The 1,153,433-nt window shown below is 47.0% G+C and overlaps 2 protein-coding genes across 3 annotated transcripts; one reads left to right on the top strand and one right to left on the bottom strand.

Annotated features, from left to right (window-relative positions):
• Window positions 1-408,780: 408,780 nt before the first annotated feature.
• OXSM (3-oxoacyl-ACP synthase, mitochondrial) lies at window positions 408,781-537,572 on the bottom strand. The gene is made up of 3 exons (XM_069648770.1): window positions 537,468-537,572; window positions 477,783-478,780; window positions 408,781-409,639 (listed from the first exon to the last, which is right to left on the bottom strand). The coding sequence occupies exons 1-3, from the start codon at window positions 537,546-537,548 to the stop codon at window positions 409,237-409,239; spliced, it is 1,482 nt and encodes a 493-aa protein (XP_069504871.1). The 5' UTR covers window positions 537,549-537,572; the 3' UTR covers window positions 408,781-409,236.
• Window positions 537,573-537,953: 381 nt separating this feature from the next.
• On the top strand, window positions 537,954-1,058,492 carry NGLY1 (N-glycanase 1). Of its 2 annotated transcripts, none has more exons than XM_069648769.1 (12): window positions 537,954-538,229; window positions 554,247-554,361; window positions 600,724-600,960; window positions 652,474-652,636; window positions 684,601-684,820; window positions 787,026-787,147; window positions 812,213-812,358; window positions 845,395-845,505; window positions 867,746-867,910; window positions 927,914-928,099; window positions 986,274-986,451; window positions 1,056,730-1,058,492. In XM_069648769.1, the coding sequence occupies exons 1-12, from the start codon at window positions 538,126-538,128 to the stop codon at window positions 1,056,903-1,056,905; spliced, it is 1,923 nt and encodes a 640-aa protein (XP_069504870.1). In that variant the 5' UTR covers window positions 537,954-538,125; the 3' UTR covers window positions 1,056,906-1,058,492. The 2 variants fall into 2 exon arrangements, with proteins under 2 accessions (XP_069504870.1, XP_069504868.1); XM_069648767.1 differs by lacking the exon at window positions 537,954-538,229 and adding an exon at window positions 538,642-538,835.
• The last annotated feature ends 94,941 nt before the right edge of the window (window positions 1,058,493-1,153,433 follow it).

The raw sequence follows: 1,153,433 nt of genomic DNA, 5'->3' as shown, positions 1-1,153,433 counted from the left end.
GTTCCCTCATCTTTACCCTCTACTGCCTCCATTCTAGCACTTCAACCATCATGGTTGCATCCCTAACACAGCAGACCTAATGGCACTTAAAAATATCTGATGTTGGTTGTCCTTAATCTATGTATGTCCACCCACGTATTGTCCCCGGTGACTGCTCCATTTACTCTCCCCCACAACCTCGTCAGAATGTCACTGAAACTCACCCGATTGTAAGAAGCAGCCTACTCCCCATCAAATCTGATTTCTTATCTATTGTATGTTCTTTTGTGAACAAGGGAGCATTGTTATTGACTGTATAAATAAAGAAGAGGAGAAGAAAGGTGAATAGAGAGCAGAGTTAAACAAAAGGATTCGTAAAGGTAAAAGAAATGGAGGAAGGTAGTTATGGATGTTGTGTTTGTTTCTTCTGCTTGTAGCACCAGTGAAGAGTGATCAAAGCATATCACTGATCAGGAAAGGGGCTAACGCATAATGATCCTGAGAACGAGCATATAACCCGTGATGGCAGTTTCAAGTAATTTAAAGGAGTACTGAAATGCATCAGTAATTGGATGCATGATGGTCTTGAGTTGTGGTCCAAAGTACTCTTGAAGTATGAGGTTTTGTCTGTTATGTGTTAGCATACCCTGAGAGATGCAACAATCTGGGATTGTCAGGCCAGCGGTAAGATGTGACAGAACCCAGAGTGGACTCTGAGCAAGGTGGAAAGAGGAATAGGAAGTGTGGACCATCCTTCTTCGCTCCATACCTGCATGGTCACATGCTGCGTTCCAGCTGTGATTAGAATGTAATGCTGACATTTTCTATGACAATAACGATTTAGATCAAAGTGGCTAAAAACCCTCAGTGCTTCACGAAATTCCACAACTAACCCCCAGAAGAGATCCCTAGAACGAAATGCTTGTTGAAGGTGTAATGGCCTACAAGCTTGAGTAGAGAGAATTCCTATTAACTGAGAGCTAGCGTTTAAATAATGCACGGCATGCAAGCTAAATCCAAATTATTTCATTTAAGTCAACACACTGAGAGGGCATCTGTCCAGATTAAAGCCTTTCCATCTTAATGCATCTCTGAGAGCTGTGTCCCATGGGTTATACAAGAAAAACATGCACACTGATCTCATTGAACATGGAAAGCTCACCGAGAGAGCGCGCTTGTAATATGTGCTCCTCTTGTCAGACTGCACAGCACCACCTATTACCCACATCTTCCATTTGCTCCCCGATAATAATACCCACCTTCTCTTGTTCACATCCGTCAGAGCGCCAGAAGACCACGTAACTAGTAGAATGTGCAGTACTAATCTTAATAACATAACCTTTGCACCTTGTTAACATCCTTGCACAAGGGAGTAATGCATTACATCCGTTGATCTCCATGCACCACAGAGACTGCTTCGACCATCCTTGGGTCATTTAGGCATCATATTTGCTGTGAGAGCCCCCCACTCTGCCATAAAAGAAGGCATTTTGCAACTGTTGTTTTTATATATCTTTTCTTATAAACCCCACCCATGCTCTCCAGGCTTTCTTAGCCCCTATCCGTCCCACCAACACAAGGATACCTTTATCATATGTGATTCCTGCTCTGGGTGCTTAAGTTCCACATGTAAGAGAGCAGCAACTTCTTAGAGTAACATTTTCAGGCACTACATGAATCCGTCTGCTGGCTTAAGGTGGAAAGGTCATAGAGCATTCACTGGATTATCCAGTGGTTTAAAAGAAAGACTAATGCGCATGGCAACATTACAGTCCTTATCTATATGAGTAGCCACCTTACATTATGATGAATTGTACCTAGCTCACAGCTTAGGAACTAAATACTGCTAGACTCCGGGTGATTGTTTTTCCTCTTCCCTACCCTTTCTGATTACTTCATGCTTTCCCCAATGTATTCATCTACACATGTCCAATACATGTCAGCTTGCCTGACAAAACCAGAACATAACACCTCAGCACTCCACACTCACTGACATCACTACATTCTACCACCAGTGATGTCCACCACACTCAGAGACACACTACAACACTTCTCCCTCCTTACATTTCTTGAAACAAGAAGAACCTCACAACTCTACTGTCCACCTGGAGCTCGCTCACAACCCCGAAACAAACCATACCATTAAATCTCCCGATGCCAACCAACCAAAATAACACTGAAACACTGCGCCGCAAATAACACTAACTACTGCGCAAGCAACCATAAACCTAACGTGACACACCAAGAATCTGTACCCAATAAACGTGCCGAATAATACACTCAAACCCCACTCCGTCCCCACAAAATCACAACAAAAGAGGAACCCACCGAAGTGGAATAAGGGTTACACCTCCCCTAAGACCTGAACTGGAAGAACAATCAAGGACAAAAATAACAAACTACGCACTACCACCTGTTTCAAGCTGCCCCTTGAAACCTAGAGCCTACCACGCTCCAGCGTTCCCCATAAGTACAATACACTAACAGTCCAAACCTTCCGTACACCAAACAACCTTCCGCCCTAGTCTGCACCCTAGGGCACCAGGGCTGCCACCCCCGGGCTCAAACCCAGCTCAAAAGAGAGCACAACAAGCACAACACCACTACATCAGTCCACTACAGCACTCATAAAGAGCACACCTAACGCACAAGAACACCATAAGAAAACAGTCAACCTAAACCACGCCAAATTACACTCCATCAGCCATGACACCACGAGACCCCAGGTCCCTGCCGACTGCCCAAGACAGTACACCAAACACACCCCTGATAGCCCTAGTCCAAGCCAACTTCACCACTGCAGCACACCATCACTGCAACCCAGGACCCCTAGTCCTTGCCAAACGGCACAACGGCAGCATACCAACACTGCAACCCAGGACCCCTAGTCCCTGCTAAAAACGTAATCATCAACGCACAACCACGGGACCACCTACGCCCCAAAAGAAACAACCCACAGAGGGCACGAACACCACAGGACCACCTACGCCCCAAAGGAGACAACCCACAAGAGGGCACTAACAAATATGGAAATGGGACCGCCGGCACCAGCCAAGCTACCATAACCAGCCTAATAACACACCTCCCACCACTGCAGTATCCACAACTGCAACCCACAAGCACTAAACACCAATTCAGGGCCCCAAGCCCCTGCCAGATTGCACCAAACGCAGTACAAACTCCCAACTGCGGATTGCTGATAAAAACAACACTGCGCACCACGATGCAGGACCATAAAAACAATGCTGCGCACCACGATGCAGGACCACAGATCATGTAAGGCTCCTCATCTCACCACTCACTCTCATACCACGCACGAGACAGATGACACAAACGACCGTAGCATTAACCTTAGGCATTAAAATGCAAATTGCACTAGTTTAGAAACGATAATTATAAATGCGATCCCACTGGACGACAAAAGATAGTCGAGTTCTAAATGTCGGGAAAATTCATTTTAGTGGTCAACATAGGAAGGCCCAATGACTGGGCATCAGCCAGAACAAAACGACCTAACAACCCACAAGTCCAAAACCCACCAGCGAGTCCAGGTCAACCAGACCAATCCGACCCCACCTGTAAAGAAAGGAATTGTTAAAATAACACACCACAGCATGCTGGAACCCGCAACCCAACAAGTCCAGGTACCACTGAATCAGATTAGGCAACAAATACAACAGCATTACATTATAAACAATATCCAACAATGTCCAAACACACGGGCCACGACCCCAAACACACCTTCCATGCTGGCCCATTACACACACATTCACCGGTACTAAATACAAACAGGCCACAACACAAAAACGGGACACCACACAATCGGCCTGACACCATATTCTTACTACTGTCCTAAAAGAAACATGTTGTCCTTGTCCTGTAGAACAGCACACAGGAATCCGAAGTCAATAGGTTTCCGAAAAGCACGCAGCAACCTCCGTTAGTCTCCAGGAAAAGATTGACGCCAGCCACTCCAGAAAAACATGCTGTCCTCAGAGTGTCCCTCGTCACACGCTGTGAGTGACAATCCATTACTGTGCACCACATCGTCCTTTCCCGGCTTCCACTTGTCTCCGTCACTGAAGCACAGATTTTACAAGTCCCATGATCACTGAGTGACTTGTTCTTTGAACCCCCGGAGCAGTAACACGCACCACTCCTCGTCTGGGCCTGTACTCTGACGTATATGTCTCTTCCGAACCCCGCACACGCAGCGTGTTCGCAACCTCTTCCATGTTCCAGCTGCCCATGCTAGAACGCTCCGCAACAGCGAAATGACATCATCATTTTGATGTGGGCGCCGCAGACGATGCATCCCGGCCCCCCATTCCTCACAGCGAACTCCATTCTGTCCACAGCGCCGAGAAACTTCACCTCAGACGCTCACTCTGCCCCTGCTGCCACCCGACCATGGCACAACCGAGGCAATGCGTACTCCGCCGCACCATTCAGCACACCGAACAACACATTGGCCCTTATTACGACCCTGGCGGAAATTAACTGACCTGACCGCCATAGCGTAAATAGCGTTTCCGCCATCGCACGATGGAGTAAAGTGCGGCTAATTATGACCCATCGGGCACGAGCATTACGCCATGGCGGAAGTGCAAAGTCCGCGATGGCGGAAATGTCCCCAAAACGCCCCTCACCGCCGTCGTACGGCGCCCTAGGTGCAATTCCGCCACCCATCATAGCGGTCACCGTAATGAGCGGAAATCGCAAAATACGGTGACCGTAAATATATGGAAACGGAAGTAAAAACATGGGGCCGGAACGGGAAACAGCACGCCGTACACCTATAAAATCAGAATCCCAACACAACCATTACAAATCCGACCCTGAGACACCCTAGTTAAAACAATCAAAATGGGAAAAGTTGCTAAAAAAGCGTGCGACCGCAAGCGGCAGGTCCACTTCTCCCATGAGGAACTCACCGTGCTCACAGAGACCCTCCAGGAGAATGCTGCCGTCGTCTTCTCGACGCAAATGACCAGGACGGCACTTGCGAACAAGAAGGCCATATGGGCCCTGGTGGCACAGCGGGTAAGTGCGGTGGGGACCGCACCCCGCAACCCACAGCAATGCAGAAAGCGATGGGACGACTTGCGGATACGCGTACGGAGCATACTATCAGCCAACCGTAACATTGCCACAGCTACCGGGGGAGGATCGGAATCACCCATCAAGTTGACCCCCTGGGAAGAAATCTGTGCCTCCACCATTGGAATGGAGAGTATAGAGGGAGTCGGAGGGATGGAGAAAGGAGTGCAGACATCCGAAGAATCAGGTAGGTGGGCCAAATAAAACAATGCTAAATCCACAATGTCCAATCATGTGAAGTACCATGTGTCCACATAGTGCAACAGAAACACATGTCCAGGAGAACGTCCACATACATTGGCCTGATAGCGCACTTTAAAATTCACATTAAATACAGAAATAATTAAAAATCCTAAAAACACCCTCTACACGTGCAGCATGCACACCCTAACTGCAGGCTGCAAAACAACTGCATCCTCAATCCACACAAAAATGAAACCACCTCCAAGGCCCTGACCCAAATCACCCTCAGGTACCACCCCAATGCATGTGATACATTGCCATTCCAATTTCCACAGACCCATAAATAACGCTCGCCCTCCTTTACTCCACCACAGGGTCCGATTCAAACGACGAGCTCCAGGACACCCCTACCAGCACACCTGCAAAGAGGGCCAAGACCAACGGCCAAAGACCCTCCACCTCAGCTGCACGGATCAAGACACGGCAGCAGCACAAATCAAGTGGCAGCACACAGGTGGGGACTTCAACTGGCACCCCAGCAGCAAGCATGCCCACAACACCAGCACCACAGGTCCCCCCAATGGATGCCACAGAAGGCACTGCTTCTGGTGGCAGCAGCACCATAGGTGACACTGCAATAATGGCAGCATGCTCCGACACAGAAAACGGTGCTGTCGATGTAGGACCCATCCATGACCTGTCTCAATCCCCCTGTTTGTTTCATCCCGTACACCATGAGGATACCACGCAGGGGCACCCACAAGACGACGACTGGCCATCCCCCACAAGCCCTGTGGCAAGGCAACATGAGGTGATCAGCCCCTCTGTGACACCACCGCAAATGGCCATGGCCCAGCAGAGGCAACAGTCCCTCGACCAGGTGATCGTGCAACAGCAGCAACTGGCCACGCTCCTCAAGGAGCATGCTGATGAATGTGTGCATTCTAAGGCAGTCATAGAAACATCTACTGAGACACTTAGGGCACAAATGGAGAGAAGTACAGAGACACTTAGGGCACAAATGGAGAGAAGTACAGAGACACTAAGGGTACAAATGGAGAGGAGTACAGAGACACTAAGGGTACAAATGGAGAGAAGCACCGAGAGCCTGAGGGGGGAACTGCATGCGACGTCCAAAGACGTATGTGGTGAACTTGCCGCTGTGCGCCGTGTGCTCACTGAGCTCTCACAAACCCTTAGGGACATGCATGGACGTGAGCAGGCAGAGACATCATCCGTTGCAAGTTCCGTCCAGGGCAGCCCCCAACGTAGATCTGGGAGGAACCTGCGCTCCACAGGCAGGGGTGCCCCTGATACCCGGAGAGGGGGCTTGCAATAGCGTCTGCCCACTGAAAATGAGCATCTTTGGACACTGGTGTTCGGGGGGGAGGTAGGGGGGTGGAGGGGGGGTGTTGGGCTTTCTTGGGTGGCGGGTCGATGGGGTGTGTAAGATAATTTCACATATGCTATAAACATTACATAATCATCCAATGAGATGTGTGGACATTGATCTTTGTGTACGAGGCCTTTATTGGCGTACAGTCCACATTGTGCATGTTCCAGACACACACAGTGCCACGAGTCCCGTGTCCATGTATCAGCCACCAGGCGTGAGTGCTAGAAGCATGAATCTATGATATTCTGACGAATTTCACGGCCCTCCTGTGCTTCGCGGACTCCTTGAGGTGCTGCCACATCCCCACCCTCATCATGACCATCTTCAGGTGCTTGCAGTTCTGCGTCAGGGGGCATGGGCACATTTCTACGTACGCACATGTTGTGTAGCATGACACATGCCATGACCATCTTTGCAACCTTCTCATGGCGGTACAGGAGTGCCCCGCCAGACCTGCTGAGGCAGCGGAAACGAGCCTTCAGTAGGCCGAATGCCTGTTCTATGACTACACGGGTACGTGAGTGGGCATGGTTGTAGTCCTCCTCATGCTGGTTCTGTGGGTTCCGGAGTGGTGTAAGGAGCCATCTCTTCAGTGGATACCCGGCATCACCTGTATGTGGACAATAAAGGAAGTTTGTGGAATGACATTGCTACGTACGCATTCCCCCCCCTTCCTGCCAGGTCATTGCCGCATCACATACCCCACATTATCATGCATGAAATGAGACTCACCAAGTAGCCAGGATCTGTTCCCTGCGTGTCGCTCCATGTAGCGTGGTATTGTAGAGTTCCTCAAGACCATAGAATCATGGGTTGATCCAGGAAATCGGGCACAACAATGTGTAAAGATCCTGTTGGAGTCACACACCATCTGTACATTGAGAGAATGATATTGTTTCCGGTTGCGGTACTGGGCCTCCATGGCATGTGGGACAACCAATTCCACATGGGTGCAGTCGATGGCACCAATGCAACCCGGTATGCCGGCCAGTGCATGGAATCCCACTTTTGTGTTTGTAATCTCCTGCTCCGAGCGTGGTAAAGAGATGTAGTCGTCTGCGTGCTTCAGGAGGGCATCGAGCACTTGCGATAGTGTCCGTGAGAACAGTGGCTGTGAAATGCCATGCAACTGTCCGACTGTGTGCTGGTAGGTGCCTGTGGCCAGGAAGTGCAGTACAGACACCACCTTCAGTAGGGGTGGGATGGCGGTTGGGCTATCTATCATGCTGACAAGGTCAGCGTGTGTCATGTTCACAATGGCGGTTATGGTGTCCCGGTCCAAACGGTAGAGGGTGTGGATCTGCTCAGCAGTGAGGTTGAACGGATGAGCTCGGAGGCGTGGGATTGCGGGCTGCCTGCGTGGTGGTAGTGGCTGTGCTGGTGGCCCTTGCTGGCCCTGCCTTGCCCTCCTCCTCCTCCTGCGTTTCCTCTGTGCGGCCGGCTGTTGTTGTAGTTGGTGTTCGTCTTCTTCTTGAAGTTGTAGTACTTGCAGTGCTATCAGGTCCCCCAGGGCCAACATCGCTAGTCCTGCCGGTAGCATTTTGGAGTGGGTGTGGTTGTGGGAGGGGGTTGGGTGTCTAATTTATGTGTTTTCAGGCTGTATAGCCTCCACCTGTGGTGATTCATTCCACCTGTGCCAGCTGCAATCCCCCTTGGGCGAGCACGTCCCGCACACAACGCTGCAATGTGATGCATGGCATCTTGCTATTACAATCATGTATTTAATCCCGATGGCAGTGAAATATTGGTTTATATGTTCATTCTGCTATGGTCCCATTGTTTCACATACTATCTTTGCAGTCGCGAACAAACTTGTGAAGGGTCAGTGGAATGTAGTACTCGATTAACGGTGGACCCTCATGCAGCACTGTACCGAGGTTCACCGACGGGCGGGGCGTCCCATTTGTGAGTGAAGCCAGTTGCCATTTTCACACACTGCCGCACTACATGGATGAATTTGTGATTTCAAGCGGTAACAGATGCCTTTTCGACGTGATGTTGCAAATGAGGAATTCGAAGGACAGCGCTTTCGGTTTTCAGCTAGCGGCGAGGAGACGCCCACAGGTCTGACTGCAAATATAACGTTCTATTGTTTAATGTCCTTGGGACAGGGGCCATGGCGAGAATGCAATGATTGATATGAATAGTATGGGATGCGCAATAGCGTAGTGGACGATAAGGCAGGACGTTCCCAAATACATGTTACTTCACAACACTAGAATTCCGGGCTGGAGCACAGTGGATTTTGCAGACTGCATTACGCACAGACTCAATGGAAATTTCAAATGTGATGTGAGTAAATAATCAGGCGTTTTTATACCGGGATGAGGGAATGATGTATGGATGCATGGACAGATGATTTAATTGAGAGTTTGCCATGTACATGGCTTTTTGGAATCTATCCCCTTCCCCTGCGCTATGTGATGCAGAGCTGCCATAGTGGGACCATCGTCTATCTGCCGTTGTTGAACCCTCCCTGTCTCGACACGCCTTCAAACACTTGTGTCTATGCACGTTACTAATCCCATCTAATGGATTCTGTCTTCACATACGCATGCACACAAACACTCGTTTGTAATAGTGTTTTCACCTCGATTTATATAGTTATGATTCGCAAGTGATTTTTGGGTGGAAATAATCCTTTTGAGTGGGCTAGCATGCATATGGCTGTAGATTTAGTGTGATCATTGAAGTGAGTAATACAAGTGAAGTTCTGATGGCCATACTATTCTTTTTCATTTCATTTGGGTGACAGGTATCTCCTCCCCTTTTCCCGCTGCCATCTGTATGCCACTCCTGCAGATGGCTTTTACTCCCGACACCTGCTGCTTCGAGTTAATCAGTGGAGCACCATTACGATCTTATGGGACGATCGCCAATGGGCCACATGCCCTTACGCAGTACTAGTGGCTACGAGCTACATATCAACCTTTCAGCTGGACTAGTGCCTACCTAATGGGACGGCCCTGCGGTTCTAGGCGCTTCCATGTTGCCTTTTTGAACGTGAATGTAGCCCCTGTGTACCATGAAGGAACAGGGCGTCACACAAGAAGAAGCTGGTCATTTATTGCGGATGCAGCCCACAGTAATGAGAAATATTTTGGAGTTTATGACCTAATAGCTGTATGGGCTTGGTGAATTTGATGTGCATTAAAATTTGATTCTGATATCAACCATGTAGCGTTATTCTTTGCAAGTAATGTAGCATATTCCTATTTGTGGAGCGATGTATTGTGAGTAGATCTGCATTGGGTTCCGGCTTCTGAGTATAGTTGCGTGGTACTGTACTGGCCGCGTTTGCCTACGAAGCCCAGTAAGGTCAGGGATGGGGGCTCCCATTATGACTGTTTTATTGATGTCATGCTCAGGGGCGGGGGATTAGCTTTTGTGTAACAGATGCCGGTCAGCCAGGTGGATTGGTGGAATGATGTGATTATCAGAAAATGGCTGGTCACAGGTGCCTGTGTTTGCGTGTGTTTCTTGGAGGGAGACTGAGGTCATGTCCATTGGAATAGCTTCTGTATTCGTGCCATCTGTGCCCTGCAGCTCCCATTGGCCCCTCTTGAGATGAGCCTGGCTGCTCAGTCACTCTGCCAACTTGTGTGGTACATGCTTATGCTGATGGTTGGTTTGTTTACTGGCAAGGGTACAGGGCTGGTGCAGTCTCCCTCAGGATACTGCTTTGAATGTTGCCTTACACTGGTGTCAAGCGATGGGGGCCTGTTGTTGTTTTGTCTCATGTTTCAGTTCATATTGCTGTACTTGGACCTTCACATGCCTGTGCTGCATCAGTACGGCAATGGTGCCATGCCAAATATGGATGGCCACTCACAAGGCACTTGGGGCCCCTACATTCATTTGTTCGTTGGCATGCATGGGTGACTTGTACATTTCACTGGTTGCATTGTGTAACTTCATTGCACCTACGAGGAGTTGTGCAATGTGGGCAGGGAGTGGTGTACAGGCACTCAGTAGGGCCATTTACGGTTGATTCACGATGCCATAATTCTCACCATGGCGGAATGGTACTTTCCGCCATGCTTGATGGCGTTAAGTAAATGTCCGCTAGGGTCAGCATTCGCGTACCGTTGCGCCATGGTGGTAATTACGGTTTTGCATGGCGCGCGTGCGCGTACTTGGTGCAGTTGGCGTTGGCGTTCACTACGGTGTCGCTAATGGCATCGTACTTTACGGTGACGGGTCATAATCGCACCGAGCGGTATTCGATGGCGGTATTACATTTCCGCCATCGTTTTTCGATTTCCGCCAGGGTCGTAATGAGGGCCATTGTAGTTCCTAGACACCCATACCTCCACCAGTCAATAGGACGTACCTGGCCCTGCTCCGTACTACCAGGCTCACTGCGGAGTAGCCGGGACCACACTGGAAAACTATGACGCTCCCACGATTTTTCTGCCTCCCGTCATGCAACTCCAACCATCCATAAACACCGCCCGGCCTGATTAGGCACACACTACTGGGGCACCGCTTACTGCTGGGGCACCCACTGAGGGCATGCTCCTCCTCCGCACAACAAACTGTGTTCCGTGCAGCTCCCCCCTACTGGGGAGCAAGATGAACGCACGCCCTGACTCCCCAGGCGCTTCAAAGAGGCACTTTCTCCACAGCAACCCCTTGCTCCACACAAGAGCAATGAGTGCAGTACAGCTCTGCTCCCAAACAACTGGACACTAGTGCTCAGCACCACCTGGCCTGCTGCGATGCTGTCCCCAGCTCAAGAAACCAAGAGCAAACAATAACTGGCATCACCCATGGGACGTGAGTACATGGAGGGCGATGTTCCTGCACTTCAACAGCTGCCCCCTCCTCAACAGCATCCCACCCTCGTCACCAGTGAAATAACTTGGTACCCGGACCAGCATGTAAGTTATCTGTAGGTTTATTGGTAAGTATATGCCAGGCAGACACCGGCACGTCCCGTCATGCCAGCTTACATCTCCAACTGTAACTGTTAGAACAGTACATTCAGAACATAACACCTCAGCACTCCACACTCACTGACATCACTAAATTCCACCAGTGATGTCACCCACACTCAGAGACACACTACAACATATTTCTTACAAACTGCTCTGGTGAAAGCCTCCTCACTAGGGCCAATCTCTCAGATCCTCTCCCCGGACACATGGAGTATTTCTTACAAACTGCTCTGGTGAAAGCCTCCTTACTAGGGCCAATCTCTCAGGTCCTCTCCCCGGACACATGAGTATTTCTTACAAACTGCTCTGATGAAAGCCTCCTCACTAGGGCCAATCTCTCAGGTCATCTCCCCGGATACATGGAGTATTTCTCACAAACTGCTCTGGTGAAAGCCTCCTCACTAGGGCCAATCTCTCAGGTCCTCTCCCCGGACACATGAGTATTTCTTACAAACTGCTCTGGTGAAAGCCTCCTCACTAGGGCCAATCTCTCAGGTCCTCTCCCCGGACACATGAGTATTTCTTACAAACTGCTCTGGTGAAAGCCTCCACACTAGGGCCAATCTCTCAGGTCCTCTCCCCAGTCACATGGAGTATTTCTTACAAACTGCTCCGGTGAAAGCCTCCACACTAGGGCCATTCTCTCAGGTCCTCTCCCCAGACACATGGAGTATTACTTACAAACTACTCTGGTGAAAGCCTTCACACTAGGGCCAATCTCTCAGGTCCTCTATGGGGCTCCTCTTCTCCTAAGAATGGTGGTCTCAGCTAGTCAGAGGTAATAGAGGGGAAATGGAAGCAATGCATCAAGATTGCCTTAGGGAAAATCCCCCCTACGTATATGGCTTGATATTAGCACCCTACTGACATGTTTCACCAATGGGAACAATACCAGACTGCCTTTCCACCCTAAAACAGCCCCAGCCCCATTATGTCCTCACTTTCTATCCAGAAAGCTTGCTCCATCCTAACCTGCCCTAGGGCCAAGTGGTGGATTCTGTTATGCACACATGCCTCCCTGCATTCTATGCAGCTGCTGAGGTCTAGCACCCAGCAAACAAGCCCTAACATGGGCACCTGGAATGTGCTCATGCGGTGTGTGCTACTCATGTCCGCCTATCTTGCTTTTGCCAGAAGGTGGTGCTGGCATGCATAGCCTTAGCAATGTTCTCTCTTTGAAACATGCAACCTTGAGTATGTGTGTGTGATAAAACAGAAACTGAAAGTGTTCCAGAGGATCCTGCAGCGGGTAAACAGAAAAGTGAGCCACAGCACTAAAATATGAGTGGCAGTGAGTATCTCCATTGGAGCACCATGGCACAACACTCTTCATCCTCCCCTCTTGGACCTATTGCCCGTCTTCATCAAATGTCTTTGCTAAAACCTCAGGAAGAATAATCACAATTCGTCTGGTTCAGGGGAAAATAAATATTTGCACAATTCTTTATTTTACTAGACATCTCTTTCTCCTCCTAGAACTAGGACGCTGACATTTAAATACATAATTGTGATATGGTGATCTAAATCTTTATTTGAAATTCTCCACCATCTGGAAAACTGGTGTCTGTTCCAGGGGTGTCATAAATGAGCACGATGTGGGGCTTGGACTATCTGGCTGACCTCTGTAATGAAGTCGGGATGCAGTCATCGGCACCAGGCCTGGAGGGGTCTCTGTAGACCAGTGTATCTGGCCGACCAGGGTGCAAGAGTCAGAGCCGCAAGCTCCCTGAAGGAGATAAATGGGGGATATGGCAGAGAACCCCTTTTACTAAATGGTATGTACCCTGACTTGAGTGATGTCATGTCTGATCCTGGAGAACTGATAATAACCGATCTGTAAATTAAGGATTGTGGCTCATGGATTGACCCCGTAGGTCATTTAGCAGAACACCCAAACTTGGGTGCTATCTTTCCCAAATCAAAAAGTGCTCCTATTCCCTGGTGTTTTGTATATGTTCCACTAGAAGCTTAAACCAAGTGTCTTGATTCCAGGTGCATTGTGATTATCACCCCATAGGTGAAGTGCTGCCCCATATCAAAAATTGTATGATTTCTTTTGAATTTTAAAATAAATAAATAAGTATTGCATTTCACCAACCAGCATGGTTCATGGTCCATTGTGACCCGGGGTACTTGAAAAAAGGGGTGTGATACGAATTGTGTACCATCTCAAATTGAATCTGCATAAAATAAGGAGAAAAGCATCTCAGTTGTGCACTACATACTAGGCCGAGACCAAGGTGTGTGTCGCCTGATTGAAATCCTTAACACCACCCCACCAGCAAACTTGCAGTATACTGGTCCGGAATCGTGCCGGTAAACAGAATTACTGGCATACTTATAATGAGGCGCAGTACAGATTTAACGGCTCAAGTTAGGATGGGAAACCAAGGTAAAACAACTCATTCCTTCAGAATCTCCCGAGGCGTCAGACATGGGCCCGTTATAGGACTGCTACATTTCAATATTTATATAAACGTATTGCTGAATGCACTACTTGACTTAACGAGTGATGTCCTTAGGATGGCTGGCTAAAAGATATGTGTATTTCTTTACGCTGGTGATGCAGTTCTGATATCTAGAACGAAGCACGCAATTCAAACACTGGTCAATAGATTTAATGATTACATGGAACAAAAAGATGTAAATGTTAATATAGAGCAGGCTAAGGTAATGTGGATTGGTAACAGCAAACCCTGAGGGAACCCTATAACTCTTATTGGGGAACAATTGGATTGGGTAACCACTTTTCTTTACTTAGTTGTAACGATTTCACATAACCTGAGATGGTTTGCACATATACCAGCAAGTGGTGAAGGCCAAGCAAATTAATGGTTCAATCTTGAGGAATGACCGGAACGTAGGTTGATTACCAATGGAGCATAGTGTTAAAATCTAACATGCCAAATCGGCATCACTGCTGACATATGGTGCTGCTATCGGGGGTACCACTCGGCAAAGACTGCGCAAGTCAGTTTGAGACTTCAGCCACAAAAGTTGTCAATTTCTGGTTATATCAACCACCACTTTAAAAAAAATATATATCATCACCCACATCAAGAGTTAATTAACAACAAAAATAATGAAATCTTCTGTTTAGAGGTTTTTTGCCAACGCGTTTCAGATATCTCTGTTATCCTTCTACACAGGCTATTCTGATGTGGTTTCCTAAAGCCAGTTCATTCCTTCTTATTCTATGGAAAAGAACCGTTTTCATATTCGTATATCAATACTGATTCCCACAAAAAATTGTAAAATAGTAACTTGAGAATTAAAGACATATATATTTCTATACGCCACTTACCCCAATTGTCACATGCATGTCTTCCTTTATCAAATATCTAAACAAATAAATAAATAAATAAAGCTAAAGTTCCAGACAAACTAATGCTATTAAACAATCTTCATACTTAATTCATGATAGGCAATGATAATGACAATATATATCTGCTGAACTTAGCCAACTGACAGTTGGTTAGCACATGCAGTTGTACAGAGATTTTGATTCAAGTCCAGTTCAGAGGCCTGCGGAATGCCTTGGGGAGAAAAAGATCCCATTAGCATGCAGATCGTTGTGCATGATCTATGTGTATGATCGGTAGATATTTTGTTTCCTAGCCGCACTCGGACCCTCCTATGTCCATTAGTGTATTTGAATATGAACTCTAGATTTGAATCATGATAGTGACTGGAGCTCTGGTCCGTGAGACAGTGTTGCAACTCATGTATATCTTATCTAACTAAAATGTTGTTGTTGCCAATTCAAACAATATTTAACTTGTCTCATATCTCAGGAAAATAAATCTTGTCTTATCCATCACTAGTGTATGTGACAGGGAGGCCTGCCACAAATAACCACGCTGACTCCTAGAGTAAATTCAAGGGGGTTTATTAAAGAATTTTGATGATCAGAATGGTTGATTCAGAAGGTTCTTTGGGGTCTAATGGGGCTGGGTATTATGGCGCTAGGGCAGCCCTTTCCTCTCTCGACTTCCCTGGGAGTGCTTCCCCCCTCCCTAGCCCAGACGTCCCTATTGGGGTGTATTGTAACTTTCATATCGGTAACACGTATCAGCCTTTCTTCGTCTCTACACTTTAGGTGTTTGCCTTGAGACAATTGCTACCTGACTCCCTAGGGAACTTCTAACTTTCCCTCTCCTATCATTGGTTAGAACTCAGGGAATAGGGAATGGTGCCTTCTTTCTCCAAGCGTCACACTCACACATTTTACACCCTCTCGTACCTGACCCATCGTTATACGTATCTCTTAATCTGTTCCCCTCCCACCATGTTCCTGTCTCTCCAATATCTCACTCTGCCTTTCCACCTCCACCCTTCGATCTTGCTTCCTTTCCAATTCCTATTCTTTCTACCTCTTCTATCTCCACCATCCTCCTTCTTACTTTATTCCTTTTGCTCCTTCCTCTCACTCTACTCTCCTCGCCTCTGACTGGTTCTCTAGTTAATCTTCCGTTTACACCAATATCTGCTCCTACTCTCTTACTCACTGTTGCTCTTCCCGCTCGAAGTCTACTACTGTTCCTATTCTGCTACTACCACTTCCTTTCTACTACCACTGTCTTCCTCTCAGCGGACCTCCAGGGATATCATGCCCTGATCAGCTCTCTCGCTAGCCCCTGGTCAGACCCCAGGGACACCCAGGGATAAGGTACCCTGCACACCCCTCTATGACCCATTACCACCTGTCTCCTTCACTCGCTACTCCCACCACCTACTTAACTTCCAGTTACTACCAGTTGCTACCACCACCTCTACCACTACTTCAGTCTGCCACTACTCCTACTCTACCTCTAATACTTACACTCACTCATACACTCCACAGACCTCCTCCTTAACAATGGCCTCTGCACTCCAGTTGCTCTCTCCTCCTCTGGCCTTGTGGACGTCTTCCTCTGCTGACGGTCCTCACCCAACTGCCACCAAAACCAAACAACTCCCAAGCTCCCTCTTATCCCTCCCCCTCTCTGGATTGGCCCCTTACCCTACCAATGGCTTACCTTGCTTACAAGGGGGGTGACAGGGGAGGGGTGGGAGGTTACAAAAGTTCTTTAATCCTTGCCCCCTTGTGTATGCAGCTTTGCTGTATTAGGGAGTTTCTCTTGTTGAGTTGGCTCTTCTTCTTTTCTGGTCTGTGATTTTTCTTGCGAGGATGTTATGCAGTGTGACGCCAGGTCCTGCCATCCTACTATCCTTGCAGGTAAGGAGATGGTTGGAGGAGGTCTGTGTACACATTCTCTGACACCCATGGCTGTTGGGGTCAGGCTCCCTCCCACTTTTGACAGGGCTGGATCAACGACCCTCTCACATGTAATACAGTGTATAGGTATGAATGTGTGAACATTGTAATGGAGTAGTATTGGGTTATATATGTGAACAATTGGGTGGCTATGTTTTGATAGGCCCAGAATAAACATAAAGAAGGAATACATTTCAAAACTACACCATAGCCAATGGTGCAGAAGAATACTATGTCACTACTACCTACTGCACTAAAACAGTCATTCTGTCTTTATCACCCACTGTTGCCACAAGGGTAAGAGACACTAAAAGCTAAAAGCTGGACAGATTCACTAACGTGAATGTTGTAACCATACATCTACATCCACTGCAAATGAAGCAAATATGCACTTGCATAACGAAAAATCACTAAGTCAAATATGCATCTATACATGAAGAATATTAACTGCATCAATGTTTACATGAAGAGCTAACAAAGCACTCATTGGACATAAAGAAACATTCATGATTAGGCAACCATCTTCTTTAAAATGGACACCACAGAATGGCTCAGAATTAGCCAGGGCTTCCAGGCCTCAGAAAACTCAACAAGGTTGAATTCACAAAAACACATGCAAATTAGATGGGCTTGGTGAGCACAAAAGATAGTTAAAGAATGTTCCCATGGAAGGGTTTGCCCAAAACACCAGGTGCACAGACTCTGGCATTAAAATGTAATGGCAAAATAAGAATTGAATAGCAGAAAATACAAATCACAGCAATGCCTTCCAGAAGTCATTTTATAACTTACTGGCACGAAGTAAGAGAAAAGATAGGAAGGGAAAAGAGCCAATCAGAGTCCAATGGGATGATTTTCTAGTGTCTATTCGGAACCTGGCTCCCGGCCCATGCCTTGCTTTATCTTCAAACAAAACAAAATCCAGTTAAAACTTGTATTTTGCAGCATTTCTGCTGGTTAGCACATGGTGATGTCAGTAAAGGGGAAGGAGATTTCAGGGTGTGATGTCAGAAATGGGTGGTGTGGGTTTTAGTGCCAGAAAATGTGTTAGTCACTCAAATGACACACATGTATGGGGACTATGAGATTTGCACCAATCAGCTTGTTTGACCTTCCCAAAATGTTTTAATGTCTTGTATAAAAGGTGTTTTAGCATGGCTAGGGCTGAGAACCTTTTCAGGCAGTTCAGAGCTCGCAGGGTTGTTTGAATGACTTTTCCGAGCTGTGGGGGTTTTAATAAATGTTTTTGTTTTCTGCACAATGCATACTTATCCATAGAGTATTTTTAGCAGGTTATATCTGCAAAATTAGTCCTCCTTTAGAGATGGCAAGCCAGCTACTAGGAGAGCTTGATCTTTATAAGAGTTCAGTGGTAGAAGCCTGGAACTCTCCTGCTACATGGCACTGGGGGCATGGAGGGGCCCCTACGCAATCAATTAATGTGTGAAGAAAATGGAACACAGCAGGCCCAATTTATTAAAACAGCTGCTGGAAGTCATGGCTGTCTCTCGGTGGCCTGAAGTGGGATGCAGCCTTTGACGGAGAAGTCAGCTTCATAAATTAATGTGTGTGTACACCATGCAGGAAATGGAGTTGGTTTATTTATGGATGGGTGCAAATAAAGTATTGGACTGGCAAAACAGGGGACTTTTTAATGTGGGGGGGGAATTGTAATAAAGTTAAAACATTGATGAGGATGGGAAAATTAAGTAATACACCTTGTATGAGGTAATAATGATGAGATAAGGAAATCCTCACCAGGAGTTGGGAAGACGGCTGTAGTGTATTTATTTGTGTAGTAGTTGCTGGGGCCAGCCTTGTATTACTCAACATATAAGCGGGGAAAAAGCTTTATATATTTATTAATGTGTGGGTGCATTGTTTGTTGTGGTATAGAATAGGACATTAGATGTGTTTTTGTGTTAGCAGGATAGTGAGTTGGTGTTCTAAACAATGAAGAGTGATTTATATTATGAGTGTTGATTTTGGTATTGTTTAGAAGAGGAATTATATAGCATGTAAGACGTGGGTGTAGTGAGGTAGAATGGGGGTGAGGTAAGAAAGAAAGGAGAGGTGTGTTTTGTGTAGGATGTTGTGTCATTTTTTTGTTGATCATGTTTTAGCAGTGTATAGGTGAAGCACTTCTGTATAGCATATTTGGGTGGTTAAAACTGTGGGTGGGAAGCCAGGGAGCACTCACGACTGATAAGTTGGAGTGTGCAAAGTAGAACAAATGGGGTTGATGAGATAAATTAAAAGAATATTGAAGCATTTACGTATTAAATGATTAGAATTAATGATATTATTTGTTACATGTGTTGTTTAAGCTAACGAAAGAGTGTGTTCTATGTTCTTTGTGTGTTAAATGAAAGGCACAGTTGAAGATTTACAGGCCGATTCATAGAATTAATGTGCACCGAAAATCTCCACGCAAGCGTACGAAAGCGTGCGAATCGCAGTGCAAGTGCGAAAATCGCCGCGAAAGCCGCACACATCGATTCATGGAAGTCTGTGCGCGTGTAAATCCATGGATGTGCACTAAAATCCTGCGTGGCGCACGCGGGTGCACATGGCATCAAACAGCGTGCGCTACGCGCACAACGAAAGCACACATATTTTGGTGTACACAACAAAAGTAGGCAAAACACGGGACGTAACACGCGGAATGGGGAACAACGCGTGAAAATGTGGGCGTTACAGGGGAAGTACAGGAGGCAAATGCGCAGAACGGCCACACGCGCGTCTACAACACGTATTCATGGAATCGAACAGAGCTAACGCGTGCGCCAAAAAAGACATGCTAATCCGGAAACACGTACGCCAGCAGGAAGCAGGTGTACACGTACCCACGCAGCATAAAAGTGCACGCAAACAACAAACAAGCTCAGACGCTACGATGAATATACCATTCCTCGCAGCAGTGGTCGTGGGATACCGCAGGAGGAGGAGGATAGTCAGGGCCAGAATTTTTACACCCAGGACCAGCCTTTTTGGGATGCCTGATGACCAGGTGTATGGGAGGTACAGGTTTCCACCTCACATAATACTCAACCTGGTGAGTGAGTGGGAGGATGACCTCACATCACCCACCCTGTGCTCCCAAGCACTGAGCCCCTTGGAAAAGGTGCTCAATGTACTGCACTTCTTGGCCACTGGTTCATTTCAGCGGACAAGTGCCATAGTGGGGGGGTGTCACAGGCCACGCAGTCACGCTGCCTACACCAGGTGTTGGCCATCATGACTGCATGCCCATCAGTCCGCAGGCACATATACCTGCCCAGAACACCTGCAGAAAGGCAGGCTGCCGTCCAGGATTTTTACGGGGTGGCACACTTCCCCAAAGTGCTAGGTGCAATTGATTGCACCCATGTGGCTCTACGTCCTCCCAGGGCAACTGATCACACCTATAGAAACCGCAAGCACTGGCATTCCATCAATGTGCAGGTAGTATGTGATGCCAAGGGAATCATCACCTCAGTATATGCCAACTATCCAGGGTCCACCCATGACAGTTTCATTTACAGAATGTCAACCCTAAACCGGATCCTAGAAGCTGGGCGGCATGGATATACATGGCTGCTTGGTGAGTATAAATGCCACTGCACATGCATGCATGTCAGATACTGAGTAATCTCACAACCCCACTAATGATACCCATCATCACCTCCCCAAGGGACAGTGCCTACCCTCTGAGCACCCACATGATGACGCCAATTCGGAACCCCACCAACCCACCCGAGGTAAGATACAACACAGGCCATATTGCAACCCGGGGCATAGTGGAGCGCACATTCAGAGTGCTCAAGTCACGCTTTCGCTCCCTTGACCGCTCTGGTGGGCAGCTGCTATACACCCCCCAGTAGTGTGCAGAATCATAGTGGCAGCATGTGTCCTGCACAATGTTGCAACACGCCGGGGCCTGGCTGTGGACATGGTGGTGCCCCCACATCCCCAACCACATGCACGGCCGCTGCACATTGGAGGGGAAAGGGCATGTGGTGAGGCAGCCCGTACCCAGCTGGTGGCTAATTACTTCACCTAAAATCACACCCCTGTGGAGTGCACACAGCCCTGGTACATACCAGCTGACAATCAATGATGATGACAAAAGGGACAGTCAACTGTCACAACCATACCAGCCTGAGATTGGTCACCTGGAAGTGTCACATTGTGTGCATCCCTACCTACCAAAAGACAGCCAATGCTGTGTCACAAAAAGAGACACATTTATGCAGCATGAATGACAACCCCCTTGCAAAATACAACATGAAAATAGCGCCATGTCACCCAACCCCTCCCCATCTCCGCCACCCAACACACCATGGCATGTCATGCAATGTGAAAGCAAACAAAGGAATGCACAACACCTCACACAAGTGTCACAAAGTGCACTGTCCCAAATGGAAACAGGCCACAGACAATATTCTCCCAGTAATCAATAACAAACAGCACACATGACCAAATACTTACCAGCAACACAATACAGCAACACAGCATGAAACATTGCCAAAATATGACAGTACAAACTCAAAGTAGTGCAAGTCTTACAACCTGAATAAGCCAGCACATCGACCCCTTCCAACTGCAGAGTGTTGCTGTCAGGCAAATGTGTAAGTGTACTGCATAAAACATGAACTGCATCTGCAAAGGAGACGGCCTTGTGAAGACATGAAGAAGGTACCTGCGAATGAGGAGGAAGACATGGATGCACAAGCACATACCAATACACCATGCAGTGTTCAATACAACAACAATACCCACTAGGGATGTCCACACAGTATTGACTACAGACTGCCCACACAGCTCATGGGAGCCCAATGTTACTGTGTAAGTCACTGTCACTTGGTCACACCCTTTGCAAGCCCATGGAAACGGAAGCAGGAGGGGTGTTTGTGTCTGTCAGGAACCCAAGCATCTAATCCAAACACAGGTCAAGCCTGCATGTGCCCAGCCGGAATACACAGTGGATGCCCAAGGGAGCCACACAAGGCAACACACTGTAAAAAAAAAAAAAAAAGCAAAAATGGCCATGTGTGGGCCGGGGGGGGCCACACAGGAGGTTCGAGGACAGGGTGCACACCAACACCCACCTCAACACCCACCTGCGTGGATGTTGCGGAAAAGAAAATACCTCCATGGGCTCATGGCCTGCACAGCTATGCCATTGTGGGAGAACTGCTGTCGCTCTCTTCACCCTCTGCTGCTGCATCAGGAGGTGGTGGTGCTATGGGAGGCAGCCCACGCAAAGCCCTGGTATGGTCCTCCATGGCAGTAAGCATGCGGGTGTGGAAGGTCTGATTCTGGAGGATGATAGTGCGGAGATCCCCATGCAGCACCTCACGGGTTGCCTGCATTTCTGCATGCATAGTCTCGCGTGATGCCCGGATCTCCTCATGGGTAGCCTGCAGCTCAGCTGAGAGCAAACGTGTGAGCTGCTCCTGCTGCTGTGCTGCCCTAAAATTTCGGGAAGCCTCAAGTTCACCCAGAGTCTCCCTGAGGTTATGGAGTTCTACCCTCAGGGCTTCCCTGTGGCCCTTTGACTCTATTGATATGGCTTTGTGCAGAGTCTCCAGTGCCGCCCGTCGGTCCCTGTTGGACGCCAACATGTCTTCCCTGTGTGATTGGCAAATGGAGTCTGTTGCCTGCTGTTGTTGCTCCATCTGCCTTTCAGGGGGGAGAATGGAAGTGGCCACCCTCTCCATTGCCGGAGCCATCATTTCAACCGATGCTCCCTGTTGTGCTGCTATACTGTAAATGGTGTTTTCCCATACAGTATTGCCTGGTGGCGTACGGCCACCGGGTCGGCGGGCACCACACCTGTTTGGGGGAAGGGGATCTGCACCTTGCTGTGCTGGCACTGCCTGAGGCTGCAGGACTGCATTCCCCCTCTGATCTGCTGGCCCAGGAACAGGATCAGATGTTGTGGAGTGTGATGCTGCATCCGTAACCACCAAAGGCAGACTTACCAACACTGACATCCCCATAGAGGGTTCTACCCCTGGTGCAGGTGGGTTGGACAGAACAGAATCCCTGCCAGAAGCACTCACCTGCAACAGCACATATGTCTCATCATCCGATTCAGCACCTGAATAGAGGTCTGGGGAGGTGCACCCAAAGACACCCCTGGACAGTATGTACTGCAGTAAGATTGGGATTTCACCCACCACCACACCACGTCCGCCACTGGTGCCTGGTCGTGCCTGAGATTCCTCCTGGGTCTGCACCATCTCCTCAACCTCAACAGCATCAAGTGCATCATTACCTGCAAAAACATGAAAGACAACAAATGGAAACAGGCATGAGCACCATAGCACACACATAGGCCTGACAAGCCAGAGATCCAGTACATGAATTACACATGTCCCACATGACTATAACCCTGGCATGCATGCACTGTCAATGAGTTGGAAGGGGAGGCAAAAAGCAGACAGGGAGGACACCAAGATGGAAAAGCAACACATTTGCTGCATGCTGGGTAGCACTGGCATCACACATTAGCCTGTGAGTGGCATGTCCAATACACATACATGACACATGCCAATACACAGATGGCATGTAGCATAGCCATGGTACATTTGACAAGTACAGCCATATGTCAGTGAATGAGTACTGTCACCCATCCATGTGAGATGAACATGATGAGATGAAAAATGCTACATAGTGTGACAAGTAACACTAAGGGTATTGCTGATTCGACATACAAGAGGTCTGCTTTACATTTCTACCGAGAAATTAAATACATTGTAACACACAATCGCGGTCTGTAGAAGGATTATTCTATTCAACATATTCAATATGTGTGCTGATAGGATCTATCACATTAGGCAACAAAAAATAGTTTTAATATCTGTTTATTTCTCTTATGTTTTAGTGTGTTGATCCCAACAATGGACCTTCCACCACTGAGTAATAGCCAAAAGGAAACTGGTGAAAGTAGCCTTCTGCCTATTAATACACTTTCAAAATTACACAATTAAAAATCAATCCCAAATATTTGAGAAGAAATAGGCATTTTACATTAGATAATGCCTGATGCTTAGAATTTTATAGGGCTATCTTTGCACGACAATGTGTAAAAAAAATGTATTGGCCAATGTAGTGCCAGCCACTAGAAAAGTCTATCAATTTGTACTAATAACACACAATACATCAAAGGACCCTATGCTATAGGGTCCTTTTCCAACATCTAAAAAATGTACGGGTAAGAATCTATTTTGGGACCCGGTATATATCACAGGTCAAATTGAATTAAGTGAGTCTGTGTCCAGTTGTTCTGTACACAAATCATAAAAACGCATGAGACCAGCTCATACTGTACATAGTATGACAAAACACGCATGTGCCACACACTGCAACACATCCAGTGTACAATAATACAGTGATGGCATCCAGATGTACACATCAATGGTTGGTCACTTCAACATGACAGGAAACAACTATCATGTACCACATTCAAACAGGCCCCAAAAATGAATGTGAGCAGGCCAATACCCAACAGCCGGAATAGTCAAATCATTCACATAACAAGGTAACAAATGTGGGCCAATGTGGGGTGTAATCAATGACAGAAGCATGTCACATATGTGGCATTAGGGCTGAAAAATGTGTTGGAAAAATGGGAGAATTGAAATAATCAGCCTGAATGAACACTGAAAAAATCAGAACAATGTTGTTGCAAGATGACAGTTCAAGGGCAACTGCAGTAATGTGGCGCTAATTGGCTACTGTGGGCAGAAGGGATACTGTCATACCCAAATCTAAGGCCGGTGAATGTCTTGGAGGAAGCACATGGATGACCCATACCACTCAGGAGTACACACCCTCACCTGGCACTCAATCAGAACCCGTCACCCAAACAACACACACATGGATTACACACACATGCATGGTCACTCACCGGACAATGCGTCGTAATCTGGGAGGTCTCCCACGCCTTGGATCTGTTCCTCTGTAACGAGGGTTCCAGCAACAGACTCATGTTCAGTGAGTTGATTGTTCTCTGGTGGAGACCCACTGCCAGTCACCAGAGAAGAGGCATGATTTGAGGCCAGCTTGTTCTTTGCTCTGCGTTTCAGGTCATTCCACCTCTTGTAGCAATCATCAGCTGTGCGCCTCACAAATCGAAGGGCACTAATGATGTCCGCGATGGTCTGCCATTGTGCCTTACGTTGACCAGGTGTGGTCTTGCACCCTGCAGTCACCACCATTTTGCGGCTATGTGCCGACACATAGGCCACAAGTGCATCAAGTTCGGTGTCATTAAACATAGGCTTCCTTGACGTGCCGGTGTGTGTAGCCGTGTCTGGGGTCTCAGCCTGTAGTGCCAGAGCACCCTTCTTCTTCTTTTTCAAAGGTGGTGCGGATCCTGAGTGGCTTACGCCGCTCTGGTCAGTAGGGGCAGAAGCACAGGTTGACTGGGTACTAGGAGTGTGTGAATGCACAATGACCATAGGTCTTGGTGCAGGCATTGGCTGCAGGGTGATGTTGGCAGGGCCAATGTCGGTTTGATGGACCTGGACCGACACTGTCCCGGCTGGGAGACTAAGAGCTGGGGTGGATAGAGCTGCAGATGCCCCTGCAGCCTCCCCACCCTGCCTACTTGGGGCAGCAGATGACATTGCTGCCCCAGATCCACGTGGCCTGGTGACAGCAACTTGCACCGCCACACGTGGCTTAGACTTGCTGACCTGGAAGTCAGCCTGGGAGTCATCCTGTGCCGGTTCAGGTGCCAAAATGGGCTGGTCCAACAAGGGCTGAGTTGGGATGGTGTCAGCTACATTTCCCACAACCATGAGGGGGGGCATGGGTGTCCCTGATTGGTCCTCCACACACGGGGGTCTAGGGGCACCCTGCAAATCCTGGCCATGTCCCCTACCGCACCCATCACGTTCACCTTTTGGAGGTCGGCCACCTTTGCCTCCGTTACCGCTTGGTCGCCTCCCAACCATGGCACTTATGTTGTTGTGCATATGGGAGTTGCAGTAAACTATTGTCCTGGGCAGTTGGGGGTGAAAGGGGTAGGGTACTAGATGGAATTCGTACCCTAGTGCTCTAGCAAGGCTGTCTGTGACTCCTGGGGGAAGATGACGGGTCACACAACGCACAGGCACCACAAAAACAAAAATGAACGTGCACGCAACCCCTCGTAGACCACGTGCGTGGAAAAATGAACCCTCACTACGCTGTGGCACCCAGAAACACAAAAATAAGCGTACGCGTAATACATGCAGCCTACAATGACCTCTGAAGGGGTACGCGACACACGGGGCAAGCACAGTTGGTAAATACGGGTGCGACTCACCGTATGGCTGGAAAAAGAACGTGAAAAAGAACACAACGCCAAAAGAAGAATTGTACGCTGTCTGAGGAAACAGGACAAAAGAAGAATTGAACGCTGTTTGAGGAAACAGGCAAAAATAAGAATTGAACGCTGTCAGAGGTAACAGGGAGTACGAACTTGAACCGTTGTGAAGTAATCGCGTGTGAACCGACAAGAAGTACAAAATTCACCCACTCGCTCTCCACGAAAAGCACATACAAGAAAATGGCGTCCTACACGTACCTTTTAAACCGGCCCACACGTACAACGTCACTTACGCGTGTACAGGCTAAGGCCCTTTCCTCCAATTACACGAGCTGACACTCGGACGTGCAGTTTTTGCACGTGTACAATGAACATGCACCCGTGTTGAGGGAAACACCCGTGCGTGTCACGTCAGGCCCTTTCCTCGAATTACACGCTGACGTGCAAATATTTCACGTGCCAAATCACTCCGTATAAAGCTGGCCACGTGTACATACACGGAAGACCACGCTCCTGCCGTGAAGGCCATTTTCCTGCCCCCCAGATCCCCGAGCATGCTCCCACCTGCCATCTGCTGCTGCCTGACTGCCTGATGCCCACGTGCCCTGCTATTTGCTGCCTGCACATCAGCCAGGGGTGCAGTTTCTGTGACCACCCCTGCTGGAACTGAAGACTCCCGACTGGGATACCATCGCTCCACAGCCCAGCCCCAGGACGCAGTTGCCCACCCACACCTGCCTCTGGGGTTGCCATGTCGGGCAAAACTCCATCTGACACCACTGGCAACCCCCAGCCAGAGAGGCAGAGGGCCACCAGCTTCAGTGCCAGGGAAGTTGGTGTCCTGGTGGAGCAAGTCCTGGGGCAGTATGATGCCCTCTTTGGAAGTTCGCGCACCGACTATGAAGGACGGACGAGGATCTGAATCGACATCGTGACTGCCATCAACGAGGGGGGGTTGGCAGTCTGCGACATCAAGCATGTCAAGAAGCGCTGGGAGGACTTCAGGTCCAGGACCCTCGACAAGGCCCGGCGCCTCTTGAAAGCAGTGGATGCCAAGGGGTGCCGGGTCCGTCTGAGCAACAACCAATGGAGGGTCCTGCAACCTATACGCCCAGCGCTCCACGTCCAGGTCCTTGAGAGACAGACCCGTCTGGAGTCGAGTAGTAAGTGTACATGCGTACTGATTGGACGCTGCGCTTGTTGTGGTGTGCCAGGAGTGTGCAGGTTGCACATATGTCTTTGTAGGGACATGACTCTGACACATGTGATTCCTCCCATGTGTGAGACACATCGATGGTGTATGTGTTGGTAAGCATGCTGTGCTAAAGCATGTGTGGGTGCACACATGTAAAAAAATTATGTGCACGTACTGTGCCATGGTTGTGGTGTCACACATGGATGCTGGTTCCTGCTGCATGTTTCTGCAGTATGTACATGTGCATGTGTGTGTATTTGACAAGTGTGCAACTGTGATGCAACATAGATGCAAGTGCACTGACATATAGGAGGATGATTGCCAGATGTGACATGGATGGGCATGTTATCACTGCGACAGGTGGTGGAGATGTACAGTTGCATGTAAGTCTGGTGGCGTGTGTGCATGTGTTCTGCACTCCCCGTGTTGCATGTGACGTCAGGCTCACCTTCGGCTGCTCATGCTGTTGTTTGTGTGTGGATGGTGCGGCTGGTGCAACATTCCTGTTGATTTGCTCATGTGTGTGAGTTGAAATGACATGTGTGTTGGGGAGTGTGATGCCATGTCTGAAGTTTTATACTGCAACTCATGTACTACTGTCATGTGTGTATCAGTCCATTGTACAGTGCCCTGATGCCTGTGTTCTATCTCTCCCTGTCTGCAGCGTCAACTGATGAAGAGGGCGGAGAGGGTGCTGTGGAGCAAACCGGCAGGGATCGCACCACCAGCCGGAGACGCAAGGCCCAGCTCCCCTCCAGTGTTGTAATCTCTTCGGGGAGTGAGGAGTCTGGTGCCGCGTCCCAGGCCGCAGCTGCCGAGGGTAGGTCCAAGAGGCGGAGGTTGGAGGTGGACTCCTCGGCAGCAGAAGGGACAGCTGAGACCCCACAGGGTCCGACGGAGGAAGATGGCATGGAGTCATCCAGGTTGGTGGGGGGTTTGGTGGAGGAGGAGGCCGTGGAAGGGACACGCACGGGGTCTGGAGGTGGGGATTCCACTGGTGCTAGTGGTGCAGTGCAAGGGCAGGGACAGGAGGCAGCACAGGCCGCCGCAGAGGTGCCTGTGTGTAATCCTGTCCCTGATCCTGTGACTGCATCATCCAGCACCAGCAGGGATGCCTACGTCCAGACCCGTTTTCAGGGAGGGGATGAGCGCACAACAACTGGCCTTCCTCTCCCTGCGGACGTGGCTATCCGGGACCGGGTTGAGCCTGTCCTGGCTGGGTTAGCGTTGCGTCAACGGGGCATGCGAAGTGACCTGCAGCGTTCTCGGATGCCTCTTGTATCCATGTATCGCCTGGGTACCCTGTGGAGCTGCCTCTGACCCAGTGGCCAGGCTGGTGGAGGACACATCCCTGCCACAGTCGGGAGTCGGACGTCCAGCAGGGGTGGCCACCACAACAACTGCACCCCAGCCAGAGGAGGGCACAGGCACAGCAGCAGCAGCAACAAGGTGAGAGCCATGATGGCTCGGGGCCATCGACATCGGAGGGGCAGGCATCGGCCAGAGGGCAGGTGGACCTAGGATTACAAGTGTCTTCCGTGTGGAACCGTTTGGGCCACGCCATAGATGTGGAGCAGCAGCGGGCGGAAGAGGCACGGCTCACAATGGTCAGGGCGGAGAACTCCATGCGGGGGGCACTGAGGTGGGCCGAGTGCCTCGAGGCAATTCGCAGGGAGTTGGAGGTCAACATGTCATCGTCCCTGCGAACCCTCAGGGCCATGGAAGAGGACCGCCTTGATGTACATAGTTGACTTTTGGTTTGTGTCTTGAGATAGGCATGTCAGTGTGGGGTGGATTGGGAAATCATTGCGTCTCAAGAATGGGGTGGCGTGCTGTGGTAATTTGGTGTAGAAGTGGGCCATGATTGTGCATCTTTATGTCATGTAGGGGGGGGAAATGAGTGGGGGCCTGCTGAAATGTGCCCCTCACTGCTGGGGCGTGGGGGTGCAGGGGGACATGAGCATAGCTCTCAACCATTTGTGTTGCAAGGGCGGGTGAAATCACCCGATTTTGTTTTTGGCGGGTGAGACGCCCATTGGAATCAATGGGCATGCAGGAGGCTTGGCGGGTGAGTCAGCCCTTTACAGGGCGGGTGACACCCGCCAAAAGCGTGTGAGTTGAGAGCTATGCATGAGTGGGGGGCTGCTGGCAGGTGCCCCTCACTGCTGGGGGATGGGGTGCAGGGGGAGATGAGTGGGGGCCTGCGGGCAGGTGACCCTCACTGCTGGGGGGTGGGGGTGCAGGGGGACATGAGTGGGACATAAGTGGGGGCCTGCTGGCATGTGACCCTCACTGCTAGGGTGGGGTGCAGGGGGGCATGAGTGGGCCTGCTGGCAGGTGTGGGCCTGCTGGCAGGTGACCCTCACTGCTGGGGGGTGGGGGTTCAGGGGGACATGAGTGGGGGCCTGCTGGCAGGTGCCCCTCACTACTGGGGGGTGGGAGTGCAGGGGGACATGAGTGGGGGACTGCTGGCAGGTGCCCCTCACTTCTGGGGGGTGGGGGTGCAGGGGGACATGAGTGGGACATGAGTGGGGGCCTGCTGGAAGGTGCCCCTCACTGCTGGGCGGTGGGGGTGCAGGGGGACATGAGTGGGACATGAGTGGGGGCATGCTGGCAGGTGCCCCTCACTGCTGGGGGGTGGGGGTTCAGGGGGACATGAGTGGTGGCCTGCTGGCAGGTGCCCCTCACTGCTGGGGGGTGGGGGTGCAGGGGGACATAAGTGGGGGCCTGCTGGCAGGTGACCCTCACTGCTGGGGGGTGGGGGTGCAGGGGGACATGAGCGGGGGGCTGCTGGCAGGTGACCCTCACTTCTGGGGGGTGGGGGTACAGGGGGACATGAGTGGGACATGAGTGGGGGCCTGCTGGCAGGTGCCCCTCACTGCTGGGGGGTGCGGGTGCAGGGGCACATGAGTGGGACATGAGTGGGGGCATGCTGGCAGGTGCCCCTCACTGCTGGGGGGTGGGGGTGCAGGGGGACATGAGTGGGGGCCTTCTGGCAGGTTCCCCTCACTGCTGGGGGATGGGGGTGCAGCGGGACATGAGTGGGGGCCTCCTGGCAGGTGACCCTCACTGCTGGGGGGCGGGGGTGCAGGGGGATATGAGTGGGGGCCTACTGGCAGGTGCCCCTCACTGCTGGGGGATGGGGGTGCAGGGGGACATGAGTGGGTGCCTGCTGGCAGGTGACCCTCACTGCTGGGGGGTGGGGGTGCAGGGGGACATGAGTGGGACATGGGTGGGGGCAAGCTGGCAGGTTCCCCTCACTGCTGGGGGGTGGGGTGCAGGGGGACATGAGTGGGGGCCTGCTGGCAGGTGCCCCTCACTGCTGGGGGGGGTGGGGGTGCAGGGGGACATGAGTGGGGGCCTGCTGGCAGGTGCCCTTCATTGCTGCGGGGTGGGGGTGCAGGGGGACATGAGTGGGGGCCTGCTGGCAGGTGACCCTCACTGCTGGGGGGTGGGGGTGCAGGGGGACATGAGTGGGACATGAGTGGGGGCCTGCTGGCAGGTGCCCCTCACTGCTGTGGGTGGGGGTGCAAGGGGACATGAGTGGGACATGAGTGGGGGCATGCTGGAAGGTGCCCCTCACTGCTGGGGATTAGGGGTGCAGGGGGACATGAGTTGGTGATCACTAGTGCAAGGTGACACGTGGCCAGGCTGGGGGGGCACGGCCATGGTGGATGGGCTGCCTGCGGGACATGACCAGGGGTGCAGGGTAGTCCCTTGTGGTGTGGGCTGCCTGCAGGGGCTGTGGAGGGGGTAGAGGGCACACCTGGGAGGACCCACACTGCTAATTCACGTGTGGGACTCCCCGCGCACCCCACATGTACCCGCTCTGACAGCGAAATTGCGTGTGAAACTTCCCGCGCACCCCCGAAATCCACGTGCCCGGCTCGGCCAAGGACTATCGCGTGTGATAGTCCCCACGAACACCCCAAATACACGTAGCCTGCTCGCACAGGGCCTACCGCATGTGAAACGCCCCGCGAACCCCAGTAATACACGTACCCCGCTCGCACAGGGCCAATCGCATGTGAAACTTCCCGCGCACCCCCGGAATCCACATATCCCACTAGCACAGGGCCAATCGCCTGTGAAACTTCCCACGTACCCCAGTAATACACGTACCCCACTCGCACAGGGCCTACCGCGTGTGAAACTCCCCACGAACCCCAGTAATGCACGTGCCCTACTCGGCCAAGGCCTATCGCGTGTGATAGCCCCTGCGAACCCCCCAAATACACATAGCCTGCTCGCACAGGGCCTACCGCATGTGAAACTCCCCGCGAACCCCAGTAATACATGTGCTCTGCTTGGCCAAGGCCTATCGCGTGTGTTAGTCCCCGTGAACCCCCAAATACACGTAGCCTGCTCGCACAGGGCCTACCGCGTGTGAAACTCCCCGCGAACCCCAGTAATACACGTACCCCGCTTGCACAGGGCCAATGGCGTGTGAAACTTCCTGCTTAGCCCAGTAATACAAGTACCCCGCTCGCACAGGGCCTACCACGTGTGAAACTCCACGCAAACCCCAGTAGTACACGTGCCCCGCTCGGCCAAGGCCTATCGCGTGTGATAGTCCCCGCAAACCCCCCAAATACACGTAGCCTGCTCGCACAGGGCCTACCGCGTCAGCCAAGGCCTATCGCGTGTGATAGTCCCTGCGTACACCCCAAATACACGTACCCCGCTCGCACAAGGCCTACCTCGTGTGATAATTCCAGCGCACCCCAGGAATACAAGTTCCCCACTCGGCGTTTGCTGTGTAGCGGCCCTGTTAGCTGGTCCAGGGTTAGCGCAGCCCTTTGCGCTGGATTGGGGATTTTGATGGCTTTTCCTTGTGCGAGGGGAGTTCTTAGGGGCGTAACTGGCGCTGCGGGATGTTCTCTGCGCCAGGGCTCTTTTTGCCTTGGGAATTCCATGAATACGTGGTGCGCCAGAATGCTGTCTAGCGCAAACGGCTGGCGCACGATCCCTCTCTGCGCTGCTCGCGTGCGCTGCCTCTGCGCTGAAATCTATGAATTACCCCGTTTGTGCTGCGCTACACATTGAAAGGCCTCATTGTGGAAATTGCTGTTCAGTTCGAAAAGGGAGGGTGTAGGCTTTTTGTTCATGGTGGCTGGCAGACAAAGATTACAGGGATACATTCCTGGGGGGAGGGGTCAGAGAACAGTGTGCAAGGCTCCAGATAGTTCTGTGGTTAAAAGCACATTTAGCTGAGTTCTCCACATTGTTGGAGTAATATGTATTTTGAGGTAGAATAACATTAAAATTAGGTACAGACGGTTTGTGTGCTAATTTTAAAATTATGGGTAAAATAATGAGAGTAAGTTTAGTTTGTTTGTATTAGGAAAAGGTTCAATAGAATCATGATTCAGAAGAAAAACAATAAGTACATATTTTAATTAGGCTGGCCAAGTGACTCATTTTCTATATTTGCAAGCTTTTTTGGAATGGTTGTATCTTCTTTTAGGCAGAATCAAATGGGGTATTTGGAAAATAATACAGTATCATAGATTGCATAGCTCCTCCATTTGTGCCTGTCTGTATTTGATTTGTAAAGCTCTCCCTGTTAGAGGGCTCTCAAGAAGTCAGGAGGGGTTGGTTAGGAGTAAGTTATTGTATGTGTAGTTTAGTTGAAATTTGTTATATGGGGCCAGTACCTTTCTAAACTCTTGGTTTAGAGAGGCTGGTAGGGTTTGGATAGTGTCAGTTGAATGTTTGAGGGTGGCTTTGGAAACAATAAAGGGAAGTGGTATTATTGTTATGCGTGGAAGAAAGGGAAAGGCGTTTAATAGTGGTAGTCACTTATGAAACCACTATGTGTTTAATTTTGCCCTATATGTAAGTATTTTAAAATAATACATGAGAGAAAGCTAGCATGTTTACAGACACAGTGTCCTAATGGCCAGCACAGGTTTTTGAGCAGCCATTCATACACACATAAATTGACACATAGGAAGACGTTTTCCTATGCGAGAACTAATTCTGATTGGGTAATAATAATGATGTATGTATTAAATATGTGCTATGTAAAGCTCTTTAGATCAAAGTGCTCTGTAAATGTCAAATTATATATATATATATTGAGCAATTCTGAAATGTAATGTGAAAGAGATGCATTTTGTTTTGGTTGGCAAGTATTGGCTATTAACTCAGATGCAGAGATAGGAGAAGGATGGATTAAAGGATGATGGATCCTTTTTTCTTTTTGTTATTAGTGTAATCATGGGCACAAGGGTTGCCCATGGAAGAGATTGATTTGGGAAGTACACAAGTAAAGGTTAAGTTATATGAGCGAGTGTCTGTAGCTTGTGAAAGTAAGGTGGCAGGTTTTGGAGGAATAGTGTGGAAGGGAACGTGACGAAGAGGTGGAGCATTGCAAAGGGTTGTATTTTATAGTGGATTTATTACAAGCTAGAGAGCTGCTGGCAAAGATATATTTGTTTATAAGGTATATTTTGTGGATGTAGAAGTGAAGAGGACTATGGAGAAAGTTAATTGAAAAGGACAGATTTCTTGTAGTAGTGGTGCTCAAAGTGTATGCATGTGAAAAATAGATTGGGAAAGCATGGGAGTAGAAGCTGAAAAAAAGTTTATGTTTGACATATTTTCTTAATAGAGATTTGTTGAATAATAGGTTTTATATTTTAAATTTTTATATGTAGCAGTTTAAAAGAAAATATTGTATATTTTAGCAGAGTCTTTTTTTAAATGGCAGAATTAGTAGAGAGAGCATCAGGAATGATTATAATGGTACACACTGAAGCAGACCAGGTCGATTTATGCGAAAGGCCCACTACAGTGTGCATAGAGCAATCAAAAATGGTCCAAAATATAGAAGCATATAGTTCATTTTTGTAGAATTTAAACAGGAGATGGAAAGAAAGTAAGTAGTAGAGAGAGAGAGAGTTTCAAATTGGGGCAACAGAAATTAGCAACGATTGCAGTGGAAGGGGCAATTACAAATGGTATGAGCATGGATATCAACAGATAGGACCAATGGGATATAATACAGGGAGGGAGAGCTATGAAAGAGGTTGGGGAGATGGAATTGGGCATATATACACATATATATATATACACATTATAGAGAGTAGGCGACACGCAAGAGCCCTGGGGGACGCCACAGTGGATAGGGGAGGGATCAGCAGCTGCAGATTGAGAAAAGACCTGCATAGATCTATTACTCAAGAATGATTTGATCCAGGCTGTAGCTGACGGAGAGAAGTGGGCGGCAGAGTACAGATGCTTGCATAGGATTTGGCGATTGACCAAATCGAATGCCGCGGAGAGGTCGAGTAGGAGTAAAAGGGCCAGTTTTCCGTTGTCCTTTAGAACTTCAATTTGAGTTTTTAAGTCTATTAGAGCTGTCTCAGTTCCGTGTCTGGGGCGGAGTTAGATACCAGTAGGCGTATTCTACCTGTGCATTTGTTTCCAACAATCTGTGATAATCATTTATTTGTGTCATTCTTCCATCCTCTTGGGTAGTTAGATACCTGTGGGCGTATTCTAACTGTTTGTAGTCTTTCCCATAATTTGTTGCCAATCTTGAAGTACACATTATTTTGTAATTTTTGTCTCTAAGAACATTAAATACGCATTTGTCAGATTAGCTGGCAATCTCTGTTTTAGAGTAATGGTGCTATCATTACATTTGAACCATCCACAATTCTTTTTAATGTATGCAGTGTAGTGACGTGCATTGGTTGTAGCTCCTGCGTGGTAGATTATACCTACTGTTGTAAAGGTTTTCTTTCCAAGTGACACTTGACCGTGTGTGAATCCAGTCAGTTTGCAGTTGTTTTTGGTGCCATCTGCATTATAACGTAGAAGCATAAGTATTATGTAGGCACTATGTGATTGTATCAGTAAGGTGGAGCGATTGTCTGAATTGCAAATAGTACATAATCTGCTATGGTTTGCATTTTGTACACGTTGCTGAAATGGAATGCTCTCACAATTTGGTATGGAAATATACACAAATCGCTCATTTGGGATTCCTGTATCACTTTGCTACAGAGAGTGCATGTATGTTTCCACATGTATGAAATTTGGAAGATTTCATTTACAGGTATGCTTTTGTTTTCCAATATTAAGAGTATGTACATTAGAAATTCTTGTGGATCTTCTTGGGAGTTCATAGTGAATCTCACCATTCCAGCACACTCGTCCAATTGTTGCCTTACTCCATGAACACTGTATGTGTTGTCAGGATTGCTTGTTGCATTTCTATGCAGCACTAACATTTGCAAACACAATTGGTCTGTACTGTGCAGGTAAATATTGTTAACAATTGGTGGCAATTGAAACAGAATATTCATTGCTACATTTGCATAGCAACTTACCCCACTTTCATTTTCAAATTTGAATGGCCCAGCAAGTTCTGTATCTGAGTGCATTTTTCGGTTTTTCTGTTGCTTCTTTGCCGACGTCCCTGGTTTACATTCTGTAATAGGTTGTTCTATGTTTGCGGCAATTGATGAAACTTTAGCTTCTTTTCTTTTCTTTGCGGAATTTGCTGTTGAATTCTGTTGCATTTCTGTTTCATTTACTTTTCTTTTACCACGTTTCACTTTATCTGGAACAGGGTATTGTTTCAGATGAGGGGTGTACAGTGAACGCAATCTATTGTATTATAGGATGCAAGGAATATCAGCTTTGACTTTACTTGAATCAAAGTTTATTAGCAATAGACCGTCAAGTGTATGTAAGCGTGATAATGCTACGTAGCTCATGCCTTCCTTAAACACTGTGTTTCCTATATCTATCAATGTTTTGTCTAGGGTAAGACCTTGGGATTTATGAATGGTAACTGCATATGCAAGAGTTAGAGAAAATTTCTCTCTACGTACATACATGTCTTTGAAGAGAAGGAATCAAGCAATTGAGCGCCCTATCCTTTTCATTTCTGAAACTTTATCAAAGCAAATATTTACAAACTGAATGCTGCTATCACGTGGGTATGATTGAAAGCCAACAACTGTGCCCAGTGCTCCATTAACTAGCACTTGCTCTACGTCAAGGTTACGTATAAGCATTACTCTACAATTTAAGGATAATTTCAATATTTTTTCCAACCCAGCAGTGTTGGAGATTGAATTTCCTAAACTATTTAGTCTTGTTGTGGCTTGCTCACACATGGGTACTGTCATACCATGTACGTCTAGTTTGTCTGTGGCGCTAATTTCTATTATTGGTTGCATTTCTTTCTTTGACATTGTTTCATTGAATTTGAAAGAGTTGGCATTAAGGCCATACAATTGACATTTTTGTGTGCTATTTGTTCCATAACATCAGTTGCGCATGCATTATCGCCATAAAGTGCATGTATATGCCGGTTTTTCAATACAACTTGTGCTTCTTGCGATAATACACCAACTCTAATACTTATTAAGATGTTGGCATAAGTGAGATCTGCAGATTGCCACATGTTCTCAGTTAATTCTCTGTATTGGAAATATTGCCAAAGGTTAACATTACCTATGCTACCAACAGTTTTCCAGCAGAGTTTGTGGCCTAAGGTTTTAAAAATCGGTTCACCTTTCACTGGTGTCAATTGTAAAAGATCTCCGAAACGATAATGTGTTTCCCTGCAAAGAGTTCTTCATTGTTATTTTTAAGTATGTTTTCCCTGATCCAGCTTCACCACTGACGTACAGCAGTATAGGTTTGTCATTTTGGCAGGTACATTCTTTATTTTCGTGTTGTACACCATGTACAATTTGTTTTGTTACATCTTCAAAAAATGGTGCGCTGATCGTTGTTAAGTTTTGCTTGTTGTACAGTTAAGTCTTCTGTATCTTCTTGATACTGATACATGGTGTTTTCTACTTCTGTCATAGCTACTTCAGCCTCATTTGCTATTAGTGGTTGTCCTAGTGATTCTTGACTTCCTGTTACAGAAGGTTGACTACTGTCGGAAGAGTCCTTAGCTAGTTGGGCCTGAAGTTCTTGTTCCTGTTGCTGCTCATTGTGTAGCATTGTTTTGTACTGCGTAAAGTTCACATCAGTGATAGGGCTTTCATTTGCTTTGAAAGCATCTTCATAGCAGTCATAGTTATCTAGTATGTCTTCCTCTTTTCTCCATGGTTTGAAAAGTTGTAACAGAGACATGCAATATAGTTCTTTCTGTTGAGGAGTTTTTAATGACAATTTTACATGATTAATTAAGCTTTGTTTGGTAAGTTTCACTAAGCTCCCTTCACAATCGGTCACTCTATATCTGCGTTTGCTTTCATCGAGTTTTACATTATTTTTGTATGCAAAGTTTTGAGCTATGTGGTATAGACACATGCTTTCCAGAGTGCTACTCCTGTTCGGATAGTATGTGTCCAGTAAATTGTGTTTTAGAATGTCTTGCCTGTTGGGATCATTTCTGGCAATTGTTTCTATGTCCTCATATGATTTTAGCACTCTTTTTCTATATTTTGCAGGACCAAGACTGAGCCATACTATGTTGTCTGATTTCCCATACAAAGCAGTGCCGGTTTAACGATATGCTGCTTCATAGGCCCCACATTCTCTATGAGAGAGCATTTTTATGCCTAGGCTGTACAATTTCTGTGATAATGTTTTGTCTGATGCTAGGTCATCCCAGAGATCTTGAAGCTCTGTTTTTTCTGCTTTTGTTAAGTAGGCTGTAACATATCGTGTAACAGCAGTTGAATTGTCTGCAATGTACTGCACATCTATGTTTGCATTCCATAAGAGGGCAATGATTGCATTGTGATCATTGATATATTTTGATTCTTCTGTTCTTTTTATGTAATACGTGTTCTTAGGTGATTTACCTTTAACACTATGTCGAACTGAAGACATGAAGTTGTTTACTTCACCTGGTTCTGTAACTGGTCTAGGGAAACCAAGCAGCATTTGGAGTAGTATTTACCTTTGTTTTTGTATTTGCAGCGACAATATTTGCCACAGTTGTGTCTTTGAAATTGTAAAATCTGCCCATGCAGCTCACTATGTGTCTGTTGTGAAGAGATTTCACATGTGACATATTTTTGGATAAACTGCAAAACAGTGCTATCACTATCGTGCCCAAATTTCGGTGCACCGTTGATCCATAACAGCATGTGAATATGTGGTGCTCCTCTCGCTTGATATCCTTTTCTCCAAAAGAAGTGCTGCACTTCTTCAAGGGGAGGAACAGTTTTGTTGCAAATAGAGTGTAGCATGGCAATGAAACGATGATGGAAATATCTTGAGACATTAACTGGATCTAGAGAGCAAAGTTCTCCAAGTGTTAATATATCTATGTTGTTTTTGTTGCTGTTTGCTATGCGTAGGAACTCATGTAAATCTTCCCATGCATATTCTGCACAACTTAGCGTAACAAACCAAGTCGGTGGTCCAAGGTTTCTGATCATGCAACGCACGTCTCCGTGCCGTCTGAACCAGTATTCCTTTGTACCACTCATGTTTGCAAACAAATTTGTTATACTTGATTGTAAAACCTCATCTTTTTCCTGTACTTTTTGTATTAACTGCGTAGCTGACATATTTTGAAAGTGGGTTCTAGATTTAAGAATGTGTGCAACTCCATAACATAGTGTTGCTAATTCACTTTCATAGAGTAGGTGGAATATGTACTCCACATTTTGTCTAAATCTGGGATCTTGCGAATACATTCGTAATGAGCGGTATTATGATGCCCCAATCTGAGTGGGTCTATCATCGTATCTTCCACCTTTGTCAGTAGGAAATAGCAGTTGAAAAGCACAGGCTTCTATACTTTTTTCCCAAATACTCATTGGTGACCATTTGGTTTGTCGCATTTGGTAAGTTTCTAGTGCATCATGTATGCTTTCATTGGAATTCAATGGATGAATTGTGTAATGGTCCAAAAGAGTGGATACTTTAGCTGGATCCAGAAGTTCGAATTGTCCAGTTTCTGATGGCTCTTGAATTATTTCAGTTGTTTCCCTTAAGCTTTCATCAATATTTATTTCCTTGTAGTACTCATTATTGTATTTTAGATGTTGCAATGCTTGTCTAACTTTGTGAAAGTCCACTAATTGTTGCCAAATTTTTTTGTCCTTTGTTGGTACTCCATTTAGCAAGACTATTAAAGAATGCTCTATTGAATGTTCCACTCCTAGAGTGTATACATTTTCCGTTAGATCTAATGGCAAATAAACTACTTTGCCACGAATGCCTTTCACCAATTCAGAGGAAGGTAATTTTGCTGGTTTTGGATGAAGGCGTATAATTGCTTGAAATGGGTGAACTGTTTGAATTATTATGCTCTCATACAAACTGAGCTGTTGTAGGATTTTTGGTAATGGAAACAATTCCAAATTATTTTTAATAGCACGTGAAGGAGTGTGGTTGTTGTCTAATTTTGTAGTACAGTAACTGCAACATATTAGGCGTTCAGTTAGTTCATTTTTGTTTTCAGCTAAAAGGTACAGAGCTAATTCAAACCATTTAGAGTCTTCACTGTCTTCTATTTTGTATGCAATGTCCACATTTTTTGTGTTCCTTTTGTAAAACGTTCTGCGGCAACACACACACACATGGTTTGGTGCTTCAGCCAATGACCTTTTAAACTTTACTATTTCTTTTCTGTATGTGTGTAATAGAAGGTTGCTATGTGCAGAATTGTTGCTACTATGTTCTAAAACTGTTGCATTTTGTAAGTGGCTCTCACTTCCAAAATACTTTTTCTGAATACGGTCATCAATTTCTTCTTGTAAGTATTTGGGTGTACCATGCAGAAGAGTGGTATTTAAATTGCGTAATTCTGAAGCTGGACTTTTTGCATAGTTTATTTTATAAACTACATTTCTTACATTGGAATGATGTATTGATATTCTTTTGATATCATGGAAGGTACTTTTCCAAATAGGCCAGAAATGCAGGCTAATGAATGTCCTTTTAGTACTGTGTATTTCCGCACTGGACAAATATCCATATTTTGCAGCACTTTCATTTTACTTTTGTCTTTACCTTTTATATATTGATTGAGGAACTGACGTAAAGATTTGAAAGCTTTGTTTGGAATGGCACACATTGATGTGCACGGCCATTTGTATACTGGACGGTGTGGTTCTGCTGAATCGAGAGTTTTCAGGGGATAGTTTTGTAAGCAGTGTTTCTTGTTCCATGATGGTAGTATTGATTTTCTCATACCCTCGTCCACTGCTATGCATGGCAATTGTGTTTGTTTGATTTTGTTTGTATGCTTCTTCATTAAAATATGGTTCTCTGGTTGTTGTGTGACTCCATTCACCACCACAAACAAAAAAAAAATATTTTTGTTCACATACCGTTTATTGCTGAGTTTCTTTTGTAGTTTGGTACTTAGTTTTGTTAGTGCTTTCATCCTATTTAACACTAATATAAACAACTTCCTTTTGAGAAGGATTGCACTGTCCACGAGAGCTTGTAGGATTAACTTTCTATGGTAGGTTTTAAGGGGTGAGGATGATTTCGGTCCTCTTCTTAGTAGTTTCTGAAGGACTCTGTGACAAACATTTTTGATAAAAATACTTTTTTCCTATGGGTTCTTGTTACACTATCAGGATTATTAGGAGCATTGTTAGCTGTATTGGTAGCCATTTTTTTGACAACATTTTTGTATTTTGTGACACATTTTGATGGAGGAGGTAAAGTTTCGGTAGTTGAGACTTCCTTTGTTTTACTAACCAACTGCATTAGCTGGTTTGTTCCAAAATTCTCTACAAATCTACAACAGGTGGATGCTTACAGTGGGCACTTTTATTTTTATTTGCTCTACTTCTGCGTTCCTTTCTATGGAGTTGCTTTTTGGCAGGCATTCTTTGGTGTCTGTTGAAAAAAAATGTATACTTTGGTGTGTTGTCCAATGTATGTGTACTGTGTGCATGTCTGCATGAGTCTGATGGGGAAGCTCTTTGTCATGGTGTGTCATTGTGCACTGAACTCTTGCAATGATTTGGTAAGGTTACTTTACTGTTTGTATACTACTACAATGTGCTTCAGATGAGAGTACAAAGTGGGCTACTTGTGACAAGACCCATTATTAATAATAAACTTGCAACAGCAACTTCTTTTCTAAATCTAACCTTTTAAGGATTACGTATGTTATTTGAGTTCCAAACACACAGGGATTTGTCAGCCATTCTGCCTGTTATTCTTTGTTCAATAAATTGATATTTGTAGGTAGAATGGTTTACAAATCAATGTTTGCATTGGTGCCCAAAATAACCAAATAACCCACGCAGCCTCTTTGAGGAGTAGTTACAATATAAAGGTAGTACTGTGCTTACTTTCTGCAGTGTAGATGCTGTTGATTCTCAGGAGAGTAGTCTTCACTGCGATTGAAAAAAACTAAATCAATTACTTTGTGTGTTTACAGCAGTGATGATACTGCACACATTAATTGTGCTTCTTTCATCAGAGCATTTCACTTTCATATTTCAACCCAGTGCTTGTGTTCACTTCACTTCACTCTGTGCAGTGTTTCCATGGTATTTGCAATATTGTACTTGAAAGTCCTTCAAAATTGCTAACAATTTTAAGGTTATGGAAATGCCTTGTTCTTTACAAGGTGCACTATGCATAGGAGAGAGGTTTGTAAGCGATAGGGCACAGTAGTAGATGGAGAAAAATGTTCTACTTGCAAACTAAAAGCACGATGCCGACACGTCGGCAGACCCTCAGCGGGAGATGTCACCACAGCAATCGGGAGCGCTTACTTTTCTCATATGATTACATTGCAAGTAGCATTACTGTAGGCCGTACACAGTACACAACTCTGACATTTCCACATACACAATTGAGTTCCGCCCTAAATAGGCATGCTTGCAACGTATGCACAGGTTATGCGGAAGACAGTAAGCAGTCGTGCAGTTTGTCAATGACAAATTGGACATCCTGCACTTAAAACGGGGAGCGTTCGTATGTATTGCCTATGCACATTTAGCGGCATTATTTTGTCTAAATTAAATCATAAGGTTTGCACATGTTCTCTGATTAAAATATACATACCTGTACTCTATACTCATGCATGTGCGCATGCATGGAGCTGTACGTAGAAATTCGCAGTACTTGCACAGTAACTTGTGAAGTAGGTGCTTTGCAATGATATGCGACTTCCATTCAGAATCATCGACAGTAATTTTGAAGTGCGCAATGTTGATGACGGAATTAGACTTAGCGATGTTTAATGTGATTGGTGGATGTTTGTGCAACTGCTTAGTTGTGTCCAATGAGGGACTGGATTTGTTACCGCTGTGGAAAGGGTGGAAGGACTGGGTAAGAGTTACGTGCCGCACATAGGCAATGCTTGTCCGCAGGTAGGGCGTGTCACATACGGGTTTCTACAGCAAATCCTGCATGGAAAGGGGACTGTAGGCATCAGCCAATCAGATGTTCACATTACTCTTTTGTGTTGAAAGACGGTGCGCACACTGAAGATGGCAGAGGTGGAGAGGGTCAGGGTTTTGGTGCTTGGAGACATTTTTGTGCATGGCTTACAACACTATGCCGAGAGTAGGCATGTGGCACACCTTTTCGATGTCAGAGGAGTGGAGGTCGTGTGGAGTGCAGACACTGATGCCAATGCTGCGGCAATTCTGCAAGTTTGCAGAGACATGCGTACAATGACCACTCCTCATGTGGTAATTCTGCACTACGGTGCTTGCCATTTGGGAAACGTGAGTTCACGTACTTTGTTGGCAGATTTGACAAAGTTGGTTGAAGTACTCATGACCATCTTCCCAACAATGAAAGTCATTTTTTCTGCTTTACTCCCTAGAGTAAAATGGGACAACAATTCTGTTTTTTGTCCAGATCAAAGCATTGGGAGGTGTATCATCAATCGCGGCATGAGTGCATTCATGCTACGAGCTGGTATGTTTTTCTGCAGCCACAATAACATTGCTCCAAGCAATGCGGATTATTTTGAAGCAGATTGTGTTGCGCTATCTTCTTTGGGAAATGCAATGTTCTTTTGGAACGTAAGGCTTGTTTTAGAGAAGGTTCTGTAATGGTTGTAGGAGCAAAGCAAGGACAAAAAATAAATAAAATAACAGATGTCTGTACGGTATCAGGCCAAAAATAAAAAAATACAGTTCTTTTCAGCGCCCACCTTAAAGAGGAAAAGGGGGAATATTACTTTAATGTACCGTCGTCACGCTCTGATCCTATACATGTCTGGGAACATGGCGGTAGTTTGCAGCCAGCGCATATCACCAACGGGGATTCAGGGGTGGAGACACATGCAAATGAGAATGAGCAGAGCTACGGATTGGTCCATAAAGTTCAGTAGGTGTGTTCTGACCAGCGCACTTTACTAAGACCATCTTCTCCCTGACAGAAGACCACACAGCCATGGCTTTCCACGCTCGAAAACACATTATCTGGATTTTGGGAGACTCATGGATACATTGGTTGAAGGTGCATGCAGAAAGCTGCCGTTTATCTGCAGATCTCGGATTTCCTCATGTGGAAGTGCACTGGCATGGCGTGTGTGGCATGAGGTGGCTGGACTTAGAACCTCTCTGTGTTACTTTACTGACAGAGCGTCCTCCAGATATACTGATCATTCATTGCAAAGGAAACAGTTTAGGCCATGTCTCTGGACTTTCTTTGCAATTTGCAATGAAGGAAGGACTTGCGAAGCTCATGGACATGTTTCCTAATTCTCAAATACTTTTTTCCCGTATTGCGTAAAGACAAATATGGCTGCGTTCTTCTGCTTTTGGTCCACAAATGGAGAAAGCAAAACGCAATGTGAATAAGGCTGTTTGTGCCTTTTTAAGAGATGTTGGCATGTCCTCTTTCCACAATGAGAACATTTTGTTTCACAGCTCTTTCATTTTCCGCAGAGATGGAGTCCACCTCACATGTGCTGGCAATCAGATTTTTCTTCGCAATGTACAAAATGCATTGCGACCTCTTTTGACATCACACTAACCTATCTGACAATCCGTTTTCTCCAATCCACAGTTTTTGACCCACACAACACACCACCGAAAGGCTCTTTTCAGAGCCACCACTTACTCCCAGCGTACACGTCATTGTGTTTGCTCCGCTTGCACCCTCCTTTTTGTTCCCCTACGACTGTCCGCAAACTTTTCCACAACTCTGCGGGGGTCTACGACTGTCACTTCATAGTTCTATTGTTAAACTGAGAAAGGTGGCTCTGAAAAGAGCCTTTTCTGTAATTTTTGTTGTTTTCACGTTTATTGCTTCACAGCACACGACACACTAGGAGAAGAGGCCAAAGGAGGGTAAGGAAGGGACACCAGCCACAGGGATAAGAAAGGGCAAGTGAACAGAGAAAGTTATAGGGTGAGCTTAATTTAGGTAAGGAGCAGATCTTCTGGTGCTCTGTGATTGCAGCCTCAAAAGCACTTCGAAAACTCTCCCCCCTGCGTCACAATACGTACACACTACTGTCACCTTTGAAAAGGTAAGGGTCAACAGCATTGCGAATGGCTTGTGAGGTAGCTGGAGGGAGGCGCTCCCCCACAGGAGTGTCTCTTATGGTGGGAGGATCGGACATGGAGGATGCTGTGGAGGAACTCAATTGGCTACGCTCTTGACATGGCACCACCTTGCGAATATCCGAAGTGAGGTGTTGTTTCATGGTTGTCGTACCAAAGCTGTACGAACTAAGTCTCCCGTGGCTCAGCACCACCTCGCACTGGTTACACTTCACCAGGTTCGCACATGCTTTTGGTACGTTCCCATAAATGGAAAACAACCGCCACACCCACGACTCCCAGCGAGTGCTCCTAGTGCGAAGTTCCTCCACTTCATTCTCTTCCTCCTCTTCTTTCTCGCTCTCTACATCCTCACCCGTATATCTCCCTGCAGGCCCTTGGGGAGGTGGTGGTGGTGGCGGGTTTGGGGGTGGTGCAGAGGCTAATGACCCAACAGCAGCCATAGAAGCCATACCGATTAGTTTCCTTTTGGTCACTACAGCAGTAAAGGCAGTACACCTCAATCTGCTATAGCTAGAAGGACAATGAAGATGCGCTCGGGGTGTGGCCATTTGTAGGGGTGGAGGGGTGTGCCTCATGACCGTCTTCTTCCCTTCAAAGCGGTACAAACATTTTACACACCAAGTCCTCAGGACAGCTATTGTCTGGGATATGTGAAATTACATTTTTACACTCTACAATACTTTGCCTTGTGTCTACAAGTTCTTTTGTACTGCTGCGGAAGCAAATAAACTGCGCAAATTAGTCCACACGCTCAGCGTGGGTGCGTTCACATGATGACGTCCTCAACACATCCGCGCCAGAAATGGGACTCTGCTGGACAGCAAATGCAGTTTACCAAACGTGAGCATGCGCGCAAGTGTCCTAAGGACAGTGTTCGGGTTCTCCAACTAATTCAAAGTGCGACACACGTGAGATGGACAGTTAGGGACAGGCGCAATGTTCGCCATACTTACGGTTGTACTGCGCATGTGCACACATGATATGTTCACTGTACGGACAGTTCCAGTGTCCTTAGGACAACTCCATTTTGTTTGCCTAGGAACTTGCCGGCCACCGCCCCTGTTCTACGGACGGCACCATTTTGACTGCGCCCGATACGGACAGCTATACTGTCCTTCACACACTCCCATTTTGCTCATTTACACCCATTCCAGACATCTGGTGTGTTCTACGAACATGTTTCATCTCATTTGCAAGCGGTACGGCGAGGTATAATGTCTTCAGGACGCCCCTTCTGTTTATGTACGCACACCTTCTACAGATGGTGCAATCAACCATCAAATCCATCTTCCTTGACATTAGTAAGGGTAAGTGTACTGCCTTCATTGCACCCACCATCCATTCCTTGCGGATAGGTTGCACAGGCGAGCTGTTCACGAACATTTTACGTCTTTTAAAAAAAAAAAATTACTCAAACTCTTTCACTAAACCTACTGACCTACTGTACAAAAACATTCCAAACCCACACACACACACTTCAGTCCAAAGAAATAGCGGGGGAAACGGACACTGAAACAAATGTGGGGGAATTAGGATTCAACACGGGCTGGTTATGAGGAGAAGATTTGTGAGGGGAAGAAGGGATGGATATTTCGTCAAAATGTCTATTTTCCTCTTGAAGGTTTGGGGAAGGTTCACTAGAGAATGGAGAAGCACGGCAGGTACAGGTGGGGCAATGGTAACGAACTTTGCCTCTCACACAGTCCTCCACAAACTCCCGTAAACTTTTAACATTTTCGTTCAATATGTCTATTTCTGCTCAATCCTTTTTATCCTGTCTTCTTCTGTCTCGTTTGTTGCCCTTTCTTCTTTTCTTTCCTGGTCTGTTCAAAAAAATATACATATGTTAAATGTCTATAAAATACTGGTCATTATTTTGCATATGCGAGCAATGTGTACCATTATTGTCGCTGTCTTCAGACATTTTCCCATGCGGAAAATTCTCCTCCAGCCACTCGAAAGTACTTGCCATTTCTGAGTTAAAACAACAGAAAGAAATTATTATTTCTGCACCACATACCAAAAAAGAAACCACACATATGAAAAAATGACCTTCACTCACTCTTTTGATGTAATCTCCCTTCGTCCTACTGCGTCTGTCCACTATCTTTCCAGGCTGCCGAGTTTCTGTGAAGTGATTACAGTGGAGGCATCCTTTTTTTTTTGGCACCATCCACTTCATTCTTCATGGTTATTAAATGTGTTGTTTTCTTTTCCCATCTTCAGGTTTCCATATTTACTTATTACTACTTATAATATCTTTATGCCCTTCTTCTACGTTGCACACTTTTTGTGTAAGACAATAGTACATTTTCAGATACCCCGCGCCTCTTTGGGTCATGTTGATCCTGTCCGCCCCGTCCGCAAACAGGCGCTCAGTCCGTCCCTTTCTGATATCAATAGGGAGGGGGTTCTGTATGTTCTATGTTAAATGTATATCAAGTACGTAGATTACACTACATATCTCCCAAGATCACATAATGATAATGCATATTCTGCACAACAACTTAATTGCCACAATGTCATGATTAAGTTCCTCTTCCAAAAACCTGTACAATTCACTACAAAAAAACTTTGTTAAGGGGACATTATGGTTAAGTTGCCATCCCAAAAACCTGTAAAATTCACTACAAAAAAAACTTTGTTGACGGGACATTATTGTTAAGTTGCCCTACCAAAAACCTCTGCACTTCACTAAAAAAATAATTTCACCCTCCCCTTTATGCTTCAACTTACAACCGAAAACCCCTGAAATTCAACAGCTATGGTAAACTAAGCCCTCAAACCTGCCACAACCCCTGTGCACTGCTAACACTAACACCCAGACCATGAAAGATGTCATCTCAAATGTCACTGATGACATCAGTGATGACATCACAAGCAAAAAGAAAACCCTGTTAACATATTACCACAAGCACTTTTTTCTTCCCTTTCAAATGTATCCTAATGTTGAACAACTTTACCACAAAGCCAATCCCAGGTGGGCATGGCCACTGTAATCCTATCTTTTCTCCCTTCTGGTCATGGCCAGCAGCCACATTGTGCGGATCATGACCGTATACCATGACCCCAACATTCTGCCCACTCCCCATGGCTGCAGCCTACCCCTCAGTCAATAAACGTATACCGCTTCGTTTTTTAACTACATTCCGACACTTGTGTAATACAAAAACACTCCCACATCTCGTCACATAACCAACCCTAATGATATTGTACACCTTTTTTGGATGACGTTCCTCTCCAGCATAGCCAAATGTGACGCAGAACCTGAAAATGAACACAGAGCGACATACAACGTAGCACGTTACATTTTGAAATAACAAACTGTTTTTTAAAAGAAACCATTAACATTCTAGAATTTGTAATGTACTTTTATTTCACAATAAACTGTCCGAAACCATCGGAGTAATCCCATTTTCAATCAAATAGTAACTTTGTTTATTCGGTCGTCATCGAAAATTTTAATCGTGAGGCACACGTTGTTCTTTTCACATACACAAAGTATTCGTTTTCGAATAAAGCAACTGCTTCGGTCGCACAGTGATTTCCAAGACATCGGTAAGAACTTCGGCTTACACCACCATAAAAGATGTTTGTTACTCCTAATGGCCACTGCAGCGTATGGACAGATGGGTCCTGCACGATCGTCCCACAAAACAGTGACGGTTAGGCAGGCGGTCACGAGTACGTGCATCTGGCGTGCAAAAAAGCCATCACTTTGCATCTGGAATCCATGGCAATCACAGTAAGGCAGGATGTAGCTGTTCAGAAAACGTAACAGAAAGTACGTATCAACACCCAACCTTTAGCAAACAATTTCAAAAAAGACAAAAAGAAAGTGGAAACTGATACACAAATCGATGTGGTCATACATGACATTTTAAAGAAATATTAGCGCTGAACATCGGTGAGTCTAGTGATAGCCTACAAACGCTGAGAATCTGCACTCTCCATAAGTAAAAAAAATGGCAACTACACAGAAAGATAGTACTTCAGTTACAATGCCAAAATTAATGTTCAGGTAATAAAAAATGTAATCTTGTGATTTCAAAAAAGACAAAAAGAACGTGGAAACTGATACACAAATCGATGTGGTCATACATGACATTTTAAGGAAATATTAGCGTTGAACATGGGTGAATCTAGTGACAGCCTACAAACACAGAGAATCTGCACTCTCCATAAGTAAAAAAAAAATGACAACTACACAGAAAGATATTACTGCAGTTACATTGCCAAAATTATTGTTCTGGTAAAAAAAAATTAAAACTTGTTCCGGTGTAGAGTCGTCAAAAGTAAACTTACACGATATTTACCGTCTCCATTGTCTTCGTTAAACTCAGACAACAATGTACTTGCACCAAAGAATCTTCTTGAACTGATATTACATGTGGCTTACAAACGTTTTCAATACATAACCTTATCAAATGGTATTTTTTGCAAACTTTCACTCCCTGCATTCTTACTGAATTTTCCCTTTTGCTCAAGGTCAAAAAACAATTGACCCTTATGGGTTCAGTCGGATGCGTGGGCCTACTGAGCTCGCAACCAAAAAAGCAAAGCAAGTGACCTTCACTCAGAATGCAAATACATTCTGACTTTGCAACAACATATCTGAATGCATTCATGAGAACTGCTACTCCCATACACTTGCAGACCCGCTGTTTCCATCAAACAGTGCAGGTGGCTGCCTCAAATTTCAAACTCTAGGACGCCAGTCTGACTGCAATATTATTTTAAATACATTGTAACACAGACGCAGTAAATCTTCACCTGTACCTAATGGACACTATATTGAGCAGCAACTTCCAATTTACCATGTGACTTTGGTGACAAGAAAACACCACTTTGTGACTTCCTGCTGTCACATCCCATCCCAGCCTCATTACCCCTCACCTTCTGGAACAGTATTTCATAAGTTTAACAAGTGCAATGGTGTGTTGTTTTATATGTGTTAGCGGCGATATCCGCGTACACCAAAACACAAATGAAAGATGGCGGGCGCAGCGAAAGAATCTGACGCACTTCACGCTGTTCAACATCCAATCAGTGAACGCATCACATGTCCGCAGACATGACGCTATGGATTAGCCAATCAGTATCTTGTCCGCGGAGCGAACATGGAAGTGTGACCGCGGACCGGACATAGATATCACTCATTTTTTGAGACATACTTTTTGGTTGTTTTAAAGAAAACTACTGGACGGATTGGCAACAAATTTACAAAAGCACGCTTTCGGGACCAAGCTCCTGCCCCTGCTGCAAATTTGGTGAAAATCCGTCCAGCGGTTTGCGCTGTAGGTGTGCGCAAAGTTTTTCCCCCATTCAGTCTATGGGGAAAAAAGACGTTTGGGACCCCCTCTATAACTTTTCACCCCCTGGACCAAACATCACCAAACTTTACAAAATTATTCACAGTGGCCCATATACTTTATTTTTCTAGGGGAAGCGGAATTATAAGCCGCCCAAAAAGTGCTCTTCCTATGGAAACAGCAACTTAACCATAACTACGCCGCCACTACCGTCGCCGTGTAATATATATATATATATATATATATATGGAGAAGGATTTGACGGAAGGGGACATAGATTGGGTGGAGATAATTGTGTGCATATGGAAAGAGAGGGCATTATGCATAAATATGAAGATTGAAGATGTAGAGGGATATCACCTTATGCTGGTATTAGTATTAAACGGAAGCACGGCTGCAAGTACAGTGGCACTGCAATCCCTTGCCAGTTCAGTGGCAGCTCAGAGGTAACCTTTGGGGGTATTTTATTTGTATATTAATTGCAGCAGGTAGTCGACCCCTGCTGTGGTAGAATCTATGAGCTGAGCTGGTAAGCAGTGTGCAGCATAAAGAGCAAGGTTCTAGCAAAGCGAAAAACCTCCCTACAACTTATCGCTTGTTTTTCTCCTATTGACTGTTTGTAAACTGTTCACGGTCAAGTCCATGAAATGATGTTCTCAATTTTAAGGAGCAAAGTGGGCCCGTTTGATAAGCTGTTTCCTGAGATCTCACATATTGTAACTGGGTTGATGCATCGGAGTAGCTTACCGGGAGTAGCTACTCCAAGAACGGATTCCCCTAACCCATGTTTTCAAGATGGTCTGTTACCTTCATTCGTGACAGGAATGCAGGTGTCTTTAACACCAATTCCTCTGGACAAATTCCCAGTGATGAAAAACAAGGTTACACAAATCGCTGCACACTTCACTAAAACTACAAACCCACCGGATCTAACAAGGGCAAGCTCCCGGTCTCCGATGAAACTCTAATGATAAATTACATTCCTTTAATGCCTCGGATAGAAGAGGGGTCTTCCCCTATTAACAAGTGCAGTGAATCACTAGAGTGGTGTGTACTCAGGAGAGGAGTTTAAGAAAGGGTGGCAGTATTTAATGTTTGCCATCTAAATGAGCCTGTGGTAGCCTCGATGAACCGAGATGAGGAGCAGTTAAATATCATAAAAGAAAGGCCATTAACTGACGAATGAGAAATGCGAAAGGGTCTGTTATGGGAAAGGCTGCCACCGTCCACCTCGCCAGTCCTATATCCAGAATCAATAGCGGAGGACACTATAGACACATCGCACCTCTACGGAGTCCCATTTTTCAATTCAAAGAAGGGTGGCCCAAGGCCTTCATTTAAAAGAGACAACAGTCCCAGGGCTACCACTGGAGAATATATCATTAACAGTACTCATGAAATTATATGACTCACTAAACAATAAGATAAATGCACAAATTGCACTATTGTCAACCGTCAAAATTAAAATTACTTACATTGAGGGTTTTATTTGATTTGATTTGATTTGATTTGATTTTATTTATAAAGCGCAAAAAATCAGGGGCAACCGGGCGCTTACTCTTAAACATGTTACAAAAAGCAGTAGTTACAGAAGTTACAAAAATATACAGCATATATACATGTACATACTCTTAAACATGTTACAAAGAGCAGTAGTTACAGTGAGTTACAAAAATATACAGCATATATACATGTACCAAAGGGTACCATTAACAGCGTATAATACAGGGACAGAACAGAGAGAAAATGTATATTCAGTTCTGTACCCCACATGGAGTCTGGACTGTGTCAAGGTCTCATGAGTCTTGGGAGAGCAGCCATGTTTTAGCATTGTTCTTGAAGGAGTGGAATGATGGTTCAATTCTGGTAGGTGTGGGCAAGGTGTTCCAGAGTTTGGAGGCCAGGACGGGAAAGCTCACCCCACCAGCTTTTTGGAGTTTGCATCTAGGCACGATGAGGCTGTGAGTTTGGGCTGCTCTGGTAGGTCGAGTGGAGGTGTGGCGTGAGAAGCGAGTGGACAGGTAAGGTGGGGGGTTGTTGTTCCGACATTTGTGAGTCAAAGCTAGGGTTTTTAGGGCAATTCTCTGTTTTGCCGGGAGCCAGCGTAAGTCCAATCTGACAGAGGAGATATGAGAGCGTCTCGGGATGTTTAAGGCTGCCCTTAAGGCATTATTTTGTACAGTTTGCAATTTATTAAGGTTAGACTAACTGGTCCCTAGGTAGAGAGCACTACAGTAGTCGATTTTGGCCATAACAAGAGTTCTGGCGAGTGTGATACAGTTGGTGGAGTTTAGGAAGGGTCTACAGGCAGTGATAAGTTTGCAGGTATAGGCCGAAGCTGACCTAACTGCATTTATTTGCCTGTTCAGAGAAAGCGAGGAGTCAAGATAGACCCCTAGCGTCTTAGTATCTTTGGAGACTTTAATGTCATTGCCGTCAATAATGAAGGACTTGTAGGTTTGGTCTAGTTTGTTGAGCCGATGTTTTGATCCTAAAAGTAAGAGCTCAGTCTTATCATCGTTAAGGCAAAGTTCGTGCTGTGCCATCCGGGCCTGGATGACCGAATAAACATCGTTAAGGGCTTTGGTGTCAGCTGTGTAGTCTCCTGTGATAGGGATGAGTATCTGGGTGTCGTCCGCGTAGTTAGTGTAGGAGACACCCAGATAGTCAAGCACATCGAAGAGGGGCTTGGTGAATACGTTATACAACGTAGGGGATACACACGAGCCTTGAGGAACGCCACAGTGAATGGGGGAGGGATCCGCTGATGCCAGCGGTGAGAAGACCCTCATGGATCTATTGCTCAGGAATGAGTGGATCCAGGCATTGGCAGAGTCGGAGAAGTGGGCTGCGGATTTGAGATGCTGGCAGAGTATTTGGTGGTTGACCAGATCAAAAGCCACGGAGAGATTGAGGAGAAGGAGAAGAGCTAGCTTCCCATTGTCCTTCAGTGACTCCATCTGAGTTTTCAAGTCGATCAGAGCTGACTCCGTGCCATGTTTAGGGTGGAACCCTGATTGTCTTAAGCCCAGGAGATTGTTTAGTTCGAGGTAATCCTGAATCTGCAGGTAGGCTGCGAGGTCCAGGATCTTGAGCAGGAATGGGACTGTAGTGATAGGTCTGAAGTTAGTTGGGATATTAGGGTCAAGGGAGGGTTTTTTGAGGAGTGGGATAACCCATGCATCCTTTAGGTTGTCGGGGACAATACCCGTCTTGAAAGAAGCATTTATGAATGCTGTAATGAACGGGGCTAGCTCATGAGATGCTTCCTTGATAATAGGAGCTGGGCAGGGTTCGCCTTGGCAATTGGAAGGTTTTAAATTGTTTATGATGTTTTCTACTTCGAGAGTAGTGAGTGGGGAGAAGGAGAAAGGTTTATGTGGATAGGTTAAATGTGTATTAAGTGTAGGTGTGGTCGGTGGTTGGTCAAGCTGTAGGGATTTCTGTTTGTCCCTGATTTTAGATTGGAGGGTAGCAATTTTACCCAGGAGTTCTGACTGAATATTGGTGCACCAAGTGTTGTCTTTGGAGCAAGAGTCAGGGGGGCTGCAGGTGTCTCGAGTTCCTTAATGATATTAAAGAGTTCCTTAGTATTGGACTGGGCTGACATAATGCGGTTGTTATAAGAATCTTTTTTTGCCTGGAGTACAGCTTCTTTATAGTTAAGGGTGGCTATCAGAAGACTGTCCTTGTGGGCGTCGGAGTGGTGACTTCTCCAGCGTGACTCTGCTGAGCGTTTCTCTTTGCGTAACACTCTAAGCTGGGGAGTAAACCATGAGTTGAGGTGTGCTCGTTGTTTGGGTTTCCTCAGTTTGAGCGGGGCGATAGAGTTGATGGCTGCAAGCAGGGACTGGTTATACATGTCGGCTAGATTGGTGGGGTCTGAGCAAGTGTCAGGAGCGTTATTTAGTGTGGGAAGGATAAGGGGGAGTATTTTTTCTGTCGTAATGTTCTTTTTATTTCTAGTGAGGGTGGCTGGGGCAACCAAAGGCCTGGGTGGTGGGGCTGCTTCAATGCTGAAGGTGATGACATGGTGGTCAGACCACAAGCAAGGGGCGTTGGAGATTACGCTAATATTGCAATTGGTGTCACTAAGCCAGTCAAGGGATCGCCCTTTAATGTGGGTGGGTTCCTGTATGTGGTGAGTGAAACCCAACAGGCCGATTCATGGAATAATTAGCGCGGCGCAAGTGGCCAAAAACGTGCGAATCGCAGTGGAATTGCGAAAATCGCAGTGCAAGTGCGAAAATCGCACGAAAAGCAGCGCACATCGATTCATGGAAGGCCGTGCGCGAGAAAACCATCGGATGTGCGATAAAAAAGTGTGCGGCGCACGTTGACGCACAGGCCATCTAACTGCGTGCGCCAGGTCACAGCGAAAATCGCACAGGCCACAGCGAAAATCGCACATAGCGCGGCGCACGCAACAAAAGTAGGCGGAACACGGGGCGTAACACTCGGAATGGGGAACAACTTGCCAAAATGTGGGCGTCACGGTGGAAGTACAGGGCACAAGTGCGCGGAACGCCCACACGCTCGCCTACAACACGTATTCATGGAATAGAATAGGGCAAAAAAGCACACGCTCAAACCAGCGCACAGGCACAAACACGACCGCCACAAGAAAGCAGGCGGTAGCGTCTCTGCGCCTGTAAGAAATGTGCGCCAAAAGGTGCGCCAACAAATAGCACCTATATACTGCCATGATGAATGTCCCATACTGTGGCCCTCCAGGACAAATGACGTGCAAAGGGGTACCCACAAACACGGACACCCGCTGACAAAAAATACGTGTGCGTGTATACCGGGGTGCGCGGGAAGTCTCACACGCGATTTGGCCGTGTACGTGGATTTCAGGGGTGCGCGGGAATTTCCACACGCGATTTGGCCGGGTACGTGGATTTCAGGGGTGCGCGGGAAGTTCCACACGCGATTTGGCCGGGTACGTGAATTCCAGGGGTTTCCGGGAAGTTCCACAGGCGATTTGTCAGGGTACGCGGATTACAGGGGTGCGCGGGAAGTTCCACACGCGATTTGTCAGGGTACGTGAATTCCAGGGGTTTGCAGGAAGTTCCACACGCGATTTGTCAGGGTACGCGGATTACAGGGGTGCGCGGGAAGTTCCACACGCCATTTGGACGTGTACGTGGATTACAGGGGTGCGCGGGAAGTTCCACACGCGAATTGGCCGTGTATGTGGATTTCAGGGGTGCGCGGGAAGTTCCACACGCGATTTGGCTGGGCACATGTGTGACAGGGGTACGCGGGAAAATCTACACGCAATTTGGCTGTGTGCTCCCAGGTATTCCCTGTACACCCTCCACGGCCCTTGCAGGCAGCACACACCACAGGGGACTACCCTGCACACCTGCTCATGTCAACCAGCACCCCCACCCCCCAGCCAGCAGGGGCACCCTCCACCAGGCCCCCACTCATGTCTTCCACCACCCCCACCCCCCAGCAGTGCAGGGGCAGCCTCCACCAGGCCCCCACTCATGTCTCCCACCACCCCCACCCCCCAGCAGTGCAGGGGCACCCTCCACCAGGCCCCCACTCATGTCTCCCACCACCCCCACCCCCCAGCAGTGCAGGGGCAGCCTCCACCAGGCCCCCACTCATGTCTCCCACCACCCCCACCCCCCAGCCAGCAGGGGCACCCTCCACCAGGCCCCCACTCATGTCTCCCACCCCCCCACCCCCCAGCATCCAGGGGCATCCCCCACCAGGCTCCCACCCATGTCTCCCACCACCCCCACCCCCCAGCAACCATGGGCAGCCCCCACCAGGCCCCCACTCATGTCTCCCACCACCCCCACCCCCCAGCCACCATGAGCAGCCCCCACCAGGCCCCCACTCATGTCTCCCACCACCCCCACCCCCCAGCAGTGCAGGGGCAGCCTCCACCAGGCCCCCACTCATGTCTCCCACCACCCCCCAGCCACCAGGGGCAGCCTCCACCAGGCCCCCACTCATGTCTCCCACCAACCCCACCCCCCAGCCACCATGGGCAGCCCCCACCAGGCTCCCACCCATGTCTCCCACCACCCCCACCCCCCAGCAGTGCAGGGGCAGCCTCCACCAGGCCCCCACTCATGGCTCCCACCACCCCCACCCCCCAGCAGTGCAGGGGCAGCCTCCACCAGGCCCCCACTCATGTCTCCCACCACCCCCACCCCCCAGCAGTGCAGGGGCAGCCTCCACCAGGCCCCCACTCATGTCTCCCACCCCCCCCACCCCCCAGCCACCATGGGCACCCTCCACCAGGCCCCCACTCATGTCTCCCACCACCCCCACCCCCCAGCAGTGCAGGGGCACCCTCCACCAGGCCCCCACTCATGTCTCCCACCACCCCCACCCCCCAGCAGTGCAGGGGCAGCCTCCACCAGGCCCCCACTCATGTCTCCCACCACCCCCACCCCCCAGCCACCATGGGCAGCCCCCACCAGGCTCCCACCCATGTCTCCCACCACCCCCACCCCCCAGCAGTGCAGGGGCAGATTCCACCAGGCCCCCACTCATGTCTCCCACCACCCCCACCCCCCAGCAGTGCAGGGGCAGCCTCCACCAGGCCCCCACTCATGTCTCCCACCACCCCCACCCCCCAGCCACCATGGGCAGCCCCCACCAGGCTCCCACCCATGTCTCCCACCACCCCCACCCCCCAGCAGTGCAGGGGCAGCCTCCACCAGGCCCCCACTCATGTCTCCCACCACCCCCACCCCCCAGCCACCATGGGCAGCCCCCACCAGGCTCCCACCCATGTCTCCCACCACCCCCACCCCCCAGCCACCAGGGGCAGCCTCCACCAGGCCCCCACTCATGTCTCCCACCACCCCCACCCCCCAGCAGTGCAGGGGCACCCTCCACCAGGCCCCCACTCATGTCTCCCACCACCCCCACCCCCCAGCAGTGCAGGGGCAGCCTCCACCAGGCCCCCACCCATGTCCCCTATCACCCCCACCCCCCAGCAGTGCAGGGGCAGCCTCCACCAGGCCCCCACTCATGTCTCCCACCACCCCACCCCCCAGCAGTGCAGGGGCACCCTCCACCAGGCCCCCACTCATGTCTCCCACCACCCCCACCCCCCAGCAGTGCAGGGGCAGCCTCCACCAGGCCCCCACCCATGTCCCCTATCACCCCCACCCCCCAGCAGTGCAGGGGCACCCTCCACCAGGCCTCCACTCATGTCTCCCACCACCCCCACCCCCCAGCAGTGCAGGGGCAGCCTCCACCAGGCCCCCACCCATGTCCCCTATCACCCCCACCCCCAGCAGTGCAGGGGCACCCTCCACCAGGCCCCCACTCATGTCTCACACCACCCCCACCCCCCAGCAGTGCAGGGGCAGCCTCCACCAGGCCCCCACTCATGTCTCCCACCACCCCCACCCCCCAGCAGTGCAGGGGCACCCTCCACCAGGCCCCCACCCATGTCCCCTATCACCCCCACCCCCCAGCAGTGCAGGGGCAGCCTCCACCAGGCCCCCACTCATGTCTCCCACCACCCCCACCCCCCAGCAGTGCAGGGGCACCCTCCACCAGGCCCCCACTCATGTCTCCCACCACCCCCACCCCCCAGCAGTGCAGGGGCAGCCTCCACCAGGCCCCCACCCATGTCCCCTATCACCACCACCCCCCAGCAGTGCAGGGGCACCCTCCACCAGGCCTCCACTCATGTCTCCCACCACCCCCACCCCCCAGCAGTGCAGGGGCAGCCTCCACCAGGCCCCCACCCATGTCCCCTATCACCCCCACCCCCCAGCAGTGCAGGGGCACCCTCCACCAGGCCCCCACTCATGTCTCACACCACCCCCACCCCCCAGCAGTGCAGGGGCACCCTCCAGCAGGCCCCCACTCATGTCTCCCACCACCCCCACCCCCCAGCAGTGCAGGGGCACCCTCCACCAGGCCCCCACCCATGTCCCCTATCACCACCACCCCCCAGCCACCAGGGGCAGCCTCCACCAGGCCCCCACTCATGTCTCCCACCACCCCCACCCCCCAGCCACCAGGGGCAGCCTCCACCAGGCCCCCACTCATGTCTCCCACCACCCCCACCCCCCAGCAGTGCAGGGGCACCCTCCACCAGGCCCCCACTCATGTCTCTCACCCCCCCCACCCCCCAGCAGTGCAGGGGCAGCACCACCAGGCCCCCACTCATGTCCCGCTGCACCCCCACCCCCCAGCATCCAGGGGCAGCCTCCACCAGGCCCCCACTCATGTCTCCCACCACCCCCACCCCCCAGCCACCATGGGCAGCCTCCACCAGGCCCCCACTCATGTCTCCCACCACCCCCACCCCCCAGCCAGCAGGGGCACCCTCCACCAGGCCCCCACTCATGTCTCCCACCACCCCCACCGTCCAGCAGTGCAGGGGCACCCTCCACCAGGCCCCCACTCATGTCTCCCACCCCCCCACCCCCCAGCCACCAGGGGCAGCCTCCACCAGGCCCCCACTCATGTCTCCCACCACCCCCACCCCCCAGCAGTGCAGGGGCACCCTCCACCAGGCCCCCACTCATGTCTCTCACCCCCCCCACCCCCCAGCAGTGCAGGGGCAGTACCACCGGGCCCCCACTCATGTCCCCCTGCACCCCCACCCCCCAGCATCCAGGGGCAGCCTCCACCAGGCCCCCACTCATGTCTCCCACCACCCCCACCCCCCAGCCACCATGGGCAGCCTCCACCAGGTCCTCACAATCCCCAATCATGTGCGTCATGGTCAGCCTCCACAGCCAAAAAGCCCAACCAAGTAACCCATTCACCCACATGGAAAAGGAAATTACATGTTACACCCCCAATGTTCATAAAGCTAATGAACCCATGTCCGTCACACACAATGGTTGCAATTGAATGGGAAAACACCCAACATGAAATGCATGAAAGCAATGAGATGATACCACACAGTGAAGTATGAAAACAAAATTGTATTAAAAAAATAAGAATGCAAATGAAATGAAACAAACTACAATGGGAATGAAAAAAAGATAAGCTGCATGTCTGTTAAAAAAATAAAAACACCAAATCCCAATCCAAAAAAATGTAGTCCAAAGTCAAATGAAAAATAAAATCAATCCAATGAAGAACTATGTACAAAACATCCAAGGGTCCATGAGCCCAACTGAACAAAGGAAACCTACAAAAAACCCTAACTAAAATGCAACTATGTACAAAAAGTGGAGCAGTGTCCGTCGACTCCAAATCATAAGAACAAACAAAGGAAACCTAAAACTAAAGAACTATATACAAAGGCGGCGGGCAAGTCCAGCGGCTCACTCCGTGGTGTTCCGGGCCAGGGCATCATCGAACTCCTGTTCGATGTCCCGGAAGCGGTCCAGTTCCATGGCCCCGAGGGTCCGCAGGGACGACGCCGTGTCCTCCTCCAACCCCCTGCGGATTGCCTCGAGGCACTCGGCCCGCCTCAGGGCCCTCCGCATGGAGTTCTCCGCCCTGACCATTGTGAGCCGCGCCTCTTCCGCCCACCGCCGCTCCGCACCTATGGCGTGGCCCAACCGCTGCCACACGGAAGACACTCTCTGTCCTGGGTCCTCCTGCCCTTCGGCCGATGCCTGCCCCTCCGATGTCAAAGGCCCTGAGCCTTCATGTCTCCCATCATGTTGCTGCTGCTGCTCTGCCTCTGCCCGTGCACTGCCTCCTACTGCCTGCACATCCTCCGCCGGCTGGGGTGCAGTTGTTGATGTGGCCAGCCCTGCTGGACCTCCGACTCCCGACTGTGGCAGGGATGCCTCCTCCACCAGCCTGGCCGCACCGTCAGAGGCAGCTCCACAGGGCACCCAGGTGACTGATGGGTGGGAAGATGGCACAGAGGACGACTGGCGCATTGGGGGTCCAGTTGAGGAGGGGGTCGGAGCAAGCCCCATCAGACGGAGGAATCCGGCCTGGGTGACCTGTCCCAGCAGGCTGACGTGGTCAACGAGCCATTCGAGATGACGTGCAGTCTCTCCATGAAAAGACTGCAGGTCACCTCGCATGGCCCATTGACGCAACGCCACACCAGCCAGGACAGGCTCAACCCGGACCTGGATGGCCACGTCCGCAGGCAGAGGAAGGCCAGTTGACGTCAGCTCATCCCCTGCCTGAAAACGGGTCTGGACGTAGGCATCCCTGCTGGTGCAAGATGATACAGGGACAGGATCGGGGACAGTATTGCACACAGGCACCTCCGCAGCGGCCTGTGCTGCCTCCTGTCCCTGGTCCTGCACTGCACCACTAGCACCAGTGGGATCCCCACCTCCAGACCCCGTCTCTGGTGCTTGCACGGCCTCCTCCTCCACCAAACCCCCCACCAACCTGGATGACTCCGTGCCATCTTCCCCTGTTGGGCCCTGTGGGGTCCCAGCTGCCCCTTCTGCTGCCGAGGAGTACAACTCCAACCTCCGCCTCTTGGACCTCCCCCCGGCAGCTGCGGCCTGGGACGCAGCACCGGACTCCTCACTCCCCGACGAGATGACAACACGGGAGGGGAGCCGGGCCTTGCTTCTCCGGCTGGCGGTCGGATCCCCGCTGCTTTGCTCCACAGCACCTTCTCCGCCCTCTTCATCAGTTGAAGCTGCAGACAGGGAGAAACAAAACACAGGCATCAGGGCACTGTACAATGGACACATACATACATGACAGTTGCACATGAGTGGCATTGGCAAACCTCAGACATGTCATCACAATCCCCAACACACATGTCAATACAACTCGCACACATGAGCCATACCACAGCCATATCGCAACTGCCACCACCATCCCTACACATACAACTGCATGAGCAGCCAAAGGGGAGCCAGACATCACATGCAACACAGGAAGTGCACCACACATGTACACACACCACCACACTTGCATGCATGTGTACACCTCTGCCAAGTGTCGCACTGTTCAAACGGGCATCCATGTCACATCTGCCAATCAGGCTTCCACATACCGCTGTCACATGCATCCATGTTGCATCACTGTTGCACCCTTGTCAAATACACACACATGCACATGTACACAGTGCTCATACATGCAGCCGAAAACAACATACATGCGTGACATCACGGACATGTCTACTTACATACACATTCATCCAAACATGTGTGCACGCACAACTGCATTTGGCATGCAAGCCTACCCACACAAGCACCATCCATGTCTCACACATTACAGCCCTCGCATGTGTCAGCCCCACGGCCCTGTACACCCCCACCCATACTCGACCCCATACAAACAGATGTGCAACCTGCACAATACCGAATAATCACCACACGCACTGCTCACAATCAGGATGCATGTACACTCACCGCTCGACTCCAGACGGGTCTGCTTCTCTAGGACCTGGACGTGGAGCGCTGGGGATATGCGTTCCAGGACCCTCATCTGTTCTTCCGACAAGTGGCCCCGGCGCCCCTTGGCATCCGCTGCCTTCAAGAGGCGCCGGGCCTTGTTCAGGGTCCTGGACCTAAAGTCCTCCCAGCGCTTCCTGACATGTTGTAAGTCCCGGACTGCCACCCCCTCCGCGTTGATGGCAGTCACAATGTCAGTCCAGATCCGAGTCCGTCCTTCCTTGTCGGCGCGGGAACTTCCAAAGAGGGCATCATACTGCCCCAGGACTTGCTCCACCAGGACACCAACTTTGGTGGCACTGAAGCTGGTGCCCCTCTGCCTCTCTGGCCGGGGGTTGTCAGTGGTCACAGATGGTGTTTGCCCCGACATGACAACCCCAGAGGCAGGAGTGGGTGGGCAACTGGGTCCTGGGGCTGGGCTGTGGAGCGATGGAATCCCAGTCGGGAGTCTTCAGTTCCAGCAGGGGTGGTCACAGCAACAGCACCCCTGGCTGATGTGCAGGCAGCAAATGGCAGTGCACGTGGGCAGCAGGCAGTCAGGCAGCAGCAGATGGCAGGTGGGAGCGTTCTCGGGGCTCTGGGGGGCAGTAGTTCGGCCTTCTGGGCAGGAGCGTGGTATTCTGTGTGCTTACGCGTGGCCAGCTTGGTACGGAGTGATTTGGCACGTGAAAATCCTGCACGTCAGCGTGAAAATCGAGGAAAGGCCCTTAGCGCGTAAGCGCGTCAGCACGCATACGCGATTCTATTGGACCAAAGGCCCTCAGCGCGTAAACGCGTCGCCAGTGTATGCGCGTCTATGAAGTCACGTGCACGTTGAATTGGGCACACGTTTGAAAATGTTGCGTGTGAAAAAAATGAAAGACACGTCCGAGTGTCAAAGCGTGTAATTGGTGGGAATGGGCCTAGCGCGTACACGCGGCAGTGACAAAGCGTGTAATTGGTGGAAATGGCCCTACACGCAGAAGTGACAAAGCGTGTAATTGGCGGAAATGGCCCTAGCGCGTACACGCCGCGTAAGTGACGCTGGACGTGTGGGCCTGTATAAAAGGTACGTGTAGAACACCATTTCCTTGTACGTGCTTTTCGTGGAGAGCGAGTGGGTGAATTCTGTACTTCTTCTCGTTTCACACGCGATTTACTTCACGGCGTTTCAAGTTCGTATTCCCTGTTACCTCTGACAGCTTTTTCTCTTTTTTCTCTTTTACTGGTTTACCTGGGCCTGTTCCCTCAAACAGTGTTCCCTTCTACTGTTGTCCTGTCTCCTCAGACAGCGTACAAATCTTCTTTTGGCGGGGGTGTTGCCAACCAAACGCGCTCCTTTTTCACGCTCTTTTACCTGGCAGACGGTGAGTCACGCACGTATCTAACATCTGTGCTTGCCCCGTGTGTAGCCTACCCCTTCAGAGGTCATTCTAGGCTGCGTGTGACACGCATACGTTCATTCTTGTGTTACTGGGTGCCATAGCGTAGTGCAGGTTTTTCTTTCTGCACACGTGGTCTAGGAGGGGTTGCGTGCACCTCATCTCCCTTTTTTGGGGCTCCTGTGCGTAGCGTGACCCGTCATCTTTCCCCAGGGGTTACATTCAGCCTTGCTAGAGCACTAGGGTACAATTACCATCTGGTACCCAACCCCTTTGACCCCCAATTGCCCAGGACAATAGTTTACAGCCACTCCCATACGCACATTAACATCAGTGCCATGGCTGGGAGGCGAGGATTCCGTAAGGGTGGAAAAGGTGGAAGAGCCACAAGTGGTGGCCGTGGTGGATCCGGTAGGGGACGTGGTCATTACTTGCAGGGTGAGCCTGTCCCCCCATGTGTGGAGGACCAGTCAAGGGCACCCATAATCCCCCCCCCTCCCGTTGAGGCTGATGTGGCTGACACCATCCATGCTCAGCCCTTGTTGGACCAGCCCATTGTGGCACCAGAGCTGGCTGACTCCATGGCTGACTTCCAGGTCAGCAGGCCTATGACACGTGCGCTGGTGCACGTTGATGTCATCATGCCACGTGCATCTGGGGCAGCAAGGTCATCTGCTGCCCCAAGTAGGCAGGGCGGAGAGGCTGCAGGGGCAGCTGCGGCTCCATCCACCCCAGCTCTCACACACCCAGCCAGGACAGTGTCGGTCCTAGTCCATCCTGCTGACATTCCCCCTGACACCATTACACTTGAGCCAATGCCTGCACCAACTCCCATGCTGAGTGTGCAATCCCACACTCCTGATACAGAGTCCACCAGGGCTCCTGCCCCTAGTGTCCAGAGCGGCGCAGGACACTCAGGATCACCACCACCTTCCAAGCGGAAGAGGAAGAGTGCTCGTCCGGCACAGGCTGATGCCCCAGACACGGCTACACAGTCCGGCCCGTCCAGGAAGCCCAGCTTCACGGATGACGAACTGAATGCACTTGTCGAGTATGTGTCCGCACATGATAACGAGATGGTCATTGTTGCAGGATCCAAGACCACACCTTCACAACGCCAGGCACACTGGCAGACCGTTGCGGACATTGTAAGTGCCCTTGGAATCGTGAGGCGCACAGCCAATGATTGCTATAAGCGCTGGAATGACCTAAAGCGCAGGGCAAAGAGTAAGCTGGCCTCAAGTCATGCCGCAACTCTAGTGACTGGAGGTGGGTCTCCAGTAGTAGACATGGAACTCACTCCACATGAGTCAGTTGCTGGGACCTAGGTCACGGAGGAACGGATCCAAGGCGTGGGAGATCTGCCTGATTACGAGGCATTGTCCGGTGAGTGCACATGCATTTGTGTGTCATCCATGTGCATGGTGTGTGTGTGAGGGCTTCTGTTTGTGTGCCAGGTGAGAGTGTGTGCGCCTGAGTCGTATGGGTCAGTCATGTGCTTCATGCAATACATCCTGCGCAGCTGCATTAGGCCATAGCAGTTTCCCTTCTGCCAACAGTAGACATCCAGCCCAACTGCACGCCAGTTGCCCTTGAAGTGTCACCTTGCCACAACATTGTTGCTTATTTTTCACTGTTCATTCAGGCAGATTGTTTGCATTCCACCACTTTTACTAGGCATTTCGCAGTCCTCTAGTCACATGTCTGACATGGCTATGGTAAGGTGGAGTGACTTTGTTACCTGGATATCATTTGTTCACACATGTCCCTGTGCAATTGGACCATTTTGGACTGGCAGCTCCAGGTGAAAAATCTGACCTGTTTGAATTAGAAAAGCTATTACATGCGGGAACTGGACTGAATGAATAGGTGCTGCCCTCCTCTCCATCTTCACTCAATAGCAATGGTACATGCCATCTGTGTGATGGCATGTGTGTTTCACCGGGCAATCACAGGCCAATGTGTGATGCCACTGCCAGGCAGCATGCAGAAAATGTGTTCATCTTCCATCTTGGTGTCATCAGTGTGTGCCATTTGCCTGCCCTTCATATGCAGTGAGGGTGCATGCATGGGAGGGTTTTAGTCATGTGGGATATGTGTCAATCAAGTACTGGTTCTCTTGCTTCTCAGCCCTCATTGTGTGCCATGGTGCTAATGCCTGTTTCCATTTCTTTGTTTTTATGTCTTTGCAGGGGAAGACGCACCTGATACTGATGGGGTTGTGGAGATGGTGCAGACCCAGGAGGGGTCCGAGGGCCGACCAACCACCAGTGAGGGACATGGTGTGGTGGTGGGTGAGAACCCACAAGTGCTGCAGGTCGTGCTCTCAAGGGGTGTCTCTGGCTGCACCTCCCCCGAGCTGTACTCAGGTGTTGATTCGGATGATGAGACCTACGTGCCGTCGCAGGTGAGTGTTCCAGGGAGGGATTCTGTTCTGTCCCACCCACCTGCACCAGGGTCAGAACCCTCAATGGGGATGTCAGTGTTGGCAGCTACGCCTTTGGTGGTTACGGATGCAGGGTCACACTCCGCGACATCTGATCCTGTTCCTGGGCCAGCAGATCAGAGGGGGAATGCAGTCCTGCAGCCTCAGGCAGTGCCGGCACAGCAAGGCGCAGTTCGCCTTGCCCCAGACAGGTGTGGTGCCCGCCGACGTGGTGGCCGTACGCCACCTGGCAATACCGCATGGGAGCAATCCATTTACGGTATGGCAACCCAACAGGCAGCATCATCCGAGATGATGGCTCAGGCCATGGATAGGGTGGCCACTTCCATTGTCCCCCCTGAAAGGCTGATGGAGCGACTACAGCAGGCAACCGACTCCATCTGCCAGTCACACAGGGAGGACATGTTGGCGTCCAACAGGGACAGGCGGGCGGCACTGGCGACTCTGCAGGAGGCCATCTCCATAGAGTCCCAGGGCCACAGGGAAGCCCTGAGGCAGGAGCTCCTTCACCTCAGGACGACTCTTGTTGAGCTTGAGGCTTCAACACACCAAAGGACAGAACAGCAGCTGGAGCGTCTCACCCGTACGCTCTCAGCTGAGATGCAGGCAACGAGGGCGGAGGTCCGGGCATCCCGTGAGTTGTTGCATGGGGACCTCCGCACACTCATCCTCCAGAACCAGACCTACCACACCCGCATGCTTGCAGCCATGGAGGAGCAGACTAGGGCCTTGCATGGGCTGCCTCCCATAGTGCAACCACCTCCGGATGCAGCTGCACAGGGTGATAATAGCGACAGCAGTGATACTCCCACAATAGGGTAGCCGTGTGGGCCATGAGCCCATGGAGGTGTTTTTTTTCCCAGGATCCACACAGGTGGGTTTTGGTGTGCACCCTGTCCTTGGACCTCCTGGGTGGCCTCCCAAACCCCCCCGGGCCCATCAATGGCCATTTTTGATTTTTATTTTTATTTTTATTTTTATTTTTAAATTTATTTTTCCCAATTTTTTTGGGACAATTTGTTGCCTTCCGTGGTTCCTGTGGGCATACGCTGCATTGTGGCTGGGCACATGCAGGCTTGTCATGTATTTGGTTCAGATGCTTGGGTTTGAGTCACACACACCCCTCCTGCTTCCCGTTTCCATGGGCTTGCAAAGGGTGTGCCCAAGTGACATTGACGTACATGGTGACATTGGACTCCCACTACATGTGTGGGTAGTCTAGTCAATACTGTGTATACATTCCTAGTGCATATTGCTGTTGTGTTGTACACTGCATGTTGCATTGATGTGTAACTCATCATCTGTGTCTACCTCCCAATTTGCAGGTCCCTTCCTCATGTCTACACAAGGCCCTCTAGTTTGGAGATGGGGTCCATGTTGGCAGCAGTGCACCTACTACTCTACATGGCGCCAACACTGCACAGTTGGTAGTGGTGGGAGTGCAGGCATTTCCAGGTGGTGAGACTACTAATTTCTTACATTTGTGATGTCATGTTAATGGTAGTACCTGCTCAAGTTTGTTGTTGGTCCTGCATTACTGTGAGCATTTCAGGTGTTGCAAGTTTAAATTAGGGACACTGTACATAGTGACACTAGTGTCATGTTGTGGGGATTACTTTGTTTACCTGCAAATGGCATGACATGGCACGGTGTGTCGTGTGGCGGTGCTGGGGATGGGTTGGCTGACATGGCACTGTCCTCTTGTTGAACTAGTGCTACAGATACTGCCGCAATTTTATTGAAGAATATCTCTACCTGTGGCCACTGCTTGCATGCCAGCGCTGGGAGTTTCCTGGAACTCGCGCTTGCTGCACGGCCGCTCGCTTCCTGGAGGAGGCGGAGCTTCGGGCCGTTCACGTGACCGCTCACGTGACATTCGCCGGGCATAAAAGCACTCCTAGTGCAGCTGAGCGGCGAGAACTAGTGCTACAGATACTGCCGCAATTTTATTGAAGAATATATCTACCTGTGGCCACTGCTTGCGTGCCAGCGCTGGGAGTTTCCTGGAACTCGCGCTTGCTGCACGGCCGCTCGCTTCCTGGAGGAGGCGGAGCTTCGGGCCATTCACGTGACCGCTCACGTGACATTCGCCGGGCATAAAAGCACTCCTAGTGCAGCTGAGCGGCGAGAACTAGTGCTACAGATACTGCCGCAATTTTATTGAAGAATATCTCTACCTGTGGCCACTGCTTGCGTGCCAGCGCTGGGAGTTTCCTGGAACTCGCGCTTGCTGCACGGCCGCTCGCTTCCTGGAGGAGGCGGAGCTTCGGGCCGTTCACGTGACCGCTCACGTGACATTCGCCGGGCATAAAAGCACTCCTAGTGTACCCTCGCGGCGTTAAGCCCTGCAGGGTAAAGTCCGGAGTCTGACTGTTAAGCGGCTGTTAGGCGGGGAGGCGCACAAGGCACATTATCTCCTCTTACTACTCTTCGGGTTTGTCATTGTAAAGGTAACTTTCAATCCTTCATTACCTCTGGGGTGCGTGGGGACCTCACCAAACTTTACCATCACTGAACTAGAAAGGAAGCCATTAAATGAGACTCCGAAGCTCACCACCGCTGGAAGAGATGGTAGACCAAGAAGGCTCATACCTTGGGGGGGAGGGCAGCACTATACCTGATGTTCTACCTCTTACTCTTCCAGGAACATCTCATTTACCCATTCAGGCTAGTCAAGACATTATTCATGCTGACTGCCAATTGGCCTCTGAAGTTCACGTTTCCCCCCCCCCCCCTTATTCAGGAAGGGTGGAAAAGAGGACTGGAATACACTCTAACGACTAAAAAAATACAAAGTAGAATCAATGATCATTTCACAGGAAAAAGAAATAAGAGTACCAATGACCCAGCTGATTTAATGTTCACAGTTGGCCAGACTATCTGTACAAATCAGGAGAGTGACATCACCCTTTCATCACCCCTGTCTATTGACTGTCCCTATCTACCAGAACCATTATTGTCTAAAAATGGTCCAGTTCCATCAGGTTTACAGGACGAACATGATGAGCGCACCCCCAAATTACAGGGGGTGCCCTCTACAGCCAGTGAAAACACGCTGACAGCACTGAGTTTTGTATTGAACTCTCTGGTCTCTGTATTCGAACTTTTGAAATCAGAGGTTCAAACACAAGCAGGCGTCTTACTAGAACTCGCAAATGAAGTATCAAAGAACGAATCAACGACAACAGCACTCAATAACATCATGAATACAATCTTGATTCCAATAATAAAAGACTCACAAATTGAGGGAGTGAAACAAGGTGCCGATCTTACTCAAATTTACTCCTTGTTGAAAGAAGAAGCTAAGAATAATCTTATAACACAAGAACTCCTAAGAAATCTCCCCATGGAAATTCGAGACACTACAATCAAGATCCAACCTCAGTTAGAAGAGGATCTCGTGGACTGCTTTGATGATACTCCATTATCAAACTCAGTCCTAGAAGAATTTCGAAGACTAGCGAATGTTGAAATAGAATCCATAGTAGAGATCTCGGAGAGTCCAAACAAAATCACAGTTGTAAATGTCCAAGACTCCCTGCATAATGAAGTAAACTTTGATCCGGTCGCCCCATGTCATCCCAAAAGAAGAAGAAGAAATAAGCAGAAAAAGAGGCCTTCAGCAACAGACTCCCACTTTTACCCACAAATGGAGAAAACCCTAAAAAAAACAAAAAAACAATAAAAAAGAGCTCCAAATAAATCGGGAACAAATGCCTTCTTTAAAAAAATAACATTGAATGAGGAAAAGACCACAGATCCAGAAGCTGAAGCATCTTCAGTTGCCGGCCCCGCTCAGAGTAAAAGTCAAAGTGCTTTAAGATCCATCAAAAGAGGAAAGGGCCCAAATGGAAATAAAGAGATTCCTGCAAAATCAAGGAAAGCCCATAGCGACATTATGCCTCAAACCATAAATATGGGCATGCAGACTGAGCCAATAAATCTTGCGAGCGGAGCCTTTAATAACCCGAGCTCAATCATGCCTAATATGAATATCAAAATAGCACCTATTTTTCTAAAAAAGGGTATCCAAAAAAATGCTAACAGTTGTGTGGCCCTTCAAACAAGCGCAAGCAATATCAGACTGGCGCCTATCTTCTTAAAAACTACTACGAATCCTGCTGTTGCAACCCCAATGGTCTCTTTTCTTGAGCTTCAACCGACTAACGATAATGCTCCAATAGGGCCCTTGGCTCATGAAGTAGACTGCCGGAATGGCCTGGGAAAATCGAAAAATCTAGAGCTCTGTCCACAGACTAGTCCAATGGGAGAGGAGTCAGATGGCCCTTACCACACCTCTCCCGCGAGGGATATAGAGCAGGAAATAGTTGACTTCACAATTCCAAGGATTTGGCTAAGACTGGAAAGACCACTTGGGTACATGTCCCTCTGCAGATCAGTCCTCTTGGCAGAAATCAGAAAAAACTATAAGCTGTTTCTTTTTTCATCAGATGACATTGAAGATGTCAAATTTCCAGCTGCCAATGAGAAATTTTTCGTGGAGGTTGGCCTCAGCTCTAGAAGAGTCTTTCAGGCACTAATTGGGAATAAAATCGACCTGGCTAGAGCAGGCCTGCTGGTCTTTGAGCGGGAGGAGGAAGATGGACTCAGAAACTACTCTAGCACATACACAAACAGAGAGGATACTCTAAGACTGAGAGGACCAGTCGGTCCGCCGACTGAACATTCAAGGATCCCCATTTCTGGTCCCAAATTGAGCGAGAACTTAATCATGAAATTACCTGAGATCATATCGCAGGTTCTTCTGAATCTTGGCGAGGAGCAAATTAGCCTTTAAGCAAAATGGTCTCGGTCTTGTCTCCTGGAACACAAGAGGCTCTAGCTTTTTAAAAAAAAAGCTACTAAAAAACAAATTGCTAAAAGAATTTGATATTCTACTATTCCAGGAGACATGGCTCGTCAACCCCATAGAGATAGAGGGCTTCACAGTCATAAATCTTGGGGCCTCACAAAAATCTAAAGGGAGACCGGCGGGCGGACTCTTAATGGTCCTCAAAAACTCGAGTATTAAACAAATCATCCCTCTCTGTAATAATGTTGCAGGCATTCAGGCCTGTAAAGTAGAGCTGGACTTAGACAACTAAAGAGTCACTTTAGTACTCATTAATATATACTGGAATCCAGCCACCATAAAGTTGCAAGAGTTTATAGAATTCTTACAGACCATTTTAATAGCAGTGAAGACCAATTTTCAGGGAGCTCACATTATAGTTGCAGGAGACCTTAATGCAGACCATATTACCCCAAAAAATAGCCAGCCCACACATCTCAAGCCGACCTTACTACGAAAGGGTAAACTGTGGTGGGACTTTTTTTCCTCCTGGGACCTTGAAAGGATCCTCAAGCAAAATGGGGACAATGAAACAGGTCACCACACCTGGTGCCAGGGCTCTTCGAAATCCACTCTAGACTATATTTTTGTGACACCAGGTCTCGCATCTCACTGCCCGATCCTAACCCTCAATTGGGAAGGAGGCAGTGACCACGCAAGCCTAGAACTTCGATTCCCGGCTTCTCAGAGAGCCGTTTATCTACCGTGTCCGCAGGATTTAGTCGGATTTAAGGGCAAATTGAGAGTGGCCAAATATAAATTTGGTGGGGGAAAACTAAATCAACTTCTAGAAGCAGTCCCGGCACCGTTATGGATTGAGGAATTCCATCCCGAAAGATTTGGGAATTTTGTGTGGTCAATTTGTCCACCACAGGAGATAAAAGCTGTAGGAAAACAAACACACTTCCATCATTTTGACGAGGAAATACACAAGCAAAAGAGGACTCTTCGCCATCTTATTCGCACTCTAAAGAAAAAAGGAGGAGGAGACCCACGAGAAACCTCGCAAAAAATTAGGAAAGCTAAACAATCCTACAGAAACTCGTCTCGCAACCACAAACATCAAATACAGCAAGAAGATGGGGAAAAGATGCTTTATTTACTTAACGCCAACAACTGTAGAAGCTTCTGGGCTGCACTCAACCAACTGGAATCAGGCCGTAATAGCTCTCTCTGCAACTTAGTTCCAGAGCAATCCTGGATTGACTACTTGACCAAGAACTTTGAACATCCAGGCTCCAGAGAATTCACTGGACCCCCAACGATCTGGTCATTGTCATTCAATCAACAAGACATTATAGATCTCATTCTTTCAGCCTCTTCATCTAAGGCAGCAGGTCCTAATGGTTTAACTTATCAGGTTTTAAAAAATCACCCCACATTATGGGCAAAGCTGTTGTACCACCTTTTTCGGGAAATTATAAAGAATGGCTCCTTTCCTCCGTCCTGGAAGAATGCACTGATCATTCCATTCTTTAAGGGGGCGACAGACTTAAGCCTGCAAGTTATCGGCCAATCGCCCTCCTTGACATCGATAGTAAATTGTTCATGCGACTTCTCCTGAAAGAACTTACTCACTGGGTTGATACCAACGATATTCTGTCCCGGCATCAAACGGGTTTCAGGAAAGGCCTATCTACTAGCTTAAATGGTCTCATCCTGAACCTACTCAGTGAAGGTTCCAACGAGAAAGATGGCTCTCCACTTTTTGGTGCATGGGTGGATCTATCCAAAGCATTTGACTTGGTGGATAGGGCACATCTTTGGTGGAAACTTCAAAATTGGGGGATCCCAGCACCCCTTCTGGCTATGCTCATAGAGCTACATAGGAACACCACCATCAGGGTAAGGCTAGATGACGCCGGCAATCTTTCAGAGGCTATAGAGGTTTTCAAGGGAGTCCGGCAGGGTTGTCTAGGTGCTCCCTTATTTTTCAACCTTTTCCTAGCAGACCTGGGGAATTTCCTTGAATCGGCCTCTATGATAGCACCTAGGATAAATGGGAGAAGTATACACTGGCTGGCCTATGCAGATGATATTGTCTTGCTGGATGGCTCGGCCCGGGGGCTGCAACAGCTCCTTCTTAAACTAAGTGACTATGCCAAGCTAAATGGTCTAATAATCAATCCCTCAAAATCTAGAATCCTGGTATTTAAACATCCAAGGAAAAACCTACCCTCTAGGAAATGGACCCTCGATGAAACGGAAATTCCTAGAGTCGAAGAGCTCACTTACTTGGGTTACGAAATTTTCGCATCTCCATCCAGGAGTAAGATGCTACCAATCATCCTTGGCAAGACCTCTAAAATCGCGGCCCAGATGAAGAATCTGATGGGGAAGTTCTGTAAATTCTCACTTTCGCCGCTTCTTAAATTTTACATTGGTAAGGCTGTACCAGTCCTTCTGTACGGTCTAGAAGTGAAACCTATGCTTTGGAACCACGAGTGGAACAAAATTGAGGGTCGGTTGTGGAGAGCAGTACTAAACCTGCCCGTATGTACACCCCTTAACAGCCTGCGATATGAACTGGGTCTGATCTCCTTAGGCTGTCGAGTTGATTGGAAGCTCTTGTCGCTTTATCGCGATATTATCACCGCTAAACCCTCTACTCTTCTCTTCGAAGTAATCGGTCATCATAAAAAGGCCAAATCGAAACAACTTCTCTACCTGGAAAGAAAAGTGGGGGACATTCTACTTAGGCTGAATTTAACAATAGAACTATTGATTGACAATCCTGCGAAAATCAAAAAACAACTTGAAATATGTGACTGGATTCGCACGATTGAAGGAGTCAGGCTTTTAAACCCACCGAATCTCTTCCTGAAAGTGGAGAGAAAAGTAGGCACATTACCACGTTACCTTCAAAAATTCCCCGACCAGAGTATTCGAAACAACTTTCTTAGACTAAGACTAAACTTGGCTCACACTGGAGAAATTTTGGCTAAAAGACACCAGGGTGATAATACTATAAAGCTCTGCAGGTTTTGCGATCCACCGAACCTACAATCATTGAGACATCTGTTGCTAGAGTGCGAGGGGACCTGGACCGCAAGACGGCAGCTGCTTGGAAGATTCGTCGCTAGAGAGGAGACCCTATCACAAGACTCCTTCTGGGATAGACTAATCTCCGGTCAGGAAGTTATGCTCACCACGGCAATTGTAAAGGTCTTAGAAAATTGCTTGATACTCACAAAGTACAGTTCAAATGCCGTATAGTGGGTGAGCTTTTCTCGACCGATTTGCAAGGCTTATGTTTTTAAAGTTCCTAATGTTCTTCTCTCATTTGATTTTGTAAAGGTTTTCTTAGGAAAGCCATAAACAAATAAATAATAAAAAAAAAGGTGTCTGTGTGGGTAGGGATGCACACATTGTAACACTGCCAGGTGAACAATCTCAGGCTGATATGGTTTTCACGGTTGATTCTCCAGACATTCAGGATCAGTGTCAGGTTGAGTCATCATTGATTGTCAGATGGAATGTGCCAGGGCAGTGTGCACTCCACAGGGGTGTGATTTCTATGTGAAGTAATTAGCCACTAGCTGTGTACGGGCTGCCTCCCCCCGTGCCCTTTCCCCTCCCATGCGCAGTGGCTGTGCATGTGGTTGGGGATGTGGGGCCACCACCATGTCCACGGCCAGGCCCCGGCGTGTTGCAACGTTGTGCAGGACACATGCTGCCACTATGATCCTGCACACTACTGGGGGAGCGTACAACAGCTGCCCGCCAGAACGGTCAAGGGAGCGAAAGCGTGACTTTAGCACTCCGAATGTGCGCTCCACTATGCCCCGTGTTGTAATGTGGGCTGTGTTATATCTTACCTGGGGTGGCGTGGTGGGGTTCCGAATTGGCGTCATCATGTGGGGGCTGAGAGGGTAGGCACTGTCCCCTGTGGAGGTGGTGATTGGTATCATTGGTGGGGTTGTGACCTTGCTCAGTATCTGACATGCATGCATGTGCAGTGGCATTCATACTCACCAAGCAGCCATGTATCGCCATGCCGCCCAGCTTCTAGGTCCCGGCTTAGGGTGGACATTCGGTAAATGAAGCTGTCGTGGGTGGAGCCGGGATAGTTGGCATATACTGAGGTGATGATTCCCTTGGCATTACATACTACCTGCACGTTGATGGAATGCCAGTGCTTGCGGTTCCTATAGATGTGCTCTGATGCCCTGGGGGGACGTAGAGCCACATGGGTGCAGTCGATGGCACCTAGCACTTTGGGGAATCGTGCCACACCGTAAAAATCCAGGGCGGCAGCATGCCTTTCTGCAGGTGTTCTGGGCAGGTATATGTGCCTGCGGACTGATGGGCGTGCAGTGATGATGTTCAAGACCTGGTGTAGGCAGCGTGACTGGGTGGCCTGTGATACCCCACCCACTATGGCACTTGTCCGCTGAAATGATCCAGTGGCTAAGAAGTGCAGTACATTGAGGACCTTCTCCAGGGGGCTGAGTGCTTGGGAGCACAGGGTGGGTGATGTGAGGTCATCCTCCCACTCACTCACCAGGTCCAGTATTATGTGTGGTGGAACCCTGTACCTCCCATACACCTGGTCATCAGGCATCCCGAAAAGGCTGGTTCTGGGTGTGAATATTCTGGCCCTGACTATCCTCCTCCTCCTCCTTTGGTAGCCCACGCCCACTGCTGCTAGGAACGGTATGTTCATCCTGGCTCTGAGCTTGTTATTTAGTTAGCGCGCAAATTTATGCGTTGCGCGTGTTGTAGGCGAGCGTGTGACCCGCGCACCCCTGAAATCCAGTACCCAGTCCAATAGCGTGTGGAAATACAGGTGCGCTGACGTACTTGCATGTGTAAGTGCCCACGCACCCCTGATATACACGTACATAGGCCAATAGCGTGTACGCGCACTTTTGTCCAATTACACGCGATGACACTCTGACGTGCTGTCCAATTACACGCGATGACACTCTGACGTGCAGTCTTTCCACGTGTGCTCTGTCATCACGTTCTGTGTGGGAAACACCCGTGCGGGTCACGTCACAGACGCGCTTACCCGCTGAGGGCCTTTGGTCCAATAGAATTGCGTATGCGTGCTGACGCGTTTACGCGCTGAGGGCCTTTGGTCCAATAGAATCGCGTATGCGTGCTGACGCGCTTACGCGCTAAGGGCCTTTCCTCGATTTTCACGCTGACGTGCAGGATTTTCACATGCCAAATCACTCCGTACCAAGCTGGCCACGCATAAGCACACGGAAGACCACGCTCCTGCCCAGAAGGCCGAACTACTGCCCCCCAGAGCCCCGAGCACGCTCCCACCTGCCATCTGCTGCTGCCTGACTGCCTGCTGCCCACGTGCACTGCCATTTGCTGCCTGCACATCAGCCAGGGGTGCTGTTGCTGTGACCACCCCTGCTGGAACTGAAGACTCCCGACTGGGATTCCATCGCTCCACAGCCCAGCCCCAGGACCCAGTTGCCCACCCACTCCTGCCTCTGGGGTTGTCATGTCGGGGCAAACACCATCTGTGACCACTGACAACCCCCGGCCAGAGAGGCAGAGGGGCACCAGCTTCAGTGCCACCGAAGTTGGTGTCCTGGTGGAGCAAGTCCTGGGGCAGTATGATGCCCTCTTTGGAAGTTCCCGCGCCGACAAGGAAGGACGGACTCGGATCTGGACTGACATCGTGACTGCCATCAACGAGGAGGGGGTGGCAGTCCGGGACTTACAACATGTCAGGAAGCGCTGGGAGGACTTCAGGTCCAGGACCCTGAACAAGGCCCGGCGCCTCTTGAAGGCAGCGGATGCCAAGGGGCGCCGGGGCCACTTGTCGGAAGAACAGATGAGGGTCCTGGAACGCATATCCCCAGCGCTCCACGTCCAGGTCCTAGAGAAGCAGACCCGTCTGGAGTCGAGCGGTGAGTGTACATGCATCCTGATTGTGAGCAGTGCGTGTGGTGATTATTCGGTATTGTGCAGGTTGCAAATCGGTTTTATGGGGTCGAGTATGGGTGGGGGTGTACAGGGCCGTGGGGCTGACACATGCGAGGGCTGTAATGTGTGAGACATGGATGGTGCTTGTGTGTGTAGGCTTGCATGCCAAATGCAGTTGTGCGTGCACACATGTTTGGATGAATGTGTATGTAAGTAGACATGTCCGTGATGTCACGCATGTATGTTGTTTTTGGCTGCATGTATGAGAACTGTGTACATGTGCATGTGTGTGTATTTGACAAGGGTGCAACAGTGATGCAACATGGATGCATGTGACAGCGGTATGTGGAAGCCTGATTGGCAGATGTGACATGGATGCCCGTCTGAACAGTGCGACACTTGGCAGAGGTGTACACATGCATGCAAGTGTGGTGGTGTGTGTACATGTGTGGTGCACTTCCTGTGTTGCATGTGATGTCTGGCTCCCCTTTGGCTGCTCATGCAGTTGTATGTGTAGGGATGGTGGTGGCACTTGCGATATGGCTGTGGTATGGCTCATGTGTGCGAGTTGTAATGACATGTGTGTTGGGGATTGTGATGACATGTCTGAGGTTTGCCAATGCCACTCATGTGCAACTGTCATGTGTGTATGTGTCCATTGTACAGTGCTCTGATGCCTGTGTTTTGTTTCTCCCTGTCTGCAGCGTCAACTGATGAAGAGGGCGGAGAAGGTGCTGTGGAGCACAGCGGCGGGGATCCGACCGCCAGCCGGAGACGCAAGGCCCGGCTCCCCTCCCGTGTTGTCATCTCGTCGGGGAGTGAGGAGTCCGGTGCCGCGTCCCAGGCCGCAGCTGCCGGGGGGAGGTCCAAGAGGCGGAGGTTGGAGTTGGACTCCTCGGCAGCAGAAGGGGCAGCTGGGACCCCACAGGGCCCAACAGGGGAAGATGTCACGGAGTCATCCAGGTTGGTGGGGGGTTTGGTGGAGGAGGAGGCTGTGCAAGCACCAGAGACGGGGTCTGGAGGTGGGGATCCCACTGGTGCTAGTGGTGCAGTGCAGGACCAGGGACAGGAGGCAGCACAGGCCGCCGCGGAGGTGCCTGTGTGCAATCCTGTCCCCGACCCTGTCCCTGCATCATCTTGCACCAGCAGGGATGCCTATGTCCAGACCCGTTTTCAGGGAGGGGATGAGCTGACGTCAACTGGCCTTCCTCTGCCTGCGGACGTGGCCATCCAGGTCCGGGTTGAGCCTGTCCTGGCTGGTGTGGCATTGCGTCAACGGGCCATGCGAGGTGACCTGCAGTCTTTTCATGGAGAGACTGCACGTCATCTCGAATGGCTCGTTGACCACGTCAGCCTGCTGGGACAGGTCACCCAGGCCGGATTCCTCCGTCTGATGGGGCTTGCTCCGACCCCCTCCTCAACTGGACCCCCTACGCGCCAGTCGTCCTCTGTGCCATCTTCCCACCCATCAGTCAACTGGGTGCCCTGTGGAGCTGCCTCTGACGGTGCGGCCAGGCTGGTGGAGGAGGCATCCCTGCCACAGTCGGGAGTCGGAGGTCCAGCAGGGGTGGCCACATCAACAACTGCACCCCAGCCGGCGGAGGATGTGCAGGCAGCAGGAGGCAGTGCACGGGCAGAGGCAGAGCAGCAGCAGCAACATGGTGGGAGACATGAAGGCTCGGGGCCTTCGACATCAGAGGGGCAGGCATCGGCCGGAGGGCAGGAGGACCCAGGACAGAGAGTGTCTTCCGTGTGGCAGCGGATGGGCCACGCCATAGGTGCGGAGCGGCGGCGGGCGGAAGAGGCGCGGCTCACAATGGTCAGGGCGGAGAACTCCATGCGGAGGGCCCTGAGGCGGGCTGAGTGCCTCGAGGCAATCCGCAGGGGGTTGGAGGAGGACACGGCGTCGTCCCTGCAGACCCTCGGGGCCATGGAACTGGACCGCCTCCGGGACATCGAACAGGAGTTCGATGATGCCCTGGCCCGGAACACCACGGAGTGAGCCGCTGGACTTGCCCGCCGCCTTTGTATATAGTTCTTTAGTTTTAGGTTTCCTTTGTTTGTTCTTATGATTTGGAGTCGACGGACACTGCTCCACTTTTTGTATATAGTTGCATTTTAGTTAGGGTTTTTTGTAGGTTTCCTTTGTTCAGTTGGGCTCATGGACCCTTGGATGTTTTGTACATAGTTCTTCATTGGATTGATTTTATTTTTCATTTGACTTTGGACTACATTTTTTTGGATTGGGATTTGGTGTTTTTATTTTTTTAACAGACATGCAGCTTATCTTTTTTTACATTCCCATTGTAGTTTGTTTCATTTCATTTGCATTCTTATTTTTTTAATACAATTTTGTTTTCATACTTCACTGTGTGTTATCATCTCATTGCTTTCATGCATGTCATGTTGGGTGTTTTCCCATTCAATTGCAACCATTGTGTGTGACGGACATGGGTTCATTAACTTTATGAACATTGGGGGTGTAACATGTAATTTCCTTTTCCATGTGGGTGAATGGGTTACTTGGTTGGGCTTTTTGGCTGTGGAGGCTGAACATGACGGACATGATTGGGGATTGTGAGGACCTGGTGGAGGCTGCCCATGGTGGCTGGGGGGTGGGGGTGGTGGGAGACATGAGTGGGGGCCTGGTGGGGGCTGCCCGTGGTTGCTGGGGGGTGGGGGTGGTGGGAGACATGGGTGGGAGCCTAGTGGGGGCTGCCCCTGGATGCTGGGTGGTGGGGGGGGGGTGCGAGACATGAGTGGGGGCCTGGTGGAGGGTGCCCCTGCTGGCTGGGGGGTGGGGGTGGTGGGAGACATGAGTGGGGGCCTGGTGGAGGCTGCCCCTGCACTGCTGGGGGGTGGGGGTGGTGGGAGACATGAGTGGGGGCCTGGTGGAGGGTGCCCCTGCACTGCTGAGGGGTGGGGGTGGTGGGAGACATGAGTGGGGGCCTGGTGGAGGGTGCCCATGGTGGCTGGGGGGTGGGGGTGGGTGGGAGACATGAGTGGGGGCCTGGTGGAGGCTGCCCCTGGATGCTGGGGGGTGGGGGGTGGGAGACATGAGTGGGGGCCTGGTGGAGGGTGCCCTTGCTGGCTGGGGGTTGGGGGTGATGGGAGACATGTGTGGGGGCCTGGTGGGGGCTGCCCATGGTGGCTGGGGGGTGGGGGTGGTGGGAGACATGAGTGGGGGCCTGGTGGAGGCTGCCCCTGCACTGCTGGGGGGTGGGGGTGGTGGGAGACATGAGTGGGGGCCTGGTGGGGGCTGCCCATGGTGGCTGGGGGGTGTGGGTGGTGGGAGACATGAGTGGGGGCCTGGTGGAGGCTGCCCCTGGTGGCTGGGGGGTGGGGGTGGTGGAATACATGATTGGGGGCCTGGTGGAGGCTGCCCCTGCACTGCTGGGGGGTGGGGGTGGTGGGAGACATGAGTGGGGGCCTGGTGGGGGCTGCCCATGGTGGCTGGGGGGTGGGGGTGGTGGGAGACATGAGTGGGGGCCTGGTGGGGGCTGCCCATGGTTGCTGGGGGGTGGGGGTGGTGGGAGACATGGGTGGGAGCCTGGTGGGGGCTGCCCCTGGATGCTGGGGGGTGGGGGGTGTGGGAGACATGAGTGGGGGCCTGGTGAAGGGTGCCCCTGCTGGCTGGGGGGTGGGGGTGGTGGGAGACATGAGTGGGGGCCTGGTGGAGGCTGCCCCTGCACTGCTGGGGGGTGGGGGTGGTGGGAGACATGAGTGGGGGCCTGGTGGAGGGTGCCCCTGCACTGCTGGGGGGTGGGGGTGGTGGGAGACATGGGTGGGAGCCTGGTGGGGGCTGCCCATGGTTGCTGGGGGGTGGGGGTGGTGGGAGACATGAGTGGGGGCCTGGTGGAGTCTGCCCCTGGTGGCTGGGGGATGGGGGTGGTGGGAGACATGAGTGGGGGCCTGGTGGAGGGTGCCCCTGCACTGCTGGGGGTTGGGGGTGGTGGGAGACATGGGTGGGAGCCTGGTGGGGGCTGCCCATGGTTGCTGGGGGGTGGGGGTGGTGGGAGACATGAGTGGGGGCCTGGTGGAGGCTGCCCCTGGTGGCTGGGGGGTGGGGGTGGTGGGAGACATGAGTGGGGGCCTGGTGGAGGCTGCCCATGCACTGCTGGGGGGTGGGGGTGGGGGTGGTGGGAGACATGAGTGGGGGCCTGGTGGAGGCTGCCCCTGCACTGCTGGGGGGTGGGGGTGGTGGGAGACATGAGTGGGGGCCTGGTGGAGGGTGCCCCTGCACTGCTGGGGGGTGGGGGTGGTGGGAGACATGAGTGGGGGCCTGGTGGAGGGTGCCCATGGTGGCTGGGGGGTGGGGGTGGGTGGGAGACATGAGTGGGGGCCTGGTGGAGGGTGCCCCTGCACTGCTGGGGGGTGGGGGTGGTGGGAGACATGAGTGGGGGCCTGGTGGAGGGTGCCCATGGTGACTGGGGGGTGGGGGTGGTGGGAGACATGAGTGGGGGCCTGGTGGAGGCTGCCCCTGGTGGCTGGGGGGTGGGGGTGGTGGGAGACATGAGTGGGGGCCTGGTGGAGGGTGCCCCTGCACTGCTGGGGGGTGGTGGTGATAGGGGACATGGGTGGGGGCCTGGTGGAGGCTGCCCATGCACTGCTGGGGGGTGGGGGTGGTGGGAGACATGAGTGGGGGCCTGGTGGAGGCTGCCCCTGCACTGCTGGGGGGTGGGGGTGGTGGGAGACATGAGTGGGGGCCTGGTGGAGGGTGCCCCTGCACTGCTGGGGGTGGGGGTGGTGGGAGACATGAGTGGGGGCCCTAGTGGAGGGTGCCCATGGTGGCTGGGGGGTGGGGGTGGGTGGGAGACATGAGTGGGGGCCTGGTGGAGGGTGCCCCTGCACTGCTGGGGGGTGGGGGTGGTGGGAGACATGAGTGGGGGCCTGGTGGAGGGTGCCCATGGTGGCTGGGGGGTGGGGGTGGTGGGAGACATGAGTGGGGGCCCAGTGGAGGCTGCCCCTGGTGGCTGGTGGGTGGGGGTGGTGGGAGACATGAGTGGGGGCCTGGTGGGGGCTGCCCATGGTGGCTGGGGGGTGGGGTGGTGGGAGACATGATTGGGGGCCTGGTGGAGGCTGCCCCTGCACTGCTGGGGGGTGGGGGTGGTGGGAGACATGAGTGGGGGCCTGGTGGAGGCTGCCCCTGCACTGCTGGGGTGTGGGGGTGGTGGGAGACATGGGTGGGAGCCTGGTGGGTGCTGCCCATGGTTGCTGGGGGGTGGGGGTGGTGGGAGACATGAGTGGGGGCCTGGTGGAGGGTGCCCCTGCACTGCTGGGGGGTGGTGGTGATAGGGGACATGGGTGGGGGCCTGGTGGAGGCTGCCCCTGCACTGCTGGGGGGTGGGGGTGGTCGGAGACATGAGTGGGGGCCAGGTGGAGGCTGCCCCTGGTGGCTGGGGGGTGGGGGTGGTGGGAGACATGAGTGGGGGCCTGGTGGAGGGTGCCCCTGCACTGCTGGGGGGTGGGGGTGATAGGGGACATGGGTGGGGGCCTGGTGGAGGCTCCCCCTGGATGCTGGGGGGTGGGGGGTGTGGGAGACATGAGTGGGGGCCTGGTGGGGGCTGCCCCTGGTGGCTGGGGGGTGGGGGTGGTGGGAGACATGAGTGGGGGCCTGGTGGAGGGTGCCCCTGCACTGCTGGGGGGTGGGGGTGATAGGGGACAAGGGTGGGGGCCTGGTGGAGGCTGCCCCTGCACTGCTGGGGGGTGGGGTTGGTGGGAGACATGAGTGGGGGCCTGGTAGAGGGTGCCCCTGCACTGCTGGGGGGTGGGGGTGGTGGGAGACATGAGTGGGGGCCTGGTGGAGGGTGCCCCTGCACTGCTGGGGGGTGGGGGTGGTGGGAGACATGGGTGGGAGCCTGGTGGGGGCTGCCCATGGTTGCTGGGGGGTGGGGGTGGTGGGAGACATGAGTGGGGGCCTGGTGGAGGCTGCCCCTGGTGGCTGGGGGATGGGGGTGGTGGGAGACATGAGTGGGGGCCTGGTGGAGGGTTCCCCTGCACTGCTGGGGGGTGGGGGTGGTGGGAGACATGGGTGGGAGCCTGGTGGGGGCTGCCCATGGTTGCTGGGGGGTGGGGGTGGTGGGAGACATGAGTGGGGGCCTGGTGGAGGCTGCTCCTGGTGGCTGGGGGGTGGGGGTGGTGGGAGACATGAGTGGGGGCCTGGTGGAGGGTGCCCCTGCACTGCTGGGGGGTGGTGGTGATAGGGGACATGGGTGGGGGCCTGGTGGAGGCTGCCCATGCACTGCTGGGGGGTGGGGGTGGTGGGAGACATGAGTGGGGGCCTGGTGGAGGCTGCCCCTGCACTGCTGGGGGGTGGGGTGGTGGGAGACATGAGTGGGGGCCTGGTGGAGGGTGCCCCTGCACTGCTGGGGGGTGGGGGTGGTGGGAGACATGAGTGGGGGCCTGGTGGAGGGTGCCCATGGTGGCTGGGGGGTGGTGGTGGGTGGGAGACATGAGTGGGGGCCTGGTGGAGGGTGCCCCTGCACTGCTGGGGGTGGGGGTGGTGGGAGACATGAGTGGGGGCCTGGTGGAGGGTGCCCATGGTGGCTGGGGGGTGGGGGTGGTGGGAGACATGAGTGGGGGCCTGGTGGAGGGTGCCCATGGTGGCTGGGGGGTGGGGGTGGTGGGAGACATGCATAGTTGATCAGTAGTGCAAGGTGACATATGGGTTGGCTGGGGGGCATGCCCATGGTGGATGAGCTGCCTGCGGGACATGAGCAGGGGTGCAGGGTAGTCCCCCGTGGTGTGGGCTGCCTGCAGGGGCCGTGGAGGTTGTGGAGCGTACACCTGGGAGGACCCACACGGCCAATTCACGTGTAGTACTCCCCAGAACCCCTGAAATACACATACCCTGCTGAAATTGCGTGTGCCACTTCCCGCGCACCCCTGAAATACACGTACCCTGCTGAATTTGCGTGTGGAACTTCCCGTGCACCCCTGGAATACACGTACCCTGCTGAAATCGCGTGTGGAACTTCCCGCGCACCCCTGCAATACACGTACCCTGCTGAAATCGCGTGTGGAACTTCCCGCGCACCCCTGAAATACACGTACCCTGCTTGCACGGGGCCAATCGCGCATGGAACTTCCCGCGCACCCCAGAAATACACGTACCCTGCTTGCACGGGGCCAATCGCGTGTGGAACATCCCGCGCACCCCTGAAATACACGTACCCTGCTCGCACTGGGACAATCGCGTGTGGAACTTCCCGCGCACCCCTGAAATACACGTACCGTGATGAAATCGCGTGTGGAACTTCCCGCGCACCCATGGAATACACGTACCCTGCTCGCACTGGCCCATTCGCGTGTGGAACTTCCCGCGCACCCCTGAAATACACGTACCCTGCTGAAATCGCGTGTGGAACTTCCCGCGCACCCCTGAAATACACGTACCCTGCTTGCATGGGGCCAATCGCGTGTGGAACTTCCCGCGCACCCCTGAAATACACGTTCCCCGCTTGGCGTTTGCTGTTTGCCAGCCCGGTGAACTGGTCCAGGGTTAGCGCAGCCCTTTGCGATGATTTAGCGATTTTGATGGCTTTTCCTTGCACGAGGGCGTTCTTGGGGGCGTTACTGGCGCTGCTGCAGGGTCGCTGCGATTCTCTGCGCCACGGCTGGTTTGGGAGCCTAAAATCCATGAATACGCTGTGCGCGGAAATCGGTTTTAGCGCACGTGCCTGGCGCAGTCAATCGCACGCGGACACTCTGCGCCAGCCGCTTGCGACACTTTTCTGCGAAATTCTATGAATTACCCTGCAAATCTGTTAAGGTATTAGCTAGGTCGAGGGCCGCAGGATCATTAGGGTCTTGGTGTCCTAGATTGAGGTCGCCAAGAATGATGGTTTGGGAGTTGGATTTAGCATTGTTGAGTACTAAGGTAGAGATATCATCCACAAAGGATGTGGGTGGACCAGGGGTTCTGTATATTTATCACTGCTATTCAGGTGCAAAATGTTCTGGTAAGCAATGATATTAGGCTATGCAGTTCAGCTAAAACCCAAGTTTCATCTTGCACAGATAGAAGCCCTATCAATTTTGACGTACGTTCGGGTCCCTGTGTGAAGAAAGGAGTGTTTGTTTGTTCCCACGAATTGAGCCATGAGATTATTGATAATAGCGAGGGTGAAGAAATGTTGATATTTAGTACAGATCGAAATTGGGATAGGTCGCCATTAAGGAGGGATGAAATGGAAGATCAGGCCTCCTCAATCTCAATTCCCAGTGTGTCTTTTAGTGTGCTATAAGGACCATATGGCTCTAATCCAGTCTCTCTGTTATTCCAAAATATAGCAAAACCAAGAGGAAGGGGTAAAAAGAAAAATGTGCGGCTAAGAACTCAAAAAACGATCTAATTTCCAAGAAAGGAAAAAAAGACTGGAAAATAGAGATCTATGGGATGACCCATCAGAAGCGGAGGTGCCTGCGATAAGAGCGAATCGACGCATTTTATCGACCTATTTGATCCAGGAAACTGAAGCTGCAAATGGATCATCTCAATTATAGACAGGGACTCAATAAATTAACCAAACTGGGCAATGTGGTAAATTTGAGGAAACCAATAGAATTATCTTCCCCCTTCTACACACTCGGAAAAAAATAAAAAATGTAATCCAAAGTAATGTTAATGAGACTTTATACACACATTTAAAGGAATCAATTGAATCTGACAAATACCAGCAGGAGTGTTTACTCTTGGAGTAATTAGCTTGCAGGACAGTGCTAAATTTGAATAGAATTAATTTGATGTGACTTTTTTATTCCCCTCTTTTTGATTTGCCCTGTTTTACCTTCCTGTCTCCCTTGTAATTCCCTTGTAATTCCCCCCTCCCTTTCCCCTTGCACTTCTCGTTCTCGCACTTGCGCAATATGAATGACATAAGACCTAGTAAGATCGTTTGTCTTGTCCCTTCTCTGTCTTCTCTCCCTTGTCTTGTCATGCCTAGAAACACGTGTGCAGATGCGCATTATAGATGACTTATCATATCATATCATTCCATACCAGCTCTTCACCTGATTCGGTCAAGAGATATTTCCAAGATAGAATTTTGTGATGACAATCATTTAGAAAACGTAAAGTGCAAGGTGTCCCAGCCCCAAGTCATCTGGCGCGGATTGAGGGCAATTGCTCATGGTTGGCCGGTGCCTTAGCTGGGGGGAAAGGACTAAAATTATCTAGATGAAGGCCTTGATGCCCTCAGTCTTCACATAAGTTCTTGGAACACATAAATTCTTGGAACAAGCCTTTTTGCCCATTTCTATGAACCTTGGAATGAGCCCCTGGTTTCTAATGACATAGTCATGGTCCAAATAACCTGGCCAAGAGAACTTCCAGTTATGGATGGCTATTAATTTATTGAATTCAGCTATAAAAGGACCGAAAGGCAGACTGAAATCAGGTCTTCTGATTACAGACAAAATGCGGAGAGGATTCCAGGTGCAGGCCTGGGAAACCCCTAATGAATATATCCAGGCAGTAAACATGGTGTGGGACACTCATATGTATCTGGGCATGGGCAAATGTGTTCTGTTAAACTTAAAACTGGAATCTGGAGGGTATATCTGATGATGCCTTCATGGATGGGGTGGTGGCGTTAATAGACAAACGCCTTAGTGATGTTTTGGTAATGGCAATCAACTTTGGTGTTGATTTCAATATGACTTGTTGTGATCTTGATGCTCAATATCCCACAGGGGTGATAAGCCAGGGTAACCTTCATAAAAGGGGTCAGCATTGGGCTGATTTGATGGAGTCTAGAGGGTTGTGTTTGTTGAATGGAGTTACTCCTGGGGACATTCCTGCTAAAGCAACATGGACTAGGCTAAACCAGCAGGCAATCTTAGATTATGTATTTGTATCATGTACAATTATGTAGCAGGTTTTCAAGTGTTTCTTTTAATGTATTGCTTTATTTCTGGCACAGAGCTATAAAGCATAACAATTCATAACAATAATTGCAAGTAGTTTCCTCCTCTAACAGTGATCACAATATATTGACCACCAAGTTTAACCTTCCATGCATACAATAATTTAGTACGGTACACGGAAACATCCCCAAAGGGAAGACCTATCATAGGCTAGAAGAGAAGTGCATTGGTTGCCAGTTAAAGAGTGCCTTCTATTCAAAACTATGTCCATCTCACAGAAATGCCTCTCTCACCCTGCCCCCCTACTTATCGGAGAAAATAATACCAGTCACCCCCACCAGACCCATTCGTTCCCACATCTCAAACCAGATCTACGTCCCCACCTTCAAAAGAGCTAAAACGGGAGGCTCCAGCTTCTAATATCTAGGACCAAAAAACTGTAATGCCTTGCCAATATCTATCAGAAAGGAAGAGTCATAAACTGTCTTCCATAAAGCGCTTAAGGCCAAACTTTACAAATAATACACGTGAGCTAGTCCTTACTCACCAGACCCACCAGCTCTCCACCTGAATTGCTGTCCAGCCTACATCTTTGAATTACATGTATGCCTGACTCGGTTCCCCTGTAACCATGGAATCGTTATGCCAAACACCTTTACTCAAATGTCTTGTGCTTCTCTGGCTCTCGCTGTGCGTTGCAGACTTCAATACTGCTCAGGACAACCTGAAATGTTCCCACTGTAACCAAGGGACAGCTGGTTAACCTGGCAACTGTAACGTCACTGTAACTTTAACCATGCTGTGTTTGATCATGATTATCCTTATTCTGCTGCAAATAAGTAAGCCTACTGTCACAGCGCCACGATGCCCAAGTGCCGCTTTGTGTGCTTTATAAATATATAAATATACGCCAAAGATAGAGATAAATTGTGGTGGAAACAGGATTACCTGGACGCATGAGTTAATTGATAAATATAGACATGTCTTGACAAACTGCCTGGGAAGGAGGTCTAATTCCTTTAGGGATAGTGTGTAGGATATATCACAGTCCTGAACAGCTTTGATAAGAAAGGGATCAAGGAGTTAAAACCATTATATAAGCATAAACATTTGTTTGATCCCATTCTTTAAATAAAAACGAGAGAGCTCTGAACCGCCCTGAGAGTAAAACATTGAAAAATAGCACCTAGAAGTTAGACAGTAAGCAACTAAAGCTCTCATACAGGAATTGGTTGAGAGGGCATAACACCCATACAGTCCAGAAAGATGCCTCCCAGTAAGAAATGTTATGCATCAAAGGTACATATTCATAAAAAGTAATTCTAAAGAAATAAGTAAGGTCCCATGCAGTGTTTATCCCTTTAGGAATCCTTGCATCCAATTGTGTATCCGATGGATTTCTTCCTGAAGCAATATCGTAAAAACTACAAAATATCACTTGTCTTACTGGAAGTCAGGTAACATTTTGGTGAATCATTGATTACTGATATTTTTAATCATTACACATCCATCTGTAATTACTATATAAAGTATGGGACTGACATTGCCAGCAGGCTAGAAATAACCAATGGGTTAGAGTCCTGAATGGACAGACATTAGTATTTATGAAGCATAGAATGTGCTTTACATTGCCAGCAAGGCTAGAATGAGTTGTAGTATATAAGGTATGTTGAAAGGTCAATTTGAGGTTTGTAAAGCAAGTTCACGCATTCATACCTTAACACTATATTACACTATTGATTGATAAGAAGAGATGTATTTTTCCAAAATACGAGACAAGTTTAATATTGTTTGAATTGGCAACAACAACATTGTAGTGAGATATGATCTACCTGCATTTTTCTGCATTTATTATTGATACAGCATTAATATAACTTATTACTTGTCCACATCATTGTAAGACAATATGAACACATTCTATGATGGCCATTGTCGTGGAGACATGGAACGAAGTGTAGCATCATCAGTATTCACAATGTGACATTGCACGCCACCTATCACATGACCAGAAGATTGTTAAAATACGAGTGCAGGAAAAAAATGCTGGTTTTCCGCTTTCTGTGCCCCGTGTCTCGCAAAGACAAACAGACAAGGTAAAAAATTGGTGGAGGTTAGCTTTACAATATGGAGAGTTGGCTAAACCCAGTCACATGTAGTAACTCGTCCTAATGCACAAGGCTTTCTGGGGCCTGGGACCATGCTACATCCAACTTCCCCTAAATACCTCCCTGCTAGAGGCCTTCGGTCTTCTGGCTCCAACTCTCTGCAGGTCATACGATTCTCCAAGCAGAGAGTGGGGGATAGATCTTTTTCCTCTGCAGGAGCCTCCCTCTGGAATGGCCTCCCCGCCCCTCTCAGACTTGAGCTGGATCTCCTTAAATTACAGGAGCTTCTCAAGACCTTGCTTTTCTCTTCCTGATTCCCTCTCAGCCTTCCCTGCTAATGCCCCCTGCTGCTGTGCCTGGTCCCATCTGAGTAATACAGGTGCCAGGCCCTCCCTCGACCAGTCTGACTCAGCACCTCCCCACCCCTCACCAGCACTTCCCTTCGGGCACCCTTCCCTGACTAGACTACTGAGTCTGGTCCACCCTCCTCCGTGCACTAGCTGTCCCTTACCCATCCCCCAGTGCACTTGCCCTCCATGCTCCCCCTAGCACTTACCCAGCCCCAGAGCCCCTTCACTCCTGCATTTCTCTCCCCCCTTCCCATTACCTTTACCTTCGCTATGACCTGCCCCTCCTCCCCGGCACTTCCTGTTTGCTGCACTTGCACAATCCAAATGTCACAAGGCCTAGTAGGACAGTTTATTGTTTTTTTTATCCTTCTCGGTTCCACTCCCCTCCTTAGTCTTGTGGCACGTTCTGTTGTATAGGCACCATGCAAATGCTCAATAAATAAAAAAATAAAATAATGTCACCATTAGTTTAATTGCAGGATTCATCCTGCTGATTTTTGATTGGAAACACTGTACACTCTCAAACATCTACCATCCTTGAGTATTTTTTTCCAAAAAAGGTAGCAGACACCCACCTCCAGAAAGTACGTGGTATGATAATCTGTTCTGTGTTTTTTTCCCACTTTGAGAGTTCGCAGCCATCGCTTTTTGCTCACTGTACCTTTCACAGATGGAAAATATCTATTTGCTTATCGGCCTTTTTCCTGCCCACATGGGCAGTCCAGCACCGAAATGCAATGACAATTCCCTTCTAAACAAGAGTACCAACAGCTACCCCATACACGTGTTTCAGCATTATTGGGTGTCATCATTGAGATGGAGCTGTGCCTCTCTGAGCACAGTGAGCAGGGTGTCCACGTCTGGGTTCCCCCATGTAACTCAGGGTGACCAACACCAAGTTCCTTGCAAAACTTTTTCAAAAAAGGTAGCAGGCGCCCCTCTCCAGAAAGAACATGGCATGATATCCTGTTCTGTGGTTTTTTCCCCACTTTGAGCATTTGCAGCCATCGCTTTTTGCTCACTGTACCTTTCACAGATGGGAAATATCCATTTGCATATCAGTCTTTGGCGTGCCCACATGAGCAAGGGGTCCACGTCTGGGTTCACTAAGGGTGACCAACCCCAAGTTCCTTGCAAAGTTTGAGTCATTAGCTGTGGGCTCAACATTTCTATTTTAATTAGGGTAAGCTACAAGGTATTTTCATCGATTTTGATTAGTGGAATTTCTCTGAATGAGGATAATAATTGAGACATTTGTATTATCTGTATTTAGGTGTTGGTCGTTATATGATCCCTAGAGGTTCGATTTAATATATTACACTAAGGTGAGTGCTTTTATTTTTTTCACCCAATTTATGCTGTTTCAATTGCTTAATTGGTCAATTAGTTACTTGAGAATCCATTTATAAATGTAGGAAGGCAGTCCTTGTTACCCTGCAGAAGGATTTTATTTGGATCCGAAACATGCCAGATATAAAAAGGACAGCAAATCCATAAAGATTCTGAGCTTTGTCACAAATGAGCACTGCTGTGTTATGAATAAAAACATTTCTTATGTACATTTCAAAGGGCCTCATTACGAGTTTGGAGGTAGCCATGCCCTTTTTAGCAGCATGAGTGTCACCAAACTCCGGTCCGGGTCCCGAAAAATGGGAATTACCGGGCCATTCCGACCTTTTAAGGGGCAGGTAATTCCCATTTGAGGGACCCAGGCCCGGTACGTCCCCATTCCCATTTGAGCCCCCATAGGGCTCAATGGGAATGGGGAGGATGCTAACAACGGTCCCTTTAATGACGGGACCGTTGTTAGCATCCTGTTCTGCTAGTGGGTGCCGCTCTGCATGTCTGGTCTGACCAGGTGTACAGGGCAGCCCCACGAGCAGAACTCGTAATGTGGCGGTAGAGTGATAACGGCACCGACAGCACTACCGTCGCCGTTATCACTCTACCGCCAGGGTCGTAATGAGGCCCAATGTATAGATACTTATGTGAACAATAAGTGACAAAATGGTGGTGTTAAAAATATCTGTAACTCAACACTTATTTCAAATTAATGAGTAATTTAAATACGTGTTTTTATTAAAAAAAAACTTTTGAATTTAATTGCAAATGTTTTTTACTGATTTAGGTTCTCCATGATTTAAATGGCCATTTTTGAAGAGCATTTCTGAAGAGCATGAGTGAAGCAGCAGGGCTGGAGCACAGCAGTAGCATGTCAGCTGTGCTAAATTGTGAGAACTTCAGACAACTGTATATTCTAAAACTACTGACAGGCACAGTATTCTACTTGCAACCAGTTTTCACTCTCAAATAACTTTGGACAGTATTCCATTGAGCCAATTTCTGAGATATAGGAGGATCATCTCTAATGATACTGAGTAGATGATGTAGTCAGTGGTCGAAGTGTACGAAAAGAAGTAGTGGAACTATGTTCACTGCTGGCCTGCTCCCACTCCCCACAAACCCCATTATCACGTCCACTCCCACACACAATACACACCACAAACACTTGCACCTGCTGTTTAAGGGAACGTTCAGTGCATTGCACTGAAAGGGCAAGTTTGAACTGCTTCCTACACTTTTATTTTAAAACGGAACCATTCCGGAACGGTTTCTTTTTAACATAAAAGTATAGGAGCTGTAAAAGCTCATTTAAAAAAGTAGAGGAGCACTGCTCCCGACCTCTCCCACTAACTTCGACCACTGGATGTAGTCCATTGAATTTAGAGATACTTTTATGGTAAGGCAATACCATCCTGAAAGTATTAATTCTGTTTCTGAAAATTCTTCTGAAATATCTTGTGAATCTCTTTTTTTGGATCCTACTCCTCCAGATAGATTTGTTGTATGTAACAACATATTGTGTTCAGAGTTTGAGGATTAAAACAATAATAAGACTCAATTGGGATATGTTAAAGTTGGATCCCATCCTGTCTTATGTATTTCCATGTCCTCTAATATTCACGTATCGGAAAAGCAATTCCATGAGAAATCAATTAATCAGAGCTGACTATATACCAAAGAATTTGAAATGTGAAGTAGTCTTGGTATAAGACTGTGCAACAATTGTCAGCACTGAAGTAGTATAATGAGAGGAAATCGTGTTAACCATCCTGGCAGTGGTAAGTGTATGCCATTAAACTGTTCTGCTGCATGTGATTCAATGAATGTTGTTTATGGATTGCAGTGTCTTATAGGATTTTGTATGTGGGAATGGCTACAAGGAAGGCAAAAACAAGATGGACTGAGCATATATCCATTGTATGCATTAAAAGTGAAATATCACCGGTTGCACTACACTTTGATAAGGCTATACATTCTGTTGTACAACTGCAATTCATTGTGTTGGAACAGATTGTAACTCCTAAGAGAGGGGGTGATATTAAGACAGTGTTACTTCAGAAAGAAATATACTGGATTGAGATGTTGAATGCATTGATTCCAAAGGAATAAACATGGAATGGGACTGTGTATGCTTTTTGTAAAGGAATGATGCTGAGATAAGTTACATTTAATATTCATGGAAGGATTCTTTCATATGCGAAGAAATGTTGTTTAGTTTAGGCACTATGTCCACTGAGACAAGATAACCAACTACAAGGTGAACCTTGTGAGATACGTTTACTTAGTGTGAGGTGCAGTTGGGAATTGATCAATAAGGGACTGCTGGTGCAGTTGCACTGTTAAGCCACTCTTGGTCCATGCCATATGGCAATTGATGATCGTGACTGACTAGGAGAAATAGATACCTCACTTTATTAGTACCTTATTATCATCTCTTGCTGTTTGTTTAAATCTAATTAAAGTCCAATGTACTAGAGCGTTACGTCATGCACCTTAATGCTCACAGGATCTCAAAATGGCCACCAGCACGTAGCGGTGGCTATGCATTTCAGCATGTGATGTCGTCACGTAACATCACACACCACGCAACATGTGAGTAAGCACATCTTTGAAATACGAACGCGCGGCAGAATACTGGTTTTCCTAGCTTATCTTGCTCCACTGCTCGTTCGAAATATAAGATTAGGCGAGACTGTATGTTAAACTTTATTAATGATGGAATGAGATAGTTTACCAATGGACCTGTCAAATTAAGGACGTTTTTTCTGTTTTTCCTGCAGGGAATATTCCTGCTGACCCTTCATTAAGGCTCATAAGGAACCCTTGGATGTGTTTAAAGTTAAAATCTTGCCCTAAGTACCAGATCACCAGAGTAAAGGGTAAGCAATGAGCTCTATTGAATGGAGATACCATTTTTTCCCCATTTTTATAATTCTATTAATGGAGACGGTTATATTATTTGGTTTTAGGTAATGATTATCGTGTGCTTATTAATGTTCCAAGACAAGAGTAATGTTAGTTGTGCACGTTTCTCTTGAATAAGCAAGTTGATTGTCATGTGGATGGTCAAATGGTTAATTTATAATTTATCTATAATTATAGGAAGACATTTGTAGCCCATCTCTAGGCCATCAGAGACCAGAAATGAGAACTACAAAAACACAAAGGCCTGTTGTTGCCAACAGGGAGACCTTTTTGCACTCCTAAGGGGCCTACGCCCTGTCAAAGGATTTTATGTTTGGTATGAAGATTTCAAGACAATACTTTCAAAGCAATCCAAGCTTATAAAGCCAAAGGACTGTTAAATGATTAGTCAGTGACAAATGTTAAATGAAAACTTCAAGAAATGAGGCAAACACATATTTAATTTGACCCGGGGGTATGATTCACCTGTTCAATTTTCATAAAGTTGTGCATTAATCAATTAATAAACAGAAAGTAGTGGCTTCGAGCCGTTCATAAACATAATTTCAGATATCTACAATTTTTACAAAAAACCAACACTGATGTGACAATCCTCATCAGAAATGCGGATACCCATCACAATCATACATTTTTCCATTGTTTAGACGTGTTGTCTTAACATACAATCTAAATGTTAGCATTCCAAAATTGTGTAGCCAATGTTCATTGAAACAAAGTATAATTTCCAAGTAAACCCAAACAACTATCGCCAACGCGTTTCGAACTGTATGTTCATCCTCAGGGCATTTGAGATTAGATGTTGTCAATGTGTTCAATATGTAGCCAGCCTGCAAATGTAACAGGTGTATGTATTTATTAGTATGTTCTGTATCCCAACCCAATATCCTTAGCAACAACTATGTTCAAATTTTCCCCAGGTACTAACCTGTATTGATGTATGTCAGTATATCATTCTGTTTTTGCATGAAACCTATAGGGAAAAACCATAAGGTCCTGTTATTGATTCCTAAATAATGTAATAGTAGACTCACTTCTCCACATATCAAATAAAACTATGTCTATCCCCGTTTCGATATAAGAGATAGGCAGATATAAAAGAATGTGGCGTACGTTCATTGCACAGAGGTGTCATCAGCCATGGGAGCTAGGGGCAAACAGAGTCACCTGCAAGAGTATAGGACATAGAAGTCAATAAAGGTGCATTGAGGATGTGTAATATGTTACACGTCTTGTTGATGGACACTCGCTTGATGCAGTTATGTTGCATTTGTATTACATGGTTTTCCTTCCCAGTAATTCAATGAAGTGTGATGGTATGCGCTTTTTATATCGAAAATCTTATAAAGAATGAACATATATTGAATATTTTATAATGAAAAATGTTACGAAGAATGCACTTAGGAGTGGGGTAAAGGGTTAAATCTTGTGGGGAAACGGTTGGGATTGGTTTTTTGGGGTGGGAAACTGGAGTTTCCGGGGGGACTCCCCCAATAAAAAAGAAAATGTGTTATATTTTTCATTATGAATGTTTCGATATAAGTTCATTCTTTATATAATGTTTCGATATAAAGACATGTAACCAAGCGTGATATACTATGGGGGTACATGGGCATTGTCCCTTGGAGATACACTGTGCACACAGCTCAGAAACAGGTTGTGACATGCATGGCCCGTGATAGGATTTCAAATGTGCATTGTGTCTGTGTTGGGCCTGCGCTTTGCTATCAAGTAGTGCCCAGCTGGGAGATATGTTTGTGGTTTGTGAATTCCTGCCACAATGGATTGATATATATGATTTGCAGTGTAAATAACATCAGTGACTGGCAGTGACTGGCAGTGTTGCATTGTCTTTGTGCAGTTTGAACTGTTGCATTGGCTGTATGTGAGCCCTATGCATTGTGGCTCCTGTAGTCATCTGTTAGTGAATGAGTTACTTATGGGGCAATATGCATTGCTGTCATACTGTTGCAGAGTACTGTTGGATGGTGGGCGACATGTGCAGTGTGAGAGGGCAAGTCCTGCAAGCACAGGGCCTTGAAAAGGCATGCATTGATCAGTAGTAGTAATGTCCCACCCCCTTCACATGCAATTCAACTGGTGCTGCGTGATTATATTGTGTTATGGCACTTGTCCTTTCCCAGCACCCATGTCCGTTGCCCTCTGTGGTTTTCAATGTACGCAGGCAGGCTTCTATAACAAAGGGCCATGGCATCGTGGGTGGATCCAGGAAAGGGGTACAGCAGTGTGTTATTGTCAGGTGAGCATTGCATGTAACCTGTATATTGATAGGTGGAACTGTTTCCTGTTATGTTATGCCTCTTAGGATGCCTCGGGGGCAACCAATGGGTGGAGTCAAGCAAGATAATTATATTTGGCATGTGGGATGTAGAGTAGAAACAAGCCTATGGGAACTTCATCTGTGCCAGGGTGGAAAAGTGGTGGGGTGGGACATGCCCTGCAGCATGCCCACAGTGTGCTGGAAGGTGCCACTGGCAAGAAAATGTAGCACTGACACAAGGCTGTCCAGATATTGATCCTGCTCTGGATGTTGTTGTGGATAATGGCCAGTACCACTGCAATGGGCTCCCTGTTCAGCCGGTACAGGGTGGGGAATGGGCTCTCGCCTGGCATGGTGTCTCCTCCTCCTCCACCTCTTCCATCTCAAACCATATCACATTTACATCAGTAAAATACAAGCTCATCAGCAGGGTAACAACAAATAACACCATGCAGCCTTTAGGGCTCACTTGGCGCACCTACTTATTGTCCTCTTCTCCCCACACCTCTGTCTGCCGGGTGAGGGAATGTGCCCCCCTCTCCCGCCCCCCCTTCATTCCATGTCCTCATCCCTCGCCAACAGATACGCTGGCAGTGGACCCCATATGTCCTTAGGTATATTCTACGATCCACACAAGGCAGCGTAGTCTTTATCGGTATCGCTCAACCGAAGTAGGTTCTTCAACCACCCTTTCACCTCCGTGGGGGCGGTATGTGTCCATTTCATGAGGATGCATCTTCTAGCTATAATAATACAGGATGCCAGAAGTTTACTGCACTTGGTGGGTATACCCGGAGACCACCCCAGCATGCCACATAGCATCATACGCGGAACGTTCTGCCCCATGATTTCCGTCATGAAACCGAAAACCCCCTCCGAAAAGGAGCGCAAGGCGACACACTCCCATAGCATGAGAATCATATCCGCCTGATCTTCCTGACACCGCGGGCAAGCAGCAGATTTTGTTGCATCAAATGTATGCGCTCGTGCTGACAAAATACAGACCCTATGGAGTGTTTGAAGCTGAATCAATTGCAACCTTGAACTGAACGCCCCAGTGTGCGTGATTCCACATATTCTCTCCCACTGCTTGTCCCCTAAAGTGACCCCACTTTCGCGTTCCAATTGCCCTTTACTTGGGGGGGCTCCCGGTGTGTATCTGCTTGTATCATCTTCTATATTGTCGAGATCACAAGACTTAAACCCTGAGAGTTGCGTATATAATGCAGCAGGGGCGTAGTCCAAGGGACCTCTGGGAAAACCGGCGACCACTCTTTAAAGGCCGCCCTCATCCTGTAACATTGGAATGTGCATTGAGGGCCTTTGCCCATCATACCCCCAAACACTTCTTGAGACATAAACTTCCCTTCAGGATACATATCCTCCAAGGTTTCAATCCCTGCCCCTCCCCACTCCCCTACTATGGACATGTCACATGTGGGCTCCAGGGCCTCAATCTGACGTAGCTGAATGCCCGGGTGAAACGGGTGTCCCACTCCTACCCTTTTCATAACACGCCTCCAGACATGGTCGAACCTGCATTTGTCAAGCCACTTATTGGTTGTACCCCAACTAATGGATCTGAGCCGTCTTGCATTGTGTTGTCGCTATGGCAGTGACATTTTGCAAGATGGCCGCCAGGTGAATTTGCACAGCAATCATGGGCTCTACAGACATTCAGGATGCACATGGCAGTCAGTCTCCCTTCAGACACCCTCCACCGGGACAATCTGTGGGATATTTTGACCCACTCAGTTGTGCTATGCTACATCACTTGCTGCAGTGGTCCAAGAAACAGCAAAATGGCTGCACTGACTCCTGGGCATGCCAGGATCTATAAACTGCATTTTTGCAACAACCCGAAAATGGCTGCACCACCCTGCCACAAACATTGCAGGTGGAGTAGAACAGAGTACTCACTCAGGAAGGTGCCAGTGTGCTCTACAACATTTAACATGGAGTGAAGTGAAAGAGACAGTCTTACTTTGCTGGAAAACCCAAAATGCCTCTTTAAAATAACATCTTTCAACCTTAAAAGTGCTGTTTGGCACTAAATCCATCCATTTCTCATGAACCAGCAGTCTCCCCACCCACCCGAGGAGCAGGAGCTCTGGACCATGTCCCTGCAGGAGCAGAGGACCAACGACTGCATCAGCCGTCTTCAGGCATGAGCGCCCCTCCTTTTGGTAAGCGCTTTTGCTCCGGCGAAATTTATCTGAAAATGCGCATTTCGCCCGCGCTCAGCTGCTTATGAGCCTTCTTTCACCTACGCTGAATGTGGAGGCTTTGTCCACACTGCCCTGCACTACAAAGGCCACAACTAAGCTACCCACCGCCATTACAACCTACGAGGCTCATTGCCTTTCCAAGATGGCCGCCCCCTGAATGCAGCTTCCGCATCTGCCGAATCCAGGCCTCCAGCAGCCATCTGATTGGCTGCCGGGCCTACCTCTTGCCCCATTGGCCGCCGGCAGGCGAAGCCGGCCCCCTCACTCCGGGCTCACGAGAGGCTAATCCAGCACCTGCCTTGTGCCTGCACAGCAGTCCCCCCACCCACCCGAGGAGCAGGAGCTCTGGACCATGTCCCTGCAGGAGTAGAGGACCAACAACTGCATCAGCCGTCTTAAGGCATGAGCGCACTTCCTTTTGGTAAGCGCTTTTGCTCCGGCGAAATTTATCTGAAAATACGCATTTCGCCCGTGCTCAGCTGCTTATGAGCCTTCTTTCACCTACGCTGAATGTGGAGGCTTTGTCCACACTGCCCTGCACTACAAAGGCCACAACTAAGCTACCCACCGCCATTACAACCTACGAGGCTCATTGCCTTTCCAAGATGGCCGCCCCCTGAATGCAGCTTCCGCATCTGCCGAATCCAGGCCTCCAGCAGCCAGCTGATTGGCTGCCAGGCCTACCTCTTGCCCCATTGGCCGCCGGCAAGCGAAGCCGGCCCCCTCACTCCAAAGCCCCCGAGAGGCAAGACCAGCACCTGTTTTGTGCCTGTTCGGTGCCGTGGCTGCCATCTACCAGTCCCCCTGGCCCTCTTCAGATAAGCTTCACCTACAGAAATATAGCTTCGATTTCCCCTCACCTATGGGACGTTCCCCTATGAGGCTTTGCACAAAGGCTCTAGTCCTGTCCCTGCCTCTCCTGACTTTCCGGCCGTCGGCCAGTCACCCTGCATCACTGCCGGCTAGCGTGGTATCCCTGGCGGAACCCCTGACAAACAGGTACTTTATTTTCATCATCACCTTGTCACTACCGATTGCCTTATGACAAGTGTTAACTGTCTTCTGTGGCCACATGTGAAACTTATTGCGCTCGGCTGCCCAACCCAACCACTATACAGGTGCCCACCAGACATTGAGGACTTATGATGTTAACTCACATGCCGTGAGAATGTAATGATTATTTATCATCAGGCCAAGTATTATGCCACATATTCTCTAGCAAATCACCTCCTTAATATTTATCTCTAGCAACTCCTTTGATACTCAGTTGATGCATGAACAAACACTGCAACTAAAGTCTCACTGTGAACTGCACTAGTTACATGTTGTTCCTTAATGTGATTTCTGGCTACGCTGTGATTCGCGCATCTAGGTGAAACACTGCCCTGGTTTTTACTATGCTTTTAATGTGATTTCTGGCTGAACTGTGACTCTCGCATCTAGGCAAATTACTGCCTTAGTCAACTAACCTGCATTGCCAGCTTGCCACCACTTATACTTGCCCAGCTCGCCTGCCTACCTAGGTCTTAGCACTCTTGCTCCAGCCTAGACTACCTCACTAGACTGCTCAACCTCCTTGCCACCCAATTACCATAACTAATTTAGACACACACCCTGCACACGCCACCAGCCTACACCCTTAGTCCAAACCTGGAGTTGCCTTACCAACTCTTCCCTGCCTATGACCACTATGAAAACTTCCCCACACCAAACACTTCACCTTATACTGAGCCTCCTCACCACTATGGCACTTGCATTTGCCGCCTCACACCCTCCTAAAGATAGAAACATGAGACTGAGGGCAAGATTGCCCAGCCTACATAAACCATCATCCTACTGTAACATTGATTGGTTACATTGATCTAGCAAACAAACGCTCGCAACATTCCAAATCTGCCCCTATCACAACATCCAACCAGAGACCGTCACAAAGAGACACCCTAACCAAAAATAAACAACCTCCTACTACTACACCAGCCAATACCTTATCACTAACTGGTTCACTAGTCAACGCTAGATCTATGGTAGCCCACGCTACAGAGATCTCTGACACCTTAACCAATGAGAACCTAGACCTACTAGTCATAACCGAAACATGGCTCCATGAGGCGGCTGGCCCGGCCATCATGCTAGCAATACCGGATGGCTACCAACTACTAAGAGTTGACAGACCTCACACCAAAGGAGGTGGCCTAGCCATTATCCACAAATCCACTCTACCCATCAAATTAGCTATTAACGTACTATTTCAATCATGTGAACTCCTTACTGCTAAACTTCACCTCTCGTGCAACCGTACCCTCACTATGCACGTCATCTACAGACCTCCTGGACCACTAGGATCCTTTGAAGATGACCTAACTAGTATCTTAACCAATAACACTAAAGACCATGCTCAAATCCTACTACTGGGAGACTTTAACTTGGGCTTCAATGACTGTAATGACAAACACGCCCTATCCGTTACTACACTCTTGAATGACTATGCCTTAACTCAAAAAGTCTCCTCCCCCACTCACATCAAAGGTAGGAACTTAGACTGGGTTGCTGATCGGAACTGCGACATTAGCATCACCAACATTCTGCCACAATCTTGGACCGCCCACTACTTAATTGTATTCAACGCCTCACTTGATCTTATCCGACCCAAACCTATACTCATGGCCCCGCCTCTCCCCACCAGAAATAAAAAAGATATCACAGCAGAACAACTCCTACCACACCTTCTCCCCACACTCGACAATCTAGACAATACTACAGACCCTACTCTGCTTGTGGAAGTTTACAACCGCACGATGATCAAGGCACTTGATTTGATTGCTCCCACCAAAACTCGCAAAAGTAAACAACTCTGTCATTTGAACAACTGGTTCACACCACAGCTGAAAGACCTCAGAATCCAAAAAAGAAAGTTACAATCAATTTGGCAACACTCACCCACGGTGGAGAACAAAATCAAATTAGCCACATTTGCCAAACAGTATAAAAAGGAAATTATAACCACCAAAAGGAATACCTTTAACAACAGAATATCTAAGGCTAAATCAGATACCAAGGAACTATTCTCTATCCTCCTGGAAATGGAATCACCCATAACCCCGACTGATAACATCCCTAAAAATAAACTCTGGTGCACTAATATACAAAATGCCCTGGCGGGAAAAATTAGTCTGCTCCAAATCAAAATTGCAAATAAAAAAGCCGCCCTGCTCCTGCAAACTGAACCCATACCTCAATCAGAGCCGCCCCTAAACCAGCCTAACATACCTCACCCATTCAGCTTCAGACAAATAACCATACTAGAGACAGAAAAAATCATACTATCTCTAAAACCATCCAACTGCAAAGGAGATAACTGCCCTCCCCAAATCATAAAAGATGCAGCTAGAGATCTAGCCCCCTTCATCTCTAAACTCCTTAATGCATCCTTTAAGTCAAACCTAGTGCCTAATAACCTAAAACAATCCTGGGTGCTCCCCCTCCTAAATAAACAAACACTTGACCCTGCTATACCGACAAACTACAGACCCATCACCACCGTCCCATTCTTGCTCAAAATCATCGACAGAGTAGCGTCTCTGCAAATTCAGGATTACTTAGAAGCTAACAATTTACTAGGCTCTCAGCAATCAGGCTTCCGTCCCCTTCATGGAACCGAGACAGCCCTGATTGACCTTAAGACCCAAATTGACGAGTTGAAGGACAATGGCAAATCAGCTATGCTACTCATCCTTGACCACTCTGCGGCCTTCGACTTGGTAGATCACGCAGTTTTATGCAATCACCTCAGTTCTGCCGCTCATTTTTCAAGTGATGCCATAACCTGGGTACAATCCTTCCTGGCAAACCGGACAATGAATGTATTCTCCCCCCTAGCAGCTGCTGATCCCACACAAGTTTCATGCGGTGTCCCCCAAGGATCATGTGTATCTCCAACGATATATAACATCTTCACTAAGCCTTTGTTCGACAAGTTGGACAGACTGGGTGTCATCTACACTAATTACGCAGATGACACTCAGATCCTTATCCCCCTTTCGGGCAACTTCTTGGCGGACACAGCCTTAGTGAATAAGATATATCTCCTCATTCAGGCATGGATGGCATCTCACGGCCTCTGCCTGAACGACAACAAAACTGAGTTACTGATCCTCGGCTCAGAGTTGGCCATCAAAAAATTGGACCCTAATTATGCTTCATTTAACATAGACAATAATGTCATTAAAGTGATGCCTGCAGTTAAAACTCTCGGGGTCTATCTTGACTCAGCGCTCACCTTCAAGAAACAAACCAACTCACTAGCATCCTCCACTGCATACACCTGCAAACTGATCCGAGCATGCAGACCATTCCTAACAGAAACTAGTTGGATTACTCTAGCGAACGCACTTATCATATCCAAGCTGGATTACTGTAATGCCCTATATGCTGGTTCTAACAAATACATCCATGACAAACTCCAAACGCTCCAAAATAACGCTATCAGAGTAGCCTTAAACATTCCTAACAGAGTTCATATCTCCACCGCTAGGAAGAATATCCATTGGCTAAAAATCAAAGACAGGATTGCGCTTAAAACCTTATCCCTTACTTCTAAATGTCTTAACAACATAGCGCCCCCCTACCTGGTAAACAGAGTCAACAAGAGAATCTCAAACCGGCCCACCAGAATGACGAATACCTACACATTAGTGGTGCCCAGATATAAAAAGAGCACAGCGGGCGGATCCAGCTTCCCGGTCATAGTTGCTCAAACCTGGAACAGACTCCCCCTTGACCTCAGAATGGACCAACCCTACACTAGCTTCAGGCAGACAGTCCTCACCTGGATTCGTTCCATCGACACTTAGCCTGACCACCTTACCGTCACTTATTCAAGAGACTGCGGATGAGTATAACTCGATTACTGGTTTCTAGACAACCTGCTCTATCTGCATTTCTGTATTTCTGTACTGCCTGTATATGCGTTCATCTTATCTGTATAACCGTTTTTTGTCTTGTAACCAAGTTCTCAAGTATCCTTGTGCTGCCTGCGCCCAGTTACCCTTGCGGGTTTGGTTTTTGCGCTATACCAAATAAACAAACAAACAAACAAACAAACCACTGTGGTTAAAAAGGCCCTGCAATGCCCAGGATGATTCATTATGCCTCAGAGGAACCGGGCCTCATTTGAATGACATCTCCTGTAAAAGGTATCTTTGTAAAATCAATCAGGGGCTTTGTTTTCATTTTACATGGGAAACACGTCTATTTTCTTTGCAAAAGTATCAAGAATCAGCTGTTCAGAGAAAGACTCTAAATATATGCCTGTTAAATGTATCCATGCTGCAAAATAACTACAGCACTCAAGAAAGGAACTTTAGCTGCAAAGTGAGTATTTGCTGGAGATGAAAACCAAATGTAAAGAAATAGTAAAATGTACTTTTTCTGACTGAAAAGAGAGAAAATCGCCTATTTAAAAGTAAATGTTTTTTGAAGGCGTGCTTATTTAGAAATGTAAAAGGATTTGTTGCTGGTAAAAGTACATCTATAAACTGTTCTGATTCCATAGGTTTAAGTCAAGATGTTAAAACTTATAGGTTAAGTTGGCAAACTACATTTAAAAAAGCTTGCTCTGCTAGTTGCTAGCCCTGAGAAAGGATGACACCTCATAAGCTTCTGGCACAGAAAAGCGCTAATTGCTAGCTTGGAGGACTTTGAATGCACTGGGACAAAGGACTTCTCCAGCTCATCAGAGATTGGTCTTTGCTCCAGGCTAGGGCAATAGCAGGCTGAGACTCTCACCTGTCAAGTGTGAGGGGCAATAAAATCTTCAATCAAGAGAGAGGCCCTCATCCTGCTTCAAAGGAATTGACGGCTGCTTGCAGATGAGGGAAAGAAAAAAAAACTGATCAAGTGACTTTGGTTGTAAAGGTTATTTTGCAACTGAACTTTAAAGGACGTTTAATTTTGCAGCAAAAATGAGGAAAAATATGAAAGGTTTATAGTTCTAAATCTCATTTTATGCTCTTTCTTTGAAAACTTGGTAGAACTCATTACTGCATAAGGAACAGAAGTTGTAAAAAATGACAGGTTAAGGGGAAAGTATTGATATTGTGAACATAAGATTTTGTACACGCATCCCGGGGGTAAATATGCATCTGTGTACAAAATTGGGGAATTTTAGGCCAAATCTTTCATGGTTAAAATTACCAAAATGTAGCAGAAAGGCAAAACCAGGTCCCACAGACTTGGGGTTTGGATTGAAATATGACGCACAAAATATGTTACCTGTGTATCTGATTTTCTCAGAGGTTATAACTGCATAAATATGTATTTATGGCAAAATTAGATTTTGGTTCCAGTAGCTAGGGGAGGTTTCTAGACATTGTAAAAGCCACCCCATAAACATGACATCTTTTTTCTGTGATCCATCAGCTGTGGGCAAGGCAGAAATTATGCTCTTGCTCAATCCTAGCCTTATAGGTGTAGGTAGTAAGCCTGCCCCTACCATATACTGTAGTGATGTCATCTGGCACGATAAATAGGGGCACCTGACAGCACACAGGGTACACACTGATTCCTGACTTTCTTCCTGAATTCCTGCGTGATGTCCTGTTCCCGATGTCTTCATCCTGTTTGATCCGGATTCCAGATTTTCATTGCAAAGCCAAGGCCTATGCATTGCTGAACTCCCTTTTCAGCTAGGCCTCAAATTCTAAAAAAAATCCCAAAAACCCAAGGGAAGCATCCTGATCCAGTCTGGTTTGCTGCTACTAGTTGCATGCCTGTAGAAAACGTGCCATCCCGCTGATCTGTAATATCCAGTAACCAGAAGCGCCAGTCCAGTGCAGTCCGGTGACCAGAACGGCCCAGCTGATCCTGTCCCGCCAGATTTGCCCAGCTGTCCTGTGTTAGACCAGATCCATGTGGTGACCAGAACGCTTGATGGTCCAAAATCCTAAATTAAAGTGTACTGTAAGTATTATTAGGAATCATACAAAACCATAGCATACCTTGCCTTGCCTTGTCTTGTCCTATCCCAATCTCTAAACCATCCTATCCTTAACTTAATAACTTGTAACATTGTCAGAATCCTCATTGCAATCCTGTCCTTGATTTATCTTGCTAAGCACCATTTCCTTAGTCATTTTATCTTGTGTAAATCTTAAACTATCAATCCTATTTCGAGTGGTCGGTCTGGTGCCGCCAGAGCGGGCGCTGGGGATCTCGGGTTGAAGTCATGAATCAATTCTAGAGCTTACTGTGTCCCTTTTTGGTATTCTAGCTGGAATGCTCTAGTCTAGAGTAAAACTAGAGTAAATATTTTCTTGTCCAAACTGAGTTTCTTTTCTGTTTTCACTTTCACAACCTCTCATTTTCCATTGCATATCTCCATCAGTTTAATAGCTAGAGACTTCATTTCAATTTCATAGTGTACCTAAGACCTGTAGCTACATCCCAACCCAAAACCGCACTCAAAATCAGTGTATTTCACCCGTTTTTATTAAAAACCGTTTGGTTAATTTTAGGCAGGAATCAACATTTTTGCAAGGTTTTACATGTGTGATTTTTATTCTAAATTATTTTCAACCTTCCATGCAAATTCAAATTGTTTACTTTTACTCAAACTATTGCTTATGACTGCTAGTATCATTCCAATGTTGCTCCCATAGAAATTGTATACTTATTTAAGGATTTTTGCACATTTTCAGTGTTTTTTTTTTATTTGTTTATTTATTTACCGCGAAGTGCCCAGAAGTGCCTGTTTGGCCTGGGGAGAGCCTGCTGTGCCTGCCGTACTTGTGATCACCATATTTCTGTGGACTTTCATGTGGACTTGCATGGACTGATTTAAGCTTTTTCTGTTGTTAAGGAAACAAGCCCCGCCCACTAACCTGGAAACATTGACAAATAGGCACTGCCGCGTGCACCAGCACACACGCACCGAGAAGTTCCCGGAAGTGCCTGTTTCGCCTGGGGAGAGCCTGCTGTGCTTGCCGTACTTGTGATCACGGTCATATAGGTAGAACGAGAGGTATCGCGATTGAAATACCATTTTGTATCTCGGGCTCTATTGAAGGGCTTGTTCACTTCGCCGCATAGTAGCAGGTGGCAAAAAAGAGAGTGTCCTCTCTGGTGAATATGTTGCTACAGTAGCACAACAACGTGCACTTTGATAGTGATTTCCGACAGTAAGGGCTGTGTTACATGTCCATCATACGTCCATTAAATCCAACTTCTGTACAAAGAAGTAAGCAAACTCAATTGGGCTAAAAGAAAACGGCAGGAAGGTAAAAATTGTACAAAAATGTAAAAAAAAAAAAAAAACTGCCCCAGGGAGAGGGTGTTTCTGTACGGGGAGTATGGTGGGAACCCTAAGGAGTGGCACAATACCAACGCAGTGTGGGGCCCATAAAAAAGTGGAGAAGCAAAACACAAGAGGCAAATTGACGAGGCAAAACACAATCATTGCAAGTGGGTCTTTTGTATTTACACAGACAATAAATCCCTTAGTGCTAAGTCCCCTCCCTACTAAAATGAATGATGAAGATATTAGGGATGCTCTGGGGGTGGTTGAGATGGACAAATGGGAACTAAGTGGTATAGACTTTCCGCCGCTAACAAATGTAGTTAGTGATAGCATAATGGCACAAATGGAATCATTCAAGAAGACAAATCTTCTTGAACAGACAGCGCAGAAAAGTTTTTTAAGCATACAAGAAATACCGGTAAGACCTTCGGTACTAAATATGGATGATTCCCTGCCCTCCACACCTCAGCCGGACACGTCCCTCCTGGCCCCAGCAGTAAGTGCGGAGTTAGACAGAAGAGTCAGGCTTTCTACTGGCCCTTCCACCCCTGCGAGGGCTAAGGGAGGTGGACTTGAAAATGTACATCTACACAAATCCACTACTGGAATAATGAAGGAGTATGAGCTTCCAAAAAAAACATGACCACTATGAGAACAAAATGGGTGAAACAATGGCCATTTTTGGAGGTGGGGAAATGGGCGATGGCAAGTCAACTCCAAACAAATGTTCTAGCCCGACCAACTCTGTTCCCCTTAGGAGTCAAGAGACTGAGGAACTGATGTATACCCAGCCCATCAAGGAACTAGAAGGGGGTGAAATCACGTCAAAAACTGAGTCTTTTCCGGTCCTAACCAGGATACTCAACCTCCTGGATAAGGGACACGAAGGGACTCATGGCGAGATACAGGAGTTAAGATACATGATGGTGGAGTGTACAGAAAAATTAGTAGGCTGGAGGGATTTGTACATGCCTTAAATATGAGCAAAAAAGAAATGTCTATAGACCCCCCCTAAGAGTAATAAGATAATGCTTAATAAAGGCTCCCAAACAGAAAAAGAACCTTGCAAGAATGAATGTAATGGGAAAATAATTTGGGAAGATGCAAATGAATTGAAAAGAATGATACTAATTAACCAAGATAAAATTAAAACTGTGGAGCAAGAAGGCGAGAGGCTGCGGGGGAAGAAAGAAATTAATAGAGCAATGACCACAGAGCAGAAAGTAGGAAAAACCCTGGATAGTCCATCAGCATTACTGAAGGTGATGGAGGATGAGGATGCCCAAATACAAGTACAAAATCAGGAAAACGGAAGTGATCAGAATCAGTAAGAAGAGATACCGTATGTGTATGTTGTTTCATGCAGAGAAAAACAAAATGAGAGCAAGGGCCCTGAAGAGAAGAGCCAAGAGTGAGAAGGGGAGTACTGCAATCGAGTCTAAAAAATTGAAAAATCAACCTTCTCCTAAAATCAAAAACATCTCTTCTAACATTAAAGATATATGTAGCCTATCAGTAGAGGGAGGCCAATTAGACTTCACCCAGTTAAATGAAGAAAGCAAAATAGCTTTGGAGGTGAAGGAAATACGGGACAAACAAGATTCATTCAGGAAGAATGAAATGGACACTATTGTGGGTACCCAATCGGAGAATAACAGTAAGGAATATGGAGAAGCCACAAATACCCTATCAGAAGCTATGAATCATAAAGGGAAAATGAGCAAAGCTAATTCTAAAAATAAAGGGTCCAAGGCAAATAAAAAAAATGATAATAAAAAAATACAAAAGAAACAGAACAGAAGTAAAGTCGAAATTATTAAGGAGGAAAGGAGTATTCAGCAATTTTTTGGTGTAAAAAATAAGCAAAAGCCTATAGCAGACAGAGTCCCCGATAATGTGGAAAAAGTAGAAGAAGCCAAAATACCCTGTAAGGCAGTAGATAGCCAAAAAGATCTTATTATCTCTAAACAGTCTGAGGAGACGAAATCAGTGGGAGAGCAGGGTAGTGAGGATACAAATAGTAGTGAGCTGCAAATGACACCTAGTGAAGATATAATAAAATTGGTACAAGAGGCTCTTATCAAAATTCTGCAGAACCCCTCTACGTTGGGATCTACTCCACCATCTGGACCATTGTCATTTGCTCATAAAGGTTTTGAGAGCCAACAGCAGAGATTTACTCCACCATCTGGACCATTGTCATCTGCTCATAAAGGCTTTGAGAGACAACAGCAGAGATTTGTCTCACAAGGAGTTGTGGAAGAAAAGAAAAACTAGGAGGAGCAGGGACACAGGGCCCAAATGAATGAAGCTGGTCCTGATACACGAGAGATCGTACAGAAACAAGGGACGGTTCCGATAAACACCCAGGAAGGTGAGAGGGACCGGGGAGTGGAATGCAAGGATGGGGTCCAATAGTAAATTAATCTAGAAACAAGCCTAAGGATTTTGAAGACCGGATTAGGGAGATAGCCGAAATGTGGAATATAAAGCAGGGCCATGAACAAGGCAGGGAGTACATTTGTGATAAGGAAGGGAAAAGGGACAATGAGAGAGGGAAGAATAGGGAGGGGGAAACTAGTAGAAACTCAAAGATAGAGGAGCAAGAGCAAACTTTAAGTAGTGCTTGGCCAGAAGATCAAAGAGAATGGAGAGAGCCGAAAGGATGACCATAGTGTCATATTGAATTTCATGCTCACAATAGGAGGTCCCTCCTCATTACACAGAGGGCGGATACTCTTCCTGTTCAATGAGATACCCCGGCTCTCCCTAATTACATCAAGTGATAATAGGCTCATTGATTACATATACCCTACACGATACGATTGTGTTAGGATTGTGTTCTACTCAAGAGCCACATCTGAATTGGCACTTACGGAAGGAGTGGCACTTCAACGATTTGGGTATGACATAGTAGATTTCAGTCAGGGCTCTGGGAAAAATCAGGGAAGAGAGATGGGTGGATATCCCAGTGAGACGCAAGGGAGAAAAACATCGAGAAGGAGAAAGAAGCTCGACAGTAGAGTCTCATTTAAATGAGATGGCTGAGTTAAGGCGGCTTGCAGTGACTCTGCAAGAATCAATCTCCAAAATTCAAGGCATGAAAGATTCGACCTAGAGTACGGCAAAACTCAGCTTCCTATCATGGAATTCTAGGGGATTGCGAGCCTTGCTATACTCTTATGATACATGCTCGGTGCTCTCTACCTATTCTGTCCTATGCATACAAGAAACGTGGGCGGTTACCCCGATAGTATTAGATGGTTTCACTGTATTTCAGGAACTAGTACAGAAAAAGCTAAAGGGGAGACCTTCCGGGGGTCTCTTAATTGCTTTGAAGAACAATATTGATTTTAAAACCTTAAAATGTTTTAATATAAGTAAATGATGTATGGCCACCCTCGTTAAAATACGTTGCAGGAGGCAACCCTCACTCTTCTTAATTTTAAATATATACTGGCAACCTGAAGGTGATCTAAAAGCATTTATCGATGCCATAGACAATGTAATACAAGAATGTCAGGAAATGAATGAGGAATTACACATAATCATGTGTGGGGATTATAATTCTGAAATATGCTTGGAAGAAGGCAGAAATGAGTACATGTCTGGTCGTAAAATTGGTGAAAGATTTGACTCGCAGAAATGTCAACAGGGGGACATATGGACCGTCTTCTTGGGAGGTTGAGGCCTGCAAGGAGCAAATGATTTAATGGAAGATTCAAAGGACAAAACAACATGGTCTAATGGTAAATGGGCATCCACAATAAAGTATATCTTTGTTAGTACCAACATTTTTAATCTTGCCCAGGATTTTGCTTTGATTGGCACAAAGGAGAGTGATCATAAAATGTTAATAATGACATTGTGGGTATACACGTATGAGAAGGGCGATAAATACTATAACATAAGAGTGGAAACGAATACCAATTTGAACAGAATCTCCTGGCATAAAACGAACATCGAGAAAGTAAACGTACTATTCCAGGCAGATTTTGAAAATAATGTGTATGCCCAAAAAAAAGAAATGTACTGTCACGACTCCTTTGGATATTACATCGAATCTGTAATCAGAGATAAAGCGGGAATCAAATATAAGGTAAAAAGTACAGGAGGGCACAAGGATGCATACTCTGTAGAAATGAGAACACTTAAGCAGGGAAGAAATCGTGAAGTCTCTGGTTTTCGTAGGCATTGCGCAAGCCCTCCTACAATGGAGGAAGCCCAGGAACTTCACAAAATAAAAAATAAATGGAAATCGAAACTAAGGTGTATGCACGCAAAGCTCCTTCAGGGAGATGCAGAGGCTATGCTAAGAGCGTTGTACGATGTAAATACCTGTAGATTCTGGGTACTGGTTAACAATGGAGGGCAAGCTCAAACAAAAGTTCTGACAACTTGTGTTAATGCGGAGAAGTGGGAAGGACACTTTAGTAGCCTATATCCTCCACCAACTGTGGTATGGGTCCCGTTACCAGAGACTGAAAATGCCACATGGAATATTCACTTTTGTGTTAAAGATATTGAATACATCATTGTGAAAAGCTCTCCATCCAGGGCCCCTGGGCCAAATTTGCTCTGCAACAGGGTTATGAAAGAGAAAGCTAATTTATGGGCCAAAATGCTATTTTTCTTTTTTAAAGACATCATAAAGAAACATCTAATTCCAAATAGTTGGAGAATGTCTACGTAGTGCCAATTTATAAGAAGTGGGACAGGGCTTTACCAACTAGCTACAGGCCAATAGCCCTTTTGGATGTTGACTCCAAAATATTTGAAGGCCTAGTTTTAGAGCGTATTCGGAACTGGATGGATCTGTGTAATATTCTGTCTCCCTTTCAGTTTGGCTTTAGAAGGAATGTAGGCATTGATGCAGGAGGTCTTTTAATAAATATTATGCAAAAAGTGGCATGGACCCCCGGAAATCTTCCTATCTATTTGGCATCAATTGATTTAACATCTGCTTTCGATTTAGTCGATAGATCAATATTGTGGACAAAATTAACACACCTGGGGATGCCTGATTCTCTATTGTCAATTGTATACAACATGCACCAGGACTCTAGAATCAAGATCAGACTTAGTATGGAAGGAAATTTGTCCCAAGAAATAAGGGTTAAAAATGGACTTAGGCAGGGCTGCATGTATGCTCCAACTTTATTCAATTTATACTTCTCCGATATAGGAGAGAGTTTTAAAAAATTGGTTGTAAATTCACCTAAAGTGGAGGGAACTAAGATCCAGTGGACTGCCTATGCAGATGGCGTGACTCTCTACGATCACACTCCCATAGGCCTCCAACGACTCTTAACTGCTTTTAAAGAATACATTATCAAAAATGCACTAAAAATTAATTACTCAAAAACAACGATTGTTTGTTTGTCAATTAAGAAAAAACAAAAAATGAACACTTTATTTCTAAATCATGAAAATTACCGACAAGGAACGTAATAAGATATCTAGGCTACCCAGTTTTTGGAAACAAGAACAAGGCAAACTTTAGGGCTCTTTTGGAATCGAAAATCACTCTTATGGTTTCTCAACTATTTAAAGTTGATGGAAAATACGGTAAATTCTCTTTATTGCCCTGTATTCGCCTGTATAAAAACAGAATAGTGCCATGGACTAGAATTGGCACCGTTATGGTGCCGGATGGAAGTAACTGCATATGAATCCAAAATCGTGAAAACGATGGAACGTTGCTTGCCAAAATGCGTGCCTTTGGTGGCATTAAGATATGAGCTTGGCTTGCATTCGATTAGAAGCACCATAGAATGGCGCAGAATGGCCCTATTCAGGAAGCTGTTAATTAGCAAAGATACTACTTTATATGATATAATGGGCAGAGGCATTAGGAGTGGCGCTCCTACATCAAAGTACCTCAGGGACATGTTGGAAGAAGCAAATGAAATTCTGGACAAACTAGGGATCCATAGAGATACACTTATTACGAACCCAATGAAAATAAAAAAACTCTTGCTTCATTCCGATTGGAATTCAACTGTCCAAGAGGTTAAGATGACTCATTTATATAACCATATGGTCTCGGAATACAAAAAAATGGGGGAGCTTGCACCATATCTATCAAAATTTCCAGATAAAACCTGGAGACATGAGTATATGAGATTTCACTTCAATGTGCTAGGTACGGGACAAATAGTAGATATTAGAAGTGGTCAGAGTACGGGATATTCCTTTTGTAGATTTTGTAAACAAAAGGAAAATCTGGAGACCTTGGATCATCTTCTGACCAGATGTAACGGACTTAGGAATGAACATATTAGTCACTTTAGCATGTATGTACCAAATACAGAATGTGTTGATTTAGATCTTTTGTGGCTTGATATGTTACACGGTAAAAGAATCAAACTACAGATTGCCGTAGTCAGGTTCTTAAAGAACTATTGTTGTCTTTAAATAAAGGGTAAATGGCCTATTCTACAGGGCAAGCGATCATACAGTTAGTGCAACTTTTTAAGAAATGGAAAGTATCAAGATATGTTATAAGGGACATCCAGAATTTGGGTAAATGAATTTTATCTTAATTTCTTTTAACTGTACAGTGTTGTAAAAACTGAATTGTAGGTGGTAAATATGAATTTCGTATGGAATGAATTTTGTAAAACTTGTATTAATTATGCTGTTTTTAAACCACAAAGAAATCTTTTGTAAAAGTTACTATGTAACTATAAAGAAATAAAAAAATAAAAAAATAAAATGATCCTGCCATAGCCAACATTTGACTTTAAACACTTTTCACAAACAAACACAACAAAATAAAATTACAACCTTAAGAAAAATTTAAGAACATTCAAATTCCTAAATTATTACCTTTGAATAAACAAGAAATTTCAACACAGACTATAAAATATAAAAAAAAAACAGCAGATAGGGGAAGAAGTAATTACATTGTTCCCACAATAGAACTCTTAGGTCTCATAGAGACTAAATTTAAATAAATTACTCATTGGAACACAACATCAAAAAGAGACTAAAGAGTGGGAAAAACGAATCCGTCCCCCCGAGACATCCAATCACCCTTCACCTCTTTCTCTCCTCCTTTCCACTCAATCATTAATCAAATTAAGTTCCCTCAGAGCTCTAACAAGTTCCATTGAGAGAGCAGACTCATGACATGAAGATAGTGTCCCCCAAAAATCAATGGTATTTAACCATAATGGATGATGGACAAACCTACCAAATCTTCTTACCCTCATACTCCAAGTGCCTGGACAATCGGATAATAAGTGTTTAGATGTCTGATTACCGGTATTATCATGCTGATCACAGCTCGGTAGTATTTTCCCTTCAATATCCCTTGTAGCCTGAATCTCAAGGGGCGGGAGAAGATTTAGACGAAATCTAAGGATAGCTAATCCCAGCCGCAGATCTGGAGATTTTTTTAGATAGGCAGAGAGCATTGATAATCGTTAATCAATCACTGTAAAGGAGGCAGATCTCTTAGCCCTCCTCATACTCTCTATTGTATCAATCCAGTCCCGCTGTTTCATCTTATCTTACACCCTATCCGGATTTCCCAGCAGAAGCCCAACATCACAACCTGCTTTCGCTAATATTTCTGAGCATCTTTGCTGGAATTTATTCAAGAAGCCATTTTTGCCCTGTTTCAGCTCTTGCGCTAATTCCTCAAATATGGAGTTTTTGGGAAAATCTAAGACCACTCTATATAGCTTCAGCCATTTCCATTGGAGCCATGATCTAAGTGAGGCAAGACCTAATTCATACCTAAGGGCAACTATTGGGACAGAGTCTGATAATCCCAGTGTGCGTTTCCACAGTTTAGCTTGAATTGTGTCCCATTCAATATCCAGAGCTAAACAATCATAGTCTAGACCAAAAAGAACTATAGGAACGACCTTACCTATATAGAATCTCACTAGAGGAAGTGTTTTATTCAGCCATTTCCGAAATGTCATTTTAAACAGTAGGGTTTCAAATCTGTTTTTCTCTCTTGTTCGGGGAGGGAAGGTTGGATTCAAATTCTGGTTTCTATTAGTTATTCCTGATTACCTGCTGCTTCCTTATATCTATTTAGAATTGCTTATGTGTGGGTTGAGGAATATTACAAGGGGGAAATCCTAACTTAAGTGCTATCTCTCCAAACAAGCCAATAGTATTCTTGTCTCTGGTGTTTTCCATCTGTGTTGCTAAAGAGTGAATTTAAGTGAATTGCATACCTTCTTATCCATTAGTGTTACCACATTGGTGATTGCTGGCCCATATTTTAAAAAGCATATGTTAGATTTGAATTTTAAATAAATAAATATTACCGTAACCAACCAACCTGATTCCTGGTCCATCGTGACCTGGGGTATTTGAAAAGGGGTGTGATATGAGTGGTGTATCACTCAAAATATTGAACCTATATATATAATAAAATAAGCATTTTGGTTGTGTGCTGCATACTAGTCTGAGACCAGGGTGTATCGCCTGATTGAAATACTTAACACTTCAGCTCTTCAGTGAACTTGGTACAGTATTGCTGCAGCATGGTCTTGGGATGTGCCCGGTGGTGTTGGGCTGGGAAGATGGCATGCTGGTTGGACAGGGAGTTGTCAAGTGGTGGTGGACTCAGGAGCAGGGAATTGGCTGATGGACTGGGGTTTGAGGGAAAACAGAGGATGTCATGTGGTGGCTCTGGGACGAATCCCAGTGATTTGACCGAAGGGGAAATTATCGAGGCTGAAATATCCAAAAACGAAATGTTCGAATTACCAAACGTTCGAACACTTTGTTTTTGGACATTTCAGCCCCGATAATTTGCCAAAACACACATTCTCACACACACACACACACAAACACACACACAACACACCCATAATACCCCCACCCACACCCTCAGCACACCCCCACCCACACCACCAACATACACAAACCCCACTTACCTTCACCTTCACGCTGGTTCCTGCAGCGCCAGTTACCTTTCTCTGTGATTGGGAACTGGCGCTGCAGGGTCCTTTTCTTTTTTTTTTTTTGTTTTAAACGGACGGCTGCAGGGGTGTCCCCAGCAACCCCTGCTCGCTATACCATAAAGTATAGTGAGCGGGGCAATGCGGGGGACACCGCCGCAGCACCCGTTTCTTTTTTTTTTCCACAGACGGCTGCAGGGGTGTCCCCCGCAGCCCCCGCTCACTATACCGTAAAGTATAGTGAGCGGGGCAATGCGGGGGACACCCCCGCAGCCCCCGTTTTTTTTTTTTATTCCACGGACGGCTGCAGGGGTGTCCCCCGCAGCCCCCGCTCACTATACCATAAAGTATAGTGAGCGGGGAAATGCGGGGGACACCCCCGCAGCACCCGTTTTATTTTTAATGCTACCACCAGAGGATCGAACTTTTGGTGTTCGATCCTTTGGTGGTAGCATTTTTAGAACTTTTGGTCGTTTCGACCTTTTTTTCCGGTCATTTCGACCTAAATTTCTGGGACAAGCAAGGGTGGTTATAGGTAGAAGTGCATGGATACCAGTGCCATGAGCATGGGGTTGTTTGTGTGCAGGGTTTGATGGTAACAGATAAAAGGGGGTCCTGCACCAATAAAGCACAGGATCCTGGGAGCAGGGGGCAGAGGACCCTGAGGGTAGTTGGGTTCAGGGGATTCTAGGGGAAACATATTTCAGGGGTTTCTGGGGACAACAGTTCTCAGGGCGCCCAAGAGTAGGGGAGTATGGGGATACTGGGTGCAGGGTCGGGTCAGGGGATCCTGGGGGAAACAGATGTCAGTGGGTTTTGGGGGCAGTGTGGATCAGAGCGTCCCACAGGCCAGTGGGTAGGGGTTTCTGGAGCAGGGAGGTCTGGGGGCATGAGGGGACAGGAGATCCACGGGGCAACAGATAACAGGGGGTCCTGGGAGTAGGTGGAGTCAGGGGTCCTGGATGCAACATATGTTAGGGGGGGCTTGCGGCAGGGGGTCCTTGAAGCACAGATGTCAGAGGATCCTGGGGGCAATAAATGTCAGGCAGTGCTGGGGCCTTGGGGAGTTAGGGAGTCCTGGGGGCAGAGGAGATAAGGGGTCCTGGGGGAAACAGATGTCAAGAGGTCCTAGGGCAAGGTGAATCAGGGTGCCCTGGGGGCAACAGATGTCATTGAGTCATGTGGGGCTATGGTGTCAGGGAGTCCTGGGTTAAGGTAACAGAGGGTCCTGTGGGCAGGGTCAGTCAGTGTGTCCTGGGTTCCAGGGAGATCAGGGAGTCCTGAGAGCAGTGGGGTCTATTTTTCCTGGTCCCACCACTGTTAGCCCTTGCATGGGCTTTATGATGTGGAGCTGGTTTGGGGGTGGGGAGGGGCTTTTAAGAGTGGTACGCTGCACCACATACTTCTGATTTGCGCCTTCAAACACATTGTGTATAGGCGCATTATAAGCACCCAATAAATAAAAAATAACGATGCATGCGGCTATTTGCGTGGATCTGGCAAGGGATTGGATGTGGCACTGCCTAGTCGTGCAGTGAAAATGCAAGGCATACATGGACTGCTTTTACGCCTTACATTTAGGGTGACCCGACGTCCCGGTTTGGCCGGGACTGTCCCGGTATTTGGTGCTCTGTCCCCCTTTCTCAAGATCATGTTCCCATTGACAACTGCAGTGGTCCCTGTTTATTGTAGTAGGTCTTCATAGCTGGCAGGCAGGAATGTCCAATCTCGCAAAGAAGAAATGCTGCATTTTACAAATTAAGATAGTGTTAGTTTGTGGTAAATTAATTATAATATGTGTTTCTTTGAACAGTAACACTTAAACCCCATTCTCCTCCAAATGCTACTGAAGTGCAGAGCCTTAACAGCCACTTTCAAGAGTTAGTCCTACTTTTATGTTAGTTATCCTGTCCAGGTTTTTTACTTTTAAAATCTGGCCACCTTACTTATATTGGCTTACAAAGGGGTACTAACGTTCCACACTGGAGACTTGCTATAGCGTTAAATAGCAAGAAAGTTGATGCATACACCTCGCTTTTATACCCGAATAAGCGTAAAGTTCATCAGTGGCGTAAATAAGTCACATTAAACATAAACTCATAAGTATCTTCAAAACTGGGAACTACCATACATGTTGATTGCTTTAAACGAACACAACCGGCAGGCCACGGGCCATCTCGCTATGTCTTCAGAAGGTATTCACTGGCCCATAATGCACTAGGCCTAGTCTTGCCACCTGCCCTAAGTCTTGAAGGTACAATAAAGAGGAGGTCTTGAGGCAGGTATTTGGGTATATGCAGCAGAGCTTTTTGGTGCAGCGACTGGGTTCTGTGGATTACTTTAAACAAATGAAATGCAATTAGAATACATGAAGGTGGGAGCACCAGGGGGCACTGAGATGTGCTGAAGCATCTCTAAAGCTCTCTCCCTTTGTCTTGTTTGTATGGGACAGAGCCCCCCCCTCCAAATCCCCAGGAGTGGAGCCGTGGACACCCCCCAAGTCTTGGCTGAGGACCCAGAGCACCGAATGGTCCAATTCCGACGTTTGCTGCTGCCGTGGAACCAGAGATACAGCGCTTCGACGACAGGCGGAAGACGAGGCCCAGGGGCGTTGCTAGGGGGGGGCTAGGGTGGCTATAGACTAGCTAGCCCCCACTCCCAACAGTTCCGACATCAGCTTAGCCCCGGGTCTTTTCCAGATCTAGCAACTCCCCTGACGTCGAGGCCTGAGCGTTTTCACGGCTGCGTAACAGCTAATTAGGACAGAACTACACGCGCTGGCCTGCTGGGAACCTCCTGGCCCCTCGTTCCATAGTAAGGCAGGTGGGGTTCTGAGACCTGCTGCGGAGTGTGGTCCTTCCCTGTGCCCCTCTCATCTGGAGCAGTGGTGAGCCGCCTGCCGTCTGTCGCCTCCTCACCGCAGCTCTCGGGTCCTCTGATCCTCGCATTCAACAGACGCAACGGCATCGGAGGTGCAAGACTCTTCAGCAAAGGACAAAACCCTGTGTGCCCTCGAAGGACTGACGGGGAGGACCAAGGTAGGAGCTGAGTGGGTTCACTGGGCGAGTAACGCTGGCGGGGCCTCAGATCTGGGCACCTGCCATCCTCTGGACATGGCCTGAAGGGGCTTTCCTTGTTGGGGCCGCCCTGGGAACAGGCCTCGAAGTTGGCATTCTGGGGCCAGTCGACGCGGGCTCTCTCCCACCCGCTTCCTAGTCTGGCACCCCTCGCCCACAAACACACGCCGCAAGAGAGTGAATCCACAGGGCAGTGGCCAGCCCTCCAGTTGCCACAGTTCTGGACCCCGTCACCTTATACCTGCTGCTGGACCTTTCATTTGTAGCCGGGGCCCTGGAGCAAGACCCCTACGCAAGCGCCCCCAGGAGGGGGGTTTTAAAGAACTCATATTTTGTGTGGTGGTTAGACTGAGGAACACAGCACACTCGGTCTCACTTTTAGGTGCCTGCCCGCCCCTACAGAACCCCACTGATGGTTCCAGCATGAGCCTTGTGATAAACTGACCTGGTCCCGACTGACTGTGTAGAGTGTTTCGATTTTGCACATCCATGGGGGTGTGTCATTTGCAGCAGCTCTCGCCCTGACCCCCCTGTCGCCAGGACCCCGGCTATTGTTATTTGGTGCTCCCTGCTCACCTACTTACCCCACTAACAGTTACTGTAGTAGTCTTTGTCCAGCATTGACTTTTTCAGTGAACATTGAGCTTCTCCTTACACGGGGGACCCCACGGGGGCCTAGTTAACTTTGTTGGCATGTACCTGCTCCGGAGCCAGAAGAGGTGATACGACCACACAAATCAACCTCCTCTCTACTCTGCATCGGACCTGTGTTCTCCTGTGGGGTCGTCTTTGCCTCTGCTTAGCGCATATTCCTGTGGTCTTGGAAGCCCGCCTCTGCTTGAACCTCATAAGTTTCCCGGATTGTGCCCCACTTGCCGGCGTGATCTTCATGGACTGGGCTGAATCACTCCAAATGTTTCGGCGCTCACCCACTCTACGCTCTTCACCTTCCACTATGTCCACCTCGCCCCAATTGGAACCGCTGGATGCTACTGCAGTTTCCAAAGGTATGGCGGCCTTGTTAGAGGAAATCCATGGTTTCAGGGCAGATATTGGCAAAAGACTGGATCCCCTGGATAAGAAAGTGGACTCCATGGACTACCGAGTTCAGGCTCTGGAGGCAAACAGCTCCTCTATTGACCTCCTTGAGACTCAGTTTGGCATGTACCTCGCCGAATTGGAAAGGAGAGAGGAGAACTGCACCTTAAAACTTGACGACTTGGAAAATAGGGAGAGACGGTGCAACCTAAGATTCTTAGGTTTTCCAGAGAAAGAAGGCGAGACCCAAATGGACATCATCAAAGCGGTCAACAATGTAATTGGGAAACTCTTTGACGATGCCAACACCAATGAACCGACGATCGACAGGGCACACAGAGCCGGCGCCTCCGGCAGGGGACCCAGATCTGTCCTGATGAGATGTCACTATTTCACAGAGAAGAATAAAATCCTGGAACTTGCACGAAGGAAGGGCCCGATCAGCTGGGAGAATGCACAAATCTCGATCTACCAGGACTTGTCAGCCCTTACACTGGCAAGGCGCCGGTTGTGTCTTTCCCTGACGAAAATGCTGCAATACAAGGGCGTAAGATACCGGTGGGGATATCCCTTCTCGCTGTCATTTGAATTTGAGGGCTACAAATATGCACTGGTCACAGAGGACGATATTCAGAGAGTTTCCAAGGAACTCCTGGGTGACCCCAGTGCGGATCCGACCCATGTTGATCGATAAAGACATCTGGCCATGCCCCATAAACCTAACGACCTTCCGGAGAGGCTCAGAGTTCGGGGCCACAGAAAGTTTAGAAGGGTTGCCCCAGCCTCGCTTAGAGCATCTGATGACTGATGGAGTTCCCGCCTCCGCTTGAACTACTTGCTTTGATGGGGTCATGGAGGCGCTGGTTTGTATAACAGAGGTGTACCAATGAGTCTGTCAATTTCCACCTGCTTTGAGCCATGCAAGTAGGGGCAATGACATTCTTTTTGTTTCTTCTTTGCCTTTCTGGCCTCTCCTGGGAGGGGGCGGGAGGGCGGACTACAAGGCCAGTTGATCTTTGTTGTGGGGGTGGGGGCTCTCAATAGTTATATGTGGGAGTTTTTAGACCTGGAAGGGGGGGCACTGGTGGCCTGGCCTGGCCTGGTGATGATTTTTTAAATCGCCAACAGTCCAGGCGCTCTGGTGGTGGTGGCGTTATTCAGTTCTGGGTTGTTCTTTTTTGGGGTACTTTTTGGCTGTCAGGCCACGGTTGATTTCTTAAGGGTACAGGCCTTCTATACTTACTCAAGTTTCAAGGTGGCAAGCTGGAGAGAGGAATACTAAGCACCCCCCAAGTGGGGCTGTAGGAGACTCTCATCTTCCCAATGTGTGACACAAATCATACACTGACGTTAGGAACATTAAATGCTCGATGGCTAAACTCGCCTACCAAGAGATCGATGGTGGTCAGGAAATTTAACAGATTGCAGTTGCATTTCCTCTTCCTGCAGGAGACACGTTGGGTAAAGGGTAAGGAGCCGACCCTTAGGACCAAGTCCATACAGCACACATTTCACGCTTCTTACGCATCAAAGAAACATGGGGTCACACTGCTGATATCCTCCAGAGCTCACTTTTCACTGAAAGCTCTGCACACCGACCCTGATGGCCGTTATATTATGGTTAAGGGCGAGGTGAGGGGTAGTATGGTTACAGCAATCTCTCTCTACGCTCCAAACGAGGCCCAGGATCGCTTCTGGGAAGACATGAAAATGACAATGATTTCTTTCACAGAAGGTACTTTGTTGGTTGGTGGCGACTTTGATATGGTCCTTCACCCAGAATGCGATAGAAGCTTGGCAAACCCATACATGGATACACGTGCACAGAGGAGGATGGCTGCCACTTTCCAGAGGATCAATGATGTTCTTGGCCTGTCCGACTCACACACGATAAGACATGGTCATGACCCACTCTTTACATTTTTCTCTAAGCCCCATGTAAATTTCTCCAGGATAGACTGCATATTAGTCAATACCTCGTTCTGCTACCACATAACTGACTCTACGGTTGAGTCCGTCCCGTGGTCCGACCAAGATTTGGTCTGGATCCGCATGGGTGTCCCTCCTCTCCCCTCCGATGGCTCCCGCTGGTCATGTAACGACTTCCTTCTGCAGTACAAAGACCTCTCCCAGCCCTTCTAGATGCCATAAAGGAGTATTTTGCACTTAACGATAACGGGAAAGTGGGCGTAATGGGGGTCTGGGACGTGTTCAAAGCTACTATAAGGGGGGTCCTTATAGGTATGGGTTCAAGGAAAAAGAGAGAGAGAGAAAATGAGGAGAAAAAGTTGCGGGAGAAGATACAGGCTATCCAAACAGGGGGTAAGTTAAAATCCCAAATGTGCCCGGGCAAGTGGGTGGAGCTTCAACAGCTTAAGGCAAAGCTAGCAGCCCTTCTTGTAGGTCAGGTGAAAAGGAAGCTGGCCTTTTTAAGACAGAGGTATAGGGAGAAGGGGGAGAAGGTGGATAAAATCCTTGCCTGGAGGTTGAGGGAATTTAGGATTAACAGGAGGATTTATTCTCTTTGCTCTACCGAGGGAGAGACTTGCATAAGTGATCTCTCGATAGTGAAACAGTTCCGCCAGTATTATGAAGGCCTGTACTCAACAGAGTACTCAGGAGACAGTGCAGATGTCGACTGCTTCCTAGACTCTCTGCCCATCCCACTGCTCTCTCCCGACAAGGCCGACCGCCTTGAATCCCCAATCACACAGCAGGAGGTAATAGACACCATTGGTACCTTGAAAAGTGGCACCACTCTAGGAGATGATGGCTTTATGGTGCGTTTTTAAAATCCTTTGCTCCACCCTGGCGCCGTTCATGTCCAAAATGTTTAATGCGACGCTGGAATCGGGATCTCTCCCTCAATCCATGATGTCGACTCTCATTGTAGTGATCCCTAAGGAAGGGAAAGACCCTTCCCAATGTCAATCCTATCGCCCTATTTCTTTTTTATACACAGATGTCAAGATCCTGGCCAAGCTTCTTGCCAACAGGCTAGCTAAGCATCTCCCAACCCTGGTGCACGGTGACCAAGTCGGTTTATCCCCGCCAGGCAAAGTGCCGATAATATTAGGAAAACCCTCGACCTTATGCACAAGGTCTTAACCCACGATTCGAAGGCCTACCTCCTTTCATTAGACTCAGAAAAGGCCTATGATCGGGTTGAATGGCCCTACATGGGTAAGGTCCTTCAAAAAATGGGCCTGGGACATAGATTCTGTGGGTGAATTGCAGCACTGTATAACAGCCTCTCAGCGAGGGTCTCGGTAAATGGTATATTATCGGCCCCCCTACGTCTTTCTAGAGGCACTCGACAGAGTTGCCCTCTCTCTCCCGTTATATACGCTTTGGTGATGGAACTCCTGGCTGTCGCCATTTGATCAGAATCCCGAATCACCAGAGTGAACTGCAGGGACCTTCAGTTCAAATTGTCACTCTTTGCTGATGACATTCTAGTTTATTTAACCAATCTACAGGGCTCCCTCCCAGCTCTGGTTGAGTTGATTCATACCTTTGGGGTCTTTTCCGGCCTCAAGATTAATCTATCCAAGTCAAGCATAATGCCCATGACAAAAAGAGATTGCGAAACCTGGGGAAAAACTCAATTGAATGGGATCAGAGTGGAAAACAAGAGAAGCCAATATCTAGGAGTTGTCAGCCCAAGAGATTTAGATGTTCTGTTTGAGCTGAACTTCCCCCCTATTCTTGCTAAGATAAGTGGTCATCTTCAACGGTGGGCCCCTCTCACTCTCTCGTGGATCGGCCGCATGGTCACGATTAAAATGAATGTCTTGCCCCGGCTTCTCTACCTCTTCTCAACTCTTCCAACTCTCATTCCAGAATCCTTTTTTGTGACATTACACACCAGGGTTCAACACTTTATTTGGAAGGGTAAAAAGCCAAGAATTAAACACTCAACTTTAACCTTACCGAAATCTTTCAGAGGTTTTGGACTCCCTGACTCTAAGTTATACCACAAGGCGGCCCAACTTAGAGTGATGCTCGAGCACATGAGGGACGATATGCGCACGTATTGGACCTACATAGAGGACATTCAGTCCCACACTAAAGAAGTCTGCAACCTTCTATGGACACCAGCTAGGTCCCTCCCCTCCCGACTCAGGACTCACCCAAACCTGGCAGTACTATGGGCCTCCTGGAAAAGTGATAAGGACAATAAAATTCTGTCCTCATGGCCGTCCTCCTTAGACCTCCGTGTGGGGTCCCCCACTCAGCCTAGGGGCCAGAGGCTTCTGCAATACCCAGTCGTGGTCGGACATGGGCTTGGAGAGAGCTGCCCAACTGTTTTGCCAAAACTCCTTCATTGAATATGATCAACTATCCACAGCTATGGGGACCATCCGCCCACAGTATTTGAATACCTTAAAGGGATCTTTACCAACCCCCAGGTGGTGTGAGGACTTGGCCCGCCCCCTTAAAACCTTTGAGAAAATCATGGTGGAGTCTACTGCAAGGAAGGGCTCCCTCTCCAAGATTTACAAAGTTGTCACAGCCAATCTAGAGGGTAGACCGTCCTTTAGGCACATTTGGGAGGAGAGGTTGGGGATGGTTCTTGAGGAGGCAACGTGGGGGGACATTTTTAGAACTCTCTTCTCAGGGTCTTTGTACATCTCGACAATGGAGCATAATTTTAAGTTGTTGCACTCCTGGCACCTCCCCCTGTCAGTCTCTCTAAGATGTTCAGGGGCACGTCCCCCTTTTGCCCAAGGGAATGCACGCAAGGGGAAACCTGGTATCACATGTGGTGGGAGTGTTTATCGGTCCAGATTTACTGGTCTGAGTTGCTGAGTTGGATTAAAGAAATTGTGGGCGTCGCCCCATCCCTGCACCCCCTGGAAATACTTTTGGGCACAACAACACTGGAGTCTGATCGGAGCTCTATTCTCAAAGTGGTTGAGGCGATGTTGAGGGCCGGAAGACTGTCTCTCACCCAAAAGTGGAAAGATGCGGCTACTCCCTCCAAAGCGGAGTGGCTCACTAAGTTGTGGGCCATTTTTACATATGTAAAAACTGTCGGCAGTAACGAACAACAAAATGGCCTCCTTCCTGTTAGACTGGTCCTCTGTTCTTTTGAACGAGGAATGTGGCTCCATGAGGCTCTAACTCCCGAATGCTCTGGGTAATTGCCTTAGCTATTAAAGCTGATCTCATCACGTCAATTGTACTGCATTGTCTTGACCCATGAGTGCTTTGTTAACTATACTGCCTTTTGTACCCATCTTGCATTTGGACCTGATAGCATTGTATGTGGGGGGGGTGGAGAAGTGGGGCGTAGGGGAAATAAAGTCTAGCATTGTTGATTTGTGTATCTCATAGCTGGCAACAGGTTCTTCCCTGATGTCCATTGTACGTGTTAAGATGCTTAATAAAAACAAAGTGGGAAAAAAAATACATGAAGGGGGGCATTTTACAATGTGTATGTATGCGTGCGTATGCCTGCGCGTGACAGATAGCAGAGCCGTCCCTTTCTCTCAATGGCGCCACTGCTAATTAAGGCTGGAGCCGCCACATGCACGCAGCCACTCGCACAATTTGACCTCAGGTGAGGCGCTTCTATTGGCTTTGTTCACACTCTTAAAATAAGCCGAGGAAGGGTACAAAAGAAATTGCCGGGCAGTTCCTTTCTCCCCCCACTCTGGTATAAGTCGTTATTCAGCGTCTAATTGCAGAAAGGGCTTTTTTCTTTTTTTTTAATAGACTAGTTAAATTAGCGACGGAAATTCCATGCATTTGAAAGTGGAAAGTGACAGAGTGAATACCATGTCTGCCCGTGCAGGCGCGCCGGGGCTAGTGCACGGTTCTGTCACGCGCACCATGCCACAGCGGGCACCTATGCAGCGCTGCGGCCGAGGCCAAAGGAGGACTCCTCTGGTCCTCGATGCCAGGTGTGAGGTAGTGGTGAAATAGGTGGTATTTCAGAATACAGTCTGTTTTACAGAGGCGCACAAATATGGGTGTTGTCACCTATTTACCGAAAATCTGCCAGGTTGTAAATGGAGGTATGTTTTAGTTATGTCTCCTATTGCTGCTATTTGTTGGGTCGGGGAGAGAGATTTGAGGTTGGTTTGGTGTGTGTAGGGGTGGTTGGGTGGAGTTAGAGAAAGTGAACGTAGGTTGGGTGGGGGTAGAGAGACTGAAGGTTGTGTGGGTGGGAGTAGAGTGAGCTGGGGGTAGGGTGGGTGCGGTAGAAAGTGATGGTAGGTTGGGTTGGAGTAGAGAGAGTGGGGTAGGGTGGGTTGTGGTAGTGAGAGTTGGGACTCAGTGAGTGCATGGGGGATCAGTGGGTGTGTGGGAGTAGAGAGAGTGTAGGTACGGTGGGAGGGGTAGAGAGTGGAAGTAGGATGGGTTGCGGTAGAGAGAGGGGTGGTAGGGTGGGTGGGCATAGAGAGAGTGGAAGTAGGGTAGGTGGGTGTAGAGGGAGTAGAGGTCTGGGGTAGAGAGAGTGGTGGTAGAGTGGGTGGGTGAGGTTTAGAGAGAGTGGTGATATTAGAGAGAGTTGAATTAGTGTGGGTGGGCATAGAGAGGGTGGATGTAGAGTGGGTGGGTGGGGCTAGGGAGAGTAATGGTAGCATGGGTGAGGTAGTAATAGTATGTGTAGGGTAGGGGTGGGGGGTAGGAGGTTGGCGAAAGAGAGAGGGGGTAGGGTGGGTGGAGTAGAGAGAGTGGGGGTCAGGTGGGTTGGTAGTTTTAGAGATAGTGGCGGTTGCGTATGTGGGTTCATGAGCATAGAGAGAATGGGGTAGGGTGGGTAGGTGGGGTAGAGAGAGTCGGGGTATGTTGGGTGGGGGTAGAGAGAGTGAGTTAAGGTGGTAGGTGGGGGTAGAGAGAGTGTGGGTTTGGTGGGTGCGTGGGGTTAGAGAGTGTCGGGTACAGTGGGTGGGCGTAGAGGGAGTGGAAGTAGGGTGGGTTGGTGTGGGTAGAGAAAGTAGGGGTGGAGTGGGTTGGTGGGGGTATAGAGAGAGGGGTATTTTGGGTGGGGGTAGAGAGAGTGGGATTAGGGTGGTGGGTGGGGGTAGAGAGAGTGGGGGTAGGGTGGGCAGGTAGGGATAGAGAGAGTAGAGGTTTGTAGAGAGAGTGGATGCACAGTGGGTGGGTGGGGGTAGAGAGAGTGGGGTTAGGGGTCAGGGTGGGTGGATGGGAGTAGAGAGTGTCGAGGTAGGGTGGATGAGTTGGAGGGTAGAAAAAGTGGAGGCAGTGTGGGTGGGTAGAGAGAGTGGAGATAGTGTGGGTGAAAATAGAGTTGAGGTAGGGTGGGTAGGGGTAGAGAGAATGGGAGAAGGGTGGGTGGGGTTCACGTAGAGAGAGTGGTGGTAGGTTGGTGGGTGGGGGTAGAGAGAGTGGAGGTAGGCTGGTTGGGTGTAAGTAGAGAGAGTGGAGGTAGGGTGGGTTAGAGTGGAGGTAGAGTGGCTAGGAGTAGAGAGAGTGGAGGTAGGCTAGGTGGGTGTAAGTAGAGAGAGTGGAGGTAGGGTGGGTTAGAGTGGAGGTAGAGTGGCTAGGAGTAGAGAGAGTGGAGGTAGGCTGGGTGGGTGTAAGTAGAGAGAGTGGAGGTAGGGTGGGTTAGAGTGGAGGTAGAGTGGCTAGGAGTAGAGAGAGTGGAGGTAGGCTAGGTGGGGGTAGAGAGAGTGGGCTAGCTTGGGTAAACAAAGAAAGTGGGGGTAGTGTAGGTGAGGATTCAGAGAGTGGGTTTATGGTGGATGAGGACAGAGAGACTGGGGGTAGGGTAGGTGGTAGCAGTGTAGAGAGTAGGCATAGGGTTGGTGTGTGGGGCAGAGAGTGGAGGTGGCATAGCTGGGGTACAGAGAATGGAGGATTGTAGATAGAGTGGATGTAGGGTGTGTGGGGATAGAGAGAGTGGGGGTTAGGTTAGTGGGTCGGGGAGAGAGATTGGAGGTTGGTTTGGTGTGGGTAGGGGTGGTTGGGTGGAGTTAGAGAAAGTGAAAGTAGGTTGGGTGGGGGTAGAGAGAGTGGGGTTGGGTGGGGGTAGTGAGAGTGGGGGCTCAGTGGGTGCATGGGGGATCAGTGGGTGCATGGGGGTAGAGAGAGTGTAGGTATGGTGGGTGGGGGTAGAGAGAGTGGAGGTAGGCCGGGTTGGGGTAGAGAGAGGGTTGGTGTGGGTAGAGAAAGTAGGGGTGGAGTGGGTTGGTGGGGGTATAGAGAGAGGGGTATTTTGGATGGGGATAGAGAGAGTTGGATAAGGTGAGTAGGTGGGGGTAGAGAGAGAAGGGGTTTGGTGGGTGCGTGTGGGTAGAGTGAGTGGGGGTACAATGGGTGGCGGTAGAGAGCATGGAGTATGGTGGGTTGGTGTAAAGAGAGTGGAGGTAGGATGGGTGGGGTAGAGAGAGGTGATAGGATGGGTGGGGGTAGAGAGAGTGGTGATAGGGTGGGAGGGGGTAGAGAGAGTGGAGGTTGCTGGGTGGGTCTAGAGAGAGTCTAAGTAGGCTGTGTGGTGGGTGTAGAGGGAGTAGATGTGGGTGGGTGGTGGATGGTAGAGAGAGTGGAGGAAGAGTGGGTGGCTGGGAGTAGAGAGAGTTGTGGTAGGGTGGGTGGGTTAGGGTAGAGAGAGTGGCAGTACAGTGGGTGGGGGTTGAGCGAGTGGAAGTATGTAGGGTGGGTGGTGGTTGAGAGCGTGGAAGTAGGGAGGGTGGGTGGAGATAGAGGGAGTAAGGGTGGGTGGGTGGCTGGGTGGCTGGGTGTAGAGAGAGTGGAGGTAGAGTGGGTGGGTGGGTGGTGGTAGAGAGGGTTGGAAAAGGGTGGGTGGGTTAGGGAACAAAGAGAGTGGAGGTAGGGTGGGTGGGGGTTGAGAGAGTAGAGGTAGGGTGGGTGGATTTTCTTTACAGAGAGTGGAGGTATGGTGGGTGGGTTTTCTTTACAGAGAATGGAGGTAAGGTGGGTGGGATTTCTTTAGAGGGAGTGGAGGAACGGTGGGTGGGTGCATGGGGATAGAGATAATGGAGGTAGAGTGGGTGGGGGTACAGAGAGAGCATGAGGTGGATTGGCTGAGTGGGGGAGAGAGAGTGAGGATAGGTTTGGTGGGTTAGAGAGAGGAGCAGGGGTAGGGAGGGTGGGGTAGAGAGTAGTGGGGAAAGGTGGGGGTCTGGGGTAGGGTAGGCTGGGTGGCTGGGTGGCTGGTGATACAGAGAGTGTGGTTAGGGTGGGTGGCTGGGGGTAGAGAGAGTGGGGTGTGTATGGGGGTAGAGAGAGTGGGGGTAGGGTGGCTGGGGGTAGAGAGAATAGCTTTATGTTGGGTGGGGGTAGAGAGGGTGGGGTTAGAAAGGCTGCTTGAGGGTAGGGAGAGTGGGGGTATGGTGGGTGGGTGGGGATAGAGACCTGGGTGTAGGGTGGCTGGGGGTAGAGAGAGTGGGGTATGGTGGATGGGAGTAGAGAGAGCGGGGTAGGTTGGGTGGGAGTAAAGAGAGTTGGAGTAATGTAGATGGGAGAGGTAGAGAGAGTGGAAGTAGGGTAGGGTGTGTGGGGTAGAGGGCGTGGGGGTAGGTGGAAGGTTAGGGTACAGAGAATGGGGGTGGGGGTAGGTTGAGCGGGTAGGGGTAGAGAGAATGTGGTAGGTTGGGTGAATGGAGCTAGAGAGAGTGGTGGTAGGGTGGATGATTCTGGGTAGAGAGAGATGGGGTAGGGTGGATGGGAGTAGAGAGAGTGTTGGGGAAGTGTGGGTGGTTCTGGGAGGAGAGAGTGGGGGTAGGGTAGGTGGGTGTTTGTCGAAAGGGTGTTGGTAGGGCGGGTGGGTTTAGAGAGGGTGGGGGTAGGTTGGGGTTAAGAGGTTGGGGTAGGGTGTGTGGGTGTAGAGATGGTGGGGATTGAGTGGGTGGGAGTAGAGAGCATAGGGGTACGATGATAGGGTTGGGGTAGGCGTGGGTAAAGAGAGTGGGGGTGAGGTGGATGGTAGTAGGTTGTGGGCAAAAATATGAAGAACAAAGCAACCGCGGGAGGACTCCTCAAAAGTAGCCCAAAATAACCCAAACAAACCCCAACCAGCACACGGGGGTGGGGTGGGTGGGGACAGAGAGAGTGGGAGATGGAACAATAGTGGGGGGTAGAGACAATGAGCTTAGGACGGGTGGGTGTTTGTAGAAAGGTGCCTCAGGAGGAGAAAAAAACAGATCTGCTGTCAAAAGAAGCCCAAACATATCCCCATTGTCTGTGAAATAGCCCAAAAATAGCTCAATACGAAAGTCGTGAACCCAACCTGCTTCTTACAAAGCCGCTGATTGGAGAAAATAGGGTTAGGGAATTTCCATTGGATAGTACAGCGGAGGAGTTTGGAAAAAGGAGATTTTAGAGATTTTAGTGATTGGCAGTTGCCATGTCATTGCCGATATTCTCGGTTCCCTTATTCCCTTTCTCTCTCCAGCAATTTTCTGGTGCAAGACAGTGGCACAAATGCTGACTGCAATACGTTATTAGGGTTGCTACTGACATCGCAACAGCCTCTGCCAGCTCCAGCAGCCCGCCTGCCAGCACGTCATCGCTCAAAGATTGATTGTGAGAAAACATTCGCCTGCGAGAGCTGTCATTTCATAGGGAGAGATTCTTTTTGAAACAGGAAGCCGAAAGGGCCTTCCGAAAATATGAGACCGTAAAGAAAAACAAATATTGCCTAAGTCTTTAGGTTTTGGTTTTCATATGTCAGGGGCAGCCACAAACACAAAAGCCCCTATAATGCCATCATGTGCCTGCCATATTCACTGTAACTTAAGGTGTACCCCCAGATATGCAGCTGATGCTAGCAAATGCCATATGCAACCGACAAATAAATTCATCTGTACATATGCAGGGAATTATTGAGGAAGTTGCGAGTCAAACGAATGTCCTTATTTTCAGTGAGCCTTGTATTGCATTTTTGCCGGACAATATCTTGACAGCAACTTGTGATCAAATTCCCTTTAAACATCTACTTTGAATTCTTTTTTCAGAAATCAATGCAAGGATTCTGAAAGGTTCCTCTCGCACAACACAGGGGATGTCCATTGTTGGCAGGAAAACCTGCCCTCTATTCACAAAGGTCATCAGGATATGAGGCCCCTTTTCCACCTTTGAGCAAATATTGTGTGTATCGAAAATGTGTATTTCCCCAAGTACAACTCTACAGCAAACATGGTCTCCTGAGTATTATCTATTCATCCAGACTCAATCAGTTGTGACAACGTTTTATAGGTTACTGAAATCCTGCAATTGTATTGAGAAAAAACACTCTCCTTAAACACGTGGCTTGCCTCTGCTCACCAGTTCCCTCCCATACATTGTGTCACCTGTATTGGAATTTCAAGTGGGGGCAAGCGTTGAATTTATTTATTTTTTATAATTGGTTATTTATAATGCTGCTTAATACCCAGATGTTTTTTTAAGCGTGGACTCTGTTGCTCTGCATCGCCTTGCTTGCAAGGCCAGGTGTTGCCCCTGAGCTATCCTCCTGAGAATATAGGCCTCAATGATCTCAGAAAGGTCACCACTCACTGATCATGAAGGTCTCTTTGCATTTCAGGTGGACGAGTACCCAAAGAGATGTGAGTACAATCCATCCTAGCAATCATCTAATTTTGTTAATATTCCACCCCATTATTCATTATACAAATTCTTTGAGCAATGCAGCCATTTTCTTTTTCCGCATGCACTATTATTTTTCATGAAATGAATAAATCAAATCAAAAAAGAAAACGCCCATACAGTACTGTGGGAGGTGGGTTTATCTACATTAAACAAATTGGCGGCACCAAAAAGATCCTTTGGATGACTTCGAAATTGAGAAAATTAATGGTCTGCTGCGGGTGAGGAAATGAAGGCTGCCAACCTCCTCTGTGGGGCTTGGTTGGACTGTGACCATTCAGCTGCTCTGGATTGTAACATCATTGAAGTTTGTGAACAGGATGGTTGTAACAAGGGTACTACACCTCCTCGCCCAATCAATCGAGAATTCACACAAGGGAAGGTGTGATAGAGTTGGTTTCTTCGCCTTTGTTTGACAACATTTCTAGCAATGTAATTGAAAATGAATTAGTGACTATAGCACCTGATGTTACTTTGTGAAAACATTTTTATTTTATTTTATTTGTATATGGTTTTAAAAAAAACCTTTACAAAATTATACAGAAAAAAAACAAGTAAATAACAATTTCACATCCAAAATTTCACATCTAAAATTTCGACAGTATTTCAAAAAAACATTTAATCTAAAAACCAGCTAAAATGTGTTAAGTATGCACTCAACAGACATTGATTGGCAGGCAAATATGGAGATTCATACTAGATTGCATCAGCCTGATTATACGCTAGACAGTGGTGATCCTCCAAGTACTAAAATGTATACTAGATTACATCAGCCTATTTAGAACAGGTTCATAGAACAAAAGAGGTTTCCATTTTTCTTAATTACATTTATGCGAACTAGGAGAATTAAAAGAGACCACACTCTGTTTTAAGGAATCTAACAACCGCTAATTGTAAAGGGATTTTTTTTATCGAATAGCATACATTTCCACACTTGGTCCCGGTCCACATTAGATACATCAGCTACGAGAAAAGTAATACAGTCTCTTCTTGATCAAGGCCGGACACTCAAGCAGCAGGTGTCTCAGTGTTTCTTTTCCATCAGGGTCCTTACAATGTCTACACACTATTGTGTGTAGCAAATGTTTTGCTCTAACTACAAGTATTTCTCTGCTGAGCAAAACATGAAATCTAATTCTCATAAACCGATTTCGAGTATAGGTGAGGTTCCAGGCAGCCCATGTATTTATAATATGACACCATATGAGAGTACAGTTTGAACTGAGACAGTTTCTGAGTTGTATTCATCCAATCAACATTTTGTAAGAGCTGTTTCACTTTTTGAGGATAGCACAACTCAACAACGTCTTGCACAGTGTCACTAATTTGGTCAACAGTGCCGATTTAGACATACCTTGTTTCAACATGCCGGCCAGTTCATTGTACAGATTATTTTTCAGTTTGGGCAATTAAATTACGCAACAGCAGCAAACATTTCCACTCTACAATGCTCTTAAGTGATTGTAAACCCAATTCATAGCGAATGGCTACTATTGGGACACATTTCGGGAGGCAAGGGATAGTTTCTCTAAGAGTGATCGCCTCCAATTTATTCACGTCCAGCTTGTCTATGATGAAATGAATTTCACTGCCATACAGAATTTTCGGTATAGTTTATTGTTTGTAGAATCTTAGATAAGGAATAAAGGAGAATCCATGAAATTTACGATCAACTATAAGCATTTGAGTAGCGCATGCTTCAACTTTTAACAGAAAGTGATTTAGAGCTTGAGCACTATTTAAATTGGCGCTCACAAAGAAGCCTAAATATGTCATTGAGTTTTTGGTTCCCAGTTTGATTTTATTCAGAAACCAGCTTTTTTTGTGGCAGCTTTCTCTTTCCGCTAAAGCATAAAATATGTGATTTTTGTGGATTTAGCGCTAAACCATCATATGTCATATAAGTTGCGAAGGCTGTTAACAGATGCTGAAGCCCCATCGGAGTCCTGTAAAACAATAAAAAATCATTTGCATAAGAGCACCAACACATTTTTTTCCCTTCCATCTTAGGTTGGATAAAGGAGGCGTTCGATAACACTGGGCCAATATCGGATGTGTACAGGTTATACAGTGTAAGGCAAAAATAGAGCCTTGTCTAAGACCATTGGGTGTCTTAATTGGCTTGGACAAAAGGCCTTCATTATTCAGGTGTATTTGTATCAAGGAACCTTCATGCAAGTGGATTAAAATATCCAAGATATCAAGAGGGATAACTAATCGGTAAAGTTTCTTTCAGAGTGTGTCCCTCGGTTCACCAAGTCGAAGGCAAAGGACAGATCATGCTTGCCAAATAGACCGGGATTGCCCCTTTTATCCATCCCAATTCTTGTAAGAGTGAGATCTCCAAATTGAGATGGCGAATAGATGTGATTTGCGGCTGCCCACTCTTCGATTTGTTGGAGAGGAAGGCTAACATATGTTTTAGAGTCACAATCTAAAAGGGCTAAAAGGGCTATTGGCAGGTAATTTGATGGCATGGATCTGTCCCACTTTTTATAGATTGGAATGATGTAGCTTATGTTCTAAGAACATGGGATGGTCTTGGTCCAATTTATGTTTTGGAAAAGAAGAAACAGAGCCTTAGACCACTTGTCCGGATTGCCCTTAAATAGGGCGTTCGAGAGGCCATTAGGTCCCGCAGCTCTAGAAGAGCCGGCCTTGACTATCCTCTCTCTGATCTTATCGACCTCTTATCTTTGTGAAATAGGTTTGTAGTCCTGGAGGAGGAATGCTCTAATTTCCCTGTTGATGGAAGAGCATTGCATTGCTTAAATGGAGGTCCAGATCACAAACCAATTCAGACCAAAAGCCCAAAAGGAAGTATAACAACCAACAATCAACAACTTAGCCCCCAAGATTTGAAAGGGAAAGCAGTGTTGACCTCAGATAAATGCTCCTGCCTGGGTGGCAAGGGGCACTTGGAAATCTTTTTCGTGCTGAAGGAAATACAAGAATCAATAGCTGTACTAGCCCAAAGGATGGTCTCTCTAGAGAACAGCTCACTCTGTAGTCAAATTGATTAAACAGCACCCCCAATATTCTATGCATTGGTTTTTCAAATTACATTGCCACACAATATAAACCCTCTATATCTATACACAAAACGCTTGATGCATTACAACAAAGGAAGGGACAAGTGGTTAGATGAAATATGAGTTTGGGCATATCTGATGATTGGAGGTTTCAGGGGACTCAGGGATGTCTGCAGCCAACTAGGAATACTAGGAAGCAAGTGGCATTCCCCCACACCCCCCGTTTTAGGAGAATACTTCGTCACCGCTCGGTTAGAGAGACCCTAACTTTAGTCTGCCAGGAAAATGGAGGACCAAATATTTGGTCCCCGGGGGACAGCCAGTGTATGTATATGTCTAATGTTTCTAAGCTAGAGCCTGACACTTGTGAAAACCTAGAGGCCAGGATTAACAAATTCATACAATGATAAGACATGTTAGGGGATGTTGCTCCGTGATAAGGGAAGATATTATTTTTTCGTGAGCGAGAAAGAATGTATGAAGGCAGTGATTACTTCATGAAGGTACAATTGAATAACAGATTTCTGGTAAATGGGATTCTTGCCACTGAATCACAAATGTATCCCCTCTTGATACCAGAATTACATTGTGCCCAAATCATCCTCTGTTTTGTAACCCATCCTATAAATTAGCTCAAGGGATGCATGGGTGCTAGGGATTGATTGACTCAAACATTGGTGGATTGGAAGGGATAGATTTACTGGCTCATGAGCCTATTGTGGTTGAGGCTAAAACCCAAAGATCTAGCATGGCTCTATCATGGAATATAGCGGGGGTAGAAAAGCATATGGCAGACCCGGTTGGTGTCAGTTTATAAGTTTATAAGAGGGTATTCAGTAATATGCTTTCAAGAAACATGGGCATTGATATCTCTGGCGCTTCAAGGATACAAGACCTATCACCAATTTGCCAAGAAACGACGGTGATGAATTCTACAGACTCCTCACAAATTCCCTGCCTAAAGTCTCCTCCCGGATGGCCACGGGAAGGCAGACGCTTTCTGATCCTGACCTTGGGGGTGTTGGTCTGCGGAAGGATCACCTGAGAGGAGAAAAGGCTTAGGGGAATGAGAGGACTCCATAGGATGAGACACAGTATTTATCGTCCTGTAAGGAGGATGGCTGCGTAATGCTAAATTGTGTAATGGATTGTTGTTCAAACCATCTCACTGAGTCACATATTACACATGTAAATAGGGTTAAAAACAATAATGAACTCCTAGGCATTTGAAGAAATAAAGACTTTTTCAAAATCCCAGAGACTTGTAAAGCTAAAGATCTCCCTGACACCCAAAAGTACAGTGAAGGGGAATCTATGGACAATACCAATTTAAAAGAATTGCCTTTCCCATTTCAATCAGGTTTGGTGACTAATCCTTATAATATTCCCTTAAGGAATGTTATAAAGAACAAATGTGGGTTTAGATGTGAAAATCAAACTCAAAAACCTAACTTTGCCAATGGGCACTTCAAATCCAATAATTCCCAAAGTACTGGGATGAGGAAGATGGCTAAAAAGGTACAATGTCACAGGAGTGGGCAGATCATGAATGCACCTAGAATGCCCTGAAACAGCACGCACCCACATATATGACATTCTGATCTTTTATCACCATTCCAAGCATCCCTCTACTTTAATGTCTATCTTTTGACTTTGATATGATCAAACACCCCTATCCCATGCTACCCTATCCAACTATGGAATGCAAGAGACACAGAATTTGATTAGGTTGCCTTCAACTTTGCTGATAATTCCTTCTCCATCTCTTGGAACAATGACCCTCTGAAGCCTCTTCCAGTGGGTGTCGCCCATGGGACTATCATGGTCTCAATATGCTTCGCCCTCTATATATCCATCCTCTACAAACACTTTCCTCCTTAGGATCTCCTACCATCATTTCGCACTTCACAACCACATTCTCTTTTCCCTTCATCCTTCCTCTCATTGAGGACTCCAACTGCCCCTAAACCATCCAGCCCTACGCCAAAGGCATCTTTCTCACAGCCCTCATTGTCCTCCAGTCCTTGCATACCTCATTCCTGATTATCTAGTTGAAGGATTGCAAAATGGAATTAATGAACTATCTGTGAGCTCCTAGAGGTGAGATTTGGAAAGACGATTGTCTATTTGTGTTTCTTTTAAATTGATTGTTAAGAAGAGGATGTTGTAAATGCTAAAGATCTTAGTGTGTCTTGTCAAGGACAGGATGCAGTAATGTTAAAGGTTTAATTGTGTGTTGTTAACAATGTCTTTGTTCTTGATTACGAAACCAATAAAACATTTTTTGTAAAGGATCTCCTACCATCATTTCACACTTGACAACCAAATTCTCTTTTCCCTTCCTTCCTTCCTCTCATTGAGGACTCCAGCTACCTCTAAACCATCCAGCACTGCAATAAAGGCATCTTTCTCACAGCCCTCATTGCCCACCAGTCTTTGCATCCCCCATTCCTTTTCCTGAATACCTTCTCACCCCCTCTCCCAAGGCCACCTCTTTAACCACAATCTGAAGCTCACTATATTGCCCCCAAAGTCACAGCTGCTAAAATCAGCCTGCTTAAATCATGAACATCTGGCCTTGCTTACTTCCACTCTGGTCCCTAACCGTCTTGACAACTGATTATTAAAAATCAGCCTACTTCCCTTTTGCTCCTCTTGACGAAATTTTCAATCAGCACTTTTAACAATCTCCCCAGTCATCTCTCCTGACCAGTTCTATGCAAGGTGGCCAGAATGCAACGTCACTCTACATGAGTTTTTAAATCCATGAATGGAATTTCCCCCCCCACATCTGACTATCTCCTGCTGCGCCCCTCCTCGAACCCTTTATTATAGTACTCACCTAAATCTGTCTGTCCCTTGCTCACCTTGCCTTTCTTCTTGCTTCTGCCCCTCTTCTCCCACCCCATCATCAAAAACATCACCAACGTGTAATAATATCCTTCTTGGCCAATCCTTTCACACAGCCTCCAACTCTCAGAGATGTTCTTGCTCATATGACTTTAATACAATGCATTCCTCATGCTTCCTGCGCCATGTCCTAAGGTGTATCCAAGCGCCCCCTGAGCATGATAAACCGCAAGTCACATCTGCGATGGTCATGTCCTTGGTGGTGGTTCCGGCAGCAATGTGTATAAGCAAAATCATGAACAACAATTGTAAATGCGGTGGTAACAGACACCCCCCCCTCCACTGCCAGACATGTTGGTAGGGCTGAGCAGGATTTCTACCCGTGAAGTGCAAAGGGCAGAATTCGCAAAGGAATCTGCTTCTGCCCGTTCTGCGAAATCAGCGTTACGATTCCTCCACCAATTAAATTTGTCCTGGTTTTGTTCGCTTTTAGAAGGTTTCGCAGTTTTGTCTGTGTTTCGTGCCCATGTTGGTTTCGTGTACCACAGATGTTTCGATCCGGGATAGTTTCCTGCAGCGACACGAGAAGCTTGTGTCGATTTTTCCAAACTGTGCTAGATTTTTGCAGTACCAAAAGAAACTTCATGCAGTTTTTTCAATTTGTGATTGGTTTGCGCAGTCAAACGAGAAACTTTGTGCAGATCTTTTTTCGATCTGTGTTTGTTTTGTGCAGCAGCACGAGAAACTTTGTGTTCTGATACCTTTGCACGTAACTTTGCACTTTTTTTTACCTGGGCTAGGTTCACGCAGCAGAACAAGAAACTTAGCACAGCTTATTGTTCGATTCGTGCTAGGTTCGCACAGCATTACAAGAAACTTTGTGCCGCCCTTTTTGATTTGAGCTTTGTCTGCGCACACGAGAAACTTTGCACCTCTTTTTTGTTTGATTAGTACTAGGTTTTTGCAGCAACACGAGAAACTCTAGGCTGCTCTTTTTGATTCATACTAAGTTCATGCAGCAACCCGAGAAACTTTGTGCCTCTCTTTTCAATGCATGGGGGTGACGGAACTAGATTGGATGAAGCAGAATTTAGCAATTTCGCCCCCCAGCTCTACCTATCAGTGCACGCGCCTCAGCTCTATCTGGGGCAGTGATAGAGATCTGTTGTCTCCCTGCTTCCATTGAGGCTCACCTGGAGATAGATGCAGGTTGATGTAATCTCTTGGCAGGCCATGACCATCACAGTGGACCGTGTTGAGATTGTATCAAGTGAAAATGTTGCCAGCAAAAATGTAGTCAGTGAAAAAATTGTAGTGCAGGAAAAACGTCACCAAGGTAAAAGTAGCCACAAACGCAGTGCTACTAGGGTTTAGTGGGCTTCTGATTGCCTGGTTGAGGGTTAAGGTAGGGGTTATGTTAAGGCTAGAGCTAATAAAATAATGGTTTTAGGTAAGTGTTAAAGAAATGGATAGGATGGTTTGAAAGGGCTGGTGATATTGGCGTACGAAAGAGTTTAGGATAACCCTGGTTGTTAGTGCCGTGTAGAGTAAGCATTAGGGTAATGATAATAATTTGTCATTTATATAGTGCTTTTATCCAAAGAGTTTACGTACATTTTTTATAAAAATTATTATTATCCAATCCAAATTGGTACTCATTATATTGACCTCTCAGATGAAAGACTGTGTCGACCTTGCCGGAATTCGAACGTCACACACAGATCGCAGCTGCGAGTGCTTGATCAACTGAGCTTTCCTCCCAGCATAGGGGCCGTTTTAGACTTGTGGTGGGGTAAGGCTAAGATTAGAGCAAGATTCAGGTTAGGGCAAGGGCTATGGAATTATTGGCGAGCTAGTGATGGGGTTGGAGTTAGGTGTACTGTTAATTTTCTATTTATTTGGTGTTTTGTATTACGTGATAAGCAAATAAAATACTTAAGCACACCGAAGAGTTTATTTATTTATTTATTGGGCATTTGTAAGGCGCCTACACATCAGCAAATTGTTTTGCAAAGCGCCCACAAGGCAAAGGGAAGGGAACAAGGGAAACAATAAGAATATGGAATATGATCATAGGGATGAATTAAAAGAAATGAAAGACTAAAAAAGTTAGAATTAGTTAAGGGTTAGTGTTAGGGGTTAGGGGTTAGTTAGTGTTAGTGTCAATTAAGGGTTAAGGGTTGAATAAGGGTTTAAGTAGAGTTGGGTTAAGGTTCAGGAATGATGTTAGGGTGATTGTGAAGGTTTTATTAGTAGTTTGGGTAATTGTAAGGCTTTACAGACTTGTACTTTTCTGTAATTAAAAATAGCAATTTTGGAGACCTTATCATTGGCAACATTTTCACACTTTACATTGCTTGTATTGAATGACTACATTTTGAAAAACATTTTCCCATAGAACCCTTGAAACAGAGTTATAATCGCTCACCTACCTGTTCCAAGCAATAGTAAAAAACCATACTAAGCTGGACACTTGAACAAATACATCTACACCCCCAACAGCTACCATGAAGGACCACCCTGCAGAGCTGAACAGCAGTTGAAACACAAGTCAGGATGTAGAACTGAAAGAACCTTTGCTTGATATGAAGCACACTGTCTAGAATCTTTACCACAAAATTGATTCACATATGACAAAAGGAGAGGTATCACAACACAAATTAAACTACTTTAGACAGGAAAAGGATGGTAGACACAGAAGTTCAACTGAAAGAAATGTATCAAGCAGTGACTTCCTTAAAAAAGAAGGAATCTCAGGTTAAATTTGAAAATAATACTTGGCCTTGAATTCCAAAAGGAATAATCTCTACATTCTCAGTTTCCCAGATCAACCTCAAATAGAGCTATGGAACTCTTCCTTGAAATACTCCTACTGGGCAAACATTTCTTTCACAGGATTTACTTGTGGAATGTTGGTCTCTTGGTCCTGTTCCAGTTCTTGGTCAAAGGTTCACCCAGCAATTGCCCATATATTTATTTAGAAGGATTGCGACTTGTTTTTGGATCCAGTCAGAAAAATGATAGAAAGCTACCTCTTGAAAATGCAAGATTGAAATGTTCCCCGATTTTAGCTCTCTGCTTCAATCTGCTCTGGTCTCAGACCATTGGGGGGAATCTGCTGCTGGCACAGGATCTGCTTCTCAGCCAGCAAAAGCAGTGCCCAGGACCTCACCATGTTGAAAGACCCCTCCAGTTGTATGCAAGCCTCCCTTGTATTTGAGAGCCTTAGACCAAGGAGCCATTGTGCACCTAATCCCCTCTTGTGCAACCTAAGGAGTCGCCTGCTATTGTAGCAAGTATCTGCTGTGTTGAAGGACCCCTGCAGTTGTGTTTGGGAGCATGGGATAAGACTCATCTTGCCCCTGAGCCCCTGGACTGAGACTTGCAGCACCCAGAGCACCAAGAAGTCTGCTTAGGTGCTGCTGAACCACCAAGAACCACATAAATGTACCATTGACTGGTAACAGGCCACATAGTGCATTTTTGGACCCTCGAGACTGGTTAGGTCACTTTTATCCCTGTATTCATGCAAGAACATATCCTTTTTTGAATATTGTGCTTCTTTGACTGCCTTTTATTCCCCTGTATCATTAATCGGAGTGCTGCATCTATTCTATTGTTGAATATTCTGTGTTGCTTCTACAGGGCTGAATTTTAATAGTGCTTTCTAGTTAATTATTATACAATCATAATGAGGCGGTACGGGGTTAACGGCGCCGGCACTTTTATAGGCGCCGTTAACCCCGTACCGCCTCACTTGGAATGAGGCCCTCAGTGTTTTTCTGGATTGAGTAAAGACTAAATCTGAAATATTCTCATGTAGGCCTGCCACAGGATACCTCGCTGGTATATCCGGTATTCTATGGAGTCTGCATTTAGTCAGATATCTATGTGTAGTTCTTCCCTACCTCATCAAATCTGCAAATGTCTAACCCCTAATGATGAAAGCCTTTGCTGACCCAAACATCCCAGCAAACTATTGCCCAGTTTCTGTGCTTCCCCATTATTCAAAAGTCCTTATCGGCGATTTTAGATCACATCACTAAATACCTTGAGGATAAGGCCATGGAAATCCACTTCAAACTGGCTTCCATAGTAAAATCTCCTCCAAGACTGCACTCATGTATATCTCCAACTTTCTCTCTAATGCTCACCACTCCAAACTCACTTCTATACTCATCCTTTTGAACCTTTCTGCCCCATTTGACACTGTCAACCCCTCCTCTCTCCTTGTCAGGACCTTGGGTTTGCAAGCCTCTTGCCTGGATCGACTCCTACCTAGAATTTTGATCCTTCAAAATCGCTTAGAAATTTCAAACCTCTGACTGCACCACCTTCCCTGTTGGCATCCCTCAAGGATCAGTCCTTGGACCTCTCCTCTTAACCCTCTATACCTCTGCCCTAGGAAGTCTTATCTCATCCTTTGGCTTTCAATATCACCTTTTTTTCTGATGACAGTCAAATATTTGACTCCTTTACCTCCTTCATCCTAGCCATTTTGGAACAGATTACAAACTAATTTGTTACATGAAATGTACTTCCATCTAGGGACTAGGGACTAGCAAATAAGTTCATTCAAGTCTTTTATTTAAACTATGCTCATCACAGGGCAAACAGTTTAATCGCTATTACTTTGTCAGATTTGTTCTGCACCGTACATCACAGATGTCATTATATTTTGTTTCTGTAAAAACAGAGGACAGTCATTAATTTCCATTAAGCAGAGGCCAGTATGTCCTGCTCTGCATTAAATTCTTATGGAGATGTTCTGTTACATTTTCTTTCAGGGTATCAATTTACAACTTTCAAGAATTCTTTAGTGGGCACAAGACAGCATCTGCATAAGTTGGTTGCTCTATTGGCTCCCTCTGGCAAATCTCTCCTCACTGCCTGGTCATCGGCACAGTGGTTTCAGACACTCCCAATAAATGCCTCTGGTTGTATGCAAACTGGTTCTGCTGTTAAGTACTGAACTTCCTTCTGCTTCAGTTCCAGTCTTGAACGGACCACCCACAAATTGCTTCAAAGCCCCTCTCCCAGAATAGCTCCTTTCTTTCTTCTGTTAGAAATATGTCTGTCTCCATATGGAATACCTGGCATTGTTCCAGGACCCCCACCTTTCTGCTCTTGATATTTCCCATGTGTCTTCATGTTCGTCATGGGGTTGGGCCTATTAAAAGTATTCAAACTCTTTTCTATTCATTCTGATTTGATTGGATCGTCAGATAGCAGGACAGTTTAACAAAGTACACCCCATACACCTTCTTAGGTAAGTTTGTGAGAATCTTTTGGGGATAGGAGGTTTTCCCATATGTCTGGCTCTCCTTTTCTGGAGAAGAGATCACATGTTGTGTCATCACCAACCAGACTATTCAACCAAATAGTTATGAGGTAATTGAAATGGCATTAATAATGACGAAACCGTCTTCAAAATAATAGCATCATACATTTCAGAGCGAGCTCTTTCCTGGGATGTGTCTGAGAATTGGCTGGGATAAACGGAAGCAAAATTATGCAAAATGTTTTTACATACTAAAACATGGAGGTATCACTATAAAGCTAAGATATTTTTTTTTAAATGCCCCTTTAGTGCAGCCCCCAGGCATATTTTTAATGTCTCTAGACCTAAAGTCGTTGAAATGTCATGGGGGATTCTAGCTCTCAAAAACATACCTTTAAAAACAGGTCTTGCAATTTCATTTCCCCCTTTTGACATGCCCCAATTTCAATGCCTTATCTCAAACATAAGCGACAAGACTGGTCTTTGACGCTAGGATTCATAGATTCCTTAGTAATAAAAATCCCTTCCAATCCTTCAGAACATTTAAATTTGTTGATTTTCCTGTTTCTGCAAAGGAAGTGTAGAAATATAGCATCTGCTTTTCTCTATCACCCAAAAAGAGATAATATGCACTATATATAAGTTTGCTTAAGTATGGCAGGTTGTAAACAATTGCCACCTTGGATAATGGCTCCCCAAAGGAAACAGATTTACGTTTCTTGTCATTGGAGAGACAACAAATTTAAGTTTTATGTTTTTATGATATTTGTGTATGGATGTACGGTTTACTGGATGGTTTCAGAAGAGATTTACATCATGCTTTTCAAGATTGTATAGCATGTATGCAGCCAATCTTTTCAATAGGGACAACAATTCGTACTTCCCACCCTGACCTCAAGGGCCCAAAAAGGAATTTGATGTTTTTCAAAATAGTTGTTTGCCAGACTGAATTAACAACAACTGCTCTGTGGGGAATAATGTTTTGTTTGGAAGGCCTGTTTTGTAATGTACAAGTATTATACAGTAAGGTTTCACCCAAAGTTCCCTTTTCAGCAACTGGGTTTTCCATCAAATGTAAGATAATAAAAATCGGTTTCAGATATAAATTAAAGCATATCCAGAATAAATAGGAAAGAAGGCCTTTACTTTGCATGATTGTATAAAATTCAAATATTGCAATAATTGCTTAAAGTAGTCTTTGCTTATCATCTGTTGTGGTGTTCTAAATAGCATATTTGTCTTAGACAAAAGGACAAGTGAATTTCGTTTTTACTTGTTTTGTCTGTTATTAGTACCCGGCAAGGGCGCAATTAGAATGAGAGAACGATTCTGATTGGCCCTCGCTGAGGCATTAGCCGGCTAGTAATCCCTCGGCCGGGATTCCACGGCCATTGTTCTCGGCGGGGGGCGTTGCATCTCCTCAGCCAATGAGGGGGCTCGAAGCGGGGCCATCCCCGCTCCGAGCCTCCATGGCTGAGAAGCTGCCTTCGCTTCCTGCCGGGGACTCGGGTATGTTTTTTTTTTCTCATCCCCCATTCCCCCTCCCAATCCCACTTACCTTTAGCCTGCTTTGTCACTGGTGGGGGACGATGACAGCCTCCAGACATGTAGAGACTCCGGAGCGGGGCCAGCCCCGCGACCCAGGTATGTTTTTTTACCCTTCCCGATCCCTCCCTTCACACCATCTAAGCCTCTGAGATCTGTACGCTCCTTGATGACTGTGATTACAGTCTTCTGAAAAGAGAACTGTTTTTAGGACCCTGGACACTGCAAGTGCTTCCCTCTGGAATGAGTACTAGTAAGTAATTTTCAGCACCAAGTCTATAAAAGCACAAATATAACAAAACAAACAAAACAGTAACAATTAGAATACACAATAAAATGAAAATCAATAAAATATCTTTAAAGGAGGGCAGATCAGACATAAACCATTTACAGAGAATGTTCTCAAATGACAAGCATTTTTTTCAATAGTGTGATTGAGTTCATAACGCTGCACTATTTTTGAGGCACAAAAAGAATTACAAAGCCTCCTTAGTACTTTTCAGGTTATACTTTTTATAGGTTGGGACAAGCCACTTATAGCACAGGTTCCTGTACTGCAGACATATAAACAAGAAGTGCGTAAGATCTTACGCTCCTTTCCCACAGATCCTACATGTAGGCGAATCACCTCTGAACCAGGAGCTTACCACTGCTGCCAGTGGAAATATCCCTAACGTCAACTTTAAAAACAAACACGTCAAGTGTGTTGTGCACAACACCAGTTCAGCCCTACCTGGCACCCACCCCCTGCAACCTGGTTGCACACAATGACATACACTTTATACACCTTGCCCCCAAACCTCACTCATACCCCATTCACACAGTCAACATATCACAGGCACCTTGCATCACCAACACAACATGCTACTGCTGGCACTCAGACATACATCCCCCTGCCACAGCATAACTTGTGTTGTTTCTGCAGTGCTAGCAAAGGCAAAAAATCACGTCAGTGCCAAGAACCTACACCACCAACAAATGACCAGCGTCACACACCAAGGAAACATGTGCCTCCCTCGTCCCATCCAGCACAACCCGTGACGCCAAAGTATCACCGATACAGTAAGTGCCACAGGCAGCAGACACATGTGGAACACATCCATGGCACAACCCGCCACAACAGAACATCATACAGCTTGTTTGCCACACCCCTAACACCCTACCTAGAAATCACAAGTACACCACAAATCCATCTCTGGCACTACACACACCATGTAGGCACCTCACACATCCACCCGCACAGTATACATGGAACAATTATGTGTGCACCATACCATGTCCCCCGTCATGTCCCTGACACAGCACTGTCATCAAAAAGTCAAAGCATTCTTGTGTCTCATCAATCCACACTTATCACTGATGCCCTGCCTTTCCGACTCCCTCAGACACATCATCTGGAAATGAGGACGGCCAGCCAAGTACATCAAGGGGCACCAGGCGTCTCTGCCTAAGGACCACAACCACCTCAAACAGGACTCCACAGCCTTAACAGGCAGACGTCCAAGTGCCACCCCAGCTGCATCTCTCCAGCCACCGCAGCCCCCTGTGGCACCTCCACCACCGCCACCAACAATCTCTGTGGCACCTCCACCACAGCCACCACAGATCCCTGTGTCACCTCCACCACAGCCACCACAGATCCCTGTGGCACCTCCACCACAGCCACAAGGACATGCACAAGGGTGTCTTGTAGAGAACTCAGCTGACGAGGGTGGACCGAAAATGCCGAAACACACCAGAGCATTGAAGAGGACCTGCCCTTCAGTCCCATGAGCCCAATGAGCTCACAACCTCAACCCTTCCGCAGTGTGAGGGATATAGAAGGCCGTCTAACCAGGATGGAGCAACGCCAGGATACTCTCACATCTCTGGTGCAACAGCACCTTAATGAGGCACAGTTAATGCGAGAGAGCGTGCAGGCCAGTTCCAGGCAAAATGCATGGGCTCTTGGTCGATACACACGTTCCATAGCTCAAATGTCATGCAGGGTGAGGGAGGGCAACAGCATCATGTCTTCCATCGTTGAAATGATGGCCATGTTGTTCCAGGCCTCCCTGGACCAAAGGCCCCTGGCAACACCATCCGCTTCCTCAACTAGCACCACACCGGGGAGTTCAGTACAGAGCATCCCAAGGCGGCGCTCCACGCGGCTGTCTCACCCTGCACACAGCTGCACACTGGAGCATAAAAGGCCCGCAAATAGGCCATGGACCCATAGGTGCACTGTCAGTGACTTCTGCCAATGTACATAGTAAAATAGGACAGGAGTTGGCTACAGGCAGTTGGGGAGAATGTGTGGGGAGGGACAGTTGGGGAGGGGTTCTGGGGAGGGATAATTGGGGTGGGGAGGGATAGTTGGGGTGCACAGTATTATGGGTGTAGTCATTTCACAATTGTACACATTTTCAATTAATTAAATATAGTTGGTGTTACAAACAGAATTATTGACTGCACATTGATTATTCAGTGTGAGTGTATTTATTTACGTGCAGTGCCCAGTGTGCTAGCTGGCCTGTGCCGCGCGTGTTGCAGGTGATTAGAAGTAGGGCTGTATAAGTTCATCTTGTGCAATACATCCATCCATGCCATAAGGGTGCTGGGCAATTGCCTGATCATCATCACTGTCCTCCTCAGCCTCTAGTGGGTGCATGTCCATGTCGGGTGCAGGGGGACGTTGCGTCTTATACACTTGTTGTGCAACATAGCACAGGCAATCACTATCTTTCCCATTTTGTCCAGGCTGTACATCAGTGCTCCCCCCGATCTGCTCAGGCAGCGGAACCTCACCTTCAACAGGCCAAATATCCGTTCAATGGTGCCCCGAGTGCATACATGGGCACGTTTGTATGCCTGCTTGTGGATGCTGTGTGGTTGTCTCACTGGGGTTATCAACCACGGCATCAGGCGGTAACCAGCATCACCTGCATGGGGGCAACAGAACGTCTACAATGTCATTCTTCTAGCCATGTCATGTTGGCACAAGCTCTATAGTGTTCATTTGAGTGGACAGATATGCACATGCAAAATGTCATTCAGCTAATATATATCCTTTATCAGGTACCTGAAATGCACTATGTCCAAATGCGTATGGGGTGTGTGATCTGCAGTGGCATTCACTTGGCCCATTAACAGACAACATGACCTCTGACCCTTTTAGTACAACTGACACAAATTGAACTGCTGGATCTGTCATTATTGTGTTACAAAGACAAAATAACAAGATATCCTTGTACTAGTGTACTTTTAGATTTATAATAAGATGCATGTGTGATTGTGTAGTTCTAACAGACAGGGGACCTGGACAATTGGTGTGCTGATATACGCTGTTATGTGGGTGGGTGAAGAAGTATTCTCTGTCTGTTCATAAGGTGGTATGTGTTTGCTTGCCTGTGTTAGTGCTTCTTGTTCTCATTTTGTTGTGGTGCATTGTGGTACATGTAGTTTTTTCTTTATAGCTGTATAGAATAGATGATCTCATACATGCACTGGATCTATTTCCTAAATTGTGGCACGCCTGTCAAGGCCCTGCACTCAGGCATGCTGAGTAGCACCATGAGTGACACCTGTACACCTTTGCGTTTAATGCACGCACAACACAAAGTAGATACTTCTCAGCTTTGATTTAATAACTGTACTTGTACTATTGACACAAATTATGATAATTACTCTTATTCATGATCATACTTCCCCTTTAACATCCCTATCCGTCCCGTGTGCAATTTCATGGTGTATTTGTAATTTTTGGAGCGCAGAGAAGTGCGATAAAAGATGGATTGAAGCATTCAATGTGCACAGCCACTGGTGATTGGTGTTATACATGGCCATGATTCAACAGTGCACATGGCCTTGTAGTTAGACTCACCGAGCAGCCAGGTACGCTATGCTGTTTCCTGCCCACCCCCCCCCCAATTTAACTGTGCACATGGCCTTGTAGTTAGACTCACCCAGCAGCCAGGTGAGCTATGCTGTTTCCTGCCCACCCCAATTCAACCGTGCACATGGTCTTGTAGTTAGACTCACCCAGCAGCCTGGTATGCTATCCTCTGTGACGTGCCATGTACCGAGGGAGCATGGAGTTGCGCAGCACCATGGAGTCATGGGTGGAACCGGGAAATCTGGCACAGCAATGGGTGATGATGTGGCAGGCATCACAAACCATTTGCATGTTCAGTGAATGATAAAGTTTTCTGTTGCGGTACACAGCCTCCATAGCATGCCTGTCCACCAGCTGCACATGTGTGCAGTCCAAGGCACCAATGACATTCGGCATGCCTGCAAGGGTGTGGAAGGCTATTTTCGTGCCATTGACCTGGTCTGCTGTCCTCAGTAGACTTATGTGGTCTCGAACGTGATGCAGGAGTTCATTAATGACCTGGAACAGGACACGTGAAAAACAAGGTTGTGATATCCCATTCAGCTCACCAACTGTGTGCTGGTATGTGCCTGTGGCAAGGAAGTGTATCACAGACAGTACCTTGAGCAAGGGAGGGGTGGCTGTGCAGATATTTATGAGGCTGACCAGGTCGTCATGGACCAGGTCCACTATAGAAATGATGATGTTCCTGTCTAGCCGGTACAGGGTGTGGATCTGGCCTCTTACTCAGGTTTAAAGGTGTGGCCCTTAAGTGTGGGATTGGTGGCTGTCTGCATGGTGCAACCGGCTGGACAATGGTGTTTTGCTGGGCCATGATGGCCCTCCTTCTCCTCAAGTATCTACGCTGCATTCTCTGCATCCCTGCCTCTTCAAGTAATAGTCCTGCATGCATGGCCTCCAGCTCCAGTACTGCTACGGCTACTGCTAGCATTGTGGTGTTGTAAGTGGTGTTGGGTGTGGGAGTGGTCCTTTTGTGCTGTAGCTCTGCTCATTTGTACCACCTGTGCTCATTTTGTGCACCTGTGGCATGTTTCTACACACAAGAATCTACTTAACACCTGGTCTGCGATGCCGGTGTTTCCTGTATCGTTTTCACTTTGATAACAGCATGTCCATACCCTTAATTGCATGTCCGTGCCGCTCGGAATGTGCACTTACTAACGCCATATCCGTATGTCAGGCCCAGCTGCCGTGTTCATCCGCAGGTACCAGCAACGGTGTTGCCAGATGCGCTGGGTCACTTGCGGTGCCGATGTTACCGGCATCGCAACTCAGACTATGCCGGTCTGGAAAAAGGTCCCGGTACGGAACTACGGGCACTGTTGTTTCCAGACCAGCACAGTCATAATGAGGCCCATTGTCTATTAATGAAGTTTTGAGGTATACATGACGAGGATGAATGTTTGAGGTTGACAGCTTGGTGGCTGAGTGAGTGTGCCCATTCTTGGTGCACAACGATTTTGTAAAACATAGATTTTTATTGTGTGCAGTGCTTTACACTTTTCTACGTCACTCAAAGTTGTGTCTCCTTTCATGTTTGTGTTTTTGTTTCATTTGAAAACAGATTACTAATATGTCCAAACTGATTTCTATACAACATGTGTGTGTTCTTTGGTTTATGTATATTTGACCAATAAAGTCTATTTGCTTTGTTTAATCTGGCACGATTCTCCCTAGAGTAATTCTTCTATATCCAATAAGGGCCCGATTTATGGAAATGTGTGCAGAAATCCTGCAGCGGCCACGCGCCAAGAAGGACACTGCTTGAGCCTGCACGCAGATTCAAAAAATGTGCGCATAGCTTACTCATGGAATTTACTGCGCAAAGTAAGCGTATTCGCAAAGTTGCACATCGACAAGCCCCCACGCAAAGCAAAAACAGCCAGGACAGCTACCTTTGCATGCTCACCCGAGCACGAATACACGCACCCTTCAAACAGTGTGTGGGGTCCCCTGCAAGCAGGCCTGCATTTTGGAAAACCTGCACAGGGTCCCCCTTAACCGTATCCTGCACCTAGACAATATGCGTATGTGAAATCATAACTCGTTTATAAATTCGAAAAATCTGTGTGCGAACTCTCGTAAACCATCCCTGCGCCCTGCTACACTGCATACGCAAACTCCTAATTCCGACATGCAAACCCATCTCCGAACTGACATACCGATGTGCAAGTGTACTTACGCCTGCCTTTGGGTGGCGGATAGTATGCAGGACTTGCATGGACATTTCCCGGCCGAGAGGTTACACGATCGAATCCATAAAAACGTCTCATGCAGTGCAATTGTGGGCATGCAAGGGACTGCCTGCAGGCCATCTCTCAGAACGCCCACTTTTTAGCAAGTTCTTCCCCATTTCTGGTGCTCCGCCCTTCCCAGCCCTCTGTGCAAGCCATGCCCACGCTCTGCCAAGGCCCTCCACGGCTCGCATAGATGCGCCGAGCCTGCATTAACTCCACGCAAGTCCAGGAAAAGTACTGTGCATTTGATTCCATGAAACGACGAACGCGAATTTGCGTACGGTTTGGCGCGCAAGTACCCTTTTTTCTACGCAAATAATTCCATGAATCGGGCCCTAAATATTAACTTTGCTTTGTTCCTCTCTTTGTAAACCTTCTCTAAATTGCGCCCCTAGCTCCTTTTCCTTGTTGGCTTCCCTTCATTCCCATTGAGCCCGGTTGCAAAAATCTACTATATGGGATGACATCATTTTTTGTTCTTTGGACATCAAACAGGTTGCCTGAACCCCCCCCATCATTACCCACCACACATGCCACTCATGCTCCCACGTGGCTTGCTCCCTTCCCGCGCCTTTTTATGTTGATTAGTTGATGGGCGTGGGGGCTGCGTGCGCAAGTGCGCCCCCCTGTTCTCGTCTGCTCGCTGGGCGCACACTCATGCTCAGCCTTACTCTGCAGCAGCATTTTCATGTGAAACAGAAGGTTCAACACAAGGTCAAAGTTCCACGTGCATGGAAAGCAGACTTCACGTCCCCTGATGCTCACATACAGATTTAATGCCAACCATTTTTACATGCACTTTTCAGGATGTTTGGGGCTACGCTTTCCTGTTCGCATGACAATCGCATTTGGGGCTAGATTATAGAAATTTTGCACAGGTGCAAGTGCAAAGTTGCACGGTATTATCAATAGGGCAAAGTTTAGCCTATTTCTAAAAACAGTGGGTCATATAAGAAAATTATTTCACCTTGACAAGTGCAGTTTGGCAGGGAATCAGCACCAGGGCAAAAAATGGCCATAGTGCAAAAAAGATACATTGTTGATGCGTTTTTTCACCAGTGCAAGGTTTGCCCTAGTCTAATACCTTTCCATATTAGCACTAGGGCACACTTTGCCCTATTGCAATAATGCAGTGAAAATGTATCTTTTTTGTCCGAGGGGCATTTTTGCGCTGTAGCTTATGCCCTGCCAAACTGCACTTGTCATGGTGTAGAAGTTTTCTAATATGTCATAGTTTTTTAAAAAATAGGACAAATGTTGCCCCAGTGCTAAAACTGTGCAACTTTACACTTGCAGCGGTGCAAAGTTTCTGCAATCTGGTCCTTGGTAGGCAAACGTGCAATCAGTGTCCCAACGTATCACCGACAGGGATAATACTCTTATTGCTGGCAATAGAGGCTACCCAATTGCCAGTGATTCTCGTTAATGGACCGCGCTTAGTTAGACACCCTCATTACCTGTAAAATCTGCCAATCAAGTCAAATGAGTTATAATGCCAGCCTCCGAGTCTTCTGCAAGATCCAGGTTCTCCTGGCATGCGCTATTTGGAGCATCACAATGGGGGTCATTTTACCCAGGGATGGACAGGCCTATAGGGAACTCTGGAGATGTCCTGGTAGGCCTCTGCACCCTGGGCCTCTTTTGTGTGCTGGCCGATTTTATTTCCAAATCTCCACATAGGAAAAGGGCTTGCTAATAATGTATAATATTGGGCCACTTTGAACATTATTTCTTGGGCCTCTTTTGGTTTCCAGTGCACCTCGGTTTGTACCCAAACTGGAGATTGGACAGAGAGCAAACGTGTATGATTCCTGCAATTAACGCTTGTGGGAGGCATTTGGATTCCAATGGAACCTACTTTTTTACCAGGTGGACAACACTGGCGGCTTCCATGAAAATCCATTGGTTTACTGCCAGCATAGGGGCCAGATTCTGAGCTCTGCGAAAAAGCAGTGTGGAAAAGCGACCTTCTCCCCTCCTGTTTTCAGCAGCACCACCATTCCGAGGTGGGTGCAAAGGTTGGTGGGGAGCTGTCCTGCTTTCTAGTTGTGAAAGCTGATCAAATATGATTCTGAGGGACCAGCGTGCACTGCGAGTGATTTCTAAAAGGCCTGCCACTTTCCTTATTAACGAAATTCAGTAAATAAGAAAAGTGATGCTGCAGAAACATCTTTTTGGCCACATTATGTTGGCAAGTATGCATTGAGCACCTAAAAGAGTGGCAAAATTGGCAGTACAGGGGTTCCGGGCATAGCAGTGCTATGGCACGACTTTCGATCCGTAGATACATTTTTCTTATTTACTGAAAGACTTGCTGATCTTTGTCAGCCTCGCAACTCTTTCGTAAAGAAGAAAAATGTTGCGGGAATCCCCCGTCCCGTGTGGTTTGTTAGACTGCTGCTCCTTTCTCCGCAGAGAGAAACTTTGGAAAATTGCAGCAGCCTTGTGTACAATCCGACAATTGATGCGATTTACATCAGGCACTGTTTCCAATAGCGCGTAACACTCTTTAAAATTTGCTGGGAAGCACCTTCAAAAGACACTTGTCAAATATCCCAGTCCGAGGTTCTCCATTCTCAGTGGCATACTTTAATGCCTGTTGTTTGAGGGGCAAATGAGACGCAGTATGAGGAGAATCCCCTCGCGCAGTCCGTGCTACAGTTCTGACAGTCAGTAGGACTTTTGTTATGCCATGAATTGCAGGCACTGTACTTTATTTAGAAATAGCAGTTTGTATGTCCTCCCTTCAGATTCAGATCTAATCAGAGTTATGGAATTAAGAAAAGTGTAGTTCCAAAATGGAACAACACTTTTCTTAATGTGCATAAGTCTCAGAATGGAGCCGTCAACCAAAAGACCCGGGGCTAAACCCCTTAAGCCCCACCCCCCAGCAATGCCTCTGCCACTATGACACACAAGGGTGGCGTGAGTGTTAGCAGTTGTTGTAACACTTGCCACTATTACCGTTCATCATTTGTTTGTCTTTACCCTTGGCATGGGATGTTATAACATGAGCACGAGCGCCATGGCTCGTGCCCAGTCACATGCTGGGGCCACGTGTGCAGACACGTGGCCCACCCTAATAAAGGTGTCTCGGCACAGTGAGACATCAATGCCATGTCTGCGTGCTTATTGCTGCGCGGTGCTGCGCGCGCCATGGGCCCACCAAGCCGTACCACCAGTAGGGGCACCACCAACATGACGGGGACCCCAACACCCCCCTATAACACATTCTACAATGCTTTTAACTTGAGATCTTAGAATCGGGCCCTCAGTTTCACAAATTGGCCTGCTAAATCCAGGAAAGGGAGGAGGTACAAATATACGGCAACTTTGTCTTAGACTTAGAATTCCCCCCATAGTCCTCTGTATTTTCAGCCTGAATATGGAATTGTAAAGCGCTCCGAAGCAGGGATACATCGAGCTTGATGGGTGGCCATTTACAGCATTCCTTGCCAAGTACAACATGTGATTGATATCCAATGATAGACACACGTCTGTGGATATCCACTACGAGCATGCAGGGGCGTTGCTAGGGGGGGGGCTAAGGGGGCTATAGCCCCTGATCTTTTGGTTGTAGCCCCTGATAGAATCTCAGGAGCTACAGCCAAAAGACTAGCTAGCCCCAAGTCCCAACAGTTCCGACATCAGCTTAACCCCGGGTCCTTTCCAGACCTAGCAACTCCCCTGCGAGCATGTAACACAGAGTGGGGGGGCATTCCCACGCAGGGGCCTTAGCAGGTGGGTCCCATTGATTGCACGCATCAGAGATCCCTTTCACCTGCCAGAGCACATTCATTCATGTATACGACGTGTGCCTGTAGTTCATACATCACAGCACTGGGTTATACTTTAATGAAAGGCTGAAACAATGGCGCCACCTGCTGGCGGCAAGTGAGTAATTTCGTGATGCTGCTGGATCTTCCAGGAGTCCTTGCAGGACCTGCAAATATGACATGAATCATATTATATGAAATGCATTCGCAAAATAAGATAAAAGAGCAATTAAAGGAATATAATGTTTTCAAAACATTGATATCCCACACACCACATGAATTGCAGGCACTGTACTTTATTTAGAAATAGCAGTTTGTATGTCCTCCCTTCAGATTCAGATTTAATCAGAGTTATGGAATTAAGAAAAGTGTAGTTCCAAAATGGAACAACACTTTTCTTAATGTGCATAAGTCTCAGAATCGAGACCTCTAATGTGAATATAATATGTTGCTTTTAAGAAAAGTGTTCATTTTTTATGGAAGAACACTTTTTCAGTTTTTTCATGCTTATTTGAATTGGGCACTGAAGGTTTTATGCTGGTGATTTGTCAGGCACATTACGAAAGTTGATGGATGAGTTTAATCCATGCAGGGCCCAATTGAGAGGTCCGTGTAAACATAGAAAGGTGCTATTCCAAGCAGGAGCAACACATTTCTTAAACGCACAAAAGGTTAATGTCCTTGACGGTTTGTGCATACACCAATGTCAAATTGCCCAGTTGGCACTATTAAAAATGAGCCCGGATACTGTCTCAATCTTTTCCCTTTTAATGATGGTGCTTCGGTGATATGCCAACACGTGTTTAGGCCCCTGCTTTTGCATGTTAAAAAACAGCAGTTAAAATACGCTACGTGTGAGGTGCTGTTGTATCTACTGCACCGATTCCCCTTGTTAAGGCATTTCCCAAACTGCAGCACAACTTTTCTACTTTACTCAAAGCTTCAGGACACTTTCATAAATTAGAAAACGGGCAGTCTTTACAGAAATGCACGCAGTGATACTGCTGCACACACATCCCCACAACGAGGGATTTTAGCAGCTTTTTACAGCTGGAATGCACAACATTTAACCTCCAATATTTCCACCTACCTCAGAATGGTGGTGCTGAAAACTGGAGGGGAAAATGTCTTCATTCTACTGTAACATGAGCATGAGCGCCATGGCTTATGCCCAGTCACATGTTGGGGCCACGTGTGCAGACACGTGGCCCGCACTAATAAAGGTGCTGAGCGGTCTCTCGCTCTGCAGTTACAGTGAGACACCAATGCCGTGTCTGTGTGCTTATTGCTGCTCGGTGCCCGCTCACGCCATATGCTCACTGGGCCGTACCACCAGCAGGGGCCGGAGACCCTGGTACCCCCCTGTAACAGCTGGCGCTGAAGAACCCAGCATGTCCCTCACACTGCTCCCGCACGGGGACCCCAGCTGGACTGCCAGGGCCAGGGAGCCCTGTCGGCACAGCTTGCAGAGGCCCCACCAGAGAGAGGGAGACTGGCTGACTCAAGGCTCCAGGCGGAGGAAGTCTCAACACGGCGGGGGGCGCTGCTACCCGCTGCTACTACTGGAGGCCCAGAGCGCGAACACAGCGCAGCCTCCATCCTCCACATCTGACAAAGGTAAGCTGCTGCCCAGGGGAGCAAGCGGCCTAATGCTGCAACAAAAGGAATTAGCCCTGCTGGTTGGAAGAACCACAAGGAAGCGGCAGCGCCACCAACCGCAGCATGCCCCTGCCTGGGAGCGATGAGCGCGGCATGTGCCGCTATGAGAGTTTGAATTTCCCGGCTGTGGACTTCACCAACGTGACCTTCGCCGCATAGGCGGCATGATACTAATGATGAGTATACTCCCACCTGGGGGAGTAAAGGGGTTCACCACTGCACGGCGCAGTGCCGCAATATATTTTTATTTTTTATTTTTTTAATATAGCTGAAAAATTCAACTTTTCAAAATCACTGACAAAATAAAATAATTTCATTTAACACAATAAAATCAAACATGGTACAGAAGGAGAAAGTTTGCAAGTTAGGACAGATAAAATGAGATAAATTAGATAAAAAGGAACAATTAAATGAATAACTAACATAGGTAACAGAAGCAAAACAAAACAAGGCCAAGGTATTGATAATTAGTTCTAAATTCAGAAACCACTCTATGCTATACTAGCAATATGACAAAATTAGGTATGTAACTCTTCAGGTAAAACAGCTTCTAAAAAATGTACCAAGGCCTTTATAACCGAGAATCTGACACTTGAATAAAATGCTCCATATTTCATTGTCATCCTTTTCCATATACAAACGCAACAAATTGTTACAAAATTTCTCTCGCATAGTCTTTAGATTAGGGCTCGACACAATTATGTGTTGCAGAGTTTCCTTTACAGTTTGATTCTCACAGAAGCGACAGAAGTGCTGCAATAAACATTTAACCTCTCCCACCTGAGGGAGATGAAGGGCCACCGGCACCAGCAATGACATGCTCCTGCATCGGGAGGGAAGAGTGCCAAGGCCCCGGGCCCGCCGCAACAAGAGCAGGGAGAGCGAAGAATCCTGCCTGGGGGAGAGCAGGCGGGCCATGCTGCTATAATAACTGGTGCTACTCCTCCCTGGGGGAGAGCAGGCGGGCCATGCTGCTATAATAACTGGTGCTTCTCCTGCCTGGGGGAGAGCAGGCGGGCCATGCTGCTATAACAACTGGTGCTACTCCTGCCTGGGGGAGAGCAGGCGGGCCATGCTGCTATAACAACTGGTGCTACTCCTGCCTGGGGGAGAGCAGGCGGGCCATGCTGCTATAACAACTGGTGCTACTCCTGCCTGGGGGAGAGCAGGCGGGCCATGCTGCTATAACAACTGGTGCTACTCCTGCCTGGGGGAGAGCAGGCGGGCCATGCTGCTATAACAACTGGTGCTACTCCTGCCTGGGGGAGAGCAGGCGGGCCATGCTGCTATAACAACTGGTGCTACTCCTGCCTGGGGGAGAGCAGGCGGGCCATGCTGCTATAACAACTGGTGCTACTCCTGCCTGGGGGAGAGCAGGCGGGCCATGCTGCTATAACAACTGGTGCTACTCCTGCCTGGGGGAGAGCAGGCGGGCCATGCTGCTATAACAACTGGTGCTACTCCTGCCTGGGGGAGAGCAGGCGGGCCATGCTGCTATAACAACTGGTGATTCTCCTGCCTGGGGGAGAGCAGGCGGGCCATGCTGCTATAACAACTGGTGATACCCCTGCCTGGGGGAGAGCAGGCGGGCCATCATGCTATAACAACTGGTGATACCCCTGCCTGGGGGAGAGCAGGCGGGCCATGCTGCTATAACAACTGGTGATTCTCCTGCCTGGGGGAGAGCAGGCGGGCCATCATGCTATAACAACTGGTGATACTCCTGCCTGGGGGAGAGCAGGCGGGCCATGCTGCTATAACAACTGGTGATACTCCTGCCTGGGGGAGAGCAGGCGGGCCATGCTGCTATAACAACTGGTGATACTCCTGCCTGGGGGAGAGCAGGCGGGCCATGCTGCTATAACAACTGGTGATACTCCTGCCTGGGGGAGAGCAGGCGGGCCATGCTGCTATAATAACTGGTGATACTCCTGCCTGGGGGAGAGCAGGCGGGCCATGCTGCTATAATAACTGGTGATACTCCTGCCTGGGGGAGAGCAGGCGGGCCATGCTGCTATAATAACTGGTGATATTCCTGCCTGGGGGAGAGCAGGCGGGCCATGCTGCTATAATAACTGGTGCTACTCCTGCCTGGGGGAGAGCAGGCGGGCCATGCTGCTATAATAACTGGTGATACTCCTGCCTGGGGGAGAGCAGGCGGGCCATGCTGCTATAATAACTGGTGATACTCCTGCCTGGGGGAGGGCAGGCGGGCCATGCTGCTATAATAACTGGTGCTACTCCTGCCTGGGGGAGAGCAGGCGGGCCATACTGCTATAATAACTGGTGCTACTCCTGCCTGGGGGAGAGCAGGCGGGCCATGCTGCTATAACAACTGGTGATTCTCCTGCCTGGGGGAGAGCAGGCGGGCCATGCTGCTATAACAACTGGTGATACCCCTGCCTGGGGGAGAGCAGGCGGGCCATCATGCTATAACAACTGGTGATACCCCTGCCTGGGGGAGAGCAGGCGGGCCATGCTGCTATAACAACTGGTGATTCTCCTGCCTGGGGGAGAGCAGGCGGGCCATCATGCTATAACAACTGGTGATACTCCTGCCTGGGGGAGAGCAGGCGGGCCATGCTGCTATAACAACTGGTGATACTCCTGCCTGGGGGAGAGCAGGCGGGCCATGCTGCTATAACAACTGGTGATACTCCTGCCTGGGGGAGAGCAGGCGGGCCATGCTGCTATAACAACTGGTGATACTCCTGCCTGGGGGAGAGCAGGCGGGCCATGCTGCTATAATAACTGGTGATACTCCTGCCTGGGGGAGAGCAGGCGGGCCATGCTGCTATAATAACTGGTGATACTCCTGCCTGGGGGAGAGCAGGCGGGCCATGCTGCTATAATAACTGGTGATATTCCTGCCTGGGGGAGAGCAGGTGGGCCATGCTGCTATAATAACTGGTGCTACTCCTGCCTGGGGGAGAGCAGGCGGGCCATACTGCTATAATAACTGGTGATACTCCTGCCTGGGGGAGAGCAGGCGGGCCATGCTGCTATAATAACTGGTGATACTCCTGCCTGGGGGAGGGCAGGCGGGCCATGCTGCTATAATAACTGGTGCTACTCCTGCCTGGGGGAGAGCAGGCGGGCCATACTGCTATAATAACTGGTGATACTCCTGCCTGGGGGAGAGCAGGCGGGCCAGGCTGCTATAATAACTGGTGATAATAACTGGTGATACTCCTCCCTGGGGGAGAGCAGGTGCCCCATGCCACCGCAAGGAAACTCAAGAACTCTGGCCTAGGGGACAACAGCGGCCCATGCCACAACTGTGTATTTCGATACTCCTGGCAGGAGGAGAACAGGTAGCCCACGCCGCGACACAGCCACAGACCCTTGCCTGGTGCAAAAGCCAGAGGAATACCCTGGCCCACTGGAAGCAGGTGCTCCTGCCAGAGGGAGAGGTGCACTGCCTCCAACAAGGCACTCCCATCGGGGGGGTTGGGCGGTGCGTTGCCTAATGCAGCTCCTACCTGGGTGAGAGGCCCGGGAGGAGGTGGACGGCTCAGCAAAACGCAGCACTGCAGCGGCTTTCGCAGGAAGCCACCAACGTGACGCTGCCTATCCTTGCAACCAATGCGTCAGAAGCAGTTCATGCAGTGGGGCATGTACCCAACACTTATTGGGAGTAGAGTGTCATGGCAAGAACTGCTGCTCCAGTGGCTGTACCGTGGAGCCCAGGACAGTATGTGCCAAACTCCCGTCTGGAAGGAAGCCCACAGAGGACACGACATGGACCTCTGCCCGCTCTGCACCCAAGCACCACAAGTCCCTGCCATGACGCTGGCATGACTGCAGCTCTCCCTGAGGAGACTGCTTGTGCGGTCGGGCAGAAGATGAGCCCGAAAGCGAGCCTGACCAAACAGGCTGCCGTCAGCACCAGCCTGGGAAAGAAGAAGATTGGGCAACAACTGGTGCCGCCAGTGCTTCACGCAAGCCACTACAGAGACTGCCTAGCCTTGCAGCCAATGGGCAAGGGGCAGATCACGACGTGGGGTACGCCCACCATCGAAGTGGCTGTACACCAGAGGAGAGCAAGGAAGAACTCCTGCCTGGGGGAGGCCACATGGGACAACAGTCGAGCCAGGCTGCAGCTCTCCCCGAAGAGAGTGCTTGTGCAGCCAGACAGACTGGGGGAGCCTGGCCATGGCGCGGTCTTCGCCGCTGCCATCCTAATGCAAGTACCATCTGTGAAGCAGAGGGAAGACCCTGGCACTGCATGTCCCTGATCGCTGCAAGTGCCAACTCATGCAGCAGGGGAGCCTTAACAGGGTGGGACTGCCGCTGCAGCGGTAGAAAGTAAGAACTTCCGCCTGAAGGGGGAACCTGGGCATGGGTCTGCCCGTGCCATTCAGCGATTCCTCACCTGATGAGGGATGGAAGGAGAGTGTCCTTACCTGGCCCCTATACGCATGGGGTAAAAAGGGGATCGAAAGACTCCAGACTACAGTCTGACGCAAAGGGACAGACACCACTCAGCCCCGCTGGAGGAACACCCTACAGCAGACGGGCCAGAGACCTGCTGGCAAGACAACAGCCAATGTGGCCCCGGCATCCCCGGTGCGGCTTTGCCGGCTAGTGGAGCACTTTCCATCAGGGGTGAGTTGACACAGAGGGACTGCCCTGTAACCATCTGCCGATGTTGCCCCGGCATCCACGGTGCGGCTTTTCCATTCAGTGGGACCGTCCCCATTTCCATATTGGATTGATAAAGTTTGGAGTGACCAAGCACCTATGCGTGCTACACTGCAATGTATATATGTGCCAAGTGTCTACCAGATCAAAGAAGTATGTCCGTAATGCAGTAACACCGCAAAAGTGATACATGTGTAAAGTAGGCCCTGTAGAACAGCTTGATATCAATGTGGCCAGAACTGCAAGGGGAAAGGGAGTTAGCATCACCCTTCACTATGCAATGAAGGTAACCACCTAAACCTTGGTAGTGCACCCTTGTAGCTAGTGTGTACAGCAGCATGACTAACTGAGAATGTATGTATCTGTGTTCCACAATGCAGGGGTGTGTCGAGGTCAGGAAAAGATCAGGGGCTACACTAATGTTGGGATTGTCGGGACTCAGGGCTAGCTAGCCTTTTGGTTGTAGACCCTGAGATTCTATCCGGGGCTACAACCAAAAGACCCGGGGCTATACCCCCTAGGCCCCCCCCACAGCAATGCCTCGGCCGCTATGACACACAAGGGTGGCGTGAGTGTTAGCAGTTGTTGTAACACTTGCCACTATTAACGTTCATCATTTGTTTGTCTTTACCCTTGGCATGGAATGTTGTAACATGAGTACGAGCACCATGGCTCGTGCCCAATCACATGCTGGGGCCACGTGTGCAGACACGTGGCCCACCCAAATAAAGGTGTCTCGTCACAGTGCCATGTCACAATGCCATGTCTGCGTGCTTATTGCTGCGCGGTGCACGCGCGTGCCATGGGCCCACTGAGCCGTACCATCAGTAGGGGCACCACCATCATGACGGGGACCCCAACACCCCCCTGTAACACATTCTACAATGCTTTTAACTTGAGATCAGAATCGGGCCCACAGTTTCACAAATTGGCCTGCTAAATCCAGGAAAGGGAGGAGGTACAAATATACGGCAACTTAATCTGGGACTTAGAATTCCCCCCATAGTCCTCTGTATTTTCGGTCTGGATATGGAATTGTAAAGTGCTCCGATGCAGGGATATATCGAGCTTGATGGGTGGCCATTTACAGCATTCCTTGCCAGGTACAACATGTGATTGATATCCAGTGATAGACACACGTCTGTAGATATCCACTACGAGCACGATGTAACACAGAGGGGGGGCATTCCCACGCAGGGGCCTTAGCAGGTGCGTCCCATTGATTGCACGCATTAGAGATCCCTTTCACCAGCCAGAGCACCTTCATTCATGTATACGACGTGTGCCTGTAGTTCATACATCACAACACTGGGTTATTTTTTAATGAAAGGCTGAAGCACTGGCGCCACCTGCTGGCGGAAGTGAGTAATTTCGTGATGCTGCTGGATCTTCCAGGAGTCCCTGCAGGACCTGCAAATATAACATGAATCATATTATATGAAATGCATTCGCAAAATAAGATAAAAGAGCAATTAAAGGAATATAATGTTTTCAAAACATTGATATCCCACACTTACCCTCCACTGACAATAGTATACAAACTAAACAACGTTAACAAAATGGGGGTGCTATGCAGGAATACAGAGCCAAATTGCCAATGTAAACATGACTCATCAAATGTCCTTTAAAAGAGCAAGATAGTGGATTCTGTAATATAGAATTATTATATTATGTTCTCTGAAATATCATTTCAGATTAAATAGATGTGGGCGTGAGTGCACCTGCAACAGGCGTATGTATGCAGCCTAGAGGTCATGTGGGCATGAGTGCACCTGCAACAGGCGTATGTATGCAACCTAGAGGTCATGTGCGCGTCATGCAGCCTAGAGGTCATGTGGGCTTGAGTGCACATGAAACAGACGTATGTATGCAACCTAGAGGTCATGTGGGCGTGAGTGCACCTGCAACAGGCGTATGTATGCAACCTAGAGGTCATGTGGGCGTGAGTGCACCTGCAACAGGCGTATGTATGCAGCCTAGAGGTCATGTGGGCGTGAGTGCACCTGCAACAGGAGTATGTATGCAGCCTAGAGGTCATGTGGGCGTGAGTGCACCTGCAACAGGCGTATGTATGCAGCCTAGATGTCATGTGGGCTTGAGTGCACATGAAACAGGCGTATGTATGCAGCCTAGAGGTCATGAGGGCGTGAGTGCACCTGCAACAGGCGTATGTATGCATCCTAGAGGTCATGTGGGCGTGAGTGCACCTGAAACAGGCGAATGTATGCAACCTAGAGGTCATGTGGGCGTGAGTGCACCTGCAACAGGCGTATGTATGCAGCCTAGAGGTCATGAGGGCGTGAGTGCACCTGCAACAGGCGTATGTATGCATCCTAGAGGTCATGTGGGCGTGAGTGTACCTGAAACAGGCGAATGTATGCAACCTAGAGGTCATGAGGGCGTGAGTGCACCTGCAACAGGCGTATGTATGCAACCTAGAGGTCATGTGGGCGTGAGTGCACCTGAAACAGGCGAATGTATGCAACCTAGAGGTCATGTGGGCGTGAGTGCACCTGCAACAGGCGTATGTATGCAGCCTAGAGGTCATGAGGGCGTGAGTGCACCTGCAACAGGAGTATGTATGCATCCTAGAGGTCATGTGGGCGTGAGTGCACCTGCAACAGGCGTATGTATGCCACCTAGAGGTCATGTGGGCGTGAGTGCACCTGCAACAGGCGAATGTATGCAACCTAGAGGTCATGTGGGCGTGAGTGCACCTGCAACAGGCGTATGTATGCAACCTAGAGGTCATGTGAGCGTGAGTGCACCTGCAACAGGCGTATGTATGCAACCTAGAGGTCATGTGGGCGTGAGTGCACCTGCAACAGGCGTATGTATGCAACCTAGAGGTCATGTGAGCGTGAGTGCACCTGCAACAGGCGAATGTATGCATCCTAGAGGTCATGTGGGCGTGAGTGCACCTGAAACAGGCGAATGTATGCAACCTAGAGGTCATGTGGGCGTGAGTGCACCTGAAACAGGCGAATGTATGCAACCTAGAGGTCATGTAGGCGTGAGTGCACCTGCAGCATGCTTATGTATGCAGCCTAGAGGTCATGTGAGCGTGAGTGCACCTGCAACAGGCGTATGTATGCAACCTAGAGGTCATGTGGGCGTGAGTGCACATGAAACAGGCGTATGTATGCAGCCTAGAGGTCATGTGGGCGTGAGTGCACCTACAGCATGCGTATGTATGCAGCCTAGAGGTCATGAGGGCATGAGTGCACCTGCAACAGGCGTATGTATGCATCCTAGAGGTCATGTGGGCGTGAGTGCACCTGCAACAGGCGTATGTATGCAACCTAGAGGTCATGTGGACGTGAGTGCACCTGCAGCATGCATATGTATGCAGCCTAGAGGTCATGTGGGCGTGATGAAGCCTAGAGGTCATGTGGGCGTGAATGCACCTGCAACAGGCGTATGTATGCAGCCTAGAGGTCATGTGGGCGTGAGTGCACCTGCAACAGGCGTATGTATGCAGCCTAGAGGTCATGAGGGCGTGAGTGCACCTGCAACAGGCGTATGTATGCATCCTAGAGGTCATGTGGGCGTGAGTGCACCTGCAACAGGCGTATGTATGCATCCTAGAGGTCATGTGGGCGTGAGTGCACCTGCAACAGGCATATGTATGCAACCTAGAGGTCATGTGGGCGTGAGTGCACCTGCAACAGGCGTATGTATGCAACCTAGAGGTCATGTGAGCGTGAGTGCACCTGCAACATGCGTATGTATGCAGCCTAGAGGTCATGTGGGCGTGAGTGCACCTGCAACAGGCGTATGTATGCAGCCTAGAGGTCATGTGGGCGTGATGAAGCCTAGAGGTCTTGTGGGCGTGAGTGCACCTGCAACAGGTGTATGTATGCAACCTAGAGGTCATGTGGGGGTGAGTGCACCTGCAACAGGCGTATGTATGCAGCCTAGAGGTCATGTGGGCATGAGTGCACCTGCAGCATGCTTATGTATGCAGCCTAGAGGTCATGTGGGCGTGAGTGCACCTGCAACAGGTGTATGTATGCAACCTAGAGGTCATGTGGGCATGAGTGCACCTGCAGCATGCTTATGTATGCAGCCTAGAGGTCATGTGGGCATGAGTGCACCTGCAACAGGCGTATATATGCAACCTAGAGGTCATGTGAGCGTGAGTGCACCTGCAACAGGCGGATGTATGCAGCCTAGAGGTCATGTGGGCGTGAGTGCACCTGCAACAGGCGTATGTATGCAGCCTAGAGGTCATGTAGGCGTGATGAAGCCTAGAGGTCATGTGGGCGTGAGTGCACCTGCAACAGGTGTATGTATGCAACCTAGAGGTCATGTGGAGGTGAGTGCACCTGCAACAGGCGTATGTATGCAACTTAGAGGTCATGTGGGCGTGAGTGCACATGAAACAGGCGTATGTATGCAACCTAGAGGTCATGTGGGCGTGAGTGCACCTGCAACAGGCGTATGTATGCAGCCTAGAGGTCATGTGGGCGTGAGTGCACCTGCAACAGGCGTATGTATGCATCCTAGAGGTCATGTGGGCGTGAGTGCACCTGCAGCATGCGTATGTATGCAACCTAGAGGTCGTGTGGGCGTGAGTGCACCTGCAACAGGCGTATGTATGCAACCTAGAGGTCATGTGGGCGTGAGTGCACCTGCAACAGGCGTATGTATGCAACCTAGAGGTCATGTGGGCGTGAGTGCACCTGCAACAGGCGTATGTATGCAACGTAGAGGTCATGTGGGCGTGAGTGCACCTGCAACAGGCGTATGTATGCAGCCTAGAGGTCATGTGGGCATGAGTGCACCTGCAACAGGAGTATGTATGCAACTTAGAGGTCATGTGGGCGTGAGTGCACCTGCAGCAGTTGTATGCATGCGGCTTAGAGGTCATGTGGGCGCGGGTGCGCCTGCAACAGGTGTACGTATGCGGCCTAGAGGTCATGTGGGCGTGAGTGCACCTGAAACAGGCATACGTATGCGGCCTAGAGGTGTACGTATGCGGCCTAGAGGTCATGTGGGCGTGAGTGCACCTGCAACAGGCATACGTATGCGGCCTAGAGGTCATGTGTGCGCGAGTGCACCTGCAACAGGCGTACGTATGCTGCCTAGAGGTCATGTGGGCGCGTGTGCACCTGCAACAGGTGTATGTATGCGGCCTAGAGGACATGTGGGCGTGAGTATGTATGCAGCCTAGAGGTCATGTGGGCGTGAGTGCACCTGCAACAGGCGTATGTATGCAGCCTAGAGGTCATGTGGGCGTGAGTGCACCTGCAACAGGCGTATGTATGCAACCTAGAGGTCATGTGGGCGTGAGTGCACCTGCAACAGACGTATGTATGCAGTCTAGAGGTCATGTGGGCGTGATGAAGCCTAGAGGTCATGTGGGCGTGATGAAGCCTAGAGGTCATGTGGGCGTGAGTGCACCTGCAACAGGCATATGTATGCAACCTAGAGGTCATGTGGGCGTGAGTGCACCTGTAACAGGCGTATCTATGCAGCCTAGAGGTCATGTGGGCATGAGTGCACCTGCAACAGGCGTATGTATGCAACTTAGAGGTCATGTGGGCGTGAGTGTACCTGCAACAGGCGTATGCATGCAGCCTAAAGGTCATATGGGCGCGAGTGCACCGGCAGCAGGTGTATGCATGCAGTCTAGAGGTCATGTGGGCGCGAGTGTGCCTGCAACAGGCGTACGTATGCGGCCTAGAGGTCATGTGGGCATGAGTGCACCTGCAACAGGCGTACGTATGCAGCCTAGAGGTCATGTGGGCGCGAGTGCACCTGCAGCAGGCGTATGCATGCAACCTAGAGGTCATGTGGGCGTGATTGCACCTGCAACAGGCGTATGTATGCGGCCTAGAGGTCATGTGGGCGTGAGTGCACCTGCAACAGGTGTATGTATGCAGCCTAGAGGACATGTGGGCGTGAGTATGTATGCAGCCTAGAGGTCATGTGGGCGTGAGTGCACATGCAACAGGCGGATGTATGCAGCCTAGAGGTTATACAGGTCAGGCTTTCCTGCTATTGAGACCACAAAAGGTGAACCTTTGATTAGTCTACGGTAAGACGATGTGAAATGCGAAATATAAAAATGCTAGTAGGTTGGTTACCATTTTCACCATCACTCAATTGAACTGAAACGTATGTAACATCCTGCTTTGCCTTAGGACCAATGGCGTCATCTGAGGGTGGTGCTTACAAAACGGTGCTCCCATGGCCTACAAAACCCAGGACCCTGCCTGTAAGTGTGGAAGCCATCTGGAGCTCTGTGATTGGCTCCCACAGTGACATGTGACACACTGCCTCTGTTTTTCAGCCTCTGTTTTTTTAGCCTCCCCTGGGCATCCATCCAGCCAGGGAGTCTGCGGCCAAGGGCCAAAAGCTGCACAGGGCAGGTCCCTGTTCGGGCCTTTTGGGGCTGGAAAGGGCCCAGGGCTAAAACCCCTGCTCATGCCAGGACTTCACCGAGCTCACCCTTTGCCTGACTTCTGCTGTCACGCATAGGAATCTTTCTACCCATTGACTATTCATGCAGAGCTTCTGTTGCATCACAGGACCAAGGAACATTGTTGTTTTGGGTGTGTAAACTGTTTTTTTTACCTATAGCCCCATTCTAGCCCACCTCAGGACGTATACCAGCTTCTTCTCAGCCAGCCATTCACCCCATCCCTTTCTACTCACCCACCTAGCCCCGTCTCTCTTGGGTTGCACCCTTTCTTCATTGTCTTCACTTGCCTATTTCTTCTACCCATCATGCATCTTGACTTTGCTCCATTCCTTCTTCTAGTTGTTCTTATCCTTCCCTTCTCGCATATCCTTCATCCTCTACTAGGTCTAACTTCGGCATCAATCTTATGACTCCCCCTTCCTCCGTGTACCGCACCCCTCAAATTATGATCTGCGACCCCATAAAAACCCCTCACCTACAGCAAAACACTTGCACTTCTCCCCTACCTGATATCATTCTTTCACTTGGCCTCTGGAATGTACAGTCCCTCTGCAACAACTCTTCCAACATAACTGAGCACTTTGCGCCTTATCACCCTAAACTTTCACATCTCGCTTTGCAGAAGCCTAAATCTCCCCTCATGACTCTGATACACTAGCAGCCCTCTAGACTGATCCTGCTCCCTTCTCCCACTCTCCCTGACCTTTTGGGAAGTGATGACAGTGTGTGCTTCCTTATCAATAAGGCCCTCAACGATGCCCTTCTATCCCCCTCTAACATCATCTCGTTCTCTTTAGAATATGCCACTATTCAACTCCTCTCACTGTTCTGGCCATCTATCACTCCGTTGGACCTCTCAATTCCTTCTTCCCTGATCTCATCTCTCTCCTTGTGTCACTTCTTACTGATATCCCCAATGTCATGCTGGGGGACTGTTACCTTCCCAAGACGTCTGCAAGGACCTGCTTGGAACTTAACTGCCTCCAATCTGGTAAGATATTTGTAAAGCGTGAACTATGGCCTGGAGGCATCTAGGTGCTGAGGGTAGATTAAACGGTGGGCCATTAAACATGCCTGACATAAACATGAAACTCAAGATGGTCATCTATTTTGCACAAAAAAGGGGGAGAGCGTTCCACAAGTTGGGGGCGAGAACTGAGAAATAACACCCACCAGCCCGCGCTCTATGATAACGCAGGATTTTTAATACGTTTTGTGAGGCTGAGCATAGGCACCTGGTAGGACGACAGCACTCCAATTTAGCTCACAGATAATCTGCACCTGTATTGTGAATTACTCGGTGAACAATACACAAGATTTTTAATTTAATTCAGCAATTTACAGGCAGCCAGTGGAGCAGCCATAACATAGGCTGGGAGAAAGTAAGTCTAGTTGCGTCTAGAGCCAACCGAGCTGCTGAATTTTGGAGGATTTGAAGAAGCTCCACCTGACAAATCGGCTGACCAAAGTATATTCCGTGACAATAATCCAACGATCTCCAGTGGTCGAAGTGTACCAAAAGAAGTAGTGGAACTATGTTCCCTGCTGGCCTGCCCCCGCTCCCACAAACCCCACCGCTACACCCTTGCCACTTGCAATCCAAAACCCCAAACAAACACCTGCTGTCTAAGGAAACATGCAGTGCACTGAAATGTACGGTTCATCTTCTTCCCAAACTTATGTTTTAAAACTAAGCCATTCTCGAATGGTTTCTTTTTAAAATAAAAGTATAGGTAAAACTTATTTTAAAAAACTGGAGGAGCATCGCTACCACCCACTTCGACCACTCAGGATCCTATAATTGATGAAGTAACCACCTTTGTCCGGCATTCATTAGGAAGAAAAGGACGAATTTTTCTGTGGATTGTCAATTTAATAAAACCAGCCTTACAAACTGGAGTAATCTGAGCTTCTCTAAAAACCAGACGATAAGGGTTTGATGCCAGGGCTTTTAACTGAATTGCTGGGGACATGACATGGGCCCAGAAAGTCAGGCCAATACTATGTGCTCCAGAAGGTATTTGCATTATGAGGGCCAACAACTAGGACCTCTCTTTTCTCCCCATTTAATTTCAGACAATTGTTTGCCATCCAGTCCCCAATTGCAGATAGGTGAAATAGGCAAAACACTACCTGCGGGTCGTCGGTATAGGTGTAAAAGTGTGCCCCATGTTCGGAGATGAGAAGCAGAGACAGTGAAGAGCCCTGAGGAACACCATATGAAAGTGAGGTGGGGCAGACCGACAAGACCGAAAGGACAGTTTGCATATGGTCTATAAGAAAAAATTGAAAACCAAGCCAGCGGGATACGAGAGATACCATCTTGCTCCAGATGGCAAGAGAATTCCATGGTCAGCTGTATCAAAGGCTGCAGAGAGGTCAAGACTGATCAACGCCCCTAACTCCATGCGATCCCGAAACATCACAAGCGCGTCCAAAAGCGAGATCATGATAATTTCAGTACCCATAATAGGTCTAAAGTCCTACTGGAGTGAGTGTAGACAATAATTACCTTTGATAGGACAAGAGACCACTCCCTCAACTCCCTCCACGATCAGCCTACCCACTCTGGAGGGAACACTCTTGACCTTGTCTTTCACTCTCCTCCGCTAAACTCTCTAATGACCCCTCCCCTCTGATCACTCCATTGGTCACCTTAACATCTCAGTCCCTCCACCTTCTACTCCTCATCTCCCCACTTCAGTGACTAAGAGGAAATTGAAGCAGGACCATCTTGCCTCTTAACTTGATGAAGTGATGACCTCTCTCCTGTCCCCTCTCCCGTATACATGCGTCTTCAATTGACAATGTTTTCTCTAACTTTCACTATGCTATTATGATTCAATTTCATCAACACTATATTGCTCACAAATTCAGATCTTCCTGTCCCCATCCTCAGCCTTGGATCAGCTCTGAAATTCAGACCCTCAAAACAAACATGCACTGTGACCCACACCACTGGCGGAAATTACAGGCACCTACCCAACTCCCAACCTAGAAAATTTCCCTTGCTGCCCTAACCTCTGCACTGGCCAAATACTACTCATTCACAAACCGAATCTCCTTTTGCAAATCACCCCCACAAACATTCATCCACACTTCAACCTTTGTTCACACCTCCGAAGGCAATATCCATCACCGCCTCCCTTTTTACTAATAACTCAATACACTCTTACATCCCTCCTCTATCTCCCTCTCCCACTCCCTCTCCAACATTCCTTCTGTCCACCACTGCTCGTAATCTTTTCTACTCTTGACTACTTGTCCCTTTACCTCACATACTGAAATAACAGCCATCCTTTGCAGTGCCAACCCATCTTGAGCTCCTATCAACCCTTTTGCTACCCAAATGGCCAAAGACTCAGTCTCAATAACTTGTTGGTACCTCTCTGAGGGCTTTTACCTCTCTTTCCGCTATAATCTTCCTTGCCTCCTTTAATTCTGTAACTGGTGTATCCCTATTGAAGAATCCCTCTTCTGACCCAAACGTCCCAGCAAATTATCGGCCAGTTTCTCTCCTTTGCTGTTATTTAGAAGTCCTTCAGTGGGTGTTCTTCGACCAGATTACTAAATAGCTTGAGGATAATGGCTTTGGAAATCTACTTCAATATGTCTTCTGTAGTAAACACTCCAAGGAGACTGCAGTAATTCATGTCTCTAGATTTCTCTCTAATACCTCTCCAACCTATCTTCTATACCCATCCTTTTGGACTTTTAGGTACTTCATATAACTCCCCTCTCTGCTTCACTCTCCAGGAGCTTGGGTTCCACTTGCTTGGATAGCCTTCTACCTGGAACATCAATCCTTCAAAATCTCTTGGAGCTCACAAACCTCTGACTGCTCACCACCCTTTAACTGCTGCCCGAGGAAGACTTAGATCGTCCTTCAACTTTCACTTTCACCTTTTTGCTGATAATACTCAAATACTTTTCTCCTATCCCTCCTTCACCCCAGCCATCTCGAAACTGATTACGAACTGTCTCACAGCATGTGTCACTGGATGGCTGACCGCTGCATCATGGTTGACTTTTCAAAAACAGTAGTCATCCATCCCCTCTCCTACCTCATTGCCAACTGACCTTACTCCCTCACCCAAGCCTTGCGTTCTTTGGATCCTCTTAGATAGCGACTTAAGACGGCAACAATTCATCCCTATCACTGCCTCTTCTACTCGTATTACATTTTTTACTAACCTTTCTACAAAAATTCTAATCTCCACTCTCCTGCTCAGCAAACTTGACTATTGCTCAAGTCTGCTCATTGGCCTTGCTCTCTACTCCTTCCTGCCTCTACACAAAGTCCTCAACTTTTCTAACCAACCTAGATTCTTCGAACATCTACCTACCAACACTGTGTTGGTTGGTTCTCCATGCACAACCCCTTTCTTTTCAAGATCCTTCTCCTAATCTGCAAAGCAGATCTATGTGATCACCTTGGAAAAAAAATGTCAAGGACGAAAATGCAGACTTTTATTTTTATTTAAATGCATTTCGCTGCATATATATGTGGGTGGAGACCCCCACATCCCCCATCACTCCACATTAATTATTACCCTTACCTCCTTAGCCCCCCACAAATATACGCAGAGAAATGAAGCTTTTTAAATTCTGCATTTTCACGTTCAGTATTTTGGTAGGATACCTGAAAAGCTTTCAATGGTCTTGCCTGTCTGAGTGAATCTCAGTTTACTCACCATCTCGTTTACTCCAATCTTCCTCTGCACTCAACCTTACCTTCCCATACCCGCCCTGTGCCTCCTCTCACTTCCGCTCTTTCTCCCCACTCGCCCCGCTCCACTGGAACGCACTGCTTATAACAATCAAAGCCAGCCCAACTGTGAATCTCATCAAACTTGGCTTAAACTTAATTACTTGCTAAAAAGGGAGCTCCCCCCTCACCCATCGTCCCTAACTGACTGCACCGCTGCCTCCAGTGACGCTTAATAATGTAATTTTGAATATTCAACTAGTACTCCTGTTTATTTTTATTGTTTAAAGTGTGTAACTAGCTCTAGAGCAGCAGAGCACTGTACAGGGTCTGTGTAGACAACATATGGGCTGTGATCTTTTAATAGTAGCACAGACTATGAGTTACGGTCTGTGCATCGGTCTATACATCAATTGGGATTAGTCATTGGTCACGTTTTGTTAAAAAAGCCACATTTTGATAGATTTGAAAAATTGGAGAATTGTGGAACATTCCGAGCCAATATTGGGACCGAGTTCCAAAGGGTGGGAACATGACTAGAGAAGGATTGTTTGCTGGTCCTCTCTTTGCCGACGAGCTATGACTTGAACCAGTATGTTGATGTGCTGTGGGAGGAGCATGTGCCACCAGATATGTAGAGCTTTGCCAAGAGGTGAGATGGTGTGCTACCAGTGACTGCTTTGCAGATGGTGCATGCAGTCTTGAACAGTATACTGGCCAAGAGAGGAAGCCAATGTATTTTACGTCGGATGGAGGAGATTCTGACAAATTTCCATGCACCTGTAATAAGACGTAAGGCAGCGTGTTTGACTGCATTTAGGCGAGCCCCTCCAGGAAGGCAATTCCCCCATTAATGTGCAAGACCACAAGGACCTGCACTATGGTGCGGAAGTCCTGCAGTGGATTGAAGGGTTTGATTTTACAAAGGGTGGAGATTGAGAGCCAGGCCATTTGGACATGCTTTGCCATGTGTTTTTTGGAAGGGCTGCCTAATGTCAATGATAAAACCTTACAATTTTGCTGAATCTGGGAGTTGCTGATCACATTGTGGGATAAAATATAGCCTCTGAATGTCAAACATAAAGAGGCCAGGCCAGTATTTAAGGGTGAAGCTGGCTGTTGCCATCCATTGGAAAATGCAAGCCAGTCCAAAACACTTATTTTTCTGACTTAAGGCCAAGTGACATGGAATGAAATGGGCCTAGTTACACTCTATTAAAATGGACAAGTGCGCAAGTGGAGAAAGACATTTACTTTTCACAAATTAACTGACATTTCGAAAGGCCTGCTTGGAGCATTGTGATACTCATGTTATTTCAACTTTTCTATCAAAGAAATAGATTACACATGGACAGATTAAAAACTACGGCAGTACACATGGGATGAAAAGAAATAGTTGTACATTCGGAAGCTAAAAAGGAGGAATGATCTGAGGCTCTTTTACTAAGTTTCTCAAATGTAAGGCTTCCCCAGTTTGTCTCAACTGAATCCTATCCGACTCCTGACACCATATACGAGGGGTCAGAAATGAGAGCTGTAGACAAAGTTGTAATTTCTTCAACTTTCAACATATTAATTAAAATGAAAGCGGTTGGGATAAACGCCTATCTGTCCCTATCTTGACCAAAGTGTTCCTGCCTAACAAACTAAGAGCTGAAGAAAGATGACTGTGTGTCCAAATGTATCTGACCCTCACACAAATACATACAATCAAAGTGCATAAGGTAAATGTGTCTGTTCTTAGTTTAACCAAAATGTGCAAAAGTTCAAACTCATATTCTCCATAAAGCAATCCTTGTGACCAGGGTTCGATTCCCGTCCTCTGCATCAATTCAGGAAGACTTTTACAAAAGTTCAGTTTCAACAATGTTCTATTCAGTTCAATGGAAAAAGTTGCTTTCATCCAACAGTTCATTCAAATAGGTAAAGAAAAGGTTTTTCCACAAAACACTTGCTCAAAACCAAAGCACCGATTTCGTCCCCAAAGTGTTCTATACAAATAGCAAACATTATTACTCAGGAAAATGTCACCCTTCTTTCAATAGGATACCTTTGTCAGGACAGCACAACAAATGTTCCTTGTTGCATAATAGCTTGTCAAAAGTAATGATAAGGCAAATATCTACTTTCCTCTGCACTCTTTATATCAACCAAGTTTTCTTCTTGTAGACACTATCCCTTTCGTGGTTCACTCACCAGGCAGGAATGGTTTCAACTTCACGCACAACCCTTTTATGCCAGAATATTTCTCTTCTTGAAAACCATTGTTCCTTTTCTGATCTACCTAGCCTGACAGAAAATGGACTTCAACTTCATACAATTGGTTTCTTCTATTTGAAAACAACTGTAACTTTCCTGGTCTACTTGCCTGCCAGGAATGGACTTCAACTTCATACAACTTTCAATAGTTTCTCTGCTTGTGGTAATGGCAATGTGGGTTTGAGGTTTCCCCAAACTGGTATCCTATGTGAGGAGTATTGCCCAATTTCTGCCCTTCTTTCTCTTCCTTACAGTCTTTCAGCTGGTGGCATGTAGGTACCAGGTTTCCCCAAAACTGATGTCCCATGTGGTGTTCCACAAAACCGATGTCTAGTGCTGTTGATTTGCAGAGGTTGATTTGATTTTCTGTCTGATTTTCAATACAAAAGTTGTTGATTCCGATGCATTTCTTCTGAGTTTCTTACACCTCATGTCAGGTGAGGGTTTGGTACAATTCTTTACTACTTCAAAGAGGGCTTCACTCCTGTTAGAGGCTGCCGCAATGGTGGTGGAGTAGTAAGCAGCTTTGGCCTCAATAATCAGGCTCCTGTGGTTGGCGTGGAAATATATGAGGTCTCCAGGGTAACATTTTCTGCACCACTGTTTCTCTAGGGCTCTGATTGACCATTTGTTGGAGGCGAGCTCAGCGCAGCTGGTTTTTAGGGGGGCATGAGTGTCAATCAATTTCATAGCAGAGCTGTTGATTAATTTCAGGAGGACAAAGCCATTCCATGTGGTGAGGAAGACTGTGAAGTTTGTTTCTAGCTCATTGACCAGAAATGTTTTGAATAAGCAGCGCTGAGTGAGGGATCTTTTAGCCTGACATTTGTGGGCCATGGTAGAGTGGGTGATCGAGAGTGGGATAGCAGCATGGTCAGACTAGTCCAGTGGGATAGGAACTGCGCAGGTAACCCTATCTCACTATACCCTATCTTTAGTTTGAAGCACTTGCCTCTGTTATTTTTATAAGTCACCTGTTTTCTCATATATGTAAAAAGAAAATCAGTTTGTTTTATATTGTACCTGATATGTGTCCCAATTGTTTACACCTTCATAAACTGTCTCACCACATCTTTATGCTATTGTACAGGTACACTTCGTGGGCATGATTCCACCATCTGTTAATGTGTTATTGTAAATAATGTCTGATAGAAATTGACATCCCTGTTCTTCAAATAAATACAGCCACAGAAGGGGACAATGGTTCCATGACATACTAGTAATCCCAGGTCGAGAGTCAGGGTATATCACCTTTTTCAAGAGAAATGAGTCTTTACACCTCTGGGGTGGGAATGGAGGCTGTGTCTCTGGCAAGGAAAGGTTTTCTTAAGTGTCGTAAGTGGTATATTTTGGGTTTAAGAAGCCCCAGCATGCCCACCACCCCCCATCATTACAGGTCCATTTGGGGGTCACCATGGGTCGCAGTGCTCTCCCTTCCTACCCCTGTGGTCTCCCTTGCTACCTCTAAAAAAAAATATATATATATATTTAAATGGAAGCTCCGGGTCTGTAGCCAGCGCCATGTGGCTCTTTGTTTCTGGAGTGGGTGGCTTTCTTTTTCAGGCCTCTTAAAAAAAATACAGGAGGTTCCACATGTGTAACCCTTTGAGCAGTGACCCTAAATAAGAAAAAATAGAAATAACAAATAGTCTTTCTGGAATTCTATACAATAATTGCTAGACTAATAAAAGGTTTATTTTAGGCACACTTCAGGCGGCGAGTCACTGATTTTGTCTGTTCTTAAACACCACAAATTCACAATGCTGACAAAAACTATATGGATGTTGCTTTTCGCAAGTTGCAGGCATAGCATGTTTTTTTCTGCCGTTGTCTCTGTTACGATCATCCCAAGACATTTCATCTCGGTTTCCTCGGTCACTTGACAAAATCCTTGTGCCTAAAAGCTTGTGTACAGTGTAGAAATGTTTGACCATAGCATACCAAGTGGCCCTGGATTTCATTGTGTCACAATTAATGCTTTGTTGTAATGTGTCTATCTTTCCTATCTCCCTGGTATGCTGTTCAGGATGTTTGTTTGCATGTATGAGGTAACAGGTGCACAGAGCACGGGATGTCGTGTGAGTGTGCTGCTTTCCCTGCACTACTGCACACTTTTTAATACACAGTTATGAATCCCTCAAATGGTATTTATTTTGAAAACCTCAGAAGAATGAAAAAGTCGATCCACACCCTGGCCAGACAACTTTGCACCAGACCTGCAGATGAACTGGCCTGCTCTTAAATCTCAGTTACTAGTTTATTGGTATCCACTACAGAGTGTAATTTGCTTTCTGACTTTGAGAACATTCAGACATGCAATTGCTCATTTTACTATAGCCGGTAAGATAACGATAGCTGGTAAGATAGATCAGTGGGATGAACACTCACTGCTGTGATGTGTGTGTGATCTGCAGGTTGCAGGTTAGAATTCTGGCAAGGTCCACTCAGCCTTCCTTCTGAAGTCTATAAATGAGTACCAACAAAGATTGGGTGATAGTGTATATATATATATATATATATATATATATATATGTGTTCTATATAAAGCGCTTACGTGTAAGTTAATAACACATCATTATCAATTGGCATTGGACGTCTGCTTGCATTCACAGTTATTTGCTAATATTGGCTTATAGACACTGATATTATCGATAGATATGGTGATTCATTCTTGCATGAAATGTATATCACATGACAGTGATATTGTAACTATATTTATTGTAGTGTACTTAGGAACAATGCTATGTGATGTTACTTCCTGTTTTGTCAAGGGGTGACAGGTTGTGTTCCATCGCTTCCCGTGATGTCACTTCAGGGTGGGGTCAAATTAAATCACTTCCTGTGATGTCATCAGATGTTAAGGGTCATGTGATGTCACTTCCACTACCCCTGGCATTTTGGTGAAATGACGTCCCCGCATGGGGGCCGCGAGAAATGGAACAAAGAGTACCGTGGGTCAGCACGCTTTGATTTGTATACAATAGACTGTGTAGGCAATCCGGCAGGTGGCAAATATCTGGCACCCACATGCCTGAAGTTCCTGTTACCTGAGGGGAGCCATTGTCGGATTAAAGCTTAATTGAGGTTGTCAGTGAAGTATGGCAAAGATGTCAGGGTGGAGTAGTGGACAAAGATTATTGGGGAATTGTACATTTTTTACTCCACATTCACGGTGCTGATATGTTTATTGCATTAGAAAGGTGAAGTTGGTTTGTGCACATTTCTTCAAACACACCCCAATATAAGTCACGGAATGTCAGAATATTGTGAGAGAGGAAAAAATGTTTAGGCCCTCACACACAATGTTGCACTCAAGCCTAAAAATAGTATGGCAATCCGCAATTCTCTATAGCACAACGAAATGACATGTCCATCTAGTCCACCTGTGACTACATCATTTTAGTAGAAGGGGGGCAAGGTAGAAAGGGACCCTACTTTGTGCATTAAAGAGTCTTGCTAGACTAGACTAACCTGAGAATAATGCTAACGGGGATGCCAGACCCACTACCAGCTCTTGGTACCACCGCCCTTTAGAAAAGCCATGCTGGAACTAGCACATTTGCACCTAAGCACTGGCCCCCAGGGCATTGCTAATACACAAGACCATGTTCATTACTCAGTTATTTATTCCGGTATATAACAGCATGTTAAGTCGTTTGTCCTGAATGTTGAATTTCCCAAAGGATGTTACGGACGAATATAGGCTTGTCCCCCTCACAAACTGAACATATTATTGGCTTACACTTCCCTATTGGAATGGATATTATGGGCTCCTTGAGTCCTGCAACGCGGTGCACAGATACATTTTGGCAAATGTGGATTATAGTACCTAGTTCCCTGGAGTATTTTCCTTGAGACACCGCCACCCAACAGATGCTACAAAATCGACACTTACTTTTACTGGGTGGGTTTTTGAAAGAAACCCTCTTGGATCAGGGGTCAACATTCATGTCCAAATAGATGGCTGAATTTAAAACTTTGATACACATAGACACACTCTGCACCTTCATCTATACACCTTAAATACCCTGATCCTGCACCTCCTACTCCCCACCAGTAACCCCTCAACAGCCCCACTTCGTGGCATCGAACAGGTGGCCTGAACTCCCCATCCTTAACCTCATCACCTATCACACACCTCATCTGCCTTTTTATGGTTCATTTGTTGAGTGCTGTGAGCGATGTGCATCCATATATTCCACGAAAGGGGGAACTGCATGGGTGCACTGTAGGACCTCCACCCTGGTCACAGAGCAGGCTCTCTCATGCTAGTCAATTTCTAATGCCCTGAAGAAAACAAAAGGTGTACTGTTAACATCTTGTATGTCCACTTAGATTGGCAACAGCCTTGGTTCCAGGATGGCGGCCAGCCAGGGGAATCAGGTGTAGTGGAAGGAGGCATGGGTAAATGTGCATGTGGCATATAAAGGGCCAAATGTCATGAACAACAGAACACGGCACTTTTGGACTTCCTGGTCCTTGTCTCAACAGGGCTTACACTCCCTTATACTTCCAACATGGCCGTCCACAGTGAAACACCTTCCTCGCTCTACACCTTGGACGTAGCGTGTTCTATTAATAGACCACGTCTCCCGCGGCTCTGCGCGTCTCAATGCTATTGCGAAGTAGTAGAGACCAGACGTGTGCTCCGTAGCTCGCAGTATTGTTTTCCTTGCTTCTTCCAGCCAACCCCATTCCTAGTCCCTTTCCTTCCTTTCTTGATTCCTGGACTCGTGTGCTAGTAGCGCACTCTGTAAATTTCCCAGATTCCTGGATCCTTGCATCCCGGAACCTTGAACGCACGCCGGAGTCGGAAGAGACTTGTGCAGCCTTATTCAAGACTCGATCCGTCCGCAAGAAGGCATCGATCAAGAAATCCAGCAAAGATCGAACTCAGGTGAGAAGGGGGGAACTCCTTGACACCAAAGTGCCAACAGCATCCCCTTATCCCCACACAAGACCAGGACAGACACTCCAACTCTTTTCACCCAATGACCGTCCACTAATTGAGCAGACACAGATACCACATGTCCGCCCTCCTCCACCACACTCCTCACCACTACAGCTATAGACAGGATCTCTATTACCTCCGGTGCACCCCACACACTTAACTGCTAAGATCTCCTTGTGGCTGATGGTAATGAGGAGGGGTCCACCAGAAGTGGCCTCTTCCTCTGCTGGTCCAGCCTCATTACCCCCTGAAGTGGATAATGTCCAGCTCCTGAGGCACAGTCGCTTGTCTGTCTTTAGTGCCACATTCACATATTCAGCAGCCTCCTACTCTGCCCTTCATTGGATAAATGATGCACCTCCAGTGGAATTAGAGGGATGTTGGAAAGACAAACAATACTATTTCAAAGTCAAAAGTGTTTTGTAGGTCACATAGCTCTCGTTGGGTTGTTTTTGTAGCTCTGTATCCTTATTCTGAAAGTAAAGTCACTTAACAAATGGAACAAGTTACTTACCTGTAACTATTGTTCGGCAGCATGGGTCTGGCATGGATTCACATGCTCATGAATATTCCTTGTCGTCAGGCTGGGAATCCTCAGTAAAAGAAAAACAATTTCACTTTCACTTACAAACTGTATTTCTCCCATGAATCAATCACTGTCCTCTGGGTCATACTTCCCCCAGCCAATGACAGTCCTCTCCCTACGCCCCTCCTCTGGCAGCCATCTTCAGATATGGTAAGCACGTAAAGTGGCACTATGACCAAGAAGAGCCACAGAGGCCAAGGATGGGGTGAAGGGGTGGGGGGAGGTGTTCACATGTGAATCCAGGCCAGACCCATGCTGGAGAACAATAGTTACAGGCAAGTACCCTGTTCTGAACCAGGACAGCCGACCCAGCCCTTTAAGACGAGGTATTAATACTTTGAGATGAAAGGGGTTGCAGAAGATACTCAAACGTCAATAATCAAAACGACTCAGCAAGTTCGCAATGTTGACTGTTTTAATATCAATTATCTAAAACAGGGAGTACAACCGACATCAACTGACGTCTCATAGCATGGTCTCTCAATGCATTTTTATAAAAAAACTTCTTTATATAGCAAAAACCTGTCATTGATGACGTTAACCTATGTATTTTGTGATGTCATCCTACGTGGCAAAACTACAACAACCTAGTGGCAATTGTGATAGGCTTAAGGGCAACATCTAGGTATACGTTCCATACTAGTCTAGAAAGTGGTAGGCTCTTCAAAATCAGATGGGACTACTAAGCCATCCTTCAAACAAGTCACTATGAACGTCACTAAATACACAACGTTCCATTGGTTATACAAACTAAAGGGCTCTTAATCACGCAGCCCCCTACAATTGGTTGGCACTCTTACATCTGTCAGTACTTTTCCACCCATGTTAGCAGCACGCAGGCTGGACTTCCAGGTGCTGGTGAGCTGGTCATAACCATAGCTTCTCACCAATTAGCATATCATCTATCATCACTTCTCTTCTTCCTCAAGTGAGCATCTGCTTGAGGAAAGCCGTCAATGTTCAAGTCACTTTTAGGAATCACCAACGCTGGAATGTGAACATTTACTAAAGAACATCATCCTCCCCAGTCCTTGGGCAGCTTCATGTAAGCTCTAGATCTGCACACCCAGTAGTGATCCATGACCACTGCTGCCCCAATCTTCATCCCTTGTGCCTCAAAGATTTGACCACAATTCAGGTTTTCTCTGACTTTTCTTGTGCCATTGTTTCCGAAGCACAGCTTGACACTTTCCAAAGGCACTATCTGCAAAGATCCTCCTTTATGTTCGACCTATGTCAGTCATTTAGCAAGTTTCAGCCATAAAGTCTTACACAGCATTTGCATGTTTTCAATAGTTGGCTGGTAGTGACCCATTATTATTCAGTCTCTGCAGATCACCACATCTTCTTCCCAACCCTCTGGTGTAGGCAGTGATCCCCAGATCTAAATTTTGGCCTCTGTTCTTCCATTTACAAATTTCTTCTACAGATTTCCCTGGACTCTCCAGTCTTCTGTTTACTTCCCGTCTGATTCCAGCTCTTTTTACTCCACATTTTTCATATCTGATCACATGATTCCTGGTATGAGATTCGAATCTCATCTTTGTGTCTTGGACATAATCATCCTCTTCAGGATCTGTCCATTCAGTTGCCCATTTGAGATAGGTTGTTCGTCCCATGAACTGACCTCTTGTATGGCAGAACGCAATGTGTGATAGACAATGTGCTGTCAGGACATCTATTTCAATAGCTATGAATATCTTAGACTTCCCCAGGCTATAAGGCAGGAGTGCACATACAAAGCATTCCTCCTTCGAGGTTCTCCTTCCTACTTCTTTCATATGCTGATACCATATGTTATTCCCCAAGTATGCTGTACTATTCAGGTAATCATTCAACTCATGATCATCCTCCCTAGCACTTCTCTTCGGTCTCTTTATTTTCTTATGAAATTCTATACTCATTTCATGAAGTATGTCAGCATAATTCCTTCTTATGAGACCAATCATAGGAACATTTACCAGTAAACCTGGTGCTTTCAGATGTGCTACTTGTCTAGGTTTGCTCCTAGAGGATCCTTTCCTTTGCCTTTCCTTATGAGCCTGTTTCTGGTGCTCAAGGACATTCTCTATAACGCCGTTTTCTAAGGAAAGATGTCTAGTGACATTTGTCATAGACCCAAGAACTTTTACATGTGCTACTGGAGCGGGTCCAATCACATAAGTGTCTTGGCTGCCATCTGTACCCTCCTTCTGCATAGAAGGATACACAGGGATCCTTCCTTTATTTGGATCCAAATAGTAAGCAGTACGTATTGTGAGTGAAATAAGGATCACAATAAACAAGATGCATTTATAGATAACATATAAATAGACCCACTTCATACAGCAGTAGCTTCTTGCTCATCGTGATGACCTCTCATTATTAGCAACATTGTTATTCCCCATTCTTTTTTAAGGAAGGAAAAATTAAAATGTATTTGGGTAACATCATGCAATACTATGGCAATATCTTCATCTTTTCAACAACCTCTTCAAACAGCTGGCTGATTGCAGGATGATTAACAGGGTTCCTGATGTACAGAAAGGAGTAGTATTTTTGCCAAACAAAATGTGGATGCATTTCCAGCAAGAAGTAGAAAACTACAGATAGTAGGCTCTGGATCTCTTCCTCCAAAAGTCTCATTCAGGACTTTCTTGGTGTTCTCTCAGAATATCGATTGACCTGTTCAATTATATCACATTGTTAAGTGCCACTGTATTCCTCGGATCTCTCAAAAAAGTGTAAACGTCAGTTTGTCTTCCATCAAGATGTGGCATTCCTCAATCAAATAATGGAAAACCAACCCTACTAGTCTATGAGCATTCTCATCAGATAGGGGCATTTGTGTTTTCCTCAATGTAATGCTGGAGAATTTGCTCTATTATAGCTGCGAGCAATCTCCTCATGATTGGGCCATTCTTAAGATATTGCAGGAAGAGATGAATGTTAGTAGTTCTCCCCACAAGCGCAGGATATGTACGAAGAATGAATAGAAAAACTGTAAGAATGATCCTGTGAACTCAGTAAGAAAGGATTCGGGGAACTGTTCCCTTTTCCAGTCGTCCAAAAAGAACTACAAATCTGGCATCTTTCCTTCTCGATCAAGACTTAAATGTGTCTCAGTCTAATGTTTAGCAAGCTCCTGTGGCTCAAGAACAAATAGCCTTCTTTCACTCCTTCTTTAGCAGGTTAAAAGTGGCCCGAAACACGCCACAGTCCAGAGTATTCTATGTCTGTTCATTTGACAGTCTCTGCATCCTTCTTCCTCATCATGGATCTCTTCTGCATTTGCTGAGGTTCTTCCTCGATGCTTGCTTCTGATTGGGGTGGGTGTGAAGGGGGTTCTCCAGCGTAGATCTTCACGTCTCCCAGAAATATCCACGCATGTCTTCCTAGCACTTTCGCTGCTGACGGCTTGCCGTCCTCCACGGCAAACGGGCCGATAAAGCGCAGCTCGTGCCATTTACACATGAAGTACCTAATCAAGATCTGATCACTGGGGAAAAGTTTGGGTAGACGTTGTTTTTCAAATTCGTTTGTTGCAGGATCTCCATCGGTTTTCTGAGCCCCACACTCCTTCCACTTGAGCTGATCAGAAATGACAGAGAAACATATTAAATAGGCACGTAGATCTATTCCAAACAATTCTGCTGCCGTCTGGGCATCACTTCTAGTTCTAGATGGAGGTGTGAGGGGTGTCCTCATCCGCCTCTCTGTCACTATTTCATGGGGTGTAAGATGGTGGTCGGAATCTGGTTGATTCCTCAACACATACAATGCCAATGGTAGGCAATGCAACCATCCTTTCTTCATGGTAAGCTTCAATTTGGCTATTCTTACTTTAAGCAAGCCATTGACTTTCTTACAGATCCTGCTCGCTTGCAGGTGATAAGCCGATGAAACCTTGTGCTTCATACTGAACAACAAGCTTATCTGTTCAAAGACTTCATTAACAAAATGAGGGCCATTATCTGATCTTAATACTTCACATATTCCCCATCTAGGAAACACTTCTCGTACAAAAAAATATACTGTGCAGGTGGAATCTGGATGTTTACATGGACCAGCTTCAATCCACCTTGAAAAGGGACATACTACCACTATCATATATCTGTTTTCTTTACAGACCTGTAACATATTGACATAGTTGATGTGTAAATGCTGGAAAGGACCATTAGGTCTCGGGATGACTCATCTAACTGTACGCAGTGTGTGCCCAGCAGTAAACTTATGACATACGATGCAATTTACTACATAAAATGCAACGTGTTCTAACAAATTCGGAAGGAACCATTCCTCTGCAATGGTTGCTGCAAGACTTTCTCTAGTGACTTGCACAGGGTAGTGCAGCTGTTCCAACGCTACCTTAATAAGGCTACAGGCATCACCAGTTTACCAGTGCTCCCCTGTCGCACAATGATTTGGAAGGAGTTAAAGAACACCTCCTCCGCGTCGACAGGTCTTTCTCCTCCTGTGACGCTTCCCCTTGAATTTCCATTAACTGAGTCTAAGTAATGTTATTAAAGCTTTCATGCACACTCATCATAACCACCATGCTTTCATTCACATCAGGAATATCAAATTTCATAATGTCTTCTGAATATGCAATTCGTTTCGCTTCCTCGTCTGCAACTTGATTTCCATGTGAGATAAAATCTGCTTCTTTTATTGTGAGCTGTGCATTTAACTACTGTGATGGCTACTGGGAGTTGTAGTGCTCTAATAAGTCTGTCCAATAAGGCAACATGTTGCACTGGAGTGCCGTCCGCTCGGAGGTAGCCCCTCCTTTACCAACATGCTAACCCTGCGTGTACCATCGACGTCACATAGGCAGAGTCACTCTACACGGTTACTTGCAGGTCTGCGTTTTTCTCGAGCGTGACCATCAGCGCCACTAGCTCTGCAGCCTGTGCTGAAAAGTGAGAAGGTAGCTGTGCACTTATCAATACTTCAAATTCTTCATTGGCTCTGTGCTTTACCACAGTAGCACCTGTGTATCACTGTCCATCATTCTGATCGATTCTAGAAGAACCGTCAATAAAGAGAATCTCCCCAGCTGCCAAAGCATTTTCCTTTACCCTCGGGATCTCATCATAGAATTCCTCATAGTTTGAGCAATCATGCACATGCTCATTTTATGCCAGTAGTTCCACTATAAACATGGCAGTGTTCACTATTCTGCATCTGACTAGTTTAATAGCTGGATTCAATATGACTACCTCATAGGCAGAAGCCCTTTGAGAAGTCAACGTACCCTTAGGTTTCTCCAAAATGGCAAACAAAGCATGTTCAACAAATAACTCATAGCATCATAACATCCCATTACGATGCTAACAGCCTTTTCAATTGTGAATGTGATGGCTGCCAAAGATTGTTCACAGGGAAAGTGATCCCTCATTACCGGGTCCAGAATCCCACTCTAATATGCTAGAGGGTTGTACCCCAACGTGATTCTCTGCGTGAGTACTGCTGTCATAACTGGGCCATTCGTATGCGAAAATAAGAATTCCTTAGCATAATTGGGAATTCCTAAAACTGGAACTGTGCAAATTGCCTTTTTCAACTCATCAAACCCTTATTCCATGTCCTCAGTCCAGATAGTTGCCTGTGCTTTTTTCAGAGCCTGCAACAAGGGCCTTATATATGAACTGTAATCAAAGACCCATGCTCTCACATAATTGCATAGTCCCAAAAATCTTTGCATGTGCTTTATCACATGTGGCTTTGCTGTTTTTAAAATAGCCTTAGCTCCCTCAGGAGTGACTTTCATTCCTTCATGCGAAATTAGCTGACCTATGTATAGCGCTTCCTCTGGCAATACTGTAATTTCTCCTTGCCTGCTTTATATCCTTTCTCTGCAAGAATTATCATTAGCTGAACTGAGTCCTGTCTGCACTCTTCCTCTGAGGTGCTACAGATTAAGATGTCATGTACATATTGCAATACAACAATTTTCAAATCAATATTGCTTAAGTCCATCTGCAAGACTCTATTGAAAATCGATGGAGACTCACAGTACCCCTGAGGTAATCTTGTGCTTTTTAATTTAGTCTGACAAAATGTAAATGATGTCAGGTCTTGAGAATCCTTATGCAATGGGATTGAGAAAAAAACTTTTTTCAAGTCAATCACTGTGAACAGGGATACTACATGAAATTGTTGCCGGATTAGGAACTAGAGGAAACTCGGCCTCTACAATCTGATTAATTGGGCGTAAATCCTGAATTAAACGCCACTACCCCCATAGATTTCTTGATAGGATACACCGACGTATTACATGGTGACTCTGACGTCACTAAAATTCCTTGTTCCATCATAGTGGATATCGTCTTAAAAATACCTTTGTCTGCCTCTCGAGACATGGGATACTGTAGTGCTCGAGGTAAAACTGCTCCTGGATTCAGTTTAATCTTAACTTCTCCAGCTCCTTTCAATAGGCCTACGTCATAGGGGCCTGTAGTCCATAATGAAGCTGTCACTTTTGCCATATCTTCATTGAAAAACTCGGGACGCTTCAATGCTAGCATAATTTTTGGAGGAACCTTGCGTTTTATTGCTCTCACCCAATAAGTAATGCTCATTTCAAATACTACTTTGTCATCTGATGGATGGTCTTTAAGCATCTCCTATTTAGTGACGTCAGTCAATTTGTAACCCTCCCCAATGGTGATCACTGTGCACCATTGTCTGCCTTCATAATCAACTCCATCAAGCATAGCCAGTTGCACTCTGTAATGATCACTACAAACCGTTTCCGGCAATAAATCAGTCTTCATGCATTGCAACACAGAAAACGTAGAGTCTCCTACCTGGAAATAGATGAACGACCAATTTGTATCTCCAGTGGTGTTCCAGGTTTCAAAAGAAAGGATGGAAAGATATATCCCAGTAGAACATAGGAATCCCCCTGGCAACCCCTTCGGAGCCCGGTTAAGTACTTGGCGACCGTGGGATAACCAGGGAAACCCTCATAGGGGAGAAAACCCTATGAAGAGCTGCTGGGGAGCGTTGGTATAGGCGAGGCAGACAGGAGGAAACTGAAGGACCTCGGGTTCCGATGATAACGTTATATGTTGGTTAAATGCTGGAGAGGTATAAGGGTAAAAACACAAGGTGCAATTGAAAGATGAGAAAACTACATAATAAGGAATGATGGTGAGATTGGGAGAACAGAAATTACCATTCAAACATCTAGACAGGGAGTTTAGTAGCTGAGGAACCCGGGAAACCGAGCCCATTCAAGAACTATTCCTTTGTATGAAACAGGAAGTTCTGGGAAGCAAGATATAAAGAATTTAAGAATCAAAGAAGGACGGATGGTAAAGATTGGAGTGTACGAGAAAGAAATCTACCTTCAAGGGTAACACGGAATAATGTCGAGATTAGCCGCGTACTGTGGGGGCGTGGCTTAATCGTTACCAATACGATACCCTCGATCCGATCGTATTCCGGATTCTAAGAACGAGCAGATGCATGAATAAGAAGAAAACAAGGTACGGATAGAAGGAAAAAAGGAACAATGAGATTAAAGGCTGAACTAGCTATACTCACTGAGCGTCCGTATACTCCTAAGAGAGTAGCAACGCGCCGGTATCCAGGACTTCCCGGCTGATATGCCGAAGGGAGATCGACTTCCGCATCCTGCGTGGCTCGAGGCAGGGAAACAACTAGACCGTTGCTAGGGCTACCGCGGTCATAACCCGGTGCGGCCATCTTGGAATAGGTAGAAGAGGAATGATTCGTCCTCACGAACATTACAGTATGCCCCTTCTTAGGTCCATCCCCTCCCGGCTTGTCAGGATGTCTGGAGTGAAATAGTTTTACGAGACGAGGAGCATGTACAGCGTCTTCCAGCACCCAGGTACGATCTGAAGGGGAATACCCCTTCCAATCGATCAAATATTGTAAATGTCCCCGATGAATACGAGAATCACAAATTCCCTTCACCTCAAACTCAGGACCAGATGAGGCCAAAATGGGGGGAGGACGAGTCGTTATCATTGGATGAAATGAATTTCGATTGTCCGTTTTCAATTGAGAAACATGGAAAACAGGATGAATTCGGGACCAGGTTTTAGGAAGAATAAGTCTAAAGGCAGCACTGCCAATGGGTTTCTCCACCCGGAAAGGACCAAAGTATCTCGGAGACAGTTTGGATGGTACCAGGTGTCTGGGGAGAAACCGTGAAGACAACCATACCCTGTCTCCTGATTTGATGATAGGTGCAGGGGAACGAGAACGATCAGCAAATTTCTTCATTCTATCCAGGGTTTGCAATAGGGTATCTTTAGCCCTCTTGTGGCCTTGTCTGATTTGATTCATTAAATGGTCTACATCAGGAAATCTGTGTTCCGATCTTTTTAGTATCGGAAATGCTGAGGGACTGAATCCATAGGAGCAGAAAAAAGGAGAAGTGCGAATGGTGGAGTGGTAGGAGTTATTGTAAGCATACTCTGCCAAAGGAAGTAGATCTTTCCAGTTATCCTGAGCTGCCGAAATGTAATTTCTTAGATATCCCTCTAGAGTTTGATTGAGCCGTTCCGTCTGCCCATTGGATTGAGGGTGATAACCGGAACTGAGGGCACGGGAAATCCCGAGATGTTGACAGATGTGCTTCCAGTAGAGAGAGGTATATTGTGTTCCACGGTCAGATATGATTGTATCTGGTAGGCCATGTAATGCGAAAATGTTATTGGTAAAGATACGGGCCATAACGGCCGCTGTAGGAATCCCGGCAAGAGGTATGAAGTGAGCCATCTTTGTAAACGAATCGAACACCACCATTATTGCCGAACACCCCTTAGAGGGGGGAAGATCAACGATGAAATCCGTTGAGATTATCTGCCAAGGACGCGATGGAATGGGCATCTTGACCAGTAGTCCTGATGGAGACCTTCGAGGAGACTTGTTCTGAAGACAATCCGGACATGATCCAATGTATCTTTTTATGTCCTCCCGTAGAGTTGGCCACCAGAACCAGCGAGAAGCCATTTCTTGTGTGGAAGTGATTCCACGATGTCCCGCTACCTTAGATTTGTGACACATATCCAATACCTCCTTCTGGAGGGAGGTTGTAGGGATGAAAGCCCGATTACCTAGGAAATAGCATCCATCCTCCTTGACCAATGTGGGTAGTGTCCCTAGTGATATTCCTGGTTTTCCAACTGATTCGGATTGACACCTCAGACGTGTCAGGAAGTCATGGGAGGTATGTAACCCTAACGCCATCTTAGGAAAAATCGGTTCTGATCTAAAGGAATCATTAGGGAGCTGTTCTTTACGTGATAAAGCGTCAGCGATTACGTTATATTTCCCAGGTATGAAGGAGAAAGTGATCCTAAAAGGAGAAAAAAAATGAGCCCACCGGGCCTGACGACTATTGCAAGTCTGGGCGTACTGTAGAATACGAAGGTTGTGATGGTCCGTTCGAACTTCCACCGGGTACTTAGCTCCAAGTAGTAAATGTCGCCACTTTTCGAAAGCCCTTTTGATGGCTAACAGCTCCTTCTCCAATACCGTGTAATTTAATTCTGCAGGTGCCAATGTCTTAGATAGGTATGCCACTGGATGTTCCTGTTCGGAATTATCAGACTGAAGAAGAACTGCTCCCAAAGCGTATTGAGAAGCATCAGTCTCCACGATAAACTGACGATTCTGATCAGGTGTCTGCAGAACAGGGGCGGACGTGAACAGTTCTTTAAGTCTCTTAAAGGCTTGATCTGTAATCTCAGGCCAAGAAAAGGATACCCCCTTTTTTAACAGATTCGTCAGTGGTTTAGTCAGGCTTGAGAATCCCGGAATAAACCGCCGGTAAAAATTGGCAAGGCCGATAAACCGCTGAATGTCTTTCCCTGAGGTCGGGATAGGCCAATCCAATATGGCGGAATCCTTCTCCGGGTCCATAGCTACACCTTTGGCCGATAGAACATAACCTAAGTAAGTGACTTGAGGTTGGTGGAAGGAGCATTTCTCTAATTTGCAGAATAGGTGATTTTGATGAAGACGACGAAGAACCTCTTCCACATGTTTAACATGGTCCTGTAGAGTATAGGAGAAAACCAAAATATCGTCCAGATATACTATTACATTATGTAAGAGTAGATCAGCGAAGAGATGGTCCATAAAGCGTTGAAATATCGCCGGGGCATTAGAGAGTCCGAACGGCATAACATGGTATTGGTAATGGCCAAATGGTGTCCGGAATGCCGTCTTCCATTCATCTCCGGCCTTGATCCTTATCAGATGGTATGCTCCCTTTAGTGTATAAATTTGCCCCCCTGACTGCTTCCAGAATATCCGGTATCAGGGGCATCGGATATTTGTCTGGTATAGTGATTTTATTGAGACCCCGGAAATCTATGCAAGGGCGCAGTTCCGTTGTGTTCCGTTTAGATACAAAAAATAGGGAAGCAGCTGCCGGTGAAGTAGATTCAGTAATCAACCCATTCATAAGATTTACTCTAAGATACTCTCGTAACACCTCTTTTTCGTTATGAGATAGGATGTACATTCGACCAAAGGGTAAAGGTTGGTCTGGTATTAGATCGATGGCACAATCGTCTCGTCTATGAGGTGGTAACTGTGAGTACTCAGAGGTGGAAAAGACTTCTTTATATTGATAGTACATGTTGGGAAGACCTGTGATTTGATTGAGAGTTGTGATTCCCTGAAATTTAGGAGAGGAAGAGCTGGTGTCCAACAGAACTTCTTGTTGATCTTTTATGCAGTGGCCAAGACAAAATTCGGAACCCAAAAAGAAGGACCCAGCTGTCCAATTAATAAAGGGGTTATGCTTCCTGAGCCATGGTATGCCCAAAATAATAGGATGGTGTGCTGCCCGGATGATGTCTAGAATTATGAGTTCTTGATGAGAAGAGATAGACATAAGCAGAGGACCAGTATGATCCGTAATGGGTCCAGATGTCAAAGGACTGCCATCAACACTTTCCACGGGAATGGATTCTATCTTACAAGACCGTAGGATACCATGAGAAGAGGCCCAGTGATCATCGATAAAATTCCCGGCCGCCCCACTATCAATAAGGACCGGGATATCTTGTAGGACCTGTTTCCCAAAGGTTAGAGATACCTTTACAACCACCATGGTAGTATCCGAGGGATTGTTACAAGTGGATGTATGAACAACTTGTGAGGAACCTTGTTTAGTCATAGGATCCCGAACCGTGGTTCCCCTTACGGTCGGGCGTTTGCGTTTCCCGATCTCCTTGGTGGTGCGATTGGACACTCCTGTACGGTGTGGGTATTGGAACCACAATACGTACATAAACCAAGGGATCGTCTTCGACTCCGTTCCTCAAAGGAAAGAGGTCCTCTGCCTGTTGCACCTAGTTGCATGGGTTCCTCGGTGGATGGAACCCGTGGAGCAGCAGGCAGATTAGCAGGAAAACGGGGCAACCGTCCTCTCCTTTTTTCACTGGTGCGTTCTTTCATTCGATAATCAATCTGAAGGACTAGTGCGATAAGCTCAGTTAAAGAAGAAGAACGAGGAACCCTGGATATTTCATCTTTCAATTCTTCTGACAGTCCTCTCCTAAAGATGGTTATCTGTGCGTCATCGGACCAAGTAGTTTCGCTGGCCATTTGTTTAAATCTGGTTATATAAGCCAAAATGTCTGAATTTCCCTGTTTTAAGTCTAGTAAGTGTTCTTGGGAAGCTACTCGAATCTCCTGCCGGCCAAACATAGTACGAACACTATTACAAAAGGCCGTATGGGAGTCTAATATAGGGTTATTACTGGTGATTAGGGGTGTGGCCCAGGCTAAAGCTGGTCCAGTCATTTGGGACACCATGTAACCCACACGGTCCCGATCAGTATGAAAAAAGGCGTTTTTAAAAGCAAACTGAACGTAACAGGAATCTAAGAATTCTTTCACCTTATGGGGATTCCCATCGAATTGGCCTCCAGGAAGAGGCCCTGGAGGGACCTCTGAGCAGTGAGGAACCCGTGAGGCAGCAGTATGTTGTGCTACTTGTTGGGCTATCTGCTGAGCTGCCTGTTGTTGATTCTGCTTTAGGGCAGTATTCTCCTGCTGGAGTTGTTGAACCTCAGTGGTTAAGGATTGTACTGCAGCGATCAGCTGTTGGATCTGCTGTTGTTGTTGGGGATCCATTATGAGGAATTTCTAGGCTCCTAGTTGCAATGACTAAAGAACAAAGGTTGTTTCAGGTGTTGCTATCTGTAATGATCACTACAAACCGTTTCCGGCAATAAATCAGTCTTCATGCATTGCAACACAGAAAGCGTAGAGTCTCCTACCTGGAAATAGATGAACGACCAATTCGTATCTCCAGTGGTGTTCCAGGTTTCAAAAGAAAGGATGGAAAGATATATCCCAGTAGAACATAGGAATCCCCCTGGCAACCCCTTCGGAGCCCGGTTAAGTACTTGGCGACCGTGGGATAACCAGGGAAACCCTCATGGGGGAGAAAACCCTATGAAGAGCTGCTGGGGAGCGTTGGTATAGGCGAGGCAGACAGGAGGAAACTGAAGGACCTCGGGTTCCGATGATAACGTTATATGTTGGTTAAATGCTGGAGAGGTATAAGGGTAAAAACACAAGGTGCAATTGAAAGATGAGAAAACTACATAATAAGGAATGATGGTGAGATTGGGAGAACAGAAATTACCATTCAAACATCTAGACAGGGAGTTTAGTAGCTGAGGAACCCGGGAAACCGAGCCCATTCAAGAACTATTCCTTTGTATGAAACGGGAAGTTCTGGGAAGCAAGATATAAAAAATTTAAGAACCAAAGAAGGACGGATGGTAAAGATTGGAGTGTACGAGAAAGAAATCTACCTTCAAGGGTAACACGGAATAATGTCGAGATTAGCCGCGTACTGTGGGGGCGTGGCTTAATCGTTACCAATACGATACCCTCGATCCGATCGTATTCCGGATTCTAAGAACGAGCAGATGCATGAATAAGAAGAAAACAAGGTACGGATAGAAGGAAAAAAGGAACAATGAGATTAAAGGCTGAACTAGCTATACTCACTGAGCGTCCGTATACTCCTAAGAGAGTAGCAACGCGCCAGTATCCAGGACTTCCCGGCTGATATGCCGAAGGGAGATCGACTTCCGCATCCTGCGTGGCTCGAGGCAGGGAAACAACTAGACCGTTGCTAGGGCTACCGCGGTCATAACCCGGTGCGGCCATCTTGGAATAGGTAGAAGAGGAATGATTCGTCCTCACGAACATTACACACTCATAATATAGCTGCTTGCAATTCTATGAAAAGATGCATCCTCCCTCTTCATCCATAGGTATCCTTGGCCTAAATAAAAATTCATCAGGTATCCTCACTGTTTTACCCACTGAACCTGGTAGCCATGTTAACAAAATGCGTACCCATAGCGAAAAACGTATTTTTCAAGCAGTACTCCTTGTATGGTCATTTGTCCTGTGAATGCCATTATGAATTCACTCACGTTTAAATCAAGCATTCCTGGCATTGAACATACTATGCCTTCATCAGTAAATGAAATCATCATGTTCAATTTTGTCATTAAATGTCGACCTAATCTATAACAGGTGTCTGTCTCGAATATAATGGTACAGCCATATCACATTCTCATATAGAGACTCGCAATTTTTTAGTAAAAGGAACTCTACTTGTATCTCCTGTGAAACCTTGAACATGCATGGCATTCCCAGATAATGTAAATTTCCCCTCTTGTATACATGAGCGTGTTGCCCTCGTGTCTACTAAAAAAAGAAAAATATTTGTCCCCTATAGTGATGTCAACCCTCCGTTCTTCTTGAGGATTGGGAGTCACTGATAGAATCGAACACATCAAGTCTTTTATTTTTATTTTTTTATTTTATTGATATTGCTGAAATTAATCATTCTTTCAAAAATACATACAAAACTTGTCATAATTTAATTTAAATTTTAATGTGATATTTTCAAACTTTACACATAATAAACAATTATTCATTAATAGCAATAACAGTAAGAGCAGTAAACGAATAATATTCAGCAAATAAATTTAAATAAACAAATAATATATCAAATATAAAATTAAGAATAAACAGTATTATTGTCATCTTTACCCCAAGTGAAGGGCGAATTTGTACCTATTGACCGATAATGTACATATTTACAGAAGTACTCACAACAAAATCATATATTGAGAAAAATGCATGGTATGCTAATAACAAGTCCCAAGAAGGCATGAAATTTATTCGCATTACAGTGCTCAAAGTATTCAAATCAAGAGACCCAACTTTAATTACATTTTTAGCCATATGTTATGGAGGGCTATAAACAAATGCATGTGCAGGTGTTTGTGCAATATAGCCAAAATGACATTTCACAGATGGTTAAGAGGTTGTGAACAAACTCGGCAAGATATAATACTATTGTGCTAGTTAATATCTGGCATTCTGTAAGAAGATGTTTGGCTGTCTCCAAGCATTCAGGTAACTTACATAGGCGACAAATTCGCTCGGGGACAGGAATATTTTCCCTGGCCCCCAAATTCCTCAGAGTAGGTAGTTGTTCCAGTCTAAACAGAAAGATAAAACGTCTGAGTCTTTTCGTAGGACAGAGGTTCAAGTATGCTTGGGGCTTCATATAGGTGTACAATCTATATTTGATGAATTGATAGCTTCTTAGAGTACTCAGATGCGCAAAGTTCTCGAGCCAATCCCAAAGGTCCACCCTTTTCCCAAGTGCCTTTTGGACTTCCTTAGTATATGCTGCCCCTCTATGTGACCAACCTATGTCAGCAAGAAATTTTGACATTCATTTTAATAGGGGTGATGTGGTGTGATTTTTGACCACTTCCTGATGTATCACAGTCAATAGGGGATTGGAGCAGCCACTAGTCATCTTAAGAAAGAATCCGGCTCTCTTTTTGAGTACAATTGCTTTTAATGATGGGAGACCCATTTCTAGTCTTATCAAAGCCATTGGCACTCCTGTGGATAGTCCTAATATCCGATGCCAGAATTTACCTTCCATCACTTGGAGCCAAGCCAAATCAAAGGAGAGAAGGGCCTCAAGTCCATAGGTAATAATAGGTACAAACACTTGAATGTAGAGGTGCCGCGTCCCCCAGAGCGTACAACCACCCTGCTTGTTTGAGAATGCAGCAATCAGTGCAGTGACTTGCACTGCCCTGATTTTGCATCCTTGTCTGCAATAAAGGTAATCGCCAATAGACTCGATTACAATTCCGAGGTAACAATAGAAGGGTGCATAAGGTATGTTAATTTGACCCACCATCAAGTTAACTTGGGATGCTCTTTTCCCGGTGAATCTGAGCACTTTGGTCTTGTCTAGGTTGATAGTCAGACCATTAAGACTAGCATATTCCCATACGGTGGTAGCGGAGCGTCGAAGCCCACTGATGGTGTTATCAAATACTACCAAGTCATCGGAGTATGCTAGTACAATGCAAGGCACCTCACCAATTTTCGGAGGACAATTGTCAATTTCGGCTAGTACTGCAGGAATATCATATACATAGAGGTTGTGTATCAGGGGTGCGGTAACACATCCCTGCTTTACCCCTTTATTTTGGGGCACATTTTTGGTCATGTTGCCTTCTTGATTTAACCTGAGACGGCCGTGGTGTTTTGGTGCAGGAGTCTCAGATAGTACAAGAGACCTCCCGGGCATCCCATTAACTCAAGTTTCCGCCAGAGTCTATCTCTAGGGATAGAATCAAAAGCAGACTTGAAGTCAATGTATAAAGCACACAGAGGGGGCTTCCCCTTGGTGAGTGCCCGTGTGCGTAATATATCCATGACCATAAGATTATGTGATGTAGAGAAATCCCGCCGGAATCCACACTGAAATTTGCTAAGTATGTTGGCCTCGTCTACCTATTTCTGCACTTCGCTTAACAATAATGAAGAAAAAAGTTTAACTGTAACATCCAACGTTAGAGAGAAGCCTATAGTTATTGGGATCGGCAGGATTGCCCTTTTTAAAAATGGGAATGAGAATGGCTGTTTGCCAGGATTGAGGGATTCTCCCCTGTGCTAAGATCTTTTCAAAAAGTACAGAGAATAACTCCGCCCAGAATTTAGGGTAATTCATAATTACCACATTAGCCAGCCCATAAGGGCCAGGGTGTTACGCTCACCTGGTTCCACGGGGGGCGCTACCCAGCAGTTGGGGTTCAGATGTCCCTCCTTGCGATGCCCAGATACGACCAGCGGAAGAGTTCTGCCTGGAATACAGGTAAGCTATGTTCAGGACTGGGCAACCGGGGTAAACAGCCTCTGCCTCCCTGTAGGTCTGCGACCCTTCTGGACTTCTCCTCATCTTGTTTTAGATGTTGGCGGGTTCTCCGTCCTGCTGTCTTGGCAGGGGCGCGTTGTGCTTGGTGGGCAATGGGAATCGAGTTGCTTCACTGATGCCGGCCCGTCTTGAGTCTTTCAGGTAGGTCTTATTGCTGTGAATATTGCTGTTCTTGCATGCCTTTTAAACAATGTATTTTTCTTCCTAGGTACGCGGAAGTCCAATATGTGGCAAGGCGGAATCTGTGTTTCACCGGTAAGTATGGGTGTTTTTGGAGCGCCTTGATGCGGTGAGTAGGCGCTATGCGCTGTGCTTAAGATGCCTTGCCTTTGCTAACCTGTTATCTTTTCCTCTCCACAGGTCGCGGTACTCAGCCGGAGTATGGAATTTCCGTAGTGATGCTGATTGAGGAGCGGCTGGCGAGGTAAGCCTTTCGGCACAGTTTGTTAATTGTACAATGTCTAATGCCTTGCTTCTTCTCTTTTACAGGTCCATCGACTCGAAGGAGCGCTGGTTCCAGGATGATGGTCGGAAGAGCTGCGGACCGCTGGCGATGAAGTTCAGGTAAGCTGCTGCCTTTTCTCACAATGTCTTCTTCTTTCCTTTGCAAGTGCTGTTCTTCCGAGGTTCGTGGCTGAAGCTGAACACGGTGAACGTTACGTTGCAGTAATGCAAACTAACGGGAAGCGTGTCTGTCTATTCGGGTGTGGTTTAAATAGCTTCAAGAAAGAAGTCCAGGTAAAAAAGTCTCCATGGTACCACACTCAAAAACACTACACTGCAAGCTTGGTTTCAAGGAGCCAGGTTATGAGGGTGCCTCCACATGAGTGGCATTAATGAAAAGTAGTTCCCAAGCACAAGTCCATATTCAAACATGAACCAAGAAGGCCTAGGCTGCAATTTCTTGGGTTTAGTGGGGACTGGAATCAAGACTCTCCCTGGCCCATAGGTTGGCCAGGGGGTCTTCAGAGTGTGGGTTGTGACAGCACTCCCCCTCAAGGCCCCTCTCAAGGTGTTCCTTCTGTCCGGCCCAGGCTTAGTTGGAAAGTTTCAATGGTAGCTTTTGATCAGACGCGGTGCGTGAACATTTTCACAGGGTTCCCAGGATCTGTCTTGGGGTCCAAAACCTTTCCAATCTATTAGATAGTATAGTCTCCCCCTCGAGTACTTAGAATCTAGTATGCCTTTAACTTCGAATTCAAGTTCTCCGTCGACAAGAATGGGTTTCGGAGCTGCTTCAATCCGTGTACCAAGTTGCATTGGTTTTAAAAGGGACACATGAAATACCGGATGGATGCGTAGATTGGATGGTAAGTCTAACTTGACGGCCGCTAGACTGATAAACGTCTTGATGGTGTAGGGTCCCAAATACCAGGGTTGAAAGGTCCGGGTTCCTTTGATGGGTATACACTTGGTGGCTAGCCAAACCTTGTCTCCTACTTGATAATCGGGGGCCTTTATCCTGTGTTAGTCGGCAAATTGTTTTTGCTTGGCTTTGGCGTGAATCAGATGTTCTCTGGCCTTTTTGAAAGCCTGAGTGATGCTGGTGTGAAGGGTTTTAACCGCAGGCATTTCCAAATTGGTTGGGAGATCCAATTCTGAGGTACGCGGTTGTCTACCATATAAGGTATAAAAAGGTGTTTGCCCAGTACTGGAATGTAAGGAGTTGTTACATGCGTACTCAGCTATCCATAGTAAGTCCTTCCAGTCTCTCAGCTCGTGATGCAACATATACCGTAGGTATTGCTCAAGGGTCTGGTTGGTCCTTTCGTTCTGACCGTCCGTTTGGGGGTGATGGCTAGTGGATAACCGGACATCAATTTGCGCCATTGCACAACACTTTCTCCAAAAGTTGGAAATGAACTGAATACCTCGATCAGAGATTAGGACTGATGGGAATCCATGCAATTTAACAATGTAGTCCAGGAATACCTTGGCTAGAGTGGATGCATCTGGAAGGCCTTTGAGTGGAATAAAGTGGGCCATCTCCGAGAATAGGTCTACGACTACAAGAATGGTGTTAAACCCTTGACTGGTAGGCAGATCCATGATGAAGTTGAGGGAAAGGGTGTGCCATGGCGCTGGAGGAATGTCCAAAGGTCTCAAAAGACCAGATGGTTTATGTTTTTGCGATTTGTTTTGTGCGCAGACTCCACAAGATTGAATGTATTGGATTATATCTCTCCGCCAGGTAGGCCACCAAAAGTTCTGTTTAACCTTGGCTAAGGTCTTGGTGATTCCAGGGTGCCCTTCGATTAGGGAATCGTGCTAACCTGAAATGACTAGCTGTTGTAGGTTCTTGGTGGGTATGTATAGGCGCCCCTTAAAAAGGGGTAAGCAGTCTTGGATGGAATATTGTTCTCCTTGTGCTTGCCATGCAAGGAGGGTATCCAGATTCATGATTTGTTGAATTTCCTTTTTCAGTTCCATGTGTGTTAAGGCTGTAGTCAGGCCTAAGAGTTTGTCTTCAGGTATGATGGGGACTGGATCTGGGGCTGTATAAACCAAATCATCTGTTCCAGTACGAGAAAGTGCGTCAGCCTTTCCATTCTTGACGCCTGGACGAAAAGTTATGACAAAATCGTATTCAGCGAAGAAGAGAGCCCATCACAGCTGGCGTGAAGATTGGGCCTTTGCTGTTTTAAGATACTGCAGGTTTCGGTGGTCAGTAATAACTGTAATGGTGTGTCTGGCTCCCAGAAGGTAGTGTCGCCAGGCTTCGAAGGCGGATTTGATTGCCAAGAGTTCTTTGTCGGTGATGGCGTAGTTAATTTCTGGAGGTGAAAACTTCTTTGACCAGAAGGCCACTGGATGTAGCTGCCCAGTTTCGGGATCTCTTTGTGAGAGGACAGCTCCCATTGCTATACTGGAAGCTTCCGTCTCTACGATATATGGGAGGTCTGGACGTGGATGTTGTAAGATCGGTGCTGAGGTGAATCTTTTCTTTAGTTCCTGAAAGGCTTTTTCTGTGTCTTCGGTCCAGGTGAATTTCTTGTTATTTTTTTGTAACAACACAGTGACTGGGTGTACGATTTGGGAGAAGTCTTGTATGAACCGATGATAAAAGCCTAACATACTTTGTACTCACTTTATTGACGTCGGTGATGGCCATTTCAGAACGGCGTCGACCTTGTGCAGGTCCATCCTGATGCCTCTGGGAGTAAGGATGAAGCCTAGGAACTCCACTTTGGTTACATGAAAAAAGCAACTTTTCCAGCTTAGCAAATAAACGATGTTCACGGAGCTTGGCGAGGACTGAACTGACGTGCTTGATATGATCTTGTTTAGAAGTTGAGTACACCAGGATATCATCTATGTACACTAGGGCGCAGACATCAATTAACTCTCTCAGGACGTCATTCATGAAGTATTGGAATGCTGCCGGTGCATTGCATAACCCAGGGCATGGCCAGGGCATGACTTGATATTCGAATAACCCATATATAGTACGGAAAGTGGTTTTCCATTCGTCACCGCTTCTGACCCGAACCAGGTGATACGCTCCCTGAAGATCCAATTTGGTGTAAATTTGAGCGTCCTTGACCTGGTCCAGCATTTCCGGAATAAGTGGCAAAGGGTACCACACCTAAAAACACTACACTGCAAGCCTGGTTTCAAGGAGCCAGGTTATGAGGATGCCTCCACATGACTGGCATTAATGAAAAGTAGTTCCCAAGCACAAGTCCATATTCAAACATGAGCCTGGCGCCAAAGGCGCCAGGACTGGCCCCAAGAAGGCTTAGGCTGCAATTTATTCGGTTTAGTGGGGACTGGAATCAAGACTCTCCCTGGCCCATAGGTTGGCCAGGGGGTCTTCAGAGTGTGGGTCGTGACACAGGGGCTCTTGAGGACTTCAGAGCTTTTATTTTATTCAGAATAATCCCAGGGGATTCTTCAAAAGGCGGAAAAATAGGGGCCTTGTTCAAGGATGTTTCAGGCAACTTGGTCTCCCCTACATTACGTCTTTCTAAAAATTTTATCCAGACCTCATCACTGATAGGATCGGTTAGTTGGACTTCACCTTTATTCTTATTCTCATTCAATAGCGACCAAATACTGCGAGAGTTCCTAGAGCAGATAGTCTGTACTAGCCTTTGATAGGCGCAATTTCTCTCAATCTTTTTTATTTGCTTAATGCTGGTTCTATAGCAATTTTCAGCTCTTCTGACTCTATCGCAGTAAAGGGCTGCTGGTAAGTTCAAGTTCTTGATGCTACGAATTTCTGTTCTCAACCCTCTCTTGGCATCTCTAATTCCTTTATTTTAGGGGCGACTAACGCCCTCTGTTCTTATCATGTAGCCCATTTTGGCCACAGCATGTTTTCCTGCAAATGCCAGAATCCATTCTTCAATGGCATTAATGGTCATGATGTTAAAGTCCAGAGAGCCAACAGAGGAGGTGTATTTGAGGGCTTCCGTAGCTGATCGAATATTTGTTGTGCTGAGATTGGAGTTAGACGATGTATAACCCTCGACTGTCATATGGCAATTGAAGTCCCCTATTACCACCACTGCAGCGTTACCAGGTTTGGATGTCCAAGATGACATTAGGTCCTGAAGTGCTTCTTGTAAGGGTTCTCCAATGACTGCTCCTGGGGGATTATAATGGTTAACAAGAAGAAATCTATGAGAGCAACTTTCCTCTTCATATTCAACCTCTATAGCCATGAGGTAATCCTCGACATCACAATGAACCCTATGAGAGACTACCGTGTTTACAATCCCAATAAGTAGACCACCAAAGGGGCGGCCCCTTGTACCCCGTTTTGCAAAAGATTGATACACAACAAAACCATCCCATAGCAGAGGATCCATTGCCCAAGTCTCTTGGAGACAGATGCAGTTATGTTTGGATAGAAGGTCAACGGAACCCTCCGTTCTCAATAAATTGGCAAAGCCTCTGCAGTTCCACGTAAGGAGGGAAAAAGCTCAATGATTGTGTAGAACTCCCAGGAGGGATTCCATCAGCCATTTTAGGACTTGTTGTACTTCAGCGAGTTCAAGATTTTTCACTTCAGCTGGTTTGGAGCAAATAGATACAGGGACTAAAGCTGCAACGGCCTCCGGGCCAATGTTCATATCAGATTCATTCAAGTCCATGTCTATGTCGACGTCAACAGTCCTCCGTTCCTCTTTATATTTCCTGATCAGCCGCGCTGTCGACAGGAAGGTACAATGTAAGGCAGAGACATTTGGATTAGGGCCTGTCAAAGGCTCTATGAACAGAAAGTCGTCAGATTTCAAAACTCGAAGTTGGGGAATGCAGTAAAGTCTGACTAATAACTCAGATCGCGCAAGCCAAATATTTTTACTGCTCTGATATAAGTTCTTAATAAGGCAGATGTGATTCTCATTAGTGTCTTTGGAATCGGTCCCCAGTTCAGAAGGCAAAGGTATCGATAAGTTTCCCTCATGTGCAGATGCTGCTGGTTGCTCAGTGCATACTGGTAAGGTAAGTTTGTGATCCGGATCCGAACTTTTCAAAAGGTCCTCATCAGAAACCGGACTAATGGCTTTTTCTTTCGGCACGAGAGGGAACCTTTAGTCGTTGACACAACCGTACGGCAGTTCTGGCTAGTCTCTTTTTGGCTTTTTTCGAACATGTGTCCAGCCCTGTCTGTTGCACAGCCGTGGGCGGTAAGGCACTTATTTTCGATTTTTTATTTTTAAGCGCCTTCCTCGCCAGTCTACGTTGTTTCCTTGAGAAGAAAATATAGGGACTTTGTACCATCTCGAGGTCGCCAGCATTCTCCTGGGTTACTTCATGGGTTTCAGCATTGATGGCAGATTCTGATGGCTCAACTACAACTTCTTCCATATTGCCCTGGTTATCGCTTTCTTCCACAATGTGCAAGGCGTCAGTAAGGTTAGCTTCCGCCTCTTCACGGAGCTGGTCCTTCTGTTCTAACATCATAGTAAGAATGTTGGTATTAGTCAGAATGCAACCTGACATTTGCAGCAAGATCTTAAGTGCAAATTGAAGAGCAGCAACCGATGATTGGAGCAATCCAAGTCATCGTCCTGTTTGTCTGGGGCATCCTCCATAGATGCCATTGCTAAATTAGGGGAAGCAGATAATCGTCCACTGCTACCATTAGAGTTATGTAGGCCAGCAGGAGTGCTCATGTTGCTAATGTTGTGTGTGGTGAGCTACTAGTAATCGTCAATGGAGTTTGTGATGACATCCCTCTCTGGATATTTAAACACAGATCTAATAGTGAATTATTGTCAATGTCATCAAAATTGATAGTATTCAATGAAATGCTGCCACTAGGACCAGGGACTATGGTTTCCTCAATGGTAGTTGAGTTTATTTCCAGAGGTGGGTTTACCGGAAAGTAATAGCACCTTGGTCCACTAGCTTGGTGTATTTCGCATTCTTCTTGGGCTTAACAACTTTCGTATCAGACTCCATATTCTCCTTAGAGGGAAGGGTCTTTGTTTTCCACAGATTGTAATTCGAATGGGTGGACCTTTTCCCCTGCTGCATATCAGCGAAAGGTAATTGCTAAGGTCCACCAGACTTATCTACCCAATGGACAAAAGACTCTATAGTACTGAATTGGGAAGTAAGTATGAGGATTGTCAAAGCAAAGTTGTTGTTCCCTCCGAGCCAGGGGAAAAGGAGTGGGGATAAGTCACGATCCTCAAGAGCGGTCAGGTCATTCCTCTCTCCTGGGAGCCAGAAGGTTGCTGAAATAACAGAATGCCAAAATGCCCAGGATCAAAGGCCTAGACCCGCAGTCTCCTGGGCAAATAGTCTTGAGACCAGTTTGACTATAATAATAACAATGCCCACCCTGTTCTAGTACAACAGTAGGGCACTCTAATACAAACTCAGGGTCCCACTCTCCTCCCACACATGCCAAAGCTAATGGAGGTAATACGCAGCGGAGAAACAGTAGGAAGTCTGGGCTCCTGGCAGGTATGTATGCATATTGCCAAGCTTGAACTATGATTGTAACTGAAGAGTTACTGTACAGATGCCGCAGAGCCACTGAAAGCTAGGAATTTAAAAGTAGGGAGGAAGGGCAGAGAGAATGAAAAGCAATTCAAGAGAGGTCGCTCTCCGCTCTCCACTCACCTCCCAAACTCCCAAGTTGTGGCAAGCGGTCCTAATGCAGGAAAAGAGACTTCGCTGTTTTCAACAATGCAGCGTTTAAGCTGCGTTCTGCCATACATGTGCGTGGTGCTGTGGAAAATCAAATCAAATCCGCAATCGCGGACGTGGGCGCCCACCAAGCCTGGCCCCTCACCACTGCAGTAGCCAATTCCGTGGACGTGGGCGTCTGAAGGCACAGGGGGACACGGAGGCTTGCCGTGGCCGCCGGCTTGCAGGAAACTGATCCGCGCTTGATCCGCCATTAGGTTCGTCAGAGGAATGGACCTTGCGGCGTGGGTATGCTTGTGTCAAGCCGCACCTCAATGCAACGTATGCGAAACGTTGTAAGAGGTCGCTTCCGACACAACTATGCACCAGACACTTGTCATAATATATAAAACATTTCTTAAAAATAAGTTAATTTATCATAACATAACATAAAATTCATTTGTCACTAGCAATCAACTTCACTACAAAAATCTTAATATCATAACTACAATACAACAAATTAACAGAAAAATACAAAATCAAATACATGTGTTGAAATTCAATAATAAGTGTAGAATCAAGAACAATTAGGTTATGACCAAACTTTGGCATTATAGTTCTTACATCCTGCCAATGACAGTTACGAGGTTAATTTCACATTTTCTTCAAGTTTCAGGTTGAGTAAAAAATTGACGGCTATAATTTGAATTGGCATGTTATTACACCCCAACAAGACTGCCCAACGTTTGGTTTGAGATATATTCCCCAAGTATTCACAATGTCTTGTGAAAGCAATTTCTCTTTAGGTTCTTAATATTGGACACTCTGTGATCAAGTGAGTGAGAGTCTCAGGAATAGAGTCATCATTGCAAAAGCAACCTACATTTTGATCTATACTCACCATCCTACGCCTTGCTTTTATATCAGCTGTGACCCACAAATTAAAGCAGAGTCGAAGTATGCCATTACGGTATTTCGATGAAGGACACCGTATCAAATAAAGAGGCAAAATGCCCACCTTTTTTGGTGGAAAACAGACAGTGTCGCCATCACGAAAAGTCAAACAATGATCACCAGTGGTGATCCAATCATTTTGTTGCAGTTTTAGTTTTGCTTTGTCTGGATTGTACAACAACAGATCAATAGTTATGTCAGCCTTGACTAGGATGTAATAGACTTTATCTAGCCAATTGTTTACATACACATGTTTGGCTGTAAACAAGTACTGTGCAAGACTTTTTAACAAAACATCTTGCTTTGAAGACAACAGACATTTTCTGAATAGGGAACACAGTCGCCAGCTGTAATGCGCCTGGAGTGATAGCAACCCAAGGTCGTATCTCATCCATGCAATTGGTACGCATTTAGGCAGGTGTAGCACTGAGCGCCAGAATTTGGCTCCCCACTGATTGAATTTGAAAGGGGACTCAGTCGGTATAGATTCTAACCCATATAGTAGTATTGGAACAATTTTCTTGGTCCAGAAATGCCATGCAGGTAGAATAGAAAATTTACCATATTTGTGCATTATGATGCAGGCTTGAGATATGGCTGAGGTTAGCTTTATTTCTACTCGCTCCAATTGGCTCTGCGCTCTCAACTTCCCTTCAAAGACCTTTCCCAAATAACAGTAATTTGGTACTACTCCAACCGGTGTAGAAACAATGGTCCAAACAAACGCTAAAGGTGCTGCGCGTCTAGGTGAATATTGTACAATTTCAGTTTTAGTTAAATTAATTGATAATTCATTTATATGTACATATTCTTGGAACGCATTAAGTAAACGTTATAGCCCAACCTGAGTCCTTGAAATTAGGACCAGGTCGTCGGCATACATAAGTGATTGGATCTGGTGGTTATTCAACTTAGGGGAGTCAGAGATGATCTTTGTCAAAGAAACTTTAACATCATGTATGTAATAATTAAAGACCGCCGAGGCTAACGAACATCCTTCATTTAATGCCTGAAATGTGGGAATCTTTGCTGAGAGAGGTCAATCCAATGTGATTCGAATGCGGACGGATGTTGCAAAGTGTAGGGAGTGAGTGATGTCATGCAAGGTGGTGGGACAATTATCTCTTTTTAGTTTGTTCATTAATAAAGATCGATTGACTGAATCAAACGCCTCGTTTAAATCAATGAACAAAAAAAAAAACCTGTTGCTTGGTCTCTTGGCATTGTGCCTTAATGGCATTAAGCGTCAATAGGTTTACATTTGTCCCCATTCCAGCCAAAAACCCAGTCTGATTAGAGTCGCAATGGTTCCCAGTCTCTGTTCAGATGTTAAATTCACTAAGCACCAGCATGGTAAAGCTCTTCCCTGGTGCGTCCAAGAGTGCTATAGGACGGTAGTTTGCAGGGACAGTACGATCGCCCTTTTTAAATATGGGGACGATTATGGAAGTCTTCCATGACAGTGGTAAATTACGTGTAAATAATATGTACTTGAAGATTCTTGATAGAATATTGGCCCATGTCTGTGGGTTTGATTTAAACATCTGATATGATAGACCATCTGGACCTTCTGCTCTCGAGGAGCTAATCTTCCGTATGGTTGTATAGACAGTGTCATAGGAAGCTTCCAACTGCCAGGTCGATGTTGAGACCGATTCGTATAAGCAACCATCATATCGCGGGTCAGCATATAATGTTGTGAAATGACTAACCCACGCTTGTTCAGTCACTCCATTCAGTTGAATGTCTGCTTGCTGATGACAAGTGTGATTATTTAAAAGGAACCACATTCCCGAAGAGTTTGTATTGCGCATTGCGAGAGCCATAGCTTCGCTGTCTTGATGATAAAGAATTGACTTTCGACCACGCAACCAGTTTTTATGTTGACATTTAGCAGTTTGTAATTCTTTCCATTTGTCAGCTGACACTGATGCTAAGATTTTTCTTTTGATCATCCTGAATTCAGCTTTTTTTTGTTGGATGTTAGAATCAAAAACATGTGGGTGTTTTACGATGTTACACCGAGGGATCGTAACTGTGGGAGCAAAAACGTGTAACAAATCAGTATACTGATTTTTGTGAACTGTCTCCGAATTATCAATAATCAAGTGCTCAAACTGGTTCAATGTCCTCGGGTTCCCTCTCAGTCGTGAGCGTGAATTGTTTACTTCCAGATTGCCATGGTAATAGTCCTTGCTTTGTTTTGGTATCGGATACAATTCACACTTAAGGATCAGCAGACTATGATCACTCTTTGAATGGTCTTTAATGATTAGAGATTCAAACCTTTGAAACAATTTGTAATCGACGAAAATGTAGTCGATTATACTGGTGGATAATCCACAATGCCATGTGTAATGTGGTGGGATGTCACCTAGGACTGATCCATTCACCATGTGATAGTTACAATCAAGCATGAGTGATCTCCATTTATGCACTGCTTGGCTTTGAGGCTTATCCTTCAAACAGTCCAAATTTAGATCTCCCAATATAATGGTGTGTGTTATCATGTTGTCTATTGAGATATAATGAAGCATGTCAAGAAGACCAGCAAAAAAGGTTTCATCAGACATGCCAGCAACATTTCGGTATATGTTAATCACAGCAAAGACTTTCTCGCCATTACTAATTTTAAGTAATTGGATATGCACCCCCACAGATGCCCATGGTACAATTGACAAACCTGCTGTACTGTTTACAGCAATAAGAAGGCCTGATGATGGTCTGCCTCCAGTGGGTACTGCTGGAATAAGTGCCAATTCATAGTTGTCCCATAATGGTGGCTTTGTGAGCTATGTTTCTTGTGACGCTATGATATGGTAAGATTCAAGCATATCTTTAAATTAAGTGGTTAGATGGCTGTGGCCCGGAGAGTTCCAGCTAACAACACTCAATTTTGTCGGAATATCACATTGTAATGGTTATTGATGTGAACTCTCAGTTGCCCAATGATCTCTAATCTCACGTCGAGTACCTTGATATATCTTGGGAGTTATAATCGATGTTTTGGATTTTGATTCTCCAGATCCTCTGCTAGCAAGAATCCCATGTCAAACAAGAACATTTTGCTACGCTATACTGAGTGCCATACCACACCTGAAGGAATCCAGAGTCTGAATATGGAAAGTGGGGAATCAGTTAAGAATTCAATCTGATCTATGTCTAGCGTGAAAATGTTACACAGATCGTCAATTTCGCCAAATATGTTCAAGACACTTTGTCGATTGAGGTCATACATCGGGTGGTTGCCCTCTCTTCATTTTAGAATTAGTGTATGAAACTTTGCATGTTGTGGGTGCAAGTGACGTGAGGGCAAACGGGCTGTAAGTTTACGAGGTGTCCATTTCGTTGTGGCAGAGGTAACATGAGGTTTAGATGGCCATTCATTTCTTTGCCTCTGCAAGTTGTCAGGTTCAGCTGAAGAAAATGCTTGCTGAGGACCAAGCAAAGTGCTTGGGTCTCTAAACACATTGGACTGGCTAGGTGGTTGGCCAACAGCTTGAGAGAATACCTTTGCAAAGTTGATGTTTAAATATTCATTCACTCTTTTTTTAAGTTCATCAGCCGTGATCTGGGGCACACCGGTGTCCAGTAACTGGGGCTGCTGTGAAGGAGGGGCAAATGATACTGATTTAGGCTGTATTAAAGGAGCGATTAATGAATGTGATTGCTCCTGCGAGACCAAAGACCCAGATGCTGAAGGCATCTGATGATCCAGGTTCAAAATTGGTTTGTTAGAAGCAGCTGAAATAGGGAATGAATTCAAATTCTGAGAAGGAATTTTATGTGTATCATGAAGTGCGTAAACCAATTGTGAAAGTGGAGAGAGAATCACTGTCGTCTTTGATTTTACACTGGTGTTGGACGTTGGTAATGTAGATTGATTGATTACTCCTGTTGATATGGATTGCACTGAGTCAGTTATATCAGACGCAATAGTTTGCTGTGCTACAGGCAAGGTTGATGTTTTACAAAGTGCTTTAAAAAAGGTATTTAAAGTGCTTTTAGATTTTTTCGTTCCAATCATGTTTTTTGTTTTCTTGATCGGAATTACTGATTCATTTTGTTATTATTAAGCTTTGGATTTTTAGATTTCAATTGTTGCAGATGGCTTTGGCCAAGGGGTAATGCAGATGGCACCCTTGGTGGCTCCACATGTCTGGGTGGTGCTACATCCTCCAAGATGTTTTTTGATAGAAGGGAGGTCGTTTTCTCTGCATGCAACGCCACAGGGCCTATTATGCCCATGATTGGAGGCAAAGGGCAGGGGGCCAAGACAACAGGAGTCACCAACTTTTGTGTCAGTATTGGTGCAGTGGAAGAGTTTTCTAGACATACTGCCGAATGTTTTGAGACCATTACAACAGAATCGTCAGGACTTTCATCGTTTTGGGATGCTTTGGACAACTGTTGCATAGAGAGCCATTTCATTAAGTCCTCAAATTGGAGAGCTTGTCGAGTTACTTTGGAATCTAATGATTCGAAGAGTTTACACAGACTGAAGATGGCAGCATTAATTGCTGTGAGCACTGGTTGCAACATTAATGGAGTGGACGTGGAAAAGACTTGAGCTTGGGGAGTTCATTCTCAGAGGACGAGGCACTAGAGAAGCATTCAACCTCCCTTATGGATTGATCTGATTCACGTATGCTCACATGTATTGAAAGTGGAATTGAATCTGATAGTAATTGCGGAAATGTAATTGGGGAAATAGACACATTTGAGTTACGCACAGCTTAACAATTTTTAGTAGATTCCATCATGGTTAGGTCAGAGATCGGTGGAGAATTAATCCGTCTCAATGGCGTACAGTTGGAAACATTGACTTCCCCAATGGTCAAAGGTGAAGGCGTAGGTGCCTCACATGAATAAATGGTAACAGGGGATGAGGGAGGGGAGGTGCCTGATCTGCTGCTTTGGGAGAATGGGTATCGTGTTTGCTTATTGGCAGACCACGGAGTGACAGACATACCAGAGAAAAAAGTTTGGGGTAACAGGGCAGAATCTAGAAGCCCTTGTAACGAAGGGTTTGATTGGTTAATAAGTGACAACGGCACGATGGGAGGCATGCTCGTTGTTAGTTTATAAGTAAAAGTGGTCATCAAAACAGGAATAAATTACAATACAAACACAAAAATACAGTACAGATCACACAATGGGTGCTCTAAAAAAACAGAAAAAGAAAAAATTATAATCATAAAAGAAACAAAAGAAAAGTATATAATAAGAAAAACGACCAATCAGTATCACAGTCACAGAGGAGTGCAGGTGGATAAATATTCCAAAGTTCTTGAGCAAATGCTAGATATAATCAATTCTACCGCGGTACCGCGGCTGCGCGGCTAAGCAGCCAAGTGGTACTTAACTCGGTACTTGCCCGAGATGCGCGCACGTGATGCGCGTGTGTTGTTTCAAATACACAATCCAATGAAAAGGTCAAGAGAAGCAGGCCAATCCCAGTGCAGCAGAGGCGGACCAGACTAATATTGTCAATCAGGCTGATGTAATCACTTCAACGTCTCTTCTCCGCTGCAGGAAAACACAGTGCCTCACCAGTAGCAAATAGCAGACTCGAGCAGTGAGCTGTAATATTGTGGGTACATGCTTATTCCTGTACCTGTGAAAGGATTTCCTCCCTCGACAGTGACACCCCCTATCCTAGGAGTCATTAACTGTCCTGTGTTTGGGCCCTACTGTATCTGCATTGTTGTCTGCTATGTTTGTAAACCTTGCTGCATTCTCGGCGCTTGTGTTTGCTGCACTGTCTGATTTTGGGTGAACCCCTCTCCATTTTGTTGAGTGTATGCAGGTGGGTATGTAGTCCCCCTTCTTCAGAATTGCCCATTTTGCACAAACACTTGACTTCCACACATGCGTGCAATGTGTCCCGTCATTCCACATGTCCAACATGGAGGAGGTCTCCGAATTTACCCTCCCTGCATGCCTTGATTATAGTTCTGTATGTTTTGAAATCCACTTTGGTTATTCTGGACATTTCCCTGATTATTATGGAAGCCTCTGCCTCGGAAGCCTCCCCTTCCCCGTGGTATGAATCCATTATTACCTTCATCGAACTGCATTTGGTTATTCACCTGTGGCATGCCTGCTGCTTGCTGTGAACCTGACCCTTCCCCACTAGTCAACATAGCCCCTTCTATGGCGTATTTTGACAATGTTATCTGCACTTTTTTTGCTTCTTCACCTTTCCTAGAATCATCTTTCTTTTGATTCTTCTCCTGCAATAATATGCAATAGTGCGCAATGGTTAGCTGTATCTCCAACCATGGTTTCCCTTCCATACTTACTAACTTCTTGAGCTGCTTTTGTACTGGGTCTGACATCCCTTGGCATAGTATATGATAAAACAGAGGTATAGATTTCCCCCACGGTTCGCGTGTTTCCAAAGACCACTGCTCTTGGAAATTTTGAATGTATACAAGGAGGATCCTCCCCTTCCTGCATCTTCCTTGCCATTATAGCTCCCATATCTGATGTATCCGGATATAGCAGTCTACGCGCATTCCAAACTGCCGCTCTACAGTTATTAAATGGTGCTCCATCATGAGCCGTATTCTGCATAGTGACACTCGAGGATCCTGCTCTCGACCAAACATAGTCTACTCTCTCCCCAAGAATAGCGGCTAGAAGACCTTTAATGTCTCCTACAGCTAATGTATTTCCTCCTGTCATTTTTTTTTAACTCGTGTAGCCATTGCCCAGCACCGGAAGTTAAACTCAGAAGTTTGCAACTTAAATTGTCCTTATCCATCTGTGGCCATGGTATATATTGTGATCTGGCTCCTGCTTTTTCTAACAAAGGAAACTGCGATATCCCAAACTCACATTTATCCCCCATCATCTGTCTGTCCATAGCAGGGACAATGGTTCCACACCTCTTCCTGATAGCAATCTTAACCTGCTTACATAAGGTGGCGAGTCCCCCCTCTCACTATGGGATGACCCTCTAGGTCGATCTAGTCACGCCAGAGATTCTGACGCCCGCGATTTGAGTAGATCTAGATCTGACCAGCTCACTTCTTTGTCAATCGAAGAACATCCTTCGGGACCACATGCGTTAGCTCCCCCCTCCCCACGGAAGGTTTCTCGGTCTTCGTCTGACATTTCCTGTCCACAAATTGTATGGCTTCCCTCCTCTTCATCTGTCTAAAGAAAACTCTTTAGTCTCGAAACTACACAAGCCTCCCTCTGTCGTATAACTGTGTACTCTCGAGTCGATTGTTTTTACCCTTTCCATTAAGTTTTTTCTTAGTCCTCATATCATGATAGACTTTATCGATTGAGTCCCCAATGCTTCTAGAGTCAAACTCATCCTCTAGATTTGCTCTAGATGGACCTGGCATCGGTTCATGTGCTGGGCAGAATTCTTCTAAGTCCTCCCATGCTACTACTGGATTAGGATCCATTAATTATTTTTCTACACACTCAATGTTGCGTGCTCTCTGCCTTCTCTTACGTTCTATTTCATCATCAAGATCTCTTTGTTTCCTTGCTTCTTCTCTTACCCTTTCTTCTTCCTCTTTTCATTTCTCTTCTCTCATTTGCCCATCGTATTTCTTCGTCTCTACGTCTTTGTGTCTTTTTATCCCTTAATTTTTGTTCTTCCTCATTCTTTTGAGCCTTTCTCGTTCTTCGATTGCCCTCTGTTGTCATATTTTCTCTGTTCTTCTGCCCTTTCCTGCTTTTTCAGTTGTTCATCTTTGTCTATCCTTCCTTTCGCCCCATCTTCTTTCAATCGTTCCTCTCTGTCCATATCTTTTTTGTCTCGTTCGTCTCGATCTTACTACTGCCTTACTTCCTCAATGCTCTTTCCATCAATTTTGAGCAAAATATGACCACCCATCCATTCATTCTGTATGAGCGCTACCTCATCAGCCTTATCTTTTTCTCCCTTCCATCTCTTTATTTCCCTTCCTATATCTAAGGATGTACTCAGTCAATCACTTCTCTCCTTGTCCCTCCTCTCTTTGTCCCATGGGACTTTAGAGATCACCTCTTTTTCTGGAATCTTCTCTGCACCTTCTTCACTGCTGTGCTCAGGTGACTCATATGCCAGATTACTGTACACTGTCGCTACCTTAAATTCTCTTAATGGGTACACTCCATCATTTTTTGTAATATCGCCTTTATTTCATGCGCAGCGGGGGGAACAGAGGGCTCCTCACCCCCCTCTTTGCATATGTTAAGTATCCAATCCTCAGGAGGCTGCTCTTCTCTTTCCTCCTGGTCCATTTTCCACAGCTCTAAGCTTGCTAGCCTTTTATCTAACTTTTTTCCCGTGTATGCTGCATCCAAATATGTCGTCATGTGTTGCAAAACTACTTTTGATAGTGATCCCCCTTGTGGTCATGGCGTGAACATCTTGTCTGCCATGCCCTTAACCCATTCCGCACTACACTAAGCTTTGGTGCATGCTTTGGTAACTGTTTACATAGATGTACAAGTGCAGTAATATCCTCCATTTTGACTCGTCACACTTGACTGTCAATACGCACCTTTACACTTTGTACTTTTTCAAAAATGCATTTCAGAAAAATAATACAATGTGAGTATGCACCAATCATCGCAGCTCCAAACCCTTATATCACTTTTTTATTTCAATCTATTTATTCAGTAAACACCATCAATTCAAATTAAACAAATAAATAACTCAAGTCTCGTGTTTTTCTTTTCACGTTTCTTAATTTGTCTATTATTTTTTCACCACATATATATTTATACAACACATAAAAAATACTGACAAACTGACAAACTTGGCCGGCCCATATATTTCAGTCTACGATCCTCGGGACTATATCTTCACTCACGATCCTCGTGACACCCCTAAAAAAAACTTCTATAGAGTTTGAACTGTTCTCTTCACACAGTCTTTAAACATGTCTGTAGCCTACATCATCCGCTTAATGGGACTTTAGATATGACGCCTTCTGGTACGTGCTATGACGCAAGACACTGGGTATACTCTACTTTGACATTCCTCATCTCATAGTTTCTCAGTTGCTTGGCTCCTCTCCTCAAGTCAATTACTTAATAATTCAACGCTCATCGTCTTGAGTTGTTTACCCCTAACTTCCCTCCATTACTCGTTTCCCCTTATCACTTTCTCCACTCACTGCCCATTCAGAATTTTGCCACCTCACTCAGATTTACTCACCAATCGCTTTTTCAACTTCCAACTCTCGGGATCGACACCTCTTCAATCAGCCTCTTCAACTATCTGTCCGCTCAGCTTCTTTTAGAAATTGTGAGGGGGATTTTGTCCGAAAACAAGGGACCTGTCTCACCTACGCTTGCAAGCCTCATTTTAAACTAGTATCCGCTATCTACAGGGAGCTTCACGTCCTTTCAGGTGAATGGCAGAGGACATCCGATATTGCCGGGACCTCAATGCTTACTAGGTTGACGGTTCTTTAACCATCATCTCTGCTACCACATGAACCGGGACAGCCAACCCAGCCCTTTAAGACGAGGTAGCAATACTTCGAGATGAATGGGGATGTAGAAGATACTAAAACATCAATAATCAAAACGACTCAGGAAGTTAGCAAAGTTGACTGTTTTAATATCAATTATCTAAAACATGAAATACAACAGACAGCAACGGATGTCTCATAGCATGGTCTCTCAAAGCATTTTATAAAAAAACCTTCTTTATATAGCAAAAACTCGTCATTGATGACGTTAACTTATGTATTTGCTGACGTCATCCTATGTGGCAAAACTACAGAAACCTAGTGGCAATTGTGATGGGCTTAACGGGAACATCTAGGTATACGTGCCATACAAGTCTAGAAAGTAATAGGCTCTTCAATATCAGATGGGACTACTAAGCCATCCTTCAAAACAAGTCACTATGAACGTCACTAAATACACAACGTTCCATTGGTTATACAAACTATAGGGCTCTTAATTATGCAGCCCCCTACAATTGGTTGGCACTCTTACATCCGTCAGTACTTTTCCACCCACGTTAGCAGCACACAGGCTGGACTTCAGGTGCTGGTCATAACCATAGCGTCTCACCAATTTGCATATCATCTATCATCCCCTCAGTGGTCTGCATGTGAATTAAGTGTTTGAACTTGGCCTTGGAAATGTTCCTTGCTCTGGTGAATTCAGGGGAGTAGAGGCATGTTCTGCCCCTCTGCGTACGTGTGGTTTGTCATGTTTGTCCAGTTTCATCCCTCACGTGACTGAAGACCACAAATTGGAACTCTGGTGCATTTAAAATACTATTTTTGAATAAACCTCTGTCGTCTTCTTTGCTTTCGTCCAAACCTTCTGAACAGGAGTTTCATTCTTTCACACGATTGTAACGAATGTCTGCTCATCCCAGTCCGATAAGACCTTAGCTTCTTGGGGCTGATCCAGCCTCGCCTTTCTGAGATTCACTTCTGTAATTCAATAGTTTTTTCAGCGGCACACTGGAAAAGGGCTTTCTTCTCTGATCCAGCTCTGCTATAACACATTGTGGAAACATCCATTCTTTACTTACTCCTATATATGTATACATTAGCACCTGCCGCAATCTAGTCACTACATAGCTAGCCTCAAGAATACTTTGTCTGCTTGCATTTCTTTGCATCTGTACACGTGTAAAATAATTTGATATCATCGTTTCTGTAGCATAAGTTTCTTCATCTGGAGCGTGAGATGTCTCTTATCTTTGATACTTTTTTTATGCCTTATAGACCATTGTCACCTTGTGTCTATGCATCTCTTCTAGGTGCGTCAGTTTTACTTCGCATGATGTCACCAATCTGCTCTTTTGGTCTCTTTTAATGCTTCTTCTGGGATTTCATTCTAATGGCCATCATATTGTCTTGTATGCAGGTATGGCTTTCTTAATGGGAACCTTGCTTCCAGGATTCTCCTTGGTATCAGTGTTTTCACTGGTACTGCACGTGTTTCACACTCTGGTTCCCAACATATAGGCAATATGGGCGAGATGCTTGTGGTGGGGTTCTTGGCTCCTTCTCTACAGTTCCTTCTCCAGCATGAGGGGTATGGATTCACATGCCTATGAATAACGAATTCATAGCAGTACAACATTACACAACCACAGGAGGAGACAAGGCTCATCAGAAGCAATTCACGGTTACCTCTGGAACAGACTCATCTCAAGCAAACAGGTTGCGTAGCACTGCTTGGCCAACTCTGGACTCCTCCCTGGAATCCCTGTCGATGCAGTACAACTTTGTGAAGGTGTGCTGGACATCCACGTAGTAGCCCTGCAGATGTCCAGCAGGGGCACACCAGCCAGGAACAATGTCAATGGATTGGGCTCTCAGACGGGCGGGCAGCTGTCGGTACACCAACCTATGACAGTCCATGATGTAGCCGGAGAGCAACCTTGAGATGGAAGCCTTGAACAAGGACTTCTCATGGTTCACAGGACCAAAGCTCACAAACAGCTGTGTAGTATTTCGAACACTCCTTGTGCATGCCACGTAGACCTTCAGGGCACGAGCAACGTCCAGTGAGTGCAAGGCCCTCTCAGCCAGAGACAAAGGTTTCAGGAAAAAAACAGGTAACATCAACGGTTTGTTGAGGTGGAATTGCGAAGGAACCTTTCGCATGAAAGATGGGGTGCGGCCTCAGCACCACCTTTGATTCGTGGAAAGTCAGGTATGGCTGTTTGCAGGATAGGGCATGTATCTCACACAGCCTCCTGGCAGAGGTAATTACCACAAGGGAAGCCATTTTCCATGAGAGGATGAGAGGAACTTGAGAGGGGCCTGATGCATAGGCTCAAAGGAGGCCCCCATGAGCCTTGTCAGAACCATTTTGTGTTCCCATCCGAGCCACGCGCCTTCACCGGTGGGAAAGATCAGAAAAGTCAGTTGAGGAACTCCTTGATGAGTTGATAAGCCCAAAGTGAAGATCTTCCTGGATACCTAGTGTAGCGGGAGATAGCCACCAGATATACTTTGATCGAGGGACGAGCCAGTCCAGTCTTGGCCAAGGATAGCAAGTATGGAAGAACCTGCGGGGCCGCAACCCTCAGAGGGGTACTCTTCTGTGACCGGCACCATGTAGCAAGGTGCTTCCAATTCTGACCGCAGCACTTCAGACTTGACGATGCCCTGGCCCTGGCAGTCCGCCGGCAACTTCTTGCCCACCGCATGGTCGCTCTCTGCTCCAACTTTCAGTGCTATACGGATGACACTCAGCTCATTTTCAGGCTACCCTCGGCCACCTCTTCTCCGTCCCTCATCACTGTGTCTGCTATCCAGGAGTGGTGTGCCGTCAACGACCTCTGCCATAAGGCCAGTAAACTGAGATTCTCTTCATCGGCACACCCACTCCCACCTTTCCTGTCACTCTCTGGCCGCCTCTCTTGGACCTCTTCCTGCTCCCACCTGCAAGGCTAAAACATTTCGGGGTCATCTTCGACTCCACACTCTCCTTTGCTCCTCACATCTCTGACATCTCTAAGAAGTCACACTACCAGCTGCGCCTTCTCAGAGGTATTCTTCCTTTCCTCTCCTTCCCCCAGAAGATCACTGTTTCCAGAGCTCTGGTTCTCTCTAGGCTGGACTATTGCAACAGCCTCTTTCAAAACCTGCCTACTCTCTGCCCTCTGCAACTCATGCAGAACAGGACTGCGAGACTTGCCCTTGGCTTCAAGCCCAGGGATCGTATCTCTCCAGGTCTGAAATCTCTGTACTGGCTCCCAGTGGCTGCGAGGATTAAGTTTAAAATCTTATGCACTGTCCCACAAGGCCTTCTGGGGCCTGGGGCCTCAATACCTTCCGCTCTCTCTTCCTAAATGTCTTCCTTCTCGAACTCTTTGCTCATCCGCCTCCAACTCCCTCAGAGTCAGTCGCTTCTCCAATCAACGAGTTCTCGGTAGATCTTTCTTCGGCTGTTGCCTCTCTCTGGAACAGCCTCACTGCCTCCCTGAAACTTGAGGAGAACCATCTCCTGTTCCGGAAGCACCTCAAAACCTTTCTCTTTGCTTTGGCTTTCTCTCCTCCTCTTCCCTGCTGACCTCCAGGCTGAATCTGGAACTGCACTGGTTACCTGGACACCCTCTGATCTCGGGCCCAGGTCCCGCCCCCACCAGTCACACACACCAGCACTGCCTGCCTGGCAACCCCTGCACTTGGAGACAATTGTGATGGGCTTAACGGGAACATCTAGGTATACGTGCCATACAAGTCTAGAAAGTAATAGGCTCTTCAATATCAGATGGGACTACTAAGCCATCCTTCAAACAAGTCACTATGAACGTCACTAAATACAAATGTTCCATTGGTTATACAAACTATAGGGCTCTTAATTATGCAGCCCCCTACAATTGGTTGGCACTCTTACATCCGTCAGTACTTTTCCACCCACGTTAGCAGCACACAGGCTGGACTTCCAGGTGCTGGTCATAACCATAGCGTCTCACCAATTTGCATATCATCTATCATCCCCTCAGTGGTCTGCATGTGAATTAAGTGTTTGAACTTGGCCTTGGAAATATTCCTTGCTCTGGTGAATTCAGGGGAGTAGAGGCATGTTCTGCCCCTCTGCGTACGTGTGGTTTGTCATGTTTGTCCAGTTTCATCCCTCCACGTGACTGAAGACCACAAATTGGAACTCTGGTGCATTTAAAATACTATTTTTGAATAAACCTCTGACGTCTTATTTGCTTTCGTCCAAACCTTCTGAACAGGAGTTTCATTCTTTCACACGATTGTAACGAATGTCTGCTCATCCCAGTCCGATAAGACCTCAGCTTCTTGGGGCTGATCCAGCCTCGCCTTTCTGAGATTCACTTCTGTAATTCAATAGTTTTTTCAGCGGCACACTGGAAAAGGGCTTTCTTCTCTGGTCCAACTCTGCTATAACACATTGTGGAAACATCCATTCTTTACTTACTCCTATATATGTATACATTAGCACCTGCCGCAATCTAGTCACTACATAGCTAGCCTCAAGAATACTTTGTCTGCTTGCATTCCTTTGCATCTGTACACGTGTAAAATAATTTGATATCATCGTTTCTGTAGCATAAGTTTCTTCATCTCGAGCGCGAGATGTCTCTTATCTTTGATACTTTTTTTATGCTTTATAGACCATTGTCACCTTGTGTCTGTGCATCTCTTCTAGGTGAGTCAGTTTTACTTCGCATGATGTCACCAATCTGCTCTTCTGGTCTCTTTTAATGCTTCTTCTGGGATTTCATTCTAATGGCCATCATATTGTCTTGTATGCAGGTATGGCTTTCTTAATGGGAACCTTGCTTCCAGGATTCTCCTTGGTATCAGTGTTTTCACTGGTACTGCACGTGTTTCACACTCTGGTTCCCAACATATAGGCAATATGGGCGAGATGCTTGTGGTGGGGTTCTTGGCTCCTTCTCTACAGTTCCTTCTCCAGCATGAGGGGCATGGATTCACATGCCTATGAATAACGAATTCATAGCAGTACAACATTACACAACCACAGGAGGAGACAAGGCTCATCAGAAGCAATTCACGGTTACCTCTGGAACAGACTCATCTCAAGCGAACAGGTTGCGTACCACTGCTTGGCCAACTCTGGACTCCTCCCTGGAATCCCTGTCGATGCAGTACAACTTTGTGAAGGTGTGCTTGGACATCCATGTAGTAGCCCTGCAGATGTCCAGCAGGGGCACACCAGCCAGGAACAATGTCAATGGATTGGGCTCTCAGACGGGCGGGCAGCTGTCGGTACACCAACCTATGACAGTGCATGATGTAGCCGGAGAGCAACCTTGAGATGGAAGCCTTGAACAAGGACTTCTCATGGTTCACAGGACCGAAGCTCACAAACAGCTGTGTAGTATTTCGAACACTCCTTGTGCATGCCACGTAGTCCTTCAGGGCACGAGCAACGTCCAGTGAGTGCAAGGCCCTCTCAGCCAGAGACAAAGGTTTCAGGAAAAAAACAGGTAACATCAACGGTTTGTTAAGGTGGAATTGAGAAGGAACCTTTCGCATGAAAGATGGGGTGCGGCCTCAGCACCACCTTAGATTCGTGGAAAGTCAGGTATGGCTGTTTGCAGGATAGGGCATGTATCTCACACAGCCTCCTGGCAGAGGTAATTACCACAAGGGAAGCCATTTTCCATGAGAGGATGAGAGGAACTTGAGAGGGGCCTGATGCACAGGCTCAAAGGAGGCCCCCATGAGCCTTGTCAGAACCATTTTGTGTTCCCATCCGAGCCATGCGCCTTCACCGGTGGGAAAGATCAGAAAAGTCAGTTGAGGAACTCCTTGATGAGTTGATAAGCCCAAAGTGAAGATCTTCCTGGATACCTAGTGTAGCGGGAGATAGCCACCAGATGTACTTTGATCGAGGGACGAGCCAATCCAGTCTTGGCCAAGGATAGCAAGTATGGAAGAACCTGCGGGGCCGCAACCCTCAGAGGGGTACTCTTCTGTGACCGGCACCATGTAGCAAGGTGCTTCCAATTCTGACCGCAGCACTTCAGACTTGACGATGCCCTGGCCCTGGCAGTCCGCCGGCAACTTCTTGCCCACCGCATGGTCGCTCTCTGCTCCAACTTTCAGTGCTATACGGATGACACTCAGCTCATTTTCAGGCTACCCTCGGCCACCTCTTCTCCGTCCCTCATCACTGTGTCTGCTATCCAGGAGTGGTGTGCCGTCAACGACCTCTGCCATAAGGCCAGTAAGACTGAGATTCTCCTCATCGGCACACCCACTCCCACATTTCCTGTCGCTCTCTGGCCCCCTCTCTTGGACCTCTTCCTGCTCCCACCTGCAAGGCTAAAACATTTCGGGGTCATCTTCGACTCCACAGTCTCCTTTGCTCCTCACATCTCTGACATCTCTAAGAAGTCACACTACCAGCTGCGCCTCCTCAGAGGTATTCTTCCTTTCCTCTCCTTCCCCCAGAAGATCACTGTTTCCAGAGCTCTGGTTCTCTCTAGGCTGGACTATTGCAACAGCCTCTTTCAAAATCTGCCTACTCTCTGCCCTCTGCAACTCATGCAGAACAGGACTGCGAGACTTGTCCTTGGCTTCAAGCCCAGGGATCGTATCTCTCCAGGTCTGAAATCTCTGTACTGGCTCCCAGTGGCTGCGAGGATTAAGTTTAAAATCCTATGCACTGTCCACAAAGCCTTCTGGGGCCTGGGGCCTCAATACCTTCCGCTCTCTCTTCCTAAATGTCTTCCTTCTTGAACTCTTCGCTCATCCGCCTCTAACTCCCTCAGAGTCAGTCGCTTCTCCAATCAACGAGTTCTCGGTAGATCTTTCTTCGGCTGTTGCCTCTCTCTGGAACAGCCTCACTGCCTCCCTGAAACTTGAGGAGAACCATCTCCTGTTCCGGAAGCACCTCAAAACCTTTCTCTTTGCTTTGGCTTTCTCTCCTCCTCTTCCTTGCTGACCTCCAGGCTGAATCTGGAACTGCACTGGTTACCTGGCCACCCTCTGATCTCGGGCCCAGGGCGCCCCCACCAGTCACACACACCAGCACTGCCTGCCTGGCAACCCCTGCACTTGGAGACTGTTTCTGTATCCCTACAGTCCCACTACCAGCACTTGAAACCTAATGTCTGCACTTACCTTTGCACTTTTACTTAGTTATCTTTCTATTCCTATGTAATGCACTGTCCCTTCACCCTACCCCTGCACTTTCCCCCATGCCCTTGCACTTGCGCGATCTGAATCATACCTGGCCTAGTGGGATCGTTGTCTGTCCTCCCTTTGTTCCCTCTCCCTTGCCTCTCTTGCCTTGTCGCGCCTTGAAACACTTGTGTATAAGCGTGTTATAAATGCCATATCATATCCTCCAAACTCTAGGGCTGCAGGAGCCAAGCCCTCAGGTTGAGACATCCGAGGTAATGATGCAGGATTGCACCTCCATTTCTGGTGAGCAGATCTGGGACCGCTGGAAGCTTGACTGGCGGCGATGCTTAAGGAAGAGAAAAAGAGTCAAAAGCTACCCCAGGTCAACCGTGTATAGAAGGTAGGTCTAGATAGGCAGGAAACTAGTTTTCAAGAACTAGTTATTGAGGGTCACATATAGTTTTAGAAAACAGATTCAATTTATTTTTAGAATTGGACACATGTAAAATAGTTTACAAAAGAAAACACAAGAAAAAACAACTTTGGAAATGTCGCATACGAGCTTCATTTGGCTTATAATGGACTGAGAAACAAGTAAAAAACTGTTGTTAACATCACAGTTGAGTTAAGTGAGGGTTAGTAGCATAAGTGTATCGTATTTGCTCCAAATACTACTATTGGATTTAGTAGTATGATATTACAGTCGACACATTTTTTATGCAGGTGTTTCTGGTTCGGGGAAGAGTCAGCCTTCACTGGGTAGAGGATGTTCACAGTTGAAGGGTCCGAACTGTCATCAGGACGTTGTTTGGGACTGGTGAACGCCTATGGAGACAGGTGACACATAGGAAGGTGGGTGTGTTATCAAGTGATGAAGAAGACCATACAGAGTATGTTCTGTATCAGACTGCATTCTAGACACATACCTATTTTGTTTGCGGTTGAGCACATACTGGTTGTCAGAAAAGGCACCTCGAGTGGTGCGGACGTCTGTAGCTGGATATCTACAGGGGAGGGTAACAGTAAGTTACCGAGATAGTATGATGAATCATGTATAGTTATTAAATAATGGTAATTGGCATACCTTGAATAGCAGGTATGTGGTCGCTCGTAGACACTGATTGGCCTAAATCGCGACTAACGTGTAGGGGTGGGCGTGTGTGGTTTCCTACGATTTGGCATTTATTGATCAATGAGTAGATGAGGTTCCCTATTGTTCGAGCAAGAAACTCGATAGGTAGATGAGGTTTCCTATTGATCGAGCAAGAAACTCGATAGGTAGATGAGGTTTCCTATTGATCGAGCAAGAAACTCGATAGGTAGATGAGGTTTCCTATTGTTCGAGCAAGAAACTCGATAGGTAGATGACGTTTCCCTGTAGGGGGTAGCTAGTTGCATAGTTGCCAAATACGGAAGATAATTGGCTGGTTAAGCCCTCCTGTTGAGGGGCGTATCACACGCGAGGCGACGCAGCGTGTGCAGTCCAATTATATTATTGATGAGATTACCTTGTTCCAGGAGAGACAGGAAGACAGCTGTAGGGTTAGCGGGGATAAATTGCAAGTGTATTTTGAAACTAATAATGAGACTGTACTAGTAGCGTAGAGACATCGGTGACGTCACCAGTAGGGATTTTATAGGATATCACGAGCACAAGGAACATTGAGTTTTGAAAGTGGTGGGGAAGAGAAAAATGATGAGGGAGCGGATAAGAAGATAAACAATAAACGAGTGGATTGGAAGAGGAGAAGGGGAGAGGGGCGTGGCTGAGCACGGAGAACGCCAGCCACGGCAAATGTAAAAGGGGGAGGAGAACGAGGAATAAGGACGACTGTATAAGATCGTCGTAAGGGGTACGCAGCCACAGGGGGCTGCGTGCGCTTCGGCCGCAGGGGGCCGTAGGGGAAGGAATATACAATACAAAATTATACATATATATATATATTTGTGTTTTATTATTTCTTGTTTTTTTTTTATTATTATTGCATACTTTGTAAGGGATTGTCGTAAGTCCCCACACGAATTGGACAAATTAAGGGAACAAAATGAGGAGCAAAGGATAGAAGATGGAAGGGTAAGAGCAGCAGCAGAAAGGGTGTCAAGAGTAGTATTGAGAGAAAAAAAGAAGGAAGAAGAGGAAAAGGAAAGGGAATTGGAAATATGGAGGAGGAGGGTAGTATCAGAGGCAGCTAAGAAATATGAAGAAGAGAAAGCAATAGAAAGAGAAAGGGTGAAATGGGAAAGAAAGAAAGAAGATGAAAGAATATTGGAACAGATGAGCAACGAAGTGATGGAGGAATTAAAAAGGAAAAGGGAGGAAAATAGTAGGGAAATGGAGGAGAGGAGTGATGGGGAAAGAGGAGGGAGAAATAAGGAGAGTGAAAAATGGGGGGATGTATATAGAAGTAGAGAAGTAGCGACAACATCAACACCCGGGGGAACAGTTGATAACAAAGGAAGAGGAGAAATGGAGCGAATAGACTTAGAAACAGTAACAGTAAAAGGGAAAAGAACAGAGTGGGGGATACCATCTATGAATGATTTTTGGAGTGAGGAGGAAGAAGGAGTAGAAAGGGTAGGAAGAAAGAGTGAAAGGGAAAGCTTAGATAAGCTGTACCTCACTAGAACCAATATAGACTCGCCATGGATCCGTAAGAGAAGGGAGGAGCTGGAACAAAGTGAGGAGAGGGTGCAACAACTAGTGGAAAAACAAACCCATGAAACCACACCATCGCCATCTCCATCACGCCCTCCCCCATCGCACCCTACATGTTCAACAACCACACGCACGCTGCGCAAAATAAAGCTTGCGCCATTCATGGACGAAGTGACTCCCTATGCGTGCCGGCTTAGAGACCTCCCTAGCCGCAGGCAAGACAGACAGATAAGCATACCCATATTAAGCACAGAGGATGACGAAAAAAGGGGAAGGGAAGGAGAGGTAGGTAGGAGGAGGGGTAGCAAGGAAGAATTTGATGTGGTAAGGGAAATAGGGGAGGAGGAGGGGTGTGAGGACTCAATATTATGGAACATACAGGGTGATACAGGACACAACTTAATGCCACTGTTGGAGAGAGGAGGGGTTAGACCGCAGTATGTACCATGGAAGCATACGGATAAAGAAAATATAAAATGTAGGCTCCCATCACTAAGTGGAGGTGCGGGTAAGTGGATATATGAAATGGAAAAACACACCGCAGGGCAGAAACTAGCAGTAGGAGATGTGAAAGGCCTGTTAATATCAATATTAGGAGATAGAGCGGACGACATTTGGAAGAGAGCGGGATTCCATGGGATAACAATAACAAACACATCGCATGATGGGGCGCCATTTGCAAACTGCAGACATGCGCTATGGCAGGCACTGAGAGTGCAGTACCCAGACACATCAGATATAGGAGCAATCACTTCCCGTAAGATGCGTGAGAATGAAGATCCCGTTGATTATATACAGGATATTCAAGAAAAGTGGCGCATGGAAACGAGAGAACAATGGGATAAAACACCAGCCATATTTTATCATATACTAGTACAAGGGCTCCCAGAAGGAGTACAGAAACAACTAAAGAAAGTAGTGGGAATGGAAGTAAAACCATGGCCTGAAATACAGCTGACAATAGTACATCACTGCAGGATATGGCAAGGAAAAATGAAACAAAAGGAAGAGGACAGGAAAACGGAAGAGGCCAAACTAGTACAGAAAAAATTAACTAAATATACAATGGAGGGGGCACTAATAACTGCGCCCACAACAGTGGCCCAAAGCCCCACGCAAATAGTGGCTGCACAAGACCCAGCTCTAATAGCACCTCGACAAAGTATAATACAGCAAATGCCGCCACTACAATTACACGCACAAAACGTGGGAGGAGGGTACCAGATGCAAGGAGCTGGGTATTATGGGTATAACAGAGGGAGAGGAGGATTTATGAGAGGGAGAGGATACGGATATAATACCCAACAGCAGGTGGGGGGAGTTGGAAGTTCATACCCCACAGGGCAACAGGTATACCAGGACAACACAGGGAGCTTTCCATGGCAAAACAGAGAACCACCCGTGTGTTGGAGTTGTGGACTACTAGGACACATGTCACGCACGTGTAGGGTCAGGCCAGGGACACCAGCATGGAATGAGCAGGCACAACCTAGGCCATCGCAAGAACAGCAGGGCATGCAGCAACAGCAATTAACACAACAACAGCCACTGCAGCAACAGCAATTAACACAACAACAGCCACTGCAGCAACAGCAATTAACACAACAACAGCCACTGCCACAACAACAAATAGTGATAACACAACAACCCCAAAATGAACAAACACAATTGGGTAGGGTGACGGTATTGGGACACAACCCTTACACGGGAAATGGCCAATCATTGTACCCCCAATAGGACAGCCCACAGACGGCCTTGGTGTGTCCCATCCTGTCAGTAACACCTAATAGTGCGGAGGAGCCACGCATAGAGGTAACGATAGGTGACAAAAAATTATCTTTCCTTGTTGACACCGGGGCAACCCGGTCTTGCATAAGGGAAGGTAAATTTAAGATGTCAGGCGAAGCCATGAACACCCAAGGATTTTCTGGGGCTAAAGGATTGGTTCCTTTTACTGATAACGTTCCCTTATCTATCGGAGATTACGATCTGTCAGTTCCACTATTGTATTATAGTGCCTCACCAGTAAATATACTGGGGAGGGACATAATGAATAGGTTAAATATGACAATCTCCTTTACAGAGGATGGTATAATTTGCTCTACTCCAGGGATTAACATGCTAGCAGCACGACAGATTATGCAAGCATACTGTGGGCAGACAGCGATTAGGGCGGAACCAATAGATGGCGCGATATTCCAGTATGGGACAGACATGGCAATTGCATGGATGCCAGGGATAGAAGGTAAAATATGGAGGAGGCCAGCAGCTTACCTGTTCCGACCAGAAACACCTGTTAATGAACAGGAAGGAAAAGTGTTTGCAATAGACATTGAAAGCATTATTACAACAGCTGAGTATATTGCTGTGCACGCCCAAGACAAAGAAGGAAGAGCATGGAGGGCAGTGATTGCACTAGCAGAAGGATGTAGGTTGACCCAGGTGTCAGATGAGGAACTGTTTTCAGAAGAAAAAGAGGAGGGGGAAATGGTGTTCATGATGAGTGTAGAAATATGGTTACGAGTGGCTCACAAACATATAGCGCAGAAAATTGCTATGGCACTTGAGGCACCTGCATGCACCCCAGTCCCCTTCTTTAAGGAGGATATGGCAAAGGTGCCCAAATCATTATGGACCATTAGCCCTTATGACGTAGGATGCATTAAAAGCATAGGGGGTGTACGGATAAAATTGAAAAAAGGTGCAATACTACCAATAGTAAAACAGTACCCATTGTCAAAAGAGGCAGATGAGGGCATATATGAAACTATAACGGCCCTTATAAACAATGGCATATTGGTCCCCTCAGAATCACCATGTAACACGGCTGTGTACCCAGTGCGCAAGGCTAAAGGGGGGTCTTGGCGCTTCATACAGGACCTAAGGCCCTTGAACAACATAGTGGAGGCAGAATATCCAGTAACAGCAAACCCGGCCACAATATTGTGTGGCATTCCAGCAGAGGCATCACGATTTACAGTAATAGATCTTAAAAATGCTTTTTTCTCAATACCACTACACCCCGACTCACAAGATCTAACAAGTTTCACTTACCGAAATACTAAATGGAAACATACCAGGTTACCACAAGGGTATTGTGAATCACCCTCAATTTTCAATAGAGTTATACAGATGGATTTGGGTAACGTTGAGGTGGAAAGCACAGTGTTACAATATGTGGATGACATAATAATTTGCAGTACAAATGAAAGTAAATGCAGAGAGGACTCTTTAAAAATGTTGACTATATTGGCTGAAAAAGGGTATAAAGTAGACATGGAAAAAATACAATACTGTCAGGAACAGGTACTGTACATTGGCCAACTGATATCCCAATATGGAAGAAATATTGCACCACAAAGAGCACAGGCCATATCAAGCACTCCCATGCCACAGACTGTGAGAGAACTGCAGCAATTTTTGGGGCTATGCAATTACTGTAGAGCATGGGTGTTTGATTACAGCTCATACATAGGACCCCTGCTTGAGGGGTTGAAGGAAGCAAATAAAGGGGAGAAAAGGTTGAGGTGGACTATGGAAATGAGGGAGGCATTTGACGAATTGAAGGACGCGATATCAACAGCTCCAGTACTGGCATCCCCAGACTATGAGCGACGATTTTTTATATTTTCACATTGCGACTCAGCAGTAATGAAAGCAGTATTGGCCCAAAAAACAAGCATGGGCTATAAACCAGTAGCATTTTATAGCGGTCACTTAGATCCCGTGATGTTAGGCCACTTCCCTTGCGAACAAGGCCTCGCTGCAGCTGCTTTTGCAGTAGAAAAGGCATCAGCAATAACCATGGGGTGTCCAACTACACTGTTTGTGGAACATGCATTATTTGCAATATTGAATAAACCCAAGTCCACACTAACGACACAAAGGGCATCAGGTTATGAGATCATTTTGTCTAGGGCTGAACTAGCGATTGTTAGATGTAGCACTGTTAACCCTGCAAGATTCCTAGCAGAAATAATTGAGGAGGGAGATTACGCCCACGACTGCACCCAACTAAATGAAATGTATTCATGTACTAGAAAAGTTGAAGAGAATGCACTAGAGGGAGGTGAGCTTTTGTTTATTGATGGGTCATCAACTATTGATCAAGGAGATGGGATAAGGAGAACTGGGGCAGCAGTGGTAAAAATGATGGAGGCTCCGGTGTGTGTGGCTATGAAATGTGTACAGTTACCACAGCATTACTCTGCTCAAGCCGCTGAACTAGTTGCACTAATATTGGCATTGAAAGAAAGTTTTAACAAACGTGTAACAATATATTCCGACAGTGCATATGTTACATCCACTGTCCACTCAGGGCTAACAAAATGGAGGAGAAGAGGGTTTTGGAGAGCTGACGGCACTCCAGTGCAACATGCCCTCTTGTTGGCTGAATTAATTGAAGTAATAAACGACCCCCAAGAGCTAGCCCTAGTAAAATGCACCGCACACACCAATGGTGAAGACCATGTCTCAAAAGGGAATGCAGCAGCAGACGCACATGCGAAATATGCTGCATACTTTGGTGAGATATGGGACCCCACAGACTCACAGAGAGGGAGAGGGAGGGGAATGGCTAGGGAGATGTTAATAAGAGAAGGGTATACCCATCTCCCAGCCACACAGATTATGGAATTACAAGCAGCAGCACCAATGGCCGAAAAGGAAATATGGGTAAAAAGAGGATGTACAATGTCACCAACCGACGCACTATGGCGCCAGAGTGGTACTGGGAAAGTTGTAATACCATTGGCACTTTTAAATACCGCCCTGAGCCAATTACATCACCCAGCCCATACAGGCAAGGAAATAATTGCAGCACGAATTAGAGATGATTGGTTCTGTCCCGAGTTAAATTCTCATGTTTCAAATTTTATCAGCAATTGTCTCACATGCCAACAGTTTACGGCCGGTCATACCCTAAAAGTGATAAGAGGTACCATACCCCGGCCAGAAGGACCCTTTCGGCACCTCCACATTGACTATGTTGATATGATCAACATATGTCAAGGTAATAGATACATGATTGTAGTAGTATGCCCATTTTCTAGGTGGATTGAAGCAGGGCCCTGTTCACACCCAGATGCATTTAGAGCAGCCAAATTCATAGTAAGAGAGGTCTTCCCCAGGTGGGGAGTGTGCGAAGTATTAAGATCAGATAATGGCCCACATTTCGCAAACGAAATGTTCCAACATATCACAGCCCTGCTGAGCATAAAGCACAAATTTGCATGTGCATATCACCCACAGGCTAATGGCGTATGTGAACGCCTAAATGGCTTATTGAAGGAGGCAATTGCAAAGATACAACAAACAACAAAGAAAAGTTGGTTGTATTGCCTTCCGTTAGCATTGTTCGAGCTGAGGAACAGGCCAGGGTCCGACCACCACCTCACCCCACACGAGGTGGTTACTGGACGTCAAATGCGCCTTCCTCTAACGCCAACGTCAAGGGCATTCACTGACCACGAAAGTTCAGCAAATATACTAGGTGATGAAATGTATCAATATGTGTCATCTTTGATTACTAGTGTTGTGTTTGTGTCTCAACAGCTCGAGCGCACACGGGGCGGGTCCACCAGAGATAAAGAAGAAGGCGCCAGTACAGAATTAGAAAAAGAGAACTTGTGCAAAATTGCCAAAGGTGACCACGTGCTACTTCGCAATTTCAATAGAAGATGGAACGATAAAAGGTTCACCGGTCCACATCTGGTAGAAGACGTATCAACAAGAGCAGTAAAACTAAAGGATAAGCGTGCTTGGAACCACCTACATGATGTAAAGATATACAAACTGCAGACCCGCCCCAGCGCCAACGACAGGTCCATTGGAACAACAGCAACAACATCCCTGACAGCGGAAGGAAGTTCTACCACAGATAACGACCCAATTGTTCCCTTACCTTCTCACTACCCAGACACCCCAGAGACGATAACTGACGAAGAAAGGGGTGATCACTACACTGCCCACCCCATGGTCACACGTTCAAAGAGTAAAAATAATTACGCCATCCCCCCCCCAGGACAGTTGTAACATAAACTAAAAGAACTTGGTCGCACAAATACACATGTAAACACGTGAATGTTCTCTTTCTCTCTCGCACATACAGGAACTGCGTATTATTGTATTGTTAAGTAGAAAGATAACTAACAAAGTCCACTGTCCAGGCGTAGATGGTACTCCCAGACGATAACTACCCAGAAGAATTGTCACACCAATTTGTATACGAAATAAAAAGGCCAACATACCTAAAAAGAAGAAGGGTACGTGTTTACTACACAGCCTTCCTCCTGGCCATAGAATATTACATGCCCCACCTCCGCCCATACTTGCCGGTCTTAAGAGACCAATCACTTAGAGTAGCGTGGGAGCAGCTCTTCGCCTGGGCACTGAATGACTATTTGATAGGGAGAGCTTAAAGAAAACAAAACTAACATTTAAAACGAGCATTTCTGAGAATTTTTAGGCGGGCAACTTTAACGTCGCAAGAATAAGCTGCCAGGACTGCAGCAAGGTAAGAGCAAAATGCCGGTGAGATTAGCAATTGTAATAAAAATAATAGGGATTTTGATAATCACCGGATTTTTGGCTGCTTCTGTATGGCAGTATAGCTGTGCTATCAATTTTGTTGCTGCACCCAAACCTAATATACCCCCGTTCCTTGCTGCAACAGGTGTTACGTCAGGTGGTAGTAGTAACATTACACCAAAGAAAAATAGAGTTAAACGCAGCACATACTCAGACAATAAAGGTATTGATAATTATGTACAAGATTCAGCACACGTCACAAACAATATATGGTACCAACACATGACCCGCATTGGTAAGCAGACAACTGAGGATAGCTGCTACGTCTGCTCATTAATACCATACGCCATGAGTGCGTCACGAACATTTGTTGCTACAGAAATAAATGAGAAGGTAGCACAGTGCATAATATACTTGGCACTGTTCCAGACGAAAGGAAGATTTCAAGGAACTGTAGTGCACATGACATGGAAAACACGAGACTCATACCCATATGAAAACAACTTCCTCAAGACCTACTTGAGTTATCACAAGACCAGTTTACATGCTGAAGCATTCAAATATATAACAAGTGGCCCTGCAAAAGGAGAAACACAGAAAGTAACACTGAAGTATCTACCATGTGATTGGTACGCCACTGAAATTCCGGGTAAACAAGGATGCTGGGAGAGGCCGCTACTGACGATAACGGGAAAGGTGTATCTGGATAACAGCTGGGAGATAGGAGTGATTGGCAGCAACATGGTAACAAAAGAAACTATCTCAACCATCGAGACACACAATCACCGATGTTGGACGACGTGGATCAAGTATGTACCAATGCTCACATGGGTAGAAGAAGATGAAGACCCAATAACGATACTACCGTTGACTGCGCCCAAGGTATGTTACCAGCATAAAGGAGAGGTGGACGTAGGATATAACACCAATTGCGCAAGTGTGACGGAGTTACCTGAGGGGGGAGCAGGAACAGCAGTAATAATGGATCATTATTGGGCCTGTGGAGAAAAGGCATACCATACACTGCCTCCCCTGTGGAATGGTGTGTGCACAATGGTACACGTCAATGTACCATCACTAGTGGTACCTAAGAAGCACGTCGATGTGGCGAAATTTCCTAGAATGAATGAGGGGGATAAGAGAAGAAAGAGATCTGCACCACTCCAGGAGGAGCAAAGGAACAGGACCAACAGCAATGACACTGTCCTAAATAGAAGAAAAAGACAAGGAGAGCCGCTGACAGGAAATTACCTATGGGGAAGGTCGGAAACGGCACTAACATCAATACCGCCAGAACACAGACTATTCAGCAGAGCAGCAATGTTCTTCTCCTCAATAATACACCCGGGATTACAGGCTTACGCAAACGCAAAATGGCTCCAAATAACTAGATGGGAACTAATGATGACCATCAATTCTACAGTAAATGGGTTCAACGCAATAAAAGAGGAGCTGCGAGCTGTAAGGATGGTGGCACTCCAGAACAGATATGTATTGGACCTTCTCACAGCAATGGAAGGAGGAGTTTGTGCAAAGATAGGACAATCATGCTGCACGTTCATACCTGCCAATGATGCTGACAATGGTACACTGACAGAAGCAGTTTCACAATTAGCCTAAATGCACTCTAAAATGACGGATGAAAGCAATGGTGTGAACAAGGATGAGAGCTGGTTTTCACTATTATGGTCATGGATGCCATCTTGGCTGTCAGATGGACTGAAAATAATAGTGGGCTGCACCATATTGGCTGGAGCTACCCTGATCATAATTAGATTTTGGAAGGCACGAAAGGCACGCAATACTGACGAATTGCTGGAAATGGTGGGAATGCACCCCTTGATGCCAGCAGATGACGGCCAGCATACAGGTGTAATTATACAGGAAAGGGAGAAGCTGCGCACCCAAATAATTACCAACCATCTAGACCCACCGTCAGTAAAGACCGAGAACCCAAGAAACCCCAGGAGCTACATAGGAAGATGGGTATATTGTACTCCTGGGGGTACCTGTGAATATATGTATTGGTCATTTGAAGATCATGTAAACCACTATGGACATCTCGGAGGAATAACCAAGATATGGCGAGTAAGAGGAGATAACGAGAAGGATATGTTTGTGGTCGACAAGTCGACCAGAGGGGGGACTGAAGTGGGAGAATGGAAAACCAGGCTCCCGTCCTTCACCTCTCGCGCTTGGCCTAGAGGGTCACGACCCAAACACCCGCCACGAGAAGAGTTTGCCCATTTACCAGACGACCAGGTACCCTGGTACAGGAACATACGGATGTGTCCATCTGCTTGCCCAGCAGCCCGCACTGGCCATGCCGACACCTGCGGCACGGATCAACTAGACTAAAATCTACACGTCATTAGAGATGCCATGACGACCTAGACAACGGGAAGCACATCTGTACAAATATACACACTGGACATTCCCACACCAACCTACACGAAGAATATACTCAGTGCTATGACGTAGGCGACAGGCATATTCACGGACGTGCATCTTTATTATTTTTATATAGGCTTTCAGAATGCAGAAACGCAAGACGCGTCATGAACTTTTATTAGCTTGCTCACGCTTCTCTTTGAAATCAGGTACAACGATGAGAAATATAATAAAGACAATACCGATTATGGAATTATATGCTCCTATAACCTAAAGCACCTGTGCACCAAACGAACAACTTATGCACCGGGCCAAAGTAGGCCTCAAACAAGAGCTCCCGTGGACATCAACAAGACAAGAGTCAGTTGCTGATCCTACAGAATGAGCTTGGCGAAGCAACCAGCCAAGGTCGCAATGTTGCAAACCCACGTTCCAAGAGCAAATCATCAAAGGCACGATGTTGCAATCTCGCACTCCGCGCACCAACGTTAAAGTCACACCGACAAATTAAACCAGACGCACAGTAGAAAAACAATATTAATCGTGCAGAATTATGCCTCTTTCACGGTCCCTCCCCACGTGATCAAGCCGAACCTGACGAGATGCCAAACCCTGGAGAACAGAGGCGTCTGGATCCCTCGCTACGAGACACTGGCAGATACACTTGAAAGGCTCAATGGACATCTGCAACAGTGGGAACGGTACCCCGTCTAGCTATGAATAAGTCCTCACATTGTCTGCATGTACCCATAGTGAAACATTGTTGCAACTTACAGGTACACCGAGAGCTGGGAACGACGGTGGTCCCAGGCTGGGAAGCTCACGGGTGCACCAATCAGAACTTGGGGCTCTTATCACTGACGCCAGCACATTTAGCCAATCCTCAGGAGCCTTCATGTAACAATTTTCATGTATCTTATTGTAGGGACAACCCAGATATACCACCTGACTACACCTTATCCACTAATATCTTTCTCTATATGTGTGCTATACTAACCCTACCACTCGAACATCCAATTAAGAGTGGCGATAGGTTTTTTGTTAACTTTCTGAAGTGACGCAAGTAGCGCGTCATAATACAGTAAAAAGGGCCTGCGAGCCCCACAATTGTGTGTGTGTCAGGACGAACGCGTGCGCTCCTTGACCCATCCCTGCCGTTTTGTCTAATAAACAGCAGAGTCACCTTGCTCCTTGTGTGCGTCTCATACTCTATCTCATCTTATCTGGGATACACACGGGAGGAGTTGGGGCCTCCCTGCCTGGAGGTCTGCGGACGGCCCGGCCGACCCCGGCAGAATTTCCCCCCAACACTTGGAATGAGCCCCTGGTTTCTAATGACATAGTCATGGTCCAAATAACTTGGCCAAGAGAACTTCCAGTTATGGATGGCTATTAATTTATTGAATTCAGCTATAAAAGGACCGAAAGGCAGACTGAAATCAGGTCTTCTGATTACAGACAAAATGCGGAGAGGATTCCAGTTGCAGGCCTGGGAAACCCCTAATGAATATATCCAGGCAGTAAACATGGTGTGGGACACTCATATGTATCTGGGCATGGGCAAATGTGTTCTGTTAAACTTAAAACTGGAATCTGGAGGGTATATCTGATGATGCCTTCATGGATGGGGTGGTGGCGTTAATAGACAAACGCCTTAGTGATGTTTTGGTAATGGCAATCATCTTTGGTGGTGATTTCAATATGACTTGTTGTGATCTTGATGCTCAATATCCCACAGGGGTGATAAGCCAGGGTAACCTTCATAAAAGGGGTCAGCATTGGGCTGATTTGATGGAGTCCAGAGGGTTGTGTTTGTTGAATGGAGTTACTCCTGGGGACATTCCTGCTAAAGCAACATGGACTAGGCTAAACCAGCAGGCAATCTTAGATTATGTATTTGTATCATGTACAATTATGTAGCAGGTTTTCAAGTGTTTTTTTTTTAATGTATTGCTTTATTTCTGGCACAGAGCTATAAAGCATAACAATTCATAACAATAATTGCAAGTAGTTTCCTCCTCTAACAGTGATCACAATATATTGACCACCAAGTTTAACCTTCCATGCATACAATAATTTAGTACGGTACACACAAGCATCCCCAAAGGGAACACCTATCATAGGCTAGAAGAGAAGCGCATTGGTTGCCACTTAAAGAGCGCCTTCTATTCAAAACTATGTCCATCTCACAGAAATGCCTCTCTCACCCTGCCCCCCTACTTATCGGAGAAAATAATACCAGTCACCCCCAGCAGACCCATTCGTTCCCACATCTCAAACCAGATCTACGTCCCCACCTTCAAAAGAGCTAAAGCGGGAGGCTCCAGCTTCTAATATCTAGGACCAAAAAACTGTAATGCCTTGCCAATATCTATCAGAAAGGAAGAGTCATACACTGTCTTCCATAAAGCGCTTAAGGCCAAACTTTACAATTAATACACGTGAGCTAGTCCTTACTCACCAGACCCACCAGCTCTCCACCTGAATTGCAGTCCAGCCTACATCTTTGAATTACATGTATGCCTGACTCGGTTCCCCTGTAACCATGGAATCGTTATGCCAAACACCTTTACTCAAATGTCTTGTGCTTCTCTGGCTCTCGCTGTGCGTTGCAGACTTCAATACTGCTCAGGACAACCTGAAATGTTCCCACTGTAACCAAGGGACAGCTGGTTAACCTGGCAACTGTAACGTCACTGTAACTTTAACCATGCTGTGTTTGATCATGATTATCCTTATTCTGCTGCAAATAAGTAAGCCTACTGTCACAGCGCCACGATGCCCAAGTGCCGCTTTGTGTGCTTTATAAATATATAAATATACGCCAAAGATAGAGATAAATTGTGGTGGAAACAGGATTACCTGGACGCATGAGTTAATTGATAAATATAGACATGTCTTGACAAACTGCCTGGGAAGGAGGTCTAATTCCTTTAGGGAGAGTGTGTAGGATATATCACAGTCCTGAACAGCTTTGATAAGAAAGGGATCAAGGAGTTAAAACCATTATATAAGCATAAACATTTGTTTGATCCCATTCTTCAAATAAAAAAGAGAGAACTCTGAACCGCCCTGAGAGTAAAACATTGAAAAATAGCACCTAGAGGTTAGACAGTAAGAAACTAAAGCTCTCATACAGGAATTGGTTGAGAGGGCATAACACCCATACAATCCAGAAAGATGCCTCCCAGTAAGAAATGTTATGCATCAAAGGTACATATTCATAAAAAGTAATTCTAAAGAAATAAGTAAGGTCCCATGCAGTGTTTAACCCTTTAGGAATCCTTGCATCCAATTGTGTATCCGATGGATTTCTTCCTGAAGCAATATCGTAAAAACTACAAAATATCACTTGTCTTACTGGAAGTCAGGTAACATTTTGGTGAATCATTGATTACTGATATTTTTAATCATTACACATCCATCTGTAATTACTATATAAAGTATGGGACCGACATTGCCAGCAGGCTAGAAATAACCAATGGGTTAGAGTCCTGAATGGACAGACATTAGTATTTATGAAGCATAGAATGTGCTTTACATTGCCAGCAAGGCTAGAATGAGTTGTAGTATATAAGGTATGTTGAAAGGTCAATTTGAGTTTTGTAAAGCATTCATACCTTAACACTATATTACACTATTGATTGATAAGAAGAGATGTATTTTTCCAAAATACGAGACAAGTTTAATATTGTTTGAATTGGCAAAAACAACATTGTAGTGAGATATGATCTACCTGCATTTTTCTGCATTTATTATTGATACAGCATTAATATAACTTATTACTTGTCCACATCATTGTAAGACAATATGAACACATTCTATGATGGCCATTGTCGTGGAGACATGGAACAAAGTGTAGCATCATCAGTATTCACAATGTGACATTGCACGCCACCTATCACATGACCAGAAGATTGTTAAAATACGAGTGCGGGAAAAAAATGCTGGTTTTCCGCTTTCAGTGCCCCGTGTCTCGCAAAGACAAACAGACAAGGTAAAAAATGGGTGGAGGTTAGCTTTACAATATGGAGTTTTGGCTAAACCCGGTCACATGTAGTAACTCGTCCTAATGCACAAGGCTTTCTGGGGCCTGGGACCATGCTACATCCAACTTCCCCTAAATACCTCCCTGCTAGAGTCCTTCGGTCCTCTGGCTCCAACTCTCTGCAGGTCATACGATTCTCCAAGCAGAGAGTGGGGGATAGATCTTTTTCCTCTGCAGGAGCCTCCCTCTGGAATGGCCTCCCCGCCCCTCTCAGACTTGCGCTGGATCTCCTTAAATTACAGGAGCTTCTCAAGACCTGGCTTTTCTCTTCCTGATTCCCTCTCAGCCTTCCCTGCTAATGCCCCCTGCTGCTGTGCCTGGTCCCATCTGAGTAATACAGGTGCCAGGCCCTCCCTCGACCAGTCTGACTCAGCACCTCCCCACCCCTCACCAGCACTTCCCTTCGGACACCCTTCCCTGACTAGACTACTGAGTCTGGTCCACCCTCCTCCGTGCACTAGCTGTCCCTTACCCATCCCCCAGTGCACTTGCCCTCCATGCTCCCCCTAGCACTTACCCAGCCCCAGAGCCCCTTCACTCCTGCATTTCTCTCCCCCCTTCCCATTACCTTTCCCTTCGCTATGACCTGCCCCTCCTCCCCAGCACTTCCTGTTTGCTGCACTTGCACAATCCAAATGTCACAAGGCCTAGTAGGACAGTTTATTGTTTTTTTTATCCTTCTCGGTTCCACTCCCCCTTAGTCTTGTGGCACCTGGAAACACGTTCTGTTGTATAGGCACCATGCAAATGCTCAATAAATAAAAAAATAAAATAATGTCACCATTAGTTTAATTGCAGGATTCATCCTGCTGATTTTTGATTGGAAACACTGTACACTCTCAAACATCTACCATCCTTGAGTATTTTTTTCCAAAAAAGGTAGCAGACACCCACCTCCAGAAAGTACATGGTATGATAATCTGTTCTGTGTTTTTTTCCCACTTTGAGAGTTCGCAGCCATCGCTTTTTGCTCACTGTACCTTTCACAGATGGGAAATATCTATTTGCTTATCGGCCTTTTTCCTGCCCACATGGGCAGTCCAGCACCGAAATGCAATGACAATTCCCTTCTAAACAAGAGTACCAACGGCAACCCCATACACGTGTTTCAGCATTATTGGGTGTCATCATTGAGATGGAGCTGTGCCTCTCTGAGCACAGTGAGCAGGGTGTCCACGTCTGGGTTCCCCCATGTAACTCAGGGTGACCAACACCAAGTTCCTTGCAAAACTTTTTCAAAAAAGGTAGCAGGCGCCCCTCTCCAGAAAGAACATGGCATGATATCCTGTTCTGTGGTTTTTTCCCCACTTTGAGCATTTGCAGCCATCGCTTTTTGCTCACTGTACCTTTCACAGATGGGAAATATCCATTTGCATATCAGTCTTTGGCGTGCCCACATGAGCAAGGGGTCCACGTCTGGGTTCACTAAGGGTGACCAACCCCAAGTTCCTTGCAAAGTTTGAGTCATTAGCTGTGGGCTCAACATTTCTATTTTAATTAGGGTAAGCTACAAGGTATTTTCATCGATTTTGATTAGTGGAATTTCTCTGAATGAGGATAATAATTGAGACATTTGTATTATCTGTATTTAGGTGTTGGTCGTTATATGATCCCTAGAGGTTTGATTTAATATATTACACTAAGGTGAGTGCTTTTATTTTTTTCACTCAATTTATGCTGTTTCAATTGCTTAATTGGTCAATTAGTTACTTGAGAATCCATTTATAAATGTAGGAAGGCAGTCCTTGTTACCCTGCAGAAGGATTTTATTTGGATCCGAAACATGCCAGATATAAAAAGGACAGCAAATCCATAAAGATTCTGAGCTTTGTCACAAATGAGCACTGCTGTGTTATGAATAAAAACATTTCTTATGTACATTTCAAAGGGCCTCATTACGAGTTTGGAGGTAGCCATGCCCTTTTTAGCAGCATGGGTGTCACCAAACTCCGGTCCGGGTCCCGAAAAATGGGAATTACCGGGCCATTCCGACCTTTTAAGGGGCAGGTAATTCCCATTTGAGGGACCCAGGCCCGGTACGTCCCCATTCCCATCTGAGCCCCCATAGGGCTCAATGGGAATGGGGAGGATGCTAACAACGGTCCCTTTAATGACGGGACCGTTGTTAGCATCCTGTTCTGCTAGTGGGTGCCGCTCTGCATGTCTGGTCGGACCAGGTGTACAGGGCAGCCCCACGAGCAGAACTCATAATGTGGCGGTAGAGTGATAACGGCACCGACAGCACTACCGTCGCCGTTATCACTCTACCGCCAGGGTCGTAATGAGGCCCAATGTATAGATACTTATGTGAACAATAAGTGACAAAATGGTGGTGTTAAAAATATCTGTAACTCAACACTTATTTCAAATTAATGAGTAATTTAAATACGTGTTTTTATTTAAAAAAAACTTTTGAATTTAATTGCAAATGTTTTTTTACTGATTTAGGTTCTCCATGATTTAAATGGCCATTTTTGAAGAGCATTTCTGAAGAGCATGAGTGAAGCAGCAGGGCTGGAGCACAGCAGTAGCATGTCAGCTGTGCTAAATTGTGAGAAATTCAGACAACTGTATATTCTAAAACTACTGGCAGGCACAGTATTCTACTTGCAACCAGTTTTCACTCTCAAAGAACTTTGGACAGTATTCCATTGAGCCAATTTCTGAGATATAGAAGGATCATCTCTAATGATACTGAGTAGATGATGTAGTCAGTGGTCGAAGTGTACGAAAAGAAGTAGTGGAACTATGTTCACTGCTGGCCTGCTCCCACTCCCCACAAACCCCATTATCACGTCCCCTCCCACACACAATACACACCACAAACACTTGCACCTGCTGTTTAAGGGAACGTTCAGTGCATTGCACTGAAAGGGCAAGTTTCAACTGCTTCCTACACTTTTATTTTAAAAGGAAACCATTCCGGAACGGTTTCTTTTTAAAATAAAAGTATAGGAGCTGTAAAAGCTCATTTAAAAAAGTAGAGGAGCACTGCTCCCGACCTCTCCCACTCACTTCGACCACTGGATGTAGTCCATTGAATTTAGAGATACTTTTATGGTAAGGCAATACCATCCTGAAAGTATTAATTCTGTTTCTGAAAATTCTTCTGAAATATCTTGTGAATCTCTTTTTTTGGATCCTACTCCTCCAGATTTGTTGTATGTAACAACATATTCTGTTCAGAGTTTGAGGATTAAAACAATAATAAGACTCAATTGGGATATGTTAAAGTTGGATCCCATCCTGTCTCATGTATTTCCATGTCCTCTAATATTCACGTATCGGAAAAGCAATTCCATGAGAAATCAATTAATCAGAGCTGACTATATACCAAAGAATTTGAAATGTGAAGTAGTCTTGGTATAAGACTGTGCAACAATTGTTAGCACTGAAGTAGTATAATGAGAGGAAATCGTGTTAACCATCCTGGCAGTGGTAAGTGTATGCCATTAAACTGTTCTGCTGCATGTGATTCAATGAATGTTGTTTATGGATTGCAGTGTCTTATAGGATTTTGTATGTGGGAATGGCTACACGGAAGGCAAAAACAAGATGGACTGAGCATATATCCATTGTATGCATTAAAAGTGAAATATCACCGGTTGCACTACACTTTGATAAAGCTATACATTCTGTTGTACAACTGCAATTCATTGTGTTGGAACAGATTGTAACTCCTAAGAGAGGGGGTGATATTAAGACAATGTTACTTCAGAAAGAAATATACTGGATTGAGATGTTGAATGCATTGATTCCAAAGGAATAAACATGGAATGGGACTGTGTATGCTTTTTGTAAAGGAATGATGCTGAGATAAGTTACATTTAATATTCATGGAAGGATTCTTTCATATGCGAAGAAATGTTGTTTAGTTTAGGCACTATGTCCAATGAGACAAGATAACCAACTACAAGGTGAACCTTGTGAGATATGTTTACTTAGTGTGAGGTGCAGTTGGGAATTGATCAATAAGGGACTGCTGGTGCAGTTGCACTGTTAAGCCACTCTTGGTCCATGCCATATGGCAATTGATGATCGTGACTGACTAGGAGAAATAGATAGCTCACTTTATTAGTACCTTATTATCATCTCTTGCTGTTTGTTTAAATCTAATTAAAGTCCAATGTACTAGAGCGTTACGTCATGCACCTTAATGCTCACAGGATCTCAAAATGGCCACCAGCACGTAGCGGTGGCTATGCATTTCAGCATGTGATGTCGTCACGTAACATCACACACCACGCAACACGTGAGTAAGCACATCTTTGAAATACGAAGGCGGGGCAGAATACTGGTTTTCCTAGCTTATCTTGCTCCACTGCTCGTTCGAAATATAAGATTAGGTGAGACTGTATGTTAAACTTTATTAATGATGGAATGAGATAGTTTACCAATGGACCTGTCAAATTAAGGACGTTTTTTCTGTTTTTCCTGCAGGGAATATTCCTGCTGACCCTTCATTAAGGCTCATAAGGAACCCTTGGATGTGTTTAAAGTTAAAATCTTGCCCTGAGTACCAGATCACCAGAGTAAAGAGTAAGCAATGAGCTCTATTGAATGGAGATACCATTTTTTCCCCATTTTTATAATTCTATTAATGGAGACGGTTATATTATTTGGTTTTAGGTAATGATTATCGTGTGCTTATTAATGTTCCAAGACTCTTTTTAAGAGTAATGTTAGTTGTGCACGTTTCTCTTGAATAAGCAAGTTGATTGTCATGTGGATGCTGAAATGGTTAATTTATAATCTATCTATAATTATAGGAAGACATTTGTAGCCCATCTCTAGGCCATCAGAGACCAGCAATGAGAACTACAAAAACACAAAGGCCTGTTGTTGCCAACAGGGAGACCTTTTTGCACTCCTAAGGGGCCTACGCCCTGTCAAAGGATTTTATGTTTGGTATGAAGATTTCAAGACAGTACTTTCAAAGCAATCCAAGCTTATAAAGCCAAAGGGCTGTTAAATGATTAGTCAGTGACAAATGTTAAATGAAAACTTCAAGAAATGAGGCAAACACATATTTAATTTGACCCGGGGGTATGATTCACCTGTTCAATTTTCATAAAGTTGTGCATTAATCAATTAATAAACAGAAAGTAGTGGCTTCGAGCCGTTCATAAACATAATTTCAGATATCTACAATTTTTACAAAAAACCAACACTGATGTGACAATCCTCATCACAAATGCGGATACCCATCACAATCATACATTTTTCCATTGTTTAGACGTGTTGTCTTAACATACAATCTAAATGTTAGCATTCCAAAATTGTGTAGCCAATGTTCATTGAAACAAAGTATAATTTCCAAGTAAACCCAAACAACTATCGCCAACGCGTTTCGAACTGTATGTTCATCCTCAGGGCATTTGAGATTAGATGTTGCCAATGTGTTCAATATGTAGCCAGCCTGCAAATGTAACAGGTGTATGTATTTATTAGTATGTTCTGTATCCCAACCCAATATCCTTAGCAACAGCTATATTCAAATTTTCCCCAGGTACTAACCTGTATTGATGTATGTCAGTATATCATTCTGTCTTTGCATGAAACCTATAGGTAAAAACCATAAGGTCCTGTTATTGATTCCTAAATAATGTAATAGTAGACTCACTTCTCCACATATCAAATAAAACTATGTCTATCCCCGTTTCGATATAAGAGATAGGCAGATATAAAAGAATGTGGCGTACGTTGATTGCACAGAGGTGTCATCAGCCATGGGAGCTAGGGGCAAACAGAGTCATCTGCAAGAGTATAGGACATAGAAGTCAATAAAGGTGCATTGAGGATGTGTAATATGTTACACGTCTTGTTGATGGACACTCGCTTGATGCAGTTATGTTGCATTTGTATTACATGGTTTTCCTTCCCAGTAATTCAATGAAGTGTGATGGTATGCGCTTTTTATATCGAAAATCTTATAAAGAATGAACATATATTGAATATTTTATAATGAAAAATGTTACGAAGAATGCACTTAGGAGTGGGGTAAAGGGTTAAATCTTGTGGGGAAACGGTTGGGATTGGTTTTTTGGGGTGGGAAACTGGAGTTTCCGGGGGGACTCCCCCAATAAAAAAGAAAATGTGTTATATTTTTCATTATGAATGTTTCGATATAAGTTCATTCTTTATATAATGTTTCGATATAAAGACATGTAACCAAGCGTGATATACTATGGGGGTACATGGGCATTGTCCCTTGGAGATACACTGTGCACACAGCTCAGAAACAGGTTGTGACATGCATGGCCCGTGATAGGATTTCAAATGTGCATTGTGTCTGTGTTGGGCCTGCGCTTTGCTATCAAGTAGTGCCCAGCTGGGAGATATGTTTGTGGTTTGTGAATTCCTGCCACAATGGATTGATATATATGATTTGCAGTGTAAATAACATCAGTGACTGGCAGTGACTGGCAGTGTTGCATTGTCTTTGTGCAGTTTGAACTGTTGCATTGGCTGTATGTGAGCCCTATGCATTGTGGCTCCTGTAGTCATCTGTTAGTGAATGAGTTACTTATGGGGCAATATGCATTGCTGTCATACTGTTGCAGAGTACTGTTGGATGGTGGGCGACATGTGCAGTGTGAGAGGGCAAGTCCTGCATGCACAGGGCCTTGAAAAGGCATGCATTGATCAGTAGTAGTAATGTCCCACCCCCTTCACATGCAATTCAACTGGTGCTGCGTGATTATATTGTGTTATGGCACTTGTCCTTTCCCAGCACCCATGTCCGTTGCCCTCTGTGGTTTTCAATGTACGCAGGCAGGCTTCTATAACAAAGGGCCATGGCATCGTGGGTGGATCCAGGAAAGGGGTACAGCAGTGTGTTATTGTCAGGTGAGCATTGCATGTAACCTGTATATTGATAGGTGGAACTGTTTCCTGTTATGTTATGCCTCTTAGGATGCCTCGGGGGCAACCAATGGGTGGAGTCAAGCAAGATAATTATATTTGGCATGTGGGATGTAGAGTAGAAACAAGCCTATGGGAACTTTATCTGTGCCAGGGTGGAAAAGTGGTGGGGTGGGACATGCCCTGCAGCATGCCCACAGTGTGCTGGAAGGTGCCACTGGCAAGAAAATGTAGCACTGACACAAGGCTGTCCAGATATTGATCCTGCTCTGGATGTTGTTGTGGATAATGGCCAGTACCTCTGCAATGGGCTCCCTGTTCAGCCGGTACAGGGTGGGGAATGGGCTCTCGCCTGGCATGGTGTCTCCTCCTCCTCCACCTCTTCCATCTCAAACCATATCACATTTACATCAGTAAAATACAAGCTCATCAGCAGGGTAACAACAAATAACACCATGCAGCCTTTAGGGCTCACTTGGCGCACCTACTTATTGTCCTCTTCTCCCCACACCTCTGTCTGCCGGGTGAGGGAATGTGCCCCCCTCTCCCGCCCCCCCTTCATTCCATGTCCTCATCCCTCGCCAACAGATACGCTGGCAGTGGACCCCATATGTCCTTAGGTATATTCTACGATCCACACAAGGCAGCGTAGTCTTTATCGGTATCGCTCAACCGAAGTAGGTTCTTCAACCACCCTTTCACCTCCGTGGGGGCGGTATGTGTCCATTTCATGAGGATGCATCTTCTAGCTATAATAATACAGGATGCCAGAAGTTTACTGCACTTCGTGGGTATACCCGGAGACCACCCCAGCATGCCACATAGCATCATACGCGGAACGTTCTGCCCCATGATTTCCGTCATGAAACCGAAAACCCCCTCCGAAAAGGAGCGCAAGGCGACACACTCCCATAGCATGAGAATCATATCCGCCTGATCTTCCTGACACCGCGGGCAAGCAGCAGATTTTGTTGCATCAAATGTATGCGCTCGTGCTGACAAAATACAGACCCTATGGAGTGTTTGAAGCTGAATCAATTGCAACCTTGAACTGAACGCCCCAGTGTGCGTGATTCCACATATTCTCTCCCACTGCTTGTCCCCTAAAGTGACCCCACTTTCGCGTTCCAATTGCCCTTTACTTGGGGGGGCTCCCGGTGTGTATCTGCTTGTATCATCTTCTATATTGTCGAGATCACAAGACTTAAACCCTGAGAGTTGCGTATATAATGCAGCAGGGGCGTAGTCCAAGGGACCTCTGGGAAAACCGGCGACCACTCTTTAAAGGCCGCCCTCATCCTGTAACATTGGAATGTGCATTGAGGGCCTTTGCCCATCATACCCCCAAACACTTCTTGAGACATAAACTTCCCTTCAGGATACATATCCTCCAAGGTTTCAATCCCTGCCCCTCCCCACTCCCCTACTATGGACATGTCACATGTGGGCTCCAGGGCCTCAATCTGACATAGCTGAATGCCCGGGTGAAACGGGTGTCCCACTCCTACCCTTTTCATAACACGCCTCCAGACATGGTCGAACCTGCATTTGTCAAGCCACTTATTGGTTGTACCCCAACTAATGGATCTGAGCCGTCTTGCATTGTGTTGTCGCTATGGCAGTGACATTTTGCAAGATGGCCGCCAGGTGAATTTGCACAGCAATCATGGGCTCTACAGACATTCAGGATGCACATGGCAGTCAGTCTCCCTTCAGACACCCTCCACCGGGACAATCTGTGGGATATTTTGACCCACTCAGTTGTGCTATGCTACATCACTTGCTGCAGTGGTCCAAGAAACAGCAAAATGGCTGCACTGACTCCTGGGCATGCCAGGATCTATAAACTGCATTTTTGCAACAACCCGAAAATGGCTGCACCACCCTGCCACAAACATTGCAGGTGGAGTAGAACAGAGTACTCACTCAGGAAGGTGCCAGTGTGCTCTACAACATTTAACATGGAGTGAAGTGAAAGAGACAGCCTTACTTTGCTGGAAAACCCAAAATGCCTCTTTAAAATAACATCTTTCAACCTTAAAAGTGCTGTTTGGCACTAAATCCATCCATTTCTCATGAACCAGCAGTCTCCCCACCCACCCGAGGAGCAGGAGCTCTGGACCATGTCCCTGCAGGAGCAGAGGACCAACGACTGCATCAGCCGTCTTCAGGCATGAGCGCCCCTCCTTTTGGTAAGCGCTTTTGCTCCGGCGAAATTTATATGAAAATGCGCATTTCGCCCGCGCTCAGCTGCTTATGAGCCTTCTTTCACCTACGCTGAATGTGGAGGCTTTGTCCACACTGCCGTGCACTACAAAGGCCACAACTAAGCTACCCACCGCCATTACAACCTACGAGGCTCATTGCCTTTCCAAGATGGCCGCCCCCTGAATGCAGCTTCCGCATCTGCCGAATCCAGGCCTCCAGCAGCCATCTGATTGGCTGCCGGGCCTACCTCTTGCCCCATTGGCCGCCGGCAGGCGAAGCCGGCCCCCTCACTCCGGGCTCACGAGAGGCTAATCCAGCACCTGCCTTGTGCCTGCACAGCAGTCCCCCCACCCACCCGAGGAGCAGGAGCTCTGGACCATGTCCCTGCAGGAGTAGAGGACCAACAACTGCATCAGCCGTCTTCAGGCATGAGCGCACTTCCTTTTGGTAAGCGCTTTTGGTCCGGCAAAATTTATCTGAAAATACGCATTTCGCCGTGCTCAGCTGCTTATGAGCCTTCTTTCACCTACGCTGAATGTGGAGGCTTTGTCCACACTGCCCTGCACTACAAAGGCCACAACTAAGCTACCCACCGCCATTACAACCTACGAGGCTCATTGCCTTTCCAAGATGGCCGCCCCCTGAATGCAGCTTCCGCATCTGCCGAATCCAGGCCTCCAGCAGCCAGCTGATTGGCTGCCGGGCCTACCTCTTGCCCCATTGGCCGCCGGCAGGCGAAGCCGGCCCCCTCACTCCAAAGCCCCCGAGAGGCAATACCAGCACCTGTTTTGTGCCTGTTCGGTGCCGTGGCTGCCATCTACCAGTCCCCCTGGCCCTCTTCAGATAAGCTTCACCTACAGAAATATAGCTTCGATTTCCCCTCACCTATGGGACGTTCCCCTATGAGGCTTTGCACAAAGGCTCTAGTCCTGTCCCTGCCTGTCCTGACTTTCCGGCCGTCGGCCAGTCACCCTGCATCACTGCCGGCTAGCGTGGTATCCCTGGCGGAACCCCTGACAAACAGGTACTTTATTTTCATCATCACCTTGTCACTACCGATTGCCTTATGACAAGTGTTAACTGTCTTCTGTGGCCACATGTGAAACTTATTGCGCTCGGCTGCCCAACCCAACCACTATACAGGTGCCCACCAGACATTGAGGACTTATGATGTTAACTCACATGCCGTGAGAATGTAATGATTATTTATCATCAGGCCAAGTATTATGCCACATATTCTCTAGCAAATCACCTCCTTAATATTTATCTCTAGCAACTCCTTTGATACTCAGTTGATGCATGAACAAACACTGCAACTAAAGTCTCACTGTGAACTGCACTAGTTACATGTTGTTCCTTAATGTGATTTCTGGCTACGCTGTGATTCTCGCATCTAGGTGAAACACTGCCCTGGTTTTTACTATGCTTTTAATGTGATTTCTGGCTGAACTGTGACTCTCGCATCTAGGCAAATTACTGCCTTAGTCAACTAACCTGCATTGCCAGCTTGCCACCACTTATACTTGCCCAGCTCGCCTGCCTACCTAGGTCTTAGCACTCTTGCTCCAGCCTAGACTACCTCACTAGACTGCTCAACCTCCTTGCCACCCAATTACCATAACTAATTTAGACACACACCCTGCACACGCCACCAGCCTACACCCTTAGTCCAAACCTGGAGTTGCCTTACCAACTCTTCCCTGCCTATGACCACTATGAAAACTTCCCCACACCAAACACTTCACCTTATACTGAGCCTCCTCACCACTATGGCACTTGCATTTGCCGCCTCACACCCTCCTAAAGATAGAAACATGAGACTGAGGGCAAGATTGCCCAGCCTACATAAACCATCATCCTACTATAACATTGATTGGTTACATTGATCTAGCAAACAAACGCTCGCAACATTCCAAATCTGCCCCTATCACAACATCCAACCAGAGACCGTCACAAAGAGACACCCTAACCAAAAATAAACAACCTCCTACTACTACACCAGCCAATACCTTATCACTAACTGGTTCACTAGTCAACGCTAGATCTATGGTAGCCCACGCTACAGAGATCTCTGACACCTTAACCAATGAGAACCTAGACCTACTAGTCATAACCGAAACATGGCTCCATGAGGCGGCTGGCCCGGCCATCATGCTAGCAATACCGGATGGCTACCAACTACTAAGAGTTGACAGACCTCACACCAAAGGAGGTGGCCTAGCCATTATCCACAAATCCACTCTACCCATCAAATTAGCTATTAACGTACTATTTCAATCATGTGAACTCCTTACTGCTAAACTTCACCTCTCGTGCAACCGTACCCTCACTATGCACGTCATCTACAGACCTCCTGGACCACTAGGATCCTTTGAAGATGACCTAACTAGTATCTTAACCAATAACACTAAAGACCATGCTCAAATCCTACTACTGGGAGACTTTAACTTGGGCTTCAATGACTGTAATGACAAACACGCCCTATCCGTTACTACACTCTTGAATGACTATGCCTTAACTCAAAAAGTCTCCTCCCCCACTCACATCAAAGGTAGGACCTTAGACTGGGTTGCTGATCGGAACTGCGACATTAGCATCACCAACATTCTGCCACAATCTTGGACCGCCCACTACTTAATTGTATTCAACGCCTCACTTGATCTTATCCGACCCAAACCTATACTCATGGCCCCGCCTCTCCCCACCAGAAATAAAAAAGATATCACAGCAGAACAACTCCTACCACACCTTCTCCCCACACTCGACAATCTAGACAATACTACAGACCCTACTCTGCTTGTGGAAGTTTACAACCGCACGATGATCAAGGCACTTGATTTGATTGCTCCCACCAAAACTCGCAAAAGTAAACAACTCTGTCATTTGAACAACTGGTTCACACCACAGCTGAAAGACCTCAGAATCCAAAAAAGAAAGTTACAATCAATTTGGCAACACTCACCCACGGTGGAGAACAAAATCAAATTAGCCACATTTGCCAAACAGTATAAAAAGGAAATTATAACCACCAAAAGGAATACCTTTAACAACAGAATATCTAAGGCTAAATCAGATACCAAGGAACTATTCTCTATCCTCCTGGAAATGGAATCACCCATACCCCCGACTGATAACATCCCTAAAAATAAACTCTGGTGCACTAATATACAAAATGCCTGGCGGGAAAAATTAGTCTGCTCCAAATCAAAATTGCAAATAAAAAAGCCGCCCTGCTCCTGCAAACTGAACCCATACCTCAATCAGAGCCGCCCCTAAACGAGCCTAACATTCCTCACCCATTCAGCTTCAGACAAATAACCATACTAGAGACAGAAAAAATCATACTATCTCTAAAACCATCCAACTGCAAAGGAGATAACTGCCCTCCCCAAATCATAAAAGATGCAGCTAGAGATCTAGCCCCCTTCATCTCTAAACTCCTTAATGCATCCTTTAAGTCAAACCTAGTGCCTAATAACCTAAAACAATCCTGGGTGCTCCCCCTCCTAAATAAACAAACACTTGACCCTGCTATACCGACAAACTACAGACCCATCACCACCGTCCCATTCTTGCTCAAAATCATCGACAGAGTAGCGTCTCTGCAAATTCAGGATTACTTAGAAGCTAACAATTTACTAGGCTCTCAGCAATCAGGCTTCCGTCCCCTTCATGGAACCGAGACAGCCCTGATTGACCTCAAGACCCAAATTGACGAGTTGAAGGACAATGGCAAATCAGCTATGCTACTTATCCTTGACCACTCTGCGGCCTTCGACTTGGTAGATCACGCAGTTTTATGCAATCACCTCAGTTCTGCCGCTCATTTTTCAAGTGATGCCATAACCTGGGTACAATCCTTCCTGGCAAACCGGACAATGAATGTATTCTCCCCCCTAGCAGCTGCTGATCCCACACAAGTTTCATGCGGTGTCCCCCAAGGATCACGTGTATCTCCAACGATATATAACATCTTCACTAAGCCTTTGTTCGACAAGTTGGACAGACTGGGTGTCATCTACACTAATTACGCAGATGACACTCAGATCCTTATCCCCCTTTCGGGCAACTTCTTGGCGGACACAGCCTTAGTGAATAAGATATATCTCCTCATTCAGGCATGGATGGCATCTCACGGCCTCTGCCTGAACGACAACAAAACTGAGTTACTGATCCTCGGCTCAGAGTTGGCCATCAAAAAATTGGACCCTAATTATGCTTCATTTAACATAGACAATAATGTCATTAAAGTGATGCCTGCAGTTAAAACTCTCGGGGTCTATCTTGACTCAGCGCTCACCTTCAAGAAACAAACCAACTCACTAGCATCCTCCACTGCATACACCTGCAAACTGATCCGAGCATGCAGACCATTCCTAACAGAAACTAGTTGGATTACTCTAGCGAACGCACTTATCATATCCAAGCTGGATTACTGTAATGCCCTATATGCTGGTTCTAACAAATACATCCATGACAAACTCCAAACGCTCCAAAATAACGCTATCAGAGTAGCCTTAAACATTCCTAACAGAGTTCATATCTCCACCGCTAGGAAGAATATCCATTGGCTAAAAATCAAAGACAGGATTGCGCTTAAAACCTTATCCCTTACTTCTAAATGTCTTAACAACATAGCGCCCCCCTACCTGGTAAACAGAGTCAACAAGAGAATCTCAAACCGGCCCACCAGAATGACGAATGCCTACACATTAGTGGTGCCCAGATATAAAAAGAGCACAGCGGGCGGATCCAGCTTCCCGGTCATAGTTGCTCAAACCTGGAACAGACTCCCCCTTGACCTCAGAATGGACCAACCCTACACTAGCTTCAGGCAGACAGTCCTCACCTGGATTCGTTCCATCGACACTTAGCCTGACCACCTTACCGTCACTTATTCAAGAGACTGCGGATGAGTATAACTAGATTACTGGTTTCTAGACAACCTGCTCTATCTGCATTTCTGTATTTCTGTACTGCCTGTATATGCGTTCATCTTATCTGTATAACCGTTTTTTGTCTTGTAACCAAGTTCTCAAGTATCCTTGTGCTGCCTGCGCCCAGTTACCCTTGCGGGTTTGGTTTTTGCGCTATACCAAATAAACAAACAAACAAACAAACAAACCACTGTGGTTAAAAAGGCCCTGCAATGCCCAGGATGATTCATTATGCCTCAGAGGAACCGGGCCTCATTTGAATGACATCTCCTGTAAAAGGTATCTTTGTAAAATCAATCAGGGGCTTTGTTTTCATTTTACATGGGAAACGCGTCTATTTTCTTTGCAAAAGTATCAAGAATCAGCTGTTCAGAGAAACACTCTAAATATATGCCTGTTAAATGTATCCATGCTGCAAAATAACTACAGCACTCAAGAAAGGAACTTTAGCTGCAAAGTGAGTATTTGCTGGAGATGAAAACCAAATGTAAAGAAATAGTAAAATGTACTTTTCTGACTGAAAAGAGAGAAAATCGCCTATTTAAAAGTAAATGTTTTTTGAAGGCGTGCTTATTTAGAAATGTAAAAGGATTTGTTGCTGGTAAAAGTACATCTATAAACTGTTCTGATTCCATAGGTTTAAGTCAAGATGTTAAAACTTATAGGTTAAGTTGGCAAACTATATTTAAAAAAGCTTGCTCTGCTAGTTGCTAGCCCTGAGAAAGGATGACACCTCATAAGCTTCTGGCACAGAAAAGCGCTAATTGCTAGCTTGGAGGACTTTGAATGCACTGGGACAAAGGACTTCTCCAGCTCATCAGAGATTGGTCTTTGCTCCAGGCTAGGGCAATAGCAGGCTGAGACTCTCACCTGTCAAGTGTGAGGGGCAATAAAATCTTCAATCAAGAGAGAGGCCCTCATCCTGCTTCAAAGGAATTGACGGCTGCTTGCAGATGAGGGAAAGAAAAAAAAACTGATCAAGTGACTTTGGTTGTAAAGGTTATTTTGTAACTGAACTTTAAAGGACGTTTAATTTTGCAGCAAAAATGAGGAAAAATATGAAAGGTTTATAGTTCTAAATCTCATTTTATGCTCTTTCTTTGAAAACTTGGTAGAACTCATTACTGCATAAGGAACAGAAGTTGTAAAAAATGACAGGTTAAGGGGAAAGTATTGATATTGTGAACATAAGATTTTGTACACGCATCCCGGGGGTAAATATGCATCTGTGTACAAAATTGGGGAATTTTAGGCCAAATCTTTCATGGTTAAAATTACCAAAATGTAGCAGAAAGGCAAAACCAGGTCCCACAGACTTGGGGTTTGGATTGAAATATGACGCACAAAATATGTTACCTGTGTATCTGATTTTCTCAGAGGTTATAACTGCATAAATATGTATTTATGGCAAAATTAGATTTTGGTTCCAGTAGCTAGGGGAGGTTTCTAGACATTGTAAAAGCCACCCCATAAACATGACATCTTTTTTCTGTGATCCATCAGCTGTGGGCAAGGCAGAAATTATGCTCTTGCTCAATCCTAGCCTTATAGGTGTAGGTAGTAAGCCTGCCCCTACCATATACTGTAGTGATGTCATCTGGCACGATAAATAGGGGCACCTGACAGCACACAGGGTACACACTGATTCCTGACTTTCTTCCTGAATTCCTGCGTGATGTCCTGTTCCCGATGTCTTCATCCTGTTTGATCCGGATTCCAGATTTTCATTGCAAAGCCAAGGCCTATGCATTGCTGAACTCCCTTTTCAGCTAGGCCTCAAATTCTAAAAAAAATCCCAAAAACCCAAGGGAAGCATCCTGATCCAGTCTGGTTTGCTGCTACTAGTTGCATGCCTGTAGAAAACGTGCCATCCCGCTGATCTGTAATATCCAGTCCCCAGAAGCGCCAGTCCAGTGCAGTCCGGTGACCAGAACGGCCCAGCTGATCCTGTCCTGCCAGATTTGCCCAGCTGTCCTGTGTTAGACCAGATCCATGTGGTGACCAGAACGCTTGATGGTCCAAAATCCTAAATTAAAGTGTACTGTAAGTATTAATAGGAATCATACAAAACCATAGCATACCTTGCCTTGCCTTGTCTTGTCCTATCCCAATCTCTAAACCATCCTATCCTTAACTTAATAACTTGTAACATTGTCAGAATCCTCATTGCAATCCTGTCCTTGATTTATCTTGCTAAGCACCATTTCCTTAGTCATTTTATCTTGTGTAAATCTTAAACTATCAATCCTATTTCGAGTGGTCGGTCTGGTGCCGCCAGAGCGGGCGCTGGGGATCTGGGGTTGAAGTCATGAATCAATTCTAGAGCTTACTGTGTCCCTTTTTGGTATTCTAGCTGGAATGCTCTAGTCTAGAGTAAAACTAGAGTAAATATTTTCTTGTCCAAACTGAGTTTCTTTTCTGTTTTCACTTTCACAACCTCTCATTTTCCATTGCATATCTCCATCAGTTTAATAGCTAGAGACTTCATTTCAATTTCATAGTGTACCTAAGACCTGTAGCTACATCCCAACCCAAAACCGCACTCAAAATCAGTGTATTTCACCCGTTTTTATTAAAAACCGTTTGGTTAATTTTAGGCAGGAATCAACATTTTTGCAAGGTTTTACATGTGTGATTTTTATTCTAAATTATTTTCAACCTTCCATGCAAATTCAAATTGTTTACTTTTACTCAAACTATTGCTTATGACTGCTAGTATCATTCCAATGTTGCTCCCATAGAAATTGTATACTTATTTAAGGATTTTTGCACATTTTCAGTGTTTTTTTTTAATTTGTTTATTTATTTACCGCGAAGTGCCCAGAAGTGCCTGTTTGGCCTGGGGAGAGCCTGCTGTGCCTGCCGTACTTGTGATCACCATATTTCTATGGACTTTCATGTGGACTTGCATGGACTGATTTAAGTTTTTTCTGTTGTTAAGGAAACAAGCCCCGCCCACTAACCTGGAAACATTGACAAATAGGCACTGCCGCGTGCACCAGCACACACGCACCGAGAAGTTCCCGGAAGTGCCTGTTTCGCCTGGGGAGAGCCTGCTGTGCTTGCCGTACTTGTGATCACGGTCATATAGGTAGAACGAGAGGTATCGCGATTGAAATACCATTTTGTATCTCGGGCTCTATTGAAGGGCTTGTTCACTTCGCCGCATAGTAGCAGGTGGCAAAAAAGAGAGTGTCCTCTCTGGTGAATATGTTGCTACAGTAGCACAACAACGTGCACTTTGATAGTGATTTCCGACAGTAAGGGCTGTGTTACATGTCCATCATACGTCCATTAAATCCAACTTCTGTACAAAGAAGTAAGCAAACTCAATTGGGCTAAAAGAAAACGGCAGGAAGGTAAAAATTGTACAAAAATGTAAAAAAAAAAAAAAAACTGCCCCAGGGAGAGGGTGTTTCTGTACGGGGAGTATGGTGGGAACCCTAAGGAGTGGCACAATACCAACGCAGTGTGGGGCCCATAAAAAAGTGGAGAAGCAAAACACAAGAGGCAAATTGACGAGGCAAAACACAATCATTGCAAGTGGGTCTTTTGTATTTACACAGACAATAAATCCCTTAGTGCTAAGTCCCCTCCCTACTAAAATGAATGATGAAGATATTAGGGATGCTCTGGGGGTGGTTGAGATGGACAAATGGGAACTAAGTGGTATAGACTTTCCGCCGCTAACAAATGTAGTTAGTGATAGCATAATGGCACAAATGGAATCATTCAAGAAGACAGATCTTCTTGAACAGACAGCACAGAAAAGTTTTTTAAGCATACAAGAAATACCGGTAAGACCTTCGGTACTAAATATGGATGATTCCCTGCCCTCCACACCTCAGCCGGACACGTCCCTCCTGGCCCCAGCAGTAAGTGCGGAGTTAGACAGAAGAGTCAGGCTTTCTACTGGCCCTTCCACCCCTGCGAGGGCTAAGGGAGGTGGACTTGAAAATGTACATCTACACAAATCCACTACTGGAATAATGAAGGAGTATGAGCTTCCAAAAAAAACATGACCCCTATGAGAACAAAATGGGTGAAACAATGGCCATTTTTGGAGGTGGGGAAATGGGCGATGGCAAGTCAACTCCAAACAAATGTTCTAGCCCGACCAACTCTGTTCCCCTTAGGAGTCAAGAGACTGAGGAACTGATGTATACCCAGCCCATCAAGGAACTAGAAGGGGGTGAAATCACGTCAAAAACTGAGTCTTTTCCGGTCCTAACCAGGATACTCAACCTCCTGGATAAGGGACACGAAGGGACTCATGGCGAGATACAGGAGTTAAGATACATGATGGTGGAGTGTACAGAAAAATTAGTAGGCTGGAGGGATTTGTACATGCCTTAAATATGAGCAAAAAAGAAATGTCTATAGACCCCCCTAAGAGTAATAAGATAATGCTTAATAAAGGCTCCCAAACAGAAAAAGAACCTTGCAAGAATGAATGTAATGGGAAAATAATTTGGGAAGATGCAAATGAATTGAAAAGAATGATACTAATTAACCAAGATAAAATTAAAACTGTGGAGCAACAAGGCGAGAGGCTGCGGGGGAAGAAAGAAATTAATAGAGCAATGACCACAGAGCAGAAAGTAGGAAAAACCCTGGATAGTCCATCAGCATTACTGAAGGTGATGGAGGATGAGGATGCCCAAATACAAGTACAAAATCAGGAAAACGGAAGTGATCAGAATCAGTAAGAAGAGATACCGTATGTGTATGTTGTTTCATGCAGAGAAAAACAAAATGAGAGCAAGGGCCCTGAAGAGAAGAGCCAAGAGTGAGAAGGGGAGTACTGCAATCGAGTCTAAAAAATTGAAAAATCAACCTTGTCCTAAAATCAAAAACATCTCTTCTAACATTAAAGATATATGTAGCCTATCAGTAGAGGGAGGCCAATTAGACTTCACCCAGTTAAATGAAGAAAGCAAAATAGCTTTGGAGGTGAAGGAAATACGGGACAAACAAGATTCATTCAGGAAGAATGAAATGGACACTATTGTGGGTACCCAATCGGAGAATAACAGTAAGGAATATGGAGAAGCCACAAATACCCTATCAGAAGCTATGAATCATAAAGGGAAAATGAGCAAAGCTAATTCTAAAAATAAAGGGTACAAGGCAAATAAAAAAAATGATAATAAAAAAATACAAAAGAAACAGAACAGAAGTAAAGTCGAAATTATTAAGGCGGAAAGGAGTATTCAGCAATTTTTTGGTGTAAAAAATAAGCAAAAGCCTATAGCAGACAGAGTCCCCGATAATGTGGAAAAAGTAGAAGAAGCCAAAATACCCTGTAAGGCAGTAGATAGCCAAAAAGATCTTATTATCTCTAAACAGTCTGAGGAGACGAAATCAGTGGGAGAGCAGGGTAGTGAGGATACAAATAGTAGTGAGCTGCAAATGACACCTAGTGAAGATATAATAAAATTGGTACAAGAGGCTCTTATCAAAATTCTGCAGAACCCCTCTACGTTGGGATCTACTCCACCATCTGGACCATTGTCATTTGCTCATAAAGGTTTTGAGAGCCAACAGCAGAGATTTACTCCACCATCTGGACCATTGTCATCTGCTCATAAAGGCTTTGAGAGACAACAGCAGAGATTTGTCTCACAAGGAGTTGTGGAAGAAAAGAAAAACTAGGAGGAGCAGGGACACAGGGCCCAAATGAATGAAGCTGGTCCTGATACACGAGAGATCGTACAGAAACAAGGGACGGTTCCGATAAACACACAGGAAGGTGAGAGGGACCGGGGAGTGGAATGCAAGGATGGGGTCCAATAGTAAATTAATCTAGAAACGAGCCTAAGGATTTTGAAGACCGGATTAGGGAGATAGCCGAAATGTGGAATATAAAGCAGGGCCATGAACAAGGCAGGGAGTACATTTGTGATAAGGAAGGGAAAAGGGACAATGAGAGAGGGAAGAATAGGGAGGGGGAAACTAGTAGAAACTCAAGGATAGAGGAGCAAGAGCAAACTTTAAGTAGTGCTTGGCCAGAAGATCAAAGAGAATGGAGAGAGCCGAAAGGATGACCATAGTGTCATATTGAATTTCATGCTCACAATAGGAGGTCCCTCCTCATTACACAGAAGGCGGATACTCTTCCTGTTCAATGAGATACCCCGGCTCTCCCTAATTACATCAAGTGATAATAGGCTCATTGATTACATATACCCTACACGATACGATTGTGTTAGGATTGTGTTCTACTCAAGAGCCACATCTGAACTGGCACTTACGGAAGGAGTGGCACTTCAACGATTTGGGTATGACATAGTAGATTTCAGTCAGGGCTCTGGGAAAAATCAGGGAAGAGAGATGGGTGGATATCCCAGTGAGACGCAAGGGAGAAAAACATCGAGAAGGAGAAAGAAGCTCGACAGTAGAGTCTCATTTAAATGAGATGGCTGAGTTAAGGCGGCTTGCAGTGACTCTGCAAGAATCAATCTCCAAAATTCAAGGCATGAAAGATTCGACCTAGAGTACGGCAAAACTCAGCTTCCTATCATGGAATTCTAGGGGATTGCGAGCCTTGCTATACTCTTATGATACATGCTCGGTGCTCTCTACCTATTCTGTCCTATGCATACAAGAAACGTGGGCGGTTACCCCGATAGTATTAGATGGTCTCACTGTATTTCAGGAACTAGCACAGAAAAAGCTAAAGGGGAGACCTTCCGGGGGTCTCTTAATTGCTTTGAAGAACAATATTGATTTTAAAACCTTAAAATGTTTTAATATAAGTAAATGATGTATGGCCACCCTCGTTAAAATACGTTGCAGGAAGCAACCCTCACTCTTCTTAATTTTAAATATATACTGGCAACCTGAAGGTGATCTAAAAGCATTTATCGATGCCATAGACAATGTAATACAAGAATGTCAGGAAATGAATGAGGAATTACACATAATCATGTGTGGGGATTATAATTCTGAAATATGCTTGGAAGAAGGCAGAAATGAGTACATGTCTGGTCGTAAAATTGGTGAAAGATTTGACTCGCAGAAATGTCAACAGGGGGACATATGGACCGTCTTCTTGGGAGGTTGAGGCCTGCAAGGAGCAAATGATTTAATGGAAGATTCAAAGGACAAAACAACATGGTCTAATGGTAAATGGGCATCCACAATAGAGTATATCTTTGTTAGTACCAACATTTTTAATCTTGCCCAGGATTTTGCTTTGATTGGCACAAAGGAGAGTGATCATAAAATGTTAATAATGACATTGTGGGTATACACGTATGAGAGGGGCGATAAATACTATAACATAAGAGTGGAAACGAATACCAATTTGAACAGAATCTCCTGGCATAAAACGAACATCGAGAAAGTAAACGTACTATTCCAGGCAGATTTTGAAAATAATGTGTATGCCCAAAAAAAAGAAATGTACTGTCACGACTCCTTTGGATATTACATCGAATCTGTAATCAGAGATAAAGCGGGAATCAAATATAAGGTAAAAAGTACAGGAGGGCACAAGGATGCATACTCTGTAGAAATGAGAACACTTAAGCAGGGAAGAAATCGTGAAGTCTCTGGTTTTCGTAGGCATTGCGCAAGCCCTCCTACAATGGAGGAAGCCCAGGAACTTCACAAAATAAAAAATAAAGGGAAATCGAAACTAAGGTGTATGCACGCAAAGCTCCTTCAGGGAGATGCAGAGGCTATGCTAAGAGCGTTGTACGATGTAAATACCCGTAGATTCTGGGTACTGGTTAACAATGGAGGGCAAGCTCAAACAAAAGTTCTGACAACTTGTGTTAATGCGGAAAAGTGGGAAGGACACTTTAGTAGCCTATATCCTCCACCAACTGTGGTATGGGTCCCGTTACCAGAGACTGAAGATGCCACATGGAATATTCCCTTTTGTGTTAAAGATATTGAATACATCATTGTGAAAAGATCTCCATCCAGGGCCCCTGGGCCAAATTTGCTCTGCAACAGGGTTATGAAAGAGAAAGCTAATTTATGGGCCAAAATGCTATTTTTCTTTTTTAAAGACATCATAAAGAAACATCTAATTCCAAATAGTTGGAGAATGTCTACGTAGTCCCAATTTATAAGAAGTGGGACAGGGCTTTACCAACTAGCTACAGGCCAATAGCCCTTTTGGATGTTGACTCCAAAATATTTGAAGGCCTAGTTTTAGAGCGTATTCGGAACTGGATGGATCTGTGTAATATTCTGTCTCCCTTTCAGTTTGGCTTTAGAAGGAATGTAGGCATTGATGCAGGAGGTCTTTTAATAAATATTATGCAAAAAGTGGCATGGACCCCCGGAAATCTTCCTATCTATTTGGCATCAATTGATTTAACATCTGCTTTCGATTTAGTCGATAGATCAATATTGTGGACAAAATTAACACACCTGGGGATGCCTGATTCTCTATTGTCAATTGTATACAACATGCACCAGGACTCTAGAATCAAGATCAGACTTAGTATGGAAGGAAATTTGTCCCAAGAAATAAGGGTTAAAAATGGACTTAGGCAGGGCTGCATGTATGCTCCAACTTTATTCAATTTATACTTCTCCGATATAGGAGAGAGTTTTAAAAAATTGGTTGTAAATTCACCTAAAGTGGAGGGAACTAAGATCCAGTGGACTGCCTATGCAGATGGCGTGACTCTCTACGATCACACTCCCATAGGCCTCCAACGACTCTTAACTGCTTTTAAAGAATACATTATCAAAAATGCACTAAAAATTAATTACTCAAAAACAACGATTGTTTGTTTGTCAATTAAGAAAAAACAAAAAATGAACACTTTATTTCTAAATCATGAAAATTACCGACAAGGAACGTAATAAGATATCTAGGCTACCCAGTTTTTGGAAACAAGAACAAGGCAAACTTTAGGGCTCTTTTGGAATCGAAAATCACTCTTATGGTTTCTCAACTATTTAAAGTTGATGGAAAATACGGTAAATTCTCTTTATTGCCCTGTATTCGCCTGTATAAAAACAGAATAGTGCCATGGACTAGAATTGGCACCGTTATGGTGCCGGATGGAAGTAACTGCATATGAATCCAAAATCGTGAAAACGATGGAACGTTGCTTGCCAAAATGCGTGCCTTTGGTGGCATAAAGATATGAGCTTGGCTTGCATTCGATTAGAAGCACCATAGAATGGCGCAGAATGGCCCTATTCAGGAAGCTGTTAATTAGCAAAGATACTACTTTATATGATATAATGGGCAGAGGCATTAGGAGTGGCGCTCCTACATCAAAGTACCTCAGGGACATATTGGAAGAAGCAAATGAAATTCTGGACAAACTAGGGATCCATAGAGATACACTTATTACGAACCCAATGAAAATAAAAAAAACTCTTGCTTCATTCCGATTGGAATTCAACTGTCCAAGAGGTTAAGATGACTCATTTATATAACCATATGGTCTCGGAATACAAAAAAATGGGGGAGCTTGCACCATATCTATCAAAATTTCCAGATAAAACCTGGAGACATGAGTATATGAGATTTCACTTCAATGTGCTAGGTACGGGACAAATAGTAGATATTAGAAGTGGTCAGAGTACGGGATATTCCTTTTGTAGATTTTGTAAACAAAAGGAAAATCTGGAGACCTTGGATCATCTTCTGACCAGATGTAACGGACTTAGGAATGAACATATTAGTCACTTTAGCATGTATGTACCAAATACAGAATGTGTTGATTTAGATCTTTTGTGGCTTGATATGTTACACGGTAAAAGAATCAAACTACAGATTGCCGTAGTCAGGTTCTTAAAGAACTATTGTTGTCTTTAAATAAAGGGTAAATGGCCTATTCTACAGGGCAAGCGATCATACAGTTAGTGCAACTTTTTAAGAAATGGAAAGTATCAAGATATGTTATAAGGGACATCCAGAATTTGGGTAAATGAATTTTATCTTAATTTCTTTTAACTGTACAGTGTTGTAAAAACTGAATTGTAGGTGGTAAATATGAATTTCGTATGGAATGAATTTTGTAAAACTTGTATTAATTATGCTGTTTTTAAACCACAAAGAAATCTTTTGTAAAAGTTACTATGTAACTATAAACAAATAAAAAAATAAAAAAATAAAATGATCCTGCCATAGCCAACATTTGACTTTAAACACTTTTCACAAACAAACATACAACAAAATAAAATTACAACCTTAAAAAAAATTTAAGAACATTCAAATTCCTAAATTATTACCTTTGAATAAACAAGAAATTTCAACACAGACTATAAAATATAAAAAAAAACAGCAGATAGGGGAAGAAGTAATTACATTGTTCCCACAATAGAACTCTTTGGTCTCATAGAGACTAAATTTAAATAAATTACTCATTGGAACACAACATCAAAAAGAGACTAAAGAGTGGGAAAAACGAATCCGTCCCCCCGAGACATCCAATCACCCTTCACCTCTTTCTCTCCTCCTTTCCACTCCATCATTAATCAAATTAAGTTCCCTCAGAGCTCTAACAAGTTTCATTGAGAGAGCAGACTCATGACATGAAGATAGTGTCCCCCAAAAATCAATGGTATTTAACCATAATGGATGATGGACAAACCTACCAAATCTTCTTACCCTCATACTCCAAGTGCCTGGACAATCGGATAATAAGTGTTTAGGTGTCTGATTACCGGTATTATCATGCTGATCACAGCTCGGTAGTATTTTCCCTTCAATATCCCTTGTAGCCTGAATCTCAAGGGGCGGGAGAAGATTTAGACGAAATCTAAGGATAGCTAATCCCAGCCGCAGATCTGGAGATTTTTTTAGATAGGCAGAGAGCATTGATAATCGTTAATCAATCACTGTAAAGGAGGCAGATCTCTTAGCCCTCCTCATACTCTCTATTGTATCAATCCAGTCCCGCTGTTTCATCTTATCTTACACCCTATCCGGATTTCCCAGCAGAAGCCCAACATCACAACCTGCTTTCGCTAATATTTCTGAGCATCTTTGCTGGAATTTATTCAAGAAGCCATTTTTGCCCTGTTTCAGCTCTTGCGCTAATTCCTCAAATATGGAGTTTTTGGGAAAATCTAAGACCACTCTATATAGCTTCAGCCATTTCCATTGGAGCCATGATCTAAGTGAGGCAAGACCTAATTCATACCTAAGGGCAACTATTGGGACAGAGTCTGATAATCCCAGTGTGCGTTTCCACAGTTTAGCTTGAATTGTGTCCCATTCAATATCCAGAGCTAAACAATCATAGTCTAGACCAAAAAGAACTATAGGAACGACCTTGCCTATATAGAATCTCACTAGAGGAAGTGTTTTATTCAGCCATTTCCGAAATGTCATTTTAAACAGTAGGGTTTCAAATCTGTTTTTCTCTCTTGTTCGGGGAGGGAAGGTTGGATTCAAATTCTGGTTTCTATTAGTTATTCCTGATTACCTGCTGCTTCCTTATATCTATTTAGAATTGCTTATGTGTGGGTTGAGGAATATTACAAGGGGGAAATCCTAACTTAAGTGCTATCTCTCCAAACAAGCCAATAGTATTCTTGTCTCTGGTGTTTTCCATCTGTGTTGCTAAAGAGTGAATTTAAGTGAATTGCATACCTTCTTATCCATTAGTGTTACCACATTGGTGATTGCTGGCCCATATTTTAAAAAGCATATGTTAGATTTGAATTTTAAATAAATAAATATTACCGTAACCAACCAACCTGATTCCTGGTCCATCGTGACCTGGGGTATTTGAAAAGGGGTGTGATATGAGTGGTGTATCACTCAAAATATTGAACCTATATATATAATAAAATAAGCATTTTGGTTGTGTGCTGCATACTAGTCTGAGACCAGGGTGTATCGCCTGATTGAAATACTTAACACTTCAGCTCTTCAGTGAACTTGGTACAGTATTGCTGCAGCATGGTCTTGGGATGTGCCCGGTGGTGTTGGGCTGGGAAGATGGCATGCTGGTTGGACAGGGAGTTGTCAAGTGGTGGTGGACTCAGGAGCAGGGAAATGGCTGATGGACTGGGGTTTGAGGGAAAACAGAGGATGTCATGTGGTGGCTCTGGGACGAATCCCAGTGATTTGACCGAAGGGGAAATTATCGAGGCTGAAATATCCGAAAACGAAATGTTCGAATTACCAAACGTTCGAACACTTTGTTTTTGGACATTTCAGCCCCGATAATTTGCCAAAACACACATTCTCACACACACAGACATACAAACACACACACAACACACCCATAACACCCCCACCCACACCCTCAGCACACCCCCACCCACACCACCAACATACACAAACCCCACTTACCTTCACCTTCACGCTGGTTCCTGCAGCGCCAGTTACCTTTCACTTCTGTGATTGGGAACTGGCGCTGCAGGGTCCTTTTCTTTTTTTTTTTTTGTTTTAAACGGACGGCTGCAGGGGTGTCCCCAGCAACCCCTGCTCGCTATACCATAAAGTATAGTGAGCGGGGCAATGCGGGGGACACCGCCGCAGCACCCGTTTCTTTTTTTTTTCCACAGACGGCTGCAGGGGTGTCCCCCGCAGCCCCCGCTCACTATACCGTAAAGTATAGTGAGCGGGGCAATGCGGGGGACACCCCCGCAGCACCCGTTTTTTTTTAATGCTACCACCAGAGGATCGAACTTTTGGTGTTCGATCCTTTGGTGGTAGCATTTTTCGAACTTTTGGTCGTTTCGACCTTTTTTTCCGGTCATTTCGACCTAAATCTCTGGGACAAGCAAGGGTGGTTATAGGTAGAAGTGCATGGATACCAGTGCCATGAGCATGGGGTTGTTTGTGTGCAGGGTTTGATGGTAACAGATAAAAGGGGGTCCTGCACCAATAAAGCACAGGATCCTGGGAGCAGGGGGCAGAGGACCCTGAGGGTAGTTGGGTTCAGGGGATTCTAGGGGAAACATATTTCAGGGGTTTCTGGGGACAACAGTTCTCAGGGCGCCCAAGAGTAGGGGAGTATGGGGATACTGGGTGCAGGGTCGGGTCAGGGGATCCTGGGGGAAACAGATGTCAGTGGGTTTTGGGGGCAGTGTGGATCAGAGCGTCCCACAGGCCAGTGGGTAGGGGTTTCTGGAGCAGGGAGGTCTGGGGGCATGAGGGGACAGGAGATCCACGGGGCAACAGATAACAGGGGGTCCTGGGAGTAGGTGGAGTCAGGGGTCCTGGATGCAACATATGTTAGGGGGGGCTTGCGGCAGGGGGTCCTTGAAGCACAGATGTCAGAGGATCCTGGGGGCAATAAATGTCAGGCAGTGCTGGGGCCTTGGGGAGTTAGGGAGTCCTGGGGGCAGAGGAGATAAGGGGTCCTGGGGGAAACAGATGTCAAGAGGTCCTAGGGCAAGGTGAATCAGGGTGCCCTGGGGGCAACAGATGTCATTGAGTCATGTGGGGCTATGGTGTCAGGGAGTCCTGGGTTAAGGTAACAGAGGGTCCTGTGGGCAGGGTCAGTCAGTGTGTCCTGGGTTCCAGGGAGATCAGGGAGTCCTGAGAGCAGTGGGGTCTATTTTTCCTGGTCCCACCACTGTTAGCCCTTGCATGGGCTTTATGATGTGGAGCTGGTTTGGGGGTGGGGAGGGGCTTTTAAGAGTGGTACGCTGCACCACATACTTCTGATTTGCGCCTTCAAACACATTGTGTATAGGCGCATTATAAGCACCCAATAAATAAAAAATAACGATGCATGCGGCTATTTGCGTGGATCTGGCAAGGGATTGGATGTGGCACTGCCTAGTCGTGCAGTGAAAATGCAAGGCATACGTGGACTGCTTTTATGCCTTACATTTAGGGTGACCAGACGTCCCGGTTTGGCCGGGACTGTCCCGGTATTTGGTGCTCTGTCCCCCTTTCTCAAGATCATGTTCCCATTGACAACTGCAGTGGTCCCTGTTTATTGTAGTAGGTCTTCATAGCTGGCAGGCAGGAATGTCCAATCTCGCAAAGAAGAAATGCTGCATTTTACAAATTAAGATAGTGTTAGTTTGTGGTAAATTAATTATAATATGTGTTTCTTTGAACAGTAACACTTAAACCCCATTCTCCTCCAAATGCTACTGAAGTGCAGTGCCTTAACAGCCACTTTCAAGAGTTAGTCCTACTTTTATGTTAGTTATCCTGTCCAGGTTTTTTACTTTTAAAATCTGGCCACCTTACTTATATTGGCTTACAAAGGGGTACTAACGTTCCACACTGGAGACTTGCTATAGCGTTAAATAGCAAGAAAGTTGATGCATACACCTCGCTTTTATACCCGAATAAGCGTAAAGTTCATCAGTGGCGTAAATAAGTCACATTAAACATAAACTCATAAGTATCTTCAAAACTGGGAACTACCATACATGTTGATTGCTTTAAACGAACACAACCGGCAGGCCACGGGCCATCTCGCTATGTCTTCAGAAGGTATTCACTGGCCCATAATGCACTAGGCCTAGTCTTGCCACCTTCCCTAAGTCTTGAAGGTACAATAAAGAGGAGGTCTTGAGGCAGGTATTTGGGGATATGCAGCAGAGCTTTTTGGTGCAGCGACTGGGTTCTGTGGATTACTTTAAACAAATGAAATGTAATTAGAATACATGAAGGTGGGAGCACCAGGGGACACTGAGATGTGCTGAAGCATCTCTAAAGCTCTCTCCCTTTGTCTTGTTTGTATGGGACAGAGCCCCCCCCTCCAAATCCCCAGGAGTGGAGCCGTGGACACCCCCCAAGTCTTGGCTGAGGACCCAGAGCACCGAATGGTCCAATTCCGACGTTTGCTGCTGCCGTGGAACCAGAGATACAGCGCTTCGACGACAGGCGGAAGACGAGGCCCAGGGGCGTTGCTAGGGGGGGGCTAGGGTGGCTATAGCCCCTGATCTTTTGGTTGTAGCCCCGGATAGAATCTCAGGAGCTACAGCCAAAAGACTAGCTAGCCCCCACTCCCAACAGTTCCGACATCAGCTTAGCCCCGGGTCTTTTCCAGACCTAGCAACTCCCCTGACGTCGAGGCCTGAGCGTTTTCACGGCTGCGTAACAGCTAATTAGGACAGAACTACACGCGCTGGCCTGCTGGGAACCTCCTGGCCCCTCGTTCCATAGTAAGGCAGGTGGGGTTCTGAGACCTGCTGCGGAGTGTGGTCCTTCCCTGTGCCCCTCTCATCTGGAGCAGTGGTGAGCCGCCTGCCGTCTGTCGCCTCCTCACCGCAGCTCTCGGGTCCTCTGATCCTCGCATTCAACAGACGCAACGACATCGGAGGTGCAAGACTCTTCAGCAAAGGACAAAACCCTGTGTGCCCTCGAAGGACTGACGGGGAGGACCAAGGTAGGAGCTGAGTGGGTTCACTGGGCGAGTAACGCTGGCGGGGCCTCAGATCTGGGCACCTGCCATCCTCTGGACATGGCCTGAAGGGGCTTTCCTTGTTGGGGCCGCCCTGGGAACAGGCCTCGAAGTTGGCATTCTGGGGCCAGTCGACGCGGGCTCTCTCCCACCCGCTTCCTAGTCTGGCACCCCTCGCCCACAAACACACGCCGCAAGAGAGTGAATCCACGGGGCAGTGGCCAGCCCTCCAGTTGCCACAGTTCTGGACCCCGTCACCTTATACCTGCTGCTGGACCTTTCATTTGTAGCCGGGGCCCTGGAGTAAGACCCCTACGCAAGCGCCCCCAGGAGGGGGGTTTTAAAGAACTCATATTTTGTGTGGTGGTTAGACTGAGGAACACAGCACACTCGGTCTCACTTTTAGGTGCCTGCCCGCCCCTACAGAACCCCACTGATGGTTCCAGCATGAGCCTTGTGATAAACTGACCTGGTCCCTACTGACTGTGTAGAGTGTTTCGATTTTGCACATCCATGGGGGTGTGTCATTTGCAGCAGCTCTCGCCCTGACCCCCCTGTCGCCAGCACCCCGGCTATTGTTATTTGGTGCTCCCTGCTCACCTACTTACCCCACTAACAGTTACTGTAGTAGTCTTTGTCCAGCATTGACTTTTTCAGTGAACATTGAGCTTCTCCTTACACGGGGGACCCCACGGGGGCCTAGTTAACTTTGTTGGCATGTACCTGCTCCGGAGCCAGAAGAGGTGATACGACCACACAAATCAACCTCCTCTCTACTCTGCATCGGACCTGTGTTCTCCTGTGGGGTCGTCTTTGCCTCTGCTTAGCGCATATTCCTGTGGTCTTGGAAGCCCGCCTCTGCTTGAACCTCATAAGTTTCCCGGATTGTGCCCCACTTGCCGGCGTGATCTTCATGGACTGGGCTGAATCACTCCAAATGTTTCGGCGCTCACCCACTCTACGCTCTTCACCTTCCACTATGTCCACCTCGCCCCAATTGGAACCGCTGGATGCTACTGCAGTTTCCAAAGGTATGGCGGCCTTGTTAGAGGAAATCCATGGTTTCAGGGCAGATATTGGCAAAAGACTGGATCCCCTGGATAAGAAAGTGGACTCCATGGACTACCGAGTTCAGGCTCTGGAGGCAAACAGCTCCTCTATTGACCTCCTTGAGACTCAGTTTGGCATGTACCTCGCCGAATTGGAAAGGAGAGAGGAGAAATGCACCTTAAAACTTGACGACTTGGAAAATAGGGAGAGACGGTGCAACCTAAGATTCTTAGGTTTTCCAGAGAAAGAAGGCGAGACCCAAATGGACATCATCAAAGCGGTCAACAATGTAATTGGGAAACTCTTTGACGATGCCAACACCAATGAACCGACGATCGACAGGGCACACAGAGCCGGCGCCTCCGGCAGGGGACCCAGATCTGTCCTGATGAGATGTCACTATTTCACAGAGAAGAATAAAATCCTGGAACTTGCACGAAGGAAGGGCCCGATCAGCTGGGAGAATGCACAAATCTCGATCTACCAGGACTTGTCAGCCCTTACACTGGCAAGGCGCCGGTTGTGTCTTTCCCTGACGAAAATGCTGCAATACAAGGGCGTAAGATACCGGTGGGGATATCCCTTCTCGCTGTCATTTGAATTTGAGGGCTACAAATATGCACTGGTCACAGAGGACGATATTCAGAGAGTTTCCAAGGAACTCCTGGGTGACCCCAGTGCGGATCCGACCCATGTTGATCGATAAAGACATCTGGCCATGCCCCATAAACCTAACGACCTTCCGGAGAGGCTCAGAGTTCGGGGCCACAGAAAGTTTAGAAGGGTTGCCCCAGCCTCGCTTAGAGCATCTGATGACTGATGGAGTTCCCGCCTCCGCTTGAACTACTTGCTTTGATGGGGTCATGGAGGCGCTGGTTTGTATAACAGAGGTGTACCAATGAGTCTGTCAATGTCCACCTGCTTTGAGCCATGCAAGTAGGGGCAATGACATTCTTTTTGTTTCTTCTTTGCCTTTCTGGCCTCTCCTGGGAGGGGGCGGGGGGCGGACTACAAGGCCAGTTGATCTTTGTTGTGGGGGTGGGGGCTCTCAATAGTTATATGTGGGAGTTTTTAGACCTGGAAGGGGGGGCACTGGTGGCCTGGCCTGGCCTGGTGATGATTTTTTAAATCGCCAACAGTCCAGGCGCTCTGGTGGTGGTGGCGTTATTCAGTTCTGGGTTGTTCTTTTTTGGGGTACTTTTTGGCTGTCAGGCCACGGTTGATTTCTTAAGGGTACAGGCCTTCTATACTTACTCAAGTTTCAAGGTGGCAAGCTGGAGAGAGGAATACTAAGCACCCCCCAAGTGGGGCTGTAGGAGACTCTCATCTTCCCAATGTGTGACACAAATCATACACTGACGTTAGGATCATTAAATGCTCGATGGCTAAACTCGCCTACCAAGAGATCGATGGTGGTCAGGAAATTTAACAGATTGCAGTTGCATTTCCTCTTCCTGCAGGAGACACGTTGGGTAAAGGGTAAGGAGCCGACCCTTAGGACCAAGTCCATACAGCACACATTTCACGCTTCTTACGCATCAAAGAAACATGGGGTCGCACTGCTGATATCCTCCAGAGCTCACTTTTCACTGAAAGCTCTGCACACCGACCCTGATGGCCGTTATATTATGGTTAAGGGCGAGGTGAGGGGTAGTATGGTTACAGCAATCTCTCTCTACGCTCCAAACGAGGCCCAGGATCGCTTCTGGGAAGACATGAAAATGACAATGATTTCTTTCACAGAAGGTACTTTGTTGGTTGGTGGCGACTTTGATATGGTCCTTCACCCAGAATGCGATAGAAGCTTGGCAAACCCATACATGGATACACGTGCACAGAGGAGGATGGCTGCCACTTTCCAGAGGATCAATGATGTTCTTGGCCTGTCCGACTCACACACGATAAGACATGGTCATGACCCACTCTTTACATTTTTCTCTAAGCCCCATGTAAATTTCTCCAGGATAGACTGCATATTAGTCAATACCTCGTTCTGCTACCACATAACTGACTCTACGGTTGAGTCCGTCCCGTGGTCCGACCAAGATTTGGTCTGGATCCGCATGGGTGTCCCTCCTCTCCCCTCCGATGGCTCCCGCTAGTCATGTAACGACTTCCTTCTGCAGTACAAAGACCTCTCCCAGCCCTTCTAGATGCCATAAAGGAGTATTTTGCACTTAATGATAACGGGAAAGTGGGCGTAATGGTGGTCTGGGACGTGTTCAAAGCTACTATAAGGGGGGTCCTTATAGGTATGGGTTCAAGGAAAAAGAGAGAGAGAGAAAATGAGGAGAAAAAGTTGCGGGAGAAGATACAGGCTATCCAAACAGGGGGTAAGTTAAAATCCCAAATGTGCCCGGGCAAGTGGGTGGAGCTTCAACAGCTTAAGGCAAAGCTAGCAGCCCTTCTTGTAGGTCAGGTGAAAAGGAAGCTGGCCTTTTTAAGACAGAGGTATAGGGAGAAGGGGGAGAAGGTGGATAAAATCCTTGCCTGGAGGTTGAGGGAATTTAGGATTAACAGGAGGATTTATTCTCTTTGCTCTACCGAGGGAGAGACTTGCATAAGTGATCTCTCGATAGTGAAACAGTTCCGCCAGTATTATGAAGGCCTGTACTCAACAGAGTACTCGAGAGACAGTGCAGATGTTGACTGCTTCCTAGACTCTCTGCCCATCCCACGGCTCTCTCCCGACAAGGCCGACCGCCTTGAATCCCCAATCACACAGCAGGAGGTAATAGACAGCATTGGTACCTTGAAAAGTGGCACCACTCTAGGAGATGATGGCTTTATGGTGCGTTTTTAAAATCCTTGGCGCCGTTCATGTCCAAAATGTTTAATGCGACGCTGGAATCGGGATCTCTCCCTCAATCCATGATGTCGACTCTCATTGTAGTGATCCCTAAGGAAGGGAAAGACTCTTCCCAATGTCAATCCTATCGCCCTATTTCTTTTTTATACACAGATGTCAAGATCCTGGCCAAGCTTCTTGCCAACAGGCTAGCTAAGCATCTCCCAACCCTGGTGCACGGTGACCAAGTCGGTTTATCCCCGCCAGGCAAAGTGCCGATAATATTAGGAAAACCCTTGACCTTATGCACAAGGTCTTAACCCACGATTCGAAGGCCTACCTCCTTTCATTAGACTCAGAAAAGGCCTATGATCGGGTTGAATGGCCCTACATGGGTAAGGTCCTTCAAAAAATGGGCCTGGGACATAGATTCTGTGGGTGAATTGCAGCACTGTATAACAGCCTCTCAGCGAGGGTCTCGGTAAATGGTATATTATCGGCCCCCCTACGTCTTTCTAGAGGCACTCGACAGAGTTGCCCTCTCTCTCCCGTTATATACGCTTTGGTGATGGAACTCCTGGCTATCGCCATTTGATCAGACTCCCGAATCACCAGAGTGAACTGCAGGGACCTTCAGTTCAAATTGTCACTCTTTGCTGATGACATTCTAGTTTATTTAACCAATCTACAGGGCTCCCTCCCAGCTCTGGTTGAGTTGATTCATACCTTTGGGGTCTTTTCCGGCCTCAAGATTAATCTATCCAAGTCAAGCATAATGCCCATGACAAAAAGAGATTGCGAAACCTGGGGAAAAACTCAATTGAATGGGATCAGAGTGGAAAACAAGAGAAGCCAATATCTGGGAGTTGTCAGCCCAAGAGATTTAGATGTTCTGTTTGAGCTGAACTTCCCCCCTATTCTTGCTAAGATAAGTGGTGATCTTCAACGGTGGGCCCCTCTCACTCTCTCGTGGATCGGCCGCATGGTCACGATTAAAATGAATGTCTTGCCCCGGCTTCTCTACCTCTTCTCAACTCTTCCAACTCTCATTCCAGAATCCTTTTTTGTGACATTACACACCAGGGTTCAACACTTTATTTGGAAGGGTAAAAAGCCAAGAATTAAACACTCAACTTTAACCTTACCGAAATCTTTCAGAGGTTTTGGACTCCCTGACTCTAAGTTATACCACAAGGCGGCCCAACTTAGAGTGATGCTCGAGCACATGAGGGACGATATGCGCACGTATTGGACCTACATAGAGGACATTCAGTCCCACACTAAAGAAGTCTGCAACCTTCTATGGACACCAGCTAGGTCCCTCCCCTCCCGACTCAGGACTCACCCAAACCTGGCAGTACTATGGGCCTCCTGGAAAAGTGATAAGGACAATAAAATTCTGTCCTCATGGCCGTCCTCCTTAGACCTCTGTGTGGGGTCCCCCACTCAGCCTAGGGGCCAGAGGCTTCTGCAATACCCAGTCGTGGTCGGACATGGGCTTGGAGAGAGCTGCCCAACTGTTTTGCCAAAACTCCTTCATTGAATATGATCAACTATCCACAGCTATGGGGACCATCCGCCCACAGTATTTGAATACCTTAAAGGGATCTTTACCAACCCCCAGGTGGTGTGAGGACTTGGCCCGCCCCCTTAAAACCTTTGAGAAAATCATGGTGGAGTCTACTACAAGGAAGGGCTCCCTCTCCAAGATTTACAAAGTTGTCACAGCCAATCTAGAGGGTAGACAGTCCTTTAGGCACATTTGGGAGGAGAGGTTGGGGATGGTTCTTGAGGAGGCAACCTGGGGGGACATTTTTAGAACTCTCTTCTCAGGGTCTTTGTACATCTCGACAATGGAGCATAATTTTAAGTTGTTGCACTCCTGGCACCTCCCCCTGTCAGTCTCTCTAAGATGTTCAGGGGCACGTCCCCCTTTTGCCCAAGGGAATGCACGCAAGGGGAAACCTGGTATCAAATGTGGTGGGAGTGTTTATCGGTCCAGATTTACTGGTCTGAGTTGCTGAGTTGGATTAAAGAAATTGTGGGCGTCGCCCCATCCCTGCACCCCCTGGAAATACTTTTGGGCACACCAACATTGGAGTCTGATCGGAGCTCTATTCTCAAAGTGGTTGAGGTGATGTTGAGGGCCGGAAGACTGTCTCTCACCCAAAAGTGGAAAGATGCGGCTACTCCCTCCAAAGCGGAGTGGCTCACTAAGTTGTGGGCCATTTTTACATTTGTAAAAACTGTCGGCAGTAACGAACAACAAAATGGCCTCCTTCCTGTTAGACTGGTCCTCTGTTCTTTTGAACGAGGAATGTGGCTCCATGAGGCTCTAACTCCCGAATGCTCTGGGTAATTGCCTTAGCTATTAAAGCTGATCTCATCACGTCAATTGTACTGCATTGTCTTGACCCATGAGTGCTTTGTTAACTATATTGCCTTTTGTACCCATCTTGCATTTGGACCTGATAGCATTGTATGTGGGGGGGGGTGGAGAAGTGGGGCGTTGGGGAAATAAAGTCTAGCATTGTTGATTTGTGTATCTCATAGCTGGCAACAGGTTTTTTCCTGATGTCCATTGTACGTGTTAAGATGCTTAATAAAAACAAAGTGGGAAAAAAATACATGAAGGGGGGCATTTTACAATGTGTATGTATGCGTGCGTATGCCTGCGCGTGACAGATAGCAGAGCCTTCCCTTTCTCTCAATGGCGCCACTGCTAATTAAGGCTGGAGCCGCCACATGCACGCAGCCACTCGCACAATTTGACCTCAGGTGAGGCGCTTCTATTGGCTTTGTTTACACTCATAAAATAAGCCGAGGAAGGGTACAAAAGAAATTGCCGGGCAGTTCCTTTCTCCCCCCACTCTGGTATAAGTCGTTATTCAGCGTCTAATTGCAGAAAGGGCTTTTTTCTTTTTTTTTTAATAGACAAGTTAAATTAGCGACGGAAATTCCATGCATTTGAAAGTGGAAAGTGACAGAGTGAATACCATGTCTGCCCGTGCAGGCGCGCCGGGGCTAGTGCACGGTTCTGTCACGCGCACCATGCCACAGTGGGCACCTATGCAGCGCTGCGGCCGAGGCCAAAGGAGGACTCCTCTGGTCCTCGATGCCAGGTGTGAGGTAGTGGTGAAATAGGTGCTATTTCAGAATACAGTCTGTTTTACAGAGGCGCACAAATATGGGTGTTGTCACCTATTTACCGAAAATCTGCCAGGTTGTAAATGGAGGTATGTTTTTGGTATGTCTCCTATTGCTGCTATTTGTTGGGTCGGGGGAGAGAGATTTGAGGTTGGTTTGGTGTGTGTAGGGGTGGTTGGGTGGAGTTGGAGAAAGTGAACGTAGGTTGGGTGGGGGTAGAGAGACTGAAGGTTGTGTGGGTGGGAGTAGAGTGAGCTGGGGGTAGGGTGGGTGCGGTAGAAAGTGGTGGTAGGTTGGGTTGGAGTAGAGAGAGTGGGGTAGGGTGGGTTGTGGTAGTGAGAGTTGGGACTCAGTGAGTGCATGGGGGATCAGTGGGTGTGTGGGAGTAGAGAGAGTGTAGGTACGGTGGGAGGGGTAGAGAGAGTGGAAGTAGGATGGGTTGCGGTAGAGAGAGGGGTGGTAGGGTGGGTGGGCATAGAGAGAGTGGAAGTAGGGTAGGTGGGTGTAGAGGGAGTAGAGGTCTGGGGTAGAGAGAGTGGTGTTAGAGTGGGTGGGTGGGGTTTAGAGAGAGTGGTGATATTAGAGAGAGTTGAATTAGTGTGGGTGGGCATAGAGAGGGTGGATGTAGAGTGGGTGGGTGGGGCTAGGGAGAGTAATGGTAGCATGGGTGAGGTAGTAATAGTAGGTGTAGGGTAGGGGTGGGGGGTAGGAGGTTGGCGGAAGAGAGAGGGGGTAGGGTGGGTGGAGTAGAGAGAGTGGGGGTCAGGTGGGTTGGTAGTTTTAGAGATAGTGGCGGTTGCGTATGTGGGTTCATGAGCATAGAGAGAATGGGGTAGGGTGGGTAGGTGGGGTAGAGAGAGTCGGGGTATGTTGGGTGGGGGCAGAGAGAGTGAGTTAAGGTGGTAGGTGGGGGTAGAGAGAGTGTGGGTTTGGTGGGTGCGTGGGGTTAGAGAGTGTCGGGTACAGTGGGTGGGCGTAGAGGCAGTGGAAGTAGGGTGGGTTGGTGTGGGTGGAGAAAGTAGGGGTGGAGTGGGTTGGTGGGGGTATAGAGAGAGGGGTATTTTGGGTGGGGGTAGAGAGAGTGGGATTAGGGTGGTGGGTGGGGGTAGAGAGAGTGGGGGTAGGGTGGGCAGGTAGGGATAGAGAGAGTAGAGGTTTGTAGAGAGAGTGGATGTAGGGTGGGTGGGGGTAGAGAGATTGGAGGTCTGGTGTGTGGGGGTAGTGAGAGTGAAGGTAGGGTGGGTATAGAGCGAATGGAGGTAGGGTGGGTGGGGGTAGAGGGTGGAGGTAGGTTGGGTGTAGAGAGAGTGGAGGAAGGGTAGGTGGGTGGAATTAGAGAGCATGGAGGCAGGGTGGGTGGGTGAGGGTAGAGAGAGTGGAGGCAGGGGGTGGATGGGGGTAGAGAGAGTGCAGGCACAGTGGGTGGGTGGGGGTAGAGAGAGTGGGGTTAGGGGTCAGGGTGGGTGGATGGGAGTAGAGAGTGTCGAGGTAGGGTGGATGAGTTGGAGGGTAGAAAAAGTGGAGGCAGTGTGGGTGGGGTAGAGAGAGTGGAGATAGTGTGGGTGAAAATAGAGTTGAGGTAGGGTGGGTAGGGGTAGAGAGAATGGGAGAAGGGTGGGTGGGGTTCACGTAGAGAGAGTGGTGGTAGGTTGGTGGGTGGGGGTATAGAGAGTGGAGGTAGGCTGGGTGGGTGTAAGTAGAGAGAGTGGAGGTAGGGTGGATTAGAGTGGAGGTAGAGTGGCTAGGAGTAGAGAGAGTGGAGGTAGGCTAGGTGGGGGTAGAGAGAGTGGGCTAGCTTGGGTAAACAAAGAGAGTGGGGGTAGTGTAGGTGAGGATTCAGAGAGTGGGTTTATGGTGGATGAGGACAGAGAGACTGGGGGTAGGGTAGGTGGTAGCATTGTAGAGAGTAGGCATAGGGTTGGTGTGTGGGGCAGAGAGTGGAGGTGGCATAGCTGGGGTACAGAGAATGGAGGATTGTAGATAGAGTGGATGTAGGGTGTGTGGGGATAGAGAGAGTGGGGGTTAGGTTAGTGGGTCGGGGAGAGAGATTGGAGGTTGGTTTGGTGTGGGTAGGGGTGGTTGGGTGGAGTTAGAGAAATTGAAAGTAGGTTGGGTGGGGGTAGAGAGAGTGGGGTTGGGTGGGGGTAGTAAGAGTGGGGGCTCAGTGGGTGCATGGGGGATCAGTGGGTGCATGGGGTAGAGAGAGTGTAGGTATGGTGGGTGGGGGTAGAGAGAGTGGAGGTAGGCCGGGTTGGGGTAGTGAGAGGGTTGGTGTGGGTAGAGAAAGTAGGGGTGGAGTGGGTTGGTGGGGGTATAGAGAGAGGGGTATTTTGGATGGGGGTAGAGAGAGTTGGATAAGGTGAGTAGGTGGGGGTAGAGAGAGAGGGGGTTTGGTGGGTGCGTGTGGGTAGAGTGAGTGGGGGTACAATGGGTGGCGGTAGAGAGCATGGAGTATGGTGGGTTGGTGTAAAGAGAGTGGAGGTAGGATGGGTGGGGTAGAGAGAGGTGATAGGATGGGTGGGGGTAGAGAGAGTGGTGATAGGGTGGGAGGGGGTAGAGAGAGTGGAGGTTGCTGGGTGGGTCTAGAGAGAGTCGAAGTAGGCTGTGTGGTGGGTGTAGAGGGAGTAGATGTGGGTGGGTGGTGGATGGTAGAGAGAGTGGAGGAAGAGTGGGTGGCTGGGAGTAGAGAGAGTTGTGGTAGGGTGGGTGGGTTAGGGTAGAGAGAGTGGCAGTACAGTGGGTGGGGGTTGAGCGAGTGGAAGTATGTAGGGTGGGGGGTGGTTGAGAGCGTGGAAGTAGGGAGGGTGGGTGGAGATAGAGGGAGTAAGGGTGGCTGGGTGGCTGGGTGGCTGGGTGTAGAGAGAGTGGAGGTAGAGTGGGTGGGTGGTGGTAGAGAGGGTTGGAATAGGGTGGGTGGGTTAGGGAATAAAGAGAGTGGAGGTAGGGTGGGTGGGGGTTGAGAGAGTAGAGGTAGGGTGGGTGGATTTTCTTTACAGAGAGTGGAGGTATGGTGGGTGGGTTTTCTTTACAGAGAATGGAGGTAAGGTGGGTGGGATTTCTTTAGAGGGAGTGGAGGAACGGTGGGTGGGTGCATGGGGATAGAGATAATGGAGGTAGAGTGGGTGGGTGGGGGTACAGAGAGAGCATGAGGTAGATTGGCTGAGTGGGGGAGAGAGAGTGAGGATAGGTTTGGTGGGTTAGAGAGAGGAGCAGGGGTAGGGAGGGTGGGGTAGAGAGTAGTGGGGAAAGGTGGGGGTCTGGGGTAGGGTAGGGTGGGTGGCTGGGTGGCTGGTGATACAGAGAGTGTGGTTAGGGTGGGTGGCTGGGGGTAGAGAGAGTGGGGTGTGTATGGGGGTAGAGAGAGTGGGGGTAGGGTGGCTGGGGGTAGAGAGAATAGCTTTATGTTGGGTAGGGGTAGAGAGGGTGGGGTTAGAAAGGCTGCTTGAGGGTAGGGAGAGTGGGGGTATGGTGGGTGGGTGGGGATAGAGACCTGGGTGTAGGATGGCTGGGGGTAGAGAGAGTGGGGTATGGTGTATGGGAGTAGAGAGAGCGGGGTAGGTTGGGTGGGAGTAAAGAGAGTTGGAGTAATGTAGATGGGAGAGGTAGAGAGAGTGGAAGTAGGGTAGGGTGTGTGGGGTAGAGGGCGTGGGGGTAGGTGGAAGGTTAGGGTACAGAGAATGGGGGTGGGGGTAGGTTGAGCGGGTAGGGGTAGAGAGAATGTGGTAGGTTGGGTGAATGGAGCTAGAGAGAGTGGTGGTAGGGTGGATGATTCTGGGTAGAGAGAGATGGGGTAGGGTGGATGGGAGTAGAGAGAGAGTGGGGGAAGTGTGGGTGGTTCTGGGAGGAGAGAGTGGGGGTAGGGTAGGTGGGTGTTTGTCGAAAGGGTGTTGGTAGGGCGGGTGGGTTTAGAGAGGGTGGGGGTAGGTTGGGGTTAAGAGGTTGGGGTAGGGTGTGTGGGTGCAGAGATGGTGGGGATTGGGTGGGTGGGAGTAGAGAGCATAGGGGTAGAGTGATAGGGTTGGGGTAGGCGTGGTAAAGAGAGTGGGGGTGAGGTGGATGGTAGTAGGTTGTGGGCAAAAATATGAAGAACAAAGCAACCGCGGGAGGACTCCTCAAAAGTAGCCCAAAATAACCCAAACAAACCCCAAACAGCACACGGGGGTGGGGTGGGTGGGGACAGAGAGAGTGGGAGATGGAACAATAGTGGGGGGTAGAGACATTGAGCTTAGGACGGGTGGGTGTTTGTAGAAAGGTGCCTCAGGAGGAGAAAAAAACAGATCTGCTGTCAAAAGAAGCCCAAACATATCCCCATTGTCTGTGAAATAGCCCAAAAATAGCTCAATACGAAAGTCGTGAACCCAACCTGCTTCTTACAAAGCCGCTGATTGGAGAAAACAGGGTTAGGGAATTTCCATTGGATAGTACAGCGGAGGAGTTTGGAAAAAGAGATTTTAGAGATTTTAGTGATTGGCAGTTGCCATGTCATTGCCGATATTCTCGGTTCCCTTATTCCCTTTCTCTCTCCAGCAATTTTGTGGTACAAGACAGTCGCACAAATGCTGACTGCAATACGTTATTAGGGTTGCTACTGACATCGCAACATCCTCTGCCAGCTCCAGCTGCCCGCCTGCCAGCACGTCATCGCTCAAAGATTGATTGTGAGAAAACATTCGCCTGCGAGAGCTGTCATTTCATAGGGAGAGATTCTTTTTGAAACAGGAAGCCGAAAGGGCCTTCCGAAAATATGAGACAGTAAAGAAAAACAAATATTGGCTAAGTCTTTAGGTTTTGGTTTTCATATGTCAGGGGCAGCCACAAACACAAAAGCCCCTATAATGCCATCATGTGCCTGCCATATTCACTGTAACTTAAGGTGTACCCCCAGATATGCAGCTGATGCTAGCAAATGCCATATGCAAACGATAAATAAATTCATCTGTACATATGCAAGGAATTATTGAGGAAGTTGCGAGTCAAACGAATGTCCTTATTTTCAGTGAGCCTTGTATTGCATTTTTGCCTGACAATATCTTGACAGCAACTTGTGATCAAATTCCCTTTAAACATCTACTTTGAATTCTTTTTTCAGAAATCAATGAAAGGGTTCTGAAAGGTTCCTCTCGCACAACGCAGGGGATGTCCATTGTTGGCAGGAACACCTGCCCTCTATTCACAAAGGTCATCAGGATATGAGGCCCCTTTTCCACCTTTGAGCAAATATTGTGTGTATCGAAAATGTGTATTTCCCCAAGTACAACTCTACAGCAAACATGGTCTCCTGAGTATTATCTATTCATCCAGACTCAATCAGTTGTGACAACGTTTTATAGGTTACTGAAATCCTGCAATTGTATTGAGAAAAAACACTCTCCTTAAACACGTGGCTTGCCTCTGCTCACCAGTTCCCTCCCATACATTGTGTCACCTGTATTGGAATTTCAAGTGGGGGCAAGCGTTGAATTTATTTATTTTTTATAATTGGTTATTTATAATGCTGCTTAATACCCAGATGTTTTTTTAAGCGTGGACTCTGTTGCTCTGCATCGCCTTGCTTGCAAGGCCAGGTGTTGCCCCTGAGCTATCCTCCTGAGAATATAGGCCTCAATGATCTCAGAAAGGTCACTACTCACTGATCATGAAGGTCTCTTTGCATTTCAGGTGGACGAGTACCCAAAGAGATGTGAGTACAATCCATCCTAGCAATCATCTAATTTTGTTAATATTCCACCCCATTATTCATTATACAAATTCTTTGAGCAATGCAGCCATTTTCTTTTTCCGCATGCACTATTATTTTTCATGAAATGAATAAATCAAATCAAAAAAGAAAACGCCCATACAGTACTGTGGGAGGTGGGTTTATCTACATTAAACAAATTGGCGGCACCAAAAAGATCATTTGGATGACTTCGAAATTGAGAAAATTAATGGTCAGCTGCGGGTGAGGAAATGAAGGCTGCCTACCTCCTCTGTGGGGCTTGGTTGGACTGTGACCATTCAGCTGCTCTGGATTGTAACATCATTGAAGTTTGTGAACAGGATGGTTGTAACAAGGGTACTACACCTCCTCGCCCAATCAATCGAGAATTCACACAAGGGAAGGTGTGATAGAGTTGGTTTCTTCGCCTTTGTTTGACAACATTTCTAGCAATGTAATTGAAAATGAATTAGTGACTATAGCACCTGATGTTACTTTGTGAAAACATTTTTATTTTATTTTATTTGTATATGGTTTTAAAAAAAACCTTTACAAGATTATACAGAAAAAAAACAAGTAAATAACAATTTCACATCCAAAATTTCACATCTAAAATTTCGACAGTATTTCAAAAAAACATTTAATCTAAAAACCAGCTAAAATGTGTTAAGTGTGCACTCAACAGACATTGATTGCCAGGCAAATATGGAGATTCATACTAGATTGCATCAGCCTGATTATACGCTAGCCAGTGGTGATCCTCCAAGTACTAAAATGTATACTAGATTACATCAGCCTATTTAGAACAGGTTCATAGAACAAAAGAGGTTTCCATTTTTCTTAATTACATTTATGCGAACTAGGAGAATTAAAAGAGACCACACTCTGTTTTAAGGAATCTAACAACCGCTAATTGTAAAGGGATTTTTTTTATCGAATAGCATACATTTCCACACTTGGTCCCGGTCCACATTAGATAAATAAATAAATAATAAAAAATAAATAAAAATAGCTACCCTGGACCTATGTATCTGTAACTCTGTATGTATATTCTAAGAACTCCTCTGGGGTGGCTTTTTTGTAACCCTTAATCAAGCCTTCTTATGTACCACTTATCAGCGCCTCTATGCCTTAGGGCTGCAGTGCGCTTTACAAATGTAAAAAATAAAAAAAATAAATAAATACATTAGCTACAAAACGAGAAAAGTAATACAGTCTCTTCTTGATCAAGGCCGGACACTCAAGCAGCAGGTGTCTCAGTGTTTCTTTTCCATCAGGCTCCTTACAATGTCTACACACTATTGTGTGTAGCAAATGTTTTGCTCTAACTACAAGTATTTCTCTGCTGAGCAAAACATGAAATCTACATCTCATAAACCGATTTCGAGTATAGGTGAGGTTCCAGGCAGCCCATGTATTTATAATATGGCACCATATGAGAGTACAGTTTGAACTGAGACAGTTTCTGAGTTGTATTCATCCAATCAACATTTTGCAAGAGCTGTTTCACTTTTTGAGGATAGCACAACTCAGCAACGTCTTGCACAGTGTCACTAATTTGGTCAACAGTGCCGATTTAGACATACCTTGTTTCAACATGTCGGCCAGTTCATTCTACAGATTATTTTTCAGTTTGGGCAATTAAATTACGCAACAGCAGCAAACATTTCCACTCTACAATGCTCTTAAGTGATTGTAAACCCAATTCATAGAGAATGGCTACTATTGGGACACATTTCGGGAGGCAAGGGATAGTTTCTCTAAGGGTGATCGCCTCCAATTTATTCACGTCCAGCTTGTCCATGATGAAAGGAATTTCACTGCCATACAGAATTTTCGGTATAGTTTTTTGTTTGTAGAATCTTAGATAAGGAATAAAGGAGAATCCACAAAATGTACGATCAACTATACGCATTCGAGTAGCGCATGCTTCAACTTTTAACAAAAAGTGATTTAGAGCTTGAGCACTATTTAAATTGGCGCTCACAAAGAAGCCTAAATATGTCATTGAGTTTTTGGTTCCCAGTTTGATTTTATTCAGAAACCAGCTTTTTTTGTGGCAGCTTTCTCTTTCCGCTAAAGCATAAAATATGTGATTTTTGTGGATTTAGCGCTAAACCATCATATGTCATATAAGTTGCGAAGGCTGTTAACAGATGCTGAAGCCCCATCGGAGTCCTGTAAAACAATAGAAAATCATTTGCATAAGAGCACCAACACATTTTTTTCCCTTCCATCTTAGGTTGGATAAAGGAGGCGTTCGATAACACTGGGCCAATATCGGATGTGTACAGGTTATACAGTGTGGGGCAAAAATAGAGCCTTATCTAAGTCCATTGGGTTTCTTAATTGGCTTGGGCAAAAGGCCTTCATTATTCAGGTGTATTTGTATCAAGGAACCTTCATGCAAGTGGATTAAAATATCCAAGATATCAAGAGGGATAACTAATCGGTACAGTTTCTTCCAGAGTGTGTCCCTCGGTTCACCAAGTCGAAGGCAAGGGACAGATCATGCTTGCCAAATAGACCGGGATTGCCCCTTTTATCCATCCCAATTCTTGTAAGAGTGAGATCTCCAAATTGAGATGGCGAATAGATGTGATTTGCGGCTGCCCACTCTTCGATTTGTTGGAGAGGAAGGCTTGCATATGTTTTAGAGTCAGAATCTAAAAGGGCTATTGGCCGGTAATTTGATGGCATGGATCTGTCCCACTTTTTATAGATTGGAATGATGTAGCTTATGTTCTAAGAACATGGGATGGTCTTAGTCCAATTTATGTTTTGGAAAAGAAGAAACAGAGCCTTAGACCACTTGTCCGGATTGCCCTTAAATAGGGCGTTCGAGAGGCCATTAGGTCCCGCAGCTCTAGAAGAGCCGGCCTTGACTATCCTCTCTCTGATCTTATCGACCTCTTATCTTTGTGAAATAGGTTTGTAGTCCTGGAGGAGGAATGCTCTAATTTCCCTGTTGATGGAAGAGCATTGCATAGCTTAACTGGAGGTCCAGATCACAAACCAATTCAGACCAAAAGCCCAAAAGGAAGTATAACAATCAACAATCAACAACTTAGCCCCCAAGATTTGAAAGGGAAAGCAGTGTTGACCTCAGATAAATGCTCCTGCCTGGGTGGCAAGGGGCACTTGGAAATCTTGTTCGTGCTGAAGGAAATACAAGAATCAATAGCTGTACTAGCCCAAAGGATGGTCTCTCTAGAGAACAGCTCACTCTGTAGTCAAATTGATTAAACAGCACCCCCAATATTCTATGCATTGGTTTTTCAAATTACATTGCCACACAATATAAACCCTCCTATATCTATACACGAAACGCTTGATGCATTAGAACAAAGGAAGGGACAAGTGGTTAGATGAAATATGAGTTTGGGCATATCTGATGATTGGAGGTTTCAGGGGGCTCAGGGATGTCTGCAGCCAACTAGGAATACTAGGAAGCAAGTGGCATTCCCCCACACCCCCCGTTTTAGGAGAATACTTTGTCACCGCTCGGTTAGAGAGACCCTAACTTTAGTCTGCCAGGAAAATGGATGACCAAATATTTGGTCCCCGGGGGACAGCCAGTGTGTGTATATGTCTAATGTTTCTAAGCTAGAGCCTGACACTTGTGAAAACCTAGAGGCCAGGATTAACAAATTCATACAATGATAAGACATGTTAGGGGATGTTGCTCCGTGATAAGGGAAGATATTATTTTTTCGTGAGCGAGAAAGAATGTATGAAGGCAGTGATTACTTCATGAAGGTACAATTGAATAACAGATTTCTGGTAAATGGGATTCTTGCCATTGAATCACAAATGTATCCCCTCTTGATACCAGAATTACATTGTGCCCAAATCATCCTTTGTTTTGTAACCCACCCTATAAATTAGCTCAAGGGATGCATGGGTGCTAGGGATTGATTGACTCAAACATTGGTGGATTGGAAGGGATAGATTTACTGGCTCATGAGCCTATTGTGGTTGAGGCTAAAACCCAAAGATCTAGTATGGCTCTATCATGGAATATAGCGGGGGTAGAAAAGCATATGGCAGACCCGGCTGGTGTCAGTTTATAAGAGGGTATTCAGTAATATGCTTTCAAGAAACATGGGCATTGAGATCTCTGGAGCTTCAAGGATACAAGACCTATCACCAATTTGCCAAGAAACGACTGTGATGAATTCTACAGACTCCTCACAAATTCCCTGCCTAAAGTCTCCTCCCGGATGGCCACGGGAAGGCAGACGCTTTCTGATCCTGACCTTGGGGGTGATGGTCTGCGGAAGGATCACCTGAGAGGAGAAAAGGCTTAGGGGAATGAGAGGACTCCATAGGATGAGACACAGTATTTATCGTCCTGTAAGGAGGATGGCTGCGTAATGCTAAATTGTGTAATGGCTTGTTGTTAAAACCATCTCACTGTGTCACATATTACACATGTAAATAGGGTTAAAAACAATAATGAACTCCTAGGCATTTGAAGAAATAAAGACTTTTTCAAAATCCCAGAGACTTGTAAAGCTAAAGATCTCCCTGACACCCAAAGGTACAGTGAAGGGGAATCTATGGACAATACCAATTTAAAAGAATTGTCTTTCCCATTTCAATCAGGTTTGGTGACTAATCCTTATAATATTCCCTTAAGGAATGTTATAAAGAACAAATGTGGGTTTAGATGTGAAAATCAAACTCAAAAACCTAACTTTGCCAATGGGCACTTCAAGTCCAATAATTCCCAAAGTACTGGGATGAGGAAGATGGCTAAAAAGGTACAATGTCACAGGAGTGGGCAGATCATGAATGCACCTAGAATCCCCTGAAACAGCACGCACCCACATATATGACGTTCTGATCTTTTATCACCATTCCAAGCATCCCTCTACTTTAATGTCTATCTTTTGACTTTGATATGATCAAACACCCCTCTCCCATGCTACCTTATCCAACTATGGAATGCAAGAGACACAGAATTTGATTAGGTTGCCTTCAACTTTGCTGATAATTCCTTCTCCATCTCTTGGAACAATGACCCTCTGAAGCCTCTTCCAGTGGGTGTCGCCCATGGGACTATCATGGTCTCAATATGCTTCGCCCTCTATATATCCATCCTCTACAAACACGTTCCTCCTTAGGATCTCCTACCATCATTTCGCACTTCACAACCACATTCTCTTTTCCCTTCATCCTTCCTCTCATTGAGGACTCCAACTGCCCCTAAACCATCCAGCACTACGCCAAAGGCATCTTTCTCACAGCCCTCATTGTCCTCCAGTCCTTGCATACCCCATTCCTGATTATCTAGTTGAAGGATTGCAAAATGGAATTAATGAACTATCTGTGAGCTCCTAGAGGTGAGATTTGGAAAGACGATTGTCTATTTGTGTTTCTTTTAAATTGATTGTTAAGAAGAGGATGTTGTAAATGCTAAAGATCTTAGTGTGTCTTGTCAAGGACAGGATGCAGTAAATGTTAAAGGTTTAATTGTGTGTTGTTAACAATGTCTTTGTTCTTGATTACGAAACCAATAAAACATTTTTTGTAAAGGATCTCCTACCATCATTTCACACTTGACAACCAAATTCTCTTTTCCCTTCCTTCCTTCCTCTCATTGAGGACTCCAGCTACCGCTAAAGCATCCAGCACTGCACCAAAGGCATCTTTCTCACAGCCCTCATTGCCCACCAGTCTTTGCATCCCCCATTCCTTTTCCTGAATACCTTCTCACCCCCTCTCCCAAGGCCACCTCTGTAACCACAATCTGAAGCTCACTATATTGCCCCCAAAGTCACAGCTGCTAAGATCAGCCTGCTTAAATCATGAACATCTGGCCTTGCTTACTTCCACTCTGGTCCCTATCCGTCTTGACAACTGACTATTAAAAATCAGCCTACTTCCCTTTTGCTCCTCTTGACGAAATTTTCAATCAGCACTTTTAACAATCTCCCCAGTCATCTCTCCTCACCAGTTCTATGCAAGGTGGCCCAGAATGCAACGTCACTCTACATGAGTTTTTAAATCCATGAATGGAATTTCCCCCCCACATCTGACTATCTCCTGCTACGCCCCTCCTCGAACCCTTTATTATAGTACTCACCTAAATCTGTCTGTCCCTTGCTCACCTTGCCTTTCTTCTTGCTTCTGCCCCTCTTCTCCCACCCTATCATCAAAAACATCACCAACGTGTAATAATATCCTTCTTGGCCAATCCTTTCACACAGCCTCCAACTCTCAGAGATGTTCTTGCTCATATTACTTTAATACAATACATTCCTCATGCTTCCTGCGCCATGTCCTAAGGTGTATCCAAGCGCCCCCTGAGCATGATAAACCGCAAGTCACATCTGCGATGGTCATGTCCTTGGTGGTGGTTCCGGCAGCAATGTGTATAAGCAAAATCATGAACAACAATTGTAAATGCGGTGGTAACAGACACCCCCCCCTCCACTGCCAGACATGTTGGTAGGGCTGAGCAGGATTTCTACCCGTGAAGTGCAAAGGGCAGAATTCGCACAGGAATCTGCTTCTGCCCGTTCTGCGAAATCAGCATTACGATTCCTCCACCAATTAAATTTGGCCTGGTTTTGTTCGCTTTTAGAAGGTTTCGCAGTTTTGTCTGTGTTTCGTGCCCATGTTGGTTTCGTGTACCGCAGATGTTTCGATCCGGGATAGTTTCCTGCAGCGACACGAGAAGCTTGTGTCGATTTTTCCAAACAGTGCTAGATTTTTGCAGTACCAAAAGAAACTTCATGCAGTTTTTTCAATTTGTGATTGGTTTGCGCAGTCAAACGAGAAACTTTGTGCAGATCTTTTTTCGATCTGTGTTTGTTTTGTGCAGCAGCACGAGAAACTTTGTGTTCTGATACCTTTGCACGTAACTTTGCACTTTTTTTTACCTGGGCTAGGTTCACGCAGCAGAACAAGAAACTTAGCACAGCTTATTGTTCGATTCGTGCTAGGTTCGCACAGCATTACAAGAAACTTTGTGCCGCCCTTTTTGATTTGAGCTTTGTCTGCGCACACGAGAAACTTTGCACCTCTTTTTTGTTTGATTAGTACTAGGTTTTTGCAGCAACACGAGAAACTCTAGGCTGCTCTTTTTGATTCATACTAAGTTCATGCAGCAACCCGAGAAACTTTGTGCCTCTCTTTTCAATGCATGGGGGTGACGGAACTAGATTGGATGAAGCAGAATTTAGCAATTTCGCCCCCCAGCTCTACTTATCAGTGCACGCGCCTCAGCTCTACTTATCAGTGCACGCGCCTCAGCTCTATCTGGGGCAGTGATAGAGATCTGTTGTCTCCCTGCTTCCATTGAGGCTCACCTGGAGATAGATGCAGGTTGATGTAATCTCTTGGCAGGCCATGACCATCACCAGTGGACCGTGTTGAGATTGTATCAAGTGAAAATGTTGCCAGCAAAAATGTAGTCAGTGAAAAAATCGTAGTGCAGGAAAAACGTCACCAAGGTAAAAGTAGCCACAAACGCAGTGCTACTAGGGTTTAGTGGGCTTCTGATTGCCTGGTTGAGGGTTAAGGTAGGGTTTATGTTAAGGCTAGAGCTAATAAAATAATGGTTTTAGGTAAGTGTTAAAGAAATGGATAGGATGGTTTGAAAGGGCTGGTGATATTGGCGTACGAAAGAGTTTAGGATAACCCTGGTTGTTAGTGCTGTGTAGAGTAAGCATTAGGGTAATGATAATAATTTGTCATTTATATAGTGCTTTTATCCAAAGAGTTTACGTACATTTTTTATAAAAATTATTATTATCCAATCCAAATTGGTACTCATTATATTGACCTCTCAGATGAAAGACTGTGTCGACCTTGCCGGAATTCGAACGTCACACACAGATCGCAGCTGCGAGTGCTTGATCAACTGAGCTTTCCTCCCAGCATAGGGGCCGTTTTAGACTTGTGGTGGGGTAAGGCTAAGATTAGAGCAAGATTCAGGTTAGGGCAAGGGCTATGGAATTATTGGCGAGCTAGTGATGGGGTTGGAGTTAGGTTTACTGTTAATTTTCTATTTATTTGGTGTTTTGTATTACGTGATAAGCAAATAAAATACTTAAGCACACCGAAGAGTTTATTTATTTATTTATTGGGCATTTGTAAGGCGCCTACACATCAGCAAATTGTTTTGCAAAGCGCCCACAAGGCAAAGGGAAGGGAACAAGGGAAACAATAAGAATATGGAATATGATCATAGGGATGAATTAAAAGAAATGAAAGACTAAAAAAGTTAGAATTAGTTAAGGGTTAGTGTTAGGGGTTAGGGGTTAGTTAGTGTTAGTGTCAATTAAGGGTTAAGGGTTGAATAAGGGTTTAAGTAGAGTTGGGTTAAGGTTCAGGAATGATGTTAGGGTGATTGTGAAGGTTTTATTAGTAGTTTGGGTAATTGTAAGGCTTTACAGACTTGTACTTTTCTGTAATTAAAAATAGCAATTTTGGCGACCTTATCATTGGCAACATTTTCACACTTTACATTGCTTGTATTGAATGACTACATTTTGAAAAACATTTTCCCATAGAACCCTTGAAACAGAGTTATAATCACTCACCTACCTGTTCCAAGCAATAGTAAAAAACCATACTAAGCTGGACACTTGAACAAATACATCTACACCCCCAACAGCTACCATGAAGGACCACCCTGCAGAGCTGAACAGCAGTTGAAACACAAGTCAGGATGTAGAACTGAAAGAACCTTTGCTTGATATGAAGCACACTGTCTAGAATCTTTACCACAAAATTGATTCACATATGACAAAAGGAGAGGTATCACAACACAAATTAAACTACTTTAGACAGGAAAAGGATGGTAGACACAGAAGTTCAACTGAAAGAAATGTATCAAGCAGTGACTTCCTTAAAAAAGAAGGAATCTCAGGTTAAATTTGAAAATAATACTTGGCCTTGAATTCCAAAAGGAATAATCTCTACATTCTCAGTTTCCCAGATCAACCTCAAATAGAGCTATGGAACTCTTCCTTAAAATACTCCTACTGGGCAAACATTTCTTTCACAGGATTTACTTGTGGAATGTTGGTCTCTTGGTCCTGTTCCAGTTCTTGGTCAAAGGTTCACCCAGCAATTGCCCATATATTTATTTAGAAGGATTGCGACTTGTTTTTGGATCCAGTCAGAAAAATGATAGAAAGCTACCTCTTGAAAATGCAAGATTGAAATGTTCCCCGATTTTAGCTCTCTGCTTCAATCTGCTCTGGTCTCAGACCATTGGGGGGAATCTGCTGCTGGCACAGGATCTGCTTCTCGGCCAGCAAAAGCAGTGCCCAGGACCTCACCATGTTGAAAGACCCCTCCAGTTGTATGCAAGCCTCCCTTGTATTTGAGAGCCTTAGACCAAGGAGCCATTGTGCACCTAATCCCCTCTTGTGCAACCTAAGGAGTCGCCTGCTATTGTAGCAAGTATCTGCTGTGTTGAAGGACCCCTGCAGTTGTGTTTGGGAGCATGGGATAAGACTCATCTTGCCCCTGAGCCCCTGGACTGAGACTTGCAGCACCCAGAGCACCAAGAAGTCTGCTTAGGTGCTGCTGAACCACCAAGAACCACATAAATGTACCATTGACGGTTAACAGGCCACATAGTGCATTTTTGGACCCTCGAGACTGGTTAGGTCACTTTTATCCCTGTATGCATGCAAGAACATATCCTTTTTTGAATATTGTGCTTCTTTGACTGCCTTTTATTCCCCTGTATCATTAATCGGAGTGCTGCATCTATTCTATTGTTGAATATTCTGTGTTGCTTCTACAGGGCTGAATTTTAATAGTGCTTTCTAGTTAATTATTATACAATCATAATGAGGCGGTACGGGGTTAACGGCGCCGGCACCTTTACAGGCGCCGTTAACCCCGTACCGCCTCACTTGGAATGAGGCCCTCAGTGTTTTTCTGGATTGAGTAAAGACTAAATCTGAAATATTCTCATGTACGCCTGCCACAGGATACCTCGCTGGTATATCCGGTATTCTATGGAGTCTGCATTTAGTCAGATATCTATGTGTAGTTCTTCCCTACCTCATCAAATCTGCAAATGTCTAACCCCTAATGATGAAAGCCTTTGCTGACCCAAACATCCCAGCAAACTATTGCCCAGTTTCTGTGCTTCCCCATTATTCAAAAGTCCTTATCGGCGGTTTTAGATCACATCACTTAATACCTTGAGGATAAGGCCATGGAAATCCACTTCAAACTGGCTTCCATAGTAAAATCTCCTCCAAGACTGCACTCATGTATATCTCCAACTTTCTCTCTAATGCTCACCACTCCAAACTCACTTCTATACTCATCCTTTTGAACCTTTCTGCCCCATTTGACACTGTCAACCCCTCCTCTCTCCTTGTCAGGACCTTGGGTTTGCAAGCCTCTTGCCTGGATCGACTCCTACCTAGAATTTTGATCCTTCAAAATCGCTTAGAAATTTCAAACCTCTGACTGCACCACCTTCCCTGTTGGCATCCCTCAAGGATCAGTCCTTGGACCTCTCCTCTTAACCCTCTATACCTCTGCCCTAGGAAGTCTTATCTCATCCTTTGGCTTTCAATATCACCTTTTTTTCTGATGACAGTCAAATATTTGACTCCTTTACCTCCTTCATCCTAGCCATTTTGGAACAGATTACAAACTAATTTGTTACATGAAATGTACTTCCATCTAGGGACTAGGGACTAGCAAATAAGTTCATTCAAGTCTTTTATTTAAACTATGCTCATCACAGGGCAAACAGTTTAATCGCTATTACTTTGTCAGATTTGTTCTGCACCGTACATCACAGATGTCATTATATTTTGTTTCTGTAAAAACAGAGGACAGTCATTAATTTCCATTAAGCAGAGGCCAGTATGTCCTGCTCTGCATTAAATTCTTATGGAGATGTTCTGTTACATTTTCTTTCAGGGTATCAATTTACAACTTTCAAGAATTCTTTAGTGGGCACAAGACAGCATCTGCATAAGTTGGTTGCTCTATTGGCTCCCTCTGGCAAATCTCTCCTCACTGCCTGGTCATCGGCACAGTGGTTTCAGACACTCCCAATAAATGCCTCTGGTTGTATGCAAACTGGTTCTGCTGTTAAGTACTGAACTTCCTTCTGCTTCAGTTCCAGTCTTGAACGGACCACCCACAAATTGCTTCAAAGCCCCTCTCCCAGAATAGCTCCTTTCTTTCTTCTGTTAGAAATATGTCTGTCTCCATATGGAATACCTGGCATTGTTCCAGGACCCCCACCTTTCTGCTCTTGATATTTCCCATGTGTCTTCATGTTCGTCATGAGGTTGGGCCTATTAAAAGTATTCAAACTCTTTTCTATTCATTCTGATTTGATTGGATCGTCAGATAGCAGGACAGTTTAACAAAGTACACCCCATACACCTTCTTAGGTAAGTTTGTGAGAATCTTTTGGGGATAGGAGGTTTTCCCATATATCTGGCTCTCCTTTTCTGGAGAAGAGATCACATGTTGTGTCATCACCAACCAGACTATTCAACCAAATAGTTATGAGGTAATTGAAATGGCATTAATAATGACGAAACCGTCTTCAAAATAATAGCATCATACATTTCAGAGCGAGCTCTTTCCTGGGATGTGTCTGAGAATTGGCTGTGATAAACGGAAGCAAAATTATGCAAAATGTTTTTACATACTAAAACATGGAGGTATCACTATAAAGCTAAGATATTTTTTTTTAAATGCCCCTTTAGTGCAGCCCCCAGGCATATTTTTAATGTCTCTAGACCTAAAGTCGTTGAAATGTCATGGGGGATTCTAGCTCTCAAAAACATACCTTTAAAAACAGGTCTTGCAATTTCATTTCCCCCTTTTGACATGCCCCAATTTCAATGCCTTATCTCAAACATAAGCGACAAGACTGGTCTTTGACGCTAGGATTCATAGATTCCTTAGTAATAAAAATCCCTTCCAATCCTTCAGAACATTTAAATTTGTTGATTTTCCTGTTTCTGCAAAGGAAGTGTAGAAATATAGCATCTGCTTTTCTCTATCACCCAAAAAGAGATAATATGCACTATATATAAGTTTGCTTAAGTATGGCAGGTTGTAAACAATTGCCACCTTGGATAATGGCTCCCCAAAGGAAACAGATTTACGTTTCTTGTCATTGGAGAGACAACAAATTTAAGTTTTATGTTTTTATGATATTTGTGTATGGATGTACGGTTTACTGGATGGTTTCAGAAGAGATTTACATCATGCTTTTCAAGATTGTATAGCATGTATGCAGCCAATCTTTTCAATAGGGACAACAATTCGTACTTCCCACCCTGACCTCAAGGGCCCAAAAAGGAATTTGATGTTTTTCAAAATAGTTGTTTGCCAGACTGAATTAACAACAACTGCTCTGTGGGGAATAATGTTTTGTTTGGAAGGCTTGTTTTGTAATGTACAAGTATTATACAGTAAGGTTTCACCCAAAGTTCCCTTTTCAGCAACTGGGTTTTCCATCAAATGTAAGATAATAAAAATCGGTTTCAGATATAAATTAAAGCATATCCAGAATAAATAGGAAAGAAGGCCTTTACTTTGCATGATTGTATAAAATTCAAATATTGCAATAATTGCTTAAAGTAGTCTTTGCTTATCATCTGTTGTGGTGTTCTAAATAGCATATTTGTCTTAGACAAAAGGACAAGTGAATTTCGTTTTTACTTGTTTTGTCTGTTATTAGTACCCGGCAAGGGCGCAATTAGAATGAGAGAACGATTCTGATTGGCCCTCGCTGAGGCATTAGCCGGCTAGTAATCCCTCGGCCGGGATTCCACGGCCATTGTTCTCGGCGGGGGGCGTTGCATCTCCTCAGCCAATGAGGGGGCTCGAAGCGGGGCCATCCCCGCTCCGAGCCTCCATGGCTGAGAAGCTGCCTTCGCTTCCTGCCGGGGACTCGGGTATGTTTTTTTTTCTCATCCCCCATTCCCCCTCCCAATCCCACTTACCTTTAGCCTGCTTTGGCACTGGTGGGGGACGATGACAGCCTCCAGACATGTAGAGACTCCGGAGCGGGGCCAGCCCCGCGACCCAGGTATGTTTTATTACCCTTCCCGATCCCTCCCTTCACACCATCTAAGCCTCTGAGATCTGTACGCTCCTTGATGACTGTGATTACAGTCTTCTGAAAAGAGAACTGTTGTTAGGACCCTGGACACTGCAAGTGCTTCCCTCTGGAATGAGTACTAGTAAGTAATTTTCAGCACCAAGTCTATAAAAGCACAAATATAACAAAACAAACAAAACAGTAACAATTAGAATACACAATAAAATGAAAATCAATAAAATATCTTTAAAGGAGGGCAGATCAGACATAAACCATTTACAGAGAATGTTCTCAAATGACAAGCATTTTTTTCAATAGTGTGATTGAGTTCATAACGCTGCACTATTTTTGAGGCACAAAAAGAATTACAAAGCCTCCTTAGTACTTTTCAGGTTATACTTTTTATAGGTTGGGACAAGCCACTTATAGCACAGGTTCCTGTACTGCAGACATATAAACAAGAAGTGCGTAAGATCTTACGCTCCTTTCCCACAGATCCTACATGTAGGCGAATCACCTCTGAACCAGGAGCTTACCACTGCTGCCAGTGGAAATATCCCTAACCTCAACTTTAAAAACAAACACGTCAAGTGTGTTGTGCACAACACCAGTTCAGCCCTACCTGGCACCCACCCCTGCAACCTGGTTGCACACAATGACATACACCTTATACACCTTGCCCCCAAACCTCACTCATACCCCATTCACACAGTCAACATATCACAGGCACCTTGCATCACCAACACAACATGCTACTGCTGGCACTCAGACATACATCCCCCTGCCACAGCATAACTTGTGTTGTTTCTGCAGTGCTAGCAAAGGCAAAAAATCACGTCAGTGCCAAGAACCTACACCACCAACAAATGACCAGCGTCACACACCAAGGAAACATGTGACTCCCTCGTCCCATCCAGCACAACCCGTGACGCCAAAGTATCACCGATACAGTAAGTGCCACAGGCAGCAGGCACATGTGGAACACATCCATGGCACAACCCGCCACAACAGAACATCATACAGCTTGTTTGCCACACCCCTAACACCCTACCTAGAAATCACAAGTACACCACAAATCCATCTCTGGCACTACACACACCATGTAGGCACCTCACACATCCACCCGCACAGTATACATGGAACAATTATGTGTGCACCATACCATGTCCCCCGTCATGTCCCTGACACAGCACTGTCATCAAAAAGTCAAAGCATTCTTGTGTCTCATCAATCCACACTTATCACTGATGCCCTGCCTTTCCGACTCCCTCAGACACATCATCTGGAAATGAGGACAGCCAGCCAAGTACATCAAGGGGCACCAGGCGTCTCTGCCTAAGGACCACAACCACCTCAAACAGGACTCCACAGCCTTAACAGGCAGACGTCCAAGTGCCACCCCAGCTGCATCTCTCCAGCCACCGCAGCCCCCTGTGGCACCTCCACCACCGCCACCAACAATCTCTGTGGCACCTCCACCACAGCCACCACAGATCCCTGTGTCACCTCCACCACAGCCACCACAGATCCCTGTGGCACCTCCACCACAGCCACAAGGACATGCACAAGGGTGTCTTGTAGAGAACTCAGCTGACGAGGGTGGACCGAAAATGCCGAAACACACCAGAGCATTGAAGAGGACCTGCCCTTCAGTCCCATGAGCCCAATGAGCTCACAACCTCAACCCTTCCGCAGTGTGAGGGATATAGAAGGCCGTCTAACCAGGATGGAGCAACGCCAGGATATGAGGCACAGTTAATGCGAGAGAGCGTGCAGGCCAGTTCCAGGCAAAATGCATGGGCTCTTGGTCGATACACACGTTCCATAGCTCAAATGTCATGCAGGGTGAGGGAGGGCAACAGCATCATGTCTTCCATCGTTGAAATGATGGCCATGTTGTTCCAGGCCTCCCTGGACCAAAGGCCCCTGGCAACACCATCCGCTTCCTCAACTAGCACCACACCGGGGAGTTCAGTACAGAGCATCCCAAGGCGGCGCTCCACGCGGCTGTCTCACCCTGCACACAGCTGCACACTGGAGCATAAAAGGCCCGCAAATAGGCCATGGACCCATAGGTGCACTGTCAGTGACTTCTGCCAATGTACATAGTAAAATAGGACAGGAGTTGGCTACAGGCAGTTGGGGAGAATGTGTGGGGAGGGACAGTTGGGGAGGGGTTCTGGGGAGGGATAATTGGGGTGGGGAGGGGTAGTTGGGGTGCACAGTATTATGGGTGTAGTCATTTCACAATTGTACACATTTTCAATTAATTAAATATAGTTGGTGTTACAAACAGAATTATTGACTGCACATTGATTATTCAGTGTGAGTGTATTTATTTACGTGCAGTGCCCAGTGTGCTAGCTGGCCTGTGCCGCGCGTGTTGCAGGTGATTAGAAGTAGGGCTGTATAAGTTCATCTTGTGCAATACATCCATCCATGCCATAAGGGTGCTGGGCAATTGCCTGATCATCATCACTGTCCTCCTCAGCCTCTGGTGGGTGCATGTCCATGTCGGGTGCAGGGGGACGTTGCGTCTGATACACTTGTTGTGCAACATAGCACAGGCAATCACTATCTTTCCCATTTTTTTTTTTTTTTTTTTTTATTTGTAACATCTAGTTTTTACAAACTTTTATTACAACTCATTTTCTGGTCATTGGTGACATTTTTCCTTGTCGATTTGCACTTGTGCCTTTTAATTTAGTACTATGTCCAAAAAGTTTATCACTGAGCAGGTTAGGAGTATCGAACTTCCGCTCAGTATCCGAAGCCACAGATCTTCCATCTCATCGTTTGCGGGTTTAAATTTGTTCAGATGGATAGATCTCAACTCGTTTATTGCCACACATTCAGTTGTTAGATGTTTTAATGACTCCGCATGCAGTTTACAGTGCCGACAAGCTTCTTCGGTAACAGGCTTCATTTTTCTTAACACCAACATTTGGTTAGTTTTCAGAAGGTTCAATCTGAATCTAAGGAATTTATCTCTGTGATACCTCGACAGAAATTTGCACAGATAATTTGGCATTTTGTCTACTTTGTTCTTTGTTGGTCCAAGATCTAATGCTGTCGGCAATGTTGCGAGTTTGTCCACGTTGTCGATCCAAAGCCATTCTTTCAGTTTTATTCTGGCGATCTGAGGCCGATTAATCAATGTTTCCATTGAAATATTTGCGCTGTACATGATGGCTTTCACTTTCTCTGACCATTTTAAGAGCAGGCCATTGTGAAGATGATTTTCTCCTGATTTTAATATTTGATAGGCCGGTTCAGGATTCGGTGTTTCCATCTTTCGTAGTAATGACAAAGATTTCCATAGAACTGATCTGTATAGGCTTTCAAGTGCCAATTCATGGCGTATTATGGTCATTGATAGATATTTTGGTAATCTCAGGGCTTGGCGCCAGAATAGGCCTTCTAACTTAGACCAGATCTTTAGGTCAATGTTCCATCCTGCTTCTGCCCCAAATGTTAATGTAGGGACGACTTTTTGGATATAAAACGTACGTAATGGCAGTACAGAAAATTTTCCATATAAGGTATGCAAGCGTGCTCCTTGTAAGGCAAGGATTCGGGTCCGCTGGAATAGATCTTGAGTCCAGCGCCATTCACGAATTGAGGTGTTCATCAGGATTCCTAAATAGCGAATTTCCGTGACTTCTTCAAGAAAATTGTTGTCGATTCGCCATTTAAAGGACTTTTTTTTTGCAACCCGGTCACTGCCAAATCTCATGATTTTTGTTTTATTCACATTGATTGATAAATCGTTATCAATCATGTAGGTTTCGAGCTTTGACAAAAGGCGCTGCAGCCCTATCTGGGTCCTGTCAAACAGTACCACGTCATCTGCGTATATCGCATAGCTTATAGGCTGTCCATTGATTTTTGGGGGGAAGCAGTTAACACTTGCCAATGCTGTAGAGATGTCAACAATGTATAGTTTGAACAAGGTGGCAGCGAGTGGACATCCTTGTTTCACCCCTCTGGTGGTAATAATGGGTTTAGACAGGTCTCCATTTGCATTTAATCTTACTCTAATTGATGTGTTAGAGTGTAGCGCCTTTATTGGTTGTAGCAAGGCATTTGGGCAGTTTTGATTTTCCAACTTTTCCCATAATTTCTTTCGATTAATTAAATCGAACGCTTGCTGTAAATCGATAAATGCCATGAATAGTTGATCTTTCTTGTTTAGAGCGTCGAGTTTTAACAGATTTACCAGGGCAAGGTTGTTCTCTACTCCCACGCCCTTTGTAAATCCAGTTTGTCTGACATCAAGTTGGTTGACTTCTTTTGCCCATACCGATAACTTTTTTTGTAGGAATGTCGCCAGCACTTTACCAATAGTATCCAGTAGGGCAATCGGTCGATAGTTTGCGGGATCGTCTCGGTTGCCCTTCTTATATATTGGTACTATTATTGCCCTGGTCCATGAACTCGGTACCTGTTTTCTTTCCGCTATCGCCGCAAAGAGTTTAACAATGAATAAGGACCATGCGTAGCTGTGCTCTTTTAGCAGTATGTTGCTGATGCCATCGGGCCCAGCAGCTCTCGAGGCCTTTAATTTAGATATGGCCAGAAGAATGTCTTCGCTGGACTCAGTTATATTCCAAGCTGTGGTAATGTTTTGGCTGTCTACATTGTCTGGTATTTCCTTTCCTGAAAAAACACTTTCGAAGTGCCTTACCCAGTCACTTCCGGACACTCCATTTGACATTAAGGCGTCCTGGTTAACCGTTCCTTTATTCAAGATTTTCCATATTTCCCTAGAGTTGTTTTTTATGATCAAAGTCAACATTTCTTCGCCACGCTCTTGATCTCTCTGATAGGAGAAGGATTTTAGCCAATTTCGATATTGTTGTTTTCTCTGTTTTAATTCGCTCTCGGCATTTACTCCATGCTGTTTTTTTATTTTTGATAGGTCATTCCTGAGCTGCTTTTTTTGGGTTTTCACCGATCTGCTCCATTTGTGTTTGTGATCCTTGTTATTTTCACATGTTTTTCCAGAAAAACCTGTTTTCTGGCTAGGTAGCAGCGGTATGTAATTTAAGGGATCAACGTTGTCATGGATGGTCTCCTGTATTTTATTGGATAATTTGATGATTTGATAAATATTTATTCTTAATCTGTTTCGCCCATGATTTACTTCTAGTGCCTGACTATGAATAGCGCCTTTCTTTTTACACTTTAACGGCCAGGACAATACAAGTGGGTAATGATCACTGTTTGTTGTGGGTATGATTTGCAGATTATTGATAGTTGCAAACACGTTTCTTGAAGTCCAGAAGTAATCTAGGGTCTTTTTGTATCCCATGTTCGCCCAAGTGAAGTTTGGTGGTATGTCCCCTCTCACTTGGCCGTTTGCCATCATACAGTCACGGGCTTCTAGTTCTTTACTCCATTGCTTTTGTTTTTTGTTTCCTGAGTAGCTATCTGACGATTTGAATTTAATAGGTTTCATTTGATCGTCAAACCATGAAATGTTCAGGTCTCCACATAAAATTATTGCAAGGGCCGGACAAGTCCGTTGGTGACGATCGATTATTTGCATTACCTCAGTTATAAAAACATCAGCCGAGATTTTTAGCGGGTTCCAGTACACGTTCAGAATTAATAGATGTTCATTGTTATTGGGACCGTTCGTTGTTTGAAGTAAAGTTCCTTGAACATAACTATTTGGATTCGTTTTTTCGATTATTTCCCAATTTGTTCCTGATTTTATCATTGTAATTAAACCAGAAAATGGGCATCCCTTGATGTTTTTTCCAGCCGGATTTAGCAGTGTTACATAGCCATCTTTTGTCGGTGGCACCCGCAGCCAGGTTTCCTGTAAACAGATGGCAAAGTTATTAGTTAAGTCAACCGGGAAATCATTATATAGATGGTTAAAGCCTCTTGTGTTCCACGATATCACAGTCATAAGCACAGCGGTTTCTTCTTTTTTCAGCTAGTGCTTATTTGATTTCTTGCCATCGATCCTTTTCTTTTCAATGCTGGATGGTTTGGATTTTAACTGTCTTCTTAGGCTATCTCGATGCTGATCCGAGATTTCTTTCATTTTTGTGTTATCAGCAATTGCAGTTGATCCTTGACTGCTTGTTGAATCATAAAGTGAGATTTCGAATCCCAAGCACCTGAGGTCTTGCTTTGCAGCTAGCAACGTTGAACGTACTGCTTGGGAGTTTATGTGGAGGAGTACAATATCTGCACGAACTTCCGATAAGTATTCAACTATACGGATATCGTCGGACCTGATATTCCGTAGTGCTGGTACTGCGTGTAGTAGACACATGATGTTTCCACGATTCAAATTGACATCTAATTCGTTCTGAAAAATGTTTTCGATCATGATCTTTTGATGTGATTCCTTAGATGTCATTCTGTGAGAGTCGTGTAGATTGGAGGAAAAGTTGCGACTATGTGCAGATGTGTATTTTGGATTCAATACCGAATGGCCATTGTATTCGGACTTGGGATTGAGGTCGAGGTGTCTTCCCTTCAGTGCTGGTGAGAGTGTATCCTTTGTTCGTTCGGTTACCCCAACCTCACGTGTTGCACTTTTCTGGACACCTGTTTTCTTTAACAGCGGTTTCCATGGATTTATCTGAGCTGGTGGATCTGAACTACAAGATGACATGTTTGTCAAATCCACAGCAGATCCTCGAAGGGTTTCTTCAGCCTCGTTGTCAGAGTATGTAGACAGATTGCATAGTGCTTCCATTAGATCTCCAGGGTCAGAGGAACTCTGATCTGATTCAATTCTCATCCGCTTTTTTGGGTGTAAAACCGGTTTGCACTTGGGTCCAACTTTCGTCTCTTCTTTTCCCTCTTTACTGGTTGCTTTCGGTTTGTCAAAACTTTTATTTTCGCTTGACTTAGATTTCACCGGCGTGGTCAAGTTTCTTATAAATTGTTTTGTATTACTTCTGTGTTTAGCCTGAATGTTCTTTTTTTTTCTAGCTTTTTCTTTGGATGGCCATTTGTCCCTGTTGAAGAATTTCCTTTGTTTACCGTAGTCTCAAGGGTTTTGGCAGTACCCCTAAAGATGCCATATGATGCCGTTACAGAAGTGCTTGATGGATGCTCAGAGCTCTTCTCCGGTGCCACGATTATCTCTCCGCTTCTTATGCGAGACTCACCAGTTGAGTCAGTCCTGCCCTCCACCAATGGCTGCTTCGAGGTGTTCGCCGTCTTATTTTTCTCAGAAACAGATCCGTTTGTCACAGACTTTGACATAGTGTTTGTGCCATTGCCTGTTAAGTCAATGGGCACATTTGGATTGGATCCGATATCTAAGGTATTTTTGCCATGTAAGTTGTCTGTTACCGGTGATTCTGCTTCTAGGTTACATTGTGTCTCTGCATCTGTTCTTTTATGAGAATTATGCGCGGAGGAGTCTCTTTTCTCCTTTCCGCATGATAGCATTTGTTTTAAGTTTTCAAGTAGTTCCTCAGTGCGTAGGTCGTGACCTTTGTGATCCCTCAGCAGCTGTTCGAAATGTCTGCTCATGTATTCGGAAGATTTGGTGTTTTCGACTTCTTGTCTTAATTGGAAGGCCACAAATTCTGTTTCAATTTTGTTTATTTTGTCGTCTATATGTCTTATGACTGCTCCGTTGTTTTGGGCAGTTTCGTTCAGGCTTTCATATAGCTTTATGAATGGAATCAGGGCCAGAGATGTGGCAGCTAGGACATTGTTGTGTATCTGTATAGCAGCCGCTACTGATAGATTCGATTTTATCTCAGAATCTCTACTTTGCGAACTGCCTGTGTTCTCGCTGCTTGGAATGCTCTTGTCGTTCGTGCTGATTGCAGGGGTTCTTTTCGACCGTTGATAAGTGTGCGCATCAAGGGCTTTGCCCTCTTGGCTCCTCGTGTTTGAGCTAGTGTTGGTACTAGTACAGAAGTGCTGTCCTTGATTTTTTAAGCATGGTGTCAAGTCAATCACCGGATTTAGGTCACGGTGATTGTTTGTGCATTTCTGCCCCAAGGATTTCTGATTTGAGCCTGTTGCTGTGTCGTCAATGGAACATTCATGGTCACCTTCATTAAGTATGCCAGAGACATTTTTCACTGTGTTGTTATTTCTTGAGGCTCCAAGAGTGAAACTTGCTGTTAGTCTTTCTTTCATTTCTTCAAAGTCGGCTAGGAGTCTCTTCGTCACGCGTGCTTCTCGCGCTGCAAAATCGATCTCTTTTAACAGCGAAATGTTGCAGGGTCCTTGTTGTGGACCAACGGTCGAGTTTCTAATTGCAGGTACCAAGATCCCTTTAGTTGGTATGTGTGCAAGATTTGCCACAGTTCCATTGCCTGTTATCGTAGACGGTTTTATTTGGTTAAAGACCTTAGCGCCATTTGTGATTTTTTGTATTGGCGTGCTTTCTTTGCGTTGATTTTCGTGTGGTTTGATAGACAATGGAAAAGTGAATTTCAGTAATTTTGGATCAAGTTCGATGTTTGGGACTTCAAGCGCAAGCAGTTCGTTGTCTGTTACATCGAAAGGTGATTGAAATGCCTCCGCATTTATCTCGATCACCTCTGGTACCACTATATCTCTGTTTAAGTCAGCTTCTGCAAGACTAGTCCCAGGCCAAGGATTTGCGCCTAAAGTGAGGCTTCTCCTAACTTTGTTGCTGTTTCCACCGTTGTCACAATGGGATTTCGTGATTTCGGGATGGACTTCATAGGAGGCTTTTGCCTTGCTCGTCATTTCGTTCTTCAACAACGCTGTGCGTTCAGCAGCTTCATGAGCGTTTTCACTTGTGGCTTGATCACGCAGATATAATTGTTGCGGTATTGACAGCAAATCTACTTCAGAATTCACTGAAGGATTGGTTTTAGAGGTCTCAACCGTCTCCTGGGTTTGACCGATAGTGAGCTCATCCGAAGCCGGCGCACGTTCTTTCACAAGCTCTACACAAGGGAGAGCTTCTATTAAGCCCGATATTGCGTCTTCTGTGCGCACTTCCAAAATTGTGTCCGTTGTGTCCGTTAAGCAATGAGTAGTGGGGATTGCGGGAGAAGCAGGATTAATCAATCCTAACACGCTACATTTGCCGCCCCCCTCGGTGATGTCGAGGGGTATACGTTGACTGTGTTCGCTTTCGGGTGCAAGGACACTTCTAATGGCACTATTTGAGTGCAGTTCAGTGCACATAATGTTATTGTCACTTTGCGGCAAGGAATTCTGTGTTTGTTTTAACTTGAGCCTTGTCCAAGGCCTATTATCCCCCATATCCCCCATGAAGGTCTTCTTACCTGTTAACCTGTTAACTCGCCTGCAGACGGAGGCCGCGGCGGCCTGCTGCGGACTGCAGCAGACTGGACTCTCTCACGGACTCCGCGCGCGCTCCGCGCTCTTCAGGTGTTTTTAAAGGGAATTGTTCTTGTTTTCCTTAAAGGCACACTGGATCCAAGAAACAGATCCAAGAAACAGAGTACACCGTTGGTCGTAGACTGTAGCTGCAGCTCCTCACTCCTACTCGCTCTGCAGCAGACTGGACTCTCTCACGGACTCCGCGCGTGCTCCGCGCTCTTCAGGTGTTTTTAAAGGGAATTGTTCTTGTTTTCCTTAAAGGCACACTGGATCCAAGAAACAGATCCAAGAAACAGAGTACACCGTTGGTCGTAGACTGTAGCTGCAGCTCCTCACTCCTACTCGCTCTGCAGCAGACTGGACTCTCTCACGGACTCCGCGCGCGCTCCGCGCTCTTCAGGTGTTTTTAAAGGGAATTGTTCTTGTTTTCCTTAAAGGCACACTGGATCCAAGAAACAGATCCAAGAAACAGAGTACACCGTTGGTCGTAGACTGTAGCTGCAGCTCCTCCTTTCCCATTTTGTCCAGGCTGTACATCAGTGCTCCCCCCGATCTGCTCAGGCAGCGGAACCTCACCTTCAACAGGCCAAATATCTGTTCAATGGTGCCCCGAGTGCATACATGGGCACGTTTGTATGCCTGCTTGTGGATGCTGTGTGGTTGTCTCACTGGGGTTATCAACCACGGCATCAGGCGGTAACCAGCATCACCTGCATGGGGGCAACAGAACGTCTACAATGTCATTCTTCTAGCCATGTCATGTTGGCACAAGCTCTATAGTGTTCATTTGAGTGGACAGATATGCACATGCAAAATGTCATTCAGCTAATATATATCCTTTATCAGGTACCTGAAATGCACTATGTCCAAATGCGTATGGGGTGTGTGATCTGCAGTGGCATTCACTTGGCCCATTAACAGACAACATGACCTCTGACCCTTTTAGTACAACTGACACAAATTGAACTGCTGGATCTGTCATTATTGTGTTACAAAGACAAAATAACAAGATATCCTTGTACTAGTGTACTTTTAGATTTATAATAAGATGCATGTGTGATTGTGTAGTTCTAACAGACAGGGGACCTGGACAATTGGTGTGCTGATATACGCTGTTATGTGGGTGGGTGAAGAAGTATTCTCTGTCTGTTCATAAGGTGGTATGTGTTTGCTTGCCTGTGTTAGTGCTTCTTGTTCTCATTTTGTTGTGGTGCAGTGTGGTACATGTAGTTTTTTCTTTATAGCTGTATAGAATAGATGATCTCATACATGCACTGGATCTATTTCCTAAATTGTGGCACGCCTGTCAAGGCCCTGCACTCAGGCATGCTGAGTAGCACCATGAGTGACACCTGTACACCTTTGCGTTTAATGCACGCACAACACAAAGTAGATACTTCTCAGCTTTGATTTAATAACTGTACTTGTACTATTGACACAAATTATGATAATTACTCTTATTCATGATCATACTTCCCCTTTAACATCCCTATCCGTCCCGTGTGCAATTTCATGGTGTATTTGTAATTTTTGGAGCGCAGAGAAGTGCGATAAAAGATGGATTGAAGCATTCAATGTGCACAGCCACTGGTGATTGGTGTTATACATGGCCATGATTCAACAGTGCACATGGCCTTGTAGTTAGACTCAGCGAGCAGCCAGGTACGCTATGCTGTTTCCTGCCCACCCCCCCCCCAATTTAACTGTGCACATGGCCTTGTAGTTAGACTCACCCAGCAGCCAGGTGAGCTATGCTGTTTCCTGCCCACCCCAATTCAACCGTGCACATGGTCTTGTAGTTAGACTCACCCAGCAGCCTGGTATGCTATCCTCTGTGACGTGCCATGTACCGAGGGAGCATGGAGTTGCGCAGCACCATGGAGTCATGGGTGGAACCGGGAAATCTGGCACAGCAATGGGTGATGATGTGGCAGGCATCACAAACCATTTGCATGTTCAGTGAATGATAAAGTTTTCTGTTGCGGTACACAGCCTCCATAGCATGCCTGTCCACCAGCTGCACATGTGTGCAGTCCAAGGCACCAATGACATTCGGCATGCCTGCAAGGGTGTGGAAGGCTATTTTCGTGCCATTGACCTGGTCTGCTGTCCTCAGTAGACTTATGTGGTCTCGAACGTGATGCAGGAGTTCATTAATGACCTGGAACAGGACACGTGAAAAACAAGGTTGCGATATCCCATTCAGCTCACCAACTGTGTGCTGGTATGTGCCTGTGGCAAGGAAGTGTATCACAGACAGTACCTTGAGCAAGGGAGGGGTGGCTGTGCAGATATTTATGAGGCTGACCAGGTCGTCATGGACCAGGTCCACTATAGAAATGATGATGTTCCTGTCTAGCCGGTACAGGGTGTGGATCTGGCCTCTTACTCAGGTTTAAAGGTGTGGCCCTTAAGTGTGGGATTGGTGGCTGTCTGCATGGTGCAACCGGCTGGACAATGGTGTTTTGCTGGGCCATGATGGCCCTCCTTCTCCTCAAGTATCTACGCTGCATTCTCTGCATCCCTGCCTCTTCAAGTAATAGTCCTGCATGCATGGCCTCCAGCTCCAGTACTGCTACGGCTACTGCTAGCATTGTGGTGTTGTAAGTGGTGTTGGGTGTGGGAGTGGTCCTTTTGTGCTGTAGCTCTGCTCATTTGTACCACCTGTGCTCATTTTGTGCACCTGTGGCATGTTTCTACACACAAGAATCTACTTAACACCTGGTCTGCGATGCCGGTGTTTCCTGTATCGTTTTCACTTTGATAACAGCATGTCCATACCCTTAATTGCATGTCCGTGCCGCTCGGAATGTGCACTTACTAACGCCATATCCGTATGTCAGGCCCAGCTGCCGTGTTCATCCGCAGGTACCAGCAACGGTGTTGCCAGATGCGCTGGGTCACTTGCGGTGCCGATGTTACCGGCATCGCAACTCAGACTATGCCGGTCTGGAAAAAGGTCCCGGTACGGAACTACGGGCACTGTTGTTTCCAGACCAGCACAGTCATAATGAGGCCCATTGTCTATTAATGAAGTTTTGAGGTATACATGACGAGGATGAATGTTTGAGGTTGACAGCTTGGTGGCTGAGTGAGTGTGCCCATTCTTGGTGCACAACGATTTTGTAAAACATAGATTTTTATTGTGTGCAGTGCTTTACACTTTTCTACGTCACTCAAAGTTGTGTCTCCTTTCATGTTTGTGTTTTTGTTTCATTTGAAAACAGATTACTAATATGTCCAAACTGATTTCTATACAACATGTGTGTGTTCTTTGGTTTATGTATATTTGACCAATAAAGTCTATTTGCTTTGTTTAATCTGGCACGATTCTCCCTAGAGTAATTCTTCTATATCCAATAAGGGCCCGATTTATGGAAATGTGTGCAGAAATCCTGCAGCGGCCACGCGCCAAGAAGGACACTGCTTGAGCCTGCACGCAGATTCAAAAAATGTGCGCATAGCTTACTCATGGAATTTACTGCGCAAAGTAAGCGTATTCGCAAAGTTGCACATCGACAAGCCCCCACGCAAAGCAAAAACAGCCAGGACAGCTACCTTTGCATGCTCACCCGAGCACGAATACACGCACCCTTCAAACAGTGTGTGGGGTCCCCTGCAAGCAGGCCTGCATTTTGGAAAACCTGCACAGGGTCCCCCTTAACCGTATCCTGCACCTAGACAATATGCGTATGTGAAATCATAACTCGTTTATAAATTCGAAAAATCTGTGTGCGAACTCTCGTAAACCATCCCTGCGCCCTGCTACACTGCATACGCAAACTCCTAATTCCGACATGCAAACCCATCTCCGAACTGACATACCGATGTGCAAGTGTACTTACGCCTGCCTTTGGGTGGCGGATAGTATGCAGGACTTGCATGGACATTTCCCGGCCGAGAGGTTACACGATCGAATCCATAAAAACGTCTCATGCAGTGCAATTGTGGGCATGCAAGGGACTGCCTGCAGGCCATCTCTCAGAACGCCCACTTTTTAGCAAGTTCTTCCCCATTTCTGGTGCTCCGCCCTTCCCAGCCCTCTGTGCAAGCCATGCCCACGCTCTGCCAAGGCCCTCCACGGCTCGCATAGATGCGCCGAGCCTGCATTAACTCCACGCAAGTCCAGGAAAAGTACTGTGCATTTGATTCCATGAAACGACGAACGCGAATTTGCGTACGGTTTGGCGCGCAAGTACCCTTTTTTCTACGCAAATAATTCCATGAATCGGGCCCTAAATATTAACTTTGCTTTGTTCCTCTCTTTGTAAACCTTCTCTAAATTGCGCCCCTAGCTCCTTTTCCTTGTTGGCTTCCCTTCATTCCCATTGAGCCCGGTTGCAAAAATCTACTATATGGGATGACATCATTTTTTGTTCTTTGGACATCAAACAGGTTGCCTGAACCCCCCCCATCATTACCCACCACACATGCCACTCATGCTCCCACGTGGCTTGCTCCCTTCCCGCGCCTTTTTATGTTGATTAGTTGATGGGCGTGGGGGCTGCGTGCGCAAGTGCGCCCCCCTGTTCTCGTCTGCTCGCTGGGCGCACACTCATGCTCAGCCTTACTCTGCAGCAGCATTTTCATGTGAAACAGAAGGTTCAACACAAGGTCAAAGTTCCACGTGCATGGAAAGCAGACTTCATGTCCCCTGATGCTCACATACAGATTTAATGCCAACCATTTTTACATGCACTTTTCAGGATGTTTGGGGCTACGTTTTCCTGTTCGCATGACAATCGCATTTGGGGCTAGATTATAGAAATTTTGCACAGGTGCAAGTGCAAAGTTGCACGGTATTATCAATAGGGCAAAGTTTAGCCTATTTCTAAAAACAGTGGGTCATATAAGAAAATTATTTCACCTTCACAAGTGCAGTTTGGCAGGGAATCAGCACCAGGGCAAAAAATGGCCATAGTGCAAAAAAGATACATTGTTGATGCGTTTTTTCACCAGTGCAAGGTTTGCCCTAGTGCTAATACCTTTCCGTATTGGCACTAGGGCACACTTTGCCCTATTGCAATAATGCAGTGAAAATGTATCTTTTTTGTCCGAGGGGCATTTTTGCGCTGTAGCTTATGCCCTGCCAAACTGCACTTGTCATGGTGTAAAAGTTTTCTAATATGTCATAGTTTTTTAAAAAAAATAGGACAAATGTTGCCCCAGTGCTAAAACTGTGCAACTTTACACTTGCAGCGGTGCAAAGTTTCTGCAATCTGGTCCTTGGTAGGCAAACGTGCAATCAGTGTCCCAACGTATCACCGACAGGGATAATACTCTTATTGCTGGCAATAGAGGCTACCCAATTGCCAGTGATTCTCGTTAATGGACCGCGCTTAGTTAGACACCCTCATTACCTGTAAAATCTGCCAATCAAGTCAAATGAGTTATAATGCCAGCCTCCGAGTCTTCTGCAAGATCCAGATTCTCCTGGCATGCGCTATTTGGAGCATCCCAATGGGGGTCATTTTACCCAGGGATGGACAGGCCTATAGGGAACTCTGGAGATGTCCTGGTAGGCCTCTGCACCCTGGCCCTCTTTTGTGTGCTGGCCGATTTTATTTCCAAATCTCCACATAGGAAAAGGGCTTGCTAATAATGTATAATATTGGGCCACTTTGAACATTATTTCTTGGGCCTCTTTTGGTTTCCAGTACACCTCGGTTTGTACCCAAACTGGAGATTGGACAGAGAGCAAACGTGTATGATTCCTGCAATTAACGCTTGTGGGAGGCATTTGGATTCCAATGGAACCTACTTTTTTACCAGGTGGACAACACTGGCGGCTTCCATGAAAATCCATTGGTTTACTGCCAGCCTAGGGGCCAGATTCTGAGCTCTGCGAAAAAGCAGTGTGGAAAAGCGACCTTCTCCCCTCCTGTTTTCAGCAGCACCACCATTCCGAGGTGGGTGCAAAGATTGGTGGGGAGCTGTCCTGCTTTCTAGTTGTAAAAGCTGATCAAATATGATTCTGAGGGGCCAGTATGCACTGCGAGTGATTTCTAAAAGGTCTGCCACTTTCCTTATTAACGAAATTCAGTAAATAAGAAAAGTGATGCTGCAGAAACATCTTTTTGGCCACATTATGTTGGCAAGTATGCATTGTGCACCTAAAAGAGTGGCAAAATTAGCAGTACAGTGGTTCCGGGCATAGCAGTGCTATGGCACGACTTTCGATCCGTAGATACATTTTTCTTATTTACTGAAAGACTTGCTGATCTTTGTCAGCCTCGCAACTCTTTCGTAAAGAAGACAAATGTTGCGGGAATCCCCCGTCGGGTGTGGTTTATTAGACTGCTGCTCCTTTCTCCGCAGAGAAAAACTTTGGGAAATTGCAGCAGCCTTGTGTACAATCCGACAATTGATGCGATTTACATCAGGCACTGTTTCCAATAGCGCGTAACACTCTTTAAAATTTGGTGGGAAGCACCTTCAAAAGACACTTGTCAAATATCCCAGTCCGAAGTTCTCCATTCTCAGTGGCATACTTTAATGCCTGTTGTTTGAGGGGCAAATGAGACGCAGTATGAGGAGAATCCCCTCGCGCAGTCCGTGCTACATTTCTGACAGTCAGTAGGACTTTTGTTATGCCATGAATTGCAGGCACTGTACTTTATTTAGAAATAGCAGTTTGTATGTCCTCCCTTCAGATTCAGATTTAATCAGAGTTATGGAATTAAGAAAAGTGTAGTTCCAAAATGGAGCAACACTTTTCTTAATGTGCATAAGTCTCAGAATCGAGCCGTCAACCAAAAGACCCGGGGCTATACCCCCTAAGCCCCCCCCACAGCAATGCCTCGGCCACTATGACACACAAGGGTGGCGTGAGTGTTAGCAGTTGTTGTAACACTTGCCACTATTAACGTTCATCATTTGTTTGTCTTTACCCTTGGCATGGGATGTTATAACATGAGCACGAGCGCCATGGCTCGTGCCCAGTCACATGCTGGGGCCACGTGTGCAGACACGTGGCCCACCCTAATAAAGGTGTCTCGGCACAGTGAGACACCAATGCCATGTCTGCGTGCTTATTGCTGCGCGGTGCACGCGCGCGCCATGGGCCCACCAAGCCGTACCACCAGTAGGGGCACCACCATCATGACGGGGACCCCAACACCCCCCTGTAACACATTCTACAATGCTTTTAACTTGAGATCAGAATCGGGCCCACAGTTTCACAAATTGGCCTGCTAAATCCAGGAAAGGGAGGAGGTACAAATATACGGCAACTTTGTCTTAGACTTAGAATTCCCCCCATAGTCCTCTGTATTTTCAGTCTGGATATGGAATTGTAAAGTGCTTCGAAGCAGGGATACATCGAGTTTGATGGGTGGCCATTTACAGCATTCCTTGCCAAGTACAACATGTGATTGATATCCAGTGATAGACACACGTCTGTGGATATCCACTACGAGCATGCAGGGGCGTTGCTGGGGGGGGGGGGGGGGGGGCTAAGGGGGCTATAGCCCCTGATCTTTTGGTTGTAGCCCCTGATAGAATCTCAGGAGCTACAGCCAAAAGACTAGCTAGCCCCAAGTCCCAACAGTTCCGACATCAGCTTAGCCCCGGGTCCTTTCCAGACCTAGCAACTCCCCTGCGAGCATGTAACACAGAGAGGGGGGGCATTCCCACGCAGGGGCCTTAGCAGGTGAGTCCCATTGATTGCACGCATCAGAGATCCCTTTCACCTGCCAGAGCACGTTCATTCATGTTTACGACGTGTGCCTGTAGTTCATACATTACAGCACTGGGTTATTCTTTAATGAAAGGCTGAAACAATGGCGCCACCTGCTGGCGGCAAGTGAGTAATTTCGTGATGCTGCTGGATCTTCCAGGAGTCCTTGCAGGACCTGCATATATGACATGAATCATATTATATGAAATGCATTCGCAAAATAAGATAAAAGAGCAATTAAAGGAATATAATGTTTTCAAAACATTGATATCCCACACACCACATGAATTGCAGGCACTGTACTTTATTTAGAAATAGCAATTTGTATGTCCTCCCTTCAGATTCAGATTTAATCAGAGTTATGGAATTAAGAAAAGTGTAGTTCCAAAATGGAACAACACTTTTCTTAATGTGCATAAGTCTCAGAATCGAGCCCTCTAATGTGAATATAATATGTTGCTTTTAAGAAAAGTGTTCATTTTTTATGGAAGAACACTTTTTCAGTTTTTTCATGCTTATTTGAATTGGGCCCTGAAGGTTTTATGCTTGTGATTTGTCAGGCACATTACGAAAGTTGATGGATGTGTTTAATCCATGCAGGGCCCAATTGAGAGGTCCGTGTAAACATAGAAAGGTGCTATTCCAAGCAGGAGCAACACATTTCTTAAACGCACAAAAGGTTAATGTCCTTGACGGTTTGTGCATACACCAATGTCAAATTCCCCAGTTGGCACTATTAAAAATGAGCCGGATACTGTCTCAATCTTTTCCCTTTTAATGATGGTGCTTCGGTGATATGCCAACACGTGTTTAGGCCCCTGCTTTTGCATGTTAAAAAACAGCAGTTAAAATACGCTACGTGTGAGGTGCTGTTGCATCTACTGCACCGATTCCCCTTGTTAAGGCATTTCCCAAACTGCAGCACAACTTTTCTACTTTACTCAAAGCTTCAGGACACTTTCATAAATTAGAAAACGGGCAGTCTTTACAGAAATGCACGCAGTGATACTGCTGCACACACATCCCCACAACGAGGGATTTTAGCAGCTTTTTACAGCTGGAATGCACAACATCTAACCTCCAATATTTCCACCTACCTCAGAATGGTGGTGCTGAAAACTGGAGGGGAAAATGTCTTCATTCTGCTGTAACATGAGCGCCATGGCTTATGCCCAGTCACATGTTGGGGCCAAGTGTGCAGACACGTGGCCCGCACTAATAAAGGTGCTGAGCGGTCTCTCGCTCTGCAGTTACAGTGAGACACCAATGCCGTGTCTGTGTGCTTATTGCTGCTCGGTGCCCGCTCACGCCATATGCTCACTGGGCCGTACCACCAGCAGGGGCCGGAGACCCTGGTACCCCCCTGTAACAGCTGGCGCTGAAGAACCCAGCATGTCCCTCACACTGCTCCCGCACGGGGACCCCAGCTGGACTGCCAGGGCCAGGGAGCCCTGTCGGCACAGCTTGCAGAGGCCCCACCAGGGAGAGGGAGACTGGCTGACTCAAGGCTCCAGGCGGAGGAAGTCTCAACACGGCGGGGGGCGCTGCTACCCGCTGCTACTACTGGAGGCCCAGAGCGCGAACACAGCGCAGCCTCCATCCTCCACATCTGACAAAGGTAAGCTGCTGCCCAGGGGAGCAAGCGGCCTAATGCTGCAACAAAAGGAATTAGCCCTGCTGGTTGGAAGAACCACAAGGAAGCGGCAGCGCCACCAACCGCAGCATGCCCCTGCCTGGGAGCGATGAGCGCGGCATATGCCGCTATGAGAGTTTGAATTTCCCGGCTGTGGACTTCACCAACGTGACCTTCGCCGCATAGGCGGCATGATACTAATGATGAGTATACTCCCACCTGGGGGAGTAAAGGGGTTCACCACTGCACGACGCAGTGCCGCAATATATTTTTATTTTTTATTTTTTTAATATAGCTGAAAAATTCAACTTTTCAAAATCACTGACAAAATAAAATAATTTCATTTAACACAATAAAATCAAACATGGTACAGAAGGAGAAAGTTTGCAAGTTAGGACAGATAAAATGAGATAAATTAGATAAAAAGGAACAATTAAATGAATAACTAACATAGGTAACAGAAGCAAAACAAAACAAGGCCAAGGTATTGATAATTAGTTCTAAATTCAGAAACCACTCTATGCTATACTAGCAATATGACAAAATTAGGTATGTAACTCTTCAGGTAAAACAGCTTCTAAAAAATGTACCAAGGCCTTTATAACCGAGAATCTGACACTCTTGAATAAAATGCTCCATATTTCATTGTCATCCTTTTCCATATACAAACGCAACAAATTGTTACAAAATTTCTCTCGAATAGTCTTTAGATTAGGGCTCGACACAATTATGTGTTGCAGAGTTTCCTTTACAGTTTGATTCTCACAGAAGCGACAGAAGTGCCGCAATAAACATTTAACCTCTCCCACCTGAGGGAGATGAAGGGCCACCGGCACCAGCAATGACATGCTCCTGCATCGGGAGGGAAGAGTGCCAAGGCCCCGGGCCCGCCGCAACAAGAGCAGGGAGAGCGAAGAATCCTGCCTGGGCGAGAACAGCAAAAGGACATACTCCTGGGGAGAGCAGGCGGGCCATGCTGCTATAATAACTGGTGATACTCCTGCCTGGGGGAGGGCAGGCGGGCCATGCTGCTATAATAACGGGTGCTACTCCTGCCTGGGGGAGGGCAGGCGGGCCATGCTGCTATAATAACTGGTGCTACTCCTGCCTGGGGGAGAGCAGGCGGGCCATGCTGCTATAATAACTGGTGCTACTCCTGCCTGGGGGAGAGCAGGCGGGCCATGCTGCTATAATAACTGGTGCTACTCCTGCCTGGGGGAGAGCAGGCGGGCCATGCTGCTATAATAACTGGTGCTACTCCTCCCTGGGGGAGAGCAGGCGGGCCATGCTGCTATAATAACTGGTGCTACTCCTGCCTGGGGGAGAGCAGGCGGGCCATGCTGCTATAATAACTGGTGCTACTCCTGCCTGGGGGAGAGCAGGCGGGCCATGCTGCTATAATAACTGGTGCTACTCCTGCCTGGGGGAGGGCAGGCGTGCCATGCTGCTATAATAACTGGTGCTACTCCTGCCTGGGGGAGGGCAGGCGGGCCATGCTGCTATAATAACTGGTGCTACTCCTGCCTGGGGGAGGGCAGGCGGGCCATGCTGCTATAATAACTGGTGCTACTCCTGCCTGGGGGAGAGCAGGCGGGCCATGCTGCTATAATAACTGGTGCTACTCCTGCCTGGGGGAGGGCAGGCGGGCCATGCTGCTATAATAACTGGTGCTACTCCTGCCTGGGGGAGGGCAGGCGGGCCATGCTGCTATAATAACTGGTGCTACTCCTGCCTGGGGGAGAGCAGGCGGGCCATGCTGCTATAATAACTGGTGATACTCCTCCCTGGGGGAGAGCAGGTGCCCCATGCCACCGCAAGGAAACTCAAGAACTCTGGCCTAGGGGACAACAGCGGCCCATGCCACAACTGTGTATTTCGACACTCCTGGCAGGAGGAGAACAGGTAGCCCACGCCGCGACACAGCCACAGACCCTTGCCTGGTGCAAAAGCCAGAGGAATACCCTGGCCCACTGGAAGCAGGTGCTCCTGCCAGAGGGAGAGGTGCACTGCCTCCAACAAGGCACTCCCATCGGGGGGGGGTGGGCGGTGCGTTGCCTAATGCAGCTCCTACCTGGGTGAGAGGCCCGGGAGGAGGTGGACGGCTCAGCAAAACGCAGCACTGCAGCGGCTTTCGCAGGAAGCCACCAACGTGACGCTGCCTATACTTGCAACCAATGCGTCAGAAGCAGTTCATGCTGTGGGGCATGTACCCAACACTTATTGGGAGTAGAGTGTCATGGCAAGAACTGCTGCTCCAGTGGCTGTACCGTGGAGCCCAGGACAGTATGTGCCAAACTCCCGCCTGGAAGGAAGCCCACAGAGGACACGACATGGACCTCTGCCCGCTCTGCACCCAAGCACCACAAGTCCCTGCCATGACACTGGCATGACTGCAGCTCTCCCTGAGGAGACTGCTTGTGCGGTCGGGCAGAAGATGAGCCCGAAAGCGAGCCTGACCAAACAGGCTGCCGTCAGCACCAGCCTGGGAAAGAAGAAGATTGGGCAACAACTGGTGCCGCCAGTGCTTCACGCAAGCCACTACAGAGACTGCCTAGCCTTGCAGCCAATGGGCAAGGGGCAGATCACGACGTGGGGTACGCCCACCATCGAAGTGGCTGTACACCAGAGGAGAGCAAGGAAGAACTCCTGCCTGGGGGAGGCCACATGGGACAACAGTCGAGCCAGGCTGCAGCTCTCCCCGAAGAGAGTGCTTGTGCAGCCAGAGAGACTGGGGGAGCCTGGCCATGGCGCGGTCTTCGCCGCTGCCATCCTAATGCAAGTACCATCTGTGAAGCAGAGGGAAGACCCTGGCACTGCATGTCCCTGATCGCTGCAAGTGCCAACTCATGCAGCAGGGGAGCCTTAACAGGGTGGGACTGCCGCTGCAGCGGTAGAAAGTAAGAACTTCCGCCTGAAGGGGGAACCTGGGCATGGGTCTGCCCGTGCCATTCAGCGATTCCTCACCTGATGAGGGATGGAAGGAGAGTGTCCTTACCTGGCCCCTATACGCATGGGGTAAAAAGGGGATCGAAAGACTCCAGACTACAGTCTGACGCAAAGGGACAGACACCACTCAGCCCCACTGGAGGAACACCCTACAGCAGACAGGCCAGAGACCTGCTGGCAAGACAACAGCCAATGTGGCCCCGGCATCCCCGGTGCGGCTTTGCCGGCTAGTGGAGCATTTTCCATCAGGGGTGAGTTGACACAGAGGGACTGCCCTGTAACCATCTGCCGATGTGGCCCCGGCATCCACGGTGCGGCTTTTCCATTCAGTGGGACCGCGTTCATTTCCATATTGGATTGATAAAGTTTGGAGTGACCAAGCACCTATGCGTGCTACACTGCAATGTATATATGTGCCAAGTGTCTATCAGATCAAAGAAGTATGTCCGTAATGCAGTAACACCGCAAAAGTGATACATGTGTAAAGTAGGCCCTGTAGAACAGCTTGATATCAATGTGGCCAGAACTGCAAGGGGAAAGGGAGTTAGCATCACCCTTCACTATGCAATGAAGGTAACCACCTAAACCTTGGTAGTGCACCCTTGTAGCTAGTGTGTACAGCAGCATGACTAACTGAGAATGTATGTATCTGTGTTCCACAATGCAGGGGTGTGTCGAGGTCAGGAAAAGATCAGGGGCTACACTAATGTTGGGATTGTTGGGACTCAGGGCTAGCTAGCCTTTTGGTTGTAGACCCTGAGATTCTATCCGGGGCTACAACCAAAAGACCCGGGGCTATACCCCCTAGGCCCCCCCACAGCAATGCCTCGGCCGCTATGACACACAAGGGTGGCATGAGTGTTAGCAGTTGTTGTAACACTTGCCACTATTAACGATCATCATTTGTTTGTCTTTACCCTTGGCATGGAATGTTGTAACATGAGTACGAGCACCATGGCTCGTGCCCAGTCACATGCTGGGGCCACGTGTGCAGACACGTGGCCCACCCAAATAAAGGTGTCTCGTCACAGTGCCATGTCACAATGCCATGTCTGCGTGCTTATTGCTGCGCGGTGCACGCGCGTGCCATGGGCCCACTGAGCCGTACCATCAGTAGGGGCACCACCATCATGACGGGGACCCCAACACCCCCCTGTAACACATTCTACAATGCTTTTAACTTGAGATCAGAATCTGGCCCACAGTTTCACAAATTGGCCTGCTATATCCAGGAAAGGGAGGAGGTACAAATATACGGCAACTTAGTCTGGGACCTAGAATTCCCCCCATAGTCCTCTGTATTTTCGGTCTGGATATGGAATTGTAAATTGCTCCGATGCAGGGATATATCGAGCTTGATGGGTGGCCATTTACAGCATTCCTTGCCAGGTACATCATGTGATTGATATCCAGTGATAGACACACGTCTGTAGATATCCACTACGAGCATGATGTAACACAGAGGGGGGGCATTCCCACGCAGGGGCCTTAGCAGGTGCGTCCCATTGATTGCACGCATTAGAGATCCCTTTCACCAGCCAGAGCACCTTCATTCATGTATACGACGTGTGCCTGTAGTTCATACATCACAACACTGGGTTATTTTTTAATGAAAGGCTGAAGCACTGGCGCCACCTGCTGGCGGGAAGTGAGTAATTTCGTGATGCTGCTGGATCTTCCAGGAGTCCCTGCAGGACCTGCAAATATAACATGAATCATATTATATGAAATGCATTCGCAAAATAAGATAAAAGAGCAATTAAAGGAATATAATGTTTTCAAAACATTGATATCCCACACTTACCCTCCACTGACAATAGTATACAAACTAAACAACGTTAACAAAATGGGGGTGCTATGCAGGAATACAGAGCCAAATTGCCAATGTAAACATGACTCCTCAAATGTCCTTTAAAAGAGCAAGATAGTGGATTCTGTAATATAGAATTATTATATTATGTTCTCTGAAATATCATTTCAGATTAAATAGATGTGGGCGTGAGTGCACCTGCAACAGGCGTATGTATGCAGCCTAGAGGTCATGTGGGCATGAGTGCACCTGCAACAGGCGTATGTATGCAACCTAGAGGTCATGTGCGCGTGATGCAGCCTAGAGGTCATGTGGGCGTGAGTGCACATGAAACAGACGTATGTATGCAACCTAGAGGTCATGTGGGCGTGAGTGCACCTGCAACAGGCGTATGTATGCAACCTAGAGGTCATGTGGGCGTGAGTGCACATGAAACAGGCGTATGTATGCAGCCTAGAGGTCATGTGGGCGTGAGTGCACATGAAACAGGCGTATGTATGCAGCATAGAGGTCATGTGGGCGTGAATGCACCTACAGCATGCGTATGTATGCAGCCTAGAGGTCATGAGGGCGTGAGTGCACCTGCAACAGGCGTATGTATGCATCCTAGAGGTCATGTGTGCGTGTGTGCACCTGAAACAGGTGAATGTATGCAACCTAGAGGTCATGTGGGCGTGAGTGCACCTGCAACAGGCGTATGTATGCAGCCTAGAGGTCATGTGGGCGCGAGTGCACCTGCAGCAGGCGTATGCATGCAGCCTAGAGGTCATGAGGGCGTGAGTGCACCTGCAACATGCGTATGTATGCAACCTAGAGGTCATGTGAGCGTGAGTGCACCGGCAGCAGGTGTATGCATGCAGTCTAGAGGTCATGTGGGCGTGAGTGCACCTGCAACAGGCGTATGTATGCAACCTAGAGGTCATGTGAGCGTGAGTGCACCGGCAGCAGGTGTATGCATGCAGTCTAGAGGTCATGTGGGCGCGAGTGCACCTGCAGCATGCTTATGTATGCAGCCTAAAGGTCATGAGGGCGTGAGTGCACCTGCAACAGGCGTATGTATGCAACCTAGAGGTCATGTGAGCGTGAGTGCACCGGCAGCAGGTGTATGCATGCAGTCTAGAGGTCATGTGGGCGCGAGTGCACCTGCAGCATGCTTATGTATGCAGCCTAGAGGTCATGAGGGCGTGAGTGCACCTGCAACAGGCGTATGTATGCATCCTAGAGGTCATGTGGGCGTGAGTGCACCTGAAACAGGTGAATGTATGCAACCTAGAGGTCATGTGTGCGTGAGTGCACCTGCAACAGGCGTATGTATGCAGCCTAGAGGTCATGTGGGCGTGAGTGCACCTGCAGCATGCGTATGTATGCAGCCTAGAGGTCATGAGGGCGTGAGTGCACCTGCAACAGGTGTATGTATGCAACCTAGAGGTCATGTGAGCATGAGTGCACCTGCAACAGGCGTATGTATGCAGCCTAGAGGTCATGAGGGCGTGAGTGCACCTGCAACAGGCGTATGTATGCAGCCTAGAGGTCATGTGAGCATGAGTGCACCTGCAACAGGCGTATGTATGCAGCCTAGAGGTCATGTGGGCGTGAGTGCACCTGCAACAGGCGTATGTATGCAGCCTAGAGGTCATGTGGGCGTGATGAAGCCTAGAGGTCATGTGGGCATAAGTGCACCTGCAACAGGTGTATGTATGCAACCTAGAGGTCATGTGGGGGTGAGTGCACCTGCAACAGGCGTATGTATGCAGCCTAGAGGTCATGTGGGCATGAGTGCACCTGCAACAGGAGTATGTATGCAACTTAGAGGTCATGTGGGCGTGAGTGTACCTGCAGCAGTTGTATGCATGCGGCTTAGAGGTCATGTGGGCGCGAGTGCGCCTGCAACAGGTGTACGTATGCGGCCTAGAGGTCATGTGGGCGTGAGTGCACCTGCAACAGGCGTATGTATGCAGCCTAGAGGTCATGTGGGCGCGAGTGCACCTGCAGCAGGCGTATGCATGCAGCCTAGAGGTCATGAGGGCGTGAGTGCACCTGCAACAGGCGTATGTATGCAACCTAGAGGTCATGTGAGCGTGAGTGCACCTGCAACAGGCGTATGTATGCAGCCTAGAGGTCATGTGGCCGTGAGTGCACCTGCAACAGGCGTATGTATGCAGCCTAGAGGTCATGTGGGCGCGAGTGCACCGGCAGCAGGTGTATGCATGCAGTCTAGAGGTCATGTGGGCGCGAGTGCACCTGCAGCAGGTGTATGTATGCAACCTAGAGGTCATGTGGGGGTGAGTGCACCTGCAACAGGCGTATGTATGCAGACTAGAGGTCATGGGGGCGTGAGTGCACCTGCAACAGGAGTATGTATGCAACTTAGAGGTCATGTGGGCGTGAGTGTACCTGCACCAGGCGTATGCATGCAGCCTAGAGGTCATGTGGGCGCGAGTGCACCTGCAGCATGCTTATGTATGCAGCCTAGAGGTCATGAGGGCGTGAGTGCACCTGCAACAGGCGTATGTATGCATCCTAGAGGTCATGTGGGCGTGAGTGCACCTGAAACAGGTGAATGTATGCAACCTAGAGGTCATGTGGACGTGAGTGCACCTGCAACAGGAATATGTATGCAGCCTAGAGGTCATGTGGGCGTGAGTGCACCTGCAGCATGCGTATGTATGCAGCCTAGAGGTCATGAGGGCGTGAGTGCACCTGCAACAGGTGTATGTATGCAACCTAGAGGTCATGTGAGCGTGAGTGCACCTGCAACAGGCGTATGTATGCAGCCTAGAGGTCATGTGGGCGTGAGTGCACCTGCAACAGGCGTATGTATGCAGCCTAGAGGTCATGTGAGCATGAGTGCACCTGCAACAGGCGTATGTATGCAGCCTAGAGGTCATGTGGGCGTGAGTGCACCTGCAACAGGCGTATGTATGCAGCCTAGAGGTCATGTGGGCGTGATGAAGCCTAGAGGTCATGTGGGCGTAAGTGCACCTGCAACAGGTGTATGTATGCAACCTAGAGGTTATGTGGGGGTGAGTGCACCTGCAACAGGCGTATGTATGCAGCCTAGAGGTCATGTGGGCATGAGTGCACCTGCAACAGGAGTATGTATGCAACTTAGAGGTCATGTGGGCGTGAGTGCACCTGCAACAGGCATACGTATGCGGCCTAGAGGTCATGTGTGCGCGAGTGCACCTGCAACATGCGTACGTATGCAGCCTAGAGGTCATGTGGGCACGAGTGCACCTGCAACAGGTGTATGTATGCGGCCTAGAGGACATGTGGGCGTGAGTATGTATGCAGCCTAGAGGTCATGTGGGCGTGAGTGCACCTGCAACAGGCGTATGTATGCAGCCTAGAGGTCATGTGGGCGTGAGTGCACCTGCAACAGGCGTATGTATGCAACCTAGAGGTCATGTGGGCGTGAGTGCACCTGCAACAGACGTATGTATGCAGTCTAGCGGTCATGTGGGCGTGATGAAGCCTAGAGGTCATGTGGGCGTGATGAAGCCTAGAGGTCATGTGGGCGTGAGTGCACCTGCAACAGGCATATGTATGCAACCTAGAGGTCATGAGGGCGTGAGTGCACATGCAGCAGGCGTATCTATGCAGCCTAGAGGTCATGTGGGCATGAGTGCACCTGCAACAGGCGTATCTATGCAATTTAGAGGTCATGTGGGCGTGAGTGTACCTGCAACAGGCGTATGCATGCAGCCTAGAGGTCATGTGGGCACGAGTGCACCTGCATTAGGTGTACGCATGCAGCCTAGAGGTCATGTGGGCGCGAGTGTGCCTGCAACAGGCGTACGTATGCGGTCTAGAGGTCATGTGGGCATGAGTGCACCTGCAACAGGCGTACGTATGCAGCCTAGAGGTCATGTGGGCGCGAGTGCACCTGCAGCAGGCGTATGCATGCAACCTAGAGGTCATGTGGGCGTGAGTGCACCTGCAACAGGTGTATGTATGCAGCCTAGAGGACATGTGGGCGTGAGTATGTATGCAGCCTAGAGGTCATGAGGGCGTGAGTGCACATGCAACAGGCGGATGTATGCAGCCTAGAGGTCATACAGGTCAGGCTTTCCTACTATTGAGACCACAAAAGGTGAACCTTTGATTAGTCTACGGTAAGACGATGTGAAATGCGAAATATAAAAATGCTAGTAAGTTGGTTACCATTTTCACCATCACTCAATTGAACTGAAACGTATGTAACATCCTGCTTTGCCTTAGGACCAATGGCGTCATCTGAGGGTGGTGCTTACAAAACGGTGCTCCCATGGCCTACAAAACCCAGGACCCTGCCTGTAAGTGTGGAAGCCATCTGGAGCTCTGTGATTGGCTCCCACAGTGACATGTGACACACTGCCTCTGTTTTTCAGCCTCTGTTTTTTTAGCCTCCCCTGGGCATCCATCCAGCCAGGGAGTCTGCGGCCAAGGGCCAAAAGCTGCACAGGGCAGGTCCCTGTTCGGGCCTTTTGGGGCTGGAAAGGGCCCAGGGCTAAATCCCCTGCTCATGCCAGGACTTCACCGAGCTCACCCTTTGCCTGTCACGCATAGGAATCTTTCTACCCATTGACTATTCATGCAGAGCTTCTGTTGCATCACAGGACCAAGGAACATTGCTGTTTTGGGTGTGTAAACTGTTTTTTTTTTTACCTATAGCCCCATTCTAGCCCACCTCAGGACGTATACCAGCTTCTTCTCAGCCAGCCATTCACCCCATCCCTTTCTACTCACCCACCTAGCCCCGTCTCTCTTGGGTTGCACCCTTTCTTCATTGTCTTCACTTGCCTATTTCTTCTACCCATCATGCATCTTGACTTTGCTCCATTCCTTCTTCTAGTTGTTCTTATCCTTCCCTTCTCGCATATCCTTCATCCTCTACTAGGTCTAACTTCGGCATCAATCTTATGACTCCCCCTTCCTCCGTGTACCGCACCCCTCAAATTATGATCTGCAACCCCATAAAAACCCCTCACCTACAGCAAAACACTTGCACTTCTCCCCTACCTGATATCATTCTTTCACTTGGCCTCTGGAATGTACAGTCCCTCTGCAACAACTCTTCCAACATAACTGAGCACTTTGCGCCTTATCACCCTAAACGTTCACATCTCGCTTTGCAGAAGCCTAAATCTCCCAGAATGACTCTGCTACACTAGCAGCCCTCTAGACTGATCCTGCTCCCTTCTCCCACTCTCCCTGACCTTTTGGGAAGTGATGACAGTGTGTGCTTCCTTATCAATAAGGCCCTCAACGATGCCCTTCTATCCCCCTCTAACATCATCTCATTCTCTTTAGAATATGCCACTATTCAACTCCTCTCACTGTTCTGGCCATCTATCACCCCGTTGGACCTCTCAAGTCCTTCTTCCCTGATCTCATCTCTCTCCTTGCGTCACTTCTTACTGATATCCCCAATATCATGCTGGGGGACTGTTACCTTCCCAAGACGTCTGCAAGGACCTGCTTGGAACTTAACTGCCTCCAATCTGGTAAGATATTTGTAAATCGTGAACTATGGCCTGGAGGCATCTAGGTGCTGAGGGTAGATTAAACGGTGGGCCATTAAATATGCCTGACATAAACATGAAACTCAAGATGGTCATCTATTTTGCACAAAAAAGGGGGAGAGCGTTCCACAAGTTGGGGGCGAGAACTGAGAAATAACACCCACCAGCCCGCGCTCTATGATAACGCAGGATTTTTAATACGTTTTGTGAGGCTGAGCATAGGCACCTGGTAGGACGACAGCACTCCAATTTAGCTCACAGATAATCTGCACCAGTATTGTGAATTACTCGGTGAACAATACACAAGATTTTTAATTTAATTCAGCAATTTACAGGCAGCCAGTGGAGCAGCCATAACATAGGCTGGGAGAAAGTAAGTCTAGTTGCGTCTAGAGCCAACCGAGCTGCTGAATTTTTGGGTGATTTGAAGAAGCTGCACCTGACAAATCGGCTGACCAAAGTATATTCCGTGACAATAATCCAACGATCTCCAGTGGTCGAAGTGTACCAAAAGAAGTAGTGGAACTATGTTCCCTGCTGGCCTGCCCCCGCTCCCACAAACCCCACCGCCACACCCTTGCCACTTGCAATCCAAAACCCCAAACAAACACCTGCTGTCTAAGGAAACATGCAGTGCACTGAAATGTACGGTTCATCTTCTTCCCAAACTTATGTTTATGTTTTAAAACTAAGCCATTCTCGAATGGTTTCTTTTTAAAATAAAAGTATAGGTAAAACTTATTTTAAAAAACTGGAGGAGCATCGCTACCACCCACTTCGACCACTCAGGATCCTATAATTGAAGAAGTAACCACCTTTGTCCGGCATTCATTAGGAAGAAAAGGACAATTTTTCTGTGGATTGTCAATTTAATAAAACCAGCCTTACAAACTGGAGTAATCTGAGCTTCTCTAAAAACCAGACGATAAGGGTTTGATGCCAGGGCTTTTAACTGAATTGCTGGGGACATGACATGGGCCCAGAAAGTCAGGCCAATACTCTGTGCTCCAGAAGGTATTTGCATTATGAGGGCCAACAACTAGGACCTCTCTTTTCTCCCCATTTAATTTCAGACAATTGTTTGCCATCCAGTCCCCAATTGCAGATAGGTGAAATAGGCAAAACACTACCTGCGGGTCGTCGGTATAGGTGTAAAAGTGTGCCCCATGTTCGGAGATGAGTAGCAGAGACAGTGAAGAGCCCTGAGGAACACCATATGAAAGTGAGGTGGAGCAGACCGACAAGACCGAAAGGACAGTTTGCATATGGTCTATAAGAAAAAATTGAAAACCAAGCCAGCGGGATACCAGAGATACCATCTTGCTCCAGATGGCATAAGAGAATTCCATGGTCAGCTGTATCAAAGGCTGCAGAGAGGTCAAGAATGATCAACGCCCCAAACTCCATGCGATCCCGAAACATCACAAGCGCGTCCAAAAGCGAGATCATGATAATTTCAGTACCCATAAGAGGTCTAAAGTCCTACTGGAGTGAGTGTAGACAATAATTACCTTTGATAGGACAAGAGACCACTCCCTCAACTCCCTCCACGATCAGCCTACCCACTCTGGAGGGAACACTCTTGACCTTGTCGTTCACTCTCCTCCGCTAAACTCTCTAATGACCCCTCCCCTCTGATCACTCCATTGTTCACCTTAACATCTCAGTCCCTCCACCTTCTACTCCTCATCTCCCCACTTCAGTGACTAAGAGGAAATTGAAGAAGGACCATCTTGCCTCTTAACTTGATGAAGTGATGACCTCTCTCCTGTCCCCTCTCCCGTATACATGCCTCTTCAATTGACCATGTTTTCTCTAACTTTCACTATGCTATTATGATTCAATTTCATCAACACTATATTGCTCACAAATTCAGATCTTCCTGTCCCCATCCTCAGCCTTGGATCAGCTCTGAAATTCAGACCCTCAAAACAAACATGCACTGTGACCCACACCACTGGCGGAAATTACAGGCACCTACCCAACTCCCAACCTAGAAAATTTCCCTTGCTGCCCTAACCTCTGCACTGGCCAAATACTACTCATTCACAAACCAAATCTCCTTTTGCAAATCACCCCCACAAACATTAATCTACACTTCAACCTTTGTTCACACCTCCGAAGGCAATATCCATCACTGCCTCCCTTTTTACTAATAACTCAATACACTCTTACATCCCTCCTCTATCTCCCTCTTCCTCTCCCTCTCCAACATTCCTTCTGTCCACCACTGCTCGTAATCTTTTCTACTCTTGACTACTTGTCCCTTTACCTCACATACTGAAATAACAGCCATCCTTTGCAGTGCCAACCCATCTTGAGCTCCTATCAACCCTTTTGCTACCCAAATGGCCAAAGACACAGTCTCAATAACTTGTTGGTACCTCTCTGAGGGCTTTTACCTCTCTTTACGCTAGAATCTTCCTTGCCTCCTTTAATTCTGTAACTTTTGTATCCCTATTGAAGAATCCCTCTTCTGACCCAAACGTCCCAGCAAATTATCGCCCAGTTTCTCTCCTTCGCTGTTATTTAGAAGTCCTTCAGTGGGTGGTCTTCTACCAGATTACTAAATAGCTTGAGGATAATGGCTTTGGAAATCTACTTCAATATGTCTTCTGTAGTAAACACTCCAAGGAGACTGCAGTAATTCATGTCTCTAGATTTCTCTCTAATACCTCTCCAACCTATCTTCTATACCCATCCTTTTGAACTTTTAGGTACTTCATATAACTCCCCTCTCTGCTTCACTCTCCAGGAGCTTGGGTTCCACTTGCTTGGATAGCCTTCTACCTGGAACATCAATCCTTCAAAATCTCTTGGAGCTCACAAACCTCCGACTGCTCACCACCCTTTAACTGCTGCCAGAGGAAGACTTAGATCGTCCTTCAACTTTCACTTTCACTTTTTGCTGATAATACTCAAATACTTTTCTCCTATCCCTCCTTCACCCCAGCCATCTCGTAACTGATTACGAACTGTCTCACAGCATGTGTCACTGGATGGCTGACCGCTGCATCATGGTTATCTTTTCAAAAACAGTAGTCATCCATCCCCTCTCCTACCTCATTGCTAACTGACCTTACTCCCTCACCCAAGCCTTGCGTTCTTTGGATCCTCTTAGATAGCGACTTAAGACTGCAACAATTCATCCCTATCACTGCCTCTTCTACTCGTATTACATTTTTTACTAACCTTTCTACAAAAATTCTAATCTCCACTCTCCTGCTCAGCAAACTTGACTATTGCTCAAGTCTGCTCATTGGCCTTGCTCTCTACTCCTTCCTGCCTCTACACAAAGTCCTCAACTTTTCTAACCAACCTAGATTCTCCGAACATCTACCTACCAACACTGTGTTGGTTGGTTCTCCATGCACAACCCCTTTCTTTTCAAGATCCTTCTCCTAATCTGCAAAGCAGATCTATGTGATCACCTTGGAAAAAAAATGTCAAGGACGAAAATGCAGACTTTTATTTTTATTTAAATGCATTTCGCTGCATATATATGTGGGTGGAGACACCCACATCCCCCATCACTCCACATTTATTATTACCCTTACCTCCTTAGCCCCCCACAAATATACGCAGAGAAATTAAGCTTTTTAAATTCTGCATTTTCACGTTCAGTATTTTGGTAGGATACCTGAAAAGCTTTCAATGGTCCTGCCTGTCTGATTGAATCTCAGTTTACTCACCATCTCGTTTACTCCAATCTTCCTCTGCACTCAACCTTACCTTCCCATACCCGCCCTGTGCCTCCTCTCACTTCCGCTCTTTCTCCCCACTCGCCCCGCTCCACTGGAACGCACTGCTTATAACAATCAAAGCCAGCCCAACTGTGAATCTCATCAAACTTGGCTTAAACTTAATTATTTGCTAAAAAGGGAGCTCCCCCCTCACCCATCGTCCCTAACTGACTGCACCGCTGCCTCCAGTGATGCTTAATAATGTAATTTTGAATATTCAACTAGTACTCCTGTTTATTTTTATTGTTTAAAGTGTGTAACTAGCTCTAGAGCAGCAGAGCACTGTACAGGGTCTGTGTAGACAACATATGGGCTGTGATCTTTTAATAGTAGCACAGTACTATGAGTTACGGTCTGTGCATCGGTCTATACATCAATTGGGATTAGTCATTGGTCACGTTTTGTTAAGAAGGCCACATTTTGATAGATTTGCAAAATTGGAGAATTGTGGAACATTCCGAGCCAATATTGGGACCGAGTTCCAAAGGGTGGGAACGTGACTAGAGAAGGATTGTTTGCTGGTCCTCTCTTTGCCGACGAGCTATGACTTGAACCAGTATGTTGATGTGCTGTGGGAGGAGCATGTGCCACCAGATATGTAGAGCTTTGCCAAGAGGTGAGATGGTGTGCTACCCGTGACTGCTTTGCAGATGGTGCATGCAGTCTTGAACAGTATACTGGCCCAGAGAGGAAGCCAATGTATTTTACGTCGGATGGAGGAGATTCTGACAAATTTCCATGCACCTGTAATAAGACGTAAGGCAGCGTGTTTGACTGCATTTAGGCGAGCCCCTTCAGGAAGGCAATTCCCCCATTAATGTGCAAGACCACAAGGACCTGCACTATGGTGCGGAAGTCCTGCAGTGGATTGAAGGGTTTGATTTTACAAAGGGTGGAGATTGAGAGCCAGGCCATTTGGACATGCTTTGCCATGTGTTTTTTGGAAGGGCTGCCTAATGTCAATGATAAAACCTTACAATTTTGCTGAATCTGGGAGTTGCTGATCACATTGTGGGATAAAATATAGCCTCTGAATGTCAAACATAAAGAGGCCAGGCCAGTATTTAAGGGTGAAGCTGGCTGTTGCCATCCATTGGAAAATGCAAGCCAGTCCAAAACACTTATTTTTCTGACTTAAGGCCAAGTGACATGGAAAGAAATGGGCCTAGTTACACTCTATTAAAATGGACAAGTGCGCAAGTGGAGAAAGACATTTACTTTTCACAAATTAACTGACATTTCGAAGGGCCTGCTTGGAGCATTGGGATACTCATGTTATTTTAACTGTTCTATCAAAGAAATAGATTACACATGGACAGATTAAAAACTACGGCAGTACACATGGGATGAAAAGAAATAGTTGTACATTCGGAAGCTAAAAAGGAGCAATGATCTGAGGCTCTTTTACTAAGTTTCTCAAATGTAAGGCTTCCCCAGTTTGTGTCAACTGAATCCTATCCGACTCCTGGCACCATATATGAGGGGTCAGAAGTGAGAGCTGTACACAAAGTTGTAATTTCTTCAACTTTCAACATATTAATTAAAATGAAAGCGGTTGGGATAAACGCCTATCTGTCCCTATCTTGACCAAAGTGTTCCTACCTAACAAACTAAGAGCTGAAGAAAGATGACCGTGTGTCCAAATGTATCTGACCCTCACACAAATACATACAATCAAAGTGCATAAGGTAAATGTGTCTGTTCTTAGTTTAACCAAAATGTGCAAAAGTTCAAACTCATATTCTCCATAAAGCAATCCTTGTGACCAGGGTTCGATTCCCGTCCTCTGAATCAATTCAGGAAGACTTTTACAAAAGTTCAGTTTCAACAATGTTCTATTCAGTTCAATGGAAAAAGTTGCTTTCATCCAACAGTTCATTCAAATAGGTAAAGAAAAGGTTTTTCCACAAAACACTTGCTCAAAACCAAAGCACCGATTTCATCCCCAAAGTGTTCCATACAAATAGCAAACATTATTACTCAGGAAAATGTCACCCTTCTTTCAATAGGATACCTTTGTCAGGACAGCACAACAAATGTTCCTTGTTGTATAATAGCTTGTCAAAAGTAATGATAAGGCAAATATCTACTTTCCTCTGCACTCTTTATATCAACCAAGTTTTCTTCTTGTAGACACTATCCCTTTCGTGGTTCACTCACCAGGCAGGAATGGTTTCAACTTCACGCACAACCCTTTTATGCCAGAATATTTCTCTTCTTGAAAACCATTGTTGCTTTCCTGATCTACCTAGCCTGACAGAAAATGGACTTCAACTTCATGCAATTGGTTTCTTCTATTTGAAAACAACTGTAACTTTCCTGGTCTACTTGCCTGCCAGGAATGGACTTCAACTTCATGCAACTTTCAATAGTTTCTCTGCTTGTGGTAATGGCAATGTGGGTGTGAGGTTTCCCCAAACTGGTATCCTATGTGAGGAGAATTGCACCATTTCTGCCCTTCTTTCTCTTCCTTACAGTCTTTCAGCTGGTGGCATGTGGGTACCAGGTTTCCCCAAAACTGATGTCCCATGTGGTGTTCCACAAAACCGATGTCTAGTGCTGTTGATTTGCAGAGGTTGATTTGATTTTCTGTCTGATTTTCAATACAAAAGTTGTTGATTCCGATGCATTTCTTCTGAGTTTCTTACACCTCATGTCAGGTGATGGTTTGGTACAATTCTTTACTACTTCAAAGAGGGCTTCACTCCTGTTAGAGGCTGCCGCAATGGTGGTGGAGTAGTAAACAGCTTTGGCCTCAATAATCAGGCTCCTGTGGTTGGCGTGGAAATATATGAGGTCTCCAGGGTAACATTTTCTGCACCACTGTTTCTCTAGGGCTCTGATTGAGCATTTGTTGGAGGCGAGCTCAGCGCAGCTGGTTTTTAGGGGGGCATGAGTGTCAATCAATTTCATAGCAGAGCTGTTGATTAATTTCAGGAGGACAAAGCCATTCGATGTGGTGAGGAAGACTGTGAAGTTTGTTTCTAGCTCATTGACCAGAAAGGTTTTGAATAAGCAGTGCTGAGTGAGGGATCTTTTAGCCTGACATTTGTGGGCCATGGTAGAGTGGGTGATCGAGAGTGGGATAGCAGCATGGTCAGACCAGTCCAGTGGGATAGGAACTGCGCAGGTAACCCTATCTCACTATACCCTATCTTTAGTTTGAAGCACTTGCCTCTGTTATTTTTATAAGTCACCTGTTTTCTCATATATGTAAAAAAAAATCAGTTTGTTTTATATTGTACCTGATATGTGTCCCAATTTTTTACACCTTCATAAACTGTCTCACCACATCTTTATGCTTTTGTACAGGTACACTTCGTGGGCATGATTCCACCATCTGTTAATGTGTTATTGTAAATAATGTCTGATAGAAATTGACATCCCTGTTCTTCAAATAAATACAGCCACAGAAGGGGACAATGGTTCCATGACATACTAGTAATCCCAGGTCGAGAGTCAGGGTATATCACCTTTTTCAACAGAAATGAGTCTTTACACCTCTGGGGTGGGAATGGAGGCTGTGTCTCTGGCAAGGAAAGGTTTTCTTAAGTGTCGTAAGTGGTATATTTTGGGTTTAAGAAGCCCCAGCATGCCCACCACCCCCCATCGTTACAGGTTCATGGGGGCATGGACGCCATTTGGGGGTCACCATGGGTCGCAGTGCTCTCCCTTCCTACCCCTGTGGTCTCCCTTGCTACCTCTAAAAAAATATATATATATATATATATTTAAATGGAAGCTCCTGGTCTGTAGCCAGCGCCATGTGGCTCTTTGTTTCTGGAGTGGGTGGCTTTCTTTTTTAGGCCTCTTAAAAAAAAATACAGGAGGTTCCACATGTGTAACCCTTTGAGCAGTGACCCTAAATAAGAAAAAATAGAAATAACAAATAGTCTTTCTGGAATTCTATACAATAATTGCTAGACTAATAAAAGGTTTATTTTAGGCACACTTCAGGCGGCGAGTCACTGATTTTGTCTGTTCTTAAACACCTCAAATTCACAATGCTGACAAAAACTATATGGATGTTGCTTTTCGCAAGTTGCAGGTATAGCATGTTCTTTTCTGCCGCTGTCTCTGTTACGATCATCCCAAGACATTTCATCTCGGTTTCCTCGGTCACTTGACAAAATCCTTGTGCCTAAAAGCTTGTGTACAGTGTAGAAATGTTTGACCATAGCATACCAAGTGGCCCTGGATTTCATTGTGTCACAATTAATGCTTTGTTGTAATGTGTCTATCTTTCCTTTCTCCCTGGTATGCTGTTCAGGATGCTTGTTTGCATGTATGAGGTAACAGGTGCAGAGAGCACGGGATGTCGTGTGAGTGTGCTGCTTTCCTTGCACTACTGCACACTTTTTAATACACAGTTATGAATCCCTCAAATGGTATTTATTTTGACAATCTCAGAAGAATGAAAAAGTCGATCCACACCCTGGCCAGACAACTTTGCACCAGGCCTGCAGATGAACTGTTCTGCTGTTAAATCTCAGTTACTAGTTTATTGGTATCCACTACAGTGTAATTTGCTTTCTGACTTTGAGAACATTCAGACATGTAATTGCTCATTTTACTATAGCCGGTAAGATAACGATAGCTGGTAAGATAGATCAGTGGGATGAACACTCACTGCTGTGATGTGTGTGTGATCTGCAGGTTGCAGGTTCGAATTCTGGCAAGGTCCACTCAGCCTTCCTTCTGAAGTCTATAAATGAGTACCAACAAAGGTTGGGTGATATTGTATATATATTTATGTGTTCTATATAAAGCGCTTACGTGTAAGTGCTATATAATAACACATCATTATCAATTGGCATTGGACGTCTGCTTGCATTCACAGTTATTTGGTAATATTGGCTTACAGACACTGATATTATCGATAGATATGGTGATTCATTCTTGTATGAAATGTATATCACATGACAGTGATATTGTAACTATATTTATTGTAGTGTACTTAGGAACAATGCTATGTGATGTTACTTCCTGTTTTGTCAAGGGGTGACAGGTTGTGTTCCATCGCTTCCCGTGATGTCACTTCAGGGTGGGGTCAAATGAAATCACTTCCTGTGATGTCATCAGATGTTAAGGGTCATGTGATGTCACTTCCACTACCCCTGGCATTTTGGTGAAATGACGTCCCCGCATGGGGGCCGCGAGAAATGGAACAAAGAGTACTGTGGGTCAGCACGCTTTGATTTGTATACAATAGACTATGTAGGCAATCCGGCAGGTGGCAAATATCTGGCACCCACATGCCTGAAGTTCCTGTTACCTGAGGGGAGCCATTGTCGGATTAAAGCTTAATTGTGGTTGTCAGTGAAGTATGGCAAAGATGTCAGGGTGGAGTAGTGGACAAAGATTATTGTGGAATTGTACATTTTTTACTCCCCATTCACGGTGCTGATATGTTTATTGCATTAGAAGGGTGAAGTTGGTTTGTGCACATTTCTTCAAACACACCCCAATATAAGTCACGGAATGTCAGGATATTGTGAGAGAGGAAAAAATGTTTAGGCCCTCACACACAATGTTGCACTCAAGCCTAAAAATAGTATGGCAATCTGCAATTCTCTATAGCACAACGAAATGAGATGTCCATCTAGTCCACCTGTGACTACATCATTTTAGTAGAAGGGGGGCAGGGTAGAAAGGGACCCTACTTTGTGCATAAAAGAGTCTTGCTAGACTAGACTAACCTGAGAATAATGCTAACGGGGATGCCAGACCCACTACCAGCTCTTGGTACCAGCGCCCTTTAGAAAAGCCATGCTGGAACTAGCACATTTGCACCTAAGCACTGGCCCCCCAGGGCATTGCTAATACACACGACCATGTTCATTTGCTCAGTCATTTATTCCGGTATATAACAGCATGTTAAGTTGTTTGTCCTGAATGTTGAATTTCCCAAAGGATGTTACGGATGAATATAGGCTTGTCCCCCTCACAAACTGAACATATTATTGGTTTACACTTCTCTATTGGAATGGATATTATGGCCTCCTTGAGTCGTGCAAAGCGGTGCACAGATACATTTTGGCAAATGTGGCTTATAGTACCTAGTTCCCTGGAGTATTTTCCTTGAGACACCGCCACCCAACAGATGCTACAAAATCGACACTTACTTTTACTGGGTGGGTTTTTGAAAGAAACCCTCTTGGATCAGGGGTCAACATTCATGTCCAAATAGATGGCTGAATTTAAAACTTTGATACACATAGACGCACTCTGCACCTTCATCTATACACCTTAAATACCCTGATCCTGCACCTCCTACTCCCCACCAGTAACCCCTCAGCAGCCCCACCTCGTGGCATCGAACAGGTGGCCTGTACTCCCCATCCTTAACCTCATCACCTATCACACACCTCATCTGCCTTTTTATGGTTCATTTGTTGAGTGCTGTGAGCGATGTGCATCCATATATTCCACGAAAGGGGGAACTGCATGGGTGCACTGTAGGACCTCCACCCTGGTCACAGAGCAGGCTCTCTCATGCTAGTCAATTTCTAATGCCCTGAAGAAAACAAAAGGTGTACTGTTAACATCTTGTATGTCCACTTAGATTGGCAACAGCCTTGGTTCCAGGATGGCGGCCAGCCCAGGGGAATCAGGTGTAGTTGAAGGAGGCATGGGTAAATGTGCATGTGGAATATAAAGGGCCAAATGTCATGAACTACAGAACACGCCACTTTTGGACTTCCTGGTCCTTGTCTCAACGGGGCTTACACTCCCTTGTACTGTCAACATGGCCGTCTACTGTGAAACACCTTCCTCGCTCTACACCTTGGGCGTAGCGTGTTCTATTAATAGACCACGTCTCCCGTGGCTCTGCGCGTCTCAATGCTATTGCGAAGTAGTAGAGACCAGACGTGTGCTCCGTAGCTCGCGGTATTGTTTTCCTTGCTTCTTCCAGCCAACCCCATTCCTAGTCCCTTTCCTTCCTTTCTTGATTCCTGGACTCGTGTGCTAGTAGCGTACTCTGTAAATTTCCCAGATTCCTGGATCCTTGCATCCCGGAACCTTGAACGCACGCTGGAGTCGGAAGAGACTCGTGCAGCCTTATTCAAGACTCGATCCGTCCGCAAGAAGGCATTGATCAAGAAATCCAGCAAAGATCGAACTCAGGTGAGAAGGGGGGAACTCCTTGACACCAAAGTGCCAACAGCATCCTCTTATCCCCACACAAGACCAGGACAGACACTCCAACTCTTTTCACCCATTGACCATCCACTAATTGAGCAGACACAGATACCACATGTCCACCCTCCTCCACCACACTCCTCACCACTACAGCTATAGACAGGATCTCTATTACCTCCAGTGCACCCCACACACTTAACTGCTAAGATCTCCCTGTGGCTGATGGTAATGAGGAGGGGTCCACCAGAAGTGGCACCTTCCTCTGCTGGTCCAGCCTCATTACCCCCTGAAGTGGATAATGTCCAGCTCCTGAGGCGCAGTCGCTTGTCTGTCTTTAGTGCCACATTCACATATTCAGCAGCCTCCTACTCTGCCCTTCATTGGATAAATGATGCACCTCCAGTGGAACTATAGGGATGTTGGAAAGACAAACAATACTATTTCAATGTCAAAAGTGTTTTGTAGGTCACATAGCTCTCGTTGGGTTGTTTTTGTAGCTCTGTATCCTTATTCTGAAAGTAAAGTCACTCAACAAATGGAACAAGTTACTTACCTGTAACTATTGTTCGGCAGCATGGGTCTGGCATGGATTCACATGCTCATGAATATTCCTTGTCGTCAGGCTGGGAATCCTCAGTAAAAGAAAAACAGTTTCACTTTCACTTACAAACTGTATTTCTCCCATGAATCAATCACTGTCCTCTGGGTCATACTTCCCCCAGCCAATGACAGTCCTCTCCCTACGCCCCTCCAGCCATCTTCAGATATGGTAAGCACGTAAAGTGGCACTATGACCAAGAAGAGCCACAGAGGCCAAGGATGGGGTGAGGGGGTGGGGGGGGGGGGGGGTTCACATGTGATTCCAGGCCAGACCCATGCTGGAGAACAATAGTTACAGGCAAGTACCCTGTTCTGAACCGGGACAGACGACCCAGCCCTTTAAGACGAGGTATTAATACTTTGAGATGAAAGGGGATGCAGAAGATACTCAAACGTCAATAATCAAAACGACTCAGCAAGTTCGCAATGTTGACTGTTTTAGTATCAATTATCTCAAACAGGGAGTACAACCAACATCAACTGACGTCTCATAGCATGGTCTCTCAATGCATTTTTATAAAAAAACTTCTTTATATAGCAAAAACCTGTCATTGATGACGTTAACCTATGTATTTTGTGATGTCATCCTACGTGGCAAAACTACAACAACCTAGTGGCAATTGTGATAGGCTTAAGGGCAACATCTAGGTATACGTTCCATACTAGTCTAGAAAGTGGTAGGCTCTTCAATATCAGATGGGACTACTAAGCCATCCTTCAAACAAGTCACTATGAACGTCACTAAATACACAACGTTCCATTGGTTATACAAACTAAAAGGCTCTTAATCACGCAGCCCCCTACACTTGGTTGGCACTCTTACATCTGTCAGTACTTTTCCACCCATGTTAGCAGCACGCAGGCTGGACTTCCAGGTGCTGGTGAGCTGGTCATAACCATAGCTTCTCACCAATTAGCATATCATCTATCTGTCATGATCACTGCTTCCAAGGAGCCAGGACCAGCCCAACGTCCTTGGAAGCAGGACCCTAACCCTAATCCTAGGCACCAGCCGGTCCCCACGGGGACCTTTTGGACCTTGTCCTGGCGCCGGTGGCACCAGGCTCATCAGAATCATCGGTCCCGGCACTGGAAGCGCCGGGCTCATAATATGTGTGCAGATGTTTGGGTGGACTTACCTGCAGCAGACCATGCTACTTACTTACCAGCCACTTAGAAGTCCTCTGTAAACAGGAACTACTTTCTTACCTGGGTGGGGCAGCTCCATTCCCTGGATTCAGCATGGGGAAAGCTTCTGGAACTGGAACTCTTTTCTTACCTAGGCGGGGCCGTGGAGGAAGACGCCTCATGACTCCAAGGCTATTTAAACCACACCCGATGGATGAAACGTGCTTCGTGTTATTCTGCATCTGTAGCAGAACGCTCACCGAGTCTGTTCCAGCCTTTCTTCCTCAATCTGCAAGAATCATACTTCCCAATTCTGTATCCAGTCGACAGCAGCATCTGCAGAGACAAGAAACAGCAGGTTAGCAAGGCAGTCTTAACTCGCAGTGCTTACTCACCTGATCCATCGGCTGCGGTCATTTTGGCACGCTGTACTTTCGCCTGTGAAGACAAAAGCATTGTCATTACTTACCGGCACTCCGTGAACTCTGGAATTCTTCACGCTGCATCGCCACCTGCGGAGATAAAAGCATCGTATTTACTTACGGGCCTTCCGCGGACTCCGGCGCTGCAAACAAGCTTCTGAAAGACAAAAGAAGAGACATTAGACAGGTATTTACTTACGCCCATCGCGCTCTTCACAATAGAACGCCTGCAAATACTCCGGTGCCTCTTCAGCACGAACTACGCTGCAAGGGAAAGAACAGCTAGAGTGCTTGCATTTACTCACGCATTTCCAGGCGCTTTATTTCATCTTCCTCACGAGTCCTGCAAGCAAAAGGGGAGAAAAGCATCATACGAAGTCCTGTTCAATGTTAACGTGCCTTGCACCTAAAGACTCTAAAGACTATAAAGACTAAAAAGGTGTCTGGAAACTCACCGCTCGTGCGATTAACGACGGTAAAGGTCCTCTCAGTCCAAGAGGCCTATGTTTCACCAGTGAAGGAACTGGCAACAGCGCCCTGCATCAGACGCAGATGGAGAGTCCAGCATTCACCTATCTAAGGTGAGCACGTTGACCTGGGGGCTCTACGGAGAAGCTTGGGAGAGAGAGGAAGAGAGACATTAAACAACCCAGACAATAAACCCCTATATTCTTTCATCTGCAGAAACCTCACCCTACGAGTTCGTCACACAGTGCGAAGAGGTTCGACCCCAGAAGCCCATCGAGTCCTGCACATCACCTTTCGAGTCACAGACACCTTCCTGCCACGACCTGCGCCTCCGTTGGGAATCAGGTGAGCGTTACAGAACGCGAAGCCCACCGCAAAACTCCTACCCAGGCGCAATGGAAACCTCAGACACTGATCACTTAGCCCAGTTGCTCGGAGAATTAAGAGCAGAAGTACATGCAGCTCGTCAGGAAACAAGCTCTCTAAGAAGAGAACTAATACTTTCCAAGGAGCGAACAGAGGACCTCGCTAGGCAATTGCTACAAACGCAGGCCGGACAGACACCTCTGCCCGCTCCAGGAGGAAGCTATCCTTCTGCACCATCTGTAAATCCAGTGCAAATCAATCTACCTGGTAATGTGCCCTTGGCTCCGCCCGAACGTTTTTCTGGTGACCCAAAGAAATATGCAGTGTTCATCAACCAGTGCCGCTTACATTTCTTATGTCGACCAGCTGCATTCCCAACAGATCAGACCAAAGTGGCTTTCGTGCTTTCTTATCTCAGTGGCAGCGCCGCAGATTGGTCGATTCCTTTAGTCACCCAGGATGATCCGGTTCTGCATGATTTCCAGGCCTTCCAGTCCAGTATGGAGAAACTGTTTGCAAGACATGCACAAGGGCAGGCCTTGGACCATGAACTTCTTTCATTACGACAGGGTAATCAAGACCTCCTGACCTATATAGCATCATTCAACCGACTCATTGTGGAAACTCAATGGCCCGAGGACAAGAGAATAACGCTTTTCTACAGAGGCCTGCGTGGAGAGCTCAAGGATGTGTTAGCTCAAGTTGTGAACCCTCCACAAGAATGTTCAGACTATATTGACTTAGTCGTCCAATTGGACCACAGATTACAGAACAGGAAGGCTGATCGTTCCAAATTTGATATCCGAGTGTTTTCTAAACCACAAACTTCTACTAAGGGAGCTGACACTGTGGAACCCATGCAAATAGGGGGGATGAAAGGTCCTTTAAGCCAAAAGGAGCGGGAAAGAAGAAGACAGCTGCAATTATGCCTCTATTGCGGGAACTCAGGGCACTTTCTTCGAGACTGTCCAGTGAAACCAGCTAAGAAGGCTGTAGGAGCCGCAGACACCAGTGCCACAAGTTCTAAGCAGGGAAACGACCTAGCCCGGCAAGTGTAGAGGTCCTCTTGCAGAGTGTTAAGATCTGTCCCGTGACCTCGCATTTCGTGGTGCCCATGGTCCTCATTAGTCCAGCACGTCCGGATCGTTTGCATGCAATTGAAGCTTACATCGACAGCGGAGCAATCAGCAATTATGTGGACCGTGAAATGGCATCAAGGATGAATCTACCCCTTGTCCCTAAGGCAGTAAAGGACGTCATTACTACAGTGGATGGCACGGAGATAGCCTCCGGACCAGTAACGCACGCCACCCAAGAAGTGACGCTAGTGAGCCAAGATGGACACCGGGAGAAAATTGTGTTCGATGTGATCAAGGCCCCTCAGTTCCAGATCATTCTGGGAATCCCTTGGTTAGAGAAACACAATCCTCAGATTGACTGGCGAGCAAAGACGGTTCAGTTTCCAGAATGTTTTACCACTTGTTATCCTCGGCCTGAAGTTTCAATGGCTGCAATTTCTTCTGAGGTTCCTACATTACCTCCCGACTACCAGGAATTCCAAGATGTCTTTCGGAAGGATCAAGCTAACACCCTGCCTCCTCATAGGTCTTACGACTGTCAAATAGACTTAATACCCGGAACAACTCCTCCTTGCAGTAGGATTTATGCCCTTACCGAGCCAGAGAATCTTCACCTCAGACAATATCTGGACCAATACCTAGCTAACGGGTTTATCCGTCCTTCTAAGTCTCCAGCTTCCTCGGCTTTGTTCTTCGTTCCGAAAAAGGAAGGAGATCTTAGGACTTGTATAGATTACCGCGCCCTGAATCAAATCACCGTTAAAAACAGATACCCGTTACCTTTGATCCCTGAACTCCTGGACCAAGTCAAAGAAGCATATATATATACAAAATTGGATCTCAGAGGAGCCTACCACTTGGTACGAATAAAAGAAGGCGATGAATGGAAGACGGCCTTCCGCACCAGGTATGGGCTATTTGAATATCAAGTGATGCCCTTTGGACTTTGTAACGCTCCTGCCGCTTTCCAGTATTTTATGAACGATGTCCTTAGAGAACTCATAGATGTGTGTGTTGTTGTCTACATTGATGACATCCTTGTCTATTCATCATCTGAAGAGGAACATCAGAGACACGTTAAAAAGGTTCTCGGGAGACTGCGTCAACATAACCTTTTTGCCAAGCTTGAAAAATGCGTTTTCAACGTAACTGAAGTTGAGTTCCTGGGATTCATATTGTCACCTAATGGGGTTCATATGGATTCGAAGAAGGTCGATGCAATCATCAAGTGGCCATCACCAACCTCGGTAAAAGGAGTTCAAAGCATGTTGGGATTCGCTAACTTTTACCGCAGATTCATTCCTGAATTTTCCCGGATAGTCCATCCCATCACCGCTCTGTTAAAAAAGAACAAACGTTTTGAATGGTCTACTGAAGCAGAACAAGCTTTTCAGGACTTTAAAGCTAAATTCATTTCTGCACCTGTTCTGAAACATCCTCGCCCAGAACTCCCCTACATTGTGGAAACAGATGCTTCTAGTCTTGCTATGGGGGCCGTTTTATCACAAAGAGATCCGGTCACACACCAATTACATCCTGTAGCCTTTTGGTCCCGCAAATTCTCGGCTCCCGAGATCAACTATTCCATTACAGACAAGGAACTTTTAGCTATCAGATCGGCCTTTAAAGCCTGGCGACATTATCTTTTGGGAGCCAGACACACAGTCACCATAATGACTGATCACCGCAATCTACAATATCTGAAGACGGCCAAAGCTCAGTCTTCCAGACAGCTTCGCTGGGCTCTGTTTCTGGCTGAGTTTGACTTTATAATTACTTATCGACCCGGCAGTAAAAACGGAAAAGCAGATGCCCTCTCTCGGATGGGAGTAGATGAATATTTGACCAATCCAGAACCAATACCCATAATCCCAGAACAAAGGATTTTGGGGTTAGTCCACACTCAATCCTTTGAAGACATCAAGACTGCAGTCAAGTCACTCCTAACTCCAGCCGATTTGCAGGACTGGCAATTAAAGGGAAAAGAATTCTCAGTGGATCAAGACCTACCATATTTCCAAGGACGATTGTACTTGCCATGTGAGAAAATACAAAAACAAGTAATCTCCGGTTATCACGACTCTCTGATGGAGGGTCACCCTGGCATTACCAAAACCTTGGAAAAGATCAAGAGACATTTCTGGTGGCCATCATGGAAGAAGGATATTAGAGACTTTGTAATCTCCTGCGGTGTGTGTGCCCAGAATAAAAGTCAGAAGGAGAAACCAACCGGCCTTTTACACCCTCTGGATATTCCTCCCTGTCCATGGCATACCCTGTCCATGGATTTCTTCACAGACTTACCTCCATGCTCAGGGTATAATACCATTTTAGTAGTCGATCTATTCTCCAAGATGGCTCATTTCATTCCCCTGAAGGGCCTACCTTCGGCTTCGGTATTGGCCCGAGAATTCTTAGAAAACATCATTCGGTTACACGGTTTTCCCTCGGTTTTAATCTCCGATAGGGGAAGTCAATTCATCTCCCACTTTTGGCGAAGTTGCTGTCGTCTAGCCCAAATTGATGTAAGACTTTCAACCAGTCACCATCCCCAAACTGACGGACAAACCGAGAGGACAAATCAGACTCTAGAGCAATATCTGCGTTGCATGCTCCAACAAACTGAAAACCCTTGGAAGGATATTCTGTGGATCGCTGAATACGCTTACAACAATTCGATTCATTCTGGAACCGGGAAGACTCCCTTCTTCCTATTATACGGACATCATCCTAGAACCTCTAATTTGGATCCTCCCCAAGAATTCGAAACACCAGCTGTCGATCATTTACACTCTGGGATTACCCGTGCTTTTAAGGAAGCCACTGCCCATCTGCAAAGAGCTAAAGCCCAAGTCAAAAAGGGAGCAGATCGACACCGTAAAGAGGCCCCTCACTACGCAGTAGGAGACCAGGTCTGGTTATCCACTAAGCACCTGCCTCTAAAAGGATCCCGCACCTTCAACCCGAGATACCTTGGACCCTACACCATCTCTACCATAATTAATCCGGTGGCGGTCAAATTGGAATTACCTACGCATATGAAAATACATCCAGTATTCCATGTCTCCTTATTAAAACCAGTACAACCAGAAACTCGATTGACTGAACTCCCAGAACCTGTTTTGGTAGACGGAGAACTCGAATTCGAAGTAAAGAACATCCTAGACTCCAAAATCTCCAAATCTAAATTATACTATCTGGTTGATTGGAAAGGATACGGTCCCCAGGAAAGGGCTTGGGAACCCTCAGAATATGTCCACGCACCTCGTCTGGTCAAGAGATTCCATCTGAATCACCCCGACAAGCCAAAACCCCCGGAGAAGACACGCTTAGGAGGGGCCTTGAGTGGGGTACTGTCATGATCACTGCTTCAAAGGAGCCAGGACCAGCCCAACGTCCTTGGAAGCAGGCCCCTAACCCTAATCCTAGGCACCAGCCGGTCCCCACGGGGACCTTTTGGACCTTGTCCTGGCGCCGGTGGCACCAGGCTCATCAGAATCATCGGTCCCGGCACTGGAAGCGCCAGGCTCATAATATGTGTGCAGATGTTTGGGTGGACTTACCTGCAGCAGACCATGCTGCTTACTTACCAGCCACTTAGAAGTCCTCTGTAAACAGGAACTACTTTCTTACCTGGGTGGGGCAGCTCCATTCCCTGGATTCAGCATGGGGAAAGCTTCTGGAACTGGAACTCTTTTCTTACCTAGGCGGGGCCATGGAGGAAGACGCCTCATCACTCCAAGGCTATTTAAACCACACCGATGGATGAAACGTGCTTCGCGTTATTCTGCATCTGCAGCAGAACGCTCACCGAGTCTGTTCCAGCCTTTCTTCCTCAATCTGCAAGAATCATACTCACCATTCCTGTATCCAGTCGACAGCAGCATCTGCAGAGACAAGAAACAGCAGGTTAGCAAGGCAGTCTTAACTCGCAGTGCTTACTCACCTGATCCATCGGCTGCGGTCATTTCGGCACTCTGTACTTTCGCCTGTGAAGACAAAAGCATTGTCATTACTTACCGGCACTCCGTGAACTCTGGAATTCTTCACGCTGCATCGCCACCTGCGGAGATAAAAGCATCGTATTTACTTACGGGCCTTCCGCGGACTCCGGCGCTGCAAACAAGCTTCTGAAAGACAAAAGAAGAGACATTAGACAGGTATTTACTTACGCCCATCGCGCTCTTCACAATAGAACGCCTGCAAATACTCCGGTGCCTCTTCAGCACGAACTACGCTGCAAGGGAAAGAACAGCTAGAGTGCTTGCATTTACTCACGCATTTCCAGGCGCTTTATTTCATCTTCCTGACGAGTCCTGCAAGCAAAAGGGGAGAAAAGCAACATACGAAGTCCTGTTCAATGTTAACGTGCCTTGCACCTAAAGACTCTAAAGACTATAAAGACTAAAAAGGTGTCTGGAAACTCACCGCTCGTGCGATTAACGACGGTAAAGGTCCTCTCAGTCCAAGAGGCCTATGTTTCACCAGTGAAGGAACTGGCAACAGCGCCCTGCATCAGACGCAGATGGAGAGTCCAGCATTCACCTATCTAAGGTGAGCACGTTGACCTGGGGGCTCTACGGAGAAGCTTGGGAGAGAGAGGAAGAGAGACATTAAACAACCCAGACCATAAACCCCTATATTCTTTCATCTGCAGAAACCTCACCCTACGAGTTTGTCACACAGTGCGAAGAGGTTCGACCCCAGAAGCCCATCGAGTCCTGCACATCACCTTTCGAGTCACAGACACCTTCCTGCCACGACCTGCGCCTCCGTGGGAATCAGGTGAGCGTTACACTATCATCACTTCTCTTCTTCCTCAAGTGAGCATCTGCTTGAGGAAAGCCGTCAATGTTCAAGTCACTTTTAGGAATCACCAACGCTGGAATGTGAACATTTACTAAAGAACATCATCCTCCCCAGTCCTTCGGCAGCTTCATGTAAGCTCTAGATCCGCACACCCAGTAGTGATCCATGACCACTGCTGCCCCAATCTTCATCCCTTGTGCCTCAAAGATTTGACCACAATTCAGGTTTTCTCTGACTTTTCTTGTACCATTGTTTCCGAAGCACAGCTTGACACTTTCCAAAGGCACTATCTGCAAAGATCCTCCTTTATGTTCGACCTATGTCAGTCATTTAGCAAGTTTCAGCCATAAAGGCTTACACAGCATTTGCATGTTTTCAATAGTTGGCTGGTAGTGACCCATTATTATCCAGTCTCTGCAGATCACCACATCTTTTTCCCAACCGTCTGGTGTAAGCAGTGATCCCCAGATCTAAATTTTGGCCTCTGTTCTTCCATTTACAAATTTCTTCTGCAGGTTTCCCTGGACTCTCCAGTCTTCTGTTTACTTCCCGTCTGATACCAGCTCTTTTTACTCCACGTTTTTCATATCTGATCACATGATTCCTGGTATGAGATTGTAATCTCATCTTTGTGTCTTGGACATAATCATCCTCTTCAGGATCTGTCCATTCAGTTGCCCATTTGAGATAGGCTGTTCGTCCCATGAACTGACCTCTTGTATGGCAGAACGCAATGTGTGATAGACAATGTGCTGTCAGGACATCTATTTCAATAGCTATGAATATCTTAGACTTCCCCACGCTATAAGGCAGGAGTGCACATACAAAGCATTCCTCTTTCGAGGTTCTCCTTCCTACTTCTTTCATATGCTGATACCATATGTTATTCCCCAAGTATGCTGTACTATTCAGGTAATCATTCAACTCATGATCATCCTCCCTAGCACTTCTCTTCGGTCTCTTTATTTTCTTATGAAATTCTATACTCATTTCATGAAGTATGTCAGCATAATTCCTTCTTATGAGACCAATCATAGGAACATTTACCAGTAAACTTGGTGCTTTCAGATGTGCTACTTGTCTAGGTTTGCTCCTAGAGGATCCTTTCCTTTGCCTTTCCTTATGAGCCTGTTTCTGGTGCTCAAGGACAATCTCTATAACGCCGTTTTCTAAGGAAAGATGTCTAGTGACATTTGTCATAGACCCAAGAACTTTTACATGTGCTACTGGAGCGGGTCCAATCACATAAGTGTCTTGGCTGCCATCTGTACCCTCCTTCTGCATAGAAGCATACACAGGGATGCTTCCTTTATTTGGATCCAAATAGTAAGCATACGTATTGTGAGTGAAATAAGGATCACAATAAACAAGATGCATGTATAGATAACATATAAATAGACCCACTTCATACAGCAGTAGCTTCTTGCTCATCATGATGACCTCTCATTATTAGCAACATTGTTATTCCCCATTCTTTTTTAAGGAATGAAAAATTAAAATGTATTTGGGTAACATCATGCAATACTATGGCAATATCTTCATCTTTTCAACAAGCTCTTCAAACAGCTGGCTGATTGCAGGATGATTAACAGGGTTCCTGATGTACAGAAAGGAGTAGTATTTTTGCCAAACAAAATGTGGATGCATTTCCAGCAAGAAGTAGAAAACTACAGATAGTAGGCTCTGGATCTCTTCCTCCAAAAGTCTCATTCAGGACTTTCTTGGTGTTCTCTCAGAATATCGATTGACCTGTTCAATTATATCACATTGTTAAGGGCCACTGTATTCCTCGGATCTCTCAAAAAAGCGTAAACATCAGTTTGTCTTCCATCAAGATGTGGGCATTCCTCAATCAAATAATGGAAAACCAACCCTACTAGTCTATGAGCATTCTCATCAGATAGGGGCATTTGTGTTTTCCTCACTGTAATGCTGGAGAATTTGCTCTATTATAGCTGCGAGCAATCTCCTCATGATTGGGCCATTCTTAAGATATTGCAGGAAGAGATGAATGTTAGTAGTTCTCCCCACAAGCGCAGGATATGCACGAAGAATGAATAGAAAAACTGTAAGAATGATCCTGTGAACTCAGTAAGAAAGGAATCGGGGAACTGTTCCCTTTTCCAGTCGTCCAAAAAGAACTACAAATCTGGCATCTTTCCTTCTCGATCAAGACTTAAATGTGTCTCAGTCTAATGTTTAGCAAGCTCCTGTGGCTCAAGAACAAATAGCCTTCTTTCACTCCTTCTTTAGCAGGTTAAAAGTGGCCCGAAACACGCCACAGTCCAAAGTATTCTGTGTCTGTTCATTTGACAGTCTCTGCATCCTTCTTCCTCATCATGGATCTCGTCTGCATTTGCTGAGGTTCTTCCTCGATGCTTGCTTCTGATTGGGGTGTGGGTGAAGGGGGTTCTCCAGCGTAGATCTTCACGTCTCCCAGAAATATCCACGCATGTCTTCCTAGCACTTTCGCTGCTGACGGCTTTCCGTCCTCCACGGCAAACGGGCCGATAAAGCGCGGCTCGTGCCATTTACACATGAAGTACCTAATCAAGATCTGATCACTGGGGAAAAGTTTGGGAAGACGTCGTTTTTCAAATTCGTTTGTTGCAGGATCTCCATCGGTTTTCTGAGCCCCACACTCCTTCCACTTGAGCTTATCAGAAATGACAGAGATACATATTAAGTAGGCACGTAGATCTATTCCAAACAATTCTGCTGCTGTCTGGGCATCACTTCTAGTTCTAGATGGAGGTGTGAGGGGTGTCCTCATCCGCCTCCCTGTCACTATTTCATGGGGCGTAAGATGGTGGTCAGAATCTGGTTGATTCCTCAACACATACAATGCCAATGGTAGGCAATGCAACCATCCTTTCTTCAGGGTAAGCTTCAATTTAGCTATTCTTACTTTAAGCAAGCCATTGACTTTCTTACAGATCCTGCTCGCTTGCAGGTGATAAGCCGATGAAAACTTGTGCTTCATACTGAACAACAAGCTTATCTGTTCAAAGACTTCATTAACAAAATGAGGGCCATTATCTGATCTTAATACTTCACATATTCCCCATCTAGGAAACACTTCTCGTACAAAAAATTATGCTGTGCAGGTGGAATCTGGATGTTTACATGGACCAGCTTCAATCCACCTTGAAAAGGGACATACTACCACTATCATATATCTGTTTTCTTTACAGACCTGTAACATATTGACATAGTTGATGTGTAAATGCTGGAAAGGACCATTAGGTCTCGGGATGACTCATCTAACTGTACGCAGTGTGTGCCCAGCAGTAAACTTATGACATACGATGCAATTTACTACATAAAATGCAACGTGTTCTAACAAATTTGGAAGGAACCATTCCTCTGCAATGGTTGCTGCAAGACTTTCTCTAGTGACTTGCACAGGGTAGTGCAGCTGTTCCAACGCCACCCTTAATAAGGCTACAGGCATCACCAGTTTACCAGTGCTCTCCTGTCGCACAATGATTTGGAAGGAGTTAAAGAACACCTCCTCCGCGTCGACAGGTCTTTCTCCTCCTGTGACGCTTCCTCTTGAATTTCCATTAACTGAGTCTAAGTAATGTTATTAAAGCTTTCATGCACACTCATCATAACCACCATGCTTTCATTCACATCAGGAATATCAAATTTCATAATGTCTTCCGAATATGCAATTCGTTTCGCTTCCTCGTCTGCAACTTGATTTCCATGTGAGATAAAATCTGCTTCTTTTATTGTGAGCTGTGCATTTAACTACTGTGATGGCTACTGGGAGTTGTAGTGCGCTAATAGGTCTGTCCAATAAGGCAGCTTGTTGCACTGGAGTGCCGTCTGCTCGGAGGTAGCCCCTCCTTTACCAACGTGCTAACCCTGCGTGTACCATCGACCTCACTTAGGCAGAGTCACTCTACACGGTTACTTGCAGGTCTGCGTTTTTCTGGACACAAAGTTGTAATTTCTTCAACTTTCAACTTATTAATTAAAGGGAAAGCGGTTGGGATAAACGCCTATCTGTCCCTATCTTGACCAAAGTGTTCCTACCTAACAAACTAAGAGCTGAAGAAAGATGACCGTGTGTCCAAATGTATCTGACCCTCACACAAATACATACAATCAAAGTGCATATGGTAAATGTGTCTGTTCTTAGTTTAACCAAAATGTGCAAAAGTTCAAACTCATATTCTCCATAAAGCAATCCTTGTTACCGGGGTTCAATTCCCATCCTCTGAATCAATTCAGGAAGACTTTTACAAAAGTTCAGTTTCAACAATGTTCTATTCAGTTCAATGGAAAAAGTTGCTTTCATCCAACAGTTCATTCAAATAGGTAAAGAAAAGGTTTTTTCCACAAAATACTTGCTCAAAACCAAAGCACCGATTTCGTCCCCAAAGTGTTCTATACAAATAGCAAACATTATTACTCAGGTAAATGTCACAACCCTTCTTTCAATAGGATACCTTTGTCAGGACAGCACAACAAATGTTCCTTGTTGCATAATAGCTTGTCAAAAGTAATGATAAGGCAAATATCTACTTTCCTCTGCACTCTTTATATCAACCAAGTTTTCTTCTTGTAGACATTATCCCTTTCCTGGTTCACTTGTGTACGAGCACAAGAGAAATAAAATATCAATCAATCAACCAGGCAGGAATGGTTTCAACTTCACGCACAACCCTTTTATGCCAGAATATTTCTCTTCTTGAAAACCATTGTTGCTTTCCTGATCTACCTAGCCTGATAGAAAATGGACTTCAACTTCATGTAATTGGTTTCTTCTATTTGAAAACAACTGTAACTTTCCTGGTCTACTTGCCTGCCAGGAATGGACTTCAACTTCATGCAACTTTCAATAGTTTCTCTGCTTGTGGTAATGGCAATGTGGGTGTGAGGTTTCCCCAAACTGGTATCCTATGTGAGGAGTATTGCCCAATTTCTGCCCTTCTTTCTCTTCCTTACAGTCTTTCAGCTGGTGGCATGCTGGTACCAGGTTTCCCCAAAACTGATGTCCCATGTGGTGTTCCACAAAACTGATGTCTAGTGCTGTGTGAGGTTGATTTGATTTTCTGTCTGATTTTCAATACAAAAGTTGTTGCATCTCTTCTGAGTTCTTGCACCTCGTGTCAGGTGAGGGTTTGGTACAATTCTTTACTACTTCAAAGAGGGCTTCACTCCTGTTAGAGGCTGCCGCAATGGTGGTGGAGTAGTAAGCAGCTTTGGCTTCAATAATCAGGCTCCTGCGGTTGGCGTGGAAATAAGAGGTCCCCAGGGTAACATTTTCTACACCACTGTTTCTCTAGGGCTCTGATTGAGCATTTGTTGGAGGTGAGCTCAGCACAGCTGGTTTTTAGGGTGTCATGAGTGTCAATCAATTTCATAGCAGAGCTGTTGATTAATTTCAGGAAGACAAAGCCATTCCATGTGGTGAGGAAGTCTGAGAAGTTTGTTCCTAGCTCATTGACCAGAAAGGTTTGGAATAAGCAGCGCTGAGTGAGGGAACTTTTAGCCTGACATTTGTGGGCCATGGTAGAGTGGGTGAACGAGAGTGGGATAGCAGCATGGTCAGACCAGTCCAGTGGGATAGGAACTGCGCAGGTAACCCTATCTCACTATACCCTATCTTTAGTTTGAAGCACTTGCCTCTGTTATTTTTATAAGTCACCTGTTTTCTCATATATGTAAAAAAAATCTATTTGTTTTATATTGTACCTGATATATGTCCCAATTTTTTACACCTTCATAAACTGTCTCACCAAATCGTTACTCTATTGTACAGGTAAACGTCGTGGGCATGATTCCACCATCTTTTAATGTGTTATTGTAAATCATTTCTGATAGAAATTGACATCCCTGTTCTTCAAATAAATACAGCCACAGAAGGGGACAATGGTTCCATGACATACTAGTAATCCCAGGTCGAGAGTCAGGGTATATCACCTTTTTCAACAGAAATGAGTCCTTACACCTCTGGGGTGGGAATGGAGGCTGTGACTCTGGCAAGGAAAGGTTTTCTTAAGTGTCGTAAGTGGTATATTTTGGGTTTAAGTAGCCCCAGCATGCCCACCACCCTCCATCGTTACAGGTTCATGTGGGCATGGGCGCCATTTGTGGGTCATCATGGGTCGCAGTGCTCTCCCTTCCTACCCCTGTGGTCTCCCTTGCTACCTCTAAAATCTATATATATATATTTAAATGGAAGCTCCTGGTCTGTAGCCAGCGCCATGTGGCTCTTTGTTTCTGGAGTGGCTGGCTTCCTTTTTCAGGCCTCTTAAAAAAAAATACAGGAGGTTCCACATGTGTAACCCTTTGAGCAGTGACCCTAAATAAGAAAAAATAGAAATAACAAATAGTTTTTTGGGAATTCTATACAATAATTGCTAGACTAATAAAAGGTTTATTTTAGGCACACTTCAGGCGGCGAGTCACTGATTTAGTCTGTTCTTAAACACCTCAAATTCACAATGCTGACAAAAACTGTATGGAAGTTGCTTTTCGCAAGTTGCAGGTATAGCATGTTTTTTTCTGCCGTTGTCTCTGTTACGATCATCCCAAGACATTTCATCTCGGTTTCCTCGGTCACTTGAAAAAATCCTTTTGCCTAAAAGCTTGTGTACAGTGTAGAAATGTTTGACCATAGCATACCAAGGGGCCCTTGATTTCATTGTGTCACAATTAATGCTTTGTTGTGATGTGTCTATCTTTCCTGTCTCCATGGTATGCTGTTCAGGATGCTTGTTTGCATGTATGAGGTAACAGGTGCAGAGAGCACGGGATGTCGTGTGAGTGTGCTGCTTTCCCTGCACTACTGCACAATTTTTAATACACAGTTATGAATCCCCCAAATGGTATTTATTTTGACAACCTCAGAAGCCTGAAAAGTCGATCTACACCCTGGCCAGAAAACTTTGCACCAGACCTGCAGATGAACTGTTCTGCTGTTAAATCTCAGTTACTAGTTTATTGGTATCCACTACAGTGTAATTTGCTTTCTGACTTTGAGAACATTCAGACATGTAATTGCTCATTTTACTATAGCAGTTAAGATAACGATAGCTGGTAAGATAGTTCAGTGGGTTGAACACTTACTGCTGTGATGTGAGTGTGATCTGCAGGTTGCAGGTTCGAATTCTGGCAAGGTCCACTCAGCCTTCCTTCTGAAGTCTATAAATGAGTACCAACAAAGGTTGGGTGATATTGTATATATATATGTGTTCTATATAAAGTGCTTACGTGTAAGTGCTATATAATAACACATCATTATCAATTAGCCTTGGACGTCTACTTGCATTCACAGTAATTTGGTAATATTGGTTTATAGACATAAGTGCTATATAATAACGCATCATTATCAATTGGCATTGGACGTCTGCTTGCATTCATAGTTATTTGGTAATATTGGCTTACAGACACTGATATTATCGATAGATATGGTGATTCATTCTTGTATGAAATGTATATCACATGACAGTGATATTGTAACTATATTTATTGTAGTGTACTTAGGAACAATGCTATGTGATGTTACTTCCTGTTTTGTCAAGGGGTGACAGGTTGTGTTCCATCGCTTCCCGTGGTGTCACTTCAGGGTGGAGGTCAAATTAAATCACTTCCTGTGATGTCATCAGATGTTAAGGGTCATGTGATGTCACTTCCGCTACCCCTGGCATTTTGGTGAAATGACGTCCCCGCATGGGGGCCGCGAGAAATGGAACAAAGAGTACCGTGGGTCAGCACGCTTTGATTTGTATACAATAGACTGTGTAGGCAATCCGGCAGGTGGCAAATATCTGGCACCCACATGCCTGAAGTTCCTGTTACCTGAGGGGAGCCATTGTCGGATTAAAGCTTAATTGAGGGTGTCAGTGAAGTATGGCAAAGATGTCAGGGTGGAGTAGTGGACAAAGATTATTGGGGAATTGTACATTTTTTACTCCCCATTCACGGTGCTGATATGTTTATTGCATTAGAAAGGTGAAGTTGGTTTGTGCACATTTCTTCAAACACACCCCAATATAAGTCACGGAATGTCAGAATATTGTGAGAGAGGAAAAAATGTTTAGGCCCTCACACACAATGTTGCACTCAAGCCTAAAAACAGTATGGCAATCTGCAATTCTCTATAGCACAACGAAATGAGATGTCCATCTAGTCCGCCTGTGACTACATCATTTTAGTAGAAGGGGGGCAGGGTAGAAAGGGACCCTACTTTGTGCATTAAAGAGTCTTGCTAGACTAGACTAACCTGAGAATAATGCTAACGGGGATGCCAGACCCACTACCAGCTCTTGGTACCACCGCCCTTTAGAAAAGCCATGCTGGAACTAGCACATTTGCACCTAAGCACTGGCCCCCAGGGCATTGCTAATACACAAGACCATGTTCATTGCTCAGTTATTTATTCCGGTATATAACAGCATGTTAAGTCGTTTGTCCTGAATGTTGAATTTCCCAAAGGATGTTACGGATGAATATAGGCTTGTCCCCCTCACAAACTGAACATATTATTGGTTTACACTTCTCTATTGGAATGGATATTATGGCCTCCTTGAGTCGTGCAAAGCGGTGCACAGATACATTTTGGCAAATGTGGCTTATAGTACCTAGTTCCCTGGAGTATTTTCCTTGAGACACCGCCACCCAACAGATGCTACAAAATCGACACTTACTTTTACTGGGTGGGTTTTTGAAAGAAACCCTCTTGGATCAGGGGTCAACATTCATGTCCAAATAGATGGCTGAATTTAAAACGTTGATACACATAGACGCACTCTGCACCTTCATCTATACACCTTAAATACCCTGATCCTGCACCTCCTACTCCCCACCAGTAACCCCTCAGCAGCCCCACCTCGTGGCATCGAACAGGTGGCCTGTACTCCCCATCCTTAACCTCATCACCTATCACACACCTCATCTGCCTTTTTATGGTTCATTTGTTGAGTGCTGTGAGCGATGTGCATCCATATATTCCACGAAAGGGGGAACTGCATGGGTGCACTGTAGGACCTCCACCCTGGTCACAGAGCAGGCTCTCTCATGCTAGTCAATTTCTAATGCCCTGAAGAAAACAAAAGGTGTACTGTTAACATCTTGTATGTCCACTTAGATTGGCAACAGCCTTGGTTCCAGGATGGCGGCCAGCCCAGGGGAATCAGGTGTAGGTGAAGGAGGCATGGGTAAATGTGCATGTGGCATATAAAGGGCCAAATGTCATGAACTACAGAACACGGCACTTTTGGACTTCCTGATCCTTGTCTCAACGGGGCTTACACTCCCTTGTACTTCCAACATGGCCGTCCACTGTGAAACACCTTCCTCGCTCTACACCTTGGACGTAGCGTGTTCTATTAATAGACCACGTCTCCCGCGGCTCTGCGCGTCTCAATGCTATTGCGAAGTAGTAGAGACCAGACGTGTGCTCCGTAGCTCGCGGTATTGTTTTCCTTGCTTCTTCCAGCCAACCCCATTCCTAGTCCCTTTCCTTCCTTTCTTGATTCCTGGACTTGTGTGCTAGTAGCGCACTCTGTAAATTTCCCAGATTCCTGGATCCTTGCATCCCGGAACCTTGAACGCACGCTGGAGTCGGAAGAGACTCGTGCAGCCTTATTCAAGACTCGATCCGTCCGCAAGAAGGCATCGATCAAGAAATCCAGCAAAGATCGAACTCAGGTGAGAAGGGGGTAACTCCTTGACACCAAAGTGCCAACAGCATCCCCTTATCCCCACACAAGACCAGGACAGAAACTCCAACTCTTTTCACCCAATGAACGTCCACTAATTGAGCAGACACAGATACCACATGTCCGCCCTCCTCCACCACACTCCTCACCACTACAGCTATAGACAGGATCTCTATTACCTCCAGTGCACCCCACACACTTAACTGCTAAGATCTCCCTGTGGCTGATGGTAATGAGGAGGGGTCCACCAGAAGTGGCCCCTTCCTCTGCTGGTCCAGCCTCATTACCCCCTGAAGTGGATAATGTCCAGCTCCTGAGGCGCAGTCGCTTGTCTGTCTTTAGTGCCACATTCACATATTCAGCAGCCTCCTACTCTGCCCTTCATTGGATAAATGATGCACCTCCAGTGGAATTAGAGGGATGTTGGAAAGACAAACAATACTATTTCAAAGTCAAAAGTGTTTTGTAGGTCACATAGCTCTCGTTGGGTTGTTTTTGTAGCTCTGTATCCTTGTTCTGAAAGTAAAGTCACTTAACAAATGGAACAAGTTACTTACCTGTAACTATTGTTCGGCAGCATGGGTCTGGCATGGATTCACATGCTCATGAATATTCCTTGCCGTCAGGCTGGGAATCCTCAGTAAAAGAAAAACAATTTCACTTTCACTTACAAACTGTATTTCTCCCATGAATCAATCACTGTCCTCTGGGTCATACTTCCCCCAGCCAATGACAGTCCTCTCCCTACGCCCCTCCTCTGGCAGCCATCTTCAGATATGGTAAGCACGTAAAGTGGCACTATGACCAAGAAGAGCCACAGAGGCCAAGGATGGGGTGAGGGGGTGGGGGGCGTCACATGTGAATCCAGGCCAGACCCATGCTGGAGAACAATAGTTACAGGCAAGTACCCTGTTCTGAACCGAGACAGCCGACCCAGCCCTTTAAGACGAGGTATTAATACTTTGAGATGAAAGGGGTTGCAGAAGATACTCAAATGTCAATAATCAAAACGACTCAGCAAGTTCGCAATGTTGACTGTTTTAATATCAATTATCTAAAACAGGGAGTACAACCGACATCAACTGACGTCTCATAGCATGGTCTCTCAATGCATTTTTATAAAAAAACTTCTTTATATAGCAAAAACCTGTCATTGATGACGTTAACCTATGTATTTTGTGATGTCATCCTACGTGGCAAAACTACAACAACCTAGTGGCAATTGTGATATGCTTAAGGGCAACATCTAGGTATACGTTCCATACTAGTCTAGAAAGTGGTAGGCTCTTCAAAATCAGATGGGACTACTAAACCATCCTTCAAACAAGTCACTATGAACGTCACTAAATACACAACGTTCCATTGGTTATACAAACTAAAGGGCTCTTAATCACACAGCCCCCTACAATTGGTTGGCACTCTTACATCTGTCAGTACTTTTCCACCCATGTTAGCAGCACTTCCAGGTGCTGGTGAGCTGGTCATAACCATAGCTTCTCACCAATTAGCATATCATCTATCATCACTTCTATTCTTCCTCAAGTGAGCATCTGCTTGAGGAAAGCCGTCAATGTTCAAGTCACTTTTAGGAATCACCAACGCTGGAATGCGAACATTTACTAAAGAACATTATCCTCCCCAGTCCTTGGGCAGCTTCATGTAAGCTCTAGATCCGCACACCCAGTAGTGATCCATGACCACTGCTTCCCCAATTTTCATCCCTTGTGCCTCAAAGATTTGACCACAATTCAGGTTTTCTCTGACTTTTCTTGTGCCATTGTTTCCGAAGCACAGCTTGACACTTTCCAAAGGCACTATCTGCAAAGATCCTCCTTTATGTTCGACCTATGGCAGTCATTTAGCAAGTTTCAGCCATAAAGGCTTACACAGCATTTGCATGTTTTCAATAGTTGGCTGGTAGTGACCCATTATTATCCAGTCTCTGCAGATCACCACATCTTCTTCCCAACCCTCTGGTGTAAGCAGTGATCCCCAGATCTAAATTTTGGCCTCTGTTCTTCCATTTACAAATTTCTTCTACAGATTTCCCTGGACTCTCCAGTCTGTTTACTTCCCGTCTGATTCCAGCTCTTTTTACTCCACGTTTTTCATATCTGATCACATGATTCCTGGTATGAGATTCTAATCTCATCTTTGTGTCTTGGACATAATCATCCTCTTCAGGATCTGTCCATTCAGTTGCCCATTTGAGATAGGTTGTTCGTCCCATGAACTGACCTCTTGTATGGCAGAACGCAATGTGTGATAGACAATGTGCTGTCAGGACATCTATTTCAATAGCTATGAATATCTGAGACTTCCCCAGGCTATAAGGCAGGAGTGCACATACAAAGCATTCCTCCTTCGAGGTTCTCCTTCCAACTTCTTTCATATGCTGATACCATATGTTATTCCCCAAGTATGCTGTACAATTCAGGTAATCATTGAACTCATGATCATCCTCCCTAGCACTTCTCTTCGGTCTCTTTATTTTCTTATGAAATTCTAAACTCATTTCAAGAAGTATGTCAGCATAATTCCGTCTTCTTATAAACCTGGTGCTTTCAGATGTGCTACTTGTCTAGGTTTGCTCCTAGAGTATCCTTTCCTTTGCCTTTCCTTATGAGCCTGTTTCTGGTGCTCAAGGACATTCTCTATAACGCCGTTTTCTAAGGAAAGATGTCTAGTGACATTTGTCATAGACCCAAGAACTTTTACATGTGCTACTGGAGCGGGTCCAATCACATAAGTGTCTTGGCTGCCATCTGTACCCTCCTTCTGCATAGAAGGATACACAGGGATCCTTCCTTATTTTGGATCCAAATAGTAAGCAGTACGTATTGTGAGTGAAATAAGGATCACAATAAACAAGATGCATGTATAGATAACAAATAAATAGACCCACTTCATACAGCAGTAGCTTCTTGCTCATCGTGATGACCTCTCATTATTAGCAACATTGTTATTCCCCATTCTTTTTTAAGGAAGGAAAAATTAAAATGTATTTGGGTAACATCATGCAATACTATGGCAATATCTTCATCTTTTCAACAAGCTCTTCAAACAGCTGGCTGGTTGCAGGATGATTAACAGGGTTCCTGATGTACAGAAAGGAGTAGTATTTTTGCCAAACAAAATGTGGATGCATTTCCAGCAAGAAGTAGAAAACTACAGATAGTAGGCTCTGGATCTCTTCCTCTAAAAGTCTCATTCAGGACTTTCTTGGTGTTCTCTCAGAATATCGATTGACCTGTTCAATTATATCACATTGTTAAGTGCCACTGTATTCCTCGGATCTCTCAAAAAAGTGTAAACGTCAGTTTGTCTTCCATCAAGATGTGGGCATTCCTCAATCAAATAATGGAAAACCAACCCTACTATTCTATGAGCATTCTCATCAGATAGGGGCATTTGTGTTTTCCTCACTGTAATGCTGGAGAATTTGCTCTATTATAGCTGCGAGCAATCTCCTCATGATTGGGCCATTCTTAAGATATTGCAGGAAGAGATGAATGTTAGTAGTTCTCCCCACAAGCGCAGGATATGCACGAAGAATGAATAGAAAAACTGTAAGAATGATCCTGTGAACTCAGTAAGAAAGGAATCGGGGAACTGTTCCCTTTCCCAGTCGTCCAAAAAGAACTACAAATCTGGCATCTTTCCTTCTCGATCAAGACTTAAATGTGTCTCAGTCTAATGTTTAGCAAGCTCCTGTGGCTCAAGAACAAATAGCCTTCTTTCACTCCTTCTTTAGCAGGTTAAAAGTGGCCCGAAACACGCCACAGTCCAAAGTATTCTATGTCTGTTCATTTGACAGTCTCTGCATCCTTCTTCCTCATCATGGATCTCGTCTGCATTTGCTGAGGTTCTTCCTCAATGCTTGCTTCTGATTGGGGTGGGGGTGAAGGGGGTTCTCCAGCGTAGATCTTCACGTCTCCCAGAAATATCCACGCATGTCTTCCTAGCACTTTCGCTGTTGACGGCTTTCCGTCCTCCACGGCAAACGGGCCGATAAAGTGCGGCTCGTGCCATTTACACATGAAATACCTAATCAAGTTCTGATCACTGGGGAAAAGTTTGGGTAGACGTCGTTTTTCAAATTCGTTTGTTGCAGGATCTCCATCGGTTTTCTGAGCCCCACACTCCTTCCACTTGAGCTGATCAGAAATGACAGAGAAACATATTAAGTAGGCACGCAGATCTATTCCAAACAATTCTGCTGCCGTCTGGGCATCACTTCTAGTTCTAGATGGAGGTGTGAGGGGTGTCCTCACCGCCTCCCTGTCACTATTTCATGGGGCGTAAGATGGTGGTCGGAATCTGGTTGATTCCTCAACACATACAATGCCAATGGTAGGCAATGCAACCATCCTTTCTTCAGGGTAAGCTTCAATTTGGCTATTCTTACTTTAAGCAAGCCATTGACTTTCTTACAGATCCTTCTCGCTTGCAGGTGATAAGCCGATGAAAACTTGTGCTTCATACTGAGCAACAAGCTTATCTGTTCAAAGACTTCATTAAGAAAATGAGGGCCATTATCTGATCTTAATACTTCACATATTCCCCATCTAGGAAACACTTCTCGTACAAAAAATTATGCTGTGCAGGTGGAATCTGGATGTTTACATGGACCAGCTTCAATCCACCTTGAAAAGGGACATACTACCACTATCATATATCTGTTTTCTTTACAGACCTGTAACATATTGACATAGTTGATGTGTAAATGCTGGAAAGGACCATTACGTCTCGGGATGACTCATCTAACTGTACGCAGTGTGTGCCCAGCAGTAAACTTATGACATATGATGCAATTTACTACATAAAATGCAACGTGTTCTAACAAATTCGGAAGGAACCATTCCTCTGCAATGGTTGCTGCAAGACTTTCTCTAGTGACTTGCACAGGGTAGTGCAGCTGTTCCAACGCTACCCTTAATAAGGCTACAGGCATCACCAGTTTACCAGTGCTCCCCTGTCGCACAATGATTTGGAAGGAGTTAAAGAACACCTCCTCCGCGTCGACAGGTCTTTCTCCTCCTGTGACGCTTCCTCTTGAATTTCCATTAACTGAGTCTAAGTAATGTTATTAAAGCTTTCATGCACACTCATCATAACCACCATGCTTTCATTCACATCAGGAATATCAAATTTCATAATGTCTTCCGAATATGCAATTCGTTTCGCTTCCTCGTTTGCAACTTGATTTCCATGTGAGATCAAATCTGCTTCTTTTATTGTGAGCTGTGCATTTAACTACTGTGATGGCTACTGGGAGTTGTAGTGCTCTAATAAGTCTGTCCAATAAGGCAGCATGTTGCACTGGAGTGCCGTCCGCTCGGAGGTAGCCCCTCCTTTACCAACATGCTAACCCTGCGTGTACCATCGACGTCACATAGGCAGAGTCACTCTACACGGTTACTTGCAGGTCTGCGTTTTTCTCAAGCGTGACCATCAGCGCCACTAGCTCTGCAGCCTGTGCTGAAAAGTGAGAATGTAGCTGTGCACTTATCAATACTTCAAATTCTTCATTGGCTCTGTGCTTTACCACAGTAGCACCTGTGTATCACTGTCCATCATTCTGATCGATTCTAGAAGAACCGTCAATAAAGAGAATCTCCCCAGCTGCCAAAGCATTTTCCTTTACCCTCGGGATCTCATCATAGAATTCCTCATAGTTTGAGCAATCATGCACATGCTCATTTTATTCCAGTAGTTCCACTATAAACATGGCAGTGTTCACTATTCTGCATCTGACTAGTTTAATAGCTGGATTCAATATGACTACCTCATAGACAGAAGCCCTTTGAGAAGTCAACGTACCCTTAGGTTTCTCCAAAATGGCAAACAAAGCATGTTCAACAAATAACTCATAGCATCATAACATCCCATTACGATGCTAACAGCCTTTTCAATTGTGAATGTGATGGCTGCCAAACATTGTTCACAGGGAAAGTGATCCCTCATTACCGGGTCCAGAATCCCACTCTAATATGCTAGAGGCTTGTACCCCAACGTGGTTCTCTGCGTGAGTACTGCTGTCATAACTGGGCCATGCGTATACGAAAATAAGAATTCCTTAGCATAATTGGGAATTCCTAAAACTGGAACTGTGCAAATTGCCTTTTTCAACTCATCAAACCCTTATTCCATGTCCTCAGTCCAGATAGTTGCCTGTGCTTTTTTCAGAGCCTGCAACAAGGGCCTTCTATATGAACTGTAATCAAAGACCCATGCTCTCACATAATTGCATAGTCCCAAAAATCTTTGCATGTGCTTTATCACATGTGGCTTTGCTGTTTTTAAAATAGCCTTAGCTCTCTCAGCAGTGACTTTCATTCCTTCATGCGAAATTAGCTGACCTATGTATAGCGCTTCCTCTGGCAATACTGTAATTTCTCCTTGCCTGCTTTATATCCTTTCTCTGCAAGAATTATCATTAGCTGAACTGAGTCCTGTCTGCACTCTTCCTCTGAGGTGCTACAGATTAAGATGTCATGTACATATTGCAATACAACAATTTTCAAATCAATATTGCTTAAGTCCATCTGCAAGACTCTATTGAAAATCGATGGAGACTCACAGTACCCCTGAGGTAATCTTGTGCTTTTTAATTTAGTCTGACAAAATGTAAATGATGTCAGGTCTTGAGAATCCTTATGCAATGGGATTGAGAAAAAAACTTTTTTCAAGTCAATCACTGTGAACAGGGATACTACATGAAATTGTTGCCGGATTAGGAACTAGAGGAAACTCGGCCTCTACAATCTGATTAATTGGGCGTAAATCCTGAATTAAACGCCACTACCCCCATAGATTTCTTGATAGGATACACCGACGTATTACATGGTGACTCTGACGTCACTAAAATTCCTTGTTTCATCATAGTGGATATCGTCTTAAAAATACCTTTGTCTGCCACTCGAGACATGGGATACTGTAGTGCTCGAGGTAAAACTGCTCCTGGATTCAGTTTAATCTTAACTTCTCCAGCTCCTTTCAATAGGCCTACGTCATAGGGGCCTGTAGTCCATAATGAAGCTGTCACTTTTGCCATATCTTCATTGAAAAACTCGGGACGCTTCAATGCTAGCATAATTTTTGGAGGAACCTTGCGTTTTATTGCTCTCACCCAATAAGTAATGCTCATTTCAAATACTACTTTGTCATCTGATGGATGGTCTTTAAGCATCTCCTATTTAGTGACGTCAGTCAATTTGTAACCCTCCCCAATGGTGATCACTGTGCACCATTGTCTGCCTTCATAATCAACTCCATCAAGCATAGCCAGTTGCACTCATAATATAGCTGCTTGCAATTCTATGAAAAGATGCATCCTCCCTCTTCATCCATAGGTATCCTTGGCCTAAATAAAAAATCATCAGGTATCCTCACTGTTTTACCCACTAAACCTGGTAGTCATGTTAACAAAATGCGTACCCATAGCGAAAAACTTCTTTTTCAAGCAGTACTCCTTGTATGGTCATTTGTCCTGTGAATGCCATTATGAATTCACTCACGTTTAAATCAAGCATTCTTGGCATTGAACATACTATGCCTTCATCAGTAAATGAAATCATCATGTTCAATTTTGTCATTAAATGTCGACCTAATCTATAACAGTTGTCTGTCTCGAATATAATGGTACAGCCATATCACATTCTCATACAGAGACTCGCAATTTTTTAGTAAAAGGAACTCTACTTGTATCTCCTGTGAAACCTTGCACATGCATGGCATTCCCAGATAATGTAAATTTCCCCTCTCGTATACATGAGCGTGTTGCCCCCGTGTCTACTAAAAAAAGAAAAATATTTGTCCCCTATAGTGATGTCAACCCTCCGTTCTTCTTGAGGATTGGGAGTCACTGATAGAATCGAACACATCAAGTCTTTTATTTTTATTTTTTTTATTTTATTGATATTGCTGAAATTAATCATTCTTTCAAAAATACATACAAAACTTGTCATAATTTAATTTAAATTTTAATGTGATATAGAATGAAGGAAAATTCAAACTTTACACATAATAAACAATTATTCATTAATAGCAATAACAGTAAGAGCAGTAAACGAATGATATTCAGCAAATAAATTTAAATAAACAAATAATATCAAATATAAAATTAAGAATAAACAGTATTATTGTCATCTTTACCCCAAGTGAAGGGCGAATTTGTACCTATTGACCGATAATGTACATATTTACAGAAGTACTCACAACAAAATCATATATTGAGAAAAATGCATGGTATGCTAATAACAAGTCCCAAGAAGGCATGAATTTTATTCGCATTACAGTGCTCAAAGTATTCAAATCAAGAGACCCAACTTTAATTACATTTTTAGCCATATGTTATGGAGGGCTATAAACAAATGCATGTGCAGGTGTTTGTGCAATATAGCCAAAATGACATTTCACAGATGGTTAAGGGGTTGTGAACAAACTCGGCAAGATATAAAACTATTGTGCTAGTTAATATCTGGCATTCTGTAAGAAGACGTTTGGCTGTCTCCAAGCATTCAGGTAACTTACATAGGCGACAAATTCGCTCGGGGACAGGAATATTTTCCCTGGCCCCCAAATTCCTCAGAGTAGGTAGTTTTTCCAGTCTAAACAGAAAGATAAAACGTCTGAGTCTTTTCGTAGGACAGAGGTTCAAGTATGCTTGGGGCTTCATATAGGTGTACAATCTATATTTGATGAATTGATAGCTTCTTAGAGTACTCAGATGCGCAAAGTTCTCGAGCCAATCCCAAAGGTCCACCCTTTTCGCAAGTGCCTTTTGGACTTCCTTAGTATATGCTGCCCCTCTATGTGACCAACCTATGTCAGCAAGAAATTTTGACCTTAATTTTAATAGGGGTGATGTGGTGTGATTTTTGACCACTTCCTGATGTATCACAGTCAATAGGGGATTGGAGCAGCCAATAGTCATCTTGAGAAAGAATCCGGCTCTCTTTTTGAGTACAATTGCTTTTAATGATGGGAGACCCATTTCTAGTCTTATCAAAGCCATTGGCACTCCTGTGGACAGTCCTAATATCCGATGCCAGAATTTACCTTCCATCACTTGGAGCCAAGCCAAATCAAAGGAGAGAAGGGCCTCAAGTCCATAGGTAATAATAGGTACAAGCACTTGAATGTAGAGGTGCCGCGTCCCCCAGAGCGTACAACCATCCTGCTTGTTTGAGAATGCAGCAATCAGTGCAGTGACTTGCGCTGCCCTGATTTTGCATCCTTGTCTGCAATAAAGGTAATCGCCAATAAACTCGATTACAATTCCGAGGTAACAATAGAAGGGTGCATAAGGAATGTTAATTTGACCCACCATCAAGTTAACTTGGGATGCTCTTTTCCCGGTGAATCTGAGCACTTTGGTCTTGTCTAGGTTGATAGTCAGACCATTAAGACTAGCATATTCCCATAAGGTGGTAGCGGAGCGCCGAAGCCCACTGATGGTGTTATCAAATACTACCAAGTCATCGGAGTATGCTAGTACAATGCAAGGCACCTCACCAATTTTCGGAGGACAATTGTCAATTTCGGCTAGTACTGCAGGAATATCATATACATAGAGGTTGTATATCAGGGGTGCGGTAACACATCCCTGCTTTACCCCTTTATTTTGGGGCACCTTTTTGGTCATGTTGCCTTCTTGATTTAACCCGAGACGGCCGTGGTGTTTTGGTGCAGGAGTCTCAGATAGTACAAGAGACCTCCCGGGCATCCCATTAACTCAAGTTTCCGCCACAGTCTATCTCTAGGGATAGAATCAAAAGCAGACTTGAAGTCAATGTATAAAGCACACAGAGGGGGCTTCCCCTTGGTGAGTGCCCGTGTGCATAATATATCCATGACCATAAGATTATGTGATGTAGAGAAATCCCGCCGGAATCCACACTGAAATTTGCTAAGCATGTTGGCCTCGTCTACCCATTTCTGCACTTCGCTTAACAATAATGAAGAAAAAAGTTTAACTGTAACATCCAACGTTAGAGAGAAGCCTATAGTTATTGGGATCGGCAGGATTGCCCTTTTTAAAAATGGGAATGAGAATGGCTGTTTGCCAGGATTGAGGGATTCTCCCCTGTGCTAAGATCTTTTCAAAAAGTACAGAGAATAACTCCGCCCAGAATTTAGGGTAATTCATAATTACCACATTAGCCAGCCCATAAGGGCCAGGGTGTTACGCTCACCTGGTTCCACGGGGGGCGCCACCCAGCAGTTGGGGTTCAGATGTCCCTCCTTGCGATGCCCAGATACGACCAGCGGAAGAGTTCTGCCTGGAATACAGGTAAGCTATGTTCAGGACTGGGCAACCGGGGTAAACAGCCTCTGCCTCCCTGTAGGTCTGCGACCCTTCTGGACTGCTCCTCATCTTGTTTTAGATGTTGACGGGTTCTCCGTCCTGCTGTCTTGGCAGGGGCGCGTTATGCTTGGTGGGCAATGGCGATCGAGTTGCTTCACTGATGCCGGCCCGTCTTGAGTCTTTCAGGTAGGTCTTATTGCTGTGAATATTGCTGTTCTTGCATGCCTTTTAAACAATGTATTTTTCTTCCTAGGTACGCGGAAGTCCAATATGTGGCAAGGCGGAATCTGTGTTTCACCGGTAAGTATGGGTGTTTTTGGAGCGCCTTGATGCAGTGAGTAGGCGCTATGCGCTGTGCTTAAGATGCCTTGCCTTTGCTAACCTGTTATCTTTTCCTCTCCACAGGTCGCAGTACTCAGCCGGAGTATGGAATTTCCGTAGTGATGCTGATTAAGGAGCGGCTGGCGAGGTAAGCCTTTCGGCACAGTTTGTTAATTGTACAATGTCTAATGCCTTGCTTCTTCTCTTTTACAGGTCCGTCGACTCGAAGGAGCGCTGGTTCCAGGATGATGGTCGGAAGAGCTGCGGACCGCTGGCGATGAAGTTCAGGTAAGCTGCTGCCTTTTCTCACAATGTCTTCTCCTTTCCTTTGCAAGTGCTGTTCTTCCGAGGTTCGTGGCTGAAGCTGAACACGGTGAGCGTTACGTTGCAGTAATGCAAACTAACGCGAAGCGTGTCTGTCTATTCGGGTGTGGTTTAAATAGCTTCAAGAAAGAAGTCCAGGTAAAATAGTCTCCATGGTACCACACTCAAAAACACTACACTGCAAGCTTGGTTTCAAAGAGCCAGGTTATGAGGGTGCCTCCACATGACTGGCATTAATGAAAAGTAGTTCCCAAGCACAAGTCCATATTCAAACATGAACCAAGAAGGCCTAGGCTGCAATTTCTTGGGTTTAGTGGGGACTGGAATCAAGACTCTCCCTGGCCCATAGGTTGGCCAGGGGGTCTTCAGAGTGTGGGTTGTGACAGCACTCCCCCCCAAGGCCCCTCTCAAGGTGTTCCTTCTGTCCGGCCCAGGCTTAGTTGGGAAGTTTCAATGGTAGCTTTTGATCAGACGCGGTGCGTGAACATTTTCACAGGGTTCCCAGGATCTGTCTTGGGGTCCAAAACCTTTCCAATCTATTAGATAGTATAGTCTCCCCCTCGAGTACTTAGAATCTAGTATGCCTTTAACTTCGAATTCAAGTTCTCCGTCGACAAGAATGGGCTTCGGAGCTGCTTCAATCCGTGTACCAAGTTGCATTGGTTTTAAAAGGGACACATGAAATACCGAATGGATGCGTAGATTGGATGGTAAATCTAACTTGACGGCCGCTAGACTGATAATCGTCTTGATGGTGTAGGGTCCCAAATACCAGGGTTGAAAGGTCCGGGTTCCTTTGATGGGTATAAACTCGGTGGCTAGCCAAACCTTGTCTCTTACTTGATAATCGGGGGCCTTTATCCTGTGTTAGTCGGCAAATTGTTTTTGCTTGGCTTTGGCGTGAATCAGATGTTCTCTGGCCTTTTTGAAAGCCTGAGTGATGCTGGTGTGAAGGGTTTTAACCGCAGGCATTTCCAAATTGGTTGGGAGATCCAATTCTGAGGTACGCAGGTGTCTACCATATAAGGTACAAAAAGGTGTTTGCCCAGTACTGGAATGTAAGGAGTTGTTACATGCGTACTCAGCTATCCATAGTAAGTCCTTCCAGTCTCTCAGCTCGTGATGCAACATATACCGTAGGTATTGCTCAAGGGTCTGGTTGGTCCTTTCGTTCTGACCGTCCGTTTGAGGGTGATGGCTAGTGGATAACCGGACATCAATTTGCACCATTGCACAACACTTTCTCCAAAAGTTGGAAATGAACTGAATACCTCGATCAGAGATCAGGACTGATGGGAATCCATGCAATTTAACAATGTAGTCCAGGAATACCTTGGCTAGAGTGGATGCATCTGGAAGGCCTTTGAGTGGAATAAAGTGGGCCATCTCCGAGAATAGGTCTACGACTACAAGAATGGTGTTAAACCCTTGACTGGTAGGCAGATCCATGATGAAGTTGAGGGAAAGGGTGTGCCATGGCACTGGAGGAATGTCCAAAGGTCTCAAAAGACCAGATGGTTTATGTTTTTGTGATTTGTTTTGTGCGCAGACTCCACAAGATTGAATGTATTGGATTATATCTCTCCGCCAGGTAGGCCACCAAAAGTTCTGTTTAACCTTGGCTAAGGTCTTGGTGATTCCAGGGTGCCCTTCGATTAGGGAATCGTGCTAACCTGAAATGACTAGCTGTTGTAGGTTCTTGGTGGGTATGTATAGGCGCCCCTTAAAAAGGGGTAAGCAGTCTTGGATGGAATATTGTTCTCCTTGTGCTTGCCATGCAAGGAGGGTATCCAGATTCATGATTTGTTGAATTTCCTTTTTCAGTTCCATGTGTGTTAAGGCTGTAGTCAGGCCTAAGAGTTTGTCTTCAGGTATGATGGGGACTGGATCTGGGGCTGTATAAACCAAATCATCTGTTCCAGTACGAGAAAGTGCGTCAGCCTTTCCATTCTTGACGCCTGGTCGAAAAGGTTTGACAAAATCGTATTCAGCGAAGAAGAGAGCCCATCACAGCTGGCGTGAAGATTGGGCTTTTGCTGTTTTAAGCTACTGCAGGTTTCGGTGGTCAGTAATAACTGTAATGGTGTGTCTGGCTCCCAGTTGGTAGTGTCGGCAGGCTTCGAAGGCGGATTTGATTGCCAAGAGTTCTTTGTCGGTGATGGCGTAGTTAATTTCTGGAGGTGAAAACTTCTTTGACCAGAAGGCCACTGGATGTAGCTGGCCAGTTTCGGGATCTCTTTGTGAGAGGACAGCTCCCATTGCTATACTGGAAGCTTCCGTCTCTACGATATATGGGAGGTCTGGACGTGGATGTCGTAAGATCGGTGCTGAGGTGAATCTTTTCTTTAGTTCCTGAAAGGCTTTTTCTGTGTCTTCGGTCCAGGTGAATTTCTTGTTATTTTTTTGTAACAACACAGTGACTGGGTGTACGATTTGGGAGAAGTCTTGTATGAACCGATGATAAAAGCCTAACATACTTTGTACTCACTTTATTGACGTCGGTGATGGCCATTTCAGAACGGCGTCGACCTTGTGCAGGTCCATCCTGATGCCTCTGGGAGTAAGGATGAAGCCTAGGAACTCCACTTCGGTTACATGAAAAAAGCACTTTTCCAGCTTGGCAAATAAACAATGTTCACGGAGCTTGGCGAGGACTGAACGGACGTGCTTGATATGATCTTGTTTAGAAGTTGAGTACACCAGGATATCATCTATGTACACTAGGGCGCAGACATCAATTAACTCTCTCAGGACGTCATTCATGAAGTATTGGAATGCTGCCGGTGCGTTGCATAACCCAGGGCATGGCCAGGGCATGACTTGATATTCGAATAACCCATATTTAGTACGGAAAGTGGTTTTCCATTCGTCACCGCTTCTGACCCGAACCAGGTGATACGCTCCCTGAAGATCCAATTTGGTGTAAATTTGAGCGTCCTTGACCTGGTCCAGCATTTCCGGAATAAGTGGCAAAGGGTACCACACCCAAAAACACTACACTGCAAGCCTGGTTTCAAGGAGCCAGGTTATGAGGATGCCTCCACATGACTGGCATTAATGAAAAGTAGTTCCCAAGCACAAGTCCATATTCAAACATGAGCCTGGCGCCAAAGGCGCCAGGACTGCCCCCAAGAAGGCTTAGGCTGCAATTTATTCGGTTTAGTGGGGACTGGAATCAAGACTCTCCCTGGCCCATAGGTTGGCCAGGGGGTCTTCAGAGTGTGGGTCGTGACACAGGGGCTCTTGAGGACTTGAGAGCTTTTATTTTATTCAGAATAATCCCAGGGGATTCTTCAAAAGGCGGAAAAATAGGGGCCTTGTTCAAGGATGTTTCAGGCAACTTGGTCTCCCCTACATTATGTCTTTCTAAAAATTTTATCCAGACCTCATCACTGATAGGATCGGTTAGTTGGACTTCACCTTTATTCTTATTCTCATTCAATAGCGACCAAATACTGCAAGAGTTCCTAGAGCAGATAGTCTGTACTAGCCTTTGATAGGCGCAATTTCTCTCAATCTTTTTTATTTGCTTAATGCTGGTTCTATAGCAATTTTTAGCTCTTCTGACTCTATCGCAGTAAAGGGCTGCTGGTAAGTTCAAGTTCTTGATGCTACGAATTTCTGTTCTCAACCCTCTCTTGGCATCTCTAATTCCTTTATTGTAGGGGTGACTAACGCCCTCTGTTCTTATCATGTAGCCCATTTTGGCCACAGCATGTTTTTCTGCAAATGCCAGAATCCATTCTTCAATGGCATTAATGGTCATGATGTTAAAGTCCAGAGAGCCAACAGAGGAGGTGTATTTGAGGGCTTCCGTAGCTGATCGAATATTTGTTGTGCTGAGATTGGAGTTAGACGATGTATAACCCTCGACTGTCATATGGCAATTGAAGTCCCCTTTTACCACCACTGCAGCGTTACCAGGTTTGGATGTCCAAGATGACATTAGGTCCTGAAGTGCTTCTTGTAAGGGTTCTCCAATGACTGCTTCTGGGGGATTATAATGGTTAACAAGAAGAAATCTATGAGAGCAACTTTCCTCTTCATATTCAACCTCTACAGCCATGAGGTAATCCTCAACATCACAATGAACCCTATGAGAGACTACCGTGTTTACAATCCCAATAAGTAGACCACCAAAGGGGCGGCCCCTTGTACCCCGTTTTGCAAAAGATTGATACACAACAAAACCATCCCATAGCAGAGGATCCATTGCCCAAGTCTCTTGGAGACAGATGCAGTTATGTTTGGATAGAAGGTCAACGGAACCCTCCGTTCTCAATAAATTGGCAAAGCCTCTGCAGTTCCACGTAAGGAGGGAAAAAGCTCAATGATTGTGTAGAACTCCCGGGAGGGATTCCATCAGCCATTTTAGGACTTGTTGTACTTCAGCGAGTTCAAGATTTTTCACTTCAGCTGGTTTGGAGCAAATAGATACAGGGACTAAAGCTGCAACGGCCTCCGGACCAATGTTCATATCAGATTCATTCAAGTCCATGTCTATGTCGACGTCAACAGTCCTCAGTTCCTCTTTATATTTCCTGATCAGCCGCGCTGTCGACAGGAAGGTACAATGTAAGGCAGAGACATTTGGATTAGGGCCTGTCAAAGGCTCTATGAACAGAAAGTCGTCAGATTTCAAAACTCGAAGTTGGGGAATGCAGTAAAGTCTGACTAATAACTCAGATCGCGCAAGCCAAGTATTTTTACTGCTCTGATATAAGTTCTTAATAAGGCAGATGTGATTCTCGTTAGTGTCTTTGGAATCGGTCCCCAGTTCACAAGGCAAAGGTATCGATAAGTTTCCCTCATGTGCAGATGCTGCTGGTTGCTCAGTGCATACTGGTAAGCTAACTTTGTGATCCGGATCCGAACTTTTCAAAAGGTCCTCATCAGAAACCGGACTAATGGCTTTTTCTTTCGGCACGAGAGGGAACCATTAGTCGTTGACACAACCGTACGGCAGTTCTGGCTAGTCTCTCCTGGGTTACTTCATGGGTTTCAGCATTGATGGCAGATTCTGATGGCTCAACTACAACTTCTTCCATATTGCCCTGGTTATCGCTTTCTTCCACAATGTGCAAGGCGTCAGTAAGGTTAGCTTCCGCCTCTTCACGGAGATGGTCCTTCTGTTCTAACATCATAGTAAGAATGTTGGTATTAGTCAGAATGCGACCTGACATTTGCAGCAAGATCTTAAGTGCAAATTGAAGAGCAGCAACCGATGATTGGAGCAATCCAAGTCATCGTCCTGTTTGTCTGGTGCATCCTCCATAGATGCCATTGCTAAATTAGGGGAAGCAGATAATCGTCCACTGCTACCATTAGAGTTATGTAGGCCAGCAGGAGTGCTCATGTTGCTAATGTTGTGTGTGGTGAGCTACTAGTAATCGTCAATGGAGTTTGTGATGACATCCCTCTCTGGATATTTAAACACAGATCTAATAGTGAATTATTGTCAATGTCATCAAAATTGATAGTATTCAATGAAATGCTGCCACTAGGACCAGGGACTATGGTTTCCTCAATGGTAGTTGAGTTTATTTCCAGAGGTGGGTTTACCGGAAAGAACTCAGTAATAGCACCTTGGTCCACTGGCTTGGTGTATTTCGCATTCTTCTTGGGCTTAACAACTTTCGTATCAGACTCCATATTCTCCTTAGAGGGAAGGGTCTTCGTTTTCCGCAGATTGTAATTCGAATGAGTGGACCTTTTCCCCTGCTGCATATCAGCGAAAGGTAATTGCTAAGGTCCACCAGACTTATCTACCCGATGGACAAAAGACTCTATAGTACTGAATTGGGTAGTAAGTATGAGGATTGTCAAAGCAAAGTTGTTGTTCCTTCCGAGCCAGGGGAAAAGGAGTGGGGATAAGTCACGATCCTCAAGAGCTGTCAGGTCATTCCTCTCTCCTGGGAGCCAGAAGGTTGCTGAAATAACAGAATGCCAAAATGCCCAGGATCAAAGGCCTAGACCCGCAGTCTCCTGGGCAAATAGTCTTGAGACCAGTTTGACTATAATAATAACAATGCCCACCCTGTTCTAGTACAACAGTAGGGCACTCTAATACAAACTCAGGGTCCCACTCTCCTCCCACACATGCCAAAGCTAATGGAGGTAATACGCAGCAGAGGAACAGTAGGAAGTCTGGGCTCCTGGCAGGTATGTATGCATATTGCCAAGCTTGAACTATGATTGTAACTGAAGAGTTACTGTACAGATGCCGCAGAGCCACTGAAAGCTAGGAATTTAAAAGTAGGGAGGAAGGGCAGAGAGAATGAAAAGCAATTCAAGAGAGGTCGCTCTCCGCTCTCCACTCACCTCCCAAACTCCCAAGCTGCGGCAAGCGGTCCTAATGCAGGAAAAGAGACTTCGCTGTTTTCAACAACGCAGCGTTTAAGCTGCGTTCTGCCATACATGTGCGTGGTGCTGTGGAAAATCAAATCAAATCCACAATCGCGGACGTGGGCGCCCACCAAGCCTGGCCCCTCACCACTGCAGTAGCCAATTCCGTGGACGTGGGCGTCTGAAGGCACAGGGGGACACGGAGGCTTGCCGTGGCCGCCGGCTTGCAGGAAACTGAGCCGCGCTTGATCCGCCATTAGGTTCGTCAGAGGAATGGACCTTGCGGCGTGGGTATGCTTGTGTCAAGCCGCACCTCAATGCAACGTATGCGAAACGTTGTAAGAGGTCGCTTCCGACACAACTATGCACCAGACATTGTCATAATATATAAAACATTTCTTAAAAATAAGTTAATTTATCATAACATAACATAAAATTCATTTGTCACTAGCAATCAACTTCACTACAAAAATCTTAATATCATAACTACAATACAACAAATTAACAGAAAAATACAAAATCAAATACATGTGTTGAAATTCAATAATAAGTGTAGAATCAAGAACAATTAGGTGATGACCAAACTTTGGCATTATAGTTCTTACATCCTGCCAATGACAGTTACGAGGTTAATTTCACATTTTCTTCAAGTTTCAGGTTGAGTAAAAAATTGACGGCTATAATTTGAATTGGCATGTTATTACACCCCAACAAGACTACCCAACTTTTGGTTTGAGATATATTCCCCAAGTATTCACAATGTCTTGTGAAAGCAATTTCTCTTTAGGATCTTAATATTGGACACTCTGTGATCAAGTGAGTGAGAGTCTCAGGAATAGAGTCATCATTGCAAAAGCAACCTACATTTTGATCTATACTCACCATCCTACGCCTTGCTTTTATATCAGCTGTGACCCACAAATTAAAGCAGAGTCGAAGTATGCCATTACAGTATTTCGATGAAGGACACCGTATCAAATAAAGAGGCAAAATGCCCACCTTTTTTGGTGGAAAACAGACAGTGTCGCCATCACGAAAAGTCAAACAATGATCACCAGTGGTGATCCAATCATTTTGTTGCAGTTTTAGTTTTGCTTTGTCTGGATTGTACAACAACAGATCAATAGTTATGTCAGCCTTGACTAGTATGTAATAGACTTTATCTAGCCAATTGTTTACATACACATGTTTGGCTGTAAACAAGTACTGTGCAAGACTTTTTAACAAAACATCTTGCTTTGAAGACAACAGACATTTTCTGAATAGGGAACACAGTCGCCAGCTGTAATGCGCCTGGAGTGATAGCAACCCAAGCTCGTATCTCATCCATGCAATTGGTACGCATTGTGGCAGGTATAGCACTGAGCGCCAGAATTTGGCTTCCCACTGATTGAATTTGAAAGGGGACTCAGTCGGTATAGATTCTAACCCATATAGTAGTATTGGAACAATTTTCTTGGTCCAGAAATGCCATGCAGGTAGAATAGAAAATTTACCATATTTGTGCATTATGATGCAGGCTTGAGATATGGCTGAGGTTAGCTTTATTTCTACTCACTCCAATTGGCTCTGCGCTCTCAACTTCCCTTCAAAGACCTTTCCCAAATAACAGTAATTCGGTACTACTCCAATCGGTGTAGAAACAATGGTCCAAACAAACGCTAAAGGTCCTGCGCGTCTAGGTGAATATTGTACAATTTCAGTTTTAGTTAAATTAATTGATAATTCATTTATATGTACATATTCTTGGAACGCATTAAGTAAACGTTATAGCCCAACCTGAGTCCTTGAAATTAGGACCAGGTCGTCGGCATACATAAGTGATTGGATCTGGTGGTTATTCAACTTAGGGGAGTCAGAGATGATCTTTGTCAAAGAAACTTTAACATCATGTATGTAATAATTAAAGACCGCCGAGGCTAACGAACATCCTTGATTTAATCCCCGAAATGTGGGAATCTTTGCTGAGAGAGGTCAATCCAAGGTGATTCGAATGCGGACAGATGTTGCAAAGTGTAGGGAGTGAGTGATGTCATGCAAGGTGGTGGGACAATTATCTCTTTTTAGTTTGTTCATTAATAAAGATCGATTGACTGAATCAAACGCTGCGTTTAAATCAATGAACACAAAAAAAACCTGTTGCTTGGTCTCTTGGCATTGTGCCTTAATGGCATTAAGGGTCAATAGGTTTACATTTGTCCCCATTCCAGCCAAAAACCCAGTCTGATTAGAGTCGCAATGGTTCCCAGTCTCTGTTCAGATGTTAAATTCACTAAGCACCGGCATGGTAAAGCTCTTCCCTGGTGCGTCCAAGAGTGCTATAGGACGGTAGTTTGCAGGGACAGTACGATCGCCCTTTTTAAATATGGGGACGATTATGGAAGTCTTCCATGACAGTGGTAAGTTACGTGTAAATAATATGTACTTGAAGATTCTTAATAGAATATTGGCCCATGTCTGTGGGTTTGATTTAAACATCTGATATGATAGCCCATCTGGACCTTCTGCTCTCGAGGAGCTAATCTTCCGTATGGTTGTATAGACAGTGTCATAGGAAGCTTCCAACTGCCAGGTCGATGTTGAGACCGATTCGTATAAGCAACCATCATATCGCGGGTCAGCATATAATGTTGTGAAATGACTAACCCACGCTTGTTCAGTCACTCCATTCAGTTGAATGTCTGCTTGCTGATGACAAGTGTGATTATTTAAAAGGAACCACATTCCCGAAGAGTTTGTATTGCGCATTGCGAGAGCCATAGCTTCGCTGTCTTGATGATAAAGAATTGACTTTCGACCACGCAACCAGTTTTTATGTTGACATTTAGCAGTTTGTAATTCTTTCCATTTGTCAGCTGACACTGATGCTAAGATTTTTCTTTTGATCATCCTGAATTCAGCTTTTTTTTGTTGGATGTTAGAATCAAAAACATGTGGGTGTTTTACGATGTTACACCGAGGGATCGTAACTGTGGGAGCAAAAACGTGTAACAAATCAGTATACTGATTTTTGTGAACTGTCTCCGAATTATCAATAATCAAGTGCTCAAACTGGTTCAATGTCCTCGGGTTCCATCTCAGTCGTGAGCGTGAATTGTTTACTTCCAGATTGCCATGGTAATAGTCCTTGCTTTGTTTTGGTATCGGATACAATTCACACTTAAGGATCAGCAGACTATGATCACTCTTTGAATGGTCTTTAATGATTAGAGATTCAAACCTTTGAAACAATTTGTAATCGACGAAAATGTAGTCGATTATACTGGTGGATAATCCACAATGCCATGTGTAATGTGGTGGGATGTCACCTAGGACTGATCCATTCACCATGTGATAGTTACAATCATGCATGAGTGATCTCCATTTACACACTGCTTGGCTTTGAGGCTTATCCTTCAAACAGTCCAAATTTAGATCTCCCAATATAATGGTGTGTGTTATCATGTTGTCTATTGAGATATAATGAAGCATGTCAAGAAGACCAGCAAAAAAGGTGTCATCAGACATGCCAGCAACATTTCGGTATATGTTAATCACAGCAAAGACTTTCTCGCCATTACTAATTTTAACTAATTGGATATGCACCCCCACAGATGCCCATGGTAAAATTGACAAACCTGCTGTACTGTTTACAGCAATAAGAAGGCCTGATGATGGTCTGCCTCCAGTGGGTACTGCTGGAATAAGTGCCAATTCATAGTTGTCCCATAATGGTGGCTTTGTGAGCTATGTTTCATGTGACGCTATGATATGGTAAGATTCAAACATATCTTTAAATTAAGTGGTTAGATGGCTGTGGCCCGGAGAGTTCCAGCTAACAACACTCAATTTTGTCGGAATATCACATTGTAATGGTTATTGATGTGAACTCTCAGTTGCCCAATGATCTCTAATCTCACGTCGAGTACCTTGATATATCTTGGGAGTTATAATCGATGTTTTGGATTTGATTCTCCAGATCCTCTGCTAGCAAGAATCCCATGTCAAAGAACATTTTGCTACGCTATATTGAGTGCCATACCACACCTGAAGGAATCCAGAGTCTGAATAAAGTGGGGAATCAGTTAAGAATTCAATCTGATCTATGTCTAGCGTGAAAATGTTACACAGATCGTCAATTTCGCCAAATATGTTCAAGACACTTTGTCGATTGAGGTCATACACCAGGTGGTTGCCCTCTCTTCATTTTAGAATTAGTGTATGAAACTTTGCATGTTGTGGGTGCAAGTGACGTGAGGGCAAACGGGCTGTAAGTTTACGAGGTGTCCATTTCATTGTGGCAGAGGTAACATGAGGTTTAGATGGCCATTCATTTCTTTGCCTCTGCAAGTTGTCAGGTTCAGCTGAAGAAAATGCTTGCTGAGGACCAGGCAAAGTGCTTGGTTCTCTAAACACATTGGACTGGCTAGGTGGTTGGCCAACAGCTTGAGAGAATACCTTTGCAAAGTTGATTTTTAAATATTCATTCACTCTTTTTTTAAGTTCATCAGCCGTGATCTGGGGCACACCGGTGTCCAGTAACTGGGGCTGCTGTGGTGGAGGGGCAAATGATACTGGTTTAGGCTGTATTAAAGGAGCCATTAATGAATGTGATTGCTCCTGCGAGACCAAAGACCCAGATGCTGAAGGCATCTGATGATCCAGGTTCAAAATTGGTTTTTTAGAAGCAGCTGAAATAGGGAATGAATTCAAATTCTGAGAAGGAATTTTATGTGTATCATGAAGTGCGTGAACCAATTGTGAAAGTGGAGAGAGAATCACTGTCGTCTTTGATTTTACACTGGTGTTGGACGTTGGTAATGTAGATTGATTGATTACTCCTGTTGATTTGGATTGCACTGAGTCAGTTTTATCAGACGCAATAGTTTGCTGTGCTACAGGCAAGGTTGATGTTTTACAAAGTGCTTTAAAAAAGGTATTTAAAGTGCTTTTAGATTTTTTCGTTCCAATCATGTTTTTTGTTTTCTTGATCGGAATTACTGATTCATTTTGTTATTATTAAGCTTTGGATTTTTAGATTTCAATTGTTGCAGATGGCTTTGGCCAAGGGGTAATGCAGATGGCACCCTTGGCGGCTCCACATGTCTGGGTGGTGCTACATCCTCCAAGATGTTTTTTGATAGAAGGGAGGTCGTTTTCTCTGCATGCAACCCCACAGGGCCTATTATGCCCATGATTGGAGGCAAAGGGCAGGGGGCCAAGACAACAGGAGTCACCAACTTTTGTGTCAGTATTGGTGCAGTGGAAGAGTTTTCTAGACATACTGCCGAATGTTTTGAGACCATTACAACAGAATCGTCAGGACTTTCTTTGTTTTGGGATGCTTTGGACAACTGTTGCAAAGAGAGCCATTTCATTAAGTCTTGTCGAGTTACTTTGGAATCTAATGATTCCAGACTGAAGAGGGCAGCATTAATTGCTGTGAGCACTGGTTGCAACATTAATGGAGTGAACGTGGAAAAGACTTGAGCTTGGGGAGTTCATTCTCAGAGGACGAGGCACTAGAGAAGCATTCAACCTCCCTTATGGATTGATCTGATTCACGTATGCTCACATGTATTGAAAGTGGAATTGAATCTGATAGTAATTGCGGAAATGTAATTGGGGAAATAGACACATTTGAGTTACGCACAGCTTAACAATTTTTAGTAGATTCCATCATGGTTAGGTCAGAGATCGGTGGAGAATTAATCCGTCTCAATGGCGTACAGTTGGAAACATTGACTTCCCCAATGGTCAAAGGTGAAGGCGTAGGTGCCTCACATGAATAAATGGTAACAGGGGATGAGGGAGGGGAGGTGCCTGATCTGCTGCTTTGGGAGAATGGGTATCGTGTTTGCTCATTGGCAGACCACGGGGTGACAGACGTAGCAGAGAAAAAAGTTTGGGGTAACAGGGCAGAATCTAGATGCCCTTGTAACGAAGGGTTTGATTGGTTAATAAGTGACAACGGCACGATGGGAGGCATGCTCGTTGTTAGTTTATAAGTAAAAGTGGTCATCAAAACAGGAATAAATTACAATACAAACACAAAAATACAGTACAGATCACACAATGGGTGCTCTAAAAAAACAGAAAAAGAAAAAATTATAATCATAAAAGAAACAAAAGAAAAGTATATAATAAGAAAAACGACCAATCAGTATCACGGTTACCAGTCAAATGGTCGAAAACATTTGGTCGACAGGACAATTGATCGACACCATTTGGTCGAATGCCAAATGGTCGAATTTTTTTTTTTTTTTTTTACCCCTTTTTTGGTTTTTTTTGGGGGGGTCCCCCCCCCCCCCTCCCACCCCCTTTTTTTCTTTTTTTTTTTCCCACACGAAAACCCAAAAAATTCAACCATTTGGCATTCGACCAAATGGTGTCGACCAAATTGCAGTCGACCAGTTTGTTGTCGACCAATTGACCGGACACCCAGTATCACAGTCACAGAGGAGTGCAGGTGGATAAATATTCCAAAGTTCTTGAGCAAATGCTAGATATAATCAATTCTACCGCGGTACCGTGGCTGCGCGGCTAAGCGGCCAAGTGGTACTTAACTCGGTACTTGCCCGAGATGCGCGCACGTGATGCGCGTGTGTTGTTTTCAAATACACAATCCAATGAAAAGGTCAAGAGAAGCAGGACAATCCCAGTGCAGCAGAGGCGGACCAGACTAATACTGTCAATCAGGCTGATGTAAACACTTCAATGTCTCTTCTCCGCTGCAGGAAAACACAGTGCCTCACCAGTAGCAAATAGCAGACTCGAGCAGTGAGCTGTAATTTTGTGGGTACATGCTTATTCCTGTACCTGTGAAAGGATTTCCTCCCTCGACAGTGACACCCCCTATCCTAGGAGTCATTAACTGTCCTGTGTTTGGGCCCTACTGTATCTGCATTGTTGTCTGCTGTGTTTGTAAACCTTGCTGCATTCTCGGCGCTTGTGTTTGCTGCACTGTCTGATTTTGGGTGAACCCCTCTCCATTTTGTTGAGTGTATGCAGGTGGGTATGTAGTCCCCCTTCTTCAGAATTGCCCATTTTGCACAAACACTTGACTTCCCTACATGCGTGCAATGTGTCCTGTCATTCCACATGTCCAACATACAGGAGGTCTCCGAATTTACTCTCCCTGCATGCCTTGATTATAGTTCTGTATGTTTTGAAATCCACTTTGGTTATTCTGGACATTTCCCTGATTATTATGGAAGCCTCTGCCTCGGAAGCCTCCCCTTCCCCGTGGTATGAATCCATTATTACCTTCATCGAACTGCATTTGGTTATTCACCTGTGGCATGCCTGCTGCTTGCTGTGAACCTGACCCTTCCCCACTAGTCAACATAGCCCCTTCTATGGCGTATTTTGACAATTTTATCTGCACTTTTTTTGCTTCTTCACCTTTCCTAGAATCATCTTTCTTTTGATTCTTCTCCTGCAATAATATGCAATAGTGCGCAATGGTTAGCTGTATCTCCAACCATGGTTTCCCTTCCATACTTACTAACTTCTTGAGCTGCTTTTGTACTGGGTCTGACATCCCTTGGCATAGTATATGATAAAACAGAGGTATAGATTTCCCCCACGGTTCGCGTGTTTCCAAAGACCACTGCTCTTGGAAATTTTGAATGTATACAAGGAGGATCCTCCCCTTCCTGCATCTTCCTTGCCATTATAGCTCCCATATCGGATGTATCCGGATATAGCAGTCTACGCGCATTCCAAACTGCCGCTCTACAGTTATTAAATGGTGCTCCATCATGAGCCGTATTCTGCATAGTGACACTCGAGGATCCTGCTCTCGACCAAACATAGTCTACTCTCTCCCCAAGAATAGCCGCTAGAAGACCTTTAATGTCTCCTACAGCTAATGTATTTCCTCCTGTCATTTTTTTTTAACTCGTGTAGCCATTGCCCAGCACCGGAAGTTAAACTCAGAAGTTTGCAACTTAAATTGTCCTTATCCATCTCTGGCCATGGTATATATTGTGATCTGGCTCCTGCTTTTTCTAACAAAGGAACCTGCGATATCCCAAACTCACATTTATCCCCCATCATCTGTCTGTCCATAGCAGGGACAATGGTTCCACACCTCTTCCTGATAGCAATCTTAACCTGCTTACATAAGGTGGCGAGTCCCCCCTCTCACTATGGGATGACCCTCTAGGTCGATCTAGTCACGCCAGAGATTCTGACGCCCGCGATTTGGGTAGATCTAGATCTGACCAGCTCACTTCTTTGTCCATCGAAGAACATCCTTCGGGACCACATGCGTTAGCTCCCCCCTCCCCACGGAAGGTTTCTCGGTCTTCGTCTGACATTTCCTGTCCACAAATTGTATGGCTTCCCTCCTCTTCATCTCTAGTTAGAGTTAATCTGTCTAAAGAAAACTCTTTAGTCTCGAAACTACACAAGCCTCCCTCTGTCGTATAACTGTGTACTCTCGAGTCGATTGTTTTTACCCTTTCTATTCAGTTTTTTCTTAGTCCTCATATCATGATAGACTTTATCGATTGCGTCCCCAATGCTTCTAGAGTCAAACTCATCCTCTAGATTTGCTCTAGATGGACCTGGCATCGGTTCATGTGCTGGGCAGAATTCTTCTAAGTCCTCCCATGCTACTACTGGATTAGGATCCATTAATTATTTTTCTACACACTCAATGTTGTGTGCTCTCTGCCTTCTCTTACGTTCTATTTCATCATCAAGATCTCTTTGTTTCCTTGCTTCTTCTCTTACCCTTTCTTCTTCCTTTTTTCATTTCTCTTCTCTCATTTGCCCATCGTATTTCTTCGTCTCTACGTCTTTGTGTCTTTTTATCCCTTAATTTTTGTTCTTCCTCATTCTTTTGAGCCTTTCTCGTTCTTCGATTGCCCTCTGTTGTCATATTTTCTCTGTTCTTCTGCCCTTTCCTGCTTTTTCAGTTGTTCATCTTTGTCTATCCTTCCTTTCGCCCCATCTTCTTTCAATCGTTCCTCTCTGTCCATATCTTTTTTGTCTCGTTCGTCTCGATCTTACTACTGCCTTACTTCCTCAATGCTCTTTCCATCAATTTTGAGTAAAATATGACCACCCATCCATTCATTCTGTATGAGCGCTACCTCATCAGCCTTATCTTATTCTCCCTTCCATCTCTTTATTTCCCTTCCTATATCTAAGGATGTACTCAGTCAATCACTTCTCTCCTTGTCCCTTCTCTTTTTGTCCCGTGGGACTTTAGAGATCACCTCTTTTTCTGGAATCTTCTCTGCACCTTCTTCACTGCTGTGCTCAGGTGACTCATATGCCAGATTACTGTACACTGTCGCTACCTTAAATTCTCTTAATGGGTACACTCCATCATTTTTTGTAATATCGCCTTTATTTCATGCGCAGCGGGGGGAACAGAGGGCTCCTCACCCCCCTCTTTGCATATGTTAAGTATCCAATCCTCAGGAGGCGGCTCTTCTCTTTCCTCCTGGTCCATTTTACACAGCTCTGAGCTCGCTAGCCTTTTATCTAACTTTTTTCCCGTGTATGCTGCATCCAAATATGTCGTCATGTGTTGCAAAACTACTTTTGATAGTGATCCCCCTTGTGGTCATGGCATGAACATCTTGTCTGCCGTGCCCTTAACCCATTCCGCACTACACTAAGCTTTGGTGCATGCTTTGGTAACTGTTTACATAGATGTACAAGTGCAGTAATATCCTCCATTTTGACTCGTCACACTTGACTGTCAATAAGCACCTTTACACTTTGTACTTTTTCAAAAATGCATTTCAGAAAAATAATACAATGTGAGTATGCACCAATCATCGCAGCTCCAAACCCTTATATCACTTTTTTATTTCAATCTATTTATTCAGTAAACACCATCAATTCAAATTAAACAAATAAATAACTCAAGTCTCGTGTTTTTCTTTTCACGTTTCTTAATTTGTCTATTATTTTTTCACCACATATATATTTATACAACACATAAAAAATACTGACAAACTGACAAACTTGGCCGGCCCATATATTTCAGTCTACGATCCTCGGGACTATATCTTCACTCACGATCCTCGTGACACCCCTAAAAATAAAACTTCTATAGAGTTTGAACTGTTCTCTTCACACAGTCTTTAAACATGTCTGTAGCCTACATCATCCACTTAATGGGACTTTAGATATGACTCCTTCTGGTACGTGCTATGACGCAAGACACTGGGTATACTCTACTTTGACATTCCTCATCTCATAGTTTCTCAGTTGCTTGGCTCCTCTCCTCAAGTCAATTACTTAATAATTCAACGCTCATCGTCTTCAGTTGTTTACCCCTAACTTCCCTCCATTACTCGTTTCCCCTTATCACTTTGTCCACTCACTGCCCATTCAGAATTTTGCCACCTCACTCAGATTTACTCACCAATCGCTTTTTCAACTTCCAACTCTCGGGATCGACCCTCTTCAATCAGCCTCTTCAACTATCTGTCCGCTCAGCTTCTTGTAGAAATTGTGAGGGGGATTTTGTCCGAAAACAAGGGACCTGTCTCACCTACGCTTGCAAGCCTCATTTTAAACTAGTATCCGCTATCTACAGGGAGCTTCACGTCCTTTCAGGTGAATGGCAGAGGACATCCGATATTGCTGGGACCTCAATGCTTACTAGGTTGACGGTTCTTTAACCATCATCTCTGCTACCACATGAACCGGGACAGCCAACCCAGCCCTTTAAGACAAGGTAGCAATACTTCGAGATGAATGGGGATGCAGAAGATACTAAAACATCAATAATCAAAACGACTCAGGAAGTTGGCAAAGTTGACTGTTTTAATATCAATTATCTAAAACAGGAAATACAACAGACAGCAACGGATGTCTCATAGCATGGTCTCTCAAAGCATTTTATAAAAAAACCTTCTTTATATAGCAAAAACTTGTCATTGATGACGTTAACTTATGTATTTGCTGACGTCATCCTATGTGGCAAAACTACAGAAACCTAGTGGCAATTGTGATGGGCTTAACGGGAACATCTAGGTATACGTGCCATACAAGTCTAGAAAGTAATAGGCTCTTCAATATCAGATGGGACTACTAAGCCATCCTTCAAACAAGTCACTATGAACGTCACTAAATACACAACATTCCATTGGTTATACAAACTATAGGGCTCTTTATTATGCAGCCCCCTACAATTGGTTGGCACTCTTACATCCGTCAGTACTTTTCCACCCACGTTAGCAGCACACAGGCTGGACTTCCAGGTGCTGGTCATAACCATAGCGTCTCACCAATTTGCATATCATCTATCATCCCCTCAGTGGTCTGCATGTGAATTAAGTGTTTAAACTTGGCCTTGGAAATGTTCCTTGCTCTGGTGAATTCAGGGGAGTAGAGGCATGTTCTGCCCCTCTGCGTACGTGTGGTTTGTCATGTTTGTCCAGTTTCATCCCTCCACGTGACTGAAGACCACAAATTGGAACTCTGGTGCATTTAAAATACTATTTTTGAATAAACCTCTGTCGTCTTCTTTGCTTTCGTCCAAACCTTCTGAACAGGAGTTTCATTCTTTCACACGATTGTAACGAATGTCTGCTCATCCCAGTCCGATAAGACCTTAGCTTCTTGGGGCTGATCCAGCCTCGCCTTTCTGAGATACACTTCTGTAATTCAATAGTTTTTTCAGCGGCACACTGGAAAAGGGCTTTCTTCTCTGGTCCAGCTCTGCTATAACACATTGTGGAAACATCCATTCTTTACTTACTCCTATATATGTATACATTAGCACCTGCGGCAATCTAGTCACTACATAGCTAGCCTCAAGAATACTTTGTCTGCTTGCATTTCTTTGCATCTGTACGCATGTAAAATAATTTGATATCATCGTTTCTGTAGCATAAGTTTCTTCATCTCGAGCGTGAGATGTCTCTTATCTTTGATACTTTTTTTTTATGCCTTATAGACCATTGTCACCTTGTGTCTGTGCATCTCTTCTAGGTGCGTCAGTTTTACTTCGCATGATGTCACCAATCTGCTCTTTTGGTCTCTTTTAATGCTTTTTCTGGGATTTCATTCTAATGGCCATCATATTGTCTTGTATGCAGGTATGGCTTTCTTAACGGGAACGTTGCTTCCAGGATTCTCCTTGGTATCAGTGTTTTCACTGGTACTGCACGTGTTTCACACTCTGGTTCCCAACATATAGGCAATATGGGCGAGATGCTTGTGGTGGGGTACTTGGCTCCTTCTCTACATTTCCTTCTCCAGTATGAGGGGCATGGATTCACATGCCTATGAATAACGAATTCATAGCAGTACAACATTACACAACCACAGGAGGAGACAAGGCTCATCAGAAGCAATTCACGGTTACCTCTGGAACAGACTCATCTCAAGCGAACAGGTTGCGTAGCACTGCCTGGCCAACTCTGGACTCCTCCCTGGAATCCCTGTCGATGCAGTACAACTTTGTGAAGGTGTGCTGGACATCCACGTAGTAGCCCTGCAGATGTCCAGCAGGGGCACACCAGCCAGGAACAATGTCAATGGATTGGGCTCTCAGACGGGCGGGCAGCTGTCGGTACACCAACCTATGACAGTGCATGATGTAGCCGGAGAGCAACCTTGAGATGGAAGCCTTGAACAAGGACTTCTCATGGTTCACAGGACCAAAGCTCACAAACAGCTGTGTAGTATTTCGAACACTCCTTGTGCATGCCACGTAGACCTTCAGGGCACGAGCAACGTCCAGTGAGTGCAAGGCCCTCTCAGCCAGAGACAAAGGTTTCAGGAACAAAACAGGTAACATCAACGGTTTGTTGAGGTGGAATTGAGAAGGAACCTTTTGCATGAAAGATGGGGTGCGTCCTCAGCACCACCTTTGATTCGTGGAAAGTCAGGTATGGCTGTTTGCAGGATAGGGCATGTATCTCACCCAGCCTCCTGGCAGAGGTAATTACCACAAGGGAAGCCATTTTCCATGAGAGGATGAGAGGAACTTGAGAGGGGCCTGATACATAGGCTCAAAGGAGGCCCCCATGAGCCTTGTCAGAACCATTTTGTGTTCCCATCCGAGCCACGCGCCTTCACCAGTGGGAAAGATCAGAAAAGTCAGTTGAGGAACTCCTTGATGAGTTGATAAGCCCAAAGTGAAGATCTTCCTGGATACCTAGTGTAGCGGGAGATAGCCACCAGATGTACTTTGATAGAGGGACGAGCCAGTCCAGTCTTGGCCAAGGATAGCAAGTATGGAAGAACCTGCGGGGCCGCAACCCTCAGAGGGGTACTCTTCTGTGACCGGCACCATGTAGCAAGGTGCTTCCAATTCTGACCGCAGCACTTCAGACTTGACGATGCCCTGGCCATGGCAGTCCGCCGGCAACTTCTTGCCCACCGCATGGTCGCTCTCTGCTCCAACTTTCAGTGCTATACGGATGACACTCAGCTCATTTTCAGGCTACCCTCGGCCACCTCTTCTCCGTCCCTCATCACTGTGTCTGATATCCAGGAGTGGTGTGCCGTCAACGACCTCTGCCATAAGGCCAGTAAGACTGAGATTCTCCTCATCGGCACAACCACTCCCACCTTTCCTGTCGCTCTCTGGCCGCCTCTCTTGGACCTCTTCCTGCTCCCACCTGCAAGGCTAAAACATTTCGGGGTCATCTTCGACTCCACACTCTCCTTTGCTCCTCACATCTCTGACATCTCTAAGAAGTCACACTACCAGCTGCGCCTCCTCAGAGGTATTCTTCCTTTCCTCTCCTTCCCCCAGAAGATCACTGTTTCCAGAGCTCTGGTTCTCTCTAGGCTGGACTATTGCAACAGCCTCTTTCCAAATCTGCCTACTCTCTGCCCTCTGCAACTCATGCAGAACAGGACTGCGAGACTTGTCCTTGGCTTCAAGCCCAGGGATCGTATCTCTCCAGGTCTGAAATCTCTGTACTGGCTCCCAGTGGCTGCGAGGATTAAGTTTAAAATCCTATGTATTGTCCACAAGGCCTTCTGGGGCCTGGGGCCTCAATACCTTCAGCTCTCTCTTCCTAAATGTCTTCCTTCTCGAACTCTTCGCTCATCCGCCTCCAACTCCCTCAGAGTCAGTCGCTTCTCCAATCAACGAGTTCTCGGTAGATCTTTCTTCGGCTGTTGCCTCTCTCTGGAACAGCCTCACTGCCTCCCTGAAACTTGAGGAGAACCATCTCCTGTTCCGGAAGCACCTCAAAACCTTTCTCTTTGCTTTGGCTTTCTTTCCTCCTCTTCCCTGCTGACCTCCAGGCTGAATCTGGAACTGCACCGGTTACCTGGACGCCCTCTGATCGCGGGCCCAGGTCCCGCCCCCACCAGCACTGCCTGCCTGGCTACCCCTGCACTTGGAGACTGTTTCTGTATCCCTACAGTCCCACTACCAGCACTTGAAACCTGATGTCTGCACTTACCTTTGCACTTTTACTTAGTTATTTTCTATTCCTATGTAATGCACAGTCCCTTCACCCTACCCCTGCACTTTCCCCCATGCCCTTGCACTTGCGCGATCTGAATCATACCTGGCCTAGTGGGATCGTTGTCTGTCCTCCCTTTGTTCCCCCTCCCTTGCCTCCCTTGCCTTGTCGCGCCTTGTAACACTTGTGTATAAGCGTGTTATAAATGCCATATCATAGCCTCCAAACTCTAGGGCTGCAGGAGTCAAGCCCTGAGGTTGAGACATCCGAGGTAATGATGCAGGATTGCACCTCCATTTCTGGTGAGCAGATCTGGCACCGCTGGAAGCTTGACTGGCGGCGATGCTTAAGGAAGAGAAAAAGAGTCAAAAGCTACCCCAGGTCAACCGTGTATAGAAGGTAGGTCTAGATAGGCAGGAAACTAGTTTTCAAGAGCTAGTTATTGAGGGTCACATATAGTTTTAGAAAACAGATTCAATTTATTTTTAGAATTGGACACATGTAAAATAGTTTACAAAAGAAAACACAAGAAAAAACAACTTTGGAAATGTCGCATATGAGCTTCATTTGGCTTATAATGGACGGTGAAACAAGTAAAAAACTGTTGTTAACATCACAGTTGAGTTAAGTGAGGGTTAGTAGCATAAGTGTATCGTATTTGTTCCAAATACTACTATTGGATTTAGTAGTATGATATTACAGTCGACACATTTTTTATGCAGGTGTTTCTGGTTCGGGGAAGAGTCAGCCTTCACTGGGTAGAGGATGTTCACAGTTGAAGGGTCCGAACTGTCATCAGGACGTTGTTTGGGACTGGTGAACGCATATGGAGGCAGGTGACACATAGGAAGGTGGGTGTGTTACCAAGTGATGAAGAAGACCATACAGAGTATGTTCTGTATCAGACTGCGTTCTAGACACATACCTCTTTTTTTTGCGGTTGAGCACGTACTGCTTGTCAGAAAAGGCACCTCGAGTGGTGCGGACGTCTGTAGCTGGATATCTACAGGGGAGGGTAACAGTAAGTTACCGAGATAGTATGATGAATCATGTAAAGTTATTAAATAATGGTAATGGGCATACCTTGAACAGCAGGTATGTGGTCCAGCGAGTGTGCTGGAACTATTTACACGTGTAGGATTTGCCGTGAGAGTTGGGCCTTGATCAGGTGAGAAAAATAGCCATGATCGCTGTTTGAGGAATAAGTAAAGCATGTTAGCTAGTGGTCCAACTTATTACAAAATGAATAGTGATACTGTAACTGTTAGTTTATTGAAAGGAAGTGGGGGCTCGTAGTGGTACTGCCAAAATGGCTTCTCGGGGCTTAGCAGGTGCTTAATGGATAGAATGAAGGTCGTGTTGGCAATGCATGCCTGGATTAGAGGATGGCAGCCTCTATGGGGACGGTAACGTGATTGCAGAAGGTGCCGTATATTTACTATGTTAATGCGCTAGACAGATTTATTGTGCTATAAAGGAAGGCTCCAGGTGAGGTGCTGGAGGCTTTTCCGGTGCTTGAGGATAGATCACTATAAAGGTGAAACCATGCATAGATATATTGAAAATATATATATATATATATATATAGCGGCATTATTCAATTTGAAAGGTCGTGGGTGACTAATTGTGTTGGTACCTTGAAGACGTGATGGCAGGATATAACATCAAGTATGGTATTCCTGCGCTCCAGAGAGTTGAGTGTGATCAGCGTGTTGTTTAATAAACCAAAAATCGTCTGGCAGCACATTAAAAAACGTATTGGCAGAAGCACTTCACTAGTTTGTAAAAAGTTACTCAAAAGTAATAAACCCCCCCCCCCCGTGCAACGACTGTGATTCGTTTGGCTGAATTTCTCACCTGCTAGAATAGAGTACTCCTTTCCGCGAAGCGTCTCAGTCTGGAAATGAGCTGTGGAGGACGCTGCCGTTGCTAAAGAAATGGGAGGTGTAGTACACGCGCATGCGTGGAAGAGTGGTGACTGAAGGTGCTAGCTTTGTGTGCAGGTCCACATCGGGGTGCTGTGTTACCAGGGAGCATTTGCTAAAAAGAAGCTTGCGCATGCGTGGAGTGATGTTGGTTGAAGACATGTTTGTGTGCGGCTGCGTGGTGAATGAACATTCTATGGATATGATGGCTAATGAATGGAGCGAATGGAATCACATTGCGGCATGTAAGGGGCCCTGGAAAAGGGGCAGGCCGTTGTAAGTGACAAGGGGGTTTCACAATCCGAGAAGCACATGGAATCAATACATGATAGAGACATGTTATAATAAGTATTTCAACCATGATTTGGTTAAAGAACCATATTAAACGTGCCTAAGACATGAACTTGTAAGAATATAAGAATATACATGTTACTTGACATAGCTCATGGTAAAATTGCCATTGTTGGTTGATAGGATGTCCAGAGACTTATTCCTCAGTGGAACTGGCAAGATCGGAACACTAGGCTGTCGCCATCATCCTCCTCTTCCACATCCTTGTGGACCGTGTGTAGGGACTCCAAGTCCTCGTCATCCCTGGATGAAATGTCCATGGCTTAGGTCACAGCCTGGGACTGATCCAGGGCCTCCTTGCCCCCCCCCTTTTTTCTACCCGAGTAGCTGGAACCGGGTTCTAAGGTGGTGTCCCCTTCTTCGGCGTGCCGGCAGACCTTGTCCAAGTCACCACGGTGGCCTTGCGCCTCCGAGGAGGGATACTTTCAGTGCTGTGGTGGCTACCTTCTCAGGGTCAGTCCTTTTAGCTTTCGAGAGACCAGCTGCAACTGGCTCGATCATTGACAAAGACTTTTCCTGTGCCGCCTGGGCCTTCCTGGGTGCTCGGCCTTCTTCTCCTCCGTCCGTGGCTTCTCAGGGTTCTCCCACAGCTTAGCCGTGTTGGAAGACTTTCTCTTTGAGGAGGAGCTCGATTGCTGGCTGGCAATGGAGGCGGAGGGTGATGTTGATCACAATCTGTCTGCTGTGGGACCCGCTTCCGCAGCGATACCGGTGGACACAGACTTGCAGTGCTTGACTTATCTTGGGTCCCCATGGATTTTGTGCCCTCACAGGACTTAGAAGCCCGCTCCTCGTACCGACCAGCCTTGGGTGAGGCATGCCCCTGCTTGGAGTAGAAGCCTTGGAGTTCAGCTAAGCCACCAGTCTATTGTGACAGTCCTTTGACGCCTTCTTTCAGAATCTGCAGCGTATCTCACAATCTCCTTCCTTGTGGTCCGGATGCTGGCACTAGAGGCATTGCAGGTGCTTGTGCTTGTCCTCCGCAAACAAATTTCGGAGCCCACACTGGTGCAGAACAGGACTTGAAGAGGGATCTTCCTTCTTTCTTTTCCTCCCTCATGGTCAGAGGGCCCGAATTTGGTCCGATGGCCTTCTGGAAACTATGACGATCTTTGCCCTTGATGGGCGCTGACCTCCACCGAAAACTGATCATCGCTGACAGCAGATGGAGAAGAGCAATCAGGCTCTTTTGGAACAAAAATAGAATCTTTTTCCACGAAAAAACACGAAAAACGTAGAAGAGCAAACTCGAGGACTCCCAACACTGAAGCGTGCAGTAAAAGTCTGAAGATGGCTGCCAGGGGAGGGGCTTAGGGAAGGGACTGATGTTGACTGGGGGCAGTATGACCCAGAGGACAGCGATTGGTTTATGGGAGAAATACAGTTTGTAAGTGAAAGTGAAACTGTTTTTCTTTTACTGAGGATTCCCAGCCTTCCGACTTGGAATATTCATGAGCATGTGAATCCATGACAGACCCCATGCTGGGGAACAGTTACTATTATTAGAGTGTTTATTGAGAACAGAACTAGCTTTGGGAACAACACTTTACAAGTCATAGTGGGAAGTACATGGTGAGGGATACAAGGGAGCTGGGAGCGAACAATGGAGCAGGGAGGGCAAACAATTAGGTAGCAAGGGATAAACAAGCAACCAGGGGAGGAAACAGGGGAACAGATCGCCCAGTCTCAAGTTGGGTGTGGAGTGTGGTCCTAGGTGTTATGGAGGTGTCATTCCTTGAAGAGGTATCCGACAGACAGGAGTCTGGTGTCTGGCTGAATAGTGCCTTGAAAGAGTATTGTAACGTAGAGTTTGAGCAGCTATACTGCACAGAGGACTCGGTTTTCAAATGGATAGTTCCTTAATAGTAAGATGAGAGCTCAAAATAACCTTGAATAAGCAAGAAATCCACTAATGTGGAAAGTGATTTATTGCGGTCACAGCCAACACGTGTTTCAACCTATAAGGTCGTCCTCAAGGCAAAAGCGCAATGGGTTAAATCCCTAATGAGAGTTCTTGATTGGCAAATGGGTCACGTAAAGGACCAGAATCAGAACACAGTCCTAGTCAAATGGACAATGTTGTGCGCCGTATGTAAAGCGATACAAGGTGTCTTGAATGATTAAACACAGCCTGTTAGTAGCCCTGTATATGCGGTATCAATACCTGAATGTCAAGAAAAGGGTTCTATCCCATTTGTGGTGCCTTGCCGGCAGCCTACACATGTAGGCTGTGTTTAATCATTCAAGACACCTTGTATCGCTTTGCAATGTCCAGAGCCTTTGATTCATGAACATCGCAACTACCACCCAGTCCATTCGCAGATACAGAGCCATGGACAAAGATATTCTGTAGGAAATGTTGAGAAACTTCAAGAGTAGCTTTTCAACTGTGTTTGTTGACTGTGACAAAAAGCAATAGTAGTGTAAAGAGTAAACAAGAGTAAACAAGACTAAGAAATTATCTGTTCAATCCAAAAGGTTTGACATTGAAAAAACGAGAACTTGCAATAGTTACATCTGCAAGATCTTTGTCCATGGCTCTGTATTAGCGAATGGACTGGGTGGTAGTTGCTATGATCATGAATCAAAGGCCCTGGACATTGCCTTCCCTGTTCAATCTTAGAATCTAAAGAAAGAAAAATCACATACCCTTGGTACCGGCAAAGCTTAAATGATAATACATGCTCTATTCATAATTAGAAAAGCCTTGGTGGCGATCTATGTATCGGGATGATCTCTGAAAGTTAATATGATCTCGGTCTGAAAGGAAACAACTGAATAAGAATGCCAAATCTGCTTATTACTCTCAACTTATTTCCTTTGGGGATAATCAGTCTAAATACCTGTTCAGAGCTGCATAAAATATCCTAACATTGGCTAATAATGTGAAACAATTACACTGGAACAATCAATTGAACTCTGCAAAAATGAACTCATTTTTTATTGGGAAAATGCAAACTGTAGTTACTTCAAGAATCAATCCAAAAAGGACTATCTGAAACCTCTGGCTAGATGTCCAGATGCAACTTGGGATTTCCTTGCTATGCTCTCTGTAGAGTACTTCTCTAAAAGAGATTCCAGGTTAAACCCCTCAAATTGACAATGAATTATCTACAGCCTCCTTGGCAGCTTTGTACCATATTTCAATTGCTTCTCTCAATGAAGGCGTTTTCCTACCCGATTATTAAAGGAGGACAATCGGGATATGGACGTATTGAGTAATTACCATCTTTAGGAAAGAGACAAGAAAAAAAACAGCGTCCTTTCAACTAAGTGACCAGATTCCTGATGTAAAGCTCTTGGGGCCTTGCCAATCAGGATGTAGAGCCAACCATAGAACCGAGACTGCCACTCCCCAGGTAAAGGACAACATCCTCCCTATCTCTGATGCTGGCTGTTAGGGAGAATTCTCCAAAATGGCTAATTTCCCTTACCTAATGAGTCCCTCAGCAGCTTTGCTGGATTCCTAGGATTTATTTTTTTCACCTGATGAGTGTGAGCCTTTTTAACCACTCTTACATGTGTTTTGCTGTGTGTGTTTAACATGTTTGTGTTCATAGATTGTGGAGCCTCACCTACTCCATAAGGCATCATCTTTTTACTGTGTGTTACACAGCACCTTTAGTAGCCTCAAACTTAAACCCGCTGGACCATATATGTTTTTATTTTGTTCCGGCTGGTTTTATTCCCCATTTCTTCTTGTAAAGGTCTTTCTCGTGTTTTACTCTGTGCTCCAAGCCAGGTTTGGCCCCTTTGTTCGCCCACCTTTGGCGGGCTTCTACACAGAAGCCCTCCTTAGGCGCCTGTAAGTCTGGGTAGGCAGGATGTCAGGGAGGGGTTTTAGGACCCCTGCCATGGGTTCCCTTGGTAACACAAGTCGCACTCCTGTTTGATTGGCTAGGTGACTGTCCCACCGGGACAGCCACCCTGCTGCGTGATTGACAACCAGGCTGTGTGAATGGGGGGAAACTGCATAAAAAGCAGGTCTCTGGGACTGAGAAGGCAGAGTCGCCACTGTATCGAGAGAACCGAAGAGAAGCTGACAGAAGAGGACCTCTACCACGACTGAACCTCCCGGTGAAGCCCTGCTGGAGGTCCGAATCTCTAAACTTCAATGACAGGGAAGATCTGCAAGGAATCTTCTCCCCTTGAGCTCGTGGGAACAACCAGTTCGCCAAAATGCAAGCCAGGCCCCCCTCCTCTGGTCAAATTTGCTGTGCACAGCTACAATGAACCGGATAGCCAGGAAGATCAGACCCTGCTTGGGATTTAAGGAGCGCACCTTTTATTCGTCGCTTTGCCCCGCTGCTGGTTTATTCCCTGGGCAGTGCAGGACCTCCAGTCTTCCTCCTTCTCAGTCCGACAGTCGCTTCAGGAACTGTGAGCCTGCAGGACCTGCCAGGAACGTCTGCCTCAGCTACAGCATTCTTCTGCTCTAAAGGTACTGTGCCAACACGGTTGTTCATTTCGTCCAGCCGCGGTGAAAGAGTGTGAAATCTTTTGCCAATCCGAGGGCTTGTCCTTCTTTATTCTTTAAAGTAACTTTTCGTCCGACCAACTCCGTTCTGAACTCTTAGCAAAGACTTAACGGCAAACTACTCTGAACTGTGTGATCCTCTGCAAAGACTTTGGTCCATTGACTTTGGCCCTGGCCTCTTGATTTGATTTCCTCACTCTAGTTTCTTTTTCTAGATTGCCCTGCTTACTTACTTGTTAGTGCTGCTCAACTTCTGTATAACTTTGTCTTTCCCTCCCTTTTAAATTACTGGAGTGCCATTTTGCTCACACTTCATTTTGAGCTTAACTTGTCCAAAATCTATTGGGTGTGGTGTAGTGTATTAAGATTGTGATTTTTCAACTGCTTGATAATAGTGAAATGTTTCATAACTGATGTGTAAATAAATGTATATTCTTTTACTCAGAAACCTTGAGTCAGTGTTTGTTTGAATCATAGTAATTTCTATCCTTTGTGTAACTACTGGTACTGCTCACTTTACTCTTGAGATAAATCTGGCTGCTCAGCCATTGCTACCACTTTACTGTGTAGTACAGGCTTGTACCAGAGGTGAATTTGTACTGTCACTTGTAGTCCTAATTGTGTGTGGTGTTCCCAAAGGGTACTGCATTTAATTCTGCCTAACGCTGGCAGTGCCTACCTGTTGGCTTTGCCGGATCTCTCAGCAGCATTTGCAATTGTGGTACACCTGACACTGCATAACTTCTTGCCACAGTGTATGGGTGTAGGGAGCGTAGTCCGGGAATGCTTTCAGTGTTCTCTTTACAATAGGCATCAAGCTTTCTGAATACAGTCAAGACCGGATACTCTTACAGGCAGTGGAGGGAACCGTACCTACACTAAACTCCTCAGCTAAATCTCTTGGATTCATTTAAGTTGATACATTATCTATGAGACATCATGCATCATACAAAGACCAAGCAGTGCATTATGAAATCTTTCTGAGCAAGATCAGTAGTTTTTTTTACACCTAAATCATTTCACTCTATGGTTCAATCCCTTATGCGGTCTCATATAGATTGTGCAAACGTTTTATTGTCTAGGTTGTCAAGTTCTACTGTGAGGCCATTTAAAGTGGCCTTCCACTGGAAACCAAAGCTAATTGTTGGAGCTAGGGACTTTGTCCCAGTTTCGTCAATTCTAAAATCATTACTTTGGCTTGCCTTTGAAGCTCACATTATTTCTAAATTAGGTTTTTTTTAAATGAAACCAGCCTGTTTATCTTAACTCGAAATGTCGCGTTTTAGTGAGGAAATAAAGATGTCATAACTGAGAAAAACCTCCTGCAGTGGAAATCCCAAAAGTGAATAAAACTTAGACATTCTCTTATTTAGCCCCGATGTTTTGGAATAGCGTTCATATTTTGCTGTGCCCAACCCTCCGCTGTGCCACGTTTATGCACTGTATTTATAAGTGATCTTTTGTTTTACAGTACTTTGTTAATTATTCTTGATGAGGTATGCAATATATAAATGTACAAAATAAAGGGTTTATCAAGGATTTTCTAGAAAGTGAGCCAACTCAAAAGAGGTCAGAAATGGCAAAACAAAAGTCTTCTTGTTTCATCAAAAAAGACTCTCCAAGTGATGACCTCCATTGCCATTAACAGTCCTAGATACAAGGGTACTCCGAGGAGGGATATCCTGGACACTGGTTAGCCACTCCCTTAAGGCCACAGGTAGGCTAGCACCAATCAACCTCTGTTGCACCACGTTCTACAATATCTCCAGAGGGGAGGTAGGCCAGGAGGGTCTTTAGGTGTCTTGCTGGGTTCTAGCTCATCTCCTTGCCTCATGGTCCTGAATCAGGTGCCACCCAAACCAGTCTTTCTTCCCTCCCTATTGATTTACTGCTCTCCCATGCCCACTGCCATTATGCTACACCTCAGCACTAGACCTCAAGCTGGCTGTCGTTAAATCCCTTTACATACTGGCATGTGCTCGTTCCTCATCCCATTCTCAAAGGCAACCAATAGGCTTGGTTTGTCTTACTCTTTGGCTATCACTGTCCTTGCTCTTCCAGGGGACTTCCCACCACCTCCTTCATTATCTCTTACTTTATCTCCTCTCCTCCAACCACTGTTCCTTTTTCCTTGCAACTTAATCACCTTCCTCAGATGTTTTCCCACTCTCTCATGTCCTCTTCCTCAGCTCCAACCTTTTCTGTTCTCTCCCCTTCTCCTGGATAATCACCTCAATCCACTTCTTCTTTCTTCTCCTCCTAGTCTATCACATCCACCTGTACCTTCACTTCCTCCTGCACCTTCAATTTGTGCAACTCTATTTACTCCTGCAAATGTCAGGGGTCTGGTCGGAGAGCACAGAGCAAAAGCTGTATCTGCAAAGTAGAATTGGGGAGATTCCTGAGGCAACGCTAGCATACAACAGAAACACAGTACAGACCAAGCTGATCTGAGTTGAGACAGATATTCAGAGGAACTGCAGGGGCGTGAGCTGACGGTAAGAAAAGAGACAAAGAAAGCAAAGGCAAGCAAATATACTGGGCAACACGGATTGATCAGAATAAAGTGTGTTCTGGAAAATAATAAGGCATCTCCAGGGGTTAAGAAAAGCTCTTGGGGTCGGTACCAGCCGATTACTCTTAACAACGGTCATACAGCAGCGTCATGAGTTAGGCATATTGAAGAGACTGTTGTACTCAGTGCAAGGGTAAAACTGGAGACCATATACTGAGGCAGGTAAGACTTCAATTAACTAGGTGAAGGCATCAGAAGCCTTTCCCTTATCTGATCTGAATGGAGACCAACCCAGGGGTCACACCGTAAACGGACTCAAAGCGGAGGCACAACAGTGGACCAAGATGTAATACAGGTAGAAAGCAGTGTTGAAAGAAATAACCAGTTTACAGGACAGGATAGAGAAACAAAGTACAAAGCAGAGACTGAATATCAGAATACACAAGAACATGGACTCAGGCAAGATAGGGCGGTGCCAACACAGCGAATACGAGGGCTTCAGGAAAATCTGAGAACAGGCACTAGAACTATGGACTGAAGTCGGGTAATTTCACAATCAAGGGACAAAACAGGAAGACTTCAAAGGGCTGAGATTGCAGAGAAAAAGAGAGACAAGCATGGCAGAAACACGACAAGTCTGTGAAGCAGAAATGCTGAAAGAAAATAGGATGTTTACAGAAAGGCAGAAAAGATATCAGTAAAGAACTGAATGTTTTTAACCGCAAAACAGGACAAAGTTACAGAAGTCCAAAGCTGGAAATCAAGGAAAGGTCAATAACAGGCAGACTGCAAACTCAGACTTGAGAGGGTGCTGCAAAGCAGCAACAGCAAACAGGATTCAAAAGCCAAAAGGAGGAATTTCAGGAAAGGTCAAAAACTGGTCACAGGAGCACAAGAACGAACTCCCAGTGGAAGCAGTTGACCGACAACTGCTTCTGTTCATAGTGAGCTTATAGAGGCCATCCCAGCCAACAGGGTGGAGCTGATGACAGTCTCAGGCAGCTGGGTTCAATTAAGCCCATCCCTGGCTTCAGTAGCCTACAGCAGTGGTTTGTAATTAAGGGTTCTCCAGCTCTCTGCAACCTAGCCTGCTGTAGCTTGGAACAGGTGGATGCAATCAGGGCCTCCCCAGCTCTTAATAGCTTGCTGTAAACAAATGTACTTAGTATACCGCCTCCATGCCTCTGCCTTTTGGACAGCATAAGTGTACCAGAATGCATCTGCTGGTTTAACCCCAAACCCGGAATGGAACATGAAATTAGATTGGTCCAAACTGCAGCGGTAAAACAAGTAGATCAATTCAGACGCAGCTTGCAGGTTTTAACTTCGCAAGTATACCATAAACAGAGCCTCTGAATGTACGCATGTAGCGGTGCTGGGTGGCAGGTGGGTAGGATTGTGATAGCACATTAATTTTCTGCTGCTCCTCTGCCTCTTTTTGCACTTTCAACAACTTTTGAGTCTCCACTGCTTCACTGCTTGCTGCTCCATTACTCCCAATTCCCACAACCATCCCTTTTCTCCCCTTGTTTATATATGTCCCAAACCCTGCCCCCTGGATTGGCTTCAACCTAATACATGGCACCTGGGAAGCATACTCGATTCACTTTGGGGGTTGGTGGGAAGATGAGGGGATGCATGTTTGTGAGATTGACTTCTGCTGCTTTGCCAGGCCCCATGGACTGAGCCTTTAACATAACATATATGAGGCTGCTCCACCTTGTTGTTTTCTGTATTTCCTGTGCATATGCACGACTAGGGGCACATACAAAACAGGCGCAGATCTATGCTCTGTTATGGCTTGACACCTACAAACATATGCAGGGAGCACATTTAGGGCTATTGTATCTATACTAAGATTTCCAAAGTCTGAGAAATGAGATTAATGCTGAGGGTCCACATGAAAAGGTCAGTCAATCCCTATGCTGTGGGGGAGACCACATTTCTGGAAGTGTCCGTTCTTAATGTTTTTGTAATGAATAGTAGGTGGACCAAAACCCACTCCACTCTTTTGGAATGGCTGAGATCTATAATTTCCTCCACCATACTCGGAAGGTATTTTTGACACAAATTCTGATTTTGGGTACCCCTCTTGTACTAGAAGTGTCAGTTATTAACGAGCAACAAGTTGACCCCCCTCCACCCTCATATAGTCAAAGCCTAGCAGACTTAAGGCAAGTCATGATTTGGCTGAAATCCTCTCATATGTTCCCTCAGGAAACACTACCCTTAATACCATAGGCACTCATTTTCGACCTCTGGAAAGAACTCTCACATCATCAACATTGAAGATGTGAAACCTGCAGATCCTGGTGTGGTTTGGAAGGTCAGTCGGGCCATTGATCAAGTTGCCTCTAAAGACGATGAGCTGGCCTCCAGCCGGGCCTCGGTGGAATCCACCAATGACACCCTTGGTCATGAACCCCATATAGGAAACCAGAGATCTAAAATGAAGCCTGTACCCAGGGTACCAGAAAAAGACACACAACAATATGGCCCTGTAATCTCAACATGTGTGCCTTGTGGATGCCAAACCCTTTTGCAGGGTTTTTGGCAGAATCAGTTGTAGTCAGAGAGTACTATCTAGATACCAGAAGACTTTCATCCACCTGGTGCAAATCTGGACTCCCTTAATCATCAGCACCTGGAAATGAAAGCAATGAGATTGCCCCCATTTCACCGGGAACCCCCATTTTGTTATGTTATTGTGATTTATACCGCATACTGCTGCCATTTTCATGGTCTCCATGTGCTCGGGCGGATCTGAAAAGGAAGGAGGACTCGGGAGGGTTAGTTAGTGGGATTGAGAGGAAAAGCGCAAGAGAGCTTCGTTATGCTGTTGGAAGATTCAGTTGGGAAAAACCAGTCACTGTGTGCAGGGTTTGTTTAAAGTTGGTAAGAGTTAGGCTATGTTTGGTGTATGTGTGTGGGATGGATTTTGTGTTCGTTTTTTTAATTTTCTGTAGTGTGTTGGGTTAGTTGAGTGTTGCAGAGTGTGTGCAATTTGCAGTAGTGTCAGGTGTCTGCTGAGGTAGCGCTATGTGAGTGTTTTGTTTGTGTTTCAGGATGAGTATGTAGGATATTGGAATGTTTTTAGTAGGGTTAGGGTATATGTGCCCTTCTTTGCAAAAGGTTATTTTGGATTGGCAGAGTTCATATTCCTTTGGATCATTAGGTTTCGGGTGTTTCTCTTGTGTTGTGTTGGCTGCTCCTCTTCAATGGTGTTTCCTGTTTTCTCAGTAAGTTAAACAGCTATGTTTTGAGAAACTTTCTGAATTTTAGGTGATCTTCTGTTTGGATTTCCTTTGGGAGTGAGGTGCAAAGTTTTGCTGAGATGCAGGAGAATGCTTATCTACCAATTTCAGCTTTGAGTATTGTTTTGGTTTGGGTTGGATGCCATTGCTGTACCTTAGTGTTCCGTTTGGTTTGTAGATGGAGATTTTTTCCCGCATGAATTCCGCTCCTTGGGCGTAGATTGTTCTGCAGGTTTTGAAGAAAATAATGTTTTTGACTGGCAGCCAACGTCGGGTCCGAAGTGCTGGAGAGATCTGTTCTCCCATAGTGAATTTGTGAGGTAGTCGCGCATTCAGAGATAGATGTTGTTGGTGGAGTCTATTCTTCACATGATGAATGAAATGATGGTGAATGTCTATGTGGGGGTGAAGAAAGTTAATATCCACGTGATTGTGCTTAGGTGGAAGAAGCACTTCTTTACTACTTGGTTGATTTGTGGATCGAGTATTAAGTCGTTGTACATTAATATTCTGAGGTTTATTACCACTTTGGAAGGTTCCAGTTAATTTCCATGTTGGTAGGCCATGGAATCGGTGTTGGTTTGACGCGCTGTTGGGTGTGATCATGAGCTCGGTTTTGTCCGGTTTGAGTTTAAGGCCGTTGGTGCTCATCCAATTGTTAATTTCTCTAAGGCAGCTGATAAGGGTTAGGTTTTCTTCTCCACTAGTGTTGATTTATTAGATGGTATGTGTGCTATCTCCCTAGTTGTAGCAGGCAAGTTCATGTCTTTTGATGAGATTGATGAGAGGGACCATGTAGATGTTGAAGAGCAGTGGTGAGAGTGATCAGGCTTGTGGGACTACACAGGTTGTTGTGCGTGGAGTTGAGTTCAAGGTGGTTACGCCAAAGCCTGGCACACTCTCAGAGGATCTGCTTTTTTTGTCACCCTTAGGGCCGTCATAGCTAACCAATCGTCCAAGTAAGAAAAGATCTGGGTATACTCCAGATATAGGTGAGTCAATAGAGGGGCCATACTTTGAGAGCTAGAACCAGTCTAAACTTACTGGATGACCTCAGACCTCAGACCCAGAAAGATTATTAAATAAAATCCCATCCACTTCTGTTCCCAGGGTAATCTTGAAATTGCTTCCTTTACAGCAGTTCTATGTTGGCCACACTCAACGCTAACCTCTTGGTCTGCCTTCTTGGTGTGGGCCTCATGAATATGGCCCACTGGAGTGGAGGACCTTGAAATATATATGATGGTATCATTGCACTAATCAGAAGGCCTATGTGTCTGCCAACTACTTTTCATATGCCTTGGAACAGTGCTAGAGTCTTCCACTTACCAGCCATATGCAGTTGACAGGCCTTCTTGGGTTATTTGGGTAGACTTCGGGCTTCCCTCCCAAACCTCGAGGTCTGCTTCTGGTTCTTTGTTCCCAATGACTTGGTTCTTGGTGATCCACCGATTTTTCTCAGTTCATTAGCACGTTTGTCTGCTACATAAACACTGTGCACCTCATCGTCCAAGATACATTCAAACAGCTGGCTACCGTCAACCGTATTTTTGAGGGCAATGCTTTTTTTAAGAACCTTTGGTGTGCCAAGCCCTTAAATAAATATGGTGTCTGCCTGAAGTGGCTGGTCCCATTGGCATTGCTGCTCTTGTAAGGCAAATCTAACAGAAGGTCTGTTTCTGCATATCAGACAATACTGACGCACAGTGTGCTTCTTCTTCCATTGCTTTACTGAGATTCTTTAATCAAGCCAGGATTATCCCAGCAGTAAATGATGAATAGCTGTTTGCCCTCAACTCCAGATTGGCCCCAATGAACAAGTTACTTCTTACCTTGTAACGTTCTTTCGACGGGATGTTCCTCCGACGTATTCCTCATCTTAGATATATCCTTCCAGCTCTGCTGGCCTCGGAAAATTTTTTCTCCAGAGAGCGCTGCACGTCGACGTCCCTCGAGTCGATGTCCTTCGACAGCCGCCGTATCGACGCTCGACGTCATCCTGCCTATAAAGGCCGCGCGCAGCGTCCGTTGCTCAGTTCCGTTTTGTAGCCCACAGTATTACTGTCTGGACTAGACTAATCACCCTGAAGGAGCGTAAGCTGCAACAACAAGGGAAGTAGAACTGCGGGGATGGATGGGAGGGTCGATGAGGAATACGTCGGAGGAACATCCCGTCGAAAGAACGTTACAAGGTAAGAAGTAACTTGTTCTTCGAAGGGATTGTGTCCTCCGACGTATTCCTCATCTTAGATAGGCTCCCATAGCAGTATTCTATATTCGGAGGAGGGAGTACTGACTTCACGCTGTCTTCTATTGATGAATAGAATGCAGTACAGCCCCTCCAAACCTAGTCTCTTGACTAGAGGAGGAATCCAGATTGTAAAAACGTGTGAAGGCATGGACAGACGACCATGTAGCGGCCGCACATATGTCTTTAATCGGCACGCCTCTTTTGAGGGCCGATGAAGCTGCAATACCTCTGGTCGAATGAGCCCTAAGGTTTTGAGGGGGCTCTTTCCCTGCCAGTTTATAACATTCCAGAATGGCTAGAATGATCCATCTGGAAATGGTCTGCTTAGTTATTGGTAACCCCAGCTTGTGACCTGCGTAACCTACAAACAGCTGGTCTGCCTGTCTTATCCTGGCTAGTCTACTAATGTAAAAACTTAAAACCCTCCTAGGGTCTAGTCTGTGTAACCTCTCTTCCTCTTTCCCCGGGTGAGGAGGAGGATAGAAAGATGGTAGGGTAATCTTCTGAGAGATATGGAATTCAGAGACTACCTTTGGGAGGAAATTAGGCTTCACTTGCAGGACAACTTTGTCTTTGTGAAAGATTGTATGAGGGGGTTTACAAGAAAGAGCTTGTAATTCGCTCACCCTTCTAGCAGATGTAAGTGCTATTAATAAAACAGTCTTAAGGGTAAGGAATCTTAACGAACAAGAATGGAGAGGTTCGAAAGGTGTACCCATCAGGAAAGTTAGTACTAAGTTTAAATCCCATAGGGGAACTTGGAATGGTCTTGGGGGATAAACATTGGTTAACCCCTTTAGAAACTGTATTACCAAGGGTAATTTGAAATAGGATGGTTCCTCCGCAGTACGCTTAAAGATAGATAGCGCTGCGAGATAGCCCTTAATGGTGCCAACTTGAAGGCCTGAATTTGCCAAATATAGTAGGAAGGACAAAACCATTGGTGTACCACATGAAAATGGGTCGATATTCTGTTCTCTACACCAGCTGCAAAATCTGTTCCAACAGCAGCGGTATAAAGACTTTGTTGCTGGCCTCCTTGCCGAAAGCAACACCTCCATAACATCATCAGGGAGGTCCCAATCCTTGTACCTCAGCCGTTCAGAAGCCAAGCGTGAAGGTTGAGGGTTTTGATGTCTGGATGGAGAACCTGACCTCCCTTCTGTGAGAGTAGGTTCTCTCTGAGAGGAAGTCGAATTGGAGGGCAGATGGACAAGTCTAGAAGGTCCGGGTACCACGTTCTCCTGGCCCAATCCGGGGCAATTAGGATCATGGTTCGCCGGAATCTTCTCAACCTCCTGATCATTTGAGGAATGACAGGGACCGGTGGGAACGCGTACAGAAGCGGAAACTCCCAGTCCACTATGAACGCGTCTCCCAGAGCTCCTCTCGGAGGAAATTCCCTTGAGCAGAACAGGTCGCATTTCCTGTTTAGGCTGGTGGCGAACAGATCTACCTGAGGGGTTCCCCAAAGGGCGAAGATCTCTTGAAGGACTTCCTGAGCTAGCTCCCACTCGTGGGAGACTGTGTTCTGCCTGCTCAGAGCGTCCGCTGTCAAGTTCTTCTCTCCGGCTAGGTGAACTGCCGATAGAGAGATTCCTTCTTGGATTGCCCAAAACCAGAGCTGCATCGCCTCTCTGCACAGGGGTAGTGATCCTACGCCTCCTCTTTTGTTGAGGTAATGCATGGCCACCGTGTTGTCCGTCATTATCAGGACGTTCTTCCCTTGTACAACTGGCAGGAAAGCCTTCAACGCAAGTCTGATGGCTCTCAGCTCTAACAGGTTGATGTGTAGTCTGGACTCCGATGGAGACCAACGACCGCTGATGGTCAAGTCGTTGGCGTGGGCTCCCCACCCCGTGAGTGAGGCATCCGTGACTACTGTTATCTCCGGCCAGGGTTGCCAAAACTGTTCTCCTTTCAGAATGTTCTCCTGACAGGCCCACCACTGAAGGTCTCGAGCCACCCTGCCGGGAACCTGAAGAAGATCTGTCATTCTCCCTGAGAATTGTGACCACTGAGTCCTCAGTGCCCACTGGAGGGATCTCATTCTCAGGCGAGCCTCTGGCACAAGGAAAATGCAGGATGCCATGAGGCCTAGCAACCTCAAAAAGTCGAAGGCTGGGAGACGTTGGGCATGTTGGAACTTGGTAACCATCTGTAGAATATCTTGAGCCCTCACCTCTGGTGGCGAGGCTTTTCCCAGGGAAGTATCCAGGATCGCTCCTATGAACTGGAGTCTCTGCGATGGTATCATTTGAGACTTCTTTAAATTGAGGGAGAAGCCCAGCTTGTGAAGGGAGTAGCACACGTGATTTAGCTGGATCTGAGCTTGCTCCGGAGAAACAGCCCTGATCAGCCAATCGTCCAGGTAGGGGTAGACGTGAATCCCTTCCCTCCTTAGACTTGCAGCCACTACCGACATTAACTTGGTGAAGACCCTCGGGGCGGAGGTCAGCCCAAAAGGCAGTACTCGAAATTGATAGTGAGAGTTGCCAATTGCGAACCTCAGGTATTTCCTGTGTTTGAGATGGATAGGCACATGGAAATAAGCGTCCTGAAGGTCCAGAGATACCAACCAGTCCTGAAACTGAAGGGCCTGGAGGATCTGAGAAAGAGTGACCATCTTGAATTTGTCTTTCCTGAGGAATTTGTTCAATTCTCGCAAGTCCAAGATGGGTCTCAGTCCTCCGTCTTTCTTCGGAATGAGAAAGTAAGGGGAGTACCAGCCCTTGTTCCTCTCCGCTACAGGTACCGGTTCTATGGCACCTTTCTCTAGCAGGTCCAAAATTTCCTGCAAGAGGAGCGGATCTGGAGCTTTCTGAGAGCTGATCCCCGGTGGATGACTCTGAGGTATACGTAGGAAAGGCAGGCAGTAACCTTGGACAACTGTTTCCAATGCCCAAGCATCTGACGTGATAGCCTGCCATACCGTCAGATGTTGAGTCAACCTGCCTCCTACAGGTGTCCTGTGAGGGGAGTCCTCAGAGTGGTTTTGGGGCGGCTGATGCAGATGCCGATGGTAAAGAGGCACCTGCTGTTGCTGCGGCTTTAGAATATCTACCCCGTCCACCTCGGGTAGTTCTTCTTTGACCCCTTTGAGCCGGTCGTCCTCTACCTCTTCCGAATGCGGAGTAGAAGCAAAAGGACTTGCCCCTCGCAGAGGTTCCTGTGGGACGAAAAGGAGTCTGACGGATTGCAGCTCCTAGGGATTTTGCTGCTGCTTTTGAAGTTTGCAGTTTCTCTAAACTGTCATCCGCCTTTTTCCCGAACAAAGAAGAGCCATCAAATGGCATGTTCAAGAGCCTGGCTTGCACATCTGGGGCAAAACCCGACTTTCTCAACCAAGCGAACCGCCTGGTTGATGTACTTGCCGCCATTGCTCTGCTGATACTGTCAGCCGAATCAATGCCCGTCTGGAGGGATTCGCACATAGCGTCTTTACCGTCCTGTATAATATTCAGGAACGCATCCCTTTCTTCTCCCTCCGGGATGCAGTCAGCCGCTGTAGAAGCACACTCCCAAAGTGTATGGCTGAACCTAGCAAGGGTGCAAGTAGCATTAACAGACTTTAACGCCATGCTACATGCTGAAAAGACTTTCTTTGCCATAGCATCATATTTTTTATCGTCCCTGTCCTGTGGGACTGTAGGATAAGCCGTCTTGACATCGGTAGAGGATGCTGCTTGTTCCACCAGACTTTCTGGGGATGGATGTTTAGACAAGAACTCTGGGTCTGTGGAAGATACCCTGTACTTTGCAGACAGTTTTTTATTTACTGCTGGTATTACATCTGGGGTTTCCCAGTTTGTCATGATCTTTCTCTGAAGAGCTTTATGAAAGGGCACCACTGGATCCTCTTGTGGGCCTTTGTCAAGAATATCCGTGAGGTCATCTTGCTGGAAAGATTGTGAAGGTGTAGACCACCCCATGAACTCTGTAATCCTGGCCATTAAGGCTCTGTAGGGGGTTTCAGCATGCTCCCCCGGGTCTGGCTTAGCAAAATCCACCTCAGGGGAAGTGTCTAACCCACTTGCCTCATGTAAAGAATCATGAAGATCCTTTAATCTGCGCTCTTCAGAGGAAAATTCCTCTCTAACTGGGGTTACAGGTCCCTTTAACTCAAATGTGTCTTGTTCAGACAAATCACCCTCTTCTAAAATTGAGGATATAGTTCTCAATTGTTCTGAACTCATAAAGGGAGTAAATCCCATTTCCAAGGCAGAGGGTGCCGAACTTGTCATTATTGGCCTCCAAAACGTCGATGTCGTTGACGCCGACGTCGAAGGCTTCGAGCGTGGCGTCGAAAACAGAGGTGGAGGCCTCGAGGACCTCGACAGAATTGGAATTCTACTCGACAATATCGACACCATCGACGTCGAGGGCCTGGGGATCGTCACTGGATGTGTGGTCACCGTGACTTTTCTCGGTGTCGAGGCCGGCGTCGAGTCGACAGACCCGTGTGTCGAAGACATCGACCTCGACGTCGACGGAACCTTCGTCGACGGCGTCGACGGAACCTTCGAGGAAGGTTTGGAGGTCATAGTCCTACTCGAGGGTTCGAGACGCGCTCGAGAGGTTTCTTTCGCCGGGTACTGCGACTCGCAGCGTTTTTGACCTTCGGGTCTTTCGACCAGAGCATCGCTCTCGGCAGTCTTCGAGGGGGTCGAGGCCGCTTTCTCGAAGACGCTCATCATATTTTTTCTGAATTCCTCCCATTCAGCCCGGGAACTATGTTTCGTGGGGCAAGGGATTCTTTTTGGCGAAACAGAGGAAGAGGAAGACGGAGAAGGGGATCTTCGACGTCTCCTCTTCGAGTGCTTCGATCTCGAGGAGTGATGAGACCCACTCCGAGACCTGGAGCGCGAATGGTGACGAGGAGACGAATGTCTCGACTTCGTCGACGAAGAAGAAGCTTTAAAAGTCTTACCTTTCTCCAGCTTCCCCCTACGCTCCTTCAGGGCCTTAGCTGTCATGGACATACAGTCCTCGCACTCCGAACAATGGTGTTCGGCTCCCAAGCACCACAGACAATTTCTGTGAGGATCGGTCAACGACATCTTTTTCCCACAATCTCGACATTTTTTGAAGCCGGATCGAGGAGTTGTCGGTTCCGACGAGGAAGCCATCGAGTACGGATCGAATAACTCGAGGTAAATAGGTATTATCTGACTAAGAACTGAGCAACGGTATTCCGAGGCACCGAGTAGCGCGGAAAAACGGAACTGAGCAACGGACGCTGCGCGCGGCCTTTATAGGCAGGATGACGTCGAGCGTCGATACGGCGGCTGTCGAAGGACATCGACTCGAGGGACGTCGACGCGCAGCGCCCTCTGGAGAAAAAATGTTCCGAGGCCAGCAGAGCTGGAAGTATATATCTAAGATGAGGAATACGTCGGAGGACACAATCCCTTCGAAATAAGTTTTTACAGTGCAGAATCTGTTTTCCCATCAACTGAGTTCCTTACCGCCTACTCGTCAGGTTTCATAGAGGAGCTTCCAACCAGACTAGACAGTATAGCACCCACTACCATTGTTTTAAGCAATGCTTCCTGGCTCTTCAGTTTTGATGTAAAATATTGGATATCAATATGCTCAGAATCCTTCCACTTTTTCAATGTTTTATCCTTTATGTCAGAGATGAGTGGTTAGCCCATGTTTGGGGTTTGCTTAAGTTATCGAATCATAGGACCTGAGAAGACCCCTTGGTGCAACCGGTCTGTGAATCCCACACCCTCCCATACTTGTGCCAATACCAGCCCTACTTCATTCCAGTCTAGATAATTGCCCCTAGGGTTCTCTTCCTCTTCAAATGTCAAAACAATTGTCTCAAAGAGGATAAAGAAGAGGGGTCAGATGAGGAAGATGATGAAGACACTGAAGATGGTGACTTTTGCTTGTTCTTCCTTTTTTGTCATTTTGCTCTTGCAGCATGTTTAATAATGTCCTTCACTTCTCTAGACCACAATTTGAACTTCTGTATCATTCCACATTTTTTTATTCACTCTCCATCCTTGGTACTTGCTTTTTTTCTTGGAGTGTGCCTGGGACCGTTTTGAGGATTCTGACAATTTCTGGAATATAGGTCCTCTTTTTTCTTTTTTTTTATTGCCTGGCTACTGAAAGCACTTTATACTGTTATTGACCGGGCTGCCACGTTCCATTAATACCATTGTGGGGAGCGCATGCAGGCTCCCTTACTGGCGTCTCCCGACCCAAGAATGTTGCCATGTCCTTCTCCCTCCTGGGACCTGCCTATAAAAACATTGAAGCAGTCTTGCTTCTAGCTGTCCGGACTAACCGATACCTGCCACCGGCATTATTGTTAGTTTGATTATTCTTTCTGCCTTTCTTCTGATCCGCTACCTACCAACCGGACCAAGAAGCTGCAGCTTACCTCTTTCCCCGGGCACAAGCCGATACCTGTCCTGGGGATTTCAGCCACTATCCCAAGTGGTCCCCTGCACCTGTTCAAGCTCTAACAACATTCCAACTCGATAGGGGCCCCTCAAGCTGCATGGGGTTCTGGAGTCACCTCCACCTCCTTGTGTTACATCTCCAATTGGGGGAGGAGGGCAGGCCCAGAGTAAGTGGGAAAAAAGTTGTTGTCATGAGGCCTCAATGGGCAAGTACAGAGGCGAGGGCGAGGGACGAGGGAGAGAGATCATGGCAGCTGCAGAAATGGACGGTTCGGAAGCAAACTGCGGTTTAGGGGTGGCAGCTCCTATTGTGTAGTCACAAGAAGATTTCCCCCCACCTTCCTGCGCAATATGGAGATGAACATTTTGTTTCTGTCCATAGACACGTGCTGCAGGCAGCACACAGAGCAACACAAAAAAAATAAATGGGGACAAAACGTTATCAGTTTAACAAGTATGATTATGATTTTGGACAGACAAGCACAAGTCCCACTATTCTTTTTTTGTTACACGTCTTTGGCCTTACAAAGCATCCAACTTGCCACTGAAACCAAAACTAAAAACAGAATCTGGGACTGCGGCTGTTGATTGCAAGCAAGTAAAGACAGTTTGAGATAATAAATGCTTTTTACAATCCATTTTAAAAATACAAATCCATGGGGGGAACTCAAGTGATGTGCACGTTTTATTTCTAACAACAATCACATGGAATCACTGTTATTTGCGGTTTTCTTCCACATTATTAATGAAGGATTTTGGAGAAGGGAAACCGCTGCAACAGAAACAGACAAGCTTATGCCAGAGTGTTAGAAATTTAGCCCTCAGGCTACCCAATCAATGTTTTTGTTCCCTGTATGCGCCACATTGTCATGCCAACGCAATAGAAGCTTTTCTAGTAATGAGACATGCAGACTACCGTTCCCAGAATGCACCTCGAATGAAATAACATTGGCAATGACTGAATACGTCCCCACTGGACGACAATACTTACAAACTATAAAAGAGAGGCTTGACTGTCCTTTGGGGTAAACGAGTTAATCTTTTATGAGAGATGAAGATACCCAATTTAAAAGTGACACACACCTCAAATGTATAATGCAGTCTATTTTTATACCGATTAGATTGGGTACTGCTCTTAACATGATCATATTTGTGATCCCTTGCTTTAATTTACCTTATGCACACGAAAGGGCCCATTGCAAGTGTGAAATAACACTTCTCAGGGTTGATGGTGGGGGGGGGGAGGAAACAAAGGGGATATGGCTAGAGAATGTTCTTCCCCATCTGTCTCTAGGCTTGCGAAGTGGATATGTACGTACCAGGGTTTATAGTCTTTTGTGTATTTGATGTCAGTGGTTTTATGTACATTGCTTTTACCTTCATAAAAACTTTGGTTAGGACTTCAGTTCACTAAAATGACCCGTCCCAATTGCATCAGTTAATTAAACTGAATGCCAGCAATGGAAGAGTTGTCGCAACCACAGCGGTTATGTAGAGTGTCTCTACTAACTACACACTTATGGCCCATCCCTTTCATTGTATGATGTAAAGGGTAAGGATTGTTGAACCCGGCATGCCCTTCAGTCTAACCAACAGCAGAGATGCAAAGGCGAGCTTACTGTCAGAGCAAGGGATACAATCCCACCAATCGGCAATTAGCACACATAGTTGTGTATAGAGACCACACTTAATTCATTGCTGGGGAACACTGCTTCCAGAATGGCTGATCCAAAAGTAGAGAGAGAGCAGACCTTAGCATGCAGTGGTATAAGTAGGTTCTGGAAACCAATTCTAAAATTACCAAGAAGCCTCCCGATAACGGCTTTAAGAGCTGAGCTAGGCTTACAATCTCTACACTCTACACTTTTCTGAGGAAAATCACACTGAAAGAGCCAGTGATTGGCTACAAAATTGATTCAACAAAGGGGACAGGAAAGAATGCTGCGATACTGAACAATTGGAAAGAAAAATGGAGCTTATATCTAGAACACCTAGACTCATCAATAGTAGAACTAATTGAGAACCCGGAGAAAGAAAAACTAAAGTGGGAAGATTGGATAAACACACGAGAAACAAAGCTAGCCTTCAAAACGCAAACAAATGCAGCAAACGAACACAGGAAAAGAGATACCATGCCACAATACCTGATGACATTTCTACAAATAATGCTGGACGTATATCCGACAAACGAATATCTCCATACCATAGGTCAACGAGGTGTGAAAAACAGTCAATGTAGATTCTGCAAAATCCAGGGAAATTTGGAAACTGTAAAGCATCTGTTACTATTCTGTATAGCTGTGAATCCGGACAGGTTGCAATTTCTAAACAGGGATTTGGAACACTTTACAACAAGAACGAACGAAGAGCGGTGGAGCAACTTCCTACAAGGAGGAACAAATCTACTTGACAAACTAATGAATCATCAAGAAAGAAGAATAGAAGGACCATTCAGTAGATAAACACATTAATGGACTTAAACTAATTCAAATATATGTTTTAACAAATCCTGGAATGGCCAGAACAAGACTGCTATAACATGGAAGCCAAATTAATAAGAGGAACAACAAATGTGAAATGTGGGGAAACCCAAATGTGTAAAAAAATATATATATATATTTAAACCAAAACACACAAAAAAGTGGTACTTCTATTCCCTCTAGACACCTCCACCACCTGCCCCACACCACCCCCTCTCTCTTTGCAAGCCAGAGACCTCTTACCTTTGTCCTTCTTAAAACTGAGGTACAGACACAAGCGGGTCTCCTCTTGGAGATGTCACATGAAATCTCGAAGAATGAATCAGCACTGGTTGCCACTAACAACATCATGAATGCAATTTTGATTCCAATTCTGAAAGACACCCAAATTGAGGGTGTCAAACAAGGGTTAGACATTGCCCAAATCCATAATCTACTGAAAGAGGGAGCAAAAAGTAGTGTTACAACTCAAGAACTCTTAAAGAAGCTCCCTTTGGAAATACAAAACTCCCAAAACCAGAATGAGATTCCAACAGGGGAGGGTGAAAAAGATTGCTTTGACGACACCCCGCTTTCAGACTCTATTCTGGAAGAATTTCGAAGACTGGCAAATGTCGACATTGACATCATTGAAGACACTGGCGATAGCGCCCAAAAAACTGACGGAGAGAATACACAAGATCAACTGACCGGCAGTGGGAGCCAGAGCCCAGAAGAACCTTTGAAAACCAAAAGCAAAAAGCGGCAAAAAAAGAAAAAAGGGGGCAGGTCCAAAGAAACCACTCCCTTTACTTTACATGACAAAAACACGAAGAAATCAAAGAACCAGAGAAACAATGTTCCTAAAAAAACAGGAAAGAACACATTTCTGAAAAATCTGACCACTCCGTATGGTGAAAAGACAGCGGAAACCAGTACAGCTGCTCTGCCTCTTTCCAATCCCTCTCAGACCACAAATCCGCTTACTTCACAAGCCAATAAATGTGCACCGGGGGAAAAAGGGAAGAAAAAGGCAGGCCCAAAATGCAAGGAAGGTCCCAGTGTTAGCAAAATTCAAACTTCAAACTTTGGTATGCAAACGGACCCTATAACATCTCCACCTACAGCCCTTAATAACAAAAATCAAAAAACATCCCATACAAACATGCCCCAATATTTTTGAAACAGAAATTGAATAGGGGAAAAACAAATGTGGGTAACTTGGAGGGAAATCAAGTTACTATAAAATTAGCGCCAATTTTCTTAAAACCGATGGGGAAAACAGGCTTCACCTCCGCTCTCACTAGTGCTGCTCCCTTAACAGCTGCCCAAGAAGCATCTCCACCAAGAGCCACAATTATTGAAGTTGATTGTCGGAATGGATTAGGGAAATTCACAAATCTTGCAATTTCTCCTCAGGATGACAACAGAGAGAAACTGGAAAGAAAACAGTACTGCTCACCCATAAGAAAAGAAGAAACTGTGAAGCCTAATTTTACCATTCCAAAAGTGTGGCTGAGATTAGAAAAACAAAATAAGGAAAAATCACTGAGCAGATCAGTTCTACTTTCAGAGATTAAAAAGAACTACAATTTGTTTCTCTTTGCCTCAGAAGACATTGAGTATCTTTCATTTCCGATCAGAGAAGATAAATTCTTTGTGGAAATAGCCCTCACTTCTAGAAAGGCGCAACAGGCCCTCATCACTAACAAACACGATCTAGCTAAAGAAGGTCTTCGGGTATTTCAATCAGAGGAGGAAGGAAGGTATGGCAATCGCTCAGGTCCTAAACAGACAGGAGTGGAGGACGCATCCTCCTCTATGGGCACCACCAGAGCGACAAGAGAGCCCCAAAGTAAAGTTTCACCTGGGCCCAAACTAAATGAGAACCTATTAGCAAAAATCCCAGAAATTGTCACACAAATCTTTCTGAAACTAGGCGAGGAGCAGAACAGTCTTTAGACAAAGGGGACTCGGATGAATTTCCTGGAACACCAGAGGGCCGAGTTTCCTGAGGAAAAAGCAGCTAAAAAATAATCTTCTACAACATAATGACATCATGCTTTTTCAGGAAACATGGCTGGTTAACCCCATTGAAATAGAAGGCTTCACAATACAAAATCTTAAGGCCGCACAAAAACTGAAAGGGAGACCAGCAGGAGGCCTCTTAATAGCAACCAAAAATTCTACTGTTAAAGAAATCGTTCCACTATGCAACAACATGGTGGGCATACAAGCCTGCAAAGCAGAGATAGGACGGAAGGATTCTCGGCTTACCCTAATCCTGGTTAATGTCTACTGGAACCCTGCTAGGTCAAAACTCCAAGACTTCATAGAATCCCTACACCTCCTACTGTCAACAGCTAAGAGCAAATATGAGGGAGCACAGATCATCATTGCAGGGGACCTGAATACTGACTGTATTCATTCAGGGAATGTGAGGTTTGGCCAAACTAAACAAAGTACTATACGGAAAGGGAAGCAATGGTGGGATTTTTTCCAGTCATGGAACCTGGACATGATGAATGAAAAAAGTAGGTCTGTGGAAGTGTCCAGACCAACCTGGCGTCAAGGGGCTCTGCAATCAACCTTAGACTACATCTTCATTTCATCATCTCTTACCCTACTTTGTCCCAGTCTTACTCTGGATTGGGAAGGGGGGAGTGACCACGCCAGGCTGGAACTCCTCTTCCCCAAAATTCAGAGAGCCCCCAACCCACATGTCACACAGGAATTGGAGGGTTACAAAGGTAGACTGAAAGTGGTTAAATACAGAAATGGGGGAAATAAGCTAAACAAACTTCTGGAGGCAGTTCCTCCTGTTATATGGGCAAATGAAATGCACCCAGAAAAATTTGGGAAATTTGTGTGGTCCACCTGCCAGCCAAGTGAAGGAAAGACCGCAGGGAAGCAGATGCACCTTCATAATTTCGATGAGGAAACATTCAACAAGTAGAGAATACTGCGCCAAACATTACGCCATATAAGACAAAATAAAACAGAAGACCAGCCCAGCTGTACACAAAAGCTCAAAAAGGCTAAACAAACGTATCGGAATTGGTCAAAGAACCACAAGCATCAAAAATGTCAAGAAGACGGGGAGAGAATGCTTTTCCTCCTCAATGCAAATAATTGTAGTAACTTTTGGGCGGCATTAAACCAACTGGAAACCGGCCAAAATAGCTCACTCTGCAATTTAGTCCCCGAGCACAAGTGGGTGGAATATTTGTCCAAAAACTTTGAAGCAACTGAACTCAGAGATCATCCTCACCCAAACGTAACCTGGTCGCTGACATTCTCTGAGGAAGAAATTGAGGACCTTATTACATCCTCCTCTGTCTCTAAGGCAGCAGGTCCGAATGGCCTCACTTAACAGGTGCTCAAAAACTGACCAAAGTTGTGGGCAAAATTACTCCTCCATTTATTTCAAGAAATTCTAAAGAATAAAGTCTTCCCACCATCATGGAAGAGCGCACTTATTATTCCATTTTTTAAGGGGGGTGACAGGCAAAACCCAGCGTGTTATCGACCCATCGCCCTTTTGGACATAGACAGCAAAATCTTTATGAGACTAATACTGAAAGAACTTACTCTATGGGTAGACTCTAGACACATCCTTCCCCCTCAGCAGACAGGTTTCAGGAAAGGCCTTTTTACCAGTCTTAATGGACTAATCCTGAACCTGTTGAGCGAAAGCTCAAATGAGAAAGAAGGTTCTCCACTATACGGGGCGTGGGTCGATTTATCAAAAGCGTTCGACCTTGTAGACAGATCCCTCCTCTGGCAGAAACTAAATAATTGGGGGATTCCGGCACCCCTTCTTGCAATGCTTATAGAACTCCACAAGAACATTACCATCAGAGTGAGATTGGACGAACCAGGCAATTTATCTGAAACAATCAAAGTCCTGAAGGGAGTATGACAAGGTTGCTTGGGTGCACCATTATTCTTTAATTTGTTTCTTTCAGACATTGGAGAGTTCCTAGCATCTGCATCATTAATCTGCCCGTTTATTAACGGAAGAAAACTCCATTGGTTAGCCTACGCAGATGACTTGGTGCTACTAGATGGTTCAGCGATAGGGTTACAACAACTCCTATCCAAACTTAATGAGTATGCCAAACTGAACGGTCTCATAATTAATCCATCTAAATCTAAGGTCCTCATCTTTAAACATGCAAAAAAAAGGGTGACCTCAAGAAACTGGGTTTTGGACAGCAAAGCAATCCCACGGGTGGACGAGTTAACATACCTGGGATATGAAATTCTTGCCCACCCTACCTTAAACAAGGTGATACACTCCATTCTGGGGAAGAAATCAAAAATTATTGCACAAATGAAAAATCTGAATGGAAGATTCTGCAAATTTTCTATAATTCCGCTCAAGAAGTTCTACATAGGCAAAGTTGTACCGGTCCTTCTCTACGGCCTTGAGGCAAAGCCTCTTTTGTGGAACTATGATTGGAGCAAAGTTGAGGGCTCTTTGTGGAAATCTTATCTTCATCTTCCATCGTGCACTCATCTCGCTAGTCTGAGATTTGAGTTGGGTCTGACCTCTCTGAATTGCCGCGCAGAGTGGAAGCTACTGTCCCTCTATCGTAACATAATTACAGCTAATGTATCCACCCTTTTCTTCGACGTAAATCAACATTTAAAAAAGTCAAAATCAAAAAAACTCCACGGCTTGGAAGAAAAGATTGCCTGCATTTTACATAGGCTGGAATTAACAACAGAAACTCTCACACAAAATCCTAAGAAAGTCAAAAAAATATTAGAAACGGAGGACTGGATTAAAACGATCGAGGGAATCAGAAGGCTTAACCCCCCAAACCTATTCCTGACAGCGGACAGAAAGCTCGGCACCATCCCCCGCTACCTGGAAAAATTCCCGGACCAAAGAATCACAAACAATTTTCTCAGACTCAGACTGAATATAGCCCACACGGGTGAAATACTGGACCAAAGAAACCAGGGTGAAAAGGCAATACGCTTTTGCAAGATCTGTGCCTCTCCGAATTTACAATCCCTCAAACACCTGCTGCTGGAGTGCGAAGGCACATGGGCGATCAGGGTATCATCACTGGGGAGATTTGTAACTAGAGAGGAGAGCCTAGTTCAGGACGTATTTTGGGATAGACTGATCTCTGGCCAAGAAGTCATGCTAACTGCTGAGATAGTAAACATTTTGGAGAAGCTTACTATCTTAAGGAACTATCAACAGACTAGTCATGTTCTTGAACTCTCCAGTCAAGGGGATCAGTCTGTCTAGTCAAATCCCTGGTTTCTAAGCCTGTATTTTGCCTTGTTATTGTATTTTGTCACTTTACTCCTTTGCTTCCTGTATTCTTAAATACGCAGGAAACAACTGCTTTTTGTATGAAATTGGAACTTTTAATATTTTTTCTTTGTAAAGGTTTTCTCATAAACCAAAAACAAATAAAAAAAAAAAAAGTTGACTGTTAATTGCCAATAATAGCATCACCAAAGAGCTGCTCAATCTTAACATTGCCCTGGCAGGGAAGCAGCACAGTGTTCGCTTTGCCCTTCACAATGTGCCAAGGATTTTGATGTTCCCAACATCTCTCTGCACTCCTCGAGAAAGACCAGCCCCGTAGGGAAACACCCAACATCTGAATAAGTAGTGATTTAATGGATGTGCACCATATCAGAATTACTCATCTGCGCTAAACAGCCCTGGCATTGAAGACCTGAAGCACAAAGACTTCTTCTCAAGAGATCTTTTATTGCAGCCTTATACAGTAATGCAATGCAGGGTCTGCAACCTGTGCCTCCCCAGATGTGTTAGACTACCACTTCCATGATCCTTCACCATTGGCTACACTGACTAGGGAGGATGGTTGTTATAGTCCAAAACATCTGGAGAGCCAAAGTTTGAAGAGCCCGGGTCCTAAAGCAAGTGATGAACAAACAAGCTTAACTTGAATAATAAATTAGAGAATATTAGCACAGCACGACTGAATTGCACCTGCTGATGCCCACATAGCTCAGCTATCTTGTTTCCTAGTAGTCATTATTTCTCTTTTCTTTCCCAGGAACTTTGATATTTGACAGCACACATTCAAACCGTAGGGTGCTCTAGCAATTTACCAATGCCCAGAATTACTCTGTCTCAATAAATTGCAACACCTTTACAGACCAGATAAGACAAAAAAGACAAACTACACACTCCCTAAACAGAGAGCAGCGTTGGTGCCACCAAAGCCAAAGGAATTGCTAAGAGCGATTCGTCTTCTCTCACTTTCCCACTTTTGCGCCCTCAGCGGCACGTAATTCAAATCAAACTCTGGGTCTGTCCGGTCGAGGTTAAGGGTGGGCGGGAACGTTGAATGGTAGCAAGACAGGGCGGTGAAAGCGGCCTCGATTGCCCCTGCCGCACCTAGCAGGTGACCTGTTGCTCCTTTGGTAGCAGAGACGGCGATGGAGTGTGAATGTTCTCCAAAGAGCCGCTTGATGGCTTGGTTCTCAGCAGCGTCACCTAGTGGCGTCGAAGTGGCATGCGCGTTGATGTAGCCTACATCTTTAGGGAGAATTCCTGCATCTCTGACAGCCGCCGCCATGCACCTAAGGAGAGGAGATTTCTAGTATACATTAAGCAATAACATACAGGGGCTACAATCACTAGTTGATTTTTATGACAAAATATTTAGAAAGTTGAAAGTTTAACACAACTCTGAAAAATATCCATTACATATAAACATATAGAAAGAAAGAAAGGTCACACTATATCCCATGCTCTGGAGCTGTACCTCAAATTGACCCTCTGCTTTTAAATGATCAATTACTTACCTATATTCTTCATTAATAATAAAAGGTTGAATCTCCTTCCTCCTCACAGTACTTACATCTGGAAGTACCAATCTCCCTGACCAGAACACTTATTTATTTATTTTTTAATTGCTCAGCCCCACCCGCCCATGCAGAGTACAAATACACACAGTGTTCCACTATGGCCCAGTTAACATTGCCGATACGGATAATTTCATACCAATTGGTAAGCAAGTGCATGTAGATCTAGTTCACGTGACCCAAGACCCATCCACCTATCAATAACTGCTAATCTGGTGGTGCCTTCTTGTCTTTCCACCATTTTGCCTACATAAACCAGCACTCCAACATCTTTTCCTTTGTAGTTGGTGAGCCAGTGCAAGTGGATATTGGTAACGTGACCTAAGAGCCACCCACCCACCTGCTTAGCCCTGCCTCTTCCTTTGTGATCTTAACTCTAAGACCAAGGGCATCTATCGGCCGGGTGTCCGAAGCGACCCACATCCTAGATGTCCTCACCCCCAACATCTACAGAAATCTACAACGAGACCGTCCCAACAAGATTCTAGGCGGCCTTGCCATCATTCACAAGGCATCATAGCCATGCAGCCAACTGGAAGTCGCCACCATTGGCTCTTTCGAAAACCTATCCTGCCACTTACATGCTCTCCCCAATGGAAAGTCACATTTCACCATATCAGCAGACCACCCAAGCCCTACACATGTTTCATCAAAGACTTCACAGACTTGGTGACCACCATGTCTCTAACGCACGCCAACAACATCTTCCTCGGTGACGTGAACATCCCTTGCAACCCAGCAACTAAGTCACTGAAGGCAGATCTCCAATGTCTACTCAACACACTGAACCTTACTCAGCACATGAAAAACCCAACTCACAGGAAAGGTAATATCCTCGACCTCATTATTACCGCTCTGCCTACCATTCATCACAGCTCTCCTATTCCGCTCAACTGGTCGTAACCATCTGGTGATCCCATTTGAGATTAGTCACACCACATCACTCAAGCAAACCCATTTGAAACCAAGCAAACTAGCCTTGAGATCTTTAAAAAAATTCCCAGTGGAGGCTCTCACGGAAGACCTTGCCAAACTCCACCTCACATGGGCTAATCTATCTCTGACAAACCATGGCTGCAACTTGTTTCTCCAAGACCTCAATGCCACCCTCACAAGTAACATCAACCGCCACAACCTAGTGAAACAGAACACCCTCAAGCCTAAAACAGCCGCATCCTGGTACGCCCAAAAACTCAACCTTAACAAATGACCCATCAGAAAACAAGAAAAGAATTGGTGAAAACCCTGTAGCGCATCCAACCTCGCCCTGCTCAAGGAACTCTGTGCCACGCAGATGATTGACCAACACTGCCAAGGCCAACTACTTGCTCTCTCTCCTCTGGAGGTGACTCCTTCTGGAAAGGCCTCCCTGCCTCTATCAAACTTGAGCCAGAACACCTGAAGCTCTCTCTCTCCAATGCTGACCAAACGGTATGCTGTGCTGACTGGCTACCCTCAGAGTCTCATGGGTACCAGGCCCCCCCTTGACCAGTAGCCCCGGCACTGCCTTCAGGCATACCACGCACTTAGGGACTGTATCTGGAATCCTACAGTCCCCTGCCTCCTTGCACTTACCCAGAGCCGAGTTGCCCTGGTTGCACTTACTCAGAGCATTGCTGCCCTGACTGCAGTTCCCCCTTCTGTCCCCATGGCACTTCCCTACTCCCTCCCCACTTTGCGTCTTGCACTTGCATGATTAGACTGACACAAGGCCTAGTAAGCTGGTTGTTTCGTCCTCCCTCTGTCCTCCCTCCCTTGCCTTGTCGCACCTAGAAACACTTGTGTACAGGCGCATTTTAAATGACTATCATATCATATATCATAATTACTACCAAAAGACCATACGCGAAGGCCAACAATGAAAGCAGAGCCTTCTTGAAAGCTATTAAGAACTACATCAACCCTCTGCCCAGTCATCAACTCTTTCTTTGTCAACAAGATCCTACTGATCCACCAACACAGACACCAACGCCACAACTGACAGGACACTCCACATCCCATCCTGCAAAACCACACCTACCTGGACAACTTTCAAGACGCTAACTATGCAAGACCTCACTGCCACCTTAGCATCCCACAAGGCCACATCGTTTCCAGACATCGTCCCTACCTCTGTACTCAAGACCCTTCCGACTGAAGTACTCCTCCCTTACCTGATCATCATCAACAGCTCCTTAACTCAAGGCACCTTGTCCTCAACCCTCAGGACCGGATAAATCCTCCCACCTCTTAAAGAACCAAAACTGTAACATGATGATCTCAGCTACTACCACCCCATCTTCCCTTCTTAGGTAAGACCCTTGAGAAAGCAGTAGCCACACAACTCCTCCAACACATCGAACCCAATAACCATCTTCAGCCCTATCGATCTGGCTTCAGACCAAAGTGCAGCACAGAAATGTCTACCATCATGGTGATCAATGATGTCCTTCTAATCCTCGATGATAGCCATCCTTGACTCCTGATTCTCCTTGACCTCTCAGCAGCATTTGACACAGTAGACCACCAGGCGCTCACCGACAATCTACATCGCAGCATGGGGATCGGCAAGATAGTCTTCAGCTGGTTCAAATCCTACCTTGCTAATTGCGAACAGTTTGTACAAATGTACTCTTCCAGATCACTAACACTACCCATCACCTGTAAAGCCCCACAAGGATCCATCCTATCCCGTGATCTTCAATCTTTACGTAGAATCGCTCAGAACCCTCCCGCTCCACACAACATCCACATCTACCAAAACACAGAGGACACTCAGATCTACCTCAAGATATCCTCCATCAAAGTCATCCACAGGATCAAGGCGTGCCTCACATTGATCCAGTCCTAAATGTCCAGTGCTCAACCCCTCCAAGACTGAATTCCTACTGCTGACCAACAACACAGAACACCCGGCCATCCAGACCTGGCTCCCTGCTATGAACCTCGAGGACTTCACACTCCAGGTGGCCATTGGGTTCAAGATCAATAGACACCTCACGTTCAAACAACACATAGCAAGGAAGACACACTTGGTACCAACTATCTCTAGTGCAGAAAATCAAGCCCTTAATCCCAGAAAAAAACTTCAGATCTGCTGTCCAAGCCTTGCTCCTCTCCCACCTGGATGGTGGTAATACCCTTTTGGAAAGCCTTCCGGCAACTACCCTGGCACCGCTGAGATGCAGACTACATGGTAAAGCAAGACTCATTAAAGGACTCTGCAAATTTGACCACATCACCCAGACCCTCATCAAGCTGTACTGCAAGCCTGTATCATCTTCAAATGCTGTTGCATCATCTACAAGGCTGTCATCCTGACGTCCCCAAACTACCTCACTGAGAAACTCAGCATCTCCGGAGGCCAGTGATCCATCAGACATATGGAAATGTGCAGACTTGACCTCAGACGGTGCATGAAGGAAAGAACAAAAAGACAGGCCTTTTCTGTCTACTCTCCAAGACTCTGGAACCTCCTCCCTGTCAACATCAGACTTGCCCCATTGTTTCTACAGTTCAGGAAAGAGCTCTAGGCCTTCCTCTTTCAGGAATGCCCCCTCCCCACAACACCTAGGTCCACACACCCTGCACTCTCCACCGTACCTGATATTTCATGATCTGCTCCCCATTGTCTCCTACCCTGGTGGCTTGTAGATTCCTTGATGCAAATTGCCCAGCTTTGCCCTCCCTGCTCCCTTTTTCTCTACTTCCTTCACTACTTACCTCACTGTGGTCTGCCCTCTATGATTGTAAGTGCTCTGTTGCTTCCAGAAGCTAGGTTCGCGCACAATAAATACCCTAATAAAAATAATAATAACTCAGGGTGGGAAAAGCAGATTGTATTTGACTTCATTTTAAAGTCTTTCTTATTAAGCACGTTAAGAAAAATAATATAATGCATTATATAAGTAAACCTCACAACAATTACAACAATAAAAACAATATATATATTTTTTTTTAAACATAATTAAGCTTTATACACATAGCAGGAGGGCTGTCCAAGGGGTTATGGCTCCTGAAGAACAAGTTAAAGATGGGATAACTTCTTAATAAGGTATAACAAAGTTCAGATGGTATATGGGCCCATACGTCCAGGTATGGCCCGAGAGGGAGGTTTATAACACTATTATAACCTGCATCCCTCTTCAAAATATACAGTGTATTGACAAGTACATAGAAGTTGTCAATACAAAAACTCACCTGAGAAGTTGCAGCAATTTGGCTGTGGGTATTCTCTGCACTGCTGACAAGCCTTAGACTGTAGCATTCAGAACAATCTTCAGGCTATACTGGTTTCTATAGTCTGCAGATTGTGCAATGAAATGATCTATCAGCATTTTAAGGGTTATAATTAAGCAATGATATGATATGGTAAGTCGGCAAGGGATAAGGAAGCCGCAGGTAAGTGGGGTGGGATGGATGTGGAAATTGGGGTTAGGGGCAAGAGGACACAGGGAGCGCCATGACACAATTTACTTCCTGCTGGTGGGGAAGATGGTGGCCTCCCACTTCAAAGAAGAATCAGAACGGGGGCTCTTCTGACATCAGTCTCGCCACTGCATCACTTCAAACCGGAACCATCCAAGAGACACTGACAATGAGTAGCTGAAACAAAAAAACATAAAATGGACCAGGGTCTCAGTTTCACCAGGCGACTTAGACAATGTGGCTCTTCCAAGCCCCTCCAAGCACCTATCTTAACTCCAAGAATTAACTGCCCCATGCAAGGGTGTGTAAAAAGGGACCTGTAACTAAAAGTATATGCCCACAATAAAGAAGGCTCTATCCTTTCAGAGATGCGATTGTGGCACAATGCTCACCCGTTCTGCCCGCCATGCCTCCTTTCCATGTCGGGCCCGCTGCGATTACGGGACCACCCTTTCTGGTGTTTCCTGTCCGGCTGCATTCATCCTCAGGGGGCTGCTATCTTGGCTGCAATGCAACTGAGCCGTGGTCCGGCGGCTGCATTCCACACACATGCAGCACGGGCAGCGTGGGTCGTCATTGGCAACCCCTGTGCCAGTGCGCTGGTTTCATTGGATGCTGTGTGCCATAAAAACATGGCGAGAGCCAGCCTCTGTGCGTAACAACCTCTTCTTGTTCTGAGGTAACGCTGCTGAGCGCTGCTCACATCCTTTCTCTGTAAAGCCCTGATCTTGCCAGTTTCTCTTTGGGCCTGTTGTTAGTATCCTGCCTTCAGCCTTTGCTTTCCTGGGTGGTCCTTTCTGCGTGGTGATGGGGAACTACTTCCAGTCCCTAGCTAGTGCTCACCTTCTAGTCTGTGTAAAAACATCTGGATTGGACGGACGTCAGCAAAGCCAGTATTCAGGTACGCAGGAATCACGTGGGGCTCACCTTGATTGTCTGAAAAAGTCACACAGTACGTGTGCTTTTCTGCCAGCAAAATCAAAATCCCAAGTTCCTATCCAACCCATACTTGTCCTTCAGGGTACTAGAATTTTCTTTCCTAATAACCTCTGGGTTTAGCTTCCAACTCTCCAGACCTAGCCCCATCAAACCTCTCCTTAATATAACCCATCAATTTTGTGGGTGGACCCTTGTTCAGAAGATTCCCCATAGGTGCAATTTTCCCTCCAATTATTGAACCCCCCAAACATTTTGCTTTTGTTTGGCTAACCTAACCTAACTTTTTCCAGTGGAGCACCGACTTGAGCTGCGATCCTCTGGGCTTTTGCTCATCCGTTATGGGGAAACTGACACGTCCTTCAGACTGTCAGTACTGAGAAACTATGTTTCCCTTAGTCTTTGACTATATTGCCATTTCTTGGTAACCGTTTATCTATGAGCCCAGCGCCTTATCGTACCGCGCATAGGGGTCCTTTTTGTTTTATGGCCCTAGACACCCTATTAGGATTTTTTGGTGATTGTACAAGTGTGCCTAGGACGAACTGGTGACAGTTTTAAAAGAACAATATCGCATTTACCGCGTTTGGCTCCGGACAGTGGCCAGTGCCGCAAAAATAGCTGTGCCTCAAAGTCTTTTGTTTTGCCCTCTGGCCATTTTGTCCCTTTGCCTTCCCCCAGGTCAAGAAGACCTGGGCTTTCCTTATTTGGGCATGCAGATTCCCACGAACACCGTAGCTTTCGCAGGCTTCTGCATTCCCTGTGTGTTCATGCCCAGGATGAGAGTTGGGACTGTCTGGTTCCAATTAACACTACTGGTGCCAGAATGTTTGGTGTGTCTGAATGACTGGGACCACCATGGACCGCGATTGGTCCGCGCCTGGCGTGCTTGCAAGAGAGCAGATCTTCCATTGTTTATCCCAGATTATGGTGCAAAGCTAATCTTGGATACGAGAAGGGGCTCTGCATCCATTCCAAGTCGATCAACTGAAGTTCTCTCTGAACTACAGAAGGAGCCAAGTATCCTGAAATGCTGAAGCAGACATGCTGGAAGGGTTGGCAACCTGAGCCCGCTGCTGTCCCATCGGACCTCTGCTTTTGCATCGATCACAGAAGGCTTGCAAGGGAACTTTGACCCTTTGGAGTAGTGGGAACAACTACTCTCGGCACCTCCTGATTACCCTTCAAAAGCATCTGATCGGAGTGTTCCTGGGCCATTTAGCGAACGGACCAGCTCAAACTCGGGGTTTTGCATAGGAGCGCCGACAACCCGAGTTCACACTCGAGACATGGGAATCGCTAGTTCATGTTCCTGGGCCCTCTCCCACCAAATTTCAGAATCATAGCTCCTCTTGGTCGCTATTTAGAAGAGTGCGGCACGCTGCAAGCATTTGCGGTCCCTGTGTCACCCTGCTGTCGTGATGGTCATAGTAGGAGCCTTGCCTGCCTGCCCCGCTGTGCTCTGAGACATGCTGCACTGGAACTGTCCTGTTTTCTTTATCATGATAAAAGGAAAGGTTACTGTCCTGCCACAGACGATCATCTCGTCTTGCAGTCGCAGAGAGCCAGATTGATGAACTGCAGGGGTTGAACCTACAAGCGACCTGGACTAGACTGGCAAAGTTTGGTCACGACTGTGTCGAGGGTCAGTGAGTACTTGCATCACTTACCGATGGCCCCCTGGCACAGCCATTGTTCTTTACGCACAAGAATCCAATAAAAGAATCACCTTAGCTGGGCTAGCCTGCGCTGTCTAGCCATTCCCAAAACTCGAAAGTTGCTCTGCCTGCAAGGGTAGACCCTACTCGAATAGTGGGACACTATTCTTCATCATCTCAAACCCCTTCTTAAACTACTACTGCCCCCTGAAGAGGACCCACTTTAGCTCGATACGCACGAGCATGCATTTTTCACACATTGCTGTACTTTTGAGTACAAGGCTCCCCACTTCGTAGGGTTGGACTGCTTAAGTTAGGGTTTGGTTCCAAAGGATTGCCTAATGCTATATCGGTGTTAATCCCCCTTCTTTTTCAGGTTGTGGTGGTGTTTGCTCCTTCTATTGCATTAGGTTAAACATAGTTGTATATATGTTAAATAGTGAAAGGCATGTGGTAACAGTTTTATATTACTGTGGTTTATTTGTGTTTAATTATAAGCCCTATAATAAAGGTACATGTATTTTTGATATGCACTTTTCTAGGAGTATTCTGTGGAGTTTTACTGTGTGTGCTCATTGTGGGCGTCCAATCACTCTCCCCCTTCCTGAGACCCCCATTTTTGGTACATCTGTCCATACCTCTTGGAGGGTTACCACCAGTGTATTGATGCACACATTAAAAAGGTGGGCTACAAGTACTGTGAGGAGGAGGAATACGACTAGGAGTAATGAAGATTACTGGTAAGTAATGCGATCATTACCTCCACGTCCCTCTTTCCTCGACCCAGTAATTATATTCCAGGGATGCCAAATACCAGCCAAAAGGTCCAAAAAGAAAGACACTGACCACCAAGAATGGTGCGAACAACCTCCAATACTAATTTATTCCACAGGAATCAATATGCAAATTATTGGTGCATTTATGGATAACAGAGCTGAACATCCCTTATACCAAACGTGATCCACAGATTAGTTAAGTCAATAATGACAGTACTCTGGTCCACTCAGGATGCCATTCCACATAGGTCCTGGATAGGTTCCCCTTCGGCCTCTGCCCAGGATGCCGCCATAACCCCAGTAGATTGCCCCTGGATGGAATCCCGGACCAGGACTTGCGATATTGAATAGGTGATATTGATTTATGGTAGCAAATTAAGTCTTCCTCCCTGGATCTGAGCCACCAAAGCTTACAAACAGACGCTCTGTCTGCCTAAAAGCTGACGTCCTATCCAGATATGTCAACATTGCTCTCTTGATATCCTAGGTGTGCCAAAACTATTCCTCTGGAGAGCATGTGCTGGGAAAGAAAGCAGGCAGTAAAATGTCTAATGAAATTTAGAAATCACCTTGGGTAAGAAGGAAGAATCAAGGCCACTGATTGACTCCGAAGGAAAGAAGATCTGCTCAGTAGTGCTCCAATCTCCCTCAAACTACGTGCTGAAGTAATTGCCACTAGAGAAAACAATTTCAATGTAAGCATCTCAATGTCAATTGAGTCAATGGGCGAACAGAAGCTTCTGTACAGATTTTAGAACCCAAGGGGGAACTCCTGAATGAACCTTCATCTTAGCCAACAGGGAACTATCAATAAATCAATCCTCTTCCAGTTCTATTTCTTCTACCTCTATCGAGGAATCGTCTATCCTACTTATCCTGTCTGTCTATCTATGTGCCTTCTCCCATATCTTTGTAGTGGTGTCCATCTGACTGCGTATCGGTCGGTCTCTTTATTTCACACTGGATGTGTCTTGCCGTCTCTTTCTCTCGCAGTCTCTGGATCTAGGTCACAGTGCTGTGCTAAAGTAAATACAATTACATTTGCCTATGTCTCTATTTTTGCACCTCTATCTTTATTTTTCCATTGAACGGTCTCTGTCACATTATCTATTTATCGCAGAATCTCTCTAGTTTTTCTGTGCCTGCCTATGTTTTTTGCTTTGCCTCTCTACACGCTTGTCTCCCTCTACCACGGCCTCTTTGTATATTTCTCAATATTCTCTCTGACTTACTGTTCTGTCTCTCAGGGCCTCTCTTTGGCAAAAACCCTGTTTGTCTATGTGGCTCGAAGTGTCTATCCTTCTATCTGCGTCGCTCTCTCTTGCAGTGCTCTACTGCTGCTTCCATGAACATATCTGACAGACTATGATGCACACAGACCTGCCAACAGTAGTGTCGCCAGGAGTAACATTAAGTTGGGCACACAGTGGTCCAAAGGCAAAAGTCGGGGGCCACCTATAGCTGGTAAACCCAAAGGAGCTCATGTTCTCAAAAAGTGTAATTTGACAGCGGGGAGCTGTTACGTGCTGACATACACGTAGGCAGCTCCCGGTGCCAAATTTTTGTCATTTGCAAGGTGCAGTGCAAAAGTGCAGGGTAAAAGGCGGTGTACATGTGTCTACACTGCCCTTTGCCTTGCACTCATGCCAGACAGAGTTTACTTTTAATTGCTTAATTGTTTACTTTTAAATGCCTGCAGAGTGTACATGCTTGCAAGGCATGCAGCGTTCACAATTACAATTAAATGCTGTGCGACATGTTTGCATGTTGGGCAGTGCTTAATTTAAATTGTGAACACTGCTTATCAAGCGAGCATGATAAGCAGTGTTCACAATTACAATTAAAACCTGCCCGTCATGCAAGCATGTTGGACAGGGTTTAATTGTTAATGCTGCCTGCCATGCCAGCATGGCAGGCAGCGTTTACAATGGATCTCCATGGGGGGTGCGTGCTTTATGCTGATACATAAAGCTTCCATACTCTATTGGGTTCTCCAGCATTTGGCACAGCATGAAAATCCATGTTGGCGCAAATGCAGAGGCATTTGTATGGCAGAGAGGAAAAAAAGCGGCAGAAACGCAAGTTGCGTTCCGCCCCTCCTCTCTGCCATACAAATGAATGAAAATGTGGCATGACATGAGAAACATGCCTAAAAGGCTTCCGCAAGGCTTTTACGGCATGTTTCTTACTTTACACCCCCCCATGAACATGAGCCTCATAGTGTTATAGGCTAAATAATGAAACACACACCCGTTCACTTTTTCTAGTGTAACATACTGATTTTAGTTCTCAGCTAGATGCGTGAAAATACTATCATCTCTCTGCCAATCCTTTCATAGCCCAGCGTCATGCAGATCCCCAAAAGGTAGTATAAAATTAGATTTGTGATTAAAAGTGACAGAAGTCACACTTAAGGCAACACTAATTTAAAACGCTGACATTAATCTGAGACTTTGCTTGGAATTATTATTGCTAACATTTAGACATTTCTATACTGAAAGTTTTTGGAAATGCCTTGTGGGGGTGAGGGGTTACATTTCTAGTTAAGATAATGGCAATTTTTGCAGTGCTTGGAAACACAAATAATATGCCACATCACACTTGCTATGAAGATGATAATCTTAAAGTCGTTTTTAGTTTTGGCTATTAGGTGGCGCTGAACGCGCTACCTTTAATCCAAAACTATTATCATTAAAATAAGAGCTTTAACATAAGGGCTTCAAAAAGGGGCTTTGAATCGGAGTCTGTAATGATTTTCAGTGCAGATGACATATGAGGATGGATTTGTGTTGTTTTGGCTACGTGCCTTATCCATTTAATGCCCAACTCTAAGTCAAATTCATATGATCAACCACCCATTGCCACTGAAAACCAAACTCCATTTGCGCTCCTTAACTGTATTCACATTGTGTGCTGAATTTGACAGCCATTTATACCTCCAAAATGGCGGCTGTCATATGTTAATGTTAATAAAAAGTTATTTGACTTGATTGAGGCTTTAAAAAATATTGACTACAGCTTTTAAGTAATGTTACATATTTTAATGTATTTTGTATTAAAAAGAACAAAGTCGCTGTTATAGTTACGTTTCGATCTAAAATATCTCTAAAAATACCCATGTACTTATTTGTGGGTGTTGTTCCAGTCTGTTGTGTTTTAAGCAGTACACGATTGGATCTGCAGTTTTGTGATGTTAGTAGGCTGTGATTGGTTGTACAGTCTGTGCTTTTTTGGGCAAGACAGACATTTTTTTTAATACAGTACAGTTTGTCAACGTTGAATTCATGAACTCGCAAGAGCCTCTTTTGTCAGAACTCACACTCCATGTGACCACACAAGGGAGGTGACTCTACAAAGTACCTTTTCATCTTGTCCAGCGTTACTGTACCTCTATAGCCCTTTTGCTGCACTGCCACTCCATTCAGAGCCGGCTTGTGTGCTCGAGCATGGCTGGGCATTGCACTCGCTTCAAAGGCTTTGACTGATATCCTAGACTTTGATTTTTGGTCACGTGGAACACTGATTGTGCCGCTGCTTAATAGAGTACTGTACATTGGGCAATAAACAGGGGATCATTGATTAAGGTGCTTTACACAGTGCTATTAATTTGCCACTTTGCTGGTAATTCTTTTTTTGCACCAGCAAACGGATGGTATGGCAACTAAGCCTGCACATATTTTTTTCCATTTTTTGGGGGGAGGGGATCTAATGAAAACAGTCTGCATTGCAAATATGGGCCAAGCGTTAAAACATTCTAATTGAATTTCCAGATTTATTCAGCTGGCACTTACCATGCCAAGGACTTGCACGGTGTAACTAGCGGGACGGAAAGTTGTCCTTGTGCGCAACAACGCAGGAGAAAGCATCATGCGTGCCCTTATTCACATGTATAATAGAATCATAGATAACTAAAAGACTCTAAAATTGTATGAACAGTGGTGGACTTCAGCTGTCGGCCAGAGCTGCCTCTTGTCCTCTTCTTTCTTCCGTGGCTTCGCTTACAGCACAATTAACTCACATTTAATTTTTCAAACACAAACCTCGCCTTTCTTCTGTTTTGACTAAAGCATGTTATTGAATTCATACTTTAATGACTCTAGATTTGCAGCATTCCAGTGGGCGTTTGGTGTCACAGAAGCTCATAGATTCACATATGCCCAACCTCAGTTTCGCATAACACAGTGGGAAATAAAGAGGCATAGCTCTACATCTCTAATGCAGATCAAAAAATTCTTCCGCAAGTGCTGCTCCTCGGTATTAGCCTAATTGTTCGAAAATTCAGTCAAATTAAATTAAATATACATACGTGGTGGGCTAAGGGAATAGGGGGGATTCTCCCCCCCCTTCGCATTTTCAACCAAATAACGAGCAAAGAAAATTCGGTCAAATGTGAAAAGGTCAAGTATTTTCGACCAAGTAGACCTAAACCATGCTCATCCCATTGGTTTGGGTTCATGCTGCACTCTCCTATGGGCAAGTGAATTCAAAGTATTTTTATGTTGGTACATGACGCTATCCAGGGTTCATAGGATCTCCCCATCTGTTTCCCAGCCATGGGGGCGAAATTGCGGTTATCCAGGGTCTATGTTCTATACTTGTTTTAATAAACGTCAGAGAAGGGAGCTTGCTTGTCGAGTGAGAGCTGGTGGGGGTACAGTAGTATTTAGGTGCTTGAATCAGTTCAATATCTCACACCTCGTTTATAAGTGGCAAGAATGTGGCCATCTAGTTACCAATATAGTTTTGGGGAATACTTTATGTGAATACTTTATGTTCGACACACATGTATTATTTTATTGTGCAGAGAAAAAGGTCAGTACAGTAGGACAAGGCGCTGTACAAATGTGGAAGCAGGGTCATTAGTAGCAGTAGCTGGAAAAATGCAATTATTATTCCAGCTGAGGAATTCTTTTCTCAGCCTTGAGTGGACCGTGGGAAGAGGAGAGTTGATGCTGCCACATGTGATGTACCGAAGTGCACCATCCCCAAGTTCCTTGCAAACATTTCAAAGAAGGTAGCAGGCGCTCCTCTCCAGAAAGAACATGGCATGATAACCTGTTCTCAGATGAGAGTTTGCAGCACACGCTTTTTGCTCACTGTACCTTTCACAGATGGGAAATACCCATTTGCATATCAGTCTTTGTCCCGCCCACATGGGCAGTCCAGCACCATATGCTATGGCAATTCCTCTCTGAACAAGAGTACCAAAAGCAACCCCATACAGACAATTTGTTAAATAATGCAATTCTATCTGGGATCACATTCTGCTTACTTTTCATTCTCTTACACACCAGCACCCTTTATCACATCCGCCTTCAAAACTTTGCACCCTCCTCCTTGCACCCTGGAACCTATAAATGCAAAATGCAAATAACCTTAATAAAACACCAAAACTATTGGCACTGCCAATGCTTTATTTTTATTGGAGTGGACAGAGGAGAGAAGGTGGGGCCCGGGGGCAATATTGCAATGAAACTTTCTTTTACGCTGTACTCTTGAGCGAGTGCTGTTGTGAGAGCATATAAGCCAATGAGCTAAACTGTCTACCCAGACATGAGCCAGATGAACTTCCCAAGTTCAAATCTCGGTAGGGCTGAATCAGACCCTCCATCCTTTGGGGATCAATTTATTGAGTACCGTTACATTTGGTTGTTAAAGTGCTTAAAACGAAAGGAATCCATGCTATAGCAAAAAAAGTGATATTACATTAACTAGTCCCTCCCACCAAAAACAGACACTCCTAGGAACTCTTTGGGCTAGCTCTATCATCGAGTAATTCACACTTTGTGTTATGTAGTGTCATGATGCCCGCTTCCGGGGAGCCGGTTCAAGCCCTGCATCCCAGAAAGCGGACATCCAGTCCCCAAGGAAGGACCCAGCAACCCCATATAGGGGCCCTTTGGACAGTGTCCTGGCGCCTATGGCGCCAGGCTCATAAAAGACATCAGTCCTGGCGCCATAGGCGCCAGGCTCATTATGGTAGTGCTTGGGTGCACTTACCTGATGCAGACCATGCTGCAGGATCCCGACCTCCTTGAGGCCTGAAAGGAACTACTTTACCTGTGGGAGTAATTTACCATCCGGGCGTGGTCGGGGAAGGATACATACCTGATTGGAGGAAGGATACATACCTGGAACTTCATCCAAGGCTATTTAAACCCCACCCGAACAGCCACACGTGCTTCGCATTGTTCTGCATCTAGCAGCTGGACGCTCACCGTGTCTGCTCCTGCATCCTGACTTCTTCCACGCCTGCCAGCATCCTGAATCACCTGCAAAGGAAGAGAAGAAGAGAACAGAAGAAGGAAAAGTCCTTACCTGCTAAAACCGCATCCCGGCGACATCTCGCCGACAATCCTGAAAAGGAAGACTTTTATTTAAAGCTCATCGCGTCGATCGCTGCAGCGCCGCATTCCACTCACCTTTACACGGCGCCTCCATGTTCAGCAGCGATCATCCGAATTCACAGTCACGCCCCAGCGCCTAGGGAGAAAAAGACCAGAACAAAAGGTGAGAGAGAGAAGGGAATAAGGAAAGCTAAATCTCCATGTTAAGACTTACCTGCTGATTCATTCCCTCTCCATTTCGGGTCCGCGCCACATCCTGGCATTTGCGGACCCCGGCCCCTAAGGAGAAAAAGAGACATCAGAGTTAATGAGCGAATGAAAAGACATTACCAAAAAACGCTCATTAAAGACTTACCTGATTTCTACAAGGATTTCACCTCTCATCTCAGGTCGGTGCCTGTTCCCCGGCATTCCGTACCCCGGCCCCTATGGGGAAAAAGACACTAGCATTAGTACATTAATGCATGGACACAAGGGGAACCTCTTATCAAAAAAACTTACCTGGAAGCCAAGCAAGTTTGGTTCTCACCAATCCGAAAATCCAGTGAAGTAACTGGATACCAACGCGCCCCTGCATCAGAAGCAGGATGGAGAGCTCGTCCTTCCAGACCCTAAGGTGAGACGCTACGAGGAATCACAGAAGGGTTTAGAGGAGGGTGAGATGGTGGAAAGTGGGGGGCCGATTGCATTACCCCGCAGACAGTTAATCCCCTATTTTCGCCTACAGAAGGATACTTCTGCGAGCCAGACAAGCCAGATTTGGGGGCCCAGTCCAGTCCGTCTTCCGAACCCTGCGCATCACCTTAGAAGAGGTCACAGCAGCGCGAACCAGGCCAGCGCCTCCGTGGGAGTCAGGTGAGCGTTACATGTAGGGCCGGACAGTTTTATTTCTATGCAGTGTACTGAGAGTTAATGGCTTGGTAGCACCTGCAAAGGAGCTCCTGTTGTAACAAAAATGTCTTCACCAAGTGTGCCTGCAGCCATTTCACTTAAACGCAATGTGTGTGTAATCACATATTTTCATTGCACAGAAGTCCTGCTAAAAACAAGAAGTGGCAAATCCAACCAATTTATCTTGTGTATAGGTATTAGATAGACATTTTCCAGACAATTGTCAGGCACTCACACCATTTGCCAGCAGTTACCATCTTATGGCCGGGTAATCTATTATGGCAGTGACTGGCAAATGCCTAAACCATGCTCGCACAAAAGCAAAAAACTGTTGGATTTGTCAATGCTTGTTTTATCTTGGCCCATACATTGCAACAGGATCCAGTTCCAAATTCAGGGAGATGTTTTTATGGAACCATTTGTGAGGGAGCTTATCTACAACACTAGGCAGGAAGAGATCGTTTGATATTCACAGAGAGTTGCACACATTATGGCAGGCGTGGGCAACCTGCTATGTTATGTTATTTACACTTATAGCATGCACGTTCACCAAAAGGCATCTTGGCGCGAGAATGACAAGGTAGTATGAGCAAGAAGCTAAAAGAGTAAAGTTTTGAGAGAACATCTGAATTGAAGATTGTTAACCGTGCTTTGAGGTACGGAGGGCAGTTCGTTCCATAGAATTATGGCTGCTACCGAGAATGCACGCAGGTTTTTTATTGTACGTTATGCATACATTTTCAGGGCATGAAAGAAGCTCCTTTTCCATTTGCACCAGTTCATCATACTAGTCCAACTAGCTTAGCCCCCTCTGGTGTAATTTCCCATGCTTCTTCCATAAACCGGCGCATAGAAAGCATGCCAAGGAAATCTAGTTCACCAGTATGTCTCAGATGCCTTTTCTTTCAGTTTTATTTGTAGTTTGTGATGGGGCTATTTGGTTCCAAATAAGATATATGCCTGCTCCAGCCAAGAATTCGAAGCTACAGAAAATAGGATGCGCAAAGTGATGGAGGATGCCTCGGACATTCCAACTGGTGTGGCAAAGCAGGGTCTGTCCTTTCTAAATTCAAGTTGGGCCTTCTTGCCTCTCCTTTTATGTTTAGATAAAGCCGCCAGTGGGTTCCTGTGGCAGGCTCAGTTGCGTAGGATTTCACTACAGAGTGATCAGATATGGCTATTATACTTTCTTAGTGCCAAACTGCTGTTTTTGGTCTTGGTTCTAGGTAGCAATTGTTCAACATTCGTAGACATCTCCTGGGCTTCAAGGTCAGAAATGTCTGAAAGTCTGGTGGAATTGTGCACATACAGCTGGAATTGAATGACCGTCGCAGGATGAGGCACTGGTGTAAAGATCACTGGGGATGTCACTATACTTCAGTATAATATCCACCTCGTTCACTAGTATCTGCTTCAATTCAAGTTATTCCTTTTCCATATTGGAGCCTAGTCCCAGCACTGCGTCATTGTGGCCACAGTGGCACTCAAACTCGGGTATAGGCAACTCGGGTATAGGCTGGTGGGTGCTGAGAAGATACCGCAGAGTAAAGCATAGGACACAAATCACTATCCAGAGTAGGGCAATGCAGTGCAATATTTTCCAAGTCAGGTGAGATGGATACAATGGTGCAAATAATATTGTCATATTTCTGAGATGGAATAGTGTTAACTGGCCTAGACCCAGTACCTAGAGATTCCCTCTGCAGGCCAATACACAAATTCAAAAATGAATTATTATCAATCAATCATGGGTGATGCAGAAGCAGCAACTGACATAATACTGAGTCACGTGCTGATATTCTCCAACATATCTTCTACATGCTCCACTAGGATGGACGACGGAGTAACAGCTGAGAAGAAATTAGGGATTTTTAGACAGCTCTCACTGTACTCGCGCAGAATTAGATTTGCTTTCTTGCCAGGATCACGCAGCCTCCAATAATAATACTAATAATAATTTAGCATTTACAATAGCGCTACGAACCCTCAGGTATCTGAGCGCTGCTTATTATTACACATGGTGTGTGGTGCTCATTTAACGACCTAGGAAGGATGAAAGGCTGAGTTTGGCCCTGCTGGGATTCGACCCTGCGTCAGCAGGCTCTGCACAGATGTCAAAGCGAGCACTCTACTCGCTGTGCTATCGGACCGGCAATGGGCTACCTGTGTGGGTCCGCTTCCTGCGGTGCCCCAAGGGTGATTTCTGTCTCGTTTCACCTCACTGTGCAACAGGTAAGTCCGTGTTTTTGTCAGTTTGAGATTTTTCTTTCTTATCTTTCCAGAATACTGTGACGTTGACAACGAAACTGGAGAGTAATAATTCTTTGTGTGCCTGGCAGTTGTATTCGATCCGCTACAGTCAGCACGCTGCAGCAGTGACTAACATATTACCCTTGGCACTACGAGGTAGAACACGCTAATGCGCAGTATCCAGTCTCAGAGCCTTTGCCACTTGCCCAACAGAGAAATCCCAAAGTACACTTATGCAGAGAAGCAGCAAAGCAAAGTCGCGGCAGGGAGCTAATGAGGCATAAAAGAGGTAACCTTCATGCTCACCTTGTGTCCGCCGTGGGCACAGACCAAACGGCCACGGTGTGCTCAGCTCTACTGCGGTTATGGCTTCAGGCTTCAAACGATGTTACTCATCAGGTGAGAAGTCTCAACATGGGTAGCCACTTTTACCATGGACTGCCACAGACTGTCCAACTCAGCGATCCACTCTGCGCTGTAATCTTTATTTATTTTTTATTTATTTGCATTTTTAAAGCACTCACATAGCCCGCAGGCATCAAGGCTTGTATATAATCGTACAGTTCAGATAGAAGTCGTAGCAGATTCCAATTGCTCTTTTCTCTCAAGGTCTGCTTCTGGAAGCTTCTTTTGCTTTGTACTTCCATATAGCTGAATTCTGTGAACCCAGGATGAGTGCTGAGCCTTCCCCTTGACTGGTGACATGTCTAGAAACTCCCTTCTCCTGCCTGCGACTTGGTGGGGTGGTTTCACTATTGACTGAACTGCAGGGAAGGGTTGAACCTTCGGCCACTCTGAGTATTAACTGAGCTGAGGGAAGCACATGGTCTGCTAATAAAGGACCACTATGGGAATCGTCCTGTACCAGCAAAGACCCCTTTCAGTTCCAGTCTGGATATTCCTTCAAATGGGAAATAGTGGGGGAAGTAGTCCTACTCATCCTGGTCTGTTGGGAACATCTGGGTATCCTGAGATAAGGAGGAGCTCTCTGAGGACACCTTGGCCCTAGGAACCCAGGTAAAGATTTTATTTCGACCTATTCCACTCTAATCCGTAGGTGGCTCTCCCAGTTGCAGTTGAGGCTTTGCAGGCTTGGCGACTTGGCCAGAGGATATCGCTAGTCTCAAGTGCCTGGAAATGGAATCTCCAAGCCATTTGACTATGAGCGTGATGTCACTTTATCACAGGGGGGCTTCTCCTGGATTAGCGCAGGCCCCATCATTGAGGGCTTAACAGGCATGTCTGACGTCAAGTAGTACATTGGCTGTGAAGTGCTGGTCCCACATGTGAAAAGGTTATGTCCCCAGAACACCGAAAACCATTTATGAATCGTAGTAATATTCAGCCCTACAGATACGATGCATATTGGGCCTTTTAACGCAATTAATTCTTGTCAATATGGCACCTTTCTTTTTCCTACATATCCATTATGAGGCTAATCTTGGCAGCACCACCATAAATCATGGAGTTCACTGCTGACATCCAACTGGGTTGAGTCATGATCGGTTTCGTTAACGCTTTCCTGTGTTGGTTATGTCTGTAAGTTATGTCTGTAAAGTGTAACACTTTGAAAAACACACACCAATTTATTTCTCTTTGTTCAAATGCTTTGATTTTCTGTGTTTCAATGTTATTTAGGAATTTTGCATCACTAATGTGCATTGCAAATTGCTTTGACACTTGGATTGGTGTAGTACAGTGTAAAAGTGTGTTCTAGCAAAGGCTGCATGTTTGTGCTGTTCATCGCCGCTGTTTTCGTTGGTTTTAATAAAGGCCACTTTGCTAAAGTATACTTTTTTCAAGTTTACTAGTGATTTGCATAGGCATGTCATACTACGTTTTCTTCATACTATGTTTTCTCTTTATCTCACAAGCACATTAATGGCTTGAGGTTTTTGATGCATTTTAGTTTTTAATGAGAGCCTCTGAGCAAGCAGCTGTTTGGCATTTCTCGTTACGAAAGTCTTGATGTTAAATTAGTAGATATGTTGGGTATAGTTATGAAATATTGCAAGTGTTTGCATGTGTTCGTCTGTGTGTGAGTGCATGCATGAAAGGGCACATTCAATTGTTAGTCACAGAGAAGCGAGCAAGGAACAGCAGGACGCGTGGTCTGAATGTTACTTTTACTACGCCACCTCCCCCCCACCCCGAGCAGGTATAATTCATACAGTTGGGGATGAAGACAATCGACCAGAAATTTTTTGATGGACTTTTACATGATTTTAATGGGACATAAGCAGTCCTTCCCCCATCAGGACTAGCAATTTTCTTTTTAAACGAAACCAGATCAACACTTCCCAAAATTGTTGTATATATTTTTAGTAGGGTTGACTGAACTAGTGCTTCTCAACAGCTCTGCAATATATTTAAGCACAGTACCCTAGCTGCGCTTCATATGGGATAATGTGAACTATTCACAGCAGGGCTAAAGCACATTTAGTGGCATCATAACCAGATTTCTTAGCAGGACGACTATGTTTTGGAACAGTACCTGCATTTTCCAACAGTGGCATTGCAATGACGCAGTACCAACATGTGTTCGCAGGCTCAGTATTTAGCTAAAGCACTGAAGAGAAACAGTATCTAAGCTCTCCCCTCCATTCTCCTGAGGGGGTAGTATGCACATTGGTGGACAGTGTGAGAAAAATGTAATTGCTTTGGTAGGCTTCAAGTCATCCTGCTCTCAGTATTGTGCTTTTCCTAACTTTTGATTCTCCCATGTCAGACTATAGTGTGACACTGCCAAATCTCTAATACCTTTCTAAATCTCCTGCTTTATGTGTAGGATAGTTCATTAAAAGAGGCATGTAGTTTGGGACGAGCCAGTTATGTCAGGTAAGTCATGCATGGGCATGCCAATGCCCCAACCCTACAAGCCTTTCAGACAGGTTAGTTCCCCGACTAGGCCCATCAGGAAACCTAGTTCAGTGGGATTGAGGTGGACCGGATAAGTGAACCTGCGTTTTAATATTGATTGCATGGACAGACTCAATGCAACATCTCTGATATTAACATAGGGGCGGGTTAGCACTAAGATTTATGAGGGTGCACTGGGTACATAAGTTGGGTAGTAAATGTTGACCACCATGTACCCTCATCATGTGGTCTTTTTGGACTTGATTATACACATGGGCAACGTTAAGCATATGCCAGGCGAGTGCAGCATACTATGGCATCAATTTGGGAGATACAAGGGAAATGCAATTTCACCCCAGTAGTTAGATTAATTGAATCACGAGTAGGGTGGTAGCCCCCTACTGTGTACTGAGTACTGGTGTGGGCCAGGAAAGGCTAGATGCAGGGTAGCCTGAGATCCAGGGATGGAGCTGGGCACCAGTTGGGGAAGGGTAGGGTGGGGGAGGGGGATCCAAGGATATAGCGGGGCACCAGTTTGGGGATTGGAGGGGGGAGGGAAGGGGTAGTTGGGGTATTTACAAGGGGAGATGGGGTGACGGGACAGTTGGGGAGCGAGCTTACACATATACACTACTGCGCATGGAGCGGAGGACAAGGGAGGTTAGAGGTGGGACTGGGTATGGATAAGAGATGGGAGACCTCAAGATACCGACCTGAAATGTCAGGAGGCTCAATAGTTACCTGAAGAGGCAGAGAATAGATATCGCCTTATTGCAAGAAACTCACCTAACGAAAGAAAAACAAGAGGTGATAAAGAGGAAATGGAGGGGGACCACCATAGGAGCAACATATTCAGCATATGCTAGGGGATTATCGCTTGGATAGCACCAAATGTCCCCTTTCAGCTATTACAGTCAACCATTGAATCAGACGGGAGGATGGTGGCGATAAGGGGACTGAGAAAACAGAGAGCTGTGCATCATCAATATATAACGCCCCAAAACAAGATGCTACAAGCTACTTCAGGACCTTATACAGCAAAGTTAGCCTGTACACCGGGGGGGGGGCAGTTATATGGGGAGGGGACTTCAATTGCACACTAGATCCCAGGGTGGATAGATCAGATAGGAAGATGGAAAAACCTACCCTGCTGCCAAGACCTTGAGGACCCTACTAAGAGACTTTAATCTGGAGGATGTATGGATAATACACCACCCACAGGATAGGCAGTATTCCCATTATTCGGCCCCACAAAACCTACACACGCGGCTAGACTATGTGTTTGCGACTCCAGAATTGACGGGAGAGCTAGCGTGGTCGGAATACAAAGCGAGAATTCTCTCAGACCACTCACTGTTGATTTTAACATGGCAATACCTGCTTCCTAAAGCCAGGATCCCAACATGGCGGCTTAGAGCCGAAGCATTGAAAGACACAGTGTTCAGAGGGGATTTGAGAAAAGAAATTTTGGAATACTTTGAAATAGCACTGGAAGTGTAGAATCAGCTGGCACACTTTGGGAGACATTTAAGTGGTGGTGAGGGGAGCACTTATATCTAAATCTAAAGGGCTGCAAGGTGGCATAACGCAGCAGTTACAAAAGACAGAGGCGAAATTAGAGGCGATGATGCACAAAGGCAAGAACTTCCTTGAAGAGACCGAAACCATACGTCAATTGCAGCAAGAGCGTAGAGTGCACTGGGAGAGATTATGTAACCTGAACTATAAGAAATACATAGAGCGGCAGCATGCTGGGGGGGATAAGCTGGGGAGGCTGTTACACTGGTTGTATAAAAGTGAGACGCCCAGATCAACAACCAGAGCAGTAAAGGGGAAGAATGGACATATACTTGACACCCAAGAGGGTGTGAACAGCGGGTTTCAAGAGTTTTACCAACAACTGCATGGAGATGTTGGAGGGGGTGAACCGCATGAGAGGATTAAAACACTGTGGACATTGGCTTAGCCAAATTGGGGACTGAGGAGAAAGAGAGCCTAGAGGCCCCAATCATGCTGGAGGAACTAGAAGCAGTGATTAAGCTATTACCTAGCAGTAAGGCACCGGGAGGGTATGGACTTCCCAGTGAGTTCTATAAAACATGGCTGGCTATGTTGAATGAAGCACTAGAAAAAGGGATATTGCCGGAATCCATGAGGGAGGCGATCATCATTCCTCTTCTGAAGCCTAACAAGCCGAGCATGGACTGCGGGACGTATAGACCACTATCCATGCTGAACCAGGAAAGTAAGATACTTACGGCTGTGCTGGCGAATAGGTTGAGACCAGTTATTAAAAAACGTATACATCCTGACCAGACCGGATATGTTCCGCACAGAAGCATATCCGACAATTTATTTATTCATTTGCATTTGTAAAGCGCATGAGCAGCCCACAGGCATCGAGGCAGTGTTGCAGAGATTGGGCCTCATCACGAGTTGGGCTGTAGCCCTTAAATGCGGTGGTAAGGGTATTACAGCCGCATTTAAGGGCTGGCCCTATCACGAGTTGGGTGCTAAATGGGCTGTTTTACCTCCTGCCTTTCTCTGGAGGTGAAAATCCCCTGTTTTCGGCTGTATTACCGCCAGCTGTATTAGCCCTCATAATTAGCGCTGAAAATACCCCATTGAATCCAATGGACCCAATGGGGAATGGGGATTTACCGTTAACACCCAACTCGTGATCCGGCGGTAATACAGCCGGACCGGTCGGTGCTAGGGCTATTACAGTCAGTGGTATTACAGCCGGGAATACAGCCCAACTCGTGATGAGGCCCATTGTCTTATATGCACATATTTGGCTTAGTTACGCAGAGATAGTTAGCTCTTGGTTACATTGAGCTTAATAATCAATGTTGCATTAGTTACAAGTGGAGAAATTGGTATAGGAGAGTGCACTAGCTTGTGGTAATGGAGTGCAGCAGTCAGGTGATCTAAGGAGGGCTCAGGTGAACAGCAGTGTTTTAATTAGTTTCCTAAATGCCAGGTGAGATACAGTATTCCTAGCGTGTGGAAGGAGGGCATTCCAGTGTGTTGCTGCCAGAACTGGAAAGCTGGATCCTCCTGCTCGCGCTCTCATTGTTTTAGGAACGGCTATCCTGTTCACATAGGCTGATCTGGTGGGTTTCGTAGGTTCTTGCTTAATAACCCTTTGCACCAGGTATTGGGGTGCCTGGTTGTGGAAGCATTTGTGTGTTATGGCCAGGGCTTTGAAGGCTATGCTCTCCTTGATGGGGAGCCAATGGACTTGTTTTCTTGTGTCTGAAATGTGTTCCCTTTTGGAGATGCCAGTGGCTGCCCTAGGGGTGTTATTCTGGACTGTCTGTACTTTGGAGAGGTTTTTATTGGAGGTTCCTAGGAAGAGGGATTACAGTAGTCTAATCTGAGTTTGGAATGTTATGCAGAGGTCGAGGCAATGGCAATGACTTGTCTGTTCATTGAGAGGTCAGAGTCGAGGTAAACTCCTAGGGTTTTTACAGTTTGCAGTAGTGGGATTGACGAGTGGTCAATGGTAAAGGAGCTGTACTGTTTATCCACCTTCTTAAGTGTGGCTGGTGAACCAATTATCAGAAGCTCGGTTTTATCCCCATTGAGGCATAACCAGTTTTCTGCCATCCACGTTTGAATTGAGGAGTAGGTTGACTCGAAGGTGGACTTATCGGCTTCGTAGTCACTTGTAAGGGGAATGAGGACCTGTGTGTCATCAGGATAGTTGGTGTACATGATGCCCAGGGCGTCCAGGATCTGGAACTGTGGCCTGATGAACAGGTTATATAGAGTGGGGGAAATGCAGGATCCTTGAGGGACTCCACATTTGATGAGGCTTGGGAATGCACAGGCTGAGTCGGAGAAGACTTTCATAACCCTTTCTTGAATAAACAAGGTGATCCAAGCTATGGCTGTAGGGGAGAAGTTGGCGGCAGTGGAGAGGTGGTGACAGAGAGTATTGTGATCCACCAGGTCGAAAGCCGCTGATAGGTCAAGGAGCAGGAGGAGCGCAGGTTTGCCTGCGTCTCTCAAGTTGTCCATTTGGTTTCTTAGGTCTATGAGAGCAGTTTCAGTGCCGTGCCCTGGGCGGAATCCTGATTGTCTTAGACCAAGCACCTTGTTGGTTTCGAGAAACTTCTGGATTTGCAAGTAAGCTGCTTTGTCCAAATTTTTTAAGAGGAAAGGGACTGTCGTGATAGGTCTATAATTCCCTGGGACATTTGGGTCTAGGGTTGGTTTTTTAAGAAGAGGGCGTACCCATGCTTCCTTGAGACTGGTGGGGACGTGGCCTGTTTGGAATGATGCATTGATGAATGCAGTGAGAAAGGGTGCAAAGGGGCCGGCGCAATCTTTAATAAGTTGAACTGGGCAAGCATCCCTCTTGCAGGCGGATGGTTTAATTGAATTCAGGAGAGCGATAACCTCTTGTTCGCTCATGTCCTTAAACTCAAAGGATGGGGCGTTATTGCTGGTCATAGTCTGTGCCAGGGTTATCTGGTGACTAAGGGCTTGCTGATGGGCTAGAATTCTGTTCTGGAGCACAGTGAGTTTGTCCAGCATGGCTGTTTGGATTTGGTTGCACCACTTTTCATCCTTGTGGAGTGTTGGTGGTGGGGTAGTGGGAGTTTCCAGTTCCCTAAAGATGGCAAAAATGTCCTTCCTATCAGATTTCGCATGAGCTATTCTTGAGTTGAACGAAGAGGCTTTTGCGGTAATGATTGCCGTTTTGTATTCTTTAGATATGGTTTTGAAGGTAGATTTGGTGATGTCATTAGGATCTGCTTTCCAGTGAGAAAGCGCTGGCCTTTTCTTTGCTCTAAGGTCATATAGATCTTTGGAGAAGAAGGCGTTGGAGAGCTTAGTTCGTTTGGCCTTTTTCAGGGGGAGAGGTGCAATAGCTTCCACTGCCTGAGAGATGATTGTGGTAAATGCATCAGCAAGAGTTTTGAGGTCGTTAGAGCTGGGGGCCTGGAGGGCCGGCACTAACAGGTACAGCGTGAGCCTTTCTTTAGTTAGTTGCCGGGTACTTCTGGCCATAGCTGCAGGCAGGGGGGTTTGTTTGAGTTGGTCCCTATAGACCTTGATTTCAAACAGAATGGGGTAGTGGTCTGACCAGGGGATAGGAGAGACATCAGTGATACTGATTGAGCAGTTATGGTGGGCTACCCAATCTAGGCTGCGGCCTTTGCTATGGGTTGGGACTTCGATGGCCTGAATGAAGCCTAGTGTAGATAGTGCTTTGCTACGGGAGGCTGCATGGGTATCGTTAGGGTCGTTGAGTCCCAGGTTCAGGTCTCCTAGGAGAATGGATTTAGAGGTATTCTTCAGATTTTTTGAGAGGGCATGTAATAATGTCTCTTTAAAGTCTAATACTGGGCCTGGTGGTCTATAGATGATATGCAGCGTAATGGTACAATTGGCGGAGACCCTTACTTTGGAGGTGGAGGTAGTCGCAGGTAGGGCCGAGAACCCATTCCATCTGTCTAATGGTATTATGATTTTTGGCAATCAAGGCTATGCATCCCCCTTTATGGGATAGGCGGTCCTGTCTGAAGATATTGTATCCTGGTGGGATGGCGAGGCTGAGGGTTGGGCCAGATGAGTCAGAGAGCCACGTTTCAGTAATCACTAAAAGGTCAATGTCAGCGGTGAGGATGAGATCATGAACATCAAGTGCATGTGCCGGGAGGGAGCGTGCGTTGATGAGGGCACCTCTGAGGGGAGCAGCTGGTGTGACTTTAAGAGAGGGGCTGGGCCTAGGGATATTCCATTTGGCTGCAGAGGGCATTACAGACTGTGTGGGAGTACATTTGGGCATATTAGGTACAATAGGCAGAGCAGGCAGTGCAGTAGTACATTTAGGTAAGTCAGGTACAATAGGCAGAGCAGGCAGTGCAGGAGTACATTTGGGCATATTAGGTACAATAGGCAGAGCAGGCAGTGCAGTAGTACATTTAGGTATGTCAGGTACAATAGGCAGAGCAGGCTGTGCAGGAGTACATTTAGGTATGTCACGTACAATAGACAGAGCAGGAGTATATTTGGGCATATTAGGAAAAATAGGCAGAGTAGGCAGTGCAGGAGTACATTTGGGCATAACAGGTACAATAGGCAGAGCAGGCAGTGCAGGAGTACATTTAGGTATGTCAGGTACAATAGGCAGAGCAGGCCGTGCTGGAGTACATTTTGGCATATTAGGTACAATAGGCAGAACAGGCAGTGCAGGAGTACATTTGGGCATAATAGGTACGATAGGCAGAGCAGGCAATGTAGGAGTACATTTAGGTATGTCAGGTACAATAGGCAGAGCAGGAAGTGCAGGAGTACATTTGGGCATAATAGGTACAATAGGCAGAGCGGCAGTGCAGGAGTACATTTAGGTATGTCAGGTACAATAGGCAGAGCAGGCAGTGCAGGATTGCATTTGGACCATTTATTGCTGTGAGAAGTAAAGGCTCGGGAAGCAGTGTTTTCAGTGTTCATAGAGTGTTTGTCGGGGGTCAGTGCCACCTGGTAGAGGGATTCTGGTTTTGCGGTGATGTTGCAGGCCATCACACGCTGTAGTGAGTGCTGATGGTGCTTAGTGCGTGAGCACAACCGGACGTTTCTGAAGGGAATGGAGGGGGGTTCAGGGTGGCCGTGCTGCGTGCGGGAGCGCATTCTAAGGCGTTTTGCTCTGATTGAGGGTTTGGGATGCTGTGTGGGTGCCTAGGGTATGGCGCAAAGCATAAGGGGTCGTAGTGCTGCGGGTGGCGGGGGCTTCTTACCTCTGAACACCTCAGAGTGATCAGCAATGTCCTGGATCCACTGTGTCATAGAGCAAACGGAAAGGGACCGGCACGAAGTAGCAATTATCTCATTGGATGCAGTAAAGGCCTTCTACTCCGTCAAATGCCTTGGTTGATGGCAGCCCTAAAGGAATATGGAATTAGGCCCACGTACCTGAAGTGGGTGAAACTGCTATACAGTGCACCACTGGCTAGAGTCAAGACAGGAGTAGTCATCTCAGAGTGATGGCAGCTCAGTAGGGGCACTGGACAGGGATGCCCTTGGTCCCTGATGCTGTTTATCCTAGCACTGGAACCCCATGCGATATATTTGAGGCAACTATACGAGGAGGTGGGAATCTGCACGATGGGAGGGCCACATCTAATATCAATGTATGCTCATGATATGCTGTTATACTTAAGGTATCCTGAAGAAAACCTGCAATACATCTTGGAAGTAATGGAGCGATATGCGACGATTTCTGGCATTACAGTGAATCCTAAGAAATTGTGTATTTTTCCCTTGGGGAGATATATATGAATACTGCAAGAGGAATTACCAGTATTACAAATACAGTGGGAGACTAGAACCTTTAGATACCTAGGGATTGATATATATCACACTGTGGAGGCTCAATATAAACATAACACAGAGAAGGCGGTGGCGAACATTGAAAACAATATGAGATTCTGGGCTAAGCTCCCTCTGGCATGATAGGGAGGGTGGCACTATTGAAGATGGTCATGCTGCCTTGGTTGTTACACTTTTTTGGGAATATACCATACATGATACCCAAGTGGTTCATATGGCATAATACCAGGAACAGAATAGCGCTTTGGAAACTGCAAAACATGTATGATCAAGGGGGCATTAAATTGCCAAACTTCGAGGTTTATTATTTGGCCAGCCAACTACAATATGTGGCTAAGTGGTTAACGGAAGACCCAACATTGGAGTCTAGACTGTTGAGGTTTGAATGTGTCCCGTTTTTCTTGAAAGAGTGGATATGCTTGCTGAAATCAGAGCTAAAGGGGTGCACGAGAATGTTAGAACTGGGATGGAAGATTTGGCGTAAGGCTTGCCAGGTCATGGAGAACCTGACCCTGTGTTCCCCACAAATGCCGTTAGTGGCATTGACAGGAGTGGACGAGCAATTGAGGAAGATAATCCGTAGGCATTGGGAACCGGTGGACATTGCTACACTGGGGGATATATGGCAAGATGGGAAGGCGATGGAATTTGACACGCTGGTAGAAGAAAGTGGTCTACACTCTCTGGACAGTACATTACTTCCACTAGATTGGTGCGGCGGGTGAAAGAGACGTGGACAGAAATAGTGCTAGAGGGTCAGCCCGACACAGCCATAGAAACAATTTATGATATCTCAGATGGGGGGCATGGGGTCTCTCGATTCTATGAACTGCTGATGACAAGGGTGGGAAAGGAGGTGATCCAGCTGAGACGGTACTGGGAAGAGGAAGCCGGGGAACCTATGAATGATGGGTTGTGGGTGAGGGTCCAGAGATACCACAAAAAAGTGTCCAGGAATGATAGCCTGAAACAAATCTAGCTATATATTACTCACAGGGTGTACATGATCCCCCAGATGATTGCTCGATTCAAGAACGCGGGAATAGAAGCATGTCCCAAGTGTGGAGAGGTGAACGCAGGGATGATACACATGTTCTGGGCATTCCTGGAAATCGGAAGGTTCTGGGGCGAGGTTTAACCGAGAAAGCGATCCAATTAGATGTGGAATCTGTATGGGCATGCATGGTAGGGGGGTTTTCTAGACTGTGCAAACTGAAACACGTGAGTAAACTTAAGGACTTGGCCTATATACTTGCCAAGCGCAGAATTGCCTTGGGTTGGAAAGCAAACAACAGATCAAAGGTAGAGCACGACCTCCAGAAAAGGGCAGAAGCTTATGGAGCGAAGCGGTCAGTAGAGGGGGAGATGAAGTGGCAGAAACATTGATGGCCTGGAGGCACGTAGTGGCCACATTGTCAGGGTCCACCCGGGTCTGCCTAGAAGAATATGATTCCTCAGGGAGTACGGAGGAAGGGGTACCCCCAGATGAAACAATAGTGGATGGTGAAGCGGAGTAGGCTCGAGTTAGGGGGGAGGGTAATGGGGAGACAGTGGACATACACGACACGGCACATGGAGCTTCGAACCTGGTATGATGTTCACTGTTTGGTTTGTCTTTTGTTGATTATTTGTTGTTAAAGTTAATAAAACATTTTTAAAAAATAAACTATTTGACATGTATGACCTCTAGCATCTCTCTCATTTCAGATCAACTCAAGCGTCAGGGGGGGGGTCAGTCTCAGAACACAGATGAAGACAATTCAGCAACCAGAACATCTGAACTTTTATCGGCACCCAAGTTGTTTGTTTGCGATCTTGTGCTTATAAAAAACTTCAGTCGGAAATGGCATGAGCCACGTTTTCATGGCCCCTTTTGCATTGAAAATATAACCCCTTCAGCTGTGAAGGTCCAAGGGCGACGAGCCTGGCTTCATTTAGGTGATGTGAAAGTCTATAAAGGCGAGACCTACCCTCCCATCATTGCCGATCCAGAAGCAAGACAAGAAGAATTTCAGCGTGTGCAGATTCGATCGATGACGAGGAAGAAGGACGGTAAGGCGAGGAAGAAGGACGGTAATGCGATCAGCTAATAAACGCAGATTTCGCATTTGGACGAAGATTTGAACGGACACTCCTTATAGATATGTTAGTAGGAGTGCAAACCCTTGCTGAGAATCTTAGGAATTGTGAAAAATGAATGTTAGAATCACATTGAAACATCAGAATTATGCCTAAATACATACTCGTTCTAAGACGTTATCCCCTATGGCTCTCACTGACAGTTATGTGCATAGGCTTGTACTTGCTGTATTTGTATTTATACTTCAAGCTTATCCTGCTCTTGTCGGAAGATATGTTGATATTCACACTTTTTTGCAGGATCCAAAAAATTGCCCTGTGATTAGAAGGTTGCTTATTGCAGTCATTGAACAGATACTGCAATTACAAGTATAAAGTAATTTGACAAATTATATTAAAATGAGAAATTTGGAATCTGGTACAGTTTTAGAGGAGGAACAACAAAGACTGAAATGCCACAAAAGGTGGTTGCTTATGTTTTGGTGTATAATGTATGGCTGCACGATCACACTCTTTGACTTTCTATTTCTCCTCTTTCACAGACTCTATCACATTAGTACTCTTACTAAGACAGAAGCCCTCATGGTTCCCCCTACCACAATAACTGTTCTTCATTTAGTTAATTCAACTAACACAGAGGTCCCTAAGGTTTTCCCAGGGGGAGAACTGCTCTTGAGGTGCTTCGTGAGTACTACGCAATTTATGCATATGGGACACATAAGAGAAGTGTAGAGGAACATAATGAGGGGATACATGTTTATCTAGACAATGCAACACACGTGGGTAATAACATGTGGTTTTAACACATGAAAAATGTGGGTGAAAGAACATTTAAGCAGAGTTGCTACATCTGCTCTCTCATACCCTATGCCATGAGTACAGCACAAAGTTTAATTTCCAGAGAAATTCCAGAACACAATGCCAGATGCCTCGTTCATCTTGTAGCATGAATGACAAGAGGACAATTTCAGAGTAGTTGGGCTACTTTACAATGAAGATCGAAATGGTCATTTCCATTTCAGGATGATTGTATCAAGACTTCACAGACAGAGAAGCCCGGATGGGAGAGCAAGATGCTTGTGTATCCAGCAGACGGACAGGAGGAAGTAGTCACGAAAGACATGAAGAGAATGGAATCCCCTGATATAACAGAGACAGCTAGATCGCCTGGATGTTGGGAACAAACTCAAGTCTTAGTCTATGGACAAGTGAAATCCAAGAAGGGATGGGAATCAGGACTGATGTCCTGTGCAGCTCATCTACTGAAGTCAGAATATGTGCAAGAGATGCAGAGAGTAAACAATGGGCGTTTGAAGTCATGAAGTAGGGTGAAGTATATACTACTGACATGGGTAGAAAATGAATTGGGCCCAATGATGGCGATTCCATTGGCAAATGCAACATTGTGCTTCTGAAGAGAAGGAAGAAATTGTCTGGGAGATAACAAAGGCTGCAAAACTACAGTTGATCTCCAGAATGGGAACAGGGACAGCTGTTCTTATGGATCGATATTGGGCCTGTGGGCCCAGGGCCTGCATGAAACTGTCCAAGGATTGGGGAGGAATGTTCCTTGGTGCTCATCCATGTTCCAGCATTAGTGATTCCTCAGAGTGACCTGAATATTGGAGAATTTCCAAAGGCATATGCCCATTTGAGAAAGAGAAGAGCACTTGAATTTCTCAAATGAACTAGAAGAGAGAACTACTTTTCAGCGAAGTCAATAGAAGCCTTTGAGGCCATTCTTTACGAGCATAGGTTGTTTAGTCAGACCGCATCGATATTCACAACCATCTTCCTGCCTGGGATCCAGACGATGGCTAATGCTAAATGGTTACAAATTACCAGGTGGGAGCTCCTGCAGACAGTCATCACCACCATAAAGGGATTTAATGCCATCAAGGAAGAGCTGAGGGCCATACAACGGATGACCCTATAGGACAGATATGTCCTTGATATGATCACGACAATGGAAGCAGGAGTTTGCGCCAAGATCGGGCCATCATGTTGCACGTACATACCTTCTGCCGATGACGAGAATGGGACCTTGACAGAGGCCATAACGCTGCTGACTAACCTGCATATCAAGATGGAAGACGGGACAGAGGCCATTATAGATGACAGCTGGTTTGCGTCTATATTCTCATGAATTCCGCAGTGGATGGCAAACATCTACAAGTTCCTTGGAGCACTATTGCTCATGGTGATGTTCGGATTCTGCATAATCAAGATAATAATCACCCAGTGTAAGAAGACAGCAAAGAAAGCAGTGGGAATGAAGATCATGATTGATGTCGAATCAGGGTTTAGACCCAAGGAGTTGACTGATGAAGATGTCAGGAAATGCATAGAGGCAGGCTTTGTAGCACCTGAAGGAACAAAGTTCCTGTATCCGAAGAATCACAAGAAATATGTGGGACTATGGGTCTATTGTAATCTGAAAGGACAGTGCAGCTGCATGACCTGGAGTGTGGATGAACATATCAAATCAGCCGGCACCCTGAAGGGGTGATGAAGATCTGGACTCCAAAGAAGCATTTCTTCAAGAGAAAATATCGAGATGTGGAAACCGGTGAAGAGGTGGTCGATGAATCGCCCAGAGGGGGGAGTGTAGAGGAGCAGCTGCATGCCTCTGTAGGAAGTCCCACCCCCCTTCTTTCTGTATATTGGGAGCCTGAGATCATGCCATGCTTAACACCAGCGGTTGTGACCATGCCACAAAGCATATTTGAAAAAAGATACCCTCCGAGAAAGGCCTATCAAATGTATTTCCGAAGAGAAGACAATCTGAGGGAGGAACACCCCAAAGGAATATGAAAAAGAGCCAAAAGAGGAGCTGGTTACGTCACGAAAGACTAACATGACGCCCTGAAGACTGGCTGAAGAAGAAAACATATGGACCTTATAGAAACTGATGATGAAGTAAAGAATCAAGTAAACTTTCATACGCCGAAACTTGAACATGTGAGAAGATTGAACATGTGAGAAGCACTGCAGAAAATGCATGCCGTTCAATAACTGTACAGATGCTGTAAGGCAAGTAGAAGCTGGCTATAAGTAGTGCATAGACTGCAGGCGGAGCCGCCATTGTATAGAAGCTGGACATCGGAGCCATGAATTTAGTAAGCCCGGGCCCAAGGAGAGGAAAAGCTGAGAACTGTGTTGCAGCAAACAATTAGCTGAGATCGCAGATTTGAGTGGTATTGTAAAATCGAAACTGTGAAAGAAAAGGGTAATTTGGACATTGGGGACTTTAAGTGGAGTGACTGCAGTAACTCCATGTTGCAGCAGAAGTTGAAAGGAAGCAGAGTCGCCAGAGCCTCCACCCTTTGCAGATCGGATGCCGGTTCTGAGCGGGTCTCTACCTTCAAAGACCTTGTATGTAGAGGGTGCACAGCGGGAAAAGTTGTTTTGTAAAGATTTCCCACTGAAGGCTGTGAATGCAGAGGTTGCGTGCCAGGAAGTGTTAATAGTCAAAGTTTCCCCATTATGAGTTGGGCTCTGTTGACAGGCGAACACCGGAGTGTCTCTGGAGCGAGGAAGTATCCTTTCCCTACCAGCGTGCTAGGTGCAAACCGAAGAGAACCAGTTTGCCGGGCAGACCGAAGCAGAAAACCTGGAGGCAGCAAAACAACTGGACGCCTGTGCGATACCCAGAGAGTAGCATTGTACGACCCTGGAACACTCTGTGATGGCCCGCTGGCCAGATGTAATTGTAATTGTTTTGAATATCTAACTGATGTAAAGAAATTGAAGTGGCAAAATAATAATAATTCTGAATACCAAACCGATACAAGACACTAAAGCAGCAGAATAAGAACTTTGGGAACAGACAAAAAAGGTGTCATTATACTTATAAAAATCATTGTAATTGCCAAAGTTAAAAGAGGGCAGTATTACAAGAAGCTAATAAGAACTATTATTGCCAAAGCCAAAAGAGGGTAATTAAGGAGCAAGTTGACTGTAAACCCTATTGCCAGAGTGAGAAAGAAGCAATAGTTGGAAATGACAATGACAAGCATTGTCTAAGCCAAAGAAGAGCAAGTGTGAGGAAAAGACATTATCAGTACTTGGTTAATATAGGAGTGGGAAAGCAAGAGTGGCAGGAGAGCTGCCCTCCTGACAGAAAGTACTCAGGAGGGGAGGAGCATAACCTACATTGCATGTGGCAATCACAAGTGTGGAACAAACGTTTCATGTCTTCCAGAAGAAGTAGTCAAAACTGATGTTGTTGTAATTAAAAAGACTTTACTAAGTTGCTTGAAGTAAAACTTTACGACAGAAGTACTTGTAGTAGTTTAGGAGTTTTCATTGAGTCCTGGCAGGTGAGTATACCAGGGCAAGGGACGTTCTTTTTTAGAAATAGGCGAGTGTTCCAGGAAGATGTCATTGAAGTACTGTATTGTGGTTAAAGACTGAAGAAGTGGTAAGACCACTAGAGTATATTGTGAACTGTTGTGGAACCAACCTGACAAAAGTCTTTTGTTGATACAGATGAACTGTGGAAGCATTCTCGTTTTCAAAGTTGTGTTGAACTCTCTGCTACAAGTGGAGGGATAAAGACTTCTTGAATATTTTGAACTGTTGATCAAGTCCAAGTGAGAGACTTTTTGGAGCAAGACAAACTTTATCATTAGAACTTTGTTGCAAGACAGATCTGTATTATTTGTTTAAATGGTATGCTCTTAGTTTTTTCCTAATACTTGCTAGAAAAAGGAAGATTAACCAAGTTTACAGAGCTGGAGTCTTGGTTCTATTAAAGTGACAAAAGGTGAGAATTATGCTCAACTCTTTAACTGCTTACTTTTCAACAGCCTTTCAATTAAATCTTTAAAACATCTTTTTTTTTCTTTTTTTAACACAACTGCAACACTACAAAACCTTAAACTTAATGGACTACAAAACCCCATAAATCCACTTTGTTGTTTAGTTTTGTTCACTTCCACGATACACCAATCTGACCCAGCTTCCCTCATATGTCATGTGCTGCCCGGGCCCCTTCCTCTTTCTTCTGATGATCTGAAAAGTACCACCATTCCGACACCCAACTTATAGTCCCAGGACGTCATTGCTACGAGCAATGGCTCTGCGACTCGTGCAGACCAACCAACAGCAACTGCCAACGCAGATTGGATATCCCGTGAAATTGCACCCCACAGCCGTCTGAAATCCTAACCACTCCTATTCTCGTCACCTGCAAACAAAGAGAAAGAATATCTTAAGGGAAGGTATACGCAAGCATCACATCAATACTCAAGCAATACAGACAATACACATCAAACACTGTTCACCCCTTAGCATATTTTGGGTGGGATAATGTTTGCCTCTGTGTTTTTAATAGAATCAAGACTCCCAGTCCCGTAAACTTGGGTAATCTTCATTCATTGTCAAGACCGGAGGCAAGCATTAGGCTTGTTCAAAGCTACTTAAAATTGCAGTAGCTACAGATGAAACAGGCTTAAAGTAGAACGTCTTAGAAATTCCATCTGTAGACCAGTCCGTTGACTTCAAAATATCCTGCAGAGGCTCTCGCTGTGAAAGCTTTAGAAGCCATTGCTCATCTTACAGAGTGCGCCCCAAATGCTTCTAAATCAATACCTGCAAAGTCCATAACTTCCCTGACTCACCTGGCTATAGTGGCGGAAGCTACAGAATGGAATGGCTTCCTATGAGCAATCATCATCTGATGCACTCTTGGTGGCCTTACGTGCTCTGTTACCTTCTCATAATCTCTGATACACTGTGCCATGTATATCTTGGGTTCGCTGGGGAAATTTGGTTAAGAAATTACTGATGACACGCTCATCATGCGTTTCGCGATGTTAAATGCCAGCCCCTAGGGATAGAAGATCTTCCTATTAATCTCTAATGCCTTAAAGTCTGACACTCTCCTACACGACACCAATCAAAGCAACATTGCTAGCTTTCTTGATAACCTGTGCACTGACAAGGGCTTGCTCTCCAGCTGTTGCTTAAATAATTTAAACACTGTGTCCACATCCTATAGGATGGATTAGCTTGCCGAAGGGGTTTGCGCAGCTTCACTCCACGCAGTAACCTCACGACAGCTGGGTGATCTCTGACCAACAAACCGTCAACTTTAGCATGTCCTGCCGAAATGGCCGATCTATACATGCTTATTGTCTGGAAAGCCTGGCTTTCCTGTGATAAACTCACCAAGAAATTAAGTATCTGGACTAAAGGTGCGGAAATGGGTTGGTCACTCTGTTGATCACACCAGCATTCCCATTTGTTTCATGCAGCACCATAGCTCCTACCATACCACACACAGCATGTAGGGGGAAGTCGGAAGAGGCTGCCGTGATGTAGTAGAAGCATCGAAGCAATGTGAGCTGAGGCAGTGCGGTTTGACACCCTACATGCTTACTGGTGCTCTCCTCTAGTGCCTTTCATCATTCTCGCACGGAGAGCACAGAGACGGCGAGACAATGTTGATCAAGCATGATCAAGCTTGTGAGTTGGCGGGTAAATGTGAGGAATGCTCAGGGGGTGTTTCGGGAGCACCTTGGGAAAAATTTGAGGAAAAACACTAGGAAATTCCTGAGGAATCTGAATCTGGAAGTAACTCAAAAGCCTAATATCAATGACCAAAGCCGGGAAAAGACTTTGAGGAAAGATGCTGAACAGCAAACAGAGTTGAAGGTGAAGGACTTCTATTGATGCAACTTCAGCTGATAGCGGAATGGCTCAAGGGCAGAAAGCTTTGCTTAGGCATTCAAAGGATAATGCGATCAAAGGCAGCACGGTTGACCCCCATAATGACAAGATGCCAAGTTCTGTAAAAATAAGTACCAATTTTCTATTGTGGAAAAAGGGGCCAGAAGCCTAAGCCTGATAAGAAAACAATGATGACTGTCTATTCACAAACAGAGGGTTTAAATCAGAAACAGTTCTACACATTTGGTGCAATGTGCAGAGAACAGTGCCAGTAAATCCCGGTCTGTTGTTGGCAAATCACAGACTCCTAGTGTACTACCATAATGCCTGAGGGGAAAAACAACTGACCAATTAATAGAACTGAAATCACCGGGCAATAATCGCCTGCTGTTTACCCTACCTAGTGTATGGATAAAGCAAGTTTTTCCAGCAGAAGAACAAATGGTGCTTAACAGAAGTGAAATCTTACAAATGATGAAAGAGAACCCGGAACTTTATCTTTTTTCAACTCACGATATTGATTATGTACATTTCTCCTTTGAAGATTGTGCAAATGTTGTAGAAGTTGGCTTCAAATCCATAATGGGGACTAATGCCCTATTGGACGCAGCGGAGCAGTTTCAGAAACTGGGTTATGTAATCTCCAATCATGTTCCAGATAAAAAAGGAAGGTTCATAATGAAAACAGAAAAATTAGGAGGAGACTGTTTGAACTTACTGAGGATACTTTACTACTGGTGAATACAGATTTAATCTCGAGAGTAAATGGGGAGGGCGGGTCAAATCAATTATCTGCCAAGCAATATGCTAAGAGTAATTTGTTTTTCCTTGCCCTGATATCTTGACCCAGGTTTATCAAACATTGGGTGAAAGTAATTTGGCACTTTAGCTAAAGAGTGTGTGTCTTTACTAACAGGGTAATTCATAGAATTTCGCAGAAAAGTGTCGCAAGCGGCTGGCGCAGAGTGTCCGCGTGCGATTGTGTGCGCCAGGCACGTGCGCTAAAACCGATTTCCGCGCACAGCGTATTCATGGATTTCATGCTCCCAAACCAGCCGTGGCGCAGAGAATCGCAGCGACCCTGCAGCAGCGCCAGTAACGCCCCCAAGAACGCCCTTGCGCAAGGAAAAGCCATCAACATCGCTAAATCATTGCAAAGGGCTGCGCTAACCCTGGACCAGTTTACAGGGCTGCCAAACAAGGAACGCAAAGCGGGCAACCTTCATATCAGGAGTACGCGGGAAGTTTTACACGCGATTCGCCAGGGTACGTGTATTACAGGGGTACGCGGGAAGTTCAACACGCGATTGTCCAGGGTACGTGTATTACAGGGGTACGCGGGAAGTTCAACACGCGATTGTCCAGGGAACGTGTATTACAGGGGTACGCGTGAAGTCTTACATGCGATTAGCCAGGGCACGTGTAATACAGGGGTACGCGGGAATTATCACACGCGATTTGGCAGGGTACATGAATTACAGGGGTGCGTGGGAATTATCACACGCCATTTTGCTGGGTACGTGTATTACAGGGGTGCGTGGGAATTATCACACGCGATTAGGCTGGGTGGGTCCTCACAGGTGTTCCCTGTACACCCTCCACGGCCCCTGCAGGCAGCCCACAAAACAGGGGACTACCCTGCACACCTGCTCATGTCCCCCTGCAACCCCACCCCCCAGCCACCAGGGGCACCCACCACCAGGCCCCCACCCATGTCTCCTACCACCCCCACCCCCCAGCAGTGCAGGGGCAGCCTCCACCAGGCCCCCACTCATGTCTCCCACCACCCCCACCCCCCAGCCACCAGGGGCACCCTCCACCAGGCCCCCACTCATGCCCAACTCATGTCTCCCACCACCCCCACCCCGCAGCAGTGCAGGGGCACCCTCCACCAGGCCCCCACTCATGCCCAACCCATGTCTCCCACCACCCCCACCCCCCAGCAGTGCAGGGGCATCCTCCACCAGGCCCCCACCCATGTCTTCGACCACCCCCACCCCCCAGCAGTGCAGGGGCAGCCTCCACCAGGCCCCCACTCATGTCTCCCACCACCCCCACCCCCCAGCAGTGCAGGGGCATCCTCCACCAGGCCCCCACCCATGTCACCCACCACCCCCACCCCCCAGCCACAAGGGGCACCCTCCACCAGGCCCCCACTCATGCCCAACTCATGTCTCCCACCACCCCTACCCCCCAGCAGTGCAGGGGCACCCTCCACCAGGCCCCCACTCATGCCCAAACCATGTCTCCCACCACCCCCACCCCCCAGCAGTGCAGGGGCACCCTCCACCAGGCCCCCACTCATGCCCAACTCATGTCTCCCACCACCCCCACCCACCAGCAGTGCAGGGGCACCCTCCACCAGGCCCCCACTCATGCCCAACCCATGTCTCCCACCACCCCCACCCCCCAGCAGTGCAGGGGCACCCTCCACCAGGCCCCCACTCATGCCCAACCCATGTCTCCCACCACCCCCACCCCCCAGCAGTGCAGGGGCAGCCTCCACCAGGCCCCCACTCATGTCTCCCACCACCCCCACCCCCCAGCAGTGCAGGGGCAGCCGCCACCAGGCCCCCACTCATGTCTCCCAGCGTGCTACGTGTATTTCAGGGGTGCGCGGGAAGTTCCACACGCGAATAGCCTGGGCGCGTGTATTTCAGGGGTGCGCGGGAAGTTCCACACACGAATAGCCTGGGCGCATGTATTTCAGGGGTGTGCGGGAAGTTTTACACGCGATTTCAGCAGGGTACGTGTATTTCAGGGGTGCGCGGGAATTCTCACACGCGATTTGGCTTGGTACGTGTATTACAGGGGTGCATGGGAAGTTACACACGCGATTAGGCTGGGTGAGTCCTCACAGGTGTTCCCTGTACACCCTCCACGGCCCCTGCAGGCAGCCCACAAAACAGGGGACTACCCTGCACACCTGCTCATGTCCCCCTGCACCCCCACCCACCAGCAGTGCAGGGTCAGCCTCCACCAGGCCCCCACCCATGTCTCCCACCACCCCCACCAGTTCAGGGGCAGCCTCCACCAGGCCCCCACTCATGCCCAACCCATGTCTCCCACCACCCCCACCCCCCAGCAGTGCAGGGGCATCCTCCACCAGGCCCCCACTCATGCCCAACTCATGTCTCCCACCAGCCCCACCCCCCAGCAGTGCAGGGGCACCCTCCACCAGGCCCCCACTCATGCCCAACCCATGTCTCCCACCACCCCCACCCCCCAGCAGTGCAGGGGCACCCTCCACCAGGCCCCCACTCATGCCCAACTCATGTCTCCCACCACCCCCACCACCCCCACCCCCCAGAAGTGCAGGGGCAGCCTCCACCAGGCCCCCACCCATGTCTCCCACCACCCCCACCCCCCAGCAGTGCAGGGGCAGCCTCCACCAGGCCCACACTCATGTCCCCTATCACCCCCACACTCCCCGCCACCAGGGGCACCCTCCACCAGGCCCCCACCCATGTCTCCCACCACCCCCACCCCCCAGCAGTGCAGGGGCAGCAGGCAGCAGCAGGTGGGAGCGTGCTCGGGGCTCTGGGGGGCAGTAGTTCGGCCTTCCGGGCAGGAGCGTGGTATTCCGTGTGCGTACGCGTGGCCAGCTTGGTACGGAGTGATTTGGCACGTGAAAATCCTGCACGTCAGCGTGAAAACCGAGGAAAGGCCCTCAGCGCGTAAGCGCGTCTGTGACGTGACCCGCACAGGTGTTTCCCACACAGCACGTGATGACAGAGCACACGTGGAAAGACTGCACGTCAGAGTGTAATCGCGTGTGATTGGTGGAAATGGCCCTACACGCAGAAGTGACAAAGCGTGTGATTGGTGGAAATGGCCCTACACGCAGAAGTGACAAAGCGTGTAATTGGTGGAAATGGCCCTACACGCAGAAGTGACAAAGCATGTAATTGGTGGAAATGGCCCTAGCGCATACACGCCGCGTAAGTGACGCTGGACGTGTGGGCCTGTATAAAAGGTACGTGTAGAACACGTTTTCCTTGTACGTGCTTTTCGTGGAGAGCGAGTGGGTGAATTCTGTACTTCTTGTCGTTTCACACGCGATTTACTTCACGGCGTTTCAAGTTCGTATTCCCTGTTACCTCTGACAGCTTTTTCTCTTTTTTCTCTTTTACTGGTTTACCTGGGCCTGTTCCCTCAAACAGTGTTCCCTTCTACTGTTGTCCTGTCTCCTCAGACAGCGTACAAATCTTCTTTTGGCGGGGGTGTTGCCAACCAAACGTGCTCCTTTTACACGCTCGTTTACCAGGCAGACGGTGAGTCACGCACGTATCTAACATCTGTGCTTGCCCCGTGTGTAGCCTACCCCTTCAGAGGTCATTCTAGGCTGCGTGTGACACGCATACGTTCATTCTTGTGTTACTGGGTGCCACAGCGTAGTGCAGGTTTTTCTTTCTGCACACGTGGTCTAGGAGGGGTTGTGTGCACGTCATCTCCCTTTTTTGGGGCTCCTGTGCGTAGCGTGACCCGTCATCTTTCCCCAGGGGTTACAATCAGCCTTGCAAGAGCACTAGGGTACAATTACCATCTGGTACCCAACCCCTTTGACCCCCAATTGCCCAGGACAATAGTTTACAGCCACTCCCATACGCACATTTACATCAGTGCCATGGCTGGGAGGCGAGGATTCCGTAAGGGTGGCAAAGGTGGAAGAGCCACAAGTGGTGGCCGTGGTGGATCCGGTAGGGGACGTGGTCGTTACTTGCAGGGTGAGCCTGTCCCCCCATGTGTGGAGGACCAGTCAAGGGCACCCATAATCCTCTCCCCCCCCCTCCCGTTGAGGCTGATGTGGCTGACACCATCCATGCTCAGCCCTTGTTGGACCAGCCCATTGTGGCACCAGATCTGGCTGACTCCATGGCTGACTTCCAGGTCAGCAGGCCTATGACACGTGCGCTGGTGCACGTTGATGTCACCATGCCACGTGCATCTGGGCCAGCAAGGTCATCTGCTGCACCAAGGAGGCAGGGCGGAGAGGCTGCAGGGGCAGCTGCGGCTCCATCCACCCCAGCCCTCACACACCCAGCCAGGACAGTGTCGGTCCTAGTCCATGCTGCTGACATTCCCCCTGACACCATCACACTAGAGCCAATGCCTGCACCAACTCCCATGCTGAGTGTGCAATCACACACTCCTGATACAGAGTCCACCAGGGCTCCTGCCCCTAGTGTCCAGAGCGGCGCAGGACACTCAGGATCACCACCACCTTCCAAGCGGAAGAGGAAGAGTGCTCGTCCGGCACAGGCTGATGCCCCAGACACGGCTACACAGTCCGGCCCGTCCAGGAAGCCCAGCTTCACGGATGACGAACTGAATGCACTTGTCGAGTATGTGTCCGCACATGACAACGAGATGGTCATTGTTGCAGGTTCCAAGACCACACCTGCACAACGCCAGGCACACTGGCAGACCGTTGCGGACATCGTAAGTGCCCTTGGAATCGTGAGGCGCACAGCCAATGATTGCTATAAGCGCTGGAATGACCTAAAGCGCAGGGCAAAGAGTAAGCTGGCCTCAAGTCATGCCGCAACTCTAGTGACTGGAGGTGGGTCTCCAGTAGTAGACATGGAACTCACGCCACATGAGTCCGTCGCTGGGACCTACGTCACGGAGGAACAGATCCAAGGCGTGGGAGATCTGGCTGATTACGAGGCATTGTCCGGTGAGTGCACATGCATGTGTGTGTCATCCATGTGCATGGTGTGTGTGTGTGAGGGCTTCTGTTTGTGTGCCAGGTGAGAGTGTGTGCGCCTGAGTCGTATGGGTCAGCCATGTGCTTCATGCAATCCTTCCTGCGCAGCTGCATTTGGCCATAGCAGTATCCCTTCTGCCAACAGTAGACATCTAGCCCAACTGCACACCAGTTGCCCTTGAAGTGTCACCTTGCCACAACATAGTTGCTTATTTTTCACTGTTCATTCAGTCAGATTGTTTGCATTCCCCCACTTTTACTAGGCATGTCGCTGTCCACTAGTCACATGTCTGACATGGCTATGGTAAAGTGGAGTGACTTTGTTACCTGGATATCATTTGTACACACATGTCCCTGTGCAATTGGACCATTTCAGACTGGCAGCTCCAGGTGAAAAATCTGACCTGTTAGAATCAGAAAAGCGATTACATGCGGGAATTTCAGGGGTGCGCGGGAATTCTCACACGCGATTTGGCTTGGTACGTGTATTACAGGGGTGCATGGGAAGTTACACACGCGATTAGGCTGGGTGAGTCCTCACAGGTGTTCCCTGAATGAATAGGTGCTGCCCTCCTCTCCATCTTCACTCAATAGCAATGGTACATGCCATCTGTGTGATGGCATGTGTGTTTCACCTGGCAATCACAGGCCAATGTGTGATGCCACTGCCAGGCAGCATGCAGAAAATGTGTTCATCTTCCATCTTGGTGTCATCAGTGTGTGCCATTTGCCTGCACTTCATACGCAGTGAGGGTGCATGCATAGGAGGGTTTTAGTCATGTGGGACATGTGTCAATCAAGTACTGGTTCTCTTGCTTCTCAGCCCTCATTGTGTGCCATGGTGCTAATGCCTGTTTCCATTTCTTTGTTTTTATGTCTTTGCAGGGGAAGACGCACCTGATACTGCTGGGGTTGTGGAGATGGTGCAGACCCAGGAGGAGTCCGAGGGCCGACCAACCACCAGTGAGGGACGTGGTGTGGTGGTGGGGGAGAACCCACAAGTGCTGCAGGTCGTGCTCTCAAGGGGTGTCTCTGGCTGCACCTCCCCCGAGCTGTACTCAGGTGTTGATTCGGATGAGACCTACGTGCCGTCGCAGGTGAGTGTTCCAGGGAGGGATTCTGTTCTGTCTCACCCACCTGCACCAGGGTCAGAACCCTCCATGGGGATGTCAGTGTTGGCAGCTATGCCTTTGGTGGTTACGGATGCAGGGTCACACTCCGCGACATCTGATCCTGTTCCTGGGCCAGCAGATCAGAGGGGGAATGCAGTCCTGCAGCCTCAGGCAGTGCCGGCACAGCAAGGCGCAGTTCGCCTTGCCCCAGACAGGTGTGGTGCCCGCCGACGTGGTGGCCGTACGCCACCTGGCAATACTGCATGGGAGCAATCCATTTACGGTATGGCAACCCAACAGGCTGCATCATCCGAGATGATGGCTCAGGCCATGGATAGAGTGGCCACTTCCATTGTCCCCCCAGAAAGGCTGATGGAGCGACTAGAGCAGGCAACCGACTCCATCTGCCAGTCACACAGGGAGGACATGTTGGGGTCCAACAGGGACAGGCGGGCGGCACTGGCGACTCTGCAGGAGGCCATCTCCATTGAGTCCCAGGGCCACAGGGAAGCCCTGAGGCAGGAGCTCCTTCACCTCAGGACGACTCTTGTTGAGCTTGAGGCTTCAACACACCAAAGGACAGAACAGCAGCTGGAGCGTCTCACCCGTACGCTCTCAGCTGAGATGCAGGCAGCGAGGGCGGAGGTCCGGGCATCCCGTGAGTTGTTGCATGGGGACCTCCGCACACTCATCCTCCAGAACCAGACCTACCACACCCGCATGCTTGCAGCCATGGAGGAGCAGACTAGGGCCTTGCGTGGGCTGCCTCCCATAGTGCAACCACCTCCGGATGCAGCTGCACAGGGTGATAATAGCGACAGCAGTGATACTCCCACAATAGGGTAGCCGTGTGGGCCATGAGCCCATGGAGGTGTTTTATTTTCCCAGGATCCACGCAGGTGGGTTCTGGTGTGCATCCTGTCCTCGGACCTCCTGGGTGGCCTCCCCAATCCCCCCCCCGGGCCCATCAATGGCCATTTTTGATTGTTTCTTATTTTTATTTTTATTTATTTTATTCCCTATTTTTTTGGGACGATTTGTTGGCTTCCGTGGTTCCACGTGGGCACATGCAGGCTTGTAATGTATTTGGTTCAGATGCTTGGGTTTGAATCACACACACTCCTCACACACACGCTTCCCGTTTCCATGGGCTTGCAAAGGGTGTGCCCAAGTGACAGTGAATTACACAGTGACGTTGAACTCCCATGAGCTGTGTGGGCAGTCTGTAGTTAATACTGTGTATACATTCCTAGTGCATATTGCTGTTGTGTTGTACACTGCATGTTGCTTTGATGTGTAACTCATCTTCTGTGTCTACCTCCCAATTTGCAGGTCCCTTCCTCATGTCTACACAAGGGCCTCTAGTCTGGAGATGGGGTCCATGTTGGCAGCAGTGCACCTACAACTCTACATGGCGCCAACACTGCACAGTTGGTAGTGGTGGGAGTGCAGGCATTTCCAGGTGGTGAGACTACTAATATGTAACATTTGTGATGTCATGTTAATGGTAGTACGTGCTCAAGTATGTTGTTGGTCCGGCATTGCTGTGAGCATTTCAGGTGTTGCAGGTTTCTAATAGGGACACTGTACATAGTGACACTAGTGTCATGTTGTGGGGATTACTTTGTTTACCTGCAAATAGCATGACATGGCACGGTGTGTCGTGTGGCGGTGCTGGGGTTGGGTTGGCTGACATGGCACTGTCCTCTTGTTGCATTTTGCAAGTGGGTATTCATTTTAGCTGCTTGAATGTGTAACTTCACAAAACTGCATTGGTGGTGTCTGTGTGGGTAGGGATGCACACATTGTGACACTTCCAGGTGAACAATCTCAGGCTGATATGGTATTCACGGTTCATTCTCCAGACATTCAGGATCAGTGTCATGTTGAGTCATCATTGATTGTCAGATGGAATGTGCCAGGGCAGTGTGCACTCCACAGGGGTGTGATTTCTATGTGAAGTAATTAGCCACTAGCTGTGTACGGGCTGCCTCCCCCCGTGCCCTTCCCCTCCCATGCGCAGCGGCTGTGCATGTGGTTGGGGATGTGGGGCCACCACCATGTCCACGGCCAGGCCCCGGCGTGTTGCAACGTTGTGCAGGACACATGCTGCCACTATGATCCTGCACACTACTGGGGGAGCGTATAACAGCTGGCCGCCAGAACGGTCAAGGGAGCGAAAGCGTGACTTTAGCACTCCGAATGTGCGCTCCACTATGCCCCGGGTCGTAATGTGGGCTGTGTTATATCTTACCTCGGGTGGCGTGGTGGGGTTCCGAATTGGCGTCATCATGTGGGGGCTGAGAGGGTAGGCACTGTCCCCTGTGGAGGTGGTGATTGGTATCATTGGTGGGGTTGTGACCTTGCTCAGTATCCAACATGCATGCATGTGCAGTGGCATACATACTCACCAAGCAGCCATGTATCGCCATGCCGCCCAGCTTCTAGGTCCCGCCTTAGGGTGGACATTCGGTAAATGAAGCTGTCGTGGGTGGACCCGGGATAGTTGGCATATACTGAGGTGATGATTCCCTTGGCATTACATGCTACCTGCACGTTGATGGAATGCCAGTGCTTGCGGTTCCTATAGATGTGCTCAGATGCCCTGGGGGGACGTAGAGCCACATGGGTGCAGTCGATGGCACCTAGCACTTTGGGGAATCGTGCCACACCGTAAAAATCCAGGGCGGCAGCATGCCTTTCTGCAGGTGTTCTGGGCAGGTATGTGTGCCTGCGGACTGATGGGCGTGCAGTGATGATGTTCAAGACCTGGTGTAGGCAGCGTGACTGGGTGGCCTGTGACACCCCACCCACTATGGCACTTGTCCGCTGAAATGATCCAGTGGCTAAGAAGTGCTGTACATTGAGGACCTTCTCCAGGGGGCTGAGTGCTTGGGAGCACAGGGTGGGTGATGTGAGGTCATCCTCCCACTCACTCACCAGGTCCAGTATTATGTGTGGTGGAAACCTGTACCTCCCATACACCTGGTCATCAGGCATCCCGAAAAGGCTGGTTCTGGGTGTGAATATTCTGGCCCTGACTATCCTCCTCCTCCTCCTCCTTTGGTAGCCCACTGCCACTGCTGCTAGGAACGGTATGTTCATCCTGGCATCTGAGCTTGTTATTGTTAAAGTGCGCAAATTTATGCTTTGCGCGTGTTCTAGGCGAGCGTGTGACCCGCGCACCCCTCCAATCCAGTTCCCAGTCCAATAGCGTGTGGTACTTCCCGCGCACCCCTGAAATCCACGTACACGGCCAAATCGCGTGTGGAACTTCCCGCGCACCCCTGCAATCCACGTACCCTGCCTAATCGCGTGTGGAACTTCCCGCGCACCCCTGAAATCCACGTACCCGGCCAAATCGCGTGTGGAACTTCCCGCGCACCCCTGTAATCCATGTACCCTGACTAATCGCGTGTGGAACTTCCCGCGCACCCCTGAAATCCACGTACCCGGCCAAATTGCATGTGGAACTTCCCGCGCACCCCTGAAATCCACGTACCCTGCCTAATCGCGTGTGTAACTTCCCGCGCACCCCTGAAATCCACGTACCCGGCCAAATCGCGTGTGGTACTTCCCGCGCACCCCTGAAATCCACGTACACGGCCATATCGCGTGTGGAACTTCCCGCGCACCCCTGCAATCCACGTACCCTGACAATTCGCGTGTGGTACTTCCCACGCACCCCTGTAATCCACGTACCCGGCCAATTCGCGTGTGAGACTTCCCGCGCACCCCGGTATACACGCACACGTTTTTTTTCTGTCAGCGCGTGTCTGTGTTTGTGGGTACCCCTTTGCACGTCATTTGTCCTGGAGGGCCACAGTATTGGGCATTCATCATGGCTGTATATAGGTGCTATTTGTTGGCGCACCTTTTGGCGCACATTTCTTCCAGGCGCAGAGACGCTACCGCCTGCTTTCTTGTGGCGGTCGTGTTTGTGCCTGTGCGCTGGTTTGAGCGTGCACTTTTTTGCCCTATTCTATTCCATGAATACGTGTTGTAGGCGAGCGTGTGGGCGTTCCGCGCACTTGTACCCTGTGCTTCCCCCGTGACGCCCACATTTTGGCAAGTTGTTCCCCATTCCGAGTGGTACGCCCCGTGTTCCGCCTACTTTTGTTGCGTGCGCCGCGCTATGTGCGATTTTCGCTGTGGCCTGTGCGATTTTCGCTGTGACCTGGCGCACGCTGTTTGATGGCCTGTGTGCCAACGTGCGCCGCGCACTTTTTTATCGCACATCCGCTGGTTTTCTCGCGCACGGACTTCCATGAATCGACGTGCGCTGCTTTTCGTGCGATTTTCGCACTTGCACTGCGATTTTCGCTATTCCACTGCGAATCGCACGTTTTTGCCCACTTGCGCCGCGCTAATTATTCCATGAATCGGCCTGTAAGTTGGAACACGAGGGGTTTCAGGAGTTTTACGAACAATGCATCAAAGACCCATATATTCAGCAATTTTGACTTAGTTATGCTGCAGGAAACCTGGCTAATTACTGGAATCAAAAAGATGTATTCTCAATACTTGAGCAAAAGGCCACTCAAAACTGGAGGCCGACCGTCTGGGGGATTATTAATTGCTACCCATAACTCAGTTATAAAGAAATTATAGATGAGAATTCACAATTTTTACATTAGTGAACCTCTACTGGAACCCAGCATGTTCTAACTTGGATGATTTCTTGCAGAATTTGTCTGATACAATGTAGGGTTCGCAGGGACTAGTGATAGCCGGATATCTAAATTCATACTGTTTGCTCCATCATGTCTTTGCGATCATAAATTCTGTTGCCCGTGAGAATGGTAAAAAATGGTTGAATTACTTTGAGAATCGGGATCTGCACTTGGCAAATGGTTGCATCGAGGGGGCTCTCCACTCAGCAGCCACATGGAAAAGTAGAATCTCTAGCTCAATCATTGATTATCTCATCCTCTCCAGAGCCATGTTTGAACGATGTACAGTAATGAAAATTGAGGAGAGTGGGAACAGCGATCATAACATGTTAACTGCCAAATTATTTGCGGTTGTTAAGAGGGCTGAGGTAATGGGCCAAGAAATGTTGATGATAATCCAGGAGGCAATAGAATTTCAAAGTTTAGAGAGGGTGGGAGGTGCTCCAGGCTTATCAAAAGGCTAACACTGTAGAAATCATGAAAGAAAGTCAATTGTATGTTCCCCAACAAACGTTTTAGAATTCATATGGTGGCAAGATCACCCATTGCATACCGGTGTAAAACGTACTGCAAACCTTAAGCATGTATTTGATCAAGAAATTTGGGAGCACAAAAGAGAATGCAATACAAGAACTGGTCCCTCCCACGCCCCTATATGGAGCTCTGGTAGATCTATCGAAGGCATTTGACACCATCAATAGTGAGCACCTTTGGTGGAAGCTCAAACGGTGGGGTCTCCCACTAAATCTATTGTCAATTATAGTCCATATATGTCAAAATACGCAGGTGCAAATCAGATTAGATGGACAGGGTAATCTAACTGGTCCAATTACCACAGAAAGCAGCACGAGGCAGGCCATCAAACAGTCAGCGGACGATGTTGTGTTGCTCGACTGCACTCTGTTGGCCTCCATTGGCTGTTCAGTGCACTGGGGGAATACTCTTTGGGTAACAATTTGCTGATTAACTCATCTAAATCCAATATAATCGGTTTCAGCAGGTCAGCAAAAAGAAGCGTTGGGTTTAAGTGCACCCTCAATGATCAAGAGATTACATTGACAAAAGAAGTTACATACTTGGGTTTTAAAATTACATCCCACCCAATTGTTGCCTATGGGGAGGCCTACTTGGAGGGGCAAATTGATCAATTCCTCTGTCAAATGACAAGACTATTAGGTAAATATTCTCGTTTCTCGATTATCCCGCTAATGAACTTCTATAAAGTTAAAATCATCTGAACCTTGATTTAAGGGATGGATGTAGAGGCTCAATCATGGGACTTGGATTGGGTTCGACTTGAAGGAAGGCTGTGGAAGAAATATTTTAATCTCCCACCCGCCCTCCCGATGGCAAGCCTGCATTTAAAACTTGGTTTAAACTCATGGAGGGCTAGTTTAGATTGGAAGCTGGTGTCTCTTTATAGATTGTTAATGATTCCCCATAAGCAATCCTTATATGAGTATGTTAGAGTTGTGTTTCTGGAGGGGAAAACTACACACTGTAAATTACAGGGTGTTGTTGTTTCCATCTTGGGAAATTGCTCTCATACAGTTGAAGAACTAGATGAAATACAATGGGGCTGGAACTGGCCATCATGAGGACCGATTGGATAAACAGAATAGATTGGATGTTAAATTATAACCTGCGTAAATCGCTTTACACTTTAGATAAGCCTTGAGACTCTTTGTCTGCATATCTAAGACATTTCCCAAGCGCCCATTGGCGAGGACAATTTCAGAGATTTCGCCTAAATCTATGACCTACTGGCGAAGTCAGTAGCCTGTGCGAAAGGGCAAAAGACTGATGGTCAGTGCTTGTTCTGTAAGAAATCATTAAAGCAAACTTTAAGGCATATTCTAATTTATTTCCAGCACTGCAAGATCAGCAAGTATTTCTATCTCAAACGCTTAAGTAATGATGGCTGGTGTGAGACAGGCATGGTAACAAGAGACAAAGTTTCAACAAACCTTATTAAAATGTTATGGTGGTGAAAGGCCTAACTTGCCCTCTAATTAAGGTATGGATTTCTCCTGCCTAAAGAAAACTAAGTAAAGTTTGTGTCTGTGAGTCCAAATCAAGGTTCTGTCTGTGTCCAAAACCTATGCATGCCCTCACATCTAGAAATAAACAAATTGTGGGATTCTTCTTAACCTAATTTAGTGCTCAAAAGTAAAGTCTCAGCTGCTCTCAGTTTAAGTCCTTCTTGGGCCTTTTATTTCAGGCTTCATACAGCTATTTGTCTTACCAATGTTCTGCCAAATCTTGAGATTCCCTTCCCCAAGACAGAATCTCTCAGTTCTTTAAGTTCTCAGGATTCCCTTCCCCTAGATTGCACTGTAGTACTCAAATGGCTTATGGTGCTCAATGTTCCTTGTAAGAAAATAATAGGTCCACTTGATCTGCCTTCTAACTTGCTTTAGCATTCAATGCCCACTTCTCAGTGCTTTCTTCACAAAGTCGGTTGCTGGTCACCATTTAGGGCTCTCTGGTCTAGGCGCAGTTGTCAGACGACACAGTCCACCCATCACAGGTCATGCAACCAGGAGCCCTGTTCTTCTCCTTGACTCGATTGGCAAGGTCTATGAACTTCACAGTGGGGACCTCCCAGGTCTAGGCACTGTTGTCAGATCACACGGTCCACCCATCACAGGTTGCGCAACAATGATATCCCCCCTTTTGGCCTTGTAATCCATTTGCTTTAGTTCTGTTCACAGTGCTGCTTTCAATCAGTCTGACATTCCTGGTCAATTTATTTTCCAATGTTGGTTCAGTATTTCATATGCCTTGGTTTTAATTCAAACACTACTTTCCATTCCGCTCGGTATTCAATATTGCGTATTTTCATTCACATAGTACTTCTCGTTCAGTTCAGTATTCAAGATTACGTTGTTTCATTCAAGCAGTACTTTTCGTTCGGTATTCAACATTGCTCATCTTTACTCAGTTTCGTGAAACGCTTCTTGCCTGTGGTTCCCTAGGAATGCTCTGGTGCTTCAGAGTCCTCTGACCCTTACTGCCTTCACCGCAGTCGTCTCTGCTTCTCCTGCTCACCTTCTTGCCAGTCAGAAAGCAGACCAACTTGACTCTGCTTCTTCGCTGGGCACTTGTCTGCACACGCTAGCTAACCGTTCTGGTTTTCAGTTGTTCGGCAGCTCCTGCTGTCCTCCTTCAATATCACAGGTTCCCGGTCCTGCACCCACCACGCGACTTGCTCGCTCTGGGTCTTGCAGGACCTCCGGGCTCGTTGCCAGTCTCCCAACCTCTTGGTCTCCTTCCATCAAGGCAACTTTCTCTCTCCACCTTGATTTGGGCTCCACCTTTTATAAGCCCGAGCCGTGTTAAGGGGCCTAGGTGTGTTTTGTTTGCTGGTATTGCCGGACCATAACAAATCCAATTAGTGGGACAACCCTGACCTTCAGTAGTGGATGTCTGCATAACCCTCTTCTTCGTCCCAGTACTAGAGTGGCATTTCACATAGGAAGTGTGCATGGCTCCTAGTCCCCTCTTCTTTGTCTCAGTACCAGGTAGAGGTGAATCGGGAAGTATGGGTTGGGATTGTATGTAAACCATAAAGGCAAAGGAAAGGTAGGATAGGTCAGTGTTAGGAAATGGGGGATACCATGTTTCACCCTCAGGCATCTCTCCCAATCCCAAAATACAAAATGTTCCATCAGAACTGGAAACTAAGCCTGAGATTTCCACAACAGTGCTACCACTACTACCTCCGCTTTCACCCTGTGAATTTTCGCTAGCACCTGAGATAACAATGAATGCAGGGAAAGCATAATGGACTGCACCTGCCCAGCTCTGCAGGAATGCATCCATGCCCAACGCCCCGGTCCAACCTCCAACTGAAGTATCTGGGAGTCTGCACGTTCAAGCGGGATGCAAAAAGATCTATTTCCAGTGATCTCCAGATCTACCGCAACTGTTTTAAACACTTCTCTGTGCAACTTCCAGTCACTGGCATCTGCCAGATAGCAGAAGTTCCAGTCCGCCAATCACATTCTGATTTCCTGGGAGGTATTCTGACACCACTACCATCTTCCTCCCCAGAATCTAATGCCAGAAGCTCTATTACCATTTTTGATATTGTGCCCCCAGACGATCGATATATTGAACTGCTGAGATGTTGTTCATTTTTAGCAGTATGCAGCAGTTTGCTTTGACCTTGGCAAACGTCTGCACTGCTAACGACCCAGCTAGCAATTCCAAACAATTGATGTGGAGGTCCAATTTGGCCTTTGCCCACTTGCCCCTGTCTCTGGTTGTCCGCACCTTGCGCCCAACAGGATCTGCTTACGCGGGGCTCTATGGGGCTCATTACGGGTCTGGCGGTAACCCTGCCGGTGCTACTGGCGGGTTACCGCTGGACCTGTAAAAGATTACCAGCGCCTGACTTCCTGGTGCCACCGGGCTCTTGCAAGTCCGGCAGCCGGGAAGTCAGGCGTCAGTAATTTTGTTAATCCCCATTCCCATAGAGTCTATTAGGATTCTATGGGAGTGGGGATACAGAAGCATCACCAACGTTGTTAATGGTGCCGGTGCTTCTGTGACAGCTTTGCCTACTGTGACCGCTGTGCCCAGCAGGGTCAGACCTGTCGGGCACAGCGGCGCGGGCAGGCAAACCCGTAGTTTGCCAGTCCGGAAACAAGGGTGCCAGTGAGCTTACCGGCACCCTTATTTCCGAACCGGCAAACTCAGCATAAGGCCCTATGACTAACTCCGGGACATCCTGAAGATGGCTCGACCGTTCCACGCTTCCATGTTCTGCAGCCACCATTCCAATTCGGTCTTCCTGTCCTCGTCTAATGGTACTAATTGATGATATCTCACTACACCTTGCAGGTGCCTGATTTTCAGCCTCTGCAGCGCTCTGTAACGTAACAGCGCTGGGAAAACTGCCTGAATCGACAAGGCTAAGAACCCCACTACTCCGAAGCAAAACACTCGTCTTCTTGTCATCTTGAGCACCATTCTTAACTCATCTCTTTGACAAAGGCATCCCTAAAGAGCATGCCTTGTTCAGATTCTCCTGCTTCATATGTCGCCAGGTCACCCAGCATATTATCAATTTTCAGCACCAAACTGTTCCTCCTTTCTGAGATTAGAATACAGTTGGGATTTCCCAGGAGACAATCCACTCTTTGGCCCGAGTAAGCTAACGTTTGCGCGTCCACGGGTTCCTCCGTAGCCTTCAAACTCTCAGCTATGTCCATGATTTCTGCTATCGGGATGGACAGGTCCAGCAAAGTAACCTGCCACTCTTTCCAGGGTCGGTCCACGCCCTTCCTCGCTTCCTTGGCTGCCTTAGTTACAAAGGTAACCATTCTTGATTCAAACTCAGGCGTATCTGGCACCTTGCTCTGGTCTTGGACATTCTGCTTTCATGCAAAATCTCACTGCCTTCTCTAATGGCTTTTGAATACGTTGAGTCATGCATAATGCTACCTTGGGCGAGGGCAACCAATCCTATTTGGCGTGATGAATGGCTTCAGATCAAACATGTCCTCTATTTCATCCCCTTCATCTACTTTCTTTTCTGCCACACTTTCCATTTCCTTGTCCTTGGCTTGCTCATTAGGACTCTTGTCTGTGCAGTCGTCATCATCTACGCTGTATCCCCATCTGTATCCCTTGTGTTTTTGACCCCTGCGGAAGGGTGTAAGAGGTTTGGCACTGCTGATTTCTGTAAATATGCGCTCTTTAGATACCAAAAGGTGTCAGCTACCTTCTGGGGCTTTCTTTTTTCATCTTCATCTCGACCCAGGGGAGTAGTAGAAGTTATTCTCTTCCGGGTCTTATCGCTCCCCTAAAAATCAACCCCTTTCTTGGGGTGTCAAGTCTCTTCCCATTAGCGGTTTATTTATTAACATTTTTATAGCGCACAGCAGCCCTAAGGCATTGTGGCGCTGTTACAAAAAAAGATTGGTTGCATGTAATAGGAAATATTAATTCTGGTTACAGTGGAGCAAAGAGCTGTTACATGCATGAATAATGAATTGCAGGTACAGTAACAACTATTTATGCATACTTAGTTACAATTGTCAGTATCAGGAGAGTACAGTTGGACAACGGGTGGGTCAGTTGAACAAGGAGGTTTTGAGGCCTTTGTGAAATGTGGCAAGGGAGGTTTCAGCTTGAAGGGCGTTGGGCAAGGCATTCCCAGCCAAGGCTGTTTGCTCTCGCATCTTTTTCTTTTTTCTGGCCCCCCTGTAACTTTTCTATCTAGTAGTGGTTCTAGCACTTCCAAGCAGTCCTGCAGAGGTTTGACTCCTTGAGACATCACCTTGACCAAGGGTATCACTTCGCACCTTTTTTAAACTTAAAGATAAGTCCCTGCCTTCATTTGGCACCTCCTCCATACTGCCCTCACTCCAATTTGGAGAAGTACTTTCTGGATCCACAGAGAAGGCCTTGCATTATCTTTAATGTGCCTTTGCCTGAGTGCAGCAATCTACAAATTATACTTAGGATATGCTACAAATCCCTACTTTCAACCTCTGTTCATGTGATGAATTCTGTTCTTGCTCTCTAATCCAGAGAATCACTTTGTCAGTTAATACAGACTAGTATGGCCTTTCTCCTAATTGTGTGCTTTCGTTTGTGAAGCGTAGGGCTATGAACGCTTGCGACAATTGTGAGTGCCACCTACCCCGTACAGAGCGTAAACCGCTTCCCTGAAGTGGGGGCGTTCGCTATCATAAGCGCGATCTCGCTGCCTTGAGTTACTACACTGCACAAACCTGCGCTGCAACCCTGTGCTTCTCTCAGCGTATTCACCCAACTTAGAGGCCGATTCATGGAATTAATGTGTGCAGACATTTTTGGCACAAGCGTGCGAAAGCGTGCAAATCACAGTGCAAGTGCGAAAATCGCAGCAAAACCCGTGCACAGCGATTCATGGAAGTCCGTGCGCGTGTAAATCCCTAGATGTGCGCTAAAAATCTGCGTGGCGCACGCTGGTGCCCACGTCTCCAAACAGCGTGCGCTAAGCGCACATAGCGCAGCGCACACAACAAAAGTAGGTGGAACAGGGGGCGTAACACGCGGAATGGGGAACAACACGTGAAAATGTGGGCGTCACGGGGGAAGTACAGGAGGCAAATGCGCAGGACGCGCGCGTCTACAACACGTATTCATGGAATGGAACAGGGCTAATGCGTGCGCCAAAAAAGACGCGCTAATCCGGAAACACGTACGCCAGCAGGAAGCAGGCGTACGTGGACCCACGCAGCATAAAAGTGCGCGCAAACAACAAACAAGCTCAGGTGCCAAGATGAATATACCATTCCTAGCAGCAGTGGTCGTGGGATACCGCAGGAGGAGGAGGAGGATAGTCAGGCCCAGAATTTTTACACCCAGAACCAGCCTTTTTGGGATGCCTGATGACCAGGTGTATGGGAGGTACAGGTTTCCACCTGACATAATACTCAACCTGGTGAGTGAGTGGGAGGATGACCTCACATCACCCACCCTGTGCTCCCAAGCAGTCAGCCCCCTGGAGAAGGTCCTCAATGTACTGCACTTACAGGCCACTGGATCATTTCAGCGGACAAGTGCTATAGTGTGGGGGGGTGTCACAGGCCACGCAGTCACGCTGCCTACACCAGGTGTTGGCCATCATGACTGCACGCCCATCAGTCCGCAGGCACATATACCTGCCCAGAACACCTGCAGAAAGGCAGGCTGCCGTCCAGGATTTCTATGGGGTGGCACAATTCCCCAAAGTGCTAGGTGCCATTGATTGCACCCGTGTGGCTCTACGTCCCCCCAGGGCATCTGAGCACATCTATAGAAACCGCAAGCACTGGCATTCCATCAACGTGCAGGTAGTATGTGATGCCAAGGGAATCATCACCTCAGTATATGCCAACTATCCAGGGTCCACCCACGACAGTTTCATTTACAGAATTTCAACCCTAAACCGGGACCTAGAAGTTGGGCGGCATGGCGATACATGGCTGCTTGGTGAGTATAAATGCCACTGCACATGCATACATGTCAGATACTGATTAATGTCACAACCCCATTAATGTTACCCATCATCACCTCCGCAGGGGACAGTGCCTACCCTCTGAGAACCCACCTGATGACGCCAATTCGGAACCCTACCACACCACCCGAGGTAAGATACAACACACCCCATATTGCAACCCGGGGCATGGTGGAGCGCACATTTGGAGTGCTCAAGTCACGCTTTCGCTCCCTTGAGCGTTCTGGTGGGCAGCTGTTATATGCTCCCCCAGTAGTGTGCAGGATCATAGTGGCAGCATGTGTCCTGCACAACGTTGCAACACGCCGGGGCCTGCTGGTGGACATGGTGGTGCCCCCACATCCCCAACCACATGCACGCCCGCTGCGCATGGGAGGGGAAAGGGCACGTGGTGAGGCAGCCCGTACGCAGCTGGTGGCTAATTACTTCACATAAAATCACACCCCTATGGAGTGCACACAGCCCTCCACATACCTGCTGACAATCAATGATGATGACATAAGGGACACTCAACTGTCACAACCATACCAGCCTGAGATTGGTCACCTGGAAGTGTTACATTGTGTGCATCCCTAACTACCCAAAAACCAACAACGCTGTGTCATCAAAAGACATACATCTATGCTGCTAAATTCATTACCCCCTTGCTAAATACAACATGAGAACAGCGCCATGTCATTACCCCCTTGCTAAATACAACATGAGAACAGCGCCATGTCACCCAAACCCTCCCCAGCTCCACCACCAAACACACCATGGCATGTCATGCAATGTGAAAGCAAAAAAAGCAATGCACAAGACCTGACACGTGTCACAAAGTACCCTGTCCCTAATGGAAACTGCCCACACACAATATGCTCCCAGTAATGTATAACTAACAGCACATATTACCAAATACTTACCACCAACACAATGCTGCAACACACCATGGAAAAATGCAAAAACATGACAGTACTAAGTTCAAGTAGTGGTAGTCTTACAACCTGAATACGCCAGCACATCAACCCCGTACAACTGTAGAGTGTTGCTGCCACGCAAATGTCTCAGTGTACTGCATACAACATGAACTTCATCTGCAAAGTAGACGGCCTTGTGAAGACATGAGGAAGGAACCTGCAGATTAGGAGGAAGACATGGATGCACAAGCACATATCAATACACCATGCAGTGTACAATACAACAATATCCACTAGGGATGTCTACACAGTATTGACTACAGACTGCCCACACAGCTCATGGGAGCCCAACGTCACTGTGTAATTCACTGTCACTTGGTCACACCCTTTGCAAGCCCATTGAAACGGGAAGCAGGAGGGGTGTGTGTCTCACAAACCCAAGCATCTAACCCAAACTCAGGACAAGCCTGCATGTGCCCAGCCAGAATACAGTGGATGCCCACGGGAGCCACACAAGGCAACACACTGTAAAAAAAATCAAAATCAAAAATCAAAAATGGCCATGTGGGTGCCAGGGGGGGAGGAGTAGGCCACCCAGGAGGTTCGAGGACAGGGTGCACACCAACACCCACCTGCGTGGATGTTGTGGAAAAAAGAAACCCACCTTGGGCTCATGGCCTGCACGGCTATGCCATTGTGGTAGAACTGCTGTCGCTCTGCTCATCCTCTGCTGCTGCATCAGGAGGCGGTGGCGCTATGGGAGGCAGCCCACGCAAAGCTCTGGTATGGTCCTCCATGGCAGCAAGCATGCAGGTCTGGAAGGTCTGATTCTGGAGGATTAATGTGCAGAGATCCCCATGCAGCACATCACGGGTTGCCTGCATTTCTGCACGCATGGCCTCGCGTGATGCCCGGATCTCCTCACGTGTTGCATGCAGCTCAGCTGAGAGCGAAAGTGTGAGCTGCTCCAGCTGCTGTTCTGCCCTTAAATTACTGGAAGCCTCAAGTGCAACCAGAGTCTGCCTGAGGTCATGTAGTTCTACCCTCAGGGCTTCCCTGTGGCCCTAGGACTCTATTGATATGGATTCGCGCAGAGTCTCCAGTGCCGCCCATCTGTCCCTGTTGGACGCGAACATGTCTTCCCTGTGTGATTGGCAAGTGGAGTCTGTTGCCTGCTGTTGTTGCTCCATCTGCCTTTCAGGGGGGATAATGGAAGTGGCCACCCTCTCCATTGCATGAGCCATCATTTCTACTGATGCTGCCTGTTGGGTTGCCATACTGTACATGGAGTTTTCCCATACAGTATTGCCTTGTGGGGCACGGCCACTGCGTCGACGGGCACCACACCTGTCTGGGGCAAAGCGATCTGCACCTTGCTGTGCTGGCACTGCCTGAGGCTGCAGAACTTCATTCCCCCTCTGATCTGCTAGCCCAGGATCAGGATCAGATGCTGTGGAGTGTGACCCTGCATCCGTAACCGCCAAAGGCTGACCTACCAAAACTGACATCCCCATAGAGGGTTCTACCCCTGGTCCAGGTGGGTTGGACAGAACAGAATCCCTGCCAGAAACACTTACCTGCGACTGCACATAAGTCTCATCATCCGACGGAATAGAGGTCTGGGGAGGTGCACCCAGAGGCACCCCTGGACAGTATGGTCTGCAGTAACATTGGGTTTTCACCCACCACCACACCACGTCCCCCACTGGTGCCCAGTCGTGCCTGAGATTCCTCCTAGGTCTGCACCATCTCCTCAACCTCAACAGCACCAAGTGCGTCATCACCTGCAAAAACATGAAAGACAACAAATGGAAACAGGCATGAGCACCATAGCACACACATAGGCCATGACAAGCCAGAGATCCAGTACATGAATTACACATGTCCCACATGACTATAAACCTGCCATGCATGCACTGTCAAAGAGTTGGAAGTGGAGTCAAAAAGGCAGACACTGGGGAGAGCAAGATGGATATGCAACACATTTGCAGCATGTTGGGTAGCACTGGCATCACACATCAGGCTGTGAGTGGCATGTCCAATACACATACATGACACATGCCACCACACAGATGTCATGTAGCATAGCCACGGTAAATTACAAAACTACATCAATATGTCAGTGAATGAGTACTGTCAAACATCCATGTCACATCAACATGATGCGAAGATTGATGCTGAATAGTGTTGCAAAATATGCATGTGCCACACACTGAAAAACATCCAGTGTCCAATAACACAGTCATTGTGGGCTGATCAATGGTTGGTCACTTTAACATTACAGGAAACATCTGTCATCTTCCACATACAAACAGGCCCTAATAAAACATGTCTGCAGCCCAATACTCCATCGGCCTGAATGGTGTAATCATTAACATAACCAGGTAAAAGTAGTGGCCCAGTGTGGGCTGTAAACAATGACCGAAGCATATCACATATGTTGCAATAGGGCAGAATAATGCGTAGTAAAAATGGGAGAGTGGAAACAATCAGCCTGAATGAACACTTACAAAATCTGAACAATGTAGTTGCAAGATGATAGTTCAAGGTAAAGTGCACTAATGTGGGCGTAATTGGCAACTGTGGGCAGAAGGGATACAGTCATATCCAAATCCAAGGCACGTGAATGTAAGGGAGGAAGCAAATAGTTGACCCATAACACTCAGGAGTACACACCCTCACCTGGCACTCAATCAGAACCCGTCACCCAAACAACATACACATGGATTACACACACACGCATGGGCACTCACCGGACAATAAGTCGTAATCAGGTAGTTCTCCCACACCTTGGATCTTTTCCTCTGTGACGAAGGTCCCAGCAACAGACCGATGTTCAGTGAGTTTGTTGTCCTCTTGTGGAGACCCACCGCCAGTCACCAGAGTAGCGGCATGATTTGAGGCCAGTTTCTTCTTTGCTCTGCGTTTCAGGTCATTCCACCGCTTGTAGCAATCATCAGCTGTGCGCCTCACAAATCCAAGGGTACTTATGCGGTCCGCGATGGTCTGCCAGTGTGCCCTACGTTGACCAGGTGTGGTCTTGCACCCTGCAGTCACCAACATTTTGTGGCTATGTGCCGACACATAGCTCACAAGTGCATCAAGTTCGGGGTCATTAAAGCTAGGCTTCCTTGACGTGCCGGACTGTGTAGCCATGTCTGGGGTCTCAGCCTGTAGTGCCAGAGCACCCTTCTTCCTCATCTTCAAAGGTGGAGCTGAGCCTGAGTGGCTTGCGCCTCTCTGGTCAGTAGGGGCAGAAGCGCAGGTGGACTGGGTAATGGGAGTGTGCGAAGGCACAATGACCATAGGTCTTGGTGAAGGCATTGGCTGAAGTGTGATGTTGGCAGGGGCAACGTCAGTTTGATGGACCAGGACCGACACTGTCCCAGCTGGGAGACTCAGAGCTGGGGTGGATAGAGCTGCAGCTGCCCCTGCAGCCTCCCCACCCTGCCTACTTGGGGCAGAAGATGACATCGCTGCCCCAGATCCACGTGGCCTGGTGACACCAACTTGCACCGACACACGTGGCTTAGACTTGCTCACCTGGAAGTCAGCCTGGGAGTCATCCTGTGCCGGCTCAGGTGCCACAATGGGCTGGTCCAACAAGGGCTGAGCTGGGATGGTGTCAGCCACGTTTCCCTCAACCAGGGGGGGGCATGGGTGTTCCTGATTGGTCCTCCACACATGGGGGTCTAGGGGCACCCTGCTAATCCTGGCCACGTCCCCTACCGCGCCCACCTTTTGGAGGTCGGCCACCTTTGCCTCCCTTACCGCTAGGTCGCCTCCCAACCATGGCACTGATGTTGTTGTGCGTATGGGAGTTGCAGTAAACAATTGTCCTGGGCAATTGGGGGTGAAAGGGGTAGGGTACTAGATGGAATTCGTACCCTAGTGGTCTAGCAAGGCTGTCTGTGACCCCTGGGAGAAGATGACGGGTCACGCAATGCACAGGAACCCCAAAAACAAAAAGTAACGTGCACGCAACCCCTCGTAGACCATGTGCGTGGAAAAATGAACCCGCACTACGCTGTGGCACCCAGAAACACAAAAACAAGCGTACGCGTGTTACACACAGCCTACAATGACCTCTGAAGGGGTACGCAACACACGGGGCAAGCACAGTTGGTAGATGCGTGCGCGACTCACCGTCTGCCTGGAAAAATAACGTGAAAAAAACTCACGTGTGCGCGTAGGCAACACCCCTGCCAAAAGTGGAACTGTACGCTGTCTGAGGAGACAGGACAAAAGAAGAAGTGAACGCTGTTTGAGGAAACAGGCCCAAAAAAGATTAAGAACACTGTCAGAGCTAACAGGGAGTACGAACTTGAAACGCTGTGAAGTAATCGTGTGTGAACCGACAAGAAGTACAGAATTCACCCACTCGCTCTCCACGAAAAGCACGTACAAGGGAATGGGTCCTACACGTACCTTTTAAAGCGGCCCACACGTACAGCGTCACTTACGCGTGTACGCGCTAAGGCCCTTTCCTCCAATTACACGAGCTGACACTTGGACGTGCAGTTTTTGGACGTGTACGATGAACATGCACCCGTGTTGATGGAAACGCCCGCGCACGTCACGTCACTTACGCGCGTAGGCCCTTTCCTTGGATTACACGCATCCACATGCAGACGTGCAGTTTTTCCACGCGCACTGAACCACTATGCCCACGTCACGAGGGAAACGCCCTCGCGAGTCAAGTCACAGAAGCGCTTATGCGCTAAGGGCCTTTGGTCCAATGAAACCGCATATGTTTGCTGACACGCTTACGCGCTAAGGCCCTTTCCTCGAATTACATGCTGACGTGCAAGATTTTCACGTGCCAAATCACTCCGTATCAAGCTGGCCATGCAACAACACACGGAAGACCACGCTCCTGCCCAGAAGGCCGAATTACTGCCCCCCCAGAGCCCTAAGCACGCTCCAAGCTGCCATCTGCTGCTGCCTGACTGCCTGCTGCCCACGTGCCCTGCTATTTGCTGCCTGCACGTCAGCCAGGGGTGTAGTTGCTGTGACCACCCCTGCTGGAACCGAAGACTCGCGACTGGGATACCATCACTCCACAGCCCAGCCCCAGGACCCAGTTGCCCACCCACTCCTGCCTCTGGGGTTGCCATGTCGGCACAACACCATCTGGCACCACTGGCAACCCGCAGCCAGAGAGGCAGAGGGCCACCAGCTTCAGTGCCAGGGAAGTTGGTGTCCTGGTGGATCAAGTCCTGGGGCAGTATGATGCCTTCTTTGGAAGTTTTCCGCACCGACAATGAAGGACGGACCAGGATCTGGATGGACATCGTGACTGCCATCAACGCGGAGGGGGCGACTTACACCATGTCAAGAAGCGCTGGGAGGACTTCAGGTCCAGGGCCCTCAACAAGGCCCGGCGCCTCTTGAAGGCAGCGGATGCCAAGGGGTGCCAGGGCCACCTGTCCGAACACCATATGAGGGTCCTGGAACACATATGCCCAGCGCTCCACGTCCAGGTCCTTGAGAGGCAGACCCGTCAGGAGTCGAGTGGTAAGTGTACATGCATACTGATTGGACGCTGTGCGTGTGGTGGTGTGCCAGTAGTGTGCAGGTTGCACATATGTTTTCGTAGGGCCATGTAGGGATGTGTATGAACAGGGGCGTGAGGCTGCCACATGTGAGTCCTCTTAGGTGTGAGACACATCGATGGAGTATGTGTTGGTAAGCATGCTGTACAAATGCAGGTGTGGTAGCACACATGTTTGAATTTCTGTGTATTTACGTTGGCATGGTTGTGGTGTCACACATGGATAGTGGTTCCTGCTGCATGTATCTGCACTGTGTACATGTGCATGTGTGTGTATTTGACAAGTGTGCAACTGTGATGCAACACAAATGCACGTGACACTGATATGTAGAAGGCTGAATGCCAGATGTGACATGTATGGCGATCGCATCACTGCGACAGTTGGAGGAGATGTAGACATGCATGTAAGTGTGGTGGCGTGTGTGCATGTCTAATGCACTCCCTGTGTTTCATGTGATGTCAGGCTCACCTTCGGCTGTTCATGCTGTTGTATGTGTATGGATGTTGCTGCCTGGTGCAATATTGCTGTAGAAATGCTCATGTGTGTGAGTTGAAATGACATGTGTGTCGTGGAGTGTGATGCCATGTCTGAAGTTTGACACTGCCACTCATGTGCAACTGTCATGTGTGTATCAGTCCATTGTACACTGCCCTGATGTCTGTGTTTTATCTCTCCCTGTCTGCAGCGTCAACTGATGAAGAGGGCGAAGAGGGTGCTGTGGAGCACAGCGGCAGGGATCGCACCACCAGCCGGAGACGCAAGGCCCGGCTCCCCTCCCAGATTGTCATCTCGTCGGGGTGTGAGGAGTCTGGTGCTGCGTCCCAGGCCGCAGCTGCCGAGGGTAGATCCAAGGGGAAGAGGTCGGAGGTGGACTCCTCGGCAGCAGAAGGGGCAGCTGAGACCCCACAGGGTCCAACGGAGGAAGATGGCACGGAGTCATTCAGGTTGGTGGGGGGTTTGGTGGAGGAGGAGGCCGCGGAAGGGACACACACGGGGTCTGGAGGTGGAGATTCCACTGGTGCTAGTGGTGCAGTGCAGGGGCAGGAGGCAGCACAGGCCGCCGAGGAGGTGCCTGTGTGTAATCCTGTACCTGATCCTGTCACTGCATCATCTGGCACCAGCAGGGAAGCCTACATCCAAACCTGTTTTCAGGGAGGGGATGAGCGCACGACAACTGGCCTTCCTCTCCCTGCAGACGTGGCTATCCGGGACCGTGTTGAGCCTGTCCTGAGTGGGATAGCGTTGCGTCAACGGGGCATGCGAGGTGACCTGCAGTCTTTTCGTGGAGAGACTGCACGTCGTCTCGCATGCCTCTTTGCCCACGTTGACCTACTGGGACGGGTCACCGGTGCTGGATTCCTCCGTGTGCTGGACCTTCTTGCGACCCCCTCCTCACCTGAACCCCCTACGCGCCAGTCGTCCTCCATGCCATCTTCCCACCCATGTGTCATCTGGGTACCCTGTGGAGCTGCCCCTGACCCAGCGGCCAGGCTGGTGGAGGACACATCCCTGCCACAGTCGGGAGTCGGACGTCCGGCAGGGGTGGCCACCACGACAACTGCACCCCAGCCGGAGGAGGACGTGCAGGCAGCAAAAGACAGGGCGCAGGCACAGCAGCAGCAGCATGGTGGGAGCAATGATTGCTCCGGGCCTTCAACATCGGAGGGGCAGGCATCGGCCATAGGACAGGAGGACCCTGGATTTCAAGTGCCTTCCGTGTGGCAGCGGTTGGGCCACGCCATAGATGCGGAGCGGCAGCGGGTGGAAGAGGCACGGCTCACAATGGTCAGGGCGGAGAACTCCATGCCGAGGGCCCTGAGGCAGGCCGAATGCCTCGAGGCAATTCGCAGGGAGTTGGAGGTGAACATGTCGTCGTCCCTGCGAACCCTCAGGCCATGGAAGAGGACTGCCTCCAGGACATTGAGTGATGTTCGATGATGCCCTGGCCCGGGACATCAATAAGTAAGCCGTCGGACTAGCCCGCTGCCATTGTAAATAGTTAGATAGTGTTAGGTTTCCTTTCTGTTTTTGTTTATTTTGGGGCGATTGGACAATGCACCACGTTTTTGTATATAGTTCTTTATTAGGTAGGTTTCATTTCATTTGTTGGGCTCATGGACCCTGGATTGGTGATTTGTACATAGTTGAACAGTGGATTTATTATTATTTTTTTTCATTTCACCATGGAGCAATGGATTTCACGTATTTTTTTCCCTTGGATTTGCTTTGTTGAACTGAGACTTTGGACACATTTTCATTTGGATTTCTTTGGATTCTGATTTCATATTTTTTATTATTTTCTGGAAATGCTGCGTTTTATTTCTTCTTCACATTATTGTGTGTTTTTCATTACATTCATTTTGGGTTCAATACATTTTTGTTTCATACTTCGATGTGTGGTATTCTCTCATTGATTTCATGCATGTCATGATGTGGGTTTTCACATTCACTTGCACCCATTGTGTGTGTGACGGACATGTGTTGATTTACATACTTGCCACTCGGGTTGTATCATGCAATGGGCATTTCAATGTGGGTGGATGCAATACTTGGTTGGTCTTTGGGCTGGGGTGGCGTGGGGTGTGATGTGGCTGGCAATTAGGCCCATGATTGAGGATCGTCATGACGTGGGGGCAGGGGGACATGTGTGGGGGCCTGCTGGCAGGTGCCCCTGACTGCTGGGGGGTGTGGGTGCGTGGGGACATGAGTGGGGGCCTGCTGGCAGGTGCCCCTGACTGCTGCCGCGTGGGGGTGCTGGGGGACATGAGTGGGGGCCTGCTGGCAGGTGCCCCTGACTTCTGGGGGGTGGGGGTGCTGGGGGACATGAGTGGGGGCCTGCTGGCAGGTGCCCCTGACTGCTGGGGGGTGGGGGTGTTGGGGGACATGAGTGGGGGCCTGCTGGCAGGTGCTCCTGACTGCTGGGGGGTGGGGGTGTTGGGGGACATGAGTGGGGGCCTGCTGGCAGGTGCTCCTGACTGCCGGGGGGTGGGGGTGCTGGGGGACATGAGTGGGACATGAGTGGGGGCCTGCTGGCAGGTGCCCCTGACTGCTGGGGGGTGGGGGTGCTGGGGGACATGAGTGGGGGCCTGGTGGCAGGTGCCCCTGTCTGCTGGGGGGTGGGGGTGCTGGGGGACATGAGAGGGGGCCTGCTGGCAGGTGCCCCTGACTGCTGGGGGGTGGGGGTGCAAGGGGACATGAGTGGGGGCCTGCTGGCAGGTGCCCCTGACTGCTGAGGGTGCTGGGGGACATGAGTGGGGGCCTGCTGGCGGGTGCCCCTGACTGCTGGGGGGTGGGGGTGCTGGTGGACATGAGTGGGGGCCTGCTGGCAGGTGCCCCTGACTGCTGGGGGGTGGGGGTGCTGGGGGACATGAGTGGGGGCCTGCTGGCAGGTGCCCCTGACTGCTGGGGGGTGGGAGTGCTGGGGGACATGAGTGGGACATGGGTGGCGGCCTGCTGGCAGGTGCCCCTGACTGCTGGGGGGTGGGGGTGCTGGGGGACATGAGTGGGGGCCTGCTGGCAGGTGCCCCTGACTGTTGGGGGGTGGGGGTGCTGGGGAACATGAGTGGGGGCCTGCTGGCAGGTGCCCCTGACTGCTGGGGGTGCGGGTGCTGGGGGACATGAGTTGGTGATCAGTAGTGCAAGGTGACATGTGGCTTGGCTGGGGGCATGCCCATGGTGGATGGGCTGTCTGCGGACATGACCAGGGGTGCAGGGTAGTCCCCTGTGGTGTGGGCTGCCTGCTGGGGCCGTGGAGGGTGTAGAGGGAACACCTGGGAGGGCCCACACTGCCAATTCACGTGTAGGACTCCCCGAGCACCCCCGAAAATCACGTACCCCGCTCTGACAGCAAAATTGCGTGTGAAACTTCCCGCACACCCCAGGAATACACGTACCCCACTCCACAGGGCCTATCGCGTGTGAAACTTCCTGCGCACCTCAGGAATACACGTACCCCACTCGTACAGGGCCTATCGCGTGTGAAACTTCCCGCGCACCCCAGGAATAAACGTACCGAATACACGTACCCCACTCCACAGGGCCTATCGCGTGTGAAACTTCCCGCGAACCCCAGGAATACATGCACACAGGGCATTTTGCGTGTGAAACTTCCCACGCATCCCCGAAATACACGTTCCCCTCTCCAATCGCGTGTGAAACTTCCCGCGCACCCCAGGAATACACGTACCCCACTCGCACAGGGCATTTTGCGTGTGAAACTTCCCGCAAACCCCTGTTATACACATGCACAGGGCATTTCGCGTGTGAAACCTCTCGCGCAACCCCGAAATACACGTTCCCCTCTCCAATCGCGTGTGAAACTCCCTGCGCACCCCAGGAATACACGTACCCCACTCGCAAAGGGCATTTCGCGTGTGAAACTTCCCGCAAACCCGTTATGCATGCGCACAGGGCATTTCGAGTGTGAAACTTCCACGCACCCCTGAAATACACGTTCCCCTCTCCAATCGCGGGGGAAACTTCCCGCACACCCCAGGAATACACATACCCCACTCGCACAGGGCATTTCGCGTGTGAAACTTCCCACGAACCCCTGTTATACATGTACCCGCTCCAATCGCGTGTGACACTCCCCGTGCAGCGGGGTACATGTATTCGGAGGGGTGCGCGGGGAGTTTTACAGGCGTTTTCGTGGTTGGGGGCCTGTGCGCCATGTACAGGATTTGTGCGCTGTGCATGGCGCATGGGGAGGGGTTGGGGGCGTAACTGGCGTTGCTGCAGGGTCGCTGCACCACTCTGCGCCACGGCTGGTTTTGGAAACTAAAATCCATGAATACGCTGTGCGCGGAAATGGATTTTAGAGCATGCGGCTGGCGCAGAAATTCGCACGCGCACACTGTGCGCCAGCCGCGTGCGCCACTTGTGCGCTGAATTCTATGAATTACCATGTTAATGTGATATAAAACTTACGCAACAAGTTCAGTATATTTTCTCTCTATTCATGGCTGGTCTGATTTGGAAATCAGAACTTTACTACCGCTTTAAATCACTAACACATTACCACCAAAATCGTGGACTTATCTGATGGAAGATCAGCAAAAGAAGGGACGCAGGCAGGACATGACATATGAGGCAAGCAGGGTCACTATTGGGGGATCATGTAAATTAACAAAACTACCCAACACAGTGACTTATGGGGATTTGTAGTCTCTTATGTTGAAGGTTTTGTAGTGTTAGAGTTGTGTTAAAGAAATAAAAAATACATTTTTATGATTTGAAAGGCTGCTGAAGAGTAGCATAAAAAAAGTTAAGAATAATGCTCGCCATCGGACTTGGCATAGAATAGCTTAACTAATAGTCATTATATTTCATTCCACACATAACAGCAGCTTCTTAAGACTACAACTTTTACAAAAAAAACGAATGTGCATACAAGATAATGATTGGCCCAAGACCACAATCTGTGGTTATGCACACCAAAACGCACTAAAATAAATCAACAGGCCTAACCACTAGTGTATGGAATTGATGAGAAAACAATACGTGGGCAGACAGACCAGTAAGTGTAGTACAATGTGTTATGGTAACAAACTTGAGAAAAAACAGAAGAACGGGCAAACAAAATTCAGATATTTTTTTTCAAGCAAATATGCATAGACCATCCATTAATATGAGCGGATACTTATTAGTAAAGAGTTTACAGTCTTGGCAACAAAACATAAGCATAGTTCTTACCTGTAAGCCCCATTCCCATCAGGGCTCGGTGCAGTTATATGGCAGGCATCAGCAGACAGGCCATAGCCCAAGACCTCAGCATATATCCTGGCCCCTCTGGCTTTGGCATGCTCGTACTCTTCCAGTATGAGCACCGCTGCCCCCTCGCCCATCACAAACCCTTCCCTCTCTGGATGGAAAGGGCGGCAGGCCAGCATCGGATTGTCATTGAAGTTGGTACTCAGTGCTCTGGCTCTTGCAAAGCCTGCCAGGGACAATGGGTCTATGCATGCCTCTGTCCCTCCGGCCAACATCACATTAGCATCCCCATGGGCAATAAACCGGAAGGCATCTCCAATGGCATGGGCTCCAGTAGTGCATGCGGTGGACACAGCATGGTTGGGGCCTTTAAGCTTGTGCCGAATGCTGACCTGACCAGCAGCCATGTTGATTAGAATCCTGGGCACAAAGAACGGGCTGACCTTGTTGTAACCTTTTGTTCTGAACAGTAGTGCAGTTTCTGCAATGTCACTAAGTGGCACCATCCCCATCCCAATAGCTACCCCTGTGGAGAATTGGTCTTCCATAGACTGGGGGATCCATCCTGAGTCCTTCATAGCCAGGTCTGCAGCTCCAATAGCCATGATAGTGGCCAGTGACATTGACTTCGCCTCTGACCTTGAAACGTAGTCTTCCTCCCGAAACTGGCCTTCACTGTCTCCTCTAGGCACACAGGCAGCCACTCTGCAAGGAATAGTCTTATACTCATCCCCTTCGAGCCGCACTATCCCACTCTCACCTTGGATTAGGCGGTTCCACACCATCTGAATGCCAACACCAAGGGGAGACACCAAGCCAACCCCTGTGACAACTACCCTGCGGAGTCTGCTCATAGGCGAGCCACTGTGAGCCCTTGCAGGCAGATGCAGTTTGGGATTGCAAAGGTTGAAATGCAGTGTTTTAAATGACGATCTTGAGCAACAGAACATGGTGGAGACATCAGACGCAAAAATCAATCCCTGTAAATGACAATAAACACCCTTAACAAGCTGGAAATAAATTGATGAGTTTGAGTTTCTAAATGGTACTCAACATGAAACATCTGGCCGAGGCATGCGCAAGGTTCATACTGCCAACGATGTACATATGGGAGGGTCAGTCCCTGGCTTACCACACCACTAGTTATTACATAATTGTTAATTTCCTTATTTTGCTGCCACTCAAAGAAATTCACTTTAATGCATTTCAAAAGGGTAGTTGGCATAGGTGCCCAGGCACCTCATATGTGCATGACAACAATCACAGTTTAGGATCAAAGATCGAGACCAAATAGCATCAGCGAATGGGAAGATTCGATTAATGAGGGGGGTGTATAGGTGGCAGCAATATTTTGTTATTATGCAATTTGAACTATTTTCTTTTTTAAAAATTTCTTTATTGGATTTTACAAATAATAGTAAACCAACAGTCCAATTGTTACATCAGGTATATTAGTCACAGGGTATTATCGATATTTTTGACTTATTCATAATGCACCATTACACAAATGAACAGGTTAGGAGGATTCTGCTTAAGAGAATAATATGGTTTTGTATATCTCATTCATTAACAGTACTTAATTGCAATTATAGGTGATTTGGGAAATGAAACCAAAACCCAGTGTGAATGTGCATGCGATAGCTGGCCAGGAATGAATTCCTTCAAATGTTTAGGCAAAGAAGACAAACAAGTGAACGTGTACTGCAATCCCAATTAGCTGCTTTTTAGACCACGTTATTGAAAAGATCTAGAAAATGCATGTCAAAACACTTTACAACAAAACATGTTTTTTATTTATTGTGCTCTTGGAAAGGACAGAGTTCAGAAGTCGAAGTTGTTGGGAGTTGGTCGGGACCCCCCAGCGCCTTCCGTAAGCCCCAGACCACGAAGGACTCACTCAGAGACGTCCTCTCGGTTCGGGCTTCCCGGTCACTCTGACGCGGCCGGGAACGCCCCGTTTATTTATGTTGCACGCGGCGGCGTGCAACGTCACGGCGCCGCGTGCGCGCCCAGTCATCGGGAACAATAACAATACTAGTACTAGACACTGCAAACCAAACCAAACCAACATGAATACTTAACGTGAATACTTAACGTTTCACGAAACCCCATGTTCAAAACACCCCTTTATTGACATCCACCCGGGTCCCCTTACTTAACAGTTCTCATCATTAGGACAATCAGCCAGGTGACCCAACACGTAATCGCTGAGGTGAGCAGGTTTCCCTAGCCCAGCCCTCTGGGGGTACCGCCTGCTCACCTCTGGCACGGGTGATCTGTCCACGGGCATGCCCCGGGCCGGGGACTCAGGCAGGCAGGGTGTTTCCCGTTCGTCCTCAGGGATATCTCCTGGGTCTGGATCAGGAGGTGGATCAGTTCTTGGATCCCGCAGTTTCTTGAAGAAACTCACATTGCGAGTTACCGCAGACCGTCCATCCGAGGCAGTCACCATGGATCCCCGGACTGCGACAACATCCAACGGTTCCGGCTCATACGGTAGGGAGAGCTTTCCATGGGGATGCCTGTTTCGAATGAGGACCTCTTCGCCTGGCTCCAGCCGCTGCGGGTGAAGCCCTCTCTGAACGTTCTCTTGCTCGATCCTCAGCTGCCGGGCCATCTCGACCTGTTGGTCATTAATCACCCCAGGTTCTTTCTCTCCTACCTCTGGTAGCAAACCCTGAGGACACCGCTTGAAAAATGCCTCAGCCGGGGCCACTCCAGGGGATGCATGTGGCGTGGTGTGGTACACCCTCAGAAACTGGTACAGGGCTCTCTGGAGTGACTGCCCCTGCCCCTGAGCAATTCTAAAGGTCTTATTTAGAGTCCTCATGAGCCGTTCTGCTTCGCCATTGGCTCGGGGCCAGAGGGGCATGATCTTCCTGTGCACCACCCCAAAGCTCTCCATCAGCTCCGAGAAGCGTTTGCTCTGGAAGGGCGCCCCGTTGTCCGAGCACAGCGTGCATGGGAAACCATGGGCCGCAAACACCTTTTCCACGGCCACCACGACGTGCTCAAACGCCACAGAGTCCACAAACTCCACCTCGGGGTACCTAGACTACTCGTCAACTAGAACTAGGAAGTGGGTGCCCCTGGTGGTGGACCCAAAGTCTGCATGAACAATTTCCCATGGGCGCGTCCCCCTAGGCATTGTCTCTATGGCAGGTTCACGCTGCAGGGGAGATGCCGCCTGGCACCAAACACAGGCCGCCACAAAGTCATCCACCTTGCATTCCAGCTCAGGGAACCACACCTTCAGCCATAGGCGTGCCTTGGTCTTGGCGGCACCCTGATGACCACGGTGTGCCAGGGCGATCACCTCGTACACCTTTGACTGGGGCACCACAATCCGATCTCCGTGGAGCAGAAGGCCTGATGTTGAGAATGATAACTCCTCCCGGACTTTCCATAACTGCTCAAGCCCGGTCCTGGCCTCCTGAGTGCGCCCGGCCAGAGCCTCCAGCACCGACTTCCAGGAGCCCTGTTGCATCGAGTGTCTTAGGATTTGGAAGCACTCATCTTGCACTGCAGCTGCCTCCAGCTCCTGGAGAGGCATGGCATTCGGCGGGGCTGCCTCCACCACCACCCGGACGTGCTCTTCTGCTTCTTCTGCAAAGGCGTCTTGGTCTTCACTTGCGGACGCCCCAGGGTGTCTGGAGAGATGGTCTGCAGCGTTGTTCGCCCCAGGCCAGTATACCAAGGTAACTCCGTATTCCAAAAGGGCGAGCATCCACCTCTCAATGTGTGCCGGTGGCTTGGATGACGACCTTGCTAGGATGGGAAGCAGCGGCTTGTGGTCTGTCACCACCGTCACCGGGCGTCCAAGGACATAGAGCCGGAAGTGCCGGCATCCCCATAGTACTGCCAGCGCCTTGCTCGATCTGCGAGTACCGCTGCTCCGCATCGGACAGGGCCTTGCTGGCATACGCCACCGGGCGGACACCCCCACCACCGTCAATCTGTGTTAGCACAGCGCCCAGGCCGAACGGACTGGCGTCAACGATGATCTCTGATGGTAACGCCAGATCGAAAAACAACATGGTGTCTTCAGCTGCCACGGCACCCTTTATGTCATCAAAAGCCGCCTGTTCTAGCGGGCCCCAGTTCCAGATGACATCCTTCCTGGTCAGTGCCCTGAGCGGTTCCGATCTGGAGGCCAGATTTTTAATGAAACGTCCACAGTATGTAACCATGCCCAGAAAACTTTGCACCTCAGACACGGACTCCGGAGGCTGCGCCTTCTTTATGTCCTGCACCTTCTGGGGATCAGGAGACACCCCCCCATCCTTGAATACAAAACCAAAGAATTCTATCGATGGTCGGAGAAATTCACACTTCTCTTTGTGGAGGGTGAGTCCCAAGGATTGTAGTCTTCCGAAACTCTTCGCCAACCGCCTCAGATGGTCTACCTCCGTTCTTGCAAACACCAGGATGTCGTCGCTTATGTTCAAAACGCCCTGTAGATCAGCCAGTGCGCCCCGACTAATGTTCTGGAACACCTCCGCCGCCGAGGACACACCAAAGCTCTTTATTAGCGGTATAGCCCTCGGTGTGTCGTGAAGGTGGTAATGTACCTCGACTCGGGGTGGAGGACAACCTGGTGATAGCCCGCTCGGAGGTCCAGTTTCGAAAAGAAACTAACGCCCTGTACCTCCGCAATGATGTCATCGATCGTCGGGGTGAGGTGTCTCTCTCTCTTAATGGCCTTGTTCGGGAGCCTCATGTCAACGCAGATTCTAACAGCATCAGGTTGTTTAGGTTTCCGTGCCACCACTATCGGGGACAACCAGGGCGTCGGGCCCTCAACCTTTTCTATAATGTCAAGATTGACCAAATTGTCCAGCTCCTTGTCGACAAGTTCACGGAGGTGCGACGGTACCCTTCGAGGTTTCAGGTCAATGGGCTGCACTGACTCATCAAAGTGTAACCTCGCTGGGTCACCGGCCATCTGCCCGATTCCCTTGAACAGTGCGGCATACTTCTCGAGCAAGTCATTAATGTCCTCTAAATAGACAGAGTATGCGAAGCTGACGATGCCGAGGTCCTCTGCTGCAGCACAACTTAACAACGTATTGGTGCTCACCAGTGTCACGTAGAATCGTGCTGTGATTTGGGAGCCCTCATGTTCTACCTTTGCCACGAACACACCGTCCAGTGGGATGGGGTCAACACCACCGAAGGCAAAGATGCGGGCCATGGCATCATAGTGTACCAAGAAATGCAGGATTTTAAAACGGAAACAATTACAGAACGAGTGAAACGTATGAAGAAAGATGTACAGAATTTCTCACATGAGAAAGCTTTCATTTATACCAATAAAGACTATAAGTTTGGAGACCCAAAACCTGGGCGTAATGCCAATCAACAGCTAAATCGCAGAGTGCGTTTTAGGAATACTTCATACAGTTCGAGTGCAGGATCTGATGATAATGATGAGTATAGTAGAACAGGATCGAGTGGTAACAGTAAGGAAAGCGAGAATAGATCTAACAGAGGAAGAGGTACAAGGGGTAACAATCAAGGTAGAAATGATCAACGACAGCCTTTTTTAGAAAGAGGCAACGGACAAAGACAATGTGCCCCAGACCGGATGCAGACCCGGAGTCACAGGGGCTGGTAGTCAATCTCTCCGCTGCTATTCTAACTGAACATGAAAAATGTGTACTGAATAAAGGTCTTAATTATGTGATATCTAAACATCACAATCCTTTTGAGTTTAGAGTGGAGTTTCAACAATTCATGAGAAAAGTCCACCTTAAAGAATTTTTTGAAAATAACTCCCTCAATGGTTCAAAGAATTGTAGTGGCCTCAGAAACCCTTTTATGTTCTGTGCCCCTCCGTCTTCTTATTCCCCTGAATCTATTGTATTTGAAAAGAAGGTATTGGAAGATTTAAGAGCGCTTGAATCTATGGGCATTCCCAGACATTTCAACCTTAGTAAAAATGAACAGAGTACTTTAAAATCTTTAGGGTCCAATACTAATATCATCATTCGACAAGCTGACAAAGGTGGTGCAATAGTAGTTTTGGATAGAACCCAATATGTGGAAGAATGTTTGAATCTATTATCTAATACCAATCATTACAAAAAAATAGATAAGGATCCCAGCAATGAATTACTTATGAACATTAGAGATAAAGTGACCAAAGCAGTGGACTTAAAACTCATTAGCAAACAAGAAGGAGAATATCTTGTGAGAGAGAATGGTAGAATTCCAATCTTCTACATACTCCCCAAGATCCATAAAAACTTAAGAAACCCCCCCGGAAGACCTATAGTCTCTGGTATTGATTCGCTGTTGGAACCGTTGTCTAAATACGTAGATTGCTATCTCCGCCCGTTCATACCCAGCATGAGAAGCTATGTAAAAGATACCACTGATGCTATAATGAGAATTGAGGGTAGCCAGTTTGATCCAGATATTAATTTATTATTATGTCTGGACATACAGGCTTTATATACCAACATACCCCAACAGGCAACCCTTGAGGTTGTAGAAGAAACCCTCCTCAAAAGAGAAGATGACCACCCAGTCTCCAATTCCTTTATAAATGGTGTACAGAGACAGCTCTTACGAATAACTTTTTTCAATTTATGGGACAATTGTACGTCCAAATTGAAGGGACGGCCATGGGTGCAGCCATGGCACCTAATTTAGCAAATTTATACGTCAATATGTTTGAAGAAACCATCATATATCGCAGTCTTAACCCATTTCAAGACAACATAGTGTGTTGGCTGCGGTATATAGATGACATCTTCGTTATTTGGAAGGGTAGTGTAGAAGAGGCCAATGAATTCAACAAATGGCTCAACATACAAAATAGGTACCTTAAATTTACTATGAATATGAGTAATGACATGATTAATTTTCTAGACATCTCGATATACCACCATCAGGGTACCCTATTGATAAAACCTTATAACAAAGAAACAGATAGAAATGCACTCCTTCATTTTTCTAGTCACCATGCCCAACATGTGAAGAATAATTTACCTTTTGGTCAATTTCTTCGTATTAAGAGAAACAGTAGTACGAGAGAGTCATATGAGGAAGGTGCCAATAAATTGATCACAAAACTGACAAATCGAGGATACCCTAAACGTCTAGTTAAAGATGCAGCAAAGAGAGCATTCAACAACAACAGAGAAGCCCTATTTGACCACCAATTACACCAGAATAGGACACGTAAGGAGAGTCCATTAGTGTTTGTAAATACCTTCAGTAATCTATCCTATAAGATCAAAGGCATCATTAACAAAAATTGGAAGAAGGTGATGTCAAAGGAAAGTGTGAAACCACTAGTGGCGTTCAAGAAAAGCACCACGATATGTAATTTAGTGATGAGGAACGATATTGGAAACAATAGAAACAGAGAAACCCAACAGAGAAGACTGTGGGATTTACCTCCAGTAGTAGGACATCATCCATGCGGCAATTGCAGTATGTGTGCACAGACAACTAAAACAACCCAAGTAGATTTAGGTCTTAAAAAAGAATGGAATATCACTGAGCATACAAACTGTAATACAGAGAATGTTGTATATGTTATTAAATGCCCGTGTCAATACATCTATATTGGTAAAACTAATCGGAAATGTAAACTAAGAATGACTGAGCATAAGAGTTGCATTAAGAATAAGGTAGAACAAGCACCACTCGTCAAGCATTTTTTGGAAAAAAATCATAAAAGTACAGACTTTAATTGGACAATTTTGAAACATATAAAAGGCAAAACACAAGATTTGATCAACAAGAAGCTTTTAAGTCTGGAGCAAAAACTAATTTTCCAAACTAAGAGCCATATTCAGGGTTTAAACGAAAACATAGAGTGGCATAATGCATAATGGACACCGTCTTTATACAGTCATTCTTGTTATTAGTCTCTATTCACAATTGTACATATAGATGTATTGGTGGAAGGAGGTCCCCATGAGTATATGTTCTAAGTTTCCTGATCCTCACATTGATGATTTAAAATTTGATCAAAGATTGTAGTAACATCACCACTGTGTTAAACAATGCATGTTTTCCACCATTATTAGATTTGAAATAAGGGGTGTAAGAGATGTTTAGGCTGCACCTTTGAAAAAGTTATGGCTATTTTCTGCCATTTTCTATTAACTTGATCGTACACTGCCGACACGGGGGTTTAAAGAGATGTTGAGACTGTATCTTTGAAAAATTTATGGCTAATTTTCTGTTTGTGCTTAATTTGCTCATTGGGCTATTTTGCTTATCTTGCTTATTTTTACAAACTGAGTCTTAGCTTACCATGATAATACTCTGTTAATTTCCATGGACTTTTTGGGTCATGGTGAGCGAGATTTCCTCTTCCCTGCTGCATGACCCATTTCTTCTTTTTTACTACACATCCCAGCAGCTTTGGAGTGAGCTTCAGCACGCCCCCCTCGTATGCCTCTGGTGTTTGGTTCCATAGACGCTGTCGTACGCGAATTTTGGACGCTACGCGACACGTGATGACGTCATCACGCGATTTCTCTACGCGTGACGTCATCACGTCCCGTGTAATGTGACTATGTCACACGAATGATTCAAAAAGCGCCTTGGCTTTTGTGCTATTGGTACAGACATACCTGGAACCTGTTTAGTGGCCATATCCGGTTTGTTAAGGTAAGAGGTAGTATATATACTGGCTTGTAGCTTAGATATACAATTAACTTTTGCAGTACTCTAGCTGTAAGATAATCTCGAATTTAATTATTTGCCGTAACCCTAGAGTCTTAAGGGTCTGGGGGAATATCTATTCTCCTTTTTGAAGTACCCTTACATAATGGGATTTTGAAATAAAGTGTCCAGTTACAAGTGGTTATTACATTAGGTAGGAAGTGGAATCCTTTGATTTTAAGACCATAAACCCATTGTTTTGATTCCATAGGGAGATTTGTCCTTGCCGCCTCAACCTACCATCTATCAAGTTGGAGGCCTATTCTAATCTGGAATCCTGGTTTATATGAAAGTGCTGTAAGTAAGGCTTGGGTGCTGAAAGATATCAGGCCAGATATAGTCCTCACTTTAGTTAAAAATGAGATTATGTATCCTATGTGTGTGTTTCTTTTTATAGAACTCGAGAGGAAGTTTGTGAGCGACATTCTATAATCATTTGGAAGTCGTTTGTTACCAAAATTTAAGATTTTGTGAAGTGTTGTGGAAGTTATCACCACTATTTAGAAGGTATGTAAACAAAGATATATACCGAACAGCCCTTTTTTGGATCAGGGTGATGATGTCTGTAGTCTATTTAATAAGACACAAAACATCTATACAAATTTAGTAATATACGTTGTTTTTATTCCACAGGTGTCAATTTTTTAGCAAATTCCAGGGCTACAAGAAAGTGACAGGAAGGAAATACCATCACCGTTGAGATACAAACACATATCATTTTTACCCCTGATGAATGTCCCACATTAATATGTGCTCTTAGGACAGAAACTTGTACAAGTTGGGTTATTGAGAAAGCACTAATAATACCGATATAAAAAAGAAATTTCTTCAGTGTGGAGTTCCACACGGAGCTAATGTAAAAATTAGCTGAATTAACCCGATTTTTGGGATCGTCATGTGTGTTGTGAAGTTTAGTCTTTTTATATGTTTTATATCTTGTGTGTTGGATTATGAATTTTATGTAATATGATCATTTTAAGAGTGTTATAATCAAATAAAGACATGTTTTACGAAGTAAAGTAGGCAATACACGGATTTTTCGTGTAGGTGCAATTCCTGTGGATATATTGTGTGTGATGCTTTACACCTTCTTTTATATATACTACCAATCATAGTGTACATGGGCCATTACATTCACCGACGCCCCAGTGTCCACGAGCACCGGGACTGGAGATCGATTCACCTCGACCACGCACCTTGGCTGTCTCCTCTTCTTACTTCTCAGGATCCCCACACTCTAGACAAAGAAGATGTTCTCTTCCTCCTCCTGTTCCGCTTCCTCCACCTGGACATCCTCCTCAGTCTGATCCACCTGAGCGACGTTGGATGGTCGACCCTGCCGATTGAGACTGGACCGCCCCGGGCCCCTCGGTACCAGCACCAGCATTGCTGCTTTGCATACCCTCGAGAAATGATCCATTAGCCCACACCGTCCACAGGTCTTTCCAGCCGCAGGGCATTCAGCTGGGTGGGGCAGGTAATACCCACATTTTTGGCAGATTTCTCCTGCCCTCCCAGCTCGATTCCGGGGACTGCTGCCAGGTCTTCGGGTGCCCCTGCCACCTCACCACATCGCACATACCTCTTCGGTCTTGATGGGGCGCGACCCGGCCTCCATTCTAGCTGCCCTTGCCTCCGACACCTCATGGCACCTCCCCAGTTCAAGGATGCGCTGAAGCGTGATTCCAGGCTCCCTTAACACCTGGCGCCTTAATTTGCCTGATAAACAAGCCTGGATAAGCATTGTCCTGATCATGTCCTCAGCATCACCCCAAGCACAGGCCAGCGAGAGACGCCTTAGGCGCCCATAGAAAGTGTCCACAGTCTCATCGTCTTTCTGTTTGGCAGAGAGCATGACAAAATGTTCATAATCCGCATTGGCGAGAGGCAGAAAGTAGGCCTGCAAAGCGGCCTTCGTCTGATCGTAGGATCCATCCCCTGGCGGAAGCGATTCAAAAGTCTCTTGGACAGATGGACCTGCCGAGTACAGCATAGTTGCCAGCCGGGTGTCATCATCCACCACCTGGGGAGCCCGAAAGTACATGTCCAGGCGGTCCACCCACCTCCTCCATCTGGGCCCCAAACTGGAAGGTGGGCCCGATACATCAAACTCCGGGATGGGCTGCAGAGCCGCCTGTGCACGTACCTGAGCCATAGCAGGGGGAATCTGCTGAACAACAGGTGCTGCCACAGGCTGTGCCGGAAGTAGAGGACCCTGAAGACATGCCTGACCACCTGGAGGCTGCTGTGCCGGCTGCACTGGAGGCAGAAAACCTTGAGAAGCTGCTGGCACACGTGGAGGCTGCTGCACCGCCGCTCCGTCCTGGTCCTCAGTATCATTCATCAGTTCGAGCGCACAGGCACACCCAGCCTGGAAGACAGGGGCCGCAACTCAAACACCAAGTCCAAATACCTCCAGCCTGCACCATTGGAGAAACATCTGCTGCACCACACCTCTGTGATGATGAAGAGGATGAAAGATCAGTGGGGCCACCAGTCTGATGATGAAGAAGATGAAGAGAAGCCTCAGCTTCCAGCTGCTCCAAAAATTAGGACAAGAAAGAAATGTGGGCATGCAGGCCCAGCCATTGTAGCCCTCCTTCTTGCTAGCATTCAACGTAGGAGACCCAGGAAAATATAAAATCACCAACTGGGCATCCTTACATGCAGGTATCACTGCCTGCTGACAGGATTGCAAAAATTAGGCCTGGATGCCCTTCGCCGCTCAAACCGGAGCTCAGAGAAGTTTCACGGCCTGATTCACAAAATGGCCGCCAGCCGCGTGGGTAACGCACGGCCTGTGGGCCGGATCGAAGTCTCAAGACGACCTTGCTGCAATAATAAAAAAATTACCGGTCAAGTCACCGCCGGGCCCATGCATTGTTTCCATCCACTCGTCGCCACTGTTGGGGGTTTGTCGGGACCCCCCAGCGCCTTCCGTAAGGCCCAGACCCCGAAGGACTCACTCAGAGATGTCCTCTCGGTTTGGGCTTTCTTTCTTTATTTCTTTATTTATTTATGTTGCACACGGCGGCGTGCATGAGCAGAAGCTATCAGGAGCAGAGTGCCACTACAGGTTTCGAAATTGAGTGGAGCTGGGAGCCATTTAGCTCCTGCTTCTGGACTAGGAGAGCCTCGTTAGCTTGAAAGCAACAGCTACCAGAGCCACTTTTGGCTCCCCAGGAAATTGGCGGCTTACAAACAAGCATATGTGACATTAAATTGGAGTATTTAAGAAAGCTAAGACGATTTAGGACACATCTAGTACACATTTAAACACAGCGAATATTACAAGAGGAAAAGTTCAAATGTGCATCTCATGTGGAAGCTAGATTTGCAGTGTCTGGGTACTTGCTCCTGGATTCCCAGTGGTAGCTCCTGCCTACTCGACGATGCCCGACGCCCAGGAGCAGGTTTTAGCTCATGCTCATCAGATCTTAATTTTCAAACCCTGCACTACTTTTATTTTTTACTGTACTGTTAACAGCTCCAGAATGCTGGAAATAGTTTAAAAAGTAATGGAACTGTTATTTTTGAAGTTAAAACATATTTCTTTGTTTTACTACCCTACAGCAGTAACATCTAAACTGAAATCGGTTTCACCATACAGTCACAAAGCATGAATGACATCTCAGCCTGGACGAACTCCATCTGGCTTTATCTTAACTATTTGATGCTGGTGGAGGCTCTGCTAACACTGAGAAATTCTCCCCTGACACCACATCTTCCCGTTGTTGTCACAAGCTAAATGCTTACATGATACAGTTTAAAAAGGTTCAGGACATTTCCATGGGATTTTATTGTATCCACCCCAGGTTTTCTTCAACAACTTATCCTTTTTGAACCATTGTTGCATATATTGCTTTTCTCCCATAGACATGGTATCCAGAGTGAATCTACGGGTTTGTGTTTAGTGTGCAGGTTTGGGTTTTTCTAGTGTTTTAATAGCTATTTGTACAATCGATTTGTTAAATAAAGTGTTCATATATTTATAGAACCTCGATTGACATGGTTTTATTTTGGAGCTGTGTACTATTGCTGTTTGGGTTGCTATTCGATCACATTCAGTCATGTGTGGTTTATTATTGAGACCTAGATGATATTCACCTACAACCACACCCTAGATGTTCTAGTCCAAAATAGTCACTGAATTCTACAAGATCATCCAAACAAGATCGACTGAGGACTTGCTATCATTCACAAGGCATCATGGCCATGAACCCAACTGGGCATCATCATCATTGGCTCTTTTGAAAACCTTTCCTGCTACTCCCCACTCTCCCCAACACACAGAGTACCTTTTCACCTCTTCTACAGATCACCCATGCCCAATGCCTCCTTTATGGAAGACTTCCTGAACTTGGTCACCACCATGTCTCTCACGCATGTTGACCTAATCTTCCTCAGCGACTTCCACATCCCTGGCAACAAAGTAAATGAAGGAAGATCTCTACTGCCTACTCAACAATAAAACCCAACTCAGAGGAAAGGTAATATCCCTAACCTCATCATCGCCTTGCCCACCCTTGATAGCAGTTCTCCAATCCAGCTTGGCTGCTCAGACCATCTGGCAATCTCCTTTGATATTAGGCACACTACACCAGTCAAGCAAATGCACCAGAAACCCAGCAAACATGCCTTCAGATCATTCAAGAACGTTCCTGTAGAGGCTCTTACAGAAGCCCTAACCAAACTTCCACCTCCCATGGACTGAGCTACTTCTGGTGAACCAGGACTGCTACTCGATTTCCAAGAACTCAACACACCACCCTCACAAGCAACATCAAACGCCATGCCCCAGTGAAACAACGCACCCTCAAGCCTAAAACTTCTGCATCCATAGTACACTCATGAAAAACTTCAAAAAACAAACCATCAGAAAACAAGAAAAGACTTGATAAAATCCTGCACTGCAGACTTGATAAAATCCTGCAGTGCATCCGACCTAACATCCCACAAGGAACTCTGTGTTACACACAGACAAATGACATAAATGTTAAGGCAAACTGCTGTTAAAACACCATAGCTAAGGCCAAAAATAAAAGCAGAGCCCTCTTAAAAGCCGTCAAGTACTGAATCAACCCATTGCATGACCCACACATATCGCACTCCATCAGAAAATCCACTGCCATCAACTCTTCAACAAGATCAGCATGATGCAGCAAAACATAGACACCAACGCCACAGCTGGCAGGACACTACACATCCCATCTCACAAAACTACAACTACCTGAACAACTTTAAAGACATTCACTATGGACAACCCCATGGCTAGCCTTGCATCCCATATGCGGACATCCTTTCTGTCTCCTGTGAAGACATCATGAAGCAAGATACAGACAGCAGATTCAAAGTTCAAAACAAACTCTTTTATTAAAGTAAATGTCAGGATGGTAGAAGGCCTAACTTTATGCTACGAAGGGATTTCCCTACCTGAACGAAACTATGGTGTGTATGAGTCCAAGAGTTCAACTTAAGAATCTGTCTGTGTCCAAAACCTATCCTTGCCCTCACAACTAAAGCTATAAAGCTAAACAATGTGTAGGAATATCAGCAACCAAAAGCGTTCAAAATTAACATTCTGAGCTTCTTCCAGCTCGCAGCTTTCTTTCAGCTCCCTTCCCCAAGTGTAACCCAGTTCCAGAAAAAGTCTCAAGGTTACCTTTCTTAAGTTCACGGTTATACAGCTGCCTTCCCCAAGTTTCAGGCAACACAATTCAAACACAAAAGGGTCTTGAGACATCAAATGTAGCTCCTCAAGTCTTAGGGTTCCCTTCCCCAAGTCTTTCATCTGATTATCACAAACAGGTAGGCCTCTTGGCTACTTTCTCCATTTGCTTGGCCAATAAACTTTAATTCCGTTCTTCATGTAATAAGATTAACTTCAACATACATTCATGCTTTTGATGATTTCAGTTTAATTTGATATTCACTGTATCTTTCTTCTGCTCCTTTGTAAAGTTCTGTTAATTCAATCTTCCTTAAGTTCTGAAGTTCCATTAAATTCAGAATTCAACATATAATGGTTTTGTTTACATTTTAAAGTTCCATTCACTTTGACATTCAGCATGCACTAATTTTGCTTAATTCTAAAGTTCCCTTCACTTCGAAATTCAACTAGCATTAGTTTTGCTTTAATGGTTATGTTTTTAGACAGTTCGATATTTATTAGGTATTGCTTTGGCTTAAAGATCAGTTTCATTCAGCCCACTGTTTAATATTGGTTTGTTTCACTTTAATTGAAATGCCCAGCGCTCAGAGACTTTCAAAAACTTTCTTCTTAAGACACGTGACCACTCTGATACAAAGTTTTCCTTTCTCTGCCACATTCAACAATTGAATTGACTTTACACCAGAGACCTTCGAAAACGCTCTCTTCTGAGACACAAAGTATTCTGTAACAATGGCAATGTTCAATCATTTGCGCACCAGGTTTCGTATCTGGTAGAAACATAGCAGTCTCTGTAACAGCTCTCCCAGCAGCGCTAAACACACACACACCTGCTTCTGCTGTCAGGGGTCCAGCCCCTGCGGCACTCCTCTGTCGGCTCATTGACACAGTGGAACAAGCACTTCTGATGAAAGTGAAATGGACAGCCTCTCCACATGGCTCCTTTCTCTACCTTCAGTCCGCTCCACGGAGCCTCAGCTCCCACGCCACGCTTTATAAGACCATTTCTCCTTGCAGTCCCGAGCGTCTGGGCGTGCTGCACACAACAGACCATCCCACAGCAGTTCCCTTCAGTGGCTCGCCCCTCTTCCAACAAGGTTCTCTGTTGATCACACAAGCCTCCCTGCTGCTCCTGTGTTGCTTTTCCCTCCTCCTTGTATACACATGCAACGCACCCTCTAAAAGGTTGCAGGTGTGCTTTCTCAATTAGATTTGCCTGACCATGATTAAGGGGACATGCCTGACCTTCACAACACCTTGCAGGCATCTTCTTTCTGCCGGTACCAAAGTGGGGAAATGGTACAGTATTCCTTACTCTTAGCGGCTTCTTTGCGTCTCAGTACTGTTAAGTGTCACAATAGGGGAAATGAGGGGAGCGGACTTACAATAACCCATAGAGGTCTGGGGAGGGTTAGGTTGGTCGTCAATAGGGAGAGCGGGGATACCAAGTTTCACCCATCTGACCCCTAATCCTTTTCACCCTCTTTCTGGTGCGTCTGGACTGGTGAGATCTTACCCCATTTTCTAGGCCCATGGGACATGGGTAAATATATCCCATAACTGCCACTGAAATAGAGGACTAATCCTGGAAGGGAAATGCTGAATACCGGGTCTTGTCTGAGAACATCTCATTCTCAATCCTCAAGGACCCTCCACCCAAGTGATTTTCCCTCGCATCTCCACCTGCAGGGGCAGGATCCAAAAGTGATGGCCTTTCCCTGGCCACCTGTGCAGAGGATCCAAGGGGAGTAGATGTGAGAACGCCCTTAGGGTTCTCACACTCCATACTCAAAGTCCTTCTGACTGGAGCTATCCTCCCTTACCTGGCAATCATCAACCACTCCCCAATTCAAGGCACCTTCCCCTCAAGACCGGACAAATCCTCCCGCTTTTCAAGAAATTAACACTGGATCATGACGGCCTAGGTAATATCCTTGAGAAAGAAGTAGCTACGCAACTCCTCTAACACATCGAAGCGAACAACCTCCTTCAGTCCGACTAATCGGTCTTCAGATCAAGATGCAGCACAGAAATTCCTACCATTAAGGTGATTGATGCACTTAAAATCCACGATGATGGCCATCCTTGCCTCTGGTTATCCTTGACTTATCAGCAGCATTCAACACAGTAGGCCACCAGACACCCAAAGACAATCTGCAATGTTGTATGTGGATCAACCAGATCATCCTCAGCTGGTTCAAATGCAACCTTGCCAATCGCCACCAGTTCGTAATAATTGATTGCTCCACATCACGACTCTATTACCTGTGGAGTCCCTCAAGGATCCATCCTCTCTCCCGTGATCGTCAATCTTTACGTGAAACACTTTGGAACCCTCCTCGTGCCACACTACATCCACCAATATGCAGATTACACACAGCTCTACCTCAAGATATTCTCCATCAAATACATCTTCAGGCTCAAGGCCTGCATCACATTGAGACAGTCATGGATATCCAGTGCTTACCTGATTCTCAACCACTCCAAGGCTGTATCCCAACTGCTGACCAACTCCACCAAAAGCCCTGACATCCAGAACTAACTCTCTGCTACGAACATTGAGGGCTTCACATCCCAGCTGGCCACCTGAGCCAAATTCCTTGGGATCGACATCAACGGGCACCTCTCCTTCAAACAGCATATAGCAAGGAAGACAAGCCGATCGGCACCAACTTCTATACTGTGGAAAATCAAGTCATTCATCCCAGAAAACAACTTTATATCTGCTGTCCAAGCCTTCGTCCTCTCCTACCTGGATCGTGGCAATGCCCTTATGGAAGGCCTACCGGCGACTACGCTGGCACCCCTGAGATTTGTCCTGCATGCTGCAGCACGACTCCAAGGACTCAGCAGATAAAGCCACATCACCCCAACCCTCAAACTGCACTGGCTCATGCTGCAGGCCTTTATCGTCTTCAAAACCTGCTGCTTTATCTATAAGGCTGTCACCCTGAAGTCCCCAAGCTTCCTTCCTGAGAAACTCTTTATCTCCAGAAGCCTATGGTACACCACAAGTAAGGACATGTGCAGACTTGAACTCCACTAGAGCTGAAAGGAAAGAATGAGAAGACAAGCCTTCTCTGTCCGTGTACCAAGACTCTGGAAACTCCTCCTTGTCAACTGGCTCACCCCCTCGCTTCTACAGTTTTGGAAGGAGCTGAAGACCCTCCTCTCCAAGGAATGGCTCCTCTGTAACACCTAGGACATACACCCACCACTTCCCAGCATACCTGGGACTGGGTGATCTGCTTTCAACCTTCCCTGGTTGCTTATAGATCCCTAGCTGCCAAATTGCCTGTCCTCACCCTGCTCCGTTACCTCCCCATGTCCTTGTTTCTCCGCTTCCCCCACTGTGTTCTTCCCTATAGGATTATAAAGCTCTCTGTTGCTTTTCCAAGCTAGGTCCACACACATTAAATAGCCTAATAATAATAATTTACACCGCTTTTGAGAGTATAGCCTCCCTCTGCCCAAGCTACCACAAAATGCGAAGGTGCCCGTTTTCACTTTCATTGGGATTACTCTTGGTCTGTAGAAATGTAGGGACGGAGCAGGCTGTGCAGCCACTACTCCTCCTTATACTTCTGCAGAGCAGAATATGTTTTGTCACAATTGTGAATATCACCAGGTAGTGGTCCTATGTAATAGTAAAAGAGTGTGTTGTGTTATTATGACGATTTTCTGTTTTTATACATTGTTGAGGCACTTTCAGTACAACCCTTGAGAGATCTACAACCACTGTCATTATTGGGGGCTAACACACTTGATAAGAAATGGAAGCCAAACATCTCTGAAACAAGGGTAATGTGGACAGAGCGACAAGGCTTAACTCTTAGGCAGAGGTCAAATTGAGCGGGAGCTATCTGGAGCGAGCATCACAACTTTTCATTTTTTTATCGTTGACAGCTCCACTACATTTTACAACCACTTTTGCCGTTCTGATAGGTGCTCTTTGAGTTAAAAGCATACTCTTCATTTTGTCACCCTATGGAAGTTACAGCCAAACGGAAATCTGTTTCAATATACATTCATGAAGCATGAAGGACATCTCAGCCTTTATGGACTCTATCTGGCTTCATCTTAACTATCATAAGATGGAGAAGGTCTGGCTAACACAAAGAAATGTGCTCTCCTAACACAGCAGCTGCCCCTGATTTTTGGAAACGTGTCAAGGTGTTGTCTCAGATTAAAGGCTCATATGATAAAGCTGCTAAAGATTCAGACCAAATTCATGGAATATTATGTGAATTCCCTTTCATGCCATTGGGCAAGTGTGCGGTTATAGTATGAGTCTTAGTGACTTGTCAATTGGATCACTGTGATGCACTACTGTGGTATACAGGGATCAAAATTAAGATTGGATGAGCAGAGGCCGAATGCAGATCCTGGGTATCCTGCTTTAAACAGTGAGCAGGGGCTACCACTGGGGAACTAGGAGCTAGTACATAGTCTTACGCATATCTAACTTCCACAGGAGATGAAAATGTACATGTTTTCCATTATTTATATCCTTTATGCTTTATATGTCATCATAGGTGTGTCCTAATTCCTATTTATAGTGTGTCCCAAACATACAGACTTAGGGGCCGATTCATAGAATTCAGCGCACAAGTGGCGCACGCGGCTGGCGCACAGTGTGCGCGTGCGAATCCCTGCGCCAGCCGCGTGCGCTAAAATCCATTTCCGCGCACAGCGTATTCATGGATTCCAGCCACCAAAACCAGCCGTGGCGCACAGTTGCGCAGCGACCCTGCAGCAGCGCCAGTTACGCCTCCAAGAACGCCTCTCGCGCAGGGAAAAGCCATCAAAATCCCCAACCCAGCGCAAAGGGCAGCAGCAAACGCAGAGCTGGGAGCGTGTATTCCAGGGGTGTGCGGGTGTTTCCATACGCGGCTGGGCTGGGTACGTGTATTTCAGGGGTGCGCGAGAAAGTCTACACGCGATTGGCCTGGGTACGTGGATTTCAGGGGTGCGCGAGAAAGTCTACACGCGATTGGCCTGGGTACGTGGATTACAGGGGTGCGCGAGAAAGACTACACGCGATTGGCCTGGGTACGTGGATTTCAGGGGTGCGCGAGAAAGTCTACACGCGATTGGCCTGGGTACGTGGATTTCAGGGGTGCGCGAGAAAGACTACACGCGATTGGCCTGGGTACGTGGATTACAGGGGTGCGCAAGAAAGTCTACACGCGATTGGCCTGGGTACGTGGATTTCAGGGGTGCGCGAGAAAGTCTACACGCGATTGGCCTGGGTACGTGGATTTCAGGGGTGCGCGAGAAAGACTACACGCGATTGGCCTGGGTACGTGGATTTCAGGGGTGCGCGAGAAAGTCTACACACGATTGGCCTGGGTACGTGGATTTCAGGGGTGCGCGAGAAAGACTACACGCGATTGGCCATGGGTACGTGGATTTCAGGGTTGCGCGAGAAAGTCTACACGCGATTGGCCTGGGTACGTGGATTTCAGGGGTGCGCGAGAAAGTCTACACACGATTGGCCTGGGTACGTGGATTTCAGGGGTGCGCGAGAAAGACTACACGCGATTGGCCTGGGTACGTGGATTTCAGGGGTGCGCGAGAAAGACTACACGCGATTGGCCTGGGTACGTGGATTTCAGGGGTGCGCGAGAAAGTCTACACGCGATTGGCCTGGGTACGTGGATTTCAGGGGTGCGCGAGAAAGTCTACACACGATTGGCCTGGGTACGTGGATTTCAGGGGTGCGCGAGAAAGACTACACGCGATTGGCCTGGGTACGTGGATTTCAGGGGTGCGCGAGAAAGTCTACACGCGATTGGCCTGGGTACGTGGATTTCAGGGGTGCGCGAGAAAGTCTACACACGATTGGCCTGGGTACGTGGATTTCAGGGGTGCGCGAGAAAGACTACACGCGATTGGCCTGGGTACGTGGATTTCAGGGGTGCGCGAGAAAGTCTACACGCGATTGGCCTGGGTACGTGGATTACAGGGGTGCGCGAGAAAGTCTACACGCGATTGGCCTGGGTATGTGGATTTCAGGGGTGCGCGGGTGGTGGGTGTGCGGGAACTTCAAGACGTGAATTGGCAGTGTGGGTCCTCCCAGGTCTCCCCTCTACCCCCTCCACGACCTCTGCAGGCATCCCACACCACAGGGGACTACCCTGCACCCCATGTCATGTCCCACAGGCAGGCCATCCACCATGGCCATGCCCCCCAGCCAAGCCACATGTCCCCTTGCACCCCCACCCCCCAGCACTGTGGGGCACCTGCCAGCAGGCCCCCACCCATGTCTCCCAGCACCCCCACCCCCCAGCCACCAGGGGCACCCTCCACCAGGCCCCCACCCATGTCTCCCAGCACCCCCACCCCCCAGCCACCAGGGGCAGCCTCCACCAGGCCCCCACCCATGTCTCCCAGCACCCCCACCCCCCAGCCACCAGGGGCAGCCTCCACCAGGCCCCCACCCATGTCCGACTCATGTCTCCCAGCACCCCCACCCCCCAGCCACCAGGGGCAGCCTCCACCAGGCCCCCACCCATGTCTCCCAGCACCCCCACCCCCCAGCCACCAGGGGCAGCCTCCACCAGGCCCCCACCCATGTCCGACTCATGTCTCCCAGCACCCCCACCCCCCCAGCCACCAGGGGCAGCCTCCACCAGGCCCCCACCCATGTCTCCCAGCACCCCCACCCCCCAGCCACCAGGGGCACCCTCCACCAGGCCCCCACCCATGTCTCCCAGCACCCCCACCCCCCCAGCCACCAGGGGCACCCTCCACCAGGCCCCCACCCGTCTCCCAGCACCCCCACCCCCCAGCCACCAGGGGCACCCTCCACCAGGCCCCCACCCATGTCTCCCAGCACCCCCACCCCCCACCCCCCAGGGGCAGCCTCCACCAGGCCCCCACCCATGTCTCCCACCACCCCCACCCCCCAGCCACCAGGGGCAGCCTCCACCAGGCCCCCACCCATGTCCGACTCATGTCTCCCAGCACCCCCACCCCCCAGCCACCAGGGGCAGCCTCCACCAGGCCCCCACCCATGTCTCCCAGCACCCCCACCCCCCAGCCACCAGGGGCAGCCTCCACCAGGCCCCCACCCATGTCCGACTCATGTCTCCCAGCACCCCCACCCCCCCAGCCACCAGGGGCAGCCTCCACCAGGCCCCCACCCATGTCTCCCAGCACCCCCACCCCCCAGCCACCAGGGGCACCCTCCACCAGGCCCCCACCCATGTCTCCCAGCACCCCCACCCCCCAGCCACCAGGGGCAGCCTCCACCAGGCCCCCACCCATGTCTCCCAGCACCCCCACCCCCCAGCCACCAGGGGCACCCTCCACCAGGCCCCCACCCATGTCCAGGAACAGAGACTTCCATGCTGTCATGTGTGCAATCTGCACAGGGCTCCCCATGTCACATTCAAACACATGCAACAACCATGCGGTTCACACATTACAGGTCGCACATGCATTACCATGATGTCCCTGCACACATACATGCGTACATGGCCTATGTCACACATGCAGGCAAGTATCAGACAACCAGCACACTGCAACATGCCCTGTCTCACACAGCAATGCTTGGCCACTTACCGCTCAACTCCAGACGGGTCTCCCTCTCAAGGACCTGGCTGTGGAGCGCTGGGTGTGCGCGTTCCAGGACCCTCAACTGGATGGAACTCATGCGGCCCCGGCCCCCCTCCACAAGGCGCCGGGCCTTCATGAGGGTCCTGGACCTCAAGTCCTCCCAGCGCTTCTTGACCTTCTGGATGGTGCGGGTTGCCACCCCCTCCGCGTCCTCTCCCGTCCTTCCCTGTTGGCGCGGGACGATCCGAAGAGGGCATCATACTGCCCCAGGACATGCTCCACCAGGACACCAACTTCGGTGGCAGTGAAGCTGGTGCCCCTCTGCCCCTCTGGCCGGGGGTTGCCACTGGTGTCAGATGTGGATGTGCTCGACATGGCAACCCCAGGAGCAGGAGTGGGTGACCAACTGGGTCCTGGGGCTGGGCTGTGGAGCGATGTCATTTGAGTCGGGACTCTTCTGTACCAGCAGGGGTGGACACAGCAACTGGACCCCTGCAGATGGCTGATGTGCAGGCACCAAATGGCAGGGCACGGTGGCAGCAGGCAGGCAGGCAGGCAGCAGCAAATGGCATGTGGGAGGCTGCTTGGGGCACTGGGGGCCAGTGAATTGGCCTTCTGGGCAGGAGCGTGGTCTTCCGTGTGTTTTCGCGTGGCCAGCTTCATACGGAGTGAATAGGCACGTGAAAAATCTGCACGCTGCGTGTAATGCGCGTAAGCGCGCGTGAAAAACTGCACGTCCGCGTTTAATAGGAGGAAAGGGTCCATGCATAAGCGTGCGCGCGTGAAAAACTGCACGTCCGCGTGTAATGCGCGTAATCAAACGTGAAAAAGTGCACGTCCGCATGTGACGTGACGCGCGCGTGCGTTTCCCTCAGCACGGGTTAAAGGTGAGCGGGCCCAGCAGTTCGCTGTACGTGCCTTTCGTGGAGACCGACGTGTGTTGCTGCTTCCAGTCGTTTCGCGCGCCATCTACTTCACAGCTCTCAAGGACGTATCTCTTCTTTTGGCGGGGGTATTGGCTACGCGTGTTTTTCTGCATCGCGCTAGTCAGACGGTGAGTCGCAAACGCTCCTTTTCCCACTGCGGGTGCCCCTGTGTATCGCACCCATTTTCGATGTCATCGTAGCCTGCGTGTCCCACGCGTACGCGTTATACGTGTTACTGGGTGCCACCGCGTACTGCGGGAGGTTTAATCCACGCACGTAGGCTGCAGGGTTGCGTGCACGGTTTTACTGCAGTTTTGGGGTGCCTGAGCGTTGCGTGACCCGTCAACACATCACCGGGGTCACATACAGCCTTGCAGGTGCAGGGGGGCTGTTAACATCTTGCTTCCCACCCCCTTCACCCCAATTGCCCAGGTCAATTGTGCTGTACACCTCCCATTGGCACCACTCCATCTGTGCCAGCACTATTACATCTGTGCCATGGTAGGGAGGCTACCAAAGGTGAGGGGCGCCTCAGCTGGGCGTCCTCCTCGTGGCGGGCGTGGTCGGGGACGTGGCCGTGGTGACCAGGGAGTAGGGGGACTCCAGGGTGTCCAGGGCAGCCACAGAGGGGGAAGAGGCAGGGGTGCGCCACTTGAGCACAATGTTGTGCCATGTGTTGGTGCAGCCATGCCACCACCCCCTGTGGTTCAGGGGGATGCAGCTCCTGCATCTGGCACTGGCACCCGTATGACCCGGCAGTCCGTTTCATCGACTGCCACGGGCCCAAGGGTAGCGGTAGCTGCAGGTGCAGTTGTGGACACCGCCACCCAGGCTCAGGGTCTGCCAGCGCAGGCTGCGTTGGCACTTGAAGAGCCCTTGGTAGATCTCCAACAGGCCAGGGGGGAAACCATTGGGGCAGGCCGGGCTGCTCAGACCAAGACACGTGTCCCTGGGGCAGTCATGTCATCTGCTGCCCCGAACAGCCGGGTGTTGGCAAGTGCAGGGGCAGATGCACCCAACAGCACCCCGGTTGTGAGCCTGCCAACCAGGACCGTTGCGGTCAATGACCCTGCCACAGCTGATGTTGCTGCGCAGGGTCCATTAGTGGGCACCCAGCTGCCACTGACACAAGTCAGGCCTTTGGTCATCCCTCCACCTGCCACTCCCTCGGCTCAATCCACCCAACCCACTGGCCATACTGGTCAGGGCGGCATTAGCCAGCCAGGGTCTGCGCCACAGTCCAAGAGGAGGAAGGTTGCATCTGCAGCACAGGCTGGGACCCCACACACAGCCACGACCTCCTGCACGTCGAGGAAGAAGCCTTTCTGTAAGCAGGAACTGGACTTCCTCGTGGACTACGTGCGGGGACACAGCCGTGACATGCTAGTGGGTGCCAATAGTCAGACTACGGCTGCCCAACGTGACACCCACTGGAAGCATGTGGCGGAACATGTCAGTTCATTCGGCCATGAGGTGCGCACGGCGCAGGAGTGCAAAAAGCGCTGGAATGACATCAAGCGCAGCACTAAGGCCAAGCGTGCCTCAAATTACAACTTGACTCTGGTGACTGGCGGTGGGCCTGCACCAGAGGAGGAAGAACTCACTCCGCATGAGGCTCTCGTTGCGGAGTTCATACCACCAGAATTGGTCGAAGGTGTGGGAGAGATGCTGGACTTTGATGCCCAGTCCAGTGAGTGTTGATGCGTAGTTGTTGAGGACGTGTGTGTTTCACTTGTGGGATGTGTTGTGCATGATTGCTGCTACATGTGACCTGTACATGGTTCTGATGTGTAAGTAATGCAATGCCACCGTCATGCGTGTCTCCTCTGCCTGCATGCGGGACTCCATGTGGCCATGCTCCCTTGCCCCCCCCTCCGCCACTCTGCACCCCAGTTCCACCTTTGCACTGGTCTGCTACATTCTTGCCAATGTGTAGTTTCATGTTCATGTGTCCTGTGTAGATGCTAACATCCAGCTTAGAAACTGCCAGACATATGCCGTGTGGTACAGCCTTAGTACTCGATGCAGGGCATCCCACTTGTACTGTGCATGGGTCAGATGTCCCGCAGGGACATGAGTGCCCCTTCATGCTCCATGTGCATTGCACACATGCCCCTATGTGTCCTTGACTGGATGATCACTGTAATATGAGTCCTTGGTTACATACATTGCCTGCCATATCATCGGCCTCCCCATGTCAACTGTGGCTCAGTCCTGCGTTGCACACATGTTTAGGCTCTGACAATCTGTGTGGCTCACAGGCCTCAGCCTGTTCAATGGCCAATGACTCTGTCCAACTCTTGTCGTGTCTTCTTCACACGTGGCCGGCCTCCGGATCTTCCATCATGTGTCCTGCCCACTGTCCCAGCATCATTTGCAGTGTTGTAATTGAAATCACATTAAGCTGTTGATGCCAGTCAACACTGCTTGTCAATACACAGGTGTATGGTCAGCCTTTTGATACCATGCTAGGCATCCCTGCTTTGGTACTGGGGTGGAGGGGTGCTTGCCTTCTAGACATGGTACACATTGAATACACAATGCACGTGATGTCTGATTTTGACATTGCACTGCCTTCACATTTCCTGGCACACACCATGGAGTGCTTGTACATGTAGGTAGTGAGTGGCGTACACATTTTCTGCACTGCTTAGACCCACTTCCATGCAAACTGCCACCTTCCAACAGGTCTGATCACAGAAGCTATTCTAAGTAGACCCAGCATGCATGCAAGGTCATATGTTGTGTGTCACATGTCTGCCAGATGCCTTTGCTGTCGGTGTGTGTGTGTGTTGTGTGCTTCTGACATGTGTACTGACCTTTTCCTCTCTATTTTTCAGGTGATGACGCAATGGATGCAGAGGATGGTGTTGTCATGCCAGACACAGGGTTGGTAAGACCACATCAACCCGGCACTAGTGGGGGTCGTGGGGTGGTAGGCCACGAAAACCCCCAAGTGCTGCAGTCCATCCTGTCTCTGGCTGCCTATGAGTCCAGCCTTGATGACGACTCTGACGTCCATGTTGAGTTGGATGACCATCAAGTCCATGTGTCAGGGGTGAGTGATTCTGATGTGGACACTCCTCTGTCTGCGACCCCTGCACTGAGGGATCAGACAGTCTTGGTTCCTCCGCCCGTGGTGGATCGGGACGCAGGGTCACCCTCCACACCAGTCACTGATGTGCCTGGGACATCACGTAGACGGGGGCATGTAGTCGTGCAGCCGCAGGCGGTGACAACACAGCGAGGACCCCCGGTCCTTGGGTCCCGCAGGGGTCAAGCCCGGCAACGCGGTCGCCGCGCGCAACCGCTGTATACTGAGTGGGAGCAAGACATGACTGCCAATTCAGAACGGCAGGGGGCAGCAATGGAGAACATCGCTGACAGCATGGAGCGTGTGGCCCGATCTGTGCTCCCCCCTGCTAGGCAGGTGCTTCTCCAGCAGCAGGCGGCACGGTCCACGGCCCGCTCACTCAGGCTGGGCATGGCGGCCTCAGACAGGGCACGCCAGGCTGAAATGTCGTCTCTGCATCAAGCAATTGCTGCTCACGCAGAGGCGCACATGGATGCCCTGAGGGAGGAGTATGCCTCCCTCAGATCCACTCTGGGTGTCCTTATGATGTCCCAGAGGCAGCAGGCAGAGGAGAGGTTTGCACAGCTTGAGCGCACCATCTCGGCTGAGCTACAGGCTTGCCGGGAGGTGCAGCGGTTGTCCAGCCAGGCCTTGCAGGAGGAACTCAGTGTTACACATGCTACCTTGCAAGAGGAAGCACGTGTATCACGTGAGGTCCTGCATGCAGACCTATGTAACATCGCCACACAGAACCAGGCTCACCTGTCCGGCAGACTTGCTGCCGACGAGGGGCAAGCTGCGGCTAGGCGTGGCCAGGCTACTGTGCCACGTCCTCCTTATCAGGATGAGCCAGACTCGGACGACCATCTATCTCCCACATAGGTCGTGCTGTGCAGGCGTTGAGCCCATGGAGGTATTTTTTTTTGGCTCAGCATCATCGCATGTGGATGTTGAGCAGCACCCTGTACCTCCCCCCTCCTGGGTGCCTCCCCTCCCCCCCGGGTCGTATGTGGCCATTTTTGATTTTTCTTTTAGTTTAGTTTAGTTAGTTAAGTTTCTGTTTGATAGTTAGTTTAAATAGGTAATGTAGGTTTTCCATAGTTAGTGTAATTAGTTAATAGTTGAGTTAGTTTAAAATTTGTAGTCTATTGTGCTTACATGTGACAGTGCGGTGCCTTGTGGTTTTTAAAGGCATCCACTGTCTGTTCCAGCTGGGCCCTTCATGGTTGTCTTGTGTATGTGTTTGCTGCTTGGGTTCCTTGACTCACATATGCCACTCCTGCCTCCCTTATCCATGGGCTCGCAAGGATGGTTCGGTGTAACAGCATTTTACACAAGGGCTTTGGACTGTCATATCTGTGGCATGTCTGGTGCTTTTTGACTTGTGTTGACACCCCTAGTGGGGATGATTTAGGTGTAATTGTCCACTGTTCAGCTTTTGCTAGATGGGGCGTGTCATGATTAATGTGGACATTGATTGCTATGCATTGTGTATTATGTTTCATATCTTTCCTGTACACGTGCTTGTTGCAAATCATGCTGTAGATAGTGTTCCACATTTTGGAGGTGAAAGACGGACTGATGGTGTGATTTGTGATGTGACTCTCTGACATGGTCAAGTAATGAGATGCATGATGAGACACACACAGATCACTTTGATGCATTAATCATGTGTTTCATGCACTTTCTGCAGGGGGATGAGGCACCAGAGCACCTTTGCCAGCAGACATGGCCCATTGGACAACGTAATTCCTGACCCGTTTGTTGGTGCCCACATGCACATGTGTGCACATGCAGAGCCACAGTGATTGCAGACCCACATCCTAGAACTGCTGACATGTTCCAAGGAACTCCAGGCAAGGTGAGCATCACAGGGGGGCCACTAGACAGCAAAGCTTGCACCAGGCGAGTTGCACGTGCAGGCTTAGTCACAGCACTGAGGGTGAGCTTAGACAAATATTGGTGTTGAAGCACACAATGCTGCTCAGATGTGTTTGTGGACTGATGGCTGTTGATAGTAGGGTTGTCTGGGACACATGCGGGGGCAGTGGCACATACCCTGCGGTACACCAAGGTTCATTGAGGCACTTGTATCAACCATGTAGCCTTCCAAGACATGGAAAGGGGCAGCTCACAGGGACATACAGCAAGGGACATACTCGGGTGCAGTGCATGTCTATTCCACGTACTTCATGATAAATGCACTGGCAACTTTGTTTTGGTCATGGTGGTACGCAACTTGCTCTGTAGTCATGGCTTGCCATATGGGTCTGTCTGCTTACCCAGGGAACATTGCATGTTGTGTGAATTGTGACACATTGGTGTTCCATTTGCCACGCACCCACCAGCGGCTGACTTACTGCATTAACTGTGAATGACCCGTCACAGGGGTGATGTTATATATGGGTACGAAGCATGGAGCACAGATTGTCTGTTTGTAGAGTTGTATGTTGTTATGGGGCATGTTTTGTGTTGTGTTTTTGTGTAATTGGCACGTACAGGTTGCTGACTGTGTCTCTCTTTGCAGCATTGCAGTGCTCCTGTAACCGGACCTGAGAGTGCGCAGGCAGGAGGCCAGCACTCAAAACCAGAGCTAAGTGTCTTGTTGTATTTTCTTACAAACTGCCCTGCATAGGCTTGCTGGGGAGTGTACTGATGCATGGATGTATGTGTGGTCCTATTTGGTATGTTTTTTACCCTAATCACCCGTGATCCTATGCAATTTCGAAACCTGTACCCTCTACCCGGTGTTCCTGCTTCCCATGCCTATCCAAGCAATGTTCCCTGACCCTCTTTCCCCACTGGGGTTGCGGATGCCTGTGTAAGCCCCGAACTTGCAGGCGCCAAAACCCTAGAGGGGGTGGTTGGTTCGTACCACTCCTGAGCCTGGACTACAGAAGGCCATGACAATGATGTCCAAGTTTGTTTGGATTGTGCATGTGTTCATGCAGGTTGTACATTTTCGTGCATTCCCTGGTTTCATGTGTCATTCCTACTCCCCTCACCTGCCACGCATTCCAGTCATCCAGTGTGTCTACACCTGTCCCGACTGCATATCCCTGAACCTCTTTCCCCACCAGGATCTCAGGGGCCTGTGTGAGTTTGACCTTGCAGGCACCCGGGACATGGTGTGGGTGGTTGTTTCATGAGACTCCAGCGCCTGTACAGGGGATCTGTGACAGTACACATCCATTCATGGTGCATCATCCTATGTCATGTACCACACATGTCTCACATCCTGTCGTGACATTGTTTTGCTGTGCTACCTTGGTTGTTGCATCATAGTGGTAGTACTTGGCCTTTGAGACGTACTGCTATGTCAAGTCATCTACTGGAGGGTGTTTGGGTTCCTTTTCATGCCTTGGATTATGTGATTTTGGAAATGAGTGTGGATTCTGAGGGTTCAGGCATCTCTTTACACACAAGGTGGGAGATGGACACGAAGGGTAAAGGTGATCCTGTGGCCAGGTGGGAATGAGGGTTGGAGGCTCCATGACCCAGGTGCAGTTGTTCAGTGGGTCATGGTCATTTGCGAGGGGGGGGGGTTGTTGTTGATAGTTGCGTTGCCCTGCAGTGTGATGGGAACTCTGACATTGTAATGTTGTTGTCCTATGTACATGTTGTGTTCTGCTGATCAATGCCTGTTCATGTGTTGTGTTTTCCTTTCAGGTGCGAGGGGATAGTAGTGGTTTGACATGCTGGGGTGTACACATGGTGGATGTTCACATGTGATGTGTAGGGAACACTGATGGTCACTTGAGTGCACATGCATATGTGGAGTGCATGTCCTTGCAGAACCACACACTTGCACTCGGATGCACTCCATGTCCTCCCACCCTTGCATATCCACGTGTACACTGTTTGCCTTCTGGTGCCCACTGTGTCCCGCCAGCACATGTTCTGTGACCGAATATGGTTCGAGTACATGCCTAATTTGATTTTTGATGTAGTCTGTCACTTAGATGTGATGCTCAGGGTGTGCATCACACGCAATGGCTGTTCACTGTGCTGTGCACTGAGCAGTGTGATGCAGGAGTAGGACATTGCACACATGAGCTGCAGTGTTCATTTTGCAATGCATCATGTGCATATAGCCAGGCATTCATTGTGATGTTACGTCTACGACTGTTGTAATGCATTAGGAATCGACTTATTTTTGGTGGGACATTTTGTTGGTCTGTCATTTCATCGGATTCCGGGTCAGGCATCATTGTCCGATGCCACTGTACATTTAGGACATGGAAATGTGTACCTTATCGTTACTGGGTCGGTGTATGGGTATTGCTTGCCATGTCATGTTGATGTTTGGGAGGGTTTGACTGACATGACAGTGATGGCCATGGCCTGTTTTGCAGGTGTGTGTGATGCACACCTTGCATGTCCAGGTCATCCGCTTCTCAGAGCAACTAGCTGGGGGTAGGTTTCTCTCCGCAGCAGGGCCCTCCCCCTCGAACAGACTTCCTGACTTGAACTTGAGGGGAACCATCTCCAGTTCTGGAAGCACCTCAAGACCTTCCTCTTTGCTTCTGCTTACTCTCTGCCTCTCCCTTGCAGAATTGTTCACTGGAACTGCACAGGAGCTGCAACTGGGCCACTCTCACCAACCTCGGTCCCTGGCCCAGCCACTGTCCACTTGCACTGCCACCCTGGCAACCCCTGCACTGCAGTACTGTCTCTCTATCCCTACAGCCCTCCCTTCCCAGCACTCGTCTGCACTTACCTTAGCAGTTGCCACCAGGCGACCTATGTAAAATTTTTTGGCCTACTTCCCCTGTACTGGACTCCCCCCCACCCTTGCACTTTTCCCTTCCCCCTACCCCTGCACTTGCACAATCACAATGACACCTGGCCTAGTAGTACCGTTCTCTGTGTTCCCTTGTTCCCCCCCCCCCCTGCCTCATTGTGCCTTGTAATACTTGTGTATGGCTCATGTCATGTCACATGTCATGTGTGCATTTTGGTTGCACAGGATAGCTTGTGTTTAAGTAGCTAGGGATGCAGACGATGTGGCACTTCCATGGCAACTATCTCAGGGTGGTAGGGTTGTGACAGTTGACTGTCACTTTGTCATCATCGATTGTCACCTGGTATGTGCCAGGCCTGTGTGCACTCCGCAGGGGTTGGAGTTTAGGTGAAAAATGTGGCCACAAGCTGGGTCCGGGCTACCTCGCCACGTGCCCTGTCCCCTCCCATGGGCAGCGCCTGTGCCTGTGGTTGGGGATGTGGGGGCACCACCATGTCCACCGGGACGCCCTGCCGTGTTGCAACATTGTGCAGGACACATGCTGCCACAATGATCCTGCACACAACTGCTGGTGCATAGAGTAGTTGCCCACCAGAGCGGTCAAGGGAGCGGAAACGTGACTTGAGCACTCCGAATGTGCGCTCCACTATGCCCCTGGTTGCAATATGGGCAGCGTTGTATCTTACCTGGGGTGGTGTGGTGGGGTTCCGGATTGGCGTCATCATGTGGTTGCTCAGAGGGTAGGCACTGTCCCCTGGGGAGGTGATAATTGTTCAGATTATTAGGGTTGGTATATTTGTCTGTGTGTGACTTGCATGCATGTGCAAGGGCATTTGTACTCACCTAGGAGCCATGTGTCGCCATGCTGCCCAGCTTCCAGGGCCCGGCTCAGGGCGGACATTCTGTATATGAAACTGTCATGGGTGGAGCCAGGGTAGTTTGCATACACAGAGGTGATGATTCCCTTTGCATCGCATACCACCTGTACATTGATGGAATGCCAGTGCTTGCGGTTTCGGTAGATGTGCTCAGTGGCCCTAGGTGGACGTAGGGCCACATGGGTGCAATCTATGGCACCGAGCACTTTTGGTAAGTGTGCCACCCTGAAAAAATCCAGGACAACGGCCTGCCTTTCTGCGGGTGTTCTGGGCATGTATATGTGCCTGCGGACTGAGGGGCGCGCTGTCATGATTGCCAGTACCTGGTGTAGGCAGCGTGACTGCGTGGCCTGTGAGACCCCCCCCACTATGGCAGTGGTCCGCTGAAACGACCCAGTGGCCAAGAAATGCAAGACATTGAGCAGCTTCTCCAAGGGGCTCAATGCTTGGGAGCAAAGGGTGGGGGATGTGAGGTCATCTTCCCACTCCCTGACCAGGTCTAGGATGATATGGGGTGGAAACCTATACCTGCCGTAGACCTGGTCGTCAGGCATCCCAAAAAGGCCTGTCCGTGGTGCAAAAATGCGTGCCCTGGCTATTCTCCTCCTCCTGCGGTGTCCCACAATCACTGCAGCAACAAATGGGGCATTCATCGTCGCTGTATATACGCGTTTGTTGTTTGCGCGCACTTTTATGCTGTGCGCGGGCGCGGGACGCCTCCGTGTGGGCGGACTCGTTGGTTTCCCGTATTCGGGTGTCATCGCGTGTGATCGGAGGGGAGCGAGCGTACACGTGATTGGCCTGGGTACGTGTGTTTCGGGGTGCGCGGGTAGTTCCACACGCGATTGGCCTGGGTACGTGTGTTTCGGGGTGCGCGGGAAGTTCCACACGCGATTGCCCTGGGTACGTGTGTTTCGGGGTGCGCGGGTAGTTCCACACGCGATTGCCCTGGGTACGTGTGTTTCGGGGTGCGCGGGTAGTTCCACACGCGATTGGCCTGGGTACGTGTGTTTCGGGGTGCGCGGGTAGTTCCACACGCGATTGGCCAGGGTACGTGTGTTTCGGGGTCCCGTGAACTTTCACACGCGATTGGTTGGGATCCACGTGTGTACTGTCATCACGTGCAATGAGGGATACTCCCTCGCACGTCACGTCACAGACGCGCTCACGCGCTGAGGGCCTTTGGTCCAATGAAAATGCGTATGCGTGCAGACGCGCTTACGCGCTAAGGGCCTTTCCTCGAATTACACGCTGACGTGCAGAATTTTCACGTGCCAAATCACTCCGTATCAAGCTGGCCACGCGTAAGCACACGGAAGACCACGCTCCTGCCCAGAAGGCCGAACTACTGCCCCCCAGAGCCCCGAGCACGCTCCCACCTGCCATCTGCTGCTGCCTGACTGCCTGCTGCCCACGTGCCCTGCCATTTGCTGCCTGCACATCAGCCAGGGGTGCTGTTGGTGTGACCACCCCTGCTGGAACCAAAGACTCCCGACTGGGATTCCATCGCTCCACAGCCCAGCCCCAGGACCCAGTTGCCCACCCACTCCTGCCTCTGGGGTTGTCATGTCGGGGCAAACTCCATCTGTGACCACTGACAACCCCCGGCCAGAGAGGCAGAGGGGCACCAGCTTCAGTGCCACCGAAGTTGGTGTCCTGGTGGAGCAAGTCCTGGGGCAGTATGATGCCCTCTTCGGAAGTTGCCGCGCCGACAAGGAAGGACGGACTCGGATCTGGACTGACATCGTGACTGCCATCAACGCGGAGGGGGTGGCAGACCGCGACTTCCAACATGTCAAGAAGCGCTGGGAGGACTTCAGGTCCAGGACCCTGACCAAGGCCCGGCGCCTCTTGAAGGCAGCGGATGCCAAGGGGCGCCGGGGCCACTTGTCGGAAGAACAGATGAGGGTCCTGGAACACATATCCCCAGCGCTCCACGTCCAGGTCCTTGAGAGGCAGACCCGTCTGGAGTCGAGCGGTGAGTGTACATGCATCCTGATTGTGAGCAGTGCGTGTGGTGATTGTTCAGTAGTGTGCAGGTTGCACATCTGTTTGTATGGGGTCGAGTATGGGTGCGGGTGTACAGGGCCGTGGGGCTGACACATGCGAGGGCTGTAATGTGTGAGACATGGATGGTGCCTGTGTGTGTGGGCTTGCATGCCAAATGCAGTTGTGTGGGCACACAAGTTTGTATGAATGTGTATGTGAATAGACATGTCCGTGATGTCACGCATGTATGTTGTTTTCAGCTGATTGTATCAGCGCTGTGTACATGTGCATGTGTGTGTATTTGACAAGGGTGCAACAGTGATGCAACATGGATGCATGTGACAGCGGTATGTGGAAGCCTGATGGGCAGATGTGACATGGATGCCCGTCTGAACACTGCGACACTTAGCAGAGGTGTACACATGCATGCAAGTGTGGTGGTGTGTGTACATGTGTGGTGCACTTCCTGTGTTGCATGTAATGTCTGGCTCACCTTTGGCTGCTGATGCTGTTGTATGTGTATGGATGGTGTTGGCAGTTGCAACATGGCTGTGGTATGGCTCGTGTGTGCAAGTTGTAATGACATGTGTGTTGGGGATTGTGATGACATGTCAGAGGTTTGCCAATGCCACTCATGTACAACTGTCATGTGTGTATGTGTACATTGTACAGTGCCCTGATGCCTGTGTTTTGTTTCTCCCTGTCTGCAGCGTCAACTGATGAAGAGGGCGGAGAAGGTGCTGTGGAGCACAGCGGCGGGGATCCCACCGCCAGCCGGAGACGCAAGGCCCGGCTCCCCTCCCAGGTTGTCATCTCGTCGGGGAGTGAGGAGTCCGGTGCCGCGTCCCAGGCCGCAGCTGCCGGGGGGAGGTCCAAGAGGCGGAGGTTGCAGTTGGACTCCTCGGCAGCAGAAGGGGCAGCTGGGACCCCACAGGGCCCAACGGGGGAAGATGGCACAGAGTCATCCAGGTTGGTGGGGGGTTTGGTGGAGGAGGAGGCCGTGCAAGCACCGGAGACGGGGTCTGGGGGTGGGGATCCCACTGGTGCTAGTGGTGCAGTGCAGGACCAGGGACAGGAGGCAGCACAGGCCGCCGCGGAGGTGCCTGTGTGCAATCCTGTCCCTGATCCTGTCCCTGCATCATCTTGCACCAGCAGGGATGCCCATGTCCAGACCAGTTTTCAGGCAGGGGATGAGCTGACGTCAACTGGCCTTCCTCTGCCTGCGGACGTGGCTATCCAGGCCCGGGTTGAGCCTGTCCTGGCTGGAGTGGCGTTGCGTCAACGGGCCATGCGAGGTGACCTGCAGTCTTTTCATGAAGAGACTGCAGGTCATCTCGAATGGCTCGTTGACCACGTCAGCCTGCTGGGACAGGTCACCCAGGCCGGATTCCTCCGTCTGATGGGGCTTGCCACGACCCCCTCCTCAGCTGGACCCCCTACGCGCCAGTCGTCCTCTGTGCCATCTTCCCACCCATCAGTCACCTGGGTGCCCTGTGGAGCTGCCTCTGACGGTGCGGCCAGGCTGGTGGAGGAGGCATCCCTGCCACAGTCGGGAGTCGGACGTCCAGCAGGGGTGGCCACGTCAACGACTGCACCCCAGCCGGCGGAGGATGTGCAGGCAGCAGGAGGCAGTGCAGGGGCAGAGGCACAGCAGCAGCAGCACCATGGTGGGAGCCATGAAGGCTCGGGGCCTTCGACATCGGAGGGGCAGGCATCGGCCGGAGGGCAGGAGGACCCAGGACAAAAAGTGTCTTCCGTGTGGCAGCAGTTGGGCCACGCCATAGATGCGGAGCGGCAGCGGGCGGAAGAGGCACGGCTCTCAATGGTCAGGGCGGAGAACTCCATGCAGAGGGCCCTGAGGCGGGTCGAGTGCCTCGAGGCAATCCGCAGGGCTTTGGAGGTGGACACGTCGACGGCCCTGCGGACCCTCGGGGCCATGGAGGAGGACCGCCTCCGGGACATTGAGGAGGAGTTCGATGATGCCCTGGCCCGGCACATCCAGAAGTGAGCCGTGGAACTAGCCCGCTGCCCTTGTACATAGTTATGTAGGTAGTGTTAAGTTTCATTTTTGTTTTTATTTCATTTGGACCTTTTGGACATTGGCCACATTTTTGTATATAGTTTTTTTTATTAGTTAGTGTAGTTAGTTAGGTTTCCTTTATTTTGTTGGGATGATGGACCCTGGCTTCTTGGATTGTACATAGTTGTGGACTTGTACATACTTTCTTTTTTAACATTATCCATGGATCAATGGCTTATAATTTTTTTTTCACATTGGATTTTGTTTGGTGGACTTTGACTTTGTACTACATTACTTTGGATTTCTATATTCTTTAATTGTTTTTTTATTTTGAACGGACATGCTTCTTTTCATTTTTTTCCATTCACATTTCTGTTTATTCATTTTTGTTTCTATTCATCTTTCCTTTAATACATTATTTATTTGTTGCACTTCAATGTGTGGTGTCTCATTGTTTTCATGCATTTCATGTTATGTGTTTTGAGAATCACTGACACCCATTGGGTGTATGTGAGGGACATGTGTTTGTTTTGGAACTTGCAATTGGTGTTCTGTGATGTAATTGCAGAATATGAGTGGGTGGATGCAATACTCGGGTGGGTGTTTTGCATTTGGGGGCTGACCATAGAGACCAGGGATCTGGACTGTGATGACATGTTGGGTGGGGAACATGAGTTGGACATGGGTGGGGGCCTGCTGGAGGGTGCCCCTGGATGCTGGGGGGTGAGGGTGCAGGGGGACATGTGTGGGGGCCTGGTGGAGGGTGCCCCTGCACTGCTGGGGGGTGGGGGTGGTGGGAGACATGTGTGGGGGCCTGGTGGAGGGTGCCCCTGGATGCTAGGGGGTGGGGGTGCAGGGGGACATGAGTGGGGGCCTGGTGGAGGGTGCCCCTGGATGCTGGGGGGTGGGGGTGGTGGGAGACATGTGTGGGTGCCAGGTGGAGGGTGCCCCTGGATGCTAGGGGGTGGGGGTGCAGGGGGACATGAGTGGGGGCCTGGTGGAGGGTGCCCCTGGATGCTGGGGGGTGAGGGTGCAGGGGGACATGTGTGGGGGCCTGTTTGAGGCTGCCCCTGCACTGCTGGGGGGTGGGGGTGGTGGGAGACATGTGTGGGTGCCAGGTGGAGGGTGCCCCTGGATGCTAGGGGGTGGGGGTGCAGGGGGACATGAGTGGGGGCCTGGTGGAGGGTGCCCCTGGATGCTGGGGGGTGAGGGTGCAGGGGGACATGTGTGGGGGCCTGTTTGAGGCTGCCCCTGCACTGCTGGGGGGTGGGGGTGGGGGGAGACATGAGTGGGGGCCTGGTGGAGGGTGCCCCTGGATGCTGGGGGGTGGGGGTGGTGGGAGACATGTGTGGGTGCCAGGTGGAGGGTGCCCCTGGATGCTAGGGGGTGGGGGTGCAGGGGGACATGAGTGGGGGCCTGGTGGAGGGTGCCCCTGGATGCTGGGGGGTGAGGGTGCAGGGGGACATGTGTGGGGGCCTGTTTGAGGCTGCCCCTGCACTGCTGGGGGGTGGGGGTGGGGGGAGACATGAGTGGGGGCCTGGTGGAGGGTGCCCCTGGATGCTAGGGGGTGGGGGTGCAGGGGGACATGAGTGGGGGCCTGTTTGAGGCTGCCCCTGCACTGCTGGGGGGTGGGGGTGGGGGGAGACACGAGTGGGGGCCTGGTGGAGGGTGCCCCTGGATGCTAGGGGGTGGGGGTGCAGGGGGACATGAGTGGGGGCCTGGTGGAGGGTGCCCCTGCACTGCTGGGGGGTGGGGGTGGTGGGAGACATGAGTGGGGGCCTGGTGGAGGGTGCCCCTGGATGCTAGGGGGTGGGGGTGCAGGGGGACATGAGTGGGGGCCTGTTTGAGGCTGCCCCTGCACTGCTGGGGGGTGGGGGTGGGGGGAGACATGAGTGGGGGCCTGGTGGAGGGTGCCCCTGGATGCTAGGGGGTGGGGGTGCAGGGGGACATGAGTGGGGGCCTGGTGGAGGGTGCCCCTGGATGCTGGGGGTGGTGGGAGACATGAGTGGGGGCCTGGTGGAGGGTGCCCCTGGATGCTAGGGGGTGGGGGTGCAGGGGGACATGAGTGGGGGCCTGGTGGAGGGTGCCCCTGGATGCTGGGGGGTGGGGGTGGTGGGAGACATGAGTGGGGGCCTGGTGGAGGGTGCCCCTGGATGCTAGGGGGTGGGGGTGCAGGGGGACATGAGTGGGGGCCTGTTTGAGGCTGCCCCTGCACTGCTGGGGGGTGGGGGTGGGGGGAGACATGGGTGGGGGCCTGCTGGAGGCTGCCCCTGGTGGCTGGGGGTGCAGGGGGACATGCGTTGGTGGGCAGTAGTGCTAGTTGATATGTGGGTTGGCTGGTGGGCATGGCCATGGTGGATGGGGTGCCTGCAGGACATGTGCTGGGTAGGCCCCTGTGGTGTGAGCCACCTGCAGGGGCCGTGGAGGGTGTAGAGGGTACACCTGGGAGGACCCACACGTGCAATTCACGTGTGCTGCTCCCCGCGCACCCCCGGAATACACGTACCCCGCTCAATCGCGTGTGGAACTTCCCGCGCACCACTGGAATCCACGTACCCGGCCAAATCGCGTGTGGAACTTCCCGCGCACCCCTGGAATCCACGTACACGGCCAAATCGCGTGTGGAACTTCCCGCGCACCCCTGGAATCCACGTACCCGGCCAAATCGCGTGTGGAACTTCCCGCGCACCCCTGGAATCCACGTGCCCGGCCAAATCGCGTGTGGAACTTCCCGCGCACCCCCGGAATACACGTACCCCGCTCTATCGCGTGTGTCACTTCCCGCGCACCCCTGAAATCCACGTACCCGGCCAAATCGCGTGTGGAACTTCCCGCGCACCCCCGAAATACACGTACCCCGCTCAATCGCGTGTGGAACTTCCCGCGCACCCCTGAAATCCACGTACCCGGCCAAATCGCGTGTGGAACTTCCCGCGCACCCCTGGAATCCACGTACCCGGCCAAATCGCGTGTGGAACTTCCCGCGCACCCCCGTAATACACGTACCCCGCTCATTCGCGTGTGTCACTTCCCGCGCACCCCCGAAATACACGTACCCCGCTCAATCGCGTGTGGAACTTCCCGCGCACCCCTGGAATCCACGTTCACGGCCAAATCGCGTGTGGAACTTCCCGCGCACCCCTGGAATCCACGTACCCGGCCAAATCGCGTGTGGAACTTCCCGCGCACCCCTGGAATCCACGTACCCGGCCAAATCGCGTGTGGAACTTCCCGCGCACCCCCGTAATACACGTACCCCGCTCATTCGCGTGTGTCACTTCCCGCGCACCCCCGAAATACACGTACCCCGCTCAATCGCGTGTGGAACTTCCCGCGCACCCCTGGAATCCACGTACACGGCCAAATCGCGTGTGGAACTTCCCGCGCACCCCTGGAATCCACGTACCCGGCCAAATCGCGTGTGGAACTTCCCGCGCACCCCTGGAATCCACGTGCCCGGCCAAATCGCGTGTGGAACTTCCCGCGCACCCCCGAAATACACGTACCCCGCTCAATCGCGTGTGGAACTTCCCGCGCACCCCTGGAATCCACGTACACGGCCAAATCGCGTGTGGAACTTCCCGCGCACCCCTGGAATCCACGTACCCGGCCAAATCGCGTGTGGAACTTCCCGCGCACCCCCGTAATACACGTACCCCGCTCATTCGCGTGTGTCACTTCCCGCGCACCCCCGAAATACACGTACCCCGCTCAATCGCGTGTGGAACTTCCCGCGCACCCCTGGAATCCACGTACACGGCCAAATCGCGTGTGGAACTTCCCGCGCACCCCTGGAATCCACGTACCCGGCCAAATCGCGTGTGGAACTTCCCGCGCACCCCTGGAATCCACGTGCCCAGCCAAATCGCGTGTGGAACTTCCCGCGCACCCCCGAAATACACGTACCCCGCTCAATCGCGTGTGGAACTTCCCGCGCACCCCTGGAATCCACGTACACGGCCAAATCGCGTGTGGAACTTCCCGCGCACCCCTGGAATCCACGTACCCGGCCAAATCGCGTGTGGAACTTCCCGCGCACCCCCGTAATACACGTACCCTGCTCATTCGCGTGTGTCACTTCCCGCGCACCCCCGAAATACACGTACCCCGCTCAATCGCGTGTGGAACTTCCCGCGCACCCCTGGAATCCACGTACACGGCCAAATCGCGTGTGGAACTTCCCGCGCACCCCTGGAATCCACGTACCCGGCCAAATCGCGTGTGGAACTTCCCGCGCACCCCTGGAATCCACGTGCCCGGCCAAATCGCGTGTGGAACTTCCCGCGCACCCCCGAAATACACGTACCCCGCTCAATCGCGTGTGGAACTTCCCGCGCACCCCTGGAATCCACGTACACGGCCAAATCGCGTGTGGAACTTCCCGCGCACCCCTGGAATCCACGTACCCGGCCAAATCGCGTGTGGGACTTCCCGCGCACCACTGGAATCCACGTGCCCGGCCAAATCGCGTGTGGAACTTCCCGCGCACCCCCGAAATACACGTACCCCGCTCAATCGCGTGTGTCACTTCCCGCGCACCCCTGGAATCCACGTACCCGGCCAAATCGCGTGTGGAACTTCCCGCGCACCCCCGTAATACACGTACCCCGCTCATTCGCGTGTCACTTCCCGCGCACCCCCGAAATACACGTACCCCGCTCAATCGCGTGTGGAACTTCCCGCGCACACCCGGAATACACGTACCCCGCTCAATCGCGTATTTTACTTCCCACGGCGCCACTTTTTTGATGCGCTGGGACTCTACCGCCTGCCTTCGTGTGGCGGACGTGTTTCAGCTTGTGCGCGGCTTTGGCTGTGCGTGGGTTTGCCCTATTCCATTCCATGAATACGTGTGGTTCGTGTGCGTGTGGGCGTTACCTCTGCTTCCGTGCAGTGCATCCCCAGTTACGCCCTTATTTTCGCGTGTTGTTCCCCATTCCGCGCGTTACGCCCCATGTCCCGCCCACTTTCTGCTGTGTGCGCTGAGGTTGTGCGCTTTCACTGTGCGCGTCGTGCACCGTCGCGCACGCCTTTCGCGATGTTGCAGTGACTTGTGCGCCATGCACGGGTTTGGCGCACATCCCGCGGTGAACACGCGCAGGGACTTCCATGAATCGCACGCGTGCGCGTGCGCCTGTTTTTTTCCGCTTGCGCCTGCTTGCGCCTGCTTGCGCCTACTTGCGCGTAGATTTTCGGCGCACGTTTGTTCCATGAATCGGCCCCTTAATGTCACCTAGGTATGTTTGTTCAGCATCAATTAGTCTGAGTAGCTAAAAGTCGCTCCTAGTAGCTATTGGTGTCAAGCTAAACAGACACTGGGCTACAAGCAGGAGCCAAATAGCTCCCAGCTCACCAAAATTTCGAACCCTGATGATACTTCAGGACCACAGACCCTGACTGACCAGAGGAAATAAAAAACGTTCATTCTTGGGATCCATGCATTGTAATAAATTACCAAATTCGATTCATGACAGCACACATTTGTTCAGTGGCTGGCTCACGCTGAGCCAGCTGCTGTCTAAATTAGGTAGGTTTTTAGTATGGGTTCCCGAAGAGTTATGAACAGCGGAGGAGATCGATTTCACAAAGGCCATATATAAAATAAATCTTCCAACGGACAGAAAGAGACCATACTCTTGTTATGCTTGAACTAAAATGGCGCTGGTGCTTCTGGGAGCGCTCAGAGCCATGATGGATATTTACTTCATGCCGCAGTGAAAAGCTGCACACATTTTGCTGAGTGTTAGATTCACGGTGCTGAGAAAGACATGCTTTCCAAACCTGGTATGCGGTCAAGGACATTTCTGCTGGGAAAGCTCACCTTGTTATTGTTACTGTTCTCTGCGGAGCGTGTTTTTAGAGATGGGAGGCACTCTGCTCTTTGGGGTTAGCTCTCGATTGACCCAGCTGGCAAGCAACGGCTGCTCATTAACTGCGCAAGTGCAATTTCCAGAAGGTTCGAGAACTGCCACCCCTTTGTGGAGTGTGTATATATGCGGAAACCCAGAGGTGGTCAGGTGAGACTTCAGCCGGAGAAGGACACTTACGTCCGGCCCTCCTGTGAGCTGTGGTGCTCTCGGCCTGGCTGTTCCCGGGGTCTTCCAGCCGCTTCTGGACGAGATGAGGAATTCAATTACGCTCACGGTGATGTATTTCCTTTTGAATTCTTTGCTTCTTCTGTGATTTATGTCTATGCTACTTCTGTGAAGATATTTCTATGATTATTACTGGTTGCCTCTAAGCTTTGAATAAATAGCCGTAAAGTGCTGATTATCTTCTAAGAGTGTGTGGTTGTGAGTTATTGATTCTTTCTGCGTTCAAAGTATTTGCTCTATAATTGAATTGGTGATTTATGTTTGTTCCGTGCACTTTGGGGAGAGCAATACAACTCTGCGTGACAAATGTGCAGGAGCAGAAAGATCAGGCATGTGATGCACTTGGAAGTGAGTGAAGAAAGGTGTGTATCGCCATAAACTCCCCACTGAGGGATTGTGCAAAGCATTTGTTAAGGACATTTTACATCCTGCAATAATCCAATAGAGGGAGGGTTGCAAGCACCTTTAATGGCAGCGAGCATAACAGCAAAGCAGACATCAACAGAACAGGATGGCAAGAACACACCCAAATCCTAGTGTTAGGGTGATGCACGGAACAACCACACCCCTTTCCTAGATTACATTGAAGTTATACCTTCGCTTAACATAGTCTTTGGGAGGGGGCTACCAGGCAACATTCGATGACAACAGTATGAAATGTATCAGATTGTCTCCTGCCTATTTTCCAGTCTTCTCCCGACTCCGCACATAAACTGTACTACCTTCAGACGCCAGGGTGAGAACAGCTTGCAACATAGAGCAGACGCATATTGTTCGAGTTTTAGTAAGCCAGCAGTATCTCATCCAGACTACTGTTCTCACAGGATACTGGCAATACCTGGTATGCAAAATGTTGCTAATCTACACAATGGAGCTGTCCCACAAGCGAGGTAAAAGTGAGGTAGTACACTAAATCTCGCTTATCTGAGCCAGAACGGAAATACCTGAGAAGCGATTAGCATTTGAAGCAGGCAGCATCTGGCCGCTTTTGTAGGGCGTATCGTGGTTAGGGCATGAGCAAAATTACATTCGGTTAGGTCTATGCGAGGGAGAGCGACACAGCTGAATATGGCAAACACTAGCATGATTTTGCAGAATGGTTAAGGCGTAGGTGTCATTAAATGAATAGCAGTATATTTCACATTTTTACCACACGTTTAAAGTCAGACAAACTGAGAAAAAATAAAGCTACACTGTGAGGGAAAAAGTTCAGAATGCAGGCAGATTCAGGGGTATACCGGACAACCCATCTCCCAAGAAACATATCAGGGGCTATTGGAAGGCTACCATAACAAGCTGCACAAGACTGAATTGATCCCAGTCAATTACAACAGTGACATAACTAAGCAGAAGGGATGCATCAGATGCTAAACAGAGTTCAAACATAGAAAGATAAAAGTTTACACTGCGAAGAAAAGGACCTCAGTGCTGCATACCTCCGAATACCTAAAGCTCGACCTCCAGACAAGATAGCAGGTTCAGGTTGTGAAGTCGAGAAACCACCACGAAATACAGGAGAACCACATGGCGACCTAGAAGGGCTGCCTTCATCACATACGCCTCAAAAATGTATACCAAACCTGTAAAGCACTTGGAGTACTGATATAAATGATCAGAGATGATATGTTTGGACATATGGAGGTGAGGACATGGATAAGCCCTATAGTGGTAATACTCGAGGTCGAGCCTAGGCTGGGACAATTTTCCATGGACAATTTTCCTTGGCCCAACATATCAGAGTTGCTGCATACTATCAGGCAAAACTAGGTACCCAACAGCATTCATAACACCTTTCGGGTGACCTAATACACTGGATTGCTGTGCATGCTCAGTAGATTCAATGTTCTAGAGACAGATGTTCCACATCTCAAAAGGATTAAGGTTAGTCACATATTTCCAGGACAATATTATGGGGCATGGAATAACCAAAGAACAGCACAACACTATGTGGGAAAAAATCATAGTCCAGGCTAGAAGAGTGTGGCCTGTAGCCGATAAAACAAAAGGGCCAATTGCAGCAAAAACCATTGGGACTGACTGGGTTAATCCATTTTCATAATAGGAGCACACCCAAAGGAAAGTCTGTTATGAACATAGTTAAACCTCCATCCCTAAAAGACAAAGGAAAATGATTGTGGATAGCAGAATGCAATGGCAGGAACATCAGAGGGAGTATTTAGAGTAGTAAATCTAGAGGAGAAGAAATTAAGGGCGTAGGGTGGAAGGTAGATGCAGATGATTGTAAGGATAGTTGTTTCAAGTAGTTGAGTAGAGAGGTGCACAAATTACGAGGACAAAAGGGGTCGATAGCATGTCCTTACTGATCTATAAGCCAACACCAACGCCCTTTTTAAGTATTGAGAAGAGTCAGAGAACATGCTGAAGTCAGTGTGGAGGGCAGGCACAGAGGAAATGTTGTGTCGGGATACACGTTTTATTGCCAATCACCAGTGGTTGCCGAAGGATTGGGTATTCCAGAGGCCAAAAGTGAGGTCTGTTGGAGGGCTAGGGGGGTGAAGATGTAGGTGGGCGTCAGACAGTTTAGATTAAGGTAGAGAATGTGGGAAGCGAAAGGAGCAGAGGGCGTGTTGTTTTGAGGATGAGAGAGAGAATGGGTAGAGAATGGCTGGGAGAATGGAAATGGTGGGACACAGCACGGGGGAAGGGAGAGGCCCTATGCAAGAGGGAGAACAGTGAGGTGAAGGAGAACAGTGAGGTGAAGTAGGATAGGCAGGATCAGGTTGGGATGATGAGAGTAATATAGTAGAAATGGGGGCAGTGGGGTGGGCCAGAAGAAGCACAAGAAGGTGATGCTTACCTTATTGTACAATTAAGTAAGCTATTGACGACCAACAATATATAACAGGAGTCACAATTGGAATCCCTGGAGTAGTAGCTGGAAGTAGCTCATGGGTCTCCGAATTTCCCTCTGAACACCATTTACTCATTGTGACCCAGGAGCTATTAACATCCACCTCATAAATGGTGGGCCTGAAAGATGGCAGAACTTGCTTTTTTACTGAACTGTGACATGCACCTAAAATGCACATGCCTTGAATTCTTCTTTGTATTACTGTGTTGCTCTATCCTGTGCTCTAATGCGGACGGTTGAATCCTCCGTCTCTTGCTTTGTTGCTTTACATGTCTTCACTTTTTACGTCATTTATAAATGGCTTTGCCTTTTAATCCATACATTTTTCTGTCAGTTGAACTGCTCTCATTTAGCGTAAACCAATCCCCAACTTCATCTGTTACTGCATTCATCTCTGTTACAGTCTCTCAACAGCCACAACATTTTTCTCTGCTGCCACCTATTTTTCTGTGAAGTGACCTTGCTCATTTTTCTCACGGCTGTAGAATGAGATGTTCATTAAGCAATAGGTCCAGAGCAGGGGGGGGGATTACTGCTTCAGGCAATGCCCCGGGTTCCATAGTTAATGGATGAGTGAAGGGCGCCATTAAAAAAAGGAGAAAGAAATAAAAACAAAGAACATGGTTGCCATGGAACAGAGAGAAGGGGCTACACGTAGTGAGCGGAGCCTTGTCTGGCAGGTAAGGACCCGACGAGGGCCAAATCAGATATTTTCAAACAATCTGATTGTCCCTCGCGGGTACTAATAGATAGTATGCAACAAATCAAATTTCCCAAAGACCTGCAGATATAAACTTTGTATCTAGTACAATTCACCATTCATGCTTTATAGGTCTTCTAAAGGTTTACTACTGCACCTTTAAGCAAATTCCCAGACACAATGGTAAAGTATGTCTATTTGTATGTATACCAGTTGGCTAGTGAAGCCAAACATAGCTCCTGATAGCTGTAGGTGTCAAGCTAACAAAGGCTCTTGTAGGCCCTAGTCAGAACCTAAATAGCTGCCAGAATTTTGAACCCAGCATTTAGTACAAGTTTGCGAATAACAACCAAGAGAAGATAAAATAGACCAGTAGTATCCAACAGAAGAGCAAGGGCAGCCAAATAGAGAATATGAAACTAGTCACCAATAGTAGGTTAATTAGGCCCGTAGTGAACAACTCACAGATCGAAAACTCCTATTGACCAACAGTAGATTAAGTAGGACAGTAAAGACCAACAGCAGGTTAGAAGGGCTAGTAACATTGAACAGTAGGTTAGGTAGGCAGGTCGGTAGCGATCAACAGTAGGTTTGGCAAGCCAGTAGTGACTAACACTATGGTAAGTAGCTGATAGTGACCCTAAAAAAGATCATATAGGCCGGTAATGACCAACAGTAGTTTAAGAAGGCCAGCAGTGATATGTACATGGTTAAGTAGGCCGGTAGATCTACCTCTTTTGTTTGAAAAATGAAATGTGTGAAGGCATCATGATGTAAGACACAGGTAACAGACTTAGGGCCTCATCAGGAGTCTGGAGGTATCCTGGCGGTAATACCACCAGCAGAAATGGGGTTAATGCTACTTGGTTCAGCGCTATTAGTGCTGGATCACGAGTAGCGGTACAGCAGTATGTTCCCATTCACCACTGGGCCCATTGGACCCACTCGGGCTGGGGAGCGCTATTACCACAGGAGGTAATTGCGCCTGTGGCAATAGTGCCGAAAATGGTTGAAAACAGCCAGTAAGGGGCCATTTTTACCTCTAGCAAAAAGCTGGAGGTAAAATTCCCACTTACCACCCGACTCACGATTGGGATAACCCTTGCGGCGGTAATAGCGTTACCGTCGGATTTAAGGGCTAAGGCCCAACTCATGACGAGGACCTTAATCCTTAAATTTAAAAATAAGATAATGGGCCAGATTACGGGTCCGGCGGTAACCCTGCCGGTCATACCAGTGGATTGCCGCCGGACTCGTAATAATTGAAAAAGCGCCTGACCTCTCGGTGCCACCGGCTCATAACGCGTCTGGCGGAAGGGACGTCAAGCGCTGGTATATTTTTTAATCCCCATTCCCATAGAGTCTTATTGGACTCTATGTGAGCGGGGACACGGGAGCACCAGCACTGTTAGCAATGGTGCCGTTGCTCCTGTGAAGAGTCTGCCTACTGAGGCCGCTGCGCCCGGCAAGTCAGAGCTGTCGGGCACACCGGCTCCGGCAGGCAGACTCGTAGTTTGCCGGTCCGGAAACAAGGGTGCCGGTGAGCTTTCCGGCACCCTTCTTTCCGGACCGGCAAACTTATGAATAGGCCCAATGTATTAAATTAAATGTCAGGATGGTAGAAGGCCTAACTTGCCCTATGCTAAGGTGGAATTTCCCTACCTGAACAAAACTACAGACAGTCTGAGTCAAAGAGTTCAACTGAAAAGTCTGTCTGTGTCCAAAACCTATCCTTGCCCTCACAACTATAACTAAGCAATGTGTAGGAATGTCAATACTGAAAGAAAGAAATAGTGTTCCAGAACGTTCTGAGCTTGGTCCAGCTCTTAGCTTCTTCTTAAGCTTCCCTTTCCCAAGTTCAAGAAAGTTCACAAAGTCTTAACATTACCTTTTCCATGTTCAATGCAATATAGTTCCAAACAATCCCTAGTGCTCCGTTCCCCAAGTCTCAAGCAACACAGTTCAAAGTCACAGGGGTCTTGAGCACTTGTAGTCTATCAAGTCTCAGGGTTCACTTTCCGCAAGACTTCAACGTAGCATCCTCTGGTTAGCCTCACCAGTTGGGTTACAGAGCTTCTCTTTGGTTTCTTTTACAATGTCTTTTAGTTTTCTTCATTTAGGGCTCACTGGTTTAGGCACAGTTGTCAGACCAAACGGTCCACCCATCACAGGTCACGCAACCAGGAAACCCAAAGCTCTCCAGTTCACACAAGTTAATCTGTACTTGTTCCTGTGTAAAGATTCACATTCATTTGCCAAGTCTCAACCTGTTGACTTTAGAGGCAGCGTCACACTTTCCTGGTTTCTCCCAGTTAGCCTCTTGGCTTTGGCCCCATTTGTCACACCTCTTTTGCCAGGTTTTGTCCTTGTTGCATTGTTTCCAGTTATAAAGTTCACTTTCTGGGTGTCTGGTTCATACCCCACCTTTTATTACACTTCTTCACACTTGCACCATTTTCTGAATAATGCTTTTCAAATGGGCACTTTCCTCTTGACTTCTGTTCGGCATTAGCTTTGCCCATAAAACACATTTCTGTATTCAATATACCTGCTTTTGCTTAAGTTCCAATTGTTATTCAGTTCGGTATTCAATATATAATTTTGCACTCAATTCGGTATTCAATATATGTAGTTCAGCGTTATCAATGTTTCAAGTTTGCACCCAGTTCGGTATTCAATATATTTATTTTAGCAATGTTTCAAATATTTCATCAATGTTTCAAGTTTCATTACGGGTCCGGAGGTAACCCTGCCGGTCATCCAGTGGGTTGCCACCGAACTCGTAATAATTTACCAGCGTCTGACCTCCCGGTGCCACCGGCTCATTACGCGTCCGGCGGCCGGGAAGTCAGGCGCTGGTACATTTTTTAATCCCCATTCCCATAGAGTCTTATTGGACTCTATGCGACTGGGGACCCGGGAGCACCGGCACCGCTGGCAATGGTGCCTTTGCTCCTGTGAAGAGTCTGCCTACTGTGGCCGCTGCGCCAGGCAGGGTCAGACCTGTCGGGCACAGCGGCTCCAGCAGGCAGATTCGTAGTTTGCCGGTCCGGAAACAAGGGTGCCGATGAGCAAAGCTAATGCCAAACATTCACGCCGCGCGGCGTTCAATAAGTCTTAAGCGGCACTGTGTTACTCACCCACAGTGCTCTAGGGGTGCCACGGCTCAGAGTGCCTTCCTCAACACTCACTGGTCTACGGCTTCCTCTCTGGCAGCTCAGGGCTGCCTTCATCTTGCTTGTTTAGCCGGTTGACAGACCGGTCCCTGCGAGCACCGCTCGCACTTCTGGTGCTGCAGCACCCGCCCCGTCTCCGCCTCCTCCACAAGGACGGCTTCCTTTTCTTTTGGCTCATTCGCAGATGCTGCAATAGGCAGCCCAGCACGAAGGCTCCCATTCTTGTAGCAATCCAACAGCCCACCTGGCTTGGGGGCTCCACAGTTCTCCTGGGCTGCGGCCGGAGTCCTGACTTACCATCAGGCCCCACCAGATCCTCATGACACAGGTCCCCTGCTGGCAGCTTTAAACGCAGGCCTCCCTGTCTCCCCTCACATTGCTTCACTGGCTTCTCTTTAGGAACCTGTAACCTTTCAACAGGTTGCAGGTATGGATTCACCATGAGGCTTGCCTGACCATAGTTAAAAGGGACATGCATGACCCTCACAGTTCTTTGCAGGCATCGTCCCCGTCCCAGTACCAAAGTGATGAAAAGGTGTAGTGTTCATTATCCTCTTCTTCCTCCCAGTACTTTCAAATGTCAAATGTAGGGATATGAGGGGAGCTGTTCTACAGTAGCCTACAAAGGCCGGGGAGGGCTACGTTGTTCCTCAACAGGGAAAGGGCGGTACCATGTCAAACCCAAGGGTACCCCACACCCAATACCCAAGGGCCCTCGAACCAGGTTATCCATCCTCGTTTCTCCGCCCCCATGGTAAGGATACAAAAGCAATGGCCTTTCCCTAGCCACCTGAGAAGAGGATCCAGGGGGAGTAGGAGTGAGAATACCTTTAGGTTTCTCACAAGTATTAGAAACTCTTTGGTTGAATTGCAGAAGAATGAATCGCATGTCAAGTGTTCCTGTGCTTCCCAGCATGATGCCTGCTGTCATACAAAATATAGATGGATTTAGAACATTAACAACACCCCCTTTCATTAACCAGGGAAATAGAAATTCAGGTAGGTTAAATGTGTAAACATTAATAAGAGGTTTTAAAGGGAAATAGAACATGAAGGGGTGTAGGTAGTGTTCCTGTCATAGTATAGAAACCTACTTACAGTTTTCCAGACCACTGAAATCTGTTCAGTCTTTCCCCCTGAGACTATCTGTGATGCTCCTGTTGAGGACATCGCCTGGCTTGGCCTGTGTTTTTCTGCCTCTTGGATTTCTTCAGCACTATTCCTTTCATGCACCAAGTCCTTCCATCTGTGACTATTACAGTCTTCTGGTCCACCTTTGCTATCTGAATAGGGCACTGTACTTTAACTTAAGTTAAGTTTATGTTTATTTCTAATATGTAATTCATTACACTTACAAAACACATAGGAACAGCATTGCATCAAATACCAGCATAAATATAGTATATATACTATGAACACAAGTCGGAGCCTCACGTAGTCATCTTTCCTAGAGGTGTATGGTTCATAACCTTCCTCTGTTGTTTTTTTCTTTTCTTCTTGTGCTGTTGGAGATCCATGCAACCTCTGATCGGCTGGATTATGAATATCCTTGATACCATTCTCTACAGAACCCATGCAAGTGCTAGTGGGTACCTGCCTGCCTCTCTCTCCTGATAAAGAAAGGAGACAGTTTTACTTTGCGATTGTTTGGACCAATAGGTACGGCCTCTAGATGGTTCACAACTTTCCGCAGGGCCTATTTATCATGGGACTGTTAACTGGGTGTGTCTGGCAGCTATAGGGAGGAGTTAGCTTTAAAACTGATTGATGTCCCACACCTCCAGTTCATCCTACAAAACGCCATGGCTAACCTTGCACAACCCTAGCATAAGTTGGGGGGAGAAGGTCCATGGAATTCGGTTCAACCTATTGCGCTGAAAACTGCCTTGAAGATATATTCTTTGAAGAACCATCAGAGTAAGCATGGGGATTTGAAGTAGGTATTCACTTGGCAGAGATTGGAGCCTTATCTCATTGCATTTGAGCTGCTTTAGGAGCTCAGCTAGTTTTCTACTAAACTTTCTGGGATGTTTTGACAAATATGAGGCTGGAGTACTACCACCACAACGACCATAAAACTGTAAAATAAAACTGGAAGGAGGGGCTCCTATTCAGTGCAGTCGGATTTAGTCTCTTGTTAGGAAGAGGAAATGAACACCTAAAAGAATATTTGGAAGAGAACCTTGCTAAAAGCGTTATTTAGCAATCGCAATCACCAACTGCCTCACCTCTGTTCTTTATGTCCACAAAGGATTCTTTCTTGCATAGCTGTATTGATTACAGAGCTCTGAATAGGACAAAATTCAAGAACATGTCACGTTTATTAAATATAAAGATACTGCATGCCACTAAATAATGTGCCTTGCACATGCCTTTTCATCCTTATTATGTTAAAATGTCATAAACCAAAGTTTTTCTACCAGCAAATGTTTGACGCAAACAGTGCTATTTGTGAGCCATTTTACACATAAGAGCCATAAAGCAGGCTTCGAAATGTGCATTCGCCACTAGCCATTGCATAGTAATAAAGGACTCTTGGCGAGTAGGAAGTGGTGTACTGTGTAAATTAGGAGAACTTAGAGGACAAGTGACTTTTTTTAGCTGGCTAGAATCTTGCAACTTGACATTTTTACCCCTGCATGAAGTAAATTATATTATTCTACAAGAAGATGAGAAGTCAATATGAAGTATGTATTATGCACATTGAGTTACATTTGTGGATAAGGCATACAGTATTAAGTTCTTCAGTGATAATTACAACATACCCATTGTTTCTTACATGCATGTTACTTTAAAATTGTTAACATAGACTGAATCTTGTAAATCGGGCCTGTGCTTATTCAAAGGTCAGTTCTCAATGAAGAAGGTCCAGAGATAATCTTTTTGGCAACACAGACCCACCATTAATCAGTATTGAATCCATTAACTGAGCTGAACAGATACAACTGTAAATATTCAGAGCATATGTCCTGCACTTTAAGAACTTCAACCTATTATATTACAAAAGCCGAGTTTTGGTGGAGCTTCTGTGTTTACGGGGGTAGCAGGGCCAAACGGTCAAGTAAAAGGCTTTTCAAATGCTCAAATCCTCATTTAAACCACAAACTTCTAACATAAGGCAGATAAATAACCCATTATCTATTATGTATCTGATTCATGGCATGGGGTCTGTGAGAAACAAGAGGGTGTTCTCACTCCTAACCCCATTGGATCCTCTGCGCAGGTGGCCAGGGAAAGGCCAACGCTTTTGGATCCTCACCCTGGTGGCGGAGAAGCGAGGGAGGATCACCTGGGTGGAGGGTCCTTGAGGATTGGGAGTGGGATGACCTCAGGCAAGACATGGTATCCCCTTTTCCTAATGACGATCAACCTAACTCTCCCCCAATCTTTATGGGTTATTTTAAGTCAGCTCCCCTGAAATTCCCCATATGGGATACTTGATGGTACTGAGATGAGGATGTGGCATCTGAGAGTAATGAACACCACACACTTTCACCACTTCGGTACTGGGATGAGGAAGATGACTACAAAGTGGTGTGAAGGTCTGGCATGTCCTCCTAATTATGGCCAGACAACGCTGATTGAGAGAACACATGTGCAACCTGTTGGAGGGTTGCAGGTGTATAAGACAGGAGGAGGAAAAAGCAATATGCAGAGCAGCAGCAGCGAGTCCTGTATGAGAAGCAGAGAACTGTGCTGGAAGAGAGGCGAGCCGCAGGAGGGAACTGCTGTAGAGAAATCCGAGATGTACAGCATACCGAGACGCTAGATACTGCCAGGAGAGCTGACCTGAAACAGCCTGGCATAGGAGAAAGAGCTTTGTGGAACGGACTAACAGCTTATAAGGGAGCCGGGTGGAAAGGCTGCCCATTTCCCTTTCAAGTGAAGTGCTTGCTCCCCATTGCCGAGAAGCCGGCAAAGGGGTATCAAAGGGGCAGAGGTTGGACCCCAAGCAGCATAAGCTGCAGACTGTGTGCTTTGCGCTACGAGGACTGCAACTTAAGAGACCAGTGAGCTTCTGCAATGTAAGAAACCTTGTGCACAAAGCATGAATGAATAAACATTTCTATTTATGCGGAAATACCTTGTATCTAGCAGCAAAGTGGGCGCGTGCGTTAAAGCACGTTTTCGAATGTCTCCACTCCTAGGACTTTTTCCATTGTTGAACTTCAAAGAACCAGAAATACTTTGTATCGGAGTGGTCACGTTTCCTAAAGCAGAATGGTTTCTAAAGTCTCTGAGTATTGTGAAGCTCTCTTAAAGTGAAAGGCACCAATATTTCATAGCGGGCTGAAGGAAACCAAGAGCATAAGTCAAAACAATGTCCAGAAAACACTGAATTGGATGCAAACGTTATAATTAAGCAGAAAATACTTCACAAGACCATTGGCAATGAATGGAACTGTGCAATCACTAGAAACCACTGCATATTACATTTTGGACACCACTGAACTTTCCAGGTTGATTAAATCACTGAATGTCGGTTCCATTAATTATATGAAATCTTGAAAATAACTTTATTTCATGAAGAAAAGAAGTAAACCTGCATGGGTCAAAAGAAGGATAAAGAAAATAGCCCAGCCTTTTCTGTTGTGTGTTTTGAACTATGGTGGAATACAAGTCTTGCGGAAGGGAACCCTGAGACTTCATTACCTTTTTGTTTGAGTTATGAACTACAGTGAAATACAAGTCCTGGAACAGGGAATCCTGCAATTCCATGACTCTTTCTTTTGGTGCTTTGGGCTGTGACATGTGGAACCTGGAAACCTGAATACAGAGAACCATTACAACATTGTATAATCCTGAACTTGAAAACAAAAGACAATTTTGAGACTTTGTGGAACTGTTTTATACTTAGGGAAGGGAGCTGAAAGAAAGCAACAAGCTCAGAACTTTTTGTTGAACACTGTTTCTTTTGACTGTTACATCCCTACACATGGGTTTGTTGTAGTTGTGAAGGCAAGGATAGGTTTTGGACACAGACAGACTTTTAAGTGGAACTCTTTTACTCAGACTTTCCTTAGTTTCATTCAGGAATGGAAATCCTACCTTAGCATGGGGCAAGTTAGGCATTCAACCATCCTGACATTTCAGTTAATAAATAGTTTGAAACAATCTGATTGTCCCTCACGGGTACTAATAGATAGTATGCAACAAATCAAATGCGGTCCCTGGGTTTAAGGCCAAGGATAAGTCTTGCTGCCCTATTCTGGATTAGCTGGAGGGGTCGCAGAGTGGACAAAGGTAGATTAAGCAGGAGGCTATTGAAATAGTCAAGCCTAGAGAGAACCAGAGCCCGGGTAACATTGAGTCCAGGGGGAAGGTGAGGAAAGGTAGAACTCCTTTCCAAAGGAAAAGCTAAAAGTGGGACTTCTTGGCAATATCCTGACTATGAGGGAGGAAGGAGAGAGAGGAGTGAAAGATGACTCCAAGTTTTCTGGCTTCCGAGGAGGGAGTAGGGGGTCAGCCCATGGGAGAAGGCCAAAGTGAAGGGAAGAAGTAAGGTGCCGGGTTCCCAATAGGGAGGATCTCTGTTTTGCTGGAATTGAGGCAAAGACCATTAGAGGTACACCACACCTGGGTGGCTGAGAGGCATTCAGGGATGAAGGAGTGCAAGGGCATCTGTAGGAAGTTTGAAGAAGAGTTGTGTGTCGTAAGCATAGCACTGGAAGTTGGGGGAGAAGCAGGAAATGAGACATGCCAGCAGAGTAAGGTAGATGTAAGTAAGGTAGATGTTAAAAAGGCGAAAGAATGCAGCCCTGGGGGGAAGGCACAGAAGGAGGAGGAGGAGGAGGAACTAGGGGAGGAGAAGGTGCCCAGTAGGACTTTGGAAGAGCGGTCAGTTAGGAAGGAGGTAAGCTCTTCCAGTGCCTACTCCGAGAACATTAATGTGCCTAATACGATACCCGAGTTTGGTTTCTAAGTGCGGATCTGTTGCTCTGCGTGATCTTGTTTCCAAGACCAGGGCATTTCCTCTGTGCTATCCTCCGTACTCCGTTGGCAGTGGAACCGCCGTGCCCTGTGTGAAGAGAAGTCGGGGTGGAAAGAAGCAACTTAAAATTATTCTGAATGATTGCGATAGTGGAAGGAGAAGGTGACCGCGTAGAACCATGCTCATTCTGTTTGTTAAAATGATAGCTATTGTTGAAGTGGAAGGGCACACAGACGTGCACTTTGCCATTCGGACAGCAGAGGGAAACCTAAATCTGATACATTGTATTAGCAGAGTACAGAAACATACCTTAGAGTATATATATATATATATATATGTATATCTGAGATAAATAGATTTGCAGGACAGTTTAATTTAGATCATTGTATTATTTGCCTTGTTGAAAGCTGTTAGTAACACCTGCTGCTGTTTTGTACTTGGCTGTTAGTAACATTTGCTGCTGTTTTGTACCTAGCATGGTAACATTTGCAGCTTTCTTTTACCTAGCTGTTGGTAACATCTGCTGCTGTTTTGTACCTGGCTGTTAGTAACATCTGTGGCTATTTTGTACTTAGCGGTTAGTAACATTTGCTGCTGTTCTGAAGTTAACTGTGCCCAGTGACAACCAAGTGCTACCCCTTTTTTCTTTTTCCCCACATCCCGACTAACCCCCGGCCTCCTCTGCTACTCTCTCTTTTTCTTCCCCCACAACACATATGGCATTCTCCGTCCCTTCCATGTATTCTGACTGTTTATCCATTGACTATCCTACCCTTCTCACTATGTCTGGCAGGAAGAAGATCAAAAATAATATCTTGGCCTCTAAGCCTAGTCTCCCTATCGCTGACACCTACTGCAGAGCTTCCTCCAGACAGACCGTCACTGGCATCCTCTTTGTTGTTCCTTCACCGGACCTTTGGACTCTTCATATGGTTTCTGTGCTATCGCCTTTCTCTTCCTCACCCATTAATGGTGGCACCCGTTGGGAGGCACTCCTGGACCCCTTCCACTCCTCTAAGGTCATCATTATGTTTACCTTAATGGCACTGTCATGGTCCAAGGTCCTCAGGCCAACCTTCTCCTCTTTGACAGACGCTTCCAACGTCTCATCAATTTCCTTTCTTCTCCTGCTGTCCCGTCTCTCCCTCCTTCAGCTTCCTTGTCTCCCCCCTCTGCCTCCTCCTTGGCTACCTTGCCCTCTCCTCCTTCCTGTGTTGCCTCCCCTCGGGCTCCTTCTACACCTCTGCAGGGCGTAACACTGATGTGTACCCCTCCCTGGAAGTACATCAAGGATGGCATCCTTCTCCATATTGCTACTCTCAATTCTCTCTCAGCTGTCAAACACTCCTCTGACATCTGCCGCCTCCTGGAAGAACTTCACCTCGATCTCACCGAGGACATGGTTCACGGCCAGCTCTGTCACAAGCTTTGACACTCTCCTCCCTGATGGCTACAAGATCCTCTCTCCGCGCCCAGACCCAACTGTTCCGGAGGTTGTGTAGCCTTGATCTTCCCAGAGTGGATTCTGCCTCTATCATTACTATGCAGGCCTACTCCTCTTTTGAATGCCTTGTCTGTAGGCTTTCTCTCTCTCCTGGCCACTCTCTTACCGTGGCTACTATCTATCGGCCACCTGGTCAGATCTCCACCTTCTTCTCTGAGTGGGTGTACCGCTCCTCCTCACTTCTGGCCCCGACCACTCAACTCCTCCGTCTTGGAAACTTCAACATCAATCTGGATGCTTCCTGTCCCTCATCTGGAGTCTTTCCCAACCTCTGCGACTCTCTCTCTCTCTTTCTATTCTCCCCTCTGCCCGAATTACTCTGCAGGACACACTCTGGATGCTCCCTCCCCTTCTTTCTCTATCCCTCTGACCACTCCTCTATCCTGGAGTGATCACTCTCTCCTCTCCTCCCATCTCTCCCTCGCTACCCCTTAGGCCACGCCAACTCCAATACTTCCACCTACTTTCTCGGTCATCTGATCCATGAAGCGTGTGTCAGTTGAGTCTTTCGCTACCACTTTCTCTCTCCCTCCTCCACCTCTGGCTGACTCACATCCTGAAACAACCCTTTCCACGCTCTACTCCTCTATCTTTGATACTCTTGATGTTCTTGCTCCTGTCAAGAGGATCCGCTCGAAGCCCAAATCCAAGTGCAACTCTAGGTACAATTCTGACCTAGTTACCCTTAAATGCAAGTGTAGGGTGGCTGAGAGGAAAAGGCGTGCTTCTAGTGCATCCTCTGACAAACTGGCCTGCCGCCTACTCCAAAGGCATTACCGGCTCCTTGTCCGCACGAAGAAGAGAGCCCATATCCAAGCCTGCATCTCTGCGGCATCTAACAACTCGGCCGAACTCTTTAAAATCTGCAAGGAGTTGCCCAACCCTGCTGCAGTCTCTACCTCTCCTGTCGCCTCCCAGGCCCTGGCCTCTAATTTCATCTAAAAAAAACAGGATATCCTGTCCATCCTCTCGCCCCCCCCTTCTCTCTCTGATACCTCTGTCCCCCCTGCAGCCGCCTCTCCTCCCTCCTTCCCATCTTTTTTTACATTGACACCCTTGCTCCTGCTCTGCCAGACTTCTGCAACCATTCCTTCATGCTGGAGCCTTCCCCTCCACACTGAAGCACTCTCTCGTGCACCCGCTTCTCAAAAAACCCACATCAGACCCATCTTACCCGGCTAATTATCGCCTGATTTCTATCACTCCTTTCCTGGGCAAACTCTTGGAAAAGCTGGCCATCTCTCAACGTAATCTTCACTCCGACTGTTGGTTGTCTCCATGATCATCGGTCTGGTTTCAGAGCTGCCAGATGCACTGAAACTGCTTTCCTGAACATCCGTGAAGACCTGCTCTCCAATCTTGACTCCAACATCCCCTCTGCCCTCATGCTACTAGATCTCTCTTCTGTCTTGGACATGGTCAACCATGCCATAATGCTCAACCATCTCTGTGACAAGTAGGTGGGATGGCAAACCTGTGGATCCCACCCCATCCCACCTACTCATTCAGCCAATTGGGAACCCCGGAGTTGGTCCCCAGACAAACCAGGAGCCAGGCTGCGGGCTAACATACAATTACTCCATAAACAAGGTGCGCGGTAGACTGGGAGTCCCGACCCAGATAACTCCAACCAGCTGTCATCTCTGTGATAACCCGAGTATCACCGACCGCGTTCCTCTCTGATCGACCATCCCAGGTCCAACTTGGGTCCTTCCTTTCCTCCATCTCACTCTTTACTTGTGGTGTTCCCCAGGGGTTTAACCTCCCTCCCTGGCTGTTCAACCAATACATGGCACCCCTTGCCCACCGCATTGCCGTTCTCTCCTCCAACTTTCAGTGCTATGCGTATGACACTCAGCTAATTTCAGGCTTCCCTCTGCCACCTCTTCTCCCTCCCTCATCTCTGAATGTCTATCTGCCATCCAGGAGAGGTGTGCCGCCAATGATCTCTGCCTTAATGCCAGTAAGACGGAGATTCTCCTCACTGGCACACATGCACCCTCCATTCCTGTCACTCTCTGGCCGGCCTCCCTTGGTCCTCTTCCTGCTCCCACCTATGAGGCTAAGAACCTCAGGGTCATCTTTGACTTCACACTCTCCTTTTCTCCTCACATCTCTGATATCTCTAAGAAGTCAAAGTACCAACTGCACCTCCTCAGAGGTATTCTTCGGTTCCTCTCCTTCCCCCAGAAGCTTACTGACTCTAGAGCTCTGGTTCTCTCTAGGTTAGACTACTGCAACAGCTTATTTCTAAATCTGCCTGCTTCTACTCTCCGCCCTCTGCAACTCATCCAGAACAGGACTGCGAGACTTGTTCTTGGCCTCAAGCCCTGGGATCGTATCTCTCCAGCCCTGAAATCTCTTCATTAGGTCCCAGTGGCTGCAAGAGTTAAATTCAAGACCCTCTGCATTGTCCACAAGGCTTTCTGGGGCCTGGGTCCAAAATACCTTCAACTCTCCCTCTGTAAATACCATCCCACTGGAGCTCTTCATTCCCACCACCTCCAACTCCCTCAGGATCAGTCGCTTCTTCAAGCAACGAGTTGGGGGTAGATCTCTTTCCTTGGCTGGGGCCTCCCTCTGGAACAGCCTCCCTGCCACTCTGAAACTTGAGGTGAACCATCTCCGGTTACGAAAGCACCTCAAGACCTTCCTCTTTGCTTCTTCTCCCTTACTGATCTGTCTGCTGCAGCTCTGGGTACCTGGCTGCCCTCTGATTTCGGGCCCAGGTCCCTGCCCACCCAGCCACACACCTGCACTGCCTCGTGGCAACCCTTGCACTTGGGTCTGTATCTGTCACACTACAGTCCCCTTACCTGCACTTATCAGACACCCATTGTCTGCGCTTTAAACCTTGCACTTGCCACCATGTGGCTGCACTACCAGTTGTTGTTTATAGCACTTCCTCTGCACTTTCCACTTGCACTTCCCCCATCCCTCTCCCCTACACTTGCGTGTTCTCAATGTCACTGGGCCTAGTAAGATCGTTGTTTGTGTCCTCCCCTGTTCCCTCACTTGCCTCGTTGCGCTATGAAACACGTGTGTATGAACGCCATACAAATAAAATATCATATCAAAGAAGACCTATTTGGGGTTGCTCTGCTAAATAGAGCACCACTGCCAAAGCAGCATGGGGGAGCCTTTCAAAGGCTGCCCCAGGGCAGCAGTACCCTATTGAAATGAAAAGCACCCTGCTCCCATGATGGAGCGCCCAGTGCCAGCACAAGAGCGGTGCACAATTAATTTCAATAGTGCACCTTCACCACGCCAGCTCGGCGGAGCCCTTGAAAGACTCCCGCCGATCTGGCATGGCAGGGGTTCCAATGTGGCACCCTGGACCCTGTGTGTAAGTTGCATACATTGAGAGGTCTCGAGTTTCCATGCGTGGCCCCATACAATTCTGTTTTTTTTGCTTTAGATTTTGGGACTTTTCACTTGAAACTTACAAAAACCTCAAGTCCAAGAATTCTAAGCAGAAGCCATTCGGGGAGGAGGGGGGGTGGATCGCCAGTCCAGTCCTGAGGTTTAACTTTGCATTCTGGGACTTGTAACCCTGGATATTCCCATTCTAAACTCTGGACTACATGGCACAAGATACAAAACTAAAACTAGGACTGTACTAGTTCATCCGAATGGCATACACTTGGCAAAGTGTAAATCCCCACAATTTGGTTAAACCTACTGAAATCACGCCACTATGATTGGACACTTGGCAATTAATTATAACCGAATAAACAAAAATGTCTCTAGCACGGGACCCTCGCCAATAACTGCTAAAATGTTTGCAATAATTACATAAATTAAAAGAAATGTACACAAATTAAAATATTACTTACAGTAATGGGTAAGGAAACAACTACTTCCGCCCGTACCAATAAGGCTGACAAAAATTGAGGACTGACACAGCGCACACGCATGCGCAATACCCTTTTTTCCCCCCAATAGTGTCAACGAAACTGTCTTTGTGTGCGAGACCATGTCCAAGACACCAGGAAGAAAACTCGTTTTTTCTGTAACAACTCTATAGCGGATGTGCAGGATGAATTTGTAAGCGACATAGCTCCCGTTTGGCGCAGACACAGCTGCCTTCACATTGATTAATGAGCTGATTTGAAATTACAGAGCAGGCTGTACATAATCCGTATTTCTAAACTTTCACTAAAGATAAATGTATTTAAATATTATTTTTCTAAACCCTCATGTATATTTTTCCAGCAATTAAAAATAAAATAACTTTGCGAGGTTTGTTTGCAGACCACTGGGAACAGCCCACATGGTACCGTCCATTCAAATAAATATTGCCCTTCCAAGATGGGTGCCTTATTTCCGTCTATTGTCCTCTTTCTATGCCTATTGGCCGGTCATAATTGGGTCGAGTCATCCGGCATCTGACATGTCTACGTCACCGAGCCCAACACAGATTCCACTGGCTGCTTCCCTCCCACTGCAGTCTCTTGAAGCTCCGGCTCTATCAGTTTCCTAGCCTGGTTCGCCATGGCCTCTGCCTCCTCGGCTGTCAGCGAGCTCTGCCAAAACGAACGCGCCGTCTTCCTGGACGCCTCTCAGCTGTTGCTCACTTACGCCGACAACATTCTCAGGTGAGGGCACACATCACTGCACACCCACCCACCTGGCCTGGCTCAGCTGGGACGTCACCTTGTGCTTAAACAGAAACTGCGGAAAGAAAAGAAAGACGAGCTGCCGGCTAGTCCCAGAAAAGGGCGGAAATGCAGCCATACAAACTTTTCAGTTGTGTGACTTTTCCGCGTGTGAAGTGTGCTTCCTGGCATTTCCATTGTTTTATGTTACACGTTGGCACTTTTTTCCAGCACGTGTGACACTCTGGCACGTTTTTCCAGCACTTGTTCTGTTGAGGTCTGTCGCAGGGTAGGGGCAAAACATTTGGTGATGCCCTCTTGCTATGCATTGCACCAGCAGCACCGCAAAAAGGAAATACGAAATACCTCCGTTTGTCTGGGAGCCATGGATATTTTGATGAGGCCCCCTGGATGTAGCTAAGTTGAGCTAAAATCATACCTCCAATTTTTTTCTGTACCCAGGGCGGGTGAGAATAGTAGACTTTTTATGGTGGTTCAGAGCCCATTGAATTTTATGGCGATGTTAATGGGTGGGTTAGTGACTTGTCAGTTGAGTGAAAGGATTCCATGGCAGGTGGCACCTGCCAAAAGCATGCGAGTTGAGAGGTAAGCCTATAACGTTCATGTTGGTCCATTAAAATGTGTACTGTAAATCTGGAGACAACATGCTGAAAATCTACAAACATATGGTTTCCTGGTCAACCAACAAATGTCAGTTGTCACCAGTATCCAATCATGAATCTATCTTGTGCACTCTAGTCAGAAGAACTCTATGCTGCAACCCCATGCCAGAAGCCTTCCTTATTCAACCTGTTTTTTTGCATGACTTTTTCTAGTGTGCTATCTTTGCAAGGGTACAGATTTAGACAGGGCCCTCTTAAGGAATTTTGGGATTTGAGGCAAAGACGCACATGTCCCCTCCCAAACCACATAAAAGAAGGGTTCCAGAATCTTTAGTCATGTCCTCCCCACAGAAATCAAAATCGGAAGGGGTGCTCCCTTCCAATCACCCTACCCTCTTCATTTTTGCTGGAATCGTAATAATACATTAAATGGCATTTCAAGAGTTGTGAAGATTTAGGAAAATGTCCCAGTAGGAGGTATCTAATCCAGAATAAGGTTGCAAGACTTATCCTTGGCCTTGAGCCCAGGGACCTCATCATACCAGCCCTAAAATCTCTACACAGGCTCCCAGTTGCTGCAAGATCAAATTTAAATCCCATCATCTATAAGGCTGTCTAGGATCGGGGACCATACTATCCACAACTGGCTCCCACTAAATACTCTTCCTCTAGATCTTTACGTTCCTCCAACACCAACTCTCTGCGTGTCAAGCGCTTTGCTTAACAGCTAGGTGGTGGCCAATCTCTTTCCTCGGCTGGATTCTTCCTATAGGATAGCCTACCCTTCCTCTTCAGCCGGATCTCCTCAAATTCTGTAAGCTCCTCAAGACTTCCCTTTTCCCCTCCCCCACACCCCCCATCTCCCCGTTGGTGAATAGGGCACTTATATGTCAACCTGGGTCCTGGGCCTCCCACTCCCAGCACTTGTCTTGGCCGCCAACTGGCCTGTGCTACCACAGGCCTACACTTATTTATTAGCAGTTGACCACTCTTACCAAATGATCTCTGCCAGCCACCCAACAGCTGCTTGCAATTTACTCCTAGGGGTGTGTGTGTGTCTCTCTCTCGCCTCTCTTTCATTGTTATATTTGCCATTCATTCCCATGTTTCCTCCCCGTTGCCCTGTGGGCGCTTTGACACCATTTACTTGATGTGTACGCGCCTTACAAATGAACAATAAATAAATACATTTATGTTTAGCGATATTGGCACATTGTATGTTTCGTTTGAGGACTGTTAGGTGGTATGTATGTTATATGCAGGTGTGTTATGGGGGGGGATATCATTACCCCTGTGTCATCATTTTGAAGTCTTTTTCGTTGTAGGACATTTTTGTCTCTTTGAGTTGTAATTCTATATATGTTACCAAATCATTTGTATTTGGAATCCAGTTTTTTTTTCTTTGTACTATTATATTCGCACTGGTCTTGTTTCTCAAAATGGTGTTTTTGGTCAGCCTCTGATACGATGGTACCCTACTGGTAGGGCAGGCACTGCAAGTCAGGATACTGATGCAGCAGGACAAGGGTATACACTATGCTTTTGGTATGGAGATTATGAGAGGGGAATCTGATCAGAGATAGAATTACCCGCATCATTTTAATAATTGAAAAAAGGGCTTCTGCACCTTTGTCAAATGGCAATCTGTCACAAGAGCACTCTTATCCTCTCACTACCCTCTTACTACTGTGAGGGGTCAGAAAATTGAGGCAGACAACCTTTGGATGATTTTTCAAATATATGCCATTTTATTAAGTTTCAACAAATGCCTCACTATCCCTAATCTGACGAGGATTTACCTGCCTATCAAAAACTAAAGGAAACACTAAAGAATACCTGGCCCTCACTCTAAAGCATACAATACACAAGAAGATATAAAGCAAATATAAAGCAAATATCAACAATGGTATTTCTCAGTGTCTTTCTAACCTGGGTGAGCTCCCCTTCCCCAGGTTTCAAGTTGAGTTCAGCTCCAATGTTCAACATAGAGGAACAAGGAAATTCAGGTTTACAAAGTTTCAACTTAATTCTTGGCTCCTTCACTTTGTTTAAACTGAATTTCTTTTGCCATGTTCAACCCACAGAAAGCTTTCTTCTCTAAATAATAATTTCTTTTTCATCAAATGCCACCAATGATGTTCTGGGTCACAATGCTTTGCCACAACTTGGAAATGTCCAAAGAAAAACAGCTTTTTGGTAGCAAATGGTCGGTTTAGCGAATTCTGTTTGGATACTGTTGCCTGCCTATGTTCGCGCAAGAGATCAGACTGCTCAGTAAGACTCGCCGGCTTTTGTCTTGCTCCCTTCGTGTTCTGCAGGGCTTGCGCTGCTTCTATTCTCTTTTGGACACGCACTCCTCCTCAGTGAAGGTATCTTTAGTACTGCCACACAGTTAAGGAGCTGCTTTCGCTACTGGGACCCTTGGCTGCATAACACTCTTCAGCCACAGTCTTTGGCACGCTTCTTGCTGCACAATCTCTTCAATCAGGTTCACATGTGGAAAAGCAGTCTTTCTTCCGCTGCACAACTGCTGCACTACAGATTTATGGGAAATGGGACCCTCTCAGGATGGGCAGCTGAAATTTGCTTGGTCAAAGTCTCGGCGTCCCTACATTTTACCCACTTCTGCTTGGATTGCCACCTCTGTGCTCTGCTTCTGCTATTTCGGTGACCGCTACAGCGCCATTTAATGTCCTGCACCTGAGGGGTCCTTTTTAAACCTCTGCTTCCCTCAGGTGTGGGTCATTCTGCTTAACAGGCTGACTACTCCGGCAACATTGCTCTTGAGCCTCTTCCTCGTCCCAGTACTTGAGGGATTGTGGGACTTGTAGTCCCAACTAACGTTTTTCTTAGCTTTTTATTTTTAAATGCAGATTTACTTCTCTTAAATGCATTTAAGGAAAAGTTACAAGAGTTTACTTTAAAGGGAGAAGGCAGTTCATTTACAACATTATTTATATGTTTCCTGTCGCTGTTCCTCAGAGTAAGGGGGATTTTCAACCATAGACCTCTCAAATGGTCTGTCCTTTGGGATATTTAAAGATGTCACGTTAACTTTACCCACATCCACAGACTTAATGTGTTCATCAGATATATCATAACGACAGAAAGCCATTACATGGCTTGGTACCTTTAAAACGATTCTTCCCTTTTAAAGATAAATGCCATGTTTCATCCCACGGGATCTCTTCACCACCCTGGGCCTGTCCTCCTCCTAGATGATCCTCCCGCATTTCACCACCTCGAAGGTCAGGATCAGGAAGGGCCTGCCTTTACCTGTACACCTGGGAGGAGACTTTAGGCAGGATTTTAGTGAGGGGGGTCTGCAGGATCTCCCTCCCTCTCTCTTCCCCCCCGACATAGGTGCCAATTCTCTAACCTCCTAAACCTACCTCCCTCTCCTCTACTCTTGCTCACTTTTCTCCACCACTCTTACCCTTCCTTTGCCCCTAGCAACCCTAATGAGATTATTGGCCTACTCCTCAAGGCCAATCCTTGTGCCCCACTGACCCCACACATTGTTAAATCTCCTGGTGTTGCTCCACATCATTTTTCCCCTCTTCAACTTCTCTGACAATGCCACGTTTACCTCCTCTTACAAGATGGCTACTGTCATCCCTCTCATTAAGAAACCTGGTCTAGATCCTCACTGTCCTGGCAACCTTCGCTCTCTCCCTCTTCTACCACACTATTCAAAAATCGTTTAGCGAGTAGCAAATTGACTCACTGAGTTCCTTGATACTCACAACCCTCTTCAATGTGGCTTCTGACCTCAGCATTTTACCAAGATGGCTTTCCTTAATGTCAGCAACTCTTCATCTATTCTTATTCTTCTTGACCTCTTTGCTGCCTTCGATACTATCAACCATTATGACCTTCTCGCTAGATTAGCTCGCCTTGGCATCGGAGATGAGGCCCTAGCTTGGTTTGCTTCATACCTTGTCCCTAGACACTTTTAGGTGTCCTGGAACATCCTTACTTACCCGCTCGCCCCCTTACTGTTGGAGTTCCTCAAGGGTCTGTCTACTTCTCTTCACTCTCTATACTTCAGCTCTTGGTGCCCTGAACTTTTCTGATGGCTTCTCCGATCAACTGTTCACTGACAACACTGATCTTCTCCTTTCACTCCTTATACGACAGGCTGTTTAAAAAAAAAAAAATCTCTCCTACTCTAATCTAGAACAGGACTGCAAGGCTTGTCCTTGGCCTCAAGTCCAGGGTCCGCATCTGTCCTGCCCTGAAATCTCTCCACTGATAGCAAGGATCAAGTTCAAGACCCAATGCATCGAGGATTTCTGTAGCCAGGCTCCTAAATATATCCAACTCTCTCTGCCTAAAGACCTTCCTTTAGCGTTTGCTCAGCTGCCTCTAACTCTGAGGGTCAGACGCTCCTCCAAGCAGAGAGTGTGGGGTAGATCTCTCTCCTCTGCAGGTGCCTCCCTCTGGAACGGCCTCTGTGGCCCTCTCAAAATTGAGCTTGACCCCCCCCCCCGAGGTTCTGGACGTGGCTCAAGACCTTCCTTCACTCTCTTGGTTCCTTGATAACTGACCTGTCTGCAGCGCAGACTGGTTGCTTGCTACCCTCAGTCTCCCTGGGTACCAAGTTCCTCCATGACCAGTCTTCCTTGCACTGCGTAATGGCCTACTGCGCACTTGGGGACTGTAACTTTAACTCCTACAGCCCCCTTGCACTTCTCCAGTGCTGCGCTGCCCTGGCTGAACTTACTCAGCCTTGCTGCCCTGATCGCACCCCCTCTCCCTTCCTCCTGCGCTTCTTTTTGTTGCACTTGCACAATCCAAATGTCACAAAGCCTAGAAGGATAGTTTGTCCTGCCTTCAATCTGTCTCCTCTAGAAACACTTGTGTACAGACGCATTATAATCATTTGTACATGGTTTTGTTAAATTTCAGTTCTAGTGTTAATATTTATTACCATCTCCACGGAAAAATGCTGAACGTTCAAGATGGCCACTATGTTTCGGTACAGTGTATAATACAGGTCGGAGCGTCTTCTATTTTTGTAGTGCGAAAATGGTCACACATTCACAACACCGGCATGGCTCAGTTCGAGCTGTTTAGATGAGTTATGGTTCATAGCTGTCAGGTAAGCCGTACTAGAGAAGAGGTGTTGGTTAAACAGGGGAATGGAAGGTGTGTATTTGTATGTGATATAACCTCCACTTTGGGAAGTGATTTTGGTGCCAGACGCGACAGACGTTTGTTGCTTTGGTGGATTGCAATGTTTGTTGCACTTGGAGGCTTTCACCATATCAGAATTTTGTATAGCAGGTTGATTTCAAGTTATACGTGTGATCTACACTGCATGGTGGTGTGAAGTTGAGCTAATGTCGCATGATATTGGAGACACGATAAGAATTAGGATTGTACACCATGGGCACTGGTTGAGTTGTGTCATAAGGAAACACCAGTTTAAGGTTGTCCATCAGATGATGCAGTTTTTTCAAAGTGGAAGCTGGCATACATTAAGAGAACGGTTGCTTTACTACACTATGAGATTTGTCTTTTGTTTTTGTTGTATGCAGCCACCTGAAGATGATCTTGATTAGGTGTGGCAGTGATATTTGAACCAGTCGCCATAAAAACACAGGAATAAGGCTGAATTACACAGTTACTGCACAAGCTTTGGAAATACATTTTTTTCAAACTCCATTTGAAATGTGAAAAGGTGTCAGACCCAAGTAAATGGTGCCCTATTGATTGGTGTGTTCATCCTGCCTTGCTACATTGTGGAATTGGCGGTTTGTCAGGTGTCCAGGCAAAAGTAACTGATAGCGAGGCATGATCTTATGGGATTCATCTAGATATTCTGCTGCCTTCACCAAACGCATATTATCCTGGGCGCATATATCGCCAAACCTCAATTAACTCATAGTCTTCTACTACTTTGTGCAAGATGCCGGGCCCTGATACTCTGCCTCTCATTCGTGACGTGTCCCATGCTGTATGCAAAATACAATTAGTCCCCTGCCCATATCCATCAATAATCCTAATACTCTCGCTATCTGCATGAGAAATTGAGAGCCATCAATATTTGAGGCGTAGGACATATCTGCCGTTGGGGTCCACTATCTTGAATGTCGTTTACCATGGCACTCCTCTCGATTCATTTCATCACCCCCTGGCAGAAGAGGAAAATGAGGAACCCTCTTGCACAGCTCCCCACCTTGTACCCAATTTTACCATATTCCTCTGTAGACAAATGTGTCTCTTGGAGAAGTGCTAAGTCAATCTGCTTTTTTCTTGGGTATGTCCATATCCTCGCCCTCTTAACAATTCTGTTTATCCTTTTTTAATATTCCAGGATAACATTCTGTAGCTGGTCATCTAATCTAGAGTATATAAGGACTATCAACTTGTCTATGTCTTTGCTTCAGCTGCCCCTATGGAGGCTCCTTTGCATCATCAATGTATTTGTCTCATATGTGGGGAAAGAAAGTATTCCCTCCCCACCCCCACAACAGTCATCCTGTGCAATTTAACTACCCCCCACTGGATTGCAACTATCTGTGCAGATAGTATCTGCCCCCCCCTTAAACATGAACCCATTAGGTAATCCCAGAGATTCCTGTCATATACTGCAGCTCAACCTAACGGGAGCCACTAGTGAGCACAGAAGCTCTACAGGTGAGAAAGAAACCACTAATGATCGGACGTATGAGTCTGTATAATCTATGCAAAATGATGATGCACGCATTAAAACCGCCCCCCCCAATGCCCTACAATTTCATAGTGTATACACTGTGTACTAGGCCAATACACCCTTCCAAAATGTGACAACTCACTTAACATCTTGTACATCATCAATACTATCATGTGTCTAAAGAAGACCTATATAGCTGTAAGATGAACACTCCCAAGTTAATCGCACAAGTCCTAATTATCTCAGTTTCAATGTAATGAGTTGCACTCGCCGGCTCGTCAAATAAATGCTGTTTTCTTGCTACATCAATACTAACTAATCTGGAGAAAGAAGCACATACACAGTGCCTTTGGATCTCAGCCTTTTTATTTTCCCTTCATGAAGTGTGCCGCCTCTTCTGTTGTTTCAAGCACCCTTCCCACCCCAAGTCCAGATAAAATTAAATTTGTGATCCATTGTACATGATCGTCCCCTGTTGCCGAGCATCTGATTATCCTCACCTTGTCCTGCTTATGAAGGTGTCTTTAATCATCACATCTCGTGGTAGCAATCCTTTCTATGCGCTCTGTCAATTTCTATGCCCTCCAACTAACTTCCATCCGTAAGTGGTGATGGGGGGCGTGGGGGGAATCCTTCCAGAAACCTCTTCATGTTTACCTAGTCAGTATTGTCTGGCAGCTCTAGGATTCGTAGGTTGTTCCTTCTCGATCTATCCACTAAATCTGTCAGCTTGGCCGTCTGTACCTTGCCCGTTTCTTGTAACCTCTTTAATTCATTTCTGACATTATTTTCTGTATACTCTAGGGTGGATAATCTTTTTTTTCGGCCTCAGGGGTCCTGTCTTATCTACATTCTGCCTCATTTGTGCAAGGATACGGAGAGTGTCTATCTTTCAAAATATTTGCTTTTTCCTTCAATGATTTAGAACTTCAAATCTGCATTAGAAGGGGCATCTATTTGCTTATCCTGCACATCGGGTACCTCCTAGTGCTGCCATCTCACCCTCTCATCTCAACCTCCAACTGTTACTGCTGTTCTGACTTTAGCTCTTTTCAATTGTTAATTTCAATTTGCACGAGGTCTCCCCTTTACCCCCCCTCTCCCTGGCATCTGTATCCACAAGGGACAGAAAATTTGTTAAGGAGCTCTTACACCATGCTTTGTGCCCCTTACCATAGGAAACAGCGCCCTTCAGTATTGTCTTTTAATGCCTTCTATTCGCCCCCTCAGGGCTCCAGCATCCTATATGTCCAGTATGGTGATTTACACCCAGTGAGTGCCTCCAAATCGGTGGCAGCCGTAAAGAACAATATGTAGATACTAATGTTTCCTTCAGCCACCAACCACTTCCCTCCTGAATGGGGCTAACCTTGTCTCCCTGCTCTCCTCCGGTACCGAGTGCCCGTCAGTCTTGGCTTATTAGCACTCAAAGACTTGCCGATATGACTGCCCTCTACAATGTGACCCAACAGCCACCTTTACCAACCTCTGATCTTCAGCTCCGGTCCAGGGCTGCTACGGCGCACCCCGCTCTTCTATAGAAACATTTAGAGGCCATTTAGAGGCCATCTGCACATAGCTGCCCGCTTGCCCTGGGAGCCTCAGTGTTCACCTGCTGTTAAAGTCCCAGTAGCGGGCACATCCAGTGTGTCTCACTGATATCCTGTGCGAGCACGGCGCCCCTCATATCTCCCTCCTCAAGCGCCCAGGTGCTCACTGGAGACCCGACCCGTCCAGCAGATCCGTGCACAGGCAGCACTCAATAACCACACATCTCCTGATGGTAATCCCCAAAAATAATCCACTGTGATCACCCGTGATGGCCTTCTAGTAGAACAATTCATATGTTGGTCATGGCGGAGCACGGCAAAGGCTTTGTTACTTGGTAGCCATCCTGGCTCCACTAAGTTGGGAGTTTACAGACTGTATTAAATAATATAAGCATTTTTTTTTTTTTTTGCAATACAATTGTTGAATATGCTAAATCTCCATATTAGCCTTTCCTGCCTGTAGGCTTTTAAAAGAGAACATTAACATGGTCTTCAATTTTTCATTTGCACATTTTGAAGTTGTTTGTAACGTTTGAGCTGAAAAAATGGCCACATCACCTTTCAGCTGTTGGTCCGTCTTTTGACGATGTACAGCACAGTATCCATGTGAGTACTATATGAATGGTAGTGGATATGTTCCATACTCGTTGAGCTTCTAGTTTACTCTTGTATCACCAGTGACCTTACTTGTTTGCCACAGATCACATATGTAAAATGTGCCTCTTTAGCAGAACACACTTTGATGTAGAGAAACTACCTGCACTTTGCTTTGCTTTGCAAAATAAGAAAACCAAGGACAGTACACTCTTGCAGATTGTATTCTCTCTCAGATATTAATCCCATTTTATCCATGATAAGCAGTACATCCTCAGCCTGCATGGTTGCTGTTTCAGTGATGCATCTCAGTAGGGACCTAAATTGGTAGGCATAGTGGGCATTCTTGATCTGCTCAACGTTTTCCGATTATCTAAGCCATGGAGGATGGTCAAACAGAATATTTCTTTCTTTCCAAGATCTTGTAAGACAATCACAAGCCTCCCTAGTAGCCTGAGCACCAAAGCCAACCCGGTCTGAAGCTCATCTTCCTTACCAATTCCACCCTACATCACTTCTGCCCCAGTGGTCACCCCCGCTCTCTAGACAACCTAATTATGATAACTTTGTTGTCCGCTGTCTTTCTCTACTAACCTTCTGACAAATCTGGTTCATCGCCTCCTTGATAACTATATCCAGATTCCTCCTCCTCCTCAGTCAAGAGGCATAGGTTCACCACCCCATAACACACTTCCGCTAAGGATGTAGGCTCCTTTTGTCTGGACTGAATTGAACGGCGCAGTCCGACGATGGCAGTATCATAACCCTAGGTTACCCAGAAATGCTGAGCCCAGCAAAATGGACCACACATGCTTTTTAATCCGCTATAGAGAAGTCGTCACTACCCACAGTCAACAATCCAGGAAATAACTCAACTAAAGGCTGCTGTCATTCAAAAGGAGAATAACAAATACTGAGGCTGATGGTGAAATGTGCACCATCAAGGCATCAGCACACAGAAGGGCTCATTTAACACCTCGATTTATCACTCGGCCTCCCCCACGCATAACCGGACACTATGCTAATTACTTGTGGGCGTCTCCTTTGACAGACCGACACCTCCCTTTATGCTTCCTGCACAACTAACCCTTATTCTAGCACAAGCAATTTGCTTGTTTTTCTTTTGCAGAAGGGATTTTATCACTATCCTTCTCTAAAGAACCCCCTTTATTATTTTTTTTTGGTTCAGAGTTTGTCTAAGTCTAGAGATAATAAAAATATACACCACGTGGCATTAGGTCGTCTGCATGAGCAAATATTAGGCGGACAATCATTATTTCTGAGCAGCTGGGTGAGCTCCTTTTTCCAGAGCCTTTGTTTCTTTATGCATCTCCAAGAGTGCAAAGTAGGTTTTGGTGTTGAGCAAAGGGGAGCAGATAATTGTGCCCTCAGTCTGAAAGCTCTGTCCAGTATTCTTGCAATGTTGTCAAGCATTGGACCCCTGTGAGATAAAAAAATAAAATAAAAAAAACTGCTTTAAACCCAGTCTAGGTGTGCATCGAAATGGTAAATGTTGTCCCTTCTTTTGTAGATAACCCACTAATAAGTCTGCTGACTGCAGGATGGGCTGTTTGTGGGGTTATGGAAGTAGTCGGGATGTGAGATTTCCAACTTTGGGGTGCATTTACAGGGCTCACATTTTGCACTCTCCACTAGCCATTGGTTAGTCAAAATTGATTCTTTGCGGATAAGAAATTGTAAGCTGTGTGTATATTTAGAATTAAATGACCAGTGGCTTTTTATGCCTGGCTAGTAGCTTGCTACATGACATGTTGCCCACTGATTCGGCTAGGGGTGCAATGGAATTGTTAAACTTTCAGTATGCGAGCATGAATGGAGGCCCTGCCGCAACTTTGTGAGGCTGAAGACTTTTCAAACTACTTGCCACGCTTAATCGGGTGTCTTGGTGTTTCTTGAAATAGTAAATCCCCCCCCTGAAGTTGAAACCTATACTAAATATCTAAACGCTTTAATGTCTGCTCTTTTACAAGATGGCAGAATTATCTGGCCACTCCTCAAAAACCAAAAGTACTCTAGCATTACAAAAAGATAATATTGGGGAGCAGGTGGCAGTTGTAGAAAGTGCATTGGGAGACCATTCTATTAACAAGGTATACGGCACTGATCATGTTGTTTTAGCACTGCTCAGTGGCGTCGTTAGTCAGCCCTAAAGCTGACTCCGAAAGGCATGGCACATGCAGTCAGCCCAAAAATCTTCCACGCTGCAGGTGTTGGAGAAGTGTCAAGAATTAGGAGATAAATCTCCCCAAAGGGATCGGTCATAAATGTGGGACTATGGGGAAGTGGTCTTCAAAGATTCATTGCAAACTCAACAACTGGAAACCATGTTTACGACTTCAGGTGCAGCAGAGCCGTGGATACTGCATCCCTCTGGACTCAAGCCAGAATTTAAGAGGTGGGATCGAATAGCATAGGCACCTGGACACCAGCCCTGCAGATGGGGATCTGTTGCCTCTGCTTAGAATTCACAACTTCCTACCTTTCACATTCTTCTCCATCTTGAGGAACAGAGGCACCTTTGATCCACCTTCCCTGCCTGCCGTTGTCCAACAAGGCTCCACCCTATTCACCCTCTACAACCTCTTCCTGAGTTAGCTGATCACCTCTTTGTGGATGACATGAAAATCTTCCCAACTTTTACTCTTGACCTCTTCTCACATATGTGCTTCTCTCCCTGTGATCCCTCTATCACTAGAACGCACTTTGTTGTTTTAAGCTTAAGTCTTCCTACGTTGACGTAATCTACATTCCTGCTCCCAGTGGCACCCATCTTCCTTCACCGGACTGATTTGTGCTAGACTTACTCTCCATCTCCCCCAATATGTGGTATGGGATACCTTGGTGTCTCATTTATATATTACAGGGCCTGCGGGAGCGGCCCTGTAGTTCTGGTTAAGTTGCTCAACCCATATGAAGAGCACTTTTTGGGCAGCTTAGAACGTCTCTTCCCCTCGAAAACTTTGCAAAAAAAGTTTATGGCCTCGACAGGTTGATTCTGCAAAGTTTGAGATTTCGTTAAGGGGAGGCAGGGGAGGAGGGGGCACAGTTGGAAGGGGTCCCAAAATATGTGGTTTTTCCCATAGACGCATTGGAAAAAAAACTTTGCTCATGCATACAGCCCAAACCGCTGGATGGATGCAGCAGGAGCGGCAGCTTGTTCCCAAAAGCGTGCTTTTGTAAGTTTGGTGCAAATCCGTCCAGTAATAGGTAAAAAGCTGATTGGATGGTGAAAAGCGGGAGGTGCATAATGTGGAACCGCCCCCAATGTTGGATTTACTGCCAGCCGGCGTAGTTCTCGGACACTGCGGTAAAACATTTTTTAAACACAACATTGAACTTGTCAAACTAATGAAACAATCTCTTGGGAGGTGAGGGGGTGATCAGAATTGGATGGGATATGGCCATAAAACGATAAAAAAAACAGGCTTTTTTTATTCTTCATGTCCGGGGCAGTCCTGTGGTATTCCCAGATATGTTCAGGGCATCTTTGCTTATTTCAGTGTTTCAGGGTTGGTGAAAAGCAGTTTTTGGATGACTTAAAACTGTGGCACCACTCAATGAAACTGCATGAAATTTGGGAATTTAATTCTATACCTGTGTACCCAACACTAAGCACTTTAAGACGAGGTAGCAATACTCTGAGATAGATGGGGATGCAGACTATACTCCAACTTCACAAATCAGACCGACTCAGGAAGTTGGCAAAGTAAATCGGTTTTATTTTCAATTGTTTAAAACGGGGAGTATATCTTCTCACTCAGCGAGTTTCATAAAAAACAGTTTATCGTTAAGCTCATTTTTTTTTTTTTTTTTAATTATTTATTTTCAAGAATACCACAACATAGAAATAATATGTACACAGAATTACATCATAAAGCAAACAAAACTATATACCGCTGAAACCCCCCCCCCCCCCAGGAGTCACAAAACAATCAATGAACAGGTCAATATAATAGCAGGAATTTACCCCAAATCTTGTTAAATAATGTAGTTTTCTTCTCTCTCTGATATAACACTCTCTCCATTTCCGCTAGTGAATGCATTCCTGAAATCCATTCCTCTATAGTAATAGGGTTAGACGTTTTCCAATGTCTCAAAATTAGTTTCTTCCCCACGAAAGATCCATTTCTTCTGGGAAGTAGTCAGGTCATCCAATAAATCCCCACAGCCTAGTACAATTGTCTTGAAATCCATATGAACCGTCCCCTCCAAAATCTTTTCACAGATCTGATCAAACTCGAACCACAAACCTCTCACCCTCGAACATCCCCACAACATATGTTCCAAGGTGCCCTCCTCATGTGAACACGCCCAACATTCCGAGCTGTCACTCATCCCTCTTTTCATCATTCTCTCAGGTGTCCAGTATGTTCTATTCAAAATCTGTATTTGACGCGACCTATCAGCAAGATTCAAAGAACACAATTTCACATTCTCACAAATACTTGTCCAATCCTCCTCAGTAATATCCTCACCAATTCTCCGATTCCAATCCAATCTCAAAGCATCATTAGCCCGATAGTTCGACACAACCAATCTATAGACATAACTAACAAGGCCACATCCACTCACTCCAGGTATCCATCCAAGCCTGTCTATGTTGATTCTCTTTTCCAAATCCACCGCCCTCCTGATCTTCCGATAGTCCGACAAACAAAAAGTAGGAATTTCAAACTTCAACCGAAATTCCCTAGCCGTCATCCAACGTAAACCATTGAACAAATCACTAATCCAATGCACCCCGGCTAGATACCAATCCTGCCAGAACAAAGTTTTCCCTTCAAGCGTAATACTTGGATTCATCCAAATTGAAGCACTCGGATCTCTCAAAGCATTGAAACCCAGACACTCACACAAGGCCGCCCAAGAGTTCCGTAAACTCCTAGTTAGCAGGCCTTCCACGCTTGTTCGCGATGGCTTACTGGTCAAAATGGCCCTAGGCGACAAAGGGCCGACATGGCTAGACTCTGCACACATCCAGTCCTCATGTTCCGATTTTAGAAAATCAAAAATATTCCGCGACATAAACGCCAGATGGTATGCCTTAAAATTAGGGACCCCCAGCCCACCCTTAGACAAAGGCGATTGCAATTTGCTAATCTTCAGGCGAGGAGGTTTATTATCCCACAAAAATTCCTGCATGAGGCTATCTAACTCACGCCAAAAATGCTTTTCAATATCTAAAGGGATCATACTCCGAACAAAATTCACGCGAGGAGTCGACACCATTTTCAAAGCATTCACCTTCCCCCAAAGGGAAAGGTGCAACACATTCCATCTCTTCAAATCTGATTTGAGGTTAGTACACACCATCCTCATATTTTCTCTCACAAAATCAGCAACATTAGGCAAAAGCCATACCCCCAAGTACAATAGTTTTTCAGCACACCACTTGAATCCCAACCGGGTAATAAATTGTTTGTCACACAGCGGCACTAACGGTAAAACCTCCGATTTTGCCCAATTAATCTTAAAACCAGAACACTGGTGAAAGGCTTCATAAAGTAGGTACAAAAAATAGTGATACACTTTACACTTACCTCAGTCACCAAAGGTAAGTATACAACAGTGATATCTTGGTGTCTGGGCAATGGGCCTGTCCGTCAGCAAGGATAAATGTGTACTGTAATTTGCCTATTGGGGCATGTGGCATGGCTGAAGCAGTAGGTTTCAATGGAAATAAATATTCTGCTTGCGGTTACAACGTGAAGTGGTGGACTAGATTACAACAAACCTGCGCGATGAGCGTTTGCAAGGACCTGAAAGCATGTTTTTGGAAATATGTCTTGTGTGTAAGAATGCAAGTAGAAAAACTAGTGATAAATATTTGGTGTCTGGGTAGTGGGCCTGGTCCTCGGCAAACGCAGATGGGGGCCCATATGAAGACTGGCCATGGTTGCAAGCCATGAGCACTGGCCATTGGTTACATTAGGGCATAGTGGACGCTGAGCTAGGATGCAGGGTAGGTGCAGTGAATAATAGCAATCAATAGAAGGAAGTCTTGCTACACCTCCCAGACTTCCACTAACTCCATTGCACGTACAAACCTCTATATAATCAGTCCCCTCTGACTACTGTCAGTAATCCTATCCCGGTTTCTCTGCAAGTGTGCCCCCTCATCCAGTCACTTGCTTGCTCACTACCTTTCCCTCTTTAATGTTCAACACCTTTTTCATGATTGCCCTGTTGAGTTTTTTTTTTTTTAAATGTGTATTTTTTTTTAGTTGTTTCGTGCAAAACACCTTGTACCCTTAATAAATAATATCTGTATAATAAATACAATGAACCTCAGCATCCCAATAAAACCTCACTCATCTGCTGAAAAAGCAGCAAGCAAAGAGGATGGAGGACTGAATATAAAGTCATAAAGAGATTATGTGGTTAGTGGTGCAAGGGCATTTCAAATGTTTTAAATTACATAGAACCCGTGGTGTTACTGTATTTTTAGTCTGCTGTATTTTATAAGTGTTGATACGGAAAGTGAAACCTAATACAGTCTTCTGGTCTTGCCATAGAATAACTGTCTTCTTTGTGTAATTTTCTTTTTTTCCTCCTATTTATACCGCAGATGTCCATGTGAAGACAAGTACCGATCAATCCGCATCGGAAATCCAGCTTTCTCTACTCGCCTACTGCCCATTCGGGGAGCTGTGGAGTGTTTGTTTGAAATGGGATTTGAAGAGGTTGGTCATTTGTTTCGCATTATTTCTGTCCGTTTTCTGTTTTGATCCTCAATTTAAAGTGGCACAGAAAAGTGCTGCAGATAAAACTCTACAAGATTCTTTTAAACGTCTGCTTGGAAATGTAATATTTAAAAAAAATAAATAAATAAATAAAAAAAAGAAATTTCTTGATTTCATCGGTTTCTTGTTTTGACATAGGCCCAAAGGATAACACCATTTACTGATCTACTCCAGACTCCCATTACGCTGCATCTACAACCCCATTTATTTGTGCTGAGGTGCTCTTCTGTAGAGTTTTACTGGCGGGGTGAGACTGCATTTGCATTTAAAACGCTTCCAACCAAGACAAGCAGCTTGGGATTCACTTGGATAACATGCAAGCTGGATGTTGATCTTCTATTTACATGTGGAAGGCCCAAGAACCTCCGCTTTTTTAGCATATTCACGTTCTCCCAACACCCAGTTCAATTAAGTTGGGGAGGATCATTTGGGGACCATGCGCTCACCTTGGGAACAGGAAGCTGCTCTGGGGCATGTTTTCCATCCCTGTTTGGGAGCTTAGAAGCTGTAAGAATCAGACTAGAAATGCTATATAGGTTACTAATAATGATTTGCCAAGGCCCTACATTAATTCACCAATGCACCCCTCTTCGCTTGCTTATGTTCCCTTTTCTGTCTCTGTTTGCCATGATGCGTTATGTTCATAATTTTCACAGATCATGTAGAAGAATTGTTAAATATACATGTGGTTTATTGCATGTAGAGTACTGATGACTCCCTCTGCTCCCAAACGTTGTTCAGTATGCTACATATCTAGCCTGGATGTGAGTTTAGTCAAGCATGTTGAGGCTTGCTGCAAGCTGTGTTTGCACCCATTTGATGTGATGAATATGTCTATCATAAGAAAAAGGCAATATAGATACTTTGTTTTAAAAGAAATCCAATCCAGAACATGCAAACCTATATCATACAGGAAGTCCTGTCTTGAATATTGGGCAAAAATGCACTGAATCAGACTTTCCAATACATCCGTCATATGCAAAATTTGGCCTTGACGAAGAGTGCAGTGAAACACCGAGGATTGAGCGATTTTTGTTTAATTGCGATTGTTCATTCTTGCTGTCAAAAAGGCCCCTGTGAAAAAAGGTTAGGAGAAATTTGAGTCATTTGAAGAGTGAAACGTAGGTTAATGGTGGAGGTGGTTATTAAACTGTTCTAAAAATGGGTTTAGAGTTGTTGTCCACTCCAGCCCCCCGCCCCTCATTAAGGGACTGGTGTGAGCCTACATTTTACTAGCAAATATGTGCACATTCAACCTGTATGCTGTGGTAATGTCTACCTTTTAGCCAGATACTTCTTTAATTCCACATAGGTGTGGCATTTTAATCTTTGCTTAGCACCTTCTGATTCCTAAAATCCCCTGTTAATAAGGACCACCAAGGCACCTGGCATGTGGCTGGATTACATTTGTATATTGCCCTTCTAAGTACTGTAATAATACCTTTCGTTACTGACAGTGATTAACTCCCTGAACGATCTTAATGGGTACAAAAAAACAACATATTTAAATGACAAGGTGTCCTTTGGCAGCACACTTTACATCAAAGGGACAGCCGGGTTGCACCTGTATCTGGATATACGTGCGGTCCTGACCTCTCTCCGGATCGAATATATACCAAAATACAAATTGGAGATCAGGAATGAAAAGAACTGTAGACGGTGGACAACCTGATGCTAGGTGAGTATTTGTTCCAGAAGCAGAGTAGCTTATTAAATAGACAGGGCTTCTAGAGTATAAATCCAGTTCTAATCCATAAACATTAAACCTGAGTATACAACACATATAATACAATCAATATAAATGACAACATTAAAGTGCAGTTATTAATCAAAATCACTTCTAAAAAATGGTTTATAGTGGCGACACCTGTCTGTCTGAGACCTAGTTATTCAAATGGAAAATGTCTGGAAATTAATGTTTGACCAGACGGCCTGGCAAATGTAATGCTGAAGACACATCCAGATACATGGGCTGATATTCTATTCAACTTATTTAATAATGTAATACAAAATAGGCAAAATCCACCCACCTGGAAAAAATCCATTATCATTCTACTTCTTAAAAAAAGGTGATCGACAGCTCCTGGGCCTAAGAACATCCATCAATTTGCTTGCCTTGTCGCTAGTTAAACATAGAGGACAGTCCACAGGACAAACTATATACATGGCTTTTATAGGTTTTAAAACTGATTTCATCTCAAGAGAACTTTTATAAACTCGAAAAAGCCAAATGTCCCGCTTACATTTGAGCATTTATTATACAGTTTTATATTCAAATACTTCCCTTCAAGTGCACTCAACACAAGGACAACTTTCCTGACTGATTTTGACATCGAAGGGTCTTGGGCAGGGATGTTTTCTTGCTGCAGCCTATTTAACTTTTTTATATCCGATATTGGCAAATTCCTTAAGGCTGTATGTTCTAACTCCCCTAGACTAGGCTCTTCCCTGCCATCGTGGCCCCTTTGCGCCAATGATTTAGTCTTATTGTCAAAAACCCTGAAAGACTAGCAAATATGCCCTACAAAACTACTCTTAAGAATCACCTTTCTATCAACTCAAATTCTAATGGCCCAAGTAACAAAATTAAAAAAAGCGTAGTTTCAAATGGATGCTCCAATCAACTGCTGTTGAGACAGCTAGCGAATATCATTATCTGCGGTTAAATGCAAACATCAACCTGCCAGATCTTCCATATCATCTAGAATTAAGATAAAAAATACTAACGTTGGTATCGCAAGCTAGATTGATGCATACAAAAAAGCCGGTATTCACCTATTGTAAATACCAATTGTTACCTATGGAGCCAAATCTAGAAAGTATAAGGGGAAGAAATACTGGACTAATCTAGAAGCTTATTCTGGAAGAAAATATAAGTGCTCCCATCCTGTCTACCTATAGAGATACGAAATGGGCCTCTTATTTTAACATCATTGTAATTTGAGAAGTTATAACATTGTATAGAAAATGCTTATTAGCACCCAAATCAGAAACACGGTTATCAATTCTAGCTAGGCTAATGATCCCAGACTGATAAATCCGTAAAGCCCTGGTTACATAGAGCAAAATAATGATTGCAGCAGACCTCATCAGACCTACTAATAAATAATCCCTGCAAGGCAAATACCAACTGTGGTGGTACGATTGGAAGAAGACCTGGTTCCTGCAAAAATACCAGAGCTTTAAAAGTAGAAATTTTACCCTAAATCCATGAATAAACCTGAATTATACTTGATAAAAATGTCCATACCTGAAATATCGATTACGGTTTCTTCGATTTAGGGCAAACTTATGGGCTACTAGGAATGATCTAGGAGCTAGGAGAAATGGCGATGGCTGATAGAGCATGTCGACACTGTATGAACACTTCTGAACTTGAAACAAAGCATATCTTAATTTACTGGCCGGCTCTTCTAGAACTGCAAAACTATATTTTCAGCTTTATTTAATGATTTTAATATTCAAACTCTGGAGAAACTATGGAGCTCACTTTTTTTTATTGGACGTCGGATTAAAGTGACGGTGGCAGTAATTTACTTATAGAATTGCCAATCTTAGGCCTAGTTTCTTTCCCCGACTCACTACAGCGACCCCAAATACTATCTGCTATTTTCTACACTGCTTACATTGTGTTAGTCATTGTCTTTTAAAATGTAACTTGTTTTATTTTCTGTAGCATCAAGTAGGTTTTTATCTGTATAAAGATGTCTGTATGATTGGACAGAAATAATTAAAGCGCTTAAGAAATAGCAAAAATGTTGGCACTGACTAAATCCTTTTCGTGAACCTCCTGCACAGCTTTAATATGAATTGACCCGATTCTGTTAAGCAATTTCAGTGACATTGCCAATTGGAAATCCTGAAACCTCCTAGTCGTCTCCTACTGCTTTTGTATATTGTTACTACCTTATTGATGAATTAATACAGTTGTAAAATCATTTTATACCTTTTTTTTTTGTTGTCAATCTTTTAGATGAATTGTTTTAATATAAATTGTATGTGTTGCAATTATTTTAACCAATACAAATTATGAATCAGTACACAACATAATACAATCAATATAAATGACATTAAAGTGCAGTTATTAATGAAAATCACTTATAAAAATTGTTTATAGTGGTGACACCTGTCTAACTGGGACCTAGTTATTCAAATGGAAAATGTCTGAAAATGAATGACAGATCACTTGGAGATTTGTGTCTGTAGTATCAATGTTCTACGATCGTCATTGTAATAACGAAATGACTTATGCTCTACATGTTTCAGTTCATAAAACCCAATGATTGGTAAACCTTCCTCAGGAGCTGGTTCAAATGTGGTCCAACTTAATCCAATTGACCCCTTTTCTGTTCCCAACTTGGAACCTAATGTCAAATAGGCGTTGTGTCGTTCCACTGCCAGTTACCTAAAAAAAGACAAAAAGGTAGCTATTAATGCTACTATTCGAAGGGATTGTGTCCTCCGACGTATTCCTCATCTTAGATATCTCCTTCCAGCTCTGCTGGCCTCAGAAAAATTTTTCTCTAGAGGGCGCTGCGTGTCGATGTCCCTCGACAGCCGCCGTATCGACGTCATCCTGCCTACAAAGGGCGCGCGCAGCGTCCGTTGCCCAGTTCCGTTTTTCCGCGCTTACTCAGTGCCTCGGAATACCGTTGCTCAGTTTTTGTCAGGTTAAATCTATTTACCTCGAGTTATTCGATCCGTACTCGATGGCTTCTTCATCGGAACCGACAACTCCTCGATCCGGCTTAAAAAAATGCCGAGATTGTGGGAAAAAGATGTCACTGACTGACCCTCGCAGAGTTTGTCTGTGGTGTTTGGGAGCTGAATACCATTGTTCGGAGTGCGAGGACTGTATGTCCATGACAGCTAAGGCCCTGAAGGAGCGTAGGGGGAAGCTGGAGAAAAGTAAGACTTTTAAAGCTTCTTCTTCGTCAACGAAGTCGAGACATTCGTCTCCTCGTCACCATTCGCGTTCCAGGTCTCGGAGTGGGTCCCATCACTCCTCGAGATCGAAGCACTCGAAGAGGAGACGTCGAAGATCCCCTTCTCCGTCTTCCTCTGTTTCACCAAAAAGAATCCCTTGCCCCACGAAACATAGTTCCCGGGCTGAATGGGAGGAATTCCGCAAAAAATATGATGAGCGTCTTCGAGAAAGCGGCCTCGACCCCCTCGAAGACTGCCGAGAGCGATGCTCTGGTCGAAAGACCCGAAGGTCAAAAACGCCGCAAGTCGCAGTACCCGGCGAAGGAAACCTCTCAAGCGCGTCTCGCACCCTCGAGTACTATGACCTCCAAACCTTCCTCGAAGGTGCCGTCGACGAAGGTTCCGTCGACGCCGAGGTCGGTGTCTTCGACGCCGTTGTCGAAGGGACCTCCGACACACGGGTCTGTCGACTCGACGCCAGCTTCGACACCGGCGTCGACGCCAAGAAAAGTCACAGTCACGACACACCCAGTGACTATCCCCAGGTCCTCGATGATGATAGCTTCGAGATTGTCGAGTACAATCCCAATTCTGTTGAGGTCCTCGAGGCCTCCGCCTTTGTTTTCGATGCCACGCTCGAAGCCTTTGGCATCGACGTTTTCGAGGCCGATTGACAAGTTCGGCACCCTCTGCCTTGGAAATGGGATTTACACGCTTTTTGAGCTCAGAACAATTGAGAACTATGTCCTCAATTATGGAAGAGGGTGAATTGTCTGAACAGGAAGACACATTTGAGTTGCAGGGACCTGTAACCCCAATTAGAGAGGAATTTTCCTCTGAAGAACGCATGTTAAAGGATCTTCATGATTCCTTACATGAGGCAAGTGGGTTAGACACTTCCCCTGAGGTGGAGTTTGCTAGGCCAGACCCGGGGGAGCATGCTGAAACCCCCTATAGAGCCTTAATGGCGAGCATCACAGAGTTTATGGGGTGGTCTGCACCTTCACAATCTTTCCAACAAGATGACCTCATGGATATTCTTGACAAAGGCCCACAGGAGGATCCTGTGGTGCCTTTTCATAAAGCTCTTCAGAGGAAGATTATGACGAACTGGGAAACCCCAGATGTCGTCCCGGCAGTAAATAAAAAACTGTCTACAAAATACAGACCCGAGTTTTTGTCAAAACACCCATCCCCAGAAAGTCTTGTGGTACAGGCAGCATCTTCTACCGATGTCAAGACGGCTTATCCTACCGTCCCACAGGACAGGGACGATAAAAAATATGATGCTATGGCAAAGAAAGTTTTTTTCGGCATGTAGCATGGCGTTAAAATCTGTTAATGCTACTTGCACCCTTGCTAGATTCAGCCATACACTTTGGGAGTGTGCTTCTACAGCGGCTGACTGCACCCCGGAGGGAGAAGAAAGGGAGGCGTTCCTGAATATCATACAGGACGGTAAAGACGCTATGTGCGAATCCCTCTAGACGGGCATTGATTCGGCTGACAGTATCAGCAGAGCAATGGCGGCAAGTACAACAACCAGGAGATTTGCTTGGTTGAGAAAGTCTTGTTTTGCCCCTGATGTGCAAGCCAGGCTCTTTCGATGGCTCTTCTTTGTTCGGAAAAAAGGCGGATGACAGTTTAGAGAAACTGCAAACTTCAAAAGCAGCAGCAAAATCCCTAGGTGCGGCAATCCGTCGGACACCTTTTCGTCCCACAGGAACCTCTGCGAGGGGCAAGTCCTTTCGCTTCTACTCCGCATTCGGAAGAGGTAGAGGACGTCCGGCTCAAAGGGGACAAAGAAGAACTACCCGAGGTGGACGGGGTAGATATTCAAAAGCCGCAGCAACAGCAGGTGCCTCTTTACCATCGACATCCGCATCAGCCGCCCCAAAACCACTCTGAGGACTTCCCTCACAGGACACCTGTAGGAGGCAGGTTGACTCAACATCTGGCGGAATGGCAGGCTATCACGTCAGATGCTTGGGCATTGGAAACAGTTGCCCAAGGTTACTGCCTGCCTCTCCTACGCATACCTCAGAGTCATCCACCAGGGATCAGCTCTCGGAAAGCTCCAGATCCGCTCCTCTTGCAGGAAATTTTCGACCTGCTAGAGAAAGGTGCCATAGAACCGGTACCTGTAGCGGAGAGGAACAAGGGCTGGTACTCCCCTTATTTTCTCAATCCAAAGAAAGACGGAGGACTGAGACCCATCTTGGACTTGCGAGAATTGAACAAATTCCTCAGGAAAGACAAATTCAAGATGGTCACTCTTTCTCAGATCCTCCAGGCCCTTCAGTTCCAGGACTGGTTGGTATCTCTGGACCTTCAGGATGCTTATTTCTATGTGCCTATCCATCTCAAACACAGGAAATACCTGAGGTTCGCAATTGGCAACTCTCACTATCAATTTCAAGTGCTGCCATTTGGGCTGACCTCCGCCCGAGGGTCTTCACCAAGTTAATGTCGGTAGTGGCGGCAAGTCTAAGGAGGGAAGGAATTCACGTCTACCCCTACCTGGACGATTGGTTGATCAGGGCTGTCTCTTCGGGACAAGCTCAGATCCAGCTAAATCACGTGTGCCACTCCCTTCACAAACTGGGCTTCTCCCTCAATTTAAAGAAGTCACAAATGATACCATCACAGAGACTCCAGTTCATAGGAGCGATCCTGGACACTTCCTGGGGAAAAGCCTCGCCACCAGAGGTGAGGGCTCAAGATATTCTACAGATGGTTACCAAGATGCCCAACGTCTCCCAGCCTTCGACTTTTTGAGGTTGCTAGGCCTCATGGCATCCTGCATTTTCCTAGTGCCAGAGGCTCGCCTGAGAATGAGATCCCTCCAGTGGACACTGAGGACTCAGTGGTCACAATTCTCAGGGAGAATGACAGATCTTCTTCAGGTTCCCGTCAGGGTGGCTCGAGACCTTCGGTGGTGGGCCTGTCAGGAGAACATTCTGAAAGGAGAACAGTTTTGGCAACCCTGGCCGGAGATAACAGTAGTCACGGATGCCTCACTCACGGGGTGGGGAGCCCACGCCATCGACTTGACCATCAGCGGTCGTTGGTCTCCATCGGAGTCCAGACTACATATCAACTTGTTAGAGCTGAGAGCCATCAGACTTGCGCTGAAGGCGTTCCTGCCAGCTGTACAAGGGAAAAACGTCCTGATAATGACGGACAACACAGTGGACATGCATTACCTCAACAAAAGAGGAGGCGTAGGATCACTACCCCTGTGCAGAGAGGCGATGCAGCTCTGGTTTTGGGCAATCCAAGAAGGAATCTCTCTATCGACAGTTCACCTAGCCGGAGAGAAGAACTTGACAGCGGACGCTCTGAGCAGGCAGAGCAGTCTCCCACGAGTGGGAACTAGCTCAGGAAGTCCTTCAAGAGATCTTCGCCCTTTGGGGAACCCCTCAGGTGGATCTGTTCGCCACCAGCGTCAACAGGAAATGCGATCTGTTCTGCTCAAAGGAATTTCCCCCGAGAGGAGCTCTGGGAGACGCGTTCATAGTGGACTGGGAGGTTCCGCTTCTGTATTCGTTCCACCGGTCCCTGTCATTCCTCAAATGATCAGGAGGTTGAGAAAATTCCGGAGGACCATGATCCTAATTGCCCCGGATTGGGCCAGGAGAACGTGGTACCCGGACCTTCTAGACTTGTCCATCTGCCCTCCAATTCGACTTCCACTCAGAGAGAACCTACTCTCACAGAAGGGAGGTCAGGTTCTCCATCCAGACATCAAAACCCTCAACCTTCACGCTTGGCTTCTGAAAGGTTGAGGTACAAGGATTGGGACCTCCATGATGATGTTATGGAGGTGTTGCTTTCGGCAAGGAGGCCAGCAACAAAGTCTTTATACCGCTGCCGTTGGAATAAATTTTGCAGCTGGTGTAGAGAACAGAATATCGACCCTTTTTCATGTGGTACACCAATGGTTTTGTCCTTCCTTCTATATTTGGCAAATTCAGGCCTTCAAGTTGGCACCATTAAGGGCTATCTCGCAGCGCTATCCATCTTTAAGCGCACTGCGGAAGAACCATCCTATTTCAAGTTACCCTTGGTAATACAGTTTCTAAAGGGGTTAACCAATGTTTATCCCCCAAGACCATTCCAAGTTCCCCTATGGGATTTAAACTTAGTACTAACTTTCCTGATGGGCACACCTTTCGAACCACTCCATTCTTGTTCGCTAAGATTCCTTACCCTTAAAACTGTTTTATTAATAGCACTTACATCTGCTAGAAGGGTGAGCGAATTACAAGCTCTTTCTTGTAAACCCCCTCACACAATATTTCACAAAGACAAAGTTGTCCTGCAAGTGAAGCTTAATTTCCTCCCAAAGGTGGTTTCTGAATTCCATATCACTCAGAAGATTACCCTACCATCTTTCTATCATCCTCCTCCTCCTCCTCCTCCTCCTCATCCGGGGAAAGAGGAAGAGAGGTTACACAGGCTAGACCCTAGAAGGGCTTTAAGTTTTTACATCAGTAGACTAGCCAGGATAAGACAGGCAGACCAGCTGTTTGTAGGTTACACAGGTCACAAGCTGGGGTTACCAATAACTAAGCAGACCATTTCCAGATGGATCATTCTAGCATGTTATAAACTGGCAGGGAAAGAGCCCCCTCAAAACCTTAGGGCTCATTCGACCAGCGGTATTGCAGCTTCATCGGCCCTCAAAAGAGGCATGCCGGTTAAAGACATCTGTGCGTCCGCTACATGGTCGTCTGTCCATACCTTTAGATGATTTTACAATTTGGATTCCTCCTCCAGTCAAGAGACTAGGTTTGGAAGGGCTGTACTGAATTCTATTCATCAATAGAAGGCAGCGTGAAGTCAGTACTCCCTCCTCCAATAATAGAATACTGCTATGGGAGCCTATCTAAGATGAGGAATACGTCAGAGGACACAATCCCTTCGAAGAACAAGTTACTTCTTACCTTGTAACATTCTTTCGACGGGATTTTCCTCCGACGTATTCCTCATCGACCCTCCCATCCATCCCCGCAGTTCTACTTCCCTTGTTGTTGCAGCTTACGCTCCTTCAGGGTGATTAGTATAGTCCAGAAAGTAGTATTGCGGGCTACAAAACGGAACTGAGCAACGGACGCTGTGCGCGGCCTTTATAGGCAGGATGAAGTCGATATGGCGGCTGTCGAGGGACATCGACTCGGAGGACGTCGACGCGCAGCGCCCTCTAGAGAAAAACATTTCCGAGGCCAGCAGAGCTGGAAGGAGATATCTAAGATGAGGAATACGTCGGAGGAACATCCCGTCGAAAGAACGTTACAAGGTAAGAAGTAACTTGTTTGTCTTAAACCAACAGGGGGAGGTGGAAATGTAGCCCCTCCCTCCAAGTCGAAGAAGAAAAAATGAATAACATGATTACCTCGCTTTGTGTGTGGTGAAGTTCTCCCTCTTTGATGTACAGGTAGGCATCAAACTGCTAAAAGTGGATGTGTAGCTGTAAACCTGCCCAAAAGTCATGTTTACTCAATGTGGGCAGCTTAAAATCACTTGCAATTGAATACGCCATTTTAAAAATTGTTTTAAAAAGGCTGTTAACTCATTTACCATGATAGGATCTGTAGTTGATGGTATTTCGATGTACTCTACACAAGGGAATGAATCTGTGTTTAATAAACATGAAATGGATGATAGTTCGTAGGTCACTATCACAATCTCGCTCCCCTTAAAGTGCTTTGTCACTTGTATTTATGCAGAGAATGTAGGTCGAGCACATTATCATCCGATTTCTCCCACCACCCCCCAGGAACTTGAAGAAATAACAAATACAAGCAGTGATCTAAGGATTAATTCTTCGTTCCATACATATATCTACAGCTCTGTGTCAAGCGTCAGTCTTACCTGACGGCTGGAAGCCTGCTGTGCGCCATTTGGTCTCCACGGGCTCAATGGTATTGTGTAGAAGGGGCTACTACTATTTGACTTGGGTGCTTCATGTGTAAAGACAAGCAGAGTCTGATTACTAAACAAGTACTGGCAGGGTCCCTCAAGCTCGTAGGTGAAAATAAGGTAAAATATATACTAGCCCTCCTGAATGGGGTGGAAATTTACTTTGCTATTATCGCAACCATTGCTTGCAGTGCTGTTCTTTATTGTAGGGAACTGCCTAGCTTTGCTAGGCAACCCCTCCTTTATAGAGTAAGCCGTCTCAGCACGTAAAACCTGGCAGCCTTCTTCTGGTGAAGAATGGAACTGCCACTCACCTTACTACTTTAGAATCCTCAAGTATGCGGCTAAACGCTAGCATTACATGGGCAATCAGATGGTACTGTCAATGGGCAGCTACACACTGGGTCAAATCCAGCATCTTGGTGTCTATAGATGCCTAGGATTGCCAATTATGAATTGATGAGATCACTCTGTGACCTGCATAACCTTGGTGTGCACTAGTGACTTTTAAAATATTGGTTGTTGTATGGTCCTACTCAAATAATCAACACCCTTTACTTGATTCTATGCCATTCAATGACCTCGTTTAGAGCCATACTATCCCTTTTAGTCAAAAATATGAGTTCCTGTTCTCGTTTCAGAAGTTTCTCATCCTTGATTTTGAGAGTCAGACCTTTTCATTGTTTGTAACATTGTCCATTTAAAGCCATGTTTCTTGAATTTGGTCTCTCTGGGTTTTAATAAGGAAACACACAAACTCCAGGGCTGTATTACGTCAGTGGGTGGAACAGTTCCTGATGCTTTATCAAGAAGTTTGAGCATCTTTCACTCAAGGCTATTGTTTCCCCAGCCAAGTGTATGGAACCTGAACATTTCTCTATGGAGCCAAGTTGAACTTTTAAGACCAAGATAACTATCTGGACTCCATAGCTCCAAAAACTATTTAAAGCAGCAGCTGCGTTATTTACAATACCCAAGTCATGGACAAAGGCGGAAATTGTCCTAGTATTCAAAAAGGTAATATGGGAAGAGCCTAGTAATTACAGCCTGATTTCCATATTGGGTGTTACTGGAAAAATGTATGCGAGGCTTCTTGGTGTCCGACTAGAGGGATGAATCCAGAAACATGAAATAATACTCTCCAGGCCTGATTTAGACTGAACATGATTATACCAAATATGTTCTCCGCAGGAGAATGAAACTGTATGGCAAGCTCATGGATCTTTAAACGGCATTTGATGCTCTTCCAAGAAACAAAGCTCTGGGAAATTGTGAGCCATCTTGGAATCCTGCTTGTCTTGCTTAATCAGATCCTTATACGACAACAATGTTACTATGATAAGGTGGGGTATTGGAGGGCAAAGTGACCTCCCCTTTTGAGGTCTAAAAAGGTGTCCATCAGTGATGCGTCCTTGCTCCACTGCTCTTCTGTATCTACATCAAGGGGGTGATTGGACAAATGCTTCCATATGCGGACGATGCAATCTTACTATCGTTAATTCTGGTAGGACTTAGAAAACAGGTTAACATATTTAATGCATTTTACTCAGATAGGGGTTTGAATAGTAACGCAAGCAAAATCAAAGTAATGGTAATTTCACACCAGGGCACAGACCTGTAATATAAACCTAGTCATGGAATGGTTCTCAGAGTAGCGTCAAATGGTAGCTGGTCTGCCCAGTTGAAAAAAGTAAATCTTGGGCTAGCCACCTATACTGCAGCTACTAATGCCCCTTTTAAAGTCCAAAGGGCAATTGGACCCGGTGTAAAGGCGTATGAACTGCAAGCTAGGCCGGAAACAGTGTATCGGGCCATTGAAAATGTACCTTCTTTTCTTTTTCCTTTTGTAGAAAGTAGGTTTTTTTAAACAAATTGTATTCCTTCCCAAGAGCACTCCAACCCAAATGTTGCACTTGAAACTAAATTTCCAAAGCATTGATCGACTAATAAAATTGAGGCCATTATCGTATTGTATTGGATTTGAATGTGTTTATTTTTTTTTTTTGGCTCGCAGAGTACATCGGCCATACAAGACATTCGAGGTTAAGTGGGCATTGTGAAGAGTATGGGCAGCAAAGTTCAACACAATGGGTGAGGGAGAAAATGAGTATATTAGAAGTCACATGAGGCGTTTGGAGCTCTAATCCAACCCACTGAAGACAAGGTTGAGTTTTCTGAAGTAAAATTTGAGAAGTGGGGTGACTATTTTTGTGGAGGTGAAGAAGTTTCAGATCGCTGCCCACCCCCTTCTCCAAGATTCAATACAGCAAGGGATTGTTCCTAGTGGACACATGAAGAGAATAAAGAGACTGAAAAATACTGCCTGGGAGATGGATCAAGCAAGAGAAAAGTCTTAAAAGGTCAAAAGTGACGGAGGCGTCAAAGAAAATGGCGCAGGGCGTCATAGATGTAAACTTATGACATCATCAGCATGGCACCACTGATTCAAGTGAAAACATTGAAGGCCATTGTACCGAGTATAGTACGCTACAGTTGGTTATAGCACTAGCGTGGTAATTACAGATGGTGCTTATGAACTGCGTCCGAGCCATCTTCAAGGCAGCATTCTCGGAATCCCCTTTCTTTTGGTAAGGAATTAACATTTTAGGATATGTTCTCTGCTACTTTTTCTGTTCGCTGAGCGTTTTTCCATTCTTGAACCTATGCCATAAGAAATCCCCCATACATTTTGTTGCAGCTGGCGCTGTATGCAGCACATGGCTTCATGCAATCGGAATCAGTCCATCCCAAGAATGATTTTACATTTATTTGCAAAATCGTATCGCACAATGTATTCGCCTTGGGAAATTTTATTTGTAGTGAATGACATCATCTTTTCACTTACAAAAGTGTATGTTGCCATTTCTTTTTTCAGGTCTTGCTAAAATGCTAAGATCAGATTAGATGCTGGTAAATCAGCTATGCCCTTTTTTCGCCTGCTGTTTTAGTAGACCCTACATATCATCCAATTTATCTTTCCACACATTTTGGTTCCTTGCAGGTCTTTGAATGACAGCATAAGGCTCTGGAAACGTATTTCTATTTGGAATGATGCGGGCTGCGCCTTTTTTTTTTTTTTTTTTTTTTTTATTTTTTTAAGCATTGGTAATTGGCTGTAGGTGAGTTGCAGTACCTGCACCCCCCCCCCCTCTTTTCTGTTTGAACTCGGATTTCCCAAATTCTTTTTTCTTTTGCGTTACCAGGGCAAATCTCCCTCCTAAGCAAGGCGAATACACTTTTTTTTAAGCACATCAACAATAGATGGGCCTCGCTCTGTTTTCGTTTTGTTAGCGTTGACCCTGGTTCTTTTTCATTCACGGCTGCTATTACTTATTGCACCTTGTCACATTTTCAGCTCTTTCTCAACACTGGTACTAACTGGGGTACTTATACCACTACCTATTCTTCATAGATAAAAAGGACAAACAAATAGATTGAGTAAAAAAGGATCAAATCTGCGAAGTAGATAAAAAAGAATAAGCTGCACGAGAGCAGTAAAGTGGCTGAAATTAATGAAATGGACAAAACAAATGTAATGAACAAGAGGATCAATGTAGACGTGAGGAATAAAGTGGATAACAACAATTCAACTAACCCAAACTACTAGATCTTAAATAACAATACAAACCACATCAAGATCCAAGCGAGAAATCAAAAACTATTAACCTCTAAGGTAAACTAAAAAAGGACAAAGAGAATGAGTAAAGTAGATCAAAGCAGTGAAGTGGATAAACAGAATGAATTGTACGAAAGCAGTGGAAATAAATGAAATGGATGAAAGTAACAAAATCACCGAAAGGAATAAAGTGAAGAAGATAGAAAGATCAATACAGAAGACGGATGAGTGCACTGACAGATGACATGGAATGTATGAGTGCATGGTATAAATGGAAAATACAGAATAGACGATGCAAGTGCATGAGATGGGTGTAGTGCATGGGACAGAGAGCAATGAGCGGATCGAGTGCGTGCGAAAACCGATAATGCACGATGAATAAACAAACTGAGTGGAACGGATGAAGCGCGTCGAGCGGATGAGTACGTTGAGCCGATGAGTGTGTGATGATGAGCGCGTGATGATGAGCGCGTAGAGAGCGGATGAATGAAGGCATGGCGTGTATGAGGGCGCGGAGTAGATAAGAGCATGGTGCGAATGTAGGGTGTGAGTCGATAATAGAGTAGAGTGGATGTAGGATGTTGAGCCAATTTAGGGTGTTGCACGGATGTAGGGTATGGTGCGGGTGTCTAGTGTGGAGCGGGAGTGCGGAGCAAACGGGTGAAGTGGTTGGAAGAAACGGGTGAAGTGAAGGTAGGAACGGAGGATGGATCTGGAAGAACAGGTGATGTATATGGACGTGACGGATAAAGTATGAGGAAGGAACGGGTGAAGTATGTGGACAAAATGGGTCTAATTTATTGATTAAAACGATTGAAGTATGTGGATGGAACGGGTGAAATCGCTGGATCACATTAAAACGTGGTTGGAACAGAGGAAGTATGAGGTTGGAACAGGTGGTATGCAAGTGGAACCGATGAACTGGGCGGAACGGATGGAGTGTAGTATGTAGAAGGAAAAGATGAAGCTTGTGGATGGAACGGTCTGGGTACATGGAACGGATGGAATGGGCGCAATCTCAACCACCTAAGGTAAACCACCATATCACACCCCTCGCTTACTCTCTTCTTTACACCACCACTCAAATAGAACACAGCGATACTATGACACCATTCGGTATAACTGTTCTCATACCATCACTTGCCCCATACCTCCCATCAGCCTAACTACACACCCTCCAGCCTAGGCGTTCTCGTCAGGCCTAACGCAGCCAGAATCGGTCTGGATAACAACCGGCCAGAACGAACGCATACGCTTGATCTCTCAACCACCACACCTACCGCTATGAAGCAGCCATCACTTGAATGCCACACCAGCTGCACACACATACGGTGCTCACACACCTTTGACTCTCTATTCTCTCTACTGGCTTCAACTTCGGTTCCCGAGGGCGTTCATCCTACCAGCGCCTTGAGACCATACCAATGGTACATAAGGCGCTATATAAATGCAAAGTAACATAACCTACTAAATGTTGGTTTATGAAAATGATTTATGTTGTAAAGAATTATTTTTCTAGTATGAACCAAGAACTTTTGAATTAAACATTAGAATATGTACCATAAAATTTGTGAGTGAAATAAATCGCTCTACGTTTCTACACCTAGTAATTAGTTGGGATTTATTTGAATGTTTGAATCAACTATACAAGTAAAGTTTGTGACCACCAGGAACAATCTTTTGCTGTATTGAGTATATGTAAAGACTGGTAGGGGGTGTCTGTACTTCTGCTCTCTATATGGTAGAGGAGAGGCACAGAAGACCTCGGCCAAGATTCTCTATAAGGTAGCATTGGACGAGCAATCAAGGCCTAGCTTCTCAGGAGGTGATGCGGGCTGGTTCTTAAGTACAGTGTGTTCCCCGAACCCCCACAAAGGAATGTCCACACACTGTATTACTGAAAACAGTCTTTCTATAATTAATATTCAAAGGTATGTACACGATCACAATAACGCACTTTGTACTTGGAAGTCAATAATGATAAATATATACACGTCTAGAGTCGTACCACTAATGTTATCAAATCTCATTAAAGTGCATCAACTGTACGGTTAAAATGTCACACAGATCAATAACGAGTAAACCAGCAATAGAGATAGGCAGGAACGTAAGATGGTTGAAACAATAGGCAGAATACTGAACCCTACCACTAGGCACAGTTCTGTGTGGAGATCCCCTCCCCCCCACAACCTGGGCAACCTGTAAATAAAGATATATATATAGCACAAGCCCAGTCCATATAATGTTTGATAGTCTTACTTCTTCCTATTAAGGTTTTACCCCTCCCCCACCCCCAATGTACCTGGTGGAGTAGAGTTCTCTGACGATGCACCGACCGATCCTTCTTGAGTGCCTCCCTTTCAGGCGGGAGCCACGGATCGTCGAGAGGTGTCGGTGAACTTGGCGTTCGGTGTCGGGGAATCGACGGCCCTTCTTGAGTGCCCTCCCTTTAAGGCAGGAGTCATGGGTCGTCTAACGTCTGACAGTGAACAGGGTGAACTATGGCAGGGAAGTGGCCGCTTCGTTCCTAGCGGTGCTTGTCGACGACAGAGCGGTGGCGTCCTGCAAGGAAGAGGCGTGCGGGGCACCTCGGTGACAATAGTTCTGGACCGCAAAGAGATGATGAAGAACTGTGGCCCAGCAAGGGCGTCGAGTCGTCGGCGTCTCTGCGGTCTGTAGGTGGCGGGAAACCCACCGGGTGATGCTCCTCGGCGCGTCGATGGTCGGGTCTTCTCCAGCGGGAGACAAGCGGATGACGATGCAGACGAGAGCGTCCGATGATCAATGGAAGTTCTTAGGCAAACTGGAGCACGGCGGCTCCGGTCGGCGACGGCGGTCGTTGACAGTGGTGGACAACAGTCTGGGTGCTTCTCCTTGGAGTTCCGCAGCAGTCCCCGTATCGGGTCGGCAGCCTGTCGTAGGTCTGTCTACCAGGGAGCGTTGGCAAAGATCAGCTGTGCACGATGGTCCCTCGTAGCTCGGGAAGAGGGCGCCTTACCACGTCCTCTCTGGGTCAGTCCTTGGAGGCACAGCAGCTTTCGGATTGTGAAGGAGAGCAACAGCAATTCTTCTCATCCAGCAGGGCTTCAAGGTCAAGCGTCAGTTAATCCAGTTACTCGTCGTAGTGGACTTCAGCTTCTGAACATGATTCCTAGCAGTGAGAGGTCTGCAGATATACTGTTGATCTCCCATTCATTCCGCTGGGTCACACTCGAGCATCCAATCACGACTACGGGCATTCATGCAGGCAGGCAGCCAATCAGACACACGAGGTATTCAGGCCATTCACTTCTCTCCAGACACTCACAACAAGTTATGTGTATTGGGACAAGTACCGAGCCATTCAACACTCCAAGCTGCATTCATACCGGTTTCGGGCAGGGCTGTCTCAGTCATTGTGTCAACCACCAGATACTAGACCCTCACAACACAGAATGCATATTCGTCACACACTCTTCACCCAGGTCCCACCCACAGGGGTACCCACAACATACATCACCGGGAAGGCTCCAGCTAGTCTGACTGGGCCTTCACAACAACACCATATATGGCACTTCCACCCAACAGCCAGTCAGGGGGAAGGGACAGAGTCAGGGCATCCCAGGACTTTGGGAAAACAAGGTAATGTGTAATAGAAAGCAAGAGGCCACCGGGGCCATCCTGTTTTCCATCAGGAATCAACTGATCCCAATGGCAGGGCCGGGGTATCCCAAAATGGAGGATACTCCGCGCACCTGTCAAATTCAACATGGAGCTGCCACCAGCCCATACCCTGCTCTGTGGGCCCAAAAACATACACTAGGGGCACAGGGTTGTACCCCCCACCCATGGGTGCCAAAAGGATGTCCCACGGGTCCGTTCACCAAACCGAAAGAAAGAGAGCTGCACCGCCAGGAGTCCCACATGAACTCCCACGCGGAAAACATGACAGAACACACGATAAAAAGCAGTAAAGGACAAGGATACGGAGGCCCTGTCCCTCCGATGCATTTCCAGCATCACAGTATACATTTCCCAGTTCCTGTGCAAGTAGGGGAACCCTCCCATTTGTGCATCCCTGCCCCCCAATATTGGCAACGCTGGTTGGATAGGGTGAGGAAGTCAAGGGTAAAAGATATAGAAATGAAGAGAATGGGCTTGGCACTGGATGCCTGGTGAAGTTGATGTCCGTTTTAGATGTGTTCAGCAACACAGCACCATCCATTGACTGAGGTAGATAGGCAGTTAATGATGTAAGAGGCCAGCTCAGGGGAGGAGGGTGAATGAGAGGGTTTGAGAATTCTCAGCAAATAGATGAACTGAAACTTCATAGTAGATGAGTTTACAGGAATTTGTATTGTATAGTATGAAGAAGAGTGTGCCCCCCTGACCTAACCTTGCAGAACCCTTACCAGGACGTTTAGGTGGCAGAGAAGATTCTTTCAGGAAATGGTTGAGGCATGGGGCGGAGAACAATTTGCTAGGCAGGAGGCCACCCAGAGGATGGCAGTTCCCTGAGAGCAAGGATGTGAGACAGCATGATGAAAGGTAGGCAGGGAAGGGTGGATGGTTAACTGTGTCAAGTGCAGAAGAGAGAAAGTATAAGGATGGATGACTGTTATAGTGATGTAGTTGGCGATGTGCGTGGCTGCTACATAATCCAGATTAGAGGGTTTAATTGACTGCTGGCCTACAGCTAGCCACTGATGCTGGTGCAACCTACACATTCAAGAACGTTGAGTAATGAGGAAGGATAAATATGGGCCTGTAGTTGGCTGGGTTATTGGAGCTAGCTATAGGTGTCTTTAAAATGGCTGATTGTGGCCACCTTGAAACATGCTGGGATGGTGCACGTGAAAGATTGACAAGGAAACTGGTAGGAGCAATACAGGTGCTTGGCTCCTTGAAGGGGTCAGTTGGAGCACTGGTGTGGTGAGCGGACTAAAGTATATGGGCCTATATGGCCCAACTCGGCTACGTTCGGTTGATGGGTCGTGAGGGAGTAGGAGTTACGGTTATGTTAATACTGTGATGAGGGAGGTACCCTGGTGCTTGAGGAACCCACTCATCGAAGAAGAAACGGTCGTCAAAAGCCATACGATCTTCTAATGAAGGAGGTTTTTAGAGTGTTCCTAAAGAGAAGAGAGGCTTCAATAACACAGAAAGAGAGGAAGGGAGATCCACAAGGTCGAGGCAGCTACAGAGAATGCTCTGCCCCCAACAGTAGCTTTACAGACTCGATATACCCAAAGCAAGTACAGGTTGGCAGTTCAAAGATTTCTCAGGCACGTTTACCTAATGAACTTCTCACAAAGGTAGGGTGCCCCAATTCTATGGAAATCCTGATGGACCATGCAATAGGACTTAAATTTAATTCGGCTTTCTATCGGAAGCCAATGCAGGATTTGGAGCACAGGAGACCTGTGGGCATATCTGGTAGCCCCGCAGCCAGATGAGCAGCCGAATTCTGAACCACTTGCATACGATGTATGTGAGTTTTGGGTTGTGCAAGCAGTGTGGCATTGCAGTAATCGAGGATGAGACCAACATACCACGAAGATTAACGGGGACAAATGGAATGATCTTCCTCAGCCTCTTAAGTTAAAGGTGGCCGCCACTGCACCTGGCACTAATCTGTGGTTCCACAGAGTGGCAGAGACATTTTCTCTCACAGGTCCTTAACTGAACTAATCAGTACTGGTAAAGTGGACTAAGGTGATTCACGCCAAAGGAGCGCAGCTGAGGACTACGGGTTCAATTTTCTCTGCGTTCAACTTAAGCCAGTTCTTATTCAGCTTCCAATGTCGGCGAAGCAGTTTCTATAATGGGAAGCGGCTAACCCCTGTTCACGGGCGATACGAAGAATAAGCTGCGTATCATTGGCATAGGAGTAAAAACCACAGCCTTGCGAATTAATCACTTTGGCAAAAGGGAGCACATAGATGTTAAAAAATAAGGGAGAAATAGCCAAACCTTGTAGTACCCCATAAATAAGAGGGGAAGGGACAGAGATTGTGTCCGGTCAGAGATTTGACCTGAGCAGGCCCACCAATGCCAATCTCGTCCAAGCATTGACACAAGATGGAGTGGCTGATTGTGTCAAACGCTGCACAGAGATCCTGCAGCAGTATGCTCACTCCACCCTGGTTAAGGATCAAGATGAGGTCCTCCATAACCAGGACCAAAATCGACTCTGTGCCCATGCCCATCGAAGGATGGAAGCCAGATTGGAATGCATCAAGTAGTCTTCTAGAAAATCCATGAACGGGGGGGGGGGGTTCACTATGGCTTCTAAGGCTTTCATCAAGAACACGAGTAAAACTTCAGGAATGGCGGGATCAAGGTAAGCCTTCAGGTGTAGAGATAGCACAGCACGTTTCTGGGAATAGATCCGGACCCCAGAGAATGATTCAATGCTTTGGTTAATGTTGACACCAGCTAAGGACCAATCTTAATCCTGAGGGGAATGGGGTGAAGTGGAGAGGATGTTCCAAGCCAATTAACTAGCTGAAGGAGTTGGTCCTCTGCGACCGGATGAAAGGAAGCCCCAGTGGTAGATGCAGAGTATGGGCCAGGATGGGGGCGGATGGAGGAGAACAGGCTGAACCCCAGTAGAAACTGAGATATTATCACAGATGTTTGTTTTCTTCTGAGAAAAGAAGTCTGACAAAGAATTGCAGAGGGCCTGCGAAGCAGGGGTTGAAGGAAGTGTCCGAGTCAGGGTGGGAAAGTTCTTGGACTGCTGCAAATGGTTCTTTGGACTGATCCTGTGCTTAAAATTGCAAAAAGAACCAATTTCCTTCTAGTCGTATTTTAATACAACTAGAAAAAATTGGTCTTTTTTGCCTCCTTGAGAGCTCGATGGTAACTAAGCCGGCATGCCTTAAGATGCGCTTTTTGTCTATCTCAGAATAAGCTTGAGTCCTGCAGTGTTCTGCCTGCTTGTTACTGTAGTTTGAGGGATGGAGCTGTTCATTAAACCAAGGGGCCGATTATATTGGTGGTTTCTTCCTTTGCCTAATGGGGGCTAGTTATGTCCTAAAAGCCAGGTGCAGTGCAGAAAGGGGGTCAAACGGAAAGGTCCCCATCGCTACATTAAAGTGGCCAAGGGTAGTAGCTGGCTGTGTGGCTGATTTAACTTGGTTTCAAGTATGAGAAGAAAAACACTTGGGCCTCTCAGAGATCAGAGCGAACAGGGCATAGAAAGTTAAAAGGAATAATATAATGATCAGACCACACAATGGGAGGGGTGGGCGAGCACCCATACGATCAGATTCTGCAAAAATCAAATCCTAATACTGAGAATGGTTGGGACTTGATGCCATCTTCACCAACTGAAGGTCCCTCATTGAGGCCAACAGATTGGCAGTATGTGTATCGGAAGGGTTGTCAGGCCGAAGGTTAAAATCACCTATAATAAGAATATATCAGTTGTCCGAAGGGTGCACGAAGAATTATTACGAAATGGACTGTCCTTGTAGGAGAAAGGGACAGCTGGACAAGGGGTCACATTTTTTTATATTGTGAGCCAAAACAGCTGCACACTTGCAACAAGTGCTGTTTAAATGCGAGTACCTCTCCTCCTGCCAGATGCTTGGAGTTTCAGTTTATGTGTAAAATGGTATAAGAGAAGTGTGTTCTCACTTTCTACAAGCCTTCAAAACACTGCAGACAGCGTGGAGCGCACACAGTGTGCTTCGTGTTCCGTGGCTCTGGGCTTCGTTACAGCACTAGTGGAGCAGAACAAAGATTTCCAAATGCAGCCCAACGAGGAAGAAGTCTGGTGAGTACAAATACAGTTAAAAAGTTATACAAAGCCGGAATAGCATGACTGACTGAAAGCCATGTCTCGGTAACGCAAAGTCGGGGGCAGGCGTACGCAGCAAGTCATGCATATCTGGCTTGTGTCGCATAAGTGAGCGAGCATTACAAGGAAGAACATATAGAGTAGGCTGGGAAACTGGAGGTGCTGCCTAAGGAGATCCAGTACCAAAGCTCCACCTGAGAGGCCATCAATCCGAGATAGGCTTGACTCTAGGATAGGTGGCCACAGCCAACTGTGACAGTGGTGGGCAGAGCCCAAATTCCAGCCGGGTCCTGGACGGCCACACCAGGCTTAACTTCGGCGAGACTTCAAGCGACTGTCGCATGTTCGCCGAGGTCTGCCATTCTTGTTACACATAGTATCGCAATAGTCAAATCCGGACCTGTCTCCAAATAAACTGGAACGCGGACTGGGCCAGGAGCTGTGAGTGGAGGAGAGAAACAAAACCAAAAGCATCAACCAGGAACGAGCGCCTAGAGTCTGTGTCACTGAGGCCAGTCGCGTTCATGCACGAGTAGCGCGGTAGTACAAGAAACAAAAAAAGTGAAATAACATAAGTACCTGAGAATTGATTAAAAGCCAAAAAAAAATGGCAAAGAAAGAAAACCTAGTTCGCAGGAAGTCTATAATTAAAATGTGCTAAAGTAACATTAAATCAAGTAAAGAGGCAGATCAACGGGAGCACTGTGACTGCAACCTTCTCCCGAAGGAATGAGGGAGTAGGAAAGGTGATGGTGGGTGAGTTGGAGGAGTGTGGGTGAGGAAATAGCAAGGGGTGGAAATGGAAAAATCAGGAGATGTAAAGGGATGAGGAAAGGACTGAAGGAGAAGTGGGAGGGCAATGGGGAGCGGAACTGGGAACTGGAAAATAGAGTGGCATGTTGGGGATGAGATTAAGTGAAAGGAGAGGGGGTGTGGGGTAGGAGGATGCAGAGGGGAAGGAGAGTGGGGGGTAGGGAGGGGAAACGTGGGGAGGAGGACAGTTTGGGAGTGCAGGAGTGCTGGGGGGATGGGATGGGAGGGAAGGGGGAGAGGGGAAGAAATGGGGTAAGGTGACTGGGCAAAATGAAGGAGAAGCAGTGGGGTGGGGGTAAGAGGATTTGTAGTGGGGGAAGAAGTTGATGTGGGGGACGAGGGGCAAAAGGACACGTGGAATAAATGGGGGGTGTGGGGGGAATGAGGGGGTTAGAGTAAGGGTGGAGGATGAGTGTAAGGTAAGCATTGTGTGAGAAGGAACATTGGGAAGATTGACAGGAGGGAAGGCAGAAAGTAGGGTATGGAAGGGGTTACTGGGAGCAGATGGAGAAGGGGTTAGATGGGGATGGAGGGAAGTTGGGCAAGGAGAAGGAAGGGCAAGAGTAAGGGAGGAGGGAAGGAGTAGAGGGATGAGAGGTGGGGCAGGAGCGGGGAATGTGTGTTGAGAGGGAGGGGATGGAATAAAAGGGAGTGGAGGGAAGAGGGCACTGTTAAGGGGGAATGGAAGGAAGAGGGGGTAATGGCTGGGAAGGAGAAAACTGGGGGGGTGAAGGAAAAGAGGAGGGAAGAGCATGTGGGCGTTGGAGCAGAGCAGCAGGGGTGGATGCGAGTGAGATGAGAAGAGTGTTGGTCATCAAGCCCAGTTTTTCCTTTTATTTGTTTTGCTTGCTTTTTAAATTTTGTGGTTTGTTTATCTTCCAGTCAGGTTTCAGGTTTAATCCAAGGCCTGATTGAGTGTGTGGCTCACTGTTTTTGTGCTCTGCCAGTCCTTTGATAAATCCCTCCTTCTGTTCTAGGCTGTTTGTGGCTTTTGCACATGTGCAAAAAATGGTTCTACATGGTAAATCCATTTTTACTGGGGTGGTTCCTTTTTGAACCCCATATAGACTTAGGGGAAAATCAGGTATACTGAAGGTAAATGGGGAGCAAACCTGACTTATCTTATTAGAAAACAGAACATAAGGCTCCTGTACCTTATATGGTTTTGGGCACTCAATTAACTGGTTGATCACGAATTATCTCACTACAACATGAATCAGTACAATAACGCTTAGAAGTTCATGGAGAATACAACCTAACTTCATTGTTGATTCTGTAAAACTATTTTAATATAAAACATATAAAGTTAAAAGAGCATATATATAAAATGTCATAAATTAACGTACAAAGTGACCAGTGCTGTGAATAAAGTGCTGTGTGCAAATCACCAGAAAGTGTTAATAGAGTACAAAATACTTAATATAGCTTTAACTGTCTTACAAGCAAAATCAAGTTCTAAATTAACAAGTACTTAGTTACAATTTTGGCATAGAAACTTGTAAGAACAGACAACCCTTGACTTGTTATAGAGAGGAAGCAACACAAAATACAACAGAAGAGACCGATCTTATTCAAATGTCTCAAAAAATGGTGCTGTGGTTACCGAGTACCTAAAATACACCTTTTGTAGGTATTAAATCCTTGTTGAGGTATGTAAAGCGGAAAACCTGTGCAGTTCCCTCTGGGACCACTGCAAAAGATTTAGGCTTACAGGTGTTGGCAGTAAACCCACTTGGTAGCTGTCTGTACCACACAGATTCACCTGGTAGCTGTGGCTGAGCAGTCAGACCTCTCTAAAGAAAAGTTAGGCAGTATGTGGAGTATACAAAATAGGGCAATTTACACAGTAGAACAAGCAAACACGGAACAGAGCTTGGGTGTAAAGATATATATATAAAGTGTTTTCTCTGCTGACCAGATGACTACATCTACCAGTAGCCCTTGCAGCAGATTTTTATCACCTGCACCTGCGGTGAGCTGCAAGTCCACCCAGCCTCCCTGATGACGTGTATTGGCACAGAAACCGGTCGGAGGAGTACACCAGTGGCCTGGAAGGTCATGCAGAGAATTGGAGTGCGCACCTTTCCTTGTTTTTCCATATATATATATATATATATTTTATTTATAACACATCTATTAAAAAACACTCTGGGACTAATACGGCAAACAACTTCAATTACTATAAGTAAATCAATCCCCCTAACAATAGTTCGACAAGTCTAGGTTCAACGGCACCACTTATTTGCAGACAGAGGTGAATGCTTTAACCTAGATGGCACTCTAGTATTCGTTAGGATGGGAGAGAAAAAGGCAGGGTATGAAATCAACTCAGTACCAACACTTTTACGAACAAATGCAAGGCAAGTAAGGCCAGGTCTACTGTAGATCGCAAAGTCAGAGGCCAGGCCCACTCGGAGAGGGGCAAGGCGATATGTCCCAAAAAGTATCACAGTGGCAATGCACTTCAAGTCTTTGTCGCAAATTGTTATAGAAAGATTGGACCAGTTCAGAATAGAAAGTTAAGAAAGCTTGGAGGCGACTTGATGGAGAGGTGAGGATTAAGACACCTCACGCTACCCGTCACAAGGGAAGCCAGGAGGACACGGTACCTTGTATGTGGAGAGACCGCTCTGGTGGGGGCAGTTGTTCCTGGTGGTGGATGCAAGTCGGGGCTTTGCCAAGAGAAGAGATGATCTCGTCGATGGAATGTGAAGTTCGTTGCACCACCAGGGAAGAGACCAGCCGCGGAGTGCTCCGTCACAAGGCACCACCTTTTGGTCGTGGTACAGTGGGTAGTGGCTATCCGGTTGCCGGGGTGCTCTGCACGGGCAATTCGACCACTACGTCCTGGAACGAAGAAAAAGCAAAGGGGACTGGTTGTTCCCACCAGTCAGGGGAAGAAGTTCTCCGGCGAGGAGATCTCCTGTCGTCGGGAAGTGGTGAGCCGGATCAGCAGGGCTCCACCGGAGGTGTCGTCGTTGCAGGTCGGCTCAGCGTTACCCTCGTCAGATTCTTAGGTCCTGGGCGACTTCTGACAATCCAGTCCCAAAAGCCCTGCTTTTATGCAGAAAACCCCCATTCATTCAGCCTAGCTGTCAATCAAAACACGCTAAGTGATGAGCGGGGTGGCTCACCACTTGGGCCAATCACACCAGAGTGCGACTTGAGTTGGCAAGGCCACTCAGTCCAGGGTGCCTAAACCCCTCTCCCCCCCCCACATCCCCTGTGGTACCCAGACAGAATGGCACCAGTTTGGAGGACCTCGGTACAGACGCCCGCCAAAAGTGGGACAAAGGGCTCAACCTTTGGTTTAGGAGTCAGAGACGAACACAGACGCCATTTTTAAAAACCGAGTTCTGGCAGAAAATACCAACCGATAGATTTATTTAAGATAAATAAACCGGTGGTATGTTAGAGATTAACGAGAAAAAGTATTAACCTCCAACAAGGGGAATAATACCATAGGATTATATTCAGGGTCGAACATAACAAGTAGTTTCCACTGCCACCAGCCAAAACTCGACGAGGGGGGACGGGACAGTGCCCCCTCGAATAACAGACCCAGGAGTAATCGAATTACCCCCACTAGTACGTCCACAATAGGATGGTTTGTACTAGTTCTGGTAGTAAATTTAGGTCTAGTAAAGCCAATGGTGACTTTACATGCCCGGGGAGACAGTAGTCAGTCCCCGGGTATGGAGTCTATGGTGGGGATCCTTTAGGACGCCCCAGTGTTACGGCACGGAGGGTGCGGTGTACCACACATAGAAAAACATGAGAGATCCTATGGAGTAAAAGAGCCCATAGAACACATTGACATTCAAAGGAATTACACACATTCATGTCAAAGAGTGGGAGAAAGAGTCTCACTCTTGGCAGGATGGAAAAAAACAAACTCCAGAAATCCAGCAAAGCTGCTGGGGGGACTCACTAGGTTAGGAAATTCAGCCTAAACCGAGAAATCTCCCTAACAAAGTACTTAATGTTCGTATCTACATTAGCCCTACATGTTTCGTTCCTGTAGTCCTTGGGATTGATTTGGGAACTTCTTCAGGGAGGGTTGTGGGAGCTGTGACTAAACACGTCCTCAGCTTAAGTCAGGGTGGAAGCTGGATAAAACAGAACTTGTACAGGCTGTTGTAGCAGCATAGAGTCCTTGATTGTATTTGTAGAGGATAAGTCTAAGTTGGTAACCATTCACAAACTCTTGTTCTTAATACAGGTTTTGAGAGTGCCAGGCCAAACCTAAACATAAAAACAGAAAACCACATTGAATTTATTGTGGTTTCTTAGTCAATGCATTAGTCATTGTAAAGAAGAAAACGCCCTATAATTGGGGGCTTACCGTCTCCGTATCGGTAAGTATTGCCTAGGTACTGCCCAGATTCATAATGTTGCAGTCCTCAGGGATATCCCTGTAAATACACAAACATAAGACTCAATATACTTTAATCAGTAGGTAAAATGGTGCTGTACTAAAACAACTGGCATATAGTGTTTGGGTAACTGTCGCCATTATGGAAGTACTGCAGTTAGATTCTTCAAAAAGGGGAGACTTACTTTATACTTCATCTTGTGGTGAAATCATGTTTCCTGTGTCTTCTGGTATGGTGTTGGAATGCGACTGTATGCTCAGGCTCAAGCATTTTGAGGACTAATTGTATTCTGTAGGTAAAGAGTAAAATAGTATTTCAGAGAAGCTAAGTATTGATTGATCAATGGTGTATCGGCGGTTTAACTTGAAGCTTTCTGCAATGTAATAAGTCAAGAAAGCATAAATAATAGAGAGTTTTCAAGTACTACGTTAACAGGGTACTTAGGCTAACAGTGAGGCACAGTTCCATTAGTCTAGAATAGTAGACACTTGTATATTTATAAGTGTTGCTAAATATGAGGTACCGCACAGGAGTAGCTAAAAAAAATAGCGTGAGCACAACGCTTACCTAGAGTTCCGGAGTAGCAAGGCTCTGTGTCTACAGTTCTGCTAGTTCGAACAGCGTTCGGGTTTCTGTGTATACGTCGCTAGGGCAGCTTAATCGCCCGGGATCAAAAGCGTTGCTCTGGCTGTGCATGTGCATAAACAAGAACACTACATAGAGGTCGCGATGCTAGTCAAGCATGTAGTGTTTGTTTATGGCCGTGAGTTGAAACATGTCGAAATAGCAAAGGAGTAATCTTAGCACAGGAACGGTCTACCTATTAGACAAACCATCATACAGGTGTGAGAAGTCACGTTATAGTATATTGTGATCAATACCAATGTGGCAACTTCAATATTAGTTGCTATGGAAACTGAACACGCTTAACCCCGGCACTATGAACTAACTGCGCATGTGTGCACAGGGCAGCTCTGATCCTGGAGTAGTCCCTCTCAACAGTCAGTGTTGGCAATAATTTGAGATGGAAAAGGAAGAGTAATTCCTCATTAGGAGACTTCCCATGACGTGCAGGCAACAGGCGGTATGAACAAATGGAAACACCTATATATATGCACGAGTGCAGGACTCTGTTTGTAATGGGATAGGTGTCATAGACATCTGCCTTAAGGAAGTAGTGCCTCCTTTTTGAACCCCTCCTCCTTTCATGAAGATTGAGGTTATAATTCTTTCCTTGATGACTTGAGCTCACATTACTGTGTTGCTGTGCATGTGTGGTCCTATTTACTCATGGGACGCCTGTATCCCAGGACTGGGAGCTGTAGTCCACCTGATCAAATTTGGACTGGCAAATGCAGATAACGGTTTGGGGCAATATGAACTCATTCCTTTGTGTGAGAGACCCTTCCAGGAAGCATGGGTGTGCTTAGAGGGATGGTCTGCCATTGGGTAAACAACCCTGTGTTTCAATTTTGCTTGGTGTGTGATCAGGAAGACCAGAATGAACCAGCAGCTCTCCTTTTCCCTGGCTTTGTGGTGACCACTAAATCACAACTCCTGCTCAGAGGCCTTTCTCCCTGAAGCTCTGATGAGGCCTGCATTGCTGGAGCCCGAAATGGTTTCCCCTTTGCGGCCTGGAGTAAAAAGACGGTTTAAGGTGAATTAGCCGCTTAAGTCTTCACCAAGCACTCTAGTTCCCCCTCACCTGGAAAGTTCCAAAGGCTGTGCTGTCTCAAATCCTGAAACTGCACTGCCATGTTCACCTTTCCGGTCGTTTCTACATGGCTGAGGATCTGCACCCATGTGCTTTCTTTAACATCCATTCTTCCTTCGGTCTCTGCAAACCAAGCCCATCTTCAGAAGCCACATCCAGTACCCGAGAACCGCATGGGAGAACCCTACAGCACCGGCAACCTCTGAACGCTGCTGTCGACTCACCTGTCCTCCTGCATCGACCGACCCCCTGGTGTAGTTCTCCCTGGATCGAGAATAATCACTTTACCAAGGGTCTCTAGTCCCCTCTTCCATTCATGGCGTCCTTGTTGGTCGTTAAACGGCATAGACTGCAACCACATCCTGCAGAACTTCCTCTTTGATGATTTACTCCCTGGACCGTCTCGCACTGTTGTAGGGCCTTTTTTCATTTCTTTCTTCACATAGAAATCATTTCTTCAAACAGAACTCCAGGAACTTGAGGGGCATTTACATTCTGAGAACTCTTTCCCGCCAAATGCAACTGCTGTTTGCAATACTGGTCCTTCTTGGTCTCCTGAGAGCTTGCCTGTCCGAACCAAAGAGCATGTTATTTGTTACTACTTTTTATTTTAACAAAAGACTCTGAAAGAACTCTTATCTAAAAGGTTTACTTATCTGCGAGTGTATCTACTTTTTGCATTTTTTTTTAACTACAGACGATTGTTTTGATCTGGACAATTGGTGTTGATTAAAAACGTGTACTGTACATGTGAACCACCCACTCCACCTCCTGAGAGTTCATGGGCTTCTATGTCACAAATACTACTTGGAGAGCTTATTGATACCAAGGGAGTTACTAGTAGTACTGGAATCATGAAGATCTACCTGAGGACTCTCACAACACCTTGAAGAAGAGATTGGCAACCTGTAGGAGGAGACGATGGGTTAGGAAAAGGATAGCAGGGATGTAGAGAGGAGTAAGGTATAGGGGAGAGGAAGGATTAGTCATTGACTTGTGGGCGAATTGCGAAGAGCCGGGAGAGCGGCTATGAGGTTAGCGTAATGGATGATTTGTGTGGAGTATTGACAACAAGGAACATTTCCTTTTCTCCAGCATGGGGTCTGGCATGGATTCACATGCTCATGAATATTCCCCGTCGTCAGGCTGGGAATCCTCGGTAAAGAAAAAACCAGTATCAGTTTTGTTTCTGATCTGTCTTTCGTAGTAACAACCAATCACTGGTCTCTGCGTCATACTGACCACAGCCAATGACTGCCCTCTACCTAAGCACCGCCTCTGGCAGCCATCTTCAGATTTTTACCGCACGTTCATGTGTTGGGATCCTCGTGCTATTGCTCTCGAGCGTTAGTGCTATTTTTTCACGTTTTTTCTCAAAAACTTCGTTTTTTTCGGTCAAAAGAGCCTCAAGCTCCACCGACTCACTATCCGATCAACGGGGACCCGTGTCGGATTCGTCTGCGCCCCTCAAGGGTGAAGATTCGTCGAGCTACGCTTTTGGAGGACTCCAGAATTTTCTCAGGCCCGGTCATGGCCCAGGAGAAGGGAAGCTCGACGCCCGGAAAGCTGTTCAGGGTCTGCCCTGGATGCCAGCTGCAGAACGTCTTCAAGGAGGACGAACACTCCTTTTGTCTCTACTGCCTACATGAGGACAAGACGCACGTGGAGAAGGACTGTGCGTTTTGCGGCAACATGTCGGAGCGGACCATGAAGGACCGCCATCAACGTCTCGCCAACTGGCTAGAAGGGAAGAGCCCGTCCGGCGAGAAGAAGAAGAAGAAATCTGAGCGGTCTTCTAAGTCCTTTGAGGACGCCCCGGCGACGGGGGTCCAACATAAGGCCAAGCACCGCGAGTCCGCTGGCACCGGGAGCGCCGAACGGTCGGGCTCTACGGGCGCCAGGCAGGGCGCACCCTCCCCGGCACCATCAACCACGAGCCAACGCTCTGGGTCGGGTAAGAGGAAGGCCGAGCACCAGGCGAAGCTCCTGGAGAGGCCCCGGTCGAGCTCGAAGGCCCCATCGGAGGGGGAGCGAGGCGGTGCCCCCCCCCCTCAAGGATAAGGCGGTGAGCGCACCTAAGGTGGTGAAGGCCTTAATCCATCCGCCCAAGCCCTCTATCGAAACTGTCGCGGCGGCCCTGGCTCAGCCTGTGCAGGCTACACCAGTGGTGGCGACCTCGGGGCTCAGAGTCTCCCTGCCACCTCGGAGGGAGTCATCTTTTGTGCCCATCGATAGGACCCCCGTGAAATCCCCCATGGGGAAGAAAAAGGGGGGGCAGGGCGGCGTCGTAGATTCGGCCTCAACCTCGGAGGAGGAGCTGGTCGAGGTCTTAAGCCACGGCCTCGGCGTGGAAGAAGACCGACCCGTCGGGATGGATCCCGACGCAGGTACCGACGGGGTCCCTGATCGCCCGTCGGATTCCCCTCTGCCAGCGCCGCGAGACAACTCGGCGGCCATTTTGTTGGCTATACAGTCCTTATGCTCAGAGATAAGGACGAGACTACCGTTGCCGACGGAACCTCTCCCGTCGGGGGACCCAGAACCGGGACCTTCTGGTGTTCCCCCCTACCAAGAAAAGAAGGATCCACCCTCCGCCTCCTTTTCAGCCGTCGCGCCCCTTCCAGCCCTCCTCCCCGTCCACCCGAGAGGATGATACTGGGACTGACACGGCAGCGACGGGTACGGACGACGAGGTATACGACGAGGATGTACCGTCGTCGCCTCCCACCAGGGCTTCTCCGCCCGACGAGATTGGATCGTTCCACTCCATGATCTCCAGGGCATCCGAGCTTTTTCAACTCTGCCCTGAGGAGAAGAAGAAGGAAGGTTTCCTTTATCAGCGGCGCGAGGCCAAGAGGAAGACGGTCCTCTCAGTGCCTCTATTGGACGACATTTGGGATGAGGGCCTCACCCTCCTCAAGAACCCTTCCACGACGCCAGCTAGAAGAGACCGGTACGAGAAGAAGTACCGGGTCCCGGACACAGCCCCCCTGTGCCTCCGGGCGCAGCCTACCCCGGACTCCGTCGTCTCCGCGGCGGCCAGGAAGAAAGCGGGGGGGGGGGGTGCGGCCTCCACATCGACTTCCCCACCGGACGGTGAGGGAAAGAAATTGGACGCTATGGGACGCAGAGTCATCTCGTCGGCAGCGACGATGATTAAAGCGGCCAACGCCTTGGCTATCGTGGCCCGCTACGACAGGGAGCTCTGGTACAAACTGGCTCCCCTGCTGGACTTCCTGCCGGACGACAAGAGGACAGAGGCCCTGGAGATCCTGCAGGAAGGTGAGGTGGCTTCGGACCACGCCATTACCGTTGCGACGGACATCGCCGACACTGGGTTCCGCCAGTTGGGCAACGGCGTTTGCCTTAGGCGGCGTGGATGGCTCAAGGCTACGGACTTCCGTCAAGACGTTCAGACCAGAGTCCTGGACATGCCCTTCGATGGGAACAACCTGTTTGGCAAAACAGTGGACGATTCCCTTCAGGCCATTAAAGCGGACACTGAGACGGCCCGGGCCCTGGGAGTTCTGCAGCAACGACGGACGCCCTTTCGGAGCAGCGGAGGCAAGGGCGCCTCCAAAGGTTCCGGCGGCGGTTTCTCCACCTACCGTCAAGCGGCCCGCTTGTCGTCTCAGGAGGCCTACAGAGGACGAGGCAAGTCTGGCGGACTCCGCCGTCGTCGCCAAGGAGGTCAAGGCGGCAAAGCCTCGTCCAAGCAGGATTGAACCGGCCGTGGGGTCGGGCCCCCACCGAAGCACCCCGGTGGGAGGCCGGCTGGCGAGCTTCGTCAGCGTGTGGGAGTCCATCTCCACCGACCGTTGGGTGCTGGACGCCTTGGCCCGGGGCCACGCGCTCGAGTTTCAAAGAAGGTGTCCACGCGTCCCCCCGTGGCCAGGAAAGAACTTCACGTCCCTCAACTTCTCCTGGAGGTAAAGGCAATGCTCAGGAAGGGCGCCATCGAACTCGTCCCAAAGAGGCTTCGGGGCTCCGGAGTGTACTCGAGATACTTCCTCGTGAAGAAGAAGACGGGGGGGGGATGGCGCCCCATCCGGGACCTGCGACATCTGAACAAGTTCATCAAGGCGCAAAAGTTCCGGATGGTCACCCTCCAACACGTCCTGGGTCAGCTGGAGGAAGGAGACTTCCTGTCGTCGTTGGATTTGGAGGATGCCTACTTCCATATTCCCGTCCTAAAGGGGCACCGAAAATTCCTCAGGTTTGTGGTCCAAGGGCGTCATTACCAGGGAGCGAGGCTCAACACAGTGTCCCTTCTGGCCTCCCCGTCGGAGGAGAGGACCAGGACCATCCTGGGCAAGGTGCAACGGATGTTGGTGGCCGACGCGGCCAAGGTGAGGTCCATCAAGTCCCTTCTCGGAATGATGTCTTCCTGCATCTACCTCATTCCCATGTGCAGGCTCCGGATGCGCCCGTTGCAGGAGTTCCTGGACGCGCGCTGGATCCAAACGACGGCCAGCTTCGAGGAAAGGATCACACTCGACGAGAGTTTCCGACGAGCGATCCGGTGGTGGGACACCCGCGCGCATCTGACGGCGGGCATGTCCTTCCAGACCCCAGCCCACCAGGAGACAGTGACCACGGATGCCTCCCTGGAAGGGTGGGGAGCGCACACCGAAAATCTACACGCAAGGGGCCTTTGGCTCCCGACGGAGAAATCCTTACATATCAACGTCCTGGAGCTCCGTGCTATGTTTTGGGCCCTCAGGTCCTTCCTTCCGTCCCTCAAGGGCAAGGTGGTGAGGATCTTCACCGACAACACCACCACCATGTTTTACATCAGAAAACAGGGCGGAACCAGGTCCCCAGCACTGTCCAAGGAGGCGCAGGACCTGTGGCATTGGGCAGTCGCCCAAGGGATGTTTCTGGTGCCGTTTCATCTGGCAGGGATAAAAAACACCATCGCCGACTCACTCAGCAGGGAGCTGCGCTCGTTCCACGAGTGGGAACTACGGCAGGATCTAGTGGATCGCCTCTTCCGACGGTGGGGCACACCCCAGATCGACCTGTTCGCGACGGCGACGAACTCCAAGTGCCGGAGGTTCGCCAGCAGGTTTCCCCAGGCGAGGAGCATGGGCGATGCTTTCTCGTTCCCCTGGGAGGGCCTGTTCCTCTACGCGTTCCCTCCTTTGCCACTGCTAATCCGGCTCGTCAACCAGCTCAAGAGGTCACGGTGCAGGATGATCCTCGTCGCACCTGCGTGGCCGAGGCAGATATGGTTCCCGGACCTTCTGGACTTGTCAGCGTCCCCGCCAATCAAGCTGCCGGTGGACGCGGATCTGCTCTCCAGGGAAGGAGGCGCCATCCTCCACCACGACCCGAAATCGCTGAACTTGCAGGCCTGGCTCCTGCAGCGCTAGAGTTTGGAGGATACGACATACCGGCCGACTGCAGAGAGGTTCTTGCAAAGGCCAGGGCGTCCTCGACTCTTAAATGCTTCGGACACAAATGGAAGAGGTTCTCTGTCTGGTGCCACGCACAGAAGATTAACCCTCTACGGATTACGGCTCCCCAAGTTCTGCCGTACCTGCTGACGCTGGCCAAAGCTGGACTGGCACACGCGTCCATCAAGATTCATCTGGCTGCGATCTCCCGATACACCAGGACCACGAGACGGACGTCCTTGTGGTCTCATCGTCTGGTGAAAGAGTTCATGAAGGGACTGTTCAGATCGTTCCCGCCGGTGAAGGCTCCGGCCCCGGCGTGGGAGCTCAACGTGGTGCTGACCAAGCTCATGGGACCTCCGTTCGAGCCTCTGCACTCGGCCCCGTTGAAGTTTCTGTCGTGGAAGACAGCGTTTCTTGTGGCCATCACCTCCGCACGACGGGTGGGAGAGATCCAGGCCCTTTCCTGCAAGGCCCCGTACTTGACTTTTCACGACACGAGGGTGGTCCTCAGGACGCACCCCTCCTTCATGCCCAAGGTACCGTCGGACTTCCATCTCAACGAACCCTTGGTGTTGCCTGTATTCTTCCCGTCGCCTTCGTCGCCGGCTGAGAGGACTTTGCACTCGCTGGATGTGGCTAGAGCGCTGAAGTTCTACGTGGACCGCACGAAGTGTTTTCGGAAGACGTCACAACTCTTTGTGAACTTTGGACCTGTCAATCAGGGGAAGGCTCTCTCGAAGGCTTCCATTTCCAGATGGCTCTCCGGCTGTTTCATGTACTGTCATCGGTTGGCAAACCGACCGCTGCCCGGCCGTCCGAGAGCCCATTCCACCAGAGCGATCGCAGCTACCACGGCGTTCCTTTCTGGTGTGCCCCTGCTGGACATATGCAGGGCTGCTACGTGGAGGTCGACGCACACCTTCACGAAGTTCTACTGCGTCGATCGGGATTCCAGGGAGGAGTCCAGGGTCGGCCAAGCAGTGCTGCGCAACCTGTTCGCCTGAGGTGAGCCTGGTGAGGAGGTAAGATGCTTAATGTTGAGTTTGATGCAATGCTTAATGTTGAGCCTTTGCCACCTCCCGTGGTTGTGCATGTGTGTACTGCTATGTATTCTTTATTCATGAGCATGTGAATCCATGCCAGACCCCATGCTGGAGAAGGAACAAGTTACTTACCTGTAACTGTTGTTCTCCAGCATGGGTCTATCATGGATTCACATGCGAACCCTCCCGCCTACCCCTCTGCGGCTCTTCACTTGGTCATACTGCCACTTCACGTGCTTCCAAATCTGAAGATGGCTGCCAGAGGCGGTGCTTAGGTAGAGGGCAGTCATTGGCTGTGGTCAGTATGACGCAGAGACCAGTGATTGGTTGTTACTACGAAAGACAGATCAGAAACGAAACTGATACTGGTTTTTTCTTTACCGAGGATTCCCAGCCTGACGACGGGGAATATTCATGAGCATGTGAATCCATGCCAGACCCATGCTGGAGAACAACAGTTACAGGTAAGTAACTTGTTCCTTACGAAGACAGACTGGGTTTTGAACATGGGATGTAGGTTGAGGTGGATCGTTGTTCCCAGCTGTTGGATGCCTGAGGGTGGGGGGGGAGGGGTGCAGTGGTTTGAGGTATTAGAGGATCAATGGCTGATGGTTATCAAAGTGAGCTGCCCATACTGAATTGATCTCCAAAAATGCCAGTTCAGTAGAGTGGTTCAGAAGGCTTGAAGGGGAGTCATTTTTTGATCTAGTTTGGCCACTGCAGACCGGTGTAAATTGTTCAGTGGTTTTATTATTTATTTTTTTTTTTTTTTAAAGAAAGGGGAGGGGGACAGGAGTGAAGGAGGGGCAGAGGCAGTGAAATGTATCAACAGTGGGTTAAGTATTAAGGTGAGATTGAGTGAGTTTTCATTATTGTTCGTCAGCAAGTTATGGAGAGTAACCAGAGAATGATCCAGAATAGTCTGTTTGCATTTTGTGGGCATTGCTTAGGTTGGTCCTCCAGAAGTACAAAAGGGACGTTGGGGGCATTTTGTTTGAGGAGGATGACCAGATTAAGGAAGAGGAGTTTGAGGGTGGCAGGGACAAGTAGTTGAAGATGATTGTAAGGAGGGGGAGGGGTTTTGGTGCAGGAAGTTGAATGTCTTCCAAAGAAGAGGGGAGAAAGTCAGAGGAGGCCTGTGGTTGGGGGCGATGTGCTGGCTTTGATACAGACACCACTGTGTCTGTGTGCATGACTGCAAAAGCAGCATGTCACATGATTGGGATTCATGTTTCTCTGACCAACATCGGGGTAAGATGGGATGGGAGTCTGTTCCATAAGAAGGGACATTTTGTGAGCGACAGATTGGGCATCCCAGAGACCCAGTGAATTCATAGCTGGAGGAGAAGGCAGTGGAGGGAAGAGCAGGTGCTCCTTGAGACCGAGCCCAAGAGTAAATGTGGTTAGAGTGAATGTAGGTTGAGCCACCAGGGTTCTAGAACTGGGAGGAATCTCTATATAGGGTGGGAAGAGGGTGAAGAGAGCAGCAGTGGGAGAAACATGTGGGCATGTGCATGGGTCCATATGTGAAATGGAAAGAGGGATTGGTTAAGAGAATGAGGATGATGGATATGTAGGAAAATGTTATGGGAACAGAGCAAAAGGAATATTCCTTGGTTGGAAGACTCTGCTTGCTAACTGGTACTAAAGAAGAGTAGAGCAGCAGGCTGTATGCCCTATTTGTGGTACTAAACCTCCCTTATCTGTTCTCTGCACCCACATAACGTGTGTTCATCAGTAGGTCTGGCCAACTGTTCCAAATTGGAAGTTGTATTGGAGTCATCTGTTGCTGCTTTTGGCCCTTCACAGTGAATGCCTTGGGTTGAAGCCCTGGGCACACTTGTTGAGGAGGAGGAGGGAGTATTTCATGTGACCCTAATAAAGCCTTGCAGTCTCCAAGGTATTCCACTAGGTCTAGGAAGCAAGTGCAAGGCAGTGATGTTCCTTTGGAATGGCGGAATGTACTTTTCCAAAATGCTTTTCCTGCAAACTTTCCTTAATAAGGTCAATTGACCCTTACTGATTATTGGGGTGGTTTTTCATTTTCAAATCCACCATTTCCTTTGAGCACCCACCGCTAATGCTGGTCTATCGTGCGTTTTTCTGTTCCTCCACCCCACTTTGTCTTTGATGGTGAGTGGAGTTTTTCAACCTCCCTTCCTCCTCTGCATGCCTTTTTTTTTGTTTGGGCCATTTCCCCTTTTTTAGCTTTAATGGTGCTGGGAGACCTCTACTGATCTGCCATTTGCCTTTTCTTCTGGCTGCAAACCCCACCATATGTTTGATTGCTGCTTGGAGGGCACTGTGGCACCTTTTTTTTTCCTGGTTGTGTGAGGTGTACTATGCGTCCCATGTGCGTCTACTAGGGAAGGGATAAAACGTGGAGCACAATAGGAGCAAGGTAGACCGCACGTCGAGGGAGTTGACTCAGCACAGCAGTTCAAGAGGAGGAGAAAGACGGCGCGAACAGAGAGGTTGACGAGGAGAGAAACGCCCTTGCCTTTTCTGACCAAGGCCCATGAAACCTCTGCTGAAGGAACCAATAGCCGGGGGAGAGACGCTTGTCTCCGTGGTTCCAACCTTGACTCCAAAGAGAAAGAAAGCCAAGCGGTTTATCGCAGCCAGTCGAGGAGAGCCGATAAGAAATGGAAATGTGTTGAACGAAAAGTAGCAAACTGCTAATTGAACTGTGAAAAGCTATAAAGAACTGTTGATATCGAAAAGGGGCAAAACCAGCAACAGAGGAATCTGGCACCACGTGGGTGCTCACTCAGGAAACTCTGGGCAATTACATGATTGTTGAAACTACTAGTACCAAAGGCCTTGGGGGGGGGGGGGGGGGAGGGCGGGAGGCAAAAAGGGGGTCAAAGTGGTCATACAGGGGTTTTGTAAAATCCTCTGTACAGTTGAGTCTTTGACCGACAGGTGCTTGTGAAGTTAAGGGAAGTGAATCCTGCGTTGTATGAGTTGAATGAGAAAAGGAACGATTGGCAAGAGTGAACCCGAAGGGGGGATGCCGAGGGGGCGTCTCAAGTCCCGAAAAACAGTGTTGCCAAGCGTGAACCCGGCCAAGTGATCTCCACAGTGAACTGCTCAAAAAGACATTAAGATGAATATCGCTGAAGAGATTGGTTGAGAAACCATAAAGAACCCGGTCTGAGCCCGCAAGAGGGGGGACCCAGGGTTGGAAAAAGCATCGCCCAATGCACATGTGAAAAGGAACTTTTTGTTCATTATTTTGGATCCATCCCGTACATGGAGGCAAGAGACTTTTTGGTAGAAGGAGACTTAAGCACGAGAGCCCTGATTGCTTACAGTGGAATTGTTGTCTCATTCTGGGAAAGTTTGAGCGTGTGCTGTGCTCCAACATCCTACCTTGTACCGTGCTGAAAACGTGAGAAAGGGAGACCCCAGCTACCACATCCTGACTTATTATTTGTGAACACTTCTTCTTTCTTGTGAACCTGGAATATGGCTGTAGCTTGGCAATATCTAAGAGGCATGCCGTCCACTATTGGACAGCCAGATCCAAATTTCAATTTTGTCAGTCTCTTATTGGAGTGCTAATCTGACCTGACCTTCAGTCTGGACTCTCGATACAAGGAGGGGAGCTGGACCCAGTGATGATCTAGCCCTGGTGGGGGAGTAGGTGGTGGGGGAGTAGGTGGTGGGGGAGTAGGTGGTGGTGGTGGTGGTGGTGGTGGTGGTTTGTGGAGAGGTGTTCCTACCTTTTTGTGAGGGCTCCAGGGTGCATGATCTATGTTGCATCTTGACCCAGCCTTATCTCAATTTATTTTGCTTTGGGCGCAAAGTCCAGCTTACCTTGGTGCTATCCAGGGCTGACCTAGGTTTGTGGTGGCCGGGCCAGTACTTAGGTTAAGGAGCGGTATGGTATGATATATTTTATTTATATCGCGCTCATACAGATGTTTCAGAGCGCGAATATATCTGTGTCCACTGGTAACTGCTTCTTACATTTTAACTAGTCACCGCCTGAATGTTACTTTGTGCTATACACTTGTTTTTCCGTTGGCTGGAACGCACAGAGTGGCCTCTCCTAAGGCTTCCCACCTGTGACTCTGAAGTACTTCCGTTCCTGAGCCTCTTAGTCTATAGGGATTGGACCAGACTTCTCTAATGTTGGCTACATAGTGTTATAAGCTGCCTTTAGTGTAGGGTCTGTTCTGATTCTCCTTATACCTGTCCATTACTTTAAGACTGCGCCGCCTGTAACTATGCCAATGAAAATGTCGATGGCAATTACAGAACGGCGCAGTGATCAGATGGATCACTTTGCCCACGTCCCCTGGCCTGCATTCCCATACTCCACTACCCCACTTAACTTTACGGTAGCACACTTCTGGGTGCGTCGCAGACTCCCTGCTATCACTGCGCTGTCATCCCCACCCCCCACTTATGTGGGTCAGAGCTGATGCTGCTGGATGTGATTTCTTTTTTTTTTTTTTTAATTATTTATTTTTCTTTTTAAAACGTTCTCCACTTACCACAATGGTAAGCGGAGGATACCCCACGACTCCCGCTACTGCGCACAAGTGAGCAGGGGACACCCCCCGCAACTCCCGCTCTGCATGGGGAAAGTAATGGTAGTCAGTGAAAATAAGTGTACCAGTCGGCGTAACTGTGTGGTCGACATTTTGGTACATTCCCTTTAAGTAGATGTGAGTCCTGTATTGAGGAACCTATAGTGGTTGCTAAGCTGTGTGTCAACGGCGAGTTGTAGCATCGGTCTTGCCGGGCCACGCACCATACAAGGGCTATGCGCGGACTGGCCTGTGCTTCGAGTGCGGTGGCGGAGGAATGCGTCCGGAGACTGTTGGTGGTGACTAGCAGAGGGAGAGCTGGAGTCTGGTGGGGCTCAATCTACAGAGAAATCTTCTCCCTTTATATGCAATGTGCCATGTTTATTGTAATAAAGCCCTTCCCTTTCAGCTTACTATCTGTGTTGTTGCGCTTTTATAATACTGCAAGTGGCAACGAGGACGGCCAGAATTCTATGAGCCCCACTGCGCCAGCTGAGACCTTCCTGAGCAACTTCATACAATAGGTGAGAGTCCCCACCCCCTCCCCTCCGCGCTGCCGCATAACAAAGCAGACGGCGTCAAGGTTTCTACATTGCAATGAAACCACTCCCCCTCTTCACGAACTCGCGTTTTGTTAAGCAAATCCCATGTGAATTGCGATGCCTTAACAAAGTCCGGCAAATATCGGGAAACGTTTTAATATATCGTGTCCACCGGCCAGTCAAGCACAGCACTGAAATACTGTATATCTGCCATCATAAACTTGCACAAGGAATAGAAGGGTGCAGAAACCCTCTTCACGCATGCTGATATGCCTGCATACTGTAATCAGTAAGAGGAAACATGACCAAACAAACGTTGCAACTACAAGCAAGAGCTTTCAGGACCTTGCATGCTACAAGGAGCACCACTTTCTGCTGTATATATTAAATTAAACACCAAGCAGCCACCTACTTTCAGACCAAGCCACGCAAATGGCAGCGATCAAGTACATACTGTGGCATTTAGCAGTTTACCTCCCCCCTGCATTTTTTCTACCTGAAGTGGGGGAACCCACCATCCCATGGAAAAGATGGATAAAATCCATTATTTGCGCCATGCAGGCCAAGATAAATTAGAGGACCTGCCGGAACTTCCCGAAGCTGAGGATGACGGCCTCAACCAATATGAAAGGACAGTAAAGAAAACCGGCAGACATTACGAAAAGAAACTCAGTACAATCTTAGAGTGGTACAACTTCGGAAAAAGGGCACAAGAGGGGGGAGAGTGTAGAACAATACATTACCAGTTGGCAAGAACGTGCAACTTCAATGAACAATTGGGTGAACGTCTGAGAGATAGTTTATGCTTGAATTCAAGTCGGAGAAAAGCTATGGTCGGAGGATAACCCATCATTAGACAGTTTTACATGTTGCAAAGGAAGTGGAACACACAGATCAGTGCATCAAAATGTTGGAAAACAGAATGAAAACAAATATTAAAGCAGAGGATATTAAAGTGAACACTGTACCTGTGAATGCACCCAATACCAGTGAAGCCATTGCATCAGTTGGGGGCACTGTTGCCAAAAAAATGAGGACACGTAAGTCAGCTGGGAGAGATGATAGAAGAGGCAGGTCATCGTTTTAGGGATGGAGAGCAAGTTGCCTCAGTAGAAACAGTCCAGGCAGGTGTTTCTCGTGTGACCGCGTCAACCACTGGGCAGATGATCCTGATTGCCCTGCTTTGAAAATAATTTGCTGTACATGTAAAGGTAAAGGGCATTTTTCAAAGTGTTGTAAAACAAAAAAGACGTGCACAAATTGGATCGGAGGTGATCACAGCGAGGAAGGAGAAGAGTGTGTGTCCATGGTTTTCGATGATGATGATGATGATGATGATTAAGAAGAGATAGCCCCAAGGCCTCTGTGTTTATAGACGATATATGAAAATTAACATGATGATTGACTCTGGTGCTAAATACACACTATTACCACAGAGCAACTGGTATCGGTCTATAAAATAGATATCAACCCCCAAGGCTTATGGAGGAGTAGTGATTGAGCTAATAGGATGATTTTCGGGAATTCTAAAGTCTAAAGAGGACAGCCAGAGGAAAAATGTATGTAACGAGGAAAGGAAAGACCCCCCCCCCCCCCACTTTTGAGCTGGACACACCAGCAAGGTGAGATTAGACCCCAACGTAGTAGATGCTGTGCTCGAGGTGGAGAACAGCATGCAAGCTGATGTTATGAAAGGTGTTGTGAAAGAAGTCTTCCATGACGAAATAGGGGGTCTATGTGGGTTTGTACATAAAATCCAGATGAAAAAAAATCTGCCGGTGGCACAGTATTCCTCTGTCAATGAGGGAGGAAGTGAAAATCGAATTGAAGATCAGGCCATCATAGAAATTATAGATGCCAGTGAGTGGGTGTCACCTCTTGTTGTCCTAAGAACAAAGGCTGGAAAGCTCAGGATATGTGTCGATATGAGGGAGGTCAATAAGTGTGATCCGGAAAGGCACCCATTGCCCAACATACAAGAAATCTTGTCCACGATTGGCCCAGCTAAATTTTTCTCTGCCTGGATCTAACATTGCTGTATGACCAAGTTTAAATTACATCACAAATCGAAAGCCTGAACTGCTTTCATCACGCCAGAGGGATTATTCCAGTATAAGAGGATGCCTTTCGGCCTTGTCTCTGCAGCTTCAGTATTTCAAAAAATCATGCATAGACTATTCGATTGGATGTGATGGCATCCTATGTTTTCAGGATGATATACTGATACATGCCGACAACCTGAAACTTCATAATGAGAGACTGGAGCATGTATTCAAAAAGTTGAATGCAGCAGGAATGACTTTGAGTAACGAGAAGTGTAAAATCAACAGACCAGAGATGGAATACCTAGGGCACATCATTTCGGCAGAGGGAATACGCCCCAGGAAACATCTAGCTGATGCAATGGAGAACATGCCCAGACCCACTTCTAAAGAGGACGTTTGCACTTTCATAGGCATGGCAGAATATTACTCAAAATGTATTCAAAACTTTGCCAGACATGCAGTGTACCTGCGCAAACTCACGAAAGGGAAAAGTGTTTTTCAATGGAGCAGAGAGTGAGGAAGAATTTACATCTATCAAGTCAGCATTGGCAAAAGCTCCTGCCTTAAATTTCAGAAGTGATTGCAAAAGCAGTATAACTATGGATGCCAGCAACTTAGGTTTGGGTGCCGTTGTTGCTCAAGAAGATGATGGAAGAGGAGCAGAGAAATCTTATGCCACCATTTGAAAAAGAAGCATTGGCTATTAGGTGTGTGGCGTATAAATTCAGAAAATTTATTTGGGGCATAGATTTTGAATTTAGCACCGACCACAAACCTTTAGTTGAGATAATTATGTCCAAAGGACTGGACAAGGTTTCGGGTCGCATCAGGAGATGGGTCACTCGGTTGCAGGAATTCAACTGCACGGTAAGGTATGTGCCTGGTGCGAAGAATGTGTCTGCAGACTGTTTATCCAGACTTACGAATTTGATGGAAGCGTACAAAGACCATTAAGAGGTGATTTTCAATATAGATTGAGTACCTGTTCCACAAGAAGAATGGGAGGAAGCGATGGTACAAGAAGTTTCTCGTAACAAGCGTCGGTGTGTATTGGAAGACAACAGTCTTCAAAGGAAGAGTCATTTTGAGGAGTTAAATTTGTTACCCTATTGGAACGTCATTGATGATTTAAGCATCCAAAGTGATTTGTTGATGCGCGGTGACGGGATTATTCCACCGTCAAATGTACTTTAGAAAATCATAAACATAGGTCATGAAGGCCATCAAGGGATTATTCAAACAAAGCAAAGAATAAGAAGTGATTATTGGTGGCCTGGATGTGATCTCCAAATTGAAAGAACAGTTTGGGATTGTATCCTTTGTAATAGGAGTGATAAAGTTTGTGTGGGTTCGAGATATCCTATGGTCATGACGGATGTTCCTTGGAGATTCTGGGACAAACTGGGTTTGGATGTGTTGGGCCCAGTGTGGAGTATTGGGAGGCAATCATTTTGTTTAATTGTAATTGATTTGTTAACCCGGTGGCTGGATGTGTTAATCAGGCCCTGCGTTGCCACTAAATCAGTCATTGATTTTCTGGATGAAATTGGTGAGTGTGAAGGTCTTCCAAGAGTGAATGTAACTGACAATGGGACTCCATTTTGCTGAGAAGAGATTATTGCAAAAGATTCTATTGAGCATAAATACAGTGCCATTTATCACCCCCAAACGAATGGTATCATGGAAAGTTTCAACAAAGTTCTGAAGGAAGCCATTCTTTGGGCGTGGAGTAATGGTTTAGAGTGGGAGAAGGCTGTGAGAGATGTGATTGTGGCACATTGTGTCACCCTGCATTGTATGATGGGTGTTTCCCCGTTCGAGTTCAGTGGAGGGTGGAAAAGCCAACACAAAACTGGTACCACCTTTGTTGGGGAAAGATACTGATATAGGAAAGAAATTGGAGAGCTTTGTGGAACATATCACAAACAACCAACTAAAGAATAAGATGGCACATGAAAAGTCAGGTGCGATAAGGTTTGGGATTACCTCTCCTGTTGTGGGTGACACGGTGAGGATCAAGTTGCCTTACATTCTCAGGAATGGACCGTGCAGATGGTCTGGGCCCAATGTAGTGTCTGAAGTGTTCAAGCATGTAGTGAGAGTGGATGATGGTTGTGTGGAATATGGAAAGAGTATGTGTGGTGAAAAGTTTGAACGAAAGGGTGATGTTTGTTTCTGATGCTCGGGGGTTGCTGATGATGCTAAGGGGAAGAGGAGGCAAGAGGAAAGTTGCTGGGGAGGGAAGAGTAAACCGGAATCTGACATTTCCTTGCCTAGTAATGCAGCGAAATGGGTTTGCTGATGAAGAATTTATCGGAGACCTCGACAGTTGGCTGAATATGTGTAGACAGGAGAACAATGCTGGAGTTTTGTGTTTGCCCGCAAAGAAGGGAAGATGTGTAGCATCAGTTTTGGCGGGCTATGAGAGAGTGAGCGAGAGATCTTTCTCCCACTTTAAATACCTAATGTGCCGTGTTTATTGTAATCCAGCCCTTCCATCTCAACATACTATCCGTGTCATTGCGGTTCTATAATACTGCACAGGTTTAATCTAGGCTATCTAGTAAGAATGTAAAACTAGACCAAGTGTTGTAATTGATTTGGCATTAAAAGTATTCTCAATAGGTGGGCCTTTTTGTCGCGTAAAGTTTACAATGCTATCCTGGTTTAAGTCTGATATTTTGGGTAGGTCGCTTTTCCATCGCTCAGATACAATACCATTGTACCACTTCCTCCTTTCCCTTACATTCAGTTTTGCTAATAAAGTGAGGGATCTGCTTGCAATTCCTAGATTGTGTAGCAAATGGTAAATGGAGAGAAGAGGCAGGCAATTGGAAGCCTTTTTTCCGTTCTTTAGTGAAAGCGTGTCGCCTGCTCCTGTAAACATTAAGTCTGATATGTGTTAGGAGGGTTTTCTTTCGCTCTCTGTACAGGGTGCGAGAAAGACCTACGAGCAGGTTGAAGTCCCAAAGCACAAGAGAAGACCATGCCAAGACAACTGTGGGGAAGCGCTGCTGCAGCATCTGCCCAAAGGGGAATTGCTGCAAAGAATTGTGCATACTAGAGTGGGATCTTTGGAGCTGGCATCCGTTCTGACACCACAGGCACAACTGGGCAACTATCCCCCAGGACCCTGTGCTCTTACAATAAATCTTGCTGTATAATTGAGGGGTCCCAAGAACCTTAATAGCCAACTTAGACACTGATTGGGTCCGAATGATCTTGGACTACAGCAGGGACCATAAGTGCTACAGTAAAAACCGAGAGACATTGCAACAATTGTTTCCTAAAGCTACTTGCCTGTAACCTCCGATATCCCACACTGTGGCCTGTCACCCCCTGCTTTCTAAGCAGGCAGTTGCCATGACAATGTATAGTCCTCTCCAAATATTTTCACACGAAGGGTTCCACAGATGGATTTCTAGCATCACCACGATCTTGGTCTCTTTCAGGGTACAGGTCTCTTTTCCTAAACTGTAAATTACAATTGGAATTGTACGCGTTCTCATTTAAAATGTACTTTGAATATAGAAAGAAGGTTAACATTTTGTTTTTCCTTTCTTTTTTTCCCAGGGAGAAACTCATCTCGTTTTCCCCCAAAAAGCCTCGGTGGAGAAGCTCCGCAAAATCCGAGACTTCATTGCTGCTGCGAGAGAGAGTCAGTTGGGAGGGGTACAATCCACTCCTCCAGAGAGACAAATGCCACTCACTGCCACCTGTGTCCAGCCTGTTGCACCAGTGCCCCCACCACCGGTTGTGGCCACCTCTAGCGGGGCTGTGCCATTTAGGACCAATCCAACAGCCTTCTTGGTAAAATTGTGTTTCTGTGCTCCTTTGAAGATGCATGCTATTTTGTTAGTGCTGCCGATATTTTAGGAAATATATTCTAATAGAACCAGCAAGTTCCTTCTCTTGTTTTCGTTATCTACGGATTTGATTTTGTTAAACGACAGGATGACCTGTCTGGCCCAGTGAATTATGGTTATATTTCTGTAATCCAAGAAAGAGACTTGCTGCTGAATTCTGCCCCCATTGAAGCTGAATGAAAGCTTCTTTTAGACTTTTCCCGCAGAACCTGATTGCTAAGTCACTGCTAAATACACACACACACACACACACACACACACACACACACACGTACACACACGTACACACACGTACACACACACACACACACACACACACACACACACACACACACACACACACACACACACACACACACACACACACACACACACACACACACACACACACACACACACACACACACACACACACACACACACACACACACACACACACACACACACACACACACACACACACACACGTACACACACACACACACCCCCCCTCTACTACTGGTGAAATCGCAAGGTCGAGTATAATGCAAATGGAAGTAGTCCTTCATGAGAGTTGGCGAGGAGCACTGCATTTTTTGTTTTGTTCGGCCTGGTTAGTTAAGATCAAGTGTTGGCACGCATTATAACATGGCAGAGCATATTATATCATCCTTATACCAGTAGAGTACACATCTTACGAAGCACATCTTCCACAGTGTATTGCAGCAAAATATTATTATACTGTGCCAGTTCACCACCGTAGTAATAAGCGTATAATGCTCCTTATTACAAGTTTTACAATGCCGGGGGAAAAAGTGGTAGTAATGAATGTTCCTTCACTTTCCCCCACACCATCATATTCCAGTTTTGAATGTGAAATGGATGAGAAACCTCCAGCATAGCTCGTGGTCTTCCCTCTACTTCACCACTCCTGAATAGAGGAATGCTTGTGGGTGGATTTACTGCCTGCGAGAATTCCTCCAAATCCTCTATGGACTTCAAGAATGGGCATTGACTGAGCCCTTCTGACACTCTTCATTGGGTGCATTTTGGTTTGTTTATAAGCGGAGGAATTGTTAAGAGTTTTGCCGTATTTCCTGTGAAAATACAGTCAAACTTGAATGCTGACACTTTGTAGGTTTAAGGGTTTTTATATAGTGCTGAAACGTTGGGGCAGCGGTCTGCAAACCTTGGCTCTGCAGTTGTTTTGGTTTCCAAATGTCATCAGCCCTATCCAGCATAGTCAATGGTTAAGGATCATGTGGGGTTGTAGTCCAAAATATCTGGATAGCTGGAAGTTGCAAGACCCTTCCCTGCATTAGAGAATTAGTCTGGTTATCTTATTTTAGCAATATTTATGAAGCGCATCGGTCTCCCAAGGGCATCCTGCCTCTGTACTCTCAAATGATAGGCCTCAATTGCACGTAGTCAAAGAGGAAACAGAGTTCCATGCCTGTGCCACGGCCTCCAACCCGAGAGAGCCTGATCCTAGGGAGTTGATAGTCATAGAGGATTGAGTGCGTAGCACTCTCGGGTGAAAATACACGCAAAACTTTGGCTGAAGATATTCTGCCCCTGTTTTGTGAAAGGTGTGCACCAGGCACAGAGACTTAAACCTCACACGCTGCTCAACTGGAAGCCAGTGGAGCTGCCGGAGGAATGGTGTCACATGGGCACCGTATGGGGTGTGAAGCACTGTCCTTGCTGCCATATTCTGCAGCAGCTGTAGACAGCGAAGCAGGTTTTGTGGGAGGGCCAAATAAAGCTCATTGCAGTAATCCATTCCACTGATTACCAAGGAAGACACCAGAGGGGCGTGACATTTAGAAGGAATGCAGGGAAGGAACCATAAGGTCCGCAGCTTCAAATGTCTCTTTTGACAAGTAGGCAACACCTGTTCAGACATGGATATCCGATGTTTCACTGACGAGGCAGGTGAAGGAAAATGTCCCAAGCTGACTGCCCAGAACTTTGGAGTCCAAAACAGTGGTTTTCAGTGCCGACCACCAGCACCTCTGTTTTCCCACCGTTCAAATTAAGCCAATTCCTGGTCATCCAATCGCTCACTGCCTCCAGGCAACTCCTAAGCCGACCAGCCGTCTCCCCGGGGAGAGATCAAGTTGCACAATAATTTGTATATCGTAGGAGTAGCACAGGAAGCCAGGTGCGTGGATTATGCTAAGAAACTGCTTGATGTAGACCTTGAACAAGGTGGGAGATCGTGTAGAGCCCAGAGGGACTCCACACAGCAGAAGGAATGGCTGAGATTGAAAGGTGGCAAGGACACAGGTTGTGAGTGTCCCACCAGGAAAGAGGAGAACAAGGCTATAGTCTGTTATGTGAGTCTGCTCCCGTCTGCAGACTCGGTGTCCTCAATCCAATGTAAAATGTATATAACGGAGAGGCCACAATAGTCCATTTGTAATCATTATGAGCATGGCAACATTTCAAATCGGAGGTAATAAAAATAATGAAATTTACTAGAATGAATACCTAAGTGGGGCAATTTTAACTCCGTATCGTAGCATTTAAAATAACAGCAATTGAAATAAATATAATTTATTGTGATTTTGAAGTGCATTTATTGTGATTTTTGAAGTGTTCATCCTAATTCGACTGGGAAGCCCCATAAAGTCTTCAAGCCTCCTCCCCACCACATTGCTCGTTATACTGAATTATGTGGAAACTCTATAGGGACTAAACAGTGTGGTGCTTGTTGAATGGCATTTGCATGGTTTGCCTGTATGTGATAAACAAGTCAGAAAAAAGCAGAAGGTTTAAGGCCACACCTCAGAGGGATGGTTAAGGGCTATCGACCTTGCATGCGTAAACTTGCATCGGTACACAACTGTACCTCAAGGTCACTAGAGAACAATGTTTAGGACTCGGAATTTGGACTATGGAAATTGGACCTGAAAACAACCCAAGTAGCTCCCGAGATTTAAGCTTGGGGGGGGGGGGCGGGGTTGGAGGCAGCCCTTGCTCACTAAATGGTTCTTAAGCAACAGGGTTCAGCTGCTCCAGCAACTTGTTGGGCGAAAGAGTTGGCTACTCAGCAAGGGGACCGAGCTCGCCAGCTTGTCCTCTGAAGCAGACTGAGCCAACAAACCTGAACTAAATAAATTGGAGACAGAGGCTGCTAAGGTAGTCCGTGCAAAGAGTACTGGGGATAGCATTTGGTCTCCCTCCCATCCTAATTTTCCTAAGAACATGGGCAGCATTTATGTAGAGTGTGTTTTAACTTTTCTTGTAAGGTACAGAATGATTGAGTCCAGCTGCATTTCTTCTCTCATCTTCTAAGTACATGCTGTGCAACTCTATTTGGATGATACTGAGAGAATGAAGTGCGAGTATGCAAGCCACTGTCCTGCTGAGATGTGGAATTTTAGGGAGCTCAGAAAGAGAGATGATGTCCAGTGGATTTCTGGGTGAATGATTACCTGAAATACATGTGTTTGAGTGAATGGCCATATGGTGGACAGATTTGTTAAAGGCATTAGCCATTTAGTCATGCTGGATGGGGCGCATCATAAACTTGTTCTCCTGAGCTGTGTCTGCACTTGGCTGATTCTAAGATCTTGACTGGCAAACATTTCTGACTTGTGGGTGTCGGAGTGAACCAAAAAGGAAAGGTGAATTCTCGGATGAGGAGCAGAAGAATTTGGGTCTTACAAATTATTTCTCCCACATGTCCACAAAGTAGAGATCAGTAATCCCTCTGAGGATTTCCTGTATAGGGTCGGTGGCACTAAGTGGTAGGTCTTCATCCATACCCAGACTTCCTGGCATTTGCTGGGACAGAGGAAAGTCTTACTTCCGAGGTCCCCATAGCGGTCTCAAGAAGGCAGGAAGAGCAAGTGTCTTATGCATGACGTTGGGAATGATTTTCCTTTCTCACCTTTCTCTCCCTTGACGTTGCTAGGAAAGATTTGATTTTATCTGGTTTCCCTCAATAGTTTCAGTCCACACTGATGCCACTGTGACTGTTGCTGGGTAGATGTAGTGACCACAGGCTGTCCGATTGGACTGCCCTTGTGTTGTCATCTGGCAAAGGTGTAGAAAACTGGCTTATATTATTTTTAAAAATGTTATGCAGCTAATTCCATTTTTAGCAAGGGACATCTGCTGATCAGATTTCCCTTTCATAAGCTCCATGCCAAAAGCATGATGTACACCTGTGCACGGCTGCATCAGTAGCCTCTTCTGCAGCACCTGCTCTCCAAGTGCCCCCTTAACAGCTGCCATGACAACCAAGTGTCTGGATGGCAGGGGCTGCATTTACGGTATGCACCCATGTTCCCAAAACTGCATATCTAGTAGAAAGTCCTGGCCGGACGTTAAACTGTAAATATAAGCCAAATCTGAGTTAAGGTATGGTGGCCAGCATCTCTCATAGTTCTCCAAGCCACAACTATTTGGTATCACATGTGTCAGCCCTGTGAGCCCAGTTCAGCTGTGTAAGGGCTTTGTGTATTTGTTACGCTCACCTGGTATCCACAGGGATGCCACCGAGCCGGGTTACTCGCTGGTATGGTTCTCAGCTTTGCCCTGATGTGGTCTGCGGGGAAGGTTCTGCCTGAAAATACAGGAGGACTGTGTTCAAGACTGACCGACTGGGGTAAGTATCCTCCCTCCACCCCCGTATGATTTCAGTCCCTCTGGCGCCCTCTCCTCACCTTGTGGTAGAATTAGGCGTGCTCTCCGTCCTGCCTTCTTTGCAGGGGCGCGTTGTCTTTCATGGGTGAGTGCGGTCCAGTTACTTCACTGACGCCGGCCCGTTTGATATTGTTCAGTTAGGTCTTATTGTTGTTCTTTAGTTTTGTTGCTATCCTGCATGCCTTTCTTTGTTTAAAATGTCTCTCTTTTTTTTTTCTCCCTTAGGTATGCAGAACTTCAGTGCGGCGAACTGGCTTGGATGAGCCCCGCTGGTAAATGATGGCGCATTAAGAGCGCTTTGATGCGGTAAGTAAGCGCTATGCGCAGTGCTGCAAAGTCCTGCCTTCGCTAACGTGTTTTCCTTCATTGTAGGTCGCGGTGTTCTTCAGCGCGAGTAGAGTTTGTACGGAGTGGTGCCAGCCGAGAGGCGACCAGCCAGGTAAGCCTTTTGAGCAGTTCGTAATTTGTAAATGTCTCTACTGCTTTCTTTAATGTTGCCTCTATCTTCCTCTTTCAGGTCGTTCTGTCCGGGAGGTGTGCAGATTCGAGAAAGCTGTTCTCAGTAGCTGCGAGTGTTTAAAGATGAAGACTGCAGGTAAGATGATGATGATGCTGCTGCTGCTGCTAATGATGTTCCTTTTTTCTCCTTGCAGGCTCTGCTTCCCTGAGGTTCGAGGGAATAGCTGGACACGGTGAGCGTCACGTTGCAAGCTGTAAAGTAACGCAAAGCTTGTTGTCTTGCTCGGGTGTAGTTTAAATAGCCCCAACAAAATAATCCAGGTAAAGTAGTCCCTAGGCTACCACACCCAAAACACTTGACCGCATAGCTTGGTTCTTAGGAACCAAGCTATGTGGATGCCTCCATGTTGGCTGACAATACAATAAAGTAGTTCCCAAGCACATTGTTTTTCATGGTGTATGAGCCTGGCGCCCTAGGCGCCAGGACTGGCCCCATGAGGGCTTTTGAAGAGGATGCCAGGGTCTAGAGGCCCGAGTCCTGACTCCACCTGGCCGATGGGTTTGCCAGAGGGGGTTTTGGGCAAGGGTCGTGACAGTATTCTCCTTAGACAGGCTGTCATTGCTACTGTTAGCAAGACTGTATCGTTGGGGATTGCCTCTTTGTTCTTTTGTGAGGGCAGATAACACCCTCCCCAGAAATAAAACCACTCCACAGGAAGCAGTCCTGGGAACCAGAATCAAAGGGCACATCAATCCTCAAAAGGAGTACCCTCACACCAGAGTGCTGCATGTCAAAAGGCCTTTGATTCTATTGACAATGGAAGGGGGGTGGGGTTAGGGTAGACTGAGGGAGCTCTTTACAGCTAGAGGAAGGTTCCACCATCTTGTTTCTTTCTGCCTCGATCTTTCCTGTCCCCTTACCTTTCACTTTGGGTGTGATTTCAGAAGGCAAAATTCCAAAAACCAGGATTGCACCATTAAAGCAGACTAACTTTAGTCCAATCACCTGGGAGTTTTGCTGTTAAAAGAAGGGGGACTCCCACTAATTATTTGATTCATCTCTTGACTTCAGCCCTTGAAGGATTTTTCTTTTACCCTGTTAGGAGCGTAGGCCTGTCCAAAATCCTCTAGTTGTGAGGTGAAGACTGGTAGTTCAAGACAAGCTCTGCTCCCTAACTATCTCAAGGGAACATTGGGATGACCTGTTGCAGGGACACGATATGCCAGTGACAGTGGTACCCAGTACCTCAGTGTTGAGCAGTTGTGTGCCAGCCTCCACTGTTTTGGAGCCTGAGAACAAGAACTCCTCCTGTCAGAGTTCCCGTGTGGGGCTTCCAGCAAGCTGAGAGCCACGGCAGCTGGGAACCTAGTATTTTCAGTTTAACTGCTTGGCACTGCATTATAAGAACCAAGTGACCAGTTTAAACCACCAGGACCCTCGGGTGCAGCCTTTTGCACTACAGAGCTTCTAATCGCTGCACCACATTGCTGTCAGAGCAGCAAGAACTGATAAGGGGTATTTTGTCTTTACTGCCCATGTCACATTACCCCAAGTGCTGCATCTGCTATCCTTGCATATTCTCTTCTTTGTATAGGGTGTGGGGGTTTCTAGTTGATTATTATTTCACAGTGTGTGTTTTAAAGTGTATATTTTGTTTATAGAATCGTGATTGAAAATTCCTTTATTTTGGACTCTGCTACTGAACCACAGTCACACTCCTTGAGAGTATAGCCTTCCCTCGGCCCAAGTTATCAAAATAAAGCCAAAGGAGATATATATTTTAAACTGTGCCTGTTTTACCTTTGATTATGTTGGCTCTTGGTTTGTAGAAGTGTGATGTCTTTAGCCTCTACTTCCTTGTACTCACTCCTGCAGGGCAGATTGTCTTACCCTGCCAATTTTAATGGTGCAGCTCCTTATCATTGGTAGGCTTGGGGGTGACTCCAGCTCGCATCCTGGATTAAAGGAGGACTTCTGCAGCTATTCAACATATTGTCATTGGTGCCAAGACTCCTATAAAGATGAACACCCTGCTAAAGACCCAGAAATCTTTGTTGCAGCCAACCAACATTTTCTTCAAAAGTTGCGACACTGCTCTGCTCCTTTGCTGATCGCCAGAAGTCCTTCATTGGTGCTTTGACCCCCCCCCCCCCCCACTCCCCCCAACTGGTGGGAGCAACCAGTCTTGAACCCTGAGGGGTCTCCTGCCTTGGGAAGCGTACGAAACCATCCTGTGGGCTGACTATCTTCCTCATGGGCTACCTCACTGCATTGCAGTGCAGGACCATCTTCTTGTTTCCGTCTCGTAGGTCGTCTTCCACCATTTTCTTCAAGTGCCCATCGCTGACTTCTGCCTGTATCATACCCTGGGCTTTTTCTGAGGTTGTCAAAAATTTGGTGGTCCTTTCTTCATCATGCGAGGGTTGTCCAGCTGTCCAGTCCCAGGAAGATATTGCCGAAATGCACTTTCACTAAGAGGTAACTCCTGATAGAATGCCCCCCCCCCCCCCGGACATACATTCCAACCTCACAATTCTGGGGACAGGAAACTGGCTGTTTTAGGAATCAATATTGTTTTAATAAAATCCATGCAAAGGTGGTCCCCAAGCTTTATGCAGGGGGATGTCTTAGCACTATTAGGCAATCGCAGGCAGCTTGTCTACAAAAAAATTAAAATATCCTGCCTGCATGCATCTTGCTATTTCTCACACACATGCATCTACCTACATAATCAAATCTGCATATGTCTAATTTGAAATAGCAATAGGCATTCCAGTTGCAAGTCTATCAAAACTGCTTCAAAACCTTTCTATATTACCCATAAAGTTACATGATAAATTATTCAAAGAATGTTGCTTTCCCCAATAACTCCAACAAGTGGTGGAATAAGAGAATTGATGCATGCATCTCATTTATTTATTTTGTTATACGCGCACAGGACCCGGAGGTATCACAGTGCTAGATTACATACATTAAAGCATAGGTAGTTACAGTCCAGTCAACAGTACTTACATAGGTAATCATGCATATTTGTTAAAGTGCGGTTTTGACTTGTTTGCGAAATGCAAGGTAGGAATGTTCGCTCCTGATGGTGGGAGGGAGCGTGTTCCATAGTGTGGGCGCGATGACAGTGAAGCAGGAGCCACCTGATCGTCTTCTGTTGAATCTAGGTGTAATAAGTGAGATAGAGGAAGTTGAGCATTACCCAGATAATTATGTTGTTGGTTGCTAATATGTGTGCAATTTCAAAGTAGGTTTACAATGAGTTGAATCAGAATTTGTCAGGTTTTGTGTTTGGGAAGCAGCGTTATTGATTCGGAACACACAATTTCTGTCAATCCACACAACCTAAGAATAGTTTGAGAATGTTCATATACAAGTATGAGTGCCACTCTAATTTTTCTTTGGCTGATTGAATCCCACTGGCATAAGACTTCTTTTTTTTATTTTTTTTTTTATATAAACTATGCAATGTCGAGAGTGAGTGGTGCATTGGATTTACATTAGCATCTTTTTCTATGGGAGTTGATTACTCTAGGTAGACGTCCATATTGAATGGACGGATTCCAACACAGAGGATAACAAGGTTCATTAAAAATATTTGATAATTATTTCCTCTATGAAGCTAGTCACCTGGAGGAGGGGTCTCAGGAAATCACTGGCTGATGGAGTGAGTAATTTGCCAGCAAGAGAATGGGGTACTAAACGCTTGAGTCATTACGTATGGGCAATCATTACGTTCTGTCTTCCAAGAAGGCTCTCAAGTCTGAGGGAAACTAGAAGTCAACAAACTCACCTCCAAGCTTGACAATGGAACCAATACAGCGTGAATTGGGCCCGATATCGCTGAATTGACTTCATACAAAAAAAGTATCCGCAAGATATAGGCGCACCCAAGATGTACAAGATGATATGTAGTCCATCAGGAAGGACATGGGGAGCTTTCATTCGTGGGTCACATGGAACATAAAGAGAAATGGATACTGTCCCTGGAGGACAGAATGGAAGGCCTACAACACATTCAGGACCGGGTCTGCGATCTTGCAACTTAGACAAGAACTGAAGTAAACAACATCAGGGTCTTATGAGATCCCAGAAAAAGCAGAAGGAGAAGACCCCTATCCAGTGGATGGAGAAGTGGATCCCTCAAGCTCGTCATCACACCTTTGCTACTCACCTCGAAATCCAAAGGGCTCACAAAGTGGGCGCTGAATCGAGTAGCCAATTTAAGAAGCCGAGACCCTTGATGGCATGCTAGCTTCGGTGATCCAGATCCTGGATGCAGTGAAGAGGCTGGATCGGTCGACCTACGAAAGCCACAAAATTGCCCAGGACGTCTCTAAGCAAACCGTGACCAAAAGGAAACAGTTGTCCTGAACTGCATTGTCGAGGTCTGTGCTATGGCCTCCTGGCTCCAGCTAAAATGGTGATCACTGCGTCCAGGGTGGGTGGGGAGATTATTTTTTGAAGACCCACAAGACCTGTGGAACTACTTCGATAGGTCATCTGACCTCCCAAAGGACACGGCGCAGCCTCTCCATAAGATCCATGGTGCAGGAACTGCATTGTCTTTGTCTTTTCTACATCAAACGTAGTCGCACAGAGACCTTGATGCTAGGTTACTCTGATGCAGATCTCAGAAAGACCCCACGGGCAGGCCAAGATTGTGAGCACTTGACACAGCAACCATGTCGCAACCAGATCTTGAAATGTGCAAAAAATCTAGGTCACCTGTGAAGTCCTCTACGAAGACGATGCTGGAATCAAACGCTACTTAAAGCTGGTGACCCACTTTCTCCAATTAAGTTTCACCTATTATGAAGTGAATATGGGGCTGAAGTGGTCGTGGTGCAACACCTTCCCAGTGGAACCTTTTCTGGGGCTTGAGATTGTTCAGCACTCTGTGATATTGGGTTGCATTCTGTGTGTAACTGCGATTCACCTCACGCATTGGTTTGTGATTATGGATGTGAGTTACCAAACTAGGCAGTTTCTTTTCCCCAAGAAGCTCTCTGTAGACATTGGAAATATCATGGCTGACACTAATGGTAGATGGGTAATAGTGGAATGCCATTAAATACATCCCAGGTAATACTAAACCATGTGCTCACAACATAGTTGTCCCCGGATTTTGGTGCAGCATAAGCTTGATGGGCCAAAAGGTGAGCTCCCTGAACGTTACAATTGGGGGCAATTTGTAATCTCCAGATCAACCCAATAATGGGTAATATGATGTGCGGGGGATGCAAGTGTCCAATATGCATGAAGTTCATCATGTGCAATGAGCTAGAGGCTGTATGTGGACTTTGCAACCCCTCTGCGACTGGAATATACGTTCTATTCTCCAACAATCAATTATGTGTTTGAGTAGAGGGTTAGTGTAGTGTGTGTTCAGGGATAAAATATTGCCATAGTAATATCAAATCCTGCTCCTGTAACTACGTCCTTAAATTGAGGTAGTGGCACGTCCAGAAACAGCAAATGGTGGCTAAATACGGACTTACTAGACATTCCAGCATTTAGAGATTCGTTAAGCCAATTCACAAGGGAATTGTTTCTTCTCAATGGTGGGAGGGAATCTCGCCCACCCCACCCCCCATTTAGTTTGGGATGCAAACAGTCACCCTTCGAAGACAAAAAAAACTATGTGGCAGGGAAAAATAAGGCAGTTAAACTGGTAGCTCAGGAGTCACTAGGTGGAGAGTAAAGCATTCCAACATCAATATGCAAGATCTCTTCCAGAGCGTAAAGAGCTGGTTAAAGCTAAATGTGAGTATAATAAAGCAAGCTTGGATAGGGCTGCTTGCGTGCTCCTGAAATAAAATTCCAGTGTTTTTGGAGGAGCTGATTAAAGCAGGCTCCTTTTTGGCATTCTATCTCAAGACCCGGAGCCAAAACAGTGTGGCCTCGGCCTTAGTAGCTGAGGGAGCTATTATTTGCATGGACAACCGGATTGCAAGGAAATTCTATAAAGGCCTATACACCCCCAGAAGCTAGTCCACCCGTAGCACTGGTTGATGTGTATTCAGACAGCAAGACACCCCGAAGGCATGCAGAAAATCCCCCTAGATGTTTACAGAGTGTTAGAGAGTAATATCCATAGTCAAAATCAAGGAAGCCATCTGCAAGTTGAAGGGTAAAGCTCCCAGCCCGATGGCCTGCCGATTTTGATTTCTACTACACGTTTTCACAAATCAAGGGTATTAATCAAGGGAGCCCCCCCTTTGAGGCTAGGGAGGGGAGTCTGTTCCGCAAGACCCTCCCTAGATGTATGGGCAAGTGGGACATCAATGGGAATGACTCCCCCTTAGGGGACAAGAACTCCCATTCCGATGAGACATTACCTAGATCCAATACCATATCTGCGTATGTGGGACTACCTGCTGTGAAGACTGATCGATCATCCTTCTGTTTGGCTTCAGGCAATTTGGGAACAAAACAGCCATACCAAGGGAAAGGAGATGTCTCTTTAAAAAGAGATGTGAATAACTGGGACGAGTAGCTCTTGTGAGGAGAGAGATTATGGTGCGCAGGGTAAGGCCCCTGATGTGATTGTTTCTTGGAGAGGCAGAGCAGAAGAAAGTCGCAGAGCCTGCGATTTCTGGGAAGGAGAGGAACTCCAGAGAGAGATGCTGGTGAGCCGATGAACAGGGCTTTAAGACCCCTGCAAGATGGTGGAGTGGCCACAGCTGCTTCATGGTGAGCGAGACGCCTAACTAACTACGCCGACACTACCGGAGAAGAGAGTACTGCAGCCGTATCTGTAGAGGAGCCGAGAATGCTATGCCGGCAAAGCCAGGCACAGAGAAGGGTATCAGAGAAGCTGAATACCCACATGCGTGCTGAGCATCGCGAGGTTTCCCTGCATCGGAAAAGGTACCATGGAGAATGGGAGTGGCAGGAGGCCGCCAGGGCAATGTATTGGACGGAGAGAAAAGTCTCAATGTCACAAGTATGAAAGTCGAGCATTAAGTGAGCAGAATTGGAGGTATCTGAAATCAATACAAAGCGTGACAAACCATGTTTGGGAAAAAGATAGAAAGTGAAGCAAATGCCCTGGGAGGAAGGGGGAAGCCCCTGGGTACTGAGGCTTGAGGAGGGGAGAGAGCCCACTGCAAAGAATGTTACAAGTTTTGTGAAATCAGACTGTCGAGGGAACAGATTCATAAGGGAGAATCCAATACCAAGAATCCAGGAGAGGGAAACTCATAATTTGGGTAAGGCCATACAAAACCTAGGGTTTGTGAGATCTCGAATGTAACAGACGTTCTAGTAAAAACTAGAATGTGAGAAACTATGTCAAGGACAAATGTTGTAAAGCAGGCATTAAAGAGAATGCAAGGGCCCACAAGTATATGGGAAGAGCTGCATGAGCTCTATTAAGGAAACGTCAAGAGGATCAGAGAAGATCCAAGGCTCAAGTCGAGGGTACACACGGGGGGGGGACGCAGTCCACCTAGCTAAAATAAGAAACATTGAATGTCCTCTTTGAATTTCTGAATTAAACCTGAATTCCGGGATCAAACCGCAGTCGGCAGATTTGTAGGCCGGACACCTCTCCACTGCACTACATAATTTGATGAAAAATAACAAACAAGTAAAGGTGAAATGTCCCATTTTCGGTACTGCAAGTCCCAGGGAAATATTTGTACTGCTTCTTGGAGTTTAAAACATGCACACCTTTTAAAAGTTTTCAAAAACACTTAGAAAAAAAATCCTCTCTTGGTTTTTGTGTGTATTGATTTCATGAAAGGCAAATGCCATTCGCCCTGTACAATTTGGTTGGTTATGCAAAGCCAATTTTAATGGAATGTGCATATTTCACCTTGATATGCTAATGTCTGCCGATTTCCCATCCCATTGCGTTTGTTGATGAGTCCCCCCACTTTAATAGGACTTGACCCCTGCTTAAAGCCTATATTCTAAACGGAGACCTTTGTGCATCAATAACCACAGGAGATGAGATACTGCCTTAAAGAGAAAGCTGCTGGGAAGAAAACAAGAAGAGGCGTCCAGGAGAAAAGACATTCTCTTGACCTATTTTTGAGTTATTAACATTCGTGATAGGGTCGGGTAGAGTTGGCTTTGGGACGAACAAAAGATTATCCTTTTTTTTGTTTGTTTGTTTTTTTGTTTACTTCCTGGCAACATACAAGCACTTTTTAGTTAATTTAGATGGGCAGGACGATCCCTTTAGTAATAGGGAAACGTAGGAGTTTCTCTTCTATTTTGTTTATTCAAGAAAGTTAACATGTCTTCTGACTTCTCTCTCTGACTTCTCAAATCTACCCTAAAGTGCTAGTCCCGAGACTGGATCCAATACTTCCCAGACTAGTGGACAAAGATCCAACAGACTTGGTTAAAGGCAGACATGCCTTAGCTAAAAAAACCTCCTATGCGATGGAATTGGAAAAAAAAAACATTCAAATCCTGGGCGGCGGCCGCACAGAATGTGGAGAAGGACTTTGATAGGGTGAGCTGGGCATTTCGTAGGAAGGCTCTGCAATGGCATGGCTTTGGCCCTACCATCCTAGGTCTGATAATGATGTTCTATAAGCACCCAAAAGCCACGGTATATGTAATGGCGTATTCTCACTTTCCTTTCCTTTTTTGTTTTGAGTTACAAAGCAGGGATGTCTCCTATTCCCACTACTATTCACACACTCCCTGCAAATCATACTCCACAGATTTGTTTGAATGAATCAAAGAAGCGGGTTGGTGGTCGCGCACGTTATGGTCAAATTCTCAGCATACGCTGATGACGTACTGTAGAGGCTCCTGAGCTGTCCCTCACTCCCTTTTTGGAAGAGATCGTGCAGTACTCTGCTGTATCGGGAGTATAGGCTTAATTTAGGGAACACTGATGTCCTGATGCTAAACAAGCTGTGTTTTAGTTTGCACTTAATGGGTCTGGGTCTCCACTGGCAACGAGATGGTGTTAAATACCTAGGCATCAACTTCCCCAACCAAACAGCTAATGTTCTTAAATTATTGTATTAGGATTAAATCCAAGATTGAGGGTTTAGTGAACAAATAGTCTGTGCTACTTCTCACTTGGTGGGATGTCTAGAAACTATTAAAATGTGGATCTCCCTGGTTATCCTATATAGTCTGGTGAGGATGCCTCTGCATTGACTCTCATCCTTCTTCGAGGAAATCTACAGGGTGTTATCCAAATTTCTATGGAACGAGTAGAAAGACCAGCTATCCCTTAACAGACTCCAACTGCACCCAGTTCAAGGGGGAGTGAAGTTATCAGACGTACATCAGCCAACATGGCTTGACCTAAAAGTGTTGTTGGTGCATCCCTTCAAAACAAGGGACATTCAGACCTGGGGAGCTTGCTCCAGCATGGAACACGCCCCCCTGACCGCTGTCCCTCTGGTACAATAAAAAGGTGAGAGGAGCTGAAAAACTTCTCAATTGGCTTGATTGGAAGAATTAGGACATTTTATACCTGCATCAATTACGGTCAGCCTCTGGAGCACGTTTGGGTTAGCGGCCGGGGAGTTCTTGAGGTATATTCAATTGTGTAGTTGTGTAAGGAATATTAAGGCTGGTGGGAATTATGGCAATGGTGTGTGAAGCCAGACTCCCCTTAAAGCATCATGCCTTTACGCTACCCGAAAACCAGTGCAGTAAGACGCACCCCAGTTAGAAAACAGATCTGGCATGGAGTGTGGATTGTGGACGCATTCTACCAGATGATGCATGTCCAAGACTGGGGGGGAAAAACATCTGCATGTCACTTGTGGCGTCCACTACCCAGATACTTTACATGGGATTTAACAGAGCTCTCTTCACACCATCTCAGCTAGTGATAGCAGGGTAAGTGCATCGACATTGCGCCCTGTTCAAGGAGTAAACCGGTACTCTGATCCATATGCTCTCTAGACCCTACTGGACCGCCATATGGTTGCGGTCCCTTCTCTCTGGCAGCAGTGCTAATGGGATTGCACACTGCTCGTTCAGTGGGTTGAATACTCGAGGGAAGCTATTGGATGCACTGCCATAGCAATTAAAGTAATTACAATGAACTGGAAGGACCTCGCTACCTTATCAGCATTGCAATGATTGAACCAGGTGGTGTTTACCCACCAAATGGAAACATGCATACTCGGAAAAACATTAAGCTCTGGATTAAACCCCTCTCCTTGGCAGCGCCTGGAAGAATTTCTCAAGGCCAAGTTAAGTGAGGGCTTTGGGGGGGGGGGGTATGGTCGGGCCTCTCGAATACGAGAATGGACACAGTGGAAAGAGATATATGACAAACAGTGACGTTTATGATGGTGCTTTGAAGCTGGGGAAGACACCTGGCCTCTTACTAATGAGGTGGAACAGAGCAGTGTGGGCCTGAGCAGCTGCTAACCAGCTTCTAACCTCTTTGTATATCCCCCCTCCCTTCTGTCCCCCCACTCCATGCTTATAGTTCCTTTTTTAGTGTGGGCTATTAGGTGGCGCTGAAAGCGCTTCCTTTAAGCCAACTATTTTCATTGAAATAGTGCTCCAATATAAGAGCTTCAAATATGGGCTTTGAATGAGGATCTGTAATGCTTTTCAATGGAGATGACATTTGAGGAGGGATACACAGTGCATTTGATGTTTGGTTATGGATCCCCTCCCATTCCCTGCCCTTAGCCATGCTAATCCGGTTCATGTGATTTTTACCGCAGCCAAAAATACTGCAAAGCATTTAAAAAAAAAAAGTGTACATTTTATATGTTGGAGAGCCCCCCATACTGCCTGTTAAATTACTACCCTAACCCAACCCCCACATATATACGGCCACAAAATCTATAAAACAAATCGTTATTTTTGGCCGCTGTATTTGTTTGGTGCAATAAAATCACTGGATACCTGCTAATCCTACCCATTCCAGCCCATCTCAGAACTCTTTGAGCTCTTCCATGAGGCAGCCATCTTGGATAATTGTCTCTAAGGAAGCTCCTTGGAAACAGTCCAAAACTAGCTACCATCTTTGAATTGGAAAGATGCCATGCATCTTCCTGTACTTTTGTTACCCCTAGGTACCACCACCTTACCTGGCTCTTCCACACAGATCCGAGGGGCACCTCCTCCCAATTTAATCTTTTTACAGCATGGCCAGCTGTCTGTCACTCGTCAGCCCCCTTTTTCAGTAGGTAGCCCCATCTTACAGTTCGCACACGGACCATGCAGCCCAGTGTGTTCTACTTCCTGAATTTAAATATATCATATATTTCTGGAGCTTGTGGATCTGCTTGGATCTCATGCTGTGCATAGTCCGACATCTAGTGGAAGTCACGGAGGATAGTTTCTTTTGCCCCTGGGGTTCTGAACGGCTTACACTTTCCATGATCAGACTTGCAGCTATCTGCATCGCGTGCGATTCTAGTAGCCACAAGTTAGGTGCACATTGATTTCTTGCCGTGATGCGGCCTTTAAACGTATGCATATTCTTGGTGCTCGCCATTGTACATGGAGTGCTAACAAATGAAAACAGCAGTTGGTTATGACGGATACATTTTATTTCCAGTTACGTTTGGTAACTGGAAATAAAAACCTATCCAATCTGGCTGCTAGTCTCCCGAGACATATGTATTCTAAACGCCCACGCAGCTCCTTCAAGTGCGAAACATCTATTTTCAGATTTTGAAGTACAAAAACATGCTAAAATGTGAACCACTGCCTTCCAACAGAAAAACCCTCATGGACATTCCCATTCCTCTGCATGCCCGCACTGCCTATATGAAATGCAAAAACGTACCGCATGCCACTATACAGTTTTCCCCTGGTACACCTGAGTCCTATAACACGCTGCTTTACTTGAGCCTGTAATCCACCCCCTGACCATATCGCATAGCCCATGTCCAAAGCCAGAGCACTAGCAGTATGGCTAAAGTGAAGAACTACCCATGCAATGCAATAATACGGCAGGCAGGCGCTCAACAAATTCAATAACGGCTAGCTGATGCAGTTCCTTAAACCGGTTTGACCAACGCTCAACATTGTGCTGGTTTTATAGTACCGTTATGAAGTGTAAAACGGTCGAAAATTAACAATAGACACAGCAGAAGGCACTCAGAATGTGACCTACCAAAGGGAAAAGATTTCAGCACTATATTTCGATGTAACGAACTAGTGGACAGATCTCCACCACAGGTACTCAACCCACCATACTATCTACTGAGCGTTTAACTGAAAAGCAGCTGGCTAATGTTAATGGCACGGCTTCCCCGCAAGCAGTCCTTTTGATAATTGCCCAGTGCTGCTCAGGTCTGGAAGTTGTCTCCAGGTTCAGAGACCCGTCTGAAAAACAGTTTGAAATTTTAATGAAAGAGGACGGATCATGACGTAGCAATGCCTGAAACGGAAAACCTTGCTGGAACTGGGTCCGGCTCACCTTGTACTTTTACAGTTGCTCCTATTGTATGCATAGCATAACTTTGCAATCCACACAGTGTGTGCAAGTGAGCTAGGGTGATCTTATTCGGTAGCGAGAGAGCTACAATCTTGTATGTTCACTGTGTGACTTGTTTGATTCTTTCCCATTCAGAATGACCTGATATTCCAGATTTTGAATAATCGAATCTTGTTGTCCATATTTCATATCGTTTGCCGCATTACACCCCAAAAAATGTAATGGGTGTAAAGTTTTGAATTGATCATAACCTTTGGCAGTGCTCTGGGTCACTTTCCACACCACAGTTTTGTAGCCGTACTGTGCCATTGCAGTAGGGGAGCGGCCTTATGCACATTTTTTAGTTTGGGCTATTGGGTGTCTCTTGCGACACTGAGACGAATCTATTTCATTGGAGTACAGATAGGGAGGAACAACATGAGGAGGGACGCATAGTCTATAGGTGTTTATTTACTTGCCCACACATTGACTGGCCATGTTAATCCCTATGGCCATTCCCACCCAGTTTCTACCTCTCCCGCCCTAAACACCTCCTCGTGGGAAGCTCTTTAATCCAGCCTTACCATCAAATGTTGTGCTCTACATGCCGGCCAGTGTTTTTTCAAAGCGGGCATGCGAGAGTTAATGGCTTTATTAGGATTTTGTAAACCCGCTATTGGTGTAATAAAACCAGGTCTGCTTTAGCCGCTCAATTTATGAGCACTGCATGTCCTTCTCCGGAGTCTTGTTACAAACATTGCATGCACTTCCAGAGTAAGGATTGGCAAAGAGGCTGCCGATCCCATACCAGTCCCTTTTTGGGTACCCCAAGGGTCCTGTCTCTCGCCCACTTTATATAATGCGTACACAAAGCTCTTATTCTCAGCCTTGGACGACATGGGTATCCTCTACACCAATTTCACAGATGACACCCAGATCCTCATACCAATCTCAGGTGACTATGATCAAGACACACTGATCATCAACCAGATTGATGCTATAATCCAAAATTGGATGGCCTCTGTTTCAACGGAGATTCTCATCGTGGGTTCCCAAACTAAAATCAGCGCCCTCCATTCTGACTACTCAACCATCCACATTGATGGTTCTACGATCCCAGTATCGAAACAGGTCAAATCCCTAGGAGATTATCTAGATGCCAACTTAACAATGACCAGACATGTAAGCGCCCTCTCGTCATCCACATCCTACACCTCTAAATGAATTGCCCTGAGTCGCCAGTACCTCACGCCTCCAACTGTGTCACCCTAGCCAGAGCCTTAATACTTTCCAAGTTTGGACTACTGTAACGTACTCCTATTGGGGACCTCCAATTCCAACCTAGGGAAACTACAACTAATGCAAAACAAAACGCTACGAGCACCATTAGGAATCAAAAAGTCCCACCACATCTCAATTATCAGGAGTGAGACTCATTGGCTACCCATTAAGGCTAGAATCATCTTTAAATCGCTGTGTATTACCCACAAATGTCTTGCAAATAAAGCTCCCATCTACTTAAACAATTCATTTAGTAAAAATAATTCCAAGAGATTGCTCAGATCCAAAAAAAGTCGCTCCTTGCGGTCCCCCGATTCAAAAGTTCCAGAGCGGTAGGCAGCAGCTTCCTAGTCATGGCCCCAAAACTTTGGAACGAGCTTCCATTTAACATAAAAAGCGAAGACTCCTTCCTATGTTTTAAAAAAAATTATTAAAAACCTGGCTTTTCAACCAATACTAACCAATCGCACACAATTTGAAATACCCACACGGAGGCCTTCTCACATGCCTCCCTAGGGTTATCTGCTACCAGAATCTGTAACTAATGTAAGTGTCTAACTCTTTGTAATAATTTAGTTGATGTAATTGGATTACTGTTGAATTTTTGTTATACAATGTGTGTAAGAACGCTGTGATACCCGAGGGTTTGGGCGATTAACAAATAAAATAAATAAAACAAAATTAGGCATTTGGCAGGTGACAAAATCCCAAACTATTGGCATTGCCAATGCTTGTCTTTTATTTCTCATCGACTACGTGGTATGATTTGATTTATGTCTAGGAGCTACTCCACGTGACCAATTGAACTTAAAGGTCATGTTATGATGAATTGATCATTGTTCAGGGAAATGTAAAAGTGTATATAATTGATTACAGTATTAGTTCAAATGAGTTGTAGTTGAATTTGCTACTGGTGCAGGGCCAGAGTAGATACAGGACTTCGGTGGCGGGGGTCTGTTGGACTTTTCAAGGAACGTTTAGGGGATTCATTGATGAATCAATTAGCCAATAGCTAATTGTACACTTGCATTGGTGAACAAGTAGCACAACCTTGTGTCTCGCAGCACAATTCCCTATCGCCTCAGGCAGTAATGCCTCGCTGGCCTTTTCAGTGTAGCCTCAAGGCAGCATATTTTTGTATAAAATAACTTTCAAAAGGTTTGTTAATGCGGAGGGCTGGTTAGTCCTCTTTTAGTACGTATATTCCATAGCTTGTATGTGTAATGGATCCTCTTCCTGAACTATTTTAGTATGGATGTTCCTTTTATTTTGTTTGCGTAATGGATGCTCTTCATGCACTACAGATTCTATTGTTTAATGTATTGCTTAAATTAATTACTTTACTATATGAAACTCAATAATTCTTTTTTTACAGAAAGAATGTGAGCCTGTTCAATTATTGCAATTTTCTTCTGCGGAAAACCAGTGCAAAAAGTAAACTGCCACTTTTGATGACGCTTTGTAACTTTGAAGCCATTGGATGCATGTGTATCAAACATTCTAGTTTTGGGGGTGTCCGGCCAAAAAACATCTTTGAAAAATGTCATACAGAGAAGTCCCAAAGCCAATGGATCTTAGGCTTCACATTAATTGTAGGGCGACAAGCATCACTTCTTATAATTTAAAATGTACGTATTTATGATAACTCCTATAGGAGGTAAGCAGAGATATAAAAACAGTCAAGTTGTTCCAAAGGGACACTAGAAACACTTCAAACCACATGTAACACGGTTGCATTATGCACTAAATATTTGCTACTGAGTTCAAGGCTAAAAGTAGGGAAAGACATATGAAATATAAACACAAACTTTAGAAATATTAGGGAAAGAGCTCAAATTCCAGTATTCATTCAGTTCTCAGCTAAGAAACATTTGCAATTACACAGACACTTTCAAGATTGAGAAACCTTTCTTCTCTATAGGATTAACATGATATGCTCAATCAGTAAACTGAGGTTACAGTGACACAAGATATGTTTCTCATATATTTCCCACGAGCTGTGAAGATGGTAGCCACTCAGCTGGATATTCCAGAAGACCCCACAGATCGTCTGAACCCCAGGTTACACCGCCAAAGGCAAGAGGATTGATGGTTGCAGTCAATGGGCTCAACGGTATGGGAAAATATTGATGCCAATTGGGCACTCAAAGGGTATGCAGCTGCAGCCAGAGGCCTGGATTCAGAAGATTAGTAACTGGATTGTGTCCAAGAGCCCAGGAAAGACAACAGACTATTAAGAACCCTGTGTAGCTGGCACTTGGTCATGGGTGTAGAGGTCAGCCCCAGCATCTGATTTGAGTTTGGCTATGCATGGTTTCCGTTCTCCTGTTCTGTAATTGGAATTTGATGAAATGCTTGAGCCAGAACAACCAGATCCTCAATGATAGACTGAGTCTGCCTCCTTCAAGCAACCCCTGATGAAGAGGGCAGCTGAGCCGTCTTGAAGGCCAAATGCATTTTAAGAGGGGACAAAGGTCCCAGCAAAGGTAGTAGGCCGTTGCAGGACCATGAGACAGGATCTTTCTATTTAATTTTGATATAGCGCATGCTCGCCCAAAGGCTTCGGGGCGTTCACAAGAGAAACAGAACCTAAAACAAAAAGAATCAGCCAGGAAGGTGGTGCATGGAAGAGGAGCGGACGTGAGAATGAACCAATATTTCTATTGAACAAGAGGTTTTGAAATGCTTCTTGAAATGAGCAGTAGATGCACAATCGGAGGTCCGGAGGGAGGGCATTCCACAAAGCTGTTGCCCAGGCATCAAACTTTGCACCACACATTTATTTTATGTGAACTCTCGGTTGGAAGAGTCTAATATTGTTATTTGAACGTAGGGTTTGTCTGAACAGTGTCTTATTGACTCTGGAAGAGAGATGGGTGGGGGCTTCTCCAGAAAGACACTTAAAGACCATGACCAGGCTCTTCAACTGAATTCTTTGGTCTACCGGGAGCCAGTGTAGTTTACTCCGAGCCTCAGATACCTGGGATTGACCATTCAAACCGCAGACTGCCCATACTGCTCCGTTTGTGTAACCTGAGGTTTACTTATTAGTTTGGGAAGTGCCTACTAACAAGCTATTGTAGTAATCTAATTTCATGTCAATGGCAACAGCGATCAGGGCTTCATTTGCTTCCGAAAGATGGGGGTGAATCTGCCACAGCAGGTGAATATAATAGGAGGATTTAAGCTCAGACCCGTGCTTTTTAAAAGATAAATGAGGGTAAAAAATAACTATCACGGTTTTAACCCAATCAGAGACTTCAATTTCATTACCAGCTATAGTGAAACATCTGTATTGGGGGTCAAGTTTTTTCAACTTTTGTTGAGTGCCAAGAATAAGCAGCCTGTTTTGGGGTTGTTCAATGCCAGTGAGTTTGCAGCGTTCCAGGACTGTATGGCCACAAAACTTAATTAACTCTGAGTCAAAGGTCTAGGAACCTGACAGTTCAATCACAATCTGGGTATCGTCCGCATAATTTGAAAACTGTAACCCCATAGAAGCAAGGAGAGCACATGAATGTCTAGAGTATATATTAAAGCAGCGGCGACAAACACGATCCCTGTGGGACCCCACAGGTGAGTGAAGTTCTTTGTGATTGGGCATTCCGTTTAACCACATTCGCAGTTCTTGGTCCAAGAAATAATTTATACCATGCAGCAACTGACGGTGCACATTTACCCACCTTGAGTAGTCTGTCTGTCAGGAGGGCGTGATCGACTAAACCTAACGCGACAAAGGTCTAATAGTAGGAGTAGTGCCGTACTGCTTTTCTCAATTATGCTTGCGCTGATGGATACAAAAGATCAGTCTCTGTGCCATGGTTAGTACGAAACCCAGACTGTTGTGACTCAAATGTCTTGTTGCTCAACAAAGGTTTGATATTGACAATTTGCTATGTTATCGAGTATTTTTAATACAAACGGAATGTTCGTGATAGGCCTATAGTTTTCAGTTGGCTCAAGTCTCCTTTTTTAACAGGGGAGGGATCCAAACCTCTGTTATTCGTAATGAGGGCTTCCTGAAAAGAGTGGTTAATAAATCTGGTGACCCATGGTATAAGAGGCGTAGATATCCGTTAACAGTGTAGCAGGATATATATCCCCTTTACGTGATGTAGGTTTCATCTTTTTTACAACGTCCATAACCACTTTTTCCGATACTTTTTAAAAACATAAATACAGAGGTAACGGGATTGCTCATATTAGTAGAGGAAAGCATTGCATCATCAACGAGCTGGGCCGTTCTCACTTGAGCTAAAATACGTCGTTGGTGTCGTGTTTTTTTTTTTTTTGTCTGTTTAGTAAAGCCATCGTGAATGCGCTGGCACCAGTCATCATAGATAGCAATTTAGGATTCAACCTTGGTCCCCTTTAATTCCTGTAGGACTGAGAAAAGTTCTTTAGGTCTTGATTTCAATCCTGACGTTAAAACTTTGGCTTTAAACACTGTGGACTTAATAAGGGTAGCTGCATGTTTATACGCTGCCAGATTAACAGTAGGTTTTAAATTAACATTTCCGCCTTTACGGAATTTGTTAAATTAACATTTAAGCTGTTCTGGCGCTTAACACCTATGGTGAATAGAATTGTTTGTGTTGGCAGATTCCTTCTGAGTCACATTTCTCAACGGAGCTAAGAAGTCAAAAGCTTGGTTAGTTGCAGTTCTAAGAAGGGGAATAAACTCCTCAAGGGGGATGGATGTTATCTTCCAGGGAGGATAACAGTGGGCTAACTATGGTATTAAGTCTTGTGCGTCACCTTTCTACAGTTTCTGGTAGGAACAGATGGCGTATTAAGGAGGTGAGGAAAGCAAGAGAATCCCCTGACCAGATGCAGTGATCTATTATGACATCTTTTTGATTTTTGGATAAAATCCAATCCAGAATATTACCAGCTTTGAGTGGGAAATTCAACATGCTGATAAAATCCAGCGCAATGAAGAATTTGTAGTAAAGAGGCTGCATCATGGTCCAGTGGGTTATTGGCCCATAAGATAAAATCACCCAAAATTGTAAGGGTTTATTGCTGTTTAGAAATGCTGCTCAAGAAGGCTAATAGTTTCTTGAATTTCGGCGTCGCCATGAGTGGTCTATAGAGTAGCAAAATGCTTAAGGTGATAATGGAGTTAATATTCAATTTTAGTAGCATAGCCTCAAAATGATCAAACTTAGGTAAATCGGATCTAATCTTGCTTAAAAATTAAAGCCACTCTCCCTCTTATTTCCTATGCGATCAATATCGAGGGACAAATCGCCTTCAGAAGTGGCCTATTGCACCACATGGTGGGCAGCGTCATGGAGATGTCTCAGTAACTGCTAAGACGTCCAGATTAGATTCGAAAAATGAAATCGACCACTTTTACAGCATGGCGCACCAAGGACCGTGTTTAATTTTTAGTGAGTGTAACAATGATGATGCGTGGGGCACTATACTCTGATGCTCACTATAATGAATTATGTTATCGGGCAAGTCCTTGCTAATATCCGCCTTCTGACTTGTGCTGGCTGTGGAGGATGGACAGAGTAGAGTGTACTTATTTGGGGTAGACAAGTGTTCAGTTACCTCCCCACCGGCCAATCTATTGTCCTGGGTGTTCTCTTCAGACAAGGTAGAAAGCCTTGTCCCACGATTCCTTTGGATTACAAATAACGGCTCAAGCCATGTAGACATGGCTACCATTTGTTAATCACATGTTCTTTGGTACCATCTATACAAAGAAGAGGTAGGATGTGTAAATCACTCACCGTACCATGAACTGGCACAAACCAGCTTTGACGCGCCAGAGCTCACGCGCATGAAGTCTAAAAATTGCAGGAAGAATTACAAAAGTGCTGGTAACTGTAGTTCGTTCACTTAGGCGAATTTAGTCCGTGCCAAGCAAAAAGCAGGAATTCAACAGGAAAATAACTAGAAAAGTGTAAATCACAGGCAATTTAAAACTGATTACAGTCCTAAAATATATTGTAAAAAATGTAGTTCACCGCGCTTTCAACAATTCATAAAAATAAAGTGCATGAGAGATTGGCAACAGAGGTTTAGGAGCGTAATAGTGTATAATTTTAGGAGGCAAACTTGAGAACCATGATCAACTCTGTAAATATACCGGCTTTGACGCGCCTGACGTCGTCTAAAGGACGTGTGCTATATCTGAGGCCAACATGCAGGTAAGTTGATATCAATTTACCTGCATGTTACCTGAATAAACTGATATCAGTTTATTCAGGTACGCTTCTAGTACAACAGACCTGCAGGCACCACCTCCCTGGCTCTGCTCACTCCTTTCTCACCAGCCTCACTTCAAATAATCTCCTTCTACAACCGCTCATCATTATAACTCATCCATGTATTCTGCCCAGATGCCCTTTTTACATTCCACGCGTACATTCCTTCCATCTCATCACTGCACAGACTCCTTAAAAGGACATTGTAAAGCAATCTGTGAATGGTGATACATCGTTTTTCAGTGCAATCCAGGGAATTATCTTCAGCAGGTTTTCCTTGATGGGCTCTTAACCTTTTGCCAACTCCTGTCCTTCTAACCAGGCTTCTGAAGAGTCCCCTCCTCATGTGGCCCCTTCTGCTTCCTAAGGGTGAAATCCATTGGTTGATTAACAAAGGGCTCCAATTCCCCACTAGATGTACACACCTGCAGCTCTGAATGTTTCCCCAGCCCTCCAATCACTGTCTGTGCAAAATTAAAAGAATTAGTGCCCATCCTGTGTGGACAGCCATCTGCCTCTTTTGACGGTGCACACTCTGGTGTGGATTAGGTCATTGATTGCGGGCAAGAAGGACTGCACACCGAAGGCTGCCAGTGCACGGAGGGGAGGATAGAGGGGGAGAGAAAGAGGAGAGAGGGAGAGAGATCGATCAGAATCAGTCTTTGCAGAACCTGCAAAAGGAAATGTCCCCATATGGCTGTACTCTGCATCGAATGTGAAGACTGTCCAACAAAGTCATTGTTTTGCAGTGCTCAAAACAAGGTAGCCACTGTATCTACTGAACAGACAAAGAGGACTGCATTTCAGTAAAAAATGGTTGCCAGTAGTATTGCATGTTAAAAAAAAAAAAAAAAAAAGTTGAACTCGGACCTCTGTGTATCCCCCTACATGACGCCAGTTTGAATCCCAGCACGGCGACTCCGCCCTTCATATTTCAGAGGCAAATAAAGTACAAGAATCCCTGTTATAGTACTTAAAGTGGGTGGAATCTGACATTAAGCTCTACATAAAAATATGATCAGTGTTATTGATAAATACAGGGATTGTGGGAGTCTCCACTATGTGAAATGGATAAGGAGAGTCCTCCTCTTGGTGGGAAGGGGATAGTGTGACGTGCTGGTGGGGGCTATTGCCTTGATGATTTTAGTGCAGATATCCGTGGCATTTCTTTGGTAAACTAAAGTTGTTGTTTTTTTTGTTTTTTTAATTATATATAAATAGTTGTGAAAATGGAGCTGTTTACTTACATAAGAACAGGCAGCCAATATTTCTTAAACCAGTACATCTGGGTATGTGTGTACATAAACACAGGACCTAGAATAACTTGCAGGTACTACAACATGCTTGGAGACTTTAAGACTTTTTTTCAATTTCTTAAAAGCCCAGTTTCTAAATTGTTCCTTCTAAGAAATATATTTCAATAGTTCCAACCCTGTAACCCATTGCAGTTAGTCAGACTAGCAAGCTGTTAAATGTGCTCATTTGATTGTGTTCTCTGTAAATATGCCTGTCCATGGTCGAAGGAGAGGATGGCGCTTACGGTCAACATTTACCAGCGTTCCCAAACTAGAATTGAACTATGCGGACAGGCCCTGATGTTGTGAACTGTGTTTCAGTACCTACAATGGAACACCTCTAAATTTATTCCATAACACTCTTTCTTTGATGATTTCCCCCTCTCTCTTTCTCTGTTTGGGAGAACAACTCTATCCTGTTTATAAGTATAAATAAAAAAAAATATTTAGCAGCAACATTTTTATTCAGTTTAGGAAATGCAACCACATCAAACTAGTTCTCTGTACGCTTTGTGGGATACTGCTTGCAGTTGTAATACAAACTGGGAAAAGCTCACTGTGATAAAATCCTATTCTGGCCAAAGAAAGTACCAAGGACAAGCCCAGGCTACGCATTAAGGCCTTAATGGGGAGGATAGCTCAGGGGCATTGCGTTTGTCTTGGAAGCAAGACAACATAGAGCAACACTGATTCGAATCCCGGCTGACGCTTAGAGACTGGTCCCGGGTATTTAGACTAATACAAGATTAATTGTGTGCTATGTCGAACACTTGCATTAACACTTCACGCTTTACTGCAGATGCAGGCTATCAAAAACACTAATCTGTTATCGGGCGAAAAGCACAATATAACAGGCTACACACAAATATTTCTAACTACCCCTCAAAGGGTTAAGGTAGTGTTAGTGGACATAACCAGCCTCTAGGACCCAAGGCAAGGTCAGATGTTGCCTAGCGCTTCTGGGAATAGTCAACTACCTTTTTAGTTTTTATGGTTTTACAGCATCAAGCCAGTCTTGGTGTTTTTGCATGGGTTCAGACTGATTTCGATGACTTTGAGTTGGCTCAGAAGTTCTGTTACTGCGTTACTTCAAGCAGGCATCTTGATGGTACTCTGTGAGACTGATGGCTTGACTATATCGACCAGCAGCTAAATGTTGCAAAATTAAACCGTTTGGTTGTTTCAAGGTCTGTGAGGGGACTGGATGGGGCTCTGTCATGGTGATGTCTCCAAAACTAATTATTCGAGCGTACCCTCCACCAACTCTTCCCCATCAGTTTTGAGTCTTAATTTAAAGCATCATTAGGGATGGAACTCAGTTTTGTGTTCCTGAGAGACATTGAGCCGCTCCAGGTGGGGAATGCCTGAAAAGCCCCCTATTTCAATGGGTGACTGATCTGGCCCTATTAAGGTGTATCTACACACCCAGGTGGTGGCAGCAATGCTATGTTTCAATGCTTTACAATTAAATGAAAGGATAACCCGGTCAATAAATACCCTAATCAGTAGTCTGTTCCCTGGACATGAGCTTCTAGGTGGCGTTCTTGTATTGAAAAATGTGTAGGAATTCCCCCGCTAAACTGGTTCTTGAGTAAAAGGATTGGAATGTGACCATACAAGATAATGGCTACTAGGAAGCCTGGGGGATGGACAGTCTGGACTAGGTTGGGTAAGTGTGTAAATTGGACGTCTGGGTTTGAAGGCGGATTCTACACCCTGAGTTTGTACACTTTTTTTAATGCGCGCCCCGTCAACTCCCCCCACCCACTCTCCCCCACTCCCTCCCTCTAATGATTTGGCGTCCGGCAAAGGTGGGACTCCAGCCGCAAATCTGCATCCTTTCAAAGTTTACACCCGCTCCCAATGTTTGTGTAAGATGGAAGAATTTACATTTATAGCTTGTCAATTGCTGGGACCTGTCCCCAAGCACAGAAGAATTCAAAATGAAGGATTTTACGATGGTGTTCTGCATCATCGGTCAAAGATCACACACTGACTGCAAAGCACTGCTGGGGGTCTGCACATTTCAGTCTTCTCGCAACCATAGGGAATCGTGCAGTAAGGATTTTTTATTTTTTATATTTTAATTGATTACAATTTTACAAACCATATACACAAGAAGAAAATTCAAATTCTTGCCTATTGCCTTTAAGTTCAATTCTTAAGTTTTGTTTTGCTAAGGTATACAGCCCAATTCATATGTCCCTTAAAGTAAAATCCTGCATTCAAAAGAGACGGCTATCACCCACAATGTTTTATCCCCGCTTATCAGCTAAGGCCACCAGGCTTCCTCATCATAGGTCCGGAGTTTTGCTGTCAATGATGCCATGTACCTTTCCTGTTCACTAGTTAAACTGGGACAGTAGATTAGCAGATTCTTTAAGGGTTCCACTTGGTTTCGGATGTTACAAAATCTGCAAAAGTTTAACTCCGATTTTGCCCCGGATTACATTCATCTCATTGGTGAGGAGCAGGTTGAGTCGCATTCTCATGAAGGTGTCTCGGTAGCCTCTGCTAGGAAACTTTAGCAGGTAACCCGGAAGTTGATTTAGCTTTTTGGTGTTCATTGGTAAATTGATGGTTAATTTACAAGTAGATGCCTTGGCGAGGGTGCCAATCCAATCGTATTCCATGAGTTTCTTCTTTACTGTGGATGGATTAGATCTAAGATCCAATTCGTTGCAACCAAGTTCATCCAACTTGGACATTATTTTAATCGTCAAATTAGATAATGCTGTACTTTTCCCGCTCAAGAGTTCGTGATTTATTTTCTTAAAGATTCTTGGACTTGTCTGGTAAGTGATTTTACAGAACATCGCCAAACTGTTCTATTCAACTGTAGCATGTAGCGATGGAAGGCTTATTTCTCTACGTATGATTGAGATTGCGGTAGTATTAGGGAGGCCTAATGTTCTTCCTCAGAATAGTCCCTCGATCTTTGGGCAAGTTTGTCAGAATTTCGGAGCAGAGCTTCTGCTCGGTAGGTCAGGGATGGGACTACTTTAGCCTTTGGGACCAAGGAAAAGCGTCTGCATTTTCGGTCCGTCAACCATAAGGTTTTCTTCCATTTAGCCTGGCTGGCCCTGATGGGTTACAATCCGCAAAGTCACTGTTGCCCCCATAAGACTGCTTGCCTTGTGTGACATGAAACAAAGAGGCAGGTGCACCGACAACTGATGGCTGGTAATCGAGACACGGGTTTGTTACAAAAACGATAACCCCAAAAACCTTCAATAAAGGCCCCTGAGACTCGGAGGAACCCAGATCTTACCTGCCCTGTAATGCATATTGGGTGTGCTCCTCTTGATAACTGACCCCACATACCCCTCCTTATGTGGCTCCTTGTAATAACAATGTTTCTACGGCTTCCATGACCATCGGATGCATACACGCTCCCATGTATGGACACACTAAGTAATTCATGACCACGCCATAGCCCCCACCAACTCGTAGCATTTTATCAACTTCATTGCATTGTATGATCTTGATCTCCCGCTCTACCCATATGACTTTACGCGCGTATACCATGTGTTGCTCCCCGCGCACTTCATGCCATAAAGTGTGCCAAACCCTCAGGTCAACACAGTATTAGCCCACTGTACCCGCAATCAATTTGACCACTATGCCCGTCAATTCCGATCATGTGTCTGTCCCTATGATGTCTACTCTGACTAGCCCATTGCAGCCCTCTCCGCCCATTTTGCTGCCTATTGCACCTGCTCTGCAGCCCACTGTGCTACACTGCAGTTTACTGGGACTCTGAGTACACTATAAGCACTTGAACTACAACATCCACACACCATGATAATCTTGTTCACCTTAATCATGTTCCCCTACTACATCATCCAAGATGGCTTACCATGCCTTGGTACCCACTATGTAGCCTACAAAAATGGTCTATCCAAACTTGCCTGCCCCCGACACCACCGTATCACCTGCCCTACACCATTTCTGCCCTCCTGACCACCTTTTCCACTAGATAATAACTTCATTACCACCAATGTCAATGGCCACACACTTGACACTAAAACTAGGACCAACTCACTCACAACAGAGCATACTCGCCTCCACTCCTATTCTACCAACAACCCTTCCTTCCCTGTCACTGGCTCAACTAGGTGTCACCGCCTAAGATCTCACACATTGTCATACTATGACACCCCATCCAGTTTGAATCTTGGCACACCCTTACTCGCACCTACCACATCTGAGCAGATGCACCTGCCACCAACCCCGATTTAACACAGCGTAACACCAGAATAGGCAACAGACTCACCACGAACTTCAATCCACCAGCTAAACCTAACACCAAGACCTCTAGGGCTAAGAACCTAGCTGACAATAGCCCTCACCTCATCTTGAAGGGCTCCCAAAAACTTCCCATAAAAGGGGCACTACAGAATGTCTGGTCCCTTGTTGCCCACGCAACTGAAATCGCAGATGTCATTTTGTCCAACAACTTGGACTTCCTCGCAGTAACAGAAACATGATTGCATGACGCAGCTGGCCCGTCTCTTACTTTGGCCATCCCTGACCACTGTTCCATCCTCAGAGCTGACAGACCCAATGCTCGAGGAGAAGGAATATCCATCATCTTCAAATCTACCCTAGACCTGAGATTAGCCACTTCCTCTCCCCTGGCATCTTGTGAAATTCTCAGTCAAGCTCCAAACGTCACCCAAAAACACAATCGCCATCCACCTAATATATAGGCCACCAGCTCTCTCCGGATCCTTTGAAGAAGCCATTACAACATTAGTAGCTGAGAATACTAAACCAATGGTGCAAAATATCATCCTAGGTGACTTCAACCTTGGCTATAATGATCCCAAAGACCTACCAGCTATCTCTGTAGCCAATGCACTATCGGAGCAAGGCTTCTTACAAATAAGTACCCTACCCACTCATGTGAAAGGTAGGACACTCGATTGGGTAGCAGACTTTGACTGCAATATTACCCTAAAAGAATCCTCATCTCTCGTGTGGATTGATCACCATCTCCTATCCCTTGAAATCAATGCCAATAATCTAGAGCTTAAGAAACCCCACATTGTACCCCCATGTCTGACTAGGATTAAATGTAAACTTAATGCTGAGGCCATAATACCACTGGTAAGTCCCATACTCCATACTATACCCTCCACTAATGACCTGAATCTGCTGGTCAACACCTATAATGAGGCAATGACTAAAGTCCTAGATTCCATCGCTCCGCTGAAATCGCGCAAAGGCAAACCCAGGAGCACATCTGAACTCCTGGTTCACCCCTGAACTAAAACTTCTATATACAGAAAAAAGAAAACTTGACTCTATAAAAAATACACCCTCAGAAAGTAGTCAACCTAACCAACATTACTGCTACCTACAAAAGCAAAATAATCTGCACTAAAAAAGAAACCTTCAATGCCAGAATTAACCAGGCAAGTTCCAGTACGAAATAACTATTTAATATACTAAAAGAATGATAAAACCCTAATCCGCCTATTGATACCTGCACCAAGGACAAACCTTTGTGTACCAGCATTCAAAACGCTCCTGTCCAAAATGGCTGACAAATGGCACCAACTTGCCTCTGGCAACCTCACCATCCCAATCACACAACCAGACTCGCACCCCAACTCGGGCTTCTCTTTTAACCAGGTATCCATACCTGAGGTACAAAGAATTATTGCTTCATTGAAACCATCTAACTGCAAAGGTGATAGTTGCCCTGCTCAAATAAATTCCTCATTCGCCAGTAACTCTGTCCCTAGTAATTTGAAACAATCCTGGATTCTCCCATTACTCAAACACACTAGACCCGTCTATACCCACGAACTATAGACCGATCACCACTCTCCCCTTCTTATTGAAAATATTAGAGTGGCATATTTGCAAATTCAAGACTATCTAGAAACTAATCAACTATTGGGAATCTGGCTTTAGACCCCAACATGGAACGGAAATGGCCCTTGTTAACCTTAAAAGCCAAATTGATGACCTAAAAGATAAAGGCAAAGTTGCCATCCTACTTCTTTTAGACCTATCAGCAGCCTTTGATCTGGTGGACCATAAAATCCTTTGTGACCACCTTTCATCGGCAGCAAACTTTTCCAATTCATCTGTCATGTGGATTGAATCCTTCCTCGCAAACAAAACCATGTGTGTTTTCTCACCATCAGCAGCGGCTGACTGATTCCCCATCACATGTGTATTCCCTCAAGGATCCTGTGTATCCGGGGGGTTGAGGGGTGGTGGCGGGGGGTGGCTAAGAGGCTATGCGATAAACTGTGGTTCATAGAGGCTCCTGCAAAATCCTACATGATCCTTGGTCGCATGCATGCAGAGACCAGTGTTTTGGGGACAGAAATCACATCTCGGTTGATGGAAGACGCAGGGATTGTGATGCTGGCGTCCGCGGCAGAAAATTGGATGTTAACGCGTGTATATTGGCGAAAAGATGCAGGGATGGAACGTTGGAAGAGGTGCTAAGATGGCGGCCACATGAGAACAAAGGGAGAGGACGGCGAGCCCACAAAATCAACCAGGAACTGAGCTGTGCGGTGTTAAAGTCTGCCCGAGGACATTGTTGGACAAAAGCTGCAGCGGAGACCTTGCGTGCCCACCGAAGACGCAAGGGTTAATGCGGATGCAAAAGTAAAGCTGAGGGAACCCAGCCGGGCTTACAATTGTAGAGCCGGAGCTGGAGCGAACACCGAGTGTACATAGTGGACACCCAAGAAGGCGTTAATCAGGAATTTGTAGACTATTATCGGCTCCTGTACTGAAATGAAGAGGGAAGCGATTGCACGAAAATAAGAGAAACACTGGAAGACATTGGGCTGCCGCAAATTAGCGCAGAGGAGCGAGAGGAGCTGGTTGCTCCGATCACTCTAGAGGAACTAGAAGAGGTAGTGGTGCAACTACCCACCAGTAAGACTCCAGGGGCCGATGGATTCACTAGCAAATTTTATAAGACATATGGAAATGAGGTGCTCCCTCATTATCATACCGCTCCCTAAACCCAATAAGCCTGGCAATGAATGCGGCTCATACAGACCGCTGTCAATGCTGAATCGGGATAGCAAGATGCTAACAGCGGTCCTGGCAAACGGAATGGGGAGGATCATTAATAAATTATTACACCCCGACCAGACTGGTTATGTCCCCAATAGGAATATATCCAACAATCTTGGACGACTTCACCGAGTTATTGAACACACGAATGGTGACGCGGGCGAAATGGCAATTGTATCGCTAGATGCAATAAAGGCCTTTGACTCGGTCAAATGGCCCTGGCTGGTTGCGGCCCTGACCAATTATGGAATAGGACCTGGGTATCTCAAGTGGGTCAAACTATTATATAGCAAGCCGCTGGCTACGGTTAAAACGGGAGCAGTAATATCAGAGAGGTGGCAACTCAGCAGAGACACTAGACAGAGATGCCCGTGGTCCCCTATCCTGTATATCTTCGCCCTAGAGCCCCTGGCGATATACCTGAGGCAGCAATATGACATAATAGGTATCACCATAAAAGGGGAACCGCACTTAATCTCCTTGTATGCAGACGATATACTGTTGTATCTACGTTACCCCGAAGAAAACCTCCAATATGTTCTGGAAGTGATGGAGCGATTTGCAGGGCTGTCTGGCATAGCAGTGAATCCTAAAAAAATCTTGTATATTTTCACTGGGCAGATACAAAGGGATCCCATTAGATCAATTACCTGTTTTACAGATACCATGGGAGGTCAACACGTTTCGATATCTTGGGATAGACCTCTATCATACGGTGGAGGCAGAGCACCAACATAACACTGAGAAAGCGATCGAGTATTGAAAATAGTATGAAGTTCCCTTGGCGATGATGGGACGAGGGGCAATGCTGAAAATGATGGACCTGCCAAGACTACTGGGAACATCCCATACCTGATACCAAGGCAAATCTTTGCTAGGATACATGGCATGTGCAGGGAATTCCTTTGGCATGGGACGAGGAACAGAGTTGCCCTTTGGAAGCTACAAAACTCACACGAGAGAGGGTGTATACAATTGGCAAACTACGAAATCTACTATATAGCAAGCCAGCTACAATATGTAGCAAAATGGCTCTCAGAAGAACCTACCTCAGAGTCCAGGCTGTTTCAACTGGACTGTGCCCCATTCTTCCTAAAAGAAATGATGTGGTTGCCCAGATCGGATATGGAAGGGCGTCCAAAGATGATGATGCTAGGGTGGGAGATATGGCGTAGGGCCTGTCAAGTAATGGAGAACCCATCCCTGTTCCCCCCCCCCTCCCCTAAGTGCCACTAGTTGCACTGTCGGGGAAAAGAAAAGCGACTAAGGATGATGATCAGGAAGCACTGGGGACCGGTAGAGATGGCAACAACGGGAGACATGGCAAGAGGGGAGGATAAAAGACTTTGAGGTATTAGAGGAGGAAACGGGGTTACATACGGGACAATATATTACATACCATAGAGTGGTGCGGCGAATCAAACTGACATGGTCCGAAGTAGTACTAGAAGATCAACCGGATGCCACCATAGATGCAATATATGATATAGCAGAAGGAGGACATGAGATATCTAGAATATGAGCTGATGATGTCCAAAGTGGGGAAGGAAGTGGTATAACTGAGACAGGACTGGGAAGAGGAAGTGGGGGCTCCAATGAGTGATGGGATGTGGGAGTGAGCCCAAGGGTACCATAAGAAAGTGTCAAGGAATGCAAGGTTACAACAGATACAATTTTTATATATAACACACAGGGTTTATGACACCCCAGAGGATAGCCAAATTTAAAAATACAGGACAACAATCGTGCCCCAAATGTGACGAAGAAAACGCCGGAATGGTGCACATGTTTTGGACATGTCCAGTAATTGAGAGATTCTGGGGAGAAGTACCACATCGGCTGGAAGAAAAAGGGATTAAGATAGTGGTGGGAACAGCGTGGGCATGCCTGATAGGGAGGTTTCCCAGACCATGTAAACTCAAGCATGTAAAGACTTGGCATACATACTTGCAAAGCGTAGAATCGCTATGGGATGGAAGGGATGCCATAGACCAAGAATAGAAGTATGGTGGAAAGACCTACAGAAATGGGTAGAAGCTGAAACCACAGTATGGCAGGAAGCTAGTAATTTTGGAGGGAAGGAAGGGGCTGAAACCTTGATAGCCTGGAAACATCAGACAGCCACGTTGTTATTTGGGCCCACGCAAGACCGGTCAAGTGATCGGAATCCAGCAGAAACCACAGGAGAGGAATCCCTACTGCAAGACTAAGAAATGGAATATGAAGGAGAGTAGGCTCGAACGGGGGGGAGGGAATGGGTGAATCGGTAGACACGGATAGAGTGATGTAAATTCAAAATGTTATATGCACTGCAAGTTTGGGTTGTGTTTGTTGAAATAAAATTTATAAAAATTGTTTAAAAAAAAGGATCCTGTGTATCCCCTACTTTGTACGATATTTTTACAAAGCCCCTTTTTCGACAAACTGGACCGTCTGGGTGTCACCTACACCAACTATGCCGATACATCCAGATACTCCTAACACTATCAAGCATCTACAACTCCGATGTCTGCCGGATTAACGAAGTCTACATCATCATTCACTCTTTGATGGCCACACACGGCCTCTGCCTAAATGATAAGACTGAGCTACTTCTAGTCGGCTCACCTAACAACGTGCTCAAACTCCGCCCCAACAGCAGCATCATCATTGATGGCAACAACATACAGATTGCCAATAACGTAAAAACCCTTGGCTTCTACCTCGATGCCAACATTAATCTTACTAAACAAGTAAGTATGACTGCATCAGCCACTGCTTATACTGGTCAGCTGGTCAGCACTTGCAGATTCCTTCTATCCTCTAACAGCTGCCTTATACTGGCCAGGGCACTTATACAGTCCAAACTGGACTATTGCAATGGCCTCTACTTAGGTGGCAACAAATCTATTATCAATAAACTGCAAGTTCTGCAAAATAATGCACTCACAGCGGCCTTAAATATACCTAGAAGAGAGCATCTTTCCACCACCAGAACGTTATGCAAATGGCTCTATACAAAACAAAATTGATCTAAAGACTCTCTGCCTTGCATACAAAGCGCTGAATCACCTAGCCCCACCAGATCTCACTGACAAATTCACAATGAAATCAACTGCCAGAATTACCAGATCTACTAACACATCCTGTCTGGTAGTGCTTGGGTACTGCCTTTAAAAGAGCTGGCGGAACTAGCTTCCCGGTTCTAGCCTCCCAATTGTGGAACACACTTCCACAGGACATTAAATCCAGCCCAACTTTTAAAATATTCAGAAGCCATGTCATCACTTGGTTACTGAACAAAAACTAAGACATAGACGAAGACTAACAATAAACATAGACTGCACCCCACACTCACACTCGCAACTATATAGTTATCTCTCATGTATATAAATGCCTCTGTTTCTCTACACCCCACCTACCTGACTTTCCCCAGCCTTCTAATGGTCCATCTGTATGTGTGTGTATAAACTGTACTAATATCACTAACTACATAACTGACTTTCCCTGCCATTCTAATGTCTCATCCGCAAAGTGTATGTACAAATTGTATAAACGTAGCATGTAACCATTACCTTAAACTTGCACCCAGATACCCCTGGGTCAGGCGCGCTCTATATAAAATAAACCAACATCATCTGCTGCCAAACAGCTGCACCATACCCCTGAATCATGTCAACTCCTCTCTGCCCAAGACCACCTCTTGTAGCTCCAAGTCAACCTGCAAGTGTAAACATCTTAGCAACAGACCTGACATCTATGATCTTTGAATTTTCAAAACCTTCACAAAGTCTTGTCCACTTGTGGTTGTTATGCCACCACTCCTTCGCATGTGGCTCTTTCCATTCCTCTCTCAAGCACTCCCTTGTGACCCCCTCCTAAAAAAGCCTTCAGCCGACCCCTCGTGTCAGGCCAACTACTGCCCTACCTCCACTACACCCTTCCTTTGGAAACTCCTGGAGAAGTTGGTCTTCCCCGAACTGACCCAAAACACTGAGCTCGTTGGTTGTTTTAAGGACCATCAATCTGTATTCCGAGCATCCAGAGGCACTGAAACCGCTCTCCTAAACACCTGTGCAGAACTGGCCACAAATCTTGACTCGAACTCTCCTACTGTTCTCATTCTCCTTGACCTCTCTTTGGCCATTGACGCGCTCAACCATTCTATCCTCACAAAACTGTTTCAAGATACTCTTGGTATCCCATCCCTTTTCTGTCATACTCTTGGGATTTCCCCTGGTATGGGCTGGAGCGTGTTGCTAGGCAGAATAATGGAATGTTTATTTTGCACGTGCAAACCTTGTTGTGCCTGTACAGTACCCCCACCCCCACACGCCCCCACACCACCACCAGTCCCTTTCTCCACGTTGGCTGGCTACAGATTGTCGAGTGGCAGCTGCGCCAAGTTGCCACCTAAATTCAAAGCAACCTCCACAGCATATGCCCAACTGGTTTGCAGGTGCGCAGGGTGCCCACAGGGCTATTCCTCTGCGGACCTGCACACATTTTGCTTGTTGTTTATTTTTACATTTGTATAGCGCACAAACAGCTCTGGGGCATTGAGGCACCGTTACTTGTGAGGAACTTGGTTACATTGAGCACACAGATGCAGGTTAGATGTATACATTTATACATAGCAGACATATACATTTATAACATTCTGGAAGGGGTGAATATCCTGCCTGAAGAGGTTACAGATGTATCAAGATGTGGTAGGTGGAGGTGAGTTAAGAGAAGAGCAGCGTTTTTACCGCCTTGTGGAATGACATGTGAGATTTTTCCGTTAATAGGTGAGTTCAATTGTATGGCTGATGGAGAAAACTGGTGCCACCTGCTCTGACTCTCTTGATTTTGGGCACTGCAAGCATGTTTTGTAGGGCGTTCTGGTAGGCCTTGTGGAGGCAGTAAGGTGTACCTTTTGGGAGAGGTAAAGGGGGGCAGTTTGGTGTGTCAGAGTGAGGGCTTTGAAGAGTTCTCGCTGTTTGATAGGGAGCCAGTGTGCCTGTTTCCTTGCGGCAGTGATTGGTCCCATTTCGACGTTCTTAGCTGATGTACCCAATAGGAGGGCATTACAATAGTCAAGTCTTGATTAGAGCTCTTGCTATGGTGATGCAGTTATCCTTGGAGGAAAAGTCTTGTTGTGCTTATAGCGGCGGGGTTGTCGCACGTGGCCGACTTGCCTCGCGCGTGCCACCTTTTTCACTTCTGCACAGGACGGCCGCTTTCAGAGAGGACCTCTCAGAAGAGAACCTAAGTTTCAGCGCATCAAAAAAATAAGCAAATCTACGTTCTTTACCAGGGCATCCTGTGTCGGTGACCGTGACCACAGGCCTATTGGTTTTGAAACTGTAACATTCACTTTATTGGATACATTTACTCTTTGGATTAAACTCGTCTTGGGGATATATATAAATCAAATTAGACATTGTGAATGCCTGAGGCACCAATGACTCTGAACGCTCCCAGCAATCCAAACTGGTAGCACCATGTGCCACAGATACTGAACTAATCCTATTGCACCAAGTTATTTGCCTATAAGCCTACATTTCAAAAGATGTCTTGCACACAGAGTTAAAGCTTTACTTTGACATGTGTTGACAAGCCCTTCTTGAATGTGATAGTTGTTAGGGAGAATTCTCTGTTTAGGCTGAATTTCCCTACCTAGTGAGTCCCCCAGCAGCTTTGCTGGATTTCTGGGGTTTCTTTTTTTCTCCTGCCAAGAGTGAGACTCTTTTACCCTCACTCTTGGGCATGTTTGAAGTGTGTTTCTTTGGTTTACCTTGTGTTGAATGGGCTATGGGGTCTTTTACCCCATAGGGCCTCATGTGTTTTTTTGATATGGGTTACACAGCACCCTCCGTGCAGTAACCCAGGGGCGTCCTAGGGACTCCCCAACATAGACTCCATACCCTGGGACTGACTACTGTCTCCCAGGGCATGTAAAGTCACCAAAGACTTTACTAGTCTTAAATCCTGAACAGAACCAGTACAAACCATCATATTGTGGACGTACTGGCTGGGGCAATTCGATTGCCCCAGGGTCTGTTAGTCGAGGGGGCACGTCTCCGTCCCCCCTGATCGAGTTTTGGCTGGTGGCAGTGGAAACTACTTTTTATATTCAACCGCGAATATTTTCCTATGGGATTTCCCATTGTTTTAGGCTAACACATTTAATTATTTATTTACGGTAGCCTCAAACATACCGCCGGTTTATATATTTATTATTATAACTCCGGTTGGGATTTTTTGCCAAAACTTGATTCTAAAATGGCGTTGGCGTTCGCCTCTGTAACTCTGACCCAAAGTGGAGCCCTTTGTTCCACTTTTGGCGGGCTTCTCCACAGAAGCCCTCCAAAGTGGTGCCACTCTGTCTGGGGTACTTAGGAGGGGTGGAGGGGGATTTAGGCACCCTGGACTGAGTTACCTTGGTAACTCAAGTCGCACTCCGTCCTGATTGGCCCAAGTGGTGAGCCGGCCGGCTCACCACTTAGCATGTTTGAGTGACAGCTAGGCTGGGTGAATGGGGGTTTGCTGCATAAAAGCAGGGCTTTGGGGACTGGAACTTTAGAAGTCGCCACAGGACCAAGAATCCGACGAGGGAAGGGCTGAGCCGACCTGCTACGACGACACCACCCGGTGGAGCCCTGCTGAACCGTCTCACCACTTTTCCCAACGACCGAGGAGAACTCTTAACGGAGTGGCTCCTTCCCTTGACTGGTGGGGACAACCAGTTTTCACCTTCTTTCCGCTTCTTCGAGGTATCTCGTGGCCGCCTTGCCCGTGCCCAGCACCCCGGCAACCGGAATACCACATTTTTACCACAACCGCGAAAGTCGGTACAACCCTTTAACCGGAGGACTCCGCGGCTGGTTTCTTCCCGGGCAGTGCAACAACCTTCTTCTTCTGCTCTTCAGCGAGAACTTCTTCTTCCCTGACCGACGTCGAGCCTTGCTGCCACTGCCTGGAACAACTGCCACCGCTGGAGGATCCTTCCCGTTTTAAGGTACCGTGTTCCGCCTGGCTTCCCTTGCCACCGATTGTACGGGGTAGTTTTAGCCCCCGGCTTTCGAACCTGGGAGTGCCTGGGACACCCTGGCTAAACTTTCTAAGCCTCTCTAAACTCTTTCTGAACTCTTTTGCAAGACTCTGAATCCCTAATAACTGTGTGATCTTGGGCACATTTTCGCTCTGTCTGCTCTAAGAGTGGGCCCTGCCTAGTGACTTTTGCTCACCTGTGACTTTGTGCTTCTTTGAGCCTACTGAAAGTGTTCTTGACCTTAGAGTGGTGTGTTTATCCTAATTCTGCTCTTTTTCCCTCCCTTCTTTGAACCACTAGAGTGTCATCTAACGTTAAGCACTCACCTCTGTTTGAATTATGTGGTGTTAACCAAGAGTTGTCTAGTTAGGAATAAGGGTTGGGACTGCTTTCCATATAACTGTGTTTGAAGTGTTTTACTATATATTGCTAGAGTGTTTTCAACTTATGTGTTCTTAAAATAAATAACTATATACTTTTGAAACCAAGCTCTGGTCAGTGTTTGCTTGTACTATTGTGTTTGAGTACCTATTGTGTATACTTGGCATACTGCCTAACTCTTCTTGAGGGAAGTCTGACTGCTCAGCCACAGCTACCAGGTAAATCTGGGTGGTGCAGACTGCTACCAAGTGGGTTTACTGCTATACCTGTAGTCTTAAATCTTTTGCAGTGTTCCCTAAGGGAACTGCACAGGTTTCTGCCTAACAATAGTGTTATGTAGTCCCATTATCCGCCCTGCTCCACTCCTCCGGGTTTAGCCTGATCTTATGAAGCATATTTATTAATAGATACGAATGCGGGGTACAATGCCCTGAAGCCTTTTAAGTGCAAAGGAGAAGCCTGCCTAGCTGCAATCATCAAAGACTGCTCAGACATCCTGACTCCCTTTATCACATTTATCTACTCCTCCGTCACCACTTCCATGGTCCCCACCATCCCTACCAACTACCGCCCTATCACCACTGTCACCTTCCTTCTAAAGAACTTGGATCGAGCAGCCTACCTCAAAATCTAGCAATACTTGGCATCTAACCGCATCCTGAGTACCTGTCATACTGCCGCCCTGGACATGGCCCGGAAACTTCTCTGCTTGACCTTAAGAACCAGCTCAACAAGCTCAAAGATGCAGGAAAGCCTGGTCTATTACTTCTTGAAATCTCGGCCGCGTTCGATCTGATAGACCATAAGATTCTTTGCCAGCGAACTTCTCGCCGGAAGCAACGAGCTAGGTCACGTCCTTTCTAGCTGACAGATCTATTAGAGTATGCTCGGAAAATGCAAGCCCTAACCCCCCTTGCCTATTTCTTGCAGCATTCCACAAGGCTCCTGCGTCTCAATAGCACTCTACAGCATTTTCACAAAACAGTTATAAAACCTCATGGACTCGCTTGAGGTCTTTTACACCAACTATGCTGATGATGCCCGAATCTTCTTCCTCCTACTCCCCCTCCTTCTCCTCCTCCTCCTCTCAGGCGACTACTCAATCGACTCATCCACACTACACAACGTTTGCCAGACCATTCTGGCTTGGATTGCCTCTCATCTACTGTGCCTTAAAAATGACAAAACTGAAATCCTCATTGTGGGGTCTCTCCAGCGGTGCTCAAAAACCTTAACTAGCTATACTGCTCTTTCACCATTGACGGCATCTCGATTTTCCCCCTCTCCCGATCAGAGAAGACAGAGTTTATGTGGATGCCTCCCTCTCCTTATCTTGCCATGGCAATGCTATTGCATCCTCTGCTGCCCACACCACCAGACTTGGGAACGCATGCAGTTTCTTATCCGCCGACAGCTGCCTTACCATTGCCGAGCCGTCATAGGCTCCACCCTAGACTACTGCAATACCCTATTTGCAGGCACCTCAACGTGCAATATCCTCAAACTACAAGTCATACAGAACAGCGCACTCCATGCTGCCCTCAACATTCCCAGACAAGGAAACATTGCAGCCGCTAGAAGAAACGTTAATTGGCTCCCAATGTGCAAACGTATGCCCTTTAAAACACTCTTGATCACCCACAGGTGCTTTGCTAACATGCCCCCCCACCTCTCGCAGAAATTCACTAAAGCCCAGTCAACGAGACAGACCAGATCCGCATATGCTCACCGTCTCACCATACCAAGGTTTAGACGGGCTAGAGCTGGCAGTTCGAGCTTCCCAGTCATTGCAGCAAAATTCTGGAACACTTTACCTCCAGCCCTTAGATCTGCTGAGTAATCCTACTGGTCTTTCCGCAAACCTCTGAAAACCTGGCTCTTCACCCTGCAAACTTAGGCGAAAGTACTGCTTTTACTATGAGTGCCCACTGTGTAAATGTACAGCAACCAGTGCCTTGATGCCTATGGGTTAGTGCGCTTTACAAATGTAAAAAATAAATGATGGTAATCCTGTTTCCTAGTTGTGAGTAGGCCTCTTTCCTCAGCCCTGTGGTCTGGGTGTGAGAACCTTACAAAGCTGGGGTTTTCTCCATAGTACTATATGAATTGGAACTTTCTTTCTCCACATGCTGGTGTTTTAAGCGGGGTATCCTCCCTTGGCTTTGCCCTCAAAACGGTGTCTGCATTAACCTCTTTTACCTTCACTTTGTCAGAAATGTACTTCTTGCCTTTACTTTGTCTGCATCTTCACATTGTCAAGGTGGCAATATGTGGTTAAATCTAGCTGTATAGGTTAGAGTTGTGGTCAAGGGTTGAGAAGGAAGAATGTGTTCTAAAAGAATGCAGATATGGGTGGGGTGTACAGATATAAAGGGAAAGACGGAAGAAGTAGAGAGATGAAGAGGTAAGTGAGAAAGTGAATGTATGACGACGTGATTTCGGACGTAGTAAAGACGTACATCCTTCTGAGGCGCCTCCAAGCACACTGTATCTTTATGGTTATCTCTGTGCCCTCGTCTGTGCTTCTTGGCAGGAGGTAAGCTCCTACTTGTGATAGCAGTTTTACCTTCTATTCCTAAGTTACATTGAGGGAAGGATTTTCTTGCTTTCACCCCTATGAAAAGATACTTTTAAGTCCTGAAAATCTCCAGGAGTCAAGTGGTTCGCCCATCCTCCATTTATACATTAAACCTTGTAGGGAGTTAGTGGGTTCCAATAACCCCTTCTAGGATCCAGTGAGGGCATCTCACTCATGAGTGTTATCCCTATTTTGCAACAGTTTTCAAGGTGCTTTGCTTCTGGGAGAGTCGCAGAGTGGCAACCCAGAAGTTGATTCGAGTTCAAAAACAGATGCGATCTTCCAGTCTGCCTTTCCTCCCCCATTTCCTGCATCCCCATTAAGGGACTGGACAGTAATTACTACACCCATGCTTCAGTAACCCCTGCTTTTTTACTTACCGTGTGCCTTAAACTGTGAAAAGGATCTGCTGTGAGAAAAAGGCCTTTCTGGGCTGTGCCCAAGCGATTTGGTACCAGTTACTTACCCCCTGGTAACATTCTTTCAACTGGATGTTCCTCCGGCCTCCCAACCTACTCCACTGTAGAATTTCCGAGCTTCAGACCTTGCGCTCTTTTAAGGTCTTATAATTTAAATGCACTTATCAAGGCCGGTAATTCTGCATATGGGTGGCTAAAAACAGAACTGAAGCCAATGGGCGCTGTGCGTGGTGTATATATACTTGGCCTGTGATGTCAGCCGAGGGGCATCGAGTCGACTTGGCCTCTACCGAGAGAAAATATTTTCCAACGAAGCTGAAGCTGTAAACCAAGATATCATGATGAGTAATACGTTGGAGGAACATCCAGTCGAAAGAACGTTACCAGGGGTAAGTAACTTGTTCTCTGTCTGAGCAATAACCACCAAAGGTGTAGTCAGCGTGATAGTGCTTTTCCGCTGGTTATGATGGAATAAACCAAATCCGATTGAGTTTTAGCATGGGATTTCATTCCACCTAGGCAAGTATTTGAGCCATCAGTCAACCGGCTCAAATTTGTACTGTATAGTCTGTGCCATAAGGTCAGGGGTGCCAATTGTAATGTCAACACACACTACTAATGCCAATGGAAACTGCCATTTAGTTTTGTGTGTACGTTTCTCCTGCTATGTGCAAGTGGCCATTTCACCTAACAGTAGCTGGTTTGTTAACAGTCAAACATGCAAACTTTCTGCGGTGCAGTGTCTATGGATCTACTTGATCAAGCTACGTACCGTGTAGGACAACAAACCCCTCCGAGTAGAAACCACCAACACCACTTTAGGTACAGACCGTATCATGGAATTGTGTCTTTTTCACAGGCTAAACTTACCTCGCACCGGATCCCTCCAGCTAGAGCACCTGATGTGTTTTTAAAAAAAGAAAAAAAGGAATTGTGTTCGCCCATGGATTCCTCATCTTAAGATATTATCTCTCCAGCTTTTCTCCTTCGGAAAAATGTGTTCTCGATAGAGGGCGCTGTATGTGTTGCCGTCACGTTGATGTTATGTTACCTTCATTTGTATAGCGCACGGTCGTCTGCAGGCGGCATGGCGCTGAGGAGGGAGAAAGAGGCCATGAAATAAAGAGCTAAAACAGGATGGTCTTAAGCGCTTTTCTAAAAGCGAGGTGGTTAGAAATGTTCCTCATGCTGGGAGGGAGACCATTCCACAGGTTGGCTGCGGCTACGGAGAAAGCCCTGCCGCCAACTCTTGTGCGATGATATCTTGTTACAACGAGGAGATCCACTGTGGAGGAGCGTAAATTACACTCTGGGAAGTAGCGGTAAAATTTGGCTTGTAAAACTTGGCCTCTTGACCATGGATAGCGCGATGGACAATACACAAGGCCTTGAAGGAAACGCGCTGGGCAACCAGTAACCAATGGAGTGAGCGCAGCACCAGAGTGATGTGAGCTCCATAGGGAGTGCCTGTAGCCAGCCTAGCCGCCAAATTCTGTATACGCTGAAGCCGTTGAATCAGACCAATAGGATGCGACAGATGAAGAGAGTTGCAGTAGTCTAAGTGGGGGTAAAATCCATACTGCGACTACCGAAGGGCGCAGTGGTGCGGGTATCATTGGTAGAACCTTCTTCAAGACCCTAAGATGGTGGTGGCTTGCTTGACATACAGCTGTGACTTGGTATGACATAGAAAGAGAGGCAGAAAGAATAACTCCTAGATTTTTTTAACTTGCTGACTGTAGTAGGGAGGGGGACCCAAAGAGGCAGGCCAGAAAGTAGTGGTCCATAGTGAGGTGTCTGGGGGGCAGCCTACCACCAACACCTCTGTCTCGTCACCGTTGAGCTTGAGACAGTTTTGGTCCATCCAGTCGGCGATGGCACTCAGTCAAGAAGGCACAACGACACCTCTGCTCAATCCTGATCTAAGCGTATCAAGATTTGGGTGTCGTCGGCATACGAATAAGAGTTGAGGCCGTGGGCGCAGATAAAGCATACCAGAGCCCACATATAAATATTAAACAAGATCGGGGATGAAGAAGAACCTTGCGGGACACCACAAGTAAGGAGGCAGGGCGAGGAGAGGGTGCGGCCTGATAGAAAAGAGGTAAACCAAGCCTGAACTTGGCCAGATATCCTGATCTGTGCCAGGTGGGACAGCAGGATGGGGTGGTCGACTGTATCAAAAACGGCCGAGAGATCTAACAAAATCAACGCCCCAACCCCACCTGAGTCAACCATCCTGGATATATCTTGCACGGATACAAGCACGCTTTCAGTGTCTCTGCCTGGTCTGGACCCTGCCTCTGCAGAATTAAAGATCACCGCTCTACTGTTCCAGAAAAGAGGACAGTAGAGCGGTGATTAATGACTAACCGTTTAGAAAGAAAAGGAAGCAAGGAGATGGGGTGAAAAGTAGCAGGAATCGTGGGATCGAGTGTGGGCTTCTTGAGAAGGGGAACAACCCTCACCTATTTCAGCTCTAAAGGGACAAATCCTGATTGACGAGAATTATTTATTGCTGATGTAAGTTCAACCAGAAGATCGGGGGGTAATATTCTTCATAAATTCAATAGGGATAGCATCCTCGAGGGCCTCAGTCGAACATAATCAGCATAAATAGTGCATGCAGCGCCTGTTGGCTTCAGTTCTGTTTTTCCGAGCGTACTGCTTCGAGTAATTAACGGCGCGCTTCAGTTTTTACGTCAAGAAAAAATGTCTTCATCAACCCCTTCGACACCAAAGTTGGGTTTTAAAAAATGGCACGACTGCGGTTCGAAAATGTCTATCACAGATCCTCACTGCGTCTGCCTGTGGTGTCTCGGCTCCGGACATCGTACTACCAACTGTGGGTCCTATCAGGCCATGACAGAGAAGGCTTTCAGGCAGCATAGAGGTAAACTGGCGGTGGCGAGGCTGGCTTCGAAGTCTTCTTCGAAGCGAGAGGAAAAAGTCTGGCGAGTCTAGAGACTCTTCCTGGTGAAAGACATCAAAGAGATCCCGATCAAGGAGTCGAGCACAGCAATCTTTGTCTTCTTCCTTAAAGAAGGTGAAGAAGAGATGTCATAGGTCTCCTTCATCTTTGAACGATTCCTCTACAGAGGTAATCGGATGACCTGCAAAGTCCGATTCCCGAGCAAAGTAGGATGCATTTCAGTTGGAGATGATGCAAATTTTTGAGACTGCAGCCTTGAAAGAAACGCACAAGAGCCATGCTCCGGTTGCTCCGAAGGACGACGGAGAAGTCAAAGAATACAACTTCGGAGCTGAGCACAAAGCCAGGAGTACGTGAAAGGTTCTCGACCCGATTAGAAGTCACAGAGAGTGTTGATGCCTTAGGAACCGAGTCCTTCTTTGGTACCTCCAAAAAAACAACAGTGTTGAAGACCTCGATGATTTTGTCAACTCAATTGGCCAAAGTCGAAGACAGCGCTGAGTAAATCAGTGTCATTTTCTAAGCCCTCTTCGACGCCGTCGACGACTGTTCTGACTTTGTCGAAGTCTCTTGGCATACTACACATGGTTGATAGGCCTATCCCTAAAATACTTTTTTAAAATCTGTCTTCAATTTATGAGGAAGAACAAACCTCTGAAGAGGATTCCCCTCCTTTTGGCTTGGCCATTGGCAGCCCCAATGTCCCACAAGAGCTCATTTCGGATGAGTCAAAAATGAGACTTGTATGGCAATCTCCAGATGGCAAGTGTTTGGATACCTCACCTGAACTGGAATTTGGCAGGCCTGACCCCTCTGAGCATGCATATTCATCTTACAGATGGCTTATGAGTAAAGTCAGAGTTTATGGGGTGGAGCAGGCCTTCCCCCTGCATATGAACAAGATGATATGACCGACATATTGAAGCAGGGTTCACAGAAGGACCCAATTATGCCTTTTCATATGGCACTGCAGAGAAAAGTCACTGCTAACTGGGAGACCCCATAAACTGAACCAGCAGTTAACAAGAACTTCGCAAGGAAGTACAGGCCTTCCAGTACTGTCCAAGAATCCTACTCCTGAAAGCTTGATAGTTCAGGCAGCTACGTCAACCAGGCAATCGCCTTATTGCTCTATCCCCCCCTGATAGGGATGTCAAGAGGGTAGATACCTGGGCACGTAAGGTTTTCACGGCAGGCAGTATGGCCTTAACATCCACCAATGTGACTTGTACTCTGCCCAGATTCTTTTTTACCTGTGGGACTGTGTTGCCATGGCGGCTGATCCCATCTTGGAAGGCGTAGAAAGGGACGGCTTCCTGGCGATCATTAAAGATGGTAAGGAGGCAATGTCTCCAGGGTTGGATACTGCCGACAGCATCAGCAGATCCATGGCTGCTAGCATAGTACTACGCAGATTTGCGTGGTTGTGGAAGTCTGGTTTTGTACTGGACGTGCAGGCTAGACTGCTCACTATGGCAAAACAGAAAGGTGATGGCTGGAAGGTTTTGAATAAATCATAACCACTGGCAAAGCTCTGGGCAACCCTCCAGACCATCGTTTTTCAGCCTGCCAAGCCATTACAGAAGGGGAAAAACCATATGCAAATCAGGCTTGGTCCTACCCCCAAAGGGGCAGTCCAGCCCGAACTGCTAGGTCACATCCCTTCTGCACGAGACCACAAGCATCCCCAGACATGTTTCAGCCTTGTTGGGCGTCATCAGTGAGGAGTAGCTTGGGTCTCTAGGCCCGGCAGACTCGGGACCCACGTCTGGGCATACCCGTCCCACTCGGGGTGACTTAGGCAAAACAGAAAGGTGATGGCTGGAAGGTTTTGAATAAATCATAACCACTGGCAAAGCTCTGGGCAACCCTCCAGACCATCGTTTTTCAGCCTGCCAAGCCATTACAGAAGGGGAAAAACCATATGCAAATCAGGCTTGGTCCTACCCCCAAAGGGGCAGTCCAGCCCGAACTGCTAGGTCACATCCCTTCTGCACGAGACCACAAGCATCCCCAGACATGTTTCAGCCTTGTTGGGCGTCATCAGTGAGGAGTAGCTTGGGTCTCTAGGCCCGGCAGACTCGGACCCACGTCTGGGCATACCCGTCCCACTCGGGGTGACTTAGGCAAAACAGAAAGGTGATGGCTGGAAGGTTTTGAATAAATCATAACCACTGGCAAAGCTCTGGGCAACCCTCCAGACCATCGTTTTTCAGCCTGCCAAGCCATTACAGAAGGGGAAAAACCATATGCAAATCAGGCTTGGTCCTACCCCCAAAGGGGCAGTCCAGCCCGAACTGCTAGGTCACATCCCTTCTGCACGAGACCACAAGCATCCCCAGACATGTTTCAGCCTTGTTGGGCGTCATCAGTGAGGAGTAGCTTGGGTCTCTAGGCCCGGCAGACTCGGGACCCACGTCTGGGCATACCCGTCCCACTCGGGGTGACTTAGGCAAAACAGAAAGGTGATGGCTGGAAGGTTTTGAATAAATCATAACCACTGGCAAAGCTCTGGGCAACCCTCCAGACCATCGTTTTTCAGCCTGCCAAGCCATTACAGAAGGGGAAAAACCATATGCAAATCAGGCTTGGTCCTACCCCCAAAGGGGCAGTCCAGCCCGAACTGCTAGGTCACATCCCTTCTGCACGAGACCACAAGCATCCCCAGACATGTTTCAGCCTTGTTGGGCGTCATCAGTGAGGAGTAGCTTGGGTCTCTAGGCCCGGCAGACTCGGGACCCACATCTGGGCATACCCGTCCCACTCGGGGTGACTTAGGCAAAACAGAAAGGTGATGGCTGGAAGGTTTTGAATAAATCATAACCACTGGCAAAGCTCTGGGCAACCCTCCAGACCATCGTTTTTCAGCCTGCCAAGCCATTACAGAAGACTGCTCACTATGCCCTTTGACGGCTCGAGGTTGTATGGCAGCAAGGCGGATTAGAGTTTGGAGAAGCTGCAGACCTTGAAGGCGGCAGCTAAATCCCTTAGCGCCTCCATTAGACAACCTCAACACCCCTACTCGGGCTCATCTTCCTGGAGGGGTAGGCCCTTTCATTTCTTTTCCTCAATTGGAAGCGAAAAGGCTGGACAAGAGGGTCAAATAATATTCTCTCATTTTGGACGAGGAAAGGGTGCTAAATCAACCTCTGCATCGGCAACCTTGCATTCAGCCACGGCTGTAGCCACCTCTAAGCCACTCTGAGGCCTTGGCCCACAACACCCTTTGCGGGTGACGGAATTTCTCAGTATCTGAATGAATGGCGGGGCATTACTTCAGATGCATGGGCACTGGAGACGGTAGCCCAAGGTTACTGCCTTCCTTTCAAAAAAGTTCTCTGGATCATGCACCGGGATACAACTGTCAAAATTCAGGATCCGCTCCTTGTGCAATAAATGTTAACCCTGCTAGAGAAAGGTGCAATAGAACATGTACCTGTAGCGGAGAGGAACAAGGGTTGGTATTCCCCTTATTTTCTGATTCCCAAGAAGGATGGAGGATTGAGACCCATCTTGGACTTAAGAAAATTGAACAAGTTCCTCAGGAAGGACAAGTTCCAGATGGTTACACTTTCTCAGATCCTTTAGACTCCAACGCCAAGACTGGTTGGTATCATTGGACCTTCAGGATGCTTACTTTCATGTGCCAATTAATCTCAAGCACAGAAAGTATACCAATCCAAAATTGGGCCTTGCATTCACCAAACAAACAATATCCAAATGGATTATCTTGGCTATTGGTGAATGTTGTAAGCTAGCGGGTAAGGACCCGCCAGAAGTCCAGAGGGCTCATTCCACAAGGGGAATGCCGACCTCTGCGTCTCTTCAAAGGGGTGTCCCAATTAATGATATTTGCTCTGCGACCACTTGGTCATCAATCCGTACTTTTGTAAAACCTTACTGTCTGGTTTCTACCTCCAGCCAGGGAGGACTCTTTGCAAAAACCGTCCTCCATTTGGTCCATGATAAAACCTACATTAATTGATACTCCCACCTCCAAAACAAACACTGCTTTGGGAGTCTATCATAAGATGAGGACTACGTGGGAGGACACAATCCATTCGAAGAAAAAGTTACTTACCCCTGGTAACGTTCTTTCGATTGGATGTCCCTCCCATGTATTCCTCATCGCCCCTCCCAGCCTACCCCGCTGTACAATTTAAGTGTATTACTCTACGCTTTCAGAGAGCCCACGGTCTGGGGTATGTCTGCTAATTCCTCTAAAGGCGAAAGAAAAACTGAAGCCAAAGGACGCTGCATGCGCTATTTATGCTGATGGTGTTGACGATCGATGGAGGCCCTTCGACGGGACCTCAACGCAACGGCACTGCATACAGCGCCCTCTGTCCAAGATTTATTTTTTTCCAAAGAGGCAAAGCTAGAGAGATATAATATCGTAAAATGAGGAATACGTGGGAGGAACATCCAATCGAAAGAACGTTACCATGGGTAAGTAACTTGTTCTTCTAGCAAATGGAAATTCCACCACAGTAACCATTGGTTATAGAAGCAATTGATCAATATTTCGTACAATGTCCTCTCTTGTTCTGCAACTCAATGCTGCTTTGTCGCATGGACGCATATGCAGCTTTCTTGATGTCAAGCTGTTTGTGAAACGTGGTCCCTCAGCCTGAAATCAGTAGCCTCCCGACATGTTTTCCATATATCTGAAAAACTTTAAAACCAATTAGTTTGTTTGCAGATGCCACTCTTGATCAGATTTCAGTTATTACACGTTTCAGTGCTTGCGTGCTGTGCAGGATTTGTTTTTAAGTATTTATTTTATTTTTTTATTTTTGTCCTAGGTCTCTGAAACTAAGTTTTTGAAAACCATGCAGTCCAACTTCCAGCATGTTATGATGTATGAGAGCCCCCTCCTCCAGAGCAAGGCCCTGGCAGTCATCCCATACCAAGCCCTGCAGACTAAAGCCAGAGAATCGCTGACTAAGGCAAAAGAAGTTGACAAAGGTGAAATTGTGCATGTGTCCGATGCCAAAACTGCACAGCAGTGCGTTGGGTTTGTGCAGTGGGTTGCATGCATGTTATCCCTTCCAATATATTTCTCTAATTCTGCAAACTGCATTTAGTAGCATTTCTTGTTGTGCAATCATTTCCTTTTCACCCCCAAATATTCTCCCATTCCGATTTGTATTTTGCAGCTGAAATGCGATCACTGTGCATACAAAGAATTGGGAACAATCTATAGCAGTATCCTCATTGAAAGGCATCACTTATTCTGTTGTGTACCCTTCTCTATAATTTGAGAAAAAATAATTCATGTTCCTCCTGTATCTAAAATAACAATCCTCCTTCAATGTGGGAACACATTCTCTAGGATGTTGATGACTATCTGCATTTTCGTGCTCCATATTGTTCAAGGTTAATCCTTGCTCGCATTGGAAAATGCATCTCAGCATACATATTATCTAACAATCCTTTGATATATTAATACAATAATAAGCTACATTAAAAAATGAAACTCAAAACGTGATTGTTGTTAGATATGCGGAAAGGGAATTGGATGAAATTTTAGATTGGTGTGGAATTTGTTCTTGTGCAAGTGACGGACAATTTCACATATATTGTGCTATATTGAGTTATGATTACACTTGCATTTTGGCTCAATTTTTCAGTGATAATTGTGTGCACTGTTTTTGGTCCCATATTTGAAAGTAAATTACAATATAACTTGTCAACTTTCCAGAAAAGATAAATCAGTACAGCGATCATATGATGAATGCACAGGCTAAGATGGCCGTCGAGTTAGTATTTTCTTGGTCTTGTAAATTTAATTATGTGATACTAGGAGGGTCAAAGGAACCACAACCGGTAGATTTAAAGAAGAGCTGCAATGAACATTGTTTGAATTAGGCTGATGAAGTCCCTGTGGTGGGACGGCACGCATGGCATATGTTGCGTCTTGGAACATAAACTGTTTTTAAGTCCATGTATATTTTGATAAGAAATCCATTTCCACTGCACGTTTTGGAGATCGAGTATCTGGGCTTTCTTTTCCTGTATTCCTCATGGACTTTGCATTAAGAGCTTCATTGTGGGAAAATGGTTTGTTTAACATACATGTGGTATGCTCCACCTATACCTGGAGGCACCTGCTGAGTAGAGGCAGAGTGCCACTGGAGCAGGCTTGTAACAAGTGGATGGAGATGTATTATAATTTCTGATGTTTGTTAATCTGCTTAGAATCGCATGCTGTGCATAGTCCGACATCCAGTGGTCACTGCGGAGTATTGCATTTTGTTTTTCGTAGTCGACGTGCAGTGTACCCACAATCCCTCGCGCGTCGAGGTCCTTCAGATTGATTTTTTCCGCCCAGTTATTGGTCGCCTTTATGCGGAGCTCTTCGAGAGACACTGCAAAATCATTTCCTCGACCCTTGGTCGTTTACTATTATTTATAACCATACACATAGATCCCTCCCTCGACGCAGAAGCTGTTCTCCGCCGAGCAAGATCTTCGACGGAGGGACGAGCGGAGGAGATCCTTTGGCGCTGCCGAACACGTGGCCTGGCCTCGCCGGCCTAATACAGTAGGGAGAGTGGGGTTGTGTGGTCATTTCTTTGCTTCACTCTAAGAATGCCTTTCTCTTTCCCCTCCCTCTTTCGAGGTCGTAATCACATTTCATACCCTCAGCTATGGAGAGGACGCCCTTTAGGTTTTGCCCGCGCTGCAAGGGCAAATGTACCTGGAAGGGCAAGCACAAACGGTGTAACCGTTGCTTGCCCCTCCATCACAAAGAGGACGGCTGTGCGGCCTGTAAGTTACTTAAACCCAAAACCTTAAAAGACCGCAGGGTCAAAAGGTGGGCAGCCTATGCGATGTCTAGGTCTGACTCCTCGCCAGCTGCCGCCGTCGCCGAATGCGACGAGGAAAGTGATTACACGGCCTCCGCAACCGAGGTTTTAGACCTCTCGAAGGAGCGTTCCCACTCCTCAGCGTCCGTCCCCGGCCCCAACAAACCCGACTCACGCCCCGCTAATGGGGCGACAAGGACGAACACAGGAAAACACATAAGCACATACCCCACGGCACGCATTCGTCAAAGACGAAGGCAGCCATAGCGTCAACGGAGGCGTTCCGCCGACCGTAAGGGTCGCAAGCCTTCCCCGCCACCGCGACCGGCGACTGGGCTTTCTGTAAATAAGGGCGCTAACCCCAAATCCTCAGGCGACGCGCCTAGCAAGAGTGCGTACGTCGCCAGTAAAGACTCTGCACTGCCTACAGCGAGCGATCCCTCGACGGAGAAGCTGTTCTCCGAAAGCCTTGCGCGTATAGCTTCGAAAGACGGCCAGAGACGGACGGCGGGTAACATGTCGATAACCGCTCACAAGGCCAAAGAAACGCAGAGGACACTGGAGGGTAGGCTGGGACAGCCCCCACTGTCGACAGAAGACCCTAGCCAGCGAGAAGGTTTCTCAGAAGGCGAAGAGACGCCATCTTCGACGCTATGGGACAGAACTAAGCAACTAAAACAAAGAGAAGAACCTCCCTTTTCACTCCCAGACCACTCTAGCCTACCTTACTGGACTGTAGAGAGGTTCCAGTCATGTATGGACAAGCTAGACAGGTTCATGGCCATCCCAGAAAATAGGACACCCAAGAAGCCATGGGAGGTACCCCAGGAAGGGCCAAGGGCTAAATACCCAAAGCACTTTAACCCCCTACAGGAAGACATGGACTCTTACGACCTCACTAAAGAGGATTCTCACTTCCAGGAAGAGTATGAGTTTGTGTATAATGAAGACCAACAAGAGGTAGAAGGTTTTCATGAAGGTGAAGAGGGCTACGAGGAGGACCCAGGTGAAGGTGGCTCACAGCCCTGGCAGTCAACATAAGGGTCTACAGACCCCAACATTATAGACATTTCTTCTCCTCAGACCACACCGGTCAGGAACCCATCTCCAGTAGACGATCAGCCCACCTTCAATGCGCTACTGAGGAAGGCAGCAGCGCGTTTTGAAGTTGAAACTGGGGAGGTCACCCAGGTACTGATTTCGTCGAAAGGATTATTAAGGAAAAACCTCCCACTAGTCAAACTATTCCTATCCTCGCCTCGGTTAAGAGACGACCCCCTCGCTGTCCACCCCCGCACTGGTAAGAGGGGTCAATCCAAGAATCGAGAAATTGTTCTCACCCTCTCAGTCAGACCCATCATATATCAGGGGTCACTCAGTCCCGGACTCCTTAGTGGTTACTAACACAAGGAAGAGGGCTGGGGTTCCACTATCAACCAGCGAGGCACCCCCAGACAAAGAAGGGGGAAAAAACTTTATGCTTTGGGCAAAAGAATTTCCGCCTCGGCAGCGTTTTCAATTAGCATTGCCAATAATAATACATTGTTGGCAAGCTATGCCGATGCTCAATGGGGAAAGCTTAAGCAGGACATCGAAGAAGCCCCTGAACCTCTCAGAACACGCTTATTGGCTACAGTTACAGAAGGAGCTCTGGTCAACCAGAGCATCATTAAGAACACTCTTGATGCGGCAGAAACTGCTGGCCGTTCTTTGGTGCAGGGAATTCTGCTGAAGCGTCACATCTGGCTTCGCAATTCCGGTTTCAAGGCAGAAACGCAGGCGTCCCTCATTAATAAGACAATAGAAGAGTCAAATCTCTTTGGAAGGGCAGTGGGCGATGCACTGGAAAATGTGAAGAAAGAATTTGACACCATAAAGACCTCAGACCAAATCTCAAAGCCTCCAAACAGGAGGGGATTTGGGAACAAGCGCTTTTTTCGTGGCCAACAGCAGCAGCAACAGCATTACACTGCGGGCAACTGGCCCTCTAATCAGGGTACCAGAAACCATTATAACCAAAGAGGACAACGCTGTGGCAAGGGCAGAGGCCGAGGCTCCAGCCCCAGAGGCACTCCGGCAATTAACCCCAAATGACCCGAAGGTTCGGGTCCCCTCCCATGTGTATCCGGTTGGGGGCCAGATAACGTTGTTCCTTTCAGCATGGGAGGGAATAACATCAGACCTGTGGGTATTGTCAACCGTAGCCCACGGGTACTGTATAGAGTTCAATCGGTCCCCCACCTACAGACCTCCAAGGGGACGACGCCTGTCACCAGAACACCTCGTCATCCTCCTGCAAGAAGTAGAACAGCTGCTACAGAAAGGAGCAATAGAGGTTGTGCCCCTATCTCAGGTAATGGAAGGTATTTATTCAGTGTACTTCCTTGTACCCAAAAAGGACCTAACCATGCGCCCTGTACTAGATCTGCGCCCAGCGAACAAATTTGTAAAACCACAAAAATTCTGTATGGTAACATTACAGGAGGTAATTTCCCTGCTATCTCAGGGGGACTACATGAACCACACTAGACATGAAAGATGCATACTTTCATATTTTGATGTTGCCAGCGCACAGAAAATACCTCAGGTTCATGATAGAGGGCAAACACTACCAGTTCAGAGTGCTACCCTTTGGCATAGCGTCTGCACCGAGGGTATTCACGAAGGTACTGGCAGTGCCAGCGGCCCACCTGCGCAGGTTGTCCATACCGGTATACCCTTACCTCGCCGATTGGCTCATAACAGGGGAGTCCTACGAGACATGCTTCTCAAACACCCAGAAGACAGTAGACCTTTTGTTCCAACTGGGCTTCTCCATCAACGAGAAGAAGTCCAGCTTAGACCCCAGCCAAATCAAACAATTCCTAGGGGCTCTAATTCGAAGAAAGGACGGCCTCGTCTTCCCCTCCAACGAGAGGGTCCAAAATATGCTGTTTCAGATCCCTCAATATGTGGCCGGTCGAGAGGTGACGGCACGCAAAGCAATGCGCTTGCTAGGAATGATGGCGTCATGTATTTATTTGGTACCTCACGCGCGCCTGCGCCCAATGCAAGAGTGGCTCAACAGCCAGTGGTGTCAGGCCAGTGGACAATGGGACGATCTAGTGGTGGTCTCGCAGGCCTTGGTTCTCTCGCTATGGTGGTGGTCGAAGGAAATCCTGGTAATAGGGAAACCATTCGCCACCCCGCAGTGGAAGCCACTCTAACCACAGACGCATCCCTCACAGGATGGGGGGGCTCACCTATCCCATCAGACTGCTCACAGAGTCTGGACTCCGAGTGTAGCGTCCAAACACATACTTATTAGAGCTACTTGCGGTGTTCAAGGCACTAAAGGCCTTCCAGACACACCTACAAGGGAAGACAGTGATGGTCCTCACGGACAGCACCACAGCCATGTACTACCTCAACAAGCAAGGGGGCACTCACTCTCCAGGACTGTCCAAGCTGTCCCAGAACATCTGGAAGTGGGCTCTCAGACACCTGTTCCTATTGTCACAACATGTACCAGGGGAACTCAATCTGCTAGCAGACGAACTCAGCAGAGACTTCCCTCTGCCATCAGAGTACGAATGGCGGTTGCACGAAGACATCGTCTTCGACGTCTTCACACAATGGGGCTTCCCAGAAATAGACCTGTTCGCAACTCTGGAGAACTCACAATGCCTAGATTACGCCTCCAGATACCCACAGAACCGCTCCAAGGGGAACGGTCTCTGGATACCATGGTCAGGGAAATTTGTTTCCGCTTTTCCGCTTTCTCCCCTCCCCCCCCCCCGACTCCTCTGCTGAACAAGATAGTGCACAAGATGCACCAGGAACCAGTCCCCATGATACTGATAGCCCTGATATGGGCCCGCAAACCATGGTTTGCGCACCTGATGGAGATGTCCCTGTCCCCACCAGTGAAACTGCCTTGCCCATACAACTTGCTGTCACAGGACAAGGGCAAAACACTACACCCATGCCCACAGAACATGCACTTAGCAGTCTGGCTCCTGAGGACATATAATTTGGCCATTTACAACTCCCTCAGAGATGCATGGACATTCATCAAAGAAGCTAGAAAACCCAACACTCGCCACTGCTATTCTAGCAAGTGGAAGAGATTTGTCATCTGGTGTAGAGGTAAGAGCAACAACCCAGTCCACTGCTCTCCCACACAAATTGTCCTGTACCTGACCCATTTACTGGACTCGGGTCTAGTGTTCAATTCTATTAAAGTCCATCTAGCGGCACTTTCTGCATACACCACCTCTCAACTTAAGGTGTCATGGTTGAAAGTCCCAGTTATCAAAGCCTTCATGGTGGGGGTAAAGAGAATACACCCTCCTATAGCAAACCCAGCTCCCGGCTGGGACCTTAATGTGGTACTTACCAGGCTCATGGACTCACCCTTTGAACCCATGCACAAGGCAACTCTTAAGGACCTCACCCTGAAGACTGCTTTCCTAATAGTAAGTGAACTACAGGCTCTTTCTATTCTAGACCCCCTTCGTAACAGTTTACAAAGATAAGGTGGTTCTACACACACCCAAGGTTTGCACCGAAATTCATATCGAAATTCCATGTCAACCAGTCAATAGAACTACCAACATTCTTTCAAAACCCTTCCAATTTGGGAGAAAAAAGCCTGCATACACTCTATGTGCGCAGAGCTGTCATGTCTTATATGGAACGATCTAGGCCACTGAGAAAGTCTAATCAGTTCTTTGTCTCGGTGGCAGCAGGAAGAGAAGGAGATGCAGTCTCAAAGTCCACTATATCTAGATGGATTGTTCAATGGATCACTCTCTGTTACACTCTTGCTAAGAGAGAACTACCCTTCAAGCCAAGAGCACACTCTACTCGAGGCACTGGGGCATCCATAGCATTCATTGCAAACGTTCCCCTTGAGTCCATTTGCAAAGCGGCAACCTGGAGTTCTGTACACACCTTTACAAAACACTACTGTCTAGATGCTCACTCTAGATCCGATTCCCAGGTGGGACAAGCAGTATTAAGACAATTTCTCTCTACTGTTCCTTCTCACAACCCACCTCCAACTCCGGGTACTGCTGGCTAGTCTATGCACAGCATGTGATTCTAAGCAGATTAACAAACATCAGAAGACAATGCATTACTTACCGTAAAAGCATTTCTGATGGTTGTATCTGCTTAGATTCACATGCGCCCACCCTTCCTCCCCGCTCGGATGGAAGGAACATAGATATCTTTCTTCATCTCTCTATCTTTTCTGTACTCGCGTATAGAACGCTCCCTCAGGGCAGAAAAAATACAAACAGAGGGACCTCGAAGCGTGAGGGATTGTGGGTACACTGCACGTCACTATAAGGATAGTGTTACAGACACGCCGTGTCGACGTCCCCTTTTCGACTACGAAAAACAAAATGCAATACTCTGCAGTGACCACTGGATGTCCGACTATGCACAGCATGTGAATCTAAGCAGATACAACCATCAGAAATGCTTTTACGGTAAGTAATGCATTGTCATATATATATATATATATATATCAGTCGCTGCCCTATAGTTAAGGTTGCACAGGACCATGACGGATGTGGCTGAAATTTTGCAGTACAGTTTGGCCATGTTTAGTTGCCAGTTAGTGTTTTAAAATATACAATGCGCACAGCTGAAGGCCATGGCTAGTGACACTGTAAAGTATACAGTGGTCACGGCTGAAGGCCATGGACAGTGGCGCAGAAAAATTTATAGTGGGCATGAAAAAAAAGATGGTATAACAAAACAGATGAAATTCGGGGAAGAAGACTTTAGTTGAAGTTCAAAACCATTGAAATTCATCACATTTGATAACTCTGTATCGGCTTAACCCGCCCCGCTCCTGTTGATCTCACGCATAATGCTAATTTGTATGGCATTGTAAATTCCTTCTCTTATACATGGGCTCTTGGGCTTGTCAACAGGACAGGCTGCCAAGTTAAGCCGGTCCTGAGTTTCCCCAATGCGCTGAATTTCAAGGGTTTTATTGCACTGCACTTCAATTTTTAAGAAGTTTTTCTTGTTCTATCCAATGAAATGCAAGTCGGTGTGTAGTGTACTTCAACTGGGTTACAAAGATGGCAAGTACTTTCTAAACGCAATGTTGTTTCTACATAACCTTCAACACCTCTTCCTATGGAGTGAGTGCCCAGTCTTGTTCCCATTACTAGCAAAGAAGGCAGCAGACTAAAACAAAGCCTTTTTTTAAAAAAGAATTGTAAGGGATGTTGCGCTCACCTGGCTCCCACAGGGGCGTCGATCTGAACTGGACAGCTGCGGTCTCCACCAATGTGACGCGTAGTGCCGAGATGAGACTGGACTGGCCCACTTAGCTTCGTTTGCTTGGCCCGTAGGAGTATTCTTCTGCAAATGGAGAAAGGGAATTAACCACCCATGGAGTTGAGTGTTAACCCTCTACCCCCGCTGTTCTCCCCACTGATCACCTTTAATGTCCCCTTATATAGTCTCACCTGATGGTTTGGAAAGATGAGCTTTCCATCCTGCATTGAGCGCAGGGGCACGTAGATAACCAGTTGCTTCACTGGTTCGAAGGAATTGGTGAGTTCCAGAACAATATTGACTCTGAGATTTCCGGCGAGACGCCGAAAGTATATAGTTTGTAAGAGTTCAAATGTCTGACTTTCACTCTTGTCCGATTCCTTGCAGGTTGCAGCTTGACCCTAGCGATGAGTTCCTCGTGGCAGGTAAGGATTTGTATTATCCAACACAGTTCGATAAAATAATGTCCTTATGTAACCTGTTGCTTTCTCCCTTATTCAGGTGCTGAGAGAAATTATGAAGTCTCAGGGAATAATGCCTCAGTCGGTAAAATTAGGTAAGTCTATTGTGGTGTGAAGGATTCCCCTTGTTTGTCCCTTTGTTTCACCTTGCTGTCCTTTTGTTCCCCTTAGGGGCCGGGGTGCGGCGAAGATACGGTGGAGGCTGCGCCGACCCGTGAAGAGGAATAGTACCCCTGGCGGTAAAATCAGGTAAGTCTGTGGGGGGTAACTAATATTGCCTCTGTTTATTCCCTTGGCTCACCTTGCTGTTCTTGTGTTCCCCTTAGGTGCCAGAGTGCGGCGGGAACATGCAGAAGAATGCGGTGGATGGTGAAGATGCTGCGAAGGCCGGTGAGATCAGCGTGGCGCTGCAGCAGGCGAGGCGACGCGCATAAAATAACTTCTTCCTTCCAGCTCGAAGGCGCAGTGGATCGGGAATTCGGGTAAGGATTAAAGGTATTGCTCTTGTTCTAACCTTTTCTCCTTCTTTCTCCCTCTTTCTAGGAGCTCCAGACCCGAGGCGGGCGTGGCAGAAGACTGGATGCAGACTTGCAGGCACGGTGAGCGTTACGCTGCTGGATGCAGAATAACGCGAAGCGTGTGCTGCTCTTTGGGCGTGGTTTAAATGGCCTCCGAAGTATTCCTCCTCGACCCCACCCGAGTAAAAAATAGTCCCTAGGTAAAGTAGTCCCTTCCAAGCCTCTTTTGGCTTGGAGCTCTTGCAGCATGGTCTGCATCAGGTACGTTTTAATCTATGAGCCTGGCGCCATAGATGCCAGGACTGCACCCAAATAGCCCCTTGCAGGGGTTGTTGGGCTTGCTTGGAATAACATGCCTGCTTCCGGGGTTGCTGGACTTTGGATCCCCGGTGGTAGGCATCATGACAGCGATCAAGAGTAAGACTCTGACATAGTGGATTGTTAAGTGTTCGTTGCAGACTTTTATCTATATTTATAAAAGTGAAAATGTGTGGGTATGTGGCAAAGCAGTGTTGCCTTATACAATTCCACACTGTTTCACAATCTTCACCAAATTTTGCCTGGGAACCTTTTAGGACACTCTGGACATTACTGGCTATATGACATGCAGACATCCCGTCCCTTGCCCCGGATTTCAGCACAAGTCAAAACATTTGTGGGTGTGTGGCTTGGCAAAGCATTGTTCCTTATACAATTCCACACCGTTTCACCAATCTGAACCACATTTTGCTTTGTTACATGTTGGGACCCTCCAGACATGACTGGCTGGCTACATAACATTTGGACACCCCATCCTTCTCCCCGGATTTTATCACCTTCGCACATGAGACGGTTGCATGAAATCGGCAAAACCTCAATGTGGTCGGAGAAGGACCGGTCTTGACATGAGGAACCAAACTCAAGGTTCCTATGGGAGTTTGAAAACCACGTTTCAAGGCCCTAGAATGCACCATTTCCAAGATATTTCCACCGCAATGCACTGCAGAGAGCACAGAAGGTCCCAGTATTCAGCAGCACACAAACTCTCGCCACCCTGTCTGCCCCGGGGTATGTCAGCCAGCCACATGCACACATTCTCTGTGCAGTTTACTTCAGAGTGCAAAGCACATCAAACGAAAAAATGAATCTGAACAGCGACCTACAGGATCATTGATTTTCAACAATTGATGTGTCTTGCCATGTCTGTCTACCGTTCGAGAACGGGTACTTTTTGCTAGTTTATCATAAAAGGAAAAGGGGTTTGGAGAAATCCTATCGATCCCTAATCCTAGGAGGGGTTTCTGTGACTCAACAAAACTAAGAACCGTCTGTGTCTGGATGTTAAACCACAAAGCGTACTCCGTCCTGTGTCCAAAATCCCTAAATTGACTCTTACACGCTAAACTCAAGATTATGTGCAACTCAGATTTCTGTAACCTATACACTTATAGCTTTCTTTTGAAGTTCCAAAATGAAGTTCAAGGAAGCAGAAAAGAAAGGGAATAAAGTTCCACCAGGGAAAAGGGTCTTTCCTTCCCCTAGATTTCTTTGGATCTTATGCTGTCTATCCGGTACTTCCTGAAAGAGTCAATAATGTTCCACTGCCTCACAGGGGGGGATGACATTTTCTCCTTTCATACAAAGTTTGATTTCATAGTTTCAAGGGGGGCGGCTCCTCCCTTGTCTCCTTTAAGCACTGTGAGGAACTTGAGGGCATCCTCCCATCTGCTCCCCTTGAGTCTTCCTCTCAGGTGGCCAGGGAAAGGCCATCTTTTTTGATCCCGACCCTGGGGGTGGATATGCAAGGGAGGATCACCTGGGTTGAGGCTCCTTGGAGGGAGAGGATGTATTTGGGTGAGGCATGGTATCCCCCTATCCCTTGTCAGAATGCACCCTCCCCTCCACTGACCTTTGTAGGGTATTATCACTCTTCCCAGGCAGGAGAGGGGCCATTGACAAGGATGCTGAGTGCTGCAGGAGAGGCAGAAAGACGCAGAGACCAAAGCAAGTCGCGAGAGGGACGACAGTCCTGCAGATCCCTGTACCGTGTGTCCCCAGCCGGAGCTGGGGAACACAGAAGACTCCAGGAAGCCACAGACCACAGCAGCAAGTGTCGAATGTGACGAGCGCTGCTCATCGGAGCTCCCGACGAGTGAAAGGGGAGCAAGAGAAAGCTGAGGAAGTAACCAAAGACACCCAGGGGAGCGCTGAGTGATTGAGAGCGAACACTCCTAGATCGAATGAAAACATGTAATGAATGGGAGTGGGGACCGAATGGAAGCATATTGAACACCGAACAAGCTGCAAAGTATTATGCGAGTTATTGAATACCGAAGTAAGGAAAAGCTATGCAAAGTATGAGAATACCGCAATAATGAAAAGAAATTCATGTGTTTTGATAACCAGTGAATACAAGTGATAAGCATTGGTGGACAATGTGTTGAAGCGCGAAAGTGAAAGCCAGCAATGAGAGCTTATGAACCAGTGAAAAGCAGATGAGAAGCACTGTTGGATAGCGCGAAAGCAAGGTGGTTACCACCACAAAGTGAATTGTGTGAAAGTAACCTTGTGGCAGAATCAAGTGACTGCCAAGGAGAAACATAATTGAAAGTGGACTAAGGACACCGGTTGAGAAAGGAAGCCTGTGTTGATGTCAACCTAGAACAAGTAAACCTACCAAAGTGCCAAGAGTGATCGGTTGCACGACCTGTGATGGGTGGACTGTGTGGTCCAACAACTGCGCGTAGACCGAGTAACTCCTACTTGTAGAGAACCAAGAAAAGGCAAGATACTGAAGTTCCTTTGGCTAATAAGTGTTAAAGTGGTTAAAGAAAGGTTGCAAAGTTGAGCTGTAATACTTCTGGAAAGTTGAAGGAATTGTCTTGACTGTAACTTTGAAGTTAGAAGAGCTGCCTTGGGAAAGAGGACCCAGAGACTTTTGGAACTGTGTTGAATTTGGGGGGAGGTAAATCTGAGGCCTTTTTGTGGAACTGTTTTGAACTTGGGGAAGCTGAATGCAAGCCAGGAGCAGGAAGAAGCTCTGAACTTTAATTTTGAACACTGTTTCTTTGGTTGCTGACATCCCTACACATTGTATATCTTTAGTTGTGAGGGTAAGTATAGATTTTACGTTTAACTTCATGACATACGCTTAGTTTCCTTAGATGGGGAAATCCCACCTTAGCATAGGGCAGGTTAGGCCTTACTCCATCCTAACATTTAGGAAATCATTTTATTTTAGAAAAGTGAATCTGTTGTCTGTGTATCTGTTATCCTTAAGGGGTATGATTCTTCCCTTTTCAATTGAGTGTCATTCCACAATTTCAAGGAGGTTTTACCCCAGAGTTTTCTCACTTCTCTTCTTATCCCTGGTTTACTCTCCTGCCAGGGTATCTCACTTGGGTACGTGTCCCAGACCCTCACACTGCCTGGTTCACTATCTTGCCAGGGCTTTTCTGTTCTCCGCTCGCTCTCACTTGCATCCAGGAAATAAGGCTTTTCAAGTACTTGGTCACCAACCTTTTCTTAACAATGTTTGTATTCGTATTAACTATTCCAGTTCCTGTAATTAAGCTCTCTCGCACTGTCAACGGTAAGCAGCATTCACCCTGAAGCACCCCAGTGTCCCATTCGTCTCACTGGGCTTAACTGACGGTTTCGGCGTTCCTCGCATCTCACAATCTACTTTGCTCTCGGCCTGCTGACTTTGAGTGTGTCCCGTTAGTCGTTTCGTTCCCACTTTGCCCTCATCTGCTTTTGGCGGCTTAAGCTACCCAGCTTGGTTTCTCTGCATGCCGTTCTCGTCGGCCTCCGTGCTGCGTCCTGCTGTCTGCTTGCCTCTGGTGTACCAACCATCGTCAGAACAAGTTGGATTCAGCAGCAGTCTACGTGTCTCTCTCTCTCGCATTCTGTTCAGCTGTGTCCGTTTTAAACATCCCAGCATTGGTTGGGATTTTCCAAAGACTAGAACGCAGCGTTGGTGTATTACTGCTGTCCATGCTCATTACTCCATTCCTCGACTCAGTAATAGACAGGGGTAGGGGGGAAAAGAATGTTCTTGCCATTGAGAGCCCAGGAATTCGGTGTACATCACAATAAGCCATATAGGAATGTTGCAATGGTACATGGGTGTCCTTAAGAATAACAGCTGAACGATTATTCAGATTCTGTATTTTCCAGTCACCCTGGCGTTTGACCTCCCCTATGTGGTCCACCCACAGATGGTCACACCCAGGGTCAGAGTCAAGTGGCTTCTGCCTTTCCAAGCCCACTAAAGAGAAGCTTCCCTCCAGGGAATCTCAGCAGCGATGTTTCTAGATTCATCACAGAATGTACGTAATTTATTAGAAGGGTAAAGTAGTAGGTATTTCTGAGGACATTGATTAGGATTTTTTTTAAAAAATTTTTTGTAATGTAATGTAATGTAATGTAAATGTAATATGTAATGTATGTAAAATGTAATATGGACAATGTTATGAATCCAATCCCAGTCTTTAGCTTTGATCTTACCAGGAAGTGAGTTTTGGTCTGGCATACATCCTCCCAGTGCAAATGTTGAGAAGGGAAAAAGTTAATTAGTGCAATAAGACCCAGAACTCAGAGGAACTATAGTGCTTGACGGAGCAGTGATGTATCTGGAGACATCTAACTGCTCTGTGTAAAGACCAGGCAGGGAAATTAATAGGCTTGTTGGTGTAGCTACAGTCTGCATCTTTGTATATGCATTTTGACCTGCATACTGAGAATCCTCTAAGCGTGCAGGTGGAGACTGACACAGGTGGCGTAGTGTTTGCTGAAGACTTTTATTAACCCCGAAAAGAAAGAGAAAATCTAACTTTCTCTATCTCTTTTAGGGGGTTCCTGACTCAACTAAAATACTATAGGGGTCTGTCAGAATGGCCTTGTGAACTAAAGAGTCGACCGTCTTCTATCAAAGGCTGTAGAGCTCTGTCCCTTAAAACTATAACTAAACTAGAAGGTTGCGTCAAAGTTCTTGATCCAGGAAAAGGGCTTCCTTCTCCTGGACTGGGTGACAGTTCTGGTTGCAAGCTCTTACCAGGGAGAATGACTACCTTCCCCTGGTCCCAATACTTCACAAACAAAGGACTGCCAAACCTTTAACACTCTGTATCAGAAAGTTTCTTCAGAATGACTTAATTCCCCCGGCCTCAAGATTCCGTACTTGGTTCTCTCAATTATCAAGAGAATGACTCCATTCTCTTGACTGTGGCTTTTCTCCAACCTGGGGGGGATGACTCCCTTCCCCAGGCTTTTTGCCTTTTCCCTGTGAGTGCAGCGCTACCAGGAGAATGACTCCCATCTCCTGGTATCTGGGTTTCAGTCAGTTTACCCTCAGCGATACTCTTGGGAGGGGATGGAGGGAGGGAGGGGGGTGAGGGGGATGGAAATGACTCTTATCCTGATGAGCCTTGTTTCACTGTTTTCTTCTTTCAAAACAGTTCATATGTAAGTATGATCCTTGACTTGGGTTTTCCCAGTATAGCCTACTTGGTCTCCTTGCTTGCCAAGTACTGCCACAAGGAATATCATTTGTACTTTTTTTTTATTTATTTTTTAGTGCGGGTCCCAGACCCGTATTTCTCTGCTCTGATGATTTGGCAGACTTGGTTCACGTTCCTGCCAAGTACTCCCACGAGGAAGATGACTTGCCTCTGTGTAACTGTTAGGGTCCCAGACCCTGTCTGTCTTTGTTGGGGGTTTCTCCTACACCAGTTCATGTCTTGTTCCCCCTTAGCACCTTTCTGCCCCTCCAGTAAGCCTGTAACTGCCTGATCACTACCAGGCCATTAGAGAGCGGCCTCTGCTCGCCTGGTGACTGTCCCTGTGCCCCCTCTGTCTTTCCCATACTGTGCATTACCTTGCCTCTGGACTCTGTACCTTGCCTAGGCTTCCTGGGGCTGGACTCTGCCTCTCTGCTTCACCGGGCTCTCGTCTGCAGCGTTTGTCGTACAGCCTCTCCTGTTGTTGGGCTGCTCGGCTTCCCTTCTGAGCAGTTGCTGCGACTCTTGCGAAGCCCTCCTGGATTGTCACACCCCTGGAGTATCTCGTAACTCCTTCCTAGCCACAGAAGACAAATGAATTTTACCTCTACCACATTGGTTGGGACATGTTCCTTAATGTTCAATATAGTGGTAACCTCGAGGCAGCCAATGGGGGGCGGGGGGTTGGGGAGAAGTTGTGGATAGGTGGGGGCGTTTAGGGTAACCAGAAAAAGGTTTAGGATTCTTGAATGGGATAGGTATGGGGAAGAACAGGAAAAATCATACATAGCATAAACCCAACAATCTTGTACCTGGAAACCACCTCTTGCACCTAATCCTGACATCGGTCAACACCCTTCTTGATTAGGATCTTGAAACACTTCTGTATAGGCGCGTTATAAATGCCATATCATATTGCCCCTGGAAACCTTGCATCACACACCTCATCATTCCTAACTAGCGATTAACAGGATATTTCCTGATAACAGCCTTGGCACACAACATATACATTTGCATGTGATGGTGGCACCACTGAGTGTTCTGATACCTCTCGCCTATCACTTGGCTGGGGTGTTTTCACGTGAATGCATCCTGAGCCAGCGACCAGAAACGCACCTATTCCTTATTAGGAGATTTTGACAAGAGCAAGCGGCTACAAACACGTAGCGTCCCCCACTTTCAGTTCAAAACGCAGAGAAGGCTGAAGAAAGCCTGAAATGGTCTGTTACGCCATGTGCATGGACAAGTTAGTGAAGAAACACTACAGCGAAAACACACGTGGCTGCAATAAACACACAGGGCCCCTGCGTGCCGGGAATTAGCACACGTGCCTGACAAACACTTGATTCATATGCCCCAGGACATTAGTGATTGTCCCTTCTGGGCAAGCATTTCCCACACTCTCCCCATGGCACTTGAGACCTGGAGAGGGGGCCCCCGACGGCACCACCCAAGGCGTTGCTGAATGTTGCGTTGAGCACCGCCATCCGTCTGTTCCACCTTCCGTGGGGGACGAAGCTCCCTCCTAGCATCAGCTCTTCCTCCTCCGAACGTGCTCACCACTGCAGTCCAGGTACAACACCTCTGTCACCAGCATCCCTCCGGCCCATGCTTCCACGCCGACAATCATCAACACACGCACGGGCCAGGGAGCGTTTAAATAGTCTGCGTGCTCGTGCGCATGCCCCTGCCACAATATTCCCATGACCTCATGGGAATTGAAGTCCTCGGGCCGTTCCAGCCCGTAAATGAAGTCCTCAGCGCCCTGGAGCCCACAAACCCCTATTCCTAACATTACCCCATCCTGTAGGGCCCTTCACAGGACCTGGCTTACCCGGAAATGACCGGTGAAAATGTCTTACCAGACGATCTGCATGAACTGCTTCAGAAGGTTCCCAAGTATCGTCCTGCGGACCACAATCCAACCATGAAATTAATGCCAAATTTTCTTGCCACGCCATTTGGAGTCCAAAATGCGTTGCACTTTGAATTCTTCTTGACCATCCTGCATCATGCTTTGAGCCTTCTGCTTCATCACACCAGGAGCTGCGGGTTTAACCAGAGACACGTGAAACACAGGATAGATCCTCCTGCGAAGCCAGACGCAAACGCACTGCAGTGTCGCACTCCATCGCACAACCGTATAAGGCCCAATAAAACGGGGCAAACATTTTCGAGACCCAAACAGCTTGATGTTTTGTGTGGATAATCACACCAGATTTCCCCACTACATACTTGGGACTGGAACGTATTTTCTGTCAGCTTGCCTCTTATAGGTCTCGTTTGCTCTGTCCAAATTATGGCGTGCCTTCTCCTTTATTTGGAGAAGCTACTGCGTGCGTTCAGTCCCTGCCGGAATCCTATTGAACTCGGGAACCTCCTCGGGTATCATTTGACAATTTTGTCCATACAAGCAGAAATGGGGAGACATCCCCAGGGTATCATGTTTGGCGATGTTATAGTAAAATTCTGCAAGCCATAAAGACCGAACCATGAGGTTTTACCCTCCGCCAGGAAACACTGCAGATATTGCTCGATAGTCCAATTAACCATCTCCGTCTGGCCATCCGTCTGGGGGATGGTAACTGGTGGCGAGAGTGCAGGAGATTCTGAGCACCTTGTAGAAAGCGCATCAAAACCAGGAGGTAAACTGAGAACCCCGATCTGATACAATGGTTCTCAGTAACCCATGCAACCTCACGACATGTTGCAAGAACAATTCTGCCAATATGCCTGAACCTGGAACACCTTCACAATGAACAAGAGCCTGTTTAGTTAAATAATCCATCACCACCAAGATCGTATCAAAGTCTCCATCTCGGGGTAGCTCAGTAACGAAGTCCATTGACAAACACTCCCATGGCTCTTTGGGCGTGGGTAGCGGTTGTAACAACCCTGCCTTCCTCACATGGTCTGCCGTACATTGCACACAGTTCTCGTACCTAGCCACATACTCCTGTACATCTGTGTGCCAACCTTCCAACCAAAGATATTGCTTCACCATATCCTGAGTCTTCCTGACATCGGCATGACCTGCCATGGGGGAATTACGGCATCAAAACAAGGCCTTCTTCCTCAAACTCTGTGGGAAGAAACCATTTCCCTTCCTGATAAGGTAATCCCTTCCCCTCACCCCCCCCTGAATGACTCTGGCACTGCCCTCCTTCACCCATTCTGTACATTTCTTCTTCAGGAAATTCCTACGGACCTCCCCAAGCACCTCCTGAGCCACTGCACCCACAATCTTCTCCACCGGAATGATGCTTTGTTCCACTTCACACTGCTCTCCCTTGTTCTCCTGCCTGGACAGTGCATCTGCCTTTCCATTACTCCTATCCGGCCGATACGTGACTACGAAGTCAAATTCCTCAAAGAATTGTGGCCATCTTAACTGCCGAGCCCCATCAAGTAATGACGCCACTAAAGGAAAGCCTCTCTCATTCCAAGAAGCTCCTTCTCCATGATAGCGTAATTTTGTTCACACCCTGTCAATTTGCATGAGAAAAAAACCCACTGGATGTAAAATGCCCTCCCCATCAGTCTGTGACAAAATAGCACGTATGGCTAGATTGGAGGCACCTTTCTCCACCTGAAACTGTTTTTTCCAAATCAGGATGACGTAAAAATTGGTGCCTTGGTAAAAGCAGTCTTTAGCCTCTCAAATGCTTCCTCAGCCTCCTGATCCCAACGAAACTTAGTTGTCTTCCTCAACAGTAATGGCCGTAATAATGGCGGAGTGGCGGTGAGTGGCAGTCCTGCAGTCTCAGTCAGCAGAGTCTGTCCTCCCTGCCTCTCATTTTGGAAGGAGGAGCTTTGCACCAGTCTACCCTCAAGAACCTGCACGAGCCGCGGAGCGGACGCGGAGTGGCGGTGAGTGGCAGTCCTGCAGTCTCAGTCATCAGAGTCTGTCCTCCCTGCCTCTCATTTTGGAAGGAGGAGCTTTGCACCAGTCTACCCTCAAGAACCTGCACGAGCCGCGGAGCGGACGCGGAGTGGCGGTGAGTGGCAGTCCTGCAGTCATGGCTGTCGTGGCTGCGGGAGCTGCACTCGCCCTCACCTCCCCCCCATGCGAGGAAAAGCGCCGGCTGCGAAGCACACGTCCCACTGGGGACTCAGAGGAACCGTCGCCTTTGGACATGATAAATACCAAACGAATCACAGGAGTGAAAAGTCCAAAAGGGAAACGAAGACCTAACAACAAGCATGATTTGCTCAAATCTTCGAATGCCACTGTAACTGAAAGCTTCCTCAACTCCCCATCGACGATTGCCGCGGCCGGCAGCGAGTTGAGGAAAAGCTTGAACCCCCCAATAAGTACAGTGAAGAACTTATTCACATCAAACACGGTAACGTCAACATCAACCTCGATGAACCTGGGAAACTCCCACCCCATGGCCCGCTTACCTGATTCTCCCGGAGGGGAGTTCACGTTGGCGTTGGCCGGTGGTGTAGTCCCAGACTCGAGTGGTCTGAACGGCGGAACCCCCGATGCCTCGAGGAGCACTGTGCATGCGTCGCTGGCTGCCCCCGTGGGAGTCAGTGCGGGGCACCAGCCGGAGACCGAGAGTGTGGAAACGAGGGAGGAGCCGGCAGTGGTGGAACCGTCTCCCCGGGTAGCTGTTCAGGTTCAGATTCATAGCTGCCCGGGACCTGAGCAACTGGCGCTGCTGGGGGCGTGCCTGGACCTCCCCGTGGAAGGGGAGGAGGTGGGCCAGTTGAGAGAGGCGGGCCAGTTGAGAGAGGCGGGCCATAGAGTCGGCGAAGACGCCCGGCCCTTGTCCCCTGCTTTTCCATCCCCAACCGACTCGGCGCCATCAAATAACGCAAAGAAAAGATCAAGGGCACCGGTCCTCGGACCCCTGAACAGAATAAACACCTTCCGAGGAAAGAAACATCTCGTAAGGAAGGGCCGACTGCCGACAAAAACTCTAAAGAAAGCACTGGTGGAGAGCCCGCAACCTCGAACTTGAAAAAGGGGAAAGAACGAAAAATCCCCTTCACAACCGTCCTTGATAAGCTTCTTTAAAGGCATAGGCGTCGGCCGCTTCTCTCCAAATGTTGAACTAACTGACTTGGAAATACTGGATGCTATCAAAGATTATCCACCTCTATCCAAGCATAGGAGGTTGGATCGACAAGCGGCTTTTGCTCCACCATTAACTCCTCAATGCTCGATTATCCCGGAATCTTTGTTAATCAAGTCAACTAACTTGGGCACAAAAGACCCACCTACCTCTCAGAGCCCGAAGACTCTACAGGACAGAAGGAACATATCGCCGCCTACTCATGAGCAGGAAAGCGATTCACCGCCTCAAGCGGTACAGAAACTCCAGAACTCCGAAACAGCCTGTGCACCTCAAAAAGAGCTTAAAACTTTAATTCTTAGCTCTAAATGTGATAAAGACCAGAGTAAAACGAACAAGGAGGTCTCCGGCATTGCTATAATGGAACAAACTTCAAAGCCGGCTCCTAAAACCATCGACTCTAGCTCAAAAGACGAGCAACCAGCCAAAAACCCCTTACCTACAAATCCATCCAACAAAACCTTAGCGCTATCGAACCCGTTGGAAAAGAGGACGGCCGAAGCCAGGGAAAAAGAGACCACTGGTTATTCTCTCACTCTTGATTCTACACCCATAATGGTCCCAACTATCTGTCATCCAGGGCACATTAGGAATGACGGTTTGGAAGAACGTCCGGCGGGCTTGTACCAGCGACCCCTCCATCGAGGTCTCTCCCTTGATAACTCACTGAACAGTATGCAACAAAAACCAGTGAGCACGACAAACCCTCTGTTTCTCACACCGAGAAAGATACCAGTTCAGGGTACACCTCCAGTGAAGGAGACCCCGACAAAAAAAAATGATTTCATTACCATCATGTCCGCTATTACAATCGCATTAGCGCCGTTCACTAAACTCTATGAGTCCATGAACGAGACTTTAAAGGATCACACGTCACTCCAGGCTTCAATGTTGACAAAATTAACATACTTGGAAGGATTTGTAACGGCTCAGTCTGTCCGGCAAAAACAAGTTGAGGAAAATCCTCAGAAGAACCTACAAACTGGGTCCTCACCTTTGTTATCAGATCAATCGAATAACGGCTGCTGTGCTGAACAACTAGCAAAGGAAAAGTCCCAAGAACAAATGCCTAAAATTGACCTAACTAGCACAGGCCACCAAACTTTACCTCGCAACCCTAAGCCTTCATTAACAGTAAACAAACCTGCAACAGCAGCAGAAAACTGCAGAAATACGGAAGTTCTCTTAATTATAGACGAAACTAACAGCTCACCACCTAATACTATGGACCAACCATTCAAGATCTTTGCAAAAAAGAGTTCAGACCTAGTAAAAGTACGGCTACCAGAGAGGAAACCTTTAGGACCAAAAAAGCCTCAAGCTGCGCCAACAAATCCCAAGAAAACCCTGTCAGACTCTTACCTACCAAGTTTGAGAGTGCAGGATAACAACCTTCTCAAGCAGTCCTCAGGCAAAACTCAAAACTCACCTCCACACTCACCAAAGTTAGTGGATGAACTCACAGGAAACGAAAGCCTAATGAACTTATCCCAACACTTAGAAGATCACGACAGGCTAGCCCCGTTAGACGAGCTCCATCTGTCTCCAGTTCGAAAAGTGACCTTTGAACTCTCCTCGGACAGTTCCTCAACGACTCCTTCAAACACTAACATGGGCCATAGCCCCAGAGACTTCTTGACGCTTGAAGAACGCCGTAATAAAGTTATTAGAACTAAGGCGGCGACCGAAATAGGAGTAAGAACTAAACAAAAACCCTACACTGGCCAACAACTCTCAGAAAAAAGACATCGATCGCCAGTGCAGGAAACCCTAACAAAGAAAACCCAACGGTTAAACTACAGTACTGAATCACCTAGACAATCACCGAAGCAACAAAAAAAGACAAGAAATTGGCTACCCAAGCAACATACGCAAAAGTTACACGCCTCAGATCTCCGATACCATCCGCAGACGGAAAAATATCGCAATGATCGCAAACCGAAAACGGAATGGCGATGGAAAGTAAAGGTGAAACAAATCAAAGAAAATCCTGATGAAGTAGTTCTGAACAGGAATTCAGTGCTAATGCTGCTTCACCACGTTCGCAGCTTAAGAGTAATAACTACCAACGACCTGAAGATCGTGGACCCCAGCCATAAAAATGGCAGAGCACAAACTTACCTTTACATTTCATCGGAAACGATAAAAAACCTTCTGATAAAAGAAGCCGACGAGTTACTTCGACTAGGTTACGACCTCACCATCCCGAATCAAAGCAAAACTCCGGCCAAACCAGAGATCCCGGATCGGCAAACCGTAGAGTCCCCACGACTACGGCACCGACTGTACGAACCATCAACGACCGCGAAGAGCCCCATGTCAAAAAATGAAAAGTCCGGATCAAAAATAAACAAGGGAACTACGCATCGATTGGCAGAAGCTGTGTCATTTCCCTTTGGACTGGGGAAAACAATCAGACAGGAAGTGCAACAGGTTTCCGGAGACGAAAAGTTAAATTCAAAACCTACGTCAGTTTCGAGTCTGTGGGCCTGGCTACCAAAAGCCCTTATAACAAAAAAATCTTCATAGCGACTCAGGTCTCCTATAGAGACCAGCGAGGCGCGGCGACCAAATAATTCAACTAATTTAAGACTTGGCTCATGGAACACCAGAGGCTTTCATCATTTAACTGTTTCAGGAGATGTGAACTTGGGCGATTTCGATATCCTCTGCTTGCAAGAAACTTGGCTCACCAACTCACCGAGATTAGACGGCTATGAAATTACTTTAGCCCCGGCAAAAAAGAGCATCAGAGGCCGTCCCTCTTCTGGGCTATTGACGGCAATCCGTATAGGTCACGGACTAAAGCTGAAAAAAACACTAACGGCAAACCAGTCCTTATTAACTGTGCTCCTAACATGGACCCACAAGCATGCAATCGACGATAAAGTGCAGACATCGCTGGTGGCTATTTTAAATACCTACTGGAACCCGGCCAAAACAGAAGCTGGAACCTACATGAAGGAAATGGAAGGGGCCATCGACGAAATCTTGATTACCTACCAAATATCATATTTGCTAATCTGCGGAGACCTAAATTCAACTATTACGTCGCAAACATGCAAAAGAATTCGTACGCCTGCGGATCAGAGAGGAAGACTATGGCAGAACCTAATGAACTCCAGAGAACTGCACAACCTTGACCTGGTTTTTCCAAACACGGATCGCATAGCAACATGGTCAAACGGACCGACTGAAACAACTATCGACTATATATTTACTTCAAGAACCTTTTTGGATCTGATTTCGACCTTTGAAGTAATTAAAACAAAATTCAGCGACCATAACTTGTTGGCAATCACCTGGAAAACTTTGACGTATCCTGCAGACATCTTGGATTGTCAACTGGAAGTCAACAACCAAGGAAACAGACTCCGTCTCTCCGCAGATAACATCAAGGAGCTGACAGACAACTATAAAACCCTCGAATTCAAAAACCAGTCCAATAAGACTCACTACGGTCCTTTACTCATACCATACAAAAGGTCTAGTACTAAATTTTGTCCAGCGCCAAACCTGAAAAACCATACCTTCGATACGCAGGTAGTCGAAAAACGACGGATTTATCGGAAAGCCGTGAGAAACGCAACAAAACAAGCATGCGCTAACGCAGCAACACTAAAGCGCAACGCAAAAACTGCTTACTGCCAATGGCTGCGCACCCATCGACTGAACATGCACCAACAAGATGCTGAGGCGATCATTAAATCCATCTGCACAAAGAACTCAAAAGAATTCTGGTCACTGCTAAACGCATCAACAACGACGTCTCGCAGTAGTATTCAAAACACAATAGGAGAAAATACATGGAAAAATCATATAGAAAAAACTTTCAAATCTCCTCTTGGCAACAAACCAACTAACTCTGAGGAATCTGTTAGCTCGTGGGACAGACTGGATGATAAAGATGAAATCTTTAAGCTAATATCGTCATTAAAAAACTCGAGAGCGCCGGGCCCAGACGGCATTACCAACATTGATCTGAAAGCCCATCCAGTAGCCTGGACTACATTCCTTAGCAAAGTTTTTGCTAGATGCGCAGTCTCGAGATCGATCCCTGTTTCATGGACGTCGGCAATCATAGTGCCCATCTATAAAAAAGGAGACCCGAACAACCCTGTAAACTATCGGCCCATTGCCCTGTTGGACCCAATCGGAAAGGTTTACGCTTCCCTTCTTCTGAAGAGATTTCAACTGTGGGCCAATGGGGCCCCGTGCTACGACCATTTCCAATCTGGGTTTAAAAAGAACACCGGTGTCACAGTTAACATCTTGTCGCTGAGCTTACTAAAAAGCAGAACGATGGAAGGAGGTCCGGGGCTTTACTTGGCCTTCATCGACTTCACCCAAGCTTTTGACAGAATTGATAGATCACACCTATGGAAAAAATTGGAAGCGTGGGCATGTCCAACGGAAATCTTGGACCCTATTAAAGCCCTCCACACGAACACCTCGGTCAGAATTCGTTTAAATGGTAAAGGAGCCCTGTCCACAGCCATCGCAACAAATAGAGGAGTCAAACAAGGGTGCCCCTTGGCGCCGTCAATTTTTCTGGCCTACATTGGAGACTATCAGCAAACAGAATCGTCGGTAAGATCTTTTCCCCCCAAACTGGGACTGCAAAAAATAAGTAGACTCCTATACGCAGACGACCTAATTTTGATTGATCAGACCCCAGTGGGCTTGCAACGGCAACTGGACAACCTGGACTCCTATGTAACAGCAAATAACCTAGAAGTCAACAAGGAGAAGACAAAAATTCTCGTCCTGGAAAGAACTGCGAAGAAATCAGCTAACAACAAATGGTATTATCGTTCCTCCTTGATTGAAAAAGTACAGAGTTTCAAATATCTAGGAGTGACACTGGACAACTCGAAAAAAGACCTTGCCATGCAAGATGCACTCCATTCGAAAATGAGGAAACTAGCTTCAAAAGGTAAGGCAATCGACAGAAAATGTGGCCGATTCTCAATGACACCAGCGGTGAATTTCTATAAATCCAAAGTAGTGCCCTCGATAACACACGGAGTAGAAGCTATGTTACAACTCCCCACTACCATCTGGCATAAACTCGAAGCCTACTATTGGAGAACTGTTCTGGGATTGCCTCCCTCTACGCCTGTTGCCTCAATACGTAGGGAGCTAAGTTTGCTGTCTCTGGTAGGATCAGTAAACTGTAGCTCTCTTAAATTGTTCAGAAAATGTCTGATAACAACAAGTCCTACCTTGTTTAACTTAATAAAGACGGAACTGGACATGGGCACCAACAAATTGCTATTGACGTGGAAAGAAAGGATGTTGACACTCCTTAAATCAATCGAGAGCGACGAAGAGGAGCTGCTGTCAAATCCAACGAGGACTCTAAGAAAATTAAAAGATCTTGATTGGATCCTGACGTTGGAGAAAGCTTCGGAAAACAAATTAACGTTACATCTCCCTCCAAATACAAAAAAACTGAACGAACTGCAGGCCTATCTAAATCAATTTCCGAACAGGCAAGCTAGAAACTGTCTCCTAAGAGCCAGGTTAAATTTACTTCCTACAAACGAAATAAGATTTATCAGAGGTTTGTCGGAGACCAGCGACTGTCGACTTTGTAGGAAGCCAAACGAAAAGGAAACAGTAAGGCACCTTCTCCTTAATTGCACTGAAACTGGAAAGGTCAGGTTCAGCTATATGCGACATTTTACGTCTGACCTATCGCTCGAAACCGAACTATGCTGGTGGTCAAGGATGATAAGTGGAGACAGACAAACCTGGCAAACCGCTACCACCAAAATACTTCAGTACGCCTTAAGCAAATTGGAAACCAATCCAGCATAGGACGACAAATTTTAAAAAAGGGCCACTAGCTGGCTGAAGACTCTAGAGAAACTGAACAAATTAACTTTTAATCTTCTTAAACTAAGTAACCAACATGACACAACGATAGCAGAAAAAAAAAAGTTTTGTAAAAATCATTAGTTTGATTAAAACAAATAAAAAAAAAAAATAAAAAAAAAAAAATAATGGCTGAGAAATTGTGGATGAATCTCCAATAGAAATTGGTAAACCCCAGAAATGACAATGTCCTTCACACACCAGGGAGGTAGCCATTTGGTCACTGCCTGCACCTTTCTATCATCCATTACTATTCCAGAAGGTGTCGAAATTAAACCCAGGAATTCTACTCCTACTAGTATGAAACTCACATTTCTCCAGCTTTGCAAACAAATGATAATTCTGTAAACTAGTCAAATCTGCCTTGACACTGTGTACATGCTGCTCAATAGATTCAGAGAATATCAAAATAACATCAATATATACAATTGCAAACACATCCAAATACTCTCGTAACACCTCCTGCATAAAATGCTGAAAAAAAACGCAGCGCATTGCTTAAACAAAAAGCCATTTCCAGATACTCGAACCAAATTTAGTACGGAAAGCTGTCTTCCACTCGTCACCTTCCTTTACTTTGAGGTGATACACCCCTCTTAGATCCAACTTAGTATAAATCCTGGCCATCTTTACTTGATCTAGCAACACTGGAATCAAGGGTAGGGGAAACCGGTTCTTAATTGTTACCCTATTTAAGGCCCTATTTTCTATGCAAGTCCTTAATGTGCCCTTCTTAGGCACGAAAAACAAGGGAGATGAAATAGGTGACTTGGAATGTCGAATGACCCCACCTGCCAGCATCTCATCTAAGTATTCTCGTATAAATGTTGAGTCTCCTTCTCTGATCGTGCATACACCCGGCTACAAGGTAATCTAGCATTGGTCTCCAGCAAAATTACACAATCAAATGGTCTATAAGGCGGTAACTGAGACGCACCTCCCTTATCAAAAACCCCAGAATACTCTTGATATTCCTCTGGCAAGGTAGTAACCACCGCTCCAATCCTAGCCTGATGATCCACCCCTTCGACCAAGAACTTAGTGGGACACCCAATGGCAGTTAAATTAGATCCACACTGCTTGCTCCCAAGGGTCAATGTTCTCTTTCCAGTCTATTCGGGTTATGTGTCACTAGCCAGGGCATTCCCAAAATCACCCGAATTGGGGAGCGCAATCAAATCAAAGGTTAATTGTCTCCTCATGACCATCCCCACACCACATGATTATCTCCTGGGTCTGAGTGGTAATGGGGCCAGATGTTAAACATGACCCATCAACTGCCTGTACCAACTCGATCTCCTTCTTGATTCGGATGGGAAGTCCTAACCTTGTTGCCAATGCAATATCAATGAATTCCCAGTAGCCCCAGAATCCACCATTGCTGATACCATCTACATACTATTGGCACAAATCCAGATCACTGAAAGATGGATATGAGGAGCCTTGACCTGCATGGTATTTGCCGAACCCTGCCTCCTTAAGGCTCAGTGTAGTTGTTCCCCCTCCCCCCCACTTACTGTTGGGGAGAATTCTCATGAATGTGCTAATTCACTCTACATTCGAGCCCTCCAGCTCTTTTGCTAAACTTTGTGACTTTGAACTTTTTATTTTCAATGTGTTTTCTGTGTTTGTCTTTGAATATGGAGTCTAACCAACTCCTAGGCATCATCTTTTCATAGGTTCACAGAGCACCTTCAGTTCAGTGACACAGGGACGTCTTTTAGACTTCCCAAAGGTTTAAATACCGTCTCTGAGATAAATTACTGTTTCCCAGAGAATGTGAAGTGAAATTGACTTTACTAGTCTTTTCCAAATTCCTAGACCCTAGCACAAACTATCTTACAATAGAGTGCTAGAGGGGTTACATAGTATCCCCTGTGTCTAAAATACTAATGTAGCAGTCAAATGCTATCCTTTACTATCGAAATGGCTGGTGGCAGTGGTTTTACAACAAACTACCATGATTTTTCCCGACTGGGAACACCGGTAGCTAAAAATCACAGCAGCCATGTTTTTCAAGATGGCGCCTGAGACCCCTCTGTAAAAACAGAACCTGGTCTTCTTTTTTCAACATTTCTTTTTGGAAAGGTCTTTCTGGAGTTTGTCTCTGCGCGCCAAACTAGGTTTGGTCCCTTTGTTCTTACGCCTTTGGGGGGCTTGAGAACTGAAGACCGCCTCTGGCGCCTGAGTGTCTGGGGCGGGCAGGAAGTGTGGGAGGTGTCCGAACTCCCTGTGCCTAGTCTCCTACGAGACTCAAATGCACTCTGGCATGACTGGCTGACTGTCCGGCAAGAACAGCCACCCTGCTGGGTGAGTGACAACTAGGCTGGAATGAAAGGGAGAGAACTGAATAAAAGGCGGGTCTCTTGGCTTGGAAGGCAGAGTCGACTACTGGAACGAAAGAACCGAAGACGAGCTGGAAGAAGATGGCTGCTGCAACTCCTGGACCACTGGTTTGCCCAGTGAAGCCCTGCTGCAGGGCCGAAGTGGCAAGTTCACCTCAACAGAGAAGCCCCTTCAAGGCCGACTTCTTCCTTTGAGTTGGTGGGACCAATCGACTCATAAGCTACCTGGATACCATTCTCGGAGCTGTTTCGGTTTAACCAGGCAGAGGGACACCAGCTTGTGTGCTTCTTACCGAAGATCTTCTCTTTGCCAGCTTTTTGACCAGTCCCCATGCAGTGCAGGAGTCCCCCGATGTCCTCCCTTTTGTCCCCACGACTGAGGCTCAGGAACAGTGAGATCTGCAGGAACTGCCAAGAACCAACGTCTTCAGCTGCATCTTTTCTTGTATATGAAGGTACTGTGCCAACCCGATTGAGCGAATTTAGCTCTCATAGTGAAAGTTCGTGAAACTTTCCAAACTTGCAGGCTTAATCGGCTTGTGACCCAACCTATAATTTTTTCATACAAAACTTTTGGCCTAGACCTATTGAATTGAATTGATTCTTCTAGTGAACTGAAAATATTTGCACTGCCTAAAAGTATTTGTCATCCATTTTATTAACTTGTGCCTTGTGCCTTTTTACTCCTATTTAAAGTGACTGAAATGCCATTTTGCTCCTACTTCACGGGAGCCTAATTTACACAAACGTATTTAGACATGTACTGATGTGTATAATATTAAGTTGCCTCCTTCTAGTGAATGTTTTCTAAATGATTGTATAATAAATTAATAAATGTTTACCAAGAAACCTTGAGTGTAAGGGTCTACTTGAACCACTGTGATTGTAAAACCTGTGTAACATCATTTACTGCTCACATTCCCTCTTGAGGTAAGCCTGGAAGCTCAGCTCGCTACCAAAACTGTGCAGTACACACTTATACCAAAGGTTGATTTTGCTTACACCTGCAGTCCTAATTGTCTGGTGGTCCCAGGGGGGGGGGGGGGACGGTATGCAATTTATTTTCCCACCTCTACCTTTTTCTTCTCCATGACTCGTGCTGGGGTATTATGGCGATTCCGAATGTAGTGTCCTGATTTTCAACAATAAAGGCACAAGTTATGTGTTCTCTGCTTTTCCTTTTCTTCTGCTGACAAGGGTCCATGTACACTACTAATCTGCGTAGGCTCACCTTGCTCACCCCCTGAACGTCCCCCTGCCTCCCCACTCCTGTCGAGACGTACAAATGGCATTCCATCAGTCCTCCTCTTTTCCCTTTTATGCTCCTGTAATCAGTGATCCAACAGGAAGGCCTGATCAATCAAGGCACTACAAGACTCAGGTTGTGGTTCCACATGGGCTATCACATCCTTTAGTTCATCCTTTAATCCTTAATAAAAATGGAACCGCTTGTTTCGGTTCTGGCCAAGCAGTCTCTACTACCAAGCGATTAAATTGGGGTCACATGAGTCACTAAATCCTTAGTACCTTGTCTAAGGGCCAATAACTCTTTTATCTTGGGCCAAAGACACATTGCAGCGGTCAAATAGGCGAGCAAATTCCACAGAAAAACCCTGCCCAATAATATAACATAGGGGCATCCTTCTGCACTAGTGGAATTGCCCATTGAGCAGCATCCCCTGTTAAGTAAGAAATGAAAAATGCTGTCCGAGCTTGAGCAGATTCAAAAGCCATAGGTTTGCACAAAAAGTGTAACTTTCATTGTGTCAAAAAGGTGGAAAACTTCTGAGGATCCCCAAGAAATCTCATGTGCTGATTGTGGAACACCTTGATGTTGTTGAACTATTACAGTACTTGCTCGACCAGATGTTCCTGAAGTGGATGCTGCCACATCCCCCTGAAGTGGCGTACCTTGTACTATTAAACCACTAACTTGCATTTTCAATGTGGTGATCAATTGTTGTGACTGGATCAATACTGCCTGATTATCCTGCAGTGCCTTAAGCACCTCTGTTAAGGGTGGAGGGGACTCCATAAGGCTTGGGTGGCGTTAATATCCCACAATGGGGAGTTAGTGATTATGTCGCACCCTTGGAGTATCTCGCAACTCCTTCCTAGCCACAGAAGCCAAATTAAGTTGACCCATCCCACCTTGGTTGGCACGGGTTCCTGAATGTTCAATATACAGGTAACCTCGAGGCAGCCAATGGGGGGAGAGGGGGGAAGAGGGTTAGGGAGAAGTTGTGGATAGGTAGGGGGCGTGTTTAGGGTAGCCGGAAAGAAGTTTAGGATTCTTGAATGGGATAGTTATGGGGAAGAACAGGGAAAATCATGCATGGCATAAACCACAATCTTGTACCTGGAAACCTCCTCCTGAACCTAATCATGACATGGTCAACACCCTTTTAGATTAGGATATTGCACCTAGAAACCTTGTATCGCACACCTCATCATTCCTAACCAGCGACTTACAGAAGCACATGATGTATTAACAGGATATCTCCTGATAACAGCCTTGGCACACAACATGCAAATAACATATACATTTGCATGTGATAATGGCACCCCTGAGTGTTCTGATACCTCTCGCCTATCACTTGCCAGGGGTGTATTCAGGTGGATGCAGCCTGAACCAGCGACCATAAACACAAACATTCCTCCTTATAAGGAGATTTTGACGAGAGCAAGCGGCCACAAACACGTACCATCCCTCATTTTCAGTTTAAAACACAGAGAATGCTCAAAGCCTGAAAAGGCCGGCCTTATGCAGTGTGCACGTGTGCATGGACAAGTTTGTGAAGAAACACTGCAGCGAAAACACAAGTGGCTGCAATAGACGCGCTGGGTCCCTGCATGCCTGGAATTAGCACGTGTGCTTGACAAACACTTAATTCATATGCCCCAGGATGTTAGGGAGTGTCCCTTCTGGGAAAGCATTCCCCACACTCTCCCCTGGGCACTTAACTGAGGCCTGGGGGAGGCCCGAGGGCTCCACCCCAGGCAATGCTGAACATCGCGTTGAGCGGTCGCACTGTCCTCCATCTGTTCTCCCTTCTGTGAGGGACCAAGCTCTCTCCTCGCATCAGCACTGCCTCCTCCGAACGTGCCTACCACTGCAGCCCAGGTCCAACACCTGTGTCACCAGCTTCCCTCGGGCCCGTGTCTCCACGCCAACAATCACCAACACTAGGCAGAGGCTGGGGAGGGTTTAAATAGTCTGCGCACTCGTGTGCATGTGCCTGCCACAATATTCCCATGGGAATTAGTTCTCAGGCCGTTCGAGCCCGCAAATGAAGTCCTCTGCGCCCTAGAGCCTGCAAACCCCTATTCCTAACAAGGAAGCCTCCCTGTTACCCACCTGGGTCCTCCTTTCCGCGTAGTGTCCCGGACAGTATTCGCATTTCCTGCACTGGCGATTCCTTGCAGCGGATGCCTCCTTTGGCTGAATTTGACAAAATGTCTAGTCCTTCTTTGTCGACCTTTATACTATGTAGCAAGCATACTCTTGGTGAAAGGTCTAAGTCCTTCCGTTTCCCGTGTGTGATCTTCATAGTTCAGCAGGGCCAACACATCTCATTCCTAGATCTGCTTGGGTCTACTATGTTCTTTTTTGTCGTCCCAATACTACCCAGATAGACAAGGTCTTGGGTCTTTCAAAAATGCATGTTTCTACAAGGTACTGAGCTCTCAGAAGAGGAGAAAGGAGAGTGAGGATGTGAGGTTGTGGTGTCGTGTCCCGGGCCATACCCTAGATTGTCGTCCCTGTTCCCAGAGTGGGGGAGGCTCTCCCATTCTCCCACTGTGCACCACCCTCAAGGGAACTGTTGGGTAGCGGCCTCACCACTCTGACCTCATAGGAATTCATCACACACCTATTTGTTCCAGAAGTTGATATCCCATCACAACACTCTTTACAAATGTTCTGGTAAAGTGTTCACTTGGTCCTCCCCTCTGCTTTTGTTTTGTGACTGAGATGTTGACAGGTTGGTAATATGAGTGTGAGTCTTAGTAATGGTTGTTCATGTCTGGGCTTTACAATGCTGGTTCATCTCTTTACATTGTTTTAACAGATACCAAAGCAGATGAGAGGGACTTTCTTCTGATGGAACTCTTGAATTGGTTTAAGAATGAATTCTTCCAGTGGGTGAACAGTCTTCCATGCCGCCAATGTGGGGGGCAGACCCAAACCAGAGAAGGGTTGACGCCATCTGCTGAGGACCTGAAATGGGGTGCCAATCGAGTGGAAAATCACTACTGTGAAACCTGCAAGTTAAGCAACCGATTCCCAAGGCACGTAGGATCTGGTGTACATGGAAAAACTGCATGCCTTTATCCGGTTTAAACTAATTGCTTATGATTTCACACATGGTGGGTATGTGTCATTCATCCTGAAAGTTGATGATCATTGGTTTTTTGTGGTCTTTCTGAAAGCTGTAAGGGATTTCAATCAGGCACACACCCAGGTCTCGCCTAGCATGTAGTGCGCAATGAAACCCTTATTTATTTTTGTCTAAGTTCAATATTCTGAATGATATACCACTCCTATCACACCCTTCTCAAAATACCCCCCCCCCAGGTCACACTGAACCAGGAATCGGGCTAGTTTGTAAAGGTATATTTTTATTTATTTAATATTCAAATCACACGTTTAAAAGAGTGTGTATGTATATGTGTGTATATATATATATATATATATATATATATATATATATATATATATATATATATATATTTCTGAGGCTTGTGGAATCTGCTTAGATCACATGCTGTGCATAGGCCGACATCTAGTGGAAGCTGCGGAGTATTACAGTTTGTTTTTCGAAAATCGAAAAAGGGCGTCGACACAGGGCGTGCCAGTAATACTATCCCTAGTGTGACGTCCACTGTACCCATGATCCCTCACGCGTCTAGGATCCCCAGATTGTTTTTTTCCGCCATTCTGGTCGGAAGCACTTCATCGGAGTTCCCTGGCTTTGCCATATTTACACTTAAAACTAATTCTAATTTGCCCCATTTTGTCACCCTTACGTCGACCAGCATCTCGACGCCGAACCGGGGAGGAGATCAATGTCGAAACCCGACGGATTGGGCCTTGAGGCTTCCGCCTCGGCTCGGGCCTGGGCCGCTGGCCTCGGCCCTACAAGTAGGGAGAGTGGGGGGTGGTACACTTCCACACTCGGTTATAGACACCTTCTTACCTACACACACTTGCCCGCTGCACACAGGCGCGTATTGAGGGTATGCCCTTTCAGTTTTGCCCCAAGTGTAATAAGAAATACCCTTGGGTAGATAAGCACGCTACGTGCAACCTTTGCCTGCCCAGAGACCACCCCGAGGCGGGTTGCAGGGCCTGTAGCAGGTTTAAGACAAAAACTCTTAAGGACCGCTCCACCAAGCGTTGGGCCCACCACGCCAAGCTAGCAGCTATGGAGGCGGAGGGTACCTTCAGCGACGGCAGCGACGCCGGACTTTCGGACGGCGAGGGCACCAAGGCGTCGAAAGACAGCCTAACGCACGTCCCCGGCCTCGGAAGGTCGTCCGTCCCGGCGACTATGGGGAAGTCCCCCGGCGACAAGAGCGTTACACATACACACGCTAAACACAAAAAACCCACCCGAGATTCGACATCGTCGAAACCTCGGAAAGAGGCACAGAAGGAGCGGTCCGAAAGGACGTCCTCTGGGCGGTCCCGGTCGAGGTCGCCGCACGACGTCAGGCAAGACTCCACACTTGCACATAGTGCCTCGCCCATTAACATCACGGAAGATCACTCGTCCGGAGACGAACACGGCTTCCATCTCTTGGAGGGCCCAGTTTCGAAGCCTAGTTCGAAACACAGGGATTCCACCTCCGATCCTCGATGCCAGGCGTCGAAAGATAAGGGAAAGGGTAAACACACTTCCACCCACGGGGAAGGGGGTAAGCAACAAAGGAAACAACCCTTGCAATCCCCCACAACTATAGAACTGACTTCCCCGTCCAAGTCTTCTCAGGGACAATCCATAGAGAGTTCCAGCAAGGTCACCCCAAGCTCAAAACTCTGGTCATGCGAGGACATTGACAGAGTAATGTCAAGGATGTCCTCCTTAGCAAATTTCTTCGAAAGACACCCTGACCAACTACTAGCTTTAAACCCTCAGGAATCTTCTCCCTCAGGTTCAAGGGACCCTATCCCTTCAAATAAAAGGCCCCGGGTCGAGACACCAGTAAAGGCTTCAGACCCCTTCGAGGTCCAACCCTATTCTTGCCTTTTCCCTACAGGCCAAGGAGACTCTTCCCTTATAGAGGGCCAGGATTTTGAGACACCAGAAGATCTCGCAGTGTCAGATTATTACGGGGAGGACGAAGACGAGGATGAGCCAGAAAATACCCCAGATATTTTCAGAATGGACTCACCAGTCGAAAGGGAAGCCCCAGTGTCTGATTCCCCAATAGATAATCAGCCCCTCCTGAATGAACTGCTCTCTCGGGCAGCTAACCACTTCCACATAGACACACAAGGTGTCCAAGAAGAGAGGGACTTTGCGGAGGAACTAATAGGGGAAAGGAAGACAGTAGCCCAGACCATTCCCATCCTGAAATCTATTCAACGCAGAATAGCACCATCCCTTGTCAACCCAAACCTGACAAGACCTGTAAACCCGAGAGTAGAGAAGCTGTTTAAAGCAGCCCAGTCGGACCCTCTATATATTAGAGGCCAACTTAAGCCAGACTCTCTAGTTGTAACTAACACCCGCAAGAGAGCTGGAACCCCATTATCTTCCTCGGAGGCTCCCCCCGACAAGGAAAGTAAGAAACTCTATGGTTTTGGTAGAAAAGTAGCTTCCACGGCAGCCTACCAACCCAGAATCGCGAATTCCACCACACTGTTGGCCAGCTACAACTGCCATCAGTGGGAAGAAGTGGCAGCACTAATAGATTCCGCTCCCGAACCCCTTAAGAGCCAGCTAGCTCGCATTTGTGCAGAGGGAAGAAACGTCTCAGGCTGCATTTTAAAAGCAACTTTAGACGCCGCAGACAATGCGGGTAGAATTATAGCAGAGGGGACTGTCATCAAAAGACATGCTTGGTTGAGGCAGTCGGGATTCAGAGCAGAAACACAAGCTGCACTCTTAGACAAACCAGTGGAAAGTGATCTCCTGTTTGGAAAGGCAGTCGAGGACGAACTAAAAAACGCTAAGGAGGAATTCGACACCCTCAAATCCCTTGGCCAGTTAACTACAAAACCACCTAACCAAAGAGGGAACGGCAATTTTCGTCGCCCCCGCGGCCAAAATTCCAATAGAGGAAATAGCTATTCCCACACCCAGGGTACACAGTGGAACACCAACTCACAACAGTCTACCCAGGGGTATGGTAGGGCTAGTAGAAGAGGACGTGGTAGAGGCAGAGGCAGCCCCAGTAAAGGAGGCGGCACGCCTCCACCAAAGCAGTGACGCTCATTTCAGGGTCCCTTCCCATGCAACCCCAGTAGGGGGACGAATATCCAGCTTCACCCAGGCATGGGAAGGGATAACATCCGACAGATGGGTGCTGTCGACGGTATCCAAGGGGTACTGTATAGAACTACTGCAACGTCCCCGAAACCACCCTCCAAGACAAAAAGTCCACTCTTTAGAACATAAAAAGATCCTCCTCGAGGAAATCTACAATCTGCTCCTAAAGGACGCGATAGAACTCGTCCCAGGACACCAGGTAAACAAGGGTATCTATTCAACTTACTTCCTTGTGCCAAAGAAAGATTTAACAATGCGTCCAGTATTAGACTTACGGCCTGCCAACAAGTATGTCAAGCCCCAAAAATTCCGTATGACCACGCTACAAGAGGTAATCCCACTCCTAAAAAAGGGGGATTACATGGCAACCTTGGATATGAAAGATGCCTATTTTCATATTTCTATGCTCCCGGCGCACAGAAAATACTTGCGCTTCAAGGTGGAATGTCGCCACTACCAATTCAAGGTACTGCCCTTCGGGATAGCTTCAGCACCAAGGGTATTCACCAAGGTACTGGCGGTGGCAGCTGCACACCTACGCAGGGAGGCAATCCCAGTGTACCCTTATCTAGACGACTGGCTCATAACGGGGGAAACCCCAGGAATCTGCAGTTCAAACATTCAGAGGACTATCGACCTCCTCCACGAATTAGGCTTCTCTATCAACGAGAAGAAGTCAAGTCTGGTGCCAAGCACCTCAAAACAGTTTCTAGGAGCTATCCTAGATACTCAGAGAGAATTGACCTTCCCTTCGGAAGAAAGAATTCGGAATATACTTCTGCAAATTCCGCATTATCAGTCAGGTCAACAGATACCAGTACGCAAAGCTATGCGGTTACTGGGCATGATGGCGTCATGCATTTACCTGGTCCCCCACGCGCGTCTGCGCATGCGTCCCATGCAGGAATGGTTGGCGAAACAGTGGTCTCAGGCAAGTGGTCAGTGGGACGATCTAGTGGTCGTTTCGCCAACACTCGTACAGAGCCTACACTGGTGGACAAGAGAGAATATCGCAAAGGGGAAACCCTTTTACGATCCCGAAGTACAGGCAGCGGTTACTACAGATGCATGCCTGACTGGGTGGGGAGCTCACCATCTCCACCACACAGCTCAGGGTCTCTGGTCTCACTCAGTAGCCAAGAACCACATCAATCTGCTAGAGCTTCTGGCAGTATTCCGAGCGCTGCAGGCGTTCGAGCCCCATCTACTGAACTTGTCGGTGCAGATCAGGACGGACAGCACGACAGCCATGTTCTATCTGAACAAGCAAGGAGGGACTCGTTCGCCAAATCTGTCCAAGCTTGCCCAGAAAATATGGATATGGGCACTCGGACGGAACATCTTCCTGTCATCGCAACATGTTCCAGGGGAGCTCAATTCCCTAGCGGATGCTCTAAGCAGAGACCCCCTCCCAGAAGAACACGAATGGGTCCTTCACAGAGACGTAGTAGAAGATCTCTTCTCTCAGTGGGGTTTCCCCACTATAGACCTATTCGCCACAAGCGAAAACAAACAATGCCCAGGATTTGCATCCAGGTTCCCCCAAACGGACTCCCAGGGGAATGCCCTGTGGATGAACTGGTCAGGGATGTTTGCGTACGCTTTTCCACCAACTCCTCATCAGGAAGGTGGTGTACAAGATGAACAAGGAATCAATGACGCTCATCCTAGTTGCTCCCATGTGGGCGAGACAACCATGGTTTCCACACCTACGCAGGATGGCGGTGTGCGAGCCCATCAGACTCCCAGCCTGGTACAACCTTCTGTCCCAGCAACAAGGTCAAACACTGCATCAGGAACCCAACTCTATGAACCTAGCAGCATGGCTCCTGAAGTCATAGAGTTTGGACATCTCAAATTACCACAGAGGTGTATGGACATTCTAAAAGAGTCCAGGAAACCAAATACAAGACACTGTTACTTTGACAAGTGGAAAAGATTCGTTATCTGGTGCCAGAATAAACAAATCAACCCGGTTGATTGCACTCCTTCCAACGTTGTAACATACATGCTCCACCTGCTGGATGCAGGGTTGGTTTTTAACTCTCTGAAAGTACACCTGGCAGCCCTCTCGGCTTACACCACATCCCATAACAGGGTCTCGTGGTGGAAAGTACCAGTGGTTAAAGCCTTCATGGAAGGAGTAAAGAGACTTCACCCTCCTATTTCGAACCCACCGCCAGGATGGGACCTCAACGTGGTGCTAGCTAAGCTCATGGGGCCCCCCTTCGAACCCATGCATAAAAGTAGTCTCAAACACCTGACTTATAAAACGGCCTTCTTAGTAGCCATTACCTCCATAAGAAGGGTCAGTGAAATTCAGGCTCTGTCAGTGCAAGATCCTTTCTTTACTATCCACAAGGACAAACTGGTTTTACGCACACACCCTAGGTTCTCACCAAAATTCATATCCAAGTTCCATGTAAACCAGTCCATCGAGCTTCCGGCTTTCTTCCAAAACCCACAAAGCTCGGCTGAGGTGAAGCTACACACCCTAGATGTGCGTAGGGCGGTCTTATACTATGTAAATAAAACCAGACCGCTAAGGAAAACAGATCAACTGTTTGTCTCCGTAGCTACAGGCAGAGAGGGGGATCGCGTCTCTAAGGGCGCTATCTCTAAGTGGATTATCAACTGTATACAGCTGTGTTACTCTCTTTCTAAAAAGACTCTGCCGTTTACACCAAGGGCCCACTCTACTAGAGGCATTGGGGCCACTCTGGCTTTCATTGCAAATGTTCCCCTCGACACCATTTGCAAAGCAGCTACTTGGAGCTCTATTCACACTTCTCCAGCATGGGGTCTGGCATGGATTCACATGCTCATGAATATTCCCCGTCGTCAGGCTGGGAATCCTCAGTAAAGAAAAAACCAGTATCAGTTTCGTTTCTGATCTGTCTTTCGTAGTAATAACCAATCACTGGTCTCTGCGTCATACTGACCACAGCCAATGACTGCCCTCTACCTAAGCACCGCCTCTGGCAGCCATCTTCAGATTTTTACCGCACGTTCATGTGTTGGGATCCTCGTGCTATTGCTCTCGAGCGTTAGTGCTATTTTTTCGCGCTTTTTACAAAAACTTCGATTCTTTCGGTCAAAAGAGCCTCAAGCTCCACCGATCCTACATCCGATCAACGGGGACCCGTGTCGGATTCATCTGTGCCCCTCAAGGGTGAAGATTTCGTCGAGCTACACTTCGGAGGACTCCAGAAGCTTCTCAGGCCCTGTCTCGGAGATGGCCCAGGAGAAGGGAAGCTCGACGCCCGGAAAGCTGTTCAGGGTCTGCCCTGGATGCCAGCTGCAGAACGTCTTCAAGGAGGACGAACACTCTTTCTGCCTTTACTGCCTTCATGAGGACAAGACGCACGTGGAGAAGGACTGTGCGTTTTGCGGCAACATGTCGGAACGGACCATGAAGGACCGCCATCAACGTCTCGCCAACTGGCTGGAGGGTAAGAGCCCGTCTGGCGAGAAGAAGAAGAAATCCGAGCGGTCTTCTAAGACCTTTGAGGGCGCCCCGGCGACGGGGGCCCAACATAAGGCCAAGCACCGCGAGTCCGCTGGCACCGGGAGCGCCGAACGGTCGGGCTCTACGGGCGCCAGGCAGGGCGCACCCTCCCCGGCACCATCAACCACGAGCCAACGCTCTGGGTCGGGTAAGAGGAAGGCCGAGCACCCGGCGAAGCTCCTGGAGAGGCCCCGGTCGAGCTCTAAGGCAGAGGAGGAGCGTGGCAGTGCCCCCTCCCTCAAGGATAAGGCGGTGAGCGCACCTAAGGTGGTGAAGGCCTTGATCCATCCGACCAAGCCCTCTATCGAAACGGTCGCGGCGGCCCTGGCTCAGCCTGTGGTGGCTGCACCAGTGGTGGCGACCTCAGGGCCCAGAATCTCCCTGCCTCCTCGGAGGGAGTCTTCCTTTGTGCCCATCGATAGGACCCCCGTGAAACCCTCCGTGGGGAAGAAGGGGGGGCAGGGCGTCGTCGTAGAGTCGGCCTCAACCTCAGAAGAGGAGCTGATCGAGGTCTTAAGCCACGGCCTAGGCGTGGAAGAAGGCCAGCCCGTCGGAATGGACCCCGACGCAGGTGACGACGACGACATCGTCGAGGATACCGACGGGGCCCCTGCTCGCCCGTCGGATTCCCCTCTGCCAGCGCCGCAAGACAACTCGGCGGCCATTTTGTTGGCCATACAGTCCTTATGCTCCGAGATAAGGACGAGGCTACCGTTACCGACGGAGGAACCTCTCCCGTCGGGGGATCCAGAACCGGGACCTTCTGGTGTTCCCCCTACCAAGAAAAGAAGGATCCATCCACCACCTCCTTTTCAACCGTCGCGCCCCTTCCAGCCCTCCTCCCCGTCCACCCGAGGGGATGATACGGGGACTGACACGGCAGCGACGGGTACGGACGACGAGGCATACGACGAGGATTTTCCGTCGTCGCCTCCCACCAGGGCCTCTCCGCCCGACGAGATCGGATCTTTCCACTCCATGATCTCCAGGGCTTCCGAGCTTTTCCAACTCTGCCCTGAGGAGAAGAAAAAGGAAGGCTTCCTTTATCAGCGGCGCGAGGCCAAGAGGAAGACGGTCCTCGCAGTGCCTCTGTTGGACGACATTTGGGATGAGGGCCTTTCCCTCCTCAAGAACCCTTCCACGACGCCAGCTAGAAGAGACCGGTACGAGAAAAAGTACCGGGTCCCGGACACGGCCCCCCTATGCCTCCGGGCGCAGCCTACCCCGGACTCCGTCGTCTCCGCGGCAGCCAGGAAGAAAGCGGGGGGGGGTGCGGCCTCCACATCGACTTCCCCGCCGGACGGCGAGGGAAAGAAATTGGATACTATGGGGCGTAGAGTCATCTCGTCGGCAGCAACGACGATTAAAGCGGCCAACGCCTTGGCTATCGTGGCCCGCTACGACAGGGAGCTCTGGTACAAGATGGCTCCCCTGCTGGATTTTCTGCCGGACGACAAGAGGGCGGAGGCCCTTGAGATCCTGCAGGAAGGTGAGGTGGCCTCGGACCACGCCATCACCGTGGCGACGGACATCGCCGACACTGGATTCCGCCAGCTGGGCAACGGTGTTTGCCTTCGACGTCGTGGATGGCTCAAAGCTACGGACTTCCGGCAGGACGTCCAGACCAGAGTCCTGGACATGCCCTTCGACGGGAACAACCTGTTTGGGAAGACAGTGGACGATTCCCTTCAGGCCATCAAGGCGGATACTGAGACGGCCCGGGCCCTTGGAGTCCTGCAACGACGGACGCCCTTTCGGAGCGGCGGAGGCAAGGGCGCCTCCAAAGGTTCCGGCGGCGGTTTCGCTTCCTACCGTCAAGCGGCCCGCTCGTCGTCGCAAGAGGCCTACAGAGGACGAGGCAAGTCTAGCGGACCCCGCCGTCGTCGCCAAGGAGGTCAAGGCGGCAAGGCCGCGTCCAAGCAGGATTGAACCGGCCTTGGGGTCGGGCCCCCACCGAAGCACCCCGGTGGGAGGCCGGCTGGCGGGCTTCGTCAGCGTGTGGGAGTCCATCTCCACCGACCGTTGGGTGCTGGACGCCCTGGCCCGGGGCCACGCGCTCGAGTTTCAAAGAAGGTGCCCGCGCGTCCCCCCCGTGGCCAGGAAAGAACTTCACATCCCTCAACTTCTCCTGGAGGTAAAGGCGATGCTCAGAAAGGGCGCCATCGAACTCGTCCCAAAGAGGCTTCGGGGCTCCGGAGTCTACTCGAGATACTTCCTCGTGAAGAAGAAGACGGGAGGATGGCGCCCCATCCTGGACCTGCGACGTCTGAACAAGTTCATCAAGGCGCAGAAGTTCCGGATGGTCACCCTCCAGCACGTCCTGGGTCAGCTGGAGGAAGGAGACTTCCTATCGTCGTTGGATTTGGAGGATGCCTACTTCCACATTCCCATCCTAAAGGGGCACCGCAAATTCCTCAGATTCGTGGTCCAAGGGCGTCATTACCAGTTCAAAGCCCTTCCCTTCGGACTACGGTCGGCACCCAGGGTATTCACCAAGTGCCTTGCACCGGTGGCGGCGCAGCTGCGCCGCGAGGGGATCCACGTCTACCCCTACCTGGACGACTGGCTCATCCGCGCCAAGACGAGGGAGCTCGCCGTGGTCCACACGGCAAGGACCGTCCAACTCCTCACGGACCTGGGATTCTCCGTGAACTACGCCAAATCCCACCTGGTGCCCGCGCAAGTCGCACTGTTTCTGGGAGCGAGGCTCGACACAGTGTCCCTTCTGGCCTCCCCGTCGGAGGAGAGGACCAGGACCATCTTGGGCAAGGTGCAACGGATGTTGGTGGCCGACGCGGCCAAAGTGAGGTCCATCAAGTCCCTCCTCGGGATGATGTCTTCCTGCATCTACCTCATTCCCATGTGCAGGCTCCGGATGCGCCCGTTGCAAGAATTCCTGGATGCGCGCTGGATCCAGACGACGGGCAGCTTCGAGGAAAGGATCAAGCTCGACGAGAGTTTCCGACGAGCGATACGGTGGTGGGGCACCCGCGCGCATCTGACGGCGGGCATGGACTTCCAGACCCCAGCCCACCAGGAGACTGTGACCACGGATGCCTCCCTGGAAGGGTGGGGAGCGCACACCGAAAATCTGCACGCAAGGGGACTCTGGCTCCCGACGGAGAAGTCCCTACATATCAACGTCCTGGAGCTCCGTGCAGTGTTTTGGGCCCTCAGGTCCTTCCTTCCGTCCCTCAAGGGCAAGGTGGTGAGGATCTTCACCGACAACACCACCACCATGTTTTACATCAGGAAACAGGGCGGAACCAGGTCCCCAGCGCTGTCCAAGGAGGCGCAGGACCTGTGGCATTGGGCCGTCGCCCAAGGGATTTTTCTGGTGCCGTTTCATCTGGCAGGGATAAAAAACACCATCGCCGACTCACTCAGCAGGGAGCTGCGCTCGTGCCACGAGTGGGAACTACGGCAGGATCTGGTGGATCGCCTCTTCCGACGGTGGGGCACACCCCAGATCGACCTGTTCGCGACGGCGACGAACACCAAGTGCCGGAGGTTCGCCAGCAGGTTTCCCCAGACGAGGAGCATGGGCGATGCTTTCTCGTTCCCCTGGGAGGGCCTGTTCCTCTACGCGTTCCCTCCCTTGCCTCTGCTAATCCGGCTCGTCAACCAGCTCAAGAGGTCACGGTGCAGGATGATCCTCGTCGCACCTGCGTGGCCGAGGCAGATATGGTTCCCGGACCTTCTGGACTTGTCAGCGTCCCCGCCGATCAAGCTGCCGGCGGACGCGGATCTACTCTCCAGGGAAGGAGGCGCCATCCTCCACCACGACCCGAAGTCGCTGAACTTGCAGGCCTGGCTCCTGCAGCACTAGAGTTTGGAGGATACGACATACCGGCCGATTGCAGAGAGGTTCTTGCAAAGGCCAGGGCGTCCTCGACTCTTAAATGCTACGGACACAAATGGAAGAGGTTCTCTGTCTGGTGCCACGCACAGAAGATTAACCCTCTACGGATTACGGCTCCCCAAGTACTGCCGTACCTGCTGACGCTGGCCAAAGCTGGTCTGGCACATGCGTCCATCAAGATTCATCTTGCTGCGATCTCCCGATACACCAGAACCACGGGCCGGACGTCCTTGTGGTCTCATCGTCTGGTGAAAGAGTTCATGAAGGGACTGTTCAGATCGTTCCCGCCGGTGAAGGCTCCGGCCCCGGCGTGGGAGCTCAACGTGGTGCTGACCAAGCTCATGGGACCTCCGTTCGAGCCTCTGCACTCGGCCCCGTTGAAGTTTCTATCGTGGAAAACAGCTTTTCTTGTGGCCATCACCTCCGCACGACGAGTGGGAGAGATCCAGGCCCTTTCCTGCAAGGCCCCGTACTTGACTTTCCACGACACGAGGGTAGTGCTCAGGACGCACCCCTCCTTCATGCCCAAGGTACCGTCGGACTTCCATCTCAACGAACCCTTGGTGTTACCTGTGTTCTTCCCGTCGCCTTCGTCGCCGGCTGAGAGGACTTTGCACTCGCTGGATGTAGCTAGAGCGCTGAAGTTCTACGTGGACCGCACGAAGGGTTTTCGGAAGACGTCACAACTCTTTGTGAACTTTGGACCTGTCAATCAGGGGAAGGCTCTCTCGAAGGCTTCCATCTCCAGATGGCTCTCCGGCTGTATCATGTGCTGTCACCGGTTGGCAAACCGACCGCTGCCTGGCCGTCCGAGAGCCCATTCCACCAGAGCGATCGCAGCTACCACGGCGTTCCTATCTGGTGTGCCCCTGCTGGACATATGCAGGGCTGCTACGTGGAGGTCGACGCACACCTTCACGAAATTCTACTGCGTCGACCGGGATTCCAGGGAGGAGTCCAGGGTCGGCCAAGCAGTGCTGCGCAACCTGTTCGCCTGAGGTGAGCCTGGTGAGGAGGTAAGATGCTTAATGTTGAGTTGATGTGATGCTTAATGTTGAGCCTTTGCCACCTCCCGTGGTTGTGCATGTGTGTACTGCTATGTATTCTTTATTCATGAGCATGTGAATCCATGCCAGACCCCATGCTGGAGAAGGAACAAGTTACTTACCTGTAACTGTTGTTCTCCAGCATGGGTCTGGCATGGATTCACATGCGAACCCTCCCGCCTACCCCTCTGCGGCTCTTCACTTGGTCATACTGCCACTTCACGTGCTTCCAAATCTGAAGATGGCTGCCAGAGGCGGTGCTTAGGTAGAGGGCAGTCATTGGCTGTGGTCAGTATGACGCAGAGACCAGTGATTGGTTATTACTACGAAAGACAGATCAGAAACGAAACTGATACTGGTTTTTTCTTTACCGAGGATTCCCAGCCTGACGACGGGGAATATTCATGAGCATGTGAATCCATGCCAGACCCATGCTGGAGAACAACAGTTACAGGTAAGTAACTTGTTCCTTTTACTCAGCATTACTGCATTGACACTCATTCCAAGACAGATACACAAGTGGGACAAGCGGTTCTAAGACACCTGTTTGCTCATGACCCTTCTCACATCCCACCTCCTTCTTCTGGTACTGCTCGCTAATCTATGCACAGCATGTGATCTAAGCAGATTCCACAAGCCTCAGAAGGGATACATTACTCACCGTAATCGTATTTCTGATGCTTGTATCTGCTTAGATTCACATGCGACCCACCCTTCCTCCCCTCCGAGAGAAGGCGCATGGTTGCTTGTAGTCTTACCTTTCTGTCTATCTGCTTGGACTATCTGTACTCACGCTACTCCTCATGCTACCTCATGTCAGGAAAAACACAATCTGGGGATCCTAGACGCGTGAGGGATCATGGGTACAGTGGACGTCACACTAGGGATAGTATTACTGGCACGCCCTGTGTCGACGCCCTTTTTCGATTTTCGAAAAACAAACTGTAATACTCCGCAGCTTCCACTAGATGTCGGCCTATGCACAGCATGTGAATCTAAGCAGATACAAGCATCAGAAATACGATTACGGTGAGTAATGTATCCCATATTTCTAAGCAATCACCTAACGGTGACAATACAATTCAGAAAATAAGCAAAACAATTGAATTCACTTATGATGCAGAGTAGAAGACACAGGGAAAAGAACAGTTTTGTTGTGTGCACAGATAGCGTTTAGGTTAATAGTTCCCCCAGTACAAATGAGCAATCCTACACAGATGTAAGTAATCTGCAGGTATTCAGGAATGGAAAACAAGGTCTAGAGTTTAGATACAATCTTCCCTCCCCCAACAAGAGAGAAAACCGTTTCGGCCAATGACACTTTTAAACTGACAGATGACAATTGCTTTGTAAAATAATGCAAAAGGGTGCAAAAAATGCTTAAATGGATAGAATTTCTGAGGAAAGCTACACTAAACAGGTCCTAACACACATGAGCTATGATATAAACAATAGTACACACTTTAGATCAGAATGGGATGGAAGAAGCACTTTGAAATGGGACAAAGACACGTGTAAACCTTTGAAATTTGCAAATTGGCAGCAAACTTTTACTATGCGATATTGGAGAAAAACGGGTCAAATACACTGTGCCGCGATGCCGTTTTTAGTTGTGGATGTAGCTAAGGGTCTTGGGTATCAGTGCAAGTTTGTTTCTATCTTTAAAATTGAAGAAGTTGGAGGTTTTAGTGAGAGGCGTTTTTGCAAAATTGGTGCGAAAATGAAAACAGAAATTCGATTTTAAATATGACTGGTTTTCTTATACTACCTTTACCCACCACGAGGAGTTTTGCGCCTTCACAGATGGCCGTCCGCAATCTTTCACCGACCTCCAGTGCTTAACTGAGCCCAGCAGACTATGCTAAGTACTGATTGGCTATTGATCTGATCTTAGCCACCTATCGTGAGCCGGTAGGCGAAGCCGGCCCACTCCTACCAAGGCCCAGGGAAACCAGGCCAATACCTGTCCTAGCCTGTCCCTCAGCCTTCCTCGCCGTTCGCCCAGAACCCCTGCCCTTTTTCTGGTCCACTACCCCTGTGACCATCAGCACCGTCTACTGAGCCATCGCCAAGACTAACTACCACTGACTCTTTGATACAAACATGTCGCCATAAGTCTAGTAATTCTATTATTGATTAATTGCACTACACTGCCTTGTTTTACCTATGCTCCAGTATCTACCTTGTTGCACCGCTCTGTACCCTGCTCCACCTCTACCACCTAGGTGCACTCATTTCAGATCCACCTACTTGCCATGCACGTTTGCGCCTCTTCCCAGCCCTGTGCACTCTGATACCGCACCTGCATTACAGTTTACACCTGGCCACGACCTAACTTCTTGCATCAGCTGTGCCTCTGAGCCGACGGTAAGTGCGAAAACCTGTTGTCATTCCAATGCATGTTATAATTTTATGTGTCCTGTTAGGCCCTGCTCTCACTATTGACTGCCATATATGCGTAGCCTGCTGCACTCGCGCCCTCCGTATAGCCATATCAGCACATTGTACCCTGTATGCTCTGTACCTTATGCTAGTCCTCATATCCGTTCATTAGAAAGAACTGTAGGTGTAACATATTGTCTGCGAGCCACAGTATTGCCCACCATGATTGTAGCTCGAGCAAAGCGCCATGCCTCTCTATTATAATCTACATCTAGCCTAGCACTGCTTCCCTGTTTGAACCTGCATTTAGCTTAGCATTGCCTCACTGCTATAATCTGCATCTAGCCTAGCACTGCCTCCCACCTAGCCTATCCGAGTAAGGTTTCTCATCTTAATATTCACTGTAACCTAAATGCATATTATGCCTGCCTACCACGTGATGAAAATGTATTTTGTTGAACGTTTGGCAAACCGCATCTAGCCCCCCCCCCCCGCTAGAACTTTTTCTGCACTCGCACAGCTGAACTATATGATATGCCTATGTTGCTCTGTCCTAGGCCACATTTGCCCTCTTGACTGTGCCTCTTGCTGTTCGTAGGCCACATTGACATTTCTCTGTACCATAGCATGCTTTTTAGCCCACTTTGAACCAATCTGTTCCTGCCGCCACTGGTCGGGGCCACCCAACCCAATTTGACTGTGCCCACCAATACCCACAGCCCTCCCAGTATACAATCATGCGCATAGCTTCCTGCAAGCTCGCCGCTGCTACCACCACTGCTCACTCTCTTGCAACACTCGCTGCGCTCCAACTTTACACCTCACACTGCCCCATCACACTCTCCTCAAAGCCCCTTCCCCAATCCCACCCAACCTACTGCCCTGGATACCTCACAAACACACTCACCTCTCACAGATGCACCCCCTGCACCCTGCATCACAATAATGTATAGACTAGAAAGACTTAGAGCTCACACACTGACTGCAGAAATCCTCACACAGCCCCCCCCCCCATAGAACACAGCAACTATAGATTTGGCTCCCGCACCACTTCCAAACACATCCCTTGCACTGAACTTCCACATACCTACAAACAACCACCCACTAACCAAACCATACCCCACAATGTCACCACACATAACATATCAGACACATCCGACACCCACGCCTCCACTAACAAACTACACACACCTCACATCAAATGTGCCCTCCTCAATGTCCACTCCCTCCCAGCTCATGCATCAGATATTCATGACCTCTTAACCAACAACAATATTGACCGATTAGCCATCAGAGAAACATGGTTACATGAAGCATGAAGCCCCACCATTGCACTTGCACTACCACCAGGCTTCACCATACTCAGACAAGACAGACCTGAACGAATAGGAGGCGGAGTGGCATTCATCTACAAGGAGAACCTCCAGCTCCGACTTGTCAGTCACTCCTCGACCAGCAACTCTGACCTCTTATCGGCCGAACTCACACTGTAACCCAACAGTACCATCAATATTCACTTACTATACCGTCCCCCAGGCCTCACCTTAGACTCTCGGGAAAACATCATCCACATTCTCAGTAATAAATGAAAAGCTCCACTAAAACCCTTCTACTAGGAGACCTCAATCTGGGGTTCCATGATGCTAAAGACAAACCTGCGGTCACCCTCACCAAGGAACTTAGTGACTTAGGCTTCACCCAGAAAGTAGAAAGTCCAACTCACTCCAAAGGCTGCATTCTAGATTGGATCGCGGACCATAATTGCCTCGCTACTATCACCTCTAACATCTAACTGCCCTGGACCGACTAAAACTGTATCGAATTCTCTGTTCCCATCACTAAAAACCACAAAACTGTGAACCCTGCTATCGCTGCACAAGTCAGAAGCTCTAAAAAGCTTACTGAATAACCTGCGCCCTTAACTCAACACCCCCGAACTAGCACCCCCTTTCGCTAATGACCCCCAATATCCTAGCAGACATCTATAAAGATGTCATCACTAAAGCTATTAATGAAATCGCACCACGCGAATGGAAAAAACAAAAGAATTCTCTACACACCAACTCTTGGTTCACTGAAGAACTGCACTCAGTGCGATCCCGCAAAAGAGAAGCACTAAAACACTGGCAAACCAACCCCTACAGCAGTGCCAAAAACAAATTCAACTTCATCTCCCACCTCAGGCGAGGGTTTGTCCGATAGCCACCTAGCTACATGAGACATCTGTGCCGCTAGGTAATATCTCTGGAATTCCGGCACTTGAATTCCGACCTCCGCGTAGGGGAGTGTGAGAATGTTCAATGTTAGTTTGTGTCTGGTTCGGCCCCAAAGGAAGTCTCTGATTAGGGATTCAAGTTTCCTGAAGAAAGGCGGGGGTATGTAGTATGTTGTGTTGGTGAAGTAATAGAGGAATCTTGGCAGTATTATTATTTTGGAGATAGCTGCCCTGCCCATCATTGAGAGAGGAAGTTTCGACCAGAATTTGATAGATCTTCGCACCCCGCACATTGCTCCCTCCGTATTACATTAATGTGTGGAAGCTGGTGTGTGCATGATGGTAAGGCCAAGGTATCGGAAGGCTTTCGTCTGCCATTGGATCCCAATCTCAGGTGGCTCCCCTGTACCCTTCCCCCTAAGTCCGGCAAGAGGGAAGGAGCATGATTTCTGTCTGCTGAATTTTATCCTCGAGTATTTTGCAAAATTGTCAAGGATGTCCAATGCAGTGGGTGCATTGTCTCGGGGGTTTCTCAGGTATAAAAGGACATTATCCGCATACAGAGAAATGGTTATCTATCCCGCTTTTGCTGATGCCTGCGTCGAAGAGTTTCTTCCTGAAATGGATTGCTACCGGTTCCAAGCCAAGAATGTATAGCATCGGGGATAGCGGGCACCCCTGCCTGGTTCCCCTTTGGATAGCCCAAGCACCCGACACCATACCTCCAGTCTTCACTCTCGCCACGGGGTTGCTGTAAAGTACTTTAACCCATCGGATGAAGTGCTCGCCGAGTCCAAACTCCCTCAGGGTCTCGATCAGCCATTCCCAGAATATCGAGTCAGACGCCTTTATAGCATCAAGCAAGAGTACTGCCAGGTCTTCTTCGCACCCTGCGGTTTGTGCCATTACATGTTGGAGCCTTCTCAAGTTGGCCGTAGTGTTGCGTCCTGGGACAAAACCGTTCTGGTCCTCATGTATTAGAGACCGTATCACCTTCGAGAGCCTTTTGGCTAGTATGGTTGTAAGAATTTTGCTGTCCTAATTCAGCATCGCCAGGGGGCGGTACGAGTCACATTCATCAGCAGGTTTGCCTGGTTTAAGTATTGGTACTATAAGGGTCTCTCTCATGGTGCCCGGTAGTGTCCCGGTTTCATATGCCTCCGCGTATACTCCATGCAGCATCGGGGTTAAGATTTCCTCATAGGCCTTGTAGAATTCTGGGATAAGGCCATCTGTCCCGGGAGTCTTGCTTGTGGAGAGGGACCTGATTGCCTCTGAGATGTCCTCCGTCGTACTTTCCTCACCCAGCTTGTTTCGTTGTTCCTGGCTCAATTTAGGGAGACCAACTTCGGCCAGAGTGACTCTGATAGCCTCTTCAGGGACTCGCTCATCCTGGGCATAGAGCTTGCGTAGAAGTCTGAGAAAACTTTGTTTATTGCTTGTTGCGTCCTGTGGGCTGTACCATTTTCATCCTTGATCTTTGTGAGAGCTTGCCTCGGGTGCTCCTTCCTGCATAACCAAGCAAGTATCCTGCCCGGCTTGTCTGCTTCCTTGTGTGTCCTGAGAGTTCGTGTGGAGAAGTCGAACTTGGACAGCCTTTTCCACGCAGTTCTGCAGTCCTCTCGGAGTTCCCTCAGTGCAGTCTCCCTCTCAGTGGTCGGGGGCAGGCTGCTTTCCAGGTGTCTGATCTCTTCCTCCTTGGACTCCAGCTCCTTTTTCATTTGCCTCCTGATCCCACCTGCTTCAGCCATTATCTCTCCCCTCGTTACCACCTTCATGGCTTCCCAGAGCGTGCTCTACTTCTCGACTGATCCCTTGTTAATCTGTATGTATTCCTCCAGCTTTTCCCCTAGAGTTTCCTTGAATGCAGGGTCTGTTAAGGTTTCTGCGGACATACGCCACATCGGAATGGGGGGCTGGGGCCCACTTAGATTAAGCTGCAGTAACAGAGGGGAATGATCCGAAATCGACCTACCCAGGTAGCCCGCAGATTCCACCAGTGGGAGTATCTCGCCGTTGATGAAGAAGTGATCTATCCTGGTGTGCAGACCATGGGGGGCCGAGTAGGACCTGTCCATGGGATGCAGGTCTCGGCAGATATCCGCTAAGTGCAGGTTCTCCACAGCGCTGCGGAGCGCTCTCGGGGCGGGGTAGTTGAAGGTGCGTGGAGTGATGGATCTATCCATTTCCTCATTCATCACACAATTAAAATCTCCCCCCCCACATATGAAGGAGTCCTCCATGTGATGCGTGATTCTAGCACATAGTTGCTTAAGGTAGGAAGGTATGCCATGCTGAGGAAAATAAGAGTTCATGATACATAAGCGCAAGTTCTCTCTCATACCCCACACTACCACATATCTGCCTTCTTTGTCTGCTTCCACCCCCATCTGGTGAAATTGTGTTTCTGGACTCACCCATGTATATACGCCTCGTGCGTACCTCGAGTAGGATGCACCGCTGCCCGGCCGCCCCAATAGTCCGCCAGTTTGTCCATGGTGTCCGTCTGGAGGTGCGTTTCCTGCAAGAGGGCGATTGATACCTTCTTCCTCTTCAGATAGGAGTGTATACGGTTTCTCCGTAGGTAGGATCCCATCCCCCTAATATTCCAAGAGATTATCTTGATTCGTGCTGCCATTGCTTGAGTTTGCTGCTGCCGTGGGAGGCCCTCTGTCTCCGCTGCGACTCGGTCATGCGTTATTGGGTGCCATATCTTGCGCTGCTTGCTTGGGGTGGTCAGCTTCAGTAGCTAACCGCAGGTCCAATTTGGTTCGGCTGATAGACATCAGGAGGAGGGCAGTCTGAACAGTAACTTGACAAACATAACTATAACTGGTGAACCCAGCTCCTGCCTAAAGGGCGCAGTGCTCAGGTGCCCTCGCGCTACCTGTCCCATCCTGGTTTCCGGCACGAGTGGGTTCATGCTGGCAACTGGCCTGCACTGTTCTTTCGTGGGTTTGTGCTGTGTGCTCATGAGTGGGAGGCCGAACGGGCCCTGTGATCATTTAGCTTTCTCATGCTGTAGTAATGCTACAGTAAGTCTTACCATTCCTTGATAGTGTCCAAGTTAATAGTCAAGGCTGACAGTATTGCAGCGTCTGTCTATCGCCCGCTGCACGCTTCACTTTGACTTCCGTGAGTGGGCTCCTCAGGGACCTCAGCCAGATTATTATGCTCCATCCACATGTTGGCTGCGGCCGGCGTTTCAAGGAATATTCCCTGACCTTTGTAGATCACCTTTAGCCTGGATGGGTACAGCAGCATATATTTTAAGTTTAATTTCCTCAGCCTGGCTTTCTCTCTGTACCGTCTGTGTGTAATTGGGGTATATGGTGATTTGAGTTGTCTCTCTCAGAGAGAGAGAGAGAGAGAGAGAGAGAGAGAGAGAGAGAGAGAGAGAGAGAGAGAGAGAGAGAGAGAGAGAGAGAGAGAGAGAGAGAGAGAGAGAGAGAGAGAGAGAGAGAGAGAGAGAGAGAGAGAGAAAAAAAAAAAAAAAAAAAAAAAAAAAAAAAAAAAAAAAAAAAAAAAAAAAAAAAAAATATGAATGAATATGAATTTTAGAATTACTTCCCTGTCCCGGAAGTTGAGTACCTTTGCTATAATTGGATGTGGGTACGAACCCCGGGAGAGGGTGGGGGGGGTTCCTTCTGGAGCGATCTGTGGGCCCTCTCTATGGCGAAGCGTTGCGAGAGCTTCCCTGCCCCAATTTCCTGTTGTATCATGGATTCTATGTAGGCAGTCAGATCTGCGGTCTCATTCCCCTCAGGAATGCCCAGTATTCTAATGTTGCGCCTAGCGCATCCTTCGGCTTCCTCCGATCTTGCCTCCAGGAAGCCCACCTTTCTCTTGAGATCCGCCACCTCAGCCTTGAGATCCGCTGTGTCTCCTGAAGTTTCTTTCTGAGAGGATTCTATGATGGGGACACGTTCTGTTAGACTGCGAGCGTCCTGGCGTATGAGCTGTATGTCAGCCTTAACTTCGCCTATTTTCGTATCTATGCACGTTCTTAGGGCTGCAATCGCATCAAGCGCCTGGTTGTCCTTGGCGCTTTCTTCAGGACCGATCGGTGATGGTGTGCCTTTCGGTGTAGATTGGGCGATGGGGTGGGACTTCGACGTAACAAAAGGATCCATCATGGCGTTTTTGACCTTGCTCCTTAAGGTGGTCATTTCGGGGTCTCTGGGTCCTTTCAGTTGTTGCAGGTGTCTTGTCCTCCACTTCTGACTGGGCAGTCGCGTGGCCTTTTCCAGTCTATCCCTATCTACCTCACAGGGGTTCCCCACTGCAGCACCCTGTGTGGACTCAGCGCTGTGTGCTGAAGAAGTGGTCCCTCTGGTCCCCCAAGTGCTCTTTGAAGCAGCGTGTCCTTGGTGGTTGTCACAGCGCCTTTCCGTGCTGACCACTGCGGTGCAGCGCAGGGGATAATGTTGCCATGCAAGGCTGCAGGGTTAGTGTGTCGACAGGGGTGCACTGCTGCATCAAACCAGTGTAAGCTGGTTGTTAGGCAGAAACCTGTGCAGTTCCCTCTGGGACCACTGCAAAAGATTTAAGACTACAGGTGTTTGGCAGTAAACCCACTTGGTAGCAGTCTGTACCACACAGATTCACTTGGTAGCTGTGGCTGAGCAGTCAGACTTCCCTCAAGAAGAGTTAGGCAGTATGCAGAGTATTAACAATAGGTCAAGAGAACAGGTACATGGAGCAGTCCGTTGATTCGCTGTTCAGTGGTAAGTGGCTATTTGGCTGCCGGGGTGCTTGGCACGGGCAGTCCGACCACAAACCAGTCTCGGGTGCGAAGAAAAGAATGTAAACTGGTTGGTTGTGCCCACCAGTCAGGGGAAGAAGCCTCTCCAGGCGGGAGATCTTCTCTGTCGTCGGGAAGTGGTGAGTCGGTTCCGCAGGGCTCCACCGGTGGTGTCGTCGTGGTAGGTCGGCTCAGCTTCTCCCTCGTCGGATTCTCAGGTCCTGTGGCGACTTCTGTAAATAACTATTTAGACCTGAAAGTGTTTCGCGCTTTGCAAGAAAATGTATCCAAATAATCAGACAACACGAAAATAAATTAATCGTGTATTATGGTTTCTGGATTGACTGTACTAAAAAAAAAAAGAAATTTGTAGAACTGTAGGCTCTCCTTAGAGAGCAGCCACATCTAATTTCTGACACCTTACGAGTTGGAACCTTTTCTTCTCATTCACAACGTTATAAAGGGGGCTGCCTAAGTGCTTGCAGTTATCTAACATTCAGTGCTGTCGATGTATTCACTCTGTTTTACCCCCCTTTTGCTTTAACTAACATCCGTGGTATGAGTGCAGCCCACAATTATTAATCTATTCACTGTTCGGCTAATTATCACATTAAAATAAGGTTTCAAACGAAAAACCTTATTAAACAGAAGCGAATAAGTCTTTTTTCCCGCTTAAGCCTCGTTTAAATTATCATTCTTTTTTTTCTCTTTTTCTTTTTGTTTACTCCCATAAGGAGCTAATTCAAACAATGTTCAACAAAACCAATCAAAACAGGACAACTTCGCAATTTGACTTCAATTAAATGACCCCTGATGATCCGTCCGAAAACAGATGGTGAAACACGTGTTGGGTAGCAGACCAATAAGGCATAACCTCCCCACCAGTGTATCCACACTATAATTGGTAGAAAATCAAGCGAAGCAAACCCTAATACTGTGAAGTAACAGTGATTAAGAGGGTAGCAGATCCACAACAATCACTTTTGTGCATTTAGGGTATAAAAACCTGTGTTACCTTTAACTGTCAAGTAACAATGACCAAGTAAGAAACAGTGACCATAACTAAGTTAACCTGAATTTCTCTGTGATGTAACAGGATTCATGACAACAGTGTTCATTTTTCCAACAACAAATTGGGAACTATGCAATTTGATCTTTATTCTGCATAATCACCTGAATGCACGTAACTGTTACCATCAATTAAAGTTTACAAGTTGGGAAAAATGACAAATTGTGATGTTACAGTCTCTTTATTTTTTCGCATGTATGACTTCAAGACAAAGCCAGACTAAGACACCGATGGATTTATTTTTTTAGTACAGTCAATCCAGAAACCATAATACACGATTAATTTCTCTTTTCGTGTTGTCTGATTATTTGGATACATTTTTTTGCAAAGCGCGAAACACTTTCAGATCTAAATAGTTATTTTCAAGTTTACTTTCCCTTTACAGTCTAAGGGTAATAGAGCTCTGTTACGCGGCTATGCATTTTCTCCACTGTTAAATTGAGAGGAGCACCAGAATCAGCCCAAGACTGTTCATATGTGTACCTGTGGCGACTTCTGAAGTTTCAGTCCCCAAAGCTCTGCTTTTATGCAGCATACCCCCATTCACTCAGCCTAGCTGTTAATCAAACATGCTAAGAGTGCGACTTGAGTTACCAAGGTAACTCAGTCCAGGGTGCCTAAACCCCCTCCCACACCCCCTGTGGTACCCAGACAGAGTGGCACCACTTTTGGAGGCTTCTGTGGAGAAGCCCGCCAGAAAGTGGAACAAAGGGCTCGACTTGGGTTGGAGTCACAGAAGAGAACACAAACGCCATTTTAGAATCGAGTCCTGGCAAAAAATACCAACCGGCGAATTAATATTAATTAAATAAACCGGCGGTATGTTCGAGGCTATGAGAATTAAATAAAGTTGGTAGCCTTGAACAATGGGAAAATCCCATAGGGAAATATTTGCGGTCGAATATAAAAAGTAGTTTCCACTGCCACCAGCCAAAACTCTATCGGGGGGGCGGAGACGTGCCCCCTCGACTAACAGTACGTCCACAATATGATGGTTTGTACTGGTTTATGTTAATAATTTGGGACTAGTAAAGCCAATGGTGACTTTACATGCCCTGGGAGACAGTAGTCAGTCCCAGGGTATGGAGTCTATGGTGGGGTGTCACTATGACACCCCTGTGTTACTGCACGGAGGGTGCTGTGTAACACACATAGTAAAAACACATGAGACTCTAGGGAGTAAAGGACCCCATAGCCCATAAAACACATTAACAGTCAAAGGAACACCATAAATCATGTCCAAGGTTGTGAGAAAAAGAGTCTCACTCTTGGCAGGAGAAAAAAACAAACTCCAGAAATCCAGCAAAGCTGCTGGGGGGACTCACTAGGTTAGGAAATTCTGCCTAAAGAGAGAATTCTCCCTAACACTGGTCATCCATATGTTCCAGAGGCTTGCGCACCGTATTGGTCTCTCCTCGGCTCGCAAGTCTGTCAGGGAAACCGCTCCGGAAAAACACGTGTGCCCTGATCATACGCGCAACAGCAGAGCTCCGCGACTCGGAGAGTCCGCGGACGCCCCAGCCTAATTTCCAGGGCAGGGTCTTCTCGTGCCTTTATTAGGGGATATGGCAGGTCCCAAGCGTGTGGGCATGCATCCCTGTTACCTTATTTTGCTTATCCAGAGGGCCGGGTATCTCCGTAGCCTCCCTGCCGAGCTGGAGGGGGGGCGCTGTTGGCCGCTTCGCTGCGCGCTCTTCAGCGAGTCGGGGGGGGGGGGAAGCTCCGACCCAGGCGTCAGTAAGGGGCTCCGCCAACTGGTGTGTCAGCCGGTCTCCAAGTTTCGGCCGTTGGCTCACCTGTGGGGTGATCAAGCGCCGAGGTTGCTAGGCCAATTGCCTCAATCTCGCGCAGTCTCTTGCGCTGTCGGTGTCCCTCGTCGATCGCTCAGGGCGCTCAGTGTGCGGCCCGGCAGGCCTCTCGGGGCCGCTCCACCACGTGGAGCTTCTCCAGTGCTCCCGCTGCCAGTCTGCGGTAAGAATGCGTGCCAGGTTGGTTGCGGGTGTGTGTCTCTCCCGGGGTCCCCGCACGCCACAGGCCCGCTAGAGAACCACAGCCGCCATCTTGTGTGCGTCGTCAGAGGTGGAGGAGGGAGTCGGATCGGAGCGCCGAACCAGGCTCCTGAGCTCCGATTTCTGCCGGGGTTGGTTGCAGAGCGTGGGTCTTCACCTCCGCTTCAGGAGGATCGTCGTGTAGACAGTGCTGATCAAGCTCCGAGATTGCTGGGCCGGTTGCCTCGACCTCATACAGCCTCCCGCGCTGACGGCGTCCCTCACCAGTCGTTCGGGGCGCTCAGTGCGCGGCCCGGCAAGTCTTCCAGAGCCACACCCCCCCACAGAGCTACTCCTATGCTCCCGCTGCCAGTCTGCAGTAGGAGTGCATGCCTGGTTGGTCACGGGTGTGTGTGCTTCCCGTGGTCCCCGCTCGTCACAGGCCCGCTAGGGCACCGCAGCTGCCATCTTGTGTGCGTCGTCCGGGGCGGAGGGGGGAGTCGGACCGTAGCGCCGAACCAGGCTCCCGTGCTCCGATTTCTGTCGGGATTGGTTGCAAGCACAGGTCTTCGCCTCCGCTTCTGGAGGATCGTTGTGTAGACTGTGCTATTGGGCTCAGGGCACCCAATTCAGGATCGGATCACAGTGGCTCGGCCGGAGCTCAAGGATTCCGCGTCCTCACTCCATGAGCACTAGGCCACCCCCCCCCCCCCCCCCCATGTGCATCTCTAAGAGTCCCGTCGAGGTTTGATTGGCTGTTACGCTCACCTGACTCCCACGGAGGCGCTGGCCTGGTTCGCGCTGCTGTGACCTCTTCTAAGGTGATGCGCAGGGTTCGGAAGACTGACTGGACCGGGCCCCCAAATCTGGCTTGCCTGGCTCGCAGAAGTATCCTTCTGTAGGCGAAAATAGGGGATTAACTGTCTGCGGGGTAATGCAATCGGCCTCCCACTTTCCCCTCTCACCCTCCTCGAAACCCTTCTGTGATTTCTCGTAGCGTCTCACCTTTGGGTCTGGAAGGACGAGCTCTCCATCCTGCTTCTGATGCAGGGGCGCGTTGGTATCCAGTTACTTCACTGGATTTTCGGATTGGTGAGAACCAAACTTGCTTGGCTTCCAGGTAAGTTTTTTGATCGGAGGTTTCCCTTGTGTCCATGCATTAATGTACTAATGCTAGTGTCTTTTTCCCCATGGGGGCCGGGGTACGGAATGCCGGGGAACAGGCACCGACCCGAGATGAGAGGTGAAATCCTTGTAGAAATCAGGTAAGTCTTTAATGAGCGTTTTTTGGTAATGTCTTTTCATTCGCTCATTAACGCTGATGTCTCTTTTTTCCCCTTAGGGGCCGGGGTCCGGAAATGCCAGGATGCGGCGCGGACCCGAAATGAAGAGGGAATGAATCAACAGGTAAGTCTTAACATGGAGATTTAGCTTTCCTTATTCCCTTCTCTCTCTCAACTTTTTGTTCTGGTCTTTTCCTCCCTAGACGCTGGGGCGTGACTGCGAATCCGGATGATCGCTGCTGAACATTGAGGCGCCCTGTAAAGGTGAGTGGAATGCGGCGCTGCAGCGATCGACGCAATGAGCTTTTAATTTAAAGTCTTCCTTTTCAGGATTGTCGTCGAGATGTCTCCGGGATGCGGATTTAGCAGGTAAGGACTTTTCCTTCTTCTGTTCTCTTCTTCTCTTCCTTTGCAGGTGATCCAGGATGCTGGCAGGCATGGCAGCTGTCAGGATGCAGGAGCAGACACGGTGAGCGTCCACCTGCTAGATGCAGAACAACGCGAAGCACGTGTGGCTGTTCGGGTGGGGTTTAAATAGCCTTGGAAGAAGTTCCAGGTATGTATCCTTCCTCCAATCAGGTATGTATCCTTCCCTGACCACGCCCGGATGGTAAATTAGTCCCACAGGTAAAGTAGTTCCTTTCAGGCCTCAAGGAGGCTGGGATCCTGCAGCATGGTCTGCATCAGGTAAGTGCACCCAAGCACTGCCATAATGAGCCTGGCGCCATAGGCGCCAGGACACTGTCCAAAGGGCCCCTCTATGGGGTTGCTGGGTCCTTCCTTGGGGACTGGATGTCCGCTTTCAGGGACGCAGGGCTTGAACCGGCTCCCAGGGAGCGGGCATCATGACATTGGCCTCCAGTCTGTCCTTGAGGGTGCCCACTTTGGACGAGAGGTCTGCAAGTCTTGCTCCTATATCTGTCCTCATCCCCCTTCTCTCCTTCAGTATGGTCTGAATGTCACTCTTGATGGACCCCAACTTCGGTGGCGCTGGGGGGGTAGTTCTCCCTTTGCCTCGCCATGTCCTCGCCCCCTTGATTGTAAAACCGAGCTAAGGGGTCCCTCCTGCTCATTTGCTCCACCAGTATTTTCCATTGGGGCCCCTTAGGGAGGGTGGTCAAGGAGAGTAGTGGCCCCACTCACTGTCTGACCCAAGCGTTCTCAGATTTCCTGGTGCGTACCAGTCCTCTCTGCCACCCCGTGCAACGTGTCCAACAGAACTGAGCCTTGTGATCACAAGCACTCCTCGATTCTGATTGGATGCCAGTGTCTCCCAAGAAAGGGGGGGGGGGGTACGGTGCCCTTCCTTACCCTGTGGGTGTCTCCGGTTTGGACCCCCCTGCTGGGGCTGGTGTGTAGCAGACAACCAGTTAGATTTACTAGTTGGGGGGGGGGGGTTGGGGGCTATGGCGGGGGCTCAAAATCAGGCCTACTGCTCTTCCCTTGCCAGGTTGGGGGAGTGGGGGAGGGTCCACTCTCGGCCTTGGATTTTCTGGTGGCTGTGGTTCGCTTATGGGGAGGGGGGACCAATGGTGGCTCAGCCACTTACTGTGCACACCACTGGCTGTATTCACACCACTGTCCTGCCCCACTGGTCAGGACGTGTTTGTCCTGTAGCTGCAAAATGGCGGCACTTTACTTCCCCTACAAAGCCACCTCTTGGGACCTGGCTGTGTCGGTGGGGGCCTCCGCTGCTGGTGGAGGCCTCGATCTCTGGGCTGCTCAGGCCCTTGTACAGGCCATGTGTCCTCCGCCGGCCGCTAGACTGCTCCTGAAAGGTAGACTTCGTGAGTGTGCAGACTATGGGTGGCCGTCCCTCGGTCATACGCTCTAACTCCCCGTCGGCGGGGAACGTGCTGAATACGCTGCCACTCCCTCGGTCCGCCAACGAGGATCAGTGCTGCGCTCCCTGTGATGCGGGGCAGGTGCCCGGTGCAGATTCGGGCTAGGGCACCCTTCGCTATATTTGTTCCCTCCGGCGGAGGTGCAGGCTGTAGCTCCTAAGCTGCTTTTCGGTCCTTCTTATGCCACCTGAGCATCAACACCCTTGTGGAGCTGATCGGGCATAGTGACTGGCGTTGGAATGCTCTATCTCTTCTTCAAGGCTGGGGACGGAGCTGTGGGCTCAAGCTGCCATCTTGCCCGCGCCTCCTGGCGGCCTCCAAAAACTAAATTTTAACAAACAATTATAAATGCCCCATTTACAAATGTGGTCTGTACACTATGAAGACCGTACAAAAAAAAGTCTAACTCCATGCACTATTGCAATTGCTCACCTGTGTGCTCTTGTACACCTATACACCAATGCATGGACATAATGCTCTGCCTGTGACTAAGTGGACTTCTCTCTGGCCCAATCTATAATCCTGCAGTGAAGTTTGGTCACTTGTGCCCCTCGGCGGCCTACTCCTCATAGGCTTCTGCCAGTGGGTGCAGCCCGCAGCACATGGCCCACTCCCACCACTCCGCCCCTTTTCCATCCATCTGGACCCTGCTCCCACCACTGCATCATCGACCCGGGTTGGTGAAAAAGGAAGGGACAGGGCGGCCGGCCCAAGACTACATCTTTTGGTCTACTTTGCTCCCCAACCTGCCGTCTGTTGTTCCCGCCTCCCCACCATTGGTTGCTTTCTGCCACCTGTCCTAGTTTACCCCTCGTTGCTCCAAGCGACTCATGCAATCTGCCAACCTCTTTTGCCTCTAAACCTGTGTGCCTTTATTCTTCCTCCTTTCCTGCTACATTTGGGTGTACCACCAATCAACCTCCATCCACCCCATCTTCCACTGAACTACTATGCATTCGCTCCTCGTCCTTCTCATCAACGCTTTGCTTTTCTTAAACTATGCTCTCTCCATCTATGCTACATCCTCCACCTGTCCTATCCCCATCATTAATCTTGCATCACGCCAATCACTACACCATCTCCCCCTTCTCACAAACACCACCACCCATCAAACTGCTTCGCTCATATCCCTGCCTCTCCCATACAGACACTAAATATTCCTACTCCTTTGTGCCATGTCAGCTGAACATGGCACTCAGGAATGCTCAATTCACATACAACAATACTTCTTTCTTCTGTGACCACTTTCACTTTAGCTTTCCTCCCCTTGATTTTCTTGCTATCACTGAAACTTGGATCTTGCCCTCTGACACTATACTGGCTGGCCTTCATGGCCCCAAACACTTCTCACTCTTCTTGCCTGACAGGCAAAGGTGGTGGTGTCTGGAACCTATTTTCTTCCCGCCTTCACATCTCTCACTTCCCCCACCTTACCTCCTCCTACCTACTTTGAATTTACACTCTCATCCATTGCTCTTCCTCACTCTTTTAACTGAACTTCCAACCATCGCCCTCCTAGTCCCACTGGTTAATTCTTTGAGGAACTTGAACAGCTACTTGATTTCTCTCCCCTGCGCACATCACCTCATGCTCTTTGGTGACTTCAATCTTCCTTCTCCCAAAGCCCTTCAAAAATCGGACCATTAATCCTTTCTCAATTACCACATCATCCACTCTATTCATAACCTTCTCACTCTGTTGGCAACTCTCTTAACCTCCTGTTTATTGCTAACTCTCGCTTTGCAACAAATACTACTGTCATCTCTTTCAGACCACTTTTCAATCACCTTTCTTTCCTCGTCACCATCTACTCTAGTTTCTAAAAGGAAATGTACACCCTCTACTATTCCTCCCTTCTTTTCTGACCTTCAGCACTCTCTCCTCCTTCTGTCAAGCTCATTGCCTCCACTGACACTGGCTTTGCTAACTTCCAGTCCATACTCCACTACTCCTCTTACTTCCCACTGCATACTTTTATCCCTAAATCCCAGCATCCCTAACCCTGAGTCATGCCATCCATACGCGTTTTCTGTACTTCCATGCGACGGTTCATGCGCAGATGGAGGCACTCGCAGGAACTGTGTAAACACAAGGGGGGGGGGGGTTCCAGGAGTCCCTCTGCTGGCCATTGGTCACAGTTTTGAGAGTCTTAGCCAGATTCTTTAGCTCACATCTCTTTCACATAGGAGAAATATCCATAACACATCAGTCTTTGTCCTGCTCTGGGACAGTCCAGCACCAAAATGCTAGGCAATTCTGCTTTTGAACAAGAGTACCGACAGCAACCCCAGACACGTGTTTCGGCCTGGTTGGGTGGTAGCTGTGCCTCTCTAAGAGCAGTGAGCAAGATTGATGCTCTAGTTATGTTATGGATATTTCTCCTCTGTGAGAGAGATGGTGAGCTAAAGAATCTGGCGTAGACTCTCAAAACCGGGACTAATGGCTGGCAGAGGGACTCCCAGAACCCCTTGTGTTTGCACTCTCATAGGAACGTTCCACTTTATCTGTCAGCCCCTGACTCTCTCAGTACCAAGAGATTTCTACCTTGCTCTTATTGACACACACTCCATTCACGATGACTCCAAAACATGCTAAACTCAATTTATCTCCCCTCCTAAACCCACAACCATTAACTCGACTCTTTCAGCTACTGACCTTGCTGAACACTTTGCTTCCAAAATCTCCACAATTATGGACTCTCTCTCTACCTTCCTCTTACTCCCTCCTCCTACCTTCACTCCATGTACTCTACCATCTTCCAAAACCTCTGTCTTTTACTTCAATTATACCGACACTATGAAGTACTTAACTCCTACTGAAGGCTTACCCATCCTGCACCCTAACTGATCCTCTTGTGCCTCAACTTCATCAAATCTATTGTCCCACTAATGGCCTCTAGTATCGCTAATCTCTTCAACCTGTCCTTCGATTATAAATGTTTTCCTTTGACTTTCAAAACGGCTGTGATCATCCCTCTCCTGAAAAAGCAAGTGACTGATCCATACCTGCCAACCTACTTTAGGACTTCTTCCTCACTAATCTAAGGTGTTTGAAAGAGTTGTATTTGACTGCCTTTCCAGCTTTTTTGACACATAATCTTTGTGACCCACTCCCAAGCTGCTTTCTGTTCCTCTAACTCTACAGAAACTGCTCTCATAAATGTCTCCAACTTCATTGCCTCTGCTAAACATTCCAACCTATCCTATATCCTTATCTTTCTTGACCTATCTGCTGGTTTTGATGCAATCACTCTGATCTCCTCTATACCCTCTCCCTACTAAGTATTTGTGATCAAGTGCTAGCCTGGATAGAATCCTTCTGTATCCTGGAACAAGAACACATTCCAACTCGCTTTTTTTACTGTTGGTGTTCCCCAAGGCTCTTTCCTGGATCATCTCCTGTTCAGACTTTACATTAGTGCTCTTGGTTCACTCCTCTCCTCCTTTGGGTTTTCGTACCAGCTTTTCTCAGATGAAAACCAAATCGTTTTCTCCTTGTAATTGGTTATGTATAACGTGCTTAATACCCAGAGGTTTCTTTGCGCTGACCCGGGGATCAAACCTCTATTGCTCGGTATCGTCTTGCTTCCAAGGCGAGTGCATTGTCCCAGAGATATCCTCCTTTCCTAAACTCTCCACTGACCTATCTACCATGTCCAACTGCCTCTATGCAATTAAATACTGGATGGTCTCAACAGTCCCTAATGTCGAACCCCTCCAAAACGGAGCAACTTTTCATTCCTGCTAAATCTGCTCTACCACTGCTTCTTCCTTGCCTATCCAGTTCCCTCCTAACACTATCCGCTACTCTTAGTCATCTGTAAATCTCGGTGTAATTTACAACCTTACCTTCATCTCTAAAACTGGCTCGCCTCAACCATCGAAGTAGCAGGAAAATCGGGCACCTCCTTCCCTTCAAAGCCACCAAACATCTGTTAACCACTCTTGTCTTCACAAAACTGGACTTTTGTTCCAGTATGCTTTTTGGTCTTCCAAACAATGCATTCTGTCCCCTAGACATGATTAGTAACTTTGCAACCAGGACTCTAATTGAACTTCCCCGCTTCACCCCTACTTCCTCTGATAGCCAGCAGGCTGGCTGGCTGGCTTGCTGGCTGGATGCCTATCTATGCAAAGCATGTCCAAATTTAAATTTCACCTACTAGTGCATAAATCCATCCATGGTAATGTACCCTGCATCTATTCACTTCTAGCAACCCCTTCAAACCCTCTTGCAACCTCTGCCCTGCCTCCTAGGTGACTCTATGGCACCCCACCCTCACTGTGCTTTCTCCCACTTTTGCTCTTTGACCCTTCTTGTTCCGCTTACGTGGAGCACCCTTCCCTCTGCAATTCATATAATGGTGGTCCATATCCAGGCTTTCAAAAGAAAACTGAAAGCTCAGGGGAAAAATAATACCTAATTCTTAGTGGAATACACTGTCCTACCAGTTGATAAGAATAAGAATGATAGAAGAAATTAATTGGTAATTAAATTCCTTGACATACCTGTCAATACGGAAAGATTGGATCTCAATCCTAGCGGAAGAGAGATCTAAAGGGCTGAAATGTAAAGACTTGCTATGAGTAATACCAGGCTAATAATAAAGATCATGATGATATAGATGGAGATCACCCATGGTTGATTGGAAATAGAGGGAGGAGTATCAAGATTATAGAGAAAAACCCTAAAGGAAGATAGCCCGTACTTGAATAGAAACTGGTTGCTGGAGTGCTTTAGGAAAGTCCCACAATTACAATGTATTAAGTCTTCAGATATTGAAAGTATTATTTTACCTGAGGTAGCGAGTTGGAATAACTAGTCAATTGTACAGTTGGGTACAGTGGTGATTGTCGAATTACAGACAGCATTCCAGTAAGATATGGAATAATGATTTCGAAATAATAGTGTGTAATATCATTGAAAATGCTGACAAGAATAATAATAAAGGGTTGAGATCAGAGGAGCAACCATCGTTGGGTTTGAGGAAACAAAAGTTGCTTGAGAGATGGATACCTGATGCCAACACATTGAGATAAGGAGTTAGTAAATGGTTTGACTATCGCCTCATGGAATAGTAGAGGTTTTAAATCCTTATCACAGAATGAAAGCCTACTGTTGCTGAAAAGTAGAGATGTATTTGAACTCCAGGAGACTTGGGTGAGGGGGATCAATAGTCATGGATGGGCACAATATTTTAACTAAACCTGCAATTGTTGATCAGGGATGACCCATGGGAGGGCTTTGTGTTGGAGCCAAATGCCCGCTTACCATCAGAGAATACGATAAATATGGTATGTCTGATTATTTTATGTGTGTAATAGGAAATCTTGTGGTTCAAGAAGAATTCTTAATTAATGTATATTCCCATCCAGGAAGTAATAGCATTGAGAAGGTGGGCAAAATAATCATGCACACGTTGGTTGGTTGATTGAATCCTCTAAAGCGTATGTCATGGTAGTTTGAGATTTTAACTCCTATTGTGATGTAGCCTTGAAAGAAATGGAGGAATGGAAGATAAGGCGTGGTGACTCCCTTCCGGTCTCATTGGGGAATCTGGGCACTGATCTAAAACATGGTATCCAGATCTCCAGTGGGATAGCTTGGCTAAACATGCTACAAAGCTGGGAACTTTTTTATTTTTTTACAACAGCATAATAAGGGAGGAAATAATTCTACTTTGACTAACGGGAAGTTGAGCTCCAGACTCGACAATGTTTGTAAATGCAGGTCTCTTAAAGTTGGTTAGAGGTTTCGAACATATCCCAACATCATTTAGCGACCATAAAATATTGTAATGCTGTTTATAGAGTCGCCAAATATGGAAGATAAAAAATGAAGTATGAATATCCAATGCAATGCTGGAACTAATCGAATATGTGTGTCTGAAAAACATGTAAACAAATATGTTGAGTTGTTTGACTATCTGGCCATTGATGGTCAAGAGATTGCCCATAATGGAGTAAAAGCGATTGGGAAGGGAATGTATTGGGAATAATACAGGCAACCAGCAGTAGAATTATCCTGACCCATGCTACGGGGAAAAAAACATAAGAATATTTATGATGGCAAGATTAATGAAGGGAAGAAGAGGTTGAAGTTGGACATTAATCTCATCAGAAAAGATAAGGATATGGCTGAAATTAGAAAACATCAAATCATTGTCAACCTCCGTACAAAGTATAAGAATTGGCTCAGATCCCATAGGGGTAGTATACATAATGCTAATTGGAGAATGATTTTAGCATTGTCGAACCCATGATTATAAAAAAAGAATGTGGTATTTGTATCGCCAATATCGTATAGAAGTAGATTCTGATATTATTAAACCGATGAATGCATGGGTGAAATATATACATAAGCTATATTTTGAACAAAACAGACCTGATTATATAAGAGAAATCAAACTAGATGGTGAGGATAGGAACTTCCCTTTTGGTCTAGATGACATTTTGAATATCATTAAAAAGATGAAAGCTTCGAGGGCTCCTGGGCCAGATAAACTGGCTAGCATTCTCATTAAACAAAAATCATATGAAGTGAGCAGTAATATTCCTAGAATTATCGAGCATTTGGAAAAGTGGCAACATTTCAGAGTTGGTGTAAATCTAATTTATTCCAATTCACAAAAAAAGGAAATAGAAATAGCCCAAAGAATTATCGACTCTTAGCGATGAGACTCAAGCTGTAAAATGTTCTGCTCTCTGTTAAAAATTATCAATGACTGGAGTTTTTGAAAATAAGCTGTTATCGCCTTTTCAAACCGGGTTCAGAACAGGTTTTGTACACTTGACAATATGTCGGCATTAAACTTTGTCATCTCAGATATGCGTAAGTATAAGGGTATGAATCTATGTCTGTTTTGTTGACTTTTCAAGAGCTTTCGATTGCGTCATCAGAGACAAATTGAGGAATAAGTTAGCTAATTGGAAACTCCGCCCCCTAGTACTACATTTATTAAGAGGAATGTACAGTAACACAACTGTCACAATTTGCTTGAATAAAAGAGCAAATAGATCACCACCAATTATGACAAATTTGGGCCTTAAGCAACACTGTGACCGCCCCAATACTTTTGAATCTTTATGTAGCAGATATGGGGGACAGATTTGTGAACATCAATAACCACCCACCGAAGATCATAGAATATCTCAGCTGGATGTCATATGCTGATGACACAGTATTAATGGACAAAACTCCTGATCGGCTTACAAAGGTCTCTAGATGAGCTGCAACGATATGCTCTTGAATAACTTGACTATCAGTGTAGAGAACACTAAGATTATGATCTTTGGTAGTTGTATAAGAATCAAAAAGGAATAAAAGGTTGCAATGGAAAATTGATACCAATTGAGGTGGTAGGGTCATACCATTATCAATGCATATTAGTAAGGGATAATCACCCTCGTAATTATTTTGTAAAATGATTGAAAGTAAATTTAAAAAAACAATGGAGTTATACGCTCTTATAACTTCGAAAGGTGGACATTCAATGGAAGGACTACTACAGATTAATAAGAGCTGTATCATACCCTGGGGCCTTATATGCATGTGAGACTTTGGCAGCCAAATATTTGGAAGATTTAGATAAAATCGAAGGGAAACTATGGAGACCTGCACTTAGGTTAGCTAAATCTACTCCTATGGGGGCTATAAAAAGTGAGCTGGGACTCGCATCTTTGGCCGCTTTATGGAAAATTAGGTGTTGCAAGCTATATATAAAAATGTTGATGCAAAGTGAGAATGATGACAATTTATTGAATGGGTAGCTGTATGGTTGGAAATAATAACATGAATCCTGCCTTGAAAATCTGGTAGATACTGCTACCTTCCTGAGGGAAATTAATGTAAATCCCCCTAGAGAGAAGATGGATTTGAATGGCTTTCTAAAAATAATGAAGAGGAAAGCGATTCAGTGGGACCTTTGCACAAACCAAGATTTACTAGGCAAAAAGAGGAGATATGAAACATACAGCTTGCAAGGATTGGCAGTATCTAAGCCTTGCAACGATCTATGGAATATAGGAAATCGTGAGCTCCCTATTATGTCGTTAAGATTCAATATTCTCCCCTGCTTTGAATATGTTGGTGGCTGTATTGGTATACCAAGAGAAAAAGTGTAGGGTGTGTTTAAGGGAGGTCGAAACAATAAGACGCCTTTTAACTGACTGTTAGGGAGAATTCTCTGTTTAGGCTGAATTTCCTAACCTAGTGAGTCCCCCAGCAGCTTTGCTTGATTTTTGGGGTTTATTTTTTTCTCCTGCCAAGAGTGAGACTCTTTTACCCTCACTCTTGGACATGATTTGAGTGTGTTTCTTTGAATCTAAATGTGTTTAATGGGTTATGGGGTCTTTTACTCCATTGGTTTTCATGTGTTTTTGTGATGTTTGTTACACAGCACCCTCCGTGCAGTAAGCCAGGGGTGTCATAGTGACCGCCCAGTATAGACTTCATACCCTGGGACTGACTACTGTCTCCCAGGGCATGTAAAGTCACCATTGACTTTACTAGTCTTAAATTCTAAACAGAACCAGTACAAACCATCATATTGTGGATGTACTGGCTGGGGCAATTCGATTGCCCCAGGGTCTGTTAGTCGAGGGGGCACGTCTCCGTCCCCCCTGATCGAGTTTTGGCTGGTGGCAGTGGATACTACTTGTTATATTCAACCGCGAATATTTTCCTGTGGGATTTCCCATTGTTTTAGGCTACTATCTTTTTTTTTTTTTATCAAAAACTTTATTGGTTTTGAAAACATGCATGTAACATTACAAGTATCCCAACATTACAAAGAAGGGGATGGGAGGAGGGGGTGGGGGGGGGGGGGGGGTAAACAGCTCCAGGGAAGAGGGGAAAGGGAAGGGAAAACAAAGAAAGCAAAGAAAGGGGCTTTAGCTCTCGCTGTCATGAGGTCTGCAGTGAGGAAGCTCGTGAGGCAGTTCGTGCGTTCCAGGCCGCCAACCCGGCGTCGCCCACCCATATGGCACGTTTCACTCGATACATCTCGTCTGGGACTCAGCTATCCTCTTCCCATCTCTGCCATATCTTCTCTGCTTTCTGCGGGCACCCCCTTGCTGCGTACACCCTGAGTTCCGTTATCACGCAAATGTCTACATCTGTAACCCACTGGTCATAGCAGGGTGTTCTCTCGGATCCCCATAACTGCGCAATGTTCCTTCTGAGGACTGCTGTTGCGGTCGACCATAGCAATTTCTCGTAGCGTGTCAGATCGCTTTCGTCGGAGATTCCTAATAGGAGCTGTTTTGGACCCCTTTGCACTGGTTTGCCCATGACTCTGGAAAGCTTGTCGCAGCATTTCCTCCAAAATTGCTGTATTTTGTCACATTCCCATATAATGAGGAAGAAAGTACCCTCTTCCCGTTTACAACGCAAGCATCGCGCGTCCGAGGTTCTGCCCCAGCGGAAAAGTGCCACTCTGGCATAGTAGATGCGGTGTAGGATTTTAAGTTGCACTAGCCGAAGTCTCGATGAGATGGCCACTTCCCGGGGATACATCAATGCTTCTGCCCAGTCCTCAGGCTGGAACGAGCCCACGTCGCGCTCCCATCTGGCTTTCAGACTGAGCAGTTCAGGTGTAGCAAAGGATGTGATTACATTGTACATGGTTGAGGTGACTTTGCGCTGTATTCGGTCCTGGACAATATTGCGTTCTAACGGGGTGCACTCCGGAATATCGCTGATTGTTTGACGGTGGACATGCAGTGCGTGTTTCAGTTGGGTGTAGTGGTATTCCTCAGAGGGTGGGAGGGCGAATTCAGAGCATAATGTTTCAAAGGTGACCAGTGTCTCCTCCCTCATAACGTCTCCAATTCTGGCAATACCTCTACTGGCCCATGCGGGCCATTTGGGGAGCTTCAACATTTCGGGGAGGAGTCTGTTGTGCCACAGAGGTTGGGCTAGAGTCAGCTTCGCGTCCCAGCCTATGTGGCGATGCGCTTCGGTCCAGATGCATGTGATGCTAGTATCCATATCTAGAGCTGGTCTGCGGCACCAGCCGCGATACAGGAGTTCCAAGGGGGCAGCTCCACTCTGCGAGTTGATCCTTTTGATGTGTGGCAAATTCCTGTCCCCATGGAGCATGTCGTTCACCACCGCCATCTGGCTGGCCCAGTAATAAGTTTGCACTCTGGGCAGTCCAATCCCACCCTCCCAGATGGACCTTTGCAGGGTAGAGAGGGCAATCCGCGGGTGACCCCCGCTCCACAACAGCTTTCTAAGGATACGGTCTATCTTCAGGAATTCCTGATGTGGGATGTGTAGTGGAGCGTTTTGCAGAATGTACAGAAACTTTGGGAGTGCAATCATCTTGAATAGGGCTGCTCTGCCCATCAGTGTTAGTGGCAGGGCAGACCAGTGGCGAGTGTCCTCCGCAAACCTTGTGACAACCGGGTGTAGGTTCAGCAATGTATAGTCCATCAGGTTCTTCGTGATGATGACCCCCAGGTATTTAAACTGCTCTGTCACGACTTGGTAGGGGCAGTCCGCGGGGCTAGCAGCTGCTACGTTGCCTATGGGAAATAGGGTGGATTTTGACCAGTTTACTCGTAATCCACTGAAGTCTCCGTACTCCTTCAACATCTGTGTGACGCGGTGGCAGGAGTTGCACGGGTCTTTCAGATATATAAGCAGATCATCCGCGTAGAGAGACACTCTGTCCTCCCATGTCTCCGACCAGCGGAACCCTTCCCAGAGCCGTGTATCACGTAGGAGGATAGCCAGGGGTTCTATGGCTATTGCGAAGATCATTGCGGACAGGGGGCAACCCTGTCTGGTGCCTCTGCCCAGGCCAAACGGCTCTGATTGCCAACCGTTAACCTTAGTCCTGGCCATCGGCCCGCTGTACAGCAAAAGCACCCAGCTCATAAAGTTTTCTCCAAACCCCATGCGTCTCATTATGTCCCAGATGGCCTCCCATCTCACTGAATCGAAGGCCTTCTCAAAGTCGATTGCCAGCAAGGCCAGCGGCCCTTGAATGCTGTCGGATTTTTCCAGTGCCGCATGTAGTCTGTGAAGGTTCATACGCGTCGATCTCTGGGGCATGAACCCGCATTGGTCTGGATGGATCAGCGCGGGTATCACCTGCTGCAAACGGTCTGCCAGCAGCTTAGCTAGAATTTTCGTTTCGCTGTTTATGAGCGAGATGGGCCGGTACGAATTGCAATTGTCAGGGGGCTTGTCCGGTTTGGGCAATACGATTATCGTGGCTTCTCTCAGGTCTGGGGATAGAATGCCCCGTTCTTTTGCATGCTGGTACATTCTCAGTAGTTGTGGGGCAATTACGTTGGTCCCCACCTTCCGCCACAGTTCGATCGGGAAGCCATTTGGGCCTGGGGATTTGCCAGATTGGAGGGCAGACATCGCACCTGCCACTTCCTCTTCCGTTATATCCCTGTCCAATAGTTCTTGTTGGGTCTCGTCCAGAGTGGGGAGGTTAATTTCATCTATTATTGACGTGTTCATGCGGGTTGCGGGCTCTTTATAGAGATCAGCGTAGTAGTCTGCGAAACCTTGTGAAATGTCTTGATCCGATACTAGTGGCCCTGCGCTCCCCCCCTGTAGCTGATGCACATGTCTGCTTCCCTGCTCCTTACGCTCCAGCCACGCTAGCAATTTGCCAGCTTTATCGCCTGTTTCATAAACACGCGCCCTCATTGCCATGTGTGCTTGTTTGGCGTTATCAAGTGCTGTGTTCTGGAGCAGCTTCTGTGCTCGGATTAAGGCCCGGTTCGTCTCAGGCGTGTCCTGGGCAATATGGGCTTCCTCTGCCAGTTTAACTTGTTGTTCTGCCTCATGTATTTTAAGGAGGTGTTGCTTCTTATGTGCGGATGTCCATGAGATGAGTTCCCCCCTTAGAACTGCTTTATATGCCTCCCACAGTGACCCAGGGTCCGCTGCAGACTCCGTGTTTAGCTCAAAATACGTTTCGGTCGCCTCTTGGAGTTTTTCTATCAGGTCTGGATTACCCAAGTAATAATTATTCAGGCGCCAACTTGGCGGGGGGGTCGGTCTAGAGGTCGTGATTTTCAGCACCACTGGGGAGTGGTCAGAGATACCCCTAGGTAATAGGTATGCTTCTTGTGCTCTATATAGGTCAGTTGAAGGGATGAAGAAGTAATCCAGTCTGGAGAGCGAGGCGTGCGCCCCAGAATGGAAGGAATATTCCCTGGAGTCGGGGTGGAGCTCTCTCCACACGTCACACAAGCCTAGGGCGTTCGTGAACGTGGCAAGTTTGGTGCCTCGGGGTTTCTATTGCGCAGGTGTGAGCGGTCAAGGGTTGGGTCCATGACTTCATTAAAGTCCCCTCCAATTATCGTGATGTCAGAGTTATCTTCCGTACTTATGGGGGAAATGTCGGTGAGTAATGGCGTTAGCAAAGTTGGTGGTGCGTAGACAACAAGCAGTGTGATGGAGTTTCCCCAGAGCGTGCCTGTCGCGTGTATGTACCTGCCTCCGGTGTCCTGAGACACCGTGTTCAAATGGAAGGGGAGGTTTTTATGTATCAGAATCAGGACACCACGTGAACCCATTGTGAAGCCCGCATGGAGTGCGAGCCTGTAGTTTGTGCGTTTAAAGAAGGAACATTCTGTGCCTGCAAGGTGTGTTTCTACCAGAAAAACTATATCTGGGGCGTGCCTTTTCAAGTATTGCCCTACCAATCGGCGTTTGATTGCATTGCCGAGCCCGTTGACATTCCAGGTCATGAAGTTAAGTGACCTGGCCTTGCTGGTCCTGATGCTACTGGGGGCCATAACTATTTGTGGACGAGAAAGTATGTGCTACTGGCGGCGGCGCCTGGCGCCGGGTTTCTGTGTTTATTTAATGCTGCCTCTATCTTGGACTTTAGTGTATACCCTGCTTGTCTGGCCCCTTTCATAACTAAACATAACAAACCCATAACTACCCACCCTATACTCCTCCCAACTAGAAGCATCTGTAGCCCGAACATGAGAAACCAAGTTGTCAACCGGACAACTCACATGATACAAACTGACTTAGAGGTACAGGTGTCTACCTGTAACGCAAGTGCGGCTTAACTTTAAGCTCTAACCTACCCAGTGGGCTCTCCTTCTTGTGCCGTATGTTGGTGTTCACCTGGTGGGACGTCTCCCGTGGCTCAGTCGGGAGTATGGTTTGATTACGCCTGTATGCTGCGCTAGGGCACTCTTTCACACCGCTACTGGGTTGAGCATTTTCAGTGTGCGTCCTGCTCCGCTAGTCGCTCCGGAGCCTCCTGTTCCCCACGTTCCGGGGCTCTCCTTGGGGAGACTTGTTGTGGCCCGGGTCGAACCCTGCCTCTATGCCTTTGTGCCCTCGTGGACCAATCCCCTTCAATATGAGCCTCGGCCCATCTCCAGGCTTCCTGTGGGTCTGTAAAGTGCACCGTCGTCCCCTTGTGGTGAATCTTTAGTTGGGCCGGAAAGAGAAGGCCGTATTTCACCTTTAACTGCGCCAGCTGTCTTTTGAGAGGCTCGAAGGATTGCCTTGCACGTTGCACCTCACGGGTGTAGTCTGGGGAAAAAGGCTATTCGCGACCCATTGTGTGTGATCGACCCTTGGGAGCGAGACATTTGCAGGAGCGCATCTCTGTCACGATAGTTCAGCAGTCTGGCGATTATTGTTCGGGGCGGAGCGCCCGGTATCGGTCTGCCCGAGGGCATTCTGTGTGCCCTCTCTACGGAGAAAAACTTCGAGAAAGGGTAGGGTTCGAAGATGTCAGGGAGCCATTGTTCTAGAAACAGTTCCATGCACTGCCCTTCCTCCCCCTCCGGGAGGCCCAGGATGCGAACATTATTGCGGCGAGACCTTCCCTCTCCCTCATCGACTTTGGCCTCTAGGGTCTTCAGGCGGGCCAGTGCCTGGGTCATCTGCCTGTTAATCCCAGTGACGTTATCCTCTACTGCGGAGATACGGTGTTCGGCCTCGCTCGTTCTGGAGGTTAACTTTTGTAGGTCGTGACGCAGGAAGGAGACATCTGCAGCGATGCTATCCATCTTGATCTCCATGGAGGAGCGTGAGCTAGCGATAGCCGCCATGATGTCCCGCAAGGAGAGAGGCTCATCCTCTGGTTGAGGGAGCGCTCGTGTTGTTGACGCTGCGGGAGCCGGGGCCGTGGCTACCGCAAACTGATCCATACTGCTTTGAGTGGATGTTTTTCTCTGCCTGTCCTTCCCCATCGTGCCGTGCGTCGAAGGTCACGGTGGTGGAAATCCGCGTCTTCCACTAGGCCCAACGGCAGCAGCAAAATACCGGCGGGGCGCCGGCGTTTCTCCCTGGTGGTTCCACCCCAGCTATGCCCTGTGCCGTGACTCCGCCGGGATGGGCCCGTGCCTTGGGGTTCCCCGCGGAGAGTACTCGGAGTAGTCCCCGGAGTCCACTGGGACCCCTCCCCTTTGTTAGCTTGTGAGACCCTCTTGCATTCCCCGCGTCATGCGTTCCCCGGGATTGTTGGGGTGGCTCGGGTGGGATGCTCCCACTTACTTGCTTGCTGCTCCAGGGGGCGCTTCTGATGCAGGCACACTCTTCTTGCCCAGGGTCTTCTCCGCACGGGTCCACGGCAAGAAGCCTCTGGGCGGGGAAAGACAGTTTGTCCGCCCGGCCCGTCACCGGACACCGTAGGCCGTCCTGGACCAGGGCCGCCAATCGTCCGCAATGACCACTCCCCCAAAGTTTGTGAGTCTGCAGCCACACAAACACCGGCTGCCTACCCAGTCAGAGGCACCCGATATGCTGGGGTGCCTGTGTGTAGGAGTTCAGCCAGGAAGTGCCTGCTCACCTCTGCTACGGAGGGGGGGGGGGAACTCCGGTCGATTTGCCGGGGGACCGGCTCACTCCGTCCTCGTGCGCCCTGGCCCCGTGGGTCTTCCTCGCCGGTGCGCGCGGACAGCGCCGCTCCTTTCATCCACCTCCGCCCGCACCACTGGGGGCCGCACCGTGGTCTGCGGGTATAAGGCCGAGAGTCCCAACCCGACCTCCGTCAGGCGAGCACCTTTTCTGCTCACTGGGGCGCTACAGGGTCCCTTCGCTCTCGGGGACAGCTCGAGCGGGCTCACAACACTCCTTTTCCTTGCGATCGGGCGTCGGGTCGCAACGCGGTGCACTGCTCCGGCCGAGGCAGCCGAGGGGTCCTCCCCCTCCAGGAGGTTCGGTCTAACACAGGGATCGGACCGCAGCGGCCATTTTGGATTCGGCAACTCGCGCCCAGCGCGCCGCAACTTCTTTGCTTTTTTCCTTCACCCAGAGCAGGATTCTCGGGGTGAAAATGCACACGGAGCTTCTTCCAGCGTTCATGCGGCTCATCTTGAAGTTGCAAGTCGTATCGTCCCACCAAACAGGATAATTTCCTCAGGATGTTGTCGGCGGCAAGAGGAGCTCACGGAGCTCACGTCCTCTGCGCTTGCATGCTGGCCACGCCCGTAGGCTACTATCTTTATTTAATCATTTAAGGTATCCTCGAACATACCGCCGGTTTATTTAATTAATATTAGTTCTCCGGTTGGTATTTTTTGCCAAAACTTGATTCTAAAATGGCGTTTGTGTTCTCTTCTGTGACTCCAACCCAAGTCGAGCCCTTTGTTCCACATTTTAGCGGGCTTCTCCACAGAAGCCCTCCAAAGTGGTGCCACTATGTCTGGGGTACTTAGGCAGGGTGGAGGGGAATTTAGGCACCCTGGACTGAGTTGCCTAGGCAACTCAAGTCACACTCCGTCCTGATTGGCCCAAGTGGTGAGCCGGCCAGCTCACCACTTAGCATGTTTGAGTGACAGCTAGGCTGAGTGAATGTGGGTCTGCTGCATAAAAGCAGGGCTTTGGGGACTGGAACTTCAGAAGTCACCACAGGACCTAAGAATCCGACGCGGGAGAAGCTGAGCCGACCTGCCACGACACCACGACCGTTGGAGCCCTGCTGGACCGTCTCACCACTTTTCCCAACGACAGAGGAGATCACCCGCCGGAGAGTCTTCTTCCTTTGACTGGTGGGGATACCCAGTTTCACTGTCTTTTCGCTTTCCCAACGTATCTCGTGGCCGCCTTGCCCGTGGTAAGCACCCCGGCAACCGGGATACCACGTTTTACCACGACCGAGAGATAAAGGTACCACCTTTTACCGGAAAACTCAGCGGCTGGTTTCTGCCCTGGTAGTGCAACGACCTGCATCTTTCCTCCACGTCGAGATCTTCTCTTCCCCTGGACGACGCCGCAACTTGCAACCCCTACTAGGAACAACTGCCACCGCTGGAGGATCCTTCCCACTTAAGGTACCGTGTCCCACCTGGCTTCCCTTGCAACCGACTGTACGGGGTAGATTTAGCCCCCGGCTTTCGAACCTGGGATAGCCTGGGACACCCTGTCTAAACTTTTCTAAGCCTCTCTAAACTCTTTTCTGAACCCTCTGCAAGACTTTCTAAGCCTAGTGTAACTGTGTGATCTGGGGCGCATTTGTGCTTTGCTCTCTCTAAGAGTGGGCCCAGCCGTTGGACTTTGGCTCACCAGTGACTTTTTGCTCTCTGCCTTGCTAAAAGTGTTCCTGAATCGTAGAGTGGTGTAATCCTGCATATTCTGTCTTTTTCCCTCCCTTTTTCACAACCTTAGTAGAGTGCAATCTAGTTAAGCGCTCACCTCTGTATGAAAATAAGTGGTGTCTTACTGTGATTTTCTAATAAGGGAAAAAGGGGTGTATATATCATAATAGTAACTGGGTTTAGAATATTTTACAATAAGAGTGCTGGAGTGTTTCACTGTGTGTTTATAAATAAATAATTATATACTTTGATACCAAAGCTCTGGTCAGTGTTTGCTTGTATTATTGTATCTAAGTGCCTATTGAGTATACTTTGCATACTGCCTAACTCTTCTTGAGGGAAGTCTGACTGCTCAGCCACAGCTACCAGGTAAATCTGGGTGGTACAGACTGCTACCAAGTGGGTTTACTGCTAACACCTGTAGTCTTAAATCTTTTGCAGTGGTCCCTAAGGGAACTGCACAGGTTTCTGCCTAACACTGACTGTGATACATTACTAGAGTTATACTATAGAGGTTATAAAGACCTCACTTGTGATCTGAGAATGGTTGCTACAGTCCAGTTTTGTCTAGTATTTATGCGGCAGATCCAGTGATGTATAATTGTGCGGCCTACTATATATGGAGAGAAATTCTTCAAAGGTTGGATGAATTTCCTGACATTAGAAATATGATTTGTGATTAGGGTTGAAATGTCTTTTAATCAGAGCTATGGTAGTTTCCCTTTTATGTTTGGCATTTTTTTTATTTTTTTTTAAAACGCGTTTTATTTTTACTCCAGCACACAGATGGTAGCTAACTTAACAGGGAATAAACAATCATTAGTCTCCAGTTCAACACATAGGAATGCACTTGGTTTCCTCAACCTCCGCCCCCGCAACTGTCATCAAGGTCCGGCACCGGGAAGTTCTGATCGTAGTCCAATACAGGCCACCAAATGTTCGAGAAGCGGTGGAGATGGCCAGCGTTGGCCGCAGTGATTTTCTCTGCTATCAAAATGTCCCAAAGTTTTAGCCACCATAGGATCATTAAGGGGCCTTCAGGGGACTTCGGGGGTCAGTTCAAGGGGGCTTAGGGGCCTGTAGTGCTGCTGAACGGGTCAGCGGATGGGAGCACCAGTGTCGAAGCTGCGAGTAGGTGAACCTATCCGTTTCTGCCAGCATTGCTCGAAGGAACACGGCTGATTCTCCTCAAAAAGCCAACCCAGGGAGTGAGGCCACCCTCAATCCAGTTCCTAAAGGTAGAGTGGCAGGATCCTGGTGAGAAGGCTGGATTGTGAGACTGGCGAGGAGGGGCATAGGCCTCCTGGGATGCCTCTGTTTCCGAGCCCAGTCCCATGCCCTTGGGGTGTGTTTAGTGGATGATAGGGAGCCCGGCCACGTCCGACGCAGTGGGAGGAGTGAATGTGTGGGAGGAAGCGTAGGGGGAGGGGCAAGCATGACTACTCGATCGCCACCCATTTCGGGCACCCTGAGGCGATGGCCCAGGCCTGAGTGTGGGCTAACTGAGCCGCTACCTGGTAATTCCGGAGGTTGGGGACTCCCAAACTACCAAGCCTAGAACTGCTCATCATGTTCCTCTGGGGGACTTGTGATTTCTTGTGGGGCAATGAGGTCGCTGGCGCCCCCTTCAGTGCTGCATTGCAGGCCGGCGAGATTCCTGGCAGGAGCTCCTCCTCTGCTGTGGAGCCGCGTTTCCCCACCCCCTCCCCCAGTGTCGAGAATGGCAACACAGGGGCACCCGCAGTGGGTTTGTGGCAGACAGGTCAAAAAGGGGGGGGGCCTCCAAGGCTCCGGTCCCGACTGCCAGAGAGCACCAGCATCAGACTCTCCTGAGGGCTACAAGCGAGGCGCGGAGGACGTGTATCTTCAGCCCGTCCGCCATTTTGGCTCACGGAGCAGCAGACTGGGGTGCTGGCTTCGCTGGGTCAGTTTCAGGACTCTAGGAGGAATTAAGTGTGCCTCGGGCGGCCCGCCAGCAGCCAAGATCTTCTGCTAGCCACAGATGTTACGTCCGCCACTGAAAGCTGTCGGGAACTGCATTTCTGATGCTTGTTAATCTGCTTAGAATCACATGCTGTGCATATGGTCCGACATCCAGTGGTAACCGCGGAGTATTGCATTTTGTCTTTCGAGAATCGAAAGGGGACGTAGACATGGGCATGCCTGTAACGCTATCCCTACGTGATGTGTAGTGTACCCAAGATCCCTCACGCGTTGAGGTCCCTCAGATTGTTTTTTCCGCCCATCATACTGGTCGCCTTATGCGGAACTTGTCAAAGACATTGCCTATTGTCCCCTCGACCTTTAGTTGAATAGTTAGATAAAATAATTTAAATCACCCTATCCGTCCCTTATTTTGACGGCTGTTCCAGATCTCCGCCGAAGACATTCAGAACTTCGGACGGTGATCCATTCGGCGCTGCCGACCACCTGGCCCGGCCTTTCGCCGGCCTACACACTAAGGAGAGGAGTGTCGGGGTGGACATTTCTGTACAGTCTGAGAATGCCTTTCCCTTTCCTTCCCCTTTCCCTTTCCTTCCCCTTTCCCTTTTGTTCTTCGTCACTCTACCCATCCTCAGTTATGGAGAGGACTCCATTTAGGTATTACCCCATTTGTAAGGGCAAATTTCCCTGGAAAGATGAGCACAAACTGTGTAACCGTTGCTTGCCCCTCCATCACAGCGAAGTAGGCTGCGCGGCTTGTAAGCTCCTCCGTCCAAAGACATTAAAGGAGTGCAAAGTCAAGCGGTGGTCAGCCTACGGGATGTGGAAACGCCGAGTTCTCTCCCGCTGCCACAGAATGTGACGGCGAGAGTGACGATCAGACCTCCGAACCAGAGGTCTTTGACCTTTCGACGGAACGCTCTTGTTCCGCATCATTTGTCTCCGGCCCCGCCAGGCACGGCTCCGGCCCTGCTATGGGGCGGTCGCAGCCCAGCAACAAAGATGAACATTTACACAGCAATAAACGCACAACCCCAAGTCAATCTTCGGCCAAGTCGAAGAAGACTTGTACACCGGTAGCTCCGGCGGCACCCGTTGGGATTGGCAGCCCTCCCCGCAGCCGCATATGCACCTAGCGACCGGGCCATTAAAAGCAAAGGGAGCTACCCCTAATATACCAGGTTCCGCCGAGACGCATCACAAGAAGGCGTCTGGCGACGACAGGGTTCCGGTTCCGCCGAAGACAAGGCCCCGGCTGCGCTGAAAGTCTCCTTCACAATCACAGGCTGAAACTACGCGCCTCCCTTCTGCTGAGGACGTCGCTGATGGCTTAGCAAGGATTGTTTCCATAGATTCCCAGAAACAGCTGTCCAGGGATTCTTCGAGGCCTACGGAAAAGACCAAGGATCCATCGAGATCCAAGGATAGCCTAAGGGGAGTACCGGAACCCGCCCATAAGCCAAAAGAGAGGCACAGGGACGTCCCACCTCTGTCGGTCCCCCAGGAGGAGTTCTCTGAGGGCGAAGAAGGGATGTCTTCGACGTTGAGACAAAAGACGTTTTACGACAAAAGAGCATTTTCAAGACCTCTAGACCATTCTGTTTAGACTAGAGAGAAATTCGAAAACTGCATGGAAAGGCTGGACAGGTTTGTGTCCCGTTCAAAACAACCCACACTAAGACCACCACGGGCTGAGAGCCCTTCGGACCCAGTAGCAAAATTCCCAAGGCTCTTTGACCCCTCTCTGGAAGAGGATATATACAACTATGACCTAACTGAAGAAGACATTCCCTCAGACACTCAGGATGAAAAAAAGAGGGCAGGGTTCCCTTTGTCAACGGGCTAGGTACCCCTTGATAAAGAAGGTAAAAGACTTTACGCCCTTGGGAAGAGGGACACAGCCGCAGCAGCTTTTTCAACACGTATTGCCAACAACACGACCTTGTTGGACAGCTACGCGGATGCTCAGTGTGCCATACTACAAGAAGGCATACAGGAGGTTCCCGAACCACTACGTACTCGTCACCTGACCACTGTCACTGAGGGCAGACTAGTGAACCAAAGCATACTTAAGAACACTTTGGATTCTGCCGAGACGGCTGGTCGATCCCTGGCTCAGGGCACACTCCTGAAGAGACATGCATGACTACGGAACTCTGGATTCAAGCCAGAGACGCAAGCGTCACTTATAAATAAACCCGTAGAAGAATCCAACATGTTTGGGAAAGCGGTCGACGAGGCCTTCGAGACTGCAAAAAAGGAACATGACACCCAAAAAACACTAGACCAAATTTCACGGAGACCCTCTACAAGACGAGGATCTGGGTCCCGGCGGCTTTTTCGTGGCCAACGCTTCCCTCAACAATAATCCTCGGGGAAACAATTGGAACTCTCCACAGGGAACCAGCGGATTCACCACCCCATATCCCCAAAGGGGTCAGCGTAGTGGAAAAGAGGCCGGAACTCTACCCCCAGAGACTCTGCGGCCTCTAGTTCAAAATGACCCGAAGATTCGGGTGCCTTCCCGATCGGGAGCCGGCTAACATCGTTCCTTCAGGCATGGGAGGGATAACTACAGACACGTGGGAAGACCATGGCCCATGGGTACTGTATAGAGTTCAAACGATCCCCAACATTCAAACTTCCACTAGCAAGACGAATGACACCAGAACTTCTTTGCATACTTCTTCAGGAAGTCGAGACACTACACGACGGAGGGGCCATAAAATTGTACCTCTGTCACAGGTAAAGGAAGGTATTTATTCGGTGTACTTCCTTGAACCCAAAAAGGATCTAACCATGTGCCCTATTTTAGATCTGCGACCAGCGAACAAATTTGTAAAGCCACAATAGTTCTGCATGGTCACTCTGCAGGAATTAATTTAAATCACAGGGGATTACATGGCAACGCTGGACATGAAAGATGCATACTTTCATATTTCAATGTTGCCAGCGCACAGAAAATGCATCAGATTTATCATACAAGACAAGCATTATCAGTTCAAGGTACTAGCCTTCGGCATATCATCTGCACCAAGGGTATTTACAAAGGTAAAAAAGAAAAAGATTGTTGCACTCTCTCTTACATGCGCCAACTTAGACAACTCCACTCAATTGGAATATAGAAATAAATGTCTGTATTGTTGCGGGTAAGTGCCCTTAGTGATGACACGTGTTTCAATGGACCACAACGTTTTTTTTTTCAAATCAGGGCTAATTTGTTAAAAATGATACAATACAAATTAAAAAAAAAAGTTCAAGTCCAAAAAAACCCATTCAATGTGTCAAGTGTAGCACAGCAGAGAGGGTGGGAAGTGGGAAGGATTGATTGCGATGAACAGTGTGACATTAAACATCGAAACCGAAATGGATTCATTGTATAATGCCATTCAATAAACAAATTGGAGACAAAAGCGGGCTAGGAATGGAAAAGGGTTTGGTTGGAGAGAAGAAAAAAATAAGATGCCATGAGTTCATTTGTCTCTGAAAACATGAATATGCAAATTAAATATAAAATCGTTTTTGGAATAAATAAATCTTACCCAATATTATAAGTTGCTTAATTTGGAACGTTGCTTTTCAGTTTAACAAAAATATTCACGGGATCAATCCCAGCCTGCCAAACAATATTCGGGTTATTAGATTCTGTATAGGCACATCTGCTAGTTTATGGCGATCTAGTTAGTGTTCTAAGAGGTATAGTTACGCTCATACAGAATGTAATTAATCGTTTAAATAAATCATGTTTATATTTTAATATGATCAAGTATCTCTGTTCCATTATGTCTTCTTGTGAATACAGAAACAAAGCACATCTTTCGTGCTCCTAGCAAACGAGAGAGTAAAATATTCCAGGTGTATGAATCAGTATTTGTACCATTCAATCTAACAAAGAGCTGCTTAGAGAATGCGCTTCTACATCTCCTTGTGCTACGTGTGCTCATTAGATCGGTCTTCTCCCATGCGGTACGGGCTGGAGCAGCAAGATAATCCCTTAAGCGTGTCTTACCTCTGGAGTACCGCATTAAAACCTCTGTACGATTCTGTCCGTGTTCATGGAAGAATCCAAAATGGCGGCTTTAAAAGGTTGTTGATGTGGTTGTCACAGCAACCGCAACGGTCCTTTGTTACTAATGAGCGCCATCTTTTAGTGTTGTGTAAACATACCTCCTATTATCCATGATTGTGTGATCTTGCTTTTAGAATAATACAGATTACATAACGTCTATTCAAGGTATTTTTGAAGTTAAGAAATGTCATCAAAATATAAAGCAAATCTGATTCAGATTGAGGAACGATTATCCCCCGGACGTTAGTGTTCTGGATGGATAAAATAAGATTGAAAATACGTTGAATTAAATCCGTTGCTTACAAAGTTTATATTTTGGAAGTGTTCTTAAATCAGATTAAGATACAGATAGACTAAATAGAAAAATAAAAGAATCTAAGGTAATTATGTATTACAGAATGAAGAGAGGGTGAACCTATGTTAAGAAATATACCTTCCTGTCCATATATACAAGTCTATTAAGTGTCAAATACTACCATTCTGAGCTGGTAATTGGAATGCAGGGTAAGCTTGTTGTACGTTGACTTTGTGATAAATATCTAGCAGAAGATACCTAGCAAAAAATACATAGCTTATGCAAAATTCAAATGTCTCATAAAAAGGAGGACATCTCATTGTCTGAGTTCAGACCTCTATCTACTGTCCGAAATCTGCATATGAATTTCGCCTCCTCTTGTCTGTTTCTTCTCTTGATCACCTCCTCTTGGTCCAAGTGTTACTTTTTTGAGACCCAAATATGTAATGTCTTGTTTGTTGCTTAATTGATGTTTTCTTTGCCAGTGAGCTGCCAGTGGTAAATTAGTGTTTTGACTGCCAATGCTGGACATGTGTTCACGGATTCTGATTCTCATTTCTCTAATAGTGCTCCCAATGTACATCTTTTTACATTGACAAGTAATTGCGTACACCACAAATTTAGTTTTGCAATTAATAAAGTAAGTGATTTTGTACTTCGTGCCAAAGGAATCTTCAAAAAACGTCAGTATTACACATTGCATATTGGCACAGAGCAGGAACTGCATTTCCGAAAACCCGCAGGTAATTGTGGTAACCATGAAGTTGACTCTACATGGTTTTCTTCAGGTAAAAATGAAGGACTGAGGATATTTCTCAAAGTTCTTGCTCTTTTAAATGTTACAGAAGGGTTTTCATCAATATAATTTTGTATATGTGGACCCAATTTTAAGAGTTCCCAATTCTTTTTGAGGATCTTCCTTATTACAGAGTTGATGGCACAATAAGTTGTAATGAATCTGATCCGTTCTGGCTTGTTTTGATTTAGTCTACTGGAGATAAGTGTATTCTCTCTGTTAAGTCCCCTTGATTGTAAGCGCGCTTTAGCAATATTCTTTGTGGCATATTCTCTGGCTAGAAAACGGGTTGTAAGTAGTTTACACTCCTGATCAAAGGCTGCTTTTGCCGAACAGTTCCTTCGAGCTCGTATGAATTCCCCCTTGGGGATGTTTTTGATTACGGGATTGTGATGACAACTCGTCGCAAACAAAGTTGAGTTCGCCTCTGTTGGTTTCCTGTATGTTTTGGTCATAAGCTCGTTATCTTCTATGTAAATTGTTAGGTCTAGGAAATTGACTTCTAATATGCTAGAAGGTCCAGTAAATTGTATTCTTAAGGTGTTTTGATTTGCTCGTAGCTTAAATTCTTGCATCTGGTCGTCATTGCCCTTCCAGATGAAAAAAACGTCATCTATATATCGGTTCCATAAAAATAACATTTTCTTCATAATTAGGATCTGAATAAATATGTTGATCCTTGTACATAGCCATTACAAGGTTAGCAAGTGCTGGAGCATATTTAACTCCCATAGCTACACCACAGGTCTGTCTATAATACTCCTTATTAAAAAGAAAAATGTTATTTTTCTAAGTCAAGAGCAGCATTTCTTTAAGCATCTGTATTGATTGGTAACTTGACGCTGTATCTTGAGAGAAAGCGTAGTCTATAGCATCCAAAGCTGTGCTATGCTTGATCGAAGTATATAGTGCTGTAACATCCCATGTGACTAGGATGTAACCAGGTTTCCAAATGACACTTGTTAATTTGTTGATAATTGCTGTTGTGTCGTTAAGAAATGACTTGGTAAGATTTACTTTGGGCCTAAGAATGTTATCAATGTATTCTGCCATATTAACCGTAGCCCAACCTATTCCACCGAGAATAGGTCTCCCTTCTGGAATTCGCTCAAATGGTTTATGAACTTTAGGTAAAAAGTAAATGGTTGGTAATGTATTTGATTTTTGACATTCTGTTAAAATGTGTTGTGTCAAATGCATCATTGAGATCCTTAGTCATTGTTTTGTAAAACACATCTATTAGGTTATCTGGCATTAGCTGAGGTGTAAATCTTGATTTATTTCTCATTTCTTTTAGCGCAAGGCTGCTTTATTTTTTTTCTCTCCAACCAAACCCTTTTCCATTCCTATCCCGCTTTTGTCTCCAATTTGTTTGACTGGCATTATACAATGAATCAATTTCTGTTTTGATGTTTAATGTCACACTGATCCCAATCAATCCTTCCCATTTCCCACCCTCTCTGTCTGTGCTACACTTGACACATTGAATGGGTTTTTTTGTACTTGAACTTTTTTATTTTTATTGTATCATTTTTAACCAATTAGCCCTGATTTGAAAAAGACGGTGTGGTCCGTTGAAACACGTGTCATCACAAAGGGCACTTACCCGCACCAATACAGAAATGTATTTCTATATTCCAATTGAGTGGAGTTGTCTTTGTTTAAGTTGGCGCATGAAAGGGAGAGTGCAACAACCTTTTTTCTTTTTTGATTTATAAAGCGGAGTGGAGGAACCACATTTTCTCCACTGTTGCGCAACTCGTGCGACACAAAATATCTCTGCAATAGATCTTAGGGCGCTGAGGTCCATTTTGATAAGTGTCCCTTGGAGAAAGGTTCCTCATCAGGATTTACTTTATTTACAAACGTACTAGCGGTGGCAGAAGCACATCTGCGCAGGCAATCCATCCCGGTCTATCCTTACCTCGACGACTGGCTCCTCATGTGCGGTTGCGCATGCGCCCAATGCAGGAGTGTCAACAGCCAGTGGTGTCAGGCCAGCGGATAGTGGGACGATCTAGTGGTTGTCTCGCCGGCCCTCGTTCTCTCGCTGCAGTGGTGGTCGAAGGACAACCTCTTGAAGGGGAAATCCTTCACCACCCCCGCAGTGGAAGCCACTCTAACCACAGACGCGTCTCTCACAGGGTGGGGAGCTCACCTGCTTCAACAAACAGCGCACAGAGTTTGTTTGTCAGACAAAGCATCCAACCACATAAACCTGTTAGAACTGTTGGCAGTGTTCAAAGCACTAAAAGCTTTCCAGACACAACTGCAGGGGAAGACAGTCCTGATCCTCACAGAGAGCACCACGGCCATGTACTACCTGAACAAACAAGGGGGCACTCACTCTCCAGGGCTGTCCAAACTGTCCCAGAACATTTGGAAGTGGGCTCTCAAATGCAACATGTTCCTGTTACCACAACATGTTCCATGGTAACTCAATCTTCTAGCAGACCTACTCAGCAGAGATTTCCCGTTGCCCATGGAGTACGAATGGCGATTACACGGAGGCATCGTCCAATGTTTTCGCAGAATAGGGCTTCCAGAGATCGATTTCGCAACTCTGGAGAATGTTAATGCCAAGATTTCGCTTCAAGATACCCCCAGAATTCTGGATAACATGGTCAGGGAAATTTGTTTTGCTTTTGCCCCCTGCCCCCAACCGACTCCTGTTCTCAATAAGATGCACCAGGAACCAGTCACGATGATACTGGTGGCCCCAGTGTGGGACCGCCAACCCTGGTTCGCTCATCTGATGGAAATGTCCATATCGCCTCCAGTAAAACTGCTTTGCCCTCACAACATGATGTCGCAAGACAGAGGAGAGACGCTTCACCAATGCCCGCAGAAATTGAACTTAGCGGCCTGGCTCCTGAGGTCATAGTTTGGGCACCTGCAGCTCCCTCAGAGATGTATGGACATTCTCAGCGAGGGACCTTCTCAGGGAGGCAAGAAAAATGAACACTAGATATTGCTATTCCAGTAAACGGGAACGGTTTGTCATCCGGTGCAACTCGGAGCATTAACCCGATTAACTGCTCTCCACACACATTGTACCTAACTAATCTACATGACTTAGGCCTGGCCTTTAACTCTCTAAAGGTTCACTTACCTGTGCTTTCAGCCTACACTACATCACAACAGTGTCATGGTGGAAGATACCAGTTATTAACGCTTTCATGGAGGGAGTGAAAAGAATTCACCCTCCCATTTCTAAACCGGCTCCTGGATGGGACCTAAACGTGGTGTTGACTAGGTTTATGGGGGCTCTTTTCGAGCCCATGCACAAAGCAAGTCTTAAAGATCTCACCTATGAGACTTCTTTTTTAATAGCTTTTACCTCCATTAGTAGAGTAAGTGAACTACAAACGCTCTCAGTCCTAGATCCCTTTGTAACAGTTCACACAGATAAGGTGGTTCTACGCACTCACTCTAGGTTCGCTCCTAAAATCTATAAAACTACCAATGTTCTTTCAAAATCCTTCAAGCATGGGAGAAAGAACCTTGCACACACTGGATGTACGCAGAGCTGTCATGTTCTACATGGGAAGAACTCGACCACTAAGAAAGACCTAATCAGTTTTTCGTTTCAGTGGCGGCAGGAAGAGAAGGAGACGCAGTCTCCAAATCCACTATCTCTACGTGGATTGTCAAAATCCTCACACTCTGCTACAGTCTTGCTAAGAGAGACCTGCCCTTCAAGCCTCAAGCACATTCTACTCCAGGCACTGGGGCTTCCATAGCATTAATTGCAAATGTTCCCCTTGAGTCCCTTTGCAAAGCGGCAACCTGGAGTTCTATACACACCTTTACAAAACACTGTTGCCTAGACACTGACTCTATGTCTGATTCTCAGGTGGGACAGGCAGTACTAAGACATCTTTTCACTACTGTTCCTTCTCACAACCCACCTGCAACTCCGGGTACTGCTCACTAGTCTATGCACAGCATGTGAATCTAAGCAGATTAACAAGCATCAGAAGACATGCATTACTTACCGTAAAAGCATTTCTGATGATTGTAGCTGCTTAGATTCACATGCGCCCACCCTTCCTCCCCGGTCGGATTGAAGGAACTTAGACGTCTTACCACTTTCTCTTTTCTGTACTCATTCACGATAGTCATAAGGCTCCCTCATGGCAGAAAAATTACAATCGGAGGGACCTTGCCGCGTGAGGGATCTTGGGTACACTACACGTCACGTAGGGATAGTCTTACAGGCACGCCCATGTGGACGTCCCCTTTCGATTCTCGAAAGACAAGATGCAATACTCTGCGGTTACCACTGGATGTCGGACCATATGCACAGCATGTGAATCTAAGCAGATACAATCATCAGAAATGTTTTTTACGGTAAGTAATGCATGTCAGATTTGACGAATGCTGCATGCATTGTGCAAAGGCCATCAAGGGAGCAGCCACATCGCTGGCGCTCTTCGCCACCATTTGGCATGTTTTTCTACGATTTATATTTTAGGTGAATATTCTCTTGGCAAGTAACTTATTGAGAATGTGACTTTTATTAGAGGAACATATACGCAAGTATGGAAACTGTGATTGTTTTGTGTTATGGAAACCTGAGTACATGTTAAGTGGAGCCATATTCTGTATTCATTTTATACATTTTGTAGTTTGAATCCATTAATATGAAATATGCTGATATATGTAATATGAATGTGCTAATGTCGGTTGCAAACATAGTTTAGGACTAGACAGACCCTGGCTGTACATTTCTGCATGATGTTGCATTAGAAAATGCAATGTCTCTACTACACTATTGCCTGTGTGATTGAGCCAAGCTTCTATTTATTGGTGCTCAATTTCACGACAATGTTCTGCTTTTAGTTGCACAAAAATGCTGTAGGTTTTAAATTGTACCTCTCAATACAAAATGCATTGGGCGTTAAGAAAATGACATGTTCCTTTTTTATATTCAGTGTAAATGGGAGACATGTCACTATATCGAATACTGCACCTAGGTCTTAGTTATACTAGGGGTTCCCACTAATTCCCAGCCCCTTTGAATCCTGGGATTTTACAATGGATAATATAGAGACAGTTTGGGGTTATCTCGGAGGACGTCTTACCTTTTTAATATGGCTTTTAATTTCTGGACCATTAGCATGGATGACCCAGTCAGTCTGGAATTATTCCATCAGCAAACTCTCATTTCAACTAGCTGTCTGGAATCCAGTTTCCAACATGGGATGGTCAGCCCCCACCCCTCTCAATTGGTTCAGTTTCCAGTCTACATGGGGATACGCCATCCAAATGGGCTCAATTCTGCTCCCTCTCATCACCTTCTTCCAGAAAACTTTCTCCAATAGTCCTCTTCTCAATTTTAAGTTTAGTCATAATCCCCTTATTTTCTGTCATCGGTTATATATTGTGAGAAATGGGAAGGTGTCGCCCTATCTAGTGCCTGGGGATCTGTCATGCAGGTGGCCAGGACACGGCCATCAATTTTTGATCCAGTTCCTTGGGGTGGAGCAGTGTGTGAGGATTACCTCGATTGGGGGGGGGGTCCTGTGGGAGTGGGACGCCAGCTGGTGAGACGCATTATCCCCCTTCTTTGTACTCCTTTTCCCCATCCTATCACATAGGATATTCCAAAAACTGCCTCCTTTTCTTACACAAACACTTTTGCACAACACAAAAGACAATGGACGAACACCAGAGCCGTTTACCTGACATGTCCCAATACAAGGTTCAAGCAAAGTCATTCAATTGACTAGAATCGCACACACCTGACAACCTTTTCCCTTTCCCACAGGGATAAAAGATGGAGCACGAGAGCACAGGACTAGCAAGGCAGACCGCACGACGTGAGGGCTAACTCAGTCCGGCAGTTCAAAAGGAAGAGAAGGACGACGCGAGTCACGAGGATACCAAGAGAAGTGACCTTGCCCTTATCGACAGAGACCCGTGAAGCCTCAAGAGAAGGAATCATAAAACCGCAAACAATAGCCAGCGTGTGTTGTAGCAGATGTCAACGGTACCTTGGCGCCTCCTCCGCTGACAGCTAAGCTGGGGATACACATGGCCCAATGGTCGCGGCCTTGACTCTACAGACAAGAAAGCAAAACAGTTCCACACATCCGGTGAGTCGAGGGGAGATCCAATAAAGAAACCGAACTGTGTTGAACAAAAGTAGCAAGTGGCTAAATGAACTTTGGATAAACAAAGAACTGTTGATTATAAGAAAAGGGGAAGGCCAGCAGAGCAGAAACAAACACCACGTGGGTGTTCACTTGAGAAACTCTAGGCGATTACCCCGCTGTCGAACTACAGTTGCCAGAAGGCCTAGGGAGAAAGGCGTAAGGCAGTCAAAGTGGTCATACGGGGGTCTTGTCAAATCCTCCATACAGTCAAAGGTTTCTGATCAACGGATGATTGTGAAGGGGAATTAATCCTGCACGTTTGAAAGGACTTGTGAGTGCAAGAGTCTAAAGTTCGATGAACAGTGTGTTGACAGGAGTGAACCCGGCGAAGGGATGTCCACAGTGTCATGTTTGAAAAGACATAGTGATTTGTGAATGCAAGCAAAGCCATTGTGAACCTCGAAGGAGGGAGGCTGGAAATTGAAAAGGGGTTGGAGCCCGAAGGAGGGAGATACGGGGGTGCAAAGTTACCACCCAAAGTTCAGTGAGAAAGGAACTGTTTAATTGACTTGTCGAATACGACTTGTGAGGGATCTCCGCCTGGAAAAGGGAGGACCCAGGGGTGAAGCTGCCACTTAAAAGCCATACGTGAAACAGAACGTTGTTTGTTGAAAATATCAGGCTCTCGAAGGCAAGAGACTTTTTATTGAATAGAGACTTAACCATCGAAGAACCTGATAGCTGGAAGCTCGAGTGTGTGCTGTGCTTAGGAGACCCACCTTGTCCTGTGCTGAAAACCTGGGGAAGGGAGAGCCCTGGCAATCACATCCTGACTTATTATTTGTGAACACTTTCTTTATTGAAACCCCTATCCCACACACTTTCTATAATTAGTTGTAAGGATTTGGCAATAGGTTTTTTGTTAGTATATGCCTTTTACTTTGACCGGACAACACGAAGACTGCCTTATTTTTCATGTGATGGTCGAAGTTTCCCATCTTAGATTTAGGTTTAGGTTAGGTGTTTTTCCACCCTGCATTTACAGTTAAATAAACACCCTTGAACTGTGATCACTTGTGTCTTTCTTTACTGTTGCTAGCATGAGTTCCTTAAAATATTCTTCAGCTCCTCCCTAGCCTTCATCAGTCTCATGAATGCAAAAGGGAAGGGTAAGTTAATTCCCAATGTAAAATGGCAATTTTGTTTGTTACCTAGCTTTTGGTGTGAATGTGAAGGATTAATAAAATAAGGATCATGCGTGAAATGTTGCAGTGTTTCAAATATTTCTTGAAATAATTAGTTTCCCAATGATCTCAATTGTTCCATTATGCCCTAGACACATTTTATATCTAAAATTTGCAATTAGTACAATGTTTATCGGACCGAGATTTTTGTAATGATTACATTTTTGATTGACTGTTGCAACTTGTGCTTTCTTGATCTGTTTGTGAACGTGAAGAAATGCTGACAGCTTGCAGAGGGACCTGTTGATACATAGCCTTTTATTATAATTCCTGATGTGCACAGAATATCAGATGGGAGTCCTATGACATTAGCTAATGGACTTAGTGAGAGTTTCTTAAAGTATATTTGTGATGGGTCTTTTGAAGTTCTATTCACACAATAACTAGGCAAAGCACATCTGTATTAAACTATTAGCAGCCAAGTGGAACCCCAGATTGGTCCAGTTGGCAAAGCCAAGAACTAAAAACATCTGGTATGGACTACAATTGGAAGGTGGTTCTGGCCAAAGTCGAGTCAAGGTTCTGGAGGAAGACGGAAGGATAGAGCGAAAAATATACTATGCCTGCCTAAAGTGCACTCTGAACTAGGTTGCGGTGTTACAACGCCTGTCTAATAGTGACAGAATAAGAGTAAAATTGCCAACTTCTATAGTATGTAACATATTCAGCCTTGTGAGTCTCATACCACTCTCTTCCACAAAAACATTTTTTATATAAAAAGGAAGAGACTAAAGTGAAAGAAAAAAGGCAAGGGCGCACCAGGGAAGCTAGAAAGGATATTTTTCCTTTCTAAACACTCGTGTGGCATCTACTGGGATAACAAACCTTTAATGACCCATAGATTGTCGCACTGACCCTGGATTGCTTGGGTTAAAAAGACACATATACGAGAAACAAGGAATTTTCTCTTCCTAAAACATAAAGACAATACAGTCACTGCTTCCCATATAGAGCTGTTGTGAACTGGGGGGGAAGTAGGATAATGTAAAGAGGTTTCCTCGAACTCTCAGCAATAGGCTAATTAGCGCCTTTTTGAGTGTAGCAAACACTGTCGACCGGTTTCAGTGGTATAACTTTGATAAGACCACATTCATCAGGACAGTCTTAGGTTCCTCCAAGCTGGTGCATTTCATAATTTAACAACCAGTTTATGAGAAACAAAATTCGGTAGATGGAATAGTACTTTACCACCTTGCCGTAGGTGTCACAGGACTGGAACAGTCTGGAAGAGAACCTATGGGGTCAAAACAAAATCGGACCACAGTCACTATACGGCTGCTAAATTCCATGGATTGGATTATGAATGAACACATTAGTGTGTGTCATTCATCTATACAATCAGAGACTATTAATGCACCACTTCTTACTTCAATCATGATATCTCGCTATTGATGTCCTCATCATATTACATTTAAGGCAATTACATTTATCGCAATTACCCTGTCGAATGCTGCCACAACATTACATATGCTCAACATTTAGTCAATGGTCATTGGAGAATGGAAATGATTCAGTGTGGTAATTCAATATCAAGGTACACTCACCATATATTCAGTTCTCTTTCAATTGGTAAGTAGGGTAGGTACCTTAGGAAGGCACACCACATAACTGGCCAATCCCCATGCTGTCTAGTCTGTAGGTGAATGGAAAGGTATAAGAATGTTAAGGACCCCGGTTAGTACCTATGCAGCAGACTACATACAATAGGTCCTTACATTAATTCTAGGCAAACACTGCTGATAATTTCTAACGCGTATGTGGGGAGAACGCTAAATAAGAAACGGGGATATGCTCCCTGAACAGGTAAACGAAATCCCTGTGCTTGAGAAGCTATTTTCCAGTCGTATGGCTGTGAGATCAAAATAGGCTCATAGCATTTGCAGGACTTACTTGCATGCACCTGATCATAAAAGCCACAAATGAATTCAAGCAGCAATAGAAAAGCGCGGACGTGTTGTGAATGGCGTTCGCAGTTTTAACCGTCTTTCGTTTTCCGCGTCACGTGACGCGCGAAGGCGTCTCACGTGAGCGCGGATGTGTGAACGTACAATCGGCCCGGAAGTCGGGCAAAGCCTAACAGGACCAGGACAGGCAACATCCCGCACTCGTCCACACAATGCACCCATCATGATCGTATACTGATGGGCACGGCCTCTTAGGCAGCCAAAACCGTGCAGAAGTGAAGGTGCCTGTATCTAACAATAAGATGACAGCAATTGGAAATTAGTGTTGTCTGTCTTTTTTTTAATAAATGATATTAGTACAAATGATGTAGCAACCACGGAGTGAAATGTTCATTATGAACAGATCACACACTCGTGGTACACGTGTGTGTTATATCTATATCGATAATCCTTTGTCAAAAAACCGGAAAGAAATGGTTTTAGCATATCCTGGATGAATACATGATCAAAAGTAGTGTCCACTGGGTTTAGAGAGTGCACCAATCTATGATGTAAGAATTATAAGTGCATATCTAATATGGAGCACTAATTTGAATATCTGTTCCAGCCCTAGTAATTATGTGGCAACCATTCTGTGGGTTGCAGATGGAGAAATGCCTAAAAAGGTATAAGATATTTACACTGTTCTTGGATGGTCTCATCTGTCGTAACCCAATTCATAACGTCTTCAGTGAGTAAGGTGTAAATTCAGTAAGTTAGGTTATCATGGCCAAGGAGTGCCACGGTATCATCTCATTAAGGCCTACCTTGTCTGTTTTTAAACAGAACACCCAGTTTTGTTCACATTTTAGTAGGAGGTGCCTCATAACCCCCTCCTCTTCTTGGACATTTCACTTTTGTTATAATCGTCCACTCAAGGTCAGTAGCCAGATGGTTCAGTCTGGTGAAGTGGTCGACCAATGGCGCATTATCCCGATGGGTCCTAATGCAGGATAAGTGCTCTTGGATACGTTTCTTTATTGGCCTCGTTGTCATGCCAATATATCTCTTGTCACAAGGACACTTTATCATATATATGACGTTAGGTGTATTGTAGTTGGTTAATGCAATTTGTTTCCACAGTGTCTTAAGGCCTAGGTCCAGGGTCTTGGTGCGTTTGGTCAGTGTACATACATTACACTGGCCACACGGTGTATGTCCCTGTGGGGCAGTATTATTACATAAAGTTGTCTGCCTGACTATTTCTATGGCCGGTGTGTATGAGTGTATCAAAGTGTCCCTCAGGTTCTTTCTTTTTTTCATTGCGAACCGTGGAACAGGTAGAGTAACTGGCCCTACATTAAGTATCGGCCACAATTTGATGATTTCCCTTTTAATAAGGTTGATCTTATTGGAGTAGCTGAAAACAGCCGTGATGGTTTTTTCCCCAGCTGGTCGTGTTTTCTGTTGCAAGGTGATATCCTGGGGTATATTTCTTGCCCGTTTCCTTGCTATGTTCAGTTTTCTTGGGATATCCGTGTTCTAATAAGCGGTCTGTGAGTGTATGCGACTGTGCATGATACTCCTGTGTGGTCGAACAATTACGCCTATATCGCCAAAACTGGCCAAAGGGTAAGTTTTCGCAAAGGCTCCTCGGGTGGAAACTAGAATATTCTAATAGGGAGTTACGGTCAGTAGGTTTTCGAAAAACCGTGGTAGCCAAACGGCCCAATTGTTTGTGGAAGAGAGTGTGATGAGACTCGCAAGGCTGAATGTGTTACATACTATAGAAGTTGGTCATTTTACTCTTATTCTGTCACTATTAGACAGGCGTTGTAACACTGCAACCTAGTGGAGAGTGCACTTTAGCCAGGGATAGTATATTTTTCGCTCTATCCTTCTGTCTTCCTCCACAGCCTTGACTCGACTTTGGCCAGAACCACCTTCCAGTTGTAGTCCATACCACATTTTAGTTCTTGGCTTTGCTAACTGGACCAATCTTGGGTTCCACTTGGCTGCTAATAGTTTTCAATATAGATGCGTTTTGCCTAGTTATTGTGTGAATGTAATCTACTAAGGGCATTTCCCTGTTAACTTTACATCAATTGCCTTCTTGCGTAATAATAATCTATTTGAAGTTAGCCAGCATCTGGCAGTCTTTAGGAGGCTTTTCTTTCAAAACCAGTTTGAACATGATCAATAGTTCTGTGTGTCCTCTAGTTTGAGACATAAATTCCTGACCTAGGGTTGGGCTTTAGAAAGGTTCATTTCATACAGTTTCAAGTTGCCCCAAGCTACAGCAGCAATAGGTTTGGACATTTTCATTTCGAGTTTTAAATGCATCACATTATTCAAAAAGTTAAAACGTGGCAAAAGGCTGTGGTACTTTAAATGAGACTTCGATTCTGCCCTTAATTTCACATTATTTTGGTTAAACAAAATATATGTCAAGTGCAGTTATTGAAATGGAATTCAGGTTTCATAATCTGCACATGCATCTGTTTTCTCTGTGCTTGAGACCTAGGACATCACTGTGATCTGGGTTATGTTCTCCAATAAACCTTCTGTAACCTATTGAATTATTTTTGATGTGGCTGCACTCCTGGGTTCTGTGTCTTGTCTTCAGCACTGATGAGTCGGTCTCTAAATTGAATAAAATAGCCATGGAAATGGTTGCAATCGATAAGGTCAACTTTAACTCTGTTGAAAAATATTGTCGTGCATGCACATTTATTTGCATCTCACATTTTTCATTGGCATGCTTTTCATAAGTGCAGCGAGCAAGAGGCACAATCGAATAGGAAGCATCCTTGTGTGAATGGCACGGCTCTTGCTCTTTCAGAGATGGTTTTCACTTGTTTGTTTATTTTAAGCCATTGTCCTCTAGGTTCAAAGTTCCTTACAACCAGAATTTCTGAAGGTGAACAGATGCGGTTGAGCCACACGTGCAGGGCAGAATCTCCCCTTGATATTGCTACACTCGTGGGGGCTGGGCTAAACCAGCCCACAAATCCCATTGGGGGATTCACAACAAATGATTTGGCAGCCTGGCTCACAAAGAACAGACATGTGCACAATGGTTATGTTAGGCTTGTCTCATGCTTCCCCTGAACAAAGGAAACTCGCCAAACAAAATGGCAGAGGGCAGTACTTAAAAATATAAATAAACTGGTACTGCAAGGGCCACCATAATGGTACATTGGGCTACCAGCGTGGTAAATTGACTTGCATACCGTGTGAAGCCAAAATTAAATGATAGCTGCTACCTCCCAACCTAGTCCCTGTTAGGCAGAAACCTGTGCAGTTCCCTTAGGGACCACTGCAAAAGATTTAAGACTACAGGTGTTAGCAGTAAACCCACTTGGTAGCAGTCTGTACCACCCAGATTTACCTGGTAGCTATGGCTGAGCAGTCATACTTCCCTCAAGAAGAGTTAGGCAGTATGCAAAGTGTACCCAATAGGCACTCAGATACAATAATACAAGCAAACACTGACCAGAGCTTTGGTATCAAAGTATATAATTATTTATTTATAAACACACAGTTGAAACACTCCAGCACTCTTATTGTAAAATATTCTAAACACAGTTACTATTATGATATATACACCCCTTTTTCCCTTATTAGAAAATCACAGTAAGACACCACTTATTTTCATACAAAGGTGAGCGCTTAACTAGATTGCACTCTACTAAGGTTGTGAAAAAGGGAGGGAAAAAGACAGAATATGCAGGATTACACCACTCTACGATTCAGGAACACTATTAGCAAGGCAGAGAGCAAAAAAAGTCACTGGTGAGCCAAAGTCCAAAGGCTGGGCCCACTCTTAGAGAGCAGAGCACAAATGCGCCCAAGATCACACAGTTACACTAGGCTTAGAAAGTCTTGCAGAGGGTTCAGGAAAGAGTTTAGAGAGGCTTAGAAAAGTTTAGCCAGGGTGTCCCAGGCTAACCCAGGTTCGAAAGCCGGGGGCTAAATCTACCCCGTACAGTCGGTTGCAAGGGAAGCCAGGCAGGACACGGTACCGTAAGTGGGAAGGATCCTCCAGCGGTGGCAGTTGTTCCTGTTAGTGGTTGCAAGTTGCGGCGTCGTCCAGGGGAAGAGAAGATCTCGACATGGAGGAAAGATGCAGGTCGTTGCTCTACCAGGGCAGAAACCAGCCACTGAGTTTTCCGGTAAAAGGTGGTACCTTTTATCTCGCGGTCGTGGTAAAATGTGGTATCCCGGTTGCCGGGGTGCTTAGCACGGCCAAGGCGGCCACGAGATACGTCGGGAAAGCGAAAAGACGGTGAAACTGGTTATCCCCACCAGTCAAAGGAAGAAGACTCTCTGGCGGGAGATCTCCTCTGTCGTTGGGAAAAGTGGTGAGACGGTCCAACAGGGCTCCACCGGTCGTGGTGTCGTGGCAGGTCGGCTCAGCTTCTCCCTCGTCGGATTCATAGGTCCTGTGGCGACTTCTGAAGTTCCAGTCCCCAAAGCCCTGCTTTTATGCAGCAAACCCCCATTCGCTCACCACTTGGGCCAATCAGGACGGAGTGCGACTTGAGTTGCCTAGGCAACTCAGTCCAGGGTGCCTAAATTCCCCTCCACCCCGCCTAAGTACCCCAGACATAGTGGCACCACTTTGAAGGGCTTCTGTGGAGAAGCCCGCCAAAAAGTGGAACAAAGGGCTCAACTTGGGTTGGAGTCACAGAAGAGAACACAAACGCCATTTTAGAATCAAGTTCTCCAACCGGAGAATTAATATTAATTAAATAAACCGGCGGTATGTTCGAGGCTACCTTAAATGATTAAATAAAGATAGTAGCCTAAAACAATGGGAAATCCCACAGGAAAATATTTGCGGTTGAATATAACAAGTAGTATCCACTGCCACCAGCCAAAACTCGATCAGGGGGGACGGAGACGTGCCCCCTCGACTAAAAGACCCTGGGGCAATCGAATTGCCCCAGCCAGTACGTCCACAATATGATGGTTTGTACTGGTTCTGTTCAGAATTTAAGACTAGTAAAGTCAATGGTGACTTTACATGCCCTGGGAGACAGTCAGTCCCAGGATATGGAGTCTATACTGGGGGGTCACTATGACACCCCTGTGTTACTGCATGGAGGGTGCTGTGTAACACACATCGCAAAAACACATGAAACCCTATTTAGTAAAAGACCCCATAGCCCATTAAACACATCTAGATTCAAAGAAACACACTCAAATCATGTCCAAGAGTGAGGGTAAAAGAGTCTCACTCTTGGCAGGAGAAAAAAATAAACCCCAAAAAATCCAGCAAAGCTGCTGGGGGACTCACTAGGTTAGGAAATTCAGCCTAAACAGAGAATTCTCCCTAACAGTCCCCAAAAACAATATAACGTTTTGGTAAAAAAATTGGCTTCCATAGCCTTGGATCCTTCTGGACAATCCATGAGAATTAATTCAACTTTTATTACGCATTTAACACCAGAGACCAATCTCTAAGCACAGGACTGGAATTCGAACATGTTGACCCTGAGTTATCCGCCTGGCCCTACATATCCTCAAAGAGTTGCGGTTGCATTAGAATTTCAGTACACTTTTCTCTGACCACACAAATACGTCGGGGATCCCCCAAACAAAAGGTGAACAATGTTTAGGGGACCCTAAAAAGGGTAATTTGAACACAAAAAATGAATTTCTGGCCTATTAGTCATAAATTCTGTCATTTGTGGCAGGAAGATGGTATGCAAGAGTATGAAGGACTATGGACCCACCATCATCCTTGAGCTGTAATCTAGACATTGTCTATTGTGCACTAGCACAACAAATGGCAAACTCCCCGGCCTTGGGGGAGTAGCGGCTAGCCTGGTATTAATAGCCACCACATTTTCAGCAAGTAGATTGAGTATGCATGGGGATTGTGCAGCGTATGATCCTTATGGAGAGTAAATAAGTTAAAATGGTAGTATTAGTTGAGATCATGCTACCAGATTCTTTACCCGTCGATGGCTCAGCCCTTGACTGAATTAAAAAACCACCCCGGAAATTTGATAGCTAGTAAGCATCTACTAGCTTTATATCCTGAAGCTGTAAGACTGCCTTCCATGATGCTAATCTTGAATTTGTTCATCGTATATAATTTCACTACATATAATGAACATACAGCCTGTTACATGGCAAAGGAAATATAGCATTTATTAATTAATGTATCTTTGTCTTCCAAAAAACCATTTGACAATTGTGGAACTCCACACATGTAGATTTCTATCTCTGTTTCCTACTGCCATTGTTAGTCTACCTCAGTCAACCAAGCTTATACTGAAGAGTGAGACTCTGTGATCCCAATTTTAAATACTTCTGGCTGCAATCCTATTGCCTGTAAGGTTTCACTTTGGTTGTGATAGAAGGCTGAGAGAGAGGGTGTGCCAGTGAATGTTCCCTACTTTCCCTGGTTCTAGTGTCCTGTGTACTTTTTGGGGCTGTACTATCCTATCCTGTAAATCGAAGATTATTGTACATCTGGCTCCTGTCATCTTGGAAAAGGTCCCCTTATAAACAAGTATCTTTGTTGGTGCTGGTTGCACACCCTGCCACAGTCTCTCTCAGCACTAAAGTCGCCATTACTCTGACAGACAACTGCCCTTCATCTTACCCATCACTTCCTCCTTGCCCACCGCATCGCCGCTCTCTGCCCCAACTTTCAGTGCTATGCGGACGATACCCAGCTCATTTTCAGGCTACCCTCGGCCTCTCCCTCCCTCATCTCTGACTCTCTGTCTGCTATCCAGGAATGGTGTGCCGCCAATGACCTCTGCCTTAATGCCAGTAAGACTGAGATTCTGCTCATCGGAACACCCACTCCCTCCTTCCCTGCAGCTCTCTGGCCGGCCTCTCTTGGCCCTCTTCCTGCTCCTACCTGCAAGGCAAAAAACCTCAGGGTTATCTTCGACTCCACACTCTCCTTCTCTCCTCATATATCTGATGTCTCTAAGAAGTCAAACTACTAGCTGCACCTCCTCATAGGTATTCTTCCCTTCCTCTCCTTCCCCCAGAAGCTCGCTGTCTCCCCAGCCCTGGTTCTCTCAAAACTGGACTACTGTAAAAGCCTCTATCTTAATCTGCCTGCCTCCACACTCCGCCCTCTGCAACTCATCCAGAACAGAACTGCAAGACTTGTCCTTGGCCTCAAGCCCAGGGACCGTATCTCTCCAGGACTGAAATCTCTACACTGGCTCCCAGTGGCTGCGAGGATAAAGTTCAAAACCCTCTGCATTGTCCACAAGGCCTTCTGGGGCCAGGGGCCTAAATACCTTCAACTCTCTCTTCCTAAATATCTTCCTTCCCGAGCCCTTCGCTCATCCGTCTCCAACTCCCTCAGGGTCAGCCGCTTCTCGAAGCAACGAGCTGGGGGTAGATCTCTCTCCGCGGCAGGGGCCTCCCTCTGGAACAGCCTTCCTGCCCCCCTGAAACTTGAGAAGAACCATCTCCGGTTCCGGAAGCACCTCAAAACCTTCCTCTTTGCTTCTGCTTTCTCTCTCCCTCTCCCCTGCTAATTCTTCTCTGAAACTGCACTGAATCTGCAACTGGGCCACTCTCACCGACCTCGGTCCTGGGCCCAGCCACTCTCCACTTGCACTGCCTCCCTGGCAACCCTGCACTGCGGGACTGTCTCTGTATCCCTACAGCCCCCCCTTCCCAGCACTTGTTCTGCACTTACCTTGCACTTGCCACCAGCTGGCCCTTTTATTTATTTATTCTACTTACCTTGTGCTGCACTTCCCCCCTCCCCTTCCCCATGCACCTCTCCACTTCTGCTCTTGTCCACTATCCGCCTCCTTTACACATGTTCCTTTGAACATCTCACCACATCTGCTGTACTTCCCACCACTGTCTTCCCCTTCGCCACTACCTATTCTAAATCTCTACTTGTCCCCTTGCCCGCTGGCTGCACTGCCAACATCGCATTCTGCCTCACGCCCACTACCTTAAGCGGGCGGTTGCGCTGATACTGCATTTGCTTAATACTTTTTAGGTGGGATGCTGCATTGTGCCAGCGCTGTTATCTGCCATCATGGATTTGGACAATGAAACTCTAAACTGCTATGATGTGAGTTAGTCTTATTCTGTCTCACTGGCCAGAAATGCATGCTGACAGAATTTTGGAGAATGTATGATGGACAGCTCAGGGGAATGTTGAGTGAGTATTGTGTGTGTGTGTGTGTGTGTTCCATGAATGTCAGTTGGGGGCCGGAGCTCGATGTGAGAGGATGGCTCGTGGGTGTGTCTTTGGATATCTCATGGTCTGTTCATTGATGTCTACCTTGTACCATACTAGCAAGTAACTGGAACTGTACACCTACATATGTACAATAAAGCATCCTGTATTCACCTATATGGCACAGCACCTGTTCTGTGTGTGAACATTGAGCCTCTCTTTTTCCATTTACAACATAAGCTGGGTTTCATGAAATAAGGCCTTGCAGTCCATGGTTACAATGTGGGATATGGCAATCTTGATTTGACTCTCTCGCTATCTGTTTCCAAGAAATTGCACTGCAGTTCCACCAAAGCACTTTATTCCTGGAATAAGGTACACAGTCTTAAAAGTTGACTCCAAACTGGTGACACCTTTTAAAAGGTCCCAGGACATGGGCTGCCTGTAGGAATTGGGGCATGGTGGGAACATTGGGGGCCGGGATAGCCTCAAGCTGGGTGAAATGCTTTATGGCGGTGGTATATATGGAATGCATTGGAGTACCTCTACTCTTGTTTATATTAGGTGTCCGTAACAAACCCATCCATAGGAATGAATGGAGGAAGGAAAGAGTCTCTTTGGGGTCCATACAGACTCGGTTCCAAAAAAGCGAATTGGCCTAACCACTTTTCATACAAAGAGCAAGCACCATATCTTGCACATACACGCATGCATTGCAGAGTGGGCTCGGAGAGAGACCGACCAAGAGCGCACATTCTGAGGGTCTGAGTTTCATGCTGCTTCTCACCCCGGTTAGCCTACTCGTGCAGGTTCAGCGCACAGGAAAGCCAGTATGGACAGAATGTTTTCTCAGAACCATGCTGACGGTCACGCAATTGTCATTTTACCCATGTTCCCTGCCAGATGGGAGAACATGGTAGCAAATCTGAGAGGGGGAAGCAAATAAATGTGAAAACCTAAGGGGAAAACAGGAAACACTGCTGGGATACTATGCAGCACTGGTAAAGAGCAAATCTTGAGCGGCACAGGGAATGTGGCAGGATAGGTTCCAATTCTTATGACCTTAAAAGTATTAGTTCTGCTGTGTTTTTTTTTTTTATTTTTAAAAAATCATTATATGATCTGTATTGATTGTTAGAATATGCGCTGAGATGCAGTTCGGTCTGTTTGTCTATGCACGCCACAAACTCACTCACTCAATTGGGAGCTTTGGTGGAGCGGGGGTTAATTAAGGTGATCAGAGGAGATGCAAGAAGACACCTACAACCATAGATAGTGACAGTCCAGACTACTGACCAGAAGGCAGGAGGTGTAGGTAAGGCGCCAGCAGTATAGAGCACCTTGCACGTGGAAATCAGACTAACAGAAAGAAGGAGCTTTGAAAGCTTGTTGAGGGATATATCTAAGACACTAACTGAACAGTGTTGAAGGATTGCTGCTTTAATGTCTCACTTTGTGAGACACCAGTATTATGGCTGGGTTTTTGTGTCCGACTGTTTTATGTGATATTCTTTTTGAATCTGTTACCCCTCCACACTCCATTTTTGGGATGTCCTGTGTTGGGGAGATTTGTTTATTTTCCTTATTGGAAATGTGTATGGCGCCTGTGCAGCAGAAAGTGTTTTCCAGGCGCCGAAAGACTAAGGGGAACAGAGGAGGATAAAAACAACAAACTGTTCTACTAGGTCTTGTGACATTGAGATTGTGCAATTGCAGCAAAGAGGAAGTGCAGGGGAGGTGGAGGGGTTAATGGAGGAGAGGGGCATGTGCTGGGTGAGTGCTAGGGGGGCCTGGAGGGTAAGTGCGAGGGGGGGAAAGGATGTGGGTCAAGTAGTGCGAGGAGGGCATAAGGGGTGGACCAGACTCCATAGTCTGACCAGGGAAGGGTACCCAAAGGCAAGTGCTAGTAGGGGAGGGTGCTGAGGCAGACTGGTCGAGGGATGGCCTAGCCCTGTATGACTCTGAAGGGAGCAGGCAGCCAGTCATGTCGGCGGGGTGGCGTTTGGCAAGGAAGGGGGAGAGGGAAGGAGGAGGAGAAAATGACTGTCTTGAGAAGCTTCCAGAACTTGAGGAGATCCGTCTCTTAAAAATAAACCATTTTTATGAAAAAATTGAATGCTTCATCCCCTCTCCTAGTAAGACCCCCATCACTTTTGTGCTGGACTTCTTAACCTTTTTCTTTCTATCCTCAATGAGGGAAGCCTTTTTCCCAGCATTCCTTCTTATTGGCTCTGACTTTTGGAACTCTGTTCTGTATTTTATCTTTACTATGGAGTCTACTTTCCTCCATATCTCTTTAAAGGCATCTGTGTTCAACCTTTGGCGCACACAGCACCCTATGTGCAGTGTTGCTGGGAACCCCTTGGGCTCCTTTGAGATTCTTTCAATATCTTGTAATCTTTCAATATGCAAGTATGCACTAAAAGATCCATGTAACTAAGTCACTATCTCTAACAGCGCCTCAATGCCCCCGGGCTGCATGCGCGCTTTATACATGTAAAAAAAATGTTTAAAAAAAGAATCCTTAACTACTGTTCTTAAGGATGAGGGATACTTTGTATCCTTTCCAAAACATTATCCTATGAGAGATTAGCACACACCATCTTATGTGGAGTGCTATGGGGATACCTTGCTTTCAATCTCTCTCTGTTCCTGTGACTTTTTAGTCTCGTAGAAAACCCTATAGTTATGGCTGTTGGCAGTGGACATGTTCTACCAACTATTGTGCCATTTTCTACCACAGACTTTATTCAGTCTTGGGTATACATAATAGTCGCCTGTGTTCTAACATGGTGGTTCCTTTCTTTTTTCACCATTTCTATTATGGTTGTTCTTTGTTTTCCCTTCTACCATTCTGGGAGGGGGAGGTCTGTATGTATTTTGCCCTTGCCGGGAACCCGTGGGTGTCCCTGCCTATGCTCCAGTGTGTCTGTGAAGGCAGTAAGTGGGGGAGGCGTTTTACATCCCCCTGTCCTTTGTCTGCCAGAGTGCATGAATAGTACCAGCTCCCACTGGAGGGTCTGGCTGTCATGATTGTACAGCCAAACAGCCCTTTCTGTAAATTGCTGAGAGATTCAAGACGAGTTTGTGCTGAAACTCTATGAAAGGTGAGTCTCCTGGAATGAAAAGCAAGTCGACCACTGGAAGCTGAAGTAACCGATGAAAACCAGAGACGCCTGCAGACCCTGTGCAAAACTGTGAATCGACCACTGCTGTCCTGACCCCATTTTCTGTGTGACGGAGGAGCTTCGAAGAGCATTCCTTCCCTTCAACAACCGGTCCCAAGACTAACTTTTAATTGAGCCAACCCCCAAGGTACTAGGAGTTTCCAGAGCTTGAGCTTCCAGAGCTGCGCAACACCTGCTACCCATTATGAGTGCATCATCATGTAAAGGCCGAATTCATCAAAATCTTTGCTGAGCCCTCAAGTAAACTCCAACTCGCCCAGACCCCCTCATCAGAGCATGGGACTGCAGGAAATGAAGATTGACCAGGCGATCTGCATCCTTTGTTGGTGCTGTAGCAAAGGCACCAAAACTGCAGAGTGAACCAAGAAGTTGAGTCGTGTTCCAGGTTCTCCCCCGAGACTGCTGCTGAGAGATCCCGTCCATTGTCTTGCCTTCAGTCATCAGACCATGGAATACGGAGGTTGGGTCCAGAGCTGCAACATCAAGAAGCATCCAGCACGAACATTTTCTTCTAACCTAAGATACTGTGTGGAAAAAGGTATTGCTTACCCAATTCCAGAAAGTCGCTCCAGAGCGTTGGAGTCCACGTAGAGGTGTCCAGGGCAACCCCCTCTTGCCTCAGACTCAAGCGGCTGCTTGTGTCCCTTCAAGTCCTATTTAGGGTCTCCATCGTTGGCTATTAACTTGCTGCTTCTAAAAGGCTAAAGAATTGAAGCAATCCAAAGAAACTCTTCGTATTCTGCTGCTTGTCAAGACTTTGAGCCCACTCTGAACTGCCTTTTAGCTAGGGTTGTGTTTTTGGTCTTAAAATACTTGCTGTGTGAAGAAACCTGCTCTAGAACCTTGAAGCAAACAAGTGTTACTCTAACCCTTTTCCGTCCTTTGTTTCTTTCTGATATGTGTTTGCAGAATAAATGTCTTACCATAAATCTGCTAAGAATGGTGTGGGAGCGTAATTAACGCACCTTTTTATTATAGTAACATTTCCTTTGAAGTAGAACCGTAGGCTAAATAGCTGTTATTCGAAGCTAACCTGTTTTGTGTTAAACCTTTACTTCTGTTTCATGTGACCTATTAATCCTTCTTGACACAGTGAAAATGGTTCCCGAAAGAGGCCATACAGGCAAACTGACTGCAAAATGTACCTGCTTCAGCGTTGGTGCTGCTTGAAAACTGAGTCTAAGGATGTGGTTGTCCATATCACTGTTGGCACCGATCGTTTGCCAAGCACTTGCATGCTCATAGTGTGTTCAGGCAAGTGGTTAAGGAAAACACTTTAATTTCTTTTGAAACTGTTTTTCGTTAAAGACCCATTTTCTTTCATTGCAGTGGACTGTTAAAATTTAACAATACTGCATTATTTCAAAATCTGTTGAAACTAACTTTCATTTTAGATGACTAGGGCCTCATTCAGAGTTGTGTAGTAACGAAAGAAGTATTTCTTAGGGCTACCAAAGATCAATCATGCTCATTAGGCTTCTAGAAAATAGATCCTTTAGTTCTACAATGTACTAAGGTATTTTCCTTATACTCGGGTGTAAAGTAAGACTTTAAACATGCAGATAAAATTGGTGGCACTTGCTTGAATTGTAGTCTTTGGTCTAAAACTTAAGTCCCTTTCAGACATGTTCCGGTCAACGTTCCCATAGGAATTGACAGGACACAGTCTTGTTCGACCATCATTATTGGGAAAAGGAAGTTTGAGTTCTAGTTCTACCCCACAGGTGTGGAGGAGACAGCAACCCAAGGCAGGGGATGCCAGTGGAGACCCTCTTGAAGAGGATCAATGTTGGGTTCAAGACCCAGCAGCACACAGAAAAGAGATGAACATCAAGATTCAGGCCAATGTTGGTGAATGGCAAAATGCACTAGGAAGAGACATGCAGAAATCTATCTCCGACTGTGGGTACTATGAGTGTAAGTATCTCGAACAACGCATCAACCTAGGGCACAAACAGAACTACTGATTACGATGGTTCCTGAAAACACTGTTCAGGAACGATGAAAGTTCTTCTCTTGCAGGAAGTGGTCACCCAGGGACTTGAACCCCCGGAGCAGTGATGACCCAGTGAAGCAGAAAAAGCATACATGCCAGTCAGAGGAGTGGGACATATCAGCCACAAGGGAAAATTGCAAAGCTGGCACAAGGAAAACTGAAGAAACAAATAACGTTGATTCTGGCAGTTCAATAAACAGAGGGGTAACCAACCAACAGAAAACTGTCCCATGACGGAAACAGTGGAGGCGACTTAGGATGGCCCAAATGTACAGGAGAGCTGGGGTATTGGGGTCCCAATACTCTTACGAGCGATGTCGGCTTCCTACCAAAGGAAATTACCAATGGGGGTCCTGGGAGTCCCTCTGCCAGACATTAGTCCTGGTTACGAGAGACTTACCCAGAGTCTTTAGCTCACTATCTTTCACAGAGAAGAAATATCCCAAACATATCAGTCTTTGTCCTGCCCTGGGGCAGTCCAGCACCGAAATGCTAGGCAATTCTCCTCTGAACAAGAGTACCAACAGCATCCCCAGACACGTGTTTCGGTCTGGTTGGACCTCATCAGTAGGGAGGAGCTGTGCCTCTCTAAGAATAGTGAGCAAGGGGTCCACGTCTGGATTCCCCTAGTAACGTAGGGTGAAACCCAAAGTTACTTAAATATGCAAATTACCAATGGGATGGGAATCCAGACGTGGACCCCTTGCTCACTACTCTTAGAGAGGCACCGCTCCTCCCTACGATGAGGTCCAAACGCGTGTCTGGGGATGCTGTTGGTACTCTTGTTCAGAGGAGAATTGCCTAGCATTTCGGTGCTGGACTGCCCCAGGGCAGGACAAAGACTGATATGTTTGGGATATTTCTTCTTTGTGAAAGATAGTGAGCTAAAGACTCTGGGTAAGTCTCTTGTAACCAGGACTAATGTCTGGCAGAGGGACTCCCAGGACCCCCCTTGTTAATTGGCTTCCTACCAAAGGTCCACGACCAAGACAGTATTTCGGGAAGATATCTGTAAAATAGCCAGCAGGTGGTCCCAGCAACCAAGTTCCAGTCCAGCCAAAGGGGACGATGGGGATAGCTCCGGGAGGTCATCTAGCAGCCAAGAACCTACATCGGAGCTTAAGATTTGGGACCCAAGCCCAGCCTGTATGACCAAACCTAATCTATTTGCATCAGAAGTATCTGGGTGAAATAGCATCGATTCAACAAAAATCCTACAGAACTGAGGAAGGGTCAGAGTCTTCCCTAGATAAACATGCACTCATGCCTGACCCGCGCCAGTCCTCGTCACATACACGGGAACTCGGAGATGTGGCCAACCAATGTGGTTGGCCCCAAAACACAACTGAATACCCAGGACCTGTCTAAACCTGTCAAAACTACCATAGAAAGTGCACTGCTGGCCTCGGTGTGAGCCCATCTTTGCACAACACCAGTTTTAATCCCATCTTATGATTTTCCAAAAGGAAAGGTTAAAAACAAACTAACGGAGCAGGTCATACACAAATAAATTGGTACCCCCAATGTCAAACAAAAAAAGGTACACTGGGCTAGTAATGCAGTAAATCGGCTTGCATCCATGAAGTAAAAACTAAACTACAGCTGCCGCATCCTTCTCCCTGAAATAGTTATGATTTCATCTTCCTAGGGCCATAAAGGGATACTTTAAAAAGCACACCTGTCTAGGAGCCATATGTGGTACCATAGCACATTGATACTGAACAGGGGTTGCTGTGGCATGGAGGACTTCTACTGAATTCATTCTAGCCACAAACATGTGGTCCAGTCGTAAAAACCAAAGGGGGATGTGAATCAAAAATATAGGTGTCCTCTAAAAGTGACAACAGAACCACCAAAATGGAAGTCTGTTGCAAAACGTGTCCTTGAGTCATGACCACATTGTAGAATGTAATTTTTCACATGTAATAACCGCTGTTGTTTTTTATGTCCTGGACATTTGTCTTCTGAAGTTAAAAATCCATTCCACAATAATAATGATTCTCATGCTTGTTAATCTGCTTAGAATCACATGCTGTGCATATGGTCCGACATCCAGTGGTAACCGCGGAGTAGTACATCTTGTCTTTCGGAGACTGAAAGGGGACATTGGCATAGGCGTGTCTGTAAAACTATCCCTATCGTGACGTGTGGTATACCCAAAATCCCTCACGTGCCGAGGTCCCTCAGATTGTTTTTTTCCGCCCAGATAACTGGTCGCCCTATAGCCGAGCTCTTACTAGAGACATTGTTTATCTTTACTGAATTGTCGGTTTATTCCATGTTAAGTCACTTCGCCCAACAAGAACATCTTCAAAGACTACGGGGGAATCGTCTACGGCTGTGGATTTCGGCACCTAAGATCCGGCGGCCGGATTTTCCACGTGGTCGGGCCCTCTGGCCGACCCTATACAGTAGGGAGAGTGAGGTTGGGATGGCCATATTGTTTGGCATGTCTTTCCTACTTTCCTCTCTTTTCCCTGTCGGTCTGGTCATCCTTCCCTTTTGCTATGGAAAGGACTCCTTTTAGATTCTGCTCTAAGTGTAGGTTCAGGTATCCTTGGAAGGACGAACACAGGATGTGTAACGCCTGTCTCCCCCTAGAGCACGACGAGAAGCGGCGTGCCAACTCCTTCGGCCTAAGACCCTTAAGGAGCGCAGTGTAAAGCGGTGGGCCGCGTATGCTATGTCACGCGTGGAGCCCCCTTCCCCCACCGCCACGCCTGCTGAAAGTGACGGGGGGTACTTCAGATGTTATAGACCTTGAGGCCGATGCTTCTAGGTCTGCCACGCTCGTCCCTGACCCTTCTAGGCTCGACTCTGGTCTTGCTACAGGGACTACACCCGGCGACAGGGGCGTACAAGCGCATCGCACTATGCACACAACCCCTACGCCAATTTCGACGCCTTCGTCGAAAAAGGCAAAATCCCCAACGGGGCTGCCGAAAACTTCACCGGTTCCCTCCCATAGTTCAGATCCAACTCCTTCCCTGCATCCGCAGCAGCGTTTTGTGACTGGGCAATCTAAACAAGGTAAGGGCGCTACTCCGAAACGTACACGCGTCGAAGTGCGGGAGCCCGACGCTTCGGTTTCCAAGGCCTAGGTAGGCACTATGGCTAGGCCTCTTCCCAGAAAACCGACCGCTAGGCCCTCTAGTGCCGCGGACGGTATTACAACTGCTGACAAATCATCTGAGCCTTTGTCTTACGACGATTCGGCGACTATCGAAAGTAGCATCGAAAGAATCACGGCGGCGGTGGGCCTTACTCCGGTTCCACCTAAGTTTATGGGCCAAGCCGCGGGCATTTTTTTTCAGCGGATTGGGTTCCCGATTCCGATGAGGCTTACGGAGATAGTAGACGGCCTCTTTCCGACACCCTGAGAGGTTCCTTTCGACACCGCAGTGCGCAGAACGTCGTTTCTCCTCACGTATGCCTGTTTGGGTCCTCTAAATGGACTACAGAAAAATTTGAGGGGTGTATGGATTGGCTGGAGCAGATTATCAGTTCTTCTGATCATCCTCCCCCGAAAAGGGCTCGTGTAGACCCTAACGTCCAAATTCTGGAAGATCAGTCTCATGTTTTCCAACAGGAAGACGTGGTCCAGATGGACACATATAGAGATCTATAATGAAGAGGAAGAAGCTTCTTTTCTGCAAAACTGAGGAAGATTAACAGGATACTACGGACAATTGGGAGGAAACCCAGCAGGTTGGTCAAGACCCATGGACACAGCAAGATCAGGACACTGATGTTTTGTGCCTAGACTCTCCTCCGTCCACCCCATCTCGCCAGGCCTCTCCTGTAGATGACCAAATGGCATTCAACTCCATGTTGAAGAAAGCTGCTGAATACTTCAAAATTTCCACTCAAGAGGCGGTACCTGAGCAGGATTTCGTGGAGGATATTATTAAAGAAAAACCTCTGGTTTGTCAATCCATCCCCCTCCTTAACTCTGTTAAGAGACGGGTAGCTCCCTCATTCGTATCGCCTGCTCCGACACGGGCCGTGAACCCGAGAGTCAAAAAATTATTTCGACCTTCTCCTTCCGACCCTCTTTATATGAAAGGGCACGCCATCCCAGATTCACTGGTAGTGACTACCACTCGAAAGAGGGCAGGGGTACCCCTTGCCACGGGAGAATCACCACCGGACAAGGGAGTCTAAACGGCTATGTGCCCTGGGCAAACGTGTCACAGCAGATGCATACACCATACGGGTTGCTAATAACACTACTCTATTAGCAAGCTATGCTGATGCCCAATGGAATTTACTCCAGGAAGGAGTTCCCGAACCCGCCAAATCAAAACTTCTCTCCATTGTAACGGATGGAAGACTAGTTAACCACAATGTGGTGAAAAACACACTGGACACTGCGGGAACGGCAGGCAGGTCTCCTGCACAAGGGACCCTACTGAAAAGACACGTTTGGCTGCGTGCATCGGGATTTAGACCTGAGACTCGGGCCTCTCGCATTAATAAACCCATTGAGGAGACTAACCTCTTCGGGAAAGCAGTAGATGAGGCGTTGGAGACAGCCAAGAAGGAGCATGAGACCATAAGGTCTCTGCATCAAATTACACAGAAACCCTCCTCCCAGAGGGGTAATAACTCTTGGCGGTCCTTTCGAGGGCAAACCTGTGCTGGTCAAAACTACAGCACGGGTAATTTCAACACAAATCAAACATCTGGAAGCCCCACTTACTACCCCTCAAGGGGTCAGAAATGCGGCAAAGGTCCTCCACAGTTCAGACCGCCGCGCTCACAGTGCCTTTCACCGGACCCTCGGAGATCCTGATCCAAGAGGTGGAAGCTGCTGGGAAAGGACGCCAAGAAGCCATCCCTATTCTTCAGGTAAACGAGGGTATTTATTCAGTGTACTCCCTTGTACCCAAAAAGGATCTCACCATGCGTCCTGTTCTAGACCTGCACCCAGCAAACAAGTTTATAAAACCCCAGTTTTGCATGGTAACACTGCAGGAGGTGATCCCATTGCTGAAACAGGGGGACTTCATGGCAACATTGAAGTATGAAAGTATGCATCTTTCATGTCCAATGTTGCCAGCGAACAGAAAAGATCTGAGGTTCATGATCCAGGACAAACATTACCAATTCAAGGTACTCCCTTTCGGCATCACCTCAGTGCCAAGGGTGTTTACCAATATGATCAGTCCCAGTTTACACTTACCTCGACGACTCCACGGGGGACTCGTTTGACGCTTGTTTTTCAAACACCCAAAAAACAGTAGATCTCCTTCAGCCTCGGTTTCTCGATCAACAAAAAGAAATCCAGTTTAGTCCCCAGCCAAGTAAAACAATTTCTGGAAGCTCTAATTCGGACGGAAGACTGTTTCGTCTTCCCCTCCAGCGAGAGGGTTCAGAATATGCTTTCACAGATCCCTCAATGTGTAGCCAGTCGGGAGGTGACAGTACGCAAAGCAATACGCTTGCTAGGAATGATAGCGTTGTGCATATACTTGGTTCCCCACGTGCGGCAGCGCATGCGTCCCATGCAAGAGTTGCTCAACAGCCAGTGGTGTCAGGCCAGCGGACAATGGGAAGATCTGGTAGTTGTCTCGCCAGCCTTTGTTCTCTCTCTGCAGTGGTGGTCAAGAGAAAATCTCTTGAAGGGGAAACCTTCACCACCCCTGCAGTGGAAGCCACTCTCACGACAGACGCCTCTCACAGGGTGGGGAGCTCATCTGCTTCAACAGACAGCACACAGAGTTTGGTCTCCTCAAGTAGCGTCCAATTATATAAACTTACTGGAGCTGTTAGCGGGTGCTCAAAGCTTTGAAAGCCTTTCGGGTGCAACTGCAAGGGAAGACAGTGCTGATTTGTATGGACAGCACTACAGCTATATATTACCTGAACAAACAGGGGGGCACTCACTCTCCAGAGCTATCCAAGCTGTCCCAAAACATTTGGATATGGCCTCTCAAACACATGTTTTTGTTGTCCCAACATGTTCCAGGGGAACTCGATCTTCTGGCAGACGTACTCAGCAGAGATTTTCCTCTGCCAGAAGAATACGAATGGCGACTGCACCAAGACATTGTGTCCAACGTCGTCGCAGAATGGGGTTTCCCAGAGATCGACCTCTTCGCTACTCAGGAGAATGCCCAATACCAAGACTATACCCCCAGGTACCCCCAGAACCGATCCAAGGGGAACGGTCTCTGGATAACCTGGTTGAGGAGATTTGTCTACGCTTTTCCCCCCGACTCCGCTTCTCAACAAGATGGTGCACAAGATGTACCAGGAACCAGTTAGCATGATACTGGTGGCCCCCGAACCAGTTACCATGATACGGGTGGCCCCCATGTGGGCCCGCCAACCCTGGTTCGCTCACCTGATGGAAATGTCCCTCTCCCCGCCAGACAAGCTACCCTGCCCGTACAACATGTCTCAGGACAAGGGGGAGACCCTACACCCATGCCCACAAACTCTGAACTTTGCGGCCTGGCTCCTGAGATCATAGTTTGTGCACCTGCAACTCCCTCAGAGGTTCATGGACATACTCAGGGAAGCGAGAAAATCTAATACACGTTATTGCTATGCCAGCAAATGGAAACGTTTTGTCATCTGGTGCAATTCCAAGGGCGTCAATCCCATCGATTGCTCACCCTCACACATCGTGCTGTATCTAACCCACCTGTTGGGACACTGGGTTAGTATTCAATTCCCTAAAGGTTCATTTGGCTGCTCTGTCAGCCTACACCACATCACATCACAACAAAAGGTGTTGTGGTGGAAAATACTGGTGATTAAAGCCTTTATGGAAGAGGTTAAGAGGATGTATCCTCCCATTTCTCACCTAGCCCCCGGATGGGATCTGAATGTGGTTTTGCCCAGGCTCATGGGAGCTCCCTTTGAGCCTATGCATACAGCAAGTCTGAAAGAACTGGCTTATAAAACAGCCTTCTTAGTGGCTATCACTTCTATCACAGGTTTGTGCCTAAATTCATCTCGAAGTTCGAACTACCCACTTTTCTTTCAGAATCCTACTAGCATGGCCGAAAGAAGCCTTCACACACTAGACTTGCGCAGGGCAGTCATGTTTTACCTGGAAAGAACCAAACCACTAAGGAAGACGAAACAATTCTTTGTTTCAGTGGCAGCTAGTAGAGAAGGGGAACCTGTCTCTAAATCAGCTATCTCAAAGTGGATTGTCAAATGCATCACACTATGTTACATTCTTGCTGAGAGAGAACTGCCCTTCAAGCCTAGAGCACACTCTACTCGGGGCACTGGGGCATCCATAGAATTAATTGCAAATGTTCCTTTTGAATCCATTTGCAAAGCGGCAACCTGGAGTTCTGTACACACCTTTACAAAACACTATTGCCTAGCTACTCATTCTAGGTCTGATTCTCAGGTGGGACAAGCAGTACTAAGACATCTTTTCTGTATTGTTCCTTCTCACAACCCACCTTCAACTCCGGGTACTGCTCGCTAGTCTATGCACAGCATGTGATTCTAAGCAGATTAACAAGCCTCAGAAGACCTGCATTACTTACCGTAATAGCATTTCTGATGGTTGTATCTGCTTGGATTCACATGCACCCTCCCTACCTCCCTGCTCAGGGTGTAAGGAACATAGACGTCTTACTGATTTCTCTCTTTATGTTCTCGATCACTATAGCCTTGGGCTCCCTCATGACAGAAAAAATACAATCGGATGGACCTCGGCTCGCGAAGGATTTTGGGTACATCGCACGTCACGATAGGGATAGTGTTACAGACACGCCTATGCCGACGTCCCCTTTTGGTCCCCGAAAGACAAGATGCAATACTCCGCGGTTACCACTGCATGTCGGACCATATGCACAGCATGTGAACATAAGTACATACAATCATCAGAAATGCTATTACGGTAAGTAATGCATGTCTTAACAATTTTGTGATGCAAAGATAATTCCTGAAGGATTGTGTTTTGAGCAGAATGCCTTCAGTTGCCAAATTCTTGTTTCAATAGAATTATCTGATCCAGGAGAACAGCGTTCCGTTCTGGAAATATTGAGGACATCTAGTTCTTGTATTTTGCAGTAGAATGGAATGTTAAGGATTTCGATCAGGCGATACACCCTGGTCTCCGCCTAGTATGCAGCGCACAACTGAAATGCTTATTTTGTTATGTATAGGTTCAATATTTGAGAAATACACCACTCATATCAGACCCCCTTTTCAAATGCCCCGGGTTACAATGGACCAGGAACCAGGCTGGTAGATAAAGGTAATATTTATTTAGAAGTTCAAGAAAATCGCACACTTTTTAATATATGGGGCAGCAATCGCCAATGGGGTGATCAGAACAATATGTATGTAAGCAATGCACTTAGTTTAACCTAACAACATAGATAGAAAACCCCAGAGAATAGAGATGCATTTGAATTTTTGGAAAGATGGCACTCCAGTTAGGATTTCCCCCTGCAATATTCCTCAACCCACAAATAATAACTTCTAAATAGATATAAGGAAGCAGCATGTAATCAGGAATGAGGAATAAGAAACAAAATTTGAATCCAACCTTTCCTGCCCAAACAAGAGAAACACTGATTTGAACATTTGCAATGTTAAAGTGACACTCGGAAATGGCTGAATAAAACAATGAATGTGTGAAAAAATCCTTTAAATAAGTACAATTCTCTACAGAAGCAACACTGGAAAGTTACAAGCAATCATAAGCAATAGATTGAACAAAAGCATACAATTCTAAAATGAATGGAAGGTTTAAAACAATTGCGTGTAAAACTTTGCAAAAATGCTCATTGCCGCCTGAAATTCACTGATTTTTGAGTGCAGTGTTTGGGTTGGGGTGTAGCTATATGTCTTAGGTATAATCAAGAATTGAAGTGAGGTCTCTAGCTATTAAACTGAGGGAGCTATGCAATGTAGAATTGGCGTTTTTAGATAACTGGTAGTGAAAACAGAAAAACTCATTGTGGACAAGAATAGTTTCTCTTAAGTTTTACTCTATACTAGAGCATTCAGGCTAGAATACCAAGAAAGACACAGTTAGCTCTAGAGTTGATTCATCACTTCAACCCCAAATCCCCAGCTCCCGCCCTGGCGAAACCAGTCCGATCACTCGAAATAGGATTGAAAGTTTAGGATTTACACAAGATAAAAATGACTGAAGAAATGGTGCTTAGCAAGATAAATCAAGGATAGGATTGCAATACGGATTCTGACAATGTTACAAGTTATAAAGGTAAAGATGGGATGGTTTACAGATTGGGATAGGGCAAGGCAAGCTATAGTCTTCTATGATTCCTATTAATACTTACAGTCCACTTTAATTTAGGGTTTTTGACTGTCAAGGGTTCTGGTCACCACACGGATCTGGTCTAACACAGGACAGCTGTGCAAATCTGCCAGGACATGATCAGATGGGCTGTTCTGGTCACCGGACTGCACTGGACTGGCACTTCTGTTTACTGGATACTACAGATCAGCAGGGCAGCAAGTTTGCAGCAGGCATGCATCTAGTAGCAGCAAGCCAGGCTGGATCGGGATGCTTCCCTTGGGTTTTTTTTTTTTTTTTTTTTAGAATTTGAGACCTAGCTGAAAATTGGGTCAGCATAGCATAGGCCTTGGCCTTGTAATGAAAGTCTGGAATCCGGATGAAACGGGATGAAGAAATTCAGGAACCGGATGCCACACAGGAATTCAGGAAGAAAGTCAGGAATCAGTGTGTGCTCTGTGCTGTCAGGGGCCCTTATTTATCATGCCAGATGACATCGCTACAGTATATGGTAGGGGCAGGCTTACTACCCATGCCCCTAATACTAGGATTGGGCAAGAGCATAGTTTCCGCCTCGTCTACTGCTGATTGGATCACAGAAAAAGGATGTCATGTTTATGGGATGATTTTTACAGCGTTTAGAAACCTCCCCTACCTACTGGAACCGAAATCTACATTTGCCACAAACACACATTTGTGCAGTTGCAATCTCTGAGAAAATCAGATACACAGGTTACATATTCTGTGCGTCTTATTTCAATCCAAACCCCCAAGTCTGTGGGACCTGGTTTCGCCTTGCTGATACATTTTGGTAATTTTAAACATGAAAGATTTGGCCTAAAATTCCCCAAATTTGTACACAGATGTGCATTATTGCCGGGGATGCATGTACACAATGTTATGTTTGCAACATCAATACTTTCCCCGTAATCTGTCATTTTTTTATAACTTCTGTTCCTTTTGCAGTAATGTGTTCTACCAAGTTTTCAAAGAAAGAGCATAAAATTTGATCTAGAACTATGAACTTTTCATTTTTCCTAATTCTTGCTGCAAAGTTAAACTTCTTTAAAGTTCAGTTACAAAATCGTCTTTAAAGCCAAAACGAAGGAAGTCCATTGTCACTTGATCAGTTTTTTTTCTTTCCCCCCCCAACTGCTGTCAATTGTCAGTTTCTTTGAAGCAGGATGAGGGGCCTCTCTCTTGATTGAAGGTTTTATTGTTCCTCACACTTGACAGGTGAGAGTCTCAGCCTGCTATTGTCCCTGCCTAGAGCAAAGAGGAATGTCTGAGCTTGTGAAGATTCTTTGTCCTGGTGCATTCAAAGTCTTACAAGCTAGCAATTGGCGCTTTCCTGTGGCAGAAGTTTGAGGTGTCGCCCTTGCTCAAGGCTAGCAACTGGCAGAGCAAGTTTTTTTATAGCTTGCCAACTTAGCCTACGAGTTTTAGCCATCATTCTCTCATTTTAAATCTTGACTCGAACAAAACCAGTGGAATCGAAACAGTTTATAGGTGTACTTTTACCAGCAACAAATCCTTTTACATTGCTAAGTAAGCAGGCCTTAACACAACAATTTACTTTTAAATGGGCGATTTTCTCTCTTCAGTCAGAAAAAGCACATTTTACTATGTCTTTAAATTCGGTTTTCATCTCCAGCAAATTCTCACTTTATGCAGCTATAGTTCTTTTCTTGAGTGCTGGAGTTGTTTTGCAATATGGATACATTTAAACAGCCACATATTTAGAGTCTTTCTCTGAACAGCTTATTTTTAGATACTTTTGCAGAGAAAATAGACATGTGTCCTGTGTAATATGAAAACAAAGCCCCTGGTAGATTTTTCAAAGATACTTTTGACAGGAGCTGTCATTCAAGAATTAGGCCTGGTTCTGCTGAGACACAGTGGATGATCCTGGGCATTGCATGGCCTTTTTAATCACCGTGGTTTGTAAGGACTGGATGAGTTTAGCACCAAGCAGCCATTCTAAAGGTTGAAAAAGGTGTCATTTTAAAGGGGCATTTTGGGTTTTCAGCAAAGTAATGTTGCCTCTTCTACTTAACTCCATGTTAAATGTTGCACACTGGCACATTCCTTCAATGAGTACTCTGTTCCACCCCACCTGAAATGTGTGTGGCAGGGTGGTGCAGCCATTTTCTGGTTGTTGCAAAAATGCAGATTAGAGTCCATTTTGCTGTTTCTTGAACCAATGCAGCGAGTGATGTGGTAAGGCACATCTGAGTGGGTCAATATATCCCACAGATTCCCCACTTACCCCCAGACCTCTTCTGGACTTCCAGTTGTGGGGGAGTCAGGCAAGTGGGATTTCTTCCATGGGAAAAACGGATACAGTTGGGAATGAGTCCTCCTTCCCATCAGCGAACGATGCAACATGTTTATCCTGTTGTCTCTGGACAGAACGCGGAACGACACTTCCTTGCTTTCCCTGGGATCTTCCTTTCATAGTGTGGAGTGACACTTCCGGATCTCCTTTGGTTTCTCCCTTACAGGTTGCCAGGGCGGTCCTCCTTGGTTGTTAGGTAGGTGCAACCAGTACGAATCTATAAAAGGGCATACAAACCGGTTACGACAATTTCCCACTAACTGTCCTCCAATCGGGATGACAGCAGTGGGATACACATGCATTCAGTGACAATTGAAATATTCCTATGCTTCAGGTGTACCCCCCCACTGGGTTTTCTATGGACTCCTCTATCTGTTGCAAAGTGTGCCTGGGGTGGCAACTCTTTAGCTGATACATATGGACCCACTTTTCTTCTGTCAAGTCACCCTTGGGGATGCAGATTCTGTAGGCGACTGGTGAGATTTTGTCCACAATTTCAAAAGGTTTCCTCCAGGTAGGCAAAAATGTGCGCTCTTTGGTCTGGTTCCTTTGGAAATTGTACAAGTAGACCCTGTCTCCTACTTGGTATTCCTTTTTGGTTGTCTTTAGATCACAGTGGGTCTTCATGCTGTTTGCAGATCTTTCTAGATTCCGCTGAGCGTACGCAAAAGCATGGTGTAGGTGTTTTCTCAGATTCTCAACATACTCATGAGTTGTGGAGGCATTTATCAGTGTCTGCTCTTGTGTTCTATAGAGCAGATGCTGGGGTAGCACCATCCTTCGTCCAGTCATCAGCTCAAATGGAGACACCTTAGTTACAGAAGAAGGGTTAGATCTGACGGCCATCAGGACAAGCGGTAATCGGATGTCCCAACTTGGTCCAGAATCTGCCACAAACTTTTTTTAGTATGCTCACAATTGTTTTATTGTACCTCTCAGCTCCCCCACTAGAGGAAAGGCGGTATGCAATGTGTAGTTTCCTTTTTCCCTCCCAAGTATCTCCCACATCTTTGTCATCACTTCGCTGGTGAAGTGACTAACTTGGTATGACTCAGTCCTTTGTGGTAGTCCAAAACGCGAGAAGATGTGATTGATCATCAGGGCAGCTGCTGCTTCTGCCTTGCAATTTGGGGCCGGGAGACATTCCACCCATTTAGTAAACAAGCATGTTACGGTTAACATGTACTTGTTCCCCCTAGAGGAGCGAATCACATGCCCGATGAAATCTACTTTCCAAGGCAGTGTCATCCCCCTCTTTTGGAGGGGAGCTCGGTGTGTGAGTGATGTGTGTGTGCAAAATTTGTGTGCAAAATTTCAGCCACCAAGACACCCCTTCAAGTATTGGTCGAGGTCCTGCCCCATGTGTGGCCAGTATGCAACCTCTCGCAGGATTTCTAATATAGTATGAAACCCCCGAGGACCGGCTGTGGCTGCATCATGGGCGTGGCTTAGTATCAGGCTTCGGAATGGGGTAGGGACCACCCACTGGTCACAGCCAGATATGGATCTCCTTACCAACAAACCGTCTTGGATTCAGAACATTTATGGACATTTCATAAACAACCTGAGGATCTCTTTCTCAATGCAATCAGTATCCGTCAGGAGAAAGTTCTCAGGGTCTTACTTACCAATGATTGGATCCCCTTTTTGTGCCGTGGTTAAATCAGCATTTGGGGTCTCCTTACTCCACTGGGCAGTTGAGTTTATTGTGAACATTTGTCTAGGACCTAGTGATTGCAGTGACCTGGATTTCCCCCAACAGGGACTCCATCTCATGGAGACCCCACTGGATGGGTCCAGTTTTGGCCAGCTGATCAGCTAGGTAATTTCCAGTTTTGTCTGGTCCCTCTATTCTGGAATGACCCTTGATCTTTTTCCAGTAGATGATCATCCCACTAGAGGTGCCAGATCATCAATATTTTGTATTAGCTTGCCATGCTTGAGTGGTTGTTGGCACATAGCATGCCTCTGGTTTACCAATTAACCAGGTACTCCATGAACCTGTTCCGGACATAATCTGAATCAGTGATTATGACCAGTTTGTGGAGTTGGTGTTGGACGGCAGTGAGGATGGCTTGATGAACTGCCATCAGCTCTGCCCCCTGACTACTACCGGGACCGATTTTGTACCCAGCTCAGGGTTCCGGGCCATCATTCACCCAGGATTCTACACTGTCCCTGACGAGACTAACGCAGTCAGGTCAGCGTCGGCATATACCTGTAAACTTATTTCAGCCTGCAGACCTTTTCTGACCACCCCCAATAGCATCACTTTAGCCAGAACCCTCATCATGTCCAGGAGAGACTATTGTAGTGCCCTTTGGGGACTAGCAAGGCTAACTTTAACAAATTGGAAATTACTCAGAACAATGCCATCAGAGCAGCATTATTCCCAGAAACCAACATATTTCCGAATTCAGAACCAATCTACATTGGCTCCCTGTCGAGCAGAGAATTTCATTGAAAAACGCTTGCCCTAACTCAAGTGCCTGGCCAACAAGGCCCCCCTTTACCTATTCAACGGCCTTTCTCTCCACACATCTTCCCGGCCTCAAAGAATTGCTCACACACAGCTTATCTCTGCCCAGATTCAAACTTCAAAAAGCTGGGGGTGTGAGCTTCCCTGTCTTGGCTTCCAAGCTCTGGAACTCTTTCCCCACTGCCATCAGATCTGAGCCCTCCTTCAACTCCTTTAAGCAGAAAACCAAATCATGGCTTTTCGCTCAAATCTGATTCATTCTCTTGATTTCTGTCTTGGCCTTAGAGTTCTCTGCCACCAGCCATAGTTCTCTGGCTCCACTACCCGATTGTAAATTATCCCTTGTTTAACTTATGCTGCCTTAGTGATAACTCGCTCTTGATCGTAAGATTATATAACACGTTGATCCAAGTTCACTTATTACTGTATGTACCTGCAACTGTTTACAGCTTGATCCAAGCTCACATTCTATTGTATATTTATGTAACTGTCCTGTACGTTTTTCGCTCTCTAATGCCTCCGGGCCTGGCGCGCGCTATAAATAAATAAAATACAAAATAGAAATACAAATAGGCATTCCCAACGCTGGCCACTAGTTCCTTTTCCCCGTTGTTAACATGGTAGGAGCAACTGTCCACATAAACTGTGGGCATTCCCTCGCACTTGTCTTCTTCATAGAATTTGTGCGTGGAATTCAGGTATGCCTCCATGTTGTCCTGGGTTTTAAGACTTTCGTCCTCGAGACAGTTTTCTCTGGCACAATCATGTAAGTCAGCCAGACCTTGTGCGAGGGGACTCTTCTTGTTTTGGCCATATCTGACCTCCACAGGAAAGCCTTGCATTGACAGAATCCAGGAAATAATTCTGGAATTACTCACATTTCCGACCCATATTCTGTCACTTTGGAGATATTGCAAAGGCTGGTGTGGCGTCTCCACTATGATGTGTTTCCCCCCTCCCCACCCGGATGAACGGGCGGTAATTGTTCAATGTCCACACCGTTGCCAGGAGTGCCTTCTAACAATCGTTGAATTTTTCCTCCAGTGGATAAAGTCTTGCTTACATAGATGACTTTATTGACCTTGTCATGCTTTTGATATAATACTGCTGTCAAGCATGTATTCGAGAACCCTGTCTCCAAGAAGAACTACTTGTTTTTGACACGGTAAACTAGACGAGGCACTTGTGGGAGGCTTCTTTTGAGTTGCTTTACTGCCTTTGTTTGTTCTGGACCCCACTCCCACTTCACCTCCACCCCCCCCCTTCAACAGATGGATCGGGGGTCTTGTGATCTCTGCATAGTCCTCAATGAACTTCCTACTGTAATTAGTCAGTCCAAGGAGGTTTCTTAGCTCACGCAGAGTTATGGGGTCTTTTAGTTTTAGGAGTGCTTCCACTTTTTTTTTTCTGGGGACAGAGACCCTCAGGGGTTATCTCATGCCCCAGGAAGTTGACACGGGTTCTGCACCATTGTGCCTTTTGAAAGGAGAGTTTTGCTCCGGCGACCCTCAACTGTGGCAGAACATAACGGATTTCCGCTATGTGTTCCTCCACAGTTGAGCTTTTGATCAGGACATCAACTACATAGGCCAGGTTACTCCTTTCACCCCAGTCGGGCATGGCCTTATGCAAGAAGATCTTGAATTAATTGCCGGAGTTGATGTATCCAAAGAGAGTCCGGGTCCATGTGTACTGCTGCCCCCAGAAGGTAAAGGCCAGCTTGTATTGGCCCTCCCTACTGACAGCACGGTCCAGAACCCATTGGTCAGGTCAATGGCAGTATACACCATTGACCCCTGGGCCAGCTCCTGGTTAATGTAAGGGAGAGTCAATCGAGACATGTGGACCTGTTTGTTCAGCTCCCTCAGATCAGCACAGAGTCTCCACAGGCCATTGGGTTTTAAAATCCCCAGCACCGGATTATTAAAGGTGCTGTGGACTGGACGAATTATCCCACAGGACTCAAGGTTTTTGATTATTTCTGTGAGGGACTCCATGGATGCGAGAGGCAAGCGGTATTGCTTCACGAACACTGGAGTCATACCAGGGTCCGTGGGAACTGTTGTGTGGATTTCGGTGCAACCACAGTCATCAGTCCACTGCAAAGAGATGCTGAAAATCTAAGAAAACTTGTTTCAACTTTTGCTTGTGCTCCGGAGCCTCACAGGCATCAGCTAGGTTGACACACTCTTCAACCATTTGCCTGAATCTTGGAAAAACTTCAGGTTTTGCTATCTCAGCGGCCTCCTCCAGCTGGGTGGAGAAGCCCCTGGTTAAAGTACTGACCTGGACAGAAGGTTTGAGGTAGGGGAGGTTGTCCCTGTGGACCTGGAAGATCACCTCATCCCTCCTGATGTCACAGGTCACCTCTTCCTCACCGTAAGGGCAGGAAGAGTACACCAGGAAATTCCCCCCATGCCGGGTGAACATGTCTGGTGTTATGTCATTGTCGCTATCACTGTTCAAACAGTCAATGGGGATTGGTCCTACCAGTTTATTACCTAGATCCATGGAAAAATGTCGGTCATCAACCGCCATTCCAATAATGGTGCCTGCGGCCAGAGTGATGCTCTTAAGGTCCCTGTTATCCATCAATATTGGATTGGTGTTGTGTTCTACATTGACTAATGGTGTTGGGTCTAACCCTAACCCCTGCAATGGCAGATGGGCATTGAGGTGTACATATGCGTCAGGATTTTGCAGTTTCTGTCCTCTTCATTTTTAATTCAAGTGGGAATAGTCATGTCCGTCCTGGGATGGTCACCTCCTCTCCAATTTGAACTTCAACTGCATATGGCAGCAGTTGGGCTGACCAAAAGGCTTTTTCTGAATCAAAGTACATGGGATTACCCACTAATCGGGACCAGGCTTTGTAATTTATCAGGTCAAAATTAATGGCAAAAAGATTGAGAATGTCATTGCCTAAATAGAATGCAGCAGGGACATCTTGCACGACCCAACAATTATGAACTATGCTTTTGTTTCCGACAGAGATTTTGAGCATACACCTGCTAGGCAGGAGATGCTTGGATTGGGCGTTTCCAGACCCATTTCCCGCTTATCTTTTTTAATCAAACATTTTATTGTTTTTTCATACAAGAGTAGATAGACATTACAACAACTTGGAGAGCCGTATAGGGAGCTCTCAAGGCCCAACATTCAAAACTAACCACAAAGAAAAAAGAAAAAAGTGGGTCACTAAGAAACAAAAGCAGGCAGCATTAGTATGAGTCGACACAGTAGTCTCTGCACAGTTAATATGTACTCCCAGAGTCGGGTCAATTGGTAGGAGAAGGACAGGCTATCGATAATCCTCCCATTTCTGCCAGATTTTCTTTGCCTTTTCGGGGCAGCCTCTCGCAGCGTAAACTGTGTTCCATTACAGTACATATGTCTGTCTGTGGCCCATTGTTCAAGGCTGGGTGTCGCTTCCGATCCCCATAATTGTGCTATGTTCCTCTTCGTTACTGCTGTAGCTGTGGACATGAATAGCTTCTCGACAATTCAATGTCGTCATCTATCCCCAACAGCAGAAGCTTTGGTTCTCTGGGGACTGTTTTGCCTAGAATCCTTGACAGTTCATCGCAGCATGCTTGCCAGTATTGTCGAATATGCTCGCACTCCCATAGAATATGGAAGAAGGTACCTTCTTTAGGCTTGCAGTGTAAGTCTGATACCCTACCCCAACGGAAGAGTGCCACTCTTGGGTAGTAAACCCGGTGTAGGATTTTAAGCTAGATGAGTCTGAATCTGGATGAAATCGCTATCTCCCGGGAATACATCAGAGCAGCTATCTACTCCTCCGCCTGAATTGCCCCCACGTCACGCTCCCAGTTGGCCTTTAGGCTTGTCAATTCGGTTGTGGCAAAAGAAGTAATGGCGTTCTACATGACAGAGGTGACCTTATGTTTAATTTGTTCGGGGACTACATTGCGTTCCATCGGGGTATATTCAGGTATATCGCGCATGGCAGGGAGAATTGATCAATTTAAATGTGGGAATGGCTGGATCTTTTGGGAGCTGTCGGCACATGGCTTTGCTGATTTTCTGATGAAGCTCTTACCGTTGTTCACGCACACTCAGGCGAGAACAGATTCCTTCCCCTCATTTAACTGAATAGGGATGAATAGCTGTTCTCTAATTTTCTGAATGTCAGCTAAACTTTGAGCTGGTTTCATCATTTTTTACTATGGAATTGGGTTTTTCAGATTGTGAATCAGTATAGAATTTCAGAGTATTTCCTTCCAGTGTGGAATGCTACTTGAAACTGGAAGGAAGGTTTATTTTCAGAAATGGAGAGGAGTTCCCCTCACCAGTTTGTTGTCCTACAGAAATTACCGTCACGTCAGGTACTTGGTTATTCTGCAAATGAAACTCAATATGATCAGGTTTTTGTTCAACCATGTGGTATGTGCCATTTAAACTAACATGGTTAACACTGTTTTAATTTTATCAGCCTGTTAGTCTGGGTCCAGAGGACCTTGTTCACACAGTCTATCAAGGGGGACAACCTTTGCAGGATGTCATTCCCTAGTAGACAGGGTGTGCCCTCCGGAGTTACGACTGACAGGGTGTTTCACCTTATGTCGGCCAATTTTTATTTTATTTTCAAATCCGCAGTCTTGACAGGAATTTCATTCCCATCGAAATTCTGAAGTTGTCCAGGAAGAGGGGTGAGAGGGATCTGGTATTTATTCCCCCCCCCCCCCCTCTTCCTGAATTCAGCTGATCAAAGGCCCTCTTTGACAGAAGAGTTGCTTTGGATCCAGTGTCCGCCAGTGCCGAAAATGTACCTTACCCTTGTACTTGGACCGGGGCATAAAATCTTCCCTCCTTCTCCAGTGGGCAAAGGTAATCGGCATTCTGGGCAAGTTTGGTGGTCAATTTCCTTATTTTTCATTCTGACACAGGGTTAGTTTGGTCATGATTCGGTGTTGGAGTTTAGGGATCTGAAAGAAGAATTTGACGTTGGGATATGTGGGGAGTTTTGGGCTCCCCTTCTGATTCTGGGCCATCCCCCACACCCTTTTTGGATGCAGTCCCCAGACTTGGTTTGGACGGTTCATAGTCATTTTTTCGAATTCAAAAATGTCAAGTCAATTCTTTTAAAATAAGTTTTTATTCGAAATGGGGGGTTCTCCCAACCCCCCTTTTTTTTACCCATTTTTTTTTTATTCCCAGACCCCAAAATAAATCTATAATTTAAAAAAAAGGAATTCAACTTTTTTTTATTCGACATTTTTTTTCGAAAAAATGACTGACCACCGGTTTGGACAGTGTGGTTTCCTTGATGCTCACTCTGGAGTTCAAAGATGGCCGATTCTGACTCCGTCCCCACATTTACCCATGCTTCATTTGGATCTCGTGGGACCCATTTTTCTTTGGGAGGAGTTCCCCCGTCTCTGAAGGAGAAGATTTTTTTTTCTCAGAATCCTCAGAGGATTCCTCTCCTTCAAATTGGAGGACACTAACCTCCTCCACAAAATGGGTCTTTTTGGGTTCTTTATTTCTCCTACCCGCCCTCTGTTCCTTGGGTGGCAGGTTTTTGGGGGCAGGAGATTTTGGTTCCAGTTCCTGGCTGTCCAGGGGCTTTTCACGGGTAATGAAGGAAGCTTCCTCTAGGGCTTTACACCACCCTTCCCCCAAGCCCCTGTTCCTCTGGAACTGGTGAGTGGTTGGGGTGGTCCCCCACCGTCATTGTTCTGGAGTACCAGACCCTTGGTTGTTGGGGTTCTGAGCCGCCATGTTCATCTGAGGGTTCTGTTGAGCAGTCACCATGCAACCTAGATCCTGGGAAAGGTTCTGGGCAAGGCGCTCCAGTTGAGACACCCGTTGCTGGTGCGGGGGTCTCTGGTCAACCCTAGGTGAGTCACGGGAAGGGTAACTATCCCTTCTCCCATAGTACCCTGGGTATGGAGAATTTTGGTAACCCTCCACCCTTGGCCTCTCCTCTCCCGGATTGGGCTGTCTGGGATCCTGAAAGCGGGGAAAGAATGGAGGATTGTCCTGCAGGTTGGGGTTTTGTGGGTACTGCGGAAAGAAACTCAACCCGGCATTTGGGAGATAACTGCCCTCCTGGGGAAACTACCTGGTTGGATTCCCCTCTTGGCCTGGGGAAGTCCATACGTATCCCAGGATGGGTCTGTTACCCTTGTATCAGGGGCTAATGTAATCGTGGGAGTTAGGGGTCCCATGTGTGGTATTCTCTCCCTGACTACCACCTGTCTGGGATTGGCCCGAGGGCCTTCTGGGTCTTTGATTGATTGGATGGATTTGGTACAGGTATATTTTAAGCCCCCCACCCCCAATCTCCAGATCTAGAATGTGGGCAACCTTCACCTCTGCCACCTTAGCAGCAGCAGGGGTGTTGGTGTCAATCTCCCCCGTCTCACCTGTGATCGGGATCTCCCTTGTTCGGCCGCAGGACTCTTCCTGTGGATGGTTCGGGTCTTGAATAGGCTCGCCCGAGCCTCGTCAGGTTGCAGGACGCGTTCAGAGTTCCAGGAAGTTCGTGATTCCAGGGTATCCAGGATTAGCGATGAACGAGTAAGTAGGGGAGGGAAATCCAGGAACAGGATAAAAGGCAAGGAAGGAAATGAGTGGATCAAGGGACCAATGTAGAAAGTAAGCACACGTCGGGTCACTACCAAAGATAGCGTTGAGACACACGGACCCGCAGGGGCGTGACCAATTTATAGTACGTGCCACGACGTGAAAGCTAGTGCGTAGCACGGAGCTTGGTACGGCCATGTTGGGAGGAACAAGGAGTACAAGCCCTTCGTGACAATGACCATGAGGTCCAGAAGGGGCAATTTCGCCGAGTCATGACAGTTGGCTGGTTTGGGGTTTTTGTTTGTGTTTTTATCTACAGGTTTTTGTACCTCATAAATGTGTGTCGCATGTTCTATTACCCAGTCCAGTGATCTTTTCTCATGAAAGTTCCTCACCAGCTGGTTCATTCTATATTTTGGGAGAAGCGAGTGCTTAAACGCCCAAAAACTATTCTTGATAAAATCACTTGTGTCTCTACGTTCTCGCCGATCAGTAACAATCTCAGAAGAACTATTTTAAAGAATTGGACCATGATTAACACTGAAACCTTTAAAATTGCTACTCCACGGTTCACGTTTAAACGGATGTCAAATCTACAAGACAGACATGTCAACACCGATACCCAAGAATAATGTTCAAACTCAACGTACACTGTGGAACTTACCCCCAGTGACGGGTCACTATAAATGTGGCACCTGTTCGGTTTGTGAATTAACACAGAATCTAAAAATGATTGATCTATATGGGAATAAATGGCATCTAAATTATTTTATGAACTGTGGGACTAAATGGGCCATTTACTGTATAAAATGTCCATGTAACCTTGTGTACATTGGAAAAACAAAAAGACCCATAAGACAAAGAATTGGAGAACATAGATCATGTGTTAAAAATGAAATCCAAGACAAACCTTTGGTTGAACATTTAAAAAAAGCTAAGCATACACACAAAGATATTCTTTGGTGTATCTTGCAAACTACAATGCACACCCAAGAGGTGGAGACCGAGATCTGAAACTCTGTAAACTAGAACAAAAGTGGATTCACAAATTGGACTCTGTCAATCATGGTCTAAATCTCACAAAAGGTAACAGGCGCTCCTCTCCAGAGAGAACATGGCATGATAACCTGATCTGAGGTGAGTTTGCAGCACACGCTTTTTCCTCACTGTACCTTTCACAGATGGGAAATATCCATTTGCATATCAGTTTTTGTCCCGCCCACATGGGCAATCCAGCACCGAAATGCTACGGCAATTCCTTTCTGAACAAGAGTACTGACAGCAACTCCATACACGTGTTTCAGCCTTGTTGGGCCTCATCAGTGAGGTGAAGCTGTGCCTCTCTGAGCACAGTAAGCAGGGAGACCATGTCTGGTTGCCCCAGGTAACTTAGGGTGACCAACCCCAAGTTCCTTACACATATTTCACAAAAGGTAACAGGCGCTCCTCTCCAGAGAGAACATGGCATGATAACCTGATCTGAGGTGAGAGTTTGCAGCACACACTTTTTGCTCACTGTACCTTTCACAGATGGGCAATATCCATTTGCATATCAGTCTTTGTCCCGCCCACATGGTCTAAATCTATACATTGAGTGGAATCTGTTTATGCATAGATAGTTATTTATGCAAATATGGCCAAACTCTTTTGTTTCTGTCTCTCACAAAAGCTCAACCATGGATAAGAAACGTTTTCTCTTCTCTGCTAATTTGACAAACATGCATTTAGCATATACAAAATCACTCCGACTCAAGATGGTGACTGATGACCTACAATTGTCGCGTTTTCCTTCCAATTTTCTTAAAAATGTTAAACTCACTATGTGCTTGCAAAGAAAATACCAACATCAAGCAATACTGGTTCCCCGTGTCTGACACATACATTCTGTCACAACCGATAAACACACATGAGATGGTCCCGCCTCAAGATGGTGACCGTGACGCATGACGCGTCAATGACACCCATGCCATAAATAGATCACATGATCAACAGTAGGTTATAATGATCACAACGCTACAGACTCCTTTTGAAATAACCGCAGAACACCAGCTATCTCATAAGTAAGTGTATGTATGCGAGCCGCTCTATATGCCACCGATTACACGCGAAAAGTCAGCCCTAACAGAAGGCACTTTTGCTCCTTTCGTGTCTCTATTGTAGCTTAACTGACAGATGCGAATAGTACCAGGGCTCTTCATTTACGCCATCCGCTCGCTGCGACATTTTGTTGCATGAGCCAGAAGACGGAACAAGTAAATAAGAACAGAGGTAGGACCAATACCCCTCCTTACTATAAACAACAAAGACATGATGGGAATACTAAATGAATACATTTTTCACATATAGACGCTGTACGACAATTACAACACTGAAAAAGAGAAAAAGAGACTGGGTTACAGAATAGAATTTGAAAACTCCCATGAAAAACCGGCGTTTTCTGACAGTAATTGGACCTTACATTGAGTCAATATTTGGTATACATGTATTTTCTCTCTCGTGTGTCCTTTTTATATAAGGCAAAACAAAATAAGTAAATTCTTGTGTAACAATGAACCATATCGAATGAATTAACTAGCAAATAGTAAGTAAAAAGAGATGCTCGAAATAATGCCCTTTGGAAAGTAATGATGAAAGTAATAAGGTTGCACAATCAAATGACATGTTGGGTGAATTTGTGAACTCGTAATGTGAATAGATATTGTTTGAAATAAGTATTTAACTGGAAATATAGTGGATTTTAATTGTTTTTTTATGTATATTTTTTATGTACTTTGCTGTAGAGAAATATATGCGGCATGATGAAAATCCAGATTGAATATTGCCCCAACATCGGGGCCCGCATGTGTCCTGAAGAAAGCCCTGCACCAAGCTCTATCTAGTGATTTTAAACTGGAAGGCTTTTCCACAACCAAGTAGCAAGGCTGGAAACAGTCTAAAACCTGTCTACACTTTTGTAGATGTGGGATTTGACAAAATTGGACTGTCATCCACTATGAATAGTACTGTATGGTATGATCAACTGTACAAAAATGAAAATAATAGATGTGCCCCTTGTATATTTGACTGCACATGAAATATTTGTTTGATTTTCTTCTATTGATCCTTTTTTGAAGACCACTATTTGGTGGCTTTTTACGTTGCTTCTTAATAAATTGTATTTTTCTATATTTCCGGTTTCTACCGTCTTTGATATATGTTTAGAAAGATGGTTCTTCCCACATTACTGGTTTGATTACAAGCCCCCAACTATTGCTACATCCAAGGGTAGCCAACTGGGTCTCTGCCTTGTACTCATATTTTGGGAGGGCATGAAACTCCTTACTATCTGTTCGCACCCTCCTGTTGGTCTGTGCAAAGGCGCGCTTGAACTCCTGCACACATTCTTGTGGGGCCTGATCTTCCCCGCACTGCAGTTTGTAGGTCGCATTGCGGGCCTCTTCGGGGTTTCTGTGAGCAGAGAAATATTTTAAGATGGCCGCCCTGTAGGTGGTCCATCTGGAGTGATTCTGGTACTCCAGTCCCGCAAAGAAACTGGAGTATTCAGGGGAGAATGTCCATTTCACATACTGTATGCAATTCTGGCTGTTCTTCATATGAAAAGTATCCATTTGTTCATATAATTCTAGGTGTTCCCAGTCAGAATACTTTTCATTTTTGATATGGATTTATCACACTTATAATGGCCTTGACCTGCCTAAATTAATCTATTTGCATAGCTCTCTTAATTTTGTTTGCGTTCTTTGTTCTAGTCACCAGAGTCCACTCGTCCTCAGACTCCAAGGCGCTGGTACTGGAGGTGGCTTCTTTGTCCTCTAGGCACTCCCTGATTCTGCAAGCTTGAGAAGAGCTTGCAGAATCTGGGGGCCTAGTTTCCCTATTCCTGTGGTGCTCAGAAGAGTCTTCTGACTCTCCCCTGCTCCCAGGAATGGCAGAGTACCCCCCCCCCACTGCCCTAACTGGGTAGAGGTCTTCAGGATACTCTTATTGGGCTTTATTTCCTGGAGTTCCCCATCAAATTTTACAAACTGATCTTTTGGAAGGCTGTATTTGTGTGGATCCAGTCCCCTGACTCTCCCCTCATAGGAATCTTCCTGATCAGAGATATCAGCACTAACATTTGGGGATTTGTACAGGGACGCCCGTCCATCAATTTTTGGGGGGTGCTGATCTGTCGGTCCCATTTTACCAACCCCATTGAATTCTGCCATCCCCATTGCCCCCGGTTCATATGGGCCAGTAGACATGAAGCTGGCAGTGTTCACGGTATTGAATGGGTTTGAGTCCCGGAGTACAGAGGTCCTTATGTCATGATCAGGGGTTGCCCTGTCCCCCTCTACCTATTCAGGGTCCCTCCAGTTAGAATTTAGTCTAGCAGCCTCTTTCTCTAATCTTGCTACCTTTTTTCTTTTTCAGCCCCTATTTTCTGGTGATAAGCAAACATCTGAGCTTTTTGTTCATCTGTTTGTTTTAATATTTTATCAACGCCTTACTGGCCTGAATGATTCGCTCTTGCATTGCTACTTGTTGGTTGAGTTAATCGATCTTTTCATAGAGGGCTTCATTGTCCCTCTGCACTTCCTGCATGTTTTGGGAGCACTAGGACATTCTCTGTTGCAAGTGATTCATCTCCTGGGTTTGGGTGTCTTTGGCTTGGGTGTTCTCTTTCAGAGCTACTACCCGTCTGGTGTGCTCTAGTAGCTTCGCATGCTCAGTTCTTCCTTTAACTCCTGGAGGGCCAACCTTCTTTCGTGCAACTCTGTTTTTAACTCCCCTATTTCCTGGCCTAGGGTGTCTTTCTCTTGATTTAGGGTGCCGCCAGGTCATCTTTCTGTTTTTTGATCATGTAGGATTTCTGGCGCTCCTAATCGAATTCCTCTTGAGAGTGGAGGTCATTCACAATTAATTTATTATTTTCCTCTTTCAAGGTATCTATCTGGGTTTGTAGGGTAACTATATGTTCTGCGCAGGCTCCATTATAATTTAATTGTTGCACCAGTTTCTGCTGACTCTGTTGCAGAGAGTCAACCCTTTCCTGACACTCCTCTTTTAGTGCCTGTAATTGGGTGTCTTGCTCTGCATTCTCTTGCTGTAGGAGAGCCGGATCCTTTTAATTTTGTGACATAATGTCTAGATTCTGCCTCCAATTTTTGGCTCTTCTGTAGTCTTTGTTCTGCTGAGTCTGGATCATTCTGGATTTTCTCTAGTGATTCAATTTGATTCTGTGCCAGAACTATGTTTTCAGTGTGCTTTTCCCGTATCACTCATATGTGGAGGAATAGGTAGGCCGCAATTATGGCAATTTTGCTTTGCTCCTCTTTAACTTTTGGGGCCATGTACAATTCAGTGAGAGCTTGGTGTAATGGGCCATTGTCCTGCCATGTTTCCAGGTTCATGGCAGTGACCTGTTCTGTGATTTCCTGCAGCCAGACATGTTTATTCTGTTCTGGCCACTCACCCCTGACAAAAAGCTTGTGCAGGCGGTGCTCCCTAGCCATTTTGATTTCCACTGTGATCGCCCTTTTGGAAATATCCATTTCTTTATTAATTATTTCGGGGTTGATTTTAATTTTACTTTTACAGACAGGCCTGGTTTTGGAGTGTTTGTTTTGGGAGGCGCTTGTACAGTGTAGCACAGTATACCAACCACGCAAAGTATCACTACCCTGCAGGTTAGTCCGCTGATCCCGGACGAGCCCCCAAATTTGTTAAGGATTTCAATCAGGCGATACACCCTGGTCTCAGCCTAGTATGCAGAGCACAACTGAAATGCTTATTTTGTTATACATAGGTTCAATATTTGAGAGATACACCACTCATATCACACCCCCGCCCTTTTCAAATACCCCGGGTCACAATGGACCAGGAACCAGGCTGGTAGGAAAAGGTAATATTTTTTTAGAAATTCAAGAAAGAAAATGACAAAAATGTTAATATATGGGGAATCAATCACCAATGGGGTAATGAGAACAATACGAATGTAAGCAATACACTACAGATGGAAAATCCCATACAATAGATACTTTTGAATTTTTCCAAAGATAGCACTCAAGTTAGGATTTTCCGCTGCAATATTCCTCAACCCACATATAATCTATTCTAAAAAGATATAAGGAAGCAGCAGGTAATCGGGAATGAGGAATAAGAAACAGAATTTGAATCCAACCTTCCCTCCCCAAACAAGAGTGAAAAACGGATTTGCACCTTTGCAATGTTAAAGTGACACTCGGAAATGGCTGAATAAAACAATGAATGTGTGCAAAAATCCTTAAATAAGTACAGTTCTCTACGGGAGCAACACTGGAAAAATACAAGCAATCATGAGCATTAGATTGAACAAAAGCATGCAATTCTAAAATGAATGGAAGGTTTAAAACAATTGATAGTAAAAATAACATGTGTAAAACATTGCAAAAATGCTCATTCCCGCCCGAAATTCACTGATTTTGAGTTTTGGGTTGGTGTAGCTATAGGTCATGGTTATAATCAAGAATGGAAATTAGGTCTCTAGCTATTAAACTGAGGGAGATATGCAATGTAGAATAAGAGGTGATTTTTAATAAAAATCGGGTAGTGAAAACAAGGACAAGAATAGTTTTACTCTATACTAGAGCATTCAGGCTAGAATACCAAGAGAGACACAGTAAGCTCTAGAGTTGATTCATAACTTCAACCGCAGAAAACCAGCGCCCGCCCTGGCGGAACCAGTCCGATCACTCGAAATAGGATTGGTAGTTTAGGATTTACCCAAGATAAGAATGACTAAAGAAATGGCGCTTAGCAAGATAAATCAAGGACAGGATTGCAATAAGTATTCTGACAATGTTACAAGTTATTAAGGTAAGGATGGGATGGTTTAGAGATTGGGATAAGGCAAGGCAAGGTATGCTATGGTTTTCTATGATTCCTATTAATACTTAAAGCTGTCAGTTTCTTTGAAGCAGTATGAGGGGCCTCTCTCTTGATTGAAGATTTTATTGCCCCTCACACTTGACAGGTGAGATTCTCAGCCTGCTATTATCCCAGCCTGGAGCAAAGACGAATGTCTGATGAGCTTGTGAAGTTTCTTTGTCCCGGTGCATTCAAAGTCTTTCAAGCTGGCAATTGGCGCTTTCCTGTGCCAGAAGTTTCAGGTGTCACCCTTTTCTCAAGGCTAGCAACTGGCAGAGAAAGTTTTTTTTTTTTTTTCTTTTTTTTTTTTTTTAATAGCTTGCCAATTTAGCCTATGAGTTTTAGCCTTCATTCTCTCATTTTAAATCTTGACTCAAACAAAACATGTGGAATCAAAACAGTTTATAGGTGTACTTTTACCAGCAACAAATCATTTACATTGCTAAGCAGGCCCTTACACAATATACTTTTAAAAAGGCTATTTTCTATCTTCAGACAGAAAAAGCACATTTTACTATTTCTTTAAATTCGGTTTTCATCTACAGCAAATACACTTATGCAGCTATAGTTCTTTTCTTGAGTGCTGGAATTGTTTTGCAGCATGGATACATTCAAACAGGCATCTATTTAGTCTTTCTTTGAACAGCTGATTTCTAGATACTTTTGTAAAGAAAATAGACGCATTTCCTGTGTAAAATGAAAACCAAGCCCCTGGTTGATTTTTCAAAGATACTTTCTACAGGAGCTGTCATTCAAGAATTAGGATTGGTTCTGCTGAGACACAATGGATGATCCTGGGCATTGCAGGGCCTTTTTAATCAGTAGTTCGTAAGGACTAGATGAGTTTAGCGCCAAGCAGCACTTCTAAAGGTTGAAAGGTGTCATTTTAAAGAGGCATTTTGGGTTTTCAGCAAAGTAATGCTGCCTCTTTCACTTCACTCTGTGTTAAATGTTGCAGAGCACACTGGCACATTCCTGCAGTGAGTAGTACTCTGTTCCACCCCACCTGAAATGTGTGTGACGGGGTGGTGCAACCATTTTCTGGTTTTTGCAAAACTGCAGTTTAGAGATCCTGGTGCGCACAGGAGTCAGAGCGGCCATTTTGCTGTTTCTTGCACCAATGCAGCAAGTGAAGTGGTAAGGCACATCTGAGTGTGTCGGTATATCCCACAATGTCTATAAAGCCAAAAACAATGACTGCCTATAAACACAAATCAAATGAAATCCCGTTGTAGAACACATCTGGAAGGATGGCTTTTCTATTAGCAACACAAGTGGTTTTCCCCATAGGATAACCAGTTTTATTTTGTTGTTTTAGGTACAATGATCCTGAGAAGCTCCTGGAAACAAGATGTGGGCGCTGCGGTGAATGGGCCAACTGTTTCACGCTATGCTGTAGAGCACTCTCATTTGAAGCCAGATATGTGTGGGACGCGACAGGTATGTGCTGCGACCGTGCCTTTGTTCAAGCTTGTCCAGACACACACTTTTGAATATGTAAGATTGCCCTTTTAAGGTTAGAACATGTTTCTGCTGATGTGATTGAGTCCACAGAAAATTTTTGGGATGCTTAAGGCTATTTATGGTAAATGCCATCCAGATCTGACTGGAAATGTGACTCTTGTGGGTGGCCCTTTATGTACCACTATCTGGCCACCTCCAAGGTACCCTTTGAATTTCCCTGATCAATCAACCCTACCCGTAGGGTTGTTCCGGTTGGTGGCTGGTAGGGAGAATATTGCGCAATCCTCTGGTGAAATGTTTAATAATCTAATCTACTCAAAAGGAGAGACCAGATACTCATAGGGTAGCTATAGCACAGCTGTCTGCTTTCCCCCTTCCTTGAGCAAGTCAGTTACTGAAGTGCAGTTAGTCCCAATAGTCACCTCCAATGAATATATTGGGAGTATACTGAAAAATATACACTTTGTTAGGTCACATACAATAAATAACAGATCAAAGTGACTACTCTGGTTAAACATAACAGTTAAACATAGTGTAGATCTAAAACAATAATGTGTGTGGCTCTGTTATGTACTCTGCCTTAAGAATCCTTTTTGACCACCTCCCACCACCCTTCCAAAGTACAGGTTGCATTTGTTTGCCTCGAACACCTGAGGTATTCACATGACTATTCCTTGCCCATCTCTGTGTTTGCGTTGGAGAATATTGTCCTCTTGGGCCACTGGATGTATGTATCACAGTACTGGAGGTCAGTGTCGGCCTGAAACCAGTTCTGATTGGTATATTCAGACACCTGTCTAGGAATCGTGTGGATTCATTCCTTTGAATGAGAGACCCTTCGAAATACATGGTTGTGCTGGGAGTGGTGATCTGCTATTGGCCAACCAACCCTTTGTTTGAATGATTTGTGCTGTGTGATTGGGTGCTCCACCTCCTGAGTTAGCCCTAAGCTCTTCGCCTGATCTGCAGGAGCTTCTGAACCTCATAGACCCACCAGGGAGGGAAAAGGGAAAGTGGATATAATAACAAACAACAAAGCCTACCTGTCTTCAATGATGTCAGAAGATCTGCATAGGGTGAGCAAAAAGAACATTGGTAAGACAATTCCTACTATGAATTAACTAAACCACCATTCCCCCGATTTTCTATTTTTACTTGTGTCCCTCTCATAACACTTATTGTACTTTGTAAGGAATCTGAGCGTGTCCTCGCTTCTTTCCTCAATGTATACTCCAGGGGCCCAGGGAAAGGCCATCGCTTTTGGATCCTGACCCTGGGGATGGATATGCGAGGGAGGATCACCTAGGTGGAGGAGACTTGGGGAGTGGGGATGAGACACCCCTGGATGAGACGCAGTATTCCCCCATTTCCCTTCCAGAATGCTCCGGATGTCCCCCAGGTATTTATACGATATTGCCAATCATGTCCCTATATTTTCAGAAAACACTCTCCCAACACACATCAGTCGGGTATTAAGACGAGGAGGAGACAACAGAGTTATACAGACTTCCTTTATTAACTCATACATACTCACACCACTCTGGTATTGAGACAAAGAAGAGTGCTACAGAGGTATACAGGTGGAACATCCAGGCAAGTCCACATAATGGATTTTGCCATAGTCTGGCAATCTGAAGTAATGACCCACATCTCGGGTGTCACTTTTCCTTGAAAGACTTCGCTGCATAGAGCAAAGACAAATAGGCTGGAGAGAAGGAGCTGGAGACACCGGAGCAGGGAGCCGCGTCACGCGGGAGAGAGAGGCGGAGAGGCTGGTCACGAGAGCGTCTGGAAGTCCCACTACCCTCCATATCGGGTACGCACAGCAGGAGCTGTGGTACGCCCAAGAACCGCACCCGCCGCAGAAAACAAGGAAAGCGAGCTGTGCTTCCCGTGGCTGCCACAAGGAGGAAAGGCAAAGCTTGTGGAACCCGGGAAGCAGAACGAGGAGCATTGCAAAGGACAGCAAACCGAAGGGAGCTGCTGTGTTCAACCGGTGAGTGGAAATCAGGGAAACTCTCATACCGAGGCCCTCTGGGAAATTATTACAAAGTTACATTTTTGAATAATGAATTTGTATCTAGAAAGGGACTTTTGCAAATGAATATAAGATGTTCAAAAGCATTGCCCACAGTCAACGGGCGTCTATAAACCTGTAGAGAAACAGCAAATACCTGTGAATATCGATCTGAATGAAAACCATGGTGTTGAAAATAATGTCAACATTGGGAACTGGGTGAAACCAGCATTGGCAAGAGCCATAGAAGTGTATGATGTGGCAACAAGTGAGAAGTGGTAAAAACAAGCGGTGGTAAAGCAATAAGGAAATGGGAAGCATCCCATCACCTGATAGGTGATTTAACCAGACACCACTGTAGAAGTATAGCGTTGGCTTTGTGAAACCGATAATACAAAACAAGTAAGGTGTATTGGTTACGTGACCTGTAATGGGTGGACCGTGTGTTTCGACAACTTGCCCAGACCGAGAACACCCACCTACTAAAAAGCCACATAAGAGACTTAACATTGCAAATGGTCTTAAAACTAGGGGAAGGGCCCTTTCCAAGCCAGGAGCTGTAAGAAGCTCAGAGCATTTGAACATTTATTCTTTTGACTTCTAGATCCCACACAGTGTAGACAAATAGATATGAGGGCAAGTGTTGGTTTTTGACAAGTTATTTTCTTTCGACTTCCTGATGCAGACTAGCCTTAGTTTGATTTTAGGTAGGGAAATCCTACCTAGGGCAAGTTAGGCCTTTTTCCAACCTGTAGCTTAACTTGTTACAAACTTTACTCTGTGGTCTAACTCCATGATGCCTTCACAACTTGTTTATGGAAAGATTGAATCCTAATAGACTCTAGAAATTCTATCCCTCAGGTGCCTTGGTTCCAGAAATTATGTAGTTTGTTTGAATTACAGAAATAAAACACTCTTTAGTATTCTAAACTGAATTGTCTCTACCACCATCTGACTATTAACTTTGCATCTTCATGTTCTTTTAAGAAGTTCAAATAAAACCTTGTGTTAAGTGAAGTAAAAGCGGTAGATAGCTTTGATCCTCCTGAATGTTGTCAGCTCAGATTGCTGTTGTCTAGGTAATTCCTTGACTTTCCTGAAAACTTGACGTTTGTCTATGCAATGCTTTCACTACAAGGTCTGGGTCAATTAAAGAAGATTCAAATCCCTTGCAGTTCAGCGATCGCTCATGCTAAAACGCGGCTGTGCATGACACTTCTCTCCACCACTTGTCATTCAAATCAAACGGATCTTGCCGCAGCTACACTGCTCTATTTTCTTTCAATAGTTCTTTCCTTGGCGGGACATGCGCCAGAAACTAGCGGATCCTTCTAAGGTAGACCAATATAAATTAAATTGATGGATACGTGTAGGAGCTGAGACACTATCCAAAATGAAATCGGTGTCTCAGATCTGTGCCGTCACTCCTATGCTGAAACAAAGCTGGCCAATGTTGGTGGAAAGTCTCCCTTGACGTTACCAAAAAGGATTTAAGGTTATTAATTGCTCCATTACTCATGCCCTACTGTTCTGAAGTTAGTTTACAAACACATTTAGTTACTTAGAAATAGTTCAAACTAAATTTTAATCACTGCTCCCCATCGTATGTACTCTACACGTCCCTCATAGTTCTTCCAAACCTGTCCTTTTCACCCTCCTGCAAAAGACTCCTTGAGTACAGTGCTTTGGGCCTAAGAAGTGCTCAGCTTTTCAAAACGGGTCCTTCCCACATGGAATTTCTTATGAAATTCAGTTGAAGCAGTTGGGCTGACTTTCCTGACAAGATTTCCAACCAATCATCCAGATATTGCCTCTGCCATGATGGCTTGGTAAGGATTCTGATTGCTGAGTGATGCAATGTAATACAACTTCAGATCTCACAAACCCCCAAAGAGAAATGTAACAAATTAAAACCCCCAAAGAGAAACAGTCTCTTGCTCTCTGAATTATCCTGGCATTTTATGCATCCTCACAATGACTACTACTTGGTGATCTTGACGGAATCACAAACAGTCCCTAGGTCATGAAGATACGGCCTTAAGGAAAATCTCCCTAACAGTGATCCCTTCTGAACTTAGGCATTTCCAGTCCTACGATGACTCAACAGTTTCACGCATGTCTTTTGAATGAAATATAATGGTCTACCAATTCACTTCCTCTGGAGATAATCGAGAGGGGAAATAAAACTGAAAAGCAGCAATCTGGTCTGTGTATATGCCATTTATTCCTATAAAGACCCCCTAAAGCATTCTGAGAAAGCAGTCCCAAATGGTCTATCCATGTGTCTTCCCCCTTCCGTGATTAGCAAGATGACCCTTTTATTTTGCTCTTCCCATATTATTCTTTGGACTAGTAGTCTGCCTCCTACTTCCCAATACGCCTGTCTTGTTTAGAATCCATTCTTTGAATGGATTGTGTCCTCCCACGTAGTCCTTATTTTACATTTCCAATATCCAGCTTAGCTTCTTCTGAAATATTTTCCAGCTGAGGGTGCTGCACGTCGATGCCTGTTGACTCTCTCTCTCTCTCTCTCTCTCTCTCTCTCTCTCTCTATATATATATATATATATATATATATATATATATATATATATATATATATATATATATATATATATATATATATATATATATATATATATATATATATATATATAATCGTGCAGCGTCCGTTGGCTTCAGTTCCGTTTTTCCGCACTAACGCTTTATGAGAATCTTCAAGGGAAATCTTAGATAAAAAATGGCTGCGTTATCTGTGTCTTCTACTCCGAAATCGGGGTTTAAGAAATGTAGTGACTGCGGGTCGAAGATGTCTGTTACGGACCCCCACAGTATATGCTTGTGGTGCCTGGGATCCGCTCATCCTTCGTCTGAGTTTGAGGACTGCCTGTGCATGACATTGAAAGCCCTGAGAGCGCGTAGAGGGAAACCTGCGGCAGGTAGGATCCATAAGACCCCATCGACGACTCCGTCAAAAAGACAGACATCGGATGAGTCTCCATGGCATAAAAAAAATAAAAGATCACAAAGTGGCTCCCACCATTAGTCTTTGTCGAGACACTTGAAGAAACGGCACCATAGGTCACCATCTTCGTCTTAGAGTTCCTTTCCGGAACAGGTCGCATGTCCAACAAAAGCAGCCTCACCAGCTGAGTGGGAAGAGTTTAGGCTGAAGACGATGAAAGTATTTGAGAATGCGGCCTTGGCCCCCTCGAGTATTGTCAAAAGCCATGCTCTGGTCGAAAGGCCCAATAAGCATACGAGTAAGACCTGTGCGCCTTCAGGCCTGGCAAGCAAAACTCCTTGCGAGCGTTCTAAAAGTCCCTTCGAGGACGAAGTTGTCAATGCCATCAGCGCTGAAAGACCATTCTTCGACACAAACATAAGAAAAAGTCATTGCATCGGGCTTCGACCTCCTCAATGCTACATATGGCAAAGCAGGCATCAAAGACATTGAGATATCTCAGCACCTTTGTCAACGAATGTAATGACTCCATTGGGTATCATTGAAAATTCATATACCCCTTTACCTAGGGCTGATTTCTTTATTTTCTTTTTTCAAATCTTTCCTCCATTTATGAAGACATAGAACCATCATCTGATGGGTCAAGACCTTTTGGCCTCCAATATGGAACACCGTCAATTACTGAGGCCCTAATATTTGAGGATTCCAGGATGAAGGACCTTCAAGAGTGACAGTGGTTTGGACACCTAACCCAAGGTAGTTTGCCAGATCAGACCCATCGGATCGTGCAAAAGTACCCTACAGGCAGTTAATGTCATGGGTTGGAGTAGACCAATTCCAGTTTTTAGAGGATGACCTGACCGATATCCTGGACAGGGGACCTCAGGACGACCCAATTGTTCCATTTCATGCAGCTTTACAAAAGCGCATAAGTACCAATTGTGAGGCACCTGAATTGAATCCGGCAGTCAACAAAAAACATACTTCTAAATACAAGGTGTCCAGCAGTGATCCCTATTACTTATCAAAGCACACAACTCCAGGTTGGTGGCACAGGCTGCTACTTCAACCACAAAACAAAATGCCTACCCTTCTATCCCTCCTGAGAGGGATGAGGAGCGTTACGACACTCTAGCAAAGGTTTTTGCAACTGGAAGTATGGCCCTGAACTCCGCAAATGCCTCATGCACATGCACGTTGGCTAGGTTCACTCATACCCTTTGGGAGTGTATATCCATGGTGGCTGACCATATCCCTGAAGGGAAAGAAAGGGACAGGTTTTGGAACATAGTCAAGGATGGAAAAACTGTGAATCCCTGCAGACAGGTCTGGACTCGGCTGACAATATCAGCAGAGCAATGGCGGCTAGCACAGTTATGCCAAGTTTGCCTGGTTAAGGAAGTTGGGATTTGCTCCAGATGCACAATCCAGACTGCTTAACATGCCCATTGACGGCACACATTTGTTCGGTAGCAAGTCTGGAGAAACTGCAAACTTCAAAGGCAGCAGCCAAATCCCTTGGTGCTGCTTTTAGACAACCTCCAAATCGCCCATGGGTAGGTTCTTTCGTCACTACTCCACATTTGGAAGAGGGAGAGGACAGTCTGTTCAAAGAGGCCAAAGATTTCCACGTGGTGGACGGGGAAGAGGTATCAGGACTGCCTCAGTAGCAGTTACTCTACCATCAGCCACAGCGTCAGCTGCCCCAAAAACGCTCTGAGGACTTAGTTCACAAGACCCCAGTGGGGGGCAGAGACTCAGCATCTGAACGAACGGCAGGCTATTACTTCAGATGCACGGGCATTGTAAACAATTGCCCACGGTTACTGACTTTCTTTTCTAAAAAAGCCTCAGTCATCCACCAGGGAACAGCTCTTTCAAAGTTCTAGACCTGCTCCTTGTGCAGGAAATATTAACCCTGTTGGAGAAAGGTGCTATAGAGCCAGTACCTGTAGCGGAGAGGAACAAGGGTTGGTGCTCCCCGTACTTTCTAACTCAGAAAAAGGACAGAGGATTGAGACCCATCAGGACTGGATGGGATCGTTGGACTTTCAGGATCCTTTCTTTCATGTGCCAATCCATCACAAGCACAGAAGGTACCCGGGGTTCGCCGTTGGCGGTTCTCATTATCAGTTTAGAGTTCTGCCATTTGGGCTGACCTCTGTCCCGAGGGTTTTCACCAAGTTGCTGGCGGTGGTGGCAACAAGAATCGGCAGATGGGGGTGGGGTGGATTCAGGTCTACTCCTACCTAGACGATTGGCTGATCAGGGCACGTTGCCCCAAACAGGCCCTGGAACCTCTCGGCTCCACCTGTCACTCTCTTCAGACTGGGCGTCTCCCTCACATGGTAACCTCACAGAAGCTCCTATTCATTGGAGCAGTCTAGATGCATCCCTGGGAAAGGCCTTGCCACCAGAGGTGAGGGCTCAAGGCATTCTGCAGATGGTCACCAAATTCCAGAGTGCCCAGCATCTCACGTCCTTCGAATTTCTGAGGTTGCTCGGCCTGATTGCATCCTGTATTTTTCTGGTGCCAGAGGCTCGTCTGAGAATAAAATCTCTCCAGTGGGCTCTCAGGACTCAATGGGCTCAATTCTCAGACAGGATGTCAGATCTCCTTCAGGTTCCAAACAGAGTCGCTCAGGATCTCCAGTGGTGGGCCTGTGAGAACAGAATTTTAAAGGGAGAACCATTTTGGCAACCATGGTCTGAGAGAACAGTAGTGACAGACACCTCACTCACAGGGTGGGGAGCGCATATCAACCACCTGACAATCAGCGGTCGATGGTCTCCATCAGTCCAAACTTCATATCAACCTGTTGCAGTTGAGGGCAATCGGACTATCGTTGAAGGCCTTTCTGCCCTCTGTGCGGGGGAAGAATGTCCTGATAATGACGGACAACACAGTGGCCATGTGCTACCTCAACAAGAGAGGAGGTGTAGGATCACTGCCTCTGTGCCGAAAGGCAATGCAGCTCTGGTTCTGGGCAATTCAAGAAGGAGTTTCTCTATCGGCGGTTCACCTAGCCGGAAAAGAGAATACGGCAGCAGACGCTCTGAGCAGCCAGAGCAGTCTCCCACGAGTGGGAACTAGTTCAGGAAGTCCTTGAAGAGATCTTCACCCTTTGGGTAAACCCTCAAGTGGATCTGTTTGCCACCAGTGTCAACTGGAAGTGCGAACTGTTCTGCTCCAGGGAATTTGTCCCAAGAGGAACTCTAGGAGACGCGCTTGTGGTGGACTGGGAGTTTCCACTCCTGTACACGTTTCCTCCAGTCCCCGTCATTCCGCACATGATCGGGAGGTTGAAAAGAATCGGGAAATCCATGATCCTAATTGCTCCAGGTTGGGAGGACATCATACCCGGACATTCTGGACATGTCTATCTGCCCTCCAATACGTCTTCCACAAAGAGAGGATCTTCTTTGGCAAGAGGAATGTCTGGTTCTCCATCCAGAGGTCAAGACACTCTGCCTTCATTTAAGCACACTTCTGAGGAGGTATCTTACTTCAAAATTCATCTAATAATACAATACCTAAAAGGATTAACAAATGTTTTCCCTCCAATCCCTTTTCAAGTCCTGGTTTGGGATCTCAACTTGGTGTTGAAATGTATGATGTGTGCTCCTTTCGAGCCTATACACCTGCCCTTTTGAGGTTGCTAAACAGGGAGGCCAAAACAAAGAATAATCTGGTAATATTAGTGTAGAAAATCTGCAGGGAGTGTATTTGTTGTAGGTCAGAGCCCGCGTCAGCCAGAGTCCAGAGAACTAAGAGAACCGCCAGCAGGGATCTGAATCTTTTTTTTTTTTATTCTATCCACTTCCCCTTTCTATTCGGAGTTGTCAAGTCTGCAATAGTCATTTTTAAAGGTTGCGGATAGGGCAGTTCGAAGGGGTGTGTGGGGTTCATCTTTGCCTTCTGCAGAAATGACAAGCTGGGGCCTTGCAGACCAGCGTCCTTCCATTCGCCGTCACAGAAGCTGCTCCAGGACAGGGTCCCATGATGCTAGGGCACTGAAATTATGTTAGAAGGCGACTTGTGGTACGAGCGGACGACCACCAAAGTTTCTGCTTGAATGCGGAAAGGTGACTCTTCTAGCGAGAGAGCCCACGAGCGAGCTGGTCAGTCCAACGGGTAGTCCAGATAGACTTCTGAAGGCTTAAAATGGATGGTTCTCAAACGTGTCGAGACTAGTTGGTCCCACTAGTCTAAGGGCGGAAGCACCACTCGGATTCTTTGCAGATCAGATAATCACACAGCCGTTTACCAGGCTGGACCTAGGAAGGGACACAGTCACTACAGGCGTCTACAGATCTTCAGCAGGCTGTGTATATTCAAGTGATTCTTGGCGCCACCAATGATCTGAAAAAAACGGCTGCAGAGGTGGTCCTATCCAAAATTAGAGATAGAAACAAGTCCAAGCCCACAAATGGTTAGAATCTGCCATTTAAACAGCCAGTAGTGTTCTACTCGGAAACAACTACGGTTTTCACATTTGCCCCATTTGCCATTTGCCCCACACCTATACTTTCTGACACCAAGGATATGGAGTGGGACTAGACAGTCCTACCCACTTCTCCAGCATTGGATCTTTCATGGATTCACATGCTTAGAATATTCCCCGTCGTCAGACTGGGACCCCTCGGTACACATATATAGCCTTTTCCTATAGGAAAACTTCCGACACTTTTGTGTCCTATCCTCATCCTTTTAGGACCCGCCTACGCATGCTCCGCAGGCCGTCCCAGTATAAGAGGCCCGCCCCCGCGGTTCCCCTTCAGATTTCAACCGTCTCCAAAGTAGTGGGATCTCCTCGTGTTGTTTTACTATTTTGTACTAGGTTGCCTTATTGGATTTCTAGTACGTTCTCCAGCATGGGGTCTGGCATGGATTCACATGCTCATGAATATTCCCCGTCGTCAGGCTGGGAATCCTCGGTAAAGAAAAAAAAACAGTATCAGTTTCGTTTCTGATCTGTCTTTCGTAGTAATAACCAATCACTGGTCTCTGCGTCATACTGACCACAGCCAATGACTGCCCTCTACCTAAGCACCGCCTCTGGCAGCCATCTTCAGATTTGGAAGCACGTGAAGTGGCAGTATGACCAAGTGAAGAGCCGCAGAGGGGTAGGCGGGAGGGTTCGCATGTGAATCCATGCCAGACCCATGCTGGAGAACAACAGTTACAGGTAAGTAACTTGTTCCTTCTCCAGCATGGGGTCTGGCATGGATTCACATGCTCATGAATAAAGAATACATAGCAGTACACACATGCACAACCACGGGAGGTGGCAAAGGCTCAACATTAAGCATCACATCAACTCAACATTAAGCATCTTACCTCCTCACCAGGCTCACCTCAGGCGAACAGGTTGCGCAGCACTGCTTGGCCGACCCTGGACTCCTCCCTGGAATCCCGGTCGACGCAGTAGAATTTCGTGAAGGTGTGCGTCGACCTCCACGTAGCAGCCCTGCATATGTCCAGCAGGGGCACACCAGATAGGAACGCCGTGGTAGCTGCGATCGCTCTGGTGGAATGGGCTCTCGGACGGCCAGGCAGCGGTCGGTTTGCCAACCGGTGACAGTACATGATACAGCCGGAGAGCCATCTGGAGATGGAAGCCTTCGAGAGAGCCTTCCCCTGATTGACAGGTCCAAAGTTCACAAAGAGTTGTGACGTCTTCCGAAAACCTTTCGTGCGGTCCACGTAGAACTTCAGCGCTCTAGCTACATCCAGCGAGTGCAAAGTCCTCTCAGCCGGCGACGAAGGCGACGGGAAGAACACAGGTAACACCAAGGGTTCGTTGAGATGAAAGTCCGACGGTACCTTGGGCATGAAGGAGGGGTGCGTCCTGAGCACTACCCTCGTGTCGTGGAAAGTCAAGTACGGGGCCTTGCAGGAAAGGGCCTGGATCTCTCCCACTCGTCGTGCGGAGGTGATGGCCACGAGAAAGGCTGTTTTCCACGATAGAAACTTCAACGGGGCCGAGTGCAGAGGCTCGAACGGAGGTCCCATGAGTTTGGTCAGCACCACGTTGAGCTCCCACGCCGGGGCCGGAGCCTTCACCGGCGGGAACGATCTGAACAGTCCCTTCATGAACTCTTTCACCAGGCGATGAGACCACAAGGACGTCCGGCCCGTGGTTCTGGTGTATCGGGAGATCGCAGCAAGATGAATCTTGATGGACGCGTGTGCCAGACCAGCTTTGGCCAGCGTCAGCAGGTACGGCAGCACTTGGGGAGCCGTAATCCGTAGAGGGTTAATCTTCTGTGCGTGGCACCAGACAGAAAACCTCTTCCATTTGTGTCCGTAGCATTTAAGAGTCGAGGACGCCCTGGCCTTTGCAAGAACCTCTCTGCAATCGGCCGGTATGTCGTATCCTCCAAACTCTAGCGCTGCAGGAGCCAGGCCTGCAAGTTCAGCGACTTCGGGTCGTGGTGGAGGATGGCGCCTCCTTCCCTGGAGAGTAAATCCGCGTCCGCCGGCAGCTTGATTGGCGGGGACGCCGACAAGTCCAGAAGGTCCGGGAACCATATCTGCCTCGGCCACGCAGGTGCGACGAGGATCATCCTGCACCGTGACCTCTTGAGCTGGTTGACGAGCCGGATTAGCAGAGGCAAGGGAGGGAACGCGTAGAGGAACAGGCCCTCCCAGGGGAACGAGAAAGCATCGCCCATGCTCCTCGTCTGGGGAAACCTGCTGGCGAACCTCCGGCACTTGGTGTTCGTCGCCGTCGCGAACAGGTCGATCTGGGGTGTGCCCCACCGTCGGAAGAGGCGATCCACCAGATCCTGCCGTAGTTCCCACTCGTGGCACGAGCGCAGCTCCCTGCTGAGTGAGTCGGCGATGGTGTTCTTTATCCCTGCCAGATGAAACGGCACCAGAAGAATCCCTTGGGCGACGGCCCAATGCCACAGGTCCTGCGCCTCCTTGGACAGCGCTGGGGACCTGGTTCCGCCCTGTTTCCTGATGTAAAACATGGTGGTGGTGTTGTCGGTGAAGATCCTCACCACCTTGCCCTTGAGGGACGGAAGGAAGGACCTGAGGGCCCAAAACACTGCACGGAGCTCCAGGACGTTGATATGCAGGGACTTCTCCGTCGGGAGCCAGAGTCCCCTTGCGTGCAGATTTTCGGTGTGCGCTCCCCACCCTTCTAGGGAGGCATCCATGGTCACAGTCACCTGGTGGGCTGGGGTCTGGAAGTCCATGCCCGCCGTCAGATGCGCGCGGGTGCCCCACCACCGTATCGCTCGTCGGAAACTCTCGTCGAGCTTGATCCTTTCCTCGAAGCTGCCCGTCGTCTGGATCCAGCGCGCATCCAGGAACTCTTGCAACGGGCGCATCCGGAGCCTGCACATGGGAATGAGGTAGATGCAGGAAGACATCATCCCGAGGAGGGACTTGACGGACCTCACCTTGGCCGCGTCGGCCACCAACATCCGTTGCACCTTGCCCAGGATGGTCCTGGTCCTCTCCTCCGACGGGGAGGCCAGAAGGGACACTGTGTCGAGCCTCGCTCCCAGAAACAGTGCGACTTGCGCGGGCACCAGGTGGGATTTGGCGTAGTTCACGGAGAATCCCAGGTCCGTGAGGAGTTGGACGGTCCTTGCCGTGTGGACCACGGCGAGCTCCCTCGTCTTGGCGCGGATGAGCCAGTCGTCCAGGTAGGGGTAGACGTGAATCCCCTCGCGGCGCAGCTGCGCCGCCACCGGTGCGAGGCACTTGGTGAAAACCCTGGGTGCCGACCGCAGTCCGAAGGGAAGGGCTTTGAACTGGTAATGACGCCCTTGGACCACGAATCTGAGGAATTTTCGGTGCCCCTTTAGGATGGGAATGTGGAAGTAGGCATCCTCCAAATCCAACGACGATAGGAAGTCTCCTTCCTCCAGCTGACCCAGGACGTGCTGGAGGGTGACCATCCGGAACTTCTGCGCCTTGATGAACTTGTTCAGGCGTCGCAGGTCCAGGATGGGGCGCCATCCTCCCGTCTTCTTCTTCACGAGGAAGTAACGCGAGTAGACTCCGGAGCCCCGAAGCCTCTTTGGGACGAGTTCGATGGCGCCCTTTCTGAGCATCGCCTTTACCTCCAGGAGAAGTTGAGGGACGTGAAGTTCTTTCCTGGCCACGGGGGGGACGCGCGGGCACCTTCTTTGAAACTCGAGCGCGTGGCCCCGGGCCAGGGCGTCCAGCACCCAACGGTCGGTGGAGATGGACTCCCACACGCTGACGAAGCCCGCCAGCCGGCCTCCCACCGGGGTGCTTCGGTGGGGGCCCGACCCCACGGCCGGTTCAATCCTGCTTGGACGCGGCCTTGCCGCCTTGGCCTCCTTGGCGACGACGGCGGGGTCCGCCAGACTTGCCTCGTCCTCTGTAGGCCTCTTGCGACGACGAGCGGGCCGCTTGACGGTAGGAAGCGAAACCGCCGCCGGAACCTTTGGAGGCGCCCTTGCCTCCGCCGCTCCGAAAGGGCGTCCGCCGTTGCTGCAGTACTCCAAGGGCCCGGGCCGTCTCAGTATCCGCCTTGATGGCCTGAAGGGAATCGTCCACTGTCTTCCCAAACAGGTTGTTCCCGTCGAAGGGCATGTCCAGGACCCTGGTCTGGACGTCCTGCCGAAAGTCCGTAGCCTTGAGCCATCCGCGACGTCGAAGGCAAACGCCGTTGCCCATCTGGCGGAACCCAGTGTCGGCGATGTCCGTCGCCACGGTGATGGCGTGGTCCGAGGCCACCTCACCTTCCTGCAGGATCTCAAGGGCCTCCGCCCTCTTGTCGTCCGGCAGAAAATCCAGCAGGGGAGCTATCTTGTACCAGAGTTCCCTGTCGTAGCGGGCCACGATAGCCAAGGCGTTGGCCGCTTTAATCGTCGTCGCCGCCGACGAGATGACTCTGCGTCCCATGGCATCCAATTTCTTTCCCTCGCCGTCCGGCGGGGAAGTCGACGTGGAGGCCGCACCCCCCCCCGCTTTCTTCCTGGCTGGCGCGGAGACGACGGAGTCCGGGGTAGGCTGCGCCCGGAGGCATAGGGGGGCCGAGTCCGGGACCCGATACTTTTTCTCGTACCGGTCTCTTTTCGCTGGCGTCGTGGAAGGGTTCTTGAGGAGGGAAAGGCCCTCATCCCAAATGTCGTCCAACAGAGGCACTGCGAGGACCGTCTTCCTCTTGGTCTCGCGCCGTTGGTAAAGGAAGCCTTCCTTTTTCTTCTCCTCAGGGCAGAGTTGGAAAAGCTCGGATGCCCTGGCGATCATTGAGTGGAACGATCCAATCTCGTCGGGCGGAGAAGCCCTGGTGGGAGGCGACGACGGAAAATCCTCGTCGTATGCCTCGTCGTCCGTACCAGTCGCTGCCGTGTCAGTCCCCGTATCATCCCCTCGGGTGGACGGGGAGGAGGGCTGGACGGGGCGCGACGGTTGAAAAGGAGGCGGTGGATGAATCCTTCTTTTCTTGGTAGGGGGAACACCAGAAGGTCCCGGTTCTGGATCCCCCGACGGGAGAGGTTCCTCCGTCGGTAACGGTAGTCTCGTCCTTATCTCGGAGCATAAGGACTGTATAGCCAACAAAATGGCCGCTGAGTTGTCTTGCGGCGCTGGCAGAGGGGAATCCGACGGGCGAGCAGGGGCCCCGTCGGTATCCTCGACGTCGTCACCTGCGTCGGGGCCCATTCCGACGGGCTGGTCTTGTTCCACGCCTAGGCCGTGGCTTAAGACCTCGATCAGTTCCTCTTCTGAGGTTGAGGCCGAATCTACGACGACGCCCTGCCCCCCCTTCTTCCCCACGGAGGGTTTCACGGGGGTCCTATCGATGGGCACGAAAGAAGACTCCCTCCGAGGAGGCAGGGAGATTCTGGGCCCCGAGGCCGCCACCACTGGTGCAGCCTCCACAGGCTGGGCCAGGGCCGCCGCGACCGTTTCGATAGAGGGCTTGGTTGAATGGATCAAGGCCTTCACCACCTTAGGTGCGCTCACCGCCTTATCCTTGAGGGAGGGGGCACTGCCACGCTCCTCCTCTGCCTTAGAGCTCGACCGGGGTCTCTCCAGGAGCTTCGCCGGGTGCTCGGCCTTCCTCTTACCCGACCCAGAGCGTTGGCTCGTGGTTGATGGTGCCGGGGAGGGTGCGCCCTGCCTGGCGCCCGTAGAGCCCGACCGTTCGGCGCTCCCGGTGCCAGCGGACTCGCGGTGCTTGGCCTTATGTTGGGCCCCCGTCGCCGGGGCGCCCTCAAAGGTCTTAGAAGACCGCTCAGATTTCTTCTTCTTCTCGCCAGACGGGCTCTTACCCTCCAGCCAGCTGGCGAGACGTTGATGGCGGTCCTTCATGGTCCGTTCCGACATGTTGCCGCAAAACGCACAGTCCTTCTCCACGTGCGTCTTGTCCCCATGAAGGCAGTAAAGGCAGAAAGAGTGTTCGTCCTCCTTGAAGACGTTCTGCAGCTGGCATCCAGGGCAGGCCCTGAACAGCTTTCCGGGCGTCGAGCTTCCCTTCTCCTGGGCCATCTCCGAGACCGGGCCTGAGAAGCTTCTGGAGTCCTCCGAAGTGTAGCTCGACGAAATCTTCACCCTTGAGGGGCACAGATGAATCCGACACGGGTCCCCGTTGATCGGATGTAGGATCGGTGGAGCTTGAGGCTCTTTTGACCGAAAGAATCGAAGTTTTTGTGAAAAAGCGCGAAAAAATAGCACTAACGCTCGAGCGCAATAGCACGAGGATCCCAACACATGAACGTGCGGTAAAAATCTGAAGATGGCTGCCAGAGGCGGTGCTTAGGTAGAGGGCAGTCATTGGCTGTGGTCAGTATGACGCAGAGACCAGTGATTGGTTATTACTACGAAAGACAGATCAGAAACGAAACTGATACTGTTTTTTTTTCTTTACCGAGGATTCCCAGCCTGACGACGGGGAATATTCATGAGCATGTGAATCCATGCCAGACCCATGCTGGAGAACAACAGTTACAGGTAAGTAACTTGTTCCATATGTCCTCTGTATCAGGAAAAGCGCTGTTCCGTCCATGCGCGACGTGCGGCTTGAAAAAGGTTTACGAGGGGGACGGACATATGGATTGTATATATTGCCTCCACCCTCACCATTCGTTGGATGCCTGCGACATATGCAAGGGTTTTTCTCAAAAAACCCTCAAAGACCGGAGCCGACGCCTGGTGGCATGGCTGAATGAGGGTGCGGGGGCATACCCCCCCTCGGAGGTAGGCTCCACACAGTCGGTGAAAACATCACGCCGTGCGGCCTCGTCGGAACCACCGGCGAAGAAATCTAGACCGTCGGAAAAAGGGTTGTCGGGAACTCACTCCACTACAGACTCCTCGTCAAAGAAATCATCCTCATCAAAAAAGTATGAGAAGGAAAGGAAATCCTCCTCTGGCGATCATCACAGATCGACAACGAGTCGAGTAAAAGCGGGCACAGTGTGGAGAAGGCGGGACCGCCAAAACCACCTGCGAAGCCTGCGTCGTCGACGGCGATCCAGTCACCGGCCGCCTTCCCGCCACTAGCGCAAGGGGCATCCTCCGTCCCGTCTACAATGGCGTCGACGAGAGCCTCGTCGACGGGGGTCCTACTGGAGGCCTGAAGTCTTCGACCCTACCCCCCCAGAAGCTTTGCTACAAGAGCAAGCTATGTTGCTGTCCTCGGAGGACGAGAGCGAGAGAGTGGCTGGCCCAGCAGACCGAGGGCTAGTCGTCGACGAGAGCATCCGTTACACCGGTATCTGCCCCTCTTCTCAATCCTCAATCGGTTTTGTCGTTGGATATTCTGTCCTCGCTTCAGTCCTTGCTACGGTCGTTGGACCAGCGACTTCCCCAGGCCAGCCTGCCACAGTCACCCGTCGACGAGCCGGGCCCGTCCCGTCAACTGCCGCACCCACGCACGCCAATCTCAACACTGGCGCAGGAGGAAGGTGAGCTGCCAGATTCGGAGTCGGACAGGGGAGCCATGTCAGAGGTCTCTTTATCCCCCTCCAGGGATCCTACCTGGGAATCGGAGGCGGAGTTAGAAAACCCCAGAAGCCCAGCTCACCCGTCCCCTCCGGACGACATTGCGTCATTCCATTCGATGATGGAGAAGGCATGCCAAGAATTTGGTCTGTCCCAGGAAGAACAGAAAAAGGACTGTTTTTTGTTCGACCACATGGGCAAGAGAAGGAGGTCGGTGTTCTCGATACCGATACTTGACCATGTATGGAAAGAGGGGTTGCAGACAATGACACCCATTCTCAGAACCAGCAGTGAAAGGACGCCTAGAAAAAAAGTTTAAGGCTCCAGAGTCTACACCCAAGTGTCTATCCTCTCAAACAACACCAGACTCGGTGGTGTCGGCGGCGGCAGCGAGGAAGGCAAAAGCACAGCACAAGTGCACGACTCCACCCGAGAATGAAGCGAGACGCCAAGATGCCTTTGGCAAGAAAGTGCTCTCCGTGGGAGCGACCCACAGTAAAGGCAGCAAACTCTCTGGCAATTGTAGCTAGATACGATAGGGAGATGTGGCACAGGCTGGCACCGCTGCTTGACCATCTTCCGGAACAACAGAGGAAGGCGGCGATGCTACTGGTCCGAGAGGGCGAGGAAGCCTCAAATCACGCAATAAACATTGCGGTGGATCTTGCTGAGTCTGGCTTCAAGCAAGTCAATAATGGGGTCGTATTATGTCGACAGTCATGACTGAAGTGTACCTACTTCCGACCAGAAGTACAATACAAGGTCTTAGATATGCCCTTTGAGGGAGACCTTCTTTTAAGTGAGAAGGTGGAGGAGCCCCTAAAAGGGATGAAAGAAGATTCGGACACGGCACGTTCTTTGGGTGCCCTCCAGAGTGGCAGAAGCTACAAGTCTTTTCGCCCCTTTAGAGGGGCTTCAGGTAATTCAAGATTCTCTTCTGGAGACAGATCCTTTGCCAGATCGGCTTACCCCTCCCAGGGATACCGACGTGCCTCACAATCGGCTAACCGTCGACGAAACTTCCAGTCTTCCAGAAAACGACCATCATACCCATCGTCGGCGAGAGACAAGCAAACTAAAGATCAGCAGTGACGTTCCACAACCCGTTCTGGGGGGAAGAGTTTCAGCGTATGTCGACGAATGGGAAAGGATAACGATGGACCAATGGGTGTTAGACACTATAAGACACAGACACTCTCTTCAATTCAAACACAGCCCTCCGCAAATTCCACCTGCGTTCCCCGCTCAGTCCCATATGAAGGCACTGCAACAAGAGGTTACACTCATGTTAGCGAAGGGAGTGATAGAATTAGTTCCAACATCACAGAGAGGCCAAGGAGTCTACTCAAGATACTTCGTCGTAAAAAAGCCGAACGGCAAATGGCGTCCCATTCTGGATTTACGCGAGCTCAACAAGTCCTTAAAGAGCCTGAAATTCAAGATGCTCACTCTGCAGGAAGTGATCCGCGCAGTTCAAAAGGGAGATTTCCTGGCGTCCCTGGATTTACAGGACGCGTATTTACATATTCCAATGTGTCGGAAACACAGGAAATTCCTACGTTTTGTAATAGGGCGAACCCACTACCAATTCACGGTTCTTCCTTTCGGGCTCAAAACCTCCCCCAGAACGTTCACAAAATGCCTGGCTCCAGTGGCGGCCTGGCTAAGGAAGCAAAGCCACCATGTATACCCATACCTCGACGACTGGCTGGTAAGGGGATCCTCCCCAGCGACGACCAACACAAGTCTGCAAGCCACCATGCAGCTTCTACAACGGCTAGGATTTGCCATAAACTTCGTGAAATCCTCTCTGCGGCCATCGAGAACGCTAGTATTCTTGGGGGCACAGTCCGAGACTCAGCTAGGGCTGGTGAAACCTTCTCTCGACAGGACCTCGAGACTCATTCAACAGACGGCCCAGCTACGGCGAAACACCAGGATCTCAGTGAGAAAGTATGTTTCAGTCCTAGGGGCCATGGCATCCTGCATCCATCTGGTGAGAAACTGTCGACTTTTCATGAGGCCAGTCCAAGAATTCCTCGCAGACCGATGGACACAGGCTCAGGGATCGTGGTCGGACAGGATAACCGTCGACGACGACAAGCTACTTCGGACCCTTCAGTGGTGGCAGAGCTCCCACAATCTGAACAAAGGTGTGCCCCTACAGGAGCCGGAGTTCCAGAGCACCATAGTTACGGATGCGTCCCTAACCGGATGGGGAGCGCACATGGGTGCTCTCCAAACGCAAGGTCGCTGGTCTCCAACGGAGTCACTCCTACACATAAACGTACTGGAACTCAGAGCGGTACGATGGGCCTTGAAGGCGTTCCTACCACACATCAAGAGGTCGCGGGTGCGGATACTGACCGACAATACAACAGCCATGTTTTATCTGAGGAAACAAGGAGGGACACGATCAAGGACTCTCTCCATAGAAGCCCAGAAAACATGGCATTGGGCATCGAAGCACGATATCTCCCTCGTGGCTCATCACCTTCCAGGAATGAGGAACTGCCAAGCCGACTCCCTCAGCAGAAACATGGCCCAGATACACGAGTGGGAAATGGACACGGGTCACTTGAAGAAAGTGTTCGAGAAATGGGGCCACCCCCCTCTGGACGCCTTCGCGACCAAAGAAAACAAGAAATGCGAGAAATTTGCAAGCTGGTGGCCCCAAGAGGGTTCGGTGGGGGAGGCGTTCTCCTTCCCATGGACGGACATGTTCCTCTATGCTTTTCCCCCGTTTCCCCTCATACGGACAACAATACAGTGGATACGCAGATACAATTGCCGGGTGATTCTAGTGACACCATACTGGCCGAGGCAACTGTGGTTCTCAGACCTCCTCCATCTATCGCTGGAACATCCCATAGCGTTTCCGAAAGTCCCGTACCTTCTATCCCGGGACAGAGGCACGGTGTGGCATCACGACCCGGACAGTCTCAACCTTACGTCCTGGCTCCTGACTTCTCGGAATTCGGGGCTTTAGACATTTCAGAGGAGTGCCAAGAAATTCTGCAGGCGGCTAGAGCCCCTTCCACTAACAAATCCTACTCCTATAAGTGGCGGAGATTCTGTGAATGGTGTAGAAAACAGCGGGACCTACAACCATTGTTGGTGACGCCGGAACAAGTTCTACCTTACCTGCTCCTCTTAGCAAAAAAGAGGATAAAGGTACACCTGGCAGCCATCTCGAGGTTCACAAGGAAGAGGCAGTCGTCTCCTCTATTCAGTGACAGACTGGTGAAACACTTCATGCGGGGTTTATTTCGAGCCTTTCCCCCGGTGAAACGTTTTCCCCCGGCGTGGAGCCTCAACACAGTGTTGGCAGGTTTGATGAAACCGCCTTTCGAGCCTATGGCCACGTCCGACATGAAATTCATTTTGTGGAAGTTGGCATTCCTGATAGCTATCACATCAGCCAGACGTATCTCGGAACTACAAGTGCTGGTCGTGGACCCGCCCTACCTAAGATTCTTTAAGGACAAGGTAGTCCTGGCGACTAACCCTACGTTCGTCCCTAAGGTTCCGACGGTATATCACAAACACTCATCCGTGGTTCTGCCTACTTTCTTCGCCACTCCATCGTCGGCAGCAGAAAAAACTCTTCATACTGTGGACGTTAAGAGGGCTCTGAAATTCTACCTACATCGCACACAAGACATCAGGGCTACTCGGCAACTGTTCGTCGCATATGGTCCGTCGACGAGAGGTAAAGCAATCTCGAAACAGGGATTGGCCAGATGGGTCTCGTCGACGATTGTTTTTTGTCACTCTAAGGCCGGAAGGCCACTGCAAAGACATCCTAGAGCCCATTCTACAAGGTCGATGTCATCCTCAACAGCGTTATGGGCCGGAATTCCGCTAACGGACACATGCCAAGCTGCGGCATGGTCAGTGCCCCACACGTTTACCCGCCACTACTGCCTTGCTAGGCAGCATTCAGATGAGGTGCAGCTGGGAAGAGCTGTCCTGCGCCATCTGTTTCAGTAAGGTAAGCTCCACGTTGTGGAGAGTGTTTTCTACCTTTGATGACAGTATACTTTCGGTGGGAAAGGTTATATGAGTAAACTTATTACTGCTGCGCATATGTGTTGAGTAGTAGGGTGAGGGTGCGTTACATTGCATTCTCACCACCGTCTCAAGTGTTACTGCTATACAATCTATTCTAAGCATGTGAATCCATGAAAGATCCAATGCTGGAGAAGGGAATAGTTTCTTACCTGTAACTCCATTTCTCCAGCATTGGTATCTTTCATGGATTCACATGCGCCCGCCAAGCCTCCCCGGGACTGCAATGTATGTGATGGATAAGTTTAACCCTTCTGAAGGGGAACCGCGGGGGCGGGCCTCTTATACTGGGACGGCCTGCGGAGCATGCGTAGGCGGGTCCTAAAAGGACGAGGATAGGACACAAAAGTGTCGGAAGTTTTCCTATAGGAAAAGGCTATATATGTGTACCGAGGGGTCCCAGTCTGACGACGGGGAATATTCTAAGCATGTGAATCCATGAAAGATACCAATGCTGGAGAAATGGAGTTACAGGTAAGAAACTATTCCCTTCCTGGGCCACACACACAAAGGCAGCACTAGCTGCAAAAGCAGCAGCGTTTCCGTGCAACTGCATGACCTTGTAAGGGTTTCCTGACCTGGCAAGGCAGGAAGAAGTCCAAAATAATATGGCCAAAGAAGCAAGTAAAAATCTTGTGACACAAGCATTTTAGGGCACTAGCCAGGTCTAGTAGCCATACACGGTAAATGTGAATGTGCATACTAAAAATACTGCAAAAGGTATCCGCTGCCACCAGCTTGTCTTTAGGCACATATAAAAGTAACCAAAACTAACAAGTGGTAGTGTGATACAAAAGTATCCTCATGTACTGCTATGTAAAGTGATGTGTGCATTTTTTTAAAGTACACAACTGATCATTTTCCCGATAACAATGACCGAAAGGCAAAGGAAGTGAAGTTTAAGGCTTAACTTCACTTCAAAAGTCAGAACGGGTTAAAAAAACATTGGGGGTCCCTAGAAACTATGAAGGGAAAGTTGCAAAAAGATGAATCTTTCCTTCCTTAGAGACCCCCAGCACGTTTGCTGGACTCTAGGACTTTTTAATTTTTAACCTGGAGAGAGAGACCTTTTTCCCACTCTAGTATTTTTCTGTTATTTGAACTCTGTTTTACGGTGTTTCTTTTGGTTTTGGAGTCTGACAAACTCCATAGGCATCATCTTTTTACATTGTGGCACACAACCCCTTCAGTGCATTGCCACAGGGAAGTATTTTAGATTTCCCAAAGGTTTAAATACCTTCTCTTGGATAAACTGTTTCCAAGAACAGTGAAATAAATTGACTTTACTTACATTTGTAACCTTCTAGACCCAGCACACACTTACAATGGGGTGCTGGAGGGGTTACTTAGTATCCCCTTGGTCTAGTTTCTCATGTAACATTTTTATGTTACCCTTTGCAAGAGTAATGGCTGGTGGCAGTGGTTTACTTTTAAGTACCGTTTTTACTGCGGGAAGCATTTGCAGCTGCATTTAAGCACCCTTGGGTGCTATTATTGACAAAATGGCCGGGTCTTCTATTTTCGCCATTTCTCACTGGAAAGGTCCTTGAGATTTACTCTGCGTGCCAAACCAGGTTTGGTCCCTTTGTTCATTTGGTCTTTGGCGGGATTCACGAGTGAAGCCCGCCTCTGGCTCCAGAGTGTCTGGCCGTGGCAGGAAGTGAGGGAGGTGCCCAAAATGCCCTGTGCTTAATCCCCTTGGTCACAGGAATGCATCCAAAGGTGATTGGCCAGCTGGATGTCCGGCAAGGACAGCCACCCTGCTGTTTGACTGACAGGTAGGCTGGAATGAATGGGAGAAACCTGCATAAAAGGCCAGGCTTTTTGGCTTCAAAGGCAGAGTCGACCACTGGACCAACGAATCCAAAGAAGAACTTGGAAGAGAGACGCCTGCTGCAACTTCTGGACTGTTGGTTTGCCCGGTGAAGCCCTGCTGCTTTGCTGAAGCTCCGGATTGGCCTTGACTGGAGAAGCCCTACCAGCATGACTGCTCTCCTTGAGTTGGTGGGACAAATAAACTCCAAAGTGAACTCGTCTGGACATCCTCTCGGAGCTGGCTGTACTTCCTTGCTGCTGCAGGAACCAAAGTGCCAGGGAGAGGAACACCTAGAGTGCATCACTTTTAAGTCAGACCCAAGCTGCTGGAAGATCCTCTGGCCTCCCAGGAAGCAGGACTGCCCAAGTCTGAGCCACCTCAACAGAGTGCTGGACCCCAGAGGCGAGGAAAGTCTGAAGTTGTATCCGAGAACCGCGGTGGTGCGATTTGCTGAGGCGCAAAGAGCTGAAACCACAAGTGCCACTGATTTGAAGATTGCCGGTTGCTGTCGCTGACAGTCCCATTGCAGTGCAGGAGTCCCCAGAAGTACTCCCTCTTGTCCCCACGACTGAGGCCCAGGAACAACAGGATCTACAGAGCTGCACAGGAACAGAATCTAGCTGGAGCCATTTCTTCTAACTAAAGGTACTGTACAGTCTAAGAGAACTTACCTCTTGTTGTGTAGCCTTTCTTGCTCTCAGTTGAGACTTGTCTTGGTTGCTCTGTAGAGTTGCTTGCATCTTCTACTCTTCACAAGTCTAACCGCTTGTGGCCCTACATTGGTTCTTCTTTTCTACAAAGACTTTTAAAAACATTGTGCAAGACGTTTACTTACCTGCAAGAAGTGCTTTAACTCACTTAGACTTTTGCGCAATTGATATTGGCTGGCCTGGCTCCCTGAATGACTCCTTCTCTCTGACATTGTGCTTTACCTTTCCTCCCAGGAAGGGCTTAACTTACTTTGCATTGGGGGTGGGGGGGAAGTTCAAAAGTACTTACCTGCTTCAGAATATTTGTGTGATCTCTTGTTTTATTCTGATAACCCTTTTCTTTGACTCTCATAACAGTGTGGCTCTAAACTTACCAGTAATATATTACTGTCCACAGTATCCTAGCTATTTGTGTCACATGAGGGTGGAGGAAGTGTCTGTGTGCCATCCCCAATGGGTATTTGCTGATTTAGAGAAACCGTGTATTTTGGAGTGTATTTATGTGTTACTATTACATTTCCTCTTCTGAAGAAGGCTTATTCAAACTGACTGTTAAATACAATAATAATTGTTTAATCAAAAAACCTTGAGTGTAAGTGTTTATTTGGATACCTGTCACTGTGAATCTCTCTGTAACCACCGTACTGCTCACATTGATCCCTCTTGAGATGAGCCTGGCTGCTCAACCACATTACCAACCTGTGTAGTATACAGACTTATACCAAAGGTTGGGTTCCTATTGCCAGGAGGTCAAGGTTGTTGTTGCCCCCCCAAAGGGTACTGCATCAAATCTTACCTAACATTCACCTTCGGGCTGTCGAAAAACCTCCTTAACAGTGGCGCAAGGGAACGCTTTGCCAGCTGGTAACGGCTCTTAGCTATTGTTGAAGGCATTAAGCTTACCTCTTATCCATCAGCTCTGTCTAGCAGGCGACTACCTACCAGCAAAGCTTCCAAGCATCATTAACTCTACAATAAAATAATTTAACTGTGCCTTCGTTTCTAGGACATCAATTTGTTTACATTGTCACATTAGTATAGGGCACACCACAAACTGCATTGTCTATTGGCTCTCAAGGTGGTTTTTGGTAATGAACTTCGCCTAGAAAGATGAAAAGTTCAGTTTGTCTGTCCAGAATGCCAAACAATGAATTTGGGGTTACAAGTGAATCCCTGGTGAGTGCTAAATGCACTGAGCAATCTTGTGGCTGTTCAGGGACTCTGAGGGATCTTTCGTAATTCCACAATGTTTTTAGATAATGCATGTTGTTTATAAGTAATTGTGCTTGCACCCTATTCATGAAATACTTTTTTTTTCTATGCATTGTTTAGGAGATACATTTTAAGAGGAAAATTGCTTGTATCCATTCAAATCGATGTTGTGCCTGAGCGTCCGTTTATGTGAAAAACTGTTCTTTGCAGTCCATGCTAGTATCTGCTGTAAATTAAAATGCAACTTTTGCTGTTTATTTAGGTGCTTGGGTAGATGACTGTTGGACACTCTGTTTCCCCCTTTTCTAGATCATGTCTGGACTGAAGTGTACTCTGCATCAGAGAAGCGATGGCTCCACTGTGACCCATGTGAAAACGTGTGTGACAAACCACTCCTCTATGAGGTTGGATGGACAAAAAGCCTCTCCTATATCCTCGCATTCTCCAAGGATGAGGTATTTATAAAAATGTACAGGTTACACAGTTGACGAAGTGAAAAGAGCAGGCTGTAATACATCAATAAGGCAAAAATTGAAGGGATATGAAATGTGATTAAATGGATTTGAAATAACACGTTGAATAGCATGAGCAACACTGATCTTGGGGTTGATGCAGTTTGCGGTCATGCCTTCTTTTCCTTTGATTAACTGGCATGCTGCTATAGCTTGACTTCTCACCCATGGGACTTTCATTGATATTTATAAACATTGAATATCTACAACTGTGTGTGCAAGTTGAACATTTGTTTGAAAACCGATCTGGCATATTTTGTTTTTTTTTTTTGCATTTGTTACAGCATACAAAACCCTCGGGTTTCTAGGCGCTAGTTACATTAGGGCACAAAGTTGCATGTTACATTAGGAAAAAGAGAAAGGTAGGGGGTGGGGAGAAGCAGTAGGGGGGATGCAAGAGTCTCATAAAGTCAGTTGAACAGCCACGTCTTTAAGCTTCTACGGGAAGTCCATTAGGCCGGTTCTTTTCTGAGTCCTAGTTGAAGATTATTCCAGAGTTTGGCAGCCATGAATAGGAAGCTCTAGGAGGTTGAAATTGGGGGTCTTCAGTAGGTGAGAGTTTGATGATCTCAGAGGACGGCAGGGGGGTATATCTCTACGCAAGGTGAGAGGAAGTTCCAGGGCAGTGTTGGAGGGACAGTGTTTTGAATGTAATCCTTTCCCAGATAGGCAACCAAATGTGCAGCTCTCCTGTCTTCTGAGATATGGTAAGATTTGGAGAGGCCAATTGCCGCTCAGAGGGCATTATTCTAAATCATCTGGAGTTTGTTCAGGTTGTGTTCAGAGGTGCCAGTGAATAAGGTGTTAAAATAGTCGAGCTTAGCTCCAGTGATCGCTTTTGCTATTGTTAGGCGGTTGGGAGTAGAGGGGGAAGGGCCTGCTGGCATGAAGCAGTTCAGCTGTGTAAGCCACCGCTGAGGCAATAGTGAGAGATTGAGGTTGGCATCCAGGTAGACCCCAAGAATTTTGGCAGCGGCAGAGGTGGTGATGCAGTTACCATTGATGATAAATTCCTTGTAAGCTGGATCAATGCTGCGAATTTTGAGCCGACGATGAAGATTTCAGTTTTGTCGTTGAGACAGAGTAGGTGGGAAGCCATCCAATTTTGAATAACCTCGTAAGTAGAGTTTATGGTTGCTGAGTCCTGGTTGTATGATGCGGAGAGGGGGATAAGAGCTGCGTGTCGTCAGCGTAGTTTGTGTATGATATGCCTAGTAGGTCAAGATCCTCGAAGAGGGGCATTGTGTAAATGTTGTATAGAGGTTGGGGAGAGGCAGGAGCCTTGGGGACTCTGCAATTAAGGAGTGGGTTCCGTGGAGAAGTCCTTGATGAAGACACAAGAGGATCCCTCAGCTAGGAAGGACCTCGCCCAATTGGTGGCTGAAGGAGAGAGGTTCGCTGTTGAGGCAAGCTGGTAGCAGAGGATTTGATGGTCTAAGAAATGGAATGCTGCAGAGAGGTCTAGCATCAGGAGGGCAGGTTTGCCAGTGTATTTGCATCGATTAGGGAGTAATCCTTATTGGCGAGTGCCCAAGATGTTTTCCTCAAGATACTGTTGGACCTGGATGTAGGTAACACGATCCAGGATCTTCAGGAGGTAGGGAACCATAGTAATGGGGCTGTAGTTTGTTGGGATGCATGGGTCAAGGGAGGGTTTCTTAAGGAGCGGTAGGACCCATGCTTCCTTCAAGGAAGTTGGCACAGAGTTGGTGGAGAAGGATACGTTTATGATGGCTGTGAAGAGGGGAATGAGCGTCTTGGCACATAACTTGAATGATTCGAGCTTGGCAGGGGACTCCTTTGCAGCGTGACGGTTTGAGACTCTTGACAATCATGACCAGGTTAAACGGGGTGCTGGTGTGGGTTGGTATGGGGCTGGGTGCTGTGGCCAAGGTGGTTTGGAGATGGATTTTCCTTTGAGAGAATTGACCTTTGCAGTGAGGGTCTCTTGGATTTCTTCGCAAAAAAACGGTAAAGAGAAGAGCTCTACTTGAATGGGATAAAGCTAACAAATCGCTATCTGTCCCTGCAAAAACTATCTTTCCTTACACGTGTGGGTGTGCTATCCCTAGTCTGCGCTGGTGAGCCGCTTAGCTAGGTGCAGGACAGGAAGGTGGTTTCCCTATCTAGTTACATCTAAACACTACTAGTTACTTCTAATGTTTTATTCTGTACCATTGTGTCAATTTTTGATACCTTTCAACACAAATTGCTTCTTGTGTTCATGAAAGAAGGAAAGAAAAAAGAAAAGAAATGAATAAAAGAAAACTAAATGAATCGTTGGCATCAGAAAAGAGATGTATGTGCGGAAAGAAACTCCACCCTTACGTGTTTTTCCAATTATTTTATCTGGTGTGTGTTGTTGGGTCACATGTATCCTTAAAGTCTACCGGTTTCAGTGGATTTATATGGTTTATACCACCTTAGTCAGGACACTAGGTTCAGAAAGAAACTCTTGAACCTTCTTGATTTGAGTGCTTATCTGCCATGCTGTAACCCAATCACTGTGGCTGCTCGTTGTTGTGGGTTTTAGCAGCATCTGCAAAGGACAGAAATAATATAAAAGAGAAACACATAATGTGTTCCTTTAGCTTAATCTGAACATTGTAGAGGTTTTATACATGGGAGAGTCATACCATAGACATAATTTCTCATCTCTATGGGTCAATTAACTGTCCTTAATTAGGAGTAGTGGGAAAATGGGGAGGAGTGGGCAAAAGGAAAACACTCCTCTCCCACTTTTCAAATATTATAATAAACCTAGCGTAGTTCTGATCCAGCAAAATCAAACTTGTTCATTGCTTACCAACACGCCAAAGGCCTTTTGATTTTGTCAGCTGTCCTTCCCAAAATTTTAGGGCAAGCGTGCAGAGTTGTTAATGGGTGTCGCTTTTATAGCTTGATTAATTTAGATGAAACAAAAAGGTGGCTTTAGATTGTATCAAAGTTTGAAACTTCGAAAAGCTGACCTGCTGTACTACTATTGTTGTTCATGTGCAACTAAGCCGTGAAAGAATGTGTTAGACTAGCGGCCGATAAACAGAGCAGTACTTTTTGATTACAATTTGTAAAGCAAAGGAAAAATTGCAGGACTCACCCGGCGGTTGAATAGTGTGACGTGCTTCCGTTCAGTCGGCTAGTATGTAGTGTACTACGCCCATTTTCGGATTACCCTTTCAATGTCTAGTTTCTCCACATGTCTCGCAATGGTGTATGTTGCAATACAAGCCGGCATCTTGGATGGGGCAGTTTAGTACGTATGCCGCTTTTATGAAATTTGTTTAATGCATTTTATCTATGTCCCCATGGGGTTAAAGTACCAGGCAAACGACTGTTTTGATATGTATACAATGAGCATCATCATTGCTTATGTAATTTCGCACTAGTTCAGAGTGTGCTCCTGTGATAACTGACAGGATACCATGTGTATGCCTATATCTGCAGTATAATGTAACTTTGATGTGACATAAATTCCACATAGAAATGAAATGATCATTTTTTAAATTTTTTTTAATGAAAATAAATATACAAAAAATCCCTATGTCTACTGGAAGTCTCAAGTGTACATAGTCTGGAATATCTGTACTCTGCATATAGTATATTGTCTAATGCTTATATGGTGAATCTGAACCATGTCTAATTACAGTGATGTTACGCCCTTACAATTGTCCCATATTGTGCCTGTTTGGTACTGTATGGGGGTGGATTTTATATGTTCACCATATGGGCAGTTCTGTCAGGCATTGGCCAGATGTTGCCAAGTGTGCCTTCATTGAGGCCCTTATAGGGTGTTTTTAATCTGAAAATCCATTTCTATTCTGTCATGAGTAGGAGGCGGGCAATATCCCCTCCTCTTGGTGGTAATCTAACTTGTTCTAGGATGGCCCGTTTTAACTCCTTTTCTGAGTGATTAAGGAGGAAATGTTCTACCATCGGGGCAGTCACTCTTGTGCAGGTGCACGACTGATGCTCCACGATTCTCAGTCTGACTTTCCGTGCTGTCATGCCCATGTATCGAATATCACATGGGCAGGTTATCAAATATATCACATTGGTTGAATTGCAATTAGTACAATTCTTTTGTATCCATTGGGTGGTCCACCTGCTGTCTATGGATGTACTTCTCCATGTCTGCTGGCATACGGAGCATCTACCACATGGAGTGTGTCCTGTTGCTCGCTCAGTTAACCATACAGTTATCTGTTTAGTATTGGTATTAGTTTTGGTTTGTGACCATCTCTTTCACGGTTACCAACGTCTTTTTATTGCAAATCTTGGCCATTCTAGATTGTAGTCTCCAGGTGCTGTCTACTGTCAGGTCTGGCTAATTGGGTAGAGGGCTCTAGTTCCCGGAGAATTATGAAAATTTCCCAGGAGTTGGATGAGGCCTTACTCATTCTTGAATTGTAGCTATTGGCAGTGGCAGCGTGGATTTTCCTTTTGTAGTTGGCAAGGGAGAAGAGGGCTTTGGAAGCAGGGGAGGGTTCTTTTATCCACGCTTGCTCGGCGGTGCCCTTATTGGCGCAGATTTGAAAAAGGTGAACCAGGCGTTTTATTTATTGAGGGTTGGGCTTTCCTGAGTTTGAGAGGTTCAACCTTGTTGACTGACTGTGCAATAGACTGCTTGTAGAGGTCAACCAGTGCTGCTGGGTCTGTTACTGAAGGTGGGGGGGTACGCAAGGGTGGCAAGTAGCGGTGCAATGTTGCTCGGGTTGTGGTTGGTCAGGTTGAGGTTTTTTTGTGCACAGGGCCATGCATTCAGGTTTGGCAGTGTGAGCTGGTCTTGAGCTTTGAGTGGCGGATTTTGAAGGCACCTATGTGATGGTCCGTCCATGGGCAGGGGTTGGCGACGGTGGTGGGGATATTACAATTGAGGTCGCTTAACCAGTCTAGGGTGCGGTCTTGGTCATGGGTGGGCGAGAGAGAGCATTCTGAGAAGTCTGCATGGTTGGTGCCATAGCTATGCTGTTGGCCAATGAGTCCGCTGGGTCGTTGAGGTCCCCAAAGATTGACTTTGGATTTAGGTTTGATTGACGTGAAGATGCTTTGCGTTAAGTTGTCTTCGAAGGTGAGGCTGGGGCCAAGTGGACAGTAGGTAAGGAGGACTGTGGAGTCAGTAGGCGACTTGGAGATCTTGGTGAGTAGGGATTTACAATTGGGGATGACGTTGGTTTGCGTGACTCTAATGGTGACAGTGTTTTTAAAGATGAGGACAAACTGCCTCCTATTTTGAAGGATCTGTCACATCTTAGGGTTGTAAAGCTGGGGGGGTCGCAATGGAAAGGGCTGGGTGTGCAGCGGGATGGAGCCAAGCTTCTGTGATGGCAAGCAGGTTTTTTTGGGGTTATAAGGTCAAGGATTTCAACTGTGTGTGCAGGGCGGGACTGATCTTGGGTTGATTAGCGCACAGTTGATGGCTTTGTGGATGGGACTGGCAGGCATGCGTGTTTGCGGGATTAGCAGTGGTTGGGGAGCATGGAGAGTGAGGCGTGGGACGAACTGGGTGCGGAATCAGAGGAACCAGTTCCCCGTGCGAATCGGAGGGGACGAGGCGATGGCCGAGTTGGGACTTTCTGGTTGTGCGGGGCCTGGTCTGTGGGTTTGTGGTGGGCCGATTGATTGCAATGCGTGGTGTGGGACACACGCAGTGAGCAGAGTGCGCACCCTGAGGAGGCTGTTCCTCATAGGGATAGTAATTTAAAATTGACCTCCATAAAACACAATGAAGTGGATTTAAATTAACCCATTCCCTTTAACACTGGAAAAAGGAAAAAAGAAAGTAGAAAACTGCCACTTTAAACCAGTCTGCATTGACATACGATGGTGCATCACAGTGGCAGTTGAAGCTCGGATCACTTTTCTGGCTCTGAAGTCAGTCAAGCTTTTCAGCTAATGTTACCTCAAAGATTTTCTTTTGCGTTCTCTTGCCATTTTTACTGTAATCTGTGATGAAGGTTCATGTAAGAGCTGGGGAGCAGGAGAATCTAGGGGCTATCAGAGGGGGGTTGTCTTGAAGAACCCTCTTAGGCTGCCTTTCTTCCCTCCAACCGCCTCAGCAATGGCATCCTTACACGGACCCCAAACACAGACCGTTAAAGAATGTTTATCAGGTTTCATATCGGAACTCCAGGGGAAGACACTGAACTGTGGTTCGTTTGCTTGCTCCGTGATTAGGAGAAACACTTATCTAAATATTAAACACATTGGAAATTGGCACACTTGCAAACTGGCTGCATACAGTTAGCAGAGAAGAGTTCACTGCCAACCCTTAGAAATGAAGTGGGGTGGAGGGGGTTGGGGGACAAGCCAGCGCCATGACAGTCCAGCTAACTCCAAGATGGAAAAAGGAGTACTTACTCCATCTGCCTACACCCGGATTACCATTTGTGTACTTACTGATAATGAGGCTAAGCATAAGTAGCAACAGAGTGGGATGATGATCTCGGAAGGTTAAATGCGCATGGGAAAGGCGGGCTAAAGAAACCCCAACCAATCCCATAGGCCAATATTAATGAGGAAATAATAATATATTAATGGCTTAACAATCGGGACCATTATTATTAGTTTAGACTAAACGATGTTAAAAGCTGCAGAAGGCATCAGTGTTTGAGGGAGGTGGTGTGTGTGGGAGGAGCAAAGTAGAAAATAAGGAGATGTAGTTTATTGGTAAGTTGTAACCCAGTCACTGGAACAAGTCATCCAATGAGAGAGACACTGCAAAGGTATTGATAAACAAGAATCCTCTAGGAGTTCACCCAAAGCCTTAATTCACATAAGGTTGGATATAGCCTGGAAGCCTGTTCCTTGGAGAGATGGAAGGCACTTGGGAACCCAAAGTGCCAGTTTGTTTCCCCATTTCCCCATTGTCCCCTTGTCCCTATGTTCATTCCCCTTTTCAACATCGTAGCATAATGAAGCTGAACAGCCCACCCTGTTTGTTTTGTTGTCAATTTTATCCAACTGCTCCTTGTGCTAAACGTTAAGTTGAGTCTCGAGGCAATGTCTGCTTCTGGTGGGCTAAAGAAAGATGAGCATATAGTTGAATTGGGTGTCTTTCGGGCTCTAACACCATTGAGGGTTTTGGTATTTGCCAAAAGAGGTCCTACTAAATATGTGCACTACTTCTGCCACATCCTAGAGAGCAGAATGCGCCTGTGTTGCTTGTAAGATACGATTGTGATTTGTAGGACTTCATACAGAAATGTACAGAGTCAAAGTTTGGGGCTGACATGAGGGAATGATTACTGCCATGGTCTGTGTCCTTGTGGCTGCAGTTAACACTAAGGCTTGACACTGAACAAAAGATTCAAAGCTTCCAGTTTTCAGGTCGATCTCTATTTGGCTTGCATGCAGATGACTAGGTTAATCTGGTGAACGCAGTGGCATGGACAACTGTTGGGGCCCCGACCTTAACAAATAGTTGTCACATTCATTCTGCTCATCAGGTAAGAGGCACTACTCTCATAAGGGCGAGCCATATTAGACAGCAGTATCTTCAGTGAGATCCGCAGTATCAACAGAGGCCAAAATTCCAACAAGAGTGGAGGAGGAAAGCAGGCTCCTGCAACTTCCTCAAAACACTACCCCACAATAAAATGCATACCTAGGATTTGGGGATGAGGTTTTACTAGCCTGTCTAGAAAGAAAACAATTTGGTGCTAAATAATGTACGTGATGGTCGCACTTGAGGGGTCTTTCTGATCTGCCAAATGTTCCCCTAAGAAAGTGGGGCAGGTAACCCCTTGTCCCAGTGACCAGCTAGTCTGATTTAAAAATAAATCAATTAAAGCAGTAGAAAAGGTTCCCCGATTTGTACGGGAAAAGTTCATGTATTCTTGCTGTTTTGTGATGGAGAAGAACGGCACAGAGCAATAAAGATGAATCCGGAACTCAGCTCAGCTGGCATGTGGCTGAAAAGGGGTACGTTCAAAACGCTTTCTTTCTGCAAATTTCCTCCTTATGCAAAACTACTATATGTGCTCTGTAGATATTTGGGATGTCTACTTCTGAATCTCAATTACAAGGAAGTTTTTCACTTTTTTGAGGTTCATTATGAATAGATATCACTACCACTACAAAGTTCTCTTTGAGAAGATTCTCACATCAGTTTCCAGGTGCATAGCAATGGTGACAGCCCATCTCGGAGGTTGAAAAGATGTTTTTCTATCCTTACATGGCAATTGGCTTAAGAGATGCTCTTACTGTGGGGAAAGATTTTCTTTTTGCACCTTTCCTTCCATAATTTTTTATGAAACCCCATTTTTTTTTTTTTGCTCGGTTTCTGGTCCTGTACAGACTTTGAAGGGACGTGAAGCCTTCAGCTTCAGGGACACATTTTTTATCACCCTCTATTTTTACACATGGGATTTCTGGTCACTTTGTGCCTACAGACAAGCTGCTGGCAGCAGTTATATTTTTACAATATTTGCATTTGTCTGGTTTGCACATTCGCGCATACTGCATATAGCTACTAAACATGGCTAGTGCCCTGAAGTGGCAGTGTCACAAGATGTTCTCTTGTTCTTGGGCCATATTGTTGTTGGTCTTTTTCCTGCCCTGTCTTGCCAGGTCAGCAAATCCCATACAAGGTCAAGCAGTAGCTTTCCCGGGCTAGTGAGCCTTTCTGTGTGTGTGTGGCCCAGGAATGGGGCTGGAACTGTCTAGTCCCAGTCTGCATCACTGATGCTCATGTGGATGTAAAACCAGTAGTTGTCCTTGATTGGGCAACTACTGGCTATTTGAATGGTGCAGATCCTTGGACTGCCAGATCATCTTTTGGATAAGAGGACTATTGCAGCTATTCGAAGAAGAGCAGCCCGTTGATGATCCCTGGAACGACTTTGGCATTGGTCAGCAACCGCTCCAGTGACGGGCCTGGTGAAGCCCTGCTCCTCTGCCTGATCTCCAAAGACACTCTTTCCCCCACATCCCCCATCAGTGCTTCAGTCATTGAGGAGGCAGCCCCTCAGGGCTTTTGGCAGTGTCCCTGGGCTGCCCAGTGGAGTGACTAGCTCCCTCGTGGGCTACCTCATCAGAACCATCGCGATACTGCGTTCAAGCCTGGAACTTTAGCGATGGCCAACTCCCTGAATTTTATCTTCCTAACTTAAAGGGAACCTATCCTGAGGCAGTTTCTTTGACTGCGACTGGAAGGATGCCTGCTGTCACCTGCAAACTGTGGTCGTTGCTGGAACTCCTCTTCCATCCTACGAAGTGTCTTGAAGATGTCTGCATTATTGGAATCTGCATTTCATCGACGGCGATTGCGTCTTGCAGTTGCAGACGACCGTAAGAATTGCTGTACCTGCAACACCTGCAAAGGATCATTTTTGGGATAAAATCCCTTTGTCTCCTTGCTCTAACCCAGGGGCAGGATACTTGAGCCAGGTTGTGCGACCAAAAGGTAGTCTTCTGGTAAATGATTTTTACTTTGAAATAGTTTGAAACTAATCACCAACACCAGCCCATTGGAGCCTTTAAGAGAACTCAGACCATTGTAAAACCGGCATTGGAACATTGAGACGTTTGGGCAATAGGCCCCATACATTTTAGGGCTGGACTTCTAACAAGCATCAGAACCCTTTCTTTAATCTGCTTAGAATCACATGCTGTGCATATGGTCCGACATCCAGTGGTAACCGCTGAGTATTGCATCTTGTCTTTCAGGGACCGAAAGGGGACGTCAGCATAGGCGTGTCTGTAACACTATCCCTATTGTGACGTGTGTAGTACCCAAAATGCCTCACGCGCCGAGGTCCCTCAGATTGTTTTTTCCGCCCAGATAACTGGCCGCCCTATAGCGGAGCTCTTACTATAGACATTGTTTATCTTTACTGAATTGTCGGTTTATTCCCCGTTAAGTCACTTCGCCCAATAAGAACATCTTCGACGAAGACTACGGGGGAATCGTCTACGGCTGTGGACTTCGGTGCCTAGGATCCAGCGGCCGGATTTTCCACGTGGTCGGGCCCTCTGGCCGACCTATACAGTAGGGAGAGTGGGGTTGGGGTGGCCTTATTGTTTCTTTCCTCCTTTCCCCTTTTTTCCCTGTCGGTCTGGTCATCCTTCCCTTTTGCTATGGAAAAGACTCCTTTTGGATTCTGCCCTAGTGTAGGGTCAGATATCCTTGGAAAGACGAACACAGGACGTGTAACGCCTGTGTGCGGCGTGCAAACTCCTTCGGCTCAAGACCCTTAAGGAGCGCTGTGTGAAGTGGTGGGCCACGTGCGGTATGTCATGCGTGGAACACCCCCCGCCCCCCACCGCCACGGCAGCTGAAAATGCCTGGGGTACTTCAGATGACCAAATGTCCAATGCGGATGTTATAGACCTTGAGGTGGACGCTTCTAGGTCACGCCCCTCCCCGACCCTTCCAGGCTCGACTCTGGTCTTGCTACATGGACTACACCCGGCAACAGGGGGCGTACAAGCGCTTCGCACCAAGCACACAACCCCTACGCCAATTTTGACGCCTTCGTCGAAAAAGGCGAAAGCGCCAACGGGGCCTCCGAAAACTATTTCTACTGCCGACAAATCATCGGAGCCTTTGTCTCACGATGATTCAGCGACTATCCAAAGTAGCATCGGAAGAATCGCAGCGACGTGGGCCTTACTCAGTTCCGCCTAAGGTTATGGGCCAAGCTGCGGAAAAGGTTTCGGTGGATTGGGTTCCCGATTCCGATGAGGCTTGCGTAGATAGTCAAGAGCCTCTCTCTGACACCCTGAGAGGTTCCTTTCGACGCCACAGTGCGGAGAACTTTGTTTCTCCTTGCGTAGGCCCGTTTGGGTCCTCTAAATGGACTACAGAAAAATGTGAATTCGAAGGTTGTATGGATCGGCTGGAGCAGATTATCAGTTCTTCTGATCATCCTGCCCCGAAAAGGACACATATAGAGACATCTATAATGAAGAAGCTTCTTTTCTCAAACAGTATGAGGAAGATCAACAGGATACGACTGACAACTGGGAGGAAACCCAGCAGGAAGGTCAAGACCCTTGGACACAGCAAGATCAGGACACTGATATCTTGTGCCTAGACTCTCCTCCGTCCACCCCGGCTAGCCAGGCCTCCCATTTGGATGACCAAATGGCTTTCAACTCCATGTTGAAAAAAGCAGCTGAATACTTCAAAATTGCCACTGAAGAGGCGGTACCTGAGCAGGAATTTGTGGAGGATATTAAGGAAAAACCTCTGGTGAGTCAATCCATCCCCCTCCTTAACTTTAAGAGACGGGTAGCTCCCTCATTGGTCTCAACTGCTCAGACACGGGCAGTGAACCCGAGAGTCGAAAAATTATTTCAGCCTTCGCCTTCCAACCCTCTTTATATAAAAGGGCACGCCATCCCAGATTCACTGGTAGTGACTACCACTCGAAAGAGGGCAAGGTTACCCCTTGCCGCGGGAGAATCACCACCGGACAAGGAGTCTAAAAGGTTGTATGGCCTTGGCAAACGTGTCACATCAGCAGCTGCATACACCATTCTGGTTGCTATACGCTATTAGCAAGCTATGCTGATGCCCAATGGAACTTGCTTTAGGAGGTTCCTGAACCAGGGCTAAGCTTCTCGTCATTGTTTCGGATGGAAGACTGGTTAACCAGAATGTGGTGAAGAACACCCTGGACACTGCAGAAACAGCGGGCAGTGTTCTTACACAAGGGACTCTACTGAAAAGACACTCATGGCTGCGTACATCAGGATTTAGACCTGAGACTCAGACCTTGCTCATTAATAAACCCATTGAGGAGACTAACCTCTTCAGGGAAGCAATGGATGTAGCGTTGGAGACAGCCAAGAAGGAGCATGAGACTATAAGGTCCCTGCACCAAATTACACAGAAACCCTGCTCCCAGAGGGGTAATAATTCTCGGCTGTCCTTTTGAGGGCAAGCCTGTGCTGGTAAAAACAACTACGGCACGGGTAACTTCAACACAAATCAAACCTCTGGAAGCCCCACTTACTACCCCTCAAGGGGTCAGAAACGTGGCAAAGGTAGAGGCAGAGGTCCCAATCCCAGAGGAGCCACAGCCTCTGGTCAGAAATGACCACCAAGTCCAGGTCCCCTCCCCGGTCAGGGGGCTATTAACATCTTTCCTCAAGGCATGGGAGGGGATAACTTCCGACCAGTGGGTCTTAAAGACGGTCGCCCACGGTTATTGCGTTGAATTCGCCCCACCTCCACAGTTCAGACCGCCGCGCTCACGGCGCCTTTCACCGGACCATATGGAGATCCTGATCCAAGAAGTGGAAGCACTGCTGGGAAAGGACGCCATAGAAGCCGTCCCTATTCTTCAGGTAAACAAGGGTATTTATTCAGTGTACTTCTTTGTACCCGAAAAGGATCTCACCATGCGTCCTGTTCTAGATCTGCGCCCAGCGAACAAGTTTATAAAACCCCAGAAGTTTTGCATGGGAACACTGCAGGAGGTGATCCCATTGCTGAAACAAGGGGACTTCATGGCAACATTGGACATGAAAGATGCATACTTTCATATTTCAATTTTGCCAGCGCACAGAAAATACCTAAGGTTCATGATCCAGGACAAACACTACCAATTCAAGGTACTCCCCTTCGGCATCGCCTCGGCGCAAAGGGTGTTTATCAAAGTCCTGGCAGTGGCAGCAGCACACCTGCACCGACTATCAGTCCCAGTTTACCCTTACCCCAACGACTGGCTCATTATGGGGGACTCGTTTGGCGCTTGTTTTTCGAACACCCAAAAAACTGTAGATCTCCTCTTCAGCCTGGGTTTTTCAATCAACGAAAAGAATTCCTGCTTAGTCCCCAGCAAAGTAAAACAAGTTCTGGGAGCGCTAATTCGGGGGAAGACGGTCTTGTCTTCCTCTCCAGTGAGAGGGTTCAGAACATGCTCTCTCAGATTCCTCAATATGTATCCAGTCGGGAGGTGATGGTACGCAAGGCCATGCGTTTGCTAGGGATGATGGCGTCATGTATAGACTTGGTTCCCCACGCACGGCTGCGCATGCGTCCCATGCAAGAGTGGCTCAACAGCCAGTGGTGCCAGGCTAGCGGACAATCTGGGAGATTTGTCTACGCTTTTCCCCCGTCTCACCTTCTCAACAAGATAGTGCACAAGATGCACCAGGAACCAGTTACCATGATACTGGTGGCCCCCATGTGGGCCCGCCAACCCTGGTTCGCTCACCTGATGGAAATGTCCCTCTCCCCACCAGTCAAGCTGCCCTGCCCGTACAACATGTTGTCTTAGGTTAGGGAGGAGACCCTACACCCATGCCCACAAACTCTGAACTTAGCAGCCTGGGCCCTGAGAATCATAGAGTTTGGACACCTGCAACTCTCTGAGGTGCATGGACATACTCAGGGAAGCGAGGAAACCTAATACACGTTATTGCTATGGAGTTCTCCAGCAAATGGAAACGTTTTGTCATCTGGTGCAATTCCAAGAGCGTCCATCCCATCGATTGCTCACCCTCACACATTGTGTTGTATCTAACCCACCTGTTGGACTCTGGGTTAGTCTTCAATTCCCTAAAGGTTCATCTGGCTGCTCTGTCCGCCTACACCACAACACAACAAAAGGGTATTGTGGTGGAAAATACTGGTGATTAAAGCCTTTATGGAAGGGGTTAAGAGGATTTATCCTCCCATCTCTCACCCAGCCCCTGGATGGGATCTGAATGTGATTTTGACCAGGCTCATGGGAGCTCCCTTTGAGCCTCTGCATAAAGGAAGTCTGAAAGACCTGATTTATAAAACAGCCTTCTTAGTGGCTATCACTTCTATCAGAAGGGTTAGCAAACTACAGGCTCTTTCTGGTTTGCGCCTAAATTCATCTCGAAGTTCCATGTGAACCAGTCAATCGAACTACCCACTTTCTTCCAGAACCCTACTAACCTGGCCGAAAGAAGCCTTCACACACTAGATGTGCGCAGGGCAGTCATGTTTTATCTGGAAAGAATTAAACCACTAAGGAAGACTAAACAATTCTTCGTTTCAGTGGCAGCTGGTAGAGAAGGGGACCCAGTCTCTAAATCGGCTAGCTCAAGGTGGATTGTCAAATGCATCACACTGTTACACTCTTGCTAAGAGATAACTACCCTTCAAGCCTAGAGCACACTCTACTCGAGGCACTGGGCATCCATAGCATTCATTGCAAATGTTCCTTTTGAGTCCATTTGCAAAGCGGCAACCTGGAGTTCTCTACACCTTTACAAAACACTCATTCTAGGTCTAATTCTCAGGTGGGACAAGCAGTACTAAGACATATTTTCTTTACTGTTCCTTCTCACAACCCACCTCCAACTCTGGGTACTGCTCGCTAGTCTATGCACAGCATGTGATTCTAAGCAGATTAACAAGCATCAGAAGACATGCATTACTTACCGTAATAGCATTTCTGGTGATTGTATCTGCTTAGATTCACATGCGTCCTCCCTATCTCCCCGCTCAGGTTGGAAGAAACATAGACGTCTTACAACTTTCTCTCTTTATGTACTCACTCACTATAGCCTTGGGCTCCCTCATGGCAGAAAAAATACAATCGGAGGGACCTCGGCGCGTGAGGAATTTTGGGTACACCACACGTCACGGTAGGGATAGTGATACAGACACGCCTATGCCGACGTCCCCTTTCGGTCCCCGAAAGACAAGATGCAATACTCTGCGGTTACCACTGGATGTCGGACCATATGCACAGCATGTGAATCTAAGCAGATACAATCATCAGAAATGCTATTACGGTAAGTAATGCATGTCATATTGTACTTGCGGCTGGTTCCCATAATTTTACTACATCTGCGTTACTTATCTGGAATTCTTGGTTACTTATTTGATGTATATTAAGTGAACCTAATGGTGATTGCTAACTTGATTTTTCAGTGTGTTCTGTGGCACGCTGTAGTGAGGAGTCTGACACAGAGGTGGCATTTTGGCTAAAGACTTTTAATAAATTACTGAACCAAAGCCTATTTTTCCCTAACTCTAAAGGGGAATCCCTACTTAAAGAAAAGATAATTAAGGTGCTCGTTGTCAGGATAAATGACCACCACAATATTATTGTTCTCTGTCCAAACTCCTACTCTCGCCCTGCCACTAAGAACAAAACATAAAGAGCACCAGGAGAATGATTTCCTTCTCCTGGCAACAAGAAAAGATAGTCCCAGAGGCCCAAATACGACGTTCCAAGAAGTGAGTTCTTCAATATTAGAAGCATGCCTCTCTTCCCCTGGTTCAGTTTCTCTACTTTCCAACTGTCTTTTTAATTCTTGCAGCTCTCTCTGGCATCCTTGAGAGCTCCCCTATAGGTTATACAATCCTATTTCCTCTGAGGAATGTATCATCTGAGATTTATTTTAGCTTCTATAGTTGATTTAACTTTAGCGTTTCTCTACCAACTACTATGACGAGGGAGATGACTCCCATTACATATGTCATTGGATACATCATTCTTGCTATCTTTCAACAACTCCCAACCATGATCATTAATGTCCTTGGAGTCACTGGGACGAGGGAAATTACTTCTGAGTTACGATACGCTGTTCTTTTCACCATTAGCTTTGCTGCTACCATTTCGACGGGGCCAGATTACTCCTGATGCACAACTCCATGTTCCTTTACCCAATCGCCTTACTGCCGCCACTGGGACAAGAGGGATTCCTCCTCTCTGCAACCCTGTATCCCTACCGGGTCTCCCATGCCTAAATTCTTCTAGGCTGCGACACGTCACTGGTTCTTCCTGGGATTGGGCTACCTGTCAGCAGCTTCCATGGCTCTTCTCTGCTTCTGATGTTCTGCAGCAGCTACGCAGTCCTCTGCTCTTCATGGTGTCTACGTAGTTATTGGGCCAAACGGTCAACCTCGTTGAGGTCACGCCACTGCTTCCTCTTGCATGACTTGCAGTGGAGTCTGCTCCTGCAAGATCCACAAAGGACTCTCAGCCTGCTATCAGCATCTTCTGCACAGCCTTTCCTCCAGTCCTCTCTCGGAGTTTGAAACTCCTGGGCTAGGCAGACTGCACACTTGGCTCTCTAGTTAGTCCTTCATCTCTCTATATCTCAGCTGGCTTCTCCCCAGCATAGTATGAAAGTCCTTTGTTTCTGTGATGTATTCTTTAGGCCTCCTCTTCTTGGGTGAGTATTCTTTGTGACTCCTTTTGCATTCTTCTTCTCACTACTTCCAAAACACACAGCATTAGATGTTGTAGAACGAAGGGAAGAATGTTTACCATAGCAGATTGTATTGTCAGATGGAGTCTCAAGGGTTAGAGGGTTAGGGAGTCCGCCATGGAACGGGAGCACTTGACCCCATGAGCGTAGTCTCCCTGTGAAGTCCTCCCGCATTATACCACCCTTGGGTGAAATATTGGGTAGCGGCCTCACCTCCCTAGACTCGCAGGGGAGGGCTCCCCCGTGGGGAGAAGTGACGTGATCCCATGATTCGTCACACTTCCAAAGGCCTAAATGCATAACTGTATTGTTATAAGTGATTGTCTAAACTGATTTATTGAGTACTATTCTGTGTGGACTCATTGAGGACCACTGACCCCACTTGCACTCTCCTGAGGCTAAACCTTGACTGAGATCTTGTTGTCAGAAATGCATTGTGAAGAATAGTTTTCATCCTTCTCCAAGGCAGAAACCCTAGCCTGGGCTCAGGGGCCTTATGCGTCTTTGTTATGCCACATGCTCCGAATCTACTCGATGGATGTCTTTAGGATCACAGGCACAGAAAGCGGACGTCACACAATCTTGTAAGTGGCGGAGCCTGAGAGAGAAACTCCTGCAGGCAGTTCACTTTCAAAGGTGGATGCCTCAATAAACTCTAGGCAAGAATGCTGTGATAGAAGACTGGAGGGCAGACACATTGAACCTCTTCAAAAACACAGCATGTGGTCAAAAATGTTCTAACATCTTGCACAAGGCGTTCTCTGAGGCTTGTATTAAAGTACCAAAATCACCACCCGATTTAGCTAATGTTTGGGGCCTTCATATTTCCTGCAACTCATATGGTTGTGGTTGAGCAGCCGAGGTACACCTTTCAAGAGGGGAGTGGAACAACAGAAATACAGTGCAGAAATATGCGTTAACGTAGTTTTTTTTACAACCCCCTGTTGAGGGCTGTGCAGCCACTAGCACAAAGGTGTGGGGCAAATGCACATAGCCCCTAAGAAAGCCAAATCCATTTTAAAGGTAGGCAACGAAACAGTGCAATATGGCTTAACTCTCAGGAAGGATCAACAGGCTGACACAAAGGTACAATTTGTCCACGCACTTATCCATAGAAAATAAACCACACTTACACTGAAAAATATGCACATTTGTTACACGTATATAAACCTTTTTAAAATAAGTACTTTAGCAAGCAACACATGAAGCATACAGAAACATTGTATATTAAAACAGTACACCACATTGAGGACTCTCCTCAACCCATACTATGTTAGTCTACTATATAAGGATATGTGCCCAACCTATAGTGATAAGTAAGAGGGGAGAAAAAGGTAAACAGACATTCTAACCCACAGTTAAAAATGCATAGTGCCTGCACAAAAACAGTGCATTGCCCTTCAAGAGACAACCCACTCCTCTTTCATATTGTAGGTCCACTATACTGATGGGCATGCACACAACATAGAAAGACAAGGTGTGTGTAGAAAAGGGAACCAGACATGGTTAAAATAGTAATGCAGGGTTCTTAGCACCAACACAAAGTTCCAGAAGGGGAAAACTATTTTAAAAAAAATTTCGGATCTGTTTTAGAAACTGTTAACATTAACTTCTCTGAAATTAACTGGATTGGTATCAAAAATAGTGTAAATATGCTTGCATAGCTAGAGAAGTGGAGAGCATGACTTTACAAATCACTAGGTACTAAATCCTAGTTCTAGGCCCAAAACTCACTGGACCCAAACTGGGTATAGGTAAAATGCCCAGATGTAGTGCCTTCAAAATCACTTCAGGGGGATTCCAAGATGGCGGCCGCAGCGAGGAGGCGTGCCTAGTAGTCTTTCCCGCCGGGCCGCGATTATAAAGCACATAAAAGAAGCATTGGGAAAGTGATGACGTACCACTTCCGTCAGCGTTACCTACGAGACAGACTCCACCGTGAACATGTGGGGAAGCGGAAGCAGGGGGTGAGAGCACACACTCCATTGGAGACGGCAGCGTGTGATACGTTTGGCGCAAACCACGCTCGGGGGGGGGGGGGGATCGAGCACCCAATCCAGAGGAGCCGAGTGGATTCACAAGAAGCACGGACCCAGGTCGCATCAGAGATGAGCTGTTACGGCTCCGGTCTCAGCGGAGGGGAAAGGAGATAATAAATAGGCGGGGAGAGGAGTGGGAGCGGCCACCGGAGAGGTGAGAAGAACTGCCGTTGGAGCCTGGGACACGGTGGCCCGTCACACGGGAGGACTGGCCACCCCAAGTGAACCCTCTGGAAGTAGGTGACCTGCGGGCAACAGGAGTCGTGGCGGTCCCCAGGAGGCAAGGAAGAAGTGACTCTAGGGAGGACTAGAAGGGCTCCCATGCTTGCAATCATCCTAGGCCCAGCAGATGGGGAATGTAAACCGGCAGCAGAGCTGGGACTGCGGCCCCCCGTCAACACAGGTGCTGGGGGCAGAGCAACGGCACACCTCCCACTGGGGAGATCCAGGGATCAGGAGCTGCTGCCTGACGGGGAGGAACATAGTACCAACGGCAGAGGAGTGGCACAGGCAGCCCACTCGGTGGAGCTGAGAGCCCCAGCGCCGGAATTGGAGACTGCTGCAGCTGGGGCCGATAGACTGCCCGACCTCCCCACTTGGGGGGGTGGGGGGGATAAGAGAACATAAGGCCCTGCAAGGGGGCGCCGGAGACTTGCACCTCTGCTTGAATTAGGGAGTGGATCGCTGAAGATTAGAGCCAGTCGATGGGGACGGGGACTCCCATCCTCTCCCTCGCATCACCACCCCTCCTCCGTAGCAAAAAGACTAGAAGGACTGGCAGAGGGGACCGCAGTATACCCACCGTAACAAACGAGATTGTCAATTTACCATTGGTAATTCAGTCTGGCGGCTGGAGACTTCAGGGGAAGCAGAGAGGGCCCGACAGAGGAGCGATTCCATAATTTGATGAGACAGAACAAGACATGCAAGCCCACGCTCGCCCCCTGGCCCCAGTATTATATGCAGAACAGAAGAGTGGGCAGACGCAAGGAATACGCCCTGTTGGCAGGCCTTTCCCCTTCCCCACAACCCCCCCCCCCCAACAGGGTAGAGAACGGTAGTGGAAGTGCTGCGTAAGGTACAGATGGCTGCGGAGGAGCGGGAGACCACCTGAAGAGGTAGGAGGACCGCATCAGGCGCTAATATGTCAAAGGCAAAAGGGAAGGGAGGGGCACCCATTTCACAAACCCAGACATCCAAACAGCATGTGAACCTGATCCAAATCTGGTGCGCCGACAATTTGGTCAGCACAAGAGGGAAAACTCATGACGAACCATCTGGGGCACAGAACCCGACCCCTCCGCAATCGACACGGGCCAAGACCAGTTTGCAACCATGAGAGAGGATATGAAGCAGGCGGTCCAGGAACTGCGGTTGGATGTGTCAAAACTCGAAGAACGAATGGACACGCTGGAGAGAATCGTTCAAAATGTTGAAGAGGAAGCTCAGAAACAAAGTGAGATGCAAGAACACTTGGTGAGGTTAACGCACAACTTAGAATTACAATGCGAGGACCTCGAAAATATACGCATAAAAAACATGATGAAATTGGTGGAAGAAAAAGACCTCAAGGCAGCAGTTCAAGAAGTCTTCAGAGACCTATTGGCAGCGGAAGAAGCAGAAGACATCAAAATTGACAGGGTGCATCGGGTGGACCCAAAAAGGACGTGTTAACTGAGGGGACGCCCTATGACGTGCTGGTGGCCATGTCCTCGTACCCCCAGAAAGAACAGATACTGAGGAAAGCAACAGGGATGGACCACATTAGGTTGAATGGAGTGGAAATCCAACTGTATCAAGACTTGGCCCTTGTGACACTACAGGAAAGGAGGGCAATGGCACCTGTGGTTAAGGAACTGGTGTCGAGGAAGATCAGGTACAAATGTACATTCCCTTTTGGTCTTCTCTTTTCCTGGGAGAGAAAGCAGAGAAGGTGAACATCTTGCGAGGAGGGTCTGCAGGAAGAAGACCGAGACGAAGAGCACCAGCGGACAAGGGAGGAGACTCGCAGAAAGCCATGGGAATGGAAAACACTGCAGCATAAGAGGAAACAGTTGGGGGGAGGGCGGAAAGCGTTGATCGCAACGGGTACATGCAACCATAGAAAAGGACTTCTGGATCACAGCGGGGTGAAAGCAACACAGGACCAGAGAGGAATGGGGACATAAGCGAACCAATGGAGGAACAGGAATCTGGGCCCGGCGAGGGTATCTCTGCCAGAATCCAGCAAAGACAGAGGTAATGCAGGGTTTTGGACTCCCTGAGGAGTTACTCCCAAGTAAGCAGAGGGTCAGGAGCGACGAGCTAAGCGCCCTAGCAACCTTAGGTCCCTGGGCCCTCCTTGGGACAGTTTTTAGATCGTTGGGGGAGTTGCATGTTTTGGGGGTTGGGCTGGGGGGAACTGAGGGAGAGGTGGGCCGGAAGGTAGATCGGAAGCAGGATGTAGGGGGAGACGCAACATTCACTGTGGGCTGCGTGCATGGAGAAGCTGAACAGTCTCACGTTTAATGTTGGGTGTCTGTAAAAAGGAAGAAAGTAGAGATCCTGCTGAGAAGGGAGAGAGGGAACGTACATCAGATTCCAGGACAAAACAAAGCTGCGTCTGAGAGCTATAAACTGATAGTGCAATCCAATGCTCCAGACAAAAAAAAGCAGGACTTTTGATTACAGTTCAAGATAGCAGGAATACAAAGCTACAAAACGCACTGGTGGACAAGATTGGGCATTATACATTTGCCAATGCCTCAATAGATTAGTTACGATGCACACTAGCCTATATATATGCACCTAAAAAAATCACTTCAGGAGGGTTTTAAGTTGAGTAGAAAGTTCCAGTGAAATAAGTGTGAAAAAGGCAATCTGTGTGTGTGCGTAAAGTGTAGGAAAGTTTCCATTCTATCCCACAGGTATAGATGTGCTGGCAAACGATCCCAGGAAGGAACAGAAGAAATCATCAAAGAAGAGTTCCTGAGGTGGTTTCAGGAACCAGAACCCCAAGAAGAAGTTGCACCACATCAGGAAGACCCCAAATGCTATCCAGTGGAGAAATGGTGTTCAGACTTGTTAGGGGGATTTATCATTTGTATGCTTCATCCACTCTCCTATTGAGACCCCTGGCACTTTATTCTGGACTACTGGACATTTTTCTTTAATACTGAATGAGTGGAGCCTTTTTCCACTCATTCATTCTTACGGGCTCTCTTTTGGAAATCTGTTCTGTGTTTTAACTGTCCTATGGATACTACTTTCCTCCATATCTCTTTAAGGCATCTGTATTTTACTATTGGAGCACACAGCTCCTTATGGGCAGTATTGCTGGGAACCCTTTGGGTTCTCCTTGGAGATTATTTTTCTATATCCCAGAGTAAGTACAGTTCTTTAGGATAGAGAGATGCTTAGTATCTCTCCTAAAGCCTTATGTTCTGACAGATTGCACACACCACCCTATGTGGAGTGCCAAGGGGACACTTGGTATCTCTCCTACTCTCTGCTCCTGTGACTTTAGTCACATAGACAAACCTTGTAGTTATGACTGGTGGCAGTGGACCAACTATTGTGTTTAATATTTACGGCAGGCTATGTCGATAGCCGCTCTGCGGTTAGACGCAACAGGGGCACTGGAGTACTAACTCGGGGGCTTCCATCTTTTTTCACCATTTCTAGCATGGCTGTTCTTTGTTAGCCCTTCTTCCATTCTGGGAGGGGGGGGGGTCTGTGTGTGTGTTTTGCCTTTGGCGGGAACCCTTGGGGTGTCCCCGCCTAGGCTCCAGTGTGTCTGGGCAAACAGGAAGTGGGGGAGGAGTTTTTCACTTACCTGCTCTTTGTCTGCCTGAGCACCTGAATGGAACTCCCACTGGGGGTCTGACAGCCACCCACCCCTTTCTGTAAACTGCTGGCATTGCAGAGGAGTGTGCTGAAACTGAATAGAAGGTGAGGTTCCTAAGGTGAAAGGCAAGTCGCCCACTGGAAACTGAAGTAATCGAAGAAGACTAAGACCAGAGACACAGACCCTTTGCAACACCGTGAAGCGACCACAGCTGTCCTGACCCTGTTTTCTATGCAACGAGGAACTCCGAAGAGGACTCATTCCCTTTTGACTGGTGGGAACAACCAGTCCCAAGACTAACTTTAATCTGAGCCGGCTCCCGAGGTCCAGTGAGCTTCCAGAGCAGCAGAACCCCAATACCAGGAGACCTCGCACTCAATTGAAGTGCATCGTCGTGGAAAGACCGAATCCATTCAAGTCTTTGCTGAGCCACAGGTGAACATCCAGAGACGCAATCTGACCCATCCAAGTCCCATCAGCAGAGCAGGACTCCAGGAACCAAAGAGGATTGACCAGGCAAATCGCACCCTTTGTTGGTGTTCCAGGAAAGGCACCAGAGTGACCAGAGAAATTGCTGAAAGCCCTGCCAAACATCCGCCCTCGAGACTGCTGCTGAGAGATCCCATTTATTGTCCTGCCTTTTGTCATCAGACTAAGGAATCCGGAGGTCGGGTCCAGTGCTGCCACATCGAGGAGAATCCAGCCACAATATTTTCTTCAAACCTAAGGTACTGTGGGAAAAAGGGCATTGCTTACCTTGATACGAAAAGTCACTCCACAGCTGTTCAGGGCAACCCTCTCTTACCTCTGACCCAAGCCGCTGCTTGTGTCCCTTTAACAAGTCCTTTAACAGGGTCTTCAATGTTCATTGTGTCCTTCAGCATCTTAGAGACTAAAAGACTATAAAGTATCCACAGGAACCTTCCGTAATCTGCTGCTTGTCAAGACTTTGAGCCCTCTCCGAACTGCCTTTAGGTAAGGTTGTGTTTTGGACCTTAAAAGACTTGCTGTGCGAAGAAACTGCCTCTATAACCTTAAACTGCTAGTGTTACACTAACCAACAATTTTCCTTCCCAAAAGTCACTACCTTATATGTGTATGCAGAGTAAGTGTCAACCGTATTACTGCTAAGATTCACAAGTGCACGTTATTACTGATAATACTGTAGAACTGTGATTACTGTCAAAAGATGTAACCAATCTAACTGCAAGCAACTACAAACTAAGAAGTGGCCTTTGAAAAGTATCCTATAGTATTCCTAAGTGTTTGGTTTATTCTACTAAGTATTTAAAAGTGATTCTTGTGTAAATATATATTTTAATATGCATTTGAGTGTTTCTTTGGTGTGCATTACATACTGGGTTCAGTGTACTTACCTACAGCTCACATCTTCATCTTATGATAAGCCTGACTGCTCTGCCACTCTACCAAGGTTCCATGAGTAGTACAGACTGATAAGAGTTGGGGGATCTACAAACCACTGGGATAGCTTACTAAAGTCTTGCCTCCAAGTGGGACTAAAGGAAAACGCCCCTAACCAGACTTGCTTCTGAAAAGTCTCGACCCCCCCTTACCAAGAGACCCTCTAGGTCAGACCAACCCAGGGCCTAGAGGTAGATCCTCCGTGTTTACATCCTGAAATGTGATTTCCGGAATGCTAACAAGTCCCCTTAATTATTTTACTAAGTTTGTGGTGTACGGGTTCCAGGTACAAGAGTCTTGAACCCTGGGTCAATGATAACCCCCACAATGGAAAGAGACGAACAGCCCTGCTACATTGGATGCCCTCAAGCTTGAAGCAAAGCAACAGTGAGGAAGAGTTTAGGGGGTTGGGAGAACTCAGCAAAGTAGATTCCAGCGGCTCAACGGGCAAAAGGATACAGCCAACACAGCAGAAGACTGACCCAGCATGGGAACAAAGATGGAGGCAACGGAAGGCAGCTCAAGGTGTAGATAAGGCAGGGTGTTGGTGTGCTACTACCCTACCAGGCCACTGCAGCGACCAGCACCAAGGCATACAACTCTGATGGTAAGTGGCAGGAATCGTAGGTAAAATGGCCTACAAAAGTTCCCAGCAGAGGGGGCCTGGCCAAGCTCACAGGTGGAACCAGCATGAGGACACGGAAGCCTCAGGATGGATGTTGAGAAGCAAAATACATTTCTTTTTTTTTTTTCCTTTTTTTTATTTTTAAAACACACTGGCGATCAGCCTAGGACACTGCATCCAGCCAGTATGGTCAGGTGTGCACCTGGTATTGCAGCAATGGAGGGAGCTTCTGCAGCAGGTAAGTAACCCTGCTCTTCCAGAAGGTTCAGCAATGAGAGATTAGGCACAGAGTTCCCCTTAAATATCACCATTTACAAGGGGTTGGCCATAGCCAGGCACCAATCGCAATAGTGGGCGGGGTAAAAAAGGGGCTAGATGGCCAACCAATCTAGTTGGCCCCTGAATCTGTCACTCAGCCTGGTCCACCGCCACATAATGACAGCCCAAGGACTTAACCTCGTCTAAACCAGGAAATACCAATACAGAAGCCCACATGTGTCGAACTGTCATTTTAAGCCTACCTCGAGTTTATCCCAAACACGGGAAGCCCCAAAAATGAAATGGCTGAGAGCAGCACTAAAAAAATAAATACATAGGTACCCCAATGTCTAACAAAAGAGGTACATTGGGCTACTAATGCATTTAAAATTGTTTGCACACTTGGTGTAGTTAAACTAAATTGTAGCTTCCACCAGCATACTCCCTAATACCAAAGTATGGTGATATGTCACCGTAAGGCACCAATGTGCTGCTTGGTAAGCACTGCTGGAACTTGGAAGCCTCATGTACTCCAAATGAGCCCCAAAGGGTTGCAATAGCAGGCAACCTTTTGTAGAAGTCCCCCTGATCAGCAAAAATCAATCGGTGATCAAATGAATAATCGGGTGGGGGGCTAAGCAAAATGTTAAGGGGCCCTAACAAGTGTCGCTATAACTACCACAATTAGATATTCTATCGCAACATTCTGAACAAAGTGCTGTGATGCAGTTACTTAGTGTGGAGAGATGTTGAGACATGGAGACTGCTTCAATTTAAAGTGAGAAGGTGCTGGAATAATGCATTGCTCAATTGATTGAAGTTTCCCACCAGTTACCATGAAAAGGGTGCACCTGCAGGATGCAGATAGTTACGTGATTCCATGAGATACTGCACCAGACAAATGGTGCAGCTTGCCACACATCTGGAACATTAACGAATAGTAAGGCAAGAATGCACCCACAAACTTGGATCTGCAGAATTGTAAATATTCCAACAAAGTATACTGGAGGTTTCTTAAATACAACATTCAACATCCATCAGGAGGATGGCCATGTGTTTTGAATGGTGCACCACTTCCCTGCTACACATGAAGAAAAAAGTGCAGATCATAACATTAATACTTCATCATGATAATAAATGTGAGAAATGCTGATAAACAGAAGAAATTTTGCATTGTTGAAATGTATATTACCTGTAGGTCAACAAGAAAAGCAAATAATCTTTCATCTGCTAAACTCAGTGTTCCAAATGGAGCACTTGAATATTCCATCGTGAAGAAATGAAGATAACTTGTTTTAAATTACGTTTCTTTTGTGTAGGATATGTTGAACAAATATTAAGAGTCATTCTGAAGTAATTGAGATAAGCATGTCTTGCACTCAGTGAAGCAAAACTCCACATCAACCTGGTTACAGCTTCAAATGGGGGATAGTGCAGGAGATTTAGCTGGGGCTTCTTGAACGAATAAGATGTATTGCCAGTTATGAAAACCCATTAGGTCCAAGGAAATACAAAGTAATGATACATTTCCCACCCATGTCAAGGCTGTATTTCTAATAAAAAGCAGCTTAAATGTTACCCAAGACCGAATCCACAGTGTTCACGCTGATGAGAATCAGAATTGGTCATGTGACCATCTAGCCTGTTCCACGAACGCCTGGCTTCAAAGGACACAACTTCACAAAGTGTCACCTTTGGCATCAGTTAAGGCACTAAAGCTGGTCAGATGCCATGTAATGGAAAATAGACAATGTGCCCTTTCTGAGCTGTTTGCTTGACTTGTTATGCTGAACATAGGTTCCTCAAATCTAAGCTAAGAAACCTAAGGCTAGAACTCCATTGCAAGAATATAATGTGCTATTTGAATCAACACTACTCATGCAGTTGAAACTACTTTTTCTTAGAAGTCCTTAACCATATTGCCTAGAAACAAACAGAAAAATGTTACAATCATAACATATTTACCGATCTTACAAGTCCATCGAGGCTGGTGGATCTCAGAAATCCATATTTCATTGATGTTGCTTGTTTGCTATGATTTATGGAGTATAAATCATTTTGCATTTGAAAATGTATGTACACCTACAAAGATTTGAGGGATATATTCTCTGGCAGTGTCTGACTATTAAATAAACCAATAGAAAGATTTGACTCGGTGCCTTTAAGGATGTTTCCATAGGGAGTATAAAAATCCCCCAAATATACTTAGAAATGTCCCCTAAAATCATTGCCCCTGCCAAATCGCTGGAGTGTGACGGAACTGAGGAGGTGGTTTCCACTATGGGGCATTCATTTGAAATAGAATATCTTGATATTTGTTTGAGAAATGCGACAGTACTTTCTAACTACATTTAAGTCCATGTGAGATTTGACTTCTTGTAGAAAACCGCATTTTAAAGATTGAAATTACGAGTGGATTAACAGTAGCTAAAAGCAGCTCCTGGGAATCCAGCATGAACAAGTAGCTACCACGGGTGAACGAGAAGCTATACCATAGCGTGAAAAAGAGTGGTCATTGCAGTCAGCAGATAAGTCAGTAACTCTTGCTAGAAGCACTGTGCAACGTCTTTTGTTGGAACTTTCTACTGTGGGGCCTGCTGTCTCCTTAAACTTTAACAGATTAACTGACATAAAGAGTCAACCGGCACGCGAGGGCAGTGAGTGCAGATGGCTGTGGAGATGAAACACTTCTCTGAAATTTGAAGTTGGAAGAAGCATTGACTACAAAAGGCCCATGCTGAAGAAGACACAAAGGTACATGACATGCACGGAACATGGAGAAAGTGGGAATTCCTGACCAAACCTTAATTACATTTATGCAAGTACTAGTAGAAGTGGGTACGTTTTATTAAGCGAGACCAGCACGCACCACCTTATGTGGAGTGCTGAGGAGAAACGGAGTATCCCCTTTCTCATTTTAAATGTAACAATTTATTTTGCAAGGAGAAACTTACCTTTAATGGTTGGTGGCAGTGAACCTTTTTTATTAATTTGGTGCACCTTTACCGCAGACTGTTTGCATGGCACCGGTAAAAGCACCCATGAGTGCTCATTTTACCAAAATGGCCCCTGTCTTGTTTTTTTGCCATTTTAGTGTTCCTTGTCCTTTCTTGTTCCTTCCCCTGACATCCAGGGTGAGAAATTCCTTTGTGTTATTTTTCTTCGGCGAGAGTCCTGTGGACTCCAGGCTCCAGAGTGTCTGAGGGCAAGAAGTGAGGGAGGAGTCCAAAACTCTGCAGCCCTTTTTCTTCCAGCTTGAGTGTGAGATTCCAGTTCAAAATTTAAGGCTGGCTGTCCTGAAAGGATTGCTAAACCCCCAAGTTTGAATGTTGCAAGGCTGTTTGGCTGGATTCCTGTATAAGAGTCAGATCCTGGAAGCTGAAGAGGTAGTCGACAACTGGAACCAAAACCGAAGAGGAAAATGAAGAATTTGCAGCTGAAACGATTTCCAGCGACCAGAGAACCTGCTGTGTAACCAGAGCCTGCTGTAGCCCTTCCTTCCAATCAACCTGAGGACTCCAAAACCGACGGCCATGACCCAGAGCTTGGTGAGACCCACTGGACTCAAAAAGACCTGCCTTTTGAGCCATCCCACGCCATGCTGCGACCTTGCAGGGCTGCAATACCCTGGGACCTCGAGCCATTGTGCGGAGCACAGTCCTCTGAATCTTCGTGGGCATCCTGCTGGAACTCCAGAGGCACAATTCCAGTTTGAAAAGTGCTCTCACCCGAGTGCTGAACCTTGCAAACAACGAGAATCCGACCAGCGACATTCTGTCTTTCTGTGGTGCCTTTTTCAGGTGAAAAAGGCACCAAATCCATTGAACCGCATCCAGCCGCATTGAAATCCTTGCCTAGAGCCTTCCCTGTGACCCTTGCTGCAAAAGTCCTTCCAGTGTCTTGTCTCCTGCCTTCTTAATGAAGGAATTCAACAACCTGGTTTTTGACTGCAGATCCTGAAGCAGTCCTGCTGCAAAATCGTCTTCTGTGCTGGCTTGGGTATTTACTTACCTTAAGTCTCTTGTGATTCCTGTGTAGTTTTTGGTGTTTTCTGTGATTGGGAGTCCTCCCGTCCAGTGCACCCAGGCCCCTGCTGGTATCCTCCAAGGGTGTCTTCTGTGAAGCTCCTGGACCCTCAACTAACTCTAAATTAAGGTACTTACTTGTTCTTACAGTCTTCCTTAGGAACTCTGACTTTTGCTACTTAAGAACCTATCCTGATCTGCCTGTTGGACACTAGACCCTAGTGACCCCCCCTCTACCACTGAAAGCACTCATGCTCCAAGAATAAGGGACATACTTCTAAGGATTGCGCCTTTTGCCTAGAAGAGCGAATACGTGTTTAAAAGTTACTTGCAAAGGAAGTTGCTTATTAATTATAAAAGACACATTTTATGTAAATGTTCACTAAAGAAAGTTTTATTATAAAGACAGATGAGCGAAACTTGGTCTTGCAATTGAGAGCTCTGCGTAGAGGTGTGTGATGCAGGCATGGTATCGCAAGCAAGGACACAGACACAAAAGGTACACGTTTCAACAGCTTTATTAAGTTTGATTGTGGTTGGAGACTTCCTAGCTGGCCCTAATTCTATAATGGGAGTAGTCTTGGGAGTAGTCTTGGTCATCAAAGTAAGACTTGGTCCAAGTCAGTCAAACAAAGGAAAAGTCTGTGTCAGAAACCTATACTTGCCCACACAATAACAAAGTGTGGGAAAATGTATGAAAATAGTGTACCAAAACAATGTTAGAATGACAATGAAAGTGGCTCATCACTCCCTTCACTAAGTTCAATTCACTGGGGTTCTTAAAGTTCCTTCAAGGTGGGTAGTATGCACAGTTCAAAGATTTCCTATAAATCTGTTAGACTTCCCTCGCCTATTTCAATGTCAACATGCATCACAGTTCTCTTCAATGCATTCTTTTGGGCTTCCCTCACCTGGCTTCATAATTCTCAAGCAAACATATTCCCAGAGTTCCTTCTTAGATACTTTCACAGGCTGCCCTTGCCTGTCTTCAAACACTAAAACATGGCTGTAACAACTTCCTGCTAAACAGCTCCGCTTCAGATCTCGGAAACTCCCTTCACCAACATTTGTACTTGTTTCACAATGTTCACCTGTCGGAGACCTTCGCAACCGCATAGTATTCTGACCCCTATGCGTGACCACTCTGACAATAGGGTTGACTTCTCAATGTCCGTGCCTCTTGCGCTACGGGCCCTCGGCCATATTTCCTTATTTCACAAAAATATCAGTTCCCTTTCTTAGCCTTTCAGGATCTCTGCACGCGCTTTCCCTCGTGCCCTTGACTTCAATGGCTTTCGACACATTTTGTTTTCATTATTCACTGTTCTGTTATCTTTCAAGAAGTGTTTAACTTGCCTTCTCACATGGCACTGCTCCGTTACTTTGTTTCTCACCAGCTAAATACATTAAAGTTTTCCGTTCCTGTGTGTAACACTGTAGCTTTCCACAATTGCGCGTATCATGAACTGGGCTCTTTCTTTGAACTCACCGCCTGTAATTGCTTTCGTGCATCCTTCTGTTTTCAGGTTGTCGAGGTCAGGGTCTTGCTCACCTGCGCCTCAGACACTCACGGGCGGCCTCGCTGCCCCAGGGATGAAACTAGCATTTTGCTGGTGCATGGAGGAAAGGGATTAGCTCTCCCCTCGGCTCCCTTCTCTGAATTCTTCCGGCTTCTTGGAGACGCAGCTCCCTCGCCATACTTTCTCCTGTCTCAACTTGCAGCCTGTAAGCGTTTTGTTGTCCCGTTCTGCCTGGCCTGGTTCTCTGTAGCTCTCTCTCAGCTGCTCCTCCTCTCACCATCCACCTTGCCGTCCTTCTTGGCGCCTGTTTTGCTCCATGTGTCTTTCTGTGCTCCACCTTTTATTGATTGGAAAATGGTCCATGAGTTTCAGGTGTGTGTGTGTGATTGTGACTGAGTGCCTGTCCCTGCCTGGCTTTATTAGTGTGACAAGGCCAATGCACGTTACTAGTGGTAATCTTCCTAGTCTGTCTTCCGCTGCCTCGTCACAGTTGTTGGGCTGTTAAGGAAAGGGGGGGTGTTTTGGGAGTTTTTGTTTCCCATAAAGGTAGAGCGAATATGGGGTAAATAACTGTCAGGAAATGAGGGAAACCATGTATCACCTTATGGTGTCTCCTCCCCACTCCCTGAGGACCCTCTACTCACATGATTCCCACCACCCCCTCGCTTGTCCACCCCCATCGTCTGGATCCAAAAGCGATGGACCTTGGTTCCCCCTGGGACTGAGTCGTGAAACACCTTCAGGTGTTTCACAGGTGGCATTGTATTATTTAGGATCAGAAATGTATTTCATTGCTATGAGATGTCGCAGACAGGCCACCTGTAATTGTGTTTGAGGCTTGTGGATCTGCTTAGAATCACATGCTATGCATAGGCCGACATCTAGTAGTCGTCGCAGATTATTGCATGACTTGTTTTTTAAATTCGAAAAGGGACTTTGACTGGGCTTGTCTGTAATATTATTCCTTGTGACATGTACTGTACCCATGGTCCCTTCCGTGTCGCGGTCCCTCAGATGGTTTCTGACTGCCATCATAGTCTATCGATATTTGCAGAGTTTCTTGGCTTACGCCATTTGTTATAAAAGGTTCTACAATTATAGCCATTCCAACCTTTGCTAGCTCATCGTTTCGCTGACCATTCTTCAGAGCCTTTTGACGGACGCCTCTAGTTCGATGAGAGACCATCTCTCTCGCCAACCGTTTGCTTTGGCTTACACCGGGCACGGCCTGTTACAGTAGGGAGAGTGGGGTAGTCATTAACTCTTGTACTCAATGTCTTTTGCTCTTCCTCCACATTCCATTCATCATCTGGCTGCCTTTTTCATTAAAAATGGAAAACGCACCATTTACATTTTGCCTGTCCTGCAACCGTAAATACCCCTGGAAGGACATGCAACCGTGTCTCTAGAGATCACTTAGAGAAACACTGCAAATCATGTAAACTCTTTAAACTCAAAATATTGAAGGACGGCGTACTAAAGGTTGGTCTGCTCACACCATGCAGGCTGAAGCGTCCATTGATGTAGCGGGAGCCAAAGAGTCTGATCAAGGCAGATTCAGTGCTCATAGTGTCGCTGGAGACGATAGCTGTTCATCCGAATCACACATGCTAGTCCCCGCCTCCGAAAAATCAGGCAGGCGGTCATGTGATGGAGACCACACTCTGCAACAAAGGCACACATGCCCATCAGAATAAACACACAAGCCGGAAAACCCTTTCTACCTCGAAGTATCCATTGTCCTCTAGGTTCTCGCCATTGCGATCACGGCTTGACAACATTTCTAAACAGACGCTGAGTAAACCGACACCACACCTAAAAAGTTATTTCTTTTGCGTGCCAAAAAACAAACGCCAAAATGTAAACTTTCTATGGATGTTGAAAATACAACTACGTTTAAAACATGTTCCAAAAACACTTTTAAAGCTGGTCCCAACAAAATTGGTAGATCTTTCGATGCCTGTTGATGTCATCAGTTGAGTGCTCAAGTTTTTCTGGAAAGAAAGAAATGCGTTTCTTCCCTTCTCAGTTTGTCGCCGTTGGTGGCTGGCTTCCATAGTGACAGTAGGGAGATTCCTTCTCTCCAGCATGCTAGAAACCTAAATGCTTTACATTTTCCATGCACTCCCTCTTGCTTGGAGTAACTATGCTTCTTTAGTGACAGCCAAATATTCATATCTGCCATACCAGAGGCATAGTTCGGCAAGCATTTCATGTTGGACACCAGCTCCAGCGTGGATACCTATTTTGTGCATTCAGTTCTCACGAGGATTTTGGCTTAAATGAAGTATTAGTCATCGTAACCATCCTCACGTTTTTGTTGATTAAATCAGTCCCAACCACCCCCAACTTCCTCTGAAGCATGAAGGAAAGTGAATGGGACGTAGGAGTACGTGGAAATAGTTTCCCCATATTCCCCTTTCCTTAGTCCCTGCTAAGATGATCGCGACATCTACTTGATACTAAAAGGACTGATCGGTTGGGTCCAGAGTACGAGTGTGAGAGGTCCTGTGAGGGAGTTTGCTCATGGTAGAGCATAACCCACAAGATGCTTTTTTAGTTACTTCTGCTGCCCAATGTACTCTGTTCCCATCCTCTATCCAGGGAATAACCAGATGTATGGATGAAAGGGACTAAGGACTCTGGACACGAAGTACAGTGGTGACTACAGTGAGGAACTTTCTTTTGCCATATAGAAGGTCAAAAAGTGACAGATAAAAATGCTTGAGCTAATGCTTCTTTTTGATTTGTTTACTTGACTCCTTTTTGCCATTACAGAAGATGATCTGCCGTATACGAATCAGCTCCCCTCTAGAAAGGAGAACAAGTTGCCCTAGATGTTTCGGTCTTGTTGGACCCCATCCCTGAAATGCAGCTTGTATCCCTATTACTATGCACATCTGGGCAAAGCGACTGGGGATACTCATCCTATAAGGCTGCAGTTGAAATAAGAATGATGCCATGGCATGCTATCCAGATAAATTCCAGTTGTTAGTTATTTTTGTCTGTCTCCATAGGAAGCCCAGACATTTAGATAATTCTACCCTGTCTTATATAAATGTAATTCATTACCTTCTGAGGTTTTGTTTAATTTTATGATTGCATGTTTTTGTTTCAGATGGTGGATGTCACCTGGAGATACTCCTGTAAACACTCACAAGTTCTGACCAGAAGAACCGAAGTCCGAGAAACCTGGTTACGGGCAACCATGAACAGGCTGAATAAGATGGTAATGTTGCTCACTAACAGTCAAAATATAGCATGTTGATTTATTGTTCCACAATTCATAAGAGTTTCAGAATTTGATTCTCCTTTCTCAGATTCTAGATCCTCGGATATGTGTTTTCCAGAAAGCTAGAAAGACATTATTGCCTGACCTTTTACATAGAGTTCTGTATAGAAGCAAGGGCACATGCGCTTCTGGGAGTGCAGGCAAAACTAACGATTGAGATCCAAGTTGACCACCGGCCACCAGTCCCCCTATAGTGTCTGTACTGTCCGTAACTTACCTTTATGAATGTAGTGAAGGCATCGCCAAATAGCTCCCAGATTCCATACTCTGCCAGGCGCTCCACCACAAGAGGACAAATGCAAACATGTCTCTACATCAGATAGCAAGAAAACCTGTTACAAGTGAAGGGGCTTATTTTCTGTAGGTCATCCAGAAGTCCTCCGTATTAGTGCTCCAGCCATGCTCACTTTCTGAGACTGCAGCAAGCGAACTCCACTCATTCACAACACTGAATTGCATTCCACTTATATTTTAGTAATTGTTCCCCGAGTTTTCCATACAACTGTGACGAGACCCACCACGAGAGCCTGTGAACCTCTAGAAAAAATAGTTTAAAATGTGCATCACAATCTACCACTCCAAGTACTCTTTAAGAATGTGGATGGGTGCCAAAAATACCCTTTTTATAAGTTAGGCCATCACCTCTGCTGTTGGATTTTCTTTGTGATAGTGACCTGCTTTTTCCTGGTTGTTAGGAAGATTTTTCAGAAATGGTCTTGTGAGTTGTTTCAGAAGACCAATGCTGTGGTATCAAGACTGTCCAGGATGTGTGTTCGAATGCTCTAAATTGATAGTGGCATAGCCGCCAGTCTGCACTCGCGGTAGCAGGATGGCTGCAGTACATTTAGGCCCAGACAATACACCATAAAGTACAGCACACATAGTATACTGTTAACATATCTACAGTTATCTAGAATTGCCTTGATGGCGAACACTGACAAATAAGAACTCCGAAAATATGCAAAGAAAGCAAGTATATACTATAAAATCCAGTAATGGGTTAAACATTGATTAGAACTCTCTCCCAGGGGTCAATATTGAGATTCATGGAGCAGGAGCTGAAAGTATAGGAATTAATACAATCAAAAAATACTTTCTTTTGTCAGTTTGCCCTAAAAGTGCACAAAATCACAGCAGTATACTCCTAAGATAAGGATATAAAATATCATACATTAAAACCAATAAAATGCTAGTCCTACAAGAACATTGATAAAAACAGATTAGACAGTTTGTGAGATTTGCATGGCAATCAGAAACCAGACTCGCTTGGCAAATTAGATTGTGTTTCCTTTAATCAGAGGTCATCAGAATATTTAAGTAATTTGTTAGTTAATTTGGAATCATCTAATACCAGAACTTGCATCTTCCATAAGAGTATTAGGATAAGCATGCAATCGAACAATAACATATTTATTTTTATTTGTTTTAATTTACTTGATTCAATTTTACAAAAAGAAAATGTTTACAATTTTTTTCCTCCGTTAGCCCCCTCCTCCTGTAAAAAATAGAACAATTAGACTTTTCAGCCACAACCCTTTGCAGAGTCTGTGCGAATTCCGTGCTAGAAGGGGTTGCAAGTCATTTCCTTTTCGATGGTCGTGGTTGCTTCTTTCCATGTCACTTTACCTTAACTTAGACGCTCTAGGTGCTGAAAGAACTGCGAAACCGCTATCACAAAAGAGGTTTTATCCCCTTCAATAAGTTGTGGACACCAAACGTCCTCGTCCTTCTGTCTTGAAATATGTGAACATGAAAGATGAAATCCATAAATATTTCGATCATAAAATAGTCACATTTCTACTATAAAGTACATAATTGATCCTGCTGCAAATGGAAGAACATGGGTGTGCAATAGCATGGTAAATTGGGGATTAGGACGACAATATTCTAACATGCAATGCTTGTCTGAGGTATGATAAGAGACCAACTCACTAGTGGTGTATGTACCCATTACCCGTTTTTGGATTAAATCTCAAGTACTTGTAAGGGGGCTGCATCCACAAACCCCCATAAAGTGGGACCATACATGGCCACGAAAAAAAGAAAAATAAGGTGGCTACACCTTATTAGAACTGGCGCTTCGAGGGGATTGGGTCCTCCAACGTAGTCCATATCTATGACCGTAATCACCACGGCTGTGCTGCTTCGGAAAATCTTTCTGCGTCGATGACCTCGACACGCCGCCCTCGAAGACCTCCTCCAATGGCTGACGTCACTGGATGTTATAAGTAGGACGCACGACGCCCGTAGCCTCAGTTCTGTTTTTTCCCCGAATGTGTTCGCTTTGGAGATCTCAGCGTGCCTCGACTCTTTGGAGTTTCTGTTCTTTCGGTTCTTCAAACCTGTTCCTTTGTGAAGTAAAAGTCTCCCCGTATGACGTTCTGGAAGACTTCCGCCGCTGACGAGACACCAAAACGGAGCCTTTTAAACTGGTACACCCCCTCGTGAGTCGTGAAAGTGATGTACCGCGACTCGGGCTGGAGTTCCAGCTGATGGTAACCAGACCTCAGATCAAGCTTGGAGAAGACATCCCTCCCCCCCCTGCAGCTCACCTACTAGATTGTCCAGGGTGGGCGTGAGGTGACGCTCCCTCTTAATGGCGTCATTAGGCAGCCTCATGTCCACGCAGATGTGGGCAGCCCCTGGTTGTTTGGGCTTTGGTGCCACCACAATGGGTGAGACCCACAGGGTTGGGCCCTCCACTCTCTCGTTAATGTCGAAGTCGATGAGTGACTGAAGTTCTTTCTCCACCTGTGCCCTCAGGTGGAAGGGGATTCTTTGATGCTTGAGGGCCGTCGGCCTCATGGACCCTTCAATGTGGAGTCCGATGGGATCGCCCTTCAGCTTCCCGACCCCTTGAAAAATGCTTTCAAACCGCTGCAACAGGCGATCGATGTCAGTGTGATATTCGGCCAGCATGAAGTGTACGATTTTGAGGGCTTCGGAAGCAGCACAACTTAGTAGGGAGTGCATGCTCACACTCGTCACAAAGAACCTCCCCTTGATCTGATTGGGCCCATGTGACACCAGAACTACAAAGACTCCCTGAATCGGCAGTGGCGTATCCCCGCCGAATTAATGTATCTGGGCTTTGGACTCTTCCAGCTTTGGAGGGCCTGGCAGAGCCTCCTAATGCTCAGCCGCCAGCATGCAGACCGATGCTCCTGTATCGATCAAAACGGGGGTGGGCACATCACCAATGTTCATTGTGCACGTCGGTTGCCTGCTCAGCCTGGACCCTGTAGCGATACTCGATATGAAAAAGATTTCCTCCTCATCTTCCTCCTCGGCGATGTCTAGATCTTGCATGCCTTGCTCAATCGACAACACACCCCTCACTCACTGGGTATTTTCCGCCTGACCTTGCTGACCCCCTTGATGCAGTCGCTGGGGTTGAGGCCCTGTAGACTCTCGCCTAGTGTCCTGGTCTTCCACACCGTCCACAGACCCTAGTCTTTGCCGGGCATTCCCCTGCATGAGGCAGGTCATACCCACAGTACGGACATGACTGCAGAGTTCCAGGCACAGAGGGACTGTTCCCCATCCTAGGGGCCCAGCGCACCCTACCTGGGGCAGAGTGCCTGATGGCAAAGGCGTCCTCACTCTTTCCAGGATGCATAGCAGCGTCCATTTTCGCCCCTCTGGACTCTGCCAGTTTGTACGCTCTCCCCGTGTCAAGGATCTGCTGCAGTGTCAGGCCTGGCTCCCTTAGCACCTGCCTTCTCAGCTTCCCAGAGCTGCACCCCTGAATCAGCTGGTTCTGCACCATCTCCTCCTCATTCACCCACCTGCAGGTGCTTGCGAGGTGCCTCAGCCGTGCACAGAACTGGTCCAGTGACTCCTCAACTTGCTGCTTCTCTGCACACATTACAAATCTGTCCATCAACATTCGCCATGGAGAGGAAATGGTCTTGGAGGGCCTGCTTCACCGCATCATAGGTGACCACCTGAAGATTTAGCGAGTCATAAATCCTGTGGACCTCCGTGCCAGCTGAATATACCATTGTGGCCACCTTCGCATCATCATCATCCTTCTCTCCTGACGCTCTGAAAAACATTTCCACCCACAGTAGCCATTTCGGTCCAAGCTTAGATGGTGGGCCTGCGGTATCAAATTCAGGCATGGGTGCCAGGGTACTGTGCAATATGCGTGGGACAGGCGCAGGGGCTCCCTCTTCTTCCTCCTCACCCATGGTATTCACTGGGTTGAGCGTATCCCGGTTGGATCAGCCCTGGACCGCTTGCACTGACCTTCAAAACCCAGGATGGGTGCCCAGGCACCAAAAGGCACAGGATGGAGGAGTGGTGGGTCTACAACAGGTGTAGGTGGCACCTTCAGCTTTCTCTCCTTTTTTGTTTTTTTTGTAACCAGAGCCCTTTAACTAAAAAGGGCCATGGAGTGTCCAGAAATCGTGTCCAAGGACTCGGATCACAGCCGGCGCACGAGCACCCGTATGGGCCGCAACCGCTGCGATCCGCGTATCTCTCAAGATGGCTGCCGGCTAAATGCGTAGGTATGCGACGATGTGGGGAAAGACTTTCTCCAACTCGGTAATAGTCAGAGCAATGCCTCGTTAGTCGCTGCTCCTCGTTGCCAGTGTTAAGAGTGGCGAGTGACCCCCGCAGGCATACATACACACACACGCATTCACACGGAGGAACACACACGGGGCGTGTGTTGCCAGTACGGGGTCCCAGCTGCAACTGCTGGCCGGGACCTCCTTTATTAACAATGGGCATGCGCGGCCCGTAACGAGGCTCGCGCAAGCGCCTACTGCATACGTACTACGCAACACTGCTGCTACCAATGTAGAGTCCAGTTACAAATGTATTGGGTAAAATACTTTCAGTAGACCCGGCATGGGAAACTGAATACAGAAACAGCCAAAGGCTCACATACTTGTTGCAGCTGCTCAAACTGGTATGTGTCCTGCAATGCACAGGCATTTTTTTCTTGAGTTGATTGACCAATCAAAACTGCAGAGCCCAACTTCTGTTATTCGCTCAAAGGTGTTTCTTACTGAATCACTATCGAACATGTTTCACATTTAAAATTGTTGACATTCTTATGTCCAGATAATGCTCTTGGCTTTTATGCAAATTGCCAGAATTGGGAAGAGATACTGTATTGTGTGACCTAGCCTGGCCCCTCAGCCCTGTTCCTTCTCCCCACAGCCCTACCCCTCGAAGGATGAGAGGGTTCCCACATATCTGTTTCCATTTCAAGCGCTGTATATATGGGAAGTACTCGACCTATATGATCCCTATAAAGGTGGAGGAAACTGATTAAACGGGCCCAAAGCAGCTAAAAGCAGTATCAAAGTATGGGGGCTTAATAGATCCCAGTCCACCCAACAAAAAAACGTGAGATTCCTGTAATTGCAATCTGTTATTGTAGCACCAATAGTTCCGATGGGCACGCGATAACTGCAGTGATTTTTTTTTATTTTTATTATGCTTAATTATATAGATATAAAATGATTTGTACTATCTAAAATCATACTTTCTGTTCTGGAAACTCCAGGGCTGAAGGGGAACCGGGGAGAAGCGACTCTCCAGGTAAATAACTTTTGAAAAAGTCATTTTTTTCAGGGGTTTTCTTTCAGGTTTCTACCATTGCGATCAACGGGACAGACCCAGTAGGGCGACCACTGTTATGGGGAAAAGTTATATTTGCTCATGTTTTGCACCAGAGGTGCAGCAGAAGGCACAACCAACCATATGAGAATCCTGAGGAACACAAAAAGAAGAGTACCAGCTCTAGGTTTGAGAAGCAGCAGAACAGGAAGAGCTGGTTGCAAAGGGAGCCTAAGGCCCACTAGTTACAATGGAGATTGTGGTAGAAGGGGCGGGGGGAGTTTGTAAAGCCCCACTGCTCTCAGACCCAGTGGACCCTCGAGATCTGGCCAAACAATGAGAGCCCGAGATTTATGGACCGGAGAAGAGTGATCACGGCAATGTCTGCTGTGAAAACAGCCCAGTATTGGTAGGTGCATAGGTAGGTTCTCCTGTCAGGATTAGGTCCGTCTACTGGTAGTTCGGGGTCTCTTGATAGTTACTTGAACTCATGACCCAACCTTAACTTGGAGAAAGCCTCCACGATGAAGGCACCAGTACTGATGATACACAAGGTAAAGAACACGACTGCAGTGACGGCAGCACAAGCAATACTCGGAATCAGGTGGAGGTAAACCCGGACATCCCACAACCCAGCAGAGGTGGAGCAACTAACTGCGACAAAATGTTCAGGCCAGGACCGCACAAATGGCCTTCCGCCTATAGGCACTTGGCCCAGAAGGATCTCATCAGGAGCACAGGAACTGCAGGCGAGTAGGAGTCCAGAAATACAGAGTGGAAGATGTAAAGAAGGATCCCAGCAAGGCATCCTACCAGATTAAGAGAGCAGGGTGCAAGGACAAGGGACTAGCAGCGCTGCCAGTATGTCCACACCAGGATTCTCAGCAGCAGCTCATCTCCATTACTGTCTTCAGGTCAATTCAGGAAATAATGTGAGAATTGCAACAGCCTGCCTGCCAGTCACACTCCAGGTCGCATGCAAGGTTGGAGGCCAGTGTCACAGATGGCCGCAGAAATCCACAAAGATGAATGATTTTAAGGTGCATGCTTTTTAAGATTTTAAACAAATGGTTTGGGAAAGCTGGAACGGTTGAAACTAAGAGGTCGCTTCAGCTCTCTTAACTTCATTGTCAGCTCCCTCCATCCTAACCCCCAGATTTTCCCCAATGTATTCTAAAGCACGGTAATCTCTATTGTCTAGATTCCTCCAAATATGGAAGGGAAATCTAAAGGCTTTTGCCTCCTAGCTAGCTCCCTCAGGGAATGTCTAAATGATTCTATCCCTTTTGCAGCAGGCTGTTTAAGCCTGGTTTCTCAATCGCTCTTTCGCCTCTCTGCCTCTCTCCTTTCTCCTAGATCTTCCTAGTGTCCCTCGCTCTCAACCTGCATCCCTCATTTTCCTCCCACTTATAGCCACCATCTACTGTCATCCTCTGCTTTTCCTCCCCTTATCTATGTCGGTCTCCTTCTCCCTCCACTACCCTCACTTCTGGTCTCCCATCGCTTCTCTCCTGCAATGACCCCTGGCTACTCATCTGTTTCCTTATCTTATCACACTCTCCACCTGTCCCCCACTAGCTTCCTCTTTTTATCTGCCCTCCCTTTTATTACTGCTACTGCCACTTCTCTTTTTTAATGACTTTCCTGCCCCCATTCACCATCACTTTAACTCAATCTCGCACTTTCTCTAAATCCCACTATACTTCGTCCCCGCCCTTCTCCTTCTCACTATCCCACTCAACTTTTACATCCCCCTCTACTACACTACACTCAACTTTACCTGCACTCTCTCAGAACATTTCCACAGTCTCCTTAGCACTCCGCTCGACCGTCCGCCCTCTGCCTTGCCTGTTGGCTCAGCACTGCTCCTCCTGACCTCGGCTGAACAACTTCCAATCTTCTCTATGCTGGCTGAGCTTTTATAGCCCAGACTTCCTACTTTGAACACTCCTTCTGGCTCCCATTGGTCCTCCTGGTCAATTACTGGTTAAGCTGTCCTAACGAGGGCTTTAAGAAAGGTTTTAGTCCCTCCCTTTTGAGTCTCTATTTGCAGGATGGCAGCCATGTGCTCACAGTGGAATGCTTGTGGGCCATACCGGACTTCAGAACAATTCTTATTTTTGTTGTTTTCATACATTCCTCAAGATGGTATCATCTTTATGCCTTTCCTCTGGGTGGGACCACCACTTCCTCATCCCCATATAAATCGCACCCGGCTTCTCAGATGGTAGCCCTAGTAGGGATCTTGGCAGTCTTGGTTGGTCTGATTTTTCTCAGTACCACCTGTGGGCAGCCTCTGTATCATGGCCGAAATGAACCCATGATGACACCCCTTTTCACAGATGGCCTCAGAAGGTGAAGATGATGGATGGATGGATGGATGGAAGGTGCTTCATTAGGATTTTAAACAAATGGTTTAGGAAGGCTAGATTGATGCAAATGAAGGTGGTCCCTGCAGTTTTCATGACCTCCCCTTGGCTCCCTCCATTCCAATCCAGGTGTCCCCGCCAGATTTCCTAAACGTATTCTAAAGCACAATAACCACTGCTGTCTAGAAGGGAATCCTAAAGGCAGCACCCTTGTCTATCTAGCTCTCTCGATTAATTTCCAAATTATCCTTTTTGAAGAAGACTGCTTTCACCATTTTTTCTCTGCATCTCTCTTGCTCGCTGTGTGATCTTCCTAGTCTCCCGCTCTCTCAACCTGTAACATTCTCTCCCCCTATCTACACCCTTTCCTTCTCCCTCTAACCTCTTCAGACACCCTCTCCCTTGCTGCACCTCTTCTCTTTCTCTCTCCCCTTTCTCTCTCCCATCCTGCATCCCTCTTCCCTCAACTCTGTCCCTCAATGACCGCTGCCTACTTCAGTCTCCTGATCTTATCACATTCTCGCCACCTGTCTCTCCCCACTACCTTCCTCCTCTTTGCCCTCCCCACTATTACTCCAACTAACACTTTTCACGTTCTCACCACTTCTCTTCTCCTCTCACCTTTTACACCACCCGATCACCATACTCCATTTGTGCTTCTCTTTCCTACACATGATACGTGAGTTAAGTTTCCAGTTTGGTTTGGAGAGGATTTCTGTGTCTCCCCTGCAGTTCCGTCTCTCTTAGGTCATTTCTTTCCCCAATGTGCCCCTGTGGTCTGTCTAGGATTGGTCAGTAGGTTGGGTGTTTGGTGTCCCCCTTTTAGGGCTGGGAAAATAAAATTACATTTCTGGTCTCCAGTCTACTCCCCTGTTTCCAGTCTGATTTTCTTGGTTGCACTGGAGTGCATTCTGCGAGTTGCACTCCTGAAAAATACAAAAGAGCGCTCTGACCAGAAGAGATGCTAACAGGCATTGTGGAGGGGACAGTACCAAGAGTACACAGAACATACTCTGGGGGTAGGAATTGGGGCCTGCAAATCCTTCACTGCTTCTCCAAGGCAGGACCAGCTCTGTCATAGGCCCCACTAGGTCCCGTTTCAAGCTGGGAGGGCTCCCCACTACCCTGCCCCCTTTTGACAGGCTCAGGCTCTTGAGCCTTTCAAACCAGCCAATATGTGCTGGCCAGAGAAACCACCGAACACACAGGCACTCTTACGGCTTGCAAAACTACTACTACTAACTTGCATAGTCCGAGGATATTTTATGAGGGGAAATTATCATTTGCATGATACTCAACCTTGCTGGTGAGTATGGGGATGCTTGAAGTTTAACTGTGTGTGGCTGGCCCTTGTGTGGCAGCATTACACCAAATCTGAAATGTTGTGGTAACCTTCTCAATTTTACAGAAAACACTATTACATATTTGGTCACCCATTTTTCTTAGGTCAAGTACGTAAACTAAGGAACCTGCCCTGCAGGTCTGGTGGGATTTTTAAGAATTGAGGCCTGACCTTTGTGGGCTCAAGATGATCCTTGGTCTGCAAAACGAAGATTTAGCCGTGCCTCATTGCCAGCACAGACAAAGAAAGGCCACAAAACTAAATAGCAATGCGCAGACCTTAAAAATACATTTCAAAGGGATTGTGTCCTCCGACGTATTCCTTATCTTGATAGATCACTTCCAGCTTGCTGGCCTCGGAAATTTTTTTCAGTAGAGGGCCCTGCGCGTCGCCGTCCCTTGAGTTGGTGTCCCTCGACGGCCTCTGTATCGGCGCCGACGTCATAGTGCATAAAAATACTCGTGCAGCGTCTGTTGCTGAGTTCCGTTTTTCCGAGCTTCGTGGGCCTCGGAATCATGTTGCTCAGTTCTTTCTTCAAGTATTTCTTATTATTCCTCGAAGATATCTTCTTCATTCGATGGCTTCCTCTTCCGAACCGTCGACCCCACGATCCGGCTTCAAAAAGTGTCGAGATTGTGAGAAGAAAATGTCATTGATGGATCCTCACAAGATGTTTGTGGTGCCTGGGATCGGAGCATCACTGTTTGGAATGCGAGGACTGTGTCCATGACGGCGAAAACCTTGAAGGAGCGTAAGGGGAAGCTAGAAAGAGGTAAGACTCTTAAAACTTCAACTTCTTCGAAAGTTTCCTCTGCAGAGTCGAGGCATTCGTCTCCTCGCCGTCACAGGAAACATTCTCGCTCAAGGTCTCAAAGCGGTTCCCATCAATCTTCGAGTTCTAAACACTCGAAAAAGAGGCGTCGTAGATCTCCCTCGTCTTCTTCTACTTCTCCGGAAAGGGTCACCTGCCCCATGAAACACAGCTCTCCAGCAAAGTGTGAGGAATTCTGTAAAAAAAAATGGTTGGCGTCTTCGCGAAAGCGGCCTCGACCCCCTAGGAGACGGCTAAAGGTGATACCCTGGGTGAAAGACCCGAAAAATTGAAACGCTGCGAGTTCTGCACCCGGCGAACCCTCGAGCAAAGGCATTAAGACCGCGTCGTTGAAGATTCCTTCGACTCAAATCTGCGTCATCGACGCCTTTATCGAAGGGTCCGTCGACACACAAATCGGTCCAATCAACGCCGTCTTCGACGCTGATCAAGGACAGGCCTACTGCTGTTACTACATCTCAGTCAGTAGACATACCAAGGGCTTCGACCATGACCTCGAGGATGTCGTCGATAACCTTGACGACTCCGAGTAGGATTCCGATCCTCTCGAGTTCTTCGAGGCCTCGACATGCTTTTTCAATGCCTTTTTCTGTTTCATCGAAGCCTTTGACTTCCGCGTCGACAACTTCAACTTCAACGTTTTCTCAACCACTGACTACAAGCTTGGTCCCTTCTGCTTTAGAAATGGGTTTTAAACCATACCCAAGGTCAGATTTCAGAGCTTTGTCCTCTATATATGAGGAAGGGGAGGATTCTGACCATGAAAGACCCTATGGGTTACAGAGGACCACTATACCAGAGGAATTTATCTCTGAAGAGAATAGATTGAAGGACCTTCAAAACTCTTTGCATGAGGCAAGTGGTTTAGATACTTCTCCAGAAGTGGAATTCGCTAAACCAGACCCACGGGAACATGCTGCGACCCCTTATAGGGTCTTAATGGCCAGAATAATAGAGTTAATGAGGGGGTCTACAACTTCACCAACTTCACCTTCTTTTCAACAGGATGATCTTACGGACATTTTACTTAACGGCCCACAGGAAGATCCTGTGGTTCCCTTTCATACGGCATTGCAGAGAAAAATATCTGTCAACTGGGAAACCCCTGAGGTTATCCCGGCAGTTTCCCTATATTTGACAGATAGTTTTTTGTTATCTGCTTCTGACCCTGAATATTTGAGCAAACATCCAACTCCAGAGAGTTTGGTTGTACAAGCAGCAACTTCATCGAACAGTAGATCTGCATACCCTACTATTCCACATGACAGATTTGATAAAAGGTTTGACGCTATGTCAAAAAAGGTCTTCTTGGCATGTAGCAGGGCCTTAAATCCATAAATGCTACTTGCACGCTCGCAAGATTCAGCCATACACTTTGGGAGTGTGCTTCATCTGCGGCTGACTGTCTCCTGGAAGGAGAGGAAAGGGAAGCATTACTGAACATCATTAAAGATGGTAAAGACGCAATGTGTGAGTCCCTTCAAACTGGCATTGATTCTGCTGACAGTATCAGCAGGGCCATGGCAGCAAGTACTACAATCCGCAGATTTGCGTGGTTTCGAAAGTCTGGTTTTGCTCCATATGTACAGGCCAGACTTTTGAATATGCCCTTTGACGGCACTTCTTTGTCTGGTAAGAAGGCTGATGACAGCCTAGAGAATTTACAAACCTCCAAGGCAGCAGCGAAATCTCTTGGAGCTGCAATCCGTCAAACTCTGTATCTCCCCTCAGGAACCTCTTGGAGGGGTAGGTACTTTCGCTTTTATTCCGCATTCGGAAAAGGCATAAGACCGCCGGCTCAAAGGCGCCAAAAACTATTCACCCGTGGTGGACGGGTTAAAAGTACAAAAGCCGCAGCAGCAGCAGGTGACTCCTTGCCCTCGGCATCTGCGTCAGCCGCCTCTAAACCATTCTGAGGTCTCTCCTCACAAGGCACCAGTAGGGGGCAGGTTAACTCAACATCTGACGGAATGGCGGGCTATTACGTCAGATGTTTTGGCATTGGAGACAGTTGCCCAAGGTTACTGCCTGCCTTTTCTACGCACCCCTCAGTCATCCACCGGGGAATAACTGTTTGAAGTTTCCAGATCCGCTCCTTTCGCAGGAGATTCTAGACCTGCTAGAGAAAGGTGCCATAGAACCGGTACCTGTAGCGGAGAGGAACAACGGTTGGTATTTCCCCCCCTCCCCCTATTTTCTAGTACCGAAGAAGGACGGAGGACTGAGACCCATCTTGGACTTGAATTGAACAGATTCCTCAGGAAGGCCAAGTTCAAGATGGTGACTCTAAGATCCTTCAGGCCCTCCAGCTTCAGACTGGCTGGTATCTCTAGACCTTCAGGATGCTTATTTCCATGTGCCAATCCATCTGAAACAAAGGAAATACCTGAGGTTCGCAATTAGCAACTCTCACTATCAATTTCGAGTTCTGCCATTTGGGCTGACCTCTGCTGCAAGGGTCTTCACCAAGCTAATGTCGGTAGTGGCTGCAAGTCTAAGGAGGGAAGGGATCCACGTCTACCCCTACCTAGACAATTGGTTGATCAGAGCAGTACCTTCGGAACAAGCTCGGATCCAACTAGATTATGTCTGCCACTTCCTTCACAAACTGGGTTTTTCCCTCAATTTAAAGAAGTCACAGATGATACCATCCCAGAGAGTCCAGTTTATTGGAATGGTCCTGGACACTTCCCTGGGGAACGCCTCGCCACCAGAGGTGAGGGCTCAAGATATTCTGCAGATGGTCACCAAGTTTCAAAATGCCCAACGTCTCCCAGCTTTAGACTTTTTGAGGTTGCTAGGCCTCATGGCATCCTGCATCTTCCTTGTGCCAGAGGCTCGCCTGAGGAATGAGATCCCTCCAGTGGGCACTAAGAACCCAGTGGTCGCATTTCTCAGGAAGAATGACAGATCTCCTTCAGGTCCAGGACAAAGTGGCTCGAGACCTTCAGTGGTGGGCCTGTCGGGAGAACATTTTGAGAGGAGAACAGTTTTGGCAACCATGGCCAGAGATAACGGTAGTCACGGATGCCTCACTCACGGGGTGGGGAGTCCATGCCAACGACTTGACCATCAGCGGTCGTTGGTCTGCGTCGGAGTCAGACTACATATCAACCTGCTGGAGCCGAGAGCTAGCAGACTAGCGCTGAAGGCTTTTCTTCCATCTGTACAAGGGAAAAAAGTCCTAATAATGACTGACAACACAGTGGCCATGCACTACCTCAACAAAGAGGAGGTGTAGGATCACTGCCACTGTGCAGAGAGGCGATGCAGCTCTGGTTTTGGGCAATTCAAGGAGGAATCTCTCTATCTGCAGTTCACTTAGCCGGAGAGAAGAACTTGACAGCAGACGCTCTGAGCAGGCAGAGCACAGTCTCCCACGAGTGGGTGATAGCTCAGGAAGTCCTTCAAGAGATCTTCACCCTTTATCGGAACCCTTTAAGTGGATCTGTTCGCCACCAGTATCAACAGGAAGTGTTATCAGTTTTGTTCAAGTGGGTTTCCCCCGAGGGGAGCTCTAGGGGACGTGTTTGTAGTGGACTGGGAGTTTTCACTTCAGTACGCGTTTCCTCCAGTCCCTGTCATTCCTCAGATGATCAGGAGGTTGAGAAGATTCCGGAAGAATATGATCCTAATTGCCCCAGATTGGGCCAGGAGAACGTGGTACCCGGACCTTGTGGACATGTCCATCTGCCCTCCGATTCGTCTTCCACACAGGGAGGACCTTCTCTCGCAGAAGGGAGGTCAGGTTCTCCATCCAAATATCAGAACTCTCACCCTTCACGCTTGGTTTCTGAAAGGTTGAGATACAAGGATTGGGACCTCCCAGATGACGTCATGGAGGTGTTGCTTTCGGATAGAAGGCCAGCAACAAAGACTTTATACCGCTGCCGTTGGAACAGGTTTTGCAGCTGGTGTAGAGAAAAGAATATCGAACCCTTTTCATGCGGTACACCGATGGTGTTATCTTTGTTGCTCTTTTTGGCAAATTCAGGTCTTCAAGTTGGTACTATCAAGGGCTACCTCGCAGCGCTGTCGATCTTCAAGCGCACTGCGAAGGAGCCATTATATTTCAAATTACCCCTAGTAATCCAATTTCTGAAGGCTTTGACTAATGTCTATCCCCCAAAGCCGTTCCAAGTTCCCTTGTGGGACTTAAACCTAGTCTTAAATTTCCTGATGGGTACTCCCTTTGAACCACTCCATTCTTGTTCATTAAGATTTCTCACCCTTAAAACAGTCTTACTAGTGGCTTTGACATCTGCCAGAAGAGTGAGCGAATTACAAGCTCTATCTTGCAAACCTCCTCATACAATTTTTCACAAAGACAAAGTTGTCCTACAAGTGAAGCCTAATTTCCTCCCAAAGGTAGTCTCTGAATTCCACATCACTCAGAAGATAACCTTACTTTCATGCTATCCTCCTCCCCATCCTGGGAAAGAGGAAGAGAAGCTACATAGGCTGGATCCAAGGCGAGCCTTGAGTTTTTATATCAGCAGACTTGCTAGGATTAGGCAAGCAGACCAACTGTTTATAGGTTATGCAGGAGACAAATTAGGATTTACAATCACAAAACAGACCATTTCCAGATGGATTATTTTAGCCATTCTAGAATGCTACAAATTGGCAGGGAAAGAGCCCCCTTAACACCTTAGGGCACATTCAACCAGGGGTATCGCAGCTTTTTGTCCCTCCAAAGAGGGGTACCGATTCGAGACATATGTGCGGCTGCCACATGGTCGTCCGCACATACCCTTACAAAATTCTAAAATCTGAATTCCTCCTCTAGCCAGGAGACCAGATTTGGCAAAGCTGTGTTACATTCTGTTCATTCTTAAAGGGAAATATTCCAATTTTACTCCCACCTCCGTTTACACACCACTGCTATGGGAGTCTATCAAGATAAGGAATACGTCGGAGGACACACTCCCATCGAAGAACAAGTTACTTCTTACCTTGTAATGTTCTTTCGATGAGATGTTCCTCCGACGTATTCCTTATCCCACCTCCCATACATCCCCTCTGTAAAACTTCCCTTATCGTTGCAGCTTACGCTCCTTCAAGGTCAAAAACCAATTCATGCACAGCTACTATTAAGCTTCAAAAATGGAACTGAGCAACGGACGCTGCGCGAGTCCGTTTATACACACGATGATGTTGGCGCTGATATGGAGGCTGTCGAGGGACGCCAACTCGAGGGACGTCGACGCGCAGCGCCCTCTACTGAAAAAAAAATTCTGAGGCCAGCAAGCTGGAAGTGATCTATCAAGATAAGGAATACGTCGGAGGAACATCCCATCGAAAGAACGTCACAAGGTAAGAAGTAACTTGTTCTACTACCCCACTGGCTACTTGTTGGGTTTATTGGGCTACTAATGCTGTCAACATTGCCACAATAATTAAAAATACAGCTGCCACCTCTCTGCTCCATAGAATCACCCTGGGACCAAAATGGGGTGCTTAAATTACCACTGCTCTGGAAGCCATATGGTCTACTCGTGGCAACACAACATAAAACAGGAATGCAGTGACAGGAAGACTTCAGTAAGTCGTTATCTCAAAAAGAGAGTTGAAACACAATGGAAGGCAGCATAAAATGTGGGTGATACAGAAAGTTGGGGAGATCGAAACCCAAAAAGAGTTCTGCCCTAACTCTGCTATTGGGTAAAAATGCAAGAACATTACTAGGCTGCCTTTTTACTAAACCTTTTTGCAATCCTTTTTTGAATGGTACTTTTTTTGCCATTACATCCTCCTGAGAATTCTCTTTAGGGAGAAGGGCAGCCAGTCGATACTGAGTGTTAATCAGGGTGTGGAAATTGATGTCTAATGATAGCTGGCTGCAAGTGAATGCAGAGGCCTTACCCTTTTGCTGTGCACTCTACTTTTCAGACACTCCTCCTGCTGGGCTAACCATCCCACTGGGAGGCCTCTTTGAATATATTGGGCTTCTTTTTACTTTCCTCCAGCACCAGGATAGTTTGCTAAAACAAGTAAACGCAACATAAACCTATGCAGCCAACGACATTGTGTACACAGAGAAATTCAAGGGCAAAACACAGGTCAGAGGAAGGCTAGCAAGACTCTTGGATATACCCAAATGACCATAGTGAGGAACCAGAGGGCGTTCTCACTTTTCTCCCCATCCTCTGCTAAGGTGGCCAGGGAAGGGCCATCGCTCGGATCCCAACCCTGGGGGTGGAGAAGAGAGGGACGAGCACCTGGGTAGGTGAGACTTGGGGAATGGCATGGTTATGTCCTTGGGTGAGAAGCTATAGCCCCCATTTCCATTCCATGATGAACCCTTAGTCCCAGCCGCATTTATGGGATATTGACACCCTTTGCCTCTGCCCGAGATAACACCAGAAGACATCATCATTATAGGAACAGTAGAAAGCGGGTACAGAAGAGGAGGTCCGCAGGCGAGACATGGTATCCCTCTTTTCCTTGTGAGAACCAACCTCCCCCTACCATCCCCATAGGATGTTGTGAACCATATCACCTCAGTTCCCCTCATTCAAACCATTGTAGTACTGGGACGAGGAAGCAGCACGTCGTGCACACTCGTCATTTCACCACTCCAGTACTGAGACAAGGAAGAGGCCTGCAGAATGTTGTAAGGGTCGGGACTGTCCGGAGTGCTCCACTAATTGTTGTCGGACAATTAGACTGTGGACTTGCACCTGCAACATGTCAAATGGTTGCAGGTTAAAAGGTCGGGCAGACAAGTTTGTGAGAGAAGCAGGAGAGAAGCCGGGCCGAGCGTTTTTGGCCTGAGGGAAGAATAATGTGCAGAAGGAGGCGGCAGAATTGGCTCCTGCAGGAGAGGCAAGACGCCAGCAAGTACCCCCAAGAAGCTGTGGAGCAGAGGCTAGGGCGGGCCAGGAGAGGAACAGGGGTGGGGGCCTCATTGGTCGGGTGTCAGCAGCTGGTGCTGCGGGCACAGAAGAGATCCACAAGCTGCAAGTTACCGGCAGCATCCCTGGGAAGCGAGCAGAGCTGCTGGCAATGGATCTATGTGATTTTACCGAACCGAAAAGTTCAACTCCCAAAAGTCTGGGGGTTTTTTTCTCCCATTTTCCGCAAATATATATGTGGGGGAAGACCCCCCACATCCTCCCCACCTTACCCCTATACATTTTGTATTCACCTCTCCCAAATATGTAATTTTGTACAATACTGCTGGCAACCCACAAAGGGAAGGCAAAGCACAAGCTGGGATTGCAATCCGAAGAAACTGTATCAGCAGAGCAGAAAAAAACAGCCGTCTGGAGGAGACTCGAGGGACCAGTGAGTGGAAAGCAGAGAGCACTCGAACCAGAGCGCTTTGGGGGGGGCTGTTAGAAAGCCAAAGTAAATGCTGAATGAATGAGTATGTGCATGATACAGTGCACCCAAAGCAAAGGGTTGTGAGGAAAAATACGGACACGATGAACTATAAGCAACAGAATAAAAAGATCCAAATCATTGAATACCGAACTAAATGAAAGCTTTTGACACAGCTAAGTACCTGCACAGTATATTGAAAGCAAAGAACAAAATGCAGTGAAAAGCAAGTATGGAATTTTACTGAAAAGTATGAAAGCAGTGTGGTGAGGGACCAAGAGCACCACAAAGAGAACTGTATGTGAAAAACACGTTGTGGTAAAGTCAAGAGGCTGACAAGCAAACGCCAAGTGAGTGTGAACCAGCACGGATGCAGAAGAACCTGTGTGGGCTAGAAATCCTAGGGTTCCTTGTTACGTGACAGGTATATGTATGGACCGTGTGGTCCGACAACTGAACCTAGACCGGGGATGCCATATTTATGAAACCCAGATAACTATACTGAGAGCAAAGGCAAGTGGATGAAAAAGATTGCTGGAGTGAAGCAGAAGAAAGCAACCTGTATGAACTGTCAAGAAAGCAAAGCAAGAAAGCAAAAAGAGTGTAACATTGCCCTGGAACTGGTTTTGAATACTGAGAGATTGAGACGAAGTGCAAGTTGGCAAGCTGAAGTCTTGAGGAAGGAATCCTGAGACCTTAAGAACTTTGTTGCTGTCTTGAGGAAGGGAGCCTAGAGGCCTTTCTTTTGGAACTACAAGCTGATATCTTTGGAAGGAAAATCAGAGACCTTGTAAGTTTGGTGAAGCCTTAGGAGGAGAGAATTCCGAGGCCAATTTTGAAGGGCATTATCTTCTCAGGTACAGGAACCCTGAGGCTTTTTGGAACTGTCTTCTCCAGCATGGGGTCTGGCATGGATTCACATGCTCATGAATATTCCCCGTCGTCAGGCTGGGAATCCTCTGTAAAGAAAAAATCAGTATCAGTTTCGTTTCTGATCTGTCTTTCTTAGTAGTAACCAATCACTGATCTCTGGGTCATACTGCCCCCAGCCAATGACTGCCCTCTCCCTAAGCCCCTCCCCTGGCAGCCATCCTCAGAGTTTTACCTCACTTTCAAGTGTTGGGAGTCCTCGTGCTTTAGCTCTTGAGCTTTTACTGCATTTTCGCGCTTTTTCAGGAGATTTTCTCATTTTTTCGGTTTAATCCAGCCTCAAACTCCACCGTTTCTACTTCCGGTAACGGGGACCCGTTTTGGAATTCTCCTACGCCCCTCAAGGGTGAAATTTTTCATCGAGCTACGCTTCTTGGAGGATTCGAGAAGATCTGTGGCCTACCTCAACGGATATGGCCCAGGACAAGGGAAGCTCGACGCCCGGATCCAAGCTGTTCAAGAGCTGCCCGGGATGCGGATTGCAAAATGTTTTCAAGGGGAACGAGCATTCGAGATGTCTCTACTGCATTCATGAGGACAAGACGTACGTGGAGAAGGACTGTGTGTTCTGCAAGAACCTGTTGGAACGGACCAAGCAAGATCGTCGTTCCCGCCTCGCCGCCTGGCTGGAGAAGGGCACTGCAGGTGAGAAGGCAAAGAAAAGTCTGAGCGGTCTTCTAAGTCCTGTGAGGGTGCCCCGGCGACGGGGGCCCAACAGAAGGCCAAGCACTGCGAGTCCGCGGGCACTGGGAGCGCCGAAAGGTCGGGCTCTTCGGCTGCCAGGCAGGGCGCGACTTCCCCGGCACGGTCAACCACTAGCCAGCGCTCTGGTTCGGGGAAGAGGAAGTCCGCGAACCCGGGTAAACTTCTGGAGAAGCCCCGGTCGATCTCGAAGGGAGCTGAGGGGGAGCGAGGCGATGACCCTCCCCCCAAAGCGAAGGCCCTGGACGCACCTAAGGTGGTGAGGGCCTTGATCCACCCAAATGTTGCAAAATGTTTTCAAGGAGAACGAGCATTCGAGATGTCTCTACTGCCTTCATGAGGACAAGACTCACGTGGAGAAGGACTGTGCGTTCAGCAAGAACCTGTCGGAACGGACCAAGCAAGATCGTCGTTCCCGCCTCGCCGCCTGGCTGGAGAAGGGCTCTGGTTCAGGGAAGAGGAAGCAAAGGCCTCTATCGAGGTTGTCGCAGCGGCCCTGGTGAAGCCGGCAGGGGCTACGCCAGTGGAGGCGGCCTCAGGGCCCAGAGTTTCCCTGCCACCGCGGAGGGAATCCTCTTTCCAGACCATCGTTAAGACCCCTGTGAAGACCCTGGTGGAAAACGAAGGAGGGGTGGGGCGGATGCCATTACAGACTCGGATTCTGGCTCCCAGGAGGATCCGGTGGAAACCATGAAAGGCCTCAACGAGAGGTTCGAAGGCCTCAACGAGAGGTTCGAGAAGGTTCGATCCCAGGGGAAGGTTCCTGCTGATGTGATCGAAGATAGCGACAATGGCGACGATGAGGGCCCAGTGGAGCAGCCATCCCGCCCATCGCAGCCATTGCCCAAGCCCCAGGATAGCTCGGCGGCCATTTTGTTGGCGATCCAATCCTTATGTAGTGTGATAAGGACGAGGTTACCACAGACCCCGAGGATCCAGAACCAGGACTGTCGGGAAGCCCTCCGAACAAGCGGGGGAGGGTCCACCCGCACTGCCCTTCGTGCCCACGAGGCCTGTGGACCCCTGATCCCCCTCGCCGGACCCTCTGGATGATACAGCGACGGATACAGCGACGGGGACGGACAACGATACCATTGCTCCTCCAGCCCCCCACGACACCTCAGCCATTCGAGGCAGTCAGCACTCGGACACAAATAATACACAGCAGATCAGAAATAGAGAGAAATGGGCTGTAATGCAAACACGCATCAGTGCATGGGAGGGTGTCCACTGCTCTGATCCTCCCAGGCCTGGCTCATCCTTATGTTCAAATGCAGTAGCTCATCATGTCCTCTGGCAACAGCCACCATATTGTGGCCCTTAAGACAGTTTGTGTAAACTTTACTGTAAAATCAGAGTGTCTCTGATCCCTCCCTATCTTCATCACCTTTGAGATATCTTTGTGCTTCACTTGTAGTTCAGCACCATCTCCCCTACCCCTTGCCTGTGGTACCCTTTGTAACTGCTGTTCCTGGAAGACCCCCACCTCCTTATCCCTTTGTACTGACTGGGGGACCGCATCCGAATTATACACCATGCTCCTCAACCTCTTCAGTACTGCCCTCAACCCTAATTTAAAGGTCTGCATCCTCCTCTTGCTGGTCAGTGTACAGGTGTCCGCCATATAGTAACTGTAATCTGTAACTTGTCTCTGCCCTACTGCAGTTTAACTCGGGCTTCCGACCTCACACTCCTACCCGGTGCGCCCTACAGCATCGACCCTACACTCTTTCTCTAGCGCTCTATCACAGGTGCCTAAGAATGTTCTGGCCTGATTGCAGCCCTGTAGTTGCCCTTGCAACTCTGTACTGTACCACTGCAGCACACTGAGGCACTGTCTCTGTATTATTCCTAGAGTCTTTGAAAACCCCAATCCCCTAGTCAAGCATGCAACAGGTACAGTGAAACACATTTTTCACTTACCCATTGTATTGTTGTATACTCCAGTCATGCAAATCAGGAAGGGGAGCTCCCGGGGATCAGCACCATCTGTAACGGGCTTGTCCTGGTCCCCGCGATACCAGTGCTGCTCCAGCTCCCCCTCAGGCATTCAAGGCACTCGGACATAAACAATACACAGGAGACCAGAATTAGAGAGAAATGGGCTGTAATGCAAACTCCAGTGCATGGGAGGGTGCTCACTGCTCTACGTCTCGCAGGCCTAGCCCACCCTTATGTTCAAATGCAGTAGCTGAAGCCATTCTCCACCCATGACACAGCACGCATGATAAAAAACATGTCGATTTCGGAGAACAGGAGGAAGAAAGTACATATCGCAACTTCAAGCTGATTCTGCGAGGTGGGCTCTGGCAGCCTTGGGATTTGAGCCAGCAGCGTTGTCACTGTGTACATTTTCAGGAGGGGCTCTTCATTCCAGCAGAGGCATCACAGCATTCCACAGCTCAGCTTTGCTCTGCTCTGCGACATCGCTTGGCATAGGTGTTCAGCTGTTAGGCCAGTCTCTTAGGCAAGTCTGTAGGCCAGTCCCATTGCATCCGATGTATCTAAAAAAAAAAAAAGAAAGTGCAGTATCAGAAATGGTAACACCCTGGAGCAGAGGCAAGGCCCCGCCCTCTCCAGCACCACTCTATAGCTCCCGCCTGGCATCTCAAGACCAACAAGGCCACGAACGGCTCGCTCAGTCAGACCACCACCTCCAGGGCTACAACTTCAGAGGACAGCAGCGTGGGTTCAGCTCCCCCCTGCTGTATGTTTATCTCTCCCCGCCATCACCATTTCCGCTAGAAAGGCGCAGGTCTCCAGTACATCGCAGGAGCACTCGGATGGCCATGCTGTCGCTGCAGGTGTCAGGCCACGCCTCCCATACCTGCACAATCTTACCATATGTGTAGCTTCATGCACTTGGTCACTCACGCTTCTGGGGGGGGGGTCTCCTCTCTAGAGTATCCTGCACCTCTTTGCTTGCGCCAGTGCTTGCTATTTTGTGGGGGTAGGTGGGGTGATTGCTGTGTGGCTGCAATTCCAGAGTTGCAAAAACTCATTTTAGAGTGTCCGTGTGTCTGTCTCACATCTACTCTTGCCTCTGTTCTTTGCCCTTTTCCCAAAAGTAACTCTCGGGTTCTTATTCCTCTTTAACAGCGCCAGCATTCATTACCTGAACAGAGGAAGAAGGAGCTCCTTCTGAGGTTGATTGTGGAGCTTGTTGAATTCATCTCTCCAAAAACGCCTAAGGCAGGGGAGCTTGGAGGACGGGTGTCTGGATCATCGGCTTGGAGAGCAGCTCGAGGAGAAATTGGCATAAAGGTACGTTTCCTATTAGGCTCAGTGTTCCCAGAGCCTCCTTTAGCCTGTCTTATTTATGCAGTCATGTGGATGTCAGGTACTGTTAAATAGTTTGAATGTGAAACCTATCCAGTGCTGGGTCGCCAGCTGGATGTTTCACAAAGCGTGTGCCCTTCTAAGGAAATGTCTACTGGTTTTGTTTGCCTGGGAGTAGCTGTAGACCTTGTATTTTGTCATGTTAGGTGCATTCCTAAAGTGCTCCTACACCTGTGGGTCTCAGCACTGGAACTAGCAGAATAGGGGTAGAGCAGAGGAGCTACAGTATATTAATAATTCAACAAATGGGTTTTTAGGATGCATCAAAATGTAAAGTAGTCTATGGTAGAGCACATTTGGGGTCATTTGTGTCAACCAGTCCGTGAATACTCGCTAACCTTTTCTCTTTCTGCAAGAAAGGACACCTTCACCAAAAGGGAGGTGCTGGATTTCAGATAGCGTGACAGTAGTATGAAATAGTTTGGACCCCTTTCATCGTGTAAAAATTGATAAATGGTAAATAACAGCATATACAATATATTCTATTGATAACTTTTGTTTATGCCCTTAAAGGTTTTTAAGAATTTAACAATCTGTGTCTTTTCGTTTGCAGAAAATACCATATATTTAAGCGACGACACACGCTGGAGGGAAACCCCCTCCTAACAGTTTTTCTGAAGTCCAACTAAGGACTTAGTAAAACCATTCAACTGAGGCAGTCCAAAACTACACTCTTAGTATAAGGCAGTACCACCTGAGTTCAGGGTCGCATAGACAGAGCAGCCAGGCTTAGGAGGGAGAAACGGCTGTAGAATCAGTACAAAGAAATGGTAATACAAGTGGTCCAAAGAAAAACAAAAACGATGTATTGAAATAATAGATGGTTTATTTAAATACAAGTAGGACCAGATAAATCTTGAGGGCAATGAGTGCTATCACAGATCATATAAACACATGATAGGAAAAACACAACACTATGCGTGTAGGTACACAGACCAAAGCATATAACCTAATTTGGAACACCTAACAGGAGTTCTAGGGAGGTCCAACCAATAGTTGCTTTTTAGATTACTTTCAGTAATATAAGGGTAGTAGACCCTAGCAGCTGTACTGTGACGCTCCGCAAGAAATCACGAAGTCAACCATCTGGACAGTATACTTTTTGTGAATAGTGGAACACTTCTTCTAGGTACAGTAAAAACCTATAACTTTTGATAAGTTATACTAGGTGAGTAAAACCTAAGGCTGTAATATTCTATTACAGGTGCTTTTGAGATCAGTAAAACAGATTGCATAAGCAATAATTTGTGTAACTTATTTTAGGATGGCAAACTACTACCTTAAGTTAAGTAAAACTATATATACTTCATTACCATCAGTGCAGACTATTTCTGCAGTCGCTCTGTCTATTCAGACGACGAGAACTGTTGAGAAGTTGGCAGTGGCTCCTGCGGAAGGCTGGCAGCCGGAGGTATATGATCCGGTTTTACCAGAAGCCCTGTTGCAACAGGAAGGGGCCTTCTCAATATCATCTGTAGAAGACGACCGTGAACGGTGGTTGACCCAACGAATCTAGGATCACAGGGTGTCAATTCATTGACTGTCTCGAGTGAATGTAATATCCCAGTTACATCATCTTTACTGAACCCCCAGGCGGTATTGTCATTGGAAGTGTTATCCACATTGCAGACTCTATTGAGTCATTTGGACGCGAAGTTGCCTCATATTGGTGCACCTGCAGTGGTACTTACTACGCCAGCCGACGATGAGCCAGGGCCAGCTCTGTGGTCAATGGCCAGGGTACCAACAGCTCCTCCGGTTTGCGAAGATCCTCCACACTCACACCCAGAGGAAGGAGAGCTACCAGAGTCTGAGTCGGAACGAGGAGAGTCTTTTTCAGACATCATCCCCTTCAAGAGACCCAACATGGGAGTCGGAGGCTGAGGTGGAAGCTCCATGTCATTGCTGAAGTCTGGCGCATCCATCACCACCGGACGATATCTGTTCCTTCCACGCAATGATGGGGAAAAGCATGTACCGAGTTTAGCCTAGGCCCAGAGGAGGAAAAGAAAGACTGTTTCTTGTTTAATCATATCGGGAAGAGGAGGAAGTCAGTGTTTTTGGTCCCCATTTTAGACCACGTCTGGCAAGAAGGGTACGAACCATGCGCCATCCGTTTTCGGAGCCGGCGGTTAAAGGCAGACTAGAAAAGAAGTTTAAAGCTCCGGAGTCTACTCCGAAATGTTTGTCTTCTCAGCCTTCCCCGAAATCGGCAGCGGCTACAAGAAAGGCGAGGTCACAGCATAAATGCACGACTCCCCCGGACAACAACGCCTTTTGCAAGAAAGTGTTGTCGATAGGAGCGACAACGGTAAAGGCAGCCAACTCTCTGACTATCATGGCGAGATACGACAGGGAGATGTGGCATCGTTTAGCCCCCGTCCTGGAACATCTACCGGATGCTATGTTACTGGTACGTGAGGGTGAAGAGGCGTCAAACCATTTTGACTATTAACATCGCCGTAGACCTGGTGGAATCAGGCTTTAAACAAATAAACAGCAAATAAACAACGGAGTGGTTTTGAGGAGGCAAGCCTGGCTTAAGTGTACCAACTTTAGACCAGAGGTACAAAACAAAGTACTCGATATGCCGTGTGAAGGAGAGCAGTTGTTTGGGGAGAAAGTGGACAAGGCCTTAAAAGGAATGAGAGAAGATTCGGACACAGGACGCTCTCTTGGAGCCCTTCAGAGTGGCATTAATTTTCGTTCTTTTCGTCCCTTCAGAGGGGCATCAGGAAACTCCCGGTTTGCGTCATCCAGAGACCGGGACTTTAGCAGGAAATCGTACTCCTCTCAAGGCATTAGGCAGGTTGCCCAGGCGACTCGAAGAGGGCGAGACTATCAGGCTTCGAGAAGAAGAGGTTATTCATCGTCCACGAAAGACAAGCAGTCAAAGACCCAACAATGACAAGCTTCAGGACGTCCTGGGAGGAAGAGTGTCTCGTCGCGTCGACGAGTGGGAGCAAATAACATCAGACCGGTGGGTATTGGACACAGTAAATCTAGGCCACTCTTTACAATTCAAGGACGTGCCACCACACATTCCACCTGTGTTTTCGGCCCAACCCCATCTTCAAGTATTACAACAAGAGGTGGTGCTCGTGCTGGAAAAAGGGGTTATAGAACTGATCCCGGTGGCCGAGAGAGGTCAGGGAGTTTACTCCTGTTACTTCGTTGTCAAAAAACCCAACGGCAAGTGGCGACCCATTCTAGATCTTCGAGATCTCAACAAGACGCTAAAAAAATCTGAAGTTCAAGATGCTTACCCTTCAGGAGGTTATCCGATCTATACAGCCGGGGGAATTTTCTGGCGTCGTTCGACCTGCAAGATGCATATTTTCATATACCAATGCGTCGACGGCACAGAAAATTTCTGAGGTTCGTAGTCGGACGAACCCACTATCAATTCAAAGTACTCGCATTCGGACTAAAGTCATCTCCCAGGACGGTCACAAAATGTTTGGCTCCAGTAGCAGCTTGGCTAAGAAGAGAAGGTCATCATGTTTACCCTTATCTGGACGATTGGTTGGTAAGGGGGTCGTCTCCGATAATAGCACAAGCAAGTCTTAAGGCCACCATGCAACTTCTGCAGTGGTTAGGCTTTGCGATCAACTTTGAAAAGTCCGCCTTAACTCCCTCAAGGAACTTGCGGAGTTCCAGACGCAGTCGGGATTGGTGAAACCATCCGTGGAGAGAGTTCTCAAGCTCAGGCACAAGGCAAAGGGAGTGGAAAGTCAACATCGGAGTGTCAGTAAGGAAATACATGTCCCTACTAGGGGCCATGGCGTCGTGTAATCAAAACAACTGTTGTCTCTTCATGAGACCAATACAAGAATTTCTGGCAGACCGATGGTCCCAAAGTCGGGGGACTATGGTCAGACAAATAGATTATCAACAACAAGCTTTTGCAAGCGCTGCAGTGGTGGAGAATCTCTGAAAATCTAACGAGAGGAATGTCCCTGCAGGAACCAGAGTTTCAGATGACGGTTGTGACAGATGCCTCTGACTGGATGGGGAGCCCATCTGGAGTCCCTGCAAGTGCAAGGTCTGTGGTCATCAGAGGAGTCGACCCTTCAAATCAACGTGCTGGAGTTGAGGGCGGTACTTTGGGCCCCGAAATCCTTTCTACCACGCATAAAGGGATTGGTCGTAAGGATACTGACGGACAATACAACAACAATGTTCTACCTGAGAAAGAAGGGAGGTACTCGCTCCAGAACCCTCTCAACCTAAGCTCAAGAAATATGGCATTGGGCTCTCAAACAGAAGATAAGTATATTGGCTTTCCACCTGCCAGGAGTAAAAAATGTACAGGCGGACTCTCTCAGCAGAGAGATGAATCAACTGCACAAATGGGAATTGAACAAGCAACAACTAGAGAATGTTTTCAGAAAATGGGGCCATCCTTCCCTGGATCTCTTTGCGACGAGCGAGAACAAGAAGTGCTTGCAGTATCCGAGCAGGTGGCCACAACCCGGCTCACTAGGAGAAGCATTCTCCTTCCCATGGACGGGCAAGTTTCTGTACGAGTTTCCTCCGTTTCCACTCATCCGTCGAACCCTACAATGGATTAACAAATACCCATGTTGTGTGATCTTGGTGACCCCGTACTCAGCGAGACAGTCATGGTTCTCCGACCTGCTTCAGCTGTCGATAACCCAACCACTGAGGTTCCAGAAGATCCCGAACCTTCTATCTCAGGACAGGGGAGCAGTTTGGCATCACGATCCGGACGGCCTCAACTTGACAGCCTGGCTCCTCACTTCTCCGAATTTGGGGCTCTAACCATTTCATCGGACTGGTGTTGAATTTTACAAGCTGCACGGGCTCCGTCCACGAATACTTTGTGTGCAGTAAGTGGAGGAGATTCTGCATGTGGTGCAAGGATCAACCAGGATTGGAACCCCTGAATATCGCGACAGAACTGCTTCTTCCATACTTGCTGCACTTAGCAGAAAGGGATTTATCTTTTTCTTCGATAAAAGTTCATCTGGCAGCCATTTCAAGATTCACTCGGAAAAGACATTCAACACCACTGTTTAGTGATCGATTAGTTAAGCATTTCCTGAAAGGCTTTTTTCAAACTATTTCTCCAACTAAAAAGTTTCCTCCGAACTGGAGTCTTAACCTGGTACTGGCGGCACTTATGAAGGCTCCTTTCGAGCCTATGTCATCGTCATTTTTAAAATTCTTATCGTGGAAATTAGCCTTTTTGGTGGCTATTACTTCGGCATGACGACTTTCGGAACTACAGGCGTTAGTTATTGATCCACCATACTTGAGATTTTTCAAACACAAAGTGGTATTGGCAACCAACCCTCATTTCATATTAAAGGTTCCAACTATATTCCACAAGCATTCTTCTATTATACTGCCATCATTCTTCGCAACACCTTCATCTGTCACGGAAAAAGCTCTCCATACATTGGATGAGCTCTAAAGTTTTACCTCCATCGTACTCAAGATCTTAGAGGTAAAAGACAACTATTTGTGGCTTATGGCCCTTCGGCAAAGGGAAAAGCGATCTCAAAGCAAGGACTTGCCCGCTGGGTATCGTCGACGATTGCTTTTTGCCACTCGAAAGAAGGGAAGCTGCTGGAAAAGCGGCCAAGAGCCCATTCGACGAGATCCACTTCGTCATTCGGCAGCATTGTGGTCCGGAATTCCGCTGGGAGATATGCCAAGCAGCATCCTGGTCAGTGCCACATACATTTACCCGGCATTATTGCCTCGAGCAACAACATGCAGAGGATATACAGATGGGACGAGCAGTCCTACGCCACCTGTTTCAGTAAGCCCCGTACAGGGGTATATCCTTCTATCAATGTATCTTAAGGAGTTTTTTTTACTGTTAATGTACTATGACTGGAAGTTTTTTCCATTGCAAAATGCATGTGTGGCTATGATGATATTGGTTTGCATACACACCTCCAAAATTAGAAGTACTGCTATACAATCTATTCTAAGCATGTGAATCCATGAAAGATCCAATGCTGGAGAAGCAAATAGTTTCTTATCTGTAACTCAATTTCTCCAGCATTGGTACCTTTCATGGATTCACATGCGCCCCCCGGCCTCCCCTGCATGCAAACCAGATATACCCCCATACTACTTTGGGGGTTAAAATCTGAAGGGAGCCGCGGGGGCCGGACTATTTATACCACTACGTCCTATTGGTGCAGGCGAAAGCGGGCCAAAACGACATAGATAGGACACAGAAGTGTCGACATTTTTCTTATGGAAAATGTCTTTATAAATATACCGAGGTTTCCCAGCCTGACGATGGGGAGTATTCTAAGCGTGTGAATCCATGGAAGATACCAATGCTGGAGAAATGGAGTTACAGGTAAGAAACTATTCCCTTTTATTATTGCCATCCCTACACATTATTTAGCTTTAGTTGGGAGGGCAAGTATAGGTTTTGGACACAGACTTTTAAGTTTGAACTTTGACTCCGACTTTCCTTCGTTTCGTTAGATAGGGAAATCCCACCTTGCATAGGCTAAGTTAGGCTTTCAATGATCCTGACATTTATGTTAATAAACCTTTCTGTTTAAACTTTCAATCTGTTTGTCTTTGTCTTGCTTCATGATGACTTCACATATGGATTTCCAAAATTAACCGTGGGTGTGGATTTTGGGAGGCCAACCTATTATTATGGTGAATAAGAAAGACACTGAAGTCTAGCCAAACGTAATCAAGGTAGGTAACAGAGCGACAAGGTTTAGACTCGCAAAGGGTGCAAAGGTGGTCTAGGGCTACAATGAGATTCACAGTGCACTCCAGAAATTCCATTTTAGACGAGTACAAAAGTATGGAGTGATGTATTAGGCCTTTAAAATAAATACCAATCGATGAAACCTTCACAGATGTATTGTCACGCAACTACTATTAAATACATACATGCATCTACCCTTGTGAGTTCTAGAGAACCTCTACACTTTATCATACAGACAGTTAAGTGACAGTTCGGAGATTTATCAGCAATACTTTCAATTACTCTTTGGGGTAAAGTCAGTGAAAAGATATACCGTTGATAAAAAAAAACAGTAAAACACAGGCACGTAATCATTTGAGAAACAAAGGTTAAAATAGATTAGAGAAATCTTAGAATTAAATCCCCAACACTTAGGTCAAGCTGAAAGGCACCTAGCCTCACTAGTTCCACAAATTATACTGTTCAGGTAGGTTTACTGTTGGATTGAGCAATGCCAGTGGTTTCTATTCAGTGCTCCAAAATTCAGGGAAAGTTCAGGTAAGTATCTATCGCCATTCCACCACACTACAGAAACCTTACGGGAGGTGAGCCGTAACTAAACAAACACGATCTGAATTAGGCAAGGGGGAGAGTGCCCAATGCCTTACTCGTGTAACCTTATGGAGGATTTGGGCATAGGGTGTGGAGGAACAAAATAAGTATGTTAATTTACCCACCCATACTCAGATTTTCCCAGAGACCACTTCAGAGGTTCCATAATCCGTTGGGCCATGTACTTGGTCCAGTCAAGGCCCAGGGGTGGTGGGTGCAGAGGTAATTTCCTGGTGCAGGATTTGGTTTCGGTCAGTCGCATTACCTGTATTACAGTTCCAGAGACTAGATGGAGCAGGACAATGTTGCTACTTTGAGAAGAAGACTTCTGCAGAGCAGGCAGCCTTAGGAGATCGCCAGGGAGAGAAGAAGACTGGATGCAAGTGGAGACTCTCTGGTCAGGTGGCGACTGGCAATCTCCAGTTGACGACAAAGGAGCTGGCCCTGCACAGCCTGTTGAGACTGGAAGGCTGAAAATACAGGCGTAGGCATCTTGTAGCACAAGTTAAATATCATCCAAGTTCCAACGATGCATTCGGAATGGTGATGACTGCAGCAAGGTTGCCCAGGAGAGAGTTGGATGCTCCTGAGAAACTTCCAAAGGCTCAGCAGGCACGGATCCTCGTGCAGCTGTTGATACTGGTTACCACCACCGATCCAGTGTTCGAGCATCGACAAAGGCCTTCTTGAGATCAGGACTTCACTGGGACTTAGCTTGAGGCATGCTGGTCAGCTGCAATAGCTGTCCTACAGTCTTCAGCGGGCTGCACTCATTCGTAGACCTCTTTGCTTCAACAATGATTTCTAGAATGGCAGCAGCAGACCTATTTTTATCCAGGATTTTGACTGGAGTCGCCACCAAGCCTACCAATAATCGGTATCGCCACCATTCAAACTGGCAGGGGCTGCCCAATTAATGGGCAGACATTGGCCAAACATCCTGCCCAGTAACGGGCACTCTGGGGCACAGACCTTGTGGCATTGCCATTTTAGAGGATGTGGTACTATTTATGGTATTATGCTGTAAACCGCAAACATGCCTGAGTAAAAAGTAAAAACTGGTTATACAAATATCTACTGCCACCAGCCCATCCAGGGCACAGTGTATCTGTACCCACAAAATTACAAAAGTAAAGTTCTAAGGACACACATGATCCTGACCGCACTTCACACTGAGATGATGTGTGCAGCTTTAAAAATGCAAGAAATGAATGCCTCCAAAAAATCAGGCCAGCAGTCAAAACAGAGCAAAAAGAAAGGGTGTCCCATATGGAGGGAAAGTGGCACAAAGAAAATCCTTTCCTAACACTTACCATGAACTTTTAGACATTAATTGTAAACTGGGTATTGGGCTGGCAAAGTTTAGCTCTAATGTGTTGGACCTCAGTCCCACTTGAGGCTCTTTTCTGTTTTTTACATTTTTGTTTTATTGTTTAGTTGACCCTATTCTTTTAAACTGTTGTCTAACATGTGTGCGTATGTTCATTCCCCCATTTGGTACATCCAACTTTGTTCTGTGTATGTATACATATTACTATACTTCACTTTAGAGTGTATTTTGCTTCATCCCTTCTTAATGTTAAGAAAAATATTTTTGTTCTTATCTACATGGACATTATCATGGTCTAGTGTGTTAATTGTATTTTGCACCAAGTTCTTTTCTCGGAAGTCTCTGCTTAACTGATGTCTGTGTTACCAATAGTCTTTGCGGTTCTACTACGGGTTGCTTCACAGAAGCCAACACCAAAAGTGGTTCTGAGCTTGCTACCACCCCCACTCCCGTAACGGCTCTGTAGGCGATTGAGTTCAAACTGTGTTTTACATGCAAAATGAGGTGAATGTAGTCTTCAGTCACTGTGTAAGAAATCTATTTATAATTTGCTGAGCACACATCTTGTGAAAAACATTGAACTGAACCAAAACTCAAACTGAGGCATGTCTTGTTTTCACGGGTGCCAGTTGACAGCCAAAATCGCAAAATATGTCTATACAAGACCACTTTATATTACAATATTATGCTTTTCTCATGTAGTTGGCAGTAGGGCTGGACGATAAATCATATCTCGATATTTTTGGGCTGAATGCCGATATAAAATATAGATGGCGATATTGTTTGTGTGTTAAATGCTCAGTTTGTAAGCCAACTACATTTGAGGTGCCAAAAGTACTAATACTGAACATTAAATGCAAAACAGAAGTCGAACATTGTCCGTTAACCTCATCCAAAAATTGCAATTGATTAAAAAGGACATGTCAATACTAACAAGAAATGCAAGTAGGAAACCCATCCCTATATGCAATGAAGTAGGCATTAGGTGACATGTTGTCATATTGAGTTGTCATCTTAATTTAATGACATACATACCATATATATGCTTGTTGCGCCTATACTTGGCGGTGCAAGAAACAACTAATAAATGGCTTACTCACGAAAGATGTATTGTAGGCCAGGCATTGGCTAGAGGTGTATTTAGAAGTACTAATGACCTGTTACAAAATGGCCGCCGCCATATACCACCATTGAGTTCGAACTATATTTGATTGTGAAACATGGAAAACGAGAAAGGACAAACAAAATGTACCATAGAGTTCTTTGCTAGATGTTAAGTGTCACTGGGTGTGTTCTGTTTTGTGTGGGAACAAGCAGCGAGGATGCCGCGAAACACGTTGCTCCGTGTTATGTTTTTCTTAACTTCTGCCAAAAATAAAACTGGATATTATGAAGAGCTGATGGCTGTTGGATTGGTTTCTGAATTATGGCGGAATCACAAGCTGGCGTGCAAATCCCCCTGCAGGAATCCGTGAATGATGTCTTGGTTATTGGAAATACCTATATATAATATATATTTCTGAGGCTTGTGGATCTGCTTAGATCACGTGCTATGCATAGGACATCTAGTGGTAGCCGCAGAGTATTACATTTTTTGTATTCGAAAAGGGACGACAAGGCGTGCCAGTAATACTATCCCTAATGTGACGTTCACTGTACCCATGGTCCTTCATGCGTCAAGGTCTCTCAGATTGTTTTTATCCGCCATTGAAGTCGGATGCATTCTTCTGGCTGATGCCATTACTAAGAAAACATTTAAAGTTAGACTTTCTGGCCTTTCGACGACCGTACACCGCAAGATCTTCGGCAACGGCTTTCGAGGACAAGAACATCCGACAAGGACTCCCATCTCGACAAACTTTGTCTGCGGCCTTGGCCCTGTACAGTAGGGAGAGTGGGGGGAGGTCATAATACATATCACTTCTTAGAGAATGCATATTTCCCTATACTTCCTTTTATTCCGCCAGGCTGTCCTCTTTTTACACAATGGAAAACACTCCTTCTCCAGCATGCGGTCTGGCATGGATTCACTTGCTCATGAATGTTCTCTGTAGTCAGGCCGGGAATCCTCGTTAAAAGAAAAAAGTTTCACTTTCACTTACAGACTGTATTCCTCCTCTAAACCAATCCCTGAACTCTGGGTCTGACTGCCCTCGCCCTAAACCCCTCCTCTGGCAGCCAACTTCAGATTTTTACTGCATGTTCGTGTTTTGGGAGGCCTTGTGTTTTGCTCTGGGAGCTTTACTACGTTTTCAAGCTTTTTTTTTCAATAAAAAGTTTTTTTGTCAAATAGCGCTCGTGTGCTCTTTTGCTCCTTCGGCCGACATTCGGGGACCAGTTTGTCTATGGTTTTCAATGCCCCTCAAGGGCAAGAATCGAAGTTTCACTGAAGAATCCAGAAAGGCACAGGCCCTACTCCACACTGCGGACCATGTCGGAGGAGAAAAAAGAGGCAAGCTCCCTTTTCAAGCTCTGCTCCAGCTGTGGACTGTGGAAGGTATGCAGTGATAAAATTGTGGCAAAAATGTCGCCTTTACAAAAATTTGCAGCAAAAATGCTGTGGTTTGACCTGGTAAAGGAGTGCCCCATTATACCATTTAAGGGAAGCAGGGGTTGCGGGGGTGTCCCCCGGTCCAATTAAATGGTATAATGGGTCTAGGGGTTGCAAGGGTGTCCCTGCATCCTTTACATGGATTGCAGCGCAAAAATCACAGCATTTTTGCCGCAATATTTTGTAACCACAGCAATTTTTGCCACGATTCTAACACATGGAACCCTGTGGAATGCGTTTGTAGAGGACCAACACCTCCAGTGCCTCTGTCTCCATCCGGATCACAGGGAAGCGGATTGTGAAATCTGCATCGGGTTCTCTAAGCGAACCGTGAAGGATTCTTACAGTAGGCTGGCGGCGTGGCTCAGCGCCAAGGCCTCTACCCTGTGAGGCAAGCAGGGGCATGCCTCACCCAGGACCGGCCTGACCGAGCAGCAGGCTTCTAAGTCCTTTGAGGGTGCTCCATTCGTGGGGGCCCATGACAAGGCCAAGCACCGCAAGTCTGTCTCCGTCGGGGTCGCCGCACAGGTGGGTCCCGCGACGGGTAGGGCGTGCTCATCTTCACCATCTTCCTCCATCTACAGATCTACAGCCAATGCTCCAGCTCCTCCTGGCAGGGAGAATTCTCATTTCTGTGCTAATTACCTTCATCCTTAGAGACCCCCATCTCTTTTGCTGGACTAAGATTTATTAATTTTAACCCTGGAGTGAGTGAGCCCTTTTTCTACTCTTTCATGTGTTTTGATCTGATTTGGATTATGCGTTCCCTTTGTTTTTGGAGTCTGACGCACTCCATAGGCATCTACTTTTTGTATGGTGACACACTGCACCTTCAGTGCAGTGTCTGAGAAATCCTTTAGATTTCTCATAAGGTTTAAATACCTTTTCTTGTGTGAACTAACGTTCCCAAGAATAGTAAAGTGAAATTGCTGGGGGATTACTTAGTAGCCCCTTATCCTACCTACCCGTGTAACATTTTTTATGTTACCCTCACTACTAGGGGTGTAACGGTACATCGGTATACTGTGAGCAATTTCAGTTGCCTTTGATAACCGGTACTTTGCCTATACCGGTTTACCATGTGGCTGACGGTGAAGCCTACGTGTAACTGCACACAAATGAAAGACTGCAAAACGCATTGTGTGGATTCCTGCTGTTTTGCAACTGCGAAAGCTCATCAGAGCTACCAGTCAGACTCTGCACCAGTAGCCTGCTCCGTGAGGGACCCATTGAACTGAGAGCACATGAACATCCAGTGCTGTTAACAGGCTGCTATCATGCCCCGAGGCTCTGCGTTTTACTTTTAAATCAGGATAATTACACACAGCACCGATTTTACTTAAACATAGCTTCCCAAGGGCTGCCTCCGTGCCCTGGGCTGCCTGTGTAGAGGATTTTGAAGAAAAATAATGCTCACGTTGAACAATGCTTTCCCTGAAATAAAACACGGGGCATACCTTACAGTCCTCTCCAGCCCTTGTGATGCCTCCTTTTCCAATTTGCACTTGCTTGCGAGGCCTCCAGGCTGTCATGAACAGGGATCACAGGTGCTGGATAGGACCGTTACAAGGCAAGATATGTGTTTAATTTCCATGAAAAGATGCTCAAATTGAACATGAGCTGTTAGTCTTTCTTTTTACTCAATTCATTGTGTGATCGGCAGCCGCAAGACAGGCAGCCAGGCCTGTTGCTTTGCAATCTTCCCCTCCCCCCAGCAGAACCATGTAACTATTTCACCTAGCTCCAGCATGTGCCTCGAATGATGGAACCTTGCTCTTGCAGCAGCACACTTTGTAAAAAGCTCCAGCAGCATGTACTAGGGCCGGGGCATAGCTTGGGCTGCTCTACTCTTGTTGGGGAAAAGGCCGGTGCAATGGTCTCATTGAGTACTTTGGGACACGACTGCCTGGATGCCAGTGCCCAGTAATTCTAGCATGCATCCTGACTGCAGCTTCCGCCCGGTAACAGCAGCAGACCCAGAGGAGTTCTTTCCCTCGGCACACCAAATAAACTGGACTGGTGTGACTGGTACTGGACTTGCACACAGCGGTTATGGAGAGAGTGGGGTTGGAGGTTGAGGTTGAAATTACCTAAAAAAAAAAAAAAAAAAATGGTCGCATTGACCAAAAGTTCTAAACATGCTACCACCAAAGGTTCGAACAGCAAAAGTTGTAACCTTTGATGGTAGCATTGAAAAAAAAAACCGGGGCTGCTGGGGGGTCCCCCGCATCGCCCTGCTCACTATACTTCATGGTACAGTGAGCAGGGGTTGCGGGTGACACCCCAGCAGCCCCCGTTTTAAACGGAAGGCTGCGGGGGTGTCCCCCGCATCGCCCCGCTCACTATACTTCATGGGGGGACACCCTTGCAGCCTTCTGTTAAAAAAAAAAAAGAAAAGAACCCTGCAGCGCCGGTTTCCGATCACGGATGTGAAAGGGAACTGGCGCTGCAGGAACCAGCGTGAAGATGAAGGTAAGTGGGGTTTGTTTATGTTGGGGGTGTGCTGAGGGTGTGGGTTGTGTTGTGGGTTTGAGAATGTATGTGTGTTCGTATGAGAAAGGTGTGAACTTTTGGTAGTTCTCACCTTTCTCATGCAAACGATTTGCCCGCAGTACTTTCAGCCGCGGGCAAATCACTTGGATTCGGGGTCGGAGGGGGCTGTGCTAAATGATTCTTCTAGAGTTTGACACTAAACCTAACAGTGTGACTAGTCTGTCTGTTTGAGTGCCCTTTCCCTGCTATGGTACTTCAGTTCTTTTCTTCCAAAGTGTACTCATGCAGCCAGCTATGGCACCGTTTTGTGTAGCATACATGAAAGGACTGAAGATAAGTCAGCAGCCGGTAGGTCCTCCCCATGTGTTTGGCGGCCACTTCCTTGACTTGGCCGGATGAGACAGACGTCGATGTATTGGTACACGTGGATCCCCTGTAGACTAGGTTGTCCCGCCACTGGTTCCAGGCACTTTGTAAACAACCTGGGCACTGACTGTGTTCGAAGGGAAGGGCCTTGATTTGGTAGTGCCTTCCCTGTAGTACGAAGTGCAGAAACTTCTGATGCTTCTCGTGATTCGGGACGTGGAAGAATGCGTCCTCCAGATCCAGCGACGTCAAGCAGTCTCCTTCCTCCAATTGGCCAAACACATGCTGCAATGCGACCATCCTGAATTTCTGGGACTTGAGGTATTTGTTGAGGCACCGCAGGTGTAGAGCATGCCTCCAGCCACCGGTCGTCGTCTTTACCAAGAAGTATCTGGAATAGACCCCTGAGCCGCTTTGGAACCAGCTCTAGCGCCCCTTTTTTTTATCATGGCCTATACTTCCTGCAGTAGCCGAGGGATGTGCTGCTCTTGCCGGAGGTATCCACAGACACTTTTGCTGGAACTCTAAAGTGTGTTCGTGGGCGAGAGCATCCAGCACTCATCGGGCTGTGGAGATCTTCCACTCGCTGACAAAGCCCACGTGCCGGCCTACCGCCAGGGTGCGTGGGTGGGTGCCCAATGTCCTGGCCGGTTCAATCTTGCTTTTGGGCCTGTGTGCCACCTTGGGAGCGATGTCGGGCCCTTCCTGGGTCGTGTACTGGAAGGGATGGCATGCGAAGAGGATCCTCCGCTGAAACCTTTCGATCTGCTGGAATTCCCACCGCAGGCACGAAAGGAAGGGCATGTTGAAGAGTGCCCAGGGCACGGGCCGTATCTGTGTCAGTATTAATGGTCTGCAATGACTCGTTGACTGCCTTCCCAAAGAGGTTGTCCCCATCGAAAGGCATGTCCACCACCCTTGTCTGGACTTCCTGATGGAAGTTGGTGGCTCTTAGCGAGCTCCGATGACGGAGGCAGACACCGTTCCCCCATCTGCTGGAATCCTGTGTCCGCGATGACCAGGGCGACAGTGATCGCATGGTCCGATGCCACCTCCCCTCCTGCAGGATGGAAAGCGCTTTGACCTGCCTGCTGTTGGGTAGACTCCAGCAGTGGGGCCATCTTATACCACAGTTCCCAGTCATACCTGGCCAGGATTGCCAGTGTGTTAGCTGCCTTGACTATTGAAGCCAACAAGTAGATCACCTTTTTCTCATGGCATCCAACTTCTTCCCCTCGCTACCGGTGGAACGGAGGATGAAGACAAGGGGTTAGACTACTTCTTTATCGATGCCGCCAAAACCACTGAGTCTGGGGACGGCTGTGAACGTACGCACTTGGGTGCTGACTCTGGGACCCAATATTTTTTCTGGATCCTATTCCTCTTGGCTGGATTTGTCATCAAAGCTAGGCCCTCGTCCCAAACGTAGTCCAGGAGAGGCACTGCCAAAATGGTCTTCCTCTTGGCCTTGCGCCGTTTGTATAGGAAACCTTCCTTGGTCTCTTCTGGCGTCAGCTGGAAGAGCTTGGATGCTCTGGCGAGCAGGGCATGGAACGACCCCACCTCGTCTGGGGGAGAAGCCCTTGGCTGAGGCGAACCACCTGCTGTGGCCATGTCGTCATCCAGGTCCGTAGTCGCTGTGTCCGCCCCATGTCCCTGGTGGGGGGAAATAGGAGGGGGGCACATGTGGATGTTGATGTGGCGACATAGGGTGCCCCTTTCTCTTTCGCCAGAGGCTGTTCCGGTGCCACTGGGGTCGGGCCTGTGGTGTTGCTGGCATCCTTTTCTTAATCTCTGACACTAGGGTGTTTAGGGTCAAAAGGATGTTCAGCAGAGGTGTCTGGGGGGGGTGTAGGCCTACTGGGCCTCGCGGCGTCGTCGGTATTTCCGCCGTCCCCATCTGCGTCCCCCTCTGCGTTGTAGTCGTTCCTCACGTCCTCCTGGAGCGTGTGAATGGATACCTGGTCCTCCTCATCCAAGGAAGAAATATCTGTGCACTGGAATACGGTTGAGGCCTCCTCCCCCCCGTCCCCCTTTTTGCATCCCGAGGGTTCGATCTCGGACTTAGGACGGCATCCTCTTCTCCAGTGTCTTCTCCACCGACTTGGCTGAGGCCTCCCTCTGGGCACCGCCGGGGCTACCTTGACTGGGTCAGCTCCTTTGGCCTTCTGAGGCAGGTCGTCACCTTTTCCTGTGCCTTTGTCTTCTCTAGCTTTTTCCGCAGCTTCACTGGGTTAGCCGGTTTCATTTTAAAGGAGGTGTTCGGCAAGAATTGATGAAGTAACCCTGTGGGAGACAACACAACATGTGTGCTCTTGGTATTAAGTAACTTACCTTTTGGTAAAGGCCTGTACTACACAAGTTGGTAGTGTGACTTAGCAGTCAGGCTTATCTCAAGAGGGGGAAATTAGAGCTGTAGCAATGAAATCTACAAATACAAGTAGCCAAGTAACACTTACACTCAAGGGTTTTGTTATAAATAATTATTTATTAATGTAACAGTAGTTTTTAAATAAGCATTCTTTAAAAAGGGCAATATATGTAACAATCAAATATACTTTAAAATACTTTTCCCGAATCCACACAAAGCTAGTAGATATTCTTCATAGATGCTTTTTACACACTTCCTACACTCCATTAACTACAAAAGTAATGCCATTTATATATAACTAGTACACTTTGTAGATTCTGAGGCTTGTAGAAAGGAATGGTTAAGTGAAGAAAAAAGGTTAAACAGGTACTCAGAGCATGTGAGCACTAAAATATTCCAATGAAGTCTAGACATAAAACCGTTCCCAGCAATAATAGTTTAAAACCAAGTATCACCTCTGAGGGAAAGTAAATATTAAAGTCAAATGGACTAGAAGAGTCTACAGGGAGCCAGGACAGCCAAAGTCAACTGGAGCATAGTCTATGGAGCCGAGGCACTTCTTAGATAAGGTCTTGCACAAAGGAGTTTATGAGAAATCACTGTAGGCTTACAAGCTGATACACTTGTGAAGGGTAGAGCTGAAATCAACTCTATCAAAGTAGCTACTGCAAGTCTCAACTGAGAAAGGCAAAGCTAAAGACACTTAGATAAGTACCCCAAGTCGGAACAGTACCTTTGGTTAGAAGAGTGGTCCAGCTGGCTTCTGTCTGGTTGCAATAATGCAGATCCTGGGTTCCTGGGCCTCAGTCGTGGAGACCCCAGAGGGAGGACGTCTGGAGGACACGTGCAGCGAACTGCGGCAGCTACGGGCTCTTTTCAGGTCAGCAGCACTTTGCGTTTTCAATGCTCGATAAACAGCACCACTGAGGATCTTGGACACCGGTTGAGCTTCCTTCACTCCTTGAGTCCTCCACTCTGGTGTGGGGATTAGCTCTGGTCGTCCTGCTTCTGGAGGGTCCTGGGGAGAATCCTGGAGCTTCTGGCTGGATCACAGACGTTGCACTAGACTACATATTTCTCGACCCCTGGTACTCGGTTCCAGCAGTAGCAAAGAAGTACAGCCAGCTGGGGAAGATGGTCCAGTGGAGTTTGTAGTCTCAGGGTTAGTTGGTCCCAAGGGAACCCAAGGGAAGAAGTTGTCCCTTCCAGAGATTCTCTTGTTGCTCAGAAATGTTTCAGCACAGTAGCAGGGCTTCAACCAGCAATTTAAAGGTCCAGCAGGGCGCAGCAAGCTTCGTTCACCGTTTTAGTCGGGTTGTTCTTCTCAGTGGTCAACGGTGTTCAGTCCTAAAACCCTCACCTTTTTAAGCAGGATTCTCCCATTCATGCACAGCCTAACTGTCAAACAGCAGGGTGGCTGTCCTAAAAGGACAGCCAGCCAGTCAATCGGGACTGGGTGCATTCAGGCATTCCTAAAGACAAAGGACAGGGGGGTTTCGGCACCGCGCCCACTTCCTGCCCTTCCAGAGACACTGGAGCCAGAGGAGGTTTCAGTACCGAAGCCCGCCAAAAGGAAAATGAACAAAGGGCTCAAACCTTGCTTGGCCCACAGAGTAAACCACAAGAAAGACCTCACAAACAGAAAATGGCGAAAAAAGAAGACCGGGCCATTTTGACAAAATGGTCACCCATGGGTGCTATACTGCAGCTGAGGATTCAGCCTGCGGTAGAAAAGCACAGTGGTAGGGAAATTAAACCACTGCCACCAGTCATTTAAAGTAATGAGTAGAGGTGTCATGGTATTGATTTGACGGTATGATTACCTTCTAATTAAATGACGGTATACCGTGATTATCACGGTATAGACCCAACATTTTTAAACCATGCCTTCACAAAAAATGTTGCCAAGTCAGTCATTCACAACAAGAATCCACAAACAAGACAGTGCCAATTACTACATGTTCTTTTCATACCACCGTCTCACACAGGGTTCTGACAATCTATTCATCTGGGTCCATCACCCTTCAGCTACGAAAATAAACAAAGAGAGCAGACTGACTAATCAATAAAGGCTGAAAAACGTATTAAGGCACATTAAGCTTTATTTATCTGTGCATATGGAAACTGAGCACAGTGCGCAGCACATGCTCCCCCTAACTCAGTCTTCTCATCACTAGGGTTGACACCTGGCCTGCCCTGAACCTTCAACGAAATGTCCAAGAATCTCCCGGTAGAACAGAGCATATAACATCTCAGTAAGTTATTCATCCTGCTGTGCTACCTTTTTTAGCTTTCTAGTTTACATTTGTCGTCACTCTGAACACTCCAAGAACTCCTTCTGGATCCCTGATATTGCCCAAAATCACTGCATTACATGCAGTTCATTCTTATATACGACTTTAGAGCCAGTGGTATTTTCTCTCCAACAACAACACTGCACACCGATTACTTGGGGGCCAGGCTCAACACTGCTTCGGCTCTCTCGGAAGAAAAGATAGCGGCCCTGCTGGGCAAGGTGCACCAGCTATTGGCAATGAAGGCCACCTTGGTGCCGACTATCAAGTCGCTGCTCGGCATGGTGTTGTCATGCATCAACCTGATCCGGCTCTGCAGGTTGCAGATGCAACCCCTTCAGGTTTTCCTGGGCGCTCGTTGGATCAAAGTGTCCGGAAGCTTCACAGACAAGATTGCCCTCAACGAGGGGTTCTGTCGAGCGATAAGGTGGTGGGGCATATGCTCCAACATCTCCAGGGGCACAGGATTTCAGAGACCCCGTACCAGGAGATGGTCACCACGGACGCTTCCCTGGAGGGATGCCGAGCCCACACCGGACGTCTCCACGCCAGGAGCCTGTGGCTGCCGGAGGAGAGAGATCTCCACATGAATGTCCTGTTGCTGCAAGCTGTGTTCTTGACCTTCAAGTCGTTCCTTCCGTCCCTCAAGGGGAAAGTGGTGAGGATCTTCACAGACAACACCACCACAATGTTCTAAATCAGGAAGCAGGGGGGCACCAGATCCCCAGCAAACTCCAAAGAGGTGCAGGACTTGTAGCACTGGGCCGTCGCCCAAGAGATGTTCCTCATCCCCTTTCACTTGGCGGGAGTCAAGAACACCATCGCTGACTCCCTCATGTGCAAACGGCGCTCCTGCCATGAGTGGGGGCTTCGACCGGGTCAGGTGGAGCGCCTCTTCTACAAGTGGGGCAGACCCCAGATCAATCTGTTGCGACGGCGACAAACTCAAATGCCAGAAATTTGCCAGCAGGTTCCACCAGCCTAGGAGCATGAGGGACGTGTTCTCCTTCCTGTGGGAAGGCCTATTCCTGTACGCATTCCCTCCGTTGCCTCTCCTTCTGTGAGTCATCAATCAACTCAAACGATGCAAATGCAGGATGATCCTCGTCACCCCGGCATGGCCGGGGCAGATTTGGTACCTGGACCTTCTCAGCCTGTCAACGTCACCTCCGGTCAAGCTGCCGATGGTCGCGGTTCTGCTCGCCAAAGAAGGCGGCACAATCCCGCCCCACAACCCAGGATCGCTGAACCTGAGGGCTTGGCTCCTGCAGCCCTAGAGTTCGGAGGCTACAAGTTGCTGGTGGACTGCAGGTAGGTCCTGGCCAGGGCCAGAGCGTCAACTCTTGTTCTACAGGCACAACTGGAAACGTTTTGCTATGTGGTGCCGGATGCAGAAGATCAACCCTCTCAGGGTCACGGCCATGCAGATTCTTCCAGACTTGTTGCCCTGGGCCAATACGGGCTGATCCCTCTATCAAAGTTCATCTGGTGGCTATCTTCCGCTACACCAGGGCGATCTTCTTTGCTCCCACCGTCTCGTCAAGGAGTTCCTCAAAGGACTGTACCGATCTTTTCCGCCGGTGAAGGCTCCTACCCTGGCGTGGGAACTCAACGTAGTGCTGACAAGGCTCATGGGGGCTTCCTTCGAGCTTCTGCATCAGGCCCATCTCAAGTTCCTCTCATGGGAAGCGGCTTTCCTCGTGGCGATCACCTCTGCCGGAAGGGTAGGTGAAATCCAGGCCCTTTCCTGCAAACAGCCATGTCTTGCTTTTCATAACACAAGGGTGGTGCTGCGGACGCACCCCTCCTTTATACCAAAGGTTCGGTGGGAATTCCACCTCAACAAGCCTTTGGTGTTGCCTGTATTTTTACCGAAACCTTCGTCGCTGGCTACGTGGCACGCACAAAGAGTTTCCAGAAGACGTCTCAGCTATTTGTGAAGTTTGGTCCTGTGAACCATGGAAAGGCCTTGTCCATGGTTTCCATATTGAGGTGGCTCTCCAGCTGCATCACACGCTGTCACCGGTTGGCAAACCAACTGCTGCCCAGCCGTCCAAGAGCTCATTCCACCAGAGCGATCGCTGCGACGGCGTTCCTGTCTGGTCTGCCCCTGCTGGACATCTGCAGGGCTGCTATGTGGAGGTCTAAGCACACCTTCCCGAGATTCTACTGTGTCGACAGGGATTCCAGGGAGGAGTCCAGGGTCGGCCAAGCAGTGCTACGCAACCTGTTTGCTTGAAGGTTAGCCAGAGGTAAGAGTAATTGGTTCTGTTGCGCCTTGCCACCTCCCGTGGTTGTGTAATGTTGTACTGCTATATTCTTTATTCATGAGCATGTGAATCCATGCCACACCCCATGCTGGAGAAGGAACAAGTTACTTGTTCTCCAGCATGGGTCTGGCATGGATTCACATGCTAACCCTCCCGCCTAGCCCTCTGCGGCTCTTCTTTGTCATACTGCAACTTTACGTGCTACCAAATCTGAAGATGGCTGGCAGAAGAGGGGCATAGGGAGAGTGCAGTCATTGGCTGGGGGCAGTATGACCCAAAGTTTAGTGATTGGTTTAGAGGAGAAATAGAGTTTGTAAGTGAAAGTGAAGCTGTTTTTTCTTTTACCGAGTGTTACCTGCGTGATGGGGGAATATTTATGAGCATGTGAATCCATGCCAGACCCATGCTGGAGAACAATAGTTACAGGTAAGTAACAGGTTCCTTTTTAAATTTTGCCCTTCTGTAACAGGGAAGTTTCCCTGGAAGGATTCACACAGTGTGTGTAACCTTTGCCTTCTGAGGGACCACGCCGAAAAACAGTGCAAGTCCTGCAAACTGTTTAGGCCAAAAACTTAAAGGACCGATGGACTTAACGCTGGGCCCGCCACACAATGCAGGCCGCGGCCGCCATGGACATCGAAGGAACCTCCAGCAATGTCCGAATCCTTAGTGACCTCGAGGGCAATCGGGACCCGATGGTTATCCAAGTGCGAGCCCCCGACTCCAACAGTTAGGCCAGTGGTTCTTCTACAGAGATGACACCCGGCGGCTCAAGTACCTTGACGACACGCCACACTAAGCACATCCCCCAGGCCCAACAGTCGACTTTGTCATCGACCAATAGGCCACACGCGGTGTCGAGGGAGAGGTCTGATAGTCACTGTCCTCTAGGCCATCGTGGTCACGATCACCACACAACAGGCCCCTGAAACAGATGCAAAAGTCGGTTTCCGACAACGCAACCAAATCGGGGAAGTCCTCTGGGTCTGGCGAATGGGCGTCGAAAGACGCGTCGACGGTCCCTACAACAAATTCCAAAATTAGTGAGTTAATTAGTCCCTGAGACCTTGCTCAAGGTAAGAACTTCGAAAAACTCAAAGCCCTCAACGCCCCAAGCTACAGAATCACAAGGTTCAAAGGTTAGGGATTACTCTACCCCTAAAAACACCCTGTTGGAGACAATGAATCACAAACAGCCCCCTGCATCAAAACCTCTACCTACACATACCCCTTCAATGTTGTCAGGCTCCTCCCAGTGGACCCCAGAACAGTTGGGTCATGAGGAGAATGTCTAGTTTTGCCAATTTCTTTGAGCAACACCTATAACAACTTGCTAGCCTCCAGGGGCCCCCCTCAAAGCGATACAGCTAACTAACAGCTGGTCGCCAAGAGAGCCCTCCTGAACGCAACACAAGCTAATACCTCATATCAAGATGGAGCTCAAGACACAAATCATTACGACACTCAAGGCTCCCAGGACGCTGGCTCATTTACAGACCCAGAAGACAAGGGGTACACATAGATGACCTAGACCATTACTCTGACAATGAGGATGTATACATCATCCAATCCCCAGACCATACCCACCAACCAGTGGCTGATTCCCCGGCGGACAAACCACTGCAGTACAATTACTTGCTCTTAAAGGCTGCCGAACACTTTATCGACCTGAACATCTTGGGTATCTATCTTAAAGACTTTGTAGAGGATATCCTTGGGGATAAAAGATCTGTAGCACAGTTCATCCTGCTGCTTCAATCTGTCCAAAGGCATATCCAACCTTCTCTACTCACCCCCAATCTGACAAGGGCAGTCAACCCACGCACTGTCCCAGAACCCCTAAAGACACAGCTCTTACAAAATGTCGCTGACGGGAGACAAGTAGCAAGCTGCATTCTTAAAAACAACTTAGACACAGCAGACAATTTGGTGCAAATTGTGGCAGACGGTTTGTTCATTCACTTGTAATGCACACCAAACCCTAAGGTAACAGGGCGCAGCAGTTACAGAAAATGCACAACCTTGGTTTGCAGGATATATATACAAAGTTACAATATAATAGTATGAAAAACAAGAGCAGGAGATAAGTACAAGGATACAGTGCATGAAATTGGGGAGAAATACAAAAGAAGGGTGTAGAGTTAGGTACCGTCATCAAACGCCATGCGTGACTTCGTCGATCGGGTTTCAAATTAGAAACCACTTGGGCTACCCTCTTAAACATGCCCATTGAGCCCAATGCACTATTCGAAAAAACGGTCAGGACACATTAAAAAGTGCTAAGGAGGAATTTGATACTCAAAATCCCTAGGACAACTCGCAAACAAACCCTTTGTGCAGAGAGGAGGTTCAAATACACGCCGGTTTAGAGGACAAAACTCCCAGCGGTCCTCCAACTACAACCAGTTCGTCCTGGAGTTCCTCTCAAGGGCAGTCCTCCCTACAGAACTGTCAAAGGGGCCACAGAAGGTCCAGAAGTAGAGGCAGATCCTCCTCCTCACGGGGGGGCTCCACCCTGCTAAGCAGTGGCCACCCATGCCTCTCCTGTAGGAGGTAGTATTTCTCACTTTACCACTGCATGGGAGGGGATCAGGTCTGACAATTGGGTAATTTTCACTGTGGTGGGGGGCAATTGCATAGAACAAATACAGCCCACCACCCGCCAAAACAAAGACAAACTACACAGGAAGAACAACGCATCCTGTTAGAAGAGGTCAAAGCACTGCTACTAAAGGACGTCGTAGAAATCGTCCCTGCAAACCAGTTAAACAAGGGGATTTATTCAATGTACTTCCTTGTGCCAAAAAAGACCTAACCATGCACCCTGTCTTAGATCTGCGCCCTGCGAACACCTATGTCAAGCCATAAAAATGCATGACAACACTACAGGAAGTAATCTCACTGCTAAAACGGGGACTACAAGACAACCTTGGATATGAGAGATGCATACTTTCATATTTTAATGTTCCCAACGCTTCAAAATAGCAAACCAACACTACAAATTCAATGTGCAACCCTTTGGCATAGCCTCCGTGCCAAGCGTATTCACCAAAGTACTAACGGTAGTGGCAGAGCACCTATGCAGAGAATCTATCCCAGTGTACCCTTATCTGAACGACTGGCTGATAACAGGGGAATCCCCTCAAATTTGCAAGTAAAATACAATCAATCTTCTGTTCCAATTGATTTTTTTCTCGTTGATTGAGAATACCAAGTGTCGTTCCAAGCAAGACCAAACCGTTTTTAGGATCTGTCGTAAGACAGAAGGAAGGTCTAGTCTTACAGTCAAATTGCAAAACATACTACTGCAAATACCTCAGTATCTAGACAGTCGTCAAATAACGGTACGCAAAGCAATGCGCTTGCTCGGGATGATGGCGTCATGCATTTATCTGGTCCTGCACGCACGTTTTGCGCAAGCGCCCAATGCAAGAATGGTTAGCGAGTCAGGCAAGCGGTCAGTGGGACGATCTAGTGGTTGTTTCGCTAACCCTAGTTCAAGCACTACGCTGGTGGACAAAAGAAAATCTATTAAAGGGAAAACATTTTCACAACCCTACAGTGCAAGCGATTGTCACATTAGACTCATCTCTCACCGGGTGGGGAACCCATTACCTTCACCACACAGCGCATGGCCTGTGGACCAATATCACAGCCCAAAATCACATAAAACTTTTGGAGCTACTAGCGATGCTCAAAGCCCTACAAGCTTTCCAAGTTAATTTGTCAGGCCAAACAGTACAATCGCCCGACTGCACCACTGCCATGTTTTCCATAAAAAAGTAGGGAGGCACACTCTCAGTCTGTCCAGGCTAGCACATAAAATGTGGAAGGGGGCACTCAGGCGAAACATGTTCCTAGTGTTGCAACATGTTCCAGGGGAACTCAATTCTCTGCCAGACTAATTAAGCAGAGATCCACTACAACACGAGTGGAACCTCAGCAATAAAATGTCATACTAGATCGTTTCCCTCTGGGGCTATTCTCCCTAAGACTTGTTCGCCACAAGCTAAAACACACAATGCCCAAACATCCAGGTTCCCCAACCCGGGTCCACGGAACATCCTGTGGATGGTCAAGGTCATTTGCCTACGCTTTTCCCCCCAACACCGCTACTGAGCAGAATAGTAAACAGATTCACCAGGAACAAGTGATGCTAATCGTGGTTACTCCTATTTGGGCAAGACAACCTTGGTTTCTGCATCTGCGCAAACTAGCGATGTGCGATCCAATCTCCCGTGCCCCTCCAACATGCCCACTCAGCACGGGGGGGTCAACGTTACACCCACATCCTCATCCTCAATCCATGAGCTTGGCTCCTGAAGTCCTAAAGTTGGACCATTTAAAACAACCTAAAAGGTGTATGGAAATCCTCAGAGGCACGCAGACCAAACACCAGGCACTATTATTTTAACAAATGGAAAAGATATGTAATATGGTGCCAGTCCAAAAATGTAAACCCGATCGAATATACTCCATCACACATTCTTCCCTACATGCTCCACTTACTAGACTCTGGTCTAGTATTGAACTCCATCAAGGTTCACCTAGCGGCTCTATCCGCGTATACCAGTTCTCCAAGCAAGGTGTCCTGGTGGAAAGTCCCGGTCATTAAGGCATTCATGGAAGGAGTAAAAAGGCTTTACCCCGCCCCCCCATTTCAAACCCGCCTCCAGCGTGGGATCCAAATGTGGTACTCTCAAAGCTCATATGTCCCTCCTTTGAGCCGATGAAAAAATCCAGCCTTAAACACCCAACACATAAAACGGCTTTTCTGGTGGCCATCACCTCCATAAGAAGAGTTTGTGAACTACAATCTTTGTCAGTGCAAAACCCTTTCTTTGTTATCCACAATGACAAGCTGGGACTATGAACACACCCTATATTTTCACCCAAGTTCATATCCAAGTTCCATGTCAACCAGTCCATTGTACTACCCGCTTTCTTTCAAAACCCTTCAAGCTCAGCAGAGAAAAACCGCCATACACTGGGTGTAAGTAGGGCGGTCTTTAATGTAAATAAAACAAAACCGCTACGAAAAACAGACCAACTGTTTGTCTCCATAGCACCTGGCATGGAAGGTGATCCCTATTACAAGATTTGTTTTTGAAAATGGACATCGACAGGGCATGTTAATAATACTATTCCTAGTGTGATGTGTACTGTACCCATAGTACTTCACGCGTCAAGGTCTGTCAGATTGTTTCGGACATGAGGTTGCATGAAGTGTAGCGTGAGTACAGATGTGATAAAGCAGAAACAGTGTTAGACCAGAAAACATTATGTGCCTTCATCTCCAGAAGGGGAGGAAGGATAGGGTATCATTGCTCTCCAAACACATGGGTTCGCCCTTTCAGGCTATGAACAAGGCCAGCCTAAACCATTTGACTTACAAGACTGCATTCCTAGTAGCCATCACCTCTATAAGACGAGTCAGTGAGCTGCAGGCTTTGTCAGTACAAGACCCTTTCTTCATAATACACAAGGACAAGGTTGTCCTTAGAACGCATCCTAGGTTCTCACCTAAATTCATTTCAAAGTTGTCTAAATCCATAGAACTGACTAGCTTCTTTGAAAATCAATCTAACTCAACAGAAAAATCTCCACACACTTGATGTTCGTAGGGTGGTCTTGTCCTACATGAACAAAACTAAACTTAGGTTGGATTGTGTCCTCCCAAGTATTCCTCATCTTTCAGCTTCGGCTGCTATGAGAAACAAAAACTCGTCGGAGGGCGCTGTGCGATAGCATCAGTGACTCGATGTCCCTCGAAGGCATCCGTCCAATAGTCAACCTCATCTGCAGCATATGTTGCACGCGCAGCTCCCGTTGGCTTCAGTTCAGTTTTCCTGATGCAGCTTTCGCTTAGAGAGAAATTACGGTGCTTTGTTTCATTAAATAAAACTTAATGTCTTCATTGTTGGCTCCATCGCCGCCCAAGACGGGTTTTAAGAAATGTCAGGATTGTCGGTCGAAGATGTCCATCACCACTCCCCACCGTTTTAGCCTGTTTTGCCTCAGCACGGAGCATCGTACAAAGTTGTGCAAATCCTGTCAGGCGTTGACTGACAAGGCTTTGAGAGAGCGCAAAGGTAAATTGGCAATGGGTAGAATCCCAAAATCCCCTTCTGTCCCAAACAAATGTACTTCGGATGAGTCGAGAGATACTCCTTGTCGAAAAAGATCAAAGAAAACTCAATCGAGAAGCCATTTGTGCCTTTCTTCTTCTTCTTCCAGGAAGTCGAGGAAACGACGTCATAGGCTCCTTCTTCCTCGAGTGACTCCTAACCCCAGAGAATAGGATGTCAAACTAAATCCAACTCCCCAGCAAAATGGGAAGAGTTTCGGAGGGAGATGATATAAGGGTGTCAGGGTGGGGACTGGAAAAGAGATTTCAAGGAAGCACGGAAGGAGGAAAAGGTGGGTATGGAGCCAATAGAGCGAGGTAGGGAGTGCCAGTGCAGGGGCGCCAGGAGCTGAAACGAGCGGAAACGAGAAGAGGTACATGGGGAACGGGGAACAGTGAGTAGGAAGAGATTGGCAGATCGGAGGGAGCGGGAAGGGGGGGTAGAATGAAAGGAGAGGAGAGATCAGGGGGAGCAAGATCGTGAAGAGATTTAAAGACAAGACAGAGGAAATGAAATTTAAGTTGGTATTGAAAGGGAAGCCAACCAAGGTAAGAAAGTGAAGAGGAAATGGAGTTGTGAGGAGCAAGGAGATGGGGGGGGTATGGATGGCTGAGTGGTAGAGGGATTTGAGCGGGGCGAGATGAGGCAGGGAGTCCAAAGAGGATAGAGCAACAATAGAATCGGTGAGAGAAGATGAGGGAAGAGATTAAAAGTTTAGTGGCGTGGAAGGTGAGAGGGGCAGACTTTGCGAATGTTGAAAAGGTGGTAGCGACAGGTACGAGAGTTAAGAGACATCTTCGAAGAAAACAAAATAGTTCCATCGACTCCTTTGATGTCGGAAACTTTGACTCCCATATCGAAGGCATCGGCACCTAAATCGTAGGCTTCAACGCCATTTGGCCTCGAGGCCTACTCCAAAGACTTTTTTGGAACCATTGAAGGCAAAACAAGAGAAATCTTACAAACCTCTACCACAAAAAGATTTCTTTAAATCTTTCTTCAATATATGAAGAACATGAACCATCTGATAATGATCAAACACCGTTTGGCCTTCAAAATGCACCAGATTAGTTTATTTCAGCTGAATCTAGACTTCAAGATCTCTGCCAAACTACAAACAGCCAGTGGAGTAGATGCATCTCCTGAACTGGAATTTAGAAGGCCAGATCCTTTCAGATCATGCTGACAGCTCATATAGACAACTGATGAGCAAGGTAGTATCATATTTGGGATGGAGTAGAACTGCTCCCCCTTTTCAACATGATGACTTGACTGACAAATTAGACCAAGGTCCACAGAGGGTTCCATGTTGCCCTTCCATATTGCAAAAAAGTTACAGCCAATTGGGAAACCCCAGATTCTATTTCTGCAGTTAATAAAAACTTTCCCAAGGAATATAGACCATCAAGCAGTGACCTATATTACTTGCTTAAGTACTCGACTCCAGAAAGTTTGGGGATCCAAGCAGCCACGTCCACAAAACAATCTGCTTATCCTACCATTCGTACAGACGGGAATGATAAACGCGTGGACGCTTGGGCGCGGAAAGTATTTACTGCCGTTAGCATGGCCTTGAACTCGGCAAATGCCACTTGTGCCTTATCTAAGTTTACGTTCATCCTGTCGGATTGTGCAGCAATGTTGGCTGACCACATCTCGAAGGGGACGAGAGAGACGGCTTCCTGGCATCAAGGATGGTAAGGAGGCAATGTGTGAGTGCCTCCAGTGAGGTCTGGATACGACAGATAGTATTAGCAGATCCATGGCTACTAGCACCATGCTAAGCAGATTTGCGTGGCTGAGGAAGTCTGGGTTTGCACCGGACGTGCAATCTAGATTACTCAATATGCCTTTCAACAGCTCAAGACTGTTTGTTAGCAAGGCTGATGAAAGTCTGGAAAAGCTACAGACCTCAAAAGTGGCGGCTAAATCTCTCAGCGCTGCTATTAGACAGCTTCAAAAGTAATTTTGTTTCTACTCCCAAATCTGAAGAGGGAGAAGACAATCCAGTCATAGATGTCAAAGAAGATTCCCTCGTGGTGGACGAGAAAGCAGCGGTAGCGTTGCCCTCAGCTGCCGCTTCAGCCACCTCTGAAGCCTTAATCCACAAGCCCCCAGTGGGAGGCAGACTCTTAAAGCATCTGAAAGAGTGGCAAGACATTACTTCAGATGCTTGGGCACTGTAGGTTACTGCTTTGCTTTCCTAAAAGGCCCCAGGATCATCCACTGGGGAACAGCTCATTGATAATTACAGATCGCTCCTTATGCAGTAAATATGGACCCTGCTAGAGAAATGTGCAAAATAACCAGTACCTGCAGCAAAGAGGAACAAGGTTTGGTACTACCTGTATTTTCTAATCTCCAAAAAGGACAGAGGATGGAGACCCATCTTGGGCTTAAACTTGAAAAAGTTCTTCAGGAAGGACAAGTTCAAGATGGTTACCCTTTCTCCAGCATGGGGTCTGGCATGGATTCACATGCTCATAAATATTCCCTGTCAGGCGCAGAATCCTTAGTAAAAGAACAGTTTCACTTTCATTTACAAACTGTATTTTTCCATTCAAGAAAATCACTGTACTCTCGGTCATACTGCCCCCAGCCAATGACGGTCCTCTCCCTAAACCCCTTCTCTGGCAGCCATCTTCAGCTTTTTACTGCACTTTCAAGTGTTGGGAGTCCTCCAGTTTTGCTCCGTGAGCTACTTCTGCAGTTTTTTGTTTTTCGATGGAAAAAGTTTGTTTTTGTCAAAAAAGAGCCTGTGTGCTCTTCTCTCCATCTGCCGACAGCAGGAATCTATTTGTCAGTGAATTTCAGCGTCCCTCAAGAGCAAGGATCGTCGAAGTTTCTCAAGTGTTTCCAGAAGGCCATTGGGCTTACTCCATCTCCGGCCATGAGGAGAAGAAAGAAGGAAGATCCCTCTTCAAGTTCTGCACTAGATGCGGACTACGGAACGTGTTTGTGGAGGACACACACCTTCAGTGCCACTGTCTTCATCCGGACCACAAAGGAGGAGAGTGCTAGATCTACCTCTGCTTTTCCAAGAAAACAATGAAGGACCGACACATTAGACTGGTGGCGTGGCTAAATGCGAAGGCCTCTTCCCCGTACCCCAAACAGGTTCATGCCTCACCCAGGACCGGCGGCCTCATCCGTGGGGGCCCAAGACTAAGCCAAGCACTGCAAGTCCAGGTCCATCGGGGTCGCTGTGCAAGCAGGACCCACGATGGGCTGGGCGTGATAAACATCAACATCCGCCTCCATCACCAGCCAGCGATCGAGCTCCTCCTCAAAGGGGAAATCATCCAACTAAGCTGCCAGAGAAACCCAAGAAGCCAATGACGGGAGGAGAAGGCGGCCGACCTGCCCAAGTAGTCCCAGGCGATACAGGAGACATCTTCGTCGATGATTGAGCTAGTGGCAGCTGCTCTCGAAGGTCAAAGGGGCCCCATGAAGGTAACCCCTGCTGCGCCCCAGGTGTCCCTGCCTTTGAGGCGGGAGGCCTCAGCGGGGGCGATGGCAAAGCCTGCTGGTAAGCCGGAGAAGAGGATGCCGTCTCTGAAACCGGCCCGACCCCTCAGGGTGCCAAAAATAGGGCAGGGGGAGGAAGTCCCAAGCCAGCCATGGGACGTGCCCCAGGCCATGGAAGTTTCATCCACGGACGAAGAGGACTGGAGTTCCGACTACTCCAGTTCAGCCGAGAGATGTATCCCTGGACATCCTATTGATATTACACACATTGGTGTCAGAAATCCAGAAAAGGATGCCACAGGCCCCAGTCCCTGCAGCCCCTGATCAGCCGCCGGCTAAGAAGTTGTTGGGGAGAATTCTCAAAAAATGGCTAATTTCCCTTACCTAATGAGTCCCTCAGCAGCTTTGCTGGACTTTTAGAATTTACTTTTTTCACCTGGCAAGAGTGAGGGCCTTTTCCCCACTCTTGCATGTGTTTTGCTGTGTGTGTTTTTACCATTTGTGTGCTCTTGGGCTCTGGAGCTTCACCTACTCCATGAACACCATTTTTGTGTGTTACACAGCACCTTCAGTGCAGTAACACAGGGTTGTCTTTTAGACTTCCCCTGACTCAATTTTTCTTGGAGTGACTACTGTCTCCTAGAAAAATGTAAAGTTGCCATTAGCTTTATGTAGTCTCTTTAATCTACAGACCCAGTACACCCCATCTTGCATGGAGTATTGGAAAGGGTTAATTCCTATCCCTTTTTATCTGTCTCTTGGAGCACTGTTTCACTCCCTTTACATTAAGACTTGGCTGGTGGCAGTGGTAACTACCCTAACTGTTCTACCGTGGTTATATTATATAACCATGGTATTGTTTTAGGCTATTATATTAGCCTTGAACATAAACCCGCTTGACCAAATACATTTTATTTTGGCTCCGGCTGGGTTTAGTCGCCATTTCTTTTTGTTACTTTCTTGTGTTCTTCTCTGCATGCCAAAACTGGGATGATTCCTTTGCTCGCTGCCTTTTCACGGGCTTCTGCACAGAAGCCCTCCTTAAGGTGCCTGAAAGTCTGGGTAGGCAGGATGTGAGGGAGGGGTCTTCGAACCCCTGCCATGGGTTCCCTTGGGAACCCATGTCACACTCTTGTCTGATTGGCTAAGGGGTCTGGCCTTGCCAGGCCGCCACCCTGCTGTGTGATTGACAGCTAGGCTGTATGAATGGGGTGCAAACTGCATAAAAAGCAGGTCTCTGGGACTGGAAAGGCAGAGTCGCCACTGGAACGCAAGAACCAACAAGGAGCTGACTGAAGAGGACCCCTTCAACGACTGAATCGCCCGGTGAAGCCCTGCTGCAGGTCCGAATTGTCAGAATCCGCCGACAGAGAAGATTCTCCAGGAAACTTCTTCCATTGAGCTGGTGGGACCAACCAGTTCGCCCAAACTGCAAGCCAGGACCCCTCCTCTGTTCGAATTTGCTGTACAGAGCTACAGTGGGCCGGATAGCCAGGAAGGTCGGGCCGGATAGCCAGGAAGATGGGACCCGGCTTGGGTTTTAAGGAGAGCACCTTTTATTCGTTGCTTTGCTCAGCTGCTGGTTTCTTCCCTGGGTAGTGCAGTCTTCCTACTTCGTGTCAGTCCAACAGTCGCTTCAGGAACCGTGAGCCTGCAGGAACTACCAGGAACGTCCGCCTCAGCTACAGCTTCCTCTCTGTTTTAAGGTACTGTGCAAACATGGTTGCTCGTTTCGTTCAGCCACGGGGAAAGTGTGTGAAATCTTTCTCCAATCCGAGGGCTTGTCCTTCTCTTCTTTTTAAACTAACTTTTCTACCAACCAACCTCGTCCGAAATCCGTGTCACAAACTATTCCGCGAACTACCCTGAACCGTGTGATCTTGAGCAAAAGACATTTGTCGTATTGACTTTGGGCCTAAGCCTTCTATCACTGTAGTTCCTCTTGTTCTATTGCCCCGAGTACTTACCTGTTGGTGTGGTCCAATTTCTATTAACTTTGTCTTTCCCTCCCTTTTTAAATTGCTGGAGTGCCATTTTGCTCCCACTTCATTTTGTGAGCTTAACTTGTCTGGGATTTAAGGGAAGTGGTGTGGTGTATTGAGTGTGATTTTTAAACTGCTTATAATGGTGTAATGTTATACAACTGAAGAATGAAATAAATGTATATTCTCCAGCATTGGATCTTTCATGGATTCACATGCTTAGAATATTCCCGGTCGTCAGGCTGGGAATCCTCTGTAAATTATATATAGACATTTTCCATAGGAAACATTTAGAAACTTTTATGTCCTGTCTACGTCGTTTTGGGCCGCGTACGCCTGTGCCACTAGGACATAAAGGTATAAGTAGCCCCTCCCCCGCGGCTCCCTCAGATTTCAACCGTCTTCCAAAGTAGTGGGATTACCTTGAGTATCTACTATTTTTGCTAGGTTGTGCATATTTCTTCTTCAACTTCCCTCGAAAATGTCTGGAAAGGCGTTGTTTCGTCCGTGTGCTACATGCGGTCTTAAAGTATATGAAGGTGATGGGCATATGGACTGTATTTACTGTCTTCACACTCATCATTCGGCTGACACGTGTGAGATCTGTCAAGGCTTCTCCCAGAAGACCCTGAAGGACCAAAACAGACGCCTGGTAACTTGGCTCAATGACAGGGCGGGTGCGTATCCTGCATCGGAGGTGGGCTCTACTTCCTTGAGATCTAAATCTCTGGTGCCCCCTCGTCGCTCTGCGTCGGCAGAGCCTCCGACGAAGAAACCACGTTCAACGGAATAATGACCCTCTGATAAACATCCTGCGAGGGACTCTTCATCAAAGAAAACGTCATCTTCTTCCTCCTCATCAAAAAAGGAGAGAAAAGATATAGTGAAATCCTCCTCGGGAGACCGCCATGGCTCTACCTCGAGTCGAGTGTCGTCGACCCACAAGTCGAGTTCAAAACCGGCGAGTACGCCTCAAGGCTCTGCGCCAAAAGCTTTGTCGTCGACGACGGCCAGATTGTCAACGTCTTCTTTGCCATCTGCACCTGCTCTTCCCGCGATCACTCCGGCGGGTCAAACAGCGGTTATGGAGAAAATGTCGACGGTGGCACCTTTGGTGGGTTGGCTACCGGAGGTTTTCGACCCGATCTTGCCTGAGGCCTTGTTGCACCCAGAAGCAGCCTTCTCCATCTCGTCGGCGGAGGATGACCCTGGTCCGATCGTACAGCCAACCGATCTGGGGTTACGTGCGACCAGTTCGGTGGAGCTCCCGAGTGGAAGTGCCATCCCAGCCGCCTCTTTCTTGCTGAATCCCCAGGCAGTATTGTCCCTGGAGGTGTTGAACACGTTACAGAAGCTGTTGCAGCGTTTGGACACGCAGTTGCCTCACACCAGTGTCCCGACGGTACTGCAGGCTACGCCGGTCGTCGCCGAACCAGGCCCAGCTCCTCGCTCGACGACCAGAATGCCTACAACTTGCCCAGTTGAGGAGGATCGTTCTCACTCACACTCGGAGGAAGGAGAACTGCCGGAGTCAGAACGTAAAAGGTCTCTTTCAGACGTCTCATTATCCCCCTCAAGGGACCCGACATGGGAGTCGGATGCGGAAATGGAAACTCCAAAGAGCCCGGCACAACCATCACCGCCGGATGACATCGGGTCCTTCCATGCAATGATGGGGAAAGCGTGTGCAGAGCTTGGCCTAGCACCGGAAGAAGAAAAGAAAGATTGTTTTCTCTTCGATCATATGGGACAGAGAAGAAAATCAATGTTTGCTATCCCCATTTTGGACCATGTCTCGCAAGAGGGGTTGAAGACCATGCGTCATCCTTTCTCAGAACCGGCAATAAAAGGACGGTTCGAAAAGAAATTCAAGGCTCAGGAGTCCACTCCCAAGTGCTTGACGTCTCAACCTTCGCCGGATTCGGTGGTGTCCGCTGCTGCGGCCAGAACAGCGAGGTTGCAACACAAATTCACGACGCCAGGAGACCAGATGCATTTGGAAAGAAGGGATTATCAGTTGGTGCGACTACAGTAAAAGCAGCCAACTCCCTGGCCATTATGGCGCGGTATGATAGAGAGATGTGGGCTCCTATCTTGGACCATCTGCCAGAGGAACACAGGAATTCCGCTATGCTGCTAGTACGTGAAGAGGAAGAGGCTTCCAATCATTCCATAAATATCGCTGTCGACCTGGCGGAGGCTGGTTTTAAACAAATCAATAACGGCGTAGTGCTAAGAAGGCAAGCCTGGCTTAAGTGCACGACTTTTAGACCGGAGGTGCAATACAAGGTGCTGGACATGCCGTGCGAAGGGGAACAACTGTTTGGCGAGAAAGTGGATGAGGCCTTGAAGGGCATGAAAGAAGACTCTGACACTGCTCGGTCACTCGGAGCCCTCCAGAGTGGCAGAAACTTTCGTTCCTTTCGTCCTTTCTGAGGAGCTTCCGGAAACTCCCGGTTTGGATCACCTAGGGACCGAGGTTTCAGTAGACCCTCCTACTCTTCCCAAGGCTACAGACGAGCAGCCCAAGCTACTCGTAGAGGCAGAGATTATCAGTCCTCAAAAAGGAGAGGCTCCTACTCATCGTTGGCGAAGGATCGACAGGCAAAAACCCAGCAATGACAAGTTTCAAGACGTCCTGGGAGGCAGAGTGTCTCGTTGCGTCGACGAGTGGGAACGCATAACAGACCAATGGGTTTTGGACATGATACATCTGGGTCACTCCCTACAGTTCAAGGGCAAGCCGCCAGACATTCCACCAGTGTTCTCGCCACAATCCCATCTTCAGATACTGGTGCAGGAAGTGACGCTTATGCTGCAGAAAGGAGCTATAGAACTGGTCCCAGTGGCAGAAAGAGGAAAGGGAGTGTACTCCCGTTACTTCGTGTTCAAGAAACCCAATGGAAAATGGCGTCCCATTCTAGATCTGTGGGCTCTCAACAAGTTGCTAAAGAATCTAAAATTCAAAATGCTTACACTGCAAGAGGTTATCCGATCGATACAACCGGGAGATTTTTTGTCATCGCTAGACCTTCAAGACGCATACTTTCATATCCCAATGCGTCAATGACACAAGATTTCTGCGGTTCGTCGTTGGACGAACCCACTATCAGTTCAAGGTCCTCCCATTCGGACTAAAATCGTCTCCCAGGATGTTCACAAAATGTTTGGCTCCAGTGGCAGCTTGGTTAAGGAAGGAAGGTCATCATGTGTACCCATATCTGGACGATTGGTTAGTAAGGGGATTATCTCCGGAAAGGGCACGGGAGAGTCTGAACGCCACCATATCCCTCCTACAGCGTTTGGGCTTCACAATAAACTTCGAAATGTCCTCCTTAACGCCATCAAGGACCTTGGTCTTTCTGGGGGCGGAGTTCCAGACACTGTCAGGATTGGTAAAACCACCCGTCGAAAGAGTTATGAAACTACGACACAAAGCATTGGAATGGAAAGTCAACACCAGAGTGTCAGTAAGAAGGTACATGTCCCTGCTGGGGACCATGGCGTCCTGTATACCCTTAATCAACAATTGTCGTCTCTTCATGAGGCCCATTCAGAAATTCTTGAAAGATCGATGGGCACAGAGTCAAGGGCTTTGCTCGGACAAATTGACCATCAACAGCAAGCTTGTGCAGGCACTTCAGTGATGGAGAATCTACGATAATCTAACAAAAGGAATGCCCTTACTGGAACCTATGTCCCAGATGACAATGGTGACAGATGCTTCTCTTACTGGATGGGGAGCTCATCTGGATTCCCTACAAGTTCAAGGTCGGTGGTCATCGGAGGAGTCCAGCCTTCACATCAACGTGCTGGAATTAAGGGCAGTGCGTTGAGCCCTGAAATCCTTTCTACCACGCATAAAGGTATCCGTTGTACGGATAATGACAGACAACACGACAACTATGTTTTACCTAAGAAAACAGGGAGGTACTCGCTCCAGGACTCTGTCGAGGGAAGCCCAGGAGATCTGGCATTGGGCCCTCCGCTAAAGGAGATGTCTATTGGCGTTCCACTTACCAGGAGTCAAAATATGTGCAAGCAGACTCTCTCAGCAGAGAGATGAATCGACTACACGAATGGGAATTGAATGACCAACAACTACACTGTGTCTTCGAAAAGTGGGGTTGTCCGGCCCTAGATCTCTTTGGGACGAGAGAGAACAGGAAGTGCTCACAATACGCGAGCAGGTGGCCACAGCAAGACTCACTGGGGGAAGCGTTCTCCTTCCCGTGGACGGACACGTTTTTTTATGCGTTCCCCCGTTTCCACTCATACGTCGGACGCTGCAATGGATCCACAGATATCCATGTCAGGTGATCCTGGTGGCCCCGTACTGGGCGAGACAAGTGTGGTTCTCCGATCTACTCCATCTTTCAGCAGCAGAACCAATGAGGTTCGAGAGGATCCCGAACCTTCTGTCTCGGGACAAAGGGGCGGTTTGGCATCACGACCCGGACAACCTCAGTCTGACAGCCTGGCTCCTGATTTCTCCGAGTTTGGTACGTTAGCAATTCCATCGGATTGTCGTCGCATTTTGCAAGCTGCAAGGGCGCCGTCCACGAACGCTTCGTATACATACAAATGGGAGAGATTCTGCATATGGTGCGGGGATCAGCCAGGTTTACATCCACTAAACATCACACCGGAGCAGCTTCTACCATACTTGCTACTCCTGGCTCAAAAGGGTTTGTCTTTTTCATCGATAAAAGTGCATCTGGCTGCCATTTCGAGATTTACTCGGAAGAGACATTCAACTCCGTTGTTTAGTGACCAGTTGATTAAACATTTCATGAAAGGATTGTTCTGAACTTTTCCTCCAAAGAAGTTTCCTCCGATCTGGAGTCTTAACCTGGTTCTAGCAGCGCTAATGAAGGCTCCTTTTGAGCCGATCTCATCGTCGTCATTGAAATTCTTAACATGGAAATTGGCTGTTCTGGTGGCTATTACTTCGGATCGACGTCTGTCAGAAATACAAGCGTTAGTGATTGATCCACCATATTTGAGGTTTTTCAAAAATAGTCGTGTTGGCTACTAATCCTCATTTCATTACTAAAGTCCCTACCATGTTCCATAAGCACTCTTCTATGGTGCTACCGATGTTTTTTCCAACGCCTTCGTCTGTTGCGGAGAGGACTCTCCATACATTGGACGTGAGAAGAGCTCTGAAATATTACCTCCATCGCACTCAAAATCTCAGGGACACAAGACAGCTATTTATGGCTTATGGCCCTTCGGCTAACGGTAAAGCAATCTCAAAACAAGGACTGTCCCGATTACCATTTCTTTTTGCCACTCAAAAGCTAGGAAACTGCTGGAAAAACGTCCAAGAGCCCATTCGACGAGATCCACTTCGTCGTCGGCGGCATTGTGGTCCGGGATTCCGCTTGGAGATATGTCAGGCAGCTTCCTGATCAGTACCACATACGTTTACCCGGCATTATTGCCTCGAACAACATGCTGAGGATACACAGATGGGTCGTGCAGTCCTACGGCACCTGTTTCAATAAGGTAGGCCCCAATAAACGGGTATATCCTTCGGCTAATGTACTTTAAAGTGTTTTTTAGCTGTTCATGTACTAGGATTTGAAGTTTAGCCATGGCAAATATGCATTTATGGTTATAGTGTTATTGGTTTGCATACACACCTCCAACAATGGGGGATACTGCTATTCAATTTATTCTAAGCATGTGAATCCATGAAAGATCCAATGCTGGAGAAGGGAATAGTTTCTTACCTGTAACTCCATTTTTCCAGCATTGGTATCTTTCATGGATTCACATGCTCCCGTCGGCCTCCTCTAGCATGCAAACCAGATGTTCCCCCATACTACTTTGGGGGTTGAAATCTGAGGGAGCCGCGGGGGCGGGGCTACTTATACCTCTACGTCCTTGTGGCGCAGGCGTAAGCGGCCCAAAACGACGTAGATGGGACACAAAAGTGTTGAAATTTTTCCTATGGAAAAGGTCTATATATAATTTACTGAGGATTCCCAGCCTGACGACGGGGAATATTCTAAGCGTGTGAATCCATGAAAGATACCAATGCTGGAGAAAATGGAGTTACAGGTAAGAAACTATTCTCTTCTTTTACTTGAAAACCTTGAGTCAGTGTTTGCCTGAATCATAGTAATTGCTGTCCTTTGTAACTATTTGATACTGCTCACTTACTCTTGAGATAAGTCTGGCTGCTCCGCTACTGCTACCACTTTAACAGTGTAGTACGGGCTTGTATCAAAGGTGAATTTGTACTGTCACTTGTAGTCTTAATTGTCTGTGGTGTTCCCAAAGGGTACTGCATATAATTCTGCCTAACAGAGGTGGCGCCATCCGACACTCCCGTATCAACCTCTACATCCGCATCAGGTGCCCTCCCCCCGGTAGACAGTAGGATGGACACGATGACAGACAGCGATATTCTCACGGCGGTCAGATCGCCACAGACAAGATGGGGTAGTTTCATTCCATGGTCGCCAAAGCGTCCAAGCTTTTCCAGCTTACACCAGAGGAAACCAAGGAGGGTTTCCTGTACCAGATGTGCAAGGCCAAGAGGAAGACCATCATGGCAGTTCCCCTCCTGGACAAAGTGTGGGAAGAGGGTCTGGCCCTCTAGAAGAATCCTTGAAGAATCTTTGCACGGCCCCGGTGAAACGGGATAAACGGGAGAAAAAGTACTGGGTACCGGAGTCCGCACCCAAGTGTCTACAGTCACAACCATCACCTGACTCAATGGTTTCGTCAGCTGCAAGGAAGAGGTCGTCAAACCCTTCCTTGTCTTCAGTCCCTCTAGACAGCGAGAGGAAGAAGATGGACACCATGCGGAGGAAGGTTTTTGACTCTGCGGCATCAGCCATCAAGGCGGCCAACGCACTAGCCGGGGAACTGTGGTACAAGCTGGGCCCGATTCTGGAGTTCCTTCCAGACAACAAAAGGGTGGAGGCGATTGCCATCTTCCAGGTCTTTGCCGCTTGCCGAAGACGCTAGTTAAGCCAACACCATGCTACACACGGTTTAGAAACAAGGATACGAACCACTCGCAGTTCACTGACCTAGCGCTGTGCCTGACAGCAGACACACACTCAAGTACAGAACCAACTTTGGTTTACCGACTAGCGCTATGAACGTTTGTGGATGCAAGCGCAGTCCCCAGAATCATATTTTATTGGGAAGCACTCAGAAAGAATTCCAAGTAACACAGACCTCCAATGGAGGCACTATGAAGATGTACCTTTGATTACCCCCCTTTGAGTCCTAGCACGCAGCTATTCGGTTGCCATTTATTGACATAATTGATGATTTTCAAGAGAAGGGTGACCACCAGTTGTGAGGTTGCCGTGATTTTGGAGCTAACCCCACACACCTCTGTGAGGAGCACTGGGGTTATCCTTTTTCCTCCCCTGAGGAAGGCTTTACAAGGACGCCATGACCACCGGCACGCCAAAACGTGCACCAATGCCCGAGCACTCGGAAAGGAACATTGTATAAAATTTAGATATTTCATGTTCACGTAGGCAGATTGATGGCATGGTTATCCTAATCGTATTCAAACTCTCCAGAGTACTATTCAGTATACCCTGTAGAAGCACAAAATAAGGAATTGTCACTAACCACTGTATGACTAGTGTTATTAACCACTGTCTGACTAGTATGATGTGGGTTTTGTTTTGAATTTTGGTCTTGTTTTTCTGTTCGTTATTTACGTTTTTTTACTATATATATGCACCTAGAACATTGGTTTTAGGTTTTGTTCTTTGATATACTCAATGTATGCACTTTTCACTTTTGTTTATTAAAATCAATTTTAAGATACTCTCTGTGACCTTTGTGCAAGAACAAATTGTTAGAACTATAAAAACACACAACAAACAGTGTTAGCAGCGTGGGGATTTTCTTTGTTGATATTGTATGTTGCATCCCTATTGTTTTGTAATATTGGCTTCAGACCATGCCATCACAGCGGCGCTGGACATCTCTGACACAGGGTTCCAGCAGATGGGGAACGGTGTCTGCCTCCATTGTCAAGGCTGGCTGAAGGGCACAAATTTTCGCCAGGAGGTACTGGACTTGCCCTTCGACAGTGATAACCTCTTTGGGAAGGCCGTTGACGAGTCCTTGCAGGCCATCGAAACGGATAAGGAGACGGCATGTGGCCCGGGCGCTCTCCAGCAACACCGCTCTTTCGCAGATCCAGAGGAAAGACGGGCTGGTTGACAGGTTTCTCCTTGTCAGGCTCCAACCTTCAAGCGCAGGAGTGGCACGAACCAACCACCCCCTCCGCGGTCCGAGTGCCTGCAAGTCACAGCTTACACAGACCTCTGAGACCCCGGCGGGGAAAGAGGGTTAGGGAATCGATGGTTGGACAGGAACTGGTTTTCAGGATAACCGGAACAAGGTTTAGGAGAGGGAAGGTGGACAGGACTGGGGGTGATGGGGTAAATACAAACCAACAATTAAACATGCATACCTAACCTGCAAACACCTTACATGCCCACATTACAAACTGTCATCAATGAGGCAAGTAGAGCAAAAGGACTTATCTCTGTTTTTGAGTGCTGGCCTCCTGCCTGCGCACTCTCAGGTCCGGCCTCCGGAGCAGATAAATGCTGCAAAGAGAGTTATGAATTACTACCTTGTGAGTGTTTCCTCACACACACAACAGTTGCATCAGTGGGTAAACGACATTCCTTCATGCACCCCCACGTTCTAACTCGTTTGCCCCCGTGAGTGGGTTCACCCAAATATGCGGTTAGGCCGCACGTGGCTCCGCAATTCTCGCTGATCCACGTGTTAATATTCACACGTAGATTAGATAACAAAACGTGCCGCTAGCCGCACGTGGCGCAGTGCGACTTCTGTACAAGCCACGCCGCTGTGCTCCCAATTGCGGTTCCCTTAGCTAGTGCACATGGTTAATTATGCATGCAAATAACATGCACTGCTCGCGGGCTCGCTGCGCTTCGGTGCGAGTCTTGCGCGAGTCTTAGCTTTGGTTCTATGCTGGACTTATCTTTTGCCGAACAAGGGGACTTCGCGTGAGGGAATCCTGACTGTTCGCCCCTGAACGCGGCTTTGTTACTCAAGCGCGTTTTTCCCAGCGTGTGCTGTAGCTGCTCCCCTGCGCTTGCTGTACTTATCTCAGGCGTGTGAGGGGCCCGGGTGATGCCTGGCTGGGGTGTGGCCCCTCGCGTGTGTCCCCTTCCTCGGAGCTGCAATGAACACGTCCTCTTCATTCGGGAGTTCAAGCACAAGCCTCGTGCTAACGTGCGCGCGCGGATGTGCTCCACCCAACGTGGGTGGGGTTTTGTAGTTTCTGGCCCAGAGCCTGCTGGGAGTTGAAGTTTGTAGGCCTTTGTTCCTGCAAAGAGGGCACAGAAGCCTTCGATAAGGCAATATCTGTTTGCGCTGGAGTTTTTTGTATTTGTCTATGTGTGGACCACGTCCACAACTCACTCCAGACTCCCCTTTACACAATCCCAAGGCCTGCACCTTGACAGTACTCCCCCCCCCCCCCCCCGCACAGATGGCTTTGGGTTTGGGTTTTCCTGGATAATCTCGATGAAACGCTCTAATCAACCTGGGCGCATGTACATTGCATGCCGGCTCCCAAGACCGGTCCTCCGGGCCATATCCCACCCAATCAATAAAGTAGTACAAACCATTCTTTCGATGCTGAGAATTCAGAATTGCTCTAACCTCATATTCAGGATGTCCCTGGACTAATATTGGAGGTGGTTTCTTGGTAGGGACAGTGGAGGGTGCAGGTTTCAACAGGGATACGTGAAAGGTGGGGTGGATCTTCATTTGTTTTGGCAAGGCCAGCTTTACTGCCACCGGATTAATTACCGCTGAGATGGTGAAGGGACCCAAATATCGTAGTTGCAACTTTCGTGGGACGGACATTTTAATATTGCGTGTGGATAGCCAAACGCGGTCCCCTTGTTTATATGGAGGGCTTTGTCTTCTCTTTGAATCGGCATAATGTTTGTATGATTGTTTTGCAGCTTCTAAATTTTCTTGTATACTAGTCCAGATTTGTTGTGCGTACACATGATGCCCCCTAAGTGTGGGTATATCCTCTAGGGATGGGCTGGGAACTGTGGGCAAAACTCTAGGGTGGAAACCATAAACCCCGAAGAACGGGGTATGCTTTGTGGAACTATGGAGTGTATTGTTGTACGCAATTTCTTCCAACCATACATACTGAACCCACGAGGTTTCAGTGTCTGCAGTGTAGCAGCGTAAGTACTGTTCCAGGCCCTGGTTCACTCTCTCGGTTTGTCCATCGGTTTCTGGGTGGTATCCCGAGGACAAACTTACTTCCATACCGATTAACTGGCAAAAGGCGCGCCAGAAACGGGAGGTGAACTGTGGACCACGATCAGTGATTACTCGTGTTGGAAGTCCATGCAGTCGCACTATGTTTTGTAAGAATAGCTCCGCCAATTCCCCAGCTGTGGGTACCCCTTTACATGGAATAAAATGACCCATTTTTGAGAGTGAATCAACCACTACCAAAATGGAAGTGTATTTTTGGACAGGTGGCAAGTCCACAATTAAATCCATGGTAACAGTGTGCCATGGGGTGGGGGGAGTTGGCAAGGGCTGTAGTAATCCCGCCGGTTTTTGATGGCTGGTCTTCTGTCTTCCACAAACGTTGCATTCTGTCACTTATTTGCGCACATCCCGTAGCAGTGTAGGCCACCAAAAATGCCGAGTAACATTCCGCTGGGTTTTGGCTACACCTGGATGACCTGCGGTAGTGGCATCATGGCACCATTGCATAACCTCCCTTCTGAGCTCTTCTGTGGGCAGATACAATGCTTTTGCATAGTAGGGAAGCCCATTCACCAGAGAATGATGTGAACCCTTCCCACACCAGTCTTGTAACTCTTGTGTAGTCATGCCTGTTTGCACATCTTCAAATATGTTAGGCCGACCGACCATCCGGATAATTCGCGGAGGAGGCACAATAGGCCGATGTTCCATACGTTCCTTATCGTCCGAATCAGGGTATCGCGACAAGATATCCGCTTTTTTGTTGTCAGCTCCAGGCCGATAAGTAATCAGAAAATCATAATCAGCGAAGAATAATGCCCAACGTAGTTGGCGTGGTCTAAGTGTCTTAGCTGTTTTAATGAACTGTAGGTTCCGATGATCGGTAATCAGTCACGGTATGATGAGCCCCCATGAGGTAATATCTCCATTCCTCAAAGGCCGCCTTTACTGCTAGCAATTCCCGATCAGCTATGGTATAATTAGCTTCGGCAGGGAGTAACTTGCGAGAATAGTAGGCAACATGATGGAGCATTCCCGTCTGCACCTCGCGTTGCGAAAGAACTGCACCGATGGCGTAGCCGGAGGCATCTGTCTCGACCACGAAGGGCTGAGCTAGATCGGGATGCTTTAGCACCGGAGCAGACGTGAAAGCCTCTTTCAATTGTTGAAAGCCTAGTTCTGCGGCTTCGTTCCATACATAAGAACGTCCTTTTTTTAGCAAGGAGGTAACGGGGGTCACCAATTCCGAGAAATTTCGGATAAACCGTCGATAGAAGTTAACGAAGCCCAGGAAGGATTGCACTTCCTTCACCGATTTCGGTGCTGGCCAGTCTAAGATCGCTTGCACTTTTCGTTGATCCATTTGTACCCCAGACGGGGTCAAAAAATACCCCAGGAATTCCACCCTAGAAGAGTGAAATTCACACTTCTCCAGTTTAGCGAACAAACCATGTTCTCGTTAACGCTGGAGTACTGCCTTGACATGTTTGACATGTTCGTCCTTGTTTTGTGAGTAAATTAAGATATCATCGATGTATACCACCGCAAAGATATCCAGAAATTCACGTAGCACTTCATCCAGGAAATGCTGGAAGGCAGCTGGGGCGTTGCACAGACCGAACGGCATCACCTGATACTCGTACAGGCCAAACTTAGTCCGGAACGCTGTTTTCCATTCGTCCCCAGCCCGCACCCGTACCAGGTGATATGCCCCTCGAAGATCTAGCTTAGTGTATATGGTTGCCTTCCGCACTTGATCCAGTAAGACCGGAATTAATGGTAATGGATACCGATTTTTGATGGTGATACGATTTATTCTGCGATAATCGATGCATGTTCTTAGGTCTCCGGTCTTTTTCGGTATGAAGAACAATGGCGAGGAAACTGGAGAATTAGTGTCTAATAAACCCACTTCGTAGGTTAGTGTCTATGTATTCTTTTAGATGTTTCGTCTCATCTTCCGTGAGCGCATACACCCTACTACAGGGTAAGACTGCTCCTGGCTCTAGATCTATTCGGCAATCAAATGGCCGATGAGGTGGCAGGGTTTCAGCCACTTGTTTATTAAACACATCGGCATATTCCGCGTACTCGGCAGGTAAGGCACTTATGTCTGTGGGTTCCATTGTGGCTATACATGGCTTCTTTTCAGCTTGTAAGCACTGTGCGAGGCAAAAGTCAGATGAGAAGCTCACCTTGTTTTCTGACCACACTATTTTGGGGTTGTGTTTGTAAAACCAAGGAAGGCCCAAAATAATCCCGAATTGTGGTGCTGCAATTAAATCAAATTGGATATCTTCCAAATGATTTTGACAACGTAGGGTTACCACTTGTGTGCTTTGGATGACAGGTCCAGAACATAATACAGTTCCATCGACAGTCCTGACGGATTCCGGAGTAGATTTACTACACAAAGGGAGCCCCAGCTTGTTAGCATACGCGACGTCAACGAAATTGCCGGTGGCTCCTGAATCCAAAAACAATGTAACCGTAACCTCCTGGGGCAGGAAACCTAACACACCAGACAACGTGACATGCGGAGCATAATTGCTGAAACCAACTGCTGGGGCAATCTCCACGACCGGGCTCGACTGTACCACCCCTACTACTGCCGAGCCAAGGCGTTTCCCTGCGGCTTAGTTTTGCACTCTTTTACAAAGTGCCCCGAGATACCACAGTACAGACATAGTCCTTCCTTGCGTCTACGCTCCTTCTCCTGTTTAGTGAGAGGACCGCGAACAGCTCCTATCTGCATAGGCTCGTCTCCTGTCACTCTCTCCACAGATGATGTGGGAGGACGGGAAGTCCCAAAACGGTCCAACCTAGCTATGGGACGTGGGTCCCCACGCTTCTTGTCTCCGCGACGTTCAGCTTGCCTATGGTCCAGTCTTAATGCTAGGTCAATCATTGACGGACAATCCTGGGGCTGTGGATCTACCTGGGCTATGAGATCTTTTAATTCGTCACGTAACCCTAGGTAAAAGAGACATTTGCTTTTCTCTTGGCCACTCAGCTTCAGCGACCAACCTATTAAACTGTGTGACATAAGTCACCAGTTCCTTGCTACCTTGACGTAAGGTAAGCAGTTCCCTGTCCCTACACGTGGCGGCCGCCATCCGGTTGAAGATCTTGCCGAATTCCAGCTGGAATTCATCCCAATCGTACAACACTCCATCATCCCTATGCACCAAAGGATTTGCCCAAGCTGCAGCGTCCCCGGTTAGGTAAGAAATTACGAAAGCGGTCCGGGCTTGGATGGTTCGAAAGGCTGCTGGTTTCGTAAGGAAGTGCAGCTGGCATTGGGTCATAAAGGTCTGGTATTTCTGGGGATCTCCAGCATACCTCTCAGGTGGAGCTAAGGGTACTACCGGTTCAGGAGTGACCTGGACTTGTACGGGCGTAGGGCGCATAGGTTCTGTAGGGAGGGGGGCTGCTTGTGCAGATAAGCTGCGCACTTGCGTAGCTAACACAGCGTAATCCTGTCGGGTGGCAGCAAGCTCAGCCTGGAGGCCCTGCAAGGCCTTGGTAAGCTCCTCCATGACAGGCTGGTTCGCACCACTCGGTCGCCTGTTACACTTGGGCTTGTGCTTCTGTCAGGCTCCAGCCTTCAAGCGCAGGAGTGGCACGAACCAACCACCCCCTCCGCGGTCCGAGTGCCTGCAAGTCACAGCTTACACACACCTCCGAGACCCCGGCGGGGAAAGAGGGTTAGGGAATCAATGGTTGGACAGGAACTGGTTTTCAGGATAACCGGAACAAGGTTTAGGAGAGGGAAGGTGGACAGGACTGGGGGTGATAAGGTAAATACAAACCAACAATTAAACATGCATACCTAACCTGCAAACACCTTACATGCCCACATTACAAACTGTCATCAATGAGGCAAGTAGAGCAAAAGGACTTATCTCTGTTTTTGAGTGCTGGCCTCCTGCCTGCGCACTCTCAGGTCCGGCCTCCGGAGCAGATAAATGCTGCAAAGAGAGTTATGAATTACTACCTTGTGAATGTTTCCTCACACACACAACCGTTGCATCAGTGGGTAAACGACATTCCTTCATGCACCCCCACGTTCTAACTCGTTTGCCCCCGTGAGTGGGTTCACCCAAATATGCGGTTAGGCCGCACGTGACCCCGCAATTCTCGCTGATCCACGTGTTAATATTCACACGTAGATTAGATAACAAAACGTGCCGCTAGCCGCACGTGGCGCAGTGCGACTTCTGTACAAGCCACGCCGCTGTGCTCCCAATTGCGGTTCCCTTAGCTAGTGCACATGGTTAATTATGCATGCAAATAACATGCACTGCTCGCGGGATCGCTGCGCTTCGGTGCAAGTCTTGCGCGAGTCTTAGCTTTGGTTCTATGCTGGACTTATCTTTTGCCGAACAAGGGGACTGATGAGTCTGGGCGATGCCCCCTTGCGTGTGCCCCGCTTCGCGTGAGGGAATCCTGACTGTTCGCCCCTGAACGCGGCTTTGTTACTCAAGCGCGTTTTTCCCAGCGTGTGCTGTAGCTGCTCCCCTGCGCTTGCTGTACTTATCTCAGGCGTGTGAGGGGCCCGGGTGATGGCTGGCTGGGGTGTGGCCCCTCGCGTGTGTCCCCTTCCTCGGAGCTGCAATGAACACGTCCTCTTCATTCGGGAGTTCAAGCACAAGCCTCGTGCTAACGTGCGCGCGCGCATGCGCGGATGTGCTCCACCCAACGTGGGTGGGGTTTTGTAGTTTCTGGCCCAGAGCTTGCTGGGAGTTGAAGTTTGTAGTTCCTGCAAAGAGGGCACAGAAGCCTTCGATAAGGCAATATCCGTTTGCGCTGGAGTTTTTTGTATTTGTCTATGTGTGGACCACGTCCACAACTCACTCCAGACTCCCCTTTACACAATCCCAAGGCCTGCACCTTGACACTCCTCGTACCGCCAGCCCTCCAGGTCATCCATGACCCAGGAGGCCTACATAGACCATTCCAAAGTGTACGGTGGAGAAGGTCCGTGCCGTCGTCACCCTCAAAGCGGGACGCCGACCCCGAAGCAGGACTGAACCGGCCAAGATCTTGGGCCCACACTCATGCACCCCGGTGGGAGGCCAGCTGACTGGATTCGTCAGCAAGTGGGAGAAGATCTCAACTGACAGATGGGTGCTGGATGCTCTCGCCACGGACATACCCTGGAGTTCCAACACAAGTGTCCACGGATTCCTCCATTGGCCCGGCAGGAGCAGCACATCCCTCTCCTCTTGGAGGAGGGACAGGCCATGCTATGAAAAGGGAGACAACTCCTGGTCTCCAGAGTCTATTCCAGATACATTTTAGTCAAAAAGAAAACCGGGGGCTGTGTGCCCATTCTAGACCTGCTGCATCTCAACAAGTACCATAAGTCCCAAAAATTCAGGACGGTCACGTTACAGCACATGCTCGGCTAACTGGAGGAAGATGACTTCTTGATGTCGCTGGACCTGGAGGTTGCCTACTTCCACATCCCCATTCACAGGAAGCACTGGAAATTCCTACGCTTTGTGGTGCAGGGACGCGCTAGCAGTTCAAGGCCATCCCCTTCAGCCTAAGTGCCTGGCTCCGGTGGCAGCGCAGCTGCACCTATGGGGGGGTGGATACATGTGTTCCTGTACCTGGACGAATGGCTGATTTGGGCCAGTTTGCCAGAGTTGGCCGTCAAACACACGGAGACGACCGTCCAGCTGCTGACGAATCTGGGATTCTCCATCAGTCATCTGAAGTCCTGCCTCACGCCATCGCAGAACGTGCAGTTCCTGGGAGCCAGACTCAATACACTCTTCTGCCTAGCGTCACCCTCCGAGTAAAGGGTACCAGCCATTCTATGGAAAGTGCGACGACTGTTGTCACTGAATACTGCCACGGTGCAGACTATCAAGTCTATTCTTCTTGCATCTACCTTATCCGTCTCTACAGGTTACGGATGTGACCTCTTCAGGAGTTCTTGGACGCGCTCGCTGGGTTCAGGTGCCCGGAAGCTTTGCGGGCAAGATCCCACTCGATGAATTCTGACAGCTGATACAGTGGTGGGGCGTTCCCTCAAACGTCGCCTGGGGCACTGGGTTCCAAAGCCCCCCGTACCAGGAGACAGTCTACGGATGCTTCCCTGAAAGGCTGTGGAGCCCACATTCCGGACGTCTGCATGCCAGATGCCTGTGGCAGACGGAGGAGAAGGATTTTCACATCAATATCCTGGAGCTGCGTGCAGTGTTCTGGGCCCTCAGGTCATTTCTTCTGTTTCTGAAGGGCAAAGTGGTGAGAATCTTTACAGACAACACCACCACAATGTTTTACATCAGGAAGCAGCGGGGCACTCGATCCCCAGCGCTCTCCATAGAGGCGCAGGACTTGTGGAACTGGACCATCGTCCAAGACATGTTCCTCGTCCCCTTTCACCCGGCAGGAGCCAAGAACACCATCAGACTCCCTCGGCAGGGACTTGCGCTCATGTCACGAGTGGGAACTTTGGCAGGACCAGGTGGACCGCATCTTCATCAAGTGGGGCAGGCCCCAGATCAATCTGTTTGCGACGGCAGCGAACACAAAATGCCAGAAGTTTGCCAGTAGGTTCCACCAACCGGGGAGCAGGGGGGATGCGTTCTCCTTCCTGTGGGAAGGCCTGTTTCTGTACACGTTCCCTCTGTTGCCTCTCCTACAGCGAGTTATCAATCACCCCAAACAGTGCCGATGCAGGATGATACTCGTCGCCAAGGCATGGCCAAGGCAGATCTGGTACCCGGACCTTCTCAGCCTGTCAGCATCACCTCCGGTCAAGCTGCCGGTGCTCACCAGAGAAGGAGGTGCAATCCTGCATCACGACCCAGGATTGCTGAACCCTGAGGGCTTGGCTTATGTAGCACTAGAGTTTGGAGGATACAAACTCCCGGCAGACTGCAGGGAGGTCTTTTTCAGGGGCATAGCATTGTCGACTCTTAAGTATTACGGTCACAAGTGGAAGCGTTTTGTTACGTGGTGCTGGTCGCAGAAGATCACCCCTCTGACTTGTCACGGCACTGCAAATTGTTCCATACTTGTCGTTGGCCAGGGCAGGACTGGCGCACGCCTCTATCAAGGTGCATCTGGTGGCTATCTCCCTCTACACCAGGTGTCCGGGAAGGTCTTCTCTTTAGTCCCACCATCACTTTCCCGCCGGTGAAGGCCCCTGCTTGCGAACTCAATGTGGTGCTGACGAGGCTCATGGGGGGGTGGGGTGGTCCTTCGAACCTATGCATGAGGACCCTCTACGGTTCTTTTGGTGGATGACGATCTTCCTTGTGGCCATCGCCTCTGCCAGGAGGGTATGTGAGATCCAGTCCCTATCCTGCTAACAGCCTTATCTGACTTTCCACAAGTCGAGGGTGGTGCTGCAGACACACCTCTCTTTCATGCCAAATGTTCCGTCTGAATTTCATCTCCATTAAACTTTTGGTGTTACCAGTGTTTTTTCCGAATCCTTTGTCACCGTCTGAAAGGACCTTGTCTCAACTGTTCGTGAACTTTGGTCCTGTGAACCATGGGAAGGCATTGTCCAAGGTTTCCATCTCCAAGTGGCTCTCTGGCGGCATCATAGAGTCCTTTACCAAATCCTTCTTGACAGCAGCCAATTTTGTTGCTCTTTGCATTCCTTCCACCCATCGTAATCGACCGTCGGAACCCAGGTTTTCTAGTGATTTTACGGCTGCCTGTCTTCATCTTCGCCCAGCCGAACGAGGCTGGCATCGCTCTTATGAGACAGAGGAAAGACTTGCATATTAAAAACTGTGCAAACCTTTACCATTCCTTGATTAAGGAGGCAAAATGTTGTTTCGAAGGGATGGGTTCCTCCGACGTATTACATATCTATGACAGGTAATCACCACAGCTGTACTGCTTCGGAAAATGTTCGGCTCCTGCGTCGATGACGTTGATACGCTGTCCTCGAGGGCCTCCGTCGAGCAGATGTCACCGAATGTTATAAGAAGGACGCACGACGCCCGTAGCCTCAGTTCCGTTTTTTCCGCGAACGTGTTCGCTTTGGAGATCACGGCGCGCCTCGGTTCTTCTGAGTTATATTCTAGTGGTTCGTCCACCTCGTTCATTTGTGACGATATCATGTCTTCGTCTTCTTCTACCCCGCGGCCGGGTTTCAAGAAGTGTCGGGACTGCGGTTCCAAGATGTCGGTTACGGACCCGCACAATGCCTGCCTCTGGTGCCTCGGTGAGGAACACGCCACAGATGATTGTGACGATTGCCAGTCGTTAACATCGAAGGCCTTGCGGGAGCGGAAGAAGCTTTCTGTTGGTAGGGTTTCCAAGCCCCGAAAGTCGAAATCCGCTGGGCTTTCGACCGACGATTCGAGAGGCGGCTCTCCGCGTCGTCGGGGTAAATCCAGGGGGTCTCGGTCCCGGAGTGGTTCCCGCCATTCCTCTGCCTCTTCGAGGCACTCGCGGAAGCGCTTTCACCGGTCGCCTTCCTTGTCCAAGGACTCCGCCCGTCGGCGGGTTGCTTGTCCCAACAAGCACTCTTCTCCTGCAGAATGGGATGCCTTTCGTACGCCAACCCAGCGGCTCCAGTACATCGGAGCAGTGCTTGACACATCCCTGGGGCAGTGTTTTCCCCCCCAGGTGGGGGCTCATCACATTCTGCAGATGGTGCACAAGTTTCTACATGCCCAGAGTCTCCCAGCGGAATTTCCTCCAAGAGGAGTCTTAGAGAACGTGGTACCCGGACCTTCTCGACATATCCATCTGCCCTCCACGCCATCTTCCCTATCGAGACGATCTGCTCTCACAGGAGGTGGGTCAGGTTCTCCGTCCAGAGGTCAAGTCCCTCAAACTTCATGCTTGGCTTCTGAAAGGTTGAGGTATAAGGATTGGGACCTCCCTGAAGACGTGATGGAGGTGTTGCTTTCGGCCAGAAGGCCTACAACCAAGTCCCTGTACCGTTGCCGCTGGAGAAAGTTCTGCGACTGGAGCAGGGTTAAGAATGTGGATCCTTTTTCATGTGCCATTCCTGTGGTTGTCTTTTTTGCTTTTGTTAGCTCACAAGGGCCTGCAAGCGGGTACCATTAAAGGTTACCTGCTGGCGCTGTCCATATTTAAGCGCTCGTCTGAGGAGTGTTCTTATTTTAAGATTCCTTTGATTTCTCAGTTTCTGAAATGGCTCTCTGTGTTCCCATCATCACCTTTCCAGGTGCCCGGTTGGGATTTGAACCTAGTTCTAAAGTTCCTGATGGGAGCTCCGTTTGAGCCTTTACGTTCTTGTCCTTTGAGACTGTTGACTTTGAAAACTGTATTTTTAGTTGCGGTCACTTCCGCTCGCAGAGTGAGTGAGTTGCAGGCACTTTCTGTTAAGCCACCCTTCACGCTGTTCCATAAGGACAGGGTTGTCCTTGGGGTTCGTCCTCCCTTTCTTCCGAAAGTGGTGTCGCAATTTAATTTAAGCCCGAAAGTTAAACTTCCGGCGTTCTATCCTCCTCCACATCCTGGTAAGGAAGAGGAGAGGCTCCATAGGTTGGATCCTAGGAGAGCTTAAGTTTCTGCATCTCTCGCATGTCCCGGGTCAGAGTGGACGATCGGCTCTTTATAGGATACGCTGGAAGGCGTTTGGGACAAGCTGTTGCTAAGCAGACTTTGTCTAGATGGATTATCTTGACAATTTCACCGGAGGGTCCTTACCCACCGCTTGGTGGGTAAGGACCCGTCGGTAGGCTTACGGGCCCATTCTACCCGGGGTGTGGCTGCCTCTACTGCTCTGCAGAGGCGTGTTCCCATTCGTAACATTTGTGAAGCAGCCACATGGGCCTCTGTCCATACTTTTGTAAAACATAATTCCCTGGATTCTATCCATGGGCAAGATTTGGCCTTTGGCAAGGCGGTCCTTTATTCTGCAATTTAATTGGGCATTCTAAATTTCTACATTCTAAATTCTTTTCCCACCTCCATACGTTGGTACTGCTTTGCGAGTCTGTCATAGATGTGGAATACGTCGGAGGAACCAATCCCTTCGAAGAACAAGTTACTTTCTTACCTCGTAACGTTCTTTCGATGGGATGTTCCGACAACATATTCCACATCGTTCCGCCCCAGCCTGCCCCTCTACAGAATTTCTTATGCGATTGCGGCTTTCATTTCCGCAAGGCTTTCTGTGGTTATACTGGTAGAAGATTGGTGCCACACGTTCTGGGGAAAAAAACTACATCTGAGGCTACGGGTGTCGTGCGTCCTACTTATAACATCCGGTGACGTCGGCTCGACAGAGGCCCTCGAGGTCAGCGTATCGACGTCTTCGACGCAGGACGTAGACGCCGAAAATTTGCGGAAGCAGCACAGCTGTGGTGATTACCTGTCATAGATGCGGAATACTTCGTCCCAACATCCCATCGAAAGAACGTTACCAGGTAAGAAAGTAACTTCTTCACTAAAAAAGTTGATCGGGTTCTCAATCACTCCATTGAGCTCTTCTCTGTTGTGAAGTCACCATCTTTGGCTGCTGAGCGTTCTGCATCAGTAGTACCAACTCAAGAGCTCTGTGATTCACTCTTGCTCTTTTTTTCTTTTTTTTTTTTTATCCCAAAAATGGAAACTATTTGTTTAAAGATCAGCTTTGTTGCCTCCTTGTGCCCTGCACAGGAGTCTGATACTACGGAACCCGGACAGGTGTGGTCTTCCTTCCCGGTGTTTACCACTGAGGTGGTCGCCAAGGCCATTGCCCAGCTAAAATCTGCAGCCCCCTCTGATCCTATCCCCTTATGCATTATTAAGGATATTTCCCCCGCCCTTATCTCCTGGATTACACAAGCTGTTAATGTGTCTTGCCAGATGGGCCACATAACCTGCGGAATTGATACATGCAGATGTCATCCCCTTGTTGAAAATGCCCTCCCTCAATACTGCTCTTCTGGCTAACTTTTGCCCTATTTCACACTTTTTTTAATGAAATTGTTGGAGGCCCTGATCTCTCCTCTTCGGTCCTCCTTTTTGGAGACTGCCAGTGTTCTCGACTCTTTCCAGTCTGGCTTCCCCCCTCGGCGGGGGACTGAGAGAGTGCTGGTCTCGGTTCAGGACGATCTGACCAGGCTGGTTGACAGTGGCGGGATGGGAGTGCTGATATTATTGGCTCTCTACGGTTTTCGACACTGTCGACCATCCTACTCTAATATCTCTCATGGTAAAGATTGACCTGGCGGGTTCAGTTCTTTCCTGGTTCACTTCCTTTTTGGCAGAGCGTAGTCAGACGCTCTTACCCCTACCTCTTCCCCCCCCCCCCCCCCTCCTCTCGGCCTTGTTTGATATTGTCTGTAGTGTCCCCCAGGGCTCTGCCTTGTCGCCAATGTTGTTCAACATTTATATGCATCTTCTTCTGGTTCTCATCTGTTCCTTTGGCTTCCGATGCTATGCCTATGCTGATGACCCCCAGATCCTGGTGCGTTTAGCTCACGACCAGGCTGCAGTGTTGTCACGTCTTAGCCTCTGCCTGGCGGCCATCAGGAATTGGATGAATCAGAATTGGCTAAAGCTTAATGGCGACAAGACAGAGGCTCTTGTGGTTGGGCCTCCCCAAGCCCCCTTTTCTTCACTGTGGACCCCAGCCTTCTGTCCCCTGGCACTGGGTGCCTTTCCGGCACCGGTGGTGACGGTCAGGAACATGGGTGTTGTTTTCTCTGCCACACTGTGAGTGCCCAGGTGGCGGCTGTCTGCAAAGCTGGACACTACCGTCTGGGGATTCTTAGGAAGGTCCTTCCTCTGCTCCCCCCGAAGGTTTGGTCACTGGTGGTTGCCACCCTGGTATTAAGTCGCATTGATTATTGTAATGCGCTCTGTCTTGCTCAGCCTAAGCCATCTGCTTCAGCTATTGCAGAACCTGGCGGCTAGGGTAGCCATGAATATCTCTTATGGGAATCCTATAACTCTGGTTCTTCGCTCCCTTCACTGGCTGCCGGTGGCTAAGTGAATTGAATTCAAGTCTCTTTGCCTGGTGCATCGGGCCTTTGATGGTCTTGGTGCTAGTTGTCTTCAGGATAAAATTCTCTTTTACCAGCCCACTCATGGTCTTTGCTCCGGCTTGGCCTGTCTGCCTACTGTTCCTCCTTCCCGTCATGTTAGGATCAGAGATATGCTTTCTCAGTGGCAGCAGAGAAATTGTGCAATACTCTGCCTCTGTCCCTGAGCTGCACTGTTTACCATCTAGAATTCAGAGGTCTTTTGAAAATCCTCCTGTTCTAATTAGTTTCCTCTGCTCTACCATTACTCATCCTAGCGCCATGATACCATTGGGTGACAGTGCGCTCTACAAATTCTGTTATGATAACCTCGCGCAGTGTCATCGGTTGGCATACACACACGCGTACACACACGTCAAGAGTTCTCCAAGCAGTGCAACATGTTCGCTTGAGATGATCCTGTTACAGAGGTAAGGGCGATTGCTTCTGTTGAGCCTTGCCACCTCCCGTGATTGTGTAATGTTGTACTGCTATGTATTCTTTATTCTTGAGCATGTGAATCCATGCCAGAACCCATGCTGGAGAAGGAACAAGTTATTTACCTGTAACTATTGTTCTCCAGCATGGGTCTGGCATGGATTCACATGAGAACCCTCTCTCCTGCCCCTCTGCGTCTTTTCTTGGTCATACTGCCACTTTACGTGCTTGCCAAATATGAAGATGGCTGCCAGAGGGGGGGGGGGGTTTGGGAGAGGACAGTCATTGGTTGTGGCATTATGACCCAGAGTACAGTGATTGGTTTAAGGGAGAAATACAGTTTGTAAGTGAAACTGTTTTTTCTTATACCGAGGATTCCCGGCCTGACAGGGAATATTCATGAGCATGTGTATCCATGCCAGATACATGCTGGAGAGCAATAGTTACCGGTAAGTAACTTGTTCCTTATCAGATCCTTGAGGCCCTCCAACTCCAAGACTGGATGGTATCCTTGGACCTTCAGGATGCTTTCTTTCATATGCCTATCCATCACAAGCACAGAAAGTATGTGAAGTTTGCAGTTGGCGGTTCTCGTTTTCAGTTTCGAGTTGTGCCATTCAGGCTGACTTCCACCCTGAGGGTTTTCACCAAGTTGATGGCGATGGTGGCAGCGAGTCTCAGGAGAGGGGGGGATTCACGTCCACCCCAACCTGGAGGACTGGCTGATCAGGGCCCGTTCTCCAGAACAGACCCTGGAACATCTCTGCGTGACTTGCCACTTTTCTCCACAAACTGGGCTTCTCCCTCAGTTACAAGAAATCAAATATGATACCATCTCAAAGACTCAAATTGATCAGAGCTGTCCTGGATGCCTCCTTGGGGAAAGGCCTCACCACACGAGGTGAGGGCTCAACACATTCTGCAGATGGTCACCACATTTCAGAGTACCCAGAGTCTTCCAGCCTTCGATTTTGTTTTTTCTTTTTTTGATGTTGCTCGGCCTCATGCCATCCTGCATTTATCAGGTGCCAGAGGCTCATCTGAGAATGAGATCTCTCCAATGGGCTCTCGGAACTCCTTGGCCGTAATTCTCAGGCAGGATGTCAACCTCCTTCCGATTCCAAGCTGAGTCGCACAGGACCTTCTGTGGTGGTGTCATGTCCACTGGACAAAGGCCCAGGCCTCCTTCATCCCCAATGTCCAAATGGACCCAATCCTGGCGCCAGGCTCATGGAAAAGTGTGCTTTGCACACTTTGTGCCTGAGGCACGTGCGTCAGGGCTGGGTGTGGCCATAGACAATCATTGGAAGGCACGTGCAAGGATCTCTGGGTGTGGCAAGGTGGGGCCACAAGGCGGGGCCAAAGAGAGGAGCCGGGCCAGCCTATTTAAGGCCAACCCGCCCACATGCCTCCGCTTTGCGTTATTCTGCTTTCGGCAGCGTAACGCTTACCGCTGTCCTTACCTGTTCCTCCTCTCGTCGTGTATCTGCTTCATTCCAGCGACTCCATCAAGGATTGGCACCTCCCAAAAGATGTAATGGAGATTTTGCTTGTTGATCCATTTCAGTGCGGTACACCCCCAATGTTGTCTTTTCTACTTCACTTAGCAAATCCGGGGCTCCAGATCACATCAATTAAAGGTTATATAGCATCACTTTCGATTTTCAAGCGCTCTTCAGAGGAAACCTCATACTTTAAAATCCCTTTAATCATTTAGTTTCTTAAAGGACTCGCTAATGTGTTTCTTCATACTCCCTTTCAGGTCCCTGTTTGGGATTTAAATCTTGTATTAAAATTCTTAACATGCATTGCTTTGGAACCCATGTATTCTTGGCCATTAAGACTTTTAACACTAAACAGTTTTGCTAATCGCAATCACATCGGCCCGCAGGGTGAGCGAATTGCAAGCACTGTCTTGCAAACCTCCATATACGGTCTTCTGTAAGGATAAGGTTATTCTTAAAGTAAGATCTTCGTTTCTGGCAAAAAGTGAATTCCATTTGTCTCAAAAGATAGTTTTACCAACTTTCTATCCCCCTACTCATCCTGGATGAGGAGAGGTTACATAGACAGGACCCTAGGAGGGCTCTCAGTTTTCATATCTCGCGAATGTCAAGAATTCACCAGGACAACCAATTATTCATCGGATATACAGGTCATAAATTGTGGTTAGCAATAACAAAACTGACTTTATCCAGATGGATTATTCTGGCTATCCAATAATGCTATTTATTGGCTGGTAAAGATCCCCCAGAAGGTCTAAGCTCACTCAACCAGGGGCATGGCTACTTCTTCCGCTCTTCACTGATGAGTACCTATTAAAGACATTTGTGCGGCAGCCACATGGTCTACGATACACAGTGTGTGAAACATTACTCCCTGGACACTTCTTCTACTCAAGAGGGAACTTTCGGGAAAGCTGTCTTGTACTCGGTCCATAACAACTGTTAAATTCTTTTCCCACCTCCAATACCATTACTGCTTTGGGAGGCTATCAAAGATGAGAAACATGTGGGAGGACACAATCGAAGAACAAGTTAGCGTTCTTTCGATTGGATGTTCCTCCCACGTATCATAAAAATGGTCATAAAAACTATAGCGAGCCCGAATCATATTTGATAAAATCTCCCTCTCGAGAACACACTCAGCTTAATGCAGGTCAGATTTAACCTCTGGCCTACTAGGGAATTCATGGCCAAACGCAAAATGATGAGTAAGGAATAAAATGTATGTAGATTCTGTGGGTGTGAGAACGAGATTGAATCCTTAAAACATTTAATAGTGATGTGTGTTACACTGACATCATTGAGATTACGACTGTTAAATCCAGTATTCAAGTTATTTGGAGATATGACAACAGAGTTGCTTTGGCAACATATTTTCACTGTCAAGTTGCCTCCTACAGGATAGGTGTGATTGCATTTTTGAAGGCTTTACAGCTAGAATCTGTTCAAATGGCGAATGCCTCATGAAATATTCAATGATACAGTTATTAAGGTTGATGTTATCGACGACGTAAGAATTTTATGTTTTAGGGTGTTATAGTTTAAGGGATTTTGTTTTATGAGAAAGATGAACGTTTTTAGCTTTTTTTTTTCTTATGTGTAATTGTTTAAAAGTCATATCCTATTAGCACCTTGACACTGATGCGAGTGTTCATGTAAAGGTTTAGTCCATGTTTTAATTCATGTACAGATTTATGATCATGTGCTTCGACTTCTCCACATCAGTTGATAACGTGGTGCCTTTTGAGTTTTTATAATTGTGATAATTAAGTGCATTGTTTGTTTCTTATTTATTTAAGATTAATGAATTGTAATATACCTGAAAATTACATCAAATGTTGAAAAGTTGGCTTAAGTCAGGTATGCCAATAAAATAATAATAAAACAGATCAACTCTTTGTTTTCATAGCACCTGGAAGGGAGGGCGATCATGTATCGCCCTCCCTTCCAGGTGCTATGAAAACATCACTAACGCTCACTGTCGACGTCCATTTTCGAGTTTCAAAAACAAACCTTGTAACTCTGCAACTACCACTAGATGTCGAACTATGCAGAGCATGTGAATCTAAGCAGATAAACGCACTTGCAATAAGATTACGGTGAGTAATGTATCACAAATATATCTCAATGTTAACAATATGGTCTAATCCTAAAGCAAACCTCCTGGAAGGGAGGGCGATCATGTATCAAAGGACACCATCTCCAGATGGATAGTCAAATGCATACAGCTTTTCTGTTCCCTATCCAAGAAAGTTTTACCTTTCACCCCCAGGACTCACTCTACCAGGAATACAGGAGCTACCTTCGCTTTCATTGCAAACGTCCCTGTAGAAGCCATTTGCAAAGCTGCTCCATCGAGTTCCATCCATACGTTCACACAGCATTATAGCATTGACGCACGCTCTAAAGCAGATTGACACGTCAGACAAGCAGTCCTAAAATATCTTTGCTGATGTACCTTCTAATTTTCCACCTCCTTCTCCAGATATTGCTCGCGAATCTATGCAAAGCATGTGATCTAAGCAGATCCACAAGCTCCAGAAGGGATACATTACTCACCGTTATCGTATTTCTGGTGCTTGTATCTGCTTAGATTCACATGCGCCCACCCTTCCTCCCCTTCTGGAGCAGACGGCGCACAGATATTTTCTGGTTTATCGCTGCTCCTGCTTTATCACATATTTACTTGCGCTATACTTCATGTCAGAAACAAACAATCTGAGGGAACTCGACGCCTGAACCATGGTTGCAGTACATGTCGAACTAGGGATAGTATCACTAACGCTCACTGTCGACGTCCATTTTCGAGTTTCAAAAACAAACCTTGTAACTCTGCAACTACCACTAGATGTCGAACTATGCAGAGCATGTGAATCTAAGCAGATAAACGCACTTGCAATAAGATTACGGTGAGTAATGTATCACAAATATATCTCAATGTTAACAATATGGTCTAATCCTAAAGCACTTTTGAAAATATATCACCTATCCCGAGTAGGCAGATTTGGATGAGCTAGAGTGGCTCAGAAGAGTGAGTAAAATAAGCTGGTCTTCTAAAGTAGCATATTATCAGTATACCTCCTGCCTACACCATATACTATCTGTATACACTTGGGATGTTGATGAGTTATGTGTGTTAATGTTAACCAATTTGTTGTCTTGTTTCCTTTTTTGTTTGTAATAAGAAAGCAGACACTGTTTTTGTGCCATCTGAAAAAGAGAGGTCCTCTAAATGCTTTCACCTCCGTTATAATGTAGTTGAAGATCTCTACACGCGTGTCTCAAACAATAACGAAGAGATCCGAGGATGGGAGAACGGCGTGTGGCACATGAAGTCACTAGTGCGAAAAGTGGAGAATGACTGGAAAATGGTAATTTGCTCTGTTCTCTGCTTCTGTGCATCTATCTGTACAGCCTCTGTTAACTACACCTACCCGACTTAATGCGTTTGACATTTTCTCGCTTAAAAAAGTAAACCTATTTTCCATGCAGCTATGTTTATAAAGGCCAATGGGAAGGCACCCTGTCCCTCAAACAAGATTATGTTGTCACATGTTATAAGAATTTATTTGAACGGAAAGAGAGCAGTTTCAAAAGTAGGGGTGTCACGGTATTAGTTTTATGATGGTACAATAACCTTATTGCCAAATGACGGTATATCAAGGTTATCGCGGTATAGCAGGTGGAGTTAACTAATCTTAAATATTTTCTTAAAAGTCATAAATTGTCAGATTTATCATCACAAACAAAACCAGGCAACCAGGGCCAGAATTGGGCTTTTCAACATACTTTCCACTGAAATGCCACCCCTTGCTTCCACCAAGCACAAACACACATGTGGAGAGGAGGAGGGGGGGCAGCCCTGCTGCGACTGGCAAACCAAACTGAATAGCTTTTCTTAAGTGGTCCTTTAGGCTTTTAGCTCCCCCACTGGCTACTGGTGAAGATTAACATGTTGCCATCTTGATAACTTGCATGCCAGAGATCATTGGAGCCTGATGGTAGTATACGCTTGTGTACACACACACACACACACACTCACTCACTCACTCACTCACTCACTCACTCACTCACTCACTCTTTACGTTACAGCCTTTAGTGTACTTGCGGGCCAAAAGGTGTTCAGTAATCATGGACATGTTACCCTTTGGTATGGCAGCAGGGAATACCCTCAGAGATGAGTAAATTTTGCAGTGTGACTTATTATATGTAAATTCAATGATAGAATCAGGGAAATCCCCCATTGTCATATGTTTAGAAAACATTATCCATTATAAATATATAAACCCCAAAGCCGCCAACCCAAAGTAAACCCTTTTCCTTCTTGGCACTGTATTTATTCTTCCTATTGCTAACATATTGATTTTGTGTCAGGCACGTGTGGTTTATGGAATGGCATTAAAAACTGCTCCAACTGAAACTACTCGGCAGACGGCACATCCAACGGTGCAAGACCAAGACAGCGCAGGACTTGCTTACTGCAGCCTTTACAAATCAGATTGAAAAGCACACTTAACGGTATGAACGGTATACCGGTATAAACAATGTGACGGTTATTATTGTTCAATTAAATGGTTCACGGTATCTTTAACGGTATACCGTAATACCGTTACATCCCTATTCAAAAGTAACTGTGTTACAATGCACTTACTTGGGGGGGGGGGGGTGACTCATCCAATAGGAATGCTATGGAAATGGATGGAATGACTCTGAGCCCCTTCCCTTTCCATGGCGGGCTCTGCGTGCCATGTACAGTCAAACAGAGTGCCAGCGAGGCAAAGGTGTGGCCAGGCCGTTGCAGGGTCTGGGAGAGCATGGAACAGGTAGCAGTCAGACAGACGGCATGTGCTCACAGCTTTTTCTAAATCCGGGCTAGGATAATTTGAGTTACCCAATTAGCTGCTGCACCCACCCAGGACATAACCTGCATAAGGCTCATAAGAAGTCAGTTATCATTTGCAGCGTTTGTATGCTGCTGTGCATGTAGACCATATAGAGATGTCCTTGCCCCATTACCTCTTTTTTTCCACTTAGGTCTTGCTTATCATCAAGCTTTAATTAAGCCTTGCAAACATATGTTGGCTGCTCAGCAGTGCTCTGCTTTGGACATTGAAGGTGAGGTCTAGGTCTTCTTGGCATTGCACGACTTGGGAAATCCCTCCATGCAAATCAGCTAAGCTTCAGAGCCGGTCCGAATAGGTTAAGAAGGGCAAATATCACACCCCAGAAGGTGTTCCTTGTGCAAACGGAGAGATTCCACCTCCAGGAGACTTCATCACTGCCCTCAAACTCCTTATTCGGAGCCAGAGGAGTGATTTAGTATCAGCAAATTATGTATAATTTCCTATGGTCGCATGTGATTTTAACCAACAAAAAAATGAGGAATGCATTTTTAACGCATCCAAAACGACGAAAAATATTTTTTTTGCTTCTTATTTTGGGGAGGTTCCAAACCCAAGGCCCTGTTTTCCCCTAGTTTAAAACCCCCTGCCCACCAGATATAACCCCTTACCTCACCCCCACATATATATATATTATATATTTTAAATTCAATATTTTTTCATTGTTTTTGATTAGTTGACATGTCATTCTTCATTTTCAATTTGTTAAAATCACTGCACACCTTTCCTCCTGCCTCTTCTACACCTGAAGAATTGAAATCAGCAGTGAAATGCTACTTGTACGGCCTGGTGTGCCCAATCAAGATGGTGGAGTTCCTTATTCTTGCTGGCACTGCGTTAGGGCGAATTCTCTGTTTAGGCTGAATTTCCTAACCTAGTGAGTCCCCCAGCAGCTTTGCTGGATTTTTGGGGTTTATTTTTTTTTCTCCTGCCAAGAGTGAGACTCTCTTACCCTCACTCTTGGGCATGATTTGAGTGTGCTTCTTTGACTCTAGATGTGTTTGATGGGCTATGGGGTCTTTTACTCCATAGGGCTTCATGTGTTTTTGTGATGTGTGTTACACAGCACCCTCCGTGCAGTAGCACAGGGGTGTCATAGTGACTCCCCAGTATAGACTCCATACCCTGGGACTGACTACTGTCTCCCAGGGCCTGTAAAGTCACCATTGACTTTACTAGTCTTAAATTCTGAACAGAACCAGTACAAACCAGCATATTGTGGACGTACTTGCTGGGGCAATTCCGTTGCCCCGGGGTCTGTTAGTCGAGGGGGCACGTCTCTGTCCCCCCTGATCGAGTTTTGGCTGGTGGCAGTGGATACTACTTTTTATATTCAACCGCAAATATTTCTCTATGGGATTTTCCCATTGTTCGAGGCTACTATCTTTAATTATTTAATTACGATAGCCTCGAACATACCGCCGGTTTATTTAATATTAATTCTCCGGTTGGTATTTTTTGCCAAAACTCGGTTCTAAAATGGCGTTTGTGTTCTCTTCTGTGACTCCCACCCAAGTTGAGCCCTTTGTTCCACTTTTTGGTGGCCTTCTCCACAGAAGCCCTCCAAAGTGGTGCCACTCTGTCTGGGGTACTTAGGAGGGGTATTTAGGCACCCTGGACTGAGTTGCCTAGGCAACTCAAGTCGCACTCCGTCCTGTTTGGCCCAAGTGGTGAGCCGGCCGGCTCACCACTTAGCATGGTTGAGTGACAGCTAGGCTGAGTGAATGGGGGTTTTCTGCATAAAAGCAGGGCTTTGGGGACTGGAACTTCAGAAGACGCCACCGGACCTAAGAATCAGACGAGGGAGAAGAAGAGCCGACATGCCATGACGACACCACCGGCGGAGCCCTGCTGGACCGTCTCACCCCTTTTCCCAACGACAGAGGAGATCTCCCGCTGGAGACTCTTCTTCCTTTGACTGGTGGGGATAACCAGTTTCACCGACTTTTCGCCTTCCCGACGTACCTCGTGGCCGCCCAGCCTGTGCCAAGCACCCCAGCAACCGGGATACCATGTTTTACCACGACCGTGAAAAAACGTACCACCTTTAACGGGAAAACTCTGCGGCTGGTTTCTTCCCTGGCAGTGCAACGACCTTCATCTTTCCTCCAAGTCGAGATCTTCTCTTCCCCTGGACGACGACGCGACTTGCACCCACTGCCAGGAGCAACTGCCACCGCTGGAGGATCCTTCCCACTTAAGGTACCGTGTCCCGCCTGGCTTCCCTTGCCACCGACTGTACGGGGTAGATTTAGCCCCCGGCTTTCGAACCTGGGTTGGCATGGGACACCCTGGCTAAACTTTCCTGAGCCTCTCTAAACTCTTTTTGAACTCTCTGCAAGACTTTCTAAGCCTAGTGTAACTGTGTGATCTTGGGCGCATTTGTGCTCTGCTCTCTCTAAGAGTGGGCGCTGTGATGATGCCTGCCCCCGGAAGACCAGACCAGGCCCAGCAGCCCCGGAAGCAGGCACCATGCCACTTGGAGCATGCCCAAAAGCCCCAGTTAGGGGCTGTTTGGGTACAGTCCTGGCGCCATGGGCGCCAGGCTCATTATTGATAACTTACCTGAAGCAGACCATGCTGCATGAAGACTCAAGCCAAATGAGGCTTAGGAGGGACTATTTTACTGAAGGGACTATTTTGTTACTTGGATGGGGCTGTGGAAGAATACTTACCTGGATCTTCTTCCAAGGCTATTTAAACCACACCCGGACAGCCACACCTGCTTCGCGTTATTCTACTTGCTGCAGCGTAACGCTCACCGTGTTTTCAGCAGCTCCAGTCTTCAGCCACGCCCGCTTCAGTCCTGGGACTCCTGAAACAAGAAGACAAAAAGGATAAAGGTTAGAACAGGTGTTTTAACTTTAATCCTTACCTGAATCCTGATCCATTTCGCCACGGAACCGAAAGACAGAAGTCTTTGAAGCATCACTTCGCATTCCTACGGCGCCGCGCTGAACTCACCTGCTTGGCGGTACTTCAGCATTCCATCACGCTCTCTCCATCTCGCGGCAGCCCTCCAACACCTAAGGAGACAAAGACAGCAAGGGGACTCTCTAAGGCCATACAAGCTACCCCCAAGGACTTACGTGATTTACCACGGGAGGTACTCGCCTCATTTCGGGTCGGCGCAGTCAACTCTGCTTCATCGCCATACCCCGGCCCCTAAGGGGAAAAACACAATAGACTTACCTGAATCTTACCGAGTGCCATTTGGAAATCTTCGAGTGGATTAATCGGCAACTTGCAAAGAATCGGACAGAGTGAAGAGCAGACATTTGAACTCTTATGAACAATTGGACTTTAGAGTCAATACTGGAACTCACCAATTCCTCTACACCAGTGAAGTAACTGGTCATCAACGTGCCCCTGCGGTCGACGCAGGATGGAGAGCTCATCCTTCCAAACCATCAGGTGAGACTAAGGAGGGGACATCAAGAGTGATCAGTGGGAAGACAACGGGAGTGGAGAAGGTGGGTTGACACTCAATTCCACGGGTGGTTAATTCCTCTTCTCCTTTGCAGAAGAATATTCTTGCGAGCAAGACAAACTAGGCTGAGCGGGCCAGTCCAGTCAGTCATCTCGGCGCTACACGTCACGCTGGTGGAAATAACAGCGGCCCAGTTCCGGTCGACGCCCCCGTGGGAGCCAGGTGAGCGTAACAGCCCAGCCTTTGGACTTTGGCTCACCAGTGACTTTTGCTCTTCTGCCTTGCTAACAGTGTCCCTGAATCTTAGAGTGGTGTACCTTTCCATATTCTGTCTTTTTCCCTCCCTTTTTCACAAACTTATTGTAGTGCCATCTAGTTAAGCGCTCACCTCTGTATGAAAATAAGTGGTGTTTTACTGAGACTTATCTGATAAGAAAAAAGGGGTGTATATATTACAATAGTAACTGTGTTTAGAATATTTTACAACAAGAGTGCTGGAGTGTTTCAAACAGTGTGTTTTTAAATAAATAATTATATACTTTGATACCCAAGCTCTGGTCAGTGTTTGCTTGTATTGGTGTGTCTGAGTGCCTATTGTGTATACTTTGCATACTGCCTAACTCTTCTTGAGAGAAGTCTGACTGCTCAGCCACAGCTACGAGGTAAATCTGGGTGGTACAGACTGCTACCAAGTGGGTTTACTGCTAACGCCTGTAGTCCTAAATCTTTTGCAGTGTTCCCTAAGGGAACTGCACAGGTTTCTGCCTAACACACTGCACTCCCAATAGCTTGGTACCAGGGATAATCTAATGGGTCTGAGTGGGTCGGAGTGGCCCAGCTAGACTTTAGCACAGATCTCCCACAGTCTGACATCACTGCTTCAGCACACAATGATCCGCTGCCAATGGTATCTTTGTACTGACCTGTGCCTGTTCTTCCATGTAAGAGCTAGGGGTGTCTGAAGATGATCCTGACGTTAATCAGTGATTTTGCTATAGATAAAAATGGAGAATAAAGGTGTGAAAATAATGAATTACGAAAATAAAGAGGGTAAAAAACATTGAATCGATGTAAGAATAATGACTTTCAGGTAATAATGCAGTTTGCAGGTTTCAAGTATAATTGCAACAAAAAAGGGTACAGTTTTAAAAAGAATACCTAGGAGGGATTAAGGGATGCTTCATGGTTCTATGAGGGAAGAGGGATAACCCACCTTGTTAAAAGGTACTTTTTAGGTCAAGTGTAGAAAGAATGTATGTTAGGTTGGGTAAAAGAAAATAAACGACTGTAGAAGGAATTGTAGAAAAGGATTTAATCAAAGTAAAATCCACTAGATGGTACTGAGAGACCATAGATACTAAATATATGCAGATACAAGCCACAGTGAAAAGGGACTCACTATATTTGTTCCACCTTTTATTAGCAATGTCCTGGCTTGGGGAAGAGAGGGGGCTTTGTACCCTTGTTTCAGGTCTGTTTTACTGAAGTCTAATGGCTTAGTAAAACCAGCCACCTGAGACAGTACTAGACTCCACTCTTAGTATAAGGCTTTATCACCCGAGTAAATGGTAGCGTAGACAGAGCAACCAGGCTTATCTTAGGAGGCAGAGAGGGCTGTAGAATTAGTACAAAGAAATTGCAGTACAAACTTGGTCCAAAGAAACACTATGTATTGTAAAAATAAAGGGTTTATTTAAATACAAGTAGGCCCTGATAATTATTGGGGTAAATAAGTACTTTCACATTATATATAACCACAATTCAAGGCAGGTAAAACCTAAGGATGTAATAAACTATTAGTTAAGTTTCAGATCAGTGAGCAATAACTCTTGAACTTATTTTAGGATGGCACACAGCTATTCAAGGTAGGTAAAACCTATATAATTTCTAGCGGGAGCTATTGGCAACTTAAATGTAGGTATACACCCAAGACTGTTTTAGCATCTGTATAAAACAGTCCAGGGAAAGCAAAACCCAGTGTTATACTTTATGAATGACTCAGTGTTATTCTCGGTAGGTAAAACCTAAGGCAGACATATTCTAAACAGGCTATACAGCAAGTTAGGGGAAGCAAGACCCAGTTGGGAAATGTATACACCTATTCCCTGAAAGAAATAGTTGGTGAAGCCAACATTACTTTTGGGAAAGAGGTACAACCACAAGTGAGTAAAACAACCTTATATTTACTTTTCAGAATGGCACAACACGCATTCAAGCTAAGAACTTTTGTAACTGTTCACTCTCAGTTAGTTAAAAACTAAATCTCTCTCAAGTAAGTACTTATCAAACACTTTTTATTTTCAAGACCGAATCATTTACTTCTCCAGCATGGGGTCTGGCATGGATTCACATGCTCATAAATATTGCCCGTCATCAGGCTGGGAATCCTTGGTAAAGGAAAAATCAGTTTCACTACTGAACTGTCTTTCTCCTAACAACCAATCACTGGTCTCTAGATCATACTTCCTCCAGCCAATGACTGCCCTCTACCTAAGCCCCTCCTGTGGCAGCCATCTTCAGATTTTTACCGCATGTTAGAGTAGTGGGAGTCCTCGTGATTAGCTCTTGGGCTTTTTACTGCGTTTTGCGCTTTTTCTTTGAATTTTCTCTATTTTTTCGGTCAATTGAGCCTCCAGCTCCATCGATCCATCATCCGACTAACTGGGACCCGTTTTTGGGACTTTCTACGCCCCTCAAGGGCGATTTATCGCTCAGTACCCTTCTTGGAGGATTCTTTGAGGCATACTCCTCGTGGACATGGCTGAAGATAAAGGAGACTCGACGCCTCTGTTCAGGATCTGCCCTGGATGTGGCCCACAGAACACTTTCTTGGACGATGGGCACTCCCTGTGCCTTTACTGCCTACATTCCGACCTAACGCACGTGGGGGTCCCGTGCGTTCTTCAAGAATATGGTGCCTCGCACCATGAAGGAAAGGACCGTTGCAAGCGGCTCTCCGAGTGGCTCCAGACGAAGATCCCTGGGCAGCAAGCCTCACCCAGCAAGAGGAAATCGGAGCGGTCTTCTAAGACCTTTGAGGGCACTCCGGCGACGGGGGCCCAACATAAGGCAAAGCACTGCGAGCCCGCGGCTACTGGGAGCGCCGTTGGGATGGGCTCCTCTCCGGCCCGGTTGGGAACGGCATCTCCGGCACCCTCGACCACGAGTCAACGCTCCTGGTCAGTGAACAAGAGAAATTGGGACCATCCGGGTAAACTTGGTTAAGTCCCAGCCGACTCAGATGGAGAAAGCCAAGGGGGGAGCGGTGTGCGGACCCGCCCCCCACGGTGAAGGCCTCCAGCACGCCCAAGGTTGTGAAGGCCCAGGTTCACCAGGCGAAGTCCTCCCTGGAAGGAGTGGTGGCGTTCCTAGCGAAGGCCGCTAAGACAAGAGTTTCCCTGCCTGCTCAGAGGGAATCGTCTTTTCTACCCATTGAGAAGACATCGGTGAAGACGATGCCGATCATTTCCCCTAGAGTGTCCCCGCTGATCGAGCAGGGGGGGGCATGGGCGTAGTCCTGCAGGGCTCGGACATCTCAGAGGAGGAGCTTTCTGGTCTGAAGGCCGTACTGGACAAAGTTAGTCGAGCTCAGGTCCTATGGGAAGGACCCCAGCGAAGCGGATGTGGAGAGCGGTGAGGATACTGACGAGGAGCAGCAGGGCGTTGAGGAGCTAGAGGACATCACGCCACTCCCATTGCTCCCGTTGCAGCCACCACAGCAACATCCACCACCGCAAGTGGATGTGTGGGCGGACATCCTACAGGCACTGCACACCTTGTGTTCAGAGATCCGGGCAAAGATGCCTCTGTCGCCAGCGGGAGAGCCTGCTGCGCCTGGGCCATCTGGGGATCCCCCCGGCAAGAGAAGGAGGGTCCGTTGTCCACCTCCTTGCCATCCTTCGCCACCATCCCCTCATTCGAGGGGCGTTACGGAATCGGATACGCCGGCGACGGTGCCTAGGGCCTTGCCAACCGACGAGATTTGAACTTTCCACGCCATGATCCCTAGGGCCTCGGAGATGTTTCAACTAGCCCCCGTGGAGAAGGAAGGTTTCCTGTACCAGCGCTGGGAGGCCAAGAGGAAGACTGTACTTTCTATCCCTCTATTGGACGACATTTGGGACGAGGGACTGTCCCTCATGAAGAACCCGTCCTCGGCCCCGCCGAAGAGGGACTGGTACGAGCAGAAATACAGGGTGCCAAACTTTGCACCCAAGTGTCTCAGATCCCAACCGTCCCGGACTCTGTGGCCATGAGGCGGCTGGTCATCTTGTCGACTGCGACGACTATCAAGGCGACCAATGCCTTGGCCATCGTGCCCTGTTATGAACGGTAGCTGTGGTTCAAGATCGCTCCCCTCCTGAACCTCCTTCCCGACGACAAAGTGGAAGTGCAGGAGATCCTGCAAGAAGGCGAGGTGGCATCGGACCATGCCATCACGGTGGCAGCATACATCGCCGACACGGGCTTCCTTCAGATGGGCAACAGCGTTTGCTTTCGTCGGCGGGGTTGGTTGAAGGCCACTAGCTTCCGCCAGGATGTACAGTCGAGGGTGTTGGACATGCCCTTCGGGGACAACTTATTTGGCAATACAGTGGACGAGTAGCTTCAGGTCATCAAGGCGGATACCGAGACGGCCCAGGCATTGGGCATGCTCCAGCAGCCACGGCCGTCCTTTCGGGCCTCCGGAGGAGAGTCCCAGGGATACTCCAAAGGTTTTGGTGGTGGCTCTTCATCCTATTGTCAACCGTCCCGCTCTTCGGCTCAGGAAGCCTACAGGGGCCACAGCAAGTCCAGAGGAGGACGTCACCAAGGTCCCCAAGGTGACGCCCTCACGGTGAGGCAGGATTGAATCGGCCGCAATGTCGGGCCCCGACCCGCACACCCCTGTGGGAGGCCGGCTGGCAAACTTCATTAGCGTGCCGAAGTCAATCTCCACCGACCTTTTGGTGCTGGACACCTTGGCCCACGGGCACACCCTGCAATTTCAACGCAAGTGCCTGCTCATTCCACCAGTGACCGGGAAGGAAAACCATGTCCCTCAAATTCTGCTGGAGGTACGGGCCATGCTGAAGAAGGGCGCGATAGAACTCATCCCAAAAAGGCTCTGGGGCTCCGGCGTGTACTCCAGGTCCTTCCTAGTCAGAAAGAAGACTGGCGGTTGGAGACCCATACTAGACCTCCGCCGCCTCAACAAGTACATCAGGTCTCAGAAGTTTGGAATGGTCAACTTTCAGCACATGCTGAGACAACTGGAAGAAGGGGATTTCCTATCACCGCTGGACCTGGAGGATGCCTATTCCCACATCCCATTCACAAGGGACACTGCAAGTTTCTGTGCTTCATGGTCCGAGGGAAGCATTACCAATTCAAGGCCCTTCCCTTTGGATTGAAGTTGGCACCAAGGGTTTTCACCAATTGTCTGGGTTGGCGCGGTTGCGCCTGCAGGAGTTTCACATCTACCCCAACCTGGACGATTGGCTCATCCGAGCGAGACTGCTGTTGAGCTCACGGCAGGGACCATCCCGCTACTTACGGAACTGGGGTTCTTGATCAACTTTGTGAAGTCCTACTTGGTGCCATCGCAGGACGCGCTGTTTCTGGGGTCCCGGCTCAACGCGGTGTCGTGTCTGGCATCCCCGTCTGAGGTTTACCTCGTGCGTCTGTGCAGGCTGCAGATGCGACCACTACAAAAGTTCCTCGATGCCTGTTGGAACCAGGTATCGGGAAGCTTTGAGTAAAAGATCACCCTCGACAGAGGTTCTGTCGAGCGATTCGGTGGGGGGGTGTCCAGATCCCCGGTTCTCTCCAAAGAGGCGCAGGACCTACGGCGATGGGCCGTCGCACAGAAGATGTTTCTCGTCCCATTTCATCTGGCAGGAGTGAAGAACATGGTGGCCGACTCTCTCAGCAGGGAACTGGGCTCGTGCCACGAGTGGGAGCTTCGGCGGGATCAAGTGGATCTTCTATTCCGATGATGGGGCAATTCACAGATCGATCTGTTTGAGCTGGCGATGAACACCAAGTGCCAGAGGTTTGCCAGCAGGTTTCCCCAGCCGGGGAGCATGGGGGGGGGAATGCATTCTCCTTCCCCTGGGACGGCCTGTTCCTCTATGCGTTTCCCCCGTTGCTTCTGCGACTCCTCAATCAACTCAGATGGTCCCGGTTCAGGATGATCCTCGTTGCACCGGCCGTAGCCGAGGCAGATATGGTACCCGGACCTTCTGGACATGTCAGCGTCCCCTCCAGTCAAGCTTCCGGCGGACGCAGATCTTTTTGCCAGGGAAGGAGGCGTGATTCTGCACCATGACCCAGGGTCGCTAAACTTGCAGGCCTGGCTCCTGCAGCACTAGAGTTTGGTGGATACGATCTGTCGGTGGACTGCAAGGAAATGCTTTGTCTACACTGAAATGCTACGGACATAAGTGGAAGAGGTTTGCCGTCTGGTGCCGTGCACAGAAACCCGACCCTCTATGGATTACAGCCCTGCAGGTGCTGCCGTATTTACTGTTTCTGGCCAAGGCAGGGTTGGCTCATGCTTCCATCAAGGTTCATCTGGCAGCTATCTCCCGCTACACCAGGACTCCGGGGCGGTTGTCGTTATGGTCACACTGCCTGGTTAAGGAATTCATAAAAAGACTTCTGTTTGTTCCTGTCGGTGAAAGCTCTGGCCCCGGAGGGGAGCTCAATGTGGTGCTGACTAGGCTCATGGGTCCCCCGATCGAGCGTATGCATTCGGTGCCGCTGAAGTTTTTATCGTGGAAAACAGCGTTTCTTGTGGCCATCACCTCTGCACGACGAGTGGGAGAGATTCAGGCCCTCTCTTGTAAACCACCATACTTTACATTCCACGAGACGACGGTGGTGTTTCCCATGCCCAAGCTGCCGTCGGACTTCCATCTCAACAAGCCCTTGGTGTTGCCTGTTTTCTTCCCGTCGCCTTCGTCGCCGGCTGAGAGGACTTTGCACTCGCTGGATGTGGCTAGAGCACTGAAGTTCTACGTGCACCGCACAAAGTGTTTTCGGTAGACATCACAGCTGTTTGTGAACTTTGGTCCTGTGAATCAAGGAAAGACCCTCTCCAAGGCTTCCATTTCCAGGTGGCTCTCCGGCTGCATCACCCATTGTCGCTGGTTGGCAAACTGACCGTTGCTTGACCGTCCGAGAGCCCATTCGACCAGAACGATCTCTGCAACTACGGCGTTCCTGTCGGGTGTGCCCCTGCTGGACATCTGCATGGCTGCTACGTGGAGGTCAACGCACACCTTCACAAAATTCTACTGCGTCGACCGGGATTCCAGGGAGGAGTCCAGAGTCGGCCAAGCAGTGCTGCGCAACCTGTTCACTTCAAGGTGAGCCTGGTGAGGAGGTGAGATGCTTAATGTTGAGCCTTGCCACCTCCCGGGGTTGTTTATACAACAGGTGAACCCAAACTTTGTTTTTCACGAGGGGTTTGTGTTGAAATTGGGTTAACGTGACTGTGAGGGGACAGGGGGAAGGAGGCAGTTTGTGTTCCCCCTGTCCTATCACCACCCGGGGTTGTCCATGTGTGTACTGCTTTGTATTCTTTATTCATGAGCATGTGAAATCATGCCAGACCCCATGTTGGAGAAGGAACAAGTTATTTACCTGTTACTGTTGTTCTCCAGCATGGGTCTGGCATGGATTCACATGCAAACCCTCCCGCCTACCCCTCTGCGGCTCTTCTCTTGGTCCTACTGCCACTTTACGTGCTACCAAATCTGAAGATGGCTGCCAGAGGAGGGGCTTAGGTAGAGGGAAGTCATTGGCTGGGGGCAGTATGACCCAGAGACCAGTGATTGGTTGTTAATAGAAAGACAGTTCAGAAATGAAACTGAAACTTGTTTTTCTTTTTTTCTTTACTGAGGATTCCCAGCCTGACTGGGAATATTCATGAGCATGTGATTCCATGCCAGACCCGTGCTGGAGAACAGTTACAGGTAAGTAACTTGTTCCTTATCCAGTCCTTCCCTATTCTGTTGCATGAGTTTACTCAGAGGCAGTAGAGGGATCCTAGTGGTCTAGGAGCCATCTGTAGGCAGGGTGAGATAGGGTTCTGTTGCAGGCAAAAATCAGAGTTCCTCTGGAAGACTGTTCAACAAGTAAGTAGTTCACATTTAAGTTCAGTTAGGTAGCAAGAGACTTCTAAGAAGACACCCTAGAATGATTCCAGCAGTAGGCCTGGGTGAACTGGATGAGTGGCATCCCAAACACAGGAAAGGCCCCAAAGCTACACAGGAATCACAAAGGCTTAAGGTAAGTAAATACCCCAGCCAACACAGTACCTCAGCATGGAAGGAAAGTTGCGCAGCAGAAGAGATGCTGGGATCTGCAGCCAAAAACCCAGTCAATGGATTTCTTTGTCATGGAGCTGGAAGAAAGGACTCTGGAAGGTCTTCTGCAGCAGGGATCATCAGAGAATGCTCCAGGCAAGACTTTCTTTGTGTCTGGATGCAGTTCTCTGGATTTTGCACCCATTTCAGGAGCCAGAAGAAGACTGAATATCGCTGGTCGGATTCTCATCGTCTGCAAGGTCCAGCACTCTGATGAGGGAACTTTTAGGACTCAAATCGTGTCTCTGGATTACCTGCAGGATGCCACCAAGTTTCAGCTCGATTCAGAAGGACGTGCACTGCACAATGGCATGAGGTCCCAGGGTATTGGGGTATTGCAGCCCCACAAGATCGTAGAACGACGTAGGATGGCTAAAAATGCAGGACTTATTGAGTCTAGTGGGTCTCATCAGGCTGTGGATTGGGGTCCTCGTTTTCGGAGTCCCCAGGTCGCTTGGAAGGAAGGGCTACAGTCGGCTCCAGTTACACAGCAGGCTCTCTGGTCGCTGGAAATCGCCTCAGCCATGTTTCCTTCATCTTCGGATTTGGTTCCAGTGGACGACTTGTCAGCAGTTTCCAGGTTCGGAATATTTATCAGGAACTACCGCACAAATTCTGCATTCATTCCCTCCCTGCATTTTGCAGCAAGGGACGGTCTGGCTGTCCAATCAGGACAGGCAGCCTCCGACTGGGAGTTGTTCTCTTTCAGAGCTTTGGACTCCTCCCTCGCTTCCTGCCTTTCTAAAGGAAAAACAGCCACTCTGGTCTTTCCCACCTAGAATTGCAGGGGAAGACCTCAGAAAAAGCAAGCATACAAGAAATGGCGAAAAAAGGATCTTCATTTTTCTTGCTGACATCTAGAACCTGTCTGGGGAGTGTGGTCAGCTCAGCACGAAGGGCGGAAATGTCATCTGCCACTCCAACCCTGGTTTCCACCTCAATAACTCGGCTGTCAGTTCTTTCCATGTGGGCTTTAATTGACGATATGGTCCTTGTTGCCTTGTTTTTGATCCTGGCCTGACATTTGAGGGGACGTCAAGCCTTCAGCCTTCCCTTGCCTTTTGCTCACATGTTATGGAAAAACTGATCCGTCCTTCAGAATATCAGTACTGAGAATCTGTTTACCTTTTTTAATTCTTGTATTTTTATATTGCACACAGCATCTTGTAATGCAGTGCAATCAGGATACTTTTGCATCACCCTATCTTTTTACACAGGTTTTCTGGTTATGTTTATATGTGCCTAAAGACAAGAAGGTGGCAGCAGTTAAAAGATTTTGCATTCTTTTTGGTGTACACATATGCGTTTACCCCATCTGGCTACTAAAAGTGATTAGTGCCCTAAAAAGGCTGTGCATGGGATTTTCGTTTTGTTCTTTGGCCATATTGTAGCTTGGCCTCCTTCCGGCCCTCTCGGGTCAGAAAAGTCTTTAGAAATCCATGCACTTGTCTGAGACCATTGGTGGGCTTGGACTTGCTTCCAGCTCGGATTGTGGATAAGAGGGGCCTTCTGCAGCTATTCTTCAGATACAAGTTGGAGCCAAGAATCCCTCAAGAAGAACATATCTCTGAAGATCCGAAAACAACAACTGAAATGGTTCAGCAAACCCTTTCAGTGTCCGGCCCGGTGAAGCCCTGCTCCTCTGCCTGATCTCCGAAGACCCTGAGTGGTGCTTCAGTCCTTGCACTAGTGAGACTAACTAGTCGGGATGCTTTCTCCAGGATCCAGCCCTTCAGATTCTTCTGAAGTGTCCCTGAACTGCCCAGTGGATTGACCAGCTCTTGTGGGCTACCTCTCCTGAAGCATCACGTTCAAGTCCAGAACTTTGGTTGTCGCAAGCTTGTGCCACAATTCGCCTTCTCCTCGAATTGCACCTTCTCATATTCAACAGAACCTGTCATGGAGCAGCTGCTGTGTTGACTGGAAGGATGCCTGTCGATGTCTGCAAACAGCGATTGTTGCTGGAGCTCAACTTCTTCCATCCCGTGAAGTGTCCTAAGGAGGCCTGCATCAGTGGATTCTGCTTTTCATCATCGAAAAGGGTTGCTTCTTGCATTTCATTGCGACCTGAAGAATCCTCAAACCCTCGACTCCTGGGCATCTTTCACCGGAACAAAGGGTGGAAAATTGAGCCCCCTGTGAAGCCCACATCCCGGATGATCCACAACGACATCTGGGAAAATCAGTCGGGTAGTGGGGAGTAAGTAAGCATCAGTGTCCTGATCACACCTTTCCTCCATTGGATAACCTTGGGAACAATGTCCTTTGTCTACTATCTCCATTCCAGTCGTCTTTGGCTGTTGAACCTGGGTTGGGTGTCCTGCCCCTGGTTTAGCCTTGGGTCTGGAAGAAAAGAGAACACTTACATATGCTTGGATAAACTGTTGCAGCACTTTTAATTCATTTTAAACTAATCACAAGCTCATTACGTCCTTCCTACAGAGACTACTTACTGGTGAGAAACATTGTGTTGCACCCTGGGACTTTTGACACAAGGACCCGTTTGTCTTAGGGTTAGAATATTGTTCTTGTGATTGGTTCCCATCATTTACATCATAACTTATCTGCATTGCTTGATTATCTGCTGTCTATTAAGTGAACATAATGGTGATTGCATATTTTTGAGTTTTATAGTACTACCTGCTAGTTCATTTTTCAGTGTGTTCTAAAGTCCTAAAATAAATAACTGTATTTTTATAACTGTCTAAATTAAATTATTGTGTGGAATACTATATGGACTCATTGAGGGCCCCTCGCACACTCCTGAGACTAAGCCTTGACTGGCTTTTGGCTAACCTCTCAGAGCTCCCTGTTCTTCATAACTAGGGTGGCCTCCTTAAATCTGTCCACAAGGCAAGATTCTAGAACTCCATCTCAACACTTGCATGTCTTGCACCTTTGTTTTTGAGGATCTCTGATCTGTGATGAGAGAGACTTCAGTGTAAGCCCCCCTGCCACCCTTTTTGAGTAAAAGGTCCTTGGTTTTAGGGAGTCCGCTTGTGGCAGCTGTCATTTAGTTTGGGATTCACTAGGGGTGCAAGCAGCATTATCGCATTAGTAGCTCAATGTACTGTGTTGGTAGCATTGGGGTACTATGTTTTTAGGTGCTCCTCATTGCTATTTCGTTTTTGGGCTATTCCTGTGTTTTAGGAAAACATAAGGCAGACTTAAAATGGATTTTGTACACACCTAGGCTCACCAAGCCTAGCCCTATGTTGTGGTTTGGACTGGTTTATACGGGTCCTTAGCCCCAGCCTTGCCATTACACATCCGGTTTGGGTGAAACTAAATGTTTGGTGTTTTTCTGGGGCCTACCTGATTGGCTGACTAACAAACTCCTTGTTTGTGCCCTGCTGCGTGATTGGAGGGCTGTCTTAGGCCAGTCCCTTAGTGAATGTGTTTATCTAGGGGTGACCCTAATCCTGCCAGTTTTGCTGGATTATTCCAGATGGCTTCAAGTTTCTACTGCAATTTTAGACCAAGTTTGTCCATATTGGCTGGGCTTGTGTTGAATACCCTCTGGTTTTGATTTTTGGCTATAAGTCCTTCCTGTGCTGTGCTGGGACCATCTGCGCATGGTTTTTCCATTACTTTCTCATTTTCCTGCCTTGGCTGGGACCTGCCATCACCAAGAAGGCTATTGGACACCAGTACTCTGCCATTCCTGTTAGTTTGAGCCATCTTGGATCAATCCGTAATGGGCTTCATTGTGGGTTAATTTTGTGCTGGCTAACTGCCCCTCTACCTCGTAATCTGCATGGCTCTGTTCCTCTACCTTCTAGGTGCCATCTTGGCTGTTGCTTCCACTTCTGGCTGATGGGTCGAGCTGCTGAGAAGACAGATTATTCTTTCTGCCCGTTTGGGTCGTCTTGGGTGAAAGTCCCTCGGTGACCAGATCTGTAGACCGCACCTGTAAAAAATCTGTACTCACCTGTTTGTTCAGCTTTTCCTAATCTGACCTTTCGAGAACATCGTCCATGAAGTATGTACCTCTGGGCTCTGGGCCCTGTGTTGGTAGGTTATTGAAGATACCCTTTGGGGTCCCCATGGTTGAAGATATTTGCAGGCCTCCTTCTGTCACGTTTTGCTGTAGAGTTCCATTGGCCCAAATCCTGCTCAGCTTCTAGTCTTCTGACTGGCGGATCTCAAGTTTGCAACTAGCGCTCATGAAGACGGTCTACTCTGGATTCTCCAGGGGTCAGTTGCAGTCTTCTCCACACCAATGGGGTAGAACTGGAACTTGCCTTCCTTTTCCCCATATACAGCGGCTGTACCTACTGATTTTGTCCCATTGATTCATAGAGGAAACTTTTGAACTTAGCTAAAACTCTCCATAAGTCACTTTGCATGCAAAGTTACCTACCTCTGGAACTTTTCCCTGCATCCCCCTTGCTGATTTAATCGGCTGCCTTGTTACAATTTATTACTGCACGGTGTTGCTATATCTTTGTGCCTAGAAATGTAATGGGTCTGGTGCTCTATGACTTGTGTTCTGAAGGTATTCAACTCTGTGCAGTATATAGATGAATTTCATTTCAAGGGACTTGGAATACTGCGGGTATAAGGGGAAGCATCTCCAGTGTACCCCAAGCATAGAGCGCTTTGCCCTCCACCCTCACCCCCCAGCCTTGCAGCCCTGCGTTTTTTCACATTATCCATAATGGTAAAGAACATTGTCCCGAGCTTGGGAGAGAAATGGACTATGCAGAAGGAGCTGCCTCCCAAGGGTTTGTTTAGCTGCTGGTGTGTCAAATGCAGAAATCGATGGCATCAAGAGCCCCACGCTCTGAAACATCTTTTGCGCACTGGTTGGTCACACGACAAAGTGTGAGCAGGTGATTCCCCAACACTTAAACCATTCTTTAGAGACCTGGCTTTGATTAATGTGGCGTTAGCTAGTCAAGGCCATTTCCCAGCATTTGTGTTAAAGTAGATCGGAAGCTGCACCATGCGGGGTATTTTAAAGGCCATGAATTGATGCTACAGCATGTCACCCCCAATGGAACAAAGAAAGTGAAGCATGCATCCTGCAAGTCTGGGTATTTGCATTATACGGAAGACGGGCCAACCGTCCACGGAGACGGTTTCTACTGTAGTTGCTGAGTCGCTGTCCCAAGCCAGCTGCTGTGCAGACTTTGCTCAGCTTTTGGTTAAGTGCCTGCATCCATCCTTCACACCATCATTCACAAGGCACGTTCGTGTAGGTGTTTATCTCCTTAGACTAGCCTGATTGCTATTCCAAAGAAAAGAAGCACAGTGACAAAGAAGAGTATAAGAGAAGTCTGAGCGAACAGTGAAATGTTGGAAACTCTTGCACTAAAATAAAGTCAGCAGTGCATGCCCAGGAAAGAGGGAACGATGAGCAATATGCTCGGGAACTGGGGGGGGGGGGGCGTTGTAACCCCCAAACCGGCCCAAGAGTGGTACCGGCCCCCAGGGCCTCACCCTCAAAGTGAATTTGGCCCAGCCAACGGACCGACCAATCCAACCCTGCGGGAACGCGCAAATGTCTAAGATCTGCTGACGGTAACACTCTGCCCAGGTCTTCCGAGAATCGGCCTTTTGATCTCCTGAGGAGAGTCCACCACCAGTGCTCGCTTCCTTTTTCATGAGTACTTGAGCCTTGACAAAAGTGTCTAGCTTTGTGGCCTCCAGAGGCTGTTCTTGGATGGCCCAGTCATCTCCGCAATACCATTTTAAAATAAATAAAACGCCTATGCAGCAATAGGCCTCACCTGCGAGGACGGGAGCAGGAGGAAAGAAGTGTGCTTGCCTCGACAGGCTGTAGTTACTGCCGGGTTTCCTGAAACGAGGCCAATCAGCGATGGCAGGATGCAGCAACTGTTTGTATTTGCTGATTCTGCTGCTGCTTGGCAGTGTGTGCTTGTGATGGGAACAACTTCAGGATTTAGTGACCCACTCGCTCGTCTTTTCTGTAATGGCCAGGATCGTGAACACCCGCCAGCCTCAATCGAACCACACTTCAGTGTCAGTGCGCGCCCATAGCTTGGAAAAGGGCACACTGCATGTGCGCCATGGGCCTGGTTGGTGCCAGCAGCGCCGGCGCCACCTGAGGCCGGGGGAAGGGTAATCAAGCAACAAATGTTGCTAATTTATTTGCCAATTGCCCTGCCCTGCCTGAGGGCCGAGGCCAGGCCCGTTTCTTGGCCCGGACAAGGTGGCCAACTGCCCGGGGCGCAATAGTCCCGGGGGTGCAATTGCCCCGGTCCTTGGAGCCTCTGGAGGAGATGGAATTCCCTAGTTCGTGGGGCGGCACATTGACGTGGGGAAAGTTCTGCAGGTCAGGTGCTGGTGCTGCCCCTTCTGACTGTAATGTCACATAGTACAAATGTACTATGTGACATTACAGAAGTCAGAGGCTCCATCTAACCACTTTAGCGCCACTTGGGGTGGGGGGGGATAAGCACACCAATAAAAACACTTTAGGTCCCCCTGCAGCTAAAACCAGCCCCTTCCATCACAATGCCGGCAGGAAACTGCTAATGGTGTCCCATTAGTCACTAAATGTTTTCATGCTGGCATTGAGATGGGAGGGGAGGTGCAGTGGTCTGTGGGGGGTGAGCTGCCTTGCAGGGACGCACCGTGGGCCCCTGGTGCATCCCTACAAGCCCAGAAAATTGCCAAAATAATAGTTTAAAGCAGCGCTATTTCTTTCATGCCGCTTCTTTTCCAAACTATATATCAATTACACTTTAAACCACTTCCTTGGCACTGGTGATGAGTTACTTCACTATGCGGATAATAGTTTTGACCAGTGTTGCTGAGTAAATATTCTTTAAGCTATGAACCGGTTTATTTATTTATTTATTTATGCAATATTTGTCGGGTACATGGAGACGGATTATTTATTTATACAATGTTTGTTGGATACCTGTATCCGACACACATTGCATAAATAAATAAATATGCAGGTACCCGACAAACATTGCATGAATAAATAAATAATCCTGGTCCATGTATCCTTACAACAGTCAAGACTTTACTGTTTCAAAGCATAACCTTTGATTCCCATTCAAAGAATGTTAAAGTGATAGGTTATTGGGTTCAGGTGTCTCCTTGTCATTGCCCTTTTGGCTTAGGTTGCCTCCAAACCCCCTTCAGCATCTTGTGTTCTTTGTTGCTTGTATATACTGCATTCTGTGCCATATTCATGGTCTCTTAGTTGGTGTACCCAGTGCTCATTATCTGAAGCCTAAGTGGACAGGGGTATAAAATTGTCTTGGGTACCAGTGAAAAAGTGGCCCACCATTGCAAATGGCAATTCATTCCCTGTGTGACGGACTGTTTGACTTTGGGTAGGAGTTCCTTAACGGTGTAGTTTGGGAATGGTGCGCAGGGTGCGGCGGGTGTGGGGTGCGGCGGTGTGGTGTGCGGGGTGCGGCGGGTGTGGTACGTGGGGTGCGGTGGGAGTGGCGCATGGGATGGGGTGCGGGGAGGTGGGGTGCATTCCTAGTGTTTCGCCCTGGGCACCAAATGGACTAGAAACTGCCCTGGCCGAGGCCAAACAATACACGTGTAACACGTTCATTTCCTAACATTATAAAAATGAACATGCACATTCACTTTTATAATGTTAGGAAATGAACGTGTTACAGGTGTATTCTAGCACTGCCCTGCCTGAGGGCAGAGGTTGCAGCCTGCAGCAGTGGCAGTGGCAGAATACAAGTGTAACACGTTAGTTTCCTAACATTCTAAAAATTAATAGGCATATTCATTTTTATAATGTAAGGAAACTAATGTGTTACACGTGTATTCTAGCACTGTGGACTGCTGTTGCAGCGCCCCCTAGAGGCTGGATGACGTCAGGCAGCCGCCTGGGCTGCCTGATGCAAAGACTGGCCCTGAATCAGTGAAACACGCAAGCAAACAAGCAGCAAACACCGACCGTACTATCTGCCTCACCAAAACCACCAAAAAAGAACTGGACAGACTGGTATGCGTGACAACCTACAGTCCCCTCAGCAATTTGATAAAAAAGACAATCAAGTAGCACTGGCCACTGATCAAGAACACTGGATCTCTCCAAAAAGTGCCCCTTTTTGCCTTCAAGAAAAACCGCAACATCAAAGAGTCACTTGTTCATACGTTTCTTGAAACTCCAAAACAACCAAATACTCTATGGAATTTACCACCTGTCCAAGGACACTACCAATGTGGCAAATGCATGGCCTGCCAGTTCACCGAGACAACCAAAGTATTCACACACAAAGAGATCTTGTGGACCTTACAGGATCACACAAACTGTAATACCAAACAAGTTATTTACACCATTGAATGCCCATGTGGACTTGGGAAAACCATGAGAGCTGTGAAGACCCAAATTGGCAAGCACCGGTCTTATATAAAAAACAAGGTACCGGACAAACCACTAGTGGAACACTATGTTAAGAAAAACCACACCAACATGGATATAAAGTGGTGTGTCTTACAAAAAGTGAACATCACATGTAGAGGTGGAGACATTGACAAAACCCTGACCAGACTAGAACAGAAATGGGTCCACAAACTACGAACTGTCAAAGAAGGTTTGAACATAACTATAGAGTGGAAGCATTTCCTGTAAAATATGGCGACAGTTTGTATGTCCTATGACAGAACACCCGTCTACAGCAATGTGTTTTATACAATATGGCTGCAGATGCTCTCTGAGAAACCACATCTGGCCAGACTTTCATACAGTTCCTTTCCATTTTCTAAAAACAAGAATTTGCACTATGTAACAATTTGTTCTTTGATTTTCTGTCAAATCTTTATTTAAAGTAATTACATCTGTAAATTGATATAAACCATTGATGTCATATACCTGTCATGAACAACATGTGGGAATGAAGTAACAGGCCTGATTCTATACTACATGACAGCTGACACCCAATGGGATTGGCAGTGGCGGACATCATCATCATGCGCCACACCTTGCATGACTTGCATTTTGGCCCAACTGACTGCCTGCATCAACTCTAAACAGGCATTTAGGTAGTCACCTTGCATGACTTGCATTTTGGCCCAACTGTCTACCTGCGTCACCCCACCACAGGGCCCCTGTTCTTTAACATGGCCCTGGCCTGCACTTAGCACACTTGCATCCTTGACATCCGAGACGTCACACTGCTGCTTCAACGATCTTGGCAGCTGAATGCACTGACGACAGGTAAGCTTTACTGCACGCGGCTTCATGCACATAAACTGGTAGGCCTACCCTCACTGTAAGAAATCTCTAAACAGCATGACTCTGCACAGTTAAACACCCATAGCCCTTCATGCCATCTACACCATAGGCTGCATGACACGTGTTGTGGCACCATAATCCAGAACTTGCACAGCCCACATAGATCACGGTCCACCCTTCCCCCAGGACCGATGAGAAGGGGCACTCTTTTGAATCACAAAATACAGATTTGCACTGTTTTCCGTGCCCTTTATAAATGGCATTTTGTTATTCCACAGAAGCCCTTTTTATTCCATTTAAGCGCACTCCACGTTTAGTGGGACCACCACTAGGTCTACACTCACCAAATCTGCTAAGACCTAAACCACTACCTCCCTAGTCACGCACTAACTATGGACTAGAGAGGAACCGCACCACTGGGGTGCAATTTAGTAATCCTACTTCCTCATCCCTTTACAGACGTGACCGCGCCTGTTGACAAGATGACGATTGCATCCTAAAGAAGTGGATCCTTCCACCTCTTAATCTGAGCCACTAAGCTCCTCTGATTCGGTAAGTACCGGCATCCGCCCTACATAGTATTCATAACTTTTCTCTGCTAGATCTTTACTGACCACTTACATCCTGACACGTTCTTTGTCTGTTTCACTCCGACAGACCACATAGGACCCTCCACTCGTAAAGACACTCCTGTCCTGATGAAGGCCTACACCATTAGAGCTCACCTAGCTCTGCGCAAAATGGCCGAAACACTGTTGTGTTGACATGTATTCTATGTTGTTGTTCAACTCTTGATTGTGCCCACACTCTATGGACCCCCCAACTGTTTGATTCCACTGAATTCTCTATGCTCCCTTCCCAAGGACCCTATAGAGAATGAACAGACTGTACAAGTAGATGTCTCAAATATTGACTACTTGATCATTTGTACTTGGGTACTACACTTTGTATGTCCTCGAATGTGAATGTCCTATGTTTTTTGAAAAATACCAGTGTATTACTACACCACTGCACTTCAAAATAAAACCCTTTTGTGCAGAAGAACAGTTTCATGAGAATTCTGTGACCACCCACACAAGGGGTCACCCACTCAGGGTGTAGCAGTGGTTACTCTTCAGCAGAGATTGATTCGACCTTGCTCATTCGTTTTTTGATATTATTGTACCAACCTGGGCAGAGCAAGGCAGTAACCAGGTACCCTTCAGAATACTACAATGTGGGCTGGGACTGTCTGGTCCCAATCCACAAACTGGTTTCAGTGTGTGAGTGTTATGCCCGAGTGTTCCCGCCAGTGTTCCTGATTGGACCACTGCTGGGGGTGTGTGTGGGGTTAGTTCTGCTATTGGCTAGTGGGAGTTTCTGCTTCTACCTGGCTTTTAGGTTAAGAGGACCCCTGCACCCACGCTGGAGAGACCTAAAGGACCCATCGGAAGGATGCCTGGCAACCAACTTCTGCTGTCTTGAAGAGTCCTGTCTTGCTGTCTATCTTCAGCAGTCCTGTGAGGGAGCTGTGACCCCTGGAGTGGAGGGAACATTCATTCCGAGTCTGCTCGGTACCCTGCGAAGAAGAGCCTTCAGAAGTTTCCTGGGACGGCCCTGTTGCTGACCAGCCATGAGTTTGGGCTACTGTGCTGCTGACGTCATTGTTGGGCGTTGAGGCCCGAAACTTGGGGGATCCTCAGCTTGTCCTGCAAGACTTACCTGCAGCTAAATCTGAGTCCTAGCATCAAGGGGACCCGAGATAGGAGGGAAAGTCCGACCGCAACAAATGAGTACCTTTGCGTCACCGTGCTGTGGTGACCATTGTCCGAAACAGCACACGTGATTCGAGCCCAGTCCTGAGAGGGGTCCTGCATCGTGTTTTGCTGCATTCTGCCACTGAGAGACCGGAGATCTGCTCGAACCTGAAACCTCTGCGAATCCAGGACTGGGGCTGACGGCGGCAAAAGCGACCTCAGACCCTCTTCCATTCACCTGCCAAGTCCTGTGAAGAATCACAGTACGGGGGTGAGTTACAGTGGTTCTTACCTGCCCCTAAACTCCCTTTAAACGTTTTGCTAACTTTACAACACTTTGGCTTTGCCATTGCTTGCTTGCGCAAGCCTTCAGAAAGTTGGGATACTTAGAATAACTTGTCCTCTAACCCTTGAAATCGTTCACTGGACCCCATAGACCCTTCCTTCATTTTCTCCAGCGCTACAAACTGAATCAGAACTTTTCCTGAACTTTTGGGCATAACGCCCCAGACAACTTAGGGAAGGACTTTGGAAGCTAGGGCTAATTTTCTGTGGACCTGTAGTGCATAAACTAATCATCTACACTTTCCTTTACAGAGGTTTGATTTGTATTATGCCCTACTCTAGTGACTGTATATATGTATTCTATTATTTGTGTTGTGTGATACTACTACATGTTAGTAGTCTTTTTTTTCAGTGTTTGGCCATAAATAAATAACTTTATTTTTATACATACTGTCTAAGTTTAATTTGTGACTCACATTATGTATACTAATTGTGGACCCTTTACATGCTCACCACATCTTGAGGCTTAGCCTTGACCACTCATCACTGCTACCTTGAACTGGTTTGGCTACAGCTCCCAGAGTTGTCCCTGTCGCAATATAGGTTGGCCTTCTATCCATCTGTCCCCCCAGGCCAGAGTATAGAAAATCAGTCCTAACATACACGAAATTGGATAGTCCTCCCTTTACTATTAAACACAAGACTGTGCCCGAACTATTCACTGGTACTGGAGCTTACCACATTGTAAGCACACAACTGGAGATGGAGAACAAATCATATTACAATCTAGCCTGGTTGACCACATTCCACCTGGATCGACCCTCCCAGGACCAACTTGGGTCCTTTCTCTCCACCACCTCTCTCCACATATGGTGTTCCTCAGGGCTCCCACCTCTCACTCTTGCTTTTCAATGTTTACTTGGTACCTCTGGCCCACCTCATCTCTACCTTCTCTTTTAACTTTATGCGGCTGACCCTCAGCTCTCCTTCAGGCTCCACTCAGAGGTATTCTTCCTTTTCTCACTTCCCCCAGAAGCTCACTATATCCAGAGCCCTGGTTCTCTCTAGGCTGGACTACTGCAACAGCCTCTTTCTAAAGCTACCTGCTTCTACTCTTCGCCCTCTGCAACTAATCCTGAACAGGACTGCAAGACGTGTCCTTGGCCTCAAGCCCAGGGATTGTATCTCTCCAGCCCTGAAATCTCTCCACTGGCTTCCGGTGGCTGCAAGGATCAAGTTCAAGACCCCCTGCATTGTCCACAAGGCTTTCTGGAGCTGGGAACCACAATACATCCAACTCTCTCTTTCTAAGCACTTTCCTTCTCGAGCCCTTCGCTCATCCACCTCCAACTCTGATGGTCAGACGCTTCTCCAGGCAGAGAGTGGGTGGTAGATGTCTCCTCGGCTGGTGCCTCCCTCTGGAACGGCCTTCCTGCTGCTCTCAAACTTGAGCAGGACCACCTAAAGTTCTGGAATCAACTCTGACATTTCTTTTTGCATCTGCCTTCTCTCTTCCCTGCTGATGTACTCATCTGCTGCGCTAACTGGTTACCTGACCACACTCTCAACCTTAATGGGCACCAGGCTTCTACACGACCAGTAGCCCACTTGCACTGCCTCTGGGCTTATCGCGCACTCTATCTGCAACCCTACAGTCCTCTGTCTGCTAGCACTTCATCAGAGTTGGCCACCCCGGCGGCACTTACACAAGCTTTGCCCTATTGCACACCCCTCCCTACCGCCCCATACCCCCCAGCACTTCTCTCCCTTCCCTCTGCACTTACACAATCTGAATGACACCAGGCCTAGTAAGATTGTTTGTTTTGTCCTCCCTTTGTCTCCCCTTCCTTGTCTTGTCACACCTAACTTATGTACAGGCATGTTATAAATGACTTATCATATACTGTTATGCAACCAACCTCCTGTCCTGAAAATATTCTCCCGCCTAAATTGATTTTGGAACATAAGGAACTATTTGCGCCGTTCCTCACCAGACTGGTGAATTCATCTTTTTGCAACTTTCTTGTTCCTGTATCAATTAAAGCGGTTACAGTAAGTCCTCTAGTCCAGAGTAGACCCCAAAGACCCGAGCAATCTCAGGCCTATCACCAACTGCAACTTTCTGTTAAAAATCATAGATACATTTGCTGTGTCCCAACTCAAACATTTGTGGAACTGAATGGCCTTCTCCATAATAGACGATCCGGATTTAGAACAGCACACAGCACAGAGACGGCACTTGTCGACCTTCAGTCCCACATGCTGAAGATCATGGATAGTGGGAAGGCTGAGATTCTGGTCCTGCTTGATTTTTCTGCAGCATTTGATCTGCACGACCGCCTCCTGCACTTTCTGGGTGATCTGAGCAAGTGCTTTAGGGAGGCCACTGAATGGTGCAACTCTTTCCTTTCAATCTGGGTGCCAAATTACATTGGGGAGAAGCGTTCTCTCCTGTGGCCCCCTTCAGTGCGGTGTACCCCAGGGAGCATGTTTGTACCCTGTGCTGTTTAACCTGTACCTTAGACCACTCTGCTTGCTCATTGAGGACTCTGGCATATTTTTTACAAATTACGCTAACTACACGCAGCTTGTTCTCGAAGTCTGCAGTGACCATGCTTTAGTCTCTGCCAACTTCCTTGGTGCTCATGATCTAATTGAATTCTGGATGTCCAGAAACTGTCTGTTTTAAGGGCAACAAGACATAGTTTCTCCTCTTTGGCTCAGGACAGGCGCTCTATAAATTGTACTCTAATTATAAAATCTTAAAAATTGAGAACCGTTTCATCCCAGTGCAGAGCAAAGTAAAAACCCTAGGCATCTTTTTGGTAGCCTCCATGAATGCGGACGCTTATGTCAACCAGGTTAGCCGGAGCTGCAACTGTTATCTTCTCCTGCTCAAGAACATCCGGCTTGAACTGAAAAGAACTGTGCCATTAATGCTCCAGCTACTATACTCTCATGGTTGGAATATTGCAGTGCCTTGTTAATCGGTGCTTCCAACTCCTGTTTTAAAAAATGTCAAATCGTTCCAGATTGTTTACTCCTCCAACTTGGCGCAAGTCAACTGCCCTGGATATAAACGATCTAATGGATTAGGTAGATTGTTTCCAGTAAATGCTAACAAGCTTTGGATACCCTCCCTCTAGCGCTTAGGCTGGAAGAGAATTCAAGGACCTTTCGCAGAGCATTAACATCTCTACATCTCTATTTAAGTAAATGTCTGTCCAATGTTCTGCCTGCTTCACTTTCCCCTTAGGATCATGGATTGTCCCGTCTCTTGTTGTTTGTATGATTGTGTAATTGTTCCTGCGCCCTGATTCCTGTGGGCTTCGGCGCACTATAAATAAATAAAATCAACTATACACTGTAGTTGGCCTCGAGGGCTCGCTTTGCTCTATGATTACATTATCTCTTAGTGCCTCTGGGATGAAGCTGGTCAAATTGTTTTTAGAGCCTTTTTTATCCTTTCTATTTCTGTCCATTCATGGAGCTAACTTTTTTACATTTTACAGATACTCACTAAGGGCTTGCAAACTCTAGTAGCCCACTTGCATAGTCAGCTTTTATGAAGGGCATTTACCATTTGCAGAGGATGTTTGAAACATTTAATATTTACTTTGTTTGCATTAAATGCCAAATAGGTTTCACTGCATGGCTGGCCTTGTGGTAGCAGCAGTGTGGCAAACAAAGTGTTTGTGGTGACATGCACCATTTTACAGATGGTCATTTACTTTTTTGTCCTTTGCCATGGGTCGAGTATTTCTTTTAGGTTGAGTAAGTAAACTGTTACTCGACCTGCAGGTCTATTGGAATTTTAAAGAATTTGCAAGGCCTGTCTCATTCCACAAATGGTTTACTTAAGCGGTGCAAAAAAATGCTGTATTGCACATTTTATGTCTTGGGTCACATAGGTTCTGGTGACATTAAACAAATATTAGTAGAACATCGCTAATCAAATGGGTTTGCTAATGAAACAAACTTTAATCAGCTAACTTTTCTAATCAATTTGTGAAGATGTATGCCTTGTCTCGGGAGGATAGCTCCGGGGCAACGCGCTCCCCTTGGAAGCAAGACGATGCGGAGCAACACAGGTTCGATCCCCAGGTCCGTGCTTAGAAACCTCGGTCTATTAAGCATGTTATAAGTAACAAATTACGATTACCATAAAACACTGTAGTCCTGCATCTATAGGTTACTGAATTACTTTTTACATTGATCAGGTTTTATCATTACAATGTGGTCTTCCTTTATTGGAAAATATTTGCAGTTAACAAGCAGAATTAAAATATAATCGAAACATGAAACAATCAACCTTCTGAAAGCAATGGTGGTACACCCACTGGGAAAGGCATCAGAAGTGTATCTTGTTAACCAGATAGAGCTTGCTAATATGCCAAACCATCAAATCCTGCCGAAATGAATTCCCAACTCTGGATCTCCATTTTAAGTAGCTTGTTTTTGTGTTGGACTGACATTCCTCAAGACTATATCTGTCATCAGCTGATTGAGTAGCTATGCCATCCACATTGCGACACAAAATGCTGTTTATCCCCCAGTCCAAAAGAGTAGGCCCGGAGGATCGCTCGGGTGCAATCCTCTCACCTTGCAATGTCAGTTCAATCACCGGTCTGACGCCAAAAACCTTGAGTCAGTATTCCCACATGCTCATTGTTGAGGTGATGGAGGATTCCACCTTTTTACTTCTGGAGATGCAGGGCTTGTTTATTGAACTTGTTAAAGAATCAGCGAAGTACATTTTACAGGTGGGTCTCGACACTGGATAATACCACAAGGTCTGTGGGCATGGGGGACGATTGTCTGCATACATTCCTAAATGCAGGCATCCAGCTTTGTTCCAACATTAAAGCAAAGTTACTGGTGATGCCCTTTCACTGAGTTAATTTGTATAAATCGAAGACGTTTAAGGAATCTACATTGACCACAAAGACCCAGAAGCTAACAGTCGGACAGTCTCCAACTTTTCTTTTCAATGGCGGTTCTTTCACCTCCTCTTTCAGCATGTTGCAGAACAATCCTCGGCGGAAAGATCATGTTGGTTTATAATTTCATTTCCATGGACCTCCGTGGCTGTAACAAGTGCCTGAGAAAAGACGTTCTGAGAAATTCCCCAGGCTCTGCAAATCCAGGACTAGCTAGTGTCCTTGCACATACAGGACACCTGCTACCAATCCACCAGAAGCACATGAGTTTTGGTTCCAGAGGTTCATCTGGAGCGCACATTTTCAGTTCAAAGTGCTTCCCTTTGGGTTGACCTCTTAACCCATGGTGTACACCAAGCTTATGGCAGTGGTGTCGGCCAGTCTCAGGAGAGACTGAATATGTCTTCTCATATTTCTATGTCTTGCTCATCCAGACCAGCACACCTAAATATTGAGGCATCTCGAACGCTTGTCCGCTGCTTCACAGCTTGTACTTTTCCCAGATGTCCTCCATAATACCAGCAAAGAGGTTCCAGTTCATTGGGGCACTCCTGGAAACACTGGTGGGTAAGGCTTTCCCCTGCCGAACTTGCATTAACTGCAGGAAGTAAGCCTTTTTCTCTCTCCTGGCTTCCTGCGTTTTCCTGGTGCCATAGGCGGGTTGAGGATGTGTTCCCTAAAGTGTCTACTTTGTTGTCAATTGTCACTGTTTTCTGGGGACATGACAGATAGCCTCAAGGTTTCGCGGGCAGTAGCCAACGATCTGTCATAGTAGTCGACTGGGAGACATTGATGGGGGAGCTAGTTTGCACACTTTGGCTAAACGCCCAGGTTGTCCACGGATGCATCCCTATAGGGCTGTGTTTGTCACTGTGGGATTTGCAGATTTGCACGCTTTGGCCCCCGCTAGAGTGCTAATGGCGCATCAATCTGCTGGAGCTGTGAAACTAGTGCGGACAGCTTTTGTGCTGTCCCTTTGGGGGAAGAATGTTCTAGTTCTGATGGACAACACAGTAGCATTTCCTCAACTAGAGGAGTGGGGTGTGGTCATTACTACAATGCAGATAGGCCATGCGGCTTTGGTTTCGGAACTTGGAGAACAAAATCTTGATCTCTGCGATCCATCTAGCAGGGATTTTATGAGGCCCTGAGCAGGTAGGGCACAGTCTGTCGCAAATGGGAGATTTGCCTGGAGGTCTTTGCAGAGATTGCAGTGTACCTGTTTGGAATAAGAGGCAACTTGAAGTGCAGACTGTTCTACTCAATTGAATTTCCACTTGGGGGAACCCAGTGGGAGTTCCCTGGGAGACTCTTTTCCTGCAATTCCGGTCTTCCCATTTGTTCTCAGGAGTTGAGGAAATTGGGGCTTTCCTGATCCTTATCGGCCTGTACTGGGTGAGGCGACATGGTACCCGGAACATCAGGAGCTGGTCAATTACCCACCTCAACACCTTTCTCAGAGGATGGATTTCTTGTCCCAGTCGGTGGGTCGGTGCTTCTTCCGAATCCATGGTGTCTGTCTCCACACGTGGCTCTTGAGAGGCTATGGTTTGATGGATGGGATTTGATGAATGATGTCTTAGAAGCGTTACTGCTGCATGCAGGCCTTCTGTGTGGTCCACTTATGTGTGAAGATGGAGACATTTAGTGGCATTGTGTCATGCAAAGCAGGGTTTACAAATGAGCATGATTAAAGCATACCTGGCATCTTTCTGTTTAAGAGGCTGCCGGACCAGGGTTTGTTCTTTTTGCCTATTGTAGTTTCCCCATTTCTTAAGGGGCTTGTGAATGGGGTTCCTGCAATGCAGTTTGTTGTCCCAGCCTGGTATTTTAATTTGGAGCTTTCTTTTATGATGGCGGCTTCCCTTGAGCCTTTATACTCTGATTAGGCTTCTTTCGTTGACAACTGTCTTCCTGGTGCCGATCATACTGGCCAGATGTGTGTGATGCAGCCGCTGCCGTGTGAGGCCCAATTCTTTTTGTTCTTTAAAGAGAAAGTCACCTTGAGTCCAGCTGAATATTTTGCTGAAGGACTTTTTGGAGTTTCACATTAATCTGAATATTAAATTACAAGTGTTTTATTTTTTTTATTTTTTTTTCTCTTTTTCCTTCAAATGGGAGTACATGTTCCATAGACGGGATCCAAAGCAGATGTTGAGCAACTATGTGGCCAGAATGGCACCATTTCACAGGGATGACCAACAGTTTGTTTGCATTTTCACAGGAATGTTTGGGCCATGCAGTGGCCAACTTTATCCCACTGGATCCTCCTATCGTCTGTTTCCTCCACCCTCCCATTACTGTTTTTTTCCTCCCCACCACCCATCCAGCACTATCTGAAATGTCGTCAGACCTAGTATGATAGTCGCTTGTTTTGTTCCTCCTCTCCCTTTCTGCACCCCTCCCCCTCACCTTTTGTTTTTCTCCGGCTCTACCAGAAATGTTGTCAGGCCTAGTATGGTAGTCGCCTATCTGTTTCCATTTCCTTTCCACACTCCCCCCACCCTTCCTTATCTATGTCTTAGCTCTTGCACTATCTGAAATGTCGTCAGGCTGAGTACGATAGTTAATTTCACATCCTTACTGTTCATGGCCTGTAAGAATGTGGTTGTATTTTCCCTTGTTCCCTCCCTTGAAGCGCTTTGAAACACATTGTGTGTAGGCGCTATATAAATAAACAATCATATCATAGTGTTATGAAAAGGAAGGGAAGAAGGTCCATTTGGGTTTTAGGGCTCACTCCACAAGGGTGTGGCTACTTCCTGTACTCTGCAAAGAGGGGAGCATTTGAAGGTTATCTGCCAGGCCACCATGTGGGCATCCCTTCATTCTTTCATGAAGCATTACAGTTTGGATTGTCTAGAGGCAGGGATGCCCGCTTTCGCCGGGCTGTCTTGAAAAGTTTTTTGTTATGGTACTTTCAGCTCCTCTACTGCTATGGGCGTCTATCCAGAGAAGGAATCTGTGGGAGGATGTCATTCATTGGAGAGGAAAATTAATTACTGATTTGTATTCTCCCCCCGCAGATTCCTCATCGCCCTCATTACCTTCCTCTTTTCTAAGAGTTTTCTTGTGGGGAGTTCGAAGAGAAGTTAAAAATAAATTTATATATATATATCTGTAAGTAATGCAAATTGGACCAGAATAAGGTTTATCGTCATTCCTCAAGTTAGTTCCTCACAAAATAGAGAAAATACAAGTTATGGCTTTTTTTCTCAATTTAAATGGGAGTCTCACAAATGCTGAGCACAGTGGTGGTGGAGGAATAGATGAGGAGCTCTGGTAAGGGGCACAGTGCGCACTATATGTATGGACGTCGACATGTCTGGGGTTGAGGTGGATGAGAGCAGAGTAAGATTTTTTTCAAGCCTCATTAGGCCCTCTGTTGAGATTTACAGAGAACAGCTGGCACTGGAGGATATCTATCCAGGTGAGGAATCTGTGGGAGGGGAATCCATAGAAGGAACATTACCAGTAAGTCATTTTCCCTTCTTACTAACTCCAGGACTTGCCCCATAGTCTAAATATTGGCTAGACATTGGGGATAAGGGTTAATGCGATGAGCAGGAGTTGTAGAATGTACTATAAGTTCAGTGATTTCATCAAGGCAGATGTTGGACTTTGGTGTAATTGAACGCACAAGTAGTCCTCTGCTCCATCATTATTGTGGTATCTGAAGCAGAAACTTAAGAACTGAGATTCTGATTTCATTGTGGAGGCGTTGGCTCTATCACCAAGACAGAGGCTCCTCCTTTGCTAAAAGCTGGTGAGCCTATAGACCAACTTGGTGCTGTATAATATTGACTACCTTTGACTTCACTTCAGGGTATTTGAAAATTGCCATTTTATGCTATGGCCTACATTCAGTATTTCTGTAGGCCTTTGTCATTTCAGGGAAATACTTTTTGGGCTCAGAATCTCACCTACCCCTTTTCAAAGGGTTGTTAACCGTGCCCTCAGTGGTTTGGATTACTTCTGTGTTGCCTACTCGAATGACAACAGTCTTCAGTGCTATTTGAAAAAGGTGTTTGAAGCCATTGAACAGGCCAACTTGGTAATAAATGTGTAATATTACCAGATTGGTCAGTGCTCAGGTTTCTACCTTGGCCATGAGGTTTGGGTAGTGGGAAGTGTTCAGTCTTTACAGGCCGTACACGAGTGGAAGACCTGACCCCTCCAACTTAGATTTGCTGAGTCATCACTGGGTATTACAGAAACTTTGATTGATTATGAAAGGGTAGGGACATCAACCTGCTTCGACAAGCACCCCCAGAAGGTAAACTCTTCCTTTCTGTCTTTCCACCTGCTCCCAAAATCACTTGCGTAATGTGGTTCTGTCTTAGGAAAGGCTGCTGCATTCAGTCCCACCTGGAAAAGCCGCCTTACGGTTACTTCCCTTCAACTACTTGCAGTAGGAATCCCAATAATCTTTTCTCCTGTCAGACTCTTGCGTTTCTGCTTTCCCAAAACACTCCCTCCTTCCTATGTGTTTGAGTTTAAATATACAGCAGGATCCACCAATGCAGCAGCATCTTTTGACACAGCATTTTTGGATTTGGCATTCTTGTTATAGTTTCCTCACACTTACTCACATACCCCAGGACGCTCATTTCTTTTATTGACTCATTGAATTCTGTCAAAAGTGGATTTGTCAACTGCGAGATGGTCCTGTGAGGAAAGAGGAATCAAATTGGACTGCAATAATAAATGTTCTTAGAATTCCCTGGGTGGGTATGTGATGTTATTAAGAAATATATATTCAGATTTGTAAGATTGTTCTAAATCTGAAGATATCATTTGGGTTCTGGTCGTCTCATCAGTAATTAAGTATTTAAAATATGCACATTCATAAAAAGTACATTCTAATCTTTTTTTATATGCATGCGATACTTGATTTTCCACTGTATCTAAATCCATATTCGGTATTGAATTCCAAGCATTCCAAAGTTGCAACTAAAAATGTATTTCACTTCATCAGTTTTAATGTGTTTTTTGGGGCACGTTTTGCTACCAAGTTTAGTAGAATTCTGTGTGGCACTTGTATCCACAAGTCCATCTGCTCTGGTGGCATTGGGTGGAACAAAGGGTTAATTTTAATAGGCTGTTTAAAGGAACAGATACATTCTTCCTAAGGCATTATTGCTGTGTTAAGGTAGAATTTAGGGTCTGTTCAAGGCATCTGCGGATAGCATAAAAATCCAAGTCTATAGATCCATCCTGAATCCCAAATATAAAGCTTACTTTTAGTGTCTTTCTTTCTAATTTGGAAACAATACCTTTGTCTTACGTTAACGCGGCTGAGTCCATTAATATTTCCTGCCTTGATCAGTGATGGATAATGGGGCCTTCGATTCCTGTTTTCAAGAAAGCCTATAATTGTACAAACCGTTTTGGTTGAAGTTCACAGCGTAGGTTCACAGGATGTCAATGCTTCTTGAGATAAATCCAACATAATTGAGTTGGGGTTGTCTCCACTAGGTGAACTCATAAACTCCAGTCATGCAGAAGAGCACTTGAAGGTTTCGATGGCGAACCAATCAGGATGGCCCTAAAATCTACAAACTCTCAGGTCCACGCACACAGGATGTGGAAAGGCTGTCTGGAGCCAGGGACAAAACTAACCCCGATAGAGGACTGGGCTCAGAGTGAGCCCATGTGAGCAAAACACCCATTTTCGGCCTTCCTCAGGATTCCCCAAGATAAAGGGACGGCCCAAAAACAAAATGGCAAAGAGCCGCACTTCCGAAAAATACATTGGCACCTGATTGGCTACCAATAAGGTACATTAGGCTACTAATGTAAATTGACTTCCACCAGAGGTGAAGCCAAAACTAAATTACAGATACCATCAGCCTACCCCCTAAAACCGATGTAGGTCTTATAATCTCCCAATGACTAAAATCAGCTGCTTATAAACGCATTGTCTGTCCTAGGATCCGTATGGGCTACCATTGGACCATGCACTAGAAAAGGGTTGCAGTGGTAACGCTGAGCAAATAAAGAGGACAAATTTACTAAAATCCAAAGGCAAGTGAAGCAAAATATTTTGAGATCCTCTAAAATATTGCAGCCCCTCAAAAAATTGAATTCTGCCCTTAAAGACACTTTGGTATATTGACTAATGTAAGGGCAAATCTTTTGGTCCCCTTGAAATATTTCTGGCTTTTTTTGGTGTCGTAAATTATTTTTGCTGGCAGGGAAACCTCTATTGTGGCTGTTTTGGCATGCTGTCCAAAGGAGCCCATATGGCTGCCAAGGTAGGGATACTATAAAAATGACCCACTTTGTCACATGTTGATACCCATCACCCTAAAAGGGTTGACGTCACATGTTAGTGGCAGCTCTGTACTTTCAGTTTAGATGCTGTGTTGAAGCTTTATTTCACTGTTAACCATTTGATCTGGTACTAAGCGATTATGAAAGGGTTTTAGATCCCTACGACCTAGCTATTTTGTGCGTGCCTGTTCTCATGTGTGTCTGGAGTAATTTGTCACAACCTTGGAAAGATAATGTTGTGTTGAAGATTCCTACTGTGAACCTGTGCTGTTCCCTCTTTGTTTTTTTTTTTTTAATCCGTTTTTATTAGTTTTTTTGGTACAGAGTGAAAGAAAAAAAAGAAAAAGAACATTGCTTTACACTATGAATTGATTTCCCTTGAATACCCCTCCCAGGCCTCCCTAACCCCAACTTTCAACAGAACAACAAGAACTAAAACTTGATCACAGGAAGATGTTAACCAGTACCACCCGTATCCAGGTCTGAGTCACTGAGTGCGATGCACGTTTGGCAGTCAATGTTCTTGGTGACGCTAGTGCAATGTAACTCTGCTGTTCTACTGGCTTGCACTTTCAACAGGGTCCAGCTTCGGGGGAGATGAATAATGTATTATTTAGTTCCAGGCTGCTATGTTCAGTGAACTTTCTCTCCTTACTGTTCGCAATGCCTCCTGCCAGACTGCCGTCTCCGCGATAGTCCATCTCCACAGCTCTTTCCACCATGTCTCTATTCTTGGTCCATCTTTGGCCTTCCATTTCATCACTGTTCGTCTCTTGGCCAATGCCCATGCTAGGTTAATAATTCTTTCCTTTGCTTTGTTCTTTTTTGAAGAGCTATAGAGGCCCAGAAGGTCCAATGGTCCAAGTTTGGCCTTTTATTCCTTTTTCGCTCAGGCGCTGCTCTATTCCTTGCCAGTATTCGTGAATTTTCGGGCAGTGCCAAAACATGTGTCCCAGATCTGCGTTTTTCTCTCCACATTTTGGCCAGTTCTGTGCGGTGACACCTGGGTAGTGGGATATTCTTTTGGGGGTTAGGTACGCCCCATGAAGTATGTAAAACTGTAGTTGCTTTAGCCTGACATTTCAGGATATCTTTTTTTGGGTAGGGCTTTGCCTTTGTCCATTCTTTATCTGTGATTGTTCTGCCCAATATCTTGTCCCATGTCTGCTTCCCTTTGTCTTTCTTTGGGGAACTCTTCTGCAAGCATTTATATATCCTAGATACCATATGTTCTCCTTTAGTGACATCATAGAGTAGGCCCAGGACTGGAGTTTCTGTTTGCCTTGTTACGAGAGATGGCCATCTGGTGTCTAATTGTTTCAATCTGGTGTGAGTTATGAACTAGCCCTTATGTAAATCGTGGGACTCGACCAAGTCTTGGAAGTCTAGCTTCACTCCTTCTGGGGCCAGGTCTCCTATTGTGAGGATGCCTTTGGGTTCCCAGTGGTCTTTGCATTGCTTGAGGCTTGCTCTATTGTTCCCGTTGAGTGCTGCTAGTGGTATCTGGTGGGAGTAGGGTTCTTCTACTTTTGGCAGTATTTTGGTCCTGTCCCATATTTTTCCCTAGGTGTAAAGGCACAGGGGGTTGCGATATAACGTTTCCTCCTATCCACAGTACTTCCTTGAGAAGGAACGGCGATACGGCGTTACTCAAGAGGGTGTGCTCTACAGTCTCCTCATCTTCAAGCCAGCTAGCCACATGTTGCAGCTGGCCCGTAGATAGTACAGTTCAAAAAGCGGGAATCGCATACCTCCTCTTGCGTAATCTTTGCATAGTGTCTCCATGGCGGCTCTTCTCTTGCCTTTGCCCAATATGAAGGTACCCAATATTGTGTTGAGGTCTACGAAGAACTTCCTTGGAATGAGAAATGGCACATTGATGAAGTGGTATAATAGCCTAGGTAGGACTATCATTTATACCAGCGATATTCGTCCTGCTCCCGACGGGGGGAGTTTCTCCCAAAATTTGATGGAAGCTTCTACACTATTTTTTGCTTTCAGCGTGTTGGCCTTATGCGTGTCTTATGGATTGATGTATTTTTATGCCAAGGTAGCGGAATGTACGGACGTTCCACTGAAGCTCTAGGCAGTGGAGCTGTTCTTCCATTTTTACAGCCAAACCTGCCTCGGGAAACAAACAGGATTTGGTCTTGCTAATGGCAAATTCCTGAGACGTGCAAAATGATCTAACACTTCAAGATATGTTCCTAGATTTCTGCCGGATTCTGTATGTATAAGAGAATGTCATCTGCGTACAGGGATGGAACGTGTGAAGTGCCATCTATCTACAGCCCTGTGTCTTGGAATGAATCTCTCATGAAAATTGGTAGGGGTTCCAGCGCCAGAATGTATAAGAGGGGTGATAATGGGCCGCCTTGTTTGGTGCCTCTACTACTCTGAAATGTGTTTGCCTGTGCATACTCGCCGATGGAGTGGCATAGAGCATGCATATCCATCTCATGAATCCCTGGCCTATTCCATAATGTTCCAGTGTGGCAAACATCCATTCCCATGCGACAGAATCAAAACCCTTGATGGTATCTAATGCTGTCATTGCACAGATGTCAGATTTGGTGCGTGTTCCGTCTATCTCTGCTTGGAGGCGTCTCAAATTTGCTGTTGTGGCCCTCCAGGGACATAACCTGTCTGGTCTCAGTGGACTAGTGTGGTGATCACCCTCTTGAGTCGGTCTGCTAGGACTGCTGTGAGAATCTTAGTTTCATGATTTATCAATGCTATGGGTCTGTAGGACTCGCACAACTTGCTATCTTTGCCCGGTTTTAGGATGGGTATTATCAGGGCTTGTTCCATCGAATCTGGAAGAGTGCCTATTTCATAGGCCTCTTGCAGTACTTGCAGCAGTCTTGGGGCTAGTATATCTATGTATTCTTTGTAGAATTCCGATGGCAGCCCGTCGCTGCTGGGCGTTTTTCCAGTGGGTAGCGAGTTGATAACTCCTTGTATCTTTTCCAGGGTCAGTGGGCTATCTAGCAGGTCACGCTGCACCACCGTTAGGGTTGGTAGTCTTATGCCTTCTAAAGTTTCTAGAATTTCAGACTTTGCATGTGGTATCTTAATATAGTTTGGCGTAGAAGCCCCTGAACGCCTGATTGATTTCTGATTGGGACCGCATTGTGTGCCCACTCATCTATTATTTCTGCTACTTCTTTTTTTTGTCTAATCCTTTAACCAGCCAGGCTAGTAGTCTACCTGGTTTATCCCCTTGCCCATGCATTCTTTCCGTATAACTCTGAAAACTGAAGTGTCCCAGTATTTCATACATTGTAATCTTAATCCCATTAGGGCACTCTCTGTATTTTCTCCCCGGTTTCAATTTTTCTCTAATTTTGTGATTTCAGCTTCTATTTTTGATATTTGGTTTTCTAGGTCTTTTCGTAATCCCCCTGCGGTAGCTATTGCAGCCCCTCTTATAGCCACCTTGTAGGCCTTCCACACTGTGTTGATATCTACAGTGCCCAGGTTATGTTAAAAAACTGTTCTGATTGGGCCCTCAAGGTCTCTGTGAAGTTGGAATCTCGCAGTGATTCTGCTCGCTCTGTTTCTTCTTTAAAGTGAAGCTCTGCTCCTCAGTTCAGGGGAATTCTGTCTTGTGGTTTCTCCTAATGTCCAGCTGGAACCACTGGATCCTTCATTGCAACCATGTGTCCACCCCTTGAGCTCTTGCATACTTTATATGTGACTAGGACAGAAGCAGGTGTCCCTGCTGCCTTGCTGGAAACCAATTGCCATTGTTACTATAGCTTTGAAGTGCCTACTTTCCCAAGGAACTCCCTGACCTGGAACTCTGCAGCTGTCCTTTCATTAGTGGCCCACCTGCATCCTACCCTGCTGTCCTTTGTCCTCAATGGAGCATCATTGCCCGGAAAGGTCAGTATTGTGATATCTTGCTGCTGTGGCAATCTGGTCATCCACCCATTATAAAGATGTTGCTCATGAGCCGCATGAACGGTGATAGTTGGTCGATCTATCAGATTTAAGGAACTTCTAAGGAACTTCTAGTGGAACACACCAGTATTTGCACAAATGTCTTGGGAGATTCTTCTGACAAACTGTGTCTCCACAGATATACACACCGAGACCTGGCTCTCCAACTTCCATTCAAATATTTGACAGCCATCCGATCCAGGTTGATCAGCCAAATCCCACTTTCTAGGGCAAATGGTGATTTGTCTGGGAGACCTTCAAACCTAAACATAATTGTATTCATCCAGCAAAGTCTTTGTGCACTCTTGAGCCAAAGCTCACTTAAGCAAAACGTCCATAATGTATGTTCCCACAGTAACAATGCAACACAAAGAGGAACACAGAAGTAAGCCAGGTCATAGAACTTAGAAATGCCTTCATAGCCAATATGCTCTTTCCTAGGGAGAACTCTGCAACCAGAGTAAAAAGGCTACATATTCATGCAGCCAAAAAAGAAATTACGCAGCAGCACAACCTATGACCCAATGCACCTTTCTGTGATAGAAAACTAACTAGAAAACATAACCGGGCAGCCTTATAGGACACTAAAATGGTGTGTGTGAATTTTCCTTCTCAGTCTTTATCAGACACTTAGGTACTTCAGCTACATTTCCAAACATACAACATTGATTCCAACTGTGAGATTCAAACAAGTAAACAGTACGATATCAAGAACATTGCATATTATCAACTATAAACAGGAATAACGGAAGAGGAGAAAAGAAAAAAAGAAAATTAAGCGTAGAGCTCCTTAAGTGTCTGAATACTTGTCTGACGTCTTCTTGACTTGATAGGTTACTTTCTGTACTCGAAAGAATCAACAGGTCCTGGAACCAGCCATCTACAGAGGGTCTAAGGTCACTTTTCTAGAAATTTTAAATTAGTTTCTTGGCCACCAGAAGGGCTCTATATACCCAGAAGAGTAGGCCAACGAACAGATTAAACCCGATGGGAAACAAACCCAACACACACAGTAATGGGGGAGAGGGGGGCTCTGCGGAGAAACAAAATAGCTAATACGAGGTCCATGCGTAAGAGGATATCATCCCAGAAGGGTTTGACATTTGGACACGACAAAACATATGTAGAATCGTACCCACACCCGTCCTACAATTGCAACTTGTATCATCGTGAACACGTTTACACTGTTTCATCTTCCAGGGAGACCAATCAATACAATGCAAAATCTGTTGTTGGGTGCACCTCAAATCCAGATCAAGCTTAAACCTATAGGGTCCTGTACATAATTCCATTCACCATCAGAAAGCTGAAATCCCAAATCTGAGCACCACGCAGCTCAACCATGTTCAGACACGGTGTTAAGATCTGCTGGTGCAAGAAACATATACAAAAATGAAGCTGAAAGGGCCATGTACTTGGCCAAATGCAAAACAGTGGGGACACTATGTAAAGCTTTCAGGGGCGATAAAGTCTCACACAGCATACAATAACGATGTGCCACAGAAGGACACAACTTATATTTAAACCGCAAAAATTCAAAGGAAAGCATACACGCCATCGCAGCCTTGCCCTGATTTCCAAATACCTGATTTCCATGTCCACCAGGAGAGGGTACGATTATAAATTTGTATAGCAAGATTTTTCCATGGGGAAGAATCTAGGCTCAAAAGATATTTTCTCCAGCATGGGTTCTGGCATGGATTCACATGCTCATGAATATTCCCTGTCGTCAGGCTGGGAATCCTCGGTAAAGAAAATATCAGTATAACTTCTGAACTGTCTTTCTCCTAACAACCAATCACTGGTCTCTGGGTCATACTGCCCACAGCCAATGACTGCCCTCCACCGAAGCCCCTCCTCTGGCAGCCATCTTCAGATTTTTACCGCATGTTCAAGTGTTTGCAGTCCCTGTGCTGTAGCTCTCAAGCTTTTACTGCTTTTTGCGCTTTTCCTCAAGAGTTTTACTCTATTTTTTCGGTCAATCGAGCCTCAAGCTCCATCGATCCAACTTCCGACTAACGTGGACCCGTTTTCAGATTCTTCAGCGCCCCTTAAGGGCGAATTTCGAGTTTCTTCTTGGAGGAATCCAGAAGCTCCTTCAATGCCTACACCGCGTGGACATGGTGGATGAGAAGGACTCTGCGCCTCTTTTCAAGGTTTTCCACGGCTGCAACCAACGGAATGTCTTTTCAGACGACGGACATTCCCTGTGACTTTACTGCCTGCACTCGGACCCGATGCACGTGGAAGATGATTGTGCGTATTGTCAGGAGATGGTGCCTTGCACCATGAACAATTAGCGTAGGCGTCTCAATGAGTGGCTGCAGGCCAAGGCCCCTGCTCTGGGTGAGTCCTGGCAGCATGCCTCCCCTGGCCAGAAGAAAGCTGAGCAGCCTTCTAAGACCTTTGAGGGCGCCCAAACATAAGGCTAAGCACCGCGAGGCCACTGTCACCGGGAGAGCCGTTGCAACGGGCTCCCCGGCAGCCAGGGCGAGTACAGCGTCTCCAGTGCCTTACACCACGAGCCAACTCTCAGGATCTTCGAAGAAGAGGAAGTCGGACCATCCGGGCAAGCTCTTGGAGAAGAAGACAGGCCCTACGGAGAAAGCCAAGGCAACCCCCCAGGCCACTAAGATGAATGCCTCGGGCTCGACCAAGGTCGTGAAGGCCCAGACACATACGGTGAAGGCCCAACCTTCCATCGAAGGAGTGGTGGCCTTCGCCGGAGACGAAGGTGAGAGTATCCCTGCCTGCCAGGACGGTGTCCTCTTTTCAGCCCATCGAGAAGACACCGGAGAAGATGCCTATCTCCCCGAAATCCCCCTTGGTCGCCGAGAAGGGGGGGGCACGGCAGCCCTCCTGGGTACGGATATCTCCTCGGAAAAGGAGCTCACCAACGTCCAGGCTGCCCAGGAGGAGCAGTACATCGAGAGCATGCCCTACGGGAAGGATCCCACCGACAAAGGTGTCGACAAGGAGACCGATGAGGAGCAGCAGGGCGTTGGAGCTTGGGAGGCCAGCCTAAGCCGCAGATGCCTCCACCACCACAGTCTCCCCAGCAACCGCCTCAGCAACCTCCGAGGGATAGCTCGGTGGACCTCCTCACTGCTCTGCATACATTATGCTCGAAGATCCAGACGAGGATGCCTCTTGCGCCGACGGCCCCTCCCGCGGCGACGGGACTATCGGCGGAACCTCCCAGCCAAGAAAAGAGTTCACCCTCCGCCTCCGAAAGATGATACGTACCCGGACACGGGGACAACGGGGCACAGATGACGGCAGATTGGAGGGTCTCCCGTGTCCGCCGCCCAGGGCTTCACCGCCCGATGAGATCAGCTCGTTCCACGACATGATCTCCAGGGCCTCAGAGCTGTTCCAGCTGGTCCCTGAGAAGAAGAGGGTTTCCTATACCAGCGCCGCGAGAAAGAGGAAGACCGTACCTTCGATTCCGCTCTTGGATGACATTTGGAATGATGGAATGTCCCTCATGAAGAACCCTTCCTCGGCTCCGGCAAAGAGGGACTGGTATGTGAAGAAATACAGGTAGCCGGACTCTGAGCCCAAGTGTTTGCGGTCCCAAGTCACCGAACTCTGTGGTTTCGGCGGCAGCCAAGAAGAAATCTTCGGGCTCCTCCTCTTCGGCCTCCACCCCCCCCTCCCGCTCCCCACCGGACAGTGAGGGGAAGAAGTTGGATGCCATGGGGTGAAGTTATCAAGTCGGCAGCGATTACCATCAAGGCCGCCAACACCCTTGCTATTGTGGCGCGTTACGACAGGGAGCTTTGGTTCAAGATCGCTCCCCTCCTGGACTGTCTTCCCCATGACAAGAGGGTGGAAGCGCTGGAGATCCTGCAGGAAGGCGAGGTGGCATCGGACTACGCCATTACAGTGGCCACGGACATCGCTGACACAGGGTTCCGCAAAATGGCCAACAGCGCTTGCCTTCGTCAGCAGGGTTGGCTGAGAGCCACAAACTTTCGCCAGGATGTTCAGTCGAAGGTGTTGGACATGCCCTTCAACAGGGAGAATTTGTTCAGGAAGACTGTGGACGAGTCTCTTCAGGCCATGAAGGCAGACACTGAGATGGCTCGTGTCTTGGGAACGCTTCAACGACGGCCGTCCTTTCAGACTTCCAGCGGAAAATCCCAAGGTTCTTCCAAAGGATTTGGTGGAGGTGCGTCGTCCTACTGGCAACCATCCTGCTCATCGGCCTAGGAGACCTACAGGGGTCGCGCCAAATTTGGAGGAGGACGCTGTCGTCTCTAAAGCCCCCAAGGCAGCGCTTCGACGGCAAAGCAGGATTGAACCGGCTGTAGCGTCAGACCCCACCCGTGCACCCTGGTGGGAGGCCGGCTAGCAAACTTCGTCAGCGTGTGGAAGACCATCTTCACCGACAGTTGGGTGCTGGACGCTCTCGCCCACGGACACACACTAGTGTTCCAGTGGAAGTGTCCCTGCATACCACGAGTGGTCAGGCAGGAAAACCACGTCCCTCAGCTTATGCTGGAGGTGCAGGCCATGCTCAAAAAAGGGTGCGATAGAGCATGTCCTAAAGAGGCACCGGTTCTCCGGAGTGTACTCTCATTACTTCCTTGTCAAGAAGTCCGGCGGTTGGAGGCCCATCCTAGACCTCTGCTGTCTAAACAAGTACATCCAGTCTCAAAAGTTTTGGATGGTGACTCTTCAGCACGTGCTAGGACAGCTGGAAGAGGGGGATATTCTATTTTCGCTGGACTTGTAAGATGCCTCTTTTCACATCCCCATACACAAGGGCCCCCTCCAGTACCTGCGCTTTGTCGTTCAAGGGCAACATTATCAGTTCAAGGCCCTTGCCTTCGGATTGAAGTCTGTGCCAAGGGTTTTCACCAAGTGCTCGGTGCCGGTGGCAGCGCAGCTGCCTCTACGAGGGATCCACGTTTACCCTTACTTGTACGACTGGCTCATCTAGGCAAGCTCAAGGGACGTTGCCGTCGAACACACAGCAAGAACCGTCCAGCTCCTGACGGATCTCGGGTTCTCAGTGAAATATGCAAAGTCCTGCTTGTGCCATCGCAGGACGTGCTGTTTCTGGGGTCACGAGTCACCACAGTGGTGTCCCTGGTGTTTCCGTCGGAGGAGAGGATAGTGGCCATCTTGGGCAAGGTACAACGGCTGTTGACCCTGAAGCTCGCAAGGGCGAGATCCGTCAAGTCCCTGCTCGGCATGACATGGTCATGCATATACCTCATTCTGCTGTGCGGGCTACGGATGCATCCGCTGCAAGAGTTCCTCAACGCCCGTTGGATTCAAGTGTTGGGAAGCTTTGAGAGCAAGATCACTCTCGCTGAGAGTTTCCGTCGAGCGATAAAGTGGTGGGAAGTGCATGCACATCTGTCTGCAGGCACGGATTTCCAGACCCCCACCTCATCAGGAGATGCTCACGCCGGATGCCTCCCTGGAAGGATGAGGAGCGCACACCGGAAGTCTTTGCAAGAGGTCTGTGGCTACCGAAGGAGAGGACGTTACACATCAACGTGTTGGAGCTGCGAGCAGTGTTTTGGGCCCTCAAGTCCTTTCTTCCGTCCCTCAAGTGCAAGGTGGTACGGGTCTTCACGGACAACACCACCACAATTTTCTACATCAGGAAGCAGGGGGCACCAGGTCCCCGGCGCTCTCCAAAGAGGCACAGGACCTTTGGCACTGGGCCGTTGCCCAGGGGATATTACCCATCCCATTTAATCTGGCAGGAGTGAAGAACATAGTCGCTGACTCTCTCAGCAGGAAGCTGCGCTCTTGCCAAGAATGGGAGCTTTAGCAGGACCAAGTGGATCTTTGTTCCGACGATGGGGCAATCCCCAGATCAATCTGTTTGCGACGAACTCCAAGTGCCGGAGGTTCGCCAGCAGTTTTCCCCAGCCGGGGAGCATGGGGGACGCATTCTCATTCCCCTTGGATGGCCTGTTTCTGTATGCGTTCCCTCCGTTGCCGTTGCTTCTTCGACTCATCAATCAATTCAGACGGTCCTGGTGCAGGATGATCCTCGTCTCACCTGCGTGGCCGAGACAGATATGGTACCCGGACCTTCTCAGCATGTCAGCATCCCCTCCAGTCAAGCTTCCAGTGTTGCCGCAGATCTTCTCGCCAAGGAAGGAGGTGCAATTCTGCACCACGACCGAGGATCACTGAACCTGAAGGCCTGGTTCCTGCAGAATCAGATTTTGGTGGATACAATCTCCCATTGGACTGCAAGGAGGTGCTTGCCAAGGCCCGGGCTTCGTCTACACTAAAAGGCTACAGACACAAATAGGTTTGCTGTTTGGTGCTGTGCACAGAAGATCAACCTTCTACGAGTCACTTCTCCTCAGGTACTGATGTATTTGCTCTCGCTGGTGTATGGGAGTGAGGGGCCCCCAGGCCCCCTCGCGCCGTACACTCCTCAGTACGAGGCTTGGACCACGTGCCTCCGGTAGTGGGATTGACCCTTGCCCTTATGTAAAGTTAACCACGGTTGACTGCTACATAGATGGGACTACTGAGCAGGACACGGGGCATCCATCTTTTGTGCCCCCTTTCGACTCCATCTTGGGTAAACAGGCCTCACTGCGATAGTACAGCAATGCTCAGCTCCCCTTCCACTGCAGCAGCCAAGGACAGAGACACACACACAAGGCGCACAGGCAGCTGGCTGGCCCCCACCCTTGCACTCCCCCTGCGAAGGAAAGTTCTGCGCTCCCATTCTCACGCTGAAGCCGGAGAAAGTTGCAACAACCAATATGATAGTTTTCTTCCTCTGAGATCACTGTTCATCTGAGAACCAGCATGTGAACCAGGATGAGCTAAGCACTTTCTGCTCGTTCGTCCCCATAAACGTGCAAGCCACTCACCCCCATTTAGAGCAATTTATTGCCATCCTGACCCTGCGCTACCTGTAAGGTATTTCTTTCAAGTGCCAGACCCTCGCCTGTGCTGCGAAACCCACCCAACACACCCACTACTAACTTTAAGCATCTTACCACAATATATGTTTTTACTTATACTAATGGGTCTAAAGCTTAGGTGATATGTGAAACACAGCTTGATTCTTTTTACATGCAGAATAATTAAAACCACAAATGACCCAATTGTACTGGCAATAATTACTATGTGTGACTTGTGGAGAAAATGAAAAGTAGCATAAAATGTTTAGATAATTTGTTATTTAGTGTTTTTCGAATGCAACATATTAGCTTAGGTAGTGACCACAGTGACCGGACCCTGACCTGTGTGGAGCACAAGATATTTGACGTCCATCATCTCGTCAGCCACTCAGCCAATCGGAAGGAAGAGATGCCACCCACACCTACAGCAGCACACCGCCTGGCCAATCGGGTCCATTTAGTATTTTTTGTTAGTTACTTTAATTGATATATATACGAGTATGATGTAAATGTTTGGAAGGGGTTTTTTGGGTTATTTCCTAGCTGGGGAAATAAACCATCCTTTGAACTCTTGCAGCCGGGTCTCAGTGCCTCCTTCCCCGATAGGGGTGGTGTTGGTTATTTTATTTTCTCTCACACGTAGTAAGCCGTGGAAAGGCACCTACACTGGCCAAAGCTGGACAGGCCCATGCCTCCATAATAGTTCATCTGGCAGCTGTCTCCCGCTACACCCGATCTCCGGGACGGTCATCGTTGTGGTCGCACCGTCTGGTCAGGGAGTTTGCCAAAGGACGGTTCAGTTAATTCCCCCCGGTCTCCAGCCCTGGCTTGGGAGCTCAATTTGGTGCTGACTAGGCTCATGGGTCCTCCATTCGAACCTATGCATTTGGCTGCGCTGAAGCTTGCTGTGGAAGACCGCGTTCCTTGTGGCCATCAACTCCGCACGACGAGTGGGAGAGATTCAGGCTCTGTCCTGTATGCCACCTTACTTGACTTTTCACAACACAAGGGTGGTGCTCCTCCTTCATACCCAAGGTGCCGTCGGACTTTCATCTAAACGAGCCCTTGGTGTTACCTGTGTTTTTACGCCTTTGTCGCCGGCTGAAAGGACTTTGCACTCGCTGGATGTGGCTAGAGCGCTGAAGTTCCATGTGGGCCGCACAAAGAGTTTCTGTAAGACACTTTTTGTGAACTTTGGCCCTGTAAACCATGGGAAGGCCCTCTCCAAGGCTTCCATTTCCAGGTGGCTCTCCGGCTGCATTACCCATTGTCACCAGTTGGCGAATTGACCGTTGCCTGGCCGTCAGAGAGCTGATTCGACCAGAGCGATCGCTGCAACTACAGCGTTCCTGTCTGGCACACCTTCACGAGATTCTACTGCATCAACGGGGATTCCAGGGAGCAGTCCGGATTCGGCCAAGCAGTGTTGCGCAACCCGTTCGCTTGAAGGTGAGCCTGGTGAGGAGGTAAGAGATGCTTTATGTTGAGATGCTTAATGTTGAGCCTTGCCACCTCCCGTGGATGTGCATGTGTGTACTGCTATGTATTCTTTATTCATGAGCATGTGAATCCATGCCAGACCCCATGCTAGAGAAGGAACAAGTTACTTACCTGTAACTGTTCTCCAGCATAGGTCTGGCATGGATTCACATGTGAACCCTCCCGCCTACCCCTCTGCGGCATTTCTCTTTGTCCTACTGCCACTTTATGTGCTACCAAATTTGCAGATGGCTGCCAGAGGAGGGGCTTAGGTAGAGGGCAGTCATTGGCTGAGGGCAGTATGACCCAGTGATTGGTTGTTAGGAGAAAGACAGTTCAGAAGTGAAACTGAAACTGATTTTTTCTTTACTGAGTATTCCCAGCCTGACAGGGAATATTCATGAGCATGTGAATCCATGCCAGACCCATGCTGGAGAACCACAGTTACAGGTAAGTAATGTGTTCCTTACGCCACAACTCTCGCAACGCCTCTCAATAGTAACAGTTAGGGCAATCAGCAGCATTGTCCCTTAACCAGATATGTAAGATGCGTAGTGAGAATGATCTAGACCAATATTAGGGAAACCAAAGACACCCAAGTGTACAAGCCTCATAAAATCTTTTGGGATCACGGACCTCCCACCATCTCCCCAATGGAAATTGTGGAAAACCCCATCTATATCACAAACAGTTCGCTCGAGAGGGGAAGAGGGAGCATACTGCAAATATACAGCGGTTTTGGGAAGCAGGGACATCTTGATTACATTAATTTCCCCATTATAACATCAGATTTAGCCTTTCCCAATTAAGCCATTGTGTATTAATCTCTGCTTGCTTAGACTGAATATATTAGGCCAGTAATGAACTTGCCTGGTAACATGAATGCCCAAATAATTGAACCCACCTTCTGCCAATACTTCCCTTTCCGGTTACCTTTATAGTCTGAAACGTGGCCAAACAGTTGCAAAGTTAAAAGCAATTCCCTAAACGAAGGTCCATGATCTGAGACTAAAAGTAGGTGATCTGCGTATAGAAGCACCTAGCGAATTTCAGGGTTTTTTTGGTTTTACATTGAACCATAACGTCCCTTTAACAAAGTTTTTTTTTTTACTGAATATATATATATATATATATATATATATATATATGTGTATGTATGTGTGTATGTATGTGTATATATATATATATATGTATGTGTGTGTATATATGTCATGATCTCTGCTTCCAAAAGATCAGGACTTGCCCAACTCCCTTGGAAGCAGACCCATAACCCCGGTTCCGGGTGCCAGCCAGTCCCAATTGGGACCTTTTGGACCCTGTCCTGGCGCCAGTGGCACCAGGCTCATAAAGATGCCCAGTCCCAGTCCCAGCGCTGGAAGCGCCGGGCTCATAATGCTTGGGTGGACTTACCTGCAGCAGATCATGCTGCTTACTTACCTGCCAGTTGAACCCCTGATCCTCTTCTGTTTGGGACTACTTTTCCTGTTGGGTGGGGCAGGAGCCACTCCCTAGGTTCAGAACACTGGAACTCTTCTGGAAAGCAGGAACTCTTTTCTTACCTAGGCGTGGCTGTGGAAGGAGACACCTAAGCACTACAGGAGGCTATTTAAACCACACCCGATGGATGAATCTTGCTTTGCATTATTCTGCATTCTCTGCAGCAGAACGCTCATCGTGTCTTCTGCTTCTGATCCTGGGCCTAAGGGAACAAAGGCTTACCATCCTGGAATCCAGTCTTCAGCAGCACCTGTAAAGACAAAGAAAGAACAGGTTAGCACTACGGTCTTCAGTGGCAGCGCATCTCTTACCTGGTCCATCGGCTGTCACCAACGCCTCGCGCTGCATTCCGGCATCTGAAAGACAAAGGCTTACCTACTCTTTGCATGCTCCGGAGGTCTTCGCACTGCATTCCGGCATCTGAAAGACAAATGCTTACCATCTCTTCGCACGCTGCGGAGGCCTTCAGCGCTGCATCCCGCATCTGAAAGACAAAAGAAGGTGCGTTTAAAGACATTGGGCAACTTTATTACTCACGTGCCATTACTCCTTCCCACGCCGAATCCAGTGGGTATTCCAGCACCCTTCAGCTTCTCTAAAGCTCCAAACTTGTACCTGCAAGATAAAAGGGACAGTTAGTGCGCATCGTGAAGCAGACTACAAGCGCTTATTAACGTGCTTCCAGGCGCTTCTATTCCTCACGCGGGTTCGATCCTCAACTCTCATCAGCCCGCCATCCGCCATCGCCGGAACCCTGCAAAACAAGAGAGATCATTACAAAAGACTTTTAAGACATTTGAAGTGCCCAGAACTTACCGTTCGTGCAGTAAACGACAGAGAGCAGTCCTCTGAGGTCAAGAGGCCTGCACCCTTATCCAGTGAAGAAACTGGTTACGGCACCCTGCCCCGAGGCAGATGGAGAGCTCGGCGTTCACTTACCTAAGGTGAGGGTGTTAACCTTTGGGGTTCTACAGGAGAAGAGAAAAGGAAGAGGAGAGAGGCACCCAATAACCCCAGTTCATTAATCCCATATTTTCTATCTGCAGACATCTTACTCTTCGAGTCAGACATACAGTGCACAGAGGTCCAGCCCAAAGAGCCAACCGTGTGTTACACATCACCTTTGAAGATACGGCATTCACCCAGTCAAGACCGGCGCCTCTGCGGGAATCAGGTGAGCGTTACAGAACGCAAAGCCTACCGCAAAACTCCCACCCAGGCACTATAGAAACCTCGGATACCGACCAGCTAGCCCAGTTACTTGGGGAACTAAGAGCAGAAGTGCATGCAGCCCGTCAGGAAACGAATGCTCTAAGAAGGGAACTGATTATTTCCAAGGAGCGAACAGACGATCTCGCTAGACAATTGCTACAGTCACAAGCCGGACAAACTCCGTTACCCGCATCAGGGGCAAATCTTCCTTCAACATCCTCTACGAACCCAGTGCAGATCAACCTACCTGGGAATGTACCTCTGGCTCCGCCCGAACGATTTTCTGGTGACCCAAAGAGGTTTGCAGTATTTATTAATCAGTGCCGGTTGCACTTCTTATGCCGGCCAGCAGCCTTTCCAACTGATCAAGCTAAGGTAGCTTTCGTGCTTTCGTACCTTAGTGGCAATGCGGCAGACTGGTCGATCCCTCTAGTTAATCAAGATGATCCGGTTCTCCATGATTTTCAAGCTTTTCAGCTCAGTATGGAAAAACTGTTTGCAAGACATTCACAGGGGCAGGCCTTGGACAATGAGCTCCTTTCATTGCGACAGGGTAATCAAGACCTTTTGGCTTATATTGCGTCTTTCAACAGACTGATAATGGAAACTCGATGGCCTGAGGACAAAAGGATTACGCTGTTTTATAGAGGTCTACGTGGAGAGCTCAAAGATGTGTTAGCCCAAGTAGTGAATCCCCCGCAAGACTGTTCGGACTATATTGACTTAGTCGTTCAAATTGACCACAGACTGCAGAACAGGAAGGCCGATCGTTCCAAGTTTGATGCTCGAGTATTTTCCAAACCACCAACTCCTACCAAAGGAGTAGACTCCGGGGAACCCATGCAAATAGGGGGCCTGAAAGGACCACTAACACAAAAGGAGCGGGAAAGGAGAAAACAGCTGCAATTATGCCTCTATTGCGGAAACTCGGGGCACTTTCTTCGAGACTGTCCGGTGAAACCAGCCAAGAAGGCAGTAGGAGCTGCAGTTACCAGGGTCATAAACTCTGAGCAGGGAAACAACCTCGCCCGACAAGAATAGAGGTCCTCTTGCCGAGCGTTAAAACCAGTTCCGTGACCTCGCATTTCGTGATACCTATGGTCCTCATTAGCCCTGAACATCCGGATCGATTACATGCGATTGAAGCTTACGTCGACAGCGGTGCCATCGGCAATTATGTGGATCATGAAATGGTTTTGAGGATGAATCTGACTCTTTGTCCAAAGGCTGTAAAGGACGTCATTACTACGGTGGATGGTACGGAGATAGCCTCCGGACCAGTAACGCATACCACCCAAGAAGTGACGCTAGTAAGTCAAGATGGACACCATGAGAAGATCGTGTTCGATGTGATCAAGGCCCCTCAGTTCCAGATTATTCTAGGAATTCCTTGGTTAGAGAAGCACAATCCTCAGATCGATTGGCGAGCAAGAACGGTTCAGTTTCCAGAATGTGTCTCTACTTGTCACCCTCGACCTGGTGTTGCACTGGCAGCAATTTCCTCGGAGGCTCCCCAGTTACCTCCTGAATACCTAGAATTCCAAGATGTTTTCCGGAAGGATCAGGCTAACTCTCTACCTCCTCATAGGTCTTATGACTGCCAGATAGACCTAATACCTGGATCTACTCCTCCTTGTAGTAGAATTTATGCCCTCACCGAGCCTGAGAATCTTCACCTCCGACAATACCTGGATCAATACCTACCGAATGGGTTTATTCGTCCTTCCAAGTCCCCTGCTTCCTCAGCTTTGTTCTTCGTTCCAAAAAAAGAAGGGGACCTTAGAACTTGTATAGATTATCGCGCCCTGAACCAGATCACCGTTAAGAATAGATATCCGTTACCTTTGATCCCTGAACTCCTGGACCAAGTCAGAAAAGCATGCATATATACAAAGCTGGATCTTAGAGGAGCCTACCACTTGGTACGAGTAAAAGATGGCGATGAATGGAAGACGGCCTTCCGCACCAAATATGGGCTATTTGAATATCAGGTCATGCCCTTCGGACTTTGCAATGCCCCGGCCGCCTTTCAATATTTTATGAACGATGTCCTCAGAGAGCTCATAGATGTGTGTGTTGTTGTTTACATTGACGACATCCTCGTTTATTCTTCATCGGAAACTGAACATCGGAAACACGTGAAAATGGTCCTCGAGAGATTGCGTCAACACAAACTTTTCGCTAAGTTGGAAAAATGTGTTTTCAACGTGGCTGAAGTTGAATTCTTGGGATTCATATTATCACCTAGCGGAGTGCGTATGGATTCAAAGAAGGTCGATGCAATTCTCAAATGGCCATCGCCATCCTCCGTAAAATGTGTTCAAAGCATGTTAGGCTTCGCTAACTTTTACCGCAGGTTTATCCCCGAATTCTCTCGAATAGTCCAGCCCATCACCACCTTGTTAAAGAAAAACAAACGTTTTGAATGGTCTACCGAGGCGGAACAAGCTTTCCAGAATTTGAAGACTAGATTTATCTCTGCACCGATCTTAAAACATCCTCGCCCAGAACTCCCCTACATCGTTGAAACTGATGCTTCGAGCCTTGCCATGGGGGCAGTTCTATCACAAAAGGACCCAGTAACCAATCAGTTGCATCCCGTGGCATTTTGGTCCGGCAAATTCTCGCCTCCTGAAATCAATTACACTATTACTGATAAGGAACTTCTAGCTATCAAGTCCGCCTTTAAGGCTTGGCGGCATTATCTTCTGGGGGCCCGACACACCGTTACTGTGATTACAGATCACCGAAACCTGCAATATTTGAAAACCGCAAAAGCTCAATCCTCTAGGCAACTCCGTTGGGCACTATTCTTGGCCGAGTTTGACTTCGTAATTACCTATCGACCTGGTACAAAAAACGGTAAAGCTGATGCCCTTTCTCGGATGGGAGTGGAAGAACATTTGATCAATCCTAAACCTGTACCTATCATTCCCGAACAAAGAATTCTAGGTGTAATCGCCACACAATCCATAGAGGAAGTTAAGGATAAAGCCAGGCTACTGGTAACTCCAGCAGACATACAGAATTGGCATCTGCAGGGAAAGGACTTTACGGTGAAGGACAACCTATTATATTTCCAAGAACGGTTATACCTGCCCAGCACAGATTTACAGAAAAAGGTAATCTCTTGTTATCACGATTCTTTAATGGAAGGACATCCCGGTATGACCAAGACCTCGGAAAAGATCAAGCGCTACTTCTGGTGGCCGTCTTGGAAAAAAGATATCAGAGACTTTATAATGTCCTGTGGAGTATGCGCCCAAAACAAGAGTCAAAAGGAAAAACCAGCCGGCCTCTTACGCCCTATTGACATCCCGCCTCGCCCTTGGCATACGCTTTCTATGGACTTCATCACCGATCTACCTCCATGCTCCGGATACAATACGATCCTAGTAATCGTGGACCTATTCTCCAAGATGGCGCATTTCATTCCACTCAAAGGCTTACCAACAGCAGCAACTCTGGCCCGAGAATTTCTCGAAAACATCGTTTGACTGCACGGTTTTCCTTCAGTTCTAATTTCGGATCGAGGTAGTCAATTTATTTCTCATTTTTGGCGAAGTTGCTGTCGGTCGGCTCAAATTGATGTGAGACTTTCGACCAGCCACCACCCTCAAACCGACGGACAAACCGAGAGGACCAATCAAACTCTGGAACAGTATTTGCGCTGCATGCTACAACAAACTGAAAAAACTTGGAAAGATATCCTTTGGATAGCGGAATATGCCTACAATAACTCTGTCCACTCGGGAACTGGGAAGACCCCGTTTTTTCTTTTATACGGTAGTCACCCTCGAACCTCGGAGTTGGATCCACTCCAAGATCTTGGAACACCAGCAGTAGACCACCTGCATTCTACAATCACCCAAGCCTTTAAGGAAGCCGTTTCTCACCTTCAAAGGGCTAAAGAACAATACAAGAAAAGTGCAGACCAACATCGAAGGAAGCCCCCCAATATCAAGTAGGAGATCAAGTCTGGTTATCCACCAAATATCTACCTCTAAAAGGACCACGCACATTCAACCCAAGATACCTTGGTCCCTATTCCATCACTACCATAGTTAATCCAGTAGCGGTCAAGTTAGACTTGCCCCCTCGCATGAAGATACATCCGGTCTTCCACGTCTCTCTATTAAAACCCGTGCAACCTCAAACCCGACTAACTACATCTCCAAAACCTATTCTAGTTGATGGAGAACTCGAGTTTGAAGTCAAAAGCATCCTGGATTCCAAGATCTCCAAATCTAAACTATTTTACCTGATTGACTGGAAAGGCTACGGTCCCCAAGGAAGATCCTGGGAGCCTGCAGAATATGTCCACGCGCCTCGTCTAATCAAAAGATTACATCGAACATATCCTAACAAGCCCAAACCCCCGGAGAAGCCCGGTTTGGGATGGGCCTTGAGGGGGGGTGCTGTCATGATATCTGCTTCCAAAAGATCAGGACTTGCCCGACTCCCTTGGAAGCAGACCCATAACCCCGGTTCCGAGTGCCAGCCAGTCCCAATTGGGACCTTTTGGACCCTGTCCTGGCGCCAGTGGCACCAGGCTCATAAAGATTCCCAGTCCCAGCGCTGGAAGCGCCGGGCTCATAATGCTTGGGTGGACTTACCTGCATCAGACCATGCTGCTTACTTACCTGCCAGTTGAACCCCTGATCCTCTTCTGTTTGGGACTACTTTTCCTGTTGGGTGGGGCAGGAGCCACTCCCTAGGTTCAGAACACTGGAACTCTTCTGGAAAGCAGGAACTCTTTTCTTACCTAGGTGTGGCTGTGGAAGGAGACACCTAAGCACTACAGGAGGCTATTTAAAACACACCCGATGGATGAATCTTGCTTTGCGTTATTCTGCATTCTCTGCAGCAGAACGCTCATTTGTCTTCTGCTTCTTATCCTGGGCCTAAGGGAACAAAGGCTTACCATCCTGGAATCCAGTCTTCAGCCGCACCTGTAAAGACAAAGAAAGAACAGGTTAGCACTACGGTCTTCAGTGGCAGCGCATCTCTTACCTGGTCAATCGGCTGTCACCAACGCCTCGCGCTGCATTCCGGCATCTGAAAGACAAAGGCTTACCTACTCTTCGCATGCTCCGGAGGTCTTCGCACTGCATTCCGGCATCTGAAAGACAAAAGCTTACCAGCTCTTCGCACGCTCCGGAGGCCTTCGGCGCTGCATCCCGCATCTGAAAGACAAAACAAGGTGCGTTTAAAGACATTGGGCAACTTTATTACTCACGTGCCATTACTCCTTCCCACGCCGAATCCAGTGGGTATTCCAGCACCCTTCAGCTTCTCTAAAGCTCCGAACTTGTACCTGCAAGATAAAAGGGACAGTTAGTGCGCATCGTGAAGCAGGCACAAGCGCTTACTTACGTGCTTCCAGGCGCTTCTATTCCTCACGCGGGTTCGATCCTCAACTCTCATCAGCCTGCCATCCGCCATCGCCGGAACCCTGCAAAACAAGAGATATCATTACAAAAGACTTTTAAGACATTTGAAGTGCCCAGAACTTACCGTTCGTGCAGTTAACGACGGACAGCAGTCCTCTGAGGTCAAGAGGCCTGCACCCTTATCCAGTGAAGAAACTGGTTACGGCACCCTGCCCCGAGGCAGATGGAGAGCTCGGCGTTCACTTACCTAAGGTGAGGGCGTTAACCTTTGGGGTTCTACAGGAGAAGAGAAAGGGAAGAAGAGAGAGGCACCCAATAACCCCAGTTCATTAATCCCATATTTTCTATCTGCAGACATCTTACTCTTCGGAATCAGGTGAGCGTTACAATATATATGTGTGTATATATGTATTTGTAAATGTCTCTGTACCAAGGTGCAGGGAACGTGGATGGCACTCCCGGAAGCACTTTTGCATACAAAATTCCTTGCAAAAGACTGAGGCAGCAGACCATGGATTTGTCAGCAAAGAAATATACTTTAATAAATAAAATGTCCAGGACAGACAAAATAACACGAAAAACGACGCATTTCGCGTTAACAAACCGCTTGCTCACTATATATATAATTGATTTTTTTTTGGGGGGTTTTCTTTTATGGTGCAAACGTTCACTAGGGATGTTAAGGTGCCATTACAGCTCCTCTGGATGCTCTTTGTTGGCTCTCCCTGCTGCTCATTGTCTGCGGAACGGATCTCTGTGGCCATCTAGCTGTCTGGCGAGAGTTGCACGCTGGATGAGAAGCTTGCACAGCTGTCGGTAATGGTGAGAGGTGGGTTTGAGCTTTGAGGGGTGATGGTGTGATATTATGACGTTGGTATGTTGGTTTTACCTTTGCACTCCCACACGTCAAAGCCCCACTAACTCAGTACATGTAGTTTGTACTGCTCCCGTTGCTGGACGTGGTTTGCACTTTCTGCAGCACTTTTTTAAGTCTATGCTATCTCCAGCCACCGTATGGAGTAGGATTTCCAGATTTTCCAACTAACGCTTTAGTGGATGTCTTTCCTTTCACTCTACTGAGGTTTTCATCTCGCCTTGATTGTCCTACATTTCCCTTGCTGCCCCTCTTGTAGGGGGTAGCTAGAAAACCTGTATATTTGGTGTGACTTTCGGCCCATTGGCCAGGTAATTATCTCCATTAGTACTCGACTACCACTGATGGGAAGATGTAGCTTCTAATGAGGTCTTTTTAAAACTTTATTTGATGCAATTCTGCTGTGTGCAGTGTCCCATCAAAGAAAGTGTTCCCTGCTGAAGATGGGCCGCTAAGGGAAACATTAAAGAGGACTTTCTATAGAGCCCCTTTTCAGCATTTTCCATGGTGTCGAAGTGACGATCCAGGTAAAGGTTAGTATAGTGAATTGTTAGGGGGTGTAAGGGTTGGGGAGAGCAGGGGAAATGAAGAGGTGGTGCTGTACTAGCAGAATGCATGAGAATGCTGTACCACGGAGGACAACCTGTATTTTCCAACACTGGATTGGCTGTGCAAATCAGACCGGTGATAATGAAAGGTAACTTCCCAAGCAAGGCATAAAGGTTACAAATGTAGCATTACTGCAACTGACAGCCAGTCTAGATCTCACAGAAGAAAAGTGAGGTCATCTGTCTTTGTAATTGTTGATTGCTTTAAAGTTATAATGTTATTGGTCTAAACAGAAGTCTACGAGTCTTCCACAAATGGTCTAGTGGTGTACACTATGTTCATTGTAAATTTTTAGTTGCTTTGCAAAGGATGTTGGGAAAAGTCGAAAATGTCATCAAATGTATTTCATTCTTTGTGTTTGGGTAGAGACTTAAGTGATTGTGTTCATGTAGCAGTTGTAATATCTTTACAAAATTTTGAAAACCCAAAATGTTAATTTCTAGGAAAGGGAGCACATGTTTTTGGGGGAAAGGATGTGTTTTGAAATTTGACATTGACTGATAAATTCTTTTGTTTCTTGTTTCCCCACAGGTTTACTTGGCACGCAGTGAAGGATCTTCCTCCTCCAGTGTGAGCTGGAAGTTTGAGTTTGGTTCTGTTGGTCTGAAAGTTGAAAATGTTTCTGTTCTAGTTAGCAGTGAAACATATGAGAGTGGGCAAGTAAAGTGGTGGCTGCGTTCTTCCACGAAAGAGGTTGCCTTAATCGGAGGTTAGTACTTGCATTTCACTTTTCCCTAAGGAGAAGTCTCTTTGTAAAGTGATTTAATAGAGGGCTTGGTAAATTCAAAATCCACCTTTAAAGTACGACTAGGGTCGGGACCCCCTGAATAAATTATAAATGTTTTTAGAATGGCCATAATGAATATGATTGAGCCAGTACATTTGTATTTATTTAAGAATGGGCTGTTAAAAATAACAGATGTGACTTACAAAGTAGGCAATAAGAGTACAGACCGCTATGGGTAAGGTGCCTATACCTAAGAGGATTGTTGGCTTTAAGGAACTTAAACCAGGGGAAAGGACTGGCTATTATAACGCATTTAACATTGGGGACCTGAGGCCAGTAATTACATATTTACAGAGATTAGGCCTGATGTCAGAAAGCTGGAGAGGTGGATTGGGCAGTTTGGCTAGAGGGTGGGGGCTTTGGAATGCTCCTTTCATTGGTAGCAGCAAGTTTGGGCCTTATTTTGTAGAGTTGCACTGAAGAGAACTCTTTGAAGGCCGCGGGGGAGAGACTTCCAGTGGAGCAAGTAGGAAGAGGAAGCGAAACCGGGGGGGGGGACATTGGGTGAGGAGGAGCAGATATTGTGTGGAGGGAGGCGGATCAGAAAGCTTCAGAGGCAGAGTACAGTGAGATGCCTTGGTTGAGGTAGTGAGCAGCAAAACTACAGATGTATTTTAGACTAGTAGCATGAATTTAAAGAGTAATTTTTCAGTGAAATGCATCCAGTGTCATGACGATGGGTAGATGGTGGGAGAGGATCTGGATAGGTTGAAAAGGGTGTGTGTTGCAAAGTTGAGGACTTTGTTAGGGGGAGCAAAAGACTAGAGATAGACCAAGAAGTAGGCTTATACAGTAGTCTACTTTGCGGGCTAACAGATGAGGGTTTTATTTGAGTGGTGCTTGAGGTGTGGGAGAATTTTCCAATGTCTAGCTGCAGTGACAGTGGCTATGATGAACTGGATTCAGGTCACGGTCGGATAAACCCACGGTTGTGATCCATGGGTGAGGAGTGAGGGGTTCTGATGGGAAAGAGATGGGAGAGGAACAAGTTGGTTTGGTGGTGGGCAGAAATATGCAGTTTTCTAAGGATCTAGCATGAGGCAGCGTAGCAACATCCAGTGGCAGTTGGCATTTAGGCAGTTGGTTATTCGTTCAGAGATTGCAGTGGTGACTGAGAAGGAGTAGAATATCTGAGTTTTGTGATGGAAGAGGTTATAGTTAAAGCCAAAGGAGGAAATTAGTTTGCTCATTGAGGAAGTATATAGGGTGAACAGATGAGAACCCAAGACTGATCCTTCGAACACTCGCAGGAAGGGATGCTGGACAGAAGGTGTTGAATGTCCCATGAGATGGAAAAGGAGCAGTCGTGGATGGGACTTCCAGACAAGTATGGTGTCCTAGAATCCAAGGAGGGGAAAGAGTTTGAAGGAGGAAGGGATGATCCAAAGTGTCAAAGGCACCTTGGTCGTTCTGTAAAACTGCTTTTTTTAATTTAAAATGTTTGCTATAGACTTTAGAACACCCAGCACCCCTATAAGTGTATAGCCCTTCGCTCGCCAGGCGCCTGACTCTACCCAGTCCATCCTAGCTAAGTAGCCAGACTACCAGTTCCTGTGTTTACGCTCATTAGTAAAGTCACTGCTTTTCTTATCCTTTTTTCTTTATGGTTTTTGGGTACGGTCTTTCATGTGTAATGCTTCTTAACCAATAGGACTCTCAATGTTGAAGTATGTGGGGATTTTCCACACATGCTTGCTTTGTTTTTAGAAAGAAAATAAGACACTTGAGTCTGTTTGACTTTTCTTTATTTTCATACATCTCTTGATCAGTTTCTGCTTGCTCTAACTCGCTGACATGGCATGTATCGAATGCATATGTCCCATCTGCTGCTGACACACGGTACATTCCATTGGCGATCTCCATCAAATTCTTTTTATGCTTTATTTGCACAAAGGTCACCACAGTTCTTTAACAGTGGTCACCAGCATACGCAGTTTGAAAAGAGGCCTGTCCTGCATGCGACTGCTGACTCCTCCTCAAGCAGCATATCTTGGTCCTAGATCAAGGAAAATCTGTGTAGTAGATTCAGTGCAAGTGGCTGGAGAGTCTGTCGGTACCGATCAGAAAGTGACAACCCTAGCTTCTGTGCTTTCTTCACACAGTCTAGAGGACCTTCGTTTCTGAACATTCATGCATGCATATAACCGACTGCCATTCTGCCCTTTCTCTGCCATACAAAGTCAGTATGTGACTGAAGAGGGGCACGAGGGCCGCCTAGACCTCAACTCGGCGCTAAACCGGTTTGACCTACCTTTGTATTGATCAGGTGTTTGTATCCCCAACGGATGCCCAATTGGTATACCCCTAGTGGATTATCTGGCGGTAGAGCATTGCTCAGTCCAAAAACGGTTTCTTTGTACAGGAGGCTCTGATGGGCAACAAGATCCCATGCATACCACTTGAAAGTGCTTTTTTCGAATGGATTGTGTACTCCCACGGATTCCTCATCTTAGATATCCGTTTCCTGCTTTGCAGTTCTCCGAAAATATTTTCGACAGTTGGGGGCACTGTGCGGCATCGGCGTCTATGTCCCTCAACTGTTATCATTCCTGCGTCTAGATGTGATGTTGATGATGACTTAAATAGCACACACACTGCTCCTTCGTTATATCAGTTCTGTTTTTCCACTTGCTCAGCACATTCGCGGAATGGTTACACTTTGCCTCAGAGAATTATTTTTCTTTGATGCCCGTCGTATTTTTGTGAATCTTTAATGGTGGCTACACCGAAAACCGGCTTCAAGCGGTGTGCATACTGTGATTGGGAGAGGCTGATGACTGATTTGCACACACTTTCTCTCTGGTATCTTGCTGAGGCCCATGACGCTGTCGAGTGTGGCTCTTGCCATCGATGATGTACAAGGCCTTGAAGGAGAGAAGGTCCAAACTCGCCCTAGGTCGGTTTTGGGGCAGCAACCGGTGAACAATAGTAGCAACCGTCATCAAAACGTTGAAGGGGGCAATATTACTCTTCCTTTAATGAAAGAGGTAGAGGTCAAGCTGTTCAAAGACCAGGACAAAGATGGGCACATGCATCAAGAGGTTGTGGAGAAAAACCTTCCCAGACAACAATCTCCTCTCAGCCCATAGCTGCACCCACGTCCCCAGAACCTACCTGAGCACTTTGTTCAAAAAGCCCCTGTTGGAGTCAGATTGACCGAGCAGCTGTTATGTTATGTTACTTTGCATTTATATAGCGCCTTATGTAGCATTGGTATGGTCTCAAGGCGCTGGTAGGTTGAACGCCCTCGGGAAGCGAAGTTCAAGTCAGTAGAGAGAAGTAGAGGGAGTCAAAAGGTGCGTGTGTGCACTGGATATGTGTGCAGCTGGTGTGGTATTCGTGTGACCGCTGCTTCTTAGCGGTAGGTGGGTGATTGAGAGATCAAGAGTATGTGTTTGTTATGGCAGGTTGTTATCCAGTCCGATTCTGGCTGCGTTGGGCCATGTGCAGAACGTCTAGGCTGGAGGGTGTGTAACCAGCAGTGTTTAGTTAGGGTGATGGGCAGTATGAAGCAAAATGATGGTATGAGAACAGCTATACCGAATGGTGTCATAGTATCGCTGTGTTCTAGTTGAGCGGTGGTGTAAAGAAGAGATTAAGCGTGTAGATGTGATATGGTGGTTTACCTTAGGTGCTTGCAATCAAGCCCACTCCAATAGTTCAGTGTACTCCATCCGTTCCATGTACTCAAGACTGTTCTCTGCATTGCGACCGTTTCAAGCACTCAAAACCGTCCGTTTCAATGCTCTTTCAAACGTTCATGCACTCCAAGCCATTCCATGCAAGTCATGCCATTCTACGCACTCCAATCCGTTCCACGCACTCCAATCCATTCCACGCACTCCAATCCGATCCATGTATTCCAAGCCATTTTGTGCACTCCAACCATTTTATGCACCGCTCCTTTCATTCGTTCTACCCCTGTTAACCTTTCTCCATGCATCATCCATCCACATACGTCATCCTCACACGTTCCATCCACTTCACGGGTTCCACCCATTTCACACTTTCAATCGACTTCACCCGATCCACCCACTTCACCAGTTCCACCCACTTCACCTGTGCCACTGACTTCAACGATTCCAGACACATCACACTTTCATCCACCTACTCCATCTGTTCTACCATTTCACCTGTTCCACCCACTTCACCCATTCTACGCTCGTTCATCCGTTCCTTCCATATATATCACCCGTTCCTTCCATATATATCACCCGTTCCTTCCACATATTTCACCCTGTTCACCACGCTCCACTCAAATTAATCCATTTCACCCGCTTTGTCTGTTTCACCCGCTTTGTCTGTTTCACCCGCTTTGTCTGTTTCACCCGCTTTGTCTGTTTCACCCGCTTTGTCTGTTTCACCCGCTTTGTCTGTTTCACCCGCTTTGTCTGTTTCACCCGCTTTGTCTGTTCCAGCCAGTTCATTCGTTCCACTCATATGCTTCACCCGTTCCAATCCCATACTTTCTCTGTTCAATCCACATACTTCAACAATCGTTCTCCAATAAATTTGACACATTTTGTCCACATATTCATCCGTTCCTTCCTCGTACATTACCCGTCTTGTCCATATTCAATATCTGGTCTTTCAGGTCTATTGACTGTTCCTACCACCCAGCTTCGCCCGTTTGTTCCAGTTACTACACCGGTTTATTCCAGCTACTTCACCCGTTTCTTCCAGCACTCTACACCCGCTCTGCACTCTACAGCTGCTCCGCACCATACCCTACATCCGCTCAACACCCTACATCGGCTCAACACCACCGCAACCTACCTCTGCACAACACCCTAAATCTGCTCAACACCAACACGCCCTACATCTGCTCAACACCCTAAATCCGCTCCATACTATTATCCACTCACACCCTACATCCTCACCATACTATTATCCACTTACACCCGCTCTATGCACTCACCCGCTCTACGCACTCACCCGCTCCACTCACTTCGTTCACTACTCCTATATTATCGGTTCGTCCCATGTTACTTGTCGCACGCACTCAATCCGTGCTCTCCATCTGTCCCATGCACTACAGCCGTCTCGTGTACTTTCTATTTATACCATGCACTCATGCAATCCATGTCATCTGTCTGTGCACTCATCCGTCTCCTGTATTAATCTTTCCATCTTCTTCACTTTATTACTTTCGTCCATTTTGTTCCTTTCGTCCATTGCAATCATTTCATTTATTTCATTAATTTCCACCACTTTACTGCTTTCGTACAATTATTTTATATCCGCTTCACTGCTTTGATCTAGTTTACTCATTCTATTGTTTGTCCTTTTAGTTTGCATTAGAGGCTATTAGTTTTCGATTTCTCGCTTGGATCATGATGTTGTATTGTTTGTTTTATTGTTATTTGAGATCCTAGTGGTTTGGGTTAGTTGAAATGTTTTTATCTACTCTATTCTTCACGTCCACATTATCCTCTTGTCCATTACATTCATCTGTCTATTTCATTAAATTCAGCCACTTTACTGCCCTCATACAACTTAGTCTTTTAATCTACTTTGCAGGTTTGATCCTTTTTACTCATTCTATTTGGTTTTAGCTAATCAATAGGTTTATGATTTCTTGCTAGACCCACGCTGCTCCTCACTGATAAGCCCCAACAAGGGTGAAACATGTTTGGGGATGCTTGTGGTCTCGTGCAGAAGGGATGTGACCTAGCAGTTCGGGCTGGACTGCCCCTTTGGCTTGGCTTGGCAGGCGAAGAACGATGGTCTGGAGGGTTACCCCGAGCAATGCCAGTGGTTAAGATTCAGTCTAAACCTTCCAGCCATCAACTTTGTTTTTGCTCGGATCATGATGCTGCATTGTTATTAATGATCTAGCATTTGGCAAAGTCTTTGAGATGCCGTTATCCAGTTTGAGTTAGATTGAGTTTGTGTCGGTTTTAGGGGAAGATCCAAGTTTTCAGTAGTTTGCGGAAAAACATGAGGTTTTCAGTAAGTCAGATGTGGGGTGGGAGTGTGTTCCACAGCGTGGGGGCCAAGGCTGAGAATGATGATTCGCCTAACCTGACTGAGTTTGCTTTTGTATGACTAGGATGCCAGCTGAGCTTGATCTTAGAATATGTGCAAGGTGATAGGGTTTTAGTTTGTCTTGAAGATATTGAGGTCCGGTTTTATGCAGTGCTCGGTGAGAAATGCATAAGGTTTTGAAGGTCACCCCTCGGGCGACCGGAAGCCAGTGCAGAGTTTTGAGGGCTGGGGAGATGTGGTCTCTCGGGCCAAGTGCTAGTAGCAGTTTGTGCTCTTTGTAGTTTAGTCAGTTGGAATGCGTGGACTCCGAGGTAGAGGGGTTGGCGTAGTCCAGTCTTGATATAACAATTGATTGGACTGCAGAGAGTCTGTTGGGAAATGAGGTATGGAAAAATGCGCCTAAGAGTTTTAACGTGGTAGTGGCAGGACTTTGAGACATTTTCCCCTACCTAGTTTTTGCCCGACATGCGCAAATCACCCCTTCCTAAACTTGGAATTTTGTCTACTTTTCAGAAATGTATGCCATTTTGTCCTCCAATTTCTTTCCTACCCTTTTCTTCCTTTCCATTCATGCATGTCCAATTGGGAAAAATAGCCAAAATCGCCTACCTCTAACAAAACGGTTGATAACCACACCAAAATAATTTTTTTTCATTTCCTCTCAACCTGTTCTTGAAAGCCAGGAAATTGGGGAATTCACCACAGCAAACCATTTGTTCCTAGCTACAAGGAAAAATCGCAGGCTTCTTTGTACATCATTTTATTGGCATTTTTTGAAAAAACACAAAAATTTCGCCCTTTTTGGTTTTCTTTAACCCCCCTACAGCAACCTAAGATTCCTGGGTGGCGTTACCACCACCTACATGTAGGAAACAAAGGGGCCAAATTTGGCCGAGATATCTCATGTAACAAAGTTACAAGGCATTGAATGCCGACATACCGAAATCACCAAAAAAGGCCTTGGCACTGAGGGGGAAAACCCATGGCACTTAAAGGGTTAAAAGGCAAGGGTTTTGGGACTAGAGGCAGAGTCGACTACTGGGAGAAACACCAGACGAAGAAACCAGGAACAAAGCTTGCTGCTTCCTCCTTGTCCTTTGAATTGCCTGGTGAAGCCCTGCTGCTGTGCTGAAACTCCTTTTTAATTTCGACAGAGAAGCTCCGGAAAGGACAACTTCTCCCTTGGGTTAGTGGGACCAACCAACCCTGAGACTAACTCAACTGGACCATCTTCTCCGACTGGCTGTACTACTTTGTTGCTGTAAGAACAGCGTGCCAGGTGTTGAGTAATCCGTAGATGAGTGACACGTCTGATGCTTTAACAAATCCGGCTAGAAGCTCCAGGAGTCTCCTAAGGACCCTCCAGAAGCAGGACGACCAGATCCCGAGTCCCCTCACCAGTGTGCAGGACCCAAAGAGTGAAGGAAGCCCAACCGGTATCCGAGATCCGCAATGGTGCTGTTTGCTAAGTGTTGAAACCGCGAAGTGCCGCTGAACCGAAAAGAGCCCATAGCTGCTGTCAACCTCCCAAGTACCGCCACAGGAGCCCTCCAGCCGTCGTCCCTCTTGTCCCTACGACTGAGGCTCAGGAACAAGGGTCTGCACCACTGTAGCAAGACAGAATCCAGCTGGACCACTCTTCTTCAAACCAGAGGTACTGTTTAGGCTTTGGGTACTTACCTTATTGCCTTTTAGCTGTGCTTTTCTCAGTTGGGAATTGCATTGGCATACTTCCAACTCTTTTTCTCACAGGCTTAAACAGCTGGTGACCCTACAAGGATTTTCTACAAACTCTCTAACTTTGCGCAAGATTTCTTTTATCTATGAAGTGCCTCAGCTCCATAGAATGTGTTCCAATTAACTTTGTCTGTCCTGTCTCCCTGAAGACTCTTCTATTCCATTGACTTTGATATTGTTTGTCCCTCATAGGTGGCTACTTGTTGTAGACTGTTACTGCTGGGAAAAGCGTGTCTAGATTTCATTGGATGATTTAGTTGTCCTCACATTTATTGGGAACCCGTTTAACCTTTTCCTTCCCTGAACCTTTCTGCAACCTCTGCAAAGTTTAACTAGTGTGATGTATAAATGCCTTTGTGATTAAAGTAACCTCACGGTGTAGGTATTGTGTAAGAAGCGTATCCAAAGATTATCCATTAACTTGTCCTGATTCTGAAAAGTAATTTTAAAGTATATTTACATTGTTACATTAATTGCCTTTTTAAAGAACGCTTATTTAAAAATTGATGTTAATTAAATAACTATTTATAACTGAAACCTTGAGTGTAAGTTTTACTTTGCTACTTGTGTTTATGGATTTCATTTGTACCGCTCTACAGCTCATATTTACCCCTCTTGCGATAGGCCTGGCTGCTCAGTCACACTACCAACTTGTGTAGTCCAGACCTATACCAAAAGATGGGTTACCTAATACCAAGCAGATAAGCGTTGTGTAGTCTCACACAGTGTGACTGCATTAATTCTTACCTAACAACTCCTACCTGCTGCCTTTCATGTCTGAAGAGGCCCCCAAGCTATTCTTTTCGGCCCCCAGGACTGCTCCTCTTACAAGAGAATCTATCCCTTTTGGAGATTAGTGCCCTGGAAAAGGTACCTTCAACGGAACTGCTAATTCCTGGTCCCAAAAAGACACAGGGGGCTGCTACCCATCTTTGATCTGAGGTGCTTGAACAAGTTCCTCAGGAAAGAGTAATTCAAGATGGTAACTTTCGTAGATTCTCCAGGCCCTTTAGCACCAGGACTGGATGGTGTCACTCGATCTTCAGGATGCTTACTTTCATGTGCCTGTACATCCCATGCAAATGAAGTACCTGAGATTTGCCATTGGCAGTGATAATTATCAGTTTCGAATGCTTCCTTTTGGACTTGCCACTGCCCAGAGGGCCTTCACTAAGTTGATAGCCTTGGTGGCAGCGAGTCTAAGCAGAGGAGGGCTTGGTATCTACCAAAATGTTGAATCCCATCACTGCAAGGCCGAAAACATGGGATATATTTAATCAAATTTGTACACTTTTTTGCACAAATATAGATGGGTTGTGGGCTAGGAGTATTCAGTGGGGGCTTGGGTTGTCGCCCCCTGCATTCATTTACGAGCAAAAGAAAGTGTACTCGTTTGAGAAAGAAATTATGTTTTGGGCATTCACAATTATTTCTGCGCAGTGATCACATAGATCTGAGGGATTTGCATCTTTACCTACCTGGGCAACTGGCCCATTCTTCGGAACAAATTCTCGAACATCTCGACGGAACATCCCAGAAACCGACTTTTCCCTCAACCGGGCTTTTCCCTAAATTTCAAGTCTCAGGTGACACCAATATATGCCGGCATTCTACTTTGAAGTTGCTGGACCGCATGGCATCCTGCATTTTTCTGCTGCCTGTGGCCCGACTAAGGATGAGGTTGCTCCGGTGGACACTCTGATCCCAATGGTCAGTTCTCAGGCAGAATGACGAACCTTCTTCAGGCTCTGGAAAAGGTAGCTCAGGCTTGCCTGCGGTGGCCCTGCAAAGAGAATGTGTTTATCATTGAGCCTTTTTGGCAACCCTGGCCGGAGAGATCTGTAGTCGCTGATGCCTCCCTTATGGGATGGGAAGCACATATGAGCGATCGGACGATGACCAAACTTTGTTCTCCAACAGAATCAATACTACACATCAACCTGTTCGAGCTCAGGGCAATCAGAATAGCTCTGATGGAATTGTTGCCTTCCATCCATGGAAAGAACGTCCTGATAATGACTGACAACACATTGTACATGCATTACCTCAACAAAGATGGCTCGGAGTCAACGCGCTCGCCTTGGAAGCAAGCAACACAGACTCTATCCCCTGGTCCGTGCTTGGAAACCTCTGGATATTAAACCCATTATAAATAACCAATTATGATTATGAAAAGAAGTGGTGTAGGGTCGCTACCACCGTGCAAGGAGGCAACGCAGCTCTGGTTTTGGGCTCTGCAAAACGGGATTTCTCTGTCGACTGTTCATTTAGCCGGAAAGAGAATACAACGTTGGATCCTCTGAGCAGGCAGAGCATAATCTCCCATGAGTGGGAGTTGGCTCAAAGTCATCCTGGAGATCTTCACTCTCTGGGGAACCCCTCAAGTTGATCTTTTCATGTCCATTAGCAACAGGAAGTGAAACATTTTCTGCTGCTCCAGGGAATTTCCTCAGAGAAGGTCTGAAGAACGCCTTTGTAGTGGATTCGGAATGTCCACTTCTATACATGTTCTCATCAGTCCCTGTCATTCCTCAAGTCCTTAGGACATTAATGAAGTTTGGGAATTCCATGATCCTGATTGCTCCGGATTGAGCGAAGAGGACATGGGACCAGGACCTTCTGGACATGTCCATCTGCCCTTTATTCCCTCTTCCCCAGAGGGTGGATCTGCTCTCGCAGGAGGGAGGCTGTCTTCTTCACCCAGGAATCAGAACACTGAACCTGCACACCTAGTTTCTGAGAGGATAAGATGTGAAGACTGGGACTGCCTGGAAGACGTTATGGAGGTGTTGCTTTCAGATAGAAGACCAGCAACTAAAGCTCTACACCACTGTCATTGAAACAAGTTTTGCAGTTGGTGTGGAGCGAAAGATTAGGGACACTTTCTCTTGCAATACGCCTTCAGTGCTTTCCTTTTTACTGCACCTAGGCTATTTAGGGTTGCAGATGGCTACCATTAAAAGGATATTTGGCGGTACTGTCAATATTTCAATGCACACCGGAGCAAGGCACATATTTCAAGATGCCTCTCGTAATCCAGTTTCTGAAAGGACTGACTAAAACATTTCTGCCGGTTTCTTATCTGGTTCTGTCCTGGGATTTGAACCTGGTATTTATATTCTTAATGGGAGTGTCGTTTGAGCCGCTTCATTCCTGTCCTCTAAGGCTACTAACGTGGAAAACCATGTTCTTGGTGGCCATCACTTCTGCTTGCAGCGTTGAGCTACATGCTCTATCTTGCAAGCCACCTTTTACACTATTCTCCAAGAATACATTTTTGAGGGTCTGTCCCACCTTCCTTCCTAGGGTGGTGTTTGAATTTAATTTATCCCAGAAGATCATGCTACCAGCTTTCTACCCCCCCATCCTCACCCTTCTAAGGATGAAGAGAAGTTGCACAGACTTGACCCGAAAAGAGCTCTTCACTTTTACAAGAATGTCAAATGTTAGACAGGATGACCCAATATTCATTGGCTACACAAGTCACAAACTAGGTAAAGCCGTGACCAACCAGACCCTTTCTAGATGGATAATTCTACGCATTTCAGAATGCTGCTCCGCCTCTGGGAAGGAAGTCCCTGATCATTTAAGAGCCTGTTCCACCAGAGTTGTGGCAACTACTTCGGCTCTACAATGAGGTATACCGGTGCAGGACATTTGCAATGCTGCAACATGGTCCTACTTCCATACATTTTCAAAACATTACTGCTTAGATACCCTTCCTGGTTAGGACGCTCGATTTGGAAGAGCCGTACTTCACAACATCATTACCTAAATTTAAAGTCTCATGAGAATCCGCTTCTCCGACCTACTTCATTAATACTGCTATGACCGTCTATCTAACATGAAGAATCCGTTGGCAGACAAAATCCATTAGGAGAACAAATTACTTATCCCTGGTAATGTTCTTTCTGATGGATGTTCCTCCCACGGATTCCTCATCGCCCTCCCAGCCTACCCCTCTGACTGTGAGTAAATTGTCGGTTACTTTACTTTCCTCAAGACTGCTGAGCATGGGGAGAAGAAAAACTAGGAACTGCGCTAACTGGACTCAGTGCATGCTATTTCTTTTTTTCCAACTGTTTTTATTGGCATTTTGAGTAAATACAAACATATTCTATCATTATGGTGTGCCCAATCGCCCCACCCCCCACATGAGTACCATTTAAAGCCAGGAGCATAGATTATGCAGTCGAACTTACAAACGAGAGTCAGACGACATCACTGGGATCCTTTCACCCCTGGGATACCTGCGGGAAACCTGGAGTGAACATCCGCCCTTGATATCATATATGATCTTGGGGTTGCCAAATGACTAACGGTCTGCTGTTAATTGGGAGCATCTGAGCATATTGTTTCCCTCCTCTCGCACCTTGCCATAGTGTGAAGCCATTCTTAAAAAGTTGGGGCTCTGCTCACCCCCAATACTTGGAAATTAGAGACCTTGCCACTATGGATGCCATACTTGCAAAACGTTTCACCGATCGGGAGCCCTCTTCCACCAGTGATAGAAGTCAAATCTCAGGGCGAGTGCCGTCGGGTCGCCCAGCATTTCACAGACAGCCTTTTCAACTTTGTTCCAGAGGGCTTGTACCAGGGGGCAGGGCAATGCCATATTATAAGTCTGTGGGGTTGTAGCCACATTTTTTACATTTAGGAGACCTATCTGGGTAATATCTATTCAGGCTGGCTGGTAAGTAGTACATCTGGTTGCAGGTATTTAAAGTGTCAGGCGGAACCAGTAGTTAAATGATATTGTCCTGGTTTGTAAGCACACCAGGCCCCACTGTTCCGGCGTTAAATGTCTTTCCTCCCCACCCCCCAGGTTGTCCTCCCATCTGTCCTGGTAGGACCCAGTGGGTGGGTGGGGGAGCCTGTTTGCCCTGATAATTTTGTACAGTGAGGATACTAACTTGCTCGTAGTAGGGGGAGATGTGATGTACTGGGGTATGGGAGAGACAGGCGGGGCGTTGAGAGGACTCTGGCACCATGGACCTTATCACCTGGCAGAGTCAGTAATATAACCGCATAGTGACAATTGTCCACTCACCCCGGTCCTTCAATTCTGTCCATGAAACAAACTTGCCACCTGGAGCCACATCCCCCACGAGGTGAGCATTCAGTTTGACAAAGTTGTCAACCTCTTCTCATGGATGAAAGGGATGCCACTAACACTGTTTAGAGCCATTTGCGGGGAATACCAGTACTTCAGATCCACCAGGAGGGCCAGGTGATCCAAACCCTTAAGCGTTACTGCCATAGGTTGTACCTTGGTTTTCGACTGACCCTCTGGGGACCCCCGTAGCAGGCCTCTGACATCACTAGAGCGCAGCACCACCCTCTCAATGACATGTGGTAATTCAGCTGTAGGGGACCACCACCAGACCGAATATTGAAGTTGGGCAACCAGGAAATACACAAATAGATCAGGGAAGTCAATTTTCCCCCCCTGTGAGTAAGGGCGGCACATAGTATCCAGTGATATACAGACCTGGCCACCAGCCCAAATGAGCCTATTCATCAGGCCCTTCAGCTGTACCCAGAATACCTGAGGGGGCCAGATTGGAACAGTATTAAAGATGCATAAAAATTTCGGAAGAATCTGCATCTTGGCCAAAGAGATCCTAGAAGCCTGGGAGATAGGGAGGCGGATCCACGTGTCGACGCTGTGCTCAAGGCGTTCCAAGACGCCTTTTATAATTATCGTTGTACAGTGAAACCGGAGATGTGGAGACTTTTATACCCAGATACTGAATACCCTCTGGACACCAGCCGCCTCCTGATGTCCTCCTCGGCGACACAAGGGGTCAGGGGAAGGACCTATGATTTCGTCCAATTGATCTGTAGACCTGAACGTTCGCCAAAATTGACGATCTCCTCTACCATAGGTTGTAGGTTCTCTTTGGGGTTTTTAATGTACAACATGTCCGGGTAGAGGGAGATTACGGAGCTGAACGAATGGATTCTGACCCCCCTGTGTGCGTGATACTCCCTCAGCAAACAAGTCAGGGGTTCGATTGCCAGGGCAAATGATATAGGAGAGAAGGTGCAGCCCTGTCTGGTACCACGTGTAGGGTAGATCGCCTACGATTGCATACAATTGGTGTACACCAATGCCTTAGGATCCATATATAGGATACTTGTGGACTGTATGAAGGAGTTGCCCAGGCTGGTGCGTCGAAGAACCTCAAAGAGAAAAGGCCACTCCACCGAGTCAAACACCTTTCCGGCATCCAACGCGCCAACTATTATCGGGACCTCAGCGATCACATTATGCATTAACATGAACAATCTACGAAAGTTGTTTTGGGTGGAGCGTCCTGGGATGAAACTGGCCTGATCTGGGATAACTAAGCTGGGCAGATGTGGGAGAAGCCTATTGACCAGATGTTTTGCCAGGATCTTATTTTCCATATTAATCAGAGAGGGACCTATAGGAGGATCACTTACAGGGGTCTTTGGCTGGCTTCAACAGGACTGTCACCAGGGCGATTCTGGTGGACTCTGGGAGTGCCCCGGATGATTGTGCCACCTCGTACATTTCCCATAGCAGAGGAATTAACAAATCAGGGCATGCTTTATTTAATTCAGCGGTTATCTTGTCCGTGCCCAGTGCCTTCTCATTGGGGAGCGACCGAATCACCCTAAGGAACTCCTTGTTGAATGGAGGGTCGGCCAACCCAGGGCGACCCGGTCCAGGTATTGTGTAATTGTGACATGGCCTGTGATGGATTGAGAGGTGTATATAACCAGCCACAGAATTCACAAAAGGCCTCATTGATTTTAATTCTATCCCTAGTGAGCACCCCGTTGTCACCCTCATTCCACTATAGTATCCAGTTGTCGTTCCTGTTTTATCACCCAGGCCAGTGTCCTACTTGGGCGTCCGCCGCTATAAGAACACCCAGGAAGTGTTCCTCTGTCCATCAAGTCCCCAATTTCCGTGCGTCTCTCCAGTAGCCTGGCCTGAACACCCCAGGTGTCCTGAAGGCCCTGCAAGGTCTTCAGTTGTTTGATATCGCGTTCCTCCGAGGAAATGGGCCTACGGATACTTTTCAAACCCCCTAACCCCTTCTTTGGAAATGCATCATACCCGAAGATATACCAAAAGTGTCCCACACCACTCTAGGGTCAGGGACCGAGCCCACATTTATTTGGAAGAAGGTGGAGATGTCTTGCCTAATCTTGTCTCGGAACACTGTGCCAACTATACCAAAACTGAGGAGTGATCAGAGATGGTCCTAGGCAGAATCTGGGCACAAAGTGTCACACGGGCCAGTTCTGGTGATAGCATAAGTAGATTCTGGATGAACTACCATTAACACTGAACGTGTACTCCCTACTAAAAGGGTGGAGGAGACGCCAGGAGTCTATAAGGTTATGATATTCTGCTATGGAGGACCATTTCTGAGCAGATCGTGAGAGGGTGGTCTGGGTACAGAGTGATCTGTCCAAGACGAGCCTGCCCAGATCACCTTATAATTCGGGAAGGTCAGTAAGTGGTCTGCACAATTCTGGAGGAAGTCCGGGTCATCATAATTAGGGGCATACAGATTGACAAGAAGGAGTCGCCACCCCGCCACCTCACCGGCAACCAACAAATACTTCCCATCCCTATCCCCGATTTGTTCATGGAGTTTGAATTCCAGAGAACAGTGTATTTAGGTAACCACCCACCCGAGAGTGTCTGGTAAACTACGAGCAATACCTGTGGACACCCCAGCCCAGCAGGTTGGGGAGCTTATTTTCCCCCCACCCTCACTGCCCCCCACTAAGCCAAGTGGGTTTCCTACAAACACAGAACATCGACTTTGTGATTCTTGGCATAGTTAGAGATCAGGCGCGTCAATTTACCATTTGTATACGTCTGTATATTCCAGGTCAGCAGCGTGATCCTGTTGTCCCTATCTTCTGCCCTTTCTTGGACGTGTGTCATAACCCTTTGTGTTGATATATTGGTAAGAAACCCAACTTGATTGCATGATTGTATCGGTGTGTACCTTGCCGCCCTCTGTCCTGGCCCACTCTGTGTTCTGAGAAACCGAGGGACGCTTAGGTTCCAAATAGGCCTTGTAATCCTAAGGATTCCACCCCTCCCATCCCCCAACACCCGTGCCCCAACTTTACTAGAACAACCCCCCCACATCCCTCCCTCCAACACGCCAGAAACGTAAACCTACCGGCCTCATCAGAGCCCCCCCCCACCCCACCTTACCCATTCTGACAACAACTCAACCAAAACATCCTGTGCCACTGGGCGCGGGGGGCTGCCGGCAAGAGAGGAAACTTCAAGTGATGCAGGCCGTAGCCACAATTGTTGCATGACAGCTTTTATGACCTGCAGTGCCCAAAATCAGAAAATTGCGGATTAAGCCCGAATCTGCCACCTGTACCACTACCGAGGATTCGGGGGCCTGACTGGGAATATTCATGAGCATGTGAATCCATTCCAGACCCATGCTGGAGAACAATAGTTCCTGGTAAGTAATTTGTTCATCTTACCTGCATGCAGTATTTTTAATGTAATGCCTCTGTGTACAGTATATTTTTTACTTGCCTGTCTGGTGTGATTAACTGGACTATTCATCCCTTCTCCCCATAGGGGAGCCACCCCTCTTGAGGCTCTGTAATTAATACCTCATTGGGAGTAACTCCCCTCTTGGGGACAAGGACTCTCATTCCTGTGCGAATTCCCTGTCCAGCACACCTTTTCCTCCTACATGGGCATCAGAAAAACTATTGTTAATCTTGTTTTTGGATTCAACGAATAGGGACATTTCTAAAAATGTATTCCCTTAAGTAAGGCTGGATCTCGCCTGAACTCCAGTCAGAGGAAAGACACACCCCTTTTGTTTCGGATGACTTACATAAAACCATGAGTAACTTTGAATCGGGGAGGAAGAATCCCGGCGGAGAAACGCTAGACCGCAGAGCCAGCATGGAGAGCGATAGAGAGGCTCTTTATTTGAATAAAACATCCAGTCAACATGGCAAACTGTAGTCAGAGTCCTCCTTCTAGTTCACCACACTGGTCAGTGTATTGTTTGACTACCCTTGTGATTACTAATTGTATTTTATACCAAACTCCTGATCTCCATAGTCTAAGCCTTTCTGCTCAGCTACTCTAACAAGTGGTAAGAGCTTTGCTAGACTTTGCGCAAACCTTGCAAGTTCACTGAGGTTGTCACCTCCAGAACCCTGTACCAGTAGTGGTTCTAAAAAAAAACTTCGGTTTCATGCTTCCTTGGAGAGATCATCCTTTGTTAGAAGTTGTCTGAAGAGTCCTCGAGTAGAGTAGTCCTTGTAGCAAGTGGCAGCAAATTGGTTCAGGTTCCAGTAGCACGGCGTAGCGCTCACCTTGTCAAAACTGTATATTTGAACTTGAATCTAGATGTTGCTCTGATTCTGCTGGCCCTACTAAAACGTATGCTATCTGAAAACCAAGACCCTCTACCTTTGCCAAACGCTATGCTGGTATAAAACCTGCTGCCAGCTTTTTAATTGCTGACATTTTCATGTTTATATGAACTTAAAATTTGGGTGTATTGAAGTACCTGTTGGCCATATTTGAATTGCTGCATTTTGCCTGCCTTTGGAACTCCAATTCTGGGGTTATTTAAACCCTGTTGCCCTGTATAAATTGTTGGCATTCTCATGTTTGTGTGAATTTAAAATCTTGGCATTTTAATCTCTGCTTGCTTGTTAGAATCCTGTTTAAAGCACCTACTTTCCTGTACCTACTTGGCTGCTAGGCCGCCTGGTGAGTTCTCTCATGCACTGTGCAGCTCTCCATCTCTCTCCCCTCCCTGGGCATTCCTTTTCTCCCTCCAACTCCCTCTATGGTGCTCTCCATCTCCCCTATGTATTCTAACTGCTACTCTATGACCTATGCACCCCCTCTTTCGAAACCTGAAAGGAAAAGGTTTAAGGAGGGACTCCTGGTCTCAAACCCAGGTCTGCTCATTGCAGACACCTATGTCAATGCTCTCTCCAGGCAGACTATTAATGACATTCTCTTTGTCGTTCCCTCTCCGGACCTATGGATTCCCTACATGGTTTCGGTCCTCTACCCTTTCTCTTCACCCATTAATGATGGCACCAGATGGTAAGTGCTCTTTGAACACTTCCATTCATCCAGGTGCATCATCAATATCTACCTGAATGGCACTATCATGGCCCAGAGCTCTCAGCCAAACTTCCTCCTTTCAAAATCTTTAAGGAACTTACGAATCCTACTGCAGTCTCTACTTCTCCTCTTCCTTCCCAGGCCCTCTCCATGGCTTTGGCCTCCCAAATCCTGTCCTAGCTCTCCTCTCGCCTCCACCTGCTCTTAGGCCACACTTGGCCCCTCTTTCTCCATCCCTCCTGTTGCTCTCCTCCTTCTCACACATAGCACTGGATGAGATCATCAAGATTGTTTGCTCTATGAAAGTCTCCTCCAAACGGGTGCTTCACTGCTCCTTTATAACTATCAAAGACAATATTTCCGCCATAGCTCCCTATTTGACTGAGTTCTGCAATCCCTCTTTGCCACTGGCTCCTTCCCATTTCTTCTCAAGCACTCACTGTGCGCCCCCTCCTTAAAAAGCCATCTGCGGACTCTTCCTGCCTGGCTAACTACCGCCCTATCTCCACCACCCCTTTCTTGAGCAAACCCTTGGTGTAGCTGGCCCTCTCCCAAATAATCCTGCACACTGAATCTGTTGGCTGTCTCCACGACCACCAGTTTGGAGCAGCCAGAGGCATGGAAACTTCTCTCATAAACACCTGTGAGGACTTGCTCTCTAAACTCGACTCCAACTCTCCCTCTGTTCTCATCCTCTTTGATCTGTCATCTCTGCCTTCGACACTGTTAATCGGGCCATACTCCTAAATCGACTCGGTGATACTCTGGCCATCACTGTCCGGGCATTAGCTTGGCTGACCTTTTTCCTTTCAAATCAACTCTCCCAGATTCAAATCGGCCCTTTTCTCACCTCTACCTCACTCTCTACTTCTGGTATCCCTCAAGTCTCTATCTTCTCACTGTGGCTTTTTAACATTTACCTTACCCCATCTTGTCCACCCGATTTCCACCTTCTCTTCTCACTTCCATTGTTATGTGGATCTCCTTTTTATGCTTCCCTCCTCTGCCTCCTCTCCTTCCTCTCTCATTCCCGATTGTCTGACTACTATTCAGGCATGGTCTTCTGCCAATTATCTTGCTTAACGTCAGTAAGACCGAGATCCTTTTCATTGGAAATCTTTCCACCCCACCTTGGACCCCCTCCGCTCACCCCGACTGTCATCTTCGACGCCACTCTCTCTCCTTCTCACCTCATATAGCTGACCTTGCCAAGAAGACTCGCTTTCAGCTACACCTCCTCAGAGGCATTCTCACTTTCCTCACTCTTCCCCAGAAACTCAATGTCTCTAAATCGGATTCTTTCCAGGCTGGACTACTGCAACAGCCTCTTCCTCAATCTGCCACTTTCCTCCATCCGCCCTCTTCAACTAATCCAGAATTGGACTGCAAGACTTATGCTTGGCCTCAAGCCCAGGGACCACATATCTCAGCCCTAAAATCTCTCCCTTAGCTCCCGGTGGCTGCGAGGATAAAATTCAAGACCCCCTGCATCACCCACAGGGCTTTCTGGGGCCTGGGACCATGCTACATCCAACTTTCTCTTCCTAAATAGCTCCCTGCTAGAGTCCTTTGGTCCTCTAGCTCAAGCTCTTTGCAGGTCAGAGGTTTCTCCAAGCAGAGAGTGGGGGTGGGGGGCTGTAGATCACTCTTCAGCAGGAGCCTCCCTCTGGAATGGTCTCCCTGCCCCTCTCAGATTTGAGCCGGATCTCCTTAAGTTCTGGAAGCTTCTGAAGACCTTCCTCCTCTTCTCCTCCTTCTTCCCTCTTCCCCCTTCCTTGTTAATTCCCCTTGCTGCTGCGACTGGCTGCCTGGTCCCTCTTGAGTCATACAGGGGCCAAGCCTTCCCTCGACCAGTCTGCCCCAATACCCTTGTACCAGCACTTGCATTCGGGCACCCTCCCTGTCTAGTCTGGTTCACCCCCCTCCTTGTACTTGACCCTTATCCCCTCCCCAGGGCACTTGTACTCCTGGCTCCCCTTAGCACTTACCGATCCCTTGTGCCCCCTACCTCCCCCTTGCACTACTCCCCCGCCCCTGCACTTCCTGTTTTTTCTGCACTTGCATGATTTGAATGTCACAAGGCCTAGTACGACCGTTTATTATCGTCCTCCGTTCCCCCCCCCCCCTAGTCTTGTGGTGCCTGGAAACACTTTCTGCTGTATAGGCGCCATACAAATGTGCATAAATAAATAGAAATAAATAATTACTGGCAAAACTAAATTGTCTTAATACCATCAGTCATAAACCAATCTCTCTAAATTTTGCAAATATAAATTACCCACGTTCTTACAAGACGTCAGAGCATGTCTGTTAGTTTCAAAAGTGCATTTACAAAACCTGCAAATTATTTTGCCCTATAGTAGGCCCATATGGGGTCTCTGGACCAAGCACTGTTAGTGTCGACAGTTGATTTAACCGTAGCAGCATAACAAACCACTGCAGTTCAGGAGAGGGGCATACCACCAAATATTGTTGCATTTTACCATAGTTCAGCTTTTGCCTTACCATTTCACTATACGACTACAGGGAGGCGAAGTACTTGAAATTCCCATACCAGTCATGTAGTCGTGCCTTTTTAACAAAACTTTGTTTCAAGGTTTGACATCCTCATGTCAATCAGGCTCCCAACCTATGGCCTGGAACAATTGCTCATTGGCAATCTTGAAATCCCTTGACAACCTCCCCATTGTGCTTTCATCACAACCTGTAATTGTCTCAGAAGCGGACATATTGTTTTTTTATCATTTGCGTATATATAGGACACCATGCCTACATATTATTTGTCCAATTAATGTCAGCCCAAGTTCAAGGCTTACTGCAGGCATGGGTATGCTTTGCGGAAGACTCAAAATCCCCCTCCAACACCTTCAATCATTAATATGCCTCCAAGTCATAGAATAAGGCTTCCAAACCATATAACAAAGTAGGACAAAACACTGTTCATACAGCATTGGTCCCGCCCTTCAGGCTAGCTAGCTTTTTAATAATTTTGGTAAGTACCAATGCCTTCTTTTTTCTTCAAAACAATCACCTCGTGTCCAGTAGTAGCACATATTGGGAGACCCAAATAACAATAACTTGCAACTTGCTCTATACTACCGCCAGGTATAGGCATATATCGCTCTATACTTCTTTTCCGACCAAAGTAGATATACTTGGTTTTATCCAAGTTCAATGCAAGCCCACTCTCCTGAGCATATACGGTCGACTCTCTCAACGTTCTTTGTAGTCCAACATAGGTGTGGTCGACTAAGACTGTTGTCTGCGTATGAAAGGCAATCTATTTGTGTGTCGCGAATATTAGAGTTCCTCACCTTCGACAAACTATTTGGCAAAAATGGCATGTACAGATTGAATAACTTGGGCGCAAGCACACAGCCCTGTTTAAGGCCAGTCATGGTCGGTATGTAATTGATGTAAGCACCCATGTTACTCAATCTGACACTAGTATCCTCATACAGCTGCCTAATTCAGCTCATCAAATGAGGGAACTCTTCAACTAACCAATTTCTGCCACTACGGTGATCTGACTTAAACTATTGTAGACGTGTTCCCTTTAGACTTCCTAGTCTACATCCAGTATAGGACATGCCTGTGTTTGGTAGCTTAGAGTGACAATCTTATTGGTAGGCCGTCAAACCTTGTTTGCTGCCTTTAGTGTGATTACTGGGCTGGCATAGGCCAGCCCCTTAGTGAATGTGTTATCAGTGTGAGACCCTCTGATTTTCCCAATTATTTGCTCATTCTTACCTGAAGGCTGTTGGAAAATGGGCTGCTGCTGAAAATCCTGAATCGGCTGGTCCCCGGCTCCTTTGTGGTGTGCAACCTGCATCTTCCTGGTGGTGGAAAACTATCCAGGGCTCTTCCATTACTTCTTTCCATCCTGCTACATGTTTGAACCGGCTCTGCCTTATGGACTGTGTCTCCAGCTATTTTCTTTGGCCTTGCTGGGTAAGATTTTCATATCAATGATAAATCTTCCTGACCTCTGTCAACCCCAGAACCTTTTGCTTTGACTAGGTAACTGTTTGACCTTGTCCCTTCGTGAAGGGGAATATTTTCCCCCCCTCTCACCTAGTCATTTACTCTTTTTATGGGTGACCTTTTTATGTCTCTCCATAGTGTATGGTTGAAGTTCTAGTTTCCTACAATTTTTGGGCTTAGGCTGGGTTGTCCCTTTGTGCTCCCCTGTTAATTTGTCTTTGATGTACTTGGGTGAACTACAGTTCCCAAGTAGTAAAGAGGGATTTTTATCCCCCTTTACATTTTATGTATTGAACCAGCACACTCCACCTTATGTGGAGTTCTGGGCGAATACAATGTACCCCCTTTCTTACTTCCCTGGTAACATTTTGTTACAACTGTGTGTTATACATGAATGACTGGTGGCAGTGGTTTTATCTTTATTACTTTTAGTCTTTATTACACGCAGCTGTTAATTCAGCCTCAGTAAAGCAAAGAAGGGCCGCCATTTTTCTAAAATGGTGGGCTTTCTTTTTCTACCATTTCTTGTGTGTTTGCTGTTTGAGGTCTTCCCCTGCCATTCTAGACGGGAACGAACGAGTATTGTCTCCTCCTTAACACTTAGGTCCATCCCACCAATACTCCTCACCTAATCTGTAACTTGGCAACCTTCTACCACCCCTGTTTTCATCCCTTGATTGCTAATCACTCCCTTGAATTGGCCAAGAACCATTCCCTGGGTGACGCCAGAAGGGAAGGGAAAGGAACATTGAGGATCAGTACCCAAAAGAATGGACAGCAAAATAGGATGATTGGCTGTATGAAACGCAGCACTGAGGTCAAGCAAAACCAATAAAGAGGAAAGTGTAAGATGTCTGGCATGAAGAATTGAGTTTGAGATGCAAAGATGGGCAATTTCAGTTGAAAAGCCTGGTGAGAAACCAGATTGTTGAGAAGGAAGCAGCTTATGAGTGTTAAGATATGTAGTGAGTTGAAAATAAGCAAAACATTTAGCAATTTAGACAAATAAGGGAGGCAAACGAATTCATGAGAATTGGAAGGTCCTGTAGCATCTAGAGTAGAGTAATTAATGGTAGCTGCTTTAAACAAAGAAGCAAAATGACTGGATGATGAGGAAAGAGTAGTAAGAATTGAAGCAAATGCAGGAAAAACAGATTGAATTAGGAAAGCAGACAGAGGATCCGAGAGAGCAGCAGTCTGGTGCGAATGAGAAAACCCAAAAAGGTCTAGTGTTTGCGAAAATAACGTACATTGAATCCCTCCACCCAGTGAACGCGAGTTTAGGAGGTGAACAAACTCCTTTTTACCCCATGTGGAAGTGAATAGTTTGGTGACACCGAGATCTAGTCCCATTCAGAAGTGAGCAGCTTTGTACTTGTTGAAAGTTTCAACGGTGCAACATACTCTGACCAATTTTTATGTCAACCACATGACGGCATATTAGAAGCGTGGATAAATATTATCTATAATCCCTACAGAATAAAAGTAAAGGTTGGAGTGATATTCCCTATGAAAAGGAAATCTTTCCTACTACCACCATCCACTGGTGTATTTCACACTTGCCCACACTCTATAAGGATTCGTTTTACTGAACAAATATGGTAGAAAAGAAGTGATGGGAAAGAAGACCTATCACCATTAAAAACACCAGCAACTTTTTACCCCTGATGAATGTCCGTTTGTCTGTGTTTTAGGAACAGACACTTGTGCAAGTTGGGTTTAAAAAATATTAATAGCATCTCAAAATAAGGAAAACTACTCCAGTTTCAGAGTGTTGATCTAGTTATTAGAAGATCCAACCCACATTGTATTGTGTTCTGTGAGATATGTTTTATGTTTTATATTGGGTTTTATGTAAATGTGATCATTTTATGAGTGACAATTTCTATATGTTTAATAAAAGTTTTAAAGTTCATGTATGAATTTTTGGGTATTAGATATACCAACTGTCTTTTTTCTGTTGTGGTTCAGACACCTGTTAATACATATTCTTTTTGTATAATATAGATCTTATGCATGTGGTAAGTGTATGATCCCCATAGCATGGTACATGCCGTTTGAGAATGGTGCCTGTCAGAGCAGTCCATCTATTGTGTCTTTTGGAGTGAAGTGAAATCTGACCTCATTTACTGTTACTCTTCCATCTCGTCATCTTTCCTACTTACTGATGAGATGTCCCACGCAACGGGACTAGAGTCTGATGCATATCAGCCTCTCCCAGGTTGGTGAGGCATTGGCGTGCCAGCCAAACCCAGTGTCACCTGTGAGAAACCAAAAGGTGTCTCACCCCATAGTCCCTAGGGATCTGTTATCCAGGTTGCCAGGACTGTGATCACTTGTGTCTGTGTTAGTGTTTGATACCATGCCTTCCTTACGTATAGTGTCAGAGTGGGATATGATTAAAGTGATAAAAATTGAAAATCCATGCTGATTAGCGTTGTCCAACCAGAAGGAGAAAATTGAATTGTTGAGCTCCTTGATTCTGATCGTGTATCCACTCTTAGAGGTCTTGTCCTCCCAGCTTCACCTCCCAACTGGTCAACCAGATTTATTTTTCAAAACCGAGCTGTTATTATATACCCTACCGCTATCCAACATTGGGATTGGATAATATTAAAAATACAACCAGCACACACACCTTCATTAGACCTAGTGCTCTGAATCCCCCTTATCCCGACCTTTTCTTTTCCGCACCAAATCAGTTTCGGTCCCTGGTCCATCAGGTTTGGCAGTTCACCCATCTAGACCTTCCCCTCCATCGGAATCAGATTCAGAGGAGTCAGACTTCTTCGACACCCTATCAGAGGGAGTCGAGACCGGTTTCTTTTCTGACTCAGAAAAGACTTCGGAAGGAAACCTTCTCCCTCCCGAAAACATGACCGACTTGGCAGCCATCATGGCCCAGCTGGCTGCCCATCAGATTCAGACCGAAGCTCGATTTCAAGAGAATTTAACAAAACTGGTCGAGCTACAAACAAGACCCCTGTTATCTCAAGGGATACTACAGCCATACCAAGAGGGCGAAGACCTAGGAAATTTCTTTTTGAACGATTAGCTGAGCAGTTAGGATGGGAAGAATATCTAAACATTTTTTATTTAGGACCTCTGTTGAAGGGTGAGTTACAGACCGCCTATCGGCTAGTTAATTTTGCCAAGGGGGGTACCTTTATATCCATGCATTCTCCACTCTCTTGCAGGAACTTCAGACTCCCCATAGGGAATTCATACCCCAAGACATTGGCACTCTAACTGCTTCTCCCAAACCTCTCCAGTATGGGAATGGACAAAGACACAACCTCATGAGTTTACCATTTACCAAGAACCTTCCACAAGACCTAGGGAGCACCTCATTCCAGAATCACACCCTTGAGGTCAGTTGATGAGATACATTCGGGAGACAGAGAAACACCTCACCTCTACCAGAAAGGAGGAAAAGAAACCTGTGGACTATGCGAGAGTCCTTGGATATATTTCCCTCTTGTTCTATCCAGGATCTTCAAATTGAAGAACCAAGTATATCCACGTTGCATAGGGGAAGAGCATGTGAGAAACCGGATGGTGCCTCACCAACTAGTCCCCAGGGATCTGACATCCAGGTGGCCAGGACACGGCCATCACTTTTGGATCCAGTTCCTTGGGGTGGACCAGTGCGAGAAGATCACCTGGGTGAGGGGTCTTCGGGGAGTGAGGGTGGGGCACTGGATGGTGAGACGCTGTGTCCCCTTCCCTGTAACACCTTTACCCAATTCTACCCTGTAGGATATTTTGGAACTCTACCCCCACTCCCTCCCCTTTACAACACAAACACTTCCTCACGGACAGCCTGCTATGAGAGAAAACAGACCAACACCTGACGTGTCCAAATACAATGCTCAGGCGAGGTCAGGCAATTACTGACCATTACACACACCTGACTTTCACTAAACTTCCCCACACGGATAAAAGGCGGAGTATGAGAGCACTGTTGGGGAGAATTCTCAAAGGTGCTCATTCCCTTCTACCTTGAGACCCCCAGCTCTTTTGCTGGACTCTTGGACTTTACCATTTTATCCTGGAGAGAGTAAGACCTTTTTCTCACTCCATGTATTTTTCTGTGATTTGGGCTCCGTTTCTTTTAGTTTTAGAGTCTGACAAACTCCATAGGCATTATCGTTTTACATTGACACACTGCACCTTCAGTGCAGCGACACAGGGAAGTCTTTCAGATTTCCCAAAGGTTTAAATACCTTCTCTTGGTTAAACTACTGTTTCCAAGAGAAGTGACGTGAAATTGACTTTACTTACATTTTGTAACTTTCTAGACCCAGCACACATTATCTTCCAATAGGGTGCTGGAGGGGTTACTTGGTATCCCCTTTGTCTAGTTTCTCATGTAACATTTTTATGTTACCCTTTCTACAATTAATGGCTGGTGGCAGTGGTTTACTTTTTATTACCATTGAGTGTTTTTACAGCGGGCTGCAATTGCAGCTACAGTAAAGCTCCCATGTGTGCCCATTTTGTCAAAAGGGCCCTGGTCGTATTTTTTTGCCATTTCTTGTTGTAAAGGTCCTTGAGACTTACTCAGCGTGCCAAACCAGGTTTGGTCCCTTTTTTTGTTTTCTTTGGCAGTGTTCACTGGTGAAGCCCGCCTCTGGCTCCAGCGTGTCTGGCGGGGGCAGGAAGTGAGGGAGGTGCCCAGAACTCCCTGTGCTTAATCCCCTTGGTTACAGGAATGCACCCAAAGGTGATTGACTGGCTGGCTGTCCTTGGAGGACAGCCACCCTGCTGTGTGATTGACAGCTAGGCTGCGAATGAATGGGAGAAACCTGCATAAAAAGGCAAGGTCTTTTGCTTGGATAGGAGAGTCGACCACTGGACGAAGGAATCCGAAGAAGAACTTGGAATAGATGTCTGCTACTACTGGACTGTTGGTTTGCCCGGTGAAGCCCTGCTGCAGTGCTGAAACTCAGAATTCGCCTCAACTAGAGAAGCCCTGCAAAGGACGACTTCTGCCCTTGGGTTAGTGGGACCAATCGACCACAAGACGAGCTCATCTGGAAATCCTCTCGGAGCTGACTGTACTTCCATTGCTGCTGCAGGAACCGATTTCCAGGGAGAGCTACACCAGAATCGAGTGAGTGTCTTTAAGTCCGAATCGAGCTCCAGGAAGATCCTCTGGACTCCCATGAAGCAGGACTGAGAAGCCTGAGCCACCTTAACAGAGTGCTGGACCCCAGATGCGAGGAAAGTCCACCAAGTGTCAGAGAACCGCGGTGGTGCTATTCATGAAAAGCTGAAACCTGAAGTGCTGCTGATCTGAAGTTTGCCCATTGCTGCCGCCGACCTTCAAACCGTAGTGCAGTAGTCCCCAGACGTCCTCCCTCTTCTCCCCACAATTGAGGCCTTAGAACAACAGGATCTGCCATACTACAACTGGAACAGAAGCCGCTGGAACCAATTTCATCAAACCAAAGGTACTGTAAACATAGGGGTACCTACCGCTTGCTAGCTCTTATTTGAGACTTGTCTTGGTTGCTTTTGCAGAGTTGTTTGTAGCTTTGCCCCTCACGCCTCCCAGCTTGTGGCCCTACATTGATTTTCATTTTCTACAATGACTTCTAAAGCATTGTGCAAGACTTTTTACTTACCTTCAAGAAGTGCCTCCGCTCCTTTAGACTTTGCTAAATTAACATTGCCTGTCTTGGCTCCCTGAAAGACTCTTCTATCCTCTGACTTTGTGCTTTAACTGTCCCTCAACAAAAAAGTCACACATTCTATAACTTGTGTAGCTGGGAAAGGGTTAATTTATTGCATTGCGGGGTTTCAAAAGTATTTATCTGCTTAAGAATATTTGTTAACCTTTGTTTTATTCCCACACCTTTACCTTTTGACATCAAACTCTGTATTGCTCTACATGTGCCAGTGATATATCAATGTCCAGTGTTCTAGTTATTTAAGTCACCTCAGGGTGTTGGAAGTGTCTGTGTGCCATCCCAAATGGATATCTACTGATTTACTGAAACTGAAGGTTTTTTTTTTATAACAAATTTTATTGAGTTTTATTCGTACATACGAAACATTCAAAATCCCAACAAACAAAAGAAATATAACTGTGCATACGTGTGAAAGAGCATTATGTACAGTTGGTGTGTGCATGCATATATACATATACAGAAAGGATTATACATATACAAGGCCTGTTAGGGCACGGTCATGATCCTCACGGCCGGGTGTTAACAGGTGGTTGAATTGTGTCCTGGAGTGGTGGCGAGGATGTGCGCCGAAGCATACTCGCACAATCTCTGCATGCTTATGGTGTCTGTTCCCATTTACCCCATATTTTATCCACCTTGCCTGGGCAGCCACGTGCTTGGTATATTTGGCGTTCCATTAGGATAATAGCATCTACATCCGTAGTCCATTGGTCATAGTTTGGGGTTGTTTCTGGTCCCCACAGTTGTGCAATGTTTCTTTTGGCAATTCCTGTGGACGTTGAGAGGAGCAGCTTTTTGAAACGAGACAGTTCTCCTTCCTCTTTGATACCCAGGAGGAGGAGTTTGGGGTCAGTTGGTATTGGGCGGCCCATGACCCTCGAGAGCCTTTCACTGCATTGTCGCCAAAAGTGCTGTATCTGCGTGCATTGCCATAGGATGTGGTAGAAGGTTCCTTCTTCCTTTTTACAGTGTAAGCAGTTGGGGTCAGTGGCTTTTCCCCAATTGTACAATGTTAATCACGGGTAGTATATTCTGTGAAGGATCTGATTCTGGCCGAGATTGCAATGTCTCTGGGGTACATTAGGGTTGAAATTCATTCTTCAGGTAGTATTGGGCCTACATCTGCTTCCCATTTCAGCTTCAGGCCCTAGGTCTGTATTTTTGAAGTATATTTTTGTTTCATATATTGCTCCCTTCTGAAGAAGGCTTATCAAACTGACTGTTAAAGAATTGTTTAATCAAGAAACTTGAGTGGAAGAGTTTATTTGGATAATTGTCACTTTGAATCTCTGTTATAAATAGGCTTTCCTGTTTTTCAGTGAAATCCGACAAACGCCCGGAAAAACACCCCCAGAAGAAAAAGTGCCTCCTAGGTTTAAACTGAATAAAAACACTGGTTTCTGCCTATCCGAGTGGTGCCTTATGAGCAGGGTTGGGAGGAAGTTTAGGGTTGAAAGGGTGGCTGTAGAGTGGGCTTTGTCAGAAAATGGGAAAAAGGGCCCTACTCCCCCCATGCAGGCTCGTTTGCTTACTCCTATTGCTTCACCTCCTGTCCCCAGACCTTATTCAAAAACACGCAGTGGGGACAAAAGTTCCCACACAGTGTAAGCAAGGGAGCCGTGCTCATCCCCAGACAAAACACATTTTACAGCACATGTTGCAGTGGGAATGACTTTGGTGATGTTCATCTCTAGAAGCGTGGCACTGAGGGCTGAAGCCTTAGTCGTGTAGGTCCTTGAAATCTAGGTTAAAATCACCAAGAAATATGTGGTTAGTCTTGGGATAAAGGAGCGGTGAGAGAAGAAGTCTGTTTGTCTGTGTCTGGGGAATGTTTGGCTGGCGGTAAAGGAGTACAGTATTGATAGTTGTTTGGGGGGGCTAGGCTCGAGTTTTGGTGAGTAGGCATTCATAGCCCGGTAGGGAGGGGAGGGGTGAAGTTCTAATGGGGAGAGAGGGTTTGGAGATGATCGCAACTCCCCACCCAAGGCGCCAGGTCTGTCTGTTCTGAGAATGGAGTAGCCATTGGGAATGGCGAGCGATAGTGTGGGACCTGCTGCCTGCTGATGATCAGGTTTAGTGGTGGTGGGGGCAGAGATGGAAGGTGTAGAGTATGCATCTGGGAGGGTTTTTTGTTCTTAGTGGGAAGTGTGAGTAATGCGTTTATATTGGAGAAAGGATGCGTAGGCGAGCGCTTCTGTGTTGGTGCATGGTGGGTGATTCAGGGGGTGGGTGCGGGAGCGGATGCGCTGTAGTCAAAGTGGGAGGGCGCCCTGGTGCATCGGCCAGAGTTGCCAACACCGAGTGCATACAATTCAGTTGTAGTAAACCTAAGCATGGGCAGCTCGCAGGAATGCACAGTGGCGTAGGATTTTGTTGGGACAATCATTACAGGTCAGGCACAGGTACATGCAAATGACTTGCGGGAGTCCACCATAGAGTAAGCTTCAATAGAGCCAGGCATTGCAGCAGGGGAGGCAGCATAGGCAGAAGTGTAGTCCAATATTACAGGTAGGGCACAAAAAGATACAGGAATCTAGTGGGGGGGCGCACAGCAGGGTAAGCTGTTGTGGGGACAGATGTAAGGAATGGGGGGGGGGTAACATCAGTCATCAATGGCATCACATATTACAGGAAAGGCATAGTTGGGTGCAAGCGATTTTGTGGCAGTGCACAGTAGAGTAAGCTCCATTGGAGCCAGGCATTGCAACCGGGGCAGCAGCATAAGCGTCAGTGGATTCAAACATACTGTGGCACAACTGGATGAAGGCTCCTTGCTGGTGCGCACAGTAGAATAAACTTCAGTGGAAACAGTCAGTACAACTGAGGTGCATCATAGACCTCCGTGGCACCAAACGTTATTGGTACAGCATTATCAGATGCAGGCAACTTATGGGAGGGTTCAGTAGAGAAGGGTTTAGAGGGACCAAACGCAGCCGCAGCCTTTGGAGCACACTCATCCGTGGAGAGGAGCAATGCAAGTAAGACACAATGTGGTGCAGGCAGCTCGTGGGGGGACAGAGCAGTGTTGGAATTACTTGACGTGTTGAGTTGGGATGCGTCCAACTGGGTGCCAGCGATGTTGCAGAGCACATTGCTTTAGTGGTGGTACAGTGTGGGCAAAACTGGTGATGATGGCAGTTGCGAGTGTAATGTAGAAGACTAAGACTGGGAGTGGATGGTGGGGGCGGCAGACTCTGGCGGGGGCTAAGCATTGGTGCCTAGACTTGGGTGGTGGTGGGGCCAACTCGGAAGGGGGTAAAAACAGTTTAGGCATATTACGTCATGATTTACCTATGTCAGGGTCCCAAGTGAGGCCACCACATAGTAGTTGCTTCGTTGTGTCATTCTTGGGGTACCTGATATAAAGTTCAGAGCTCCCTGCCTGGGTCTCCAGGCCCTGATGACTGGCACCGACGGAAATCTGCCTTGTTTGTGTGCCTTTCGTTGCTGGGCTAGCCAGCCGGCTCTTGCTGCTTGCAGATGATAGGCTGCTTCTCGCTTCTCAGCCAAAATAGACTAGCAATGCTTGTTCAGTGTGCAGTTTTAGCCAGTATAAGACCGACCTTATTACAACCATTGGTTTGATCAGTAACCATGCCAAATCATAGTGAACCGGAACATTTGCTGTGGAAAATGAGAGCCCCAGCAATTGCTTTATGAATTTTTCACTCACCATCAGTTATTTAGTTTGGGAAAAAAAACAAATTTATGCGCCATAGATGCATTCTTGTTTGGCTTGGGATCTGTGAACGGTCAATGCTGGCTTCATTAATCTGCCCCCTTTTTCTCAGGCAAATTTCAAATTGGATATGGCACATGGATACTGACTGGTTCCTTTTCTTTGAAGTCTAAGGCCCAAGTAATCAAAGAAAAGACAATTGATCAATAGTGGAATCATTAATAAATAAATGTGGTTAATCATCTTTTTAGCCCCACAACAAACGATACATTTGTGTTTTTTTTGTAATTTTCTAGTTGAACCTTTACAATTACACTGGTTAGCAAAGAGTGCAATTTGTTTGTTTAGGCCCCGTTTTCGTTTTGGATATTAAAATTGCATCTGCAAATAATAAAATACCTATAGGATGATTATTCACACGGGGTGTCAGCCACCAGGTCCAATATCCTCAAAGCAATGTGATAGAATAGGGCAGAGGCTAAAACGCACTCACGCCTTGCCCCTTTTTTGCAATTTGGAATGATTTCGTTCTTTCCGCTCTCACTCCATGGCCATGTTCGTGTAAAGGAGCATTTTCGGGAGGCCGTAAGGTACTTTGAGATTTACTAGAGTACTCCATAGAACACTCTGTGGGACTGAATGAAAGGCTGAGTTAAGTTAAAAAAATAAATAAATAATAGAGTTTTTCTTAATATGAAAAAATTGACTATAATTAGACATATTCTGAATATCTGATCTATTGTAACCACCCCCTTCTGGGCTGGGCTATAAAGATAAGGTAAGTCATCACATTTCCCTCCCTCCTAAAAGTTTTACATGGCAACGCTTTTGGGGCAAAAGCTGCAACCACAGTCGTTTAGACATCTTCCTGGTCATTTGACCGGTAAGGTTGCTACATGAATAGTGAGACCTACATTTTGACATGCTTCTGTCTAAAAGTTTTTATACTATGTTTAGACTGTACCAAACTTAGGTTAAGAATAAAAGTAAGTTACTCAATGCATCCTTTGTTCCCTCCATTCATAAAATGTAGCCAAATGAAAGACAGAGTAAAGATGTGCAAGCAATGTGGAGCTCACTGGCAGTGTTAAAGTTGGGCATGATACTTGCAGGGGGCAACCACTGCTAGTTATTCAGCTTATGTTCTAGGTTTTAAAGCTCTGGGACACCTGCTCCATGTGCTGTTTACTACTCATACATATCAAATGTATGAATGAAGGGGGTGAAGGACTATTAAGATTCCTCTCACTGTCCTTACGGATGACGGGAACAGCCCCTTATCGTGGCATCAGAGTTTTCTGAAAGCTTTCCCTGGCTCACCTGTTGGTAGTGATGGCTCATCCTTCAAGGACACCTCCTTGGTGGGTGGTCAAGTTGGTTCAGGTTCGGTATAAGATGAAATTCAATAAAATGTCCAAACAAGGATATGAAGTGATATAGTGATTTGACTTCTCAGAAGTTAGTTAAATGATATGCAGCTTACGGTGAAGTACATTTTCTTAGGGGGTCTTTTTTGTTTTCAAATGCTGTGACCCTATCCTCTTGGGTCACCTGCCATTTCCAATGTCAAACGGGATAGCTTAGTATGATAGTTTTGTCAATTTCCTAAGGGTGCATAGGTATCTGTATCCCATCAACCAGATTTGTCTTCTATAGGAATTAATGGGTGAGCCAGGTCAGCTTGGAATTCGCTGAGCGGAAAGCGAAGTGGATGCTGCAGTAATCCATAGTATTCAGCGTGGGTTCAGTGTTCACAATGATGCTCGATCCTGTACTTTTGTGGTCACATTCAGTCAAGCCCTGTTGGTCCAGACCTCTGACTGTTTTGAAAGTGTGGGTACTACACAAAGTTCAACAGCAGTCCAGTTCTCCTGGTAGGACGCTATGGGCTATGGTGGAGACAGAGGTGCTGTTACGAGTGAATTCAGCAACGGTCACATGGCTTTCAAAGGCAATCAAAGCCCTCTGGTAGGTCCTCACTTTACAAACCAAGAAGGTGAACCCTACCCAGGGGCTGGACCTGCCGACATGAATTTCCTTGGAATAGGAGGCAGGTAGCTGAGTGGAGCACTCGGGAATATAGGCAGTTTCAGCAAGGTAGCCTGTCTGTATAGGCAAGAGAACACAGTTAGGGCCAGGTCCGAAGATGAGAACAAATCCTCATTTCTCCCTGGGCCAGGAAGCAGCCCTAAACGACAATCCCGATCTAGGTGGGCGGTATCACTAACTGAAGGCAGAGCAGAATTGACAACGGACAGTCCTGATTGTTGCCGCAATTCCTTCCAGGAATAGATCAGAGTGCTGAAAAGGCAGAGAAGAAAGGGTACAGACAGGAAGTGCTGGAAACCAAGTATTGGAGAAAAGCCAGGACTAGGAGCTGAGCAAAAATAATAAGAAGCCATATACTGGGACTTAGCTTGCACTGAGACTCACCAGTAGATTGGTTTTGCAACGTATGAGGTAGCACGGCACAGGGGCAGCAAGCGCAAATCCACAAATATTGGAGCAAAGTAGAGGGAAAAAAAGTGGCGGCTGATTATTCCAAAAGCAGCTGCCGATAAGTGGGCAAGTGAAGAGGGGGCAGAGCAACCGCAGAAATGGCGGCTGTGTATGTAGGCGAGGGAAGGGGCCGCTTGGGCCCAAGTCTTACTCAGTGGCTTCATATGCCAGGGCTGTCTGCTAAATCTGCAGTCTTAGAACAATGGAGACTAGGACGTGACTTTTATGATATCATCAGCGGCCACACATGCCAGTAGTGGCTGCTGCGAAGTTAATGTAGCGGACGGCAGTGAAGCAGGTTCATGGCATGGGGGCAAGCCTAAGCTGCCTGGAAAAAGCATGTTGCAAGACTGACATGCCCACTCCCATGTCCCTTTGAGGCTGCAGTAGTTCCTTGCAATGGAGCTACTCGAGTAGTATTTGAAGGAAGTTCTTTCTTCTTCCTGTGTTCAGGCTTGGGAAATCTGCCCACACCTATGCAACTGGGTTATCCTTCAGTTCACATGACTGCCGTAGTGGCATACACTTAGTGGAGCAACTAAGGAAACCCCTTCAGGAGAGGCACAGGCAACACTTTATAACATTCCACAAGGGAACACAATAAATTCATCAAAAATATTTCTTCATCACTTTTGTCCAGTTAAAGTGCTAATGTAGAGTTACAGGTGTGTAACTTTCTGCAATGAGAATCGTTCATTGTCTTTTGGTCGTGATCCTGCCAACTTGGGGTCCCCTGGAGAGTTTGTCAACCAGGGTCTGTGGAAACCAGGGTGACCAAGGGGAGAGGGGTTAATGTGGTCCAAAGTCGATGTTTATTCTAAAGGGAATACTCTTCTACATTAGATATTAATTCTTGTGATGTAAAAGAAATTAATAGGTAGAGGCTAATGCTTACAGAAAGCATTCATGGGCTGTCAAACATTTTGAATATCGTTTTACAAACCAAAGGTCACCAGCTGCAGAGACAGTCTCTGGTTTGGCTATAATTCCAGTCCGAGAATGGGTTAATTCCCATGTGGGATGCAAGATTTTATAGTTACTAGAGGTGATGATGGGTTGTAGACAATGATGACCTGTTGCTGTGGTACCATGCAGCTGTTCGGTATCAGGTGGTACAGACAATGGTGCAGCATTTCGGGCCAAGTAACCATGGAGCTCCTGGAGTCCCAGGGGGTCTTTGAAGTAGTTTTCTTTATTGTACTTGGTTATTTGTAACAGTAGGCACCCAGATCTTGCTGCTGCCAACCCTCAGTCGTCTGATGCTCGGGAGGATAGCTTAGGGGCAACGTGCTCGCCTTGGAAGCAAGACGACACGGAGCAACACATGTTACCTCTAGGTATTAAGCATGTTATAAATAACCTATCGTATATCATATCATACCATGCTCCCCCCTCTGACACACAGTGTGAGACCAGCAAGGAAGAGTCTTATGGGAGCAGAGGAGTATTGGAGGCTTGTGAGACAGCGTGTCGCACTGGGTCAAGCAGAGGGAGAACCACTTGTGGTTCCCTCTTCTATCGCAGATCCTAGCTGTGCTGCAGTATCGGAGTATGACCTTTAGCAGAATTCTGCAGCAGACCTTCCACAATGTCGTCTTTGGTTTCAGCTTGCTTTTTGGTGCTTCTGGGAACGTACCAGCAATTGATGAAGTTTAGGTGCACATTCACCTATCTCTAAAGGAACGGCACGCTGAGTGCACACTACTCCCAAGCGAATCTTGCTTTTTTTTTTTTTTTACAAAATTCAGTGTCCACCCAATCATTAGTGGTCATCACATTTAAACTTTCTTCTACTTGTGCAAAGGATGTAGATTTTGCCTAGAATTTAGATATCCTATCCACATACTATCATGATATGGCCCAGGATGGCCCTTCCCCAGACTTCTTGGCTGCTCATATCCGAAACCATGTATGAATATATCTCTATCCTTCTACATGAAGGAAGTGATGTTTAGCTGTGGAACTGCAGTGTTTGGTCCACGTGGTGGTGACAGGCAGTCTGTTACTATCCCTTTGTAGTTTATAGATGGGTAACCGGGCTTGTTCACTAGCATTGCTACCCCTATATGCCAGTCCTGTGGTGGAAACCCTGCTGTGGTTTCACAGATAAAGTTTGGTGTCATTTGCGAAAAGAATGCAGATTTGTCCCAGCCTTTGGTATCCTGTTGAGGAAACCTGGAGCGTGGGGGCAAGACTAGATTTTTCCATTGACAAAATAGGATGTCTGTGATTTAAGGAGGAATTCACATTTTATGCATTTACCTGGAAACATTTTAAGGTGGCTGCCCCAATGCACTGGGGAGATTCGCAGCAAGTTTGAAAGGGTGCACGATTGGGATTGGACTCTACACCTTACCTTTTGTCAGTCAGTGGAAGGAGTACGGACACATCCAAGAAGATGACTACCACCATAGAGGACTTCTGCAGCATCCATCCAACATCACCCTCTGAAGTTGAAGCACTGCTGGGATTTGCAGATAGGAGCCTTCTCCAGAAGAGCACAATGTAGTTGGAGCACCCTCTGCTCCCAGAATACTGCTTGCTGCTTAACCTTGGGTGGCCTAACAGGAAGGCAAGGGGAGCATTAAATAACTCGGATGTTAGCAACGGATACAAGCAGAGGCCAAGCAGTAAAACCAGCAGAAACACCAAGAATTTTGAGCTAAGACCCAGGAAGATCTGAGGATCCCAGGCTTACCTACTTGAGTCACTAGAACACCCTCTGCCTACCACAACTCCTGTTAACTAGATGTGCAGTGTTCGTTCCCGAACGGTTAGACAGTGCCTGTGCCTAGGGTCAAATCATCTTCTGCCCAGCATCATCTCCAGCGGTGCCAAAGTAGACCTACCTGAAAGTTGTATACTCATATGTCCTGTCCCCTTTCCTCCATCCTTGTGGCGCATTCCCCAACGTGGGGATGGTACAGAAACCTTTGGCAGCAAACAGTTGTGCTTCCCCTTTAAATTTAGTATAGAGTGCAGGGGCACGGCCTTGGGCGCGATAGTCAATACTCCTTGCCTCCCACCCGCAGCCCCATTCCTCTGTGGTGGCTGGGGCCTCCTTGTATTCAAAACCATAGTCTTTGTTGTCTTTCTCCATGGGAGCCGCCTCCTGTTGCCTCGCCAAGGAAGACAAAGTCCTTGGGAAAACTCTGTTACTCCATCTCATCTGTGGCAGGCCAACGCGGACGCACTCTTGGCTGCAGCTAACCAGAACCTGTGGCAGGAGCTCAGGAATTTCTGCCTGACCTCCCTTCGGACAAGCACGCCTCCTTCAAGACCGGTCAGGCAGATGCCTGGGCCATTGCGCAGGACCTAATGAAGTCGTCGGTCTCCCACATTGACACAGCCAGCAGAAGGCTGTGCCTTGGGGCCGAGATGAGACGGACGGCGTGGATGCATTCTCCAAGGTTTTCATCTGACGTGCAGTAGCCTATCCTGGATCTGCCCTTTGAAGGTGTTGACCTTTTTTATTCATCCACCGATGACAAAGAAAATCTCCACTCAAACTGCTAAGTCCTTGGCCATCCTGACAAAACCGTCCTGCCCTGGGATTGAGAGGAGTGCAAACCGTGCACTTTCTCCGGCTACAAGGAGTTCCGAGAACTGGGTACACAGAGGCCTGACGCGTTGCCCAGCGACAACAGGAGGAAGCAACAGAGGACGTTAGTTTTTCTGCCCTCTCATTTCCCCCCTCCTCTGCCCTGCCACCTAGAAGCAGTGACGTAAAGGTCCGGTAACAGAGCTTGCCCGTGGTGGGCTGTTTGGCACTGTTCCAGGACACCTGTAAGCGTCTCTTCGGCAACCCACAGATCCTCTGTAGTCCCCACAGCCTTCAGTCTTCATCCATCCTCTCCTCCTCTTGGTCGGATCCGGTCCCCGGCTCTTTTACGGGGGGGTACTTTCACTCTTCGAGATGCAGGCAATAGAACTGGTTCCTTTTGTAGACATGGGCTTCGGTTACTATTCCCTGATTTTTGCGGTACCCAAGAACAACCAGGATGGCCCGCGGGTAGTCCTGGACTTGTCACTTCTAATTCTGTCTTTACCGATAGAACGCTTCAAGATGACTACTCCTGCGCACATAGCTGAGTCTCTTTGTGCAGGGGACTGGATGTGTTCTCTGGACCTCAAAGATTTGTATCTGCATGTACCCATGTATCGACCGCATCAAAGGTTTCTGCGGTTCACGATTAAGTCTTGCTACTTTCAGCCTTTAGGCCGAACTGGCCCCTCGTCTCTTTGCAAAGTTTATGAACGCAGTGGCAGAACTTCTCCGCTTGGAGGGCCATCACCTATACCCCTACTTGAACGACTGGGTGGTGAGGACGGGGTCACCCGAAGGGGTGGTTCACTTATTCAGGAGGGTCCAACCACTCCCATTCTCTGAACCTTGGCATTTCTGGGGTCAAGAAGAGACGCTGGAGCAAGCAGAACACTCAGGCTGGTTTTCAGAAGTCATCGGGTTTTATTTCTTCCAACAGGCAATACATAGGGGGTCATTACGACCCAGGCGCTAATTGCGCCAACTTTACCACCATGGTGTAAACTATGTTTACACCATGGTGGATGGCGGATTTACCGCCCCATTCCAAGGTGAGTGGGGCGGTAAATCCCCATTTCCCATTTTCCCTTCCCCATTCCCATTTTTGCCCCATAGGGCATAATGGGAGTGGGGAAGGCGCTAATTACGCCACCGTAAATTACGGTGGCTTAATTAGCATCATGGCAGGTTAGCGCCATGATGCAAGCCGCCGTTAAAATCAGAATAGGCGTTAAGGGTTAACGACGGCGTTAACCCTTAACGCCTGGGTCGTAATGAGGCCCATAGGCCACATCATCAGGAACATCTCTGGACTCTGCTAAAATTACTAGGCTCACCCATCCTTATTTACACATCTAGAGAGGTGAGGTAATGGTTTGGTCACAAAAACAACCCCTTTCCTATCTGTGATTCGTTGACTTCTATGGCATGATCAATGTGCTGTTCCTTTTTCTTACTTGTTATTCGCCAATCTAACTGCCACTCAGACCTGGTCTAGACCAGTTTTACCCACTACTTTGTCCCCTACATGAACTCTTTATGAAACAACTGTCCAATGAGGTCAGAGTGAGTTAGCATAAAGCAACCATTTTGTCTACTCAGGCAAGTATCCATGTTGAAGTGCCTGACCTTGTCACAAAACCTAAAATGGCTGTCCTCATTACAAAATGCCTGACCTACCCAAATTTGCCTAAAACCTGGGACCTGCTCTAATTTGGATTTAGATTCTTTGATAACATAACATTTACTACCTGACACCATCTCTACTGTTCATGATATTCTGACTCTATAACTAAATCATCCCTTAAAGCGCTTTCCTGCAAAGCACTATAATTCTAGTTTCTGCAACATTTTAAGGCATTGATCACCTTACCATCTACATTCAGTTTGAGGGGGAGGGCATAGTCATCCCTTTACACTCCCCCCCGCCCCCTGTAAAGTATTTCGTTTTCTGTTCAATACTTACAACTACACCCATATACACCCTCAATTTTCAATGTACCTACACATCTCTGACCTAATCACCTTTTGTATATCTATAAACACTTTACTTTAATCTAAGGGGTATCCTAACACATTTGTGCAACGTCAGCACTAACACATTATACTCTCCTAGTCCAAACATGTATGTGTCTCTAAAAACTACTTTTATTTACTTTTATCTGAGCACTACCTCCATTCCCCAGTTTACTTTAAACTTACTATATGCCTCAGATAATTTTACAGCCACTATAACTTGATAGTTTGGTCAATCTTTGAGGTAACTCATTAGCCCATTTGTCTTCATTTATTTTGTTCAGATCGTGGCTCATAGTCCACATCCTTTCTGCTTCTCCCACCCCACGACATCTTATCCTTGCTCCCGTTGTCTTGCCCATGCATATTTTCAGAGTTCAACGTATATTTTTCTTCTCATCAATACATCTTCAACTCGCACGTTTTTCCACCCGACTCGTCTTGGTTTGGCATCCGTGGACCGTCCGTGTCCCATCTATTTTGTGCTCTTTTTTGAGCTAATTTGCAGCCAGTCCTTAGGCCCTTTTATTCACAAGCCAGTTCTGTTTGTTTTTTTAGTGTTTTTTTTTTCTTCACAGAGCACTCATCTCCATTGTTCAAATCAGTCCAAAATAGGGGGATTTTATCAAGGGAACACAAGGATGGTGGAGTCTTTCGCAGAAATATTTCAGACAAATGATAACTCGAACAGGGTGTTTAATTGGGTTCCTCAGTGACTTCTCTCTCCTCGTGGTTCGATATCAATCTTCTGAGGCATACAGGTCCCTCGTTGTCCATCTGTAATATAAAACAAAGTTTCCTTTGTAAAATAATTCTCTATTGGTACATTTCATGTCGACCCATCCCCATCCCCTTAAAAACCTTGTTTGCGTATTCCGGCAAACTTCACCTGCCTTCTAAACAAACTTCATTTTTTTAATGTCCCTGCCTCCTAGAAAAACGATGTAAAAACATTTTCTGGTCATCCCTGCCTCCTAGACAAAGCGACATCAGTTTTGTTCGTTGCGTATCAAAGCTACTAATCCTTTTTCTTTGGTATTCACATTTATTTTATTATATGTGATCAGCCTGCTGGAACCTGATTTGTTTACAATAAACATATTTTTAGGCACTAAATACATTTGCCTATCTCCTCATTTTTCTCTGCCCTTATGTTATCTGGGCTTTCTCTTTAAACTCATTATTTGTCCTTCGGGGGACACATTGCCTCCTAAGGTCGACACTTTCAGACCCAGGAGACAAAAATAACAAACAACAAATAAACACAATAAAAAAAGACATTAAAAGAAGGGTGTCTTCTTCTTTTCCTGCCTTCTAGGCGCATCCGTAGCAAAAGAGAACATTGCTGGTAGGGATCCCTGTTGTCTGTAGAAAATCGAAATAGAGACAAAAGTCATTTGGGTACTGGCAAGGAGGTCCATTTTCTTCCTAATCTAAACCCTTTCTCCTTGCTGCTAACAAATAAATGTTTGTGTGATCATTTCTCATTACTTTTAGCCCATTTTACTTATAGGCTTTCTCCCACTTGTTGGTGCACATAAGAACAAACTTGTTTATTGGATCTGTACAATGTTTAGGCCTATACTTAGCCTTTTTGTCTGCTCAGTTGAAAGGTTTTCATCTGCTTAGCGGAACGTGCTTCTACTGCTTTGCTGAACGTGCTTGCCGCTCAGCTGTAAATGCTTCATTCTGCTATACTGTAAATGCTTCCTGCTGAGCTGTAAATACTTCATGCCTTCGCTTCTCCATCTTTCTTCCGATTGCGTTGGACCATGGTCTTTTCCTTCCGTGCCTTGTCATCATCCTGTTGAGACAAACTAAACTTTTCATTGCACATTATCCCCTCTTTACCCCACAACGCTCAATCTAGTCTACCCCTGTTTTTCTAGAGTCACCAATTCTTACTCTGTGCCTTCATTTTATATCATGAAACTACATTGTTTGCCTATTCTAAACATTTTCATACATTCGTGAGTCGGCCTCATTTGGCATCCCATAAATACACAAATTGTTACCCACCTTCAATTTGACTTCTGTTATCTGTGTTTGTCTGAAGTGGCCAGGCTTTCATCTATTTGCTACTCTCTTCACACCTGATTGCACATATCTTGGGAAAAATGGCTACACACTTGAAGACACTGGGCCTCATTACGACCCAGGCGGTAATCTTCCGTCATTACCGCCATGGCGTAATGAGCAGTTACGCCGTGGGCCGATGGCGTAAAGAGCGCCACATTACGACCCATCGCGCACGAGCATTACGCCATGGCGGTAATGCAATTAACGCCATGGGGGAAAAGGCCCCTACCGGCATCGTAAAGCGAGCAAGGTGCACTTCCGCCACCGTAATTAGCGGCCACCGTAATTAGCGGCCACCGTAATTTGCGGTGGCCGTAAAAAGCAGGACCGGAAATAGCGTCATCGCGCCGGAACGGGAAACAGCACGTCGGCCATCTTTAAAAACACAATCCATTGCCATCCTACCGAACAACACCAGATCCAACCCTGACACCTGTCCCAACCAATCACCCACCCATCCAACTACCCAAAAATGCCTAAAGCTGTTAAGAAGACATGTGACCGCCAGCGCCAGGAAAGATTCAGCCGGGAGGAACTCTGCATGCTTGCGGAGACCCTGCAAGACAACGCAGCTGTCGTTTTCTCCCCTGAAATGACCAGGACAGCGATAGGGAAAAAGAAGGCCATCTGAGCCCTGGTGGCCGAGCGCATCAGCGCGGTGGGGACCGTACCCCGCACCCCACAGCAGTGCAGGAAGCGCTGGGACGACCTCCGCATACGGGTCAGAGCGGTCATCTCTGCGAACCGCAACCTTGCAATGGGTACCGGTGGAGGGTCGGAATCCCCACTAAAACTCCAACCGTGGGAGGAGATTTGTGCAACCACGATTGGCATGGAAGCCATTGAAGGCGTCGGAGGGATGGAAAGGGGAGCTCCGACATCAGGCGATGAAGGTAGGTGCCTCAAACAAGACATGCCATAGTCACTGCTGTCCATACATGTGTAGCACAAGGTTGCCCTAGAGTGTAAATGCAACACATTTCCACACTGCCCATAGTCACATGCGAGCACCACCCTGTATACACTGCTGGCACCCGCATACCTGCATCCACATTCCACACTAAAAGGAGACAACCTGCATGGCCCTGCCTGAAATCTGCCTCATCTACTGACCAGAATAATGTCTATCATTGTCATTCCAAAGTCCGCAGACCCATCAATAACGCCCTCCCTCCTTTGCTCCACCACAGGCACAGATTCACACCGCGAGGACCAGGACACCCCTGCGACGAAGAGAGCCAAGAAGGCCAATTATACCGTCCCCGCACCCTCGACCTCAGCTGCAGTGAGGCAGACCCCACAACAAGCAGGACCCACTGCAAGCATACCGGACGTCCCACCGGCAAGCACCCCTGTAATCAGCAGGCCAGCAGCAGCTGCTCCACCTCTACCAAAATTGCCTGCCACAGAAGGCACCGGGTCAGCGGCCAGCAGCAACATGGGTGAGACAGCTGCAATAGCTGCATGTTCAGACTCAGACATTGAGGAGCACGAAGTCCGAAGCCCCACTGACCTACTACATTCCCCCTGTTTGTCAGACGCCAGCCCCCATGAGGATCACACACAGAGGTAGAGGAGTGGCCTTCTACCCCATGCCCAGTCCTCAGTCCACAAGAGGGGAGCAGCCCCTCCAACACACCACCAGCACTGGCCATGGGCCAGCAGGGGCAGCAGTCCCTCGAGGACATCACAGAACGGCAGCAACAACTGTCCACGATGCTGGCTGAGCATGCCGCGGAATGTGTGGGGGCTATGGCAACCATTGAAAAGGCCACAGAGACCCTAAGGGCCGAAGTTGCGCAGAGCACTGCCACCCTGAGGGATGCCATGCAGGCCATGTCCAGGGACATCTGTGCTGAACTTGCCGGCTTGCATCGTGCGCTCACTGAGCTCACCCACACCCTACAGGACGGGCATGCACGGGGGCAGGCAGGGACATCCTCCACTGCCAGTTCTGCACAGAGCAACCCCGTCCGACGTTCCGGACGTAACCTGCACTCCACAGCCAGGGGTGCCCCGGGGGCCGGGAGAGGGGGCTTGTAACAGCCTGTGCCCACTGTCACAGGCATCTGTTGACACCTACATGGGGTGTGTTGGGGTGTGCAGGGGGAGGGGGGAGGGGGTGTGTTGGGGTGTGCAGGGGGGAGGGGGTGTGTTGGGGTGTGCAGGGGGGAGGTGGGAGCGGGTGTGTCACGACGTTTCATAGTTTAAATACACTTTTTTCTTTCCCAAAATGAAATGTGTGGACATTTTCATTGCGTATGTGTGCTTTATTGGTGTACAGTCCACAGTGTGCATGTCCCAGAGACACACAGTGCCCCAAGTGCAGTCTCCATGTGATTCACACCAGCCGTGTGTGCTAGAAGCAGTGGTCGATGATACTTAGGCGCATTGCACGCCCCTCCTGTGCGTCGCCTCCTCCATGGGGTGCCGCCCCATCTGCACCCTCCTCATCCTCATCGTCAGGTGGTTGCAGTTCTGCGTCAGGGGGCAGGGGCACATTCCGTCTGACGCACATATTGTGTAGCATGACACATGCCATGACGATCTTTGCCACCTTCTCATGGTGGTACAGGAGTGCCCCACCAGACCTGCTGAGGCTTCGGAACCGTGCCTTCAATAGGCCGAATGTCTGCTCTATGACCACACGAGTACGTGTATGTGCACGGTTGAAGTCCTCCTCGTGCTGGTTCTGCGGGTTACGGACTGGTGTAAGGCGCCACCTCTTCAGGGGATAGCCTGCATCACCTGTATGCAGGCGAGAATGTATGTGTCAGTCATGTCGTCTGATCAAGAACATGATGTGCCAACATGGCTTGCATCCAACTGTTACTTTGGCTCACTTCTACATGCATTAATTGATTCACACAATGCAACCAGTATATGCTCATGGCTCCCATGGCCTGTTTTGCATGCCATCACCCAATGTATGCAGAGGGGTTGAGTGCATTGTGAGTGCCCATCCTCTGTCTCCGTTCTCTGTGTTACTCACAGCCAGGTGGAGTATGCATCACCCCCCCCCTTTCAGCCAGGTGGAGTATGCATCATCCCCCCCCCTTTCAGCCAGGTGGAGTATGCATCACCACCCCCCCCTTTCAGCCAGGTGGAGTATACATCATTCCCCCCCGATTTCAGCCAGGTGGAGTATGCATCATTCCCCCCCCCCCATCAGCCAGGTGGAGTATGCATCATTCCCCCCCCCCCCCTTTCAGCCAGGTGGAGTATGCATCGGTGCATCATTCACCTGCCCAGTTCCATGACATTGGACTCGCCGAGTAGCCAGGATCTTGGGCCTGCATGTCGCTCCATGTAGCGTGGTATTGTGGAGTTCCTCAGGACCATAGAATCATGGGTTGATCCGGGGAATCGGGCACAACAATGTGTGATGATCTTGTTGGAGTCACAGACCATTTGCACGTTGATTGAGTGGAACTGTTTCCGGTTGCGGTACGGTACCTCCATGGCACTGGAACCACCAATTCCACATGGGTGCAGTCGATGGCACCAATGCAACCGGGTATGCCGGCTAGTGCATGGAAACCCACTTTGGTGTTTGCAATGTCCTGGGCAGTCCGTGGTAATGAGATGAGGTTGTCTGTGTGCTTGAGGAGGGCATCGAGCACTTGGATGAGTGTTCGTGAGAATAATGGTTGTGAAATGCCATGCAAGTGCCCCACTGTGTGCTGGTAGGTGCCTGTGGCCAGGAAGTGGAGTACAGACACTACCTTCAGTAGGGGGGGGGGGTGGCGGTTGGAGTGTCTATCATGCTGACGATGTCGTTGTGTATCATGTCTACGATGGCGGTGATGGTGTCCCGGTCCAAACGGTACAGGGTGTGGATCTGCTCAGCAGTGAGGTTGAATGGATTGGCTCTGATGTGCGGGATTGGGGGCTGCCCGCGTGGTGGCACTGGCTGTGCTGGTGGGCCTTGCTGGGCCTGCCTTGCCCTCCTTCTCCTCCTGCGTCTCCTCTGTGCTGCCTGTTGTTGTTGTTGCTGTTGTAGCACATGCATTGCTATCAGGTCCTCCAGCCCCAACATTGCTAGTCGTATTGGTATCATTGTGGAGTGTGACTGGGTGTGGGAAGGGGTGGGGTGTGCTCTTTTTGTACTTCCTGAGTCTGTATTGCCTTCACCTGTGCTGTTTCTGTGCACCTGTGGCAGCTGCATTCACTTTACATGGCACTTTACGGTTGGTTCGCGATGGGGTAATTAGCACCATGGCGGTAAGGTACTTAACGGGCTGGGTGATGGCGTTCGGTGCATGTCCGCTTGGGTCGGCATTTGCGTACCTTTCCGCCATGGCGCTAAGTACGGTGTGTCCGGTCGCGTGCGCGCACCCTTAGCGCAGTTAGCGGCAGCGTTAACTACGATGCCGCTAATGGCATCGTAGTTGACGGTCACGGGTCATGATCGGACCTGGCGGAAAACGATGGCGGTAACCATTTACGGCCATCGTTTTTCACTTAGCGCCAGGGTCGTAATGAGGCCCACTGTGTCTCTATCGACCTCTTTTTCTGTTACTCACATGCGTCCTTTTACTCTTTATAATAATCAACTGTGTGTCCACACCCTTGTAGTGTGAACCAGTACTTACCTCTTTTCTCCCTATTTAAAGCCATGCAGACATTCCTCCCGTGTTCACGCAAGGTCCGTGATTTTCATCTGTTACATAAACCAGCATTGTTAAAGGCACTCAAAAAATGGTAATTTACTACCGTTGTATTTTCTTCTTAAATTAGCTCTATTCAAAATTGTCGTTGTCTGGTTAACCCAATTTTGGTCAACCATACCCCTTTTCTGGGTCTCTGTTACTTCCTGATGCTTTTTTTATTGCTCTGCGCAATTCTTTCAATGTCGGCTTTGAACCCTCATTGGTGCTATTTATTTTAAATATTTTGAGTTTGTACTTATTTGACGCTTCCTATTTAATCCCCTATACATGCATGCGTCCATCCAACCCTTTCTTCATTCATTTTTCCCTTTAATTAATTTATTTTTTATTTATATATTTATTTACATAATTATCTTATCCTAATGCCATAAAAAATAAATTCAACCAAGCTCTTTTTTTCCTATACGGTTTATGGTAAACATCTTCTCCTAATTCATTTTTCTAGACTTATGCCAAAAAGTGGCCCAAAGTATACCCAACGTTTTTGACACTTTTTCCAATCTTCTCTTATTTATTCTGGATGCTGCTACATAATTTTCATGTATACTAAAAATGTTTCCTTTCCTTTTCGTGTATGAGGCTCCTTAAAGCACCACTTCATACTCCATTAAGCCCTATCTAGGTATATTGTCATCGTGACAGTACTTAAACTAAACCTTTTTATGAGAACCATTACTGTCATTCATGATTCATTTTATTATTCACTCCTTAATCATTTGCCATGTTTCCTTAACTCTATGGCTGTCTCCAATTACATGGAGGTCATCTATCTCCCCCGCTTTGTTCATGAATATACTAAATTCATCTCATACTCTCACCACTTTTCCTCTAGGTCACACAATTAACCATACCACGCTTTTGCCAAAAAAACAACTTTGGCTCCTACAAGAACCATCACATCAGCCTTCTGCCTTGTACATGCCCCTGTGGATATACCCATATTCAAATTGTGCATTTCACAGAACAAAAGAAAACACGCTTTTCTTTGATTAACCAAATATCATCACCATGGTTTAGGCTTGCATTGTCCACTTCTTTCCTCGAAATGTCGGCAAGTGCCTGTTAAAGCTACACCAAAAATTTGTCATGACGCTCTCCTTCAGAGACTGCTAGTTTCTCACTAGACAAACTTCATTTAGTCTTCAAAAACACCTTCAACCTTAATATTCATTCACCACCTTTCTGTCTTTTCTGCATGGACATACAGCCCCAATTTCTACCACTAGACCAAGAATTGTGCTCCCTTTGCCATATTAATTCTTAGCACCTTTAAAACCTAGTGTCACTAGCAATTCTGAATGCATCAGGTCTCCCTGTGAGGCTGTCCTACTACGAATGCATTCATACTCTTGTCTTTATAAAATCATTTCTCTTTTAAAACCAATGCTTTCATTCCTGCGTGTCACTATTTTTCGCATTTGCATTTTGCTAAATGTGCATGGGGGCTTGTTTGTACTTAACCTCTGCAGTAAATCCATTTTGCATACGGTGCACTTTAGTTATACAAAATCCGTTTTCTACTTTATTCAAACCGAACCATTCCTCGCACTCATTTCGTAGCAGTTTTTTTTTTGACATACGCAAGACAGTGTAGCTATCCCATCACCCTACTATAATTGCTATTGGGAGTCGTAGTGCTCGCTCCCACGGGTCTTTTCAATAATGCTGCACAGGAGTAACGCCCACTCTGGGGTCATCCCTCCTTTTCCAACATGCTAGTTTTGCATGTACCGTCAATGTCACATAGGTGGGGGGGTCACTGTACACCATTACTTCCAGGTCTACAAGATTTCTCTGGCGCGACAATCAGCGGCACTAATTCAGCAGCCTATGATGAAAAGCAAGACGGTAGGCATACATTTTGTCAATACCTCAAACATCTCCATTAGTCGTGCGCTTTACCCCAGCAGCACCTGTATCGCTAAGTCTATTATGACCCTGATTGATTCTCAAGAAACCGTTAAAAAAATAAAAAAAATAAATATCTGCCACTATCTCTTCCTTTACCCACGAGGGCTCATCAGAAAATTTCTTAGAATGAAAACAACCATGAGCTTGCTCAGTTTCTGCTAGTGCTTTCCGCTGCACCCATGGCAAAATTCTCTTTTCTATGTATGACTATTTGATCGCCAGTTTTAACACAACTACCTCATAGGCAGTAGCCCTTGGAGACGCCAACATACCCTCAGATTTTCCTAAACCGAAAAACCCCTACATGTTCACTACATTACAAAATCATCTGATCACTTTACTGTCAGCCCTCATAATGGCATACTTAATGGCTGTCATCTTTAGTCACAAGGGGGGTGACCCCTTATTATTGGGTCCAAAACCAAAAAAAATCCCCCTGTAGTGCGTACGAGGCCCACCCTAATGAGTCTCTGCATGTGCATATTTATTATATCAATTCCATTTGCCATATGGCAAAAAGGATATTTCCCGAGTATAGTTTGAGCATCCTTGAACTGGAGTCTACTCAATATTCCTTCTCTCATTCATCAAAGCCCCTCCTTGATGTGTGAGCTGTACTCTAGGGGATGTGCTGTCCCACCTCTTTGAGAATTCTCCATTCTACATGAATCCTTGGCTTCTTCATATGCGTGCAAAATGTTCTAACATACCTCATATCCCGTTTACAGTAGGTCTCATAATTTGCCCCTCCTGTATACTTTGACGATTCTCCGGTGTGCTTGGAAACCCACCTTGGGGTACTCTAAACACTTCCCTGATTATTCTGAAAACCTATTCTTCGCGGAGCAAACCCATTATAGCCTTGATCAACCTGCCTTTGATTCTTCACCCGCGACATGCATGCATGCATGCTGCCTACCGTGAACCTGGTGCATCTCCATTATTCACATTGCCCTTTCAGTGGCGTATTTCAACATTTTTTCTGCACTAATGCACAATGGTCAGCTGCATCTCAGATCATGGCCTTTCTTCCAAGCCTACTAATTCCTTAGGCTGCTTCTACATGAGCTCTAACAGTCTTTGGCAGTTTGACAGCTCTCCAATCTGCGTGACTAGATACAGTACTCTAAGTGCTTTCCAGACTACCACCTTACTATTGTTTAAACAGCGCTCCATCATGAGCGATGATGCTCAAATGACCTACCTTTGACCAACTGTCATCAGCGTTGTCCCCAAGAAGAACGGCTAGAAGACTTTCACTGTCTTCTGTAGCTAATGTGCCTCTTTCTGACCCTTTTTTCTTTTTTTTTTTTTTACATGTGTCCACTTCTCAGCGCTAGAAGTCAAAATGTGTACCTTAAATTACCCTTGGCCATCTGGGGTCAAGGTACATACTGTGATCTGGCTCACCCTTTCTCTAGCAAGGGGAAACTGAAGCCCCAAACTCATTCCGTTGCCTTTCTGTCCATAGGGAGGGCAATGGCTCTGCACCGCCTTCTACCTGGCAATATCTCAATTTTGCTCATATGAGGTGGCAACTTCCTCGCACTCCCCATGAGGTTGCCTTTTAAGTTGCTCTAACTGAGCCAGTAATTTTGACGCCCGAGGTGCAAATGTATCTAAACCTGTCCATTTCTTTCAAGGGCACATTGTAATTTTTTCCTTTTCTCCCCTGAAAGTTGCTCTGCCCTGGCCTGCATGCTTGAGGCAGAACAAACCTTTCACATTTTCAATCTGCATTGGTGCAAGCTATTGATTCAAAAGTCTACCAGTGGTGCACTCAGTTGTATGCGATTTGTAACTCTTCCCATTACTTGAATATTTTCTCTGTTTAATCAGCTGTGGCCTTCGCAAGCTGTTATGTACAAAAGCCTGCTTAATTATTTTGTCATTAACGCACAAATGCTGCATTCTTGACTTTTATCATGAGCCAATTTTAACTTTGGCAAACTTTTTCCTCAAGGCCGCCCAGTGCTCCATTCCTGTTCTGCGAGTTCACCGCTTACTCCCACTTTTCCCAGCCTGTTCTTTTACTCTTACGTGCATAATGCAAGAATCAATATTTTTTAAATCTAAATACACAAATCTTTGCCCTTCCTACGTTTTCAAAAATGGACTATTGTCTGTCAGCTATTAATGTAACTGAAAAATGAAACCATTTTGTGTACTCACTAGTGTGCGTTTACAAAATTTGCGTGCATGTAATTTTTTTTCTCATGTTGGTGCAACTGTATGCATACCTTCTTATGTGCATGCTTTCTTTTTAATAGTTCCTGCTTTCCTTGCGTAAAAATATAAAGATTGCATTTCCACCTACATTTATCATATTTCATCAACTAACAAAATTGCCTATTGCTTCTCTTCAATAGATATTTTCTGTGCCTACCCCAATGACCTTCTTTCAAACATATTCAATACACTGTTTTCCTTGCATGATTTCATACTTCATGCTATTTGCAGTGCACTTTTCTTAATCATGGCGCACATGAAAAACCCATGTCATTTAAAATCACCTGAGATGCATAACACCAAATAGCCTATAAATTGTTTATAATGCATTTATCAAAAAGCATCCATCATCAGCTGGTTTTTAGCATAATCAAAACACTCTTCTCTTCTTTGGGACACAGCCCACATACTTTCTAAAAAGGTATTTGCAGCAATATAAATCAACCCAAAACTTTTCAGCTCTCTAATTTTAAAACATCAGTCTTTTCAACCTCTAAATTACTTTAAATGTTAACCTGCTCCATTCTTTAAGCAAGAACCTTCCTGACATCTGCGTACACTTCAAAACCACATTTCAATCCAAAGACTGTCTACTATCAACATAGCTCATCTCATTTTAACTGCGTAGCTTGTAAAACAGAAAATATTCATTTTTTCAGCAGTGCACGGATATCTTGACACTCTGTCAACTACACACTTCTAACATAAATCTCCTTTCAAGGGGATTGGTTCCTCTGATGTATTCCATATCTGACAGGTTATCACCACATCTGTGCTGCTTCGGAAAGTTTTCGGCGTCCTACGTCAATGACGTCGATATGCTGTCCTCAAGGGCCTCCGTAGAGCCGACGTCACCAGATGTTATAAGTAGGACGCACAACGCCCGTGGCTTCAGTTCCGTTTTTTCCGCGAACGTGTTCGCTTCGGAGTTCTCGGCACGCCTCGGTTCTTCGGAGTTATATTCTTTCGGTCTTCGACCTTGTGTCGTATTGTGAAGTACGTCATGTTTTCGTCTTCTTCTACCCCGCGGCCGGGTTTCAAGAAGTGTCGGGGCTGCGGTTCCAAGAAGTCGCTTACGGACCCGCACAACGCCTGCCTCTGGTGCCTCGGTGAGGACCACGCCACGGATGATTGTGACAATTGCCAGTCGTTAACATCGAAGGCCTTGTGGGAGCGGAAGAAGCTTTCTGTTGGTAGGGTTTCCAAGCCCCGAAAGTCGAAATCCGCTGGGCTTTCGACTGACTATTTGAGAGGCGACTCTCTGCGTCGTAGGCATAAGTTTAGGGGGTCTTGATCCTGGAGTGGTTCCCACCATTCCTCTGCCTCTTCGAGGAACTCGCGGAAGCGCCGTCACCGGTCACCTTACCCGTCCTCGTCCGAGGACTCCGCCCATCGGCGGGTTGCTTGTCCCAACAAGCACTCTACTCCTGCGGAATGGGATGCCTTTCGCACGGAGATGTTGGTGATTTTTCAATCGCAGGGCTCCGTTCCGTCCGCGCCTTCGAAGGAAGCAGGCAGGGAAAATACTAGGGCCACAGCTCGCACGCCTTCGGGCTCTGGTGGTCGGCGCGATCATCGGGCGCCTTCGAGGTCCCGATCGGACAAGGTGGATCGCTCTAGTCCTGCCCACTGCAGGTCCCGGTCCTCAACGCCCTCGAGACCGTCGTAGCCTGTGAGGTCTTCGAAGAAGACATCGACGCCATCGGCGCCATGTCCGTCGAGGGATTCTCTTGAGGCTCCGCCTCCGAGAAAGTCATCGGCGCCATGTCCGTTGAGGGATTCTCTTGAGGCTCTGCCTCCGAGTAAGTCATCGGCGCCATGTCCGTTGAGGGATTCTCTTGAGGCTCTGCCTCCGAGAAAGTCATCGGTGCCATGTCCGTTGAGGGATTCTCTTGAGGCTCCGCCTCCGAGGAAGTCATCGGCGCCGAGGCCGTCGAAAGACACGCTTGGGGCTCCGCCCTCAAGGCCTGTGTAGAAGCCATCAGCGCCACGCTCAACGCCGATTCTGTCAACGCCTTTTGAGGATGCTTTATCGGAGGTACCCCGTGCATCGGTGGAAACCCTGAGGAAGGCCCTGAAGAAGTCGGTGAGACCTATCTTTGAGCCCTTTTCTGTGCCCTCCTCCAGGGATTTATTCCAGCCTCTGGATTATATTTCTGAGGTGGAGGAAGGGTCTGAGAAAGGTTTGGTTCCAGATGTTCCTGACGAAATATTGTCTGGTCATAGCCAGATTGAAGACTTGCGTCAGTCTTTGCACGACGCCAGTGGTCTTGATACCTCCCCGGAGGTTGAGTTTGGCAGGCCTGAGCCTGGTACGCATGCCGACTCTTCGTACAGGCGGCTGATGTCCACGGTGACGGAGTACTTGGAGTGGTCTGTGCCACCAGTAGATTTTCTGCAGAATGACCCGACAGATATCTTGGACCAAGGTCCACCAACTGACCCGGTACTGCCATTCCATATGGCTTTGCAAAGCAGGGTGGTGGTGACTTGGACTGCTCCGGAGAGTCTCCCAGCAGTGGGTAAGTCGTTGCCGAAAAAGTACCGCCCAGCCAGTGGCACCCTTGTCCATGCACCCTACTCTGGAGAGTTTGGTGGTGCAGGCGGCTACCGCCCCAGGAAAACAGGCGTCGTACCCTACCATCCCTCCTGTTAGGGACGAAAAACGTTTTGACAGTTTGGAGAAGGAAGTCTTTTCTTCAGGGGGTATGGCTTTGAAGGCAGCCAACTCCGTGTGTGCCTTAGCAGGTTTCACTCACACTCCGTGGAATTGTTTCATTGGCTGCTGCACATATTCGCAAAGGGGAGGAACGGGATGGCTTTCTTGCTCTGGTACAGGATGGCAAGGAAGCCATGTGTGAATCCGTTCAGTCGGGTCTGGACGTGGCAGACTGTGTCAGCCGGTCCATGGCGACGAGCACCGTGATGCGCAGGTTTGCGTGGTTGCGGAAGTCTGGTTTTTCTCCGGATGTACAAGCCCGGCTTTTCAACATGCCCTTTGATGGTGACCATCTTTTTGGCAGCAAGGCTGACGAGAGTCTTGAGAGGTTGCAGATCTCCAAAGCTGCAGCGAAGTCCTTGAGCGCTGCAGTTCGCCAACCTCTGCCTTTTCGTCCTAGGGGACAGCAATGGAAGGGAAGGTTCCTTTCGATACTACTCTTCCTTTGGTAGATCAAGGGGAGCTGCAAGTCAAAGGGGCCAACATAGGAGTACCAGAGGTGGAAAGCAAGGTGCCAAGGCCGCTCGAGCAGTTGCCTCTTTGCCCTCAGGCACTGCCGCAGCCGCTTCCGCTCAGTCATGAGGCCATGTCCCATGGTTCGCAGGTTGGGGGGAAGGCTAGCGCAACATCTTGTACAATGGCGTGCCATTACGTAAGAAGTGTGGGTTCTGGAGATCATAGCCCACGGCTACTGTCTTCCTTTCCGGCAGAGGCCTCCTGACAATCCACCAGGGAATCTCTCTTTGAAGAGTCCAGATCCGCTCCTTGCGCAGGAAATCAATCCCTGCTGGAGAAAGGCGCCATAGAACTGGTGCCTGTAGCGGAGAGGAACAAGGGATGGTATTCCCCTTATTTTTTGATTTCAAAGAAAGACTGGGGATTGAGACCCATCGTGGACTTGCGTGGTTTGAACAAGCTCAAGGACAAGTTAAAGATGGTTACTCTCTCTCAAGTCCTCCAGTCCTCCAGGCCCTTCAACTAGGACACATACTTTCATGTGCCGATTCATCCCCAGCACAAGAAGTACCTGAGGTTCGCAGTTGGCGACTCGCACTTTCAGTTTCAGGTCCTGCCGTTCGGATTGACCCCCGCCTGAGGGTTTTCACCAAGCTCATGGTGGTGGTGGCAGCGCATCTCAGGAAAGGGGGATTCACGTCTACCCCTACCTGGACGATTGGTTGATCAGGGCGTGCTCTCCCGAGCAAGTCCTGAATCAACTAAGTCACCTGCCACTCCCTTCACAGGCTGGGCTTCTCCCTCAACTTAAAGAAGTCCCAATTGATGCCAACCCAGCGGCTCCAGTACATCAGAGCAGTGCTCGACATGTGTTTCCCTCACCAGGTGAGGGCTCATCACATTCTGCAGATGGTGCACATGTTTCAACATGCCCAGAGTCTCCCAGCGTTTCAGTTCTTGAGGTTGCTAGGCCTCATGGCATCCTGCATTCTTCTGGTGCCAAAGGCCAGGCTGCGGATGAGATCTCTGCAGTGGGCTCTCAAGATGCAGTGGTCACAATCCTCTGGCAGGATATCGGATCCCATTCAGGTGCCGCCCTCGATCGCCCAGGATATTCTGTGATGAACTGTCGAAGGCAATCTGATGAAGGGGGCTCTATTTTGGCTACCCTGGCCGGAGGTGACTATCGTGACGGTCGCATCCCTCATGGGATAGGGAGCTCATGCCAACAAGTTGACAGTCTGCGGTCATTGGTCTCTGTCGGAGTCCAGACTCCAGATCAGTCTGTTGGAGCTGAGGGCCGTCAGGCTTGCCCTGAAGGCTTTTCTGCCGACTGTGCGATGTCCTGATTCTGACGGACAACACAGTGGCCATGCACTACCTCAATAAAAAGGGGTGGAGTGGGCAGGGTCACTTCCTCTGTGCAGGTAGGCGATGCAGCTCTGATTCTGGGCCATCCAGCAGGAAATTTCCATCTCGGCAGTTCATCTGTCCAGAGATGAAAAAGATACGGCGGACGCTCTGAGCAGGCAGAGTGTGATCTCTCATGAGTGGGAGCTGGCTCAGGAGATTCTCCTGGAGATCTTCGGCCTTTGGGGGACCCCACAAGTGGATCTCTTCTCCTCCAGTGTCAACCGGAAGTTCGAAATGTTCTTCTTGCGGGAATTTCCTCCAAGAGGAGCCTTAGGGGACGCTTTCGTGGTGGATTGATCCTTCCCACTGCTGTACGCATCTCTACCAGTCCCCGTCATTCCACAAGTGCTGCAGAGGTTACGGAGGTTCGATTCCCGGATGATCCTCATTGCTCCGGCATGGGCCCGGGAATCGTGGTATGCGGACCTTCTCGACTTGTCCATCTGCCCTCCACGCCGTCTTCCCTACCGAGACTATCTGCTCTCACGGGTGGGGGGGGGTCAGGTTCTCCATCCGGAGGTCAGATTCCTCAACCTTCACGCTTGGCTTCTGAAAGGTTGAGGTATAAGGATTGGGACCTCCCTGAAGATGTGATGGAGTTGTTGCTTTCAGCCCTACAGCCTGCAACAAAGTCCCTATACCGTTGCTGTTGGAGAAAGTTCTGCGACTGGTGCAGGGTTCAGAATGTGGATCCTTTTTCATGTGACATTCCTGTGGTTCTGTCCTTTTTACTTTCCTTAGCCCACAGGGGCCTGCAAGTGGGTACCATTAAAGGTTACCTGGCGGCGCTGTTCATATTTAAGCGCTCGTCTGAGCAGTGTTCTTATTTTAAGATTCCTTTAATTTCTCATTTTCTGTAAGGGCTCACTAATGTGTTTCCACCATCACCTTTCCAGGTGTCCGGTTGGGATTTGAACCTGGTTATAAAATTCCTCATAGGTGCTCCATTTGTGCCTTTACATTCTTGTCCTTTAAGACCGTTAACCCTTAAAACTGTATTTTAAATTGCGGTTGCTTCCGCTCGCAGAGTGAGTGAGTGAGTTGCAGACACTTTCTGTTAAGCCACCCTTCACAGTGTTTCATAAGGACAGAGTTGTCCTTGGGGTTTGTCCTTCCTTTCTTCCGAAAGTTGTCAGAATTTCATTTAAGCCAGAAGGTCATTCTTCCGGCGTTCTATCCTCCTCCGCATCCTGGTAAGGAAGAGGTGAGGCTCCATAAGTTGGATCCTAGGAAAGCTTTAAGTTTGTACGTTTCACGCATGTTCCGGGTCAGAGTGGACGATCAGCTCTTTATAGGATACGCTGGAAGGTGTTTGGGACAAGCTGTTACTAAGCAGACTTTGTCTAGATGGATTATCTTGGCAATTTCTGAATGTTACCGCTTGGCGGGTAAGGACCCTCCGATAGGCTAACGGGCCCATTCTACTGGGGGTGTGGCTGTCTATACTGCTCTGCAGAGGGGTGTTCCCATTCGTAACATTTGTGAAGCAGCCACATGGGCTTCGGTCCATACTTTTGTAAGACACTACTCCCTAGATTCTATCCATGGGCAGGATCTGGCCTTTGGCAAGACGTTCCTTTATTCTGCAATTTAATTGGGCTTTCTAAATTCTTTTCCCTCCTCCATACTTTGGTACTGCTTTGGGAGTCTGTCATAGATATGGAATACGTCGGAGGAACCAATCCCCCCGAAGAACAAGTTACTTTCTTACCTGGCAACATTCTTTCGATGGGATGTTCCGACGACGTATTCCATATCGTTCCCTCCCAGCCTGCCCCGCTACAGAATTTCTTATGCAATTGCAGCTTACGTTTCCGCAAGGCTTTCTGTGGTCATACTGACAGAAGATTGGTGCCACACGTTCTGGGGAAAAAAACTACAACTGAGGCTACGGGCGTTGTGCGTCCTACTTATAACATCCAGTGACGTTGGCTTGATGGAGGCCCTCGAGGACAGCGTTTCGACGTCATCGACGCAGACGCCAAAAACTTTCCCAAGCAGCACAGCTGTGGTTATTACCTATCATAGATATGGAATACGCCGTTAGAACATCCCATCGAAAGAACGTTACCAGGCAAGAAAGTAACTTGTTGTTCTCTGTTCAAGAATCCTTGCAGGGGGCATAGTAGCCGCCCTGTATAAAATGCTGATAGTGCTATCTGCAGAATCATCCCACAAGGTTCGGGATGCTTGGACCCATGAAAGTTCCCTGGCTTTGCCATATTTTCACTCTAAACTAATTTTAATTTGCCCCGTTTGGCCAACCTTTCGTCGATCAACATCTCGACGCCGAACCGGGGAGGAGATCAACGTCGAATACCCGACGGATTGGGCCTTGAGGCTTCCGCCTCGGCTCGGGCCTGGGCCGCTGGCCTCGGCCCTACAAGTAGGGAGAGTGGGGGTGGTACACTTCCACACTCGACACCTTATTACCTACACACACTTGCCCGCTGCCCACAGGCGCGTATGGAGGGTACGCCCTTTCAGTTTTGCCCCAAGTGTAATAAGAAATACCCTTGGGTAGATAAGCACGCTACGTGCAACCTTTGCCTACCCAGAGACCACCCCGAGACGGGTTGCAGGGCCTGTAATAGGTTTAAGGCCAAAACTCTTAAGGACCGCTCCACCAAGCGTTGGGCCCACCACGCCAAGCTAGCAGCTATGGAGGCGGAGGGTACCTTCAGCGACGGCAGCGACGCCGAACTTTCGGACGGCGAGGGCACCAAGGCGTCGAAGGACAGCCGAACGCACGTCCCCGGCCTCGGAAGGTCGTCCGTCCCGGCGACTATGGGGAAGTCCCCCGGCGACAAAAGCGTTACACATACACACGCTAAACACAAAAAATCCACCCGAGATTCGACGTCGTCGAAACCTCGGAAAGAGGCACAGAAGGAGCGGTCCGAAAGGACGTCCTCTGGGCGGTCCCGGTCGAGGTCGCCGCACAACGTCAGGCAAGCCTCCACACTTGCACACAGTGCCTCGACCATTAATATCCCGGAAGATCAATCGTCCGGAGACGAACACGACTTCCACCCCCAGCCTGCACCCCAGGAAAAGGGTACATCACTTGGGAGTAAAGAGGGGCCAGTTTCGAAGGCTAGTTCGAAAGACAGGGATTCCACCTCCGATCCTCGACGCCAGGCGTCGAAAGATAAGGGAAAGGGGAAACACACTTCCACCCACGGGGAAGGGGGTAAACAGCAAAGGAAACAACCCTTGCAGTCCTCCACTACAAAAGAACTGACCAAGTCTTCTCAGGGCCAATCCATAGAAAGTCCCAGCAAGGTCACCCCAAGCTCAAAACTCTGGTCATGCGAGGACATTGACAGAGTAATGTCAAGGATGTCTTCCTTGGCGAATTTTTTCGAAAGACACCCTGAACAACTCCTAGCTTTAAACCCTCAGGAAGATTCTCCCTCAGGGTCAGGGGACCCTATCCCCTCAAATAAAAGACCCCGGGTCGAGACACCATTTAGGCCTTTAGACCCCATCGAGGTCCAACCCTATTCTTACCTCTTCCCTACAGACCAAGGAAACTCTTCCCTGATAGAAGGTCAGGAAATTGACACGCCAGAAGATCCTGCAGGATCAGATTATTACGGCGAAGACGAAGACGAGGATGAGCCAGAAAATAGCCCAGATATTTTCAGAATGGACTCACCAGTCGAAAGGGAAGCCCCAGTGTCTGACTCCCCAATAGATAATCAGCCCCTCCTGAATGAACTGCTCTTTCGGGCAGCTAACCACTTCCACATAGACACACAAGGTGTCCAGGAAGAAAGGGACTTTGCGGAAGAACTAATAGGGGAAAGGAAGCCAGTAGCCCAGACCATTCCCATCCTAAAATCTGTTCAACGCAGAATAGCACCATCCCTTGTCAACCCAAACCTGACAAGACCTGTAAATCCGAGAGTGGAGAAGCTGTTTAAAGCAGCCCAGTCGGACCCCCTATATATTAGAGGTCAACTTAAGCCAGACTCTCTAGTAGTAACCAACACCCGCAAAAGAGCTGGTACACCATTATCTTCCTCTGAGGCTCCCCCCGACAAAGAAAGTAAAAAAAATTTATGGTTTTGGCAGGAAAGTAGCTTCCACGGCAGCCTACCAAGCCAGAATCGCGAATTCCACCACACTGTTGGCTAGCTACAACTGTCACCAGTGGGAAGAAGTGGCAGCACTAATAGACTCTGCTCCCGAACCCCTTAAAAGCCAGCTAGCTCGCATTTGTGCGGAAGGAAGGAACGTGTCAGGCTGCACTGTAAAAGCAACTCTGGACGCCGCTGACAATGCGGGTAGACTTATAGCAGAGGGGACTGTCATCAAAAGGCATGCTTGGTTGAGGCAGTCGGGATTCAAAGCAGAAACACAAGCTGCGCTCTTAGACAAACCAGTGGAAAGTGATCTCCTGTTTGGTAAGGCAGTCGAGGACGCTCTAAAAAACGCTAAGGAAGAATTCGACACCCTCAAATCCCTTGGCCAGTTAACTACCAAACCACCTAACCAAAGAGGGAATGGCAATTTTCGTCGCCCCCGCGGCCAAAATTCCAATAGAGGAAATAGCTACTCCCACACCCAGGGTACACAGTGGAACACCAGCTCACAACAGTCTACCCAGGCGTATGGTAGGGGTAGTAAAAGAGGACGTGGTAGAGGCAGAGGCAGCCCCAGTAAAGGAGGAGGCACGCCTCCACCAAAGCAGTGACGCTCAGTTCAGGGTCCCTTCCCATGCAACCCCAGTAGGGGGACGAATATCAAGTTTCACCCAGGCATGGGAAGGGATAACATCCGACAGATGGGTGCTGTCAACAGTATCCAATGGGTACTGCATAGAACTACTGCAACGTCCCCTAAACCATCCTCCAAGACAAAAAGTCCACTCTTTACAACATCAGAAGATCCTCCTCAAGGAGATCGCCATTCTGCTAGAAAAGGACGCGATAGAACTCGTCCCGGGACACCAGGTAAACAAGGGTATCTATTCAACTTACTTCCTTGTGCCAAAGAAAGATTTAACAATGCGTCCAGTTTTGGACTTACGGCCTGCCAACAAGTATGTCAAGCCCCAAAAATTCCGTATGACCACACTACAAGAGGTAATCCCACTCCTAAAAAAGGGGGATTACATGGCAACCTTGGATATGAAAGATGCCTATTTTCATATTTCCATGCTCCCGGCGCACAGAAAATACTTGCGCTTCAAGGTGGACAGTCGCCACTACCAATTCAAGGTACTGCCCTTCGGGATAGCTTCTGCACCAAGGGTATTCACCAAGGTACTGGCGGTGGCAGCTGCACACCTACGCAGGGAGGCAATCCCAGTGTACCCTTATCTGGACGACTGGCTCATAACGGGGGAAACCCCAGGAATCTGCAGGTCAAACATTCAGAGGACCATCGACCTCCTCCACGAATTAGGCTTCTCCATCAACGAGAAAAAGTCAAGTCTGGTGCCAAGCACCTCAAAACAGTTTCTAGGAGCTATCCTAGATACTCAGAAAGGATTGACCTTCCCTTTGGAAGAAAGAATTCGGAACATACTTCTGCAAATTCCGCATTATCAGTCAGGTCAACAGATAACAGTACGCAAAGCTATGCGGTTACTCGGCATGATGGCGTCATGCATTTACCTGGTCCCCCACGCGCGTCTGCGCATGCGTCCCATGCAGGAATGGTTGGCGAAACAGTGGTCTCAGGCAAGTGGTCAGTGGGACGATCTAGTGGTCGTTTCGCCAACACTCGTACAGAACCTACACTGGTGGACAAGAGAGAATCTCGCAAAGGGGAAACCCTTTTACGATCCCGAAGTACAGGCAGTGGTGACGACAGATGCATGCCTGACGGGGTGGGGAGCTCACCATTTCCACCACACAGCTCAGGGTCTCTGGTCTCACTCAGTAGCCAAGAACCACATCAATCTGCTAGAGCTTCTGGCAGTATTCCGAGCGCTGCAGGCGTTCGAGCCCCATCTACTAAACCTGTCGGTGCAGATCAGGACGGACAGCACGACAGCCATGTTCTATCTGAACAAGCAAGGAGGGACTCGTTCGCCAAATCTGTCCAAGCTTGCCCAGAAAATATGGATATGGGCACTCAGACGGAACATCTTCCTGTCATCGCAACATGTTCCAGGGGAGCTCAATTCCCTAGCGGATGCTCTAAGCAGAGACTCCCTCCCAGAAGAACACGAATGGGTCCTGCACAAAGACGTAGTAGAAGATCTCTTCTCTCAGTGGGGTTTCCCCACTATAGACCTATTCGCCACAAGCGAAAACAAACAATGCCCAGGATTTGCATCCAGGTTCCCACAACCGGACTCCCAGGGGAATGCCCTGTGGATGAACTGGTCAGGGATGTTTGCGTACGCTTTCCCACCAACTCCTCATCAGGAAGGTGGTGTACAAGATGAACAAGGAATCGATGACGCTCATCCTAGTTGCTCCCATGTGGGCGAGACAACCATGGTTTCCACACCTACGCAGGATGGCGGTATGCGAGCCCATCAGACTCCCAGCCTGGTACAACCTTCTGTCCCAGCAACAAGGTCAAACAGTGCATCAGGAACCCAACTCTATGAACCTAGCAGCATGGCTCCTGAAGTCATAGAGTTTGGACATCTCAAATTACCACAGAGGTGTATGGACATTCTAAAAGAGTCCAGGAAACCAAATACAAGGCACTGTTACTTTGACAAGTGGAAAAGATTCGTTATCTGGTGCCAGAGTAAACAAATCAACCCGGTTGATTGCACTCCTTCCAACGTTGTAACATACATGCTCCACCTGCTGGATGCAGGGTTGGTTTTTAACTCTCTGAAAGTACACCTGGCAGCCCTCTCAGCCTACACCACATCCCATAACAAGGTTTCGTGGTGGAAAGTACCAGTGGTTAAAGCCTTCATGGAAGGAGTAAAGAGACTTCACCCTCCTATCTCGAACCCACCGCCAGGATGGGATCTCAATGTGGTGCTATCTAAGCTCATGGGGCCCCCCTTCGAACCCATGCATAAAAGTAGTCTCAAACACCTGACTTATAAAACGGCCTTCTTAGTAGCCATTACCTCCATAAGAAGGGTCAGTGAAATTCAGGCTCTGTCAGTGCAAGATCCTTTCTTTACTATCCACAAGGACAAACTGGTTTTACGCACACACCCTAGATTCTCACCAAAATTCATATCCAAGTTCCATGTAAACCAGTCCATCGAGCTTCCGGCTTTCTTCCAAAACCCACAAAGCTCAGCTGAGGTGAAACTACACACCCTAGATGTGCGTAGGGCGGTCTTATACTATGTAAATAAAACCAGACCGCTAAGGAAAACAGATCAACTGTTTGTCTCCGTAGCTACAGGCAGAGAGGGGGATCGCGTCTCTAAGGGCGCTATCTCAAAGTGGATTATCAACTGTATACAGCTGTGTTACTCTCTTTCTGAAAAAACTCTGCCTTTTACGCCAAGGGCCCACTCTACCAGAGGCATTGGGGCCACTCTGGCTTTCATTGCAAATGTTCCCCTTCACACCATTTGCAAAGCAGCTACTTGGAGCTCTATTCACACTTTTACTCAGCATTACTGCATTGACACTCATTCCAAGGCAGATACACAAGTGGGACAAGCGGTTCTAAGACACCTGTTTGCTCATGACCCTTCTCACATCCCACCTCCTTCTTCTGGTACTGCTCGCTAATCTATGCACAGCATGTGATCTAAGCAGATTCCACAAGCCTCAGAAGGGATACATTACTCACCGTAATCGTATTTCTGATGCTTTTATCTGCTTAGATTCACATGCGACCCACCCTTCCTCCCCTCCGAGAGAAGGCGCATGGTTGCTTGTAGTCTTACCTTTCTGTCTATCTGCTTGGACTATCTGTACTCACGCTACTCCTCATGCTACCTCATGTCAGGAAAAACACAATCTGGGGATCCTAGACGCGTGAGGGATCATGGGTACAGGGGACGTCACACTAGGGATAGTATTACTGGCACGCCCTGTGTCGACGCCCATTTTTCGACTTCGAAAAACAAACTGTAATACTCCGCAGCTTCCACTAGATGTCGGCCTATGCACAGCATGTGAATCTAAGCAGATACAAGCATCAGAAATACGATTACGGTGAGTAATGTATCCCATATATACACGCACTCACACTCACTCTCACACTCTCACACTCTCTCTCCTAGATTTAGATGTGTGCAATATAAGCTACTTAATCGCCTGTATTATACTCCTCATGTGGTTGGGAAATTCGCACGTGATCAGCCTCATGTCTGCCAGAGATGCAGATCCAATGAAGCGAATCACGCCCATATGTTCTGGTCCTGTGGGGCGCTGGCTCCGTTCTGGGAGGCTGTGCTTGAGGCCCTCTCAGAGATGGTGGGGTTCCGGATTGACCCTGATCCCCTGGCTGTGGTGTTCGGGCTGTGGGAGGGAACTGGGGCAAAGCGTGTTGCTAAATTCTTGAATGTGGGGGCTATAGTGGCTAAGAGATGCATTCTGCAGTGCTGGAAGCGGTGATTCGCCCCCCCCCCCACTTCCCTAGAAGAGTGGTTAAGGGCACTTACCTGGACACAGGCATGTAAGGAGGACTATATCAACACACTGCCTGTAAATGCTTGCCCCAAAAACGTATGGACAGAGTTTTGTAGCTATTTGAACAGCAAGGCTGACTTGGAGCTCCTATCTTCCCCCCCATCACCAGATCAGGCAGTTGTGTAATCTGAACTTTGAGTAGTATAATAAGACTCGATGCGCTCTTGTGAATGTGCCTGGTTTATTGCTAATGTTCTGCTTGGTTGTCCATGTTCTTAATTATGTAACACGGTTTGTTGAGGTAATGTGTAATGCACCAGCTACTGTTCCTTGCCAATAAAAGTTTTAAAAAAAATAAAAATCCTTGCGGAGCCAATGTGGTACTGTACCGTACAAGGTTAATTAGCTTCTCACAGGTGTTGACCCTATAAATACAACAGATTAACCTTCTGCCGTCTTACGTTTTTCTACCGCAAAGCTGTTTTAGGCGCCTATGCACGTTCATCTTTTTCTTTTTTTTTTTTCTTTTTTTTTTTTAAACTCAATTTCCAGCCTTATCTTTTCAGCTGGTTGTCTCCATGAAAATGGACGCAGTTTTTCGCCGTATGGTTTTCATTACATACATTGGCCTGTCTAGTTTTAGCAAGTACAGGAATTAACTCTGTAGGTACTAGTTTTTGGTTTTTATGAGTTTTAAGTGAAGCACTTTCTCAACTGCTTCTTTATTTATTTCAAGTATTGTATTTATCAACATAAAAACAACACAAACATGTTTACTTTGAAAGATTGCATATATTTATCTGAATTTTTTTCATAATTGATCACTTAATTCCTGGCTTGATGCCAAATTTTTCAAAATCAACTAAAAAATGCATTTTCTTTCTTTTAAATCATAAACAAAATGTACAGTGCACACATATTGACATAAAACAAAATACATAATGCAGACAACAAACAACAAAAAACAGACTCGCCTGGTCACATGTATTGTTTACGATCTACTCTCTAAGACTCGTCTTTCCCTCTAAAAATACTTAGTGGTGTGTAAATGAAACTCTTTGAAACAGTCTTTAATCTGTTCCGTATCCTAATGTTCCGCTATGGGACTCTGGGTTCCAACTTGTTCTAAAACTCGCTTAGGTACAGGGCGTATCCTCTTTATCGTGGCCTCTCTCACGATTTATTTGCTTGGCCACACTCAAATCAAGTTTTAAATAACTCCTTAACGCTCAACTTCTTGAGTTAATTCCCATTCTCTGTTACTTTTTCTAAACTACTTATATATACTACACTTTAAAAATATTACTTTTCAAAACATTCTTAGGGAGGTTAAAGTGTATCTGAAAGAGCGACAATGGATCATTTCAAAACCTTTTCCTTAGAGGGGATACCCATGAGTGCTTTAAAGTTTTTTTAGTTTTTTTTATTACTTGTTTAAATCACTTTAGAGATTTTTACAAGAGGTAACTTGCATAATGTTGTCACACAATAGAAAAAGTAAAAGAAGAAAAAAGAGTGAGACATGAGGAAGAGCTGGAAGTTTCAAAGTTTGAAGTCAGTGCTCAGTCAGAATTTTGACAAAAATGTTTATGCCAAAGTTGTTTCTAAAAGCTGTTAAAACATGAACTAAAAAGAGTAATCTCCCCAAGTGACTTTAAAGTTTCTTCCTAAAAATTTCAAAAAATGTTTTCCCTAAGAAAATGGAAAAAGAATTAATTAAAACAATTTTTAAGACCCTCGAATTTGTACTCCATTCTAAATTTCCTGGAAAATTTCCAAAAAAAGAGACTCTGAAATAAATGTTCTTTAAAATAGTCCCCTTCACTGGCCTAGTGCCAAGACCCTCTGCTATGTTAACAGGCCTGCAAGTCTCTTCTCTTCTCTTCTACTGACGGGCTGGCAACTGCAGTTTGCCCTCCACCATCTGTCCTCCTGCCTCATTCTCTCTCTCCCCCTCTTTCAGGCGTGATAGAATAGCTTACCTTCTCTTCCAGGTTCTGTTAGTCCTGGAGACATCAGCTCAGGACTTCTAGCTTTGGATGTTAAATGTTCAGGAGGGTCCATTCCAAGAAATACCAAGGCCCCATTCTCTGGGCCTTGGCATTTCTGGGGTCAAGAAGAGACTCTGGAAGAAGCAGGACACACAGGCTGGTTTTCAGAAGGTTTTTCTTCCAACAGGCAATACGTAGGCCACATCAGCAGGAACATCTCTGGACTCTGCTAAAATTACTAGGCTCACCCATCCTTATATACACATCTAGAGAGGTGAGGTAATGGTTTGGTCACAAAGACAACCCCTTTCCTATCTGCGATTTGTTGACTTCTATGGCATGATCAATGTGCTGTTCCTTGTTCTTGGTTGTGATTCGCCAGTCTATCTGCTACTCAAACCTGGTCTAGGCCAGTTTTACCCACTCCTTACCCCCTACATGACCTCTTTATGAAAAAACTGTCCAGTAAGGTCAGAGTGAGTTGGCATAAAGCAACCATTTTGTTGAAGTGCCTGACCTTGTCACAAAACCTAAAATGGCTGTGCTCATTACAAAATACCTGACCTACCCAAATTTGCCTAAAACTTGGGACCTGCGCTAATTTGGATTTAGATTCTTTGATAACATATCATCATTTACTACCCGACACACTGTTCATGATATTCTGACTCCACAACTAAATCATCCCTAAAGCGCTTTCCTGCGATGCACTATAATTCTAATTTCTGCAACATTTGAAGGCATTGATCACCTCACCAAGTTATCTACATTCAGTTGGAGGGGGGGGGGGGGGTAGTCATTCTTTTACACACTCCTGCCAGAGACTGACTGATATCCTGCATCAGCTGAGGTTTTTGCTCAACTGGAGGAAGTCAGTTGGCCCCATGTCAGGAACTGGTCTTCCTAGGTGTGCGTTGGAACACTACAGTTCAGTGGGTATTTCCTGTGCCTGAGAGGCTTCTGTCCCTTTGCAAGGCCATGGGGCACTTTCTGGCCAACACGACCACCTCTGCATGGTGGTTCCATAACTTTCTGGGCCTAATGGCCTCTTGCGTGCTCACTGTACAGCTCACCCGCCTAAAGATGAGGTGCCCCCAGCTCCACCTGGCAGCCAATTGGGATCTGGAGATGGGTCTCAATCGTACAGGATCCCTATACCGCTGCTCCTTTTGCCTGATCTTCGCTGGTGATTGATGGATTCCAATGCCTCAGTGGGAGCCCCATTCACCTGACCGGAGCCTACCCTGGTGGTGACGACTGACTCCTCTCTTCCCAGCTGAGGGGGCGGGGGGTACTCTGGAGTGCTATGAGATTCATATGGAGCATGGTCCAGGGCGGAGGCCCTCCTCCATATCAATCTGCTTGAGCTTATGGCAGTGGGCCTGGTCCTCAAGGAATTTTTGCCCCATATAAGGGACAAGTCGGTTCTGATCAGGACAGACAATTCAACTACAATGTTTTACCTTACCAACCAGGGTGGCACCCCCTCCACCCCTGTCTCTGCATGGCTTTTTCGGGGACAGCAATGCAAAAGGGGATCCGCTGAGTCATGTGGGGTTCAACATGGCTCCTTGTTGTTCCAGCATTGAGGGTTCACAGACCTGAATGCCATGTGCCCCCAGTTTGCCTCCTGGGCAGGTCTGGGGGCCACTGAGAGACGCATCCCAGATCTGTTGGCACGGCCACAGGTGGTGTGTCCCTGCCCACCCCTCTGCTCCAACGGACCCTCTGCAAGTTCTGGGCCTCTGTGGGCTGCAGCCTCATCCTGGTTGCCCCCCACTGGCCTTCGAGACCCTGGTTTTCGGATCTGCTGCAGTTGCACTCCCGTGGTCCCATCCATCTTCCGAACCCCAGCGGGGGTTTCATGAAACAAAGCAGGGCGGGGCAGTGGAACATCCGTACCTGGCCAAACAGGCCCTGGCGGCCTTGTTCCTGATCAGCTAAGGCTTCAGCATGCTCAATTTTCAGATGACAACTGGGACATCATTCAGCAGGCCAGGAGGCCCTTGACTCGGTCCCGATATGAGAGCAAATGGACTAGGTTCTCCCATTGGGCTCCCGACAAAGGCCTGCAGCCTGTCACCTGACCTCTGGATGCCGTTCTGGCCTTTTCAGCACACCTGGCTTGCTCTGGAGTTCGGGTGGATACTTGCTGCACGTATTTGGCGGCCATTGGGGCTTACAAGAATTTCCCATAGCATGTGTTTTCGGCAGCCAACCCGGTGGTTAAGGCACACCTTAAGTGGTTGTCTAGACTTTTTCCTCCGGTGCATAGGCTGCATCCGGTCTGTTACCTCAATGTGGTTCTTGCTGCTTTGCAGCTCAAGCCTTTCGAGCCTATGGCCTCTATGGACATCCGCTTGGTGACGCTAAAAACTGTTTTATTTTTGGTTCTCACGTCTGCGCGCAGGGTTAGTGAGCTGCAGGTGTTGTCTTCATGCAAGCCCTTCACCATGTTTCACATCAACAAGGTCATCTTGCGCACTCACCCACACTTCTTGCCCAAGGTGGTCTTTCCATTCCATATGAATCAAGATATCTGCTTGCTGTTTTTTTTCTCCCAAACCCACAGTCGGAGGCAGAGCAGGCTCTTCGTTCCTTGGACCTCAAGATGGTTCTCAAGTTTTATCTCTCTCGGATGAAATCCTTCAGGACGTCTGAGGCATTGTCCTTGGCTTTTGGGGGCTCCTCCCCCAGCTCTCAGGCTTCCATCGCCAATTGGTTGATTCAGTCCATTTCTGAGGTGTGCACGGCCATGGGCAAACCTGTTTGTGAGGGGATTCATGCCCATGCGATCAGAGCTAATGCCACGGCCGTCGCGTTTCAGAGACATGCTTCTTGGGATTTCATGAGCAAGGCGGCTGCTTGGGCCTCTTAATCAGCCATCTGTAGGCACTACTCGCTGTACACCAGCTCCAGGTGTGATGCAGAGTTTGGTCGGCAGTTCTCAACAACCTTTTCGCTTCCTCCTAGATAGTAGGCAGGTTGTCACAGCTCCACCCTATGTTCTTGAATCACCCAAAACGATGGAGGAAAGGGGATGGGATGAATGAGTAATTAAAGTTACTCACTGTAGTGACTGGAGTACTCATAGTCCCCTTTCCTCCATACGTCCCACCCATCTTCCCCCACTAGTATGCCAACCCCTAATATGTACTAAGAGTAGCCAGGTAACTAAACATCTGATGTGTTCAAAGGGGACTGAGGTGAGGTGCCAAAGGGTGGGGTGTTCCCACTCCTGAGGCCACACCCCTGTGTGCTATACTAAATTTAAAGGGGAAGCTCAATTTATTTCACTGCCAAAGTTTCCGTTACCGTCCCGATGTTGGACGCCCCACAAGGATGGAGGAAAGGGGACTAGATTATAAGTACTCTAGTCACTAGATTACATTTTTTTCACTACCAGAATCTTCTGTGCCAAACGAGTAACTGTCTTTGCTGCTGGTGATCTTTGACCTTACAAGGTATTCTGAGGTTTTGACAGCTCACAGTCGATCTCCTATAACCACAAGGTCAGACCATTTGTCTTTGTACTATTATTAAACACTATGCAAGACATTAATATTGTTAGGGTAAGCCTGGTCTGTGGGGGTTGACTCTGGATCCCTACCTAGGCGCCATACATCGCAGTGATCTGGTTTACATTGGACTACTTTGGTGACCCCACCTGGCAAGGTCACCTCCCAGAATGCACTACAGGAACTTTATTTCATCAAGTTACTCATTGGTATACTGCATTACTGTTGTACTTACCCATCTAGCAGATAAAAATATATATATATATATATATATATCACTAATATTTGAATATGAAGTGTTCTACTGTACCTTAAACCACTGCACCATCCTCCTGAGTTTGTTACGTTGGTGGCTCCACAATGTTTACCATTAGGAGAGTCGGGTGGACTCGCTGTAATCCTTATTCCTCGTTATGTGTAGGTCTTTCTCACACACTGAACATAATGTTGAGCAAATCCTTCAGAGGAGGTTACGACTCAGTCAAGCACACACTGCCAATAGTGCAAGGCTGTTCACTAGGCTGTTTTAGGGACACCTCAGCCCTGAGAAATGTAGCGCCTCTCAGGGCACATCAAAGCCAAATCACACAAAGGCCATGGGTGTGGACTTAGGAAAGTTTGGTAAAACACTCAGGAAAAGCAAAGGGTTTAGGACTTCCCATCAGCAGTACAGTTCAGAAAGTTGCTGCCAAACAGAATTACTGTCACTGCCACTTGGTCTGGTGGAATTACCGCTGGATTACAAGTGGTTTGTATGGCGGTGTTAGTCCCTATTTATGGAGTCTATAGGTCTCCATGGGGATTTCAGTGGAATTACCACAGCAGTAATGTTGCCGATTTGGTAGTAAGGCGGCAGAATAATCTGCAGCATTTTGCTGCCGGTTTTCCCTCTGCACCACCAAAGTTATAGTACAGTAGTGTTGTAATGTGGCGGTAACAGAGTTGCCTCTCCATTAACGCAGTTTTTACTGCATTGCTGTACTTGTAATGGGGTCCAAAGTGTACATGTGTTACTATAGTTGGTACAGTAGTCTTTCCCTGCTGTGGGTGTATTACATATAATCCACTCCCTCAAATGCCGCCTTCCCTTGAACCTGCCTTTTCATCTTTATCTCAAAACGTAATAAGTGGTTGCGTGTGTTTCAAAAAAGGAACGTTGTCTGGATGCCAAATGATGGTGCACTGTATCCTTATGACGTCAACGAATTGCCAAAGGTCCAACTCTGGGACTATTTAAGTTACACATGCTAGAAGTACATCGTTACAGGTAAATTGCACTTCTTCATTGAAAGGTTGTTCGAGGATACCACTTAATCTGTAAATCCGTGTCGATGACCTCTTGTATAATGCATTGCTTGAATGAGTTACCTTGAGCACCCCAATTGTAATTCATACATTGTTTTCATTCTACCTTTAGATAAAATCCTTCATTCCTATGCAGACTTCTCTGGTGCAACAGATGTGTTTTTGGAAGCAGAGCTGGGTGGAGGAGAGGGTAGTGCTGCATGGCAGCATACACAACTCTTCAGAGAGAGCCTACACAACAGTAAGGAAACTTCATTGGAAATACTCATCACGTTCAAAGAGCCTTGAGAGTGACATCCGGCAATCACAATTATGTGCAAATTCCTGATTAAACTTTAATAGGTATGGTGTGAGAACTTTACTCTGACTGGTGCTGGCTCTTATCCAAGTCGACGGAGTATGCTTGAGCTATTGATGACGGCCATGGAATTAAAGGGTTCTGCAGTTCTTTGCAGAGACTCTCCACATTTGTTACGTTTTTTTATTACTGAAATGCATCATTCAATATGTGCTTCTGGTCATATCTGAATGCCTCAGGAGAAGTAGCCACGGTTCCTGTTTCACTGGTTTATTTTAGATGCATCGCTAGATCAATGAGGCTGAAGGATGTGCCTATGAAAGGCATAAGTCCTCACAACTGTATGTCTAGGTTTTGTGAACTGGAGAAGGATGTTTGGGAACTAAACGGACACAGACCAGTCTGTTGGATAGAGAAAATGGCCGACAACCCACCAGTAATCTTGTACAAAAGCCTCCAGCTGCCAGTGCCTTGTTGCTTGATAGAACATATTTGACAAGAGAGAAAAGTAAAGTTTGTTTGCACATATTTCAAGAACATTGGGTAAAGTGCAAAGCAACCCTGAAAAGTGGTGTATTTCCAAATGTGAATGTTTGTTTTTCAGCTTTATTTCAAAATTACAAAAAGACGACACCGTTTTTGGAGCTCTCTAAGGAAAAGAGTAAGAGTCGGTAAATTGAAAAGTCTATCTATAATAGCTCATTTTAGAAATTGGCCTTCCTTATGGGTGTGGCCTAGGTTAATGCAAAGAAAATCTCACTTTGTGATTGGTCAGAAATCAGCATTCTGGTGGTATTCTCAGCAAGGGAATACTTCTGCCTGGAAAGCAATTTTAAAGATGAGAACCATGTTCTTTTAAAATTATAAAACTGATTTCTATAGGTGGGGATGGTTGTGAATTATTTTTAGCACCAAGAATTATTCGGTTTTTATCGATCTCCTGTATAAATGGTCAAAGATATTAATATAGTATGCGCTCGGTTTGACTTTACAGCTCTATGAACAAATGTTAGTTTGCCTATGGTTCCACATATACTTACCAGGTTTTATTTGGCAGATAAATACCTTGTTGCATAATTAGAACTTTGTAAATGTTGGTCTGTTGGATGTCCATGGAAGATGTCAAGGACCTTTGCCAAAAAACTGCCCCTTCACTGCACTTCGAAATCACAAAGTAGCTTGAAGACTTTGTTTGTTCAGCGGAAACCCCAGGTTCCCTTTTGCAGATTTTAATGTATTTCTTCACTTCTTTAGATAATTCAGCTTGTTTTAATTTACAGCTATCACCTATGAGGGATATGTTTAAATGCCACAAAAACAGCAGTGACAGAATTCAAGGAAATGTGTCCCCATGTCCTAGTCTCTTGCATAGCATTAATCCAAACTACGTTTATTTCTTTAACCAAAATAAAATCAACCAGGGATCAAGAAGTAGGGAGTATGTCATAAAATGTATGTTTTCATGATTGTATTTTATGTGATCAGATGAGTTATGCAACTACTTGCTCCTTGCAGAATGCAATTCGTACATGGAACTACAATTCTTTAATAAAAAAATATTTGTTTTGTGTCCTGTAGATTTGTAATTTTGAAAATTGTCACTTGTTTGGCGGTTTCTGGTGAGTAGGTGGATACAATGCAAAAAAGAAATGAGTAAGAGTACTGTGCTCTACTATCGGTCTACTAAGGCGATGGCAAACAAGCTGCAGCTTCTGATGCTACATCTCGTACATAAAGACCAATCAGAATTTATACCTGGCAGGGCTACTGCCTTAAATTTGAAGAGGTTTTATAGTGTACTGGCCCTAGTGCCCTCGGACTCCAGTGCTGTCGTTATTTCCTTAGATATGCAGAAAGCTTTTGACACTATATATTGGCCATACCTGTTTACAGAGTTGAAGAATGCTGGGTTTGGGCCTTGCGTTTTTTCGTGGGTCTGGTTACTCTATAAGGCACCAGCAGCAAGGGTCAAAACAAGCAGCATGATGTTGGTGGTTATCAGACTAGAGAGCGGCACCTGGTGTGGGCGCCTTCATTTCTCCTCTGCTATTCGCTCTTTGGTGATAGAGCACTTGGCTGACCTTGTGCGACGGTCCCACAGCTGTTGTGATATGCAACCGTTAATATCCTTAAATGCGGATGACATCCTGTTATACATCCAGGACCCTTCCAGGGATGCAGCGGCTGTCCTTTAGACAGTGGAAGAATTCGGGAGGTTTTTAGGGCGGCACCTCAACAGAAATATATCTGAGATATTCCCGCTGACATGAGTAGCGTAACTATTGGGGTAGGGGGCACGAGTTGTGGGCTGTGCAGGCCTCATTTAGATATCTGGGAATCCTCATTCATAGATCATTGAAAGAGACGATGGTGCTGAATTATATAGCGTATATGATGTAACTAGAGGACAAATTGGCACGCTGGGGGAAGATACCAGGGTTGTCTCGATTGTGAAAATGCTGTTGCTCACAAAATTATTATACTTTAATAATATCCTGGTGTGTCTGGGAGGGAAGTTATTCACAGACATGAAATAACTGTGTACATCTTGTGTGTGGTATCGGGGAGGTTCCCATGGGCTAGATGTCTATGACCAGGCTGTGGGAGAAGCGAGGGCTACGGGCGTCTCATTTTGAACTGTACTATCTAGCGGGACAGGAGCTCTATGCTTCATATTGGGAGAAATTGGGGAGAAAAAAACCTCCACATGTGGGGTTAGAGAGGGTGGCGGCGGTGGGTTTGCCCCCTGCACCATGACCTACGAGGCTGAAAATATGGCATGGGGGGGGGGGTCATTTGACCCAATAGCGGCTACGCAGCTGGTATGGGGTGGGCTCCACAAGCTGTGGGTGGATTTAGTACCCTTATGATGGAAGAGCTCCCCGTTGGGGCCAAGCTGGGTCGATGCTGTCACTAGATCCCTTGATACATGCAAGTTCATTTAGTGGGAGGAGCTAAAAGCGCACATGGGTGACTCCATTACAGAAGCTCTATTATTGGACAATGAGAACGGCCTTCAGGACGCGCTGGCTGGAGTTTATGGATGAACCCAAAGCCTAGTGAATCCTACATACATGAGGTGGAGATGGGAGGTAATTCTAAGAGTGTGTCAGCACTTTATAATAGTTTGCTGTGTGAAATTGTACATAAGGGTCCTAATAACGGTGAAATGGGAGCAGGATTTGGATGTTGAATTCACTGATCAACAATGGGTGACTATCTGTGGTTTTACAGAGAATAAAATCTCCTCGAAATTTCGGTTGATTCAATTTGATACTGGAAAGGCTACACTACACCACAGCCACGGTCAGTTTGGGAAAGACTGCTCGGGCAAGCGCCCCAGGTGTGCCAGTGATGATGCACATTTGTTACATATGTTTTGTGCGTGCCCAAGCTTATTGACCTATTGAGATGGATAATATGTGCTGTTCTGAAAGTGGTGACCGTGCACTCATCTCCCACCAACGGCTGTAATATTGCACACCACATGTAAAATGGCTGAGGAGAAACGTAGATTTTTAAATGTGGGTTCCCTACTGGTCAGGAGACGAATCCTGATAGGTTGGACACAACAGAGTCCTCCGTTGGTAAGCGATTGATTGCAAGATCTCACGTGGGAGAATAACATGGAGGGGTTACATGGCACGCTGGTGCATGCAAGGGGCAGACCCCAATACTTTTGCTCAGAAGGCTGGGGAAGCCTGGGAGTCCTCGCTGATCAATGTAGCTAATTCTAGCCATGGTGGCCCCTGTGCACTGTATATTGTGATGTTGAATAAGTCACTGCAATGAAACATTCGCAGCAATCAGTAAAAATGGTGGAACCAAATGTCCTTTGTATAGTGCTGCTCTAGATGCACTGTCCTCCGTTATCCGTTATGTTGCATTTTTCATCTCGAACTTAAAACAATTTGCTTTGTCCATAGGTCTTGCTTTTAACTTCTGCATCCTTCAAAAGTAGTGAAACTTGGTCTTAACATTTTGTAGAACTAAAGTTTGAACATTTCAAATTGTTCCAAGGATTGTGTTCTTATGGTGTGTCCTATATACACCACTACAGGACTGTGACGAAGTCACTGGAGAGGATAAAGGATGTGTCCCTGAAGACACTGGGGGCTGGGAAATGCTGGCAGCACAGCTTTATTAAGCCAAGAGGCAGTGTGCAGGGTATATACCCTATCCCTAGCCTCTAGGGATAACCAAGTGAACAAGAACCTTCCCCATGCGGCCCAAGAAGAATGTATAACCTGCATCTAATTAGCCAAGGAATACCCGACTCTAGATCATCTCTTTCACAGGGTTCTGTGTGCTTATTTTCATTTGAGGCCCAGTATCAATAGTGAGGACATACACAGGGCTGCAGGTTATCCTGCAGGGCATCCCCTGCTCTCTAATGAGGAAGCTCTCTCTGCACACACTGGACCAGGGGAGCCTGCATACAGATGAGAGACCGTGATGTGGGTTGGCATGGCTACCCTGGGGTCGTGCAGTCATAGACACAGCACTGCCTGACTTCTAGATGATGCACCCACCCCGTTTAGCTTGCAGAGCTCCATGCAGTGCGGAAACAATTACAAACTCATTAACCAATGCCCAGGTCAATGCCACCTCCAAACTCTGGTGCTTCTACTCAAACTTTAAGCCCTACAAATGTGGACAGGGGAGGGATGCAAAAGGGATCCTGGTTAGGCCAGGAATGCGAGTTAGGATGTGGATGTTGAAAATGAAGAGGTGACAGATGAGACAGGGGCATATGCTCCTTATAGAAATACAGTTGAATAGAACCCCCTTGCCAGTTGTTAGTTTGACCCAAAACTTTCCACCATTTGTTTAGTCGCACCTTGTTTAGGTCTCCCACTAAATGCCCCACCTGCCCCACAGCTGTTTTTAACACTTATCCCCTTTACCGGGAGATTTAGAACTTCAAACTCATTTCGATGAATCTTTTGGTTCTTGGGCCTGTTACATATGGTTTTAGAAATGGGCTCACACACCTGAGAACAGTACTGCCTATCCCAGCTTCCAAAGGTATTTGTGAGAGCACGGGGGAATCTATGGACACTGCCCTCATTTGAATATATTTTAGTATCTGAATTTGAGGGAGCAGGTACAATCTTTAAGGGGAAGAAAAGCTCATTCTAAGTGGTTACCTGGTCACCTCGGTTTTCTTCTTCCCCGCAAACTGGGTTCTGACTCGATGGAGGAAGCTTTTTCCCTGTCTAATAATGGAGTACTAGTCACAAAACGAAACTGAGAAAAGCTGTTTTTCAAAAGTATTGTGAAGAAGACTAGCTTTCTTCACGAATTGAAAGTGTCGCTGTGACTGTAAAATGACAAGGTACATTTCCTGAGGCAGTATCAAATATTAAACCCTGACGGTGATACTTCCTACAACGAGCTGAGACAAGGGTTCTTGAAAGCCTGGGCCACAATCCAGAACACCACTGACAGAAGCTGCAGCTCCTGAAGGTTGCAAAGTCTGTTTGGAAAGTGAATAGAGGGAATGACTGTTGAACAACTGGTCAGATAGCAGAGCGAGTAGAGCCTGCTGACGCAGGTTCGAATCCCGGCAGGGCCAAACTCAGCCTTTCATCCTTCCGAGGTCGATAAATGAGCGCCACACACTGTGGAAAATAAGCAGCGCTCAGATACCTCAGGGTTCATAGCGCTATATAAATGCACAAACAAACACACAAACAAATAAATGAGGCACTGGTATTGGAGAAGTTATGCAACTCCTTACCTCAAGAGTCGTGCAGCAACTGCACTGGCCAATGATGGAACAAACTTCCTAGCTCTAGAGGGCTCAATGCCCTAACAATCCAGAAACACTAGCAAGGAAGGAACGAACCCAGGCATCTCGAAGATAGACTGGACAACCTCTTCCCTTGACTGAGGGTATTTTACGAAACAGGAGGCAAGTCAGTTGGGAAAAGCTCACACAATCCCTACTCCCAACCGGTAACCAGCACAGATGACGAGTCCCTGATGTCCCAGTGGAGGAACGTGCAAGCCCATTTCATATTAGGAGAGATATAAAGGGAACGTGGTATGATCTCAGTCCCCAGGTAAACAATAATTATAAACGGAAAAATGGACCAAGACCAGGAGGGTGGCAGACAACGGTACAACAAATTTAAAAAACATATATTTATTCAAAAGTGGTAAACAGATCGATACATTAAAAACCAATTGTCCATAGTAACTCGCACTCCATTCAATCTACTCCGTCAAGCGTACTAATTCATACATGCATTCAAAATACTAATTCCCTGTACATTTCGTATATCAGCCTTGCAGCATACATTGCCTCATTACAATTGTTCACAAATTGACTGGTTACATAGTGAGGGATCTGGAACAGCATGTTTTGAACCCTCTCGTTGGAGGGAAAGACAAGGCTGTCTTTGGTCTGAATTAAAGCCCCCAAAAACTGTTTTACTTGGCTGGGGTCTAGATTGGACTATTTCTAGTTGATCGAGAAGCATACGCTGAAAAGATCTACCATCTGTGTATTTACTAGGCTTGTTCCGTACGAATCGCCTGTTATGAGCCAGTCGTCGAGGTAAGGATAGACTGGAACGGACTGTCTGTGCAGGCGAGCAGCTACTACCGCCAGTACCTTTGTGGACACCCGTGGACCTGAGGCGATGCCGAAAGGAAGAACCTTGAACTGTTAGTGGGTGTCCTCTATCATGAACCTTAGGTATTTTCTGTGAGCTGGCAACATTGAAATATGAAAGTATGCATCTTTCATATCCAATGGAGCCATATAATCCCCCTGCAGTGGGATTACTTCCTGCAATGTTGTCATCAGAATTCTTGCGCTTTGTCATATTTGTTTGCTGGGACGCCGATCTAACACAGATCGCATGGTGAGATCCTCTATGGGCACAAGGAAGTCCACTGAATAAATACCCTTGTTTACCTGGTGAATGGGGCTCAACTTCTACGGTTCCCTTTTCCAGAAGGATCTGCACCTCTTCAAGCAGGATTTGCAGGTGCGCTGCTGATAGGCGTCTGCTCTTTGGCGGGTGATATCGAGGTGGCCGGTGGAACTCGATGCAATAACTGTGGGTGACGGTCTTTAGCACCCACTGCTCTGATGTTATCACTGCCGATGATTGAGTGAATGACAAATGTCCACGACCAGGGAGTTCCGTGTGCATTGGGGAGTTTTTCCCCACGGTCGTGAACTTCCATCCAGATTCCTCTGGGGGGTAAGTTCAGGCACTCTAACTATTTACTGGTTGCATGCACAAGTTAAGTTCACTTCAATTCCATAAGCGTAGAAGGGGTGCACAACAAGGTATCCACTTCCGTCCTGACGAGGTTTGGAGAAATGAATGGCCACAGTATCCAGCTCGCCTTTTCTGGCTGAAACACATGTTGACAACATCTGTTGCATAATAGAGACACACACCAGTATACATATGAGGTCTAGGGACATTTGTGAACAATTGTAATGAGGCCATGTATGTTACAAGGCTAATATACAAAATGTAGTGAATGGGTATTTTGAATTTGTGTATGAATGAGTACGCTTGACTGAGAAGATTGGAGTGTGAGTTGGTTACATGTCTTTTCACCTACAGATTTTTTCACCTAATATTTTTTCACCTAATGTAGATTAAAAACCCCTCTTTGCTGAAAACCTGTATACCGATTTTTATTTTTTTATTTTAATTGGGGGTGGGGTTGTCCCCCCCCTTGCAAACCCGTTTCCCGCCCTTAAAAACACCCCCAACATTCCGAAATGTTTATTTTTTATTTTATTGAGGGGGCCCTCCCCAAACCCGTTTGCAAAATGTAACCCCTTACCCCACCCAAACATACATACATATTATTTTGATAAAACAAAATTCAGTGAAAGATTTTTTTGATGAAAACATCTTTCAATTAACATTTTTTAGTGAAAAAGCTGTTGGTGAAATTATTTTTTGATGAAAAGACTATACCTTGTGAGTTACTATGGACAATTCTAACAATTGGTTTTTAATATATGGATCTGTTTACCACTATTGAATAAATATATATTTTTTAAATTTGTTGAACCATTGTCTGCCACCCTCCTGCTCTTGGTCCATGTTGTGAGAGGGGGTACATGGACATAACTTGCCAGAAAAATCCTACGGACAAGAGCTACTTTTCTCCAAGAAAGGTTCTTTGAGACTATGTGGGCAGGTGAAAGATAACAGAGGAAATTGAGGAGACTTCAGAGCAACACCTAGATATATTTGCACAACGCTCAAGTATCACTGATTTAATATTCCAGTCGGCTTAAATGGCCAACTGGTCATTGCCCTGTTGGAGCCAACAGATTCAGATGGGAGCTGACCTTGTTGTCTCTGAACATTGTCTTCCCAATCAGACTATAGCCATCACCTGTGTTCATGGCGACCAGGAAGTGGACATAGAAGGGGACAACATCTAGAGGAGGCAACTGTAAAGATGAGGCTCCCCAAAAGAATAATAATCTGGTCTGACCTTTCCTCCATTCGTTACTGGTTGGGAGAAGGGCAGACATGAAAACAAGAAGCCAGGTCATCCCGCATTGAATCCAAAAAGGAATCGGCACCAAGGATACCTTTGCCAGGCGTCTTTAAGGCCTTTTTCCTGTGCCTGGACTTGGTGGCAAAGTAGAAAAGCTATCCCCTCCATGGACATGGCCTGAAAGGGAGCTTTGTGGAACACAGGAGTTATGTGATGAAGCCACTCTGGTGAGGCTAGGGGACTGGCCACTGGAAAGTTGGGGGACTGCCAACCACGCAGTGATCCTGACCCCAGAGGGGTATGTGGGGGATCCCCAGACACCTGTAGCATTGAATCTTTCTATAGCAGAACCTATCTAGAAAGCAATGGAGCACTTTGCATGCCATTGAGAATAACCTGTGAGGAAGGTGGTGGATTACAACATGTGGCACAGGATGTTCCATCCATGGGAGTTGGATGTGATGCAGGAATGTCAGGAGGGATGGTGGCACCTGGTTGTTTTTGGAGTAAAGTCTTGAGGTTCTTCCTGAACTGTAAGAGCGTTGTCTCCGGGATGGTATTCCAGTAGGCAGTGGCATAGCAATGGAAGGCATGTGTGATCATTCTTTCCTTTTGTGCCAGTTTCGTATTGAGCTTTGCAATACCTTGGCTTCTGGAGGAGCGGCCCACCTTAGCTATTGAGATTTGCAGCTAGGTAGGAATATGTGCCAGCTGTGGTTATTTTTTAGTTGATGAAGGTAGTTTTAAAGTGCCTTCTGCCTGGAACCTGAAGCTGGTGCAGCTCCTTTAAGACGGAAGAAGTTAAGTTGAACATCTGGTTTCCCATTGAGTTGTGCCATAGTGTGTAGGGTACCCCTACGTGTGGCCAGGTACATTGCTGTAATGCTGGTAAGCAGGGGGTGTCCTACATTGACGTGGCAGATTACTAGGGCCCGGGAATGTGTTTTTGAAGTCCTTGGGTGGGAGGAAGGGTTAGCTGATACCAGGCAGTTTGAGCATTTTGTTGATATCTTGTCAAACGCAGATAATGCTGAGTGATTTGGCAGTCTGGGCCATACGAAGTGTATATACTTTATTCACCTTTGAATGGTATCCTGCTTAGATGGGTGGCAAAGTAGAGAACATTCTGTCTGTGTGATTGAGCGTCAGGTATGCGTTTGTCATCTAGGCTAAGGTGGAGGCGAGGCAATTCCTGAAGTGTGAGATGCTCTGGGTACTGACCTTTAGGTAACATCCACTTATTGGTGCCGATAAGATTTTTTGGTTATTGATGATGAATCCCAATGTCTCAATGTATAGATTAAAGATCACTGTAGAGAGTAGTGATTTTTTGGGGACTTTCCAGAAGGTTGTCTGACCAGAGGTTACCCATCTTAATGGTTTGAACCAGATGTGGTTAAGATGTCACCCCGCTGAGCACTGCACCCAAGAAGCCGATTACATTCATGAGTCGGCGGGTCAGTGGAGGTAGTCGACTCTGTCGATCATGACAGTGAGGTCTAGGAGGACCAACATCTTTGTTCATGATATCAAGAGCCTCGTATATGACCTGAATGGGGTCTGTTTTGTGTAATTAGCCAGATAGCAACCACAAACCTTCCCTCTAGAGCTCAAGCACAAGCTGAAATAGGAATCTACGTGTCAGAGAAATACCTAAAGAGAGGCTTCCCTCTCAAAAGCTCATTCTCACTGTTTTCTGTGAGCCTCTTAGTGTGTCCCTGCAAGAACCAGGCGCATTAGACAGAAAGTTTTTTCAATAGGTTACTTGAATATCCGTAGGAGCGTCCCTGCTCTGGGATACCAAAGATCAGAGGAATGCACATAAAGAGAGACTGCACTGTTCGGTGCTGTCATCCTGGGGTTGGTGGCCATAGGAGCTGGACGGCCCTCCTCCAAAATAATGGACCTCTAGCAAAAACCCCAGTCTTGCTGCTTACACTCAAACGCTTAGACCTATGATCACCAACGATAGGATATACACGGTTGCCTGGTCAAACTAGAAATGTGGGAGTTAGGAATTGGACATGAAGACAGAGCGGGGACAGGGATAAACTGAAAAGAACGACAAGGCTGAAATGAAATATCAAATGGGAGAGGAAAAGGAGACTAAGAAACATTGAGAGAGATGAAGGGAAACACAAAGGTGAGAGTATAAGAAGCACTGATGGGAGGAAAAGGAGCAACATCAAGTGAGAATGATGCTAGAAGGGAAAAGACTAAAGAGTACAACAGGAGGAAGGTGAGAACGAGATGGCGGGAAAAATGGAAGTGGTCACCAGAAGGGAGGTAGGTTATAAACCATTCAACTGTGCCAGACGGGTGCTGCAGAGCTGGTGGAGCAACCAAAAGAAAGTGGACAGAGACTAGCAAGATGGGAAGGCTAGTAAAGCCCTAAGAATAGAGGGGATGCTGAAGAGCCCTTAAAAATAGCTTGGGGTCCAATGCCTGACACCCATCACATGACCTACGGGAGCTGGGGTGGTGGTTCCTGGTAGGGGAGAGTCAGATAGTGTTAATGTTATTTGCTCTCCATGAGCCACTGGACCTCTAGCGGCTCTCTCAACTGCACTCTATGTACACAGGGTGTGTTATACAGGAGCCTGTCTTGCACACCTCAAACTGATGCGCTGTGTGGTCTCATGCCAGGATTTGCTTGTGCATGCAGTGCAAGTTTGTGGCCAAGTAGTTCTATTGTACTATATGGACAGGTTATACTTGTGTAAAATATACAGAGATCTTCTTTGGCCTGTAAATGATATTAGAAGTCATTTATAACGTGCCTGTACACAAGTGTTTCTATGCGCGACAGGACAAGGAAGGGGAAGACAAAGGGGGACAAAAAAACTATCTTACTAGGCCTTGTCATTCAGATCGTGACAGGGGAAGGGAGCGGAAATGTGCTAGGAGGAGGGAAAGGTAGAGCGTAATAAGCAAAGCTTAAGTAGTGCCACCGGGGTCGGCGGCTGTAAGTAAGTGCAAGGAGTTAGGGGACTGTAGGGTTGCAGATACAGTGCCTAGTGCGCGGTAGACCCATAGGCAGTGCATGGGGCTACTGGTCATGAAGGAGCCTGGTACCCATAAGGTGCAGAGGGTGGCCAGGTAACCAGTTAGCACAGCAGACAAGAACATCAGCAGGGGAGAGAGCGAGAGAAGGCAGATGTGAAAAGGAAAGCCTTGAGTTGCTTCTGGAACGTGGAGGTGGTCCTGCTCAAGTTTGAGAGAGGCAGGGAGGCTGTTCCAGAGGGAGGTACCGGCCGAGGAGAGAGATCTACCCTCCTCCCCCACCCTCTGCCTGGAGAAGTGTCTGACCCTCAGAGAGTTGGAGGGGGCTGAGCGGAGGGCTCGAGAAGCAAAGTGCTTAGGAAGAGAGTTGGATGTGGTGTGGTCTCTGGCCACAGAAAGCCGTGTGGAAAATGCAGAGGGTCTTGAACTTGATCCTTGCAGCCACTGGTGAGATTTCAGGGCTCGAGATCCCAAGGACAAATCTTGCAGTCCTGTTCTGGATTAGTTGCAGAGGGCGAAGAGTAGACACAGGAAGATTTAGAAAAAGGCTGTTGCAGTAGTCCAGCCTAGAGAGAACTAGAGACGGTGAGCTTCTGGGGGAAGGTGAGAAAGGAATAATACCTCTTGGAGAGGTCTGTGATAGGAGTGGTTGGAGTCGAAGAAAGACACCAAGGGTTTTTGCCTCGCAGGTAGAGGGCCCATGGTGGGCGGCCCGAGGGAGATCGGAAGCAGGGGTCCCAAATGAGAAGGTTCTCTGTCTTACTGGCATAAAGGCAGAGTTCGTTGGAGGCACAATATTCCTGAATCATGGATAGACAGTCAGGAATGAGCGAGCGAGAGAGGAGAGGAGAGGAGGCAGAGGGGAGTCCGAAGGAGAGCCAAGTGTCATCTGCAGAACACTGACAGGAGAGAATGTAGAGATGAGGTGGGCCAGAAGTGCCAAGTAAAGGTTGAAGAACCAGGGTTAGAGGTTGGAGCCCTGGGGAACACCACATGTGGAGAGAGAGGTGGTGGAGAGAAATGACTCCATTTTGTCCTGGGAGGGTCTATCAGAGAGGAAGGAGGTCAACCAGGCTAAAGCCTTATCCGTGATGCCCAGGTTGTCACAGAGACTATTGATCAGGATGGCCTGGTTGACCGTATTGAAAGCAGAAGAAAAGGTCACAGAGGATGAGGACAGAAGGAAGGCTAGAGTCGAGATTAGAGAGCAGGTGTTCAGGAGAGTAGTTTCTGTGCTTCTGGCTGCTCTAAAGCCAGATTGATGGGCATGAAGACAACCAGCAGATTCAGTATGGAGAGTAAGCAGGGAGATCGCCAGCTTTTCTCAGTTTGTCTAGGAAAGGAGTGATAGAGATCAGGCAGTAGTTTGCCGGAGAGAGACGATCGGCGGAAGGCTTCTTTAGGAGGGGGCACAGAAGGGAGTGCTTTACGGCAGAGGGGAACATTCCTGTGGCAAAAGAGTGATTCCAGAAATCAGCCAAGGCTGGAGCGAGGGTGCCAATGTGTCCTTGATGGTTCTGGAGAAGCAGGGGAGCACATGCTTGGACGACACTTTCATGGATTGGACTTGTCTATAAACATTGTTAGGAGCGAACACAGGGAAAGAGGAGAAAGGAGGAAGAGTGGGAGAGGCCTACAATGATCAGAGCTGACCCTGGGGCCTATAAGCGGGTTCAGATCGCTCCGGAAGTTCCCTGTGGTGGGTCTCTTTTGGCAGTGGGCATTCAACATCTTTAGTGCCCTAGCGCTGAGTGAGAATCACTATACCTAAAGACCTTTATGCATACTTGTCAAGTATAAGATGGAGGAGTGCAACGAGAAACCTCTGGACCCCAGGCTGCACAAGTAGACCCGAGCGATTTAAGCCCCCTGAGGAAGGCTGGTGTATAGTCCTCACAACTTGCACCAATAGCAACCGGTCTGTTTGTTGCACTGGTAAGTGACTGTGTGACATTCCCACCAGAAATGTGCAGGGGTGGGGTAGTTTAACATGTTCAATGTCAGAGAGACTCTGGAACAAATCCCTCACTAGCATGTGCCATACTCGTAGTCAGGACTGGCGTTTTTATGTAACCCAATACTTTATAGCTCTGACAAGACTCCCACTACACACAGGCCCTTCTGGCAAGACCAACTTCGTCTACGTGGCCAAGCCTCACAATGGTCAGGAGGAAACCCTGTTAAGTTTTTCTTTTGTAGAGCATTTATGGTCCTTTAGAACATTTTCACCCAAGCACTATACAATGTTTTACGCAATACGTAGATTAGTGATGATATGATGAGGAAATAAATCGAAAGAAAGACAATAGAAGAAAACGAGTTTGATAGAGGAACCCTTAATAGAAAGAAGATATTAACCGGTAATTATCGGTCATCGTGAATTGTAAAAGATGATTACTTTGCCAAAAAAGGCATGCTTCAAAGTATACTTTGCCAGTCAGGAGAAGGCTGTAGGAGGTGGCATTACATAACAGATGGATTAGCAGGAGCACCACCTGTGGATGTGGCATCAACATGAGCCTTGGCAGGTATACAACTGAACCGCTGCTACTGTTGATGGAGGGGGTAGCATAGCATGTCATTCTAGGACACCGTGCTACAGATGACCAATGGCCTGAAAATCTCAAAGGCAGAGATGGCAACAGGCAGAAGCTGCAGCCTGGGAACACAGAGTGCCTGACGGAAGGAGAAACTGCTATTGCCAACAGATAAGTTCAAAGTGGAGCCCAGGCATGCCACTGAGCGTAGCTGGGGACAGTCCCGTTTGTCAAGCACCACTACCACACTGACGCCACTCGCTGCTTTCCCTTCAGAGGTCAAACACCAGAATGCAAGCAGTAGGATCACTGTCCAAGTTCTACTTTCCTGCTGTCACACCCGCAATGCGCAATGGAGAGGTTCCTAGCTCCACAGCCACCGTCCAAGCGATATTCATTGGGACACCGAGCCCCTCCGCCGTTTAAATCTGGTTCTTTGGATGGCTAAAGTGGAGCATATTTCGCCACTGATGTGACCATATCCAATTCAGACTTGCAGATCTGCAGCATCACTAGCTGCTGAGCACTCTTCTATAGGAGATACGGATATGCCTATTTTTTTTTTATTTATTACATGTGTTACTCGCCCAGACCCTTAGGGATCACAGCGAGGTTACAGACACCTTGAAAATGCATACTTTGAATAGGTTGGTGTGGTGCAGTTACATTGGCAAGAGATGCATGTTATAGGAACAGAGGAACACAGTAGCAGATATTAACACCTTAGAAATATATACATAGGAGAAGGGAAGATACATATTGACAGGGTGTTGAGCTGGCTATATTTATTGGTATTGGTTAAATAGCCAAGTTTTCAGCAAATTTTTAAAACCCATAAAGGTTTCCCCATTTTTAATGGTGAGTGGAAGAGAATTCCAGTGTTTTGGGGCTAGGTGTTGGAAACTTGTTGCCCCTGCTCTGGTCTTCTTGAATCGCGGTAATACCAATAGTGACTGGTTGTTAGATCTTAAGGGTCTGGTATTAGTTTTTCTGGAAATTACCTGATTGAGGTAGATGGGAGCATTTTCATGGAGGCATTTGAAGGTGATGCATAATGTTTTAAAAATGACTCTGGCTTTGATAGGTAGCCAATGGTGCTCTCTTCTGGTTTTAGATATATGATCCGATTTTCTTACTCCGAGGGCAGCCCTCAAGGCTTTATTTTGTATCAGCTGCAATTTATTGAGGTTGGTGGTGGCGGTGCCTAGAAGTAGTACATTACAATAATCAAGTCTTGATAAGATCAAGGCCCTGGCTAGCGTGATGCAGTTGGTGGGTGTCAAGAATTGGCGGCTGAGAGAGATATGTTTTGAAGTGTAGGGCGTGGAGGAAGAAAGTGTGCTGATATGTTTGATTAGGGAGAGGTTGGAATCCAGATGGACTCCTAAGGTTTTTACATGTTTGAGTACTGGTATGATGGTGCAGTCTATGTTGATGGCAGCGTAGTCGGAATGAAGAGCGTTTATTTTGGATTGGGAGCCCACAATGAGAATCTGTCTTATCTTAGTTAAGGCAGAGGCTCTTTAAGGCCATCCAGTTTTGGATTATGGAGTAGATTTTGTTTATGGACAATGTGTCTTGGATGTAGTTCCCTGATAAGGGGGATATGGATCTGGGTGTCATCTGCAAAGTTGGTGTAGATGACACCCATGTTGTCCAATGCTGAGAAGAGAAGCTTAGTATAAGCGTTATAGAGTGTGGGTGATAGACAGGATCCTTGCGGGACGCCTACAGGGACTGGTATGGGATCAGCAGCTTCTTTGCCTATGGACACCCTAGATGTACGTTCAGCCAGGAAAGATTTGATCCACGTTCTTGGAAAAGTTGAAATCTTTGGCTAGGGTTGCACAGAGTTTGTTGTAGTCCACCAAATTGAACACTGCTGATAAGTCTAGTAAGAGTAGGATGCAGAGCTTTCCTGAGTCTCTGATGGTGTCCATTTGGATTTTGAGATCCAGGAGGGCTGTTTCTGTGCTGTGGTTCGGACGGAATCCAGATTGTCTGGTGCCAAGGAGTTGATTCTGTTACAGATGTTCTTGGACTTGGTTGTACGTTATTTTGTCCAGGATTTTCAGAAGAAAAGGGACTGTGGTTATAGGCCTATAATTAGTGTGCACAGTGGGGTTCAGGTTTTTTTTTTTTTTGTTTTTTTTTAAAAAAATGTTTAGCAACGGGGTAACCCAGGCTTCCTTAATGCTAGCTGGCACCACGTTTTTGTCGAAGGAGGCATTTATGAATTTAGTTATGATGGGTGTCAGTGTGTGTGCGCAGGATTTCACAACTTTAGCAGGGACGGAGTCTCCCTTACAATTGGAGGCTTTAAGCTTGGATATGGTATTGAACACTAATTCTTGTGAATCTGCGGTGAACTGAAAAGTTGGTTCGATGTTTTCATTGAGGATAGGCAGGTGATTATTTGTTGCATGTTTATCTCCTAGAAGTTTGTTTTTTCGCTAGGATTTTATTTTGTAGAAGGATAATCTTGGCAGCAAGAGCATCTTGGATGGTGTTCAACCACTCTTTGCTGGAGTTGGTACAGATGGTGGTTGGTGTTGGATTTTCCAATTCTTTTAGGATTGAGAAAAGTTCTTTAGAATCAGATGCAGCATTACTGATCCGAGCATTATAGGCATTGGCTTTATGGGTAATGATGGCTTTTTTTGTAAGTTCTATTTGCTTCCTGGTAAGCTATTTCGGTTTCTGTTGAGGGATGTTTTCTATGGGTGAGTTCATAGGCACGTTTGGTTCTCCCGAGTGCGACAAGTTCCTCATTGAACCAGAAGCACAATTGTTTTTCTGAGCGTTTAGTTTTTGTGGTGAGTGGGGCTACTGCATTAATGGTAGATGTGAAACAATTGTGGTAGGCATCTGCTAGTGTATTAGGACTGTCATCAGAAGTAGACAATGTTTAACGCCTTGGAAAGCAGAGGTTCTAGGTTTTCTGGTATGAGTTTGCAAGGGTTTCTGATTTCGTAGGAATTGGAGATTTTAGAGATAGTTGCAGGGTTTCAGAGGTATTAATGGTGAACATGATGCTATGATGGTCTGACGAAACATGTGGGGTTATGGAGTCAATAGTGAACAACAGAACACTCGACACGTAGAATGAAGTTCAGAAGTTAGGCATACAAAGTGTTGGATCAAGCCCTTTGGGGCTGGAGAGTGGCGTAAAATAGGACACAAGCATGATTTAATTGTGTCTAATGGTGGCAGAATGGAGAGTTAACTAAACTAGTGCACATGTGGCAGTGCTGTAAGATTGAATGCTCTTCACTTCAGGTAAGGGTTTATTGTAATGTGAATATTAATTGCTTCAAAATGATTTGCATGTATATGTACAGATAGAACGGGATATACGTAGTTTACATCGCAGAAGTTTCAATCGAAAACTATTTAACAAATTTTACTGCAAATATGTGCAGGGGTTGGGTTACGGTAATAATGAAGACGGGTGAGATATGGAGGGACTCCTGGGGTCTCCCAACTCGCATATATTTCCGATTAAATGTATTTAAAAAAAATAATAATCGATCAAATCATCTTTGAGAAAATATTCTCAATAACATATGACGTAGATAGGAAGCAATACCAATGGGCAATAGCTTGTTAGGGTGCCTTTTCAAAAGAGGATGGATTTGAATCACGGTAGATAAGTTGATGAAAAGGTAGTATGAGATAGACTAGAGAACGTGGTGCCCTTACATGCAAACTTTATGCACCGCTTGGTTTGCAGAGATGGGATTGGCTGTGATCAGAGGGCCAGTGAGGGGATGGGAAGTACTCATTATTTGGTTAACAAGTGTATCTAGGCTTAAAGTCATCCCTATTAATGGACAGGGACAACAAGAGTGAAGAAGCTGAAACAGGAAGATGCACTGGGGTGAAGGGACAGATTGATGAGAGACTATCACCAAGTTTGAGAGACAAAATAAAAAAAGTAATTGCTTTTTTATTACGTGCTTTACGCCGGTCCCCCAGCATCTAACCATGGGACTGGGTATTAAACCCATGGTGCACAGAGTTGACTTTTTCCAAGACTGGAGGGTTGCTCTTGAGCTATCCTATCATCCCTGAGTGATGCAGCTTGAATGGTTGCTGCATGCTAGATCTTGGAGATATTTTTAGATGAGTATTGTCACCGTGAACGTTGGCCTTGATGTGTTTTTAGAGGGTACGCGTCCTACATTTGTAACTAAAAGAGTAGGTTGGCGTCTGTGTAGATATTCGTGTTGGGGGTGCTGTCAGTTGCTGTGATAAACTAGTGGCGTGTTAAGGTCATAGATGATCCCTACTTCATGAGACTTGTACGAGGAGGCCTGGAGGAAAGATGTGTGGGGGAGCTTTGGTTCTAGAGGCTGGGTGGAAGATGACTTGTGATGGCAGTGAATATGCATCTGATAGCCTGAGACCATCCAATGAGCCATTTGGGGATGTGTTCAGATAACAATGAACCAATGGAAGGAGACCACTACCTGGATGTCGGCCAGGGTGGTAATTAAAGCCTAAGTATGAGGTGTTTGACCAAGGAGATGTGGAGGGAAATGGGGCAGTCCCAGGACTGATACTTGGGGCATCCACTGGTTGGAGTGTGATGGTGGAAGAAATGTCCATGAGTGGTCAGGGGATATTATGAGCAGAATTGTGTAGTGTCCTTAAAATCAAGTGAGAAGATACTTTGAAGTAGGTGTGGGATGGTCGACTGAGGCAGGATTCAGAATTGCTGCCATTTAGCTCCTGGATCGGTCCTATAAGAGCCTGGTTAACTTGACACTGACCGCTATCCGTGATTTCCCCCTATGAATACATACCATAATAATAATACCAGGAGCTACTTTTGGCTCCCTGAGCCAGCTACTGCCATACAAATATACCTATTAACTTTGTCTAGGCATTTGCAAAATAGGGGCAATAATTAACCACTGGAAAACTTGTGAAGCATAAATGGTCATATGTGCTGTACACAGTTTGGTTGCATATATGTTTATTTGAGTGAGCAGGGTTGTATCACATTAAGAGGTGGCAAGAACAGAATGTAGTGACAGAAATATGAAATGGCAGCAAACCTGCAAAGACCAAATAACTGGTAGCAGCAGAAAGAAGGAACTAGAAACCTATAAACAAGGGAAACAAATTTAAAGGGAACATTAAAAAGTAAACACGTTTAAAGCAACATGTCAAGAGGCAGGATTCAACAGACAGCAATGCAATACACGACTTAGCAATAGAAAGGGGGTTCAAGGAATGTGCAGCCACTGTTTGGCAAGTCCTGCCATGCTTTTACACTCTGCGCTCATACGAGCACACCTCGCCTGGTCTCCAGCTCCTTTAGCCCGATAACTACTTGGTAAGCAGCCATCTCAACCCCAGCCTGCCTTTGTGCCTTTGTTTATATTCCTCCCTCCCTCCGCGTCCCTGTTCTCTATTCCTTGCAACACAGCCCTTATTCCCGCACACCCCACCCGCGATTGGCACTGTTCAATAGGAATTACTTAGCAGGGAGCTCCAGGGCAGCATTGCCCGGGCAGTCGGTGAAGGGTTAAAGGCAAAAGGCATCACCTTGGGGCGTTTTCATCGCTTGTCTGCCTGTTTGCCCTGGGTGCCCAAGCCAGGCATCGAAAGCAGTGTGCAGCAACTTCCCATTTGACTGCATAGCCATTGCTGCATTTGTTACTCTCTAATTTTATTTAGTTGCATTCTTGTATATAACCACTGCATTGAATTTAGTTGCATTTTTCAGACAGCCAAGGTATTGAATTGCATATCTAATATAGCCACTGTGTGTAATTTTGCCTGCACCTCTGAGTATAACCACAGTATTGAATAGATGTGCTCTTTTAAGTATAGCCTCTGTGTTTAATCTGGGCTGCACTTTCAATATAGTCACTGTATTGATTTAGCCGCATACTAGAGTATAACCAGTGTATTGATTCTAGGTACATATTACAGAATAGACAGGGTATTGATTGTAGCTGCTTATTAGAGTTTAGCCTGTGTATTGAACTTAGGTGCATACTAGAGTATAGCCACTGTATTATATTGAGATGCATATTAGGGTATTGCATCTAGGTTCATACTAGAGTATAGCCACTGTAATTATTGAGCTGTTTTTATTATAGCTAATTTATTGAATCTGTGTGCAGTCTAGACTATAGCCACTGTATTTTATTTAGCTGCATTTTAAAGTATAGCAACTGTATTATATTGAAGGGTGTATTTAGCCGCTGTATTGAATTATAGGCTCAGTATTGCCACTGTATTGAATTTGGCATGTATTAAAGCATAACAGCTGTATTATATTGAGCTGCATATTCGAGTATAGCCAGTGTACTCAATCCAGGTGCATATTAGAGCATAGCCACTGGAATATATTTAGCAACTTATTTGAGTATAGCTGCTGTATTAAACTCAAGTGCATATCTAAGTATAGCCGGTGTGTGTACCTTTAGCTGCACCTCTGAGTATAACCACAGTACTTGATTTATGTGCTCATATAAGTATAGCCTCTGTGTTAAATTAGGCTGCAGTTTCAGTATAGCCACTGCACGGAATTTAGATGCATATATGACTATATATAGTAGACGAATCCTACTAAAAACTCTCGAATACTCTGCATACCCACATTCCCAAGACTGAACAAACCAGACACGCACCTCTGTTGCAAACACCGGAAACTACAGACACTCCACTACACCCAACAGGACACTAAACCAAATCCACATAAAACACGCATATACAACCTCTCACCAAACACCACACAACATCGACCAACTAAAAAATAACCAGCACACAGTCACTGTTTTTTCCAAACTTAAAATACCAACCGCTTATTAAAGCTCTCTTGCGCTTTCCCTCTAAATCCCACTAACTAACCCTCCCAGCCCCCTTCCTTTTCAGATCCGCCAGAACTATGAAAATGGAAATGGTGCTCGGTATAAATCACAATAACATTACATAACGTGCTCAAACTAAGTACCTGGTGCTCCAGTTCAAGTCCATGTGTCAACTACAAAAACCACAGTTCCAGGGTCATATCCCCCTGTTGGCTAAAAGGTCAGACACAGTCACATGGTATTTATAGAGCACTAGCATGCTTCCTTGACTTCTGTTTGGGTTGACCCTTGGTTCAAATATTCTGTTAAAGTTGTCTATTGGCTCATATATAATACTTTTCTGGCTGTGGATTGCCTACCGAGGCTCCTGGTTTATAGACCCAACACACCCAACATACCTTCAAGTACCTCTTATTCCTCCTTTTCTTATGGCAGGGGTCTGCAACCTGTGCGAGGTTTTGGACTGCATGTCACATGATCCCTCACAAATGGCACTGTAGGGCTGAGAGGAATTGTAGTTCAACACATCTGGAGAGTCTAAGGTTGCAGATCAATGTCTTAGGTGAAAATCAAAGTGTTAACCAGCAGAATGTTCTCCCTTCCACCTCTTTAGGTGCTTTTTAGCATGCCGTTACTCTTACCCACCAGCCAAGAGTTATCTTTTCAGGCTTGATACCATGGGTGTCTCTAGTCTGTTACAAAAAACACACACCCTGGACGTTGCCGGCCAGGAGCCCAAAGCTGCACTCCTTGCAGGTCAAATATCTCAACTACAACAGAAGTTAGATGGCTCCAATGAGTCACATATCCATAACAGTTGAGGCTGTAAATTTGTAATTTAGATGGCGAGCAGCATACAACTGTGCTCAATAGTTTAACACAATACGTAATCATTCAAGTGTGTATTTCAATATTTCTGTCCGCCTGCTGGAGTAAGACAAGGAAAAGGACCAAACTGACTCAAAACAGGTTAAAACAGAAAGTAAACAGGTTTTATATAAACAAAAGTCTCTGTCTGTTGCACTGTTAGTTTCCACAGTGCACCGTGAAGGGTGTCGTAAAATACAGTAATTCAAAAGACAACAATGGTACGGTTTAAGCTATAAAAAATTTGGGTAAACCAAAAAGAAGGTGAATTGAATGAGTATGACAAGTTGTGTCCCAATTACATCATTGGTGATAACATGTACAGTTTCCAACATAAATCCTTTTGAAATTTTCAACATAAAAAAGCACTCCTAGTTGGTATGAGGTGCCAACGCGTTTCGGATTCCATTAATCCATCTTCAGGGCCGGATGTTCTCATATTTCATAATGTATTCAAGTAGAATCTCTTTCGTTGGGTCCTAGTGAGTCGAGGGAACTGGACTCAAAAAGGTGTTGTTGGGTCTGGAGAGAGTCGCCTCCCATCTAGATCGTTGGTAAATGGTGGCGGGATTCAGGTCTCATGCAGGTATCTTGATGCATCATATATAATACTTTTTCTGGCTGTGGATTGCCTACCGAGGCTCATGGTTTAGAGACCCAACACACCATCAAGTACTTCTTATTCCTCCTTTTCTTATGGCAGGGGTCTGCAAACTGTGCGAGGTTTTGGACTGCGTGTCACATGATCCCTCACAAATGGCACTGTAGGGCTGAGAGGAATTGTAGTTCAACACATCTGGAGAGCCTAAGGTTGCAGATCAATGTCTTAGGGGAAAATCAAAGTGTTAACCAGCAGAATGTTCTCCCTTCCACCTCTTTAGGTGCTTTTTAGCATGCGGTTACTCTTACCCACCAGCCAAGAGTTATCTTTTCAGGCTTGATACCATGGGTGTCTCTAGTCTGTTCTCACATGTTCCCAAGAGGTTTAGCAATATTCTGCCTCCTACTCAAGTTCTCTGGCTTCCACATAAGTCTCTGATATAGCCCATGCAGGCTAATAATTTGTTTTTCTCCTCCTCCTGCTCCCTGGCTCTAGCCAGAACCTGTTCAACTGCTCCTAGCAATCTCTTGGCATGGCATTGTGCTTCAATGACTGAGCTGCACTGTTCAAAAGCCATCCTCACACCCTCCTGCTCTTACACATTATTTATATTATTAAGCCCTTTTTTATATTGGTCGAGAGCAAGGGAGCACCGGAATGAATCAAAAGTAATCGTTAGAATTAAAAAGAAAAGTCTTTATGGATTTTTTAAATAAAGAAAGGACCAAATAATTCTAAATTCCATAGGAATGGAGTTCCAAAGACATGGAGACACTGTTGACTGGACCCTATAAGCATGATTTTGGTCTTGCTACCGTTAAGCGCCAGGGAGTTGGTATTCATCCATCTTTCAATCAGGTCATAAGTAGCTGTAATAGTTTGCTGGTCTCTATTGTAATCTCCAGTCAATTTAAAGAACATCTAAGTATTGTCAGCGTAGTTGGTGTAACTCATGCCGACACTGTCCAAAAGATCAAGAAATGGACGGGTGTATGGGTTAAATGACGTGGGAGCGAGGCATGCTCCGTGAGGTACACCACAGGCCAGAAGTTCAGGAGGAGATTGAAAGCTGTCGGAAGAGACACAAGTGGTTCTGGGTCCTAAAAAGGAGTCCAGCCACAATAGCGCAGGTTTAGAGCAGTTGGAGATGGTATCCAACCTCTCAAGCAGCAATGAGTGATCAACTAAATGAAAAGCTGCTGAGATTGAGTAACATCAACAAAGCCATCTGTCCAGAATCCACACTGTGGATGAGGTTAGCTTTTAAATTAAGCAAGGCCGTCAGCGTGCCAAGCAGCGGCTTTCCAAATCTCCTTTCTAACTCACACCCTGTCTGCCTCTTTTTGTACAGTCTTGGCCTTCATAATGGCCCTGAAAATCCCTGGGTTACATTGTTCTTTTATTAGCCGCTGGTTGTGTTATTGGTCGGGGCTTACAGATTCCACCTCCTTTACCCTCTGTGATTGATTGATTGGCTAGTGGAGTGCTGGTCCGCACCATGATGACAGCTGCTGCCATTTTGAAGTCTAGCAGACCGATAATGGTAGCTCTGTTGACTGGCTTCCTGCATATTCAGTGGAACAAATCACTCTGCATTACCATGTTTGCACCGCCTTCAAGTCCCGCAGCCATCTTCTTGTTTGCACTGCGTGGTGGGTGAATGAGGTAAGGTGTGAATGAACTTGGTATGTATGAGCTTGCTAGCCACCTTTTGCAGCCCTCCTCCACCCTGAAATGCAAGCACTCCGAGTGACATGAAGGTGTAGGTCGACACCACACCAGTGGGAGGCAGAGTGCAGCATCATCTTGATAAACCACAACAGTTGGGTCTTCTCAGTTTTCCACAAGGGCTACCACCTCACCCCCTCCCTCTCAAAAAGGCTTGGGCACTCTCTTACAGGAGATTTCAAAACTACTCCACATCAAAGTGATAGAGAAGGTCTCTCCTGTGGAGGAGGATCTGGGTTCTTGCTGCAGGTTCTTCGATGTTCCGGAAAAGAACATGCTGGCCTCCGGACGGTATTTGGCCTATCTCTATTCAACTTTTCCTTACCACAAGAAAAATTCAAGATGATGATCACACCCGCACTCTATCAATTGTTCCTTCAGCCAGATGACTAGCTGGTAGCTGTGGATCTGCAGGATGCCTATTTACAAGTCCCTATCTGGGCCCCTCTCCGCCATTACCTGCATTTTTCTGTGGGCTGGGTACATTATCAGTACAAGATGCTTCCCTTCGGCCACAGTTCGAGCCCAAGGGTATTTATCAAGCTGATGGCGGTGGTGGTGGCATTCTGGCATCTTAAAGGTACCTGTATCATACCTGGACAACTGGCTTATCAGAGTCCAGTCCCAGCAAGATTCATCCTTACACCTTTAATATGTCTAAGGTCTCATGTATGCTCTGGAATTGTCAGTCAACGTAAGAATTCTACACTCATCCCCACCCTTAAGCCTCACTTCATTGGCTTTTTCTGGTATTCGGAAAGTGACAGTGTTTCCCACAGAAGAGAGGATATGCGGCATGGTGGTAACAATATCTCTATCCTCTCACACGTGCAGACTTTGGCATGGTGGTTCCTGCACCTGATGATGGTGTGTGCCCTCCTACTGCCAAAGGCCAGACTCTCATTTGGCGGCCTTATGGTCGTCGTTGACAGAACCAATGACAGCCCTGCGGTCTCCATTCCCTCCTGGCTACACCCCTACCTGCTGTGGTGGTCGAAGACCACAAATATGTCAGTGGGGGGCACCTTTTGAATACCCCCCTGCATTGATTCACCATCACAAGAGACTCATCCCTGTCTGGATGGGGGCAACCCTACATGACTTCTAGATCCACAACAAGTGGAGCGGCCAAAATGCGCAGGAGCATATAAACATCTTAGAGCTGAAGGCAGCCTTCCTAGCTCTCGAGGCCTTTCAACCAATAATAGTGGGCTTGAGTTCTAATACTTAGTGGCAACTTTGTCACCATGTTCTAAATAAACAAGCAGAGGGACACATGGTCAGTGAGGCAGTGTGTGCTGGCAGTACAGTTTTAGGAGTGGGCACTGTACCACAGTGTATCAGTATGGTTCACCATGCGTGGATGATAATATCTTCATTGGGATAAGATGATTCTCGGGATACACCCGCCCTTTCTACCCAGAATTGTGTCAAATGTTCACATCAATCAAGAAATCACACTGCCGGTACCTTGAGGGCTAGATCTCGCAGGTCTTTGGACAGACTATTTTTCACCTTTGGGAGGGGTAAACCTTGGCAGACATGCAGCTAAGTCCACCATAGCTAGGTGGATTGTATCTTCCGTTGCACATGTATATGAGGTACTTGGCAGAGCTCCACCTCAAGGAAGGCATGCACACTTGACCATGTTGAGGAGCATAGCAGTAGCTTTTCAGCATCATGTGCCCAGGCAAACTATATGCAAGGCAGCCACCTGGGATTCTCCATCATCCTCTTCAGGCATTATAAATTGGACTCCAGCTCTATGGTGGACAAGCAGTTTGGGCAGACAGTTTGAAGGGACCTTTTTTCTTCAGCTTAGAGACGTGTTCCCTGGGTTAAGAGTAAGTGCTTGGTACTCTCCCATAAGTTTGGAGGAAAGGGGACTGTATGAAAGAGTAAGGAAATATGTAGTGACTTCTGTGCTCCTATGTCCCATTTTCTCTATCCCCAAAATACTATGCAGCCAAGTCTCGGGGGATCAAGCAACTGAGGTGAAGGAGAGAGAGAGGTGGGGCTGTGGACATAGTTGCACTACGCACATGTGGTTCGCCCCACGCTCTCTCCAAATTTAAAGTGGACGTGTGCTGTACTTGTTGAAGGCTCCGTCCCCACTCTATGGGAACTCCTATAAGTATGGAGGAAAGGGGACATAGGACTAGGAGTACAGTAGTCACTATAGTGAGTAACATTTCTTAACTCTGTGTGGACTTGGATTTCCATGTTGCATTTACACCAATAACAAATCGGACCTTATACGTGCATGGGGGATGCATGGACCAGTGTCCAAGCCTTGGGCAAACACCCCTCATTTGCATGCCTGGCCCCTGGAACTCTGACTCTGGCCCATTAGCGATTGAGAGGAAATGCAACGCGGATGGCAATTTGACACTTGCACAAGTAGTTTTTGCCAGGGAACATTTTTATAAGGCCGTTTCTAGCCACAGCGCCTCAGAAGGTGCCAAATGTTCTATGGGATTGAAGTTTGACCCATCACCACTTATTAAACTTTTGAGATCATTCATTCTGTAGATGTTCCCGATGAGGGACAACTAAATGTCCGAAATGCATTGGGCACAGAAGTGATCAATATTTGGTCTTTGTCTCTTTTCTGATACTGAGGATTTGTTGATTATACCTAGATATTTGTAATCAAATAGATTAGAGGTGAAGTAATATCGGTACCGTACATTTCACTGAATCCAAATTCACCTAATCAGAATCTTCGATAGGGATAGGATAAGGTAGGGGGAAGTGGATGGGTTGCAAAATAATTGCAGAAAAAATCATTTAAAGATTTCACCTTTAGGTGAAGTGGATTTGTTGAAATCACCGATATCCTAGTAATAGTACTACACTTGTTTGGTATCCAGCAATACAAGCAGCTTTGCCGGCAAGTGATGTTGGAGTGACACCAAGGGGTGTTCCCCTGGTCTCCGTTCTAGCCCATTAGCACCTACCCATTCAGTTATGGACGGGACCCCTCCCAAGGCTCATGGGACCAGCACCTGCATGGGGACAGCAGTCCAGATCTGCGGGTAGCACACCACATGTGCTGGTGGGGCCCTTGAAGCTCTGACTGGGATACTTTAGAGATGACTCCTCTCAGGCTTTGTGACACATGGGACTGGATAGTGACACCCACTCTGTTGGTGGGCAGAGCCCTTATCCAAGGAAGCACCCTAATGGCGGTGGCGGGGACCTGGATTTCTGACTCTGACATGCTTAGTACACCAGGGAAGGGTGGGGCTCATGTAACACTTGACTTATTAAGGACAGCATTCCTGCATCAGTGAAGAGCTGGTGGAGCCATTGGACCTCTCTGGGTGCAAAGTCGGATTACCCTGTCTGATTTATGGAGCCCAGACCCAGCCTAGTACTGACCCTTTAGCTCCCTGACGTCTGCTCCTATACTTTTTACTTGGCACTTTGGCGTCCATGCGCTCAAAGTCTGTGGAACTGCAGGTCCCTACTTGCCCTGTGTAGCCATGACCTGGCTTGGTACTTGCTCTCTGGCCCCGAGACACCTGCTGCTGGACTCGGTCAGTCTTGTCTGGTGCAAAGGCACTTTGGACCCGACCTGCTCTAGGGGTGCACATTTAGAGGTGCCTGCTTGCCTTTAACCCCAACTGCTTTGTTTAACCAAATGCTGCTCATCCATAATGTCTGAAGGGGTGCCAACCCAACGGCTCCCTTGCTAATTATGGAGGAGCCATCCCAGTGTAAGCACTGAGTGCTCCCTCAGCTGCTTTTTGCAGCTGGCAAAGTGCTCCTGGGCTAGCTTGAACGGTCAAAGAGAAACGTGGTTTCTATTTGGCAGTTCTGTTCTGCAACCACGTATGTTCAATGGCCCATTGGGGTTGCTGGCTGGGGAACTGCATGTTTGTATGTTCAAGGGGGTGCTCCTGCGCCTCCCCGCACATACTAACAGCGCAGGGTGCTTCGTAACTGATGCTCCTGCAGGTATGTGCAGGAGCCAGGAAGCGTGGGAGCTGGAGTGCTGGGAGGAAACATCAGGACCAGGGCAGATGGTAAGTTAACTTAAATTTGTGTATGGATGCGTGCATGCTTGTGTTGTGTGTAATAAGTGAGTTGGTGATGAGTGTGCATGTGAATGAGTCACTCCGTGCTACATGTGAATGTTGTGTTTAATGTGTATTGTGCACATATATTTGTGCTGGCCTGGCGATCGGATTTTAGCGAGTTGTGGTTGGGGGGGGGGGGGGTTGTACAACAATAGCATTACAGCATTTTAAAAATGCCATTGCTGCACAATCCTTCCTCCCCATCAGCCGAAATCAGCTCCCCGTCCGAGTTGCTGGGGGACCCGGTGGACACATGCTATTTATTTTACTGGGCATCTATGATCGGCATCTAGTAAAAGAAATACCATGCCTGTACCTTGGTCGACCCCAATGTGCCTCATAAATACATATTTGTGTGTGAGGTGCTGGGGGGCACAGGGAGCAGTGATGGGCTATTCTTACTGATGACGCATAATAGATGTCCAGTAAAAAATACCATGCCTGCCCTCTGGGCCCCTCAGTGCCTTGCATGCACACATACTCACACTCATATTGAATATGATTGTGTGAATGGTAGGAGCTGGCGCACCAGAGGAAAGGCATTAGTTTAGCCATTTCTTATTGTAGTATGACCTTTTGTATTGGGCATCTTTGATAAAGCAAGCATAAGTGTTATTATGTAGCTAGACTGGCATTTTAATGTAGCTAGTGTAGCCATTTCTTTTAGTGTTATGACATTTTGTATCGGGCATCTTTGATAAAGCAAGCATGAAAATTATTATGTAGCTGGCATTTTGGTGTAGCCAGTTTGGACATGTTTTATACTGTGACATGGCCTTTTTATTGGTATGTTCTTACTTGGTTCTTACTTGGGGATGCTGCACTGTATTGGCAAAACACGCATTATTACTGGCATTATGTGCAAAGCAAACATGAGTATATTCTTATATGGGAATACTCCCATGTATTGGTGCAGCCAGCATGGAAATGTATGAGCCGCACAAGTGAAAATGTTTTTTACTGGCACATATCGTGGGCAAGAGCATCATGAAAATGTATGGGAGAAATGCTTCTGTGCACTGTTGGTGACTTGCATCTATTGTATTCTTTTTTTTTTTTTAGTTACCCTACACAACCAATTGCAAACTGTTTGGCTTTTTACCCAATTTTCAAATAGGTGTACTGTAAAATGCACCATTTTAACCCATTATTTAAAACCTTTTCTGGGGGTAGAACCCCACCAAACCCCCCTTGATTGGTTCTGGATCTCCCGCTACTCTGTCACTAGGGCATATTTGCAGGCAATATTTACGCCCCTTCACCTAAACAATTCACCATTCGCCGCAGGTTGTAACACAGATGGTGATCCCTGCCTGCCTCAGGATCCACGAACCAGCCTGAAACATGCTTCAAGGCCCCGATCAAACTCTAGAAAGCACACCTCCTTCTTGGAGACTTGTTTCTGGTGCAGACAAGGTTTCTTTCCTGTTAATCATTCAGCCCTGCATCAGGAACGTTTCACTCACACATAGAACCAGTGGTATGGGCTGCATCAGTTCAAAGCAAGCTTACATCAATCGCAGACCAGGAGGAGACCGTTAAATGTGTCTTTGTAGTACCAGCTAATCTCACATGGAGGGGGTATCACATGTGCCTCAGTAGTGCAACCTCACCTCACCTCACCTAGAGAAGGTATCACATGTGCCTCAATAGTGCCAGCGCATCTGACATGGAGGAGGAATCACATGTGCCGCAGTAGTGCAAGCTCACCTCACCTAAAGGAGGCTTCATATGTGCCACAGTAGTACAAGCTCACCTCACCTGGAGGAGGTATCATGTGTGCTGCAGTAATCCAAACTCATCTCTAATTGAGGAGGCATCACAAGTGCCTCAGTAGTGCAGGTTCATCTCGCATAGAGGAGACATTTGTGCCTTAGTAGTCCACGATCAATTCAGATGAAGGAGGCATCACAAGTGCCTCAGTAGTGCACACTCACCTCGCATAGAGGAGACATTGCATGTGCCTTTGTAGTACCAGCTAATATCACATGGCGGGGTCCTCGCATGTGCCGCAGTTGCCCAAACTCCTCACATAGAGGAGGCATCACATGTGCCTCAGTATTGCAAACCCACCTTGCATTGAGGAGACATTGCATGTGCCTCAGTAGTGCAAGCTCACCTCGCCTAGAGAAGACATTGCTTGTGCCTCAGTAATGCCTGCACATCTCACATGGAGGAGGAATCGCTTGTGCCTCATTAGTGCAAGCTCACCGCATCTGGAGGAGGCATCACGTGTGCTGCAGTAGTCCAAACTCCTCTCACACCGAGGAGGCATCACTAGTGCCTCAGTAGTATAAGTTCATCTCGCATAGAGGAGAAATTCCATCTTCCTTAGTGCAAGATCACTTCAGATGGAGGAGGAATCACATGTGCCTCAGTAGTGCAAGCCCATCTCAGATGGAGGCGGCATCACATGTGCATCAATAGTGCAAGCTCACCTCATATGGAGGAGGCATCACATGTGCTGCAGTACTGCAAGCTCACCTCACATAGAGTAGACATTGTATGTGCCTCAGTAGTACCAGCTCATTTCATATGGTTGAGGCATCACATGTGCCTCAGTAGTGCAAGCTCACCTCTCTGCAAGCTCACCTCACCTGGAGGAGGCATTACATGTGCCTCAGTAGTGCAAACTTGCCTCAGATGTAGGAGGTATTGCATGCGCCTCAGTAGTGCAAGCTAAGTTCCACACCTTCCATCACCATGCTGGGTCCTAACCTCTGACAACAGTGAAAATTCATCATATATTGCAGGTATAAGCACAAACTTGCTTTTTCTATTCAGACTAATAGAGAACTATGTATATATGTTTCAATAAAAACACACGTGTAAAACGTCCTAGGCATTGTGTTGAACCTACATTTGGCCATGATTGCTTAACTGTAGGCATGTTTTTCCTATTGAGGACAGAATATAAAGACTTTCAATGTCTTTGTTTACATGTGAATGTGCAACACTCACGTTTTCAACTAAATGTAGACAATTTTAGTAATTGCAATTATTAATAAAATGTGTTGCATCTTTTTGCACATATTTAAAGGGGTAGTTCGGTCAGATATGTTATTGGTCTAATGGATCGGGCATGTATTTCATAGCATACATTGATGGTTCTTAAATACATTTCCAATGCAATTTACCCAACATTTTCTCTTTAACACATGCGAAAACGACAGCTCAGGTACCACCATCTTGTGCTATTCTTATCTGTTGATCTATCGCCCTAAGTTCAAGTTTTTCAGAGTACATTCAAGTGAAACTCTTGAAATAATCATACTGGCATTTATTGTTGAAAAATTAAATAATTTACTTCACAAACAGTAATTCATTCAAACGCAAATTCTTTATCAATTACATCTCAAGTCACATACCATTTCATTTTTTGTACAATGAAAACTGCTTTCAGGCACTGTGCGGAAGCTTGAAACTACCTTTGTCAAACATAGTAAAGAGAGACACACATTTAAATTTCGAAGTCAACCTTTCCACAAGTTCAAGTGTGGGAAGGCAAACCTCTTTTGCAATATTACGCGGCACAGCCTGGGCCCTAGAAACATAATCTGGTTAAATTCCATGTATTTTCATGGCCAGAACATTCAATGTCTGGTCTTTCATGAATTCAAAACCCATCTGCTGGTTGATTGGCTTTGCCACCCACTGTTTGCTTCTTTTGGTATACTCCTTGTTGTAACAAGGCATACCGAGCATTCTTGAGGTGTTTGCTTGTTCCCTTCCAATGTTCTCAGTGTATGCAAGTACAGCCAGTCTTGTTCTGGCCGTCATACCGTCTATGCTGAAATGTAACCTTTTAGGCCTGTACTTTAGGCGCATATTGTGGAACACCTCTAAATCTCCAGTGTGGCAGAATTGGGTGAGTCTCCTTGTGTCTTTCGAAAGCATTTTGTCACAAAGAATCTTCTGAAGTGCTGTGTGAGGCGGGGAGCCTAGAACCAACCACCTTGTCCTGTGCTTTTCCTCCTTGCTCAATAGTACGTGTGCACATTCATGGAAATGTTTGTTTTCTTGCCAAGAGTGTACGTTCGAACAATGGTGCAACACTGAATGCCATTTTTCAAGTAGAAATCAACTGATCCTTGACATGTTTTTGAGCTCCACCAAAAATGATTGCTTACAGACTGTGACCAATTTAGAATGTTTTCTGTTGGCTTTTTTTCCAGCAGCTGTAATTCTTTTTCAAAATGGATTTTGTTACGTGCCAAGCATATTGATGATTTATGACTGGGAACTGGGTTCGCATGGACTTGGAAATTGAAATGTGCCTGTTAGTGGCTATGAGGTCTATGTGCAGTTCTCTCAATTGCAGAAGTTGAATGGATTTGATTAAACCATATTTTTCCATGTCAGAAAAAGATGTACATTCAGTTACTTGCGCAACCATTTAACTCATAATTCTTTTGGTTTCCATATCTTGTAAGTAGTAAGTGCAGTATTTAGCAGAAAACCAGGACTGTCGCACTGTCCATCACCATCAAGCCAGAGCCGTTGAAAGCATTGTCGATTGACAACTGTTTGAGTGTCCATGCCTGGCTAATAGTGGGGAACAAGAAATCCTTCTGATATTTGTAGTATTGGGTTTTTGAAAGGAACTGGAGTCCCACAAAGTTAGAAAAACTTGAAAGTGTACTGAACGTTGATCTGCAAAACAACAATGTCGAAGAACAAAATACATTTCCAGCAGGCACTTTTCCAAGTATGGGTTGAGCAGACCATGAAAATGAGTTATGGTGGTGTACACAGCTACCCTTGATCTGAGCATTGGTGCCTTTGATTAAATGAGAAAACTCCACCAATGGCTCTCCACAAATACTCTGATGCAATTTTATGATCACATTTAACGATTTTCATGATCTCGATCAGGCAGCAGTCAAATACAATGTATTTTAGTTCCTTTAATAGCCAATCGTCTAGAGGTACAGTGAAGTGTGATGCCATTGAGGTGGATATGTCCTGAACACTAGGAAGAGTCTAGTCCACATCATGAGCACAATCGTCAACTAGTGGCGAAGATGCTTCAGTTATTTTTCTGTGTGATACTTCCAATATGTCCACATGTATCGGGGAAACAGTCACATTTTTAGCTTCCTAGAAATAATTTGCTTATATGGTGTTGATTGTGTGGGCAGTTTTGCAAGCAATTCAGCAACATCTGCTGTGTTGTCTGTCTCTTCTGTTTGACCTTGTTTGGTGTAACAATGATCCAGGCATACTTTCCAATTGTCACTGCTGACATTTAATTCAAATTACGGCCACTTGGCTGCTGCATCACGACACTGAATCTTGCGTGAACCATGCTCAGCCTCAACATATAGCTGCTCCCAAGTCACGTCTGTTTAGCAACCAACATCATTGGTTAGTCTAGTTGTCTGAGTCTTTATGCTCCTCTTCGTCCTAGGCCATTCATTTAAGAGAAAATAAACATGCTTAATGTATAGCACACATATAGAATAGATCAATTACAACTTGAGAATGTATTATGAATGGAGTAAGTCCTAATAAAATTATTTTTGTTTAAAATTCTTTGTTATGTACTGAGATTTTGCAGATTTGAAACTGTCAAATTGGATTTGGTGACCACCAGACCAAGCTGTAAAACAACATTCTTAATTGTATTGGCCTTCCACCTAAAGAATCATGTATCCCTACATCAAAATATAACAAAATGCCATTACGGAAGCAACTAAAACATATTAAATATTACTTCACTGTAAAAATTGATGTTAAATCATATTTTACAATATGTTACGTATACCTCTTGTCCTTGTGTGTCTTCAATTTCACCACTTCAGTAGCACAGTCCTTGTACATAATACATTGAAAGAAAATTGAATACATTTTTAAATAATGTAATTTCTTGCAATAGGAGTTAAATTCTAACATTTTTCAATTAATAATAATGTGGAGTCAAACAATGTGTGTATGTGTAACCTTTTTTATAAACCTATAATAAAAAATGTACCTGATAACCTTCAGAGATGTCGCGGGGAGTTGGAACGAGTTCCCCCTGGAAAACATATTGATTAACCTGTGTCCCCTTTAACGCCTTGTAATGTTATTCTGTTTCATCCATTGAATTTTTTGCTAAGCAGCTTAAGTTTCTGAACTAAAAGAAACACAATTAACATGGTGAAAGGGTCTATGTTATTCAGTGACAAAGTACATTTTTCTGAAGGTTTACTTTCATAGTTGCATGTGTTTCTGTGATAAATACAGCAAGGTTGTTGATGTAATGCTTTGCAATTTGCTGACAGTATTGCAAATAAGCACACAGAAATGGCAACCTACATGTAAAAAACATATTGTTAATCTGTCACCATTAGTATAAATAAATCTATTTTCACTTCTATTACCTCATCCTCCGAACCGGTTGCAGTTGAAGAATAGTACGTTGCCGAAGTTTGAGGCTCCGCCTATGTAATTGTAATTGAAATAAGAAAGTTGTAAAAGCAAAATCCCAAAAAATTACACTGAAACAGTCTTTATTGACAAAGAAGCATAAAAGTTAACATTATACATAACCATAATCAATATGTTTTTGGTTGGAACTTGAACAAATACATATCTTGTGTAGTCGCATGTGAATGATTATTCTAAAACATTTACTTGAAAAGTGAATGAAGTCGCTGTGGACTCCGGGATAGTGGTCAATTGGGCATCCTGCTCCTTTAATCGATGAAAATAGTCAGAAAATGTACATTGATATTATAATTTATACCACATCAAAAACAAAAAAAGAAGTTTGTGTGCAAGTCTCCCCATTAGGTTTCCTCCATGCTAATGGTCTGTACTTCCATCTGTGCGGTCTACGTAAAGACAGACATGGTAATTTGCCAAAAAAGATGACATCATTTTAAAAAACGCAATGGGAGTGTGCTTAGAGCTATTTGAGTATCTCACAAAGTAATCTAAATTTACAAATGTATAAACCAAAGAAGATCATGGCAAGAAGGAAAGACATGCAATGTAATATCAATGGAATTATTCCCCAAAAACTGAAAATCATTATTGTTGGTACCTGCCCACTGACTGTTTCCATATGAGTGTTCACTTCAAAGATGTATCGTACATGCGTTTAAAAATGTAACGTCCACTCCTCACCTGGGTCAGCATGTGCTGAAATTGAGTTGGAACTGCATTGGGCAGTAGTTTTCAAAGTCGTCTGGGGCAATGCTTTTTCAGAGAAGTGCATACTGCAGACGCGGAATTGATTGCCCCTCAAGTCATCCAAGGCATCCTTGTCTCTGCTTTCAATTTTGGACACTGGGAATCTGCCGTTGGAGAATCTTGTTCTTATTAAATTTAAATCCTTTGGAAAAACATGAAGGACTGTACTATCACGTTTAGTGATAGCTAATACTATATTAGCTTGTATTACTGCAACCAAAAATGATATAAGAAGGCATTGTTTGATTACTCTTATGATCTGTTAAAGAAATATAACACATTATTAGTATTGAAAGAGTATCAGTGAGTAAACCAAACATCTCAACCCTCTGGTAATAAAAATAAATTGAATTTATAGAAAATGGCAACAAAAGCACATAGGAAACATGAACTATTGAAACTTAGATTTAAAAACAATACTCTGTAATGTTATGTGATAAATGCAGAGATATAAATGCTTATGCCAGTTGATAATGGTGTAGACTTTAAATAAAATAAAGTGAGAGTAAGGTATACATTGCAGTATAGAGCAATAGAAAGTGTCCTAGTGGAGATTGTTGACAATACAGAAAACTTCACTGAAAGTGGACTGGCCTTTACTTGGAACAACAGATGAGCCAATTCAGTGAGCAAGGTAAGAAGTGGAGAGATGCTGATATCCGTTGTGGATTTCATGGATGCTCTCTTGGTAACTTGTAAAGTGTTTATAAAGTCTTATAGAAGTGGGTGTGTATGTGAATGTCTGACATGTTCGTTCGCACCCACCAGACCTCTATAAGAATGTTGGACCTCCTGAATCCTGCCAATGCAGCCCCCTTACGATCACACGCCCACTGTTGCGAAATGTCATTGATAACAGCGGGGGGTGGGGTGGATGAGGATGGGGTGAGCGCAGAGGGTCTGGGACAATGTTCAAGGGATACAGGGATATGTTGATTGCAGGGACGAGGTCTTCAAAGGGGAGTCTGCAGGCACTGGTTCTGGGGTGGCCATGTGGACAATGGTCTCTGTGCAGAAGAACCCTTTGTGGTGTACATGGTATTCGGCACCTTGAGCATTCCCATCCTCCCAGCCCCCTTGGAGCGCACGCCCACAAGTGCGAACTGTCATTGATAGCCGAGGAGGGGTGGATGAGGATGGGGCCAGCGCGATAGGCCAATGCATGTGTTATTGCACACCAGTATCTTACGATACTCATATGTTTGGATGTGCAGTGGACTTACAAAAAACTTCTCACAACTGTTCAGCTTGAATTATTTTTTATGGTTTTTATTTAGTTTGGTAAGGTTGATGTCAATGTCATTACAAATTATACTGCTCCGGTCGAGGTACTAGCTGCATAAATCCACTGTATTGTTCATCACTGGGGAATTCACTGGGGAATTCATCACAAATGGCTCGAACCACACTGGCACATATTACGCAAAATCCCAGTCATTCATGATTCCACAATGTGAATGCGCGATAAGCTACAAGCCTGTACCACCTGTGTAAGGGATACAGACGTAGTTTATTGTAATTAACCCAATAATAATTTTTTTTTATTTGCACTACCATGTAAAATGTACAGCATTGTTTTGATTTAAAAGTACCTTTTCATATAACGTATTGACAGTACTTGTGATTTCAAGTACAGATCAGTTGCAAATGTGAAAGCACATTAAAGAAAGAACATTTTTGGAAATATATTTCAAACAAAAAAAATGTAATTGTTCAGACGATAAATCGACAGTGGAACACTTTGGCTTCATTTCACAATGAGTAAATGATTCAATTTACAGAAGCATTCTTGCGTCAGTGATCCGTCAAACTTATATTGATCTAGGGGAATAACGTATTATGTTACTTGTTTCTATTGTGAAACAAATAAGATATAAAGAGTGAACTTATTCGTTACTTGGATTGCGAGGGCAAACTGTAGCTTGAACTTCGTGCATAAGGACCATCATCAGTCACAGTATGGATCTTGTAAGGCAGGCTGCCCTGAAGTCATGCAGCTCGGTAAGGCATAGTGGTGGTGTGTCCTCTTCGGCAATGTAGGCCAAGCAGCCAGAGTTTTCTCTGCAAAAACAGTTCTCCACCAAAGTAGGTAAAAGCTCTCAATGAAAGCAGGTACACCAGGTGGCAATGTCTTACATGCGACTGGGTTCAAGCTCTGGTGATTGATCCTCATGACTTTCATCTGATTCCACATCGTCTCCACTTTTTTCTCTTTCAAGGATATTCTCTTCTGAGTTTTCGGGCTTGTACATGTAGGTCTGAATTGTTACCATAGTTCCTGAATAATGAAGAACCACAGAATCAACAGAGAAGGCAATAAAAACCTTTTTGTTTGTGTAAAGCAATGAGAAGAGGTTTCCCATTAACAATGAATGTTAAAAAAAGACAAGCAAAGAAACAGCCAATGTCACAAAAACACATTGCAAAAAGGCAAGATTAGTAGTCTCAAACTGTAAAAATTCCCATGGACACATTTTTTTTAAATATGGTTTGGAAAAGACCTCTGTAAATAATATAAGAATTGAAAAGCAACTACTTGGTTAATTGACTTTAGGCCATATAAGTACCTGTTCCCAGTGGACAGAGCAGAAACAAGTCAGGGAGGATCAAAATGAAATACACTGACACGAAAGGAAAAGAAACTCCAATAATGTGTGATCAGAAAGGGTTTGTTCATACTTGTCGAGAAACGAGGCGGCTTGCCATTTCCATGGAGACACATCAATAGATTGCGCACAGAGGACGTCGACATGAATCGTGCATTGGCATTGCGAAATGGGCCGTGAGCATCTAGTAATGTCAGCGTTGGGGGCGGGTGATCCAAATCAGTGCTGCAAGGGCGCTTGAACTTAGGGCGATAGATCAACAGACAAGAATAGCGCAGGATAGCGGTACCCGAGCTGTCGTTTTCGTATGTGTTAAAGTGAGAAAAAATCTGATAAATTGCATTGGAAATTTATTTAAGAACGATCGATGTATGCTATGAAATACATTCCCGATCCATTAGGCCAATAACATTTCTTACCGTACTACCCCTTTAAGGCCTGAGAAGGCATTTACATTCATACCACAAAGAACGAAATTTGTATTGAACACATTTGAGACAGTCTTACAAATGCTTTGTTATAGAAAGCACATGTTATGAATGAACATTTATTTTAAGTCCCTGTATTAATCAAAGGCCCGAAAGTGAAATCATTTGAAAAACAAAAGATTCCTTCTATTCAATGCTTTTGCACATACAGTTCACTTTATCAATACAATTAATTAGGTCCTTGCATGAACTAAAAGGCTTTAATTGAAATGCATATATAAAATCCTGAGTTCATATACTCAGTTGCTGATTATCTCTCTTTTTTCTGAAAAAAATATATCCATTGAAGAGTTAGAAATCAAAGAAAAACAAATCACTTGAATGGAAAGCAACAATATAAACACTGTGAGACCCTTTGTTTACTCACAGGCGGAGAATGTCTTTATTTTTAAAATGTGCATTTAAAAAGAAAAGTTGGGGCACGTTGAGTCATTTTTTTTTTTTTTTTACCATATACGTTTTTTTCCTGTTTAGATAATGATGTACTTACATGGGAGAAAGAGGGTGTGTACAACACTCACTGGGGTTTACTGGAGAGGATGTGATTGAATCGACTCCACTGAGCATTCATAAATATATTTGGACTTAATTGTGTACCTTTTGTGAACGCCTTTCTTAATAAAAGACATGGGGGGTAATTCATAGAATTTAGCGCACAAGTGGCGTACGCGGCTCTCGCACAGTGTGCCCGTGCGAATCCGTGCACCAGCCGCGTGCGCTAAAATCCATTTCCGCGCACAGCGTATTCATGGATTGTAGCTACCAAAACCAGCCGTGGCGTACAGTGGCGCAGCGACCCTGCAGCAGCGCCAGTTACGCCCCCAAGAACGCCCCTCGCGCAGGGAAAAGCCATCAAAATCCCCAATCCAGCGTAAAGGGCTGCGCTAACCCTGTACCAGCACAGCAAGCGGGGTATGTGTATTACTGGGGTTCGCGGGAAGTTTCACACGCGATTGGCCGTGTGCGAGCGGGGTACATGTATTACTGGGGTTCGCGGAAAGTTTCACACGCGATTTCAGCAGGGTACGTGTATTTCAGGGGTGCGCGGGACGTTTTACACACGATTGGCCTGGGTACGTGTTTTTCAGGGGTGCGCGGGAAGTTTCACACGCGATTTCAGCAGGGTACCTGTATTTCAGGGGTGCGCAGGAAGTTTTACATGCGATTTCAGCAGGGTACATGTATTTCAGGGGTGCGCGGGAAGTTTTACACGCGATTGGCCTGGGTACGTGTATTTCAGGGGTGCGCGGGAAGTTTCACACGCGATTTCAGCAGGGTACCTGTATTTCAGGGGTGTGTGTGAAGTTTCACACGCGATTTCAGCAGGGTACCTGTATTTCAGGGGTGCACAGGAAGTTTTACATGCGATTTCAGCAGGGTACGTGTATTTCAGGGGTGCGCGGGAAGTTTCACACGCGATTTCAGCAGGGTACCTGTATTTCAGGGGTGCGCAGGAAGTTTTACATGCGATTTCAGCAGGGTACGTGTATTTCAGGGGTGCGCGGGAAGTTTCCCACGCGATTTCAGCAGGGTACCTGTATTTCAGGGGTGCGCGGAACGTTTCACACGTGATTTCAGCAGGGTACGTGTATTTCAGGGGTGCGCAGAAATTTTACACGCGATTGGCCTGGGTACGTGTATTTCAGGGGTGCGCGGGAAGTTTCACACGTGATTTCAGCAGGGTACCTGTATTTCAGGGGTGCGCAGGAAGTTTTATATGCGATTTCAGCAGGGTACGTGTATTTCAGGGGTGCGCGGGAAGTTTTACACGCGATTGGCCTGGGTACGTGTATTTCAGGGGTGCGCAGGAAGTTTCACACGCGATTTCAGCAGGGTACCTGTATTTCAGGTGTGCGCTGGAAGTTTTACACGCGATTTCAGCAGAGTACGTTTATTTTAGGGGTGCGCAGGAAGTTTTACACGCGATTTCAGCAGGGTATGTGTATTTCAGCGGTGTGCGGGAAGTTTTACACACGATTTCAGCAGGGTACGTGTATTTCAGGGGTGCGCAGGAAGTTTTACATGCGATTACAGCATGGTACGTGTATTTCAGGGGTGCGCGGGAAGTTTTACACGCGATTGGCCTGGGTACATGTATTTCAGGGGTGCGCGGGAAGTTTCACACTCGATTTCAGCAGGGTACGTGTATTTTAGGGGTGTGCGGGAAGTTTTACACACGATTTCAGCAGGGTACGTGTATTTCAGGGGTGTGCGGGAAGTTTTACACGTGAATTCACAGTGTGGATCCCCCCAGGTGTCCCCTCTACCCCCTCCACGCCCCTGCAGGCAGCACACACCCTGCACCCCTGGACCTGTCCCCCCAGCAGTGAGGGGCACCTGCCAGCAGGCCCCCACTCATGTCCCGCTGCACCCCCACCCCCCAGCATTGACAGGCACCTGCCAGCAGGCCCCAACACATGTCCCCCAGCACCCCCACCCCCCCAGCAGTGAGGGACACCTGCCAGCAGGCCCCCACTCATTTCCCCCTGCACCCCCACCCCCCCACCCCCCCAGCATTGACAGGCACCTGCCAGCCGGCCCCGACACATGTCCCCCAGCACCCCCACCCCGAAGCAGTCAGGGGCACCTGCCAGCAGGCCCCCACTCCTTTCCCCCTGCATCCCCACCCCCCCAGCATTGACAGGCACCTGCCAGCAGGCCCCCACTCATTTCCCACTGCACCCCCACCCCCCCAGCAGTGAGGGACACCTGCCAGCAGGCCCCCACTCATTTCCCCCTGCACCCCCACCCCCCAGCATTGACAGGCACCTGCCAGCAGGCCCCGACACATGTCCCCCAGCACCCCCACCCCCGAGCAGTCAGGGGCACCTGCCAGCAGGCCCCGACACATGTCCCCCAGACCCCCAAGGCAGTCAGGGGCACCTGCCAGCAGGCCCCCACTCATTTCCCCCTGCACCCCCACCCCCCAGCAGTGAGGGGCACCTGCCAGTAGGCCCCCACTCATTTCCCCCTGCACCCCCATCCCCCCAGCATTGGCAGGCACCTGCCAGCAGGCCCTGACACATGTTCCCCAGCACCCCTACCCCCCAGCAGTCAGGTGCACCTCCCAGCAGGCCCCCACTCATTTCCTCATGCACCCCCACCCCCCAGCAGTGAGGGACACCTGCCAGTAGGCCCCCACTCATTTCCCGCTGCACCCCCACCCCGCCAGCAGTGAGGGATACCTGCCAGCAGGCCCCCACTCATGTCCCCCTGCACCCCCACCCCCCCAGCATTGACAGGCACCTGCCAGCAGGCCCCAACACATGTCCCCCAGCAGCCCCACCCCCCAGCAGTCAGTGGCACCTGCCAGCAGGCCCCCACTCATTTCCCCCTGCACCCCCACCCCCCAGCATTGACAGGCACCTGCCAGCAGGCCCCGACACATGTCTCCCAGCACCCCCACCTCCCAGCAGTCAGGGGCACCTGCCAGCAGCCCCCCACTCATTTCCCCCTGCACCCCAACCCCCCAGCAGTGAGGGGCACCTGCCAGCAGGCCCCACTCATGTCACCCTGCACCCCCATCCCCCCAGAATTGACAGGCACCTGCCAGCAGGCCTGACACATGTGCCCTAGCACCCCCACCCCCCAGCAGTCAGGGGCACCTGCCAGCAGGCCCCCACTCATTTCCCCCTGCACCCCCACACCCCCAGCAGTGAGGGACACCTGCCAGCAGGCCCCACTCATGTCACCCTGCACCCCCACCCCCCAGCATTGACAGGCACCTGCCAGCAGGCCCCGACACATGTCCCCCAGCACCCCCACCCCCCAGCAGTCAGGGGCACCTACCAGCAGGGCCCCACTCGTTTCCCCCTGCACCCCCCCAGCATTGACAGGCACCTGCCAGCAGGCCCCCACTCATTTCCCGCTGCACCCCCACCCCCCAGCAGTGAGGGACACCTGCCAGCAGGCCCCCACTCATTTCCCGCTGCACCCCCACCCCCCAGCATTGACAGGCACCTGCCAGCAGGCCCGACGCATGTCCCCCAGCCAACACGTCATCACAATCTAGATCCCTGGCTCTTATGGCCACCCAAATCCCACCCCACGCCACCCCAGTCCAAACACCCAACCAAGCTTTATATTCACTCAAAATTGAAATCCCCATTACATGATAGATCACAAATAAGCAGTATGCGCATGAGTACAAGTCTGTCCGACCCACACAATGGCAACACATGACTGAGAAAACCCACATTGTGACATGCATGAAACCAATGGGAAAAGACCACGCGTTGAAGTAAGAAACAAAAATGTATTCAAGTCAAAATGAAGGAAATTAAATCAAAACACACAATAATGCCAATAATAATCAAAATGTAGCATGTCCCCAAAAAATGATAAATAAATAAAATGCAAATCCAAAATAATCTAAATGAAAATGTGTCCAAAGTCACCGTCCAAGAAAGCAAATGCAAAGGGAAAGAAAAGCGTAATATCCATTGCTCCATGGTGAAGAAAAAAAAAGATGTAGGACAGAAATCCACTGTAAAACTATGTACAAATAGCAAATCCAGGGTCCATGAGCCCAACGACATAAATGAAACCTACAATGAAACCTACCTAATTACTAACTATATACAAAAATGTGGGGCATAGTCCATGCGCCCCAAATGAAAGAAAAAAGAAATGAAACTTAACACTAATGAACTATATAAAATGGCGGCGGGCAAGTCCAACGGCTCACTTGTTGATGTCATGGGCCAGGGCATCATCGAACTCCTGTTCAATGTCTTGGAGGCAGGCCTGTTCTCTGGCCCCGAGGTCTTGCAGGGATAACCCCATTTCCACCTCCAACTCTCTGCGAATTCCCTCGAGGCACTCAGCCCGCCTCAGCGCCCTGCGCATGGAGTTCTCCGCCCTGACCATTGTGAGCCGTGCCTCCTCCGCCCGCCGCCGCTCCGCACCTATCTGCTGGCCCAACCACTGCCACACGGAAGACACTGCCATTCCAGGGTCCTCCTGCCCTCCGGCCGATGCCTGCCTCTCTGATGTAGATGGCCCCGAGCCATGATGCCTCCCATGTTGAGCCTGCCGCTGCCTCCGACGCAACTGCCTCTGCCAGCACGACGGCATCCAGGCTGATGGAATCCACTGACGCCTTTGTGCACGTGCCCTGCCCGATGATGCCGGCACATCCTCCATCTGCTGGGGTCCAGTTGCTGTGGTGTCTACCCCTGCTGGACCACCGACTCCCGACTGTGGCAGGGATGGGATCCCCACCGAGCTGGCTGCATTGGTCAGGGCAGGTCCACAGGGGGCCCTGGTGGCATCTGGGCCGGAAGACGGCATGGAGAACGACTGGCGCATAGTCTCCACAGAGGAGGAGAGGGCCGCCAGAGTGGCCGACACATGTAACAAAACCCCCGACCATGGACACTCCCAACTGGGCCACGTCGGCACGCTGCTCTTCGTGATGCCGTGCGTGCTTCCCGGGGGTCATCACAAATGTCACGCGTGCGCAACTTGACACCAATCGGGACCTTCTCCATACGGCCAGGGGTCCCCTCGTCCGCAGGTAGTGGAGTGTCAGATGACATGGACATCCCCCCTACCTGCGGACGGGCCTGGTTTGGGGCATCCCTGCTGGTGCATGGTGGTGCAGTCACAGTGTCAGGGACAGTGACATGCACAGGCCCCTCCACGGTGACCTGTGCTGCCTCCTGCCCCTGCCCCTGGACTGCACCACTTGCACCAGGCCCCATGTGCGGCTCAGTAGCGGCCTCCTCCTCCTCTGTGGAAAACACCAACCTGGATGGCTCCACACCGTCTTCCGCCGTTGCAAGCCCCTGTGGGGGCTCACCCACCCCTACCGCTGCAGCCGAAGTGGCAGACGCAGCACCAGTCCCCTCTGTCCCGGACGATGGTAAATTCTGGGAGGGTGACTGGGCCTTGTGTCGCCGGCCGGTGGGGGCATCCCCGCCGCTTTGCTCCACAGCGCCGTCTCCGTCCTCTTCATCACTTGCCGCTGTGTAGAGGGAGACATAGAACACAAGCATCAGGGTACTGTACAATGGTCCCCTAGACAGGAAGCAATAGCAGATGAGTGGCACTGTCAAACATCACTTCCATCATGTCCCTCCACAACACATGGGTCAGTGCAGGCCAAACACATGCAGTAACAGGCATGGCGCATGCAATGAACATTAGCATACATGTCCAAGGGACTCTTGAAAGATACAATGCTGGTTTGAAACTCACATGCATCATGGGTCATGCCTATCACATGTACCCACTTCACCGTAGTTTCATCCATGTGGCCTTGTACACCCCAGACACAGTGGATACAAGGATGAGTAGGCTGCATCAGTGAATCTGAACATTGTCACAGACATGTGTCATGCATCCATGGCATTTACAAGTCACAGACACGCAAGTCAGACACACAGACATGGACACCATACATGTCCATGACCGCAGCACCCATCTCTCACACCTCATCCATGTCCAATAACAGAGAAAGGCATGCATTAATGGGCGCATTCCGCGTGCTGCTCCGCATGTTGCATTGTAACACATGCACCGGACATGTGGTTCACACATTACTGGTCTCACATGCATGACCATGATGTCCCTGAACACACACATACGTACATGGCCTATGTCAGACATACAGGCAAGTATCAGACAACCAGCACCCTGCAACATTCCCTGTCTCACACAGCAATGCTTGGCCCCTTGCCGCTCAACTCCAGATGGATCTGCCTCTGAAGGATCTGGGCGTGGAGCGCTGGGGCTACGCGTTCAAGGACCCTCATCTGGATGGTACTCATGCTGCCCCGGCCCCCCTCCACATAAAGGCCTGTGCCGGGCCTTTATGTGGGTCCTGGACCTCAAGTCCTCCCAGCGCTTCTTGACTTGCTTGATGTTGCGGGTTGCCACCCCCTCCAGTTGATGGCAACCACAAAGTCGTCCCAGATCCTATCCCGTCCTTCCTTGTTGGCACGTGATGTTCCGAAGAGGGCATCATAATGCCCCAGGACATGCTCCACCAGGACACCAACTTCCTTCTGACTGAAGCTGGTGGCCCTCTGCCCCTATGGCTGGGGGTCGCCAGTGGTCTCAGATGGTGTTTGCCCCGACATGGCGACCCCCGAGGCCGGCGTGGGTGGGCAACTGGGTCCTGGGGCTGGGCTGTGGAGCGATGGTATCCCAGTCTGGAGTCTTCTGTTCCAGCAGGGGTGGACACAGCAACTGGACCCCTGCAGATGGCTGATGTGCAGGCACCAAATAGCAGGGCACATGGGCAGCAGCAGATGGCAGGTGGGAGCGTGCTTGGGGCTCTGGGGGGCAGGAAAATGGCCTTCAGGGCAGGAGCATGGTCTCACGTGTGTTTTCGCGTGGCCAGCTTGATACGGAGTGATTTGGCACGTGAAAAAATTGCACGTCAGCGTGTAATTCGAGGAAAGGCCTTTAGCGCATCAGCGATTTCATTGGTCCAAAGGCCCTTCACGCGTAAGCGCTTCTGTGACGTGACGCACGCGGGCTTCGCGGGCGTTTCCCCTGTGACATGGGCATAGTGGATTATCATGCGCGTGAGAAAAATGCACTTCCCCGTGTAAATGCGTGTAATCCGAGTAAAGGGCCTATGTGCATAAGTGACGTGACACGCGCAGGCGTTTCCCTCAGCATGGGTTAAAGGTGAGCGGGGCCAGCACTTCGCTGTACGTGCCTTTCGTGGAGACCGACGTGTGTTGCTGCTTCGTGTTGTTTCGCGCGCCATCACAACTTCACAGCTATCAAGGACTTATCTCTTCTTTTGGCGGGGGTATTGGCTACGCGTGTTTTTCTGCATCGCGCTAGTCAGACGGTGAGTCGCGCATGCAATTTTTCCCATTGCGGGTGCCCCTGTGTATCGCACCGTTTTTGATGTCATAGTAGCCTGCGTGTCCCACGCGTACGTGTTTTTCGTGTTACTGGGTGCCACCGCGTACTGCGGGAGGTTGGTTCCATGCACGTAGGCTGCAGGGTTGCGTGCACGGTTTTCCAGCAGTTTTGGGGTGCCTGAGCATTGCGTGACCCGTCACTACATCACCGGGGTCACACACAGCCTTGCAGGTGCAGGGGGGCTGTTAACATCTTGCTTCCCACCCCCTTCACCCCAATTGCCCAGGTCAATTGTGGTTACACCTCCCATTGGCACTACTCCATCTGTGCCAGCACTACTACATCTGTGCCATGGTTGGGAGGACACCAAAGGTGAGGGGCGCCTCAGCTGGGCGTCCTCCTTGTGGCGGGGTTACCAGGGAGTAGGAGGGACTCCAGGGTGTCCAGGGCAGCCGCAGAGGGGGTAGAGGCAGGGGTGCGCCACTTGAGCACGATGTCGTGCCATGTGTCGGTGCAGTCATGCCACGACCCCCTGTGGTTCCTGGATATGCAGCTTCTGCATCTGGCACTGGCGCCCGTGTCACCCAGCAGTCCGTTCCATCGACTGTCACGGGCCCAAGGGTAGCGGTAGCTGCAGGTGCAGCTGTGGACACCGCCACCCAGGCTCAGGATCTGCCAGCGCAGCCTGCGTTGGCACTTGAGGAGCCCTTGGAAGATTTCCAACAGGCCAGGAGGGAAACCGTAGGGGCACGCAGGGCTGCCCTGACCAAGACACGTGTCCCTGGGGCAGTTATGTCATCTGCTGCCCCAAACAGCCGGGTGTTGGCAAGTGCAGGGGCAGATGCACCCAACAACACCCCGGTTGTAGGTCTGCCAACCAGGACAGTTGCGGTCAATGACCCTGCCACAGTGGATGTTACTGCACAGGGTCCATTAGAGGGCACCCAGCTGCCACTGACAGAAGTCAGGCCTTTGGTCGTCCCTCCACCTGCCACTCCCTTGGCTCAATCCACCGAACCTACTGGCCATACTGGTCAGGGCGGCATTAGCCAGCCAGGGTCTGAGCCACAATCCAAGAGGAGGAAGGTTGCACCTGCAGCACAAGCTGGGACCCCACACACAGCCATGACCTCCTGCACGTCGAGGAAGAAGCCTTTCTGCAACCAGGAACTGGACTTTCTCATGGGCTACGTGCAGAGCCACAGCCGTGATATGCTAGTGGGTGCCAATAGTCAGACTACGGCTGTCCAACGTGATGCCCACTGGAAGCAGGTTGCGGAACATGTCAGTGCATTTGGCCATGAGGTGCGCACGGCGCAAGAGTGCAAAAAGCGTTGGAATGACATCAAACGCAGCGCTAAGGCTAAGAGTGCTTCAAATTACAACTTGACTCTGGTGACTGGCGGTGGGCCTGCACCAGAGGAGGAAGTCCTCACTCTGCATGAGTCACTCGTTGCGGAGTTCATACCATCTGAATCGGTCGAAGGAGTGGGAGAGATGCCGGACTTTGATGCCCAGTCCAGTGAGTGTTGATGCGCGTTTGTTGAGGACGTGTGTGTTTTACTTGTGGGATGTGTTGTGCATGATTGCCACTACATGTGACGAGTACATGGTTCGGATGTGCAAGTAATGCAATGCTTCCGTGATGCATGTCTGCTCTGCTGGATGGTGGACATGTGGAGCAGACGGGGACTGTCCGCATCAACACTATTGCACCCTACTCACATGCTGGTTACCAGTATGCCCCTCCGGTCCATGTTCCAGCTCACTGGCCCTTCTGCATGTAGCGTGGGGTGACCTTCCTCTCAGCCCAGGCACGATGTCATAGCATGACTGACGTGCATGTGTCCTCTGCCTGCATGCGGGTACGCCATGTAGGCATGCTCCCTTGCCCCTCCACCCCCCGCTCTGCACCCAAATTCCACCTTTGCACTCGTCTGCTTCAATATTGCCGTTGGGTACTTCCCTGTTTATGCGTCCTGTGTACATGCTAACTTCCCGCAACCAATCTGCCAGACATATGCTGTGTGGTACAGCCTTAGTTCTTGATGCAGGGTATCTCACTTGTACTGTGCAGAGGTCAGATGCCCCGCAGGGACATTAGTGCCCATTCATGCTCCATGTGCATTGCACGCATGCCCCTATGTGTCCTTGACTGGATGATCACTGTAATACAAGTCCTGGGTGACATACATTGCATGGCATTTCATCAGCCTTCCCATGTCAACTGTGGCTCACTACTGCGTTGCACACATGTTTAGGGTCTGACAATCTGGGTGGGTCACAGGCCTCAGCCTGTTTAATGGTCAATGACTCTGTCCAACTGGTGTAGTGTCTTCTTCACACGTGGGTGGCCTCCAGACGTTTTATCATGTCTCCTGCTTACTGTCCCATAATCATTTGCAGTGTTGTCACTTGAGTCACATGAAGCTGTTGATGCTAGTCAACACTGCCTGTCAATACCCAGGTCTATGGTCAGCCTTTTGATACCATGCTAGGCATCCATGCTTTTGCACTTGGGTGGAGGGGTGCCTTGCTTGTAGATATGCTACCCATTGAATGCACATTTCATGTGATGCCTGCAGTTGACCTTGCACTGCTTTCACATTTTCTGACACACACCATGAAGTACTTGTACATCTAGGTAGTGAGTAACATACACATTGGCTGCACTGCATAGACCCACTTCAATGCAAACTGCCACCTTTCAACAGGTCTGATCACAGAAGCAATTCCAAGTTGACCCAGCATGCATGCCAGGTTCTATTTTGTGTGTCACATGTCTGCCTGATGTTGTCGGTGTGTGTGTGTGTGTTGTATGCTTCAGACATGTGTAGTGACCTTTTTTCTCTCTATTTTTCAGATGATGACGCAGTGGAGCTGGAGGATGGTGTTGTCATGCCAGGCACAGGGTTGGTATCACTACATCAACCCGGCACAAGTGGGGGTCGTGGGGTGGCAGGACACGAAAAAACCCCCAAGTGCTACAGGCCATCTTGTCTCTGGCTGCCTATGAGTCCAGCCCTGATGACGACTCTGACGTCCATGTCAAGTTGGATGAGCATCAGGTCCATGTGTCAGGGGTGAGTGATTCTGATGTGGACACTCCTCTGTCCGCGACACCTGCACTGAGGGGTCAGACAGTCTTGGAACCTCCGCCCGTGGTGGATCGGGACGCAGGGTCACCCTCCACACCAGTCACTGATGTGCCTGGGACATCACGTTGACGGGGGCATGTAGTCGTGCAGCCGCGGATGGTGCCAACATGATGAGGACACCCGGTCCTTGGGTCCCGCAGGGGTCAAGCCCAGCAACGCGGGCACCGTGCGCAACTGCTGTATACTGAGTGGGAGCAAGACATGACTGCCAATTCAGAACGGCAGGGGGCAGCAATGGAGAACATTGCTGAGAGCATGGAGTGTGTGGCCCGATCCGTGCTCCCCCCTACTAGGCAGGTGCTTCTCCAGCAGCAGGCGGCACGGTCCACGGCCCGATCGCTCAGGCTGGGCATGGCGGCCACAGACAGGGCACGCCAGGCTGAAATGCCGTCTCTGCGTCAAGCAATTGCTGCTCACGCAGAGGCACACATGGAGGCCCTGAGGGAGGAGTATGCTTCCCTCAGATCCACTTTTGGTGTCCTTCTGATGTCCCAGAGGGAGCGGTCAGAGGAGAGGTTAGCACAGCTTGAGCGTACCATCTCGGCTGAGCTACAGGCTTGCCGGGAGGTGCAGCGGTTGTCCAGCCAGGCCTTGCAGGAGGAACTCCGTGTTACACGTGCTACCTTGCAAGAGGAAGCACGTGTATCACGGGCGGTTCTGCATGCAGACCTACAAGTCATCGCCACACAGAACCAGGCTCACCCGTCCGGCAGACTTGCTGCCGACGAGGGGCAAGCTGCGGCTAGGCGTGGCCAGGCTAATGTGCCACGTCCTCCTTTCCAGGATGAGCCAGACTCGGCCGACCATCTATCTCCCACATAGGTCGGGCTGTGCAGGAGTTGAGCCCATGGAGTTTTGATACATATCACATATAGCATAACATCACTCCAAGACTCACAAGAAGAGAAGGGAACCTAGGGTCAGGAATGTCCTATCAATTAGCGTAACGAGAGTCAGTCAAGGGAGGCCAAGGACTCACACCTGAAACCACTAGACAGGGCTCAGTTGTATATAAGGTGGGGCATTCAGCAGTGCAGAGAGCAGCAGTTGGGAGAGCAGAAGGGAGGCTGTGTGGCTGAGTCCTGCAGGGCATCCGTTCTCAGCTCCAAGCTAAGTTTCTTTCCAGGCAAAGCAGTGCAGCAATTATGCGAGCAGTGGATCCCTTATTGTTCCAAAGCCAGTTTTTTTGGGCTCAGCATCATCGCATGTGGGTGTTGAGCAGCACCCTGTACCTCTCCCCCTCCTGGGTGCCCCCCCGGGTCGTATGTGGCCATTTTTGATTTCTCTTTTAGTTTAGTTAGTTAAGTTTCTGTTTGATAAAATTGCTCGTCTATTGTGCTTTCATGTGACAGTGTGGTGCTTTGTGGCTTTTGAAAGCATCCACTGTCTGTTCCAGCTGGACCCTTCAGGCTTGTCTTGTGTATGTGTTTGCTGCTTGGGGTCCTTGACTCACATATGCCACTCCTGCTTCCCTTATCCATGGGCTCGCAAGGATGGTTCGGTGTGACAGCCTATTACACAAGGGCTTTGGACTGTCATATCTGTGGCATGTCTGCTGCTGTGGAACTTGTGTTAACACCCCTAGTGGGGATGATTGGGGTGTTATTTGCCACTGTTCTGCTTTTGCTAGATGGGGTGTTTCATGATTCATGTGTACATTCATTGCTATGCATTGTGTAGTAAGTTTCTTATCTTTACTGTACATGTGCTTTTTGCAATTCATGCCGTAGATAGTGTATTCCACACTTTGGCTGTGAAAGACGGACTGTGGTGTGATTTCTGATGTACGTCTCTGACATGGTCCAGTGATGTGATGCCTGAAGAGACACACACAGATGAATCTAATGCCTTAATCATGTGTTCCATGCCCTTTCTGCAGGGGGATGAGCCTCCAGACCACCTTTGCCAGCAGACATGGGCCATTGGACATCTGGAATCTGGACATGTTTGGTGGTGCCCACATGCACATATGTGCGCAAGCAGAGGCACAGGGATTGCAATCATACATCCTAAAACTGCTGACGTGTTTCAAGGGACTCCAGGCAAGGTGAGCAGCACAGGGGGGCCACAACACAGCAAACCTTCCACCAGGCCAGTTCCACATGCATGCTTAGTGTTAGGGAGAATTCTCTGTTTAGGCTGAATTTCCTAACCTAGTGAGTCCCCCAGCAGCTTTGCTGGATTTCTGGAGTTTGTTTTTTTCCATCCTGCCAAGAGTGAGACTCTTTTTCTCCCACTCCTGGACATGAATGTGTGTAATTCCTTTGAATGTCAATGTGTTCTATGGGCTATGTGGTCTTTTACTCCATAGGGTCTCATATGTTTTGCTATGTGTGTTACACTGCACCCTCTGTGCCGTAGCATTGGGGCATCCTAGCGGACCTCCATCATAGACTCCATACTCGGGGACTGACTACTGTCTCCCCGGGCATGTAAAGTCACCATTGGCTTTACTAGACCTAAATTTACTAACAGAACTAGTACAAACCATCCTATTGTGGACGTACTAGTAGGGGTAATTCGATTACTCCTGGGTCTGTTATTCGAGGGGGCACTGTCCCGTCCCCTCTCGTCGAGTTTTGGCTGGTGGCAGTGGAAACTACTTATGTTCGACCCCGAATATAACCCTATGGGATTCTTCCCATTGTTGGAGATTGATACTTTTTCCTCGTTAATCTCTAACATACCACCGGCTTACTTATCTTAAATAAGTCTATCGGATGGTATTTTCTGTCAGAACTCGGTTTTTAAAATGGCGTCTGTGTTCGTCTCTGTGACTCCTAAACCAAAGGTTGAGCCCTTTGTTCCACTTTTGGCGGGCTTCTGTACAGAGACCCTCCAAAGTGGTGCCATTCTATCTGGGTTACCACAGGGGTGTGGGAGGGGGTTTAGGCACCCTGGACTGAGTTGCCTTGCCAACTCCAGTCGCACTCTGGTGTGATTGGCCCAAGTGGTGAGCCACCCCGCTCACCACTTAGTGTGTTTTGATTGACAGCTAGGCTGAATGAATGGGGGTTTTCTGCATAAAAGCAGGGCTTTTGGGACTGGATCTTCAGAAGTCGCCACAGGACCTAAGAATCCGACGAGGGTAAAGCTGAGCCGGCCTGCAACGACGACACCTCCGGTGGAGCCCTGCGGAACCGACTCACCACTTCCCGACGACAGAGGAGATCTCCCTGCCGGAGAGTCTCTTCCCCTGACTGGTGGGAACAACCAATCCCCTTTGCTTTTTCTTCGCTCCAGGACGCAGTGGTTGAATTGCCCGTGCAGAGCACCTCGGCAACCGGATAGCCACTACCCCTGTACCACGACCAAAAGGTGGTGCCTTGTGACGGAGCACTCCGCGGCTGGTCTCTTCCCTGGTGGTGCACCGGACTTCACTTTTCTTCGACGACGAGATCATCTCTACTCTTGGCAAAGACCCGACGTGCATCCACCACCAGGAACAACTGCCCCCCGCCGGAGCTGTCTCTCCACAAACAAGGTACCGTGTCCGCCTGGCTTCCCTTTCTGCCTGATCGAGTGAGGTGTCTTAATCCTCGCCTGTCCATTGGGTCGCCGCCAAGTTTTCTTTAACGTGTTGTTCTGAACTGGTCCAATCTTCCCATAACAATTTTGCGATAAAGACTCGAAGCGCATTTTCCACTGAGACACTTTTTGGGACATATCGCCTTGGCTCTCTCCGAGTGGGCCTGGCCTTTGAACTTTGTGATCTGCCGTAGACCCTGCCTTACTTTCCTTGCATTTGTCCGAAAAGTATTGGTACCAAGTTGACTTCATAACCTGCCTTATTTTTCTCTCCCGTCCTAACGAATACTAGAGTACCATCTAGGTTAAAGCATACACCTCTGTCTGCAAATAAGTGGTGCCAGTGAACCTAGACTTGTCAAACTATTGTTAGGGGGATTGATCTTTTTCTTCGTATAGTAATTGTGATTGAAGTTGTTTTCCGTATTAGTGCCAGAGTGTTTTCCATAGATGTGTTGTTATAAATAAATACCTTTATATCTTTACACCGAAGCCTTGTTCCGTGTTTGCTTGTTCTACTGTGTAGATTGCCCTATATTGTATACTCCACATACTGTCTAACTCTTCTTGAGGGAAGTCTGACTGCTCAGCCACAGCTACCAAGTGAATCTGTGTGGTACAGACTGCTACCAAGTGGGTTTACTGCCAAACACCCGTAGTCCTAAATCTTTTGCAGTGGTCCCAGAGGGAACTGCACAGGTTTCCGCCTAACACTTAGTAGCAGCACTGAGGGTGAGCTTGGGCGAATATTGGTGTTGAAAAGCACAATACAGCTCAGATGTGTTGGTGGACTCATGGCTAGTTGATTGTAAGGTTGTCTGGGGCACCTGCAGGGGCAGTGGCACATTCCCTCCGGTCCACGATGGTCCATTGAGGCACTTTCATCACCCATGTAGCGTTCTGAGACATGGAAAGAAGCAGCTCACAGGGACAGACAGCAAGGGACAGACTCGGGTGCAGTGCATTTCATTTCCATGTAGAATTTGAAACATGCACTGCCTACTTTATTTGGATCATGGTGGAACACAACTTGTTCTGAAGTCATACCTTGCTATATGCGCCTGTCTGCTTACCAAGGGAACATTGCATGTTGTGTGATTCGTGACACATTAGAGTTCCATTTGCCATGCACCCACCAGCGCCTGACTTACTGCATTGACTGTGTATGAACAATCACAGGGGTAATGTTACATATGGGTACGAAGCATCCACACCAGATTGTCTGTTTGTAGAGTAGTTTATTACTTTGGGGCATATTTGGTGGTGTGTTTGTGTGTTATGGGCACGCACAGATTTTTAACTGTGGCTCTCTTTGCAGAATTGAAGTGCTCCTGTTACCGGACCTGAGAGTGCGCAGGCAGGAGGCCAGCACTCACCCCAGAGATAAGTTTCTCTTTGACTTCCATTTCAGTGAATTGCTGCTATATGCATGATTAACAAGTTTGGTATGATTGTGCATGTGTTAATGTGAGTACAACATTCTTGGCCATTCCTTACTTTCCCCTGTCAATCCTACTCCCCTCTCCTGCCCCTCATTCCGGTTATCCAGTATGCCAACGCCTGTCCCGACTGCATATACCTGACCCTCCTTCCCCAACAGGGTCTCAGAGGCCTGTGTGAGTTTGACCTTGCAGCCACCCAGACTACGGTGGGGGTGGTTGGTTCGTGCCACTCCTGCGCCTGTACACGGGAGCAGTGACAGTACACATCCGTTTGTGGTGCATCATTCTATGTTATGTACCACACATGGTATACATCCTGTTGTGACATTGTTTTACTGTGCTACCTTGGTTGTTACGTCATTGTGGTAGTACTTGGCCTTTGTGAGGTACTGCTACTTCAAGCCATCTACTGGAGGCTGTTCTGGTTAGTTTTTCTGCCTGCAGGCTTTTTGCTTGGCTTCTGTGTTGGCCTGCTTTGAGTTCTCTTGGATGTAGTGTTTTTGCAAATCAAGGTGGACTCTGTTGGTGCAGGCAACTTTTTACACACAAGGTGGGAGATGGTGACAAAGGGGAAGGGTTATCCTGTGGCCAGGTGCAATTCAAGGATGAAGGCTCCATAACCCCGGTGCAGTTGTTCAGTGCGTCATGGTGATTTGTGAGGGAGGGGTGGTGCTTTGTTGGCGATGGTTGCCTTGCCCTGCAGTGTGATGGGCACCCTGACATTGTAATTGTGGTATCCTATGTACATGATGTGTTCTGCTGATCACTGCCTGTTCATGTGTTGTGTTTACCTTTCAGGTGTGAGGGGATAGTTGTGGTTTGGCATGCTGGGGTGTACACATGGTGAATGTTCACATGTGATGTGTAGAGGATACTGATGGTCACTTCATTGCACATGCATATGTTGGGTGCATGTCCCTACTGACCCACACACTCGCACTACATGTACAACCAACCTTCCATGTCCATGTGTACACTCTGTTTTCCTTCTGGTGCCCACTGTGTCCCTGCAGCACATGTCCTATGACCAATTGTGGATCCTGTACATGCCTAATTTGCTTTTTGATGTGGTTTGTCGCTTAGATGTGATGCTCAGGGTGTGCATCACACGCAATGGCTGTTAACTGTGCTGTGCACTGAGCAGTGTGTTGCAGGAGGTGGACACGGCACACAGACGCTGCAGTGTTGATTTTGCAGTGCACAATGTGCATGTAGACAGGCATTCATTGTTATGTTACAACTTCGACTTTTGGAATGCATTTGGGTATGACTTATTTTGGGTGGGAGGTTGTTGGTCAGTCATTTCATCTGATTCCATGTCATGCATCATTGTCTGATGCCAATTTACATTTTTCACATGCAATGTGTACCTTATTGGTACTGTGTTGGTGTATGGCTATTGCTTGCCATGTCATGTTGTGCTTTGGGAGGGTTTGAGTGACATACCAGTGATAATCATGGCCTGTTTTGCAGGTGTGTGTGATTCACACCTTGCATGTGTGCCTTTTGGTCACACAGGATTGCTTGTGTTTAAGTAGCTAGGGATGCACACAATGTGGCACTTCCATGGCAACTATCTCAGGGTGGTAGGGTTGTGACAGTTGACTGTCTCTTTGTCATCATCGATTGTCACCTGGTATGTGCCAGGCCTGTGTGCACTCCGCAGGGGTGGGGGTTTAGGTGAAAAATGCGTCCACAAGCTGGGTCCGGGCTTCCTCGCCACGTGCCCTATCCCCACCCAGGGGCAGCTCCTGTGCCTGTGGTTGGGGATGTGGGGGCACCACCATGTCCACCGGTACGCCCTGCCGCGTTGCAACATTGTGCAGGACACATGCTGCCACAATGATCCTGCACATTACTGGGGGTCCATAGAGTAGCTGCCCACCAGAGTGGTCAAGGGAGCGGAAGCGTGACGTGAGCACTCCGAATGTGTGCTCCACTATGGCCCTGGTTGCAATATGGGCCGTGTTGTATCTTACCTGGGGTGGTGTGGTGGGGTTCCGGATTGGCGTCATCATGTGGTTGCTCAGAGGGTAGGCACTGTCCCCTGGACAGGTGATAATGGTTGTGATTATTGGGGTTTGTGTATTTGTGTGTGTGTGTGTGACATGTATGCATGTGCAAGGGCATTTGTACTCACCTAGGAGCCATGTGTTGCCATGCTGCCCAGCTTCCAGGGCCCGGCTCAGGGCGGACATTCTGTATATGAAACTGTCATGGGTGGAGCCAGGGTAGTTTGCATAGACAGAGGTTATGATTCCCTTTGCATCGCATACCACCTGTACATTGATGGAATGCCAGTGCTTGCGTTTTCGGTAGATGTGCTCAGTGGCCCTAGGTGGACGTAGGGCCACATGGGTGCAATCTATGGCACCAAGCACTTTGGGGAAGTGTGCCACCCTGTAAATGTCCAGAACAACGGCCTGCCTTTCTGCGGGTGTTCTGGGCATGTATATGTGCCTGCAGACTGAGGGGCGCGCTGTCATGATTGCCAAGACCTGGTGTAGGCAGCGTGACTGCGTGGCCTGAGAGACCTCCCCCACTATGGCAGTAGTCCGCTGAAATGACACAGTGGCCAAAAAATGCAGGACATTGAGCACCTTCTCCAAGTGGTTCAATGATTGGGAGCAAAGGGTGGGGGATGTAAGGTCATCTTCCCACTCCCTGACCAGGTCTAAGATGATACGGGGTGGAAACCTATACCTGCCGTAGACCTGGTCATCGGGCATCCCAAAAAGGCTTGTCCGTGGTGAAAAAATGCGTGCCCTGGCTATTCTCCTCCTCCTGCGGTGTCCCACGTTCAGTGCTGCGACAAATGGGGCATTCATCGTAGCTGTATATACGTGTTTGTTGTTTGCGTGCACTGCCTTCGTGTGGCGGACGCATTCACGCCTGTGTGCGTCTTTTGCCGTGCGCGGGTTTCCTGTATTCGTATCCATGAATACGGTTGTTCACGTGCATGTGGACGTTCCGTGTAGTTCCCTGCAGTACTTCCCCGTTTACGCCTTCTTTTTCACGTGTTATTCCCCATTCCGCGTGTTCCGCCCACTGTTCCGCCTACTTTTGTTGTGTGTGCTGCGCTATGTGCGCTTTTGCTGTGCACCTAGTGCACGCCGTGTGATGACGTGTGTGCCCGCATGCGACATGCACTGATTTGGCGCACAACCAGTGGGAAACAAGCGCAGCGCCTTCCTTGAATCGCACGCGTGCGCTTGCTTTCTCAGGCTTGCGCCACCTTGCGCCTGCTTGCGCTGGGATTTTCGGCGCACGTTTGTTTCCATGAATCGGCCCCATGGTGCATGTATACAAAATGTGCCATCTGACTTTGAGCACTTGTTCTGCCATTCACAGATCACATAAAACAGATAGTCCTATGGAAGACAGTCTTTTTTTTTTAATGGATATAATGCTGAAACTAGTGTGCAGCGCTGAAGCAGACGTGCAATCTTTTTTTTCCAACTTAAATTTTGACATTTTATTCTTGGTACAAACACACGTCACCAACCAAAAACACTTTAATGATTTTTTCTCCATTCTGACATGTCCCCTTACCCCAATCTCAACACTCGTCAAGGTTCCGTCATAAATATTATTGTCGACAACAATATATAGGCACATTAGAGTCAAACCATAGATTTTGAGTCTAGCATAACACCTAGGCTCCCGTATTGCGTTAGTGGTACACAGGTCGGACTACCCCCAGCCTCCACAGCTATTGAACTGGTTCCCAATTTACTGCCCCCTCACCGAATATCACCTAATCAGAGATAGGGTCACTGTACAAGAATACGCACTGTCCCACTCAGATTCCCCCCCAGAGTGTCTACCTCACGACAGGCTTCCACTTGATTTCTCATCCCACCAAGTAACCAAAGGGCTTCACTATTCTTGAAAAAATCCAATATAATAATTCATAATTGCAGTAGGTTTTTGTTTTTCTCCCCTTCTGACTTGGGGATGGGGGCGGTTGCTCATTTTTCCACCAGTTTCCCCACACTGAACATCACGTCCTGGGAAATCTGCATTTCTCCCTGTCCCTTGATGGAATGCCCAGCAACATCTGAAGCGGGTCTAGGGTGAGCTGTTCACCCGTTATCTTCTGTAAACATCCAAGGAGTTCCTCCCAAAAAACATGTATTTGCGTAAAGTGCCACCACATATGGGAGAGCGACCGTACCTGATCACAAGCTCAAGGACATAGTGGGTTTGACCCCTTGGAACATCCTAGGTAATTTGAGGGGGCCCCTGTGCCAGCTTTGCAACATGTTAGTTATGTTCTATGGAGGACATGAAGAGATTCCTGTGAAAAGTGATCTGAAAGATCTTTTCCCAATCTTCATCTGGAAAGTCCCCCACATCCCTCACTAGGCCGGGCTGAAATATCTCTTGAATGTCTGTCTCCCTGTAATGTCTTCGGTGATGAGGGCCTTGTAGTTTCGAGAGGATCCCCTTTCTATTGATTGAGGAGTTCAAAACCTGCTCAAACGACATGGGTTCTCTAGACAATTGGGCATGCCACTTCTGGTCGGTAAGTATACCACTAAGCCTAAGGTAATCAAAAATTGTAATCCTATCTTTCCCTACGACCTCCCACACTTCCTCGAATTTCAAAAATTCCCCCTCCTTGAACAGTTGGACCACCCTCGCCAGCCCCCCATCAGACAACTGTTGCGCATAGCGAAATTATTGGCGAGGTAGATTGAGTGGAGAACCCTATACAGACCTTATGGGAGAGTGCCAGGAGTAGAGAGCTCTATTTGTCTTATCTTTCTAAACCATCCATAGCACTCCCAGGGTGGGGTGTTCCCTTAACTGGGTGGGTAATTTATGAAGGTGCGCCCCTAGTAGATCCCTCACTTTATGGGGATGAGCTTTATGGGGAAGTCTTCTAAATATGCCCATTATGATCTAAGGTCTTCTGTCATGTGTTCTAAAAGTACCCTTAGTTGGGAGGCTTGATAGTAAAGGAGGAAGTTGGGGAGCCCAAAGCCTACTTGTCATCTTGGGAGAGTGAGAGTGGCTCTTTTCACCCTGGGTTGTTTGTTCCACAAAGTGAACTTATTAACAGTCCTATTTCGATTGCTGTAGTAGGGGTCTTGGAGAATGTTCGAGAGTGCTGTTAATAGATAGAGACAGCACGGGAGGACGTTCATCCTGATGGAGTTCATATGACCATACCCGGAAAGGATCCCATCTTTTCAGGTCTGATTTTATGGCTTCCAGAAAAGGGTTACAATTGCCCTGTTTGAGCTTCGATAGATCTCTTGTGAGGGAAACCCCTAAATAATGGATGATTTTTCCACCCTCATGCCCAAAGATCTTGTCCTGGAATGTAACTGGGAAGCACCTTTTACCATGACCACCAGTCAGGAGTTGTTAATGCTTCTTGTTAGGCCAGAGAATTGTCCAAAACTCTTGATTTGGAGAAGTTGTTTAGGGAGAGAGGAGCGAATATCCGAGAGATAGACCAAGATATCGTCTGCGAAAAGAGACAGTTTAAATTCAATCTCCCAACACGTTATTTTCTTAATGGATTGATTAGTTCTAATAGCAATAGCAAATGGTTCCAGGGATAGGGAATTCAGCGGGGGTGATAAGGACCATCCCTGTTATGTCCCCCTCGATAAATGGAACAAACCAGAAATTACTCTGTTGACCTATACCCTTTAGGGTGGAGATCTGTATAAAGCATGAACACAATTCCGAAAGTTCTCTCCCAAGCCCATTCTCTCGAGAACCCCCATCATATAAAGCCACTCAGCCCGATCAAAAGCTCTCTCCGAGTCTATGGCCAGAAGGCAGGCATCCAGCCCAACCGATCTCACGTGGGGCATTGGATTGATAGTTTTCCTAATGTTATCGGAGCCCTGCGTGCTTCGGATAAAGCTGACCAGATCTCTGTGGACGAGTGAAGGAAGCAAAGATTCGCACCTTTTCCCCAGGAGTTTAGCCAGTATTTTTATGTCATTATTCAACACAGAGATTGGCCTACAGGAAGAGCAGACTGATGGATTCTTACCTTCCTTGTGGATATCCACAATTATGGCTTCCATCATTGTATCGGGGAGCTTGTCGCTAGCCTGGGGCGCATTGAAGACTCTAGCCACATTGGGGGCTGATTGCCAGGGTCGATCAGAACATTTTATAAAATGTCAATGATAAGCCATCGCTACCAGGAGTCACTGCTGTCTTCATATTCTTAATTGTGTGAATTACTTCTTTGTGTGTGATGGGCAAATCTGGGGTGGATGCCACAGCACCAGGGATGCCCAGGATTGGCAAATGATCGATAAAAGACAATATTGGAGACTCATCCCCAGAGGATTCAAAGGAGTAAAGGCTGTCATAGTAATTGGAGAATTCCTTCCCAATCTTGTCAGGATCATTAATCATTGGACTGTCCAAGGTCTTTAAGGAAACTAACATTTCCCTATTCCTCTCCTGCCTGAGTGTCCAAGAAAGTATTCTGTGCATTTTCTCCCCCTTTTGGTATTTGTTTGAGAAGAGCCATTTCTTTCTCAGTGTCCTGAATGAGAAGGGTCCTGAGCTAGGCCTTGTTAAGTTTTAATCTGCTAGCTTTCACTGGGGTGAGGTACCTCCAAGGTGCTCCTCCCCGTTGGACCTCTGCTATTTTCCTCCTGAGTTCCCCCTTCTCCATTCCTTCTCTCTTTTTATAGACCCAAGCGAAGTAGAATACCCCTCAGTATGGCCTTAAAGGCCTTAAATCCCTGCTACACTGTGTGGACCTCAACTTCCCTGTTATCATTGTGTACAAAGTATTCTTTGATGTCTGAAAGGATAGTTTGTGCTGTCTCCCCATCTTTTAGCAGGAAATCGTCGCACCTCCATCTACCCTTTGTGGCATGCCTTCCCCAGTTACCCACCCCCATCAAATCGTGGCCTGACCACGGAACAGGAACTACCCTGCAGTCGGTAATAAGCCCCTTTTATAGAATCATCCACCAATAACAGGTCTATTCTAGACTATGAATTGTGGATGGGAGAAAAATAAGTGAACAGCTTATCCCGTGCAGTGGGTTCAATGAGGGGGTCTCTGAGTCCTAAGTCCTGGTGCACTCTCCAGAATCTTTTGGGGTTGCCGTCTCTCAGCTCCTCCTTAGTGGGCTTACCTAGTCTTTTTCGGTCATGTACAACCATGTTAAAGTCCCCTCCCACTATCAAATTGCCCTCCACAAACAATATCAATTTACCCTGAACACTTTCCCAGTACAGATTTGTCCTGCGTCCGACAGTCTTATATCTATTTGGGATTCCAGGATATCGACTCGACCGAGGACTGGTTGGCCTCCAGGCCATGCAACCTGTCATCCAGGGTATCCTTCCTCCTATCACGTTTGTCCAGGCAGTGGCCTATATCCGAGCAAATTCCTCTGATCTCCTTGAGGAGGGCAGCAATGCCCTTCTTGGTAGACATCGAGTCGTCGACCATGGTCGAGTCGTGGGCCTCCCGCTGATGGTGGCAAAGTGGGCTGTTCGGTGTAGTGATAGTTCTGTAGGGTCGCCCTCCAGGACATTAAAGGGGCACACACAGCTCCTCTCCACCCCTGCACCAGGACACTGGGTGGGCTCCCTGCGGCATCCTAGGGGGAGCTTATATGACAACCCAAGAGGAGCCAGGCCACTGGCACCCTCAAAGTGTGGGTTAGCCTGACGTCAGAATTACACCTGGGATGACAAAGATAGAGCTAAGGGCTCCAGGGTGATCCAGGATTCAGTCAGCCAAGGAGGGGGGTGCCAATGTGTTGGGCCTGGGATGGGATCCAAGGGCTTCTTGGTGACCACCTGGAAGGACAGGCCCTGCAAACAAGGATAGTGATGGGAGGCCCATTTGGCAGTATCAAAACAGTAGACCAAGATCCATTGTGCACAGCTGGAGAGTAAGACGCTGACAGCAGGTCTCCCAATTTCCCCACAGACAGAAGCACAACAGGAAAGATCTCTTCTGAACGCCTCACTGGCACTCTACCTGCCTCCTTCCTAGGGCCTGCCCTGCCCCAGTGCTCTCAGGCAGGATCGGCTCCAGCCCTGGCAAATAGCCCCAAGACTTGCTGCCGCGGCCCAATCTGTTCTGGCTCCCCCTTCTTTACTGGTGCACTAGAAAGTCTTGAAATGCCCTGCAGCTGGCTCATGGGGCTGTGGAGGGTGAGGCTGCACAGATGTGATCCTGTGAAGACGAGTCCTCTGACCCACCTCCACCCAGGAGAGGGCTCCACTGGGCATCAGGGGGCAACCTACACCGCCCACTCTCTGGCCCCAGAGCCATGCCACCACTGATCTTTGCTGGAGCTGCATTGCACCTCAAGATTTCTAATTCGGCTGGGACTCTAGCAATTCCACAGAACTCAGGCTCCCGGCCACCAAAGGAAATGGAACTTGGAGCGGATCTGTCCAAGAGCTTGTCCTCAGGGGTCAGTGGCTCAGTTCCAGGAATTAACAGGGTTTAAGGGGGCTCAAGTCACTGTAAGGGGCGTTGGTTTTGGAGCGCCGAGGCTATGCAGCCATCACCTGCACACCCCCAGGTAGTTCCCCCGACGTGCAATTTTAAGCTTTCATTCAGAGTGAGTCATCCTTACTAGATGACCTCTATGTTTTTGTTAATTTTAAGGGGAGGCGGGCACCCTGTTGGCTTGGAAATCGCTAATAGCAGAATTGTTTGGAGTAATATCAGATCCAACAGACTCTGAAGAGAACGAAATCCGGCCGCATGTGCCAGACATTGAATGAGATTGACAAATAGGCTCATGGGGGGAGGGAGGGGTTATGGGAGCAGTGATTACGATAAATTGATGTATAATGGAATTATTATGATTATGCTGCTTGTTTGGTTTGTGTTGTTTTGTTTGCATAAAATCAATAAAAGAAATTTAAAAAAAAAATGTTTTTGTTACTTTTCTTATTTTAATCTGACACAAATGTTTTTGTTCCATTTCGTTATCTTATACTTTACCATCAATGTATTTTCACTAAACGCAGTTCTTCTTGCATCATATTTTTCATGTAAATATTTCATTGATTGTTGACTTTTGTGTAAACATTTTGTTGTTTGATTGACTCTTTTGAAGATGTCGATTTGTATTGAAAAAGACACAATGAATTTAGTCTCTCATTATTAGGAGGACTTTTATACATTTTTCAAAAATGTTCTAATAAAATATACAGATATTTTCTCTAATTTAAAATCAATTGTTTTTATGTGAAACAGGATAACATTAATTTACACAGATTGATTGGCCATTATGAACTCTATTTAATTTTACAAAAATATTTTTTTCCCTTTGAAACTACTTTTTCTCTTTTTAATACCTTTTTACTTCATCATTGATAACTGAATGTGTCACATGAGTTCTGGGATTGGAGCAGACTTCTATAAGTCTGCAGCTGTTAGTTTCAGTTCATGTGATACTTGACTCTGTCACAATCCTTTGTACGGTTATTCAATTGTGGTGGCGCTAGGAACCTTCCAAGTGCTCTTCAAGAGCTTACACACCTCAAGATCAATGGAGAGGTGTTATAAAATGAGGATCTTTGACTCAAGGCATATGTTTCCAAACATATGTATTTATTTTAGTATTATATATATGAGGCACCCAGGTGGTAGCCGACCTTTCTCCTAGCTTTCTCATTATCATATGATTCTGGAATCAAATATGTTTCCAGAATCACATGAAATCACGAGTGCATCATAACCCACAGTAACTATACTATTACATCTCCCCTTCCACAAATTCAAACAAATGAACATTTGGTTAAATGCTCATAACAATGAAATAACAGAATAACAATACTAAGCAATATAACACTTAAAAGGATATGTTCTGGCATCCGCTTCTTGACATCATTGTAACATGTAAAGATTATGAGTAGTTTAATAGTACACATAATCTTTTTTAAAGTTTCGTATAATCCTTCTGTTTTTTGAAGACATGTTACTCTTTCCCTCAATGTCTCTAAAATCTTCTGTCACTTGCTCTTCTTCCAGCGGAATTCTTGCTCTTGACAACACTATGTCATCACAGGACCACTTTTTACCATTGTCAAGGATTGCAGACTTGTTTGAACATTTCTCCACTCTTTGCGGAACCCTGTATTTGGATTCTCCTTTCAATATTGTCTTTGGTTATTTTACAGAAACCCAATCTCCTTCCTTGATGATGCTCTTTCTCACATGTTTATTGTCATCATAATATCTCTTGTATTCAGCCTCTCTTCTTCACTCTCTTTATAATTTCATCCATATTAATCTCTTTACTTTTCTTTAACATGAGCTAATATTAATGTAATGTAGTCTTGTCTTGTATGTCACTCGAGTGCTTGATATCAGAATGTTGATGCATGAATGCAGCTCAGGATAATGTTGGGTGGATCTGTGAGTGAATGTTCTGTGTGTGTCAGTTGGGGGCCTGAGCTGGAGTGTGAAGGATGGCTGGTGGGTCTGCTCTGTAACTATGCCCTGTCTCCTGTCTACTTTGTCACTGTATATACCTACAAGAGAAACTGGATTGATGTACATTTGTACTTCTGTAAATAAAGCTACCTGGATCAAACCCAATGACTCCACAGCAGGTCTGTGTCTCGAGTCCCAGCTTTATCACCACCAAATATATTTCTCCCTTTCATACCCTGACAAAACCATCACAACATCTCCCTTTCATACCAGACTTAACCGCAACATACCCTCACAACAGGAACGTTCTAACACAAAAACTCCTTCCGTCCAGACCCGCCGCATCCAGACACCGAACCTGCCACACTCAGTCACAAACCAAACCAATCGAAAGAACATCAATCATACATACAGGTGGGGAGAAGGAGGGGGGATCACAGGTTGACACACAGCGGACCCGGATGCTACGCATACAACGCAGCAGAGCCAACCGGAACCCATCTGTAAGAGTCCAAACAAACTAACACACAGGGAGAGTGGTGTTGCCCATGCCAGGAACAACAAGTACAGATGGGGTACGTAATCCACACTTTTTCCCCTCTCACAACAAAAACACAATCAAATTCAACCAGCTCCCCCTTGCTGCCCAACACACATCCCACAGATCACGTCCAGAATCAAAAGCAATCCAACTTCCAACCAATCCAGTACCAGACACATGCACACTGCCTCATTCACTCGGTGCAGACATACATATACGGGGACAGTGGAATGAAGCACACACATACATGTGCAACCTCTCAACAACAGGCGAGAACATTCATACTCAACCGCGCCACGTACATCCTCAAACCAGTATACTCATGCATGAGTCAACCAAACCATGACCAAACCACAACACTACCAGACTCACTCACAATGAAACATTTTTTTAAAAAAACTTTTATTTTTAGCTTGGCACCACAACATAGGCGAGCAACATACAAGCTAAGTACAGTGCAATAACGATTTAGGTGATACAGGCATACAGAGGCTGCGTACGATTTGGTTGTACCCTTGAAACGCATATGCAAAGTGGGTGCAAGGCTAGAGAAACCGCAGCTCAGGAGGGGGAACCAGAACGAGAGAGGGTAATGGCTGGGGATGATGCATCCGATGCTGCACTCATATCGGACATATAGGATCAAAATTTGAACCAAACATCTCTGGGTCTTGAGTGAGTGGGTTGCAATAGGGACCAGGTTTCCTCGATGTCTGAGGCCCAAGTGACTGCCTTGAGCCACTGCGCATGAGTGGGGGGTGTGGGTTGAAGCCAGCAGAGTAGAACAGATCGCACTGCGAGTAGCATGCAAAGGCCAGCCAGTTTTTCTGAGTCTCGACGAAGTTCGGGGAAGTCGTGGAAGAGACATCTCATTGGGGAGGGGCTGATGGGGTGCTCAAGGATAGTCGACATGGTAGAGCACACCATACTCCAAAATTGGGTAAGGCGGGGGCAGGACCAAATCATGTGGATATAGTCAGCGGTATCATGGCCACACCTGGGGCATCTTGGGGAGTGGTCATTAAGCATGCAATGAAGTCTGCTCGGGGTATAATGGTACCTATGAAGTACCTTAAATTGAATTAGTTTGAAGCAGGAGTTGAAGGATACCCTGTGTATGCGTGCGCACATATGATCCCAGTGTTCGTCGGTCACCTCCACCCCGAGGTCATCTCCCCATGCGCGCCTCAGTTTAGTGAATACTGGGGTGGACCTGGTTTGAACCATGTTGTAAAGTCTAGATACTTTACCCCTAGTGGGTGTAGGAGAAGTCAGTTCTTCAATATCGGAATCGTCTGGCGGTATCGCTGGAAACATGGGGTATTTGTGTTTAAGAGTTTTCCTGAGGGATGAGTACTGAAGCCATATAAACGGTCTCTGTCTCAGGGATAATGGGAGGTCTGGCCATTCGAAGAAAGTTGCCCTGTGCCAATGGCGCACCATGGGCGGCGGTACCCGTGGGACACCTGGGAGAAAGTTCCAGAGCGGGAGGTTACCGTGAAATTGGTGGGGAGTGCCAAGCAGTTTCCATGTCTTTGTTAATGCCAGGGACATGCAGGCCACCGGGTCAAGTGAGTCCGGCCCCGATGGGATGGGTTGAACCGTTAGAGAGTGGATATCCCGGTCGCTAACCGCTAGTTTTTCGAGACTAACATGTGGAGGGGGGGTCTATTGTGTTGAACCAGTGTGACGTGAATTGGATTTGAGCAACCAGCGAGTATTTGAAGAAATCAGGGGCCCCGAAGCCGCCACCATCCATCGGGGTGGACAAGGTTCCAAGTTTAAGACGGACCACATCCAAGTGCCACAAAAAGTAGTTGATCGTGCGAGTCAGCGTTCGAAAAAAAACCTTGCCTGGCCATAAGAGGATGTTGGTGAACCTATAAAGAAGTTGGGGCAGTACTATCATCTTCAGTATCCCTATTCTGCCTGCAAGGGAGATCGGTAGCCTACTCCAACCTAGTATCCTGGCTGCAAGGTCCTCGGGCTAATTTTGATAGTTTTCCTCAAAGGTTGACTCGAACTGTCGAGTTATTTCTATCCCGAGATAGGTGAATTTTGACTGAGCCCATGTGAACCCCAGGGTATCAGGAGGGGAAGAGTGCAATCTGCTAGCGGGAAGAGGGTACATTTCGCGCAGTTCACTTTAAGGCCTGAAATGTGACCAAAGCGGATAACGTCATCTAATATCGAGAGCAAATTGATGGAGGGAGAACGATTAAAGAGAAGCGCGTTGTTGGCATACAGGGGCACGATATCAGCCTGGCCCGCAGTTCGCAACCCTCTATGTGCATCGAGTTGGCGTAGCATATCGGCAAATGGTTCTATTGCTATGGCGAAGACCAGGGGAGAGAATGGGCAACTCTGTCTCATCCCCCTAGCGATCTTGAAGAGGGGGGAACATTGGTCCTCAGTGTGGACCCTGGCCACCGGATCGGAGTAAAGTAGTCTAACCCAGGAGAGAAAAGAGGGGCCGAATCTGCATTTTTCAAGGACCCACCAGAGGTAACTCCACGAGACAGAATCAAACGCTTTTTGCATGTCAAGAGTGGCGGCTCCTGCATGCACATTTGGATTTATTCTGCTAATTATATTAAAGAGGCGTCTCAGGTTCAAGGAGGTGGAGCATCCTGGAATAAAGCCTGTTTGATCAGAGTGAATAATGTGTAACATGCAGGAAGCAAGACGTAGCGCTAACAGTTTGGCGTATATTTTGGCATCGCAATTTATGAGCGAGAGCGGGCGGTACGAGCCGCATTGTGTGGGGGTTTGCCAGGTTTAAGTAAGACGGTTATCGTGGCTTCACAGAGTGATGGGGGAAATTTGCCTGTCTCCACTGATTCCTCCCAAAGGGCTATTAGGCGGGGAAGTAGAAGTGATTTGTAGTGTTTATAAAAATCAATTGGGATGCCATCAGAGCCGAGGGCCTTCCCAGAGGAAAGGGAGTCCACAGCGTCTGAAAACTCCTCAGGGGAAAATGGGGAGTCGAGGAATCCGATGGTCTCAGGAGAGAGAACCGAGAGAGGGAGGGCGTCGAGGTAGGAGTCAATCTCCGCCGTCGAGGCATCATCTGCATTGGCATACAGGGCTTCATAAAAGGTGAAAAATTCCGAGTTGGTGTCCTGTGATGAGACAGCTAGAGAGCCATCAGGTCTCTCTACCCCGGGAATATGCAGAGCACTAAGCTTGCGACGGATAAGCCTAGCCAGGAAGAGGCCAGGGTGTTCACCCTCACCATATTTCCTGGCCAGGCCAGGGTTGTCCAAGAATTTTAGCTCACAGTCCGCCAGGGACCGGAATGTGTCGAGTTCCGTTCCTATGGATGCCTAGGCCTCAGGGGTTTGGCGTAGTGAACATTGGGCTTCCAGAGTTGATAGTTTGGACTTGCTTTCAGCAATATCCCTCCGGATTGTTCTAAGGATACCACTTTCCTTAGACAACGCTATGCCCCTAATGTAAGCCTTAAAAGATTCCCATAGAGAGGCCTGCGAAGATACCGAATCTGTGTTTATTTCAAAGAATTCCTCTGTGGCTATCTCCAGCTCGGAGCTAAATACAGGATCAAGGAGAGAATGGGGTTTCATCCTCCAATGTCTAGTTCGGTCGCGATCCGGGCCCCAGCACATGTCACTGGTGAATGGTCAGATAGGGTTCTAGGAAGAATCATTAGTTGTGTCACATTCTTTATCAGTATATCAGAGATTACCCATCTATCAATTCGGGAGTAGGAGTCATGCACTGAGGAGTAGAAGGAGTAGGAGCGGGAGTCAGGATAGAGGAGCCTCCATGCGTCAACCAGTGTGATTCGGGGGAGAGATGACAGTGTAGTATAGGCTGCTTTGGTGAGTTGGCGGGGCCGGGACCCGGATCTGTCGAGGTCCACATCAAAGATCATATTAAAGTCACCCCCCCAGAGAATTGGGACTAGGGGGAAGCCATCAAAATAGACGTGAGATGTGTATAAAATTCAGGGTCGTCAATGTTAGGACCATAAATATTCAGTAGGACCACCTCCCTGTTCTGAAGAGTGGCATGGAGTAGCACATATCTGCCCTGGGGGTCTATCTGTGAGGATATAAGAGCGAACTTAAGGCTCTTGTGGATAAGGGTCATGACATCGCGACTTTGGGTAGAGTAGTTAGTAAAGTATCTTTGGGGGCCCCACATTTTGGCAAATTTTACACATTGTTCAGCACAGACATGCGTCTCTTGCAAAAAGAGTATTTTGGCCCCATGTCGTTCGGCCTGTAGCTGGAGTTGTCTCATTTTCTCATAATTACCAAAACCCCGCACATTCCAACTCATGAAAGTTAGATTATCTTCGGTTACCAGTGTAGAAATGTTCGTATCAGATCAATGTCGATGTCTGATGGATCAATTTAGCAGCTCTGTAGCACCATCCATTCAATGTTACCTCGTGCTCAGCCCACACTGCCATCGCCAAGCTTTTTATAACATAACACCCAACATATCCCACCTTCACCCACATCCCTCCCCCAAAAAGAGGAATGATAACCCCGAAAACCCATTAACCAAATCCAAACCAGTGGCATCAACGCCAGGGGGCCTGTGGGCCGGCCTGGTGGCGACGCTCTGGGCCATAGGCAGTTCAGGAGTAACATCGTACGTAACTTGAAGAGGGTTTTGTACGCATGAGTGTGGCACGGTCGTGCAATGGTGAACCAATCTGATCTTGTTGAAGAGTAGTAGGCTCATATCTTTCTGGCGTAGAGAGGTAGCTGGTGCTGGCGACCTCTTGACAGAGTGGCGTGACATGCATAGAAATGTGGTTTAGGGAGAGGCTTAGCCAGGTAAGTGTTCGTCAATGAATCTGGAGGCCTCCACTGGAATTGTAAAAAAATACACCTGGTTAGAGTGTTCAATACGCAGCTTAGCGGGATACAGCATGGAGTATTTAACTCCGTGGTCTCTTAGCCTCTTCTTTACCGCCAGGAAGGTCTTACGCTCCCGCTGGACAGCTATTGAGAAATCAGGGTATAGGTGTATTCTTGCTCCTCCCAACAGAAGTTCGCCCTTAATTCTTGAAGCCCTGAGGAGGGCATCACGGTCTCGGAAGTTCAGAACCCTAGCTATGATGGGGTTTTGCTGTTAGGGCTCGGTGTGTTGTCTCTATCGCGAACTGCGGGGAGAGTTTCGGAGAATCGAGGCGCGTAAGTAGTGTATTTTCGATATAGTCCTCCATCGGCTCAATGACACCATCCTCTGGAACACCGATAATGCAGAGTTTATTTTGCCTCGATCGGGACTCAAGGTCCTCATTCTTCTTCTCGCCCTCGAGGACACGGTTGGAAAGCGTGGAGACCTCTGCACGCAGGGAGCCCAGGTTATCCTCGGTGGAACTCACTCTTGTCTCAATCTCCACCACCCGAGCATCAGTCCTCTCGATATGGGCCTTGAAGGTAGATATAGTGCCATTCATGTCGTCAAGTTTGGAATGGACTGTGGTGAAGCCCTCGCGGATGAATTCCATCATGTTCTGAGAGTCTGGAGGGACAGATGATGTTGAGTTAGTTGGGGCCTGCTCCGGCACCTCCTCGGTCGATCTCGACTGAGTCTTTGGAAACATGTTAATGGAGCAATGCTTTTTCCAGGCTCCTTTGGTCATTGTGTCAATAACAAGACTTGAGAGGAATGAAGGGAGATTTATGGCACCCCAGGCAGTGTGGGAAGAGGCTCGGTAGGGTACAGCGCGTGGGAAGGCAGTGCTGCGTTCGCTAGTAGGAGGTGGTCGCCCGGGGCACCCGTAGGATATTATATCTCCCTCTCTGTTGAATCGGGGCTACCCGAGTATTGCAGGAGGTTGAACTGGCGTGCCTCAGCAGACGACACTATTTGCGTGGTGTACCTCAGGAGGGGGGGCCCAGAGGGTTATGCAGGCGACCGAAGGGACCCAACGTCTGTCCTCATGCCTTCACAGTAGATGTGGTTGCCAACGTAGATGGTGGGATCCCAGGCCACAACGGGGGAGCGGGGAGTGGAGCCTCAAGCCCCCACGTGCGTGAGTGTTCTGGTGCAAATGTTGTTGGTCGCTGATGATTCGGTCACAGCGCCCCAGTTCCTCCACCCAGGAAGCAGCCAGCTCAAGGATCAGTAGTCCAGTTGTTTGGGGGGGAGGGGCCGAGGAGCGTCACCTCCCCTGTCTCGTCGACTTGTGCGTGGTCTGCTTATGGATGACCAATATGAATTTAGGGAGGTCAGGATGCACACCCCATTGTCAACAAACTCCACGCGACTGTCTCAGGGATAATTGGTGTGACCCAAGGAAGACACCAAACAGTGTGTGGGGCACACAGCCAGAACGGCCAGGGGGTCGCGCCAAAGTAACCAGGATCTTGTGTCTCCCCAGGCACGACTCAGGGATCCAGGGTGATCAAAGCCATGTGTAGAGGTTCACAGGGAGAGTGGGAGAGACTGGCTGTGCTCACGCCGCAGGGGGTACAATGAGGGGAGGAGAATCGGAGCCGGGACAGGGTCCGGACCGCAGCACGCCCTCCAGGCGCAGGCCGTCGAGCCCCAGGGCATCTGCTAGCGTGGACGTCTGGTCGGTGCCTCCCCCAGGGTAGTGCAGTCTCGTGTTATATCCAAGCCATGTGGGTTCCCTATCAAGAGTCTGATGATAGTCACTCCGTAGATTACACTATAGTTTGTGAAATTTCGTGTGTATCAATGGGGGTGCTTGAGGTATTTATCCCCCACGTACCTTATGGCCGCCGAGGTCCATGTATTTTACCTTTCGCTGTCGGGGGAGCGCAGGACCTGGAATCCGTTGGTGTGCCGCGGCTCAACCCTGGGTGTTGAAGAAACGCTGAGGGGAGCGGGGGAAGCCCGCTGCCGAGCCGCCCTCACGCTCCACTGTGAATGCTGCGGGGGGAACAGTCCACTGTCGAGTCAGGAGTCAGCCCGCCTCCCAGAGCGGACGTCGGCACAGGCCGCGGGGATCCCAGTCCACCTCGGGTCACGTAGCTCTGTTGGCGGCGTCAGATCTCAGCAGCAGGATGGGGCACCGGCACCGGCGTTATCTCCCTCAAGTCTCTGCTCCCAGGCAGCACGGCGGGAACAACCGTCCCCTGACGGTTCCCTCAAGGCTAGTGGGGTGTCCCGAGGATATGAGGCAAGTCGGCTCTCTTCCCCTCCAGCGCCGGATTTGGCACGCAACTTCGCAGCCGTTGGCAGATGGCCGCAGCCGTAGGAGTACTCGATCCCCGGGTTCCCGGCACCGTTTCTGGGCAGGATTTGGACCGGGTGGTCCCCGAGCCAGCTGCTACCGAATCGTAGCCGTTAGGTTCACGGTAGAACACGCAGAGGCACAGGATCAAAGAGCACGTAATCTGCCAGCCACAGAGCTCACAGATCAAGCGGCCATCTTGTTCGGCGCACAACAGCGCCCCACAATAAAACAACATTTAAATATATATTGTGCTCCTGGTAGCACTGCAATTAATACCGTTAACTAAGAAAAATAAAATTTCAACAAAAGGTACCATAAACATTTCTGTGCACATTCCTAATTTACATTACTCATTACGCTAGCCAATTTCACATTTCTCTCCTGTATATAATATTCCTTGTATATACGCGTAAACCTTATACCTATTTTCCAACATTAACTTTTTTTTAATAGAGTCACTTTCCAAAACCCAACCATTCTTGGTTGGTAAATCTCCACTCATGTACCTCCTTTATGAGCGTACGTGGTCGCAACTATCTATCTGTTTGTGCACACTCTTAAATATTTTATATTGGTTATATTGGAATCACTTGCCTAGATTCCAATCTATCACCATCGCTCAGCTGATTGCACAACTAACTTTCGTCAATCAGGTGATTGAACTCCTAGGTCCAATCTATACCACAACAATACACTAGATACTCTTGCTCAGCTAATTGCACAACTAACCCTATGATTAAATTGACCAACCATTTTGGAAATAAAACTAATGTAGTACTGGAGAGATAAAAAATGTTCTTGAGAAGACAAAATAAGGGAGAGACTGTTGATGCATTTGACCAAATATGAGGTCAGACTCTAACCGGGCTTAGAAGACCTACAATCAACATCTCCCCTAATTGCATTTTCACCCTGTGTTTTCTGTACCTAACCATATGGCACATCTCACCTACTAACAAGTTGTCTGCTAAATATATAAGTGGATTGTTTACACCTCAGGTTATCTGTAAACATGCAACATTGAATTTTCGACACAGCTATGTGTTTGTACATTATAAATTGTCATCATGTACTGTCATGTGTATATATAAATACTTAACATTTTGAAAAAGAAAAAGCATCAGCCTATGAATAATACAAAGCTGACACTTTTCACATGAGCAAGAGTTTGGTGTTCAACAACAGCGAGTATTTTGTTGTCTACAATGGTTGCCCCAACTGTATGGGCATCCAAAAGGGTCTAAAACCCCTTTGCATTTTAATTATTTTGCATTCCTTATGACTCATAGAGGGTAGGACAACCCCCTAGTTATGGCTTCTTCATCCCTTCAGTCCTCCCCGCTCCTGGGCAGCCTCTTTTTGTTCGACTGATGCATATAAGGCTGCTCTAAGAGGATTGATATCAACATGTAAATTTACCAAAGTAGCGGATGAGTATTTAAGAGATCAATTAGTATTGCAGGTTGCAGACTCTCGGATACAACAATGCTTATGTCAAGGGAATGACCCAAACCTAGAACAAGCAATGGATATCGCAAGATCAATGGAATTGGGAGATAAATGCATGAAAGAAATGCAAGACAAAACACAAAGTGCTGAAGTAAGATGCATCCAAGATATTCATCATGAAGGGACTCCAGATAGATAAGAAGAAAATTTGATTGCAACAATTAGGAGAATGTCGAAAGACAACTATAGTAACAACATGAAAAGAGATAGAGAGTCTACCAGTAGAGAACAAAACAAGTGCTACAAATGCAGCAGGTATAGACACAACAACAATAAAAAGGAATGCCCAGCATTCTCGGCAGAATGTTACAAATGTGGCTATGTAGGCCATTTTGGAAAAGCGTGTCGAACTATCAGAGGAAGAGGAAGAGCAACAGGAACGTTCTCCGTGAATGGAATGCAAAGAGATGGGAATCAATTTACAAAGAATAATATGTCGAATATAAAAGCAATAGAAGGAATTTCTGGTCAAAGCAACCTAATGTCCGTTGTCAATGAGATGGAAGAACATGTACAAATCCTGACATTGACACCATCTGAAGGAGGCATAGGATCATGGGTGTCTATGTTGGTAAATGGCGTGTCATTGAGAGTAATGGTTGACACAGGGTCACCATACACCATGGTGGACATAGAAAAATTTGAGAAAAGATCCCATCCTCGTCGCCAATTGTTATAAAATCAGGATCTTTGACTCAAGGCTTATGTTTCCAAACATATGTGTTTATTTTAGTATTATAAATATGAGGCCCCCAGGTGGTTGCTGATCTTTCTCACAGCTTTTTTGCATCATCATATGATTCTGGAATCAAATGTTATTTGAGAATCATATTACATCATGAGTGCATCATAATCCACAGTAACTATACTATAACAAGAGGCATTCTTCCCACCTCCAAACTCCACACCTATCTGCATAGTATGGGCCATTGTCTTATACTTGCATACCTTCATGTCTAGACCTGGTTCAATTCAGGACATCTAAACAGTTATAATGTAGCCCCATTGCACTGATCAGCGGCTGTTCTCTTCCTTTCGAAAACCGTGCTCTTAAATACTCATAATTATCCGCCACCCCTAGCTTAGTACGCCTCATGTAGATACATTTTGTCTGAGTCTTTTTATTAGTACTGATCCACATTACTGAAGATTTTTCATATTGATTTTTAATTGCCTAAAATCCATGGTTTCAGCATAAGCTGGCAGAAGCTGCTGGAGTGTAAATGGGGTGAGCCCTATAAGGACCAGATAATCTGTATATAGTAGAGACGGAAAAGAGTGATCTACTGCTCTGGGCATATCTAGATCCACATTCAGAAAAATCTTGTAGATCCCAATTTTCGTAAAGTTGCCCGATAGTACTCTTTAAGGCCTTAACAAAAACAAGCTCAGCTAGGGCAACCCATTACAATTGTAGATCACAGATCAAACGCAGCACATAAGTCCATAAAAACCAATCCAATGGTGCAATTGTCTGCCCTTATATATTTCGTAATAAGCAAGTGTAGATTGATACATTGTCCTACTGTACCCAATTGCTTGTGAAAGCCACAATGTTTGTCGACTAATGCCTTCCTCTTAACACACCATTCCTCTAACTGAATAAGGAGGCATTTACCCATTACCTTAAGGTCGAATCATTGAGGGTGATTGAGTGATCAGGCCTATTGACCTTCTTAAAAATGGGTATCTTAATTGCCTTCTACCAAGTATTGGGAATTTTGCAGATAATCATCAGCACCTTAATTAGGTTTTCTACAAGTGGGCCCTAAAAGTCCACATTGGTCTTAAAGAATTTAGTGGGCAGCTTGTCTGTAACTGATGATTTGTTGTGTTTCCCTTTTAACATACTACCTGCTATCACCTTTGGACTAAATCAGCGGACTCATATAGATTTGTATTTAGCCATCTATTCAAAGCGATGCTACTTCCCCTGTCTCCCCGTTATATAAGGAATGAAAGTGAGGCAGCCCGAGACTGTTGACTTTCAGTATAAAAGTCTGATCCATTTTATGAGCTCTTTTTCAAGTCCAATCCCTTCTAGCTTCTTATAGAGGAATTTTCCTTTCAATTCAATCGAAAGCTTTTTCTTTATCCAACGATAGTGCAGCCACTCACCTTTCAAGCTTTCAACCGATGTCAGGATCAGTCTCTTCATATTTAAAGCTGCATGACTGCCTTTTATGAAACCGGTTTGATTTTCAACCTCGGTAGCATTTGTTTCAAGCAGCGTGCCATTGCTTTTGCTAGAATCTTACAGTCCATATTAATGTCATGATGCCTACCTCCAAGGAGCCAGGTCCGACCCAGCAACCCCAGAGGCAGGCATCATTTCCCCCAGGGAAGTGCCAGCGGGCCCAAGCTGGGGCCCTTTGGACACAGTCCTGGCGCCTTAGGCGCCAGGCTCATGTTGGACCCCTGTCCTGGCGCCTTAGGCGCCAGGCTCATAAAGCTAGACATGTGTTCAAGTGTTTTAAGGTGCACTTACCTGATGCAGACCATGCTGCTACATCCTGGCCCTCTTGAGGCCTGAATGGAACTACTTTACCTGTGGAACTACTTTCCCCTGGGTGTGGTCGGGGAAGGATACATACCTGATCGGTGGAAGGATACATACCTGGAACTTCTTCCAAAGCTATTTAAACCACGCCCGATCAGCAACTCACGCTTCGCGTTGTTCTGCTCCTCGCAGCTGGACGCTCACCGTGTCAGCTCCTGCATCTGGACTTCAGCCACGCCTGTCAGCATCCTGTGTCACCTGCTAAGAGAGAATTGGAAAGAAAGAAGACCTTACCTGCTAAAGCTGCATCACGGAGACTTCACACCGACGATCCTGAAAGGGAAGACATCATTTTAAAAGCATTTCGCTTCGATCGCTGCAGCGCGCTGCATTTCACTAACCTTTCCTGGGCACCTCCATCTTCAGCAGCGATCATCCGGATCCGCAGCCACTTCCCAGAGCCTAGAGAGAAAAAGACAAGAACACAAGGTGAGAGAAGGAAGGGAATAGGAAAAGCTAAGTTTCCTTCTAAGACTTACCTGTTGGGTCATTCCCATTTCATTTAGGGTCCTGCCGCATCCTGGCATTCCGGACCCTGGCCCCTATGGGGAAAAAAGACAAAGACATTGAATGAGCGAATGCAAACACATTACCCGAACGCTCATCCAGAACTTACCTGTTATTTACTGGAACTGCACGTTTCACTTCGGGTCGGCGCCATATCTCCGGCATTCCGAACCCCGGCCCCTAAGGGGAAAAAGACATAAGTGTTAGCGCTTGCTGCAAAAAGACAATGAACATTATTATTAAGCTTGAACTTTTGAACTTGCTACAGAACTCTTACAGCGCCTTACCTGAATAGTCAAGCTTATGTGAACTCCCATCAAACCTCAATCCAGTGAAGTAACTGGGTTTCAACGCGCCCCTGCATCAGAAGCAGGATGGAGAACTCATCCTTCCAGACCCTAAGGTGAGACTTCACGGGGAATCGAGGAAGGGTATCGTGGAGGGTTGGAAGGGAGTGGGAGGCTTGAGCTTTATTCCGTCAGTAGATAATACTCCCTTTTCACGCACAGGGGAATATTCCTGCGAGCCAGTGAGTCCATCTTCAGAGTCCTGCGCTTCACCATAGAAGAAGCATCAGCACTCGAAGCCAGACCTGCGCCTCCGTGGGAATCAGGTGAGCGTGACAGAACGCGAAGCCTACCCACAATTTCCCACCCGGACGCTATGGAGACTTCCAAGACAGATCAGCTGGCCCAGCTTTTGGGGGAATTACGGGCAGAAGTGCACTCAGCCCGCCAGGAGACTAACGCTCTCAAAAGAGAACTGATCCTATCCAAGGAAAGAACAGATGACCTGGCCAAAAGGTTATTGCAGGCCCAGGCAGGGCACACTCCTTTACCTAATTCCGGAGATACTTCCACATCAATGGGTTTGAATAACCCGGTACAAATCAATTTACCTGGACACATGCCTTTGGCCCCGCCTGAACGTTTTGCGGGGGATCCCAAGAAATATGCCGTCTTTATGAACCAATGTCGTTTACACTTTCTATGCAGACCCGGGGCCTTCTCTAACGACCAGATCAAGGTAGCCTTTATACTATCTTACCTCAGTGGCAGTGCTGCCGATTGGTCTATTCCATTGGTAAATCAGGATGATCCCATTCTCCAGAATTTTCAGGGTTTCCAGGCCAGCATGGAAAGATTGTTTGCTCGACACTCTCAAGGACATGCCTTTGATAACGAACTGCTATCCTTACGACAAGGTAATCAGGATCTTCTGTCCTACGTTGCCACCTTTAATATACTGGTTGTGGAAACTGGATGGCCAGAAAACAAAAGGATCACATTGTTTCATCGAGGCCTGCGCGGAGAGCTTAAGGATGTTCTAGCTCAGATAGTAGATCCACCCCAGGTCTGCGCAGACTACATAGACTTGGTGGTTCAACTTGATCACAGACTTCAAAATAGAAAAGCAGATCGGTTCAAGTACGAAACCTGAGTACCGATCAAAACCCACGCTAACTCGAAGAGTACCGATGTAGCCGAACCTATGCAAATCGGCGGTGTTAAAGGACCATTAACACAGAAGGAATGAGAGAGAAGGCGGCAAATGCAACTTTGCCTGTATTGCGGGACTTCCGGTCACTTTCTTCGAAATTGTCCGGTTAAACCACCTAAGAAGGTGGTTGGAGCCACTGATTACGATTTATTGACACCTGATTCGGGAAACGAGCTAGCCCGACAAGCGTAGGGGTCCGCTTGCCGAGCTTGAAAACAAACTCTTTGACCTCGCATTTTGTCATGCCAATGGTGCTCGTGGACCCAAAACACCCTCAGCTGTTGCATGCTATAAAAGCATACATCGACTTTGGAGCTATTGGAAATTACATAGACCGTGAATTGGCTTCCAGGATTAAGCTCCCTCTCCGCCCGAAAGTAACCCAAGATGTCATTACTACAGTTGATGGAACCGAAATAGCCTCAGGGCCTGTAATGCATTCCACTGTTGAAATGACACTGGTGGGTCAGGATGGACATCGGGAAGCAATCGTGTTTGATGTGATCAAGGCCCCACAATTTCAAGTAATTCTTGGAATTCCTTGGTTAGAAACACATAATCCCAGAATTGACTGGCGAGCAAAGAAGATAAGTTTTCCTGATTGTGAACCAACTTGTTACCCAAGAAATCCAGTTATGGGTCTAGCCTCAGCAACTTCCACCCCTGTACAGCTACCGTCAGAATACCAAGAATTCCAAGACGTTTTTCAGAAGGAACAGGCTAACACGTTACCTCCCCATCGGTCTTATGATTGCCAAATCGATCTGGTACCCAATGCTCAACTACCTTGTAGTAGGATTTATGCTCTTACGGAACCTGAGAACCTACATTTGCGTCAATATTTAGATCAGTACCTAGCCAATGGTTATATTCGCCAGTCCAAGTCTCCTGTCTCCTCAGCTCTGTTCTTCGTGCCGAAAAAAGAAGGCGACCTTAGAACGTGTATAGACTATCGCGCCCTAAATCAAATAACGATTAAGAATCGTTATCCTCTGCCCCTGATCCCTGAGCTTATCGACCAGGTGAAAGACGCTTGTGTGTACACCAAGTTAGATCTCCGAGGAGCTTATCACCTGGTGCGTATAAAAGAAGGCGACGAATGGAAGACTGCATTCCGCACCAAATTTGGGCTCTTTGAATATCAGGTGATGCCCTTCGGTTTGTGCAATGCACCTGCCGCCTTTCAGTACTTTATGAATGATGTTCTTCAGGAACTTATCGACGTCTGTGTCATTGTTTATATTGACGACATCCTGGTGTACTCCTCTTCAGAATCCGATCACAGAAAACATGTTAGGGCAGTTCTTGAGAAATTGCGCCAGCACAGACTATTTGCAAAGCTCGAAAAATGCGTTTTTCATACCACAGAAGTGGAGTTTCTCGGATTCATCCTGACACCTCAAGGAGTCCGAATGGACTTGCGAAAGGTGGACGCCATCCTCAAATGGCCATCTTCTAGCTCGGTGAAGGGAGTTCAGAGCATGCTCGGCTTCGCCAATTTCTATCGAAGATTCATCCCGGAATTTTCCCGAACAGTCCAACCCATCACAGCTCTCCTAAAGAAGAACAAACGCTTTGAATGGTCTCTTGAGGCCGAACAAGCCTTTCAGGACCTGAAAACCAAATTCACCTCTGCACCTATATTGAAGCACCCGCACCCAGATCTCCCTTACATTGTGGAAACCGACGCATCCAGTTCGGCAATGGGAGCTGTCCTGTCGCAAAGAGACCCAGAAACTAACCAACAACACCCTGTGGCCTTTTGGTCCAGGAAATGTTCTCCTCCTGAAATCAACTACGCAATTACCGACAGAGTTACTGGCTATTAAATCTGCTTTCAAGGCTTGGCGTCACTACCTTCTCGGGGCAAGACACACCATCACCGTAATTACGGACCACAGAAATCTACAGTATTTAAAGACGGCCAAGGCTCAATCTTCACGACAACTCCGATGGGCTCTATTCTTTGCAGAATTTGATTTTGTAATTACCTATCGCCCTGGCTGCAAGAATGGTAAAGCGGACGCCTTATCCCGGATTGGCATGGAAGAACCCAATTCGAGTTTAGAACCTGTGCCAATCATACCTGAACAAAGAATCTTAGGCCTAACTTCATTGCAAACTATTGTGGACATCCAAACGCAAGTAAAACAACTTCTAGACTCTTCAGCCTTACTGGAATGGAGTCAAAAGGTCCTTGTTACACGGTTGTTTCTGCCTAGTAAAGAATTGCAAGAACTTGTTATTGCCCATCATCATGAATCATTAATGGAAGGACACCCTGGTATCGCTAAAACGGAGGAAAAAATCAAACGCCACTTCTGGTGGCCTTCTTGGAGAAAAGACATAAAGTCTTTTGTATTGTCTTGCGGAATTTGCGCCCAAAACAAGGGTCAAAAGAAAAGGCCAGCCGGCCTACTTCAACCCTTGGATATTCCACCGGCACCATGGCACACCTTGTCAATGGACTTTATAACTGACCTGCCTCCTTGTGCTGGTTACAACACTATCCTTGTAATTGTGGATCTATTCTCCAAAATGGCCCACTTTATCCCTTTAAAAGGTTTGCCTTCAGCTTCCACCTTGGCCAAGGAATTTCTGGAGAATATAGTTCGCATACATGGTTTCCCTTCCGTATTAGTCTCGGATCGTGGAAGTCATTTTATCTCCCATTTTTGGAAGAAGTGTTGCCAACTAGCACAAATAGATGTGCGGCTATCCACCAGCCACCACCCCCAGACCGACGGACAAACCGAGAGAACCAATCAGACTCTCGAGCAATATCTTCGGTGCATGTTACACCAATCCGAGTTAAATTGGAAAGACATCCTTTGGATCGCAGAATATGCATACAACAATTCAGTGCATTCTGGAACCGGACAAACTCCTTTTTCACTTCGGGTCGGCGCCATATCTCCGGCATTCCGAACCCCGGCCCCTAAGGGGAAAAAAACATAAGCGTTAGCGCTTGCTGCAAAAAGACAATGAACATTATTATTAAGCTTGAACTTTTGAACTTGCTACAGAACTCTTACAGCGCCTTACCTGAATAGTCAAGCTTATGTGAACTCCCATCAAACCTCAATCCAGTGAAGTAACTGGGTTTCAACGCGCCCCTGCATCAGAAGCAGGATAGAGAACTCATCCTTCCAGACCCTAAGGTGAGACTTCACGGGGAATCGAGGAAGGGTATCGTGGAGGGTTGGAAGGGTGTGGGAGGCTTGAGCTTTATTCCGTCAGTAGGTAATACTCCCTTTTCACGCACAGGGGAATATTCCTGTGAGCCAGTGAGTCCATCTTCAGAGTCCTGCACTTCACTATAGAAGAAGCATCAGCACTCGAAGCCAGACCTGCGCCTCCGTGGGAATCAGGTGAGCGTGACAATTAATAAGACTGATTGGCCTATAGGTTTCTAGCAAGTAGGGAGACCTGTCTTTTTTTAGTATAACAGATATATTTGCATGGCGAACAGTGGCTGGTATCAGACCAGCCTCACAGGAGGTTCTGTACATATTTGGCAAAGAGTGCTCACATTTTCTAGCATAGAAGTCCACAGTAAAACCATCTGGTCCTGGGGTCTTCACAGCCTGTAGACAGCTTTTCTCAGTTCTTCTATTGAAAGTTCCTTTCCGAGCAGTTCTGTATCTTAACAATGAAAGGCAACAGTTTGTGGCCTTTAACTTGGAATGGGGAAACAGATATGTGTGCCATGTCTCCCCACTGTTGTTTGTGCTTGCAATGGAGCCAACGACGATCTCCATAAGAAAATGGAATGGAGCAGAAGTTGTGGCTCTATGCAGATTACCTGCAATTGGTGTTACAAGATCTAGCAGATTCCCGGCCATGCATTGATGGACGTCATTGAGTATTGTGAGAAATCTCTGATTATAAGATTAATTGGCAGAAATCAGAGGCTATGCCGGTATCACCATTTTGTAATATAGTGGATCTAACGGAACAGGGATTTTGCTGGTTCCCAAAATCTATATATCTGGCTAATTTGCGAGACAGGCCTAATGATGAAAGGGAACATGGAAATGGCAGAGACAAAGCTGAAACTGGTCTGAAAAGATGGAAAATACTGATCTTAACATTCCGGCTAAAGTGAATGCTCAGAAAATGACAGCCGCCCCTAGAATTAAATAAGTTCTAGAAATGAGTCCTCTCTCTCCGTGCAAAGGAACCCTGGCGGAATTGAAAAACAAATGCAAAACTTTCTGTTGGAAGAGAAACCACTAAGAATGAAGTTGTGGAAATTACAACTACCAAATGACAAGGGAGGGAAGAATGTGTCTAACTTTGCAGCCTATCACCTAGTATTCGCTACATGGCATATACTGTCATTCCTAGAGGATAACCGTGATGAATGGACCAAAGCTGAGACAAAAATGCTCTGCCCTCTGGAACCCACAGCTGTACTGACGTCTAGATTGAGACATTAAAAAATTCTGTAGGTGGATAGGACTCTTTTTTAGACTACTGGATGGAGTTATCCAAGACAATGGGTCATGAACCGCTCCAATCGGGGAAAGCAGTTATTTGGCTCAATCCCAGAGTGAGAATGAATAGGAAGATGCTGCTGCGGCCTACGTGGTACTTAAGGGGAATGAAAGGCCTGGGAGACCTTGTGGAAAACTGTTAGGAAAGATTTCTTAATTGTGGGTAATTTTCCTTCCATGTGGCAACCCCTAAACGTTTTGCTGTTGTTTTTCACCATGATCTAGACTTTGCCAGAGAAGTGCAGCCTTCTGCCGCACTCCTCTGGGTTTTCGCTCCATTCTTACGGGGAAACTGACATGCCCTTAAGACAGTCAGTACCGGGAAACGCTGTTTTCCGTAGTTTCTTTATCATGTTGCGGCTTTCGTGCAACATGACACAAGAGGGCACTGTAAGCTAAGTTACTGCTCTCTTGGGTCTCTAGCCTTCTACAGGCCCTAGATACTCTTTTTGGATTGTAACTGATCGGTGCAAGTGAATCACGGACAGGAATGGTGGCAGCGATCGTTTTTTGTGTTTTGAGCTCCTTTTGGCGTTTTAAGCGTGTTTCTCGTGCTTAGCCCAAAATGGTGGCCTGGCTCCCAAAATGGCCAGACCACGAGGCTCCTTTGTCCTGTCCGCTGACCGTCTTGCTCCCTTCACCTTCCCCAGGTCGAGCCGACCCGGGGCCTTCCTTATTTGGGCATGTACTTTCCCGCGAAACACTGGGCTGGGATGTCTGGTCCCAATACACATCCTGGGTGCCAGAGAGTCTAGGGTGGTGTGAATGCCTGGGACCACCGTGGTCCGTGATAGGTCCACGTATGGTGTGAGTGTTGATGAGCGGATCTCCCATTGGGTCCCCTGCGTTTTGGCGCGAAGGGAACCGTGGATAAGAGGGGGCTGGAAACGCCACTACCATGTCGATCTCCTGAGTTCTCACGAACGAAGGAATACAGGAGCCAAGTATCCTGCAACCACGAGGCTGAACCGAGGAATCGCTGGTGACCCGCTGAAGGACTGCTCCTCTGCACTGCTGTCGCCTTGTGAAACCCTTTTTACCTCTGATTGAACCAGAAGGCCTGTACTGGTACTTCGACCCTTGGAATAGCGGGAACAGCTATTCTCTGCATCTTCACCATATCCTGCACGTAAGCCTTCGGAAGTGTCTCTGGGCCATCCAGCAGACTGACCAGCCTACACAGGAGTCTTGCTCTGTAACCGCCGCCAGGTTGTGTTGTATTTCTAGTCCTTATCACTCTCACACGATTCGTACACTTGGCGTTCCGAGGTCTGAAGTGAGTAGTGTACATTTGGCTGAGATACACACGGACGCTCCGTTGCCCTGCTGTGGTAACAAACTGTGCGGGTTCACTTCGTTTGGGACATCTTTAACTCAACTCTGCTGCATACGGAATCTACACGACGACGAGACGTCCCCTGCTCTCCTGAACCTGCCAGCACTGAAACTGACGCAGAGAAGCCTGGGTCTGCTTGCATCGGGGACCGGTGAGTAGCATAGCTAGGAACTGGTCGCCCTCCTGCAGGAGCCCATAGCTTTTCCCCGCTGTGTCAAAACAGCACGCCTTTCCGTACTCGCGCTCTGCTTCTGCCCACAGTGGAGGCTGCGCTTGAGTCGCGGAACTCTGTTCTTCTTCATTTGTGCACTAAACTGAACTGCCTGATTCCCTCGAAGAGACTCCCCTTTTTGCCCGTTGGCACTAGCGTGTGCAGGTACTTTTGAGCACAAGGCTCCACTCTTCGTAGGGCTCGGACTTCCTTTTAGTTAGGTGCCTCTGAAGGCGGACTGGGTCTAAGCATTATTTCGCACTGCCCGTTTTCCTTTCCTTCTAGGTAGACTACACATTTCGTGCATCTAACGCTTTAGACTCGTTTGTATTTGTATATATATTGTATTGGTTTGGTATGTGTTGGTTTACTAGAGTTGTATTGTGATTTCTCGCTACAGTCATTGTTTTAAAGGCCTTGGAATAAATGTGTATATATTTTTAATATAACACCTGTTTGGAGTAGTTTGTAAGTGTCCTTGCTTTGTGTGCTCATTGCGGGCTTTCAGTCACCCTCACCCCTCTTGAGAACTAGTCTTGACCGCCGCGATCGCTACCCTGATTGGTCTGGCTTGTCCAGAGGTTACCTTGTTCCAAGTAATTAGGTTGGCCTTCTGAACTTCTGCGCCACCAGGACAGAGTTCAGAAATCCGTCTTAAAAAAAACAATCTTGGTTCTCTTTTGAGAAGCTATTACGGGACCATAACCCAGAAGAATGTTCTTGAATAGGGTTGTGGGCAGGGGCGGGGAAGAACCAGGCAGAGCAAATTACTAAATATAATATTTTTAACCCTAGAAAGAATGTTTAGAATGGGGATGTGTGAATCTAGTGCATTCTGGGGGTGTAAACACAGAGAAGGCACTTTGGAGTTTATGATAGGGTAATGTAACAGTACAAGAGGTTTCCGGGAGGAAGTTGCAGCTGTGCTAAATAAGGTACTAAGAGCTGATCTGGAATATGATTTTGAAATGCTGATCCTGAGAAATGACATTATTCTGGAAGCCCTGTCTGGTCTGCATAAACAACTGGCTCAACAGAGCGGGACTGACTACTAAGAAGTTTATAATCTGATAATCCACCAATGGATAAGAGAATTATGGATGTGGTCTTTGGTTGAGAAGATAGTGCAGAAACAACAGAAAAGAAGACCACTTCATAAGACAATATGGGGTAGGTCCTAGAAATAGCCCTGTTACTGATATGCGATTAGTTATGTTTCTCAAAATTGTCTAGTAGGAAGGGTTGAAGTGAGGACAGGTAGGGTGGTGGGTCACTGAGTTGCATGTTACATCTATGTGCATAATTAAATAATTAAATTGTAAACATTACAAAGAAATTAAAAAGTGAGCCAGCTACTTTTCTTGAGGGACAATGCTACTCAGAGGGATAGTATTATTATCGAAAGTTCCACTATCGTGGGGATTCCCTACTGCTTTTAGATTGTTCCAAAATGTCACTTGTTGGTCTTTAGCAGGTCCAGTCAAGACTGTATACATGAGCCTGAGACTCTTCACTTCATTCAGAGGGGGATTAGGTTTTAATTTTGTAAGTGGTATAGTCTTGGCCTCTGCATTTTTTCACATACCACCTTTTGCACTTATTTACATTAAAATAATTTGCTTTAGGAAATTGGATCAACAACCCCCTATCATTAGTAACTAATCAATCAAAGGCTGCAACAACAGATCTGTCTTTTTATAATCCCACCCCAGGCACAGTTTTCTCACTTCCTGCGCAAGTGTACAGACCTTTTTTTTAGTATAAAGTATCCTTCACTTGTGTCTCAATTAATCGTTCATGAGTTAAGTCTGATCGTATCTACACAAGGGTCAATTTCTAACTTTGGTTTATGATGCTTATTTTACAAAATAAGATCTAGGTCTTACACCCCACAACACTGTCATGAATTAAGCAGTGCGTGGCAACAATGAAGACAAACAAAAGGATCCTCCCATCTGTGAAGCGTCATAAGAATGAGAGCCAAGACAAACACAAGGGTTTACCCATCCCTGAGGCTCCATATGAATGGGAGGAGGAAAGAAACACAAGGATCTACCCCTTCAAGAAACTCTGTATGCATGGGAGGCAAAGAGAAACACAAAGATTTAACCATCCTTGAAACGCTATAAGAACGGGAGTAGAGAGAGAATATGCATTCCATAATTTGATATTGTTGCTGAATTAATATTTGGATTTCTGAATCCCTGTTACTTTGTGTCCCTTGTCTGTTGCCTGGGTGCCCTGCTTAACTTAAGACAAGGGGCCCAGAGAAAAGGGGATTGGATCCAACCTTGAGCAGTAGACTCAAAGAGGGCCACTGATTTGGGGACCTCTCTGTTCTTGCTGAACAGAGAAGGCTCTTGAGAAGGGACATAGTAACATGCATTGTTACTCTCTGTCTTTAAGTATGCAGCGTGCACTGAAACTGTTCCTAGTTTTAGGATGTTATACCTGCACGTTTTTGAAATCCATATCAAACTACAGAATGCAAGAGCCCTGCGTGAGGAGCCAGGAATGAGACACAGACATAAGGAGTTTGTGGTTTTGGCCATACACTTGGATTGACAAAAGAAAAGGGAGTTGGGAAATGCCTCTCTGTCCCTACACTAAGAGATGTTTGACTACCTCAAACAAAACAAAAGGTCTGTCGGATGTCAGAATGTTGAAAGCAAAATGTCCTGTGTCCAAAGTACTATCCTATCCCTCACATTCTAATAAATGTAACTCTAAGGTGAAAAAGGTAATGTCTTTGGCCTTCGGTAGTGTATACATGTTCAAAAAGGTAGATGCGTAACTCCAACACAAAGGCTCCAGAAGGATAGAGCTCCTTGTTGCAGAGTCGTTCGCTTCCCTGGATTTCTCGTCACTCTGTTATATATTACAGAATATCAGTTCCTTGAGTGTCTCTTGATCAACAACACAACGGTGCACAAAACAAATTGGCTGTAAGGCTGAATCTCGGTAGGATACCTGGGATACTTCCTTGCCAGATTTTCACTCCTCTTCTCTAAGATGCCTTTAATTCAGTCTTTGGCTATGCTTGATGTATCCTTATCAGGACTTCCTCATGTGATATATTTTACACACTGTTCAAATTGACCTTGCATGGTATACTCTCCTGCCAGGGCTTTCTCATATGAACACACTTGTAACTTGCATTTGCCTGGTATTCTCTCCTGCCAGGGCTTTCTCATATTTACACATGTGTAGACTTGTGGTTTCGCAAATATTCACAAGGTGAAGGGTTTTCTCTCCCCTTAACCTATCTTGGGCTTTGCCTCCCTTGTGTATGGGTCCAAGACTCGTAACTGTTATGGTTTTTCTAAAGTACACGAGGTGATGGGTCTTCTCCCCTCCCCCTTTGACCTCTCTCTGGCTTTGCCTCTCTTGGGTGCAGATCCTAGACTCGCTACTAATATGGTTCTGCAAAAAGTTAGTTTTTTCCCCTCCATTGACCTCTAGTGTGCTTTGCCTCCCAAACTAATCCTCTTTAAGACATTTTGGATCTCTTGTTCTTTCTCATATGTTTCATTTCCTTCTATTTGCCATTGTGAGGCTTGCTGAAGTGCCCCAATGTCCCTGCTTCCCTTGGGTGGACTCACTGGCTCTCTATGGCCAGTAAGCCTGCAGCGGTTCTTCAGTGTCTTGTGCCTTTTCTTTTTTCTCCAGGTTCACCACCTCTGCTCCGTAGCTTCTGTGCCCCTCGCGGTTCCTACTCGTCTGCCCTGGGTGTCTTTGGGCTCGAGTGGTGTGGAGGCTGCCTTTCAGTACTGGTGTACTCCAGGAAGCCTTTCTTCCTCTTCCTCTCATGGCGTTCCCACAGCATACCATTTCCTGCAGTCTGCTTTCCTCACTCTCTTATGTGAGCCAGTTGGCTCCACGGACCTCGCAACAGCCCAGTGACCACTTGGTCAGCACCAAGAGGATAAGACACCTCCAGCCAGCATTCTCCCGCCAGCACTGCTTGGCTGTAGCAGTAGCGGACTCAAACTTTCCGCTTTCAGTTATATTTCCCCAGTGAGGGAGCCTGCAGCTTATCTCTGGCATACTGCTGGTACGCAGGGGATCGCCCCAATTCTGGGGACCAAGTGGTTCCCGGGGTTACCCCCAGTGGTCCCTTCTTCTCCAGTATCTGTTGGGGTTCAAGTGTTCCCCCTTCACTTCTTTGGGATAGCAGTCCAAGGCACATTCTTCTGCTACAAACAAATCCTGCAGCCAGGTTCTCCAGGGAGGGCCTCTCTCACACTTCCTGAGTCTTTCCTTGCTTTTATACTGGCTCTGGCCAATAGGATTTTGGGAAAGACTTGACTGCTCTATGTTGTTCGTACAATGTAATCTTCATTCCTCCATTCTTCTCCCTCATCATAGTAGTGATTGTATAACTCCCTTGTGAGTCATTGGGGATCTTCCTCGTCACAGTCGTGTGAAAGTGATCTTCATTCAGGATACTGCTATTCTTCCTTGTGCCAGTACATTTTAGGGGAATGGTAGGATTTGTACAACCCATGAGTCCATTAGGGAAGGGGTGGATTTTAGGGTTGTAAGAAGGGGGTTTAGGTCCATTGTTTGGCGGGTATATCACACCATGTTAGGTAAATGGCACAGGTTACATCATCTGAAATCCCATGGTCCTGGTAACTGTTGTGAGAAACAATTATAGGCATGACCACTGTATTCCTGTAACTGCTGTGAGGTCAGAACTCCCAACATTAGTAGGTGGCATGCATGCATGCTATCACTCTGAGGACCCCAGAGGAGCAACCTGAGAAGAGAGTAGGCACAGCCATCCACAACTACAGAATCGTGCAGGAAACGAAATGTCTGTCTTTTAATCATTAGTTCTTACAAGCTAGTGTTCAACCTAATCCCAACCTGCCAGGGTCCCATCTACCTCCTTGGAAACCTCACCCATTCATCTTATTTGGTGGGTTTCCCTCTGCAAGGCCCAATATTTTTTGAAAATGTTTAGGAACTCCAGCAATTAATTCTGTTCTGAAAATCTGACTTGCTAAACAGTCTCACTTTCAGACAGTGCTCTGTGTTTTACCATCTGGTGTTGGTGGTTTTGTACCAAGATGGGCCTTCTGGCCATTGCGTGCAGTGTTGAACTTACCAAAAATAACTGACCTGCCTGCCTGCCAGCAGAATGTGAAGCTGCAATGGGGTTTCACTTTTAGAAAATGCTAAGCCTATAGTACTATAAAGCCTTAACCCAATGTTGGTTGCCAAATCTGCAACTGAAGTGGTAGATGTCTACAATTTGGAAGTACCATTCATAATTACTCTGGGACTATTCTCTCCAAAGCATGTACGGTATGTATACAACTCCAGTTATACCAATTCTCACATTGGCGTTTTTTCCAATAAATACCTGAAAAAGTGAACACACAGTTTAACATAACATAATGGGCCTCATTACAACCCTGACGTTAAGGGGTTAACGGCGCCGTAAAAGGCTGCGGCGCTGTTAAACCCTTAACGCCAGATTCACACTTTAACGCCTGCTTTTTGCAGGCGTTAAAGTCCAAGGCGCTAAGCGACCTTGGTGCTAATTACGGCACCGTAATTTACGGTGCCGTAATTAGCGCCTTCCCCATTCCCATTGTGCTCTATGGGCCAAAAATGGGAATGGGGAAGGTGCCATGGGGAATGGGGAATTACCGCCCCGCCAACCTTGTAATGGGGCGGTTATTCCGCCATCCACCATTGCGGAATCCGGCATGGACCATGGTGCTAATAGCACCATGGTCCAATGCCAGGGTTGTAATGAGGCCCAATGACTTGAACCCAGTGATCTGGTGGTAGTTTATAATAAATAGAAGTCATGTCTAGGTTTTGGCATGGTGACATCTGGGATTATACAATTATATAGCCACAAACAATTGATGCCATTTTATCGTCAGCCTGGTTGACAGTGACTCATTCCTGTCGCAGCCTGTGTGGATTTGGTTTCACCAATAGCAACCATTTAGGATTAACAGAAAGCCCTCTTTTTAATCACACTAGGGTTCTCATTGATGGAGTCTTTTTTGATGCAGGTAGACAGAAGTAGAGGCAGAGTCAAAATTGCTCAGGAGTGAGCTTCAATCCAGAGAGGGGTCTTCACATCTTGGATTTTGCTAGGGCTCTCAAAATTCTTATTTCACCTCCATACTCCCTGCAGACAAGGCACACTGGGTGTGACATCAGCAGGCAAAGGGCACTTGTTACAGAAGCCAAGATTGGACCGTTGACAACAGGATTGCTGTGAACCAGTCCGCTGTAGCATTTTGCCTTTATAAGGGTGTGGGGGACTTCTATCTGGGCACTAAGAGCAAGAAGGATTCACTAGTACTGGTTGGAAGTAAAGTCTATTCCAAAGATTTCCACCAGGGAGGTGAAGACCAGGAACTCGGCACATGCCACATGCCACGCTCAGCTCCTGCCCCTTCTCCCTTCTCCGATCGGCTTCCTCGCAGCTCACATACAGGAACCAAGAAGATCTTGCAGCTTCCAGTCTGTAAAGACGGGACGAAACTGCAAGAAAAAGGTAAGAAGGCCTTTTTTTATTTTTCTATATATTATGTGTATTTTGTATGAAGTGCATGTCAGATGTATATATGTGCATGGTGGGTGAATAAGAAGTGTTGTGATGTGATGTGTGTTTTTGAATGTTCTGGGTGGGTAGGTGCTTGTTTGCCTGTGTAGAGAATGCAATGCGTGGATGTAAGAGAAGGTGTGAGTGACTTGTGGGTGAATGAGAAGTGATATGATGTGTGTTTTTGAATGTTCTGGGTGGTTGGGTGGGTGGGTGTGTGCCTGTGTAGAGAATGCAATGAGTAGATGTAAAAGAAGGTGTGCGTGACTGGTAGGTGAATGAGAAGTGATGTGATGTGTGTTTTTGAATGTTCTGGGTGGTTGGGTGGGTGTGTGCCTGTGTAGAGAATGCAATGAGTAGATGTAAGACAAGGTGTGCGTGACTGGTAGGTGAATGCGAAGTAATGTGATGTGTGTTTTTGAATGTTTTAGGTGTGTAGGTGCTTGTGTAGAGAATTAAATTAGTGGGTGTAAGAGAAGGTTTGCGTAATTGGTGGGTGAATGGGAAGTTATGTGATGTGTGTTTTTGAATTTTCTAGGTGGGTGGGTGTGCACCTGTGTATATAATCCAATGAATGGATGTTAGAGAAGGCGTAATTGGTGGTAAAATGGGAAGAGATGTGATCAGTGTTTTTGAATGATTTGGGTGGGTGGGTCTGTGCCTGTGTAGAGAATAAAATGAGTGGGTGTAAGAGAAGGTGTAAGTGACTGATGGGTGAATGAGAAGTAATGTTATGTGATGTGTGTTTTTGAATGTTCTGGGTGGTTGGGTGGGTGTGTGCCTGTGTAGAGAATGCAATAAGTGGATGTAAGAAAAGGTGTGAGGGACTGGTGGGAGAATGAGAAGAGATGTGATGTGTGTTTTGAATCTACTGGGTGGGTGGGTGGGTGTGTGCCTGTGTAGAGAATGCAATGAGTGGATGTAAGAGAAGGTGTGCGTGACTGGTAGGTGAATGCAAAGTGATATGATGTGTGTTTTTGAATGTTTAGGTGTGTAGGTGCTTGTGTAGAGAATTAAATGAGTGGGTGTAAGAGAAGGTTTGCGTAATTGTTGGGTGAATGGGAGGTTATGTGATGTGTGATTTTGAATGTTCTAGGTGGGTGGGTGTGTGCCTGTGTAGAGAATGCAATGACTGGATGTAAGAGAAGGTGTGAGTGACTGGTAGGTGAATGCGAAGTGATGTGATGTGTGTTTTTGAATGTTTAGGTGTGTAGGTGTAGAGAATTAAATGAGTGGGTGTAAGAGAAGGTTTGCGTAATTGTTGGGTGAATGGGAAGTTATGTGATGTGTGTTTTTGAATGTTCTAGGTGGGTGGGTGTGTGCCTGTGTAGAGAATGCAATGACTGGATGTAAGAGAAGGTGTGAGTGACTGGTGGGTGAATGAGAAGTAATGTGATGTGATGTGTGTGTTTGAATGTTCTCCGTGGGTAGGTGTGTGCCTGTGTAGAGAATGCAATGAGTGGATGTAAGACAAAGGTGTGAGTGACTGGTGGGTGAATGAGACGTGATGTGATGTGTGTTTTCGAATGTTCTAGGTGGGTAGGTGCTTCTGTGCCTGTGTAGAGAATTCAATGATTGGATGCAAGAGAAGGTGTGCATGACTGGTGGGCGAATGGGAAGTGATGTGATGTGTGGTTTGAATTTTCTTGGTGGGTGGTTGTGTACCTCTGTAGATAATGCAATGATTGCATGTAAGAGAGGGTGTGCATGACTGGTGGGTGAATGAGAAGTGATGTGATGCGTGTTTTTTAATGTTCTGGGTGGGTCGGTGTGTGCCTGTGTAGAGAATGCAATGAGTGGATGTAGCTGTAAGAGAAGGTGTGAGTGACTGGTGGGTGAATGAGAAGTAATGTGATGTGTGTTTTTGAATATTCTGCGTGGGTGGGTGGCTGGGTTTGTACAATGAGTATATGTAAGAGAAGGTGTGAGTGAGTGACTGGTGAGTAAATGTGTATGACTGTGATGGTGTGTTTTTGAATGCTCTGTTTCGGTGGGTGGGTGTGTGTCTGTGTTAGAGAATGCAATGGCTGGAGGTAAGAAAGGGTGTATGAGTGAGTGACTGGTGGGTGAATGAGTATGAATGTGGTAGTGTATGTTTGAATGTTCTGGGTGGGGTGTGGCGTGTGACTGAATGGTGAATCCAATGTGAGTGAATGCGAGAGGGGATGTATGGATGAGTGACTGGTGGGTGAAAGGGGATGCATGTGTGTGTAAGGCCCTGGGAGACTGGGTATCACTGGAGCATTTTTGCCACATCCTTTATTGACTTTTGCATATTTTACTGGTATTTACGGGCAGAGCCAAGTTCATGTGTGTCATTACCTGGCTAGACTGGCATTTTGGTGCAGTCAGTCTAGCCATTGTTTACTCTGGCAAGATATTTATTACTCAACATCTTTAAAAAGGCAAGCATGATAAGCAGCGTTACCTTGCTAGACTGATGTTTTGGTGTAGCGGCCTGTATATTTTTTACTCTAGCATGACCTTTTATTAACTGAGTATGATGAATCAAGCAAGAAAAGTATATTGGAACCAGTTTGGATAGATTTTCATAATGTGACATGTCACTTTTAATGGCCAAACCAACGGGAGTATGTTCTTACATAGAAGTGCTGGCATATATTGGCAGAGCCAGTTTTGTGCCCAGTGCCAGTAATGATACTATAAAAAACCATCTTAAAACGAAGATGAGTATGTCCTTATATGGGAAAACTAGTATATGTAGGTGGCGCCAGCATGGAAATGTATGGCACAGCCAGCATGAATATGTTTTTTCTACTGGCATACATTGCAGGAACCGGTATGATAATGCATTGGGCAATGTCCTGTGCACTTTTGGTGACTTGCATCTAAACTACTTTTTCCATGATTTACCCTACACTCTACAAAACCGATTGTTGGCCTTTTGCTCAAATTGTTGGCCTTTTACCCTCATTTTCACAGAATGTGTGCTGTGTAATGCACCATTTTAACCCATTATTCAAAACATTTTCTATGGGGGGGAGAAGAATACCCCTGATCCCCCCCAAACCCATTTATCACTAGTTCAGGCTCCCTCGCTACGCTCGGTCGCAATCACATACTTATGGCAAATATTTGCATCCTCCAAAAAAACAACTCACCAGCCACAACAGGTGGACGCTATATTTGTGGACCAGGCACTGCCCCCTTCGTTCTATGTTATGTTAAACATTTAAGCTTTGATTAAAAAACGTATTTACTTCTTTCACTTGCAGTAGTGCATGCCCCTACAGCGGTATAATCATCATGGACATTGCGCTCACATGGTGGTCCAGACCGGCCCGGGGTGTGGCGTGCTCTGTGCTTTGGGCCTCCACAGCATGGTTCACAGGGAAGCTGCCAAATGTTGTGCCACACCATTGGGCACCACTGGGTCTGACAATGGGGTAGTGTGCAGTGTGAGCCTTGACTTCTGCCAGTGAGTCTCCGGGTGAGAAGAAACTCATGGGTGTTCTCCATTTGAAATAACTGTGCCGTACCATTGATTTAAGTGTGCAGCAATTATATTACATTAAATGGTGTTTTTTTTAAAGTCCTCTGGCACCCAGTATTAGGCTTAGATAATAAAAACTATGGGGGGTCTTGGGTATATTAAAAGAACCTTTCTCTGGTATTATACTCCAGCAAAGATAACATTATCAGGTGCACTCCCCTGTGTGCACGCGAACCAATCAAATCTATCGCAGTGGTAGCTGACTCATAGATACATTTATAACCAGGGAATTTTGTAGATACTAAATCCCGTCAATGATATACTTTTCAGGTCTTGCTCATGCAGCATTTTTCTCCTTGGTAAACAGCAGGACATGCCCCCCCAGGTCAGTGCTTGTTTGGCTTAAGACAGCAACGTCACAGATAACGCATACTTCTGTGTCCATTGATCTATAGATGTTTCATACACTAGCTGTAGCCTGTGTTAGAGTTTTCGGTTACCCTGTTATGAATACTGCATTATGTATGTTTTACATATAGACCCCACGTCAAATCTGGAAAATGACATTCCCCGAATGTGTGATCATGGAGAAATCATGCTTCCCTCTGTGCCTTAGTTATTTCTGCCTGAAATGAGAGCGCCTGGAAGCACGGGTGCTAGATGCATCTGAAAAATCTCAAGGTCATTTGCCTTCACTTCCCGTGATGTTTCTTGGGGTGTGGGGTCAAATGACATCACTGCACCACTGCCTGTGATGTCATCAGAGGTCAAGGGTTGTGTGATGTCACTTCCGCTACCCCAGGCATTTGGTGAAATGACGTCCCTGCTGCTTGCTTGGACCATACTGCATGTTGGACCCAGTCTACCAGCTCACCAACCCAATGCCGATTCACTGCCTCAGAAAGCTACTAGAAGCCTGGCTCAGAGCTGTTGAGCCCCCAGAACAAGAACACAAGGTATTTGAAGTGGTTCTGTCCCACTTGGTTGCCTAGTGACTTATAAGACACCACTCTCTACCCTTTTCAAAGCCTCTTTTTGGAATCTGAACGTTGGCTACTGAAATTCGTGCCTGTCAGCCTCCTGTCTTCCTACCCATAGTGTCCCTTTATTCCAAAGTCTTGTCTGTGTTTCCTGTACTGGGGTGGTTTATTATTTGTGTATATTTTTACTTTAATTAAGGTTTTGCATTTTTATAGAACCTTGATTGGACATCCCTTCTGAAGAGTATAGCTTGTCCTCAGCCTGCGCTACCCTAAGAGGCGAAGGAGACATTCAGTTTGTGTTGCGCCTTGTTTACCCTTTATGATTGGGATCACTGATGATTTTGTAGTAGTTTGGGGGCTTTGTAGGCACTTTAGTCACTACTCATCAATCTACTCCTGCAAGAGAAGTAGTAATTGTGTAACGCCTGTCCCTATCTAAAACGTCCACAATAGATGGGAGCCAATTTGATCTGGGATCCTGGATCCATACCAGCACTTCATCAGCTTCAGTTTCACATTGGATCCTATAAAACACCATCTATGTTTGAACTCAAAGAGTGGGGGGGAATGTGCTTGAAAGTGTTTAGGGAGTACCCACTCGACCACACAAATCAGGCTGTGGAGACTACGTTGCCCTCTCATCTCCTTTGCCTTACTGTCCATACTCTGGTTGATCACTTATAGGTTAGGATTTTCTCAACCTTGGATGTCTCATAAACATACATGCTGTCCATTAATTTCAATAGAGATTCCTGCACATTTCATATGGCAATGTTGGCCTACGTTCACTTATGGACACATGTTGTTATGTTCATCGATGTATGAAACCTTACATGTTGTTTTCTAGGTTACTAAAGCATATGTTTTATGATGGA

Source organism: Ambystoma mexicanum, chromosome 2q, assembly GCF_040938575.1.
Source record: "Ambystoma mexicanum isolate Mex_15411 chromosome 2q, UKY_AmexF1_1, whole genome shotgun sequence".
NCBI classification, from domain to species: domain Eukaryota; kingdom Metazoa; phylum Chordata; class Amphibia; order Caudata; family Ambystomatidae; genus Ambystoma; species Ambystoma mexicanum.
Note: the sequence above shows the minus strand (reverse complement) of the source record. Positions and strands in the feature narration are given on the sequence as shown.

Bases quoted from the DNA above. Each gene is read 5' to 3' on its own strand.
- NGLY1 (XM_069648767.1), top strand. From the start codon at position 538,717: ATGGTGGTTCAGAGCCCATTGAATTTTATGGCGATGTTAATGGGTGGG. The intron at 600,961-652,473 runs GTAAAATTGTGT...TTTTTGTCCTAG, and splicing joins CCAATCCAACAGCCTTCTTG to GTCTCTGAAACTAAGTTTTT. The intron at 684,821-787,025 runs GCACGTAGGATC...TTGTTGTTTTAG, and splicing joins TTAAGCAACCGATTCCCAAG to GTACAATGATCCTGAGAAGC.
- OXSM (XM_069648770.1), bottom strand. From the start codon at position 537,548: ATGCGTGTGCGCTGTGTCAGTCCTCAATTTTTGTCAGCCTTATTGGTA. The intron at 478,781-537,467 runs GTAAGTAATATT...TGTCATTTACAG, and splicing joins TTGTTTCCTTACCCATTACT to GGATTGATTTTTGCGTCTGA. The intron at 409,640-477,782 runs GTAAGAACTATG...TCCTCTCCTTAG, and splicing joins GATGGGAATGGGGCTTACAG to GTGCATGGCGGCGGCTGTCA.